The sequence below is a fragment of the Muntiacus reevesi genome, chromosome 20 (genome assembly GCF_963930625.1).
Source record: "Muntiacus reevesi chromosome 20, mMunRee1.1, whole genome shotgun sequence".
Taxonomy (NCBI): domain Eukaryota; kingdom Metazoa; phylum Chordata; class Mammalia; order Artiodactyla; family Cervidae; genus Muntiacus; species Muntiacus reevesi.
Genome location: NC_089268.1, coordinates 39,706,320 through 40,859,752, shown reverse-complemented (window position 1 = coordinate 40,859,752; position 1,153,433 = coordinate 39,706,320). Strand labels below are relative to the sequence as shown.

At 41.3% G+C, this 1,153,433-nt stretch overlaps 13 protein-coding genes, 1 long non-coding RNA gene, 4 other non-coding genes and 2 pseudogenes across 40 annotated transcripts; 10 read left to right on the top strand and 10 right to left on the bottom strand.

Annotated features, from left to right (window-relative positions):
• Window positions 1-56,264: 56,264 nt before the first annotated feature.
• LOC136151455 (uncharacterized) lies at window positions 56,265-86,410 on the bottom strand. 2 transcript variants are annotated; one of them, XR_010660049.1, is made up of 3 exons: window positions 86,182-86,410; window positions 61,149-61,226; window positions 56,265-59,575 (listed from the first exon to the last, which is right to left on the bottom strand). It is a non-coding gene; the product is annotated as an uncharacterized lncRNA (long non-coding RNA). The 2 variants fall into 2 exon arrangements; XR_010660048.1 differs by having other exon boundaries at window positions 61,172-61,226.
• A 41,160-nt stretch (window positions 86,411-127,570) lies between these two features.
• On the top strand, window positions 127,571-127,677 carry LOC136151958 (U6 spliceosomal RNA). Its single transcript, XR_010660120.1, has one exon. It is a non-coding gene; the product is annotated as a U6 spliceosomal RNA (small nuclear RNA).
• Window positions 127,678-161,062: 33,385 nt separating this feature from the next.
• Window positions 161,063-161,665, bottom strand: LOC136151885 (transmembrane protein 230-like; annotated as a pseudogene).
• Window positions 161,666-165,726: 4,061 nt separating this feature from the next.
• On the top strand, window positions 165,727-244,446 carry STMND1 (stathmin domain containing 1). Its single transcript, XM_065912187.1, has 7 exons — window positions 165,727-165,807; window positions 174,842-175,022; window positions 178,291-178,442; window positions 186,108-186,239; window positions 186,932-187,207; window positions 208,950-209,011; window positions 243,684-244,446. Exons 1-7 carry the CDS (start codon window positions 165,727-165,729, stop codon window positions 244,444-244,446), a joined length of 1,647 nt encoding a protein of 548 aa, XP_065768259.1.
• Window positions 172,209-173,046, top strand: LOC136151547 (cAMP-dependent protein kinase inhibitor alpha). The gene has a single exon (XM_065912783.1). It carries the CDS (start codon window positions 172,393-172,395, stop codon window positions 172,621-172,623), a length of 231 nt encoding a protein of 76 aa, XP_065768855.1. The 5' UTR covers window positions 172,209-172,392; the 3' UTR covers window positions 172,624-173,046.
• Window positions 244,447-244,449: 3 nt separating the features above from the next.
• Window positions 244,450-256,887, top strand: RBM24 (RNA binding motif protein 24). The gene is made up of 4 exons (XM_065912960.1): window positions 244,450-244,995; window positions 246,163-246,286; window positions 247,862-247,916; window positions 254,739-256,887. The coding sequence occupies exons 1-4, from the start codon at window positions 244,828-244,830 to the stop codon at window positions 255,100-255,102; spliced, it is 711 nt and encodes a 236-aa protein (XP_065769032.1). The 5' UTR covers window positions 244,450-244,827; the 3' UTR covers window positions 255,103-256,887.
• Window positions 256,888-304,925: 48,038 nt separating this feature from the next.
• On the top strand, window positions 304,926-439,114 carry CAP2 (cyclase associated actin cytoskeleton regulatory protein 2). 4 transcript variants are annotated; one of them, XM_065913055.1, is made up of 14 exons: window positions 304,926-304,948; window positions 305,239-305,341; window positions 330,805-330,926; window positions 334,105-334,205; window positions 361,244-361,321; window positions 397,997-398,140; window positions 398,472-398,557; window positions 403,214-403,319; window positions 422,964-423,153; window positions 425,167-425,342; window positions 426,857-426,980; window positions 427,082-427,164; window positions 432,044-432,184; window positions 437,305-439,114. In XM_065913055.1, the coding sequence occupies exons 3-14, from the start codon at window positions 330,806-330,808 to the stop codon at window positions 437,413-437,415; spliced, it is 1,461 nt and encodes a 486-aa protein (XP_065769127.1). In that variant the 5' UTR covers window positions 304,926-304,948; window positions 305,239-305,341; window position 330,805; the 3' UTR covers window positions 437,416-439,114. The 4 variants fall into 4 exon arrangements, with proteins under 4 accessions (XP_065769127.1, XP_065769128.1, XP_065769125.1 ...); XM_065913056.1 differs by lacking the exon at window positions 304,926-304,948 and adding an exon at window positions 304,967-304,992; XM_065913053.1 differs by lacking the exon at window positions 304,926-304,948 and adding an exon at window positions 305,134-305,149.
• A 17,142-nt stretch (window positions 439,115-456,256) lies between these two features.
• LOC136151962 (U6 spliceosomal RNA) lies at window positions 456,257-456,363 on the bottom strand. Its single transcript, XR_010660124.1, has one exon. It is a non-coding gene; the product is annotated as a U6 spliceosomal RNA (small nuclear RNA).
• A 6,374-nt stretch (window positions 456,364-462,737) lies between these two features.
• On the top strand, window positions 462,738-472,151 carry FAM8A1 (family with sequence similarity 8 member A1). The gene is made up of 5 exons (XM_065912309.1): window positions 462,738-463,567; window positions 464,552-464,672; window positions 466,434-466,557; window positions 467,035-467,174; window positions 468,788-472,151. Exons 1-5 carry the CDS (start codon window positions 462,844-462,846, stop codon window positions 468,930-468,932), a joined length of 1,254 nt encoding a protein of 417 aa, XP_065768381.1. The 5' UTR covers window positions 462,738-462,843; the 3' UTR covers window positions 468,933-472,151.
• Window positions 472,152-474,404: 2,253 nt separating this feature from the next.
• On the bottom strand, window positions 474,405-536,714 carry NUP153 (nucleoporin 153). The gene is made up of 22 exons (XM_065912285.1): window positions 536,460-536,714; window positions 522,181-522,403; window positions 516,301-516,549; window positions 516,004-516,143; window positions 515,796-515,924; window positions 513,631-513,747; window positions 513,496-513,540; window positions 513,345-513,401; window positions 510,811-510,957; window positions 508,007-508,059; window positions 507,586-507,712; window positions 501,623-501,760; window positions 500,883-500,981; window positions 499,604-499,691; window positions 495,109-495,234; window positions 492,410-493,027; window positions 489,427-489,624; window positions 486,896-487,786; window positions 484,225-484,581; window positions 483,305-483,577; window positions 476,108-476,279; window positions 474,405-475,792 (listed from the first exon to the last, which is right to left on the bottom strand). Exons 1-22 carry the CDS (start codon window positions 536,577-536,579, stop codon window positions 475,708-475,710), a joined length of 4,452 nt encoding a protein of 1,483 aa, XP_065768357.1. The 5' UTR covers window positions 536,580-536,714; the 3' UTR covers window positions 474,405-475,707.
• Window positions 536,715-555,134: 18,420 nt separating this feature from the next.
• Window positions 555,135-555,206, bottom strand: TRNAG-CCC (transfer RNA glycine (anticodon CCC)). Its single transcript has one exon. It is a non-coding gene; the product is annotated as a tRNA-Gly (tRNA).
• Window positions 555,207-562,640: 7,434 nt separating this feature from the next.
• On the bottom strand, window positions 562,641-761,136 carry KIF13A (kinesin family member 13A). Of its 13 annotated transcripts, XM_065913151.1 has the most exons (41): window positions 760,941-761,136; window positions 760,556-760,646; window positions 681,607-681,619; window positions 664,501-664,561; window positions 646,985-647,077; window positions 645,802-645,982; window positions 642,979-643,066; window positions 640,924-641,058; window positions 639,919-640,031; window positions 625,970-626,081; window positions 625,373-625,585; window positions 622,800-622,910; window positions 620,768-620,902; window positions 617,748-617,878; window positions 614,037-614,123; window positions 613,771-613,937; window positions 612,510-612,629; window positions 608,101-608,314; window positions 605,707-605,869; window positions 604,365-604,505; window positions 603,350-603,499; window positions 600,533-600,694; window positions 599,460-599,633; window positions 596,020-596,171; window positions 594,374-594,506; window positions 594,051-594,197; window positions 590,994-591,032; window positions 589,292-589,391; window positions 587,539-587,665; window positions 586,142-586,197; window positions 584,734-584,858; window positions 584,293-584,469; window positions 582,511-582,603; window positions 582,203-582,359; window positions 580,823-580,896; window positions 577,117-577,164; window positions 575,942-576,053; window positions 574,400-574,551; window positions 573,780-573,884; window positions 566,972-567,760; window positions 562,641-564,229 (listed from the first exon to the last, which is right to left on the bottom strand). In XM_065913151.1, exons 1-41 carry the CDS (start codon window positions 760,993-760,995, stop codon window positions 564,209-564,211), a joined length of 5,517 nt encoding a protein of 1,838 aa, XP_065769223.1. In that variant the 5' UTR covers window positions 760,996-761,136; the 3' UTR covers window positions 562,641-564,208. The 13 variants fall into 13 exon arrangements, with proteins under 13 accessions (XP_065769223.1, XP_065769221.1, XP_065769219.1 ...); XM_065913147.1 differs by lacking the exon at window positions 562,641-564,229 and having other exon boundaries at window positions 564,241-567,760; XM_065913150.1 differs by lacking the exons at window positions 562,641-564,229; window positions 573,780-573,884 and adding an exon at window positions 573,393-573,434 and having other exon boundaries at window positions 564,241-567,760.
• LOC136151766 (cytochrome c) lies at window positions 619,994-620,745 on the bottom strand. The gene has a single exon (XM_065913161.1). It carries the CDS (start codon window positions 620,617-620,619, stop codon window positions 620,302-620,304), a length of 318 nt encoding a protein of 105 aa, XP_065769233.1. The 5' UTR covers window positions 620,620-620,745; the 3' UTR covers window positions 619,994-620,301.
• Window positions 761,137-769,770: 8,634 nt separating the features above from the next.
• Window positions 769,771-823,084, bottom strand: NHLRC1 (NHL repeat containing E3 ubiquitin protein ligase 1). The gene is made up of 3 exons (XM_065912617.1): window positions 821,723-823,084; window positions 816,251-816,348; window positions 769,771-769,876 (listed from the first exon to the last, which is right to left on the bottom strand). The coding sequence occupies exon 1, from the start codon at window positions 823,034-823,036 to the stop codon at window positions 821,852-821,854; it is 1,185 nt and encodes a 394-aa protein (XP_065768689.1). The 5' UTR covers window positions 823,037-823,084; the 3' UTR covers window positions 769,771-769,876; window positions 816,251-816,348; window positions 821,723-821,851.
• LOC136151969 (U6 spliceosomal RNA) lies at window positions 812,973-813,079 on the top strand. The gene has a single exon (XR_010660131.1). It is a non-coding gene; the product is annotated as a U6 spliceosomal RNA (small nuclear RNA).
• Window positions 823,085-829,320: 6,236 nt separating the features above from the next.
• On the bottom strand, window positions 829,321-1,108,108 carry TPMT (thiopurine S-methyltransferase). 5 transcript variants are annotated; one of them, XM_065912794.1, is made up of 9 exons: window positions 1,108,105-1,108,108; window positions 845,244-845,419; window positions 843,999-844,091; window positions 840,877-841,009; window positions 837,776-837,828; window positions 837,035-837,109; window positions 832,060-832,145; window positions 830,439-830,483; window positions 829,321-830,023 (listed from the first exon to the last, which is right to left on the bottom strand). In XM_065912794.1, exons 2-9 carry the CDS (start codon window positions 845,381-845,383, stop codon window positions 829,911-829,913), a joined length of 738 nt encoding a protein of 245 aa, XP_065768866.1. In that variant the 5' UTR covers window positions 845,384-845,419; window positions 1,108,105-1,108,108; the 3' UTR covers window positions 829,321-829,910. The 5 variants fall into 5 exon arrangements, with proteins under 5 accessions (XP_065768866.1, XP_065768864.1, XP_065768865.1 ...); XM_065912792.1 differs by lacking the exon at window positions 1,108,105-1,108,108 and adding an exon at window positions 851,349-851,438 and having other exon boundaries at window positions 845,244-845,417; XM_065912793.1 differs by lacking the exon at window positions 1,108,105-1,108,108 and adding an exon at window positions 851,194-851,214 and having other exon boundaries at window positions 845,244-845,417.
• Window positions 851,627-893,725, top strand: KDM1B (lysine demethylase 1B). 2 transcript variants are annotated; one of them, XM_065913093.1, is made up of 22 exons: window positions 851,632-851,758; window positions 852,095-852,138; window positions 855,496-855,595; window positions 856,518-856,645; window positions 857,675-857,764; window positions 858,307-858,418; window positions 859,752-859,868; window positions 865,407-865,445; window positions 867,945-868,149; window positions 870,560-870,744; window positions 873,733-873,909; window positions 874,266-874,340; window positions 876,522-876,659; window positions 877,565-877,736; window positions 880,433-880,560; window positions 881,703-881,834; window positions 882,433-882,507; window positions 884,306-884,422; window positions 885,382-885,507; window positions 886,474-886,596; window positions 888,596-888,748; window positions 891,817-893,725. In XM_065913093.1, the coding sequence occupies exons 3-22, from the start codon at window positions 855,509-855,511 to the stop codon at window positions 891,898-891,900; spliced, it is 2,463 nt and encodes an 820-aa protein (XP_065769165.1). In that variant the 5' UTR covers window positions 851,632-851,758; window positions 852,095-852,138; window positions 855,496-855,508; the 3' UTR covers window positions 891,901-893,725. The 2 variants fall into 2 exon arrangements, with proteins under 2 accessions (XP_065769166.1, XP_065769165.1); XM_065913094.1 differs by lacking the exon at window positions 852,095-852,138 and having other exon boundaries at window positions 851,627-851,758.
• On the bottom strand, window positions 894,099-923,886 carry DEK (DEK proto-oncogene). Of its 2 annotated transcripts, none has more exons than XM_065913095.1 (11): window positions 923,757-923,886; window positions 923,221-923,374; window positions 919,754-919,855; window positions 919,423-919,532; window positions 917,336-917,430; window positions 916,245-916,365; window positions 911,225-911,413; window positions 899,341-899,476; window positions 898,857-899,005; window positions 896,104-896,172; window positions 894,099-895,648 (listed from the first exon to the last, which is right to left on the bottom strand). In XM_065913095.1, the coding sequence occupies exons 2-11, from the start codon at window positions 923,363-923,365 to the stop codon at window positions 895,637-895,639; spliced, it is 1,128 nt and encodes a 375-aa protein (XP_065769167.1). In that variant the 5' UTR covers window positions 923,366-923,374; window positions 923,757-923,886; the 3' UTR covers window positions 894,099-895,636. The 2 variants fall into 2 exon arrangements, with proteins under 2 accessions (XP_065769167.1, XP_065769168.1); XM_065913096.1 differs by lacking the exon at window positions 923,757-923,886 and adding an exon at window positions 923,487-923,501.
• RNF144B (ring finger protein 144B) lies at window positions 1,003,370-1,075,776 on the top strand. The gene is made up of 8 exons (XM_065912863.1): window positions 1,003,370-1,003,675; window positions 1,015,554-1,015,757; window positions 1,042,389-1,042,493; window positions 1,053,324-1,053,384; window positions 1,064,595-1,064,799; window positions 1,066,836-1,066,980; window positions 1,071,005-1,071,094; window positions 1,072,259-1,075,776. The coding sequence occupies exons 2-8, from the start codon at window positions 1,015,590-1,015,592 to the stop codon at window positions 1,072,397-1,072,399; spliced, it is 915 nt and encodes a 304-aa protein (XP_065768935.1). The 5' UTR covers window positions 1,003,370-1,003,675; window positions 1,015,554-1,015,589; the 3' UTR covers window positions 1,072,400-1,075,776.
• A 6,681-nt stretch (window positions 1,108,109-1,114,789) lies between the features above and the next one.
• Window positions 1,114,790-1,115,237, top strand: LOC136151616 (small ribosomal subunit protein eS24 pseudogene; annotated as a pseudogene).
• The last annotated feature ends 38,196 nt before the right edge of the window (window positions 1,115,238-1,153,433 follow it).

The following is a 1,153,433-nucleotide window of genomic DNA, read 5'->3' as shown; positions in this document are numbered from 1 at the left end:
GGTTTTGTTTTTAGAATAATCTTCCCTAAAGCTTGGAGAAATCACAATAAAATGGCAGTTGAGAGAGAGGCATTTTTATATTATGTGCCCCAGTAAATGAAAGTCTCAGCCGAATAATTTCTATTCTGCATTACCACACACCCCGCCTTTCTCTCTCTCTTTTGCATTACATTCACATAGATCCTATTATCTGGTCCAACAGAGATCATGTTTACAGTACAGAAAACTTCCCTGGAGGGTTTTCCATTTAAATCTAAAGAACCAGATCAACAGTACTCTAGTGCAATGCTCTAGAAAGATGCAAAGCCTCCATCTGATTTCCACTGTGGGGGACTGTATTGCATTTATGTGTTCACTAGCCTCAGTTCAAACTCAGCAGTAAAGCTAAGCCAAGGACTGGGAACTGGCTTCTGAGAACATCAGGGAAACAACAGCCTTTGCTCGACCATCTATTTTTTGCCCAGTTTTAACACTGAAGGACTTGGGAAGAGAACTGACAACATTTTCAACATGAAGCTTATTCAATGTTTCTCTGTTGCTACAATTAAGCATTTCAGCAGCATATGGGCTGCCTTTCAGTTCAAACCCAATCGTCCGCTCTGACAGGTCACAGACAAAAACCAGGATAATGACATTCTATCTTGATCACAGGATCCAGACACACCAGTCTGGTGGAGAACAGAAAAGAAAACAACCACCCAAATGCTGATTTAATTTCCTTTTCCTCAAATATTGAGTTCATATTGAAACTGAGCATACCAAGTGTGAATTTTGCTAAGAATAGCACTCTCAGTGTTATATGAAATCTGCAAAAACGCCTCCAGGTAATCATAAAGTCCTAACATGTTATGGACAAAGATCATTTCCTTTTTTGTATGTTTAGATTCAAGCCTGCACATTATCCTATCTGTCTAGGGGAAATGAAAGGGATAGTTGAGGAGATTATCTAGGTATTTTGGACATTTAAGGAAAAATGACTTTCAAAGATCCAGAAAACTGAGGGGAGAGTGACACAAAATATTTTGACTACGCATATAACCTCAATGAGCTTGATCATCTCCTCAATTCTGCCTTATCTTTTTGCCATTCAAAGTCATCAATAATCCACTTTGCATGGTACCATAGTGAGGCCAAGGGTCTGTCTCTGGAGCCGTGGTTGAAAAGGGAATCAAGCTGTCTCAAGCACTGCAGTGCAGTCATTTCTTCCCATTGCCCAGATCTGGTTCCCACCCAGTAACTTCCATGAGGATAGAAACTTGGAGGACTTGATAAGTCAATGCCCACTTTCAACTTCCGGTTAGCTCTTCTACCCGGAACCCCTGGTCCTCTGCAAAGTAAAACCCTTCAAGCACCATATGGTAGTTTGAATAATGGCCCCCAAGGATGTCTACTTCCTAAATCCCAGAACCAGTGAATATGTTACCTTACATGGCAAAAAGGGATTCTGCAGATGTGAGTCAGTTAAGGATCTTGAGATGAGGATGTTATCATGGGTTACCCAGATGGGTCCTCTGCCATTCCAGGGTCTTTATAAGAGGGAGAAGAGGGGGTCAGAATCAGAGAAGGAAGTAGAATGATGAAAGCATAGGTAGGATGGAGTGGGCTATGAGTCAAGGAGTTTGAGCAGCCTCTAAAAGCCAGAAGAGTCGAGGAAATGGATTCTCCCTAGGAACCTCCAGTGGGAATACAGTCTTGCAAAACAATTCTAGGCTTCTGCTTTCCAGAACTGTAAGACAATTAAATTGTGCTGTTTAAGGCACCGTGTTTGGGATAATTTGTTATAACAGCGACAGAAAGCTAACACACACTCTTTCCCCATTTTAGCCAGCAGAAAGTATAAACCTAATAAGAATCACTCCTTGCTGTCTTTCCCTTAATTCTTCAGAACTGAGCTCTTAAATTGGGTTAGTAGTAGTGGTCAGCCTTCCAAAATTATATTTGTAATTTTGTGTCACATGCATTTTTAAAGAAAAGGAATCCATAGATTTCATCAGGTTAAGACAATGATCTATGAATTCTAAATTAAAAGTGTTCCTCTTGACTGGACATTCCCATCTTCACATCTTAACCCCTCACAGGCTGTGGGTGGAGTAAAAGAAAAAGTATGAGAAAGAGAACTTTTAAAGTATCTTCATTCTTTCACATGGACGGAGAAGCCTGGTAGGCTACAGTCCACGGGGTCGCAAAGAGTCGGACACGACCGAGCGACTTCACTCACTCACTCACTCACTCATTCTTTCACATGTGGTCCTGCCTCCACTGTTAGAGCTGATGCTGTGTGGGGTTTTGCTCTAAAATAGTGCCCCCATGTGCCCCGTTGGTGCTGTTCTTGTTTTTCTTTTTTTAAAACAATAATTATTTATCTGGCTGCGTCGGGTCTGAGTTGTGGCACCCAGGGTCTTCACTGCAGCATCTGGGGTCTAGTTCTCTGACTAGGGATGGAATCTGGGCCCCCTGCTTTGGGCATGCAGAGTCTTAGCCACTAGACCATCGGGGAAGTCCCTGTTCTTGGTTCTTACATATGCCAAACTCTGTTCCTCAGAAGGAGGCCTCGCCGATTTCACGGAGCTTGGGGTCGGGTGACTCTGCTGGACTCCTCACTGCTCCACTAGGCATGGTGGTGGTGCTGGTGCTGGTGGTAGTAGATGGGGGGTCCATATGGACACAGCATCACTCAATTATTACAGGTGATTCTCAGTTGCTGTCTTGACTGCTACATGGAGTCTAAGGGCATCTCTGTGATGTGGAGCCCTTTTCCCTGCCTGAAAGGATGTGGGGGAGGTAGGAGAAAAAAGTTTCTCCCCTTCAATCCCCAAAGGATATTATTACTAATACAATGAGTGGGAGAAACAAGTTGTTCAGAAATAGAGACAAGGTATTATCTGAAGAGGATTCTATTTACTGTCAGCGTAAAGAAAAGCAGAGATGAAGCTTCTCTGCCCTTCATTGTGTTTGTGGCAGTTGTGACTTTGGCTCAGATGAGCGCAGTTCTGCTCCATTGTGATTCTCTGGCGCCTGCCAGGGCAGAAAGGCTCTGTTCACTTTGCATCTGCTATACCTTTAAAGTAGTGGCATGTGGGGAAATTGCTGTCTTGTTTGTGTCAGACAGCCATTTCCCCCTAAAATACTTACTGTTACTCCATATTTAATGAGTGCCCACTGGGTACTGGGCAATGTCCAAGGCACATTGACAATCCCTGCCCACACACACACTTTGTGCCAAGGCAAGTTGGCAAATGGTGCGGCGATGTGCTTCTCTGACCACTGCGGATGGCATTCTTCTGAGACAAAGAGCGTCAACGGCAATTCAGCTGTAGGTTTCTTCCAAGAAAGCTGTAAAAGAAACTGAATGCGCTTTGTTTGCTTGGCAGCAAATTATGAAAGAAGCCATAACAATGACTTGACAGTACATGCGAAAAACATTGCAGTTGCCAAGGACTTTCACATTGGCTCCGTGTCACTGATTTTTGCCATTTTTTGGAGGCATTCGGGGCAGTTGTTACTATCTTTCCAAGGAGATTGAGTGACTTGTCCAAGGAGAATATGGCAGCAAATGTCAGCCACGAGCAGAACCCAGCTATTCTGACTCTGATTTCAGCAACTTCCCCAGCGACTGAAGTATTATAGGGTCCCTTACCAATTAGGGAGCCTCCCAGGAGAAATTTGGAAGTCTTGTATTTTAACCCTGCTTTCCTTCATACAACGGGAGAGGCTAGGGAAAAGTCATTTAAATTGTCTTTTCCTTCAGTAAAAAGCTTACTCCAAGCAATCTGTATGTGCCCATCAATAACTATTTACTGATGCTTTGGTATACGTAAGGCAACTAGGTAAATGCTCAGTTAAATGGAATTAAAATTATCTTTGGTTGTGAGTTGGGCTTCCCTTGTGGCTCAGCTGGTAAAAGAATCTGCCCACAATGCATGAGATTTGGGTTCAATCCCTGGGTTGGGAAGATCCCCTAGAGAAAGGAATGGCTACCCACTCCAGTATTCTGGCCTGGAGAATCCTATGGACTGTATAGTGCATGGGATCGCAATCTGTATGTGCACATAAGTAACTATTGGCTGATGCTTTGATATACATAAGGCAACCTAGGTAAATGCTCAGTTTAAATGGAATTAAGATTATCTTCGGCTGTGAGTTATCTTTGAAGTTGGGAACATTTTCTAAAACAGAATTTTGTCGTTAGGCATTAATTTGATTTAAACATTTAGAATCACCTTTATATTGTGTGTGTGTGTGTGTGTGTGTGTGTGTGTGTGTGTGTGTAAACTCACTGAGTTCCCTAGAGCTCCACAGAACATGAATAAACATATGGACTGTTCTCTTACACCTACCCCACAAGTCTGAGTATTGAGGATTTATATAGTTAGAGACTATGTGGTGTAAATATGTATAAATTTATATTGTGTTAATTTATGGCATGTGCTACAGAAGGCTGTTTGCAAGTTGCAGTGTACTTCTTCCCACGTTTCTGCTGAAATATTCATTTCTGGGTCCCTTCAGCATGCTTCCCTTTGTCTCCCCACAGATGTTTAGGCAGCTCGTTTTCAGGGGAGCCCGTGCATCTTGGAAGTGTGCTTACTGAATGCACGTCAGGTGAAGAATGCACGACCCCTGTCTGGATTTGGCTGAAGGATGCTTGCCTTTCCCCCTTTGGATTTTCTTGCTTCTGTTAGGAAGACTATGGCTCCAAAACAGTCACTCTGGGCGACTCCTGCTCCCTGGCCTCGTGCCCCTATGGTCTAAAGAGCAGCTTTCAGGAGACGAACAGCATTTCATTATTCGTAAAAGGGAGAAGAGGGCACCCTGACACTTTGTGGCTCTTTGCCAAAGAAGCTGAATTTCTGTGAGAAGGGCTCCAGTTCAGCCCACCTCTAGTTTACTTGTGGTTATGTTGGAGGGGAAAGGATGGTGAATGAATGAAATTCACAGAGTGCTCACAAACCACATTTTATGTGACCTGTTCTTTCACCAGTTTAAGTTGTTAAAAAGGACTCTTATTGACTTATTTGAGTTAATCAATGTCTTCTTTCCTGGCCCTCCCTTGGGGAGGTGTACTAATGGGTAGGGGATGATGAAGAAGGAGGCCGTGGGCAGGAAGAGGAAGAAAAGCAAAGCCCTAAACGGAGTGAGCAGTCCCTGGATGATCAAGAGCTGGCTGTCGATGGAAAGAGGTTTGAAGTATCTGTGAGTGCTCTAAGGCAAGGCAATTGCCTGCCTGGATAATATCTGCTCTCCAAATTTAAGGAAAATTAGTGTTTTTGGGTTGTTTAACTGCTTTTCCTCTGCCCTTCGATTGGCTCTGCTTATGAAAATTTGAGGACAGACCTATTGAGGGAATGATGGAAGTATCTATCCTAGGGGATTACTCAGAGTTTGTTGATCAAAAGAACTGCTCTGCAGGTGTCTGTCAAGTACTGTGAATTCACCTGTCCTCAAAATGACCCGTTAATGGCAAACTAGCATTTGCGTAATCCTTTAACATTTTCCTTTAACTTTATTTTTAACATGCATTGCCTCATCGATTCCTCCCAACAATCTGCTAACATTCAAAATTTTAACAGAGGAAGAAAGGAAATCTTAGGGCGTTAAAGAGAGCATCCTAAGGTCACACACTTGGAAAACAGTGCCAGCCAGAAACCAAGCCTTGGTCATTTTTTGCCAAGATACCGAACTGGTACACTCTACCATCAGGAGTCAAGTGAGAAAAAAGTCTATGTCTAAAATGTGTGTTTAAATCTAAGTTTTGCCAAGTCATCTGGCAAAACTGCCATGTTTCTTCAATGTCCTGAATTTTTCTGGACTTTATTATTCCACACCAGCCACACCCAATGAGAATATGGGTACATATGTCCAGCTGGAAAAGAAAGTTTGTATCTGGAGGGAATAGAAAATCAAAACAATAAAGAGGTGTTTGGGTGGGTTTTGGACTTGGAGTCGTTTAAATGCCAGGGTGGAGTTTGAACTTTAAGTAATGAGAAGCCGCAGAAAGATCTTGAGAACTAATGACCACCTGCTAGGGACCCTTTAGAAAGCCCTTCATGTACAAGCTTTCAGTGAATCCTCCTAACAGTCCTTCAAGGAAGAAACATTATCATCCTAATGTTACTTTTCAGGAAGGCAAGGCTCGGAGAAGGGACAACGTTAATAGATTGGGTAGCCAGTCAACAGCAAAACTACGTCTCTAAGCTGAGCATAAACTGTGCTTTCAGAAGTTTGATCAGGGAGTGGTTTGTAGAGTGTACCAAAAGGAAAGAAACACTTAAAAGCTATTGCAGAAATGCATTCAGCAGATTTAGTTATAAATCTAAATGCAAGCAATTCTCAGGACCATGATGCAGATCACTTCTTAAGGGGGTGGAGGCAAAGGAGTGGCCTCTGGATCTAAAAACAGCTTCTACTCATCTCTGCGTCTTTCTCTTCATCTGACAGATATGTGAGTAACTGACTTTTCATTTACCAAACAGTCTGAGCACAGCGTAAAATCATGCTACTCATCTGAACTGAAAAATGTTCTCTATTTTCCAGAAGTCTCTGAGCACCATGTGTGAGAGAACATGACAGAATAGAAACTGATTATGCAAAATGTGTGAGAGCGAACTGCAGCTCGTGGTGACATGTGGCAGCCTCACTGGGAAGGAAGAGCCATGGAACGGTGGTGGGTGCCGGCTCAGGCTGACTGTGGCGTGTCACGGGCTGAGTGGCAGGAGGGGGTTAAAATAGTTTACGGGCTGTAGCTCCTAGCCCTTGGAGGCATTCATGTGCTGCACACACATGCAGGAAGGTATCCTGAAAGATGACACTCAACTGCCACGCTCACACAGAGGCAAAGAGAGAAATGCCATTAATTTCTTTGTTTGTTTGATGCTGTATCCCAGGGTCCTTATTCTAGGCTTTGTAGATCCTTCTAAAGATATGAATATTCCAGGAGAGAACCTCCCTTTCAATATAAAACTTGCAAAAAACACTCTTAAGAGGATTGTTCTCCAGAAAAACAGAACTAATAGAATATCTATCAATCTATCCATCCACAGATTTATTATAAAGAATTGCCTCATGCAATCACATAGGCAGAGAAGTCCCAAGATCTGCGGTCAGCAGCTGGAGACCCAGGAGAGCTGGTGGTTTCAGTTCCGACCCAAAAGCTGGTCGGCTCAAGACCCAAGAAGAGATGATGTTTCAGTTCATGTCTGAAGGCAGGAAAAAAAACCTGATGGTCTAGCTAAAGGCAGTTGGTCAAGAGGAGTTCCTTCTTATTCAGCCTTTTTATTCTATGTAGGCCCCATGTTGACTGGATGAGATACTTCTGCAAACAGGAAGGGCAATCAGCTTTACGCAGTCTACAAATTCAAATGTAAATTTCACCCAGAAACATCCTCACAGAAACACTGGGAATGACCATCATCGGCTCTGGGGCCCAGTCAAATTGACACACAAAATCAACCATCGCAGGAATGGAAATGGTCACCCGTTTGGGTAGAGGAAGAGAGGGAACACAGAGGGGATAAGAGCTTTTAAGTGCCTGAGAATTCCAGATAAAGCAGAGAATCAAAATGGTGTTCTGAAGCAAAGCAAAGCTATTGAGCTCAGGGAGCTATCCAGGGTACTGGGCTGCTTCCGCCTCTGATTCGCCCTGATCTGGAGGCCAGAGCCTTCTGTTTTGTTCCTAAAGTCTAGCCTCTACCCTGGACTTGACTTGAGTTCTAACTCGTTCTGGCTTCTGCCCTCATCTGTGTTCTGCTGGACCTCACTGATCCCAGTGGCAACCTCTGGCAAGCACCAAGCTTAGTCTGGAATTGATAACCAATTGTACCCAATGCTAATTTCACTGTGGTTTTAAAAGGGATAGCCTGTTCCCTGGATGGTTTCCAACAATAGTGGACACACTTGTGCGTGTGTGCACACACATACACACATCATATTAGACTGTGCAGCCATAAGGTTCGTATTTTTAGATGGATATTTGCATAAGCACGTTTGAACTTATGTTCAAAATGTCAGATCTTGCTTTATGATCTAACCAAAAAAAAAAAAAAAATCAGATCTACAGATTTCTCTAATTTAGACACATGCAAGTATATACAGAAGCTTGTAACAATCAGTACAAAAGAATACATCATCAGAAAAGACTTGAAGAAATAGAGAATAAACTCAGTAGATTGCTGTCTAATGCCTAGTCTGGCCATGGGGGAATATACAAAGAGAAAATGATGGTAGCTTCTAGGACAGGCTGATAATTTGAGTTTAGGAATCTTATTCCCTGCATGTTAATTTTGTTGGAAATGAGCAATTGAATGTCAAGAGAGGGGATGTCAGATTGAAAAGGCTTGCACTGGACAGGTCTGGGAAAATCCGAATGTGAAAAGAAATTACATATAGTAATGAAATGTAAACCATTGAAAAAACCAGAAATCCTGCATCCATACTTATAACAAATAGATAAATAATTCAGGGAGAAGAGAAAGCTCTTGCTTACAGTTGAGTGCCAGAGACCAAGCAGTAAAATTTGGAAAACCATCATTTTGAAAGCATCATGGTAAAGATAGAATCAGACAAGAAAAGTTACTGAATGATAAATCTCATAGGAAAATTTGAGGAACAGAATATTTTCATGGTCTCAAAGTTTGCATGTGGTGGTGGCGGGGGAGAGATAGAGGGTCTTCTGAAATAAGAACTCTTCCCTGAAATTTCAGCTGGCAGCAATGGGAAGGAGGCTGGTCAAAGAAAAACTGGGTTGGCCCCAGACTACTTCTCCACTATCTTAAAATATAGTAGATATTGGAAAAAAAACATGTAAAGGATCTGAAGGGATGGTGATTCATGAATTTTATACCAAGCCAAAGCATTGTTCTGAGAAGGGAACAGAATGATATTTTAAGATATGCAATGACTTTTAAAATATACAACTCATATATTCTTTCTGACAACCACTCTAGGTAACTGAGTGATTAAGCAAAGTAAAGTATTCAAGAATAGAGTAGACCCAGGATAAAAGAACTAAAAATGAGCCTTCAAACCACTTAAACTAAAGTTATTCTAAACATTAATAAGTATGACTGAAGAAATGCAAATATCACTAACATTTCCTATAGACAAAATCTCAGTTTAAAATAAATGATAATACTAATAACTGAAAACTATGAAATGTCATCTAAAATTCCATATTAACAAACAAAAATTGTGGTTGGAAGGGAAAAGGGATGCAGAAGTGTAAGTTAATTTCAATTCTATAAACAGACATTATATGAATTAGGAAACAGAGGACTCACTCAAGTGGTGAAATCAAGGACAGTTTAATGAGGAAATGATGTCGACACTTATACTTTATACAGAGTTATGTGGAACCAGCAACGGATGGTGAAACACCTTGGCAGTGGTAACAGCAGGTAGCTGTTACCAACTGCTAAGCCTGAAGAAATAATGGAAAGGAATAATGGTTTCTGGAACCTAGAGACAGCTGGAGCCGGGGTAGTAACTGTAGAACTTGCTTCCCGTTAGAAGCTGTGGCCTTCAAGAGAAAAGCACTGCCACCCCTGGCCCAGAAGGAAGGAAACTAGGGGAGTGATATTGGGCTCTTTCTTTATATATCTGTTTATTTGGCTGTGCTAGGTCTTAGTTGCGGCCTATGGAATCTAGTAACTTGACCAGAGATCGAACTTGGCCTCCTGCATTGGGGGCAAGGAGCCTCAGCCACTGCATCACCAGGGAAGCCCCATAATGGGCTTTCTCCATAGCCTCTCATCTCCTGCCAGCGCCTCCCATTGGCTGGACCAGCTGAGAGCCTGAGGATGAGGGGACCCAGAAGAACATAGAGGATAGCCTATGAGCTGCCAAGCAAGTTGGAGATGGATGGAAAATAGACCCGGGGAGGAACAGAATATTTAGTGCGGACAACAGAGGCATTTTAAATTGATTAATATTCACATGAATATAGGGTGCAAATTTTTTTAATATTAGGAAATCACTAGCATAGCATTTCTCAAATAGGTTTTATATGATCATTGTTTCAGTAAAGGTTCACCGAAAAAAGGATTCTGTGGTCAAATAAATTTGGCATATCCTGTATTCTACTTTTGGAGTCTAAAATTCATCAACATATTGAAAGTTATAAGAAGAACTACAATAAGAAACATTTTTAACTTTATATCATCCTGAATTTTCCAAACTTATTTAATGAGAGAATTCTTTTTTAAAAAATTAATTAATTTGTTTTAATTAAACAAATTAAAGTAGGCTCATTACTTTACAATGTTGTGGTGGTTTTTGCCATACATTGACATGAATCAGTCATGGGTGCACCTGTGTCCCCTCCCCACCCCAGCTCTCCGGGTTGTCCCAGTGCACCGGCTTTGAGTGCCCTGTTTCATGCATCGAAACTGAACTAGTGATCGATTTCACATATGGTAATATACATGTTTCAATGCTATTCTCTCAAATCATCCCACCCTCACCTTCTCCCACAGAGTCCAAAAGTCTATTCTTTACATCTGTGTCTCTTTTGCTATCTCGCATATAGGGTTGTCATTACCATCTTTCTAAATTCCATATATATGCATTAATACACTGTATTGGTGTTTTTCTTTCTGACTTCCTTCACTCTGTATAATAGGGTCCAGTTTCATCCACCTCATTCAGTTCAGTTCAGTTCAGTCGCTCAGTCGTGTCTGACTCTTTGCGACCCCATGGACTGCAGCAACCAAGGCTTCCCTGTCCGTCACCAACTCCCGGAGCTTGCTCAAACTCACGTCCATCCAGTAGGTGATGCCATCCAACCATCTCATCCTCTGTTGTACTCTTTTCCTCCTGCCTTCGAACTTTCCTGGCACCAGGGTCTTTTCAAATAAGCCAGCTCTTCGCATCAGGTGGCCAAAGTATTGGAGTTTCAGCTTCAACACCAGTCCTTCCAATGAATATTCAGGACTGATCTCCTTTAGGATGGACTGGTTGAATCTCCTTGCAGTCCAAGGGACTCTCAAGAGTCTTCTCCAACACCACAGTTCAAAAGCATCAATTCTTCGGCGCTCATCTTTCTTTATAGTCCAGCTCTCACATCCATACATGACTACTAGAAAAACCATAGCCTTGACTAGACGGACCTTTGTAAACAAAGTAACATCTCTGCTTTTTAATATGCTGTCTAGCTAAAGTGCAAGAAGAGTCAATATTAAAATTCTGACATGTAAATCTAGAAAGCTAGGCTATATTGGTAGAGAAAAGTATTGTGATTTTTAAAAGTCTCCACCTTTTATATTGTAAGAGTTATAAATGGTGGGTCAGTTTTAGTTTATACTTGAAGTCTACAGTAGAAGCACATGGTAAAGAGAAAGCCCAGGTCCCACCTCTCTCAGCTCCCCGAGAGTGGTGAGAAAATAAAGAACTATAGGTGAAAGAAATCAATGGTGAGACATGCATCCTGATGGACCCTTCCCAGGATCAAGTTTCAAGTTGGCAAGGTATATTAGACAGGTTCACTGCCTGTCCCTACAACAAACTGAGAGTGACCACATCAAGCTAAATTCAGTGGCATCATGTGGTCAGGCAGAAAAAGCTCCACAGGACCTCCCAGGTTGAGGATAAAATTAAGTATTTCCAGTGTGCCTTATGGAGAAATGCCAAAGGCAGCTATGAGTGCTATCTGGAGAGCTTGCCAGCATGAGCCTTCACACAGTGGCCCTGTCCTTGAGGTTGTAGGTCAGATCATTCAAGCTGGAGAACAATGAGTGTCCTTATCAGAACACGTGGGTTCCTTGGGCCAGTGAGACTGAAGCAGTTCCTACTCATCAAGAGTAGATGGCCACTGCTCCCTAGACATGTGGCTACAGCTCCAATAGAATTACCAGGAATGGAACCAATTGAATCTTTGTTTACCAGTTCTGGCTAGTGGCCAGTAAGAATTACTGCTCAATCTTTCTTCTGCAACCACAGGGATAGGAAAAATGTACCACTGTCTCAACACTCAGGCACCATCTTGGAGAGGAGTAGGGGGTGATGTAGTGACCACCTGCTTCAAATTTCCCTGGAACTGAGAGATTTTCCAGGATGCAGACTTCTAGTGCTAAACCTAGAACACTTTGGGGGTGAACTACTACCTGTTGATTACCCTAAGAGGATATGAGACTGAATATAATTTTCTCATCCAAACAAAAATTGAGCCACTAAAAGAGATAGTTTAAACTGATGCAATGGAATGATTCATCCATATTGAGCTAAAATTTAGTCTCTGATCCTCCCCTACTTCTACTAGTCTTCAACACTTGAGATCAGAGCAGTTAAGACCAGTTTTGCTGTACATATGAATGTCTTGTGATATATCATTCGAAAGAAAAACTATCACCACAATAGCAAACCTAAATAGCACCACCAAAATATAGTGGAAAACCTTGCTTCTGCTTGTGAAAGTTTAACTGGTACGGAATTCGCTCTCTTGCTGCTACAACTAGAAAACCAGATAAATTTTATGAAGCAGTTGTCAGACATTGGACAGCATGGAGTTCAGAACAATGACCTCTAAAGCAGGAAAACAAACGAGTGGGTCCTATGATTGCTGCAGTTTTTACCTGGAGCAGTTTCCAGGTCGTAGCACAGGCTGGGGAAACCCAAACACAACCCAGCTGTCTTGCTGAGTTCAGAAAGCCAGAGGTGAAGCTCAGAAAGGATAACACAGCTAAATTTATGGACATACACGGGAGGAGAGGGAGGGAGAGTGAAGGGTGGGGGAGAATACAAATGTTCCAAAGATGTGCAGAGAGATCCCTTGATATATTTTGGTGGGGGGCAGAAAAAGTTTGGTGAAAAACCATCAGAAAGAAGCTGAAAAATCCCCAAGCTTACATAAGACTGGGAATAGGCCACATTTTCACTGTCACAGGGAAAAACTTTGTAATAAATGGGCTTTGGGTACAGAGTTCAGAATGGTCTCTCCCAAGCAGTGGGGCTAAATTAGTCCCAGACTAAAGGCTTCTCAGGCTTATCAAAAGCAAGTCATAAAAGAATCAAATTGACATGAAGTACTTAACTGCATATAGAACAAAGTCCCACACAAAATGAATACAACACAGTCTAACACCCAATAATGTTTAGTATCTGATAAAAATATTAATAGACATGCAAAGTAGTGAAGAAAGTGTGACCCATGATGAGAAGAAAATAAACAATAGAAACAAACCAAGAAGTAGCAGACATGCTGAAACTGGCAGACAAGGACCTTAAAACAGCTTTAGGAATCTTATAAATATGGCCCAGGATATTATGAAAAAGATGAACATGATGAGGATAGAAAGACTAAAAAAGAACTAAATAGAACTTCCAGAAATGAAAAACTCTATAATTGAAATGAAAATTATAGCAAATAGGATTAACAGCAGATTGGACAGAGCGGTAAACTTGGAAACATAGCAATTGAAACTCCTAAAATAAAACACATATTTTTAAAAGCCTGGAAAAAGTGAACATACCATCAGTGATCTGTGGGAAAATATCAACAAGTTTGACATATGTGTAATCGGAGTCCCAGAGGAAAGGTAAGAAAGAAAGGATAGGGGAATATTTGAGGAAATGTTGACTAAGTTTTTCTGAAACTTGATGAGAAGTATAAACTTATAGATTGAAGAAAGTCAATGAACAAGCAGAAGAAACATTAAAGAAATGATACTAGGTCACATTATAAGCAGATTGCTTAAAACCAGTGATAAAGAGAAAACTCTAGAAGCAGCAAGGGGGAAAAAAAAAGACACAGTATGTGCAGAACAAAATAAGCATGACAGCAGACTTCCTATTAGAAATAAAGCAACTTAGACAACAGTAGCAACACCTTTAAGATAAAAACCAAACCAAATCCTGTCAACCTAGAATTCTATACTAAGAATATCTTTCAAAATGAAGCCACAGACTTTTAGACAAATAGAAGCTAAGAGACTTTTTGCCAGCTATACTACAAGAAGCTTAAAGAAAGTTCTCCAGGTGAAAAGAAATTAATAGTACCTGGAAATTTGGATCCATACATAAAAATGAAGGAATAAAAAGTGTGAGAGATGAAAAACATGTGGATAATTATAAAAGACAATGTTTCATTATTTTAAAGTACCTTTAAAAGATAAGTGATTGCTTAAATCAAAATTAATAAATAAAATATATTTTGGAGTTCATGACATACAGAAGTTAAATGTATAACAAGAGTGGTGTAAAGAAGAGAAGAGTAGAAAAGAAAGCATATTATTGTAAGTCTCTTACATTGCATATGAAGAGATATAATAGTATTTAAACATAGATGGTGATGAGTTAAAGATATATATTAAAAATTTTTGGTTTAAGCACTAAAAAATAAAAGAGAATAGCAATAATGGAGATGAATCCTGACTATTGCTTAATTAATCCAAAAGAAGGCAGGGAAAGGAAAAAAATAACCAAGAACATATGGGACAACTAGATAATAAATAAAAGGTAATATATTTAAATCTAACAAAATAAAATATTACATTAAATTTAAGTGGTCCATATATTCCAATGAAAAGGCAGTGATTGTCAGACTGGATCACAAAGCATGATCTTATATATGCTACATATAAGAAACTAATTTAAATGTGAAGATGCATATAGGTTAAAAGCAAAATGATTAAAGAAAGTTGTGTCACTAGGCTATATTAATATCCAACATAGTAGACTTCAGAACAAAGAATATTATGAAAGATAAAGGGAAACATTTCATAATAACAAAGGGATAATTTCATAGAGGAAGACATAAGAATTTTAAATGTGTATGCACTTCATAGAGCAAAACAGATGAAGTAAAAACTGATAGAATTGCAAGGAGAAACAGGCAAACCCCACAATTATAGTGGAGGTTCCAACACCACTCTCTTAATAACTGATAGGGCATATAAGCAGAAAATTAGAGTTTAGGAGACTTGAACAACACTATTCACCAGTTTGACCCAACTGACATTTATAGAACAAGCCATCCTACAACACCAGCAGAATTCACATTCTTTTCAACTGTGTGTGGAGAATTAATCAAGACTTACCACATCCTGGGCCATCACACAGGTCTCAATACATTTTTTAAAAATTGGGATTATGCAAAATATGTTCTCCAATGACAAAATAGGTTCTCTAGAATTCACTGAAATAGAAATTAACCTTTATACACTGACATATTTTCTAATGTAATGAGAAGTGCTCATTTAGTTGTCAGATGAATCAGAAACACAATTCAAACTAACTGAAGCAAAAAAAAGGGATGAATTGGCTTATGCAGCTGAAAAGAATGTGGCGTCCACAAAGTTAGAGAAATATATAGGATAGGGATGTAGGGGGTAACACTTGGGACTCAGGGCCACAGGTCACAGTGTTGTTCTGCTCTGTCTTTCTCATTTATACCAGTCTCTGTGTAGAGTCATTCTAAGAACAGTCTCAACTAACATGGTGGGAAGATAGCCCCAGAAGGGTCTTGTCACATCCAGCAATGCCAGTGTCTATATATCAGTCCCAGTGAGGGACACTGATTAGCCAAGCTTGGTGCACCTGCCCCGACCTGCGGTTGGAAGACAGGCTCTAATAAGAGATAAGAAAAGAAATTTTGTTGGGAATTACAAAACCAATAGCTATCATTGTCTATCATATCAGAGTTCTGTGAAAAAGAAGCGATATTTGATCTGAGTGTTTTTATTTTTAAGGTATTCATACTGTGGGTAAGATCATCTTAGCTTGTGAAGCTGGTATGCTCAGAGGCTGAAAAAAAATTGCCAAGAGATCAACAAGAACATTTTAATAGATGGTAATCTCCCATCTTCTTCAAGCATGAGACTCTACTAAGAGCCAGGTGTCAAGAAATGACTCTTTTCATTGAAAACAGTAGGAGATGAAGACAGGACTGGTAAGCCACATATGCTCTACGAAATGGTTAAGAAGCTGAAGGACAGAGCTTTGTTTATTCTAGATGGTTAATTCAGATGGTTAAGACATCATATCTGCCTCTTAACCCTCTTGGTTCTAAAAAAGGAGCTAATTGTATGGAACCTACTTTTTTCCCCCCTAAACTCAGTGTTTGTGGAATTGCTAGAGACCTACTCTCTATCCTCGTGCATGAACCCTGACTCCCACCCCATCACCTAAGCTTAGTTTTGTTGTTTGTTTGTTTTATTCTTTTAGCCACACTGCACAGCTTGTGGGATTTTAGTTCCCCAACCAGGGGTCAAATTCAGGCTCTCAGCAATGAAAGCAGAGGCCAAACCACTGGATGGCCAAGGAAATTCTCCCCATACCCATTTTTGAAAGAACCATTCCATAAAGTAGGTTCCTCTTCTGCCTCTACAAAACGCAATGAAGAACAGGGTCCATTTTTTTCATAGCCATGCTGAACTCACTCTAAAATTATATTCAAGCAGCTATTAGAAAGTTGCTTATGCAAGAGACACAGGAGATGTGAGTTTGACCTCTGGGTCAGGAAGACCCCCCTGAAGCAGGAAATGGCAACCCCCTCTGATATTCTTGCCTGAAAAATCCCATGGACAGAGGAGCCTAAAGGGTCACAGAGAGTTAGACACAATTGATCAACTAAGCATACACGGACATTCATTAATTACTAGCTGTATTCATTTCCCATTGTGTTATGGTGAATACCATAAACTTAATTCAGTTCAGTTCAGTCACTCATTCGTGTCCGACTCTTTGCGACCCTTTAAACACAAAGTTATTCTCTTACATTTGTCAAGGTCAGAGGTCTGAAACAGGTCTCAAATCCCATCTTTTTCCTATTTTTTGACCCTCCTTATATCAACTCGTATGATTATATCAGGCCCAGATAATCCAGAATAATCTCCTGATCTCAAAGTCCCTTTTGCAAAGTCTGAAGTTTCGTCTTTTTGTGCCATCCCTAGAATGTTCTGGAGGTTTGGATATAGAAAAGGGCTCTATTTCTGGAGTTTAGTGATAAATTTTATGGATGGGTTTTATTTTACTGTTACACTCCATCATTGTCTACAGGGAGATAGTCCCTGCAACCAAGTAGAAATTAATTTCAGGAACTAAGTGACTGCAATTAATTTTAGGAACTAAGCAGCTGTAGACTCACCCCATCCAGTTTCTGCTTAAAAGGATATCTTTCAGAAAGATGAAACTTCTAAGCCTAAGAGAGGGAACCAGGAGCCGGAATGCCAGAACTCAAGGCTACTCTCCGAGACTCTTGTTTCTTTGTACACTCACCCCCAGATCGACTTTCTGAGCACCTGTAACACCAGCTAAAATACAGATGGCCAGTTCCGGCTTTATCTCATCTGGGAGTTTAAACACTCAGTATAGTCTACCTAGTATTTTTGAATCCCAATTTCTAATTTCTTGGAGAGAGCATCAATTTGCTTAGCTTGGGTTGATGTCTAATCTGGTTTTATTCAATCGTGACAAGGAGTGGAAGAAGCAAGACATGGGGTCCACTGCTGCCCAGTGGGGTCCAAATGACTGGACTTTATTAGGAGGGGTGAATGGTTCTCTATGAAGAAACATGAGGGCAGGAAGGATGGAATATTTCCCCTATAAATCTACATCTTAGGAAAAGGAGCATCTGACTTGCCACTCAAAATAGAGAAAGCACCAATATTACCAACTCCAAACTTGCATTGCTTACGGCACAATAGGCCAATAAACTGAAAGAAACCACTGTAAAACTATTAAAAGGGAGCTTTTTGCTTTAGTATCCAACAACAGGGACTACAATGTAGTTCAAAAGAAAACTGGTTATTTCTGTAACATGCAATTTAATTACCAAAATTATGACTGATACCATTTACCAGGATATACCAGAATTTTAGGAGTTCCGGATAATTTCTAGAATGTGTATATTAATAATATTTACCCATATAATACAATCTAAGATATGTTATCAACTGCTTATTTGACAATGCCTCTCACATGATTTAACATACCAAATAACCCTAGTTAGTTTAGTATTTCTCTCTCTGAGATGAAGAGAGAACAAATGATTTGAGGTGTTCCAGGGACCTTTGGAAAACCTCAAAAATTAGCTAGAGGTCAAATGAACTTCATTTAGAATTTGATCTTTGGAAAGTTTGTTAAAAATATCAAAAAGTTTTAACGAGTGATAAAAAAAGATCACAATGACAAATACAGATCCACTTAAGGAAATTCACAATTATTAAAAAGCAATTCAATATTTAAAGAACTTTGTTCCCTTAGAGAATTAAATTCAGGTTTTATACCACTTTACCTTTAAAATTCATTTTCTTAATTAATTTCATTCTTATCTTAGCCAATCATGACCATGTACAAAACTCTGTGTTCCTCCTCCAGAAACCTTCTGTAACTTTCTGTATCCATATTTTTCTGTCCCTCATTTGGCACAGTGGTAAAGAATCCACCTGTCAATGCAGGAGATGCAAGAGACGTGGATTTGATCCCTGAGTTGGGAAGATCCCCTGGAGTAGGAAATGGCAAACTGCTCCAATATTCTTACCTGGAAAATTTCATGGGCAGAGGAGTCTGGTGGGCTAGAGTGCATGGGGTCACAAACAGTAGGACACGACTGAACACACATTTTCTTTTCCCCTCAGGAACAACAGAATGCATTTCTATTCCTCAAATCTTCTTTCCTAAAACCACACATCCTAAATCTTTGCATATTAACTGTGTCTCTTATAATTCTTAACCTCTATCTCTAGTGAAAAGCAAGGAGCAAGTAATTATCAACTATCTGTCATACAAGCATTTCCTAATTGACAAACTTACACTTTAATCTTCCTCTTCTAGAAAGGCAAATGTAGACCTGCCCAGTAATTAATGTTCTAATATTTTATTCTATTTAAAATGACCCAGTATACTTATAGCTGATTCATGTTTTTGTATAGCAGAAACATGTAAAGCAATTACACTGAAATTGTGTGTATATATACACAAAAAATAAAATAAAGTGATCCAGATAGTCAATAAATTCTCTTCATTCGACTTACTCAGAGACACGAAGATCTGGAGAGACTATTTTGGATGGACATTCAAGACATTCCTAAGACATGATTACTCCTATGGAGTTTACCTAAAACTCTAACACCTCATTCACCTCTATTTTATTTTCTTAAAAGCTCTGTCATATTGTTATTTTCTTGCTGACACACTTTGTAACAGTAATAATAAGGTCTTATTTGATTTCTAGTAAACCTAGGTACAAAAAAGCAATATACTTAATCAAACCAACAAGCTTAAGCTAACTTTAGTAACAGATACCAAAATAATTCAATACTGAATTTTAAGATCACAGGAACCCAAAATTCATTCTGATCTGTTTCTTTTATACTTGAATGTTCATAGAAGGGCTTAATTTCCTTTAAGCCAATTGAATACAGCTCTTTTACAAATTAACTGTGGTAATGCCACACATCTATAGCACATGTACAGACAGACAAACACAGGGACCTCACAGTTCCCATTCCAAAATTTCAGGCATGAGTCAGGTACAACAATGTAAAACCCATTAATTACAAAAGAGGTTGGATTCAAATTGGGTTTCTGGCAGATGGGACATATCCAAGTTACCTGCCTAAATGGCAAAATACTCTTTACTAATATTTATGGAAAAGACCTTTATGTCTATTTGTAGCTTCTGATGATTTTAGAAAACAAGTGGAAATTTCTCTTCTTCCTGGGTATGTCCCATTCTTGGATAAGAACAGACAGTTGTTTTTTCTCCTGTTCCTTTTCTCCATTTCACATCAGTAAAAGTTTTATATATCACAAAACTGATTTGGCTATAAATGGAGAAACAGTACCAAACAAAATGAAATGAAAAACCCCAAAAAAAACAATCAGAAGATCCTAAATAAACTCTCAAGCTTGGTCTTGGGGTTTCAACACAGGCGACCACAAACAACATAATATTACAAGGGCAGCAGGACAGGTCAGAGAAGGCAATGGCACCCCACTCTGGTACTCTTGCCTGGAAAATCCCATGGACGGAGGAGCCTGGCGGGCTGCAGTCCACGGGGTCGCAAAGAGTCAGACAGGACTGAGCGGCTTCACTTCCACTTTTCACTTTCATGCATTGGAGAAGGAAATGGCAACCCGCTCCAGTGTTCTTGCCTGGAGAATCCCAGGGATGGGGTCGCACAGAGTCGGACACGACTGAAGTGGCTTAGCGGTAGCAGCAGGACAGGCGCAGTGTCCCAGGATAACTCTGCCTCAACCCCTTGTGGCCACCCTAACAGCAGCGCTGCCACACATTGTTTCAATTAAGTCTCATCCTTCCTTCACACATGGGTTCAGAGCTGTAATCAGATCACTTCCCCAAAGTGCACCGCGGAGGCCTTTCTTCGGGGATAGTGAAAACAGTGCTTCCCAGGTGGCGCAGCGGTAAAGACGCCGCCTGCGGATGCTGGAGATGCTAGAGACGAGAGTCCAGTCCTTGGGCCGGAAAGATCCCCTGGGCCAGAAAATGGCAACCTGTTCCAGCATTCTTGCCTGGAGAATCCCATGGACAGAGAAGCCTGGTGGGCTGCAGTCCACAGGGTCCCAGAGAGACAAACACGCCTAAGCATGCATAAAGCGTTTCCCGTTTTAAAGACAGAAATTCAAGACAAAATACAAATGGCGCGCGCGCACACACACACACACACACGCTAGCATACACACACACACACACACACACACACACACACACACACACACACACACACACACACACACACACACACACACACACACACACACTACAAACGAACCCGTTCACTGACTCACAAATCAGGTAGAAGTCCAACAACTCCTCTTTCCAACAAGGCACCCCAGTCAGATACAAAACAAATCGGCTTATTCCAGAGAAAAGGCCCCAAACGAAGAGAAAACGCAACTATGTCCTGTCTCCAATAGGGTACCCCCAAAACAAATTAGCTTATTCTGGAGAAAAAGCCCCAAACAGACAGGAAAAAAATTTTTCTGGCTGTACACACCAGCGCAACCTGTCCGTCTGCACGCGCTCTCGGAGCCTGTCACCTCCCGAAGGTCCATTCCTTGCTCCAGCTGCCCAGCCCTGCCAGCCGGTGCCGCTTTGGGGAACTCTGAAGGGAGGACCCGCAGGACAAGCGATGCGCAGCTGCCCGGCCTCACCTGAAAACTCCCCGAGCGGGGCTGCGGGCCACCGGCAGCAAGGCTCCCGGCTGGCTGCGTGGAAATTCATTGCCGAGTGTACGCTCGCTGCAAGACAGCCGATAAATCGAGAAAAGAGTTGTCTGCGCAAGGAACACAGACTTGATTCAGAAGGCCAGCAGACTGAGAAGATGGTGAACTTGCATCCCAAAGAACCAACTTGTCTGAGTTAGAATTCAGGCTTCCTTTGCACTAAAGGGGAGGGAGTCAAGTTAAATATTTCCTCCTTCTGGTCAACCTCAGGAAGGGATGTGTTAATTTCTTCCTCCCTGCAGGCATTCACAAGGGGGCCTGGTCAGGATGTTTCCTGTAGGCAAAACAAAGGCTTTTCAGCTTTATGTTCATTACTTGGGAGGCAGGGTTCCCAGAGATGGGCTGCTATGTATGGTTTAAGGTTGTAGGCAACATCCGTTCAGTGATTAACTTACAACAGACTATAGAGGGTCTTCCCTATTACTGAAGGCATAAGGGCTGAAGATGGTTCACACGTCTGAGTTTCAGATTCAGCTCCTGCCTTTTCCCTCACTCTAAACCCACAGAAATATTCTATTTGGGATTATATGCCCTGTGCCCATGCTTCCAGTGGCAGGTCAGCTCTTTCCTTACAGAAAAATCTTTGTCCTGCTTTCCTGGTGTACAGCCGTCACGGGGCAGTAGCATCTTCAGGGTCAGGAGCAACCATGTGACTGAGCTCTTTGTAAAAAATGTGAACCAAAACCTCTCATGGAACACTCTTCATGCTCTTTTCCAGTTGCCTGCTGGTCTCCAAGGACTCAGCTACTGGACGGAGGAGCCGTAATATGGAAGGAGCCTGGGCCCCTGAATCGCCACCGGAGGAAATCTGTCCACCCATCAGGAAACCTCCACTGGACTGTTAAATGAGTAGTAACTAACTCCTGTGTGTTAAGCCACTGACAGCTTTGTGATTTATGGATGGCTACTAGTACTTGAAAATAATTTTAAGTCAACAAAGGATAGCACTGGAGAATTATTAGAATTTTCCTGCATCTTTACCTAAGACTGAGCAAACATCCACTTCTGCTGAACTCTACAAACTGAAGGCGTAGCAAATGATTGTGCATAGGTTGCACAGTCTTCTAATGGTTAACTATTCTGATACTTTTGCCTGGGGAAACACACAACAATGAGGAAAGAGGTTGCTTCCATTTTCTTCCTTAAATAAATAAACAATTTAAATATAATGTACTTAAATATATATATAACTTATAAATATATATTATATAGAAATATATATATGCATATATATACATTATATCAAGAGTAGCCCTGCATTGCAAGGGATAATGAAAGTTTGAAAGTTTGCTCAGGGACTTAAAATTCTTAGGTTCATAACTGAGTCACTAATTTGCTGTGATATAATAAATAATAGAATGGGGGGGGCAGATTTTTCTCTGTGGTACATAAACTGGTAATTCTCCTGTGACTTAGTTTGAAGTTTGGAGAATAGAAGGGATATATTGTGAATTATATTCTCAACAGGTCATAATTTGAAAACTGCAAAATTTCTTATATTGGTAAAAAGCAGCTTGCCAGACATAGGAAAGAGAGAACAGCTTACCTCAGAATTTCTGGGTAATTTCATAGGCTGCTAATCAGTTTCAGAAGAGCGCAACACACACCTAATAGGTAGGAAATACCCTGGCAAGGCAGGCTCACCTGGTGATTCAAGTGGTAAAGAACCCACTGAGATTTAATCCTTGGGTCTGGATGATCCCCTGGAGAAGGAAATGGCCAACTCACCCCAGTATTTCTGCCTGGGAAATCTCATGGACAGAGGATCTGGTGGGCTAGAGTCCATGGGATCACAAAAGAGTTGGACACGACTGAGCAACTAAACCACGACAAGAAGCCTGGAAAGAGCTAAGAGGCAGAACCCTTCATAGGAAGGAGACAGGAATCCATGGCATTACCCTGTGCCCCTCAAGCTTCATTGCTCTCAACTTACAAGTGAGTTACATTTCAAGGCTCACTGTCACTTATTCATTCTTTCATTCACTTAATAAATGCTTATAGTGCCTTCTGTACCAAAGACTATAGCTTTGGAGATAAAATGATAAATAATATAAAGGCCTTGTTATGAGAACAAGTATACTACTCTGGATATTTAAATAAATAATTGTGATACAAGAAAAATCTCATGACAAAAGTATCAAAGCTAGTTGTTAGGGCAAAGAACATGTCGTCTTCAATAAGTAATGTATTTAAAATGGCTGGAATATAAAACCAAAAGACCAAAGCCTCTTTGATCTGCAATGTACCTAAGACACAGTAAAAAAAGAAAAGGATTATTTCAGTTACTTGTAACTGGCATCTTACCACCTTATTTTAATGAAGGATTAAGACAGAGTAGGCAACCCTGAGTAATCTGTTATCATTCTATATTTAAATGGAATAAAATCTTTACACGTCAGATGCTTCTCTAGCTCTGCCATATTGGAGATTTCCACTGTATTAGATGAACTATCTGAATTCTTCTTTTCTAGGTGACACAAAGTCTTCAGCAGAGTGAGGGAAATTGTCATTGCCAAACAAACGTAGATCAGTGGGTGAGAGGGCCTGGAGGCCAGCAGCTTTGAAGAGGGGTCTTTAGGTACCATTGGGCTCAGGGGCTCTGAGCTCCTGTGTCCTCCCAGCCAGAATAGTGAATAGGAAGATGTGCCATTCAGGCTACTGTCTCTGTCAGGCTCCTGGCAGGAAACAGATGCCTACTCAACCAGGATTTGGGGAAAGTTTATTGAAGGGATTATTTACAGAGGTAGGAGGTGTGTGTGTCTGTGTGTTCAGTCACTCAATCACGCCCAACTCTTTGTGACCCCATGACTTGTAGCCCACCAGGCTCCTCTATCCCTGGGATTTCCCAGGCAAGAATACTGGAGAGGGTTGCCATTTCCTTCTCCAAGGAATCTTTCCTGACCCAGGGATCGAACTCACGTCTCCTGCATTAGCAAGCAGATTCTTTACCACTGTGCCACCTGAGAAGGCCTTGCAGAGGCGTGGGCAGTGTTAAAGGTACCAACAAGCAATGTTGAAGTACGCAGAGTCTGACAACACTAAGATTAGCTGTTACCATCTCTAGATCTGAAGGGGTGTAGTAGTCAGGAGAAAAAAAATTAGCCAGAGAAACAAACCCAAAAGGGTATGTTGTGTATGCATGAATGATAAGGAATTGGCTCATGCAATGATGATGGTTAAGAAGCTTCATGATCTGCAGTCAGCAAGCTGGAATCCAGGAGAGGTGACAGAGAGTCAAGGGTGTAAATTCCAGCCTTAGTGTGAGTCCAAGGACAGTCAGAAAGAAATCATTTTCTTTTTTTTTTCCTTTTTAAAAAAGTATTTATTTCTATTTTTTGACCGAATGGGATCAAACCTTCATCCCCTGCATTGGAAGCACAGAGTCTTAACCACTGGACCACCAGGGAAGTCCCAAGACTTATTTTTCAAATGTGCACTACTTTTTAAAGTCTTTATTGAATTTGTTACAATATTGTTCTTGTTTTGTGTTTTGGATTTTTGGCCGAGAGGCATATAAGGTCTTAGCTCCCTGTGTGTGTGTGTGCTCAGTCATGTCGACTCTTTGCGAACCCATGGACTGCAGCCCGCCAGGCTCCTCTATCCATGTAATCCTCCACGCAAGGATACTGGAGTGGGTTGCCATTTCCTATTCCAGGGGATCCTCCCAATGTAGGGATCAAACCCACGTCTCTTGCGTTTCCTCCAATGGCAGGTGGAGTCTCCACCACTGAGCCATCTGGGAAGCCTGTGACCAAGGATCAAACCCACACCCTCTGCTTCGGATGGCAGAGTCTTAACCCCTGGACTGCCAGGCAAGTCCCACATCTCTGCATCTTTATCTATCCAATCCCTCACTTGATCTTCTCTCCTACCAACTGCTTTAAGGTCTTTTGCTCAGTAGTGTGTGTGTGTGTGTGCACACACACTCACGCTGAGTTGTGTCTGACTCTTTGTGACCCCATGAATTGTAGCCTGCCAGGCTCCTCCCTCTGTGGGATTTCCCAGGCAAGAATACTGGAGTGGGTTGCCGTTTCCTACTCCAAGTCATTTTCTTTTACTCAGACTTTTATTCTGGCTGTCACCAGACTGGATGAGGCCACAGTGGGCAGGGCAATCTGTTTTACTCAACCGACTGATTAAATGTTATTCTTCTCCAGAAACATCCTCACTGGCACACTCAGAAATAAGACTTAGCCACTTATTTGGGCACCCCATCAACCCCTTCCAGTTGACACATGAAATTAACCATGACAGAGGCAAAGGATGAATACTGTTCCCAGAGCCTTGCGTGAGCTGGAGTCATGAGTCTTGAGACAGGATCTGTGGTTGAGAGAGGTGCAGCTGCTGTTAGAACAACTCTCAGACAGGGAAGAAGAGAAGTGAATACACACCCCATTCTTTCTCTCTGCACCCCCATCTTCTGCTAGTGCATTCCACTGTCCCAACCCAACCATAAGCCAGTGGACTATGGAGCCCAGGTGATACAGTCAGTAGTGTGGGGAGAGGTCCACCTCCTGGGACTCAGAGCAGGCAGACAAAAGAGGAGAACAGGAGGAGGGACAAATAGAGACTACCCAGAAGAGAAATTCCAGACACTTTTTGGAAGTACTTAGTAAGGGAAATTGTGGGGAAAAGATTGTCATTTATAACCATGGAGAGCTTAGAGTTATTCTAGATCTCAACATTAAACAATATGATGCAGGGACTTCCCTGGTGGTCCACTGGTTAAGACTCCGTGCTCCCAACGCAGGGGGCATGGGTTCCATCCCTGGTCAGAGAACTTGATCCCACATGGTGCAACTATGACCTGGTGCAGTCAAAGTTTTTTTAAGTGTCTATATCAACATTAAAAACTAAAAAACCAATATGAAGCATCAAACCAAAGAGAGGCTTATTTTATAACCCTTTCATAAGCTTGGGGTATATAACTGCATACAGATGCATTTATCATAGAAAGCGGTAGTTCTAAGAATGTATATGTGTGTACATATCTTCTCTTTGAGGCTATAAGCTTTTGTAGGGAAAAGATTATCTTAGAGTTTTAGTTTTCTTACAAGTGCCTTGAACATGGTAGGTTTCCATAAATATTTGCTGAAGAACTGTTTCAACTTCTTTTCTTTGACTCTAACAGGAACTGATGAAATGCAATATAAAAAAACCAAGAAAGGTCTCCTAAGTGTCATATAGAATCAGCCAAGGAGATTTTTAGCACAGCAGGTAGTAAGGATGGAACTAAGTTGCTTTGTTTAAGACTTCTCAGAGCTCGTTCATCCCACAAATATTTATGGAGCAGCCATGCTGTGCCAGACACTGTGTTAGGCTCTTAAGATACAAAGATCATGTTTCGAAGGAAGAAATCGACTAAGCACACGAACTGCTCCTTTTTTATGGCATGCAACCAGCCAACTGCCACACAGTTAATTGGATCAGCCTTATAGAGATCTGAATCAGTTAAGTCAATAAAATGGGTGGCTTATCCTTGTATATTAGGCATATAGAAACAGCCTTCATTCTGCTGGCCTACTGCCTGTTTACTCCCTGACTGAACTTGGGTAACACAGAGTCAGAATCACATAGATCATGACCACACAAGCTTAATAAAGTTACTGCTATATCACTTACTCAAAGCTCTCCCAGGATTCAGGCCCAATGATGAGAGGTCCTTGAACTTGAGAAGTCCAAATAAGAATCGTAGTCACAGAACAGTTAGGCTTTCCTTGCTGTTGTTGTTCAGTCACTAAGTCATGTCCAGCTCTTCACCACCCCATGGACTGCAAGACGCCAGGCTCCCCTGTCCTTCATGTCAAATGCCAGCACCTCTCTTGGGGGTGCATCTCTTATATCAGCAGACGAAACAATGTCCTCATCCACTAATTTCAGCTGGCTTTTCCTTCTGGACCCTGAGGTATGAAAATGAAAAGCTGCTGTTTAGAAGCCAAGAATACTCAATGGGGGAAGAGGACAATCTCTTCAATAAATGGTGTTGGGAGAACTGGAAAACCAAATATAGAAGAATAAACTTAGACCTATATCTAACACTACTCACAAAAATTAACTCAAAATGGATTGAAGACTTTGATACTGTAATTTATAATAAGAAATACATATTTAGTCTTTGACCTATTCCTAGCACAGAGTTGGATTTCTTAAGTGATGAAACCATAATAGTGTCTCTTATTCTGTTAATTAGGTGACTTTTGGAAAGTCCAAGGTAGTCTAAGATGGGACCGTTCTTCTGAGGAACTGACCAGATGGTTAGGTGGTTGGCAATGGTTAGAACTGAAACTTCAGTCCTAGCTCCTAACCTCTGGGAGGGGTGAGGGGCTAGAGACGCTTCGATTACCAACAACCAATCATGCCTCTATAATGAAGCCTTCTTAAAAATCCCAAATGATGGAGTTTGGAGATCTTCCACATGGAGGTGCTGGGAGTATCAGACACTCGGAGACAGTATGGAAGCTCTGAGCCTTTTCATGTACACCTTCCCCTGTGAATCTCTTCCATCTGGCTGTTCATGAGTTACATCCTTTTATAATAAACCAGCAATCTGTAAGTAAAATGTTTCTCTGAGTTCCGAGAGTGACTCTAGGAAGTTAATCAGACCTAACAAGGGTTTTCTTGGAACCTCTTATGTACAACCAATTGGTCAGAAGCACAGGTGACAAGCTGGACTTGTAACTGGCATCTGAAGTGAGAGACAGACAGTCTAGTAGGACTGAGCCCCTTATCTTGTGAGATCTCATAGCATCTCCAGGTAGGAAGCATCAGAATTGAATTGAGTTGAATTGGAGGACACCAGGCTGGTGTCAGAGAATTGCTTGGTTGAATGGGGGAAAACTACACATATTGGAAAGACTTAAAATGAGAACTGAAACTGTAAAACTTCTAAGAGATAACATTGGGCAAAACCCCCTTGACACTGGTCTTAGCAATGATTTTTTAGGATGTGATGCCAAAAGCACATGAAGCAAAAGCAAAAATTAATAATTGGGACTATATCAAACTAAAAAACTTCTGCACAGCAAAAGAAACAATCAACAAATGAAATGGCAAACTACAGAATGTGAGAAATTATATATCCAAATTATATAAAGATCCAAATTATATAAAGAACTCATAGGACTCAACAGCAAACAAACAAACAACATGATTTAAACTGGGCAGAGGAACTGAATAGACATTTTTCCACAGAAGACATACAGATGGCTAATAGGTATACGGAAGTACTCAACATCACTAATATTCAGGGAAGTGCAAATCAAAACCACAATATCACTCACACCTATTAGGATGGCCATTATCAAAAATACAACAGATAAGTGTTGGTAAGGATGTAGAGAAACATGTGCTACTGGTGGGAATGTAAACTGGTATACAGTATTAAGTTTCCTCAAAAGATTAAAAATAGAACTACTGTATGATTCAACGATCTGACTTCTGGGCATATAGCCAAAGGAAATAAACATTAGAACGGAGAAGATATCTGCAGTCCTATGTTTATTGCAGCATTATATATAAAACGGAATATTATTTAGCCATAAGAAGGAAAGAAATTCTGCTGTTTGAGACAAGAGTGGACCTTGAGGGCATTACGCAAAGTGAAATAAGTCAGAGAAAGGCAAATACTGTATAATGTAACCTATATATGGGATTTAAGAGACAAACTTATAGAAGCAGAGAGTAGAATGGTGGTTATAGGCTCTGGGGTTGGGTGGAGGAAATGGGAAGATGTCAGAGAGCACAAACATGCAGTTACAAGATGAATAATTTCTGGGGATCTTATGTACGGCAAGATGACTTTAGTTAATAATACTGTATTATATACTTGAAAGTTGCTAAGAGTGTAGATCTTAAATGTTCTCACCACAAAGACAAAATGGTAATTATATGACACTGAAGTGTGAGGTATGGTGGTAATCATTTTGTAACATCTAAGTATATTAAATCACCCTGCTGTACACCTCAAACTACATAAAGGTATGTGTCAGTTACGTCTCAATAAAGCTGGGGGCAGGGGAAAGAAAAGCCACCTTTACTTGAGTGGGCTTTTCTCAGAGCGATGCAGCCCTGTTTTCCAACTTCCTTTTCTAGAACCCTGTCTTGCTTCCATAGCGCTGGGAAAGTGGATTGGAGTCCCCTGCTGTTTGCGTCAAATAGCAATTCTTTTGTGTTGCTCCATTATAAATGCTGCTCAGACATTTTGAGTCAAAACTGTGAAATATCCCTTCTTGCCTTCCCATTATCCATTTTATTACTAGATTTAAGACTGGTGAATAATCCCATATGTGACCTTGGTTAGAGGGTTCTTTCTTTAACCAGGACAAAAGCCAATTAAGTGATCTCTTCATGTAAGGTTTGCCAGTAGTTGAACATCCTACGTACTTGTTAAAGAGCTCTATTATTTGATCTCAAAATATTCTGTAACAGGATGGGATATATTTTCTCCAGAATTTAACTTTATGCTCATTATATCTATCATGGGCTCTGAGACATGTATTAGAATGACTGAATTGATGTCAATCAAAGTTTTACCTTGAGTAGTGTCAATCAAACTTGAGAATTTGTCAGCTTTCTTATTATGATCATTAGTAATGTCTTTTAATTAATTTGCAGATAATCTCATTAGTTGCACTTCTGGTTGAGAAATGAGAAAAATACTGATGGCATTTCTTCCTTCTCTACTTTCAGATTTGTTGACTCAAATTAATGTAGCTTTTATTTCATAGATATTTCTGTATATGTTTATATATTAAAAGCTTTTTAAAAATTTGCTTACAACTCCCAACAGACCATTCCCAAATGCAGTAAACTTAATATAATAAATATTCAACAAATGTTTGTGGAATTGAATCAATATGCTTTTTTGAAAATGATAACATGTAATAATAGGAATAAAATATTCAGTAGAAGACTTGAAGGTAAGTTTGAGAATTTCACTCAGAAAATGTGAAAATAAGACATATATATATGGAAAATATAAGAGAAGAAAATTAGAGACCCAAATATCAATAGATTAACACAGTTCTATTGAGAGACAAGAATACAAGAGTGAAAGGGATATCATCAAGTAAAATATTTTAAGAACAGAAAAATATGAATTCACAGATTTAATGGGGCTCATTGAGGGCTAAAGGGCTTCCCTGGTGGCTCAGCCATAAAGAATCTGCCTTCAGTACAGGAGACATAGGTTTAATCCCTGGGTCAGGAAGATCCTCTGGAGAAGGAAATGGCAACCCACTCCAGTATTCTTGCCTGGGAAATCCCATGGACAGAGGAGCCTGGCTGGCTACAGTCCGTAGGGTTGCAACAGGGTCAGACACAACTTAGCAACTAAACATCACCACCACCACCAATAACACGTCAGTTCACATAATTGTGACATTTCAGAACCTGGGATAAGGAGTAAGTGTACAGGCTGCTACAGGAAAAAGAAGATCAAAGACCAGTGATTAGAAATCACTTGTATCTGGTTTTTTGAACAGCAAAATAGATAGCTCTAAAACAACAAAGTGATATTTGAGGAAAATGAATCCAACCTAAAATTCTGTGAAATAAAACTACTATTAATCAAGTATCAGAAGAAAATAAAAACATTTGGGGGCATTCAAGCTTTCAAAAATCTGCTTTCCACATATCCTGTCTCATGAAGTAACAGGAGGATGTGTTCCACCCAAGCAAGAGAGGAAACCGATAAAGAGGAAGACAGTAGATCACGGCAACACGAGATCAGCACAGGATCACAGGGATTAATGTCGTTAAGACAGACATGTAGACCAATGTAATAGCGAGTCTGGAAATGAATTCACGTATAACCGACCTTTGACAAAAATGCCAAGAATAGAATGTGGGAAAAGAGAATCTCTTCAACAAATGGTGTTGGGGAAATTAAATCCATATGCAAAAGAATGAAACTGGACCCTTATCTTTACACCATAGATAAAAATCAACTAAAAATGGATTAAAGACTTAAATATAAGACTGAAAACTCCAAGAAGAGAACTGAGAGAAAGCTTTTTTGACATTGGTCTCGGCAACTATTTCCTAGAAATAACATAAAAAGCACAGACAATAACAACAACAGCATAGACAAGTTGGACTACATCGAACTAAATCGAACTAAAAAGGATCCACACAGCAAAGAAAACCGTCAACCTATGAAATGATTCTTCCATTTCTGTAAGTCCTATATCTGAAGAGAGGTTAATATCATTAGCATACTTTTACTTCAGTTTAATGTTAATGCTAATATTTGTGATACATTAGGTTAAATGAAATAAATTATTAAAGACGATTTTACCTGTTACTTTGGCTTTTTGTTACGTGCGGCTAGTGAAAAGTTTAAAATTACATGTTGTGGCTTGCATTATATTTTTATTGACTTTGTTCTTTCAGTACAAGACTGTATTTTATCCATTTTTAATCTACATTTAGCCTAGCATAATTTGGGTGATAAAAATTATTTGTTTAATGAAGTAATGAGCAAGACAATGATTATTAGTATGGAAAGAAAGTGAAAGTGAAGTCACTCAGCTGTATCTGACTCTTGGACACATGACTCCCCATGGACTGTAGCCTGCTAGGCTCCTCCATCCATGGGATTCTCCAGGCGAGAATATTGGAGTGGGTTGCCACTGCTTTCTCCAGGGGATCTTCCAGACACAGGGATCGAACCCTGGTCTCCTGCATTGCAGACACTCTTTACCGTCTGAGCCACCAGGGGCTCCTTGAGTGCTGTTAGTCAAAATTCAATCTCACTAGATTTAATATAAAAATCTCATAATTACAGTGGTCTGAATAATTCAGAACTTTATTTCCCATGATAAAAGTAGTTTCAGAGATAGGTGAGTGAGTGCTGTATGGTGACTCCATCAATTTGTGAGAGTCATAGTCCCCTCTAGCTTTCTGCACCCTCATCTTTGTTCTCAAATATGCACATCAGATACAGAATTGCAGATGATGCCAAAATAAACTACAAGTAAATATGTGTTTACCTCCATTATAATCCATTTCGCAGAGGGAGAACTTCTGTGTGAGGCTCACAGAGCGTCCAGATACATTATTTTCGAAATGTTTACACGTAAGAGGGAAATGTTTTAACTTAGGTACCTAAAGGAATGTGTAGTTAGCATGCCTTAAAGACTCTCCTTCAAATATCAGATGTTTCAAGTGAGCTTTTGCCAAGGGCTGGATCAGAGGCAGGACTGAAATCTCCTAGGAGCGCCTGAGGAGCCTATGTTTTGTGTTGTTGATTAAAGAGAGAGCCATATGCTTTAGATAACAGGTGTGCAGGTGGCAAAGCCAACATTCTGTTGTGTAAATTTAGCATCCTGACTTGTATGCTAGCCCAGATTGGGGGGGGGGGGCGCTACCCTATTGGTGTACGCACTTGATAACAGGGTAACTGTGCAAAGCCAGACTTTACTCAAAAAAACTTTGAATCAGTGCATGCACTTGAACAAGAACTTGGTTCAAAACCCTTGCCCAAAGAACGGATTAGAGTTTGGGACTGGGAAAGGGCAGATGGAACGATCTGGCAGTTCCAATGATAAAATAACTTAATCATAGTCTGGGTAGAAGAATGAATTTTAGAAGGGGAACCCTAAAGAGTTCACTGCAAAATATATTCCGAGATTCTGAATAAGTCAACCTGAGGCTAAGGGTGTTGTCTATTTGAATGGTGAAAACTGTCTAATAAATTCAGTGATTATAGTTTTTGTTTAGGAAATGAGTGGTAGCCTGATAGCCAGTTTTACTCACACTATAATTTGAGTCTGTTGTATAAATTCAACACTTTTTCTTTCTTTTTGGTTTTTCCTCCAAGGTTCCTTCCATTGTATCATCCTACCATAAAGCTTCTGGGCTAGCTGAAAAGGATGGAAGTGGTATATTCTCTATAATTAGAAGAAATCTATGAACTAGGTCCTTTTAAGGTTGGCCAATGCCACACTAAAGGGAAAGATGAAGAATCTGGAAACTCTAAGATAGTAGTGTGGATTTCTTGGTTTATATCTGGCTGCATAATCCCCCTGAATGACAAAAGTTGAATATTATTATAGCATTTCTCTTTGTATTCTATTTATAATATTTCTCCTTTTTTTTTTTTAAGGTAGATGGATTCCTATGGAGGCTAAATGAAGGTCATCTATTTGTTGAGGCAAGTGAGGAGATTGCATTGAACTTTTGAAAAAATGTGACCACCCTTTCAGCTAATCTCTGCCTACTTGATTCTGGCAGTTTATTGTTGGCACAAGCCTGGCGGTCTAGTAGATCCTAAGTCTTCTGAGAGCAGAGATCATGCTTGCTGTTTCCCCACTGTACACCAGGCTCCTAGGACACTACTTTAAGGACTCAGCAAGCAACCAGTAAATATTTTTTGAATGAACAAATAAACCATGAAAAATCTGGAATCTATACTCAAATGGAACAGATTAACCCAGAGATGACTCATGTTCATCTAAATCCAAGAAAATTTGTCTTTTGTAATCTTAAGAAGAAAGCTGATGTAGACCACTGAAGAGATGAATAGTAAACCAATGAGTCTATAATTTGGGGCAGATGTGGAACATTCTAGATTAAATGTGGGGGTTTCACTTTGAAAATACCCCAAATGAACTATATCTAAGGAGAAAATTAGGGCAAATAATTTGGTAAAAATTGGAGGTCACCAATAAAATAGTATAGGACTTAATACACACACACGCACACACACACACACAATCTGAATACAGTGAATTGCATCAATGTCAATGTCTGGTTGTGAATATTTACACTTTAGTTTTGCTAAATGTTAACCATTAGGGGAAACTGGGTCAAGTGTACAACAAATCTCTATCACTTCTTATACTGCATGCAAACCTACAATTATCTCAATAAAATTCCAATAAAAGAAAAAACAGAGGGTGAGAGAGATCAATGTGACAGTACTCATGAAACTGTTAAAGACTCCAAAAATTGGGGACCACTGAATTAAGACGGAACGAAAGCAATTTTTACTACACTCCTGAGAGCTTTCTCAGCTTTAGATGACGGAACAGATGCTTAAAACAGATATTTTTTCCAGAGTCAAAACTGGGATCTACAAAACATTAAGAGATTGTGGAGATTTCAAGTTGATAGAAAGAATTTGTGAAGTTAAGAAAGACTGATCCTCCTGATAACCATTTTTGCAGAGATTACATCAAAGGCAGCTACTCTGTCTCCACATACTGTTGGCCCTGATAGTGAAACATAATACTTTGGAGGTCTATAAAATTCAGTTTCGTAAAAGGATGTTTTTCTTTTTAACTTTGCTATTTTTTCCTTTTCCTTATTAAAAGCCTCTATTAAACTAAAATATATGGCTTATCCAAAGAGGACAGTCAAGATGAATTCCAGCTTATCTATAATTTTTTATTAGATTAGATTGATCGTGAAAGCTTGCTTTAAATCTTTTGATCATCTCATGATATTATTAGTTTTCTTATCTCATAATCCTACATCTGTAAGTTTTGTGTATTATCAGATTCATTCATTTTTAGTGTTGTTTTGTTGCAATAAGACTGTTGGACATAGCAAGATGAAAAATTCCTTCAATTTGATTACATAACAAAATCAATATTATCATTTGTCCTTGCTATCTTTTAAAGCTGTCAATATATATATTTGGTTTTCAGACATTTGCAGCAATATTATAGCCATAAGTTAAAATTATTTATTTTTGTTCCATGGATTCATTCATTCATCTTTTTATTCATTCAACATTCAACTACCATTTTTAATTATTAATAAGCATATGCAAAAAAAAAAAAAAATAAGCATATGCCACTGTGGTCAGAGTAAATTTAAGAGAGGAACTAATGTTGTTCAACACAACTTAAAATATCCACCTTGAAAACAGAGAAAAATGAAAAAACAAAGATTACTAAAGGGTATGTTCATTCTTGATTAAAAATATAAGCAAATTCCATGACAAGCTCACCCAATATGCCATCAGTGAGTCATCATGGCATGCATTTAGTCCTTACTGATTCATGTAGACATCCCTAGGGAAATGACCAATGGGGAAAAATCTCCACTTTTCTTATTTTCTGTAGATGAAATTTTAAAGAACCATTGCCAAGCCTGTCATTCAATTTTCCAACAAGTGTTCAGTAAGCTAATGTATGCTGAAAACTGTCAGAGTGATTCCACACATTAAAGGACTCTGTGTGCCCATTAGTAGGTAGGATTGATATATGATGATAGACCAAGCTGGTTCCATCAGGAAGCCAGACCAGAATTAGGAGGTGTACATTCTTGCTATCTGAATAAAATGAATCACATTCACTTGATATTCCACAAGCTGACCCTCTAATGACAGCAAAAATCAATGCAGCCAGAGCCTTTACTCCCACTAGAATACCTCTGCCTTGAAGCTTGAGAAGAATACAAGGAGGAACTGAAGAGTCAGATAAGGAAGGATTTTCTGGAACACGGGGTAATCTGAAAATGGGCGATATTGGCATCTAAAAGATACCTTTTAAAATCAGAATGTTTGCCTCTACCTTCCCACTTTCAAGGCAAAGATGAGCTGTCACCAGAAGACACTTCCAGGTGTCAGAAAGAAAGGCCATATTTCTCTTTAAGGACTTGACCTTAAACGGTTCTAGTCTTGTGGACCCGTGGTTGGCGAGGCCTGACTTATCAGGGCCAAGCATATCAGTCAAAGGAAGGATTTGGGTCTATCAGGCCATCTTTGGAGGGAAGGTCTTGCAAAAAAGTCACGCAGATACAGGGCAGGATATTGTTCTAGGACTGCTGAGAAAGAGATTGGCTGAGGGTTAGGGTTAAGCTTCCCGGGGAGAGATGAGCAGAGCAATTTGCCTGAGAGTTTCTACTGACGAAAATGTTATCACACAGGATACTGCCTCATGAGGAGAACCGTGGTTAAAGCCTTGACCCTTTTATTCTGTTCGCTCTTAAAGAGCATGAAATCTTTTTGCTCATCCTCGGGAAGGCATATAGAGGATCCTGACCTTTCTCACCTGATCTCCTTGACTCAATTTCCTTTCTTGGGAGGTGAGCTGAGCCTTATTTGGATGTGTGCAGAGATGGGTACAGAGTCTCAGCCCCTGAAGGGCTGCAGATTTCTGTTCAGTTTCTTGTTGGGAAAGAAAGTTATGGGTCTTTTATAAAGAGGGCTATATTAGCGGGCCTTGTCTCTCTCTGCCTTAAAGATACTATGGGAGTTGACTGCATTCCTAGCTAGCTTCTTTTTAAAAAATATTTATTTTTATTCATTTGGCTGCGCCGGGTCCTAGTTGTGGCATGTGGGATCTAGTTCCCCCACCAGGGATCGAACTCAGGCCCCCTGCATTGGGAGGATGGAATTCTACACACTGGACCACCAGGGAAATCCCCACCTAGCTAGCTTCTTAATGCTTTTCCCAATGAAAGAAGCGGGTAGAGACACCAGTACATAAGACTGCAGAAGTCTAGATTTTGGGACAAGGGATTCAGTCTACCCAGTTCTTGCTTTAAAGACTGGCATTTGTTAAAAGGCTTCTAATGGTATCATGAAGTGTTCTTTATTGGTTCTCTGTGTCTGAGGACCTGAGATTAGTTTCCAAATTTAAATATCTGACATGCTCATATTGATGAGCCTTTTCTGAGAGTGAATTCTCAAACACTTCTTTCTCAGTTCTTGACATGGTCTACTGGGAAGCCATCATCATCTACTGGATGATGCTGGAAAAGCAAACATAGAGCATTTTGAGTGTTAGTGTACACTTTTTTCAGGTGAGGACTGACTGTCTTACGTTATACAAGAAATAGTTTCTAAGAGCTTATCTGAGTGACTGTGGAAGCTGAATTCTGTTCTCCATGCAGGATATTTTTGGCAGGTAATTTTTCTTGCTAGGAACTATGATTTTAGCTGTGGAGGTTTAGCCTTACCCAGGGGACTATCTCTATGATCTGAAGGATCTTTTAGGTCTGTTATGAGTGACCTGACTCTTTGCAGCTGCTACAATGACCAAGTAAGTCTTATATTCACTAAAACAGCTAAGGGCTGATAACAAGTGGGTCCTACCACCAATGTGAGCAAGTCCTGTTTGATTTAAAGCCAATAAACAAATAGCATTGTAAAGGAGAGGTTTAAGCCATAAACTGACAACTTTTGCTGAGGTTTCTGGTAGAGATCTCCAAGGGGCCTGGTGATTCAACTGAAGGATCTGATTTAAAACTAGAATATAATAAACCTGCCGGGCTTCCCAGGTGGCTCAGTGGGTAAAGAATCTGCCTGCAGTGGAGGAGACGCAGGAGACATGCGTTTGATCCCTTGGAGGAGGGCAAGGCAACCCTCTATAGTATTCCTGCCTGGAGAAGCGCAGGGACAGAGGAGCCTGGTGGGCTGCAGTCCATAGGGTCACAAAGAGCTGGACACAACTGAAGTGACTGAGCACGTACACGCATAATAAACCTACAAGGGAAAGGGAGTTGTTGATGGACAGGGAAGCCTGGCGTGCTGCAGTCCACCTGAACGGAACTGAAGGGAAAGGAAAGTTGCAGCCTGGGGTGAGGTTGGGGTGTGAGAGGCTGATTCAGCTACTCTGTCAGGCCAGCTACATTCAAAATCTGGCAAGCCAACAGACGTTTTTTCCCTTCACACTGAGTGCCATTCCTATCCCCTCTATTCTGTAAGACCATGAAGTGCTTTAATTTGACTTGCTTTATAGACTCAAGGTTATAGAGTTTATTGATCTTACCTCCAATAAATCATTTTTAATTTTCATTAAAAAAATGACTAAAATTTGTTACGCTGTGAGTAATAAATGTGTATTTTCCATCTTTACAATAGGTTAAACATGCAGTTAAGAATGAAATCAACTTAAGTTCCATTAGAGGTTTCATGAATTATTTGAATCAAATTATAAGACAAATTCATATATCAAAAAAAAATCCTCCAAAGCCCATATCTAGTTTTCCCAATTCTTCCTGGGGCTGAAGTGATCTTTTGTATTCTTTCTGACTATAAAAATATTATTGACAACAATAAAGAATGTTATTGTAAAAAATTTTAAATTTTGGGAAAGGATAAAGAAGAAAGTAAAACTCAGTCTGAATCCATTTACAATAACACCAAAAGAATAAAATACTTAGGAGTAAGTTTAACAAAAAAAGTGTAAGACTTATGTACTGAAAACTACAAAGCTTTGTCGAAAGAAATTAAAAGAGATTTAACTGAATGAGAAAACATCTCATGATCATGGATCAGGGGACTTAGTATTATTAAGGTAGTAATAGTCTCCAAATTGATCTACAGGTTCAATGCACTCTGTATCAGAATCCCAACTGCCTTTCGTTGGGCAGAACTGATAAGCTGATCCTAAAATTTATATGGGAATTTAAGGAACCCTGAATAGTCGAAACAATCTTGAGAAAGAATAGCAAAGTTAAAAGATTCTTACTTCCCAATTTCAAACTCTACTACAAAGCTATAATAACCAAGACACTGAGATACTGGCATAAAGCTGGACACACAGATCAATGGAATAGAATTGAAAGTACAGGATTAAATCTATTTATTTATTGTTTCATTTATTTGTCTGTGTTAGGCAACAGGCATGCAGGATCTTAATTCCCTAACCAGGGATCAAACCCAAACCCTCTGTAGTTGAAGTGAGAGTCCTAACCACTGGACCACCAGGGAATCCCCCAAATTCATACATTTATGAATTTGTTTTTGACAAGGGTGCCAAGAACCCTTGTTCCATTCGATGTGCATGGAACAGTCTTCTCAACAAACAATGTTTGGACACCTGGATATCAATGAAAAAGAATGAAACAGGACCCTTTCCACAAGTAAAATATAAAATTAACTCAAAACAGATCACCAACCTAAATATAAGAGCTAAAACAATAAAACTCCTTGAAGAAAACACAGGCATAATATTTGTGACCCAATCAGACAACAGATTCTTAAATATGGCACCCAGACCACAAGAAACAAAAAGAAATATAATTGGGCTTAATGAAATTTAAAACTTTTGTGCTTTAAAGGACACTGTCAAGAAAATGAGAAGACAACTCACAGGAGAAACTATTTGCAATCATATATCTGATAAAAGACATATATAGACTATATAAAGAACTCCTACAGTTCAATAAGAACAAGACAAACACTCCAATTGTAAAATAGGGAGAAGATCGAATAGACGTTTATCCTAAGAAGACAAACAAATGGGTAACAAACACATGAAAATAAACCTGAAATCCTTAGTTATCTGGGAAACATGTAATAATCAAAACCACAATAAAAAAACCATTTCACATCCATTAGGATAGTTAAAATCAAAATGACAGACAGTAACAGATGTTGGCAAGGATGTGGAGAAAATGGAATCCTCAGTCACTGTTTCTGGGATTATAAAATGGTGTAGCCACTTTGGAAGACAATTTGGTAGTTCCTTAAACTGTTTAACATAGAGTCATTATATAATTCAGCAATTCTACTTCTGGATAGAGACTCATAGAAATTTAAAACATATGTCCACATAAAACTTATACATAAATATTCATAGCAGAATTATTTATAATAGCCAGAAAGTACAAATAGCAAAATTGTCTACCAAATAATGAATAGATAAATAAAAATATGATATATCCAGGCAGGGGAACTATTCTACAATAAAGAAGATCGAAATAAAGCTATTCTACAATAAAGAAGATCGAAATACTAAAAGCTGCTCCAACATAGATGAACCTTGAAAACATATTAAATGAAAGAAGCCAATCACAAAAGGCCATGTATTATATGATTCCATGATTCCATTTATATGTAATTTGCAGATTATGCAAGTCTCTAGAGACAGAAAGTAGATTAATGATTGCCAGAGGCTGGATGTAGGGGACAGTAGGATAATAACTCCTACTGGGTACAGAGTTTCTTTTGGGGTGATAAAATGTTCTAACACTAGATATTACTGGTGGTACACAACTTTGTGAATATGCTAAAAACACTGAATTTTTATTTTAAAAGTGTGAATTTTCTAGTATGTGAGTTATATCTCAATAAAGTTCTTATTAAAATTAAGCCAATGAGTCAACCATCACTTTTAAATAAAGGTAGCACTTGTAAAAAAGATATAACTCAATCTGAGACCATATTACATATTAATAGAGCTAATGCTATTCCCATATTGGGGTATATGTACATTTTTCACACACACACACACACACACACACACACACATTATCTCTGCAAGATTTTGATCAAGTAGTGCATTCTGCATTTGCTGTTTTTCAGGTAATGACATAGCCTTTCCCCTAAGGACACCAAATACTCATAAAGCAGGGTTTCTCTAAAAGGTAGGAAGAGGACCACTGGGGATGCTCAGGACAATTTGAGCTGATGCTTGAGTGAACTTTTTTTTTTTGCCATAGGGAATGTGAGGTCTTAGTTCCTTGAGCAGGGATTGAAACCACACCCCCTGCATTGGAAGCATTGAGTCTTAATCACTGGACTGCCAGGGAAGCCCCCGAAAAGTTTTTATTTTAGTTGTCTATTTAATGTTATTGTGTACTAAAAAAATATAACTAGCTCATCAAACTGATGTCACACATATAAGTGCTTAGGGTCAGGAGAGGAGGGAATATATCTTTTAAAAACTGAACAAATTTAAAGAAATACACAAAGTATGTAATAGTAGGGCTAAACATAGGGCAAACGCTCTGAAATGGTACTGAAACAACGGTAGTTGAAAAAAACTCTTCCAAAAATATTATTTTTAACCATGTCATAGTGTTTGTTGCATGGATGATATAGCATGACTCAGTCTCTCTTGATGGGCCATTGGGCTATCTACAGCCAGGGTTTGTTATCCTGGTGAATCTCTCCAGGGTTCAGCTGGTGCCCTCCTTGCCACAGCTGGCCTGGGATGGCTCACAAAGGAAGAGGAATTCACCAGAGAAAACCTTTCTAGCCATCCTCGAAAGCAGACTCCCTTGGAAAAGGATTGCTCATGTTAAGTTCAGAACGTGAATTTACCTAATGGATGCACTGGAGTATATTTTAAAGTTACATATTCTCTTGGTAAGGCAGGATAAATGAGGGGTGGCCAGGAGTCATGATGGGTGAAACCATTTCCCTTCCCCTCAGTTCTCTTGCCCTCCTCCTTGACTCTCTCCAGGACTCATAACCTGATGAGTCCTGAAATGGGGACAGCAAAACTCGGGGCTCTTCCCATAAGAAACCTTTTTCATTGTAGTCACTTCCTTCCACTCCCGCCCCAAGCGAACGGGCTCAGAACAGCAAACCCACTTTGTGAAACCAGCTCTGAGAAGGACAGAAATGCCTGATCTGTGTTTAAAAGGCAACACCATGTATTTAGAAATAACCTGCTTTCAGGAAATTCAGAACAATCTTCTTAAAGTTCTGCTGGAGCTAGCCAATTTCTCTTTTAGGGTCACTTGTTTGTATTAATAGAAATCCATCTGCATAAAGTGACAGTCTACGTTCCTGCTCCCCCGCCTGTCACCAGATGGAGACTTGGTCAAAGTGGGATGCTGTCTTTCACACAGATGCCAGCATATATAAAAAGACAAGTTATTGGTGGAAATTATAATAGATGGAGATTAGGACCATTCTAAAACAGACTTGGATCTCTGCTTTTGACACAGGAAATGTTGTTTACACCATTTCAGTGGGATTGCCAAAAATATACCAGTTCCACGCTAAAGATAATTACTTACACTACTTACTAACAGATAATGCATCCTTCTGAGTAAGTTTGAAAAAAATTTAAAAAGAAACTCTCCCAGTTAACACTTATTTATTTATCCCTTTTTACTCACCTTTCCTTGACTATGGAGATTTTTTTTCAATTAAGAAAAGTAAAAGTAACAGAAGTGAGCAAGTGATGGTGGGCCTTTCTAGGAGCGTGGTCATTGGAGTACAGCTCTTCCCCTCCCCCATCACTTCCAACATCAGGTCATTGGCTCTGCCAAGCCAAACACCCATGAGCAGCTGCGTGCAAATGATGCCTGAAGCTCTGAGTCCTGGCAGAGAAATGAAGGCAAATGATACAGAGATTTCACCACCATGGCCTGGACAAGCACCTGTGAATCAAAATCAACCCCACAGGTTGAGGACCAGAAAGCAGCTAATCCTGGCAATAGTGTGAACCCTTCTTTCAACCCCTTTTTATCCCGTGGCTAGAAGTCACCCCACTTTTTGTTACCTGCAGGATCCTGCTCTACAAACAGACCGCTGATTTTCAGGTGCCTCCTAGGCACTACCAATATGCAGCCTCCTTTGTGTTTTCCCAGGTCCTTGCCTGGCCTCTCCTGGAGTTTCCTGGTCTATTTTCCAGACTTCCCTACTCAGCAGGATCACAGCCTATTTGCACAGAGCTTTTGTGACCCATCCAGAACTGAACAACCCCTTGCTTCCTCTCATCTGAACCTTTTTGGAGGATCCAGAATTGGGTAGAATTAATTACCTTTGACCACAGACACCTGATGTCAACAGCTTAGCCAAACAGAGGGCCATTTTTCTTATATGACTGGAGCTCCAGAAGGACTCCCAGGTTACCTCTGAAAGTGCCCGAGGTCCTCATGGATGACCTGCTTTACCATCCTTATGGTTTGATTTTTATCTTTGTGGTGCAAGGTGACTTTTCTACCCCCAGAACTATTCCAATCAGGTTGAAAGATGAAGGCAAAAGGCATAAGTCACTGAATCTGTCCTTTTTATTTTATCAGGAAAAGAAAAGTTTTCAGATAGTGTCATCCAAAAGCCTTAGCTTTCAAGCTATTGGCCAGTACTGAGTAACTTGGTCACCTCTAACATTAAGAAAACCTGTGGAAGTGATTGTGTTTAATGGGGTACTCTGTGGCCCCAAAAGAAATTCTGGCTCTGTAATAATGAAGAAAAGGAGAATAGATATTGGGTACAGTGGTAAATAATCTGCCTGCCAATGCAGGAGACACAAGAGATGTGGGTTCAATCCCTGGGTCAGGAAGATCCCCTGGAGAAGGAAACAGCAACCCACTCCAGTATTCTTGCCTGGGAAATCCCATGCAGAGAGGAGTTCAGTCCACTGGCTGGCAAAGAGTCAGACACAGCTGAGCAACTGAGCACAACCACAACATTGCAATAGCAACGTCCACCGCAAACCAAGTTCAAGGAAAAAGTTGGACAATTTGGAAGGATGATGCTCCATGTGCTTGACTTCCTGTGTCCCCTCCTCCTGGTAGCTCCTACACCCACTTCTGATCAGGATTTTCTTGACATTGCCGGTGACTGGAATATCTCATCCCTCTAGATATGACTCACGGACCCACTGGCTGCCTCCTTCATCAGTCAACCCCATAGCGCATCAAGTTCTGTGACCTCTATCTTCTTTACTTTTCCAACCAGTCTCATGCAAGCTCATATCCTGTGGCCAGTACTGTATGATTTATGACAATACCAGGTCTCAAACATGGTGGAAAGCAATGAGAACTGGAGGAACTGGGAAGAGCTGACATAGAAATACTAGGAGTTAGGAAATATGAGTAACAAACAAAAGTCTCCATTGATCTCTAATGCTTCATCCCAACCACAGAGGAATTTTTGGGTTTGTCTGTTTCTAATATGTCCTGCCATGAAATTAAAAGACGCTTACTCCTTGGAAGGAAAGTTATGACCAACCTGGATAGCATATTAAAAAACAGAGACATTACTTTGCCAAGAAAGGTCCATCTGGTCAAGGCTATGGTTTTTCCAGTGGTCATGTATGGATGTGAGAGTTGGACTGTGAAGAAAGCTGAGCGCTGAAAAATTGATGCTTTTGAACTATGGTGTTGGAGAAAACTCTTGAGAGTCCCTTGGACTGCAAGGAGATCCAACCAGTCCATCCTAAAGGAGATCAGTCCTGGGTGTTCCCTGGAAGGACTGATGCTGAAGCTGAAACTCCAGTACTTTGGTCACCTCATGCGAAGAGATGATTCATTGGAAAAGACCCTGATGCTGGGAGGGATTGGGGACAGGAGGAGAAGGGGACGACAGAGGATGAGAAGGCTGGATGGCATCATCGACTCGATGGGCATGAGTTTGAGTAAACTCTGGAGGTTTGTGATGGACAGGGAGGCCTGGCGTGCTGCGATTCATGGGGTCGCAAAGAGTCGGATACGACTGAGCGACTGAACTGAACTGAACTGACTGATATGTCCTGCCAAAATGTTCTAACCCTTTACAAACATATATAGTTGAAAGAAGTGTAACACAAATGGAAGTACAACTAAACATCTGTTCTGTAATGATATTTTTCAAATGAACAATGTATCTTGACTCTTTTCTCAGACCAGTACATAGTGATCTACCTGACTCTGTTTGGTGTTATATTATATGGATGTATGGAAATTTCTTAAACTCTTCTCCCTACTGAAGGACGTTTAACTTGTTTCCTGTTGTTTACCATTACCCACAAGGGTGCAGTGAACAGCTTACTACAATGGACTTTAATCACCTGTGTGAATATGTGCGTTGAACAATTTCCTGTAAGTATAATGGAAATTCACATTTATTGAAAAGAATGAAATTGGGACTGTCCCAGAAATTTTGGTTGCACAGTCAGGATAATTAAAATTATTTTCTGCTCACAAACGGCCATGTAGATCTAAGTGAGAAGTGATTTTCCCATTCACTATCAGCTACAATTGAAAACTCAGAGGAAAATTTCCCTCTCACTTGGTTTCTCCTTAGGGAATATTTAAACAATATTCCTACCCCAGAAAAAAATCTGCAAGTTAATAAAAAATTATAAGATTTCTTAGCATTATACTTATGCAAAGTGTGGGGCATGATTGGGTATGGAGATCTGAATAATTCAAAAGAAAAAATAAATCAAAACACTTGGCCTGAAAATAGCCAGAAGGTTGAATCATAACTGTTGTGGGTTTCTTTTTGTTATATTGTATTGATGGATGCCAATCATACAAAATAATATATGGAATTTTGGAGGAAAATATTATTTCAACAGTAAAAGAAACTTGTATATAACCAAATGCATATTTTTAAGATGATATTAAAAGAAATTTACATATATCACAATGTACAATTTTAATTTTGTGTAAGTTTCTTGATAAACAGGAGATTTTGAAGAAATTTTATTCTTGCTATAGGTCAGTCTGTGATCCTGGTCTCCTATATATTTACCTCCACCATTAGGGGTACATTTATGTCAAGGTTTCACTGGACAAACCCATTCATTTTTCTTTCCATTCCTCATTTTGTAAGAATGTGTGCCTGTGTGTGTGCATATCAATTTTAAAGAGTCCTACAAAGGCTATTATTTTCAAGAGTCAAATGGAGAGCTCATGGCATCAGCAATGTTAACTATTGTTAGAGTAATACATTGTCCTGTGTTGAAGTTAATAAATATTAAGGCCAAAGGTATAAAATTAGATGTAAATTTCCAAAGTTATGGATTGTTTAACCATGACTGATCTTAGATCAAGACAGAGTAGACTGGAGAGCTCTGGGGGAAAAAAATTGTTTTAAAAAGATTTAAGAGAAAACTATATCCAATATTTTGTAATAACCTATAAGGGAAAAGAATCTACAAAACATCCAAAACTAACACAACATTGTAAATAAACTATACTTCAAGTTTTTAAAAGATCCCCCCAAAAGAGAATTTAAAAGAAATAGTGGACAAAATTTTCTGTCCACATCAAAAGGCCTTTCATGATGTCTCCAAGCATTTGTTGAAACCAGAAGTATAGCATTTCATAGCATATTTCCTAAAGCTTTGTATTTCTCTGTCATGCTCAAGGCCTGTGGAATTATAGCTATTTCTTTCACCTGTCCTGGCGTTATGTAAAAGTAAACGCTTTACCTTATTCATCTTTGTTCAGTGTCTCCTTTTATAAAGATGAATGATGACCTTGTGACTTCTGAACACCACTGATAGGTTATTTCAGGGCTTTTTTCCTCAATAGAGCAGCCTCTCTCTTTTTAAAAAAATCTTTTATCTATTTTGGAGTTAAGCATTGGCAGTATTACCCTGTCCCTCTTACTTCTGGAATGACTAAGAAAAAAAATCATCTTCTTAAAAGGATTATCTTTTTAGTTTTTTTTTTTTTTTTTATCCTTAAAACTCTTCATACTTCCCCAGCTTTTTTCTGTTCATATCTGAAATCTGTTTTACCTAGTGGCCGGTTGATATGCATTCCATTTTTGTTTCCAGAGTTCTTTGCATCTTCATCGTCCTTTCACAAGTAGAAACACTGAGGCACCAAAGGCAATAAGGGCTTGGCAGCACCCTTAACTCAGTTTTTTAAAGAATTGATGAGAGTGTGAGATGCTGAGCTTTTCTTTCCAACCATGCTTTCCCTCCTGGTTCATAACTGATTCCCTCTGAACTCTGGTACTTCAAGTGAAGGGGTTATAAACAGTGAGTAGCTGGTGAGGCAGAAGTGGTTGCTGTATCCAGCCTCAGGCACTCAGGAAGGGCGAGTCGAACATTAGGATAACCTTCCCAAGAGCGCCTTAATCTTGCGGGAGGAGAACGGCCGCTTCAAGGATGTTAATCAACCAATCTCTGGCCTTGTATTCTTTCAGCAATGCTACACTTGCAGCATTGAATTGGAGGAAACAGGAACCCAGAAGGAGAGCTGAAAAATAACTATATTCTAGTCTGGTTCAATGAGTGTGGGATTAGAACAGCCTCTTAATCTCTGAGTATTCTACTTTGTAAAATCAGTTTGGTCTTTTGGTTTTAGGTTTCTCTTCCTGTCCTATCTACATGCTGTGATTCTTCTGAGGATGGGTAAATACCAAAGAATTGTGAAAAATAATTCTAAGAAATATCAGTGTTCTTTTTGTCTTCTAACTTTTGTATCATTTGCTAATTAAAGACTTGCTTTATCTAGCAATTTAAAAAAATTAAGACAAGTCATATTACTGTTAATGACTGGTAGCATTTTAATTGGTTTGGGAGGAGAAAATGGTAATCTGTCAGATAGTTCATTAAAAGTATTAATAAGTACATTTAAGTCACCATGATTGACCCTGGTGGTAACACGAAGGTGAGTAACAACTAACAGCCTTTGTCCTCTAGTATCAATAATAAACATGCTTGTGGCTAAATCTAAAATGAGTACAATGATTTGATATGAAAATTCAGAGGAGGGGGAAACTGCTCTCGGTGGGAAGATCTGGGAAGTCTTGATGGAGACGTTCACTTGCTGGTACCCAGTAAATATTCTGCAGAATGAGTAAGATTGCATGTGAACTAGACCACTGAGGATAGGCAGAAAATTAGTCATACTGAGTTGAGAAAGCAGGAGACCAAAGCAGAGGCAATGGTGTGAACAAAGGTGTGATGTTTTAGACACATACAAAAAAAGAGTTAGTGTCCAGCCAGGTGTCCCAGCCCCTAGAGCCCTCCTCTCCTGAAGCTGTGACTATCTGACCTCTACCCCAGCTTACTGGATGATCTCTTGGCCCCTGGGTGTCCCCATGCACTTGGGTGTGCACACGTGTGTGTGTGTGTGTGTGTGTGTGTGTGTGTGAATCTGATATTCAGTTGCTAATCAAGCCTTGACTGCCTTGTGTCTGAGCCCCACCCCAGTACTAATCTCTAGATTTCTTCCCCATTTCCTGAACCTGAACCCATATTGAGTCATCAGCAAGCACTCCAGACTCTCTCAGATGTGAGCACCACCTCATTCTTGGTCCTTCAGCACTTTTGAGACGTTGATCCACTTTCTTATGACCTCCATGGTTTCTGGGATGCTCACAATCCTTCAAATCACTTTGCTCCTATGTGCAATGTGTCATTTTTTCCCTAACAGCTTTCAAGATTTTTTTTTTTAATCCTTGGTTTTCAGTAGTTTGACTATGATGTGTCGAGTGCAGTTGATTTTGAGTTTAACATACTTGGAGTTCGCTGATCTACTTTAATTTCTATGTTTATGTCTCTCTCCAATTTTGGAAGTTTTCAGCTCATATTTTCTTTCTGTCCCTTTCTGAAATTTCCATGACATATATGTTAGACTTTTCAATATGGTTCTATAGGTCCCCAAGACTCTCTTTTCATTTTATTGTTTCTCTCTGTTCTTCTAATCAGATAATTTTTATTGATCTCTGTTCAAGTTCACTGACTCTTGTTTTCCCCTGTCATCTCTATTCTGCTGTTGAGCCCATTCAATACATTTTTAAAATTTCAGATATTTTCTTTTTCAATTCTATACTTTCTAATCTAACTACTTCCCATTTATAGTTTCTTTCTCTGCTAAGAAATACTTTCTGTTCATTGCAAGGACTTTTATTTTATGGATCACAGTTACAAAAGCTGCTTTAAATTTTCTATCTGAAAGTTTTAACATCTGGATCATCTCAGTGTTGACCTATGTTGCTTCTCTCTTCCACTGCAGGTTGATCACATTTTTCTGGTTCTGGGTGTGTCTGAGTAACTTTGCATTGTCAGTGACCACCATTAGTATTATGTCATGTAGGTTCTTGTTTTCATTCTCTGGAAAGTGTTGATTTTTAAAATTCGTTTGATTCATCAGGTAATCAACCTCGTTCAATTCAGATTGAAAGTTCTGTTTTGCCTCTTGTGGGCGGTGGTTCTTATCTCAGTTCAGCTTTTAAAGCCTTTAGTATGCTGCTTTGAGTATGTCCCTTGTGTGTGCCACTTAGGGATTAATGAGAGTTGGGCTGTGGTTTACATATCAGTTCAGTTCACAAAGCCTTGGCTATGTTGGTTTGGGTCTGATCCACACATACACTTGTGTAGGTTCAAAAACAGAATTATGGATCCCCTTGTGTAGTTCTCTCTTCTCCACACTCTTTTGCCCATAAAACCCCCTTTTCCAAGTCTCAGTCCAAAAAGCTGGAATAGCAGTTTAGTTTTAGGCACCTGCAACACTGACCCCTTTCCAGTTCTGTGCTGGGGGTCATTCTCAGGGCAAAGCCAGGGTAAAAAAGACTTGAGAAATTAATTCACTTGCAGGTCACCTCAAGTTTCAACTCCTTTCTCCAACCCCTGCCTGCTTAGGTTTGGTTCCCAGAGTTCTCAGATAATTACTTTTTGTGCTCTGTCTAGAGTTTTTAGTTGCAATCTGCCAGAGAGGTAGGCTGTGGTGGGCTTGCCCTGCTCTGCCAGAAAAGGAGTCTAAGTTCATGTGGGAAAGAACAGTTTCAGAAGCTTGGAGAAAAGAAAAAGAAGAGAGCAGGATGGAATTTTGGTATAGAGGCAGGGTGGAGAGAGGGAAGTTTTATAGAGGAGGACTTGCTCAAAAGTCACAAGCAGAGACAGAGACCCACAGGAGAGAGAAAATAAGAAAAATGACCTGCCTCAAAGATGAAAGTTTGCTAGAAGATGCTAAAAGGACTCTGAAAATTAGGTCCATACAAGCAGATCATGGGATAAGGTTGAAAGCTGAAGAAATCATCTGCAAGGGAATGAATTTCCCGGGTTTCTTTCTTTTTTTCCCTTTTCCATGACTCTGATCTCCGAACTATCTCAAGCACAGAGATGGAAGGGGAGTTCTGAGGTGCCAGCTGCTAAAACTCAGATAATAAGCCATTTTTCCTGATCTGAAAAGCTGAGTGAAGGGGTACTTGTGGGCCAGAATGTGAAGAGGAGAAAGTCATGGAAGGAGATCCATAATTCTGTTTATGAACCCACACAAGATATGTATGGTCAGATTGGGGAATCAAGAAGGAGGAGATGAGATTCAGGGCAAAAATGGTGGGTGTGGTTTTGAGTAGACAAAGGGTGCTTTTTTAAAAAAAAATATTTATTTACTGATTTGGCTGCCTGGCATCTTAGTTGCGGCACACAGAGTCTTCCTTGTGTCATGCAGGAGTTTTCATTGCAACGCACGGGCTCTCTAGTTGTGGCGAAGGGACTCCAGAGTGGGCAGGCTAGCAGTTGCAGCTCGTGGACTCAGTTGCTCCGCATCCCCCACCAGGGATGGAACCTGCACCCCCATATTGCAAGACAGGTTCTTAACCACTGGACCACCGGGGAAGTCCCAAGGATGCTTCCTGTCTCTAAGATGGATGAAAGGAGCTGAGAATAAATGAGGATCCCCAGAACTTTGGGGTGAAGAGAAAGGAAGCTGAGTTGGCTGATACCGTAATTACCTGCTGCTGAGATCACTTGCCAAGAAGGAGGGGGCCGGGCTGACGAAGCCTTGGGCTGATCAAACCCTCGTGAAGGGACTTGAACCTAGTTGCTGTGCTAGCTCTGCTTCCTCTCTGACTGTATACCACCGCAGTTCCCTTAGGAGCTAAATGCTGGGCAGAACCTGTCAGGGCACAACTCCGTCTAAACTTGGGTAGCATGTGCACCGCATATTCTCTCCATTTCTAGAGTTGAAAATGGCTTTGGAAAAAAATCATACAATTATAATATGTGGACCGCAGAAGAAAGAAAAGTTAGCAATGTTCTGGGAATCCTGCCCAGCTCTTTTATGATTCTGAGTAGTAAAGTTACAACATGCCACATGCAAACTTGCTTGGCAGAGCATGTGTTGAAGTGTGTGTGCTTAGTCAAGGCCTCTCTCTCATCTATTTCATTTTTTGCCAGCATCCCCATTATTAATGAAGAGCGACTGAGCCTCGTGGCAGGTTTGAGTTAGTTCTGATGTAATTGTCCATTATCTCTCTTGTAATCGCTTTCAGGCAGTTCAGATGTCTCCCTCCTATTCCCCAAGATCTGACTCTCCGCACTCCGGTTCTCGGTGAACCAAAATGCCAAGTCACTTTAGATCAGGTTTCTTTCTGCCTTTCTCCTCTGAGTATGAAACTGTGGACCCTTTCCACGTGTAGAGAAAAGTCATTTAGAGATTTAACGTTGATTTCATTTCTATTAATCATGGTACAATATCAACATTTTCCTCCAGGCAAAGGTACAAATGACACATTTTTTCCATGTGTGGTTGGTGCGTGTGTATGTGCTCTAAGACTGTTTTTATTAAAACAAAGCAAGATCTACTTCCTGTGAGACTCAATGTTTTGTTGTCAACTGATAGGGCGTTGTGTTTCTGTGTTAGAGTCTCCCCCACTGGGTAGGGATGGGAGGGGTGGGTACTGACTACATTCACCTGAGAGTGTCAGAGTGCTGTCAGATGAACCTAAGGACAAGGAAAGAACGCTTTGGAGAATGGAAAATGACAAGGAAATGGGCTCTCAACCACCAACTGCCAAGTTGATTAGTTTAAAATTAATAATGTACCGAGTGATGATCTCCCCTTGACTCTGGTAGGGATTTAATATGTGTTTTAGTCAAGATAATCTTTATTTTTTAAGTGAATTCCAATGTCAAACTCAATAGGACACAAGTCTCATGAACAAGTTTTTGTCTCAATAAGTTAGAATCCAGGGGATGGGTTTATGAGCTCTGCCAAAGCTACTAAGTTGCTTCAGTCGTGTCTGACTCTTTGCAACCCTATGGACTACAGCCATCCAGGCTCCTCTGTCCATGGGATTCTCCAGGCAAGAATACGGGAGTGGATTTCCATGCCCTCCTCCAGGGGATCTTCCTGACCCAGGGATCAAACCTGAATCTGTCTCCTAGAAAGAAACTAAGCTGTAGAAGCCTAGATATTAAGGGCTAAACAAATATTTTGAAATCTAGTTCAACTTATTTCATAACCAGAGATGGAAACATAAGAGAAATTAAGCAACTTGCTAAAGGTCACAGAGCCAATTACCGATAGAGTCACAACTCAGACGCGTGTGTATCTGCTCCCCATGTGCTTTCCGTTGCACCCTGAAGATTCATGCTTGTCTTGCTGGCTTTGCTTCGTCTCTTTCCATCGAAAAGTTAAAGGTAGTGGAGCGTGGGAGGAAGGGGAGAGTTTGCGAAAAGAAAGTCCCCAGAAAAGGACTCGGCTTCTCAGAAAGAGGTGGCTTAAATGTGTTGATACAAATTTATTATTAGATTTTCGTTCACTGAGGAGAAATCCTGGGATTCTCACTATAGAGGACGCTATGGACTTAGAGACTTCTAAGACCCTCCAAAATTTAGCAGTGATGCCAGAAGACCAGCAGCTTCCTTAAGCTCAAAGCACGAACTGCTATTGATGCTTTCTGCCTGTGCATCTTCTCCACACGCCCACCCCCCTGACAAGCTGACACACATAGCTCATCATCTGACTGTAATGGGTATGTTGCAAACAGATTTAAGATTTTGGGAGTGTCCTGAGATTCAGTCAGTATGAGGCTTTTCCCTCGAAAACAGTCTCCAGAGGAATGCTTCAAGAAAAAGTCTGGTGACTTCCAAGTAACTTAGAAACTGTGGATTTTATTTACATTCTCAATGACCATGCTCTCTCCTACATTTATTCTCATCCACGTGGGCCAGTCTGATGAAGACAAAACCAGGTAAGAACAGTTTTTAAGGTGTTATTTTGGAAGTAGCCATCATCAGTGTTGTGAAATCAGAGCAGGCAATCAATCATTTCCCAAGTCAGAGATAGGGAAGTCAGACTGTCCAGATGACCCTAGAAATTCAGTCTCAGGACCTAGCCACCTAGACGTGAGCTAGCCTGTCCCAAAACACTCATAGGCAGGCTCCTGGTGTGAGGCATATATCCTGATTCAGGCTGCAAAGGTTATTTTGTGGGATGCTCTGAGCGCTGTACCTCATCTGGACCCCCAATTGCACTTCCTTCTCACTGTTGCAGGAACCAGATATAGGCCACCTGGGCAGTGACTCAGAGAAAGAAAGTAGCTCAGCTATGTTACCCGAGACCCAAGATTCATTTACACTAAGGCTGTAAGCTTAGACCACATCCCTGGTCTCTGCAGGACATACTCTTCCTCCCTTAGATAGAGTGACTGCTCTTTAAATTTGTTAATCAAAGTAGACACCTTAACTTGTGGAGAGAACAGGAGGTTTAAAATCAGAAGTTCCAAGACCCAGACCCAGTGGGAACAAACCACAACTGGCTGGAGGGCTTCAGGAAGGTCATTTTCTTTCTTTCTTTCTTTTTTTTTCCATTTATTTTTATTAGTTGGGGGTTAATTACTTTACAATATTGTAGTGGTTTTTGTCATACATTGACATGAATCAGCCATGGATTTACAGGAAGGTCATTTTCAACCTCTTCATATCCTAAGGATCCACACCATGCCTCCAACATAATCTCTACAGCTATTTCCAGATTTAAAAATTCTGTGTTTATAGCCCTGTCCTGGTCACATGATGCAGTCCTTATAAATTCTCTGCCTGGACCTGAATACCACTTTTGCTTGGCAGTGCATGCTATGTCTCCACACTCAAGGAGTGTTCCAGGGACCACAGTCAGTGGAAGTTTGTAAGAAATGTACATCTCAGACCTTGCCCCCAGACTTACTGAATCAGAATCTGCAGTTAAGCAAAATCTCTGTGATTGGTTTTTAGAAGCATTGTACTATTAGAGTCTCAGAAAAACAGCCATGAAACTGACAAATTTCATCAATCTTGTTGTTCTGGGGGAGGGCGGGGCTCTCTATGGGTAAAAACAGGGCTTCTTTGGCAGCTCAGATGATAAAGAATCCGCCTACAATACAGGAGACCTGGGTTCAATCCCTGGGTTGCAAAGATGCCCTGGAGAAGGTAATGGCTACCCACTCCAGTATTCTTGCCTGGAGAATTCCATGGACGGAGAACCCTAGTGGTCACAAAGAGTCAGATATGACTGAGTGACTAACACTTTTACTTGCACATGGGTAAAAACAAACTAAAAAGTCTGTTTGTTGTTTGTTACATATGTACATATAGCAGATAAACTGCGTGCGTGAATCTGTTTGCTATACTTTACATATTTGGGTATGTATATACATGCGATAAAAGTGTTAGTCGCTCAGTTATGTCTGACTCTGCGACGCCACGGATTGTAACCCGCCAGGCTCCTCTCTCCATGGGATTCTCCAGGCAACAATACTGGAGTGGGTTGCCATTCCCTTCTGCAGGGGATCTTCCCAACCCAGGGACTGAAACCAGGTCTCTTGCATTGCAGGCAGATTCTTTACCATCTGAACTACCAGCCATTTTTATACAGGGATGCATTCTCTCATTAAGGAGTTAAACAAGATTAACTCTGTAATCAAGTTCTTGGATCACCAAGTAAGTAGTCTGGAGCACCCCATTTGCAGGACTGTGCTAGGAACCGGTTACACAGTGATAAACAAAGCAGATGCGCTGTCTGCCCTCCTGGAATTTGCAGTCCAGGAAGAAGCTCTCACAATAACTAGAAAACAGAGACCAACTCTTTTATATCTCTTTGCCTTCCAAAGGGCCTAGAAATAGAACAATACAGTGCTCAATAAGCTTTGCTCCAATGCAAACAATAGCAGAATGCCTGAAAATTACCTAAATAATATTTTGCAATTTTTCAAGCTATTTGGACAAAACCCATCAGGAAGCTGAGAAAAACGTGGTTTACCTTTGAATTTATTCCATTTCTCCTCCTATTATCAAACTTGGAACAGTTTGTCAGGTTTTGTTTGTAACATGCAACTCCCTAAATGTAAGAGAACCATGTTTCTCATCACACGTAAGTAATATTTGGTTAAATACTACCTAAGCTGTTTCTCCACGACAGGGGAAAAAAGATTTCAGCAGAAAATAAAGCAATATGTTTGGTTGGAACTTGTTCTACTTTTGTTTTTTCCATATTGGTTTCCACCTTTGTTTCAAAACGTTTCTGTCTGAGGGGAGATTTCCAGACCGCAGCCTTTGGGCTGAGTGACAATGACTCAGTTCCCTACCCTGTCTTATCTTTAATACTTTCCTTGCAAATTAAACAATAGAAAGATGGAAAGATATTTTGGCTCTATCAGTACAGAACAATTTGAAAACACCAGCCTAGGGGGAAAAAAAGTCACTGGAAATAAAAGCATAGGGAAAATCACAGAGCTGGAAGAAAACCTGGATAAAGTCTGATCCTGCGGGAAGAGTTTAGGGTGAGTGGGGGCAGCCCCCACCCCCTCATTTTGCAGAGAATAAAAGAGGGCCCAGAAGGGAGAAAGGTCCTGCCTAAGGTCAATCATATTTTAGGGGAATGAATGGAAATTCTTTTAGACAGGGTTTGTGTAGAAGGTTCTCCAGTGAAAGCACTATATGGATTTTCACTTTTATAACGGACATATGTGTACAAAACAAACCGGGAAGTAGGTGATATTTGTTTGCAATAGTTCAAAGGCCTTTCTTCTTTCATTACTCAACTTTTATGTTATTCAGTTCAATTTTCACCAGCTTCCCTTGCTGGGTTTTTTTGTTTGTTTGTTTGTTTGTCTACTTATTTTATCAATTACCTAGAGATATGTTGAAGTCTCCAACTATGACTGTGGATGTGTCTATTTCTCCTTTCAGTTCTGCCAGGTTTTGCTTCATGTGTTCTGAAAACTGCTGTAAGATGTATTCACATTTAGGACTCTTCTGTCTTCTTGGTGAATCAATTGTTCTATCATTATGTAAAGTTCCATTTTATCCTTAACAGTTTTCTTTTCTCCGACTCTACTCTGATTATTGATACAGCTACACAGTTTTCTTTTGATGAAAGTTTGCATGACTTTGCCATCCTTTACTTTTTTTTACCTTTTACTTGTATTCAAAGTGAATCTTTTGTAGACAGTATATATAGATGGGTCGTGGACTTTCCTTTAATCTAAAATCTCGGTCTTTTAATTGGGGTGCTAAGAGTATTTCTATTTAATATAACTATTTCTGTGTTTAGATTTAAGTCTACAGTTTATTATTTGTTTTCTGCTTTATTCTCTTTTCATCCCTCTCTTTCCCCATCCCTGTGTTCTTTGGGGTTATTTGAATGTTTTTTCAGTATTCCACTTAAACTCTTCTATTGTGTTTTTGGATATATCTCTTTGCTCAGTTTTTTTGCTTGTTATTTTGTTCTTGTTTTTATTTTTCAGTGGTTTCTCTAGAGATTATAATAAGCATACTTAAGTTTTATAGTCTACTTAGGCTCAATATTTTATCACTTCAAGTGGAATGTAGAAATTTTATCAATATGTATTAATAGATTCCTGTGCTTCCTGCTATTCATATTGTAGTTGTCTTATACAGTATATCTACATATTTTGAAACCCAATCAGACGTAATAATAATTTCTGCTCTCAATCATCCCACATATTTTAAAGAACAAAATAAGTGTAGTCTACATTTCCCTCTATACCTATCATTTCTATGGCTCTTCCTTCATTTTTAGTATTATAAACTTCCCTCTGAAATTTTACAAATATCTGTCTGAGCTTTCTTTTAAGAGTCTTGGGTTTGTTTGGTTTTTGTCTTCTGTGGGGTTTTCGTTTGTGATTTGAGGGTACAGAGCTGCTGGTTAAGAATTTTCATAGTTTTCCCTCAGAAACTACCTTTTGCTTCCTTTCATTCCTCAAGATTATTTTGGCTGAATATACAATTCTGAATCGATAGTCCTTTCCTTTTGGCATTTAAAAAATATCATGACATGCTTCCTTCTGATATCCATGGTTTTTGATAAAAAATTAATGACATTTTTAAAATGTCATGCCACTTTCTTCTACTTCTGTGATTTCTTATGAGACTCCCATGGTCAATTGAAACATTGCCTTCCCTGTTTTTAATACTTTGTCTTTAGTTCTTAGCAGTTTGATTATAGATGTGTCATGGCATGGATTTCTTTATGGGCTTTCTTTCCCCATTTGGAGTTCTCTGAGTTTCTTGAATCTGTAGGCTGATGTCTTTCACAAAATTCAAGGGATTTTCAGCAACTCTCTCTTCAAATATTTTTTGTGCACTTTACTTTCTCCTCTTTCTGGAACTCCAATAACATGAATATTAGGTATTTTGGTATGGCCACATAACTTCATAATTCTCTGTTGTTGTTGTCTTTTCCAATTTTTTTTTTCAGTCAGTTCAGTTTCTCAGTCATGTCTGACTCTTTGAGACCCCATGGACTGCAGCACCCAAGGCTTCCCTGTCCATTACCAACTCCCAGAACTTGCTCAAACTCATGTCCATCCAGTTGGTGTTGCCATCCAACCATCTCAACCTCTGTTGCCCCCTTTTCCTCCTGCCTTCGATCTTTCCCAGCATCAGAGTCTTTTCCAAAGAGTCAGCTCTTTGCATCAGGTGGCCAAAGTATTGGAGTTTCAGCTTCAACATCAGTCCTTCCAATGAACATTCAGGACTGATTTCCTTTAGGATGGACTGGTTGGATCTCCTTGCTGTCCAAGGGACTCTCAAGAGTCTTCTCCAACATCACAGTTCAAAAGCATCAGTTCTTCGGTGCTCAGCTTTCTTTATAGTCTAACTCTCACATCCATACATGACTACTGGAAAAACCATAGCTCCAACCAGATGGACGTTTGTTGGCAAAGTAATGTCTCTGCTTTTTAATATGCTGTCTAGGTTAGTCATAACTTCTCTTTCAAGGAGCAAGTGATTTTTAATTTCATGGCTGCAATCACCATCTGCAATGATTTCGGAACCCAAGAAAATAAAGTCTGTCACTATTTCCATTGTTTTCCAGTCTATTTGCCATGAAGTGATGGGACCGGATGCCATGAGCTTTGTTTTTTGAATGTTGAATTTTAAGCCAGTTTTTTCACTCTCCTCTTTCACTTTCATCAAGAGGCTCTTCAGTTTCTCTTTGCTTTCTGCCATAAGGGTGTTGTCATCTGCATATATGAGGTTATTGATATTTCTCCCAGCAATCTTGATTCTAGCTTGTGCTTCATCCAGCCCAGCATTTCGCATGATGTACTCTGCAAATAAGTTAAATAAGCAGGGTGACAATATACAGCCTTGATGTACTCCTTTTCCTATTTGGAACCAGTCTGTTGTTCCATGTCCAGTTCTAACTGTTGCTTCTTGACCTTTATACAGATTATCAAGAGGCAGGTCAGGTGGTCTGATATTCCCATCTCTTGAAGAATTTTCTACAGTTTGTTGTGATCCACACAGTCAAATGCTTTGGCATAATCAATAAAGCGGAAGTAGATGTTTTTCTGGAACTCTCTTGCTTTTTCGATGATCTAGCAGATATTGGCAATCTGATCTCTGGTTCCTCTGCCTTTTCCTAATCCAGCTTGAACATCTGGAAGTTCATGGTTCACATACTGTTGAAGCCTGGCTTGGAGAATTTTGAGCATTACTTTGCTAGTGTGTGAGATGAGTGCAAATGTACGGTAGTTTGAACATTCTTTGGCATTGCCTTTCCTTGGGGTTAGAATGAAAATTGACCTTTTCCAGTCCTGTGGCCACTGCTGAGTTTTCCAAATTTGCTGGCATACTGAGTGTAGCACTTTAATAGCATCATCTTTTAGGATTTGAAATATCTCAACTGGAATTCCATCACCTCCACTAGCTTTGTTCGTAGTGATGCTTCCTAAGGCCCACTTGACTGCACATTCCAGGATGTCTGGCTCTAGGTGACTGATCATACCATCATGATTATCTGGGTCATGAAGATCTTTTTTGTATAGGTCTGTGTATTCTTGCCACCTCTTCTTAATATCTTCTGCTTCTGTTAGATCCATACCATTTCTGTCCTTTATTGTGCTCATCTTTGCATGAAAAGTTCCCTTGGTATGTCTAATTTTCTTGAAGAGATCTCTAGTCTTTCCCATTCTATTGTTTTCCTCTATTTCTTTGCATTGATCACTGAGAAAGAATTTCTTATTTCTCCTTGCTATTCTTTGGAACTTTGCATTCAGATGGGTATTTTTTTCCTTTTCTCCTTTGTCTTTAGCTTCACTTCTTGTCTCAGTTATTTGTAAGACCTCCTCAGACAACTATTTTGCCTTTTTGCATTCCTTTTTCTTGGGGATGATCTAGATCACTGCCTCCTATACAATGTCATGAACCTCTGTCCATAGTTCTTCAAGCACTCTGTCTATCAGACCTGATCCCTTGAATCTGTTTGTCACTTCCACTGTATAATCATAAGGGATGTGATTTAGGTCATACCTGAATGGTCTAGTGGTTTTCCCTACTTCCTTCAATTTAAGTCTGAATTTGGCAATAAGGAGTTCATGATCTGAGCCACAGTCAGCTCCAGGTCTTGTTTTTGCTGACAGGATAGAGCTTCTCCATCTTTGGCTACAAAGAATATATTCAATCTGATTTCAGTGTTGACCATCTGGTGATGTCCATGTGTAGAGTCATCTCTTGTGTTGTTGGAAGAAGGTGTTTGCTATGATCAGTGTGTTCTCTTGGCAAAACACTATTAACTTTTGACCTGCTTCATTTTGTACTCCAAGGCCAAACTTGTCTGTTACTCCAGGTATCTCTTGACTTCCTACTTTTGCATTCCAGTCCCCTATGATGAAAAGGACATCTGTTTTGTGTGTTAGTTCTAGAAGGTCTTGCAGGTCATCATAGAACCATTCAACTTCAGCTTCTTCAGCATTAGTGGTTGAGGCATAGACTTGGATTACTGTGATATTGAATGGTTTGCCCTGAAAATGAACAGAGATCATCCTGTCATTTTTGAGATTGCACCCAAGTACTCATTTCAGACTCTTTTGTTTACTATGAGGGCCACTCCATTTATTCTAAGGGATTTTGCCCACAGTAGTAGATATAATGGTCATCTGTATTAAATTCATTCTTTCCAGTCCATTTTAGTTCACTGATTCCTAAAATGTCGATGTTCACTCTTGCCATCTCCTGTTTGACCACTTCCAATTTACCTTGATTCATGGACCTAACATTCCAGGTTCCTATGCAGTATTGTTCCTTACACCTTTGGACTTTACTTCCATCACCAGTCATATCCACAACTGGGCATTGTTTTCACTTTGGCTCTGTCTCTTAGAGGGGACACTTCAATTCACAACACTTGTTAGCATATGAAACCAATTCTTTTCCTCCTTTCTCCTTCTGCTATTTTATATAAGGCATGTTGGTGGTGGTTTGAGTCTTTTCCCTCTCTCTCTCTTTTTATTGGCCAACCTACTTACACATCTGTCAGTTTTGCTGGCAATTATTAACTTTTGCAATTTAATCTTTAGATTATAACATATCCAGGCAGGATTGCAGCTGAACTAGAAGTGGAATAAATATCTCCAAGACACAGATGAGGTAGTAGATAGGATTTTGCACCTTCTTTTCTGGGGAAGAGGGTGGGGATCATCTTCATCTTAATAGCATAATTTTTTTTTTTACTCAATTGTTAAATTCTATAGCTATATCTTCATTTTACTGCTCTTTCCTTTGTCATTTTATTCTAATATTGAGCTCATCTAATGAGGTTTTTTGTTTTGGTTATTCTATTTTTTAGATCTCAAATTTGTATTTGGTTCTTCTTTACAATTTTTACTTTTAATGAAAAATCTATCATTCTATCCCTCCAGCCACTTCAACAGGTTAACTCTTACTTCTTGGAGCATATTTGTCCTAGCTGCTTTATTAGAGTCTTTATCAAATTATTCTAACAACTGTAACACCTCAGTGTTGACATTTGTTGGTTGCCTTTTTCCATGTAAGTGAAGATTTTACTGGCTCTTCACATGCTGAGTACTTCAGAGTTTTATCCTGGACATCTCTGATGGTTATGAGATCTGAGTATTATTTAAATCTATGGAGATTTTTGAAGTATTCATTTTACCAGTCAAATAAGCTGATTGGCTCCAGAGAGCCTTCAGGAATTTTGTCTCTTCCACAGTCAAAGCCTTGAACTGCTATTGAGATCAGTCTTATATGTGGACCATCCAGTGGCCACTCTAGGACCTGGGTAAGAATCCACCCCATAGATCAGCTCTCACAACCTGTGAGGTGCTGGACAGGATCAATTTATATGTGAAGGGTTCATGGGACTAGAGGTACAAAAACACTTTTTTATGGGGATGCTTCCTGGATCTTCTCCCTCTCTGCCATCTCCACCATACATGCTAGTTTCTTGAGGCACCCTTTATGTCTTTTGAGGCTTTATTTGTCTACTCTGTCACATACTTCTTAGTATGTACCCATAACCAGGGCAGAGAAGTGAGAAGACAGAGAGAGAAAAATAAGTAGGAGAGTTCCCCTTACCTTCTTGGGACCACAGTTCTCACCTGAGAGGAAGGACTCCCTCCTTTAAAGTTCAAAGTACCTACTGGTCACTGGGATCTAAGGATCAAGAGAATAGAAAAAAGAAAAGAGAATATTATAAAAACAATATTTCTCCTACTCTGTCTATATATTGGGAGACCATTTTTCTTCTTGTGCTGGAAATAAAGGCTTCTTGTGGAAATATTTCTGTCTGTGCCATTGGGTTTCAGGACACCTTGAATTCAAGTGGAAAAAAAGAAAGAAAGAAAAGATAAACTTATGCTTTATCTCTTGACAGTTTAGTGGGACTGAGAATTCTGGTATTCTTCCCCAATCCACCTGCTTTTTTTCTTATTACTTTTTACTTTTCAGAACCCTCAAATAGCTGCTCCATGCAATCTGTTCAAGTTTTATAATTGCAGTCAGTGGGAGAGATGGGGTGGCATGTGCTTCTCCATCTTACTGGGAATCAGAACTCCAGAAGCTTTAAAAATACAAAATAAAACACATACCTAGGTCTCAAAGATTCTGAAAATTAAAAAAAAACATATACCTAGGTCCCAAAGATATCGATTTCATTTGTATGGGAGGAAATGTGAGCAAAGGTTTTCTTTTGTTTTGTTTTGAGATAGCCCTTGTGATCTGAACATACAACAAAGTTGAGAACCTCTTTCATAAGCAAAGATACCTAAAGGCAGATTTTATTTTAAAATCCACAGCCACAGTTTATTACCATTTTCGACAGACACTCTACTCTGCTGGATATGTGAAGGGTTATTTAACTTTATTGAACATAGTTGAGTTAATACTCTGGATTATGTTGTACCTGGTCTTGAACTCCTACTAGAACATTCATTAGTTGTGGGATTTTTAACAATTCATTTGAACTTCAAGTCTCAGTTTTGCATCTGGAAAATGGGGATAATATTAAAACATACATTAAAGGATTGTTGAAAGTATTAACTGAGATAATGAATGTAAAGCACAAAGCAGAGGGTCTGGAATGTGGCCAATATTCAATAAATGTTAACTATCAGCACCACACACATATTACAGGCAAGAAATTTGAAACTCAGCCAGCTAAATAACTTATGGAAACTATTTTTTCTAGTGTCTTTTTTTAATTGAAAAGAAATTAATATTTACCTTAAAGGGAAATACTAGCATATTTAGCAGATTAAAAAAAAAATTATTGACATACAGTTGCAAATGCTCAAGCTTTTCCACAGTGACAGAGAGTAAGTAAATCCCAGACCTGTCATTCCCCCTTCCACCAGTTCAAGCCCAGGAACAATAGTTTTTTTGAAAAGTTCTTGAATGGGATGCATATAAATTTAGGATTGTGTTTAGAAGCATCAAGTAAATGATTGATGGACATAATCCATGTGTATATATGATATATACTATTGCCAGAAGAAATATCAATAACCTCAGATATGCAGATGACACCACCATTATGGCAGAAAGTGAAGAACTAAAGACCTCTTGATGAAAGTGAAAGAGGAGTGAAAAAGTTGGCTTAAAGCTCAACATTCAGAAAAATAAGATCATGGCATCCGGTACCATCACTTCATGGCAAATAGATGGGGAAACAGTGGAAACAGTGGCTGGCTTTATTTTTCTGGGCTCCAAAATCACTGAAGATGGTGACTGCAGCCATGAAATTAAAAGACGCTTGCTCCTTGGAAGGAAAGTTATGACCAACCTAGACAGCATACTAAAAAGCAGAGATTACTTTGCCAACAAAGGTCTGTCTAGTCAAAACTATGGTTTTTCCAATAGTCATGTATGGATGTGAGAGTTGGACTACAAAGAAAGCTGAGCACCAAAGACTTGATGCTTTTGAACTGTGGTGTTGGAGAAGACTCTTGAGAGTCCATTGAACTGCAAGGAGATCCAACCAGTCCATCGTAAAGGAGATCAGTCCTGGGTGTTCGTCGGAGGAATTGATGTTGAAGCTGAAACTCCAATACTTTGGCCACCTGATACGAAGAACTGACTCATTTGAAAAGACCCTGATGCTGGGAAAGATTGAGGGCAGGAGGAGAAGGGAACGACAGAGGATGAGATGGTTGGATGGCATTACCGACACAATGGACATGGGTTTGGGTGGACTCTGGGAGTTGGTGATGGACAGGGAGGCCTGGAGTGCTGCAGTTCATGAGGTCACAAAGAGTTAGACATGACTGAGCGACTGAATTGAACTGAACTGATGACACAGTATTTGTGATTAATGTATAATGTTCTATTACCCAACAAATTTTAAATAACCAGGAAGATTTCCCAAGTTTCCTAAATTAAAGGCGTCTAGTGTTATTTTTTGTTTCTTTGCTTCTCTTTAATTTTAATTTTCCTTCCTAGTCCTTCCTTTATTATAATTTTTAAACAGAAAAAAAATATGTTTTTCTTTAAGGCGGAGGAGGTCCTGGTGCATTCCTAGGAGAAGTTTTATCCTTACAACATGATTCACTCCTTGGGAATCAGAACAATGGCTCACTCTGACATTTTATCAGCCAGTTTATGAACAGGAAGAGCTCTTTGGAGGTCTTCATTCCATCATGTAGCATTATCCATGTCAGAAAGATGATCTCTAGAAAAAATGTAAAATACCTTTTAAAACCACACTGCTAAAATACTCACCAGCTGTAAATGTTTTCCTGGTCTGTATGTGTAGGTGGAGAGAGGCGGAGTGGTGGTAATAAAGTGGGAGGGTTGGGGGGGGAGCCACTAAGTGTACAGGGGAAATGACTCTGTTGATTCTCTGATGGTAAAGGTCAATATTTTCCCAAATCCAAATCTGACATTCAGAACAAAACTAATTTTTGTTACATCTTCATGGAACAATGACGAGTCCTTTACTTCATGATTTCTATTCCTCAACCTTCTAATAGCATCTTTCACTTCTTTGTCAGCCAGCCCTGGTAAGTCACAATGTTGAGGACTCAGCATTGGCAGTCAAGGGTCTCACATGACCAACTGGTTTTTGCAGAAGTTGTATTCCATGGGAACAAACTGGTACATGGGCATGTGAACAGTGAGGCCCAGTAACTCTCTCTCTCATGTAACAACTACCATCGGCACAGATGGCAATGCCTTGATCTTAGAAATGATTCATGACATAGTTGTAGTGTGCCAAAGGCTTTCTTGGGAAACGCTGTGTGCTTCTGACATAGGATAGGAAACCTTGGTTCTGTGCTGCCCCTACTCTGTGTACCCAAAGGATAGATGACTCTTAAGGTGTAATACCTCTGCTAATGCAGCTACTCTGAACAGAGATTAGGACTGGATACACAGGCTTTGAAAGTTGAGCTTTAAGCCAGCTTTTTCACTCTCCTATGTCCCTTGGACTGCAAGGAGATCAAACCAGTCAATCCTAAAGGAAATCAGTCCTGAATCTTCACTGGAAGGACTGAAGCTGAAGCTGAAGCTCCAATACTTTGGCCACCTGATGTGAAGAACTGACTCATTGGAAAAGACCCTGACGCTGGGAAAGATTGAAGGCAGGAGGATAAGGAGACCACAGAGGATGAGATGGTTGGATGGCATCACCAACTCGATGAACATGAGTTTGAGCAGGCTCTGGAATTGGTGATGGACAGGGAGGCCTGGCATGCTGCAGTCCATGGAGTCACAGAGTCAGACACGACTGAGTGACAACTTAATTGAACACAGGCTTAGATGAATATTAGATAGTTTTAGAAAAAAATACAAGGGTGTCAAGCTGGCTTTTGATTTTCATTTGCTAACAATATAACATGGAGGTCTAGGAGGAGCTGTGTTTGGAAAGAAAAGACAGATGTCCATAGCTGATCACAATTATACGCAGCGTGGATGTCTCACTCTGTGGCATTAGTCTTGCCAGTTCTTCTCTTTGTAGCAGACAATATGTAGGAGATGAAAAAGTTGGATTTGACTAGACTGAGTCTTGAACCTACTGTTTAGTAACTCAATTATTACTAACTCAAAAATACAGTCATGTCCGACTCTTTGAGACCCTATTGACTATAGCCCCCAGAATCCATGGGATTCTCTAGGCAAGAATACTGGAGTGGGTTGCCATGCCCTTCTCTAGGGAATCTTCCTAACTCAGGGATTGAATCTGTATCTCATGTCTCCTGCATTGGCAGGCAGGTTCTTTACCACTAGAGCCACTTGAGTCTTGAGCCTACTGTTGACTAGCTATCAATGAGACACATCTCTTCTCTGAGCCTCTGTTTCCTCATCTACACAATAGGAGCAACACCAACAAAGACCCACTAAGTTGTGATGATTAAGAGAGATAAAGCAATTAAAAAACATTGAAAAACATCATGCTTTAAATCAATGCTGACAGTAACAATGGCAATAGTAATGGACACTTTTAATGGTAAGCACTGATCGACCATGTGCAATGTGCCAAGGTTTACCATAAACACTTTTTGTGGGTCTTCTCAATTGATCTTCACAGCAACTGAATTTATCCTTTCTTTCCTCCATTCACTTAATGTCCACATTCATGCATTTCATTTTGCAAATAAAGAGTTCAAGCTCCGTGAAGGAAGAAAACACATCTCTCTCCAATTCACAGGATGCCTGGTATGAATGTTTGAATACATTTAAGTCAATAAGGGGTAATTTTGCCATGTCAGGGACTTTGAGCGATGTTCAGAGACACTGTTACTCGTCACACCTGAGGAGCGATATGGCATTTAGTCCACAGAGGCCAAGGATGCTGCTAAACACCCTACAATGCACAAGACATTCCCAAACAACAAAGAATTATCCAGCCAAAATGCCTGTAGTGCTGAGGTTGAGAAATCCTGATTTAGATAAATGGGGGAAAAAAATCACTAAATGAATGCACGTGCTGAATAGTCTCCTAGGACATAACGTGTCATGCAAACTCTATCTAGACGTCCAAAGACTGCAAGCTCTTTATTTTTTTCTGATTCTGGCCTCACATCATTCCTTCATGCCCCCTAATTCTTCATTTTGTGTCTGATGAACCTTCTCCCAGCAAAGGTAACTGCTTCATTCACTTTACTGATACAGCAACTAAATAGAAAACAGAAATCCAGACAATCTTTTCTCTAAGGAAGATAATCTTCTCCGCTACCTCTGACAAAGGGGGGCTTTGCTAAAACAATCTCTTTGAATACATCTCGTCAGCTAAAAGGAAAAGAGGAGCCGATCTGAGCAAGTTTAAAACATGATCTGTTCCTGGTTTCCATCTTTATTTTTCCTTTTATCCAACTTCTGATCTGCTTTTAATTTACTGTATCTTTCCAAATTTTTCCTATTTTTGTGAGTGATCCTTCATTTCTGGCATAAGGCATGGAATAAACAAATTAAACAGAAAAGAGAGGTATTCCAAAGTAACATTTTTCTCACACATTTTCTCCACTAGTATTTCTTGCACAGGGTTAGAGTTTTCTGTTAAGTATCACTCACCTAGTGTGTAAGGAAGCTATAAGTAAAAGAAGCAGCCAACAACCAACCTACAGGGGGTGAGGAGGGTGTGAGGAGAGACCAGGGTGAAAGATACAGAAAATATTTGATCTGCTTTACATTTTTGAGGGAAAAATACAATTTTGATTCTTAAATGCAAAAATATTCACATGCTTCAAGTACATATTTTCCAAAGAAATGAGACAATGCATAAGAAACAGACTGAGGACAGCTTTTAGAATGGGAGAAAATAATGGCAAATGAAAAAACTGACAAAGAATTAATCTCCAAAATATACAAACAGCTCATGCAGCTCAAAACCAGAAAAATGAACAACCCAATCAAGAAGTAGGCCAAAGAACTAAACAGGCATTTCTCCAGAGAAGACATACAGATGGCTAATAAACACATGAAAAGATGCTCAGCATCCCTCATTATCAGAGAAATGCAAATCAAAACCACAATGAGGTACCATCTAACACCAGTCTGAATGGCCACCATCGAAAAGTCTACAAACAATAAATGCTGGAGAGGGTGTGGAGAAAAAGGAACCCTCTCATACTCTTGGTGGGAATGCAAACTAGTACAGCCACTATGGAGAACAGTGTGGAGATTCCTTAAAAAACTGGAAATAGAACTGCCATACAACCCAGCAATCCCACTGCTGGGCATACACACCGAGGAAACCAGAACTGAAAGAGACACGTGTACCCCAGCGTTCACTGCAGCACTGTTTACAATACTAGGCCATGAAAACAATCTAGATGTCCATCAGCAGATGAATGGATAAGGAAGTTGTGGTATACATGCACAATGGAATATTACTCAGCTATAAAAAAGAACGCATTTGAGTCAGTTCTAATTAGGTGGATGAAACTGGAGCTTATTATACAGAGTGAAGTAAGTCAGAAAGAGAAACACCAATATAGTATATTAACACATATATCTGGAATTTAGAAAGATAATAACAACGATCCTATATGCAAGACAGCAAAAGAGACAAAGATGTAAAGAACAGACTTTTGGACTATGTGGGAGAAGGCAAGGGTGGGATGATTTGCGAGAACAGCAGTGAAACATGTTTATTATCATATGTAAAATAGATGACCAGCGCAAGTTCGATGCATGAAGCAGGGCACTCAAAGCCAGTGCTCGATGACAACCCAGAGGGATGGGGTGGGGGGGGGAGGGGTTCAGGATGGTGGGATACATGTACACCCATGGCTGATTCATGTCGATGTATGGCCAAAACCACCACAATATTGTAAAGTAAGTATCCTCCAATTAAAATAAATTAATTACTTAAAAAAGAAAAAGAAGCTGAGAGAAAGAGGAAAAAGAAGGAAAATACAAAGAGTGTGTGTGTGTGTGTGTGTGTGTGTGTGTGTGTGTGCGTGCATGCACACAAAAGGAAGAGCAAGTCAGAGGAACAGATGAAGGCCAATCGCTTCTGCAATTAAATGATTCACTGCAACTTCCATCCCCTCATCCTGTTCCTCCAAGTCTCACTCCCCTGGCAGGCAAAGCCTCTACAGAATATCTGTTCATGTAAATTTCATGGTGGGACCTATGAAATGTCAAATGAGAATAATCCTTTTCAATTTTCCAATATTTTCTTGGTCTTTTATTGCCTACAGGAAGCAGGAGGTTTTATTTCTTACTTAATTATTTGCTAAGCCGCCCCCTTTGTCCCACCCTTCCTCCCAAGCCACCAACAATCCTCTTTCCCTTTGAGATGAACTAGGATGACATAGGTCCTGTCCTCCTACCAGTTACAGTCTCCAAAATAAATAAACAGAACAAACACAGAGAAGCCAACTAAGGAGAAGATAGAACAAGTTGCTTTCTCAAGTATAAGCAAAAAAAAAATTCTTTTTTTTCAATATTGCAAATGCTTTTTGGCAATGTTCAGTTCTTCGGGGGGAAATGGTTGGCAATTTTACACACGCACACACACATACTCTGTCACGCACACACACACACCCCCTGCAATAATTAGTTTGTTGCTTGAGTTGACCAACATTTGAAATGATAGGTATTTTTTTAGTCATGGCTCTTATCATGTAAAAATTCCTGGTAAATTAATTGCTCTGCTGTTTGTGACTGTTGAACATTAAATATTTGATCTCCCATAATTTCAACATTAAATGCTTTTCTAATTTGTTGTGTTTACATCACCAAAGAAAAATATCTTTGACTAACCAAAGACATGTTCAGTTCTTACAAGATTCCAATAATAAACAACTCTAAGATAAAACATAAATTGATCCTAATACTGAGTATTCACAAAACTGGCAAAACAATTTTGTGAAGAAATGTTACAGAAAGCAGGGGATTCTCTGAGGGGAAAGAATGGGATATGTATCTTATCATCATGGAATAGGACATTCTGAAGTGCTTGGAAAGAATTAATCATTTTCCTATGAAGGTAGAAGTGGTTCTTTATTCCTGTGTTCTGAACCCACCCTGATAGCCTAAGAGTGAATGAGCGATATCACAGGAAATCATGCAGAAATTTTACAAGCCACAATGACTATCTCATTTGCAGTGGCAATTGCTATTTGTGCCCTTGTCTCTAAAAGTGTCGTCGTGTCTTAGACTGGTGGATGGTCCAAGACTTTGTTAGAAGAATATCACCTAAGTTTTCAAAAGTGATCCCAGACTCTTCTCATTGCTAACTTCCCACTAGAAGATCATTATAAACCTTCTTCTTTCCAAAGGTATTGCCTATTTTGTGATTGCTAAGATATTGAAATGTGTCATCACTAGGAATTCATTGACATGTTCTATAGATAATAAATGCCTCCTGGACATATGAGAAGACAAATTACAATCCCTTTCCTCAAAGAGTTTGTGGATTTGTGCTTGAAATAAGGCAATACTGGATTTTGAAAGCCCATTTAGGAGGCTACACGATTCCATGTACATGACCTTCTCGAAAAGGCAAAACAATGGTGATAGTAAAAAGATCAGTAGGTTCCAGGGGCCAGTGAGGAGGCAGGGAGGAATAGGTGGAGCATGGGGAATTTTTAGGGCAGCAAACTACTCCACATGATACAATAATGGTGCATTTGCTGTTGTTGTTTAGTCGCTAAGTTAGTGTCCAACTCTTCTGTGACCCCATGGACTATAGCCCACAGGGATAGAACCCATGTCTTCTGCATTGCAGGTGGCGTCTTTATCACTGCACCACCAGAGAAGCCCATAATTATGGATACATGTCAACATATTTGTCAAAACCCATACACCACCAAGCATGAACCCTAACATGAACTATGGACTTAGGGTGGTTTTTATGTGCTAATGTAGGTTCATCAATTGTAATAACTGTGTCACTCTAGTGTGGGATGTTACTAATGGTGGAGGTTATGCATGTGTGGGAGCAAGGAGGATATAAGAGATCTCTGTACCTTCCTCTCACTTTTACTGTGGACCAAAAACTGTTCTAAAAATAGTATATTAAAAATGTCCACTAGTAAACTGTGATCTATCTTGGAAAGGGCAAAGCCTTCCACTGATCAGCTCTTCTGAACTCTAAGAAACCATCAGTTACTTCAGTTCTTTTCCACCACCAACAGCAAAGAACAGAATTTGAAGGGAACCTGAAGGGAGCACGATGAAAGATTTTGGTGGCTGGCACTTTTACAAAGATCTGGAGAATGGGGCACTATCCAGAGAAAGAAGGTCTAAATAGACCGTTGTGGGAAGGTAGTGAGCAGGCAACACTTGTTAGAGGAGGTTGGGACATGGAGGCTGGTAGGGCAACTTGTGAACAGAGTTCTACAGAAGGCAAGATAATTCAAAAGACAGTATGACTCAAAATGGATCAAAGATCTAAATATAGGAGCTAAAACTATGAAACTCTTAAAAGGAAAGAGAGGGATAAATTTCCATGACCTTGGATTTTGCAATGCTTTCTTAGATGGACACCAAAAGCAAAAGCAACAAGAGAAAAAAATAGATATACTGGACTTAGTTAAAATGAAAACCTTTTGTGCACAAAAGGACACCACTGAAAGACTGAGAAGATAACCCACAAAAAGGGAGAAAATATTTGCAAATCATGTATCTTTTAAGGGTTTAGTGTTGAGAATATATAGAAAGAATTCTTACAAGGCAACAAATAACTCAAAAACTGAGCAAAGTAATTGAATAGAATTTCTCCAAAATAAGATATACAAAAGGCCAACAGACACATGAAAAGATGTTCACAGTCATTAGTTATTATGCAATTAAATGCAAAACAAAGACACAAAAAATACCACTTTAGTCTTTAGTCTCACTAAGATGGCTATAACCAAAAAAAAAAAAAAAGAAAAAGAGAGAGAGATAAAAACAAATACAGATGATCTCAGTGTGTTTAGTAAAGTAATAGAAATCCCCTAACCCCCTGGCCCCAAACACTGGAATTTTGGGGTAATAGACCGACAGCTTTGTTGTTTGCACAATTATAATCTGCATTGTATACACAAAGGATACAGCTACCTTTTGTTTAATCTGTACTTTCCAAATATAAAAAAAAGGGGAAGTGGGGTATATATCAATTTTTGTCTAATCTGTTTGAAACATGAAATCTGTTTGTTTAAAAATAGGACTTTACTCCTTTTTCTGTGAGTCTCTTGTGATCCTTTGTAGAAACTTTTCCTTAAACCCCAGTTAAGTCCATTCTCTGGTAATAGCTACAAATTTGGTTTCATATTCTACTTAACAATTTAAATAAACTGAAATACTTCTAAAATGGAAAAAACAATGTGATTCCATTTACTATTTTGCCTGGCTGTCGACTAAGAGGCTAGATGTCCCAGCACTGTGGTTGCATTGAGAGATTGGCTCGTAAGGTTGTAGAACTGTCTGGTTTCTTCTTGAATTGGGGAAGAGACAAGTCTCCTACAGTCCTTATTGTCAAAAGAGGAATAGGATCATGTACTATCCTGATCTTACATAAAGCACAGATGGCTATCATAGCATCTCTAGCTAGGGAAAGGTAAGAAGTCTTTCCAGGATCTCACTATAGGAGGTGGAGGCAGGCTGCAATATTCTTTTGCCTGGTTCCTAAGACTTTCCTCTCCACCACACTACAGTCCAAACTTCTCAGCCAGATGTTCAAAGCTCTTCACAATTTGATACCACCTGTTTAAACACCTATTTCAAAACTTCATAATTTCAGTTTCCTGCTATAGTCAGACTGATCTTCCTTTCAGCTTGCAAACATGACTTTTCTTTCCTAACTTCAAGCCTTAGGTTATTTCCCCTTCCTGACTCTTATCACCTACTTTACTGTCTCAGCATATAGTGATTCAATCTTTCACCATCTTCAGAATGCAATTTGTTCCCCATGTCATTCATGAAAAATTCTGGACCCTCTCCACCTCTTGGATAATTGATGTTCATTAAAAATAAGTAAATAAAAATCCCATTGAGACTAATTATTTGTATAACTGATCTGGGTCCATCACCGTTGTTTGACACAATGGTTAGGTTTAGTCAATTTCTATTTCATCCTCTTTCTATAACAAAGTTTCTGTAACCTCAGCACCATTGATATTTGGAGCCAGATAATTCTTTGTCATGAGGGGCCATCATGTGTACTGCAGAGTTTAATGACATCCCTAGCTTCTACCCAGATGCCAGTAGCATTCACCCTCCGGCTATGACAACCAACAAAGTCTCCAACATTACCAAATGTCTCCAGGGCAGTGGAGAAGGCAAGAAACTCACTCCCAGGGGAGAACCACTCCCAGGGTACCTCTCTGAACCTCAGAGGCAAGAAGGCTGAAAAGCACATTTCTCAGACTGCTTCATCTAGGATTCAGGACAGGAAACAGGTTCTGACAAGCAGGTGAACTTGTGCTAGGTTTGAAAGGCTAGAGTGAGCTGGGGACCATATTCCCCTACTTTTTGGCTGGTTTAAATGACAGAAAGGGTTGTGAGGATGCAAAATATTTTCTCAGCAATATTCCACATCCATTCTCCTGGGTGTTGAAAGGAAGCTCTGTGTGTGTGTGTGTGTGTGTGTGTGTGTGTGTGTGTGTGTATGTAGGGGGTGTGGGGTGGGGTGAGGCGTGGCTGGACTCAGTGTTCCAGATCCTAGTATCCAGTTTTTCTCAGTGTTAACAGACAATTTCCATAATTGCCCAGTGCTGGCCACTTCCAGATTCCAAGTCACTGATTCCTGAATAGCAGTTGTTAAGGCGAGGTTTTGAACTCAACAGATGCACTGGTGCCTAGCACGCTGGTGGTCAGTTCTTTAATGTTAAAGGAGTCAGTCCCGGGGCCCGTTGAAAGTGAACTCCTGAAATCTTCCACAATTTTTTACGCACCTAGTTCACTTCATCCATCCTTTTATTCTGAATAAAGTAACTAGTTTCTCTTTCCTGCACTGAACCCATATAATGCCTTACCTATGATTATTTTACTCTTTCACTAACTTCCTTTCTCTCTGAGTAGTTAAGCTTTTTACAGGGAAGAATTACACTTCTTTTTCTCATCTGCCTGCCATAATCGCCATCTAGGGCTTTGCTCAGAGTGGGAAGAGGAAAGCAATTCGATTCATTTGCGTCTGGCGTTCACGGAAAACTTGTTCAATGAACACAATCTTGGAAGAAGGGATGGAAAAAAAAGACACACACACCCTCAACCCAGTTCTCCCTCTTCCTCAGTGTGTTATAGAACCCAGACGTGCACATCTGATCCAGGAGAGAAAAATTGCTTCTAGTGGGAAACTGTTGTGAGACTCTCTTACTAATGGGCTCAATCATACACTCCATTCCAGGCAAAGGGCCATGAAAAATATCCAGAACACACACTCTCCCTAGAATAATATCAATCAGGCATTTGGCTCTAAATATCTATTCGCTGATGACTCCCAGGTTTACTTCCCCAGGCCTGGCCATTTTCCTGGATCCCAAACTTGTGTACACAAACGCCGATCTGACATCTCCATTTGGATATCTGAAGTTCACATTAAATGTAACACGTGCAAAACCAAACCCTTCTTCTCCTAGCCCGGGCTGCTTCTTTCACTGTCTTCTGCTCTTTCTCTTGTAAATGCCAATATCCACACATCCACGCATGTCAAAAGCAATGAGAAATAAAGACTAATTTCTCCCGTTCCCTCAGCCTCCACTGTCAGACTATCAGCCATTCTGTGTTTTAACTCAAAAATACATCTAAAATCCATCCACTTCACTCCATCTCTGCTGCTCACTGACTCAATGGACATGAGTTTGAGCAAACTCTGGGAGATGGTGAAGGACAGAGAAACCTGGCAGGCTGCAGTTCATGGGACCACAGAGTCAGACACGACTTAGTGACTGATGAACAATAACTGCTGCTGCCGTCATCTTGGTTTAAGCCACCATCGCCTCTCATTTCCTTACTGTGCTCACTGTTTTCTCTCTTACTGCCATACTTTGAAACAAAAATTGGATCATGTCTCTATTCTGTTTAGATATGTTCTGTAGCTTCTTATCAGAATAAAATCAACACTCTTTTATCCAGGGAACAAAGCTTTACATGATGTAGACACTGCCCAGCTCTGCAAACTCACTCTGTCCCGTTCTCACTTCCTGCTCCAGCCCCAGGTCTCTCTTGTGTTCCCTGATTTCTCAAGCCTTTTACGATGTCAGGGCCTTTGCACTTGCTTATCTTATCTTAACATATTGTATACAAAAGTCTGTACAGTCAAAGCAATGTTTTTCCAGTAGTCGTGTATGGATATGAGAGCAGGACAATAAAAAAGGCTGAGCACTAAAGAACATGCCTTCGAACTGTGGTGCTGGAGAAGACTCTTGAGAGTCTCTTGGACCAAGCAAGGAGATCAAACCAGTCAATCCTAAAGGAAATCAACTCTGACTGTTCACTGGAAGGACTGATGCTGAAGCTGAAACTCCAATACTTTGGCCACCTGATGCGAAGAATTGACTCATTGGAAAAGACCCTGATGCTGGGAAAGATTGAAGGCAAGAGGAGAAGGGGGTGACAGAAGATGAGATGGTTGGATGGCATCACCAACTCGATGGACATGCGTTTGAGTAAGCTCCTAGAGTTGGTGATAGACAGGGAAGCCTGGCGTGCTGCAGTCCATGGGGTCACAAAGAGTTGGACATGACTGTGCGGCTGAACAACAACATCTTATCCCCACTCGGGCTCTTTGCATGTCTAGTTCATTTCCTCTTTCAGATCTTGGCTCACATGTCATTGTTCAGATAAGTTTTGCTTGGTCAGCCCATCATAAGTAAACCCCAGCCTCTAAGTTATTCCTATCCTATCACCCTGTTCATTGCCCTTGCGCTCATCTGTATATAAACTGCCTTGCCTACTTCTGTGTTTTCTTGTGTATTGCCTATGTTCTGCCCAACCCGCCCCCCACCAATGAGACTAGAGCTCTCATTAGTGCAGGACATGCATTTGCCTCACCGCTGCATCGCAGCGCCTGAAACAGAGCTTGGCACTTTACAGGCCCTCAGGAACTATTAATGGTTGTTGAAGGAGTGAATGGTTGATTATGTTCTTATCCAGGTTATTTCATTCTGGCAACATACATAATACATGAAATTTACCACCTGAACCATTGTAAGTGTTCTGTTCGGGGGCATTCAGTATATGGCATTCAGTCATATGGTTATGCAGTCATCACCACCATCCATCTCCAGATCTCTTTTCATTTTGCAAAATGGAAATTCTGCACCCCAGAAACAATAACTTCCTGTTCTTCCCTCCCTCCAGACCTTGGGGACCGCCATTCTAGTTTCTTTCGCTGTGAATTTAGCGACTCTTGGTACCTTATACGACTAGAGTCATATAGTGTTCACCCTCTGGTGACTGGTTTAGTTCATTGAGCACAGTGTTTACAAAGTTCATCCATGTTGTAACATGTGTCAGACTTTCCTTCTTTTTAAAGGTTGAATAATAGTCCAATGTATGTATAGACCACATTTTGTTTACCGATTCATCCTTCTATGTAAACTTGGGATGCTTCCACCTTTTGGCTATAACGAATAATGCTGTGAACATGTGTGTGCAGATATCTCTTTGAAGCCCGGCTTTCAATTCTTTTGGGTATATACATATCCAGAAACATAATTTCCGGTAATTCTACTGTTAATTTTTTAAGGAACTGCCATACTGTTTTCCACAGCAGCTGCATCACTTTACATTCCCACTAACAGTGCACAAAGTTCCCAATTTCTCTACATTCTTGTCAACGTTTGTTATTTCCTGTTCTATTTTCTTATAGTAGCCACCCAAATGGATGTGAGGTAATATCGCATTACAGTTTTGATTTACATTTCCCTAATGATTAGCTATGTTGAATGCCTTCTCAAGTACTTTTTGGCCACTTGTATATCTTTTTTAGAAAAATGTCTTTTGAAATCTTTTGCACATTTTAAAATCAGGTTTGTTGTTGTTATTGAGTTGTGGGGGTTCTTTATATATTCTGAATGCTAAACTGTTACACAATATATAATTTGCAAATATTTTCTCTCCAGTGGATTTCCTTTTCATTCAGGGGACTGTATCCTTTGATGAAAAGAGATTTAAATTTTGGTGTAGTCCAGTTTAGCTATTTTTTTTTCTTTCTTTGAGCTTTCAGTGTCATATCCAAGATATCATTGCTAAATCCAATGTCATGAAGCTTTCTTCCTATATTATCTTCTAAGAACTGTATAGCTTTAGCTCTTATACTTAGATCTTTGATCAATTTTAATTTTGCCATATAATGTAAGATAAGGGTCCAAGTTCATTTGTTAGCTTGTGGATATCCAGTTTTCCCAGAACCATTTTTTGGAAAAGACTGTCCTTTGACCAATGAATGATCCTGACATTTACAAAAAATATTTGTCCATGTATATGAGATTTATTCTGGGTTTTCTATTCCAGTTCACTGGTCTTGTTGCTGTTTGTTCAGTCATGTCTGACTCTTTGAGACCCCATGGACTGCAGCATGCCAAGCTCCTCTCTCCTTCACTATCTCCTGGAATTTGCTCAAATTCAAGTCCGTTGAGTCGGTAATGCTACCTGACCACTTCATCCTCTGCTACCCCCTTCTCCTCCTGCTTTCAATCTTTCCCAGCAACAGGGTCTAGTCCAAGGAGTCAGTTCTTCGCATCAGGTGGCCAAAGTATTGGTACTTCAGCTTTAGCATCAGTCCTTCCAAAGAATATTCAGGGTTGATTCCTTTAGAATTGACTGCTTTGATCTCTTTGCTGTCCAAGGGACTCTTCATTGGTCCAGGCATCTGTATTTATGCAAGTACAACTCTGTTTTGATTAGTGTGATTTTGTAGTAATTTTGGAATCACGAAGTGTGAGGTCTCCAACACTGCCCTGTTTAAGATTGCTTTGGTTATTCAGGGTTTCTTGAGATTTCATTTGTATTTTAGAACGGATTTTTCTATTTCTGCAAAACAAAAAAAAAAAAAAAAAAGAAAATTGGGATTTGAACAGGCATTGCATTGAAGCTGTAGACCATTTTGGGTGGTATTGACTTTTTAATAGTATTAAGTCTGCTGTTGAATTCTGTTTCCTACTATCTTGTTAAGAATTTTTCATCAATATTCATCAGGGTCTGTAGTTGTCTTTTCTTGTAGTGTCTTTGTCTGGCTCTAGTATTAGGGAGATGTTGCCCTCCTAAAATGAGCTTGGGAGTGTTCCCTCCTCTTCAAGTTTTGGAAGAATTTGAGGAGGCTTGATGTCATTCTTCTTTAAATGTTTGGTAGAGTTTGCCAAAGAAGCCATCTGGTCTTGGGCTTTTCTTTATTGGGAAGCTTTTTATTACTGATTAAATTTCCTTACTAGTTATAGTTCTGTTCAGATGTTCTATTTCTTCACGATTGAGTCTTGATAGGTTGGGTTTCTAGGAATTTGTCCCTTTCATCCAGGTTATTCAATTTCTTGCCTACGATTGGTCACAGCGCCCTCTGACAATCCTTTTTACTTCTGTAAAATTGGTAGTCATGACTCCTCTTTCATTTCTGATTCGAGTTATTTAAGCACTCTCACGCTCTCTTTTTTTCTTAATCAATACAGCAAAAGATTTGCCAATTTTACCGATCTTTTCAAAGAACAAATTCTTGATTTTGTTCCCTTACCCACATTTTTCAGACTTTTTATATAAAGAGAGGTGGGATGAAAAGAAAATAAACACTTTAAAGGTAATTATAAACTTGACTGTGTAGGAAAGGAGAGACTTGTTGAACTGAAAATGATATTGTCACCACTTAGGTATAAAATTGGAAAAGTTTTTTTTCATTCTTTATTCCAGACACAGCCAAGCATGGAAAAGAGGGGCTTTATTGTGATCTTTGTGCAAAGCAGATAATTTTTAAGCTTATATTTACATATGCACTTACTATGTACCACATGCTATTCTAAGCACTTTACATATAGGAACTTGTTTAACCTCATGAAATAAGTGTTATTATTAGTCCCATTTTTCAGATGAATAGACTGAGAGAGAGAGAGTTTAAGTCATGCCTAGTAAATGTCAGAATTGTGATTTCCACTGAGGGAGTCCAGCTTCAGAGTTGCTATTCTATTAATAAATGCATCCTTTTGATGGATGACATACACACAAATTGGCCTTTCTTTTAAAGAGGTCTGAGTGCTATTTAGAAGTTACCAATGAGATGGCCTTGAAATATGTTATTCCAGCCCAGAAAGTTTGTTCTTTGAGCTTTAAGGTCCAGGTCTTCTCTACTCCAAGCTTTCTTCCCAGTGTCTGGACATTCATTTGAGTCTCCATGATGGACATGTCACTTGCCCTTGGGTGTGCGTGATCAGCTTTCCCTTAGGTCTTTCCTCTTCTGCCCCTCCCACCTGCCATTGTACCTGTCCCATTTTCAGACCTACTGTGCTCCCCTCATATTGTTGGGCTCAGCAAGTCTCTCAAATAAAACCTGACTGCTGCCTTTACTTCAAGGCTGAACAACTTGATAAGGCCTGTTTTAAAAGGTCATTCTTGTTATTCATTGAAAACAACAGTAGCCAAAGCAAAACAGAGTTGGGGCATCAGTGCCCTGGTCAGAACCTCCCTGGGAGCTGGTGGAGAGGAGAGCAGATGGAAGCCTACCTTGACACAACGCTGGACCACGGACCTGACGCAGTAATCTGTAAGCACACACGTGTGCGCACTAGTCACAGATTTCTTCTCCCTCCTGCTGGAACACTGAGTCAGGAAAAACATTCAGAGCCTGAGCCGGGATGTTGCTAGTGAAGCAGAGATTTCAGGTGAGAAGTAAATGCGCAAAGCGGAGGCAGTGACCTTTCTTATTTGCAGTGTTTTCATTCTGCAGCTTGCGCGGCAGGGACCCTGACATCAGAGGCTCGGATGGCCCGAGGCTGTGTTGGAGAGGAAATAAATGGGCCTGCCCTACTTCCAGAGGCGCTAGTCCTCCGTGTGCGGCATGGAACCTGGGCAGGGCGAGATGTGTGTGGCCGAGCGACCTCTAGTGCCTGACAGTGGGAGCTGCATCGCCTGCTCCCAAGGCGGAGGGAGTTTGAGGAGAAGCCTGAGTTTAAAAAGCACAGGGTCTATTGTAAAGATCCTGTTTGTCCAGCACCGTCCAGGGTGTTAGGGAGGATTCAAAGGAATTACAAGTAGGCAAACTTAAGGAGCTTATCCTCCGGTCTGGGGAAATCAAAAGAGCATATGGTTTCTGTATTGACATGATGTCATGGGAGGAGCTTCTGAGAAGGGAAAGGACACCACGGATCAGAGTAATCCAGGAAGCTGAACCTGGAAGGATGAGTGGACTTTACATGAAAAGAGGGAGGGCATTCTGGGATGGGTGGAAAGCAAGCCAGCAGGAAGAGGAACCTTGACGACGCAGGGCAGAGATTTCCAATGAAAGGATCTGTTAGTCCTCAGTGTTAGGATGATTGACAGCAAAACTCAAGAACAGAAGATCCAGCCCCCCGGGGGTTCACCGTAGAGGACCCACCTCACCACCCAGCCTGCCCGGCTCTTCCAATCAGAAGAGAGCCCAAGAGTTGCTTTCTGCCCCCAATGCCTGGGGAACGATGGGCATGCTGGCAACAGGACCACGGGCTGCAAACCCAAATACAACCCGGGCCAAAGAGTCAATGCAAATACCCGAAATAGATGGGTGGAAGATTCTGGCACTTGGGAGATGTTCGATTTCGTTTTTAGCCCAGATAGAGTCCTGAATTGCAGCGGGAAGGGGTGGAGGCTTCCTCCAATGGGCAGCGGTGACTCAGACCTGGCTAGTTATTATGGTCAGGAATGCAGGACCCAGTGCCAAGTATTCCAAGCCTGCACGGGAAGTACATTATCTTAAAACTTTAGGTGAGGTCTCTCCATGTTTAAACGTTGGGTCAACTTTTTATTTTATTAATTCAATTTTTATTTTATACTGTAGTATAATTGATCTACAATGTTGTGTTAGTGACAGGTGTATAGCATACTGTGAACATTCAGTTTCATATACGTGTGTGTGTTTGTGTATATATATATATCTCCATTCTTTTTCAGATTCTTTGCCCATGTAAGTTATCACAGAGTATTGAGTAGAAAGCATTGTACAGATCAAACAAACAGTTTGGCTTGCAGGCTGTCCCCTTATAAATTGGGATTCAAATTGATCACATTTGTTCTAAAAAATGTTTTAAGATGCTGAATTAATAGACAAGTTTTACTATAATTCTTATGACTTAGGGGAAATCTACTGACTTTGGGGGCTGCTTAAATTTCTTTTTGATGAGAGAGGGGACTTCTTTTTCTCACGAGGGCCTTGCAAAGAGCTTGGGCTGAGTTCCTGAAGCCCTTTGCTCCTCTCTCTCTGCCTCTCATTTGCAAGTCTGGTTATCTTTCTGACCCACTGTTTTCTTTTTTTTAATAGGTGTATAATTGACACGGGGCTTTCCAGGTGGTGCTAGTGTTAAAGAACCAGCCTGCCATTGCAGAAGACATAGACTTGGGTTCAATCCCTGAGTCAGGAAGATCCCATGGAGGAAGGCCACTCCAGTATTCTTGCCTGGAAAATCCCATGGACAGAAGAGCCTGACAGGCTACAATTCATAAGGTCACAAAGAATTGTACACAACTGAAGTGACTTAGCACACATGCACTCATACATAGTGCTCTGTCAAAAACCTTGACCCACAGAATCGTGGACATAGTAAAATATTTTCCTCTTATACTACTAAATTTTGGGTTGGTTTGTTATGCAGAGAAAGTACCCAGAACATAATTGACAGGTATAACTGACATATAGTATTATACATATTAGTTTCAGGTGTACAACATAATGATTTGGCATTTGTTTATATTGCAAAATCACCGTAATTGGTCTAGTTAACATTCCTCACCACACATAGTTACAATTTTTTTCTTATGATGAGAACTTTTGAGATTTACTCTCCTAGCAACTTTCAAATATACAGTGCTGTATCATTAACTATAATTACCATGCTGTACATTGCCATGGCTGATTTATTTTGTAAGTGGAAGGTTGTACATTTTGACCACTTTCATCCATTTTGCCCACCCCCACTTCTAGTCTGTTTTCTGTATCTGGGAACTTTAGTTTTGTTTTATCTTTTAGATTCTTCATATAAATGAGATCATATGATATTTGAGCCTCTGTTTTCTCATTAGTAAGATTGGCAATCTAATTAGAGGTCCTTTTAGCTCAACAATCTATGATTCCTCAGGCACCATCTAGACCTAAAATTCTATGATTCTTGTTCCAGTCTGAAAGAGGATGTGTTTTCCAGCCAACTTCACCTTACAGAAAGTTCAGAGAGAGGTTCATTTTGTGTGCTGGATTTCTGTCATCCTTGAAGGGAAGCAGTGCAGAGTGGCAAAATCATTGTTAACCTTGGCCACACATTAGAATGAACTGGAGAGTTTTGCAACAAACCCAAAGCCAAGCCCCATTCAGAACCACTCAGGCAAACTAAAAGGACTCTGAGGATGGGTCCGGGGCATGGGGATGTTTTGATGGTTCCTCAGGTTATTTGAATGTGCAGCCAGGATTCAGAGCCACAGGTGTAGGCCGAAGTAGACTTTCTAACCCAGGATCTAGAATCTAACAAACCTGGGCAGTGGCAAGCCACATTTGCAGCCTGAGGCAAAAGAAAAAAGTCTGACCTCTGAGTGAATGAAAGTCACTCAGTCGTGTCCGACTGTTTGTGACCCCACAGACTATATAGTCCATGGAATTCTCCAGGCCCGCATACTGGAGTGGGTAGCCTTTCCCTCCTCCAGGGGCTCTTCCCAACCCAGGGATTGAGCCCAGGTCTCCCACACTACAGGCAGAGTCTTTACCAACTGAGCCACCAGGGAAGCCCCTGACCTCTAATAAACGCTTATTAAAACATCCTCCTCTAGTTCAGACAAAATGAGAAATGTTTATAAAATCTCTATCAGAAAGCAAGACTGCATATAATGTCTGTGTTGTCCAATCTGTTCATGAACTATGGTCAACCTTGGGCATCAAAGCAGTGGAGACTGAAGGTCCTTGCAGTACTGGGAACAATGAGTTGATTGAAAGGAACCGTCCCTGTTGCACAATAGTGCAGGGTTGCAACCAACAGTCTGTCTTTATTTCAAATTATGGCAATTTGTTCATCATGGATATTTTTGTATTCAGATTCTTTAAAATTATTGAATTTAAATATTATTTACCTTGATTACTGAGTTTTTTCTGCCCATTTCCCCTTACAGTTTGCACTTGAGAGCACTTCACTCATTCCATCCTAATCCAAATTCTGAACCTGAGTTTAAATTCTGCTTCTACTTGGGTAGGTTACTTGACCAGTCTAACCTCACTTACTTACATGTAACAACTGTGGTGTAGAGAAGATTCTTGACAGTCCCTTGGACTGCCACGAGATCCAACCAGTTCATCCTAAAGGAAATCATCCCTGAATATTCATTGGAAGGACCGATGCTGAAGCTGAAACTCCAATACTTTGGCCACCTGATGTGAAGAACTGACTCCTTGGAAAAGACCCTGATGCTGGGAAAGACTGAAGGCAGGAGGAGAAGGGGACGACAGAGGATGAGGTGGTTGGATGGCATCACCGACTCAATGGACATGAGTTTGAGCAAGCTCCAGGAGTTGGTGATGGACAGGGAGGCCTGGCGTGCTGCAGTCCATGGGGTTGCAAAGAGTCGGCTGAGCAATTGAACTGACTGACTGACTGACTTGTGTGTAAGATGCTGTTCATGCCAGCTCTCCTATACAGCCCTGTGAAGTGTACATGAGGTGATGTGGTGAAGTGCCCAGTGCAAAATGGGAAGCTTCTATATGCCCTAATGTGGGTTGGCTAACATCACACACAAAGATTGCACAATACCATGGTTACCATGGTTCTCGTGTGTGTATTCCAAGAAAGTTGTCTTCCCTGGGGTCTATCGGTTTTAGGGTATAGGATTGGTGTTGTCTTGACATTGCAAACTGTCTCCAACCAAAGAATTCTAGACTAAAGGTGTTCAAGCTCTTCCATAAAATCCTAGGGATCCACAAGTAGATGGAGAAATATACCGTGTTCATGGATTAGAAGAATCAACATTGTGAAAATGGCTATACTACCCAAAGCAATCTATAGATTCAATGCAATCCCTATCAAGCTACCAACGGTATTTTTCACAGAACTAGAACAAATAATTTCACAATTTGTATGGAAATACAAAAAACCTCGAATGGCCAAAGCAATCTTGAGAAAGAAGAATGGAACTAGAGGAATCAACCTGCCTGACTTCAGGCTCTACTACAAAGCCACGGTCATCAAGAAAGTATGGTACTGGCACAAAGACAGAAATATAGATCAATGGAACAGAATAGAAAGCCCAGAGATAAATCCACGAACCTATGGACACCTTATCTTCAACAAAGGAGGCAAGGATATACAATGGAAAAAAGACAACCTCTTTAACAAGTGGTGCTGGGAAAACTGGTCAACCACTTGTAAAAGAATGAAACAAGAACACCTTCTAACACCATACACAAAAATAAACTCAAAATAGATTAAAGATCTAAATGTAAGACCAGAAACTATAAAACTCCTAGAGGAGAACATAGGCAAAACACTCTCCGACATAAATCACAGCAGGATCCTCTATGACCCACCTTCCAGAAAATTGGAGATAAAAGCAAAAATAAACAAATGGAACCTAACGAAACTTAAAAGCTTTTGCACAACAAAGGAAACTATAAGCAAGGTGAAAAGACAGCCCTCAGAATGAGAGAAAATAATAGCTAACAAAGCAACAGACAAAGGATTAACCTCAAAAATATACAAGCAACTACTGCAGCTCAATCCCAGAAAAATAAATGACCCAATCAAAAAATGGGCCAAAGAACTAAACGGACATTTCTCCAAAGAAGACATACAGATGGCTAACAAACACATGAAAAGATGCTCAACATCACTCATTATCAGAGAAATGCAAATCAAAACCACAACGAGGTACCATTACACACCAGTCAGGATGGCTGCTATCCAAAAGTCTACAAGCAATAAATGCTGGAGAGGGTGTGCAGAAAAGGGACCCCTCTTACACTGTTGGTGGGAATGCAAACTAGTACAGCCACTTTGGAGAACAGTGTGGAGATTCCTTAAAAAACTGGAAATAGAATTGCCATATGACCCAGCAATCACACTACTGGGCATACACACCAAGGAAACTAGATCTGAAAGAGACACGTGCACCCAATGTTCATCACAGCACTGTTTATAATTGCCAGGACATGGAGGCAACCTAGATGCCCATCAGCAGACGAATGGATAAGGAAGATGTGGTACATATACACAATGGAATATTACTCAGCCATTAAAAAGAATTCATTTGAATCAGTTCTAATGAGATGGATGAAACTGGAGCCCATGATACAGAGTGAAATAAGCCAGAAAGATAAAGACCAATACAGTATACGAACGCATATATATGGAATTTTAAAAGATGGTAACGATAACCCTATATGCAAAACAGAAAAAGAGACACAGATGTACAGAACAGACTTTGGGACTCTGGGAGAAGGTGAGGGTGGGATGTTTCGAGAGAATAGCATTGAAACAAGTATACTGACAAGGGTGAAACAGCCCAGGTTGGATGCATGAGACAAGTACTCAGGGCTAGTGCACTGGGAAGACCCAGAGGGATGGGATGGGGAGGGAGGTGGGAGGAGGGATCGGGATGGGGAACACATGTAAATCCATGGCTGATTCATGTCAATGTATGGCAAAAACCACTACAATACTGTAAAGTAATTAACTTTCAACTAATAAAAATAAATGAAAAAAAATCCTAGGGATCCACAAATAACCTGATATTATTTAAGCTGATCAATGATTACATAATTGCCTAATGGGCATAATTATTTTCATCTATTTTATATCTTCGGATCTGTGAAAATTTTAATTAGTTTAAGAAAGAGTCTGTAGATTTAAAATGCTTGAGAATTATTCTTCAAGATCCTGGTTCTCAAAGTTTAATGTCCATAAGTCATCTGTGCTCAGTCAAGTCCAACACTTTGCAACCCCATGGACTCCTCTGTCCATGGGATATTCCTGGCAAGAATACTGGAGTGAGTTTCAAGTCCAACACTTTGCAACCCCATGGACTCCTCTGTCCATGGGATATTCCTGGCAAGAATACTGGAGTGAGTTGCCATGTCGTCTCCAGGGGAATCTTCCTGACCCAGAGATCGATCCTGTGTCTCCCGCATTGCAGGCGGTTCTTTACTGCTGAGCCACTGGGGAAGCCCTAAGTCATCTGGAAGTCTTGTTAAAATTCAGGTTCTGATTCAGCAAATGTAATTGAGGTTCTACATTTGTAACAAGCACCCAGGCAGAAGTGGTTGCATCATTTGTGGGTCTCGAGAGGGAAGGAAATTTCAGGATTTCTTATTAAAAAATCAACAATTTCAAAATAGTGACAACAAAGTATTAAACCATGAGCCAAGTCCTAAGCATGAGGTCTTTTGCCCTTCTATAGGCCACATGCCCATGGAGCCATCCCTGCTCCTAGGAGAGGCCAGAGCTGCTGGTCTATGGTTATACTTTAAGTAGAAAAGATCTAATCAGTGGTGTCCAGTAGAACTTCCTGTGATAATATAAATGTTCTATTCCTGTGCTATTCAGTATAGCAGCCATTTAGCCACATGGGGCTGTTAAGCACTTGGAATGTGGCTAGTATGATTAAAACTAGTTTTATCAAATTTTAACTAAATTTAAATACCTCCATGTGTCTGGTGGCTGCTACATTGGACAGCACAATTTGGTTGTCAGCTTTCTTCAGCAGAAAACATGCTATTCTGGCATATTATCTGTCTCCAGGCTGCTTATGGAACATCACCTTCAAGGGAAGTCAGACGAGATCTTTTTCTTTATGCTTTAATAAGTCTATTATTATCATTATCGGGTTGGAAAAATATTTTTTTTTAAGTTTTTTCAAGTTTCTCTCTTACATCTTCCAGAAAAACTCTAACAAACTTTTTGACCAACCCAATATTATTATTTAATCTGACAGGTAATGAATACTATTCCAAATATTCTCGTGGAAAAAACCTGGTCTTTTGGTCCAGCAATTTTTTTTTTTTTTTTTTTTTTAGCATTAAAAGCAATTTTCTACTTACCTTACTGTGGAAAAATATTGGCAATTCATATGTTAAAAGTTTCTTGTCTCCCCTCAAGGGAAATGATTGACAGCCTTTAAGTGCTTGTCTGCATCTTTTAAGACGAAAGTGACTGACACTCTTCAAGAAGAACACACTTTCCTGCATCCTGGCAATGTGACTTGATTCTCGTGATGTGAAGATAGTTTTCAGGTGTCTGAGCTTCTCAGGGTGTTAACCCTCTGTGGTCAGACATCTTGTTTCTTGGACTGAGCATGCACGGGAAGAACGCGTGATCTCGCGAGACTGCCCCAGGCTCACTGTTAGGAACAGAGAGGCGCTACAGTTCTGAAGGTGGGTTTTTTGTTTTGTTTTTTTTGGTCTGTGTGAAATCTTCAAGTTGCTAAATTGCTAATCTCCAGAGAGGTTTTCTGGTTTCCAAACTCTGTTCAAGACTTCAAACTTAGTTTTTGAAACAGGATGAATTGGGCACTCAATGAGACAGAGAGAGATGTAAAATTTGACTTCTTGGGACTTCCCTGGTATTCCAGTGGCTAAAACTCCGAGCTCCCATTGCAGGCGGCCCGGGTTTCAGCCACATGCTGCAGCTTGCTGCTGCTACTGCTAAGTCGCTTTAGTCGTGTCCGACTCTGTGCGGCCCCTGAGACGGCAGCCCACCAGGCTCCCCCGTCCCTGGGATTCTCCAGGCAAGAACACTGGAGTGGGTTGCCATTTCCTTCTCCAGTGCATGAGAGTGAAAAGTGAAAGTGAAGTCGCTCAGTCATGTCCGACTCTTAGCAACCCCGTGGACTGCAGCCCACCAGGCTCCTCCGTCCATGGGGGTTTCCAGGCAAGCGTCCTGGAGGGGGATGCCACGTCCTGCTCCATGTTGTAGCTTAAGATCCGGTATTCCCCAGCGAAAATCACAGATCCTGAGTGCCGCAGCTAAGACCCAGCTCAGCAAAATAAATAAATAAATATTGAATAATAAAAGTGTAACTTATTGCGTCAAAGAGATGGAACAAGATGCTACAAGAGGTTTGGGAGACCAGGATGGAGGAATGTGAATGGGGCTCGCTCCTTTAAGAATAAAAGCCAGAAACCAGAGTTCCATCCAACAGGAATTTATAACTATCAGGAGAAAACAGCCCTTGGTTTCCGTGACTGTTTTTCCTTTGGATCTGTAGCTAGTACATGGCTCTTGACATCAAAGCACAAGGCACAAGAGGGATTAAACATTCTCCAAATGGGTCACTGCTTGGCAACCCCAAGATACACTGTTTAGAAACCTAAAACCTGGAATCAGACCCAGGAATCTATAAGAAGTCAGTAAATGATAGACAGTGGAGGAAAAGGTAGTGTCATCCAAAAGTGTTAAGTCAACTGGCCAAACATTTGGGGAAAATAAATATTGCTCAATGCTTATACTCTACAACAAAATAAATCCCAGATGGATTAAATATTTATGTGCTAAAAATAAACAAACCCCCAAACTATAAAAATGCTGGTGAAAGAGTGGAATTTGGGGTCAGGAGTGTGTATGCACTTAATTTGATCGCAGTTTACACTCCCACTGGCAGTGCAAGGGTTCCGTGTGAGCAGATCCACACAAATATGTGATATTATCTAGTTTCTGGGTTTTGTCATTCTAAGAGCACAAGTTTGTTTAAAAATGCACATCTCAGATTATTAATAAATTTGAACATCTCTTCAAATACTTTTTAGTTTTTTGTACTTCCATTTTTGTAATACCTGTTTACCTCCTTTGCCCAATGTCTACTGAGGTTTCTGTCTTTTTCTTCTTGATTTGAGAAGGTTCCTTGTGTGTTGTAGATATTAACCCCTTGTTAATTTTTACATTGTGAATACCATTTTCCTCTTTGTCATTTTTAAAATACCAGTTTTATAAATGTTAGTCTTTGTTGAACAGAAGTCCTTCATTCTGATAAATGAAATCCATCTCACACAATGCATAAGTGGATGCCGTGTTGTTTGTGGTGGGAAGCTGGAGGCAGTTGGAATGTTCAGTGCTGGGACAGCAGATTGGTAAAATGTTAAGAGGCACACCAAGGAAGGCTGAGCAGAAATTAGAAACGATGGACCAAGTGCACACAGAACATCTTGAAAATGCAATGCCGAGTGAAACAAGTAAGAAGCAGAATGAGATATATAACACAATATCGTTTATGTCAGTTAAAATGTGTGAATCTCATACAATACATATTTAGCAAAAACATATGCAAATGAAAAAGATACATATTCAATACCTTAGAATGGTTTTATGAAGCAGAGGATTGGAATAGGAAGTGATGACTACAGGAAAAAAGTAAATAACAGAGGAGCCTAAGAACTTATTATTATCAACCACTGATAATATCTTAGGAAATGAATCAATTGTACCTGAGTATCCCACACTCAACCACAGAAGGAAAAAACACAGGAAAAAACGTTTTTCACGTGGAGGTAAGAAAAGACTTCCTAAACATGATTGTGAAAGGCAAAAACTATAAAAGAGAAGAATTTTCAGTCTAGTGAAAGAAAATATATTTGAATTATGGTAAATATACATAACATAAAATGTGTTATCTTAACTATTTTTAAGTGTGCAGTTTGGTAGTATTAAGTACTTTCTCATTGCTTCACAACCAACCTCCAGAGCTCTTTTCATCTGACAAAACTGAAACTCTGTAACCCATTAAACAACTCCCTGTTGCTCCCTCCTCTCCGCCCCTAGCAACTACCATTCTACCTTCTACCTCTATGAACTTGACCCCTCTAGGTACCCCCGTATAAGTAGAATCATACAATATTTGTCCTTTTGTGACTGGCTGATTCCCTTTAGTATAGTATCCTCAAGGTTTATCCATAATGTGGCAAGTGTTAGATTTTCCTTCCTTCTTAAGGCTGGTTAGTATTCCATTGTACTGTGTGCTGTATTTTGTTTATCTGTTCATCTGCTCATGGGCATTTGAGTTAGTCCCACATTTTGGCTATTGTGAATAAGGATGCCATGAATGTGAATGTACAAATATCTCTTTAAGACTATGCTGTCAGTTCAAGTGGAATGAATCACCTGGTCATTCTATTTTTAATATCTTGAAGAACTGCTATAATGTTTTCCATAGCACTTCATCATTTTACATTCCCATCAACCGTACATGAGGATCCCAAATTCTCTGTATCCTTGCCAACAATTGTCATATCTTCTGGCTTTTTTTGGATAGTATCTATATTGATGGCTAAGGGACATAAAATATTTTTTTAATGGTAAAATTTTAAAAACTGAGGCAAAGTTTGTATGGTATATGGTTTATATTTCTAATAAATGAAAGGCTCTTAAAAATCAGTAAGAAAAAGATGAAAAAAAAAGTAGGCTATGGATATAAACAGCAACTTATCAGCGAAGGCTACAAGTAGTTAATAAATATGCAAGCATGCTCACCCTTTTTAGTAATGAGAGAACCATAAATAAAATAACATGATACAATTTAGAGCTTGTCATTTGGCAAAGATGTAAAGAAACAGTAATACTCAGTGATGGTGAGGATATGGGGGAGTAGGTGCTTTCATACAATGCTGGTTGAGGAGAACAGAAACTCTAATCACCTTCCAACATGCATTCTTCCCATTTTCCTTAGTCATAGAATCCTTTACTTTTTAAACTGACTGTACTGTTGCTTGGAATAAAGACAAGATTTTTGAGCCTTCCTCACAGCTATGTTGCCAAAGTCTAGCTATGACTTAATTTTGGTCAATAAGATATAAATAAAAGTACTGTGTAGGAACTCTGGAAAGCTTTCTTAAAAGAATGGAGAAGTGGGTCGATTTCTACTGTTTTGCTTCTTCCCACTGCTTTAATGGAAGAGAGCTGTGATGGCAGGCACTCAAGTAGACAACTTGGAGCCCAAAGACACTTTGAGGATGCTAAGAAAGAGAGACCTTGAGCATAGATCTGTGTGTCTGAAATGTGGCCTTCGGGTTCCTAATAGTCACCAACTCCTAATATGGAGGGTCTACGCTCAGCCACCTAACTATGGAAAATTCCCATTATGTGCAGGTCAGGAAGGGGAGTCACACATCTTCTGAAGATGGCCAAGGTTGCCAGAAACAAATATTCTCATAAAAATGTTTCATTAAAAGTTTATGAGATGTAAAAAAAAAAAAGTTTATAAGATATAATAAATGCAATAGAAATGTACACAATTTAACTTTCCAGTGGTGTGATAGTGTAAGATTTTAGCATTTATACTTCTGAAGTTCTTAAAGCTGCAGTAAGACTTGAGGGATCCCTCATATGGCAGGCAGTGTAGGTGCACTTTAGCTCCTTGCACATATGTACGAGTGATATGATTTTCATCTCCTCTTGGAGCCTTTCTGCCTCTCTTAAAGTGGTACTCTTTGTACGTAGATCTGCTAATGTGAACTCACTCCCTGCTTCCCAAAGCGGTGCTGTGTCCAGGAAGTTACAAACTGGAAGTCGTTACATCAAAGCAAAGGCGTGGGGACAGTTTTAAAAATGGGGAAACTGTATTTCTTTGGCCTGGAGAGGAAGAAATTCAGTACAGGGTAGTGGTCTTTAAATATCGGAGGGGCTTTAAGAAGCAGAGATGACAAAAGGAAGTGCTTTCTAGGAACAAAAGCTGTCCATCCAAAGAACTGTGCTCCTTTGAGAAGGAGTGAGCTCCCCGTCCCTGGAAATGTTTGTCTGATCTGGATCAAAGTCCCGTGATACCCTGGGGTTTTGTGACTGACTGAACATGATAGCTTTATGAAAAGACAGGAAGAAAACGTCAGTGGGAATTGTGTGTCTGAGGAGAATGCTTTGTGGCACATGCCTGGCACCCTGTGGAGAGCAAGACTGAAGTGTAAGTTTAATTTTCTTAATGTCCTTTTTTCCAGACGGTTAACTGGGACTGCCCTGCCCACTGTCTCCCAGTCTGTCTCCACCATCTAAACATCCTTTCCCTTTGCCTATTCAACCCTAATGATTTTTGAAAGCCTTTCTTCCTCCCCAGAACCTTCTCTTAAGACTTCCTCCTACAGCTGTCATGGAGGCATGTAGTGGAGGTGTGGTTCAAAGTTACTGACAGAGATCATGGGCTCTACCCCCATGCCCACTCAACACAGAGCAGTAAGACCTCAAAGTTAAGGGAATGGCCTTGGGATTCAGACCACTGTTTGATTTCAAGGTTTCCCAGCAATTACCTACAGCTTACCACACTCAGCTTTGCTTTCCTTATCCATCATTTGGGGAAGACGATGCAATTGAGAGCTCACATTAACACCAGGATTTACCTAAGGCATCGTATGGACAGCCTCTCCTGAGAGGTAGCTATTCTTCATTTTATGCTCTTGACCACACACAGCATTGCAGTGAGGCCCTAAAATGCTTCACTCCCCACGCCCTGCCCCCAGCACGCCTGGTGCTGTCTGAATGCTGCCTGTGATGATGATAAGACAGGTCGTGGAATCTGGTGCTATAGCAATGGGTGTGTGTGTGCTAAGTCATTTCAGCCATGTCTGACTCTTGGCGACCCCATGGACTGTAGCCCACCAGGTTCCTCTATCCCTAGGATTCTCCAAGCGAGAATAACTGGAGTGGGTTGTCATGCCCTTCTCCAGGGGATCTTTCCAACCCAGGGATTGAACCAGTATCTCTTAAGTCTCCTATATTGGCAGGCAGGTTCTTTACCACTAGCACCACCTGGGAAGCCCCCTATAGCAATGATGGCCATAACTCCACTTTTTTCTCTCCGCATGACAACCTTGAGAACAGCTGGTCTGTACACCAATTTGGCATGTATTCACATTCAACTTGGACTCATACTGGGTTGCTCACAAGTCTGTGTGTGTCTTGTCTGTGGAGAATAAGAATTATTTGTGACACTGCAAGGCACCCCTTTCAGAAAGTGCTGAGCCTCCCCAGACCATGGGGTTACTGTCACTGGAGAGTGCATGTTAGATTAGGTGGATCCCAGCTGGGTATTTCCTCCAAGTCAGCCTGGGGAATGGAGCTTCTCCAGGTTCCAAGCAGATGCCTTGGAGAGAAATGACAGCTGTGGGTGGGACTCAGATACTGGAGAACTCTGGGGTCTTACAGCCTTGAGCTCGCCTTGGCAACAGCTCTTTTCCCTGTTCTCTTTTGAAAGGGAACTGTGTGACTGCTGGCACTAGGCAATTATCATTTGTGAACATTTTTTTTCTTGTGTCATGTCAGAGAAAGACACACACAAACCTTCCCTGTGAACAGTGCATTGAGGAATTATAGGCATAAGCCAATCTAGTTTTTAAAATGATGTTGCCATCTAAATTCTATTAACCCTACAATGCAATCTCCCTTAGACCAAAATATTGCAATTTCCTTCTCTTTCCACTTTCTTTTTCTCCAGTTTAATTTAATTTTTGCTCTCTTTGGAGGATACACAGTAATCGGGTTAGGCCGTTGCCCATTCAGCGTTGCCCGTAGAGTTCCTTGCCTTTCTATTTCAGCCCATTCTATACTTCTTCCTTAATCCACTTTCTGCCCAGTGAATATCCCAAGAAGAACCGGACAGAGATAAATCATTTCGCCTTGGAAACTTATCAGGTTGAAAAAAAATAAACAATCTGCTGCCCTCCAAAACTCAGAAAATCATGTTAGCTTAAGGTACCAAGTCTGTTTATTTTCCTTTAATCTAAGGGATAGATTTCATTATGAAAGCTGGGCCGGATTGAATGGCCCAAGAAGTCCCTCACACCTAGGGAGTGCCAGAAATAATAAATGAATGTTTTTGCGATTGAAATTGTCCAATCTGAATTTCAGAAGGGATTATGTTTGATTTTTTGGAGGAGGTGAATCATATAGATTTTAAATAATAATTCTGCAATTTCAGCTCTTTTTGAGGGCATGCAGAATTGCTTGCCAACTCCTGAAAGCCCAGAGAGTAATTGATTTAACAAGACTGAAGCAATATTGCTTTTTATGCGGCTTAAGGTGTAAACAAATATTTCCTCTTAACGCATTTCTAAAACTGGGTACAATTACATTTATCAGATTCGATGAAAACAGACATATCTTTTCAAAAATCCAGTCTTCTCTCATTCCTTCTCTTTTTATAACCAATAAAATGAAGAAGAAAATGCAGAAATTAGAATAGGGCAAGTCATGGAAACTAAGTGACTTGTTTATTTCTTTCTTATAAATTTCAGTTACATGTTGATTTGTAAAGAAGGAAAAGGGCCCTCTACCTACAAGATCTAGTCAAAAGTGCTTCTGTTCTTTACAAAAGGAAAATGAAGAAGTAATAACAATATGATAATATTTCCATCCCTGGCAAAGTGGCCCCATGAATGGTTAGTACAGTTAAGGTCTGGAATCATTCAAAGGAGCATCTCTGGCAATTGGGAAGCTTTGGTGAAACCCCACATAAAAACTCAGACACCTGAACCTGTTCACTAGCTCCAGCATTCTGGTCAGCTTTGCTACCATCCTTGGTCTGGCTTTACACACTGGCTCTCTAGCCCCCGTCTTCCCTGGTGGCTCAGATGGTAAAGAAGCTGCTTTACCAGACTGTGGTGCAGGAGACCAGGGCTCAATCCCTGGACTGGGAAGATCCCCTGGAGAAGGGAATGGCTGCCCACTCCAGTATTGCTTTCCTGGAAATCCTATGGGCAGAGGAGCCTAGTGGGCTGCAGTCCATGGAGTCACAAAGAGTCAGGCATGACTGAGCAACTAATGCTTTAAGTTTCACTTTTCTAACCCACTGGGATCCTGCCACCCTGAGACATGATGGAGTTGACATTGAGATGACCTTAAAAAACATCATTCAGGTAACAGGGCTGCTAAGTTACAGACATCCTTGGTTACAGCCCAAGCAATGTAACTTGAAACATTCTTCAACCAGGAAGGCTGGACATAAACCAGCAGGTATTTCCTATAGTCTTAAGGTTCCTCCAAAAAAGAATACAAGTCATTTAATCTACAGGGACAAGAAAGAACATATAAAGGTCCATCAGCAAAATCTTGATCTCTGTGTCAAAATTACATTGATCACTGATAAAGAGATGAATGCATCTGTCTAGATATGTATAAACACACACCAACCCAACTATGTCTGTCTGTATATCTATCTATCTGTCTAACTATCTCTACCTCTTTTTGTTTAGCTGTCATGATGTGAATATAGTTCCGGGTAATACATTTTAATACTTACTGTATTTTATTTATGCAACTTGTATATATGTGCTCAGTTGCTCAGTCATGTCTGACACTTTGTGGCCCCATGAACTGTAGCCCACCAGGCTCCTCTGTCCATGGAATTTTCCAGGCTATAATACTGGAGTGGGTTGCCATTTCTTACCCTGGGGGATCTTCCCGATGCACAGATCAAACTCACATCTCTTGCGTCTCCTGCATTGGCAGGCAGGTTCATTACCATTGCACCACCCTGGCACAATAATGCCATGATGTTTACTCTCTCTTCTTTTTAAATGTGCAAAAGTAAAAATAGCTCTTCCTTAGACAATGCAGCAGGCAAAGTCTGTTATCAGATCATTGTCAGTGACTCAAAGCGAGCTGTAGAGAAAAACCCTCAAAAATGAAAATTGACTGGAAAAGAAGGCTTGTACACGTTGCGAAGCAGACATGAACGCAATTACAATTTGTCTCAAACTTTGCAGGCAATTTACCTTTGGATTGATGTCAAACAGGGAAAATTTCAGCCTGAGGACACTTTTTAAAGGAACTGATCAGTACTGGAGAACAGAGGAAACAGAGAGAACTCGGATGGGCGTGTTAATGGAACCAGCATCTCAGTCCTGCCTGCAGTGTTAATGGGACCAGGACCGTGGAATGAGTATCATTCAAGCAGATAATTCCTGTTCCTATTAACCCACCTTCAGCCTGCCAATCTGTCATTTTTCTAAAGCTAGATTTTTTTTCTTCTTTCCTATTTTTAGTTGGCAATTATATCTGAGCACTAACGTGCCACCATCATGTTTCTGTGAAACATCCTGGGAGGGAAGCCAAGGTCCACGACCACAAAGAATACTTGAGGATCTTCAGCATAACAAGAGGCACGGCAGAAAACTGCCTTAGTCAAATCATTCTACTACACACCTGAAACCCACACGGTATTGTGTGGCAATTATATCTTAATAAAACTGGAAGAAAAAATAATTAAATTAAAAAAAAGCACCTCAAAGCAACTTTATCATGATTTGTGCATGCTAAGTCACTTCAGCTGTGTCCAACTCTTTATGACCCTAAGGACTGTAGCCCGCCAGGCTCCTTAGTCCATGGGATTCTCCAGGCAAGAATCCTGGAGTGAGTTGTCTTGTCCTCCTCCAGGGGATCTTCCTGACCCGGGGATTGAACCCCATCTCATATATCCTGCATTGGCAGGCAGGTTCTTTACCACTAGGGCTACATGGGAATCACTTTATCATGATGGATGATCTTTATCATGTGTCTAGTGTCTCAGTTCAGTTCAGTCACTCTGTCGTGTCCGACTCTTTGCGACCGCATGGACTGCAACACACCAGTCCTCCCTGTCCATCACCAACTCCTGGAGTTGGTGTCTAGATGGTGTCTAGCTTATCATCATTGGCTACCTTTGTTTATTAAGTAACCACCTATTAACTTGTTCAAATGGAAATGATGGGTCATTAACATTATCTGAAACCAATGTAATTCATTCAAAGGGTCCCCATTGTCTGGGGAGGGTCTAGGTCCTGATGCCATCTGCTGTTTCAGCAAACAAGCAGAAGGAAGAACCTGGGATTAGGTGATTTAATGTGGTACTTTAGCACCTGTCATGACCCAGAGCAGAGCCTCTGTCTCTTTGGCTGCTGGAGGAAGTCGAAGCAGAGTGCTTGGGCAAACACTGATGGCATCTCATCCTTACTTCCCTTTTTACGAGGTAAAATCACAGAGAATGGAAAGTGCAGTTGGAAAAAGAAAATAAGGTCCAGGGGATTGGAGTGTGGAATTCTAGGTGAGGTTCTCATCAATCCTCTCTCCCTTTTAGGGAGCTGTTTGTGCACTAGTGGGTGGATAACTTTCTCCCTGGCTTTCAATTCATTCTAGTTCATTCTAATCCAATTTAATCTATCAGCACGCACGCACGCACATGCACACACCCCTTCATCTCCACATGGGGAAGACAACAGGGAAGGATAACCAAGGTGACAGTGGAAGTCTTGAGTTAGGCGATGAGTGAACTAAGAGGATAGCCAAGGAAACAGATGAGGCAACAAGGAGATGCTTTGGAACAATGGCCATGAGAGGTACCAGTTGTGCATGAAGCATGGATGACTCGGGAGGTGAAATCACATCAAAGCTTTTTCATCAACCCCATCTATAGTCTCACCCTGTTCCCCAGGTTTTGCTTTTCTCCATCCATGGGACTTTATGCCTATGTGCTGGGGGTAGAGAAGAACAGAAGCTGGGTTTGGAGGGGTAGAAGGAAAATACAAGAAGAAGAAAGAAAGGTGAGAACTAAAGGATGGCCAGCAACCCCCTTGATTTTCCCACTTTCTGGACATTGCCTCTATGTTTACTCTGTAGAGTTTGTGATGATGAGAAGCCAGTCCTGCAGATTCAGCAGCTGAGGCATGAAAATTAGAATTACTCACCTTTGGAGAAGGACACATTTGTGATGGGCTAAATGGAATGACTATGTTCATTCATCAGAGGCTGCGATGCAATGAATTTCCAATTGGTTAACTTCCAAATAACAAGATTTGCTGTAATGAAGGCTGAAGGGTACTTGAGTTTGGTTTTTATACTATAAAAGGCATCAGAATTTGCACTTCTTTCAAGCTCTTTAGGAAGCTCTTGATATTAAAAAAAGAGCAAATTCTGACCAGTGGGTCTTCATCTGTGTGGGCAAATATCTGAGAAATCAATGGCCGAAAATGAAAAGACTAAAAAAAAAGAAAAAAAAAAAAAAGAAAATGAAAAGACTATGGTGCAAAGAGAAAGAAAAGTTGTAGAGATAAACTTTACACCTAAGACTCAGAGGGGAGAGGGTGAAAGTTATGTTCCCATCTTAGCGAGAGGACTGTCAGACTCTATGCCAATAAACATTCCAATCCAATTCTGATGCCACACTCACCAAGCCCACTGTGATGGTTTCACTTTCTAGAGAGCTTGCTTAAAGGGAGAAGACATTGCTCAGGCCAGTGCAATTTCTGACCTAACCAGAGTTACATTTTCTATCATCCATCAATACACTTGCATGTTATGGATCTATTTGAGTATTTTAGGTGCAATTCTCTGGTTATCGAGGTGAGTCAAAAATGACATCTTGTAAGCTCACTGGGGGGATTCCTTGATTGTGCAGTGGTAAAGAATCTGCCTGCCAATGCAGGAGATGTGGGTTTGATCCCTGGGTTGGGAAGACTCCCCTGGAGAAGAAATGGCAACCCACTAGTGTTACTGCCTGGAAAACTCTATGGACCAAGGAGCCTGGTGGGCTACAGTCCATGGGGTCACAAGAGTCAGTCACTACTGAGCATGTACACACACACCTAAGTTCACTTCCTTCAGTCATTATCAAGATCAGCAATTGTTTCCAAATGTGCTACTCCCCAAATCAAGGGAAGCTGACATCGACAAGGAAATAAAATTGTATAAGATTAGTCCATTTTGAAGGCACTGTACATAGTTATTTTGCACTGTTGACTCAATCAGTTTTTCAATGGTTTTGAATTTATATACCATACCCTTTACTTTCCCTTACTAACTTCATCTTGCTCTTTAGCCTCCATTTTTGCTGATGGCACAAAATGCATGAGCTTGTCATCTCTTCTAGCTTAAAGACATCTCCTTGAGGTAATTATCCAGTCATTTGGGATTTCTCCTCTGTTTGGTTGATGGAGCTATTCTATGAGTCTTTCCAGAATCTGCAGTGGTGTTGCCTCACCTACAACCTGATGTTCCTTGGGGCATCAGGTTAGCTCCAAATTCATTGCCTCTGGAGCTTAGACCCCTATGCTCTATGACCTCCTCTTCTTGACCCCAGTTTTCTTCCAGGCAACCAGATCGCTGAAAACACCTAGAGCTCCCAAGGAAGTTCTAAAACGTGTCTGCCATCCCCAGGGGTTATTGGCTTTCTCCCCACCCCCACCATGTCAATTGTAGAGCCATGCTGCTCGATTCAGTTTTTGTTCCAATTCATGGTCTGGGTGATCTTTTAAAAACTCAGATTTTTTTTTTTAAATCACTCCATCCCCCAAAGTATTTGAAGCCTCACCATTGCTTTGACAAAGATTCTTAACGAGGTCAATGGAGCTCCAAATGGACTGCTCCAGCCCTGTCTCCACCCCTATCGGGTTCTGTATTCTCTCGGACCCCTGAGCCTGCTCCAGCCCCACCAACCCTCTTTCTTTTTATACAAGCTATTGTGCACCTGCCAACCACAGGGACTTTGCACGTGCTGCTTCCTCTAAGTTGAGTGATCTTTCTCCCCTCTTGCCTGGTTAACTCCTGTTTGTTCTTCAAAACTCAGTTCGTCCACTAAAAATTCAATGGATGAATATGCTGTTAAGATATTTGGACATACCCTTATCATGCCAAGGGATTCAAAACTATTGTTCAGGTTCTAGTATACTCCAAATAATTCTCTTTTCTGAAATAGCGAGGCATACTATTAAGGTCTAAAACCTCGGAGGGAGATCCAAGAAGGAGGGGATGTATGTATATATATATATATATACATAGAGCAGGTTCACTTTGTTGTATAGCAGAAACTAACACAACGTTGTAAAGAAATTATACTCCAATGAAAATAAATACGGAGTCTGTGAATAGTGGGAAAATGCAAAGAGAGAGAGGGATTTGGGAAACAGTTTACCACTAATAAGAAAGCAGGATAAAAAAAGAATGAAATAATGTCATTTGTAGCAATCTGAAAAAACCTAGGGATAAACATAACTAAGTGAAGTGAATCAGAAAGAGAAAGACAAATACGGTATCACTTACATGTGGACTCCAAAAACTTAATACAAGGAACTTATTTACAAAACAGAAACAGACTCTCAGTTTTTGAAAACAAACTTATGGCTGCTGAAGAGGAAAGGTGGGGGTAAATTAGGAGCTGGGAATTAACATCTACTCACTACTATATATACAAAATAGATAATCAACAAGGACCTACTGTATAGCACAAGTAACTCTACGCAATATTCTGTGATAACCTAAATGGGAAAAGGATCTGAAAAAGAACAGGTATATGTTTATGGATAACTGAACCACTTTGCTATATACCTGAAAACTAACACAACATTGTAAGTCAACTGTACTCTAATATAACATAAAAATTAAATTAAAAAAAAAAAGAAAACAGGAGGAAGTGGTAAGAGAGATGGAAGGTCACTAAGATGGAGATAGAAGACTTTCCAGTTGGCTGAGATCAGGGTTGCTGAGAACCCACCCCACAGCTTTGCCCTTGTTGTAACTTAATCTCCGCCCTTGCCTCTTTGTCTATGAAATGCTGCAGAGGTGATGAGGGGTCCAAAGCCCTGGAAGATTCTTGAATTAAAAGGCAAGACGGAAAGGCCAAAGCACCACCATTATTATTATAAGGAATGTGTCATAGACAGAAACAGACACCACAATGCATAATTTTTTAAAAATAAATACCATGCTGTCAAATTGGAGAGTGACTGGCTGTGAGATAATTTGGCAACTGCAGTAGAGCAAATGTTCAGGAGAGGTGAGTATTTTTCCACTCTTCCAGAAGGCTGGGAGCATAAACAGCAACAATTTTTTTTTTTTTTTTGCCTCAATCTTTCAGTCGTGTCCATCAAATGAAGCTTTCAAGTTGAATGCTGAATAAAATACCCTAAACACAGCACAGAGCAAGCCCAGACTGAACATCTTGAAACTGGTAAGCTGAGAGAGAAAGCATGCATATTCCACGTGAATGGTTTCGGCAGTGTCAGAGAATGAAGCACATTTAAAAAAAAAATCAGGCTGTGGTTCTCTTCAGTGCGTTCCCTTTTAACAGTCAGTTCAAGGGGAATTCACATTTTTAACCATAGGATGGACTGTCATAGCAGTTTAGGTGGTGTTGGTAGGTAGCATCAGAGAGGGGAGCAGTTAGCCGGATACTCTATACTCTGTGACACACTAGGATGCCCTGAGAGCAGAGAAAACTTACAGATGGGGCACGTCGTTTGCACAGGCCAGCGCTTCATGCCAACCACAGGTAAGGGGTGAAGCAAGCGCAGCCGTGTTTGTGTGGATTCAAGACCAAGGGCACAGCGAGAGAGTGGATACTGTGGCGACAGACGTGCCCACCAGCAAAGAGATTGGCTAATAATAGTTGTGTTTATACCAGAGAGAATTGAAGCCACAGCAGAAGGGGAAACTAAAGACATTAAATTTTAGTGGAGCTAATTTTGGAAGAAGGGGGTAAGTGCTGAGGGAAATGAAACGGATAAAGCTGTTGAAGAGAAAGCCACGAAGGAAATAGAAAGTGTGCAGAGAGAAATGAATGCATGGCCAAAATCACTACAAGCTACCCAGTCATAAATATTCCAACAGGGTGAGGGGGGTGGGGGGGGAAGAAAGCCGAGGTGGATTGAAATCAATGGTAAGAGAAATAGAAAAACTTGTATAAGAAGAATCTGTAGAAGGGTAAGAAATCAAGGATTGGCTAAAAGGTGATGATTGAATGCAAATAAATTCTGGAGAGTTCATTCTTTGGTTGAACAAACTCCTCTGTTTAAGCCTATGTGCATTTTCTTCCCAGTTCCCCTTCTGTCATCCTGTGTGCTGTGCTTAATCGCTCAGTTGTGTTCAGCTCTTTGTGACCCCATGAACTGTAGCCCACCAGGTTCCTCTGTCCATGGGATTCTCCAGGCAAGAATGCTGGAGTGGGTTGCCATGCCTTCTTCCAGCAGATCTTCCCAACCCAGGGATGGAACCCAGGTCTCCCGCACTGAAGGTGGGTTCTTTACAGTCTTAGCCACCAGGAAGCCCAAGAGTACTGAAGTGGGTACCTATCCATTTGCCAGGGAATCTTCCAACTCAGGAATCAAACCAGGGTCTCCTGCGTTGCAGGCAGTTTCTTTACCAGCTGAGCTACCAGAGAAGCCCTGTCATCTTATAAATACTCCTATGTGTACTTTTCTGTCTGGCATCCACTTCCGTCCACATCCATCGTGATTCAGGTTGTGTTTACTCCCAAATGTTCTTGATTAAAGTTAAGGAGGTGTTTTATCTGAAGGTAGGATGATGAGGGGGACCCACCTTGGGGAAAATACTAAAGATTTAGGCAATGGCTACCCTGCCTATTAAGAATGCTTCCCTCAACATCAGAACAAGAGGCGAGTGAAAAACTTCTGAGGTACACACCAAATAAGTGAAGGTGTCGGCAGTGGATGTTTAGATCAACATGACGCGATGGGGAACACAGTCACTGAGGAAGGCACAAGCCGGCATCTCTGCACCACTGTCCCCTTAGAACGGTCCCTGAATTCAGTGGGAAGAAGGCATACATCTCTCTGTGTGGCTTTGCATAGGGTGAGAGAGACACTGAAGGCCTACAGCGTTTAAGCCTTAACTCTCTAATAAGTAGGTCAAGTGGAAGTCTGCAAATTAAAAATGAAAAATCAGAAAGGGGCAAAAATTGTACCTCATGGCTACATTATCAGCAAATAACTCCAGCTCAGCATAGGGAAAAGGGAAAAAAATAAGAAAAAGAATCATCTGATCTGTGGAAATCAAATACATTTATCAGCAAGCACACATACTCTGAAATCCGAAATAGCATGAGTTTTAATCTTTCATTTTAACAGATTTTGAGAGTCTCAGTTTGTTGGGTAGCTTTCGGTACAAGAGTCCAGAAAAAATTCCAGGCACTAGGAATTTCTACTTACAGGTAGGCTCCTGTACCCTCATTCTAGAAACCCTGTTGGAAGCTGGCTGTGGGTTGGGAATCCCCAGCCTGCTCTATCTTTGTGTGAGCTACACTGAGGAGAGAGATAAATGGCTAGGCTTTCCTCTTACACTTTTACAGTAGAGGTAGTAACATTTCCTCACTCAGAAATCTGGGAGCTAGAGCCAGCTTGATCACTGAGGGTTGCAGGCTGACTCCAGGCTGACGTCTTCTGGGGAAGAAGAGGCTATGTTTGGCTATAGTATTAATGTCCCAGCTTGTAGTATTGGGCTAGCCAAAATTCTCCTTCAGGTTTTTCCATAATATCTTACAGAAAAACCCGAGCAAACTTTTTGGCAAATCCAATGTATGAACAACAGGAAATTAGAACAGGGCTGTACAAGATTACATAGTGTGCCCCCCAAATGCATTATCCATCCATCTGAATTCTGAGTGTAACTTTATTTGGAACTAAGGTTGTTACAAATGTGATTAGTTAAGCTGAGGTCATACTAGATTAGGACAGGCCCTAAGTCCAATGACTAGTGTCCATATAAGACACAAATACAGACAGACAAACAGACACACACACACACACACAGAGGAAAGATGATCATATGGAGAGAAATAGAAGCAGAGAGTCAAGTGATGCAGCTACAAGCCAAGGAATGCTGAGGCTTGCCAGCAACCACGAGAAGCTAGAAAGAATTTTTCTCTAGCCTCTAGAGAGAGTGCAGCCATGCTGACACGTAGATTTTGGATTTCTAGCCTCCAGTATATGATGTAAGAGAATAAATCTTTGTTTTAAATCATCCAATTTGCGGTGCTTTGTATGACAGCCCTAGGAAACGAGTATATAGCCTCAAACGATCGCAGGCAGAGAGTCTGACAATAAGTGACAAAAGGAGTGAGGAAACAGAATAGCTACAAAAAAAGACCAGAGGACAGTAAAAGCACAGTCTCCTAGGACCTCTTACCACAGAGCAAATAACCCGATGGAGCCCACACACACAGCTGGTGACGGAGGGGAGAGGGAGAGGACATTTTAAAATCAAGTCTCAGGACAATTTTGATGTGCATGAAAGTAACGCTTAAATCCTCATTGGCCAGATGCTGCAAAGGGAACAGTGAGTGGGCAGGGGTAGAAAAGAAAGCGTCTTTTGTTTCCAAGGGGCAGTGTTTTTAGCTGCTCTCTGCTGGAAGCTATTCCTTCCCACTCAGAAGCACAGGGGAAAGATAAATCGCTCCTCTTAGCAGGTTGCGAGGAGAGATCAGAGGATCTGCTGAAATCAATACAGAAGGAGATGCAGGGACTTAGAATAAACCATGGAAGTCAGGCAGGGCAGACTTGTGGGGCAATTGCTTCTCGAGTATCAGCCTACATGCCCAAGGCCAATTCCTTCTTCCATTTTGCAATATGTGGTTCTAAGCCTTCAAGACTTTTCCTGAAGCCCCAGACCTCCTCCTCCGGTTTTCTTCTTTCTTGGCTTGGTGCATCTTTATACTGCACTGCTCTGAGAAGGTTTAGGCCATCCACTACACATTCATTCAAGCTCCTGCCCCCTTTCCTACAAGGACCCATTCATTGTAAGTCCTTCTCTCCTAGCCTGAAAGAACGGAAGTCTTCCCAATGTTCAAAGTCAGCTCCCCGACCTGGTCTCTGTATCTGCCCATCTTCTCAGGGACCATGCTCCATCAGCTATCTCTTCTTTCATGTCCCTTCAGTATAAAATATATTCAGTCCTTCTCAGTTGAGGAAATCTCACCCTGGCTTCTGGGGTGGCTCCCATCAGCCTCAATAATGACCCTTTTCTTCTCCTTCTCTTCTTGAGGCTTCTTGGAAGAACAGACTTCATTTTTGTACCATCAGGCTGTTGGCCCTGACATTACACTCAAAGCTTCCTAGCCAAAGGTGACTGCCAAATAAGATGGTACATCTACTCTTATCTCTGTGGTATTTAGTGCTGCTCTCCTTGAAACTCTATTCTGTGACCTCAGTGACATTATGCAGTTCTTATTTTAAATTCTCTCCCCTTGATTTCTCCTTTTCTTTGAGGATCATCCCATGGTCTTCCAATAGCCCCCTCTTTTATAATTCTGAGCCCTCTCCTTTTTACTTTGAGAGGAAAATGCTTGGGAAGCCTCTGCCCAAAGACTGTCATCTATACACAGATCTTAATACATGCTGATGAATCCAAAATGTATATCTAAAAAAACACAACAGAAAACATAAAAACCAAATATATATATCTAAAACTCTGTTATTTCTCATTACATTCATGTTCCACAAGGTCTCCCAATTCAATATGTTCAAAATTCAGCTAATCATCTTTTTTCTATTACTCCTTTACCCACCCCTAACCCCCAATCAAAAACCCTTGCTCTCCCCCTAAGCTTCTTTCACTCACTACTAATAATTTAACTAAGGTTTACGGAAGTACCAAGTATCTAAGTGTCTGGTCCTGAGCTTGCAGAGATAAACGAGATCTCCGAGAATAGTAGGAAAGAAAGAAAAGTAAACATACATTATTGTTTAATAGCAGAAGCAAACCTAGACGGTGTACAAGGCAAAGAGGTAGCGTGGAAGAGAAGATGATTATCTGGATCAGAGTAGGAGAAAGATTAGGTCAGCCGTACCCAGGAATGCTCCCAAAGATAGATGAGATAGTCTCTTTCTTACATGAGCTCCAGCTCTGTCTCCCTTAATCTTCACCACCACCAATCTCCACCTAAGCCTGACTCCTGGGAGTTTTCCTAGAGTCATCTTCTACGTCTCTGTAAATTCCTATTAGATCTTTGTGCAAAAAATCTCTCATAACTTCTCTGTTGGATGAATTCAATTTATTTCCTAATGGGCTTAGCTCCTATTTCACTTTCAACTCTACCTCCATGAATGCAAGGAATTCACCCACTTTGGTTGCTTAACTATCATGCTTGAATAGATCTATTTCTGTACAAAGCGGATGCTTAATTTCGTTGAATGCAAAAATGCTCCAGAGTGAGATTCCTAAAACTTAGATCTGATCATGCCACTTTACTTTTTATAAATCTTCAGGGCTTCTCATCGCAATCAAAGTAAAACTGAAAACTGTCTTGGCAAACAAAGCCATCTTTACATTCTGGGTTCTGAAGATTTTATCAGGAGACAGCAGTCAAGCGTCTGTGTTTTCTTTTCTATGCCCTCTCATAGAATTCATTTACCTTTCTGGTCCAGACTGACTTTTTTATCATTTAAAATTCAGGCATCTTCTTTTTATTTCTCCCATTTATCCTTTCTGTCCCAGCACAACTCTAACTTCTCCTAGATTGCCTATCTTCTTAGGTTTTCACAATATTTATCACTAATTATATCTTTGATATATTCACATACCTACTTCCGCCCCAAAATTGTGAGCTCTGAGCTCCTTGAAGACAGAGCCTTCGAGTCAGAACCAAAAAAAAAAAAGAAATCAATCTAATTAGCTTGTGATGGTGTCATTCTTGGGTCAAAGAGAAAACCACAAATATAAACAAATTCAAGCTGATTGGAGATTCTCCTTCTACTGTACACATACATCTCCCAGGGTGAAATTATATTATGTTTATATAAGAAGGCAATCAAGTGTGTAATATATTTGAAAAGATTTCTATCAAAACGGTTGAGATTTTTTAAAAATATTTGGGAGCTTACAGAGGATAAGCTTTAATTATCTAAAGAGTCATTGGTATGGAACACCTCATTGCCTTCTAAAACTAGATAAATAGATAGATACAAAGGTTACAAAACATATAGCAATACCTTCAGAGCAAACACAAGATGACAAACTCTGCTGATGTGATCTGCACCATTAAACCCCAAAGGAGAAACTAGAAAAAACATGGATAAAAGCCACAAAGCTGAGGAGACTATAAAACATTCAGCAGGAGAAGGGAAGGGAGGGCCAGAGTTCTAGATGCCTGAAAGAGATCTTTCTTCTTTCAGATGTAAAGAGTAACTGCTGCTTATAAAGTGTTTTCAAAATCATGATATTTTAGCATAAAATCATGATTTTAGCATGCCTTTGACTCTCTTGATTTGCAATGCATGATTGTGAATATCAACTAATTGATCAACCTGCAAAACAGTGTTTAGAATTCAGTAATTTGTTGTTGTTTTTCAGTAGCCCAGTGGTGTCAAACTCTTTGTGACCCCATGGACTGCAGTACACCAGGCCTCTCTGTCCCTCACCATCTCCTGGACTTTGCCCAAGTTCATGTCCATTGTGTTGGTGATACAGGATCCCAATTGATTAATTAATACTGGATCCCAACTAAAGAAGAGCAGACATGCCTGGAGAAAGTGAAAGTGAAATCACTCAGTCGTGTCCGACTCTTTGTGACCCTGTGGACGGTAGCATACCAGGCTCCTCCGTCCATGGTATTTTCCAGGCAAGAACACTGGAGTGGGTTGCCATTTCCTTCTCCAGGGGATCTTCCTAACCCAGGGATCGAACCCGGGTCTCCCACATTGTAGGCAGACACTTTACTGTCTGAGCCACCAGGGAAGTCACAGAAAATCCCGTGGTTGGGTTAGAATCCTCAGGAGGAATGAGATCAGCCAGTACAGATGTAAACATGTAAACTGGTCAGGTCTTGGTCTTGGGCCAGTGTCTCCCAAGTTCCGGAACCTCCATAAGATGAATTTAGTTGAAAAAGGACAGATTTTTTTTCCCTAGCTTTATTGAGGACAGATATTTTTCTTTTAATAGTTGATTATTTTAACATGCCTTTGGACAATTTATAAATATAGCATCTTACTCATGATTTTATAATGCTCAAGATCGGTAAAAAATTAAAAAGGAAATTTCTTCAAAGAAAAACAGAGATCATACTGACATTGTGTGCCTATGGAGAGAGTCGCCAGGGTGAGAGGTGACTAACTGAAGTTTTGGCAAGTGTTGAGTAAGAACAAGTCTGACTCTTATTATCTCAGATCTGTGCCTGTTTAATCTTGATGTCCAAGCTAAATGATTCCAAATTTGTGAAGCTTTTATTTCTGATGTAGAGTTCAAGGAAAAAGGATAAAAAAGGGGGATGATTGGAGGAAAAGTAAGCAAGTAGGGAAAGACTTAGGCTTCCCAGGTGGCACAGTGGTAAAAAGAATCCTCCTGCCACTGCAGGAGATGCAAGAGACATTAGTTTGATCCCTGGGTGGGGAAGATCCCCTGGAGTAGCAAATGGCAACCCATTCTAGTATTCTTGCCTGGAAAATTCCATGGACAGAGGAGCCTGGCAGGCTACAGTCCACAAGGTCGCAAAGAATCCAACATGATTGAACACAACAACAGGAAAAGCCTTATATGCAAGTTCTAAATATCAGATAAAGAAAACCAGCAGAAACAAATCCTTTGAATTCAGTGCACAAAACAGTCTTCATGAAGATGCAGCTCTATTTCATTTAGAATCTGGCTCTCTCGAGTGTCCTGGGGAGACAGGCATCTCATTTCCAGAGGGCCCCAGAGAAACAGCAATCGCTTGCCATTCTTCTTGCCAACATCTTGCACAAACAGCACGCAGCAGTGGCTTATCCTCACAGACAGCACAGAGCACTCAGAAACCGGTTCTCATGGCAGAGACAAGGCTCTTGGACGGGTTGACTCAAAAAACAGGATATTTTTCAAGTTCCTTCCCCCACTCCCCATTTTCAAACTACCTCTTCTAATTGGATACTTGCAGTTGGTAGGAATTTAATAGAAAAAAAAGCCCAAGAAATGTCAGAAGTGACATAGCGATGTGCCAGATCAACTCTGCAAAGGTCATAGAAGCCAGGAACCAGTCAGCAGTTTTGCCAGAATAAAGTTCTAGAACCTCCCGTTTTAGCCACTAAGGGCTCTGTGGTCTCCTACAGGAGGGCCCAGTCTCTGCCCTCGGACATCCCCCAGCCTCATCTCTGACCACTCCAGCTCAGCCTAGTGGGACTCTCTCTGCCTAGTGGGAACCTCTTCGGTTCTCAAGACTCAGCCCGACTTCACTTCTTTCAGAAGATCCCTTGTTCCTGTGTCCTGAGTTGGATCCCGTGCTCTGGGCCCCTGCAGTGCCCTCTGCCTCCCTCATTACCTCCCTTATTAGATCCTTCAGCAAATGTTTACTGAGCACCTACTGTGTTCTGTGTTCTTAAGCACCAGAACTATAAAAGCAGCACCTGTTTTCATGAATGGTATATGGGGATACAGCTTCCAGAAACCACTCCAGTTTATCATCCTTTGGGGTTTTGGTTTTTGTTTTCTTTTATTGAAGTATAGTTGATTTAAAATATTGTGTTCATTTCAGGTGTCCAGCAAAACAATTCAGTTTTATACACACACACACACACACACACACACGTTTTCTTTTTTCAGATTCTTCTCCATGGTAGGTTATTGCAAAATATTGAATATAGTTCCCTCTGCTATACAGTAGGTCCTTGTTGTTTATGTTATATATATAATAATGTGTATCTGTTCATCCCAAGCTCCTTATTTTTCCCTCCCCACCTCTTTCCCGCTTTGGTAGCCATCAGTTTGTTTTCTCTGTGTGAGAAGAACCTGCTTTTTGATAATGAAAGTTCAGTGATGAAAACAAAAAGGGTCCCATGTGGTGACCTGAGGAGGGAGGGTGGTTTACTGAGGTTGGAGAGACAGACAAGGAAGTGGTTGTTGAGGGGAGAATTTTAAGCTGAGACCTTGATGATACCAAAGAGTCCTAAACAGAAAGACCTGGAAGGTCAGTGGGGACAGAATAGGAAAAGGTTTTAAGGCCTCTTAGACCTCTTGGGAGTTTCAGGATCAGACACAAGGCCAACGGGGCTTGTGTGGACCAGTGAAGAGGGGACGAAGATGAGGTTAGAGAGGGAGGTAGGGGCCAGGAATCACGCGCTTTCTAGACCATGGAGAGGCATGTGGATTCCATTCTGAGGGTGGTTGGAAGCCACGCGAGGTGGTTTTCAACCAGGAGGAGGTGGGAAGATCTTCTCAAAAATCACCACAGGAGTTAAAAGACACGCTTGTTTGCCAGACATTCTAAATCCTCAGGTCTGGGGCAGGCTGGGCATCACAGGTGGTGAACCATTGACCAGGATCTCTGTCACATCAGACTTATGTTCAAAGCCAGGCCCAGCATCTTCCTCACTCACCCTGCCTCTCCCTGCACCTAACCAAACTGGCTGCTCCTCCTGCGTCCTATTCCAGCATTGGCAGTTCACGGCTCTCTGAGTCCTGCTATATGCCGCCTACACGGCCTCGAAGAAATTAACCAGACTCACTCCTGATCATTGTATCATCAAAATATCTTTTGATTTGGCCTCTCATTGCCACTGTCAACTGCTGTAGTTCAGATCAGTGCATGATCTCCCATCTGACAGTCACAACAGTCTCCTAAACTTGCTCATGGTCTCCGCATGCCAAGTATTAATATCTTCCGTGCTGCAGTCAGCGTTCTCTTCCTAAAAGAAAGAATGGGATCATGGTGAGCAAATGTCCATCTATGAGGGCGTCTGCTGACATTTCCCCCCCAGATGTTACTGACTCTCTTGCCTGTTAAATATTACTAATAACTCCGTATGCTTACAGAACAAATTTCAAGTCTTTACCATGGTTTATCAAACCCTTTTGAATCTGCCTTCAATGTATGGTCCCTTACATCTCTTTCATTCTATTTCCGATAGTTACTTCTTGCTTCTAGAACATTTCCTGCCTTTTCATGCCTGTCTTCTCACAAGCTCTTTCCTCCACCTAGAATGCCCTTCTTCTCAAGCAAACTTCACTTGTTTTTCAAGTTCCAGCTCAAATGAATCCTCTAAAAGTGTAGGTGTGGCATTCTCCATGCCCCCACATACAGCATTTAGCTCTTTACATTTCAGGACTTCTGGTTTGGGTTATAAATATTTGAATCCCCATGAACCTCTCAAGAGCAGAGCCTGGGTCTCTATTTATCACTTTATTTCTAGCACCTAGTGTAGTGTCTGGCACAGACTGCTTAAAAAGATACTTGTTGAGTGGATAAGCCAGTGAATTACCTTCAACTCCCACCCCCGTTTGCCATACATTTTGATATCCGCCCCCTCTTTGCAAGCAAACACAAAAAAACAAACAAGATCCAAAACTTCAAGCCAGTTCTGTTTGATGGCCCCTGTGGATGCTTCCTCAGCCACAGCTTTAAATAATGTAAGGTGATGCTAAATTGGAATTATCTTGGCACAGTTAACTGCATCTGAGATTTAACTGAGTTTAGGCCAAAAGATTTCATTTTTCGAGTGGTTTGCCAAAATGGCTAAAACAGAAACAAGAAGGCACTGCTTTAAATATAGTTTGCTTCCTCTTCTGTTCAGGGAGTTATTGGCCCACTTTGAAACTGGAGAAAGCTCTCCAGGGGACCAAAGCAATGATCACTTCTTTTAGTTTAACTACAGGTAGGACAGCCACTCAGAGACACTGAAGGGTTTGTCCTGGCGCTTTCATTTGGGTTTACCCGAGACAGGACTCTGCTAAGAACTTGCTAATGAAAAAGCAATACTATGAATGGTTGGCTGTGCTTAGAAATCTAGGCAAGGGGGTCAGGAAGATCTAGAAAGATGTGTATCTATCTCTCTTAAACAGAAGTTTGCCCACTGTAATCACAAAGTAGCAAAGGTAGCTTCAGGGCTGAGCTGGAAGGCTTCTGACACATAGACATGGAGAAACACAACCAGAGCCTGGGGAAAAGAGGGCTGCCATCACTCAGAGAAGACTCCTGTTGGTTTCCTTGGATTGTTCAACTGTGTCCCTCTTTGCCTCGCCAGTAGGAAGGGGCTTCACTGAACTGTGCTGTCACTCTACACAATGTTTGTTGCGCAACTTTAGGATGAAGCCAATCCCACACTGGTGCTTTTCCATCTCCTCGCTATAAAATAGGGGAATTCCAGTCCAGGAGGGTAAGAGTCTTTGGGATCAGTGAACCGAAGATTGCTGACAAAGGGATAAGGCACATCCCAGGGGAGGCTGCATGGGAGCTCTGGACTTTGAGCAGTACCTAGAAGAAAACTAGGGGACTTTCCTGTAGCTCAGACGGTAAAGAATCTGCCTGCAATGCAGGAGACCCAGGTTCAGTCTCTGGGTCAGGAAGATCCTCTAGAGAAGGGAATGGCAACCCACTCCAGTATTCTTGCCTGGAGTATCCCATGGACAGAAGAGCCTGGCGGGCTACAGTCCATGGGGTCGCAAAGAGTCAGACACAACTGAGCGACTAACACTAACACTACTAGAAGAAAACGTGAGAATTAGATGTTAGAGAGGAGGGGAGTGCCGCACTGGAGGGAATGTTGATAGACAGAAGGCAGAGACAGGGCAGAGGGAAGCTTGTCTGAGGACAGCTAGTAAACCCATCTGGCAGAAGTAAGTCCCATCTTATCTGTCATTTAAATCTTTAATCTGCTAAAATTAATCAAGTTCTTCTATAGGTTGAGTACTATACTAGAATCCTGGGGAGACAGGAAAAAAAGACAGTTTATAGCCTCAAATAACTCAGAGTCCAATGGAGGAATCAGCCTGGTAAACCAGTTCAGACTGATTGTGATCAATGCTGTGGTAAGAGGTATGAACAAGTGCCTTGGAAGCTCACAGAGAGGACGGCCTGATTGTCTGGAGGATCACAGAAACCTCCATGGAACTGATGACATTTGGATGGGGTCTGGAGGCTCAGACGGCAATGAATCTGCCTGCATTGTGGGAGACCTGGGTTCAGTCCCTGAGTTGGAAAGATCCTCTGGAGAAGGGAATGAATATCCACACCAGTAGGCTTGCGTGGAGAATTCCAATAACAAAGGAGCTTGGCAGCCAGAGGAGTCCATGGGGTCACAAAGAGCTGGACACGATTGAGTGACTTTCACTTTCTTAAAGATAAGCAGGAGCTTGCTAGGTCTGCAGAAGAGAGCTCCAGCTAAGAGAATAAGTTTTCTCTAAACCTTTCCTCCATTATTGTTCACCATGAACCTTCCAGTTTCCTTAATGATTCTCATCGATGCCAGACTCACTTTTGGCCCTCTCCTTTGACTTGTTACCTGTTGTATGTGCTACACTCTGGATGCCTGTTCCTTTATGCCAAAGCCCAGCACCTCCCTGAAGCTTTCCACATGATCTCCCCAACTCTAGTTCATGGGAGAAATGACATGAATACTGATACATCTGAGATTTCCAGCAATCAGGCAAGACCGTACCCAGCAGTGTAAGGACCGGCATAAACTCATATGAAAGAACCGTTCATGGGGGTCCTTCTATGCCTGTTCCCAAAAACATCTCAGGAAGATGTAATGCCAAGTTAGCAAGTGGTTGTCACTATTCCAGCTCACGGTGTTCTTTCTCCGCTCAGAAATTCTAAAACGCTCTTAGTTTGTACTGCCAACTTAGAATATATAAATGCTCCATTTTAAAAATAAATTCATCATTTTAATTGTCTCTTGTGTGTCACTAACTAGACAATAGTGGGTTGTATAGTCAGCTGTTATCTACCTAACTTGATCACAAGGTCCTTCATGACAAGAACCAACTCTCATATTCTTCTGTCAGGAGCATGACCCTGAACCACACGGCACCAGTAGCAGTCCCAGTTACAATGATTACGTGATGGCCCTACTCAGGAAATCCCACTAACCAGCCCTGTACTGGAAACATCCATCCACTCAACGGAAGGTGCACAGAAAATATTGGATTAGTTGCTTTTCTCCAAAATTTCCCAACCATCTGGTCCTGAAGACAAGATGTCTCAGAGCCTTGCCTCGTATGTGACAGCAGCTCCAAGGTATTGATTGGATCTGATACCATTTCTTTTATGCAAACGATCCTTAAAGCTACATCTCTGGCCCTGTCACGTCACAAAATCTTCAAGATTCCCATTGTCCTCTAACCTCAGTCACTAAACTCAATGTGTCCGTAATGTCCAGTTTGTCTTCATCCTTACCCCTGCTCTTTCTCCTTCACCCTCTGTTTTGGTGAATGGCATCCATTCTGCGGCTCAAATCAAGACCCCACGAGACATCTTTCACTTCTAACAAGAGTAACCATAACATTTATCACTTAAAGTGTTGTGTTCTTAAGAGTGAAAGGAGGCGCTAACAGTAACTACCGTGATGCAACCAGGATCCGTGGTGACTCTCCTCCTTACTTCTCTCACCACTTGATGACCCATCAATCAATCATCAAGTCTTGTCAATTCCATCTCCTAAAAATCTCTTAGACTCCGCTGACCCCGTTTTTGTTGGCTTTATGTCTTGCTGTCAGTTTTACAGTTTCCAGTCCATTTTCTACCTACAAGAGGGATCTTTCTGAAATATACATTTGATCAAAACTCTTAAATGGTCTTAGATTTTACTTTTAAAGAAACAAGTTCAAGCTCAGTATCATCCCCATTTACCACCTTTAACCTCTCATCACCCTTGTTTCTTATTACCCTTACGATTTACGCCACAACCAGAGTACGGTGCTTTAGGTTCCCAGCAAAGGCCGTACTCTTTCACCATGTAGGCATTCCACACACCGCGCCCAACGGCCCAAACCCTTCTGTTCTCTCACATCTTTCACATGGTGAACTCTTCTTTATCCTTCAACACCCCTTCAGTCTTAGCCCAAGGTTTCCAGCTAACCTCCACCCAGCAACTGGAATGCCTTAGCTAAAGCAGAAATCTAACCACGTCGTTTATTTGAGTGAACAATTCAGTGATTTCTGATCTCCCGCAACAGAAAATTCAACCTTCTTAGTAGATCTATGCAAACATGGATTTTCACTGCTCTGCCTTTGCTCCCACCGTTCCTTGTGCCTGAAATGCCCCTCCATATTTCAGGGGGTAGTGCTGGATTTCCGTCTTGGTTCTAACACTTACTGGTAGGTGATCTTGGGAAAATTTTTAACCTATCTTTGTGTGTTAGCTTTATCCTCAGTACAATAAAGATAATCATAATATTAATCTCAGAGAGTTCAGGAGGAAGGTGACACAAATGAGGATTTTAAACGATGTACATAATAAACTCTCTGAATATTAGCCATCATTATTAGTATCCTTATAGTTACTGATGTTCTAGATATTATCTCCTTCCAGAAATTCCTGCTCAGTCTTCAGGTTTCATTCATTCTTTCAGTATATAGTTTTTAAGCTCAACAAATCTTCCAGACATTCCCTAGATACTAAGAAAAAAAAGCTGAATCAGGTAGTGCTTGCAAGAATATCGTAGTCTAAACCTCTTCCCTGATCCAGATGGTGGTAATTTCATCATAATGTCTCAATATGATCTGTTCATATGGCGCCTTCTCATGAGGTTGTAGGATCTTCAGAGACATAAACAGATATATTCACTCTTGATCCCCCAGGGCCTAGTACACTTACTGGCACACAGTAGGTTCTCAAGTAATATTTGTTGGAATGTATACTGCATTTAATCATTCTAGTCTTACACGACTCTTGGCAAATATTATGCAACCGAGTCTCAAATTCATAAAAACCACTTTATACCAGTTCTAAAAATTATCCCTGTTTCTGCTATGCTGTACAAAATAAAAGTACTACTGTACCCTTTGTTATTTGTGATCATTTCAGAAGTCTGAAAACTTTAGACAAAATTATTTGTGACAGTCTGTTAAAAGTTATAGGATGGGACTGCAACATTTATTTAGGCTAACTTTTCTGAGTAAGCTTCATAAAAATAAATATTGTATATTTCTCTGAAGCATTAATATCAGTACTGTATTGTGGGCAAATTTCAGCAAGGATCATCCAAACTTCAAATCTTCTGTCTGTCCTTCTTTCCATCAAGCCATCTATCCACCTATTCATTCACCAATTAATGTCAGTTGGGCTTCAACTCTATCAAAAAACAGTGTCAAGTCACTAAAGTCTTGGATTTCTCAGTCTTTCTTTTTTTAATATTTCAATTTTATTGGAGTATAGTTGGTTTACAATGTCGTTAGATTCAGGTGTACAGAGAAGTGATTCAGTTATACAGAAACATGTATCCGTTCTTTTTTGTATTCTTTCCTCATATAGGTTATCACAGTGTATTGGGTAGAGTCCCCTGTGCTGTAAGTAGGTCCTTGTTGGTTGTGTATCTTACATTAACATATAGTAGTGTGTGCATATTCATCTCCAGTTTTATTCCTTCTTCCCCCACATTTCCCCTTTGGCAACTGTAAGTTTGGTTTTGATAATCTGTAAGTCTGTTTCTACTTTGTAAATAAATTCATTTGTATCTTTTTAAAATTAGCTTCCACATATGAGTAATATCATATATTTGTAGTATTTCTTACAGAGTCATCAGCATTAGAAGTAGGAGAAAGGAAAAAGACGATATGGATGTATAATTTCTCCTTAACACATTTATTATGGGTGTTTTTATCTCATCATTAGCACTTTTATCAGTGTTTATGAGCATCACCAACTCAATGGATATGAATCTGAGCAAACTCCAGGAAAGAGGGGAGGACAGAGGAGCCTGGTATGCTGCAGTCTGTGGGATCACAAAGAGTCAGACACGACTGAGGACTGAACATGCCATATTTGGGGAAAAGTTTTTTGGAGAAAGAAAAATAATTTTTTTACATTGCTTTGGGAAAGCAAACCTTAATAAATAGGTAAAAGTCTTGAGAATTTAGTAGAGCTAGGACTTCAAGGCCTAATGAGCAAATGGAGAGAGATGATCATATGGTTCAAAGTTAGACGGTAAACCTCCCAATGCTCACTTGGCAAATTGTAATCATTATCAGTGCCAAGTATGCTAATAACACTAGTAAATCCAATCCCCCAAACCAAACTTAACTGACCTGGAATAATTGCAAAGAATACCAGTCGTAGTAAAAGGGAAAATGCTTATCATGGACTCTCTCTGTGGCTGCACACTCTCAGAAGCAATATGTCAAGACACACTTTCTTTTAAGGAAACCCCACAAGAACAAACCAGTCACCATAGTCCAAGGTGTTCTACCCTCTCCAAAAAGTCTGATCTGTACTGAATCAAAGAAAACTCTCCAGGCTTAGACATGTCATTCCCTGAATAGTTACAGAGCTCCACCTGCTGAACAAGGAACAGAAAGCACACCCTAAAGCCAGGAAATCTCTAAGGTGATAAAAAGTTGGGATCAAACCTGTGATGACAAGAAAACCATCACATAGTCTTGCGAGACCTCATTTTTAGAAGCCCTGAGCCTGCCACATTTCAGCCAAATTCAGTTAACTTCGTTAAACAGCAACAAGCAAAAGTTGTATTCTTTACTTGGTATCGTCTATCCCTATGAGAATAGTCAGGAAGTTGGAGGAATAATATAAAGCAATTTCCAAGCTCAACTATCTTCCTGCTGCTGTATGTGGGGACCTTTAGCTCCTAATCCTATACAGAACCAAGACAAATATATCCAGCTGTGAATAACTGATGACAACATCACAGAAAAGCTTGCTTTCTCTCTCTGCTGTAAAGCCACTGCCACACTTTTCAAGTGTTTCCCTAGGGGATGGACCATCAGCACTCCCCAATGTATAATGCCCACCTGCTCTTCTAGAAGCAGCAACCCCTGAGCTCAGAGGCAGCATCTGAAGTCATTTTCTTCTTTTGGGTACTTTTTAGTAGCATGTGTCTTGAAATCTGAAGAAGCTGGCAGTTAAGACTTTTTCCATGGAGGACCTTAGGAAGACATTCTGCCAAAGAACAACTCTCGAGCCTTCTGGTCTCCCTTGTCCGAAAGTTTCTAATTCCTCATTAGCAATTAGTCATTGTTCTCTAGGATCCCAAAGGCTTTCTAGTTACCCCTAAAATGTAAATATTTCTTCTATGTTTTTTCTTTAAGTTCCACCAATTTATTGCTACCAGCCCATCTCCCTCCACCCTCATGCACACATGCCCATCATGTAACCCCATGGACTGCAGCCCACCAGGCTCCTCTGTCCATGCACTTTTCCAGGCAAGAATACTGGAGTGGGTTGCCATTTCCTTCTCCATTCTTCTATGTTTTATCTGTGACTTTTGCTCCTTCACTTTGTATTCTATTTTACTGTTTGCTGACTTATTCTGGAATCATCTAATGGAATCATCAGCTCAATAGTTGGATGCCTCCTGTCCTCTCCTGCTGCCCAGAAGCAGCTCTCTGCCTGGAGGCAGTCATCTACAAGGGGACTCGTGGGTAAGGACCACGGGAAGCCTCTGAGAGACCATTCGAATCAGGCCAGCCTTTCCAAGTGCTGAAATGAACCTGCAGGAGCCTTGCAGGCAAAGGTATATTTTGGGATATTGGCACTGTATATTGAAAGTTAAATCCCCTGTTTCACATGAGTATCTCTCTCTCTCTGTCTCTCTCACACACACACACACACACCCCTGAGACAAAATAGATACAGTCTTTCATTTCTTATTACATCTGGTTGTCTCTTTCTCTATCTGTCTGTCTGTTTCACTCTTTCTATTTCAATCTCTGTGACACTGTCTCTCTGTGTCTATCTTTATCTACTTCTCCCATATTATTTTCCCAACATATCCCTTTAAATAAAATAAAGAAATTCTTTTGTCAAATAGCTGTCACTAGTTGGTCACATGAGCCAATGTGACCTACCCCATTCACAAGGTATTCTTCTTGAACTACAGAAACCTGAATGGATAAGGGTTTTCCAGGGAGGAAGAAATGGATGTTTTTGTATTCCCAAGATTTGGATGCTTAAGAATGATATAGCATGGGAATTCCCTGGTGGTCCAGTAGTTAGGACTCTGATCTTTCACTGCCAAGGGGGAGGGTTCAATCCTTGGTCAGGGAAATAAGATCCCGCAAGCCATGCCATGTGACCAAAAAAAAAAAAGGAAACAGTCCAGCAGTCTGCCAAAAGATATCCAGAGAAGAGGAATACCTCTGGGAATACAGAGTGCCCTTCTTCTAACCATGCCCAAGCAATAATCAGGAATTCGATAACTTCTCAAGGAGCGCTATAGAGCTGAAGCCAAAGTCACACGATGCCATCAGGATTCAGATTAAGACTCGTCTGATGATTTTAGAAAATTGATTCTATTCAACCTTTACTACAGGAATGTCTCACACTAGCCTTCCACAAGTTTCTGATGAAAAGAACTAAAGGCAATTTCTTGTATCCATCCCTCCCCCACGTCAGTGGCCACATCAGCATCTGGTGGACATTCTGAGTGGAGTGTTAAACAGCCTTCCTGGTTGGGAGGAGGAAAGTGGAGCGTTAGTAAGAAAGAATAGGAAAGATAAGCAGAGAGGACAAAAACAAAGGAGAAAAGCACTTTTTAAAAACTTGGAATAGACATATTCCAACTTGAGAAACGGGTGACAGTAAATGAAAATTAACTAAAGGTACTCATTTCTAAGGAAGATTCTAAGAGAGTGTTTTTCACATTAAGTTGCCATAGATTCTAAACTGAGACTACCTAGTGCTGTTAAAGATACAGTGGAAAAGGGACTTCTAGGCTTGTCACAAAAGGGTGGGAAGGTTTTGGAAACCAGTCTGATGAAGCATCAAGACCCTTAACTTTTCTTTTCATGTCCCTAGACACAGTAATATAGAATATTGGATAGAATTCTAAGCATATATTCTGAAATAGATTTAAAAATTAGTGCACAGAGATGTTCATTACAGCATTATTCATCTTGGTTAAAGAAAGAAAAATTGGAAACAATCTGAATATCTACCATTAGGGACATAGTTAAGGAAAACTGGTTTGCAGGTAGCTTTAAATATAGAGAAATGTTATAAAAAAGATGCTAGGAGAAAAGATATGATCTAAACTATGATGATAAGAGAAAGAAAAACTGAATGTGGACTTATAAGTAATTTTTTCCTTTTAATTTTTTGAGGTCTTACAAAATCTCTTATAATATGCCAATGTTTCTTCAACAATCATCCTCAGAAAACTGAACTCAAAGGCAGAAATGCAAACACTTGTATAAACCTTCTGACTGGACACACCAACTCTCTGATGCATGACTCCATGAGAAAAGAAACTGTATAAATGTTTCCTTCTGAGGTTCTTAGACTCTCTGACAACTTTCTATGTTTATCCTTTATTGGATTAAAATTACCACAGCCCCGATTACCAAACCACATGCAGAATTTTCAGAAATCCTTTGGAGCAGCTGTCCAATCCTCCAGGGTTTTTCGGCAGTTGCAAACTTCAGAGGGTTTAGCTAAACGGGGTATCGCATGAAAATATCATGTTACCAGTTGACTTGCAAAAGTTCTTTGGTAAGATTTTAGTAACCATGTTTTGGTGAATAAATGGAGCGAGGAGAGTGAATCATGTCCTGAGATGCCTTTGTCTGGGAAAACCTATTTTTGGTTAGAAACCTCTCCCCTTAGGGCCTTAGGGGTGGGTCCAGGGAACCATCAGACTGTCGGCAGTACCTACATCTGTCTACATGTAGTAGACTCTATTATACAGAATGAGGTAAGTCAGAAAGAGAAAGACAAATACTGTATATTCATGCGTATATATGAAATCTAGAAAGATAGTTCGATGACCCTACGTGCAGGGAAACCAAGGAGTCACAGACATAAAGAACAGACTTTTGGACATAGTGGGAGAAGGAGAAGGTGGGATGATTTGAGAGAAGAGCATTGAAATATATACATTGCCGTATGTAAAATAGATAGCCAGTGGGAGTTTGATGTGTGATGCGGGGAACCCAAAGCCGGTGCTCTGTGGCAACCTGGTGGGGTGGGGTGGGGAGGGAGGTGGGAGGAGGGTTCAGGAGGGAGGGGACATGTGTATGTCTGTGGCCAATTCCTGTTAATGTATGGCAGAGGCCATCACCGTGTTGTGAAGTAATCATCCTCCAACTAAAATAAATAAATTATTAACAAAAATAAATGTAGTAGGCTCTCACAGAAGCTGTGGATCTGATAGTTCAACTTTGTTCTTGATTTGTATATTCTGGAGAGTTGTAGTTGTCAGATATAGGTACAGGGAATATTTTCATAACCATAACCTTTTTATTGGTAATCTTTCTTTACCTTTTTATTTTATGTTGGAGTACAGTTGATTAATACTGCTGTGTTAGTTTTAGCTCTACAACAAAGTGATTCAGTGACACATATACATACATATACATGGTTTTTAAAATTTTTCATGGAATACAGTTTGTTGGATTTCTTTCCTGTTAGTTTTAGTGGTTTTATGCCCTTTCTAAGAAATATTTACCTACCCCAAGTCACAAAGATAGTCTTCTATGCTTTCTTCTAGAATCTTCATCGTTTTAGCTTTTAATTATAGGTCTGCAATACATCCTGATTAGGTTTTATGAGGTAAAAGTTCAGGTTCAAAGTTGATTTTCCTATGCATTTGTTCAGCTGTTCTGAAGCTATCCTTGTGGGCCCTGTGTAACCTGATCGCTGATTGGCCCGTCAGCATCCTGAGGTTTTCCTGCCATAACTCCAACTGCACGATAATATCTCGAAACGTCTGTCTTTGTGCTTTCCTTTCCCCAGCATCCTCGCACTTGCGTGACTTTTCTGTTTGTCAGAGGCATTTGCTTTGCCTGGAGGAAAAGTAGGATAGTTAAAGTAGGAATTTAAAAAGCAGGAAACAGTCAATGTTCAGTATTTCTTTTTAACCTCTAAACAGGCTTTTGAATATCTGAAGAGAAGTCCTGAGGGAATCAGAGAACAGAATTTAGACCACAAAAATAGAAGTAGGAAGAGGATGAAAGAAAAATGGAGCATAGCTTCCCCACCAATACATATAAATAGAGGGTCCTTTGGGTTGAGGAGCAGGAGTGTGTGGGGTAGAGGATGGACATGACCTTAGAAGAGGTGGGGACTGGGAATGAGAGGTCTGCCTGGGCAGGACAAATACAGACAAGCAGGGTCAGCATCAGAAAAATTACTAACCATAGTGAGCAGCGCTGGGGATTCCTGGTGAAGCTGAACCAGTGCCTGCAGGCCATTTGTTGCCTTTCTGGGGCATTCTGCACTCTACCCAGTTGGGGAAGTGTTAGCTATTCATCTTGTCCTTGGCAGCTTCCATTTTAATAGTTCAATTGTTTGTTGCTTTCCATCTGAAATGTATAGGTAGTCACTGCTCCCCTCCATTTGTTTAAGAGCTTAAGATCCTCATAAATTCTTCTCCCAATTCTTCTTTGGGACACCCAGAGATGAGATGGTAGACAGTTCCTGCATTAAGACGTGGGTGTAGGGGGAACAATAGTGGAAACATTTGTGTCACACACTTACTATATAGTATTGTAATAATTCTTGCACTTTTCCTATCTTCCACTAGATTGTGTGCTTAGGAGGGCAAAGACCTTGTCGACCTTGGTCAATATCAGACCCCAATGCCCAGTGCAGTGCCTGGTATGATGTGGGTGCTCAGTAAGCATTATTGAGTTAAATCAGTGATTCAGTAAAGAATGAGTGATTTCTAAACACATTGACTTTAGTGGGTTCTTTAGGGAGAATATCAAGATGACAATGCTTTTTATCCTAAACATATAAGGTCTAACACTTTAAAAAATTAAGAAACTGAACTATTAACAATTTTATTTTTAGACTTTCCTGCTTTGTTGTTAAGACTTCCCAACCTTGGAAGTCTGTTTACAGTCTCCCATATTCATCCTTTGGAGTCTTGTATATATTCAGTGTTTCAAATGGTGAAGTCATTATAAGCACAACACCCAGAGAGTTAGAGCAAGTGTACACGCCATCATGAGGAAACTCCATTTCTTCTATTTGCAGGAAATAGTTTGACAAACACAAAATTATTAAACTTTTTCTTTTGTACTTGTGGTAGAGAGAATAAGGGTCCTCCAAAAATGTTCATGTCTTAATCCTTGGAACCTCTTACCATGTATAGCAAAAGGGATGTTGCAAATGTGATTAATTTCAGGATTTTGAAATGAAGAGATTACCCTGGATTCTCTAAGAGGGTCCAATATAATTACAAGGGATCCCTTAAGACAGGCATGAAGGTCAAAGTCCGAGGAGCTGTGGTGACGGAAGCAAAGAGGGAGATTTGAAGTTACTCTGTTTCTGGTTTTGAAGGTGGAAGAAGAAGCCATGGACCAAGGAATGTAGGCAGTTGCTAGAAGCTGGAAAAACAGTAAGCAGATTCTCTCCTAAAGCTTTCAGAAGGAGCACAGTTCTGCTGACTCTTTGATTTTTAAGACTTCTGACCTCCAGAATTAGAAGATAATAAATTTGCATAGTTTTAAGCTACTAAGTTTTGGGTTCATTATTATATAACAATAGAAAACTAATACAGCTCTATAAACTTTACCAGTTGCATTAGGCACATTCTGAATGCTGGCTGAGAGGGGCTTGAGAAGAGCTTAATGAGGTGATGCTCAACTGGGAAAGAACAGGAATTCTATAAACAGATCAGGTGATGCTAAGGAATTTAAATTATTCGGTTATGTATAGATCGCCTCATGAATATTTATAAGCATATGTCTGAATATTATAAACATATCCAGATTTTATATTTATATATATATACATATATATATGCACACACATCACACCCAAATACACACATATATACTATCTTAGGAGAGGTGTAAACAAAGGAGTGTGATATAAGAGTACCTAATCCATTTTTAATTACACATGCCTTACCCAGACTTTCCACATATAGTACCGTACTTGAAAAAATAATGTTGTAAAAGTTAGTTTGAGAAATGGGAAATAGAGTTCTTGGGAAGTAAATGAATGAATAATTAGAATTGGTTAAATTAGATTAAATAATGATGTACCTGTGTTTCATGGTGGACCAGTGATTGATTTCATTGGGTTTTAACTAAGACTGTGAAAAATACTGATCTTTGAGTAAAGCTGAAAAAATTCTGTTTGCTTTATATAATCGTAGGGTCAAGTTTAAATGTATAAATAGAAGCCTTGAGTTGTGCTGTCAACTTCTAAGTCTGAAATCTACCCCAGTTACAATGTTTTGAGAGATACCAATGAGACCCTCATAGTCAAAATACACTCTCCACTTTCATTGTAATGCCTGAAATTCAGCTAGCAGCAATTTGTTCAGTTAGGTTACTAAGCTTTTTCACCTTAGTTTTCTCTAAAAATGCCAACATCCATATGGATAGGGAATCTCTCCAGGTCATTATCACCAGCTACCTTAGCAGGAATAATTCATGTAGATTCCTTTCTAGGGGAGTAGGAGGTGGGAAAGGTGGGGAATACTAAAAAGGAAGAAAAGAGGACACCAGAATCTGCCTAAGGCTGGCCATAGCCAAATTTAAGAACTCTGCACTCAAACAGTTACCAAACTTAGCTGCAAACAAAATTGCAAAGTAATAATTGCTACCAGATTGCTCTGTCATCTATCCCTGCAACAGCCTTGTTTATTCGGTGGTAATATGATTCCAAACTTAAAGATGCACAAAATAAGATATAGAAGTGAGCTTGAAGTGAACAAGTCAGGACTAAGCCTAAGTGCCAAGTCTGTAGGACTCATGATGCTGCCCCCATTCTTCTCATGAAGCTTCTCTCTGGTACCAGCCTCTTCCTGTGCTGCCCCCCCGACTTTCCATCTCAGATGCTCTGTGCTCTCCTGTCACCCTGTCACCCAAGCCCTCTCACACTAGAGCCCCCATTTCGATTGACTTCAGACTCCTACCCTATTTTTTCTCTCGGCAGAAGAGCTGCGATTCATTTAACTCAAGGAGAGTTGCAGAGGGCCCAGAGACACGCCCGAGAGGTCTCCCATGGGCTTAGCAGGACGTTCAAAGGGGCAGAAAGGTAGCAAGCCCCTGATTCAGTAAGAAGCAGCAAACCATGACCACACCTGTATTCATTCAATGACCAGTGAAGGCTACTCTATGCAGGGTGCTACAGTAGCTGCCAGACAACTGAAGTCAGAGTTTGGGAAATCTGAGAGCATGGAGTGGAAACCCAACCACACAAGCAAGCCTTCAGTGTAGGAAGAATAAAACACAAAAGAGAGTCTTGCGCTGGAGCCCCAGACAGTGGTCCAGGATTGGAGTTTAGTGCAAGAATCAAAGCAGGAGTCTGGTTGCTGGAATAGGACCCCAGGTGAAAGTCAGCTGAGCAGAAGTGCGCCTTGACTTTGCCTGACTCATCTGAGCCTCAGAGTTTCTGCTGGCTCCCTAGAGCTCAGCCTGCAGCTGATGGTTGTATAGGCTGGGCCAGTGTTTTTCAAGCTGTGAGTCATGACCCATCCATGGTCATGAAGTTGGCTTAGAGGGTAGTAAACAGCACTCATGAAAATAAATAAAATAGGGAGAACACCATGTGAAGATGAAGGTAGTCTGGGTTGATGCTTCCATAAGCCAAGGGCTTCCCCTGTGGTTCAGGTGGTAAAGAATCCACCTACAATGTGGGAGACCTGGGTTCCATCTCTGGGTTGGGAAGATCCCCTGGAGAAGGGAAAGGCTACCTACTCCTGTATTCTGGCCTGAAGAATTCCATGGACTGTATAGTCCATGGGGTTGCAAAGAGTCGGACATGACTGAGCAGCTTTCACTTTCACTTTCCATAAGCCAAAGAATGCCAAAGATAGCCAACAAAACACCAAAAGCTGAGACAAAGGCATGGACAATCTCCCCGAAGCCCTCACAAGGAAGCAAGTTTAAGAACACTGCATTCAGTTACCAAACTTAGCTGCAAACAAAATTGCAAAATAATATTTGCTACCAGATTGCTCTGTCATCTATCCCTGCAGCAGCCTTGTTTGTTAGGTGGTAATATGATTCCAGATTTAAAGATGCACAAAGTGAGGTGCCTACTGGCACCTGTTCGTGAACTTCTGGTCCCCAGAACTGTGAGACAATATGTTTCTTTTGTGGAAGGCACCCACTTTATGGCACCCACTTTGCTACACAGCCCAAGCAAACTAAGACACGTTCTCCAAGATCTCACCCAAGTTGGCATTTGTGCTGGAGGAGAACAGAACTTTTTCTAATACTACTTCTTTCCCTCTACATGAGGTCAAGAGCATACCTCCTGTTTCTTCTCCTCCTTCTCACCACTGCCCTCCACCCATCAGTCCCTATCCTGGAGGCATTTGGGGGATGGAGTGAGCTTGTAGGGTGGTCAGGGTAGGTAAGTTAGGGTGGAGGGGAGGGATGATTATTGCAAGTTCCTTTTTCCTACTTCATCTCCCACCAGCAGTTCAAACAAAATAAGACAAAAGGCCACTGATGAAACTTAGCTCTGTGTCAAAAGACCAGCTAGTTCTAAGACTAAGGCAGACCATCAGGACTGATGTGGCTTGGCGTCTCAGAGGAGCAAAGGGACCTTGGGTAATGCCTTCTCACTCCTTCACCTGTTTTCCAACAAATTCAGACCCTCTTTGGGTAATGAGAGAAGGAAAAAACAGGTCTGTGGAAGGCAAGCCAAGGCAATCCATGCTGGGCTGCCCCAAATTAGACTGGAACCCTCACCACTGAGGAAAGCAAGACACCAGCCCCCTCCGTGAGCCTGAATCCACACGCACATGTTGGGAGCGGGATGTGCAGTGTAGATCTGAATTGTTCCAGCTTCCAACGTTGCACCCAGGCCTTAAGTGGAATCACTGTCTATGGGAACTTTTGACAAGAGCTGGCAAGCTGAGCTTTTCTTTGAAATGTAGCCGGGGGCGTAGCACTTGCCCTCACATGAGCAGCAGGGCTCTGCAGCCTGTGTGAGTGGCAGGGCTTGCCCGCTGTCAGCAGGAGGGGAAATTGCCCTGGTAAATTACCAAGTGAGGGGGAAATATGAGTCAGAATCTCCATAGCGGAATTTATTGTGAAGTTCCCAGGTTTTGCAAGAAGAAACCGCCTTGACGTGTCGTGTCGTGTCGTGCATGCTGCAGGCTCTCTTAAGCAAGGAAAGCTTTAATTTTGAATCACGAGAAAAGCCGTGACACATGATTTGAAAATATCTGGCTGTGCTTTGCCGTCCCTTAAGGCAAATAAAAGTCTTGAAATAAAAATGTTTCCACGGATTTTCAGATCTTTGCATGGGTTGCTCCTTTCGTCACACATTCTCTTTGCTATTACTCACCGGCAGCTTAAATGGAAGTTATTAGCATGAATGAATACTCTTTTCTTAATGGCTGGATGAAATCCGTTGTGAAGCCCAAACAGTCAGACAGAGAAAAGCAATTAATAGAATTTGCCTTCCTCTAAAAGAAACTTGGAGTGTTTGTGCAAGTCACGTGCTGAGGGAAATGAATATGGTGGTTGGTTGTGGGGAAAGGGGGCGGATAGAACAAATTCTGCTCACAGGTCAAGTCGCAATTGCGCTCCAAGTGAAAAACCCAAGTCTGCGACCTTGAGGAATTGCATAAATGTATCACAAGACAAGATTTGGCTCAATGCCTAGAAGCCAATGAGGTCACAAAACTCAGTACTCAGAAAATATGCTGTGGACCAGACTCTCATTCTATTGCTTTCCACCATAGAGAGAGGATCTCTTCCTCTTTTCTCCTGCCCCCCAACTGCCTGTTATTAGAAGTAAAAATGGGATTGCCAGGTGTTTAACTTATGTAATCTTACAAAGATGCGACATGTACTCTCTCATCCCACACTCGAATTTTAGTTGTGGCTCTTCTTGCTCTGTCTGGAGGCATCTCAGCAGTTAATGGGAATGATTCAAAAGATGCTACTCCAATTCTGGCTATTTTAAGATCCTTAGCTTTTCTTAGCCGTGGATTTCTTCTGTCTAAATCTGCCCGACTGAATTGGAAGCTGCCCAGAATCATCTTCTTTGGAAATTACATTTGTGCATCTAGGGTATATTTGTCGTTCCGCCCACACTCAAGCCACTTTTTGAGAAGTGCAGAGCAAGTCATGTGACAGTCATCAGTGTATTTGCACCCTTTTTTGTTTAAAAACATAATCTGCATTACAAATTGCACCAATTCCTGTATGTAGTAAGTCATCATTCAATAAAAAGCCCAAATGTATGCCTGTCACATTCAACATAATAAACTGCAAGTAAATACATCTTTTCTTAGTCCAAATCAGTCAGTAAATGATGTCTTTATTTTCTCTGTTATGCACCAAGTTTGCAATCAGCTTGATTCTTGATTCTCTGAGGCCAAGACCGCACAGCTTCAGAGCAGGGGAAGAGCGTGTTTTGTCAGAAGCGTTTGGACATCTGAGGACAGGAACGCAGCCAAAGCAATCCATGTCTCCAATTCACTTTGCTTTACTTCCTTCTCTTCACTCCAGTGTTATCACCATCACCATCTTAACCTCCAGATAGAAAAGATTTATTACACAGTGTCTTCATCAGAAGTGATGCTATTAATATGAACGCGACATTGTTCCCTGCGTGCTGTGGATGAGTGTATGATTTATAAAGAGGTATGGTATAGAAGAAACACTTAGGCTTTTTTAAAATTTCTTAATTGGAATATAATTGCTTTACAATGTTGTGTTAATTTCTGCTGTACATCAACGCACTTGTGCTTTAAAGTAAGACCAAACTGGGTTAGGACTGCTGTCTTGTAACATACTTCAGATCTTTGTCTTTGGAAATATTATTTAACCTCTGAGATCTTCTGGCTAGTGGTCTACAAGATGAGCATAACGGATGCTTTCCAAGATAAATGTGATGACTTTTAAAATACATGTGTGTTGTGCTCGCTTCGGCAGCACATATACTAAAATTGGAACGATACAGAGAAGATTAGCATGGCCCCTGCGCAAGGATGACACGCAAATTCGTGAAGCGTTCCATATTTTTCATGAGACAAGTGCTCGGGCCTGGTGCACTGGGAAGACCCAGAGGAATTAGGTGGAGAGGGAGGTGGGAGGGGGGACCGGGATGGGGAATACATATAACTCCATGGCTGATTCATGTCAATGTATGGCAAAACCCACTGGAATGTTGTGAAGTAATTAGCCTCCAATAATAAAAAAATAAATAAATAAATAAAATAAAATACATGTGTGTTGTGCTAGGTACCCAGTACCTGATCAACTAAACTTTAGTAGCACAGATGTGGCCTTATGGGAAAAGGCAAGCTAGCCAGGCTATATTTACGTGGACAACTTAATTTTTTTTTTTTAATTTAAGTCTTTATTGAATTTGTTACAATATTACTTCTGTTTTATGTTTTGATTTTTTAGCCATGAGACATGTGGGATTTTTAGATCCCCACCAGCAACTGAATCCACACTTACTCCATTGGTAGGCGAAGTCTTAACCACTGTGCTGCCAGGGAAGTATTAATAACAGTGATTATCATTCTGGCTACTACAATCCCCTTTAATTGTGTAACAAGTAAGGTCGACTTATCATTTCCTTTTTATAAATGGAACTGAGACTCAAATATAAGTCAGATTTTTCTGCCTTAAATTTGGATTCCTTTTTTTGTGAAGATTATAACCACTCCATTGCTCTCTGTTGGTACTTCAAACAATTCTAGCTTATTTCTGCCTTCAGATCCTTATACTAGCTGATTTCTCTGCCTGGAAAACACTACTTTCAGTATTTTACATATCTGACCACTTCTCTTTACTTAGGTTTCAGCTCAAATACCCTCTCCTCAGAGAAGTCTTCCCTGACTACCCTAATATTTAATGCAAGCTCCTCATCCCAGCCATAGCCCCAAGTTCCCCTGGGAACTTTACATGTTTCCCTGACTCAGGGTTCTCCTAGCAGTGCAGGAGTCACATGACATAATGGCTAAAACTGAGGGCTCAAGAATTAGGTGGTCTGAATTTAAATGTTACTTGTGCCACTTAACTGTGGCTCATATCATGAACTCCTTATTGCCAAATTCAGACTTAAATTGAAGGAATGTAGGGAAAACCACTAGACCATTCAGGTATGACCTAAATCTCATCCCTTATGATTATACAGTGGAAGTGAGAAATAGATTTAAGGGACTAGATCTGATAGACAGAGAGCCTGATGAACTATGGACAGAGGTTCGTGACATTGCACAGGAGACAGGGATCAAGACCATCCGCATAGAAAAGAAATGCAAAAAAGCAAAATGGCTGTCTGAGGAGGCCTTACAAATAGCTGTGAAAAAAAGAGAAGCCAAACGCAAAGGAGAAAAGGAAAGATATAAGCATCTGAATGCAGGGTTCCATAGAATAGCAAGGAGAGATAAGAAAGCCTTCCTCAGCGATCAATGCAAAGAAATAGAGGAAAACAACAGAATGGGAAAGACTAGAGATCTCTTCAAGAAAATTAGAGATACCAAGGGAACATTTCATGCAAAGATGGGCTCGATAAAGGACAGAAATGGTATGAACCGAACAGAAGCAGAAGATATTAAGAAGAGGTGGCAAGAATACACAGAAGAACTGTAGAAAAAAGATCTCCACGACCCAGATAATCATGATGGTGTGATCACTCACCTAGAGCCAGACATCCTGGAATGTGAAGTCAAGTGAGCCTTAGAAAACATCACTATGAACAAAGCTAGCGGATGTGATGGAATTCCAGTTGAGCTATTTCAAATCCTGAAAGATGATGCTGTGAAAGTGCAGCACTCGATATGCCAGCAAATTTGGAAAACTCAGCAGAGACCACAGGACTGGAAAAGGTCAGTTTTCATTCCACTCCCAAAGAAAGGCAATGCCAAAGAATGCTCAAACTACCACACAATTGCACTCATCTCACACACTAGTAAAGTAATGCTCAAAATTCTCCAAGCCAGGCTTCAGCAATACGTGAACTGTGAACTTCCAGATGTTCAAGCTGGTTTTAGAAAAGGCAGAGGAACCAGAGATCAAATTGCCAACATCCGCTGGATCATCGAAAAAGCAAGAGTTCCATAAAAACATCTATTTCTGCTTTATTGACTATGTCAAAGCCTTTGACGTGTGGATCACAATAAACTGTGAAAAATTCTGAAAGAGATGGGAATACCAGACCACCTGACCTGCCTCTTGAGACACCTGTATGCAGGTCAGGAAGCAACAGTTAGAACTGGACATGAAACAACAGACTGGTTCCAAATAGGCTGTATATTGTCACCCTGCTTATTTAATTTATATGCAGAGAACATCATGAGAAACGCTGGGCTGGAAGAAGCACAAGCCGGAATCAAGATTGCCGGGAAAAATATCAATAACCTCAGATATGCAGATGACACCACTTTTATGGCAGAAAGTGAACAGGAACTAAAAAGCCTCTTGATGAAAGTGAAAGAGGAGAGTGAAAAAGCTGGCTTAAAGCTCAACATTCAGAAAACTAAGATCATGGCATCTGGTCCCATCACTTCATGGCAGATAGATGGGGAAACAGTAGAAACAGCATCAGACTTTATTTTTGGGGGCTTCAAAAATCACTGCAGATGGTGATTGCAGCCATGAAATTAAAAGACACTTACTCCTTGGAAGGAAAGTTATGACCAACCTAGATAGCATATTAAAAAGCAGAGACATTACTTTGTCAACAAAGGTCCGTCTAGTCAAGGCTATGGTTTTTCCAGTGGTCATGTATGGATGTGAGAGTTGGACTGTGAAGAAAGCTGAGCACCGAAGACTTGAAACTTTTAAACTGTGGTGTTGGAGAAGACTCTTGAGAGTTCCTTGGGCTGCAAGGAGATCCAACCAGTCTATCCTAAAGGAGATCAGTCCTGGGTGTTCATTGGAAGGACTGATGCTGAGGCTGAAACTCCAATACTTTGGTCACCTCATGTGAAGAGTTGACTCATTGGAAAAAACCCTGATGCTGGGAGGGACTGGGGGCAGGAGGAGAAGGGGACGACAGAGGATGAGATGCCTGGATGGCATCACCGACTCAATCCACAAGAGTTTGGGTGAACTTCGAGAGCTGGTGATGGACAGGGAGGCCTGGTGTGCTGCGGTTCATGGGGTCGCAAAGAGTCGGACACAACTGAGCGACTGAACTGAACTGAACTGAACTGAACGGTATCACTTACTGGCAGGGTGACCTTGGAAAGTGACTTAATATTGCTTTCTGTACTTCCGTTTCCTCCTCTATAAAATGTGGATGATAATAACATCAGTGGCAGCATAAAAGTGTGGAAGGGATTAAGTGAATTAACACTTGGAGGGGATGTGAATCAGTGTCTGATGAAGACACTCAATAAATGTCAATGAAGCTTTTAGGGTTATGGGACACACTTCATCCTCTGGCATTATCTTATCTGCGTGTATTTGTTTATCATCATCCTCACCACAGGGAAGGCATGGAGCCTCCCATCATTTTCACCATTCTGTCCCTAGAATCTAGAATGGTACTTAGTAGGGACTTGATAACCAGGTGATGTTAATGAATGAAAGAACATTAGCTGTGTGTATATTAGAGACCAGCAAGCAAAGGTATGATGAGAAAGAGGAGGATAGAATAGCTGCATATCTGGGTGAGATGGTTTCTGGGGACTTTCTCCTTCTGTTTCACTGTGTATCAAGCATTTATTCTCTCAGTGCCTTCCAAAAGCCCTCTGTTCCTCTCTGATCTTGTCTCTGGGCACTCAAAGAAAGACCTCATCTAACCAGCATCTCCACAGGTGTGCTCAAGACCCACGGGTGTAACGTCATAAACCATTATGACTCAGGGAAAAAAGTCAAGTTGAACTCTTTAGAAATAATAGCAGATTTAATGGCTACTCAAGAAAGGTGAGCCATGATCCATAAAAGATCAGTATCCTTGTAAAAATAGAGCAGGATCCAGAAAGTGAGCAAAGGTGGGGAGGGGGAGAGCCTTGACAAAAGCTGCTTCACACGCACACACACACACACTCTCACACCATTAAATACTCTCCCAGGCAACACACCAACTGTGTTGGTCATTGTTTTAAGGCATTTTTAGTGTATAGAGCCAGAAAAAAAAAAAAATGAGATAAAATGCTCAATGAGTTCACACTGATATTTTCTATTTAAATTCAAGATTACACGGGTTTTTTCTCTTGAACTTTTCTATGTTACATTCGTATCTCCTTTCTCTCATAGTAAGAATCCTGGTTTCAAAGGATACTGGGAACAACAGACTTAGAATATAGCATAATTATTTGTTTAAACTACAAAGCATACACAACAGTCTCAGAAAAGCAAGCTAATTCCACCATCACCCGTGTAATTACAGAAAACATTTTACAAAGTTTTCACACATTCTCTCCATTTTTTAACAGTCATCCAATATCTCTATTGTCAGAGCTATATCCATTACATACTATATTCTCTCCCTTTGAGTCTCTTTTGGTCTTAATTCTGAAAGTAACAATATGCTTAATGTTCGCCAATTGTTCTTCTGTCAATGTCTCTCTAGTTATTTTGGTTGTCAAAAGATCATTCTTTTTTTTTTTTTTTTTCATTTATTTTTATTAGTTGGAGGCTAATTACTTTACAATATTGTAGTGGTTTTTGCCATACATTGACATGAATCAGCCATGGATTTACATGTGTTCCCCATCCCAATCCCCCCTCCCACCAAAAGATCATTCTTTAGTAGATCTTCAGGAGGAGTTCATACAAACAAAATTCCCTGCATTCATGCATGTTTACTAGTTTGTCTTAGTTATATTTGAAAGTTTTGCTGGAAGTAAAATCCTTAGCTCACATTTTTCTTTCTTTAATATATATACATGCATGTCTGAGTGCTAAGTCATTTCAGTCATATCTGACTCTTCACAACCCTATGGACTATAGTCTGCCAGGCTACTCTGTCCATGGGATTCTCCAGGCAAGAATACTGGAGTGGATTTCATGTCCTCCTCCAGGGGATCTTTCAGACTCAGGGATTGAGCTGGCTCTCCTGTCTCCTGAATTCGCAGGTGGGTGCTTTATCACTAGTGCCACTGGGAAGCCCTATATGTACATACACATACATATGTGTTATCTATTTACTCTTTGTTATTAAACAGTCTGACGATAATCCAATTTTTCCCTGTATAAATTGCATGTTCTTTTTAGCTAGATGTCCAACCTAAATTTCCAACCTAAATGTCCAACCTAGATTTTTTTCCAGTAATTTTATTGCCAAAAGCCTTGGTATTGATCATTTTAGGTTGATGTTCTCACGTTGTACAGTGTGGTTTTCCCATATATTGTTTCGAAACATTGCTCTTTCAAAAAAGTTATCTTCAGTTATAGGACTTGAGAGGATAAATGAGATCACATAAAGTGCTTAACACCTTATCTTACATATATGAGAACTCAATTAATGTTCGCTATAATATAAACAGGGCTTCCCTGGTGGCTCAGTGGTAAAGAACCTGCCTGCCAATGCAGGAGACCTAAGAGATATGGGTTCGATATCCCTGGGTGGGGAAGACTCCCTGGAGGAGGGCATGGTAACTCACTCCAGTATTCTTGCCTGGAGAATCCCATGGACAGAGGAGCCTGGAGGGCTACTGCTCATAGCGTGGCAAAGAGCTGGATGTAACTGAAGCAATTTAGCAACACACGTAATGTAAATAACAAAATTCAGAATCCCTCCTCCTCTCCCTGAAAAAGATAAAGGAATATCTTTAGCTTCAGATTTCAAAGAATTTGAATACGATGCTTTATGGTGAGAGGAATGATGGAACTGAAGCAGCTGTGTTCACCAGGGGCTATCATGAGCTAACATCCCCACACAGGCCCATGGTGGCCAGCAGGACTCTATAAAGATGTGCTGTGATTTTTGAGTTTTGGAGCCAGAAACCCCTTGAAAATTAACCATTGTCCTTGGAAACCTGGAGCAGTGTAGAGGTTTCACGTGTGCAATGTATTGTCTCATCATCCCTGACAGGCCTGTCTTATTTTTATACAGTTGGAAATTGAGATCAATTATGTCTATATGAAGTGCTGAACATTTTGTCTGCCCCATTAAATCTCTCTCACCAGACCAATCCAAGGTTTGAAATCTTCCCCCATGAACTTGCCAAGGCTAGCTCAGGTAGCAAACACACAGCTGGTCTTTGAATCTTTCTCATTCTGATGACAAAATCCTCTGCATTCTGGTCTACTTGGTTTCACATCGTTTAACGCACCCATCAGAACTGTAGCATCTTGATGCGGTATGTTCTCCCAGCCTGTCTTGAAGAAAACCATACATTCATTCCAAGCATTTTGCCTGCAGGTCCCCAGTGTCAATCTTAATAGTCGGTCCTAATGATGCTTGACTTCACAACTACATGTGCTCTATTGACTCGAGCTATATTAAACCTGTTGGAATCAGCTCCACAAATGCCAGCAAGCTTTGGCCTGTGTTACCTCTTTTGCCCTTAGTCTTCTCCTGCTGCTTTGCTCCAACACAAAGAGCCCTCTTGAATGCTTTTCCCTGCCAGGCTAGCCAGCCTGCAAAGTTGCTACGCACATTCCATAGTCAGGCTGCTTTGTCGGGCATTATGTTCCAGTGTTTACTTAGAACGACGGTGGGGACCTTTTTCTGTACAAGGTCACTGACTGTGATAGAAAGTTTTTCAGAGGCTACATAAGCAAAAAGCAGGTAAATATCAAATATAAGGCTCAGCCACTTTGTGTATTTAAAACAGTCAACAAGAAAACAAATTATAAGAAAACAATAATAATATTGTTTTATATATAATAATATTGTTTTAAATATAATAATAAATATTATTGTTTCATATCTTGGCTCTTTTAAAAGCAGAGATTGGGAGACAAATGGAAGGAGGAGAGAAAATAGCATTGAAAGTTTAAAAAAAAATAAATGCTGATGGATGGAGTTAAGACCCAAGATTTAAAGACAGCAATTGAATATACATACATACGTATACATATATAGGTTTTATTCATACACACACACATATGTATATACGTATACATTTAATACTGTGATAGTTGATTTTTTTCTATTTATGTGCTGCTTATAAGAAAAACAATCAAAATATTAGGATCTAGAAAGGTTGAAACTAAAGGACAGAAAAAAGTACTCTGTACAAATATCAATTGTGTTGTCTTCTATGGCGTATAACAAATCACCACAAACTATACTGCTTAAAGAATTTCAGGGGATGTCCCTGGTGGTCCAGTGGTTTGGGCTCTGTGCCTCCACGGCAGGGGGCAAGGGTTCAGTCCCTGGTTGGGGAACTAAGATCCCACATGCCTTGTGGTGCGGCCAAAAAATTTTAAAAAACAGGTGGCTCAGTGAGCAAAGAATCTGCTTGACAATGCAGGAGACATATTGTAATGCACATATACAGAATCTAGAAAAATGGTTCTGAAGAATTTATTTACTGGGCAGCAATGGAGAAACAGACATAGAGAATAGACTTATGGACATGGGGAGGGGCAGGAGAGGGTGAGATGTATGGAAAGAGTAACATGGAAACTTACACCACCACATGTAAAATAGAGATCCAACAGGAATTGCTATATGGCTCAGAAACCTGAGATGGATGGGGTGGGAGATGGGAGGGAGGTTCAAAAGGGAGGGGACATATGTATAGCTATGGCTGATTCATGTTGAGGTTTGACAGAAAACAACGAAATTCTGTAAAGCAATTATCCTTCAATAAAAAAATTTTAAAACATTAAAAATAAAATAAATAAATAAGTTTTTAAAAAGGTTCAATCCCTGGATTGGGAAGATCCCCTGGAGAAGGAAATGGCGACCATTCCAGTGTTCTTGCCTGGAGAATCCATGGACAGAGAAGCCTGGTAGGCTACAGTCCATGGGGTCGGGCACAGCTTAGCGACTAAACAACCACAGCCAACAGCAACATGTATTTTCATACTTATTACACATTTCTAACAGATCCACATCCCTAGATAGATAGGGAAGTCCACGGAGCGTTGCCTACTCCTCTGGCCTCCCTTGTTCTCTCTGTTTCTCCCTCTCTAGCTCCTCGGCTGCTCTTCCCTGAGGACCTGCTGCCTCCGTGTGACCCAGTTCCTGAACCAGTTGTGAAAAGGAAGACGGGACAGCCACCATCCCACTGATTGTCGCTGAAGGGCCTTAGCATTGCCTCTCAGGACCCAGACACGGCTTCCAGTGGCCCAGCCTCATCTGCTCCACAGCCTCATTTGCTGTGGGTCTCTGTGACTCCTGAGGAAAACCTGGAAGCTTGCGGGAGTGGGGGGGTCACAAGTTCTGGGGCTCCCTTCCCCACCCAGTTACTGCGGGTGCCATTATTTTATCATGGCCAAAGCTCATTCCTCCAGGTGAGGTGGGTTCCCTCCTACAAGAATCACTTTAGGAAGGAACAGAGAACACAGAAGCGAGCCTTATATTGGAGTGAGCAAAACTGTCCTCTTCTCTCTGAGGCCTGGAGTAGTTCTGGCCCCACCTCTGAGCTACAGAGCAGTTTGGAGCTCTTCTTGTGGGGACCCAGCAAGGCACCTGGAGTTTGGCTCAGACTGTGTGCTGTGTCGGTCAATTTCTCTCTGAGTTATGCTTCCTACCCACTATTTCTGAATTTCCAGTAAGCTCTCACTGAGATGCAAGCTGATGTCTTCCCAGTGATGGGGATTAAGAGAAAGGACCTGTCCCAGGTGGGTGACAAGATAAACCAGAAAAAGCAATGCTTTTTCTTTTGCAGCCGAAATGGCCGGACAGCATCAACAGTAGCAATGGAGAGCTGAGCCCAGAAGGATGAGCCGCAGGAAATGAGGAGGATTCTGGGGAACAGATCCGACAGACCTGCACCAACTCCCAGAAATTTCTGGCAAACACCTTGGGACGAATGATTTAGGTAACAATACATGATGTCAAGGCCATTGGGTCACCATAATAACATCCACAGCTGTTTACTGTGTACAGAAAGCCTTCCATAAGTGATCCCACTTAATACCCCCAACAGCCCTAGAAAGTTAGTATCTCTGCTACTGTTTGACACCTGAGGAAACCTTAACTGAAGCAGAGAGAAAACTGAGCGCAGTTGAAGCAAACAGCTATTAAATGGCACTCAAGGCTTTGAACTGGGGTTTGAAAGTCTAAGCCCTGGGTACTCCCCACTACTCACCTTGCTCCCTCTTCACCTAACAGATGAGAAAATGACGTGAGAACAGTGCCAGTACTGCATGCTGTAAAGAACAAGTTGCAAAGGGCATAGGCTAGGCTCAAGCTTGTTCTTCATCCTGTGGATTTGCAAGAAGTTGCTAGTGGTCCCCTGTATGATGTCACTGTGTTTGGGTAACCGTGGAGAGGGGAGAATACAGGTTCTTGTTATTTGTCTTGTGCAGAGAATTAAATTGAAGTTGCAGAATCGATTTAATCCAAGTCCAAAGTTTCCCCAAGCTGGTCCAAAATCATTTCCTCTCTTTATTCTGCATGTAGACACCTGGCCTCAGCCTAACCCGAGTGACTACCACCTCAAGCTATTTTGTTCCTTGGCTTATTTGTCTTCTGAATTATCATCACGACTCTTCCACAATCCCCCTCAAAGTAAATATCAGTTCCTGAAAGAAATTAATACGCCACAGAGATGTCTTTCAACAACAGAGAACATATTACGGTCACGTTTCAGTACCAGGAAGCTGCTAATTCAGACACAAGATGTTTAAACAGCCGTTAAAGATGGACCTTGAAGCACTTTTTTTTTTTTTTTTTAGCATTTTTCTTTGAGAAGAAAACAACACAAAATATAGGTTTTAAAGTGTATTTGCATAAGACTCCATAAATACCATTATTTTCTCATATCTGAATCCTTTCATTTCACATTCATTTCTGAACCACTCATGTCACCATTGATTTGCAACAATTTCAGAAGATTCTAACAGATATACCACTTTACAACACTTATATTTGCCATAAGGATAAGAGTATTTAAATACTGTATTAAAATTTGTGATGATGTTTTACAAGGGTCAAGCAGCTTTAGAACGAGAAGAAAAGCACTCCAATCACCTGGACTGCAGCCCTATTTCCTCTGCATCTGAAGTAGACTATCATCTGGTCATTTGTCTTTGAGTGGTGGGATATTTTTGAGGTTTCAGTTCATACAGTATTTGTGCAGCCATAATCTCTCAGACGCCTTGCCCTCTCATACTGTGATCCTATCACATTTACATGGAAAACAAATCAAAAGAAACTAAAATTATCCAGGTTCCCATTATTAGGACACCTATTAGTGCCTTGTCTGATGTTCTATGGAGTGATGCCAATATCCTCTCTGTTTAGGAAGTCCATGTTTAGCACGGGCCATTTGGATGTTGACTAACACACAAAAATGGCCTTTATGCCATAGGAACAAACTTAAAATAGTTTATTAAACTGGTGCATAGGAATTTTCCACCTGAAACCATATTCCCAGGGAGCAAGTCTCCCTGGTTACAGTTTTTATTGGTTGCTTTGTTTATATCTGCCCTGTCGCAGAAAGAATTTTAGACAGCTAGTCACCACTGTCAGTCTAACATGGTGCCCCATGTATTATTAATAAAAATCCTTCCAGTGCCCACTCTGATGACTTGAAATGAGGATAAAGCAAACAATTTGGAGTTTTGTAGTGCACCATTAAGATATCACTGAAACATCACTCTGACCCTAGCTGTCATTTTTAATACTTTAACCCATGATATAGATTTTTATATATAGATACAATTGTTTTCATTTAACTGGCTAGGAATTTTTTATGTTCACAAGTAAAACAAAACAAAATGATAAATCCTGATCTTAATCTCAAAATGGGAAAGTATTGATGGAGGCATTGTAGGTAATTCTGTCTTCTGGGCAAATTCATTCACTCTAGGGGAGTGAGAAATAAGGAAGACTTATGTGCCCAATTAATGAAGACCAGGAAGTGGTGACTTAAGTTGTATACACTTCTGCGATAGCACTAATATCTTCCATTGATCAAATACATATTCCATAGCAGGCACTATAATAGGCAAGGAGTTTACAAATGTTTGCTCTTTACCATGATCCTACTATTATCAACAACCAACAGAAGAAAAAAATGGAGGTGAGGGAAGGTGTGGATGTTGCTCAAAGTGATTGAACAATATCGGGCTTCAAAGCGACATCAGAAGACTTCCCTGGTGGTCCTGTGGTTGAGACTTTGCCTTTCAGTGCATTGATCCCCAGACAGGGAGCTAAGATTCCACATGCCTCATGACCAAAAAAAATTAAATAAAATAAAACAGAAGCAATACTGTAACAAATTCAATAAAAACTTTAAAAAATGTTCTACATGTGAAAAAAAAATAAGAAATCTTATTTCAAAGAAGATTTCGAATAAGAAATCTTGCCATCGATCTGGCTCCTGGCCTCACCTTTTAGCACGGTGATTCTGCCTCTCACAGGATGCTATGATAACACATATTTGGCATCATGAAGTCCTCATCTGCTTTTGAGATGGCTGAAACAAGTTTGGTAGATTTCATGTACACCCACATCATAGCTAATATTGGTCATCCTTTGGGATAAGCCTGGAGTAACTGTAACCCTCTGAACAACGCTGGTTCTAATTTGGATTATCAAATATTTTGAGCTTCTTAAACAGAGACTAGGTCACAGACACTCTCATGCAGGACCTAGTTGGCAAACATTTCTCTTGCCCTTGTCAATCATTAGCAGAATTTGCAGGATTAGATTGGAAGAGACCAACACTTGGAGAATTTGGTAGAACAGAGATATCAGGATCAACGAGAGCAATGCTGTCTACCACAGTCCACCCTTTTTGCAAGATGAGTCGGCAGAGAGAAACAGAGAAGGAAACCACGGGTAGGCACCTTTATTGTGGTTTTTGGGGGAAATAATGGACTTGGCATGGTAGCAGGCAAGGCAGACTCAGGGTCGGCTAGATTGAATAATTTCAATGCTCTCTGGGACATAAGGACTGTTCCTAGTGATCTGATATCTGGCCCTAGGGTGATTAGGGCAGGATGAGAGGGGTTCAGAATCTAGTCCTCATCCTTAGGAAGTTTACAGTATCCTTGATGAAACATAATTAATATGCGTGAAGCAGAGAACAACGAAATAGTAACTTGTTGAGCAAGACGCATATTATAGGCTTTCTCCTTTAGAAAAAGGAGAAATTAATGTGGACTACCCCCTTCATGAAGCTGTAACAGGAAGCCTTGCACCTAAAAGGGTTTAAATAAGCATAGGCCAAAGTATATCCATCAGTTCCTATTTTATCTTTCAATGGCTTAGTTTTCACATTTAAAAAAGCGAAGGTAAAACTTGTCCTTTCTCGTAGCTGGAAGGATAATTACCAAGATCCTTGGGGTGAGGGTGCCAGGATGCAGAAATATCTGAAGGAAGGACATCATTCTGTTAACCAAACAGAAAAGGCAAGAAAATAAGAGATGGGCATCACAAATTGCGGGACTTCCCTGGTGGTCCTGTAGTTAAGACTCTGCACTCCCAATGTAGCGGAAGTGGGTTTGATCCCTGGTTGGGGAACTAAGACCCCACATGCCGTGCGGCATGGCCAAGAAAATTTTTAAAGTAAATTAACTTTAAAAAAAACTGAACCAATCGCATCCTTTGACACAACCTGGACTTGCCCAATGCCACAATATTGAATGCTTCCTGTATGGTGTTTCTCTAACTTTGTGTTGGCCAGAATTTAGCATGTCAATCTTTTTTCACACGTTTCTTATTATTTGGCAAACTTTGTAATCTTCAGCAAGAGCAAGCAGTTTTCTAGTGCCAGGGACTATTTCAAGAGCTTGAGGGATGTATCAATAAGCCCAAACCTCTTGAAACAGTTCTGTGGTAAGTACTATTAACACTCTGTTTGACTAATAAGGAAACTTAAGTATGGAGAAATAGCTTGCCCAAGGTGTCACAGCTGATGAATGAAAGCAGTGATCGTCTAACTGGAGCCCATGCACTTAACCTTCAAGCTCTAAAGAAATCTCTCAGCACACCATTGTGAGTTGCTGCCAAGAGCCGGTATAAAGTTCCTATTTTTATGGACAGAAGTGTTGTAAGAGATATCGTACAAGAGGTGTCCAGGGATTGCAGTTTCACTGGTAGGGTAAGGGGCCACTTTTACCATTGAGGTGCCCTATGAGTGATTCTGCATACGTCTAGTATGGAGGCCATGGTGGGAGAGGATTGGGCCTTTAAGAAACAAAAGATGATGGCAAGAGGAGGGATGTAGAACTAGGACAGCGGGAATGGATGCAAAGTGGGGTAAGAGACTGGAAAGCACTGAAAATCAAGGCAGTAGTTAGGCATCCAGGTCTCATTCTGTTCTTGACGTAAAGTAAATGAATTATCTGAGTATCTCAGGCCCTTTTTCTATGTTGAAATGTTAATGCAATCAACCACAAGAAGTGTGGTTTCAAAACTAGTGGCCAGCAGCACAAACTGGGAAAGTGCTTATTTAAACCTCTATGACAGTGAGATTTAACCAGGATGATTTTGTGATCTTTGGCATGTTTACAAAGGCATAGTCTGGGTAATTTTCCTCTGGACACTGTTTATCCAATTTGCAGATACTAATATTGTAAACACAGGGGTGGACACTCTGGTAGATGCTGGGGAAACAGATGGAGAAGTTCAGCCCCTGCTCTCAAGGATCTCACAGTCCAGTGAACAGGCACACCCATATTTCATCAATGAAAATGCAACAAGCGTGACAAGAAAGGGTACAAGGTGCCTTAAAGGCACAAAGGGAAAAAAATTCGACTGTTCTAGAAAGTTCCATGGAAGAAGTGTCATGGCTGACTATCACAAGATTTGGAGTCTTCCAGATGGCGGGAAAGGATAAGGCAGGACATTCTTGGTGGAAGGGATAGATGGACGAAAGATGCAGGTGTGAGAGGGCATGATGAATTCGTGCACTTATAAGCTGGTATTTGTTTTCCCAACTTAAACAGCACACGTTCATTGTCTCAGTTAGGATGCCATGGTCAGGAGTCTGAGCGTGGAGTAACTGGCTTATCTCCTTCATAGTTTCCCCCTGACCTGCCTTCAAGGTGTTGGCCAGTGGTGGGGTCTGATTTTAAGGCTTGACCAGGGGAGGATGCACTTCCAAGCCCATGTGGTTGTTGGCAGGATTCAGTTCCTTGAGGCTGTTGGTTGAGCAGCCTCATTTCATTGCTGTTTGGCCAAAGGCTGCCTTGAGGTCCCAAGATCACGTGAACTTCCCTGACAAAGCCACTTACTGCATCAAAGCGAGCCATGGAGAGTCTGCCAGCAACTGGGACGTGACCACCTTAGATCATTTAATCCAGAAAGGGAACCCTCTGTCTTGATGGATTTCATTGATTAGAGGCAAGTTACTCGACCAGCTCACACTCAAGAAGAAAAGATTACACAAAATCAAGTGTACTGGCAGGTGGGGATTTGGGAGGGTGAAGGGCATCAAGTCTCCTTGCCACAGAGGCAGTTCCAAGTCTAGAAGGAGACGTAATTTTCTATCCATACGCCTGCATTGTGAAATACCGTCCCAACTGAAAAACATGATGAAACATTCTGGCTGGATCTGTAACAACCTCCTCATTTGCTTTTCCCCCATCTTCTCAGTCTCTGCTGAGAAGAACTGGTGCACCTCTCTTGTATCCCTGAAACCAAGCTCTTCCTGGGATGATAATGGCCCTGTATTATTAGGCTCTGCTCTCATATTATGCTTTTCAGCATATAGATAGAATTTGGAATTTTCCTAAATGCTTGAAATAATTTTAACCCCTTTAAACCCTCATTAAATGCTTTTTCAGGGAATGTTACTCATTACCAGTGAGATGTATTCACCTCTGGCTCTTTCCAAAGGGCATAGCTTTAAGGAGATAACAGATTTTGACAAGTTACTAAAGAAGGGTTAAGTCCACAGATTTCATTATCATTTCTGGCACAGAGTCTGAGGTAATGTTTTCTTTTTATTTTGTTGCGTGGGTTTGAACACATGAGCCCCCACCTGCCACCGTCACCCGAGGACCTTACTATGTGAGAGTTTCCGTGACAATACATGGCTTGTGAGCTGCCTGCAAGAGATCAGAGAGTATCTTAGAAACAAAGTAGAATTTGTCTCTCTCTCTCTGATCACGATAACCAGAAATGGAAAAGAACACCGAACCAAAAATAGTAGCACCATTTACTCTGACAGAATAGGAAACTAGCAGCTTCTGCTTGTGAGTTTTAGGACTTCAAGCAAGCAACACCTCTGTGACTCCTTCTACTCATCTGTCAAACAGTAAGGATGACAGAGATGCAAATGTATTTCCCTAAACAGAGTCTAGATTTAGTACAAGGCTGAGCCCAGTGTGTACAGCTCTGAATTTTACCAAAAGAGAAGCCCAAAATAACCGAGTGGTCCACCCTCCCAACAGCAAGCAGGGGTTGCCACGGGTTTCAATAAAATTCTATTTATAGCCAGCATTCTGGAGCCACAGTCACAATTGTCTGTTAAATAGAAGAACTACAGGATTATTGTACGGATCATTTAGAACACAGTTTAACAGAACCTTCTAACACAAAAATGAACAATCTTTAAGAAGAATCTTTAGATGTGCATGGGAAGGTAGAGAAATCACATGCTTTGGGGTCCAGAATTATGGTTCGTAACCTCCACTTGGCCTCTGGGGGAATCCCACACCCACTGTGGCCTATATCATTTGTTCTCAGATTTTTTCACCTGGGTACTCCTATCTGTAAAAGGGAGCAAGCAAATCATTTACTCAGGAATTTGAGGGAGAGTCTGGAGCAACTTCTTGTCATCATAATATCCCATTTAAAATATCCTCTGTCCCTGGGATTTCCCAGGGAAGAATACTAGAGTGGGTAGCCATTCTCTCTTCTAGGGGATCTTCCCGACCCAGGAATTGAATCTGGGTCTCCTGAACGACAGGCAGATTCTTTACCAGCGGAGCCACTAAGGAAGCACAGAACCAACTGGTGATTGCCCGTAGGGGTAAACTGGGGGAACAATAGAGAGGGATAATGGGATTAGCAGCTGTAAACTATTCTATATAGAGTGGATAAACATCAAGATCGTACTGGATAGCACAGTAGAACTATCTTTAGTACCTATAATAAGCCATAATGAAAAAGAATATTTTATAAGGATATACATATGTATAACTGAGTTACTTTGATGTATACCAGAAATTAACACAATATTGTAAATCAACTATACATCAATTAAATTTTTCTTAAATGTAGCTGTTTTATCTTGAAATATAGTTAATTTACAATATTGTGCTAGTTTCAGGTATACAGCAAAGTGATTCAGTTATATGTATATACACAATTTTTAAAAATTTTTAAATACTCTGATTTACTATAAAAATCTATCGGAACTTTGTGTTCTAATTCATGTTTTATGTGTTCTTGGTTTTTAAATAAAAATGTTTCAAATTAATTATTGTCATGTAAACTCACCTTCCAAAAGCTGTGCAGTGTTTATCCTGTGGCCTTGTGTAGACATTGCGCTTTGCTATGTATCTCAGGGAAGTGGGGAGGGGTACATATTCCCTGTTTTTGAAAGTTTCTGTTAAAGCAATTATACAAATGAAAGAATTGATATCACCATAAACTCATGATTCCCAACCTCAAGTGGACACCTGACAAGATCCAACACTACAGTGACTTAATCTGTAATGTCCCCACTCTCAAAGCTCTGATTCTCTCTCCCTAAACATTCTCAAGATCATGACATCTGGATTCATCACTTCATGGCAAATAGATGGGGAAACAGTGGAAACAGTGACAGACTTTATTTTGGGGGGGGCTCCAAAATCACTGCAGATGGTGACTGCAGCCTTGAAATTAAAAGACTCTTGCTCCTTGGAAGAAAAGTTATGACCAACCTAGATAGCATATTAAAAAGCAGAGACATTACTTTGCCAACAAAGGTCCGTCCAGTCAAAGCTGTGGTTTTTCCCATAGTCATGTATGGATATGAGAGTTGAACTGTAAAGAAAACTGAGCGCCAAAGAACTAATGCTTTTGAACTGTGGTGTTGGAGAAGACTCTTGAGAGTCCCTTGGACTGCAAGGAGATCCAACCAGTCCATCCTAAATGATATCCTGAATATTCATTGGAAGGACTGATGCTGAAGCTGAAACTCCAATACTTTGGCCACCTGATGAGAAGAACTGACTCATTGGACAAGACCCTGATGCTGGGAAAGTTTGAAGGCGGGAGGAGAAGGGGACAACAGAGGATGAGATGGTTGGATGGCATCACCAACTCAATGGGCATGAGTTTGAGTAAACTCCGGGAGTTGGTGATAGACAGGGAGGCCTGGCGTGCTGCAGTCCGTGGGGTCGCAAAGAGGTGGACATGACTGAGCGGCTGAACTGAACTGAACTGAAACATTCTCCTAGCCAATGATCCTTTCTCAGTGATCTTTTTTCCCTTAAAGAGAATGATGAGCCCGTTGGATAGGACCTTTCTCATATCCCCTTTACCCAACAGGCCCACTTACCTCTGTCTGCCTCTGCCCTCTTCCTCATCCTTTCTGTTATTACATACAAAGTGTCTACCCTCACCCCATCAAAGGTATGTCATCCCTACTTCCTCATGCCTTCTCAAGGACCATGGTCTGGATTTTCTCCCTAATCATCTTCATCCTGGACCTCCCCTTCTTGAATGGACTTTTCACGGTAGTGTCACATGGTGGGGTGGTGACTCAGTCGTGTCCAACTCTTGCGACCCCATGGACTGTAGCCCACCAGGCTCCTCTGTCCATGGGATTCTCCAGGCAAGAACACTGGAGTGGGTAGCTGTTTCCTTCTCCAGGAGATCTTCCTGACCCAAGAATCAAACCCCAGTCTCCTGCATTGCAAGCAAATTCTTTACCTCTGAGTCACCAGGGATGCCCATTAGTGTCAAATGTGTTTTAACTTAAAAAAAAAAAAAATCACAACACATATATACACTACCATATATAAAACAGATAGCTAATAGGAAGCTGCTGTATCGCACAGGGAGCTCATCTCCATGCTCTGTGATGACCTGGCGGGTGGGATGTGGGGGCTGATAGGAGGAAGGCCCAGGAAGGAGAGAATATATGAATATATATATATACAGCTGATTCACTCCATTTCACAGCAGAAACTAATACAACATTGTAAAGCAATTATACTCCAGAAAATAATAATAATTTTAAAAAGTCAAAACAAACAAACCTCCCTTGATTTCATCTCCCATGACAGCTGACCATCCTCTCCTATTTCTGCTCAGAACCAATGCTGTTCCCAACTGTCCCTCATAGTTTCCCTTTCTTCATACCTCTCCTTCATTTAAAAATTATTTTCACATTTTAAAAATTAAAATTATACACATACGCAGCTTTTAAAATTTGACTATTGCTACAGAAATATTGAAAATAGTCTTCTGCCCTACTCTCTGTGCCCAGGCCTATTGACCAACAACAAATACTTTCAATTCTCTCCAGCTTTTTCTTTGGATAGTCACACTCCTAAATGATATTCTTGAACTTTGTATAACTGGGTGCACGATGTAATATTCTGCATATCAAATTTTTTTTGCTCAATGTTATGTCGGTGAGACTTCCCTGGTGACTCAGATGGTAAAGCATCTGCCTGCCATGCGGGAGACCTGGGTTCAATCCCTGGGTCAGGGAAGATCTCCTGGAGAAGGAAATGGCAATCCACTCCAGTGTTCTTGCCTGGAGAATCCCATGGACAGAGAGCCTGGTAGGCTACCGTCCATGGGATCACAAAGAGTCGGACACGACTGAATGACTTCACTTTGTCATGTCGGTGAGAAAGACCCATATAATCCAGTCACTTTCATTACATGTCGTGTTGTGTTACATTCTGTTCAATAAATATAGCAATTCTTTTGAGAGTGATCATCTGAGCTGTTTATAAACGACATTACTATGAACATTCTTATACATATCTCTGGGCACATGAGTAAGACTTTTTCTGCATTTCTAGATGTGAGATAGGACCAGTGCAACTTGGATTTTTACATTCTTTATGAAACAGAAGCTCTTAATATTAACTTCACAATAAAACAGTCTATTTTGTCAGTTTATCTTTTGTGATTTGCCCTTTTTTGGTATTGCTCAAAAAAGTTGTTTCTTATGCTAAAATCGTGAAAATATTCTCCCATATTTTCCTCTAGAAGTTTTAATTTCACCTTTCACATTTAAGTCCCTAAGCCTCCTTTGATTTATGTTTGACCATCATATGTCCTTCTTCTCTTCAAACCTGTAATCTGGATTCCATTTCTACCACGTAACTGAACCAAAGGCTTCCATATTGCTTTCCATATGGATTATGCTAAATTCCAATTCTCCTTTCAGGCTTCATCTTGCTTCATAATCATTCAGAAACATTTGCACAGAGGATGACTCCCCTTCTTCTTGAAAGATCCTCTTTTCTTGGCTTCCACAATGCCACATTCTCCTAGCTTTTCCTAAACACATCTGGCAGCTCTTTCAGAGTCACTTTTGCATGAGTCCATTTCCTGCCTGACTTCTGAATATCAGGATCCTCTTGGGATCACTTTTCAGCCCTCTTCTCTTTCAACTCTCTTTTCCTAGGTGATCTCACCTACTCTCGGGGTTTGTGTGGATGATCCCCTAAAACTGGATCTCTAGGCTACATCTTCTTTCTGTACACCAACCTTCTATCCACTTTGAACAGATTCCTGACCTCCCAAATGATCATGTCTAAAATTGAACGCCTCCTCCAATCCAGTTAATGTCACCCATCCACCGTGTCCTATGCCTAATACTTGGGGAGGGTCATTCTCGATACTTCATTCTTTTAACTCTAGCATACAAGACAACAACAGATCTAGTCTCACTCAAACTACACAGGGAATCGGTTTAATTCTCTCCATCTTCACCACGAGGCATTCATTGTTTATCACCTGATGATTATAACAACCTCCTAATCATTCTCCCTGCTGTAACTCTTGTGCTCTGTCCTTTTTTTTTCTCCAAATAGAAACCAGACTGATCTTACGAAAATATAATTGGATTCATGACAATCCTCTCTGCAAAACCCTTCAACATTTATTATTGCACTTAGGATGAAATCCCAAACCCTTGACACGGCCTAGAGGGCACTCCGCACTAAATGGCACCCTCTCTCTATAATCCAGTCTATCTTGATGTCAGCCTAGAATACTCTCCAGGTCTTTGTCTCTTCCCTTAAGCCTCAGGTTAAATGTCTAACCCTCACTCCCATCCCATCCCGTGATCTTACATGAACGTGTGCTTCCTTTTATATCATTAGGGCTTCCCAGGTAGCTCAGTCCTGCCAATGCAGGAAACAACAGTTCGATCCCTGATCCGGGAAGATCCCACATATAGAGGAGCAGCCAAGCCCGTGAGCAACCATTGAGCCCAGTGCTCTGGAGTCCAGGAACTGCAACTCCTGAGCCTATGCCCTGAGCCCACGCACCCTAGAGCCAGTGCTTTGCAACAAGAGAAGCCGCTGCAATAAGAAGCCCACACACTGCAACTAGAGAAGAGCCCCCACTCGCCCGACTTTTCTCTAAAAGCCCTCACAGCAACAAAGACCCAACACAACTAAAAACAAACAAATAAGTATATCATTAAATACAGTTTGTGATTAGATGCTTATCTCATCATCAACTCATTATCAGCATCCCTGCCAGACCCTGAGTTCTGGGGGCAGGGTTCACGTCTTCATTGCTGTTATTGCTACTATTATTGTTCCTCCCTCCAGTACACCTCAGTGCCTTGCGTGTTAAGAACTCGCTATGCCCATGTCAAATACTGAGGGCACACAAAGATGATCCATGCCCCGTTCTTCACTGAGAAGGCGGCATAGTCTTGCGGGGTTCCTAGCAGGTGCGATTCAAAATCTCTGGGCTCTGACCCTATTTCTAGGAGGAGGATGCTGGAAGCGCCACTTTTGCTGTCGCTGGGCCTCATTGTCCTTATCTGGAAACTTCCCTGCTTCTGTCTATATCCACCTCCCCTCCATGATTCCATCATCATCCCTTTTAAGGCTATGATTTCTTTCTATGGGGGAAGGTAGCCTGGGGGAATAAAAGTTTCCCCCACAGAGCCTGCCCGACTGTACTGCCCAGCTGTGTAGGCTATTATTACTTTAAGGCAGTAATTAGTGTATTTGTTCTTAAATTGCATCGTTGACCATGAGTAGCACAAAATCCATTCACCTGAGATTATCTTTGTAGATGATTTGGATACAATAAAGGCAAGCTGATTGCTATTCCAGCATCGCTGTGGTTTTATTGCCCCCTGGTGGAGATATTAATTACTTAGCCCTGCCTGTTTGAAGATGCTGCTGTGTAAACAGAGGTCCACAGATTTTCCCCTGGAGATCATGGTATTCACTCCTCTCCGAGTGAAACTAGAGACAAAAGGCATAAGAGAATTTTCTTGATGAAAACTTCTATGTTGACTCCATCTGCATTTTTTTTTCTTTAAGGGAAATTTCTTCATCCATTTACTTTCCCTTCGCCCAGGAGACTGTCCCCTTGGAGACACTGTCCAAAGAGGCAACCACCAGATTGGTTAGCTGGTGCTGCTGCTGCTGAGTCACATCAGTCGTATCCGACTCTGTGCGACCCCATAGACAGCAGCCCACCAGGCTCCCCCGTCCCTGGGATTCTCCAGGCAAGAACACTGGAGTGGGTTGTCATTTCCTTCTCCAAAGCATGAAAGTGAAAAGTGAAAGTGAAGTTGCTCAGTCATGTCTGACTCAGTGACCCCATAGACTGCAGCCTACCAGGCTCCTCTGCCCATCAGATTTTCCAGGCAAGAGTATTGGAGTGGGTTGCCATTGCCTTCTCCGAGATTGATTAGCTATTTGGTCTCAAAGAACAATTGGTTGAGGACCCCCATTTTAGAGAGTAATATTCAATCCAATGGAAGCTAGTTTTCCCAGGGAATCTAAATGCTCAGGCTGTAAAATTTTTCAAATGTATAAAAATAATAGAAGTACTACCAACACACACACATGAAGTTATGTGTAATAATTGCATTATAGGGACATGTCCCCTGTACACATGGCTTCCTGTTTCCAGATGCATTTTCACTCTTCAAATCAGAAACTTACCCATGAGATACAATTCAGCTACTCACAACTGTACATCCTTGTTTCATGAAGTAGGGGAAAGGTGGATATAGGGAATGACATTTCTAATTGACAGAAAATACTTTAGCAAGTTTTATATACATATGATCTTCCTGGTGGCTCAGATGGTAAAGCGTCTGTCTGCAGTGCTGGAGACCCAGGTTTGATCCCTGGTGGATCGGGAAGATCCCCCTGGAGAAGGAAATGGCAACCCACTCCAGTATTCTTGCCTGGAAAATCCCATGGACAGAGGAGCCTGGTGGGCTATAGTCTATGGGGTCGCAAAGAGTCGGACACGACTGGGTGACTTTACTTTATATAGATAGATAGATAGATTATTCTCTCCAACAGATAGAGCATTTCCCAAAAGCTAGAGATGGCTACCTTTATCATTAATGGAAAAATTCAATGAGAAATGGCTGACTGTTCAAAAAGAAGAACCAGCAGTGGAAATGCAGTTTTCCCTATTATTTGCATTCCCATTTTTTTCTCTGTAGCGCTGGCTTTAGCATCAGACAGCTCTGGGTCTGAATCTTGACTCCTTCCTAACTAGTTTTGTTCCTTGAGGCAAGTTACTTAAGATTTCTAAACCTCAGGATCTTCTTATCATCTACAAAGCAGGTATAATAATACCCACCTCATAGACTTGTTGTGAAGCTTGAATGTGATATTATATGTAAAATGCCGTGCAAAATGCCAGGCACATATTAGGCATTCAAGCAACAGTAGCTGATATCATTACTGTAATTATTCTTAAGGTTATTCAGAAGGTTATGAATGATCTTGAGGGGGGGAAAAATAACACAAAGCCAATCAAAGGTAATTGTTTGCATTCAGGAGCAGTATTTAATCTCTTTTAAGAAAAGACTCTCTTTTAGAAGAGATTATGAATCTCTTTTAGGAGAGATTATGAATAGCAAATAATTAATAAGTAAGTTTCTTTTTCTACACTCATTTCTTCCTATCTCCCTGGGGCAGGCATAACTCTAAATTGACTCCTAATATCCCAGGACCCTAGTGTGTACCCCCTGTATAACCCCCTCTCTTTGAATATGGGTGGACCCTGTGAATATGACGGGACATCACACTCTTGGTTGCAGATATATTTAGGGTTCCACATGGGTGGACCTGGCCAAATCAGGTGAGCTCCCTGTTTTTAAGTGATTGATTTTTTAAATTTATTCTTTACTGAAGTATAGCTGAATTAAAATGTTGTGTTAATTACTGAGCCCAGCAAAGTGACTCAGTTGTACATATGTGTATACATATATGTGTATATATATACATATATTGTTTATCATATTCTTTTCCATTATGGTTTATTGTAGGATACTAAATATCGTTCCCTGTGCTATAGGAACAACAGTAGGACCTTGTTGTTTATAAGTCATGCAGTCTATGGTAGTTATAATAGGATGCTGAGTGGATTAGGACTGTCATTAATCCCATTCAGGGTATTTTTTTTTTAATCTCAGACATTAAAAATTTCATTTCCAAAAGTTCAGTTTGAGTCCTTTAACTATCTTTCCTGTGTCTAATCTTTGCTGTTGCTCAGGCGCTAAGTCGTGTCAGACTCTTTGCAACCCCATGAACTGCAGCACGGCGGGCTTCCCTGTCCTTCACTATGTCCCGGAGTCTGCTCAAACTCATGTTCTCTCTAATCTTCACGCGCTTAAACTTTCCTCTAGCTCTTTGAACATATAGAATATAGCAAAATAAGGTTTAATGCCCTTGTCTGCTAATTCCAACATCTGTGTGAGTTTGGGGTCTGTTTTTGTTAACTTGTTTTTCACCTAATTGTGGATCGTATCTTTGCGGATTGTTTCTTTGCATGCCTGGTCCATTTTTTTAATTAGATTTCTAACATCATCAGTTTTATCTTGCTGGGTCTGGAAGAGTTCTGTGCTTCTATAAATATTCCTAAACTCTTGGGTGCAGTTGCATTACTCGGATGCAGCTTCAAATGTTACTTTTATGATTTGTTAGGTGCGACTGTAGTGATGCTTGTTGCTGCTGGTGTTGTTCAGCCGCTGAGTCATGTCTGACTCTCGTAAATCCATACACTGTAGCCTGACAGGCTTCTCTGTCCATGGGATTCTCCAGACAAGAATACTGGAGTGGGTAGCCATTCCCTTCTCCAGGAGATCTTCCTGATTCAGGGATAGAATCCTCATCTCCTGCATTGGCAGCTGGGTTCTTAACCCCAGAGAAGCCCATAGTGATGCTTAGTGAGGGGCTAGTTTTCCCCACTACTAAGGACAAGTACTTAGTACCCTCTGAGTACTTGAACCTATATCTCCTGAGGTTTTCTAGTCCAACTAGGGAGAACAGGCACTGTGAGAGCTCTGGGTACCATCCCCTCTAATCCCTTTGGGTGGTTCTTTCCCCAGTCTTGAGTAGTTTTCTCACCTGCCTGTGTTGACTAGCCCTATGCTGAGTACTCAAGGGGACCCTGTGCAGTCCCCAGAGTTCTCTCTGTCTCCTCTTAGGTATTTTGCCCTGCAAACTCTAGCCACCTTTTCCCTTCCTGAACTCCCAGTATCTTCTTCCCATCAAGGACTCCATTGGCAGTTTGGGGTTCTCCTGCCCTGTGCCATCAGCTGGAATCTTTATCAAGGCAGTTAGATAAGGTACTCACTCCATTTGCTTTCCATTTCTCAGGAACCTTTGTCCTTTATTGCCTGATGTCCACTGCCTTATTAAAAGTCACTGAGGGCTTCCGTGGTGGCTCAGTGGTTCAATCCCTGTCAATGCTGGAGGCACAGTTCAATCCCTGGCCCGGGAAGATCCCACATGCCGCGGGGCAACAAAGCCAGTGAGCCACGATTACTGAGCTGGCACTCTAGAGCCTGGCCCCACCTATTGAGCCCCGGATCCACAAGAGAAGCCACGGCAATGAGAAGCCTGTGAGCTGCAACTGGAGAGTAACCCCCTCTCATCACAGCTAGAGAAGAGCCTGCACAGCAAGGAAGACCCAGCACAGCTAAAAATAAAGAAAATTATTTTTTTAAAGTCATCGTTTCACATATTTTGTTTCTAATTATTTCTAGTGGGAGGGTCAGTTCAGTTCAGTTCAGTCGCTCAGTCGTGTCCGACTCTTTGCGACCCCATGAACCGCAGCACGCCAGGCCTCTCTGTCCATCTTCAACTCCCGGAGTTCACCCAAAGTCATCTCCATTGAGTTGGTGATGCCATCCAACCATCTCATTCTCTGTCGACTGCTTCTCCTCCTGCCCTCAATCCTTCCCAGGATCAGGGTCTTTTCAAATGAGTCAGCTCTTCACATCAGGTGGCCAAAGTATTGGAGCTTGAGCTTCAACATCAATCCTTCCAATGAACACCCAGGGCTGATCTCCTGGGAGGGTCATCTGGTCCTTATTATTTCATCTTGCCTGCAAGTCTACCTGAATCATGTTACCTCAGGGGAAAGAGAAGAAGGTTGGAGGCATCCCTTTACCAAATTTCTTTTAGCTGTCAAGATACATAATAATCATACAATTGAGAGAATTTTTGTTTTTTAAAAATATATAGCAGATTCAGGAAAGAGGACAGGGGAGATGTCTCTCTCTCTCTCTTTTTTTTTTCCTCCTGTGGCAATGTTGAAACATTCTTTGCCTTTTCCCTAATAGAATGGGAAATAAAAGAATATTTAAATTGTTGCAAAACCGAATTCAACTGAAGCTAAATGTAGAAGATAACAAGCTGAATATTTCCCTCCAGCAGTTCGAAGGGATATCATATCTGCTCTGAATAACTGAAAACACAATTTACTACAGCGTGTGGTGTCCTTTGAAAGTAAGATTCTCCCTGCTAGGTGAACATCACTGCTAATATCACTGCGAATATCTATCACTGTCACCCTTTCGGCACTTAGCTGGTAAATACCAGTCTAATTAATAGTCAGTTGGGATTCACTCTGGAGGAGGAATAAGAATAAACTCAGAAGGAAAGTTGTAGGCTTGCCCACTGCGGACAGTTCTTCAATTACTTCTTTTAATTTTTCAGACGATGCGCTGAAAGAGACTGATGGAGCCATTAGTGATAAACCCTCTCTCAGGAGAGAATGTGCTCCCCCTTACAGTGCTTCTGGGGTACACCACTGTCTGGGTACCATCTTGGGGTCCCCATCACTACTAACACCACCTGTTTGAAAAGTAAAAACACATTTGGAGAAAAATGGAGGATTGGTGTCATGAAATATACTGTGATCCTCTGCTGAGGGCCAGAGAAACTGCTAAGGGAAGAAGAGTTTCATGCAGGATCCATGCAAGCGATATGGACTTAGGATAATTGGGTTTAACCATATCCTGACCCCATAGATTGATAAATAAGCCCCTTTCGACCAGCAGGCACCTTATGTGGTGCGTAAAATAATACATGACCTCTCCAAGATCAAGAACAAGATGATACTACTTCTCCTGGGGTCCCATTCCAGCCCTCCAAGCCATGATGCTGACACGAGCTGCCTCACTGACCTGGACCCTATACTCTCTCAATTCCCAGGCAGCCGCGCTGGACTCCATGCTCTCCTTGCACGGTCTAAGCATGCTCTGAAGCAGGGCACCCTTGCTCACTCTTCTCTCTGCTGAGAACCTGCCACCTCCCTTCAGCCACAAGGGTCATTTCCTCTCCACCTCCCTTGACCCCCAATCTAAAATCATGCACCCTCCAGTTACTCTCTATCCTTTTCTGAGCTTTATTTTCCTGCCCAGCACTTTTTACCACCTCCCAGAGTATCCGTCTATTTGCTCCTTTATCCCATTGCTGACCTTGACTTTAAGCTCCCCGAAGGCAGGGACTTTGCTTTGGTCTCTCCTGGACCCACAGCACCTGGGACCATGCCTAGTGCACAGTCGGAGCTCAACAGACATTTCTTGAGTGAATAAATAAGCAAGCATGTAGAACAAATGGAAAGCTACATGTGCGTGTGTGTGTGTGTGATAAGAAAACTGGCTTGGAGACAAGATGGTTATTTTGAGACATTAGTCTGCCATCTTCTCCATCAGCTAGGCTTTCCAACTGTATTCCTTGCCTCAACACCTGCTTAATGGGCCTGTCATGTGTCAAGCAGACTGAACTTGGGCTCAAATTTGGCTCAGCCAGCCCAGAAGCCTTGCTGCTTGTGGCTACCCGGCCCTGGGTATATATCAGGGAATATTGGGGCAAGGCCTTAGCAGCTGCTGGGACCATTTGTCCTCAGGATCTTCCCTTCAAGATTCCCTGACGTGGCAGCAGATTCTCCAGTGCTTGGCAGCTGAGGCAAGGAACCGGCAAATTACACGTTGATGGGACTCAATTTTGTAGGGTAAGTCTCTCCAGTGTGCATACTGGAAACTGTGAGGCTGGCCATGACAGGCAGCCTAGATTAGGAGTAGGCCTGGTTTTCCAGGGTAACATGATTATCAGGCCACCTGGAGCCAGCCAATCAATATGCACCCAGTAAGGAAAAGGGAACCTATCAGGGGAAAGCTGAAAAGCCTGTGAACGCCCAAGTTTGAAAAAAGCCCGCGAAGGTTTGAGCCAATAAGATTACTTTGCAAACATGTAACCAATCCGCTTAAGCCAGCTACCAACTGCTTATGCATACCTTATAAATTGGGTAGCAGCTCGGGCTCAGCGCTTTCTGACCCTGCACCACTGCGTTGGTTGTGGCAGTGAGCCCTGACTCGAGTCAGCAATAAACTTCCCTTTTTTGCGAGTTGCATTGTCTTGGAAGCCTTCTCTCTTCTCGCTCGGGGATTCAGACATTGGGCATAACAGAAACATATTCCCACCTCAATTTGGGCTTTTCCTTTAGAGGACAAGCCAGTTTGGGTGGGGTACCCTGTTGGGGAGGGGAAAAAAAAAAAAAAAAGAAAACTGGCTTGCCTAGGTGAAAGTAACAAATGATGCTTGGCCATATATTAAAATTTAATACACCAGCCAACTGGAGGTGTAGAGATATGAGTACCCTACAGGTATGGGGTCAGCTGAGTGTCTGAGGAGCAATCCAGGAAGGTGATGAAGGACTCGTGAGAAAAATGAGCAGATTGAGTCTGAGACACTTCCCCAAGAAAGAATTAGTAAGAAGAGCGTCTGAAAGGAGAGGGGCTGCAATTCATCCCATAGCTGGATGATGTATACTCCATGGAGAGTGGAACAACACAGGCTTTTTTTTGACCCACACAGTTACTTAATCTTAGCATCAGAGAGACTGGTGGCTGGTACCCAACCACGTACAAAAAAACTGACCATCAGTTGAACTCAGGACCATTCACAAAACTGAGCTGGAGTTTTGCATTAGCTCTTGAACTGGCATTCTTTAAAATATATTTATTTATTTATTTATTTATTTTACTTTGCTGGGCTGGGTCTTAGTTGCAGCACTCAGAATCTTCGATCTTTACATCTTTATTTCAGCACGTGGGATCTAGTTCCCTGACCAGGGATGGAACCCAGGCCCCCTGCATTGGGAGCGCTGAGTCTTAGCCACTGGATCACCAGGGAAGACCTGAGCTGCCCTGCTGAAAACAAATCTTTTTGTTTTTAAGAATGATTACCATTTTTTTCATTCTAGGTCCACAGTCTCTGCCTGATCCTTGTACTCTTAATGACTGGCCCTAACAGAACGTCACCCACTGACCCATGACTGAAATGTAGGGTTAAAGCAGACATTACCATAGACCAACTATGGGCTCAGCAGAACTCCTGACAGTAAGTGCCCAATCCAAGTTTAGAGCATTAAATAAAAGAGCCATTTCTGCAAGCAATGACACTGGTGCCACCTGGTGTGTGGATGCAGCCCATACAGGCAAAGAACCAAGTTCCTCTTTCTCAAAGGGCTTCCCAGGTGGTTCCAGTGGTAAAGAACCTGCCTGCCGATGCAGGAGACATAAGAGACCCAGGTTCGATCCCTGGGTCAGGAAGATCCCCTGGAGGAGGGCATGGTGGGCTACAGTCCAGAGGGTCACAAGGAGCTGACACTAGCACGCACGTTCCTCTTTCTCAGTGGAGGCTGGCCCAGAGCATACTCAAGACACACACACTTCTTTATTTGGGAAGGTCGTCCTGGCCTTTCCCCAGTATAAACAGTCTCCATCTCTCTCCCTCTCTCTTTCTCTTCCTGTCATTATCTCTGCCTCCTTCCCCCATCCCTAACTCCCAACAAAGCTGTTGTACCTGAATTTCAGTCTTCACACAGAGAGAGAAATCTGTAGCAGCCTCCCTGTGATGGATCTCCTGGAGAGACTCAACAGACTTTCCAAGGGGAGAAGAGCTATAATTTCCTTCCAAGTAATTCTGACTATCAAGCCCTCACCGCAGCATATTTGGAGAGCAAGGAGCAGGCAGCTCGCTGGAGCTGCTCTAATTGTAGAGCCTGATCAAAGACAAGACGGAGGGAAGCAGGGAGTCATGCGGCTTGTGTGACCCCCACCCGCTCAGAAGGGGGTTTCTCCAGAAGAAAGAAAATTGGCAGCATCCACTGTGAAAGGGCAATGCTAGCTTTCGGTTGGTGGTAAATGACAAGTGATACTTGCACTCTTTTTTTTTTTTGTCCCCTAGAGCTTTGAGGCCTGATACATGAGGGCTAGAGTGCAGTTGAATTGTCCTTGTGGGTCTAGAAAGGAGAAGGAAGCAAGCTTGTGGCTAAAAAACAAAAAGAATAAATCTTGTTCAAAAGCTAGATCATCTAACAAGAATTTTCTTCACTTGCAGTGATAAATTGATAAAGTTGTGGGCTTTCGGCCAGAATTTAGAATTTTATCTCCTTTACAATAAAAAATAGGTCAATTCTAAATGTCAAAGTGCAGTCCAAATCATCCTAGCCACCATGAATTTTATAATTACTGTGGATACGTGAAGCATTTGCCATGCCTGTATATATTTAGTTAGTCATTAAATATATATGTGTATATACATTTAATCCTCCTGATAACTTTAGGAGGTAGACGCTGATATTATTGCCATCTACTATTTTAAAGATGAGCAAGCTGAGATTTAGTAAGGCGGTATAATTGGTTGGCCTTCTCTGAGCCCAGACTCTTCTCTCTGCTCTCCTATGTACACAAATAATTCCAAATGCTTCTTAAAAATGCAGACTCTGGAGCATCCATATCAGAGATTCTGATCCAACATATCTCTTCAAGTTGCAGGGAATCTGCATTTATGACATGCCACAGAGTTTATTCTGAAACAGACATGGCAGTACCTCACTTTGAGAATCGATGCTCCGGGGGTTATTAAGCATTCAGCATATTCCTAGTCGAGTCCTTCTACTAGAAAATCGAGGAGCTGGCCCCCAGAGGTTAAGTAACTTCCTGGAGGCCAGTCCACTACCCAGCCAGCTGGCCCAGCATTCTTGCCACCACATTCCAGTGGAGAAAAAATTCAAGTCTCTGAGAGAGCTTTGTTGTCCCCCTAGTCTTTCAGCTCTTGCAAGCAGCCAAACTCCCCTGGAGCGTCCAACAATATGTTCAAGGCCAGCGCAGAAAAATAACACCACTCATTCGAAAAGTCGCCGTGCTCTGTGCCCACGTACTGCCAAAATTGGAAGCAGTGAAAATCATTTAAATATTACTTTTCTTTAATTGTGAGAATATCAATGTGTGAAAATTACCATGTGTAACCTTAAAAGCTGTTACAGCTTTCTGAAAAGCAAGCTTGCCTTTCCAACTGCCATTCAGCAAGGACTGGCTTTCCCCTTAAACATCCCTGTTCAGCCCTCAGCATCGTCTTAGACCCACATACTACCTAAAGGTGGTTCAGAACTGGTTCTTCTGGGTAGATGTACAATAGAAGGCTTATAATTCTATGAGATTATTAATGGCTACATTTCCAGCGAAGCTGTCATCCTCTGAGCTATTCCTCTGAGAGGGGTGTTTTCTCTGTATTTGCCCAGTTTGTGTTGAATGAACCAACATCCAGATCGGTGGCTTAATGCCAAACTTCGGAAAACAATTGTTCCCCTGTCTGTGGGCTTATTCATTTATTTCTGAGAGTTCTCTGCCAGAATCTGTCCTGTCAAGTCCCTTAGAGGGAGGCGTAAAATATGCTTGCACTCTGCATTTTAGGCAATTCCATTAATTCATCACTGGTGTCATGGCAAGCTTTCGCACATGGATGTCACAAATCTCGATTATGCAAACGTGTTGTGTATTTCTTAACAATATGCTGGTACAACTTGCCTTGACTCATAGTAGTTTCTTTTATCGCATGACCATTCACAGACCGATTTGTGAGGTTTCTAAATGCGCTCGGTTCTGTTACTGAGGCAACCTGCCCCAGTGGATTCCGCAGATAGAAACTTCACATCTGAGCGACACAACGTGTGCAGGAAGGGGAGGACTGTTTTCCCGAAATACAGTGTTTGGGTTGCAGCGTCTGACAAAAGGACATGAAGAATCAGAACAATACCGGGTTTTAAAATTAGGTCTTTAAATTCAAGATGACACCCGAAATACCACCCTGTTTCTTACAATCTGGTGCTCTCTTTTCTTTTTTCCAGAAGCTGCAAGGCTCCCTGCACTGTGTCTCAGGATGCAAAACAGCTGAGCCTTACGGGGGAGTTTTGTTCCCTACTCTAAAGCCATCCTGTTGAACAGGGCTCTCCATGTGGCAGGGGAGGGTTTTAGCAGTTGAATGAAGCCACTTAAAATGTTTCATGAGCCTGGGAGTTGTTAGTTAATGAGATAAATTCCCCTCGTATAGAAGCTATTTCCTGGGAGTTCTGCGCCTTCCTGGAAGTGGTACAAACTCTTTCAGGCCATTAGGGTCTCACAGAATCACTTCATACTCTTGTGGGAATCACTTTATCATTTTAAATCAGTGATCAGCAAATATTTCCCATAAAAGGCCAGATAATAAATATTCTCTGCTCTGTAAGCCATATGGTCTCTGTCACAACTATTCAACTCTGTAGCAGAAAGCAGCCAGAGACAGCATGTGAACGAATGGGAGTGTCTGTGTTCCAATAAAACTTTATTTATGGACACTGGAACTTGGACGCCATGTAATCTTCATGAATCACTAATTAATGTTCTTTTTCCCTCTATTTTTTCAGCTATTTAAAATCTATTTTTAGCTCAAGTGTCAGATGAAGACAGGCAATGGGCCATAGTTTTCCCCATCCTTGCTTTAAGTCAACTGACTGATAAAATAGAAACACCAACACAATCATCAGGTTCTCTCATTTACCTAATTCTTAGCAAGCACTCGAAAAATGTCAGCTATTCCTGAAATAATCAGTCAGTTGGGACATGTTTGGGAAAGTCAGCACATAATTTTTCTTTTTTTCTAGGATTTAGATTTTGACGTTTTAATTTCTTTTGAATACAAGTCACTTTTTGCAAGCTAGGAAGCAGATCAAGCTAAGGGAGTCCAGTCCTCTAGAGATCCAGGCCAATTCTTAAAATCTTCAGCAGAATGACATTAATATAAGGTGCTAACAATAGGGTTATAAACTCTAAATAATAACCATTCGTCTACATTTTTTCCTTAGGAAACAGCCAAAAGTCTAGTCCATAACGGTATGATATAAGAACATCTTGATCTACACAGGACAGAATGATCCAAATTATATGTTGGCCAACCTATCAGTGAGCCAGATCAGAGCTGGCCAAGGATTGGTGTACACAGAAAAGTGTTTACATTTTGAAAATTTGCTTTGAGGTTTAAAAAATTCCTAGTTGTTGTTAATAAGAAAGCAAGTAAAAAATATTATAGATGCACCACCACGATATTTGATTGTGCCAAGGTCTTCCACTAGAACACAATGTTAAAGAGTATGGGGAGAAGACACTTAGATATTTTCAAAATAAATTTCTTAATAATAAGAAATCTGACATATCGCATTCTTCCGTTTGCCATAAGAACATTCTGACCATGAGGACTATTTAAAAGAATGCTCAAAAAAAAAAAAAAAAGAATGCTCAACTCTAAAAAGGGTGGTGGCAGAACACTTTCCACTACAGAATAACCTCCCACTTTCCCATTCAATTAATATTGCTACTCTCCCATGAGGCATATTCATACAGAAAAACTTTTGTCAGGAGCTTTTTGCCAGGGCCAGAAAATGAAAAATAAGAGAATGCCCGAATGACAGTTACTTGTGAGCTTAGTTAACATCTTTCAGGACGGACCCATACAATTCGGCCACTGTTTGGTTAAACATCTGCAAACTGCAGAACTCCTTAGCCCGTAGTCATAGTTTCTGCTCAATGTCTTAAAGCTGGACTCGGTTCCGTCTGTGACTCTTTTCTTCAGGGCTGGGGTGGGTGCTAGTCATGAAAGTCTGGAATGTCATCATAGGAGTATCCCCGGTAGCCTTTGGATGCATAGTAGGCGATGTGCAGGTGGTAAAATCCTGGAAGGAACACCAGGATGCCGATGATCAGGACAGGAACAGGCCCGGCTGGCCCGCCTTTGCTGATATAGCCTGCCAGCAGGAGGGAGCCTATGATAATGAGAAAGGCACCAATCAAAAAAACAGCACTGTAGCAAGGGCAATGGCCTTATGTGGGATCTTAAGAGGGCTTTAATAAATTGGATCTCATGACATCAGGAAAGAAGGAAGATTCCCACAATCTGCCGGTTTTAGCAGTGAGTTTCTCTCTGAAGGTCAACGTAGCCCTCATCTGTACTAGTCTTGAGTATTTCACTTTGCTACTGGGAATTCCAGTAGCCAGGTTGGTACGAGATGGCATCATAACACGCTGACACAGCTGCCCAACAGGCTTTTTTTTACCAGCCGCACCGGAATCCCAAAATTTCTTCAGCACTTGAGTGTTGCAAGAATTTTTAAAGCATCAGCAAAGCACTTAGCACACAGCTTCGCACTACGGGCCTCTCCACAGTACTTCCCCGTCCGCTTACAGACCCAGCCAGCAAGAGAAGTAAGAACCGACGTGAATTTAGATGGAAAAAATCTGGTTTCAGGAGAGCCGTGCCCCGGGAGGGTGAATGCTCCACACCGCGGACTCCAGCCTTGACCGGCAAAGAGCGCGGTCTGGGCTGTGCCGCAAGCCTCAGGCGAGCGCTTCCGCTTCCGCCGGAAGTCAGCACATGATTTTTCTATGCATAGGAAGAATGCTGGTAAACTCAGTGGATTTGGTGGTTGGGATCAGAACTGATTTCTCTGATGTCCCACTGCCTAGAAAATCTTAGGGTCTGAAGTAAACTTGGAAAGTTTTCAATGTGAAATCTAACGCCCCTCCCTGATACACGAATGTTCCCAGGGCTGCTCTCTCGTTTTCCCATCATGCTTGGAAGTCTAACTTTCAGAATAGACCGAAGAGGAAAACTAACTCCACAGCTTGGGGGATGGCAAGTAAGGATTTTCTTTTCTTCTTCACTCTGACACAGTAACCCACAAAGATCCATTCTCTACTAGGGAAAAAAAGGAGAAGAAGCTGGTGTGGCATTCAGGCTCCTAGTTGTGATTCGAGGTAATCAAGTTCCTTCCTGGAGGGAGAATACCTTGATAAAATGAGGCCAGGGTTTCCTTTTCTCTGTGCTTGATTGTCTAACGAACTTCATCTTATTCTTCCCTGTCATTTTCCTGCTCAGTCCTTTCTCCTTCTTGCCATTTTTCCTTTCTCGTTTCTGTCTTTTGAAGTAATGATGAGGGGATTCCCTGGCGGTCCAGTGGCTAGGACTCTGCATTTCCACTGCAGGCAGCACAAGTTCGATCCCTGGTCAAGGAACTGGGATCCCACATGCTGGGCAGCACAGCTAAACAAACAAACAAAAAGATAACCAAACATAATGAAGTAATCATTTGATATTCTGATGTGTTCTATACCTTTCCAACTCCAAGTGTGATCTTCTACCAACAGTGACAGAACCACTGGGAGCCTTTCAGAAATCTGGGTTTTGAGGTCGCATCCCCAAACCTACTGAATCATAATCTGCATTTTAACAGGGCCTGCACAGTAAACTTTAAGAGGTACCAATCCTTATGATACCCCCATCACTCCAGGAAAAAAAAAAAAAAAAAGACAAAACTCAGGATTACGTAGATTCCAAATGGAAGTAAAGACTTGACCTTCCAGAGATGACTCATAACTGATGGGAAAAATTGGGCTTCTCCAGTGGCTCAGACAGTAAAGAATCCGCCTGCAGTGTAGTAAACCTAGGTTTGATCCCTGGGTTGGGAAGATTCCCTGGAGGAGGGCATGGCAACCCACCCCAGTATTCTTGCCTGGAGAGTCCCCATGAACAGAGGAGCCTGGCGGGCTATTAAGTCCATGGGGTCACAGAGTCCGACACGAGCAGCGAAGCACACACAGCATATCCAACTTTAAAGTGAGCAAGTGATCGCTCTGCTTCGGTGAGCCTTGAAGGATTTTTTGCTCTAGGAGTCTTCAAAGTGGAACATACCAGAGCAGGATGGTTACGGACACAGAGCCTGGAGCCTTAGAAGAGGGCTCCAGCTCCAGTGAAGGGAGACATGGAAATGATACCAGCACACATTCTGTGGCTCAGGCTGGGGGTGACAAAGCCTACTTCACTGCAGAGAGGGATCAGAGGAGAGTGAACAGGACAGAGTCATTCCTCGGCATTCTGGAAAACAAACAGGCAGTGATGTGTCCCTCGGGGGCCATGGAGGTGGGGTAGGAGGGAGGGTAAGGAGAAAGCCTTGATTTGTAGCATTTATCAGTTTTCATGGCGTACCTGGGCTTCCCTGGTGCCTCAGACAGTGAAGAATCTGCCTGCAATGCAGGAGACCTGGGTTTGATCCCTGGGTTGGGAAAATCCCCTGGAGGAGGGCATGGCAACCCACTCCAGTATTCTTGCCTGGAGAATCCCCATGGGCAGAGGAGCCTGGTGGCCTACAGTCCATGGGGTTGCAGAGTCGGACACGACTGAGCAACTCAGCACAGCACATAGTATACCTCGTCCTACCTTGGCTGATTTTAAACTATCAATGCGGTATCACTGAAGGTGGAGTTGGGAAGAGATGCAGAGTAGCACACCGTGATTCAAGAGACGTAAATAAACTCAGAAACGCAGTAAGTTGTGATGAAATAATTAGGACCTGATGAGTTGTACTTATTACCTTTGCTTTTAATATAACTAATTGTGAGTTTATATAATGTAAGTTTTAGCAATGGCTGTGTTGAAACAGTCCAAACAGTCCTGAGAACTGGCTCTCATGAGACACTATGAGCAGGCTCCAGCACATACCTTTAAAAGGGGCATTTTTCACACCTTTGGACTATAAATCGTAGGAAGTCTCAAAAGATACCTGCACAATGCATTTGGGTATCATTTCTTCACACTGATATCCTAGCAAACATCTGTTCACAGCTTGCCTTCAAAGGAAAAAAAGAAATAACATCTGTAGAATTTCACTCTTAAGGTTCATCCTGCAAACTTTCCTTAAACTTTCTCCAGAACATTTTATAGGCATCTTCTTTGTTGAGTTCTTCTAGTTGAGAATTTTCCAGTTTGCAGTTGGAACGTTTCATGTGACTTACTGCACCCATGAGTTAATACTTTCAGAGATGTTCCTAAAACACCATATTAGCCTTATTGCAACTGTCCATTCACAAATTTTTAATGTTTGTTGCTCAATAATCATAAAGCCTTGGCTTGAGTTTCATCTTATCTTTCTTCTTCTTCAGTTTTAGTCAAAGGAAAATTGACAGGCATCACAGCCGTAAGGAGAGAGAAAGGAGATCAAATGCTATACAGCAAATAATCAGTTTCCTATAACAGAGCTGACCATTAATTTCCTTAGCAGAATCCAGAATTTTACTACATTTCCAAGAATCCATAATAGTATTTTCCCGGTGTTGTGGACACATGGGACTGAAGAAGGTCACCCAGTTCCTCTTCAGGGATTCCCTCATTAACTCCTCTCCCGCCCCCGCCCAAACACACACACACACACACACACACACTCACACACACACACACACACACTCCCCATCTAAGTCACTTAACCTCTCTGAGCAAAGGTTTGCAGCCTGTAAAATAAGGGACCGGTAAACAATGTCTAGATCTCTTTCAGCTTTTTAACATTTATTTAATTTAGCGTTTCAAAATTTATTCTGGAAAATTAAAATTTATTGGAAATAGGATAAAAAGAAAAAAAAAATCCAGGAAAGAACAACTTGTTGCTCATTTGGGCAGTCCGCCTGGTCTGCCGTTTTGGGATGACACCATGTTAATTCTTTGAGAGAAATAGGTACACTCATCCACCCTCTTTCCCTTACAAGGCAACAGCTCATTAAAATGCCTCTTCCATTAAAAAAAAAAAAAAAGATTTGCATGACCCATTTCGGTGCTGCTGAGCTGTTTGTGATCCTAAAAGTATGGTTTTCTTCACTGTGTGGGTTTCGGTTTGCGTCACCGTCTCACCGTCCTCTCCGAGGTCGCCCCGCGCGACACTGCCGTCTGCGGCCATCCGGGCCGCCTCCACCTCCCACCTGTCCTCCAGGGCTTCGGCGGACTGGACTCCTACGCCGCCTTTCTGCAGCCGCCTCCTACCCTCCCCTCGGGGTCTGTAACCCCAAAACCAACAGCTCGAGCGCCCGGCTCGGGCAGCAGGGGTAGGCGCGTGTCCCACGGTGCCTTGGAAAAAATAAGACGTCCCCGAAGGATGCCAGCGCCTAGGATACTTTTAAAACGAACTCGGCGGGGCAGCGGGAGCTCCCCCTCACTCCTCTCTGGAGCGAGGGCATCCCAGGTGTGCCTTAAACGCCTCCGATCTTGCAGTTTCCGGTTACAAAGGTCCCATCGCCGCGCAGGTCCCAGGTCCGCGTGATGTGGTTTATTGTGGCAACAGTTCCCTGGCGTCGAGCGCCTCCTGCCGAGCCCTGAAGCGCGCGAGGCTGTGGGCAGCGGAGGCGCGCGGCGCGGGGTCGGGGCGCTGGGCGCGCGGGGGGCGCTGGGCGCACGGGCAGCGCGGCCGCAGGGACCGCGCGCACCGCGCGCAATGGGCTGCGGACCTTCCCAACCCGGTGAAGAAAGGAGACGCGTGCCCGCGCCCAGGAAGGGCTGGGAAGAGGGATTCAAGGTAAACACACACACACACAAAACAGACAAACTGTGCACCTCTTGCCTGGGAGGCCTGGCGAGCCCCATGCCTGGCGGAGCCTGGAGACGGCCGTGCGGGCGATCGCAGCCCGCCTGGTGGTTGAGCACTGGGCGGACTGGGGGGGAGCGGCTTGCTTCAGCGGGGACTTAACTGCCGTCTCAACCAGGACTCGGGTTGCTCCAGGCCTACCTTTTGGATTTCAAGAGCCCACGAAGGTGGTCACACCCCCGGGCCAGAGGCGGGACTAACGGGACGGCGGCGCATTATGCAAGGAGCTGGGCTGGTGGGGATGCTCCAGGGAAGATGAGACTTCCTGGGAGCCGCCCTATAGTTTTGGCTTCGCTTATGGGAGTAAGACCCGGAGACCTCCGCAGCCGTCTGGCTGAGCTCTCTTGCTTCTCACAAGAGGATCCCGAGGCCCAGGGAGGTGGGCCACTTGCCAGAGGCTGTACAGCTTGTTTTGGGGGAACAGCCGGAGGCAGTACCGAATTGTCAGGAGTCTCATTCCAGGACTCCACCCACTCTCCCGTAATTCTTCTAGAGACACGATGGGGGCATTTCCCCTCCCAGGGTAGGGCATGGAGGAATGGGCTGGTGGAGGCAAAAAAGAGGTCCATGATTCTTGACATCCTCACTACCATCGCGAGACTTCCACAAAGAGAACTAGGAATCCACCAAGGTCCCTTCCAGAGGGCTTACCCCAAGATCATGTTACCATATAATTTATCATCAAAAGCAGGATATTCTTAACAGTGAAAGGCAACCCTATTAATAAATTTGCCCAGACAATGCAATATAAGCCCATACTTTCTGCCGCCAATTAAAATAGAATGTCGCCCTTCCTATATTCCCTGGTGGCTCAGTGAGTAAAGAGGCTGCCTGCAGTGCAGGAGACCGGGGTTCAATCCTTGGGTCAGGAAGATCCCCTGGAGAAGGAAATGGCAAGCCACTCCAGTATTCTTGCTTGGAGAATCCCATGGACAGAGGAGCCTGGTGGGCTACAGTCCAGGGGGTCATGAAGAGTCTGACACGACTGAGTGACTAACACACACACATTCCTAAAGGGCATTTTTGGAAATACAGTTTAAAGAGCAAACACTCTCAGCAGGCGATGGGTAAGTCATTCTTCAGTATCAGTTACAACACCTACTGTGTGTAAATACAAAGGCTGGGATTTAGGCTTGGGCCTCCCGGGGGACTCCCTCGGGGCCCAGATGCACACCTATTTCAACACTGTTTTCTGCTTTCCATCCCAACTGCCGCTGTCTGCTTTTAGGAAACCATTGCCTCTTACTGGGTCTTTCTGCCTCTATCATCACCACCCTAACCAGTCTGTCTTCCACACTGCCACCTATCTTCCTAAGAAAAAGTTGCCTTTGTTGTGTAAAAGTTTACATTTGGTCTCATCAGTCTCTCTGATGTCGTCCTCTCCTCACCAGTCCCTTGCATTCGCCTGCCAGGCCAAGAAGCTGCAGTGCCCAGTTCTTCTAGGCTTCGTCACACTCCGTGCCTTTCTCCCTTGCCATTCCCACTTCCTGGAATATCTTCCCTGGGCCCCATTCCTGGTCCTCCTGATGAACCTGTCCCTCCACACGGAACCCAAGCCCCACTGCCCAAACACTGTGACACTCCCTTATTACGTGGTAGATGTTTGTTTAAAGCTCCTTTGCCCTCATAGATTTATGGACTTCGTGGGAGCAATTTGATCATCTTTGTTACTCATCACTGTTGGGGAATAACATTAATAATACTTATTTTTCTTTTTCCCAAAAATATATTAATGTGACTTTAAAGTACTAATCCATTCTGTTTTTCCTTTGTTTGGTACAAAAATCTTTTAAAATCTGTTTTTACTGGCATGCTTACGTAGAAGACTTCAGTAGAAGAAAATTTTCACTATTTGTGTTTGTTTTCTGGCCATTATCATTTGTCCCATCTCATGGTTATTACTGAATGGTTATATATTATGTATATATATATATACATGGGTCTTCCTGGTGTCTCAGATGGTAAAGCATCTGCCTATAATGTGGGAGACCCGGGTTCCATCCCTGGGTCGGAAAGATCCCCTGGAGAAGGAAATGGCAACTCACTCCAGTACTCTTGCCTGGAAAATCCCATGGACAGAGGATTCTGGTAGACTCCAGTTCATGGGGCTGCAAAGAGTCGGACACGACTGAGCGACTTCACTTTATATATATATATGTATATTTTTATAGAGGAGGAGTACTGGAAAGCAATCGTCTCCAAGTGTCAAATACACTGGGTCCCTTTGGACCAAGCATTCCCAAGGCTGGGGAGGGGTTCTGGGTTTCTTCCTGACCTTTCCTGGGTAAGACAGTCATTGCCCCTGGCTTGGATTTTTGTACAACACTCCTAACTAGTCTCCCTGGGTGCTTCCTTCACAACCAGCTTCCACCTGCCCTGTGGCTCCAATCTTCCACGTGCCCTCCAGAAGGATCATTCTAAAATAAAATCTGATTAGGTCCATTCTCTGCTGGAAAAAATTCACTGACCCACTAGGTAGGCACGTCCACCGATGGTCAAGAGTGTGACTACGTAGGTTTGATTTCTGGATTCACCACTTATCACCTGTGTGACTTGGGTCCAGTTATTTGACCTCTCTGTGCCCTGGCTTCCTTTTCTGTAAAATGAAAGTAATGACAGTTGTTTTGTAGAGTTGCTGGGAGGAATAAATGAATTTAGTTCACATTAAGTGCTCATACAGGAGCTTGGCACAGGATAAGCACTTAATATTAGTTATTGCAATCACTGTTATTGCAATTATTAGTTATTGCAGTCACTATTAATATTAATTATTGTAATCACTATTATTACAACTGTTAGTTATTACCGTCACTATTAATGTTAGTTACAATTATTTATGTGAGATAAAACGCGAAGTTCTTAGCACACCTTACCAGCCACCCTCAAGCTGATGCTGGTCAAATGCCCCAGTTTCATCTCTCCCTACTCCCCTGTTCTGATCAAACCTCACCATGGGATCCCCAAACCCATTCTGTTCCTACCTCTGTACCTTTGCCCCCACAGCCTCTTTCCTTCAGCTCTACCTTCTGCATCTTCCTGGACCACAGGCAGATATGCCCCCAGGTTTCAAGATGACTCAAGACCACTCTTTTCCATAACCCTCCCCCTCCCCCCATGCTGGCAGAGTGAACATCATACCTTCTCCCATGATATTTCAAAACATTTATTGTGCTTATTTATTTCCGTGCTAGCCTCCCATCCGAAGCTGTTACTGAAGAAAAGAACTGCTTTTTGTCTCTTAGTCTCCAGGGCTCACCACAGTGTCTGGTGCAGAGCAGACACTGATGAGTGTTTTGGGGTGACTGCATGTAAAGCTGATGCTGACATGAGCTCCTCAGATTCCTTAGCCTCTTCTTGTTTCCTAGGAGCGTAACTGAACTAATGACAGTCAGCAAGAAGGAAATTCCATATTAAAATGACCTGAAAATAGACTCGGACTTGACTCTCCCTACTCCAAACATATGACTTTGGAAATCCAATCTGAGAAAAGTATAATTATTAACTAAATACTCTTTGGCTATAAGAACAGTACTTTTTTTACCTTCATAAATGCATAGGGCTTGAGAGTTCCCTAGTTACACAGTGTCTTTTAAATGAGATGAACACGTTTGCTTGCCTGAAATATTTAAGTTTCTTAGCAGCTTGACTTTAAAATATTCTGCATCAAACTTCCTGAGATCTGCGTGCCGACTTTCTGCTCACTGTACTTTAAAGTGGCAAGAAGACGTGGTAATAAAATAATACATAATAAAGAAAGCATGGGGAACTGTTCTTAGAAGAAATGCTCTTCTTCCATGTGATCAATTCAAAGTTTCTTGCCTTATATAAAAAGGGAGAGACTAGATTGGAATAGATAATTTCTGAGTATCCTTTACAGTTTTCCCCTAAACTTTGACAGGAAAATTCTTGTTTTTTATCAGTAAAGGGAGTTAACTTTTTAAAGTGCAGTTAAAAAAAATTATATTTCTAGTTGTTTTTGATTCAATTCAGTTCAGTTGCTCAGTCGTGTCCGACTTTGTGACCCCATGGACTGCAGCATGCCAGACTTCCTTATCCATCACCAATTCCCAGAGCTTGCTCAAACTCATGTCCATCAAGTTGGTGATGCCATCCAACCATCTCATCCTCTGTCATCTCCTTCTCCTCCTGCCTTCAATCTTTCCCAGCATCAGGGTCTTTTCCAAAGAATCAATTCTTCATATCAGGTGGCTAGAGTATTGGAGCTTCAGCTTCAGCATCAGTCCTTCCAATGAATATTCAGGATAATGTTTTTGGAGGGTTGCTATTTATTATTATGTTTATTTGAGTAAACTAGAGAAAATCAAAATTTGACAAGAAAAATTCTTCCTATATGTTTACAGACAAATACATTTATCAATTATCTGCCAATAATTTGATTTAGGAAGGTTTCAGCTCCAGGGAACTATGACAGATGACTCTCTCCTTCCAAACTGTTTGTCAAATTTGTTTCCACAAAGCTTTAGAACACAACATATAATGTCATCAGACCAACGAACCCACAAACAAAACACCTTTCTATAGTTAAAAGTATTACCTTTCTTGGGATGCTGATAATTCCCATGCATAGCTGTTACTTTGGAATTCACAGCTTTTCACTTCTGTCTAAAATTGGTAGATTTTTATCCCTAAGACAATGAAGCATAAAATAAAATTGATACAAAATATGGAAACATTGATTCTGTACTTCTGCTACAACTTCATCTCAAGGAAAAAATAAAACCTTCTATCTACCTCCCCACCCCCATACATTACATTTAGACTTCTTATTGGTGTGAAAATATAAACTCTGCATGCATAGACAGACCAGGAAAACTGTCTACACCATATCCCCATGAGGCATAGATCTAATTAATTTGTAAATATCTCTTGTCTTTGAACTACATTTTTCTCAAGTCTAGATTATGAAATTGGGTGTTAAAACTTCCAGAATGTGTTGCACATAGATAAGATATTTGAAAGACATTGTTGGTTTGCAGAAGAGAAAAACCTCAAATTTCTGCTCTAGAAACTGAAGGCTGTTGGTATATGTTCTTTTATGCTGGAAGACTGTGTTTCATTGGCTACAATTTGAGTTTTGGTCACTGACAGAGCTTGAAGGCAGACTGTATTAAAATAAGCATAAATGGGAAAGATCCTTGCTCAGGCCTGCATGAGCTGCTTTGATGAAACAATTGGGAGATTGTATGGCATTTAAATCTATTCTGACTTGTAGTTGACAGATATCTTTGTGAAAAGTCACGTGTTAGACTGAAAACATTCAAACTTGCTCTCAGTTCCAGCGTGGGCATTTTCTTTGTTTTGTTGTTGCTGTTAAATCAGTTCCCCGTTTCAGGATCTCCCCTGGGAAATCTTAAATGACAAAATCAGTCCACATGTGTAACTCAGTGCTTTGCTAGGTTCAAAAAATGATGGATATGTGAAACAGAAGGAACTTGTAAAAATATCTGTCTTACTATCACTTCAGGTCTTGGGTTTTAATAGTTCATTTGGCAAGAGAAGCAAGAATACTGGATATAATCTTTACCTTCCATGTGAACTGTGAGCCCCTTAAAGATAAACATCAGACAGGGTCTTCTTTTCCTGTTACATGAAATATAAATATAATATGAGATATGTATACCTACAGTTATGTATATATATTTCGTATAACAAAGGTAAAGGAGGCCCTGTCTGATAAAACATGACTGTTATTATTTAATAACATAGCATAGAATATGTTATATGTAAAGACTCTTTTCCTGGGTCAGCTTACTATTCAGGGACTGTATGCACAGTAACTGAGTCTAAGAAGAAAGAGGTGAAGAGACAAAGAGAAAAGCCTGTAGTTGTTCTTACTCTTTATCCTTGAGCTGAGTCGTATTTCAGGACTGTTGAGTTTTTGTTTGTTGCTTACTTCTTTGTTTGTTGAGTTGGTTGGTTTATCATATTTTCTTGTGTAGTTCTGAACCACAGAACTAATTATCTCTCAACATAATGAACTGATGTTGGTTTAGCTGGAGTGATCGTGTTCTGTAAACAGAATGATAAGCAATGCGAGTCTCCCTACTAACAGAACATACAAGAGTGGCTAATAGAATCATGAAAACCTGTGGATGATGGGGGCCGTCAACCTATCAATTGTGGTTCCTCCTTAACCTCTGAGGGAGCTTTGGAATGCTTCCAGAAAGTGGTCAGATGGACTCAACTTTTTAAAATTGGTATTTGTTGGGGAGCGGCTGCAGCAGCTGGCAGCTGGGGTGGGGGCCGGCTGAGCTGACCACGCAGCGGCCGGCGCGGGCGGCACTGCAGCCCGGGGCAATGGACGCCTGGGACGTGTGCTAACTCGATTGCGCCCGAGAAGTTTCCTGAGTTTCTGGGAAGGCCTGGTGTCTCCAAAGGAACAGTTTATAGTAGAAGTGTGGAGGTCTGATTCAAGAAAAAATAATCCAGGATAGCCAATGAATTGAGGACAAGAAGGTTTCCAATTAGCCCCTGCTATGTGGATATTTGTTAGCAATGACTGATGTGGAAACTACATATGCAGATTTTATTGCTTCAGGAAGAACGGGTAGAAGAAATGCAATACATGATATCCTGGTTTCCTCTGCAAGTGGCAACAGCAATGAATTAGCCTTGAAATTAGCAGGTCTTGATATCAACAAGACAGAAGGGGAAGAAGATGCACAGCAAAATTCAACAGAACAAAGTGGGGAAGCCCAAGGAGAAGCCGCAAAATCTGAAAGTTAACACTCCGCTTTGACCTTCGTCAACACCTGATGATGTCTCCAATCTCCAGGCCTGGCTGGAATGCATTTATTTCCAAGAGTGAAAAGGGGAAGAAGAAAATGGCTGTACTGCTTTGCAGGAACCTGCTTGTTATGTTAAAAGTGGGGGCAGAGGCTGTGGCTGCAGACAGACTTTTCTCTACCTCTGGCATTAGCAATGGTTGAAATCATGTGGCTTGTGTTTGGATGCCATTTTTGTATGGATCCTTTCACTTGACCATATGATGAAATGCTTGTAGAGAGTAGCAGTGATCTAGATGATGATTCTTCCTGTAGCATCTGGCCCCTCACAATGTCAGAGGATTTAATTGTGTCTAATAGCAAAGGGTTGGTTGAACCCCAGAGTTTAAATATCTCTGGCCTGAGTATTCACCCAATAAAAGAACCATCCAGAAAAATAAATAAATAAATAAATAAAATTGGTTTTTTTTTTTTTTTTTTAATTTTATTGTGAAAGTACCAAGAGCCAACTCACTGGAAAAGATCCTGATGCTGGGAAAGATTAAGGACGTGAGGAGAAGAGGAAAACAGAGGATGAGATGGTTGGATGGCATCACTGACTCGACGGACATGAGTTTGAGCAAACTCCAGAAGATAGTGAAGGACAGGGTAGCCTGGCGTGTTGCAGTCCATGGGTTCACAAAGAATCCAACACGACTGAGGTTGTTGTTGAACAACAACAGCCAAGAGTTTTATGCTGATGTCCTGGATTCTTATTGTTTTCCTAGAGGGAATGTTTTCTGCTTGGTCCCTAGAGTCATAGTTTAGAGCCAGAAGGGGCCTCCCTCCTTTAAACTGAAGCTCTGACAGGTCTGTTACCCCTCCTTTCCAATATTCTGGGGCTCACTCTTTCCCCCACTTCCACGGCCAGGGTCTCAGTTCCTGTTTAATCCAGTCTCACCTGAACAGTTGCAGCCCTCATACCTGGTCACCCCGTTCTGTCCCCTCCTTCCCTCTATTCCTGCTGTGCACTAATCCAAGAGCGATTTTTCTAAAAATCACACCTGGTCACTTTATTTTACTACCATGTATAAAAAGACTACAAAGGATTCCTGTTGCCTTCAAAACAAAATGGCATGTGTCTACTTGTCACAAAAGACTTTCCTACCTCAGCAGCTACCACTTTCTACCTCAGTCTATTTCTGCTTAACTGGAATAATTCAAGTTTCTGAGCACGCCATGTTGTTTCACATCCCATCATCCTGCGTACTCTTCCTGTGTCTAGAATGACCTTTTCCCCTTCTATCTGGGGACTTCGGGCTTCGCTGGTGGCTCAGTGGTAAAGAATCTGCCTGCAATGCAGGAGACCTGAGTTCGACTCCTGGGTTAGGAAAATCCCCTGGAGAAGGAAATGGCAACCCACTCCAGTATTCTTGCCTGGGAAGTCCCATGAGCAGAGGAACCTAGCAGGCTACAGTCCATGGGGTCGCAAAGGATTCAGACATGACTTAGCAACTTAACAACTGGAAACTCATTCATAAAGACCCAACTCAAGCATCTTCTCATTGACATTTTTCTTGATTTTTCCAGCTTCTAGAGCTGCATTTCTTGGCTGCTGGCACTGCAGCATCTTCAGCTGTGTCCTGCTTCTGACGTCACATCACCATCTCCCTCTCTGCAGTCGTATCTTCTTCTGCCTCCCCCGTCTAAGGACACCTGTGATTACATTCAGAGCTCCCTGGATAACCAGGATACTCCTGCTATCATAAAGTCCTTAATTTAATCACACCCGAGAAGTCCCTTTTGCCTTAAAAGGTCACATAGACAGATTGCTGGGTACTATTCAGCCTCTCACAGATAACCAATTGACTAAGTATTCATAAAGCAGACCCTGCGACATTTTCATTTTCCAAGAAACCATTTTCTTGGACTTCTCTTGGTGGTCCAGTGGCTAAAACTTCACGCTCCAAATGCAGAGGGCCCGGATTCAGTCCCTGGTCAGAGCACTAGATCCCACATGCCACAGCTAAGACTTCAACTGCTGCAACTTAAGATCCTACATGCTGCAACGAAGATTTAAGATCCCACATGCTGCACCTAAAACCTGGTGCAGACAAATAAATAAATAAAAATAAATTTAAGAAACAAAAAATTGCATATCAGCTGTACTTCCATAAAATTTTTAAAAAGAAACCATTTTCTAAGAAGTCTTGACTCACAAAGCCATTCCCTTTTCACAGGCTGATGTTGGTGTGGCTCATTCTGGGGAGCATTACAGACCCCAGATTGGAACTTCACTACCCGAGGATGCTACGGGCAGCCCCAGAGACCTGGACAAGCAGGCCCAGTTGGGAAGCTTACCTGGAGCTATTTCGGAAAATTTCCCATCTCCTAGTGAAAGAAACGGAAGACTAAATTCAGGTAACGATCCCCGTACGTGTTGATCTCTGTAAAATACTGTTTCACTGAATACATTTTATCATGTGTGTTTGGGGACTCACATCACTGCTTTTTGTGTTCCAGGCAGTGCTTCAGGTGATAAGGTCCCATCACTAAGACATTAGGAGTTAGCCTTAGTCCTTCATTATGTGAGTAATACTAACCATTACTTACTCACGTCATGAGTTAATAAGATACTAAAAATTTTGTTGATGACATAATTAATACTTTCTTTTTTATTTAAAACTAAAAGCCCTTAGGACTTGCCTGGTGGTCCAGTGGCTAAGACTCCGAACTCCCAATGCAGGGGGCCTGGGTTCGATCCCTCGTCAGGGAACTAGATTCCACGTGCTGCAACTAAACTGCATGCTGCATCTAAGGTGGAAGCTCCCACGTGCCGCATCTAAGACCCGGTGCAGCCTAATTAATTAGTTAATTAAAAAAACTAAGAGCTCTTATTTTTGGTTGGGTAAGGTGTTGGGAATAGGAGTTGCCCAGGCTTTAGTTAAATTCCTCAAAACTCCCACCATACTAACATCTTTCCAAGACAAAGTTGTATATTTAAAAAATTAGTAAAACCTACATCACACTATTTCTCCTGTCTTTCCTCATTCAAAGCTATCAGCAGATATATCGTAAAAGTATCTTCCATAAACATCAAAGACATAATTTTAACCTAGTGTGTCCTTTAGAAACTATTAGTGGGCTTTTTTTTTTTTTTTTAATGGTGTGTTTTCACTTTACTTGAGCTACCTTCTGGTGTTGAGAGCTGTTATTTATATTTCTTCAGCCTTTAAGACAAATTGAACTTATCAGACTCCTAGGAAGAGTACTCTCTTTTATTCGAAGGGGAAAGGTTTCATTTCATTCCTCATTCCCATAGTTTCTTCCCTAGGAACCAGTTAGAGCTGGAAAATAGATTGGATAGTAAGTGACATTCTTTTACTTGGACTTTCGTGGCAACTTGGGTTATGACATACCTCCTTTTTTTAATGCCCATTTTATTTATCTTTTAAACTGAAGCATAGTTGATTTACAATATGCTATTAGTCTTAGGAGTACAGCATAGGGATTCAGTATTTTTACAGATTATATATGCCATTAAAACTTATTACAAGATAATGGCTATAATTCCCTGGGCTATAAAATACATCTTTGTTGCTTATCTACTTTATGCATAGTAGGCTGTATCTCTTCATCACCTACCTACCTCTGTCTTGCCCCTACTTTCTTCCTTCTCGTCTTTGGTAACCACCAGTGTGTCTTCTATATCTGTGAGTCTGTTTCCGTTTTGCATATACATTTGTCTGTGTTATTTTTTAGATTCCACATGTAAGTGATATTGTATAGTCTGTGTCTTTCTGTGTCTGATTTTTCATTAAGCGTAATATTCACTACGTCCATCACAGGTTTCACATTGCTCCTCGTCTTGTGCTTCTGACAGTGTGTAGCATCACCTCTAAGGATGAGGGAGGGGTGGGGGAAGCAGGGCAGAAATGGGCTCCCCCCCCACCCTCTGTTGGGCCAACACATGTGTTTTTTTCTCTCTGATAATTCTGTTGAGAATTCCTCCTAGACTGCAATACGAACGCTCGCTGTCCACGTATTAACAGACTACAGATCGTCAGGAGGACAGGGACCTGGGTACCTCCGGACAGGCAGTCCTGCCATCTGTATACACTGTTGAGAGCAGTGTGGGGAGGGGAGCCCCGGGTGAGCAGGAGAGAGAGACCAGCGGGCGAGGGGCTGAACCACAAAAGCAGGTGTTTTCAAAATGCGGTACCAACTTGTTTTCAGGGAAGAGCTTCCCACAGGATGAATACAGACCAGTGCTCTGAGCTTTCTATTTGTTCTCATCCCAGTTTCCTCTGGGGCTTCCCAGTTGGCACAGTGATAAAGAATCCACCTGCCAAGGCAGGAGACACAGAAGACGTGAGTTCGATCCCTAGGGTGGGAAGATTCTCCTGGAGAAGGAAGTGGCAACCCACTCCAGTATCCTTGCCTGGGAAGCCCCGTGGACAGAGGAGCCTGGTGGGCTACAGTCCATGGGGTCTCAAAGAGTCAGACACGACTGAAGCAACTTAGTATGCACACAGTTTCCTCTCTGTCTCCTCTCTGCATCCCTGCTCTTCACAGCTACAGAGTATATTTGTTAAAAATTTCAAGAAGGTTAATATTCTGAAGTGAGAGACAGCTGGTTTGTGTGTGTGTGTGTGTGTGTGGGAGGTTTTCCTATCTTCCTATTACAAATTCATGAAAACTGTCTTCGTTAAACAGTGATGTTAGAAATTTTCATGAAAAGACTTCATCCACTGGATGGAAAGAGCTTCTTAAAATACAAGAGAACTCATTTCTTTCTTTCATTTTTTTTAAGTGTCAGTGGCTAGAGACTATTTATTTAATTTATTTTGGCTGTGCTGTGCCGCATGCAGTATCCTGATCGGGAATCGAACCCATGCCCCCTGCACTGGGAGCACGGAGTCTTAACCCGTGGACCACCAGGGAAGTCCTGAGAGCTCATTTCCAATGACCCCTCATTGCACCTTTATTTTATGAGATTGTGAAAACGGATGCTTCCTTGCTTACTTATACAACTGGGTGATGTGTCATGGGGTGGTCCCTCTCATTAGTGCTCCATTATAAACTGTTTCTGTGCCATTTTTAGAATCACTGATAAAAACTTAGCTACCACTTGACTCCAATTCTGATTTGGTTCAAAGACTCTTTTCAAAAAGGCATGCTTTTACTTATGTAGATTTAGCAGATGGCGTAATTGTAAACTCAGGGTTGCAGAACTAGAAGTCTCTTGGCAACATCACGCTGTTTATCCTTTGTATACAAAGCATAGAAACCAAACTGCAACTCATGAGAGTCACTGAAAGACTATCTCGTTTGTGCCTGTGGTTTAGCTTCATAATTATTGCACAGAACCCGTGTGATCGTACCCAAGTGTATATGTGTTGTTACAACAAAAATGTAGTATATAGCAGCACATGAAAGACTTTTTTGTTATGTTAATATTCCAACCTGCTAAGTAAACATTATATTATGTTGATACTATCCTCTGTAAGAACGTTGAGGAGTTGAACTTCAAAGGATTATAAAGACTTGTAATAGAAACATATTTAGGTACAAGTGTTGAGACTAAGAATTAATTATTTAGCATGATTTACAAAGCATGTATTTAGCATTTGATTTATAAAATCATTGTGCTTAAATTTCACTTTCTCTTTTTCTTTTCCTTTGGAAGACCTAGCGATCAATGGATTAATCCATAAACCCCAACCCTTAGAGAATCGAGAGCGACAAAAGTCGTCAGACATTCTGGAGGAGTTAATTGTTCAAGGAATAATACAGAGCCACAGCAAAGTATTTAGAAATGGAGAATCATATGATGTCATGGCAAGTAATTTTGTAATTAACACTAACTTATAGGAAAAATGAGCTTCCCAGGTGGCTTGGTGCTAAAGAATCTGCCTGCCAGTGCAGGAGATTCAAGAGACTCAGGTTTGATCCCTAGATCAGGAAGATCCCCTGGAAATGATAACCCACTCTCATATTCTTGCTGGGAAAATTCCAAGGACAGAAGAGTCTGGTGGGCTACAGTCCATGGGGTCACAAAGAGTTGGACATGACTGAGTGACTCAGCATGCCCTACATAGTTAAAGGTAGCAACAGGATATGACTGATCACGAGTTATTTTTTCCAGCAATATGCATCTTAGTGTCACAATACAGATTATACTATAGCATTTATCTAAGCCAGTTTTTTCCTCCCATTAACTCCCTCACCCTTCCACGCACCATCCTTCTCTATGGATTCAGGAATTGCCTGATCATTAATGATTAATGAATCCAATAAGACATATCTTGGGTTTTTACCAAACTTGAAACCTAAGACCCACTGAATAAAATGCCTTCCTTCCTTCAGCAATTTTTGTTAAACATTGCCTCTGTATCAGGTATGTGAATATAGAACTGAACGCTGGCTTAGCCAATAAGAAAATAGGCCTAAATACCAAAGCTAAAGCAGATATGCTTATTATTTATATACACACCTAGAGGTCAATCATGAAGAAATAAAAGGAAATGATAAAAATTATTATACCTTATTTTTCTTTGTCAGTTCACCTTAACTAATCAATCATTGTTTTTCTGTAGTGTGAGCAGTTCTTTTTAGCCTGATTTTAACTGGTTGTGGTCAAAGTCTTGAGTTCTTCACTTTTTATTAAGTTCTTTGCAAACCTGTGGTGAGGATAGCAGGCTTGGTATTATTTTGCTTAGTTCTCTTGTTTGTTTGGGTTTCTTTTTAAGTCACTGCCCCCAGCAGTACCTGTAATCCTAAAGCATAGACAGAGGGAAAAAGAAGATAAAAAGAAGAAATAACACAGAAAAGAGGCCTAAGAGAAAATGAATAGGAAAGCAAAGGATGAAACGGAAATGATGGAAATTGAGGCCTGAAATTATATCAAAGCCACCTCAGTGGTGGCCAGTCTCCTTTGTTGTAGGGAAAACAATCAATAGGGAATAAAAAGATTCATTATTGAAATCAAGTTTGCCACCTAGACTAAGTCACTTAGTATTTCAGTAAAGGTAATTTCCTTCTCTGTGTGTGGGACTTGCTGAGAACTCGTGAATAAAAGCCAACATGGCATTTTCTTTTGAAGAAGGAAAAAATAAGTGCTACAGAAAGTATTCAGCAAAAGGAAGGAGATTGTTAAACCTTATGTATGATATTATCAAGCTGCTAATAATAGGAGGAAGTGAGGGAAGGTAAAAATGGACCATATGATGGAAAAAATGATGCCAACATAATGACAATTTACATTTGTATAAGGCCAGCTATCAGGATACAGGGCATTTTGGAGTACCTTATCTTACTTCAACGTACTAAAAAATGATGTGTCTTTAATATGAAAAAGGCTAGGAGAGATTTTTTTCTCACAATAGATGAATCTCTGGGGAATCAGAAAATAAAAGGTGGATCAAAAAAAAAAAAGACAGGAGAGCCATCTGGAGGAAGATAGATTGTGTGGACATTCAGTAACTAAGCAATGCCTTCTGAAGAGAGATGCTATGGTCCCTTGATGCTCACACCAGTGGGAGTAGCATTAAAATATTTTTCAGTGATTTCAATGCTAGAGATGAATGAATTCAGACTCAGACCTCACTAGGGCACCAGCAAGGTTAATTAATATAAGCTACATCATGAAAGAGGCATATCTATTAAAAAATGAAAACTACAGGCTGACTTTCAATAACATCATTAAGAGAGCCAAAGATGAAGGCTGCGTTTGTATTCGTATTATGCAGAAATGGAATGGTGGGGGAGCATAGTTGGAGTGTTCTCAGAAGGATTTAAATGTGACAGGACTGCAGAGGTAAGCAAGAATAACACAGTTTGGTGTTGCTTTTTTTTCTTTTTGGTTTGAAATTGGGCCAAGATGTCCAACAAAAGCCAGACTTACAACAGGCCAGAATGGTAATGCATCTTATTACCTAGCACAATCCTTAACCTGAACATTCACATCACCCAGGAAGCTTTCAGAACTCCTGGGACCAGTGGCAGAGGCTGGGCCCCAGAATGTGGTTCTTTTGAAAGCTCCCAGGGTCCTTCTGAGCAGCCCAGGTTGAGAAGTACTGCCCTGAAGTGTCAATAAAGGTGTCCACCAAGCCCTCAAATTCATGATCAAGCTGGGAAGGGTTAAAGCTTTTGAAACTGAAATTCCCCCATTCATCCTGAAAGAAAGTCCTAAAATATTCCAGAAAATAGAGCATCTGTTCACTAGAGGACTAAGATGGTACCTAGGAAGCGTATGGAAATGAAGAGATATAATTGCTCAGGGTCACGGGTAAAGCCTCTTTCAATTCATGTGCAGCTGTGAGCGTGTATGTCAGACTCCAGAGATCTTGAATATCTGGGGGAAGTTATAAGGCCAATGCAAAAAGATGAGAATGAATATTGAAGGACTAAAGGGGAACCATATTAAGAATGAAAATATCATGAGACAGTTAATACTTTTAACTAAGAAACAAAGAGCCAAAGGAAACAAAAAGGGAATAGTCCCCAAAAAAGGCAATGTTAGTGTCAGTCGGTACTACAATAGGTTGGATTCAGACATGTAAACACCATTTCTTCCCTGGGGGCTTTAAAAAAAAACTTTAAATGAAATATTATGAGGAAAAAAAAGAACAATAAATGTGAGAATACTTTAAAAATAAGACTTCTTAAGTAGGCCAATAGTTACTTAAATATAAGGGAATTTTAGACATAGATCTGTCCCCATCTTAGCCAGGTTGTTATCTTTAATTCCATTATCCTTTAACATGAAATAGAATAAAGGATGCTAAAAAGGGGACTCCCCTATGACCTAGGCTCTTCCTAGAAGTCCACAGGTGTGTCTTTGTCCAGGGGCCCCCATTCACTATCTTTTTGTTTGGAAATGCAGAGTCTTAACCACTGGACCATCAGGGAAGTACCTCCTGTCGTCTTTTTTCTCAATTTTTTTCATCATCTGCTTTTTAGCCAGTACTATGTCCATTCCTGGATAACCTGCCTGAAAGCATATTCATACTAATAGATGTTATGCTCACTCAGAATTATAATGATATGTAAGAAATACAATGTTAAGAAGCTAAATTAAAAAAAAAAAAGAAGAAGAAGCTAAATCATCAGACCAAGTAAATCATCCGGTACATTTTAAAACATTCTCATGAGACTCCAGTGATTGTATTATAAATGTAAACTGGTTTTATGTACACATGTAAATATGTGTATGGCTTGGTACAGATCTCTTTAAAGAGATGGGATTGGCTCTCATTTATCCACATAGATATTATCCACTTTGTTGTTGTTTAGTCACTAAGTCAACCAGTCAATCCTAACGGAAGTCAGTACTGAATATTCATTGGAAGGACTGATGCTGAAGCTGAAACTCCAATACTTTGGCTACTTGATGCGAAGAACTGACTCATTAGAAAAGACCCTGATGCTGGGAAAGATTGAAGGCGGGAGGAGAAGGGAACAACAGAGGATGAGATGGTTGGATGGCATCACCGACTCAATGGACATGAGTTTGAGCAAGCTCCAGGAGTTGGTGATGGACAGGGAAGCCTGGCATGCTACAGTCCATGGGGTGGCAAAGAGTTGTACACGACTAAGTGATTGAACTGACTGTTAACTGAGTGTCTACGTCATGTCCAGTTCTTTGCAACCCCAAAGGAACCCCACCAGGCTCCTCTGTCCATGGAATTTCCCAGGCAAGTATTCTGGAGTGGGTTGCCATTTCCTTCTCCAGGGGCTCGAACCCGAGTCTCCTGAATTGTCAGGCAGATTCTCTACCACTTAGCTACCAAGGAAACCCATTATCCACTTAAGATTCTTTTATCCCAAACTCATTTCTCCCTTCCTGGATTTCCCTGCACAAGGCTCTCAGTCCTCTGTTGAGTCCTCCTATCTCTGGTCCAAGATGATTCCCATTTCAAGCCAACTCCTGTCCTTGATAACTTTCAATACTGTTAGGGAATTTGTTGACACCTTATCAGAGTTTCTAACATTGTTGAACCTCATGGGGAGTTTTTTTTAAAGGGGAGGAAGTTGACCAGATAAAGACAAAATAATGGCAATTCATGCTCAGAATGACTGTCTTGGAGGTTTTAACAATGAGCAGAAATGACAGATCTCTTCTGAGAATCTGCCTTACTTTATGCACAAGACTCTCACTAAGGGAGTATAGCCAAAGTAAGTTTGTTGGTCAATAGTTAACTAGAAAAGTGAGGAGGATGCTAGAAGTAATGTATACAAGGTAGGTTGACTAGAAACAAGACCCCTCAATTTATTACAGAGTCTTTGGGCATGCCATCCCCTGCTGCTTCTCGTAAAGAAAATAGTTGAACTAATAACTTCTATAGGTTTTGAAGCTGATTTTTTGTATGGTTTCTATGGTTAGCTTTCTAGGTATAATGTGATCATATAATGCTATCATTTTTGATAAATGATACAGAATGATAGTTGATAACTCCTCACTTCACAAAATCCAGTGGTAAAAAATACAGATAGATTTTCTCAGGTCTTTGAAGGCTTTTCTTTAAAATGTCAAACTCAAGAAAAGACAGGGGTTGCCCAGGTAGGATTAACCTCCACAAGGGGTAGGAAGCACATGATTTCTTAAGAGTCATTTTTGGATAAAGCCACAAGAAGAGTTCACCCAAACCAGACAGCCCAACTTCTCTGGAACATGTTGATCGCCTCACTTAAATCAGGGTTCAGATCCTGTGTAAGCCTGAAGAAACCGTTGTTTATTGGATTTTAGATGACTGTATCATATTCTCCTTAGCCCTCTCTGAGTGAATGTCCCTAAAAAACTGTCTTCTAATCTTACAGTATCTTTAGTTGAGCCCCCATAGCAAGCATATCTGTCTTTTCAGCAGATGGCTTTCGCCAGCAGGGAGCCTAAAAGCCAATGGTCATAAAAAAATAAAGCAAGAGTGGGGGAGGGGAACTTGCTTTGAAAAACATCTCCCAGTTTTCTGCAGTGCACAATTTCTCACCACGTAAAACTGTCTGAAGGCTGCAACTAAGCCAAAACTTTAATAAATGTTTTCTCTCTAAAAGGCTTTCCAAGAATCATAGACTTTAAAGTTGGAAGGAACCTTAGCCGTCCTCAGCAGATTGCAGAGCAGCGTCTATGGTATAATTTTGAGAAAAGTGAGTCCAGAGAGACAAAATGCTTTGTGTCAGGTCACCCAGTGGGTAGCCGTGGTAGACCCGGGATGAAATAGAGCCCAGGACCCCTGCCTGCTGGCCCCCGAGCTTCTCAATCTCATTTGTCCCCTTCTTGATAAGAACTGTGTTTGGTGTGATTCCGTGTGCTATCATTGACCAAAGTCCATGCTTTCACTGAATGAAAAGTAATCACCATTTATCGAGCGGCTATTGCATACTTTGCTTTTATAAAAACAAAGATTGTGAAACGTGTATTAGTAAACCTGTTTCACAAATGAGTAAGGGAAAGCCTACAGAGTTTACGAGTTTGTGCAAAGCCACACTGTGACTGAGCCAGGATTCAAACCCCAGGCTGTGCTAATCTGGATCTGCTGCTCTTCCTGCTGAGCTGAGCTGTCTGTATTTGTGTGATTTATCTTCTCAGTAATTGCCATCTTGCAACCTGAAGACACAGTCTTTTAGATATGAAAATGAATACCAATAGCTCCTTTGTCTTTAAAAGTCTTTAGAGAAATTAACTAAAACAATATATAGGGGTTTTATTGTACACCTATACGATATATATAGGTAGGGCAACTACCTAGTCTGGAGATACTGTGGATTCAGTTCCAGGCTACTGCAGTAAAACAAGTTAGTGTGTTAGTTGCTTTGTTGTGCTAGTTTAGTTGTCCCCAACTTGTTGTGATTCTATGGATTGCAGCCTGCCAGACTCCTCTGTTCATGGAATTCTCCAGGCAAGAATACTGGAGTGGGTTGTATATAGTATAATTTCATTGAGTGGTTGAACATGACAGATGCACTGTGAATATATTAATATATGTATATAGATGTATGCACATGGGGCTTCCCTGGTGGCTCAGATGGTAAAGAATCTGCCTGCAATGCAGGAGACCCAGATTAGACACCTGGGTTGAGAAGATCCCCTGGAGAAGGGAATGGCAACATGAGCACAGAGAATATCTGGAAAGACCCACACCAAACTCTTTAAAATAGTTTATGCTGATGAATGCATTCAAGGGCTAACTCGTTAACAGAGGATTCAGTTCAGTTCAGTTCAGTTCAGTTGCTCAGTCATGTCCAACTCTTTGCAACCCCATGGACTGCAGCATGTCAGGCCTCCCTGTCCATCACCAACTCCCGGAGTTTACTCAAACTCATGTCCATTGAGTCAATGATGCCATCCAACCATCTCATCCTCTGTCATCCCCTTCTCCACCTTCAATCTTTCCTAGCTTCAGGGTCTTTTCCAATGAGTCAGTTTTTCACATCAGGTGGCCAGAATATTGGAGTTTCAGCTTCAACATCAGTCCTTCCAATGAATATTTAGGACTGATTTCCTTTAGGATGGACTGGTTGGATCCCCTAAACAGAGGATTAGGGGACTATTTATGTATCATTTTAATTTCTCATAACCAAGATATATTACTTTTAAAAATTAAAATTTCTTTGCAAACCCTTTACAACAGTTTAACCTTTTTTAATAACTAAAAATGATAATCAAAGTCATTATCACTGCTGTAAACTATATAAACGATGGCCAGTCATAGGAGATGTGCATGCATGCTAACTTACTTCAGTCATGTCCGACTCTTTGCGACCAGGCTTCTCTCCATGGGATTCTCTAGGCAAGAATGCTGGAGTGGGTGGCCATGCCCGCTTCCAGGGGATCTTACTGACGCAAGGATAGAACCCATGTCTCTTATGTCTCCTGCATTGGCAGGCAGTTCTTTACCACTGGCACCAACTAGGAGACCCTCATAGTAAATAGTATGGGTTTTTTTTCTGTTGTCATGAAAACATGTGGAAAGAACCAACAGCAAAGCCCAGTGCAGAGCAGAGTTGCTGTATCAGTGATTGTTAAACCTCTCCTCCATAAGACCAAAAGTTCTAACACTAATCTCAATCCCAAATGAAAGTCTTTTGTTGCTTATGGAATATTAAAAAATCATGGGGTTTAACTTTTTACCTTGAATTACAAATGCATCCAGCATTCATTTGCCACCTTCTCCCATCTTGTTTGTGTTCTTCGGGCTTTTCTTCCTTCTTATGAGCCCTCTTTCATATCTGCATTTTTTCATGTTTGTTTTCTGTTGTTTTTTTTTTTTCCCTAGACATCCAGTAGATATTTTTTCTTTAGGAATTAGTTCTGTTGTTAGCAGGAATTAAGACTTTAGGAGTGAGTTCAGTTTTTACCAGTTTTCGCATCATTGATTTTAAAATTTATCCAAAAATCTGTTTAGATTTTTAGGACTAACACCTTAAACAATGTTTATTCACTCTCTCTTGCGTTTCTCTTTGCCAGTGAATATTTATCTCCCCATTTTAAAAAGTGTCTTCCCCCAGGTAAGCACTACCGAGAAACCACTGAGAAAGCCACCAGCCAGGCTGAAAAAACTTAAGATCAAGAAGGAAGGAAAAGATTTCACGATGAAGGACATAGAAGAGAAGATGCGGGCAGTGGAGGCACGCAGGAAGGTAGTCCAGCTCTCACGTGAGGGGCGCTGCTCTGAATGAGCGCATCCTCTCTAACTGGCAGCTTTCAGACAAATTGCGTGGATTGTATTAATTCTTTTAGTGATCTTGATGCTTCCCACGCTGTATACTCAATTTTTTTAAGTTATCTTTGTGTGGTGAAGAAATGAAGCACTATCTTGAATTTGGTCGAATTACAGCTTCATCCATAAAGCCTAAGGAAGCAATATCTACTTCAGAGAATTAAGTATGATATTTTCTTCCTATTAAAAAAAAGAGAGAGAAACATCCGTTGGGGCCCCGGGTGGCAGGAGGTCTCAGTTGGAGGATGGGAGCTGAGAGGAGGCTGTGCAGACCTCAGACAACGCCTGCAGCATTCACACACGCATGGTCCCCATCACCTCTGTCCGCCATTCTTTTGGGAACCAGCCTTCATGGCTTTTGTCTGACAGCCTGTACTTGCGTGTCTCTTGTTGCCATCCCAAAGAGCAAGGACTAGACCATAGCTCCTTGAGAGTGTCTGGAGGGTATGGGGGGTGGGGGGGTCTGTCTCCTTCAATAGTAATTCCTCAACCTCTGTTGAATGACTGCATAATGAAATAGAGAAGCCAGGAATGTTGGTTACAGGCAGTATTAATGAGGACTTGGAGAGAGTTACTTGGACTCTTTTTTCACCCTTTAACCCTGCTTTTCAGACTAAAGAAGAAGAAATAAGAAAAAGGCTTCAGAGTGACAGACTTCCGCCCCCAGCCCATCATTCAGATTCAGCTGAACCAGTTGGGGAGGAGGTTCCCTTTGCAAAAGGGCTCAAAACCCTGAGTTGTGCCATATTTGAACCATCTGACCTGCAGGAAAGAAAACTGCTGAAAAGGAAGAAGAGTAAAAGTGAAACTACCTCTGATGATGGAAACTACAGTTACGAAAATATCGGGGTTGTGGAGTCAGACATGTCCTACAACCAAGCAGACGACGTATTCTGATAAGACTTAAGCCATTTTATGTGAATTTCAGGAAAAGGCATCCATTTCCCCGGGTGTGACATTCTTAGTCTGTCCTGTGTTTTCTTTGACTGCCTGACCCCTCACCCCAGGGATGTGCCTTGGGCTTCAGGAATGATTGTGTGAGCTGCCTGGGCTGGAGCTTAGTTGAGTAGACTAAACGGCTAGGCTAGCTTTCAAAAAAAAAATAAAAGGAAAATTTGACCAACTTTGACTTTATAAAGTTGTCGTTCTCCTTAAGTGTGTCTTCAAACATTGTGAAAATGCCTTTCATTTGTGAGCACCTTTCAGCTTCTGTTAATGTGTTTGTGCCAAATGAAATCCTTTTTTGTGGTTCCTGCCCCTTGACTGTGTCCACCCTCTGAGGGTCCTTTAAGACAAATTGTTTGGATTTGTGTTAAGTATTTTAATGATCTGTATGCTTCATATGCTGTATGTTTAGATGTGGGTTTTTTTTTTCCTTTTAATTCTTTTTGTGTTGTGATGATAGCAAAATCCTAATGTTGGCTAAATTACATTTCATTCACAAAATTTAAGAAAGCAACATCCAATTTTTAGAATTAAGTGAAATATGGAATTTTCTTCATGTGAGAAAAGAAAAACTTTAATTGGAGCTGGCTGGGGAGGAGATCCAGCACCTGACTTCCCTGAGGAGTTTCTTGGCCCTCATCTTCCTGGAATTACACTGTGGTTCTTCTGTTCCCTCACCACCCTCGTCCAATCAGTTATCAGGTCCTGTCAGTCTATGATCTATGAAGATCTCTTGTATCCACGTTTATACTCTCTCCCGTCATTACCTAGTTCAGACCATCTGACCATCATTCAGCTAGATTACTACAATCGTCTTTCTTAATATTTTTTTCAATGGTCTTGAGAAATGGGCTATTTCCTGCCATGTCAGTAAACAGGGATGTCACAGTCAACAGATTGCAGCCCTGCAGTGTGAGTCAATGAACCCTGAGGGACTCAGGAAGGAAAGACTAGCTGCCAGCTAGCAGCCATCAGATTGCAGCCACTCCCTACGACGAGCCCTGAGGAAACTCAGAATATGAAAATACAGGATCCTGGCCCCAGAGAGCTGAGGTGCATATCAAAGGCATGATTTCAGAGAGCCCATACTCTTGCATCTCCCCATACGTAGAAAAGTGCTAAATTTCTTAACTTGACACATCTAGTTTCTTTAATTAACAGTAATCTTTTGATGTTCCGAACTACCTGCCCTTTATTGTAAAACTCATATATCCTAGCTCCTCTTCTCGCAGCCTAGGAAGAGTTTCTCGAGCTATCTGAAATGCTGTCTCCTGGGCTACATCTGTCCCAAATAAAACATAACTCTCAACTCTCACGTTGTGCAAATTTTTTCCTGACAGTAAAAAAGTCTGACTTTTTATTTTACTGATAAAAGAATCTTTTCAGTATTCAATGGTCTTTTGCTGAAACCCTTTGTTGTCTCCCTCTCATGGTCAAGGTAAAGTCCAGACTTCTTTCTCTGACTGGTAAGACCCTCCGCTTTCATAATTCACTCCTGAATTTCTGCTTCCTCAGACTTCACACACTCCCTAGCCTCTGGGCCTTGTGCTTGCTGTTCCCTCCTTCCTCTCTCCCCATCTCCCCATTTACTTCACTATTACCCTCTTGCTGCTCACGTCTCCACTCAGACACCACTTCCTCCGACGCCCCTGGTCTGGGCTGGTGGCCTTCTCTCATAGTGGCCCTCTGGTATTCTGGATTGCTCAGTGTCACACCTGCCACCCTCTGCAGGAATTAGCTGATGCGTGTCCACCTTCCCCACTAGACGTGTCAGTGCTAACAGGGCCGAGGATGGGTCGGGTCCATCTTGACCTCGGTTGCAGTTTTGTACCTTGGAAAGTGACTAGCACGTGATATATGCTGTGTGAATATTTCGTCAGTGGATGAGTCATTACATCCACAGTAAGTGTAAGTGAAAGTTAGTCATATCCGACTCTTTGCAACCCCATGGACTCTAGCCTGCCAGGCTGCTCTGTCCATGAAATTCTCCAGGCAAGAATATTGGAGCAGGTTGCCATTTCCTTCTCCAGGGGATCTTCCTGACCCAGGGATTGAACCCGTGTCTTGCATTTCCTTCACTGACAGGCAGATTCTTTACCATTGTGCCACCTGGGGAGCCCCAAAACTCTAGGCATGTTACCACTCATGAAACCGTCTCATGGTTTAGGGAAGAAGCAAAGGAGGTTCAGAGGCTGTAAGTCCTTCCTGCCTTCCCAGAGCCACAAGCATCAGCAGGGCTTGAGGTTTGTGTCTGAACCTGCTCTGCCTCCAATAAGCCACCAACCCCATCCCTGCAAAATTTAAAAAATGAACAAGGCAAAACCAACCACTTCAAATGTAAACATGACTTTTTACCAGGATCAATTTTCTTACTTTTTTAAAGATGATTAATACTAAGCAGTAAGGACTTAGATTTCTAAAATATAGTCTCTAGGAATAATGTTAATTTTATCTACTGAAGTAACATAATTGGTTTTCTCATTCTTATAATGAAGTTCTGAACAATCACCAGGGTATTTCAGTTAAAACCAAACCACAACCTTCAGAAGTTATGAGTCAGGAAGGTGAGACTAGGCAAATGTCTTTATAATAATTTTAATTGAGGACAGCTGAAAAATGCCTGTATTGATTTTCCTTGTGAAAGATGGCTTTGCTGTGTCTAATAGAAGGTACTTTGATATCTAGCAAAAAATCCTCCAGTTTTTTCTGGGGGGGAAAAACTTGCAATAATTTATATTTATTTAAAATAATGTATAAAAGGTGTGTTTAAAAATATTTCACATATATTTAAAATATACACGATGTAAGACTGTTAGCAAAAGTAATTTTGTAATCATGAGGACAAAAATAGAATTTCTCATAGGGTGTTGCTATGGTGACTACCAGTAATTTATGACTGTGCCTATTTCTATGTTTGTTATTTCATTATCAGTAAACAGCTAGTATTTGAGGGAGTAATTATATAGTAAATGCCACATACTAAAGATGTTTAATGCTGCAGTATGTCAGCAGACAGGTCATTTTTGCATCCACACAAGCTGTATATGCAAACCTTCTTGTAGGATGGTGGAATGTTTGTCTCAGGAGATCAATAAAGGCATTATTTTAAAATAAACTGTGGGAGATAACTATTATGGTCTATCTGTCACTCCTATCTGCTTCTTAAAAATAATAGCCACCTCTTTGTTTTTATTTTTCTAAATCCCATAAGTAATATGTTATAGGCAATATGCACTGAAAAACATAGGAATCAAAAAATACCAAGAATCCAACATTTTTCCCTCCTATCAAGAAAACTACTAGAAATATTTGACTGTATGGACTTCAATTTTTATTTCCTGCCATAAATGGACTCATACAACATAAACTGCTTTGTAACTTGCATTTTTCAACTCAGAAGTACAATATCTTTTCATGTAAATAAATCTACTCCCACTGTATCATTCTGAATGATGTAACATTGTTTAGTTTCCCTGTTATGTGTTTAGGGACTCTCATCCCTAAAGAGGATCATAACACATTTCTGTTTCTGGTTTTTGGCAAGTTGGTAAGTAAAATAATTTGAACATTGCTCCTTTAACAGCAGCCGACACCACTGGGAGGGCAGACAGCTGCTTGCTCACCCAGGCCCCTGCTTCCTATTGTCCTTATTCTTGGTCACTGCCCCTCAGAGGGCAGAAGATCCATCTTGCAAATTCACCTCGCGATTCTCGCCCTGTCCAGGAAGCTGCATTCCCCTCATCACAGTCTGCATCCTGCACACTGAAAACTCAAGTATGCTTGAAAAGTCCACGGGATAAAATGTTGCAAAAAGGCCACAGTTATATCTTACATTCCAGTTGACTTTTCATTGTTGTAGTTGTTCGGTGGCTAAGTTGCATCCAACTATTTGCAACCCCACGGGCTGCAACACACCAGGCTTCCCTGTCCTCCACTATCTCCCAGAGTTTGCTCAAACCCATGTCTACTGAATCAATGATGCCATCCAACCAACTTATCCTCTGTCATCCTCTTCTCCTGCTCTCAATCTTGCCCAGCATCAGGGTCTTTTCCAATGAATCAGCTCTTCGCATCAGGTGGCCAAAGTATTGGAGCTTCCGCTTCAGCATCAGTCCTTCCAATGAGTATTCAGGGTTGATTTCCTTTAGGATTGATTGGTTTGATCTCCTTGGAGTCCAAGGGACCCCAAGAGTCTTCTTCAGCACCACAATTCAAAAGGATCAATTCTTTGGTGCTCAGCCTTCTTTATGGTCCAACTCTCACATCTATACATGACTACTGGAAACACCATAGCTTTGACTCCATGGACCTTTACATTGATCCGGGATAAAGGCTACCTGCCTTTGCAAAGTGTTACATATAGAAGAGTATTTGCAGTTAAAGATCCATACATTTTTCTTTTATCATTTAGAAACAAGAAATTACTGTCAGGAAAATAAAGTGATCAGCTATTTTAAGCACCAAATACAGTCATTCTAAATGTCAAGATCATAAAAGCAATAATCGTTTCTAGTAATTAATACATACATTTCCTCTCTATGGAATACAATTAAATTCCTGAACCAAACATATTGCTTTAAAGGGTATATGACAGTTCACGCTTTATCCTCCTTACCTTAAGGAGGAAAAACAATTCTCACTTGTTAAATCCTATATAGGATTAGCCCTTAACCATCAAACCAAACTGTGGGAAATTCTTAAAGAGATGGGAATACCAGACTACCTGACCTGACTCTGAGAAACCTGTATGCAGGTCAAGAAGCAACAGTTAGAACTTCGACATGGAACAACAGACTGGTTTCAAATTGGGAAAGGAGTATGTCAAGGCTATTGTCACCCTGCTTATTTAACTTACATGCAGAATACATCATGAGAAATGCTGGACTGGATGAAGCACAAGCTGGAATCAAGGTTGCTGGGAGAAAAGTCAATAACCTCAGATATTCAGATGACACCACACTTATGGCAGAAAGCAAAGAAGATCTAAAGAGCCTCTTGAGGAAAGTGAAAGAGGAGAGTGAAAAAGTTGGCTTAAAACTCAACATTCAGAAAACTAAGATCGTGACATTTGGTCCCATCACTTTCTGGCAAATAGATGGGTACACAGTGGAAACAGTGGCTAACTTTATTTTGGGGGGCTCCAAAATCACTGCAGATGGTGACTGCAGCCATGAAATTGAAAGATGCTTGCTCCTTGGAAGAAAAGTTATGACCAATGAAGGCATCATATTAAAAAGCAGAGACATTACTTTGCCAGCAAAGGTCCAGCTAGTCAAAGGTTTGGTTTTTCCAGTAGTCATATATGGATGTGAGAGTTGGACTATAAAGAAAGCTGAGTGCCAAAGAATTGATGCTTTTGGACTGTGGTTTTGGAGAAGACTCTTGAGAGTCCCTTGGACTGCAAGGAGATCCAACCTGTCCATCCTAAATGAAATCAGTCCTGAATATTCATTGGAAGGACTGATGTTGAAGCTGAAACTCCAATACTTTGACCACCTGATGTGAAGAACTGACTCATTTGAAAAGATCTGGAAGCTGGGAAAGGTTGAAGGCGGGAGGAGAAGGGGATGACAGAGGGTGAGATGGTGGATGGCATCACCAACTCAATGGACATGAGTCTGAGTAAACTCTAGGTGTTGGTGATGGACAGGGAGGCCTGGTGTGCTGCAGTCCATGGGGTCACAAAGAGTTGGACACAACGGAGTGACTGAACTGAAATGAACTGATGGGACGGACCCGTGCCAGTGGCTCTCAGCCTGTGACCCCCTACCAGTAACATCAGCATCACTTGGAAGCTTGTAATAAATGCAGGTTCTCAGCCCCTCTCCAGACCTTCTGTATCAAATCACAGGGCTAAGCAACCTGAGTTTAACAATCCCTCCGAGTCCTGCACATTCACATTTACCCTATATTTTCATTCACTCCATAAGCCTACCCAGCCATGCCCATGGAAAGCTGCTCATTTATGACTAAAAGACCACTTTCCAGCAGGTTCAATTAATGACCCCTGCAGCCAAGGATCAAGTTGACTATCTACCAAAAGTTGATTATATCTCTTCTGAAACCTATTTTAATGCCATTTGTACTGGAGTATGCTCAGGCCATTAGAGATGGCTGATCCCTTGCTCTTTGTACATCTGCTTGACCAGTGCCTGCTTCACACACATGACTATCCAGTCCTCTTAATTATAAGTCCTAATCAGTAACGGCCTACGTGGTTGTCTGCTGCCCCAGACACTGGTTTCCCTGGTGACTGATGAGAAAACCTGATATTGATTCCCCACATAAATGGCAGTCTCCTCCCTCAAGTAGTGAAGGTTGTGATTGTGTCCTGCCTGCTCTTACTGTCTGCTGTTCACAGTGGGGTGTCACTCTACGACCTTTTGTTTCAGACACAGAGGATCCTCTGTCCAGTAGCAGTTGATGTCTCTGTCCTTGTCTCTGGGCTCTTTCTTTCGTCTAGAAGACTCAGAAGCCTATGGCGTCCAGCCCAACTACTAGCTATTACATTTAATTTTGAAAAGCATTTTTTCTTAAATATGATCTAAAAGAATAGACAAGATTGTAAAAAAAAAATCTTTGAAGCTTCTATTCATATGGTTTCATAAAATGTACAAATTTCACCCTCCAGTTCAAGGAAAGTAAACCTGCAATTATAGATAATGCATTACGAAGTGGTCTTTGTAAGAATTCCAGTCATGCTTTGGTGTTATAATCAAAGTACTTTCAAGTGAAAATGTTAGTCGCTCAGTTGTGCCCGACTCTTTGTGACCCCATGGACAGTCACCTGCCAGTCTCCTCTGTCCATGTAATTCTCCAGGTAAGAATACTGGAGTGGGTTGCCATTCATTTCTCCAGGGGATCTTCCTGACCCAGAGATTGAACCTGGGTCTACTGCATTGCAGGCAGGTTCTTTACCGTCTGAGCCACCAAGGAAGTCCATTTTTAAGTGAAAGTAAAACATTTATATATACTTTCATTTTCAAGTGAAAGTATATATAATTGTTTTAGGTTGAAACAAAATATTTAGGGTATATATGAACTGTTTTGTTTAAGACTCCCTATTTTTATTAACTAATAATCTCCAGACGATTCATCTATTGTATTTTTAAGAAATTTTCTAACACAATCCTTAATATATTGACCCTAAAATGTGTGTTTCATATTTTAAATTTAAAATGAAGGTTTTTTTCTCACACGCCATTCAAAATTATAAAAATATATTTTATAAACCACTTAAGGAGTTAGCAATTTTTAAAAAGTTGAAATATGCTATCATATATTTAACCAATGCCTGTTTGTTGGAGGTTTTGGTTATTTTCAATTTGTCAGTAAGTTATTACAAACAATTTTACAGTCAACACCAAAATACCAGCTTATTAGTCTTAAATTTCATCTCATAAATTCTACAAAATGAACATTTTCATCTTTACCAATGCAGAAAATTATGATTTCCAGAGGAATATTATGGCAATAAGCAATTGCTGATTAGTCCAGAATACTTGGAGCTATTTATTTTATTTAATTTTCCAAGAAGGGACCATTTATCCCTTTGTCCTTTCTAGACTTGTTGAAATCTGTGCAACTTGAATGAGGGAAATCCACACCAGAAAAAAACCAAACAAGCAACTACCAGCTGCAGCTGATGTAGAGAAATTCACTTGGACCTTCGTCCTTGACTTCAGGTGCCGGGGGCCTGCCAATTAGGTGCTGGAAAGAGTGACTTCTCTGGTGCAACCCTGTCTACAGCAAAGCAACATCTAATTTATTCATGCTCTGGTCTTGAGGCAGTTTATTTTCAATATCAAATCATTCTATTAGATAGCCTTTTTTAATTGAACTTTTAATTTTGCAATTGTAAGAAATAATACAGTGAAATACAATATGCCCTTTATCCAGACTTTCTCAGGGGTAACATCCTGCAAAACTGTAGTATAATACAATACCACAACCAGGATATTAACATCAGTTTAATCAAGATCTAGGCTATTTCCATCACCACAAGGACCCTTCATGCTGCCCTTTTAAATTTATTTTATAGTTTTTATGGGGCTTCCTGGTGGTCCAATGGTTAAAACTTCGCCTTCCAACACAGGAAGTGAGGGATCCCTAGTCAGGGAGTTAAGATCCCACATACCTCAGGGCCAAGAAACCAAAACATAAAACAGAAGCAATACTGTAACAAATTCAATAAAGTGGTCTACATTTTAAAAAATCTCTTAAAAAATAATAAATAAGATTATTTTATAGTTTTAAAATTGTGGATTGAAAGTCACATAATATGCACCATCTTAACATTTTTTAGTGCACAATTTGGTAATAAGTATGTTCATATTGTTGTACAACTGTCTTCACTCTTTTCTTAACTGAAGTATAGTTGATTTACAATACTACGTTAGTTTCAGGTATCCAACATAGTGATTCACTGTTTTTATAGATTCTACTCCATTTAAAGTTACTACAAAATAATGGCTGTATTTCCCTGTGCTACAATATATGCCTGTTGCTTGCCTATTTTACATAGAGTTGTTTGGATCTCTTAATCCCATACCCCTTTCTTGCCCCTCCCCCATTCCTTCTCCCCACTGGTAACCACTAGGTCTGTTCTCTTTATCCGGGGGGTCTGTTTAAAATATCTTTACTGTTGTTTCTTCTTACTCCAGTTCAGTCCAGTTCAGTTCAGTTGCTCAATCGTGTCCGACTCTTTGCTACCCCATGAATCGCAGCACACCAGGCCTCCCTGTTCATCACCAACTCCCGGAGTTCAAACTCATGCCCATCAGGTCAGTGATGCCATCCAGCCATCTCATCCTCTGTCGTCCCCTTCTCCTCCTGCCCCCAATCCTTCCCAGCATCAGGGTCTTTTCCAGTGAGTCAACTCTTTGCATGAGGTGGCCAAAGGATTGGAGTTTCAGCTTCAGCATCAGTCCTTCCAATGAACACCCAGGACTGATCTCCTTTAGGATAGACTAGTTGGATCTTCTTGCAGTCCAAGGGACTCTCAAGAGTCTTCTCCAACACCACAGTTCAAAAGCATCAATTCTTCAGTGCTCAGCTTTCTTCACCGTCCAACTCTCACATCCATACATGACCACTGGGAAAACCATAGCCTTGACTAGATGGACCTTTGTTGGCAAAGTAATGTCTCTGGTTTTTAGTATGCTATCTAGGTTGGTCATAACTTTTCCTCCAAGGAGCAAGACTTCTTACTCCAGTCTTTGAATATTAAGCATCTACACTTTGCAGGGCCCTGTCCTAAATACAGTGGTAGGATAGGCATGTCACTAGCAATATATAAGGTGGGGGACCTGATTATGAAAATTTAACCTCTTAGGGAGGAGAAAGCACATGTACACATGAGACTTTAAAAATTGGATAGTATATGTCCCAATTTCTAAAGTGGATAGTATATTTTCCAAAAGACAAATCATAGAATAATTAAACAATCCTTCTCATTTCCACTTCTTTCCCTTTGTGTGCCTACTTTTTAATTTCTAAGTTCTGCTTCCCTCTTTATACATCCCCCTTTTCTCTACTTTTTCTTTAGATATTTAAGAAACAAAGCGTGGTGAAATTGCAAAGTGACTATCTAATTACTCTCAGTACACTAAGAACTTTTTTATTTTCTGTGAAATTTTCTTAATCACAAGGACTTCCTTTAAAAGCTTCATCCTTCTGTAGTTATTTGCTTTGGTCTGTGTCCAGCAGGTGGCACTAAAGGATAGTTAATAAAAGTCAATATGTGTCTCCACTGTAGACTAACAATCTACTGGAGTTTATAGCATTTTTCAGTCCTTCTACTTGACTGTATAAAAATCAAAACTTTGGGTGGTATATCTCATGAATATTTTAGCTTCTGGGTCACTATTACATTCTCCAGCACTTTTCTTAATTCTTGATGGTTTCAATGTCCTTGTGGAAGATCATCCCTACATCCTTCATCTCTTCATTTGGTTCCTTGACTTTCTTATGTCCTGATCTTATGTCCCTGTCCCTGATCTGGAGAGCTCAGAACATCTACTTTGTACTTGTCCTCTTTTCTATCTACACACTTTTGACCTGAAACAAACAGACTACCAGACATTTCTTTGGCAAAAATGGGTTAATTTGGGATCAACAGAGAATTGAAATTTGGGGTCTGCAACCATGGCAGGCCACATGCAACCCCCCACCTCACCCCGCCCCAGGGCAATGGAAGAATTTTTTATGAGGAAAATAAAGTAGGGAGGGCTGTAGTAAACAAAGAGTCCATAGCTTTTGGCTGAGTCCTTGCCGGGAAAGGAGTCTTTTTCTTCCTGCTGGGTCAAACATGTTCCAGGGTGTGAGAACTCCTCCTTCAGGTTTCCCAACTCTATTTAGTTGTTGCTTCTGCTTATTATTATTACTTTACAATGCTCACCTTAAGAGCATTCATCCTGTCTGATAGCTTTGAATACCAGCTACGTGCAGAGGATCGCCAAATTTATATCTTCCTTAAGTCTAGGCTTCATTTGGCTGTGCCAGCGGCATCTCAACACGTTCCAAATAGAGCTCTCTCTCTTCCAAAGCCATTCCCTTCTCCACTCCTCCCCAAACAAACCCTGACGGCATCCATGACTTCTCTCTTCCTCTCACATTTTCTACCTGGTCCTTTAGCAGATCCTGTCAGCTCTTCTTTCAAAATATATCCAGAGTCTAATCACTTTTCACCACCTACACTAAATCTCTGTCTGAGCCAAAGCTATCTCTCACCTGAATTGTTGTCATAGCCCTCTAATTCATCTCCCTGCTTCTGCCCCTTCTCCCTTCAGTTGACTGTGAAGACAGCAGCCAGACTGACAATTCTAAAATAGGAGAGATCTTATTACCGCTTTGCTCCTCAACATTACAATGTCTTCTCATCTCATACCAAGTAAAAGCCAAAACAGAGGTCTGCAAGGCCGTGTAAGACCAGACTCCAGCCCCCACCTCACCATCCTGTTCTCTTGAATCTTTTTCTAATACTCCCCTTTCATTCCCTCCAATCACACTACTCCCTCTGTTGTTGATCCCACCGCAGAACCTTTGTACATTTTGTTCCCTCTGCCTGGAAGGCTCCTCTCCCAGACAGCTGATTGCTCAGTCTTCCCCCTCTCCAGGTGGGACAGCCAATGAGCTTTTCCCTGGATGAAAACTGTAGTCTGGCCTCTCCCATAATTCTCTAGCCAGCACCAAGCTTTATTCTGGGGTGGTTTATGCATATATATGTGCACTCATGTACGTGCACACACACGCACACACATTTTATTACTCATCTCTCCCCAGCTAGAGTAAGACGCATACGGGAGAAGACTTGTGTCTGTTTTGTCACTGCTGTATCTTCAGGGCAAACAAGGGTGCCTTGCAAGCAGTTGGCCTCCAATAAAAACTTGTTGAATGAGTGAATGAATGATTACTGTCCATTGAATTAGTGTTTGAATCCCAGAATATTTCTCAGCAGGCCAGTCTCACCCTAGCCCTCGTGACATAGAGTACTTTGCCCTTTTGAAGTACATACAAGCAGGGGCAGATCTCCAAGCCCTTGGTCAAGGTCTTTATTGAAAAAGAAGATTGAAACTCAAAACAAACGAACTCATTTTTTGTGAATCATTCACCGACAAATACTCTGCCAACTATCCCCTTTCCTTGATCCGGCTTTTTTCTGAAGGTATGACTCCTAATGGCATAAATCCTACAAGGCTGAACACAATGACATGTATTATAAAATACCAGCCAGTGAGAGAAAAACATCTTCATTCAGAATCATCTATAAATTTGGAATTTCCTCAGTCTAGCCAATATTTTAGAGCCCTGAAAATGGATGACTGTAATTTGTTTCTGTGAACCAGACTACGTTTCTCCAGTGGCCATGTAGTTGTCTTTAAGCCCTAAAATATTTGCACTAATATGAATAAACAGGAAAGATTTTGGGCTTCTATCCTCCAAATTACATGTCCTATATTTCAAATGGGATGGGTATTATTAAACCATTTCTCTTGTCAGATGAAAAATTTGTATTTGCTGTATATTTGCTTAGAGGAGAGAGAAATCACACCCAAACTCTTTTGCATCAGATTTTAACTACTAAAGTCTTTTTTGGAGGTTTGGGTAAGGAATGGAAAATGTGACATTAATCCTTCTATAGAAAGTGTAGTATTCTAAGGATGTTCATTATGGAAATCTGTGTATTTCCCATAGTGTCCAGCCTTAAACAGTTTCCAGAGCTAGGTAACTGATAGCTCAACGGCCATCTAAAGAATGATTCTGCTTTTTCACTTTAAGTAATTTCAGGCTTTAAGAGAAAATCAAACAACCCTTTGCCTAACTAGTGTCCTTGACTCTCCCATCTTTCAGGCAACAAGTTTGAATTTAAAATGTCTTCTGTGCTAGTTCTTTGGGATATAGAGACTAAGCAATAAAGAATATAATTTAACTTTATTTGAAATGCTCATGATGCATTAGTGAATTCTGCAAACAGATAATCGAGATATTCAGAGAAACAAAGTGCAATGCACTGGGGGACTTTCCTGATGGTCCAGTGGTTGGGACTTCACCTTCCAGTGAAAGGGTTATGGGTTTCCACATGTCTTTTGGCCAGTAAACCAAAATGTTAAAGAAAGACTGGAAGCAATGTTGCAACAAATTCAGTAAAAACTTTTTCAAAGGTCCACATCAAAAAAATCTTTTTTAAAAAATGCGATGTGCTGTATTCCAAATCAGAGGCACAGAGAAGCAGAGAGAGAAAAATGCTATTTCTGAAGGATCCTGTGACGGTTTCGTGGAGAAAGTGACATTCCAGCAGAATCTTGACTGATGAGTGGGAGTTGACCCAGTATAGAAATAGAAGAATCTCTCCAGAGAGAGACTTGTATCTGCAAAGACTGCAAGTGTGAAGGAACCCAGCATGGGGTAGGGTTTGGTGCACACAGGGAAGTGCTTGGTGTGCCTGAGCCGGAGGTGTGAACAGGAGAAGGAAGTCTCTGGAAAAGCTACAGTGTCTATGGACTCTGCTCAGTGGCTGGACTTTTCTGCTATAAACATGCAAGTCTTCAGGCGATGGACAAACTCACCATCTGTTTTAGGACGACCCTTCCAGTACAGCGCTTCTCAAAGTGTGGCCCCGGACCATCAGGAGCAGCCTCCCCAGAGAACCTGATGAAAAATCCAAATTTTCATCCCCAATGCCAGCCTTCAGAATCAGAAATTCTAGTCATGGGATCTGGGAATCTGTGTGTTGTATCACGGCACCCAGCCTATCCTGATGCACACTTAAGTTTAGGAACCACTGTTCCGGTACCAGTATGGGAGATGCAGTGGGTAAATACGGATTGAAGCTCAATAGATTGTTGCAAATAGCTCAGCCCTGGGGAGGGAGGGGGGTGGGGACAAACCAGAGGCATGAGTGTGGGCAGAGCAGGATGTATGAGAGAGGACTTTGTGAAACCTTACACTTGGCAGGAGATAAGCAAAGGACATCTGGAGCACCAGTTGTCACATCTCATTGGTTCCCAACATTTTCTGGGTGGCTTTTAAAAACTATACCTTCTAGGACCCACTCCCGACTCATCAAACAGAATTGGCATCCTGTTTGGGGATCCTCTTTCTTTGCTGCTCCTCTGTCTACTTGGCGTTTTGTGGTGTTTTTTCCTGGAATCGTTCATCTGGCTAAAGTTGTTCAACTCCTTGTACTTTGGGGTAGTTTTTGTTAAGTACCACCTGCTTTCTTTAGGGAGGAAAAGCACTCTACAGAATGAGAGCTTGGAGGTGCTGGCACTAAGCAGAGCCCCAGGACTCTCCATTCCTGCCCATCATTAAATCCCCTGTGTGCGTGCTAAGTCACTTCAGTCCTGTCTGACTCTTTGTGACCCTATGGACTGTAGCCCACCAGGCTCCTCTGTCCGTGGGGATTCTCCAGGCAAGAATACTGGAGTGGGTTGCCATGCCCTCCTCCAGGGGATCTACCCAACCCAGGGATCGAACCCAGGTCTCAGGTCTCTTGCATTGGCAGGCAGGTTCTTTACCACTAGTACCATCTGGGAAGCCCTTACTTAACATTAGAGCATTAAAGATTTTGATACGAAACATTTTCATTTCTGACAATGTTTATAATGGCTGCATAATGTTCTACCCAATGGTTATGTGATTTACCTTTTTAACCTTTCTCTTACTGTTTATACTTTGATTATTTCTCCTATTGTACTATTAGGAATAACTATGAGGAACCTTTTCATCCATGTAGATTTTCCCATATTATAAAATTCTTCCTCAGATTTTCGGGGGAATTAGGTGGTTAAACAGGAAACTTTTTTTTTTTTTTTTTGCATTGGGATATAGCTGATTAACAGTGTTGTGATTGATTCAGGTGAACAGTGAAGGGACTCAACCATACACGGACATGTATCCATTTTCCCCCAAACTCCCCTCCCATCCAGGTTGCCACATAATATGGAGCAGAGTTCTATGCGCTGTACAGTAGGTCCTTGTTGGTTATCCATTTTAAACAAAGCAGTGTCTACATATCCATCCCAAACTCTCTAACTATCCCTTCTCATTCTTCTCCTGGCAAGCATAAGTTCATTCTCTAAGTCTGTGAGTCTCTTTCTGCTTTGTAAGTTCATTTGTATCATTTCTCTTCAGATAAACAGGAAACATTTTTATCAGCCCTGACCCATGCTGCTCAATTATTTTCCAAAGTGGATATAGTCAATTGAAGATGAGTTTCACTCTCACCCTGTTAACATAGAATATCATTAAAATAATTTTTATGGCAATTAGGAGGGAATATATGTTCATTTGTACACATATAATTACTACTGAAATTAAACATATATTCTTTACTAATTTATTTCCCTTTTGTGAACACTTTTCAGTGATAGCTTGTAAACCAATAACAGGTTTGTTTCCGGAGCTTTCTGATGTCCTCATGTTCTTCCTTTCATTCATTTCAACTAACTGTGACTGGCAGGCCAGAAGAATACCCGTAACGGTCTATGCTCACACGGGGTGGTAACTCAGTGGGTAGCACCAGGTAACCAGTTAATTGCCAGTTAACAGCACTAGGTAACCAGTTAATAACCAGTTAATTGTGTATGTGTTAGTCGCTCAGTTATGTCCAAGAATTGAACCCGTGTCTCCTGCGTTGCAGGTGGATTCTTTACCATCTGAGCCACCAGGGCCATGAGTTTCCAGGCAAGTCCCCAGCCTCCTTTTCATTACCCTCTTCCTCCTTGCCGACATCTGCTCTCTCAGAGGAGTGATACTGCCATTTCTGCACTTGGGAGAAGTTACTCCTGAAATCTGTGGTTGCCAACATTGAGTGCACATTAGAATCATCTGGGGAGTGTTTAAAATTCCCAATATTCAGCACCTTCTATACAGCAATTAAATCAGAGTCTCTGGGGGTGTGACCTGGCATCACTGCTTTTTGAAAGCTCTCCTGAGGATTCCAAAACACAGTCAAGGTTGAGAACCACAGCGTTAAATCTGCAGCCACAGGCTGCTAAGGCCGATGTGCAGTGGCCCCTGCCCTCCCGGGGCTCACAGCGGGGCAGTTTTGGTGGCAAGTTCGGTTCACTTCAGTCACTCAGTCATGTCCAACTCTTTGCAACCCCATGGACTGCAGCACGGCAGGCCTCCCTGTCCATCACCAACTCCCGGAGTTTACTCAAACTCATGTCCATCGAGTTGGTGATACCCTCCAACCATCTTATCCTCTGTCATCCCATTTTCCTCCTGCCTTCAATCTTTCCCAGTGTCAGGGTCTTTTCCAATGAGTGGCAAATTCTCCAATGGGTGGCAAAGCACATTCTGCACGCTTTTATAAGGAAGTGACTATATACCCTACACACATTTGTGTATACAAGCATATGCACACACACACATATATATACCTGAATGCGCCACTTAAATAAATGCTGCCCTTAAAGCATGATCGGATTCTGACTTATCTAAGAAATGGTTGGTTACGTTCAGTATGCTGTATTTACTGAGGTAAAACATTTATGCTCATTGGGAAAAAACCCCGATGCTGGGAAAGACTGAGGGCAAGAGAAGAAGGGAGCAACAGAGGATGAGATGGTTGGAGGACTTCACTGACTCAGTGGACACGAGTTTGAGCAAACTCAGGGAGATAGAGAAGGGCAGGGAAGTCTGGTGTGGCGCAGTCCATGAGGGCACAAAGAGCCAAACACAACTTAGCGACTGAACAACAAAAACAGATTAGGAAAAATCATTTACAGACTACAGGTTAGAGAGAAATCGAGATTTACATTTACAAACTAGCGATTTTAAAAAGGGTTTCACATTATTTTTATTAACAAGAAATTTTGATTTCTCTTAGGAAATTTAAACACCATCACCGGATGAGGTTTCTGCAGAAATACTTCTCTCCACTAGATGGTGCTCCGGACAAATTCATAAGTTGCTGCCTTCGACGATGCAAAGGTCTCTAGAGCAACTCAATTTTCCCGTGGCAGAAATGGCTATTCATTCATGGCCTGGATCGACAGCAATCAGAAATGGTTTTCTTACCTTTTTCTAACTGAGAAATAAAGTTAGGCCTGCTTGTAGCGTATTCAAATGATCAATCCAAATATTGTCTTTAGAATTTTTAAAAATCTACATTATGTTATTGAATTCTATTGCATCTCCCATTCTATTGCATTATCAAGATAATTATAGGCTTTAAAATGGCTTCACTGGCTTCATTTTACAGACACTCAGGGCCTGCTTTTTCTATTAAAGCCAATATTGAAATATAGTCCCCATCGTCTATATATAAAGATCCAAACACACATTAGACCTCCAAGAATTGAATTTATTTTTATGGGCTAAAGCATCTGAATGTTATCTGAGACAGGATTAAATGGAAAGCATTCCTGACCCTTCTCAACAGAAATAGGACCATCCTTGGCCCTGGGCCTGGGCTGTTGAGCCCTGGGCTAGACAAATATACAGTTTCAGCAGCAGACAGGTCTGGGTGGAGCTGCTGCTCACAGCGCTTGTGGACATTCTCAGGAACCTCCATAGAATTTCCAGAGGCAGCCGGTCACTTGTCATCCCTTCAGTTGTGCTGGAAAGGGCAGGATTCTTGACCATCCAAGAGGTCCAAATGCCACAGTGTATCCTGTGTTCATCCACTTCTAAGCATAGGTCCTGCCCCAAAGATTCTTTCTGCCATTTTTGTTGACATGGGTAAGTCATTGGAATGAGCCTGGGCTCATCTGTCTAAGCTTGATATAAAAAGCCAGAGAAGGATAAAGACACGTTTGCTTTCTTCACGCGCTAGGAGCCATGTCACCTCAGGAAACTGAATATTAACGAGCAGGGGGAAAACGATAGTAGTGTTTCATCCTTCCACTGGCATGGCCCAGAGTTTGGCTGGTCTCTGAGCCTGCCTCAGCAAAGACGTTGCACTTGACATTTGTAGGAGCTTCTTGGATGAGGGTATTGGTGCCCGAGTGTTTACATGGTGCCCTTTCTGATGGCTGGTTTTTTCTCTTTCCTGCCACTCCTGGAGCCCAGGTCAGCTAACCTCTCACGTCACAGAGCCGAGTCCCTCCATCCGTGCCTGTGCTTTTACACCAACGCTCTTTCTTCCTTCTAAGAAATGTTCTCCAAGGACACAGGTACTTGGAATGAACACAAAAGTTAGCATGGGGGAATTCCCTGGTGGCTCAGTGGTTAGGACTCTGTGCTCTCACTGCCGAGGGCCTGGGTTCAATCCCTGGTCGGGGAACTAAAATCCCCTAACACCCTCCCTACCCACTCCCAACATCCCCTTCAAAAAAGAGGAAAAAAGGTAAACATGGAAGGTGAGAGGACACAGAACTGAAAGTCATGGGGTTTACTGATTTCTTTTTAGGCCTCACCCTGCAGCCTGTGCAGTCTCAGTTCCCCAAACAGGGATTGAACCTGTGATCCCTGCACTGGAAGTTCTAACCATTGGACTACCAGGGGAGTCCCAAGTCATAGGTTTTAAAAAGAGCAGCTTTGTGCTCAAGGCCGGCTTCTCACCTCATGAGGGAGCTGGACTCGCAGGACAGGTGGACACGCCACGTTAGAGGGGTGCTCACCCTGTGGCAGGCCAGCCGACTCACAGGGACCTGCAGTTCATGCGAAAGCAACAGAGAGGGAAGGGATCCCCGGGGTTAGCGGTGCCCCTGAAGTCAGGCTAACGTGGGTGTGGTCAGGCCCTCCCGCAATGCCCTCTGCCCACCCCGTGCTGGGGGAGCAGAGGGGACCAAGAGGGAATCAGATGACCCAGCAAAGGAAGGTCAGCATGGCTGGGACGAAACACAGCCCCCACCAAGTCATCGTGTGCCGTGTAGTTTACAGCGACCATCTCCTTTAAAATCTCAGTTCAGGGCCCTGTGATGACCCAGCGGGGTGGGATGGGGAGGTGGGAGGGAGGTTCAAGAGTGAGGGGCACACATTAATCATACCGCTGATTCACTGTGCTACCCAGCAGAAGCTAACACAATATAGTAAAACAAGTATGTTCCAATAAAAACATTTTTAAGGTTAAAAAAGGACAAGTGCTCAGGGCTGGCGCACTGGGAAGACCCAGAGGGATGGGATGGGGAGGGAGGTGGGAGCGGGGAGCAGGATGGGGAACACATGTAAACCCGTGGCTGATTCATGTCAATGTATGGCAAAAATCACTACAATATTGTAAAGCAATTAGCCTCCAACCAATAAAAATAAATGGAAAAAAAAATACCCCAAACAACTCTGGGTAATAGCATCATCCCAATTTTACAAATGAGAACATAAAAACTTTATAATGGTGACTATCCTATTCAGTCCCACATAGGAAGTGGCCATGTGTAAAACTCGAATCCAGGCCTGTCTGCCTCTACCTCTCACCCTCCATGAGATCAAGGTTTTCTGCTTGGTCTTTCAGAGTCAGCCCACATCCTTCAAAGGAGGCAAACAAACCGGGAGTGGGGAGTGGACAAGATAAAGGAAGATTTCTGTTCTGTGAAGTGACAGTTGAATGCAACAAAGCTGAACCTAATGGTAGAATCCGGCCTGTTTTCTGTTGCAATCGATATTTGGCTTTTTCAAGGAGGGTGACATATACTACCAGTGCTCATTCCTATTTTAAAATATGGGGACTTAGCCCAGAGCTGCTATTATCAACTTTCCCCACTAAAACCTCAGCTTTAATTCCTCAATAAATAAAAAGTGTATTTAAAACAACTTTTTTCTTGCTAGAAACAATAATGTAGTCTTATTAAATCTATAGATTATTCACAGTACTAAATATTCTTTAAATAACAGCATTTAACACAGGATTTTAAGCAGAATATCCCACCCACTTTAAAAAAATGGCAGACGTCTTTGCTGAAATGAATATTTCCACTTGTGCCAGAAAGGTTCTGTTGAGGGAAGCAAACACTGTATTCAAAGCACCTGTTTTTCCAAAGGCGACACGTGCACTGGAAAATCATCAAGATTTGCATTATACAAAAGAGGAGATGATTTAAAGTCAACCGCATGATATAATTTGATAAAACTTTTCCAGATACTGAGGGCTTTTGCCTCCAGGAGTGACGTGCTTAAGCCGGTTGAGCCAATCACAGCCCTTCCCTGGCTGTGATTATTTAACCTTGGGACCAAAGAGAGAGTAGGTCCCGGTCCCGCTCTAGTTGTGGGAACAGCAAGATGTGAAATGTGGCCCAGCGTGTAGTGATAATGAAGTCGACAGATGAGAGAAGCAGAGACAAAACACAGATCCTTGAGACATTTTGGTCTCTCATTATAGTTTCTCAAGTGGGGTTTGGCTGTCAGTTTCCTTTGATGATATAAGAATCTCCCATATCCTATCAAACCCCTCTTTGTACAGAAGCTCATTTCAGCTGATCTTTTATCACATGCAGAGAAAACAGCAACTCATGACTAATGTGCCATCAAACTGAAAATACATGAACTATTTGTCTCTAGAAATGTCAGGGCTATTGTCAGGCTTTTAACTTCTTGATAGAAAGAGGCCAACTTATCTGTGACAGAGCTGCCACATGGTCCCTGCCTTTAAAGGGCTCTGTGAGAGCCGAGCAAGATGAAAGCGGGCAGAGGGGAGTCCTGTTGTGGATCAGACATTTACAGAAAAGGAAAGCACTCGGCGCATCTGCATAAGAGCACACAGCCTGGCGGTGGGAAATGCTATTAGGGCCGCTACTCCACCCGGGGCTGGGGCTCTGTCCCCAAAAGAAGCCGCGTTCAGGAATCTGTGCAACACAAGCCTTTGAATCTGGATATGAAGCTATCCAAATAGAGCCCAATAGAGAGGTGGAGAGGATCCCATCCAAGTCACCTGTCAATAATTAACAGTTAGGGACTTTCCTGGCGGTCCAATGGTTGAGACTCCGAGCTTCCATGGCAAAATAGGGTGGGGGAGGAGACACAGGTTCAAGCCTGGTCAGAGAAGTAGGATGCCAAGGATCTGGGGACGCGTGGCCAAAAAATAAAAAATCAACAATTACTCTTGGACAGTTGGAGAATGCCATTTATACACGTGAATGCCACTCGTCATCTCTTTCCTGGGCAGAAACCTCCAACACTAGGCTATCACGTTCAGAACACTTCAGCTCTATCCCTGTGAAGCCTTCCCAGGCATCTTGGGATCAGGTTCTCTATAGGAGGAGTGAGCAGTCAGGGGAGAAAGGGCTGGAGAAAAGGTTCTAGAAATACAGCAGGTCTAAGGAATGGAAGAGCGCTTGACACTCCAAGTAGACATCTGCAGGTACTGTCTCCTACTCCCTTAAGCTTGATTTTCCTATAGGAGAAGCCAGGTTTCACCTGGAAAGAGGAGAAAAGACAAGTTCTAGAGGAAGCATTTAACTCTGCAGCTTGTTCACATCCTATCCATCACCACCTACAAGGCCTCTCCCTCTCTCCTGCTCTTGCAATAGTGGTTGAAGACTCTGCCATCCATCTCCTTCCGGACTTGCCCTGGGCCTTCTCTTTATTTCTTTTGTCTTTCTTACTCCTCCCAGCCTGTCAACTGCTCCTAATATTGAAGTCTTCCCGGTAGAATCTGTTGTTATGTTATATTTGTTTCATGTTCATTATCCAATATTCTTGCCGGGAGAACCCCATGAACAGAGGAGCCTGGTGGGCTACCATCTATGGGGTTGCTCACGACTGAACACACACACACACACACACACACACACATCCTTACATTAGAAAGCAGGTGAGTTAAATGTTTGGGCATGATCCCTATAGAAAAATTCTCACAAAATTAAAATGAACACAAAACCAAACAAAAAACCAACCTTCCCCATTTCTCACATGATTGATTATATTCAATGTTTGTTCCCATGAGGGAAAGAACTAGCAAAAAGCAATATCCCACAGGGCTCTCTTTGGTTTGGTCTAATTTACTCAGCCCTGGCAAATAGTACAAAGCCATATGGGCTATGATGAAGCCCAGCGAATATTCATGTAGCTAGATCCTTCAGGTACTTGGCTACTGACACGGATACCTGGTTTGGAGTCAGCACTGAGCCGAAGAGTCCTACAAAGGGAGGATATGGACATGAAGGCACATCAAGAAGGTGGCTGTCCACAAGCTGAACCAGCCAGTACCTTGATCTTGTATTTCTCAGCCTATGGAACTGTGACAAACTTAATTTTCATTTGTCAGACCACCTTACCTGCCTCCTGAGAAATCTGTATGCAGGTCAAGAAGCGACAGTTAGAGCCAGACGTGGAACAGCAGATTGGTTCCAAATTGCGAAAGGGGTATGTCAGGGCTGTATATTGTCACCCTGCTTATTTAACTTATATGCAGAGTACATCATGTGAAATGCTGGGCTGGATGAAGCACAAGCTGGAATCAAGACTGCCGGGAGAAATATCAATAACCTCAGATACACAGATGATACCACCCTTATGGCAGAAATCGAAGAGGAACTAAAGAGCCCCTTGATGAAAGTGAAAGAGGAGAGTGAAAAAGTTGGCTTAAAACTCATCATTCAAAAAATGAAGATCATGGCACCCGGTCTCATCACTTCATGGCAAATTGATGGGAAAACAATAGAAACAGTGACAGACTTTATTTCTTTGGGCTCCAAAATCATTGCAGATGGTGGCTGCACCCATGAAATTAAAAGACATTTGCTCCTTGGAAGAAAAGCTATGACCAACCTAGACAGCATATTCAAAAACAGAGACATTACTTTGCCAACAAAGGTCCATCTAATCAAAGCTATGGTTTTTCCAGTGGTCATGTATGGATGTGAGAGTTGGATTATAAAGAAAGCTGAGCACTGAAGAATGGTACTTCTGAACTGTGGTGTTGGAGAAAACTCTTGAGAGTCCCTTGGACTGCAAGGAGATCCAACCAGTCCATCCTAAATGAGATCAGTCCTGAATATTCACTGGAAGGACTGATGCTGAAGCTGAAGGTCCAGTACTTTGGCCACCTGATGCAAAGAACTGAGTCATTGGAAATGACCCTGATGCTGGGAAAGATTGAAGGCAGGAGGAGAAGGGGACGACAGAGGATGAGATGGCTGGATGGCATCACTGACTCAATGGACATGAGTTTGAGTAAGCTCCAGGAGTTTGTGATGGACAGGGAAGCCTGGTGTGCTGTAGTCCATGGGGTCACAAAGAGTCAGACTTGACTGAGCAACTGAACTGAACTGAACTGAAGCCATCCAGGCTATAGTCTTTTGTTATGGTAACCTGAGCTGACTGATACAGGGGGCATAGTGTCAGAGCCAAGATTAGGACAATATGGGACCATTTCCTTATCCACTAAAGATCCACCTCCCAAGGAGGCTCTGCTTGTTCACTATTGAATCAACAGAATACACTCTGACTTCTTGGGGGTGGGGTAGGGAGGGTATGAAACATTCCTGAAGTTAATTTTGCCTCTTTCACATCTGTGATGAGTTCTCTATTTCTGGGATAATTTCTATCTTTTTAAAATTTTGTCCAAGATTTCCCTAGCAGTTCAGTGGCTGGGACTCCACATACCCACTGCAGGGGGCTTAGGTTCCATCCCTGGTTAGGGAACTAAGATCTTGCATGCTGCCCAATGCAGCCAACAACAACAAAAAGATCTACTTTAAAATTTTGCCCATAAAATTTTTAGTATGCATTTCCAAAAGATAAGGAGCCTTTAAAAATAACCATAATGATCACACCCCAATAAATTTCCAGAAATTCCTCAATAGCTCAAACAGTAAAGAATCTGCCTGCAATGAGACATCTGCCTGCATAGAGACCCGTACCCAACTGCCCTGGGTTGGGAAGATCCCCTGGAGAAGGAAACAGCAATCCACTTCAGTATTCTTGCCGGGAGTATCCCATGGACAGAGAAAACTGGCAGGCTGCAGTCCATGGGGTCACACAGAGTCAGACACGACTGAGCAACAAGCACTTTCCTCAATACCATCAACTATCTAGTACCTATTCACATTTCCAATTGTTTCACAAATGCATTAATGTGTGCATTTTTGTTTTACAATTTTTTTACTCAAGATCCAATTAAGGGTTATCAATGGCAGTGGTTACGATGCCACTTGAGTCCTTTATAATCTGTTGGTCCTCTTTCATTGTTTTATTTACTTGAATTTGTTACTATTTTTGTGGGGAAAGACAGATGATGTCTCATATGAAGTTTCCCTGTTTGGATTTGCTCATTATATCTTCATGGTATTTTAAAATATTTCTCTTTTATAATTTCTTATAAATGGCTAGTTAGATACATAACTAGATTCAGGATGACTTTTTTTTTTTTCAGGATGACTTTTTTAAAGACTGCTTTATAACAGTGATGCAATCTTCCATATCAATGAATATAATATCTAGTTGTTTATCTTTGTGTGATGTTTGCAGTCGTTGATGATTAATACATAGATCCATTATTTCATTAAGGGATGTAAAATGATAATATTCTGTTGATCTTTCATTTATTAAGTTCAGTTCAGTTCAGACGTGTCCTAATCTTTGCGACCCCATGAATCACAGCACGCCAGGCCTCCCTGTCCATCACCAACTCCCAGAGTCCACCCAAACCCATGTCCATCGAGTCGGTGATGCCATCCAGCCATCTCATCCTCTGTCATCCCCTTCTCCTCCCACCTTCAATCCTTCCCAACATCAGGGTCTTTTCCAATGAGTCAACTCTTTGCATGAAGAGGCCAAAGGATTGGAGTTTCAGCTACAACATCAGTCCTTCCAATGAACACCCAGGACTGATCTCCTTTAGGAAGGGCTGGTTGGATCTCCTGGCAGTCCAAGGTACTCTCAAGAGTCTTCTCCAACACCACAGTTCAAAAGCATCAGTTCTTCAGTACTCAGCTTTCTCTATAGTCCAACTCTCACATCCATATGTGACTATTGGAAAAACCATAATTTTGACTAGATGGACCTTTGTTGACAAAGTAATGTCTCTGCTTTTGAATATGCTGTCTAGGTCAGTCATAACTTTTCTTCCAAGGAGCAGGCATCTCTGAATTTCATGGCTGCAGTCACCATCTGCAATGATTTATTAGCTGAAAAAATTCTATAAATTTTCCCTTTTCTACTATTTAATTATCCAATATAGTTCATAGAGTAACATCAGGATAGATGCCTTATATTTTCTTTGTTTATTGGCATTAAATTAATTTGTTGGATCACCAGCATTCTCTAAAGGGGACCAACTGGTAATTAGTCTGAGTTATTTTGTGTTTTTTTTAACTTGTTTTTTATATCATTATGAGCTCATGGATTTTAACATATGTGTTTAAATCCACTGCAGTTATTATCCTTATGAATGTTAAAATATCTCAATCTTTAGTCAAGGAAAGCCTCTTAGTTTGGCCCCTAAGTCCTTTTGATATGCCTCAGGAATATGTCTTTGCCATTGTCCTTTCTGCCTTGATTTCTGATTCAAAAATATATTCCAGGTTTTTCCTGTGCATTTTCTGACCCAGACCTAGAAGTCATCTCTCCAAGGAGTTCCTTCCTAATATTGGGAAATGAAATTGTACAATCACAATCTGGCCACTCGGGTTATACATTGTTATGAAGTTGGTCATTATTTTCTTGGTTATTTCTATGCATGCATGCACACTAAATCATTTCAGTCATGCCCAACGTCTTTGCTACCTGACAGACGGTAGACCACCAGGCTCCTCTGTCCATGGAATTCTCCAGGCAAGAATACTGGAATGGGTTGCCATGCCTTCCTTTAAGGCATCTTCCCAACCCAGGGGTCGAACCTGTGTCTCTTATATCTCCTGTGTTAGCAGGTGGGTTCTTTACCACTAGCACCACATGGGAAGCCCAGTTATTTCTTACAGATAGCACTGTATTTTAGAAAAAATTTTTTTTTACTTTTTAAAAGTTGAAATACATCATGAAAGCATATTGATACATCTTCCAATTCAAATTCAAGAGGTAAAGTTTTTATTTACTTTTTTGATCTTAAATATATCCTTTCTCCTGTACCAATAAAATTAGTTATCAATGACACTGGAAATGATCAAGTTAGAATATCATGTCATTTTTCATTTCTTTTATCTTGCAATATATTCACAACACTCTCAGAGAAATAAGGCTTCCCTGTCCTTCACTGTCTCCCAGCTTGCTCAAACTCATGTCCATTGTGTCAGTGATGCCATCCAACCATCTCATCCTTTGTCGTCCCCTTCTCCTCCTGCCTTCAGTCTTTCCCAGCATCAGGGTCTTTTCCAATGAGTCAGCTCTTCGCATCAGGTGGCCAAAGTATTGGAGCTTCAGCTTCAGCATCAGTCCTTCCAATGAATATTCAGGGTTAATTTCCTTTAAGTTTGACTGGTTTTATCCTTTCAGTCGAAGGAATTCTCAAGAGTCATCTCCAACACCACAACTCAAAAGCATCAGTTCTTTGGTGCTCAATCTTCTTTATGGTCCAACTCACACCCTACTAGTCTCGCACATGACTACTAGAAAAATCATAGATTGGACTATATGGACCTTTGTTGGCAAAATGATGTCTCTATTTTTTAATGCGCTGTCTAGGTTTGTCATAGCTTTCCTTCCAGGGAGCAACCGTCTTTTAATTTTAGGGCTGCAGTCACCATCCACAGTGATTTTGGAGCCCAGGAAAATAAAATCTGTCACTGTTTCCATTTTTTTCCCTTCTATTTGCCATGAAGTGATGAGTCCAGATACCATGATCTTAATTTTTTGAATGTTGAATTTAAGCCAGGTTTTTCACTCTGCTCTTTCACTTTCATCAAGAGGCTCTTTAGTTCCTCTTCACTTTCTGTCCCATTAGCACCAGGAAACTGTCAAAATGTAAGCCTACATTTTCCTGGCTGAGCAAATACCCTCATGGCACAGGAATTTTGAGCTCAGGTCCCCATTTAGTCCTCTCTGGCCCCATTTAACCTGTCAATTTCTTATTATCTTCTCAGTTTTCTCAAGGTTTATAACTTCTTCTGGAATAGTAGGGGCTTCCCTGATAGCTGAGTTGGTGAAGAATCTGCCTGCAATGTGGGAGACCTGGGTTCAATCCCTGGGTTGGGAAGATCCCCTGGAGATGGGAAACACTACTCATTTCAGTCTTCTGGTCTGGAGAATTCCTCCAACTGTATAGTCCATGGGGTCACAAAGAGTTCAGACATGAATTTCACTTTCACTTTTCATTTAACTTCAGTAAATAGAAGAACAATTCATCAATGTCATGGAAATATTCTCCTACTACATTTGTGTTGTGCTTTTATTTTATTTTTCAATGTACAGAGATGGAATTACTAAGCCTAGCAAGGCCTCAAGCCCTGAGCACAAAGCTAGTCACAAAATGAGAGCTCATTAAATATTTGTTGAATAAATTAATAAATAAATGTTCTTTATATCTATGTGGTCAAATACACTACTCTTTTCCATTGTGAATTTTCCTGTTTGCTGACTTGAAAGTTTAAAAAGCTATTTCTATTATTCATACATTAAATGTAAGATATATTCTGAAGTAAGAAAAATTAATCAGTATTTCTAAAATACATGGGAGTTACAGGAACTTCCCTGGCAGTTCAGTGGTTAAGACTCTATGCCTCCAATGCAGGGGCTATGGGTTCAATCCCTGGTCAGGGAACTAAGACCCCACATGCCATGTGGCCAAAAAATAAAAGTAAAATAAAATATATGGCAGTTACAAATACAGGTGAAATTAATACAGACCTTAACTTTAGCCAACCTGACCACATGCCAGGCCTCTGAAGACACTCTGTGATTAAAGACTTCATCCCGGGTGATTAACACCTTGGTTTATGTTTTTCTTTTCTCCTAAAGTCAGTTAATCATATTAGGAGATGGGCCTGAAAACCACCAAGGGCATTACACCGGTTTACTCACTGTGAACCTTTTCCCAAGCCATTTTCAAGGACTTGAACCTTGGAAACACCAAACCAGTTTGACACAGCATGGTGAAGGAATTCACTTCTCACAGTTCTCTCCCCACTTCCCCTCAATTCATAACCCCTTTCACCTTTCCCATCTGCAATGACTATGGAGCAAGAGGAACAGTAAATCTGCATCTTAGTGATGGTGACTAGTACTCACTGCGTGAGATCCCTCACTTCCAAAAGTCCTGGGAGCATGTGGTGAGGTGTCCTATTTATACCAATGACCTTCCCCATGTCCAGAACCTGAACAGCTGCACAATATATATAACAGAATGGAAAGTAACATGACACACATTTCAAAGAGAAAATTGGACAGGCATATGTATCCAACCTTCCTTTTGGCTCTATGTGACTATGTTTCTTTGCATCTACGTCATAAAAATAACAAAGGGGCCAGCATGGGGCATGAAGGCAGAGACTGTTTTAGGGGAAATTATTTTGACTCCCAAAAATGAAAGCCTGAAATAAAGAAGAAAATGTGTGAGGGAAAAATGGATTACTGATAAAGACTCTTATGGAATGATATCATCACTTTCTGAATTGGAATGGTACATTTTGAAAGGTACCAATCATTCCACTTAATAGACTTTAAAATGACTACAGATTTTTTTTATTGGAATCCTTGAGCTCCAGGATCCTGTGTGCATGACTCTGTATCTTCAGGGGGTATCTTTAATAGTCCTACACATATAATAGTCACTCAATCCATATTTTGTAATTAATAAATTGTGAAAATCTCAAGAGTAACGGAGGATATGTGTGTGTTATATACACACAACTGTAATCATAGGAAATTATTAGTTTTTATGGGGTACCTACTGTATACATCACACTGCTCAAGGGGAGGAGATAACCCAGGTCTCAAGTAGCATGAGAACACTACGCTTTATAAAAAGGAATGGAATTGGGCCATTGATAGAGATGTGGATGGATCTAGAGTCTGTCATATACAGTAAAGCAATTCAGAAAGAGAAAAACAAATATCATATACTAACACATATAAATGGAATCTATCAAAATGGCACCGATGAACCTATTTGCTGGGCAGGAATAGAGACACAGATGTAGAGAACAGGCATGTGGACATGGGGTGGGTGGAAGGGGAGGATGAGACGAATTGGGAGAGTAACAATGACATATATACACACCACGTGTAAAATAGACAGCTAGTGGGAAGTTGGTGTATAGAGCGGGGAGCTCAGCTCAGTCCTCTGTGAAGACCTAGATGGGTGGGATGGGGAGGTGGGAGGGAGGTCCAAGAGGGAGGGGATATATATACATATAGCTGATTCACTTTGTTGTGCAGCAGAAACTAATGCAACATTGTAAAGCAATTATATTCCACTTAAAAAAAAATAAGAAAGACACTGGACTTTGCGGCAAGATAATGACAAAGGGTAAAACCATTTTAAATCATCATTTTTAAAGTCAAATAAACTCTTCTCCATCAACAAAAGAACTGTCTGTCCATTTACAAAAATCAGTGAACCCACCTCTGGCTTCCTGCGTTAGAAAATCAAGGTCAAAGGCAAGGACCTCTTGTCCGCCTGGCACTCACCTCCTTCCTCACCCCCATGACCCATCTTCCAGTTTACACACTTCCATCAGTCTGGAAGCAAGTGTGCTCCTTGCTCAGATTGCTACGATTGCTTAGATGAGGCTCTGGAAGACGCACTCCCACACTTGTATCATCCTTGGCTCTGGAACACGCTCCTTCTTTCTAATAGTGTCGTGGGAAAACAGTTAATGTTGTTTTGCCATCATTAAACTGTCAGTGCTGCTCAGTTGAAAGCACAAATAGCATACACACACATAAAAATGCTCAAGAAGCTTGGAAATAGGTTTATTTTTCTCTGAATACAGAAAGAACATAGGGACTTATTTCTGTTACACCTCACCCCATTTTACCCCCCAACCAATTTCTGGGCTATAAATGTAGTTGTTGTTGCTGTTAGTCTTCTCAGAGAAAGCATATAATGAGTAGAAGTGTGGGGAATGTCGTTTTACCAATATGAGGAAAAATTTTGTTTCTAGAATTCAAATGAGCACCAAGGTGGAAATATGGCAAAAATACAGAGATGCACTTGTCAATACAGTTTGAGGATGGGGGTGGTTCTACACAGACTGTATCTCCCCTTCCTGCTCTAGGACTCTAAAGGTCTGTGATCTAAAAGAAGAAATGTGGTAAGGAGGGAAGACAGGTGAGCAAAACGCTTGGAGCTATATCAAGAGATGACTTTCTGGGACTTTCCTGGTGTTCCAGTGGCTAAGACTCCTTGATCCCAATGCAGGGGGCCTGGGGTTCAATCCCTGATCTGGGAACTAGATCCCCCATGCCGCTATGCTGCAACTAAATACTCTGCATGCAACCACGAAGGTCAAAAATCTCGGATGCCGCAATGAAGACCTGGTGCAGCCAAATAAATGAAATATTAAAAAAGAGAGAGAGATGACTTTCATTCTCTGTCTTAGCTACAGCAGGACAAGGCTGATCAGGAGGAACTAAGACCCAAAAGTAGAGTTAGCTTCTGCCCATTTGTTGGAAAGGCCTTTGGAGAGCATGCCTAGCTTTGGAAGCTAGGAGGAGGTCGAGCCTGGAATCACACTGGTCAGACAATACAGAGCGGATCTCAGCGGGGTCAACAACAGAATTAGTGAGTCTCAGCACAGGAAAAACAGCGACTTTCTGCTCCCCTTGTATATGAAATGCAAGGTCCTGGGGCCAACACTCCACTTTTTCAGCATTTACATCTACTTCTAATAGTAAAGTTGTTACCATGACTAGTCAATTTTTCAGCATCATGAGAGAAAAGCAAAACAAAACATATTCTTGTGTTTTTTACTTACTGTACTGCGTTTTTTACAAGTTGAAATCTCATGGCAACCCTGCATTGAACAAGTCGAGGTGCCATGTTTTTCCAACAGCCTTTGTTCACTTCCTGTCTTTGTATTGCAATTTGGTAATACTGAAATAGTCAGATGTTTTCATTAGTGATCTTTGTTGTCACTACTGCAACTAGCTCAAGGCTCAGGTGATGCTTAAGATTTTTAGCAATAATGTAGTTTTAAATTAAGGTAGGTACACTGTTTTTTACACATCATGCTATTGTACATTTTACAACCTACAGTATAATGTAAACATTACTTTTATATGCACTGGGAAACCACAAAATCTGTGAGACTCATTTTATTGTGATTTTATCTTTATTGTGATGGTCTGAAATCAAACCACAATATCTCCAAGGTATGCCTGTGCTCTACTGGAGTTGTAATCTAAAATTTAAAATATTTTGTACATAGTCATAATAGAGAAGCAAGGAAAACGTTCTCTCAGGAGTAATGTAGACCACCATCTATCTTGTATAAACGTGATTGCTTAAGTGGAAAAACTTCTTTTCATTTGGTTCACAATAACTGGACAAGGGCATTGGTGGGAAATGGTGCTGAATACAGTCCTCGGGGACAGAGCGAGTTAACATCCCCCAAGTATGGGTGGGTGTGCGGGGACAGAGCTAGTTAACATCCGCCAAGTATGGGTGGGCGTCCCTACATTTCCCTAACTCCTTACAGCTGGGTTAGGTATTTAATGACTAGATCAGTACAATGAACTTCGAGTGGAAGTGACATCACTTCCAAGCCTGGCTACATCAACGCCAAGTGCTTCCTCTCTTCCCCTCTCCACGGTGGTTTGGAAGTATGATGCAGATGGCACAGCAATCAGATGGAAGCCCAGCCTCCAAAGTCTCTGCTTGATGAGAGCTGCCAAGGAAAGCCTGCATCAACCCGTTACAAGCACGAACACATTTTTGTTACTGAAGCATAACCTAGCATTATCCTGACTCACATGGTCCCTGGGGGAAAGGGGGAAGCGATTCTGCTCTCCTTACTGGAAAACTATGGACCGAAGAAAGACAATGACTTCTCCTTCAGAAAGGCTACCTTCCCACTCGATGAGAGCTGCAAAGACAGATGACATAGAAACATGATGAAGCAAGATAATTCTGCATCTATTTGTCCAATTCTCTGATGTCCCCACCGATCTCCTGACCAATGCCATTTGTGATCAACTTTTCCATAAATCTTACTACATTAACCTGGAATTGAGCCTGGACAGAATTCTGTGCTGACTTGGAAGATGTGGCAATACCTTTGATGAAGCCATGGGTCTTAATCTGCTTAACGATTTCAAGACTGCCTTCTCATTTATTCAATTGATGTTGAAGACTTTCTATAGCAGTAGACTGCCTCCAGATTTCCAGGATCTTTTTTTGTCCAGGCCAGGTGCTTCAGAGAAATACTGACCTCTTGACTCTAGGCCCCCAGGGTTTCAAAGTACCGCTAGAGAACATAGCATTTAGTCAAAAGGACATTTCATTGTTGCACAAATGAAAGCCAGTGGTAAACTAAAACAAATGAGACCTCAAAATCAATTCTTTTTATTTAAAACTAAAAACTTTAAGGACCTGATGATCAAGATGATGTTTTTGAACATCCAATTGGGTAATGCACTTGAAAGTGTTTTTTGAAAGAAAAAAAAAATTGTTTTTGCTACAGTGCACAGAAATGCTCTGTTCCTTAGCTTTAGAGAAATAGAGAATACTCACCTTATTTTTTTGAGACTGTTTAACCCCAATAACAATTTCGAATTGCTGTCATGCAGCCGGCTGTCTCATAGTCGCCTTTGTCTTTATCTGCTAGAGCTGTGGTGTCTCCTCACTGCCTGCCTCTGTTTCAATAGCGTACAATCTGGTTATTATGTGAGTTTTATTTTTTTAAGCACCAAAACCCAGCTTTTAGCCCATGGGTTTCTTTATTACCATCTAAGGAGCCCTGGCAGACTGGAGCCATTTTTCCCTTCGACAGACCTTTAAATGATTCTTCATGCTTTTGTCACATAATTAAAATTAGATTACTTTAACTCCCTGCTGGCTGGCCTGAGTGGGGGCCCTTGTAAAGCCTCCAGCTGGCGGAGGGGCCATTGAAAGGTGGAATATGGTCCAAACACACTCAGCCACTGCCTTCCCCCACCCCCAGCCAGGAGGCCATTGTGCGCCTTGCCAGTTAGACAAGATTTACCCCGAGTTTATCAATGGCTGCTTATTTTCTAAGGGCTGGATTTTCTTTTCAAAAGGCTTGGAGTCAGGGATTGGTATGTTTGTTTCTAAGGAGCTGGAGCTCTTCTAGTCCCCGTTTTCCAGCCCCCAGAGAGCTCACCTCTTAGTGCTTTGCCTGGTGGCTCAGCAAAATGGACCAGAAAGACCAAGCTCCTGAGCGTATATACTGTCTTGCACGTTAGTGTCCAAATATTTGCTTGGTTTCCACGCCAAGGCCGAATGCAAAAATCCCTCCTCTCTTCTCTGGGCGTTCTCCTTTAAACCTCCCCCTTCCCCTGTGTGATCAGGACACTCCTTGGCTGCATTTCTAAGCACAGCCTCAATTGGGTTTCCACTTGGAACAGCAGTGAGAGCTCCCATCACGATAGATCTACAAAACAACTCTTCACAACACACCTACTGCTGCTGAATTTTTAACACCTGTGTCTTCTCGCTACTCCATTTCCTCCCCAAAACAGACAGGCAGGACAAGTGAAGTCCAGCGCTACTATCCATCAAGGACTCTCAGCTCTGTCTGCTAAAAGAACAACTCTGGGTCACTCTTGGCATTTTCTCTAGCCAAAGACCTCCTCACAGCCTTTCCCTGGATCATTTCATCCATCCATCTCTCTGCCTGCCTTTCACTCATCCACTTTCTATTATACAGCCCAGCCAAGGGAGAGGGTTTAAACTTGATCAGATGTGGACTAGACTCCTGTGTTAAGACTTATGAGGGCTGTGACCTACAGTGAATGATTTAATGTCTCTGAATTTTATTTTCTTGTGATAAAAGTAGGGATAATAATACCGCCACCTTATTACTGAAGTTAACAGAATTTCTTCTTCCAAACTAAGCTCTGATTATAACGTGTGGTGCCCTTAAGAAAGAATCTTTAATTCAATTCCCAGAATTTCATTTCTTAGTGGAAAACTACCTACACTTCACATAAAGTCATCTGCTAACATTCACACAAGTGTGCTTGTAGGAATGACTTGAGATCACAAGGAATCAGCTTTGTTCTGGTCATTGTGTCCTCCTTTTATATCGCCTAAGAAAATAACTGCCATAATTAAAGGGAATATGACAAAAACATCCAGCAAAAACCAATATTCCTATTTTTAAGTGGTACATTTGTGGTCCAATTCCTGTTTTCAGTTGTTATCAGGTTGCTACAGAAATTTCTTTAAAGACAGACATGCTAAGAAGAATGTCAAAAAACTTATTTTTAAGTACTTTAAGGTTTTGATTTAAGGAAAAAGAATACATCAAAGGCAAGAAGGTGATAAAAACAATGACAGCAATAGAATGAGTTCTAAATCGTCAATGAACAACTCTGAAATGTAGGAAAATCGAAGGGGCAGAATTAAGTCTAATTTATAACTTCCCTAATTTATAATTACTGAGAAAGCACAGTAATGCACTGTTTCTGGGATATAAAACAATACATTCTAAAAATCCGACCTGTACTAGAATTTCTTATCCCTTTCAATTACTTCTTTGTTTTGAGGCATTATTTAAAACAAAACAGGGAATTCCCTGGCAGCCCAGTGGTTGGGACTCATTGCCAAGGCCTGGGGTTCAATTCCTTGTCAGGGAACTAAATCCCACAAGCTTTGCAGCCTGGACAAAAACAAAAAGAAAGAAAGGAAAAAACATGAAACAAAATATTCACCTATAAATGCTGGGAAGCCTTTATCCTGCATTTCCTTATCAGATGGGTTGTCACCTATAGGAATTCTGATGGAATGGGATACAAGACAATAAAGTTTGATCATTTTATTTACCATTTGGAAGCTAGAAGCACAGCCCTGGGTGAACATATTCAGCCATTCAGTAGAGAATCTTGGTTAGTCAAAAAGTGGCATAATACAATAAGTAATTGATGGAAACTTCACAAAGGAGAATTTAGTGTATGCTAAAGGTGATATTTCAAATAAATGGGGAAATTTCAAGCTATTCAATAAATGGTATTAGGACATGAAGTTAGTCACCTGAAAAAAAATTAAATAAACCCACATCACATTTCTTGAGCCAAAATAAATTCCAGATAGAAAACATATTTAAATAAAACCATAGAGTATTAAAGAAAACAAAAATGTTTTACATAATTATGCAGTGGCAAAAGCTTTTCTGATTCAGAACACAGAAACTATAAAAAAGATAAATTTAACCATGTAAAAATTTTAAATTCTGCACATCAAAGAAAAAACAAAAAATACAAGACAACCATCACACAGAAAAGTAACTGCAACCCATATCACAGATGTAGAGATAACTTCTTTCTCACACAAAGGCTTTAAAAATAGCTCTTAAGTACATAAAAATAGTCTTAACCTTACTCATATTAAACAAGATGCAAAATAAAACCATAAAGAGACACAAAATGACGTGTCAATGAAAAGTCAACTGTACTTCTTAATTCTTACACTCGGAGGAACCACCTGGAGATGGGCTTAACCTGCAGAATCTGACAGATCAAGTCTGGAGAGAGGTCTGAGAGTTTGCATTCCTAACAGGCTCCCTCCTGCCAGCAGCCCACTGACCACACCCTGCGCAGCATACATTGCTGATGGGCATGTATATTTATATTAGCAGGCTGGAAGCAATTTGGTTACAGCTTTCAAAATAAAAAGTGCACAGGCTGTCAGCAATTCCACTTTAGTCATTCACAGAGGAGCCTTGGATACAATTGAATATGCAGATGAGAGAAAACCATACAATCCAGATACAATCCATGCAATTGAATATGCAAATAGAAAAAAAGAATAAGGCTGATACTGATACAGAGAAATCTCCAAGATATTTTAACTTGATAAAGAAGTTTCAGAAAAGAAAAACCACCTACATTTGTCTGTGTGTGTGTGTTATTGAATGGGCTCAAGACCTCTCTGAGTGTTTTTTCCATCCTTACCACCTGTCCAAAAGCACTCTGTGATCTAGTTCTTCTGTCTCAGATAGTTAACATAACTTTTTCAAACTTGCTTGGTAACACATAAGCATGCAAAATGCTATTTGCTTTCCATGGAATTCTCTGCTCCACCACTGTGGGCAGAGGGTCACAGCTTCCTGCTTTTTGATTGTCCAAATACCAATCATCAGACATGCATTATTTTCCCTCCAGCTCCAGGAGACACACTTCAAGCTCTCCAAGTAGGCTCCTTGAAGTCCCTCTCAGGTTTAAGGGGTGGTAAGGCAGAATCTTGTATCTTGTTTAAACTGCTATTTCTGGAGCCTCTGCCACTTGCTTCACTGAAATAGATGCAGCTAGATATCCTATTGTTGTTGTTATTTAGTAGCTAAGTCCAATCCTACTCTTTGGTAACTCCTTGAACTGTAGCCTGCCAGGCTCCTCTGTCCATAGGGATTTTCCAGGCAAGAATACTGAAGTGGGTTGCTATTTCTTTCTCCAGGGGATCTTCCTGACCCAGGGATTGAACCCTGGTCTTCTGCATTAGCAGGCAGATTCTTTACCATCTGAGTCACCAGGGAAGCCCCTAGAGATCCTATTACATAGACTCTAATTATGTTAAAAACCACAAATCTGTAACCTAGGCCATGTCTGACAGTGGAAATATTTGGATTCTTTTTGTTTTTGTTTTGTTAAAAAAGTTTCCCAATCTTATTGAGAGAAATTGACACATAATACTGTGTAAATTTAAGGTGTACAACATGTTGAGTTGATACAGTTATAAATTGCAAATGATGGCCACAGCAGTACTGGCTACCACCTCCAACCCATCATAGCATTACACTTCTTTTTCATGCTAAGGATATTTGATGTGTACATTCAGTGACATGCAAGTATAGGATACAGAATTACTACCTACAATCACCATGCTGTCCATTAGATCCCCAAACTGCTAATCTTCTAACTCCAAGTTCACCCTATTTGAGCAATGTATCCCCATTTCTCCCACCCCCTCACCTCCTAGTGACCACCACCTCTACTGTTTCCCTAAATTTGCCTTTTTTGAGATTTCATAAGAGATGTGAACTTTTGTTTGACTTTCAGAGTCTTGGCCATTATTCTCTAACCAGAAGATTTTACCTGAACTTCCAGATTTCTGAAAATCTGAAAGATCTGCCAATAAATGGCCTGCAGTCCTCCTTTGCAAGATTTGGCTGGAGCTAAGCTATGGCTGGGGCTTCCCTGGTGGCTCAGATGGTAAAGAATATGCCTGCAATGCAGAGACTCAGGTTCGACTCCTGGGTCAGGAAGATCCCTGGGAAAGGGAATGGCTATCCCCTCCCACCCACTCCATTATTCTTGCCTGGAGAATTCCATGGACAAAGGAGCCTGGCGGGCTATAGTCCATGAGGTCACAAAGAGTCAGGCACAATGGAGCAGCGTTCACTTCACTTCAAGCTGCGGCCGTTCCTTTAGTGGGACTCGCAGGGCGCCATGTTCCAACCATTCCCTTGTCTGGGGTTCACCCATTATTATGCTGGCAGTGTAGTCTTCCTTCTACCCTCCTGTTTCTTCTCCAGGCATACATTTCAGTGTGTGACACCCCCCACCCCATGCCACAGAGCACATTCCCAGCGTAATAGGGCTGGCCCAAAGCAAACCTGCAAAGCTCTGGAGCATCTCATCACTTCTTTCTAAAACACTTCCCCACCCTGAATGCCTTTTCCCTCCCTCCACATCCACCAAGTCAGTGCCTTCTTATTGCCCCAGATTCTCTTTTCTGAAAGAAATAGATCATCTCATTCATTCACACCAAATTGTTAGTGATTTAATAAATCTTTGGGGTGGGAGGGGGGTGTTCAAAAATGCTTAGCATTTGCAAATGGTGAAATTCCAGCCAACCAGACATTTTGGATGAAGGAGGCATTTGGGGGCAGGAGACTAAGATCCTCCAAACCACACCTAGTGGACAGTTACTTTTCCACTTTACATCAGCCAGCTAAAATATTTGCCAACACCATCAGAAGGGCTGTTCCTTTTTGTTTCACTGCCTAGGGGTTTGCCAAGGAATCCCTACCCTAGCAGGTTCTTCCTGGGAGAAATATTTATATAATTCATTCCTATTCTGAGATGGGGCGCCCTGTGTGTTTTAGCCTACCAGAAGCTTAATAAATGCCAACAGTGCGGTATGGCTCTAGGCAGGCACACACACATGCATGCACGCGCACACACATAGACACACACACTTGAACATAAACTTAGCCACGTCATCCACAGATAAAACACAAGAAGTAGCTTCACTGAAACCTTAACCCACCTCTGGGTATTTGTACAGCTCATTCTGAGAGTCCACATTTTGAGAAGAATGCTGATAGGTTATGAGCTTTCTGATGAAAGAAACCAGGAGAGGGATGATGTTGGAACCACACCAGTAACAAGGCAAGGTTTAAAGAAAGACTCAGTGGCTGTCTTCAAAGGTTTGAAGGGCTGTCACCGACAGGGAGCCAGATGGATTAGGTTTTTGTTGTGCCAAGGAACAAACTAAGACCAGTGGAGAGATGCTAAGGATGAGAGTGGGAGGCAATTTTGGCTCTGGAAAGAAATTTTAACAGCTACTAGATAGAGATTACAGGAAAATGACTTTCCCTTTCACTAAAAATATCCCAGGAGAGGCTGTCTGACCATCTGTTTGGAATGCTATAGAAAGAAACCTTACAATAGTTGGTGGCCTGACTTGAGTTTGCTGGGACTTTTGATACCAAACCCCACTTTTTGTATGATTCTGCTTGCATTTCACAGAGAACATATCATCCACAAATGCAGGATAATGCCTCTACCTATTCCGTTGGAATTTCAGTATAATCATTCAGGTCCAATTACATTAATGTTCTCTTTCAGACCCAGCATCTGGGATTTCTATAATTTCACCCTCATGGCCCTTGGATGTGCACCCTTTGTATTCTTTTTTTTTTTTCACCCTTTGTATTCTTGTTGTCAGTAAGCATGTGAAATGGATTTTCGCTCAGTGGGTCTTTCCTAAGCATGCTTGCAAAGCAAATGATGTGGCCAATTGTTTATTTTACGGAAGCCTTTTTTCCGTCCCCAGAACACGGTTAACATGTCTATGACTCACATTCACAGGACAGAAGGATTGTTCTGGCTTGTTCTTTTACTTCTTTTGGCTAATTGGAGAGATATTTATAAACATTTATTGATTTGGATTCATAAGCCAAAAGGGTGAGGGGTGGAAATCTTGCTGGGCTGGTTGCTATGGTAACTAGCATTTCACACGTGTACTCACCAGCCAGCGTGAGGGCTCAGAACAAAACCCAAAGCCTACCTGTAGCTTCAAACTGCGTATTTGCTCCTTTTACATTTCTAACACTACTGAAAGCATGTATAACATAGATAACTAAGGAAAACATACTGTATAGCACAGGGAACTCTACTTAGCATTGTGTGGTGACCTAAATGAGAAGAAAATTCAAAGTATGTATAAGCTGATTCATTTCGCTATACAGAAGAAAGTAAAACGACATTGTAAAGCAACTATACATCCATGCAAATTAATAAACATTTTATGTAGCAAGGCTACGCTTTTTATTCTGTCTACTGAAATATCACCGTCTCTTCATAGATGTACAGGGACACTTCTGTCATATATGAAGTCTCCTTACATGTGTGTTGTCCCAGTGCTGTTTTTGTTGGTTCCAACACAAGTACCATGGGGCTTCCCTGGTGGCTCGGTGGTCAAGAACCCGCCTGCCAATGCAAAAAACTCAGGAGACGGGGATTTGATCCCTGGATCAGAAAGATCCCCTGAAAGAAGAAATGGCAATCCACTTTCGTATTCTTGCCTGGAAAACTCCATGGACAGAGGAGCCTGGCAGATTGCAGTCCGTGCGGTCGCAAAGAGTTGGACACAACTGAACGACTGAGCTCGCTTGCTTGCACACAGATACCTTTCTTAAAAATCGTTGATAGAAATGTTCTCTTATATCAAATACTTTTTAATCAAAAAAGAAAGAAAATCAGTTTTTTTCTTCCATAGTGCCATATGATAGCATATTGCATTGAAATAGAAAAAAAAATTGTTTTTATTTATACCTGAGAATAATAATTGATTCTGTACCTCTCTTGGGGACATTTTCCAGATTTATGACTTCAAATAAATTTGATTGTCAACAATTTAAAAGATTCTATCTCAGTTCCCTGCCCTGTGATGCAGTTGATTTGGAAGTTTGGGTTGTATTTTTCATCAAGGAATTTACAGCTGGAATCAAGGACCACAAATATAAAGCAGCAGACAGACAACTCAAAAAAAATACAATTAAATGAGATATCAGGGAACACAGAGGGTGACAGAAGCAAAGCATGCTGGGTGGAGCACAAGAGCTGCAGAATCAGAACTAATTTGACCCAAGTGTTGCCTTGAGGAAACAACTTCATTTTTCTGGAACCCTCTGAAATGAGAATCGTATCTTCCCATAGGGTTGTCTTAGGGATCAAATGTCAGATTTACACAAAGTACCTAAAATAATGTCAGACCCAAAGCGAGCACCCAAATAATAAGAATTACTATTTTTGTGTTGGGCTAATTTATTGAGATAATAAATTATGTTTTGTTTTTGCCAGAAAAGATTCAGGTTTTACGATGTGGTAGAGTTTTTACAATTTTTAAGTCCTGTTTTTAAAAACATGCTGAAATCTTAAGAATATAGAATCAGGTATAAGGAAGAACTATAAATGCAAATTCAAGCAGACAAAACCCCCCAAGGTGACACATTTTATTATTTAATCACCTGACACAAGTCTTTAATATTTCTTCCTACACTTTCTGATTATATACTCTTTGATTGCCTCTTCATACAACATTGGTTTTGTAACACATTCTACGAAGCAAATAGAGATAACTCAGTCATTCTTCCAACAGGGTTAATTGAAATTCACTTTTTGTTATTGATAGCTGGGATGCATAAAACATGTGACTTCACATTAGTTATACTTGCTGTTTATACTACTGCCACAGGCTATGTCTTACAAATACAGTGATTATGATCAATTTTATTTTATGTGATTGCCATAAAATAGGAAGAAAATAAAAGAAAAATAGAAAGAAAATATAGTGCATGTATCACTGTATGTATAGCATTGCAGGGTATATTCTAGAAAGCTCGTGTTTTGATTAGGCATCCATGAGAACGGAATAGTTGGTGTATATTTTTCTACTTAACATTTTTCTCCTTAACATTCAGTTCCAATATCTGTGTTGTCAGCACCAAGGAGAGGTAACCTATCATAGCTTCTCAGGTTGGGGTAGGAATGCATGAGCTAAGTCACTTCAGTTGTGTCCGACTCTTTGCGACCCTATGCACTGTAGCCCACGAGGCTCCTCGTCCACGGGATTCTTCAGGCATGAATACTGTAGTCGGGTGCCATGACTTCTTGGTAAAGAGCAGATGGGGAGACTAGTCTTTCCTCTTTGAGATTTTCTTCTATCCCTCCTAAAACTTGACCATTTCTTCCTACTGACAAGAAAAGGAGAAAATGGCTCTATGGCAGAATTGATTTTATGCCATGACAAAATGTGTGTATGTTCATATAAATGCTTTCCATATGGGATGTGCCCATGTGCAACCACACTGTTTAAGTAGATGAGACAATAACAAGACAGGTTTCGTATGCATATATGCAGGTATGTAAAAATCCTATTAAAAATTCATTAGAGATGGTGAAATATGACTGTTCTATGAGATCATATCAGAGTCAAGGTGATCTTTGTTTAAAAGATGCTAATCAAGGTTGCTTGAGAACTGCTGTAGGCTTTTTAGGGGATAATAGGAGAAATCAGAGATAGATGAGACCATTTAGGTGATTCAGCACTTCAAGCTCTTGGAGAAGATTTTCCTGGTGCGCTATATTCACTTATTCTTCTCCCAGGTAAGTTGTGACAGATTCAAGAAACCAGGCTGCCATCAGCTCCTCAGGAGTTTCTCCTTTGTGGAGTTAAGACCTCTGGCGTTGTTCCACACTGGATATACAGTGAAATTCCTGAGCCTATATTCTGCTTATCCCAAATCCCTTAAGAATGTCTTCAAGGAAAGAGGAAGTGGGACTTCCCTTGGTGGTCCAGTGGCTAAGACTCCACGCTCCCAATGCAGAGGACCTGAGTTCAATTCCTGGTCAGGGAACTAGGTCCCACAGGCTGCAACCAGGACCTGGTGTAGCCAAATAGAGCCCTTCCAACTTGCCGTAAGGACCCATAAAGAGAGCATGCCAGGTCTCATAGGAGGATAGTTAGCTTGACAGGAGAGGCCATAAATAAGTAATTCACTCCCAGGTCCGATTTCCTTTGTTTAGTTTAAGTGTCCCGACGCTACCCTGCTGTTTTATTCATGCCAGTGTCTCATTTCCATCTCAGTTTCAGAGTCGATGGAATTGAAAAATTAAAAACAAACCCCAAACCAGGCCCCTATATCTGTCAGTAGGCCAGTCCATCAATCTCCGCATGAAAAGTATGTTAATTTGGTATACTAAAGACAAAAACTCTATCGGCATTGTCTCTAGTTGGATTGTTCAGGACGCATATCTCCTATCCTATCTTGGTTTGCTACATCAGTGCTGCTGTACAATGAGAAACCATACCTGGCTGACTGTAAAGCAGACTCTACCAATCTGTGTGATCAGCTGGTAAAAGAAAATGGGCTCTCATTCTCTAGGGTGGATCATGAAAATGAACTCCAGACATGCCTGAGTGATGGTAGAGGGACTCGGGAGAATATTGCCCACAGGCAAATGCTAACATTGAACTGAGTAAGCTAAAGACCTGGGAGAGATCCATGGAGGCTCAGAACTGGAAGGAGCTATAGAGATGGTCTACTCCAATCCCCTACAGGCAAGAAAACAGAGGTCTAGGCAATTCAAATAAGTTCTCTGACACTAGTATGAACTGGGAGCAAAGACAAGAAGAAAATCTAGTCCTTCTGACCCCCAAGCTAACACTATAACCTGAGGTTCTTAAACAGAATGACCTAGCCCTGGGAATATAAACTCACCTTCTGGGGACTTCTCTGGTGATCCAGTGGTTAGGACTTTGCCTTCCAATGCAGGGGGTACAGGTTCAATTCCTGGTTTGGAAGTTAGGACCCCAAATGCCCCATGGCCAAGAAAAATTCCAAAACATAAATATTGTAGCAAATTCAATAAAGATTTTAAAAATGCTCCACATCCAAAAATAAATTCACATGCTAGGAAATACCCAAAGCAGTAGCATAACTATGCCACTTCTTTTAAATCTTAAATATTACCTTAATATGGGCTTCCCTGGTAGCTCAGATGGTATAGACTCTGTCTGAAGTGCAGGAAACCTGGGTTCAGTTCCTGGGTAGGGAAGATCCCCTGGAGAAGGGAATGGATCCCCACTCCAATATTCTTACCTGGAGAATTCCATGCACAGGGGAGCCTAGCTGGCTACAGTCCAATGGGGTTGCAAAGAGTCAGACATGACCGAGTGACTAACACACTTAAGATAGGTAACTTAATATTCATTTTAAAACGGGCAACGGGCATGTATTTATTTTGCAGAAAAACAGGGAGTAGAAAGCAAAACTTCCATGAATTTCTAAAAAGAACCCAAATATCACAGGATGTTTATGCTTGGGGCAGCCAAGCCTAGCCTCTCAGAAGGAATGTGCTGCCACTCCTCAGGGCACATAGCGGGCTGATCTAATAAGCATTGCTTTGCCTCTCACTGGCTCAAGCGCCCAGGAAGTCCCTTCAAGAACCACTTGGGCTAATTTCTTTTCATTCTGGCCATTTCCCCCTTCTCTGCCCCTACATAAGCAAGTACAAGTGACTCAAGCCCATATATAATAGATTCTGGTTGGTTTCTTTCTTCTTAGATGGGGACGGGGGGTGGCACCAATGTCTTATGTTGAAATTTCAATCATTTTCATACTTCTCTGCCATATTCTTTTTGAACTGTAGGTTCAATTTAGCATGGCTAAGTTTGGGAAGGAATAAGTTTATATATTTTTAATCTTTTCAATTTTGCATAGTACTTTTTCTTAGTTTGGATAACAAAGATATTACTCAAATTCATATCTACTTGTTCTCCTTTATTCAAATTTACTATCAGTCCTATATTTCAAAGAGTAAACACAAATTTTCCCTTCACTGCGTTTACCTCCTATCCTGCTGAAGTTGCTGTTATATTAATAGTGAAAAAACCTGTGGTATGAAGCATCTACTTTCTGAAAGTATAAACTTAAAGAGTGAATACTCTTTGCACCTCTTATCAAACCTCTTGAGATTTATTCAGTACAATGGCTAGGTTTAGTTAGGTAGGTATTCCTGATTTTTTTCTGCCCAGAGAAACAGGTGACAAGCATTATCATCTATATAGCTCTTCACACTGATGTCTCCAGTTCGTTACCACTTATTTTATCCATATATTATACTTTTCCACATTCCTTTAGACCCCTTCCTATGAAGCAGCAGAACACACTTCCCTGTTATTTGATTAGAAGTTTAGTCAGGTGAATTGCTTTGGCCAGTGGTATCTAACAGATGTGACACTGGCAGAAGCTTAAAATGTGCTTTCATATATCTGCTTGCTCTCTTGTGTCTCTGCCATAACATAAGATCATTCTCAAAGCCTGCTATACCCAGAGGAGGATGAGAGACAGATGGAGCACAGTCACCTCCAGTCATCTCCAGATGTCTGGGTGGGTCCAGCCAAAACCAGTATTTGGTTATTACATTTGAGAACTTCGAAGATATCATCCTACTGGCCTCCATTCTTTTGTCGAAAAATCAACTCTTACTCTTATTGTTTCCCACTTGGTTATTGCAAGATTTTTTTCTCTCTTATTTTTCACATTTAACTGTGATGTGTTTAGACATGGTTTTCTTTATATTTATTTTTCCTGAGGGTTTCTTAATCTGTGTCTTGATGTCTTTCAGGGTTCTTGGTCTCTTGTTGTTCATTTTATTCTCATCCACTGTCTTTTCATGTATTGCTTCTGCCCCATTAACTCTTTCCTCTTCTTGTAGTACTACAATAATACACGTACTAATGCTTTCACTATATGTCCTGTCTCTTATATTCTTATGGGTATTTTCCACTTTTTGTTATTATGCTGTTGCTCTGGGATTCAGGATGGATATTTTCTTGTTATTCATCTTCCACTTATTAAGTCTCTTTTCATCTGACTCTAATCTGCTAATAAACTCATCCATTGAGTTCGTAATTTCAGCTATTGTATTTTTTTACTTCTAAAGTTATCACTTGATTGTTTTTATGTTTTCTGTTCATCTGCCAAAATTCTTATCTGATTTTTAAAAATGTTCTGAACTTTCTAAACCTCATATGATACTCCATTTTCTATAGATTTCTATTTTAAATTATTTCTCTTGCGATTTTTCCATATCATGGAAAAATCCTCATGTGACTGGTCAGTCTTTATTGAGTGTGGACATCAGTTGATCTCAGATGATATTATTTTCCTCTAGAGACATATTTGCTTCTAACAGGCTAAGGCACTTGCAATCCCAGGTCACCTGAATCCAACCAAAGATTGAGATTATTCAAAACTGGTCAAAAAAAAAAAAAAAAAAAAAAACTGGTTCATTTCTGGTTTACCCTACTCTAAAGATATAGTTCTTCTGTGTCCCAAAGCTTAGGTGAGGGTTCCCAAGGTATTCCTCATCCTTGGCAGACCAGGATCTTCATTTTTTGTCATCCTAGATTTGTGAGTCAAAGGAGAGCTTTTCTTTTTAAATTTTGCTTATTTGCTTTTGGGTCTTGTTGCTGTGCATGGATTTCTCTATTTGTGGCGAGCAGGGTCTTCTCTCTAGTTGTGGTGCATGGGCTTCTCATTGCAGTGGTTCTTCTTTGTTGAGGAGCACGGACTCCAGGCATGCAGGCTTCAGTAGTTGCCACATGGGAGCTCCAGAGCACAGGCTCAGGATTGTGGTGCATGGGCTTAGTTGCTCCTTGGCATGTGAGATATTCCTGGACCAGGGTTGAACCTGGTGTCCCCTGCATTGCAAGCCAGATTCTTAACCACTGGACCACCAGGGAAGCCCTGGAGAGATTTTCTTAAACTCTCAGCTGCCTTTTCTGAAATTAAAGGCTGCCTCCAAAAGAAAGTAGTTACAAATATTGAGCTTAGTTCTCTGGGTTTCCTTTTTTTCATTCCTTTTTTGTCATGACTCTAACTTTGAGTTTCTTGTCTATGACACCTAGGCATTTCCCTTTCTATCAAGCAATGTGATGTATTATATTTTATTGTTGGTATTTTCTTATGGTTTAACTTCATTCAGTCATTAAAAGCATGAAATCAAACCATCTGGAGTCTAATCCCAGCTCTGCCACATATTGGCTATGTGACCAGGAGCAAGCTACCTATGTTCTTTGAATATCAGTTCCTTCATTTGTAAAATATGAGTAAAAATAATATAGACCTCATATGAGGATTAAAAGGATTAATAGGAATGGAGCATCTACAGCAGTATGTGCCACATATTAAAAGTTCAATAAATTATTAGCTGTTATTGTTCTCGCTATTATACTCATGATCATCACCACCATTATCAACCCATGCATTTCCATGTGTTTATACCAAAAATATAAAGCCCCTTCTTAATGGAAATGCAATATATTTTCTTTTTTTTATTTTCTTGTTAATCCCCAAACAGTATCACCCTGCCATCTGCCATATAAAATAAGATTCCCTCCTCTCTAAGCTCAAGTAGGCTCAGAAGATGCAAATCAACTTTAAATTTAGACTGTGTAAACTATAATCAGCAAGTGCAAAGTGTTCCAAGGGTGATTTGTATATTTTCAAACTAATTATAAATAATTTTTATTATCTTCTCTTTCTTTCTTTGCATCGTCTGAATCATGGCTTCTCTACATCAGGGCAAATAATGGAAAGGAGGGACTTACAGATTAGTGATACTACCAATGGCTCAAGTATCAAAACATGCTTTGAATTGAATACCCTGTTGTGAGTCTCCTAGAGACAGAGGTCCCCAGACCTGTGAAGGCGTGGCAAGAATGAATGAAGTGGAGGATAACGAGGGAGGCTTTGTAGCAAAGTCTAATGAATGACTCCTTGACATTCTCTGATCTCTGACATGACAGACATATGGTGTTTATCAATAAATAAAAAGGATATAATTATGTTGAGGCTGAAGCATTCAGGTCTTGGTAACATTTGGTAAGCCAGAAGCCTGTCTGACCCGCTTTTTATCCTGACAGGTAGACTAAAATAAAGTATCTCCATAAAAATCTATTCATGGTACACAATAATCTTTGATTGTCTTTAGCTTCCTCAAAGAAGCAGTGGGTCATGCTCTAATTTGTGTCCATGAATGTATGTTAATATATTATTTAAATGACACTCCAAGGTAATCACAATGAGTCCTTACAGCTTTCAATGCACAGCTCCTTAAAAATATCCCCAGTCTGAAGGTCAGGGCTTTTCATGGCATGTCTCTTAGGGTAAGATCTTTGCTATCATCCATAATTTCTTTTTATGGTCACATCTCCTATTCAGTCTTTAGGAAATCTCATTGGTTCCACCTTCAATCTGTTTCTGGAATCTCACCCTTTTCCCTCCTTCTTTATTTTTTTATTTGACTGCACCCAGTCTTAGTTGCAGCACACAGGATCTACTTCCCTGACCAGGACTCAAACCCTGGTCCCCTGCACTGGGAGCGTGGAGTCTTAACCACTGGACCACCAGGAAAGTCCCCCATTCCCCCCAGTTCTGCCACCACCATAGTGTGTGCCCCTTCACCTCTCGCCTTGATGATTATGGGAAAAAAAAAGTGTGAAAGTGAAGTCGCTCAGTCATGTCCAACTCTTTATGACCCCCGTGGACTGTGGCCTGCCAGGCTCCTCCATCCATGGGATTTTCAAGGCAAGAATACTGGAGTGGGTTGCCATTTCCTTCTCCAGGGAATCTTCCCGACCCAGGGATTGAACCTGGGTCTCCCTCATTGCAGGCAGACTCTTTACCGTCCGAGCCACCAGGGAATCCCTTGAATGATTATGATCACCTCTTAATAGTCTTTAGCTAACATCTAGGGTGATGTCATATCACACCCCCACACAAAATCCTGTAATGACTCCGAGTCCTTACAATGGCTTCCTAGTTCCTGTGATCCAGACTCCCATATTTTTTCTTCTACCACTCTCTTTACTCCAGCTGACTGGTCCCTTGCTGTTCCCCAATATTTTAGACACTGTCCCACAGCCTGGAATACTCTTACCCTAAATATTAGAAAAATGCTTCAAGTACTCATTCAAATCTTGCCTCCCAATGAGGCTTAACTCAACAACCCTACTGAAAATGAGAACAGGCCCTCATACAAGTATAGCCTAAGTAATATTAGTAAAAGAATGGCAGAGAAATCAGGATACTGACGAACATCATACACACCAAACACTTTTCAGAAAAGTGCTTCTCTGCCTTATACCAGTATGAAGTAACATAGAGGGGACATATGTATACCTATGACTGATTCATGTTGGTTGATGTATGGCAGAAATCAACACCATACTGTAAAGCAATTATCCTTCAATTAAAAATAAATACATTCGAAAAAAGAAATAACATAGAGCAATCCATCTCCTTAACTCATCTTGTCTGTGGATCTGTATGATCTGGGGAGAATTCTGGAAATTCCTAACCAATGTATTTTGACATTTAGACTTTGTGATAGAAGTATCCAAAATGGTTCCAGGATAACAGAGGGAGATTTGGGTTTTCAGCTTCAATGGTGGCTCAGATGGTAAAAAGTCCACCTGCAACAGAGGAGACCTGGGTTGCATCCCTGGATCAGGAAGATCACTTGGAGAAGGGAATGGCTACCCACTCCAGTATTCTTGCCTGGACAGAGGAGCCTGATGGGTTACAGTCCGTGGGTTGCAAAGAGTCAGATATGACTGAGCGACTGACATTTCCACTTTACTTCACTTTTCAACATTTAAAAAGCCTCCAAACCTACAATATTTATCGGTCATAATTGTTTTATTCTTCCCAAGCTTACTGATATGACGGAAATAATCAACATGAGTAGGAGGGAAATAGATATATATTATATTCATGTGTATATATATATATTCACTAAGGAACATATTTTTAAGAAAAGTTAAATATTTAAAGGCCATATATGTATACAATATTTGAACCTAAGCTAATTTATTTTGATACACAGTACTATGATATTTCTTATAAAGTACAAAGCAGCCTAAGAAAATGTGTTTTTCTCCGTGTAAAATTGCTTGTTGGTCTTCTTTTCCTAAGAAAAAAATAATGACGGTTTTTCACCCATAAGAGTGCAAGAAAAAGAAAAGGTAAGTTGAAATTGGAAGAAAAATACAATTAGGATAAAAAGTCTGTTTTTAAATCTGTGAGGGAAAATATTTTATAAACATCTTTCTAGGATTAGAAAAATTACCAACTGTGCAGTTTGTTACTTAAGTTAAATAACTTTTGTATCAGTGATTCATCTCTTGAATTATCCTTTTAAATTAAAAGACAAAGGATTTAATTGTGATAACCTATATTGACACGGAATCTCAGTGCACGTTGAAAATGACATTGTTCCATATCCAAATAGGGGCTGAGTACTTTCATGCAGTGTAACATAAATAGAAACAGAACAGATAAGCCAAAATAAATTATTTTCATAAAATGTTTGGGTTGTTTCACTGTGTTTTTATGGGTATAATTAGATGAATTGCTTTGCATTGTTAACAGAAAGAAACAGATATCATAACCATAATTATACATATATACATGCATATTAATCTTTATATCTTTATTTTCACTGTTTATGTGATTAAAACACAGTACAGAAAAGTTTCTTTATTTGCACGAGATAGCATCAGAATCATTGCTAGAATCTGACAGAAACTCTGATTGTGTTTGACTCTTCAGTGTGTTTTTTGGCTCATTTATTGGTACTTGTCTCTTTGGCAGAGCCTAATATAAGAATAAGCTTCCCAGGTGGCTCAGTGGTAAAGAATCCGCCTGCCAATGCAGGAGACCTGGGTTCGATGCCTAGGTTGAAAATCCCACATGCCAAAGATCCCACACACCTGCAACTAAAAAATGAAAGATCCCTCATACTGCAATGAAGACCCAGTGCCACCACATAAATTTTTTTTATTTTAAATTTAAAAAGTCAGTCCTCAAAAACCAATCGTCTATAGAAAAACAAGCAACGAGAAAAACTTTTACCCCAGAAAATAAATATATTTTAAAAAATAAATGCTAATACTTACTGTAATTTTTTCTTGCTTTCAAAACATTCACTCCAGTATATCTTCTTCCCAGAAGAACCCAGAATATTACAACCATTCAGCTCAGTAGGTTTCCTCAGTTCTGGGCCATCCTGTGTGGCGTGCTCAGTAGCTCAGCTGTGTCTGATTCTTTGCAACCCCACGGACTATAGCGTGCCAGGCTCCTCTACCCATGGAATTCAACAGGCAAGGATACTGAAGTAGGTAGTCATTCCCTTTTCCAGAGGATCTTCCGGACCCAGGGATCGAACCCAGGTCTCCCACATTGCCAGATTCTTTACCGTCTGAACCACCAGGGAAGGCCATCCTGAGTCTGCGCAAATCAATGTCATCATCCGTCTTGGTGCCTGAGGCATGCGCGTCCCATGACGGGAAAACAGAATGGAAGCCAGGCCTAAGAAAAGCAGCAAATCAGAGTCCTTGGCCTAAGTTTGGTTCAAAGGTGAAATTGCAACCTAAGATGGTACAATCAAAAGGAAGATCAGACTTTGGTTTGAAAACTGGGCAAAAAGAAGCTCTGTTTCCCCCTGCCTATGACCAAGGAGGCTCCCGGCTTCGAGAGCTGCCAGCAGTCAACTTTCCCTCTTGAGGGGATGGGCTCAGGAGCAAAGCCAAACAGCAGAGGATGGATGATGAAGGCAGGAGAATCTCATCGTCTCGGTGACAACATGACCCTCGGGGCTGAGTCACACCTGAAGCCTGCTCTGCCTCTGGACTTTCCAATTATAGGAGACAAAAAACTCCTTCTGAAAAAAAAAAAAAAAAAAAAAACTCCTTCTGATTACTTTCGTCAACGTGTTAGGATTTCTTCTCACTTACAAACAAAATTATTCTATTTTATATAGCAATGTCAATGAGGATTCTAGAAACTGACATTAACATGTTCCTGCTAGAAGTAAAATCTACCTTCCCTTTTGAAGGGCGATTTGGCAATATATATAAAAATATCTAAATACGGGCTTCCCTAGTAGCTCAGATGATAAACCATCCACCTGCAATCCAGAAGACCTGGGTTCAATCCCTGGGTGGGGAAAATCCCCTGGAGAAGGAAATGGCAACTCACTCCAGTATTCTTGCCTGGAGAATTTCATGGACAGAGGAGCCTGGAGGGCTACAGTCCATGGGTTCGAAAAGAGTCGGACACGACTGAGCGACTAACACACACTTCAATCTAATATATAAACTTGAAAGAATTTATTCATTCATTCCACAAGTATTTAAGCACTTCTTAAGTGCCAAGCACTATTCTAGGAGTTGTGGGTTCAGCCATGGAGAAAATAAATTCCCTTATGGAAGCATCTTTATGAAATAATAAATAATGTGTAAAAAGATTTATTAACAAGGATGTTCATTTCAGAGCTCTTTATAATAGGGAATAGTTGGACACAATAAAAATGTCCAACAAAAGGGGATTGCTTAAATCAATTTGGGGGCATTGACATGATAAAATGCTATTTAGGAATTTTAAATAAACTGTAGAAACTAATAGACAAAACTATTTACCATGTACTATTAGGTGAAAAAGACCCTGGTGCTGGAAAAGATTGAAGGCAGGAGGAGAAGGGAACAACAGAGAATGAGATGGTTGGATGGCATCACAGACTTGATGGACATGCGTTTGAGCAAACTCTGGGAGTTGGTGATGGACAGGGAAGCCTGGTGTGCTGCAGTCCATGGGGTCGCAAAGAGTCGGACAAGACTGACCAACTGAACTGAACTGATTAGATGACAAAAGCTGATAGTAAAACAGAATGTAGGGCTAACTTATGTTAGCACATTTATAAGTGTGTATTTATGTACAAGAAAAACCTGATATAAGGCATTATAAAATATTATTTTGAGTAGAATTGTGAGTGATTTGGATTTTCTGTTTATGCTTTTTCATAATTTTCTGCCGTAAATATCCCTTTCCTTCATTAGCAGGGAAAATAGCAGTCTTACCAACCTTAAGTAGTTTACATTAAAAAGTAAATAAATGACACTTGAATGCCAACATGGGGCTATCTCATAAATCCGAGATGACCCTCTAAACATCTATAACTAAAGGGTCAGACTAGTGTTCTCCATTCTAGGGCATATTTGCTCAGGCAGCACTGTCTACTGTTTTTGCAATGACATTTGTACTTTATATATATACATATATATAATTTTATTTATTTATTTTTATTTTTGCTGTACTGTGTCTTTGTTGCTGCATTTGCTTTTCTCTAGTTGTGGCAAGTGGGGGCTACTCCTCGTTGCAGTGTGTGGGCTTCTCACCAAGGGGGTGTCTCTTGTTGCAGAGCTCTAGGGCGTGTGGACTTCAGTAGTTGTGGCCCGTGGGCTTAGTAGTTGCAGCTCCCAGGCTCCAGAGCACAGGCTCAATAGTTGCAGTGCACAGGCTTAGTTGCTCAGAAGCATGTGGGATCTTCCCGGATTAGGGATCGAACCTGTGTCTCCTGCACTGAATTCTTTACCACTGAGCCTCCAGGGAAGCCCCCACATTTGTACTTTGTAACGGAGTAAACCAAACCAGGTCTCAGAGTTGGTTAATGACTGCTTGGACTAGGCCCTAAGTCTCCTGTTCTTGGGATCCACAGCTATTTCCACCACACTGTCCTCCGCCTCCCAGCAACATCATTAGAATGAATCTGTCATCAAGAGAAAGTCATTCAATCCATTCGGAGTGTTCATCAGTTCCTTAAAATAACTTGGCAGCTCCAAGGCTCACTGTTTGAAGACTTAAAACCAAAGCAGCACCCTGAATTTAAAATGTGAAGAAACACACAGAGGATTTAAAATGTTTGCACTCTCACCATTCCCTTTCAGATTTATGTAACAGAATTCAAAGTGTGCGAACACTTAGAGTCACTTCTACACGTAAGGCAGAGTGAAACTATCCCAAAGGCGAGGTTGGCAATGAACACTCCCTCAACTTTCAATTTTGCCCTATTCTCATCCTCCAAAATGACCTTGTTCTTTCTATTTTCTGGATGCTTGATGTAAAAGAGGCATTATGACTTTCATGATTGAATAACAGTTACGAATTTCCATTTCACTTTCCTTACCAGCTTAGATGTGGTTTAATGCAGCGTGCTAGAATTCTCCCAGAGGTGGATCTGAGCTGAACTGACTAGGTTTCTGACTGCCAACTCTTCTGCACACAAAAATAGCAGCATAACCTATTACACACATTTGTTATCTGTTACTAAGAGAAAATTACCAACCCACCCAGAGAAACAGAAATACATCTGATCATGGGACTTCTCCAAAGGCCAGAAAACCTGTTAGTTTTACATCAAAGGGCTCACACAGACTCTCAGAAAAAGGTAAACATTTCCAAACAATCAAAACAAAAGATTTCAAGGAGGCCATATTTTTGTTTTCCAAATTAAAAAAAAAAAAAAAAGTGCCTGGCCTAAATACTTGACAAGTGGTTAGTGCTAACTAAGAATGCATTTTCTTTCACCAAGCTTGCAAGTAGATGTCTTTAAGACAGCAATTCTCTTCGGTAGATATTTCTTCAGTGTTTATGTATGTTGAACCCTGGGGATGGACATGATTGTGGATGTACTCAGTCGTGTCTAGACTCTCTGCGACCCCATGGACGATAACCCGTCAGGCTCCTCTGTCCATGGGATTCTCCAGGCAAGAAATCTGGAGTGGGTTGCCATTTCGTTCTCCAGGGGATCCTCCCGAATCAGGGGTCACACTGGCAGGTGGATTCTTTACCATTGCACTACCTGGGAAACCCCATGTAGAACCCTGCAGAGGACTTAATTGACCTACAGGAGATCCAGTAACATTTAAGTGACCAGTCCTGCCTGGAGAAGACTTACTGTCCAGAGCAATACTACTTCTAAAGTAGGCATCTCCTTAAACCAGAATAGTATAATACTTCTCTCCCTTCATGAAATATTATTACTCTCTTTTCTCAACATTCTTCAGAGGAGTTGATTTCCATGATTAATTTAAGAGGAATAGGGAGCGGAGTGGGGCGGGGGCTGAAATAGATAAATGAATGTGAAACTTATAACTTTGATTTTGACCTTTAATAGTCAAATAAAGATTTTTAACAAAGTGGACAATAATTCACTGTAAGTAATAAAGTCATATCAATCTTGCCATGGAGTAGGAACCAAGAATACAGGGCCATACACATGTAGTCACTGGGATATGACAAGCTTGGAACCTATTTATAACTTTTAAAGTATTTTATGACTCTTTCTTTCCAAAGAAGCACACATCACATTGCGTGAGGTCTGTGAATATACAAGTGTTCTTCTCTGCCAAAGGCAGCTGAGAAAGCAAAAGGATTATCCAAGTATTGTTTTTCAAACCTGAATCTATGAAGGGCAATTATACAGAAATATTTGGTACTTAGTAACCTTGAAACTTTGAATTCAGGAAGATTTTCTGTCCCCAGGGCTACATGGTCTGATGGCGCAGGTTCATAAATCCAACGAGAATGGATCTGGCTATTGTAACTCTACCCACCTTTGTGCAGTTGTCAAACAAACCCAGTGTCCATAAAGCCTCACCCTAGCCCAGTGCCTGCCTTTGGGGGGCGCCTGATGTTTTGTCAAGCAGAACCCAATATGAGTATGGCTTCTTTTTAAATTGGTTTAGAATACATGTATATGTATGGCTGAGTCCCTTTGCTGCTCACCTGAAACTATCACAACATTCTTAATCGGCTATACCCCAGTACAAAATAAAAAAAAATTTTTTTAATAAACTGGTTTGGAAAATAAGGAATCTCCATTCTGCTTAATCTTTGTTTTCACTGAATCACATAACACTAGATTATTAGTAATGCTTCCATTAACTCTGGAGTTCAAGATCAGGGGTATCCAGGTAATATTTAATACAAAATGAAGGAAGTTTCAAACCAAACTATCAAATACTGTTGGACTGAAAAAATAAAAGCAACACCAGGCAGGGGTTACACAGGATAGGAAGAGGGTGGCTGAATTATTTCCTTTGGGACAATTGCAAGGGAAGCATCTTATTTCCAGAAGCCGAGTTCTGTACACAGTTATCCCAGTGTAGGATCGGAATTTCCTTGTAGACTTCACCACTTTACCTAGTGAACATCAGAGCTGCTGGCTACCCTCCCAGACACACTTTTCCCCTTATCACAGTCCCTCTGGGGTAAGTTCCCTGTCTGGGTAGGAAGAAAAGTGAGACGGCCAAAGCCAGTCTGTTCTGTAAGTCACTTCCCTTCACAAAAAGATGTCTTGCCTGAGCGTCTGGGCTTCTCTGGTGGCTCAGACCATAAAGAATCTGCCTGCAACGTAGGAGACCCAGGTTCGACTCCTGGATGGGGATGATCCCCTGGAGAGGGGAATGGCTACTCACTCCAGTATTCTTGCCTGGAGAATTCCATGGACAGAGGAGCCTGGTGGACTACAGTTCATGGGGTTGCAAAGAGTCGGACTAGGCTGAGTGGCTAACACATGGAAGTACAGTAATTCTTAAGTGGCACCACAGATAGATGTCCTATATTAAAAAACATGCCTCTTCTGTTTCACAGTCTGCTTTGTTTTTCTAATTTTTAAAAATCATCTTCATCGTACCAGTACACACAGTTCCTTTTAAACCTGTATTTTGCTTCAGCAATGAGGAAAGGATGTTGTTTACAATTTGACTTTCTGGTTCTCATGCGCCTGTAAAATATTTTTCTTCAATTGGTTTTAAAAGCATTTTCTTTTTTTCCAAGAAACTTTGGATTTCTTTCCATCTTTTACTGGGGGTTCAAACTTAAAGTAACTGATGACCTCCAAAGGCCAACCTCATGCAGATGTCAGCAAGATGAAAAACAGAACTTAACATTTTGCACAACAATATTTGCATTCCTATTAGCTTTTGCAAATGCAGTACATCTCATCCTCTTGGGCTGACTGCAAAGGTGCCCTGGCAAGAGGAACAGGACTATGTGATTCTAATAGGTTAACATACTGAACTGAGCTGCTTTAAAGGGAATAAATGCTGTGGCCCAGGGGCAATTACTGGGTGGACTTCAGTGAAGACTCTTGGAAATGACTTAACAGCAAACTGTGTGTCAAGAGGGGGCAGGGAGACACATTTTGCTCCCGTTAAATATCTTCCTCGAAACCTCAAACACGATCATGATTTTACAGCCTAATTGCATGTAATCTTGATTTTAAAAAGAAGCTGCAAAAAGTCGATACAAAAAAATAAATATATATGAGCTGCACTCAAGTCTGTATTTCCACAAATGCTTTAAAGGTTTGCTGTGCAGAAACCAGTGATTATGTAACAAGTCGATTTCAAAGAATACATCTCTTACAGTTACATCCTGATAAAACAGCTGAGATCAAGTCACTAAATATTCTTGCAATTCAAATAGAAGAAAATAGATTAACTCTTTGCTTGGGAGGGTCGGGGATGGGGGGGAGGATATATGATGAGAAATTTGTACCAATCTTCCTGAACAGTTAGGGAGGAATAAGTTAAGGAGGAAGCACAAATTTGGTGACTGTGAGGTGAAGCACTAATTTATGGTCCTTTGAAGGCGGTGTCTGACAGACAGGTGTCTGCCGTTGCTTAGCTTAGCTGGGCGGTGAGCAATGAAAGCTAGTGGCTCCCCCGGCACACCCGAGGGCCAGAGTTTTTTTTTCCCTCCTGGCTCTATCTCGCTGATTGTCCCCAGCACTGTTTCTTTGGAGTCAAGGGAAGTTGAGGGCCCTCCTTGTTGCCCTCCAGACCCCAGAGCATCCAATTCCGGGTAACGTCTGCGGAGCTCGCGGGCCCCGGCGCCCAGGGTGGAGAACTGGCCTTCCAGCGAAACCGCCCCAGGCCTCCGGCCCCCCAGCTCGTCTGTCCGGGTCTCCGGCCCTGTCGCCGAGGCCGAGCGCACAGAGCTCGCGTCGCCGTTTTGGATAGCGACGCAGCTCCCTGCTCCGGCGCGCTCCCCGCGCCCCGGGTCCCGGCTGAGGCCGCCCCGAGTCCCTGGGACTTTGACGGGTTAGGACAGGCGACGCCGAGGGCCAGGCGGCCTCCAGCCGTCCCCAGCCCTGCCCCAGCGCCGGTTCCAGCGCCGCGCCGCGCCGCGCCGGCAGAGAAGCAGCTGTTCCCAACAGCTGGGGGGCGGCGGCGCCGGGCGCCCCAGGTGCGGCCGCGGCCAATCGCAGGCGTCCGGCCCGCCCCCTCCCCAGCCGGGCGCCGACCCCCGGCCCGCGGGGGGAAGGGAGCAGAGAGGTGGAGAGCCGTCCTCGCCACTTGTCTTCCAGCTTCCGCGGCGGGAGGGACAGGACCCGGAGCCGAAGCCACGCGGAGTCTCCCCCATACCGCCCCCCCCGCACCCCAATACCCGGGGCCCCGCCACCGCCGCCGCGCCCCCCGCCAGCCCACCTCCGCGCCTGGACGCTCTCACTGCCGACCCTCCCCAGGCCCCACCCAAGACACCTACCTAATTTCTGCGAAAGAAAAAAAATCTACCTCTAAACGCACCCCGATCTTCGCTTGAGGACCACCCCTCTCATTTCACATTTTGGCCTCCCCGCCGGGTGAGTGGAAAGCGTTTGCACATCCTACAGAACCGGAGCCTCAGCCAGACGATCCGGAGGATTTGTACCGTGACCGGCAGGGGGGGCGGGAGGAGAGAGCGAAGTCGGGTCTCCCCGGGCGGCTGCTGGCGACTTCGGCAGCCGCGCGCCCCGCGCCCTCGGTCGCCCCCGGGCCGCTCGCCCCCGCCGTAGCGCCGCCACCCTCGCCCCCGGGCTCGCCCGTAGCCCCTGGCGGCCGCGAGAGGGTGCGGGAGACGCGGAGCCGGAGGAGGACGCGCAGCCGCTGCCCGAGCCGCAGCCGCAGCCGCAGCCGGAGCCCCAGCCGCGGGGCGGGCGCGAAGATGCACACCACCCAGAAGGACACGACGTACACCAAAATCTTCGTCGGGGGGCTGCCCTACCACACCACGGACGCCAGCCTGCGCAAGTACTTCGAGGTCTTCGGCGAGATCGAGGAGGCTGTGGTCATCACCGACCGGCAGACGGGCAAGTCCCGGGGCTATGGATTTGTAAGTTGCGCGGATGGAGTGAGTGGAGGGGGGGGGGGGAGCGGGGGTGGCGTGTATGGAGGGGGCGACCGAGAGCCTGGAGGGGAAACTGAGGACCGCGGGGGCGGGGAGAGAACAGAGTGGCGCTGGGTCGGAGGGGTTGGAGTTTGGAGTGAGGGGCTCGGCGCGCCGGTGCGAGGACCCCTGCGAACTGGAGCGGCGCTGCCCCTTCGCTCCCCCGGATGAACTGAAAGTTTGCGCGCCGTGGCGCTGGGGACCGAGGGCCGGCTCCTGCCTCGCGGGGTTCCGGGGGGACCGAGAGCGCGGCCGGCGGGGTCGGGGGACAGGCGGAGCAGGGGTGGAGGGGAGGGAGAGAACTGTGATGTCTGCGGGATTTGGGGGGTGCGGAGATCTGGGAGGGAGGGGCCGCAGCCCCCGGGAATAATTGCACTCCAGGGTTGGAGGCTGGTGGTTAAGCGCGCTGTTTGCGTCTTCCTGGCTTTCTGGCGGAGGCCGGGAGGGGACACTCCAGGAGGTCTGGGGCTCTTCTTCTTAGGCCACCCCCGTCACCACACCACCCCCCCCCCTTTTTTTTTCGTAATTGCAAAGATGACTTCTTTTAAAAGATGAGCCTCTGGCTTTTTGCCAAACTGAAAGAGAGCATAGTTAAGCTTCCCGGAGATTTCAGCGTCCAAATTCAGCTCCCGAGGAGCAGGGAGCCCCATCGCAGGACAATAGCTATTGTGGTTGAGGAGTATTTGCGGGGTTGGGAACGCCGGGCGGACGCGAGGCTAGACTTTCTTGAAAGCAAACCGTGGCCTCCGGGCCGGGTAGGGACACGGGGAATGGGCGGGGGAAGGGGAATCTGGAGGAGTTCTGAGACGGAATTCTGGCTTCCGAGTCTCTGTTAGGCCCTACCAGCACCCTTAGAACTTTAGAGGTGGGGGGAGGCGGTGGTTCTTTCTTTACACCTTTCTGTATTCTTATTTTTGTGTGTTTTGGATGGAGGGTCAAGGATAATTCTAGTTTTCTCTCCCCCTACAACCCCCACTGCCAGGAAAAAAAAGAAAGAAAAAGTTAATGAACCAGCGTAGTTTTACTAACACGAATAACTTCTCCATGCGATTCTTGGTTTCTTCGGAGGTTGATTTAGAGCTCTGTGTGTATGTCTGTGTGTATGTTGCTAAGGTCACCATGGCTGACCGGGCTGCTGCTGAAAGAGCTTGCAAGGATCCCAACCCCATCATTGATGGCAGGAAGGCCAACGTGAACCTGGCATACTTGGGAGCAAAACCAAGGATCATGCAACCAGGTGAGAAAGATTCCTGGAACCAACTCCACCGCCCCCTCCCCCTCCATAGAGACCCCCACTTCTGAATAGGGTGAATCCCTGATTGAGAAGACCCTAGTTCCCTGAGCATCTGTAGATGTGTTGAGTAAAGTTGAACTGTGGCTGGTTATTCTACCAAGACATGAAAGATAGATGAGAATTGAAAAGACTCCTTTCTTGACTTGAAATGTACCTGTGGGCAAAAAATAGATCTTGGGGTTGGGTTCAGTTTGTACACACCCAGACTTGGGCTTGACTCCCCTGTTTTCTGTATACACATTTTCCTCTTCTTGGCCACTTGTTGGCCATTCCAGTGTGGATGATATGGGTCAGATTTGTCAACTCCAGCTGGCTATACTTCTCTACATGGTGGTGTTTCTTCTTTGGCCACCAGTTGCCCTGTGCTCAGAGCGGGCAGTTCACCCAGAACACTGACCCAAAAGAAACACAGGGGGCTGGTGGTGCCAGATGGTAAACGTTTAAAATAAAATCACAGCATATTTGTAATGACAGAAAATAAAGAGATTCCGTGCACTTCAGGACCCTTACGTTACAGATGAAGATACTGATGCAGAGATGAGAAATGGTTTCCTCCAAAGTCATAACAGCTGTTAGTCACCAAAAGGGAGAGAATTTCGTCTATGTGAAAACTTGACCTTTTGGATTACTTACTACACTGTCTTTTGCATTCGCACAAGTAATTGTGAATCAACTATTCAACAAACGTAATCTTTTCCTTGGGCATACAACTTTAAATATGTTCTCTTCATTCTTAAGTCTGTCCATCTGAAATTTTGGAAAGAGGTAGACATTTCAATCCAAACAGATTTGTTAGGAAAGTAGATTGTCAAGAAAGGGTGTGCATGTGCAAATATTCATGAGCATTAAAAAACATGTATTTATCTAATACAGTGTGTGTGTTTTGCTGTCCAGAAAAGAGTCTGTTTTGTAAATGTTTAATACCATAATCTGTAAAAGCCATAATCTTCCAAAGCATTGTCCAAAACATTCCAGAATATCCCAAATTAAAAAGACTTTTTTTATAGATCATGATTCAGAATTGTTGAAAGATCTGCCATGTGTAACTTCATTATCAAGTCCTGTTGTTCTTGGTTTCACTCCATAAGAACGTTTTATGTCTGATTTTCTAAGGTCTTACTCTGTGTCTGTCAACTAAACTTTGAGGATCATTTCTAGTTTCCACTTGAAGCCTATTGAAAATTTTATTTAACTTAACAATAACATTAGTAAAATGACTTTTAAAAACCTATTTATAATATTTTCTCTAAAGTATTAAAAGAATGATTACCTTTTCTAAGTGAAAGGTGTGATTGCATTTTATTTGTAGAAGTATTAAATGCCTAACATGCACAAATAGAGAATGTGGTATGTTTTATTGTTAGGTAATGACTTTTAAAAACCTATTTATAATATTTTCTCTAAAGTATTAAAAGAATGATTATCTTTTCTAAGTGAAAGGTGTGATTGCATTTTATTTGTAGAAGTAATAAATGCCTAACATGCACAAATAGAGAATGTGGTATGTTTTATTGTTAGGTTTTGCCTTTGGTGTTCAACAGCTTCATCCAGCCCTTATACAAAGACCTTTTGGGTAAGTCAATGAATCAGACCTTCCTAAGTTTCAATATGACTATCATTTGTTAACCTGTCTTTTTGTTATATCCAGACCAGACCATCATGTTATAGACTATTCCTGGTTTACATATTTATATATGTTTGTGTATATTGAATGCTGATAATGTAAATATTTTTAGATGAGTCAAGTTATCTGACCAAGTATGCAGCCTCCCAACCAGACCCATTTTGAGCTTATGATTAACAAAACAAAACAAAAATACCAGGTATGACTTGTGTACAGACGATTGTGTCCCAACACCATTACTGCTGTTCAACTTGACTCAATTGTATTTATCTCTTTCTAACCTGACAGGGCTCGTATACTGTTAAGCTAACTGATCAGAAGGATACCATGATAAGAGGTGGAATAGTTCTGTTTGGAATTAAACTCTGTAACCAGTAGACTCAGACACACAAGCTCAGATGGTGATTAACGATGCATGGATGTTGGTGTTGTTTTATTTTTTCACCATAGTCAATAGACCTCCGTGTGCTTTATTTTATTACAGTCATGAAGTGGTGTTGATAGCTAAACTGTGTGCTTTTTTTACTTAATTGAAAAGAGCTGTAGTGAAAGTGTTTTCTTTTCCTCGGGGAAGGGGCTCTTTGTGTTTTTGGTTTTGGTGGTGGTGTTGACGGGTGTTGACTTTTGACTTTGCCATGGGAAGCAAAGGGCCTTTTTTTATTTCCTTGCTTTTAAGCTGTAGCCTGTAACTTCCACTTAACCATATTTTTGTAGTGAGTGCTAAATGGTGTGATTTCCCTCTGTAAGAACACAGATTCATCGCTTGCATGTCCTAAGTTTCTGTTTTACTGGGGCGTTTTTCTGGGGATGGGGTTCTTTCTTTGGCAGTGTGTATCCACTTTTAGGCCTTCTAATTTAAAGGTTCAACAACTCTCATCAGATTTCATTAACACTGGCCAGTTTTTTTGAGCAGAGTAGCACTAACCTTCACCTTTCAGATCTGACTCGGGTGAACAGCCGGCTTATATTTGTGTTCTCTGGGTTCTGTGATTACGAGCCTTCCCTGTCCAAGCTCCCCAACTTCCCTTCCATTCAGACACTATATGGGGGAAAAAACATCTCCAAGCACCTCAATTTATTCTGAACACCTAGGGTCTGTTTTGGCTGTTTTCTACCTGATTCACTTGGCTGTAACTAATGCCAGGAATTTACACTCTCCTTTTGAATATTCTAACTGTTTAGAAGTGTTTCATTCTCAACAATATTAATAGTTTCTTCTGCAGCTTAGCACCTGAACATCTACATGTGTAACCTGAAAGGTTAGATTCTATCTGCCAAGATAGATATATACCAAGAGTAGATCCAAAGAAGCAATAATAATTTGACTTGGAAGATTCAAGTTATATTTTCCGTGAATACCTTCTTTATAACCTTCCCTTAACCATATCAAGATTCTCACTCTTACTGCCAACCCTTATTTTTTTTTTAAACCATAGAAGAATTTTCTGTCCAATAAGATTAGAAAGGGTCTTCGTGTATCCATAATGACACCCCATCCAAACCATTCTGGATATGACAACAAATATGGGTTCAACTACTTCTGGGGATGCCCCCTCTCATTGGTCTAGACTATGTTCAAGGTAGAACTGGGGAGAACATACATCTTAAGAAGTGACGGTGAACTTAAATCATGGTTTCACGTTACTAATCCCAAGACAGCTGTTACACAGCTAAATTGATCAACCGGTATTAGCATGTGTGTGTTTTTCTCGGTGCTAGTGGACAGTACAAAATAAGGAGACTGCATTTTGGTTTGGGAAATGAAACTAACACAAATCCATCAGGAACTATTCATTGCTAAATTACTTGGTATTATTTGAAGTACAAGAGGAATTCTGAATAGCAAGAAAATAGATGAGTCGGAGGAGTTGGACAAAGCTTTGTGGGGACTGGAATAAACTTGGACCAGTGGTATGTCTGGACAGGTGAAAGGAAAAAAGGGACCTGTCAAAGGGTATAGGATAGGGGAACATCAGCAAAGGCACAGAGGAGAAAAGACTCAGTGCATGGAGAAATGAGACTTCTATGGAGGGTCTTGAGAGGTAGACACAGAAATTTGAACTGGCTGTGACAGTCCTATGGATCCATGAGAAAGAAAGCAGTATATGGGAAAAAATAACAAACAGAATGTGTCATGTGGAAGTTTTAAATCAAGTATATTTGGATAGTAACCTTTAGTTGTTCATCCCTTCTAATAGCAGCTGTCTTTATAAAGGATGGTGATTATTACTGTTTGGATAAATTGAATTTGAGGTTCTTATTAGAAATAGATAGCATTCCAGATAGACCAAGCAAGGCTTCTCTTTCTTTTCAGGGGTTCTTAACACTGCTCTAATTCCCAGAGTCTGTACCTAACAAATCACACCTGGTCATCCTCAATTCTATTTGAATGCCACATGTTCTTATTTTTAGGCCTGGAAAGAAGTTTGAGAATTTTTAATCTTGACTTGTTTGAAATTCTAGAACTATTTTTTATATGGTCTTTAAATGACCCCTACATTACTCTAGGCTTTTAAAGAAAAAATCTTGGCCTGAAGGAATTTCCGATGTAACACAGTGGGCAGATGTATAGAAATTGGTGGATTTGCCAAACCACATCTTATAAATATTTTATATTTGAAAGAATAATTTTCTTACTGAAATCTTGGAGAGGAGAGATTATGGATCTGTGAGTAGAAAATTCCAGGCTAGTTTAGACCAGGTTGAAATACACTTATTTACTCAGTATTCCTTTAAGTGCTAAGTTTTATTTTAGTTGCGTTAGTGCATAATAAGTATTATACTGTCTGCTAAGTGGGGCAGGCAGGACAGTTAACCAAACATCTGCTACTTGCCTGGTACTGATAAAGGATTTACATAAATTATGTAATTTAATTATCACAGTAATTATCTGATAAAGACACTGTTAATGTCCTTTCCATGGGTGAAAAACTGAGATGCAGAGAGGTTAATTAACTTCCCACAATGGCGACTACGGGCTAGAGTCTGATTCTAGGTTCAGAATCACGGTTTGCATGACTTCCAAAGCCATATTCTCTCCTCTGTGTCAGCTGCTAGCCCCAAAGACACAACTGTGCTCTCTTATAATCTAGTAAGAAAACTGAGAAGCATGCGGAAGGGCTGTCCATATCGTTTCAGATAAGGGAGAGCAACATCAGGTCGGTGGGATCCAGGAAGTCTTCATGAAAGAGGTAGAATCTGAAATAGATTTTAAAACATGATGGAGGCTAGGGAACTCTTGTAGTGAGTATATTTCTCATTGTAGGCTCTTCACACTGATAATTTTATTTAACGCACAGCAGTTCAGGGTTGGAACTATTAGGTTCATTTCACTTATCAGAAATATGGGAGGCTAAAAAGGTGAAGCAAATTCTTGAAGACTTTAGACATGATGTGTGACAGAGCTAGAATGAGTAGGATTGGGATTGCAACAGGTAGAGAGGAGTGAGGACTGGCGTCCCTGGCCAGGGGATGTCATGAGCCAAGGTGAAGCGCTAGGTGTCTGTGGTGTGTCCAAGAAATCTTGAGGAGCCTAGCTGAGCTGGATTCAAGGAAAGGTTGGAAGAAATACTGGAAGAAGTATTTTGGAGCCACAGTATAAAAGACCTGTCATGCCAAAGTTTAATTAAGAAGTTTGCACTTAGCTTGGTAGGATGTTAGGGACCTAGGTTATTTTAAACAGGTGAATGAGATGCAGACTGTGTCAGCAGTGTATGTGATAGGTTGGAAGAAGAAACCCTTTAGGATGTCCAGAGTCACAGAGAGACACCAGAGGGACTTGAAGAGATAGGAAGAAAAGGAAAACATAGTAAATTTTCTTTGAAAATTGTCCAAGGTATTAGCTTCGCTCTTCGATTTTATTACTATTGTGCTGTGCTGGGTCGCTCAGTCGTGTCCGACTCTTTGCAACCCCGTGGACTGTAGCCCACCAGGCTCCTCTGTCCACAGGGATTCTCCAGGCAAGAATACTGGAGTGGGTTGCCATGCCCTCCTCCAGGGAATCTTCCTAACCCAGGGATTGAACCCAGGTCTCCCTCATTGCAGCAATTCCTTTACCATCTGAGCCACCAGGGAAACCCCTTATTGCTATTAGGCATGTACATTCTGTGATTCATTGAGGGAAAGGATGTTGGTAGATCTCTAGTGGGAAGGAGATTTCCAAACTGCCTTAATGGGTTCCGCAGACTATTAATACAAACAGGAACTGCTTGAGAAGCGCCATCTCCTGCTTTGGTCTGATTCTGCTTCCCTTCCTGAATTGAGATATTTCGGTCTGTCCATGGTCTTCTGGATTCTCCTTTCCCTAAAGCCTTAAAAAAAAAAAAAAAAAACTCCATGGTTTCATTTGCCTTCCAGATGGCTTCCTAACCCTTGCCAGACTTTGTGTAGGTTTCTGATATTCCTGGGAACTTTATACTCATTGGTTGGCAGCATCAAATGAAAGCTATTAATGTAAAATCAAATGCAGACAAGAGTCCTGTAAGAAACCCTGTCTAACTTATCAGTTAAAACGTTCTACACACACACACACACACACACACACACACACTGATCCTGCCTTTTTGTAGGCTAAACTTATTTTTAGTTACCACCTTTATTCAGAGATAGAAGCCTAGCAACCCTCCTGTTGTCTTTGGAACTTTGGGAGCACATGGGTTAATGTTTCAGTATCAGTGAGATTCATACTGGCTGGCCTTTGCAACTGATAGATGTTTTACTTTGGCCTTATAAAGACATTTTACCCGCTGGAAACCCTTGTCGCATGACAGGATCAAAAATAGCCCGGCTGCAGCCCCTGCTGTCCATCACCACATGTAAACTGGCACGAGTGAGGCTCCCTTATCCATGTCTGCACATCGTGGACACGGCAGCCTCCAGGGACAGTGTTTCATAAAGCCACACCTGTCACTGTGAGCAAGTCAGTCACCTGACCTGCAGAGAAGTTCTGAGTGTGTGCATGACCATGCGTCTGGTTTCTGACAAGCAATTAAGAACATCTCTAAGTGTCCTCAGAAACACTTGATGACGTCGTTTCTTCTGGCACTGGGAAAGATCTACAAGTCTAGTAAAATCGAGTGTATTTTTATCATTGGGGTCAAAGTTCATTACCCTCTGTGATAAATTCATCTTTTCCATGGATGTTCCTTAATGAGTGCTTTCAGTAGAACTCTGAAAAGGCAAAGCAAAGTTTATGTTTTTTTAAATCTTAATATTCAGTTTTCTGTTTTGAGTTCTTTAAAATTTGAAAATTGTCACTTGTGCTTGTACTTCTTATATGTTGCTTTTGGCAACAAGCAGATGGCATTATGGTGTCATATTTTTAGAAATACAGAGGGTTTTGATGGAGATTATTCTAAAGAAAGATGAAAATAAATCAGGTATTCATGGTAGTGTTTTAACTGAGCCATTATGAATGGCAAGAGTGAGAATTGAGATGCATGGGTTTCAAAAATACCTCTTGTGAATTTTTTTTAACAACATTAACTTTTAAGTAAGGCCATTGGAGTGTGTTTTGTATGTGACCTCTGAATGTGTAATTTTAAAAGGTACTTAATTTTGTTTCACGTTAACTTTTATAGGATAATTCACCATAATAGAATTGATTTGTATAAAATATCTAGCAGTAAGGAAGATTTGAAACAGATACGCTAAGAAATCTGTTTCTGTTGAGTCTGAAGGTGAAACGAGTTATTAGATGCCAAAAAAAAAAAATTTCCTTAGTCTTACTATTGTAACCCTATTAAGTTGATATTAATCTGAGAAATATTTAGTTTGTGTTTCCCTGTCCCTACCTTTTCCTTCAACCTCATCATTTCCCCCAAAACCCCTTCTGTCTGTCTTGCATAGAGATAAACAAGCTGGCTGACCTTCGGTTGCCTGATAGTCAAACAGGTTTGATTGACCCTTGTGTCTTTATGAATTTAATGGAGAAAAAGAGAGAAAGAAAGACCAAAAGCGTGCTGCACATTCTTTTTGGGAATCACTGCCGTGAATGTTAATAGCATTTCTGTAGCTTTTCCCACAACAGCCTCTTGTGATAGTGAGCTGCACTACAGTTCGTTTGAAAAAGTGTGATTCTGCTGTGTTTACCACACTTGTGAACTTTTAAATTCCTTTTTTTTTTTTTTGTCGCCTGCTTCTTTTTTTTATTATCATTATCTTTAATAAGGGTGACTGAGGTTGCAGAGAGATTAATGTGTGCTGAGTCTGCATAGCAATTTCCAGTAGGGTTGCCATGATAATAAACAGACAGATTTTTGTGGAAATTGATTGTCTTTGTGAGAAACCGGCCATCATCCTTACGGAACTGAACAATCACGGATTCCCTTTGGAGTCCTCTGTTCACACTTAAGAAACTTTCCATTGGCTGAACCGTTTTTGTTGTACGAAGTCATCACAAAATTTTCTGAAGTCGTAACTTAGCACTTAGGAAATAACCTCCTCTGTGCGAGGCCCTCCTGAACCGTGATTTCTTTTTTTTCCCCAAAACTTTGGTTCCATGGTTATTTCTTGGTTCCAAAATGATCCTGAATAAAAAGTTCCAGCAGAGAGGGTATCCTGTTTTCCTTGTTGAATTCTTTCTGGGGCACTCCATGATCTGGGCTCCGGCCAGACTCCTTTCGCTAATGACTGGCAAGTCGATATTGTGGCAACCCTATGCTCATAATAACCACTAAATTGGAGTTTGTCTGATCTCGGAAGAAGCCAGGCTCAACCCAGGAGGCCACTCCTGCCTGACTTTTTTTCTTTCTCTTTCCCATTTCTCAACAGGATACCTGCACACTATGTCTACCCACAGGCTTTTGTGCAGCCTGGAGTGGTCATCCCCCACGTGCAGCCCACCGCCGCGGCCGCCTCCACCGCGCCTTACATCGACTACACGGGAGCCGCGTACGCACAGTACTCGGCGGCCGCCGCTGCCGCCGCCGCCGCGGCCGCCTACGATCAGTACCCGTACGCAGCCTCCCCGGCCGCCGCGGGCTACGTCACGGCCGGGGGCTACGGCTACGCGGTGCAGCAGCCAATCACCGCCGCCGCACCTGGGACCGCGGCCGCCGCCGCCGCCGCCGCCGCGGCCGCCGCAGCCTTCGGCCAGTACCAGCCTCAGCAGCTGCAAACAGACCGGATGCAATAGGCCCGTACCCCTGATCAAAGTCTAGTTGCTTTCTCTTTCCAAAATGTCCCAGTTTTCAGTAGCTAATGAGAGTTAACATTGACTTAACAGCTTTAGAAAAAAAAAAAAAAAAGCTATGCTATTGTGAAGCAGAATTATGATTTTTTTTTTTTTATACTCCAGTAGTCATTCTAGACGTGCAAAAGAAGGAAGGGGAGTGGGCGCAGTTTTTGGAAATCAATCCCAAAGAGCCTGAGTAAATACAAGGCCGCGACGAAATGGTGGCAGGAGGAAACCATGGAACTTCATTTTTATAACGGGATTTTTACTTTTGCTCTTTTTATAGTATCAGGGAAGCAAACTGCCTTTTACAGTTAGAAAATGCTATTTGAATCTAGTTGAACCAGGGAATACAGAGTGAGCAATATGTAGCTTGAATTACATTGAAAAGCAGATTTTAAAAAAAAATGGTGAAAGCACTGATTGTCATTTTTAGCCGTCACTATGGCCTAGAGAACTTTTCTCAAGTAAGACGGTGATGTTCTTACTCTCTCAAAAAAAAAAAAAAAAAAGAGCATCGAACAATCAATCTAGGAGCGTGGCAGTGGGTGAAGTGGTGGACAGGCACCAAAGCTATTTTCTCATCCACCCAGTGGATGAGTGGGACTGTGAAACAGGTGATGTGGAATGAATGGGTGCAACAGCTGTACAGACAATCAATAACACACACAGTTCTGGAAAGAACACATCACTTGTGCTTGTTTGATGAGCTTGTCACATTCTAATCCCTCTCCCCATCCTGTTTCAATTTTGGGAAACTTGTATCTGCTGGTGTCAGCAATTCTGATTCTGAAATAGGATCAGGCTTTTACTACATACAACCGCCTTCTCTTTCTATTTATTGTGTCGACTCGTGGCTTATGATTAAAGGCAGGCAAAGTTTGCAGACTCTAAACCCTTAAGAGCTGTCTTAAGGACATTTATTTTTTTCCCTTTTTAAGTAATTTTACACTTTTTAGTATCTATTTCAGAGTCATATTTAAAACTATTTATTAGTGAATACCGTACATGAGACACCAAGGTTACTAAGATGACAATTCTTCAATGGTTAATGATAATGTGGTTTATACTGTGCCTTAATAGTAATGCTATTTAAGATATTTATTTTTAAGTTTTACTATGCTGCACTCTAAAGAAAGGAACTTTAGATGTGACACTGTAAAATTATGTATTCATCTCATGGCATAAATTATTTAGTAGGTCTAGATGTAGCATATTAAATATTAACCTATTCAACTAAAGATGTTGACTTGGATTTATTTAAATTCATATGTGCACTGTATAAGAGAATACTCTTACATTAACACATTTTAGTTTATTTTAGTTTTTAGGTTTTTTTTAACAGGATCTGTTGCTAGTTTCATGCTTCCTTCTCTGATTTTGCTCATGCAGCTCTCATTTACTGATACTTCATTAGTTTAACACTTCTTATGTAGTTTTTAAATGCTGCTTTACATTTTTCTTCTGAAACTGCAATACTTGCAATTTTTATTCTTAAACTAAATTGAATACTATTTTACACTGTATTGGATTTTTATACTTGAACAATTTCATACAAGGGAAGACAGGTTAGCATTTTTATGGACTTTCTCCATTATCACTGGATTTAAGTATTCCCATACTAGACAGTGTTATGTAATGTAGACATGACTCTCCTGTGCAAATTATTTATTCATTGTGTATATTGCTTTATAACATTTCAGATCTTCTAATCTATTCACTTGTATTAAATATAATTTTTAACAACTTCTGTTGCATTGATTGTTTCTCCTTTTGTGGTAAAAGTGGAATGATGTCTCTCTTTAATTAGAACTAATGGTGTGATTTCCAGGTAGCATTTTCAGTGAGCAGAAAGCTTCCCAGATGCCTTCTTTTTATACTTTTTAAGTAAATTTGCTTAACTCAGTATCTGCCTTACATTTAGCACACGATATAGGTCTTTCCCCAGTAGTGAATGAACCCTAAAGGACATTCATGGCAGTGGACCTCGGTTACTTGAAGGTTGTTTGGAAGGAGAGGGCTATAATGGGAACGGTCAGCTCAGAGCTGCAGTGATGCTGGGCTCAGGTAAACTGAGGTTTGGTACTAATCTCTAACCATGTACTGGCAATGTGACTAAAACACATTGCTTTTTGTAGTCCACTTTTGAGGTGAGGTTTTTATTGATTTCTCATCTATAATTTTAGGACAGAAATACCTATCTTACATAGTTATTTTAAGTATTAAAGTATATCAACTATTGGGTAAAAAGTTCATTTGGGGTTTTCTATAAGATGTTATGGAAAAACCCAAACTTTTTGGCAAACTTTATACTTGGCACAGAGTCAAATGCATTACTATTTATCTAGAGAAATGATTACTGTCAACAGTTTCTGTAATGTCCTATAGCAAAAGCTAACCAAAGAGAAAATCACCTCTTGGAATGTTTATATTTTTAAATTTTTGTCCACAGTGATGTGGCCGTGACTGTCATATTGCCTCAAAGTGTACATGTTACATTAGTTATGGAATGGATTGTCTGCTGGTCCCTAGGTCTTAATGTTTTCCAAATCCATGATATAATATCTTTTATTGAATTCCATTAGTTTTTGAAAATTATAAAGTTATAACAAGATTCCAGCATGCTTTCTACTTGATGATAACTATCATCCTATTTAGAGCCACCATAATCTTCAACCTTAATTGCCTTTAATTTTCGAAAGAAAATTAGACACCACCAAACACCTTGGGAGAGATTGTATTGCACCTCAAGGTATTGGATCAGTAAAATAATTTCTAAACTACTTAGTTCAGTCCATGCATCAGTGATCATTATACTCCAAAAGACAAGCTCTACATTTAATGTTTCAGATTTATGAAAAGTCACTTGTGCCCTCTATAAGTCATGTGTTGATTGCTGAGCTTTAAAATGAAACATTTGATTTATCAATTAAAAATAGGTCAGATGATTCTGGGAAAAGCTTGTCAGAAATAGCCATACTCAGGGAAGCCAGAAGTTCATGTACACCTGACTACACCTTGGAGGTATTTACTGATCTATATGAATATCAATATTAGCAGTTACAGAGAGGACAAGATTTTTATTTAATAATGCTAGAGCACATATTTCTAAAAGTAAGTAAAAGTTCTTAATTTCTAATAAAGGGGGGCGTACCCATGACACAAGTTCTCCATTGGTCAGGAAGCTAGTTATATTTGTAGAGTTGGAGAATACGATGATCTAAGATTCAAAGATCTGGATGAGTCCTCTTTCCTTTACTTACCAGCAGGGTGATCTTGTACCCCTCTATGCTGGTAACCTATAAACTGATAGTATCTAACATGTTGCTTTGTTAATCTCTCAGGTCATACTGATCAAATGAGTTAACTGATATGAGAGCACTTTAGAAATTTTGAATGTTAGGCAAATGGACGTTATACTGTGGTAATATACATAATATTAATTTGGAAATAGACCTCCGTTGTCTTCTATGAAATGACTCTTCCAAAAGAGGGCAAAATCGTTATTTCATGATGTTATTTTTCCTCTTCCTGACCAAGTCGCAGCTAAACTTGTGCAGTATGAGTGGCACAAAAATCACATTGAAAGATGGAGGGATTGCTCAAGGGAAGGAAGGGAAGATGAAAAGATTATGGAATATATTTCTCTCACAGGGAACTATATTTTTAGCTTCTTCCTCACTCCTGTCAAATATTGTTCTTAATTCCCTCTGAGGCTTGAAAGCGTTTATTAAGATGACAGTCTGAAGTTTACAGAGGCAGAGGTGAAGAGGAACCAAGAAAATAAGTAAATGCATTTTTATGCTTTTGTGCTCTTTTCCTTCAAAAGTTCCAGGTTGTTTCCATGGAAATTCTAACTTCGCTTTGCTTAAGCACTTCATACAGAAGAGGTTTCATTTTGGATATCTGATCCAAGCTGAATTTTATAAGTTCAATAATGACTTTAGATAAGTCATTTACATTCCAGACTTTGAAATCCCAATCACAAATCAAAATGAGAAAGAAATTAGACAATACATGTATAAGCACTTTAGAAATTTTAAATACAAAGGAATTTCAGCTTTGATATCATGTATTTATTCTGTCTCAAAATTGCACAGTATCTGGTAATTCTTGACCAACTTCTTCAGAAAGAAAGTCTATAAAGTACCCTTCTTGGAAAGTCTATAAAGTAACCTTCTTGGACTTCTCTGGTGGTCCATTAACCAATGGAGAATGCAAGAATCCAGCTGCCAAAGCAAGGGACACAGGTTTGATTCCTGGTGCAGGAAGATTCCAAATGCCGCAGGATAACTAAGCCCAAGCACCACAACCACTGAAGCCTGTGGACCTCAGAGCCTGTGCTCTGCAATAAGAGAAGCCACTTCAATGAGAACCCCAGGCATTGCAACTAGAGAGTAGCTCAGTCTTTGTCGGAGAAGGCAATGGCACCCCACTCCAGTACTCTTGCCTGGAAAATCCCAGGGACGGGGGAGCCTGGTGGGTTGCAGTCCATGGGGTCGGTAGGAGTCAGACATGACTGAGCGACTTCACTTTCACTTTTCACTTTCATGCATTGGATAAGGAAATGGCAACCCACTCCAGTGTTCTTGCCTGGAGAATCCCAGGGACGGCGGAGCCTGGTGGGCTGCCGTCTATGGGGTCACACACAGTCGGATACGACTGAAGCGACTTAGCAGCAGCAGCAGCAGCAGTCTCTCTGTAACTAGAGAAAGCCCACAGGCAGCAATGAAGACCCAGCACAGCCAAAAATTAAATACAGTACCCTTCTTTCCAGTTACTTGTCTCTTGGGAGATGAATGTCATAACTTTTTAAAATCCAAGATAGTACCTCTAAGCCATCAATATGCTATCAATAAACTTTAAGTGAGTTGGAGTGCGTGCATTGTTTTTCCTGTTTCCACTCTCAGAGGTCATTCTGATTACATCATAGCAGGGATTGAGTAGCAATCGTTATTTCTTTTCATTTAATAGCTCAGATAATATGTTCATAGAAGGGCAAACTGACTTCCAGCGTGAGCGTGAAACACAGAAACCTTGTTTTGCCAAGTATGGGCATTTGTGCTCAGTCCCTCAGTCAGGTCCTACTCTCTGTGGCCCATGGACTGTCCTCCACCAGGCTCCTCTGTCCATAGGATTTTCCAGGCAAGAATACCGGAATGGGTTGTCATTTCCTCCTCCAGGGGGATCTTCCCAACCCAGGAATCGAACCGCAGGCGGGTTCTTTAAGCACTGAGCCACCAGGGAAGCCCAGAAATAATGAGGCTTAGCTCTTATCTCTAAACTAGGTTCACCTGACAGTCGCAACCAGGTATGAACATGTTTACTTTCTGAAACTCTCTAAGCCGCACCACTTATGCTCAAGGTGCCTCAGATCCTCACCTGAGATAGAAGACGACGTGAAGAGATGTGAAGAAGATAGAAAAGATTCTTCGGGGCATCTTAAAGAGCACGCACTTCCATTCTGCGTTGTCTTCTGTCCATTTTGAAATTTGAGAAAGGAGGGATGTGAAAAGGAAGTAGAAGAAAATAATGAAGAATAGAAAATAAGAGTGTCCTAAAGCCACGTGGAAGGGGGTGAGATGGAGGAGTGGGAGTCAGGTGAGCAGATCACGTGTGGCGAGGACCTGCCTGTGGGTGGGCCACGTGTGGCGAAGACCTACCTGTGGGTGAGCAAGCTCGCGTGTGATGAGGACCTACCTATGGGCAGGTCACGTGTGGTGAGGACCTGCCTGTGGGCGGGTCACGTGTCGTGAGGACCTAAGCGGGTCACGTCTGGCGAGGACCTACCTGTGGGTGAGCAAGCTCGCGTGTGATGAGGACCTGCCTGTGGGCGGGTCACGTGTCGTGAGGACCTAAGCGGGTCACGTCTGGCGAGGACCTACCTGTGGGTGAGCAAGCTCGCGTGTGATGAGGACCTGCCTGTGGGCAGGTCACGTGTGGTGAGGACCTGCCTGTGGGCGGGTCACATGTGGCGAGGACCTGCCTGTGGGTGGGCCACGTGTGGCGAGGACCTGCCTGTAAGCGGGTCACGTGTCTTGAGGACCTGCCTGTAAGCGGGTCACGTGTAGTGAGGACCTGCCTGTGGGCGGGTCGCGTGTGGCGAGGACCTGCCTGTGGTGGGCCACGTGTGGCGAGGACCTGCCTGTAAGCGGGTCGCGTATGGCAAGGACCTGCCTGTGGTGGGCCACGTGTGGCGAAGACCTGCCTGTGGGCGAGCAAGCTCGCGTGTGACGAGGACCTGCCTGTGGGCGAGTCACCTGTGGCGAGGACCCGCCTGTGGGCAGGTCACGTGTGGTGAGGACCTAAGAGGGTCACGTGTGGCGAGGACCTGCCTGTGGGCGGGTCACGTGTGGCGAGGACCTGCCTGTGGGCGGGTTACGTGTCTTGGGGACCTGCCTGTGGGCGGGTCACCTGTGGCGAGGACCCGCCTGTGGGCGGGCCATGAGAGCGGGAGCCGCGAGGCGAGGGGGCTCGGCGGCAGGAGACTTCGTCTAGGGGTGAGGAGAAGCAGCTTGTCTATTTACACTGATCAGCTATCTAGTTTTCTAATTCAATACAGAACAACAGCTGAATTTTTGAACTATGCTCCGAAAGGTTTAGACATTTTTAAAAAGGTATATTCTTGGAAGCTGAAGGTTTAGAAGCAGGCACGAGTGCCTCCGGTAGTCACAGAGGGAGCTTCGTCATGGCCCTTGGACCTCCAGGGATAGGACAGCATCCCGTCCCGTGTCACTTTCCATTTTAAGCAGACAAGCTGGGGGGCGGCGGGGGTAGGGAGTAGGGGTGGCGCGGGACTTCCCTGGCGGTCTTGGCTGTTAAGCCGCCTCGCTTCTTAAAAAACAAAGGGGCGCCAGTTTGATCCCTGGTAGTGGGGGGCTAATATCCCACATGCCAAGGGGCTTTAAAAAAGAGAGAGAGGGGCGGGGGAAGATTAAAGAAAAATGTACTTACCTTGCTAACCAGTATAGTTTCCTTCAACACAGGAACAGATCATGTGTGGCGGAGGAAGGTGAGCTTTGCACGTCTCTTTTTGCACATGCTTCTGCCTCAATGCGGGTCACTCCTACTGATGGGTCTTTGGGAGAAGTAAAAAAGTTGAAGAAGGGATGCGGCCTGCACCGCTAACCACACGTCAGGTACCAGGTACTTAAATGTGAAGTAAGTAGTGGTATCCCCGGTTCGATTCCTGGGTTGGGAAGATCTGCTGGAGAAGGGATAGGCTACCCACCCCAGTATTCTTGGGCTTCCTTTGTGGCTCAGCTGGTAAAGAATCCGCCCGCAACATGGGAGACCTGGGTTCAATCCCTGGGTTGGGAAGATCCCCTGGAGAAGGGAAAGGCAGCCCACTCCAGTATTCTGGCCTGGAGAATCTGGCAAAGAATCGGACATGACTGAGCGACCTTCACTTTCACTTTTAATGGTATTCCCCAACTGCCCCAAGCCACAGCTTAAGCGTGGCGCAGAACTGGGTTTCAAGGTGGGGTGGCCTGAAACCACCTCCTCTGTGCCTGCTACCTCACCACCTGCTTCCAGACTTGTTCTTTCTAGTGATCCCTAGGTGCTTCCCCTGGGTTCCTCAGACAGAGCCATTTGGCAGTGGGTTGCCATTTCTTTCTCCAGGGGATCTTCCTGATCCAGGGATCCAACCCGGGTCTCCCACTTTACAGGCAGACTCTTTACCATCTGAGCCACCAGAGAATCCCTCAGACAGAACCACTGGCCCTCAATCTCCTGTGACATGTGAGCAAGTGACCACGGAATTAGTGGAGGCAAAATTCCTGCACATAGAGATGAATGTCTGAAAAGAATGGGAGTGGAAGATTCCAGGGGGCTGAGGAAGCTTTCGGTGTTGCTCTGAACAAGTTCGATTCATTCTCAGTTACAAGAAATCCACTCTTTCGTCCTTTCACTTGACATCTAACTGTAGTTTGTGTACCTGCTTATCAGTGGGGACCCATATTACAAAATCTAATGCCAATTTTGTGTACTCTGCCTACTTCTTCAATCAATAATACTTTAAAAACACTCCATGTGGGACTTCCCTGTGGTCTAGTGGCTAAGACTCCTCCAGGCTCCCAACCCATTGGATCCCTGGGTTAGATCCCTGGTCAAGGAACTAGATCCCACATGCCACAGCTAAAGATCCTGTCTGCTTGCAGCAACTAAATCCAGGAGCATCCAAATAAATAAATATTAAAACAGAAAACAAAAAAACAAGCACTATGTGTAGAGAACAGTCTAGTGGCTACCAGTGGGGAGAAAGGAAGGGGGAGGGGCAACATAGGACTAAGGTATTTAAGAGGTACAAACCACTATGTGTAAAATAAATAAGCTACAAGGATATATTGTACAGCACAGAAAATATAGCCAATATTTTATAACTATAAATGGAACATGATCTTTAAAAATTGTAAATCACTGTTATATACCTGAAAATATGAAAGTGTTAGTCACTGGGTTGTGTCCTACTCTTTGCAATCTCATGGACATATGTTACAGGTATACACTAGGATTCACAATTTTTAAAGGTTTTACTCTATTTATAATTCCCTGGTGGCTCAGTGGCTAAGACTCTGTGCTCCAAACACAGGGCCCCTAGATTCGATCCCTTGGTAAAGAATCTACCTGCAATGCAGGAGACCCAGGTTCAACCTGGGTCGGGAAGATCTTCTGGAGAATGGAATGGCAATCCACTCCAGTATTCCAGCCTGGAGAATCCCATGGACAGAGGAGCTTGGTGGGCTATAGTCCGTGGGGTTGCAAAGAGTTGAACAAGACTGAGTGGCTAACACTACTACTCTATTTATAGTTATCATATATAAAACATTGAATATATTCCCTGTGTTATACAGTACATCCTTGTAGCCTATTTTATGCCTAATAGTTTGTACCTCTCACTCTCCTTACTCTCCCCTATCTTGCCTCTCCCTTCTTCCATCTCCCCACTGGTAAACACTAGTTTGTTCTCTTAAGTTTGCTTCTTTTTTGTTTTATTCACTAGTTTGTTGTATTTTTCAGAGCCCAGGTGTAAGTGATATCACACAATGTTTGTCTTTCTGATTTATTTCACTTAGCATGATGCCCTCCAAGTCCATCTATGTTGCTGCAAATGGCATTATTGCATTCTTTTTTATGACTGAGTAGTATTCCAGTGTGTATATATACACCACATCTTCTTTGTCCATTTCTCTATTGATGGACAATTAGGTTGCTTCCATATCTTGACTAATATAAATAACTGCATGTGTTATCTTAAATCCTCACAGTCTCACTATAGACTTGGCATTATTATCTTCACTTGTTTTGGAGGCTAATATAATTTCCTTAAAGTTGTAACTAAAGGTGATAGAACTGTGAGTTGAAACCCAAGTCTGGGTGATGCCAAAGACTAACTGCCACAGGATTATTTTAGCAGTCTCTTTCTGTGTCACTATGAATTGTCTCAGAAATTCTAAGCAAGTTTAACAGACATGCTTTCAATCTATAGACCCTTGAAAACCAAATCTAAGGACCCTGAGGCAAGTTATTTGCATGATTAAAACCCTTTAAAATATATAAAGATACATATAAAGATAGCATAGCACAAATGCCTCTGTGCTCATTCTCTGAATTTAATTTCTGTGGTCAAGCTTTATGTAGTCACTATACTAAGGGTTATAATGACTGTTTAGTCATCTTGACCTCCATCCATTTGTACTTTTGGGGGAAATGTATTATACTGTGATTTATTATTAGAAATGACCATAAAATTGAATGAGTATATGTCAAAGAATGTCAAATAGTTATACACTTTTAATAAATACTGCCAACTTTAATAATAACAACATGGAGTTTAAATGGAGAATATGGATGTTAAAGGTATATGGTTCAAGTCATCTGCCATACATGAGCTAAAGTAGTGAGCTTGACTGTCTCTGTGCCAGTTACAAAAAGACAAAGGAGGAAAGAACTTGATGAAGAAATAGTGCCCAAACCAGGAGCCATAGCAACTTGGGAACGGCTGAGCGGGAGGTACATACTTGCAGAGTTTGAGGACTGAGACTGACCTGTGAAAGAAGTCTCTGTGCTTGCCCCTCAAGCACACATGGGGAATGGCTTTCCGTCCAGGGCATACTAGCATACTGGGAATCTTGATAATTCACACTTTCCTAACAGCTGCATTCCTTATCATCTTTGGCATATTTCTCCAGATTGCACAAAGCCTCTTATCTTGCAAACATTCTCTCTCTGGACTCCTGTCTCTTTCAGCTGCTTAGAAGCCACGTCTCTTAAATCTCCCAGCTGTCTTTCTTACCTTTCAGCGCTTGTTTCCTTTATCTGTACTTTTTTTTTTTACTCTTTCCCAGCTGCCACTTTTGGCACAGTAGTTGTCTCTCTGTTCTCTCAGAGTGAGACATTTCAGCACGCTGATGTGGGGAGGGAACATAACCATTATAACAATGCATTTGCCAAATTAGCCCTGAAATCTAGCAAGAAAAAAATTCATCTCAGCATTCCTCCAACCTGGTGCACTGCATGAATCAACTCACGCAATTCTGAAAAGATGAGACATTTAAGAAAAATGCCAAAGAGAACCACAGGGCACTTAATTGTCCAAAACAAGAGATTTCTCCCTTAAAAATGCAGAATCTCTGTGGCAGCAGCTTCACCAAGTTTATGTAACACTTTCTCAGTGGCATAAAATGTTAACTGGCATCCCAGCTGTGTACAGAAAGGTGAATGCCAAAAGCTGGTGACAAATTTCACTTCATATTGGAAACTCCTTAGTTTTACTTGCCTATCACCAACACCTATAGCTGATTCTAAGTTTTTGTAATCAATGTGATTGTCACACCTCATGGTAATTCTCTTGAGAGAATATTAGTTGTTCTGTGGGGTTATCAAATTTTCTTACCATGATGGATCCTGAGGGATTGAGAGAAATAATATAATTTTAGTTTGAGGGATTTTTTTAAAAAATTATATAATAAGGGCTTGAGGACCTCTGAAAAAGAGGGAAAACTTTTGGGATGCTACACTGCTAGGCAGCTAGGAGTTTCTGGTTTGGCAGCAATCATTCATTTATTCCCACTCAAGAAATGCTCCAGGACTTCCCTTGAGGTCCAGTGGTTTAGACTCTCAAGTTTCCAATGCACAGTTGGCATGTTCAGTTCCTGGTCAGAGAACTAAGATCCCACATGCCGCACAGTATGGCCAAACAAATATTAAAAACAAAACAACAACTGAAAAAAATAAAAAACCTAAAGAAATACTTCAAAAGTAAAATGTCCTTGGTAATCCCTAGGTTCTCTTTGGAGCTGGCCAATAACCTCAGAAATTTGAACAAATCTGTTAAACTATCTTTGCATTGCTAGTATGCTGATAAGAATGTCATTCCAAAGAATGATATCAACCAATATTGAAGGTAAATCTCTTGATTGTCTGAAATACATACCCACTATGCTTTGAAGTAAATGGAAACTTTTAAAATAATTAAGTCCAGGTTCTTGAGATAAGGGGAAAATCAACAAGCAAGGTCCATTTGAATTGGATTTACTCATTTTGACTGTCATCTCAATCAGATCAATTGCCATATCTGAATATATTCTATAAAAACCTGCATTGATTATAATATGCCAGAATGAATAGTTGAACACACACACACATGTCTCCAAGTTATGAAGGGCAAACTCTTTCTGGCTATTGCTAATTAGATAACAAACAATATGGATCCTGGGAAAAATAGTTTTTGTTAGAAGGGTAGAAGCTCATAGCTTGGTGCTCTGTGATGACCCAGAGGGGTGGGATGGAAAGCATGGGAGGGAGGTTCAAGAGGGAAGGGTTAGATGTATACATATGGCCAGGTTACTTTGTTGTACAGCAGAAACTAATGCAACATTGTAGAGAGATTGTACTAAACTAAAAACAAATATTTAAAAAAAGGATAGAAGCTCTGTAACTCTAAATGATGAATTGATATCATATTTGAGATCCTGAAGTTCCAGACATTATCAACTCAGCACTTCATAGCTCCAGGGAAGACAGCCAGTGGATTCTATAAATTACAATTTAAACACTAAAGTTGTAATTATTTTTCAGAATCATTCATATTCTTTTTTGTCTTGACAGTGTTCCACTTTCCTTTTCTGTTATAATGATATCAACACTGAAATCTCATCTTCCTTGGGTGTTACTGGGCATTTCCTGTGTATGCATGCATGTGTGCTAAGTCACTTCAGTCATGTCCAACTCATTGTGACCCCATGGACTGTAACCCGCCAGGCTCCTCTGTCCATGGGATTCTCCAGGCAAGAATACTGGAGTGGGTTACTGTGCCTTCCTCCAGGGGAATCTTCTGGACCCAGGGATCAAAAAGCATCTCTTAGGTCTCCTGCATTGGCAGACAGATAATAAATACTATCACCACCTGGGAAACTTCTTTACTGTGTATAAGGTATGTTAAATATACTATTAATGCATCTTCCTGGGATTTGGCTTCTGTGGAATAACCAATGTATGACAGCTAACATTCCCGTGACATTATTCATTTTTGTGAGATCTTTGAATAAATGACTTTTAAAAATCTCTGATAGAATAAGGTAGGAGTAACTAAAGTGGTGGGAACTAGTTTATTAAAACTAAAATATTCACTGTCTTATAGATCAGTTATCTTTCTTATAATTATTCCAGAGGAATTATTTGCAGTGGTAGCCATAAAATTGTAATCATTTTTGCGATTTCAGTTATGTTGAGTTAGATAGCTGGTATGTGTTTACGGATTCTAAAGACACAGAGGAGATGTCAGTGCGGACATGAATGCAAGCGTAAAGGCTATAAAAAGACTATGGGAACATGCAAGTGCATTGAAGAATGATGCAAATTATTCTCTAAGGGTGGGAAAATAAGTCAAACGTGCACCATAGTGTGAAGAATCGTAAATCTGAACAAAGAAACACTGAACTGTTGAACTGTTCCAGTGTCTATTGCAGTGTTACACCACCACTCCAAAACCTAGGCGTACAAAATAAAAAACATCCATTTGTTCATATTTGCTGTCCTGTGGGTCAGAAATTCAGAGGGGGACAGCCCTTCTCTGCTATACAGTGTCTACCCTAGACCAGTAGTCATGGTTAGAATGGCCAAGGTGTCTGGAATGCATAGTGACCCAAATAGCTGGGCCTTGGAGGATCACTTCCGGGATGAGCTTGAGCATGGCAGTCTCAGGGCTGTCTGACTTCCTGCACAACACTTCAGACTCTGCTGAACAGGTGAAGGTTGGGTGACCTCTCTTGGCCCAGCCTGAGAAGTTACATAGCACTGCTTATGCTATGTTCTGTGGTTTCCAAGTGAGTCACGAAGACCATGCTGCACTTAGCAGACAGAGGACTAAGACCTTACCTCTTGATGGGAGGAATAAAAAATATTTGGTGCCATCTTTAAAACTACCATCTTAGGGACTTACCTGGCAGTCAAGTAGTTAAGACTTTGCCTTCCAATGCAGGGGGATGTGGGTTTGATCCCTGGTTGGGGAGCTGAGATCCCTCCATGCCTCATGGCCAAAAAAGATATATATACATATATTTTTACACACATATATATACATATATATATATAATATGTATATTTTATACACACACATATATAATAGAATCAATATTATAACAAATTATAACTAAAAATAGTCCACATTAAAAAAAATTTTTTTTAAAACCCTGCCATATTAATAAAGGTTTTTTTCAGTGTAAATTCACTTACCTTGAATGCTTTTTTCATTCTAATACCTAATTTGTAAGTAATAAGTTCTTTTCCACTTTCTGTGGCTGTGTTTGCTCATTTTTGAAATGTAGAATTGGTGTGCTGAGTTATGAGTAGTAGAGCCCTGGGATATAGCTGTATAAAAGGTTATTTCTGATATATACTAGTTTTAATAATTATAATAATAATAATAATTTAAAATTAAGTATTAATTTAATAATAATAATCAAATATTTTAATAACCAATACTTTGGCCACCTGATGCAAAGAACTGACTCATTGGAAAAGACGCTGATCCTGGGAAAGATTGAAGGCGGGAGGAAAAGGGGACATGAGATGAGATGAGGATGAGATGGTTGGATGGCATCACCAACTCAACGGACATGAGTTTGAACAAGCTCCGGGAGTTGGTGATGGACATGGAAGCTATGAGGTCTCAAAAGTGTTGGACACGACTGAGCAACTGAACTGAACTGAATAATCAAATAGAAATTCAGATGTCAGCAGGGTATAGTAGTTATTAGATATAATTTATCACAACTGTTTAGGAGACTGACAGTTTTTCTAAATCTAATAACCAACTAGCCAGATGTTAGGATATGAGTACAAATTCCTAGAGCTGGGATATGCACTGGAAGAAAATTAGCCAGATCTATGGAGCACAGAGTGGCCGTGACACTAACAGCAGGAACCAACATCCTGAGGAAGCCAGCAGCCTATACAATTAGAAGGACAGTGAAGGGGGAGGTCAAAGGCTACAAATTCAATTCCTGCCCCACCAGTAATCGCCATTATGCGTCTGGGCAAGTCTCATATCTTTGTCTTCTGTTTCCTTATCTGTAAAGGATTTGACTAGGGAACCTCAGGATTTTCTTTCTTCCAGTTACAGTGACAGTGATTTTCATGCAGTTCCCTCCTACTGTGCTCCCAACAGGGCAGCTCTTAAAGCATGTATGAAAAGAAGCTAGGAAAAAAAAACTAAAAAGCATTTTTTTGGTGACTACTTTATCTTACAGTAGAGCTTCTAGTTCTTTGCATGTTTCAGTGCATTCTTGCCTGTATTAAAATACCTACATGAGGAAAAGAAAGACATGAGAAAGAGCTTAAAGAGAAGGTATTTGGTGCCAATAGGCCATAATTAAGATAATGGGTCGGGATAACTCAGACAGTAAAGAATCTGCATGCAATGCAGGAGACCAAGGTTCGATCTCTGGGTGGGGAAGATCCCCTGGAGAAGGAAATGGCAACCCACACCAGTATTCTTGCCTGGAATGTTCCATGGACAGAGGAGTGTATGGGGTCACAAAGAGTTGGACACGACTGAGCGACTAACACTACATCAATTTAAAAATTAAAATAAAATGGCAGGTTAAATATATTAAAATTGAAAAAAAAAGATTTGAGTCTAAAGAGAGCTTCCTGGTCAACCTGAGAGGTACCCGAGAATGATATCTCTCCAGAGCAACGAGGACAACGGCCTGGTCCCTCCCCACCCACTCTACACAGTCAGCCAGGGAAAAGATGCTCTTCCTCTGAGAGGTAATTTAAAACAACAGCCCCCGTCACATTGCCTGGGGCAAGTACACAGTAGGCTGCTGGAGGGGACATCTGGGCCTGCTGAGGGAGGCTGAAAAGCGATGTCATATTTGTCTAAGGCAACAGGGGCCTTGCTTAACAGCGAGGTTCATCAATAATCCATGGCCCTGTGGAGAAAGAACCCTATTAATAAGATATGTCGCTGTTTGTGGAAGACAGAGCCAATGAGGCCCTCGTTCCAGGGAAACTGAATACACTCAGAGTGACGCAGCAGTCTCTGAACTTTCCAGTGACACCACCAGATAGCTTAGATCAGAAGCAATTTTAGAAGATGCGTTCAACACAGTCCTTTCTGCCAGCCTCATTTGTTGGGGTCAAAGGCTGGTCAGAAACACACTTGACCAATGTGTCAGTTATACCTGGATCGAAAGAGAAAAGGGAACTTCCCTGTAGCTCACAGGGTGAAGAATCTGCTTGCAGTGAAGGAGACCGGGTTTGATCCCTAGATCAGGAAGAGCCTCTGGAGAAGGGAACGGCAACCCACTCTAGTATTCTCGCCTGGAGAATCCCATGGACACAGGAGCCTGGTGGGCTACAGTCCGACAGAGTCGGACATGACTGAGAGACAAAGCACACAGAAAGAGAAAAAGAGTGGGGCGGGCGGAAAGAGAGAAAAAGCAAGAAAAAGCACGGGGGAGGTGCCGGGGAGGAGGGGAGGAAACTTGACCAGAGGTTTGCTTGCTTGTTTGTCTTTAAGAACGGCCAAGGGCACTGAGTTATTTGGGGGCCTTAGGCTTTATATTAGGTCACTGTTTAAGCATAAAAATGTTATCTGCCTGGTTTTAGAGCCAATATGGAAGACTGAAAATCAACAGAATTCCCAAATCTATTTTTCATTCCATTTAGAGTTCATCATCTTCTAGATCTGTCTAGTTCTTCTTTATGGTAACATTTAATTATTAATTCTTCCTTACTTTTAGCTTCTAATTTAAGAATGCATTAATAGATTGCTCACTAGGGAGTTTGCCAGAATCATGGCAGGACAAGGTCATTAGTGTATGATGGCTAGGAGCTCGGACTTGGAGGCAGATGGATCTGGGACTGAGACTGGTCTCCACCATGCACCAGCGAGTAACCTTAGGCAAGTTCTAGACCCTCTCTAAGTCTCTGTTTCCTCCTCTGTAAGAGGGGGATGATGCCTTCCTCATAAAGTATGATAATGTAAAGCATTAATAAAGGCAAGGAGTAAGCACTCAATAATGGTTTTATATTTTGTTTTTCTTAATTATTCATCTGACAGATATTAAGTGTTTAATATGTGCTGGATATTGTCTTAGGCACTGGGGACATAGGAGTAGAAAAATGTACAGCTCTGGTGCTCATGGAACTTATATTGGAGGAGAGGAGACCAAAAATAAACAAGTAAATATAAGAGGTGAAAAAGAAACAATAGAGAATAAAAAAGGAAAAGGAATTGAGGGTAATAGAGGTGGAAAGGAGGGTAGTGGCATCTTATCAGTTTCTTGATAACATTTAAACCAGGAATAAGAATATATAAGGAGTAAGCCCTGTGGACATTTGTAGGAAAAGCATTTGAGGTACAGGGCATTGCATGTTCAAAGGTCCTGAGGCAGGAGTGTGCTTGATGTGTTCAAGGAAGGGCAAGGAAGACAGTGTAGCTAGAGCAGAGAAAGTAAGGGGGAGAGGTGGTAGGAGATGAGGTCAGGAAGATGGAAGGGAGCAGCCAGAATATCATACAACTTTATAGACCATGGCGACTTAGGATTTTACTGTGGGTAGGTAGGGAGCCACCGACAGGTTAGAATAGTATCGATGTCATTGACATGCAGAGGGGGTGAGCTAGCATTTAAGAGTTGAGGCTGGAGTGTGAGCAGTCTTCCTTGGTCAGAAGAGAGAAGACAAATTGTAAGGGCACAGATCCAGATAGGGTAGTAGGTGGGGTGGTGAGGGACAAGTTCACTTGGGATTGGTTCAGTTTTTTTCAATGCAGTATGCAAATAGTAATGTCACTATCTAAGAGCAAGGGCAGCAAATGAATGTTCTGCAAGGTTCTGTGTGTTCTGGGTGCTCCCTGCCACCTCCCTGACCTCATCTCTGCCACTCCTGCCCATTGCTTTCTCCACTCTAGCTGCGCTGTCTTCCTTGAACACACCAGGTACACTCCTGCCTCAGGGCCTTTGCACTTGTAGTTCCCTGTGCCTGGAATGATCCTCCTACAAGTGCCCACGTGGCTTACCTTTCTTATTCTTGTTCTGTGTTTCAATGTCATCTTATCAGAAAAGCTTCCCAGACTTGCCCGCTTCCTATCTCTGTCTCTCCTTTTCTACCCCCTTTCCTTCTTTATTCCTTGTTATTATCTTTATCACCTATCCGAAAGTATATTTGCTTGGTCATTTATTTTTGGTCTTCCATGCCCCCAGAATTTATGCAGCACAAGTACCAGAATTTTGTGTTTTGAGAAGGGAGGTGAAAAAGTCTAGGAGAGTGGGCTTGTGGTGAGACACAGACTAGGATCAACAAGCAGTTGTTCTAGTAAGGTTAATGGCCATGAAGTTAAAGCACTGTATCTTTTTAAAAAATATGCCAATATTTAGAAGTATCTTGTTTTCTCTCTGAAAAAATATATGTACAGTTTCATGAACAAACAGAAGTTTAAAAAAAAAGTCACAAGATTCCTAATGAAACGTTTCAGTTGTCATTCAAATGATGCTGCCAAAAAGTATTCCAAGAGTATTCCAGAGTATTCCAAAGTATTCCAAGAACCTGATATCTTAGTTTAGGTCTTTGCTCCCAGGATGCTTTTCCACTCCACTTCATCTACCTCCCATTAGACACTATCTTTTTAGGAGACTCAGAAAAGCCATCTGGACCAAGGAACAGACTTTCCGACTCTCACAACAGAAGTCTGAACAATAGAAAGAAACTGCCTTTACTAGAGCAAGGGACAGTCTTTGTTTATAATATGGCTAATTTATACATAAGTGTAGATTTGCAATTGTGTCAACTTTTCCCTGGTGGGAAAAGTTCCTCAGACGGTAAAGAGTCTGCCCGAAATGTGGGAGACTTGAGTTCAATCCCTGGGTCAGGAAGATCCCCTGGAGAAGGAAATGGCAACCCACTCCAATATTCTTGCCTGGAAAATCCCATGGATGGTGGGCCACAGTCCATAGGGTCACAAAGAGTCAAACACGACTGAGCAACTTCACTTACAATTTCAACTAAACTAAAAGGATAATATGACAGAAAATGTTTCCTCATCACTTGCTGAGAGAGAAATGTATTCCTGTCTGGAACAAAGGTGAACTACATCAAGATAATGTGCTCTTCTTCCTAGGATCTATCTTGGGTTGCCTTGTTCATGAATGGTATGGTTTGGGTGCTGCTGATCCCTGATATTTTAGTAAAGTATGGCCTTGAATTTCTTTCAAGGGAAGAAATGGAAAAAAAATGATGGGAAGACTCAGCCCATCATTGATCAGCCCCCAAAGGTGTGCAGTGTGAATAGATTCCCAAATCTCAGTGGCTTATGAGAACAAAGTTGAATCTCAGTCAAGCTACAAGTCCACTGTGTTTGGCTGCCATACTCTTTCATGTCATCTTCATACTACGACCAAGGATACCCTGGCAGAGACTATCTAGAATGTGGCTGCTGACAGGGGAAAAAGATGCAGCAAAGCACAAATTCCTCAGGAATTCCCTGGTGACCCAGTGATTAAAACACGGACTTTCAGTGTCATGGGCCCAGGTTTGATCCCCAGTCAGGGAACTAAGATCCCCACAAACCATGCAGTGTGGCCAAAAATAAATTAAAAAGCCCAAACTCCTCTTAAACTTTTGAATGAATGTGATACATATCACTTCTCATACTCCATTGGCCAAGCATGATTTTAGAGGGTTGAGAAAGTAGAATCTCCTCCAGGAAGGATAGATATTGGTAAGCTGTAGCACAGTCTACAATAGATGCTTTATTGAATTAAGTAGTACTGGATGGATTGATGAAGATTGGATGAACTGAATAGATTTGGATTGGATCAGACTGATGTAAAGCAGAGTATTTGAATCAATGTGTTGGTGTGTAGTGTCGATAATTAAGCCTGAATTGAATATACCATAAGACAAAATTGACTTAGATGGGACTTTGAATGCAGAGAACTATTTGCTTAATGATGATGCTTTACTGATGAGAAAATTAAAGCCTACATAGAAGAGTTGCCTGCTCCCACATCACACAGAGTCAGTGAAGAAACCAGATTTTCATTTTCCCTAGTTTGGTTCTCGTTCTGTCATAACTGGAAGACCCTCTCGAGAAACAACAATACCACCACAGTCCCCAACTATGTATTTACCTGATATTTATTTACAAGATGCATATTTGAGGTAAACTTTGAAATAATAAAAAGAGATAACCAAAAATCCACATTCCTCACATCGTACCTCAGCTTTACCTCTAACCATGTAACCTCCATTGACACCTGTTTATATATCTTCCAGAAACTCTCTGTCCATGCACAAGCATGCATGTGTGATGTTTTTACACAAATTATATGATACATGTGCCATTTGCTTTTAAAATTTAACAACATGGACAGCAGAATTTAGCACAATATTGTCAAATCAGCTGTACTTCAATAAATAGATAATTAACTTAACTATTATCCTGAACATATTTAGTCTCTGTCTCTGTGAATCTAACCCTTGTTTAATGGCTATGTGATATTCTCCTATGAATACCACTATCTATATAACCAGCTAGCTATTATACACATTTAAACATTTCATATATTTTCACATTACAAATGATGAAATACATCACCTATATGCTTAGACTCTGTAATTTATGTCTCAAGCCTTGACCTTTCCTGTGGATTATTATACTACTACTTATATATATACTATTATATATATATAATTATATTAATAAATATTACATAATATATACTTATATATATATACTATTATATATACTACTACTTATCTACTATGTATACTACTTATACTACTTTGTATTGTCAACTTGTTTTCTTTTTTTAATTTTTTAAAAAATGTGGATCATTTTTGAAAGTTGAAAGTCTTTATTGAATTTTTAAATTCACTGGACTTTATTGAATTTTTAAAGTCTTTAATGAATCCCCAACCAGGGATTGATCCCATATGCTTTGTGACCAAAAAGTCAAAACATGAAAAAAAAAAAAAAAGAGGAAGCAGTACTGTAACAAATTCAATAAAGACTTTAAACATGATCCACATTTAAAAAGAAAAAAAAGTGAAGATACAAAGTAGATAAGTAGTATAATAATCCAGAGGAAAGGTCAAGTTAGCTCCCCAACCAGGGATTAAGGGCTTCCCTGGTGGCTCAACTGGTAAAGAATCCATCTGCCTGCAATGCAGCAGACCTGGGTTCAGTCCCTGGGTTGGGAAGATCCCCTGGAGAAGGGAATGGCTACCCACTCTAGTATTCTGGCCTGGAGAATTCCGTGGACTATATAGTCCATGAGGTTGCAAAGAGTTGGACACAACTGAGTGACCTTCACTTTCACTTTCAACTAGAGATTGAACTCACACCCCCTGCATTGGAAGGTAAAGTCTTAACCACTGGACTGCCAGGGAAGTCCTTGTATCTTCACTTTGAATATCTAGTAGCTATCAAAACTGAGATGGTCAGAAAAGAGAATTTTTCTGCATCCCAATCAAAGTTTTCCTTTCCTAATCCTCTTCTTTGCAGTTAATGACATTTCTGTCCACCCAATGAGATAGGCTAAAATATTAACAGTCATTCTTATTTCCTATCTTTCTTCCGTTCTTACATCTAATTTCTTGTTGGCTCCCGCTCCAAATTAAATCATGACTTCAGTCACTTTCCCTGACCTCCATTGCTGTTACTCCTGGCTGTTTTCATCAACGCTTCACTTAGTTCACTGCAGTCGCCTGCTTGCTGGATTCCCTTGACCCTCTTGGTCCATTCACATTCACCACAAAGTAGCCGGAGTGATCTGTTTTTTTCTTATCAAACAGCAATGTATTGGGTTGGCCAAAATGTTCATTTGGATTTTTCCAACTCAAACGAACATTTTGGTCAACCCAGTATATAAAAATGTATAAATGGATATATACATCCATAAAATTTAAGTGAAATGAAACATACAAATTTTAATTATTTTGTTTTATAAGCTTTATTCGTATCATAATATATCGGTAGAACACTAACATAACATCAGAACATTTTCTCACGCCTCTTCATAGTCAGTCCGTGTCCCCTATCTCTAGCCATAGTGATGTAAAAAAATTTGTTCAGATTTTTTCCTCCTTAGATAAATTTAGCTTGTTGTAGAATTTCATATACATAGAATCAATTGTGTTCTTTTGTGTGTATCTTATTTCACTTAGCATAGTGTTTTGAGATTTATTCACGTTGTTAGATATATCAATAGTTTGTTCCTTTTTATTGCTAGCTAGTACTCTATTGTATACATATACGACAATTTTCTTATCCATTCTTGGGTTAATGAACATTTGGGCTGTTTCCAGTTTAAGGTTATTAGAAATAAAGCTTCTGTGAGCATTTCCATACAAATCAATTTTCGGACATATATTTTCAATTCTGTTGGGTAAAGACCTCAGGAGTAGAATTGCTGGGTTATAAGGTAGGATTATGCTAGGCTTTATAAGGAACAGTCAGATCATCTTTCAAAACTGTTATACTATTTTATACTCCCAGCAACAAAGTATGGGAGTACCTGCTTTCTCTTTCTGCACTGTGGTTTTATTTCTTGTTCACTCTTTAACATCCAGCATTTGGGGATGTGAGCTTTATATAGGTATTCCCTACCATACTCCCAGGGCTTCCCTGGTGGCTCAGTGGTAAAGAATCTGCCTGCCTGCCAAGCAAGAGATGTGGGTTCGATCCCTGGGTGGGGAAAAATCCCCTGGAGAAGGAAATGGCAACCCACTCCAGTATTCTTGCCTGAGAAATTCCATGGACAGAGAAGCCTGGTGGGCTACAGTCCATGGGGTCACAAAAGAGTTGGCCATGACTTAGTGACTAAATGACAACACTCCTGCCTTTACTGGACAGTGGACTTTATCTCCTTCTCTGTGCCCTGAGCATCAATCAAATTAGAGATTAAATTCACCAAAGTTAAGCATACACCCTTAGGATAAAAGCCAGTTTCAGGGATATACCAACTAGGATTCTGGTGTTATTTCATTTTGGCATCTGCAAATCCCTTACTTATTTGCTAGATCTTGAAAGCATTAAACATATAAAATTATCCAGAATTTTTAGTTGTTTTTAATGAGAGAGATTCATTTCACATTTTAATTGGATTGGATTTCATTTGGGACATCTAGTCTGCCTTGCTGTCATAATTCGAAGTCTCCAGAATGTACTTTAAAAACTATAAACATGGGTTACATCACATCTCTCCCATCCTAGTACTAACCAGGCCCAACCCTGCTTAGCTTCCAAGATCAGACGAGATCGGGTGCGTTCAGGGTGGTATGGCCGTAGACACATCTCTGATTAAAATTTTCCAATGGTTTCCTATGGCCCTTAGAACAAAACTGCAACTTCCTATTTATTTGACCTTCAAGGCCCTGTGTTGTATGACCTGTGCTTACTCCTGTGATTTTCATCTTAAAACACTACACTTCTGCTACGTGGCCTTTCTTTCTGGTTCTGAGACACAGCCAACTTTCTCCATCTTAGGATATTGCTGATTCTTCCACCTGGCTGCCTCTTTCTTATCTTTAATATCTTTTCCTGACTTGGGCATTTGAAGTAACCTTCCTCCCTCCCAATCACTCTTTATCCCAACAGTCCTTTGTTTTCTCTTAGCTCTATCACCATAAGAAATTATAGTATTTATTTGCTTGTTGTCTGTCTAGCCTTGTGTGTGCATGCTAAGTCGCTTCAGTCATGTCCAACTCTGTGCAACCCCATGGACTGTAGCTTGCTAGGCTCCTCTGTCCGTGGGATTCTCCAGGCAAGAATACTGGAGTGGAGTGCTCTTGCTATGCCCTCCTCCAGGCAATCTTCCCAACCCAGGAATCAATCCCATGTCTCTTATGTCTAACCTGCTTTGGCAGATGGGTTCTTTATCACTAGCACCACCTGGGAAGCCCTCACCCTGTAAGAGAATGTAGATTCCATGAGCACAGAGACTGTGTCTCTTTTGTTTTCCTGCTGTTTTCCCAGTGCCTAAAATTGTACTGATAACCTGGAAGCATTCAGTGAGGACTTGTTAAATGGAAGCAGAAATAAACACATTGTGTAGGGACTAACCTCTGTTTACAATAAATGTAGCCACGCTGGAATATGTAAATATTAAATTTCCATTTAAAAATGAAACTGACTCTTTTATTTCTCCTTTACCTAGTGTTATTTGGATTCTTAAGAAATTTACTAGGGACTTCCTTGTGGCCCAGTGGTTAAGGATCCACCTTCCAAGGCAGGGGACACAGGTTCAATCCCTGGTTCAGGGAACTAAGATCCCACATGCTGTGGGGCAACTAAACCAGTGCATTGCAACTGCTGAACACTCGAGTTCATTGGCCACAACTCGAGAGAAGCCCATGTGCTGCAACTAAGCCCCAGTGCATCCAAATAAATAATTTTTTTTTTAAAACTTACTATATGTTATCTATGATTTACAGGGGCATTGCTATTTGTTGTATAAAGAAGATGCTAAAAAAAGGGGGGGGGGCAGGAATTTCCTGGCAGTCTGGTGGTTAGAACTCTATCCTTCCACTGCTGGAGGCCTGGGTTCAATCCCTGGTTGGGAAACTAAGATCCCACAAGCCTTGTGGTGTGGAGGAAAAAAACAAAACAAAAAAATGGTTTTCAAAGGGTCGAGAACCATTGTGTTAAGTTCTCATGTGCTGTGCTTAGTTGCTCAGTCATGTCTCTCTGCAGCGGCCACACTTCTCTGTCCACGGGCATTCTCCAGGCAGTAATACAGGAGCCGGTTGTCCCAACCCAGGTATCGAACCCAGATCTCCTGCATTTTGGGTGGATTCTTTATCGTCTGAGCCACCAGAGAAGCCCTACATGCTCATGACTGCCTATCATCTAAGCACCAGACCCATATTTCTCTGTGTTCTACTGAACACTTTGCCTTCAGACACTGCATGGCATTCTAGATGTGTCCAAAGCAAATTTCATCATCTGGCTTCACAAAATTTTCTCTTTGTGCTTAGTTCCTGCGTGTTTCACTCTTGGTCACCATGTCCCTAGCCCCACCATCATTTAATCAGTTGTCTAGTGTTATTTTTGTACCTCTTCAAATTACTTATGACTATTCCTTTCCATCCCCATTTCCATGACTTAGTTCAAATGCTCTTCATCTTACCTGTAGAACCTTGAAACATTCTTCTTTTGCATCTTCTCGCCACCCTCTATCTCTGTTATTCATAGACTATATAAATATCAGTCATATTATGGGCATGGAATAGCAAAGAGGCTACTGTGTATGACATTGACCATATTACAAAATTCACATTACACAGTGCTCTTTCTAAAGTTTCAAATCTGGTCATATCCCTGGCACCACATCGCCTGCTAAAGTAAATCCGTTCCCCTCAGCATGGTTATACCACCCAGGCTCCATCTTAGTTCTTTAGCTTCTTCCCCAACTCCATCCATGCCCTATACTCCAGCCATGCAGACCAGATCTGCAGTTCTCAAAACAAGTTCTTATGTTGCCTGAACAGACTTGTACATATTTGCTCAGCCAGAGTCATTCCCACCTCATCTCCTCTGTCTTGCTGCCAGAATCTATAAACATCCTCCAAAACTTAGCTCAGCCTTCACTCCCACTGTGGAGTTTTTCATCTCACTAGACTGGATTGCCTGGGTCTGAAAAAGCCTGAAATCTCCCATAAGTCCTTGAAGTATTACACTTCTGTGCTGTCCTGTAACTCCTCATAGTATCCCCCAACTGTAATGCCAACTCCTCATAAAATCACAACCAGCCCCATGTTTATAAGAGACTAGACAATAAGAGATATATAACAAGCATTCCTTGAGTAGATTAACGAATCTTGCACTTGTATGGTATATTTCTTCTAAGGAACATCATTTTTGATCTCTAGTTTGTAAGCTAGAATTAATATTTCCCCTTGGTACTTGAGATTTATTTTATACGTCCTTAGAGTGGAATTTAATTAAACCATACTTAATATAATTACTGCATATCTGCCACAGGCAAAGCAGTCTGGGCTTGAAAACAAACAAACAAAAGACAGAATCCATAGTGTTTTGAAGCTCACAGTTGTGAGGTCATGGTGGCATCATAGACTTTTGAACTTTAATCAAAGTTCATTTTACAGGAGTGGAAAGTAAGTGAGGTGAAGTCTCAAAGACAACTTGTAGCAGAATTAGACTAGAGTCAAAATTTCCAAGTAGGAAAAACATAACATAACACACACACACACACACACACAGAAACACAGAGAGTAGAAGAGTGCTGTAAGTACAGGAAACATTTATATTTAGCCAGTAAATGACACCTATTTTATTTTTTTATTTTCAAAGATTTATTTATTGTTCTTTATGTTTGGCTATGCTGGGTCTTCGTTGCTGCACACGGGGCTTCTCTAGTTGCCATGATTTGAAGTCTACTCTCCAGTTGCAGTGCACAGGCTTCTCTTGTTGTGGAGCACAGGCTGTAGAGTGCTTGAAGCTTCAGAAATTGCAGCACCGGGGCTCTAGAGCACAGGCTCAATAGTTGTAGTGCATGAGCTCAGTTGCTCCCCAGGGATCAAACCCATGTCCCCTACTTTGGCTGGCGGACTTCCAAGCCGCTGAACCACCAGGGAAGTCCTGTTTTTATTTTTTAATTAATTTATTATTTATTATTATTTGCCACACTATGCGGCATGTGGGATCTCAGTTCCCTGGCCAGGGATTCAACCTGCACCCCCTGCATTGTAAGTGCAGAGTCTTAACCACTTGACTGCCAGGGAAGCCCCATGACACCTTTTTAAAAATTGGAAACACTAATAAAGTGATGAGATCGTTCGTAGCCTCAGACAAGTCAGTTAGGCTCTGTGCCTCCCGTTCTCTCATTTATAAAGCAGAGGTAATAATGGCTGCCATCTGGAGTATTGAGGGAATTATAAATGTTGCAGGTGAAACACTCTATCAGCTAGGCATGCTTTGGCTGTGAGCAGCATAAAACCCAGTAATACCTGAAGAAGGAAATGGCAACCCACTCCAGTATTCTTGCCTGGGAAATTCCATGGACAGAGGAGCCTGGTGGGCTCCATGGAGTCGCAAAGAGTCAGATGTGACTGAGCGACTGAACACATTGAGGACTAAGAAATACAAGATATATCACTAATATAACACTAATTTGTACATATTATCACTTATTAGAACATCTTTAGGATATGTCAGCTATCACTTTGTAGAATCATGTTATCATACTTCCATTTCAAAGAAGCCTAGAAAAAACAGTGGAAATGTTTAAAGTATATTTTCCCTATGAAAGAGTCTTCATAAATCTTACAGATTTCAAAGAATATAAAACATGAACTGGAAAACCCATGAAAAATATATAAAGTCTTTGGGTATAATTGGGAGTAGGAGGAGAAGAGGACGACAAAGGATGAGATGGCTGGATGGCATTACCAACTTGGTGGACATGGGTTTGGATAGACTCCAGGAGTTGGTGATGGACAGGGAGGCCTGGCATGCTGTGATTCATCGGGTCACAAAGAGTCGGACACGACTGAGCGACTGAACTGATTGGGTATAATAATTCTATCTCTCAATTAATTGATGTATTATATGTTGTATCACATGCTTTTCATAAAAGAAAACATGAGATTTAATGAATGTTTTTATTGTGGGAAAAAAAACAATCGTAGCATCTTAAGCAAATAAGCATTTTTTATAATATATATTAAAAGTCTGAATGGAAGAAGTTGCTGGCCTTAATCCAGTAGCATGAGTCTTTGAAAGTTTCTTGGCCTTTTCTTTATGTTGGTGGCCTCCTGCTGATCCTATGAGGGTTAAAGGGCCTGCCATCATGCCTACATTCCAGACTGGAATGACGGGGGAAGGAGAAAGGTCCTGCTGGAACACCTGTCCCTAGTTATGGAGACAGCAAGTTCATCTAGAAACGCCCAGCAGAATTCTGCTTATAGCAGTGCTATCCTGTCACCATCCGTAGCTAGACAAAAAGCTACAAAAGCAGTGGTTTGACTTTTAAGCGTCTGGAGTAGAAATGTCAGGAGAAAGGGAATGGGGAGTAACTTTAATTTTTTTTTTTTATTTATTTGGTTGTACTCGGTGTTAGTTGTGGCATGCAGAATCTTTTAGTTGTGGCTTCTTATAGGATGTAGTTTCCTGACCAGGGATAGAACCCAGGCCCCTGCTTTGGGAGCATGTAGTGTTAGCCACCGGACCACTAGGCAAGTCCTGGGAATAGTTTTTCAGTAGCCAACGAACAAGACTTTTCACAGGAACCTACCATAAGAGGCTTAAATTTTGTTCTTGTTGTTTAGTTGCTAAGTTGTATCTGACTCTTTGTGACTCCATGGTCTGTAGCCTGCCAGGCTTCTCCATCCATGGGATTTCCCAGGCAAGGACACTGACTGACTGATTGTGACACTTTAACGCTTAAGCTAAGAAAAACATTTTTTCCTGAACAGTGGTGAAATGTTGTTGTTTAGTTGCTAAGTCATGTCCAACTCTTTTGCCACCTCATGGACTGTAGCCCATCAGTCTCCTCTGTCCGTGGGATTTCCCAGGCAAGAATACTGGAGTCGGTTGCCTTCTCCAGGGTATCTTCCCCACCCAGAGATCAAACCCACATCTTCTGCATTGGTAGGTGGATTCTTTACTGTTGAGCCACCTGGGAAGCCCCAAGAAGGTTAATGATGAGCAGTAGTTGAAATTTTAAATAAATCTTTGAGGTTTGCTGTTAATTTTGCAGTTGTCTTGATCTCTGCGCTCTTAAACAATGAACTTCTCATTACAAAGAGTAAACAAAGTATTGGCTCATTTTGGTGTGTGGTCTGTGGCTTCACCACATATCTTACACATTTCTTGAGACTGCCTGGGATGATGGGGATTTGGTGACTTGGGTCGTGAACGCCACTATTTTGTCATTAGCCTTCACGGTAAAGATCCAGTATTAAACTGGTCTTTATATCTATTTTTAATACCTTGGATTTGGAGGTAGAGGAAATTAGATGAAACCCCCAAACCCACCGAAGATTATGAAATAATGAAAATGTAAGTGGAAACATGCAGAATCAATGCATCCTTTATCATTCTTAACAGCTTAAATAAAATGACTGACTATTCCCAAAGTCAAAAATAATTCAGAATTTAATTGGCAAGGGTATTTTAAGGTTCTGTCTTTTTCTATTTTTCTCTCACTTTGGTGAAGCTCTGAATTATGTTGCAGGCACTGAGCATCTTGAAATAGTAGTTACTAAGACAACGTCTTGAATTAAGAATTAATTGAATCTTTAAAAATTCTCCTATATGCGCATACAAACATACTGGTATTGTGCTTCTCATCTTGCCTTGGCACAACATCTTCCTAAGAAGGGATTATATTCTTTAAATTTTGAAAGTTAACATTTTCACACCTCCATAAGTAAGTAGAATCCTTTCCACATGATAGAGAATCTTCTTCCAAAAGGAAAGCTACTTGCTACACATAACGGAGTCATATTATATGACTCCATTTCCACCAAATTATGGTAAATAGCTGCTATTATCTGAAAGTTGATTCCAGAGTTCCCATGATTACTTGTCAATGATACCTGGGCCTGTTGACTGTTTGCATTTCTTAATTTCTTGTTGTAAGCATGAGGTTCCTCCAACGTGGTAAATTATGGACGTTGAATTTGAGCTATGTAAGAGCTAGAAGACGCTCCTGATGATATGAACTAAGTATTCCAGCAGAATATTTCTGTTCTTTAGGGAAACATAAGTCTTCTTAGAGTTTAGAGGTAAAAGATACTGTCAAGGACACATGACTCAACCCATTTAATATTATTCATAGAGAATCAAAGTACCGATTAGCTAAGTCACTTTCCCAGCACTGTAAACTAGTGGCAGAGGGAAAACAAAATCCCAAGTCTTCATAAGTTTGAACTCCTTCACACTGTTTTACAGAAATAATAATGGTCCTCTACCCATCTGCTTCATTCTCTACCTCCAGGTTGTGTCGACCACTGTACTAGGTGCTATGGATACAAAAGGGGTTGAGACGTGATCTTGCCCTTAAAGAGCTCATAATCTTTAGAATCTTTGAGAGGAATGAGAAAAATGGGAAGGCCTTGGTCTAAGTAAAGTCATCTCTGCCCATATAAGAGAGGGAACAGTCACAGTGGTAGTCATTTAAATTAAATGAAGACTTTTCTCTTATTAATTCTGTCTGCTCTACAAAATCTGTCTTAAAAGGTTGTATAATGGCCTTGTGTCCAGCAGAATGAGAAAACAAATCTTGGCTTAGCCTTTTGTCTTTCTGCATCTCAGTGTCTTTGTCAGTAAAGAAGGATGATGACAGTGCTTAACCCCTAGACTTGGGACAGTTATAACACAGAACCTCTAATGTGTGCATCACAGGAAGAACTTACTATGGACCAGGTGGTCTTCAGAGAATCTGATTTTCTTCTTATATTTATGCAGTCCGGTTTTCATCTCTCAAACAATTTGCCCTTCAAGACTACAAGGAAAGTTTTCTCAATACCCTTCCTTTTATGCCTTCAGGATCTGGTGGCTCCCGAAGCTGTTGGCAATGCAAAGCTCTTAGAAATTTACAGGAGAGACTGTGGATTAGGGGTGAGAGTGGGAAGAGTTGAGTAGGATGTGTGGAGTGGGAAAATGGGAAGAAAGTTGTAGGCAGCAGCCGCTGCAGGCTCCCCTGCCACGATAGAAGTGTGGCTGCCAGTCCTCCTATCCAGGCCAACTCTAGAGCAGTCAACTGAACTAAGCGCCTTCAGCCCCAATGTTCAAGATTCCTGCTCCATTCTCATTTCTCACCCACTGCCATGTGAGTGTCAACAGGGGCTAGTTTAGCATGATTTAGGCAAATGTCATTCTCTACACTGGGAATAGTTAGAAATTTCTGAGGGTGTTTTTTTATTTTTATAAAATAAGGATGGTTTTCTTCATTGTAAAAAGAATATGTCATTTTTAAAAATTGGAAAGAAAAATGTTGAAATATAAACAAAATATTTTGAAATGTCATCATCTTCTAAACACAAGCATGGCAGTGAATTGTTGAGAAAAGATTTGATATATGAATAATCAGTATTTCACCAGGGCCTCCCTGATGGCTCAGTGGTAAAAAACTCACCTGCCAATGCAGAAGACATGAGTTCGATCTCTGGGTGGGGAGGATCCCCTGGAGAAGGCAACCCACTCCCGTATTCTTGCCTGGGAAATCCCACGGACAGAGGAGACTGGTGGGCTATAGTCCATGAGGTGGCAAAAGAGTTGGACATGACTTAGCAACTAAACAACATTTCACCACTGTTTCAGGAAAAAATGTTTTTCTTAGCTTAAGCTTTTAAGTGTCACAATCACTCAGTCAGTTCAGTCACTCAGTCATGTCCGACTCTTTGCAGCCCCATGGACTGCAGCACGCCAGGCTTCCCTGTCCATCACCAACTCCCGAAACTTGCTCAAACAATAATAAATATATTCAGAGAATTCATTTGCATCATTTCAGGTATCTTGATTGGTATGTATATTATTATGTATATTAGTATAGTATGTATATTTTGTTCCCATAAATTTGGGAAATGTAAGTGAATATGTGTATGTCAAGGACACCTTTGATCTGTAATCATAATGAATTAATATCTAGTACTGTATGCTTTCTGGACATTATGAAATACAAAAATAAATGCCCTCAAAATGCTCAGAGTCTAGTTGGGGAAACAACCATTTTATTGCTGCCAGAAACTGACCTCATTGTCTTGCTAGCAGCTACTGACTGTGGTCCAAGATTCTAAAAAAAGACATCCCAACTCACAAGTCAGCTCCAAATTGCAGAAGAAATACAGTTGCACATTTACCACCAGTTCCCTTGTCTTCCTTTTCTATCTCCCGGTGCTACCTCATCTACTGTCTGTTCAAGGAGAAATGTGTTGCTGAGCCTTTGTTCTACTTACACATTAAAATGTAGGATTGAGGACATCCATTCACATGGGTCAGGACACAGGGCTTTAAAATTTTTAGATTATTCATAGAAATTTTTGCTCTGAGTTACCTAAATATCTGCCTTAGTTCTTTAAATGTATACTTGTAGGATAAGATTGAGTCATATTCAAAAGAATGTTTGTTTATCCACTTATCTGGTACACCAGAAAAGGGAGCCATATTTATCCAAATCTGAGTTGCTTGGCAACTGCATCAGCTTTCCATTCTAGTTAACCAGCTGTGGATGGAGCTGTTAGAGTCCAAGGACTGAGCTAACACTCACATATTCACAGAAGGCCTAGATCTACAGCCAACCTGGCCTACGATCTCAATAGAATCAATGCTTCTGGCATTTATAAGATAATAAGCTCCCAGATTTGAAAGGGGCCCAAAATGTTATTTAATCTAAGTGCCATCCTGTCTATAACTTCACTGCTGAGCTCTGGACCAACCGCTGCATAAACATCTGCCAATTTCAGTGAACTATTAAACTCAAAACTTTTTTCAACAGTGCCTTAGCATGCTTGAGTTTAAACAGATGGTGAGATTTCCAAATAATAACAGTGTCTATGTTTCAACATTTTTTGTTCTCTGATTTTCTTAAAAGGACACATATTCTTTTTGCCATGAAGAAAGCCATTATTGTTTATCCCATCTTTGGACAGTTTTTACCCTTAAAAATTCTTCCTTAGACTGAGACAAAAATCTCTCTTTTAATTCTCCCCATTAAAGATAGTTTACCTCTTAGTGCCTTATAGAGCAAATCTAATTTCTTTCCCATATAACAACCTAACAGCATTTTATCTTCTAAGTTTTTCTTTCAGGCTAAATTCTCCTTTTCTTTAATGAAACCTTGCATACATAGTGCCAAGTGATTTTGATTACTTGTCTCTAAATTTAAACTAGTTTTCATATATTGTTTTGAAAGTGGTACTCTAAGAGTAGATCATAGCCTTCCAGGGGTCACAGAATAGGTTGGGACTATGCCTTAACTTGAATTGATGCCTCGCTTCTAGTAAGGAAACTCAAAATTGCATGACCTGATTAATACACATAATATTTGAATTTGATACATTTTGACTTATTGAAGACAAAAATTTCTGTGGCTTGTCCACATACACAGCTGTTAAACAAAGTCTCCTCCATCATGTTCATATATTTTAGAGTTTGGGGACCCAAATGTAAGACCTTAAATTTACCCTGCTAAATCTCATCTTATTTAATTCTGTCCCTTGGGTTAATCAGTCAAAGTATCCTGATTCTTCTCTCCAATATATCCTTTCTTTCAGCTTAGGGTCATATAAATATGTGATGAACCACATTGTTTATACTCTTCCACAAGTAGATGACAAAAATGTTTAATGGATGCAAAGGACAGAATCCCATTGTAAATCTTGAGACCTATCACCAGACTGACAGTGATCCATTGATCCACCTTTGATTACAGTCATTGAAGCAGTTACTCATCTTTGCCTCTAGCCCATAATCCACTCTTCATGAGGGATATATGTATCAGGAAGAACCTTGTCAAATGCCTTCCAGGAGCCAGAAGAAGAGAACTAAGATATACTGGCCACCTCTTGCCTTCAAGTAATTTATATTACCTCATTTAACTCATTTGGTTAATTAACAAATATTTATTGATCATGTATTATATTCCAGGTGCTATTCTAGGCTCTGGGGCTATACAACAAAACAAGATTTTTTAAAATTCCCATAAATATAACTATTATCCTCATTTTGCAGAGTAGGAAATTGAGGCCTAGAGAATTGAACCAAATCCCAAAGTGAACATATAATTTCCACCACTACACACACACACACACACACACACACACACGCACACACACACACGCACACACACACACATACACACAATGAGGTGTGGAAGAACACAGAGATAATTACAATCAGCAGTTGTTTCTGAGTGGCACAGAGACTCGGGGGTTTGGGAGGCTTCTTCTTTTTATTATTATAATAATATACCCTTTTTTCTACTAAAAATATCCAGTTTCAGTTATTACTTTTTCAATAAAAGTCTGGTTCATTATGGTTTTATTAGTGGCAGGGTGGGGGAATGGGGAAGGGTAATGGTGAAAGATTAAGGACATGAACTTAAATTCGTTACCTAGAAGAATAAAGACAAATATAAGATATTCTAAATTACTTTGCTGGTATCTTCTGAATTAAATATAGTATTAGTGTTCTCTTTGGGAACTGAGAGCACTAAACATCCTCAATCCTTATCCTCTTCTAAGCCATGACTTGGGGCCATGGTACAGTATATATCGGGCTTCCCTGATAGCTCAGTTGGTAAAGAATCCGCCTGCAATGCTGGAGACCTGGGTTCAGTCCCTGCGTTGGGAAGATCCCCTGGAGAAGGGAAAGCTACCCACTCCAGTATTCTGGCCTGGAGAATTCCATGGACTATACAGTTGCAAAGAGTGTCAGACACAATGGAGCAACTATCACTTTCACAGTATATATAAAAGCATATGTGTATCTTTTTTCTCCAAGCTCTTCCTATGTAAGATAGGGGAACTTGCCACATTCTTTTTAATATTGGCATTGTATAATCCTGTAGGAATGTACTATATCTGATTTAATACCAGCCTCCTATTGATGGACAGTTGCCTTGTTTCTAGCCTTCACAATTGAGAGCAATTATTTTAATTTAGTTACTTCAAAATATATAACATATACCAAGTGCCAAGCTGTATTCCAAGCAGTTTACAAAAGTGAGCTCATTTAATCTCTAAAATAACCCTTTGTGGTAGGCACTGATACTGTCATGTCTGCTCTACAGATGAGGAAACTGAGAATAGAGTGATGAAGTGATTTGTCCCTGGTCACACAGCTTAAAAGCAAGAGCTGTTCTGGCTAAGAATTCATCTCAACCTTTGATGGGCTTTGATTCCTCTTCATTGCTGCAACATAATTGTCTATTCCTGAAGTAGATCGGTTGCTAGGCATAAGGAATGAAGCATGCTTTTAGTAGCCAGCATTAGCATGTGGGAAAAAACTGAGAAGAGAAAAAATAGATGACAAAATGCATCTAGAGCCACTTTCATTCCACTCTACTGTGCTTACTCCCAACAAGCTCTGCAAAGCATTTTGAAAGGCAGGCAGACCAAACCCTCCCAAGTGCGAAGTTTCCCCTCAAGTAGGAAGTCTCTCCAGCCAGGCACACTGAAGTAGAAATGACAGCCCGGCAAAGATCATCAGCTTTTAAATCTTGCAGAAAAATAGTACAGGCACTAATGTAATTTTGTATAAAGTTTCATTAGGGTGCATAATTTTAAGTTAAGGGTAAACAATCTAAGTTTTCTAAAAGAATTTGTTTCAAGAATTTTTTTTTTTTTCCCGGAACTACAATTGTAGCTTCTCAGTCAGAAGAGAAGTAATTTTGTTGTGATGAAAAACTCAAAAGCCAAAATGCACTCAACCGTTTTCCCCAGATGTAGTGCCATTGGTTTTCTGGTGCCAGTTTTTATATTTCTTAAAGATAACTTTGCATGCTGCCAGTAGTAATACTATTTGAATCTCATAAGTCTTCAGGGGAACCTTGTCAACACTTTGGGTTTTAAACTTGACAAGTTCCACTCTCCCATGCTCAAGTGGTAAATACAAAAAATAACTTCCAGTTTCTTTTAGTACATACAACGCTAATTAGCTCACTGCTCTAATTTTACATCTGGCCTTTGGTACAGCTGAAGCTTTGCCTGTATATTAGTAATGACATAAATGTTTGCACATCTTTGAAAGTCTGAGAATATGAATCACTTTAAGAGAAGCAGATTTGATTGGAACACAAGAGCTACATCTGAACAATTTGTTTACTGTTGTTGATGGTGGTAGGAATGCAATTTGAGCTTCAAGATAAAAAAAATTATGGAGAATAAATGAAGAGAGGGAGTTACTGCAAAGTATATGCAACTCTTGGCAGTCAAAAGAGAAAAATTCAGAAAATTAATGGCTCATGTGGGAGACGTGAATTAATTTGGTGTTCTAAGCAAAAAGATAACATTTCCCAAGTGTAGAAGAATTTATAAATTTTGCCGTTTTGAATCAAGGTGTGGTGTCTGCACATGGCCGACAGAGCTGTGCTGCCAGATATAGCCATTTCACACTAGGAACTCTGGCCTGAAGTGGTGGGTGCAAGGCTTCTAAACACAGCACCCTATAAGTAAGCAGAATGACTAAGCACAAAGGAAAGAGTAGGGGAAAAAAGATTTTATTTTATTACCCAGATTCTGGTTTTATTTACCAGGAATTAGTAGACTTTGCTGGTGACACTTTCCCAAGTAAACAATGAATCTTCACCTTCCAAAACATGGATGTAATTCATTGCTCTGTGTATTTGGAATGAAATAAAACCTGATAAGGCTTCATATACATCAGAAATGCTAAGAACTTTAGATAGTCATGGGAATAATTCTGCCTGATCTCATATCACCTGTGTAGGAAAAAATTCTGATGGCCTTTGAAATGTACTGAAAGGTTCAGTTCAGTTCGGTCCAGTTGCTCAGTCATGTCCGACTCTGCGATCCCATGGACTACAGTGCGCCAGGCTTCCCTGTCTCTCACCAACTCCTGGAGCTTGCTCAAACTCATGTTACTGGTGGTTTTCACGGAAAACTACGTTCAGTTTAGAGCACATTCTTTTGGACTGTCTCATTCTAGAGGGCTTGTGTCCTTCATTGCCTTTGAGCTGTTTTACAGCTCTGTAATTTGTAGATAATGAATGCAATGCAAATATTTTTTGTCAGTAGTTCCACAAATAAATTTTGGAGCATCAGGAGACAATTGCTTTCTGTCTCTTACCCTGCAGACATAGCCAGTTTTTGCATCTATTTGCATATTTATTTCATGATTTTCCTATACCTCCACCTTTGAAATTCTCCTTTAAACCAACTGTAACATCTTATTGGTTCCTTTATTAATTAATGAGTTAAATGTCTTGGTACTTATTAATTTTAGATGTACTATATAAAATTCACGGTTTTCTCTTTTGTGAAAATTATTTTTAATGATTTAACAAATTGCTATATATTCCAATTTAATTAACATTTAAAATTACTCAAGCCCTCACTTCATTTTGCAAGAGAACCTCCAGGTTCCATTTCCAAAGAACAGAATATGAAAATATGGCTATTCCCCCCAGCTCTGCTCATCATCCTTATCTTGCAAGTAAATTTTTTTCTCATAATTTAATAAGATCTTTTGTTTTCCTTATAAATGTTTCATTCATCAACTTCCTTGGAGCTTTAAGTCAGGAAAATTCATCAAAGAGACACAGCCATTCTGTGAGTGGAGTAGGTTTTCTTCTTTCCCCCCTTTCCTTGTTTTTGGTGCTTTTTAATATATACTTTTAATATCAGTGCTATCCTTTTTTTCTTTTTATTTTACAATGTCTAAGCCACCTGATATTATATATAGTCTAATATTTATGTAGAAAGTATACTTGTGGTGGGGCCCAAATTCAAGAAATGGCCCCCAAGGAGGTCTTTCAATTATATAGGTCTTGCATAATCTGTTCAGATTCTCCTGGTGCATAAATTAATGCTGAGTATTGAATATTTGAGAAAATAGAATCTCTAGCTTCCAGGAAATCTTTTAATAAATGAGTATCACAGATCTTTCAGCAATTATTACTAAGGTGTTATGTATTAGATAACCACACACATATGCCCTCACCACAAAATACTGAAAAGAAAATATATATTTTTCACTGAATTTGATTTCAGTTTGAGACTTCCTTTAAATCTGCAATCAGTATACCTTTGAAATAATGGGCTTCCCTGGTGGCTCAAACAGTGAAGAATCTTCCTGCAATGCAAGAAACCCAGGTTCGATCCCTGGGTTGGGAAGATCCCTGGAGAAGAAAATGGCAACCCACTGCAGTATTCTTGCCTGGAGAATTCTATGACAGGGGAGCCTGGTGGGCTGTAGTCCATGGGGTCGCAAAGAGTAGGACACGACTGGGTGACTAGCATACACACACACACACACATACACACACAGACACACACATATATACCTTTGAAATAAGTGGAAACATTTGGGGTGTTCCTATAGTATTCTGATTACCAGGAGCAAACAGGAACCAGCAATTTGTAGTGACAGAATTTTATTAACAGCTTCTTATGGAATCTACAGCTCAAGGGTCATAGGAAGACTCAAGAAGGACTAGGAAGGTTCAGTTAGTTAACCCTCATAGTGAACCATGGTACTTCTTGCATCCACAGCAATCTTTTCAAGGATTGAGAGTCCTGTTTAGTTTTGGGTTTTTTTTTTTCTTTAACTTACTCTTTTAAAAAATCTAGAAATAGGAACTGTTGTCAACTCTGTTCCCTAAGCTCCCCAGGAAACAGTATATTTGTAAAAATAAATAGACCCAAGAATGCTACTTACAAATTGCTAAAGCAATTTTGTTTTAGTTTTATATTTCCTAATGCTATAAAATTTGCTGGAGCAGCTGTAAAGAGATACCCCACGTCCAAGGTAAGTGAAACCCAAGTAAGACAGTAGGTGTTGTGAGAAGGCATCAAAGGGCAGACACACTGAAACCATAGTCACAGAAAACTAGCCAATCTGATCGCAGGACCACAGCCTTGTCTAACTCAATGAAACTAAGCCATGCAGTGTGGGGCCACCCAAAATGGCCAGGTCATGGTGGAGAGGTCTGAGAGAGTGTGGTCCACTAGGGGGAATGGCAAACCACTTCAGTATTCTTGCCTTGAAAACCCCATGAACTGTATGAAAAGGCAAAATTATAGGATACTGAAAGAGGAGCTCCCCAGGTCGGAAGGTGCCCAATAGCTACTGGAGATCAGTGGAGAAATAACTCCAGAAAGAATGAAGGGATGGAGCCAAAGCAAAAACAATACCCAGTTGTGGATGTGACTGGTGATAGAAGCAAGGTCCACTGGAATGGAACCTGGAATGATAGGTCTATGAATCAAGGCAAATTGGAAGTGGTCAAACAGGAGATGGCAAGAGTGAATGTCGACATTCTAGGAATCAGCAAACTAAAATGGACAGGAATGGGTGAGTTTAAATCAGATGACCATTATATCTACTACTGTGGGCAGGAATCCCTTACAAGAAATGGAGTAGCCATCATGGTCAACAAAAGAGTCCGAAATGCAGTACTTGGATGCAATCTCAGAAATGACAGAATGATCTCTGTTTGTTTGCAAGGCAAACCATTCAATATCATGGTAATCCAAGTCTATGCCCCAACCAGTAATGCTGAAGAAGCTGAGGTTGAACGGTTCTTTGAAGACCTACAAGACCTTTTAGAACTAACACCCAATAAAGATGTCCTTTTCATTATAGGGGACTGGAGTGGAAAAGTAGGAAGTCAAGAAACATCTGGAGTAACAGGCAAATTTGGCCTTGGAGTACAGAATGGAGCAGGGCAAAGGCTAATAGAGTTTTGCCAAGAGGACACACTGGTCATAGCACACAACCTCTTCCAACAACACAAGAGAAGACTGTACAGATGGACATCACCAGATGGTCAACACCAAGATCAGACTGATTATATTCTTTGCAGCCAAAGATGGAGAAGCTCTATACAGTCAGCAAAAACAAGGTCGGGAGCTGACTGTGACTCAGATCATGAACTCCTTATTGCCATATTCAGACTTAAATTGAAGAAAGTAGGGAAAACCACTAGACCAGGTTTGACCTAAATCAAATCCCTTATGACTATACAGTGGAAGTGAGAAATAGATTTAAGGGACTAGATCTGATAGACAGAGTGCCTGATGAACTATGGACAGAGGTTCGTGACATTGTACAGGAGACAGGAATCAAGACCATCACCATGGAAAAGAAATGCAAAAAGGCAAAATGGTTGTCTGAGGAGGCCTTACAAATAGCTGTGAAAAGAAGATAAGCAAAAAGCAAAGGAGAAAAGGAAAGATATTCCCATTTGAATGCAGAGTTTCAAAGAATAGCAAGGAGAGATAAGAAAGCCTTCCTCAGCGACCAGTGCAAAGAAATAGAGGGAAACAACAGAATGGGAAAGACTAGAGATCTCTTCAAGAAAATTAGGGATACCAAGGGAACATTTCATGCAAAGATGGGCTTGATAAAGGACAGAAATGGTATGGACCTAACGGAAGCAGAAGATATTAAGAAGAGGTGGCAAGAATACACAGAAGAACTGTACAAAAAGATCTTCACGACCCAGATAATCATGATGGTGTGATCACTCACCTAGAGCCAGACATCCTGGAATGTGAAGTCAAGTGGGCCTTAGAAAGCATCACTACGAAAAAAGCTAGTGGAGGTGATGGAATTCCAGTTGAGCTATTTTAAATCCTGAAAGATGATGCTGTGAAAGTGCTGCACTCAATATGCCAGCAAATTTGGAAAACTCAGCAGTGGCCACAGGACTGGAAAAGGTCCGTTTTCATTCCAATCCCAAAGAAAGGCAATGCCAAAGAATGCTCAAACTACTGCACAATTGCACTCATATCACACACTAGTAAAGTAATGCTCAAAATTCTTCAGGCCAGGCTTCAACAATACGTGAACCATGAACTTCCAGGTGTTCAAGCTGGTTTTAGAAAAGGCAGAGGAACCAGAGATCAAATTGCCAACATCTGCTGGATCATCGAAAAAACAAAAGAGTTCCATAAAAGCATCTATTTCTGCTTTATTGACTATGCCAAAGCCTTTGATTGTGTGGATCACAATAAGCTGTGGAAAATTCTGAAAGAGATGGGAATACCAGACCACCTGACCTGCCTCTTGAGAAACCTATATGCAGGTCAGGAAGCAACAGTTAGAACTGGAGATGGACCAACAGACTGGTTCCAAATAGGAAAAGGAGTAGGTCAAGGCTGTATATTGTCACCCTGCTTGTTTAACTTATATGCAGAGTACATCATGAGAAATGCTAGGCTAGAGGAAGCACAAGCTGGAATCAAGATTGCCAGGAGAAATATCAATAACCTCAGACGTGCAGATGACACCACCCTTATAACAAAAAGTCAAGAGGAACTAAAAAGACTCTTGATGAAAGTGAAAGAGGAGGGTGAAAAAGCTGGATTAAAGCTCAACATTCAGAAAACTAAGATCATGGCATCTGGTCCCATCACTTCATGTCAGATAGATGGGGAAACAGTGGAAACAGTGTCAGACTTTATTTTTGGGGGCTCCAAAATCACTGCAGATGGTGATTGCAGCCATGAAATTAAAAGACACTTACTCCTTGGAAGGAAAGTTATGACCAACCTAGACAGCATGTTAAAAAGCAAAGACATTACATTGCCAACAAAGGTCCATCTAGTCAAGGCTATGGTTTTTCCAGTGGTCATGTATGGTTGTGAGAGTTGGACTGTGAAGAAAGCTGAGCACCAAAAAATTGATGCTTTTGAACTGTGGTGTTGGAGAAGACTCTTGAGAGTCCTTTGGACTGCCAGGAGACCCAACCAGTCCATCCTAAAGGAGATCTGTCCTGGGTTTTCATTGGAAGGACTGATGCTGAAGCTGAAACTCCAGTACTTTGGCCGCCTCATGCCAAGAGTTGACTCATTGGAAAACACCCTGATGTCTGGAGGGATCAGGGGTAGGAGGAGAAGGGGACGACAGAGGATGAGATGGCTGGATAGCATCATCGACTTGGACATGAGTTTGAGTAAACTCCGGGAGTTGGTGATGGACAGGGAGGCCTGGCATGCTGCGATTCATGGGGTCGCAAAGAGTCGGACACGACTGAGCGACTGAACTGAACTGAATCCTATAAAATATAACACTTTCTATAATACTGTTTACTTAACAGTGGAGTCATCCTTCGCATTAAAAGTCCTCAGTCCTACTGAGTCCCTTTCTGATCTTCCCAGTAGTTCTACTGGTCACCTGGGAGAAGTATAGGGTGATGTCTGAGAGTCAAACCAGATCCCACCATTTGCTTAATCACTTATTTCAATCCCCATTCTGGAAAATGACTAATAATGGTGTCTGTCTTAGAGGGCTGGTTTGAGGATTAAGAAAATCAAATGTGGGAACTTCCCAGAGGTCCAGTGGCTGGGACCCTGAGCTCCCAATGCAGGAGGCCCAGGTTCTATCCCTGGTTGGGGAACTGGATCCCATATGTAACTGGGAGTTTGTATGTTGCAACTAAAGAAAGAAAAAGAAAAAAGATCCTGTCTACCACAACTAAAGATCTTGTGTCCTGCTGCAATGATCTAAGATCCTATGTGTCACAGTAAGACCCAGTATAGCCAAATAAATAAAAAGAAATATTTAAAAAGGAAAATTGCTGTGTGTAAAGCATGGTATCTGGGCTGCAGTAGGCACTCAATAAACATTAGTGTGTGCAGGTCAAAGATTGACCCAAAAACTGCTGTGTACCAAGGCAAATAACCTAGGAACAACCCACTCCACTTAACAATCCACTCCACTTAGATTCTGCTTTCCTCCCCTAAGACAGGTAGCAGAAATGAGCTCCGCCTTGAGACCTGGTAAAAATAGAAGACAAAGGAAGAATCCCTCCCAAACCCCCCTCCCCGGAGCATTTGTTAAAGCATCCTCTGAGGCAGTGGTTCTCAAGGGTGGCATGACTGTTTCTCTAATGGCTCTTCAATATCCTCCGGGTGATTTGTGAACATCCTCCTAGATTCAAGCACAAGCAAGAAGACTTAAAGAAAAAAAATATCACCGCTCTAAATAAATTCAGGTCTCCCAACCCAGATAAATTATTTGAAAATTTTTTAAACAAGGTAATTTTTTTAACAAGTTAATTTTTAAAAACTTTCTCTCTATATAAAATCATCTCTGTGCTTTATTCATCCTGTAATGGCACTTCACTTGTAAAATATAAAGATATTTTTCTGCTATATCCTACAGGACAGTCAAATGCTGTACTGTCCAAAACAGTAGCCACTAGCTCCTGTGGCTATTGAGCCCTTGTAATGTGCCCAGTGAGGAGCTAATTTTTCCCTTAAGTCAATAAAAATTGTAATAGCCACCTATGACTAGAAGCTACCATACTGGGCAGAACAACTCTAGAACCTTTGTTACCAGAAATCTGTTTCATCGTCATTCTTTCCCTGTCTGGTTGCTATTTTAACTTTTCAGCCCTCACCAAAGGGCGACTGATAAAGATGATTCCTGGCAGCAGTGGTGGACATTTCTGCTCTGGGAGGTGAAGTGTGTGGGATGGGGTAGGGAAGCACACCTGAACTTTTCAAATCACACTTAGATGAACACCTCCATCATTACAGAAAGTTCTTTTGGACAGCACTTCTCTCTCAGTTCAGTTCAGTTCAGTTGCTCAGTCGTGTCCAACTCTTTGTGACCCCATGAACCGCAGCATGCCAGGCCTCCCTGTCCATCACCATCTCTGGGAGTCCACCCAAACCCATGTCCATCGAGTCGATGATGCCATCCAACCATCTCATCCTCTGTTGTCCCCTTCTCCTCCTGCCCTCAATCTTTCCCAGCATCAGGGTCTTTTCCAATGAGTCAGCTTTTTGCCTCAGGTGGCCAAAGGATTGTAGTTACAGCTTCAACATCAGTCCTTCCAATGAACACCCAGGACTGATCTCCTTTAGGATGGACTGGTTGAATCTCCTGGCAGCCCAAGGGACTCTCAAGAGTCTTTTCCAACACCACAGTTCAAAAGCATCAATATTTCGGTGCTCAGCTTTCTTTATAGTCCAGCCTCACATCCATACGTGACTACTGGAAAATCCATAGTGTTGACTAGATGGACCTTTGTTAGCAAAGTAATGTCTCTGCTTTTTAATATGCTGTCTAGGTTGGTCATAACTTTCCTTCCAAGGAATAAGTGTCTTTTAATTTCATGGCTGCAATCACCATCTGCAGTGATTTTGGAGCCCAGAAAAATAAAGTCAGCCACTATTTCCACTGTTTCCCCATCTATCTGACATGAAGTGATGGGACCAGATGCCATGATCTTAGTTTTCTGAATGTTGAGCTTTAATCCAGCTTTTTCACCCTCCTCTTTCACTTTCATCAAGAGGCTTTCATTTTCCTCACTTTCTGCCGTTAAGTGCTGTGTCATCTGCACATCTGAGGTTACTGATATTTCTCCTGGCAATCTTGATTCCAGCTTGTGCTTCCTCCAGCCCAGCATTTCTCATGATGTACTCTGCATATAAGTTAAACAAGCAGGGTGACAATATACAGCCTTGACCTACTCCTTTTCCTATTTGGAACCAGTCTGTTTTTCCATGTCTAGTTCTAACTGTTGCTTCCTGACTTGCATACAGGTCTCTCTCTGCATACAGCACTGCTCTCTAGAGGGTGGCTAAAGGTGTTTGAACATGACAGGTTTGAACTAATGGACAAAATGAAATGTGCCGTCTGCACACTTCCACAGCCAGGATCTGGAAGAGTTATTGAATTATACCGGCTGCCTGTCTTAAAAAAACCCAGAGCAAATGCTACAGTGAATCAGCCATCCTCAGGCAGGCTCGAAACACAACCTGGTCATCATTGCTCTGGACACCAGGGAAAGATGAGCTCTGGGACCTTGGCACTCAGGCTGAATTTTATGTGGATAGTTGAAAAACTATCTACAGAATGTACTCTTACATAATGAATAAGCTTCCCTCACTGATAAATGCCAATTTTCCAGTGGACCATGGAAAATTGGCTATTTTTGGCCACTCAGTGGGAGGCCATGGAGCTCTTACTTGTGCTTTGAAGAACCCTGGAAAATGCAAATCTGTGTCAGCATTTGCTCCAATTTGGAACCAGTTCTGTGTTTTTGGGTGGGTGTGTTAGTTGCTCAGTCATGTCCGCCTCTTTGAGACCCCATGGACTGGAGCTCACCAGGCTCTTCTCTCCATGGGATTCTCTAAGCAAGGATACTGGAGTAGGTTGCCATTTGGGTAGGTGGGAGGGCAAGAATCTCTCAATGGACATTTGAAATCAGACTGAAATAGTTGAAAAGCTTATGTCGCTGCTGTTCTTTGTAAGTTTTATTTAGGTTCTTGTTAGACATGATCAAGGAGGCAATGACTAAACATTTCAGCCACACAGCTACTTCCTGACATCAGTTGTTTTTAGATTACAAGAGGGTTATGATTATAGTTACTTTTCTTTGCAATCTTTTTTAATGACCACATCAGTATTTAAGCAGTATTCCCAAATTCTGGAAAAATCAGGGACTAAATCTTTTTTGAGGTAGAGAAGTTGAAATAAAGAAAAATACAGTTAATTTGATTTTAAAATACGAGTTTTCATGACACTAAAAGAGTTTATGTAGTTGAGTGCTTCAGTCATGTCCGACTGTGCAACACTATGGATTGTAGCCCGCCAGGCTCCTCTGTCCAGGGGATCCTCCAGGCAAGAATGCTGGAGTGGTTGCCATTTCCTTCTCCAGGGGATCTTCCTGACCCAGGGATCGAACTCACGTCTCCTGGATTGGCAGGTGGGTTCTTTACCACTAGCCCCACCTGGGAAGCATCTAGATACAAGAAAATACATAAGACAGGAGAAGTCCAAGTGCACAATTAAGATTGGAGAAGGCTTATCAAATGTGTTTGAATGGGACCACACAATTATTCAGACTTCTCCGTAGTTACTTTTTTAAAGAATGTGGGCAGGCTGGTCTTGTTTTGCAGATCTCTTTGACACCTTTTATGAGGTTATAGTAAATCATTCAAGACTTGTCTGAAGATCAAGTTTCACTTGAGTGAAGAATGAATTTTCATTGCTGCATCTGTGAGAAGTAAGAAATTAATCACTTTTTTCTCCCCCAAATCAACTTGGAATTAAGCCCCGCATCTTCTCCCTCTTCCTCATCATGTTAGAAACTGGAATTATAAACTATACTCCATTCTGGGCTGTAGAATCCTCCCCCTTCCCTGGGTCCTTCCCGGTGGTCCAGTGGCTAAGACTCAGCACTCCCAATGCAGGGGGCCCAGGTTCCATCCCTCGTCAGAGAACTAGATCCCATGTGCCACAACTAAAGGTCCCAAATGCCACCCCCCAAAAAATAAAAGATCCTGCATGATGCAACAAAGATTGAAGACCCCCAAGTGCCACAACTACGACCTGGCACAGCCAAAGAAAGAATCCTTCTTCTTGTCCATCAACCTTTCCCACAGATATTTGCAGAGGTTACATTGATTTTATTTCATCCACTATTATTTCATCAACACTGGGAGAAATTCACAAAAGTATACTTATTAAAGCTTCAGAAATACAGAATTTCACCCATTCATGCTTTTATTACCCTTAAAACAGGGAATCGAAAATGTAGCTCTTCTAACCTCCTTCCGATTAGATTCAGGACTGCACAGGGAGACCTGCCACATGGTCACAGGTGGTGAACTTGGAGGTTTTTATCCCAGGCCTTGGTTCGCCGCCGCCCGAGACACCCACAGCCATGCCAGCCAGTGTTGGCACTACAGGCTGGTCCTGGCTCTGGCTCCATCCATCCTGTCTGCCCTGTCGAGTCCCAAGCCTTTTCTGCTGCCCCCTCCAGGCCTCCTTCCGTGCATGCACTGCCAGATGGATCTAAAGTATTTTCACCTTTGTCCTCACTGTCGCATACCTCCATTTCTCCAGCCTGCAGCCCTATTGATCCTTGAAAAGTAGAAGCATGGTCCATCCTAGAAGCATGGTCCAAGGGCCAACACTGAGCCAGATCCCACCCAGCTCTTCAGTCAGAGCCTCCTCCCTTCCTCCCACCACTGGTCCACTAACTATTAACAGGTCCAACAGGACCCAGAGAATTTCTGCAATGGCATAAAGTGAACAGTATGTTCTCTCTGTTTCATATAAAATCTAGCTGCCAGTAGTCCATGGGGATATTCAAAAGGACAGTTATGCAAAAGCTAAAAGAATAATAACAACAGCAAGCTGAGTATTTACTGTAGCTTCAGACATGCTTTAGGGAGCACTCGTGGATGTAGGCAGAGGGACCACCATGACCACCAGCAGAAGCCCCCATGGTATACCCAGAAATGTGCATGTTGACTCTCTGTCCTTAATTCCTCTGTATGCTCAGGTTCTTGTGTTGGCAGCTGAGAAAGCCACTGACAGCTGGGGAGTTATTTTCTCCTTTGGTCACAAGATGATGGAGATGATCTAGGGTGGAAAGTGAGGGGGAGAGAAGGAGGAGACAAATGCTCACTGCTCTGACCAGAACTGGTAAGAAGGCTCATAGGTCTTCCTTTCATGTAGGTCAGACATCTAAGTAACTCGAGTCTATCCCTTGCATTTGACTAGAAACAGCAGGAACACACCAACAAAACTCTTGAGGTATCATAAAGAAGGATCAGGTTTAAATCAGCCTTTTTTTCCCTTTTTTTTTTTTCCCTTGGATCATTACAAAATACTTAATCCAGATTGTATTATTTCCAAAAAACCTGAGGAATCCACAGAACTCAATAGAATACTATTTTCCAAGTATGAGAGCTAGCCAGGAAAATTATTAAAAGTTAATCTTTCCTGTTTTGTTGATGACTGTTGAACTAAAACAGGCAAAAACTTGGATATCTAGAGTCGTCCATTGCAAAATGTTTTCAGGTACGCTGACTAGGAATATACCTGATGAGAGGGAGCTATTGTTTTGGAATTTTCCACTGGCTGTCTTAGTGAGTCCGTGAATTTGCAGATCAACCCACTCTTTATTTTACATGTGTTAAACATACTCTGTATTTAATACATGCTTCATATATAATACATCTGTACAATGTTAAATTCATAATGGACCACTGATTGTTATATTTACTGCTTAGAATTATCTTGAATAATGAAAGTTTATTCCAGACAATGCATATTTTTTAGATTGTTCCCTAACTGAATGTTGTTGTTGTGGATAGATATTTTGGCATTTCCATCACTTAAGAGAGGGTTGTTAATTCTGGCCACATTCTAGGTAGACTTCTCCACATCCTTCAGTCTTTCTTCCCCATCATTAACTATTTCTCTTACAGCAGTTCTATGTGATCTTATTTCTGCTGTGATCAAATTAGGCAAGTGTGTTCTACTTAATAAACATCATCTTATTTTTTAAAGTAAAATATAATTCTCATTTTAGCTATACATTTTGACTTCACCTTTAAACTTACAGCGACAAAGTATATCACATAAAAAATATGAAAAGTGGAAGAACATACAAATACTAGTGTGTCATGTTAGGATGATATAATTATTTTTGCTGTGTATTTTCATTATTTTTTGTTTGGCTGGTTGGGTTTTTTGTTTGTTTTTGGCTGCACCATGCAGCTTGTGGGATTTTAGTTCCCCCACCAGGGATTGAACATGGGCCCATGGCACTGAAAGCACCAAGTCTTAACAACTGGACTGCTAGGGAATTTCCTGTTTTCTTTAGTTTTAAGATATTCCATTAAAATGAAAGATAAACTTGCCTTCTTACTAATAAAACCTTGTATAACCATCGGTCTCAGGCAATTCAATTTCTCAAGCCTTCTTTATACTCAGAATTAAATACTGTGTTGGCACCTTTCTCTATCCTCTTTCTGGATTCATATTGAGACCACTAGGTCTCTTAAATTCTCTCAGATAATCTCTCTCCCTTAGACTGCCTCTAAACTTTTGAATCTGGATCTTATTAATTCTGTTTTATTACTGTGATTTATTTTTATAATTACTGATTGAATGTTAGTCACTCAATCGTCTCCGACTCTTTTTGACCCCATGGACTGTAGCCCACCAGGCTCCTCTGTCCATGGGATTCTCCAGGCAAGAATACTGGCGTGGGTTGCCATTCCTTCTCCAGTAATTATAACAAATTATAATTAATTCTGTTACTTCTCACATTCATCATATTTTCAAATTCATTATCTTATTTCTTCTCAATAATTAGAATTTTAAAAAATATATTAAACGTTATGGACAATAGTTTTATTTTCTGTACTATCTCAAATGGACTGGTCTATTTCTCTGAGCTCTGTCTAAATCTGGATTTGTTCCAGTAAGCAAACCATGCTTACTGACCATGGATTGCTGGTCATGTTCTCCTTGGTTAGGACCACCGTGTACAGCTATGCAGGTGTGCCCTGCACCAGGGCACCTGGCCAACGGATGAATGGAGGCTATTTGTTAACATCTGTCAAGAGGAGGCGGCTATGGGCAGCCCTTTCTTTAGCGTTACATAATGATTAACAGTAAATGTGAACTGTGTATGGTTCTGCTTTTAGGCACTTAAATATAGATAGATGAGACCTGGAAAAAAATTTAAGAGAGTGATTTCTATATATTGTAATGAATAGACTGTAAATGTATTCAATTTCAAAGGTATTTAATGACAGAAGAGATGAATGTGGACTGGAGTATTTAGGTATAACTCCAACAAATCAGCGGAGTATAAAAAGAATCCTTAGGTTTAAGCCCAGCAGTCTTATCTATTTCTAACTACACAGAATTTTCATGCAGGGACAGTCTTATCAGCAAAATGGGTTAATAGAGATGTGCCCGGTGGTCTGAATGGTGTCCACCAGCCCTCTTCATTGTCTCAAATGTCGCTGAAACTTTCCTCATGCTCTCCTTGATGCTTGCTATTAGTGAGTTATCCCTTTGAGTTAAGGTATGGCCATCACAAGATGCTCTTTAAATAAAGAAGATATTTCCCAGAGATTGAACATACCATACATGGTTGGCCAGGATGATTCCTGATCAGCAAGGCTGATCACACCTTTGTTCTGGAGAGCCGGAGCCTCTGTTCACCTAAGCCTACTGCTGCTGCTGCTAAGTTGCTTCAGTCGTGTCCGACTCTGTGCGACACCATGGACTGCAGCCTACCAGGCTCCTCCATCCATGGGATTTTCCAGGCAATAGTATTGGAGTGGGTTGCCATCGCCTTCTCCGCACCTAAGCCTGAGATGCTGGCTTTGTGGAGGGACTTGCAAAGAAAAAGCAGGAAGGAACCTCTTCTCTGCACTTCTGTAAAATCATTGATACCTTGATCAATTTTTAGACATAGATGACTCTGAAAAACATGATGAAAGCTGTAGAGTATCTTCTCAGATAAATGCATAAAACCTAAAACATTGCACACACCTTATGGAGCTCACAGACTCCTGAAGCCGGTCTAGGCATCTTGGGTTAAGAATCTCTCTTCACTGAACGAATTAAAAGTGCTATTTTTATTGTCTGTAGTGCTGTGGAAACTGGCATTGCTCCCCTTCATTTTCTTCCATTTATAGTTCATCCACTCACCTTTCATGCTCGTCTTTCCCACCCCCTACCCCCATCCCCACCCTCATTGGTGGGTGGACAGAATCATCAAAATAATGACTAAGAATCCCCACCTTGGGAAGAAGAGGTATGCTTCTACCTCCAATTTGTTTCTGTGTGCTAGAACTATGTAACCAACAGCAAGAGGTAGCCAAAGGAGGTTGGGGCTGTATGCAGTGGTGGAGGGAAAGGTGGGCAATGGAGGTGATGATCCAAAGGTTATATGGTGTGGCCAGCTCTGCCATAAGTTGTAACTGCTCCATCCAGTGAAAGCTCAGTTTAACTCCTGCACACCAGGGAACAATCAGACCACAAAATGTAGCCATTAAGGAGTCTTATAGATGCTGGGTCAGAACAGACAGAAGTAAATTAGATAGAAATCTTTATTAAAGACCTTCACATGGCAAAAGTTTGAACTATTTTAAATTTGTTTTTAGAGTCTTTGACTTCTGGAACACATGCTTCCAATGGAGAGCAGAGGATCAGGATACAAGAGCTGAACTCTCCAGGTTCCCTATTTGAGAAGAAACAATTCACATGGTAAGTGCTAACTTTTCTCTATGATTATCACGCTCCGTTTGCTAAAAGTGTGATATTCTCAGTACCCACAATGTGTGGATCAGCTGATGGTAAATTACCATTGATAACTTTCCACTTGGAAGTTATTAAAATGAAATTCAATGTTTCATTGGACATTGGTAATGTTTTTTTTCTTCAAAACTCTTTTTTTTCCTTTTATTTTTTTTCTTTCTTTCTTCTTCTTTTTTTTTTTTTTTTCAAAACTCTTGAGAAGGAGTGTTTGTGGAGACCTGTCATCATTATTCTTTCTTCCTCATGGGCTGGGAAAAGCTCCAAAAAAGCTGTGAAGATTTCCCTGGTGGTCTAGTGGCTAAGACTCTGTGCTCCCAATGCAGGGGTTCAAGGTTTGATCTCTGCTCAGGGAACTAGATTTCATGAGCCACAACTAAGAGTTTGCGTGCTACAACTGAAAGATCTCAACTGCTGCCACTAAGACTTGGTGGGTGCAGCCAAAGAAATATATTTTTTTTTTAAGGCAACCTTGGCCATTCACTCATTAAAAATCTGCATTAAAAACTAAACATTAAAAAAAAAAAGAACCCTGTGTTCATTAGCTGTTTTCCACTTACTGGTATGTTCTCTTACGGGAAAGGGGATTCAGGTAAAATAGCAAAGGAACTATAATCTGGTCTCAGTATATCAGCAGCCGTGAGGGTAGGAGATCCTAGCAAAGCCCCTTCACAAAAAATTGTCAGTTTAAATGTTTTATACTATATAAAGAAATGTAGAACAGCAGACCATTCCAGTGATGGGTTCCTCTCTTCCCCATGTGTCTGTCATGTTATCAGCTTTCTGGTATAGCCTGGCTGGTAGCAACCAGAATGTTATCCAGAGAGACAAAATCAGTGGGGAGGAGGAGTCTCAGATGCAATGTAGAGGTGGAATAAAACAAGAATATTATTAGCTTAGGCAATGAAGGGGACCTTAATTCAAATGTAATATAAGGAAAGCGTGTAGAGGTTAACATGGCACCAGCCTCCTTGTAGAGCCGATAATAAGATCATCTGTTAAAGAGAAAGGCAAGGGTTTGGGTTGGAATCTCAAGATCCAAAAAGATTTAGAAGAACCCAGTGTCCTCCCTGTTCTTTCCAACTCTACCACCTTCAGAACTAATTCTGTAAAAGAAAAATGTATCAATAAATATGTACTCAATGATTTTTTAAGTGTCAGGCTTGAGAAAAATAGCCTTGAACCTTTAAACAGACATGACCTTGCTTTCTTGGACCTTTCTAATCTAGTTGGAAAATATGGACAGTAAGTGTTAGAGAGCTGTGAGGAAGAAGAGTTCGTGGGGGGGGGGGGTCCCCCGTGCAGGTATCCATCACTTAGCAGACAGATGCTACACCAGGTGCAATTAGTGAAGGGAAGTATTCGGGCACCAGGTGAAGACTCATTACTTTCCCATTCAAACTAGTGAATTGTTTCTTAGAAAACTTCTCTGTCTCCTATCTCTTTCCAGTCCTGGATGACACCACCAAATTAACTGTGTCATGATTCTTGTCCAAAACTGTCCATAATACCCCAGTGCCTGCCCCTTAGGGTTCGGAGAACTTAGGCTAAGATTGAAGGTCTCCATCTGCTGGGGCCTATCCTTTTTTCCCCCAGATCTGGGTCCCACAACTCTGCTTTCAGCTAAGTTCACTGACTCTCCTTCATACATGTTGCATCCTTCATCACATCTCCATTTTTGTCCCTGTTGTCCTTTCGTCTTGAGTGCCCTTCCCCCCACTGCCCTTTCTTACTGTCCTATTTCTGCTTGAAAGATCAACTCTTACTTCCACCAGAATGCATTCTCTGGTTCCCAGAACTAGAAGAAACCTCCCTCCCTGCATATCCACAAACTTTGTTCATACTTCTCTTGGGCCATGTTTTAAAGTCTTCCTTACACTGGTTATTTTTGTACTCTCTTCATCTTCTTACTAGCTTATAAATCCAAGGGGAGGATTTGTGCCTCATTCATTCACCTTTATACTCCATAATACTTTATACTCCAGTGCAAAATACACTTAGGCAAAAGAAATGCTCTATTAATGCTTGCTGAATTTAATGATAGAGAGAAAAAAAGTCATGTTAAACTGGAAGCTTGGAAGTTTCCTGTGAACCTGTAAAAATTGGTTCTTAAGGATATATTATTTTTTGTATTCCTGGAACATATATATATATATATATATACATATATATATATATGTATATATATATATTTAAAGATTCATCTGTTAATTCATTCTTCAGTAAAAACATATTGAATACTTGTCAAATGCAAGGCATGTGCATGGCAGGGACAGCACTGATCCTGGATATGTGTAATGTATACATTCACATAGCAATGTGATCAATGACATAAACAATGTCATTCTGTTTCCCTTATTTCCAGACAAAGGGGAGCAAGAAGGCACCCCTCATCACCAATGCTGGACAAAGAACAGTGTATGATAGGAAAAATCCTTAAGTTGTGACCTCTGGGGTCAGAATAACCTTGTCATGCACAGAGCCAAATTACATGCAATTTTAACACCAACAGAAAATACTGGCTTTTTAGACGCTCATCCTAGTATTTGCTTAGAAATTTTGCTTTAAGAAATATCAATACAACCCCTCCGCTTTCTTCTCTGTAATTATTTTCCTAGCATTCATTCAATGAAGAGCTTCAAGTCTACTTTTTCAGATTGAAATAAACTAATGAAAATTGAAAATCAATGTTTTCTTTCTAACAGCATTACAAAAAAAGTAAAAATCTCCAGTTTTGTAGTTGTAGTCAACATACCAAGGGGAATGGCCACAAATACAATAAAAGTAAATTGGGTGAGGATACCAGGAAGCGGGCTTCCCTGGCGGCTCAGACAGTGAAGAATCTGCCTGCAATGTGGGAGACCTGAGTTCCATCCTGGGTAGGAAAGATTCCCCTGGCAGAGGGCTTGGCAACCCACTCCAGTATTTTTGCCTGCAGAATCCCCATGGACCGAGAAGCCTGGCAGACTACAGTTTAGGAGGTCACAAAGAGTCGCACCGACTAAGCACAGCACTTTTATCCTTAAACAACCAGGCAATTTTTACAAAAAGATGTTGTATGTAAAGTACATTTTAAAATACATTGTTAAAATGTTGTTGCAAAATATGAATGCATCTGGTGTCTAGCTGAAGTGTTGCTTCTCTACCTCCCTCTCCAGTCAGGAACTTTATCCCTCTACTGGGGTTGGGGAGAACACTGGCCGGTCTGTAGCTCCCCAAAGGGTCCATCCTTTTTCTGCACAAGCCTTTGAGGATCCAATCTTTGGCTCCTTCAGCCAGGAGCCTCCCGGATCTTTCCAGACTTCTTTGCAAGGCTGCCTGATGCAGCGAATTCATTCCTGTCTGAGCCTGCCACCCTCTGCCTTCCTCCTCTCGCTCTCTTTTCTCCCACGGCCCATCTGCCCCTCCTCTCCTCCATCCCCCTCTCCCCTCCGCTCCCCTTTATTTCCACTCCCCACCGGCGGAGCTTGGCTCCCCTCCCTTCCCCCCTCTCCCTCTCTCTCCCTCTCGGCGAGTCAGTATTTGGAGCTCCCGGAAGCCGCCGGCCACTCTCCCCGGGAGCAGCGTGACCGACACCGACTCCTGCTTGGGGGGGTGAGGAGGAGGAGAAGGGGAGGAGGGCGCGCGAGTGGCCGAGCGCGGATTGGCATCGCCCAGCACCGGACCGCAGAACCCGAGGGCAGGTAATCCAGAGCTGCCGGGCCGGGCCGGGAGGGGCGCGGGGTGGAGTGGGGGGAGCACCCCGCGGCCGCGCTCGGAAGTTGCGCTCCATGGGTGGGGTGCAGAGGGGCCCGGGCCGAGGCGCGCGGGGAATAAAGGCGCTTGCTGGCCCGCATGCGGGGGAAGCGGCCGGCCGCGGGGCCTGGGTGCAGGGCCGGGACGCGTGGGTGCGGGCGCGGGGGGAGCACCCCATCTGGGTCAGCGCAGCGGCGCTCCCCGCCCCCGCCGCCTGCCCGGTGCGCGCCGCGCAGGCCGGCCTGGAAGGCGGGTGAGGGCGTGGAGCGGGCTCGGCGCTGGACCCGTTGCCGAGGCCTCACAGCCGCGGTCCAGGCGGGTCTAACTTTGGGGGTGCTCGCCCCCTCTGCTCTGAGCCTCAGGGGGTGCGGGGTATTGGGGAGGGGGGAGTTATCATTGGACTGAATTTGATCCTAGCCAGGAAGTGCTGGAAAGAAATGGACCTGGCTTCTCTGCAGAACCTGACCTGAGGTCTTGAGTCACTTAAAAAAAAAAATGCACTGGCCACTGAGGCATTGAGGGACAGCTCCAAAGAGGTCACCTCGCCACCACTGGGCCTTTCCTTGGGTAGAGGGCTTTGGTGGAAGCAACTTCGTTATCTTCGCTTTGGGGACTAATAATCGCAAATGCAAATAGCCTTGCCTTTATTGCCATCAGAGTGATGTCGGACATCACAAATAGGCTGCAGGGTTTAGCGATACTTGATTTATTGCATTCTCTAAAAGGAATGAATGTGGATATTGAACTAGAATTAGGTGTAAACAGCCAAAGCGGAGATGAACACAGCAGAAAAGATCAAGAACCTCTGGTTACATAGTCAGAGGAATGCAGAAGTCTATGGGACTTAAACCACAGAAGTTAACCAGAATTGCTTGCAGAGTACTATTTCTTTACTGCTTATATAAGACTTTTTATTTAAGGAACATGGCTTAGAATTCTTGGCAAAATATCTAAGCCCGTTTAATGTAAGGTTACAGCTGTGGAGTTATCTTTGGGGGAATTGTTCTTATAGTTATTAAAGTCCAGTTAGACTGTAAGCCTCCTGAGGGCAAGGGTGGGGGGGTTTAGCAGTTTTTACTGCACCAAGCAGTATTTGACTCACAGCCTGTAATGAGCAGGCAGTAAAAGGTTGGTAAAATGATTAACCCAACAGTTTGAGTGTGGTTGTGACTTTTTGAAGATACTACATTATTTTTTAAGGAAATACTACTCTTTGATCTCCAAATCTTAAAGTCCCTAATAAATTAGAACTGAGGGATCATAAATATTTATTAAAATTAAAGAGGAAAAAATTGACTATGAGAAATCATGAAGGTAAATGTCAAGGCAGTCTTGGCTAGTAAGAAATAGGTTTTTGCTGCTCATTGTAGAAGTGAAAAGTATTTTAACTTTGGCAAATGGAGTAAAGGACTGGATAGTAAACTTTTATGTAGGCTTTCTTGGCTCTGTGGTCTCTTTAGTAACTACTCATCTGTGCTGTTGTAGCTTAAAACCAGCCACAGAAAATGACTAAAGAAATGATGTGGTTGTATTTCACTTTATTCATGAACACTGAAATTTGAAGTTCATATAATTTTCATCAGTATTGAAATTTGTTATCCAACTCTGTGACCCCGTGGACTATAGCATCTGCCAGGCTCCCCTGTCCTTGAAATAGTACTGAAATAGTCTTTTTTTCAGGCAGTAAAAAATGTAAAATTCATTTTTAGCTTGGGAGAAGATGGGGAGACAGAAAAGCAGCTGGAGAAAGCGGGCAGGTTTGTCACATTGGCAGTAGTTTACTATTCCCCCTACCATGTGTAGAGTTTGGAGGGTAACCTGTTTGTTTTTTTTTTTAAGATTTTTTTCTTTTTTTTTTTGATGTGGACCATTTTTAAAGTCTTTACTGAATTTGTTACAATACTGCTTCTGTTTTATAGTTTGGGTTTTTGACCACAAGGCATGTGGGATCTTAGCTCCCTAACCAGGGGTTGAACCCTCACCCCCTGCATTGGAAGGCAACATCTTAACCACTGACCTCCAGGGAAGTACCTGGAGAGGCACCTTTCAAAAGCGTCAATGGGCCAGATTAAGCCGGGGCTTAAGTGATACCCAAGAGTTAAGTTAATGCCTTCAAGAGTAGCAGTAACTTATTTGGGGCATTGCAGTGTTTTGTGTCGAGTATTTCCTAACAGACATCTTTATGTATGAAGTTTCCTTTTTAATTCATCAGTTATGTGATATACATAAAAATAATTGGGTAAGTTTATGTAAACTGTAAACATAATATTCAAATAACCGCCTGTAGCCCTGGAAACCACGGGCTTCCCAGGTGGTGCTAGTGGTGAAGAACCCGCCCCAATGCAGGAGACTTAAGAGATGCAGGTTCGATCCCTGGATCAGGAAGATCCCCTGGAGGACAGCGTGGCAACTCACTCCAGTATTCTTGTCTGCAGAATCCCGTGAACGGAGGAGCCTGCCAGGCTCCCGTCCATGGGGTCTCAAAGAGTCAGACACGACTGAGGCGACTTAACATGGCAGCCCTTTCACAGCTTTAAAAACTAAGGTTTATGGACTAGATAATTGTGAAAATATAACCCATGGAATGGGAGAAAATATTTTAAAATCCTATATTTGATAAGGAACTTGTATCCAAATATATAGAGTTCTTACAACTCAATAATAAAAAGTAACCCAATATAGAAATAGTCAAGATATCTGAATGAATATTTCTCCCAAGAACATATACAAATGGCCATAAGCACAAGAAAAGATAGCTCCACATCATTATTTGTCAGAAAATGCACATCAAAACCACAGTGAGATACCACTTCACACCCACTAGGGTAAGTGTTAGTGAGCACAGGAAGGAGTTGGAACCCTTGACACCCTTATACGTTGCTGGTAGAAATATTGCTTGTACAGTTGCTTTGGAAAACAATTGGTCATTTCTTCAAAAATTAAACAGTGTTACCATGTGAAACAACAATTTCACTCTTAAGTATATATATCCAAGAAAAATGAAAGTACATGTCAGCACAAAAACCTGTACATAAATGTTTACACCAGCACCATTCATAACAACCAAATGAAAAATAACTGAGATGTCCATAGACTGAGGAATGGATAAATAAAATATGGTATATCCATACAATGGGATTTTATTTGGCCATAAAAAAGAATGAAATACTGATTACATGTACCTTGAAACCATTATTCTAAGTGAAAGAATTTAATCACGAAAGACCACACATTGTATGGTTCTATTCATATGGAAATGTTCACAACAGGGCAGTGTATGGAGACAGAAAGTAGGTTAGTGGTTTCTTTGGTATGGGGGTTGATGGTGGGGGTGGGGGTGATAATGAAGGGTACAGGGTTTCTTTTTGAGCTGGCAGAATGTTCTAATGATGGTTCTAGTGATGGTTGTGAACATCATCAGACGGTACGGGTGAATTTTACAGTAAGACCCCTACATACAAACCTTCATGTTGCAACCTTTCAAAGATGCATATGTGTTATAAACCTTATAGTACTATAGTCATAGGCAAGTCATACCTCAATGAAGTTGTTAAACAGAAGGCTGGAAAAAGAGAACTAGATTGCCACCTCTCCTGTTGTATATTTCTTTATACTCTTCTATGATATTCATTGTACCCATCCTTACACTGGATTTTGTATTGACCTTTCCTGATTTTACTGTAAACTAGTTTTGTGACATGTATATGTTCCTAATCAATTTTGTCTACATTTGCTTGTTTTTCTAAAACCATATCTTTTATTTTACATTTCTTTAGGAGTGACCTTTTATTTTGTTTCTGTAATTGAAAGGGTTTTTTTTTGGCTGAGCTGGGTCTTTATTGCAGTACTCAAGTCTTTCTCTAGGTGCAGCACACAGGCTCTGGAGCGCGGGCTCAGTGGTTGTGGCAAGTGGGCTTGGTTTCCCCTTGGCATGTGGGATCTTGGTCGTCAGACCACAGACCAAACCTATGCCCCCACAATGGAAGGAGGATTCTTAACCACTGGACCACCAAGGAAGTCCCTTTGTTTTTTATGTGTGTTTTTTTTAATTTATAAAAAGGGTATATGTATATTATAATCTCACTTTTATTTTTTTTAATAAAAAAAAATTTTTTTTATAACCTCACTTTTAAACAGGTCAAAGCTAAGTTTTCAAGGATTATCCATGTTGTTGCATATAACTAAGAAGGCAGTGGCACCGCACTCCAGTACTCTCGCCTGGAAAATCCCATGGACGGAGGAGCCTGGTAGGCTGCAGTCCATGGGATTGCTAAGAGTTGGACACAACTGAGCGACTTCACTTTCACTTTTCACTTTCATTCGTTGGAGAAGGAAATGGCAACCCGCTCCAGTGTTCTTACCTGGAGAATCCCAGGCACGGCAGAACCTGGTGGGCTGCCGTCTGTGGGGTCGCACAGAGTTGGACATGACTGACCCGACTTAGCAGCAGCAGCAGCATGTATCATTGTTGGCAAATATTCCACAGTTTATCCTTTCTCTTATTGATGGGCGTTAGGGTTGGTTCCCATGTTTTGTTGCTTTGAAGATTTCTTCCGTGTGTCTTGGCACATATGTGTCTTCTGTGTGAATGTGAATGTGCCATGTATTTTAGTTACCAAAAAGAGAGTTGATTGACGTATACAATAGTGGTATAACCCCAGCTTGTTCATTCCCCTAAACCAAGTGGTTTAATCTGATATCCTAGTATAAATCTCATCCTATTTAAATTCTAGTTGTAATGTCTGGTTTCTTATCTCCTAAGAAGCATGGAAAAACACTATTCTAAAATGCTAAAATGAATTTGCTTAATAGATATAAGCAAGCTTCTTCCACTGTGGAAGAGGGAAGTCCAGTGAAGTTCCACAGGATAAATGTTACTTGTGTGAAAAAAGTGTTGGTCGTTCAATCATATCTGACTCTTTGCAACCCATGGACTGTAGCTCTCCAAACTCCCCTGTCCATGGAATTCTTCAGGCAGGAATACTGGAGTGTGTAGCCATATCCTTCTCCAGGGAATCTTCTCGACATTTGCATGCCAATACACAATTATTACTTGCTTTATTATCAATTTTCTACAAGTTAACTTTTAACTACAACAGCAGAGTCGTGGACCAGAAATGACTGAAATAACTCAGAAGGATGAGTAGTTATGCTACTCAACTAAATTTCAGTCTCCCTAAATTTTTCCTTACATTGATGATTTAAATAATTTTAATATTTCATCACCATGTCATGTTAAGTATATAACTCAAGGAGTTCAAAAAAATTGGGTGACATTTCTATTACAAAATTTCATCCATTTGCATCTCATTATATGAACAGCTTGCCAGGATTTGCATTTATAAAAACAAAAATTGAGAATCAAATTGATTTTCAACCTTGACTCTTTCTAGCAATAAGTATACTGATCCCATATGCATGAGACAATCGAAAAATAAGAGCTCTAAAGAGAGAAGTTTTCAATGAAAAAAATATGTTTTATCTACATTTACTAATATTTGTCAACATTTGTAGTATTTGTTTTGTTTTGGTAAGTTTGTTCTAGTAAGAGTTAAAGTGGTAACAACCAGGAGAGCACTCTTTACCATCGAATTTAGTTGGCTTAAAGCTCAAAGTTCAGAAAACTAAGATCATGGCATCCGGTCCCATCACTTCATGGCAAATAGATGGGGAAACAGTGGAAACAGTGGCTGACTTTATTTTGGGGGGCTCCAAAATCACTGCAGATGGTGACTGCAGCCATGAAAGTAAAAGATGCTTACTCCTTGGATGGAAAGTTATGACCAACCTAGACAGCATATTGAAAAGCAGAGACATTACTTTGTCAACAAAGGTCTGTCTAGTCAAGGCTATGGTTTTTCCAGTGGTCATATATGTATGTAAGAGTTGGACTATAAAGAAAACTGAACGCCGAAGAACTGATGCTTTTGAACTGTGGTGTTGGAGAGTCCCTTGGACTGCAAGGAGATCCAACCAGTCAATCTTAAAGGAGATCAGTCCTGGGTGTTCATTGGAAGGACTGATGTTGAAGCTGAAACTCCAATACTGTGGCCACCTGATGCGAAGAGCTGACTCATTTGAGAAGACACTGATGCTGGGAGGGATTGAGGGCAAGAGGAGAAGGGGACGACAGAGGATGAGATGGTTGGATGGTGTCACTGACTCAATGGACATGGGTTTGGGTGAACTCCGGGAGTTGGTGGTGGACAGAGAGGCCTGACGTGCTGCAGTTCATGGGGTCTCAAAGAGTCAGACACGACTGAGCGACTAAACTGAACTGATATATATATATATGTGTGTGTGTGTATACATATACATACATATATATACACATATATACTTTTGATACAGAAAAGTTTGATAGGGTAATGAATAAAAGACATTAAAGCATAAAATATGTAAATCTAGGATAAACTGTTATAGAGTGAGAAGAATGGAAATGTAAATTAACAGAGAAATATAATCATGTAAGATTTTTGACTGTCAAAGAACAACCTCTTTATGTATTCTTTTAAAGTAAATGATGTTGAGTTTCAATGGGTGTATTTCAGCAAGTGATAAAATAGTTTTAGTTTTATATATCAATATTTACAGAATACTGGCAGCTACATTCTTCACAACAGTTCACATTTTGGTGAAAATTTTTACATGTCAACCTCAAAATGTAAGAGAGATTTACAAAATTCTTTTAGGTTTTATACACGTAAGAATTTGAAAATCCCTTTGAAACTCATCCTTCTTCTGTTTTCTGACCAAAAAATAAGATGTCTGTGATGTGGCAAACCATTTCTGCAGGTTTAGTGTTGATAAATTAACTAATTCATTGATTGATAGTGACTCCTTGTTCTACTAGATTCAGAGAAGATTTTTGAAAACTAAAGTTCTTGATACTTGTGACACCTCTCCAAAGAGGATGATAGCCCACCACATTTTATTTATTTCTTTTCAGGCAGTTATATTAATATCTTTATTCATTTTTCTTGTTCTTCCCTTGCAGGCATTCGCTGTAATGCATTGCATTTGTGTATATGTATGTGTATAATAACCAGACAAACAGCACTCTGGATCTGTAAATGTATAGCTTTCACCAAGTTTGGGAGTTTTTGGCTGTTAGTTTTCACGTATGTTTCCTATGTCAGTCTCTTTATCTTCACCTGAAGTTCCAATGACACTAATATCAAATCTTTTAGTATTATCCCACGGGCTTTTTAGGCTCAGTTCACTTTTTTGTTTAACATTTTTCTCCTCTTTAGATTGGATAGTATCTACATCAAGTATATTGACATTTTCCTTTGTCATCTCTGTGCTGCTTTTTATCCCATCCCATGCATTTTGTACTTGTTATCATACATTTCAGTTCCAAAATTTTCACTTGTTTCTTTTGTAGGTTCTGTGTCTCTGTTGAGAACTCTGATCTTTCCATTTATTTGGAGAGTGTTTACCTTTATTTCTTAGAGCATAGTTAAAAACAGCTCCTGTAAATCTGTCTGATAATTTCAACATCTATATCATCTTGGAGTTGGCATGTGATAATTATCTTTTTTTTTTTTTTTTTGATAGTTGTCTTTTCTTTTAAGGGTTGGCCATGTTCTCCTGGTCTCCTGCATGTTATTGATAATTTTTTTTTAACTGAATTCTAGACATTTTGAGTATTATGTTGTGAGACCTCTGGGTCCTTTTGAAATGCTCCATGTTTTCTTTTACCAAGCAATCAACACAGTTCTGTCTTGCATCCTGTGGGAATGGTTCCAATATCAGTTCAGTTTTCAAAGCCTTTGCTCTGTTGCATTGGATCCCATGGAAGCACTTTTTAGGGGTTAGTCTGGGACTTGAGCAGAACTTAAAATCATAGTTTAGTTCTCAGAGCCTTTGGATCCATCCTACACATACATAGCTCAGGGATGAGACTGGGGGGGTGTCTACTGGTTCATGTACAATGTCAGGGGACCCCCTTCTTCAGCTGTCTCCATCCTGAGATTCCTCCCACACTCTGCTGCCCCTGGGAGCCTTTTACTGCTCTTCTGGCCAGAAGGACTGGGTTTCTCTTGAGGTGTTAGCTACTTCTGCTGCTGCAGTTCGGTTTCCTCAAACAGAGCCATCCTTAGGACAAAGCAGTAACAGAAAATAAGAGGGAAAAATGACAGGGATTCTTCCTACACTCTTTGGATCACAAACGGTCATTTCCCTGCTCCTCTGGCAATACATTAGGACTTTTTGAAGATATTTTAGCTGTCTGTGCTGCTTCTTGCTCTTCTACCATGCAATTCTCTGATGGGCAGTCACTCTTGGAAAAGAAAAAAGAGAAAAAACCCAAACAATCCAGACTTTCCCTCACATTCTTCCATTTATATAGGCCTCCTTTTCAAGGAGAAGGGTTGAAAAGAGGAGGGTTCTCTCAGATATTTTTTGTTTGTTTTTTATTGGCCACACCATGCAGCATGGATAACTACCCCGACCAGGGATCAAACCCACACTCCCTGCAATGTCGACGCAGAGTCTTAATCACTGGACCACCAGGGAGGCCCTCTCTCGGAGTTTTTGTTACTTGTATCCTGTGTGCAGTTCCAACTGCAAGTCACCTCTGAAGAGAAAAGAGGAACAAGCCCAGGAATGTACTCCCAAATGGATTCCTTTTCCCAGTTTTGATGGCCCTTCTCAATACTCCTGCTGTTGTTTATCCTTCAGGGTCAGGAGCTGCCTCTTGCATTTTGAACAGAGTTTAGAGATAGGCTGTAGTGAGCATATTCCCTCTGAATTGTCTCTGGGAGCCCCTCCTCCCTTCTTACTCCCTGTTTCCTCTTTTTCCCCACCCCTCACCATTCTTTCCTTTCTGCTGCTCCCTCTTTCTCTCTTTCCCCTTTACTCTAAGCTCCCAGGTCCAAACAGCAAAAAAGAACTTCGCGTCTTTGGTGGTCACAGCTCTATTTAAAAACTGATCTTGTCATAAGTAGTAAATCAAAGTCAAGTATGGAAGTGGTCAAGTATTTTGAAAGTCAAGTATTTTGGCCCCTACAACTAGTTCCAGGAGTGAGGGGTATGGCCATTCAGAGCAACCTCTGGTCAAGTTTAATTACTACCTGTGACTTTGTAGGGAGATGAGAGTGGAAGAATCACTCAGATTTAACCAGTTTTCGACCACCTCTTTAGAAAAAGAAGTACTTATTTTTGTTTTGTTTTTTGTAGCTGTGGTGGTGGTGGTGGTTTAGTCGCTAAGTCGTATATGACTCTTGCGACCCCATGACTATAGCCTGCCAGGCTCCTCTGTCCATGGGATACTCCAGGCAAGAATACTGGAGTGGGTTGCCATTTCCTTCTCCATTTCGTAGCTTTATTGAGGTATAATTTTGCATACCATAAAATTACCCACTTAAAGTGCACAATTCAATGATTATTAGTGCATTATGCAACAGCCACTACAATTCTGGCTTAGATCATTTATGTCTCTTCCAATAGAAATTTTTTACTCATTTGCAGTCACTCCCCATTTCTCTCCCCAGCCCCAAAATGAAAGTGAAAGTCACTCAGTCTTGTCCAACTCTTTGCAACCTCATGGACTGTAGCCTGCCAGACTCCCCTGTCCATGGGAATTCTCCAGGCCAGTATACTGGAGTGGGTAGCCATTCCCTTCTCTAGGGGATCTTCCCAACCCAGGGTTTGAACCCAGGTCTCCTGTATTGCAGGTGGATTTACCTTCTGAGCAACCAGGGAATCCCCTCCCCAACCCAAGGCACCCACTAAACTACTTTCTGTCTCCACAGATTTGCTTTTTCTGAAAAGTCATATAAATGGAATTATAGAGTACATGGCCTTCTGTGTCTGCTTCTTTCACCAAGCATAGTGTTCTTGAGGTTTGTTTATGTTGTAGTGTGTGTCCATACGTCATTCCTTTTTCTTGTTGAATAATACTCCATTGTATGGATAGACCATGTTTTGTTCATTCATTCGTCAGTTGATGGACATTTGGGTTGTTTCCATCTTGTGTTTGTGTATGTGTGGCCATTGTGAATGATGTTGTCACAAACATTTGTGTACAAGTCTTTGTGTGTGTGGACACAGTTTTCTTTTTTTAATGTTTATTTATTTGAGTAGGTCTTAGTTATGGCATGTGGGATATAGTTACCTGACCAGAGATCAAACCCAGGCCCCCTGCATTAGAAGCAGGGAGTCTTTGCCTCTAGACCACCAGGGCCATCTCTGGATATATGTTTTCATTCCTCTTAAGTAGGTAAATATGAGTGGGATGGCTGAACAGTATGGTAAAAATGTGCTTCACTTTTTAGGAAACTTCCAACCTTTTTCCACAGCAGCTGCACTATTTTACATTCCCACCAGCAATGTAGGAAAGGTTCCAGTTTCTTCACAACCTTACCAGCACTTGATATTATTTGTCTCTTTGATTGTAGCCATCCTAGTGGGTATTTTCACTTCCCCTAGTGAAGGTATAACCTGGTGGTTACAGATAGAAAAGATAACCTGGTGTCATTGTGGTTTTGATGAGGATTTTCCTGGTGTTGATCTTGAGTGTTTTTATAGGTAGTGTTGGCTATTTGCATATCTTCTTTGGAAAAATATTTCTTTAAATATTTTGCCCACTTTTAAGTTGGTGTACTTGTCTTCTCATTGAGTTTTAGGTGTTCTTTATGTATTCTGGGTACAAGGCCAACAGTACATTTACTTTAAGGAGGAACAAAAGGTCCCTGGAAACCCTGCCTGGGCCCTGGTAGCCTGGCCAGCGGGGACTCCATTTTTCTTCTTTTCCCAGTGCTAGAATGTGGCCCTGGGGGGACCTTCTAGAAGCATCTCTTTGACCTCGACCTCCTCCATGGCCTCAGCAGAGCAAAACGACAGCAAATAGAAAAGCTCAGGAATAGAAAGAGTCCTCAATAGCATAGGAGTGCAGAAAGTGGGTGGGAAGGGAGAGCAAAAGGTCTCCAGCAAAAGGTCCTTACCTCATGTTTAGCTAAGGGAACACCTGCTTCAGGAAGGGAATGTGTTAGGGGTCTGTTCTGGTCCCAGTCAGCATTCAGAGTCTGTGATTTTATGTCTCTCTCCTTACCCAGCCCCACCACCCCGAGTCAGGGCACAGCACCAGCCTTGAGGATATAGTTAGGCATCCCACATGGTTTCTGATTCCACTGGACTCCCTTCTGCTGAAATAGCCCAGCGCCCTGTTGTCCCGGTGTCCTTCAGGGCCAGCTGTCCTCAACAGCCAAACTGTCTGCTCCCCAAGGAAATCATGATGCCTTGAAAATAGAATCTGTGTCTCATCCGTATATGTAGCCCCAGGAACTCTGCTCAAGACACGTACAGTTATCATAAGTCCGAATGAAGAGGAAGGAATGAGTTCATGTACTGGAAGTGAGAAAACTGAGACTCTACCCGGAGTCACCCAGGCTGTCAATGAAGGGATTGGGTCTCAAATTAAGATTCTCTGATGCCAAAAATACTTTTTCCACTATGTCAAGTTATGAGTCTTAGCCTCTCATTGTCAGAGATTCCAACTTAGAGAAGAAGTATTTATGCTAATAAACTGAACATAGGGATGGTTCTGGGGAGTGATGCCACAGTGTGGAGCGGGCAAATGGGCTGGGGAGGTCATTTCTCTATGTGGTTTGTTTATGAAGTCCTTCTGTATCCCACTCTGGATTTGGTGGACATGACAGGAAGTACTTCAAGGAAGGTTATCTCTGATGTGTAGAATGAGGGATGACCTCTTAGAGGGTTGAGATTGGAAGATTGGGTGCAGCAGAGCCTGAAGGCCCCCTGGGAAAAGTGGAAATGGCAGGACTGTGGTATAGAAGGGATGGGGGCTGTGTTTGGGAAGGGATGAGTTGTCTCGCTGATGGACTCTTAGGAACCTGGTGAGGTGTATAGGAAGGGTGAGGGCCTTTTGAAAATCAAGCTGAAGTTTGCTTGTTTGCTTTTTTCTCTGCAGTGGAATATTGTTAGAGGCTTTATAGGAATCCGTTGGCTAATCAGGATCATAAGTATTTTCTCCAGTTCTGTGAAAAATTTAAAGTGTTCTTTTATTCATGTAACTTTCTGATCTCTCCTCTTCTGATTCCACTGTTTCAGAGTTCAGAGACTCTTGAAACTTCTTTGCAGTAAAAAGAAAACAGTGGCTTTGGGACCTCCCTGGTGGTCCAGTGGCTAAGACTCCCACTCCCAATGCAGGGGACCCAGGTTCAAACCCTGGTTGTAAAACTAGATCCCACATGCTTCAACTGAAAGATCCCACGTGCTGCAACTAAGGCCCGGTGCAGCCAGATAAAAAATATAAATACATATTTAAAAAATAATAAAAATGGTGACTTTTTTGCTGTTTGGTGAGAAACTGGCTCCAGACGGTCCCTTTGGAGACTAAGGGAAAGATGAAGGCAGGTACCTTGACAATGTGAGTGTGTCTCACAGTGGAACAACTCCCTGACTTGACTGAGCAGTGTCTGCTTGCAGCCTCCTACCACTGTGGCTGGCAGGATATGTATTTTAATCGCTCTTGATTTTCTAGGTGTGAGTATTTTCATAGCAGATAGTGGGGACTATCTTGATTAATGATACAGCATATTCAATGAGCCAGTCAATGAATGGATGAATAATACCATGGTTTGTTTCTTCCATACATACCATTACCCTAATTAGTAACAGTGAACCACAGGATCACTTCCCCCAGTGATTGGTAGTTTACAGAGGAAAGAACAAAGATAATTGTCTCAATAGTCTCAATAAAGAAAAACCACAATCTAAGAAAGTCTGGTGTGATAGTTAACCTGTGATGATAGTTAACCAAATATTTTTGAATTTGAGTGGATTTATAGAGAAAGTAGTCCATTGTGACTTTATATTGTTTGCAGAGAGCTCACATAAAAGCCACCTGCCCTGCCTTACCATAAGAAAAAGTTTGAAAGTCTTCAATTTCCTGTCACTTCAAGTCTATTTTCTATTTAATCTTAGGCTCATAATCTTTGAAATCCCTTGGATCTGGGTCTCTCTTACAGAGGAGAAACTCCACACCATTATTTCTGCATCTTTGACCTAGTGAGACGTTTAAACCAGCAACCCAGAAGACTTGGCTCTTTTATTAACCTGAAAATGTTACCAAAGGAGTATTTGTTTTATGAACTTGCTGTGGGAAATTTATAAAACTGTATAGACAATGTGGAGTTTTTTAAAAATTTGAAGACCTAAAGAAAAAGAGCTATGGAGAGACTTCTCCAGTTGTCCAGTGGTTAAGACTCTCCCTTCCAATGCAGGGGGCATGGATTTGGTCCCTGGTCAGCGAATTAAGGTCCCACATCCCACAGGGTGCAACCAAAAATTAAAAAGCAAACAAAACAACAACAGCAGAAAGAACTATGGAAAATCACGTTGGAGGGAGCAGGTGTGCTCTTTCATATCACGGGAGGAAGCCACTGTAGGTCTCCGTAGGAAAAACTAATCTTGTGTCTCCTTTTAAATGGAAATATCTTCTGCAAAAATCTGGCTTTCCGCCTGATCTAGGATTATGCCAGTGATTGTGCAGGCGAGGGAAAGGCAGTGAGGGGTAGCCAATTAATTAGTCAATCAAAAAATATTTATAGAATTCTCCATGCACCCAGCAGCATGCAGACTCAGTGAGAGATACAAAGAAAGTGAGATACAACCTCAGCCCATGGGAAGCTTGTACTGGTTTCCTTTTGAGGCAAGGTATACATGTGCTAGCAGAAAAGATGGCACGAGGCAGCATTTGCATTCAGCAGTCTGTCTTGTAGATACCAAGTGTTTTATACAGACAAATAGACTGCTATTCTGGACTTATCACTACTTCCTCTGTGCCATAGGATGTCAATGTTCAAGGTAGCTACGGAAGCTGCTTTTCATAACTGGTTGGACTGAGTAGCTAGGAACTTAGCAGACCCTTTGCCACCAAACATAAGATGGTTTGATTGAGAAAATAGGAAGGATGAAAGAGGGTTTTTTTCCCCCCAAAAAATAGTTCCACAGAGATTGTGCTTATGTCCTCAGAGGACTAACTAAAAGCAAAAGTCATATAAAAATGTTTGGGGTGGGGGGAAATTTTGTGACTACAAAATTACTAATTACACAGCAAAATTTTTGTTTTTATAAGTAACCGTTACACATAGACTTGAGAAAACGTCTTTTAGAAATGTTGAAGGAATAAGTACATGGACAGAGGAAAGTGAAATGTTGAAAAAAATAATGATAAAGGTGTATTGACCTGAAGTTTTCAACTAGTCATTTCCATTGTTTAGATCTTCTAGATGATTGCTCAGTGTTTCAAGTTCACGACAGCTTGATGTAGCAGTATGTAGGCTAACTATTCTCATGAGAGCAAGGTGAGATGGGAGAATTTCATGACAGTAGTTGACATGTCTGTCACTGACCTCGTGCCAGACTTTTTGTTTTGGCATGCTTGTTTATAGCAATCCTATGTACAGGTGGTAACTAAAGTAAAACAAAATTAAGCTCTTTTCCCAAAGTCCTCCAGCTAATAACTCCAAAGCCAGACCCCCTCTATACTACCCCAGTTAAAGATGAGCAGAACAACTGAGACTTAATAAAAAGGTTAAAAAGTGTAGGGAACTCTCCCATTCTGGAAACCACTATGAAAAAAGGATAGGAATACTGTTTCTCCTAGGGTTTTAAGTGTAGTCATTGTACTATTGGCATAACATTGGACACTGGACATAAAATTGGACTGTGTGTGTGTGTGTGTGTGTGTGTGTGTTAAGTCGCTTCAGTCATGTTGGCCTCTTTGCGACCCTATGGACCATAGCCCACTAGGCTCCTCTGTCCATGGGATTCTCCAGGCATAAATACTGGAGTGGGTTGCCATTCCCTCGTCCAGGAGACCTTCCCAACCCAGGGATCAAAACTGTCTCTTCCATCTCCCTGCACTGGCAGGTGGGTTCTTTACCACTAGCACCACCTGGGAAGCCCTAAAGTTAGATAATATTAGGAACAAAATATCTGCAATTTAACAATGGGTTTTATAAGATGACCAATGAGGAGAAAAATAGTATTTTTAAACAATAATAGCTTTCCCTGGGGGCTCAGTGGTAAAGAATCCACCTGTCAGTGCAGGACACACAAATTCAGTCCCTGGTCTGGGAAGATCCCACGTGCCTCAGAGCAACTAAACCTGCGCACCACAGCTACTGAGCGTGTGCTCCAGAGCGCAGGAGCCACAGCTAGTGAACCCATGCATCCTAGAGCCCTGCTCTGCAACAAGAGTGCTACCGCAGCGGGAAGCTCGAAAACTGCAACTGTCCAGTAGCCCCTGCTTGCCACAGCTAGACGAAAGACCACACAGCAGCGAAGACCCAGCATATCTAAAAATAAACAAATAAGTAAATAAAAACAATGACAGCTACCTTTCCTCCTAGGAAACTGTCTCCGGAACACCTTATCATTCCAAGACAGTATATGAGAAAATGCTGATTAGCTGTATTCTTACTAAGGTGCATGAAGTTTTTGTAAATGTATGCAGTTGATGTAAGAGAAGTTTGAATTGTTTAAATATTTAGAATGCCAACTTCTTTATTTGAAAACAAATAGACTTGTTTTATTAACTAACCCAGAGACAAACTATATGCATTCTTCATTCTCCAATCTTTTCTACACTCCTGAAAAATCATTGATAAGAAAATATTTGGGGAAAAAAATGTTTGATCAACAACAGAGCACATCATCATGAAAATTCAAAACACTGGGGATAAAGAGAAGATCCCATAAACTTCCTCCAGAAAGGAAAACACAGATTACATCCAAAGGAAGAAGGATCAGAATGGCTTTGGACATCTCAGCAGCTGTCTAGGAAGCTAGAAGAGAATGGAGTGAAAACTTTAAAATTGCAAGGAAAATTTCCAGCCTAGAATTCTACACTCTACCAAACCAGCAGTCACATGTGAGGGCAAAATATAGATATTATCGGACTGGTAAGGTCTCAAAAAAATTGCCCTTTCATGTACATGCTTTCGAGGGTAATGCTCTTCCCAGTTAAGAAAGTATCTCAAGAAAGAGGAAGATGTAAAATCCAAGAAGCAGGTGATACTGCACCGGAGGGGGAGTAGGGAGAGTGAAGGCAGAGGCAGACCCCAGGTGACAGGTGTGTAGCAGGCCTGCAGAGCAGTCTTGCAGTTGGAGTGATTCTCCAGAAGAGATGCCTCTGAAAAGAAAAGGCTAGGACAATTCCGAGTGTGTTTGGCCCTATGGAAAGGAGACTTATTCAACTCCGGGAAAAGCTTGGAGATGAGTGATTAAGTATAAAGAAAACTGAGAAGCTGAACATCGTGGCTGTAGGAAAACAGGTTGTGCAAAAAATGGAACACGATCTTAGCATAACTCATGACTCAGCTCTGAATAGTCATAATTGTTTTAACACTGATGACGAGTCACAGAAAAATTGTGATATCATGCTGTTGGGAGGATGGGACAAGAGGAAATGTGCGTGGACGTGCTGGTGGAGATTAAGCAAGAGAAAAGTAAACCCTCATGTTTCTGGAGGGAACTCAAGGGATAATGCCTAAAACTGAAGAAAATAAACAAGATGTAGAGGTACAACCATGCTACTTAGAGATAAGGAGGTAATTACTAAAAGAGACAGCTGAAATAATTGAACATGGTTGACTCTTAAGGCAAAGAATGGGAGAAGGCATTCAGGGGACTGTTGTGATTTTTGTGATAAGCCTTGTAGAACTATTGACTCTTTACATTCTGTGCATTCTTTGATAAAAAATAAAAAACTTTTTAAAAAGTAAGGGGTAATTCAGATAAGAAAAAATGACAAGGATGAGTTACCATTCCCATTATAAAGAAACTCAAAATAAAATACTTAAAAATTAATACAAAATAAGAAATTAAGATTCATCTCAAGTATAATTTTCTAAACATTCAAAAGAGACAGTCATGAAATTCCATGTTCCTCTCCCTTTTTTTTCCCACCCATCCTCACTCTCTGGTCAAATGTTTGTGCTGCTTTTCTTAAGCTGTAGGTTATAGGGGAACTTCAACTTAGAGTTGGCTTCTACTTGAATAGAATGACTAGAAAATGTGGAGGCCAAGTTTGAGCTGTATTGTCTAAGCCAGTCTCTTGGTTGTCCAGCTGTGTATCTAGTTTCTGTTTGCTTCTCCTCAGATTCTTAGAATATCTTAAGTTCAGCCATTCTGCCCTGTCCCCCTCCTCTGCTGGCTTCCTGATCCAGGCTCATCTGTCCGTCCACCTGGCCCTGACACATTCCTTTCTCTGACCTTGCTGCCTACATTCGCTTTGACCGTCCTCTCCGCTTCCTCAGCCTAATTCTTAATTCCTGGCTCTCCACCTCCTCATCTGAACTTGGCTAAATCCACTTTGGAGAACCAAGGCGAATGGAACTGCCTGGGAGGAATGTGGAGAATCTGTAGCTCTGTCCTTTCTTCATTCTTGAGAGCCCAGCTGCCAGCTGAGGGCAGCATGTGGGGGAAGTGTGTGTGTGTGTGTGTGTGTGTCTGTGTGTCTGTGTGTCTGTGTGTGTGTGTGGTGTGGTATGGGGCAGTGACGGGGTGGGGGGAGTGAGGAGGAGAAGAGAGCAAAGCCGTCTTGGACTCCGTCATTTGCCCTGGGAATGCTCATGTGTATTTTTGATATCCTGGTGTCGTCTTTCTTTTATTTGTTCTGCATGTCTCTTAGATACCGCTCTAAAATTTAAAACCCGGAGGCATCTTTCCAGCTTCCTTGCATGAGCAGTGTTTTGACCTCTTAAGAGGCCATGGCCAGACTTCAGCTCCTGGTGATCTTACATGAAGTGACATCTGATTCGCTTTTAGACTGCATTCCACACCAATCTGCCCGGCCCTGCAGTTTATGGGCTCACTCCTGTTGTCTTTCAGCATATGGAGTACTGTGAGATAGTGTGAGTTTGAATCTTGTCAGGGAGGCTGATTAAGCCACCGTCAGGGACAGCAATCCTATGTGTGAAATGTCCCAGGCCTTCCCGAACAGCTCTGGGAGCGACTGGGGGTGGTTGGTGCTTCCCCATTGGGGGGCAGAGAGAGCTTGCTAGCAAAGCAAACACATTGTTTTTGTATGGAAGGCTAGGTCCACGGTGGTAACATTTGGCACGTTGAGTAACAGGGAACATAGATAACTGTGAACAGATGGGCAGCTATTAAAAGATCAGGGGCTTTTATCATTTCTCAGTTGGCCTTCACCCACCTACAGGATAGCCAGTTCCCTTGTTAGATTACGTAAAGAGCTCAAATAAATTTCTTCTCCCTCTTCTTTTTTTTTTTTTTCAATCGCGATGGAAGCAAAAGCTCTGACGTTGAAGAAAAGAATAGATGAGAAACTTCTAATTTTGAATCCCCTTGGGATTAGATGCTGATTTCAGCTGCACACAGAACACTGCCCCATATTTTGAAAGAGTAGCTGCTGGCAGTTTCAGAGGAGATGACTTTCCAAAATAGACAGTGAACTCCCCTTTCCGTGTCTGGTGACCATCTGACATTTGGGACACAGAATTACAGAGCCATCCACATGTTTCGATACGTATAACCTCACTGTTAAAAATTGGCAGTGGCATGTTATTATTATGCTTATGCTCAGAACTAATGGAATACAAAATACAAAAGAGAATGCCTTACCTGGGTCCCAGAAGCAGTGGAAAATATTTACACATCTTAGAGCAATAAAATTTCTCCACACTCTGGGGAAGTGTTGTCTCTGGTGTATGAGCATGCTAGTCTTCTTTGGCTCAAAATGATACTTGGAGAGTTCATAAGAGTAGAAGCGGGACTTCCCTGGTAATCCAGTGATTAAGACTTTGCCTTCCAATGCAGAGAGTGTGGGTTTGATCTCCAGAAGCTAAGATCCCACATGCCTCATGGCCAAAAACCCAAAACATGAAACAGAAGCAATATTGTAACAGCCTCAATAAAGACTTAAAAAGAAAGAGTGAGAAGTCCGGATACTAATTAAGATGAGACATGCCCCTCTGTCTGGGGCAGCAGCCTGATTTTGCCCAAAGCAGTCATAGGTTGGTACGGTCAGTTATGGTACACATACCTAAATCTGATGAACCTGGCCAAATTAGATTGGGTTCATCAAAGGTGGCCTTAATAACATTACATTCCAGGGCCAGTAATTTTAAAGTATATCCTGTGTGGGCCTCCTCGTGGTTCAGTGGGAAAGAATCTGCCTGCCAGTGTAAGAGACCCAGGTTGGATTCCTGGATCAGGAAGATCCCCTGGAGAAGGAATGGCTACCCACTCCAGTACTCTTGCCTGGGAGTTTCCATAGACAGAGGAGCCTGGACGGGCTACAGTCCATGGGGTCGCAAAGACTCAGACACGACTGAGCGACTGAGGACGCACACGCATGTACACTAAGTGTAGTTATCGAAGATCTGTTTAGAAGCAGGAAGGGTAGATTCTCAGTCCCTTAGCTTCGAAACCAATTTATCCCAGCCAGGAGTGCTGGGTAGCTAAAGATCCATGTGTCCAAAAACAACCCCAACAAAATCTAAATTTTTTTCTAAAAATAACCAGTGGAAAATAGAAATAACCATTTTTATTATTTTATATATTTATTCATGTATTTTTTATTGTTATTTTTGGCTCTGCTGGGTCTTCGTTGCTGTGCATGGGCTTTTTCTAGCTGCAGCGCGTAGACTTAGTTGCCCCGTGGTATGTGGAATCCTCCTGGAACAAATATTGAACCTGTGTCCCCTGCACTGGCAGGGAGACTCCCAATCACTGGACCACCAGGGATGTTCTCTCATTCTTATTATTTTAAACTAAAACCTACACTATTAAAAAAATTTAATTTAAAACAATTCATCTACAAAAACACTGAAACCAATGATAATAAGTAGAAGACAGTTAGCTCTTGAAGGGAATGGCATCTGTTGCCAAATGATACAGTTTGATAAATGCATACTTCTTCTGTGCTGGGCTCTTTGATTTAAGATAATTGAGTAAGCAAGGGTTATCACTGGGTTTAGTGTCCTCTGTGGAATTATACTTTAACAGAATTATTGGAAATAGATAAAACATGTAGACACCATTTAGCAGGAATGGTGGTAATGTTAATTATGAGATATGTGTTCATGGGCTTTTTTCTTTTCCTTATTTTTTAAATTATGAATGTATGATAGCACATATATAGGAGACTTGGAAAATATAGAACACAGTTACATACAGTTCCTATATATTACAATTATTTTTTGAGTAGATAAATTGAGATTTTTAGTTGGAGTTTGAATATCAAACTCTCAAAAATTAACAGAACGAATACACAGAAAAGTAGAAGGATATAATAGACCTGTAAAGCACCATGAACCAATTCAACATAATTAAGATTTATACAATTTTCACACAATAGTAGGATATAAATTCTATTCAAGTCCCCATAGACTATAAACTAGGAGACACTGGAACATATCCGGGGACATAAAACAAGGCACAAAATTTTCATGGTCTGAAGCTATTGAAATCATACAGAGTCTGTTCTCTTATCACTATGAAATTATGTTAGAAATCAATATCAAAAGATATTTGAAAATAACCCACATATTTTCAAGTGCAATGGTTCACAGGCTTTTAAGTAAATGTTATATATCAATTTATCGTAGAATAAAGAAGCATACATGGAGACACATGATAACGGTATAAAGAGAGTAAATATTTGTGTATTGCAATATGATTCTTATAAACATCTCTTGGAGAAGGATATGGAAACCCACTCCAGTATTTTTGCCTGGAGAATTCCATGGACAGAGGAGCCTGGCCGTCTACAGTCTATGGGGTCGCAAGAGTCAGACACAACTAAGTGACTAAGCACACACACACAGTATTCTCAGGGCTTCTTTTGGGAGCCAAGGTGGGTGTTTTCCAGTGGGTCAAATATTATGTAGTCAGTGGCTATAAATTGTTATTTGAAAAGCATTTTGGGGCAGCATTATCAAGTTTGGTGGTAAGGAGCAATGAAAAGTCTGAGTCTGACCTGATGCTGACGTGTTGCAGCATACTCTCTTACATACTCTTTGAATTTGCTCTATGCAAAAGTCTCAACTGGATTTTGCAGTGTTTTTGTTTTTAAAATTGGGGTTTATTGTTAATTACATACAATTCAGAAAATACCTGGCAATGGCAGGAGAAAAATATCTAGGGTCCCATCACCCATGTTGAACACTGGTGTTTCTAGGTATAATCTTCTCTTATAAAATTTTTTTTCTACATTGTAGGGGTTTTCTATTTATATGTATTTATTATTATTATTCTATATTTATTATTATTATATTTTGTTTATATGTATTTATTATATATTTATTATTATATTTTATTATTATTTATTTATGTATATGTATTTTTTCAGAGTAGTAACTCAAATATTTTTCCTGTATTATTGCATACTCTGTAAATACCAATTGTAATAGCAAAATAAATAAATAAATAAATAAACATCCCTGAATTGAATAGAAAATAAAATAATCTCAATATAATTAGCTTTTATTCTGCTGTGAGTTTTATGTTTTTTTAATTTCACCTATTTCCCTGACATGTAAAAATATTCTCTAAGTAATTAAAGCCATAGCCATTCCGAATAATTTTTATTTTCCTTCTCACTGCTGTTAAGTTTAATGGTGTCAGCTTGCTAATCCTCCCTGATGCTCACATGGCCTCCATTTGTGCCTGCATTTTCCTAGGATGGCAGAAATGCAGGGGCTCATGGAAAGACTGGAGCGGGCTGTCGGCCGACTGGAGCTGTTGTCTGCAGGGTCACACAGGCCTCCTGGGGACTGCGGGGAAGTTAATGGTGTCAACGGAGGTAGGACTACACAGTTGTCATTACTGGTCTCTTTGTGGGTCACTTAACTTTGTTCCCATCATTGGGTTCTCATGGAACATTTCTGTGAACTCCTTTCTCTATGACCATGACTTTAACCAGATGCAAGCGATCCCCAAAAAAGAGAAAAAGAAAGTCTCAATCCACAGTCCACAAAAATTACCTCTATCTGTGCCTGTTAGCAGCACAATCCATGAGCTGAATGTCATTATTCTTTAATTTCAGTGTTTATACTGCTCTTCCACATTCAGTGACTAAATATATTATCTAAGTCATTATCAAAAAGAAGCTAATGTTCTCGATTAGAGTGTAAATTGGAAGAAATTATCATTCTGTACCTTTTAATTTTAAAGAGAACAAGTCATTAATTATAAGAACTGCAGTTTTGAAGGAAGAGAATCTGATGTGAAACCAAGTATTATTTCAAGGTAGCATGATCACATCACATTGCTTTACATTTACCGTTTCTCACCAAATATGTTTTTAAAATTATATGCTAATGCCACACATTTTTAAAAAGTTAAAAAAAGAGTTTAAAAAATTATGTGATCAAACATGTAAAAAGTTAACATACTATGCATGGCCAACTCTGTTATCTACCGTAATTTTTCCAACTTCTTTTTGTCTAAGGTTGCAGATTTAGCAAATAAGAATACAAGACACCCAGTTAAACTTGCATTTCAGACAGACTACCTTTTTTTTGGTAGAAGTGTGTTCTGATTACTGCATGGGATATACTGCATGATACATAACTTCCTCTAAAAATTTATTCAGTGTTTATTTGAAATTCAAATTTAAATGGACAATCTGTATTTAATCTGGCAACTCTATTCTTGTCTCACACCCATTTCCTCCTTATCTGACCCATTTTGAATTTTGTCAGTCTTTTGGGGCTTGAGAAAAGCCTTGGGGAAGAGGGAGCTTCAAAAAAAAAGCTTTCACTGGGCAAGATCCACATTGGTGCTTCTAGAATTTCAGGCGTATTTGGAGCTGTGCCTTGCATTACATGCCCTGGGACAGAAATGACTGTGTGAACACAAATGCACAGGCTGGGTTTTTTCCCCCTCCCTACCCCTCAAACATAATGAAAATTAAAATGCTTTGAATGAATTGAAAGGGGATGTTGTTTAAAGGAAGGCTGCCAGGGGCCTGTAAGTTTTTTCCGCATCAAATGAGACACATCTATGATTTCATTTTAAGCTTCTTTTTGTTAACTATACAGTTGGTACATGAGATTCAATAGACTTTATTTGTAAGGAAATATTTTCACGTTCTCTTCAGTAACTTTGTTTCCTTATGCCTTTGGCATCAGGTGATCAAAAGGCATTTCTGAGATTGCTGCCCACAAATATAAAGCCTGTGAATACATAAAATAAACTCCAACTCCCAGGAGGCTGTGTAGTGTTGCTGAGTTAAGGAAAAAAGAAACTCCAATAATTCAAACCTCACTTACACAAAGAGGTACTAGACTGCTCTTTTCACTTTCTTCATAGAAAAAGAATTTCCTGGGAAAATTAATAAGCTAAGCAAATTTGGAAGGCATATACTTAAATTAAATTACTTAAATATTGAAACACAGTTTCTAGTATAACAAATCATTCCAAACTGATTGTTATAAAGTTCTCTTAAAACGACTTAGCCAGCAATTTACTATTCTGTTGATAGTATGAAATGAAGACAGGTACTTAGTAGGGTAATTAGTAAAAGGTCTGAATGATGTCCATCCTTAAAGTCTTGTCTTATCCTAAACAACATCACTTCCACTTCTTCTGAATTAGTCAGCTTTGGTAATTTTCTAAATTTTATTTTTAACAAATCCTTAAGGACAATCTTTTTACCTTAAATGTAAACACCATCATTACAATGATGTTATAACTAAAGTTAATTTTTTTTAATTTAAAAGAACTTTGTAGAAGGAGCCAGTTCATTACAGATCCATAGTATGCACAGATCAAAGAACTGCCCTAAGAGACTGGTGTTATGTTGTGTTTTATGATGTGTTTTTTGCTCACTTTGACAATCAGGTAAGTTAGGCTCAATACTTGAAGAAATATTTTCATTCCTGCCAATTGACAAGTACTGTGGTAGATGCAGGGGAATCTAAGATGAATTATACACAGTCCTAAATCTTCCAAAATCTTTGGTCTCAATGCATTACTATTCTGGGCCTCAAATGCTTTGATTAAGAGATGCTCAAAGGATGCAGACTGGGGAGAAAGACAGGTCATTAAAGGCTGCCCGGAGGAGGTGTGGGCAGAGCTGAGTGATGGAAGGAAATTGAAAAATATTCCCTTTTATCATTGTCCCTTCTGCTATGTAGAGGCCTCCATCACATTTTAAAACCTTTTCCCACTTTAAAACACTAGGCAGAGACCCCTCAGACCTCTTCCACGGCAATAAACAGGTTTATCTGTTTCCAAATGGATCCATAAGCAATCTTTGGGTTTGCACCTCTTTTATGTTATAGAAGTTGGTACATACTGCATTTTAAACTTAGGATGATAACTCAGCTTCAATACCCTGCTTAGAAGTGAGACTTAGAAGTAGGTGCAGGGAACTCTGAACAACTGTTTCCATCACTCTCTGGGCCCGTGGAAAGGGCAACTGGGAACCAGGGAGAAGAAAGGAAGTTTATCCTGTGCATTTATGAGCTTGGATATTTCTGTCCAGTGTAAGAATGGGACTCCTAAGTTTGACTTTGAATCTTAATAGGCTGTACTGCTAAATTTGTCAGTATTATCTTTCTCAATATTAGAGATGCAGTCAGAGACTTAGACAAAAGTTTCTTTAATGAAAAGTCAGGGAAAGAAATACAGAGCACCTCGGGTTGGGCCATTGCCACTTCAGCTTTAGAGTAATTTAGCAGATCAGAATTCACTGTGGATTAGCGCACCCGTCATTTTTACACCTACCCTCAATGTCGCTCTTCCCCTGGGAAGTGAAGGGGGGAGTAAATGAATATGTGAAATCAACTGTCTTCCTACTTTGCCCAGAGTTCATTATTACCTTTTAATTGTCCTGAATAATCTTGGTAACTATTTGCAAGGTCATTATAGAACTTGGACAGGTCTGTGTAGAAGTAAGTACACTGTTACTTATGGCAAAGCAGTTCCAGCTTTCACTAAATTACCAGGGAATAACACAATGTTCTTTTCTAAAGGTGTGGCACCCTCTGTGGAGGCCTTCGACAAGCTGATGAACAGCATGGTGGCTGAGTTTTTAAAGAAAAGTAGGATCCTGGCCGGTGACGTGGAGACCCATGTGAGTACTTTCTTCTGTTGTATTCTGTGGAAAGATTGACTGCTATTAAAATATTTTTAAAATAATGGTCATAACCAGGGCTGGCAAAGGATGGAGGGATTGAGACCCTTGTGTGCTGCTGGTGGGAATGTAAAAGGTGCGGCCCATATGGAAACGAATACGGCAGTCCTGCAGAACATTAAAAACAGAATTATCATATGATCCAGCCATTTTACTTCTGGATATAGACCCCCAAATAATTGAAAGCAGTATCTCAAAGAGATATTTGTGTACCCATGTTCATAGCAGCATTATTCGCAGTAGCCAAAACGTGGAAGCAACCCAAGTTTCTGTTGACAGATGACGGGATAAACAAAATGTGGTCTGTGCATACAATGGAATATTATTCTTTCGTAAAAGGAAATTCTCACACAATGAAAACCTGGATGAACCTTGAGGATGTTATGCTAAATAAAATAAGCCAGGTCATAAAAAGGTACTGTACTGGGGAATTCTGGTGGTCCAGTGGTTAGGAATTGGCACTTTCACTGGTTGGGGAACTATGATCCCACAAGCCGTGCGACATGGCCGGAAAAAGAAAAAAAGTTACTTAGGATTTCATTTATATGAGGTATTTAGAGTAGTCATAGAAACAAAAAGTAGAATGGTGGTTGCCAGGGACTGGAGGGAAGGATAAAAACAGGAACTTGTTTAATAGGTATTGTTTTACTTTTGCAATGCAGACTAAACTCCAGAAGAAAATCTGGCAGTCTGATGCATAACAATGTGGATATACTTAACGCTACTGAACTGTATACTTTAGAAATGGTTAATATGATACATTTTGCATTATGTATATTTTACCACAATTTTTTTTTTTAAACTGCAGCCTGAGGAAAAACAGAGTTGTAGAATTTGATAATCTCTGGATTGGTAGAGACTTTTAATGATATCTAGGCTAGCCTCCCAGTTTAGACACTTTCTATACATTTTAAAAATCTTTAGCATTTTCCCTGATGCTAGACAATGTTTGTGTCCTTTTAATGAAAGTAAAAGCCAAACCAATTAACAACCTAGAAGAAAAAAAATTTTATTCAAGTTCTTTTTATTCATTTGCCTTTGTTTCTTGCAGAGGATTGAATTCAAAACCCATCCGCTTATAGATTTCTCAGTAAGAGAGCATCCCGGCAAAACCATTTTCAGTATAGACTCGCAGAAAATCTGATTCTTGAATAAAGTTGTGGTTTGCGGTTTTAAAAAAAAAAACTCTTTTTGCTCCTTCTTCAATTAGACGTTATACACAGCACTCAACACCAGTCTTCCAGGGGATCTGGCAACTCAGATTATTCCCTTGGTTCCATAATTGTAATTAAATAGGTGTTTATCTCATCACATTTGCAATGTATTTGCTCATCACATCTAAGAAAAATGAAGATTAGTCTCATGGACCTTTTTATTAAATATTACTGTTAAAATCCTCACTGGCAAAAGAAAGGAAGCTCTGATATGCAGGAGTTCTAGAAAAGTCTGTGTAGTAGGACCTACTTGAGATGTATCACAGAACTCTAGAATTGCCCTGGTTTGTTCTTGAGCTTGATGTCTATGTTTACAGAAACCAGGTCTGCAGTAACATGGTGGCTGAGCTTCTGATATGTAGACTCATGATCGCACTTGTAAATCTAACATATAAAATGGAGTATCAGCCCCAAGACACTAAAAGAGATTCTTAAATAATTGAAGAACAGTTTACTCTCTTGAAAACTATTATAATAATTATTATATTAGTATTGTTACCATTAACATTGACATTATATTATATGTAATGTATACTTCTGAGGTACATAGTACATTATAATTCTTATTAGTAATGTCACAAAATTTTATATAGTGTTCTTTTACTGGGGAATAATGAAGCCTGTAAATATGTATATTTAACTTTGCATTTTAAGAAATGTAGGGTTTGCATACTAAGTAATTCTCTTCAAGCTGCAGAGTAAACAGTTCCTTTAAATTCTTTGTAGAACGAAGAGAGTTATCAATAAAGTGTAGCTTGATTTATGTGAAGTTTTTTCTTCTCCCTGCTCATCAGCCTGAGAACAGCATGACTCGAAGGAATATTCTCAATAATGAATAGATAATGCTTAAAGAAATTTGCGTTTTTCACTAATTAGTTTTTTAACAAGGAAGGAAGGTGGGGAAAGAAGAAAGGCAAGAAGGGAAGCAAGAGAAGAGAAAGAGAGGAAAACACTTGTCATCTGAAAATGTAGACTCGGGTTCTATAACACAAAGAAAAGTGCAGGGAGCTTTTGTCCATCTGCCCATGACTTTAATACATTGAACAAGCAGTTTATTTTTTCTCTCTTATAGAACCATGTGTCACTGACATTAAGCTTGCAGCTGCTGCCTCTCCCATAAGCCAGAAGTGGGGGTTGAACTTTGTTCCAAGAACACACCTGTTGCTTAGGGAAAAAAAAAACCCACATACCTGATTGTACAGTATGGAAATTTGAGACTGACACAAATGTGCATCATGTTAACTCCTGTCCCTGTGTGTAAAAGCTATTTCACAGACACTAACAATGAAAAAGGGCAGCCGAGCTATGATTTAACGTCTGTCTTGATGTGTTGGCTGCTGGTCGGGTTTAATTTACTGAACACTCAATAGTCTATTGACAGAACAGACCACAAAAAAAGGGAACTAATAGCTACAATTAGGAAGCTCTGTTGAACCAAAGAACATAGCAGGTTTAGAAAAGATTAGATCTTGTAAAGCCGCCTTGTATGCAGCATAAACTGAAGGGCTTATTTAAATTACCCTTCAACACAGGAACGCTGACACAGCTTGCACTCTTTTTAAGGGAGAAACAAACAATGCACAATTTTATAATAGATGTTTAGGGTAAATATAGTCCTCAATGTCAAAGAAAAGGATCCCCCAGAAACTGGGCCTTCAGAATTGTAAGCCCTTGGTCAACAATCATTTATTCTTAAATGGATGAATGTGATTTGTTTTTGTTTAAAAACAAAGCTGTCCTATTGTTATCCATGGTATATGTAACTAATCTTGAGTCTGTTTCTAAATGATTTGACCATCATGAAACAACTGCAAATCATATAGCTCTTCTTAACTCAAGCCCTTTTTGGAGATTTATAGAATTTACATATTAATGTTTGTAAAGATCTGGAACATTTATTTCTTATCATGATTAAGATGGATACAAAAGAAATATTCTTTTATTAATTGTTCAATAAAAATGAGAGACCCACAGTTTGAACAAAAGGGCAATAAAATTCAGCAAAAAAGCATAATACACTAAACATGGTAAGATTAAGTGGTATTAAACAATATTATAGCTTTGAGTTCCTGGACTTTATAATGGATGGACCTATGTAGACAGTTATTATAGCTCTACTTTTAATGGGCCGTGGCTACTCTTGTAGATATTCCTAGAACTTGTTACTTACTTAAATCATCTACAGAATGTCTTGTTCATTTTATGCCTTGCTGGTTAGGTAACATGTCCAAAGGATTTGTAAGTTAAGGATGATCTCTTGTTTGTATCTGAATTTCAAAGCTGGCTCTTAACTTTTTATAGCATGACCTTGAGCTAGTCCTTACCCTTCTCAGTAATGAGACTGGACCATATCACTTCCAAGGGCTCTCAGAGCCCCTTTGAGTGACTCACCCTTTGTCTCAGTGTAAAAGCATGAGGCAGTTACTCAGTTGCCAAATGAAGAGCTTGAGATAGAACAGCTTCATCACCAATATAAAGAAAAAAAAATCTTGAGCCATGCCAGGGAAAGAACCTTAAACAAGCAAAACAAGCAGAAGGAAACATGTCAGAAAAAGGATACACAGAACACTAAAGATAACATATCATCCTGCTTTATGATAATATAGAAAAAAATCAGACTCCTTCATTTAAAAAAACCTTGAGAGACTTCCCTGGCAGTCCAGGGGCTAAAAAGACTCCATGCTCTGAATATAGGAGCCCAGGTTCTATCCCCAGTCAGGGAATTAGATCCCACATGCCACAACTAAAGGTCCTGCATGCCACAGCTAAGACCTGGTGTGGCCAAATAAATAAATACAAAAAAATGAAAAATACAAATAAAAGACCTTGCAGCCTCCGTGAGTCTGTCCTTCTTGGTCTTATTGGTTCTTACTTCTTCCTTGACATGGACCTATCCCTAGAATAAATAACGTAAAAAAGGCTATATATTTATTTTACTAATTGTATCCATATTCTTTCTTCGATTTTAGAAAACCTTTATGGGTAGTTTGTACTCAAAAAGAACAACCATTTGCATTTTTGGTGCTTTATAATCTGGGTCTATGTAGAAACCCTCCTGCCCCCACCAAAAACAAAAAACAATCAGAAGCACAAGTTTGGTGCCTTCTGAGAAACCTGTATGCAGGTCAAGAAGCAACAGTTAGAACCTGACATGGAACAATGAACTGGTTCCAAATTGGGAAAGGAGTATGTCAAGGCTGTATATTGTCACCCTGCTTATTTAAGTTAAGGGCTTCCCTGGTAGCTCAGCTGGTAAGGAATTTGTCTGCAGTGCAGGAAACCCTGTTTTGATTCCTGGGTCAGAAGATCCGCTGGTGAAGGGATAGGCTACCCACTCCAGTATTCTTGGGCTTCCCTGGTGGCTCAGCTGGTAAAGAATCTGCCTACAATGAGGGAGACCTGGGTTCAGTCCCTGGGTTGGGAATATCCTCTGGAGAAGGGAATGGCTACCCACTCCAGTATTCTGGCCTGGAGAATTATTTATATGCAGAACACATGATACGAAATGCCAGGCTGGATGAATCACAAGCTGGAATCAAGATTGATGGGAGAAATATCAACAACCTCAGATATGCAGATGATACCACCCTTATGGCAGAAAGTGAAGAGAAGAAGCTAAAGAGCCTCTTGATGAAGGTGAAAGAGGAGAGTGAAAAAGTTGGCTTAAAACTCAACATTCGGAAAACTAAGATCAAGGCATCTGGTCCCATCACTTCATGGCAAATACATGGGGAAACAATGGAAACAGTGACAGACTTTCTTTTCTTGGGCTCCAAAATCACTGCGGATGGTGACTGCAGCCATGAAATTAAAACACACTTGCTCCTTGGAAGAAAAGCTGTGACAAACCTAAACAGTGTATTAAAAAGCAGAGACATCACTTTGCCAACAAAGTTCTGTTTAGTGAAAAACCAAAGCTATGGTTTTTCCAGTAGTTATGTTGGATATGAGAGTTGAACAATAAAGAAGGCTCAGTGCCTTTGAATTGTGGTGCTAGAGAAGACTCCTTGACAGTCCCTTGGACTCTCTTGCAAGGAGATCAAACCAGTCAATCCTAAAGGAAATCAACCTTGAATATTCATTGGAAGGACTGATGCTGAAGTTCCCAATATTTTGACTCCCTGATGTGAAGAGCCCATTCATTGGAAAAGACCCTGGGGAAAGATTAAGGGCAGGAGGAGAAAGGGGCGACAGGGGATGAGATGGTTGGATGGCATCACTGATTCAATGGACGTGAGTTTGTGCTAGCTCCAAGAGATAGTGGAAGACAGAGGAGCCTGGCATGCTGCAGTCGGTGGGGTCGCCAAGAGTCAGACACAACGGAGCAACTGAACAACAACAGCAGTGAAACAGCCCATTCCACACAGATCCATCCTCCTCAATCTCCTGCTTGCCTTCAGTCAAATTGGTCCTCCCATTGACTAGTTTCTTGCTAATAGTTTTAGTCTGAACATTTATTTTTATTATAATTAAACATAAATATACCTTGGCAATCTCAAGCTCAAAGGATCATGTGACATGTGTCACATTCTCCAGATGGCAGAGACCCCCCCACCAAAAAAAATTACTTGTACAAAGAATTCTGCATCTAGGTTTCAAACAGGCTTTATATTAGGGATCTTCTGTTTTACAGTCTTAGCCAGTTATGATAGAATTATTAGAGAAGAAACTACCGTGGAAATCATTCATTCCAATAAACATCCTCATTTCTTTTTCTTTGTCTTTCTGCCTCCCTCCCTCTCTCCATCCCTCCCTCTCTCCCTCCTCTTCTTTATCTCCTAACACCCAGGGACAACTCTCTGAAAGAGAGTGTACTTGAAGGTGTTAGTCACTCTGTCATGTCCGACTCTTTGGGATTCCATGGACTGTAGTCCTCTAGGCTCCTCTGTCCATGGGATTTCTCAGGCCAGAATACTAGAATGGATTGCCATCTCCTTCTGCAAGGAATCTTCCTGATCCAGGGATTGAACCTAGATCTTCTGCATTGCAGATAGACTCTTTATCATCTGAACCATCAGGGAAGCCCTCCAACATACATCCTCATTTCTCTTTGTCTTTCTGCCTCCCTCTCTCTCTCCATCCCTCTCTCTCTCCCTTCTCTTCCTTCTTTTCTTCCTCTCTACCTGTCTTGTTCTCTTCCTTTCTTCAAAGAAAGAAACTGCAACCTAGAGAGGTTGGTGATGTAGGTGCCACGTTGTATACAGAACCATGACCCCATGGCAGAGGAGGAATCTGGTCTCCAGCATCTCCATCCGTGGTTTGGGAGATGCCTGGCTTAGACCCCCTGGGTCAGCTGTCTCTCACTGCCTTTGTAAGCAACTGAATTACTAGTAAGATGCAGTGGCATGTATCTGTCACCTCTTCTTGTCCTCTGCACTCAACCGCTGGCACCGTTCCCCCTATCAGATTTGCACAATAGGTCAAGAAAAGGGTGGACTTGGGCTCAGCAGGTGAGGAGAGGAGTTAGAGTGAACGTCACCGTAACTCGTGTCTTTCATGTGTCTCAGAGCAGTGCTGAGTGAGGCAGCAGAACAGTGACCTCCAGGACAGATGAACTGTATCCTTTATGGTCTTCTTCCCAGTTACTAAACCAGCCTGCTCTCAGCCTGGTCATCACTCACTGTGCTGTTGACACCAAATTGGCAGAATTCAGAAGGATCACAGATCAATCCATCTGTTTGGTTTCTTTCCAAGAAGGTGGTGAATTTTGACTTTCAGCACTGAACACATACTTTGTTTTTAACTTAAGGATGTTTGCTTTTAGAACATCTAATCCCCGTCTCTGCCCTTAAACATCCTAGTTTCATAGCACGTTTTAAGCCTAGGGAAGGCTCTTTATCAGGAACTGGACTTGGAATCTCAGCATCTCTTGAAGAAACACCAGGCATCACTAATTGCCAGAATCTCCCTGTTTACTCCACCAAAAATAAATGTCTCCGGAATATTTTGCTGAGACGGTGAGTTGGGTTCCATGAATCTCTCAGGTTAAGATGAGACCTGTGCTTTTCTTTCTGCTTCTTAAAGGAAACCTAAGGAAACCTGTGGAACACCAGCCTTGATTATTCTCTTCTGCTCTGTGATCACTGGTGTAATCAAAATGGAAGAACTGAAATATGCAGAGATGTGTTCTGAACGTACTCAGACTTCTGTGTGCACGTTGCTATATTTAAAGTGGATGGGCAGCAAGGTCCTACTCTATAGCACAGGGAACTCTACTCAATGTTATATGGCAGCCTGGATGGGAGGGAAGTTTGGGGGAGAATGGACACATGTACATGTATGACTGAGTTGCTCTCTTGTGCACCTGAAACTATCACAACATTGGTAAGCAGCTATACTCCAATACAGAATAAAAAGTTAAAAAAAAAACAGCGAAATACCCTTTCAGAAGATTGTTTCCATGTGAGAATTTAATCATGTTACTTAGTACTGCACGATAGAGTTCCTTTTCCTTTCTCTTGCCTTTTTCTTTTTTCCCCCTTTCCTTCTTCCTAAAACTATGCCAATAATGCGAACACTTGTTGTTGTTTTCTTTCTAGACTTCAGGATAATTTAATTGTTTGCCTGGAGGCTGCTTCAGCATCTGAAAATTAATACTTTGTCTAAAAGTAACAACCTGATCTCATTTTGATTATCTTATTATTTCTATTCTAGCAACCATACCCACAGAACACGCCACACACACAGACACATACAGAGACATGCCCCTCCACACATGTATATCTACTGTCCACCTAAGAATTCCTTATCATGCTGTATTAGCTACATATAAGAAAAAACAGCCTCGATCAAATAGATGGGCACTCTGACCTGAGTCACTCTACTCGTAGTGCATGTGTTTGCAGATTCCTTAGTGTGTGTAAGGCAACTACACAATATGCTTTTTAACCCGTAGTATATTTTTCCCATTCCAGTTGTGTTTAGAATATGGTTGAAAATTGTAAATTTTGAAACATGGCAGTTTACACTTTCATAACATATTCCATGCCCATTATTTTTAATATATAAGATGTTTTAGTGCTGTAAAAAAAAAACAGGGTATTCAGTGAATTCATAGTTTATCACTCTGTGTATGTGTTTGCAATAGAAATACTTTCCTTTTCAGAAAACACTTTGCAAAATAAATATTTTAAATGGTAAGGTGCTTGGAATGCTGATAGTTGATTTTCAATGGCTTTGGTTAAAACAGCTCAACATACAGAAAAGATGGTATGATTTATCCGTTCAGACCCACCTGTTGAGTGTTGGGAACTAGTTCAAGGTTCCAGAAGCATACTGTTCTCCTCTTGCCTTCTTAGTGTCCATAGTAAGTGGTTAATAAATGTTTGCCAAATGAATGAATGAAACCGAATGTGTAGAAGAATCAAATTACTGAATCAGTGGACGCATGAATGTACTATGGCTGACAATTTGGATCAAGCAGTATTGTAGATGAGGAGTTAAAAGAAAATCAAGGCCAGGTTGTATGTCATGAATTAGCAAGAGAAACATAGATTCTATAGATATTTATCATGAATGCATACACACGCGCACACAAGCCCTGGTTTTATCGTAGCCCTGACAATGTATCTAGTACCCTCTTCATTCTCTTTATTCTCATTCCTCTTTTATAGTTGAAGAAAATGAGCCACTGAAAGACTGGAGCTCTAAGGCAGTTTAAGTAAACTATGGAATTTAGAAAGACAGTAACAGCGACCCTATGCAAGACAGCAAAAGAGACACAGATGTAAAGAAGAGACTTTTGGACTATGTTAAAGAAGGCGAGGGTGGGATGATATGAGAGAATAGCATTGAAACATGTATATTACTATATGTAAAGTAGATGACCAGTGCAAATTCAATGCACGAAGCAGGGCACCCAAAGCTGGTGCGCTGGGACAACCCAGAAGGATGTGGTGGAGAAGGAGGTGATGGGGGTTTGAGGATGTTGAGACAAATGTACACTCATGGCTGATTCATGTCAATGTATGGCAAAAACCACCATAATATTGAGAAGTAATTAGCCTCCAATTAAAATAAATTAATTAATTTTTTTAAAACTAAAAAAAAAAAAAAAAAAGAAAGCTAGGTGGGAATTCATAAGTAACAGGAAAATCCATCAGTGTATTGACTTGTAGTCCAGTAGAAATCCCATGAGCTGTCTGTGACAGTATATTTTTGTGAGCCTTATTGTAAGTATTTTAAACTGAAGGTCAGAGTTAGAAAAAGGATAACTCTGGATTTTGTTTGATTTTTCTGTTTGGATTGGGTTTTAGCATGTTGCTTTCCCCTCTGATCATTAAAGTGATAGTGATCAGGCAAGAAATAACTTGGGAGTCAAAAGGGCCAGTTGAGAAATTTAATTTTTGTCCAGGACTTCATGGGATCATATTTCTAATAATTAGTTATTCCTGGTTTCATGAGTCTTTAATTGTATTTATATAATTTTAAATATCTGGGTGAAAAGTGAAAAATTCAGTTGTTGTTGTTTAGCAGCTAAGTCGTGTCCAACCCTTTCATAGCACCATGGACTGTAGCCCACCAGGCTGCTCTGTCCGTGGGATTTCCCAGGCAAGAATACCGGAGTGGGTTGCCATTTCCTTCTCCAGGGGATCTTCCTGACCCAGGGATTGAACCTGCATCTCCTGCTTGGCAGTCAAATTCTTTTCCACTGAACCACCTGGGAAGAGAAAAATTCAGTAGATTGTCTCAATATATCCAGGTCAGACAGTCCCAAACTTTTAGATGAGGACTCTCACCCCAAAGTTCATCTGTAAATTAGCTCTTAGAAACTTGGAAAACATTTGCCTATAGACCTAATGTAAGGGATGGGTGGTTCATTTCATATGCAAAGATGCAGAAGAATATTACTCTGTGTGTGGTATACAAACCATTGCCATCCACAGACTCTGCTAATGGTCTGCCATGAAATGAGTACAGAAATTGTGAGTAAGACATTGAGAACTTTTATAACAATCCAGCAGAGTCATTTTAAAGGCTGCTAAATCTGATAATTTAAGAAACTTGGACTTGTACTTTGTGTGTCTTTATTTCATTTTTCTAGTAAGGCTCTTTTATTAATATTTCTTTTACAAAACTATCAGTCTGTGAGAGATGAGAAATTAAAAAGAAAGTCTTCACCAAAGGTTTTTTGAGTAGCACCATGTAATGCAAAATGTTGGGGAGGAAATATGACTCAATGACTCTTCCACCATAATTTTAGTTTTAGTTAAATGAAGCCGGAAAATAATAATATTAAATGAAAAACACTCATTTATTATGAATGCTGATACCTGGGGGAGTGAGCATTTAATTAGAGAAGGACTTAGCACCAGATAAGGATTTCTGTGCAGATTCTGTGTACTTCCAGCTGACAGTGGGCCTGGTTCCTTTCTACTTTTGCTGCCATGCATAGGATTTTTCTTTTTCTTTGTATGAGTATATAATTACTCTCCTTTGATTATCAGAATAAAATCAGAATTGACATGTGGGACCAATAAAAAAGGAAAGAAGAAATTTTTCCAAGGATAACAGAACCGGAATTGAAAGGGTAGAGAGATGATACACTTACCAAAGGATTTGCCTTATTGAAAAGTGAAGTCTGGAGAAGGAAATGGCAACCCACTCCAGCTTGCCTGGAGAATCCCATGGACAGAGGAGCCTGGTGGGCTACAGTCCACGGGTCGCAAAGAGTCGGATATGACTGAGCGACTTCACTTTCACTTTCACTTTCACCCTCAGCTGAGAAGACTTTCAGCTCTTATGTTTGCTATTGATTGTTTTCTTGAGTTCTCAAAGACCTGTGACCATATTTTTTTTTAAGTTGCTTGTTTTCTAATTGCATCACTTTACACACTGTTGTCTAATAATATGTGGTATTTAGAATGCCTTCTTAATTATTTTGAGCAGCCATTGCCTGTATTTTCTTAGCACCTCCTTGGTTTTCTTACGTGAACTCATCTGACAGGGAAATGCAGCATTTTTGTTTGCCCTCTCTGCATACTGGACCGTCTGAGTCAGTGTTCTGACTAATCCCTGATGGTCTCTGAGCTACTGTTCTACCAGACTCAGTAGTTATGTGCTTCAGGAATTTTTCAGTAGAATTGGTTCTATTAGGAGACTCTTGGTGTCACCTTTATCTTTTTTGAAAACTTGATTCTATTTCAGCTGAAAATTGGCAAGGCTATTTAAAAAATTGAGGGAAGCCATTTAAGAAATTGAAAAGTAATCACAAACAACATTGGGTAGTTGTGACTTTCAGTTCTGTATCAGTTGAATTTTTGTGCTCTTTTCCCTGTGTACGTGGTGGTTCTCTTTTTCTCCAATAAAACTTTTTATTTAAAAAAAAAAAAAAGAAAAGTGAAGTCTGCTGGCTTCCCTGATGGCTCAGTGGCTAAGACTCCAGGCGCCCAATGCCAGGAACCTGGGTCTAATCCCTGGTCAGGGAACTAGATCCCATATGCCAAAATGAAGAATTTGCATGGCTCAACTAAAGATCCCACATGCTGCAACTAAGACCCAGTACAGCCAAATTCATTATAAATAAATAAAAATAAATATTTTAAAAACATTATGATTATATAGTTTGCTTTAAAAATGATGAAATGTTTATATTTTTTTTTATTTTACAAAAAGAAAGTCTGGAAGGATACTTATTAAATTGCTGAGAGTGGTCATTTTTCAGGATCAGACTTACCAAAATCTTTACATCCTAAACATCCATGTCTTTTGAACTTTTGTAACAAGCATGTGTAAACTCTTATCAGAAGAAAGGGAGAGGAAGATGTGGTATTTTAAGAAAAAGACCTTGGAAATCGAGGTATTTCCTGGAAGGAGTTCACTGAGCAGCAAAAGACAAGTGAAGAAAACACGGGTAACAAGTAGTGTTGGTCCCACACAGCTTGCCTGCATGGTGGTCAGGAGTAGTCAGGAGTCCAAGATGCTGCAGAATCCACGGGGACCTGGGGAACCAGTGTTCAGCAAGGACTTTCATGGACTGAGTGTTCCATCGTAAGATCTCAGTTCTTGTCAGGTCTATATGGTTGATGAATGAACCAAAATCTGGTTTGTAGCTAAATTCTATGGTCACCAGAGATCTATTTCATTTCTCTGCCTTATTTAAATTTTCTGTATTAGTAAGAGAGGTGAAGGGGAAAGAGAACTAACATTTATTGAGGACCTGCCATGTTAAGCTCTTCCTACAGCTGCCAATGCATAGCTTTACTTGATCATCAGGAGAACACTTTAAGGTAGGTAAATTCGAGATAAAGAAACCAGGCGTCAGGAAGGTTGGATAACTTGCTTATAGCCATACGTCAATGGGTAGAGTTGGATTCTATCTCAGCCCTATCTGAAGATCTTGAAGCTCACGGATTCTCTGCTGTGCCACACTGCTTTCCAAGAATTTCAAATCATTCATTATTTATTGGTAGTTATTGAGCTTCTGGTGTAGTTTATAAAGGCCCTTCTGTGTAGGCACTGGGCTTCCCAAGTGGCTCAGTGGTTAAGAATCCTCCTGCTAATGCAGGAGACATGGATTTAATCACTGAGTCGGGAAGATTCCCTCGAGAAGGAAATGGCAACCTGATCTGGTATTCTTGCCTGGGAAATTCCATGGACAGTGGAGCCTGGTGGGCTACAGTCCATGAGGTTGCAGAGTTGGATACAACTTAGCAACTAAACAACATGCAGGCACCCAGGGGCCTAGTCTTCAAGAGCTTATTACCTACTTGGAGACTTAAGGCATACACACATGCATGAAACTTAAATAAGCATACAACTTAAATAATACCAAGTGAAAGGACAGTGCTTAGCGTTACAGTGCATTCTAGAATAAGGAGTACTTGCTCCCTCTAATTTTTCTGTTTCATTATAGCAGCCAAGTATCCTTTACTTGTATAGACCCCAAAATTCATCAACCATGCAGTACTTCTTGCTTTGAGAGTCAAAGGATTTAAACATGTTGGTAAAATGCTTTCGATTCCTTAAGTGTTAGAAAAGCAAGTGAGAGAATTTTGAGAGGGGCCAATTTGCCAAGTGTTTTGTCACTATGCATTGACTAAACTTGAAAATGAAATTAATTTCGGAGAAGAGTTGTGTTTAGATTACAAACTTATTCTGCCTGTCAGAAAAGCTTACAGATTTAAATATACAATAGTGTTTTCTTTTTTTCTATTCTGATGTCTTAAGAAATACTCACTGGTTTTAATTATTTCAAACAGTTGGTTTTTTTAAAAAGGTCATCTGCTACAATGAACTGTTTAGAAAAGTTTTATATTGGGTTTTTTAAATTACAGTGATTATTTTTATACTAAAGATTTTACAAACTTTTCTACACATTCTGTTGTTTGTGACCTGCTTGTTTTGACCATGTGTTTTGGGCCTCTTTCCATGTCAGTAAGTCGAGGTCTGTACTATCACTTTTAATGACTGCATAGTGTTTCATTGCATGGTTGTACCATCATTGATGTAAACAAAAAATCATAGGTGGAGGAAGTAATGTGTACAAGGATGCAGAGCCCAGATGAAGGTGAGACGAGTAAGGCCCTAGGGTGTGACTCTGAAAGGACGTACACCTGGGCTCCATGGCTGCCTCACCTGGTCTCTTCCCTGAAAGGATCAGCATCTAATGGTCTTCAGTTCAGTCCAGTCCAGTCACTCAGTCATGTCCAACTCTTTGCGACCCCATGGACTGCAGCATGCCAGGCTTCCCTGTCCATCACCAACTCCTGGAGCTTGCTTAAACTCGTGTCCATCCAGTCGGTGGTATTTATAATCATTTAAAAAATTACTGACATTTGACTTTTTTTTTCAGTTTTTTCCCTATTATAAATGAAGTTACAGTGCATATCCTTTTACAAATACTATTCTATAATTGTACAATTATTTTCTCAAGGAAAAGTCCAAGGATTGGTAGTGCTGGGTCAGTGGTAAATGCTCCCTAGTACTTGCTGTTTTCCCCTCCGACCCCATCCCGCCCTTCCTGCCCACCACACACTTTGTACTGATTCATACTCTCAGTGTCTAAAAGTGCTTTAGGCTGTTGCATGATAATTACAAACTAGCAAAATAAGAATTTTAGGGACACAATGCATGATTTGAACTCACATTATTATTCATGGAATTAATTGTTTTAAAAAAACTTTGCCCTCTGTTACACTAGCAAGAAGATAAAAACAAAGCTATGTGTCCCCCTGTAAATCTTTTTTTTTTTTTGCCAGAGAAGATCATTTATCAGTTCTACCTTTTATTTATTTGACATGGGAGAAAGTTTGTTTCAATTGGTTCTCTGGGGCTGGATGTGACATGTTCTGGATGGGATGTTACTTTATTGGAAACCGATAATGCAGCTGAGCTATGTAATAGAAGATTTCAGGTCTGAATATAGAAAGGACATGTTGAAGCTGTTCCTTAGTGTCAGAACTGTGCACTGTGGCTGATGTAAACTACTTATGTGAGCTGGAAGTTGCCAAGGCAACAGTCCTATTAATGAAGAATGAACCTCTCTTATTATCAGTGCCTGGATGAATTTTTTTTTTTTAATAAAATGTGCCTAGTAGTCTCACATTGACATTTTCAATCTACCTACTCATCTTTCCTTTCTAGGCTGCAAAACTATTTAGCTGTATTCAATAAGGATGCATTCTTTCTCTGCTAATGAAAGTGGAATCATTGGGGAAAAAAAAACCAGTCAACTGTAAGGGCAGTAAAAATACTAATTTATAACAATTACCTAATATAAAATTATTGTCCTTTTGATATATACTTTGGCTAAGGCAGAGCCTGAAATTGACTGGGACTTAGTAGGTATTTGAGCAGGCCAGAGTCTTAAAATTAACTTGTCTTTATGATTTAATGGAGCGTTGCCAACATATTTATAAAGAAGTGGAGTGTGACATTGCTCCTTCCTTCTCCTGGTCACACTGTAAATTTAGACTCCATTTTATTGTGTGCACACTAGAAATTAAAAAAAAAAAAAGAAAGCTGTGGTTAAATTGTAGGCTTTAGGGAACCCTGTTGTCTTGAAGAGCCAGAGAGCCATGTTAAGGGGAACGATGGTTAGAATGACTGGGTACCAAGCATTGTGCTTCCTGGGGTCTAGAAAGAAGGAAATCATTTCTTCAAAAAAAATACATTCCTGGCCGTCCAGTGGTTAAGACTCCACACAGGGAAAGTGGGTTTAATCCCTGGTCAGGGAACTAAGATCCCACATGCATGGACAAAATAAAAAAAAGAATACATGCCCTTTTTTAACGAGAACACTTCTTGTGTTTTATCAAGCTAACCAGATGAGGAACTTACCTTTCAGTTATGGTGATCAGCAGCCCATTCCCTTTAAAAGGGAATGTTTGTTGTCTGTTCCACCTGACTAGCATCTTGTTGCCTGTTACAGTCATTAGTCATTCTTGACTTGTTCCCCCTGAGAAGGTACTCAGAGCTTTCTGATTATGAAATTAAATAATAAACTTCAATTGTGTTCTCATCACATCTTTTTAATAATTTTTTTCTTATAATAAAATTTAAATGTTTGAGGTAGAAAATTTGACAATAAATGTATGAAGAAGAAAGTTTTAAAAGCCACTCATAATCCCACTACTCAGTTAACTGACATCGTGGCATATTTACTTCACCAGGACATTATTCAGAGTCCTCCTTGGTAAGATAGAATCAACACTGATCTGTGAGGGCCATATGTATAAGGACAAGTGACACATGCCAAAGGAGATACAAAGATGCTGACTGAAATTAAGGGGACAGTTGTAGTCCAAGCAAAACTTGGCCCTTCTATGTCACTGTGGCATTTCCAGGGTCAGCAACAAGTAGCAGTCAATCTGATTTCTCAACTTAACATCTTTAGACTACATGGCTGACAAAACAGATTTTGCCGTCAGAACAAGTTTTAGCACAAGCATGCCTCCAGTTTTCTTTGTTAATAGTAATCCTGGCTTGCTTCTTTGTGGCTTTCCTATTGGCACGTAGGGAAGAGAGAGCTGTTTCCCAAACATATGCAAAATAGGCAAAAGTTCGTGGGAACTAAAGATGTCATAGTGAAGAGACATTGTGTACTTGCATGTTTTATTCTTGGCAGTGATGGCATAAAGAGGCAGTTTGGGTGTTGCTTTAGTCCCCTCCAAGCATCCCCAGATAAATATGATAAAAATAACAATAATAAGCACAAAGAATAAAAGTCTCATGCACTGAGAATAAAAGCTTTTTTAGATAACTTTGTTGTTTTTAAGAAACTGAAACAATCCAAGTAAAAATAGAGTGTTTATCATTGAGTTTCTTAGTCATCCCCTGTCAGTACAGTCCCACCATCCTTTCCACCAGATAACACCCCTAAGCCCCTCTCGCATAGCCGTTCATAACCACCCCTACCTCCAATTCCATAATCCAATATGCATATATCACAAGGCAGGTAATGGGGAAATGCTCTGTCATCAGAAGGATGAAGCTGGGATGGAAGTTCCAAAATGTCTGAAAATGGAAACAGAATACATTTTTTCTCATTTGAAAAAGAAGCGGAAAGTTCATACCAATGTCAGTTCCCTGGTTTTGATGTTGCACTATATTTAAGTAAGATATAACTAATGAAGTAAATTAGGGCTTCCCTGGTGGCCCAGAAGGTAAAGAGTCTGCCTGAAATGCAAGAGACCCAGGTTCGATTTCTGAGTGGGGAAGACCCCCTGGAGAAAGGAACGGCAACCCACTCCAATATTCTTCCCTGGAGAATCCCATGGACAGAGGAACCTGGAGGGCTACAGTCCACGGGGTTGCAAAGAGTCAGACACAACTAAGCAACTAACATATACACACACACACACGCACACACGCACACTCGCAGTGGAGTAAACAATGATGAGAACACAGCACCTCTCTGTACTATCTTTTCAACTTACTGTGAACCTTTCCAAATAGAAAGGTGAAACAAATCTTTTGATCTGTAAAGTGTAGGAATTTTAGAAAATTAGAACAGTGTAATAGAAACATTTTAAAAACTCTTAAGATGTTAGTGAACTGATATCTCTTTATAAATAAATAGTTATTTCTTGGAGAAAGAAATGGTAACCCATTCCAGTGTTCTTGTCTGGAGAATCCCATGGACAGAGGATCCTGGTGGCTACAGTCCATGGGGTCACAAAGAGTCGGACACAACTGAGTGAGTGACTGAACAGTTATTTCTTGAGAAAATAAAAAAGAAGTGGAAGAAGGACTTTCAGTTTCTGGTTCTGCATGTAAAGAGCCTGGAAGTCACCACTCCATCCAAATAACAAGGAAAAAGCTGAACTCTGAAAAAGCAACTCTTGTTGGGTCCTTAAAGGAGGATGCAGGGAAAACTGCTGTCCTTAAGACCAGAGAAACAGGTGAATATGGGAAGTTTAGGTTTAATGGAGCAGAGACTCATGAGTGAAACTGTCAAGGGAACCAGTTGTTGTTTAGTCGCTAAGTTGTGTCTGACTCTTTGTGACCCCATGGACTGCAGCACACCAGGCTCCTCTGCCCTTCACTATCTCCTGGAGTTTGCTCAGACTCATGTTTCTTGAGCGGATGATGCCATCTAACCATCTCATCCTCTGCTGCCCTTTTCTCCTCCTGTCTACAATCCTTCCCAGCATCAAGGGCTTTTCCAACGTGTCAGCTCTTCATATCAGGTGGCTAAAGTATTGGAGTATTTGTTGAGGTTGAAAAACCTGAATTATAATTGGCAAATTATTGGAAGCTCAGTGCAGACAACTCAAAGTTAAGAACTCCGGGGGAACCCAGTCACAGGCAGTCCCCACAGTATTTTGAGATTTACCTCTATCAGCTCAACTAGGTTCCCACAGTAAATACTAGAGAAAAATCTGCTTGGGGTTTTGGCAGGTGGAGGGGAAAAGGAAACATTTTGAAATAAGCCAGAGCACTGAGTTATTAGTAAGGCCCTAGCATTACCCTATTACCGAAATAAAACAAAGACATTATAAGAAAACTATAGACCTATATTTTTTGTGAACATAGGTGCAAAAATCCTCAGCAAAATATTAATTAAACCTAAAAAAGTATAAAAAAGAATTATATACCATGATCAAGTTGGATTTTTTCCCAAGTAGGCAAGTTTGGTTCAACATTCAAAAATCAATTCATGTAATCTGTCACATCAGCAGACTAAAAAAGAAAAATCACATGATCATGTCAATAGATTTAGGGAAAGCATTTGACAAAATCCACCACTTATTCCCTGGTGGCCCAGCGATGAATAATCTGCCTGCAATACAGGATACACGGGTTTGATCCCTGACTCGGGAAGATCCCCTGGAGAAGGAAATGGCAACCCACTCCAGTAATCTTGCCTGGAAAATCCCATGGACTGAGGACCCCAGGACACAGTCCCTGGGGTCACATAGACCCAGACACGGCTGAGCAACTAACAACAATAATAAATTCTTTGTCGGGAAGATCCGCTGGAGAAGGGATAGGCTACCCACTCCATTATTCTTGGACTTTCTTTCTGGCTCAGTTGGTAAAGAATCCACCTGTAATGTGAGAGACCTGGGTTTGATTCCTGGGTTGGAAAGATCCCCTGGAGAAAGGAAAGGCTACCCACTCCAGTATTCTGGCCTGGAGAATTCCATAGATTGTATAGACCATCTTTTAGGACTTGAAATAGCTCGACTGGAATTCCACCACCTCCACTAGCTTTGTTCATAGTGATGCTTCCTAAGGCCCACTTGACTTCACATTCCAGGATGTCTGGCTCTAGGTAAATGATCACACCATCGTGATTATCTGGGTCGTGAAGATCTTTTTTGTACAGTTCTTCTCTGTGGAATTCTAGTTGAGCTATTTCAAATCCTAAAAAATGATGCTGTGAAAGTGCTGCACTCAATATGCCAGCAAATATGGAAAACTCAGCAGTGGCCACAGGACTGGAAAAAGTCAGTTTTCATTCCAGTCAGTAAGAAAGGCAATCCCAAAGAATGCTCAAACTACCACACAATTCCACTTATCTCACACGCTAGCAAAGTAGTGCTCAAAATTCTCCAAGCCAGGCTTCAACAGTACGTGAACTATGAACTTCCAGATGTTCAAGCTGGTTTTAAAAAGGCAGAGGCACCCGAGATCAAATTGCCAACATCCGCTGGATCATCGAAAAAGCAAGAAGAGTTCCAGAAAAACATCTATTTCTGCTTTACTGACTATGCCAAAGCCTTTGACTGTGTGGATCACAATAAACGGTGGAAAATTCTGAAAGAGATGGGAATACCAGACCACCTGACCTGCCTCTTGAGAAACCTGTATGCAGGTTAGGAAGCAACAGTTAGAACTGGAGATGGACCAACAGACTGGTTCCAAATAGGAAAAGGAGTACATCAAGGCTGTATATTGTCACCCTGCTTATTTAAATTATATGCAGAGTACATCATGAGAAACCCTGGGCTGGAAGAAGCACAGGCTGAAATCAAGATTGCTGGGAGAAATATCAATAACCTTAGCTATGCAGATGACACCACCCTATGGCAGAAAGTGAAGAACTAAAGAGCCTCTTGATGAAAGTGAAAGAGCAGAGTGAAAAAGTTTGCTTAAAGCTCAACATTCAGAAAACTAAGATCATGGCATCCAGTCCCATCACTTCATGGCAAATAGATGGAGAAACAGTGGAAACAGTGACTGACTTTATTTTGGGAGACTCCAAAATCACTGCAGATGGTGACTGCAGTCATGAAATTAAAAGATGCTTACTCCTTGGAAGGAAAGTTATGACCAACCTACACAGCATATTAAAAAGCAGAGTCATTACTTTGCCAACAAAGGTCCATCTAGTCAAGGCTATGGTTTTTCCAGTAGTAATGTATGGATGTGAGAGTTGGACTATAAAGAAAGCTGAGTGCCAAAGAATTGATGCTTTTGAACTGTGGTGTTGGAGAAGACTCTTTTTTTTCCCCCCAATTATTTTTATTAGCTGAAGGCTAATTACTTTACAATATTGTAGTGGTTTTTGACATACATTGACATGAATCAGCCATGGATTTACATGTGTTCCCCATTCTGAACCCCCCCTCCCACCCCCCTCCCCATCCCATCCCTCTGGGTCATCCCAGTGCACCAGCCCCGAGCACTTGTCTCGTGCATCCAACCTGGACTGGCGATCTGTTTCAGCATCGAAACATGTATATTATCAAGTGGAGAAGACTCTTGAGAGTCCCTTGGACTGCAAGGAGATCCAACCAGTCCATCCTAAAGGAAATCATTCCTGAATGTTCTTTGGAAGGACTGATGTTGAAGCTGAAACTCCAATACTTTGGCCACCTGATGTGAAGAACTGACTCATTTGAAAAGACCCTGATGCTGGGAAGGATTGAAGGCAGGAGGAGAAGGGGACGACAGAGGATGAGATGGTTGGATGGCATCACCAACTCAATGGACATGAGTTTGAGTAAACTCCAGGAGTTGGTCATGGACAGGGAGGCTTGGCGTGCTGCTGTCCATGGGGTCGCAACGAATACGACCCAACTGAGTTACTTTCACTTTCACTTTCAACACCTATTCATGATTAAAAACTCCATAAACTAGGACTAGAGGGAAACTTTCTCAATTTAAAAGTTTCCCTGTAGTCCTAGTTTATGGAGTTTTCTTACAATGACAAGAAACTGACAGCTAACATCATATTTAATGGTGAGAAAGTCAGAGATCAGGTGCAAGGCAAGGATGTCCCCTCTCACCAATCATTTTCGACATCAAACTAGAAATTGTTTCTAATGCAAGTAGATGAGAAAAGGAATTAAAATGCACTCTGATTGGGAAGGAAGATATAAAACTGTCTTTTATCACAGATGACATGACCTTCATCTATGTGGAAAGTTCAAAAGAATCAACAGAAACTCTCCTGAAACTTAATTAAGTGATTACAGCATGCAATATTTGTTAGAGAATTCATTAGAAATGTGAATTCTTAGGCCCAAGAATCTGAATCTGAAACCCTGGGGGTGAATCGTGACAATCTGTGTTTTAACAGAGCCTCCAGGTGACTATGTGACTCAGCTGCCAGCAATGCGGGAAACCTATGTTCGATTCCTGAGTTGGGAAAATCCCCTGGAGAAGGGAAAGGCTACCCACTCCAGTAATCCTGCCTGGAGAATCCCATGGACAGGAGAGCCTGGGGGGCTACAGTCCATGGGATCGCAAAGAGTTGGACAAGACTGAGTGACTTTCACTTTCACATTCTTTCACCAGGTGAATATAATGCAAACTTAATGCAAACCAGTTGAGAACTGCTGGTGTCAGCCTTCTTCATGGCTCTCTGTGTCAACCCAGATGGCCTTGATAACCTGACTTTGTAGGGTTGGTCACTATGTTCATGTCTATAAAATTAAGCATCTTCAATGTTGTTTTAAGCAAAATCGTGAAGTGGGTGAAACTTGTCTTTGGCATCCTATCACCTCTTGTTGTCAGCTCATTTTCCTGCCTTGCTTTCATCTGTCAGATTCTTTTACCTTTTTGTTGGATGAAACTCAAGAGACCTCACTGTTAGGATAGATTAAAGGGTCCTAAGGAATCAGATCTAAAAACACAGCACCTCTAATTATAAAATATGGGACTTTGGCAGACTCATTGGGGAGGAATGTGAAGGTGGTGTTGACAGTGACCTTCCCAGAGCCCCCAAATTGCACCTGATGAGCAGATGCCCATTCCCTTGACCTTCAGTCAGAGAAAGAGGACCCCCTTCCCTTTGCTGTTTGGTTCCCAAGAAGAGGGCTGATATAGTCATAAGATCTGGAAATATCTTCAGTACAGGCATCCTGGCTGGATGCTTTCTGCATCTCCTCCAATTCTTACCTGTACCCTTTCTCCCAGTTGCACCTTGCTCATTTTATCACTTGGTGCTTTGTGGCCTATAGATTTCCCAATGAAATAATGCAAAGCTTCGATGGTTGTTCAGAGACCAATTGGACTTCCCCGGGGAACCAGTTCTGTCTCAGGGGGATTAGATGAAAATAAGTCATGTTAACTGGTGTCTGTTTATCCCGAAGCTTGCTTTAAACTGATGACTGAAATTCATTCTCCTACTCTTTCCCCTCAGACCACAGGTCAAGATTGTATCCCAACCTGTCTGTCTAAGAACTCCAGTCACCTAAGTAAAAATTGATAGAATTCAATCAAGCAAAATGCAAAACTTTGCCTCTTACAACACTGTCCCTTTCCTCTCTACACACACATGGTCACAGGCAGATAGATGTGCATGTATACCCACAAAGGTCACTGAGGCGCTCTGAGCCTGGCACACATGTGATGAACAAACTCAGCAAAAACCCTCAATTATTTGTCATTACTGAAAACCCCTACGTTGGACTTTTTCTTTCACAATGTTTTGAACTGCCTGAGTGAGCCAAATTCTCCCTTTCAAGTTATCAGAACTCAGCAGGTTCAGAGGAATTGTTACTGATGCTGTCTGGTTGAGGGGACTCGTGGAACTTTCCAGAAGTAAGAAGCAGGTGGATCAGAATGCCTCAAAGATGGAATAAAAATTCTTTGAAATGTGAATGGGTCAGGTTAAAAATGCATGTAGTTTAGAGTCTGCTAGTCATACCCAGAGTTCCAGGGAGCCGGAAGAGGTACACAGCTGAATCCTCAGAAAGATTTGTCTGCATAAGCACATCGCAAGGGAGAGCGGAAGCAGATAGCTAGACATTCAGCCCTCATGTGCGCCAACCTCCACCGCCGTTGTTGAGTGAAAGGCCATGTGGGGGGAGAGACTAATTAATGAAACTGGCCATCTTCATTTCATCAGACCCGCCAGAAAGTTGTTCTGTTAACAAAGGGCTAAATGTTGTTGCTCAGGAAAGTAAAAAAGGGCAGTGATAGTGTTCATCTTGGGATAACTGCAAAAATATTAATGCCACCTCTGAGCTGCAGTTTTAACTGTAGAAGTCAGGCAATCGCAAATTACTGTTCTCACAGCAACTATGATTCAGCTGACTCCACAAGGCTTGTCGTAGATGAGGACCATACTTCTGTATCATCATTGTGGGAGAAGTGCAGTTCTTTTATTTATGTCTAAGCCATGGAAAGTTTTATTTCATAAGCATCTATTTGGAAATGTGGTTATTAGAGACTGACAAAAGTCCTTCTGAACCACTGGAAATAAATGTTTTGATGTATGGATAAGCATTCATGCCACTCTTGAGCTTCATGTTCAGGAGGTCATAATGGTCTCCAGGACAGTAAAATTTGAAAATTCTCTATTTCCCTAAGGAATATCCAAAATTTGAGATTTTTGAGCAACATAATCCCAGCACTCAGGCTGACAGGACAAAGAGGAGATGGTGTACTCCAAAAAGGAAAATATACCCTCATTTAAATATTCATAAGACTTAATCTGTTATGTTTGTGATGATGAATTTGTCATTCTAAATGTAAATGATCTACAAATCTTGGTTTTATTTTAAGCATTTTCTTGTCAGTAAGGGGAAAAAAAAGCCCTTGGGTGAGAAATGAGAAAAGTTAAGCACTCCCTTTTCCCGTCTCCTATTCCATCAGGCCCTAGAAGATTAGGAATAACACTTTTGCTTGAAACGGAAAATAAACCAGTCTCCAGTAAGGTGGCAAAATGCTCAAGGAATCACCCACAGGGTTACTAGAAATAGTGTGTCAGAGAGGAATAGAGCATGCAAAGGAAAGTCATGGGCTTGCCCTCAGAGAAAATAAGACAATGGACAGAAACAGATTCCTCGCTATGGCTTAATTAGAGTGTAACTTAGACTCTTAAAACTTAATAAGAGTATTAGCATGTTTTAAAAATATTTTTCGGGGGCTTCCTAGATGGCGCAGTGGTAAAGAATCCACCTGCTAGTGCAGGTGATATAAGAGACGCAGGTTCAACCCGTAGGTCGGGAAGATCCCCTGGAGAAGGAAATAGCAAGCTGCTGTGGTTTTCTTGCCTGGAAAATTCCATGGACGGAGGAGTCAGGTGGGTTACAGTCTGGGGAGTTGTAATGAGTTGGACGTGACTGAGTGACTGAGCACACAGCATAGCTTAAGGTGACAGAAAATAAGAATGAAATACAAAGGGAAATTGAAGTCTAATGAATCAAAAATCAAAAACAACATTAATACAGAAATGAAATATAAATTAGAAATGTTAATGTATATGAGACCCTACTGAATATCCATTTATCAGCAATAGAGGAAAGTGTTGATATAATCACAGTAATTACAGATGACAGATAAGGAAATGAAAGGCAGAGAGAATCTAAAAGGTATGAAATCATTCAAATATTATACAGTATGAGGATAATTGTTGGAACCCCTGAGTAGAAAATCTAACAAATGGAACAAAACGTATTTTGAAAGATAAAGTTATGTAAGAAAATTTACCATAAATGAAAGGACCAAATCTATTCTAAGAAATATAACACAGAATGCTCAAAATCCAAACATAACTTAGTTAAGCTGTTAAGCTTCAAGGTTAAAGAAATAATTCTTCAGGTGTCAGAATAGAAAAGTCAGTTTCCTACAAAGGAGAAAAAAGTCAAGCTGGCTTAGATTTGTGCATTGCCACATTCACTGCTATCCTTTCTGCACATGGTGAGAGAGAGAGAGACCCAAGGATGTTATATCTAGCCAAGATGTTAAAATATATACACAACAGGGAGACATGCTTCAGACTGAAGAACTTAAGCAACTTTGAGACCTTTTTGAGGAACATACTTGAGGAACATACTTTTGGGAATCTAGCCAGAAAAAAAAAAAAAATCAAAACTCAGAAGTGGAGAAGTCATGGTAAAACAACTGGTGAGAACCACTAGGTATGTCTAAATGTAGAACTAATTCTCAGTAGCTATGGGATTAGCATTACAGTAAGAATAATAACTAAAACAAAATGAAAAATGGAGGCCAGAGATAGAAAGAAGTGGGAAAGGCCTGTGTTCTTGTCTTTCCCAACAAGGAGTCAATTAGTATCGTCTAAAATGACATTATGTCATTTAAAATATAAATACATAAGTATTCCAGTCTCTTAATATTTTATATTTTTATCTTAGAATGATCATTTGGGTGCATGCTCAGTTGCTAAGTTGTGACCAACTCTTTGCATCCCCATGGACTGTAGCCTCCAGGCTCCTCTGTCCTTGGAATTCTCCAGGCAAGATTACTGGAGTGGGTTGCCATTTCCTTCTTCAGGGGATCTTTCCAAGCCAGGGATCACACCTGCATCTTCCACATTGATAGGCGGGTTGTTTATCACTGAGCCACCAGGGAAGTCCAGAATGATCATTTAGATTATTTAGAATGATGCATAACATAGTGCAGAGACTTTTATTTGAAGCTTATCAGTTCTTTCTCTTTCATTTTTAGTATTCACTTATAATGAAAATTTATACTTTCATTTTAAAAAATAGTACTTAAGGTATGGTCCCATTTTACCAATGTCTGTCTTCATATGGATTTTTAAAGGTGGATGCTGTGATGTTCATCTTGTATTAATAATGATTATTTCTAGGTTACGAGATATTTTTTTTAAAAATTTATTCTTTGTAACTTACTGCATTTAAACAAATATTCTGAATCATTGTGCTTTGTCTTATGAAAACAACTGTATGACTTTTCTTAAAAACTAATTGTATGTGATATAAACATTTGGAATTATTTTCTTCTTGATACTCTTCTGTAACTTTTGAATTTAAAAATATTAAAGAATTAGTCAACTAGTTAAGAGTGAGTAGATGGTAAGGATAAGAGAATATGGTACCATGTATTTGAAGACATTCCCACCTGCTTAATTCCTTTTGGGGTGTTGAGTCCAGGTAGATCTGAAGTCTCCTCCAGAGCCATCTAACTGAACAGTCGTGGCAACCAGTATTTCTCGGTGAGCATATCTTAAATATTTATTTTTATTTATTTATTTGGCTGTACCAGGCCTTAGTTGCCACATGCAAATCTTTAGTTGCAGCGTGGGAACTAGATGTGGGATCTAGTTCCCCAACCAGGGATCAAGCCTGGATCTTCTGCATTGGGAGCACAGAGTCTTAGCCACTGGGCCATCAGCAAAGTCCCAGGTGACCATATCTTTATGGGGATGGTTTAAGGGACAATTTTCTTTCCATTATCAAGTGTAGAACAAATTGGGGTGTGAAAGAGGATAGTAGAGACACCCTTTGGAAAATAGTTACACTTTGGGGCTCAAAGATTTTTTTAATAGCTTCGTTGAGATATACTTCACATATCATAACCTTCACTCTTTTAAAGTATATGATTTGGTGATCCTCAGTATATTCACCACATGGTGGAAACCATCACCACTGTCTAATTCAAAACATTTTCAGCGTCCTCGAAAGAAGCTCCATACTCATTAGCAGTCACTGCCCATTCCTCCCTCCCGCCAGCCCCTGGCAACCACTAATCTACTTTCTCTCTGTCGATGTGCTTATTCTGGACATTTCATATAAATGGAATCATACAAATGTGGTCTTTTGTGACTGGCTTCATTCACTCAGCATAATGTTTTCAAGGTTCCCCCCATGTTGTAGCATGGATCAGCACTTCTTTCTACTGCAGAGTAATATTCCATTGTTATGGATATATCACATTTTGTTTATCCATTCATCAGTTGATGGACATTCTGGTTCTTTCTGCTCTCTGGCTATTATGAATAATGATGCTGTGAGCATTTATTTACAAGTTTTTTGTGTGAACAGGCATTTTCATTTTTCTTGGATTATATACCTAGAGATGCGACTGCTGGATCATATGGTAAGTCTCTGTGCAGGCACTCACACAATTAAACTGTTCCCTTTTTGTTTTTGTTCCCAGGCAGAAATGGTGCATAGTGCTTTCCAGGCCCAGCGAGCTTTCCTTCTGATGGCCTCTCAGTACCAGCAACCCCAAGAGGTAAGAGTGTATCCTGAGAACCGAGAGTGCCCAGAGGAATTAGCAGTGTAAGATAGAAAACAGGCAAGCAACAGAACCAGCTACTGTGAGACACATCCCGAAAATGAGATGGATAGGACTGAAAGTTCTATCTCTAATCCAGATTATAGTACAAAACCTTTCTTCGGCCTTTACAGTCTTCTTATGACCAAATTTATACTGTGACATTCGACATCACCTATTCAAAGGGTCAGTTTATCTATGCACCTGTGTTCTATCTGTTTTTACTAGTCTCACAACCAATTTGTGATTAAGGGAGTATTTACTACTAATTTTTAGTTCATACTTTGTGCCTCTTTGTTATCAAACACTGCTAGATGGCTGCTTCTCAAACCCTAGTCTTCATCTGAGTCCGTCTGGATTCAGTGATTTGTTAAAGTGCAGAGTCTGGGTTGTAGGTCTAGAAGAGAGCCCAGGACTCTGTAGTTCTAACAAGGTCTCAGTGATGCTGCTGCTGGTGGTCTGTTGCTACATTTTGAGCACCAAGACTCAGGCGTCCCCGCCTGAAATGCCCACCAGCACAAAATCCTTCCATAGACAAATACCAGGCTCGTGTTCTTTTTTCCTATCATGTCTATATCAAAGCAGGCTGTTATGCTGCATTAACAAACATTTGCAAAATCTTAGTGATTTACAGCCCTGATCGACAGTGATGACATCCAACTCCAAATTTCCTGTCTCATTTTGGACTAAGACACATGGTTCTTAGATTCTCCATTAGAAAGGATTTCAAATTTTTCAACCTTCATCTATAGGAAAAAGCATATTTTATTTCACCATCCAGTTGCACAAAACAACAGTTGTAATGTGCATTTCGTTATGATATATTTCACATATCCATTGTATTGCTCTGTTCTTTTCTTCTTTTTCAAAGATTGTCACCCACTGAACTGATTTCATGATGTACTAATGAGTCATCCCATCTTGCACCTTGCAAGCACCCCTCTTGTGTTACAGACATATTACAGTGATCTTGATATAGAACAACTTGTGAAACATGTGCAGAACATCTCATGCTTTTCTTCTCTCCCCTTGTTGTAATTTATAAAAATGATCTTTGGGCAAAAGATTGTTCTAATCCTTACAATATTGTTGTTAAGAATTCTAGTGACAATACGTGTAACTCTATGGCTGATTCATGTCAATGTATGACAAAACCCACTGAAATGTTGTGAAGTGATTGGCCTCCAACTAATAAAATAATATTTAAAAAAAATTAAAAAAAAAATAAATAAAAAGAATTCTAGTGACACAGAAGAGCAAATACTGTACAGTCCCACTTATATGAGGGATCTTAATTAGTCATATTCACAGAGAGAGAAAGTAGAATGGTGATTACCAGGAGCTGTGGAGAGAAACAGATTGTTGTTGAATGGATAGATGGTTTCCCTTTTGCAAGATGAGAAAGTTCTGGAGATCTGTTTAATAACAGTGTGCATATACTGAACACTGCTGAACTGTGCACTTAAAAAGGGCACATGTAGGAAGCCTTTTTAGGTATTACAGACTAGGTGATGCCAAACTGTGGCCCATGGCTCAGATGCCTGCTTTTTTAAATTAAATGTTACTAGAACATGAAAAAAAAAAAAAAAGAACTCTAGTGACAATTTATCATGCCCATCTTTTTCCAGTTGATAGAAGGAGTCTCACATAAAAAATGGCCAAGAAACCCCTTTTCTATATGTGTAGAATTTTGGTGCATTCAGCTCTTCACTGGGTCCAGAGAAAATAGGACATTTCTAATTTGCAAGCATGAAAAATGAAGTTCAGTGATACATTTTAATGCCCTGGCCATGGGATCTAGACCTGGGCCCATTACTTTACTCACCATCCAAAGTTCTCTTCATGGATAATACACATAAAAAGAGCTGCAATACATAGTCACTTGTAAGAGTTACGTGGTAAAATAAAATGTAGAAAATGTTTGTAGTTAATAGGGAGAGGTGAAACAAGTGCTGTTGGCATGGAGACATCTCCCATCACCTGGGAGAGATGTGGAAGAAGATCTTTAATCATCTCTACCGTTTGCTATTGTTCAGTCGCCCCGTCATGTCTTACTCTCTGTGGTTCCATTGATTGCGGCAAGCCAGGCTTTCCTGTCGTTCACTGCCTGCCGGAGTTTGCTCCAATTCATGTCCATTGAGTTGATGATACCATCCAACCATCTCACCGTCTGTCACCCCCTTCTCCTCCTACCATCAATCTTTCCCAGCATCAGGGTCTTTTCTAATGAGTCGGCCCTTTGCATCAGGTAGCCAAAGTATTGGAGCTTCAGTATCAGTCCTTCCAATGAATGTTCAGGGTTGATTTCCTTTAGGATTGATTGGTTTGATCTTGCAGTCCAAGGGTCTCTCAACAGCCCCACAATTCAAAAGCATCAATTCTTCAGCTCAGCCTTCTTTATGGTCCAACTCTTACATCTGCACATGATTACTGGAAAAACCATAGCTTTGATTATATGGATCTTTGTCAGCAAAGTGATGTCTCTGCTTTTGAATATGCTGTCTAGGTTTGTCATAGCTTTTCTTCCAAGAAGCAAATGTCTTCTAATTTGTTGGTTGCAGTCACCATGTGCAGTGATTTTGGAGCACAAGAAAATAAAATCTGTCACTGCTTCCACTTTTCCCCCTTCTATTTGCCATGAAGTGATGGGACTGGATGCCATGATCTTTTTTTCTTAATGTTGAGTTTCAAGCCCGCTTTTTTACTTTCCTCTTTAGCCCCTATAAGCAGGAAAGAAACAATATACAGTCTCATCATACTCCTTTCCCATTTGAACCAGTCCATTGTTCCATGTTCAGTTCTTACTGTTGCTTCTTGACCCACGTATGTGTTTCTCAGGAGTCAGGTAAGGTGGTCTGGTGTTCCCATCTCTTTAAGAATTTTCCATTTTGTTGTGATCCACACACTCAAAGGCTTTAGCAGAGTCAATGAAGCAGAAGTAGATGTTTTTCTGGAGTTCCCTTGTTTTCTCTGTGATTCAGCGAATGTTGGCAATTTGACCTCTCATCTCTACCATGAATGACCCCAAAACTTTGGCCACAGCTGAAAATGTAACTTCTGCTAGCCCAGTGCCTCTGAAGTCCTGGATGAGCACCACTTGGAAGGAAGACTCATCACAGGGGTTTGGGGAGGCCTTCTGCCTGCACCCCCCAACCTTAGTTCCGGACAGATGAGCAGTACCTCTGTGGTAAAGGACCACGTCTGTTGTGCTGTAACTACAGCAGGGAGTGCCTTCCCACCTACAGACACTTCCTTATTTTCTTCAACACGTCTTATGCTGCTGAGGGCCTGACAATGAAACTGTGTCTGAATGTGTGTTTGCATGAAATTAATGTGTACCGGTACATAGTGGAAGAAATTAACCCTAAGTTTCCAGCTAAAGGGAAGATGATTTATGGCCTTTGACTGGCCTGTTGATTTATTCAATTAAAAAGACTAGGAAATCTGAGTTTTTTAATCTTCCATAAGTAAGAAAGAGTTTCTTCCACCTGCCCTCTCTTTTTCTGTCTTTATTTGACTTGCATTTTAAAAGGAAATATTGGTCACAGCACTGTTTACGATAGCTAAGACATGGAAGCAACCTAGATTTCCATCAGCAGATGAATGGATAAGAAAGTTGTGGTACAAATACACAGTGGACTATTACTCAACTGTTAAAAGAACACATTTGAATCAGTTCTAATGAGTTGGATAAAACTGGAGCCTATTATACAGAATGAAGTAAGTCAGAAAGAAAAACACCAATACAGTATATTAATGCATATATATAGAATTTAGAAAGATGGTAACAATGACCCTGTATGGGAGACAGCAAAAGAGACACAGATATAAAGAACAGACTTTTGGACTCTGTGGGAGAAGGCAAGGGTGGGATGATTTGAGAGAATAGCATTGAAACATGTATACTACCATATGTGAAATGGTAGTAGTATACACTGATCAGTCCATGTTCTATGCATGAAGCAGGGCATCCAAAGCTGGGACAACCCAGAGGGATGGGATGGGGAGGGAGGTGGAAGGGAGGTATGAGATGGGGGACACATGTACACCTGTGGCTGATTCATGTCAGTGTATGCAAAAACCACCACAATATTGTAATGTAATTAGCCTCCAAATTAAAATAAATAAATTAGTTTTTAAAAATAAATAAATAAAGGAAATATTGGGACTTCCCTGGTGGCCTCATGATTAAGAATTCACCTTGCTATGCAGGGACCACAGGTTCGATCCCTGATTGGGGAACTAAAGTCCCACATGCTGTGCAGTTACTGAGCCCGTGTGCTCAGGAGCCCGCACTTACCACAGCTAGAAAATCCATGCCCCTCAAGGAAAGATCCTACATGATGCAACAAAGATCCTGTGTACTGCAACTAAGACTTGAGGCAGTCGAATAAATAACTATTTTTTTAAAAAAGGAGATAGTGCCTTCCTGTGCACTCAACAGGAATCTAAAACTAATTTTTTGTCCTTTCATTATTTAAAGAGTCTGAGAAATTAGAAGAGAAAGGAGGATGAGAGACCCCTTCTGTCCATTCCTCCATCTAGTGATATGCATGGCCCAGCACAGTCCTCCGCCAGAGCACTCACTCAGTAAGGATTTTCTAAGCTGTGGGGCAATAATCCAATTTGTTGATAACTTATTAATCTTAAACCAACCAAGAAAGCCTAGTAGTTAACCTTAGGACTTAAGCTAATTACTTAGGTACATTGAGAGATTCCGATTATTTATGGGTTTTATGCCCATAGGTTTGAGATTTTTTTAAAAAACATTAATTTGTGAGGGTTGTCAAGGGTAGAATCTCTGGACTTGGGCCTACCTGGATTTGAATCCCAGATCTTCTCCTCTTTAGCTTTGTGAATCCAAATGCAAGAAAAACAAAAAGATCATCTTTTTTTTTCTGGATGGCTACTGGAAAATTAATCTGGTAAAGTTCACAAGAAACTCCCGCTGAACTGAGCCACTCTAACCAAACCAACTTGTCAAGTTACCCACTTAAGAAAGCAGTTAAGTTCTCTTAGCCCATGTTTCCTTATTTTTAATAGGGATAATAGTTTTTATCTCATAGAGTTATTGTGAGGATTGAATGAGAAAAAATATGCAAGGGTCAAGTGATTGAATAGGAGACTTTAGTACTAGTTAGGTTAGTCCAACTGCTTTAAGCAGAAGTCCCTAATTCTCATTTTTCTTGCTTACCTGAGGTCTACAGTGGTGTTTTTGATTGACAGTCTTCCATATGGTCATTCAGGGACCAGGCATCTTCCATCTTTTAGGCCCTTCCTGACTCCAAGTCCTCGGCCACTGACTTGGGAAAGACAATGCAGGATCATTCCTGGAAAGGTTTTATGGGTCAGACCTGGAAGTGGCATATGTCACTTCTGCCTTCATTCAGTCTCTTGGGCACTTGTAGTTGCAGGGGTGGCTGGGAAATTTAATGAGCCTGTAGGCGGGGAAGGAGGAATTCATGGATTTGGTGAGCATTTAGCCAGTCTGCCAGAGTGGGTAAGTTGGCTTGACTAAAATGAGGTCTGTCTCAGTGGAAATATCTTTCTAAACTCTCAAGTGGGTTTTTCTGGGCTAATCCCGTAGGAGACATCCAGAGAAAGATAAGAAAACTTTCAAATCTAACCACTGAATTTGTTTTCACTGTACCTGAGTATAGAGAGATCTAGAGATGTAGATACATACATATGGAAATCTCAACGTTTCTTTTAATTAGAGTGAGTTCATCCCCCCCCCCTTTTTTTTGCCTCTGTAATGTTTACCACAAGGTGTCAAATTATTGTCCAATATTTTGAAATGCCAAGCAAAGTAGTCATGTGACTTTGATCTCAGAACATGCCTTGAGTAAATTAGGTGGGGCTAGTGGCAGGTCTGGAAATTGTAAAGAAAAAGCAAACGAATGAACAAAGACAAACTCCCAAGTGTTCCTTAAGTCCCTGCCCAGAAAATGTCACAGCATAGCTCAGTCACAATTGCTGAATCTTGAAAGATTTGGCCACAATCAGTGCTGCCAAGTTCTATTGTTAGGGGGCATATGACAGGTAACATAATGCAATAGAGCAATTCTGGCCCTAATACAAAGTGAAATGCCTACTTTAAAATATTGCCTTAAAGCTCTCTGTCTTCTTGTAAAGGTATCAAGAAAATATTCTGTGGAGTAACTGCTGTTATTTATATGTGTTGAACAAGTCTTTTTAATGGTTTTTTAAATATGTAATTCTACATTTATCTGGAAAACAGAAAAATAAAACTGCAAGAGAAGTAAAAGGTAACAAGTTTTCATCTTTTATGTCATGGTCAGTTATATTTTCATTTGACAGTAGTATTTCCCAGTGTTCAGAGTTTCAAAAAGGAGTAGCATCTTAGAACCTAATCAGTGACTCACTTTATGGCGTTTTCCAAATTAACTGTATAGTCCCACTTCCTAAATATGCATAAGTTTGGACTCATTGATATTACTAAGTGGGTGGTTCTCTTAACTATCAACTCAAAAGCACTCAAAGGCAATGCATGCTTTTAATTTCTGAAGAGATAGGCTTAAACCCTACTGAAATGTCTGCCCAAGTACCATCTATGATGAGCAGGTAAAAACAGGTTACAGAGACCTACAGGATTGAATTTTTTGTAACCAGCAGCACTCTGAATAGCATTTTGTGTTGTATTTGGAGAAGTGAGGCAAAAAGAAGCCTTTGCTTTTACATGAGCCTTTCCAGGGCCAGAAAATTGCCTTGATAATTACACCCGGGCTCCATGTGTAGGCTGGATGTTGATGCTGGTTCGTGAAGAATGAAGCACCCGGGAAGGAAGGAGAGGAAGAGGTTTGTATGATATCATCAGGGGCTGCTTGAGTTGACAGCTTGAAGCTACCCAGTTGGGGCTGAATCCCAACAGGAAAGCGAATCATTAGTTTATCAGGATGCAGAGAGGAGGATAATCAGAAAGGAGGGTAATGCTGTCATTCTTCTGCCCAGACTGTTTGCTTTAGCAACATAAAGCTGTGAATGAGCCTGTGAGCTGTGGCCGTGGGTTAGTAGCTTTGTAGGCATTTAGAAACCCAGGACTATGGAGGCAGAAGGGATTTGCTAAGATCCTGTCCCGTTGGACATCACTCATGGTGACTATTTTTTTTTTTAATCTGATAAGGCACATTAGCTCATTTCTCTTTGTGTAAGACATGAATTAGATAATGAATGGCTGCCCAAAGGAAGTGAGGTGGTTATCACACACAGGGGGATTTGGGGGATTATCCAAGGGGGTAAAGGTTAATAAAGAAGGATAATATCCTTTGTTTTATCCACTATTTCATACTAAGTTTGTTACAGTTCCAGACTGCCTCAGGGGCAAATTCTGCAAAGAGGTTAGGGCTCTGTATGTGGCTAGGGAATTTTTCATTCTCCCTTTAGTCAAGTTTTGGGATCACATTGTATTTTTCATAACGTGATTCTCAACTATTTTTCATTCTCCACTGTGAAGCTTCCTATCTGCTTGCTAGAAACCATAAATCTGATATTTCAAAATTGGTGGGGTTACAAGTTTCTCTTACAGCCTGATTCAAAAATTGATTTTAAAATAGATTATTGACATCGTTCAACAAATCTTTTTAAAAGCCAAACATGTTTTAGCCTTTGGATTTGCTACTTGTTCATCATTTCAGCAGCCTTAACATGAGTCCTCTCTGCAAGACGTAGCTTCTGTCATCTGTACAAAGCTGTATATGCGAAAATAGCAGACAGGGAGAAGGTAATTCCAGCTGGCATTCCAGTCTGGATCCGCTGTCATAAATTACTTAGCAGAGGGCATGGTCTGTTACTTTTTATGGTCATGTTCTATATTTGTATGTGCTGCGGGTTGGATCACATGACAAAACCATCATTTGATATTAGTGTTTATGTGCACCAGCCAGTGAGGGCTGGATTTAAGCTACACTGTGCAGCACTTTTAATTTGTATACTTAGCTCTTAATTGAAAATGCAGACACTTCCCTAAGTACTAAAATTACAAATAACTCAGAATAAATTTTACATAATTATTTTTAGGAGAAAACAAACTACTGTATAGTCTCACTAATTGAAATGCACTCTGCCTTCCAGAGATTTTAAAACATAAATTTTGAACATGAACAGGCCAACATTGCCAGAATAATAAAGACCCATATTCACCACTTAATATCTTCCAGCCCCTCTCCTAAGTTGAACAAGAGAGCGTCTTACTGATGACAATTTTTTTTTTAGTGAAGATGCATTTCCCAAACTAATGGAGAGAAGAAAACACACACGTGATTTACCCCTTCTGTTTCTCACTTTGCTTCCCCCCAGCTGGCAGCAAACACCTAGAGAATGTACTCCTTCCTGGACGATTACCTCTTTTCATAAACTGAACAGGAAAAAAGAATGTTCTTGTCAGGTTTTTGGTAGATTAACTGCTGCCAGGATTAGTGTTTCTATATCTGGAATCGCTTATTAGGTAAGTTACTCTTAAGTAGTTACTTCAGATCTTTGTTAAACCCTGTTTACATATTCCAGCCCTCTTTAATTTCCTCCACTCTATTAATTTATTTCTTGGTCTTTTTTTTTTTAACCAAACATTTACTGGATCCCCTGCTGTATAGCAGTCACAGCATTTGGCATTTCTGCATCTATCATTAGCTCATTTGTAGGAGAAAATACTTTGGAAAAATAGGGTCTGGATGATGTTATTTATCATGATTCATATATTTCTGTACTTTGCACTTATCTTTGTAATTACTGCTCTCATTACCACCATGACCACTATTCGAGCTTTCCTACCCACTCTCCTCTATTAAGGAACACATTCAACATGCCTTCTGCTGATCTCTTTATAGCTTTGAACTTCCCAGCACCTTTATAGTAGTTTCTGTCAACACAGAATTAACTTGTTTACATGTCATTTAAGAAACATTCCACCGTTACTTTTTGTGCATGTTTTCCATCTCCTCAACAAGATTCTAAGAGCTTCAGGGAGCTTGAGAGTTGATGTGTCTTTGCTTTTATGAAACGTTGTGGTCTTAACTATATTTTATTTGATGTCAAGTTTGATTAAAAAAAAACCAGCTCCGGCTTCTGACACTTTGGGTTGGTTTGAGGGATAAAAGCTAGGTTAATAGATTCCAGTAGTAGAGGAAAGGAACGGAAGAACAGAGTGAAATGACATTTTTACTTAGTGGTACTGTTATCTTAAAAAAAAAAAAAAAAGAACTTGATATTTGGAGATTTATATAGTATGGATTGAAATATCAGTTGAGGGTATAACTGCTAAAATGTAAGTTGTGGATCAGCCACATCAGATTTGCCTTGAAAAAGTATTCTTCAGGGGAATTTGGAAAAGGGAAAGTTAGAGGAAGAACAAGGGACCTGGGGTCAGGAAGGCATTTCATTTCAAGGATGCCGTTTCACTGCTGCACACTTTCACAAAACGCGTGCCTCTGAGGCTACCACCGAATGTTTCGTTTCTGGATGTTCAGAGTGAATGACAAGAAACGAGCACGGCCAGATTTGGGTGACAGATGTAGCTCAAGCATTCAGTGATGATAGAATATAGGTTCTGAGAAGTGTGCTGATTCTATTCACATGGGCTGTGGGGATCCAGCTGGGCTGGTATTTAAATGCTGTTGAAAAATATTCTAATTAGATTTCCCTATATAGAGTTTTCATGTAAATTGTGAAGAGTGGTACTTTCTTGAGGCAGTGACATTGTTGTGAGTGTCCAGCATCAGTGCTCTGAAACTGGTAATTTCACAGTTAGGACCAAAGTGACTGCAGTGCAGAACTTCAGGCTTGATCCCATCTTCGTCCATCTGGATTCTCTGTATAGGATAATGGGCAGTGCCTCACCCAAATTGGATTTCAGTGGTTCAAACAGCAGGAGTCCCATCATTTTCTTTGGCTGGATAGCTTACAGTTGAATGTGTTCGGTATTCCTTTTGGAAGGTCATAAGTTGGAACAGGAACAAGGTTATAATTTGAAACTTCACATGTTACCAACCTGACAGCAAATGACGCACAGAGAGGGCAAACTACACAAAATAAAAACCAAGGTATGGCGAAAACATCATCATTATTTAAAACGGGGGAGTGTAGCTCCAAGTCCTATAAAGAGGTTATAAACATACTGTTAACTTTGAGTCCCTAATGAATTTTAGAGCTTCCATGATGGCTCAGTGGTAAAGAATACACCTGCAATGCAGGAGACGCAGGAGATGTGGGTTCGATCCTTCCTGAGTCAGGAAAATCCCCTGGAGAAGGAAACGGCAACCCACTCTAATATTCTTGCTAGAAATCCCACGGATAGAGGAGCCTGGCAGGCTACAACCCATGGGTTGCAAAAGAACTGGACACGACTGAAACAGCTGAGCAACAACTACACATGAATTTTAACTGCATATGCCACTCAGTTAAAAAAAAAAAAAAATATATATATATATATATATATCATAGCTTACCTATCTGAAACTGATAATGGCTAAGGTAAATAGTCATCAATAAAAATTTTACTTGACATTTTTAGAATTTGAAGGATCTTTTTATAGAGATATACTGGATAATTCATTATCGTTAAAATATGTTTTGTGGGAAAATGAGAACTCTTGCCTTTCCTTCTTCTCTTTTGACAGGATTTCTCTGGTCTGGGACAGAGACATTCAGAATCATTCTGTAATTCTCTAATACTGTAACTGAAACATCTTTTTTTTTTCTTAAATGTTGTTGTTGTTCAGTTGCTAAGTCATGTCAGACTGCAACCCCAAGGACTGTAGCCCCCCAGGCTCCGCTGTCCATGGGATTTCCCAGGCAAGAATACTGGAGTGAGTTGCTGTTTCCTTTCCCAGGGGATCTTCTGAACCAGGGATTGAACCCGCGTCTCCTCCATTGGCAGGCAGATTCGTTACCGCTGAGCCACCAGGGAAGCCCAAGCAACCAAAGCGTCACAGCATTCAGTGATCTGTGTTTGAGACAGGAGTTTTGTTTCTGATCATTCCAGTCAACTTTCCTTTGTCACTATCTGGAGATGTACTTGGTATGGATTGGAGTACCCTCTTGGTTGAGTCACAGAAGAGCAATGGGAAGAAAGAGAGCCATGAAGGATCAGCATATCTCCTTTTTTACATCAGTCAGGGGGGAGAGACGAGGTTGTCAGTCAGGCACGTGGCTGTGCTCCTGGGGACTTTTTAGCACATGACTTCCCTGAACCGCTCTGCGCTGATTTTCTTCTTTGTGTTTTTGTCCATCATTTGTAGCCCCAAGGCCCTGAAAGTGTTAGAAAGTAGGTGTTAATTAGTAAGAAGGCAGTGATAAAGGAGTGAAACTGTGAAATACAGGGCCTTCTGTGGTGTTACAACATGTCCTGAAACCACCTTCATTTCCTTTGATTTGCTATTAATATCTTTATTTCCAGTCAGGTTACCCTAAACTTCGTTGTTTTCCCTAGATTGATTGACTCATCATGTTCTTAGCTTGCCCCTGGCACCACAACAGTTTGATTGTTGACTTAGGTAGTGAGTAATGCCTTCAGTGACTGCCAGTCAGTACCAGGGAGGGATTAATGTAATAGACTGTGATTATTCAGTACTGCTGAGTGATGAACGCCCAGCCCTGTGTCCAGTGGCCACAGTAGGTGCTCAGTAAGAGGCTGAGTTAACGATCTAAAGCCAACAGAGCCCTAGACATTCGCGATGATTAAGACCTTCTCCCCAGACCACTTACTAAATGAATACCTTGGAACCTTCTCTTATCTTTGTGTTTGTGGAAACAAACAGTACATGGAAAGTCAGCCCCAGTGAGCGAGTCTCAGGGCAACTAGAAGAGGAGACTCTTCTCTCTGTCCGTATGGGATAGATATTCTCTGGCAAAAAGAAGATCCATGCGCAGCAAGGCCATAGGAGGACCTTAGCATAATCATCTCCTGGTCTATAAAAATAGGTATTATTATTCCCATATAGATAAGGAATAAAGCACAGAGAGATTACTTGTCTGGTATCCCTCAATAAAGCAAAAAAAAAAAAATTGAATGCCAGGTTTTTCTAATTCTAATTATGAATGTATCACCTCAGTCTGTCTTTTGTTTGGCTTTTTGGTTCCTTTTAATTTTCTTTAAAATGCTAATTAAATTATGTTCTTCCTACCTGAACATCAAGATAATTGGCTTATAAGATCTCCCAATGTGTGAGTGTCATCACAAATTTCACCCATGATCTTTTTCTTTTTTTTGCTCTGAAAGGTTTTATGTGGTTTTAGTCTTGTTTGGTTTTTTCCTATGTGGAACATTTATTTCACTGATAATGGGACTTCAAGATGGATTTAGCTCGTTTAAAAAGAGTACATTTGCTGAAATTTCCATGACTTTCTCATTTTCTTGACCTCAAAGAGGATGAACATCATTCCATTTTGTCCCTGATTTTTTTTGTTTTGTTTTTAAAAAAGTGAATTTAAGAAATTCTAAAGGTAATAAATGCTATGCTCAAATGACTTACCTTATTTCACACCCTCTTCAGTTCTATGTCAAAGTATTTTTTCTGCTTTTCCCATGGAACATAATTAAATATTCACATTTTCTCATATCAAGCAAATTTTAATAGTGTAATTTTAAGGGACATATACTGTATCCAATAATTATATACAACACTATTTAATTGGGCATTCTTCTATTTTTGAGTTACTTTTGGTTGATCATAGATTCTTATGATCCATATCTTAATTTTTTATTCTATTCTCCAATAAATATTAGCCTGTACATATAAAACATTTTTTTGTATTTATAAAGTAGAATGAGTAGAGAAGATCATCAAATAATAATCAGTCTTTATGCAGAACAAAGACCCTCCAATGTGCTCAGCTAACCTTAGGGAGAAATACTGAAGAGATGGGGTGAAAGGATTGTTTCAACAGGTGAAATTCTAAAAGAAATTTAACCCACAGGGGTTGGTCATGGCTTGCCTCTTTTAATGATATTGTTTATAAGAAAAAAATTTTTACTCATATAGTACTGCTTAAATAGAATTAAGTTGATATTGTTTTTCTAATATTTATGAGTATTGTTGGTCTTCCCTAGTGGATCAGTGGTAAAGAATCTGGCTGCCAATGTAGAAGACATGGGTTTGATCCCTGGGTTGTGAAGATTCCCCGGAGAAAGAAATGGGAGCCCACTCCAGTGTTCTTGCCTGGGAAATCCTAAGAGCCTGGTGGGCTACAGTCCATGGGGTCTCAAAAGAGTTGGATACAACTTAACAACTAAACAACAACATGAATGCTATGGGTATATGTTTATTAAATATGGCTTTGTCTCCCATATGTGATAGATATTGGTGCTAGACCTATTTCTACTGAAAAGAAAATATTTTTAATTCTGTCATTCAGGTTGTCTCATATACTGGTTATTGCAATTTTCATTTTTGTTTCTTTCTTTGTTCAGCTTTATCTCTGTTCTTTATTCAGGCATATTTTGAGCAGAGTTTGTTATGCAATTACTAGCTTTATTTCTTCTTGCAATTTTCTCACTGTTATCATATATATTTTTTATGTTGCTTGGGACATAAATATTTACTATTTTAGATAGGTTGTGTCTTTTGCAATCCTATAATGATCCTTCATGGAGTTTTATTCAGGATATTTTTTTTAATCTGATACCATTATAAGTTTTCTTATTTATTTGACCTCCTAATTTCTTTGGAAACTTATCTAATCAATCATTCCCTTCTTTCTCTCCCTACTAACTCCTGTTTAATCTGCAAACCAAATCAAGTTTCTATCTCCTTTAAAAAAATAAAAACAGCTTCCTTGACCACCTGCACCATCTCTTTCCTCCCTTTGCTAGCAAATGTCTTAGGGAGACTCTGTCCTCCCTCTCTGTCACTTCTCTATCACTGTTCAGTCTCCTGTTATCTGTCCTCTCTCCTTATCGTTTTACCAGAAAAGCCTTTCTCGTTGGCGTGGTATCTTCCTAATTGTCCTCATTCCATTCACCTTCTCTAAAGAATTTTTATCAATGACCGTCCCTCTCCTCAGAGTTTTTCCTTCCCTTGGGAGTGAACTTTATTCTTTCTAAGTTGTCTGTTTCATTTAATTTCTTTGTCTGACTTCTCTTCCTTCTTCTGTCCTTCAAATGTATACATTCCTTCAAAATTTCATTCTTTGTCAGTCAAAGAGGGTTTTCTTGAGTACAGTCTGTCCCTGGTCGATCTCAGCCACGTCCCTGATAGTGTCTGTCAGCCCTAACTAGTGGTGCCAACTGTCCGCGTCCAGACTCCAGGCCTTGCTCCTTAATCCTGGGTCTGGATTAACCCTGCCTGAGCTGCAGGTGCTCTTTCTTTAGAGCCACACACGGAAACCGTGTTCTCCCTTTGGTTCTTCGTCTCAGGTGTTGGAACTCCAAACACTCCGCCCCATCACCTGACTTCTTTTTCTTCACCCCCTCATGTCTAACCCATCTCTGAATCCTGACAACATTCTGACCACAAGAATCTACAGGATCTAAAACCTATGCTCCGTTCCCAGGGCCCTAGTACAGGAGAAAAAGTGGGGAGGGGGATGAGAAAGAGCAAAGGAAGTTAAAAAAAAAAAAAAAGAGAGAGAGAAGAAAGGAGAGGAGGAGGAAGAAGGGATAAAGGAAGGTGAAAAAAGTTGAAAAGAGAAAGATAGAAGCGAGAAGGAAGGGGGAAGATAGAAGAAGATCACCTGCTTTTTAAATTTTTTAAGTAAAGGTATTACAAGCATGCCTTTTAAAAAACTAAAATAAAAAGATGTAAGAAGAAAAAAAAATGCCACCACTCACTGACAAACACTATTGGTTTAGCCCCTTAAAACTGATTTCTCTGCCTTAAAACTTCTCCAACCTGTTCCCCATTCTCTCATCATAGGTACTGTTATAAAGCAAAGTGAACAAATAGAAAACAAAATTAGTCTGGAATCCTGCCTTTGTTTCCCATGACCTGTGCAATCAAGTCTATAGGCTCCATAGGATGGCATTCAAGGCCCTTTGCACTGCACTGCTTCTACATGTGAGGCCTCCCCCCAAAACTCCTCTCCCACAACAAATCCAATCTCCCAATCACACTGGTTGACCACGTTCTGGGGAAAGAATGATGGACCTGAAATGTCCTCTTCCTAATCCATACCTTTGTCATTATAATAGATATATCATATTCCATAATTTGATTAGCTGTGCTTGGAAACACCAAGAGCTGCTTTCTTCAAGAGTTCGAAGTCTTATGAGGGCAAAAGATCAGTCTAAAGGGGGTACATCGTAATCTCTGCTGAGCTGATGGGCGCTCATAGGTGGCAGTCTTGAGCACTGCCTGAAGGTTGGAGAAGTTGGAGACAGAGTCACAGAGAAGGGGCCCCTCGAACCAAGTCTTGCAAGATAAGTAGGATTCAAGTCTGTGAAATTGCATCTAACACAGGAAGAAGCCCAGGTTATCTCTGCTCTTGTCTTTAAGTGGGTTCAATCTTAGACAGTCCTCTCCCATCCTATCTATCATAATTGGCGTGGTGCTAAGTGTGTTTTGTTTAAACAACAGATTGTTGAGTTTTATTTTTTAATTCCGTCAACAGCTTCTTTTGTTTTAATAATAAGCAAGTTTCATCTGTTCACATTTATTCTTTGATGCATTATTTGTCCTTTAGTCCAAGTAACTTTACCTTTAGTCATTTACTGATTTTTTTTTTCATTTCTGTGTTTTCTGTGGTGGATTTTAAACTCTTTTCATTTTATTATTAACTAAATAAACTTTCATTCCCTTTTAGGAAATAAAAGGAGTCTTTCATTTCCCTCATTCAGATGTGTTTGTATGAATAGTCCCAGGTCCATGGGACTTTTGCTCATTCCCTTTGAAGCTGCAAAACTATTACATAGAGCTTGGTCTGTTAACTGGGGATTTTGACTTATTTATTCTTTATGAAATGTATCATACGTATTTGTTGAATCTTTTTAAAATTATATAAATATCTATTTATCTTTAGCTGCATCGGGTCTTTGTTGCAGCACGTGGCTCTTCACTGTGGTATGGGGCTTCTCTCTAGCTTGGCTCATGGCTTCCAGAGCACGTGGGCTCTCTAGTTGTGGCACATATGCGGAGTTGGGGAATCCTAGTTCCCTGACCAAGGGGTGAACCTGCGTCCCTGAACTGGAAGGCAGATTCCTAACCACTGGACCCCCAGAGAAGTCCCCATTTTTATATCCTGTTGTTTCTCTTTTTCAGATCATTTTATTGGCAAGGGGATTACTATCCCCCCTAAGAAAAATCTGTTTACCCCAGGGTATACAGCATATAGCTCTTTTATTTAATTCTTCTTTTCTCTCCTTTGTTTGTTTTCCAATTCTTATAGACAGTTCTGTGAGGATCGTTGTGGCTTCCTAAGATGTCATATGTATACATGTCAATGTAAAGGACTTAGTTGGTATGCAAGTGGCCACACTCCAGGGAGACATGACCAACAGTTGACTCGCCCTGTTGGGTACAGATAAGGTGATGACAAAGCATCCAATTTAATTCATTATTGAAGTGGGATGAGATAGGCTTGGGCACCTGGACCAGAGAACCAAATAGTAGCCCATAAAGGGAACGTGTGAAAGGATGGAGATTCAAAGCTTCATGGAGCCCCAGGACCCCTCAAAGTAACACTCCCAGATATCCAGCCTCCATTGCTGGACCACAGAGTCCTTAGAGAGGCTAGCCTTATAGACAGTTTAGAGATCTTCCTCTGGGATTGCCGCAGTATTGTTTTCACATCAGGAACCACCAGCTCCTTGTTCAGTTATAAGAAAAGTGGACCATCCTAATAAATTACATACTAGAGGAGCCTGAATAAAACCAGAAGAGCATATCCTAGAAAAAGCCCCTTAGGTTCTCTGCTGTGTCTTTCCTGTACGTCTTCCAGACACATGCAGGCCACTTCTATTTGGAGTTATGGAAGTCCAGTGGGAAGACGAGTCCATCGAGCATAGTAGGAAATTCAGAACCATTCCCATGCCCATGTTCGTGGAATCACATTGTCTGCTGGTCTGAATTGGGAACCATTTTTGCAGACCAAAATTGAAGGTGATTGATTCATTTGTTTTCCTTCCAGAACACTCCCCTGACAGTGAGGATGTTTGTGGGTCGGGAAAGGTAGAAAAGATTTATTTCTGTACCACTTTTCTTGAGTCTGCTTCGGTGTATTCAATACTTGACGCCCCTCCCCTTCGGCAAGCCCTTGTAATGAGCTCGCCTGTCATGAATTGTTGGAAACCACAGCCTGGCTCAAATGACCAAGGGGTGCCTCTTTGTCAGACACACGCTATGCATCTGGCAGCATCGCCAGGGGTAACATGATAGGGCTCACGATTTTAATTTTAACCAAAAATACATCTGCCGGGTTCACTTCAACTGACAGGATAAATATCATATTTCTTTACCAGTTTGTAAACACCTTGCTTTTCATCTCCATCTAACATGTTTCCCTGGTGTTTTACAAATAGAAAAATCAAGCTGGAGCCGTATGGGACTGAGCATATGTGTTGTGTCAGTCAAGCGTGGGTGTAGCTTTACGTGGAACTAGGTGCAGTGTGCACCTGACCAAGAGGTGTGATGTGACAGCACCGTCACGCAGAATTGTCTGCGGGAAAGTCAGTCTCTCAGTTGAGTCTGACTCTTTGCGACCCCCTGGACTGTCCTCCAACGGGCTCCTCTGCCCATGGGATTCTCCAGGCAGGAATACTGGAGTGGGTTGCCATTTCGTCCTCCAGGGGATCTTCCCAACCCAGGGAAGAATTGTCTAAGAAAACCCCACAGACAGTATGGTGTTGGGACCACTCAGCAGCTGCCTGTGGACAGCTGGAGTTCTCCCTGTTACAGATGAAGGGTGGAGCGTGTTATTCTCAGGGTCCACATCCCGCTGCTCCTTTGGACCCAAACTGTTCTTAACTGAAGTTGATTTTCTTTCACTGCCTTTGAAAATCATTCTTTATGATATTCTACTGTGAAGATTCTTCTGAATGAATCTAAAATGTGTGTGCTGTGCTCAGTCATGTCCAATTCTTTGCGACCCCGCGGACTGCGGCCCACCAGGCTTCTCTGTCCATGGGATACTCTAGGCAAGAATACTGGAGTGGGTTGCCATGCCCTCCTCCAGGAGATCTTCCAATCCAGGGATCAAACCCATGTCTCCTGCATCTCCAGTGCTACAGACAGATTCTTTACCTCTGAGCCACCAGAGAAGCCTCTGAATGCAAAATGCAAGGCACAAATGCTGTTTTTGATTTCTCTGTTCACAATGAGATGGCCAATAGAGGAGGGATGACACTTATTTTGTGAAGTCGGGAAGATAATTTGACATGAGTAAAATGGCATATAGAAATAAACAGATTTCCCAGTTCTGAGCCACCCCCCGCCCCAATCCTAACATAAATGGCCTAAGTACTGATGGCATTTTGTGTGAATATTTATGAGGGACCTTTTAATTTAAGAATCTCAAAATTCTTTTATCGCCTATTAATTTTCACAGTGTCATGCTAGAGCACAAGGGTAGTAATGTTATACTCTGTCTACAGATGGAGAGATCAAAGCTCACAGATGTTCAGTTTCAGAGCTTGCCAGAGACCCGGAGTGATCAGCTGGGCTCTTCCCAGTCCAGAGCACAAGCCTCTGGTTCCCACCCAGCTTTGTCCCACCAGACGTGGTTGCCTGGGGTACTCTGACCCGACACAAGGCTGGTTCTATGGATCAGGTCTAGGATTAGCCCTGGGATCCCATGGGCATGCCGGATTTGGACCTCACCTTCTCAGCGTCCTTTTCCTGCAGGACAAGCTCTTCCCTCCCCTCCACTCCTTCTTTTGTATTCAGTGCTTTCTTGCTGTTGGTTGATTTCCACTGACCCTGGAAAAGGGTCAAATGATAACTAAGGAGTTATTAATTATAATAAGATCACAGTTCTCCAAAAAAGTATAAGCATTTTGAAAGGAAAATCTGAATGGCAGTCAGGACTTCTCAACCTTACTTTCTTTTCCCTGTTTTAAATGTTCTTTCCCTTTATTATCAGAAACCAGAGGTTCCTAGAGCTTTATATGTAAGTCCCCTTGAAACTACACCTCCATGCAGGCTCTGCCAGGCCCTCACATAGTGCAGGGACTTCTGAGGATGAGAGGGAATGAGGGAAGAAGGAATGGAAGGAGGACATGCATGTTTCCACCATCCACAGTGCTATCATGCTGTGAAAGCTTAAAAACCTAAACATCCCTCATATCCATCAATGTCCTATGCGTGTGTGCATGCTAAGTCCCTTCGGTGGTGTCCAACTCTTTGCAACCCTATGGATCATAGCCCACCAGGCTCCTCTGTCCATGGAATTTTCTAGGCAAGAATACTGCAGTGTGTGTCCTTGCCCTCCTCCAGGGGATCTTCCTGACTCAAGAGTTGAACCCCATCTCACGTCTCCTGCATTGGCAGGTGGGTTCTTTACCACTAGCACCACCTAGGAAGCCCATGTTTGTGGCCAGATAGGTTCTAAGGACCAATATGATAGAAAAATCCAACAAAATGATATGAAGTAAAACTCTGGGAATTTGTGACTGTTGATCATTTAAATTTTTTCAAGAGAAAAGTACCTAGATAAATAATTTTTAAGCATGGCCAGGATATCATAAAAAGACTGTAGGAGTGCTTCCTTAAAAAGAGTCCCTAATACCATCACATGGGATCGTTAAAGGCTAGGAATCTAAAAACGTTTGCTCTTACTGACTCTGTGACCATAACTGTGACCACAGTCCAAAAACCAGCTGAAGAATTAGCAGCTATGGAGGTGGAGACCGTTGTATCAGTCCCATCATGGCATCTCACTGAATAGTAACTGGTGTGCATCACTCAAGTGTGCACTTTGAGTGACCACAGTTGACCTCAAATTATACCCTGCAAAGTGTAGGGAGAAAGGGCATTAGCAACTGTGGAGCACCTGTTGCTTGACACCTGTTCTGTGAGGTGGATATTGTTCTCTTGGTTAATAAGGGGCGGAACCAAGACCAGAATCCAGGATTGACCTGTGCTCAGCGGTGCAGGCCCTCTGCTGTTCTGCCCCTTATGCCAGAGAGTTGATCCCCAGCAAACAGGACCTTCTGCCACTAGAGGGTAACATGTGTTTTTTGCTTGTGGTCCTCTCCTGCAAACATAAAGTCTGGAAACTGATATTAAATAATTAATTCCAGAATTAATGAAGCTGATGGCTGCCATGAACCACAAGAGAAATGGCTTTTGAACAAGTCAACAGCACACTATCTACTATTTAGTACTGGTTCCCTCTGGAAAGTCTTGTCCAGACTTGTGGGGTTCCTAACATGGCCTCCTGTTGAGGACCAAAGCCAAAGTGGTTCAGCTCCAGCCTGTCTCTATGTTTATTCTGGGAGGAACATTCCATGTACCAGGAGGAAGGAAAGAGTTTGATCTTTTGTCCTGTCCTTTGCAGAATTGTATTTTGTACTTTGCAATGCTGATGCTTGAAAGGTACCTCTTAGATATTCAGAGAAATCGTCTAAAACCGATTGTGGAAGATGTTTATATATTTTACCTCTCTGAAACTTATCAGCTTCTCTTATGATGTTGGCCAGTGTATTCATATTTTAATTTTTTATTTTGGGGTCACCGTAAAAAAACAAGGAACAGATAATATTTCATAAAGTAACTTTGTGGGCTGGAAAACAGAAGGACCCAGAGCTGACAAAAAATAACCTAAAATAAAAAACTAAGGTTGGTAAGACAGCACGATGATCCAATGGGGACTTGAGACTGCAGCTGGTGGATTTTATTCTGTAATTCTAATCAGCAGCAAGCATCTTATCCTCTACCATGTGCCAAGGTCAAGAGTGTCTGGAATTGAAAGTGAACTATACAGCCTGTGAGTGGCGGAATTCAAGCTAGACAGTTAGGGGGGAAAGCAACATTCATCCCCTTCTAGTTGCTGTTTTGCCCTCCTGGATGCTCCCTATTCCACTCTGATCAGCTGCTAGCATGTGACAGATGGGCTAGATCAAATAGAATTAACCAAATAATCTGTCAAATATTTCAACCAGCCAGAAGTTCTACTTAAGCCTTTTTACATTAATTAAAAACTCCAGCACCCGATCCCTTTTTACTGAGCTGCTCCTTTTTTGTAGTATGATGTATTTATTATGTGTATTGTTTGCTGTCTGTTCACTGCTTATAAACCCTGGAGGAGAGGTCCTTATTTTCTCACTGGTGTATTCCAAATACATAGGATTATACCTGGTACTTAATAGGTGCTCAGTATACATTTTAACAGATAATAGGGACAAAAAAGGGCTTCCCCAGTGGCTCAACAGCAAAGAATTTGCCTGCAATGTAGGAACCTCAGGAAATGCAGGTTCAGTCCCTAGGTAGGGAAGATTCCCTGGAGGAGGGCATGGCAACCCACTCCAGTATTCTTGCCTGGAGAATCCCCAAGGACAGAGGAGCCTGGTGGGCTACAGTCCCTACGGTCACAAAGAATCATACACGACTGAAGTGACTTAGCACACATGCACAGGAACAAAAAAGGCATGATGAGGTCAGGGGAAGTGGACACCAAGCCCCCCAAAAAAAGCTTATGAAGGAAGAAAGAAGACGATGTAAAAGAAAATGTCTGATAATTTTTTTCACTTAAGAATAAGAAATACACATATCAAAACAAGGTAAACTATTAACATTTTAGATAGGTAAGTTTATTTCTGATAAACTTACCCAGAAGGTTTCTGATACCCAGAAGGTTCATTTTTATTTATCACTTCAACATTAGTTTGCTTATTCATTCACTCACCTCTTATGTGACAACCACTGTCTTTGGCATCAAAAGGCAAAGTAGGTCTCCAACGTACTCTCATATGAGTGGGTCTATCCCAGATCAGCCATCTTAAACAGTGTGTCTCCATCCATTACCCCCATTTGATAAAATATGGCACAGATAAAGCCAGGTCCAAAGATGGGATAGCTCTGTGGGCCAGCTAGTTTCAGGATAGAATGAGCAATTAGCCTGGGAAATTAACAAACATAATTTTACCGCCAGCCACAGAACAAACTCATAATCCATGGTGACTGTCTTCACAAACGTTTGCTGCTGGCCAGAGTGGATGACTCAGCACAGGCCCGTCACCGGGAGAGAAACAGCACAGAGCTCACTCCTTGCCGACTGGGGTTCAAAAGCACCATCCTCATATGTGAGAAACAGCTCACTTAGCCAATGTGTTGTACTGAACTGAGAGTGTGAGAAGATGCTCTGAAGCAAAGGCCCACTTGAAGGGTGGACATCAGAAAAAGACTCAGCTGGCGGAGGGAGGGGGGAAGCTAAGGACATCAACAGCTGCATCACAGATCATATAGTAATGAGTTGTAGCCCCGGGAAAGGTTGGTTAAGGATAAACAGTGTGCCTAAACTGGCACTCCTGGCCTTCCTGCCAAATCCTGTTCCTTCTGCACTGTCTCCTTATCCCGATGATGGCATCTCCATCCTTATAATTTGCTCAAGTCCAGAACCAAGGAGTTATTCTGGACTCCTCCTTTGCTCAGTCACCCACTTCCAATCCAGAATCTACTTCTCAGAATCTCCACTACAGTCACTCTGCTCGCAGCGACCTTCATCTCTCATCCAAATTACTGAAGCCTCTGGGACTTGGCAGTGCAGTGGTTAAGACTCTGCCCTTACAATGCAGGGGTGCGGGTTCAATCCCTGATGGGGGAGTTAGGATCCCACATACTGTGCATCATGGCCCCCCCCAAAAAATTTTTTTTAAATAAATAAATGGCAAATTATTTCAAAGTCTCCAATATGACCTTCCTGCTTCCACCTTATCCCACCCTCTGACAGTCTAGTCTCAATGTCATAGCCAGAGTGATTCTCCTAAAGGAAGACCACATCATGTCATTGCTCTGCTCAAAACTCTCTGGTGATTTCCATTTCATTTAGGACAAAAGCCAAAGTCCTCTCAACAGCCTTTGTGATTTCTGCCCCTCTTGCTGCCACTTCCCCTCCTACCTGGTACCCCACCACTTTCCCACAGTCGTCCAGCTCCTCTGTCCTGCCTGGTGGTCCTTGAGCTCTGGAAACACATTCCAGCCTTAGGACTTTTGCATTGGTTCTTTCCTCTTGTGGTGGTTGTGTCTGCCTCCCCCAGATACCCACATGGCTAAGGCCTCGTCCAACTATTTATGCAAATGTCACCTTCACTGTGAGACTGACTCTGGCTCTATGTAAACTGAAACCCATCCCCGACATATATCTGATTCCCTTTTGACTCTATTTTCTTCCCTATGGCTTTTAACAGCTAACATACCATATAGTTTAGTTATTCATTACATTTACTGTCTTATCTTCCTCCAGTGAAGCATCTTATATGTCAGCTTGACCAGGGCATGGGATGCCCAGATATTTGGTCAGACATTATTCTGGACTTTTCTGTGAGGATGCCTTTTGGATGAGATTAACATTTAAATCAGTAGACTAGACAAAGCACGCTCGTGCGTGGGCCCCATCCGACGGGCTGAAGGCCTGAATAGAACAAAAAGCCTGAGCCTCCCCTGAGTAAGGGAGAATTCCTCCTGCCTGACTGCCTTCAAACTGGGACTATCAGCTTTTTCTGTGTTTGGACTCAAACTGAACATCAGTTTGCTGGGTCTCAAGCCTGCTTCAGATGGGAAAACTTAAGCCATCATGCTTCCTGGGTCTCCAGTTTGCTGACTCACTCTGCAGATCTTGGGACTTGACAGCCTCCATAATCCCATGAGCCAGTTCCTTGTAAAACTCTGTATGTAGTCCCATCCTACTGGTGCTGCTTCTATGGAAAATTCTGACTAATCCACTCCCCACCCTACTCGGACAAAAGAGGACAGGGACATAGGAGATCTTACCTTGTTACTACTCTGTTCCACCTCTTCTCTCCAGCCCCGGCACATAGATATGGTGCTCAGTGTATAAATGGGCCAATAGGAGCAGTCTTTAGCTATATCTTTAGAGGTGTGAACACAGTCATCTCAACTTTATTACATAGTCAAGAGCTATAGGCTTTCTATCTACATACCTGAGCCAAAGATCAAGAATGGCCTTCTTGCATGTGCCTCATAGAATTCTGGATGTACATCACGTTTTTTGTTTCTTGGGGTGGGGGTGGAGGATTTGGTAGCTTCACACATGGCGTTAGCCACACTTTCCCTTCGGGGTCAGTGTGGAAAACCAAGCCCGGCCATCCTCCAGCACTAATAGGATTTCAAGTGCATGTGATCTGTGGCATGAGGGAGACTTACTGTCAGGAGAAGCTATGGGAGTCCTCCGGACTTGGAAGAAGCCAGAAATCCCTCTTGGGTAACAAAAAAGCATGCCATGGCCATGGGGCAGCACATAGGAAGACTTCAAGACTTGAAGACGAAAGGCAAACAAATGTCATTAGCCCTCAGTTTGCTCTGTAGAAGGAATACTGTGATGCAGGGCGTTGTTTCTAAGTGATCTGCCTTTCCAAACGCAAGGTTCAGTGTGTGCAAGAAGAAAGGAAAAAGATAAGGAAAAAGGAGAGGAAAGAGATTCTGACTGCCCGTGGTGATTGGAAGTGGGGGCAGGGCTGACCGGAAAACGACCGACTGTGAAGCAGCAAGAGAAAATAGATTCTCAGTGCAGAGAAGGGAGGGTCATGCCAACAGTCCTCTCAGAGATGATTATAGCTCCCGAAAACAGCCTGGGTATGCGTGAGGGTATGTGTGTGTGTGTGTGTTAGAAATGCGAGAGAAGAGACTTCGTTGCCTCCATTAAATGCCCCTGAAAGTGTTTCCATGGTAATGAACAAGCATAACTGAGAGGACAAATGAACACACAGCGAGCAGCCCAGTGGGTCCCAGTGACTCTCTGAAGCCACTTCACAGGCTTCCGCTGCCAACCTTTCCTGGAGTCTGTTCTACAGAAAACCAATTTCCTACAAAACTGAGGGAGATGGGTGGGTGGAATAAAACGTTCTGTGGGCCAAAAAATTTGAGAAACATCAAGGTAAGCAAGATAAATGGACTTCTTTAGTGACTCCTTTAGTGTTCTGAGGTGGGTCCTGACTGGCCAAAAGGGAGATGCTGTGTGCAGAGTCCCCTCAAACTCCATGGACCAGGATGCCCTGTTTGTGTTGGGCTGTTCACCAAACTGGGACTGGGGCTCTGGTGGATGCACTGTGGGAAGCATGGCTCTTGAGAACAGCAATCAGTAGAGCCTGACAAAGATTCTGCTAACCTTAACAGAGAGAACCGAGGGACTTCCCTAGTGGACCCATGGTTAAGACTTTGTGCTTCCAGTGCAAGAGGCGCAGGTTCAATCTCTGATCGGGGAGCTAAGATCCCACATACCACATGCCCAAAAAGTTAAAAATAAATGAAGTGTACAACTTGAATAGTTTCAACAGACATTTCTTAAAAGGAGAGAGAAAGCTGATTTCTGATTAAGCGTGATTAGAGCACTGTATCAGTGCGTGCCAAGTCACTTCAGTCAGGTTCGACTCTGTGTGACCCTATGGACCGTAGCCCACCAGGCTCCTCTGTTTATGGGATTCTCTAGGCAAGAACACTGGAGTGGGTTGCCATTCCTTCTCCAGGGGATATTCCTGACCCGGGGATCAAACCCTCATCTTTTATGTCTCCTGCACTGTGGTTCTTTACCACTGGTGCCACCTGACAAGTCCTGTGTCTGTATTAGTAGCTGGTACAGTTATTGGTAAATTCATCTTGTGAGATGTCTTAAGACACAGAGCAGCTATTGCAGTTTTTTGCACCTCCTGAGACTGAACTGGAAACTAAAGATTTACGTCATCTCAGCCATGTCCTGCACAAATGAATCTCAAAGAAAAGATCTAACTATCCCTCTACCGTGGGCCCAATTATCCAGGGGAACAACAATGACCCAGGAAATGAAGTTGACTGTGCAGGGATCCTTCAGATGATGATATTGGTGGTTTAAACTGAGATTTATCATTAGAAAGCAGACAGAAGTAGGGAAAAGCAATCAATATGATGAGTGGCATACAGTCCATACTCTACAAACATTGGTAGAAAAAAAAATGCATAGTACTTTGGGGAAGGGGGGAGATAAATTAAGAGTTTTGGATTAGCAGACACAAACTACTATATATAAAATAGATAAACAGCAAGGTCTTACTGTATAGTACAGGGAACTATATTCAATATCTCATAATAACCTACAATGAAAAAGTATGAAAACTAATACATATGTATAACTGAATCACTTTGCTGAATACCACGAACTAACACAACATTGTAAATCAAATATACTTCCATTTTTAAAATGTATAGCAATTTGGATTTTTTTCCATCTCAGAGAACTAGTTTCTGATATATTATTTTAGATTTTGTAAGGCTGGCAAATTTGAATGGTTTTGGTAATTCTCTCCAATTTTAGGAATTGTTAGTTAGTGAAGTCCTGTGTGTTCAAGTAAAGCACAGTGAGATTGTTGTTCAGTTTTAATGTTCAGAATCCCGTGAAGTAAAATTATAGGTGATTATACAATTCATCATTATCAGAAGCCAGACAGTACCTACCCAGAGAGGGAGAATGTTGATGTCTTTTTGGCTAGGTCCATAAAATAAGTTGAAACAATGACAAAGTACAAGATGAGATTCTTCTCGACCATCCAGTCTACTCTCTTATGCTTATTGTGGGTAACCAGGTTAAGCTTTTGATTTTCAACTTAATTTTTGCTTCTGGTTTCTCTCTGCCATGATTTTGTGCGTCTTTATTCATCATTGCCCATTATTGACCACTGCTTCCTTCCTGGATCTCAAATAATCTAGCTAATCCCATGTACCTGCCATGAACCCAGCATTTTCTTGGAACACATTTTGTCAAGTCCAGTTATACAGAAGAGAGGCACTAGAGCTTCATTTGTGCCTCACACACAGTTGTTAGCAGCACAACAATCCGTGAATGGAAAAGATGTGTTTTCTGTGATTGGACTATCATCTTTCTGTAGTATCAGGGAAAGACTCTTCCTATCAGAACCTATATAATGAAAATTATAAATCTCAGTATGAAGAGCAGCTAATGTTAAGTTTGTTCATTTTTATCTTCTTCTGACCCCTGTTGTTGCAGCAAGATTCAGGAGATGAGATATTATAAGGACACAAATTATTGTGAATCACTGTATAAACTTTTAGATTTCTATTGAACTTGACTTTTTGTATCACATACCTACCCTTCTGAGACAGGTGACACATTGCAAGCTTGGAGAAAATAGCAGCTTATGTATCATGTCAGCAAAACTGTTCTTGTTCTGATAATGTAAGTTTTAGAGTGAGGGCTTCCCATGATAGTGTAGGACAAAAATTAAAAATGATGAGAAATCGGGCTCACACTTGTGAACAGTGGCAAAGAAAAAAAAAAAAAAAAAAACAGAAAAAAAAAAAACCTGACAAACATCCATTGTTCGTTGGGTCAGTGGCTCCAAAATCCTAAAAAAGGCTTTGAAAGATTCTGAGAAGTTAAAGTATATTGATAAGCAACAGTGTAAGTTGTTATCTGAAGAGTAAAAAAATTACTTTAGAAAAGGCTCTTTAGCCTGTGGTTTGCTAAATGCTTTGGCAGAAAAAAATTTACACTAAAAATGCCTGATTTGCAACTATTCTACCTTTATAAGAAGAATGCAATTTGGCATCCAGCTTCAGTGCTACCCCTGAGGTTCTTTCTGAAGAGATATCTGTCCTGGGATCCAGACCTCTGTATTTCCAGCTGTTTTTTGGAAATGTCAGTAAAGGGATATCAGAGATGATCCTTGGCCCCAATGAAATATTAAATAATGTTTCATATACAGAGGTGCCTGTCATTATTTTCTATGTTTTTCTGAAATAGTTTATTTCTCAGATATTATTACTGGGGGAGGATGTGCTGATGAGTATAATGGGTTGTTGATAGATTTTTATTAAAAATTTAAGTAGGAGTTTATGCATGTTGGAAGCTTCTCTCATAGGTATCAGGGCAATGCAATTCATTCTCAAACACAGGTCATTCATTTTACTCTTTAAGAAGACTTGTTTTTAATTGAAGTATAGTTGGGGACTTCCCCAACGTCCAGGGGTTAAGATTCCCCCTTCCTGGTCAGGGAATTAAATCCCACATGCCACTGAGGGCAGCCAAAAGAAATTTTTTTATTTGAATTATAATTGATTTACAATGTTATATTTAGTATTTAACATAGTGATTCAGTATTTTTGTAAATTAAAATCCATTTAAAGTTATTATAAAACACTGGCTATATTCCCTGTGCTATACATTACATGCGTGTATCCTGTTTATTTTAAACCTAATAATTTGTACTTCTTAATTCCCTTCCCCATCTTGCTCTTTCTCCCACCTCTCTTCCCCCTGGTAACCAGTTTGTTCTCTGTATATATGAATCTGTTTTTGTTTTGTTATATTCATTTGTTTTTAAATTTTTTCAATTCCATATATATGTGAAAACATATAATATTTGTCTTTCTCTGTATGAATTATTTCCCTAAGCATAATACCTTCTAGGTCCATTCATTGCTGCAAATGGCAGAATTTGATTCTTTTTTTTTTTTTTTTAGAATTTGATTCTTTAAGAAGGATTTTTAAGGAATAAAAGCAAAAAACAGCCTTTGGAATTCTTGAGTATATTTTTAAGTGTTTTGTTGTTGAGGTTGTTCAGTTGCTAAGTTGTGTCCGACTCGGCGACCCCATGGACTACAGCATGCCAGGCTCTCCTGTCCTTCACTATCTCCTGAAGTTTGCTCAAATTCTTGTCCATCGAGTCGGTGATGCTATGTAACTGCTTCATCCTCTACCGCACCCCCCGCCTCCTTTTGCCCTCAATCTTTCCCAACATCATGGTCTTTTCCAGTGAGTTGGCTCTTCCCATCAGGTGGCCAGAGTATTGGAGCTTCAGCTTCAGCAGCAGTCCTTCCAGTGAATATTCAGGGTTGATTTCCTTTAGGATTGACTGGTTGGATCACCTTGCAGTCCAAGGGACTCTGAAGAGTCTTCTCCAGCTCCACAATTCGAAAGTATCAGTTCTTCGGTGCTCAGCCTTCTTTTTGGTCTAACTCTCACATCTGTACATGACTACTGGAAAAACCATAGCTTTGATTATATGCACCTTTGTTAGCAAAGTGATGTCTCTACTTTTTAATACACTGTCTAGGTTTGTCATAGCTTTCCTCCCAAGGAATAAGTGTCTTTTAATTTCATGGCTATAATTACCATCTGCAGTGATTTTGGAGCCCAAGAAAATAAATCCCTCATTGCTTCCACTTTTTCTCTTTCTAGTTGCCATGAAGTGATGGGACTGGATGCCATGATCTTATTTTTTTTAATGTTTAATTTTAAGCCAGCTTTTTAGCTTTTCCTCTTTCACCCTCACCAGGAGGCTCTTTAGTTCCTCTTCACTTTCTGCCTTTTGAGTGGTATCATCTGCATATCTGAAGTTGTTGATATGTCTGCTGGCAATCTTGATTCCAGTGTGTGACTGATCCAATCTGACATTTCACATGATATACTCTGCATATAAGTTAAATAAGCAGAGTGACAATATACAAGCTTGTCATACTCCTTTCCCAACTTTGAACCAGTCAGTTTAAGAGTTTAACAGTCATAAAATAAGACATATATGGAATATAAAGTCTTAAGGACATATAAAATATTTTTCAAGGGATTTGTCATAATGCAATATAATGGCAGCTACCATAGTATCATGTACATCCATGGAGCTCAGTTGGTTTAATTTATTTAGATTGACTTCTGTGATGGTTTTGCAGATGTCTTAAATTTTCAAGTTGTCTTAAATGTGCAGATGCTTCTGAAAGTATGATCATCAGGATATTCTGAAACCTCCAAAATATTCCTGGACAGTGGAAATTTCTAAATTAGAGGAACAATGAAGGGAAATTAGTCTAGAGAAATACCTACAAAGCAAGTTAATGCAAATTAACATCTCTGATTTTAAAAAAAAATTGCTTTTGACTTAAAATGGTAAAAACAATTGCTGCATTTATTAGGATGTGCCCAAATGGTATATTATAGATGCAAACACTGTTGCTGATTTAGATAACCTTTGCCTGAGAAAATGTTAACTGTTCTTCTTCATCTGAATAATTTATTCTAATAATTTCTGCACATATTTTCCTGAAGCTACTTCCCTAATGGTGAGAGTCTTAATATTTTTATATTTATAAATTTAATAGCACCTCTGTAAATTCTTTTCCACTGTTGAAGGTACAAAACTGGTTAATGTGCTTTAAAACTTTTCCATTCATTACAAAAGAAGTGTGTGTACTTATTAGAAAATTTAGTGTGTATGGATTAGGCAATAAAATTGAATGAAAATCCTATGTTAACACTTTGATTAGTATCTTTCTATATGTTTTCTGTGCTATATACTCATGTGTACTCAAGTGGAACCAGCTGGTAAAATTTGTTGATACAAAAACATGTAAGTCAAAGTAACAGTGATTGATATTTGGTAGTATGGTTGGCTAAGATGTACTGCTTGATATGAGCTTTCTTAGGATTTTTTAACATTGGTGAGATTCAAATATTTTAAAAGTCCAATTTTTACTTTAATGCTGTTAAGTTTGCCTGAGTTGTAACAATAATATCTTTGTAGCATTTCTATTTAAAACATCCTTTCTAAAAATAATAGTTTCACAGAACTTGCCAATATATGGGTAGGTTTTTATCTGTTTTTTGTGCTTGCTTGTTTTAATTAAACCTCTTAAATTCAACTCAAGACTATTCCTTATGGTCTTAATAGCCATTATTTGCAAAGAAAACATTGCTGTTTTTTAAGATATCTCTAGTTTATACCTCGGAGAAGGCAATGGCCCACTCCAGTACTCTTGCCTGAAAAATCACGTGGACGGAGGAGCCTGGTAGGCTGCAGTCCATGGGGTTGCTAGGAGTCGGGCACGACTGAGCGGCTTCACTTTCACTTTTCACTTTCTTGCATTGGAGAAGGAAATGGCAACCCACTCTAGTGTTCTTGCCTGGAGAATCCCAGGGACGGGGGAGCCTGGTGGGCTGCCGTCTATGGGGTCGCAGAGAGTCGGACACGACTGAAGCGACTTAGCAGAAGTAGTAGCAGCAGTAATTATATCTACAAGAAAAAAAAAATTTAGCAGTGCTTTTCTCTTTGTGGTGGATTTAGGGAAGTTTATTGTTTACTTAGAGTGGAAGGAGAAGAGGGTGTCAGCGATGGACATGGACATGAACTTGGGCAAACTTTGGGAGATGGTGAGGGATAGGGAGGCCTGGTGTGCTGCAGTCTGTGGGGTTGCAAGAGTCAGACATGACTGGGTGGCTGAACAATAACATTGTTTACTTATAGTTCATCCATCTTTATTCTCCAATTTTCACATAAAGAGGATAATCAAGAAAAGAAATTATTTTGAAAGAAATAACAGCAGATTGATCCATTTTCTACCTGACATAAAACTACACAAGAACCATGGATTCCAGAAATAACAAGCTTATTTTTTTTACTCAGTGGCACATCTTTAAGGTCAAACTCCCAGAGTTTGTTCCCTCCTTTACAAAACAGCATGAGTGGAAATTTGGTTTTCCTTTTTGGGTAAAGTTTCTACAAAGCTCGCTGATAAAGCTCTTTAGTTTTACTTTCTGCAAAACAATTATTTCTGGAGCTAAACTGAGATGAATCTGATAATGGGTCTCAATTCTTCAACTTTAAAGCATTTAAAAACTAGGGTCATAAAGACATGAAATCCTGAAATACTCTCCCAAGTACAATCCCATCAAGCTAAGACAGCCCTTGGAAACACCCTCGCTGAAACTCACAGTTTGCACATGCATCTTCTCCAGTTTGGCCATTTTGACCTTCTGTTCAAGCCACAGAAACCTGAAGAAGGGAAAGGGAGATTTTTTGGCTAATTTTCACATAAGTGTTGAAAAATAATTTTCTTTTAGGGAGGTGTTTCTTGGAATTAAAAAAAAAAAAAAAACTCAAGTGATAAGTTTTTTAGGAAGTAATCTGGGTGAGACATATAAAACTGGCCAATTTAAACCCACTTCAGTATTTCTTCCTGGAGAGTCCCAGGGACAGAGGAGCTTGGTGGGCTGATGTCCATAGGGTTGCATAGAGTCAGACATGACTGAAGCAGCTTAGCATGCATGCATGCATTGGAGAAGGAAATAGAAACCCAGTCCAGTCTTCTTGCCTGGAAAATCCCAGGGACAGAGGAGCCTGGTGGGCTGCCATCTATGGGGTCGCACAGAGTCAGACACAACTGAAGCAACTTCGCAGCAGCAGCAGAACATGGAAGCAACCTAGATGTCCATAAACAGATGAATGTATAAAGAAGTTGTGAGGCATATACACAGTGGAATATTACTCAGCCCTAAAAAGGAACACATCTGGGTCAGTTCTGAAAGTGAAAGAACCTAGAACCTATTATTCAGTGAAGTGAGTCAGAAAGAGAAAGATAAATACCATATTCTAACACATATATATAGAATCTAGAAAAATGTTACTGAAGAATTTATTTACAGGGCAACAGTGGAGAAACAGACATAGAGAATAGACATATGGACATTGGGAGAGGAGAGGAGAGGGTGAGATGTATGGAAAGAGTAACATGGAAACTTACATTACCGTATGTAAAATAGATAGCCAATGGGAATTTGCTATATGGTTCATGAAACTCAAACAGGGACTCTGTATCAACCTAGAAGGGTGGAATGGGAAAGGAGATGGGAGGGAGTTTCAAAAAGGAGGGGATTTATGTATAACCATGGCTGATTCATGTTGAGGTTTGACAAAAAACAGCAAAATTCTATAAAGCAATTATCCTTCAATAAAAGTTAAATAAATTAAAAAAAAAAAAAACTGGCCAATTTAAAGTCATTCCAGGCACTTCCCTGGTGGTCCAAAGGTTCAGTTCCTGGTGTGGGAACCAAGATCCCACATTCCACAAAGCAACTGAGCCTGCATGCCACGAACTAGAGAATCCGTGCACCACCACGAAAGATCCTGTGTGGTGTGACAAAGATCCCAAGTGTTGTGGCTAAGACCCATGGCTACTTGTCTAAATAAATAGATAAAAGTAAAGTCATTCCAAAGCACACTAGCTTCTAGCTCTGTCTGAAAAGCCAGCACCAATGCATTCCATTGGGAAAAAAAAAAAAAAACAGATGCCTCTAAAATAATCTATCAGTGGAAAGCCTTGATGTAGAGGTAATTGACCTCAGTGCAATTCAAACTCTAAGTATTGAGTATGCTTGTGTGTGTGCTCAGTCATGTCCAACTGTTTGTGACCCTATGGACTGTAGCCCAACTGCTGTCCATGGAATTTTCCAGGCAAGAATACCAGAGTGGGTTGCCATTTCTTACTCCAGGGGATCCTTCCAACCAGGGCTTGAACCCACATCTCTTGAGTCTCCTGCATTAGCAGGTGGATTCTTTATCACTGCGCCACCTGGGAAGCTCATGTGCTTGATGCATAAACAGATGGGAGTTCCTCTAACAGCTCCCCTTCCCCCTCCCACCATTCGCTTTCCCCCTGTTATCCCACAGGATCAGCCTTGATGGAAATCACACCATAACTCGAATGTTCTCTCTGTGTTTTCGATTCCAGCTATGAAAGTTCAGGATGAGCTGGAAAATGTAAGCCTCCTTTAAAGCACACAAGAAATCTAGTGGCACAGAATCTTCACGCAAATGCCAAACTAAGGCAAAAGAAAACTTTCTCAGTCTTTATGGTGCTTTCATCAGATAACCAATATAAAATATCTTCCAGAATACTCTGTCTCCTCAGACTTTAGAGTTTGTTCTTGGGAAGTTAGAGATAAACAAGGATGGCCTTAATAAATCTAGCTAACATTGTAAATACACAGTTTCTGGTTCTTTTTCCTCTTGGGGCAATAGGCCAGATATCACTAACAATTCAAATATTCTGGCCTTTCTCAAAAATGTCATTGCATCAAGAGCATCATGGCTGAGCAAATCATGGGAGAAATTTAGGATGCTTTTTACTGGTGTTCCATAATTAAAAATCAACTGCCTTCTGGGGAAACCTGTATAACACACCTTTGATCGGGTGTTGAATTTGGACTAAAAAAAAAAAGTCTCTCAAAGAGGGAAATGTTTGCCTTCTAAAGAGTGAAATTCCAAGAAGGGCATTTCAACCTGACCTTGGCCGTCATTAGCCAAGAAGCATGGAAGAGCTGTGTTTGGGGCAGGGACTGTTTAGAGAGGTTTTGTTTGTCTGTTTATTGAGAGTTTGGGGGCGTTTGCTTTTCCTGAACTGTCATTGTGTGTGTGCTCAGCCGCTCCATCGTACCCCATGGACTATAGACCTTCAGATTGCTCTGTCCATGGGATTCTCCAGGCAGAAATACTAGACTGGGCTGCGATTTCCTCTTCCAGGAGGTCTTCCTGGCCCAGGGATTCACCCCAAGTCTCCTGCATTAGCAGGGGGGTTCTTTACCACTGACCACCTGGAAGGCCCATACTTTCATTACATCTTTACAGTAGCTTGCCAGTGTTGCCAGAACAAAGTACCATGGATTGATGGCTTAAACAAATAAAGGTGTGTTCTCAGAATTACGGAGATTCGTAGTCAAGGTGTCAGCAGAGTTGGTTTCTTCTGAAGCCTCTCCTTGACTTGTGGACAGCCGTCTTCTCTCTGTGTCATCACATGGCCTCTGCATCCTCGTCTCCTCTTTTGTGAGGACACCTGTCAGATTGGTTTAGGGTCCACACTAATGACCTCAGATTTAACTTAAGGACCTCTTTAAAGATCCTGCCTTGTAATACAGTCACATTCTGAGGTACCAGGGATTAGGACTTCAACATTTGAATTTGGGAAGGACACAGTACAGCTCATAACAACTCTGGTTCAGGGTCTTCCTGTCAAATCTCTAAGACCTTTCCTTCATAATGGCCAGGAAGGGAAAGTAAGAAGGTAGGAAGGTATTCATGAATTTTCCACAAGACCTGGCTTGCTTCTGAAGCAACCTTTTTTTTTTCTTTCACCTTCTTCAAGATGGAAGAATTTTAAAAGTCTACTGACTTTGAAGGCATCATGTTAAGTGAAATATGTTTGAGAAAGAAATTCTGTGTGATCTCACTTACATGTGGAATCTAAACAAACAAAAATCCACCTAGACTCACAGAAAAAAGAGTTGATTTGTGGTTACCAGAAGTAGGGGCTATGGGGAGGTGGGGGGATCAGAGGAAGATAGTCATAAGGTATAAACCCCCAGATACAAATAAATCCTAGGATGAATTACAACATGGTGACTGTGGTTAACACTGCTGTGTGATCTGTAGGAAAGCTGTTAAGAGAACAGATCTTTGGAGTTCTCATCGCAGGGATAAACGTTTTTTCTTCCTTTTCTTTTTATTGTATCTATATCAGATGGTGGATATTAATTAACTAAACCTATTATAGTAATCACTTCACAGTATATGTAAATCAAATCATTGCACTGGTTTGATTTGCATGTATTTACACCCTAACCCTAAAGGAAATCAGTCCTGGGTGTTCATTGGAAGGACTGATGTTGAAGCTGAAACTCCAATACTTTGGCCACCTGATGCGAAGAGCTGACTCATTTGAAAAGACCCTGATATTGGGAAAGATTGAAGGCAGGAGGAGAAGGGGATGACAGAGGATGAGATGGTTGGATGACATCACCGACTCAATGGACATGGCTTTGGGTGGACTTCGGGAGTTGGTGATGGACAGGGAGGCCTGGTGTGCTGCGGTTCATGGGTCGCAAAGAGTTGGACACAACTGAGCAACTGAACTGAACTGAACACCTTAAACTTATACAGTGATGTAGGTCAATTATTTCTCAATTAAGCAGAAGAAATAAAAGCCCACTGAGAACTTTAAGAACACTTTGCTTTCTTTCCCTGTATTTCTGTTTCTCCCAAAGAAAAATATTCCTCTGTCCACCTGCAGATCTCAATTGGAAAGTGTTTTGCTTGCATTTATATCACTGATATGTGATAGGAAAGAGCTGGTCAGTGAATCTTGTCATTCAGAGACTTTTAAACTGGCAGAAACCTTGGAGATCATTTACTGGGTAGGCCAAAAAGTTCCTTTGGGCTTTTCCCGTAACATCTTAGTCTTTTGGACCAGCCCAACATAAATATCGTAAGCCATCACTTTCTTACAAAGAACCTCAGTGAAAGAATTCCATTTTTTTTTGCATGGGTTATTGTAATTATGGTAAAGACCAAGGACTGTCCCTCCCTCACGTCACAGGAATAGGAAGATATCCATTTACTAACCTCTACCTATCCCAATTTTAGGTGTGTGTTATTCTGATCATTCCATTAGGTGTTTATCTATGTGTTCCATTAGAAAATATAAGTTGATCTGCACTCAATTTCACTGTTGCATTCAGAAGTCTTCAAAACAGGGGCCATACTTTATGGCTGGATATTTTTCCATTCCTACGGAAGCAGTATTAATAATGTAAGAAATCCATGCAATTTTCATACTTCAGAGAGTGAAAATACAGTATGACCATAAGGAAAAAAAAAATCTGCTCTATTCTGACAAATGCTGAGTCCTGCTTAAGTCGGCGTGAATGGAGGCACAATGTTTCTGTCTGTCCTCAGTAACAGTGCTCCATGTTTGCTTACAGAACGACGTGGCTGCACTTCTGAAACCAATATCGGAAAAGATTCAGGAGATCCAGACTTTCAGAGAGAGGAACCGAGGGAGTACGATGTTTAATCATCTCTCAGCCGTCAGCGAAAGCATTCCTGCCCTTGGGTGGATAGCCGTGGTGAGTCTGGCTGGAATGTCGCCCCTACGCCTCGGCGAGTTTTTGGAGTGTTTGGGAAAAGTGGCCACCTCCAGCCTCCTTCATCCTTCATCCTTCAGTGAAAGGAAGGTTCCTTTCAGGCTGAACACAGCAGCTCTTTCTTACCCCCACTTGAAGTTCAGGGCTTTGTGTTCTGAGATGCAGGAAGCGTTTCACTGATCCTTACAGAACAAAATTTGCCTCCAGTTTTCCAGTTGACATCTCCATTGCTTCTCTTCTTCTTTAAGGCATTTTCTTTCTTATCCTATATTTTTTTTCTTTCTATGCTTGGGTGATGGCCCTCTTCCCTCAGTCCCCCAAACCTGGTCCTTATGTCAAGGAGATGAACGACGCGGCCACCTTTTACACTAACAGGGTCTTAAAGGACTACAAACACAGGTACGTACCTTCTTTTACTGACCAGATCTCCAATTGACTGTTTGTTAAACATTTGTCCCCAGACTTCGTACAGTTCGTTACTGATTCCTTTCAAAGCCTACTTGACTATAAACATTGAGGAAAAATCCCATCTTTGTAGGTGAAGCAAAGTAGAAGGTGAAATCAATGATCCAGATAATATGTGTGTTTTAGAAAGTCTTGCCTCAGTTCCTGGTAATGAGTAAACTCTCGCCGCAGGAACGCATGTCACTCTGTTACCTATCCCCACAGTAAGGAGAGGTTTGTGATGGACCAGCCCTAAATGGACAAAACTTGAGTGAGTGTTAGTCACTCAGTAGTGTCTGACTGTAGCCTACCAGGCTCCTCTGTCCATGAGATTCCTGAAGCAAGAATACTGGAGTGGGTTGCCATTTCCTCCTCCAGGGGATGATCTTGCCAACCTAGGGATCGAACCCTGGTCTGTTGCATTGCAGGTGGATACTTTTACCGTCTGAGGTAAGCCCATTGATCAAAATAGAGTTGGTGGGTGAGCAGAGAGAAGACAGGGGATTTCAGGAAAGGACCTAGAAGTGAGGAACAGAAATGAGATGAGACAATAAACGAGGTCAGTGAGAGGGAGACCAGAGCTTGCATTCAGATGATATGCAGTTGGGTGGACAGAGACATCCGTAAGAACAGCCGTCATCCAGAAAGCTGTTGAAAATTCACAGATGAGGCTGAATTGGCAGGTTTTGCCTGGAGAGTGAGTATAAAAGGACATGCACAAATAACAGGTCCTAGAGAGCCTCAGACTGGGGCTAGAATTAGAAATGGGACTGAATGAGGAAAAATATAAAGAAGTATCAACTGGGCTTTCCCTGGTGATCCAGTGGCTAAGATTCTGTGCTCCCAGTTCAGGAGGCCCAGGTTCAATCCCTGGTCAGGGAACTAGATCCCACACGCTGCAATTAAGACCTGGCATGGCCAAAATAAATAAGTAAATAATTCTTTTTTAAAAGAGAAATACAAAAAAAAAGAAAGAAAAAGAAAAGAAAAGAAATACCTACCAATACATTTTTTACTACAAAAAAAAAAAAGTTACACTCAGCAATCCCACTCCTAGATGTATTTTCTTTTTTTTTTTTTTTTTCTAGATGTATTTTTCAAAAGAAATGAAACCATAGGTCCACACAAAAGCATGTACATGATTTCGTAGCTGCATTATTTATAGTAGGCAAAATGTGGAAACAATCCAAACGTCCATCAACTGATGAATAGATAAGTAAAATGTATATCCATACAAGGTTATATTATTCAGCCATTTAAAAAAATAAGTAGCAGTATGGATGAGCCTTGAAAACATGCTGAGTGAAAGAAGTCAGACACAAAAGACCACATATTGTATGATTCCATTTATATAAAATTCCAGAATTGGCAAATCCATAAGGACAGAAAGTAGATTAGCAGTTGTCTAGGGCTGGGGAAATTGGGTAGAAATGTGGAGTAACTGCTAATGAGTATCGGGTTTCTTTGGGGGGTGATGAAAATGTTTTAAAACTGACTGTGGTAATGATTGCACAGTTCAAACTGATCTATTGAATTGTATGCCTTGAATGGATGAATTGCCTAGGATATGAGTTATATCCCAGAAAGCTACTATACTAAACAGAATAAGACAAAAAGCAACCACAGTACTCTCCTCCTCTCATAGAGTTTAGTTATTCTCTGTTAGCTCTTCCACAAAGAGCAGCTCTAGAGATTTCTGACTTCAACACACCTTTTTCCCTCCTGAGCTCTCTCCCAGGCTAAGGAAGTTTCACTTAAGCTCTGATACTCAGTAACAGACTCCCTGCACCCATAGAACTGTGGCTGAGGCAGTCCTCCCCAGTGATACAACTCCAAATGTTGCCACTTTGTGTTAGAGACTACAGAACTGTGCAGTATGAATGAGAACAGGCATCAGAAATGCAAGACAATCTGCCCACATAAAAATAGCAGTTCAGGAAAGAACAAGTTTAAGTTGCAAAAGTATGTCAGCATTAACAGCGCACAGTGACTTCCACATCATAAAAGACCTCTTTACCTAGCCCCTTCTTGGGATGTACAGACACACACCTGTACCTGCCTATTCAGGACACCTTAGCCACCTCCTGAGCCTCTGCCTTTTTGCACATCACCCTTGGAAGCCACTTTTGTTTTTATCTCAGTTCATCAGCTCCTGTCCTCCCAGTCCCTACTTGAGTGTGTCTTGGGGGCCATGGTGTGAGTGATTCTCTCCAGGTGTGATACAGCCGAGAGAGTTAAGAGTTTGCATTTTTTTGTGCACAAAGAAAGTCTAGTATTTGTTCCTCTTGGTCAGCTACTAGGTAGAAAAACTATTCCTGAGAGCATCAAGGACAATCCATTTAAACTTAATGGACCACCCGAAGACTGTGTAGTGTGCTGGGGAAATTCATTCAGTCCTCAGTCACCATGGAGCTTCCAGGAGTGCCAACCTGAACAAAGCAGAATACTCCACAACTGCTTACTCACACCCATGTATGTGCACACCCAAGCCAGCCGTGTCTGCACTTTCTGTGGGCTTGGTGAGGGCTGCGGGGTGTTGCGGACTCATTGATGAGGTATCACCAGTGTGGCCGGCTCACTGCTGCCTGCCTGACAGACAAGCCATGGGTGGAGGCTTCCTTGTGGTTTACACAGAAGGGCTGTGGGCAGTGGACTCTGCATCTGTGGAGCCTTTTCAGCTGGCTTGACTGGCTGCTCAGCTCTTTTGTCAATAAATGAAAAGAGCAAGTTAATTATTTTCACTTTCCAGAGGTAAAACTTCTCTGAGTCATAGTCATTAAAAGTCACCCATCCCTCCCATAGCTTCTTCCAGGGGAAGTGGAACTGAGGCTGAGTTGTCAGCTCCGGAAGTATAGTTAAGTCCTCCTCAATTTGTTGTCTCTAAGACAAGGGCTTCCCTGGTGGCACAGATGGTAAAGAATCCGCCTACAGTGTGGGAGACCTAGGTTCCATCCCTGATTTGGGAAGATGCCCTGGAGAAGGGAAAGGCTACCACCTCCAGTATTCTTGCCTGGAGAATCCCCATGGACAGAGGAGTCTGGTGGGCTGCAGTCCATAGAGTCGCAAAGAATTGGACACAACTAAGCACAGAGTCTGCCTTTGGGTTAAAAGGGACCATGTTGTTATTCCTTACTACACATTTAGCTAGAACTTTCTTCAAGTTGAAATGGTACTATAATAGTTAAAAGAAAAATGATTTGCCTGTGCGGGTTTGGACTTCATGTATTAAGCTTTTTAATAGAAGTATGTTGAATGTGCAACCTGCTTTTTCTAGAATGCCTACAGACTGTATTGTGCATACATACATACATGTGCACATGTATGAATTAAATGACCATATAATAGGTAAATATGTGGATTTGGGGTTTTGACTATAAAATTGAGAGAAAGTGACAATGAAGTATTTCATAGATTTGATTAATGTAGTCAGTAAATCTAAAAATGTGGAACAAAATCACTCATCTTTTTCCTTTTTTTTCTTTTATTTTTCAGTGGATTTTGTCATACATTGATATGAATCAGCCATAGAGTTACACGTATTCCCCATCCCGGGCCCCCATCTTTTTCCTTTTTGAGGGGCAGATAGTTATGAGTTCAGTTCCCCATTTTCTTTTTCTTAAATGGCATGACTTAATATGCTGGAGTTCTAAACATGCTCATGGCACTTAGAACTTTTCAACGAAAGCAAAATATATCCAGAGACAAATCATTATTGACAAAGGCGAAATAATGGAGATTTCCTTCCGATATTGTCTTCAGATTAATGGCCCAGGTTTGTGATTAAATTTTTGGTAACAGATTTCATCATTTTCTCATTTACCACTACTTTATTCAAAGTAGAAAAAAAGGTGTGGTTGGAAATTATCCAAAAGAAATGCAACTATTTTTGCCTGTTTATATCAAAAATTTAATGTTTCTAACAGTTCTGCCAATTCCATATGTTAATCTAGTTTTAAAAGGTAAGTATTTTACCACTTCTTGGTTAAGTAAAATAGAAATAAAAATACTGGCCGTGCCCTGCCTAGCTTTCATTGTCATTATGAGTATCAACTTAGGTTAATCTAAGTGATTGTCCCTTTACAATTATTGAGTGTTACCTATGTGTAGGAAATCATTTTTCTTACTATAGCAACTTTCCTTATCAGTGCAAAATTCTCCAATTTGGTTACACTTTCAATCGAATAATTCCACAAATTATTAGAAAACAAGCCAAAGGACCTTTTTTCTTTTTAGTACCATTCTCCTGCCTGAAAGCACATTGTTTTTTATTTTGCATCAGAAGCAGTACAGAAAGAAATGATCTCCCCTCTGTGTTCATCTCCCTGTGAGAGATGACATGAGGATGAACTGACTGGGTTCGGTGGGTTCTCTCTCCGTGGGCCTCTCTGCTCCACACTAGACCTCAGGGCACTCGGTTCCTCTCAGGGCAGACCTGGACCATATCCTTTCAAGGTTCTTTTCAGACTCAGTTCACAGTTACTGGACTAGAAAGACCGTTGTTCCAGAGTCATCTGGAGCTCTAGTTATTGGATTGCCACATGCCTTCCAGTGTTGTTAAATTTTTATTTTAGATCCTAATTCCCCTCTCTTCCACTCTCTTTTATGACAAAGTGATCTACGTCATGTGGATTGGGTGAAGTCATATCTGAACATTTGGAGTGAGCTTCAAGCATACATCAAGGAACACCACACCACAGGCCTTACTTGGAGCAAAACAGTAAGTACCCAGCCCTGTTCCCCCTGGGTAACAAAAGGTTATGAAGATATTCGTTCTCAGTAACCTGGTAATTTTAGAATTTACCTCAAGGAAAACATAAGATTAAAATATACATGTAGAAGCTGCTTATAAAAAATGCCATTGGCATAGAAAAGTCTGGAAACTGCCTGCATGACAGACAAAAAGAAAATGGTCGAGTTGTCAGTCGTAAGAACCTAGTGAAATGCTCTGCAGCCATCAAAATAACAGATATGGTGATTACAGGTGATGAGATGTACCAGTCATGGTTAAGTAATAGAGTGCAAAAGTTAATGAGCTCTAAGATGACATGTTTATTAAGAAACTATGTAAGTAAAATTGAAGGAAACAAGATTTTAAAATAGTTGTAATTTTAAGCAGATGGAATTATGAATATAATTTTTTAATGTTTTAAATTTCCTTTTGGCATTTTAAAGTTTACTAAGTAGTATTTTTCAATACTTAGGCAATCCTAGTGATTTGAATGGTATCCTAGTCCTAGGATAAAACCCCAACCTGAGTCTGTTCCAGCTTGAAATCCCACAGAAGATTCTGATTTGATATTTGCCCTCTTCACCTTGTCTGTCTTGTCTTCCCCTCTCACTGATCCAGTGCTACCAAACTACCTGCAGAATATATGCAATGCTTAGATTGAACCAAATCACACTGTTGTTTTTCAAATTTTGCAAGTCTCATGTTTAACCTTATTTGCAATGTCCTGAATATCTACTGTATAAGCATTAGTGGTTCAGTGGTAGACTCCTCACCTGCCCTGGCGGAGGCCTGCTTCGATTCCCAGCCAATGGAAGAGCACACAAGTTTTAGATCTTCCCAGGTGGCACCGTGGTAAAGAACCTGCCTGCCGATGCAGGAGACGTAGAGACATGGGTGCAGTCCCTGGATTGGGAAGGTCCCCTGGAGGAGGGCACAGCAACCCCCTCCAGTGTTCTTGCCTGGAGAGTCCCGTAGACAGAGGAGCCCTGCTGTCCATAGGGTCACAAGGAGTCGAACATAGATAGCTGTAGCAACTTAGCATGAACATGTATCATGCGCTATGACCTAAGTTCCCGGGGGAACTCTTTTCTCTAAGACTGAGTTCCAACATCACCTCTTTAAGAAACTTCACTGATCTCCATTGGCACCCTGTCTGGGTTGGTGATCTTCCTCTATGCCTCCTTCACATCTTGAACATACCTCAGGCATAGTCTGTAGCATATAGAATTGTAAAAATTTATGTTTTTAGATCTCTCCCACTGGATTGGAAACATCTGTGTCTCCAGGTCCTCACATAGTGCCTGGCATGGAGTAGGTACTCAGTAAATAGTTTGAAACTAAATTGTGACTTAGGAGACTCTTAAGATCGTCCTGCTCTTTAAAACCACTGCACTTATTATGAAAAGGCTTCCTGTGGGAACTTCCTTCCGTATGAAATGAATCTTAGGGACTTCCATGGTGGTCCAGTGGGTAAGACTCTGCACTCCTAATGAAAGGGGCCCGGGTTCGATCCCTGCTCAGAGAATTAGATCCCACATGCTGCAACTAAGAGTTCACATGCCACAATTAAGACCTGGTACAAATAAAAAATAATAAATATATAATGTTTTTAATTTTTAGAAAAAGAAAGAAAAAGAGAAAATGAATGTTAGCTTTCAGTTGTCTAACCAGAATAAAGGTTGAGAAGATAAAGTGGCACATTTGTGAATCCAGTTTAGAGGTAGAATGCTCACTCTCCCATAGTTATAACCAGCAACTAATCTTCATGCTGAATGTTGATGTCAGTAACATAGGATTAATACCAAGAGAGAGTTTGTGATTTTTCAAGGGAGTGTGGAACTCCTGTGTTTGTTCCCCAACACTTGACCTCTAATAACTGAGGCTTCTTTTTATATCCTACTTGGCCTGTTTTCTCCATAAGAAATGCAAGATATTGCATATTGGTTATTTTTCTTCTGCCCACAATATTTTGATTTCTGTGAAGAGAGTTCAGAAACATTTGAAGAGTTTTAATTTGGATGAGTATATGTGGTAGGTTAGTCTTTGTATAGATTAATTAGAATTATTTTTCATAATTTCCAATGAAATGCTGTTTGGTTATACATCAGTTTGTCATAAAAGGGAATTGTCACTTGTTTGCCATGGAGATAGGACGTCATGAGAGAACAGAAAACTAAATATCAAGAGTCCTTGGATGTCTTATTATTTCATAGTTAGATAAATGGAAAAGGAATGAGAATCCATTTGTGGAAAATAATTGTGTCAACAAATGCTGGCCTATTAATTCTCTAATAGTGCTCATGGAAAATGAATGGAAAATTACTTTTTAAATGGTTTGAATACCTCTAATGCAGTGTAAAAAGCTGAGTAATTGTGCTTTGAATATAAAAGAGAAGGATCGACTGTTACAGAAAAGTTAATGTTGTTTTCCTTTGTTCCAGAGTAAATACCTATCTTTACATTATGTTCTTTAGAAATATATACTTTGTAACAATGAGCTTGAAACTTGTAAAGGCACCCCATAGTAAGAAATACCTTCTAGACACACACCTCCCCCCCATAATACTACAAGTCTCACAAAATATTTTGTCTTACCAAGTGGAATGCATTTAGATATTTTCTTTTGTGTTTTACTTTCTTTTTTAAATAAAATCCTGGCTGAGACCCACAAATTGACATCGTGATCAATTTGAAAAACATGTTATGGAACAAAATGTTGTATTTATATAAGTATAAATATTTATTTTGTTGTTGTTCAGTCACTCAGTTGTATCCAACTCTTTGCAACCCCATGGACTGCAGAATGCCAGGCTTCTCTGTCCATCACTGTCTCCCAGAGTTTGCTCAGATTCATGGCCATTGACTCAGTGATGCTATCCAACCATCTCCTTCTCATTCTGCCTTCAGTCTTTCCCAGCATCAGGGCTTTTCCAGTGAGTTGGCTCTTTGTATCAGGTGGCCAAAGTATTGGAGCTTCAGGTTCAGCATCAGTCCTTCCAATGGATATTCAGGGTTGATTTCCTTTAGGAATTGACTGGTTTGATCTCCTTGCAGTCCAAGGGGCTTTCAAGAGTCTTCTCTAGCATCACAGTTCAAAAGCATCAATTCTTTGGCACTCAGCCTTCTTTATGGTCCAGCTCTCACATCCAAATGTTTATTTATTTATTTAAAATATAATCCTTAGCGCATATATTAGGAGACATGGATTGCCATAATAATAGTGACAGCTGTTATTTATTGAGCATAAGTTATGATATGGGGAAATTCTATTTAGAATGGTGACTGCTATAAAGCAGAGCAGCTGCTTCACTGCTTTCATGGAAACATTGTATGATAAAGTTTTGACCAGATACTAAAAGTGAGGAAGGAATGTATAAGAGAATGTTGGCTCAGCAGTCACATCATATGTGCAAAATCTTTAGACAAGCTCTAAGATATTGCAAAGAAATAGACTTCCTGTTATTTTTGCCCTCTTCTAAAAGTTGAGGTTAAAAAAACTATTACAAAGTATATTATAAAAATTATAGTTTTTAATTTTAAATCTAAATTATTAAAAAATCACATAGAAGGTTCTAAAACATAATCCCTAGCATAGATCAAATTAATTTCTTCTCATTTACTATGGCCTGGTGACTTACCAGAAAAGTAAGTCATAAACAATTATAGCCAGTATCACAACCTTCTTTTTATTTTTATTTTTTTATCTTTTTCAGTTATCTGTTTTAAATGTAGCAGTGTGTATGTGTCAATACCAAACTCCCAGTCTACCTGTTTCCCTCCACCCTTCCTCCCTGGTCACCAACCATGAGTTCATTCTCTGAGTATCACAGCATTCTTGCAAAGAGGAAGGAAAAGGCTATTAGAATTATCTGATAAAATAGTCTTTGGGAGGAAAAAATGAGTAAAAACAATTTCTTTTATTTGCCCACTGATCACAACTCTGCAAAAAGTATGTATTTCTAAAACGATAAGGATCAGAGAGAATGCAGAAAGGTGGGGTGTTGGCCTTCATTGACACTACAATATTCAGAAGTTTTAAGGAACCCATTCCATCTCAATGGGCAAAGTCAAAAGGCTTATGGTTATGAGCATCTCAAGTATTTTGAGGGACCGCCCGTTTCTTCCGTTTTCAGATGGGCCCTTGAGATTTGAGCTCTGTGGGGTTTGGTGACCACAACATGCTGCTCTGGGCTGAGTTTCTAAGTGTGCATTACTCTGAGAAATCTTTCCCTTGAGTTAACAGTTGGAACTGAACATACTGCTTCCACCATCCAGCCTTTGCGTTCAGACTGCAGCTGTGCCAGACAACTGTTGCTCCCTTCAGTTGTCCCACGAAATATAAATCTTTGAGGCCAGCGATCTTTCGGGACCGTGATTGGAGAGAAGGTCCATGTGTGTGTGCTCGAGTGTGTTGGCATCGGGATGGGTGTGTTTGAGGGGAAGCAGCAGCTGTTTAGTAATGTATCTGGAATTTCTTGTTACATTTACTATGGTAAATGGAATCTTCTTGTTCTGTAAGCATTTCTTCACATGACCATGGACTAGAAAAACCCTACACCAGAAATGACTTGCAGTTTTCAGTTAGTTTAATTATTGGGAACTCTTTCTCCATATTCATTTAGTCTCCTCAGCACTGGATTTCAAATGCACTTTGTTGAATAAATTGATCTTTTGGCGGGAACCCTGTTAGAGACACTGTTATATATTATCCCGTGCAGTTGATCAGATTTGTAATATTGGTTGGCAGTTCCTGCAAACCAGATAAGCTAAAAGAAAGCAGACCTAATCTTTACACTTATAATGACCGAAATAACTGATTCTTTCCATGAATTGTCCAGATCAGCGTTCCAACTTTTATTCTGTTCTCTGTAGATCTAGCCAGGAAAAGGTCATGAAAGGAATTCTATGAATAGGATACAGCATGGTTGTTTTCTTAACCTTCTGGTGTGAAACTTGTTGACATATTTTTGTCCTTTTATGTGTCTTTTCAAATTAGTTTTGAGAACAGCCAGGGTATAATTATTTATAGAATAGAATAAAACTATACATAGATGAATGTGTATGAAGCCTTGTGTTGTGGTGATTTGATTCTTTCTGTTAATAATGTGGATTTTTAAAATCTATCCTCAGGGGCTTCCACTTGCAGTCCAGTGGTTATGACTTCAGCTTCCAATGCAGGGGGTGTGGGTTCAATCCCTAGTCAGGGAGCTATGATCTCAGGTGCCTCATGTCCAAAAAACCAAAACATACAACAATAGCAATATTGTAGCACATTCAATGAAGACCTTAGAAATGGTCCACACTGGAAAAAAATCTAAATAAAAAACAAAGAATTAGTAAAGTCTATCCAGTACACCAGGTGTCAATCGTCCTAACCTCCCCTGAACCTCTGGTGAATGAAATCACCAGCAGTGGTCACAATTAGACAGGGTGGGATTTGGTTTTTTAGGATATTCTATGATCACTTCTTTTCCTCCAGGTAGAAATTTCTTTTCAACCTATTTCTCAATGTAAAGGCCAGATGTCCATTAACAGAGCAAAAGTTTAACAGTTAGCTGGTGATCAAATTAAAACACAGCCAGAGGGTAGCCTGACTCATAAATAATGCAGAGTCTGTAGCACATCATTAAATATGTATGTCTCGTAAATTTTCAAGTCTTCTGGTTGAAGAAGAAACCTCTCTGGTTTCTTCTTGATCTTTACAAGCAAAAATTGTCCTCAATCTTTTATATCAACATTTTCATTTAGAACTTGTACCAAATCTGTGCCATAGGTTTAATAATCAAAGCAAATAGGTGATACTTCAGCCAGTGTGTTGTTTGTCTGGACCACAGGCTCGTTGATTTCCTCTTTGCGTCTGTGGAGAGTGCCCCTCTCCAGTCTCCCGACCACAGTGGCGGTCAGTCTAGTAATTACTCCTGAGTTTTTAGCTCCCTGGGGGGGCTTTGGGTAGCCAGTTCCTTTCATTCTCCTGTGGAAGAGATCTAGACTGCTCAGAAGGAGTTAGGTGTGTTCTTGCCTAAAAATTAGAGATGCCAAGGGAGCATTTCATACAAAGATAGGCACAATAAAGGACAGAAGCAATATGGACTTAACAGAAGATATTAAGAAGGGATGGCAAGAATACATAGAAGAGCTATACAAAAAAGATCTTAATGACCCAGATAACCACAATGGTATGATCACTCACCTAGAGCCAGACATCCTGGAGTGTGAAGGGAAGTGGGCCTTAGCATCACTAGTGGAGGTGATGGAATTCCAGCTGAGCTATTTCAAATCCTAAAAGATGATGCCGTGAAAGTGCTACACTCAATATGCCAGCAAATTTGGAAAACTCAGCATGGCCACAAGACTGGAAAAGGTCAGTTTTCATTTCAATACCAAAGAAAGGCAATGCCAAAGAATGTTCAAACTACCGCACAATTGCCCTTATCTCACGGTAGCAAAGTAATGCTCAAAATTCTCCAAGCCAGGTGAACCGAGAACTTCCAGATATTCAAGCTGGATTTAGAAAAGGCAGAGGAACCAGAGATCAAATTGCTAGCATCCAGTGGATCATAGAAAAAGCAAGAGAATTCCAGAAAAACATCTACTTCTGCTTCATTTACTATGCCAAAACCTTTGATTGTGTGGATCACGACAGACTGAAAAATTCTTCAAGAGATGGCAATACCAGACCACCTTACCTGCCTCCTGAGAAATATGTATGCAGGTCAAGAAGCAACAGTTAGAACTGGACATGGAACAACAGACTGGTTCCAAATTGGGAAAGGAGTACATCAAGGCTATATATTGTCATCCTGCTTATTTAACTAATATGCAGAGTACATCATGCAAAATGCTGGGCTGGATAAAGCAGAAGCTAGAATCAAGATTGCTGGGAGAAATATCAATAACCTCAGATATGCAAATGACACTACCCTTATGTCAGAAAGCAAAGAGTGAAGAGCCTCTTGATGAAAGTGCAAGAGGAGAGTGAAAAAGTTGGCTTAAAACTCAACATTCAGAAAACTAAGATCATGGCATCCAGTCCCATCACTTCATGGCAAATAGATTGGAAACAGTGAGAGACTTTATTTTCTTGGAGTCCAAAATCACTGCAGATGGTGACTGCAGCCATGAAATTAAGAGACATTTGCTCCTTGAAAGAAAAGCTGTGACCAACCTAGATAGCGTATTAAAAAGCAGAGACATTACTTTGCCGACAAATGTCCATCTAGTCAAAGCTATGGTTTTTCCAGTAGTCATGTATGGATGTGAAAGTTGGACAATAAAGAAAGCTGAGCCTGAAGAATTGATGTTTTTGAACTGTGGTGTTGGAGAAGACTCTTGAGAGTCCCTTGGACTGCAAGTAGATCAAGCCAGTCCATCCTAAAGGAAATCAGTCCTGAATATTCATTGGAGGACCGATGTTGAAGCTGAAGCTCCAATACTTTGGCCACCTGATTCGACAAACTGACTCACTAGAAAAGATTCTAGGAAGGATTGAAGGCAGGAGGAGAAGGGGACAACAGAGGATGAAATGGTTGGATGGCATCATCGACTCGATGGACATGAGTTTGAGCAAGCTCCGGGAGTTGGTGATGGATCAGGAAGCCTGGTGTGCTGCAGTCCATGGATTGCAAAGAGTCGGACACCACTGAGCAACTGAACTGAACTGACTGACAAAGGAACTCTAAATGCAGTGATAATGAAGTTAAGTGGAAAAGGCTCTGAGTGCAGCTTGAAAGAGCCTGCAGAAATTAGGGGACTTCCGTGGGTCATGGCAACCCACTCCAGTATTCTTGCCTGAAGAACTCATACTCCCTGCATTGGAAGGTGAAGTCTTAACCTCTAGATCACCAAGTATGTGTGTGTGCTAAGTCCCTTCAGTCATATCCAACTCTTTGCGACCCTGTGGACTGTAGCCCACCAGGCTCCTCTGTCCATGGGGATTTTCCTGGCAAGAATACTGGCGTGGGTTGCCATGCCCTCCTCCAGGGGATCTCCCCAACCCAGGGATCGAACCCAAGTCTCCCACATCTCCTGCATTAGCAGGCGGATTCTTTACCACGAGCACCACCTGGAAAGCCCATGTTAGACAGTAAACCTTGTTAATTAGACTTCCTGGTGGGTAGGCAGGGCAACAGAGGGCTACATTTGAGTCTTGTGTTTTGTTTGTTTTGTTTGGGGTCGGGGTTGTTGTGATTGTTGTTCTGTTCTGTTTTCATTGAAGTGTAGTTGACTTATTGTATTAGTTTCAGGTATACTGATTTAGGTCCTAAAGGACGAGTGGGAGTTCCCTAATTGACAGTAAAGGCAAGGGCAGTTCTTAGCAGAGAATGCAGCACATGCCCATAGGACATGAGCTAAGTACTTTGAGAGCAAGAAAACTATTCACCTGAGTTTTCGCCGTGTTGCGTTTGAGGCACAGGTGAGATGTCCATCTCGATGGGGAGGTGAAGCAGGCAGGTAAAATGCAGGCCTGAAATTCAGTGAAAGGGGAGACTTAGAGATGATAATTAAATATTTCAAAGAGAAGACAGAACAAAAAAGAGAGTATGATGAAGGATAAAACCCTGTGGTACACTGTTACTTAGAGAATGGAATAAATCAAAGAAACAGAGAAAGAGGGGGAGAAGTAAGAGTCCAGGGTCTAAAGCTCTAAGAACAACAGGCTGGCCTATCAACTATGACAGCTGGGGGAGGATAAGGATGGAAGAAAGACTGTGTAATGATCTCTTCATTATTTATAGACCAGGTGTCTGATTTGAAGGATTATTACTTATAGCTTCAATCTCTGCCTTTTGAAATTTGGGTATTATTCGTGGATTTTATTTTTACCTTCACTGTATCTTTAGTAGAATAAGTGTAAGTCAGAAATAAAATATCTACAATTTCGTAAACAGTAGTTTAGAGTTAACTGTACTATGAAGCTGTACGCAAGCTTTTTATATTTAGGACTATTTTTATTATCTCATAAATACCTTTGAGTTTTGTTAGTCAATCAGAATGCATAAATATTTTGAGAGTATTTAAATCTTCATCTCCCTAAATCAACCCAGTAGTGACTTTTGAAACTGCCTAATTTAATGATGAAGATTATTTTATTAACTGGGATTTTTCCATAACCAAGAATTCAAACTCTCCAAACCCTGGGGCCAGCAACTTAATAAATGTTCTCAATTTATTGAAATCATCACCTCGGGAATATTTTAGTTAAGATGTGTGCATTTCAGATTCTTTAAGATGTTAATGTTGAAGACAGTGGTGTAGTTGAGGGTGCTCTGTCGACTACTCTGTCCTCCAGCCCTTCACAGTCAGGAGGTCGTGGCTTTAAGGTGCAGGCAGAAGTGCTTCCTGGAGCAGAGCTAGGTGGTGCTTGGAAAGGAGGAGACTTTGCTTGAGCTTGGCTTTCAGTCCCAGCCTAGAGCAAGCTATTATACAATATCCCCACTCGCTGCCCCCCAAGTTTTCATTCACCCCTGTGGTGCCACATCTCTGGGTCCAATCTTTTAGCCTTCACTCCCAGGGGAAAGCCTCTACTTCCTAGTAATTGCTGCCAGGGCTGAATGGCTTTATCCACCTCCTTGTCCCTCCCCACCTCCAAGGAGAAAGACAATGGCAGATGAACTTTTTGGCCCATCCTTCTTGGGATACTAAGTGGTAGCAATTTTTCCTTCTTTACAAGTAAATTTTATCTTTTCAAATGACCAAAAGCTATTGAGACCCTCTTTGGAGATGGGTTAATTCAGGTAATACTCTTTGGTCAAAAGGAGCAGAATACAAAGGCGTAAGTGATTGTTTGGTGTGTGTGTTTGTTTCTGCAGACAGTCTGAAGGCAGTCCTAAAGTAAAGTTTTGAGTACTGGTAGTTTCATCAAACAAGTGTGTCGCCTCAGAAGCTAGTGCTATGAAAGACAGTGCTTAAGTGGACCTGTAAGTTCTTGGGTGATTAGTAACAATTCAGTTGCATTTGTTCATTGTAATGACAGTGCTCATGTACCCTCCTCCAGGAATCCCCTTCCTCTTGCTTCCCTCTGCTAAATCGGATCCAACTGTCTTTCAGGTTCTATTTTGAACGACCTTCCCTCCAAGAACCCTCTCTGACCTCCCCCGGCTTATCACTTTGCCCTTCCTAGCTGGAACAGAACTTCTTTAGTACTTCCTAAAATCTGTACTTCTTTTATGATGTTCAGCGCTTTCTACCTTATAAAGCAGTTACTTGTTCACTTTAGTAAATATTTATGAAGCGCCTACCGTGTTTCAGGCACTGGGTGCATTACTGGTGACATTAAGATGAATAATGAGTGGTTTTTCAGAGCTCCGGCTCAAGAGATGACCAAGCCTGAACCCACAGACAAATAATTTCACTCTCAATGTAAAGTCTTATAATAAAGGGTGTTCCTAAGAGGTCCTTGCAATAGGAAAACAGAAAACTTCCTCTTAGAAGAGTTCCAGAAAGCCTACAAAAAGAAGAGAACTTTGAGTTGAGCCTTGAAGAATTTGTAAGAATTTTCCAGATAGTAAATTGGGTGAGAGCCTTCCAAACAAAGACACAGGCTGAGCAGAGACGCGAAGGCTAAGAGCCAGGTTCCTGTTGCCCGGGAGGACCGACGTGTCTTCTCTCCTCTGAGAGAGCTTTTTGAAAGTATCATCCTTCTCCACTCTGCCTGAGGTCTGCAGCAGTGACTAGTACAGGGCCTTAAACACAGACAATATCCAAAAGCTTTTGCTAAATTGAACACAATAATTGGTAATCATATTTCTTCACAGTGAAATTTACAGAGAGTTATTCCACTAACTACATACTGTGTTCATTGTTTAAGAGCCATGTAAATACTGTTCCTTTGTTTCTTTTATCAAGCGATGGCAATGGAAATCGGCGGTGCCTTTTCTTATCAGTCAGTTCAGTCACTCAGTTGTATTTGACTCTTTGCAACCCCAAAAGAACTGCAGCACGCCAGGCTTCCCTGTCCATCACCAACTCCCAGAGCTTGCTCACACTCATGTCCATCGAATTGGCGATGCCATCCAACCATCTCATCCTCCGTCATCCCTTTCTCCTCCTGCCTTCAATCTTTCCCAGCATCAGGGGCTTTTCCAAGGAGTCAGTTCTTGCCTTTTCTTATAGGAAGCGGCAAATGCCTTCCCTGCCCCTGTCTCTGTCCCTTGCTATCTGCATGCTCCTAATTCCCAGTTGGTATAAACTCAGGAAATGCAAGCGAATATTAGATTAAGCAAAAAGCTTTTCTTATGAAGAGATGGAGGAAAGGTACAGATTGTCTTCTAAAGGTAAAACAAACCATTCATAGAATATAACCTAGAGCTAAGCACAGACTTATGGTCCAGGTTGCATCCTTGATTTAAGCAGAACTAATCACAGACGCTTTGCCAGACCTTTCCCATGAAATTTAGAACTGAAATTGAGACAAAAGTTACTTTTATCTTAGTGTGCCTCAACTATAAACCTCAGAAGATGTTGATGCTTCTATTTACTTTTCCTAAGTAAATAATGTAAATAATATAGTGTGTGCATTCTGTCATGTCCGACTCTTTGCAACCCCATGGACTGTAGCCTGCCAGGCTCCTCCTGTCCATGGAATCTTCCAGTCAAGAATACTGGAGTGAGTTGCCAGTCCCTTCTCCAGGGGATCTTCCTGAACTAGGGATTGAACCTGAGTGTCTTGAGTCTTCGGCATTGGGAGGCAGATTATTTATCACTACACTACCTGGGAAGCAAATAATACAGAGTCAAATGTAAATCATATCTCGTGACCAAAAAACCAAAGCATGAAACAAACAGAAGCAATTGTAACAAATTCAGTAAAGGCTTTGAAAACGGTCCATATTGAAAAAAAACTTTTAGAAAAAGGTGATTTGCAAATAATACAGAGCCAAACATAACTCATCTTTTTTTAAAGATTTTTTTTTATGTGAACCATTTTCAAAGTCTGTGTTGAATTTAACAATATTGCTGCTGTTTCATGTTTTGGTTTTTTGGCCACGAGCTATATGGGATCTTAGTTCCCTGACCAGGGATAGAACCTGCACCCTCTGCACTGGAAGGTGAAGTCTTATCCACTGGACCGCCAGCCAAGTCCCATAAGTCATCTTCATAACAGCTTTCATTTTGCCTCAACTCCCACCCCAACCTCTGCCTTTTACTCTATGAACCTAAAATCCAAAAGCAAAACAAAAACTTTAATGCAGTGATAGTTCAGACTTAGGCTTTTCTGACCAAATGAAGTCATTGTCTAGATAATTCAAGCTCCGTGTCACTCTTGGTCTTACAATTGCTGACTATCTTTAGTGTGTGTCTTTGATGGGTATACTCTGCTATCTTTAACTCTGGAAATTTTTCCCCTAGAAAATTTAATTTTATCTTTCCTTTTTCATGATAAATTGTATTTTCAAGCTGCCACGGCTGGCAGACAAGAAGAAAAGACAATCTGGGAATCCCAAATTTGGTCCACAGAGCAATAGCAAAAAAAGGCCAAACTAATCATTAAAGCTACTTATGAAGACAATTTGTGCAAAAGAGCTAGGTCACTTGAGCAATTAGACTGTGTTCCATATAGTCTTCTGGAATCTGCTTTGAGGGTTTGGTCAGCTCTTGTCAGACTTCTCTGCTTTGGGCATTGTAAAGCAGAAATCACCAGCTATGTTTTTGAAGGGTCACATCCAGATCTATAAATTAGGAAGCGAGAAGTATAAAGATAAGCTTCCCTGGTGGCTCAGTTGGTAAAGAACCCGCCTGCAATGTAGGAGACCTGGGTTCAATCCCTGGGTTGGGAAGATCCCCTGTAGGAGGGTATGGAAACCCTCTCCAGTATTCTTACCTGGAGAATCCCCAGGGACAGAGGAGCCTGGTGGGCTACAGTCCTTAGGATCCCAAAGAGTCAGACACGACTGAGCGATTAAGCACACACAAGCCTAAAGACACTAAGTTACTGGTTTGTAGACTGTATAAGGTATTCGCAGGCTGTTTTCCAGCTTACACCTGTTTTTGCTTCTCTGAAGGGACTTTGTTTCTTGTTCTTTTTTCATCTGCTGCCATATTTCACATCTTTCCAGGTCATCCAAGTAACATACAGTGTCCAAGGAGGGTGGGAAGACTGGAGATGAGGACACCATCAGAGATCATTGACAAAACCATGAGATCTGGGTTCTCATTATGTTTCCTCTTGTACGTGTCTTGACCTAGGGAGGTTAGCCTCTCAAGAAAAGTGATCAAAATGTGCCCTACATTTCCTTCATAATTTTGGAAACACTTTTTTATTTTGATGGCATATAAGTACCTTTGGTATTTTTATGGAAACTTGAAATTCAAGTAGTGTTATATTACCAAAGGTGAAATAGAAAATATTCCCTAAATTGACTTTAAAAATTATTAACAAATATATGCTTAAAATATTATGTAGCTCTTCGTTGTGATATTTTTTTGACAATTCTGTTTTCTTGGAAAAGCCCCCAGAAATTTTGTTTTCCTTGGCAGAAGTCTCAAAATTATAGGAAGTGATAAGAATAGGAGATTAGAGACTAAAATCACAAATTTCACTTTGGTTTATACTCATGTTGCAGAGGATGATCATCCGTTAGTTTATGTGCAATCTTTTTTCTTGAATATGGTTGTCTGCCAATAAAAGTGTGATATAAATATGAATGTAAAATTTGTAAGTACTTATGGAAATTGAAAAATTTGGAAATGTATCAATTTCACCAAGTTCTTAATCAAAGTACATCTTGCAGAAAATAGAAAGAATCTAGTTTTAACATCTAAAATATAAACAACCCTAAATCATGAATTCATGAAGTATTTTTTACTGCTATGAAAGCTAGTTTATGTATATGGAAAGTCAGTCTTTAGTTATGAAACTGTAGTTCTTTCTTTTAATCCCTCCCTCTTATTGTGGTATGTGAGAGGCTTATCCTATTTATGTGCCATGTGACACAAGATCATTTGAGAATCTTTTTCTTTGGAAAAACTAATAGACAGCATTGGCCAAAAAGTTCCATTATAAAATACTGTGAATTCCTGTAGTTTTAGCAGGTTAATGTAAGTGCGTTTGTGACTGAAATGGCTTTATGATTTTTAAACGCTTTTTTTAGTGTGTAATTGGGCACATGTACCTGGAGAGCATTAACTGTAAGCCAGGTGATTAATGGACCAAGCTGGCCCTGAGATGGACAGCGAAAGAGAGAACCTGACCAAGAAATTGAGGACAGTCATCTGTGTGGGCGTGAAGAGGCGTTGAGGGGGTGGCCGTAAGGAAAAGGTGTGGAGTGGGCAGGAGAACCCATTAACAGTGCCACTGTGTGTCAGCTGTTCCATTTTCTCGCTTTATCTATGATCTCCACAAATACTTAAAGGCAGGTGGCTCAAAATATTACTATCACTAAGCTGGTTTTATAGAAGAAACATCGTAACTTAAGCTCTGTTGTGTGGGCCAGAATCCACCTCCTCCAAGAGACTGTCACAGAATATTTTGATTTTCTTCGTCTCTAGCTTTTAAGAAGTCAGTGAAAACACAGACCAAGATGTGGGTTGCCAGGCCTGTTCATGAAGTTGGAGATTACTGTTACCTGTATAAACATCGGGCCCTCAGGGTCTCTCCTTACAGAACCTCTGTGCTCTGTAGGGCATTCGATGCTTTGGCCCCAGCTTAAGCCACCCCAGCAGTTCTCTGGCCCTCTTGACCCCACTGTCCTGAGAAGAGCCAGCCACAGCCCCGTTTGGGCCACCGGGGCCTCCTGTTCATGTGAATCACAACACACCAAACTTCATCTGCAACTGCTATTTTGTGCACTCACCATTCCCACTAGATTATGACTTTCTTAACAACCAAGACGCGTGCCTGCTTCTTCATCATCCACCCAGTTTCTTTCAAGGTTGCTCTTGGCAAATGTTGAATGGACAAATGAGTCTATTCTAATTCACTTTCCATCTATTGAAGAATTAGGTTCTATTTAGATCAGATCATTTACTATTGCTGTTGTTGAACTTGAAAAATCTTAAACTTTAAAAAGTGAAGTTGAAAATTTCCCCAAAAGGGTAATTATTAAGTAGAATATCTTCAATGGAAAATTTTTCTTTGAAGCTGATTTTTTTTTTTTTTTGCTTAAACAGCTATATTTCACTTTTTGTTCAGTTTTTGTCACAAAGACATAAAACCTCCATATAAAAGCACCCTATTAGTCCTACTGTCAACAAACTCAACAAAATGGATAATTGGAGTCCTGTTTGTAGATTATTTAAATCCAAAGCTAGACTGTCCCCGAATTAACTGGATAACTAAGACAATGGTGTGTGTTGTGGCAGATAGAAGTGATTGTTTAATTACTCCAGCAAAACAGTGTGGAGATCTCATTTAAGAACTAGAAGTAGTTTCCCTTTCAGAATAAAACCTAAATTCTAAAGTAATAAAATGAGTAATTATTTCAAGTAACATTTAATGAAAAAATTCTGATTCACTTTAGTATCTAAATATATTACATGTAATATAATTATATAGAGAGTATACATAACCAAAACTTTACAAGCTTTCCACATGCCCACATACAATGGTTTCATTATTTCATAGTTATCATTCATATATTTAAAGTCAGAGGAAGCAGCTGTTCCCAAGACAGTTGAAATTAATTTAGAGAAAGGGATTTGCAGACGTTTTTAAAAGTCTTTGTGCCTCCCTTCCCCGACTCAAAAGTAAAGAATCAAGCATCTGCTCTCAAAATTAATCTTAATAGAGCTTTCGAAAGCAGCATTTTTAGGTTATGTGCTGTGTTCTTACAAGATAAATGAACTTTTGTACCCTGAGTATAGTCATTTAATATCATAAATTTGATAGCGAGTACCCCATTACTGGCACCAGTGGGTACTCAGGAAAAGTGGATGAGCAAGAGTCTAACTGCTAGAATGAGGGCACAGAGTCTGAACAAACCAGCGTCGAGGGTGACTTGCTGCTGAGATGCCAATACTGAAGATTTCTTTATCCCATGGGATAAAGCCCAGCTCCAGAGTTGGCTGTAGGAGCCTGGTCAGCTGCTGAGGCATTGGAGGGATGGAGCGAGTAGCGGAGATAAAAATTAAATTATTACACCACCGCCCAGTACTTCGTGTATATTCAAGCCAGAGGCCCACGAGCAACACTTCGTACATGTTAGTAGTAGTGTTAGTTGCTCAATCGTGTCCGACTTTTTGTGACCCCCTGGGCTGTGGCTTGCTAGGCCTCTTTGTCCATGGACTTCTCTAGCCAAGAATGCTGGAGTGGGTAGCCATTCCCTTCTCCAGGGGATCCTCCCGACCCAGAGATCAAACCTAGGTCTCCCACATCGCAGGCAGATTCTTTACCATCTGAGCCACCAGGGAAGCCCATGTATATGTTGGGTAACACATGCCTCTGATTTTTTAATTGATTGACTACTTTTTTTTTTAATACCTGAATATAGCAAAAAGGATTTCCCCTGAAGAAAATTTTAGGATCAAGCAGATATGTGCTTGAATTACATCGCTGCCGTTTACTGGCCATTGAATATATGGTCAGCCTTTCTGACTTCCTGCTTTATTTTCTGTTAGAGGGGTAATTTCAATCTTACTAATATTGTGATAACTAAGATTAATCTCATCACAAAGCACAGAGTGTTTCTTCCCAAACTTGTCTGCACACTGGAATCACCTAGGGAGCTTCAGAAAGTACAGAGGCCCATGTTCCACTTCTCCAGAGTGTTCCTGCTTGGGAATTTCTAGCAGATCCCCAGATGATTCTAAAGTTCAGATAAATTTGGGGACCCTTGACATTGAACCTGTCCTACACTGAGCATTAAGTGTCTGTTAAATGAGTGGGAACAACCAGGGCCTGGCGAGTGTGAGATTTTCCAGAATTCTTGGCTCCCTTCCCTTCCCTGAACATCTCCTCTGTCTTAAGGGAACACCTAAAGACAGTGTCAGGCTGTGATTCCTGTCGAGGTAGCTGCCACTCATGCCAGGCGCAGGAGAGCGCAGACAGCTCTGGTCCCAGATGCCTGCAGGAGAAGAGCAGGAGGCAGATAAGTTCATTGTATGGTGCAGCCCAGGGTGAGCCTGCTAAGGGGATGTCTGCTTTGCCTTCGAGGACACTGTACGTGGAAAGCCCTGGGCGCTGCTTGTCACGTCACCCTGGAAACTATAGAGCCTGGGCTGCGCCCTCGTTGGAGCCAGAAATGAGCCAGAATGCACAAAGGATAAACCAAAGACAGTATTTCAACCGGTCCTGAGTTCTCTTATTTTTTTTTTTGGCTTTTATAGTCAACATTTGTTGCAGTAAATCCTTTGTTTGGTGTTCCAGGGTCAGCCATCCGAATGTATCGTAGTTCCAAGAAGTTGAATATGTGGCTTAATTGGTTTCAGTGTCCTTTAATGGCTCTTGGAGAGAGGCTGTGAATTCTGAGAGCGAGGGAACCATCTAAGTCATTCTAAGATTTAGAAGCCGGTCTCCCCTTTCCACAAAATAGGAGATCTTTAAAGCTGCAGTGTTTCAGATGGGGGGGAGGAGCCTGGCCCTTCACTGGCTGCCTGAGTTATGATGTGCCTATGAGTAAAAGTAATACGTTGTAGCTCTGAGTGTCTGGAACTGAGGACTGGAGTAGTGTTAGATGTTCAAAGCTTGTATTTTATGCTGTTTATGATTCAGAGCAAATTCTCAAATTTCACCCCAGTAACAAAATAGGGAGTATTTAAGATACTGAAAAAAAATTGATCTGTCTCAAGAACTGTGCAGTTATTTTTTACTTGACCCAAGAATCCCAATGGAGTCAGACTGTTCTTCCTGATAAACAAACAAACAAAAAAATCACAAATTACAATTTCAAGAGATGAGAACTCCCAGCCTACTCAGTTTTGAAGATATTCATTCTCAATAAGAGAAGAACCTCATATTTTCAGGATAATTCTACACTTATTAGGGACTATATGCATATATATGGAATTTACAAAGATGGTAACGATAACCCTATATGCAAGACAGAAAAAGAGACACAGATGTATAGAACAGACTTGGACTCTATGGGAGAAGGCGAGAGTGGGATGATCGGAGAGAATAGCATTGAAACATGTGTATTATCAAGGGTGAAACAGATCACCAGTTCAGGTTGGATGCGTGAGACAAGTGCTCGGGGCTGGTGCACTGGGATGACCCAGAGGGATGGGATGGGGAGGGAGGTGGGAGGGGGGTTCAGGATGGGGAACACATGTAAATCCATGGCTGATTCATATCAATGTATGGCAAAAACCACTACAATATTGTAAAGTAATTAGCCTCTAACTAATAGAAATAAAGGGGAAAAAAATAGGGATTATATAAGTACTTTGAAAATAGTATGGATTTTTCAACTGAAAACTACCACAGGTAAAAGTTTCCTGATATTGACACTTTGTAATACTGCCATATTTATGAAAATAAGGATCTACTGTCTTTGTTAATATTTAGCAGTTATGTTGATGTTTTACATATTGTATTTGGCATTGAAAACATATTAATATAAGTCTCAACCACATTTTCATCACTCTCAATTTTTAAAGTTTCTGATCTTTTAATTGAACTAACTTATCATTCTTTATCACAGGCATACAGCTTTACTCCGGGTTTAAAAATAAAATGGTATATAACACAAGGTTATAGTATATGTGTGTTTCTATCTTACTAGTTTTAATCTCTGTGACAACTTTGTCTATGGGGTCCTTTCAAAACATTGAGACAAATCCCTGCATTTTCTATCAATCACCCTTTAGTGACATCTGAGTTTGTTAGAACTTCATATTGAAAACAAAGATTGAACTTTGCATAGCAGGGAAAAGAAAAAGCATTAGCCTTGATCAGGCAAAAATACAGTTTTTTCTGGTTTACGAACACTTAGCATTAGACGAACCAAACCATCAGAAGGATCCCGGACCCTGATTACCTGCGTGTTTGACAGACATGCTGGTCACATATGGTCCTCACTTGGGGTTCAGTTTGAGGCTTGCATACTTGAAAAACGAGTCCTGGAGGATGTTTCAGTATTTCTTTTTTGAACTGCTCAAAAAGCTAACCACTGAAACTTTTTCACTTCTCTCTCTCTCATTGGGTGGTTGCAATTCCCAGTGTCCCCAAAAGAATCCTCTTATCAGTTGCACCACTTTTTTCTTGTGATTTTCAGTTGGCCAGAACCCAGTTTCATTCGTATCCCGAGCTTTGGACGTGAACCTGTGACTTTGTTTTCTTGATGCTGGGAAAGATTGAAGGCAGGAGGAGAGGATGAGATGGTTGGATGGCATCACCGACTGGATGGACATGAGTTTGAGCAAGCTCTGGAAGTTGGTGATGGACAGGGAAGCCTGGCATGCTATAGTCCGAGGGATCACAGAGGGGGACACAACTGAGCAACTGAACTGAGCTGAGCTGGCAAGATCCTGCTCATGCAGTTTCTATGTCATGCTCTGTTCCTGAGACAAACCCCCACTCGGTCCCAGGTCTTCTGAAACAGACCCATGATGCACAGGTGTATTCCTAGGTGCCCTCTGTGAATCTCGAACTCCAATCTCTCACTGACAACAGGTTCTCAGTGATGCTGGCAGAATCTTAGTTCTCAGCAAGGGCATCATTTCAGTAATGTGCTTTCCATCTTCTCTCTCCCGCAGGGTCCGGTCGCATCAACTGCATCAGCGTTGTCTGTCCTCTCCCTTGGGCCTGGCCTTCCTCCACCCCCACCTCCCCCGCCTCCTCCAGGGCCACCTCTGCTTTTTGAGAGTGAGGGCATAAAAGAAGCGTCCTCTCCTTCACGCTCGGCTTTATTTGCACAACTTAACCAAGGGGAGGCAATTACGAAAGGTGAGAAAACCGGGACTTGAGGCTATCTCCCTCTGGCTCCAAGCATACAGATCCCCCGGAGCCCACAATGATGGATACATCATTCCCTCTTAGTCTCCAGTACACAGGGAACTGTGAAATGATGGGCTCAGTGGGCTTCTGGGTGGATCAAAAAGAACTTAAGAGATTCTAGTTTCAAATTGACCAATGCACTGTATCACCACTTCAGCCCCTGACGCTCCAACACCAGCTCCAACCAAGGCATCAAGATGAAGAATTTAGAACCTCTGTCCTCAAGCAGTGTATGGGCTTGTCAAAGAATTATATCATTGAACTACCTTTGTCTTCACTGTGAATGGTTACTTTTTTTTAATCATACACTTAATAAAGTCATTACTGACTATGCCAAAGCCTTTGACTGTGTGGATCACAATAAACTGTGGAAAATTCTGAAAGAAATGGGAATACCAGACCACCTGACTTGCCTCTTAAGAAACCTGTATGCAGGTCAGGAAGCAACAGTTAGAACTGGACATGGAACAACAGACTGGTTCCAAGTAGGAAAAGGAGTACGTCAAGGCTGTATATTGTCACCCTGCTTATTTAACTTCTGTGCAGAGTATCTCATGAGAAATGCTGGGCTGGAAGAAGAATAAGCTGGAATCAAGATTGCCGGGAGAAATATCAATAACCTCAGATATGCAGCTGACACCACCCTTATGGCAGAAAATGAAGAAGAACTGAAGAGCCTCTTGATGAAAGTGAAAGAGGAGAGTGAAAAAGTTGGCTTAAAGCTCAATATTCAGAAAACTAAGATCATGACATCCTGTCCCATCACTTCATGGCAAATAGATCGGGAGACAGTGGAAACAGTGGCAGACTATTTTTGGAGGCTCCAAAATCACTGCAGATGGTGATTGCAGCCATGCAGTTGAAAGACACTTACTCCTTGGAAGGAAAGTCATGACCAACCTAGACAGCATTTAAAAAGTAGAGTCATTACTTTGTCAACAAAGGTCCGTCTAGTCAAAGCTATGGTTTTTCCAGTAGTCATATATGGATGTGAGAGTTGGAATATAAAGAAAGATGAGTGCCGAAGAATGATGCTTTTGAACTGTGGTGTTGGAGAAGACTCTTGAGAGTCCCTTGGACTGCAAGTAGATCCAACCAATCCATCCTAAAGGAAATCAGTCCTGGGTGTTCATTGGAAGGACTGATGTTGAAGCTGAAACTCCAATACTTTGGCCACCTGATGCAAAGAGCTGACTCATTTGAAAAGACTCTGATGCTGGGAAAGATTTGAAGGCAGGAGGAGAAGGGGACAACAGAGGATGAGATGATTGGATGGCATCACTGACTCAATGGACATGAGTTTGGGTAAACTCCAGGAGTTGGTGATGGACAGGGAGGCTTGGCGTGCTGCGGTTCGTGGGGTCACAAAGAATCAGACACAACTGAGCGACTGAACTGAACTGAATAAAGTCATGTTGCCAAAAACCTTATGCAAATATATATTTGTTTTGTATGGGCAGTAGGATTTATGGTATAAGTGTTCCTATGTGCTGGGGTGGGAGCTAAAGACCAAAAGATTGAACTATTTTTCTGGCTCCAACTGGCTGCGTTGTCCCCTCATCTGTAAAGGAAGAGAATGAACTTATAACCATTGAATCGATTCTGACCTATGTTTGCTGAAATGCCCTAACTTTTTAGACTATATCTAGGGAATGACTTGGCCACAACAGAAGAAAACCATCAAATTCTTTCTGGTGAGGTAGCTTTTTGCATAATTTTATCTATCATCTTACCTCCTTCAAAAAGAAGTTCCTCCAATCAAAAACTACTTAACAGTGCTTATATCAACTCTAAACATATGCAGGTCTCAGTCTCTGCACACCAACCTTGAGAAAACACTCACCTGTTAAAATAGCATTACCAAAAATTCTTAGGCCATTTACATCATGTTGATCCAAAAAGTCAGGGACGTTTCCCTTTGCATATGATGTAAAGAAATGTGCCTCTGTGTTACCTTCCCAGGACTCCGGCATGTTACAGATGAACAGAAGACATACAAGAATCCCAACCTGCGGGCTCATGGAGGACAGTCTCCATCTCCTACCAAAAGCCACACTCCAGGCCCCAAGTCTCCCCAGCCTCATCCTCCGAAGAAACATGCTCCTGTGTTACAGCTAGAAGGGAAGAAATGGAGAGTGGTGAGTGAAGCCCTTTCACTTTATTCCTGATATACTCCAATGAAAGGAGCAATGGCTAAACTGTTTGCCAATGTCTTAAGGATTTTTAAGGCTTACCAGGTGGTGCTAGTAATGAAGAACCTGCTTGCTAATGCAGGCAGTGTAAGAGACCTGGGTTTGATCCCTGAGTCGAAAAGATCCCTTGCAGGAAGGCATGCAACTCACTGCAGTATTCTTTCCTGGAGAATCCCATGGACAGAGGAGCCTGGCGGGCTACAGTTCATGGGGTCACAGAGTCGGACATGACTGAAGCAACTTAGCAGTAGCGCTAAGGATTTCTAAATGAAAAGACAGAGACACAAGTCACTGGCTAAAATAGAAACCAGGGCCTTTCTGAATGCTTCCGTAAGTGTTTTTTGGTTTTCATTATTCTCATGGATTTTTTTTCTTCAACTTCTTCAAAATTATTCTTTAAACTGTGGTAAAGTACATGTGACACAAAATTTACCCTCTTAACATTGAAGGGTATAGTTCAGTGGCATTAAGTACCATCAGACTGCTGTGTGGCCATCACCACCATCATCCACAGAACTCTTTTCATCTGTTAGAACTGAAGCTCTACACACCTTCAACAGTAATTCTCCACCCCCCTCTCTTCAGCCCCTGGCAAGCACCTTTCTCCTTTCTGTCTCTGTGAATCTGACTCCTCTGTCAGTGAGCTTTTAATCTCTGCCCCATCTGCTGTAGGATCTACAGTAGTATGTTTCATTCTGTTCCACTGACCAAGGCACTGATACAACCTACTGAATCATCCACCACTTTCACCGTTGTCTGAGCAGGACAGGACACTTTGTATGTGGATGGAAGCTGGTACCCCCTGTCAATCCAGTGTGAAAATGCTAGTTACTCAGTCGTGTCAGATTCTTTGCAGGCCCATGGACTATAGTCCATGGAAGGAATTCTCCAGGCAAGGACGCTAGAGTGGGTAGCCATTCCCTTCTCCAGGAGATCTTCCCAACCCAGGGGTCGAACCCAGGTCTTCTCTTTTGCAAGTGGATTCTTTACCATATGAGCCATCAGGGAAACCCTGCCAAACCAGGCGGCTTCCCTAAAGGTGGAGGAACACAGTCCCCAGAAAGGTTGTTGTGGTCTGAGCATACACTGGGACTTGGACCACTGCTAATCTATTTACCCAACTCCTATTTGCAGATATTGCTATAGTGTCAATTCCAGACTCAGCATCTGGACGTAACCGAAAGCTCTCACACCCCTGGTCCAGCCCCCACCCACTAGCCAGGGTGCCTGATGCCTGACTGTTCGCAAATGGACCCTGACGCCCCCACTTCCAAGTCATCATTCCCAACATCTCAGAGACAGAGGCAGGCCTGTGGTGTAGTCTCTAAGAAACGGTTCCTAAAGAAAGAACATACCGAGAAACTCTAATTGGTGGATGCTCCACAGTAATTTCAGTATGCAGTGGACTTCATTTATCTCTCTGTCCTTAGATTTAATACTTGCCTCTGTTTTAATTTTAGGAGTACCAAGAGGACAGGAGTGACCTTGTGATTTCAGAGACTGAACTGAGACAGGTGGCATACATTTTCAAGTGCGGCAAGTCTACTCTGCAGATAAAAGGGAAAATAAATTCCATTATAATTGGTAGGGCAGAACTATGGATCTGTACTCATTATGATAAATTGCTTTGTATAAATATGCTGTCTGTATTTAGGAGATTGTTTTGTTATGCTTTGTTTTCCTAGACAACTGTAAGAAGTTTGGCCTGGTGTTTGACAATGTGGTGGGCATTGTGGAAGTGATCAACTCCAAGGACATTCAAATGCAGGTAAGTGGTCCTTTCAACCTTGCCCAGCCACCACCAGACCACCCCGTCTGTTTGCAAGGGGCCCTCCATGTCCAGCTAGAAAACTCTTACTGTCTTTTCTCTAGATACAGCTTTGTCTTCAGCTCCTCTCCGAAGCCCTCTCTTACTTCCTGGACAGTGTTAATTCCCTCTTTTCACCCTCTTATAACCCACCCTGTTTTGCACGGCAATTACAAGTTTACCACTTCTATTTCAGGAACAACTACTTAATCTTTACAGCTCCAGAAATCTGCACAATACCTGCACACAGTAGGTGTTCAGTAAATGTTTGATGAGTGAGTGATTGGAATGAATCAACTAATAAATGAACCAAAATAGTGGGAGATTCTCTTTGCATAATAGTACCCTGCCAAAGAGGATGCTTTTCCCTCAGGAAAAAAATGATTCTGGATAAAGTTTTTCTGAAGAGTCAATGAGATTATCAGCAAAACAAGCTGGAAAGTAGGATTGGAATTGAATTTGCAAAACAGAAGAAAATCTGCACTGTTTAAGCAATTTTAATTTAGCCAAATGAGATTTTATAATATGCCCAAAGCTAAATGACTTCTTACTTTGGCCAACTACTATCTTTGATTATACCCTTTTCATATTGTTAATCACCCCTTATTATCTGATGTTTCCTGATAATGTTTGTTAAACTTGGCTTCCAGTTTTATAGATTGTTCTCTTTGGCTAAACTAGGCTTTTCACCACTGCCTCTTTTAACTCGAGTAGTATATTCAATAGTTGGCACGTATGTGGAGATATATTTTAGGACCCTCCATGCAGAGAAAAAATATCTAATCTCTACCTCATACCATACATGAAAAGTGAAGTCCTAATTGTGAAAAGAAATACTTTTAAACTTTGAGAATAAAATATAGAAGAAAAGGACAAATGGATTTAACCTCATTAAAATATTTGTGTTCAACAGAAGACATCAGATGCAAAGCTAAAAGGCAAGGCATGGATTGAAGAAAGATACTTGCAATGCAGATTATCTAAAAGGATTTATAACCAGAATTTATAAAACTAACACAAATCAAATAGAAGAAAGCTAACAACCCAGTAGAAAAGTGGGCAAAGAATATTAAGGCAGTTCAGAGGAGGAAAAACTGAAGTGTTTGATAAACACATGAAAATCTGCATAACCTGCCTAATAGAAGAAGAAATGCAGATTAATTGGTTATGTCCTCTTATACTCGTCAGTTTTGAATTCAGGCTGTGCTTACTTTGCAAAGTGCTTGTGAGCTGAAACTCATGCATATTGGAACTGTGCAATTTGAGGACTGCCTATATATTAAAAAGTCTCCTGGTATAAAAGTTGTTATGAGAATCCTGATAACACCAGTGTTGAGAGAGCAAAGCTATTACACTCACCGTGCAGAGAAATTGACACCATCTAATAAAGTCAAAGACAGTCATAGCCTGTAACTGAGCAATTTCACTCTTGGGCGTGTGTACCTAAGAAGCTCCAATACGTATGTTGATGAGACATGTAAAACTGTTTATTGCAGTATTATTCATAATGGCAATAAAACCCAGAACAACTTAAATGTCCAACAGCTCATAAGTAAACAAATAAATCTACCTAATAGAGTACTGTACAATAGTTAAAATAATTGAATACACTTACATGTTTAAAAACAGGGAAATCTCAAAAGCAGCCTTGAATGATAAAGGCAAATTACAGAACAACAGGCACTGTATAATGTGTCCCTTTATATAAAGATCAAAAACATGCAAAACAATATACACATGTTAAATATACTAATGCAGGCTTGAGTTCACCTCAGGAGACAAACCTGCTGTGAACTGTAAACACAAAATTCAGAAGAGTAAGTAAGTTTGTGGAGGGAAGAAGGGAGAAAGGTGGATGGTATAGAGGGGGTTTCACCTATAGTATAAAATTATAGCCCTAGAAATAAGGCAAATAAGCCAAAAAGTTAAATTCTGATAAAGCTGTTTAACAGACATATATATATATATACACGCACACACACACTTATTTGTTTTATTATTCTTTGTGTGCTCCCATGTTTGAAATATATCCTAGTTTTTTCGAGGCTATGAGCCTTAAAATAATCTGGAAAGATGAACCATGGTTATCTGTCCAAGAGGAATAGAAACTTGGCAGCCTGGCTCAGAAACAAGAGAGAGACATTTTACTGAACACTTCTCAAACTTCTCGACGTTCAAACCAAGTGAATTTCATTACCTATTTAAAACATTTAATAAACTATTTTAAAAGGGCCTGGACACAATGAAGACGGAAAGCAGATTAGTGCAGGCTGCCTGGCAATGAGGACAAATTGACTATAAATGGGCATTGGGGATATTTGGGGGATGATGGAAATATTCTAAAACTGAATTGAAGTGACGGTTGTACAAATTTACTGAGTACCATTAAACTGTACACTTAAAGCAGGTGAATTTTATGTTTGCACATTTTACTTCTATAATGCTGTTTAAAAGATTCCAAGGGGATTTCCCTGGTGGTCCAGTGGCTAAGACTCCGTGCTCCCAATGCAGGGAGCCCAGGTTCGATCCCTGGTCAGGAAACTAGATCCCACATGCTGCAACCAAGAATTCACATGATGCAGTTAAAGATCCTGAATGCCAGGCTTCCATGGTGACTTAGTGGTGAGAAATCTGCCTGCTAATGCAGAAGACATGGGTTCGATCCCTGATCTGGAAAGATACAACATGCAGAGGTGCAGCTGAGTCCATGTGCCAGAACTTTTGATGAACCTGTGCTCTAGAGACCAGGACCCACAACTGCTGAGCCAGCGTGCTGCAACTGCTGAAACTCACGCATCCTAGAGCCCATACTCTGCAACAAGTGAAGCCGCCACAACGGGAAGCCTGAGCACCACATCTAGAGAGTAGCCCCCGCTCACTGCCATAGGGAAAGCTTGCGAACAGCACCGAAGACCCAGCATGGTAAAAAAATTAATAAATAAGTTTTTTTCAAAAGATCCTGAATGCCACAACTAAGACCTGGCACAGCCACATTAATTAGTTTTAAAAGACTGAAAGGAAGAAAAGGACATGGATTCATGTGATTTAGTTCAGTTATTCTGTTTTTTTGGCAAACTATCCCAGAAAAAAAATAGTACAAATTGTGGGAGAGAGAAGAGACTAAGATACTATGTGGAAATTTTTATAGAGAAATAAATTGAAGAAAAAGAAAGTTAATACAGATACATGCATTAAATGCTACAGCATTGGCCTGGGCAAGGTCACATATCACTTGTCACTCAACAGAGAAGCTACTTGTTAGCCCAGTTCTCCTGATAAGAAACAATCTCTGTTCTCCAAATGTTTACAGACTACAAGGGATAAAAGGCATATATTGTATGTAATTTACTCTAAGGAAATACTGACTAAAATGCTGTGGAAATGAGAGTTCTTATCCTATCAGGACTATTTTTTAAAAATTGTACTGTTTTTCAGATTTTTCACAGATCTTCTAGCATTTTTAAAGTAATACAGCGATACATAAACAAAAATAAAATGTCTTTGCATACTGTGCTATCCTCAGGTGACCCCACTCTGTCTCATAAACGAATTGCCCAAGACACCCTGACAAATTACTTGCATTCCCTTTGCTTGCCAGGTATTCCTACAGTTCTGGGCAGTATGGAAATGCTCTCCATCATTATGAAATAAATCTAGAAACTGTCAAAACATTACTGCTGACACATTCTTGATATATAGATATAGGTATTATTTTATTTAATTTATGGCAAAGCTCTGTTGCTTAGCTGACCTTAAACTACCTCTGCCTTTTATTTTTTCCCTCACTGTGGCTCAGTTCCAACTCAGTGTCCAGTTTCTACGGGTAGAGGAGAAAACAGAGCAGTGTGGTAACCTGGTCAGGCTCCCCCGAGGAATTCTTTACATCACCTGCACCATCACAAGCCTTGCTCTTTAATTTGCAACCCAGTCTTTTCTTCAGGGTGAAAGAGGAGATGTTTTTATCACTTCAATTACCATTACAAGAAGGAAAATTATAGAGTTGTAATATGGTCTTTGGGGGAACAGTCTGTCCCTGTAGAGATTTGGGTGTGGTGGCGGTGGGGGGAGGCGGTGGTGGTGGCTATGTCTGAAAACGGGACTGGAAAAAAGAAATTTTAAACTGATCAGAATTTTTATAGCACTTGATATTTGTAATAATACAAAGAACCACCTCCTCTTGTGTATGATACTATTTACCCATACAATGAGTGGCCTGAACCAAGTCTCCAGTTTGGGCTCCTGAAATGAATACATTTCAAAATACTTAGACACTCATTATCTCATTTAAGCTCCGCATTCAGCCAGTGTGATTTTTATCTAGCAAAGGACTTATGTGAGAAGAATTGTAGTGATTTTTACTTATTCTTACTTAGATTCGGGAAAAAAATCTACTCATTTACAGAATAATTTACTCTTAAAGGACAGTATTCATGTGTGTTTTCATCCAAGTTTCCTAGAGATGTGTCAAAACTAAAATTTTAAGCGCATAAAAGCAAAAGCATCTTGTTTCTTTTATCATGAAATCAAATATATGCTTCATTTCTACTAATAGGGTTGTGAAACGTCTTCTGAACATTTAGCTGCTGTTTTCAAATTAGTCCCTTTGTTTTGTGTCAGGAAAGAGACCCTGAGGTTTGAGAATCCCCTTGTGTGGTCCTTTCATTCTGTCCCCAAATGACACCTACTAATTCACCTTGGAGACACTGTCGTCAACCAGCCTCCCCAGCCCTGACCTAGCTATTCCTCACGCTTGCTTGGGCCCGTGGACTGTACTTATTTGGGGATTTTGGAATTTCTATTTATTTGCTTTGGCCCTAGATTTTTTTTTTTTCTATTTCAGGTAATGGGGAAAGTGCCAACAATTTCCATTAATAAGACAGAAGGCTGCCACATATACCTCAGTGAAGATGCGTTAGACTGTGAGATTGTGAGTGCCAAGTCATCGGAAATGAATATACTTATCCCTCAGGATGGTGATTATGTAAGTACCTTTTAGAAGACTGTAAAGAATTTTTCATGATTAACATTCTTAGAGACTGATTAGTCACCTACCAACCTTTGAGCTTCCTTTGTAGAAAAATTGCAGTTAAGAAAGGAACTCAAGAGAATGGCCTTTCACATGTCGGCTCCCCTGTTAGTTTCTTGACTGTTCCCAGTCCTGGATTTGTGGTTCTCAAAGCGGTTTCCTAATAATTACCTTAATGGGCTAGCTTTCATCAAACAGTAAGGGCCCTCGTGGCTCAGATGGTAAGAATCTGCCTGCAATGCAGGAGACCTGGACTCAATCCCTGAGTCAAGAAGATCCCCTGGAAAAGGAAATGGCAACTGACTCCCATATTCTTGCCTGGAGAATCCCATGGACAGAGGAGCCTGGCAGGCCACAATCCACGGGGTTGCAGAGTCAGACACGACTGAGCAACTAAGCCCTCATCATCATCAAATAGTATACCAGGTGTCTGAGCTCATTTTACTAGACTAATTATTCTCCTTTGGTATGATGGGGCACAGGCTTCCTGGTGGCTCAGATGGTAAAGAATCTGCCTACAATGCAGGAGACCTGGGTTCAGTCCCTGGGTCGGGAAGATCTCCTGGAGAAGGGAATGGCAGTGCACTCCAGCATTCTTGCCTGGAGGATTCCATGGACAGAGGAGCCTGGCGGGCAACAGTTCATGGGGTCACAAAGAGTCGGACTCGACTGAGGGACTGACACATGGTGGGGGCAAAAGGAAAAAAGGAGAAGTGCTTTGGGGGCAAGCAGAGGGAAAGGAGGTAATAATAAGCAAACCTGTTTGTACGGTGGTTCTCAAACCCAGCATGAGAACCAGCTAAGGACTTCTCTGGCTGTTGAGTGGTTAAGACGCAGTGCTTCCAAGGCAGGTCGATCCTTGGTCAGGGAACTAAGATTCCACTTGCCACGTGGCACAGTCAATTAAAAAAAAAAAATCAGCTGGGAAACATGATGAAAATAGCAGGTCCCAAACTTTGCACCCAGAGGTTAGAATCAGGAGGCTTGGAATGGGGTCCAGGAATCCGTGGTTTTAATATATCCCAGATGATTCTGATGCCATCAGCCCATCCAATGGCCTTCTGAGAAACACTCACCTAAGCCACCCGGTATTTTCTTTGTCTCTTCTCCTCAGCAAAGCAGTTTCTAAAAGATCCAAGCATATAGTCTCACACTGAAAAGGAAGTATAAACAAATATACTTTTTGCATCACACAGTGCGGGGGACTTGCTGGTTGTTGCCATTTGGTAGCAAGTTATTAATATTTCTTCCTACTAGTCTTTGCTTCTTGAAAGAGAAATAAATCCAGAGATCATTCCCTCTGGTTCAAGGAATGCAGTGAACCAGGGAAGGATGGGATAAAACGTAACTTAGCCAGGCACACCTTTGAAAGGGGAGCCCTCACAACCCCATCAGCCTGTGGGTCAGTCACTGGTGATCTACACAGCAGTCAGCGCTTGGGTTAACGTCTCTAAGCGGACAATGAGATTGCTGCCATGTCTTCAGTAAGCCCTTCTCAGGCACACAGCATGTACTGCTGCCCAGAATTCATTATTTAAGTCTGAAAAGCAAAGCTGCAAGCATTGGGCCATGCTATATGAGGTAGGTAGACTGCCTAACCCTGAGCTAGAAAGCATCTCGTCTCGGGCTCTCCACTGAAAAAGCTACTGAAGAGTTGAAGCCAATACAAAGCAGCTTCAGAAGAAGGAAGTCAAAAATTAGGAAGACTCCTGGACTTGGCAGCTGTCTAAGCAGAAGACTCAGCTGCAGGGGAAGTGGATCTTCGAAGAAAAGCTGTGAGGGTTTGCACGAGCACTCCAGGCTAATTAAACTAGAACCTCTGGATGTGGTACCCTGACATCTATCTTGGTTAAAGCTTCCTCGGTGATTCCAATGTGGAGCCAAGATTGAGATCCAGTGACCTAAAGGATGAGTAGAGCTCAAAACCTAAGCTTTCATGCTGAAAATGTAGTCTCCCCTCAATAGGTGGATCATCTGCGCCCTCAGCGCGTGGGCCCACCATGCCCTTTCCTGTTGGAGGTAGTAGGGAGCAATAGAGGTCCTGCCGTGGGCATGGTAACCTGGGAGTGGATGGTGGGGATGACTCATCCGAAAGAAATCAGTCTCCCAGAGAAGATCTGTCATCCCGTTGCTATCACGGCATTGCCAAGAAAGATGGGGAACAGCTGTAGTACAGTTAGAATCAGATAGGCACCTTCACTCTGGAGCATTCGCCACCTGGCTTGGTGCTTAAGAGCAAACACCAAGCCTGGTTTACTCATGAAGAGCCCCAGGAGGGGTGTTGGACACACACACACACACACACACACACACACACACACACACACTTATTCAGACTCTAGCTTCTTTGCTTCACAGTAACACACACACACACACACACACACATACACACACACACACACACTTATTCAGACTCTAGCTTCTTTGCTTCACAGTAACACACACACACACACACACACACACACACACACACACACACACACACACACACTTATTCAGACTCTAGCTTCTTTGCTTCACAGTAACACACACACACATACACACACACACACACACTTATTCAGACTCTAGCTTCTTTGCTTCACAGTAACACACACACACACACACACACACATACACACACACACACACACTTATTCAGACTCTAGCTTCTTTGCTTCACAGTAACACACACACACACACACACACACATACACACACACACACACTTATTCAGACTCTAGCTTCTTTGCTTCACAGTAACACACACACACACACACACACACACACACACACATACACACACACACACACACTTATTCAGACTCTAGCTTCTTTGCTTCACAGTAAGACTCCACTGCAGGGAATTCCTAGGTGGTCCAGTGGTTGACTCAGTGCCTTCACACACACACACACACACACACACACACACTTATTCAGACTCTAGCTTCTTTGCTTCACAGTAAGACTCCACTGCAGGGAATTCCTAGGTGGTCCAGTGGTTGACTCAGTGCCTTCACTGCCATGGGTCCACTTTCCATCCCTGGCCAGTGAACTAAGATACCACAAACCAAGGAATTGTTGTTGAGTCGGTAAGTCGTGTCTGACTCTTTGCAGCCCCATAAACTGCAGGCACAGCAGGCTTCCCTGTCCTTTGCTATCTCCCGGAGTTTGCTCAAATTCATGTCCGAGGAGAGAGGCCGAAAAAGAAAAAGACAAGACTCCATTCCAAATTTCACTCGAGAATTCACCGATCATGACAGGGCTTTCCCTTTAAAGTAAATAAATAAATAGCTTCTTAAAAAAGAAACAGCTGGATCCGACGTCAAGGAAGCTGTGTGTCCATGTATGTTTTCCACTGAAACATCACATCTCACCAACAGACGAGCACAGGCACCAGCCCTTCAAACGGCGGTTTGTACAAAGTCCGGGGAGGCCTCAAACCAGAAGCAAGGAGACTGCTCCTCACCTTCCTTTTTTGCTCTCTTCTGTAACGACTGGGGACTCACTCTCTAGGGAAAGGAGAGACCCCAAGCTAATTTTATTTTGTCTATTTTGCAATTTTTAATGCTTTTTAAAAAAGTCATGTGGTTTTTTAGGCTCACGAAGCTTGAGGGGTCTTAGTTCCCCGACCAGGGGTCGAACCAGCACCCCCTGCAATGGAAGCCCAGAATCCTAACCACTGGCCTGCTAATTGACTTCAGTCGTGTCCAACTCTGCGACCCTGTGGACTGTAGCCCACCAGGCTCTTCTGTCCGTGGGCTTCTGCAGGCGAGAATCCCGGAGTGGGCTGCCATGCCCTCCTCCAGGGGATCATGTCTCTCGTGTCTCTTATGTCTCCTGCATTGGCGGGCAGGTTCTTTACCACTTAGCGCCATCTGGGAAGCCCCCCAGCCACTGGACCACAAGGGAATTCCCTATTCTGCATTTTTCTTTGTGTATGTGTGAGTGTGTGAGAGGGGGGAGGATGTGGTGTGTAGTGTATCTGGGTGGCATGTGTGCGTGTATTTCCCAATGGAAAGAGAAGGAAAGCAGGATGTATAACAAATGTATATGCAGCACATTTTTATATTTCATCAAAGAGTAGATAGACGTAACACCAGGACAAAGCCCTTATCAGTGTGACTGGGGACCAGCAGCCTCAGCATCCCCTGGGGACTTGTTGGAAATGTAGACTGTCATCCTATGTCCCAGATCTACTGAATCAGAGTCTGCCTTTCAACGATGTCCCCAGCTGATGGCTGTGCGTGTTTGAGTCTGGTGCAGAGTCATGGGTAAGAGAGGATGTCTAAGGTGTGAACTCTGTCTGCTCAGAGGCTTGACCTCTCAGGCCTCTGTTTCCTGTAGGGGGCATTTCAGTAATATCTAGTTCTTAGTCTTCTTGTCGGAGAAGGCAGTGGCACCCCACTCCAGTACTCTCGCCTGGAAAATGCCATGGACGGAGGAGCCTGGTGGGCTGCAGTCCATGGGATTGCTAAGAGTCAGACACAACTGAGCAACTTCACTTTCACTTTTCCTTTCATGCATTGGAGAAGGAAATGGCAACCCACTCCAGTGTTCTTGCCTGGAGAATCCCAGGGACAGAGGAGCCTGGTGGGCTGCCGTCTATGGGGTTGCACAGAGTCGGACACGACTGAAGCGACTTAGCAGCAGCAGCAGCAGTGTTCTTGTAGAGATTAACTTGAGTTCACTCATACTTGGTGTTCCACAGAACACCTGGTTCTTAGTAAGTTCTGGCATTAATGAGGATGCTGGCAGGCAGTCACAGAGCTGTCATATGACCATGCAGGTTTGGGTTCTCTAAAATGTCTTTGTCCACCATGTAACAGGGCTTCCCTGGTGCCTCCTGCCAATGCAGGAGAAGCAGGTTTGATGGGTGGGGAAGATTGCCTGGAGAAGGAAATGGCAAACCAGTCCAGTATTCTGGCCTGGGAAATCCCATGAACAGAAGAACAGTCCCATGGACTGGCAGACTGCAGTCCATGGGGTTGCAAAGAGTCAGACACACCTGAATGACTGAGCATGACACCAATCAGCCATCAGTCAATTTGCAAAGCCTTGGTTTAAGTAATCTTGCTCTTATTGCTTTTTTCCAGAGAGAATTTCCTGTTCCGGAACAGTTCAAGACAGCCTGGGATGGAGCCAAGCTAATCACTGAACCTACAGAAATCATGGTTTCCGAGAGACCACCAAAGCCCCTGACCTGAATCCCCACCCCAACATGGAAAAAAAAAAAAAAAAAACAGCAGCATTAAGGACCCAGAAGTTGCAGTAGCACCTACTGCTTTAGTTTTGGCCTCCAACAATTCTGTGCTGTAGAAACAGCGTCATTTCTGGCACACCTCTGAGGGCTTTTTGAAATATTTAACATTTCTTCATGATTTGCCTTTGTGTGTGATTTGAGTTTCACTTGATGACTTGTGAGCATTACATACTTAAAGGGAAAAAAAAAGAGAGAATTCTGTTCCCCTCATATCATTTTCACAGTAGCTGAGAGGTAAAGGTACTGCGTGACTCACTGTTACACCTGTGTTTAATTGCTAGTTGAAAAATAAAACCTTTGAGAATCTAAGATGTACATTTTTATCTTTTAGACAATTTCCATATATATAGTAGTAGTATACTCTAAAAAGCTACAATTTCTGTTTTCTTATTTTTACCACCTTTATCAGCATGAATACACTGTCGGCCTGAATACATATTTGTTTTAAAAACATAAAGTTCCATACTAAGAACCATATCCAGTTTCTTGGTCCTTGAAAAGACCTGTATTCTTTAGTTACCAAAAACCTAAAGTATACTCTAATGATTCATCTTAAATATTTTTCTGCCATGTCACTTGGGAAACTTTTACTTGTCTGCATAAAGTACTTTTATGCAAAAACATTGATAGCAAGAAGCAGGGTTTTTTTGTTTTTTGTTTTTTTGCTCTCTAATACCTCAGAATTTTGCTCTAGGAACAAGCTCAGTGGTTGTTTTCCAATTTTGAACCTGTGAAATATCAGATGCCTTGTAGGTGATGTCTTTAACGTTTTATTATAGACTTTTCTTCTTTTCCTCTTGCCAGACTTGCTAACCAGTCTCAAAAATGAAAATAAAAAAGCCATAGTTATATTACAACTTCTAAAATCTAAAGAATTGTTTGTTGGCTTGGCTTGCTGCTCCTGTTTTGTGTTATTGATAGTACATGCTTTTTCCATAGAAGAATAACTGATAATCCTTTATCTTTTTAGTACCTAATGCTGAAAGCCTGCAACTTCTTGGATCACTTGTAGTGAATTCTAGTATAATGCTTGCAGACCCAAGACAAGCATATATATTGTGCCTATTACAGCCTTTGGAATACATCATTTCTGTTTTTTAAATATCTTCTATAACCATATAGTACTCAAATTACTAATGCTCGTGTACCACAGTTTTGCTATAAAACCTTTTGTCCAATGAATAATGTTGTGGCTTTAGTAAATATCTCTTTTTCAACAGTAAACTTATTCTGAAATAAAGTAAAATTCTAATTGTTTAAATACTGTGATGAATTCAGGGTGTTAAAATTTTTTTCCTCTTTGATTTGCCCTTTGCTCATATGTCACCTTTAGGAAAGAGAGCTGAGTCTTTCTAGTTGAATTAGAAAATTTATCCAGCATACCATCAGCTTCCCTGAAGAATAGCTTCTTCTAAACATCAGATAAAGCCAAATGTAGTTGGAAGGACTGTCAGAAATTTTTAGAATCAGTTTTTTTTTAATTGAAGTATAGTTGATTTGCACTATTGCATTTGTTTCAAGTGTACAGCGTAGTGATTCAGTTAATGCTTTTTGCAGATTATATTCCATTACAGATTATTACAAAATACTGACTATAATTCCCTATCCTATACAATAAATCCTCATTGCTTACCTGTTTTTCATATTGTAGTTTGTTGTTGTTTAGTCGCTAAGTCGTGTTCAACTCTTTTGTGACCCCATGAACTGTTTCCCCCCAGGCTCCTCTGTCCATGAGAAGAAACTCTCAAAGGTCATTAGCTTTAGTGGCTTTATCTCATTTCTCATCCACTGAGAACTTTTCCCCAGTGACTTTATCTATCTATTTATTTTTAGCTGTGCTGGGTCTCCGGTGTTGCCTGGGCCTTTCTCTGGTGGCTGTGAGCAGAGGCTACTCTGGTTGCCTTGCACGGGCTGCTCACTGTGGTGGCTGCTCTCGTTTCTGAGCACAGGCTCTAGCGTGCACAGGCTGTAGCAGTGGCATATGGGCTTAGTTGCCCCCCAGCATGTGGGATCTTCCTGGATCAGGGATTGAACCTCTGTCTCCTGCATTGGCAGGCAGACTCTTTACCACTGAGCCACGAGGGAAGCCCTGAGATTCTTGATGCTGCCCTTTTCTCATTAAACTTCCCTTGATTTGGTGAAACACAATATACTTCTCAGACTCTTGTCCCTTTAATCTTCCCCTTCCTCTCAAGTGCTCATCCATCTCCCTTAACTTCACCTATCACCTCTATGTAGATGACTCCTCCAGAGTCTTAACTCCAAGTATACAGAGTATTTCAGTCTGCCTGTCCCAACTCCATTCAACATGATAAGATGAATGCACATTGCCCACACATACCATCTTTTCCTCATCTGCATTTCTAGTTTCGGTCATAGTCTCCTCATACCTTTCGTCATAGATGTAAAATCAGCCATTTCCTGTGATAGGAAACACTGAAAGAGAACCATGAGCTGGAGAAAACCATGGTTCAGTCTTGAACATGTTTAACTCAGGGCATCTTTGTGATGCTTAATTGGAAGAGGAGAATAGACAGTTGAATATGGGTTTGGAGTCTTTTCATTGTGTCTGATACCAAATCTTTAAGGATCATTTCAGAAATAAAATATATTTTAAAATGACTTTTATGAAACATGTTCATTTCCAAAGATTTATTTTAAACCATTGGCACTCTCTGTACCACTTGATATACAGATATAATTTTAAAGGCTTTAATTGCCTCAACCGAGACAAGTTGATTTTATAGTCTTTCACAGATTCCTTTTGCAAGTTTTAACTATTTTAATGTTTCTGTGTGTGATGAAGCTTATATCTATGTTACAAGTAGAAAGTAAACCAACTCAAATTAGCCCTCAGTAATTTATCCATATTTCTCCAAATGACTTTTTATTCCTGTGCTCTATAGTAACTTGGCACAGAATATGTCACTAATGAAGGATACTGTTTGCTTATTGGTAGAGAATCTTTTCCAGGTTTCCCTCCAAAACAAGGTATTTATATTTAAAGATAATTTTTGCCTAAAACTACAACTTTAAATATTTGGGTTTTAAGTCCACTTTTAATTTAATATTGTTTTTCAGTATAATCATAGTTTAAAAAAAAAAAAAAAGATACCTCTTGCTAACATGAAGATCCAGATGAAACACATCATCGACCATGCTTACTTACCCATGATACTGATTATTAAGTCTCATTCACCAATATCACAAGGGTTTTTTGGTTAAAATTCAATTAGTAATTTCCCATGGTGTCAATATTTCATCGTGGAAGCTAATCAGAAGATATACATTTAAACTTTTTTGTTATTTTAAATAATAACTATAGCCTCATTTCAACTCCTAAGTCAATAAACTTACAATAGGAAGTCTTCCCATGAACATGACAGTTCTATAGATTTATTTGGTAAGAGTGAGATTCGTTTAGGAAGACTGTACTTTCCTGTTCATGCTCTCTATGGGGCACAGTCATGCACACACATCATGAACGGCACACATCCCTAGCAATGGTGAGCTAATGGCACACGTTCCCCAGGAGCCTGCCCTGCATACCACCAATATTCCTCTTCAACTTTAAAGCTATAGAGAAAAGATCAGAGTGAGTTAGATGCAGACAGTCAGTTCCGGGGCAGTGATTGCCTTCTGCAATCAAGCATGATAAAATCTATAATCCTTTATGGATATTTGAAGACATTGTCCTGTAGCATTATAAAAGATGTATAGAGGTCCAGAGAAATATTTTACAAGAGCCATGTACAATATGTATCTTCAGGAAAATGATACAAGTTTATGGAAACATGATATTTAAAGGGGTTGTAAGTTATATATATATGGATATGGAGAATATATTCTCCATATCCTGAGATAGACAAAAGTTGGATAAAATAACCAGGAGTTTCCTCCACCATTGTGAATCTCACTTTTTTAGCTCTAACTGTAAGGGCAAATCAAAATAGATTTTTATATTTATCTCACTAACGTAAGCAAAAAGAAAGTAATTGTATATGCCTATTGGAAAAGGAATAGTATTTGAAAAACTCAGGTATCCAAATTACCTATGCAAATTACCAGACTAAATAAGGGGTCACTGCTTTACTATATGCTCATTCATGGGTCATGTGTAATTATCTGAAGCCTTTAAGAAGAATGTTAATATAAGCCCATTCACTGGATGTAGAATTCAGGGGGTGATGTCCCAAGATTAACAGTTAAAATCTGGTTCTCTAGAGAGTTATCAAAATGTTCCTTTGTTAGCATCTAAAATAATTACACCAGCAATATGGTCTACATTCTGCAGGCTGTTTCTACCAACTGGCTAGACAACTATTTTCTCAAATTAATTCCATACTCTATAGTTTACAGAAATAAGTCTCTCTTCGACATCTACTAGACAGACATATTTCCAATAAAACTTATCTTCAGGGGAAAAAAAAGCTCAAGCTTCATTAACTCTTCACAAAAAGTAAGTGTTGCATTAATCAGAAAGAGCTTTGGCATGGAATCAGAAAATACAATTTTCATTCTGAATCTGCCGCTAACCAGAGATGTGCCCACTTGACAAGTACCTGTGACACCTTTAAAGACGTGATTCTTTTAATATGAGATCAGTGTGTCAAAATGTTTTTAAAATATAATTAACAAATATACAACAAAACTGTGTCAGAGTCACTAAGTTGCCCTCCAAAATCTATCCTTCTTTCCTTACTAGGCTACATCTCTCAGTGTCCACTGCAGTCTTATGGCCATGAGAATAGATGCTCCTTGAGGGAATGTGAGTATTAAGTAACGTAAATCCCACTTCAGGACTTACTCTTTTAAGGGCACATATTTTCTCGTGCTCCGTTTCCCTTCTACCAGTCATATCCTGGATGTGGCAACCAGCCTTAATCATGCAGATAACAATATGCTCCTGTTATGCAAGAATAACAAGTTAGAAGGAGCCTGGGTCCTTGAACCACAATATGAAGACAGCCACTCACTGACCTGAACCTGCTTTAAGCAATAACATGGGAGATAAACTTAGCTTGTGCTTAAGATATTACACAGTTGGGTTTGTTTATCAGAGAACATTAACCTACCAAAACTAATATGCCAGCTAAGGAAGCCCATGTTTTTACTGATTCGGTCATTAGAAACACCTTTTAAGAATTTGAAAGGTGTACAGACCACTACAATATTGTAAAGTAATTAGCCTCCAACTGATAAAGATAAATGAAAAAAAAAAGTGATTAGAAGGTTTGTGGAAAGTTTCCCTGAAGAAAAAGTTTTGTACATGGTTAAGACTGACAAAGTTTAAAATAAATTTAATTAAGTTTAAAACAACAAAAAAAAGAATTTGAAAGGTGTACAGAATATGTTAAGTAAAATGAGCATGTATCAGAAAAAACATTGTAAGAATATTTTTATTAAAATATATGTCAATTAAAAGAACTGTGTTTGCATAAGTGTGCTCAGTCACATCTGACTCTTTGTGATGCCATGGACTGAAGCCCACCAGGCTTCTCTGTCCTTGGAATTTCCCAGGCAAGAATACTGGAGTGGGTTGTCATTTCCTTCTCCCGGGGATCTTCCCATCCCAGGGTTTGAACTCAAGTCTCTTGTGTCTCCTGCATTGGCAGGTGGATTCTTTACCACTGTGCCACCTGGGAAACCCTATATTTGTACATAAAGGTATGTAAATATATATCGGATGAGAGACAATTTAGTATTGTTGTTACTGTTCAGTCACTAAGTCGTATCCAACTCTTTGCAACCCCATGGACTGCAGCACGCCAAGCTTCCCTGTCCTTCACTATCTCCCAGCGCTTGCTCAAACTCATGTCCATTGAGTCAGTGATGCCATCCAACCATCTCATCCTCTGTCGCCCCCCTTCTCCTCCTGCCCTCAATCTTTCCCAGCATCAGGGTCTTTTCCAATGAGTCAATTTAGTATGGTTTAGTGGTTGAGAGTATGGATCCTAGTTTTGTCATTTACTGACTGTATGACTTTGAGGAAAAACGTCACTTAACTTCTCTACACTTTGGTTTGTTTATCTTTAATGTAGCGATGATGATAATAGTGTTTACCTTCCTCTGAGTTGTTTTTTGGAGTAAATGAATTAATATATGTATACCACATAGTAAAAATTATAGACATTTTAGTCAATTATTATTTTCATCATCATTATAACAGAGAAAAATATAGAAAGGCTATCTTTTGGAGTATGGGATTAGAGGAAAAAATCTTCACTCTTTCTATTCTTATTATTGTTTGAATTTATCAGACTAAACATGAGCACTTGATTATTAAATTTCTCATAGTTCTTAGTGATTACTAAACATCCAATAATTTAAAGACATACTCAAAACATATACCTTCTAATAATGCTTTAGTTGTAATTTCTTCTTTTTTCTTAATTAGCATTGCCAGAATTTTATGTATTGTTTTTTCCCTTCAGAAAACTAGTTATTGGATTTGTTGACAAGTTATACTATCATTCTGCTTTCTGATCTTTTAATTTTGATGACTAGTTCATTTCTTTATTGTTTTAATATTATAAATAATCCTACAGGAAATATGCTTGACTTGCATCTTTATACCCTAGTGCTTATATTTCTATAAGGTAGATTTCTAAAAAGGGGATTAATGAGTCACAAATCTAGTTTTTTTTTTTAATGTTAATGGATACTGCCAAATTGTCCTTTTAAAAAGTTGTGTAATCTTACACTTCCACAAACTATGAGTGAACCTGTTTCTCCATATCTCATCAGCACTGGGTACCATCAATCTTAGTGATGTTCCCAGTCTGATAGGTGAAAATACGATATGGCCTATTTATGCACAAAGCTGACAGAGTGGAGGTGGGGCAGCCTCCTGTATAAAAAGCACGTACGTTATCATGGTTAAAAAATGAGAGTCAAATGAGCTAGGATATTAAATTTAGAAGAGTGTACAGGTCAACAAAACTCTCTGATAAGGGAGAAAATGGAGAAGAAACCAGCAGAATTATGGAATTTTTCATACTTTAACAAGAATGACGGGGGCCAAGAACAGAGCTGGCATCAGATGAAGTTGATTTGATGTTTCAGTTAATGTCCTACATGTTATGACTCCAAATTGGCCTTCAGGGGGAACCACTTTATCATGAAGATAAGAAAAATCATGTAAAAGAAGTAATAATGGGGTTGTGAAGGGAACTCAGGAAGAAGTTTGGCAGGAGGTGCCCAAGGTCAAGGGGGAAATTTCAAGGGAAGAATCTGAGTTAGCAAGATGAGGGCTAAATTGACCTGGTGGTCAAAAGCTTCCATGGTTTTTCCCCTTGGGTTGGTTGCTTCCAGTGTTAACAAATAAAGGAGCAGCAGACAGTGGCAAGTCAATGGTTTTCATGTATATCATGATGTATCAACACCCGATAGTTTATAAATATTTTTCTTTGTGTTTCATAACAGTGTTCCATTGCTGACTGGACCAAAGCCAAGCTCAGCCCCCTTTCTTGACCTTTCTGTATATCCTAACACTTTCCAACATCTCACCAGGGCTCTCTCTTTCTGCCTTCTTTCCTCCCTTACATCAGAGTCACCCTACTTATTTTCAGCTTTTTATCTCATGCTTGGAAGTTGAAAGTGAAAGTCATTCAGTCATGTCCGACTCTTTGCAACCCCATAGACTGTAACCTCTATCCATGGAATTCTCAAGGCATGATCACTGGAGTGGGTAGCCATTCCCTTCTCAAGGGGAATCTTCCCAACCCAAGGATCGAACCATTCATACCTAAAAAGCTTTCACCTCACCCCCAATTCTCATATTTCACAAGTAAAATCTAATTCTAAGCTAAAATAGTCTTTCCTTTTACTGGAATTTCCTGGGCGCTTTGTATATGTATGGGCTTCCCGGGTGGCACAATGGTAAAGAATATGCCTGTCAAGCAGGAGACATGGGTTTAATCCTTGGGTCGGGAAGATAACCTGGAGAAGGAAATGGCAACCCACTCCAGTTTTCTTGCCTGTAGAATCCCATGGACAGAAGAGCCTGGCAGGCTACGGTCCATGGGGCCACAGAAGAGTCATGGTCCATGGAGCTGCAAGAGAGTAGCTCACGACTTAGCAACTCAACAACAACAATGTATATGTATACATGACTCAAAGCTAGTCAACAGTTCTTGGTTTGTGTCAGTATAAAATGGACAACACTGGATGGGTGGTTTTTAAGATCTCAGTTTCTGAAATCAGGTTTGGAGAGTGTGGTGGTTCTTAGCTTTGAAAATTCCTCCACCTACTGGTTGTCTGAAGTCAGTTTGCACTGAGATCAATGTTCCTTTGTGAGTCTGCCCATTTTCAAGAATATCGTGTGCCTCTATGAATGCTGACACTTTTATAAATCACTTTGAATTCCTAAAAATCTGTTATGAAGAAAATGTATTCTTAAACAATATTATAAAGCAAATGATAAATTTCTTAATGCTGTTTGACAACCACTGGAGGGCAGAAAAGCATCATGTAGTGACTCGCTCCAAGTTTGGCTGGAGAAGGAAAAGATACCTTGTTTTATGTGTATACAAGTTAGAAATCAAACTATCTTAATATTTAATCTTTTATTTGGTACATGGAACATCTTTTCAGATGAAACTTCTGGTAGTGGTTATTTTTTTTTTTTTTCAAATTGTTTTCCATCAGTGTATCATATGGCATCAGGCAGTGGGTCTGTCAATATTACTAACAATAGTTGAAATATGTTGATAAACTAAATATCACTAAAGATTAGAGAAATCAATTCTAAAACAACAGCTTCGTGGCTGCCCAATTTTTAGGAACTCCAGTTATTAACACAGAAAAAGTGAAAATGTTAGTCGCTCAGCCGTGTCTGACTCTCTATGACCCCATGGACTGTAGCCCACCAGGCTCCTCTGTCCATGGAATTCTCCAGGCAAGAATACTGGAGTGGGTTGCCATTTCCTTCATGGATTCAAACACGGCTTACAATTATTAGCTACTTTCCTAATGCCTTCTGTTCCAAAATGAACTCCTAGAAGATTAGAATGCAAGTACTATGTCCACTTTCTTGCCTTCCATTCCGTCTTCAATCAGCCCTTCGTCCTTCACCCCAAGGAACTACTCAGGTAAAGCTGTCGAAGACATTTTAATGGTTGAATCCAATTAAGTTTCTTTAATTAGAAGGATCATAAACCAGCCCTTGCTAACTTACATGTAAGAGGAATTTACTGGAAGAACATCAGTCTCTGAACTTAAAGACATGCAGGTAGCAAGAGCCAATCAAAAGTCTTATCAGGGATCTCTGCTGGCATTATATTTGTGCCATCCCTGGATCACTTGGTTCAAGTTTCGAATTCCCAGGTGAGTCTGTCCAATTTGCTGAGCTCGGGTCGCACGCTCATCCCATGACTCAGAATGACAGAACAGAAGTCGCAGTTTGAGATGTCAACAACTGACTTACTTAATGAGATCAGCACTGAGCTGACATCTCTTCCCCCACTTCCTCTATTTCCCATTCTCTCATAGTAGATACATCACAAATTTTGGTTAAAATAATTGTATTGATATTATTATGACTCTGTACATATTATTCAGTGATGAGCTGAGTAGTACTTGTGATTAATGTTTCCTGTCCTGGGTCTTTTTTTTTTCTTGGTATTTTTTTCACTGCTTCTTTTCCATCATCCTTATTTCCTTTCTCTGTTGAAGAGTCTGTAGGAGAACAGCTTAAGCCCTACTCAGAAGTGGCTCTTCCTCATTCATGGTCCTGAGTGGCAGAGGCTGCAGATGAGACGCCAGTGGCCAGGTGAGCGCTCCAGTCCTCGTAGGGAGCTGCTGGGCTGTGTCTACAGGGGGCCCCTGTGTGCCCAGAGACCAGTCTCTGCCCTCAGGCTCAGTAGCCGTCAGCCCAGGAGCTGGAGCAGTCCATTCACCCCGAAATTCTCCCTAGGTCACAGCCTTTCTCAGCAGCAGCCTGCTCTTCCTTTCCAGCCTCCCCAGGATCTTTTTTCGGAGTAGAGTTCAGTCTTTCTGGGTGGTTCAGACAGTAAAAAATCAGCCTGCGATGCAGGAGACCCAGGTTCCTGTGTCTCCCTCATTGGCAGGTGCGTTCTTTACCATTAGTGTCACCTGGGGAGCCCCCCAGGTTTTCCACATAACTATCCAATTATCTTTTTAATTGTCAAATACTCATCAACGATTACTCTCCACAACTCATAGATTGAGATCTAGAGATTTCACTTTTGTGTAGGGGACTTCTTTCCATAAGCTTTTCTACTCTTATTTTTATATACTAATAGGTTTTGGGGTGGAGTGATAAGCTGGTAAACCAAACTTTTGCTCTTGGAACTCCAAATGGCGACATATAGAAGGCTATCTCTGCAACCATTCGGTTTCTCCAAAGAACACTCCAATATTCAGTATGGGAGGCATGGGTTTGGCTGATGGGAGTTCAAAAAAAGGAATAGGAAAAAAAAAAAAAAAAAGAAAGAAAAAAAGGAATAGGAAAGATTGGGGTGTGAGGAGTCACATATTCAGCTTCCCAGGTGGTACAGTGGTAAAGAATCCGGCTGCCAATGCAGGAGATGCAAGAGACGGGGCTTTGATCCCCGAGTCGGGAAGATTCCCTGGAGTAGGAAATGGCAACCTACTCCAGTATTCTTGCCTGGAAAATTCCATGGACAGAGGAGCCTGGTGGGCTAAAGTTCATATGGTCCATGGGGTCGCAAAGTGTCGGATACAACTGGGAAAATGAACACATACATAACACACATTCAGCATACAGACTCACTTATCATTTCCCTGTGAGTGCTGTCCTCCACTTCCAGTTCCCAAAGAACCCATATGTACCTCCAAGCTCTGAGCCTGTCCTCAAGTCAGTGACCTTCTGTCTTGCAAAACTGCAGCCACCTTGTTAATTCCATAACTTTATTCCTCTGTTTCATTTCAGTGGGTGTTTTGGAAAGAAAATGAGTGAATGTAGTCAATTCACCATGCTTTTCCAGACTCTCAAATTCATTTAACTCAGGAATTAGATCCTTAGGATCTGATTTTCTCAAATCATCCCTTTTGAGTTCCATTTTTGCCTCTCATTCCTTTTGAGTTCCTTTTCCCTCTTACTAAAGTATGTCCTTTAGATTTTAGGTATAAGAATGAAAAATTCTCCATCTTTTATCAATTTCATTAACAGCTTGATGGGTTTTTACCAGGTGAACATACTTGTATTTGCTTCCCAAATCAGAGTATTGTCAACCACACCATAAGCCTGTGTTCTCTATTCCAATCACAAACCCCTCACTGCCCCAAAAGTAGTCACTATCCTAACTATGATAGTCTCAATTTTTAAAAGCCTTTAAGTATGTATTTAGACTCTTATCATCTTACTCTTATTTTTTAATTTGATGTCTTTAAAAAAATATTTTATTGAAGTGTAGTTGATTTACAGTGTTGTCTTAATTTCTACTATACCGCAAAGTGATTCAGTTAGACTTACCATATTATTTTTCATATTCTTTTCCATTAGAGTTTATCACAGTGTTTTGAATCCCTGCGCTATACAGTCGGACATTATGGTTTAGCCTATTATAATAATTTGTATCTGCTACTCCCAAGCTCCCAATCCTTACCTCTCCCAACCCTTCACCCCTTGGGAGTGTACAAAGGAAAATAGTATTCCATTGTATGTATATACATCACATCTTCTTTATCCATCCATCCCTCAATGGACATTTAGGCTGTTTCCATGTCTTGGCTGTTGTGAACAGTGCTGCTATGAACCCTGGGGATGCATGCTTCTTTTTGAATTATAATTTTGTCCAGATACATACCCAGGGGTGGAATTGATGGGTCATAAGGTAGCTCTATTTTTAGCTTTTTGAGAAAGCTTCATGCTGTTTTCCACAATGACTGCACCAATTTACATTCCTCCCAACAGTGTAAGAGGGTTTCCTTTTCTCTACACCCTCTCTAGAATTTCTTATATGTAGGTTTTTTAAAGATGGCTATTCTGACTAGTGTGAGGTGGTACCTCCTTGTAGTTTTGACTTGCGTTTCTCAAATAGTTACGTTGAGCATCTTTTCATGTGTCTTTGAGCATCTGTGTATCTTCTCTGGAAAAATGTCTATGTCTTCTGCCCACTTTTTGATTGGGTTATTTGTTTTTTAATATTGAATTGTATGAGCTGTTTTAACATTTTGGAAATTAAGCCCTTATCAGTCACGTCATTTGCACATATGTTCTCCCAGTCTGTAGGTTTTCATTTTGTTTATGGTTTCCTTTGCTCGTGTTTAATTAGGTCCCATTTTTAAATTTTGTCTCTATTTCTGTTGCCTTGGGAGTGAGATCATATCAATGTTTTCTTAGGTCTATGTCGGAGAATAATTTACCTATGTTCTCTTCTAGAAGTTTTTTTTTTTTTTCTTCTAGGAGTTTTATGGTGTCGTGTCTTATATTTAAGTCTTTAAGCTACTTTGAGTTTATTTCTGGGTATGGTGATGTTACGGAAAGAGTGTGGTGGGTCCAGCTGCTTGTCACTCAAAAACCAGTAAACAGGCCAAGTTGGTGGAAAGGAAAATTTGCTTTATTTCAGATGCCAGCAACTGAGGGCGGGGGAGGGTAGTGGACATCTGTCCAAATGCCAACTCCTCCCTCCTCAACAAACAGTGGGGCAAGAAATTTTATAAACAAAAGTGGGGGGCGGCCACATGCAGAAATAGCACAGTCATCTCTAACAGTCATCTTCAAATTGATCATCAGTGGTCTGACCAGCGTCATCTTGGTGGTTTTTGGAACAGTTAATCTTCAGTTCAGACACGACTGAGCGACTTCACTTTCGCTTTTCACTTTCATGCATTGGAGAAGGAAATGGCAACCCACCCCAGTGTTCTTGCCTGCAGAATCCCAGGGACGGCAGAGCCTGGTGGGCTGCCATCTATGGGTTTGCACAGAGTCGGACACAACTGAAGCGACTTAGCAGCAGCAGCAGCAGCAATCTTCACTTCCAGGGCTCACTTGTTCCCATTTCTTTGTGGCCAGTTCTTGGAATTGTAGCCGCTCATGTCCTGGGTACAGTCTGGCCATCATGTAGTTAGCTTTTCCACCTGGTGTTCTAGTATCTCTAAGACAGCTCACAGGATATGGCTCAGTATATTAGCTACAGCCCTTGAAAAAGAACTAAAGGTCCTTGACTATGCTTAATGACTACATTATTATTATTTAGTCTCCTTTGACTGTTGTCCTTTGTTTCCACATTTCTCTCTTCGCTGATTAAGCTTCTTTAAAGTTTTCCACAGACAAAAGGCAGGCAGAGGACATGGTCGGGGCGGGGGGGTGGGGGGCAAGGACCATATGGTCCTGCTCCATTTCAATCCCCACTTTTCTTTGATCTTCCTCAATCTTGAGGAGGGACAGGTACAGAACAAGACAGGGAATAAACTTTCAGAGTAACTGGACAAACTTTTGAAATTACTAGACACATTACAATGAGGATAATAATAAAAATGCATCTTTGTATTTTTCTCTGAATATATTTTTCTCTTAATGGTTAACGCAGATGTACATGTATATTTCATAGGCCACAAACAGGCTGCTTTGGCTAGCATAAAGTTCAAAGTAAAGGTCAAAATGACTCCCCCACACCTCAATATGTGAAAATTTCTTCCATCATTTTCCCCTTTTAAATGTAACTCCTTTCATAGGAAGCATTGATAATCAATATATTTTTCCAGTGTTGCCAGAGTGATCCTTTTGCTTGCTCTGGTCCTTCCACGTCCCTCATTGCTAGGCCTTCTTTTTGTTTATATGTTTGCCTAGTTGTCCATGTTGGGGGGAAACTAATCATATACCATGAACAGGTTCAGAGGTTAGTAGGGAAATGCTTTATAGGCCACACATTTTATCATCTATACCCAGTTGTCACACAAACATTGCACATGTGCTTTAAGCAGTAAATTAAAGGCAGCAGTGCTATAGATCATGCGTAGTTATACTCTGTGACATCTTTACTGGATAATTTTTCCATCCTGAACATTAGGGTCAAAAGTATGGTTGGAAACAAAGCAATTATTTTCCATTAGATGTCTCTGTTAACCAAAATCAGATCAATATTCCAGGAGAACTTTGCTTTCTTAACAGAGAGACAAAACTAAATTCAGTCTTGCATCAGTTTACTGTTAATAACAAAATTCATTTACCTAATTATATTCAGTCTAATCTTAATCCTGACAACATACAAAATTCTTTTCTCAGAGTTCCTTTTTAATAGACCTTTTATCATCTTCTGGATCCAAGAAAATTTGTCCTGTATTTCTTCATCCAGAAACAAACAACTGTAGGACAAAATTATTATCATTTTTTTTCTAACCAAAAATATCTCCATTTTTTATACCTTTTCTTCACACACAACACATATCTGACTTGCTTTACATGCTAAAATGGTTCCCTTATCATTCTTTTTTTTTTTTTTTCGTAGCTTTTTTTTTTTTTAATCTTATCATTCTGATATATCACAATTTTTAATCCTTGCATACATTAACAAAACCAAGAAACAAGTGATTAAAATGTTACACCAGCATCTTCTATTTGACAAACTTAAGAATATATTCTATAACCTCAAAAAAAAATATTTTTTCATAGCATAATTTTTCTCCAGTGTTACAACATGCATGTTTAATAAACCAAAACATCTTTAGTTTCCCTCTTGGTCTTACAAGAACACAAAAGCAGGTAAATTTAGATTTGTTTGATTTATAAGTGCTTATTTCTGTTTAAGACCAATTAAATAGAGCTCTTTTACAAATAAACATTAGCAATATTATCCAAAGACAAAAACACATATTAAGACATACAAACATCCAGATAAGCAGAGATCTCATTGTTTCATTTTCTTGCATTTCATAAATTAGGTATTACAATTAAACTTATCAGTCAGAATAGCCAAATTTACACACTCAATTTTAAAACTCCTTTTTTCTTTTTGATTTGAATTTTTACTATTAACCCAAGGCTGAAGATCCAGGCAAAGTGGACTGTGTTTGTATTTCAAGGACATGATAAGTGTTAACTTCAGATTTTCTGCTAGGCATATTTTTGTTTCCTCAGGGTCTGAAAAAAGTGTTTTATCAAGCTGGCTTTCCCTAACGGCATATGCAAAATGAACCTTTTTTTTTAAATTTCAAGAGTTTCATCTTAACCTATCTTCTCCAGACTCTAAAGAATACTGTTGCCAAACATACATTGTCCAAAAAAAAATCATTTCTTTTAGTCATAATTTCATGGCTAAAATTTTTCTGAATGAATTGAACCTGAATGGACCATTTTATATAAGGCAACAAGAGTACCAATCATACAAATGGAATACACACTCACACAGCTACTATAAATGCTCTCTGAGGGTGACCGGTACAAAATCCCAAACACACACTTCCCCAACATAAACGGTCCTTAACAGTAGTCAGATGTCGGAATCAATTGGCAAGAGGGCCCAAATAGCACTTCATGCTTCAAAATGGTCCTCAAAGGCAGACAGACATCAGAACCAATTGGCAAAAATGTCCAAATAGCAGTCAGTGCTCACAAACAGTCCTCAATGGCAGTCAGAACCAGTTGGCAAGAATGCCCAAATAGCACCAGTACTAACAGATGGGAAGGTTGCCTGTGTGCACACCAGTGGATTTACCTGGTTTTGGAGCTCATCAGCTCGTCCCAAATGCAAGTTTCCATTCCACCAAAGAAAAGCATAAGTTGGCAACCAGTGCCAAGCAGGGGGGAAACAGGGAGGATCCTCAAAACAAATGGTTTTGGCAGCAGCTAGGAACATCCCCCCTATTCCCTACTTGGGGCTAGCTAGCCATAAACAACAGGCTAATACACTGTCATGGCCACAGCTCTCCCCTGAAAAACCCAGGACAGTCAGGTGCCTTTAAAGCAGAAGCCAGCAGTAGCCAGCTCCACATTGGGCCACTAAAATCTGTTACCAAAAGAGCGTGTGTGGGGTCCGACTGATCACTGCTCAAAAGCCAATAAAGAGGCTAGGTTGGTGGAGAGGAAAGTTTGCTTTATCTCAGATGCCAGTCACTAGGAGGACGGGAGGAGGATGGCAGACATCTGTCCAAAGGCCAACTCCCCCTGCCCCCCAACAAGCTGGGGGGCAAAAGATTTTATGGATAGAAATGGGAGTGGCTACAAGCAGAAATAGCACAGTCATCTGTAACAGTCATCTTAAACTTGGTCATCAGTGGTCTGACCAGCATCATCTTGGTTGTTTTAGGTACAGTTAATCTTCAGTTCCAGGGCTCATTTGTTCCCATTTCTTTGTGGTCAGTTCTTGGAACTGTGGCCGCTTATGTCTGGATGCAGTCTGGTCATCATGCAGTTAACTTCTGCACCTGATACTGTAGCATCTATAAGACAGGTTACAGCCCTTGAGAAAGAACTTAAAGTCCTTGACTATGCTTAATGACTACATTATTATTATTTAGACTTCTTTGACTGTTTTCCTTTGTTGCTACACTTCTCTCTTCTCTGATGAAACTTAGTCTTTGACTAAAGTTTTCCACAGACAAAAGGCAGGCAGAGGACATGGTGGGGGAGGAGGCAAGGCTCTAGTGTTTTAATGTTTTAATGGGAGGGTGTGTTCTTCATTGATTTACATGCAGCTGTCCAACTTTTCCAACACTACTTGTTGAAGAGACTTGTCTTTTCTCCATTGTGTATTTTGCCTCGTTTGTTGAAGATTAATTGACTATAGGAGTGTGGGTTAATTTCCAGGCTCTCTATTCTGTCCCATTTATCCATGTCTGTTTTTGTGCCAATACAAAAACTGTTTTGGTTACCGTAGCTTTGCAGTATTGGCCAAATTCTGGGAGGGTTATGCTTCCTGCTTTGTTCTTTTTCCTCAGGATTGCTTTGGCAAACTTGAGTCTTTTACGGTTCCACATAAGTTTTAGGATTATTTGTTCTAGTTGTGTGAAAAATGTTGTGAGTAATTTGATAGGGAGCACATTAAATCTGTAGATTGCTTTGGATAGTATGGCCACTTCAACAATATTAATTCTTCCAGTCCCAGAGCATAGGATATCTTTCCATTTCTTTGAATCATCTTCAGTTTCCTTTATTAATGTTTTATGATTCTCAGCATATAGGTCTTTCACCTCCTTAGTCAGGTTTATTCCTAAATATTTTATTGTTTTGACATGATTGTAAAAGGTCTTGCTTTTTAACATTCCCTTTCTGATAGTTCTTTGTTTATGTCAGGAAATGCAAGATTTCTGTATGTTAATCTTGTATTCGGCTACCGTGCTGAATTTATCAGTTCTGGTAGTTTTTGTGTGGAGTCTTTAGGATTTTCTATATATAGTATTGTGTCATCTGCATATAATGACAATTTTACCTCTTCCCTTCCAATTTGGATACATTTTATTTCTTGTCTGATTACTATGACCACGATTTCCAATCCTATGTTGAATGAAGTGGTGAGAGTGGGCATTCATATCTTGTTCTGGATTTTAGCAGGAAGGCTTTCAGCTCTTCACCATTCGGTATTATATTGGCTGTGTGTTTGTCATAAATAGCTTTTATGATGAGATGTGTTCCCTCTATACCCACTTTGGCTAAAAGTTTTTCTCATGAATGGATGTTGAATTTTACCAAATTCTTTTCCTTCATCTATTGAGATGATCATTGGTTTTTATCTTTTCCTTTATTGATGTGGTGTATCATACTGATTGATTTCTGTGTGTTGAACCATTCTGTGACACTGGGATGAATCCAACTTGGTCATGGGGTATGATCTTTTTTATGTGCTGTTGGATTTGGTTTGCTAATATTTTGTTGAAAATTTTTGCATCTTTATTCATCAAAGATATTGGTTTGTAACTTTTTTTTTTGGTAGTGTCTTTGTTTAGTTTTGGTATCAGGGTGATGGTGGCTTCATAGAATGTCTTTGGGAGTATGTCTTTGCTTCTCTTCAGTCTTCTAGAAGAGTTTGAGATGGTATTTTTGGTAGAATTTGCCTGTGAAGCCATCTGGTCTTGTACTTTTGTTTGTGGAGAGGTGTTTTTTTTTTTTTTTTTGTAATTACAGATTCCATTTCACTTTCAGTCTATTAAAATCATCTGTTTCTTCTTGGTTCAGTTTTGGTGGGCTATATGTTTCTAGAAACTGGTACATTTCTTCTGGGTTGTCAATTTGTTGACATGTAATTATTCGTAATATTCGATTAGGGTTTTTTGTATTTCTGCAGCATTGGTTGTTATTTCTCCTTTCTCATTTATTTTGTTTAGTTGGGTCCTCTCTTCACTGTGAGCCTGGCCTCTGTTTGTCAATTTTGACACCTCTGTCAATCTTGTTTACCCTTTTAAAGAACCAACTCTTGGTTTTATTGATTTTTTTTCTATTGTTTTTTAATCTCTACTGCCTGCAATGCAGGAGACCCAGGTTCGATCCCTGGGTTGGGAAAATCCCCTGGGGAAGGAAATAACAACCCACTCCAGTATTCTTGCCTGGAGAATCCCATGGACAGAGGAGCCTGGTGGGCTACAGTCCACGGGATTGCAAAGAGTTGGACACAACTGAGCAACTTCACTTTCACTTTTATTTATTTCATCTTTGATCTTTATTATTTCCTCTCTTCTGTTGACTTTAGTCTGTGTTTGTTCTACTTTCTGTAATTCTTTTAGGTAGTAGGTAAGGTTGGTTTTTTTTTTTTTTTGATTTTTTTTTTTTCTAATTTTATTTTATTAGTTGGAGGCTAATTATTTCACAACATTTCAGTGGGTTTTGTCATACATTGACATGAATCAGCCATAGAGTTACACGTATTAAAAATATGGAACGCTTCATGAATTTGCGTGTCATCCTTGCGCAGGGGCCATGCTAATCTTCTCTGTATCGTTCCAATGTTAGTATATGTGCTGCCGAAGCGAGCACGGTAAGGTTGTTTATTTGAGATCTTTCTTATTTTATGAGGAAGGCCTGTATTGCTATGAATTTCCTTCCAAGAACTGCTTTTGCTACATCCCATAGATTTTGTATGATTGTGTTTTCATTGTCATTTGTCTCAAGGTATTTTTAAATTTCCTCTTTGATTCCATCATTGACCCATTAGGTTCTTAGTAGTATGTTGTTTAGTCTCAATGTCATCCTTTGCTTCTCAATTATTTTTCTGTGGTTTATTTCTAGTTTCATGCTGTTTAATGCTTTTGTGGTCAGAAAAGATGACTGAAGTAATTTATACACTCTCAAATTTGTTGAAGCTTGCTTTGTGTCTTAGTATGTGGTATGAAGATGTTCCACAGATGCAATGCACATGAACTTGGGCAAACTCCGGGAGATGGTGAGGGACAGGGAGGCCTGGTGTGCCGCAGTCCATGGGGTTGTGAAGCGTTGGACAGGACTTGGCGACTGGGCAACAACAACATGAGGATATTCCATGTACACTTGAAAAGCATGTGTATTCTAGGTTCTGTTACTGTAATGTCCTGAAACCACCAATTAGTCTAACTGTTCGAATGGATCATTTAGGATAATTTGATGCCTTTTAATCTAATGTCTTTTATTTCCTTTAATCTAATGGTTCTGCTCACTCTTTTTCATACAATTTATCTACTGAACTCAGCTATCTGACTTGGACTCCCCACAGTCCGGATTTTGCAGATTGTACACTAATTGTACTTCCCTTGTGGCTCAGCTGGTAAAGAATCTGCCTGCAATGCAGGAGACCTGGGTTCAATCCCTGGGTTGGGAGGATCCCCTGGAGAATGCAAAGGCTACCCACTCCAGTATTCTGGCCTGGAGAGTTACATGGACTACAGTCCATGGGGTTGCAAACAGTTGGACATGACTGAGCAACTTTCACACTAATGGTGTATTTCAGTATGTCTTTGTCCTCTATTTCCTATAAATTGGCAGTTGAATCCTGAGGCTTCGTCAGATTCAGGCTTAATCTCTTTGTTAAGACTACACATTATTATGAATTTATGTATGTAAACTTATTTATATGGTTTCAATTCATTCTAATTATTACCCTTATTGAAACTCAAATTGTCCCATCTTTGACCAATGGAGAACTTCTTCAAGTTAGCCTTCCTGGGTCCTCTGGACATGACCCTAGAAGTCTTTAATAGTTCCTCTGCTCTCTGGTATGATAAGATATATTATGTTCATTCTATACATTTCCTGCCCCAGATCTAGAATCATCCAATTCTCCAAGTAATCTTTGCTTCTTTAAATGGGAGTTGGTATTTCAAAACTGCAGTCCAGCTGGTAAGAGTGAACACTACTAGTGAAAGCAATGCAGGAAACCAGATATTTGATACTAATGATAATTACTCATTTCACTCCATATTACATATATATATATATATATATAGACACACACACTGTGTGTGTGTGTGTGTGTGTGTGTGCACTCAGTCGTGTCTGACTCTGCAACCCCATGGACTGTAGCCCGCCAGGCTCCTCTGTCCACGGGATTTCCCAGGCAAGAATACTGGAGTGGGTTGCCATTTCCTCTAATATTACCATCATCAATACACTGAAAAGTTAAATTTTTGCTAATGCTCTTCCCAAACTCCTCCCCAGTTTTACAGTAATTTTGTACCAATATTTCAGATTATAAATCCATCTCAGATTATACTCTTTGTGGCTCTCAGCTCCAAATCTTTGTTTGCTGTGCAATAATGGAGCTGAACTCTGCAAATACTTCTCCAATATCAGCTGGTTTAATGTTAGGTTTTGTTAATGGAGGGTACTTTTGGGAGTGGAGGCGCAGAGGTACTGGAGAAGGAAGAGGTTTCTCTTTCTGATTCTTGCATGCTTATCTCTTTGGGTTCCCCTGCAGAGCCTGTGGTTCCTTCCAGCAGTGCCCACTAGCCAACAACAAGCAGCAGCTTCCCAGGGCAGTTTCCCCCCAAGCACTGTTTTTTAGATGGCTTCATGGAGTGGTATGCTGCTGGCATATCACCTTCCTGTAAGTGGCTGCTCTGGGCACTTTGCAGTGAACTCTGATAAAGTCACTTCTCTGTGGATAGCTTCTCCAAGAACTCCAGGGAGGATTTAATGGGTTCCATGGGGGCCACCAAAGAACTGATGCTTTTGAACTGTGGTGTTGGAGAAGACCCTTGAGAGTCCCTTGGACTGCAAGGAGATCCAACCAGTCCATCCTAAAGGAGATCAGTCCTGAGTGTTCATTGGAAGGACTGATGTTGAAGCTGAAACTCCAATACTTTGGCCACCTGATGGGAAGAGCTGACTCAGTTGAAAAGACCCTGGTGCTGGGAAAAATTCAAGGTGGGAGAAGAAGGGGACGACAGAGAATGAGATGGTTAGATGGCATCACCGACTCAATGGACATGAGTTTGGGTAAACTCCAGGAGTTGGTGATGGACAGGGAGGCCTGGCGTGCTGCAGTCCATGGAGTCACAAGGAGTCGGACACAACAGTGCAACTGAACTGACGGACTGAATGACCGACTGACTGACTGACTGACTGACTGACTGACGGGGCCACAGCAGTGAGCCACAATCATGCCCTCTTCCAGTAGGAGGTAGCTGGGGTGTGGGGTCGAGGGCCGGGGCCAGGGTGTGTCTTGGCCACTCTATTTCAGTTTAGGAGTGGGGACTTCTCTCTGTATCTACTCTTCCTCCTATATGCTAACTGTTCTCTTTGCCTGTTAGTAGCCAGCCTCCTTTTATTCCAATTCTATTAATAATTGGTCATAGTATTGAACATATCCTCTGTTCAAATTACTATGTAGTTTCGCTCTCTTGACTAGACCCTGACTGAGACAAACCTTCTTTTAGTCTTGGTTCTAAATGTAATATTTCAAAGTCACTGTGAGTAATTTTGATTACTGAGCTTCACTCCTCAGGAAAAACTCAAACAAATGATATTCTGAGTTCTTTCATTTTGATAACAAATACACTTTTATATTTGAAAGTCAGTTTTGCTGGACACAGAGCTCTTGGTTCTCGTTTTCTTTCTTTGAGTATTTTAAATATTTCACCATTTTCTCCTCACATGAAGTAGCAATTGTGAAGTCTTATGGTAATACAATTTTCTTTCAGAAATATTTTTTTACCTAATTGACCATTTTAAGAAATGTAAAGTAAAAAAAAAAAAAAGGAAAGAAAAAGAAATGTAAAGTATAGTAATTTTACTACCTAGAATATATCTTGTTTATTCTCAGTGTTTTCAGGTACACAGTACACTCTTTCAGCATGAGACTTCAAATACACATATGAATATATATGTGAATAAGTATATAAATAGAATATATGTACATATGTTCTATTTCAGGGAAGGTTCTCTTGAATTATAATGTGTTATATTCTGTTAGCTAGCTATGGTTTTATCAAGAACTTTTAATTCATATGTTGGATTTTCTTTACTTGTCCTCAATATTTTTTTCTCTAAAATCATTTCTACCTGTTTTTTTTCTACCTGTTTTATTTATTTAAAATCTCATCTTCAAAGTCTAGTTTTCTTGAGCACCATCTGTATTTACTTCTGTGTTCCTTCTAGTTCAGTATTTATCTGAAACCACTTTTTCCTCTTATTTTTAATTCTTTCCCCAATTCTTACTTTCTGAAGGTTTTTAAATTCTAATTTCTCTTTCACATTTTATATACTTTTTTTAGTATCTTCACAGTTTTGACCTGATTTCTTCTGGCATTGACACTATGCAACTTTTATTTGTGGTTTGATCGCATACTCTTGTATTTGGGGGTCTGTGGCGTTATCTATTATCTAGTTTTGTAAACATTGCCCCATCCATGCATTTTTGGTTTCACTATACAGTCTGTTTTGATGTGGTGATTCATGGAGATTCGGATTCATGTACTGCCTTCTTCCCAGAATCTGTTTATATTTTAAAGACTCATGAATACTTCCTTTTTTATGTCCCTGAGACATCGGTCCTTAGCTGAGTATGACAGGAAGGTACTAAGGTTGTTCAGGGTGTTGTCTGGATTGGCAATGGTGCGTTACATCACATCCTCATTCTTGAGTGATGATTTACTTGGTTATGACATTCTAGGTTGTCCACAGTTTCCCCTCTATACTATAAACGTTCCACTATCTTCAGGATCTTTTTACTTTTGACAATATAGCTTCCATTGTAAATGCCATTTCTTTCTAGTTAGGTTATGTTTTAACTGCTCTTATTTAAGATCATTATTCTTCTCTTTGTTTAAATTCATCATGTATGTGTTATATGTATGTTATTTTCCTAAGACTTGATGTGCTGCTTCAATGTAAAGAGTCATCTTTCTTCAATTCTAGAAAATTACTGGCCATTATTGATTTTTCCCTCTTTTGGAATGCCTATTAGATGTACTGTTGAACTGTCTTATAATATATAGAATCTCTGAATTTGTTGGTTACAAAAGGCAATAATTTTATTCTTGACTTAAGCCAATTAGAATTAGGTTTATTACTGAAACAGGAACACTCTTACTTTCTCAAAAGCAAAGAAAGAGAGAAAAAGGTGGTCCCTGAAGCTATTTGACTAACTGTAACTAGGTGTTCTTGAAACCTAAACTATTTCTGAACTTTCTATGCAAGTCAATAAATTCATTTACTTTTTCTCCCTTAAATCAGTTACAGTTGGATTCCTGACAACTGCAGTGGAGTCCTGATTAATATAAATGTCTATGTGAGCAGCATTATGCCAGGTTCTACCTAATCAGTGGTATTCAAAACAAAGTCTGTGTCTCCAATCATCACAATATTTACACTCATTCTATTTTCTCTTCATTTCTTTCTTTCCTTTCCTCCCCTACCCAAACTTGGAATGCATGTTTAAACATTACAATCTCTTCACAGTTGACTTTTTAAAAATTATTTACTTATTATTTAATTCTTGGCCGCACTGTGTCTTCATTGCTACACTTGGGCTTTCTCTCGCTGCGGCCAGTGCCGGGGAGCTGGGGCTACTCTTCCTTGCGGTGCGTGGCCTTCTCATTGCAGTGGCTTCACTTGCTGTGGAGCACCAGCTCTAAGCGTACGCTTCAGCATTTGGGGTTTACAGGCATAGTTGCCCCAAGGAATGGCGGATCTTCCCAGAGCAGGGATCAAACCTGTGTCCTCTCCATTGGCAGGTGGATTCTTAACCACTGGACCACCTGGAAAGTTGATTTTTAAAACCACATTTGTAAGAATAAACCTAGCTATAGGCCACCACGATCTTTCCCTTGTTTTGGATACACTCTATATTGGTATTGTCTTAAATAGGTCTCCCAGTGCTTCATGAAAGTCTTTCCCTTTAGCCTATCCATTAGCTTCTTAAGGGCAAAAGTTAAGCCTTTTACTTTCATTTCCCAGAGCAGAGTCAAGAATGATTCTGGGATTCATCATGTTGACAACTATACCCACAGTACCTGGCCCCTGTGGATCTCCTTCCTGTGTGGGACAGGGGATACAAAGATATATGCCTATCACTTAACCAACTTAAGGACTTTGGAAGGCATACTAAAATGTAAATACGTTAAGGTGCTAAATATAGTTCAGAGGAAGGGGAAATCATGCCTGGGCTATGGTACTCAGAGGAGGTTCCAAAGCCCTGAGATATGAACAAGGCCTTTCCTGAACAGAAAATAAAGGGCAGGCGCCAAAGGTTGAGACAACGAGTCTGAGAAAAGGTACAGTTTTGCTGAGGCAGGCTTGTGTCTGCAGCAGTGGAAAGTAAGATATTGCAGACTCAGATTAGCTCCAGGACAAGGACAGAATCTAGCTCTTAAATCAACATAACCCCTTTTCTCTTACAATCAAGATCGCTGCAGCTGAGCCATACCACCTTGATAGGTCTCAGTTTGGTTGTTAATTTCTTAACCTCTGAGGATATGCCTTGTATCACCTTGAGTACAAATGGGTGAGGGGACCAGTTAACTGGAATGAATGCAGGCGGAAATAACTAACACGTCCTGTGCTTAGAGACCAAAACTGTCGCGGCTGCAAACAGAAAAGGCAGCGCTGACCCCCGGGACCTCTCTCTGAACTCCTCCTCCTCCATCAGCTGTTCCTCCAGGGGCAGCCGGAGTCTACAACCCGTGAGACTATCTGGAGAAGCCTTGGGCCTTCAACTTCGTTAAAAACCGCAAGAGGTGTGTGTGGGGGGGGGGGGGGAGGGGGCGCGGAGGGGTTGAGCGGAACTAGCGATAAGCCCAGGGCGTCCAGCTGAGTAGCCCCCAGACAACTATAACCGGCTCGGCAGCTCCAAGGCCTATTCCACGCCCCGCCTCCTTGCTCCGCTCCGCCCCGGCGACGTCCACGGGGGCGGGGTTTCCGCTTCCGGTGGCGGATTGTTGACGCCTGCGGCTGCTGCGGTGGCCACCGGGCCGCTGGGGAGGGGCCAGTAGGGAAGGGAGACGGCGCAGTGACAGGGCCGCCGAGGGTGCCGCTGAGGCGACAATGGCGGAGGGGCGAGAGGAAGCCAGAGGCCGTCCTCCCGGGCAGGACGACGGCGGAGGGAACCAGGAGTCCGTTCCTTCCCTAAGAGGCCTTCCTGCCGCCGCCGCCCCACTGTCCCGGGACGGCCCACAGGCCGAACCCCAGGCCCCGGGCCGGCCCCCAGCCTCGGGCCTCGCGGCCGCGGCTAAGGAATCGGAGCCGCCGCGCGAGCTCGAGAATCGCGGGGAGGCGGCCTCCGGCTCCGACTCTGGCTTCGGCGCGGGGCTGCAGGAGCCGGCAAGCTGTGAGGCGTCCGAGGCCGCGGCCCCGCCGGAGAAGCCGGCGCGGCTGAGCGCCCGCGAATACTCCCGGCAGGTGCACGAGTGGCTATGGCAGTCCTACTGCGGCTACCTCACCTGGCACAGCGGCCTGGCCGCCTTCCCAGCCTACTGCAGCCCCCAGCCGCCTGCGCCCAGCTACCTCCCGGCCGCCGGAGCCGTGGCCGCTCCCCCGGCAGCCGCCCCGCCGCCCCTCCAGCTGGGCTATTACAACCCCTTCTACTTCCTAAGCGCCGCGGCAGCCGGGCCCGAGCCGGGGGCGCCCGCCGGCATCACCACTCCGGCTCCGGTCGCCGGCCCGGCAGCCCGCGCCCCTCACCTGCAGCCGCCGGTCCGCGCAGCCGCGGCCACGAGGGTGGGACCGGCCGCCGCTTCGCGAGCCCCGAGCGAGACGGGGCGGCAGGCAGGTGAGAGGCTCTTCGGGGCACGTGCTGGGGTGGGGGTAGGGGCGGGAGCCCGCAGGCTCTTCCCTGCGCTTGTCGCTGGTGCTGCCGCCGTTCGCCGTAGTTTCTCCGCGTCTCAGTTCCCAGGGTGTCCAGCGAGGCCCGTTTCCTCTTTAGACCTGGCGCTCCGGATCCATTCCCTTACTCCCCGGACTAGTCGCTTCCAAATGTAAAGAAATGTTTGCTCCTCAGACCACTTGCTGCTACCTTGCTCTCCACGTTCTGGACTGAGACCCAGAGCTTAATTCTCAGATGGTAAAGCCGGTTTGGGGGGAGAGGAGGTGTTGGCCGGTAATAATAGATTTATAGTTTATAACTTTTATGAATTAGCGACAATGGAACTGACGGATATTAGAGGAGATTTTCATGAATTCAAATGGAATTATGAACCTTGGCTTAATCCTGTATATTGTCTGTATAGTCTTTTTACTTCTGTATGGATATTAGAATGTTTTGAATTATTGACACCTTTTAGTTTATTATTTTTGTTTTATTCAGATAATATGGGACATGACCTAGTTGCCTGAATTTGATCCAGAATTTAGGATGGCAGCTTATTAATCACTGAATTTGTTAAATACATAGAAAGCGGGACAAATGAGTAGGGGGTAAGGTGAGCCGCACAGGGTTTAATTTTCTGCCATAGGCTTGTAATTACCTGGGTTCTCATTTGAACCCCTGGTGAAATGTACTGAGTACTTTAAATGATGAAATTTACCTGTGAAATAACTTTTAAACATTAAGGGGGTAAAAACAGCTTTAAATTGCTATGAAGTAGCATTGCTGTGTTTTAATAACATGCCCTATTGAAGTCAATACCTGTAATTGTTTCAAGGTTATAAAAATTTTTTATCAGTAAGTTGTACCTTGACTTTACATTCTCCATTGCCTAGGTTGGGTTCCAAGGGAACGATTAGCTTTCCTAACTTTTTTTTTTTAAATTTACAGGCAGAGAGTATGTTATTCCATCCTTGGCCCACAGATTTATGGCAGAGATGGTGGATTTCTTTATTCTCTTCTTTATAAAAGCGACCATTGTCTTAAGCATTATGCACCTGAGTGGAATAAAGTAAGTTAAGGCCACTTGCAGAAAGGTTTTAACATCTACTGATCTAGAGGTCTTGCTTTTTTTTCCCATGCTTGCCAGTGATTGGGTAACTTGTTTGCCAGGGTCAACAATTTCTTTATAGGAACTTTGTCAGATTTACTTTCTTATTGGTTTTAAGAAATAACTACAAAAGAGAAAAACAATAAACCCTGCAAGATGTGGGAGAATTTCACCTATAAAAGTAGGTAAAAGCTATCTCCAACCCTGGTTTGATTTTATTCACTATTTTCTTAGGGTAGGTACAAATTTTTCTCTTATAACTGTTTTCAGAGTGGAGTACCCTAAAGACAAAGGCATAAACTGTTAATAATTAGCTAGATGCCATTTCCAAATGGGGCTGCCTGTATACATCAGGCAAGTTCTAAATGAATTGCAAAGTGAGCCATTTATTTGAATAGTCTTCCTTTCAGAATAATAGTCATAGTAGCAGTTATCACTTGGTAAGCACTTTCTACCTCCTGGGCTTTGTATGGACTTTTTTTTTTGGCCACACCCCGCAGCCTGTGGGGTAACCCGCACCACCTTCAGTGAAAGCATGGATTCCACTGGACACCAGGGGGTCCCTGTATGGACTCATGCTCTTGCTACCACTAGTAAGTGAGATTAATACCTCCATTTTATAGAGATTGAAATTTGGACTTACAAAGGTTAAGCCCAGAATTTACAAAGGTAAATTTAAAAAAATAAAGAGTATTAAGTTCAGACCCTGGTGGTTCAATTTGAGGGCCTTTGTCAGGAAACCTGAATGGTTACCATGATTATCTCTCTCCCTCCCTTAGCCCCTACACATTCAGTCAAGTACCAACTCCTTTCTGTCAGGATTTCAGTTTTCATCATCAGTGCTTCTCCCTAGTCCCAGTCACATCATCACTTGCTTGGATTGTAACACAAGTCTTCTAACCGATATCTCAGTTTACCATCTCCTGTCTTATATTTAATCTCATAAATTCTGATTCTGCCACTCTGCTGCCTTAAAATCCTTCAGTAGTTTCTCATTGCCATCATAAGTCTTAATATCTTCATGTTTTAACAGATACCCTTGTTTCTTAAACTCCCTTCCCTGGTGGCTCAGCAGTAAAGAATCTGCCTGTAATGCAGGACATGCGGATTCAGTCCCTGGGTCGGGAAGATCCTCTGGAGGAGGACATGGCAGCCCACTCCAGTATTCTTGCCTGAAAAATCCCATGGACAGAGGAGCCTGACGGGCTACAGTCTGAAGGGTCACAGACTTGCACATGACTGAGCATGTATGCCTTATTTCTTAATCAGTCACTTCTCAGACAATATTTGAGCCATACTGAACTGCCTACAGCTTCTGTCATTACTCAAGTCTTTCTCCCATTAGTCCCGCTCTCTCAAATGTTTCCCCTAGGCGGGCCAACTTCTCTTCATCCTTCAGATCTCAACTTAAGTGTCATTTTTTCGAAGCCTCCACTAAGATGTGTTCCTGGCATGTGTGTCCAGGTACTACTCAGTGCTTCTCTGTGATGCCCTTTTCCCACTTCACTCACTCTCCACTTTATCCCCAGAACTCGTACAACCCTTACTCATGGTAGTGCTACTTATTTGTTGAATAAGATAATGTTTTGTCAAACTAGATGATTAGAAACCTAAAGATTAGTTTGTGACTTCAATTAGAGTTTATGGCTTACACTGATGACAAAATACCAATGCAACTGCTCTGGTAACACATTCTCTATAACCCAAAACTGTTTTTTGTAGGGATATCTCTAAGTTTGCTATGCATTACATAATAGAAGAAATAGATGAAGACACATCAATGGAAGACTTGCAGAAAATGATGGTTGTGGCACTTATATACAGATTATTAGTTTGTTTCTATGAGGTAAGCTACTGACTTCAGCAAATATTTAACAATATAATTTTAGATTATCAACCCAAGACAGAAATATTGTAATGGAGATTTTTAATCATGTATTTGTCAAATGTCTTTTTTCTAAATTTTAAGATAGTACCTTTTCAAGTTAAAATTTTCTGAGCGGAGAAATTGTACAATTTCTTGGTAATACATTTCAGTCGTTTGTCCAAAAATATTTTAAGTTGGTTGTGGAACGTATAATGTGTTTTTCCATAGAACCAACTTGCTAAGAAAATGTAATGGCTCATAGAGAAATAACTGCAATAGACATCTTGTGGTATTTGAGGATATTAGAGACCTACAGAAATGCATTAAAAGATTAAACTTTAAGTATTTCTATGGAATTCTTCCAACTTGAAAATGTTAAAATGTGAATCACATGGCAGGAAAATACAGGTATAGTTGAGCCAGTAAACTGTTTTACAACTGTCCTTCTTTCCTTAGATAATTTGCATTTGGGGAGCAGGTGGAGCTACCCCAGGGAAGTTCCTGCTAGGACTTCGAGTTGTGACATGTGACACATCAGTGCTTATTGCACCAAGTCGGGTTTTAGTGATTCCGTCCTCAAATGTTAGCATTACAACGTAAGTTCTTTTCTTAATCTACTACATACTTATGAATTACCGTACTTAAAAGTTATCAAATGATGTGACTTACGAAAAAGTATTTTTAGGATGTTGGTTCTTCATGGCATATAATAGGCTTAAGTTTAAAACAAAGTTTGAATGTTTTTCAGTAACACTGATTGACTCCTTTTCAGTATACACATCTTCAGGGGTAAGCATTTTATGAAGTGAAGGCCACAGTCATGAGAGGATTGGGGTGTGGTGCTCGGTGTATCAGTGCTCCGGGCCTAGCTTTGTTTGTATCCTCTAGATCTCTAGTTATGGAGTTTAGTTAACTGCTGCCTTGAAGCTTCCTTTTGGTGGTAACAGCTGTCAGTACCCCATCTTAAATAGGCAATGGGAGTTTTGACATGCTCCTGCTCTTAAAAGAAAGAGGTTGTAATACTCAAAGTATTCATGACTAGCTGTTGGCATCTAGCTCTGGGTAAGGTGTACAGATAGTGATAATGGAAGTTGTGGAGGTGAGTAGATGGTAATCAGCTGAGCAAAACAAGGTTATGACTGGAATTGCTGCCAGAATGATTCAGAGTTAGATGGTTATATAAAGAAATATAAACAAGAGACTTTAGAAGAAGCCTGGGGTTTGTTGACAGCTTCAAAATTTCCTTATTTTTGTGATTCTAATCTTGGACTACTCCTTTTACTGAGAATCAATATTTGCTAATATTTGTTGAACACCTTGTAAACCAGGCACTGTTTTTAAAAACTGCATGTGTATTCACTAACTTAATCCTAACAGCCTTATAAGATGGTACTATTATCCTCTTATTACAGCCATGGACACAACTAATAGTCGGTAGAAAATGAACCTAAAACTAAGTCAGTCTGGATTCAGAGCCCACATTCAGCTGTTGTGCTATTCTGTAACGGTTCAGTGCACTAAAAGGCAAAACTCTAATGACAGTAGAATAATTCCCCATTCTAAGCTCCTGTTGAAAGCTTTTTAAAGCTTTCCTCAATCACAGGACAACAGGGACTTCTGTGGTGGTCCAGTGGTTGAGACTTCTCACTTCTGCAGGGGGCGTGGTGCAGGTAGAATTCCTGGTCAGGGAACTAAGATTCCCACAGCACAGCCAAAATAAACCACAGGACCCCCTAAAGAAAGAAGAGAGCTGATAAACCAATACAGTACTTTGAAATGCTGGTGCTCTTCATAGAAGGTAGAAAATGGGACTGTACTAAACCTACACAGTTTAGAAGATAGTGAAAACATACAGAAAATCAAGATATTAAAAGTAATGAGTGACCATAGAAAAGGTGGGTAAAGGGAAGTTACTCTGTTCTTTTGGCAAAATACTAGAAAATACTCTAAACTTTTTAATTGACATTCTAAGACATTATTGCTTTTCATGTGAAAGTTCTAAAAGTCTAATTTTATGTTATGAAGTCTTTAGAAATGGCCCAGGTGGTTTGATCATAATATAATGCTACTTGAAAGTAATTTAGATATAAAAGGTTAAAACTCTCAATTATACTTTGAACGTTTTAAATACATTCTGAACTTGACAGTCTACTAATCTATATGTAGTTGGTATATAACTTTATCTGATTTTTTTTTTTTGCTTTAATAGGTCCACTATACGAGCTTTGATCAAGAATTTTTCTATTGCTTCTTTTTTCCCTGCTTTCATCACACTGCTGTTTTTTCAGCATAATCGAACAGCCTATGACATTGTAGCAGGAACCATCGTAGTGAAAAGAAACGGGGTCAGATGATGCCCCAAAAAGCCATGAATTCCGTATTCTCTTCAATGACAAGACTAAATTATGTGTCAAGGCCATCAGTGTCCCTGGGTTACATTAACTGATTTAGAAATTAAAGCAGTCGATCCAGTGTGATGCAAGTGACTATGCTGAAAGTATTGATGTTACCTGAATGCCAAAGAACTTTCCAGAAGAAAAACCTATTAAGTCCAAGTGTTAAAATTTTTATATTGAACAGAAGGCAAGTGGTGTCGACATCAACAACAGAGACAGTATATACTTAAGATCTAAGGTATTAGAATTTGCTGAATGCACTTTCAGCTTTGAAATCTCCAAATGAAACTTTAAAAAGTTATTTTGGTTTATCCCAAAATGATGGAAAACGTCCAGTTGTGTTTTGTAAACACATTCATCTTTTAGTTAACATGTCTTAAGGAAACTTTCGTCTTTGATTTTTGGGGGGAGGGAGTGGGGACACACTTCATAATCTACTTAGCTCCCATCGCAGGAGGCGGTGAGTTAGCTACAAGAGAAGGGGAAGGTTGAGGCCAGCCGGGCAGTTCCCTGATCCGAAATGTTAACACCTGTACTGCAGTTTACCGCAGGAGTGAGGACTTCACAGCTATTCCTAATGCCTACACATGTATTTCAGGATACGTATTGCATGATGAAAAAGTATTAAGTCATATTGCGATCTTATTTTTTTTAAGAAAAAGGTAAGTTAGTGATTGCTTTTAATGGGGTGGGTGTGGGGGAGTAAATTTTCACTGTAAATTTAAATTGAAATTCATGTGCAGATGTTTTCCGTGCCCTAAATCAAACTATAAATATATGAGGAAAAGTTAGTCCTACCAAACTGTGGCATATTTACTGTAAAACAATATTCCCAGTATGTGCACAGCATGAAGTATTAGTGCTTTTCAGTGTTCTGAGTATAACTTCTCTTTATATACAGGATATTCACATACTAGTATTAGTTTTATTATACTCCATAACTTCTGAAACATCAAGGAGTTTAATAATACTAGCATTTCATGATTAAATAAATAGTAGTAGCCTATGAAATACTTAGCAACTTTCCCATTAGGGACTATTCTCTAAGAAGGAAGGGTAGCATGTCCATTGTCCTAAGTTCTTTGGTTCTGTGGGCCACCAGCTCATTTGGAGTCTGTCAGGGATGATGTTTTGAGGGAGATGTGTAATACTATGTGTTGCTATTTTATTCTTCTGTCGCTGAATTGTGTGTGTGCGTGCTTTTGTTAGATGGCCCAGTTAGCTGTGCTGAGATATATCTGAACTAAAAGTTGTCTTTCTTAGGCATTTTCTGCATTTTCTCTATTTTTTCCCCCCAAAACACTAAGCTGTACTGAACAGTTCATATCTCAGGTGCTTTTAGGATCAATCTAGGCTTTATTTTGGTCATAATAAATACATTGCTATATTACTGTATCAATTTCTAAAGTGGGTCTTTTTGACATTTAAAATTATTTTTGGTTTGTTTATAGATCCGTAACAATGTCCTTAATACTTTTGATTGTAAAATTTCATAAACCATGAATTTAATATAAAATTATTTTGAAAAACATCACAGAAAGCCTATTAGTTAAATGTGTTATAATACTAAAACAGATCATTCACTTGTCGTTTCTGGGAAGATAAAGTGTTATGGCCCTTCACAGTAAACAAACCAAAACCATCCACTAACTTTTTTAGAGTAGATTATTAGGAAATGTTACATAAATGGTTACATACTTAACCAATTAGTAGTGTATACATTATTGGCATATACACACCTCTTTGCCCTGGATTGGGAATTTGAGTTGAAATGTACGCTTACATACTGTGGAATTCATCTTTAATGTATACTTTCCTCTCAGATAATTGGATGGTTAACTACCTGGGCTATTTTTACTTAGAGTAAAACAAAAGTAAATACATAATCCAGTTTGATTTATACATTAAAATATTGCACATCTGCTATACACAAGTGATTCAGATTAATATCTATATAGATGCATTTAGAGCTATCTCAGGATTCAAGTTAAACTATGTAGCCCTATAAAATAAACATTATTATTCTGTCTGCCTTTACATGAAAATCCAAGTCTGATTATGAATGCAGCACTTAGGGAGATTTTGGATTCCCAAATTTGAGGGGAAATAAATGACAAAATGGGGAAGGATTTTTGGGGTGGAGCCCTCTATTTTCAGTATACTTTACTATATTTCATTTATAGGAATGCTGACTTTTCTGTGTAGAGCCTCATACTGAAGCTCTACAGCCTAAAAAGGCAAACAGAAAGCTGTCTTCATAGTATAAATACTATTCATCACTTTTACAAGATAATAAAGGGACAAAAATTAGAAGTCATGCTGAGAATACGATTTCAGTGAACATACCATACATAAAACCACAAAACAGGCAGACAATTGAGGCATCTAGAAAATCTCCCCATTCCTAAAGCAGCCCGAGTGGCCCAGGACCTCGAGACAAGAGTGACGCTCAAGCGCCCGCTGGGCCGAGGCGGCGAGCAAGCTGCGCTGCCGAGTCTGGACGCGAGAGCCAGCGCCTTCCGTGCTGCTCGCGCGGCCCTGGTCCAGGAGCTACTGCTCTCTACCTAAACACTCACCTCGTTTCTCCCAAATATTTAGGATTGAAAAAAAAAGCATTTGACAGTTTTGTTTAAATTTATAAACGTCTTCAGTGTTTGTTTCAAATGACAATAAAAATCGTTTCAACTCTTAAGATTTTTTTCCCTTAAGTAACTTGCTGGGTGTTTCATGGAGGCATAAATAGTTCCAGCAAAACAAAGACAGGAGTTGAAAAATTAAACTGCTTTTTGCTACTTGGGGATAAAGGGCTTTTTGATGGGAGCATGGGTATTAAATATTTTCCTTCTATACTTTATCACTATGAAAACAGGCTGTTCTTCCTTTTAAAGAATATTCCTAAATAATGGCATTATTCCTAAAATCTGGCAAGTATTTCAATTACTTGCCACTTCTCACCCCTCTATGCCAAAGGCCAAAATTTATCAACATGTACTTGCCTGGGTAAAATTCATCTCAAACTGTAGGCATGTTTCCTTGCAGTTTCATTTATAGTATGGTATGACCCACAAACAGTAATCTGATGGCCTGCCTAATAAATAAAAATTCAGCATTCTATTTTTAATAATTTATATGCCACCACTTTTTGTTATTGTCTCAATAAAATACCTGGTCATCAATGGTTTTGTGTTTTGCCTGTTTCTTTGAGGTTTGCTCTAGAATCTCTTGCTTCCAAATACAGCTGCTCTAGCATTCTCTGCCTTCAGGAGATGAGTGCTTTCAGAAATAGAAGTCTATCCAAAAAAAAAAAAAAAAAGATCATCCACTTTGAGGTATATTATTTTAGCAAGTCACTCAAGTTAGCTGTAGATGACTAAGCTTTTGATGTTAAACTAATCCTGTCCATTCTGTAAAAGCTGTTAACCATTCTAGTCACCGTGCAAGATATTGAAGACCCACATGACACATGAGGAACAAGAATTCAGTCACAGCTAGTCAAAGAGGTGGGCAATTTAATCTTATTCCAGTCTTATGAGCATTCCCTATTCAAACATTTACAACAAAACTAGATCGACAGGATCCTCAAGAAATACAAGAAAAACAAAACAGGTTCCTCAAGAAATAAAAAGATAATAAAGGATAAACTTAAACGGAGTTAAACTACAGTGTGGTCTGAGTCCCGTAGACAATGTGCTGTTAGGCACCCAGCCACTCCACTCTGGAACTATAGTGGATGTCAGCTTAAGTTTCTAAAAGTTGCCCCACGTGAAAAGGAAATGAAAGCTCTGACATAAAGCTGTTGTATGTAGCTAGACCCAACACATTCCATTTTTCTCACTTTTACTATACCAAGTTTGTTAGTTTCCATTAGACAAGGCCCAGCACCTGACATACTTTTATAATTAAACCATAAATTCTTCCCCAGGTTAAACCAGGAAGTTCATGGACTGGTTATATATTGCTAACATTATTAGTCCAACACTTTTATCTCAAGTAATAAAATCCTAATTATGTGAGTAATTCTAAGAGAAATTCATAACATATTAGCTAAAGACTTACACTTCAGTTGTCTGAGCTGTACTTTTTCTTAACGCCTCAAACTGTAAATTACTTAAAAAAAACCCCAAAAAACAAAAACCTACCCCTTAGAAGTGGCATGCCTGGATCTCAGGCATCGCAAGTCTTCCAGGCACTTATTTAATGATTTTTGGACACTGTCTGAACTCAGTGAGTGCATGAAATCTCTGGTGCATAGGTCCCAGAAAATACATTTGCCACACCCCACCAAACATACTGATACACGTTCACTGAGAACTGACTCTTGCAAATCAACTGAATTATATAAACATACCTGATCATTCAATCTTTCTGCATATGGCTTTCTTATTGTCAGATTATTTTCAGTTTAAAACAGTTCCTCATTGATCCAGCATGAAAAGTGGGCTATCTATTTTCTTTCTATAACGTTTCCCCATCTTCCACAAACAGCACTTGACTTTCATCTGTGTATGGAACCCAAGACTGCTATTACAGCCACAGGGTGTGGGTCTGCAGCCTGCACCAGTCTGAAGAAGAGATACGTCTCCTGGACTTCAGTAGGGAAAGATTTGTGGTTGGAACTAGCTACCAGGAGTGTATTCTACAGCTGCCATGTGCAGCCTGAGAGTTAAAGCAGTCGAGATGAAAAAACAAGTCCCAAGTCACAAACAACTCTAGCCCTACAGATTTCAGTTCTGGGGGGAAAGGAGACTTCATTTTTAAAGATAACTCACCCTATTTGGTTTTTGGTTACTAGCTTTAAAAAATGAGATATTTCTAGTACATTTTTAATGAAAAACCTTTCCCAGAATAGAAAGCTTAATATCCCCATCCATATATATGGGTCTAAAACAATGACTAAGACTGAGCAAACATGCAATTTAGTTAAGCCATTAACACCCCACACGTTTCCAATTTACTCCATTAGTATTCACCATCATCTCTTGCCCCCCAAACAGGTTCATGTCAAACATTCATTATTTAATAAGTTGAGAATTATAAATAGAAAATTCCTACTCCGAAGCTAGCACTTGATGATGGCCTAAGACATTTCCATAACAGAAATCATTTCACTTGGAAACAGAAAAGCTCAAACATTTTAAAGTACTGACTTTAGACTCTACCCACAAGTTCAATAAAATAAGTCACCACAAAATTGTATGTTCAAATTGAAGAATAAAGTTATCAAATGTTCTCCAAAGAGCCCTTTTATGGGCAAGAACAAAGAAATCTACTTCTTTAAAAAAAAAAAAAAAATTCCATAAAACCACCCAAAAGAAATTGCACAGAAGGACCATTGAAGTTTTTGTGGGCTACTTTGGGTATGTATCTCAAAAAATTCAATCAATAAACACTGTCTAGTCACCTATGAAGGAAGATACAAGTACAAACAGAAATGGTTGTTTGCATTTATTTTCTACTTTAAAAAGGTATGGCAATTTATATGCAGAGTAGGCATGATTCCTAGCACCAGACAAAATGCAGCGAGTGTACCTTCAGACATTTCCCTTTCACTTAGGAGCTGTCCAAATCACGTAAATGTATTCTTTGGAATTTCTCTTCTAACTGACCACTGTTAACTTCTATAAAAAGATTCCCTTCCACTTACACTTTTACCTTCACTATAATTTAACACTAGAACAAAAAATATTTCATAATTTTTTATTGATGGCATTTATCCCATGGTTTAACATGTTAATTATACTGTAATAAACATGGCTTTAATATTAAACTTTTCCTTATTATCCAAAGTCACCACAGTCCATTTCAGTAAATATAAAAATATATGCTTAATACTTTGTACAATACTGGTTTTTGGTCCAAACAAAAACTGGATCAGAAAAGCCAATAAACTCATTTTAAGAATCCCCAATTTTTTTTTTTTTTTTAAAGATTTCCAAATGGATTTAGGCAACTTTGAATAATGGGATTTACATAATAAAATCTGAGACAAGACTAAACAAACAACAAAAAAAAATTTCTAACACAAAATTAAAATTTCAAGTTCACAGATTTATGTTATGCCAAAAAAGTACAGAAACAAGATTGTATTTACACAAGTTTCATAATAAAATAATGAAAAAGGCAAGACAGGTGATAGTCAGAAGAATGACAATATAGAAATAGCATATAATTATTAAATGTAGAACGAACTAGATCTAACAAGTCCTTAGCATGGACCATTCTTTAATCAGGCTTCCTCTATCAGAAAATTTTAGTGCACGATACACCCAACTCACTCACTTCACACATACACCAGCACAAACTCAGCATAGAAATCATTCATTTCAACATCCTCTAATCTATACAGAATTCCTCAGATATAATTACAATTGCAATGCGTTCCATAAACGCATATCAACGCGCACGGTGGTGCAGACGAAGAGGTTCTATACAAAGCCATTCTTCAGGCAGGCTCGATTCCTGGGTTCTGCCAGCCTAGGCCAAATCAATGAATAATTTGCTGGATCATAAAATAATTTTGCTGAATAATCAGTCACCAGTCTAGCTATTATTTTTTTTAAAAGGGGGGTGGGAGAGGTGAAGGTGGGCTTCTATAAAGAAAAAAGGAGGAAAATTCCCAAATTAAAGAAGTCCTTAGGCAGATCTGACTTCAGATAACCCAGTATTATAGTACAATCCAGTATCTGAAAGCAGGGCACCAGCCGTTAGAACAGTGTCTACCACATCATGACCTTTATTTCTTACGTCTAACAGCAGTCTTTATCTTTCGACCAGGAACTGAAGTTCCAGAAGAAGGGAACATGTTTTTCCCATTTGACCTGTGAAAAATAAAAACTCTGTAACGTGACATGATGCTCACATAAAAATCTCACAATCATAACACTGTGTGACTGGTGATGGGGGGTGGGGAGCAGTGTTAAAGGAAGCACCCTCTGTTACACCCCACACCTACACACATACGCGCGCACGCACACACACACCCCACCCCATGCTCTTCTTCTCGGGTTATGATCCTCCAAGATTGTAATATGGTAAATTAACGGAGAACGTACTTGATGTTACCTCAGCTATACTGCACCTTGGTGATTCTAAACACACACACACACACACATCTCAACAAAAAGTTCTCTTACCCCACAGTAAACGCCGCTGAAGGCTGGCTAAAGTGAAAACCCCCTGAGCCAGAGGGCTGGGCTGAGGCCGCGGGTGCGCTGGGACTTGCACCAAATGTGAACACTCCCAGCGGATTGTTGTTGGTGAAGTTGAAATTTGTAGTACTGCTGCTGCCAAATTGGAAACCGGAACCTGAAATAGTTGAAGCAGAAAAACTTCATTAAGGTAAAAATGACGATTTTTCTAGTAATGACTCTGACTTTTACATAGAAAAACATGTGAAGGGTTAAGTTCGCGTATGGTCACTTAAAGAAAATTAAGTAGCTTCTCTACAGACAAAATATATACCTGACACCCTCCAACAAGTGACCCAACTCACCATGACCAAGGGGAAAAAGGGTCAAGTGGACTTTTGACTGAGACTGTGGAATCAACATACTAAGCTCTACCTTTTTCAAAAATTATGTTAAAATCACAGTAAGGGGAATTTTACAAAGATAGGGAGAGAAAGAGACGACAGAACAAAATTTAGAAGCTGGAAGCATGACTGGAGCCAAACACTAAGCTAGTAGCAAGAGAAAGCACGGAAGTCATTCCATGTATGCTAACCATACCCACAAGGGTTAGGTTCCAGGTGCTTCTGAAAGTGAGAATGAAGACTGACTGGGAAAAAAAAAAAAGGCAGGATGGCAGAGTATCTGTTTAAGAAGCAGATATCCAGATCAATCCCTCCCCAACAAACAGGATGAGAACTCTCCTCCCATACCTAGATTAAGTACAGAATTCTAGTCTCTGGACCGGGGCACATGACACACAGAGGCAAGGATACCTACTGAAAATAGCACTAGGAGTAGGCTGAGTACAACGAATACTGAGAACTGCAGCCTTCTGCCCTGACTCAGCTTCCCAAACATGGGCAATCAGGAGTGTTTATGCCCTTCAGACAGGAGACTTGAAGAATCTTCTCTGGGGAACGTGATAGTCTAAAAGGAGAAACCTAAATATACAAACATTCAGCTCTTGGCAAGAGGACAAGCCAGTCAGATAAACCTATGATGATATTCAAATTAAACCCTCTGCCCAATGGGCAAAGAACCTCAACAGACATTTCTCCAAAGACAACATATGGGTACATATAAAAAAGATGCTTGACCTCACTAATCATCAGGGGGAATGCAAACCAAAACCACTAGGAGATATCATCTCTCAGAATGGCTATTGATAAGAAATAGCAACTGTTGGCAAGGATGTGGAGAAAAGTGAACCCTTGTGAACCACTGGTGGAAATGTAAATTGCCACAGCCACCAAGGAAAACAGTATGGAAGCTTCTCAAAAAGTTAAAGAGAGAACTACCATATGATCTAGCAATCCCATTCTAGGTATTTACCTGAAAGACTTGAAACCAGGATCTCAAAAAGATATCTGGACTCTCTTATTCACTGCAACATTATTCACAATAATCCAAGTAGAAACAACCCAAATATCCCCAGACTGATGCACAGATAAAGGAAATGACGTGTCCACATAAAATGGAATATTAATCTTGCAACCTGAGAAACACATTGACACATCTGGAGGACGTAAGTGAAATAATGCATGAGTTCACTTCTATGAGGAATCTGAAATAACTAAATTCACACAAGCTGAAAGAACGGGGCAGGGAGAGGTGGGGGTGGGAGAAACGAGGAGGTGCTGCTCAGAGCAGGTGTGAAGTGTCAGTTATGCAAGATGCTCAGATTCTAGAACTCTCTCACGACGCTGTGCCTACAGTTAACGACACTGCACTGTGCCTTTGTTGATGAGTAGATACAATTCATGTTAAACATTCTTACTACAATTAAAAAAAACAGAATCCAAACTCTATGAGTAAGAGGCAAGAAGCACCAGACATCTGAGGAAAGTATTTCATAAGAAACACTAAGACTGAAGCAGTAATAAAGAAAAGCAATTTGGAGAAAACTAAGCAAAAGCTATCAGACGGAAAAACAAAACAAAAACCTCATTGTTAATATCCTCAAGAGATCCACAGATAACACTTCTAAAGCAAAAGCAGAAGGATATAAAAAAGAACATCCACGAAACAATTTCCACTTAGAAAATAAGCAATACATGCAGAAGTAAAATCTCAACAGGTGTGTTTCAAGACAAAATTGAGGAAATCTTCCCAGGAAATACAACAAAAAGTGGGAGAAAAAGGAGAAAAATAGAAGATAAAAAAGAATGAGGCACAAAATCTCCAAAGAAGTAATTCAAGAAAATTCCCATGAAAGAAGCTTGTAATAAATAGGACACACTGCCTTCCTAACATCATCCAAGGATAAAAACGGATCCAGACCAAGGAACATTCTCATAGGCAGAACACTGGAGGCAAAAAAATACTCTAATGATACTCCAGAAAGAAAAACATATCAAAAGCAAAAATAAAGAGACTTCAAGAGCAACTCTGGGAGCTAGAACATCCACAATGGGAAAATGCCCTCAAATCATTAAAAAAAAAATGTAATTTCCATTCATTTATTCAACCGAAATCTTCCCTAACACGGGGGCAGAATAAAGATCTTTCCAGAAATATAAGGTCTCAAACTTTTCTTCCTTGTGTCCTTAAGAAATCATGGGAAGATGTATTCTCCCAAAACAAGGGCGTAAGGAGGAAAGAGATATGACACTCAGGAAACATCCCTTTAAGAGGAAGCTAAAGGGACTCTCCATTAGAAGGGTTAAAAAGAGACCCCCCAAGGGGACTTCCCTGGTGGTCCAGTAGTGAAGAATCCACTTGCAACGCAGGGGAGGCAGGTTTGGGAAGGAAGACCCCACTGTGCCATGGGGCCCCTAAGCCCACACACCGCAACTAGAAAGTCCATGCCCAGGAAGAAGAGATCGCTTGTGCCACAGCCAAGATCCTGATGCAGCCAAATAAATAGATAAAATTAAAAGAGAGAGAGAGGCCCTCAAGACCACAGTTAGGCAGAGCTAGAATGTCTGCTGGAAGGAGTAGGTTAAAAGATATATGAAGACTAGCATCACCTTGACACCAAAATCAGACAAAGGTATCACAGGAAAATAGAATTACAAGCCAGTATCAGTGATGAACATCAATGCAAAAATCCTCAACAAAGTATTAGCAAACTGAATCCAAAAATACATTAAAAGAAGTATATATCATGATACCCAGAGATGCAATAATTGTTCACTATCCACAAATCAATGTGACAGACATCAACAGACTGAAGAATAAAATAATATGATCTCAATAGAAAATATTTTTGACAAAATTCAACATCAATTTATGTTAAAAACGCTCCAGAAAGTGGGCATAGATGGAACATACCTTAACATAATAAAGGCCATTCTGACAAGCCCATTGCGAACATACTCGAGAGAAAGCATTTCCTCTAAGATCAGGAACAGGACAAGGATGCCGCCTCTCACCACTTTTATTCAACATAGTTTTAGAAGTCAATCAGAGAAAAAAAGGAAATAAAAGGAATCCAAATTATAAAGGAAGAAGGGAAACTGTCACTGTTTGCAGATGACATACTATACAGAGAAAACCCTAAAGACACCACCAGAAAACTACTAGAGCTCATCAGTGAACTAAGTAAAGTTGCAGAATCAAAATTTACATACAGAAATCTGCTGCATTTCTATACACTAGTAATGAACTATCAGAAAGAGAAATTAAGGAAACAATCCCATTCATCATCACATCAAAAAGAGTAAAACACCTAAGAATAAACCTACCTACGGAGGTAAAAGAAGCCACAGGGCTTCCCTGGTGGCTCGGCTGGTGAAGAATCCGCCTGCAATGCGGGAGACCTGGGTTCAATCCCCTGGGTTAGGAAAATCCCCTGGAGAAGGGAAAGGCTACCCACACTCCAGTGTTCTGGCCTGGGGAATTCCATGGACTGTTAAGTCCATGGGATCGCAAACAGTCGGACACGACTGAGCAACTTCAGAAGAAGGAGGAGGAGGTAAAACATCTGTACTCACAAAACCGTAAGATACTGATGAAAGAAACCGCAGACAACACAGAGGGCAGGATACACTAACTCTGTGGACCGGAAGAACTAATATTGTTAAAAGGGCCACACTACACAGAGCAATCTACAGAGTCAGTGCAACCCCTATCAAAACACCCATACCCATAACATCATTCACAGAACTAATATTTTAAAGATTTTTAAAAGTATGGACCATTTTTAAAGTTTCTATCAAATTTGTTACAATATTACTGCTTCTTTTTTCTTAATCCTTTGTTTTTTGACTGCAAGGCATATGGGATTTAAGCTCCCCAACCAGGGATCGAATCCACACCCACTGCACTGCAAAGTGAAGTCTTAACCATTGGACTGCCAGGGAAGTCTCTAATAATTTTTAAATTTGTATGGAAACACAAAAAACCCACAGAGCCAAACCCCCTTGAGAAAAGAAGACAGCTGGAAGAGCCAGGCTCCCTGGCTTCAGACGAGGCCACAAAGCTACAGGAATAAAAGCAACACGGCGCAGGCACAGGAGACAGACACGCACATCAAGGGAGCACCACCGAGACCCGGAACAAACCCACACACGGTCATCGGCACGTGACAAACGAGGCAGGATATACAGGGGAGAAAAGACAGTCACTCCAGTAAGTGGAGCTGGGAAAACTAGATAGCTACTTGTAAAAAAGTGAAATCAGAATGTTTTCTCACACTATATACAAAAACATAAACCTAAATGTAAGACCAGAAACCATAAAACTCCTTGAAGAAAACAAAGACAGAAAACTCTGACAGAAATTGTAGCAATATTTTTTTTGGATCAGTCTCCTAAAGCAAAAACAAAACAAATGGAACCTAATTAGACTGCAAAGCTTTTGCACAGCAAAGGAAACTATCAAAATGGGGGAAAATATTTGCTAATAAAATGATAAATAAGGGGTTATATCCAAAACATATGAACAGCTCACATAACTCAATATCAATGAAACAAACCACCCAATAAAAACTGAGCAGAAGACTTGAATAAACATTTTTTCTGAAGAAGATATCCAGATGGTCAACAGGAACATGAAAAGATGCTGAACATCAGAGGAATGCAAACTAAAACCACAATGAGGTGTCACCTTACACCTGCAAGAATAGCTATCATCAAAAAGAACACAAATAACAAAAGTTGGCAAGGATAAAGAGAAGAGAGAACCCTCATACACTGTCGGTGGGAATGTAAACTGGTGCAGCCACTAATTATTGCAAAACAGTAAGGCAGTTTTTCTCAAAAAACTAAAAATAGAGCTAGCGTATGACCCAGCAATTTTACTCCCAGGTACATATCTGAAAAAAAACCCCGAAATATTAATTCCAAACAATACATGCATCACAACCAACGTTTATAGCAAGATAAGGAAACAACTCAAGTGTCCATCAATAAGTTAATGAATAAAGAAGATGTAGTGTGTATGTGCTTTTTCGTGGCCGAGTAGTATTCCACCACACACACAAAAAGAATGAAATTTTGCTATTTACAACAACATGTACAGGCTTGAAAGGAGTATGCAAAGTGAAATAAGTCAGAGAAAGACAAATATTGTATGATATCATTTATCTGAGGAATCCAAACAATATAACAAACCAGTGAATAAAACAAAAAGGCAACACGCTCACAGACACAGGAAGAACTTCTGGTCGTTAGTGGTGAGAAGAAAGGGGGTAAAGAGGCAAGACAGGCGAGAGGTTAAGGGGTACAAACTATTCTGCATAAAGTAAGCCACAAGGATATACTCTACAACACGGGGAACATGGCCAGTGTTTTACAATAACTACAAATGGAGTATAACCTTTAACAATTGTGGATCACTGTGCTGTACACTTACACAACACTGCTCATCAACGAGATCAATAAAAAGGTAAGAATGAAAGCCAATACAAAAACTTAAAAAAATTATGTGGTAAAATTTCAGATACTGAGAAATAGCCAAAGTATTTGAAAAAACTGAAAATAGTTATGTACAAATGGGAGAAGAAAATATTACCCATGAGAAGAAATCACTGATGCTAGGAAAAACAAAATGTTGTATAGGAAAGAAAAATCACAGTACATCATACAATGTTTGCATATTTAGCATCATGATCTAACCACACAGGATCACTCTATTCGGCCTGAAGGCATCATTAGCTGTGTGAAAAAAAGCTAAACTCTTCAGTTTTGTATTAGAGGGGGTTGGGAATCATTAAATCCTGATTAAAATGATTATCATGTGTCATACAACAGGAGAAATTTTGCTACATGTACTAGCTAACAAAATACTAACATTCAAAACAAAGAATTTCTACAAATCAATAAGCAAAACAAAACAACCAATTAGTATAAGGGCACAAAAAAATTACAAAAAGAATTCACAAAAAATGCAATCAAGTAGGATCCAAATATGAGGATCTTCATTTAATGCTGGAAGGAGGTGAACTGGCACAATCCATCAGAGTGTGTATAATCTTTTGATGTACTAAGGCGCATGCCTTTCAATCCAACCCCCTTTCCAGGTATAAACCCTAAGAAAACAGGCATGTGTGTCCCAGGGCACATAGAGGACTGTGCAGAGCTGCGTGTCCTGACAGCTAAGGACAACTCAAACTTTCATCAACAGGATACAGATAAACTGGTACATTCATACAGTGATTTACTCTGCAGGGATGAAAATGAACAAATTACTGCCTTAAAAATGCTTAACTAGGGACTTCCCTGGTGGTCCAGTGGTTAAGAATCCACCTGCCCACGCCAGGGACACAATGCCTGGTCTGGGAAGATACTCTGTGCCGCGGGGCAACTGAGCCCGCACTTCGGAGCCTGGGCTCCACGGCCCGAGAAGCGGCTGCAGCGAGAAGGCCACGTGCCGCAGAGCAGCCTCTGTTCACGGCACCCAGAGAAAGCCCGGGCGCCGCAACGAAGATGCAGCTCAGCAAAACGTACAGGAACGAGTACAGAAATACATAATAAAGAAAGCATTTTTTAAAAACCTGCACCTTTGTTAAAAAGAAAAAGAGTGCTTAACTGTGTTGGGAAAAGGGTTGGGAATGCTGTTTACAGGTAAATCTAAACATACACATCTCTATTCTGCCAAGTACAAGAGACCAAAGAAAAGAGACATGCAAGGTTTCAAAATTCAAAGAAAAAAAAAATTATACTGAAGACATCCAAAACTCAGGTAGGGATACAAACTACACCATTACTAGATACTTACTGGAATTAGGAGCTGTTCCAGAGCCAAATGCAGACTGACTAGGCTGCTGTCCAAACACAGGAGGCTGTCCACTGCTTGACACTGTCCCAAAAGTAGGTGGTGCAGGCTGAGAACCAGCAGAAAATAATGCCCCCGAAGATGATATAGATCCAAAGCCTGCGGGGGGAGGCTGGCTGGCACCTTGACTTTGTCCAAATGTTGGGGTCTGGTTAGCACCAAACGCTGGACTGGCAGATGGTGCTGAAGGTCCAGTGCCAAACACAAAGGAGGATCCTAGAGACCCAGAGAAACACTTAAATCACCACGGATGGCTAAACAGGAAATAATCCTCAAGAAATGTCTGTAAGCTGAAATGCACATATCAAGATTCTTTGCAGACTCTTACCTTGCTGAACAGATCTTATCAGGACAAGTTTTGAATTACTGATGAAGAAAATACAATGCTTGCTACCATTATTTAGTAAAACCATACAGAATCCATAAACAAAAACTTCAATTAACAAAGACTCCTAATCTTGCAGCCAAAAATATTTAGGTCTTTAAGTATCTAACAAGATGACTGATCTCCTATCAGAAAAGCAACATACTGCAGATACTGACTATTATGTGGTCATGTATCCACCGCATAAAGAGGACTAACGTCTAATAAAATAATCTTCAGTGTCTGGCTATTAACAACATTTAAAAAAACCCTTGAACAAACTAAAGATTACACTCCTAATGAGATTAGAAAATTGCTTCCAAGAGTTAATTACACTAAATTCAAAATGTACATCATTCCACATTGAATAATTACAACATCCCAGCTAGAGGTGGCCTAACGCAGCCATGCGTTCTTGTGATATTATATGCTAAGAGTTCATCTACATATAATGAAAGCCAATCCGACTACAACATGTTTTTGTCTTTTTAAACCGTACCTGCAGAGCTAGATGTGGTTGTAGCTCCAAAGTTGAAGCCAGAGGGTGCGGTACTGTTACTGCTGGCTCCTGGACCAAAGACAAACGGGGTGACAGCTGTGCCCGTGCTTGACGTGGCTGCTGGTTTGCTCTCTTGAGAGAAGAGCAAAGACTGAGAAGTACTGGATTCGGCAGCGTTTCCAAACGCAGAGCTGCTCACGGGGTTGCTGGCCTGTCCAAACACAAAGGCGGCCACAGGCGCGCTGGAGGACGAGGTGGAACTACCAAATATGCCACCACCAGCTGAAGTGGCTGGTGCACTTGAATTAGAGGAACTGCTGTTCAAGAAACTAAAAACTGGCTTGGCCGTACCTTGATCTGTAAGATGGAGATTAAGAAACAAAATTCTTTAAGAACAAGTAATACCAGAAGGCATTTTTTCCTACCCCAAATCTAAGAGTCCACTAGAAAATAGAATCATTAAGATTTTAATATAAATTAGTTCATCGAATGGAAATTTAAGTTTTGATTTAGTCAAACATAAAAATATTCATATATATACAATATATATGTGTATTTGCAAAATATACATGTATTTTTAAATACTCCTTAAATACAAATCTCACTGGACACCAGGCCTGGACAGCAAATTCAGATAGCGGGAGATAGTTACACTTTCCTAAATTTGATTCTGCAGATTTATGTTAACAGGACTGTAACTTCAGTCTATCTGAACAAATGCCAATTCTTTGTGATCTTTGCTGACTAGTGCACCCTCTGCTCACTAATTTGTAACTCTACAACATACTAAACTTCCAAACCTCTACAGCTACTGTTGCTAGACTATTTCAAATATTGAAGCCTTTACAGCATCGCTGGATATTAGTAGGGCAAACCTGACGGTATGTCAGCCTTTCTCTCCACAATTTTTTGTTAAGTTTTCCCTTCCATATGAATTTTTAGAATTATTTTCACTTGTTAAGTTCACAAAAATTCCTCTAAGAACTGAAATTCTATTGGGGGTGAGGTGGTGAGGAAAGGATATTCACTCAGGAACAAGTATAAAACACCTCTTTTATGTTCTCTTATTTATCACGTTGCAGGTTCTGCTGATATTATAAAACACAAATTGGAACTGTTAAGAAAATATAAATGGGATATGCTACCAAACTATTCACTTTTGACTTGGAGGAAAGCTATTGATTTTTAATATGGTGACCCTGAATCCAGCTACCTTTAGTAGAAGACTTTTTTAAAAAACTTGTTCCAATAATATCTCAATTCCAACACTATAAACTAGACAGGGCTGGTCACACTGCGGTATGGGCACCAGTACAATTGACAGTAAATGTAATAATAGGTCACTTTAAAGTTGCTTAATAGGATGTTTAAAATGTGTATTTCAATGGAACTAGTATAGTGATACTAGGATTAAATTTGGTTAGACCCTATCTCCTTTTTATTCCTTCTAAATAATAATGGTAATTTAGTTTTTGCTTTCTTTGAAGGGTGTTTTTCAATTTAAGTAAAATTTTATAGATAAAAACTGCTCGTACCTAGGTGCTGAATTCCATACAAATATTTTCAGGTTAGTTTTTCATTTTCTTGTGTTTCCAATTAATTATTCAGAAGTGTTCATAGGTATTCAACTTTTGATTCTTTGCTTGTCTGATAAACATCTGTATGTTGCTCTTACAGTCTGATAGTATTTGACTGGTTAACAGAATTCTCAAGACCATTTTTTTCACTTTGAGGTCAGTGGTCTACTGTTTTTAGCATTCCATGTTACAAATGAGAAGTCTGATGCTAATCTGACAATCTATTTGTGGCAAACTCTTTTCTCTGAAAGCATTCAGGATTTTGGCCCTGGTGTCCTAAAATTTCACTGGTCCTTCGCAGTGAACACATCATTTTTAGGACCAGTATCTTTCTTTACATGTGGGAAATTTCCTCCGGTTGCTTCTTTGATATTTCCTTCATACTGTCCTCATCTTCTAAGCACTCCTATTCCAGTGGACCCTGTGGACATGGCTTAGATCTCTCTGTTCTTTTACACTGTGTTCTGGGAAATCCCAGCTCACTAATCCGATTATCAGCTGGTTTTTTTTCCTTCCTGCTACTCAGTCCATGAAGTGATTTTATTTCACCAATTATGTTTTTGCTTTTAACTTTTAAAAATGCTATTTCATTTTTTTCTTCGTGATTTTAGTTTTCATATCCACCTCTACTTCTCAGGGATTTACTGTATTTGTTGCCTATGTTCCTTGAATGCCAGCTGAAGACTGGCTATTGCTATTTGTATATGATGGCCTGTACATAAAGATTTTATTAGACAGTATTTCCTGAGCTTAAGGAAAAAAAATGCTTATCTTCCTGAATAGTGTGTGTCAATTCTGATTTTAAAAGCTCAAACAGAAGGGAAAAAGTCACAGACAAATGTGCAAATATTGTGAGCTTTCCATCAGAGCTACATTTCTCAAACTCAGACCTGCAGATAACTTCGTCAGAATCACGGAGGGTGGAGGAGGGGGCGGCGGGGGTGGTATGGAGCAGTTAAAACTGAAAGTTCTCTACTCCTTCCCAGAGTTCTGTGACTGGTACTCTCTCAACTATGTCCAGTGTAAACCACCCCTTGACTTGCTGCATTTGTCGACACCTTGTAAAAAAAAATAAATAAAAATTTAATGCTTACCAGCTGCAGTACTGGTTTGAGCGCCAAAAGCAAAAGCGGGCTTCGCTGGCTGCTCAGATCCCTTTTCAGACGGTTTCACCGCGCTGAAACTAAAGGTCGACTTGGAAGAGCCCTCGTCTTTGGCTTGCTCTGAATTCCCAAAGGAGAACACCGGGGGGCACTTCGGCTCTTCACTGTCAGCCTTCTTCCCAAACACGAGAGACGTGGAAGTGACAGGCTCTTGCTGTTTCTCTTCTGTCCTTCCCAAAACAAACAACGAGGCTGCTGGCAGAGGGGCAGGGTCCACGCTGCCGAACGTGAGCCCTCCTTTGGGGGCAGGTGTTTCTTCCTTTTTCGCTTCTGAAGTCTGACACGTGAAAGGAGCCACAGAGACACTCTTGGTGTCTGTGCTTCCAAAACTGAAGCCGCTCTTGCTCTCAGAGGTCACCGCGGTGTCAGCAGCAGCAGCAGCGGGGGGAGGGTTAATGACACCTGAACCAAAGCTAAAGCCTGTTGATGAAGATTTAGGCAGTTCTTCTTTCTTTTCTTGCTGCCCGAGACTAGACACCCCGAACTGAAATGGAGCTAAAGGAGCTGGATTGCTTAAACCAGAAGAAAGTCCAAACTTAAAATTATTGTCATTTTTACTGTCTTTTTTGACTTCCTCAGGTTTAGAATCAGATGAAACTCCAAATTTAAAATCTCCTGTGGGTTTAGGAAATTTGAAGCCTTCACTCAAGGGGTTTGCAGACTCCGAATCTGATGATACGCCAATTTTGAAGCCTCCTTGATCTCCAAATTTAAACTTCCCAGTGCTGGCTAATGTCTGAGAGGGCCCAGAAGAGGGTGATGGGATGCCAAACTTGAAGGATGAGGTTGCTGCGTTCGAAGATGAGGAAGATGTGCCGAAGCCTTCAAAGACATAAAGACACCACACAGACACTGGGTTAATATTACTAAATACCATTCAGTCAAACAAAATGTCAACCTTGAAGAGTAGGAGGAGACAGGAACAGTTCAGACCAGGCCTACTTCGAAGAGCATTAGTTTAACAATGACAGTGAACACGAACCCAAGCTGCCCCTCCTTCAGCATAAGAAGTACATCTCGATCCTCACAGCCACATTTCATCTATCAGACTGACAGAGATCAAACAAGCTTGATACTTCAGTACCGGTGATGGACTAGGAGTAACAGACAGTCTTGACATGGCAAGCGGACGTGTCAATCAGCACAAAGTTGGTGGGAGGCAACCTGTCAACATTTACCGTAAATTACAAACACAGGTGCCTCTGACCCAGTGAGTCTGCAGCTGAGTATATTCGAATGATAAACTCACAGTATGTAAAATGCCATACGCCACCCAGGAAGCCGTAAATGAAGAACTGAGACATATCTGAGCTAATCTGTGGTAACGGCAAGGGTGCAGAAAGGTGATGGTGCCCACACCTTTCCTAACAAGGCAGAGAGAAGTAAGAGTACAGAGAAGAGAAGGACATCTGCTTGTGATGTGCATAAAGAAATGTTGAGAGAGACAAAAAACTAAGCCCAGATGACCACTGCCGTTGGTGGGGCCGCTGGTGGGGCCGGAAGGATGGAAAACGAGCCAAAGAGGACAAGGGACAGACCTTTCACTGTGAGTCCTGTCATAACCTGCTTCTTAAATCTTGTGAGTAAATGTGTTATTTACTTAAGAATTCAAGTATTTCACACGAAAGAACCAGAACTGTATGAGTGGAAGCAGCATTTTAAAAGATAAAAATACTATGACAAGATCAAAGTCTTGGTTTCAGAATGCTTTTCCGTGGCAGAATAAACTAGAAATTAAGCAGCTGACTGACTGGCTCCACACAGAGATCAATGAGCGGTACCAAGGTGCTTACGCACCGTTCCCACTGACCCACATGTAAACCAACAAGCGACAGCCAGGCGCTTGTAAAAGCACTTGTCCCTTTAATGGTTACCCACCCGACTTTCTTTCCCTAAGAAACTTACTTGAAAAATTACATCACATCTCAAGAGCACACTACTATCCACACAGGCTTGAAAATGCCTTCTGTGACATCAGACAGAAAGCGAAAAAAATAAAGGGGTCAAAGACAATAATTAACTAATTATCACCTCTGCCTCAAAGGAGTTGAGGCACAAAGGCACTTCTGCCTCAGAAAGAAGGTTTAAGGTATGGTGATTACTACCGGTGGGGAAAATGGGAAAGAGACCATGAGGCAACAGCTACAGAATGAGTTTTAGTGATCTCCTAAAATCCAAGTGCAGTGTTCTTCAAACCAGCTGTAACCCTTAGTCATGTCATTACTGCAGTGGGCTGCAACAGGCATTTTTCTTCCCAAAGGAAAACTAGTAAAAGAGCAAATGCATATCCTCACTCCTGACCACCAAATAATTCAACTACATGGAAATTCAGAGATAGATTATGCGCTACAAGTCCAGGACAACACCTCATTTTACAAGAATTTTCAAGAAAGAACCATTTTAAAAACAAAGCTGTGTGCAAACATTTCACTTTACAAGGAGGCACTTTACCAACACCTCACCTGTAAACTCGGGATTTGTGTGTGACTTTACACTTTCACATGCGATACATTTGGTAGAATCTGCTTTATTCTCCACGAGGCACACTTCACAGTTCCAGCTTCCCTCAGGTTTCTTGAACTTGTCCAATCCTAGGCAGCCTCCAGAGGACAGGGAGACTGGGGGGGCCGTGCTGCTGCTTGAAACAGGTACTGAACTTCCTAAAAAACAAAGCAAAAATACAAAATTCTGATTTACACCATGTCACGGTCTCCATGACACCACTAAGTCCAAACGAACAATTTTTATCAGTGTTTCTTATTAAGATAAAGAAAATGCCAGAAATATAAACATCACGTTGTTAAAAACGCTCCAGACATCTCAGATTTCTTTTAGTCTTATAAACGAGCAACTCACACTCACCTTGCTCAGTGATGAGTGTCCTCTTAACCCCAAGGTTGAACAGCCATGTGTTTTTTTTTTAAATGATGCTCTCAGATCAGAGCATAAAAGACTAAATTCTTCTTAATAATGTTTGTCAAATTTTGTTAAGCATCACAGATTATAAAACATAAGTTATACATTGTAGGCAACAGCCTAACACATAAAATACACAGCCACGGCCATATTAATTTCAAGATTCCAAAGCACAGATCTCTGACTTTGAAATGACCATTTCTGCACAGAAGTGTTCTATTACCCACTTTGCAATTCAAGTTGACACGACCTACTATGTTCAACGCATTTCTGTTAAAGCGTAGCCACTTAACAGACACTGATTAAGCACTGTAATGGTCTTAGGTCCTGGGAATATCAAGATGAATAAAGTGTCGATTCTAAAGGTGCTTCTGGTCTAAAAAGGGGAAAGTAAAACAAACATAAATGCATAGTACCACCATCGCCAAGATGGAGTGACAATGATCTAAAGAAGCGCACAGAGAAGACATTACTACGAGACAGGAGAAGGATTCACAGAGGTCATATTTACACTTTGAGGCAGAATTAGCAATTTCATGGGGAGAGGCGGCAGCATAGGAGGCATGGCTCAGTAAGGCACAGCTGTGTGAAGAAATGCAGGGTTGCAAGTAAAGCCGTTCACTCTGGTACCCCGCTTCTCTCAGTGTCCAGCTGTTTTCACTTCTCCCAGTTACCTGCTCTGTGGTTTACCAGTATGTTCTCTTCCACTTTGCCAATAAAATCCTGCCGTCTTTGGTTCACTGCCCTCTCACAAGCTCTCAGCTACCCTGATGATTTTAATCACCAACAAAATCTTTCCCATTCGCACCCAAGACCCATACTTCCGGGCGTCAGTTCTGTACTCTCTCTGTGATGGTAGTTCCACTACGCACCTGGCTGGTATGGTGAGATGACAACTCTTCCCTGATGTATCTCTGCAATGTTTCATTCTCTTCCTCTGACCCTTCTACTGCTCTTCTAGGGAATAGCCTTATTGAGACTTCCGGTTTGGTTCCCTTGAAACCCATCCTCCTAAGAAGCAACCAGTATCACGCGGTTCTTATTTGGTTCTTGTCTTTTCTCTCTGGTTACTCCTTTAAAAGATTAAGTGTTTCAAAGTTCTATTCCTGCTAACTCTCTTAAGCTAAAACAGAGTTCAGTTTTAGGTTATCCTCTGTGTTTGCTCCATTCACTCACCTACATCAGCTCTATTCTCATCATTTATTTGAAAATTATGAGCGAATGATTCCCAAATCTGTGTCTCCAGTCCAGAGGGTCTATAATCAGTTTTATATCTTAAAAAATCTCATACATATCTGTCAACTTCAGCAGCTTGAACTTAATGTATCTTCAACTACATACATTATTCTATCCCCCTCCATTTGATTTCATTAGTACATATCACCACCATCTCTACCTATATTATTGATCACATTACTAATCTGCGCTCTGGTCTCCAAATTTTGTTGCCTTCAAATCCATCCTCCAAAAAGCCACTGGGTGACTGAACAAAAGTACAAGTTTGACCCATCAACTCAATTAATTTTGCTCTCAGACATGCATCAACAGCTTTCTTTTTTTGTTAAGGGGACAATGAGGAATGCCAGATGGGAAGAGAAGATATTTCAGAATTTCTTATTCCTGTAGAGCTGTCTAGCAGGAATCAGAAATATAGCTCACCCCTTGTGTTAGGACAGGGTTCTAGGCTATTAAGAGCTTTTCATTGTAGACACAAAACCACACATCCATCAATTATGCAATAAAAATAGGAAGTATAATTCCCAGGACACTCACAACATGTTTTATTTAGGATCTATGTTACCAAGTATCTGTACCAAATAATTATATAATAGTATTACAAAAACATCAAAGAGTCAAATGAATTAATTCCAAATGAATTAAAGATCAGTGTAAATCTTTAGTAGCTCTTTCAAAATTGAACAGAGAAACAGGAAAAATTCAACTCTAACTCCATTTTTCTGTCTGCCCAATAGTATTTTTTCATTAACGATTTAATAATTTATGATCATTGCAGGATCTCTGGCAGATAGTACATACAGGTACAGGTATCAACATCAGTACTCAGCCACACTCTTCTGATAACGCAATACTGTCTACTCCTTAATGAAACTAGCTGTGGAAACGACCACTAGCCATCCTCACTTCCTCTTTGAGAAAAAGAGACAGAGTAGTATTTTATTCTGTGTAAAGGTTTGAGAAAGAGTGCTCCATTCTAAGACCTTTGCATCTGTATCAGCCAACTCTGAAAATGATCACGAAGAGCCAGAAGTTTCTAATAAAAGTGCACACAAAGAAGAGGCAAAGCAAAGGCTGGACTGATTAAACACACGACCGAGGCTAGGAGAACATGCAGTGCCAGTTCCAAGCAAGTCATTTCCATTTCAAGACAGTTTGGAAAATTACGACATATGAGGAAATGCTCGCCCTGAAACGTCTAAAATACTGAGGTTGTTCTTAGCTGTTTTACAGAGAATTAAAATGTTCTATTAAAGTAATGAGCAAAATTATTCCAAACAGCCATAAACGTACCTGGTTTCTCAGACATACAGGACACACACTTATTGTCTTCTGCATTATTAGAAAGAGAGCACACCGGACACGCCCACGGTCCCACGGGCCTTTGGAATTTGTCTGCAAATCCTAAGGCGCCAGAGGTCACAGTGCAGCTGGAGGCGGCGGCCACAGTTACAGCACTCTCTGAAGCCACAGGCAACGTAAGGGCGCGCTTAACACCAGTTCCCGGCTTCGGTGTTTCACAAGCTACACACTTTATCGCTTCAGGTTTATTCTGCACTAAACAGGTATCACAATCCCAAGTTCCTACTGCTGGTTTAAACTTGTCTCCGAAGCCTGTCGTCCCTGGCGTGGGGAGAGGCAGTGTGCAGCTTTTACTTGGTGTCCCGGCTCCAGTCTGTTTAGCGGTATCTTTGGGTAGCAATTTTGTTGCTTGGCAGGCTACGCATTTGTTGTCTGTGACTTTGTTCTGGAGCAGACAAGTATCACACTGCCACGACGACCCAGCTTTTAAACCTTCCCCAAACCCAGTTCCACTAGAAGAAAAACTACTTATTGCTGGTCTTGTGTAAACTACCGGGCTTGTGGTGGTAGGTTGAGCAGCAAGAGAATCTGCCTTCGGTGATGCGAAACCTACACCGGGGGAAAGAGGGGAGTGGGAGGGAAAAAATCAGTTAATGTTTTGATTAGAATGTTTCCCTGTTTATTGTTAATAAATATTAAAAACATTAATTACTATTGGGCTAGCTAAAAAGTTCATTTGGGTTTTTTCCATAAGATCTTACAGAAAAACCCGAAACAAACTCTTCAGCCAACCCAATAATGATAGCTGTTAGTAGTATTCCTGGGAGAAAACATTTTTTACCTTAATTACAGAGTTATCACAATCCAAGAAGGACTACTTTTGAGTTCTCACATAAGCTCTATTTCTAGTACTAGTTACACAGTTAATAACTGACAACCCAGTTAAAAGTCTACAGGAGGTGTTTTGTTTATAGTGTATCATCATCCTCTAGGAATTTTAGTTTACTATAGTTCACTCAATACCTAATTTATGACTTGGGGCTTCCCAGGTGGCTCTGACGGTAAAGAATCCGCCTGCCAATGCAGGAGACCCAGGTTCGATCCCTGGGTCAGGAAGATCCAGGAAGAGAATGGCTACCCACTCCAGTATTCTTGCCTGGAGAATCCCATGGACAGAGGCGCTTGGCAGGCTACAGTCCATGGGGTTGCAAAGAGTCAGATATGACTGAGCGACTGAACTGAACTGAAGGTATACACGTAGGATCATGAAATAATGAGGAAAGGTTTTGTGCAATAAAACTGGTATCATTTAATTGATTCACTCAAGCTATACTTTATTTGGAGAAACAACCTTTCAATCTTTTTACTTTGGACCAACTAACTTTTATTCTACATACACCAAAAAAACACTCATCTCTCTAGACTGTAGCATCAAAGGAAAGAAAAACGGAAAGATGATACAGAAGGTTTGTTAGAGGTTTTTAGTGGAGCCAAGAAATAATCTAGCTTAGAGCTATTTTTCCCCAAAAGACAAAACAATTCCACATACTTCAGTTACTCCCAACAGACAACAATGTACTCTTTTGTTAATGATTAACCTGAGTCACCAAAGTTGGCAAAATTTTAACAGCAACCACTTCAAGGTGTTAGTTTTTTCTTTTTTGGATTTTCAAAAATTTCCCTCAAGAGAACATATAACTACTCCAAATTTTTGCTTTCTGAAACAGTTTAAAAGAGGGAATGGGCATTACAGATCCAGGCAAAGTGAAACTTCTACGATGACAGACTATAACATATGCATTTGATGCTGACTACCACTTGGTTCATCCCAGCACAGGATTCTGGAGCTCTGCCCGTAACTGCATAAAATTGTCTATACCGAGACTCCAGTAAGCAGTATACTAATCTATAAAGTGGGAGCTACACACACACACACACACACACACACAAAATACCCTAATCTCTCTGTATCTTGTACCAGCCAACCTTTTTACTGAAACTCCTATTCACCTATACATGAACACACATGTTGGACAAATATAAACTCTTTCGGAGCTACTACATTATCTTATAAATCCTTTTATATTCTTACTGTACACAGCCCAGTTGGAATTATGCTATCCTATGATTTTCAAACTGAAAACCCATTCCAATTTGAGGACTTACTTCTATTCATCATCTTCAAATATTACCCACCAACATTCATACCTTTCCTTTCCAGTACTACCCCCTCCCTGCCTCCACACACCCTTGTGTGTGTTACAATTAGCAAATGTTTTCTTTCCACTTGGCTTTATTATATATACACACTACAACTGGGGAATAAACTGAGAAGAACAAAGCAGTTCAATGCACTCAGAGAGAGACAAGTCCAGGTAGATCATCAAGTGTATTTACTTTTTCCAATTATTGGCCCATCTCTATTAACATGCAATTCACATTTTCTTTCTTCTATACTTGCCTCTTAGAGATTCCATTTTAGAGCAGTCCTTGAATTCTAAAGAAATCGTTTCTAAGGTCTTTCACCTAAAAAATTTACACCTGAACTATCGCTACATTCAAAAGACAATCTCCAATCAAACTAGACACCATTTTTAAAAGCCTGAAATACAACAAAGTGTAACAAATGATACTGAGATGAGATCATGATTTTATAATTAAGATTTCTGACTATCTCAATGGCATCTCACCAGGGCTCTTCAGAACATCTAAGACACTTCCTTCTTTCAGGATTTTCGCCGCTCTGAAAGGGCTCTCGCAATCTTCATCTTGCTTCTTCTTACAGCTTGTACTGTTCATTGCAGTGGTATCTTGAGCTGTAATTTTTTTAATTGTAAAAGATATTATGACAAGAAAAAGCAAGTTACATGCATTTGAAAGATCTTTCATTCAACTTCTTAAAAAAAAATTACCATAACCCAAAGATGATAACGACAAAGGACTGTACATCTCTCCTCCAAGAGTAAAAAAATATATATATAAACTATATATAACCTATAAATGAGTCAGTTATAGATCCACGATAATGACAAGAGTCAATGAGTTCACCAGTAATCAAGAAAATCAAAACAAATCTTACAGAGGATATGGCAACTGGGACAAGCTCAAACACTGTATGAAATATGCCTTGATTATACAGAAACTTCTAACAACTGATTTAAAAAAAAAATTCAGACTTTCCTGGTGGTCCTGTGGTTAGGAATCAGCCAGCCAATGCAGGGAACATGGGTTCGATTCCTTGGTCCAGGAAGAGTCCACAAGCCCTGGTAAGTAAGCCCACGACCCGCAGCTACTGAAGCCTGCGCCCCTAGAGCCTGCGCTCCCCCAAAAGAGCAGCCAGCAAGACGAGCAGCAGAGCAGCGCCCGACGGCCAGAACTACAGGAAGTCCATGTGCAGCAAAGACCAGTGCCGTCAAAAATACAGGTTTTAGAAGTTTTTAAAATGTTTAAAGCTTTTTAAAATGATTGTTTAAGTGAGATATTTCTTCTGAAAATTCACCCTATGATTGAAAATACCTGTCAGTTATGCTGAAAACCTGGATGATAAATACTCAATAAAAGGGGCGCGCTACATAAATTACAGAACACTGACGTGATGGAATGCTATGCAGCCCCAAAAATCATTCTCAGAAGAACAGATACGGGAAAGAGTAGGTTAGAAAGTCCAGAAGATTCTGCCTGTTTACATCTAGAGTAATGCTGTTACTTTTTATATTTACCAAACTTGCTAAAATGAACAGATTCTTATACTTAAGTATAATATTCTTATACTTAAAATACTCTACATTATGAGTATGATAATCATTTTGTCAACACATTTTTAAGGGGGAGTGTTTCTGTTTACAGATGAAGTATTGTTTGAAAATTACCTGACAGCTGCATCTGTGTGTGAGAGAAGGAGTGAAGGTGGGAGAAACAAGACTGGTCACAATATGGCAAAGGCTGAAGCTCAGTAAAGTTTATCTGGGGATTCAGTCTACTATTCTATTTCTGAGAATGCCTGAAATTTTCGAAAGTATAAATAACCAGGTTTTTTAAAGTTTTCACCAATTTAGTAGTAGTGGGTAAAGCAGTTCAAGAAAACCTATCTACCCTTACTTCACATCATGAGCAAAAAATTAATTAAAAATGGATTGATGATCTAAACAAGAGAACTAAAACCATGAAACTCTTGAAAAGAAAACCTAGGAGGCACATCTTCATGACCATGACAATGAATTCTTAGGACACCAAAAGCACAAGAAAAAAAACTAAACTTCACTGAAATTTGAAATCTCTGTGCATCCAAGGACACAATCAACAGATTTCAAAGTGACAAGACAATCAACTGAACAGGAAAAAATACTTGCAAATCGCATATCTGATAAAGATCTAGTGTCCAGACTATACAAAAAGGCAAATAACTCAGCAACACAAAGAGAAACCAATTTAAAAAATGGGCAAAGGAATTCAAGACATTTCTCACAAGAAGATATGTAAAAGGCCAAAAGCACATGGGACGATGCAAACACAAGTTCAAGCTTTTTAGAGCACAAGCCACCCATCGTCCTTGCTTGGTCTTGCAATAAATCTTTCTCCATTAAAAAGAAAAAAGAAAGCTAAACATAGTCCTCAGGGAAATAAATGCAAATCAAAACCACAATGAAGCATCGCTTCATACCCACTAGGACGGCTATCATCAAAAAATGGGAAAGAATAAGGCTGGTGTGAACACGGAGAATCCTGCTGGTGGGAATGTGAAACAGGCTGGCTGCTGAGAAGTTTTATTAACTCCTCAAAAAGTTAAATGTAGGACTACCATCTGACCTATCAGCTCCATTCCTAGGTACATCCTCTGAAGTACTAAAGCCAATATTGAAACAAATACAAGTACATGTATATTTATTAGCAACACTATTCACAATAGTCAAAAGGTGGAATGACCTAGATGTCCACCAATAAACAAACAGATAAGTTATGGTATATCCAAAGAGCAGAGCGTCATTCAGCCACAAAAGGAATGATGTTAACAGTACACATTACAACACAGATGAACCTTGAAAATGTGAGAGAAGCCAGATGCAAAAACTCACACTGTATGATTCCAGAATAGGTGAATACACAGAAATAGAACATGGATTACTAGTTGCCAGCAGTTAGGGGGAACGGGAAATGGAGGAAAACTGGTTAATGGGTAGACTTCCTTTGAGGAGTGATAAACATGTTTTGTACTAGTTTAAAGGTGCTGACTGCACAACGCTGTGCATGTAGTAACCACCACTGAATTTTTCCCTTTAAATGATCGACTTCGTTCCTGTTGTTGTTTAGTCACTAAGTCACATTCGACTCTGCAACCCCATGGACTGTAGCCCGCTAGGCTCCTGTGTCCATGGGGTTTCCCAGGCAAGCATACTGGAGTGGGTTGCCATTTCCTTCTCCAGGGAATCTTCTCAACTCAAGGATCGAACCTGTGTATACTGCATTGGCAGGCGGGTTCTTTACCACTGAGTCACTAGAGAAGCCCATGATTACATCTTATCTCAATTTCACCTCAATAATAAAAATGTGCAAAAACCAAAACCATACCTACCTCTTACAACTGTGTCAAAACAGAAAAATCGGCTTTTATTCATGATCACATTCTGTATTCCTTTACAATCAAAACTGAATTGCTTTTAGAATTTAAGGTAAATTTTAAGGATTTCTTCAAGTGTACTCAAACAGATGGAAAAAGATGATAATGTGAAAATTAGCTCCTATCATACAGTAATTAACCATGACTTCCACATTTTCAATCAGCTTTTCAATTAGCAAAGTGGTAAGAAACAGAGGTGTCCATGTAAGAACAATTCCACATATACTACTTATAATACACGTCTTAAAAACTCTGGAGTAATTTCCCCACATGTAATCAAACACAAAAGTTGTTTTAACAAATTGTTACTCATTTAGGGACCATTAGTAAAGCATTAGTAAAAATGGAAGCATTTTAATGCCTTTCCCTCATAACCAGGCATGAAAATGAAATTTGAATAGGTTTATTCCTTCTTGAATTCACAGTAACATTAAAGAAAAAAAGTCATATGTTAAGTACACCTGAAATACACATGTTACTTTCTCTTACACAGGACTATTTTATTCAATGGAAGTTAGGACTGCAAACATACCAGTCAAATTCTTATTCTGTGCTACTTGCAGAACCTATACTCTTGTCTTCCAGGTCATACAAAACCAAAGACCTTCTCAGCTTATGGGTCCTGGTTCTTTGATATTCTGATTTAAAAAAAAAAAAAATCTATCTAGAGGGAAGATCTAGTTTTTTAAGATTCCCAAACTCAGCAGATAAGTCAAAGAAACACTTCTGAATAAGGCAACAGCCCCATAACTGATATCTCAGTCCATAATACCCCTCTCCCACCCATACCCCCTCAACACACTGCTGTTACTCCAAGGAACCATCTCACACTCCACCCCCCACAGTATAAAAATCATGCAGTGTTTTCCTCTCATTCAAATTAAAATTCAATTATTAAAAAAATAAATAAAATAAAATAAAATTATTTAGCACAGCACTCAAGAATCTTTAGAACTGAAAGCTACCTCTCAATCTCATGACAAATTATTTGCTATTTTCAAAGTGCATCAGGCTTTTCCTCTTGTTCTCTTCTATTTGCTGTTTGTTGGGGGGGAAGCCCTTCCTCTCAATTCTTGACCTGAGTAGTTTAGCCCAGATGATTCTTCATTCCTCAAGCACCCAATACTTGAGAGCACACATCATGACCACCATAGCAAATTCCTATGGTCTAATTATCTATTCAGATAGGTAATTTTTTGAGAAATAGCCCATTTTTTGAGAAATTATGTACTACTACTGTCTGCAGTGGCTGGTATAATCCTTACGCAGAAAAATGCTTGTGAACTCAAGAGAAACCCAAAGATGGAATCCACTGTAATTATAATGTGGAGTACCCTTGAATTTCCTATACTGAGATTTCATTTATAATAAACTGTCACTTTTCTTTGATTAAACAAAGACTGGATAAATTTGCTATTGTGACCATCCCCTTCACAAGCTGTAGCTTATTCACATTTAGGGAGCTAATTATATTCACATAAAAGCATTTACAAGAATGGTCAAAGGTAAAAGAAGTAATTTGAAATATTAACCTATTTCTATGTAAAATGCTATGAGAAAAAGTTTCTTACCTGAACTACTTGTAATTGGTTCTGAAACACTACTAGAGCCAGAAAGTTCTGTTGTTTTTGCCACAGGCACACTAAATGTAAATCCAATCTGTAGAGAGAGAAGGTGTCTTTTAACTATCCATTTAGCTTTAAACAATCCATCAAATACAAAGCTCTATTTTATTTCAAGTCAAAAAAGTATACTGGATTTCACAAATTCTAAGATTCACAGTTTTTCCTATTTTAAATCTCTAAAATCGGTGTGCTTCTTATAATGAATGGTGTGTCCTAGTTTAACAAGAGCATTTTAAATTTCTAAAGCATTTTTTCATTCAAAGCATTACATAAAATAATAATGTGTTCCTGATGCCCACTTTTGGGTTTCTAAATGCCATTTCCTAATAAAAAGTATGAGACTTCATGGACATCGAGTAGATTTCAGGCATTTGGCAGGGAAATAACAAAATGATCTGGAATATCTAGTTGTAACAGAAAACAAGGACACAGTAAAAAACAGAAGATAACATGTTAAAATGATACACATGCCAAATACAGATGGGGCAACTAGAACATTAAACTTACGTACTATTTTTTTTAATATTTATGTGTTTAGCTGTGCCAGGTTTCAGTTGTGGTATGAGGGATCCAGTTCTCCAACCAGGGACCGAACCTGGGCCTTCTGCACTGGGTGGAGGGGCCACAGGCTGGCGGGCAGAGTCCCAGCCACTGACCACCAGGGAAGTCTCCAACTTATATACCATTCTTACTCAAAATATTTATTACGAAGAAACAAATACACAGTGGAACATAAAACCTTCCAACTTTTCTAGATTAAAGCCAATCCAACAGACATGCTAACAAAATGAAATATGACTTAGTTGCTAAGTCTTAATTGTAACTGGATCCGGTACCAAGAGAAACAAAACAGCAATTAAATGAGAGTCTGAGGCTGATGGGTAAATCTGAATGTGCACAGTATGTTACTAGTAACATCATGTCACATTTTTTGGGTATGACAACTGTATTGTGGGTGTGCAAAGTAGTATCTTTTTTTTTTAGCAGATACAAAGAAAATTAAGGGTACTAAAATATCTCCATTCTAACTTTCAAATGGTACATGAGAAGATGCATACATACATACATACATATATATTTTGTGTATAGGTATTAAGTTTTCTGTACATTGGAATTTTTTTGGTAAGAAAAATGCATTTCTTACCACCAATGGTATCTTAGAGCTTAAAAATACAGTATGCCTTTGGAATCAATCAATATGAAATACTCTTTGCTTGCTACTTACAGATGATGGAGGTAGTACATCTGACTCAGTAGATTTTACAATTGGAGATGAAAATCTAAACAAGGGGCTGCCAGTGCTGTTTGGAGAGGTCACTTGTACCTGGTTTTTCAAATTATTGAAGAAATGACACAAAAAGCTTTTTAGAAAAAGAAATTGGCAGTGAAATACACCTTAAGCAAATTAATTACAAAGAAGTCCAAAAGCATTTTTTTTCCTTTTAAATTTAAAAAATCACTTTTAACTTCTGAAAACTATTCAACATGTAACTGTTATAAGATCTGGCTTCCTCTCCAAAGAGGAATATACATGATCTTGGAGGGAGATAATTACTGAAAGGAGAAAAATAACATCTATAAGAAAATGTTCAGAAAAAGTAAATGTCAGGAAAAAAGCATACAAATTTTAGGAGCAGATTAAAGATATTAATCCTACTTGAGAAATTTTTTTAAAAAGCATAAATTCATTATTAACCGAAAATAAAGAATTTTAAATGGAAATATTGTTTGAAAACAGACTTACAATACATTCTTCCTCTAATACATTCATAAGAATTGAAGAATGTTCCCATTATGATGTACATTTTTTAAAAAAGCAAACGCTATTTCCATTTTTCTCAAATTTCTGAGTTGTTAACTCCCATAGTGAAAAATTAATCACTGAATTTATCAGATTATCTTTTTTAAAATAAAGAAAAAACAAAAAGTACCTCTATGGAACAATGGGGTTTTTTTTTTTTTTACCTTATTTGTTAATGATTGTGAAGGACTAATGGGTGATGGAGAGGAAGTTGTGATCACAGAAGAACTAAAATTGAAGGTAGGCAGTGAAGAACTGGTGATGGGTAGAGAGATTTTCGGTAACACTGGTACTTCCACTTCCTAAAACACAACATATTTTATAATGACAAATTTCATCTTTTGTGTCATTCTGTTGTATCAACGTATTTTCAGGTAGAACAGATATAGTTACACGTAAATTTAGAATAAACAGGGATGAGGCAGCACTATGCAGTGTTAACAATGTAGGCTCTTGAATAAGAAAAAACTAAACAAGATTTGAATCCCAGCTGTGCCACCAGCCAGAAATGTGACTTTCTGAACCTATCTGTCCTCAGTATCAATTTCCTAGCTGGTGAAAATGAAAAAAAAATTAACATATCAGAGTTGTGGTTTAAATACGAAACAAAGTCACTTTCAGTCTTAGCATGTAAAATAAGCATTTGATAACTTATACGCAGAGTACATCAAGCGAAACGCTGGGCTGGAAGAAGCACAAGCTGGAATCAAGATTGCAGGGAGAAATAGCAATAACCTCAGATATGCAGATGACAACACCCTTGTGGCAGAAAGTGAAGAGAAACTAAAAAGCCTCTTGATGAAAGTGAAAGAGGAGAGTGAAAAAGTTGGCTTAAAGTTCAACATTCAGAAAACTCAGATCATGGCATCTGGTCCCATCACTTCATGGCAGATAGATGAGGAAACAGAGGAAACAGTGTCAGACTTTAATTTTGGGGGCTCCAAAATCAATGCAGATGGTGATTGCAGCCATGAAATTAAAAGACACTTACTCCTTGGAAGGAAAGTTATGACCAACCTAGACAGCATATTAAAAAGCAAGAAGCATTACTTTGCCAACAAAGGTTCGTCTAGTCAAGGATATGGTTTTACCAGTGGTCATGTATGGATGTGAGAGTTGGACTGTGAAGAAAGGTGAGCACTGAAAAATTGATGCTTTTGAACTGTGGTGTTGGAGAAGACTCTTAAGAGTCCCTTGGATTGCAAGGAGATCCAACCAGTCCATCCTAAAGGAGATCAGCCCTGGGTGTTCATTGGAAGGACTGATGCTGAAGCTGAAACTCCAATACTTTGGTCACCTCATGTGAAGAGTTGACTCATTGGAAAAGACCCTGATGCTGGGAGGGATTGGGGGCAGGAGGAGAAGGGGACGACAGAGGATGAGATGGCTGGATGGCATCCCCAACTCGATGGACTTGAGTTTGAGTAAACTCTGGGAGTTGGTGATGGACAGGGAGGCCTAGCGTGCTGTGATTCATGGGGTCGCAAAGAGTCGGACACGACTGAGCGACTGAACTGAACCATAACTACTGATGAGTTTGGTAAACTGCTTCGGTTATTAATTCAATGCAAGCAAAGATCTCCACTAGTCTCAAATGGCCTACATTAGAACAGACAAAAATTGAGTTTCACTTCCGCTAATGGTGGAAGACCTTGTATTTTACCAATGCTCTGACAAGTAACAATTATGGATGCTGAACAATATATTAAAAACAGCCATCTGAAAACAATAGAAAGCAACCAAAAGCAAGTGGATACTGCAGGGAAGAAGATACTGAGAAGAGGGAGGACCCTCTTGTCCTCTTTTGAGTTGGTGCCAGCTGGACAGCTGAAATTCAGAGAAAACTGCAAATCTGCTGATCGAGGCATTCCAAGGACAGACTAGGGTGACCACAGTAGCTAGAAAGTAAGGGGCGATGAAGTGCCACAGAAGGGGAGTCCCATGTCTGCATATAAACTCTACAAATCTCTGGCAGAGCAAATCTGTGTAAACTACAGGTATATAATAAAGGCACTTGGATAAAACAAAACTAAAACCTGTTCTACAGGTTCTTCAGGGTGAAGGGAAATGACACCAAATGGAAATTCAGATTTCTGGAAGAAGTGGAGAATAGGTGAGTAAACATCTCTTCCTCTTAGTTTCTTTAAAATACATGTTAAGTATGTAAAGCAGAAATGTGGATTTACAGCATATCTAAATGTAATATAAATGATATACAGCATAAAATACCAAGGAAAAGGGGGTGGTAAATTAAACTATAAAGTTACAAGATTCTTAAATCTTATAGGAAATACAATATTAACACAAAGTAGAATTTAAAAAGTGAAAGACACCATAATCCCAAGAGGACTGTGTAAATTATGATAAGGGTCAGAGATATAAAACCAACAAATAACTAAAATGGAATGCTAAGAAATATCCAATTAACCCAAAAGAAGGAAGCCTTCAAAAAGAACAAGAAACAAAAAACAAATGGAGAAAATAGAAAATTTAAAAAGGTAGACCTTAATTCAAGCATACCAGTAATTACATTATTTATAAGTAAACATGCCAATTAGAAAATCAGAAAAAGGGCGAGCAAGACTCAATTACATGCTGTCTGTAAGAGATTTACTTACATTAAACATAAAGACAGATAAATAGATTGGAAGTTAATGGATGGACAAAAATTTAACTTGCAAATAGTAACCCTAAGAAGGCATATTTTAGTATCAGAGTGGCTAGCTATATTAAATACCAGATAAAGTAGATTTCAAGACAAAGAATATTTCCGAAGACTTTTCTTAAAGGACATTTAGTAATATTAAAAGGGGCAAATTATTGACAGGTCACCATAGATAAGGTGTACGCACCAATGAGGGCCTCAAGATACACAAGCAAAAACTGATATAATTAACAGGAAAAATACAAATTCACCAAGTAAAAGCTGACAACTTTTAACTCACGAGATCAACAATTCACTAGACACATACCTCCCTTCCCCACTCCCTGCAAAATTCAGTAAGAACAAAGATGATGTTAGAATTATTATCAATCATCTTATCTGACACTCAACAACCATAGACTACACAATGGTCAAGACTCAACAAGCAGACCATGTGCTGGGCTACAAAACAAGTCTCAATATATTTCAAAACATTAAAATCATGACTAAATCCACTTCTAAATAATCTATGGATCATATACGAAATCAAAAAGAAAACCAGGAAAAACTTCTCAACAGAAGCACCACTATAAATCTTCTAGAAGAAAACACAGGAAGACTTTTTTTGTAGACAGGGATAGGTTTCTTAGGATACAAACAGTAAATATAATGGGAAAAATGTTTAAGTTCAGACTTCATAAAAGTTAGAACATCTGCTAATCAGAAGATACTGTCAGGAAAAGGAATAGGCAAGTCAGACTGGGAAAAAATCTTCTAAGACACGTATCTTGACAAAGTACTTGGATCTAGTTCCTACAACTCAATAATAGTAAGACAACCCAATTTTTAAAAGACCAAAAGATCTAAACACTTCTCAAAGGAAGATATTATGGCCAATAAACACATAAATAAGAACAAAATATTAAGCAAGAGGGAAAGGCAAATTAAAATTACAATGAGACATCATCACACACAAAGCAGAATGGCTAAAGTTTAAGAGATGACAATCAACTATTGATAAAGATGCAGAGTAACAAAAGCCCCATCCACGGCTGTTACAATTACTTTTGGGAAAACAGACTGTCAGTTACTTAAAAAGGTAAACACATATCATATAACCTCAGAACTTCATGTCTATCTTTGCTATGTACCTGAGACTATCCCAACATTATGTAAATCAGCAGTATTTCAACATAAAATGAAAAGTTTGGGGGGAAAAAACCCACAGGCTAGGCAAACAATTTTGCACAGCCACTCATTATTAGTACATGTTTCCTTAGAAATGTGGAGACTGTAGCTTGAGAGTAGAACAGAGCAGGGACAGACAGGTTAGGGGAGGCATCCTGGGGTGCAAAACCAGCAGTTGGCAGGAATGGAGAGGGGGGTCCAGAGAAGGGAGGAGGGGACAAAGGGGGTTTGCTTTTCATAAAGCTCCTCACAGTTAGTAAACCAGATAGCAAAAGTCAACAAATGTTTAACCCCCCTCCAAATCTTTCAAAACAGCAAAGTTAGATTAAACACACATCTATCTGCAAGACAGCTAAAACTGAGCTACATAGATCCTTCTAAGCTACAGCTGAAGATCTTAGAAACCGTATCTTTAAAAACAGAAACTAAAGGGAAATAAAACTCACAATCTGTCACCTGGTAAACACTAAACCAAGTTAATGCTTTCCTCTTATCAGGATAAACTTTTAAGAAGGTGGGGCCACACATTTTACTAAGAAATATAAAAGCTTTTCTAAAGAACTACCTAATCCTTTATTAATCAGATACTCACTTTGTTATGCATACACGGCAAGGCAAATAACTCATTTTCTAAACGTAATGAATCAAATCTATATAAAGAGTTTTAAGCAGAAAAATTTGCTAAGTACAAAATTTTACATGCTATATGATCAACTTTATTTTTAAGATGGTGTAATGCAGTAATTCCCTCCCTTCCCCACACTCTAGTGGACCAACAAGTAGAACCTAAGGGCAGAGAGTCTCAAGCCTGGTAACTGAGCCAAGGTCGCCAGCATGATCTCAAATATCAGAACCCCACAGGCATGTGGCAGAGAGCCCAAACTGCCAAAGTTAAGCTTCTGGTAAGTCAGAGAGGCACAAGCGCAGGACTCTTATACTGGAAAAGGGGAGATTAAAAAAAAAAGAAAATCATGAAAAACACAAACCTCTCACTCTAAGACTGCAAAACAAAATACCAATAGATACGAAGGAAACACACACACACAGAGCAATTTCAATCAAAACATTAATATCTTTTTCTTTTTTTTCCAAAACATTCATTTCAGTCAACAGAAACTGTTACAGAAGACCTCCTATTTAAAAACCTAAAAACATACTGCTAATTCTCATGGGTCAGTGAGAAAGTCAGAAATACAACTTCAATTAGAAAAAAGCACAAATGAAAGTACAATGTAAATAACTTCAATGATTCAGCTAGGCTGAAACTGATTTACAGAAGACTGAAATGGACCCATATGCAACTCAGTGTAGTTAGAAAATACACAGTGCAACCTAGACAGAAAAGTTAATTTAACCAATCTTCAGTTAGTCCTTATCATTTTCAAACTTTCATGTTCAGAATACACAGAATTCTTTCCAGTAAAAGAAATAACCCAGAGGAAAAAAAATGGATCAACAGAAAACGCAAAATGGCCAAGAAACTCACAAAAAGATGTCTCCTCATCCTAGTAAAGAAGGAAATGCAAATTAAAAATCCAATGGCACACCACTTCACATTCCTAACACTAATAAAAATTAAAAAGAAAAAACAAATCAAGTACCAGTAAAAATAAAGGAAAACCAGATCTACCTGTTAGGTGGAAACATTAAACTGTAAAACTACCCTGAAGAACAATAAGGCAAGATGCATATCATCCCCTACAATCCAACAATTCCATTCCTAGATAAGTACCCTGGAGAAAGCACTGCATGTGTGCTGGGGGAGATGTGCATACATGCTCACACTGGTGTGTATCGCAACCAACCCAAACGCGCCCTGCAGAATGGGCTGTGCTAGTCTTCATGCTGGATAAATATGTAACAGGGAAAGCCTGCTATTTTCCCCAAGACTGATAAATTTCACAAATAATAAGGAAAAGAACCATGAGACAAACACATCATGTTTCAGGAATGGGCAAAACCTAACTACATAATAGTATTTCAAGGGTCAAATAATTTCAAATGTGATAGTTTTATTTGAAAAATTATGGCTTTAGACTAGTTATACCCATGAAATTTAAGGTATTAGATTAGGTCACAGTGAAGATGGTTTAAAAAGCCTGATAGTTTAAAACACACACACACACACTTTTAAGGAACTGTTTCAATGGCAGATAATTCCTATGCTGGGTCTCCCCAAACCTCATCCCTCCAAGGGACCTCCAGGTGTCCCCTCATTACCGCGTCGAAACGTGTGATAATAAACTTCAAGGTATTAGGATACTTCAAAATACATGTTAAAGAGCATAACCTTACCTCCTTCTCTTGAGGTTTAGATGCCACAACACGTGTTCTCTCTCGCCTCATCTTGCCACCTCCACCACCTACTCCAGGAGATAAACCATTGGATGCAGACATACTGAAATTTGGATAAGAAAAGCCACTAGGCAAAGAAAAAGAAAATTAAAACAAATGATATATTACTCTGGTCCATAACTTGTTAATACTAAAAAATTAGAAAAATTAAAAAAAAAAAAGATCTGCCAAAATTAAGAAAATAAATGTTCAGCTGAATGTGATTTTAAAAGCTCACAGATTTCTATGTGTAGTTTTCTATGTGTGTAGATTTCTATGTGTAGTTTCTATTTCTTTAAACTTCTTAATCTTCAAGAAGGCAGATACAAATCAAATATAGGCCTTAAAAAAATATAAAGCTTCACTATAAAGATGACATTACCTTTCTTGTTGCTCTCTATTTTGTCCTGGTGTTGCATTCTTTTCATAATCAGTCTAAAAAAAGAACATAACATATTTACATAGCTGCTTATTTAATTTTAACACCACCCTTCTATCTGTGAACTTTAATATTTGGAGTCAAGAATTTGACAGTTGTTTAGTTAATGAATTTTAAAATCTACAACTTAAACCCTGTCACCTGAATGATTACCAAGAGTTACAGTGTGGTTATATACAAACTGATAATAAGCACAACTGTCTTTTAAACAAAACTGTAGCATACAAATTTAAGACACATGTGCAATCAAATTTACATGGACGGTCCTTTTAAAATGATTCTCTGCAACTTAAAGAGTTCTTCCATCTAAAGGAATCAGGGTTCCTTGGAGAAATGGCTGATTTCAGGGCTGGGGCTGAAAAATGAGCCTAGGTAGTCTTATATTATCAAAAAGCAACTAAGTGCTTGAAAAATGATGTGAAAATATTAAAAGGACATGAGCCGGTTCAAAGGCCAAATATGGGACAGTGAACATCAAAATAAATAATGCTAGTAAAAGATTACAATCTTATCACATTTAAGAATTCACACTGACTTAAACAAATAAATACATAGAGAAATACATACATAGAGAAAACTTCCTACAGTAGGAAACCAACTTCATAAAGGTAGAAGAAATAGTAGAATTAGAAAACCACCATTTGGCATCTACAAATAAAAGATTCAAGCAAATATCATCAAAACTGCTAACAGTGGTGGTTAAAAAGGATATTTATACTCTCAAAGTTATCTTATTAGTTATAAAAGGTACAATACTAGCAACTTCATAGCGAAGAAATCCCATTGACACCACCTAAACTGCTGATCACATCATCAGTGTGGGACAAATGGCAGCAAGTGCCCTGTAGTATACTCAGAAGAGCTCAGAATTCGTTCTGTGGTATTACTACCAAAAGTGCCTAACCAGAATCTAATCATGAGCAAACAAACATCCTTGTACTCCTTCAGAAATATCAATGTTATGAAATACCAAAAAACAACCCCCCCCCCCAAAATCAAAACACCTGCTCTAGACTAAAGGAGATAAAGAGATTTGACAAATGTAAGACATGATCTTCCATTTTTGTTCTTTTGGGACAACTGGCATCTTAACAAAATTTGCAATTATCAGTATTGTACTGATGTTAAGTTTCTTTCTGGTTTGGGTAACTTCTTCAGGCATGTGAGGGAATTTCTTGTTTGTAGAAACACAGAAAAAGATAAAGGAAATGTAGTAAAATGTGGAATTCTTAATATTTTTCCTGCAAGTCCAAAATTATATTCAAATTATCTTTTTGAATTATATTCAAATTATTTTTTAAAGTCTGATAAAGCAAATATGACAAAACGTTAAAGACTGGTGAGTCAAGTTAAAGGAAATGGGTAAATACTGTACTATTCTCTCAATTTCAGTTTGAAATTTTTGAAGAAATTGAGTAGTCATAGAAGATTCAATGAGCTTAAACCAACAAAGGCACAAATAGGAAGATGTTTTATAAATGGAAAAAGAACACACTTTAGTTAAATGACACAGGAAAACAGACAGACCCAGGATATGAAACAAAGTAGAAGACAAATGATCTGGCCTTTTCAAATACCAATGTGCCTAGCAATTCTATTCCAAGGTATAAGACCCAAGAGAAACGAATATCGATGTCCACAAAAAAACCAGCACTTGTATAAAAGTTCATTGCAGTATTATTCATTGCAGTGAAAAAGTGAAAAGAACCCAAATGTCCCTCAACTGATGAATGGATAAACAAAACTGCTACATCTAAACAATGAAGTATTATTCAGCAATAAAAAGGATGCTCCGGTATGAGGTGAACCTAAAAACATTACGCTAAGTGAAATAAACCAAACACTAATAACTTACTTATTTTAAGATTTCATGTATATGAAATGTCCAGATAAGTAAATCTAAAGAGAAAGATAAGTGGCTGCCTCGGGCTGGAGGTGGAAGGGTGGGAAGTGACTACTAATAGATATGAGATGTGGGGGAGGGGACGATGAGAATGTTCAAAAACTGACTAGTGACACATTTGAACAACTAAATACACTAAATCCACTGAGCTATAAACTTTAAGGTGAATGGCAAGGTATGAGAATTATATCTCAATAAAGAAGTTATACAAAAATAAAAACAGTGTGGTGAGGTCTAGATTTGAGGTCTAAAAGACAAACCCAAAAGTAATACACTTGTTTGGATACCGGCTCAAAAAAGCAGCTATAGGGAATTCCCTGGCTGTCCAGTGGTTAGGACTCGGTACTTTTACTGCCAGAGCCCCAGGGTTCAATCCCTGGTTGGGGAATTAAGATCACACAAGCTGAGCAGTGGCAAAAAAGAAGCAGCTATAAACAACATATGAATTAGATTATTAGGTAATATTAAGAAGGAACTGACAGTAACTTTCTTAAACATGGAAACATTGGAGATATTAGTGTATCATACAGTATACCAAAGTACTCTGGGTGAACAGTCATGATATGAGAAATTTTCAAATAGTTCAACAACACAGACAAAACACAAATAAAGCTAGTGTGGCAAAATTATTTAATATAAACAAAGCTTGCTAGTAAACACTAATTCAGGATATGACCAAGGTGCCAACCATTAAAAGTCATACCAATTCATAATCACTAATTCACAAACTTTACACATTATCTAGTTGCTAGATTGCAATAGTAAATTATTTGTACTTTTTATTATGTGTTCTTATTCATTTTAATCAATACTCAAAGACTAGTGAAAATAAACACATACTCACACTGTACTTTTTATCTATTCTTTGATTAGTCTTCCTTAATTCACCAGATGGGGTCAAAGATGGTTTAAAATAAACAGTTCGATTTGCTGCTATGGAAACTGGCTTTGGGATCATGAGTCTCTGAACAGGGGGGTACTGAGAGTCCACCTTACAGAGAGGCAGAAATCAAAGACAAACTTTTATTTTCATATACCAGCCATGCATATCTAAAAATTATCTGACAATAGCTAATATAACCTATGAGTACCTAGTTCTAGAGAAATATACAGTGCGTGCAAACAAACACTAAGAGGAAAAACTAAAAGTAAACGAATGTGTATTAACATCTATATTATTAATTTATGTAAGGACTAATTTATTTAGACATATACCTATATACATACTTTCAAAATGGTTTCACCGACTATTTTATCCTAAACTTAATGACTTTTCACACACGTGACACACACAAGGAAACTTCTGCAGAGCATTTTGAATAAAATACGCTTTTACAGGATGAATTTCAAATATATGAACCAAAATTGATTTTGCCACATTTTACCCAAATGACTATCTATATTTTCTTCAGTTATAAATATTTAACTAGCTATGAAAACTTTAATTGCTCACATTTTAAATGTGAGCAAATCTCTTCAAGTAAATTTTCCTCCATTATTATTTAAAAACCAAGTCTTTACAATTTAAGTCTAATTAGTAAAGCACAGTGAAGAATTCCAAATCTTAAGATGAACTGACTTTGTTACCAGAACACAAGTGTTATGTCAACGTCTTTTGGTACACTGAAACACAGGAAAACTCCAGTTGGTGTGAGATGACTATAAAGCCAAGAGCTTCTACTTTGTCCAAAGATTATAATACTATGAATACAGTCCTTTCACCCAGCAGCAGCTGTGAACAAGGTTGGTTTCCAGGGCAAAGCCTCCATCTAGTCACTAGCTCTTCCCTAAATCCTCATCACAAATGTGATCCTATAATTCAATGACAAAGTCTATTTTAGACTTTAGTCTATTTTAGTCTATTTAGACTGTTTTGATTACAACTGTGAAACCTGAACAAAACTGTATCCTGGCCTTTATATTTCCTAGCATTCACTACCAAAATTTTACTGAAACTGTTGTTATTGTTCACTTGTTAAGTTGGGTCAGACTCTTGCAACCCCATCAACTGATACTATACTCAATCACTAAGAAATTTTTGTTGATGAGAACGTCTCTTATGACACAATTTTTAAATTTTACTTTTTAAACAATCTGATATAAATGAGTCACAGAAAAGCAGATAACTTAATCCCATCACAGCAGCCAGTAACAAATTCCCTTGCCTTATTACAAATGTCTGAGAGGGAAAGTCTCAGTCGTGTCCGACTCTTCGCGCCCCCATGGACTATACAGTCTTTGGAACTCTCCAGGCCAGAATACTGGAGTGGGTAGCCTTTCCCTTCTGCAGGGGATCTTCCCAACCCAGGGATCAAACCCAGATCTCCCACATTGCAGGAGGATTCTTTATCAGCTGAGCTATAAGGTAATACTAAAAGTTGAGAAACAATGCTATCCCAAGAAAAAACTCAAATTAAGGTTTCTTTTCTCCATCAGAACTGCAGTAAAATAATTGTCATTTACCAATATCTCAAACAGAGTTCCTACAATTAATTCAGAGATTTATGATAATTTTAATCAATTACTCCTGAGGGAACTTGGAGGTGTAATAAATGCTTTATGAGGAATGATGTGGGAATCTGCTTTCCCTTAAGGGCACTTAGCCATAAATATAACTGACAAAAATTATACCTATTTAAACTTAAGTATCAAGCATTTTTATTTCCCACAGTAAAACCCCAAACTAATTTTAACCAAAGAGAATGTGATAAAAAGGGTTATCACAATATAACTGTATTATATTTTTCATTAGCTCTGCTGTCTTGGTTGACTGATGGAAGAAGATATGCAAACTGGAAATCCTATCACACATAACTGATCTGACATAATGTTTATGAGGAAAATTTACAAAGTAACTATGTTCGATGAGAACTTTAGTTCACTGAACTGCTAATTAAAGATGTCAAGCTCTGTTCACACCTATCTTCACTCATCAAAAGGTTAAGAATTACTCATAAAGACTGCCAGAAATATACAAAAGAGTTAACTAGTAAGAACCTACTGTACAGTACAGGGAACTCAAGACTCTGTAACAACCTATATGGGAAAAGATCCTAAAAAAAGAGTGGATACATGTGTATGCATAACTGATTCACTCTGCTGTATGCCTGAAACTAACACAATATTGTATATCAACTATAAAAAACAAGACTGCCAGGATACTGAAACTGGAAATGCCAACACACAATCAATATATACTACCTACTACATATACAGCATGTGCTAAGGCCTTCACAAGAAACTGCAAAATCGAAGTTTAAAAAACAAATCCATTTTTTCAAACATGTTCCCTAATGACCATCAACTAAAGCCAATTTGTGTATTTAAAAATAAATACAAAACTGCCAGTACCTTAGATAAATGCTAAAGAAGGCTTACCTTTTCCCTTTTGGCCTGAAAATCTGTGGTGGTATCCATCCCACTCCTATCAAGAGGCTAAAGAAATAAAATATACCATTAGAATGGACGGGAAACTGAAAAATATGACATCACCAACATGTGAAAACGCAAGATTTAAGAGTCAACTTACAGAATTCAGAGGAGAAGAAAAAACAGATGGAATTCTTTTCGCATCCTGTAAATGTTGAAATAGCGAAATTAAGATTTCTCACTAAGCTTAAATTTTGCTATACTCCTGAATTTAATTGTGATTTAAAAAACTTACCGCTAGAGGACTTGACATCTTCTCTAAGGACTGCAATATCCTGCGAGCTGTTGAACTAGTCACACCATAGGACTGTGCGTTGGGTTGCTTAGCTTTCATCTGTCTTCTGACTGGTGCCTACAATGTAAACCTTGAGTTATTTACTGGAACTTTATACTCCAAAGCCCAAATTTCAGAGAATGAAAATCCCGATGAAACAGAATTTCATGTGCAAAGTGAAAAAGAATTAACTGTTAACAGCAACAGCAACTTGTCATTGGGTGGTGTCATTAAGCTCACGTTCAACTTTTTTTCTTTATGCCTTAATTGAAAAATTCAATTCTCTGAATCCTGTGAAGGGCGAGGGAGGTTTGGAGGACACACAGAGTATCTGATTTCAGGACTTACTACAAAGATACAGTAATCAAGACAAAAGTACGGTGTTGACAGAAGGACACACACAGACACACGTCAAAAGAAAAGAAAGTCCAGAAATAGAGCCACATAGACGGTCAATTCATTTTCAAAAAAAAGTGCAAAGACAATTCAATGGATAAAGTACAATCTTATCAACAAACAGCAGTATGTACTAGAAAAAATGGACATTCATTTGTTTAAAAGAATGAATCTTGATCCACACTTCATACTACACATAAAAATTTTAACTCAAAATGAATCAAAGGTCTAAATTAAAATCTAAAACTATAAAGCTTTTAAAAGAAAAAGAAGAAAATCTCTGTGACCTTGGGTTGGGTAGAAATTTCTAGACATGACACCAAAGGCATGAACCATAAAAGGAAAAAAAAAAAAAGAACCTGATATGCTGAATGTCATCACAAGTAAAAATTTCTCTTGACAAGGTATTGTTAAGACAAGACAGAGAATGGGAGAAAATATCTGCAAAACATACATCTAATAAAGGACATACACTCTGAACAATGAATTCTCAAAACTCATTAATAAGAAAAAAAATCTTATTTAAAAATGAGCAAAAGGACAGACTAAGTTGTCAAAGGGGATTAACAGGTGTACACTTCTAGATATAAAATAAGTCACAAGGATGTAAGTACACATCGGGAATATAGTCAACAATATTTTAACAACTTTGTATGGCAATGGATAGTAACTGGTCTTGTGGTTATTTCGTAATGTATAAAAACATCAAATCACTATGTTGCATACCTAAAACTAATATTTCATATGATAACTCAATAAAAAATTCAGATTTTTCTTAATGGGCGATAACATTTGTACACATACTTCATCCCAGACATACTGATGGTAAATAAGCACCAACATCACTAGGTCATTAGGGAAATGCAAAACCACAGTAAGCTGGAATAATCACTACATGCCTATAAAAAATCGATGACAAGTGCTGACCGTTTGGTGAGAACACAAAGGGATAGCACCCACTTTGGAAAACACTTCGCTGGTTTATTATAAAATTAACGTGTATACTATGTGACTCAGCAGTCCCAACTTCTAGGAGAAAAGAAAATTTAATGTTCATAGCACTTTTATTTACAATGGACAAAAATTAGAAATAATCCAAGCATCTTCTTACTCGTGAGCAGATAAGCAAACTGTATTATAACTCTGCAATAAAAAGCAATTAAGTATTGATATATGCAAACAGACTGATCTGCATAATGCATAAGTGCATTATGCCAAGTAGAATAAGCCACATTCAAAAAAATACACAGTATATGATTAAAGTTATGACATCCTGGGGAAAAAAACAAAACTACAGAAAAAGAAAACAGATACTGATTGCCAAGACGTGGAAGTACAAAGAAGGCTTGTCTACAGAGTTGCACAAGGTAATGTCTTGGTATGATGGAAATGTTTATTCAGTATTTTGAGTGCAGAAGTAGTTATTCAACTGTATCTGTTTAGTTAAAATACAAATACTGTGATAAGGGTAAATTTTACTATATGTTACTTACACCTCAGTTTTTTAAAAAAGGAATTAACTACCATAATTTTTAAAACACACACACACAAATAATGGATAAAATGTTCACTTTGGTCCAAAATAATAATACAGTTCCTAAATGAAAAGAATGTAACCCACAGTTTTATCATTTCACCAAAGAATAAATGGACCAAAGCTTTTTGTGAGTGACAATAGTTACTTGTTATTTGAAAGAAGAAAAGGTATAAGCCCTTCTCTTCAAACCGACCTGATACGGTGTGTTTCGTAGTTTAGACTGTCTTACAGCGGCTGCTGCCCCACCATATGTTGTTTTTCCAGGGTAAAAAGGAGAATCTCCAAGTTGACTTGTTTTAAAAATTGAAGAGTTCCCAAGTGACTGCACAGAAACATAACAATAAATTATAAGACAAGCACTCAGAACTAATGTGGTTAAATCAAATCAAATTAGGACTCACAGGAGAAAGAGCTCCAAAGGCAGACAAGTTGAACGCTGGTTTTTTTGAGCTGGTGGCAGTGTGCTGTGAGAGTGAATGAGAACGTTCAGCCTCTGGGGACCACAGAGGTGGCACCGAAGTGTTCTTTGAAACAGCTATATCTGAAATAAAAATATGCAATGCACAGTGATAACACTAATAATAAGGCCTATGTTTTTATAAATAGAAAATGAAAATGACAGCCAAGTTAGAAAAACATTATCCCATGGAATTTATTTCCAAATACCAAAATTATATACTACCAAATGCCAAGAATACCTTTATCAGAAGCTCTTGAAGAAAAACCACTGGTGGTTGAGATGTTATCATCATCATGCTGAGAGGTAGAATCTTTAATTTCCTTTACGAGGGAAAATCCAGAACTGCCGATGGGAAATGCCGAAGATGTGGAGGGCTGACAGTGTAACGCAGGAGAGTCCAACATGGAGAAATTCAGATGGCTCCGATGAAGAGAAGGCCTTGTTAATACATCTGGATAATTTGAAGCGGTACTAGTTGTTGAGGGTTCTAAAGAGAACAGCAATAACACTATTAACACTGAGTTTAGAAAAAGCAATATACTATCAAAGTAAAAGTGTTTGTTTCAAGAAAATATACTATATAATAAATATAACTTCAATTCAAAACACTGAAGCCTCCTGTGATAAGCCCAATTTAAGATATTCTTTAGCCAAGCAAGGTTTCAACTAACTGAAATTAACTTGCTTAACCTACTGTCAAAATACACTTTAGTGATCAAATATACTTGTAAACAAATTTGGCATAGTAGCAAAATACTAAATAAACATGCAAAAATCAGTTTTGTTTCTATACACTAACAATGAAAAATAAGAAAATTATTCCATAAACAGTAGCATCAAAAAGAATAAAACACTCAGGAATTGACTAAGCAAGTGAAAGAACCTGCATGATGAAAACTACAAAACATGGCTGAAAGAAATTTAAGATGTAAATAAAGGGAAAAACATCCCATGTGCTTAGACTGAAAGACCTAAAATTCTTAAAATGTCAATACTACCCAAAGTGATCTGCAGAGTCAATGCAATTCCTTTAAAAAACCTAATGACCCTTTTTTGATGAAACAGAAAAAAAATCCATCCTAAAATTCCTATCGAATCTCAGTGGACTCCTAATAACCAAAATAATCCTGAAAAAGAACAATAAGAATGGAGCTGTCACATTTCCTGATTTCAAAAAATTATTACAAAACAGCAATCAAAGGCATGGTGCTGGCATAAAGACACATGTAGACCAACAGGATAGAACAGACAGCCCAGAAATAAACCTTTGCGTACACAGTCAAATGATCCCAAATGATCCCTGACAGAGCGCCAACACCAGTCAATGGAAAGAATCGTTTCTTCAATAAATAATTTTGGGAAAACTGGATATCCGCAGGCAAAAGAAGGAAACTGGACCCTTTCCTACACCATACACAGAAATAAACACTAAATGGATTAAAGATCTAAACATAAGACTCCAAAATATAAAGTTTATAGAAAAAAACAGAAAAGCTTTAAGATGCTGATCTTGGCAATGATTTCTCAGATATGACAGGCAATAAGAGAAAAAAAGACATGTGGGACGATATCAAACTAAAAAACTTTTGTGCACTAAGACATGATAATCAGGAGTGAAAAGGCAACGTAAGGAATAATAGAAAATAGAAATAAAAATAAAATTAGAAAATGTTTGCAAATCATATATATGATAAGGTGTTAATACCCAGAACATAAAAGGACTCCTACAACAATAAATCAAATTATCTGATTAAAAATTGGGCAAAGGACTTGAACAGACTCTTGTCCAAAGATGATACCCAGTCAACAAACATATGGAAATAGTCTCAACATTTCTAAACAGAGAAATGCATATCAAAACCAGTGAGATAACTAATTCACACTCCTAAGGACAGCTACTATCAGAAAAAATTAAAGCCAGAATCACCACATGATCCAACAACTCCACTTCTGGGTATATATCCAAAAGAACTGAAAGCAGAGTCTCAAAGAGATGTGTACAACCATGTTCCTAACAGCATTACTCACAAGAGCCAAAGTTGGAAGAAACCTAAGTGTCCATTAACAGATGAATGAATAATGTGGTAAATACAATGAATGTTATTGTCATAAAAAGGAAATAAATTCCGATACATACAGCAATGCGAATGAACTCTGAAGACATTCTGCTAGCTGAAATAAGTCAGTCACTGAAGGAGAAATATTTATGATTATACTCATTTGAAGTATGCAGTCAAAGTCATAGCAAAAGTACGATGGTGTCTCCCGGGGGCTGAGGGGAAGGGAATGGGAAATTAGTGTTTAATGTAATAATTTCTTACCCAGTTTGCTCAAGTTAAGGGAGAAACTGGCAGGAGCTTTGAAATCTACTGGCATTGGCACTTACATCTATTGGTATCTGAAGATTATCATACTTCAATTTCTCCACAGTCAGGATTCATATACACATAGGCTGAAATGTTTCTTAAAGCATCAAGTATTCTAATTTTATAGTAGATGCTAAAAGTGCTTTTTACTGACCCATTCTCACCACTGTAGCAGTTTATCCCATAGGATATTTTCTAGATATTGGCAGACATCTATTCAATCTAGAATATACAGAAGCCATAGAGAAAAAGCAATCTAGTATGATACACTTCTACTGGAAGGCATGCTGGTAACAGCAATGCCAGTTTTTTAGGTCTACATAGCTTCCTTACCCTCTAAACCGGGCCCAATAAAGGACACATTTGGGGATAGTAAGACTAAATTAGGTCATGTCATCTACAGATTCACATCAGCCATAAATGCTCAGTTTCTAAGAGGACACCTATGATATCACAGTATTAATCAGCCAGTATAGTCTACAACTTCAATCCACGGCTGATCAGCATGTTAGATGCACCATAATGGGCGTCCCCCTCAGAGGTCTGAACTCTCACTGAATCAATAGTCTATCCTGTACATTATTTGAGGTTCCTCACCGATTAATGCCATTAACCGAGTAAAAGAAATCGAGACACCTAATGGCTCACCATCATTAAAATGGGGAATACAAGGAGGTACATAAAAGCGGAAAGCTGCAGACAGCAGATATGAAAGGGGCTACAGATTCTGTAACTGTTTGTACTGCACTGTACAATTTGAAGGATGTACAACATTCTCCTGCTCCAGTTACTATTAATATGAGTTACATTTGTAATTAGTAAGCAATGTGCAGGACTGTTACATCTAAATTATTTTAGGCTTTCAATACTTTTACACTACTTTAAGGGCAAGTATGTCTAAGTTGTTTTGAGAACGCACTGTCAAATTTAAGAATAATGTTTCACAGAGTAAACAAAGCGATTTAGATCGTTATCTAATAAGATCTACATCCATCACACAGTTATCCATTGATACTGAAGTCACACATTATGTGACTGTAAGTACTGAATACTTTGAGAAAGACGGAGGCAGACTGTCAGAGGAGAACTGCCTCGAACTTAACAGATTTTACGACAGGAGCAGGAGTCAGCTCTAAGACAAGACAGAGGGAAAATGCCACCAAGTTTTTGAAGTTAGTATCAAAAGCTGCTCACAATTTGCTTCTAAATCAGAGGAGTTCGAGTGAGAAGGTGAGTGAACAGATGTGGAAACAAGGAAAACAAAGTCAGCCATAAGCTGGCTATCCTTGAAACTGGCTAACAGGTCCGAGGGGTTTACTGTGCTATCCGCCTCCTTCCTTTTATAGTTTGAAAATTTCCACAGTAATTTAAATTTAGAAGTTATTCACAAAGGTGTGTGTACTATATATATATATATAAAATAGAAAGCTACTGTGTAAACTTAATGACATAACGAACAAAACCCAAGTGGGAGTGACCCTTGGCAGAGAACTGTCATCATTGCAACAGAACTACAAACACACAAACAAAAGGACCTCAGGGCTGCACAACAAGACACTCCACTCATCCCAACCTAAACCGAATTCTTCAGGGTAGCTAACCCCACAAGCACTAGGACGGAAAGAGCTTCAGTCACGGGAGATACATGCTGGTGCACACTACGAGTCTCTACTCGAGAGAGAGAAGCTGGGGTCCCATTCGATGTCAGAAGCAGTCACCCTAGAGACCTACCCAAGTAAAACCTCCAGATGATTGCTGCAAGTGTATTAGAAAGAGATCTTGAAAAGTAAAGATATTAAAACTCCCTAAGTTACTCTAACAAAAAAGACTAAGCCGAATTGAGTATCACTAAGAAAATTTAGATTTGCCAATTCTCCAAAATAAGAATCCCTCTTTCAGCCCATTTTACTCTCACTAGTTTTCACTAAAAGCAAATCAGGCAGAAAAACAAGTTACTAGGTATACCAAAATTAATACGCACATATTCATATCAATTATTGAGTCAAGACAAGATTTAAGTTATCAAAAAAATTGCTGTAATTGGAAGTCAAAACATGTGGTGAAAGAAAAAACTATATAAACTGAAATGTATACTTGAGAGATAAAAGTGGACCTCAAAATTTAAAATTTTTGTGCTTCAAAGGACACATCAAGAAGCTAAAATGGTAGAAAAATGTTTGCAAGTCATATAGAGATAAGAGACTTATATCCAGAATATGTCAAGACCTCTTTCAATTCAATTATAGAAAGAAAAATAACCTGGTGAAAAATGGAAAAGGGGGATTTGAATAGCCCATTTCTCCAAAGATATATAAATGGTCAGTAAGCACGCGAAAAGATGCTCATTATTAGTGATCAAGGAGATGCAAATCAAAATCATGATGAGATACCACGTCACATCTACCAGAAGAGCTATATTTAAAAAAAACAAAGAAGTATTTCTAAAGATATCGCATTCTTCACACACTGCCAGGGTAAAGAAACTGCATTCCTTACACACTACTGGTGGGAAGGGAAGATGGTGTAGTCATTTTAGAAAAACAGTTTTTTCCTCAAAATGTTCAACTACCAGATGACCCAGCAATTCTACTCCTAGGTACCTACCCAGGAGAAAACACAATCCACAAAACCACCTGCACAGGAATACTTAAAAAAGCAGTGTTCTCAATACTCCAAAAGTAGAAACCACCCAAATGTGCATCAACTAGTAAATGGATAAATGAAATGTAGTTTATCCAAGCCATGAAATATTATCTGGCAATAAAAAGGAAGTTCTGATACATGCCATGACATGGATGAACCTTGAAACCATCATGTTAAGTGCAAGAAGCCAGTTACAACAGATCATGTATTTTATGATTCCATCTATATCAAATGTCAGTCTAGACAAATCTATAGATACAGACTGGTGGTTGCCTGGGGCTGGAGGGGTAGGGATGGGCAGTGACTACTAATGGGTATAGGATTTTAGGGGGGTGGGGTGGGGAAGGATGGCAATTAAAATGTTCTAAAATCGACTGTGGTGACTGAACAACTCTGTATATACTAAAATCACTGAACTAAAAAAAAAAAATCACTGAACTATACACTTCAGTGGGTGTTCACTTAAATGGGTGAACCCTTTGTTACGTGAAGTACATCTCACTAAAGCTATACCAAATACATGAAGTGCAAAGACAGAGTAAAAGTTCCAAATATGTCACAGGCACAAGTTACCTGAAGCTATTAAATATCTGCAAACCCCACAAAACGCCTTAAGTAAATCCACAACGCATTTAAAACAGGGCCGCTCACTGTAAGATGAAGGAAACAGCCCAGCTGAGTGGGCTGCAGAGGATGGGAGCCAACTGCAGTTACACCACACCCAAATCCACGTGCTGTGGGGAGCCTTACCACACTGCTCTCTTAGTTCCAGGACCCATTCACATTCACTCTCTTCAAAACCACTCATGAGGGTACAGAGGGGAACAGATTATCTTGACCAAAATCACACAACTAACAGTTGGTGGTATGAAAATTCAAACCCAATGTCTAACAGCAGAGCTGGTGCTCAACTGATATAGTATTTTAACCTAACTTAATGAACAAAAAACTGATAAATTAGAAAGATACCAATTGGAAGGTGATCATCAGCCTCCAACATGGTTTCTGTACTACACAATTAGATTTACCACAGCTAGGCAATATAAAAATATTTTAGATTAAGGCATGAAAGCCTATCATTTAAAACAAAATATCCACATTCTATTTACCTTCTGTATTACTGCCTGTTGGCTCAGGAGTGATTCTCCCATCATGAATGTTCGCACTCTCCTCATCGGAGTATATATGGTCATCTTCCCTATTTTCTGGCCATTGCGGCACCTCTCTTGTGTCTGTTGAGCAGCTACATACATCTTCGTTCTTGCTGAAGTATCTCTGTAGCCATCCAGGCACAATATTCTTAACAGATTCTGTAACCCTGCTAAGAATGCTCTGTTGAAGAGGAAAACATGGAAGGCAGTTTAGAAATTTATCTTTTAAAATAAGTACCTATATACAGAAAGCCATACTAAGCAAAACATAACTATTTCCAGCAAAGTTTCCTAAATTTAGTTACTTCAGTTAACATTGACATAATAATGCATTTTACAAATTCTATAGACTTTATGAAATTCCTACTTTTTTCTTTCTTCTACATGCATGTGTCCATGAGCCAATACTCCAACAGGCTTTCAACTAAACAATATAAATTTTAGATTTAGTAGTAAGATATGCACTAAAATGCTATAATCCCAGACAAAAGGTAGCCATCTTGATCCCAGCATATTAAAGCAATAGAAATACCTTCAACAGCTTCCTCAAGTAAATATTTTACTGTACATTCTTTAACAACAAAAATTTAGACAAATAAAAAGGCAGTAAGACAACAAATTCAACATAAAAAAATCTAAGACTTTGACTGATAGCAAAAGTTTGTTAAATTAAATGTTGTTTAAAAACCAAGAATTTTATTACAGCAACTTTTAAAGGGAGAAAAAGATGTGGTACAACAACTATCAGCATTATTAATGTTCATTATCAGACACTGTTCTCAGCAGTTGATACATATTATTCAATTTACTCCTCACAACTATTTTATAAAACTGCTTTTAACAGTGCCACCTGACCAATGAAGAGGAATAATGAAGTAATGTGCCCACGGTACAAACACAGCTGCTGTGGAATATCGAGCATGGACTCTGGGGTCAGCAGGCTGTACTCGGATTCACTCAAGTAAGATAAGAACAACACCCTTTCCGACCATCACTCGATACAAATTATAATGAAGTGCAAATGAAATAATGTGAAAGCACTTCACAATTTACTAAATATTAACAGAAACATACACTGATAATTTCATTACCAATGAGAAAAAAAGTTAGGAGAAACAACCTGGGGTGAGGTAACCCGTTTCAGGCAACAATTTCTTTCACAGAATAGGATCAGAAAGTCACAGAAGGGGGGAAAAAAAAAAAAAAAGAGTCAGCAGGTACAAAAAAAACAATAAAGATAAGGTAGGATACATAAAGGTTGAAAGCAAACCCAAGACAAAAGAAGACTTGAAAAATCCTGTCAACAGAAAAGATGGAAGAAAAACTTCTGATATAGGCACTTGGACAGTATCTTCTGATTATCTGAAAAGGTGTAGGTAACAACTAGGAAATAAGCAATTATTTTTGCTCCAAACAGAATTTTTGAACAGATCTGTAATGTAAACTCTCTAGCAACACATGAAGCCAACAGTCATGGAATACTATTGAAAAACACAAATTCACTGCTCCCCTTTTCTATGCTAGTGTTACATAGTACTAGCTTTCCTGGCAAAAATTTTATACCTACTCCAAGATTTGGTATTTATAAAAACACATTTATTATTTTGCTGTTTATATTTAAATATTAAATTACTCCCCCATATTCCAAAATTCTTGAAAGTGCTTTCAAGATATAAATTTTCAAAAAGGCATACTTTAAAAAACATATGTATCTACTTATTTATTTGGCTGCACTGGGTCTCAGTTGTGGCATGCAGGGTCTAGTTACCTGACCAGGGACTGAACCCGTGCCCCCGGCACTGGCAAGATGGAGTCCTTAGTCACTGGACCACCAGCGCCGTACCCAAATGCTGCGGTCCTTTAAAGGACCAGAACCTGGTGGTCTGCAGTGGACAATAAGAAAACAAGAGAGAGAAAGAGGCTAATATTCCCTGGCTTATGCAGAGAACTAATAAAGCCCTGGAACAGGGCTTGTACAGCTCACGAAGGCACAGGGCGTCCTCTCGAGGAGGTCGTGAAAGCCCGGGCAGGAAAGTGAGCTCGGCAGGTTTCCACGCTCCAGAGAATTAGCCGAAGGGGGGGAGGGAGGGAGGGAGAGAAAAAGAATGACAGGGGGACCCAAGTCTCTAGTGGAACAAAGGTGCTTTAATGATCTTTGTGTGGGTATATATAGGCTGTTGTACAAGGAATTTCTTTTGACAATGATAAAGATAAGAAAACCAGACTACAGCAACCATCACCAAGGAAACAGGGAATTAACAATGGTCATAAGGTCAGAAGACAATCCATACCTCAAGAAAGTGGGTAGTGACTAGGCGGTTTGTCGTAAGGAAGACGTTTACTGAAGGAAATCCATGCATGCGTTTCATCCCATGACCTCAGCCCTGGGAGCAGCGTGCTGCCCCTCTCGTTCCTGTTACCAGGAACTGATAAGGAGCAGAGGGTTTATGGGAGACGAAAAACAGCACACAGGAATTCTTCTGTTAAATGTTCCCTGACACCCAAAAGACATACCTGATATGAAGCATTATAGGAAAAATTCATATAATATGTAAAATAAGTCTTGCATAGACTCCCTCTAAGGTGTTTAGCTACTAAAAGTATTAAGAGATTCCTGTGATCTCTACTCACCTAAGGAGGCAAGTACAGCACAAACTAAATTAACAACATCATTAACCAAAGGTCACTTATGTGCCAGCATTAGGGAACCTGCCTGCCAATGCAAGAGGCATAAGGGAGGCAGGTTCGATCCCTGGGTTGGGAAGATCCCCTGGAGGAGGGCATGGCAATCCACTCCAGTATTTTTGCCTGGAGAATCTCACAGAGGGCTATACAGTCCATAGGGTCACAGAGAGTAGGACACAACTGAAGTGACTTAACCTGCACACATGTGTAGGTATTGTTGAGAATAAATCAGTAAAAATTCAACAGTCAAAATAGATATTAAAAGCTCACTCACTGAAACTCATGAATTTTGCTTACAGACTCTCTCTTTTCTAAACTAAAATGTAACCAATTTATTTAACCACAGCACAGAGCAGCTTAGTGTAAGATTACAGTGAGAGAGAAGAAATACTAGCACGATTAGAAACACTATCAGAAAGAAATATTCTCCATACTTCAATATCCCTCTACAGGGTAAATGATCCTAAGTCATCAAGAAAATCAAGAAAAGTTACAGTAAGCTCAGTAAACCCTAAAACAGGTAGGGCTCACCTGTTTTAACAAACCCTCACAAGTGATTCTGATGTATGCTATATTTTGAGAACCACCAATCTAGTTAAAGAGATTAGGAAATTAAATACATTTCAGGAAATCACAATACAGTTACCTCTACAAGAGGTGAATAAAAGTATGTATACTTAAATCTTAATATTCCATTACCTGGAAAATGTACATGTGGGGCACTAGTCAGACACTAATCAAAATATATCAGAATACGCAGCAACCAACCAGAAAACAAAGCTTAGCGTGGACAGGGCTGAGCACCACGCGGCTCACGTCGCTACTTCCTGAGCGCTTCCCACCGTGAGCCGTGACTGGCACCCGTCCTGTTACTTAACGGTTTCTATCTGTGTGTGTTAGCCGCTCAGTCACGTCCACCTCTTTGTGACCCCATGGACTGTTAGCCCACCAGGCTCCTCTGTCCATGAAATGCTCCAGGCGAGAATACTGGAGTAGGTTGCCATTTCCTTCTCCAGGCGATCTTCCCAACCCAGGGATCAAACCCGGGGCTCCAGCATTGCAGGCAGATTCTTTACTCTCTGAGCCACCAGGAAAGCCACCAGGAAGTTTATTTCTCTTAATAAACAGCTCTTTCTACACAATAAAATCTACCAAATCACAGATTTGATTCTGTACCAGTCCTCACTTGCCCTTGCCTGACACCATCTCTGATGACTGTCTCAACAAAGTGGCTCATGAGAGATTCTAGAGGTCATTAGCTATCAGAGGATGGAAGGAAAGTGAAGTCTCTCCTCCTGGGCTCTCTCTGCTCAAACATCCCATCTTTAAAACTACAGCTCCAGCCAGCCAGCCCTTGTTCCACACCAGCTACACGGTTTCTTTCCTTTATCTGTCCAGTCCTAGGAGAGGTGGCAGCTTCCCACCACTGCTAGTCTCTGAGCATCCTATGTATTCCTTTAACCACCAGCATTTATCTCTGAGCAGACTCTTAAAAGAAATTTCAGCTTGAGTTAACTGCTTCTTGCTGGGTCCTTAACTGATACAGCAGTGTACTTTCGTTAAATTTGTTTTCTAATTAACATGAAAATTAAAGTCAGCCAGTTCATTGGATTTATCTTCTTTAGCAACAATGGAACACATGTACCACATTCGGTGAAACACATTTTTTTGGCAGCATGCTGGTATCTTAGTTCCCAGTGAAAGTGAAAGTCACTCAGTCATATCCAACTCTTTGTGACCCCATGGACTACACAGTCCATGGAATTCTCCAGGCCAGAATACTGGAATGGGTAGCCTTTCCCTTCTCCAGGGGATGCTTCCCAACCCAGGCATCAAACCCTGGTCTCCCACATTGCAGGTGGATTCTTTACCAGCTGAGCCATCAGGGAAGGCCTTAGTTCCCAGACCAGGGATCAAACTGGAGCGCCGGCAGTGAGAGCACCAAGTCCTAACCAGGAGGCCACCAGGGGTTCCCCAGGAGGCGTTTATTACCCGAAAGTCACATCCACCTTTTATCTCTGTAAAACAGTACGTAAGTGGACCAGGAAAGAGGCTTATCCTGACGAATATTAGATAAAATCTTATCTAACAGAGGTAAAAGCAAACATTGTCTTACTTCATTTGATTAATTTAATCAATACTTACTGATCATACACTACAGGTCAGGCAAGAACACTGGGGATAAAGCAGGGAACAAGTCCCTGCCCTCCTGGAACTTAGACTCTAAGTTAGGGAGACAAACAAGTGTAACAGGTAACACGCGACACGGTGATTTGGTGCTGTGGGCAACAACAACGCGGGGAAGCACAACAGAACAGCTGCTTCATACAGGCAAGGGCCTGGGCAAAGTGAGGGGGCGCCTTGCGCATTTCTAGCAGAGAAGTATTATAGACCGAGGAAACAAAAAGAGTGAAGACCCAAGTGTAGGGGTGCCCTTGGCACATGCTGTCCAAGCTTCTAGAAACCTTGGTAATAAATGCTTAATCTAATAGACTTGAAATAACTACTTAAATCCTTTGAAATTCCCCTTTAATCATATGGGTGTGTGTGTGCACGCACGAGTGTGTGTGAGAGAGAGAATTCGAGTGTAACCTTTTGTTCCAAAACCGAAAACAGTGGTCCTCAAACTGGAAGTCTTCAGACCATCAGCCTCTATGTCACCTAAGATCATGTTAGAAATGGAAATCTGTTTTAACAAGCTCTTGAGGTGATTCTTATGGAAATTAAATTTGAAGAACACTGTACTAAAATCATCTAAAAACTCAATTACAGGTTTCCCAGCTAAGGCCAATATAAACATAACTGTGAGAATAAGCTTAACAACAAAATTAAACTATTTCTGATATTATCTCAAATGCCATGCCACTTATACCAATTTTCAAATTTATCTACTTTATAGTATGAATTCTGAAAATCAAACATAAAAAAGAAGTAAAACATAAAAAAGCATACTTCTGAATCTATTTTATTCCCAGTTAAAGACAACTTCTGCTTTATTGACTACGCCAAAGCCTTTGACTGTGTGGATCATGACGTACTGCAGAAAATTCTTAGGAGATGGGAATATCAGACCACCTTTGTTCTCCTGAGAAATCTGAAGCAGGTCAAGAAGCAACAGTTAGAACCAGAGATGGAACAATGAACTGGTTCCAAATCGGAAAAGGATGACGTCAAAACTGTATGTTGTCACCCTACTTATTTAACTTATATGCAGAGTACATCATGAGAAATGCCAGGCTGGATGAAGCACAAGCTGGAATCAAGATTACCAGGAGAAATATCAATAACCTCAGATATGCAGATGACACCACTCTTACAGCAGAAAACAAAGAGGAACTGAAGAGCCTCTTGATCAAAGTGAAAGAGTAGAGTGAAAAAGCTGGCTTAAAACTCAACATTCAAAAAACCTAAGATCACAGCATCTGGTCCCATCACTTCATGGCAAATAGATGCGGAAACAATGGAAACAGTGAGAGACTATTTTTTTGGGATCCAAAATCACTGCAGGTGGTGATTGCAGCCATGAAATCAAAAGACGCCTGCTCCTTGAAAGAAAAGCTATGACCAAGCTAGACAGCATATTAAAAAGCAGAGACATTACTTTGCCAACAAAGGTCCGTCTACTCAAAACTATGATTTTTCTAGTAGTCACATAGGGATGTGAGAGCTGGACCATAAAGAAGGCTGAGCGCTGAAGAATTGATGCTTTTGAACTGTGGTGTTGGAGAAGACTCTTGCAAGTCCCTTGGACTGCAAGGAGAGCAACCAGTCAATCCTAAAGGAAATCAGTCCTGAATATTCACTGGAAGGACTGATGACGAAGCTGAAGCTTCAACACTTTGGCCACCTGATGATAAGAACTGACTCACTGGAAAAGACCCTGATGCTGGGAAAGACTGAAGGCAGGAGAAGGGGATGACAGAGGATGAAATGGTTGGATGGCATCACTGACTCAATGGACATGATTTGAGCAAGCTTCAGGAGCTGGTGATGGACAGGGAGGCCTGGCATGCTGCAGTCCATGGGGTCGCAAAGTGGGACACGACTAAGTGACTAAACTGAACTGAAAGACTTAACACATTTATTTATAGTAAATAATCAACCACCGGATACTACAAGTTTAAAGAACAGCTCCTGCACTGCTGGTGGATTCTTCAGTGTCTGAGCCACCAAGGAAGCCCTAAAGAACTGCTAGGGAAAAGAAATCTGATCACGCAGAGAACAAGGCAGACAGAGAGTAAGAAACCCTATCTACCATACAGATTTGGAGAAGCACTTCCTTGGCTGGCAATTTTTATGAATTTCAGGCACTAATGGAAAGCAGGGGGAAAAAAAGAAGAGCTAGAAAAGGGGAAAATTTGTTTTCTTACCAAAGGTTTCTTTGACTCTATTACCAATTAAGGGCCTTTTTATTGAGATAAAGGTTATTATTTTAAGAGTTATTTAGATAAGACGTTTCAGGTCTTTCCAGGAATGGGGCAAATCAGCTTCCTGTATGGAGCCAGGAGAAAGAACGTTTTGTGATACATTTTTTTTTTTTTTTTTTTGGCCATGCAGCCTGAGTTCTTGTTCCCTGACCAGGGATCAAATCCATGACCTCTTCAGTGAAAGCTCAGAATCCTAACCACTGGACAGCCAGGGAATTCCCTGCATTGTGATATTAATCACAAACAACCTAACCTTCAGGGGGAAACAGAGGTACATGGAGTAAAGGTCTGCTAAGCAGTGAACACTCAAGCCCAACTTTACCAGAGTAGCTTTCTCTCCACTTTCTGAGGTTTCATTGACTTGATGTAGTTTTTTTAAAGAAAAGCTTCTCTGATCCTCCAACTCTAGGACCATCACTCACTCACATGCACCAATAGTGTCCTGTACTTCCTACGTGGAGGGGATCTGTCAAGTGGGATGGTGATGACAATCTCTCACCTCTGCTATAGGATCAGCTCTGTGAAGGCAGCAACAGGTCTATACAGTGCAGATTAGCTGCTGCATGATTTTAGTTTATCTACGGATGCAATACTCAACCAACTTCTTATTCCCACATGGGATATGCTGCGGCAAGTTTCTAAAAAAAAGGACATCAGTAATCCCAGAATCCAAAAAATAAATAATACATTTGCTTGGTATAACAGTTTCAGTTTAAATATTTTCATTGCCACATTAATAGCCCTTCCTCCAAAAAACCATTTGTGAGACTACCCAAGAGCGTGGGAAAAACCAAATCATCTTTTGGAACGATAAATAACACAAAGCCAATTACAGAAAGAGAAGCAGAGAAGTCAAAGAAAAAATTAGTCAATGGCTCTGAAAAAGCATCAAAACAGAGTATTAAAATCTTAAAAATACTTCTTGTAGCCCCAAAGCAAAGTCTACACTAGATGATCCTTAGTAATGAAGCTAAATTCAAGGATTATAGGTGGAAAACTTTAAACCTAGACGGGTTAAAACGATTGGATTTCTCCTGAAGAACTAAGGATTCTTCATTTGGCCAAACAAACCACAACAAAAACCTCATCATGATGCCACTGAGATTTAGAACAAGTACTCAACTTGGGGGCCAGAAGTAAATTCAATTCAATACTATACACTTACATTAAGTATATTCAATTTGTAAGGTATTGTGACATTAGCTTTTCTAATTATATTTAACCTGAGTTCAAGGGTTAATGAAAGAAGGCTGAGGTAAGGTAAGGCTCTTTTACAATCCAAACACAGAACTCATTTGTAATGAAAAAGAAATTCTTTCCCTATACATCATCTCATCAATGTGCAATCTCAGAATAAGCACTCTCCGTATCAGCACTACATGGCCTTCCTCCTCCTTACATCTAGCTCTGTTCCTAATAGTTTTCTTGATTTCAGTTCTATTCAACTCTTTTCTTCACATTATCTTCTATTAAAGAGTAGTATTCAGATTACAAAATCTCTTTTCTCACATAAACTTTACTAGATCTCTCACTATAAATATCAAACATAATCTTCAGTTTGAAAGTTCTGGGGCCCTATTCTCCCAGAAGACACTGTTGTTTTGACTTTCATCTGCTCTTTGGGCTAGATTTTGCTGACGTTTGTCAGTGACCCTTAGTTTTCTTCCAGGGGTCTGTGAACTCTCTCTCAAACTCCCTCAACTCCCATGTCACTAGTCTTCTCTTTCCACTCTTTCTGGAAGTCTCATTTCAGATAGACTCCCTAATCAGTTTTCCCCCTGCTCCATCCAACCCCAAGTGAAGAACAAGGGCTTAGAACCAAAGACTTCATGTGAGACTTGAATATCTAATTATTTTATATCTTTAACACTAAGTAGTAAAAACCTAGATGCTACTCTAATCTTTCAGTTATTTCCAGTTTTTAATACATCCATTCTTACATTACTTACTTTAAAAATTTATCTATTAGATAGTACCCAAATTCTAATGCAGTAATATTGAACCTGACTTCAATAATCTGAATTTAACCCAAGCTGTTATTTGTCACACTTTACAACCTCTAGTTAAGCTTTCCCTATCCAACAAGTCTAAATCTTTCCAGCCACGTAAGTGGATTTCCATCCATTCTTTATACGTTTCATTTCTCTTTTCAATGTCAAGAGATTAAGTAAAAAAACATGAGCATACAAGTTATTCTAGCTAAAAAAAATTTAAAACTAAAACTGGCCACAATTTTCAACCTCCTTTAAGGCTCTTTAACACTAATTCAGGTAGGAGAAACATGAAAATTATTTTTAGAGATCCATATTACAGAAGTAGAATTAATAGATAATTAACAGTAATCAAACAACAAGGGCAAGAAAAGGATTCCCTACAAGACCTTCCAAACTAGCAACAGGAGATCCAATAAAAGCCTGAGGCAATTTAACCCACTGAAAGTTATCCAAAAGGATATTGTCACTTTCCTTTCACCATCTATTTGGAAACTGGATGTAAAAGTGTATTAAGTCACAAGCAAATGGGCAGGGAAAGTGAAATATCTTTAGACAGAAGAGGCATTCTATCACTCTGTTTCAGACAGTAAATACAGTGAATTGTATCTGGTGGCAAGACTTTTCAACTGGGCTTCCCAACACAGAAGAATCGTTGAAAAATATATTACAACCACAACCATAACCTAAGCAGCTACAAGTAAAACGCTTTCGAAAATACAAGGTCATTAATATTACATCTTTCCAATAATATTCTGTGCCTAATGAAATGGCTTTAATTAGTGACATCAGATCATTTTATTTCAAACTAATAGGTAACTGCCTCAAAGAGCTTTCCAGGAAATGCAGACATCTGGGCTTTTTTTGTCATGAGAAAAATTGGTGAGTAAGTTGATAAACTATTACACAAGGGCGTCTCATCACAAACAAAATTTTCTACTATGCATTAAACAGTATGTGGATTTATTTTCCTATACACTTAAACGACTGGCATCTATGAGGAAAATGTTAAAAATAACACATTTTTAAATAGTCTAAGGCTGTTTAAAGGTTTGGCCTCATCATTCAGAAAACAAGTTGTAAAATCCAATACAAGCCTATAAAAGATTGAATTTGGGTATATAAAATAAAGATATCTCTACTAATCAGAGACTAAACATTTAAATCAAAAGGTTCTATTTAACCACAACAGTTTCCAAGGAGTCCTTACTATATACACCAGGCCCAGTTCTAAGAGCTTTACTTACATTATCTCACTCAACCCCTCACAACAGACTTCCACTTTATAGATGAGTAAATTAAGCAGAGAGAACTTTTCAAGTCTGGGCAGAACAAGGATTCAAACCCAGATGCTCTGATTGGTTTACAGCACTTTTTTCAAAAACTATGTCCATTTGTTTTCGCTGACAGTATTAATTAAACATCTAGGATAAAGCAAATAAAGATAAAAGTCAAAAAAATTCAGGGATTTCTGGGATGAATTATGCATTCAATCTTTAAATATCCCTCCTTTTCAAAATTGAGAACTCTCTTCAGACATCCAATACCAAGCAGGACATAATTCTCTGGGACAAAATATCATATAGAAGCTACAAAACAGCAAACCACCATACAATCTTATAAACCAATACTAGGCAAACCATAGTCTGCGGCCCAAATTCAGCCCTCAGCCTGTTTTCACACAGGCCTCAAGCTAAGGATGATTTTTACATTTTTTAGAGTTATAAAAACAAAGAACATGCAGGAACAAAACCTAAAAGATTTACTATCTGGCCCTTTACAGAAGAAGTTTATAGACTCCTGATCTAAGCTAATGAATAGATAAAGGAGCTTTCGCCACCCACTCCCACCAAAAAAATAGCTAAATGCAGAAACTGACTTGGAAGACAAGCTGCCCCTAGAGAGAAGATAAAATGAGTGGATTCCCTTAGCTCCAAACCAGAAGACAAAACCTCTGAAGCACACCCCCCAAAAAAGGGCAAAAATAAGTAGTTTCCCTCTCACCAGGAGATGGCAGTAGATTCTTCAAGAGGCAAGGTTCTGATTTGCCCATGGGCTCAAGCTTTTTGTAGCAGCTATTAAGAAAAGCAGTTTGACCTCTCCAGAGCTCACTTTCTGGACCTGACAATCTACACAAAAAGGAAATGGGAAAAGAGACTGAACAGGCAACAAGAACTAACCACATACTCTTTAGGAATCTGTTCACTCCCACTAGAAAAATGATGACATTTCCTAAATGCATCTGGGCTAAGAGTTAAGGGGTAGGGAAGAAAGCAGGTGAAAATGATCAACTTTTAATCATTCAATGTTGTTCTTCACATTCGCTTAAGTTACCACCCTTCAGTTAGTTAACTGACAACAAATTTTTCTCTCCACAACTTCAAGCAAGATGTCATTTTAAAGCTCAGAAGTTCAAAGGAAAAAATGTAAACTTCAGATATACCTCAGCAGAGCTAAACCAGAAGTCAAAACAGGAAATTGCAAGTCAGTGGAACACATGTGAAAGTCACAGGTACTATGGAACTACACAAACCAGTTATCCTGACAAGCAATGGCAAAGACCCACTAACTGAGCCAGATCTCTTTCTTCTTTCAGCCCTCAATTGCACAACCGAAAAACTTTGTTTTTGCCCAGAAACCAGTGGACATTTAATAAAATACATTAGTATAAAACATGCCATGTCATGAAGCTCCATGCTATTCATGATGACTCAGCAGCTGCTGGTAAACAGAGGTGACAGCCTAGGATAGCTGACCACAAGCAGGTAGTCTACGAGTTCACAAAAGTTTTGGTAAGGACTAAAGAACATCCTTATTTTAAGATTTTAAAAAATCCTCAAATTAAATATTCTTTTGTATATGACTGGATACTTTTCTTTGGTAGTAACTGTCAACATTAATTGTTGTTGTTCAGTGGCAAGTGGCGTCCAACTCTGCAACCCCATGGACTGCAGCACGCCAGGCTCCCCTGTCCTTCACTACCTCCCGGAGTTTGCTCAAACTCAAGCCCACTGAGTCAGTGAGTCATGCCATCCAACCGTATTAGCCAATACTAATAATACCTGCAGAGTTGATTAAGAAGCTCCCAAACACATTTAATCCCAATTCAAAAGCTACAAATGTACTTTTTCAATTAAATGGCTGTGGCAAAAAGCTGAATACTTTAGACAGGGGGAAATCATAAACTACCAAACTTTAAAATAAAACTGCACAGTCTGAAATCAAATTGTCAAATCAAACCAAATTGTCTCTAAGACAATTTGGATCACAACTGTTATGCTGTTAAGGCATCATCTCCGTCAAATTAGGTTTTTATCCAAGTATTATTTAAAAATAAGGTGTGACCTTGGCTTTTGCCACCTAGAATATACGAGCTCCTTTCTAAACTCCATCCAGACCATCCAGTGATCTGTATTTATAGTTCATTTTTTATGTAATAACTTTCTCCTAAGGAAAGCACTCAGACAATTTATTTTTCAGAAAAACCAGAAAGCACATGTGTCAAACTTCCTCACAACAAAAGGATTAGGTTAAAGGGCCAGGCTTGTGACCTGAATTCTAATCTTGCTACTCACAAAGAAAATTTGAAAACCAAGTCTATCTGGGGGAACACTGGTGGGAGGTGATAGTAATCAGAAGACCTGTAACCATTAGTAGAGAGCTACCTAATATTATAAACTACATATTTCACTATTAAGAAACTTCTCCCAAATCTTTACTTTTAAAATTCTGTTTTTAATGATACAATTTAACAACAGCACCAAACATGTTTAAGTGTTAAATATTTATCATCATCCGGAATAAAGCAATCTAGAATTCTACCTTTAACAGTATGCAAGAAGTTATGAGACCCTTTTGCTATACTCATTTGTACAGGTTTAAGGCCCACACTTACTTTCTACCTTAGTATCAATGAAAAGCTTTATAAGTGACTTTTATTTGAAGGTTTTCAACATTTTCCCACTCAATCCCCTGTAAATAACAAGCAAAACTTAAAATATTGAACTTTCTCAGAATCAAATGTCTGAGGATAAACTCATTTTTTTAAAATTTCAAACACCCACGAGTGCACAAGGCGGTTAAATTTCAAGACCACCAACATCCCTGTAGTGTCGAAAGTACCTAAACTTCTAGAATACCCACTGCAATATTAAAATATTTTGTGCATGAGATCAGAACTGGAGTCCCGGTCAACTGTGCATAATGGCCAATTCTAGTCTAGAAAATAAAACGCGCGGGTGTGGGGGGGGGGGGGCGGGGGGGAAGAAAGGTTGGACAAAAGTGGGGAGGGAAAAGTCTCGCGACGGAAAAAAAAGACGTCAGTCCGGAGAGGGACTTTCAAAATGCCCCAGTGCCACTAACCATATCCCGGGTGAAGAAAAAAATAAAAAATAAGCCAGGGCTCTTAGATCGGGGAGGGCTGATGTTTCAAAATGCCCCAGTGCCACTAACCATAACCCGGTTGAAGAAGAAAAAAAAAAATAAGCCAAGGCTCTTAGAGCCGGGAGGGCCACGGGGAGATGGAGAATTTAAAGTATGGAGAATAAGTTATTCCACTTTCCCTGTAACAGCGCCCCCGCCAATCCCCAGGTAGGTACCCCGGCGGGGTGAGGATCAGAGCCCTTGGGGCAGTCCCCCTCCCCGCACGCGCTGAAACGCGGGAGACTAGAAATCTGCAGGCGTCGGGGGAGGGGGGGCTCCCAGCCACAGTTTTTTCCCTTTTCCCTTAAGGGACATGAGTAATTACCCCCCGCTCCTCCAAGCTCCTAATCCCCGCCAAAAAAAAAAAAAGGGCAGAATTCTGGGCCGACCGTAGGCCTCGGACTCGTGTTCCCGCCCTGCGCCCCGGCCCGGGGAAAGCCCCGGGGCAGGGAGGGACGGGGTGCGGGGCGGGGGTGGAGAGAGGCGGCCGAGCCACACGTGTGCGCCGCAGGGCTGGCCGGCCTCAAGCCCACTTCCCGTCGCCGCCCCGGCGACCTCGGCTCCCGCCGCCTCACCCGGGGCCTCCCGGACGCTCCACGTGGGGCGCCAGGGCCGCCCCCCCTGCCCACCCCGTCGCCGCCCGCCCAGTTCCCCCCCCACCCCGTGGGCCCGGGAAGGGCCCCTCTCTCGCACGGCGCCGGTGCTCCCTTACCTGGTGCTGCGGTCGCCCCTGCTGGTAAGGCTTCATCGGGCCCTGGTGGCAACGCCGCGTCCGGATCTTGCCGCCGCCGCCGCCGCCGCCCCCTCCTCTGCCTCCGGCTCCCGAGGCCATGGTGGAGCCTCCGCGGCTTCCCCCTCCGGGGCGGGAGAGGCAGAGGCGGCCTCAGAGGACCCCCGCCCCCCGCCTTGCCTCGCCCGGCCCCAGCCCCCAAGAGTCCGCCCGCGCTGCCCTCACAGCGGGGGCCCAGGCCCACCGGGAACCGCGGGGCGGCGAGCAGGAGCGGAGAAGAGAATGCGCGCCGGCGGCAGCGAGGTGGAGGGGGGGCGGGGGAGGGGGCCACAGAGGCCGAGGAGCTGGCTCTCCGGTCCCGCAGGCTCCCGCGGACCCCCGCCTCTGTGTGTCACCGTCTCTATGGAGATCCCCCCGCAGAGGACAACGCGAGCGGCCCCCGGCGCTGCTCGGGCCTAGGTCGGCCGGCGGCTGATGGGGATTCTTCTTCCGCACGCCCCAGCCGTGTAGCTGCCGCAGTTGAAGCCGCCGGCGCCGCCCGCCTACCCCTCCCCTTTGCGCACAGCGCCCGCCCCGCCGCCGCCGCCGCCGCCGTCGTCGTCGTAGTCGCCGTCGTCCCTGCAGTCGCCGCTGTTGCGTCTATTGCCGCTGCTAAGGCCGTCGCTGCGGTCGCGAGCCAGAACGCCGTCACTCGTCAGCGCCCGGCGAGTCTGCGTCATCACGCTGCGACCGGCTGATAGGGGAGGAAGGAAGGAAGGAAAGGCTGGTCGAGCCCGCGCTCTCGGCCGCGCGGGCCGCTGGGAAATGTAGTTCGGGGCGGGGGAGGAGAAGGCGAATTCTCGGAAAGGACGCGGAAGAGAGCGCCACGGTTTGCCGCAGAGGCACAAAGCCAGGGGGTTCCGTTCCTTTTCCTGTGCTCGGCTATAAACGCAGACTTCGAAAGACATATTTAACACAGAAGCAGTAACCTCCTCCTTACTCTCCTCCTTCCTCGTGGTTGGTAAAGAGGACAGAAAGTGAGCAAATAGTTAAATCAGACAGGAGCGAACATTATCTTATAAAAAGAAAAAACTGATTGAAAAAACCAATGTTCATGATCTTTAAGCCTAAAGCAGAATTAGAAAAACATAGTGTCATTAATGTTCCATTGTTACATGAGAGCTGTTGTCGAAGAACGCGAATTCTGGTTCCACCACTCTGGTTTGACCTTGGATAAGTCAAAACCTGCCTACCCCCTATAAAATGGGAACTTTAATATCCACCGTATAGAGCTGTTGTGATCATCCGATTGGAGCACTTAGTATATTTCCTGGTATATGGGGAATGCAGTAAATGAGTACAATGACAACCTACGGCAGTCAGCTCACATGAGAGGTAAAGGGTATATTAGCGGTAATAAAACTGTACATATATTTACCCCAAACAGAAGACGCATTTAGGAAAGTGAGTAAGTGAGCTAGGCTCAAACACTGAACTCACAAAGTATAGATATTTTAAGAGTTGACCGTTAAATAGATCTTGGTGATCAGGTGGTCTAGACCTCATTCAACGGACAAGACAGGGGTCCAGAGAATTCAGGTGGCATATTGGAGGACCCTTAGCTGGGCAGACAAAGCCAAGACTATAACTCAACTTTTCTGTAAGAGTTCAAACAAAGTAACCAAATGATGAGGAAGAAAATCTACTACTGTGAAAACATAGGCTTAATGGTCCATTTGGCTTCGCTGGTGCCACACACTAAAGGATCTGCCTGCAATGCAGATGACCAGGGTTCAACCCATGGGTGGGGAAGATCCCCTGGAGAAGGAAATGGCTACCCACTTCAGTATTCTTGCCCGAAGAATTTCATGGACAGGAACTGGGAGGGCTACAGTCCAAGGGGTCTCCAAGAGCCAGACATGACTATGCAGACAGACACACACTTAATTTTAAATCTATCACTTAGTAGCTATGTAACCTTGGGAAAGTTAGCAGTCTCCTAAGTTTCAGTTTCCTCATTGGCAAATAGAATGAGTATTAACCTCAACAGGATGGTGGTTCTGATTAAAGCATTTATATATATAGTTCATAATAACTGCTTAGAAAACTGCTAATAGCATCAGAAATATAATAACTGCTTAGAAAACTGCTAATAGTTATCAAATACAAATAATTAACTGTAGCATCAGAAATATAATAACTGCTTAGAAAACTGCTAATAGTTATCAGATACAAATAATTAACTGTAAGACTGTTAAACCATCTCTACCACCAAACTGCATGACTCCAATCGCTGTATAAATCATATAAGTCAAAATGTGAAGCCGAACCTACCGTACCTTGAAATTTGTAGTACCTTCCAGCACCTAAGGAACTATGTTATATCAAGCATAGGTTTACAGAACAAATGGCATCTCTGACTAAAACCACCAAGACTATAAAAATTTCCCAAATATGATGGACAAAATTAATCTACCTCCTTTTTGTGCTTTAGTGTCTTCCCCCCAAAGCACTCTCTTCCCCCTAAATCTCTTCCTCCTAAAGCACTTCATCTTTCTTCAATACAATTGTTTGTCTTTAAGATTCTTAGCTAGGAATGTGACAAGCAGAGTAAAGTAATTCATAATCAACTAACTTCCAGGAAAGATGTGTTCAGTTCAGTTGCTCAGTCGGGTCCAACTCTTTGCAACCCTATGGACTGCAGCACGCCAGGCCTCCTGTCCATCACCAACTCCTGGAGTTTACTCAAATTCTTGTCCATTGAGTCAGTGATGCCATCCAACCATCTCATCCTCTGTCGTCCCCTTCTCCTCCTGCCTTCAATCTTTCCCAGCATCAGGGTCATTTCATATGAGTCAGTTCTTCGCATCAGGTAGCCAAAGTATTAAAGTTTCAGCTTAAACATCAGTCCTTCCAATGAAAGATACGTAACTGAATCTTTAATTGCACTACACATATAAAAGATTGAATGCAGCCGCATCCCATTTACCCTTTTCACCCTACCAAACTCAAGATTTCTAGTACAGGAGATTGGCTGGGACTCACCAATCATTCCTTTGTTCGCGGCTTGTTATTTGGTGTATGGGACAGCACTTCTGGGTTTTCCCAAATGGTGAAGTGGTAAAGAATCTGCCTGCTAATGCAGGAGACACAAGAGACATGGGTTTGATCCCTCAGTTGGGAAGATCCCCTGGAGTAGGAAATGGCAACTCGCTCCAGTATTCTTGCCTGGAAAATTTCATGGGCAGAGGAACCTGGCAGGCTACAGTTCACCAGATCCCAAAGAGTCAGACATGACTGAGCGAACACACACACATGTGCACACATCATTCCTATCACAGCTCTGAAAGGAAAGGACATGCAAAGAATGGGGATAAATGCAGATAAAACTTCAGGATATAAGATTAGCAGGATTTAGGGAGATAAATCCACATTTCTCTTTCGCCTTGATCTCAATTGTTTACCTCATTTTATGATAATTTTTTGAAGTTAAGCAAATGTGAGGGAACAATAATGCATTAGTCCCAGATTCAGGTAACTGAGTTATTGGCAACTTTCCCAAGCTTGAGAAGGAATAAGAAACAAAAAGAAATCTGCATTTTAAACATCCCACTGCCTGATTTTACCCTGAAATAGTATCAGCCTCAACTATGGGATGAAATAATTTCTTACACGTAATTTGAGATTCTAAACTAACATTGTTTCTGTGCTGAAATTCAGTTTGGAGTCACAAATCAACAAATCTAGAATTCTTCACATATTTTTGGTACAGAACTCATTGTTCAGTTTGGAATTACTAGAAGTAGAATGAATTATAACAAATTATTCTGATTATGAAACAAAAACTGCCCACCTTCAAACATACAAATAATTACTGAACATTTCTCTAAGAGATACTATATGTAAATTGGGGGAAATATCAAATGTCATGGACTAATAATAGGGATTCCTGATTTCCTTCTAGCTATATTAGGTGTTAAGTTTAGGGGGAAGGGAATAATTATTATTTCATATTTTCAATTAAACAATTTCTAAAAATGATAAAATTTAATCTCTATAAAACCTATGATATTCTGTAGTTCACAGAATTGGAAGCTATCACTTGTAGATTTTCTGTTTTAAAGTAGCTATCTTCTTTAATCATCCTTTATTCATAACTTATATTCTCATCAGTCTTTTGGGCTAAACAAAACTGAAATGGCTCTGAGAAGTGATCTTATGTTTAGGGTTGTTTCACTGGGTGTATTTTAATAGAAACTAATTTCTCCCCTACTAGGTTTTAGATTTCAGGTTTTTTTCCCTCACTGCTATAATCTGAACACATAGAACAGTGTTGACACATACCAGCAACCCTACATATACTATGGCTCATTTGCCCAAAATCCGATTACAACCAGTGCCAACTCTTTCCATCTTATTATAATAAATACAATGATGAATACAGCTAAACTACTTTCTATAACCTTCCCTAGCTTGCATACATTCTTTTTCAGTACACCATAACACATTAATATTTCTCAAATTCATTCATTTACTCACAATAAAGCATTCACGAACATTATGAACAGATCCCTATGAAAAAGTTATTCAGGAATTATTATCCTTTTACCTTTGCCAGCACTCTGTTTTTTTGTAGCCAATTTTTGTAGCCAGTTTAGGAACCTACCTGCTACTTAAGTTTGGGGTTTTTTTTTTTTTAAGATTTTTTTTTTCCAGTTCCGTGGAGAATTTCACACTTTAGAAATTTCTATCTCTGATGGCCTTCACATTCACTAAAATGTTTAGCTCCTAGTACTGTCTTATTGCATAATGAGAATAGGTATTTCCCAAGTGTATGATATGATAGCCACTGGAAAGACAAAACTCAAACGACTGGCTTAGGATTGTCTGGAAATTACAGGATTCCCATCACGGCATGGGGATATGAGGATATATTGAAGGAAGGGAGTGAAGAGTACATCAACAGGGGCATTTGCCTGGATAGGGCATTGTACAACAGACCTCCAAATCACAAAGAGAAGCCACGTTAGGAATATCAGTAGAATTCAATGTGTTTGTTTCTATGAAGGATAAAGGGGGAGGGAAAAGTAACTGCTATTCATATTCAGATCAAGTGGCAGAAACTGAAACAAAACACAGAAGGATAGGAATTCCTTCTCAACCAGTTGAAAACAAAAATTAGAACTTTACTTTTCTTAAATCTGGATCCAGTTTTTTTCAGCTAAAACACATGGTGTATTGGAAGAAATCTTAATTTATGACAAGCCTATTACTACGAGGGTCCCTCTCCCCCAAGAAACGTCTTTATTTTTCCTCATAGAATATGGTATCCATCTGCCAATTATAAATTTGCAAATAGATTGCTGACCTTTCTTTAGAGATAAGAAATATCCACCAATTATAAATGAAATAAAATTTGGTCTACACCCAACAAGGATTTAAAACAAAAAACAAAAAAAAAAAATCATTTCTATCTTCTTCAAATGGCAAGAAAATTCTAGCCAAAGGAGTATTTAGAAATGACAATTACAAGAAGTTAGAAAGGTATGTGTTTAGCTTACCTACACAAAATGTGATATTTGCTATGACATGTACTGAAGCAATTTATTTTATTGACAGTAATTTTAGATCTATCTCTATGATATTCCACAGATATTTCTATGTGACAATTATTACCAAGCATTTTATTAGATAGAAAAATAAGGTTAAACTAGTGGGGATCTTTTTCCAAATGTATTATAATGATTATAATGAACTTCAATCTCAGAGAGAGAAACTCAAAAAAGGGGTTGGAATTCTACAAAGGTATTGGAGTTTCTGTTTGTATCTTAGGGACAGAGAGGTCACAGCATCAGGAAGATATTTAAGGATGTACATTATTATACTCTCATTAACTTACTGTGTTCTCTGGCTTTTGGGAATAAAGTAATACTTAAGACTAAAAGAATTAACTAATATAATCAAATTTTGATTAACTATCTATATCACTTAATTCCAACATGCCATTTAAGATATTTTCTTCTTCCTGACTGCATATGTCAATGTATAGTAGTCTTTAGCATATACGTGTTTATGTATCTTCCATTAAAGTTGAAGCCACATTTTAAATTCATCAATACTAAATGGAAATCCAGTTTTACTGAATGAAATAACCAAACTCAGGAAGACCAGTCCCATCCTAATATTTAAGACAGTTAATGAATCAACAAAGATTAAACATATATTGACCTATAGGCGAAAAGTAAACTAGAACAAGCAAACAACTGAGATCAAGGCTGGAGGAGGATATCAATATGTACAAACAATTTATCAACACAATCTAAACATTAACACGTATTAAGACCTAAAACATCCCACTCCAATATTCTGCAAAGAGTTGTGCAGAACTAAGCATGTACACACTATGTGTTCATTTTGAATCTGAGCATTTAGTATATATGTCCATGTACAAAACATTAAAACAACCTCTGTTCATGTAGTACATTATACTTTATCATCTTAATGAATTCCCTTAAAATTTACTGTATTGTGCTCTTTTAACTGCTGGTACGTAACACGAATAATTTACCCCCAAATTCTACATTCTAAATTCTAAACACCTGCTACTGAATTCATCCAATACAATAAATCTAATGGCTTACTTTAAGTTTTTAAATATAATTCCTTCGTTACATTAGAAAACTGGATTCATTATTAAGGTTGCAATCCATGTAAAACTTAACGTTTGTGAAATTCAATTTGCTTACACTGAGACCAAGCTTTTTTATTTTTCAAAAGCATTTGTAGAGGATGCTGGAATTTAATAGATTTATTAAGACCACTTTTCAAGAACAGTCTACTAATTATTGTGTTAACAACCCTACTATACACGTCACCCCCCATCACCAGAAAGGCACAACCTACCCATTTTAAGGGTGTCTCTGGCTACTCAGGGGCTAACAACACCATTCCTTGGGAACTTATTAGAATAAAGGATCATCCCAGGCCTGCTTAATCAGAATCTGCCTTTCAACAAGGTCACCAGGTGATTCGTATGCACAGAGCATCTGAGAAGCAGCACTGTTTTAAGAATTAACCGTGCTGCAGAAGTCATAAAACCCATCTGAAATGTTAGCAGTCTGAAACTAAACATTAGATAGAAATATACTTGAGCACTTTAAAGGGCACCTTGCTAATTCCCAACTATCCTTCTTCATTTGTACAAATTTTCTTTTAGAATTAATTCATGAAAAAACAAAAGACATGGACAGAAGTAAACCATCTTAAAATTCAAGAAGCTGTGAGCAAAGAGAAATTCTGAAAAATATCAGACTACTTCCTCAGAATTGTTGTGGCTTTTCTCTTTTCCAGGCACTCACAAAACTAATTTTAAGGTAGGAACTCTAAGAGGGAATATTCTTGGTACTAGGGAAGTGTCTAATATCTAAAATGCTGTATAAAAAGTCAAGCAACGGGGAGTAAAATCTTTATAGATGTCACTTTCCTAAACTGTCGGGACAGGAATGATGGCAGCTTTCTGCTTAACAAATCATAAAAGCAATTAAATAATTACCTACTAATAGTCTGCTCTCTTACATAGGTGCTCTGAAGTCAAAACGAAGTTCACATACAGTTTTTCCTCCAAAAATTACTTCTGGGGAAAAAAAAAAACTAATAGTGGATTTTTAGACTAAATATTCCTTCCCTGACATTAGTCATCAAAAAGTATTCTTTCCACAACAAAGCTACAGCTCTTAGCTCTCACAACAGAGAAGGCCTAAAAAGTTATGAAATACAAGAAACGAAAAATTGTTTTTTAAAGGGCTCACACACATCTCCCCTCCTACAGGCTAAACATACATACATTTGTTCGTAAGAACACTTACACATCAAAACACCAAGATAATGGAGTCAACCAGTTTCTGTGAAGAGCAGGCTAAGGAATCCCTGCTTGTCATAGTCTCCAGCCAGCTATTTAAGTAAGAGTTGATGAACCAGCAGCTTGAAGCACATGTTGATTTTTTTCCCCTTCTTATTTAACATTTGGTACATTTCATCATTACCACAAGCTGGGCAGAAATGAAATTAAGCATTTTAAATTTTTATTAGCAGCTTTTTCCAAAGGAAGCTAGACTATTAGCTGAAATGAAATTCTGGATTTAGTACATTCTTATTGTCTATAACACTACCATAAGTAGCAGAGCTGGTTCAACTGACCAAACATAATGGTTAACAAGATGATTTTAAATCCAGTACCTATAACCCGCGGCCTGTCTTCAACGTATCTTAGCTTGTTTGGGTCCATTATAAGGACAACAGGGTACCATGAGTCAGCACAAATGTGGTTCTTCAAAAGCAAAAATCAAAAAGAACTCATCCAACATTCTCCAAAGCAAACACGAGTGGAGTTACACTATTCTATATACAATATTAAATCGGCAGTATTGCCAAGCAAACAGAAGGCACCTTTGCATCCATGGAGCAAAGCTGGTTAAACAGACCCACCTCTGGTTTGGAAAAGGTAAGGCCTACGAAGGTCTGGGTCCAGAATTAGATCATCAAAGCACACCCAAAGTCTCCACAGAGGCTCTCACCAAGTCAACGCACCGCTTCTACCAGCCATGGTGAGATCCAAGCCACAACTTGACACTTTAGCGCTTTTTCACTTGCCTGGTCCTCACATCTTACCCTGTCTCTGAGTCAGCACGCAACTCCTAAGCAGTTAGTATTAGAAGCACCTGCTTTCAGGCTCATGGCTTTCTGCTGAGGTGCTGGGATCACTGCGTGGTCTTAGCTTTCTGCCTCTAATGTGAGAGTATAACCCCCTTTTCTTCCTGATTAGGTAATGCCATGCTGAACGGCACTTACTCTGTAAACGGATAGAGAGGACACAGATCTGCAAAAGGCCACTCGGAGCAGACGGTCGGGAAGGAAAAGCCATTTTTCTGTTGCCCTGCCGGCCCTAGTGCACAGGCCTCTCCTTTCTCATTATCTGGCCTCACCTTTGCTATACTTCCTCAGATAACAGCTTCTTTTTCTCCAGGCTTGCTTTGAGTTTCCAAACAAACTGACTTTCCCCCTTCCTTTGCTCTATCATTAACTTTGAAACAGCATTTGTAGAAAAGTCTAAAAGACCAAGATGGACAAAAGATACAATAGTTCTTAAAAGCTTTCTAAGTTGAAGCTAAGGAAAACTGCAGTGGCCAATTCTACATCAGGTCGAAACAAGCCAAGTCAGATTCTTTGTTTAGATTTTTTTTTCAGCAACTTTCACTGACAACTTCCTACCTGTGCCAGGAATATAGAAAAAGAAAGGGGGAAATGTTTAAGGGGTGATGAAAGAGAGCAGAAGGGAGGGCTGAGGAGAGAAAGGGGAGAGCAAATTGTGAATTCTGATAGTCACAACAAGCAACTTCTCCAAACTCGCACTCAAAAGTTCTGCTAGGTCTGAGGCTGACCTGAACTCACCTTTGGTGGATTGACCCTCTTCAAATCAGTCTTCTGAATCTACATCGACTCCTCATTGACCCAAATTCAAACGCTATAAAATAAATGAAGGAGAGATGAGGGGTACCTTGCAAGAATGGTGCTTCGGACGTGCAGAGGATCACTTACTAGTGTCGTAAATAATGAAGGACTGATAAATAATACATTAGAAAGAAAAGACCCTCCGTATTGCCACATCATGGTGTCCTGAGTTCCATATCCAGAGTACCAGGTGCAAATTGGCTACATGTTTACTAGAAGGCTGAATGCATGTTCACAGAGGTTTTGCAGTTTCATTATTTCCCTCAACCACTTTTATATGATGGCATTTTTTCTGGTGTATTTCAAAAATACTTTACAATCTGTAAAAATAATTTATTATTATTAAAACACCTCTAATCTCCCCTTTTTATGTCCCCGGTGGCTCAGACAGTAAAGAATCCACCTGCAATGCAGGAGACCTGGTTTCCATCCCTCCGTTAGGAAGTTCCTCTGGAGGAGGGCATGGCAACCCACTCCAGTATTCTTTCCTGGAGAATCCCATGGACAGAGAAGCCTGGCGGGCTACAGTCCATGGGGACACAAAGAGTCAGACTCACTGAGCAACTAAGTAAGCACACATTTTTTTTTTCTCTTTTTTAAAAATTAATTAATTTTAATTAGAGGCTAATTACTTTACAGTATTGTGGTGGTGGTTTTTGCCATCCATTGACATGAATCAGCCACGGGTGTACACGTGTCCCCCATCCTGAGCCCCCCTCCCACCGCCCTCCCATCCCACCCCTCAGGGCTGTCCCAGTGTACCCGCTTTGAGTGCCCTGTTTCATGCGTCGAACTTGGGCTGGTCATCTGTTTCACATATGGTAATATACATGTTTCAGTGCTATTCTCTCCAATCATCCCACGCTTGCCTTCTCCCACAGAGTCCAAAAGTCTGTTCTTTATATCTGTAAGCACAAATTTTTTGGCTTGTAGAATCTTAGTTCCTTGACCGGGGATCCAAGTGGGGGCCCCCAGGGATCAAACTGGAAAGTGCAGAGTGCCAACCACTGGAGCGCCCCCCTCTCTTTCTTTTTCTTTTTATTTTTCATTTATTTTTATTAGTAGGAGGCTAATTACTCTACAATATTGCAGTGGTTTTTGTCATACATTGACATGAATCAGCCATGGATTTACATGTATTCCCCATCCCGATCCCCCCCTCCCACCTCCCTCTCTACCCGATTCCTCTGGGTCCTCCCAGTGCACCAGGCCCGAGCACTTGTCTCATGCATCCTACCTGGGCTGGTGATCTGTTTCACCCTAGATAATATACATGTTTCGATGCTGTTCTCTCGAAACATCCTACCCTTGCCTTCTCCCACAGAGTCCAAAAGTCTGTTCTGTACATCTGTGTCTCTTTTTCTGTTTTGCATATAGGGTTATCGTTACCATCTTTCTAAATTCCATATATATGTGTTAGTATGCTGTAATGGTCTTTATCTTTCTGGCTTACTTCACTCTGTATAATGGGCTCCAGTTTCATCCATCTCATTAGAACTGATTCAAATGAATTCTTTTTAATGGCTGAGTAATATTCCATGGTATATATGTACCACAGTTTTCTTATCCATTCGTCTGCTGATCCTCTCTTTCTTTTTAAACACGATTTACCTCAGACCCTGTACTACTTGCTGTGTCAGAGGTAAACAGAAAGAAAAAATCACTTTTACGTAATCAGATGAAGATAGTACTTTCCCTCAGGGATTATACCAAAATAGGGACTGTGAATGACAAGAGAAGACTTTAAAACCAGACTTTCAGAATACCATGTGACAAATATTTACTATACTCTGAGACATATATTCTGCAGATAGAAACATGATGGTGATATAGGTTCTGCCATTTAGAGACAAGTAGAAATGGCTATACTTTTACTTTATTTTTAAGTGTTTTGAATAAATACTTATGCAGATAAGTTTCCCTTTGGAAATTTGTATTGCATAAATGACCATAAGTTTACATTCTTTATTTTAAACAGTTTTTAGTCAGAAAAAAAGCTACACTTAAACCAGCGTTGGATGGCATCATCGACTCAATGGACATGAGTTTGAGCAAGCTCTGGGAGTTGGTGATGGACAGGGAGGCCTGGCGTGCTGCAGTCCATGGGGTCACAAAGAGTCGGACATGACTGAGCGACTGAACAACAAAACCAACATTGTCCTCACTCCCTGGGCTTGGTGGAATTGTGATCAGGACGCTGAACCAGGGAATGTGTTAAGAGTGCTATTCATTTATTTATTGTTAAAATTAACCATTTTATGTATTTATGGCTGCTCAGCTTCCGGGATCTTAGTTCCCATACCAGGGATGGAACCTAGCCCCACTCCAGTGGAAGCACAAATTCCTAACCATTGGGCCACCAGGGAATTCCCCTATTCCTTTATTTAGATGTAGATAAATTCTTTAGTATAACAGACAAGGGTAAAAGAAAATACTATAAAATGTAAACTGTAGACAGATAATGAGGTTGCAATGGGACAAACTGTGTGCCCGAATAATTGCCATATCCAAGTAGGATATTCCAGAGGGGAGGCAGAGACCAAGGAATATGATTTAAAATTTCCTGCACTCTTACTTAGACTTCCCTGGTGGCTCAGTGGTAAAGAATCCACCTGCCAATGCAGGAGATGTGAGTTCAATCCCTGGGTCAGGAAGATCCCCTGGAGAAGGAAATGGCAACCCACTCCAGTATTCTTGCCTGGGGAATCCCATGGACAAAGAGCCTGTCGGACTACCGTCCATAGGGTTGCAAAGAGTCAGGTACCACTTAGCGACTAAACAGCAACACACCCTTACTTAGTAACTAAGCACGTGAGAATAGCACTGAGGTGAATCCAGCGCCATGCACCTCACTGCGTGCTTTAAAGCGTCTGGTAGGGAGTCGCTAAAAAAGGAGGGTTAAAGCACTTCAGTCAAAGTCATATACTTGGTAGTTGACAAGATGGGCTCTGCACTCAGGTCTGACTGATTTCAAAACCTACATTCCTTTCTTTAATCCAGGCAGCATTCTAGAACTTCCCACTGCCGATGGGCAGGTGCAGGGAGTGAAGCCTGAGATGTTTACGGAAGCTGCTCAGCCCACTGACATTCCTGCCTTTTCTCACCAAGGTTTGTCCAGCTGCTGCTTCTCAGCCAGGGCCTTGGCAGGGCTCCTGGCGTGAAGTGAGAGCTCAGCTAACCAACTCAGGGGGACAATGGCAGATGTCTTAGTGGGCCCCCTCACCTGTGATTTCCCTTCTTTGTAGGGTTGCCAGACAACCTAGAAGATGCCCAGATAAGCATGCATTTTAGAACAGCAATGAATAATTTTTTTTTAGTATAAGAATGTCCCAGTTGTGCAAATATTGCATGGGACAACTTCTCTGCTAAATCTGGCCACTCTGCTCTTTGACCCTATTTGAAAGTCTTGAATTAGAATTAGAAAGAGTTGCATGCATACTGAAGCGACTTACAACTCTAAAGATTACAACAGGTGATCTTCAGCTTGGAATTCCAGTCTATGAACCAGAATTGTAGGAAACTCTACAGCACATCATACCTGCCCAATACCTACCCAGGCTGTTCAGTGGATTATTATGGGATGCTGCTATTATTCATGTGATTAGCCTCTGGTGCAGCAGATACGTCTTGACATGAGCATGTCCTTGACTCAGGTATTCGAGACATGTATTTATAAATAGGAATAAATAGGAATTTTCCTATTTCTTTAACTCAACAGGATTCTGTCCAAAACCCCATTTTTTTAGAGGTAGCACAAACATAAACTCTCAAGTCAGGTCTCAACACACTGCCTTTTCCTAGAGTTGCTCCGAGGGTGCATGTCCTGCTGTAGGGGCGGAGCACCTGTTTCTTGATGTCCTCTGGCCCTGCACATTGTTCCCAAGGCACCTTGCCTTCCTGGCCTCCTGCCCGCTTTGCTCTCCTCCTACTGGCCACAGGGTCACCCATCCCTCTCCAGGGCCTCCTTGCACTCCAGGGCATCTGCTTTGGGGAGTGAAGCCTGATGCTCTTTGCCATCAAATCCCACTCTCTCAGGTTTTGCCTTCTCCCCAGGGATCTTCCCCTATGGAAGGGCACATCTTTTCCTGGAGGACTGCAGGCATTCGTGTCCTCGTTTCCCTTCCACCCTCTGAATAGCCTCTGCCTAGACCATCTTTTTCTGGGCATGGCTGGCCCATCCCTCCAGCTCTCAATATTTTTCCTGCATATTCGATTCCCCTAAGGATCTTAGGTTTTTGGAAGACTTGGAAGGTCATTCCTTTTCACCCTTACTTATTACCACCACCACACCAACAATGAATACAAAAGATTTTGCTTGGAAGGGAGAGAGAGGATAAGGCTAGAACAGAAGGAAGTATTTTAACCAACTGACTTTAAACATCCTCAGGCCCCATCCCTCCTTTTTCCCCCCTAAAGTCAGATCTTAAGAATTAAGTCCTGATTTGTTTGGACACAAACTTTGCTTTTCCACGGAGTCCCCAAATATGGCATCAGTATCAGATGGGAAGCATTTAAAACATGGACTGTCAGGATCCCACCCAGATGCATAGCATCTCTAGGGTTGAATCTAGGAAGGTGTATTTTTAAAAACTCTGGACATTTTTCTTACATGCTCAGTTACATGTCCACTGGCCTGCTTCTGGGAACAACTCCCCTTCCTTTCCCACATCTTCTGCCTTCTCTTCTTTTCTTTCTTATCCCTGGCGTGGCAACTTCCAGTTAAAGGTTCCTTGCATAAAACCAAGGTCTAGTGTGGAGTTCTGTACCCATCTTTCAAAGAGAAGACAATCTTTCAAAGAGAAAAGGGCAAGAGGATGTTCAAGAGTCTCATCTCCTCTTATTTATCCCTTATCCCAGTTTTCTCATCCTTCAGTGTCCTGTCCATGTTCCAAGAAGAGAATCTTAGTCTAGCCCACCAAACAGGACTATCCAACAACATGTTTCCATCCTATCTCAAATGCAAAACTGATAGGGGCAGAATAAAGGGGGAAAGTAGATAATTAGTTAATCCCACTAGGGGATTGTAGGTAGAAAAAACATGGGAGACCCCTGTAATTAATAATTACTCAAGAGAGCAGTTTTGCTTAACCACAAAACCAAGCAGGCTTGCCTAGCAACAAAACCATGCAATGGAAGCACAAGACTTGCCCCCAAACAATAAAACACTGGTGACATGAGACCCACAACTTCCCAGTGAGCTCAGGAAGTTAATGACCCCTAGGATATAGTGTCTAGGGATGTTGTGCACTGTTGTTTAGTCGCTAAGTGGTGTCTGACTCTTTTGCAACCCCATGCTGTATAGGCTTCCAGACTCCTCTGTGCATGGGATTTCCCAGGCAAGAACACTGGGGTGGGTTGCCATTTCCTTCTCCAGGGAATCTTCCTAACAAGAAAACTCCCCTGCTCAACCTGGAGGAGGAACTGGTGATGGAAGCATGATATCTACTCAAGAAAAAGAAGGAAGTTCTTCTACCCTTCCCCACATTTTTTATTGTACAACTGTAGCCCAGTAAATTCTTGGGACGCAGCATTTCTCGCCCTCCCACTTGTCAGCCTCACAAGCATCCTATTCTAATAAATCACTTCTTATCTACTTCTCTGCTCTTGTTGAATTCTCCTCTGTGCTGAGACATAAAGGACTGTGGTACCAGAGCTCTTTGGAGCCCGGTTTCAAACCTATTTCCCAGAGACCTAGATGCTGCTTGGTTCTTAGGAAGAATCATCAGCAGATCTAGGCATTTCAGTTTTTCACAGCTTGGGGATACTTCCAGAAGAAAGGCTTATACGATTAAGATGTATTCCCAATGTACGTAAATTACAAAGGAAGGTTCTTTAAAAAATTGCTTGTATTGATTTGTTTAAATTATTGTTGAACACCCTCAATTTATTTGGAGAGACCAGCTCACCTTTCTAAAAAGTGAATATGGCCAGGTAGGATGTGTCAGGCTGGCAATATCATTGGCCTATTTTTTTCTACAATGAGGTTAGGAGTACTGAGCTAAGCTGGGGCTCTTATAGGGTTACATCCTAGGGAGTGATAATAGACACACTAACTGAAAATCATTCACAAGTAATGACTGGAAGCACTCACTCCCTGGGATGGTAGTTGATATTTGTAAGAGCCAGCTATGCTTATTGACTTGACTTAACAAAAAGTCATGTACTGTTACTGTGACATCAGAATACCATTCCACATTAAACAACAGGGCAAAGGTTCTGAAAAATGAGGAGGGTGGGAAGACTGAGCCGAAGCGGAGATGTGAATGTAGTCTAAGCAGATACCCACGATTCCTTTTTCTTAGGAAAGTAAGTTTACACTGCCTATCTCATCCCAGGTTTAAATTATTGAGAAATGTATCCTTCCCTTTAACGTTGATTAAGCAGAGCCTTCCCTGGTGGCCCAGGGGCTCAGACTCCACGCTTCCAAGGCAGGGGGCCCAGATTCAAACACTGATCTGGGAACTTGATCCCACAGGCTACAACTAAAGACCCCACATGTCACATCTAAGACCTGGCACAGCCAAAAAATAAATTAATTAATTAAAATAAATAAAAAAAGATTAAGAAGTGATGGAAAAACACAACTATTGTATGATTTCAGTTATAAGTGGAATCTAAAAAATAAATGAATGTAACAAAATAGAAACAGAGTTATGTATAATAGAGAACAGTCAGTGGTCTCTGGAGGGGAGGGAGGAGGGGGGAATAAAAAAATAGGACAAGGAGATTAAGAGGGACAAACTTCCAGTTGCAGAATAAGTGCGTCTTTGGTGTGAAATGTACAGTATGGGGAATACGGTCATTCCCCAGAGGATGAAATGGTTAAATAGCATCACCAACTCAATGGAGATGAATTTGAGTGAACTCCTAAAGACAGTGGAAGACAGAGGAGCCTGGCATGCTACAGTCTACGGGGTTGTGAAGAGTCAGACACGAATTAGTGACTGAACAACAGCATGTTTGTATGGTGACATATTGTAACCAGAGTTGTGGTGGTGAACATTTTGAAATATCTAGAAAAAAATCACTGTGTCGTGTAACAGGAAATAACATAGTGTTGTAGGTCAATTATACTTCAAAAACAAATACATATACAAACTCAAAGGGATCCGATTTATGGTTACTAGAGGTGGGGATAGGAGTAAGGAGAGAAGGGGAATTGGATGCAGGTGGTCAAAAGATACCCCAAACTTCCAGTTAGAAGATACATAAGGCCTAGGGATATAATGTACAACATGATATTTATAGATAACACTGCAGATGGCGCTAGTGGTAAAGAACCACCCCCTGCCATTTCAGGTTGGACATAAGAGATGGTCAAGCATCCCTTGGTTGAGAAGATCCCCTGGAGGAGGGCACAGCAACCCACTCTAGTAATCCTTGCCTGGAAAATCCCATGGACAGAAGAGCCTGGTGGGCTTCAGTCCATGAGGTCGCACAGAGTTGGACACAACTGAAGTGACTTGGCACACATGTTATATAAGACAGTTGTTAAGAGGGTAAATCCTAAGAGTTGTCATCACACACACACACACACACACACACACACACACACACACACACTTTTTTCTGTTTCTTAACTTTTGTATCTATATGAGATGATGGATGTTCACTAAACTTTCTGTGATAATCTTTTCATGATTTTAGTCAAATCATGGTGTACACTTTAAATTTACACAGTGTCATGTATCAATTACATCTTGATAAAATTGGAAGAAAAAAAGTCGATTAAGCAGCAGTATCTGTTCAAAGCTGATTGATCAGGAAATATAACAGATACAGAGCACAGATATAACAACTGTCTACAGAGCACGCTGCTAGATGCTGTAAATAAAGGAAGCTAGCTTTCCTGCACAGAGTATCCAATTCTTTCCTAAAAGGTCAACACAGACATGGAATTAGGAACCAAAGAAATCAGACTTCACAGGTTGAAACCAACCATCAAGTTTTGCTTAAGCCAGTCGCACGAGTGGACTTTCTTCAGCTCTTTCAGTGTCCATTGTATTGGGGCTTTATTGTTTACATAAATGAAGACCCATGCTTCCTGAGGGGTGGAGAGTGGCCCTGGCTGGTGACAGCTGTTATCTCTAGTGGGAGTTGGGAGGAAGAGGGCCACTTGCTGCTCCTTGATGAGCTCTGGACCTGCTCTGGGGATTTGGCCTGGATGAACCTAATCCCCAGGGAGATTTCATCAGCAAGTCTTGCCAACAAGTGCACTTTTGACCAAAAATTGACTTTCTCTCAATACTTGTGTTATGTATTTATGCTTTAGATAAAAACTTTGCTCTCTGTGATGGCTTGTCAGATTTTGAAGCATTTCTTCCATTCTGTTATTTATTCATATAATATGTTTTTTATTGAGATATTCTTGTGTTTCATTATAGGAAACTGAGATCCACAGTGGTTAGGCTATATACTTGAGGTCACAACTTTGTGACTTAGTTAACAGGTTGGATATCTCCTGACTCAAATTCCAGTGAGTTTTACACTATTTGGGATGTGTTCTTTGTTTTCATTGAGTAATTTAAAAAATCTTACTATTCCTTTTTTATAAAATTTATTTAATTGGAGAATAATTACTTTACAGTATTGTGATGGTTTTTGCCATATACCAATATGATTTGAGAGAATAGCACTGAAACATATACATTACTGTTTCTTCTTAACGTTCATCTCTTATTTCTCATCAGCGCAACAAAGGATTGACAGAACTGGTAAGTTTAATACTTGTGCAGCCCATAGGGGTGCAGAGTCAGACATGACTGGGCGACTGAAAGAACAAACAAATATTGTGATTATGGATTTAGATTTACTCTTACCATCTTGTTAATTATCTACCCTGTTTTTTTTCTATGTTTCCTTTCCCTTCCTTTTTGCCTATTAATGGATTAATGGTTTTGTTGTCTCTGCCTTTCCTCCCAGCTGTTGGTTGGAAAGCTGTAACATTTCCTTCCTTCCATTTTAACACAAATCATTTGAAATCGATCAGTCTTTCCTCTTCCAGGACATATAAACACTATAGAATGCTTTCACTCTAATCACACCTCTCAGCTGTTGACAATATTTTTATCCCACATCATTTTCACACTTTCACACAAGTTTTGTTCTGTTGTGCTTTTCTTTTTCTTTTGCTTGTTTTTCAGCCACACGATGCAGCTTGTGGGATCTTGGTTCCCTGACCAGGGATCAAACCTGGGCCTCCTACAGGGGAAGCAGGAGTCCTAACCACTGGACCACCAGGGAATTCCTTGTTGATGCTTCTTTAGATTTAACCATATATTAGCCAGTTTCTTTGCTCATCACTTTCTTGGCTTTTATTCCTTCCTTCCGGGTTTAATTTTCTTCTTCTTGAAGTACTTCCTTTAAGCGACTTTCAGTGGGATTGTCTATAGGTGGTAAATTCTGTGTCTCAGCCTAAAATGTTATTATTTGCCCTTGTTCTTGAATTATTAACAAACGAGAAACTGAAGTACAGATTGACTTTCTCTCAGAATTTTGAAGCTATTCCACTGCTCTCTTCATGAAAAAGCATGAGTCGTAGAGATCCAGTTAAGCATGGTTCAGATAGTTAAATTCAGCACAGGGATCCTGGAGCAAGGGGATGACCAGTGAGCAGTAGACCTGAAAATGTGCTTGGGGTCAGGTCAGACAGGATTAACATAAATCCACAGAAAGATCTGGCCTTTTATTGGGGGGGGGTTCCCCCCACTGAGAATATAACTCACCCCTTGAAGTGAAGTATTAGTCGTTCAGTCATGTCTGACTCTTTGCAACCCCATGGACTGTAGCCTGCCAGGCTCCTCTGCCCATGGAATTCTCCAGACAAGAATACTGGAGTGGTTGGCCATGCCCTCCTCCAGGGGATCTTCCCAACCCAGAGATAGAACCCAGGTCTCCTGCACTCCAAGAGGATTCTTTACCATCTGAGCCACCAGGAAGTTCAGAGCTGGACTTTGACGTCAAACAGACATCAGGTCTGAAGCTGCCATTCACCTGCTGTCTGACCTTGAGTGATTTTAAACTAGAATAAGCTTGATTATTTCGAGTTTTTTAAGTTGTTGGTTTTTTATTTTTTGATGAATGATCCAGCCTATCCCTTTACAGAATCATCAGGGATGTCCCAACCTTTAGGTAGGACCTCTGTTTCATTTCCTTAGAGACTGGAGGTCACCAATGATGGTGGTGCAGACAGCAAAGCCTCTGACTAGGAGGAAGGAGGAACGCCACACCGCCTGTAGTTTTCCCTTTTCCGCTGGAAAGTCAAAAAACTGGGAGTCAAATATATCGGGGCAACGACTATACGGTTCCTCTGGACAGGATTTGGGGACTGACAGCCTGAATATGACCATCTTGCTGGATCTGAAGCTCAGCTCCATCATTTTCTGGCCCTTATGATCTTGACAAATCCTTAACCTAAGACTGTTTTTTCATCTACAAAGGAGGGGATGATGACAGTATCTACCTCACAGGGTTGTTGAAATGACTTCAGGAGACGCTACATACGAAGTCCTTTATGCTCAGTAATAATGCAATGGGGATGTTTGTTAATATTAAACAGAGGTATCATTTTGCCTACAAATCATGGTGCCCTCTGGTTCTCCACAGTCTATCAGCGCCATGCCTGCCTTCACAGAGGGGCGGGTAGTTTCCTGAACACAGCGTGGCTTTCAGACCTCACCCAGGTGATAAGTAACCTTGAGAGCCAAGTTTCACTGAACGAGGAAAGAGTTGTTTTAATTCCAAGAGGCTTCCTTTACGTATTCAAAGCTAGGAGGTCTGAGTATTTCGTTATGAGTCAGAGTGGAGAGGGAATGGTTCTGTGGTATAAAGGCAGTTCCTGTGAGACAGGAAGGGAAGGAGAAAGGACACAAATCAACCTCAAAGTGATTTAGAAAATAAATGTGTTTGAAATTAAAAAAAGAAAAGAAAGGGGAGAGAGGAGACAGAGGCAATTAAATGTTGAGAGCACTGTGGGGATGCCTGTTGGTCTGAAACCCAGTTCGCCAAGCCTTCGGGATAAGACATTAGGAAAACCATAGAAGTTAGGACGGCAGGAGAGGGAGTTTGAGACGGGTGAGGCTGATGCCTGCTTCTCCCCGTTGGCGCCCTCCCAGCCTTCTCTTGGATGGACGGAAGTGATGGGCTCCAGAAAGCGCCCCGCTGGTCCTTCTGGCGGCACAGGTGGTTCCTGAAAGACACCACGAGTGATGCAGAAGCATTAAGTCGCTGTGACCGTCCAGGGTTCATGGCACAGGAGTGCCATGCCAGGGGCTGTGTGGTGGACAGCCCAGCCCTGGGGCAGGAAGAGCTGAGCCTCACATGTTCCAGGGCAAGGCCAGCAGGGGAAGCAGGCCAGTGGAGGACATTTGCCAGGTTTCTTGAGAACAACCATCCTGCAGAAAATCTCTTAAAGGACAAACCATCACTGACAACAGCGGTGGATGAAGACAGAAATCTGTGCCCCAAAATTAAGATGATAAAAGCTACTCTTCAGCTGGGGTATGGTGGCCCAGATGGTAAAGAATCTGCCTGCAATGCGGGAGACCTGGGTTTGATCCCTGGGTTGGGAAGATCCCCTGGAGGAGGGCATGGCTACCCACTCCAGTATTCTTGCCTGGAGAATTCCATGGGCAGAGGAGCCTGGCGGGCTACAGTCCATGGGGGTCACAGAATCAGATACGACCGAGCAACTCACACACACACACACACACACACACACACACACACACACACACACACACACACACGGGCCAGCAGGAGGCAGCAGAGGGCAACAGATCACACACACACACACACACACACACACACACACACACACACATGGGCCAGCAGGAGGCAGCAGAGGGCAACAGATCTCACACACACACACACACACACACACACACACACACGGGCCAGCAGGAGGCAGCAGAGGGCAACAGATCTCACACACACACACACACACACACACACACACACACACACACACACGCCAGCAGGAGGCAGCAGAGGGCAACAGATCTCACACACACACACACACACACACACACACACACACACACACACACACACACACGCCAGCAGGAGGCAGCAGAGGGCAACAGATCACACACACACACACACACACACACACACACACACACACACACACACACACACGCCAGCAGGAGGCAGCAGAGGGCAACAGATCACACACACACACACACACACACACACACACACACACACACACACACACACACGCCAGCAGGAGGCAGCAGAGGGCAACAGATCACACACACACACACACACACACACACACACACACACACACACACACGCCAGCAGGAGGCAGCAGAGGGCAACAGATTACAGGCGCCTCTCCTGGCTGACTGAACTAAAGGTGCTTCTAGACCCATCTGGGGACTAGCACGCAGGGTGGAAGGCAGGGTCTGGGGACAGAGGGAGAAACAGCCCTAAAGCAGGGTTTGAGCTGACTGAATATTTACCCTACTCTGAGTCGGACACTTCTGAGCGACTGAACTGAACTGAACTGAATTTTAAACTGGAGAGGGAAATGGTAAACTACTCATTTTCTTGCCTGAAAAAATCCGATGGACAGAGGAGCCTGGTGGGCTGCAGTTCATGGGGTCACAGAGTCGGATACAACTGAGCAAATTTTAAACAGGAAGAAACCATTCAGCAACCCTTTTCTACATATCTGTACCACTTTTTGTTCACTTACTTTTACTTTTCTAATCTGTTTTTTCTTTAAATGATTTTTAAAAGTCCCTTTATTTGAAAGTTTTTTCCCCCTCCAGTCATCCTCTTTTGGATTTAAAGTTTTATTTTACAAGCTTCAAGAGCCTTAAACCAACCCCTTTGCATATTTCCAAACATTTGGATATGTGTGACATTTTCATGGTAAAATAATCCTACCTTTCTCAGTATCTTCACCAAAGGAAAAAATTCCTTGATTCATAAACTCTTCTTTTGCTGGTAGTTTGATTTCTAAAGCTAATCACTAGTATTCCTTGCCTTCATAAGTAATGTATTTGAATTTCCCAAGATTCATTTTCTATTTTGAGCAAAGCCATAAAATTTATTCATTGTTCCTCTAATGAAGCAAATCTGAAAAGAATCAAAGGTGAAAATATAACTATAAATAGAAGCATAATTAATAGTTCCTGATCATTTGCCAGGAACTATCTACCAGAAACATTGGTGCAGTATGATTACTGGCTATAACGGACATAGTCAGATAATTCTAGTATTTTCCCTTTCTATTCCATGTGACCTCACTGTTTATAAATGAGCTGGATTCCCACATTCATTTATAGATTCCAGTTAGCTTCATTTTGGCCCCATGGCCTCAGCCTATAACTCCGAACAAATTACAGCCATTTTAAAATATGCCTACAAATTCTTAGACGCTTCTTTTCAAAAGGGAGAGTCTGGGAATTCTCTGGTAGTCCAGTGGTTAGGACTCCATGCTTTCACCACGGTGGGACACGGGTTCTATCTCTGGTCGGGGAGCTAAGATCCCATAAGCTACACGGTGCAGCCAAAAAAAAAGATGAAAAGACATGAAACAGCCCAGTTCTCTACCCTGGATTCCTGACTCATTTCAAGTGAACAGAACATGGTAACGATTGACAAAGTGTGACATCTGAGGCTCCGTGGCTTGTGTTTGCTCTCCAGAACTGCTCACTGTGGGGGAAGCCAGCCACCACGGGGAAGGACACTCAAAGATCACAGAGAGGCCCGTGTGGGGAGGAAGACCAGCTCACAGGGTGCATGACTGAATCACCGGAAAAGTGGGTCCTCCCAGCTCCAGTCCAGCCTTCAGATAACTGCGGCTCTGGCTGACTTGTTGACGGCAACCTCATGAGCAGGTAGAGGCAGAACCACCTACACGTGCCCACGCCTGAATTCCAGACCTGCAGAAATCGTCAGGTAATAAATTTGTATTGTTTTAAGCTATTGAGTTTAAGGGTAATTCATTTTGCACTAGACATTAATGCACTGGCTTTCTCACAAACATACGCCACTACATATAGAAGAACTGGAAAAAAAAATGTTGGTAACTTGGGATTCTCATACTGTTATTAAGACGGCCTTGGACACAAGGGGTACTGAGGTTAGATCTTAAATCATTCTTGGTGAACTGGTCTCTTCTTGGCGGTTGCTGTGGCTAAGTACTTAGAAACACTGGAGTTTCTAAGGAGCTTGGATTACTTGTGGTTAACCATACACTTGGTAAAGATTATGCTGATTCAACAAGTGTAACTAATCAATCACACGAAGGTAGGGCTTTTGGCTCAGATTCATTCTCCAAGGGCCTTCAGTCAAAGACAATTACATCTGCTCTGCTGTGACAGTTTCCCAAACACATGCTAGATTAAGAAAAGACAAACAATAACAAAACTAAGAACATCCCTATATGATTTGCTTCAGGTACACAAAGTTGTTATAAACACCAATGTTCTCTGGGTTTAAAACATAAACAGTTACATGTGTTTTAGGTATCATGAAAGGGTCAAGTTGGTTTGTGCTATTCTAATTCTAAACCAAACTGGACTTTCCGCCCCCTTCAAGTTGATCTTCTTCCCCAGACTCCAGTCCTAACTTACCTTTTGTTGTATGTGAAACATTTATTGTTCTATTAATCAGCATCTCAATGTCTTCTTCATACATAGGGTCTTACAACGATTTGAGCGTTCCTCTCCCGGAAAGGCCACCCGGCGATGAGATACCCACAGTAATAAGCTCCAAGACGGTGGCCGTGGCCAGCTGGGCTCAAATTCCACAGACTGAGTCATCCTAAGCATCTTCTTGAGCTCCAGTCTTAGAACTGACACAGTGATCCAGGCACCCCTCACAAAAGGGAGAATAACTTGTCTTTCCAAAAAATACACAGAGGTGAGTGTATGTCTGAGAACATCAGGAAGATGAAGACTAAGTTTTATTTCAACTTAAATTAACTCACAGTGTCCGCGAAAAAAAAAAAAAAAAAAGACTATTAAGTGGCACTCGAGCCTACAATTATATTTCCCCTCAGCTCAGGGGATTAGAAACAAAGGACAAGCAGGTTGATTGGAAGATTTTGGGATTTTTCCACTCCTGTTAGCTCCAATTCATACTGTATTAAAGATATCTATCTTTACATTCCAGGTTCCCCTGCCATCAGGATGCTGTCCACCCCCAGATGTCTGGGCATGAGAATAGACTGCCTTTTCTCCAGGTTAGGAGAAGCCCTGAGACAAACTACTGTACATTTCAGACTGACTTCCTGTCTTTTTTTTTAATTCAAGAAGTAGGCTCAATATTACAGAAAGACACTTGTGCTAGTGCAGTAAGTTCAAGGTTTAATACAAAAATCTCTACGTGGTTGTGTACTGGTAGCATCCTTTTCTACTTTTATCTCTCGGTCTAGAAAAAAAAGCAAGAACTCTTACTCCATTACATCTTCTTTTAAGACTGTTCAAATGTACATGACCAGAAAGCTTTACTTTTAAAAAATAAAGAGTAATCATGTAATTAGTTGCCTTTCCCCCCAACACAGTTCTAAAGCTGAATATTATAATATTCAAAGTAAGTATTGGCTACAAAGGGTAATTTTTAGAAGACCATATCTAGCCCTTAGCTATCCTAAAGGTATTTTTTTTTTCTATGAACAGGTTTTCTCCCCACAAGCTGGTGCCCTAGAAACACAAAGCTAAATCTTTGCTATGCTAAATGTGTGTCCAAACAATGATAAACAAATGCAATGACAGCAGTAATACTGTACTTTGGAAATGAGCTGGTAAACATAGGGCTACATTTAACTATCCAAAACATCTTAAAACCAGTGTGCCTTCCCATAGCCAATGAGAAATGACAATGCCCATGACCAAATACCACTTATCTCATACTAGTAAAGGCAGTGACAATTTGCTTCTTTTGTCTTAAACTGTATTTGTGGTTGTCATGATTTGAACATTAAATAGCTGCTTCCCTCCCCCAACTCCCATTCTATACAATGAAAATAATTTGAATTTTCTTCCCCATCTACTTTCTCCTGGAAATCTACGAAAGTCACGGTCTGTCCAGAACAGGCTAGAACTAGTTCCTGATCACATCAGAAAGGCTCTTGTGAATGGAACTTTTTCTGAAAGGATTCTGGAAAACCATTTTTAGATAACTCTTGCAGATGAAGTGATCGTGTGCCACTGCTCCCGGGGTGGCAGGCCCTGCTCCTTCCTCTAAAGAAGTGCTGGAGTGTCGGGACCTCGTGTAACCCACCGCGGCCTGTCTGCCGCACGGGCTCCTTGCTAATGTCGCTCAGTCCAGACCTGGGACCCTCGTCACCGCCCTCCTGCTCTCTCCTCCCTTCGGGGGCCCATCCCTCCACGCCGCGTCACCAGACCCAGCACCAGGAGATGTTGATGGAAGCCTGGGCTGAATCCTGGCTTTGCCGCTTGCTCCCTGTCGCCAACCACTCCACTTCTGTTTTCCTTTCGCCCAACACTTAATAACAGCAGAACCCATGGCATCCGCTGCTGTGAGGATTAAGCGAGATAAATATCAAAAGGTGGGAACAGTGCCTAGTACATAGTCAACCCCCAATGAATGTTTGCTGTTACTATTATTATTTAAGTCACAGGGACTTGCATACAAACAAATTTGGAAAATTGACCTGAAACTAGTGGCAGTGTTATTAAAGACAAACAATGGATGTTTTAAAATCGGAATTAGACAGTCTGTATTCTAAAACACACACACGCACACACAATCTGTACCAATTAAATACAATAAAGTTGAAAGGGGATATAAATTACAGTCTTTCTCTTTTTAAACAGTCAATAGTAAAATACTACAGTCAGCTCACTATACACAAAAATCATGAACAGCAGCTTCGCATTAAAATCTCCAATATCTTACTCATTTACGGATGCTACGAACTTCAAGGGAAAAAGGTACAGCAGGCTGTACACCCTTGCTCGCTCCCACGACACATTTATTGCTGTACATCTGGACCAGCTATACAAGCATCTACACAATAGGTACAGAAAGCACTTTTGTAAAAACTTCCGCACACATAATTCTTCAGAGTCTCCATCGGTAAAAGGATTCTACAGATGAAGACACACAGCAGGGTCATCTGTCTTCAACCATCTCCTGTGAACACTGTGAAGTGGGCACCCGCGAACTTCACAGCTCGTGTCATCCCTTCAGCGTTTTCCAGAAATGAAATAAAACAACGGCAGAACCACACCACAACAAACACCTACCAACCCCAAACGAAACCACAAAGAGACGAAAACCGACACCCACCCTCCCAACCCCACTCTCAAGGAAAACCCCATGTGTTTTCTTAGAGTAATACTGCTCTCTGCATCCCACCTGCCTGGCTGGGCTGGACCGAGGGACAGGAAAGGCGGGGATCAGAGCCCCAGTCGCTGTCAACGGTGCCCGAACCGCGTCAAGTCAGCAGGCGGCGGACCAGGTGGAAGACCAAAGAACGGAGCCGTGAGATTTTTCAGTGTGCTTGGGAAACACGACAGAGAACGGCGGCACGTGGCCTGGGAGCCACAGGGCATATGGCACCGAACTTGCAGTCAAACACGTATGTACACATAAAACAAGAGTGGACAGCAAAAAACATTCAGTCTTAGGTAAGTTCTTTGGTTATAAAGAACGGCATTCTGTAACCTTTGCTGCAAAGAGGGATTTGCAACCTCGTTCTCAGGCAAGACCATCTCTCTCATCTGCTTGTGTTCTGAGAGATCGCCCGAGCTGCTTTGTAAGAAAGTCCAGTACCTTACGATTTTCTACAAACCACTTTTATCCATTTCAGTGTGCAGTCCTGTCTCTCCAGACATACTGTAGATATACATTTCATATACATAATATATATTATTTATAAAAAACAATTAGAGCATTGACTCCAGATTCTACAGTAAGAACTGATTAAAATTGTACAAGAATAAAGTCTGTTTGAATCTGTGGAGGTTTCTACACCGTGGGGGTGTGTAGTGAGTGCAAACAAAAATACTGTCACTTTGTGAAGCCAGGATTTTCGGTTCTCTGGAAGGAAGCAGAGGCTGCCGAGTCACCCGAGTGACAAAGTGCCGCTTCTCCCGGCTCGGGAGGGGAGAGGGGAGGAGGTGGCCCTGGAAGCCGTGGCTTCTCCGCGCTGGTGTGAGGTCCGGCCGGGCCGCAGCGTGTTTGATAGATGGGCTGGTGCTCTGGGAGGCGACCGGAGCAGAGATGCTGTGGCCTTCGGAGGAGGTGCTCACTGCCTCTCACCGAGCAGTGGTGCTCCCCTGGAACGCAAAGGCGGGTGAGTGCAAGCTCCGGTCCCCACCTGCCCTCCCCGCCCACGGGGACCACCCCCCATGAGGGGCTCTTCCGAGAAGAAACCACAGGACCCAGTTTACTGCGGAATCCAGTTCTGGAGCTTACACTGTACCGGGAAGAATCAAGCTCCAAGGTGAAGCTCCTAGAAAAAGTAATGACTGCAAGCCCCCAAGTGAGAGTGAAAATCACGTCACTCCTGGGTCCACACTCGAAGTCAGACCAGGGTGAGAACAAAAGTCAAACCCGAGGACTTCAACAGTCCTCCAGTTTTAACACAGTTGAAACAACTAAAACCAAGATAACAAAAACACTAAAGCAATTTAAAAAAAAAAGGTAAAACTCACCATAGTGCCAACATTATTACCCTGATGCAATAAATATTTTTGTAAATTTCACGTTTAAACCAAGATCTTTGGCAGGAACACGCTATTCTGGAGCAGAATTCAGGTACTGCTCCCGTTACTGGCTTCTAAATAATCGAGGCGACAAAACAAGGAGTAGGGGGTGAGGGGGTTGCGGTCCCCTTCCCTCCTCTCTGGGCCATGCCTCAAGCAGTGCGGCCCTCAGACAGCCAACCCCATATTCCTCCAGCAGAGGGTTTGTGGAAACATCTTTCCCCCAACCTGGTACTGAAGCACAATATGAGGTGTGTGGGGCAGCCACGACTGGGAATCTGTACTTTTTTTTTTGCTGCTGTTGTAATTTTATTTATGTATTTATTTTTGGCGGGTGCTGGGTCTTCGCTGCTGTGCGGGCTTTTCTCTAGCTGCAGCAAGGGAGGGCCACCCTCCAGCTGCGGCGTCTGGGCTTCTCGTGCTGGTGGCGTCTCTTCTTGCAGAGCATGCGGTCTAGCACACTCGGGCTGCCGCGATCTTGGCTCCTGGGCTCTAGAGCACAGGCTCGAGAGTTGTGACACGTGAGCTTAGCTGCTCCGTGGCATGTGGCATCTTTCTGGGCCAGGAATCAAACCCGTATCCCCTGCACTGGCAGGCGGACTCCCTACCACTAAGTCAGCAGGGAATAGCTAGTCACACAGTCGTGTCTGACTCTCTGCAATCCCAGGGACTGCAGCCTGCCAGACTCCTCTGTCCATGGAATTCTCCAGGCAAGAGTACTGGAGTGGGTTGCCCTTCTCTTCTCCAGGGTATCTTCCCAACCCAGGGATCAAACCCAGGTCTCCTGCAAGGCAGGCAGATTCTTCACCAACTGAGCCACCAGGTAAGCCCCTGGGAATCTGCATTTTTAAGAAATCTCTTCTCCCCACACCCCACAGTGGGTCTATTGCGCGTTTAGGTTTGAGAAACACTGTTCCAGACTGAAGAATTAACCCCTGGACCACATTCTTCTGGACTTCTTGGGAAAAGGACTGAAGAGCTGATGTACCAGCAAAGCAGATTCTGCTTAAGAGCAATGCAAAAGGAAGCTGAAGACTTTGAAACAAATGAATGTTTAGCTTGTTAGAAAAGTAATGAGTAACTTTATGCTTATGTTGGGCAAAGAAGTCTTTTCTGAGTTGTAAAAGAGACCACTCTTTGGTATTTGCAGTTTATTTACGAATATGCTATATATGTGACCACAGATTGAAATTTTAAGGGCTAATTCAGAAAACTTGGGGTAGGGGGCGGGGAATAGCACCAAACTGGATTGTTTTGCTTCCTCCGCCTAACAGAGAGACTGAAGGGCACCCCATCACCTTTGCCTTCACCCAGCACCATCCTAGTTCTGTCAGCTCTTTGTTTTGCTAAGCCTGGTGCTTCAATACCCTTTACACAGCTGCGGCTGGGGTCTGGGACCAAAACAGTGGTCCTGGATGAGAAGGGACAGTGGTACTCAGAAGCACATCACCTCTTTTTTACATAATTCACTAGTTTCCTTGGGAATATCAGCAAAACCGCACTTTTTTTTGTTCCACTATTAAGATTAAATACTGTAAAAACCCAGCCTGGGTAATTTCCAAAGCCCAAACTTTAATTTCTCAGGGAACCCACCTCTGTTTCCCCAACGCATTTTTTATCCTATGGGCACCAAACGTCTATATTTTATCAAATCTGTGAGGCATACCTTCCCCCTGCCTGTGCTTTATAACTCTGAAATTGCTGATATGGTTGATTTTAATTGGAAGTATTTTTTTTTCTTAATGATACATAAAATAATGGTGTATCTTGGGACTTCCCTGGCAGTCCAGTGGTTTAAGACTCTGTACTTCCAACGCAGGGGGCATGGGTTCGATCCCTGGTTGGGAAGCTAAGATACCACATGTCTCACGGTTTGGCAAAAAAAAAAAAAAAAAAGGTGTATCTAATAAAAGAAATCACTGATTTGATGAAATCTACCATACTTCATATCAGAATCCTTTGAGATAGCCAGGAATTAAACATCTCAGGGAATGAATACGAGATCGATCCTTATCCATGTGAATGATTAATTCAACAGGAACCTATATGACAGGTAAAAAACCCATGGGTCCTGTGTAAGTCATAGTTCCCCTCTGAAACTAAGAAAGTAGACTTACAGACCTGTTCCCCCATAGCCAGCTAGCTGGGCAGCGTGTGAGCATCGTTCAAGAGGGCTCACGGACCCTGTCAGAAACACCTGGATGAATCTCTCCTACCAAGTCACCGTGAGGAAGGGCCTCTGGGGGTTGGGGCATAATGAGCAGCCATCACTGATACCACGGGACGCAAAGGACCACCCCTGGAATGTATCACCTGGTCACTCTCTGCCGAGGAACATAGCCGGCCAGGGTCCTGTGCCCCATGTGAGACACTCCTGCTGTCTGTCGTATTTGGTAGGTTCCTCCTACTTGAAAGTTCTCCAGCAGAAGAATCTGTCAAACCATCAAAATCTTTCCCATCTGACACACCCATAAACTCTGTGAAAGAGTGATCCTCGAGGATGTTTGTGGTGTGTTCCACGGTCACCTCCCTGGGGCAGAACTCCCTTGCCGGCTGGCCGTTTTTGCTGGAGCAGGCATCCTGCTCTGAACACGAGCTGGTCCTACAGAGGGTTCTGGAGTTTTTCTCCGGGATGCTGGGGGACAATGGGCTCCCTTTGGCTAAGGCACTGTTTTCCTTGAGTGGCACCTCGGTCATCTTTTCCTTTCCCAAGCCTCTTTCTAGTTCTGTCAACTCTTTGTTTGAGGATGGTCTGAAATCCTGCAGGGACGGTCCGGGATGCTCGCCGGAGTCTGTGTCCTTCGTCGGAAGGGCCAGCTGATCTGAGCTGTCACTGGAAGGGACCACCATGTCGGACAGGGTGGCGTTGGAGGCACTGTGGGAAAAGTAGCCACTGGTGATGCTGCTGGTGGTGGGGCTACGGGACACCTCCTTCTCTAGGACCTTTGAGTTCGTCAGATCGCCTTTAGAGGAAAACCACTCCCTGTTCTCCAAGCTGGCATTGTAAACGCTGAAGTCAGCGAACTCCACAGGTACATAAGGCTGTGAACTTATCAGCTTCCGGCTGAGACCTTCTAGGTCGTTTTCCTCCTCCTCAGAGTCCTATAGAAACAAAGCAAAAGTCAGCCATGAGCTCCTTATAGCGACTGGATGGTTGAGACAAGTTTCAAATACTTTACTGTTAAAGGCATTTGCCTTCACACGTTTAGGAATTTTTCTTTTTCCTTCCTGAGTTTGGTTACAGCCTGTCACCTGTTTGTGGACACAGGTACCTTATCCTCAGAGATCTATGAGCATGAAACTCTTACCATTCAGGATGCAGGAGGTTTATTTCTTCGGTGCTCACTCAGTGCTAATAATTAGAAACCTTTCCTGCTTTAAGGGCAAGGATGGAAGGAAGTGCAGTGGCCTTTTGATTAGTTCCTCATGATTAGTTTCCAGTTGGAGGTTTTCCCTTTTCTAATTAATGAGCAGAGGGACTGCAGAGGCTGGGAAGAGCTGCTGTTTTATTCTCACAATCCTCACCTCGGGGAGCAGAGTACAGAAAAATAAGATGATTTGGCAAACAGTTTCTGGGCTATACTATGAGAAGGAAAAGCAGAAAATAAAGTCCCCCACGATAGCAAAAGGGCAAAGAACACAATTTCAACAGCCATTCTCAGTATTCCACCAAACACTGTGTGTAAAATACTAAATCTGGCAATGACTGTTATTTCAGGGTTTTTGAGAAGCAGGGATAAAGCCTCTGACTACAAGGTGAGGAAGATACTATGAATTACATGGAAATCTCCTTTGTCAAATAGCTTTAGGATTCTGTTTATAAAGGTTGGTAAAAATGCAAGAGTAGATATTACCAACTTCCAGCCTCTTTTCCCAAGTGAATGATTCTTTTATATTTGGTGGAAAACAATGTAGGACACTTTTCAAATAAAAAATAATAGTATTATCTTCTTGCTCAGTCGCTAAGTCATGTCCAACTCTTTGTGACCCCATGGACTGCATGCAGCATGTCAGGCTTCCCTTTTCTATCTCCCGGAGTTTGCTCAAGTTCACATCCATTGAGTCAGTGATGCCATCTAACCATCTCCTCCTCTGTTGCCATCTTCTCCTTTTGTCTGTTACTATCCAGTCATTTCTAATTAACCTTATAAACATCTGATGACACAGCAAGTATTCCTTTTCTCTTCTAAAATGTGACTTTTTCGTTCAACAAATATTCATTAAGCATCCTCTACGTGCCTGTCATTGTCCTAAGAACCAGGAATACCAATGTTGAGCAAAGACAGGTATGACCCCTGCCCTCGGGGAGTTACAACAGTGGGTCCTTGCTCTTAGGATGTCCCTGGACACTGCTGGGTGGAGGACCTTTCACTCAGTAAAACAACAGGGTGACTGTAAAGACCTGAAAACATTACCCTTATTCATTTCAAGAGAGCGAAGAGGTTGGGGAGAGAGAAGGATGGGGAGGGAAGGAAGAACACACTCCACAGATACAGCAGATGGAATTCACAAATGAACATAAATTTCATCCACTGAATTTCACAGCAACATTCCCTATCTCACAAGATGCTAAACACCTAAAAAATAGCTGTTTTAATGCTTCTTAGATTTTAAAACAGCCTGAATATAAATGATTTAAAAGCATCACTAGTCTTCATTCCTTGGCTGTTAATAAGAGATGACTCTTAAATATCAGTGATAAAATTCCAGAAATTAGCAAACCAAATTTTTGGCAATACTGACCTTGCTATCTTATCTTTAACTATATTTTAATCAAGTATTAACAGCACTGTTTCAACAGGGGTGGGGTAGAGAGTTCTCTCCCCAGGGGCGAGGAGAAAAGGTTTGTAAAAAAGGGCACAAATTGGACTGAACTGTCTGAATCTGTAACCTTCGCTCTATTTTCTAGATTCTCTACTTGATTCCCAGATGGCTCAGTGGTAAAGAATCCGCCTGATAATGCAAGAGACACAAGGGATGAGGGTTCCATCCCTGGGTTGGGAAGATCCTCTGGGGTAGGAAATGGCAACCCACTCCAGTATTCTTGCCTGGAAAATCCCATGGACAGAGGAGCCTGGAGGGCTACAGTTCATGGGGCCACAAAGAGTCGGACACGACTGAGCAACTTAGCACACACACTGCTAGACTTGTTCAGATTCCAAATTGGATTTCAGGTGTTTGTTTCTCTTATAATTCCTTCTAATTGAAGCTGGCAAAGAAGCGTAATCCCCATGCCCAAGAGTACGTGACACAATTGATTGCTAAAAAGTTAGCTGTTGCAAGGAAAACCTAATTCGAAGATGAGAATTAAATATTCTGGGTCCCTTTTAATGCTTGCAGCTATTTCTTCTGAACACTGAGGAAAGGTCAACCTAAAATGTAACTTTGTGGAGTGAAACATTCAATCACAAATTTAATGTGTAGAAATAGGTATATATATATTAAAATCAGAAAGATAAACAATTTAGAACGACCTTAGTAAGACTGAAGGGTCTACAAAAACAAATAGGGATCAGGACAAAGTTAGGCACCTGGGGTGGGGTTGGGAGTGACCTAAAGAAAAAGGCTAAAGGAATAGGGACAACTAGCTCCAGAAAAAATAAAACTGAGTAGAGATTAATCATTTTCCAACATGTAAAGGGAGACAGAAAGTTTATGGAGTTATGGTTTCCAAGGAGAAAAGAGGACTTAAGTGGCCTAAACTGCATTTTAAAGGAATTTGGTTAGACAGACTTTTTCTTTTGGGCAGGATCTCTTCACTCTGTATATTTTATTAAATTTTAAATGGAAGCATAGTTGATTTACAATGTTGCGGTAGTTTCTGTTGTACAACAGAATGAATCAGTTATACATATATACATATACACACACATTCTCTTTTATATTCTTTTCTATGATAGGTTATTACAAGGTACTGAATATATTCCCTGTGCTATATAGTAGGACCTTGTTGCTTATCCATTTGACATATTAGAAACATTTTATGCCAGAGATATTATTTACCATTTACCTTAAAGGAGACTAAACTAAGCACCTCCCTACTATGTCTTAAGGACAGAGTGAAAAGTCGTCCTAAAAGTAGGACTCAGAGTCAAGTTCTCCAGCTTCTCTGCGGCTACTATGTTCATGAGTTGATTTTTTGAGATTCAGTTTATGCAGCTGATATTTACCTCTAGAGAAAACACCTTGATTTTAAGGAGAATCAAAACTCACATTAAAGCAGTGACCTTCTGTAAGGACTTTCCCTGATTAAAGGCACTTGCACTCCCATTCTCATCAGTTATCTACCTGATGGTCTCTGTTTTCAGAAAGACTCCATCAGCCAAGGGTCCCTAGTACTTCTGTCCATGGTACTAAGGGGAGGGTGGACCCTTTGAAGAAACAGCAGCAGCAGGGTGACGAAACTGCCCTGTGACTGGGAGCCCCGGGAGTCACTGGGGTGTCAGCCCATTCTACTGATGGATGGGGCTTTTGTTCCCATGTTCTCCTTTACTGTGAGACTGGGCAAATCACTCAAGTCTCGCGTTTCTTCCTCTGTAAGATGAGAGACAAAAACCATATGCTGTCTGTGCAGGATCCAAGAGAGGGAGAAGTGACTTTCTTTCTGCTCTTCTGTCTGCTTCATGACTTTAAAAGAGAGACTGCAAAGACGTCCTGTTACTTTTATCTTAGTCATGGAAGGCACAACGTACATTTGTCTATCTTCCCAAATTGGATGAGACAATAAAATATTGCTTGAAGAATCAAGCACAGCTATATTTACTATATTTTATGTGAAATGACAGGTTACTTTGGTAATTGGATGGGTTGGAAAAAAAAAAGGAACAATGTCCCCATATTGCTTCTCAACATGATTTCAAACTCCTTTGATCAGACTGAACCACTAATTTGCCTTCTATTTTTTCCAAGAGTGGAAAAGGAAAGAAAGTGAATAGGAACTCAGGAATAAATCAGTTTATATCCACTTATAAGAGGAGAAATAAAATGAAAACTTCCCAAACAGAAACTAGAACCTCAGTTCAAGCAAGTAATACCCTTAAAATCTACCGAAACATCCTGGAAAAGCTGCTATCTGAAATAAATCAAACGGTTCAATAGTTTCAGAGATGAAGAGTCTGCGGTGAGCCAGATTTCTAAGAAAGTAGATGCAAGTCTCTCAAGTAAGACCCCAGCAAGAAAAATGGCTCCATCAAACCCTGATTAGTGGGTTTCACGGTGAGTCTGATCACAGAGAATCTAACTGCTGCTCAGAACTTCTTGGATCAAGAGAATCTAGTTCTATCCTACTCTCTGCTAGCTAACAGTCCTGAGATGGGTTTTATTTTAAAATAATTAAAGGAAAGTGAAGAAAATAACTACGAAGCAGATTGTGAACTGTGAGGCTATCTGCGGGGCAGCCCTGAAGGGCCATCCAGCAATTTCTCGATGGTGTGTTCTACCAAAACGTATGGTTCAGATAGGTTACAATGTAGTACCCATGCAGTGTGTAGGTGGGTGCATGTCAATAAACAGAGAGTTGGCCAGCCAGAGAACTGAAGGGGTAACAAAATTAGACCCTGGCTCCTTTAACCTGGGCCCTGCCAGGGGGCACAGTGGTAAAGAATCCACCTGCCAATGCAGGAGATGCAGGTTTGATCCCTGGGTTGGGAAGATCTCCTGGAGATGGAAATGGCAACCCGCTCCGGTATTCTTGCCTGGAGAATCCCATGGGCAGAGAAACCTGTCGGGCTACAGTCCAGGGGGTAGCAAAGAGTCAGACACGACTGAGCGATTACGCGCGCACACACACACTCTTTGGCCCAGGCTGCAGCCCTTATCAGTTAAGCAGGGGGAGTCGAGTGTGTGAATGGAGAGCTCACTAACTTTGGGGGAGACGAGGAGCAGTTGTTGGTGTGTATGCTCTCCTCCAGCAGGGATTAGGGAGGGGACTAGAAAGAGCACAAAGTGGGGAAGAGAGAGAGAGAGGCGGAAGGGGACAATGGGGCCTTTTCTTTCCTCAATGGACAGGCGGAATGAGCAGCTCATTTCTTATGATCCCCGCGCGCTCCAAGCATGCAGGAGCCTGGCTTGCTGCACATCCGGGCGGAGGTTCTAGTTAGCATCACACCGTGTGCGTCAGCAGCATCTTCTAGAATCTAGAGGTTCAAACAAAAGACCCTGCACTGATGACACTCTGGAATCAATCTGACATGGGGTAGCTGGGGAAGGCAAGGGCCCACGTTCTGCCCACAGAGCCAACTGCATGCAGACGAAAGCAGCAAGCAGACCCCTCCTGCTCCAAGCTGCCTCCCATTTTCGAAGCCTGGGGAACCACAGGAGAACGAAAGCTGAGACACAGAATTTGAGAATTCTCTCCAGGCTCCAGAACACACACTTCTGTTTTTAAATTGAGGTGGCACTTATGATCGCCAGTGCCTAGTATGTCGTGTTCTAAAAAACATTTCTCAAATTTGAAATGTGAAAACCAAGTGCTAGGGAATGAGGTTTTTAAGGTAGAGTTTCAACCTACCCGTGCTTTAGGATGAGAGGCCATCCTAAAAGCAAGACTGACACCGAGGGAGCTGGAATCTATTTTGCTAGGGAATGTGAAGAGGCTACCTGAGAGGTCCAGATGACGGGGATGGCCGGTGATGGATGGTGGAGCAGCTACAAACTACAGGATAATCTTGGCAACAGCATCAGGCAACACAAGAAAAGCTATCACACACCCACACCTAAATGCATGATTACTTACTCCAAGTAAGTGCAATTCCTCAAGGTAGATTAACTTCAGAATCTGGGCAACGTGTACAGGCTCATTAGAAAGATTCAATATTCAATATCAAGTGATTGTTACACATTTGAAAGACTAGAATCATGAAAGGTGCCTTTTTCTTTCTAAGCAAATTTATACTAAGCAAAATAATAATAAATCAGTAAATGGAACACAGAAAAATCACAGGTCACGGCCACATTCATGCAAAATTTCATTACTGATGGTCACACGTGTCAGAAGGGAAAAAAAAAAAAGGCCAAGACTCAATACATCTCTTAATTTCTTCTAAAGTATTTGGATGGTTGTCTGTGAAAGGGCCTTAAACCCACCACCAGGCAATAGGACAGAAATGGTTCTAGGACTTACAATCTTCTTCTCACACTTGCTATTGAGTTCTACTGGCATGCGGCTGCCATCGCTTCCCGAGTGCACAGTGCAGCCAGGATTATGTGCCTGAAGTGGAGACATGCTCTGCAAAGGTTAAGACACACAGATGCATCACAAAGGAGACGGCCGTGGCCGAGACACACCTTAAGTACGTACGTGCACGTTAGAAAAGCAACGCAAACACTTGTATTACGTGTGAGTAGTGCAGCCAGCAGTTCTGCAGGCTTGAGTTCAGCTACTGATGAAAATCTCCCAAGACTACACAGATTCTATGCAAACAGTGTAACTGAATTTATCACATTAAAAAAAAAGTCTTTTCTATCTGTAAAACACCAAGGGAACATCTCTTTCTCATTTGAAATACTCTGAAAAAAAGCCATAAGCACAAGGAACATAAAAGCAATAACAACAAGCAGGAAATTCTACCATGACCCTGTGTGCTTGAGAAAGAGGTTATTTATTTCTGAACAGGATCCACGGGGTGATAACCCATACATGCCAACCTGCGGCATCTGACTGTGTTAATGCAAAGCGTTACTTGTGCAGAGGCACAGAGCGTCCACTCTATTGTACACAGTACAGACAAGTCAAGCATTTACCTCCTGGCTTAGAAGAGGCCTTGCTTCAAGTGCTATCCTTTTCTTATGCTCCTCTTTTACAGGCATTAGGGGCTTGAAAAACTTTGGTGGCTGAGGAGAGAATGCTTTGAAAGGGCTGACTGTTAAGGCATGAGGATTCTCTGATGTACAACCTGGGGAAGACAAAAGGCACGGGTTTACAGGCACAGAGCACTTTAACCAACCCACAGGGAGCGAGGCAGGGACGGAGCCAGGAGGAACATCTGGCGGAACAAAAGCATCAGTGTATGAATACAGCTGACCTTGAACATCATGGGTCTGAACTGCATGGGTCCACTCACACATGGATTTTTTTTCATTAAATGTAGTTGGCCCTCAATAGCCTCAGGGTTTTGCCTCCGAGGATTACGGAGGACTGACTATGGGACTTGTATGCAAGGGCTCCGGGAACCAGTGGCCCTCAGATACTGACTGATGGCTGTGTTTGGTTGAGCATTAAGACAGGTCGGCAAGAATGGAGATGGATCTACAAAGTTAAAAAGAATCATCGAAGGCCTGGACAGCAGCAAAGAAATCAGAAACCAAATTTTCTACCTTCTTGTCAAGATCCAGCTTGAGCATCACTTCACAGACCAATTTCAACTCACGCTGATTTTCTATTTCTCTGAAATCTCAGAGCCCGTATTATCTGTAAATGCATTTTGGCACTTTCTGATTTACTGGCTTATTTTCTACATATCTCATTTTCACAGCTGGATTTTAAGATCTTGGCATCTTTTGGTTTCTGTCCCTGCATAAGGCAAGGAGAGGCTCAATCTTAACTCAATGACCGAGTACTATATAAGTTCTCTCGCAAGCCACTGTTCCCTCAAGCCACCTTGCTCCATATGACTAAGGAAGGACAATTCCTTTTTTCTTGCTTTTACTCATTTTTTACTTTTTGGGGGTCTCTATTTCTCCTTCTATATTTTTCTCTTCAATTCACTGGTACAAAGGAAGATAGTAGGTAAAATATAAGGTGTAGGTAAGGTAACAGAGCTGATTGAAAAATTCTAAGAATGCTATTCCTTTCAGGGCACTAGGAAATTACATATTTAGGCAATAATGTTGTCACTGACCAAATTCATTTCTGGTATCATTTTTTAAAATTTCCTTAGGAGTCAGAGACATATTCTTGTAAAAACATACTTTGATTTGAGCAAAAAACCATGATGGAGGTGGATATGCTTTTGGTAAAGAACGAACTCTAACCATAATGTAATAATAAGATTTGTATGTGTCTCAAAACTGATTTCAAAATCAGGAAATGATATATGAAATGTGATTTGAAAATTACAAGTGCTACACAAAAAGCCTATTATTAATTGGATGATATAATGGATACAAAGAAAAGAAAATTAAATAAGTGAGCAGGATATGTTCTATGCAAGAAGACACTTTTGGATCATCTAGCAAACTAGAATTTCAGCTTTCTATCTTATTAAATGCCATCTAGAAAAGAATTTTCCCCCATGCCTTTCTTAAGAAATTATAAAGAGATAACACAGAAAAAAAAAATCTCACCACTACCTTCTTTACTCCTTCGAGGTGAATCCCTAGGCAAAGTTCCATAACACGATACATCCTGGTAACTTGGGCTGTAGTCAGACATGTCTAACTGGCTCTCTGGCCAACCCTACAAGGTAGAAACACGGGTTAAGTGTAATTATGTTCCTTTAAAATGAGAAAGGAAGCCTGATTGGAGTTTTTTCCTATTTCTTTTTACAGCAGTATGTGCTCTTTTTTTAAATTATAAAATAGATCTAACATGTAGAAAAATGCTGGACAATATGACCAGTGTTATCATAACCAAGGTTTTACCCAGAGCGAAGAAATGTTGGTAGTTTATTCTATTTGTTCAAGATTTAATAAAATCATTATAGATATAGTGAAATCCTCCTTTGGACCCCTACAAGACTCATTAAAGCTCCACTTTTATAAATTTGTTATGTACCTAAGATGACCAGATAATTTAAAGATCAACCTACAACACTTGAGAGTGAAACAGTTCCATTGATAATTTTTCCTAGGTAGCCTGGCATAAGCTTGGACTGCCCCAGGCAAATTAGGTGGTATGGTTACTCTATATATACTTGATATGTAAAACTTCCAAGCTGGCAAAGATATTGGTATACTAAAGGGGGAAACTTCCTTTCTATCATATACACTTAACTAACCTTATTTCAGCTTCTCAGGAAATGTCATCTCTAAGGACTAGATTTTAAAATGCTTAAAAAAATAAAAAATAAATTAAAAAAATAATAAAAATAAGATGCTTGAAGGCATAATCTGTTTTGATATTTTCTGAATCATCTATAGTCCCCAGAATAATAACTTACATATGAATAAGATAATGCTGTACAATATCCTTAATTTCAAGTTCCTAATTTTCCCCATTTGAAATAATTTTGATTTTGCTATGGTGGATGTAGTCATTTAGAGTTAGACCCACAAACACATATTTATTTGATTATGTATGCAATGATCCTGATACAGAACGTATCATACTAAGTAACAATGTAATACTCAGAGGGCATAGTAATTTCACATCAAGTACTTGAACTTGGGAATGGACATGTGGAGACAATGATTTGCATCAGGTTAAGGTGGGAAGTTCAGAGATTTTAAAAACACCAAGATAAACTAAATTTCCAAACTTAGATCCCACTAATAACCTGGCCATGCCCACAGGCACACACCTTATCATCATCGTCAAAGCCAGAAAGGTCTGGTCGACTGGAAGAGACCTGTAAGAGATGAATGGTTTCATCAGTGTGGTTTATACATTTAACATAACTAACTAGATAAAATATCACACATACAGTTGAAGGTTGTATGACCTTCTCCTTCCCCTCATTCTTTCTCCTAATATTTATTATTTCTTTATTTGGATTTATCATAATTGTGCTGTAATATTTATCATTACCTTTAAAAAAAGTATTCAGATTTTCTAACTTAAAATTTTTTATCCATAAATATTTCTCTATGACTCTCTAAAAGACAAGGAATTCCTAGTCCCTTTGTAAAACCATACTACTGCATCTTAAAAGATGAAGCAATTCCTAAATAGTATCAGCTGGAATCAAGATTGCCAGGAGAAATATCAATAACCTCAGATATGCAGATGACACCACCCTTATAGCAGAAAGTGAAGAACTAAAGAGCCTCTTGATGAAAGTGAAAGAGGAGAGTGAAAAAGTTGGCTTAAAGCTCAACATTCAGAAAACTAAGATCACAGCATCCGATCCATCAGTTCAGTTCAGTTCAGTTCAGTTCAGTTCAGTTGCTCAGTCATGTCCGACTCCTCGCGACCCCATGAATCGCAGCACGCCAGGCCTCCCTGTCCATCACCAACTCCTGGAATTTACTCAAACCCATGTCCATCGAGTCGGTGATGGCATCCAGCCATCTCATCCTCCGTCGTCCCCTTCTCCTCCTGCCCCCAATCCCTCCCAGCATCAGGGTCTTTTCCAAGACCCGAGAGTCCAAGGGACTCTTGGTCCTATCACTTCATGGCAAATAGATGGGGAAACAATGGAAACAGTGACAGGCTTTATTTTTTGGGGATCCAAAATCACTGCAGATGGTGATTTCAGCCATGAAATTAAAAGACACTTACTCCTTGGAAGGAAAGTTATGACTAATCTAGATAGTATATTAAAAAGCAGAGACATTACTTTGTCAACAAAGGTCCATCTAGTCAAGGCTATGGTTTTTCTAGTAGTCATGTATGGATGTGAGAGTTGGACTATAAAGAAAGCTGAGTGCCGAAGAATTGATGCTTTTGAACTGTGGTGTTGGAGAAGACTCTTGAGAGTCCCTGGACTGCAAAGAGATCCAACCAGTCCATCCTAAAGGAGATCAGTCCTGGGTGTTCACTGGAAGGACTGATGTTGAAGCTGAAACTCCAATACTTTGGCCACCTCATGTGAAGATCTGACTCACTGGAAAAGATCCTGATGCTGGGAAGGATTGAGGACAGGAGGAGAAGGGAATGACAGAGGAGGAAATGGTTGGATGGCATCACCGACTCAATAGACATGGGTTTGGGTAGACTCTGGCAGTTGGTGATGGACAGGGAGCCCTAGCATGCTGCGGTTCATGGGGTCGCAGAGTTGGACACGACTGAGCGACTGAACTGAACTGAAATAGTATCAGATATCCCAGTGGTTAAATGTCTGTAAACACTATCACAGCTAATTCTGAATCAGGATCAAAGCAGATCATCCATTGCAACTGGATGATATATGTCATAAGTCTTTTTTAATTTATGAGTTTCCCTTTTTTCCCCCCAACAATAGCTCTAGTACTTTCATTTTCTCTAACATCTAGCATTCTGCAGTACAAATGAAATAACAGGAAAATTAGGGCTAAAGATGGAGAAGGAAATGGCAACCCACTCCAGTACTCTTGCCTGGAGAAACCCAGGGACAGAGGAGTCAGGTGGGCTGCCATCTATGGGGTTACACTGAGTCAGACATGACTGAAGCGAGTTAGCAGCAGCAGCAGGGCTAAGAAACTCCCTCTTTAACTGCATCCCTCAAGTATTGGTATGTGTATCACTTTTTTTTTAATCATTCAGTTCTAAATACATCCTAATTTCCATTATGATCTCTTCTTTGATGCCTAAATTAATTAGAAACTGTGTCCGCCCCCCTCCCCCCCGCCAATTCACAACTTTATGCGTCTCATCAACTAAAAGAAATGAAATGTGGTCAGAAAAAGTGATCTGTATGAAAGTGATTATAGGGATTTGCTTTTCGGACTACTGTAAGACAAGTTTCATGAATGTTCACCAAGGGGACTTCCCTGGAGGTCCGGTGGTTAAGACTCCAAGCTGCCAATGCAAGGGCACGGGTTCAATCACTAGTCAGGAAACTAAGATCCTACGCGTCACGCAGAATCAAAAAATATTAAATAAATGTTCATCGTGTTTGTGACCATTATCTGGCAATTCTTGAGAATGGGAAAGCAAATCACAGTCTTCCTTGAAAGGATCTGTCTTTCGCTCTGTTGCTTCGAGAAAGAGGCTACTTTGAAGTGGTCCACGCACTCCTCTGTCCTTTCTTCCTATGACAGTGTTGCCCTCCACTAGACAGTGTCTGTCAATTGGGTCTCCTCGCCGAAATGGTTTGTTGAGGAAGCTCGTCAACCTAAACAGCAGGCACCATAGGAGGGTCTACACGGAGGTGCCTGGCGCCCTATCACACCAACAGTGAGATCCTTGGGGATCTAGAAGCGGGCACAGACTGGAGAGCAGGTCTCAGAAGCGCTGGCACAGGACCTCTGACCCCACCATCTTTAAACCAACATGCAATTCACATCCCAAGAAACTTCTTCCAAGGATATGCAACTCTATGTGGAGAAATTTGCAAGATTCCACTAAAAGCTTGGGGCTTCCCTGGTGGCTCAGATGGTAAAGAACCTGCTTGCAATGTGGGAAACCGAGGTTGGATCGCTGGGTTTGGGAAGATCCCCTGGAGAAGGGAATGGCAACTTGCTCCAGCATTCTTGTCTGGAGAATTCCCATGATAACTGAGCAACACACACACACACACACACACACACACACACACACACACACACACACACACACACACACACACACACACACAGCATTCTTGTCTGGAGAATTCCCATGATAACTGAGCAACACACACACACACACACACACACACACACACACACACACACACACACACACACACACACACACACACACACACACACACACACAGCATTCTTGTCTGGAGAATTCCCATGATAACTGAGCAACACACACACACACACACACACACACACACACACACACACACACACACACACACACACACACACACACAGCATTCTTGTCTGGAGAATTCCCATGATAACTGAGCAACACACACACACACACACACACACACACACACACACACACACACACACACACACACACACACACACACACACACACACAGCATTCTTGTCTGGAGAATTCCCATGATAACTGAGCAACACACACACACACACACACACACACACACACACACACACACACACACACACACACACACACACACACACAGCATTCTTGTCTGGAGAATTCCCATGATAACTGAGCAACACACACACACACACACACACACACACACACACACACACACACACACACACACACACACACACACACACACACACACACACACACACACACACACACACCCTCAGTCCTGTTACTTGTAATGGCTCTCTGGTGGGCATCTCTAGAACAGAGGCGCAGGCTTGGTACCTTGGGATGCCCACACCTGGGCCAAATGTAATTCCCCCCGCCGATAAACCCTGACCTGATTCCCCTGACTTGCCGCACCCCAAACCCTGAGATGAGCCACTCGGACGAGGCAGCCCCGCCGCGGGTGAGCTCACATTGTGGACGTTGGGCGTGCTGAGGCTTCGCCGCAGGTGCCGAGCTTTGGTGGAAAGCGCTTCTTTGACCGTGACTGCCTGCAAATTTGAAAATGACATTGATTTTTCTTCCTCTGATGACAAAAGGAATATATGTTTATTGTGAAAGATTTCAAAAGTATAGAAATAAACATCATTTCAAGCCTACGCTACCAGCCATCCCCACCCTGTATTTACAAAACTGGTTCTTATTGTTTTCACTAATTTTTTTTTGCTTAATTTATGAAAAATATTTTTTCATAAATAAAACCAGGAAGACTGATGAACTAAAGGTATTTTATGCTGCAGATTTACATATAGGTGGGTAGAGAAAATGGATAAAATATCACTAACGATATATGTCACTTGTGAAATTACAATCAACTTTTATGCTTCTGTGTTTCACTCTGCCACAGTTTGGGTGGGACTTCCACTAAAGGAAGATTTTTCTGACAGATGCCAATCTTGGTCCTCTTTTTGCTCAAAGCACACTTTTCATAACTTCTACTGCCTCTATCGAGTGACACCTCTTCTGGAGTTTCACGACCTAGTGGATTATTTTCACCTGGCAATATCTTGCCACAGAGGTTAAGCTTGGTCCAAAAACTAGGGAGAGAGAGATTATGCGGTTAAGGATGTGGACTTCAGAGTCAAGTGTTCTGGGTTTATATCTGACTTTGTACCAGTTCTTAGCTGGGTGCCCTTGGGCTGGGTGGCTAACTCCTGTCAGCCTCAATGTTCTCATTTACAAATGGAAATGATGACAATATTTACCTCGAAGGGTTTTTTTTTTTTTTAATTTTTTATGGTGGTTAAAGTCACATAATATAAAACATACTATTTTACCCATATTTAACTGTACAGTTCAGTGGCAAAAAGTACATTCACATTGTTGTCCAACTCCCACCATCATCCATCTTGAAGATGAAATAATGGGGCTTCCCTAGGAAGGGTTCAATAAAATGCACTCATCGGAATTTGTGTCACTCTTTTGTCAAAGTAACTATTTTGTCTAATGAGATGGCTACTCAAGTCTTCCTCCTCTCATGGGTTGAGAGAGGAAGTGTGTTGGTAAATAAGTTCATCTTTATCCATTTGGGGTGAAGGCTGGTGATATCTCAGATCGTACAGAATCTGCCTGCAATGCAGGAGACCAGGGTTCGATCCCTGGGGTCGGGAAGGTCCCCTGAAGGAAGGCATGGCAACCCACTCCAGTATTCTTGTCTGGAGAATCCCACGGACATAGGAGCCTGGTGGGCTACAGTCCATGGGGTCGCAAAGAGTCGGACATGACTGAGCATCTACCACTTTCAGTTTTCACTTGCTGGCGATCCCCCCCTCCAGTCCAGACCCTGCAGTCACTTGCCTGCCGGAGTCGTTCCAGGCTCAGAATGTTCTCCACCTGCAGCACGCCTCGAGTATACTTCTCGATGTACGTCTCCCCATCCGACGTGCCTTCGTTCTCACTCCTCGCAGCCATGAGAGCCAGCGTCTCCCGGTCCTCAATCTCCTCTGTTGCCTAAGGAGACAAGCAGGCACTCAGATTACTGTTATGTGAACAATATTTCTCTCAAAATTGTGGTGAGAAAATGGTTTAAAAGTTTTGAGACCTAACTCGTTCTCCAATACTCAGATTCTGACATTTCAAAAAAGTAATACATGCTTTTTACCTTTGGTATGTTGGATACTATCTCATAGGTTACACCACAGGAATAAAATATATTCTTCAGTGATATTCTCCTCTTCAAACTCTGGGTGAAACTCTGGTAGAAAAGGAAAGCTAAATTAAGCGATGTGGAAAATATAAGCTATTTAGTATTTTATAAATTATAAAAGAAACCAATGACTATGTTTTTGATACACACACACCACAGAGTAAAACAGAAGAACACTGAACGGAAAATTCTTTGTCCTTAATCCTGAAGGACAGTAATATCCAGCTATTAAATTTGGGGATTAGATGACAGAATCTGCAGTCTAGCCAGGGCTTTCTGTGGTTGCTTCTCTTTACTGCGTGCATGTTTAGTTGCTCAGTTGTGTCTGACTCTTTGTGACCCAATGGACTTTATTTAGCCTGCCAGGCTCTTCTGTCCATGGGATTCTCTAGGCAAGAATACTATAGTGGGTTGCCATTTTCTACTCCAGGGGATCTTGCCCACCCAGGGATGGAACCCAGGTCTTCTGTGTCTCTTGCACTGGCAGGCCAATTCTTTACCACTGAGCCACCTGGGAAGACCACATTATACATTAACATAATATACATCATCATGATATGTAATTAATATTGCCTGTCAAAAGTTTTACCGCTGTTTCAAAAAAAAACCTGAAAGTGATTTTTAAGCTGCACATTTTCTTCAAGGAAAAAAAACCTTTTACTCCAGGGGAAAAAGCACATTTGGAAAAGTTTCTCTCTTAGAAGAAATCTGGGATTCACTGCTTCTCTTTCCCATCCCATCTGCTATCTCTCTTCTTGATGCTGTCAGGGTTTAATCAGTCCATCCTGGCAGCATCAGAAATCAGCTCAGAGCATCCGCTCTGCTGATGGTACCTCTGAGATGAGATCTGGGGAGGCGTTAGGAGACGGACTTACATGCAGCCTGCCTTTGTCCTGGTTTTGTCATTAACCTGGTTGAGCCAGGCATTCAACCTTTTTAAAACAGAGAAATGTCATAACTTCACTGCCTCCTAGGATTATGGGTCTCAAATTGGTCAAGGTGGAAGATTTCTTTGCTAAATGACATTTAGCTCTGCTATCCTCAGACCCTGTCATCTTAGATAAATGAGAATCAGATTATAACCTGGTAGCGATTTGCACAGCCACTGAATTAACACCCCCAAACACCACTTTGTGAAAGCAAGGAGCAAGAAACTCAGTGCTCCTATATAAAGGTGGTGAGGGTGGTAAAGTGAAGTGAAAGTCGCTCAGTCGTGTCTGACTCTTTGTGACCCCGTGGACTATACGTCCATGGAATTCTTCAGGTCAGAATACTGGAGTGGGTAGCCTTTCCCTTCTCCAGGGGATCTTCCCAACCCAGGGATCGAACCCAGGTTTCCCCGCATTGCAGGCGGCTTCTTTACCAGCTGAGCCACCAGGGAATCCTAAGAATACTGGAGAGGGTAGCCTATCCCTTCTCCAGGGGATTTTCCCAACCCAGGAATCGAACCGGGGCCCCCTGCACTGCAGGCGGATTCTTTACCAGCTGAGCTACCAGGGAGCTATCAGTAAAGAATCTGCCTTCAATACAGGAGACGTAAGAGATGCTGCTCCATGCCCAGGTCGGGAAGATCCCCTGGAAGAGGAAATGGCAACCCCCTCCAGTAATTCTCGCCTGGAAAATCCCATGGGCGAAGGAGCCTGGCGGGCTACAGTCCATGGGCTCGCAAAGAGTCGGACACGACTGAGTGACTAAACAACAACAACATGCAACGGCATAATCGGGCCCCATTACTACCTGTTTGTTGTAAATGTTGGCTGCAATCCGCTTTCGTAAGACCAGCTCCATAGCTGCCGGGTGGCTGAGCTGGACTGTGGTCTTCACTATCAGGTAGATCCTCTCATTCTGTGGGGTGACCCTGTTCAAGTGAACGGAATCATGCACCGAGGAGTCCCAGGAGGCTGTGGCTGAAACCTAGGGACCCAGGAAGGAGGGGGACATGGAAATAAGACAGCTCAGCTGTAGCAGTTTTACATCATGAGCTAGAAAACCACATGCAACTCTACTGAATCACAGATGGGTTTCCCTCACCTTTTGGATAACACATCTATTCTGTTTTTTAAAGTTTCTAGTCCACTTCGCCAAAAGCCCAGACCACAGCAGCTTAATGGGCAGACAGGCCCACAGGCATGTGCATTAACCTGAAGCCCTTTTAAGAGACTCTTAAAGGCCCATTACCTCCTCGTCACTGTGCTTTATGATGGGCAGGTAGAAAAACTGGCTGCCGTGCTCCTTGGGGAGGATGGAGTTCACGCCTGATGCATGGGGGCCCACGAGCTGCTCATTGGCACTGAGGTCATCCGCTGGCGAAGTCCAGGGCACAGATACAAAAGTGGGGGAAACATCAGATTTTTTTTTAAGCAAGCACCCCAAAATTTTAAATATGCTTTTTACAGATGAAGTTTATAGGTAATGCAATTTATTTATCTTTTTCATCCCTTATTCTGCAGTTAAAACAGTGATTCCAGTGTCCACAACAGCTTCTATCCTTTACAGAAACAACTCTGGGAGCCAAAAAGATGTGTTTGCAACTCTCCTATAAAATGGACTGAATATATTCCATATGTACTCCCGGGAGCAAACATTTTCACTACATAAACACACCTTAGAATTGTGCTGCCTTCTGATGCCAATTCCTCTTATAATCTAGTGTTCAGTTTATGGTCCTACTTATATAACTTACACTAAATTAGAGATTTGATTGGTTAAATTACCAACTTAGAAACAAAGTTCTGTTCTTTTGGGAGAAATTTGAAGACCATCCTCTCCAATGCCCTACCCAATATAGGATTCACTCTTTACAGATCTCTGGATATAGTTATTCAGCCTTTACTTGTATAATGGGGAACCTCCAATAATGGGGAACTCACTGCTTCATGAAGTAACAGTCTATTTCTAAGCTTTTAAAAAAATTGCCCATATGAAGAGACAACGTCAACCTCCCATGTCTTCATCTATTCCTGGTCTTTTTTAGGCTGTGCTTTGAGAATCCCAAGGGGCCTGCAGAAGGGCCTGCCCATCCCTAAACTCAGCAGCTCTCCTCTCATATTCCACACGTGGGGTTCCATTTACAAGTTCATATTGAAAATAGATTTTGCTGCTAAAACACATTGAAGACATTTGTCCGAGGTTCACCCAGGTTCAATCTAGTTGCTACAATAACAGATAACCCTTCACGTAGGGTTACAAGTCATCATGGTCTAGAAACACCACCACTGGCGATGGGGAGCAAAGGGCACCAGTCAGAAATGCAGATTCCTGGGCACCCGCAACACAGAAGGATTCGGAACTCTGAGGGTGATGAGCTTCTCGTGTAATTTCCATGTCTGTTACTGTTTCTGAGCAATGACTGAACTACAGCTTTTGTATGCAGTTCTCAATCTCTCAAGTGCTTTTTTTTGAAGAATAAATGTCTACATCTGTCTTTTAGTGATCCTATATATCAGGTTTTATACATTTGGTTGTTACCTAGATAAGGCATGTGAGTGATCAGACAAGTCATTTAAGGGCTAAAATGCTGTGAGTTTGACTAGATTGCAAACCTCATTCAGGGTGACAAGCCTTGGAACAACAGGTGTCTACTTACCGTTCAAATCAAGGAAGAGAACCGGTATGTGGGTTTCCATTCCAGGTGGTGGAATCCTAAATTTAATAACAATATTTCATTATAACAAAATACGTGTTTTGCCCCTTGTTAAATAACTAAACACCACAGAGGCAGGGAAGCAGAGGAGAACCATTGTGGAGATAGATACAGCTCTTACAAATGAAACATTCTCACAATTCTTATCATCCTTATTTAACACAAATCATGGGATTTGTGTGATTTCTAGAAAGAACTACCAGTTACATGAATTACATGTAACTAATTGAAACAAAGATTATTTGAAGTCTTTCTGAGAATAATTCTAGTGATGGGAAGAAGAGAAGTAACTATTTTAGAGGTGGTACAGAAAGCTGGATTGATTTGCCTAGCTTCTTTTGAGCATCAGGAGTGACTGAAAATCAACTGATGGATCACTGTTGATGTAGTGCTTAAGTGTTGACTCTATGCTGGTAACCAAACTAAACAGGCATGAAGGCAAATAAGAAGACATTTCTGCCCTTTACAAGTATGCTGCAGAAGCACCCTTCTTTTAAGTCAAGATATAAGAATTTCTTGACTGCAGCTGTGGAATTACAAGACGCTTGCTTCTTGGAGGAAAAGCTAAGACAAACCTAGACAGTGTATTAAAAAACAGAGACATTACTTTGTTGACAAAGGTTCATCTAGTCAAGGCTATGGTTGTTCCAGTAATCATGTACGGATATGAGAGCTGGACCATAAAGAAGGCTGAACGCCGAAGAATTGATGCTTTTGAACTGTGGTGTTGGAGAAGACTCTTGAGAGTCCCTTGGACAGCAAGGAGATCCAACCAGTCTAACCTAAAGGAAATCAGTCCTGAATATTTATTGGAAGGACCGATGCTGAAGCTCCAATACTTTTGCCACCTAATGTGAAGAACTGACCCACTGGAAAAGACCCTGTTGCTGGGAAAGACTGAAGGAGGAGGAGAAGGGGATGACAGAGGACGAGATGACTGGATAGCATCACTGACTCAATGGACATGAGTTTGAGCAAGCTCTGGGAGATGGTGAAGAATGGGAAGCCTGGCGTGCTGCAGTCCATGGGGTCGCAAAGAGTCAGACACGACTGAGTGACTGAACAACACCGAGAATTTCTGGAGATCGGGAAGTCATGTCCGAGGTGCTCGTTCCGGAGAACTGAGGAGCATGGTATCTGATTGCTGGCCAGCGATAAATGATCTCTAGCTTCCTGTGAGAGGATGGTGGTTGCAGCGGGCAAGGACAAGAAGGACAGGGGCATCGGGGCTGGACGGCCCTTCCCTGAGCAGCTTGTAGTACTTAACATTTTCTGTGACAATCCCGGCAGGTAACTCGCCTGACCTGCCCCAGGCCACCACAGAAGGAAAGGGGACTCACCAGTCAGCAGGCGCCCCGGGGATCCCGCTGCCCGGCGCAGGCACCAGCACGGCGTTCCTCTCCTCCGTCAGCCCCACCCACTGCTCCACCAGCCGGGCTTCCCGCTCCACGTCATCCTCCGTCTTCTCTGCGGGCAAAACGGGGGCATGAGCACCACGGGGGAGGAGGGATGATGTCTAAATTTAAATCGGCTTGCACCGGGTGATATCCACGAGTGGCTTAACCATCCGTGATGCTCTCCCCCCCCCGCCAAAAAAAAGGATTTGAGGCTCTGGAGTCTATGCCTGAGCAGCTCATGGAGGCTAGAACACTGGCCTAGCAGAGCCAAAGCCAGGAAGAGTAGAAAAACCAGTGGAACAGGAATGAGAAGACTCGGGTCATTTCAAGAGCTCTGTCATTTGGGAAAGTTAATCCACAGATGGGTCTTCATTTCCTACTTTGTCAAATAGGGATCCTACAAGTCATGTTAACTTCATGCACTGGTCAGAAGGATCCAGCGCAATAATGGACAGGGCACTGCTTTATGAAACCACACATCATTTTGCAGAGGATTAAACATGGTCTCCTGCACTCTGCAAAATGAACTTACTCTCCTTCATACTTGGAATGCGAGGGATATTATTTGATCTATTTTGCAATCCTCTTAGCCTAATTTAACTCTGGAGTGAGTTTTTTGTTGTTGTTGTTTGTTTGTTTGTTTTAAAGATATGTTGAAGTTCTAACTCACAGAACTTTATTATTTTTTGAAAGAATTAATTAATTTATTTATATTTGGCTGTGATGCATCTTCATTGCTGTGCTCGGGCTTTCTCTAGTTGCAGGGAGCAGGGGCTACCCTAGTTGCAGAGCGCAGGCTTCTCAGGCAGTGGCTTGTCTTGTTGTGGAGCATGGGTTCTGGGGTGCACGGGTTGCAGGACTTGCAGCTCCCGGGCTCTAGGTCTCAGGCTCAGTAGTTGTTGCACACGGGCTTAGCTGCTCCACAGTATGTGGGATCTTCCCGGGCCAGGGACTGAACTGGCGTCCCCTGCATTGGTAGGCAGACTCTCAACCACTGGATCACCAGGGATATCCAAAGTGGGCTTTCATTAGCAGGCTGAGCACATATAAAAACTGACACCAAGATGTTTTCCTGAGAGAGGACTCCCGCTGACTTCTATGTGAAGTGGACTCACATTCAGGACATGTCCTGCGGTGAAGAATCAACCACAGTGAATAAAGCACACAATCTGGATGAGAAACTGGCGTTTTAAGAGCATATTTCTGCTCTAGAATCCAAATGGCTGTTGCCACTGGAAGCAAATGGAATCCTCAAAGTTGGGCAGTGATAAGCAGAGCCGTAGGCTGACTTCTGGTCACCCTCAACAAGCTGGGCACATGGTTACCGGCCAGTGGAAGTCGGGGCCCACCTGCCACGTGTTGTGGGTTCAGAAGTGACCCTTCTGCTGTTGTCAGTCCCAGGATCTGAGCCTGGAATACCTCATGTGGACATGTTGATATTGACGACATTTGCATTCATCAAAAACAAAAATTGAATTTAATATTTAATGTCACAGTCAACCCAAGTAATGAAACTTACTACTTTCAAATTCAAGGCCTGTTTAAACCAACCTTGCACAACGACAATTCACTAATATCTATAATTGTGACAGGGTTAAAAATCTGAGATACTGTTGTGCAGCTAAGAGAGGAAAACAGCCTAGCCCCACCGTAGAGTGAAAAAGCAACTCCTGGCTGAGAGTTTCATCTCATGTACCTTTTTTGTTGCTGACTTTTTTAATCTGTTCATCTAGGTATTCTCGCCGTTTAATGAGGGCATCCGACCACCTCTCTCTCACGCAGTTTAAGTCTTCTTCCTGGCATCAGGAAGGGAAAACATTTTCCTGTAAAGTGCACAGACAACTCTTTCTCTTTTTTTAACAAAAGACGTTTCAATTGATTAGGAAACTTTTCATTAGAAAAGGCCATTAAACGTTGCCGTGTGATTAATATGCAAGAAAGCACAGAAGCCTTAGGAACCCTGCATGCTGATTGAAGATCCTGATTTTCAGAAAATCAGAGCCCCTGGACTTCTGAAAGGATAATTACACTTAAAAGCAGGAGAAGCTCCAACTACACCAGCTGTTACACAATATGTGTGTCTGTGTATTTAAGTTGTAGCTGTTCATTTGAAGAGGTTTGTGATTCTAAGAGGAAGGGCACCAGAAACAGACCCCAATTCCAAAACAGCAAATGGAATGGAGAATCACATTTTCATCATTCATAGCTCAATGGCCGGGTAACATGTATTTTCTGAAAGGCAGAGAATAGATCAGCAGAGAACCTCTCGCACTTGCTGCAAAGATCTTACCTCTAACCGCTACCTTGAGGCTAACCAAAAATGCCCCATGCAAAAAGCCAACATGCAGTCAGCCATGCTGAGAAATCCTGGAAGCGGATGCTGGACCTGACTCTGAACCACGGGGCAGGAATTGCACAGCCAGCCACAGGACGTTAGCTAATGGCATTGCTGAGATTCAAGGGGACACTGGTATTTACCCTAAGGTTTGTTTTTACTTGTTTGTTTTCTTTCTCAGTAAAATTACGAGGCAGGAAAGACACCTACCAACCCTATTCAGAAGGCTTTGACGGCCTAATTCCGGTCTAACCCATAAAATGGTCCATTAAGAGCAGACACCTGAGGACTTCTGAGGTGTCCCCTATGATGGACCTGCACTTTACTTAGAGGAAGGCACACCAGAAAACATGCTCTTGACATTTATGTAGAGAATCAGTGCAGAGACGGGGAACCAACCCAGAAAACTTCATCTTGGTTTGTCAGCTTGCCCATTACTGTAACTCCACATCCCATTGACGGCAGGCTGGTCAGCACTAAGTAAGATTTCACCTGTGTACTTTTTCCTCTAGATTTCCAGAAAGATTTAAGGCTGAGAGTTAAATTCTCCAGGTTATGAATAACTAAGGTTGCCCTTACAGAATGAAGAAAACTGGCTAAACAAAACTATGCGCTTAAAATGTCTCCAGTTTTCCTATCCGGCAAAAATCTTTAAAAATCAAATGGCGTGTTAGAACAATACAACTTGCTCGGGTGTAAGGTGCTAACTGCAGGTTCACATAGGAAACACAGGTCTGTTTAAAGATTGTGGATGGATAACTACAATTCTTAAGATCACCAATTTAATACGGCAATAGTGGTCTTGCTTAGATAAGGCTTTACAAGCTGGCAGTTCGAGATGGCATAGCAAAAAATGAAGTATCTGTGTATACATTTTAAACTGACGGGAAAGTCTGTAGCCACAGGACTGTGTCCCTGATTATGCTGAAAGCAAATCAAAAGCGAGTGAAAACGGCATCTTCTTGGTCTGTGGTCCTTCCTCCTCCCTGCCCTCGGCTTTGCGGATGTGGGCAATTAGCAGCAGCTGTGCCCCATGCCACAGGATTGATAGCAGCAGTGATACCTGATAACTATCCATATCATCACCATCCTCATCATCTCTCTGGTAGGAAAAAAATAAACACAAAGGACATGCATTTTGGTTCTCAAACAGCACACAAGGAAAACAGGTCTTTAAGCTTAACACTCACATTACAAAGGACAGCACACACAAACAGCATTGGCATGATAAAACATTGAACTGAATCTCAAAAACTGGACTTAATTCCCTTGCCTATAGTTAACTTAAGAGAATTTAAGATTTTATTTTTTTTTCTTTCACCGAGAAAGCGGTCATTTAAAAATAGGAACTGTATCAGATTCTCTTAGGGGAGAGGAGCCAACCCCACTGGGTCAAGACTTACCCCACTGTTATGCAAAGTTGCTATTAGTTTCTGGGTGAGCTGTCAACTGAGATTTAGAGCCCGCAAAGCTAGAAAGGACTTTGGGGAGTTTCTTGCTCAGTCTCTTGGTTTTAGCCACGAGGCAGCTGAGGCCTGAAGGATAAAATGATTGAACCCAAGGCTCACACAGATAGTGGCAGGGTCAGGACTGAGGCCAGGTCTGTGCCCTTGACCTGGCACTACACCTCAGCCACTGTGACATGATCCCAGCGGAAAACCACTGGGAAGCTAAGACTCCACGTCCAGTCAGTGCTCTGCATCCACAAGTCCATCTGCAGATTCAACCAACTGCAGAAGCTTCCTGATACAGAGGGCGGGGTATGCTGGGCCATTTTATGTAAGAGACTTGAGCATTCTCAGATTTTAGTATCCAAAGCGGGGTTCTGGAATCAATTGCCACTGGATACCAAGGGAAGACTGCAGAGGTTCTGTATACTAAACCACTGCAGTAAGAGTTTATGACTATGTGGGGCTTCCCTGGTGGCTCAGATGGTAAAGACTCTGCCTGCAATGCAGGAGGCCCAGGTTGGATCCCGGGTGGGGAAGATCCCCTGGAGAAGGGAAAGGCTACTCAGTCCAGTATTCTGGTCTGGAGAATTCTATGAACTGTATGGTCCATAGGGTTGCAAAGAGTCGGACACAACTGAGCCAACTTTCACTTTTACAGTGTTCCTCAAATGGGAATAATCAATTAGCTAATGACTCATGTCTGTAGTCATGGTTCAGGACACACAGATTCAAGGTTTCATCTAAGACCAGAGATTCATTAAGCCACAAAATTTTATGGCAGAAAGGAACCTCACAGAATTATCATATCTACTTCATAGTCTTGGAGGAAAGGAAAAGGGAACTCAAAATCTTTTTTTTTTTTTTTAAAGTATTTATCTATTTGGTTGCATTGGGTCTTAGTTGCAGCATGTGGGATCTTAGTTGCATCATATGGGATCTTCTGTTGCAGCATGAAGGCATGTGGGATCTTGGTTCCCCGAGCAAGGACCAAAACCCATGTCCCCTGCATTTTAAGGCAGATTCTTAACCAGTCAACCACCAGGGACATCCCAGAACTCAAAGTTTAAATGACTCGGTTAAATCAAACAAAACTAAGTATCCTCACTCCAAGTCTGAGCTCTTTCTACCAGGCCCTGTAGCTGCCCTCAAAGTTGATGGCCAAGCGAAGGACAGCCTATTAATAACATCTACTCCACACACAAGGAAAAGTCTGGTGGAGAAGCATCCCCGGAGTCAATAGACTCCAGCCTCACAGCTCCATTTACACTCTTCCCAGGCTTTGAGTCTGAGGCAGTTTTGGCCTGGGGTGAGTCTCCCAAAGTTGTGCCTTCCTTTTGGCCCAACAGTCCAACCCAATGTCCTTTTTAGCTTTCAGGAAAGTCCTCGCTGCCATGAAGCCAAAAGGAAACTGCGTTGGAAGATGAATCATTCTCAGGATAGTCTGGGCTTTTGCCCAGACTCTACAGAGAAACCTTTTCTCCCCATCATGACATGGAGCATGTTGCCTTCACGTGTGGCAGTGAGGGAGCCAGGATTCAATGATCTGATTCTTCCAAGTCTCTAATTAATATAGTTGCTGTTGTTTAGTTGCTAAGTCGTGTTTGACTTTGCGACCCCATGGACTGCATAGCCTGCCGGGCTCCTCTGTCCATGGAAATCTCTAGGCAAGAATACTGGAGTGGGTTGCCATTTCCTTCTCCAGGGGATCTTCCCCAACCAGGGATGGAACCCAGGTCTTCTGCATTGGCTGCTGCTGTTGCTGAGTCACTTCAGTCGTGTCTGACTCTGTGTGACCCCATAGATGGCAGCCCACCAGGCTCCCCCGTCCCTGGGATTCTCCAGGCAAGAATACTGGAGTGGGTTGCCACTTCCTTCTCCAATGAAAGTGAAAAGTGAAAGTGAAGTCGCTCAGTTGTGCCCGACTCGTAGCGACCCCATGAACTGCAGCCCACCAGGCTCCTCTGTTCATGGGATTTTCCAGGCAAGAGTACTGGAGTGGGGTGCCAATGCCTTCTCCATCTGCATCGGCAGGTGGTTCTTTACCACTGAGCCATTGGGAAAGCTCGTCTCTAGTTATATGTTATGGCAAACCAGGGACTCGGTGAAGCATGTGAGTTATTTCAGGCCCCTGGGGACAAGTCCCTGATCTCAAAGTTTATTGTGATTGGTAAATGTGATGAATTCTTAGGTGGTCCCACCTTTTAAGTTTTAAACAAATGAAAACAGAAGATTTAGCAAAAGGAGATTTAATGAACATAAATGATCATGAGGACCACTTTCAATTTAAAAAAAGGAAAGCTTTCAGAGAGCTGGTTAATTATGGCTGCGTCTGGGGGCAATTTTATTTTAATAAAAGTGGAATCAGGCCAAAGCCAGCAAAGTCACACACCCAACATAATTTGCGCCTGATGTAAAATAAAACCTGCCTAAAGTAAATGAGCACAATAGCATCAATGTGTGTTTATAAATAAAATTATTACTACGCAGCACTAAGCCAATATGGTATTTTAAACATAGTAAAAACGGCAACGAATGGACATAGGAATGGGGTGGGGGTGGGGCAGATACACAGTTAAGGCAAAGAGTTTAGTTATATTCCTAAAGGGGCCTGCCTTAGTTCTGTATTAACCAATCTTTGTTAAACACGATTTCAAACCTGCTGGTCTCACCTGGTAGCTGTCCAGCCCTCTCTGGAGCTTGGTGGACCTGGCAGTGATGCAGCCGATGGAGATGGACAAGACGGCTTCGACCATGAGCGGCAGTGTGCCGGAGTGCTGGACAGGCTTCACTGTGACTTGGACTCTCCGGGAATGACCCTGCAGAGGTGGGGGTGTGATGCGGAAGTGGGTGCCAGGAATGGGAACCGGGAGGGACAGGTGAAGAGGATAAAGGAGAGGGGGAAGAATTAGGGAACAGAGAGGCAAGAACTAGAGAGTCCCAGAAAATGCTTGTGACGGAGAAAGCATGAAGCAAGCCGAGGCAAACCGAGTACCTGTCTGAGCTGAAAGACGCCGCCTGTGTTGACGTCCTTGGCCTGGTGAAGCTCCACGGCGGCGTACTCGCCCAGCTCGTTCAGCTCCAGGATGGAGATCCACATCTCTATTCTGCGAGTAACTTCGTTCCACCTGCAGAAACACGTCCCAGCAAACAACCAGGTCATTATTCTTTTAACAGTTATTTATTCTTATTTATTTGACTTTGTCGGGTCTTAGTTGCAGCATGCGTGTGTGCTCAATCTCGTCCAACTCTTTGCGACCCCATGGATTGTATAGCTTGCCAGGCTCCTCTGTCCATGGGATGATCCTGGCAAGAACACTGGAATAGGTTGCCATTTCCTCTTCCAGGGGATCTTCCTGACCCAGGGATCGAACCTGCATCTCCTGCAGTGGCAGGTGAATTCTTTACCATGGCACCACCTGGGAAGCGCCTTAGTTGCAACACCTGGGCTCAGTAGTTCCACTGTCTCTACTTGTGGCTCATGGGCTTAGTTGCCTCTCAACAAGTAGGAGTGTAACTTCCCCGACTACGGATTGATCCACGTCCTCTGCACTGGAAGATGGATTCTTAACCACTGGAGCCCCAGGAAAGTCCCATCCATGTCATTATTAATCAAACACATTATTAGCAATAGGAAGAAGCCCCAAGTCACTGAGCATTTATTATGCATAAGGCACTGTGCTATGTGTATCACACAAATTATTTTCTTATTTAATAAACTCTCAAAACAACCTCCTATGGTATAGGTTCCTTTTATTTATTTTATTAAGTGAATAAAATTTATTGAGTGAATAAAATAGACAGCTCACATATTCAGAGAACTGTTTAGCTCTCAAGCGTAGAGCTGGATGAGTCGTGACAAATGCACCTATCTGTGCCCCTTGTCTGGCCATGACCACAGCAGGTTTGCTCAGGCCCCTTTCCCCTCAATTCCCACACCATCCACAGTAGCTGCATAACCTCAGATTAGTTTTCTCTGTTCAAGAACTTCATATAAATGGAATCATGTAGTATTGTGCTCTTCTAGCTCTGGCTTCTCTGATTCAGAATAAAGTTTGTGAGATTTGTCCAAATGGGTAAGAGTGGGACAGAGTCCTTTCCCTTTTTATTGTTGAGTAATAGTATGTTGTGTGACTAATAACACAGTTTATTTCTCACACTGAAGGACATCTGGGTTGTTTATAGTTTGGGGGACATTATGAATAGAACTGCCATAAACATTTATGTACCAGGCTGCTTATGGACTTGCATTTTCAATTTTCTTGGGCAAATACCTAGAAGGATGATTGCTGGGTCATGGGAGAAGCAAATGATCAGCTTAAGAAGAATATACCCTCCTGTTTTCTTCTATAAGCTATGGAGTTTTATCTTTTACATTTAAAGTCATGCTCCATCTCAAATTAAGTTTTGTGGAATCAGGTGAATTAAGATCAAGGTTGTTTTCTTCCAAATAGATACCCAGATGTCTCAGTCTCATTGAAAAGATGTTCCTTTCCCCATTGAATTTTTCCAAAACCTGGTGGTTTCTTTCATCATTCCCATTTCACAAAGGAGGAAACAGGCTCAGAGAGTCCTAATTCTCAACCGCTGTCCAAGTGTGAGCCTAGACCCCGCGTCTGAAGCCCTCAGCCAAGCACACACCTGTCGTGCAGCGTCCTCGTCTTAGCGTGGAGGGAATCGACCTCCCAGATGGAGCTGCCGTTCCCGCTACACCGGTGGCCCCACACTTCGATAGCCAGCGCTCCATCTGAGATGAACTCCAGGAATTCCTCCGTTACGTTCACCACGTAGTCCTGGGATAAGCAGGGGGAAGGGAACAGGACAGGAATTATGCAGACAGGAATCTGTGAAATGTCCTTGTTACCTTTCAACTGTGCAGGTTCACTTCAGAGTAGGTTAGCCTGATCCCAACTTTAAACCCATTGCTGCTGTTGGACAGAAAACGGCAAAGAAACCAGCATTATTAGCTGGGAAGGGATACTCCGAGATAACTGCATTGAGTTCCTTTCTTTAACACAAGAGGACACTGAGGAAAGCAGCCGCCCCGCGTCACACCGCTTGCTGTTGCAGAGCTGAACCTGTCCTCCCTTCCTTCTGGTGCGGTCTCTTCTCCCCACACCACTCCGACGTTCAGCTGGAACAGACCAATCAGCACAGCAAAAAAAAAAAAAGAAAAAGAGGAATTTATGATTGTCCCTTGCTATGGCTTAGGAGACTAAAAACAGAATTAAATCTTATATGATTATCTCCACCCATCTGCACTCCTGCTCTTAAACTCTCCCAGTCCAACTTTGCAAAAAATGTGTACTTATTTATTCATGTCAGTGCTTGGGCTTCTCACTGTGGTGGCTTTTCTTGTTGTAGAGCACAGGTTCCAGGGTGCACGAGCTTCGTAGTTGCAGCTCCCACAGTCTGGAGCACAGGCTTGGTAGTTGTGGTACACCGGCTTAGTTGCTCCTTGGCATGTGGGATCTTCCCAGAACACGGATTGAACCCATATCTCCTGCACCGGCAGGCGGATTCTTTACCACTGAGCCACCAGGAAGGCCCTCTCACTCCAACTTTTCGCAGATGAGTGAAGAAATAGACGCTGAATGGATGGAGCAGCAAAGCAAATCACCCAGAACAAAGCAGCATGCAAGGAACCACTTTCATTTCCTTCCCATTAGCAGGAAAGAGAAGGAAATGGAAAGGCTGTGCTGTGCCGTATTGGTTTAAATGTTATACTACCTAACTTATTATTTTATTTGGAGATCAGTACAGCTCAGTCACTCAGTCGTGTCTGACTCTTTGCGACCTCATGGACTGCAGCACGCCAGACTTCCCTGTCCACCAACTCCCACAGCTTGCTCAAACTCATGTCTGTCAAACTGGTGATGTCATCCAACCATCTCATCCTCTGTTGTCTCCTTCTCCTCCTGCCTTCAATCTTTCCCAGCAACAAGGTCTTGTTTAATGAGTCAGATCTTCACATCAGGAGGTCAAAGTATTGGAGCTTCAACGTCAGCATCAGTCCTCCCAATGAATATTCGGGGTTGATTTCCTTTAGAACTGACTGGTTGGATCTCCTTGCAGTCCAAGGGACTCTCAAGAGTCTTCTCCAGTACCACAGTTCAAAAGTATCAATTTTTTGGCACTCAGCTTTCTTTATGGCCCAACTCTCACATCCATACATGACTACTGGAAAAACCATAGCTTTACTAGATAGACCTTTGTCGACAAAGTAATGTCTCTGTTTTTTAACATACTGTCTAGGTTGGTCATAGTTTTTCTTCCAAGGAGCAAGTGTCTTTTAATTTCATGGCTGCAGTCACCACCTGCAGTGATTTCGGAGCCCAAGAAAATAAAGTCTCTCACTGTTTCCATTGTTTCCCCATCTATCTGCCATGAAGTGATGGGACCAGATGCCATGATTTTCGTTTTTTGAATGGTGAGTTTTAAGCCAGCTTTTTCACTTTCATCAAGAGGTTCTTCAGTTCCTCTTTGCTTTCTGCCACAACAGTGGTGTCATTTGTATATCTGAGATTATTGTATTTCTCTTGGTAACCTTGAGTCTAGTTTGTGCTTCATTCAGTCCAGCATTTCATACGATGTACTCTGCATGTAAGTTAAATAAGCAGGCTGACAGTATACAGCCTTGATGTATTCCTTTCCCAATTTGAAACCAGTCCATCGTTTCACGTCCAGTTCTAACTGTTACTTCTTGACCTGCATACAGATTTCTCAGGAGGCAGGTAAGGTGGTCTGGTATTCCCATCTCTTTCAGAATTATCCACAGTTTGTTGTGATCCACATAGTCAAAGGCTTTAACACAGTCAATGAAGTAGATGTTTTTCTGGAATTCTGTTGCTTTTTCTATGATCCAGCAGATGTTGGCAATTTGATCTCTGGTTCCTCTGCCATTTCTAAATCCAGCTTGAACATCTGGAAGTTCTCGGTTCACATACTGTTGAAGCCTACCTTGGAGAATTTTGAGCATTACTTTGTTAGAACGTGAGATGAGTGCAATTGTGTAGTACTTTGAACATTCTTGGGCATTGCCTTTCTTTGGGATTGGAATATTTGAAGACAGAGCCAGAATTTTAAAAGGAAAATAAACTTAATGACCAATTAGCACAAACAATACATTTTAGGGGCGGAAAAAAAAATTCCAGGTCACATAGTGAGTCCAAGGCCTTTGAGACTAGTATTTATTAAGCTAGTTGTTAACTAGGACGTATTTTAAATCCAGATTTCACCCTTCTTAAAGGAGCAGCTTTTTGGTTCTAAAGAAATATGAGGAATATTTAAAAGAATATTCAGAGAACAACAACAACAACAAAAGATTAATAAAGAATTGACAAATAGACTTGGTGAACACAGCTTAAAAAAAGTGGGCTACTTGTTTTCATAAAAATAATGACTTGACAACTGATGAATTTATTTGCAAGGCAGCAATAGAGAAACAGACATAGAGAACAGACTTACGGCCCTGGGGAGAGGGGAGAAGAGGGTGAGACATATGGAGAGAGTAACGTGGAAACTTACACTACCATATGTAAAACAGATAGACAGTGGGAATTTGCTGCAGGTCTCAGGGTACTCAATCAGGGGCTCTGTATGAACCTAGAGGAATGGGATGGCGAGGGAGATGGGGGGGAAGTCCAAGAGGGAGCGGATATATATACACCTATGGCTGATTCATGTTGAGGTTTGACAGAAAGCGACAAAATTCTGTAAAGCAATTATCCATCAATTAAGTAAATTTAAAAAGGCAAAAAAAAGAATGACTTGACAGACTTTACATATGTGAAATTCTACAAGTGATGATATGGATGTGTTCTCTAAGTGTTGAACCAGAAAAAATGGGCACAATTTCAAAAAAATAGTAGTCTTGAGAATCTATTACGAATTGCCCATGGAAAATAACTGTAATATATAGTGGAACTGTATGTAAAAAACAAAGTATACTTGGAGGTTAAAAAGCCTAATAAACATAATATGTTTCATAATGGGGAAAACCTGTAAGTTCCAAGTAGACTCCTGAACTGGGCTCCGGCCGGCAGCCTCCCAGGTAGTTCATTTTGCAGTGGCATTTGTACCTTACAGTGAGAGAAGGTCACGGTGTACTGGGCATCCTTGGACTGCGGGGAAGGCACCTCGGGGTCCACAACAGGGGCGGCCACCGTGGATTCACACTGGTCCCAGAACGTGTACTGACAGAAGACGAAATTTGAGAGGTTTAAGGGCAGCCCAGTTGCTTCTTTAATTTTTACCTGAAGAGAAAAAAAAAAAAAAAAAACCACGCAAATATAACTCTCATAAAGAAAACAAACTATGCATGCTTTTCATAGGGGTGAAATAAATCAGTCATCCATTTGACATCTGACGTATTCTTGCTTGGGAGATTCCATGGACAGAGGAGCCTGGTGGGCCACAGTCCATGGGGTCGAAAAGAGTCGGACATGACTGAGTACACACGCATACAAGAGCATCTGTAATGACATCTGTACCACAGTCTTGTAACTGCAGTGTATGAGCATGGCGACAAATGCACACATCGCTCTCAAACTTCCCTAATGACTGAGTTTCAGATACAGCTGCAACCTTTACTAGAAAAGCATGATTCACTAAACAACATACACTCCTTGAAGCTCACATGCACAGACACTTTTGAAACTTCACACAACTGTCATCATAAAGTGTGCTATACTTCTGGAAAAAGTACTGTCCATTACCATGTCTGCTGTCAGAAAGCTTAACTTGTACCATGTTCTATGCAGGGGTAAAGAATCTGCCTGCAATGCAGGAGGCCCCGGTTCGATTACTGGGTCGGGAAGATCCGCTGGAGAAGGGATAGGCTACCCACTCCAGTATTCCTGGGTTTCCATGGTGGCTCAGCTGGTAAAGAATCCTCCTGCAATGTGGGAGACCTGGGTTCGATTCCTGGGTTGGGAAGATTCCCTAGAGAAGGGAAAGGCTACTCATTCCAATATTCTGGCCTAGAGAATTCCATAGGCTGTATAGTCCATGGGTCGCAAAGAGTCGGACACGACTGAGCAATTTTCACTCACTCACTCACTCATGTTATATGCAAAACGCCTGAGATTTTCCATCAAATTGTTTTGAATGGAAAAGATCACTTATTCGAGCCTCCGCAGCCCCGCCCTCTCACCCGGCATGTCAGTTTCTTGACTCGGTGAATGATCTCCCCGGTGCTGTCCACAACTTCGAGGCTCCCACTTTCGCTGGAGTTCTCCGAAGAGTCGTCCTCCACCATGCGCTCCGGGACGGCGCCTGTAACTCGCATCACTTCCACATGGAGACGCCCTGCAACCTGGGTCAAGGAACCAGAGCACCGAGGGGTTAAAAGGCAGCCTGTGGACAACACCAACCTGAGGTGGGAAGGATGCAACCATAACCCCCAGTGAGCAGCTCCACCGTGACAACTAGGCCACCTCCAGCAACAGGAAACTTCCAGAGCTAGTCTGCTCCATCACCTGCTCGGAAATCACCAGGCTTTACTTGGAGCGAAATCTGCCTCCTGGAATCATCTTCCTTCTTACCCTTCTTCTACAGGACAGTTCATGAACAGCACAAAGGCAGCTAACACCTGCTACTTGGAGTCATCTATTTCCCTTATTCATATATTCATTCACATAGTCATCTGATCAAATACCTGGCATCGTGGGGAACACCAAGATAAAGACACGGGCTCTGCTGTCTGGATGCACACAGTCAAACGAGGAAACAGAGAATTAAAAACCCAGAAACGGCAGTATAGACTAACTGCTCTAACAGAGATATGTGCGGGTTGTCATGAGACGAATTTATCCACCTGACAAATATTTACGGAGAAGTGACTGGGTGCCAGGGAAGGTACGAAGCATTGCGTTTACAACAGTAAACCAAACAGTCAGGCCACTGGGCTCATACGGCCTCTATTCTCTTGGGAGCAGAAAAGGCGAACAGACCTCACATGGTGGCTGGAAGCAGGGTGAAGGGTGAGACCTACTCCAGGAGGGAGGACAAATACAAAGCCACTAAGTTATAAGGAAACAGGTCTTTTAAGGTGGTTTTTCTAAAAAAAAGGGGGTGGGTGGGGCTTGAAGTCTCCAGCCCCTTAGTGGTTCTCTGGATCGTTGAGAGTTTAGCAGCATCTCTCCTGTAACTGCCGGCACAGAACTGAATTTAATGGGTGGAATCACCCCAACCTTCGCAGACTTGGAGTGTGGTCATCGGCCAGATTTATCTTTGAGACCACACTTTAAGATTGGAATGACAAGTCGTGAAGGGGACACACGCGCTGGCAGTGCTGCTGTCATCTTAAACAGTGAGGCTCATTCTCAAAGACAGCTCAGATCACCTTCCGCAGAGCAACTGGCCCTGGCACCCAGGACCTGCGAGAAATGAGTTGATGGCATTTGACAAGTGAGACAAATGTGGAGGAAGGAGTATGAGGAAGGGAAGGAAGGAAATAGGGGAAATCAGTTAGAAGATGGTACTTCTCAAGCTTTTTTCCCCTGATGTTTTTTGAGACCCTAATATATTTTTAGTAAAATTTTAGGGGGATCACTGGAACCCTCAAAGCCCACCATGGAACCTAGCTTAAGTAACCCTGACCAGGGACTCAGCTACTACGTCCCTTTGTCACTGGAGTTGTGCCCATTTTTAACATGGCAAACAGTAACTTACTTCATTAGTCTCCTATAGCGTAGTGTTCACAGGGGGGGTTACACGTGTGGGAATATGAGCCATGAACTTACACATCACAGCTGGGAACCTCGGGTTTATTTTCTGGGTTCACTTCAGGCAGAGTGGAGCCCTATTCTCAGCCTGCGCTAAGAACCACAAACCATATGTAAACTACACAGTGGGAATATGTTGTATGATGCAGAGAGCTCAAACTGGGGCTCTGTGACAACCCAGAGGGGTGGGATGGGGTGGGAGGAAGGTTCAAGAGGGAGGGGACATACGTATACCTATGGATGATTCACGTCGATGTATGGCAGAAACCAACATAACGTTGTACAATTATCCTCCAATTAAAAATAAATTTTAAAAGTAAAATAAAAATGTAACTTAAAAAAAGAATCATGAAAAGCAACTTAGTATTTCCAAGTTTGCGTGTTATTAAAGAACAAATTACTTTTAAATTTAGTAGCATCATGAAATATTGATGTTACTAAATTTAAAATGAAGACATTTATTGATGAACTGGGTAATAAAAAAAAAGTTAGAACTTGAACATTTTTCTGAAATGTTTCAGGCTGACATAAGGCCAATATAATGAAATAACTGAAATATGAGAGGCATTTTTTTTAAAAGAGGTGGTAACAATGGGATGGTTAAGCTTGTTTGTTTTGAATATTTCACATTTCAAAATAATCCTCTCAAGTTATATCTTAGAAGGGCTTCCCCTGTGGCTCAGATGGTAAAGAATCTGCCCACAATGTGGGAGATCTGGGTTCAGTCCCTGGGTTGGGAAGATCCCTTGGAGAAGGGAATGGCTACCCACTCCAGTATTCTGGCCTGGAGAATTCCATGGACAGAGGAGCCTGGCAGGCTATACAGTCCATGGGGTCACAAAGAGCTAGACGTGATTGAGCGACTTTCACTTTCATTTTTACATCTTGTAAAGATCACTTAGGGGCCAGGAAGGAGCTAAAGGGTATTATGGAGGTAAGAGCTTAAAAGAGGAGTCAGCATGGGGCACAGAGCCGAATCTGGTCTCCAAAAGATTTCTAATTCGATTAAAACAAAGAAAATCCTTGTGAACCACAAACAAAAGACATGTTCTAATAATCTTTTAAAGCCATGAGTTAATGTTGATAGTTTCTACTGATATTAGTAGAGAAAAAAGAATGTGGTCCTGAGGCTCCACCCTAGTTTCTGGGTCTAAATCAAGAACATAACTTAAATCGAGTTAAAACAAACAAAAAAAACCACACTTGAACCATGGTCATTTTTTCCCAGGCTGGCTCGTCCTTACCTCCCCCTGCTGGCTGATGATAGGAACTGCATACTGAAGCTTCACATCACAGAAGAGACACTCCAGGAACACATTAGCGACACCTATCAGGTTATGATTCTCTTGGGCTTCGTAGAAAGGGTCACCTCGTTTCCCGCAGAGTCGCTTAGCCTGAGTGGCAGGACAGGTTAGGGGGTTGGGGGTAGGGGGTGAGGAGGAAAGAAAACATCAACCTAATAACTATTTAAAACCATCTATTTTAAAATGTTTCAAAAAGAAAGCATTTATCCACATCAGTTAAAAGTAAAATCAAAATAATGTCATAAAATAAAACAAAACTAGCACACAGGAGGGGTTTGTTAGTTAGGGCGATAACTGGTGGAAAGCCTTTCCATCAGTTATAGCCCCACCCACCACACACCCCACCCCAACCCTCCCCGTCTTCCCTGGCACACCCTACCTTTTTTCCATTACTCATGTCTGAACAATGGACCATGCTCTCTAAAATTATTCTTAGCATGTACCCAGCCACGAACACCGCTAGGGGAGCATGAGCATATGCTAATGAATGCAAAATCCATGCTGGCCCATCTAAGCTGATTTTTAACACCACCTACAAAACAGCACAAATCCACTTTGTTCCACTTCATTTCGCTTGAAATGTACTCAAGATGCAGAAGGTGCTAGATGTTCTCCTCACTTAGTTCCTATCTGTGTGAGGATCACATTTTATGACCCATCCAAGTGAGCTTTCAAGATCACTTTCACTTTACATTTCTAATATAAATGCCCCAAGCATCACTAAGATATTCGGTGATGCCCGTGTGTGTGTTCTGATGACTGTGTGTTAGTCACTGAGTCGTGTCCGACTCTTTGTGACCCCATGGACTGTAGCCAGCCAGGCTCCATCCATGAAATTCTCCAGACAAGAACAGTGGAGTGGATTGTCATTTCCTTCTCCAGTTCTGATGGCTAAATCACTTATATTCTGTCCTTTTAATGCAACCAAAGCTCCTTGACATTTTGTCCCTTTTACCTCAGGAATCTTTTCCTTCCATTCTTGATAAAGTTCTCTCATATCAATTAATTTATTCTCCAGCTTCTCAATGGTCCACACTTGGGTGCTCTTTCCTTTCCTCCTCACCTGAATAGCTGGCTCACTCACTATTGCTCCTCTCTGTAGAATGTAGGAACACAAAGACAAAAAAACAAACACAGCAAATCTTGTTATAACGTTTTGGATTGCTGAAGCAATATGCATTATCACAAAGTAGAAAGTTTGAAAAAGACACATATAATGTATACAAAGAAAGATGAAATCTACCATATATGGAATATTCTAGTTTATTTTCAATCTTCTTTGTAGGGCTGTGCACGCACGTTTTATTTTTAATCACAATCAGAACCAAGCAAAAATACAGATTTCCCATCCCAATTCTTTCTCCACAGTTAACCATTTTGTGTGGTTAAATATTCTTCAGAAATATAATGTTTAATAGCAACAAACTGACCTGTTATGGGGATGTATCACTCATTTGTCTAATTAGTCTACTGCCCAACATCATGGCTGTTTCAAATGTTTGCTATTACAAAGGTAACTATGATAAGCATCCTTGTACAAAGCACATAAACCTTTACAAACACTTCTATAAGTATGGATTTAGAGTAAATTTCACAAAGGAGAACTGCTTGGTCAAAAGACTAAAATGCAAGAAGGCTGATGAGATACCCTCTGACTCATTTCTCGCTCACTTGTCGGGAGGGAAAAATGAACGGAGGGAAAAATTACTTTTCAAAGTTTCTCCCTAAAGAAAAAAATCTTGAAGTTTTAATGATGGAAACTTCCAAGGGGCTGCAAAGAATCCTTCTGTGTACATAAAGCAGGGATCACAGGAGTCTTCCTTTCTTGTCACTCTCTCAGAATGGCACTATTATAAGATATTTACACATCCTCCATTTCAGGAGGCATGTATATGAGAGAGAAAAGCAAGAGGAGTTAGTTATATCCATTTCTAGTTTCAAGGTTTTATTATTTATTTCTGGCTGCACCGCGTAGCTTGTGGCATCTTAGTTCCCCAACTAGGGAGTGAATCCTGGCCCACAGCAGTGGAAGAGCAGAGTCCTAACAACCAGGGAATTCCCAAGTTTCAATGTTTTAAAGAAAGCATTTAAACTAGCAAGTCTTTGAGCCCTCTGGATTCTCCTATTCTGATCATATATACCCAAAGAGGTTTCTAGAGGGGGTCTCTAAAAGAACAAACCCTCCGGCTCACGTCAGGGTCTCTTCACAGATGTTCTGCAGATGTCAAGGTTCTGTTCTACCTCTCAGAAGCCACTGCCGCGCCTCTTGCCCTCCTCCTCTTTGAGAGCATCCTTACCTTCCTGTTGGCACTGAGGTTCGCGGCAGGGATCTGCAGAGTCACCTGGTAGTCGGTGAGCTTGCTCATCTCCTCGGCTAAGAAATTTGCCTCTCTCACCAGGGTGTTGGCTTTCACCAGCTGCTCCCGCAGTTTTGCCAGGCTTTGGCGAAAGAGTTCGTCCCTGCGAGCAGCAGAGAAGGAAATGAGAACATCCGGAAGAAAACTGCAATCCCGTTTTCCAAGTGAGTCATATTATTAGAAAGTAGTAAGAATCTCCTCTCAGACTATTATCTTTCAACCTATCGTTGCCAATTCACCTCTTATCCTTCCCTCTTCCCACCAGGGTTCCATGGGCTATTCACTGGTAACCAGGGATGAGGAGCAAATGTGTGGGGTAACTTAACTTCCAACCATGTTTTAAATTATATAAATATTTGAAAAAGAATCGATTTTGATATGAAAATGCAAAAAAAAAAAAAGCCCAATAAAGCATTCCTTTAGGAAAAAGAAATCATTATGACTTTTGTAAGCTTTGCAGTGGAGGAGATCTAGAATAAGGAGAAAGTGTACTATGTGATTTCTTCATTTGGTAGATGTGAGAAGTAGGTACTTTTGGGGCAGCAGAAGCTTGCTTTTCAACTCTAAGTGATAGTGCTTCCTGATAAATGTGTCTCTAACATCCTGACTAGATCCAAACCCTATTACATATTTTCCCAGAGCCACATCTTTTGCCTCAGTAGTCTTCATCATGTAGCTCAGTTGGTAAAGAATCCGCCTGCAATGCAGGAGACCCCAGTTCAATTCTTGGGTTGGGAAGATCCCCTGGAGAAGGGATAGGCTGCCCACTCCAGTATTCTTGGGCTTCCCAGGTGGCTCAGCTGGTAAAGAATCCGCCTGCAATGCCGGAGACCTGGGTTCGATCCCTGGGTTGGGAAGATTCCCCGGAGAAGGGAACGGCTACACATTCCAGTATTCTGGCCTGGAGAATTCCATGGTCTATTTCATGGGGTGGCAAAGAGTTGGACATGACTGAGTGACTTTCACTTTCGGTCTTCATCATAATTACAGTTTTTCACTTATTTGTATAATTATTTGACTAATAACATTCGTCTCCCCTATGAAGCTGTAAGCACCCCTAAGGCAGGGACCATGTCTTTTTTGCTTGTCACTACATCTAATTCCTGGCCAAGTACATGCCCATCATAGAATATGCAAAAATTACCCAGTGAATGAAAGAAAGAGTAGAGCTGACCCTTGAACAACATGGGTTTGAACTGCATAGGTCCACTTAGATACGGAATTTCTCCTCTATGATTCATGGTTGTTTGAATCTATGGATGTGGAATGCAGATATCAAGGACCAACTGCAAAGTCACAGATTTTCTGTGGCATGTAGTGTCCACACACGAAAAATGCTTAAGAAATATCCAGTGCTATTATTATTACAACAGAGGAGTTATTAATGGACTATTGACAAAGCCGGGCCTTTTCATTTACTGAATGCATGACTGAGAGGATATTTCGATTGATTGAAATAATATTTCCCATGACTTGGTGCTGTTGGGATCATAAAAAAGCACCATTCCTAGACTGGGGCAAGAACACAACAGAGCTTTGCAATAATTTATTGTCTTTACTGTTGTTACCATTTCCTCCACCACTGTCTCAGTTCTGATACAAATATTTTAAAGTTGTAAATTTAAAAAATTCAGATTTCTTAACACTAAAACTGCATTTAAATTGACTCCAAAGTAAGAGAAATAACAAGAAATGCTTTTTATGCTTTGAGTGAGTGAAAGTCATGTCCAATTCTTTGGGACCCCATGGACTGTAGCCGGCCAGGCTCCTCTGTCCATGGATTTCTCAGGCAAGAATACTGGAGTGGGTTGCCATTTCCTTCTCCAGAGGATCTTTTGGACCCAGGGATCGAACCTGGATCTCCTGCATTGCAGGCGGATTCTTTACCATGGAAGACACCAGGGTAGCCCGTTTTTATACTTTAGAACCATTCAGTTGTTCTTCACTTCAAAACCAAACAGTGGTATTCTAACTTGGAACCATTTTTACTGAAGGGTAACCGGGCAGGTGTAATCTTTAATAACTGACGTCACAGTAAACATACCTGAAAGTGGAAAAGTGAAGTCTCTCAGTCGTGTCCGACTCTTTCGGACCCCATGGACTTGTAGCCCTCCAGGCTCCTCCATCCATGGGGTTTTCCGGGCAAGAAGACTGGAGTGGGTTGCCATTTCCTTCTCCAGGGGAATCTTCCTTGAAAGACAAGGCGACCACTAACAATTCAGACATGGAAGTAAGATTTCCCTCTTTGCTAGGTTTGTGCCCCGTTGACGTGCCTTACGACGGCCTCCCCCGAGGCCCCGAGGCCTTGCCCCGGCCCCCGGGTCCCCTTCCTACCTCTCCTCGGCCCACTGGGTCACCTTCTGCTGCGCCGTCTGGCTGCTGTAGGCCAGGCGGTCGGGGCCGCTGCTCTGGGGCTGCCGCTCCGGGGACAGTTGCTGGCGGAGCTGCTCCAGCTCCCGCTCATACATGAGCCGCTGCTCCTCGAGGGCGCTCCGCTTTTCTTCCAGGTACTGTTTCTCCAGGACCTGCACCACGTTCTGAACTGGGTCTGGTGACCAACAGACAAGGCAAGGGATTCTTCAGTGGTGGCTTGGACAGGCAGCGCCCCCCAAACCCCAGCGAGGCGTCCAACAAGAACCGTCTCCTGCCCCAGACGGAGCCTTTCCGTGGGCTTGTCTGTGAGCGGCCGGCCGGGCCGGCCAGGTGGAATTCTCTCCATTTCCTTTTTCTTAACATTTCAGATTAAACACCTTGTATGGAAACATTCCTCACATCTATTATTTACGTTCTTCAATTTGATGAGCTTGCCCTGATGTTTACATAGGTGGCTCAACTACAAAAAGAGGAAAAAGGGATGGTATTCTATCCACCAAGAAGAAAGACCCAATGAAATCTAAGGTGATTTCAAAGACAGAGCCACACAAGATCTGATTTTATGTCGTCACTTTTTAGGTGCATTTAGCATTGGTTTTAGTTGACAAAGGGTTTATAGTTCCCATGGACAAATCCATTGACAAAGGGTTTCTAGTTCCAATTTGGCTAAAAATTTGTTTCTCCTGAATTTCTCTAATGTGGGAGGAAACTTAGAGATCACAGCATCTGTTTGAAAATATGAATTGCGTATATGGCCTGGCAATTTCTCAGGTGTTAATAACCAAGAAAGCGATTCACTTGTCAAAACAAATGTCTACTTCTGCTTTTCTGCTTTTGCAGATTGAGCGATGACCAACACACGTGTGGGTGAACAGGTATTGGAAACACTAACAGAACTTGTTTAAAGGGGCCCCGACTATGACGAGGGGTGGTTATGGTGTAGGTAGGACTCAGTCCTAAAGGGTTAGCCCGCTGTGCCAGGACATTAGCTTGCTAACGGCCAATGACCTGGATGCAGTGGACAAAGATCAAGGAAAGCACAGATCACGTGTATGAAAGAGAAAACTATGACACATCTAAGTGAGGAGGCCATAACAGGGAAACAGTATGTTAAGACAATCTGGGTGGTAAACAAAGAAATTTACCATAAGGGTAAGTATTTCCTTGAAGTACATAGGACCTAGGAGATTTATCTGTATTCTCAGACTAGCCTGCGATTCACAGACTTGCCTATTATTCAGTGCAGTGTCCTATTTCTACAAATTGACTCTCATTTTAATTTCTGGGATAAGAGAAGGAAATTAAGAGGAATCTTCACATCACCTGATGATGGATACTAACTGACTTGACCAGAAGACCCTATCAATTTGTGAAATAAGCATTCATATTTTACTAGTTTTCTATATGAGAAGAGGGAAAAAGAAAATAGCACATTAGCTTAAAAAAGAAAGTTAAATAATACAAAAGAGAGTAAAAGTAATTTTAAAAATCACTAGATATGCACAGTATAGGTGAGTTGTTTCAATAAAAACGATGACCACAAACAGCAATAATAATTCAACTATCTGTTGCCTTATGTCTCAGGGTAGAGGCACTCTATGCTTCGCATGCATCGTCTCATGAAAGCCTTGCAACAAACCTAGGGGTGGACAGCATTCCCATTTTAAAGATGAGACAACTGGAGCTCAGAAAGGTTAAGTGGCCGACCTAAGATGGCACAGCTAATAAGCAAAGCAACAGAGCCAGGTTTTGAACTCAGACCAGAGTTAATTATCTGGGGTAGGAAACAAACTTAGTAATAAATTATACTCTTACCTCCAATGTTTTCCTCAGAATTAGTACTCTGCTAAAGAACAGATGTTTAAAAAATACTGTTCTTTGCTGATGTAAAATTCTAAAATTCATTTTTTTTTCCCAAAGCAGAATACTTTTATTCACAGAGTCCTGATGTAAGAGTCCCTGAAATGCATTACCTGAAAGGCCAGTGAAAGATGGACTCCTAAAAAAAAAAAACCCCTCTTACACAAAGACAGACCACGGCTGAGTAAGACCTTTCCCGTAGTGAAAACTGACATACTCCAAAGGATTAGAACTTCTGATACAGTCTTATAACCTCTGGAAGAAAAATTGTAAATAATATGGTAAAGCTTTTTGAGTGAGTTCTAAAAATTTTTACATGTAAGGGCGAGAGAAGAAAAGTTCTCTCAGAATTTTATATATATTTCTCAAACTATATATATATATTTTCTCTATTTAGGCTCTAGATGTCAAAAAGAATGGACAGAGTCCTCACCATCGATTTATAGGGCCCTAACTTAGTGTGTATGAACCTTTTTTCAGAGGAAGAAAACTGGAAAACACACCAATTTTTTTTTTTTATAAAATCATATTCTAGGGCTTTGGCTAAAAGACACTGAATAAGATGATTAATTCTCATTTCTACTTGCTGGCCAATGGTGTGTAGAAACACACAGGGTTCCACGCCAACGTACAAGTGATGTGACTGGTCATGATACAGTGCCCCGACTGCTCAGCAGGCCTTCTCAGGAGCCACGGATCAACACACAGATGCACCAGAGGGCAACTCCAAGCATCCTTCCCCTCGCCTGCCATGGACCAGCCCGGGAAGCCCTGCTCGGGGACTCCAGTGTGACCGGGATACACAGAGTCCAGGAGAGGTACAAGGCTGAGGTTTCTTTTTTCCTCTGACCCCAACACAAGTCTGGAAACACTTTTCTCTTAGACATAATTGATAACATTTTCTTTCTGAATTAATTAACCTGTTTTAAGCCTTTCTCACTATACAGCATATATATATATATTTTTTTAATTTTGGCCACATGTCACGGGTTGTGGGATCTTAGTTGCCCGAGTAGGGATCGAACCCAGGCCCTTGGAGGTAAAAGCATAGAATCCTAACCACTGGGAATTCCCTATACAGCATATTCTTTTTTGTTTGTTTGTTTTTAAATTTAAACTTTTTATTTTGTATTGGGGCATAGTCAATTAACAATGTTGTGACAGTTTCGGGTGAATAGCGAAGGGACTCAGCTATACCTGTACATGTATCTGTTCTCCCTATATCGCATACTCTTAAAAAGATCATCCCAATCAGCATTTCAGTCTGACTCTGTGATATGGGCAAGGACAGAAACCAAAGATGATCTGGCCTGTTCTCAAATCACCAGCCCACTATCAAGAGACTGCTAACAGTTTCCTTCATTTCCCTATCACTTTCTTTCTCTTGAATGAACTGTTTTAAAACTCAGTAAGCCTGAAACCTCAGGCCAAGAAACCAAAGGGGTAAGTATTTTAGGAGAGAAAGGACCTTTTTTCCTTTGGACATAGCATGCTCCCTTCTTCCTTACTTTATTACCTGCCTGGTACATAACTACGCAATGAGCGCAAACTTCCTTGTTTGTCCTGAGAATGGGAAAGAGAGAGGGTGATGGTGTAAAGGTTGAAGGGCATTTACGTGACCCAGAGGAAAGTGAAAGTGAAAGTCACTCAGTTGTGTCCGACCCTTTGCGACCCCATGGTCTATACAGCCCATGGAATTCTCCAGGTCAGAATGCTCAACTGGGTAGCCTTTCCCTTCTCCAGGGGATCTTCCCAACCCAGGGATCAAACCCAGGTCTCCCGCATTGCAGGCTGCTTCTTCACCAGCTGAGCCACAAGGGAAGCCCCGTGACCCAGAAAATTAAAAAAAAAAAAAAAAAAGTGACCCAGAGAATTAGAATTAATTCATATCAAGATACCTCAGGCACTGAATCAAAGGGCAGAATAGACCATTCAAGGGAAGAAAGAACCTTTTAATCCCAGATGGAATAAGCTCTTGGGCCCTTCACCAGCCCCTCAGTTCTTTATTTCGGAGCTGCCACTGACTCTGTGAAAACAGTTGTCGAGAAAAACATATCACGGTCTAAAAAGACTAGGTTTGCTTTCACTCTTAATGCAAATGAATTGGGTTTTAGACCATTAATTATTCTAGAGATTTGAAGATACACTATTTCAGTTTATCACTGGGATAATGTAGGTGACTATTTACCCATAAGTACCATAGCCTGAACTGCAGTGCTGTCGACAGAAATAAAAATACCAGAGATACTTCTTGCTGTCGGCTACATGAGGAATAGCCACCAGATTCTAACCGTTGGGAAGGCCGTGGAATTCAGAAACGGGGAGGAAGCGGTCATCACTGAAAAGCGAACATTCCTCCAACAAGAATTCAGAGCACCTCTGCCAGGCAGAAGATTGCAGTGTCTTCCCCATCATGTTAGACCTGGCCAAAGCATGAACCACAAGCGCCAACAGGCAGCCCCGCTAAAAACCAGCCAAGCTCCCTCAAGCTAAAGCCAATCCGTTAAAACCTTTATCCCAGTGTTTGTGGAGGAGCTTCGTCTGAAACCACATGAGAGGGAAGAGAATCTTCAAATAGGACCACCAAGGGGACGACCACCAGGCAGACAGGCTTATGATCGGGAAGCCACCTAAGCAGTAGAGATGAAGAGCGTGAATTCTGTCCGGCCACCGGCATCTCAGCATCGTATCGGAGCACATAGGTGTGCCCTACAGGGGAGCTCCGCTTAGCAAGGGGAGAGGGTAAAGCATAGTGATGGGGAAACATTACTTTTACATGAATGAAGTCAGCACTAGAGATCAAAGTCTGATCTAGAACACAAATGGATACTCACGTTAACACCATGAGCCCCGCCACTGATGCCTAATTGCTCCAGCTAAGAAGACTGGAGGGATTAACAAGTACTTCACACTCACTGGTTATCCAGGGGGATTATATATATATAGGATAAGCAGGTAGTGACTGGAGAAATTAGAAATGTGTGACATGGGATGATAGAGCGATGATTAAATAGCTACCACTTAGATACTTCACAGAGTTGGAGAACAGAGACATCCAGAAGTCTGCAACTGCATCTAAAGAACAAGCTCTCTTCTAATGGGCGTTCCTTCACCTGGAGTTTGGAACTGCACACCCTCCTGTCACACCCTGCACCTACTGGGGCTTCCAAACCACCACTCACAGGAGACTTGCTGCTCAGGCATGTTGCTAAATGACCCACTAACGTGATTCTGTCTGAGCATGAAATGTCTGTCTGGACTCCTCCCAACTTGGTGAGCAAGAGGCAGAGAGGCTGGAGCTTGAGTCCCGGCCGTGGTCCTCCATGTGCTGCGCTGTCAAAAGCCCCCGTAGTTAATCTGAATCTCTTTTTTTCTTTTTTAAATTTTTGGCCGCATCATGGCACGTGGGACCTTAGTTCCCCAGCCAGGGATCGAACCTGTGTCCTCTGCACTGGAAGGCAGAGTCTTAACCACTGCCACAGAAGTCCCTTAATCCCTAATCTTAATGATGCTCTTTTCTATTATTCTATACATAGTAATACATCACACTTGTTTTCTCATCTAGCCTCTTGATACTTCATTCTTATAATTAAAAAGAGGGATCCTTGAAGCTAAAAATCCAGAAATAAACAAAAAAGGTCAAAATATTTATTCCTGCAACAGAATACCCAATTTGATTTGCCAGAAATCTGACAACCCTCTAGCCACGCTCAAATTCCTCTCAGGGTCATTTAAAGAGGAGAGAGAGAAAGTAACTGTTTAGGGTCTCACCATTACTATTCAGCGTTTTCATGATAACCTCCATCTGGGCAAATTCGTAGTTGTAGTCTGGTTCTGAGGAAGCTTCACTGGCCGCATCCAGGTCGTGCTCCAGCGGGCCGGTCTCCTTTTCAAAATCTCTCAGCCAATCTCGCCGTTTCCTCTTAGGCAAATTAATTCTGTGGGGTTTTTGACCATTAGCGAAAATCAACGTGCTTCACGATCGGGTAACAGAAAAGGTGTGTCAGTGAACACAGTCGTGAGCACAAAGCGGTTACCTGAAGAAGTGGTTGTTTCCCCACAGGATTCTGTCCCCGTGCCACAGCTGGGTGGTGCTGCACACGAGCGTGCCATTTACACAGGACCTGGGGGGACACGGAAGCGGGGGATACGTCAGCTGAACAGAACGAGCAGGAAACCCCGACCCAGGAGCCCAAGAGGTTAAGCGGGGGACTCTCCCTTAAGAGACCAATGTGTCACGCCGTGTCCTTTATTATTCTAAACGCTGAATGATCCTTCTAAAAACCCCGCTTCTCATGCTCACTAGCCATATGTTAATTCTCAAGAGCCCCACATGGATTTGTGTGTGGGCTTGCTCAGTCGCTGAGTCACTTCAACTATTTGCGACCCCATGGAGTGTAGCCCCGCCAGGCTCCTCCGTCCATGGGATTTCCCAGGCAAGAATACTGGAGTGGGTTGCCATTTCCTACTCCGGGGGATCTTCCTGACTCAGGGACTGAACCCGTGTCTCCTGCATTGGTGGGTGAATTCTTTACCGCTGAGCCACCAGGAAAACCCACACCACCTCGACAGTGCCTACCAAAGTGGTCTCAGCAGATAGAGAACCTTTCCATGGTCTCAGAAAGTTCTACTGAGCAGCGTTCTTTTAGAATAGAACTAAAAAACAGTTCCACAGTAAATCAGAGAGAAATATAATAAGCTTTACTTCTTTAACTTATTACTTTTGTGATCATCTGTATCTTTAGAGGATCCCTATTCTAGGTGCTTCCTTATACACACACATACACACGAACATATCATGCTCTTAATACAATAATATAAAAAAGAAAAAGTTACGGAAAGTGCCTGGTTTGGCAATGTACCCAAGCCAAGAAATTAGCATAGAAGTAATTTCCACTTGGACACATGCCAGGGGTACATGGAGGAAGCAAATATAAAATCTCTTTGCAGGAAATTATGTAGCCTCATCCAGGCCACAAGACTCCTACAAACCACTGAAGAGGAACAAATTTAAAAAATCATGAACTGCTTTAGGAAGCAAAGTTATCAGCAGATACAACAAACAATTGGACTGAAGCCCCAACAACATAAAAGAGCATTTCGAAATAAAGGCAATGAAATAAGTAAAAATAAAATTACTAAAGCATACAAAGGATTAAAAACAAAATTCTACTACTAGAGACCAGGCATATCTTAAAAAAGACTTCTTAGACTTCTACACATGAAAAACAGAGACACTGAGATTAACACTCAATAGAATGTAGTTAAGCAGCAGGTAAGACATGTGAAGAGAGAACCAGTGGACGTGGGGAAGATCCAAGGAAATAAGGACTATCCCTTCACCCCACATCCTTCTCTTGCTGTGTCTCCAATCCCATTCCCATCAACACAACCAAGATTCTCTGCCCACTTCCCCACCTCCTATTCTTCCTTCTCTGTACTTTTTCTTTCCATACCCACAACTGCCTGGTCCTCAAGCATCCCCTGATTGTTAACGTCTTCCTAACTGCTAGTCCCAAAGAAGCTCTTGAACTTCTATACTGACCTCTTCTTTAAATGTTCTCTTTCCTTGGAATCCATCATTGTACCTTGCCTCTCTGACTCCCTGTCTCAGCCCCCTTCATGGATTATCTTCAGATCATCCCATAGACATTGGTTTAATGCTGCCACTATTCATTCTAGATCCACTTTCAAAACAGGCAACACATAACACCCAGCTGTGTATTTTAGTGTCGGGTCTACAGCCCTAAATCCAAGGTGCTCCTGGAAATCTTCACACTGATTCCCCAAGGACAGCTCAAACTCAAAATATCCCAAACTGAACTCATTACTACTCATTACCTATCATCCTGCAAGCCTGTTCCTCCTCTAATACACCTTATCTTGATTTAGTAGCACCACTGTTTATCTCATTTCTAAGACAGAAATTTAATATCGCTGACTTATTTTCCTTTACTGAGTTCCTATGCTGTCCCTGAGCACGTCACTAAATCTCGCCAACTCTTACACAATTCTAAAATATATTTTGTTCTTTGCTTCTTTTGCTACTGTGCATTCCCATGACAATAGCATATCCTAAGTCCTGCAAACCCCACACACTTTTATAGTGATCAGATTTGCAGGCGATAAAGCTCACTTTAGAAGAAACACTTAGCTTCCTGTAAAATAACTGTTGTTTCTATACATCCTCCTCCACTAGGCTTTGAGTCACTATATTTGGGCATTCCCAGCACAGAACCAAAGCAAGTATACTGAATGAATGAACCACTGCCCTCAGGTTATAGGAAAGGAGGAGATTGGGCATGGTGGGAACAGAAAAAAAGTAGGGTAAAAAGACTTGGAGATAAAGTCAGGTATGAGGAAATCTCCTGAATAAGATAATTTTCAGATATAGAGTTGAAAGAGAAAATGATTAAATTGTCACGTTGTGTGTGTGCGTGTGTGTGTATGTGTGTGTATATACACACATAATTTTGTCAATTAAAAAAGCAGGAAAAAACTCCAGAGCTTCTAATGGTGGCGGGGGGGGGGGGGAGCGGGCGGGTACAGCACAAAGCGAAATTTTATTTGTACTTGGAATAAATAAAAATTAAGGAATAGTATCATTTTATCATTAAATATGTTAACAATATATCACTTTAACACAAGACCTACAAATTTCATGAATCTTGCATGCTAGTAGTTTTAGTCTTAGGTTTTCATCACTTGGAAATGTATATGGCTGATATTAACAGAATAATTTGACAAGAATGTAGTTATCTTCATAAAAATGTATGTTCTGAATTATAATGTGCATTAATGAATATTGTTTTAAGACTTCATTTTATACGTGCTTACAAAATAATTGAAGACGTCATTTAATAGAAATTAAAAAGTAAATATATTACCCTATCAATTCTCAAATTTTTACATGTTATAGCTTAGTTTAGGAATTCTTCATATAATGGGGTTATCTGATTAATAATGGTTTTTCATATAATGCATTAAATGGGTAACAACTAACTTTATTCAATATTTATGTGTGTCAGGCACTGAGGGAAGTGATTTATATGTCTTGTCTACCCTTAGCCTTATTTATCACATAAGGGAATTGAAGACTGGGTAAAAGAGGTATCTTATCTAAGATCACCCAGCTAGTGAAGGGAGAATCAGCCACGACGAAGCTGGTGCTCTAAATCTTGCTTACACAGCTCTCTACAAGCAGAAAGCAAAAGCTAGTGGGGCCTTAACTTTGATAACTGAACAAATAGAAAGGGGCAGTCTACTCCTGAAAATGAGGCACTTACGCTATGTTAAGGTACTTTTCTTTTTCTTGTTCTTCCCTACCATCTCTTTATTTTTATTACTTTAAAATTAATTTTTATTGGAGTCTAGGGCGTCCCAGGTGGCTCAGCAGTAAAGAACCCGCCTGCCAATGCAGGAGGCACGAGTTTAATCCCTGAGTCTGGGAGACCCCCTGGAGAAGGAAGTGGAAACCGAACACACCAGTGCTCTTGCCTGGAAAACTCCATGGACAGAGGCGCCTGGTGGGCTACAGCCTATGGGGTTTAAAGGGCTGGACAGGACTTAGCTACTCAACAGCGATGACGACAATAGTTGCTTTACCGCAAGGTAAATCAGCCACGTGGATACATATATCCCCTCTTCCTTGGATTTCCTTCCGTCTAGGTCCTCACAGAGCATTTAAGTAGAGCTCCCCACGCTACGCAGTAGGCTCTCATTAGTTATCTATATGGTACTTTTCTTACCGTGCATTTTCTTTCGGAGTGAGGCTGACCTCTCCATCAGAGCCAATATCGATCTCACAGTGCTCAGGCTGAATTCCTATCCCAAAGAGCTGGATGTCCTGAGAGGTATCGGCACCTACCCTGGTGTGGTCCTGGTAACAGATGGTTCAAGAAAGAAACACCTACACTTGCAGGTAACTCAGTAAAAGTTTATCACAGTCAATCTGAATAACCTAACAGGTCATGCATGACAACATTAGGTGAACCAGACGGGAGATGCAAGATCTGGTGCGTTGTAGGTCAAAAACTTACCTTAACACACTAAATTTAAAATATGTTTAAATACTGTAGAAAAAAAATTAATTAACTGTGATTAGCTATTATTTTAGAACACAAAGAAGTCAGATTTGACACTAGAATACCTGATGCTGAAGCTGAAACTCCAGTACTTTGGCCACCTCATGCGAAGAGCTGACTCATTGGAAAAGACCCTGATGCTGGGAGGAATTGGGGGCAGGAGCAGAAGGGGACGACAGAGGATGAGATGGTTGGAAGGCATCATCGACTCGATGGACATGGGTTTGAGTAAGCTCTGGGAGTTGGTGATGGACAGGGAGGCCTGGTGTGCTGCAATTCATGGGGTAGCAAAGAGTCGGACATGACTGAGCGACTGAACTAAACTGAACTGAACTGACCTTGAGCTCCAATTTTAACTTGATGACTATTTATGTGACCATGGCCAAGCCATTTCATTCTAAGCCTGTTTTTTTTTTTCCTGCAAAACCAAAACAGTATTATTATGATCTAATGAATAAGATTCTTTCTCTAGGATCACCTGAATTAACAGTGAAAGTCTTTGAGAAAAACTATATAAATTCAAGAACCACTGAAAATAAGTTTCATGGAAAACCATATTTTCAAATATACAACTTTTAAAATGATAAACAACAGTTGAGTTGCTAATAAATTACAGAGTATTCATGCCTGTGGGTTATACAATGTACAGATTAGCATGATTCTTCAGTACTTCAAAACTCAGACATGTGAGGACTATGTCTGCAGCCTCTTTGCTTGTTCTGTTGTTCTAAAACTCATGCAGTCCCTGTGATAATAAAAATACTTCCCTGTTCAACAGAGAAAGTGCAACGCATGGTCGTTCAAAATCAAGATTTCGGAAACAATCCCTTACCGCTTCATCCTTTCCTAAATGAACAGATCTTAGGTCTGTGAGTGGACTCTCAACAGGTCAGGGGCTATTTGTGTCATACTGGTTTCTGGAGAAAGTAGAATAACAAGGATTCTAGAAGACTGAGGCTCCTTTCTTCACTTCAAGCTTATTCTCCACTGCATTCTGCACATTCATGAGGCAGCTCAGAATCCCTAACAAAGGAGTTTGACAACCACTGCACTGACCCCTGCAGTGTGGTCAGTGACATGACCTTGAGGACACAGGGCCAAACCCCAAAGCCCACACCCATATCCACACCAGAGGGTGATCACGGGACCAAGAGTTACTTCCTGAGGATGCAGGTTTAGAAGGGATGGATATGGAAGAACCCCAGGGAAAAACCCGAGCTGTGTAATCTCCCATCAGAGTCTGCTTTAGGCTTGTGCTGACCTCAAGATCCCCTTAGGATTACTCAGAAGCATAATGGTGACTCTCCAGAGACTCTCAGCATCCTGTTGCCATAGGCAGAGATCACCCTGACACCCTCGGTGGCTTCCCCTGCCCCTTTGAAATCAGCCCAGCTAGGAAGCCCCAGTATAATATTGGTTGGTCCAGAAGTTTGTTGGGGGTCTTTCCATAACATCTTATGGAAAAGATGTTTGGCCAACTCAAACTTTTTGGCCGACACAATACAACCTTGGTAATTTGACTGAATACCATTCCTCTTATTTTTTAATGAGAGCTAAGCTGGATACAAAAAGTAAAATCATGGGGACAGGTACCCAGACCCAAGTGGGATTGTACGTGGAGGAACCAGGGTGGCAACTATCTATTAATTTACTCTCTTACCTTTTTTTTTTTTTTTTTTTTTTTTTTTTTTTAGATAGAGAATTTTAATTAAATTGGCATAGTTTATAAAACCAAAAAGATAAAGTGGAATTTGTCAGTGTATTTTCAATCCTTGCCTTAACAGGCTAATGAACACAACTTCAAAAACATGTGAATCCTCCTCTGTTCTATGAGACAGTGAAGCGACCTTTTCAGTATTTAAATATATTAATATAACCAGTTATAGAAATCTAAATATAAAACCAATCTCTTATAGGGTTTGAGAAGGAATGCACCATCTCTCTAAAAAGTTTAATATTCCTTATTCAAGTTCAATCATCTCTTTAGAATGGGAAAAGTGATAGTACTTGTTGAACCGGAATTACTATCAAAATTAAAAAAGCTGACCATATTCGTTTAGCCACAAACCAATCTTATTTAAATCAGGACTGTCCAACAGAATTATTCCATCAGCCATTCATGATCTGAATTCTAGTGTGTGAGATCAATTTAAATATGGTACACATAAAAAGTCATGAGACACTTCTGTTTTATAATAAATAAGGCAGTGGCCAACTATTACTCATTGGTAGCTTTTTTGAGATAAGCTATCAAGTCCTCCCTCTCTCCCTTCTTCTTAATGCCAGCAAAGATCATCTTTGTTCCAGGGATGTACTTCTTGGGATTCTCCAAGTACTCCATCAGCGTCTCCTCTCCCCAGGTGATACCTTTGTTCTTGTTGGCATCTGTGTAAGAGAATCCAGCAGCCTGACCCGTCTTTCGTCCAAACAGACCATGGAGGTTTGGCCCAGTCTTGTGCTTGCCTCCCTTTTCCACAGTATGGCACTGGGCACACTTCTGAACAAAAATCTTCTTGCCCTTCTCAACATCACCCATTTTTAAATCGTTCTTTCTCTGGGCGCAACCGAGAAGTTCCCGCTCACAAGCCGAACGCCCCGCTTTCTAAGCCCAAGGACACGCCGGTACGTGCCTAAGTACCGGTGTTGGTGCAACCAAACTGGCTCCGCCTAATTTACTCTCTTACCTTTAAATAATAAACCAGAAGTTCATTGAGAGCAGGGTCTGCGTTCAGGTTGACCAAGTAGCACTTGTCATCTCCCACCTTGATACCAGAAGTCTCCAGGGAAATCCCCATGCTTTCAAGTTGCCGCTGCCTCTCCTGTGCAGAGACAGACAAAAGCAAGAAAGCTCTGTTTGCTGCCTGAGTCAGGAGATGTACCTATGGAAAGCTTAAGTCACTATCTCTGGGAACAACGCCGGTGAAATGACACAGTCTACTGAGCTCAACCAAGTTTTTGAGCATCTAACACATGTGGCATCTTGTGTCAGTGTCATAGGAGCACCGAGGGCAAACCAGGTACCGTCCTGCCCTTATGGGGCTTCCAGTCCAGTGGAGGGGTAAGACCCCTCGGCTGGAAATGAAAGAGGAGACCCCGAGCCTCTGAAGAGGAACAATGTGCTGCGGGGCTTCAAAGGAGGGAGATTGTGATGGGTTAAGAGTCCAGGAAAGGTTTCAGGAAGAGAACACATTTGAGATGGTTTTTGAGGCACAAGAAGAATTTCAAGAGGAAGAAACGGGGGAGTCCCAAGGTAAGGGGAGAGGGCAGTATGGTTTTAAGGACTCAGGATGCACTGGGTGAATGCAGGTGTGAAGAACCCCTAGTCCAAGGACCCCAGGTGTAACACAGGGAGCTCTGCTCAATGTTATGGGCAGCCTGGATAGGAGGGGAGTTGGGGGAAAATGGATACAAGCATAAGTATGGCTGAAGTGCACCTGAAGCTGTCACAACATTGCTAATTGGCTATACTTCAATATAAAATAAAAAGTTAAAAAAAAGTAAAGAATCCCTAGTCAATGTGGGAAAGTAGTGGGAGATGGGGCAGGAAGAGCCCTCTCCTTTTTGCAGAGGGCGTTGAATTCATTCAGGTTATTCATGAAATGTTTTTTTGTGTTAGGTACTAACCTTGGGCTGGGGATACAAGAGCAAAGAAAATAAAGTTACTTCTTTCACAAAAAATTATATTCTAGTGGAAGGACACGGGCCATAACAAAATAGACAAGTTAAATATGGAATTTCCTAAGGTGATGTGTGCTATGAAGAAAAATCAAGCAAAGTAGGAGTTACAGAAAGTTAGGTGTGTGCCTGTGATATCTACAAAAACACATTTAAGCAGAAGGCTAGCCTAGGTTCCAGTTACTGATGTTCAGCTATCCGACTGGGGTGGTCCAATGCTCACAAGTGGTCAATGAGATGAAAATGTCATGAAATGCACAGTGTAGAATTCATATCTCACACACACAGACACGCACACATGTGTGCATGCTCTATCCTTGCTTTTAATCTCAAAGTTCATAGCAGCATTTTCTAAGGAGCCAAAGAATCAAACACATTGAAAAGCCTATGATGTGCTGTATATTATAAATTCTCTGCCAATGCTTTATTAGGTGATCTGAAATCACAGATTTTTGTTTCAAGTGTGAAAAGCAGGACACATTAAAGATGGTTCCTGTACCATGCCTGCACAAATTCTGAACTCTCCAACACTTCCAGCAAACACAGGGACCAAACAGTAGTTGATACAAGACAATGAAGTCAGTGTCTAGAAATGGAATTTTTGTAGGCTCTAATTCAGCAGAAAAAGCTCCTTAAGGCTTTTTTGTTTTTGGCTGTCTTGGATCTTAGTTACAGCAGGCAGGATTTTCAATTGCAGCATGCGGGGTCTAGTTCCCTGACCAGGAACTGAATCCATGTCCCTGGACTGGGAGCACGGAGTCTTACTCAATGGACCACTAGGGAAATCCCCTTAAGACTCTTTGAGGATGATAAGTAGTTTAACAGAAAAGATGGCAAATGAAGAAGAATCACTATAGCACAGGGAACGACACTCAATATCCTGTGTGATAAGCCAGGATGGAAAAAAATATTTTTAAAAAGAATGTGTATATGTGTACTACTGAGTTGCTTGGTTGTACGGCACAACACTCTATGTCAACTGTACTTCAATTAAAAAAAAAGAAAGAATCACAATATTTCAGGTCTGGGTTATTAAGCTACCTGTGCAATTTCTTCTGTTTTCCTGAGCTTCTCTTCCCAAGTCACCGTTAGTTCTTTTATCAGCTTTTCAGACTCCTCGAGCTTCTCTTTCAGTTCAGGGGCCTTCATAGCCTTTAAAATGAAAGCAGAGATATCTGATTTTCTCATTTTTTCCACCATTATGTACAAGACAATCCCTTATTGTCCTTCTTAAGAGGTTATCAACTGTCTGTTGGAAGCAATTAAGCCACACACTGTCAGGGGGGTTTTTAAGAACTTTATTAATCAAATGAAATGAAATAATAAATGGCTGCTCCTCTTAAAACGAGAAAAAAGAAATTCCAGTGCCCTGAATTAAATTGATATAAATCATCCCAGAGTAATTTTATCCATCATACTTAAATTTCACATTTAAAGACCTCAAAGATGCTAAAGTTCACCTTCAAAATAGAAAAGTATGAGAACAAATTACTTGAGTAGATTTCTTTTTCAATAAAACAAAGACCAACACACATCACTAATAAACACATCCCACTGACATTAACCTACCAGGAAAGGTAGAGACTCTTTTCAGTTATTTTAAGATTTGAGTCTGGGCCACTTGAACTACTTTTCTTACTGATGGTAATAAACTTAGCATGTTTACTACTCACTTGGAAATAGGACATCTGGTTAAAAGGGCAGTAATTTCCCTCTGAGTTTGCTCAGTGAGAATAACTAAGAGGTCTAAATATAGACATGCAGCTTAAGAAATCTTGGGGGGCCTTTCCTCGGCCCCCATATGCTTTTATGACACTCTGTAGTAACATGAGGCTCTGCAAAGGATAACCCTATGAACAAAAAAGATGGCAGAGCTCAGACTGGAAGCTGAAGTGGCAATGATGTGGTCTAGCTGACTATGTGTTAACTGTGTCTCACTGTGTTAACAGAACCTGAGACTGACATTTAGTGCTGGGTCCAAGGGGACACACATGAAAATTCTATGTGAAGGCTGAGGACCGAAGAATTGATGCCTTTGAACTGTGGTGCTGGAGAAGACTCTTGAGAGTCCCTTGGACAGCAGGGAGATCAAACCAGTTGACTTAAAGGAAATCAACCCTGAATATTCATTGGAAGGACTCATGCTGAAGCTGAAGCTCCAATACTTTGGCCACTTGATATGAAAAGCCAACTCATTAGAAAAGATCCTGATGCTGGAAAAGACTGAAGGCAGGAGGAGATGAGGACAACAGAGGATGAGATGGTTGGATGGCATCACTGACTCAATGGATATGAGTTTGAGCAATCTCCAGGAGATAGTGAAGGACAGGGAAGCCTGGCATGCCGCAGTCCATGGAGTTACAGAGTCAGACATGACTGAGCTACAGCGTGAACCTGCTGTGGTTCCTCTGGTCTACCGTGTGGCCAGGCGTTGCTCTGGCTACCAGGCCTGGATTACAGGGTCACAGCAGAAATGCAGATTCAGAGACAGGAGGGAGGACAGAGATGATCCCCCTACAGACAAACTCCAGAGTCATCATGCTCCTCCTAGGAACGACTCTCATCACAGTTTATCAGCATTTTAATTTTCCAGGTGTTCTGCTACCCTTCTTGGCATCAATGAAAAACAAATTAAGCTTGATGCACTCAAAGATGACTGGAATGATAATAAAAAAGCACCATTCATTGAGCACTTCCCATGGGCAACTCATCGTGCTAAGTGCTTTCCAGTATCACTGTTGTACCAGGGATAAACACAATTAATAAAACATGCTTCCTGCACTTGAGGAACCCATGGCCCAGAAGAGGAGAAAGGCATGTAAACAAACAGTTATAATGCAACTCCATGATCACCAGTAGATAGAATCTTCAGGTCCCTAGCTCTGACCTCCTTTTGTTTGTGGGGTCAGAAGACAGTTGTATGAAGGAGAGTGAACTCAGAAGCCTAGGTACACACCCAAGTCCTGGCAGGCAGAAGCATGTAACTGAAGTTGAGGCATTGGCCCCATCTCAGTGCTGTTACTAGTGCAGTGAGACAGCGCCTCCCCTGGCAACAGCTACTGGGAAGTGGGTATGGTTAGGAAGTCTGGGTAAAGCCAAGGAAAGATGGTAACAATGCAAAGTGATTTGGCTCCCTGTCAGGAGTAGATACAAATGAACAAAATACAAAATGAATTACTCCTAATGCTAATTATTCTTGACCACCTTGTCTGCCACGACTTAATAAGGAGATGATATAGAGCGAATGTCTCTGGAAATGGCAAGGCCACGTGGAAGTTGTCATCTACAATGTTAATCAAAGCAGCACCTTTGGGGTCTTAGGATTTCATGCTGAAAGAGATCTTGGCTCAAGGGCCAACTGACTGCCTGGAGCAAACAGTTAGGCAGTGGCAGCAACTCTCTTAACTGTCTGCTTCCTCGACGGTCAGTGCCTGGGATGCAGCCTTGCATTCCATGCTTGCTGTCCTCCCGGTGTTTAGCACAGAGAAGATGCTCATCAGCTCAGCACTGCTGAACGATATGAGGTGAGCTGAGCTGCCAGCGAGCTCACCTTCGACCCTCAGACACCAGGAGCCAGGGAGCCTGGATCACAGGGCGCGCCGGGCTCACCGTACCTCAGCCTGCGAGAGCTGCTCCCTCAGCTTCTCCACCTCCTCCCGCAGTTCCCGGATGACCTTCGCGTTGGGATCCTCATTCACGACGGCATGGTTAACGATCCTCTTGGCCCGATCTGCGTATCTCAGCGTGGAAAGGGTCTCTTCGTAGTTGTCTGCTGCTGGGCTGATGGTGGCGATCATGGAGGTCTGACTGTTGCCTCCCAGATTGTCCTGCAACGTATTTCAAACAGCATCTTAGGAAACAGAGCCCGTTCCAGGCACAACACAAGAGGGAAGTGGCAAATGTGCGCGGATGACCTTCTCTGTGAAGGGAACCTGAGGTGGAAATGGGCTTGTATTTCACAAAAAATTTTGTGACAAGAGGAACAGTGATCTCTCTCTATTCACATCAAAGCACAATGCCTGTGGAACAGCATTATAATGGAAAAATGGCAACGGGAATGAGTCTTCATCCTTGCATGTTTAGGAATCATAGTAACACTACTGTCAGAAGTTCGCTATGTTGTCTTTGGTTAGCTTTGCACACATCTCTCAGCTGTCACTACAGAAACAGCCAATTTCTAGTTGGAAAAGAACATGAGAGCAATGAATTACCTTAAGCAGCCAAGTGAGGACTGAGTCACGATAAGGCACAAATTTGTTTTTACCCTTGCCAGCTGCCTGGTCAGCCAGCGATGAGATAACCAACCCCAAGGTTGTAAGTGATCTGCCAAGAGAAAAAGAAAAAAATTAGTTTTATGGAGAATTTATTTTGTTTATATAATATAATAATCCTTCCAGGTACTAAGTATAAAATTATGCAAAACAGTAAGTCCCTAAAGTTGATCTCATCAAGCATACATTCGTGGAGAAGTTGAAAAAATGAAAAACAAAAAGTAACTCCCTTAGTTTAAAAGAATGAATTTAGAATCCCTGTAGAATCTATTTTGTTCAAGAGACAGGAGCTGTGAAACATTTCAGAACCTGGAAACATACAATTAAAAGATTCCTCAAGAGAATTATAATTTACTCTGAATATTACGTTTAAAGTCTCAACCATCTGCTCTTTGAGTCTAACCAGGACTACTCTGGCCTCTGATTTTCTAGGAGTAACCACGTAACTTGTAAAGCATACTTCCACCACAGGTTACAAGGTATATCCTGTTAATCTGCTTAAAGCTGGCAAGGTTTTTTCAACGCCGAGTTACCATGAAGTGAAGTCGCTCAGTCGTGTCCGACTCTTTGCGACCTCATGGACTGTAGCCTACCAGGATCCTCAGGGATAAATACCATGGGATTTTCCAGGCAAGAATACTGGAGTGGGTTGCCATTTCCTTCTCCAGGGGATCTTCCCGACCCAGGGATAGAAGCCGGGTCTCCTGCATTGTAGGCAGACGCTTTACTGTCTGAGCTACCAGGGAAAGAACCACCCAAACAGAACCCTGGAAGCCTTCCCAGGCCTACTGAGTCAGAACCATAAAAGGTATCTCCAGGTGATTCACATGCACATTAAATTTTGAGAAGCACTGGCTGAACCACACCCAAAGCGATACATTCATTCAGGAGCCAGGCCTCTGAGTCTCAAAATGTTGCTGGGACCAGCAGCATCAACATGACCTGAGACCTTGATAGAAATGTACTATCTCTGGACCCATGCAGACCTACTGAGGCAGGAAGCGGAGTGTCAACAAGCTTTCCAGAGAGTCTGAGAACCACTGGTCTAGGCTAATGAGCTTCTCCTGGTGGAAGTGAAAGTGAGTCACTCAGTCATGTCCAACTCTCTGTGACCCCATGGACTGTAGCCCGCTGCACTCCTCTATCCATGGGATTCTCCAGGCAAGAATACTGGAGCGGGTGGCTGTACCCTCCTCCAGGAGATCTTCCTGACCCAGGGCTCGAACCCACATCTCTTATGTCTCCTGCACTGGCAGGTGGGTTCTCTACCACCTGCCCCACCTGGGAACCTCCACTGGTGGTTAATAGATATTCTTTGTACTTGGAAAAAAGATCACCATAGAAACAACAGATCTGTGGTGCTGAAGAATGAAGGACAGCCTCATGTCATAGTTAAGTACCAACTGTTCTTTTAAAAGCAATCAACTGGATTCCAAGTTTAGTAGCCAGAAAAGATCAGTCTCAGGACATCTCTCGGGACTGCTAGGAAGGTAACATGATACCACAAAGACAAAAGGTTTTGTAAGTGATGAAAAAATTAAATGCTACTACTTATTTATAAAAACCAGGAAGGGACTAGAGGTTAGAAGTGAAAGACAACATAGCTTTCTTCCTAACGTTAACAGTAGATTTCCATTAAACAAGCTGAAAGGAGTAAAATCATTTCCCACAAAATACAATTCTCCAAAGGTGAGTCACTGGAGAAGTCATTGAAATGCAAAGCAATGCCAAGAGGCAGAAAAAGAGCCAGAATTTTAATAACTAACAGCCATTATTGCCAAGTGACATAAAGATGTACATCATAATTGACAAATTTAAAAGTTAAACAAATCCACCGCAAGAGAAACGAAAACATATGTCCATACGAAAACTTGCATAAGAATTTCATAGCAGCGATAGTCACAATAGCCAAAAGTGTGGAAGCAGCTCAAACGTCCACTGAATAATGAAGGGAAGAATAAAATGCAATATGTCCTTGCAGTGGAGTAGCACTCGGCCATACGAGAGGAATGAAGTTCTGACACGTGCAACAACATGAAGAACCGTGAAAATGATAAGAGAAATGGTAAGAGAAAGAAGCCTGGGTTATATAGTGCCCCCCACCATTCAATTCATGTCCACCAGAGCCTCGGGTGTGTCCTCTTTTGCAAATAAGGTTCTTGCATAATTATTGGGTTAGCCAGAAAGCTCATTCAATTAGTGACTATGTTGTTAAATAAAGTTCTTGGTGAAAACGTCTTTTACTTTTCTTAAAGCTGAATGAGGAACTTCCCTAGTAGTCCAGTGGATGAGAATCTGCCTGCCAATCCAGGGGACATGGGTTCAATCCCTGGTCCAGGAAGGGAGGTCCCCAACCAATGGTTAACAATTTTAAGAAAGAAACATGTGCGTGGCCTATATGAAACAGAGGAAAAAAGAGTTCAATATAAGGTAAAAACACATTTCTGCCTAGATAAAGAATATAGGGCATTTTTCACATTTTGCAACTATTGAAATGGAATTCTCATTTGGAAGCAATCGTTCGGACTATTCATGATTTTTAATACCCAAATGCAGCAGAAATTACTTTAACTCATACCATCCATAAAGAACTCAGTGACTCAAGGGTCAATATCAGCAACTCTGAGGTTAACAGGGGTCCTACAGCTCTATAAAACTGAACAAGTTTATATACAAGCTCTATATAACTGCACTAGCCAACAAAGGTTCATCTAGTCAAAGCTATGGTTTTTCCAGTAGTCATGTATGGATGTGAGAGTTGGACTATAAAGAAAGCTGAGTGTTGAAGAACTGATGCTTTTGAACTGTGGTGTTGGAGAAGACTCTTGAGAGTCCCTTGGAGTGCAAGGAGATCCCACCAGTCAATCCTAAAGGAAATCAGTCCTGAATATTCATTAGAAGGACTGATGCTGAAGCTGAAATTCCAACACTTTGGTCACCTGATGCAAAGAACTGACTCATTGGAAAAGACCCTGATGCTGGAAAAGATTGCAGGCAGGAGGCAAAGGGGACGACAGAGGATAAGATAGTTGGATGGCATCACCGACTCGATGGACGTGAGTTTGAGCAAGCTTTGGGAGTTGATGATGGACAGGGAAGCCTGGTGTGCTGCAATTCATGGGGTCGCAAAACAACTGAGCAACTGAACTGAACTGAACTGATAGCTCCATATAACTTGCTCAGTTAGAGAAGCTTATTACTCACAGAGGCCACACTCTTTACCTAAGAGTGTGCACATCCTCAAAACAAGGACTTCATCTAAACCTGTTATGGTCTCCGTGAAACAAAAAGAAATAAGCTGCAGGGTGAGTGGGAGTCAGTGATGCCTGAGAGGTCACCAGATCACCAGTGACAAGGGGTCCATGCCAACACCCCCTTCCAGGTCCCACCTAGAAGCAGTGATCTGGGGATTTCTAGAATCCTAAAAACAATTTGAAAGTTCAATGTCTGAAAGTTGAACACCAGGCTTATATATTTTAATGGGAATTTTACATCCAGGAAGCTTAAAATATAACAAAATCACTAATTATGGATCCTTCTAGTCCTGTCATCTTAGCCTGGAGGCAAATGAACAGTTCACAGATATCAGAATGGGTGGGAGTTTCTTGGTCAATTTTAGGGGCTGAAAAGGAATCTTTCTAATTCTAGCAGATCACTGTTCCTTTTCTGAACTTGCTGGAGGTAGAGATAGTGTGTGTGTGTGCATGTTCTTAGCTGCTTCAGTCATATCCGATCCTGTGCGACCCCATGGACTGCAGCCCACCAGGCTCCTCTGTCTGTGGGATTCTCCAGGCAAGAATACTAGAGTGGGTTGCCATGCCCTCCTCCAGGGGATGCTCTCAACTCAGGGACTGAACCAGCATCTATTATGTCTCCTGCATTGAGCGGCGGATTCTTTACCACTAGCGCCACCTGGGCAGCCTGGAGATAGTGAGGAAGTGCCTAATCAGTAAATCTCTCACCATAAATTCTTGGCCACTGTGGTGGGGAGGAGAAGGGAGAGGGGCTGGCTGGGGATGAAGGAAGACTTAAGCCAGGGGATAACATCTATAAACAACTATCTATAACAAGGGAGAATTCGGGACCAAAAAGAAAGTAAATAAAACCTGGGTGGATCAAAAGCAAAATAAAGTAACTCACTGAAAAAAAATTGTCATAATTCCAACCTTTTTTTTTTTTTGCTTTTCTTTCATCTGGTCAAAGCTATGGTTTTTCCAGTAGTCATGTATGGATGTGAGAGTTGGACTATAAAGAAAGCCGAGTGCCAAAGAACTGATGCTCTTGAACTGTGGTGTTGGAGAAGACTCTTGAGAGTCCTTTGGACTGCAAGGAGATCCCACCAGTCAATCCTAAAGGAAATCAGTCCTGAATATTCACTGGAAGGACTGATGCTGAAGCTGAAGCTCCAGTACTCTGGCCATTTTCTGTGAAGAACTGACTCACTGGAAAAGACGCTGATGCTGGGAAAGATTGAAGGCGGGAGGAGAAGGGGACGATGGAGGACGAGATGGTTGGATGGCATCACCGACTCAATGGACAAGAGTTTGAGCAAGCTGCGGGAGCTGGTGATGGACAGGGAGGCCTGGCGTGCTGCAGTCCATGGGGTCACAAAGAGTTGGACACGACTGAGCGACTGAACTGAACTGATGCCTTCCTTAAATCTAGTTTCCTTGAAACTCTAATCATCAGATTCCTTCCCATAGGAGTAGGTATGATGTGATGTGAGTTACCTGTATCGCCTAGGATGGATTTCAAATTTATTTTACCATGTTTCCAGTGACCTTTTTCTAAGATAATAAGTGTAGTACTTAGCAAACTTTATCAGAGCTAGGTGTGTATTTCTCTTTCTATAGACTGTGATCACCTTGGTAGCAGAGATGACTGTGCCTGGCTTACAAAAAGCATGCATTCAATATTTGCCAAGTTATAGGGACTCCAGAATACACTGAAGAACAGAACACGAACCTCTTTCTAGAAAGGACTAATTCAATGATGGTTTTGCTACACTTTATGGCTATTGGCCCAATACCCATTTTCCCTTCCTCACTTTCTAATGGATACTTGAATATTCGGGGAAGCACACATCTAGCTAGGAACTCTACAGAGTCCTCTGCAGCTTGGAGAAGCCATGAAACATAGTTCTGGCCAATGAGATGCAGAGAGGGAGACATTTGCGGGAGGGGCTTCCAAGCGAGTTATGGTTCTCTGGATAAAAAGGCACATATTCAGCTTATAGAAGCTAGCGGTCCTTTCCCCATCTTGTTTGGAACAAAGATGTGGATACGATGCCTAAAATGGTAGAGCTGCCTTAGGGTCAGGAAAACCACATGAACACACACTGAGGTTAGTAGCTGTGCCTGCTGGCATTTCTGAGGTGCTGGACCGACCTCTGGACTCCTTTTTAAGTGAGAAGGATGAGCTCACCACTTGGTTGTCACTGGAGTGGTTTCAGCTGCTGCTGCTGCTAAGTCGCTTCAGTCGTGTCCGACTCTGTGCGACCCCATAGATGGCAGCCCACCAGGCTCCTCTGTCCCTGGGATTCTCCAGGCAAGAATGCTGGAGTGGACTGCCATTTCCTTCTCCAACGCGTGAAAGTGAAAAGTGAAAGTGAAGTAGCTCAGTTGTGTCCGACTCTTAGCGACCCCATGGATTGCAGCCTACCAGGCTCCTCCGTCCATGGGGTCTTCCAGGCAAGAGTCTGGAGTGGGATGTCATTTCCTTCTCCTTCTGTGGCAGCAGAATGTAATCCTTGGCTTTTACAGAATTAGTTGAAAGGTGATCAAGTTAGTGGCACTGTGTTTAGCACTCCTCCCCAGAAAGTCCCCACTCCTTACAGGAAAGGAGAAATGCAAAATGTGGCAAATTATGGGGAAAGGACAGCACCATCGTATGACAGGAGAGGAAAGAAAACAGTGACACCTATAGTCCGGGCCTCATTTTCACTCACCACTGTTATCAGTGACTGATGAGATCACTAAATTCAGTGTTCATCCAATGAGTGCCATTCCCAATCTCATTTCCATCCCAGTGATTGTGGTATAATTAAAAAGCCTGTCCTAACATTTCCAAAGACAGGTTCTTTTGCACATTTGTTCTGGACACATTAAAATGTTATACCTAGAATTCTGACATCAAGTAAAACCATGAATGATAGAGTTATATGAGATTCACTGCAGGTTCTCAGAGCTCTGAGCAATGGGAATCTCCAAAGGAAGATTTGTTGTTGTTTTTTTAAATATTTTAAAAAATAATTTTATTTATTTATTTTTGGCTATGCTGGGTCTTCATTGTTGGGCGGGCTTTCCTCTAGTTTCAGAGAGTGGGAGCTCTAATTGTGGTGGGTGGGCTTCTCATTACCGTGGCTTCTCCTGCTGCGGAGCACGGGCTCCAGGGCGTGTGGGCTCAGTAGCTGTGGCTCTCTCAAGAGCTTAGTTGCTCTGCGGCATGTGGGATCTCCCAAGACCAAGGATCAAACTCATGTCTCCTGCTTTGGCAGGCAGATTCTTTACCACTGAGCCACCAGGGAAGCCCTGAAATATTTTTTAATTTGTTTGCCCATCTTAACTGTGGTGTGTGGGATCTTTAGCTGCAGCATGTGGGATCTAGTTCCCTGACCAGGAGTCGAACCCGTGCCCCTAGCATTGGGAGCATAGAGTCTTAGCCACTGGACCACCAGGGAAGTCCCTCTGAAGGAAGGTTTTACAAGTAATCTTTCTCAAAATTATTTATCTAGGGGTCATTTTCTCCTTAGAGGCACCTGAAGGACTAGTATTTCACAAGAATTCTTTGAGAAAGCCTAAAGTGACAAAGGCACATGCCTCAAAGAGGTGGCTACTACCTTCCCGGGAGCAGATTTTTGCTATATCCTTCATGGGTCTCTTCTGTTAAGATTATGTGGATATCTTTCTTCACATATGTGGACCATGCGATGTACAAGTGGTAAATTAACAAGTACCACCACACATCCTCGAACAATGGACAGAAGGCAGGTCACTTTTATTCTTCCAAGATACAAGCTCATGTCAGGTTATGCCAGCAAAACCCACTGATATGAGGTTTCCAGGAAGAAATGAACAAGCATCATGGAGGGTACTCAAAAGAAGAAAAAAAGGAGGACTGAGTCACATGAAACATTAGAAACACTGTGCTTGAAAGTTATGACAACATAAATTATAAGCCAGAATCCTGGGGAGAACATATGTTAATATCCCTCGAACAAGTGTTCAGTAGAACCCATTTTTTAGAAATGCTTGGTATATACTCTATTAACCGCAGTAACTGAAATAGAAAAAAGACTAGGAAAGATACTCATCAGATGAATACTGTTGGCATTTAAAGGTTGGCTGTTGCTGAGGATAAAACAGAACCATCTTTGGTGACATCCCTCGGGGTATAAGAGTGTTCCATGATACAAGTGAATTCTCAGAGAAGCTGAACCAGCCAGGCTCCAGCAGCAAGGAAAGACTTGGTCCTTCCACCCTCAGTAGAAGGGTGAAGAGCAGACAGAGTCCCAGGTGTGTCCTCTGTGAAGATGGTCTCCAGACGACCCATCCCTCCCCAGCCCTGGACAGGCCACGGTGGAGCATCCACACACGCCTTGGTGCTCCACGTGAAGGAGCAACGTGCGCTGCAAAGCTCTTAAGAGCTTAAGGAGAGATGAAGCTCTTAAATCCACAGCCCATTAAGCAGACACTAATGTCTGTGAGAAGCCCCCGCCAGGTCTGCTTAAGAGGATTATTTGTGTTTCATCCAAAGAAACCCCAACAGGCAGCCGAGAGAAAGCTTAGGAAACGTGTCAGAGAGTTCCTTCATTTTAGCCCTCCACTGGGCACTGAGGTTAAGGCTTAGAAAGCCACTTATGGAACTAATGAGCAGCAGATTCGATACATTATTTATTTCCGTTACTAGGACACACTTACAGAGAGCTTCCTACGGTAGGCTCTAAGTGGGTAGTGTTCTAAGTGGGCTGCAGGTCGTCACTAATTTAATCCCCACAACAGCCCCACTCGGAGTGTTTCCTCACCCACATTTTATGGGTGAGGAAACTGAGGCACAAAAGGGTCACAGCCTTAGTTTCTGTAACTAAGAAACTCCCGTGTCTCCTCCGGGAAGCCTCCCAAACCTTCCGGCTGTGTTGTCATTCACGTCCCCACCTCACCTTGTATGTGTAAGTTTTCTGGCACTTAATGTATTAATATCACTCCCTCCTCCTCCACTCCCCCACCAAAGATCTCCTTCCCCACTGGATCCTGAACTTCCCAAGGCCAGGGTCTCATCTTCGTCACCCTTTCTTCTTATGCCCAGTCAGTGTTCGACACTTATTTGCTAGATGGAGCAAAACAGTACAGGTCCACTTATCTCTTATCTGATAGCCTTAGGGCCACGTCTGTTTTGAAATTCAGAATGTTTTAGGATTTTAGGAAGTTCAGTGCATACACTATTACATATGACCACGGGGGGGATCTGGGACAGCAGCCCAGAGTAAAATTCATGAACATTTCTATAGCTAAACATAAGAATGGCCACACTAAATGAGTAAATAAAGACCGTAAGTGAAGATAGAGACCTCATCTGAGTTCAGGTGAGGGTTCACCAACGAGTGAACTACGAAGGAAACAGGAAAAGCATTTGGTTTTCAGAGCACTTTGGTTTTCCTGATGGCTCAGATGGTGGTCTGCCTGCAGTGCAGGAGACCGGGGTTTGATTCCTGGGTCAGGAAGATCCCCTGGAGAAGGAAATGGCAACCTACTCCAGTATTCTTCCCTGGAGAGTTCCAAGGAGAGAGGAGCCTGGTGGGCTACAGTCCATGGGGTCACAAAGAGTCAGACACAACTGAGTGACTTCACTGTGGGTTTTGGAACTGCAGGAAAAAACCTGCGGGCCTCTCTTTCTATGAAGGTCTCTAAGACAGCTGTACAGACCTCAGGGCATGATCATACTGTGAGAAGATGTCCCATTAAACCAGTGACCATGTGGAGAGTTGGAGGACTCCTGGTGCAGATCTGGATCCGCGGTGGGAGCCTGGCATACATGGACCCATTCAGCGAGCTGAGAGAGACAGGTGGGGGGATGAAAACAGCCCTGGACTGAGGTTCAAGGGAGAGGGTTCAGACGCAGCTCCACTCCCTTCGAGCCAGCTATTTTGGGAAAAGCACAAGACCAATTTGGCAGACACCCATGGACTGGCAAATGTGTCTTAAAAAAAACAAAACAGTTTCATGCTTCAGTGCTGGGTGATGTAGCACTTCTAATGTGCCTTTTGCTTTTTCAGATTAAGTATTGATAACTTACTGTATCTCAACCTATGTGTTCCTCTTGGAGGGCAGTGATCATGCTGTAACAAATAATCGCAGGGGTAGTGGCTCAAAACCACACCAAGCATCTTATAGTTCTGGAGGCTGGAAGTCCAGAATGGGTTTCTCCGGGCTAAAAGTTTCCTTGCCTTTTCCAGCTTCCACGGGCGCCCCTGTCTCTTGGCTGATGGCCCCTCCCTCCGCCCACATGTGAGCGGTGAGCTATGGGGTCTTTCTTACCCCATGTCACTCTAACACTGGCTCTCCGACCTCCTTTCACTTGTAAGGATCTCTGTGATTACAACAGATCCGCTCATCTCACACGCTAGTAAAGTAATGCTGAAAATTCTCTAAGCCAGGCTTCAACAGTAAGTAAATTGAGAACTTCCAGATGCTCAAGCTGGATTTAGAAAAGGCAGAGGAACAAAAGATCAAATTGCCAACATCTGTTGGTTCATCAAAAAAGCAAGAGAATTCCAGAAAAACATATACTTCTTCATTGACTATGGTAAAGCCTTTGACTGTGTGGATCACAATAAACTGTGGAAAATTCTTCAAGAGATGGGAATACCAGATCACCTTACCTGCCTCCTGAGAAATCTGTATGCAGCTCAAGAAGCAACAGTTAGAACCAGACATGGAACAACGGACTGGTTCCAAATTGGGAAAGGAGTACGTCAAAGCTGTATATTGCCACCCTGCTTATTTAACTTATATGCAGAGTACATTATGAGAAACGCTGGGCTGGATGAAGCACAAGCTGGAATCAAGATTGCTGGGAGAAATATCAATAACCTCAGAAATGTAGATGACACTACCCTTATGGCAGAAAGCGAAGAAGAACTAAAGAGCCTCTTGATGAAAGTGAAAGAGGAGAGTGAAATGGCTGGGTTAAAAACTCAACATTCAAAAAACTAAGATCATGGCATCCGGTCCCATTATTTCATGGCAAATAGATGGGGAAACAATGGAAACGGTGAGAGATTTTATTTTTTTGGGCTCCAAAATCACTGCAGATGATGACTGCAGCCATGAAATTAAAAGACACTTGCTCCTTGGAAGAAAAAATATGACCAACCTACACAGCATATTAAAAAGCAGAGATGTTACTATGCCAAGAAAGGTCCTTCTAGTCAAAGCTATGGTTTTTCCAGCAGTCATGTATGAATGTAAGAGCTGGACCATAAAGAAAGCTGAGCACTGAAAAGGTGCTTTTGAACTGTGGTGTCGGAGAAGACTCTTGAGAGTCTCTTGGACTGCAAGGAGATCCAACCAGTCCATCCTAAAGGAAATCAGTCCTGAATGTTCATTGGAAGGACTGATGCTGAAGCTGAAACTCCAGTACTCTGGCCATTTGCTGTGAAGAACTGACTCATTGGAAGAGACCTTATGCTGGGAAAGATTGAAGGCTGGAGAAGAACGGGATGACAGAGGATGAGATGGTTGGATGGCATCACTGACTTGATGGACATGAGTTTGAGCAAGCTCCGGGAGTTGGTGATGGACAGGAAGGCCTGGTGCACTGCAGTCCATGGGGTCACAAAGAGTCAGACAGAACTGAGCGACTGAACTGCACTGAATTGATCCAAATAATCTTCTCATTGCAACATCTTTAACTTAATGACACCTGCGAAATCCCTTTGTGAGGTAATGTATGCACATGCTTTGGGAATTAGGACTTGGATGTATTTGGGGACAGGGAGACAATATTCTGTCAACAACAAAGTTCTTCTTGCATCTCCACATCTAATGTGCCAGACACATAGTAGAGGCCTGCTCAACTTTTATTCATATTATATAAATGTATATCTCCAACCATCAGTTTCCTTATCCTTAAACAGAGATATAAATACATATAATGAACTTCACATGAAATAATGCATATGAAAGTGTCCCCAAACTAAAAAGAACCCTAAAAATGTAGGTATCTCACAGACTAGTAGTAAGGAATACATACATCTATTTGTGAAAGAGCCACATAAGGAAAGACAGCAGGATGCTAAGAGAAATCCATTCAATTCATTAAATCATAATGGAAAAGAGCCAGTAGCTGGAATGTCTAAATCATGTTATGTGTGGCCTTGAGGTAGGCCAGTTTGAGACACTAGATAATTTAGTGTCCAAATTGAAGGGGGGGGGGCACTATTAACATTTCCTCTGGGACAAAATCAGTCAGGATTCTCCCAGGCCAACACAATACTTGGGCAGGTCAGTGAGTGAGCCTTGGCTCTGGAGTCAAACTACCTACAACCAAGTCTTAGAGCCCTGTGACCTTGGCCATATTATTTAACTGCTCTCTGCCTTGGTTTCCTCGTCCATAAAATGGTGACGTGAGGCTCAGATGAATCATTACATACAGAGTACACAGTACAGTGCTTAGTATACCTAGTAAGAGGGCAACAGAAGTTGGTGACCCTTACACGTCAAGGCCAGCCACACTCTCAATTTCCATGAGTTTAGAGAACTCCCAGTGTGTTCCCACGAGTGCAGGCACAGGCCGACAGCTGGCATGGTTGAGCGCCAGTACACAAACCTCCAGGCGTGGTGACAATCTTTTCTTTGGTGCCTGCTTCCTCACACCCCCATTTCTGTTTCTCCATCCTGGTGCTTTGCACGCATTTACTTATTTTATTCTGTATTTTTAAGACTTTTTATTTTATATTGAAGTATAGCCGATAAACAATGTTGTGATAGTTTCAGGTGGAGAACAAAGGGGCTCAGCCATAGGTACACATGTATCCATTCTTCCCCACGCTCCCCTCCCATCCAGCCTGGCACATAACGCTGAGCAGAGTTCCCTGTCTTGTACTCATTTCAGAATGCAGAGCTGTATGCCAGTCTGGGCTCCTACAATGCTTTGTCATGAAACAGAGCAAAATCCTTTGTTATCAGAGCAAGAGACAGAATGACTGGGAGTTGACCCCCTCAAGCAGGAGCCTGTGCAGTGAGCACGGCTACGTCCATTTGATAGAGGGGGTGATATTTCACTGCTACTTTTGCAAACTTTTGTGAGATTAGAATGTGCTAGTGCCATTTTGCAATGCAAGCTGTGCAAAGATGTTTCTGAATCTATTACCTCTTGTCCCCTTCTGGCCTAAACAAAACCCCAAGTTCTTTCTTTTTCATTAATTTTTTCTTGGAGTATAGCTGCTTTACAACATTGTACCAGTTTCTGTTGTAAGGCAAAGTGAATCAGCTATCTGGTATACATACAAAGCCCAAGTTATTATGTCTCAAAAGAAACATACATGTACAAACCACGTTTCTTTCTGCTGAACCTGAAATAATGATTATGCTGTTTACACAAGCTATAAAAATAATGGCTAGAGCCATTACTATTTCTTCAGTGCATACTACGTGTTAGGCATTGTTCTAAGCACATTCCGGGCACTTAATCCCCAACAACTCAATGAAGCAGATACTGTTACTGTCCTCATTATACAGATGAGAAAAATGAAGATATATTCACTCACCCGGGATACATATGCATCTAGTAAGTGGAGGAGAGGCAGGAATGACCCAGGCAGTCCTGCTCAAGCATACATGCCTCAAAGGGCAAACTCTGCTCCCTCTCATGCTGGGGAAGACAGACTTCTCTGGCTTATCAGGGGCATCCTTGGATAGCATGTCCCAAAGAACCAGCCCTTTAGGACTTCCCTGGTGGTCCAGGGGCTAAGACTCAGTCCACCTTCCAATGCAGGGCACACAGGTTCGGTCCCTGGTAGGGGGAACTGAGATCCTACGTGCTACAACTAAGACCAGTGCAAACAAATAAATAATTAGAAAATGAATGAACTAATCCTTCATCTGCGCCTTTGCTGTACCCTCCCCTGAAAGCCTTCACCTCCTTGTCCAATGGGCCAGCTCCTACACACCCTGCACCCCTCAGCTCTCCTTCAGCCTTCCCCACATCCCTGGGCACGCTACAGGCACTCAAGGCAAAGAATGAGATTTCAGAATGGCAGTTATATTCTATAACTGTTACTTTTGGGGGGAAGTTATTGTTTCTATTGCTTAGTTGCTAAGTCATGTCCAACTCTTTTGGGATCCCACTGACTGTAGCCCACCAGGCTCCTCTGTCCACGGGATTTCCCAGCCAAGAATATTGGAGTGGGTTGCCATTTCCTTCTTCAGGGGATTTTCCTGATCCAGGGATTGAACCTGCATCTCCTGCACTGGCAGGTGGATTCTTTACTACCGAGCCACCAGGGAAGACAAGTATTAGCCTTACAAAGGGATTTGAAGTTGATTTTCTCTTTAGAATAAGCTCCTAGAGTTAGATCGAAGCTATGATTTGATTTCTAAAATGGCTACTTGCATTTACGTAAGATTAATTACATTATACAATATGATATTCAGGGTGTTTGTATGGACAATGCTGGAACCTGGCTGCCTCGTGATGTTTTACTTAAATAAACCTCATGCATCTCAACAGAGGCAGGCTGATGTTTTTCTTCAACCCATTTCGCTAAAGCTACACAGACGCTGAACCACCTGTGATCAGAGCCATCTGACCATAAGGGGCAAGCTGCCCCGGACACACGGGAAGCTGGTGGGACGCTGGGGTTTCCCGTGGGAATCGCACAGGCCCCTTACTTGTTAATGTTGCTGCCTTCCTTCAGGCGCTCTCCCGCAGCTCCGGTTTTGGACACTCTCTCGCTGCCCGCCAGGTCCACCAAGCTCACCTTGCTCACCTTCTCCCCTGAGTTCTAGTTGTGGGAGACGGGAGGGAAACGACAGACAGACGTGAGTGCAGAAACCACACGGACACCTACGCAGACGTCAGCACCACCACGGAAGCCGTCTTGCTTCAAGGAGGCAAACTCGAGAAGATTTTAAATGGTAAGAAGAGTTCTTTGGACTAGCAGTTTTAGGGTAAAAATTAAAAGTCGGTGTGGCAGCATGGAATTCTGCTTTGTGGCTGGGGAGCAAGTGCACTGGCCTTTTCAGAATATATTTAGAAAGCTGGAGCTTTTATGCGTCCATGAGAACATTCTAGGACATGAGGGTTCCTGCACATTCAGGTCAAATCCTTCACTTTTTTTTTTTTTTAAAGCTATCTTTAGGCTGAATGTCGTGGTTTCCTCTTTCATATTTTTTAGTGACTATAAGGTAAACCCAGCTGTTTCTAGGGGAATTTCACTATGGAAGGATACATATTAAAAGAGGTATGGTGGCAGCATCATGGTCTTTACAGCGTTTATACAAGGATTCCATTTTTTTAATGTTATATATAAAGTTGTTGCTATGTTTAGTCTCTGAGTCTGGCCCTTTTGCAACCCCATGGACTACAGCCCACCAGGCTCCTCTGTCCATGGGATTTCCCAGGCAAGAATCCTCGAGTGGGTTGCCATTTCTCTTTCCAGGACATCTCCTCGACTCAGAGATTGAACCCACGTCTCCTGCATTGGCAGGTGGGCTCCCTACCACAGAGCCACGAGGGAAAGACCTAACACATTACATGATGTAAGCAGAGTAGCTGATCCAGTAAGCAGAAGAGCTGACCTAACGTTATCAGGAACCGAATCCAGCCACGGAGTGGTTCATCCAGGCAGGTACTGTGAGTCCCTTCACTGTCACCCATTCTACCCAATCACTCACCCCAGACTGCAGGTCGTATAGCGTCTGCGTGATGACGATGTTGAACACAGCATGGGAGCGACTGCTTTCTTCATTCATGTTGGTTGCAGCTACCGTCCGAGACTTGTTTCCCTCAGACATCAATGACTCAATGTCCTAGAGGCAAGCACAAGAAAAACATTCTAAGCAAAAAATCCCTAAGAACAGTGTCCTGCCCACTCGTGGATATATTAATTATGATGCATTCCGTCACCACCCTTGCATGTAAACCTCCCACCTCTCTTCCACAGAGCCCGGCTCAAACTTCCAGTGCTTTCTAGTGGATGAAATGTTTCACCCATTCTTTCCAAACGGCAACTGTCTTCTTTCTCTGTTGAGTACCTATTGTTCCCTCTGCAAGTTCCTAAGGAGAAAAGAGCTAACATTTACTGTGCTCAGATACTCAATGGCAATGATGACCTTATTTTATTCTGACTCTCTTGCACAGCTCTCTTCTGTATGATTAGTAGCCTCCCTACTCCAACAAGGGGCTTCCCTGGGGTTCAGACAGTAAAGAATCTGCCTGCAATGCAGGAGACTTGGGTTCAATCCCTGAGTTGGGAAGATCCCCTAGAGAAGGGAATGGCAATCCACTCCAGTATTCTTGCCTGGAGAATCTCATGAACAGAGGAGGCTGGCAGGCTACAGTCCATGGGGCTGCAAACAGTTGGACATGACTGAATGACCAACACTTTCACGCAGTGAATTTACAACACTGTGGCTCTCCCAGGACAGGGAATTTTCCTTATTCGACTCTGAACAATCTGCTTTAGAACACCCGGAACCTAAGACTCTTAAACAATGTTTGATGAATATTACAAAAGAAGTATTTATCTGATTATACACACAGGACCCTGAAGTTCATGGAGGTCAAATAACTCTTCCCACATCTAATAAGAGGCAGTTGTTTGCTTTTTTAGTCGCTAAGTCATGTCTGACTCTTTTGCGACCCTGTGGACTGTAGCCCACCAGGCTCCTCAATCCATAGGATTTCCCAGGTAAGAATACTGGAGTGGGTTGCCGTTTCCTTCTCCAGGGAATCTTCCTGACCCAGGGATCGAACCCACATCTTCTGCTTGGCAAGCAGATCCTTTACCACTGGGCCACTTGGAGAGCCCAATAAGAGGCAGAACTGGATACAAATCACGGACGCCCCAACTCTTACTAATAAGTGACAGGAGGAGACGGTCACTGGCCCCAGTGACGCTCAGCCAGGCACCTAAGCACAAGGGCTGACTTTGCACTTTCCCGCCAGAGGGGTCTTCGCTCATTTCCAGATCTCACTGATGACTGAGTGATGACTGCCCTTTATTTCTGATTTAAGGAGTACTAAAACTATCTACATTTAAATGGCTGAAGAGAGTTACCTCGCAGATTAATTTTAGTCCTACTGAGTCTGAAGTGATGAAGGGACAAATAACACAGAGATGGTGCTTCTGAGTAGACGGATGTGTTTACTCATTTATTTAACCGCATTCTTTGGTAACAGATAGCGGTTTCTTTTATGGGATTCCCAAAGCAATGACAATAAAAATACAGACAAAATATCAAGCCAGGATTGTGAGAAAGCTCAGAAGTCAAGGAGTAGGAAAAAGAAACAGATTGGTCAACGGAGGGCGATCAGTTCAGAAAAACAGAAGAATCAGAAGAGTGAAAAGGAATGCAAACTAAGATTGGAGACACTGTCAAAGAGAAAGAGTTGAAATAACTACCAAACAGTGTTTACATCTGTTCAGAAGGACATCACTGGCAACCTTAGGGAGAAGAGTTTCAATAGAGTGCTATTCATGAAAATACTCAGCAACCTCAGGATGCTGGGCCTCCCAGCAACACTGCAAACCCTTCAAAACCAAGTGGCTTGAAGACTGTGATTAGAAGCCTTTATTTTCTGTTTGGGGTGGTTTATACTGGGTTTCTGAGACCATGAATTGTAACAATATGCTATAAAGCATTCACATAAAAATATATTCAATATGATCTATACACTTCAATTTACTGTCAGCTTTTAATATCTTTTTTTTTTTTAATGACACTTACCTCAAAACTAGTGACAGCCAGTTGGGATAAACCATCTACATATGGTCCCAAAACTTTATGCTCTCGAACTTTAAGAGACTGTCTACTCCTTCAAGAGAAAGGAAAAAGGAATGAATGAATCATACCCAACTTGGAGATTTTCTCTTTAAAAAAAAGTACCTGCAAAAGTACTCAGAAATTAAGATTGCAATTTCAAAAGAATTTTTCTTTTAACGATCAAAAACTATTCTAAAAGCTACTTTACTTGGATTAGCAAAACAGCATGCCTTATGAGGAATGTCTTTTATACTCTGATTTCTATTTAAAGTAACATACTATTTTAAAAATTCTATCTCTACTCCCAAACTAAACAACCAGCACACAGAATACTAGGTTAGGCTAACTTGTTTTAGTAGATGAACTTTAATTTCACATGGGGTGGGGAGAGGGGAGTGAAGCAAAGAACAAACAGGACTGAATGTAACCTTTAGGCTATTTTATAAGTAAGCATAGTCTCAATAAGTAATGTCTTAACAGTTTTAAGCAAGAATTTTACAATATTAAAATGTTTTACTTTTAATTTACCCTTTCAGATTAGGAGCATTGATTTAGGCTGATCTGTGCTGACCGTTTTATACAAAGAATGATGTTACAGGACAGCAGTTGTTTGTAGTTACTGATAATTATTATTCTATATTGAGAACTGGCTCTGCTGGTCAAGATTTCAGGGCTCCTGAATTTTTAAAAGGCAAACCTGGTTTGGAACCCACTTGAAGAGCTTATCAACAGACAACTGAGATGAAAAGTAAAACTATATATAATATATATTATGGCCATATTGCATTATGTCACATATTTCGTGGCATCAAATACTGATCACTTTTCAAACCAAGAGTCAATGCCTAGCATCACTCAAGTGTGGCAAGAAGAAACTAAGAATGCGCACATCCTTAAATCTAGACCTTGCTCCCTAAAAACTTCTCAGTTATCTCAATCTTAATCTCACAACTCCATAAAGCTGGCTTTACTAACTTTATTTTAAGCTTGAAGAACGCAATATGACAATGAGTAATTCTGTTGTATTTGAAACAAGGGCAGACCAAGTGCACCAGTTCAAGAGAGCTGCCTAGCTGCCCACGCCTCCAGAACCTGGCTCACTCCGTTTGCATAATCAGAGATTATTGCTATTTGTGTGCAAGAAAAAGTAAATCAAGCACAATATCAAGTCCTTCTGATGGTGTCTAACATTTGGGATTCTTGTACACCACTGGCGGGAGTGTAAACTGGTACAACTATTTTGGGGAACAGTTTTATAATACCAAGGCTGAAGGTTCCACAGCTTGTGACCCATAATTCCACTCCTAGATGCATTCCCTAGAAACTCCTGCATTTGTACGCCAGGAGGAATGTACAGAAATGCTCAGAGAAGGACAGTTGCAGTAAAAAGTGGAAACCACAGGAATGAGAGGAGATCAAATAAATAAATTGTGGTATCTTGTACAATGGAATACCAAAGAGCAGTAAAAATTAATGAATTATTACTTCATACATCAGAACAAACAAATCACTGAGGGGAAAAGTAGCAAGTCATCAAAGGACAAACATATTATGAAGCCATATAACATCTGTGCAAAATTACACATAGACTCTTAAAGAGAAGGAAGATAATGAGCAACATAAAAACGTTCCATTTATTAAGCCAAGTGGTGAGCAGAACAGTCATTGATTTTATTATTCTTTATATCTTACATGTATTATAAATGTTCTTTAATTTTTTTTTATTTTTTATTTTTATTAGTTGGAGGCTAATTACTTTACAATATTGTAGTGGTTTTTGCCATACATTGACATGAATCAGCCATGGATTTACATGTGTTCCCCATCCTGATCCCTAAATGTTCTTTCATATGCATTACACAGTTATTAGCCAAAAGTAAAAACATTTCCGGTAACTGGGTCACTTCCTTGCCATTCATAATTTTTATCTTATAGCTCTGATTATACCCTTGATTATACAGCTGCTGAAAGTATTTAAAAATATTTTTAATAACATGAGAAAGTATTCATCATATTATATAAAAAATTCAGGACACTGAATTGTATTCAGAGAAGCACCTCAATACACACACTACATATCCACTCCATAGATCTAAGACACCAAAATGCATGAAGTGTTAACAGCAGTTATTTTTGAGGATTATAGGCCATTTTTATTCTTACACTTTACCTATTTTCTAAATTTTTATATATATTATTCTTAAATCAATAAAAATTTTAATTAAAAGGTAAATGGCCCTTTCCTTTCTCTATGAATCAAACTCATCTGGCTTTTATCACCTAGTTTTTAAAAAATACAGATGCCTGGGTTTCCTCCTGGGTCTACTGAATCATCAGTCCTACGGGAGGGGCTTAGGCCAGTACTGCATTAAAAAGCCTCCGAGTGATTCCAGTGTACATCCACGGAAGAGAATGGCTTGTCTAGGCCAGGTCATTCGAAACCTTTGACCGCTTTACCTCCAATTTAGAGCAGATGGAAAGACCACTGTGTCATTCTTAACTCAATGAATAAATACGAATAAACAGTAGTGGCAAAAATACCAAAACAGTAAAAACAGTCATCTAAATGGCATGGGTAAGCAACTTTATACACAAGTGTAGGATACACTATGAATCCTGGGTATACCGACAGACTTTGAGAAGCTGATGATCGATCTCTCAGTAAACGAACTGAAACGGGAGTGGTGACCGAGGGCTTCAAACACATAAACTCACTTGCAACTTTAACTTCAGGGTCATTTAAAATTACTACCCCCATTATAAGGTTCGTGTCAACCACTAACTTACCCTTTGGGGTCTAAAAGATCCCGGACTTTCTCATTATAAATTTCCATATAGGATACTTCCACTTTAAAGGTCTGTGACTCATTCTGCTCCAGAGAGATCCTTTGAAATAAAGCACAGCAGAGTCTTGGGATGAGGCCTCGCTGCTCAGCATTGCCCATCATGGAGAAGGATTTTCCTGAGCCTGGAGAAAGGTGAGCAGAAAGAGAGGAGGATGGAAGAGGAGGCAACGTGTAACACTTTAGTCGTACAAGTGTATCCTACACATCGGCCAAGGTCACGCAGCAGGAGACAGACAATCTGGCCCCCAGAGCCAGGCCCTCAGACACCAGAGTTACTATTTACACTATTACACTCCTGACCGCCAGTCTGACTTTCACTGTGAGACCCACAGGGATGCGTACTAATGTAAGCGCTACAAATATGTAATATCTAAAAGTATATATAGTAAAAAGGAACTACTGTATAGTACAGGGAACTCTGTTTGAGATTATGTAACAGCCTAAATATGTACAACAATCATTTGGCTGGACTCCTGAAACTAACACAACACTGTTAATCAACTATACTCCAATATACGACAGAAAGCTTTAAAAAGTGTGTAAATATCAACTATACATTAAGTAACATTAACATATTTTACCCACAAAATATTTCACACTTTTGAAAGTGCTTTGCTATATATTCTCCTTGATGTCCTGTAATGTGACAATAGGCAGTATTATTACCATTTAATTCATTTATTCCAACTTTATAGTTGAAATAATGGGTGGCTTACAGTGTTAATTGCTGAACCACTAGTCTAGTTTTGTTTAATAACCTATCATCACTTCTATATCCTAGTGAAGTCCTCTGTATAAGATGATAGATACTAAGAGTTTTTCTACAGTTTTTCACTATAACGTTTGTACTAAGAAACTGGTAATTATTTTCCTAGCTCAAATACAGGTTAAAACTATAATTTAGGAAAATGACACTTAATAGTTTGAAACTAGCATGCTCATTAACACTTAAATTACTTCATTTCACAACTGTTGAACCTTCAAAAAGATTACTTTGATCATTTAATTCAGCTAAACCTGTGAAGTCAGAAGCATTTTTCTACGACTTCCCAAAGTGTTTTCTATTTCTGTTTTAAGAAATGCACATTTAATATCACTAACTATAAAGAAAAGCAGCTACTTACCTGTCTGTCCATATGCAAAAATGCAAGCATTATACCCCTGGAAGGCTTTCTCAAGAATTCCTTCCCCAAGGCACTTGAAAACCACTTCTTGACCTAAAAAAACAAAAATAAAAAGACTGATTTTTCCTGACATATTTGTATCAGTAAGTGAGCCCCAGTCACTAATAACATTCTCTCAACCCCAAAAAGACGCTGAGTGTATTGCACACCTACTATGTGCAGGGCTGTGGATTAAGAGCATAATGAATGCAATTTTATTATTTATTCTTCTACACTATAACTCTGTACCTGGGACAATTTATCATTCTACCCACTGCTTCCCTCTAAGACATTTCTCTAGGTGTTCAAGTTTCCTGTCCATAGTCTGTGGGTCATCTGGAAGTATCATTTGAATTCGGTTCAGTTCCTTTTCCTGAGTTAGTGTGAAAGGGTCATTCAATATAAACTGCCTTGTCTCCCCACCTGGACTCTGAGCTTCTGATGAACAGGAACCATGTCGCCCACATCTTGGTATGTGTGTGCACCTCTGCACCTAGCGTGGCGCTGAGAAACTTCATTATTGGTAGAGGGGGTGTGCTGAGCACAGGTACCTCTTAACTCTGTTCCCACGGGGGTTAGGGGACAAGTTCTCATCTGTGCGTCTTTCTACAGCTCACTGCAACTCTCAGGGGTGCTCTGTCATGGACTGTTTATATCATGTAGTGCCCAGCCGAAGAGTAGAGGTACGAAAATCTTTTTAAACATTTAATGAGGCGTTTACCGCCTTTTAAAATTGATGTCTTTCTAACATGCAATCCCCACCATCAAGAGAATTAAAGTGATTTTCCCCTTCCTCTATGCAGAAATTACTGGTTGAGTACCTCTTTCCTCTACTGGAGCCCCTGACTGATGTCAGTCCATAATCTATTTATCTCTGTAATCCTAGTGCCTCGTATGAAATGCTTAATAAATGTTTGTCCAGAGAATTAGTTGGTTTAATCTTTTTATCCAAATGACAATTCCTTTTGCATTTGGAAATAATGCAATATAACATAAGCTCTTGGGTGTATGCTTTTCTTTCATGCATCTGATTTTAGCAGTCTCATTATATTACGACATATCACAGCTGCAGAATGGGACTCAAAAGTGTAAACATGAAACAATATTTTCAATCATCAGGTTGGCAAAAAAATAAAATAAAACAACACATGACAATATCCAATATAGCTGGACTGAAGAAATAGGTATTTTCATAAACTGTTGGTGGGAGAATGAATGAATGCAGCCATTCTAAGGAAAACCTCACAGTACCAAGAAAAAGAAATATGTCCTGGCTCTCTAGCCCACTATGGGGCATCTGCCCTAGAGACCCACTCCCTAGGAGACACCAGTAAAAGGATGTTCACACAGCATTATTTATAATACTGAAAGTTGGAATCAAGTTAAATGCCAATTAGTAAGGGAGTAGTAGATACATAAAATGTATTTTATATGATGGAATATTTAAATACACCATCTTAAAAAAAACAAGCAAAACAAATCTATGTGTTTAAGCAGTGCTAGAATTCAAAAACATTGTTGAGTTTTTCAAAAAGTCATGTTCAGGCTGTATATATAATACAAAAATTTATGTCCAATAGTATGTATGTGTGTTCTCTATGTGTGCTAAAGTAAAAGAAAAAATTGGATCAGAAGAAAATATGTCAAATTTATATAAACTTATTTCTCAACTTCTGACTTCTACCAAAGAGGCATTTAAAACATGTTGGTGGAATATGTGGATTTTTTTTTTTTTTAAGAAGAATATAACTGTAAGAGGCTTCTTAAACATAAGGGTTAGGAAGACTACCTAAAGACTATGTGTATGCAGACATACACAAATACATGGAGAAGAATAAAGTACTGTCAAAATTCTGATCCACTAAAGACACATTTCCAAAATTGCCTTTATGTTATAGTTAAGTATAAGAGTATTGTGCTCCAAAGACAGAAATATAGATCAATGGAACAGAATAGAAAGCCCAGAGATAAATCCACGAACCTAAGGACACCTTATCTTAGACAAAGGAGGCAAGGATATACAATGGAAAAAAGACAACCTCTTTAACAAGTGGTGCTGGGAAAACTGGTCAACCACTTGTAAAAGAATGAAACTAGAACACTTTCTAACACCATACACAAAAATAAACTCAAAATGGATTAAAGATCTAAATGTAAGAACAGAAACTATAAAACTCCTAGAGGAGAACATAGGCAAAACACTCTCTGACACGAATCACAGCAGGATCCTCTATGACCCACCTCCCAGAATATTGGAAATAAAAGCAAAAATAAACAAATGGGACCTAATTAAACTTAAAAGCTTTTGCACAACAAAGGAAACTATAAGTAAGGTGAAAAGACAGCCCTCAGATTGGGAGAAAATAATAGCAAATGAAGCAACAGACAAAGGATTAATCTCAAAAATATACAAGCAACTCCTGCAGCTCAATTCCAGAAAAATAAATGACCCAGTCAAAAAATGGGCCAGAGAACTAAACAGACATTTCTCCAAAGAAGACATACAGATGGCTAACAAACACATGAAAAGATGCTCAACATCACTCATTATCAGAGAAATGCAAATCAAAACCACAATGAGGTACCATTACACACCAGTCAGAATGGCTGCTATTCAAAAGTCTACAAGCAATAAATGCTGGAGAGGGTGTGGAGAAAAGGGAACCCTCTTACACTGTTGGTGGGAATGCAAACTAGTACAGCCACTATGGAAAACAGTGTGGAGATTTCTTAAAAAACTGGAAATAGAACTGCCATATGACCCAGCAATACCACTCCTGGGCATACACACTGAGGAATCCAGATCTGAAAGAGACACGTGCACCCCAATGTTCATCGCAGCACTGTTTATAATAGCCAGGACATGGAAGCAACCTAGATGCCCATCAGCAGATGAATGGATAAGGAAGCTGTGGTACATATACACCATGGAATATTACTCAGCCGTTAAAAAGAATTCATTTGAATCAGTTCTAATGAGATGGATGAAACTGGAGCCCATTATACAGAGTGAAGTAAGCCAGAAAGATAAAGACCATTACAGCATACTAACACATATATATGGAATTTAGAAAGATGGTAATGATAACCCTATATGCAAAACAGAAAAAGAGACACAGAAGTACAGAACAGACTTTTGGACTCTGTGGGAGAAGGCGAGGGTGGGATGTTTCAAGAGAATAACATGTATATTATCTATAGTGAAACAGGTCACCAGCCCAGGTAGGATGCATGAGACAAGTGCTCGGGCCTGGTGCACTGGGACGACCCAAAGGAATCGGGTGGAGCGGGAGGTGGGAGGGGGGATCGGGATGGGGAATACATGTAACTCCATGGTTGATTCATGTCAATGTATGACAAAACCCACTACAATATTGTAAAGTAATTAGCCTCCAACTAATAAAAATAAATGAAAAAAAAAAAGAGTATTGTGCTCATTAAGAAAGTATCTGGAAACTGAAGCCTATTATACAGAGTGAAGTAAGTCAAAAAGAAAAACAGCAATACAGTACATTAATACATAAATATGGAGTTTAGAAAGATGGTAATGATGACCCTATATGCGAGTCAGCAAAAGAGGCACAGATATAAAGAACAGACTTTTGGACTTTGTGGGAGAAGGCGAGGGTGGGATGGTTCGAGAGAATAGCACTGAAGCATGTATATTACCATATGTGAAATAGATCACCAGTGCAAGTATGATGCATGAAACAGGGCACTCAAAGCCAGTGCACTGGGACAACCCTGAGGGATGGGATGGGGAGGGAGGTGGGAGGGGGGTTCAGGATGGGGGACACATGTACACCCATGGCTGATTCATGTCAATGTATGGCAAAAACCACTACAATATTGTAACATAATTAGCCTCCAATTAAAATAAATTAATTTTTTTAAAAAAGAAAATATCTTACCCACCCTGTTGCCAATCTTTCATATCCATTGATATTTTTTTCTCATATATTTGCTCAAAGGACTTCCCTTATTCCACATGTAGTCCCAAGGCCCATGCCAAAACACAGGCTTAAATCTGGACCTGAGCCCTGTAGTGCAGAAGATGGGGGAACGACACACAGCTTCTGCTCAGGTTTGTGAAAACTGATGGTGGTTCCTCGCCAGGACCCAAGTGCCATCGAAAGCCTTCAAAAAGCACCGCTTTCTTGGCACAAACTGATGAACGGAGCAATCTCGTTTGATCTTCCAAACTGGTTAACCAGCCCCCAGAAAGGGAGTGGGGTGAGGGTGGGGACAAGATGCTTTAAGACTTGGCTGGATCAAACATCCTGCCCGTAATTCATGATTTTGACTCATATTTAGTAACTTGAAAAAATAAAAATAAAAAAGCAAGAACCTGACCCGATGAAAAGGACTTAACTGTGGAGAAGCACTGTGGTCAAAGAGCTTTTACTCTGGTTTCACAGAGTTTGAAGTCATTAAGTCATCAAGGATTTATATCTGTTCTTTTATCAGGGAGCGAGATGGAATACTTTCTGGTTTCTGCTCTGATGCTGAGTAGGCTGGAATTATGAGGGATTATTTTCTCAATGTTTTTTTCAAGGCCAGGTCACGAGTTTTCATTTACCTTGGCAGGAACGGCCTTTTAAACCAAAGATCATTAACAGGAAAAAAAAAAAAAAAAAAACCACCCAAGAATGAATGCTATAGAGCTATATGAAATAGGTTTATGATGAATCAATTGATAAAACAACTCAGGGTACGTAAACTAAAATTGCACTAAAAATAACAAATAATAAAAGAATGTTCCAGGTAAAAATACAAGAATAAATTTGTTTGATCTATTTCTAAATTATTGCAAATATTAAACAGGATATGAATTAACCTATTTAACCTGTATTATTGCTGCTGTTTTGTCGCTAAGTTTTCTGACTCTGTCGGCCAGGCTCCTCTGTCCATGGGATTTCCCAGGCAAGAATCCTGGAGTGGGTTGCCATTTTCTTCTCCAGGGGGAAGAGGTCTTCCCCACCAAGGGATTGAATTCATCTACTGCTTAGCAGGTGGATTCTTTACCACTGAGTTGCCAGGGAAGCCCATTAAACCTATATACCTTTATTATTTATGTTAAGAAGAAAAATTAATTTTTTTGTCAACTGCTCTGTTTGCAGTACAATTTACATATTCTATCTGTATCGCTGAATCTGTGCAGTACCCAGATATGGTAGGTATGAACTGTGATCAATAAGGAGATGAGGGGGCCACTATGAAAGTGTAAGTCATTTGCCCAAGACATGGCCACCAGAGAGAGGCAGGACCTGGGTCTATGGGTGATGACTCCCAGATGGACCGAGGCCCATCCATCATCAGTGACTCAGGCTGCATGACACTGGAAATCAGTTACTCCCATCTCTGGTTTCCATGGTAATTTTTTTTTTTTAAACAAACTCTCAGAACTCATTACACTCCAGTACTTTTTTCCCACATCTTTCTACACCATTGAATTGTGAGCTCCTTTGAAAACAAGAGCTGTGGCATCTTAGCAGAGTACCTGGCACACAGTATGCACTCTTAATAATGGAATTGTCCCTGGTGACATTGCTGTTCTCAGATTAATGTGTTTTCATTTCTTCCGAGAAAACTTTCATTTAAATATGTTATAAACAGCATGAGTAGATTGTATATGGAAGCTGAAAAGCCTTCAGTGCTACCCAGATCCTTCATCGTCTGTATAATGTGTATTTAACTGGGGGCCCCTTTCCTCGTTAGTGATGGCAAAAGTTTCAAAACGCTGTTTGTTGAACTTTCAAAAGTTAATTGTAGGATTTACACTTTGGTCAAAGTACAGCTGTTTCTGAAATTCCAATGAGCCCCAAAGACCACAATAGTCTTTGTTGAACAAGGTAATAGGGTATGAACACACACGTCAACATCATCTGTAACTACTAATTGAATAATTTTGATAAAAATTACAGATTTTTACTGACACCCACATTACCTCCTAGTCATTAAAACAAAATCTATGTGACTGAAAAAAATAAGTCAGTCTCTTTGATGTCCACTAAATGTATATGTAAGTTTTCCAAGAATTTTAGTTAAGTACCTAGTTACATTTGACAGACAGAATGTAATTCAGACTTAGTGTATTTAATAAAGTTTTGGTTATAACTAGGAAAGGAAAAAAACTGGAAACACAAAATGGAATATGAAAAAGGAGAAAACAATTATACTCTGTTTCTGAAAAGAATCTTTCTTCTTTCTGTCTTTAAATAGCTACCCCAAAGCACAATTTATAAAAGGGTAAATACAAAGAACCATATTGTAAAGTTCATGGATTTTTACAAATCTAAGCAAGGCTGGATTCTAGCGAGACTAGAATCCATTTTATCACTATGGCTTCATGTCTCGAGGGAAATTTACTCTTACGACAAGAAATAATGAACACTTTCCCTGTTCTACAAAAATACATCAACGTTACATTTTTTAAGAGCCCTGCTTAGTTTCCCCTGTATGCTTTACTGATGCAGTTTCCTACTAGAGATATTCAGATTGTTTCCTTTTTCTTTTTTCCTGCAATATTTATCCTTACATATTTATCTATGTACACTTTTCTATTAACTTTACGAGGCAAAACTCCAAAAACACTGAATTACTAACTCCTCTAGCAATGCAAGAGTCTTTCTTTCTACAACTTCAACAATTCTATTATTATTCTTCCTGGTTTTGATTAACAGAAAAAGCAAGCTCCTTGCTTTGTTAAATTAAAACTTTCCTTTCCTTAGTTTCTTGTCCATTTGTGTTTACTCTTTAGTCAATTGACTGAGTCCTATGTTTACTTGTATAAATCAATTGGTTTAGTAATTGGTTATGAATTCATTTAAAAATGCCCATCATATATTAAGGATATTAACCTTTGGTCGGTCACATGTTGTACATATTTCTCCCAGTCTGTCATTTACCTTTCAGTCCTATGTTGTTCTTTGTCATACAAAAGCTTTTAGTCTTTCACATTCAAATCTCTTATCTTTTCCTTTATGATTGTCGTTTATGGTATACGTTACACTTTCAAAATCCTTCTGGATTATCATTACCCCAAATTACATAGCTATTCACGCATATCTTCTTCTAGTCTTATTTTGGTTTTTCGAGTTTTATTTCCAAGCTTGAATGCTACTTCTTATCAGCTGTGTAACCTTGGGCAAGATCTTCTTTAGTAATAAAACAGGAATAATACTTGCTCTCTTACTGAATTGCTGGTGTGATTTAATAAGGCAGTGCAGTAAAGCACTTACCAGAGTGTCTGGCCATTGTAAGTCTAGAATATATTTTAGCTAATATCCATAATTAATATCATCTCTTAAATTTTTAACCAACTAAAACTAATTTTGGTATAAAGATGGAGGTACTCATCTAATTATTTTTCCTTAAATAGCTCCTCCATCTTTGCAACAAATCTATGAGACAATCCAATCCCATTTTAAAGATAAAAGACACTTATTCTTAGAAAAAAAAAAAGGAATCATTTGTTGCTATTTCTCTAGCGCCTCTAGGGGTCCCACTTTCTAAGTTTTATGATGGTGTACTCGCATGTGAGAGCAAAAAGGGGGCATGTGAACAAGTGTGTGTGTGTGTGTTCTGGGTCATAATGAGAAGAGGAAGAAGGAACAGTACCATTAATTATTCAGAGCAGGATATGCCAACCCAGGTTGTTCAGTGGAAGAAAGATATTTACCGTTTTTAAATAACATTAAGATATCTCAGAAAGGTACAGGGGAAAAAGCAATTTAATAAATCATATCATGAAACTAAACAGAAATATTCTCTACAGAGCTGCCCTTACTTTTTTTTTTTTTTTAATTCTGGTACCTTTGTAGCTCTTGAATACCTGGCTGGGGTTATACTTAATCACTTCTTTGGTTTGGTGACTTTCAGTCACAATTATTTTTAAAAAGCCAAGACTGTCTCCAAAGCCTAAAAATTCCATGTAGGAATGCTACAGGCTCTTCTGCCCTCCTCAGCATAATCAGTTTTCCATGACACATGAACAGTGCCCACACTTCACTCTATGATGGACAGAAAATATTAACCGTCAAAGACCCTTGCACAGTCGAGAAAGCAGAGTCTGGTTTATCCAAAAGACTGAAGGTGTTTGTTTTTACTTTGTTCCCTTCTAAACACAGGAATCCCTTTTTCTCAGTACAGGAAAAAGCAACTTGCCCACTGCTTTTAGCAGCTTAGTTAAGTAACAACAACAAAAAAAAAGGAGCTGCTTATGCTGGATGGTGGGAATCAGGGAATTCATAAAAGATGCTCTACTCCCACCCTTAATGTTTCCTGACTCCAGTTCACAAATGGAATGAAGTGCCCTTGTCCAGGAGAATGAATGTCAGCCCAGAAGGGAAAACCCAGAAGTCCCGAGGGAAGCAGAAGGATCTATGAGAATTTCTTTCTATCCCAGACAATCCATGCGGAGGCACAACTTGGTTCAACCCAAGAGCCTGCGGCTTTTGGCAGGACCCCTGCCCAACAGGAGACAGCCACTCTGCCAATGCCAGCTCCATGTGCCTGGCACGGGGAGTCCACGGGGCAAACCTGACCTCACTTGTTCAGAACCATGACCAAGATGCCAATTTCCTCTGTGGGGCTTATGATTAGACGCCTATAACCGTGTGGACAAGTCTTAAAACACAGGCATGCCCGCAGCAACCCACAACACAATGTCAGAACGGTAGAGAGGGCTCCTGATTGGAATTTCTGCAAGCCAAGTCACAGAAGACCTGACCCACCCAGGCCTGAGTCACACATGATACAGACCTCTGCAACACTAACACCCTGAGTCTCCACTCTTGTGCACAGCCTGTCCCTTCGGGGAACAGCACAAAGGCCTCAGAGCTACCAGGCATGTGCACTGGGAGCTGAGGAACCAAGGGAATTCTCTCTCTAGCAGGGCCCTGGTACCGAAGTACAAAGGAAGAGAAAGCAGGGGTGGGAGGGAAAGTGCATACCACACACATGCCAATTCTTCACAGTAGCTATACTCTAGGAAAAGGGAGAACAAAATAAGAGGGCATAACTAGGGACTTCCTAGTGGTCCAGCGGATAAGACTCTGAACTTCCAATGCAGGGGGCAGGTGTTGGATCCCCAGTCAGGGAGCTAGGATTTCACACGCCAGGTAGCGTGGCCAAAAAAACCCCCAGAAACTCAAAAAGGGCATGTGCATGCGTGCTCAGTCACTTCAGTCATGTCTAACTCTGTTGCGACCCCATGGACTGAAACCTGCCAGGCTCCTCTGTCCATGGGGTTCTCCAGGCAAGAATACTGGAGTGGGTTGCCATGTCCTTCTCCAGGGAATCTTCCCAACTCAGGGATCGAACCCGCATCTCCTGAGTCTCCTGCACTGCAGGCGGATTCTTTACCACTGAGCCACCGGGAAAGCCCCGAAGAGGGCACAATCTTGTCTCGTTCACAATCTGCATCCATCAAGCCAGCCTCGCACAGGTCAGGGCTGACCAAAGCACTCAGTCTGGAGATCCAGGGCTGGACACGCATAAGCACAGAATATTTCTAAAGTACTGAAGTGGAAGAGCGGTCAGAATTTTAACAGCATTTTATCACTTTAAACAGAACCTCCAGTCTTCCTTCTTTCTCCCATCTCTTTTCTCACTGGAGTTAGAGTGAAGAAAAAAACACCAAAAACACCATATATTTATGACCTGGAATTCCTGGGCCTGCGCGTCTGGGAGGGTGTTTTTCCACTCCTAACCGAGGCTGACAGCCCTAGCGACTGTGACGAGTCTGGACTTGGCAGGTGGCACGGCTCCCAAGCCAAGCACCTGGGCCGGGTGAGAGCCGTCAGGCTCCACAGACAAACCCGAAGGGGCGAGGGTTACGTTTCAGTAAATCTCTCCCTCAGTTAGTGCAACTCTCAGAAACGGTCACGTGTAGAGGCCATAAACCTGGTTTGCATTAAATGACCAAAAACTACAGATTTTAGATAGAGGAACTAGGGCTTTCAAGGCTCGACTGAGTGACATGAGATGTAAGTTTTAATCAACTATAGAAGGTGGCCCTCAAGGGGCGGGGTAAGAACCAGGACCCCGAGAACCTAGGCCTGGGGCGCAAAGGTCGACGCGGGCCGTTTCCCACAGTGGCCCCTGGGAGCGGCCAGCCCCGCAGTCCGCGGCGGCCTTCTCGCAGCTCGGCCTGGGTGACTCACCCAGACAGACGTGCCCAGCCCGGCGACAGCGCCGGGGCCCGTCACGAGCTGGCGGTGAACTTCAGCGCCTTTTTCTGTCGCCTGATAAAGTGGCTGAGTCATGGGGGGAGGAGGGTCAGGCGTCGGGGGCCCCGGAGGAAAGACCTGTGAGGCCCGCCTCAGCAGAAAATGCGTTTTGGAGTCATTTTCAGGAGGGTGCTTTCACATTCAACAGCGGCTGAAAAAGTCGCTGTGTTTCACCTCCACCTGCTCGACGCTTGGCCACTGTCTCCGACACGGAGGCAGGCCTGACTCAGTATCTCCTCTGGACTGCGGGGTGCGCGGGACTGACAGCACTTGAGGGGAGGGGAGAGCAAAGCCACACCAAACACAGGCAATCAGGACTCCAGAGAACTTCCGACAGGAGGGAGAAGGCGAACAGTATTATTCCTGGCTAGGTGCCAAGCCAGAACACTTCAACAGTATGATTTCCTAAGCACAGCCTCCTGCTGGGATGAGAGAAAAGAGAAGAGGGCCCAGGAGTGCCACAGAATCCACAAAGTCCTCACGCGTACTTGTCATGGACCCAAATCCACCTTTACCACTGCTTTCAGCTCTCCTACGAGTAGCAGGGCCTCTCTGAACCTCAGTTTCCTCTTTCGTAAAATGGGGCCAATATCAGATTCCACTGATTGGGCGTTTTGACAATTAAATGATCTGCTGCAGGTAAAGGATTAAGTGCGGTGCTGGGAACCTAGTGCTCAGGATTCTATTCTCTATTGTTATTATTATCCACCCCTATAAATGCACTCAGCTAAGTTAAGCAATGTCTCTGGGTGCCAAGAAATAACTCTAAGGCAGGGTTCCCTAACCTTCAGGATCTAATGCCTAATGATCTGAAGTGGAGCTGATGTAACAATAATAGAAATAAAGCACACAATAAATGTAATGTGCTTGAATCATCCTGAACTACCCACCCAGTCCATGGAAAAATTGTCTTCTATGAAACCAGTCCCTAGTGTCAAAAAGCCTGGGGACCGCGGCCCGAAGGAATGTGTACGTGTGCTCAGTCATGTGTGACTCTGCGATTCCATGAACTGTAGCCCACCAGGCTCCTCTGTCCATGGAATTATCCAGGCAGGGATACTGGAGTGGGTTGCCATTTTCTCCTCCAGGGGGTCTTCCCAACCCAGGGATTGAACCCACATCTCCTGCATTGCAGGCGGATTCTTTGCCTCTGAGCCACCAGGGAAGCCCCAAGGAATCGATATGGACAAAGAAAGGAAAGCGGAGGAAGGTAGGGTTGAGTGGGATTAAAAAATCTGGGAGTAGAGATGTGAAAAAAGAATATACATACATTCTTTTAAAAAATTTAACAGTATCAGCCTAGCCTACTCGGGGAAATTTTTCTTAACTGACCTTCATTTACCCAATTTTCTGAATTAACGAACATTCTCTCTTCCCCAGTAAAATACACTGGGGCAGGCCTGCTGCATACTAAATCATCCAGCTGGTAGACAACTCTCTAGACTCCCAGCAGATGAGTTATGTTCTTACAAAGGGTCAGTTGTGTTCGCTCCTAGACTGGCTTATATCAGTTGCACTTCTCCGTAATTACATAATTAACACATGCAAAAAGGGAGCTGCTGGTTTTAAGAAAACTAGGTTGGATGCTGAGGGACAACTTGATAAAGGTGAGTCACTAAAAGAAATGTCAAGCTAGGAATGGGTGAGAATTTGGAAAAGACAAAGAAAAATCTAGAAGGATTCTACAGTCAGATTGTTTCATAAATGTCTCTTAAGATGGCATGCTCCACTTCTAGTGAATTTCTCTCTAACTTTTCACATACTCAAGTACTGCTGGTTCTCATAACCACAGGGAAAACTTCCACAGTTTGGACAAACGTAACAGCTAACAATTATTGAGTATTAATTCTTTGCAAGGTACTTGCTGAGGGTTTACATACACTCGAATATTTTTTAGAAAAGAATATGCTAAATTGAGTATTTTGGAACTCTGCTTAAAAAACTGGTTTTATTTTGGCTACTGTCACTTTTTAGAATGTAAATTTTGATGCACAGTTAAATAATATGAAACAGAAATCATTTCTACCTCTGAGCACATAAACTCTCCCATCAAGAGAAGAGACTCAGACATGGCTACTCTCCCCAAAGAGATTGCCCATGGCTAGGGGGCACTCAGCCGGCCCTCATGGTACAAAGAAACATTAGCAGAACAGGAATCAGATGAAAAACGTTTGTCCTGAATTGCAGGGTATTACAATAACTGAAAACACAGGCTTCAGCAAATCTGAGCAACACACCATATGGTGAGAACTGTTATATAATTTCTAAGTCAACAGTTTAGACTCTCAGGTCAGGAAACATTCATGTCCACATAGATTCCCCAGAAATGCCATCACAGACCAATTTCTATTTGGTATGAAGATTTATGGATAAACAGGTTTATGAAAAATATTCTCCTTATAGGAAGAAAAGTGAAACCAAGGTTACTGGAAGTCATTGTTATTTACCAACCTGACACATTTTAGGCACATGATAAAAAATGTATTGGTTTACGGCCAAGAAGTCCTTAAATGAAATTAATGATGATTTAAACATTTACAAAGACCTATTATCTGTTATGATGCTCTAAAATTTCACTACAATAAGCTTTTTTTTTAATTATTGAAAATAATGGAGAGGTAATCGCTTTCTTAATAATGGGCCTTCAGCAGGATTACTTGACTTATACTGACTTTTTAATCCCAAGTGTGGATCTATGTTTACGTATATGTATTTATGGGCTTGGGAAGGGGAGGAGAAATGGGTTTAAGTAGAAATGCCATGTTTTGAATGCCTAATTCTGCAGGTTACTTGTTTTTTTTTAAGCCCTGTCACAGAGGTTTTTGCTTAAAGATTCAGAACAATGCACAGACAAGCATTATTATGACTCACTAACCAAAAGGTAGTAATAAGCAATAATATAATTAAAATGTGCAATGTCTCAAAGCATGATTCAATGCAATTCAAACGGCTTAACAAACAAGCCTTTGATTTGCCTCTGAAAAGTCCACTGCAACAGCTGTGCGGCCAGCATAAAATGTCTGATTCATGTTTAATCCGAGAGCTGGAGGAGATCTGAGACCATTCTAGGCCACAGATTCTCCCTCTACCGATGAAGAAACAGACACTCCCAAAGTTTAGCAGTTTGTGGCAAAAGCAGGTCTCATAGACACCAGCACGTACAATGCATTTTCTCTCCAAAGATACTGATGCTACTATCCTTACTACTGCTATAGTGAGACAGTGATAAAGATGATGATAAATATTAAGTGAGCTTTTCCTATGGCTTAAGGTACTTTACATGAACAGGTCATTCAGTTCAACCTATGGGAGCAGGATTAATATAATTACGTAACCTAAGAGGAAACAGAACTCGCCTGACCTGACACAGATAAAAAGGCGCTGGAGGTGGGACTGGAAACCCAGGCAGTTTGATCTAAAAGCCCACACGCTTCCACCACTCCACCCAACACAGTGCTGTGCCCTTAAACCTACTACAGAATTATGGATTTCTACATTAGCCTGAGAGTGGAAGCTCTTGCTTGCTGTAGTAGCCTCTAATAAATATAGTAACATAAAACATAACTTAGAATTGAACATTGACACACCCCGTGAAATTGAGAGCCTCCCTTTGCTCTTTCAGTCCAGGCACTCATTTCTCTCCCTCCCACCTCCTCTCTGCTCCCCGAGTTTTGAGAGCTGCCTCAAGAGCTCTGATTCAGTATCAATGATGCCATTCTTTATTGAGCCTAACAAATAGGTCGGTTTCAGGAACTATGTGCTTCCCCTTCTCCGTTTCCTCTATACCCGATCAGAGAATGAATGCTTCTATCTTAATGTTTCCATTCACAATTAAGAAGGAATTGCGTTTTTTTTTTTAACTAAAGAGAAAAGAAATCAAACTATAATTCAATATAAAATGAAAATTGCCTATATGGCAGAAACCAACACGACATTGTAAAGCAGTATCTTCCAATTAAAAATAAATAAATTTTAAAAATAAAAATTGAATTTAAAAAAGTAAATCAAATTAGTACAGAAACCATTCAACTAATCTACTAGCAATATATTTACTAGGCAGATTATTTGCAATGAGTGCCAAAAAACCTGAGAGAGTGGTGAGCAACAATTTTATTGCTGAGGTGGTCACAGCACTTGTACAACAAGGAATGTCTAAAGAATAAGAAACTTTCTCCCCACACTTTGTAAACAGATGCTACTCTATCAATCAAGAAAATCCTGTTTAAGGCTAATTGGAACTTGGAATTTACTGTGATCATGCAAACAAAGATTTAGTAAAGTTTAGGCTACTCAGTGTGTTTAGAAAGCATTTTTATCTTTTTATATATTCATCAACATACTATATGTAGTGAAAAGCTACAGAAATCTTGACTTTCACATTTGAATTTTATCATCTGTACTTAATAAAGTTATTTCCAGTAGGAAAAAAATTTACATTCAGAAGTATGAGTGATACATTGCAGAATGCTAGGATGGTCTCTATGGGCAGTTAATGGAGGACATGATTGTAGAGATGTGGAAAAGAAAGAAAAACAATCTTCCTAAAATATTCTACTAACCACATCACTCCAACAGCCTCTATTTTATTTTATTTTATTTTTTTACAGTTCTTAGCCTAGCTTTTTAAAATTTCCTGTTATGTGGCTTCATTCAACATGTACAAGTAAGTCCCTCACTGATTCCCCATAAGATGCATCTTCTGCTTGGACCAGTTTTACACACTATGCTCACTTCCACTTCTGCACCCTCACTTATGAAAAAGCCAAATAAAGTATTTACGGGTACCTTCCACTGGTCAGCTCATGAAGTTACCTACTGAACCCTTATAACAACATCTAAGTCCTATCATTGACATGCTTCCCATTTTACAGAAAAGAAACTATAGCTAAGAAAGATTAAACTGTCTAAGAGAATCAAAGCAAGCCTCCTGAGACTTAAACCAGAGTGGACTTTGGAGTCCACATGCTTTCCTTGACACCATACGCTTCCTCTTGTCGGGATGCCCTCCATACTGTGCGTGTGCTCAGTCCTGTCCGACTCTTTGTGACCCCATGAACTGTAGCCCGCCAGCCTCCTCTGTCCATGGAATTCTCCAGGCAAGAATACTGGAGTGGGGTGGCCATTTCCTCCTCCAGGGAATCTTCCCCACCCAGGGATCAAACTCGAATATCCTGCATCACCTGCACTGGCAGTTGGATTCTTTACTACTCAGCCACCTGGGAAGCCTGCCTTCCATACTGCCCCTTGGTTAAATCTATGCAAAACTTCTATGTCCAGTTACAGTCCCACTTCCTCTATGATTGCTTCCCAGGCAGCTTCAGTCTGTTCAGATTTTGCCTCTCCTTGGGTTTTCTATAGAACTTACAACCTGTAAAATTTTGAGGTTAAATATTATCTCCAAATGCTTACTGCTATTTGTTTGCATTCTTTTGCTTTCCAACTTAGGTTTTAATTTCTCAAGGGCTTCCTTGGTTGCACACACAGTAGAGGTTTGATGAATATTTAAGGAACTATTCTGAATCTTTCTGGCTTCCTGGGTTAAATAGGAAGAACAAACAATCACACCAGGCTGGAGCACAGAATGGACGGTAGGGAGACAGGGAGCAGTGGGTAGGGAAGTAGACGGGGTTACATATTAATAATAAAGGACCTTAAATGTCATCCAAGGACTATAGATTTTATCTATAAGTGATGAGGAGTCCTCTAAAGCATTTGAGAATTTCGTAAGAGTTTTAATCCAAGGAGCTATATCTGACTACATCCTGAATAATATCAATTGAACAGAATCAGAGACTGTGCTTTGTACAGCCATATCATTTGTCCTCATTTGTTTCTGTCACAGTATGAAGTGTTTTATTTAAATCCAAAAGCACACATCCAGAATGAAAATACACACAGTGCTAACCGTCAAGGCAGACTCTGTAGATTATATTATCGAGCATCCCAAAGGACTAATAAAAAGACAAATTAATTACAGCCAACATTAAAAATTATTTACTCGCATTAAAAAAATACACTGCCGAAGTTGCAGGAATGATGTTTGGAAAGAAGGCTCATTTACCCAATGTGAGCCCCAGAACGAATTTTCCAACTTCAAGATTAACTTTTGAAAAAGCTATATATCAAATAATTTCTCAGCAAATTTTCTTTACGTGGCAAGGAAAAGGTTATCAAGAAACAAAATTTCCTACAAGCAGATGACTTCCTTTGCCTTCTAATCTTTTAAGATTTACAGCCTCTCCATTATCCTCTTGCCCTTTTGTTCGGTAAATGGAAAAATCATTCAACTGAGATTCTTTTTTTTTTTTGAATATTTATGTATGTATGTATGTATTTAGCTGCAACAGGCCTTAGTTAGTCATGTGGACTCTTAGTTACAGCATGTGGGATCTAGTTTCCCAGGGGCCCCCTGCATCAGGAGCTTGGAGTCTTAGCCACTGGACCACCAGGAAAGTCCCAGCTGAGATTCTCTTAAGTAGAAGTAAGGGGAAAATACTCATTAAGACGATGTATTTAAGAAAAGGGGTCAGTCAGAAGGGAAGGAATGAAGACCTCCTCCACTAAAACAAGTGCTTCCCTCCTGAGCTTATTTTAACTCCTAGGAAGGTGAAGATTCACCTGTGATCACAAATAATAAAATTATTAATAGCAGTCATTTGTATTTAATGAAGTAGGGATAAAATGCTTCAAAAGGAAGGAACAGTAGCAAAACGTGGGGCCAGGAGGCCATGATTCCCTGAAGAAAGAAGAGCTTGAGTTCACATCACCACTGACTACTCTAGAACACTCAGGACGTGAGAGGGTCCTGTAAACCAATGGCATCTGTGCTTTGCTTGTTTAAATGAGCAGAGCATCCTCTCCAAGTCAGAGACGAGGGAAGACAGGACACATTCAACCTCCTCTTCGTGTGATAACCACAACACAGCTTGAGGTGGTTCCCCGTTATCTCTAACCCTTGGAACATCTCTAAAGACACTTCATACCCCCTTTACAAGTGAAGAATCTGAAGCTTAAGGAGCTTGGGGGCAGGGAGGGGGAACCTGTCTTCAGTTTCTTAGCAAGTACGTGGCTGAGCCAGATCCTGAAACTAAATCTTACTGGCTTCAAAGCCCACATGCTAGAATTGGAAAGAATGAGTGCAAATTTTATGGAAAAAACAGAACTCCGGAATAATTAAAGAAAACAGATGTAACGGAAGAAGAGGCCAGAGGCCCAACATCAAGTACAGAGAGACAATCAACTTACCAGCATATTTTGTAGTGTTAGATTCATCCATGGACCAAAAGCAATAATCAAATGCAAATACCTGGATGAAAGAACAGAATATTAAACTTAAAAACTTATTAACTTCCATGAGTAAATCAGACTGAAAAAAAATTCACTGATGAGGATGCCTGCTTCTGTCTGATTTAAAAGAAAAAACAAAAATCAGAAGTCTGATGCTTTATTAACCCTGAAGCTTCTTTCAGACTAAATTGGCTATTTTCTTGTATTACAAGAAATACAAGGTTATTTTCTTGTATTAGAGTAAATTGTATATGAAAATTGCTACTTACTCCACATTCAAACAAGCAGACCTCTTAGCCAAAATATTTTAAATTATATACTTAGTGAGAAAAGACAATGGCTTCTCTCCCAAGTCTGCAGTTTCAGCAGATGTTGAAATGGTGGACCAGGTAGACCTTCCATGGTGGACGTTCCATGGCTTCACAAGAAATACTAAAGTGATCAACTTTCACTGAAATCAGTCCCACCTAACTTTCCATGACCTTATCATTTCTAGCATAGCTAAAGGTTTGTCAAAACTTTCCACATTTCCAGAAATCTTAAGACTCCCAATCCTGGGCCAAGTATTGTTAATATATCAATTCACTCTTGCATGCTTTAGCTTTCTGTATAGTTCCTGAATGCCTACTATGTACTAGGAATGGTTGATGCTACCCTATCAGTTCAGTTCAGTTCAGTCGCTCAGTCGTGTCCAACTCTTTGCGACCCTAATGACTGCAGCACTCCAGGCTTCCCTGCTCCATAAGGACACACATCTAATCACTGCTTTCCATGCATATGACCACCACTCATGTTCCAGCCATCTCTACCACATGTACAGGGCAACGCTCCCCACAGTATGCACCAAGGAACAGCAGTTTCATGAGACAGTCCATGAAATAAAGATTACTCTATGTTGGAAATGGTACATATTTTACCCTGTTTAAGATTTTCTATGCAATTCTCAACATTAAAGGTGCTGAAACTCTTCAGCAAATAAACCCATTTTTAAAAAATTCATTTTTATTGGAGTATAGTTGCTTTAGCATGTTGCGTTTCTACTGTACAGCAAAATGAATCAGCCATACATATATGGAGACATATATGGGGATATAAAAGGGGATATATGGGGAGGGATATATATCCCCTCCCTTCTGGACTATCCTTCCCATCCAGGTCGCCACAGCACATTAGGTAGAATTTCCTATTCCATACAGTATGTTCTCATTAGTTATCTATTTTTCAGATAGTATCGACAGTGTATATGTATTAAATATCAATCCCGATCTCCCAAATCTTCCCATCTCCCCTTTCCCCCTTGGTATCCATACATAAACCCATTTGGTTGTGTCACTGTATTTCTCCAATTTCTTTTGATGAGGAGACCCTTTCTTGTTGTTTAGTCGCTAAGTCATGTCCGACTCTTTGTGACCCCAGGGCCTATAGCCTGCCAGGCTCCTCTGTCCATGGGATTTCCCAGGCAAGAGTACTGGAGTGGGTTGCCATTGCCTTCTCCAGAGGATCTTTCTGATCTAAGGATGGAACCTGTGTCTCCTGCATTGCAGGCAGATTCTTTACCACTGAGCCACCGGGGAAGCCCAGGGACCCTTTCTTGAGTAACACCCATTAACGTGCCCTGAAGCTAGTGTTTCTCAGCATCACCCTCCTACTCCTCAAGCTAACTGACTCAGGTGACCTAGCAGCTATTTTCTTGGCTCCTTGTCCCAGCCTTCGCCGCTCCTCCGTGCAACTCCAATAGTAAAATGCAATCCTCCTGTGGACAGAGACTCTTGAAGGTTTAATCACTTCCAAGGGATTGTAAACACTGGGCACGCAGAAACACACACTCCGATCTGGTCCTAGAAACTGGCCCTAAGGGACTGTTCCAGCCTAAGTCTCCCAACAGCCACATGCTTCAGCTGAGCTTGTCCGTACCTCGGAGTTACTAGGTACAATTCCACCCCTGTCATTTGCTTCGTTTCCACCCTTCAGAATGCTTCATACTCCTTAAGGCCCATGCCAATATATTTTTCGTTCAGGAAGCATTCTTTGGTTAAACCCAAAGGGATTAGCTTTCTCTTCTCTGCACTCTCACAACACTGCTAAATCCTATTTTTGTGACTCCTAGCAATTATTTTTTCACTTACCATGTGTATGATCTGTGCATAGGTTTTACCTCCACTGCTAGACAAAGGTCCTTGAAAGCAGGGACCATACCTAATTCTTATTTGTATCATGCAGTGTCCACAGTAGTTGCTTTATAATTATCTATTAAATGATAACTGGCATTAAGACCTTGGTAGAAAGCAGGTACATTCCACACCATCAAAAGACTAAGTTACACTCACCATCTGTACTCCAGTGCTTTTAAATGGATTCAGGTCCACACACAACTTATATATCATCAACCTCAAACCCAAATTCAATTTTGTTATGTATACAAACACTCACTCTGGTCTCATAATAACCAAGGTTAAAATGAACAGCTATGAAACAACGGTTCCAGCCAAAAGAGTGTGAAATATTTACTGCATTCTAGGGCTCTTCCAAAGACTTGAGAGACCACACAGGCATAATCCAGTTAATCTTCCTGCCTCAAGGCAGGACAGAATTTCAACATTTCTCCTGAGAGATGAAGATCTGTCTTGTTTTTAAACATTTCCAGAAAAGGAGATTCCACAACCTCCCTTTGATGGCATCTTTATAACACTTAACTTTCAATTCCAGGGTATTTTCCTTTCCTTTTGATTTAAGTCAACTCTCCTGACTTTAAATGGCCAACAGAGGCTCCTTTCCAATTTTTAGGTACTGTTTCCCTCTAGACGCCAATGAATTCCTCTTAGTAGTTGCTACATACAGTGAAATCATAATTTATCTCCTGTATGTTAATTTTTCATACCTACCAGAAACTTACTGATAACAGTTTGCTATTCTGCATACAAGATTAGACAGCTATAGATCTATATTCACAGTAATGTCACTTGAAATAAAATGAAATCCACTTCCAAACCAGGGATCTACCCTTAATAATAATTTCAAATTCTGTGTCAACTTTTATTTCTAACAAACTAGTTAATAGTCTAAAGTTGGTTTTGATCATAAAAAGGAAGATAAAATTTTCATTTTAGGCACTTGCCCCCACTCCCAAATTCAGACAAATGTTAAAAAACGTTTTTTTCAAAGGGCTCTGATAGTACTGGCAGACATACTCGTTCTTTGCCTGCCAAATACTGGCCTCTCCCTGGACTGGATTATGTCTCAAATTTTAAAATCTGCGATCACAAGCATTTTAGAATAGGCATGCCTCAAGTCAGTCATGGAGTACAGGTTATGATTTTACTCAATACTTATCATAAGAAAGTTAAGCCCAGGAATCTGAAGGATTCCCCTAAAAACTCAAAGTAACTGGAAAGATTTCTGCTGTCATTTTTTTTCTTTAACAAAGGCTGCCAGTGACTCCCCGCCACTCCATCTATGAAATTCCATAGCACTCTACACCTCCCATGGCACTAGCTCACATGTGGTCCTGGTTCATAGCTTAGCTCTTGTGTGGGTCTCAGCTCCACTTCAAGGCCAACCTGTTGGGGGCAGGGGCTTTGTCTTATGCTAGTGTCTGGGGCATATCTCATACAGAGCAGGCACTGTACGTATTATTTTCTCAATAAATAAACCTAAGACCAGGAGAAGAAGTGGAAATGCAGACAAGAACATGGAATGGACATGAGGAAGTGTTAGGAAAAAGTAGAAGCTCAAACTGCAAGACAGATTTTTAGATGTTTCATTACTTTCAGATGCAGGTTTTCAGGAACTTGTTGCCTTTAATGGTCAAATACAGATTTGGTCACTAGATGAGTCCTCTCCGGCACCATCATTCCAGGGTTCACGAGCATAAACTAGTACGACCACATCAAGTATAATTATTTGTTGTGAGAATAATTATTTGGTATGACTTATGAAAACAGTGTGCAAAAGTTTAAAATAATTTATCTTAGGTAGCATGATCATTTCCCCTGCAATCTTGTTAGTACTATAAATAAACTAGTGTTCACAAACAATTATCTTTCTTTTCCTGGCGAAAAAAAAAAATCAATTGTTTAACTTAATCACAAAGGTTTGTAACAAAAGAGGACATGGTTTTCTTAGGTTTTAAAGAAATTTTGATTTTCTAATACAAAAATCATTGACATTTCCAGCTGCCAATGGGAAGGGATAGTTAGGGAGTTTGGAAAGGTCACGTACACACTGCTGTATTTAAAGTGGATAACCAACAAGATCCTACTGTATATAGCACAAGGGACTCTGCTCAATGTTATGTGGTAGCCTGGATGGGAGAGAGGTTTAGAGGAGAATGGATAGATAAGCATGTATGGCTGAGTCCCCTCACTGTTCCCCTGAAACTATCACAACGTTGTTTAATCAACTATACCCCAGGACAAAATAAAAAGTTCAAAAAAAAAATCACTGATATTTCAAAAGAGATAACTAAACGATTTTCATGAGAGTTATTCTTTGGAAACTAACCACTTCAAATAAAAAGAAAATCTTTTTTCGAAGCCATCACATTATACTAGAGAAATACATTTATTCAAGACTTCTAATTTCATTAGAATTCCTAAATGTTTGTTTTCCCTATTCATTATAAAGTCACTGGCATCTTGAATATAGGAAATGGGGACTTTTTAATGTATATAACTGATCCCCCCCAAGAAAAAATTAAATCTGGAAACCAAGTATAATTTTCATATTTCACCAATGCCAATCAACACTGTGAACTTTTTTTGTAAAGCAACCCACATTTTCCAAGAGCCTTCAACTAGAAAAAGAACCAAAAGTACAGATGCTCCGCAGTTGTTTTCAAAATCTGAAAACCACTGTCTTCACTGTTTTCTTTTTTTTTTTTCTTTTTTTATATACATGCTGTTCTTTCGAAACATCCCACCCTCACCTTCTCCCACAGAGTTCAAAAGTCTGTTCTGTACTTCTGCATCTCTTCTTCTGCCCTGCATATAGGGCCATTGTTACCATCTTTCTAAATTCCGTATATATGTGTTAGTATACTGTAATGTTCTTTATCTTTCTGGCTTACTTCACTCTGTATAATGGGCTCCAGTTTCATCCATCTCATTAGAACTGATTCAAATGAATTCTTTTTAATGGCTGCGTAATATTCCATGGTGTATATGTACCACAGCTTCCTTATCCATTCGTCTGCTGATGGGCATCTAGGTTGCTTCCATGTCCTGGCTATTATAAACAGTGCTGCGATGAACATTGGGGTGCACGTGTCTCTTTCAGATCTGGGTTCCTCAGTGTGTATGCCCAGAAGTGGGATTGCTGGATCATATGGCAGTTCTATTTCCAGTTTTTTAAGAAATCTCCACACTGTTTTCCATAGTGGCTGTACTAGTTTTCATTCCCACCAACAGTGTAAGAGGGTTCCCTTTTCTCCACACCCTCTCCAGCATTTATTGCTTGTAGACTTTTGGATAGCAGCCATTCTGACTGGCGTGTAATGGTACCTCATTGTGGTTTTGATTTGCATTTCTCTGATAATGAGTGATGTGGAGCATCTTTTCATGTGTTTGTTAGCCATCTGTATGTCTTCTTTGGAGAAATGTCTGTTTAGTTCTTTGGCCCATTTTTTGATTGGGTCATTTATTTTTCTGGAATTGAGCTTCAGGAGTTGCTTGTATATTTTTGAGATAAATCCTTTGTCTGTTTCCTCATTTGCTATTATTTTCTCCCAATCTGAGGGCTGTCTTTTCACCTTACTTATAGTTTCCTTTGTAGTGCAGAAGCTTTTAAGTTTCATTAGGTCCCATTTGTTTAGTTTTGCTTTTATTTCCAATATTCTGGGAGGTGGGTCATAGAAGATCTTGCTGTGATTTATGTCGGAGAGTGTTTTGCCTATGTTCTCCTCTAGGAGTTTTATAGTTTCTGGTCTTACATTTAGATCTTTAATCCATTTTGAGTTTATTTTTGTGTATGGTGTTAGAAAGTGTTCTAGTTTCATTCTTTTACAAGTGGTTGACCAGTTTTCCCAGCACCACTTGTTAAAGAGATTGTCTTTTTTCCATTGTATATCCTTGCCTCCTTTGTCAAAGATAAGGTGTCCATAGGTTCGTGGATTTATCTCTGGGCTTTCTATTCTGTTCCATTGATCTATATTTCTGTCTTTGTGCCAGTACCATACTGTCTTGATGACTGTGGCTTTGTAGTAGAGTCTGTGTCTTCACTGTTTTCAATGAAATGTGACTCCACCTGCTTGGAATCCCACGCCCTCCTCTAAGTTTCCAGCTTGTAAAACTCAGACCAGTACTTAATTCCCTGAAGCTTGTTGGACACATTGGTCCCACCTTCAACACACTTCTAAAAATGTTCTCTTTGCATCTCTGTGAACCACTGAGCATCCTGTAAAGTGATCACAAGCTGTTTTCAGTAAGGCAGATGTGTTGGGTAACACACACTCTGAGGCAAACGTGCCTTAGGACGCAGAGGCAGGACGCACCACAGAAAAACCCCACTCTTATCGAAAAGGCTCATTTCACTGGCATGTCACCAAAATTCCAGTTGCCATTTTAAAAAAAGAAAAAATGCATCTTTTATGTTCCTCGAAGAAACAGAGGACATCAGGGTTCTAAGAAATGTGATCTGTAATCATTTTTCTGATCCATAAATACCAAACATAAAGGTACTTTCAACTGCATATCTCTTTCTACTTGCACACTTTCACTAATATGTTCTCCAATTATAAAATAGTTCATCCAGAAAGCATTCAAGCAATGCCTAGTTGCCACTGCTCTCAGTTTGAGGCACTTCAAGGAACTCAAATACACATTACGCATGTGTTTCTGTCCTCTAGTCGCTTTTGGTCTAGTTACAAAGACAAAACAAAAGAATTATTCTTGAAAATTAAAAAGCACTCCCCCCGCCCAAAAAAAAAATCATCTTTGTACCTTTCAACTCCTCTCCAGGCAGAAAGTGACTAACTTTCTCAAGATAATTTAATTTTAGGCAAAGAAGCACCTCCAAACATACACATCAGACTTTCTGCAAAATGCATCAAAGCATACTCCCTTTTTAATTTCTCCTTATTAAATTATTTTAGCATCATCTCAAATGTCACTCCCTCATGAAACCTTTCTTAAGGACACTACTTCTTACTCTGAATTTCATACCTCTCTGGCCAGACTGGATGTGTTAGCATGTATGAGAGAGTCCCTTTGTTCTTCTACATTATTAATCCTGAGAGGTCAAGACCTTGGTTTTCCTAGTGATTTTATTGCCCATAATTCCACTAAACAAAAATACTCTGAGAATTTACTTTTTACAGCAACTTTGCAGTGAATGACTATTCACCTAAAAATGATCTCGTAAACCTGTGTTATCACACATGACGGCTACTTAAATAAAACAGCCCACACTGGTGAGTAGGGTAGTAGATTACCCAACAGTGCTTGGTCAAAGGCTGTTCCCACTCGACTGTGAAAGTGACAAGACCAGTGTCACCCTACAGACATGATCTGTATGTTTACTGGATTCCCACTCCTTCCCCCAAAGATAGGAGCAAGTTCCCCTATTCACCTACAGATTATGTCAAGAGTCAGGCATCTCTCCAGCTCTGAGAGCTTCCATCAATGACCAAGAAATCTTCTGGGTGGATGAGCACAGTGGGAAGTCCAGGGGAAAAAAGGAGAAGAGAAAATGTGGAAGTCTTAAGAAAACCTCCCCTCTGACAACCCTTTGCCTCTCTTCACCCCCTGGCCATTCTTCAAGACCTGCCCAAAGGTCACCTCCTCCAGTGCGTCCTCGACTTCCCTCCTCTATGCCCTTTCAGTCAATAGCTTCACTTGTCGAATACACAGCCTACCGAAGTAATCACACGTTTTATATTAAATGAGGGCTGTGGGGATTTAAGCAAAGTGTCCACCAACACAATGCATGGTGCACAGTAAAACTCAGTCTACTGCTATCTGTTTTGACAGTCTCTACGGATGGGCTCCTCTCCCAGTTAACAACACTGTCGGGCTCCTCTCCCAGTTAACAGTACAGCAGTTTCCATTTACAGAGCGTTGCTTATGTAGCAAGCACCATCCTAAGTGTGCTCCTTTCTCATCAAGCTTGGAGGTTTCCTGGGCCAGGGCCTGTGCTAATTCATTTCTTTAATCCTTACAGGCACAGACACAGTAGATAGGTGCTCTGTATTTGCTCAGTCAAATAAAGAAAGAAAAATGAAAAGGCAAGGAAGGTTCATACGGCCACGAGAAGAGAGCTGCTACAGTTCACGGAGTTCCTCGTCAAAAGGATCAACACAAGACTCACTGTGTACTTCCTAGCCCCCAAGTCCAGAATGAAAAGGGCTTCCCATGGGGTGGGGGGAAATGTCCACTCTATGTGGCTGGCTGGGCTTTGCACGAAGGAGTGTGTCTCTCTGTGCTCACACGATCCTGCCACCCTCCTCTCCGGGTACAATCCACCCACTGTTCACATCTGCGGACTGAGCTGCTTGCTACTCACAGCTTGTCCTGGCTGCTGTCGACTCTGGAACTGCACCTGAGATCTCTCCATAAACCCCATTTCTCCGGTTTTATAAATATCGGCGAACCCATATCCTGTGGGTGGTTACTTTTCAGCTCTGTTCATTTGAAAGAGTACGATGACTACGAGAGACGTGGTGTGCCAAATGTGTTCACGACACATTGTTAGACAACTGAACCAGACCAAAAGGAATTAAAGTCCTACATTCACGTCCTGTCGAAATGATGATGTTTAGCATGATCTGTTTTCCACCACTTACAATGCTATACATGTTTAACCATCCTCACCATACCGTGAGTTCCAGAGAGCAGGAACCACTAGTTAAATTGCCTCTTAAGCACCACAAATTCTTCAGACTGTACTTTTTGCAAACGTTCTCAATTATAGTCATCTAATAAATGACATTTGAATGAATAAAGTAAAAATGCCTCCTAGGAAAAAACGCAGAGTGGTAGGGCTATGCCGCCTTTCTGCCATTTAATTCATTTAATTTCATTTATTCATCAATGAATAATTTCATTCATTCCTTTAACTCTGCCATTTAATTCAACACTCATGGGCTCAGATATAAAGGCAGAAATGTAAGGGGTGACGGTAGAGTGGCTGCATTTAACAGGGTAAGAGAAACTGAGCAAAAACCTCAGGATGGATGCTAAAAAGAAACTCCATATTCAGCTATATGTTTGGTCTGAAACAGAAACATGATCCAAGCTACAAATGTAATTCAAATTGCGTCTGTAGGCACACTCAAAAGTCAAGAGATAAAATAATTTAAATAACGTTCTCATTTAACCTAATACGCTTTTTAAAATATTTACTTTTTTCCTCATACCAAGTCTTTGATGTCTGGTGTGTATTTTTACACTCACAAAAATCTCGGTTGTGAGCAGCCACATAGCACATGTTCAAATGCTATGTGTGGCTAAGTGGCTGCTGTTGGCCAGAACAGGTCTAGAACTCATCTCATTCCAAGCCACCACTCAGTTTTCAGAAATGCACAAAGGGAATGATGAAAATGATGGTGGTCACAGACTGTAAAATGAGTCTGAATGAAACGACTTCGGATGGCATAAGCTGTATAGAGTGATTTCTCCCTCCTTATTTCTGAGCCTTTTTTTTTTTTTGTAAAGTCAGGTTTTTTGGTACAGCAGTATGACCCTTTAAAGGATACTGCCTCCAAAAAGTGACAATTTTATTTTGTTATGCTGTCATTTTCTCCTGTTCAAGATCTTACCAACAAACTTATGTAACTAGAAGAGGAATTAAACATCCTTAAGGTCAATAGTTCCAAACAGGGCTTGTAAATAAAAAACAGGAAGATCCCCTGGAGAAGGGCATGGCAACCCACTCCACTATTCTTGCCTGGAGAATCCCATGGACAGAGTCTGGTGGGATATAGTCCATGGGGTCACACAGAGTCAGACACAACTGAGCTACTAAGACTTTCACTTCAAAGTGAGTTTAATTAACAAGATCAAATTGTTCACATGATTCTTAAACTAACTTATGGAGATCTTAAAATGATGACTATGGCTTTAAAAATGAGCATATGGCGTAAAGAAGAATGTGACTGTAAACAAAGTGATCTTGCAGACATTTACTTTTGCTTCAGACTCTTCCTTCTTACTCTTTCCTGCTTTTTTCACTCCATAAAACCCAAAAAACAGAAAAACCATTTTACAAGCACATGGTGTAATAGACAGTAGCAGCAATCAGAAGGCCGAGAATTGCAGTCCAAAGCACTGAATGGTCTGGGCCGATTCACTCCTTAAGCCTCTATCTCCTTAGTCTCAAACTCTGAATGGTCTCAGTTCAGAAATTTCTTCCAGTTCCAAAGTGCTCACTTGGCACATGGATAGTTCTCAATAAACACTGAAGGGTGAAGAAGAAAACAGAAAAAGGAGGAAGAATTCATTCGTTTTGCTCTGCATGTGTTTCAGTGTAGCTCCCTGGGAAAGTAAGATGCTTGTGCCAGAGATGACAGAAGCATGAATAGCGAAGTGTCCTAGAACATGCCTGACATTCGGAGGGCCATCAGGGAGACCTGGAACTGGGCTTCTAAAGGCAAAGCTCCTTTGACTGGGACATTCTTCTGGTTTCCATCAATAGAGCGTGCATAACACATATTTAAACAGAGATCTTCACACACACACAATAAGGAAAAACACACCTATTTCAACTCCGAAAATTCTGAGACAAAGGCTCTTTATTTTAAACTAATGAGGAGGCATAAAGCAGGTGTCTCTGTTTGTCTAAAAGCTTATTTTTCTTTTTAAGGGAAGTAGAACACGCTCCAATAAACATTGCATGATATGCTACTGGGGAAAGGATTAAATGGTATGCACTAGGCCCAGGCCGAAATAAATGTTTCTCTACTCTGGAGTACAAATTTACAAAATGTAGCACCAAAAAGAAAATCCAAATAAATAGTACCAAACAATTTACACAAGGATACATTTGTGGAAATTTCTCTTTCTATTGTACATGCACGTGCAATATAAAAAAAAGTTCAACCTTACTCTCAAGTTCAACCAGAAGAATATTTTCTCCTTGTCCTAATACAACACTAGAAAAAATAACTTTGAAGAACAAAAGAAACACAATTCTGCGAGAACAAGTGTAAGTGTCCTCAGAGTCACCATGAGCAGCAGCACCACGAGGGTACCTGGTTTCTCTTCTGAGTTTTCATCGGCTCTTCCCCATCCATTCCCGAAAACAGGACGGGTCCCTGCTCACCCCTATTCTCCCACGTCTTCAACCCCACTTAATCCTTTCTTCTTTGACAACATAATCAATACCTCTTGCTTTACCTCTTATCTGCTTCCCATCAGGATGCACCTGACCTTTGTAGGGCAGACTACAAACCGTGTATTACCTGCTAGGCGTCCCCATCAGATGCTTTGTCATCATTTCTAATTCAATTCACTCTAAAACTACACTCTTTCACTTTGCCTTGCACCAAACCAGGTCTTTCTTCTTCAGTTCCTGCTGAATTTTCAGTTTCTCAGCTTCAAACTCCAGGTTCATCTCTGCCTCCTCTTGTGGCACTGTCTTCTCCCACATGCTTTCAGCATCCAAGTCCTGGACACTTTAGTTCTGGAATGTTTTGATCATTCTTCCCTTCCTCTTCTCTCATGGCACCGCACCAATGCAGGCCCTCATTATCTCTCATTTTATTGAAAAAGAGGTAATGAATCTACCTCATTCCTGGCTCATTTTATTGAATACCATCCTGTTCCCACCCACTGACCAAACCCAATTTATTTTATGCTCTGCTTTCAGATTAACCTGAAAGGGAGTTTGAATGGGGCCACTGCTTTGTTCAAAACAGACACGGAATATATCAAGAGGCAACCCTGGTATCAAGGCCCTCCACAGCAGGATTTGGTTTCAACCTCTTCCTTTTTTTTTTTTTTTTTTTTTTTTGGCCATGTCATGCATCTTAGTTCCCTGACCAGGGATCTTAGTTTCCTGATCAGGGATCGAAATCATGCCCTTGGTAGTGAAAGCTCAGAGTCCTAACCAGTGGACCATCAGAGAAGTTCCTCAACTTCCTTCTAAATATGTCACCCAGGGTTCCCTTCCATGTACCAGCAGTCCAACTCTATACTATGTCATTCTCTGAATGACAGTTGATATTTTCTCCATCTCTTTGCACATCTGCCTACAATCCAATGGTCATCTATATTTGAGATGCTAATAGAAAAGTATTGTGCATTTTCAACCAAGTAGATCCCTAAATATCTAATGTTTTTGAAGCTACTGTAAATTATTGGGTTGCTGTTAATTTTTATTTTCTAATTGCTCATGCTATTTTAAAGAGGTACAATTTGTATTCTGACCTTTTTCTCGCCACTCTGCCACTTGTAAGTTCTAGAAGCTTATTTGGACATTTTTTAATGTTTATCAAATATATGACCTTATTGTCTATAAATAAAGATGCTTTTGCTTCCTCCATTCCGATCTGAATTTCTTTTCGCTTTCTTGCCTAATTACACTGGCTAAGAAGTCCAGTCAATGCTGAATAGAAGTGGCTAAATCCTCACCTATTTCGCATCTTGGATGGAAAATGCTCAGTCTTTTACTGTTAAATATGATGACAGCTGTATATGTTTAATGCATGCCCATTACCATCTTGAGGAGGTTTCTGTCTACTACAACCTGCTGCAAGTTTATAACATAAACAAGTGTTGAACTTTGTCAAATGCTTTTCACATAGTTTTTTCTATTTTATTCTGTGAATATGAAGTACATCTATTTTCTCATAATTAATACTTTATTTTTTAAAGCAGTTTTAGGTTTACAGAAAAACTGATCTGCTAGTGCAAAGAGTTCCCATATACCCCCTCTTCACAAACACCTCCTCAGCAGTTTCTGTTATTACTAATAACTTGTATTAGTTTTGCTATATTTATTATAATTGATAAACCAACAATACATTATTAACAACTAAATTCCATACGCCAAGGTTCACTCTTTTGAGCTATATAGTCCTATGAGTTTTGATAAATGCATAATGTCATATATCTACCTTTATAGTATCATACAAAATAGTTTCACTGCTCTAAAAATCCTGTACTTCACCTATTTATTCATCTCTTCTCTCCTCTCACTCCTCCTGGCAACCACTGATTTTGCCCCTGTTTCTCTGAAGGCATCCAAGTTTGCATTAAATTTTAATTTGGATTTAAAGTGGATCTGGCATATTTTAAGTGCTGAATTAAAGATAGCTATTATTAATAGAAACAATGAAAATAGCATAGCATTCTAAGAATACAGTTCCAAGGATAGATAAAAAGACTGTGAGACTTCTTTCCTGTGTAACAGCTGGGTAGGAACAGTGATAACTCAACCAAATATTCTAAGAGACAGCCCCCTCCTTTCTCCTAATCAGCACCTCTACCTTAGAATATTTTTAAGTAAAATGTGCAAAATCCTCACACATAATAGAAACAGAAAATACTATAGGGAGGTGATTATTATTTACCAACATCATTAGGCATAATTTCAATAATTGTCCAAACACAAACTACAGGAGAAGGCAGATATTCCTCAGGAAAACACAAATTAATGTATTGACAAGAGAATCCAAATTACTGGTGAGATTTGTAAGGTCCAATGGGCACCTTCCCTCTGGGGACAGGCCACAGAAGACGATCAGGATTACGACCCAGCCGGGCATTTGGGTCTACTTGAGAATGGAATTAGGACAGAGTGTTTTCTCTGGCTCAGTTCAGTTCAGTTCAGTCGCTCAGTTGTGTCCGACTCTGTGCGACCCCATGGACTGCAGCTCGCCAGGCCTCCCTGTCCATCACCAACTCCTGGAGTTTACTCAAACTCATGTCCATTGAGTCGGTGATGCCATCCAACCATCTCATCCTTTGTCACCCGCTTCTCCTCCTGCCCTCAATCTTTCCCAGCATCAGGGTCTTTACTAATGAGTCAGTTCTTCACATCACGTGGCCAAAGTATTGGAGTTTCAGCTTCTGCATCAGTTCTTCCAACGAATACTCAGGACTGATTTCCTTTAGGATGGACTGGGTGGATCTCCTTGTAGTTCAAGGGACTCTCAAGAGTCTTCTTCAACTCCACAGTTCAAAAGCATCAATTCTTTGACACTCAGCTTTCTTTATTGTCCAACACTCACATCCATATCTGACAATGGGAAAAAACCATAGCTTTGACTAGATGGACCTTTGTCGGTAAAGTAATGTCTCTGCTTTTTAATATGCTGTCTAGGTTGGTCATATCTTTTCTTCCAAAGAGCAAGCATCTTTTAATGTCATGGCTGCAGCCACCATCTGCAGTGATTTCGGAGCCCCCAAAATAAAGTCTGTCATTGTTTCCACTGTTTCCCCACCTATTCTCTGGCTCAGTCTTTAGCAAAGTGGTTCTGTCCACCAGTGAAGGGAACACATGATTTAGCTAAACTTGAACCTTCTTTCTACTAAACTAGTGAAGTGTCCTTCTGGTACAACAGGTCTTTCTTTTTTTTTCTTCATTCATTCAACAGTCATTATGTAGATGCCATGTAAAGGTTCAAGTATAGGTTTTTAATATTTTGTCCGGTCTTCGCTGTCAGTTCTGCAGAAGTCAGAACAGGACTTTCCATCCTATGAGTTTGACAGTTTCCTCTTGATTTTACATTACATTATGCACATGTTCTGTACTCCAACACCATTAGAAGGCTAGGATCTGGTCTGATTCATGCAGCACTTGGCCCCTGCCCAAAATATTTGTTAAATGAAACCAACTTGTCTTCTCTGATGCTTTTACTAATTATGCATGTCAAAATCTCATTGTCTGAAATAAATAAAAGTTTATGCTTATATAGTCATCATTAAAAATATGTTTCCCATTTGCTTTCAATATTCATAGTTTCTGCATGAAAAGACCTTATCTATCTTAGCATCTTTTTAAAAAACTTCAGTTTGCTATGTCATTTATTTGAATTTAAGACGATTTTCATAGTTTTCAGATGTGCCTTATGGCATGTGCGTGCATGCGCGCGCGCACACACACACTCACACATATGTGTGCTCATGTATATATATATTTATATTTAATGTCATTCATTTTACCTTGGAAATTTCATGACACTTCATAGGAACTATTAATAGGATACCTAGTGAAACCACGAAACTATTATATACCAGGTAAAAAGTAACCAGAACATTTCTGTATGTGAAGCAATTAGTGATTTTTTAAAAATGTGGTTTTGTGCCTCTTTTTCATGTCACTGCTTCTCCTTCATTAAGTAACCCTATGCGGAACTGCTCAGGATTTTAGTGCCTTTTTCTGTAGGGAGAGAATTAAATACATCACAAGGTTGGCTGTCTGTTCTGAAACCTTTAGGAACCAACAGCAAGGGAAGAAAGAGCTACTTAAGGGGAGCTCACATCTTTCTGAGTAGCAGAGACATTTTTGGTTACACATTTCCACATCAATAGGGGCTTCCCAGGTGGCGCTAGCGGTAAAGCACCCGCCTGTCAATGCGGGTTCAATCCCTGGGTCGGAAAAATCCCCTGGAGTAGGAAATGGCAATCCACTTCAGCATTATGCCTGGGAAATCCCATGACAGAGGAGCCTGGAGGGCTACAGTCCATGGGGTCACAAAAGACTCGGAAATGACTGAGCACATACACATCAATGATTGCTCAGGAATAACCTTCTAATCCCTCAGATTTGGCCAGGATGCGAGTACTTTTATTTCTAAACATCATACACTGCCTCTTTCTTAAAAGATTTCATATTATTTGTTCAATGCACGACTTCCTTACTGTAGCTGGAACTCTTAACGCCAAGGACAATTCCTATACTGCCTTCAATAAACATAAAGGATATCACAGCATTTTAGGGAGGTCTCAATACTCCAAAAGCTAAGTTAGATTTTCCTTCATAATCCCAGAGATAAGTAAGCCTAATCTATCCTGGATTTCTTCTCCTTACCCAACGTGTCTTAGATTCTGACCATATAATATATGTGGGTGTAACCTGACTTGATCCCATCTCAAAATCCAAAGCTAAAACCAGCATCACTGGTCAGAGGCTGATTGCATTTCTCCTTCCTTTTGGTATTAAGTGTCCCTTGGATAACCAATAAAATACTCACCGGTAATAAAAATCAGCCTTCATTCACTCAAGAGTTGATCATTCAGATGATGTCCTGCTTCTCACTGTCTTCTTTTTCTACCTACTCTTTAATTTTTAGGCTTCTCACTGGCACACATGTCAACAAAGGCTGGCCGGAACATGGGGCCTAGCTCTAATTAGTGGACTTTGCAATTGGCTAGAAACTCCAAGGGAGCACATAAAGTTGGCAGATGGCTGAAACTCTAAAAGTTTGGAGAATTTTTCTGGTGATATCAATGATTCTTAGTAGGACACAGAAAAGATAGTATGTCCAGTCAATAACCCAGTTAACAACCTATCATGATGTTACCATTTTTGTCTTCCCATTTTCTAGGTGGTGATATTATATAGTTCTGCATTACCCTATGAAGGCTTCCTTCATAGCTCAGTGGGTAAAGAATCTGCCTGCAATGCAGGAGACCTGGGTTTGATCCCTGGGTTGGGAAGATTTCCCTTGGAGAAGGGAAAGGCTACCCACTCCAGTATTCTGGCCTGAGAATTCCATGAACTATATAGTCCATGGGGTGGCAAAGAGTCAGACATGACTGAGCAACTTTCACTTTCACTCTCCATTACCCAACTGTGAATTGTTGTTATTATCAAATTATTTCCTCTCTCTGGGCCTCATGTCATCATCAAAAAAATATAAACAACAGCCAGATAGGTTTGTCCTGAAAACCCACGCATTAGTTCCAAGGATGAAATAATGTATGAAAGTGCTTTATAAGATGTAGGGGACCATTCACATTTAATATCATTACCAACATTAACTGTTCGTGGTTTAAGTTTTACATTAGAATGTCCAGCTGTCTTCTCAAAAGCAGAGGTGTTTCAGAGGGGTCATCATGACGAATGAAATTCAAAATTTAGGCACACTTGGCCAGCATGCATACTAAATTCCATATCGGTGCTTACCTTGGGAGGTTTCCTGAATGATGGAAACAAAAAATTTCAGCAGCGGAAGTAGAGAGGGTTGTCCACACAGCAGCGATACATCAGAAGGAAGCAATGAAAGAAAAAAAAACAAGGCAAACTCAGCATCTTGATCACATGATCTAATATATGCCCTACTTCACAAAGATCAGAAGCCAAATTTACTCCACTGCCCGAAGCAATAAACTCTTACATTTGCTCAAAACCACAGTGTGGGCATAATAAGTTTCTTCCTTGGCTTCACAGAATCTATCCAGTCATTCAGAGGTATTTTTAATGATTATAAAATGGCCAACAAAAAGAGCATCAGGAAAAAAAAAAAGAAATACGCTGCAATCATATTGCTTGTGGTCAAATACTTCAAAATCAATTTTCATATTTGAATTTTTTTAATTGGCATATATATGATATATATAAATGTATATATATGTATATAATATATATATCATATATGTATATTATATATATATATCATACATGTATATCATATATATTTATTTATATCATTTATATATATAAATATATATATATATGATATATATATATAAAGATATATATATATATCCTTTGAAAAATACTCTAATCAATATGTGATTTCTCCCCCATTTAGAAAGCATTGTTTAGATGACAATTTTCACATATTTCAACCCTGAATATAAATTTAAAAGCAAACTGCATCCTTATCATCAACCACACATGAACTTTTTTATCATTCAATTTTGCATTAAAAAAAAACACCTCTGCATTCAGTAAAATCTCTGAAAAGGAAACAGTTTTCAAAGTAACAAAACATTAGACTAACTTCCTCGGTAAATGTTTTGATTGTGTACAAAGTTAAGGAGCTGAACTATAATTTATATGGTATGCAATCCTATCACAGGGGCTTGACCTGGATGTGGTGATTCTTAACTAGTCTCCGATACATCGATTCAGAAACTCCAAAATGATTGCTAAAAAGAAATGGGGGGGCGGGGTTTTCCTGTGGCTTTAATCTTTCTTCATAGGGAATAAAACCATGAGAATTAAAAAAAAAAAAAAAGGATTTTCCAGGACAGAGGGCGTGGGAACTAAAAGGTATAGGTATAGGCACGAACAGCACGGTGCCCTTTCTCCATCACTGTGTTCAATGATGAAGCACAAACTGCAATCAAGATTGCCAGCAGAAACATAAATAACCTCAGAAATGCAGATGATACCACTCTTAAGGCAGAAAGCAAAGAAGAACTAAAGAGCCTCTTGATGAAAGTGAAAGAGGAGTGTGAAAAAGTTGGCTTAAAACTCAACATTCAGAAAACTAAGATCATGGCATCTGGTCATGTCACTTCATGGCAAATAGATGGGGAAACAGTGGAAACAGTGACAGACTTTATTTTGGGGGGGCTCCAAAATCACTGCAGATAGTGACTGCAGCCATGAAATTAAAAGATGCTTGCTCCTTGGAAGAAAAGTTATGACCAATCTAGACAGCATATTAAAAAGCAGAGACATTACTTTGCCAACAAAGGTTTGTCTAGTCAAAGCTATGGTTTTTTCCAGTAGTTGTGTATGGATGTGAGAGTTGGACTTTAAAGAAAGTTGAGGGCCAAAGAATTGATGCTTTTGAACTGTGGTGTTGGACAAGACTCTTGAGAATCCCTTGGACTGCAAGAAGATTCACCCAGTCCATCCTAAAGGAGATCAGTCCTGAAAATTCATTGGAAGGACTGATGTGGAAGCTGAAACTCCAGTACTTTGGCCACCTGATGTGAAGAACTGACTCATTGGAAAAGACCCTGATGCTGGGAAAGATTGAGGGCAGGAGGAGAAGGGGACAACAGAAGATGAGATGGTTAGATGACATTACCGACTCAATGGACATGAGTTTGAGTAAACTCCGGGAGCTGGCAATGGACAGGGAGGCCTGGCGTGCTGCAGTCCATGGGGTTGCAAAGAGTTGAACAAGTGAGCGACTGAACTGAACTGCACTGTGTTCAATATCCCTCCCAGAACTCTGAGGCTCCCCAAATAAAACCCAGAGTTCAACATCAAGAAAAGAAACTCCATGGATTCCACAATTAGGTAGATAACCCTAACCTTTAAATCTACGGAAAGAAAATCATGACATTTCTTATAATGATGGAGATAAAGAATTATCTTCTTGAAATTCCATGAATTAGCTAAAAAGAAATGAATCCTTATGTCATGACCGCAGGCAGAGATAAGAGGAATGTGATTTCAGAGGGAAACTACCTAGAAAAACTGGTATCTCAAGTTGCAATTAAGAAGTTTCAACATTCTGCGCATCTATCCTTTTAAACAAGACCAACATTAATGGATGTTGTTATAACAATGCACGCATGTTTTTAAATCTAAGAGAGCCATGGGTCTTTGCTCTGTACATAAAAGCTTGAGGTTTCTTCCAAGAAAATTTCTTTAAGTGGAACAACTGCTCTAAAAGGCATCTGTTCGGAACAGGTAGAACAATAATAATAATAATAAAAACATCACTCACAGTACTTTTGATAAAGCCTTCTCTTATATTGCCTGCTTTATTTTTTAAAAGCCATTTAAATCACAGCTTTATTTAACGAGGTAAAGAAAAGCCACTTGACTTGGCCTATAGTAAAGCAACCATATGAGATAGCATGGGACAAATTAGTAAAATACATATTTCACATTAACGCTACAATGAATCAAGGAATCTAATGGGGGTGGAACATGCTAACAAAAATCCCAGGGATTTCCCCAGGGTTCTCCTGTGCTTCACGACTGTATAATAATCATCACCAGCAGCAAAGAATAAGTGCTGGTTTTTAGCCAAGTACCCTGACCTCCTTTGCCACCCAATAAGAGAGCGATCCTTTCCTTATTGACATTTCGACACAGTTTTCTTTATTCCTATTAGGAAACCAATCCTATTTCAGCATTTTAAGTACTTTGTTAAGTGTATTTCTTTGGCTTAGAAAGAAAGCACATAATATGGGAATGCCAATATAATTCCACTACCTTCTTTTATGTTTCTGAGGATGGTTTGTTAGGAATAAATGGAGGGACTTCCTGGGTGGCCCAGTGGCTAACACTCTGCACTCCCAATGCAGGTGGCCCGGGTTTGATCTCAGGTCAGGGAACTAGACCCACACGCCACAACCAATGCCTGGCACAGCCAAAACAAATAAATAAATATTAAATGTTAATAATAAAAAATGGAGACCAGGATGCATGGGGGAAAGGGAGGTCACTAAGTGAAACTGCCACTCTACCCAAATTACTCATCATTTTAGGTCAAGGATCCTGGCTGCAGAACAAAAAGTCAGTCATTTGGTTTATCACAACTATACTTCATTAACTGATAAACATTTCTTGAGGTTTGAATTAGCTGATAAGAAACTAAGCATCCTAATCCAGAACCATAGTTTACTGCCCCAATTTCCAGAGGCTCTGTATTTTCTGGTAATTGTGAAGAAAAAAGTTTTCCAACATGAGTAATACTGATACTATAACCAAATGCAGCATGTTATCCTTTGAGGGGGGAAAGGAAAAACTAATGTGATATTGCAATGTAAAGATAAAAGTTTTCTCTCATGTATCTATGAAAAAAGATGAATATAAACATCTATCGTGAACATAATCAATATTAAAATATATATATTTTAAGAACTCACTGATCTGCAGACACAGGCTTAGAGAGAAAATAAGAACGCGTGGTTCTCCACTGATTGATGCCAACCCTACTGTGTAAAACACGGAAGGTTCTTTCCTCTCTCAGAACAAACGAGTTGATGGGTCTCTTCAAGGTCACTCACACTTGATGCACTCCCCACAGAACTCCTATAACTTCCATGCCTTTCACCCACTTGGTCTCTCCCTTTGGCCTGACCAAATCGCCCCTCTCCAAAACCCAGCTCCAGGCTCCACCCTCAATTCCTCACCAATTGTTTTGAGACCACACTGGCCTTCAGCAGCTCTGATATCTGAAGATTCCTATGCTCAACAAAACAGCCTAACATCACTGCCACACATAAAGTCCTGCAGTCTTCAGTGATCATGTCTGAATGTGAGTCTTGTGTATCCTTAAGACTTAAACCCTTGAAAGCAGAGGCCATGCCATGTACTTCTCACATGATATCTCAGTCCCCAAGCCCACACAGTTATGTAGTACTGAGATCACTGGAAGAACTCAGAAGTAAGTTTGTACACTTGTGGCTTAAACATAATCTAGATGTGAAGCCTTTCTTTCATCACCACCACAATCTCACAATTCCAAAGTTTGGGGGGGGGCAGCAGTGAAGGCGTCAAGGACTGTCAGAAAATGGAGACCATTTCCTATGTCTTATTTAAATATAATTATTTCTCTAGATCAGCATTTCACACAGAGAAGTTCAATGGGATGTTAGCTAGCGTCAAGTCCTCAAGAGCTTCAGAAGTCAACTAGACTCAGAAATGCAGGTTCAGTGTGATGACACAAGACACACACACACACACACACACACACACACACACACACCCCAGATATGGGACTGCAAAGATGAGCTGGACCTGTATCTGGCCAGGTCTTGAAATGAGCAGTAGGTACTGAATTTAGTAGGCTGTATAAGAGTCTAACAAGAGAGTGAAATAAATAAGGCAGTATAAATAGCGTATTACAATGACAACAATCCTAGGTAGCTGTCATTCTCTCTTCACACCTTACACCAAAAGATGATGCTCGGGGCAAGGAGCCTTTTGTCCAGTATTTACAGCCCATCAACTACAGCGTAAGCTACTTACAAGTCAGATGGCCCCAAACTCCAATACCCACAAGCTCTAACCCCAGTCAGCGCTTCAAGAGACACGAATGATGAGTGCCTTCTTCAGAAACAGAAAATTCTCTTCCATGTGCTAAAAAATGTTTTGAATTAATTGTCGGAAATTGCCAACCTACATCGGAAAGATACAGAATTAAATGATATTTGACTCTTAGAGACTACTCTAAGGACTTATACTTTATAAAGCCCTTGACTTTCACCTTCCACTTTCACTCTGAGAACTAAACATCAGAGTCCAGGTAACCCTGTTAAACCGGCAAGCATTTACTGAGTACCGATCACTACACTGAACATCACAGGTGCTTTGAGGGATAAGAGAGGAAGGAGGCATCGTCTCTGACCTCAACACCTTGTGAGAGAGACAGACACATTCATGAAGAACTAATATCCATAGACTGGGATGCGTGGGATGGAGCACAGACAGAAACGAAGAGCTATATTCGAGTCCACAAACATTTAACATGTACTGTGCGCTTTGTTGAGAAACAAATTAGACATGCTGCCTTTCAGACAACAATAAATGCAACTTATACACACAATTATGATACAAAATGTGACGTGCAGAGCAGTCCCAGAGGGAAACATCACCTGGGAAAGAAGGGAAGTTTCTCAGAGAAGGAAACCCCTGCGCCGCATCTAGGAGGTGGAGAGAGTCACCCAGCTGACAGGGTAGAGAAACGGCCCTTCAACAGGGAGAACTGTGAGCCCAAAAAAGCAGTGGAGCGCACAGCCTGCTCGAGGACCACAGCATCGCAGAGCTCAGTAGCCTGTCCACAGAAAGAGACGGCAGGACACAGGGTTGGGACTGTGTTTGATGGGAGGCCATAAAGGTTCATCTTCCACCACGATTCATTACGTGTAGTTTGAAGATAAGTTCATATACTTGTATACCAAAAATGAACATATTCATGTAGACAAAACTATATAGCAAGCACTTCTATGAGTCATAAAAAGCAGATCCAGTGAAGTTGCTCAGTCGTGTCCGACTCTTTGCAATCCCATGGACTAAAGCCTACCAGGCTCCTCGTCCATCCATGGAATTTTCCAGGGAAGAGTACTGGAGTGGGTTGCCATGCCCTCCTCCAGGGGATCTTCCCAACCAAGGATCGAACCCAGGTCTCCAGCGTTGCAGGCAGACGCTTTACCATCTGAGCTACTAGGGAAGCCCCAAAAGCAGATGGGGTTACATATACATTTTGAAGAGCTCTTGACACCCACCACAAGAAGAATGCAAATGGCCAAAGAATTAATGAACTGGTTAATTTAAATAAATTGCTACAATACAATGCAAAACCTGAGGGGAATACACGAGCATATCCACAGAAACTATTAATTCAACCTAATGATGTTCATTCAATATATGTGTATATGTGTGTGTGTTTCCAAAATTAAAATGGATACACAAAGCAAATGGAAAGGTTAGCAAGTTACAGGGCATTATTTGATGGAATTACTATCCACTGATAATAGCCTTCCTGCCTTTTTTCTCCTGATATTTGTCAAGGAAAACGCCTGAACTATTCCCCCTGACTAACGAAACACAGCCAGCTACTGCTGTGGGTGACAGGCCTCTGAGAAGCCCCTGGCCGTCTCTGTGGAGAGTTCTCCGAGCCACTGCACAGAGCTCCAGCTTCTCATCACCATGGATGCAACTCCCAGTGCGGGGGAGCCTGGCAAGAACTTACACTAGATTAACCAAAACAAAGTTGAGCAGAGAAAACATGGCTCTTGTGCAATTTTCTTGCTGTGTCTTCAAAAGGACCATGCAGCGAAGCTTAAAAAAAAAACAAAAAAAACAGCAGCAGTAAGCACCAATTCTTGATTTAAAATCAAGAATCAGGCCCCTCTGTGAGGCCATTCTCAGGCTAGTTCTCAGCTGCTACTACTAGACAGGACCTCTATTAACATGCTGTTTGGAAGAAGCATACATCTTATCAGTTTTACTTGTCCTTCCAGGATTAATTTTCCACTTATGTGAGAATTTGTACTTAGATAGCATATACTTCCTGGAGGAGGGCATGGCAACCCACTCCAGGATTCCTGCCTGGAGAATCCCATGGACAGAAGAGCCTGGCGGGCTACAGCCACGGGGTCGCAAAGAGTCCGACACGGCTGAGCGACTAAGCCCAGCACAGCATATATTTATGATTATCAAGCTTAGAGCTACATGAACAATATTTACATTTCCTACATTAGGGAGTCAGAACCAGACATCACGCTCCATGCAACAGCCTCATGAAAGCAGAGATGTTAGCTGAGTAGTAGAGACAGGTAACAGCCTTTTCTGAGAGCCAGTCGAGCATGGTGGCTAAGAGCAGGGATGCGGAAACCAGACGCTGGGGTTCTTTTCCTGCCACCAGCACTTTCCAGTAATGGAACTCTCCCACTTCCAGCCATTTATTTTACCTATTTAGCCATTTATTTTATATAATCTCTTTCCTTCCATCTGCCATAGCAACAGCTGCACTGCTGACGCCAGATGCTTGTGGATTTTGAGAGCCTGCAGGACCCAGCTCCTTGAGGGCTGTGGGACCAAGACACCCCCGACTCAGCAGCCCACATGTGCTGAAAGATGTCTGTGCAGAACCATTAAGTTTCAAGGTCACGCTGAGTTGAATCATGAAGGCAGGAAAATTACAATTCAACCTCCACTGTGGACAGTGCACCAGGAACACTTTGATTCCAGAGTCCAGGTATATCTAAAAACATTCAAGGCAGGATGCATGGGTCGATATTAAATTATATCCAACCTCAGCACTAAAAAGAAATGAGCTATCAAGCCAGGAAGAGACATGGAGGAACCTTAAATGCATATTACTAAGTGAAAGAAGCCAATCTGAAAAGGCTACATACTGTATAACTTCAACTGCATGACATTCTAGAAAAGGCAAAACTACAGATACAATAAAAAGATGGGTGGTTGCCTGGGCTTGGAAGGGTGGGAAGGGATGAACAGGCAGAGCACAGAGGATTTTTAGGGCAATGAAAATATTCTGTGTGATCTAATGATGGATATATCTCATTATACATTTGCCCAAACCCATAGAACGTACAACGCCAACAGTGAACCCTTCCTGATGGAAACTACAGACTTTGGGTGACTATGACGTGTCAGTATAGGTCCATCAGCTGGAACAAATGTATCACTGTAGAGCACAAAGTTGATGATGGAAAAGGCTACGGATGAGTGGAGGCAGGGGGTACACAGGAAACCTCTACCTTCCTCTGCATTTTGCTGTGAACCTCAAATGGCTCTAATAAAAGTTTTTACTCAAGAAGATTTTTTAAGCTAAGCCAAAAGTAAACAATTAAACCCCCTCAAAAACATAACAAAAACAAAATAACAACAACAAAAACAACACCATCTAACCAGCATTGCACGTGTAAGCCTCCTTACAATGCCTATCCATCCCAGGGCAGAACTGACTATGGGCAAGTCTAATGCCGATTCATGAAGGTTCAGGATTCCTAACACAGGTTGTTATCATACTACAGGCACCTCGAGGGCCGCTGCTACTCTCCCGGGTCATATTTATTACCCCCACGCCACTGAACAGCATTTTCTTCACATGTTTTATTTACATCATTAAAAACAAATAAACCTTACACCCACGAGGCAAACTTGTAACATGAACCCAATGAACACTATTATGGAATTCATGAGAATTAAATGCTCCCTCAAAAGTGTATAAGACACTGATTATTTACAGAAGACATTTAGAGATTCAAAACAACAAGAAAGTCCATGTAAATCAAGCAAAGAACATGTCTTTAGTCTAAATGAGAGTCTCAGATATGAACAAGAAGCATGAAGGTTTGTCCTAAGAGAACTTCGAATTATCAGTGAAAGGGCAACAGTGGTGCTCCATTTGCAACTTGGTTCTTTCCTTCAAAAGGCATCAAAAAAAAGGAGAAACTCTGTTAGACTAAACCAATCATCTCAATTAGAACAAGTCATTAATAAAGCCACCAATACTAATCCAGCTCTTGAATGGGCCAAATCAACCCTGAACTTGTTGTTCAATCACTAAGTCATGTCTGACTCTTTGTGACCCCATGGACTGCAGCATGCCAGGCTTCCCTGTTCTTCACAATCTCCCAAAGTTTGCTCCAACTCATGTCCACTGAGTCGGAGATGCCATCCAACTGTCTCATCCTCCATCGTTCCCTTCTCCTCCTGTCTTCAATCTTTCCCAGCATCAGGGTCTTTTCCAATGAGCCAGCTCTTCGCATCAGGTGGCCAAAGTACTGGCACTTCAGCATCAGTATCAGTCCTTCCAGTGAATATTCATGACTGATTTCCTTTAGGATGGACTGGTTTGATCTCCTTGCAGTCCAAGGGACTCTCAATAGTCTTCTCCAGCACCACGGCTCAGAAGCATCCATTCTTCGGCACTCAGACCCACAGCAGGACATGGAGGTCATCACCTCATGGAGCTGCCACCGGGTTCGGTGATGCTGGCCCCAGGGCCACCAGAGACTGACCCCAGAACACTTTGCACCTAGATTTTACTCCATGGGAAAGAGGGACAATGAAGAGGGCACTGATGTTATTGAGTACGTTCTGCCCATTGTTCATGGTTCTTGACATCTTATCTTATTCACTCAATCCTCACCACAACAGGAGGTGGACTGTATTACCTCCATTTCTCAGATGAATAAACAGCCTACACAGCTAAGTAATTGGCATGGCTAGGGTAAAGACCAGGCAAAAACTAGGATTAGGATCTTTTGGTGAATCCCTTTAACCCTACATCTAACCTTGTGACTAAATTGATATGCTGAAAATAAATTTCCTACCATTCTCCTTGTTTAACACCTGCAATAACTTCCAATTGCACTTGGAATAATGTCAAAGAGTTCTCTAATGTCATCGATAGGATCTGGCCTCTGTTCACCTTTCCATCTTTCATCTCCTCCTCTCTAGGCACCGTGAACTCATAAAACTCTTCTCTGACTCAGAGCCATCATCCACGCCACTCTCTCTGCCAGGAACGTCCTCTCCCTTGGTTCTTTTTTTCAAACTAGGTGTGACCGTCACCTCCCCAGAGAGCCCTTCCCTGACCATCCCATCTGGAATTCCGCATCAATTTTCTTCGTGGCATCCATTGTACTTCGTCAGTATCGTGATTTATTGTCTGTCTCATCCACTTGAAGCTAAGCTGCATTAGGACTGTCTGCTCTGCTCACAACCACTGACCCCGCGCCTGGCACGTGGTAAGCATCTGGCCTGGTCACAGACCCCTGCCTCTCCCCTCTCTGGGTGCCCCCCCAGGCGGAGGCTGGGTCACACTCTGTCCTGTCCAGCCTCCACGGCGCCTGCTGCCCAGGACGGAACATGCGTTTACCAAAGACACACACAGAGGCATTAAAAGATAACCTCAGAACCACGTTCAGAAAGTAGGCAGGTGTCCCACAAGGCCATTTATGATGGTCATATCTGAAAGGCAGCCTATTTGTATGCAAATAACTGGGTATGTTTATTTTATTACTGCAGAAAAGTGACTGTTTTGGTTAACCACTAATTTGAAAGCCCTTTTAATAAGGATATATTTACTGGCTTATTTACTGGCTCACTCGATAGCTCTTAAAGCAGGAGGTACTGGGCCAGAGGCTAATTTCCAACTCTGGGTGTTGGGAGGTACGTATGTCGGATGAACTGGCTGGACGGCACATTCTCTGGGGCTGCCTTCCTAAAAGCGAGAGGCACCCCCCACCCCAGAGAATTGGCATCCCAGGACGCCTGCTCAGAAGTTCCCTCTGCCTGGGGACCCCTCCCTCCCCGCGACCCTGCTCCCCTTCTTGGGGAAGCCTTCTTTAACTTTCATGTTAGCTGTCTGCACCAAATCACCTCCACTGTCTCACAGTACTTGGTTCTGTTTCCCTCAGCACCTTGCACCACCTTAAAGCATCTTGTTTATTTACCTACTTACCTATCTACAGACCTTCTCCCCTGGACCTAATGGTTAGAAGATTCACAGATATAGGGGCTTCCCTCTGGCTTGTCCCCCAGTGCCTAGAACATAGTCAGGCACCATAAAGATAAGTGAATGAATGAATATATGAAGACACATCACCAGATCACTATTAATATTGATAGTACCATTTGAGACAATGGCAACGTTTCCCTGAGTTACTCCACCCTTGAGGGTATGTCTGAAGACCAATCAAATATATATGCAGCGTTGCATTTTCACAAAAGCTTTACTGGGGGAAATTTCAAACACACACAAATGGAAAGGGAATAGTGTAATATGGCATCATGGAACATCACACCACATCCACCATATACAACAGAGCATAATAAACCCATCCTTAAGAAGTATGCATACACAGCCAGGATTGTGTAGATAAGGAATAGCTGATGCTCCTGAGATAAGGCTATTAGAGAATTTTTAAAATTCTATTAATGTCAAGGCAGATGCACATGCAGACTGGAGAAACAAACAAGTAGATTACAAATTTCCAAAGGTTTTACAGGGAAGTGAGAACAGTAGGCACTCCCTTCCCAGGGACTTCAGTCCTCCTGTGTCCAGAGGAAAGCGTAGGAGCCCCAGAAATAGATGTCTGACAGCCCCAAGGGGTCAGCCACGCCTCCACTCCTAACTCATCCATTCTGAGGCTGCGGTACTCACTCCCATCTGTTATCTGGCTTTCCTGCATGCAGCAGATATGACAGCCACTACACAGGGCGAAAGGGAGGCGACAGCGGGATGGGTCTCCTGACAGCCCATCACTGCGACAAGAGATGCGAAGGTGAGAGCAAGCCAAGCCCGCTTCACCGCCCGGACAGCAACAGCTGCTCGTGATCACGTCCAGTCACCTCCGGCCTCTGCTTAGGACAGAGCGGCAAACAGGGCAAAATGGTTCAGGTCTGGTGTTTGAAGCAAGAGGAGCCAGTTGGCTGGAAATTTTACTCACATTAAAATATTTACGTGTAAGAAAATCTGAGCAGCAGGAAGAGCTTGAAAAAAAATTTTTTTAAATCAGGATAAGAAGTATTTTCAATAAGGATTATACCCAATTTTCAGTTATTCAGAATTGAGCTTCTCTGCTTTGGGGCTTAGTATTTTGGTGGAAAAGGTGAAATTAGATGCAGTTTTCATTTCAGTCTCCATCTCTTTTATCCATTCAAAGTCAAGAGGATATAGAAAAGTAACCGACAGAAGAAAACATATTCTGGACAAAGCCCCAAATAAAATCTAATATGCCCTGATCAGCAGAGCGTGTACCTGTCATAAAACAAAGTCTTTTAACAAAGGATAAATCCGTGTCCTTGACTTCACCTTCACTTCTGTCCACTTACCAAAAAGGAAGGGAGAGAGGGAGGGAGGGTGGGAGGGAAGGAGTGGAAAGAGGGTAGAATTTTTGATTTACCATCATTAGGAAGATCAACCATTTCATAGTGTTTTTATGTACAAAATCTTTCTCTGCCTGGAGACATTTACAAAAAGATAATTTTGGTTTGGGCCCATTCTGTTACTCTCCTACTTTCACAGAATATAATTCCAAGGGCAATGAATATCCTTTACAAGCTGCGACTGTATTCTTCTTGTCAACTTACAAAATTCCTTCTTTGCCCTACTGTCATTCACACACACACACACACAAAATCGTTTGGCCTATACATTCTAAATCAAATGCAAACTGAAAATTAGTTTGCCCTTAATGGTTCACATTCTCCCTCAAGATAAATGGACTTATCTTAAGGTACTAGAAGATTCCACCGCACTCCTGAGATCTAGGTAAAAGGAGCCAATGTAAACAAATGGAAAACATATTAACGATGCCTTTCCCAAGGAGTATTCTGGGGAGGGTTACTACTGCGAGATGCACTAAGACAGGGGTGGAACAGAACATCTGCCAATTTCTGATGAGAAAGAAGGTGGGGACGGAGCGGAAGGAAGGAGAATGCCCTCAGAAAGCCAAGTGCAGGAAGAAGAAAGTCTCAGTACCTTCCTGTCTCTGAAGACTAGCCTCCTTCTGGCTAGAGCATCTGGTTTCCTAGCTGTTCCCTACCCCCAAAACAGATCAGTCCTTAAAAGGAGTGTGGTGAACAGGGGGGAAGGACTCAGACACAGGGAAGAAAGCCTCGGGAAGATCTCGCAGAAACAGGGCTGTGATTCCGGACGGAGCAGAATCAGGTCAAGAGCTAACAGCCCCTGGAGAAGGCAAAAAGCAAGTCCATTCTCTAGAAAGTCTCCAGAAATGAGGGCCTTCACCATTCCCACAAATGAAAGCAAACCACTTGGGAATTTGGCTAGAAAGGGGTCAGTCTTTGAAGCTTTCAATGGCTAGCTGACTTGCTGAATTTGGGGTCCACACTGCTTTCCAGGGGGCTTCCCCAGTGATGCTAGTGGTAAAGAGCCTGCCTGGCAATGCAGGAGACTTTAGAGATGCAGGTTCGATCCCTGGGTGGGGAAGATCCCCTGGAGGAGGGCTCGGCTACTCACTCCAGTATTCTTGCCGGGAGAATCCCCATGGACAGAGGACCCCGGTGAGCTACAGTCGATAGGGCTGCACAGACTTGGACATGACTGAAGCGACTTAGCACAGCACAGCATATTGCTTTCAAACCCCAGTAAAGAAAGAAACCTGGAGAATGGAAAAATACACAGTGGTGATCCACGCAATGTTACCTTTTGCAGCAGTGCAAGAACATGAACTACCGTCACTACACATCAATCTGAATGAATCTCAAAAACAAATGCTGAGAGAAAGAAAAAAGTCCCCCCAAATATTCAGCATGATTCCATTTCTATAAAGTTCTCCAAGAACTAAACCAAGTATTATCCGGGGGATACAGAGCTAAAAGTAAAACTGCTTTAAAAAAATGAAAGAAAAGAGCTAAGGAATAATGAACACAAAAATCAGGAATGTGGTTATTCTGAAGCATAGGTAATCTGTTTCTTCAGATGAATAGACCATATAGGTGTTCATTTTTATTATTATTAGTCATTATGTGTGTTTTATATGCTTGGTGGATCCGGCAGTAAAGAATCTGCGTATAATGCAGGAGACCCAGGTTTGATCCCTGGTCGAGACGATCCCCTGGAGGAAGAAATGGCTACCCTCTCCAGTATTCTTGCCTGGAGAATTCCATGGACAGAGGAGCCTGGTGGGCTACAGTCCATGGGGCTGCAAACGGTTGACAAGACTGAGCAACTAACATACACACAGATATATTTCAAAACTTAAAATAATTGACTTTCCTTAAGCTTTTTTCTTAAAAAAAAAAAAAAAAAGTTTGTGTTCTTTTTTTAAATAAAGTGGATGAGTCAGGAGACTCATCAACCAAGGTGAGGTGAAAAATGCCCCAGGAATTCAATCGGTCTTTGCAATTAAAACAGGAAATTCCATGACATCTCCCCTGTACCAGAGACTTGGAGGCTGCCAGATGCAAGTCCCTGTGGTTTTTTCAGGAGCTGGCAGTCTAGATTTTTTTCATGCTTGTGGAAAGACAATATATGGTGATCAGGAGCAACCCTCCTCACATAATTACTGCATTAATAGACAACTTTTCAGGTGAACCATACAGACAAATGACAAAGGACAGCAAAAAGGCAGGAGACCAAAACCTCCCACCAGCTGCACTTGAAGGTTCACACAAAAGCTCTTTAACTCCTTCCCAACATATCCCAATCCTCCAGTCACCTTTCACCAGCGTCTCCGCTGGGAATGTGCCAGCAGTCTTGGTGTCTGATCTCAGATGGGCGGGGAGGGCAAAACTCTCAAGAATGTTTCCCTGAGATTCATCCAGCGTAGCAGCCCCAGGAAGATAGTAACCGGTATGCACATACATACAGTCAGCACGTTAGGTCAGCCAGGTCTCAGTCTGACAGCGTCTTCAGCAGCTTCCTCAATAGCTGATACATGGAGGCGCTCAAAAATCTTTCACATTAAAATAAGATTCTATTTAAAACTTTTGAAAAACTCAGGATTATTGAGTAAATGTTAAAACTAAAAGACGCTATCATGAGCAGAGATTATATTCCTAGTTATATAATATCCAAGATACAGTTTACTAACATTTTAGAAAAGTCACACCCATAGGTTCCAGCAGGACCTGTATTTGGTCTGGAATATTTTCCTGCCATTAATTACAACACTTGTTAGAGCTGCTTACAATAGACACTTTGGGGATTTTCTGCATGACGTCCAGTCTTGGATTTGAAGTAAATTATGCTATGGGTCCATAGGATACACTCCATGCTGTTAATTTACAGTTGAGTGTATTAGTGTGTCTCGTTCTCCCTTTGTCTGATTTAAAAGTTTAATTTTTTCCTTGTGTTAATCAATAAAAGTACTTTTGTAAGATTTTTTTTTTTAGTCCCTCAAGTAATAGGACTTGGCAGGTAAAATGAAAAGTCTATAAGCAATAAAAACATTTCTACTGAGGAGAGCCTCCTTTAAATAAAGCTTGCATTTTGGGGGACTAAATATTCTTTCTTTGCCCAAAGAAAAAATTTGTCTCCCTTAGAGACAAGAGAACAAGGACAAAGAGTTATAGGAAGAGCAGCACTGGGATCTGAAAAGACATGGATTAGAAAGGGCAAGACAGAGAAAAAGAACCTTCAAAGAAGACTATTAAACAGCAAAGTCTCCCTGTGTAGATGGAAATATACACAACATAATTATTATTATATTTTGTGTACAATTTTTTCTCATATTATTGATTGTAGGTGGGTATGATATGAACATTTAGCAACATTTAGTTGGTTCAGAAGTGATAGCAACAGGAGACTTGCCTGGTGGTCCAGTGGTCAAGACTGTAAGCTTCCAAGGCAAAGGGTGTGGGTTCGATCCCTGGTCAGGGAACTAAGATCCCACAAGCCATGTGGCATGGACAAATAAATAAATAAAAACAGAAGTGACGGCAACAAATGCCTAAAACCTGGGTTAACCAAGCTCCCCTACACCTTACGATGTGAAATATCTAAGAGGAAAAGGGAGAGATAGCCTTACAGTCTTAAGAAAATGTGTTATCTCTACACAGGATCTCCATATAAGAATTGAATTAAATTCACCCCTCCCCACACATGTCTTTCAAAAGAAAAAAAAAATCAACAAAGGCTTCAAATCCAACGACCAGGACGAGATTCCAGTGGAAGGGACTGACAAGAGGAAAAACAGAGGCAAGCCCACACTTGGGGACCAAGATGTTAAGAGTCACCTCCAGGGCATGTTCTGAAATTAGAGCAGAGGGATGTGCTGATGAGCCAACATGCAATGTCTGGGAAGAGAGGAACTGATGAGACTTGTGCCTCTGCGTGCTAGACCCGCGCAAGAGGAAGCCTGGGATTGTCTTTTACTAAAATGGGAAGACTGTGAGAAGAGTTTTGTAGGTAGAGCAGGAGTCTGAAATGCCAATTAGACATGTAAGTGGAGAAGGCAGGTGGGCAGTCTAGATATACAAGAGGTCAGATTAAAGACGATCCTCTAAGCTTCGTACTTAGATGACATTATATTCTATCTTGTGTAGGTGGTTTCTCCATCACTACAAAGAAACAGGCTAGTGGGTGTTTCACATCAGAAAGCAGAAGAATGTCGCAGACACTGAACTTAGGAGAACATCTAAACAACACATCCCTGGCGGCAGGGGCAGATCTCAGTGTGAGCATATGTGCCCACGGCATTCAAGCAGAGTTCATCATCTCAGTGCTCCATTAAGAAACAAGTTCAGTTGACCGCAGTCTCTCATGGAGGGTAGCCATAGAAAGACAAAAAGCAAACAGTGTTACCTCTTAGAAGTGCAGGGGACACTTAGTAAAGAGATACTTAGATGTCAGTTTGCTCTGGAAACTACTTACTTAAAGTGACTATTTGGCTAGGAGACAGGCAAATCAGAAGGAAACCTGTTTGCTAGTATGAACAGTGACATTTACTAAAGCTGTCAGTTATTTCTACCTGCCCCTAATCTAACTCTCAAGAGAATCTGCTGTGCCCATCGCACCAGAAGATGCAGGCCTGTTTATTTCATCCTTGAGTAACCTACTCATCCTACAATGAAGATGTCAAACAAACATGGGATGGAAGTGGTTATTATGTCCACGTTTCTATTAAAGAGAAGACAGACATTATATTTTGTTGAACTATAAGCCTGCCAAGAAATTCAGTTCTTAAACAGCTCCATGAGCTCCTAAAACTTATCTATTTCCTGGTGCATATCTGAGAACACAGCCGTTTTTTTCAGTATTCAAAAGAAAGTTTAGCTAGCTGCTTCTTGACTAGACCATGTTGCTAATTTCACACTCACTGAGAAAGCAGAGGACTAATAAAAAGGAAGCTGATAGTATGTGATATAAAAATTACTTATAATTTAAATGCATAATAACTAGAGAATGCTTAAGTAAACTAGGGAATATTCAGATGAAGACTACCTTGTGGTCAGATCTGAAAATGGTGTCTTAAAATGTATTCAGATTCCAGCAATCTCACTTCTGGGTATGAACCCCAAAGAACTGAAAGGAAGGACCCAAAGAGATATTTACAAGCCCATGTGCATAGCAGCGTTATTGGCAACAGCCAAAACATGGAAGCAACCCAAATGACCATCAGCAAAAGAATGGATAAACCAAACGAGATGTCTACACAAAAGGAAAGATTATTCAGCCTAAAAAGGAAATTCTGATACATGCCACAACATGGATGAACCACTGAAGGCCTTATGCTAAGCGAAATAAACCAGAAACAAAAAGACAAATACTGAAAAGATTCTACTTCTATCAGGGACTTGCAATACTCAAGTTCATGTGGACAGAAAGTAGACTAGCGGTTACCAGCGCCTAAGAGAGGAGGAAGGGGAAGTTATTGATTAATGGGGACTAAGCTTCTGTTTGGGATGATGAAAATGTTCTGAAAACAGTGATGGCTGCACAGCAGTGTGAACGAACTGAAAACCACCAAATTCCACACTGAAACAGTTCAAATGACAAAGTGCATGTCATGAATATTTCACCACAATAAGCAATCTAACCAGAGAATAGATAATTCCTTACTTCCATAATCACTGAGTTCAGAGATGGATAAGAGAGCAAGATTTCTCCTAGAAGGAACAGGAAGGTGTCAATGCAGAGGAGTCTGGCCCAGGCAAGAAGACTCCTGGTATAAACAAGCCACGTACACCCCTGAAGCACTGGCGCCCCAACCTCCAAACACCCCGGGGACAGACACTGGCGAGCAGTGACAATATTTGACCTGTTCACCAGCAGTAACCAGGTGATAAGTGAAGGCAGACTTAGAAGAGAAGAGCCACTCGGAATCATCCTATTAGGTACATGGGGTTAAAGTGCAAGCTGTGAGAAAACACAATACTTGAAAGCTATAAATCTTCGGCAGAATTTGAGGCTTCTACTTCCCAGGCTGGTCTTAGCATGAAAATAAGTCAGAGTCAGGGAGCTGTTGATAGTAAGCTGAACCAACACATCTCACTTTCAGCTTTTGCCAAATACGGTTTTAGGAACCCAAACAAACAACACTTGTGTATGTATATGCTTCTCTACAGCTTGGGTATTTTGTGTAAACGTACTCTTGGAGCTTCATTTTTATTTGAAATGAAGTAGAGTTGATGCAAAATATTATGTAAGTTACAGGTATACAATGTGTGTTATTGTGTGCTTGGTCACTAAGTCATGTCCGGCTCTCTGTGGCCCCCTGGACTGCAGCCTGCTAGGCTCCTCTGTCCATGGAATTTTCTAGGCAAGAATACTGGAGTGGGTTGCCATTCCCTTCTCCAGGGGCTCTTCTCAACCCAGGGATCAAACCTGCATCTCCTGCATCGGCAGGCAGATTCTTTACCACTGAGCCACCTGGGAAGCCCATACTACATTTACAGTTATTACAAAATACTGGCTGTATTCCCTGTGTTGTACAATACATCCTTGTAGGTTATTTTATCCACAACAGTTTGTACCTCTCAATCCCCTACCCCTATACTGCCCTTGCTGTCTTCAAGTCTCTTATTCTTCAAAATGTTTGAAGTGCTCCAAACCAGTCTTGGATGGAGCTCAAAGGAATCTTTTCACACCAGTTAGCACAGATAACAAGCACCAGGATGGTCTCAGGACGCCTGGGGTGGCGGCGGCAGCAGGGCCAGGGAGCTAAAAACCTGGGGATTCGGTGAAACAAACCAGAAGCTGGCAATGCCAGTTTGCTTGCTACATCAGAGGCCACCACCGACGGACACATTGGGAAACAAGCTACAGAGAGTTCTACTTCACTGACCAGAGTGCTATTCACGGAGCAAAGGAAGATAGTCCAGAGTTCATCTTATTCAGCTAGAGACAGTCATCCCTTGGTATCTGCAGGGGATTGGTTCCAGGACACCCTCCAAATACCAAAATCTGCAGGTCTCAAGTCCATCCCTTCCATAAAATGGCCAAGTACAGTCGGGCCTCCACATCTGTATGCTGCAAGTAGATGGCAAGGCAACAAGAGCCTCACTATAAATACCTTCTCTTCGCTGCTCTGTATCAGGCAGTCCGAGACATCTTACTATTACAACAGTATGAAGCAAGAACTACCTCCCTGCTCCAAGTAAGGCCATGTGTGCTGAAGGGCAGCAGATCGTGCCGCCCCAAAACATGCTTCTTTGGCATAAGGATTATTTTGAGAAATAGCAGATGTAGGGGAAGCTCAGGAAACAGAGACGTTCCTCTTTTTTAAGGGACATCTACATTTACAAAAGAAATAACCATTGCTTAAGATTACCTCTTTCACTGTACCAGGAAGAGAAGGATGACTTTAAATCACAAGAAACTCAATGGACATGGCATGGTCTTCAGCCTAACAAACCTCACCCTCTCTTGTTTACACTGTTCTTTTCCTGGTAACTTCACGTAACCGCCCCACCACACACACACACACAGACACACACACACACACACCCTTTTCTTTTGTCTTTAGCGGAAGATGGTATTTAAGGTATCAGGGAGTTACTCGTTTTTCCTTGGGTCTTCCCATGTATGCGTGCCTGTGTGCTAAGACACTTCAGTCGTGTCTGACTCTCTGTGACCCCACGGACTGCAGCCCACCAGGTCCTCCGTTCACGGGATTTCCCAGGCAAGAATACTGGAGTGGATTGCCATACTCTCCTCTAGGGGACCTTTCCAACCCAGGGATCGAACCCACACCTCCTGGGCTTCTGCATTGCAGGTGGATTCCCACCAAGCCACCTGGGGAAGCCCCTTCTCATGTATATATGTTCATAAACTTGTGTGTTTTTCTCTTGTTAACCTTTCATTACAGGGGGTTTCAACCATGAACACAAGAGGATAGAGGGAAAATGATCTTTCCTTCCCTACAGTGTTAAATACCATCATACGATAACCAAAAAAGTGATAATATTTAAAAAGACATTAGCAAAAACACCTCATAGAGGTCACATCAAATCCTAAACTTCAACTTAACAATTTGAGTCATGCTAATATTTTAAAGGTGAACTTATTAATAGAAAGACCAGTATGCAATGGAAATACTGAGGAAGAATTTAAGGTAAGATCACAGACACTATAAATAACATAAAAGCTAAACAAGATGACAAACACTGCGGAAGCATTCCAGAACAAGCTCATGTCATAAGCAACAACTCCAACAAGTTTCTCCAACAAGCAGAGGAGTTCTTCGAGAAAAAGGGGTAAGACTCCCATAATTAATGTTCTAAATCATTAACTGCTTTGTAGAGATCAGAATAATGTATGTTTTAGACTAAAAACCATACTCCAGTCGCCTGGTTTCACCTTTTTGACCTCCTTTTCCAGCCGGAATGAAGCACTGGGATGTGCATGTCTTAACCAACCTTCACGACAGCAACAACCCCACGCCCACAGACCACACACAGTCAACAGAACACAACTGAAGGACAGCTGAGGAGCAGGAAGACAGTTACATGAGACTCACCAGCCCTTAAGACAAAGACCTTAAGACACATGGTGCTATAGTCTGCTGGCAATGCTTAAAAAGATGGCACCGTTACTGAAGCGCATTACCCTTCTGCACTGAAGGATAGAATTAAGAGGTACCCCCAAACTTGGCCAGGTGCTATGGGAACCAGAAAACAGAGCAAAACCACCCCTTTCTTAAGAATTCACAATTTTGACATTTTCATCAATGCACATCAAACCATTCTGGAACATTTATTAATACTCAGGAAGCGGACAGATGAAGTGTCAGCTTAGCTGGAACTGTGAAGAATAGGACGAACTTATAAGGGAGGGTTCACAAAGGCCTAGTTCCCTAGCTTCCTAAGACAGGGAGTGAACAATGAAGTGACAAATTCCTCAGGTGAGAGATCATTTTTTTTTTATATAGCAGATTTATGTATTTCCATAGAGACTGTAACTACTTTAACTTCCTGGAGACATCATAATTGGAAAGGAACTTAACAGTGTTATCAGGAAAAACACCCTTCAGAAAAGATCTTGCTTGCTCTAAAGCTGACTTCAGAGGTCATCCAGAGGTCAATCAGTGTTACTCCAGAAGGGATGGAGGGGTGGACAAGCACCTGGATCTGCCAAGCTGAGCCACAACCTTCTCTCGGGCACAAGACCACGAGCTACATCAACTTCCACAAGAGACCCCGGGCTGGGGAAGAGAAAGGGCAGTGCTGGTCTCTGTTCAGACCACACCACTGCCTTGGGTTGTAAAACATTTTTAACCAGCTTTCCCGACAGCTGACTCACTTGATCATGCTAACTACCCAGGGCGTTCACAGGGCCGATATACCCACTGACCGACTAGGGTTTAATCCAAGGGGCTCAGTAACGTGCCTACAGTCTGATAGAGTTGGACCCAGAAACTTGTTCTCTAGATTCTAAGTCCTGTGTTTCCTCAGTGAGTCAACATCTAAATATATTTTCAATTAAGAGAGGTCCTTTCTAAAACATCAATGGAACTCATATATATGCATAATACCCTTGCTATTCTTTTGTGGCAAAGCACTGCATTCTTGATGCTTTGCTTTTCATGCCTACTGTTATGCACAAACTATTTTGAAAACTGTAAGGGGTGAACTAGGAAGAACCTTTTACACAATGAAGTGATCATTCAGTTCCAGGCTTTTTTTGGTTGGTGGCTGGTTGATTTATTCTGAGGTCAAGAGAGTTAACACGATCATTTTGGTCTCGACTTATTTTGGTTGTCTTAGACAAATTTCTTACTCTTTTTTCAGATTCTGAGGAGACTTTCCTCTTCCAAAGGCATGTCAAATACAATCTGGATTCATGAAATAGGATCCCATGGGGTCTCAAGAGAATTGATGTGGCATAAAAGAATCTGATATTCTAACTAACTTAGCCATTGAGAACCTACTGAACATGTCATGTTTAGCACCATGACTGGGAAGAACTCCATGTGACAAAAATGGCCCGCTAAACAATCACATCTTGGGAAGACAAAATAAAAACAAGGGACACGAAACACTGAGTTCTTAAAACTTTAAAAAAATAACGGCAGTGGTATAATGGAGAATAGACTCTGCGTGTGCTCATCAGCATAGAAATACTAGAGCTTTTAAGAAAACTGTAAATGCTGCTTCTTCTGATGATAACAGTAATAGTCACTGGGTGGGGGGTGGTAAATACAGAAAAGCAAAACAATAGAACTAAAAAGCCCTTGTAATCCCATTACCCAGAAATGAGGTTAACTATTTTCAACATTATGGTGCAGCATCCTTGAAGACTTTTTTCTGTGCTTCTCTTTCCCACAATAGTTCTCAAAACATGGACTCCACCTAAGAGCATCAGTATGTGAAAACCTGTTAGAAAAGCAAATTCTCCCAACCCAGACCTACAGAATAAGAAATTCTATGTATAGATAATTCCGATGTGTGCCAAGGTTTGAGAATCTCTAACATAGGCCACACACACAGACACACAAAACACATGGACACCTTTCTCTCCCCAAAATGGGGTTATGATATACACATTATTTAAAATTTTAAACCCATATTAAACTTCTGCTTCGTAAGCTACCTAAATATTGCACACTCTATTGTATGCCTGAATGTCTTCTGCCTCAGTGAAAAATATCACAAAATGGTTCATGTAACAAATGCAATTAAACATCAGAGTCAGCCAGCCTAAAACACTGATGGTTGAATAATAAACAAGTCAGTTAGCAACGTGGGGACCTAACAAACTCCACTTTTAAAAAATCCCTAAACAGTTTCATAAGGTTTTTAGATCTTATCTTTAAAAAAAAAAAAGAAAGAAATAAGGAACATGTGTAATAGCTTCTCTATCCTGTCCATGACTCTATTTTGGGGTTACTTAGAAACTTACTTTTGTTTTCCAACATCCCAGGGTTAGAAGCAGCTCCCTGATCCACCAGTCTGCACACACCAGAACTGTCACCAAAATATTGTTCATGTCACCTCCGCCCACCAGAGCAGACCACCATGGCACAAATTTCCAGAAAAGCACCGCAAGCTCTGGAAGCCTGTGTTCAGGCCAGGGTCTTTGAGTGAGATAATGAGGCAAGGGTCAAAGCAAGAAGGAAGTCTGTGAGAACAGGAAGAAAAGAAAACTGGAGCGAGTGGCACCAACATCCAATGAAGATTTTGCTCAATTTTGCCAAGTTGTTTCTCAAGTCCCGGAACACATAACTTTTGAAAATCTCTGCCAGCCCCCGGGAAACCACAACAGGGGAAAGGAGAGGGAAAAGGCAACCTTTTCATTTGCTCAAGGTTATCCAAAAAGCCTAACTGGAAAAAAAAAAAAAAGCATGGTATATATCTGTACCCTGTCCTTATTACTTTATAAAACACATAAGCTTGGCGACCTTGGGCACGTTGTTAAATCTCTCTGGGCCTCAGTTTCCTCTTCTGTAAGAGTCATGTGATTGGAGAAAGTGACCTGAAGCGCTGACAAGTGACGGCCACAAAGGAAACCCAAGACAGGGCTATGAGTATAACGAGATTTGCAGCCATCTGTGAAAGATTTACTGGCTCGCACTCTCTCCCCTCAACGACAAAGAAAAGAATCCATTCCGAGGACATTCTTCTTTGTGAGAAACTTCACAAGTAGAGCTCAACAAAGGTATTGCAGGCACAGGATGAAAGGCATGGTGGAGAACAGCTAACATGCAGACTGGAGCCAGAATGCCCAGACCGGAGAGCGGGATTTACCCCTTACCACCAGGGTGAACTGCCCAAGTCCCCCATCACTGAACCTCGGTTCTCTCCTTTAGGAAATGGGATTGACAGGGTTTTGTGAGGATTAAGTGATTGTGAAAAGCACGTCAGACGACTTCTTATCTGTGTGTTTTAGCTATTAGAATGATCAACAATATTGTTAATAGTACTATTGAATGTTCTTAAGGGGTAGAAACGATGAAGCAGCTACGGCCTACAAGCACCATAAAACGTAGCTTGTGCCAGAAACCGTATAATAAGGACTCAGATGACCTGGGACCGCCAACAAGGCAGACGATGGATTGGTTCCGTTAGCCCTAAATCCTGCTACAGCCTCCTACTCCGTGAACGACAGCACTATTTTTCAAGGGGCAACGTGTCCACCCGCATCTAGAGATCAAAGTGGCTCAGAGATTTGGGGGAGAATGGATACATGTGGATGTATGGCTGAGTCCTCTTGCTGCCCACCTGAAACAATCACATTTTTAATCGGCCATTCTCCAAGACAAAACACAACGTTAGAAACAAAAACAAAGTAGATCCAAGAAAAGACTCAAGGCTACAGGTCAGAAGAGAAACTAAGTTCAAAGCCCAGCACCTCCAGTTCTGAGCTGTGTGGCTTCCAACAAGTTGCTTAAACTGAGAGTTATGGCCTGCACCAGGAAGGTGAAAGCAGCCCAGAGATGACCCGAAGGGAGCGGAGCAGTACTGACCAGACCCAGGCCAAACCACAGAATCTACCGATTTGCTCAGAGGTCACCCTCCTTGAAAACCAAAGCCACGCACCAAAATATTTTTTTGTCTTTGGGTTACAAAAATAGCTATGTTTCTTCTGTCTTAAATGTTTTATTTTGCTTTCATTGCACACTTTGTTTCTTTAAAAATTAACCACGTCACCTGTATTAATAATAATGGCAATTTGTATTGGGTTGGCCAAAGGATGTTATGGAAAACCTGAACCAACATTTTGGCCAATCCAGTAGTATCACAATCCATAGGCTGGGGCCAAAATGAATGGAGCCATCACTCTCCATATCAAGTAACTAGGAAACAAAAGACAGGACACAACTTTCCTCGTGAATGTCTGCCCCATCCATAATCTGGTTGGCTGTTCTTATCAGGCAGTGATATGACATGATGAAGAATTTCATTCATAGAAAGTCATCTTATTTGATTCTGCAATAAAATCATTTTATTAATGGCTATTTTTCAGGCAGTAGGCAAATGTCATACACAGTTTATGAGACCAAGGCTCCTGAAAACAATTTCCAGCAGCAACCCCTGGAAATACAAGCACAACATAAGGGTAGAAAATGAATGACACTGGCCACAGGGAGAATCGCTTTGAAGGACTGACAGAAAGTTAAAAGAAGGAACCATAATAAAGAACTGAAACCATTACTAAATAAATTGGAAACATAAAAATAATTAGGTCCTTGCCCTGAAAATAAAACCATGTTTATAATACACTTTATGTGAAAAATATGAAAAGTTCTGAGCTGCTACTTCCTGAAATTAATCACAGGAAAAAAAGCAGAGGGGGGGAAATGGAAGAAATTTTATACTTTTCTTCTTAAGAGAGTAATTCAATCAGGTTTTCCAACCTCATTTTTTACCCTTAGACATTTTATGCTATTAAAATGTCCTTTTAACTTGATGCCATGGATAATAAATGGTATACTTCCCCTGCTTAGGGGAGAGGGATGCTTCAAAAAAGCAGAGAATACCTTTCATTTTCTTGTAAATTAGACTATTATCCTACAAAGCAGATTTTTAAGGAAATGATCATCCACGAGATTAGTAACTTCCTAAATGATAAGATCCCACTCATGGCCCATCTAAAGTTCCTGCTTCAAATTCCAAAAACATCTTCAGAGTTAGTTGTTTATGTTCTCATACACAAAACATATCAGGCTGAATTGTGATACATCAAACAGAAAGAGCAGCTACGAATCTCCGAAAACAGCATAAATTAATCTACAAACTATGGACAGCTGTGCAAACAAGCACCATTACCAGCCCTCAGAGCGGTGTGTTCACACTGGTCCAGCATGGAGGGAGGTAAAGGCAGGGGGTCCCGGTGGCTCAGTGGTAAAGAGCCCGCCTGCCACTGCAGGCGAAGAGGGTTCAAGCGCTGGTGTGGGAAGATCCCTCACGTCACGGAGCAACTAGGCCGATGCACCGCCTCTACTGAGCCCGTGCCCTCGAGTCCCATGCCACAGAGAAGCTAGGCCGATGCACCGCCTCTACTGGGCCCGTGCCCTCGAGTCCCATGCCACGGAGCAACTAGGCCGATGCACCGCATCTACTGGGCCTGTGCCCTCGAGTCCCATGCCACGGAGCAGCTAGGCTGATGCACCGCATCTACTGAGACCGTGCTCTCGAGTCCCATGCCACGGAGCAACTAGGCCAATGCACCGCATCTACTGAGCCCGTGCCCTCGAGCCCCATGCCATGGAGCAGCTAGGCTGATGCACCGCATCTACTCAGCCCGTGCCCTCGAGTCCGGGAGTCGCAACTACTGGGCTCACGAGCTGCAACCACCGAAGCCCTGGCACCCTAGCGCCTGTGCTCTACAAGAGAAGCCACTGCGATGAGAAGCCCACGCACCGCAACTAGAGAGTAACCCTCACGGCAACAGAGACCCAGCACAGCCAAAATTAAACTATTAAAAAAAAGACTGAGCCAAAGGTAATTTACGAGGGCTTCCCTGGTGGCTCAGATGGTAAAGAATGTGCCTGCAATGCAGAAGACCCAGGTTCTATCCCTGGGTCAGGAAGATCCCCTGGAGAAGGGAATGGCAACCCACTCCAGAATTCTTGCCTGGAGAATCCCATGAACAGAGAAGCCTGGCCGGCTACAGTCCATGGGGTCACAAACAGTCAGACACGACTGGGTGATGAACACTTTTATTACAACTCTATAGTGGTGACTATTAATCACTATTGAAATCTTTATACCAAATCTTGAATCTATCCTTTTTGAGTTCCTATTAAGCTTAGAAAATGAAACAAAAATCAAACAACTTGGATGACTTCACACTAGTTTTATTGTGAAAAACAATAATAAATGCTTCAAATAGAAAATATTACTGTTGAATTTTTGGGTCATGTGCCATTTCCTCCTCACCCTCCCAGTCCAGGTCTCATCAAGAAATCTAATCACAAAAGCACATTAAGTAACTTTTTAAAATTAATGCCATTTATTTTAAAATCTTTATTGAAATAGTGTTTATTTACAATATTGTTTGAAATAGTGTTTATTTACAATATTGTATTAGTTTCAGGTGTATGGCACAGTGATTTAGTTATATATATATGTATGTACATACATTCTATTTTTTAGATTCTTTTCCATTATGGGTTATTACAAGATATTGAGTATAGTTCCCTGTTCGATACACTAGGTCCTTGTTGGTAATGCTATTTGAATAAGCAGAATAAAAGAAACAAAAAATTTGGGTCCAGTAAAGTAGGAAATGGCAACCCTCACCAACATTCTTGCCTGGACTGCTCCATGGACAGAGGAGCCTGGTGGGCAACAGTCCATGGGGTCGAAAAGAGTCAGACACGACGGAGTGACTGAGCACACACATGCATACAAAGTACACACTTGGCCTAAAGTCTCCAGGACTCGTGGAATAAAGAAAAGAATGAAATGAATGGGAGCTGAAAAGCAGCAGAAATTAAAATGATCAAGCTGGTAATTAAGATTTTCATATTTATTTCCCACATGGGGGAAGAAAACTGTGTACATTTCCAAAATGAACAACATGAGCAAATTGTGTTTCTAAGTATTGGTAAAATACAAATTTCCAACACAGAAGTAATGGTCTAAGTTTTCTTGATCCATTTTTACCTTTAAACACAAAGCATCAGAAATGCCTTTCTTCTAATGCAAAATTTCAACCAGTTCAGCCTGCCCGCCGAATGCCTGACTAAAATCCTGGCACTGCTGCTTTCTAACCACATTGATCTCCGTCAGCTCGTGGAGTGCCTTTCCAATCTTTCAGCCTGACTTTTATCTTATTACAATGCAATGTAACTATGGAAACATAGGACTTAAGAGTTGTATTTTCTCTTACAAACAAAAAGAGCTGCTTTTTTTATCACTGAGTTCCATGTAAATTGTGTCATTTAGGGTCAATTTCATTTTTTTAAAAAATGGAGGCAACAAGTATTTAGGTGGAAAAAAATTTAAAAAGGGAAAAAATTTAAAATAAAATCTAGGGCAGATTTTCATTGTAATTACAAAGGAGGCAATATCTTGGTCACTACTGCCTAATGGCCAGAGGGCGATGCCCTTCTTCAAATCCTTAAGTGACCCCAGCGGGGTCAGAGCAGAGTCCAGACTGCAGCTCTTACTCCCTGGCAGGTGGTCATGCGAGAAACCTCAGCCAGCTGCTTACTAAAGACAACGAGGCTGAATACTACCCCATTCCTAATTTAGGAACTCTGAACTCTCCCCATGGTACATGCTTCCACAGCTAGAATATCAAAGGAGATATTCTGGCAATATTCTAATATTATAAACACAGACTGCCCTATAATGTCATAATAGAAAGACAACATCTAAAAATAATACTCTTGTGCTAACTGCTGCATGTCATAAATATGGCCAATGCCCAATGTAGAATGTGACCCAGTTTTTGTTTTTTTTTTAAGCATTACACAAATATAAATATATCCATCTCCCAGGGATCAGAACCCCTCACCTTGCACCCAGGTAGATCCTGTATTGGCTTATCAGCTGCAACACATGAACCCAGTTCCTTTCTACCTTGAACTTCAGGCTTCTTACCACTCTAAGGGTAACAGCACCTTCACTTGTTGGCCCCAAATGAGTACTCAATAAATGAAAGGTTAGTTTTGCCTGTTTTTGTCATTTTCTTCATTTACCTGGGCAAGATGAAGGGGCATTAAAAGGCTAAAATGCTAATGGTGGTTCTCCTTCATGGAGGGGGGACTGCAGATAACTTTTCCTTTTCTTGTCTCTGCTTTTCCACAGTTCTCAAATTCTCTACAGTGAGCATTTTAATGCCTTAGTATTCTTTTAAGATAGTTACTCTCCTGAGTAAATGTCACAAGCAGATGCTAAAGAAACATTTATACTCATCAGGAAAAAAAATTCCTGCTTAACCACCTCTTGTCCTTGGCAGATAATTCCTGCTCAGTATAGCCAGTTTGAGACACAAGGCAGGAGGAAGCAGAAAAACCCTGAGTCCCCAGGGGCTCAGGGAAGGAAATTCAGTGCCCCTGACCCCTGGCTCAGCTGCAACTTTGCCTGAGGAAGGGGGTGTGGAATACCTGGGCATACAAAAGCAATTCATCTTGTATCTTTCTGTCCTCATGAAGTGATGAAGCTCAGAAGCTCTCAGGATGGGCTATGCAGAATATGTTTTTAAAAGCACCCAAGTGATTTTAACATGTAGCCAGGTATGGAGAATTAATACCTTAGTACGTCCATGAAGCTCAAAGCACCAAGCCCCCAAGGGAGAAGAAATTGCAGTTCTTTCAAAACCCGGGACTCTTGCCCTAATCTACAGAAGAGGGGAAGGGGGGACGGTGGAAGACTACCCTTGACAGTTTCATAAGATTATCTTGTAAATAAAATTTTGTTATCTTCAATTTATACAGGTATAACAAACACTGGCTCATTTAGAAATTCAAAAGTTAACTTCCACTACACTGGTTAGTATAAATGAGGATTTTAAAAAGAGAAATTACTCATTTCCAACCCAATTTCTGAGTTAAGACAGAATCTGGTGGTTTACTTGGCTTTAAAGAGATCGTAAAACCACATGACCTCTACTTTTTAAACCTCACCTCCTTTCATCTTAGTGCGGAGGTCGTTCTTAAATGAAAACAGAAATTTCCTCCAATGAGAATAACACAGAAGCCCCTACACGACCAACACAAATGAAGACGAATAACTAATTGTGACTTATCACTTACGTAAAAGTCAATGATAAATCGACACTATTAGAACAGTTGATCAGACATCACAGGAGAGAGTTGGGCCGCCTCTTCACCGCCTGTCTAGAAAAACCCCACTGTTCGCCCTTTACGCTCACACTCACAGCGCTTCCGACACCAGGCCTGTGGGTTTCCCCACCACACCATTCTGACACTGTCTGCCTGGAGTGAGCATCAGACGCTGCGGGTAAGGGCTCAGGTCCACAGGACCGCCCCCCGCCCCCCGCCACTGCTTCAGACTCCAGATGCAAGTCCAGGTTACCGCCTGTGCTGAACAACCAGCTCTAAACCGGGGGTTCCCAACCCACCTCCTCAGGCTCAGTCACCTGCCAGAACAGCTCACAGAGTTCAGAGCAACACACACACTGGTTCATTAGGTAATAAAGGGTATAATAAAAAAAAAATCACTGCAGATGGTGGCTGCAGTCATGAAATTAAAAGACGCTTGCTCCTTGGAAGAAAAGTTATGACCAACCTAGACAGCATATTAAAAAGCAGAGACATTACTTTGCCAACAAAGGTCCATCTAGTCAAAGTTATGGTTTTTCCAATTGTCACGGATGGATGTGAGAGCTGGACTATAAAGAAAGTTGAGCACCAAAGAATTGATGCTTTTGAATCGTGGTGTTGGAGAAGACTGTTGAGAGTCCCTTGGACTGCAAGGAGATCCAACCAGTCCATCCGAAAGGAAATCAGTCCGAATATTCAATGGAAGGATTGACGTTGAAGCTGAAACTCCAATATTTTGGCCACCTGATGCGAAGAACTGACACATTTGAAAAGACCCTGATGCTCGGAAAGATTGAGGGCAGGAGGAGAAGGGGATGACAGATGATGAGATGGTTGGATGGCATCACCAACTCAATGGACATGAGTCTGGGTAAATTCCGGGAGTTGGTGATGGACAGGGAGGTCTGGCATGCTGAAGTCCATGGGGTCGCAAAGAATTGGACGTGACTTAACTGAACTGAAAAGATATGGATGACAAGCAGATGAAGAGGTACGTAGACAGAGATCCACAAAGGTCCCGAGTGTGGGAGCTTCTATACCCTGTAGAGTGGGGACGGGCCACTCTCCTGGCACATGGATGTTGGTTCACCAACCTGGGAGCCCTCTAAATCCCAAACTGTTGGGTTTTTAATGGAGGCTCCATTGCCTAGGCACGATAGATTATTAACTACATTTCCAATCACCTTTCAGAAGGGGAGAAAGGTGCTGACGGGTCCAAGTTTCTATTCATGGTTTGGTCTTTCTTGTGAACAGTCCTTAACCAGGAGCCCATGAAGAGTCCTTTCATTAGAACAAAAGGTGTCCTCGTCACCCAGAAAGCTCCAATGGATTTAAGGATTTCTGTGTCAGGAACATAGGCAAAGGCTATTTCACATTGCCCTACATTTTCAGTAAGGCAGTGAGATGTCTCTGCATCCCACCCACTCCCCAAACACGAGCCTCATATCTTTGAGAGGCTTAAATGTGAGCACTGTTTCAGGCTTCACAGTCATGGGCAATGTTTTAAGAAGAGAAAAGAGTTTTTAAAAAGTGAAGATGGTACAGAAAACCCTGAACAAACTTTCTGGCCAACCCAGTACAATGTGCCAGGCCTGGTGCCAAGTATCATTTCATTTGAGCACCATAATCCCACGATGTCGCTACTGCTACCCTAGTTCACAGAAGAGGTTCATGAAAATTAACAAACCTCCTGAAAATCAGCAAGGCAACAGCCTCAAGTATATTCACAAGTAAAACTAATGAGCAACAGTAACTAACATATTAAAAGCAGAGACATCACTTTGCTGACAAAGGTCCATATAGTCCAAGCTATGGTTTTTCCAGTAGTCATGTATGGATGTGAGAGTTGGACCATAAAGAAGGCAGTGTTGACAAACTGATGCTTTCCAACTGTGGTGCTGGAGAAGACTCTTGAGAGCCACTTGGACAGTAAGGAGAGCAAACCAGTCCATCCTAAAGGAAATCAATCCTGAATGTTCATTGGAAGGATTGATGCTGAAGCTGAAGCTCCAATACTTTGGCCACCTGATACAAAGAGCCCACTCATTGGAAAAGACCTTGATACTGGGAAAGGCTGAAGGCAAAAGGAGAAGGGGGTGGCAGAAGATGAGATGGTTAGATAGCATCACTGACTCAATGGAAATGAGTTTGAGCAAACTCCGGGAGAGAGTGAAGGACAGAGGAGCCTGGTGTGCTGCAGTCCACGGGGTCACAAAGAGCTGACATGACTTAGCAACTGAACAACAATAACACTAACATACTATTTTTAAAAACACTTATTTTTAATGCATGGTGGGGTTTCTATGAAGCAGATTTATGTATTACATTTAAATATGTTTTCAGTTCCTTAGGTGTAAAAGGTACAGAAGGAAATGGCGACCCACTCCAGTATTCTTGCCTGGAGAATCCCAGAGACAGAGGAGCCTGGTGGGCTGCCGTCTATGGGGTCGCACAGAGTCGGACACGACTGAAGCGACTTAGCAGCATCAGGGGTAAAAGGAAAACCGAAGAGCAACAACTGGAAAGTTTGTTAGGGGAAAAGAAAAGGGAGTCAGGACTTCACATAGACCACCAACAACCGAAAGCCAAGAACAGCAATTTGATGTCTCCAGTAATTCCAAGAGGTGTTATTGCTGGCTGGTCCTAAACTCTAGTGATAGCACACCCTCAGTATGGATTACATTCTGACGTATTAATAGCAGTGATCTGTGTTTGCTTCACTCTGACACCCTTGTAGACGCTTCTTGCAACTGCTGAGCATAGCTTGCAAGAGCTTATTCCATAGCCCTGAAGATTGTGTGTCTAACTGCAACGTTTGGAAAAGTGACAGGTCTCTTCGTGTAGTTATGGGAAGCAAATAAAGGTGACTTTTAAGTGCAGAACTAGGGTGATTTATTCAGGCCTTTGACAAGTGAAATTAGAGAATTCTAGAGATAGACTCAGCACCTCAAGCATCAAAGTTCCTTAATTATTAGTTGTATGATGTAAGAATGGTCAAGAACCCATCTTGCTTTTAAACAGATGACAATCCAATTAGGAATCGGGGCGCCTGACACACAGTAGGTACTCAATAAAGACCTGTGGAAGGAAGGTAGGAAGGAAGGGGTGAGGGAGAGACGGAGATAAAATAAACGTATGAAAAAATGGTAGAATAACATCAAATGTGCACAATGGGATAAGAAAGGTAGGTGTTCCTGAAGTTTGGGGGGTGGAGACATAGATGACAGCAGAAGAAATCATGAATGCCTTTAGGAAGATGGAATATACACCCTGGCCCTGAAAGATGAGGCAATTTGTCAGTCTACTGTTTCACCTAATGAAGAATAGGGCTTATTCTATTCTGGCAGCCTTGAAACACACTTATGACTTGATCTAAAATTACTTTCATTCAAAGAATAAAGAAGCACTAATTGAAATATCTTTCCCTCGAAACCTGGCAACTAAGTTTCACCGAAATGTCAGAAACTAGTACCTTAGTTTTCTGAACTATAATGGATTCAATATGGTACTTAAAAAAAAAAAAAAATAACCTCTTTCCTCTATCTCCTTGCCATATGTAGGTTTTCCTTGAACCAGTCTCTGGGAATTGAAAGTCTTTAGAATCTAACTCCTGAAGCGGCTACATCTTCAACCAGTAAAAGCACTGTTTTAATATGTAGGATGTACTCAGTTAATTTTTATTTACTCATTCTGTAAAATCAGTTCAATGTAGTTAACCAATCACATTCAATTTTATAGTCTTTACATGCCAAAAACCCCATGATGATAAAGACAAGTGTCATTTCACCCTAATACATATGCAGCTGCTATGCAAGCAAGTTGGCACAAATCTCTTCTTCTTTAAGACTTCTGTTATTTGTTCCTATAGAATAAAAATTCAAAGAGAAACAAATTTAAATCTTGGAACAATTCTAAGGTGCTCAAGGCTGCTTCCCCCTCCTCGCCTGCCGCTCCCCTCACCGCCCCATGCATCTGCTACATATTAACAATACTAAAACAACAGAAGATGTCTATAAACAACATTTCCTGTGAGGAAGACATAAGGCATTCTGGTGCATATCCTAGTAACAGATGTTTTAGTACATCTGAAATCCAGTATCACCCAAATCAGGGATGAGAAGCCTCACTGTGACATAATAAAGAAAGAGAAGTTATACTTGACGTGTTTTGATTTATAATTACTCCTCAAACAGAAGCTTATGGTTCAACTCTTCTGCGCTGAGAGTCCAACCATTTGAAATGGAAATGAGGCTCATGGAGGTTGTACTGGCTAGAATGCTACTGACACCCAGAATCAGAACCACAGCGATGATGGAGTCCAATCTCATTTCACATGTGTGTAAATTCGCTCAGGTCAGCACGGCTGGTCAATGACACTCAGGAGCAGAGCCCAGGTTTCTGGACAGCCACTTGTACCAACCCTGTTGCAGCCAGAACTTCTCTGGTTAAGGATACGACAGTTTCTGTTAAAGACACCCTGACTGAACACAGAGCTCAAGTTTCCTCATGGGAGACAGGCAAGGGGAAAACGGATGGCTTCATGCACACTTTTTCTCCACTAAGCTTTTAAATATTTTGTGATAATTTGGTGTTTCTTTCAAAGCGAGGTTTAAAAGCCTGGGTGAATTATCTGATAGGTTGGTACAACATCTGTACTGATGGTAGGAATTGCTTTTCATAAAGTAATCGTGACATTTATCACTCACTTCTGTAGTAGGCATTTTACTAGACTAAGTGATTGCCGTTTGATTCCGTTATGGTAGCAGCAGTGGTGACTGGAGGGAATAATTGATGAGGATAATAATGACAACAAAGTCAACGTGACTTAACTCACTGTGCCCTGCACTGTTCTAAGAACCCTATGTACATTTACTCCTCTCATCTTTCCTAAGATCTTATCTTCTTTTATAAGTGAGGAAAAAATGAAAAGGAAAACAAAGTTATACAGGTGGTAAGTGAAGCCTTACCATCAAGCCACAACTTACAACCCACAGAGTCCTCCAGAATTCTGCTGAGACCCGCTGGAGATAACACTGGAACAGAAAACAGAGGCAAAGCACACTGAGGGCATTTTTTATTTTTTAAAAAATTCCATAAAGTCCTGCTGCTCTCATCATTCAAAGTGGTGCTTCTTACACGTGACTATGCAGCAGATTTCGTGTGAATCGTGTGAAAACACAGGTTTCGGCTCAAGAAACCTGGGGCTGGGGGCTGAGATTCTACATTTCTCACACGTGTCACACTGAGTAATGAGAGATGAGGGCACAGGAATTATTTGCCAAGAAGAAAGCTTTACTGTTAGTGGATTTTACACGTGGGAAGAAAACATGGTGAGTGAACCTAAGATTCAACCTAACCAGCAGTCAAAAACCAATCATATGCAGCGTATACTTTGTCCTGCCAGTGATTGTTTACCCTCTTTCAAGATACACCAGCAGAGTGAAGGGAGAAATCCCATTTCTCCTTAGCAGACACAGTTGACATGCTTTCAGAAGCCGCTCTCACAGGAGGGACGTATGTAAAACACAGCTGAAGGCATGACTTGGAGTAATGACTGAATAACTAACCTGACGTAAAACAGGATTATTTACATTTCAAATCCTACAAGTCTGTTCCCTCTATAACACCAATTCCTGCAGTTGGCAGTTTTTATGATGAAAATTTAATTGGTTAGGATTAACGCATGTGATTCTAAATCATCAAAGAGTCTTTAATTGGTTTTTGAAGGATGGAATCCATTCTGCTACCCGAATAGATGACTCTCCTCAAACCCATTAAGAAGCTGGTTTGCTCTTACCTGGATTTCAAATTAGCCTGGTTCCATGAACTCTGGTCGAATTGCGTTGAAAAAAAGAGGGAAGGACATTCAAATTTCAAATAAAGGATCCTGACCTTCTGGAAAAAACTCTAATTTACCAAAAGCATCTTAGTTGATGTTATGGCTTAACTGGGTCTCTGCAAAATTCTTCTGTTGAAGTTCTAATCTCCAGTACCTCGGAACATGACTAGATTTGGAGGTGGGGAGGTCTTTAAGTTAAATGAAGTTGTTAGAGTGGGCCCTAATCCAGGATGGCTGGTGTCCTCATAAGAAAAGGCGATGAGGATACAGGCACACACAGAGGGACAACCACGTGAAGACAGGGAGCAGACAGCAGCCATCTACAAGCCAAGGAGAGCCGTTTCAGAGGAAACCGACTTTACCCACACCTTGATTTTAGAGTTCTAGCCTCCAGGGTTACAAGAAAATAAAGCTCTGTTATTTAAGCCACCCAGTCTATGCCACTTTATTACAGTAGCCCTAGCAAACTAATACATTTGCTTTTTGCTTTCATTCTCAAGTCAGGGTGAAAGACAGCACAAACTCACTATACTCCTATATGTGTGATTCAGAGAATACTACTCACTTTCTTATTATTAAATCTTTTAAGTTAATCATGTTAAGATTTAGGGCTTTCCAAGTGGCACTGGTGGTAAGGAATCTGCCTGCCAATGAAGAAGACATAAGAGACACAGGTTCAATCCCTGGATCAGGAAGAAGCCCTAGAGAAGGAACGGCAACCCACTCCAATATTCTTACCTGGAGAATCCCATGGACCGAGGAATCTGGCAATTTATAGCCCATAGGATCACACAGAGTCAGACATGACTGAAGCAATTTTGGGGCACAGGAAGCCCCTAGTGAGAATTAGAAGGCCTTATCACAGATACCAAAGTATTTGTTCTCTTTCTACCTAATGATGCTAGGTATTCTATATCAGTATATATACTTCTGTTCACCAGCATTTAGACAAAGCCACCAGCAGAACCACCTGCTGCTCACCTAGATTTAAATTTTGGTGCTGCCATTTAATTAGCTGTACAGTCTTCAAATTTCGGCCCCATCCACCTCTAAAATGGGTACCTACTTCATAAAGGTATGATATGGATTAAACACAACAGATTTCAGAACAGATGTTGGCTGATCAGCTCTTCCAGTGCGTACTGGATGTCTATCAGCCCTGGTTATTAGATTTATCAAACACAGTCAAAGCTTTCCTCACTTACAGACTCACTTCAGCAGCTGGACAGTCAGTGGAAAAAGAGATTAAAGCGAAGAATCATAAAAACTGATACTGGCACTTCTAAACACGTTTATGTCAATTGATGTCATATGTTCATTCATTCCTCAACCTTAAGTTGTGAGGCAAAGGCCATTTCTTTGAAAATGGTCTGCTGAATGAAGTTCTGGCTTTTTTTTCTATGTAAACTACACCATGATTCGTAATCAATTTTTGGCTTGGGTTTCTTTAAAGACACTCAAGAACTAAAAGATCTTTGAAACACAATCTGAGTGCAGAAGTTTCCTATATTTTTATAATCCCGCTTCCTTCCTGTACTTAGTTCAACTGCAGTATTTTTGGCCACGCCATGCAGTCTGCAGGATCTCAGTTTCCCCAATCAGGGACTGAACCTCTGCCCTTGGCGGTGAAAGCCCAGAGTCCCAACCACTGGACCCCCAGGGAATCCCCCACCTGCAATATTTCTCAGCACAGTGGTTCTCAAACATTAGCAAGCTTCACAATCAGCTGGGGGGTTTGGTAAAACAGAGATTCCTGGGCCTTTCTCTCAGAGTTTCTGATTCATCGGGTCGGTGATGAGGCCCAAGCATCTACGTTTTTAACAATTCCCAGAATATGCTGATGCTGCCAATTTGAGATTTCCATCTTTCACAGAATGGGGATCTTTCTGCATTCATATTTCATTGACCTACATATTTTCTTAAATTCTACAACTTGAGGACAAATGCTTGGTAGCTTCCACTTGGAAGGGTGGAAGTGCTTGGGGGTCCAACTGGAATGTCCATTCACCTTATACCTACCATGGACATCAGTTGATTTGTGGAACAGAAACAGCAGGGAACACTAGTCAATGCTGCGAATTGGGCAAATGGAGATCAGTTAAGAAAACTTCAATTGTACTAAGATGATGCCTGACACTTTCCCACATCCACTTTCAACACACAGGGGAGAAGAATCATGACTTAGAAATGTGCTTTTCTAATCATCACATGCTTATTTAAGACTTTTTTCACTACTCAGCATCTCAAGCTATAATTACATTACTATACAGGATGATCGATCTGGCTTTCATTTGTAGGTATAAAAATTCCCTGTTGAGACTTCACAGGTGAGCCTTACTGTCTTTATCACTTGTCATCATCTGAGAAATGACATGGTAACTTGTGATTCAAGACTTTTGTGTGACTTTAAGTTTCTTTGAAAACTTCACCTTGTTTCCTAGGAGTTTTGACTGATTCATATACACTGGAGTGCTTCAGATGCAGATCCAGGAGACTGGAACTTCCTTGTGCCTTTCTGGGTTCAACACATCCCAAATCTATTTTCATTCAATTAAACAACAAACATATGCTAGAACACAGATGACCTCCACATCCTTTGGCTCTCCAACTGTACTGGTAAACCAAGAACAGAGTAACCAATTATGACAGGCTGGCAAGATCCCCAGGAAAAAGACTCATTTCCGGTCACACACATGTGAACCAGAGGCCACAGGCAAAAGAGTTACCGCCCCTGGTCTCACTGACTTCAAGACTCTCCCGTCCAAGCTGAACAGGCGCTGGAAGGGAGCAGAACTCAGGGCCGGGAAAACACAAAAAACACTAGAAATTCCAGCCACTTTCTGTTCCAAGATCTAAGGAAAACCTGTTTAACTTATTCAGAAAATACATATATCATGATTTTCGCATCTGGCATCTCTTCTGCTGGTTTCTTATCTTAATCAAAAGAAATGAAAGATATAAGGACTAGGGGGGAAAAAAGAACCCAAAATAGAAAATCATTATTAACAAACAACATGAGCAACTGTAAAGAAAGCCTCAAACCATCTACCAAGAGATGTTAGAATTAACAAGAATTTAGCAGGCTTACAGCCTATAAAAATCAATATATGCTACAGCCATTAGCATAACAAAAAGACTCAGAAAACGCAACTTAAAATGACCACTTGTGGTACAGGCACACAGCTGAATACTACACATTGAGAATCTATTGTACGTCTACAACTAGACGAACACAAATAAAACATTGAGCAAAAGAAGCCAGTTAGAGAAGAACACAAACCCTCTGATTCATCGGCATCAAGTCTACAAACAGGCCGAACTGACCCATGCTTTTAGAAGTCAGGAGAGTGGGCAGCCCTTAGGGGGCTGGCAGTTAAAGGAATATGAGCAGAGCTGCTGCAGAATCTTCTGGTTCTTGATCAGGGTGCTGGTGATTCGTTCTAAAACTCAGCAAACTGTGCATTTATACATACAGAAAAAAAAAATTGCACATCATACTACATACTGCAATAAAAGTTTTTTAAAGATACCAATTAATAATAGCAAAATAACAAATTTAAGGACCTATGTGCAAATCTGAGAAAATCTGTGTAAGAACTTTATGAAGACTTTTTAAATTTAAAATCCATTGTTAAAGAAGAAGTTGAGAGAGACCCCATATTCTCGGGTTAGAAAATCCCATACCATAAAGATGTCAGTTCTCTCCACCTTGAGCTATACACCCAAAGCCATCACAACATAATTTCTTTTTGTGTATTTTGGAAATTAAGACCTTGGTCACATCATCTGCAAATATCTTCTCCCAGTCCCTAGGCTGCATTTTTATTTTCTTTATGGTTTCCTTTGTTGTACAAAAGCTTGTAAGTGTGGTTAGGTCCCATTTGTTAATTTTTGCTTTTATTTCTATTGCCTTGGGAGACAGACCCACAACGTAATTTCTTAATGGAAATCTATAAGGACCAATCTACCCATGAAGCAGAACAAAGAGGGGAGGCTGGCCCTATGGTTATCAGTATTGCAGAGGATGGAGTATTCAGGGAAAGATACAAAGGGCTCTGAAACAGAATCAAGAGCTCAGAAAATGATCCTTGGTTATCTGGAAACATGATAAGACAGAATTAGTAGAAGAGATAAGTGGGAAAGGCTGGGCTATTCAATAAACAGTGCTGGGCAACAGGTTATCTATATAGAGGGATAATTAATCCTTGCCTCATACCATATTTTTTAAAATCGATTTCAAAGATTCAAATGTGAAATGTGAAACTTCAAACTGTATGGAAGAAAATTCAAGGATATTTTATAGCCCTCAGGCAGTAAAGGACTCTTTAAAACAAGACACACAAGATATTAATCTTAAATAAAGATAAACAGTAGATTTGAGTATTTTTAAAACTAGAGCTTCTGATGATCAAAAGCAATTAAAACCAAGTGAAAAGAGAAACCACAAGCTGGGGAAAAGATATCTGTACATGACAGAAGAGTGATATGAACAGTCTGAAATAACTTTTAGGACTCAATTAGAAAAAAGGCAAAAAATAAGGAAAGTGGGCAAAATAATGAGCAAGCACTTTAAAAAGAAAGCAAATTAATAGCCAATAAATACTTGAAAAGATGTTCACATATCAGTCAAGAAGGAAAGTGAAAGTGTTAGTTGCTCAGTCTGACTCTCTGTGACCCCAAGGACTGTAGCCCGCCAGGCTCCTCTTTCCATGGGCTTTTCCAGGCAAGAATACTGGAGTGGGTTGCCACCTCCTTCTCCAGGGGATCTTCTCAAGCCAGGGAAAGAACCCGGGTCTCCTGCATTGCAGGCAGATTCTTACCCATCTGAGCCACCAGGGAAGCCATTAGTCATGAAGGACATGCAAATTAAAACCACAATTGAGACAGTATTTCACATGCTCCAAATTGATAAAAATTTTAAAGTTGCATAATACCAAGTACTATCATTGACACAAGTAGTATCATTATCCTATACTACTGATGGTGACATAACCACTTTGGAAAAAATGTTACCCACGCACACATCCCACAATCCAGTAATAATGGGCATAGCAGCATTGTTAATAAAAGCCCAAACCTGGCAACTACCCAAATGTCCACCAACAACAAAAGGCTAAACTGTAGTATATTCGTACAATGGAATACCACACAACAGCAGAAGTGAATAAACCGCAGCTACTTGCATCAACTTGAACAAATGAATCTTCAAAACAAAGTTGACTGTGGAGATGGCTGCACAATGATATACATTTACCAACACGCACCAAAATCTGTACGATATGTGGGTAAATTTTACCACATGCAAACTATACCTTAATAAAGCTCTCCCCCACAAAAGTTAAGCAAATTAAGTGGGGAGGAAAGTACAACTAGTATCAGTGCACTTAGAAAAAGATTTAATTTCATGATTATCAGGCAAACAGAAAATTAAATCTAGCTATGTCATAAAGAAAATGATGAGAAAGAGGTACACGAAAGTCAGAGAGTAGTTTCCTTTTGGGGCCATGGAGAGGAATGGAGTGAGGAAAAGTCAGTACAAGGGACTTCAAAAGTACAAACTGGGTAGTGATACTGGGTACTTCAACATTTTTCTTTACTGTTAAAACCCAACATATATAAATGATGCACTCCCTTATTATACATGCAATGCTTCAAAAACTTTTTTAATAAAGGAAATTTACATAGTTCTGTTTTAGAGAGCTTGACTGTAAAAGAACAAATTTATCTTAGCAAAATGTGATAACAAATAATGATTAAGGCTAGTTACTTCATTTTGTTCCCAGGCAGCTCAGCTGTTTAAGAATCTGCCTGCAATGCAGGTGACCTGGGTTTGATCCGCATTTTATTTCCAGATTCCTCCTTAATGTCAAAATTTGATTGCTAAATTTTCTAATTTTGGTTACCTTCTAAGAAAATACACCCTGAAACATTCAGGGCTAAAGGGCTAAGATGTATGCAACCTATTCTCAAACAGTTTAAAAAATAAATTATATATATGTTTGATATATATATATCTCATATACATAGAACGATATCATAAAGCAAAAGTAACAAAGGCTTAAAAGGTGGAAGTCTGCAACCTGACATATTTTCAAAATTAAAAAAATTTGTTTTAATTGATGCCCAAGGAGAGACAGGGCTGCCCTTGTGGCCCAGCTGGTAACAAATCCATCCACAATGCGGGAGACCTGGGTTCGATCCCTGGGTTGGGAAGATCCCCTGGAGCAGGGAAAGGCTACCCACTCCAGTATTTTGGCCTGGAGAATTCCATGGACAGTCCATGGGGTCACAAAGAGTCGGACACGACTGAGCAGGGGGGAAAAAAAAGGAGAGACTAAAAACTCAGCATAGGAAATGTCACTGGATACTGAGGATGCTTTTTTTAATGCCTCGATCCTATTCTAATCATGCTGGATTGTAAAGAATCACAGAAAAGCATTACCTGCTCCCTCCCACTGGTCTCAGATGAAGAGACTCTGGAATGACCAGACTAAAGCGCCCAACAGGACATTATTAAGAGGTCCTGGCCTAAAGCTGTCATAATAGTGAAGTGCTTTCTTATGATAACACAAGTGCTGGTGCTTTGGGTGAAGACACTGTAGATTCACAAACGTCTGTTTACAAAGAGCACTGCTTTCTTTGCAGACCAAGAAATGCAAAAAGACAAATGTCTGCCAACTTCTGAAGACAGTGACAGGAATCAATTCACTCTCTCCAGCACTGTGGATTTTCTAAAGCAAAATAAGTTACGCTGCCTAAACACTGAAGGGAAGTGTTTTTGTTCCCCAACTTGACACACAGTGGATCACAGGTCCACTTTCACAGCACAGAAGGGCTATGCAGGAGATTACCAGCTCTTTGAAAGCAAAAGCTCATGATAAATAGTTTCTTGCTTTAGAATATTACATTCACTATGAATACACAAGTCAAGTGTACACTATACAACATGGCCTAAGGAAAAACAGGACCAGATGAGATGGGGGTGGATACCATCTCAAAGGAAGTGCTGAAACTCACCGACCACGATACACCATAGCTCATTAGAAATTTACATTAGCCTCCTCTGGGTCAAAAAGGCACTTTGCACAGAAAAATTTATCATGCCCTGGTTTGCCTTAAATATAAATCTTTTAGGGAAATGTCACCAGAGTGTGCCACATAGCTCACCGATAAGTTAATTACTAGTGAGACAAAGCATGTGACCAATGGCTTTTGGGGAAGTTCTGATTAATATTTATTATAGTGACCACAAAGGCCTTTCTTCAATGAATGAAAGCCAGCCACAACATTTTAATTGTGGCTACTGAGTGATTAGAGAAATAACAGGCAGCTGCTGTGATATTTCAGCACTTAGGTAAAAACAACAAAGTGACTAAAGTCTAGAGACCCTGGCTCTCTAAACGTATTCTGCTGTTAGTGAGGTTGGAATAAGAAACCAATCAGGATAGGAAAAGAAAAACATGCTTCTAAGCACAGTCATAAAATACACCTGACACCAGGGTTCTTAATCTTCTGGAGTTGTGGAGATCTTTGATATTTTGCTGAAAGATAGGAACTTTCACCCTTAGAAATTACACACGACGGTGTGTGTGTGCGGGCATGCACACCACAGACTGTAGCCCACCAGGCTCCTCAACCCACGGGAATTTTCTAGGCAAGGATACTGGAGTGCGCTATTTCCTCCTCCAGGGGATCTTCCTGACCCAGAGATCGAACCTGCATCTCTTGTATTATTAGCAGGTGGGTTCTTTACCATGGAGCCACGAGGGAAGCCCTAAGCACAGCTAAGAGATGACAAATACACTACTGGTGGACTTTAAAAGTAAACATTATAATGGTTGTTAGACTAATAAAATTCTCTGATTAACCAAGATGACACAAAATGCAGTCAGAAACTTCTTTTAGTTAGCTCTCTTCTTCCTAAACAAAGAATAGCACTAAGACCATTATTAATTACAACCAATTTACTGGGCACTCACAATGCAAGAGCCTGCTGAAAACAAAAACTATTGACCCAAATAGTTTTCCTAGGATATAGTCTGTAGCATACTGCTCTAATTGTTTAACTTAATCCTTGTTCTTTTGTAAATCCTTGTTCAAATGTAAATTACATCTGGCAGAGTCTCAGAGTGTGGGGCAAATGATCTTTTCTGTTGATCTCCGTAAATACAAAATTACAAATCTCTGCTTCCTAAAGTACAAGGAAGAGAGGAGCTATGAGTGAGCTGATTCAATTCTAACAAACCAGAAGGGATTTGAACAAATCTGACTGCAAACTTTATTTCTGATTAGAGAAACAGAAGATTTAAAATATAATTACTCAAATACATGTGATGTTACAAAATAATTCATTAATGGATTACCAAATAAAGCACCATAATTATGAATTTCACTGGTCGAACTTAACTTTCTTATGTTCTTTAGGGCCAACAGAGAGTAGAACACATGCACACAGACACACATTCCTTTCTTATACCCTATTTTCCGGATGAGTGCCCCATGGAATTTTAACAAAAGCATTATTTATTCAACAGTTGAGCATCTGCAAAACCACAAAGCAATAACTATCTCTCAATCTTAGGAATTTATCCTTATTCCTCTAATAATCCTCAAGTATAGTTTAATCATACCTAACCAAATCCAAATAAAACATTTTAAAAAATACTTATAAAGGTTAGAAATATCCCTTAACCATCCACCTAGAAAAGCCTCTGATTACTAAAGGACATTATTTTTTTTTCTTAATTTTAAATATCTTAAAAGAATACTATTGACTGTGAACGACTAAATATGTGGGCTATTGCTAACCCACGCCTAGGGAGCTCCTTGCTGCCAACCTCCACTTTCCATGTCTGCTCTGATGCAATTTTCCATACACTCCATCTTTAAATAACAGCTTTATTGAGATATAATCTACATACCATACAATTCACCAATTTAAAGTATACAATTCTTTGAAAAGTGTTAGTCACTCAGTCGTGTCCGACTCTTTGCTACCCCATGGCCTGCAGCCCACCAGGTACCGTGCCCATGGAATTCTCCAGGCAAGAAACCTGGAGTGGGTGGCCATTCCCTTTTCCAAGGCATCTTCCCGACCCAGGGATCAAACCCAGGTCTCCCGCATTGCTGGCAGATTCTTTACCATCTGAGCCTCCAGGGAAGGGTTTTGGTATAGTCACAGAGTTGCATAGTCATCACCTCAATTAATTGTAGAACATTCTCAACACCCTCAAAGAAAATTTTACCCCTATTTGCAGTCTCATTTCCTCTCAACTCCCTCCCTCCACCAGGTTTAGACAACCACCAAGCATACTTTGTCTCTATGAATTTGCCTGTCTGGACACTTCATATAAATGGAATCATACAATACCTGGTCCTTTACGACTGCACACGTCAGTACTCTGCTCCTTTTCATTGCCAAGTAATATTCCATTGTTGGGACAGATCATATTTTATTTATCTAGTCATCAGTTGTAAGACATTCAGGGCCTCATATTCATCAAATCTTTTTCTGTTGAAAATTTTTTTAAAATTTTTATTGAAACAGTTGATTTACAATGTTGTGTTAGTTTTAGGTGTACAGCAAAGAGATTCAGTTATATATATATATGCACACACACATGTATAGAAATAGTTGATTTATAATATATTAGTTTCCAGTATAAAGCACAGTGATTCAAAAATTTTATAGATTATACTTCATTCAGTTATTTTAAAATATTGGCTATATTCCCTGTGCTTAAATTTTTCTGAACTTATTTACATATATTTTAATTTAAAAATTAAACATTAACTTTTTAAACAAATTTTAAACTTTCAAAAATATTTTACATACAACTTTTCTGCAAGCAGTTTGATGGCTTGTATTTAAGTTGTAAATGCTGATAACCTTTTATTCGGGTTTCTACATCAAAAAATTTGTTCTAACGAAATAACTAAGAAGGTAAAGATAAATATACAACGATGCTCATTGGAATAAACTTGCCCGTTTTGTACTTTGGTGGAACACAATTAAAGTGCTTCTTGGGTCTGTGTGTGTCTCCTGGGCTGCAGTCCTAACAAACCCCAAATAAACTCACTCTTTGGCTTCAAGAGGAAAAATGATGCTCATTAAAGTACTGTTTATAGTGAAAGTTATCCATGTGTATGCTTCAATAGGAGAATGAGTAAATAAATTATCATTCTCATAAAATGAAACAGTTAAACATACTGAGGTAGCTGCATACACATTCACAGAGAAAGGAACGCATTATTCTGTTAAGTTAAAAAGCAACTTACAGAACAGTTCATATAGATGATCTTATTTAGGCAAAAGGGCTTCCCAGGGGCACAGTGGTAAAGAATCCACTTGCCAAGGCAGGAGATACAAGAGATGCCGGTTCTATCAGGGAAGATGCCCTGGAGAGTTTGCCTGGAATATCCCATGAACAGAGGAGTCTGGAGGGCTACACAGAGTCGGACATGTCTGAGTGACTGAGCACACACACATATACGTGTAAACACACGTGCCTGAAAACACTTCCATAATCCGTCTCTTTCTCAAAGGATACAAACTTTTAAAAACAATTGCCTTTAGGGAATCAGAGGGAAAGCAGAGGTTTCTTGCTTATCATTTATTCTCCTAATAACCAGAAGGAAAGGCAAGAAAAAAAAAGTTTAAGCCCTTGTGAGAGGTATCACTTAACTGAAATTGCAAAAAATCTTTGGAAACTGGACAATTATTAGATCAGCAATTCTGAACAGATAATAAACTCCTGTGGTTCAAAGGCAACATCTTCCCCGGCTTTTTGAGGGGAGGAGGACTAAGGTCTTCACAAACGTCATCCTTCCTTAGGTTTCAAACAGCTGCTCAATAAACACAGCTTACTAAACACGCTACCAGTATTACATTTTAAAGCATAGTATATAGCATACTTTAAAATACAATATGGGAGAAGGGAATGGCAGCCCACTCCAGTATCCTTGCCTGGAGAATCCCCACGGACAGAGGAGCCTGGCGGGCTACAGACCATGGGGTCGCAAGAGTCGGACATGACTTGGTGACCAAACCACCACCACCAAAATACAGTATTAGGGGCTTTCGGCGGGTTCCAGTGGTAAAGTATCCGCCCGCTAACGCAGGAAACACAGGTTTGAGCCCTTCTTGGGGAAGGTTCCACATGCCTTAGAGCATCTACACCCCCGCTCCACAATAAGACAGGACCCTCACAGCAACAGAGACCCAGTACAGACGAAAACAAAGAAAGAAGAACACAGTATTAGGTTTATTCTGAAAACCTTTTCTTAGTTTTCACTCTAATTACCTGATTTTGCCTGGGTTTCAACATTGTATCTTCCTTTACATTGAATACATTTTCACAACAGGTAGAATTATATTGATTCTATGACCCAAGTTCAACTGACTATAGTACCTGCCCTTTTACAAGGACTTTCACACAATTCTTTAAATTCAGAATCGCTGAACATGACAGTCAGATGAGGGCTTGGGCCCAACCTCCTCAATCTGGTACCACCTCCTCAATTTACAAACTGGGGCTGTTTCTGCAGATGTTAATTACTTCGTCGAGGATCAGGCAGGAGCCAGAACTAGAACCTGGGTTCCCATCTGTTTTTATTTAAACATAACAAAACAACAACAAATCTATTCTACCAATTCATTGAACAGACCACTCTGCTTTCTTTCACCTCTGAACCACTCAGGTAAAGAACTGACTGGACAAAGTTTCATGTGAATTTCTCTCCCTGCACACCAATCTGGATATCTGGTTAACAAATCACATAGACACTAAGTAAAATCTTCCCTGTAATTTCAGAATATTCTTGAACAAGTGCCTTTCTTAAATAAACACAACAATATGCATTTACTCAGTGTTTGGAACACAAGAAGTATCCATTTCTGGGTCAAAATTTATCTTACTTCAATACACCAATGGAACTAATCTTTAATGATTTGGCCATTTGGATAACAGCTAAAAGGAACGTCACGGTTTACTAAACCAAAGAGGCTGTGGGCTATGTGTAAATAATAAATCCCCCGTTTATTATGACTCCTTGCCAAGTCCCAGGAAGAGGTTGCACCAAATCAATATGGTTTATTTCCATGCATTAACCTGTGAGTTAATTTATACCAACTTGGTGTTCACACATCCATATAATTGCTTAAATACATGCAAATTTATTCATCACCCCCGTCAACCATTGTCTTTTATATTTAAGATGATGCCACTGATAGTGACTGTTATCCCTGTGAACAGGTTTCTCTGAAATGACAGCCATCTGTTTCAGATCATAAATACAATTTTTAAAAGCAAATATTACTTTAAATCTTATTGGCTAACAATTTGAGGGTGAACAGAAAGCAGAGCAAGCTGATATACAGATTCAGTGCCAGGTGCTGGTTTTTTTTTCCCCCTTCTAACTGCTCTGTCTTCACTGCTTTGCGCCGGCTTTCTCTAGTTGCAGAAATCAGGGGCTACTCTTTGCTGCTCATTGCGATGGCTTCTCTTGTTGCGGAACACAAGCTCTAGATACGCGGGCTTCAGTGGTTGCAGCACGCCGGCCAGTGGGCTTAGTTACTCTGTGGCACGTGCAATCTTCCCAGACCAGGGATCAAACCCACGTCCCCTGCATTGGCAGGCGGATTCTTATCCACTGCACCACCAGGGAAGTCCCAACAGGCACTGTTCTAAGCAGTCTTCGAGTGTTAACTCTTGTAATCCTTACATCCACCCCAAGCGGGTCCTGTCATCCTCACTGACACATGAGGAAACTTGCATGGAGAGATGGGGGAACTTGTCCTGGGTCACACAGCAGTATTTGAAAAAGCTGGGATTTGAACTCAGGTAGTCTGGCTCCAGAGTCTCTGCTTATAACCACCGCCCTACGGGTCCCCTGTGAAGAAGGTCCACAGAAATCCAGTTGTGTACACACTCTTTCAAAGACTATCAACCCTGCAGCTATGAGTGCACCTGCTTATGGGCCAACCTTTCCAAATGAATTAGCACAGTCTTACGATCGTCTGCTTCTTGCCTAGCACTGTAAGAACAAACAACATAGGAACATGGGATCCAAGACAGGATCTCATATATAAGAAAGCAATCACCTAATTTAGGGAGACAAGTTATGCCTAAACGAAATGATCAGTGAAAGCAGTGCTGGGGTTCTCATGGCATCTGAAGACATGGTATGTGTGGAGCATCTAACAGCCTGATAGCAGTTTGCTCCTTCCCGTTCACACTGTCATGAAACTGGCTACCACAATGGCTGAAACACTCTAAAGCCTTGCACCGGCCTTCTTCCAGGAAACAATCATAGAGAGACATTTCAGCCATGAAATGTCTCTAAAAACTATCCCCAAGCCCTGCTGTTGAAACAGCCTTCTGTCCGAAACCTCACACAGAAATAGAAATCTCTTTATATAACAGACACCCGCCTCTACAAGCCGCTGCATTTTCATCTAGTTACAATTATACCTTGTTGCACAACGAGGGATTTAGCCAAAGCACAGTCACCATCCGTTCTAATCAATTTGTCTTCGTGATATTGATTTCATCTACTATGTCCAGATGACCCCTCATGTCAACCTAAACTCCTCAAAACCCACCAAAGTGGCTTGCAAAAACTCTTCCCTGGAAAATGGGATCTCTGGCCCCTCTTAGCAGAAAAATTTCTTGCAATTGTTCTTTTAGAAAATGTTTCTGTGCATAGAGGGTTCTGCACAGCACATATCTAACTCTAAAACTGGTGAAAACTAGATACATCAGACTTTTGCGCATCTAAAATTGTGAAGTAAAATCTCTATAAATATCTTAATACATAGTTTCTTGCTTATAACATTGGTTCTCAAGCTATAAATAGTGAAGTCTATTCTCTATAAATGTAGTACAGCTGTTATTTGAATTTTGAGAGGCAAAGACCATAACAATTGGATATTCTAACAACAACTTACTTTTTCCAATCTACTATCCTCATAGCATTTCATATTTCAAACTTCTATTCAACTGCTTCATCATTACCTTCAATGTATAATGCGATACTTCAAATTAATTCTTGATGTATGACTTATTCTTACATTTTAACTTCATTTATTCCATCTAACCCATCATCATGGTTTTAGTCATCCCAACACTAAACTGATTTTCATCCCCTATTTATTTTCTTGAACATATAAAAATCCAACTGTGAGCTTACTTTGGCAATGCAAACATTTCATGTATTTATTTCTAAGTAAAAAATGAATATGCTGTTAAGCCACATACAAGTCATGTTTAGGAACTATACACATCTTACCATTCATTCAAGGTTTACTGTAAGTCTTTGTGCTAAGTACACAATGACAAGTAAAACTGACACGATGCCAGAAGCTCATGAGTGCTTCTCGAGAGAAATTCTCGTTTATGCTCACAGAGCCTCACGGAACACTCAATCATACTCATACAAAATCATGTATGTTATGTACATTTGCAAATTGCTCTTTATTAATCATGCCCCATTATGCTTGGGAGCTACAATACAAACACAGTGCTATAAAAATATTCAGTTGCCACCAAAAATAAAATTCTCAGAATACCAGATGTTTCTCTGTATGGACACATACAAGTCAAGAGTTGGAAAGCAGGAGAGGAAAGAATGTATTCTTAGAAAAATAAACCGGCTGGAAAGAGGCAGTCACTAAACAATCCCCAAATAAGATGATCCCAACCCCTTTGTATTAGTAGTTTTCTCCCCAACAAGCGGAGATGTATCCTGTGTGCGTGCTCAGTCCCTTCAGCTGTGTCTGACTCTGTGACCCCATGGACTGTAGGCTGCCAGGCTCCTCTGTCCATGGGGTTTTCCCGGCAAGAACAATAGGATGTGTTGCCATTTCTTCTTCCAGGGAATCTTCCCAACCCAGAGATCAAACCCACATCTCCTGCATTGCAGGCAGATTCTTTACTGCTGAGACACCATTCTGAAGTAAAGAGGACTTCTCTTTAGGCGAGACAGGTTATTTTCATGTACACTTATTAAACCACTGCATTCACCCCCAAAATGAATATGCATGTTGCAGACATCTAACGGTAGGTTTCTTCATGTAATTAAAAGTTCTCAGTTTCCACCAAACAGCATGACCCCTCCAAGAGCACTGTGTTCAGAGTCTGGGAAAAGCTGCATTGTACATTCATTTTGGATGGCATCTGTGATTCCACAATCAGCAGAGAAACGTTAGGAGTTACAAGTTGCCAACAGCAAAATCGTAAGAGTATGAGTCAATGGAAATCAAAAATAAAAAATTCTTCAGAGCAAAGGAAACATTCAACAAAATGAAAAGGATGAAAATAGAGTGGGAAAAAATATTTGCAAACCATATATGGGATAAGGAGTTAATATCCAAAATACATAAAGAACTCATATAACTCAATAATAAGAACCAAACATCTGATTTAAAAACTAGCTGAGGAACGAAAGAGACATTTTCCCAAAGAAGATAACCCAATGGCTAACAGGTACACAAATAAGTACCAACCATTAGGGAAATTCAAGTCAAAACTACAATGAAATATCATCTCACATCTGTTAGAATGGCTATCATCAAGAAGAATAGATAACAAGCATTGCCAAGAATGTGGAGAAAGAGGAAGCCTTGTACACTCTTGGTGGAATGTAAACTGCTGCAGCCACTAAGGAAAACAACACACAGGTTTCTCAAAAAACTTAAAAACAGAACTATCATATGATCAGGCAACTCCACTTCTGAGTATACACCCAAAGGAAATAAAAACAAGATAGCAGAGAAACATATGCACTCACATGATTATTGCAACCTTGTTCACAATAGCAAAGATATGGAAATGGAAACAACCTAAGTTCCAGTCAAGGGATGAATGGATCAAGATGATACTCTGTGTGTGTGTGTGTGTGTGTGTGTGTGTATGTGTGTGTGTGTAATATTAGTCAGCCATGAGAAAGAAGGAAATGCTCCCATTTGCAACAATGTGGGTGGCCTTGAAAACATTATGTTAAATGCAAAAAGCAGACAGACAAATAGTGTATGCTATCATACATGTAGAACCTAAGAAAAGCCGAATTCATAAAAAGAGAGAATAAAATGGGTGGGGAAGGATGTTGTTTCAGGATACAAACTTGCAACTAGCAGATAAATAAATCCTGGCAATCTAATGCACAGTACAGCAATTATAGACAACACCGAGTTATAAACATCAAACTTGCTAAGAGACTAGATCTTAATTTTTCCACCACAAAAAAGCAATGATAATTATGTGGTGTGATAGAGACAGTGCCTATACAATGTCAGTCATACTGCAATACATAAAGTTATCGAATCAACATGTTGTACACTTTAAACTCACACAATGTTATATGACAAATATATTTCAGTTTGAAAGCTTTTTGGGGACAGAGGATCATGAAAAATAATTTTGGATTTTACTTTGACTGGAAATACTTTCCTAGCATCAGAGTCTTTTCCAATGAGTCAGCTCTTCACATTAGGTGGCCAAAGTATTGGAGCTTCAGCTTCCGCATCAGTCCTTCCAATGAACATTCAGGGTTGATTTCCTTTAGGATTAACTGGTTTGATCTCCTTGCTGTCCAAGGGACTCTCAAGTCTTCTCTAGCACCACAGTTCAGAAGCATCAATTTTTTGGCACTCAGTCTTTTTATGGTCCAACTCTCACATCCATACATGACTACTGGAAAAACCATAGCTTTGACTAGATGGAACTTATCAGCGAAGGGATGTTTCTGCTTTTTAAAACACAATCTGTTTGTCATAGCTTTTCTTCCAAGGAGTCAACGTCTTTTAATTTCATGGCTGCAGTCACCATCTGCAGTGATTTTGGAGCCCAAGAAAATAAGGTCTGTCACTCTTTCCATTTGTCCCCATTTATTTGCCATGAAGTGATGGGACCGGATGCCATGATCTTAGTTTTTGAACGTTGAGTTTTAAACAATCTTTTTCACTCTTGTCTTTCACCTTCATCAAGAGGCTCTTTAGTTCCTCTTCACTTTCTGCCATTACAAGTGGTATCACCTGCATATCTGAGGTTGTTGATATTTCTCCCGGCAATCTTGATTCTAGCTTGTGACTCATCCAGTCCAGCATCTCACACGATGTACATGTAAGTTAAATAAGCAGGGTGACAACATACGGTCTTGTTGTACTCCTTTCCCAATTTTGAACCAGTCAGTTGTTCCATGTCCAGTTCTAACTGTTGCTTCTTGACCTGCATACAGATTTCTCAGGAGACAGGTAAGGTGGCCCAGTATTCATCTCTTTAAGAATTTCCCAGTTTGCTGTGAACTTAACGAATGAATATAACTAAAAACAACCATGATGAGCTTCAAAACCAAGACCTCTTCATTTAGCAAGTCTTTATCCACAAATACAATTTTTCCTTTCATACCTAAGTATACATTTATGAACGTAATCAGGTTGGCCTAAAAAGTAGCCATTATTTTAGAGTAATAACCTTCAACGTCAGTAAGTAAGAGGAGAGTCATGTCAATTATACTTGGGATAAAGTTACAAGGATTCCCCCTTCCTTTTCTCAGAGGATATATGAGAATATTGTCTCTCAGGGGGATGTGAGATTTTCAGGGTGATCCAAAGGGGCCATGGTTTTAAATGTTTGAGAAATACCTTTTATGTCATTGCTCAGGAGAAAAATGCTATCTGAAGAAAAATACAGGTAAGAATTCCCTGGAGAATTCAGGTAAGTAGACTCGTGATGTACTGTCCATCATGGAGCCATGCATGAGAAACAGCAAAGCAAAAGTGAAGGGAGGTGGAAAGAAGGCCCTTCTGACTCCACCACTAAAAAGAGAGCTCTGAACACCACAAATCACCAATTCCCCCACTATGTTTTTGAGAGTCCTCTGGCACATTAAACACCTTTGATGCATTGAAGTAAAGACAACTTATAAGCTTTCTTTCAAGAAGAAGGGGGGGGAGTATTTATAAAAAGGTAAGTGAACGAATTCATGATAACATGGCTAAACTATCTAAATAACATTAAGAGGACTTGACGTTAAAACAAGGTTCATAGAAAAGAGGATGGATTTTGAATGAAATGAATTTTGAATGAATGGTCTAGATGACTGTCTAGAAGGAACCAATGAACATGAATGGACAGGAGGCTAAAAGGACATTTCAGACTGGAGAAAATAAGAACGTAAGAACTTGAATGTGTAATTTAATAAGATGTGGGCATGCTAAGGGGAGAGTCTTGGCTGCGGGAGAGAACTGGAAACCCAACAAGGAGTTGAGATGACTAAGGTGGGAAGTAGCAACTGATGTGGAGATAATCAAGCAAGTTATTAAGATACAAGCTAACCCGAATCCCAGCAAGCAAGTCAGAGACTTGAAATCACCACAAAATCGGCCCAACAAGCACCAAACATATTTTAAGCCCTTTATATTATCCTTTAATTAGACCAAACCAAGAGAGGCAAACTGCACTTATTACCGACTATTACACATGAAACAGACAAAAACACTCCAGTCAAAGAGACTGTATTTAAAGTTTGGGGATCTACTGCATGGCAATGATAGTTAATAATACTTTATCACATACTTGAAAGTTGCTAAGAGACCACATCTTAAATGCTCTCACCACAAAATAGAATTATGAGGCATGATGGAGCTGTGAGCTAACTTAAGGTGGTGATCATTTTGTAATATGCAAATATATCAAATCAATACATCAAACCAAATCCATTTGAAAAATAGGCAAAATGCAAATAATATTCAAGTAAGTCCATTTGTCTACTTCTCGGAAGCTATGATCATTCACTGGCCTAAAAGGATATTTTAATAAGCTAGTCTGTGGTTCTCATAAGTTAACATCAAGAAACTGTACCTTATTCCCTATTGCCCTCAAATGAAGAAATAGCAAATAAGTATTGAACCCCATCACCAATAAAGTAGAAGTAAATAAAATTCATCAAAATCGTTACTGAATTACACGGAGAAAGAAAAGTAGAATGCTGTCAAACCTAGCATACACTGATGCTACTTTCCCGAAAAGAAACACAGAAGTTTCAAATTTGTTTGTTCAGGTGTTTTTGGTTTGGGGTTTTTTGTTGTTGTTGTTGTTTGTTTTTGTTTCTGGTATTAATTGGACAAAAATGATACTAATCTGACAAATTTTTCACAGGCTAAGGTGATCACCATCTGAAGATCTTCAAAGCTTACTTGATTTTGTTCCAGATAAAAGTTTTTGGAATTTTGAAAGGTACATTAAAAAAAAAAAAATCAAAGGAAACTAAAGCATCCTAACTGAAAATGCTGGATTAATTTTCTCTGCTGGTTCTCAGTTTCGGTCAAATCTCTAGATATGGTCTGTCCACATATTTAATTTGGTGATAAAGAAACACTTCCAGCAATGCTAAACATACTAAAACTTGACTATCTGAGAACAGTATTCAAATATTAAAAATCATAGGTGGGGAAGAATAAGACCTTTGTTCTATTTGATTCAAGTCTCCTATAGACCATTTTATTGGCCAGTATTTCAACAATTATTGAGAGAAACTGTTCAGACAGAGAAACTCTTTCCCTGGCCCTTACAAAATTTCACATAGCTTTTACTAAGTCAAAAGTTCCATTCTTTTTTTAGAAGCAGGAAGGGAAAAAAATTATTACAAGTGACTCAAAACAAAGTAATTTAACTTTGCTTCATTAGTGAGATGTTTTCCAAGTACAACCATCGAAGACATCTGTGATGTTAAATCTTATAACTTATTCAGTAGTTTTATCATCAGGGTTGATGTTGACCTTATTGCTTTATTTTAAATTTACCTTTGTAGTGATAAAGCACACATTAGCTTTTGTCACAGTTTTAGATTAAGGAATAATCACAAGCTCATCAAATAAAAAAGAAATACAACAGTGGGGCTAAAAACTTTCAGACAGGTAAGTAGTATGATCATGGCAGTTCAGTTCAGTCGCTCAGCTGTGTCTGACTCTTTGCAACCCCATGGACTACAGCACTCCAGGCCTCCCTGTCCATCACCAACTCCTGGAATTTACTCAAACTCATGTCCATCAAGTCAGTGATGCCATAAAACCATCTCATCCTCTGTCGTCCCCTTGTCCCGCCTTCAATCTTTCCCAGCATCTGTGTCTCTTCCACTGAGTCAGTTCTTCACATCAGGTGGCCAAAGTATTGGAGTTTCAGCTTCGGCATCAGTCCTTCCAATGAACATTCAGGACTGATTTCCTTTAGGATGGACTAGTGGGATCTCCTTGCAGTCCAAGGGACTCTCAAGAGTCTTCTCCAACACCACAGTTCAAAAGCATCATTTCTTGGGCACTCAGCTTTCTTTATTGTCCAATTATCACATCCATACATGACTACTGGAAAAACCATAGTTTTGACTAGATGGACCTTTGTTGGCAAAGTAATGTCGATGCTTTTTAATATGCTGTCTAGGTTGGTCATAGCTTTTCATCTAAGGAGCAAGTGAACCTCTGTCCATGGTTCTTTCATGCAAAGATGATCATGGAAAGGTTAAAATTAAAATAGCAATGTCAATTCAAAAAAGTTAAACAATCTGCACGTGTATATTTTTAATTATATATCTAAAGTGACCTAACATAGCAACTTTAACACTTATGAGAAATAACCTGGTATATCCACTGGAATTTGTCTCTAATGTTCTTTTCCACTAAATGAGTTTATAGCTTGACACAGTAAGTATTCAAGATTCTGGAACATACTTTTGCCAGGAAGCAAAGTACACTTTCAAAAGTTCTGAAGTGTAGCTGAAAGAACACAATTCAGAAGATTCTTATTGGTGACCATTTGAGCATTTACAAAAAGTAGGGTATGAATATAACCAGATCTAATCCAAATACAGTACAATGTTGAATTGTTTCAACATAGATCAGGCACAGACAACTGCATCCTCTCATCAAATAACTGAGAAATTATCTCAAAGTACTTTTGTTCTTCTCATCATTACTCATCATACTACGTCAGCCTCATCCCTCTCATGGTTCTTACTATATTGCATTAGTGACAATGTGCCGATAGAAAGAGCTAACACAATATTTTCCAGGTGCTAGAAACTGTTTTAACTGCTTTATCTATTTTAAACAAAGTTGGGAATTAAAACTCAGTGAGGTTAAGCAGGTGCTGAGATTGACACCCAGGGAGCCCGGATTCCAGAACTAGCCACACATGCTGCTTCATCAATGAGGGAGGGAACATTCCAAATGTTCCACAGATCCTGCTTGGCTGACTGAGTAAACGTCCTATTCCCTTTGGTGCTGAGCTCTTTCTCGAGGAAAAAGTAGCCTGAGGAGGGGAAGGCTTTGGTGAAGGGAGATATTAAAGCATCACACACATAAAATGTCAGTGAGAAGTCATTTAGACTAAATACGGAGATGAAGTTAGTATTCTGAAATTTTAGACAGCATCAGAGCCTAGAGGCAGTGTGCAACTGCTGTGTTTTCATAACCCTAAGAAGGAAGTTCTTCATTCGGCGATGTAAAATATCACGTACAAAAAAAGGGAATTGCATCAAAATATTAACAGGATGAGGAGCAAATTTTATTTACATCTCTCTAATAGTCTATATTTTCTAAGCTTTTTAACACTGAATGTGCATCATTTTTATAATTAGAAGAAAAATGATATTAAAAAAAAGTTACTGGAGATTCCAAAAAGAGAAGGAAGGACATATGCCTCCTACTTTCCTGCATTTGGAAGCCCTAAGCCATGCAAAAGTCAGCTGTGAGCTCCCAAGAGGTCAGCTACCCAGCCCCTTGGGTTATAAAAACTAATAATGAAAGTAGAACACATTTATCTGTTACTCTGTCATTTCAAAAGTGCTGTGAAGAAGGAAAGACAGCAGGATCCCATCTTACACTAGATTGCTCAAAGACTGGAAAAACTTGACTAAAGCAGAGAAAATTATCTGAATTCCAAAGCTTTCCAGAAGCCAGTATGTTCTGAGGGCCTGGATGCCTGGTTCTCTCCAGGGTCAAGAAACACCTGACCATACAGACCGCTGTTGGCAACGACACCCAGTAACCACCCTGCCCCTCTCACTGGTAAGACCTGCAGCCAGCGTTCTCTGCTGCTCTCAGCTAGCTCGCCTCTGAGCCTTCTGCCTTCCTGCTCTGATTTCTGAAGCAACAAGGCTCATTCATGGGACTATTACCAGTGTCTGTCTGGTAGTCACTGTGAGATGTATCAAAAGTAACTTGTTAATAAAGTGCTTATGTAATGAAGTTTGTATAGACTTCAGAGAGACAATAAAGTCTGTAATCACTTACTTAAAATACAAATAAAAACAGACTGGCTATCCCTACAGAGGCCCATTCTCACATGCCTTCCACTCGCATATGCATCCTTGGACAATATGGTACAAACTGCCTACCACCCTCGAAGAACCCCTTGGGGGAGTGATAACCTTAGCAGCATCCTTTGGTACGTGTGCTTCAGAGTTAACGACAGAAACACTGCCTTGAGGACAAGCAGATGTGGTATCAACGCAACTGCCGAGGAACCAGAGGATGAGAGGTGACCCTAACCTACCAGGAGAAAGTGGAGGGTGTGGGCCAGCAGCCCCTGCCACCCAGGGAGCTGACCCAGGTGACCTGGCACTGGACTCCAGGTAAAGCTGGAAGAAGGTGCATGGGCAACTCCCCACCCCAGTATCTTTCCTTCCTCTCGTTCTGTCTCCCCACCCCTCTCTCCCCATAACACTTCCTCTCTTCCCATATTGACTCACACCACTGCCAAGTCAGCCTGCTGTGGGATCCTGCCAAGTCAGCCTGCTGTGGGATCCACCCAAGTCTGGGACCACATACCGCCTCTGGGGCAGATAACAGCTCTCGTGCTACAGCAAGTGAAACGCACCTAGCCTCATGACTTTGCCCAGAGCAGGCTTCTCTTCTGCTAGTTACCTGTACAAAGCTCGCTGCTGAGGCTGCCACGTATGCTGTGCTGCTGACACTAGATGCGAACTCTGTCAAAGTCTGGGTGACACCTTGGCCAGATCGATCTTTATTTAAGCGACACTAAGCAGCTATGGGCTTCCCTGGTAGCTCAGTCGGTAAAGAATCTGCCTGCACTGCAGGAGACCCGGGTTCGATCCCTGGGTTGGGAAGATCCTCTGGAGAAGGAAATGACTACCCACTCCAGTATCCTTGCCTGGAAAATCTCATGGACAGAGAGGAGCCTGGTGGGGTGCAGTCCATGGGGTCACAAAGAGTCAGGCACGACTGAGCAACTAACAGTTACTTAAGCAGCTATCGTCTCTGCTTGTCAGCCCCAGGCAGTGTTAGTCAAAATTGTAAGACTCAGGAGACGTATGTGTGCTGCCATTATCAGAAACAAACAGACAAATCACAAAACAGTGCAGAACCTATTATGATGTAACGATAGGAGGCAAAAATTAAAGATCTCGTAGGGCCCGACTAAAAGCAGCAGAACCACTAGTGACATGACAGACACAGCCTGAGGATCAAATAAAAACACTCCACCCATAGACTCAGGTACCAGGCACAGCCTTCCTGTAAAATGCATATCCATACCTTTCACTATGTCCAATCATAAACATCTAGAGAACACCTAGTATGTACAAGGCATGTGCTGGCTTCTAAGGGAAAGGTACAAAGGAAAAATCGAAGATCAATAAGACCAGGGGTTCTCCCCTAAGCTTAGATCTAGCAGGGGCAGTAAACTGTTTGCACAAATTCTCCAGGGCCATGGAATTGGTTATTAGTTTCTTACACTCAAGTATTTCAAAATATTGACTCAGGACTCCATGGCAGAACTCACAGAGCTATAATGAACTGTCAGCAAGTGAACACAAGGCACTAGACAAGTATCATTCTGCTTGTAAATAAGCAGAACAAACAAATAATCAAGCAAGTACAGACGCACGCATGCATGAGCTAACAGAATGTTCACACTAAGCCAGGTCTCAACTCTGTAGAATACTCTAGAAATGAGCAAGGAAGGACTGGAAGCCTGGAATAGCTCTTCGCAGACCTACGGTTCCTGAGCCACATAACCTGAACCCCTGGGTGCCCTCTTCAGAACAAGTCTGTCCAGATGCACCCACCCTCCCAAGGGATGGAGGTGGCAAGTGGTCAGTGTACTTGGACCAAGGTACCCACGTGATCCCTAGATGTGCTCTGTCCCTTCTCTACCATCCACAGAGCCTCCCAACCGCCAAGAGACACAAAGAAGACTGGATGGTCTATTTGATGTAAAAATGTCAAGCTCCCTCCCAGAAGTCCAGCCCAATGTCAAGGGATCCAGCCTGCCAAAAGGAGAAACAGGTGCTTCAAGTTTGGAAGATTCCACACCCCAAAGCTCACTCACTAAGCCATTGCAGGGCAGCAAGGTGCCCCGTTAGCATCTATTTCTGCTGCCCCCATCAGAGGGGCTAAAGAAGATTCTAGGCACCTTCCCCCTGACTGGCCTCCACGCTACAGCCCCCGGAGCAGGTGGCTCCAGACACCGACCGGGGCTTCTGCCCCCACTGACAGTTTTCACGCGGGGACGTTCACAGTCAGGACGCCAGTGCCACGTGGCTGTGTGTGCTGATGGGACAACCTGCTTTCAACGCAGAAGTCTTTTTTCAAAAATTAATTTCCTATTTATTCATCTCCTGTTGGCTATGCTGCATCTTCGTGGCTGCGTGCGGGCTTTCTCTAGCTGTGACAAGCAAGGACTTCTCACTGCAGTGGCTTCCCTAGAGCATGGCCTCTAGGCAACACAGGCTCAAGAGTTGTGGCTCTTGGGCTCTAAAACGTGGGCTCAGTAGTTGTGGCCCATGGGCTTAGTCTGGAATCTCCCCATGTCCCCAGCATTGGCTGGTGGATTCTTAACCACTAGACCAGCAGAGAAGTCTCAGAAGCCTTCATTAAAGGGCCACATTCTGCAAGTGAGAAGCCACAAGAAAACTGAAGAGCTCTCATGAAAGACAGCGTTTCAGAAAACCAGAAATGTGAATAAGAGCTTCCCAGGTGGCCAGTAGTAAAGAATCCGCCTGCCAATGCTGGTGATGCAAGAGACTTGGGCTTGACCCCTGGGTCAGGAGGATCCCCCGGAGAAGGAAATGGCACCCCACTCTAGCAATCTTGCCTGGGAAATCCCATGGACAGAGGAGCCTGGTGGGTTACAGTCCATGGGGTCCCAACTAGCTGGACACAACTGAGCGCGCACACACACAGAGAAACATGATTGGCACCTTTTTTCCCCCCAGTGTACAGGTCTCAAAATGTACAGGACTGGAAAAGGTCAGTTTTCACTCCAATCCCTAAGAAAGGCAATGCCAAAGAATGCTCAAACTACTGCACAATTGCACTCATCTCACACGCTAGCAAAGTAATGCTCAAAATTCTCCAAGCCAGGCTTCAACAGTACGTGAACTGTGAACTTCCAGATGTTCAAGCTGGATTTAGAAAAGGCAGAGGAACCAGAGATCAAATTGCCAACATTCATTGGATCACTGAAAAAGCAAAAGAGTTCCAGAGAAACATCTACTTCTGCTTTATTGACTATGATAAAGCCTTTGACTGTGTGGATCACAATAAACTGGGAAATTCTGAAAGAGATGGGAATACCAGACCACCCGACCTGCCTCTTGAGAAATCTGTATGCAGGTCAGAAAGAAACAGTTAGAACTGGACATGGAACAACAGACTGGCTCAAAATTGGGAAAGGAGTACATAAAGGCTGTATATTGTCACCCTGCTTATTTAACTTCTATGCAGAGTACATCACGAGAAACGCTGGGCTGGAAGAAGCACAAGCTGGAATCAAGATTGCTGGGAGAAATATCAATAACCTCAGGTATGCAGATGACACCACACTTACGGCAGAAAGTGAAGAACTAAAGAGCCTCTTGATGAAAGTGAAAGATGAGAGTGAAAAGGTTGGCTTAAAACTCAACATTCAGAAAAGTTAAGGTCATGGTATCCAGTCCCATCACTTCATGGCAAATAGATGGGGAAACATGGAAACAGTGAGAGACTTTATTTTTGGGGGCTCCAAAATCACTGCAGATGGTGACTGCAGCCATGAAATTAAAAGATGCCTGCTCCTTGGAAGAAAAGATATGACCAACCTAGACAGCATATTAAAAAGCAGAGACATTACTTTGCCATCAAAGGTCTATATAGTCAAAGCTATGGTTTTTCCAGTGGTCATGTATGGATGTGAGAGTTGGACCATAAAGAAAGCTGAGTGCTGAAGAATTGATGCTTTTGAACTGTGGTGTTGGAGAAGACTCCTGAGAGTCCCTTGGATTGCAAGGAGATCCAACCAGTCCATCCTAAAGGAGATCAATCCTGAATGTTCATTAGAAGGACTGATGCTGAAGCTGAAACTCCAATACTCTGGCCACCTGATGAGAACTGACTCATTTGAAAAGACCCTGATGCTGGGAAAGATTGAAGGTGGGAGGAGAAGGGGACGACAGAGGATGAGATGGTTGGACAGCATCACCGACTGAATGGACATGAATCTGAGTAAACTCCGGGAGTTGGTGATGGACAGGGAGGCCTGGCGAGCTGTAGTCCATAGGGTCGCAAAGAGTCGGACACGACTGAACTGAACTGAGCACACACACAGAAACCTGAATGGCATCTTTTTTACCCCCAATGCACAGGCCTCAAAATGCACATCAATTCCTGAACTACAGCTTCTCTCAACTCCACGCTGCTCAGAGAAAGGGCAGCCCGCGATGTCCTAAGGACACGGGGCATCTGTGTGAGGAGCAGGGCTGAGGGAGGCTCCAAGCGTGGGACTGAGGGGCTCCCGCCTGGAAGCACCTGCACTGCACACATTACACGCAGCATAACCTTCCCTCATTCTACCCAGGCGCCTGGGGAAATAAAGGAGGAGATGCCAGAAAAGGTAGCTTTGGTCTGGTTAAGTTTCTACGTGTCCAAATACCAATAGGAGTTTTCAGTCCCCTCACAAGTGCCACCTGACTCCTACTCAACCAAACCTTGAAACACATCAAGGACCAATCTGCTTGCGTGTTCACAGCAGCCCACGGAGCCGAGCACTGTGAACAAGCTGGCCTTCTGTGATGCTTATTTCTTTGACTACAGGTTTTGACCACATGGATGGAGGAAGGACAGAGTGATCAGGAGAACAGATTCAAGGCTTTTAAAGGACTGTACCCTATTTCCGCTCAGAACTCCTACAAGGGCCTATCAATGACATCCCTAGAAAGAATTCACTACATAAGAGGCTTAGGGAGGAGTTTCCTTGCTAACACTCAGAGCCAGGACTATCCAGGATCCAGACCTTTCAAAGGCCGCGTTGAAACTGATCAAAAGGCCGCGTTGAAACTGATCAAAATCAAACCACACTGGCAACTGAAGCAGCCCAACCGCTGTAGGCATGGAACTGATCTGAAATCTATTCACTTTCATGTTGTCATTAGATCTCCTGTTCAGAATCCTGAAAATTAAAACGTTCCTCTGCATCCAGGGACCCACCTGGAATGATACCCTGTGACTGGCTCTGACTCATGCCAATTAATAGCCGTTTAATCACGAAGGGCTAATCAAGTAAAGGGCTTTATCTTCCCAACTGAAAACTCAAGATATCTAATACATACCTCTGATATTTTAAAAATCATTCTGGCTATGGAATGGAGCACACGAAGTCTGAGCCTGTCCCCCCCCAGTCTTGGCCTAATGCTGAGCCCAGATCACCGAGAAGGCTTTGGGAAGGGCCTGCAAGGCTTGGGGCCAGGCCAATCAAATTCTTTAATTCCTCCCCACCGCCCCCACCAAACTCTCTGCTTCCAGGGGTGGAACAAGGGCAGCAGCCGTGAACTCGGGAGAGCCTGGAAGACATCAGACATCACAGCTGAGAGCAGGGTGAGGCACATGGGAGCAACACGCCTATGTTTTCCCCACGGAACAAAGAGACGGGCGGGGGATGTCGGCTGCGATGTTTTACACACAGAGGGAGAACGGAGAAAAGCGAAGCACACACTTGATGCTCATTCATGTAAAGGTACCAAGTATTTACGAAATCAAAACTTTTCTTTCTCTTCTTCTTTAGTTTTTGTGCATTTCTGCACACAGGAAATTAGATAACCGGATCAAAATTTCTGAGACCGCTCACATCTCTCCCTTATTAAAAAAAAAAAAAGAAAGAAAGAAACACCAAACATCTGCATGTATTCAGGTTTCCATATTTGTACATCTTTTTGGGAAAATGTTGAAGACAATGACTAGTAAGTTCAAAGGAAATGCGCATGTTTCTATGAAATAGCCTAAATATATTTTCTGAATTTCAGAGTGCCAGTAGAAGGCTATTAAAAACCAAAAGATCACAACAAACAGATAAATAAGAGAGTTCACGATAAAATATACTCACTTAAGGCATGCCAGAGAACCAGATATACAAGTAAAACTATTTCTCCACTTTGAATTTTTAACAGGCCCTGAGTCTATGTCTCCAGTATGGCAAACACTGGAATGAGAATCACCAGCCTACGGACTGGGACAAGAAAATCAGTTTCCTCAGGAAAAAAAAAAAATTTAAAAGTATAGAAACCCAATATTATTGAACACCATGTTTTGTTAGTTTCAGATGTTCATTTCCTCAGAAGTCAGTTTATGACTAGGCAGTACTAACCATCTACAAATCTCCTATACTAACCACAGGCTGGTAACATGTATCCAATTAATAGGTATGATCAAATACAACAGATATTTACTGAGAACGCATTATGTCTACGGGAACAATGAACTACCTAGAACCCAGAGCTGAAGCTGCAGGATTAGAGCCACAGTCCCATCCCTGGGGCCCAGGGCAGGTCTCCAAACAGGCTCTCGGTTTACTCAGATAGTTTGGTGATGGGTCAGATTCCAGAGCAGGCTCTTTGCCGTGAGGTTCCCCCTCGGATCTTATTCCAGGGCTCCAGTGCCCTCCCATCGCCAGCCCCTCATTCTCCCCAAACACACTTTTACAGAAGTGTCAAAGCTGTGTCAGGCTTCCCAGGTGGTTCAGTGGTAAAGAATCCACCTTCCAATGCAGGAGACACAAGAGACACATTTGATCCCTGGGTGCTGAAGATCCCCTGGAGAAGGAAATGGCAACCCACTCCAGTACTCTTGCCTGGAAAATTCTGTGGACAGAGGAGCCTGGTGGGCTACAGTACGTGGGGTCGCAAAGAGTTGGACACAACTGAGCATACACACACACACACACACACACACACACACACACACACACACACGCACACACACTTGGGTCAAGAACATTTTACTTCCCAATGTATTCACATACGATTTCTGGACATATACTCTTTACCCAAATGAATGACTGACAAATGACCAGACTGGGGAACAGCTGTTACAGAAGGAATTTCCCTTTCAAGAAAATTCAGCACGCCCATCCCCACAGAGCAGTGGTCTGTCAGCGGAGACATGGCAAATGGCTGATTTGATACCACAAAGGTGGTCTTTCAAACACACACTGCATGAAGTGTCCACATTTAAATCAAGTGTTCGACTCTGCGACCCCACAGACCGTCGCACGCCAGGCTCTTCTGTCCTCCACTCTCTCCCGGAATGTGCTCAAATTCACATCCACAGAGTCGGTGATGCTATCTAGTTCATCCTTTGCCACTTCCCGTCTCCTTTTGCCTTCAATTCTTCCCAGGATCAAGGTCTTTTCCAATGAGCTGGCTCTTAGCATCAAGCGGCCAAAGTACTGCAGCTTGCAGACATATTTTTGAGTCCACCCCCCAGGTGGAGGATGGAAACGATGTTGACCTTTGCCCCAGTTCTATGCTGAATTCTCCTGGCTCAAGCCCCTTCATGAATATGCATACACTACCCAAGCCCCCTCACCCCGGGCTTAAAAATTCCCCAATTCTGCTGTGGGGGAGCCACAGCTTTGGGAAAGATCCCTGATGTTCTCTTTAACTGGCTACAAGTAATAAATCCTCCTTCTCCTGCTCCCTCTTGATTGGGTCATTTGGTTTAATACCCACCAAGAGGTGAACCCAGTCTTTTGGGTAACTAATTTTCAGAATCCCTATGGGTCTGTAATTTTATTACTCCCATTTTACTGGTGAGGAAACTCAAGCATAGAGGGTTAAAGGACTTGCCAAACATTTCCCAATCTAGTAAGTTGCACGGTCAGTTTCAAATATAAGCAGTTTGTCCCCCCAAGTCCTCTGAGTGTCTCTTGACCACCACATCACTCTGTCAGAGTACTTGACAGTGTTTTATACAACTAGTTATTTACACCCAGTGGATGGCCACAGAAACACACAAAAGGCAAACACAAGATCTCCTCTCACTGAGTTAAAAACTCTGGCTCAAATACAAAGTAATTCACATGCTTATGAACGTTTCAACTTTAGGCTAATTTTTAAATAGACAGGTGAGGTTAGTTCAATGTATCAAACTACAAAAGCAAAGATGTACCCTGTCATTCAAAAAGTTCAATTATACACACAAACAGGGAAGAATCTTTGTTCAATCTTTAAAAGGAAAATGGGGGAAGTGATTTCCACTGCCTAATTCATCACAAAAAAATGCACACTAAACTGTCATTGTAGAGAAGGGAATACTATTCTCTCAAAGCCAGTAATACTTAAAGGCTTTAAAAAAAAAATTTAGTTACCTTACCATGCTAATGTTACCTATTTGTTACAGTAACTCTAGATCAAAAAAAGCAGATGTTTAAAACTGGATAAGGCTGCTCAAATTTAACACCATTCTCTTGATAAGCTTTCCCCACCATTCTCCTCCCTCCTTACTCAAAACATTGCTCTTGAAACAAGTAATTTTAAGGATCTTTCTCGGGGCAATAAAGTAACCATCCCCACTACAATTTGGATAGTGACTACTAAACTTTAATTAAACTATATAAATAGAAGTCGTTAAGAATAGAGAACAAAAGACAAAACAAAACAAAAACCCTAACAGTTTGTTATCCAATTTAAAAAAAGGGCAGTCACAAGTTTAGCTCTGTGACACATTCTCTACTGAGCTGGGATTAGGGACTGGTGGGCACCAAAGCATCGATTCTGAGGACCTGTTTTATTAAACTACAAAACGTTAAGTACACTAAAGGCTTGTTAATCTGCTCAACGAACCACATGAGGGTTTACTGCATGGCCCGTCCAAAACTGGGGCTGAATCGACTCAGGACTTGCAGAGGAATGCCCGAGCAGCTCAGCATGACTTGCCCTTTCTGATTTTCCCCACACGAATGGTTGTGGTCATTCCTGGTGGGTGGACAACCTAGGGAGTGTTTTTGGTTTTTTTTTTTTTCAAGACTGCACAAAGAGCCCATAGCAAAGCTTCCCTTTCCTCAAAGCCTTCCTTCCTGTTCCCTGTCTTTTTTTAAAAAAAAAAGAAAAAAAGAACTTCTTCCCTCAAGGGAACTGCACAGCTGCTTTGCTCGGCCTCTTCTAACAGCAGCAGAGCTCATCACACCTACAGACCCGACTCTAAAGGGCCAGACAGAATCAATACCTCCACTCTGCTTTCAAAAGAATGGCTAAGAGGACAACCAGAAGGGAAACACACACCCACTCTCCCTTCCTCTCTCTCTCTCAGCCCGTCTCTCTCTCTCTCTCTCTCTCTCTCTCTCGCCTGTTGATCGGAATTCATCTCACAAAGGAAGGTAAGAAATCTTGGGAATTAACCATACTTTTGGTAGGGTGACAACAGAACCCTCAGAAACAAAACAAGCTGCCCGAGGAAGTAGGCTAACAGGCTTTGGAAATGTCATTTCTTCACCCCCGTATACATACATACTTATCACATAAAACAGCTGTATGCCTGCAAGAATACCTTTAAAATCACTGGTTTCCCCCCAACAGAACACAATTGTACCAGATGAAAACTAACTGAAAGGTCCAAGTCAGAAGATTTATAAAGACCTGTAGGCACACGAAAAAGCTGCTGTCTGAACTGAGACAAGAGGCTCGTGGAATGTCTGCAAGGAGCCCACGCTCCCCGGCTGGCTGATACCGGCTTCTGCTATCTGGAGCTCGTGGCTGCCTTCTTTCACTTGACACCTTCCACTCTCCCATCAGCTACTGCAGGCTAACTCAGCCTCCCAAGAAAAGTGACCTTTTCTCCCTGGTTTTCCTAACACTCTGACAAGAAGTAAATTACAACCCAACCCATTTCAGCCACTGTAAATGTTACCTATGACTCTATTTAACTCAACTCTACATGTAAGTCGGCAAATCATCTGCCTGCAATGCAGGAGACTTGGGTTCAATCCCTGGGTTGGAAGATCCCCTGGAGAAGGAAATGGCAACCCACTCCAGTATTCTTGCCTGGAAAATCCCATGGACAGAGGAGCCTGGCGGGCTACAGTCCACGGATAGCAAGAGTCAGACACGACTTAGCGACTAAACCACCACTACCACCTACATGTAAATACAGTTGAAATAAATCTGAATTTTAAAGCTAAAAAGACCTTACAGGACTTCCCTGGTGGTACAGTGGATAAGAATTCACCTGCCAACGCAGGGGACATGGGTTCGATCCCTGGTCCCAGAAGATCTCACATGCTATGGAGCAACGAAGACCATGTGCCACAATTACTGAGCCCGAACACTCTAGAGCCAGCAGGCAGCAAATACTGAGCCCGTGTGCTGTAACAACCAAGTCCTGTGTGCCTAGAGCCTATACTAGGCAACAAGAGGAGCTACTGCAATGAGAAGCCACACCTAGAAACCACAACTAGAGAGCAGCCCCCCGCTCTCCACTACGAAAGAAAGTCCACGTGCAGCAACGAAGACCCAGCGCAACCAAAAAAAAAACCTTACAGATTACCTAGTTTAGCCTGCAGTTTGACAGATGAAGACTCAGATGGAAAGGATTAATTACCAGCTCAAAGGGTATAGACCATGTTAGTGGCAGGACCAGGCAGCATCCAGACTTCCCATCCAGCTCTCACGCCATCCTGACCTTCCTCATAGAAGGGGTGCCTGGGATCCTGCAGCGGTACAGGAGCTAAGGCTGGGAATGCCATACAGTTCCAGGGCCTGAAGCAGGGAACCGTGGTCCAAAGGCCATTCAGTTCAGTTCAGTCGCTCAGTCGTGTCCGACTCTCTGTGACCCCATGAACTGCAGCACGCCAGGCCTCCCTGTCCATCACCGACTCCCGGAGCCTACCCAAACTTGTGTCCATTGAGTCAGTGAGACCATCCAGCCATCTCATACTCTGTCATCCCTTTCTCCTCCTGCCTTCAATCTTTCCCAGCATCAGGGCCTTTTCAAGTGAGTCAACTCTCTGCATCAGATGGCCAAAGTATTGGAGTTTCAGCCTCAGCATCACTCCTTCCAGTGAACACCCAGGACTGATCTCCTTTAGGATAGATTGGTTGGATCTTCTTGCAGTCCAAGGGACTCTCAAGAGTCTTCTCCAACGCCACAGTTCAAAAGCATCAATTCTTCGGCACTCAGCTTTCTTTACAGTCCAACTCTCATATCTACACATGACTACTGGAAAAACCATAGCCTTGACTAGATGGACCTTTGTTGGCAAAGTACTGTCTCTGCTTTTTAATATGCTGTCTAGGTTGGTCATAACTTTTCTTCCAAGGAGTGTCTTTTTTGTTTTTTTTTGAGTAAGTGTCTTTTAATTTTATGGCTGCAATCACCATCTGCAGTGATTTTAGAGCCCAAAAAAATAGTCAGCCACTGTTTCCACTGTCTCCCCATCAATTTGTCATTGAAGTGATGGGACTGGATGCAATAATCTTAGTTTTCTGAATGTTGAGCTTTAAGCCAACTTTTTTACTCTCCTCTTTCACTTTCATCAGGAGACTCTTAGAAAGATGAAAAACCTGTGCCTCCCAAGCAGGCAGGCGAAGCGGTTGATTGAAGGATAAGCAAGTACCCTGCATCCAGATAACTGAGATAATTCCTTCCCTCTCTGCCACAATTCCAAGTAAAAACAAATAAAAAGAGGCATTTTGATGAAATACACCTGGCTTGAGAATAGGAGGCTTTTTTTTTTTTTAGATGGGACAGAACTTAACTTTGTGAGGCTTCACTTGCACAATCATACATACCCTTGGCACAGGAAGACTTTAGTAAATTTCCATAAGTTGCCTTAACAGGGAAAACACTTAACTTAGTAAGGTAAATAAGGTAAAATAAGGCTTACTGTCTGAGGCTGTCAGATTTTAGTTTTGAGAGCATTAATGGTTCAGAATGTACATACATGATCACAGTCAAAATAGGGAAATAAACCAAAGAACAACTTGTGAGACCAGGCTTTAAAACCTAATTTATTAAATTAGATCAGCATTTATCAACCTTGGCTACACATGAGACTCAACTGCCAACCATGTGAGTTAACCATCTCGGATATTCCACCAGCTCAATCCCTCTGATGACTGCACCCGCAGATTTCTAGTCTTCAGGATGAGACCCCTACACCGTGGAGCAGAGACAAGTCATGTCTACTTTGTCTGATTTCCTGACCCACAGAATTCAGGGGCATTAAGAAATAATGTTTTCAGACCACTAACTTTGGGGCTGATTTGTAAACAATAACAGTAACTGGGACACCTGGCAAGTGTGTAAAAATCCCAATGCCTCCGGTGCACTTCAGCCCGATGAAGCCGGAAATGCTAGGGGTAGGAGTCAGGCATCCATTTTTAAAGCACGCCAGATGATTCTAACGTGCAACCAAGGTTTAGAACCACATCCAGGCCTGTACTGTCCAACACAATAGCCACCTGCTGTTTAAACTAATGGTTCACTGATGGCTCAGTAGTGAAGAAGCCGCCTGCCAATGCAGGAGAGGGTTCGATCCCTGATCCAGGAAGATCCCACGTGCCCCAGAGCAACTGGGCCCCTGTGCCACAACTACGGAGCCCGCACTCTGGAGCCTGGGAGCCACAAATACTGAGCCCGTGGGCTGCAGTTACTGAAGCCCGCAAGCCCTAGAGCCCTTGCTCTGCAGAAGGAGAGGCCACCGCAAGGAGAAACCCACGCACTGCAACTGGAGACCGGCCCCTGCTTGCCGCAACTAGAGAAAGCCAGTGCGACGAAGACCCAGTGAAGCCATAAATGATACATAAATAAAATTCTAAAAGTAAAATAAATTTAATGACAATGAAATAAAATATAAAATTCCGTTCTTTGGTTGCACTAGCCACATTTCAAGTGCTCAGTCATCATGCACGGCTAGCGATTACCATAGTGGACAGCGGATGAGTAGAATATTCCCACCATCACAGAAAATTGTAATGGACCAGTCCTGGTCTAGAGCAGTGACTCTCAAAGTCTGGTCCTGAGCTCAGAACAGCAGCATCCCCTGGGGACTGGTTACAAGTGCAAGATATCAGGCCAAACTATGGCTCAGAACTTTCTGGAGTGAGGCTCTCCAAGTGAGCCTAATGCACTCTCAAGTGTGAGAACCCCTGGGCTGTTATTGTCCACACAAAATCATTTTTTCCATGGCCTAGCTCATACCTACATATGAAAGCTATCAACTTTGAACTCCATAGTAATCTAAGGGAATGGTTCATGTTGTCATACAATTTCAGAGATGCATTTTTGTGTTGAGTAAGTTCACTTAGGAAGAAACGCCTTGCAATTGGCAAAGGATTCTTAAAAAGTTCCAGTTATCTTTATGCTCTCTGTTATTTATAATTGTTAAGAGAAGCAACTTTTAGGTCCAGAAATATAGAAATATGGTTTTAAAGTTATGAAACTCAACAGACTACAGTACTCAACTATTAAAATTATAATTATGAAAACCATGTTGCCTGACAAAATGTAAATGGGACAAAAGCAAAACACAAAATTTTAACTACAAATATTTATGTTTATGGACAAGGACAAAATGAAGGAAGGGGAAAAAGAAGAATAACGGATGTTAGGTTTGGTTGAATAATGACACTTTCCCCCTGCCCCCGCTTTTAAACTTCTGCCATGCTTCTTATAAAACATTTTAGACTATCTAAGGAAGCAATCTTTCAAAAAGATACAACTGTGCTTTGATGTGAAAAGTTCACTTCAAGAACAATTTGGTAAAATACTTCTAGTACTTTATTAAAGACTCACCGAACTGTGCATCTCATAGTAAAAGGAAATCAACAGCAGAAACTAACACAACACCTATAGCAATTACACTCCAGTGCAAAAAATAAAATTGGGGGGTTCCCCTGGTGTCTCAGCTGGTAAAACATAAAATCGAGACTGCATTCAAGCGAATGATGAGGCTTGGACTGTTTATCCTCCTAATTCTGAGGGTCTATGAGGGCCTATAAGAAAAAAAAAAAAACTTTCCTTTTATTTTAACCTTAGATCTTACAATCAAATAAACAAATTACTCATTTTTACAATAAAATTTTAGAGATATGAAAACTTGACATTTTTCCATGCTTATTTGGTTTCCATATCATTGTTGGATGGCAAAACGCCAAATAAACTAATACCCAAGGAAGAATTTCTGATATTTTCCTCTTATATTTGCAAAGCTAAATTCCCAGAAATATAATATTTTGTAGAGTGATCTTGAAAAGATAGCTCTTGAATTCCATATAAATCAACTCTTGATTTATTTTCATGTGACTTTTTGTATATACTTCCTTTACTGATAGCTCTGTAAATTTCATTTTTGTTGTTAAGGTACAAAATTCTCTTTGAGTGTTTCTATATATTTTGTTGGTTTCTCTGCCATTCTGTTTCCTCTGCTGGTAACGTTCTCCAAAGTCCTTTAAATTCTAAATGCAGAAATACCCTCTTTGTTCTAGCTCCTGGGAAGATTTGAGAAAGGGTAACTGTGGCTGAGTAACTGAGAAACCTTGATGTCTTCAGAAAGCCTACTATTTGGGGAAGAAGTTTTCTTATAAATGTTTTTAAAATATGAGCGCATAGCATATGTTTCAATTTTATTGAAAACTGGAAACAATTCAAGTTATCCACTTTTCTCTGACTAGGTCTTGCCAGAAGAATCCAAGTGGTAGAATGATAAACTGGCTAGTTTGGTATCATTTTGAAAAATCTCCCCAGCCCAACAAGCATATATATTTTAAGCTTAACAATAACCAAAAAAACAAAAGAAAAAAATTCAACTAATATTTTTTCAATAGTAATACAAAATTAGGATTTTCTAATTTTTTTCAACTTTTGTACAGATTAAAACTAATTAGCTTCATGAATGCTAGTAACTAAGAGTTGCATAAGGCAACTACTACCTTTAATTATAGCATTTATATGTGCTCTTAAGAAAAAAACAATTTTATATCTATTGTTGAAAGTTGAAAAGGGATTTGACAGAACATTTAATAATAATTTTTTTAAAAACAACAAAGAATTTACAAAAATGCTTTCTGTCCACTGGGCACTCTTGAATCTAGGCTCTGAGAATACAAAGATAAATCATATATAGTCCTTGTCCTCGAGAAAGCCCCAAATCTATATGAGAAAAGCCTTTAACATAAAAGGCAGACACCAACACTAACAAAACTATGCACTTTAAAAAGAACAAAAAAGAAAAGGCCTACTATATAGAGAAAAGTATCATTACGGTCCTCAGAAACACAGAAAATGCCACAACTAGAAAATAAGCACAGGATGCTATTTTTTTTTAATCTAAAAGAGTTCTTGGAAATTAAAAATATGATATCAGGGGAAAAATTTAAACATAAAGTTTGGCAGATAAAGTGGATGAAACCTCCCAGAAGGCAGAACAAAAACAATAGATGAAAAGCAGAAAGGAAAAATAAAATAATCAGATGTCCAGTTCAGGAAATCCCATGTCTAAATAAGTGCTCCAGAAAAGAATAAATAAAAAGAGAGCATTTGCTAATGAATTAATTCAATCAATCTTTTCAGAACTGAAGGATACAAGTTTCCAGGTCCAAAAGGCCCACCACTGTGATTTCACAAAAAAGGAGAAGAAAGAATATTCTATAGGATCCCAGAAAGGGAAAATCTAGGTCATGTCTTAAGGGCTGGAAATCCAAATAGCTTCAGACTTCTCAACAGAAACACTGGAAGCAAGATGACATTAAAGCAACCAACATCTTTAAAATAGAATTTGTTACCCATCCAAACTATTAACGAGGTAAGTGGGTGGAATGAAGATATTTTCATTTTTGAAATGAAAAACTCCACCTCCCCAAATTCTTTCTGGGGAAGCAACCAGAGGATACGCTCTACAAAACTGAGGCAGCAAAGAAAGAAAGGAGAGAAACAGAAAAGCAAGAGATTCCACACAGAAAAGAGTCTGTAAAAGGAGTTCGCAGAATGATGTGGCAGGAACCCCCAGGATGATAGCTGCATCAGGCATAGCCTTTATAAATTATAAAACTACTCCACACTTCAAAGTATTTACACTGATTTAAAATATTTATACATATGTATGTATGCAGAACCCAAAGTCTTACCCACTAAACTTGTATTTTTCAGATTATAAACTTGTGACCCTTTAAGCAGGTTTTGAAGTTAATTTGGTAAGTCACAACCAATGTTTCTAAAATGAATGAACAGAAAGGGGTAGAAAAAGAACAGATATTGCACATAGTAAATTTTTTCATGAATCTTTATATAGGTGCACACAACAGTGCATAATGTAAAATGCATTTTTAACTGTGAACAAAATAATTTTTAGTCACTAATCTTTAGTACATTATAAGTACTTTTAGGCTTGTCTTTTAAAGTGAGAGATGACAATCTATTTTAAAACAAAAATGGAAAACATAGACATCTAATGAAAACATTCCATTATAACATTCTTCAAAATACCACTGATATCATGCATGAAGAATGCTCACTCCTATATTAGTGAAATCTAAATACTCTGCTTTCTTATAATCAACTTTGTAATACTGAGCTATAGAGAAGAGTAACAACACAGAAAATACAATAAAATGCAAAGTCACCTAGATAATGTAGAATATTACTGCTTCTTTGGTGATGGATCTTTTTCATTTGATATGATTTCAACTAATTTTTCCATTTTCACTCTACAGTTTTACTTGAGGAGAAGAAACCATCCTAGAAACCACTGTAATAGCAGGGGAAACCAGTCTGGGGGAATAAACAATCAAAAACTTGCAACATATAATCCATAAACTGGAAAATATAGATGCAGTCAAATCAACCAAGCCGTAGCTTTCTTCCACTGACCGACCTTCGTGTACCTTGTAAGTTACACTGCCCACGTTCCAGTATGGAAAAACTGGGCTGTAAGTTAAAACTTTGATGCTCTTTTACTAAGAGCCTAAATTTATCCAATTTTTCTTTTAACTGAGCTAGGTTATATATGCACACTGCTTCAGTTGCTTACCCTACAATTTACTTACTTTAACATGGTTTAAAGCAATCAAGAACAAAAATCTCTGTACAAAGCAAGTTCCATTACATTCTGATGATAAAGCTTCACTTCCTAAAAGCTACGAAGATCAGATTGATATATACATGGGTATATATATTTTTTATGGGCTTCCACAGTGGCTCAGCAGTAAAGAATCCCACCTGCAATGCAGGAGATGCATTAGATCCCTGGGTTGGGAAGATCCCCTGAAGGAGGGCATGGCAACCCACTCCAGTTATTTCTTAGCAGGAAAACTAGGGACAGAGGAGCCTGGTGGGCTACGGTTCACAGGGCTGCAAAGAGTCAGACATGACTGAGCACACACGAACATGTATGTTTTTAAAACCACAACTACCACCCATACTGGATTTTTTTTTAAAGGAGTCAACCTACTGTTATTAAAGGATAGAAAAGATATTTGTGGGGAAAAAATATATATATTTATGTGTGTATTTGAAAATATGCATGGGAAATCAATAACAGAGGTCACCTTTTTTGTTTTGGGAGAGGTGAGAGGATATAAAGTGTAAGGATGACAGCAGGAATGAGAGGAAGACTTTGCAATGGATACTTTGATTTTTAAACTATTACGTATTTTGGCAAGTTAAGGGTTCTCATTCTGTCCTCCTTCCTGAATTGCCTGGCTCCGGCACCCTGCTTCACATTCTGCACGCACGCACACACAATCAGCCAGAAGTAATCTGTGGCAGGTATGCTTTCAGTTTCTTTGACTAAGGACTTTCTACCGATCTTGAAAAAGTGAACCTGCACTCTTAGCACCCCCCATGACCAGCACAAATGCCACCTGTCTTTACAGGATGCCAAGGCCCCGGGTCACGTCCACAGTCCCTCCTCAGCATTCCCATCACAGTACAAACCATCACCATGCAGACATCTGCTGAGGGTCTGCCACGTGCCAGGCGCTGTGGGTAGGTATGGAAGACAAGAGTCAGTAGGACAGGTTCCTGCCTTCCCCGAGCTCACAACCAAGAGGAGAGGAGACAGAAGAGGAAACAGACAATTCTCAAGAGATATGGTATATATAATGGCAAAAGCATAAGCTAAATGATCTACCGCACTATATTTTAACTAGTTTTACTTCTCTCTTCTCACATCTCTCAAAGGTGTGAGCCTCCAGCACAGGCTCTGGGTTCACAGTGGTCTTTGGATCCCCCATGCTGAGCATGGGCACCTGCATGATCTGAACTTCATAATGAACTTCATACATGTCTCCTGCATTGTAATGGAATGGTATGTAAAGAAACCCATCCATATAACTCTTAATGTTTCAGAATGGTTCATTAACTATCAACTATTAATCTAGAATTCTGCGGTACATTATAATCATAGAATTTTAGGACCAAGACAAACATCTTTAACGTCAGAAGCCCTGTGATCTTTTAGACCTTAACATGTAGTCTTGGCTTTGATTCCATAAAGGGGGAAATTATGAAAGCTAAGCCTCTCCGTTTCTTCCTGGAAACCAATGTACTCTTGCTTGTTTTTACTAGTAGGACTGAAAACTTGGACCTAGTAACTTAAAATTCCAATCACCATTAATACATTAGTAATTTCCTGCAATATTTGGAAAAACAGCTATTTCAACTTGATAAGGTTTACCAAGATTCATTTTAAAACTTCTTACACTTCAAGCCTTGGACTTCTAGGTAAGAAATATACTAGTCTCACCTTGCTCTGAGCTCGATTCCAAAACAAATGAAAGAAATGAATTGCAAACATAACAAGAAGCATTGTTGCAATTAATCAACCTAGAATTCAAGGGAGAAACTGTGTCTATTTTTAAATGCACTGTTGCTTTAAGGGAAAACCCACTGGAGAAAGATGAAACCAAGCTGCATAATGAAAATCAAAACGCATTTGATGTCTCCATCCTTGCAAAGACAGTAATCCTAACGTGCAAGCGGTACTGCTGGGCTGAATCCTCCCAGTTTGTCTATAAACTGAATGACAGGTACCTAGGCAAAACCCAGAGAAACAGCCCATCCACCACTCAAAGAATTCTGTCATGAGGTCAGAACATGTTTCAGCACTATTCTTACAGCTCCAGATAACCGGCTATTCCAAGAAGCAAGCCTATGGAGAAATCCCCAAATCACCCTTTAAATCATGACTTAAAAGATCCTGATTAATAATGACGGTGGTGGCCCTAAAAATGATCAACTGATTATTTAGCCTTTCCAGCCAAGTGTCTGCAGTTGTAAAGTCTATCCACATTCCACAAAATTAAATCCCTGTCTGTCCACAATGGACAAAGCTTCATAGCATCAAATAGTAGCTAACAGTAACAATCCTTATGGTTAAGAATGGCAAGACGCAGGTGCCAAACCAGCAAGGAAAATAGAAGCCACAGAAACATAAGAGTTGACAATTCTACCTGTTTCCTAGATTGCTTTGAAGAATCTGACCCAGCAGAATTTTTTTCTGAAACATGTGAAAATATTCAGTTTGGGGGTGGGGGGGATGGGGGAAATGTACTGGTGATCTAGGCAGCCAATGTAATCTGTAAATATCTTAATATACTCAATGAGTTTACTTGCTATTAACATGAAATATACAACAATATTGCTATATATGGATCTAAAATACTACAAATACTTAAAATGTATCTAAAAATATTATCCGAGGATACAACCATTACTGTTAAAAAGCATTTAATATATTTTAAATATAACTTAGCTATTTACTATCACCATAACAATCTGCACACTGGATAAAAATTTCTAGCCTCAGCACAAAAAGCAAAAAATTCTCAAACTTACCTCCTGATAATTTCCTCCCCCAAATTTAGTAAACTATGCCTTGGACACTGCATGATTATAGAATGAAGGCAGTTGCTTCCTTTAGCAATAAAGTAACAAACCCTACTTCAGAGTTACTGTTCAGTGAAAAAAAAAAATCTCCAGAGAGCAAAAAAAATCGCCAAATTGTATCACATCAATCAACAGGTAACAGGTGACTTTTAGAAACACAAACTCACTCCGGAGGAGTTAATTTTTCAAATCTCCCTGGTTTCTCTTTCCTATTTTTCCAAGCTACTGCACTGCTTTACTGAATGAATTCCAACCGTTTTCTTCTCAGGGGCTTACCAGAAAAATGCCAAATATTCAAATTATTTTAGGGCATTTTCCCATACTGTTGCGTGGAATAGAGCAGAATTAATAAGGATCCAACAGTTACCACTTTTCACATGCAAATACGTTGCCATCTAGTAAATGCGGCCCCTCTTAAACATCCCCCCAGTGTCTACACAGCTCCGGGCACTACTTTTGTTTTCCTGAAAATCAAAATTCGCGCATTACATTCAGGCATTATCTCAAGCCAGCACCAACAAAATAATAGATCTTAAATGGTCCAGGCCTGAGCCTGTATCGTACAAAACTGTTTTGCTTTACTCCGGGGGCGGGAGGGGGATTCCCTCCCACTCCCGATTTTACACAAAGTTCCTTAACAAGTCTGCCAAATAAAGCCAACAGCGCAGGGGTGGAAAGAACCAGGGGCACCGGGTTCCACGATGCCGGCTTTGGGTGGTCACTTCCTCGCCTCAGGCCTCAGTTTTCTCATCTGTAAAATGTGGCGATGGGACCATCATCTCGAGGGTCCCAGCCGGCCCTCTCGGGGTGCCTCACCGCGGGCCGGGGGTACAGGGCTGGTCCCGGCTCGGGCCCGGGGAGTCCTGCCTCTAGATGGGAGGGGACAAGGGGGAGGGGGGCAGAGGGAGGGCAGAGAGGAACTTGGACTTGCAACAGCTTCAGACGGGAGCGTGCGACAAACTTGAAGCCGTCCTCCTAACAATAGGAAAGAGCACTCCCATTTTCCTGGCTCAAACTTGCAGGAGGCGGCGGGGCTGCGCCCGCTTTTACCTTTCTCCCTGTTTGCTGTTAGAAGGAGGAGGGTGCAGGACCGTTTGATTCCCTTCCATCTCCACCACGCACTTGGTGTTGAGTTCCAGTTCTGAAAGCAAAGGGGGAGGTACAGCGCTGCAGAGCCGAGCATCCGCGCCCGCAGCCCGCCGCTGCGCGCCCGCGCGGGGCTCTCCCCCGGGAGGCGGCCCGAGCCGGGAGCCGGCGCACCGGGTCCCCGCGGCCGCGGCGGGCGCCGCCTCCTCCCCGGAGCGGCCCCGGCCCCGGCTCGCCTCCCCGCTCCCGCCGTCCCCAGCCCCGCGGCCCCGCAGTTTTCCAAAGTTGCCCCCCGCCCCCCGCCCTCAGCCCCGAGCGCAACGCGCAGAGGAGCGGAAAGCTTGCTCACCTCGTCGGTTCAGGGGCCGGACTCGGACCGCAACTTTTACCTTGGTATCCGACATGTTGGCGGCGCCCGCTCTGCCCCCAGGCGGCCCCTGCACGCGCGCCCCCCGAGCGCGGCCGCCGCCGCTCCGCCGTGAGCTCCGCGAGGCAGCGCCGAGGCGCGCGGGCCATCCCGGGGGAGCGCGACGCGGGGCACGGCCGGGCCCGGGGAGGGGCGGGCGCGCGGGCGGGCGGGCGCGCGGGGCGGGGCGCGGCGGCCGCGGCGGCGGCGGGCGGGGAGGAGGCCGCGCCGCCCGGGCCCAGGCGCTGCTCTAGCCGCGCCGGCCCAGCCGCGCGCACAGCGTCGCCGCCCCTCGCGGCCGCCCCGGGCCGGGCCGCGCCGCCATCTTCCCCGGCTCGCGGCGCCCGGAGGCCCGGCCGGCCGGCACCCGGGGCGGGAGCGGCGGGCGGCGGGCGGCGCACGCGGGGCTGGGGGCGCCGCTGCGATCCGGATCGGGGCGCTCGCTTCCCCCCCGGGGGCCCGGCGTGTCCCCCGCGCCCCCGGCGCCGGCGGGGACCCCACGGGCACCGCCTTGAACTCGAGTCACCTTCTGGGGCCGCTGTCACCGCAGCCCCCGGGAGCCCCTGGGCGTGCCGGGTGGGCAGGCCTTACCCACCGGGGGAAATGCGCCTCCACCGGCCGGCCGCCCCCTCCGCCCGCCCCGCACCGCCCAGCGCGCAGCGGCGTTTTCCGATGCTGAGCCGAGGCTGGAGGTCAATCCGTGCCTCCGCCACCAAACGAGCGTGTTTGCAAAGATTGCTCTCGCTTCCTTCCCGGCCCTTGCGCTTCTCCGGCGGGAGAGATGTCCAGTGTGGGCTGGGAGGCTCATTAACTCTTACATAAGAATTTAAGAGCCATGGATTTTGGTCGCGCTTGCCAAAGACCGACCTCGCTGCCAGGGCGGGACTAGGCGGGGATCTGATTTATTCTGCGCGGTTCAACAAGTGCTTCTTGGGCGAGCACTAGGTGCCCGGCCTGTTGAAGCGTACACAGCGTCTATAATCTCGAGTTGAGATCAGGGGAAATCTTTCTAGCTCACTTAAATGTAGAAACTCAATTTTTCATAAGGTCATTCGAGGTTGTCTTGGGGGCCTACTGTGTGGGTGCTGTGGAGGACACGCAAAAACGTGAATAAAGTCACGCATCCAGTATTGCAGACACACACTCTGTGATGAGAAAAATAGCACCGAGTCAGGTGTGACGCCAGACTGTTGGCAGATGCTTCAAGAGGTTCAGTTCTGTCTCCAACAGGTGCCAAGTAGGGACTTGACTCTCTCCCCACCCCACCCCCTGTCCTCTGTCATATCATGAAAGCCTGGAATACCTAAGAGATTTCCACTTTATTCGAAAGGCAAGGGGAAGCTGAATGGAGACGTTGGGTTTGGAGCCGGGGACGGACTCTAAGACTCTCATCAAGATAAGAGGTGATGATAGCTAGAGCAAAGCCACCGGTGGTAAAGATGCAGGAAGCAAAACTTTGTGTGTGTGTGTGTGTGTGTGTGTGTGTGTGTGTGTGTGTGTGTGTGTGTGTGTGTGTGTGTGTGTGTACTCTGTGTGTGTGTGTGTGTGTGTGTGTCTCAGTCATGTCTCTCTGCGTCCCCATAGACTGTAGCCTGCCCACCGGGTTCCACTATCCATGGGATTCTTCAGGCAAGAATACTGGAGTGGGTTGCAATGCCCTCCTGCAGGGGATCTTGCCAACCCAGGGATTGAACTTAGGTCTCCTGCATTGCAGGCGGATTCTTTATCCTCTGAGCCACCAGGGAAGCCCATGCTGGCCCATAACACACCATAAAAAGATAAGAGGTCTTAACGTGAGAGGGACATGGTTAATTTGCTACTGTTGGTTAAATAGTTTCCTCTTGTTTTTTTGGTCGGTTGGTTGGTTGGCGTTTTGTTTGTTTTTGCCAAGTGGTCCTTCTGTTTTTCCATCTTTCTCAACCTGAAAGTCCCAAATCAATCCGTACCTCCTCTGAGAACAGTTTACCAAATGTTTCTTCTTTAAAACAGTTTTAACCCTAACTCATGTGAGATTGGGCTTCATAGTGGCTCCATCCATAAGGAGTCCACCTGCAATACAGGTTCGATCCCTGGGTTGGGAAGATCCCCTGGAGAAGGAAATGGCAACCCACTCCAGTATTCTTGCCTAGAAAATTCCATGGACAGAGGAGCCTAGTGTGCTGTAGTCCATGGGGTCGCAAAAGAGTTGGACGTGAATTAGCACATCCCTAGAACACTTCTACAACCCTCCTCCCAAATGGTCATCCCTCTGCTTGAGTTTGTTTGCTGGCAGAGTGCTCTCTCATGGATGACTCTAACATTCTACTTGTAGAGAAGGGCTCCGTACAAGGGCTTCCCTCCTAGCTCGGTTGGTAAAGAATCTGCCTGCAATGCAGGAGACCGGGGTTCGATTCCTGGGTCAGGAGGATCCCCTGGAGAAGGAAATGGCAATCCACTCCAGTATTCTTGCTTGGGGAATCCCATGGACAGAGGAGCCTGTCAGGCTATAGTCCACGGGGTTGCATGAGTTTGACTCGACTTAGCAACTAAACCACCATAAAGAATCAAATTTGCCTCCTTGTAAATTGTAACTGTTGATTTCAGCGCTGCCATCTAGAGCTTCCCCCACTGCAAATTAAACTCCTCTTCTACACCAGCAGCCCCTCAGACACTTGAAAATGGCTCTCATGCTCTTCTGAAGACCTTTCTTCAGAATATGCTGTATTAGGGACTTCCCTGGTGGTCCAGTGGCTAAGACTCCACGCTCCCAATGCAGAAGGCTTGGGTTCCATCCCGAGTCAGGGAACTAGAACCCACATGCCAAAACTAAGAGTTTGCAGGCCACGACTAAAGACCCCGCATGTTGCAATGAAGATAGAAGATCCCACATGCCACAACCAAGACCTGGCACAGCCAAATAAATAAATGAATTATTTTTTAAAAAAAGAATATGCTGTTCTAGTTACTGTGGTTATATAACACATCCTCCCAGCAGATTAGCATCTTAAAACCATTTAGGAAGGGCTCATCTGGTTCAGTCATGAGATTGCAGAGATGGCAGTCAGGTGGGAGCTGGGGCTGGAACGTGGGAGCTGGAGCAGCAGGAGCAGATCAGACGTTCCTCTCTCTCTGGGTGCTTTCAAGCTTTCTCCGTATGGTCTTTCTGCATGGGCGGCTTGAGCTTCCTCACAGCATGGTGGCTAGGTTCTAAGTGTGAGCATTTTAAGAGTCGCAGTGTAAGCTCTTCCAGCTTTTTTGACCTTACATTAGAAGCTCTGTAGTGCCACTTCTGTAGTCTCACAAGCCCTCCCCAATCCCAGGAGAGAACTGCAGTCCCCTTATCTCAGTGGGGGAAATATCAGAGTGGATCGTTCAAGATCTTGTGATGTGGGAGACATTTGTTGTAGCCCTTTTTGGAAAGTGCAGCTTGCTACATATTGCATTCTCTCAACTGTCGTGGGCATCCTTCTCTGAAACTATAACAAAGTGAGGGGACTTCCCTGGTGGTCCAGTGGTTAAGACTCCTCGGTCCCAAAGCAGGGGGCATGGGTTTGATCCCACATGCCACTCCATGTGGCCAAAAAAACAAAACAAGAACGATAAGGCTTAGGAATGAGATAGACTCTATTTGAGTCTTGTCTCACATGTAGCCTGGCACAAATTTTGAACTCCCCACAACAAATTTTCAACTGGTTCATGAGTAAAGAACTATGAACTCCTCTCCCGCAAGATGTACTAAACACCTTTTTGAGTAAATGCCTGGCATACAATGTTCACTTTTTCTGAGAGCAGCTGTTCCCTCTCCCTCCATCAACCCTTGATTTCTGGACCTCAGCTACCATGTTTGTACTATATAACCCCACATTCCTGGTAAAATTCAGTGGACCCCAAGGGCCATTCCTGCCACAAGCTGAATCTATCCATTTCTTCCCCCTGGAAATCTAGGCTTGGGATTCAGAGGGTTGTGACTGAGAGTATGACTCTTGGAATCAAATTGTCTGGTTTGAATCCTGAAACTTCCTTTTCTGAGCAAGAATATCTGTATTAACTATTCTGGGCCTCAGTTTCCTTATTTGGATGATGTTGTGGTTGTTTAGTCATTCAGCTGTGTCCAGCTCTTTTGCGACCCCATGGACTGTAGCCTGCCAAGCTCCTCTGTCCATGGCATTTTCTGGGCAAGGTTACTGGAATGGGTTGCCATTTCCTTCTCCAGGGGATCTTCCCAACCCAGGGATCAAACCCATGTCTCCACATCTCCTGCATTGCAGGTGGATTCTTTACTGCAATGCCACCATGGAAACCCATAAAGCCCACTGTTTACTTATAAAGATTAGATGCATTCATGGAGAAAAAATTCGGATGATGGTAACTGATGATGGAAAAAGTCCCTACTACATAGGGTTGTTATGAGGATAAAAGGAGTTCATATTTGTGTTGATCTCATCCCAGCATTGTAAGTGCAAGCTGGCACCTCCCTGGAATCAACCTGAGGGCTCTGGAAAGACTATTCTTCATGATCACAGGGAGGTTCACACTGAAAAAGAGTTCAGAAGTCATTGTTGCAGGACATTAAGGGAAGTGAGAACTGTTTGGGTTTGCGTTTCCAGGTTTCTAAGACCCTTCCAGGTTCTTCTTCTAGGCTCTGTTAAGGCTGAGCTCCATTCCTGCTCCTTGAATCTACACTGAGAAGAGAATTAACCTGGGAAAAAGTGCAATGGACCTGAGGAGGCAGAAGATGCTCATGGAATAGTAGCAGTGGTATTTTGTCCACTTGGAGAATGTCAATAAGTGACGCAAAATATTGTTGGCATTGACCCCTATCCAGAGAAGGGGAGTATGTGGAGGAAAGACACAGACTATAAACACGATGAGGAATGAAAGGCACACAGCAGGCAGTGAAGGCATTCTCCCTGGGGTCATGCAGCCGGGGTTCCGATTCCAGCTCTGACATGCGCAGTGGCAACACCTCAAATGTGCACATGGCCCACTCAAGGCCAACAAGGGAACCTATCGTCCTGCCACAATTGGCTCTTCAGGCCGGTTTGCTATGAGGGATGAGGTGGGGGCCGTTCCCAGGGCTCTTCCATAGAAATAAGTTCCCAAAGGGTGTTTATGGGAGGAGAATTTATGGGAAACCCGACCTCAGGCGTTTGGCAGGCAGAAATCCCAGTGGTTATCGATCTAAGAAGGTGTCAGAGGCTGTAGACCAGGGATTTTAACTGGGTGGGCTTTTTCAAAAGAATCTGGACTCTTCTATTGCATAAGGCTTTGTTGGATTTTGCTGTTGTTTATTCTTATCTTTGTTTAATTGAAGTAAACAGCAAAAAAAAAAAAAGCTGATTAAAGAATGGATGTGCTTTTCTCTAGTGGCATCAAGGGGAGTTCTGGGACCAGACAGTGTCACACTCTGGGGTTGGTCTGAGGACAAAGCAGCTCAGGAAACAGCAAGGCAGCATCCTTCTTAGATGGACAACCACTGTGATTTCTGCAGCCACAGGACTGCCGTATAGAATTAAAGGTTCATCAGAGAGCTGATCTAGACTGAGAAGATCCTGGTTGTGGGTCCGAGCTATACACAGGCTTTGGGGAGCTTTGCTGATAGCACAGCCTGGCCCAAACTTTCTTTTCAAGCATCTCTGCAATCCCCAAAGTCCAACATAACCAGTGAATACAGTTACTGCATCCACTAGACACTAGACACGCCCCCATCCACCCAGTCTATGCACTTTACACATATGCTCTTTGTTAGGAAGAGCCTTTACTTTAGAAACAAGAAATGCCCTGGGATCTGAAGAACCCAACAGACACCTGATCACAAACATTCCGAGGACTCTGGAATCATCTGATTTCAAGCTATTTCAGCCAGAAAGGGGCTGCCAGGCTGATGTCAAAACTGCTAATGGCTTAAGTCTACAGAGGATCAAAGAGTAATGATGGCATAGGCAAATACTTAAATAAGAGGATTTCCATAAATCTACTTTTAACAACGGTATCCGTCAGCCTAGGCTAAGTCATGCCGTGGTAACCCCACAACCTTTGAATCTCGGGGGCTTGGGTAAACGAGGCTTTATGCCCAACTCAGGTGACGTATTCACCAAAGCTCTGTTGTGGCTCTGCTCCTGTCACTTTCAAGTCTCAGGCCAATGAAACAGCCTCCACCTGGGACAATGCCAGTTCTGTGGCAGAAGGAAAGAAAAGGATGGCAGACCACACAGTGGCTCTTCAAGATTTTGCTCAGAAATTATGCATATCATTTCTCAATTTTCACTGGACCAAGAAACATTTCTACTCATGGACCTTCTGCATTTGGGATTATTAAAGCCAGGAAAGATTCCCACAATGCTGAGAACCAGATAGGAATGTATTTATATCTGGTGACAAATTGCTTCCCAAGAGAAACTGATAGGAAAAATTACTGCCATCAGAATAGAAGTGTGGCCATTCTAGTGCACCTTTGTGTTATCATTTTCTATCAAAGATGCAAAATGTTTTTTTTTTTTTTCAAAATGTTTTTTAAAGAAATATATATTTTGGGGTTCATCATGGGTCCTGGCTCATGGCTCCTATAACTCTTGTAATTAACTAAGTGATTAGAGCATAGGAGCGTCTTTCATTATATTTGGTTTTAATCCTTCATTCCTGAAATAGCTCCAGAGCAATAAAGGGGAAATGAGGAGATTTTTGGAAAGATGACCACAGGATGAGGGCTGGTTGCCAGGGAAACCGACCATGTGATTACAAGGCTGGGAATTAAAAGCTCACCTACCCTCTCTACCTCTATCTCAGAGGCAGGGAGGTTGAATCAAACACCAATGGTCAGTGATTGAATCAACCATATGTATACAAGGAGTTCAGTTCAGTTCAATTGCTCAGTCATGTCCGACTCTTTGCAACCCCATGGACTGCAGCATGCCAGGCCTCTCTGTCCATCACCAACTCCTGGAGTTTACTCAGACTCATGTCCATTGAGTTGGTGATGCCATTCAACCATCTCATCCTCTCTTGTCCCCTTCTCCTCCCACCTTCAATCTTTCCCAGCATCAGGGTCTTTTCAAGTGAGTCATATACAAGGAAGCCTCCATTAAAAAAAAAATGATGGTGGTTGGGAATCTTCCAGGTTGATGAGCACGTGGAGATGCTGGGAAGGTTGCTTGCCATGGAGAACATGGAAGCTCCGTGCCACTTCCCACACACCTTGCCCTTGTGTCTCTTTCTCTGACTGTTCCAGAGTTGTATCCTTCTATAATCAACCAGTGATCTAGTAAGTAACCTTTTTTCCTGAGTTCTGTGAGCTGCTCTAGCAAATTACTGAACAGAGGAGAGGGTCATGGGAATGTGTAGCATGACCTGGACTTGCTATTGATTTCTGAAGTGAGAAGGGAGAACAGTCTTGAGGGATAGAGCCCTTAACCTGTGGGATCCGATGCTACATCCAGGTGGATGCTGTCAGAATTGAATTAAATTGGGCTTCCTTGGTGGCTCAGACAGTAAAGAATCTGCCCACAATGCAGGAGACCTAGGTTCAATCCTGGGTTGGGAAGATCCCCTTGAGAAGGGAATGGCAACCCAGTATTCTTGCCTGGAGAATTCCATGGACAGAAGAGCCTGGTGGGCTACAGACTATGGGGTCACAAAGAGACAGACACGACTGAGTGACTAACGCTTCTATAGGGCACCAGTTGGAATCTCCTGAAAACTGGAGAACTGCTTAGTATGGGGAAAAACCCTACCTGTTTGGAGTACAGACGTATTCAGTGACTAGATGGACAACAAAGTGTGTTTTTTCCTTTAGAGAAGGGCTCCAGCCATCTACCACAATAACATTTATATCTCACAATGGTTCATGAGATTTATTCAACCTCCCAAGCACAGGTTCATTATTTAATTCTCACAGTACGCTCTGAGACACACACTATTATTATCCTGCATTATATGATAGGTTAAAAAATAAAGAAAAAATTTAGGTAAGCTGTTCAAGGAAGGGAAGTGGCAGTCTTGGGATTTCAATGCACATACAAATTGAAACATGCATGTGAGTGATTTTCATAAGAAGGATAATAGATTTCCCCTGACTCACCTATATTTTTCTGGTGCAAAAAAATTAAATAGGCAATATAAATAATAGTCTGTTACTATTATGATTTACAGTTTAATGCACTATGTAGCTTCCATAAAAGAGTCATAAAACATTATGGGAGACAGACGAGAAAAATGGGGGATGACGGGGCATTATTAGTAACATCATTAGTAATGATGTCCAGTCTGGACAATGCTTCTGTCAGTGAACATGCACTGATACTTTTTTTTTTTTAAAGCAACAGTTTTCATTTAGTCAAATAAGTATCAAGACAGACTCAAGGCAATGAGAATTCCATGGGAAATTAGTAAACTTACTTGGAGTTAGTTAAAGGCAGCTGTAATCCATTGGTTTGATTGTCTCCCGCTTGGACTGTGAACTTCTTAAAGAATTAGAATCTATGAAATGACAGGCACTTTGAAAGACCCCAGTAAAAGGTAGTTATTTTTATCCTTACTGTTGTTGAGTATGGGAGAAACTTGCCCTGCCTGTCTGAATGTGGCCAGTCCATAATGAATGAATGGAGTAGTAGGGTCTCTGTCCTTTGCAAAATAGCATGGAAGTAAACGCATAGGCTATTGTGATGTTTTCAAATTCTTTTCCCTTCAGAGTCTGTGATGCCTTCTTTTGAACATTCTCAGCATTGTCAGATCTTCACTGGTTACCTGGTCCTGGAATTTTCCAGCAGGAAGGAATCTTAGAGATCATTTAATCCAGTCACTGCCTTGGAAAAAGTGGCCCCTGAGACATTAGGTGGTGAGACTGAAGTTAAACAGCTGGTCAGTAACAAAGCCAGGAAGATGGGTGTGATTTTTTTCCAGTTCTGTTGAGAAATAATTGACATACATCACTATAAGTTTAAGACGCACAGCATGATGGTTTGGTTTACATGTGTTGTGAAATGATTACCAAAATAGGTTCAGCAAACATCCATCTTCTCCTGTGTATCATCTGGCAGTGTTCACTATAGTGCATCATTTTCCATTCCTGGTACTGATTTAGCTTATAAGTGAAAATCTGGATATTCTAACCACCTTCCTCCATTTCCGCCCCCCTCCACCTCACCCCGTGCCTCTGGTAACCACAAGTCTGATCTCTTTTACTATGAGTTTGTTGTTTTTTTGGTTTAGGTTTTTAAATCCCACATATAAGTGAGATCATATAGTATTTGTTTTTCTCTGAGTTATTTCACATAGCATAATGCCTTCAAGGTCCATGCATGTTATCACAAATGGAAGGATTGACTCATTTTTATGACCAAATAATATTCCATCACACACACACACACACACACACACAATTTCTCCATTCATCCATTGATGGACACAGGTTGTTTCCATGGCTTGCTTGTCTATTATAAATAATGCTGCTATGAACATAGGGGTGCAGGTATCTTTCTGAGTGAGTGTTTTAGTTTCCTTTGGTTATATTCCCAGCTGGATCACACACTAGCCCTATTTTCAATTTTTTGAGGATTCTCCATACTGTTTCCCATAACATTTGCATCAATTTACAGTCCTAACAACAGTGCACAAGGGTTCCCTTTTCCACATCCACACTAGAATTTGTTATCTCTTGTCTGGTTTTGATGATGGCCATTCCAACAGATGTGAAGTGATAGCCCACTGTGGTTTTAATTGCATTTCCTTAATGACTAGTGACATTGAGCAGCTTTTCATGTACCTGTTGGCCTTTCTTATATCTTCTTTGGAGAAATATCTCTTTAGGTTCTTGGCCCATTTTTAAATTGTGTTATTTGGCTTTTTGCTATTGAGTTATAGGAGTTCTTTATATGTTTTGGATATTAACCCCTTACCAAATATGATTTGCAAATTTTTTTCCCCATTCCATGGACTGTCTTCTCACTTTTTTCATAAATAGCCTAAAGTTATTTGTAGTTAAGTCTGGAGATAAAATGGGTGAATCCTCCGGGTAATATTGGTTGGTTCAAAACCAAGATATAAGTGAAAATAAACTAGTCTGTCTTGCTCTCATAAGAGTGATGGCAAAAAAAAAAAAAAAAGAGTGATGGCAATTCCAAAAGAGGAGTCCCCAAAGTGCTAAGATGTCATCAATGAAATGTGTGAACTGGCTTTGAAGAGGGCTGTCCACACCAGCCCCCCACAATCCCTAACATCTTTCAGGATGTTAACCCTTGGCCAGGTCACAGGTTTTTCATCTAAAACTCCTCATCTGTGAAGTTGCAGGCCTGGAGAGCCTCAGCATCTTACTTGACCTCAACTCTGCCCAAGCCTTCTAACTTGATGCTTTGTAGACTTTCATCAATCCAAGTCTTCCTCTGAGCCATGAAACTAAGAAAATGATTCCAGTGACATTTTAATCATTTCTCCCAAGGTTAACACCTAACTAGCCCCATTCTAGATGCCTGGGAGAAAAGTTAACTCAGTACACATAATGGATACTTTGGAGCACTGGAGCTTAACTCTCCTGCATAACCCAGTGAAGAAAGGTTCCTGTTGTCTTTTCCTGCAATTACTAATCTGTCAGAGTCCGAGATCTGATACAACCAAAGATACAAATTTACCTTGCTCCTGCCCCCAGCTCCCACAAACCCCTGCCTACTTGGGATGTTCAATAAAGACCATGCTCTTGGTAATGGACAAGCAGGGACACATTTGTTTAAAAAGAACAGGTTTCTTTTAGTCATGTTACTATCAAGACAGATAACTAGTTGTTAGCTATGTCACTGTGGATAATTTAGTTACATTCTCTGAACCATTGTTACTTCAGTTGATTAAGATAGATATAACATGCCCTTTGTAGTAGTCTGAGTATTAAGTGCTATCATCCATTTAAAGCACTTAGCATTGTGCTAATACATAGTAAATATTAAAACATAAAGTACTGATAGTGATTTAAAATAATCAAATAAGATTTACTATAATAGTAACTACTTAAAATATGTATTATAAATTCAATAAATAATGTACTTTGAAATGAGTAGAACAGAAATGCAAGAAAGAGTGAAATACAAACTAAAATATAATATGTATAATAAGGGGTTTTATAGATCAATAAATTAATTGTTACTAGAATTGTAACAATTAGATACTTGAGTAAATTACTAAAAGTTTTTCATATAAAAGAAAAAAAGACGGGGATTTCTCTGGTGGTCCAGGGGTTAAGACTTCACCTTTCAATGCAGGGGGTTCAGGTTTGATCCCTGGTCAGGCATGTTCCCACATGCCTCATGACCAAAAAACCAAAACAAAACAGAAGCGGTACTGTAACAAATTCAATAAAGACTTTTTAAAAAGGTCCACATTAAACAAAAATCTTAAAACAAATAAAAATAAGAAAAATTTTAAAAGATATACTAGTTAAAATTTCATGGGAAAGTCACACACTAACCATGTTTGGAGTCAGTGAAAGGCAGCTGTAAATGAGATGGTTGGATGGCATCACCGACTCAATGGACTGAGTTTGAACATATTCTGGGAGACGGTGAAGGACAGGGAAGCCTGGCATGCTGCAGTCCATGGGGTCGCAAAGAGTCGGATACGACTTAGCGACTGAACACCAAAATGAAATAATATTTCCCTCCCCATGGGAGTGAAAAATCCCTTTTTCCTTCAAAAAGATTCAGGATGTGCGCCCGATCCTTGAACTAGGATTCCTAACTTCCGAGGTCCTCCTTAAGCACTTCTATGCATCTTTGCTGGTAGGGACCGTGGTTGTCTCCAGAAGGTGTTTAAGATGGAAGGGAAAGAATAACCTGCAAGATCTTTGAGGCGTTCAGGTTTCCATCTGAAGCATTTGCTCAGGGATGGTTAATTTCCCTTCTCACTTGCTCTGCTTTCCAGGTAGCGCCGCTGGTACAGCTTTGTAATTTTAGAAAGCATTTCCTAAAGACTTTGGCAAAATTCTGAGACAAGTGGAAGAAAAACAGCACTAAAAATGACTGTTCCCTTTTGAATTAAAAAACCCCACATTTTTGTGGAGGGAGTAATGCACTGAAGTGGCCATGGACAGATGTGTTTCCAAAAATAGATTGTAAGGCAACACTTGTGAGGCTATTGAGACCCTGGCTGTTTATCTGAATGCTTTCTCCACAGAGCTCTACGAAGTTCAAGCATATATTGACCTTGGAAAGGCTCTAGCTGCATATGTATGTATTGACTCCATAGTCTATGAAATCATTATTATAAAAGGTCAAATATCTTCATATATTTGATAAAGGGAGAAAGGAGTGACAATAAATTTTCCTATAAGTCTTTTATACAAAACTCAACCAAATCCAGAGTATGGAGCATTTGATCCCAGTTCAAACAAATTGACTATGAACAGGTATTCTGGGGCCAATCAGAGAAATCTCAATATGGATTGGGTATTACAAGATAATTAAGTAAAACGTTTTTAAAATTGTTACTTTTGTGAAGTGATAATAATATTTTGGTTATGTAAATTATGTCATTTTTTAAAAAGATATATACTGAAATAGTTAAAGGCAAATATGTATGGGATTTGCTTAAATTCTTTATCAAATATGTATCACAGATGGTGCAAAAGTGACTTAATGTCAGTTAATATAGGTGACTGTTATGCTGGGGTTTATTATAATATTCTCTTGATTCATAATGTTTAAGAAGATTTCATAATAAAGTGTTCTTAAAATAAAAATGCAAATTAAAAATTTCTAAAGAAAACTCTAATACTAGAAACAGATCATTACTCACAAAACAAGTAGATGCATTTTGCAAATGGAGATAATGATGAACCAAAAATAGGTCATTTGCAAACCTAGTGCAAAGCAAATTAGGTTTTTCCATGAACTTCATCAATAATTCATGATCAGACACAATGACAATATTGAACACAGGAGCATGACCATGATAAAGAAATCGGAAGGTTAAAGTAGTAGAAAATATCTCACAATCTCCCTGACCATCTGTCTTAAATAGCTGCCTTACTCCAGGCACCTTCTGTCCTCTTACCCTGGGCTGTTTTTTTATTCCTGGGCACCTGAGAACCCTGACCTGGGTGCTCTGCTTTAGAGGACTGCCCTGCTCCAGCCAGACCCCTTCTCCTGGGGCAAGAAGTCTGCAGGGCCAAGGGTATATGTTCATCAGAGCCTACACCTTTGCATTAGGGCTCAATTTAGGTTCTTACCAGTCTTCTGCTATTGTGAATGCTCTCAAACATACAAAGGTCTTTACGGAAAATTCACAGAAGTAGGATTGCTGGTTCAAATGACTTGTACATTTAAAATTCTGAGAGGTGTTGCTCATTGCCATCTAGAGTGGTTATACCAAGTTACAGCCCCTTCAGCGGTGTAGAATGCCTATTTTCCTCTACCTTTGCTACCAAAGCATGCATGATACTGCCTTGAAAATGCACCACTCAGACTCTGTGCTGCAGAAAATGTAATCTCCGAAGGGTCAGAATCCACCTCTGCCCATGCATGGAGTCCAGGCTTCCCAGAGGCTCCTCCCAGGCGGGGGCTCTGTGCAGCCAGGACCGTCAGGAAGGCCCAGTCCCGAAAAATGTGGGATTGTTCTGCAGGTGACTTCAGCTCAAGGAGTCTCCATCAGCCTGGCCAAACTCTTAGAAGTGCTGAAGCCTGAGACTCTCCCTATTCCATCCTCCTTCCTCTCTTCCTCTTGCCTTCCCAAGCGTCAGGTTAGCCTCATGGGCTAAAGGGCTCTCTTATGCCTTCACTGGAGTTCCCCTAGTCCATCTCTTGCATGTCTAATCCCATCTTGATCCCTGTTTTTCAGGAAACCAGAGTTACAACAGCATGTTGGTCATCTCTGCCAGTATGATAGGTAAAAATCTAGCATCTCAAAAAATTCCGATTTTTCACTTTTTAGCATAATTTTAACTTGTATTTTTCTTATGAGTGAAGCTGCATGTTTATACTGAAGAACCATTTATATATATATTTTTCATAAGATAGCTCTTCATCTCCTTTGCCCATCTTTTTTATTGGGTTGATGGTCTTTCTTACAGACTTATAGGATCTCTTTATATTTTAGAGAGTCTGGGCCTTTGAAATACAAACTGAAAAAATATTTTTGTAGTTTATGTCTTCTGTTTTTAAGGATTTTTTTTTTCCCCCATGCAAAAATTACTTGTATCAAATTAATATTTCTATTTTATTCATGGTGTCTGGGTTTTGTTTCACATTTTGAAAGTCCTTTGCCACTGAGAGAGGATTTTAAAATTCTACCATCAGTACTTTTATTTTATTTTTAATATTTAAATCTTTAATCTTTCTTGAATTTATTCTGGTATAACATATTAGATAAGTATCCAAAAATTTTTTTCCAGATTGGCTATCAATTGTTTCAACACAATATAATCATATTATCTTTTGCCTATTAATTAGAAATGCCAGCTTTATCATATAGTACATTTTCATTTGCACATGGGTCTTTTTCCATATGTTTCATTTGATTTGACTGATCTGTCTCAGAGTGATGCTTTGGCCTGTATGTTATTAGTCTGGTATTATTCAAAATAAACAGGCAGATAGCCAAGATTCTGGTAGAAATTTATTCCAACTCCATCCAGAGCAATATATCCAACAGGTCAGTTGTTCTTTAGGGAAAATATTCTAAAATCTTCCATTTGCTGAAATACAATCTTATTCATCTTTTGAGACTGAAGTCCAAACCACAACAATCAGGAGTAGTAGTGTTTGTTGACTTTTCTACAGCAAAACAGCTGGCTAGTGTCAGTCTGTTTTGTGGATTAATTGAGCAGGTGAGTGGGCTACACTCAAAGTTAAGGTAAGAAATTGATCCTGCCATTTCTCTTTTCACCTTCTTGGAAAGGAAAAGGAAAGTTAGTCACACAGTGGTGTACAACTCTTTGCAAACTCTGTACAACTCTACATGGACTACATGTAGCCTGGCATGACCTCTATCCATGGAGTTCTCCAAGCAAGGGTACTGGAGTAGGCTGCCATTCCCTTCTCCAGGGGATCTTCCTGACCCAGGGATCGAACCTGGGTCTCCTGCATTGCAGGCAGATTCTTTACCAACTGAGCTACTAGGGAAGCCCCAGTAGCTTCTTACTTTCTCCTTCACCTTACTTTTTACTTTCACCTTCTTACTTTCTCCCAAAGCTTGGTTCTTGGTTTTCCTGTTTTGTTCTCCATCGGTTTCCTGTATTAACTTAATCTAGGGACTTCCCTGGTGGCCCAGTGGCTAAGACTCTGCACTCCCAACACAGGGGACTCAGACTGCAAGGAGATTAAACCAGTCAATCCTAAAGGAAATCAGCCACGGATATTCATGGCAAGGACTGATGCTGAAGCTGAAGCTCTAGTACTTTGGCCACCTGATGTGAAGAGCCAACTCATTAGAAAAGACCCTGATGCTGGGAAAGATTGAGGGCACGATAAGGCAGCAGCAGAGGATGAGATGGTTAGATAGCATCTCTGAGTCAATGCATATGAATCTGAGCAAACTCCAGGAGATGGTGAAGAACAGGGAAACCTGGCATGCTGCAGTTTATGGGGTCTCAAAGAGTCAGACACAACTTAGGAATTGAACGACAACAGGGAACTAGATCCCAGATGCCACAACTAAAGATCCCATGTGCCCCAGCTAAGACCTGGCACGGCCAAATACATAATTTTTTTATAAAGAAAAAGGAAAAAAATAATCTATATCCTAACCCAAACCACTCTTTTGGCCAATACTAGTGGGATTTTGGTTTGTAGGCAACTTGGAGACAGCCTTGAGACTATGCTTTACAGACCTTCAATTCTGGAGGGTGTAACTGACCAAGGACCCCAGCCCTGTGCTCTGAAACCCATTAAAGTGTGTAGGGTTAAGGGGAGGCCCCTCCACGGGCTGCTGGGGACTGCGGGAAGCAAGGATGCTAAGGTGGGCCATTCAGCAAGACAGGGGATGCCTCTCCAGCTGACAACTGTGGTTTGGGGGCTACCCAGTGGTTTGCTGAGCCTTCCTTTGACTGCATGACAGTTGAGGACACTTCTACCCAATCTTCCTTCCCTCTCACCTTCACTTGGAAACAGATTGGCATGATGGTCTGAAGGTCCTCCTAGCCTCACATGGTTTTCTCTTCATTTTCTCTCACACAGGGGTTTTTCCTGCTCTGTTTATCTCACTTTAATCCCAACTTGACATCTTAGGAATTGACATCTGGCTCTTGGAGGACCTGAGCTAACATGAGCGTCTTGTTCTTGTAGCCATTAAATGTATGTATTGGTACTTTCCCTCCATACCCATCATAACTCGAGTTGTATGTTGGAGCCTTAGCTCCTGACCACCTGCCCCAGTCTCTGGTCATGCAATAGGAATCGCTCCTTTTCTTAGCCAAGCACAGCATCTTGCCTCTGAACTACAGAGATACAGCCAGAGAACAATCTGTAGGGCCGTGAGTCAGGGCCTTCAGACTGGAGTGGTCACATGGCAAGGATGAATGGAGTATTCATCTTAAAAACAGCTGGTGCCTGACTAATAATACAAAGAAGCTATTTCAACTTGGGCTTCACAGGGGCTGTACCTGAAGAACAGAGCTGTTCCTCGGGGCTGAGATCACCCTGTTGTCTGTAGGTGAAGCAGCACTAATGCTTCTGATCCACCCCATGATGAACAGACACACCCTTGAATTCAGTTCAACATCCACCCATCCTGCCTTTTTGAAGGAAGTTCAGTGTTTCCAGAGCTAGGATGTGATTGCAAACATCCTTCCTCTTTTTCCAGCTTCAAGGATTCAGATATTCTGGGGAAACCACATGTGATCTGAAGGTTGAAGCTCAACTGTTCATCTTTCCTCCGAGTTCTGGGATAATGTTATTAGTTTTTAAGCATGAGGTGCTTCTCAGGGGAGCTGCTGAGTCCCAGCCTGACCAAACACTTTCACGTCGTGGCCTGTACGATGCACCATCATTGTGGAATGTCTCTGAGATGACTTCTGCAGGTGAGTCTGCCCTCTGAGTGTCTCCGGGGCTAGATCGGTCATGTCTGTTTCATCGCTGATGAAGTGCTGGTATGACAGAGGATTTTTTAAATGGTTTACTTAACTCCTCTGATTAACATTTTACTATCTGGATCCTAGTGGGTCAGTGATAGACATTTAATTTATCACCATTAAAAATTCCCGCTTTTTTTTAAACTGTGCAAAGAAGAATGTGTTTGAGCAACATTTGGGGGTGGGGTTCATCTAAGAAAGAATTTAGGGAGGAGGAAATTAAACAATCTCTGATTTGGGGGAAAGGCTGAATTTTTACTAGGTTACCTTATTCATTTTTACTGAGCTTGCCTCAGAGGTTCCTATCTGTTTACAGACCAGCCTGGCTTGGTATTCTAGCTGAAAATGATGTGCAAATCAATCCCATTTTCTTGTTTCCTGGCCCTTCACACTCCAATGTCAATGGGATGCATTCCTCCCAAATTAAATTCTCCAACAGGTTACTCTTGATATGAGACCTGTTGAGAAGCCAGAGCTGTCATGCCTGGGGCTGGCACTTCTCACTGGCGTGAAGACCATTACCACCTATGGATGAACTTGAGTATTGATGAAGAGACACCCCGCCCCTCCCCGAAACTGTTCTAGTACTTTAACAATCCACCATTCCATCAATCTTAAAACGTTGCAAAGAAGAAATTCTAATAAAAAAGAAAAAATCTCTACCTGTTCTCACACCACTTTAACTGTACCTCTGTTTTCTAATTATGAAACTCATTCCAACCTGCATTGATATATGCATGTTGCTTTCACATAGTTAGATCATAGCTTCTTTCACTGGTTTCAATGTTAGGATAACTATCACATTTATTCTTTTCAGTAGCTATATAATATCTCAGCATTCATATGTAATTTACTTCATCACTCTGAACTGTTAAACACCTGGGGTTTGAGGGGGTCTTTGATCTTAAAATATCCTATAAATGCCACTTTTTCAAAATGTATTTTCCTTGTGATAGAGTCCCAGGAATGATACTAATGAGTCAAAGAATATGACTATTTTAGTGACTTTTGAAAGGTAGCCAAACAGTCCTGCAAAAAATACAATAGGTTTACCAATCTACTGGTGTAAATAGCATATGACATATATTTAAAAAGATAACTCCGTCTGTGTTGCTATCAGATGTAAAGATGAATATTATCAAGTGCCAAGGAGCAGTTCCGATCAGCAAGACTGGAGGAGGCGCTCCACAAAGGACGGGAAAAGGCTCCGAGGGGCTGCCCTACTCTGCGCTGGCTGAGGGGGCGCTGAGGGTAAGAAGGTCACGTGGGAGGCTCCCTGGCAGCTTCTTTTTGAAAAAGTTCAGGGTTCCATTGGAATTAAGAGAAGACTATGGTAGCAGTCGCAAAGAAACTCCTACCAGGGGAATTAGAGCAGTGAAATGTACCAGGGATGGGTTTTAGATCCAGACAGACATGGGTTGAAATCCCAGATCCATTTTTTTAATTGTATGGCCTTGGGCAAGATAACACATCCTTTCTCAGGCTCACAGAGAGCTTTGTAAGGATGACAGATGGTACATGTGAAGAGAAACATATGATAACTGTCATCATCATCATCAAGAATAGTCAGACCTTATTAGTGGCAGACGATGGAACAATCTAGAGATTGTCACCACTTTCGGTTAGAAGGTCATAAAGCATACAAAAGTCTATGCATGTTTGTACACATCCTGCAGGTCTAATGCTCTGAGGAAAAGTTTGGGAAATGATAACCTAGTCCATCTTCTTTATTCTACACACCAGTCACAGAAGGCCAGATATGGAATTTTAAACCAGGCCCAACCAGAGTGAGGGGCTTCCCCAGTGGCTTAGCAGTAAAGAAGTGTCCGACTCTCTAGGACCTCATGGACTGTAGCCCGCCAGGCTCCTCTGTCCATGGGATTCTTCAGGCCAGAATACTGGAGTGGGTTACCATTCCCTTCTCCAGGCTATCTTCCCAACCCAGGGATCGAACCTGAGTCTCCTGCATTGCAGGTGGATTCTTTATCATCTGATTCACCAGCAATAAAGAATAGGCCTGCAATGCAGAAGACACAGGAGAAGCATGTTCAGTCCCTGGGTCAGGAAGATTCCCTGGAGGAGGGCATGGCAAGCCACTCCAGTATTCTGGTCCAGAGAATCCCATGGACAGACAAGACCCAGCCCACAGTCCATGGGGTTGCAAAGAGTTGGACACGACTGAAGCAATTGAGCACATTCAACCTCAAGGAAAGTCAGAAACATCCAAATTGCAAGGACCAGAACCCCATGGAAAATAAGTTCGAAGACTGTGATAAATGTTTTGAGGGGCAAACTGTCCCCTGGTTTGGACGGAAGCAGAGATGTCTGGGCAGCCTCTTGTTTTTCCTGCCAGCAGGATCTGAGCTGTACCTTGGCTGAGGAAGAGCAGTTTCCACTTGGATACACTCTGGTCCTTGATTATACTTCCCCGATTGATAAGTAGTGGGATGCTTTGTCTTACTGAACCCAGATCAGACACTGATTCACAGAGTGTTAGTCGTTCATATTCGGTAAAACTGAGATATTACTGTTGTTCAGTGCTCAGTTGTGACTGACTCTTGGAGATCCCGTGAACTGCAGCCCACCAGGCTCCTCCGTCCATGGCAGTACCCAGGCAAGAGTACTGGGGTGGGTTCAGGTCCTTCTCCAGGGATCTTGCCTACCCAGCGCTCGAAACTGCATCTCCTGAATTGCAAGTGGATTCCTTACCGCTGAGCCACCAGGGAAGCCCCAGACTGAGATAAGATATACCTAACTTCCCATCAGAGGATTTACCATGAAACATTTGAGCCTTAAGGTTTATTAGATGGGTCTTTCACTTAGATGGGCCTCTTTTACAAATTTTTGTTAATTTCTATATTCATTCTAAGTAAATAGTGGCCATAGTAAATTTACATTTTCCTTCTTTCTTTTTTGGCCACACTAGTTGGGATAGTTTGTCCAGCTTTTGCAATCTTAGTTTCCCGGACCAGGGATTGAACCCAGGCCACAGCCGTGAAAGCACCCAGTCCTAACCCCTGGGCCACCAGAGAATTCCCCAGTACTGTCTTTCTTAAAGAGCTGCTCCTCTCACCTCTGACCCCAGGCAACCTGGATTCTACACTCATGAGACATGTTAAATGATCCAACTGGAAGCTCCATGAGGGCTAGAATCCCCTGCACCTAGCATTCAGAGCCTATCAAGAAAGATTTGTTGAGGTTCACTGTTTAGAGATCATGTACATTATGCCCTTGGCACCTGGTCCTCATTACATGTTTTTTTGTTTGTTTAATGAGTGTCAAACAGAGGCAGAAAGGAAAATTGTATCCAAAGGTATTTATATGCAGAACTATGTAAATGTCATTGGTTTTGAACCAACCCGCAATATTTATGAAGAATATTCAACATCACAGGAACAAGTCACAGGCTTGGAAATGTACACTGATCCCTTTGCTCCAGAACAAATTGGCTCTTTCCATCGCTGACTGTCACATAGCCCATCCCTTCTCCTTTGGAAGGTAGCTGCTGCAGTCTGCCCTTATTGGCAAGAGCGTGACAATGGGGAGTTTGATGCCACGTTAATCATATTCTAAGCTCCATGCAATGCAGGTGAAATCATTAGAACAGCAAACACTCTGATCTGATGTTTCTTAAGAGATGGGTGATTTTTTCACTCCATGGTGATTGACATTCTTTTTAGCAATGATGGTGAGTCTGGGGGCCTCCAGTAAAGACCATCAGGAGACAGTTGGAAGAACAGGAATAGTGGCATGTGTGTATTGTGTGTGTGTGTGTGTGTGTGTGTGTGTAGCACGCATGTGTGTGTACCCTCTTTGTTAGAACTGCCTCTGTAAATGGAAAGTCAGCGGAACCCTCTGGGAATAGCAATTCACGGCAGCAGTCCGTGCCCGATCTATTAATATAGCGAGCACTAAAGCAGTGCAGGCAAGAGGCTATGCTCTCTCCTCCTCCGCACCTCCCACTCTCTCCAGAATCCTTCCTAGAAGGCACTCACCCTGCTCATCATTATCCTAAGGAATGGCTGGAATTCGAGGAGGGCTGGAATGAACCCCTACCGTGTATGAGTTCTTAAGGAAATGAAGGCAGAGGGACAGCCCAGCTTATAAACACTGGGGACAAGGTGTCAGTGCCATCCGCTGCTGGGCTGAAACGCAGGGCCATTTATCACACAGAGCCCCATCTGTTCAAGGCAGAGGAATGCTATTTGCCTGGGGAGGAAAGGAAGAATTGATAGCAATATTCCCCAGCTTTTTCATTAGAGGGGTTGAAAAATAGCCTTTCAAGAGAAGGACACCTTTATGTTCCAATTGAGTTATGAATTTAAAAGCATCACTTGGCTGAGGTTCGTTACCTGCTTTAGCCAACCCTAACATGCAACAGGACTCCAGACCTTTCCTTTGAGAATTCTGCTCTGTCAATGAGTCCCCTGAACATTTGACAATTTTCTGCTGGCAAAAGAAAAGAGAATTGGCTTATTATTTTATGGTGGGCAGAATTCAAAGGGCAGAAGGAAGGAAAATAATAGTGGCTTTCAATAAGAGAAGAGAACATTTCCAGAAAACATAACATTTGCAGGAAACATACACACGATCATCTCAGTCCTTATCAAGGAGTATATTTTATGATGATTATCCAAAACTGGGCTTCCCAGGTGGTGCTAGTGGTAAAGAACCTGCTTTCCAATGCAGAAGACATAAGTGACTTGGGCTCAATCCCTCAATCAAGATCTCCTGGAGGAGGGCATGGCAACCCATTCCAGTATTCTTGCCTGGAGAATCCCATGGACAGAGGAGCCTGGTGGGCTACGGTCCATAGGATCACAAAGAGTCAGGCACAATTGAAGTGACAGCATGTAAGCATCCAAAATTGACTAAATCCTTCCTTTATCCCCAGTTTTCAGAACACTTATAATTAAGTGCCTTGGTGTAGGCCTTATTCTTATCATCACCCTCATCATCTTCATTGTTTTAGTAAGCAAGTTTTTTACCAGTATCTTTCCTTGAAGAAAACCATCTTACTCTATGTAGTACCAGTGGGGATGTCGATAGAGGTGTTCCCTCTTCCCTGACTCTAAGGGTATATGGACTCCAGCCAGCCACAGTGATCGTCTCAGGGATGATTTGTGACTTGTGACCCCAGCTTCACTACTCAGAGTCGCTCCTGGAGACAGAAGCTTGTTTTCCTCTGGAGTTGTTAAGCTAGAAAGATGTGAGCTTAGAGTGACCGTATAAGATATTTTCTGTTGTGTTTCTGACATCACAACCAAAATCTCTGACAAATACAGTCCATTTGATAGATTCAGAAACAATGTTCAGAGACATCAAAGGATTTTATTAAGGTCTTATAATGAAGCAAGTATTTAGGTTCTTATTGTTTAACCAAGATATTTCATAACTGGGCAAGCAAGCCAGTGTCTTACTCTAATATAAGCAGATTTTCTTGCAAGTGTTGGGAACAGACCACAGTTCACCAGATTTCTAGTCCATGTTGACCTCAAGGGATAGTTCTTGGATCTTTGCATGAATGGCCAAGGCCAAGGATATTTTACGGCTCTGGTGTGAGGGAGTAGAAATTTGATGTGACAGACAGTAGAGCTGTTGAAAATAAGTGACAGCTCCTCTTGTTGGACTGACCCACTTGGGTTGGCTTCCCCTAAATAGCTGACTGGCTCATGGCATGGCTGTTTCGCACTTAGGGGACCCATGAATAATTGGAGGAAAACATTTTAGATTGGCTTTGCTCAAGCTAAATTGAAGTAGCCTTCTTTTTTCCTTGATGCACTTTCCTTAGACTTATCTCTCCTTGTCTCTTCCTGCCACTAGAACACTAAGACTTAGAGAACTGATCTTAAAAAAGAAAAAGAAGTGATATTAAAGTGAGAGTTGGAGCAGGGATGATAAATGGGTTTGAACTTGTTTATCACTGCAGTTTGGTTTTTTTTTTTTTTTTTTTGTAATTATATAGAAGGCTATTTTGAGGACCCTTAAGATTTAATCTTGCTCAGCAAGAGAAAGCAATCAACATGATTAATTAGCAATATATTCCAAAATGGCCACTGTTTTAGGTGGATTCCACAAAAACTGACTCTGAGATTTAGAGACTTGCTTGCAGGAAGTATCCCTAAGAACAACCCTTGTAAGGAAACGAGGGAAGTAATAGGAGACGTTGCAGTGGCAATGAAGGCCTTAGCCAGTTTCATGGGGGAATCTGGAACTGGGCTGTCCCAAATCAGGCAGAGTGCCAGGCCCGAACACTAACCCCTCTCCCCAACTCTCCCCAACGCTGACCCTGGAGGGCTGTAACCTTGGAGAAGGATGCAACCGTAAGCCATCAGCCGCCAACATTCCTAGCACTTGGGGGAATGCATGTGTGGGTCCTGAAGGGAAGTCTGGGTAGCATACGACAGTATCCACTACAGCCACAGGAGTGGGTGTGGCCATGTATGTGTGAGATATTGGTTGTTCTGACCTAGGGAAGAAGCACAAAGGACTTATTTTGCACTTAAAGTGTAAGCCTTAGCCAGAGGAGCAAGTTAAGGTGATGCAACCAATAAGATCCAGCCTAGTTCACTAGAGAACAATACTGAGGTTCGGGATCCAAAGTCATTTTCATCAAGTGTTCCTGAGCCTATGCACATATGTCTCTTGAGAAACTCATGGGAGGACAGCTGTTTCATTAGCAACTGGAAAGGGTTTAGGAATTTGAGGCCCTGAATTCTGGGGGTCATTGGAAGCCTATTCGTTCTCTACAATTCTATTTATTCTCAATCCCCTCAACATTCCTTATAGCCTCTCCCAAACTTTTAACTAAAAGAAACTCTGAGCATAGACTCTACGGGGCCAGTGTTAGAACGTTCTATAGACTCGCAAGTCAAACAAAATAAACACTGTGCTTGTAACATAATGTTGTTAAAGAAATAAGGAAGCAATTTCTAAAACTTAAGTGAAAATATACTCTTTCTTCAAAGAGGAGTACATCTCTAGATTGTTTTTGACATTTAAGTAATTGTCTTCAGTGTTGGCTCCCAACAGCCTAATGAAAGTAAAGGTGCTTACTTTTGCTTAGTTGCTCAGGCATGTCCAACTCTTTATGACCCCGTGGACTGGAACCTGCCAGGCTCCTCTGTCCATGGGATTTTCCAGGCAAGAAAATTACAGCGAATCCATTCTTAACATTTATGTTTCTACGAGTTAGGGATGTTAACAGGAGTAAGAGTAACTGGGGTAAACCAAAATTATACACACCCCTGGGAGTCAGTTCGGACTCCTCTCTCTCCTACCCCTTCTCTCTCATGCCAAAGGAGGTTGGGTGGGAGAAAGTCCTGATTGGCACCATTTGCCTATATCCATGGTGTAAACACTCTCACCATCACGACTGATTCCAAGTAACAGAACAGAGTTGGGAAGTGATGTGACTTGGATACTTTGGATGTAAGAAAGATCTGATAAAATTGTCTTGAGAAAAATGGGACTTATGATAACAACTCATAGGCACTGGCCCTCAACCTGGAAAGGAGCCAGGAGTGGGGCTCCTCCAGGGATCTGAGCCTTCTTGTCGTCTCTCAGGGAACACTGGGTCCCTCTGTTTCTCTCTTTGTCACTTCTCTTCTCCCCTCTGGGAGTTTCTTCTGCTTAGTCATAGTTTCTATTCCTTACGTTTGATTTGGCCTCATGGCCACAAAGCAAGTACCTTGGGCAACACTCTGTATCTTTTTGGCTTCTGTCCTTCCAGTTGCCAGCTCCTCTTCTGGCTGCTTTTCTGTTCAAACTGGGGGCAGAGAGTAGCTGCCTGGCCAAGTTCAGGCTGCAAGTCATGGGCAGCCCAGGGACAGCCTGCACCTGTTTGACTCAGGCACTTCTTCCTGCTCCAATCAGCCATGTTCAGGAGAGGCCAGTGGAAAATATGGCTGCCTGGTTCCATTTGGGGTCCCCCCACCTCCCCCAAAGTATGTGTGCATGCGTGCTAAGTCACTTCAGTCGTGTCCGACTCTGTGCAACCCCATGGACTTTAGCCCCCCAGGTTCCTATGTCCATGGGGATTCTCCAAGCAAGAATACTGGAGTGGGTTGCCATGCCCTCCTCCAGGGGATCTTCCTGACCCAGGAATTGAACCTGTGGCTCCTACGTCTTCTGCATTGGCAGACGGGTTCTTTACCACCAGTGCCACCTGGGAAGCCCCCCCCACCCCCCGCCAGAGGTATGTCTATGCTATAACTCTGGGGATCTATGAATGTGATCTTATTCAGAAAAAAGATCTTTGCAGATGTAATTAAGGATCTTGAGATGAGATCATCCTGGATTATCCAGCAGGTTTTATATCAAACGACAAGTATCCTCTTAAGAGACAGAAGAGAAGACAGACACAGGAAGCAGACGTAACCATGGAAATAGAGACCAGGGTGAGGCAGCCACAAGCCAAGGAATGCCTCCAGCAGGAGCTGGAAGATGTGAGGAAAGTCCTTCCCCTGGAGCTTACCAAGGGAATACGGGCCTGCCAACACCTTGGTTTCAAACGTCAGGTCTCCAGAGTTGTAATAGAATAAGTTTCTATTGTTTCAAGCCCCTAAGGTTAGAGTGACTTTTTTATGACAGTCTCAGGAAACGGGTATGCTCCATATATACCCATCATGCAGATTCAAAATCGCAACTTTGCCATATCTGCTTTACCTATTCTTTTTCCTTTCTTCAATACTCTCTCTCTTCTGAAATGTTTTAAAGCAAATTCCAAATTTCATGTTTTTTCACCCCTATAGACTTTAGAATACATCTCAGAATTTATGGATATTTTAAAATTTCACTGCAATGCCATTATAACAACTTACTTAAATAACAACTAAATAACTAAAAATAAGTACATGGTATCCAAAATGTCTTTTTATTTTCCTTTAACTCAATCACTAAAATACTGTTAGATATTACTCCTCTTTGAATTACTCTTTGTTTTCTATCTATCTTTCTAGAAAAGAATTGCCTAGGATTAAATGCATTATTACAGGTTTGGGCTTGTAGATGTATGGGTATTCTTCCCCACTCAGTGATGAAAAATTCTTGGAATTTTTTTCTCTAGTTAAAAATAAAGATTTCTTTCTTCTTTTACAATATGAGCTTTTGTCCAGGACTGACATTCATAAGTTCCACTTCAAAGTCATACTGGAGGTGGACAAGAATAAAGTCATGATAGAGAAAAGTAATCTGGATCCTAACATCTTTCCCCAAAATGTAGAAGACATTTGCTTTGAAAAATGAAACAGGGGCAAAAGAAAAAGGTGAAAACCAGGAAGTTACTCTACATTGGATTTTAAATAGCTCTTTCACAAGTTTCTCTTTTCTCTGAAAAACTTCTCCACCAGTTTCAAAATGAAAATTGTATGCTGTGAATAATGGCATTTGGCTATCCTTTCAAGGAGAAGTAGGGTATCCATGGGCTGTATTCCAGTGTCTCTTCCTTTGGCACTTTTCTGTGGTTCTAAAATTACTTTTTTCTTCTAAAGAGATTAATATTAAGCTTTTCCTCTGCCCACTAATGAAAGGGATTAAGGGTAAATCATTTCTATGAAAAGAGAGGATCTACAACCATTGAGAGGATGTATCAGAGATCAGGTAGGATCCTCTGCCTGAGAAACATAGTCTATATATCCTTGGTGACTATCTTAGGAGTTTCTTCATGCTAAGGGATCCCTTGTCAAGATTTACATGCTCTTTGGGAAGGTCATACCTTTGCATGTTCTTTGGATGTGCTGGTCATGCAAGCAAGAAGGTCATTACTATAGCTGATGACTACCTGAGAATCAGACTTTCAAAAATTGGGTACTGGATATTTTCAGGAAGACAGAAGAGAGGATTGTGCCATAAGAACTAGAGAAAGGCAGCCTAGATAACAGAAAAGTGTGAGGATTCCAAAGATAACCACCACCCCCCGCCCCCAGATTCTTCTCCCATTGTTTTCCCTTCAAACCTCTTGTCTAGGGTTCAAAGCTGACTTGGCCATCATGACAATTGTTAAGTTTCACTTTTTCTGTCTGAAAACAGTGGGACCTCGTCATCTGAAGTGGGTTTAGTCAGATTTTGAGATTGGGCCAAGTAACTCCCCCTCCCTTATTCCATGAATGGCTTTCTTTCAACAAGGCAACTACAACTCCCTCCTCTAGACTTTGAAGCCCTTGATTTATGTGACCTATTTGTGCATGCTTAAACGAAACTCTTGGCAGAGTAGAAAAGCTTGTTCAAATCTCTTCTCCTGGTAGTATTTTCTTCTATCATAACCCAGTCAAGAGGAAGGAGAAGTGTATCTGATAAGCACACAATTTATAGCATCAAGGCTTAGGAACTAAGAATGATGTGGCTTGAATGTCATCACTTTGCCTCCCTTCCTTGGTAACTTTCTGCTTTAGTGTTCCCAGCTCTCTACCAGAAGGAAGAGTGAATAGAGAGTAGGCATCTTTCTAAGTATAGAGGTCCAGTTTCAGTGACAACATGTAAAATGCTTGGAAGTCATCCCTCCCGTTCTTACAATAAGAAAAAAACAAAGCCAGCGTGGGAAAAAAAATAGTCTTGCTTATGTAGGAGCAAAGATGGGGATTTTATCTGACTTCATTAGAAACCATGCAAGCGAGGAAACAGTGGAGTGAAATATGCAAAACATTTAAAGGAAAAAACCCCATCAACCTACAGTTCCATAGCCAGTGGAATTATCCTTCAAAAGTGACAGAGAAAAGCAACTTATTCAGACAAACAAAAAATTCATCACAGTAGACTTGCCTGTGAGAGACATCAAAAGTAGTTCTTCGGAGAGAAGGAAAATGATATAGGTCAGAAACTCTGATCTACGTAAAGAAATGAAGAATGTTGGAGAGGAATAAATGAAAATAGAATAAGATCTTTTATTTTCCTATTCTTTTTTACAGAGTTGTTTTTATTTTTATTTTATTGTATTTATTATTTTTGGCCATGCCACATGGCATGTAGGATCTCTGTTTCCTGACCAGGGTCGAACCTATGTCCCCTGTAGTGGGAGCTTGGAGTCTTAACTCCTAGACTGCCAGGGAAGTCCCTATTTTTCTTATCCTTACTTTATCTACTAGACAACTGAGCAAAGTAATAGTAATAACAATGTATTAGATGATTATAGCGTATAGGTCAGTGAAATCAATGACATCAATGCTATAAGGGATGGGAGGAAGAAATCAGAAACACTCTTATGAAAAGCTGTTTGCACTTTCCATGAATCTGCACAGCATTATTTGAAAGTAGACTTAAGTTAGTTGCAAATATGTATTGCAAATTCTAGGGCATCCACCAAGAAAATTTTTTTGATAGATGTGTAATTGATACACTGAAAGGAGAGGAAATGGAGTCACACAAAATGTTCAATTAAGAGGCCAAAAAGCAGGATAAAATTTTCAAAAATAACAAGTACAACAAACAAATAAGGTGATAAACGTGGTAGATATTAATCCAAATATATCAATAATCACCTTATATGTGAACAGTCTAAATAACACCAATTAAAAGATATAGACTGTCAGAGCGAATTCAAAAACAAGATCCAAGAAACACACTTTAAGTATAAAGACAGAGACAGATGAAAAGTAGAGAGCTGGAGAAAGATAAATCCATGCCAACATTCATTAAAAGAACGCTAGGGTAGCATGTGAATTTCAGACTATAGAATAAGGAAAATTATCATGGATAAAAAGGAGTATTACATAATGATAAAGGGGTCACTTCTTTAAGAAGGCATAACAGTCCTTAATGTATATGTGCCTGACAACACAGAATCAAAATACAGGAGGCAGAAACTGCCAGGAGAAATAGATGAAGCCACTATTATAGCTGGAGGCATCAACACTCTTCCATCAGTAGTTAATAGACCTGGCAGGCAGAAAATCAGTGAGGACATTGCTGAACTGAACTGTACTGTCAATCAACTGGACCTAATTGACATTTACAAAATATAGGCTACCTGACTTTAAACAAAATTGGAAATATGAAAAACACACTTAGGAAATCTGTAACTTTCGGTGCGATAATACATAAAAGAATTCTTCAATTTGCTGAAGTGTGTATGTCTATTCTTTATTGTACCTAATAATTTTTATAGCTTCCCTTTAAACATTTAAATTTTCCCTTTAAACATTTAAAGATTCCCAGATGGCTCGGTGGTAAAGAATCTGCCTGCCAATGCAGGAGACACAAGGGACAAGGGTTCGATCCCTGGGTTGGGAAGATCCCCTGGAGAAGGAAATGGCAACCCACTCCAGTATTCTTGCCTGGAAAATCCCATGGACAGAGGAGCCGGGTGGGTTACAGTCCACGGGGCCACAAAGAGTCGGACATGACTGAGCAACCAGGCACACCCAAACATTTAAATTACGAATCCATTTAGAAATTTCCTGTATCTTTTAAAATAAACCATCATCATCCCCTCTATATATTTGGAAAAGTGGACCTCAAAAACATCAATGGATGTCACTGGCGATGTGAACAGCATACATACAACCTCTTAAGGAGCTCTTGCCAAAGGGCTTGCCTGGTGATTATGAGTTTTTCCCTTCCTAAGTCTGAAGGAGAGTAGCAGAGCGGTGCTGTTCCTCCAATCTGGGGGTCCCACTCTTTAGTGGCTCTTAGGGGAGAGGGTGTTGAGGCTCGTCCTTCACCAGGGCATCCCTGCAGGCTGCTTTTGTCTGGTTAATGCTTGGCCTTCATTCATTCTTTCAGTAACATTTACTGAGCACCTGCTCTGGGTCAGGTGCTGCCCCAATTGACCCCAGACACTCAGATCAACTGGTGGATCATTAACATTACTATTTAGGTCAAAGCAATAATGACAGGTTAAAAAAAATGGAAATTCTCAGCAAAAGTTGTTCACTCAATTTTGCATCTATTATCACCCATATGATCCTTAGGTGGATGGAATAAAAGTCACAGTAAATCAATGCCAGCTCTTCATCTATTTCCTCCCCTCTTCCTGTTCTCTGGGTGCACGGAAGCAGAATCTCCGGTTAGCTAGTTGGGCCTTATTTCCTGAAGAGCTTCATGAAATTTTCATTAAACTCTTTATTAAATTTTTTTTTTCATTAAACTTCCATGAAGTTCTCTCTGCCACTTCAAGTCCTTGGCGAGCTTCCTCTAGGACTTGAGGTAATTGTTCTCATTCATTCTTTCATACATTCAGTGCTCACTAGATTCAAGATATGCCGTGCTGGGGATTATACAAAACGCAAAAATAACTAAGCCTCAGTCACTGTCCTTTAGTAGCTTGCAGTCTATCATAATCTTTTCAAACTGTTCCTACAAAGTTCTTACCTGTATCCTGCATTTCACAGATTTGGTTGCACGCGAGTATGTTCAGTCGTGTCTGACTCTTAGCGACCCCATGGATTGTAGCCCACCAGGCTCTTCTGGCCATGCAATTTCCCAAACAAGAATACTGGAGTGCCATTTCCTCCTCCAGGGAATCTCCCTGACCCAGGGATCAAACCTGCATCCTTTGTGTCTCGTAGCATGGGCCTGCCGATTCTTTACCCCCGAGCCAGCTGCGTGATGACAAATTTGGTTACTTTCATTCAATTATGTTTTCTTCCTCACTTTTTACATCTTTTGGAAGCACCATACATAATGTGGGAATAATATAATTATTGATGTGTACTGATAATTCCATAATTATCAAAAACAAAAACAAAACCCTCAATAGCACAGATTTAAGAATTGGAATGTCTGGGTTTGAGCGCCATCTCTGCCTGTGTGCCTTGGACCAGCCTCTTAACCTCTCCGAGTCTCAGTTATCTTGCCTATCAAATAGGATTAAATATTTCTACCTTAACTATTGCATAGTTGTGTGTGTGTGTGTGTGTGTGTGTGTGTGTGTGTGTGTGTGTGTGTGTAGCAGATGAGCAAATGTACATGCAATCCTCTTCTACAACATAAAATGATACAAAGATGTAAACAGTTATTAAAACCCTGCAATGGAATCAACTTCAGGGTTTGCTTGTGTGTACAATACAGATGCCATAGAAATAGTAACTAAGAGCAGAATTTGGCCCAGGGCACTTAACTACGGCATTTTTTATTTTAAGGGCAGAAGGGGAAAAAAAAATCAAAGACTTTTTATTCAAAGCAGAAAACTTTTAAACACGTGTCAACACTTGCCAAGGACATGGTTACTAAGTGGCTCTCCTTGAGGGAAACTCAGAGCGTGAAGGCGGCTTCACTGAGCAGGAACTGTCGGAGAAAAGTCTTTAATGTTATCATCTTCCTCCTCCACCCGTGCTCAGAATTCCTTATCTAATCAGCTGGAGACACACATCTTAACGGTCAGACAATAAACACGGGATGCGATCTAAGTATGGATCACGACTGAGGCCAAAACAGATTCCAGTCGGGTAGCTATCCCCGTGCCCCGAGGACACCGCTCTCGCTTTAAGGGAACTATTGCTACAAATCAGACTCCTTCTCTCCTAGATTTCTGAAGTGCTTTGTGGTGAAATCTGGCTAACACGCAGTGCTAAAAATGACCTTGTGTCCCAAGAACCTAGCAAAGTTTATGCTCAGCTCCCCTGATATGAAATGGGGAGGGCGGTGGGGGGCGGGCAAAAGAAGGACTGCAGCCACTCGGAATTTTTCCAGCCTGGCCTCCGTATCCAGACAACCGGTTCCAGAAAAATAGAAATAGAAGGGTTAGTGGAAATTTGCTTGGTGTAAGAGAGAAAACGAGAAGTGGTAAAGAGAACTGGAGAACAGTGACTGCTTCAATTAAAAAGAAAAAAAGACGGACTCCCCTAGTGGTCCAGTGGTTAAGACTTCGCCTTCCAATGCAGGGGGTGTGGGTTCGAACCCTGGGCAGGGAGCCAAGATTCCACACACACCTCGTGGCCAAAAAAACCAAAACATAAAATAGAAGCAATATTGTAACAAACTCAATAAAGATTTTTTTTAAAGGTTCACATAAAAAAATACATATATCTTAAAAAAATTAAGAATCTGTGTATTTGTGGTATTTAAAAAGAAAGAGAGAAATCTCAGATCCATTAGAATGGTTCCTATCAAAAAACTAGAAAAATAGCAAGTGTTGGCGAGGATGTGGAGAAACTAGGACCACTGTGTGTTGTTGGTAGGAATGTAAAATGATGCCAGCCCTATGGAAACAGTATGGTGATTCCTCAAATATTTTAAAACAGAATTACCATATGACCCAGCAATCCCACTTCTGGGCCTATATCCAAAGAATTGAAAATAGGACCTCAAAGGAATGTTTGCACACCTATGTTCATAGTGGCATTATTGATAACAGACAAGAGATAAGAAGCGATGGCCATGTACCCATCTATGGATGAATAAATAGACAAAATATATGCTAGAACCATACAATGGAATGTTATTCAGCCTTGAAAAGGAAGGAAATCCTGTCACCTGTTACAACATGCATGAACCTTGAGGAATAGTATGCTAACTGAAATATGCCAGTCACAAAAAGACAAATACTGTACGATTCCACTTATATGAGGTACCTAGAGCAGTCATATTCACAGAGAGAGAAAGCAGAATGGTGGTTGACAAGGACTGAGAGGAGGAAGTGATGGAAAGGTGTTGTTTAATGGGCACTGAGTATTAGCTTTGCAGAATGAAAAAGTTGTGGAGATATTTTGACCAACAGTGTCAACAGGCTTAACTCTACTGAGCTGCAAACTTAAAAATGATTATGATGGTAAAAATTTATGTTAATGTGTTTTTAACACAATTAAGAAATTTATTTCCAAAGAAAGGAAAAATCTAAATTTCCAAAGAAAGGAAAATTCTCACTGTCCAGATTAACCTTAACTAATAAGCAAGCCCTGTGCTTATGGTTTTCCATGCCTGGAAGGTCCAAACCCTTCAGAACAGCACCGGTAGCCAACAAATGCTTAATGTCAGGCAAATCATGTCACTCTTCTGTCGAGAATCCTCCAGTGACCACAGTCACTTTTATGAGGGCTTCAAAGGACTGGCATCATCTCCCCAGCCTGTACCCCACTTCTCTGCCCTCACCTCCCTTCACAACCCCGTCAGTTACTCCACCCCGCAGTGGCTTCCATCTTGTTCCCTGACCCACTGGGCACATTCTCCCTCTAGTGCCTTTACAATAGTCTTTATTCTCTTCCTGGAATGTTCCTCTGTGAGGTTCCCACCTGGCTCACTACCTTACCGACTTGGGGTCTTTGATCAAAAGCTCCCTTCCGGAAATGCCCTTTCTAACCATCCTGGGGACTGCAACCCAGTCCATCTCCACCCCAGCACCCTCTAACTCCCTCCCATCTTTATTTTTCTCCATCGCACCTACTACCAGGTGACATCTACTTTATTTATTTCTTTGGTCTTTTTCTCTTCACTGCAATGTCAGCACCAAAAGGGCTAGTATTATTTTACTGTTTTAGTCACTGCTTTCTAAAAAATCCTCACCACCTTGAACAGAGCCAACACATCATGAGCTTCCAATAAATAGTTGTCCAATAAATTAAATGATTGGATGGGGTTTCCCTGGTGGTACCATGGATAGGAATCTGCCTGCCAATGCAGGGGACATGGGTTGGATTGCTGGTCTGGGAAGATCCTATGTGCCTCCGAGCAGTTAAGCCTGTGCATTGCAACTATTGAGCCCATGTGCTGCAACTAGTGAAGCCCATGCACCCTGGAGCCCATGCTCCACAACAAGAGAAGCTACTGCAATGAGAAGCTTACACACCACAACTAGAGTGGTGTGGGTCACTTGCCCCAACTAGAAAAAGCCTGAGCACAACAACAAAAGACCCAGTACAACCAAAAATAAATAAAATAAGAATGATTGAGTGACCACAGAAAGCATTTGAAGTATAAGAGTACTGAATATTTTCTAATTGTTTATAATCCAAATCTTTTTTCCTGCAACCACTATCCTGGGCTTGGGGAGGGGGGCAGGGAATTGCAATACAAGCTCTTCTTTGTCTTCACTGCACAGGACTTAACCTGTACACAGTAGCAACTGATTGCTATTTTTCTGCTGGCACCCTCTTTAATCATTTCCCATCAGAGATTAAAAGCAAAGGTCATGTTGGATAAGCACTCAATTAAGTCTTTAGATGACAGTGATGTGTAAACAGACTTATTAGTCCACATGTGTAATTAATTCTCATGCTGCTTTCAGGTTGCTCCAACACCTTGGTAACACGATTCCAGATAACTTGCTACCTGTATTACATTATGAGTTTCAATCTTGTAGTAAGACCCCTCCCAACATGTAATTGTGGAAAAGTTTCAAAAGTATGGGCAAATGGAAAGACTGTGCAGTTAATCTCCATATACTTGCCCCCTCGATGCTACTATTAATGTTTTAGCATATTTGCTTAAGCACTTAATGGTGCCTCTAAGCATCTCTAATTTGGGGGGTGGGACAGGATACTTCATGGAGGGCACATGACAAGGTAGCGCTCCTCAGCCCCTCCTCATCTTCAGGGGTCTGGGATGGAAACTGTGTTGAGGACGGGAGATGCTCAGTGTGTTGGGGTACGGGGGTGGGGCAAGATCTCCCCAGCTGCCAAGGGCCGCTCTCGTCTTCTCCTGATCTCACTGGGGCTGGTGACCCAAGGGGTTCTTACTCCTCAGAGGCCACGTGGGCTCTAAGTCCAACCACACTGCTGCTGTAGGCGAAGTCATCGCCATACCAAGAAATGACCTTGACAAAGCGGTCACGGGGGGCAAGGTCAACCCCAGCACCGGCTGAAGGAGAGCAGGCGCCACTGTTAGAGCTACAGGAGCCAACCTCGTCCTCGGCGTGGCCCCGGGTGCTCTTTAGGGAGAACCTCGAGTGCTTCACCACCTTCTCTTAAAATATTTCCTTATGTACCATACTTATTCATCTGACAGCACCAGGGCTCAGTTGCAGCAAGCAGGATCGTTAGTTGCAGCCTGTGAAATCTTAGTTGAGGCACGTGGGATCGATTTCCCTGACCAGGTTTTGAACCCAGATCCCCTGCAGTGGTAAAGAATCCGGCTGCAATGCAGGCAATGCAGAAGCAATCCCACTCCTGGGCATGTACCCAGACAAAACTATAATTCAAAAAGATACACGCACCCCTATGTTCATAGCAGCACAATTCACAATAGTCAAGACATGGAAACAGCCTAAATGTCCCTCAACAGATGAATGGATAAAGAAGATAAGGTACATATCTACAATGAAATACTCAGCCCTAAGAAAGAAAGAGATCATATCATTTGTAGCAACATGGAGGGACCTCGAGGTTATCATACTAAGTGAGGTAAGTCATGAAGAGAAATATAAATACCATATGATGTGAAATCTAAAATATGACATAAATGAACCTACCTATGAAGCAGAAACAGACAGAGAGAACAGATATGTGGTTACCAAGGTGGAGGGATGGATTGGGGGTTTAAGGTTAGCAGATACAAACCACCACACATACAGTAGATAAACAACAAAGTCCAATATTTAATGTCCTGGGACAAAATGTAATAGAAAAGGACACACACACAAATGTATATATATATATATATATGCTGTGCTTATTCACTCAGCCATGTCCAGCTCTTTTCCATCCCATGGACTATAGCCCGCCAGGCTCCTCTGTCCATAGGGATTCTCCAGGCAAGAATACTGGAGTGAATTGCCATACCCTCCTCCAGGGGATCTTCCCGACCCAGGGATTGAACCCAGGTCTCCCACACTGTAGGCAGATTCTTTACCAGCTGAGCCACCAGGGAAGCCTCAGATATGTATATAACTGAGTCATTTTGCTGTAGAAAGGAAGTTAACACAACATTGTAAATCAACTACACTTAAAAAAAAAAAAAAACAGGGATATGGTAACACAAAAAGCAGTATGTGACAAGAAAAAAAATAAGATTTTTCCCATCGGTGGCCCCTCTAACCAGTGCGGATGATCCCTCAGGTCAGTAGTACTTCACATATGGCTGATACAAGGAAGCCTCAGACTAGTCCCTTTAAAGAAAAGTGAAAGTGTTAGTCACTGAGCCAAGTCCGACTCAATGGACTGTAGCCCACTAGGCTCCTCTGTGCATGGAATTCTCCAGGCAAGAATACTAGAGTGGGTTGCCATTTCCTTCTGCAGGGGTTCTTCCTGACCCAGGGATCAAACCCGGGTCTCCTGCATTGCAAGTGGATTCTTTTTACCATCTGAGCCACCATGGAAGCCAGCATCCCTTTATGCCTTGCACTAAATTCCATCACCAGCAAAGGAACAGTCCTCATCAGCCTGTATGACAGATGCAAAGTTGACAAAACTTGGGTTGGCAAGAACGTGAGTGAAAAATAAATTTTAGCAGAGTTTTGATGATGGTGTCATTTGCTGGCTGACATCGGAAAATTGTTGGCAGTGTTTTAGGGAATATTTTGCTTTAACAAGTAGGGAAGATGCTTTAATTGGTGCCCTTCATTTATCATTTTTGTCTTTCATGTCCATGGAAAATTCTAGCATCTTCCACATTTCATCATCGGCAGCATACCAGACTAGCAACTGTTTCAATAGAGAGCAGTTTCTTCTGTCACTCGGGAAACATATTTTATTGCTTGAATGATTGCTCTCCATGAATGTTACCCGGTAAATCTTAATATGATTTTATAGATTAGAGCTATCCCCCTTATAACTGATTTTTCTATCACCCCATTTTAAAGAGTTAGTCAGCATTGAATGAGTGTTCATGTATCTCAAATTCTGTATGACACAGGACTGGGTTTACTCGGCAGCGATAAGAAACAGATGGAGTCGTTGCACACAGTACACATTATTATTATTTTTTGAAATCAGAGTTTTTAAATTAACTTCTCCAGAGTGACCTGGTTGCTTCTATTTGTTTTTTACTGTGGTAAAATATATATAACATAAAACTTGTCGTTTTAACCAGTTTAAGTGTACGGTAGCATTAAGTACACTGACAGTGTTGTGTAATCATCACCACCATCTTTTCCAGAAACTTTTCATCACCCCAAGCAGAAACTCTGTAATCATTAAACAATAACTTCCCATTTGCCAGGCAGCCACCATTCTATCTTCTGCTTCTATGAATTTGCCTCATCTAAACATATAAATGGAATCCTACAATATTCGTCCTTTTGTGTCTGGCTTATTCCACTTAGGAAAATGTTTTCAAGGTTCACGCATTTATAGTACATGCTGGATCATGGGTCAGGACTTCAGCATTTCTTTTTAAGGCTGAATAATATCCCATTGTATGTATACACCATATTTTGTTTATTCATTCATCTGTTGATAGATATTTGGTTTGCTTACGTCTTTTGACTATTTTGAACGATGCTGCTGTGAACACTGGCATACAAGTGTCCACTTGACTCTCTTCTTTCAGTTCTTTTGGGTATGTTCCTAGGAGTGGAATTGTTTGGTCTTATAGTAATTTTATGTTTAGCTTTTGAGAAACCACCAAACTGTTTTCCACAGAAATTGTTCCATTTTACATCTTCATCAGAAAGGTACAAGGGTCCCAGTTTCTCCACATCCTTGCCAATGGTTGTTATTTTCTGTTGTTATTAGGGTGGTGGTACCATTTCCATCCTAGTGAGTGTGAAACAGTGTCTCATTGTGGTTTTGATTTGCATTTCCTTAATGTCTAGTGAAGGTGAACATGTTTTCACGTGCTCATTAGTCACTTACATAGCTTCTTGTTTTGGCTATTTGAGATCCTTTGAACTTCCACATGAATTTGAGGACATTTGCAAAAAAGGCCATTGGCATTTTGATCGGGATTGCACGGACTCTGTCAATTTGGGAAGTACTGACATCTTAAACAATATAAGTCCTTCAATCTATGAACACAGCATGTTTCTCCATTTATTTAGGAGTTCTTTCGCTTCTTTGAGCAATGTTTTATAGTTTTCAGAGCACAAGTCTTACATCTTCTTGATTAAATTTATTCCTAAGCATTTTATTCTTTCTGATGCTAGTGTAAATTGAATTTTAAAAATGTGGAATTTTTGAATGTACTGTTTGATGAGTTTTAGTAAATTTATGTTATTGTGCAAGGCTCATCACGACCTAGTTTTAGAATACTTGCATCTCCCCAAAAAGCTCCCTTGTGTGAACTGCAGTCAATCCTTGCTCTCACCTCTTTATCCCAGGAAACCTCTGATCTGTTCTCTTTCTCCACATTTTTTTCTGTTCTGGACATATAAGCAGATGCTTATATTTATATAAAATGCAATTATCAGTACAGACAACACAACATCCATCCTAGGACGCAAAAACAACATACATCCTGGCTGGTACAAATGACCTCATCTCTTATAGTATCAACTAGTTAAATGAGTTCTTGGCTCATCCTTATGTCTGAGGAAGATATCAAAAGTCAGGCTAACCAGAGCAGGCTCTGACGGGGTTCGTTCTTGAGGAAACACCAAGGAATGTGTCTATTCTTCCAGGTATCTGAGGCTTGCGAGCAGGCACTGAGTTTCTATTGGACAAATCTACCACAGAGAGAGACTCAGAAGGAGAGAGGACCGTTACGGTTCTTTCACTTTCTTCAAAACCCCAAATTATAGACATTGTCCAGCCACTGTTTAGAATTCATTAGAAACTGCTCTGTGTGGTTAACTTATTAGAATAAAGTCATGCTGGGAGTGAGGTTCAAGAGCTGCAATTGTGTGAAATGTGAGGTTGCATTATTATAAAGTGAATGAAATGAAAACAGGGGCTGAGCAGAGAAGAGCCAATCACGGAATGCCAATACTGGATTCAAACACAGCTCCACCGTCCAAACCTAAATCCTCTGGATGATGCCCAGGCATCGTAATAACTACAGGGTTTTCTACACTCCCCTTTCCCCTGAGCCTTTATGGATCTTCCCTTTGAATTCCCAAGACCTCACATTTATGTTTTTGTTCAACAGTTCTCCTAAGGAGGGTCGAGCCATTGCAAACAATGACTCAAAGTGCTTTCATTAGCTCAGATAAAAGGCTCAGTTACTTTAACCTACTTCTTCCTGCCAACTACAAAGGCAACAAGAGGCTCAGATGTTACTAGGAGTTGCTAAGAACCACTTTGCTATTGAAAAGAATAAGACAACCAGGTTTCTTAGAAGACATCAAAATCTCTTCTCCTGAGGGGTTTATGAATTGTTTGAAGGGTGGGAGATGGGCTTGTATTTTTCCTTGGGATAAGAGCCTGAGAACCTGGGAGTTTGAAATTAACCAGGTAAATATTGACTCAGAATTCACTGGAGCTGCTGCTGTATCCTTGTCAGCTCTCAAGGATATAACAAATATTTATCAAGGACCTACTATGTGCCAGGCACTGCACCAGGTGCTGGGGATACAGCAATGGGCAAACAACATGGACAAAAATCCCTGCTTTTCTTTCATTCCAGTGGGAGAAGACAACACAATAAACAAAACAAATAAAGGAAATATATGTGGTACATGGTACTAAGGAGAAAACTAGAACAGGGGAGAGAGAGAGAGTTCTAGGTCAGGAGGGATAATCAATACCTATGATTTTAAAATAGAGTGGCCATGGAAGTCTCCACTTAGAACGTGGAAACTGAGTGAAGACTTACTTGAAAGAGCTGAGGAAACTAATCAGGCAAGCATCTGGGGAACAAGCAGGCCCGGTAGAAGGCTCAAAAGCCCTGATCTGGGAGCGAGCCTGGTATAAGCAACATCCAGGAGCCAGGAGGACTGGAGGGGAGACAGAGAGGGAAACTGGGAGGAGATGAGGCAGAGGGCAACGAGGAAGGGGCAGGTCACTGGGTTCTTACAGGCCATTAGGATGACCTGTGCTTTTTCCCAGAGTGGATGGGAGCCATCGGGAGCTTTTGAGCCAAAGAGGGACGTGTCTGATTTTGGTCTTGAGTTTTTTGTCTGTGGTCGCTCTATGGACCGCACTGGTTAAGATACTTGGCATCCTGTTGGGCACACGGTATGCATTCCATGAATGCCCATGTTTGGTGTCTTCCAAATACATGCAAGTTAGCCTTGATTGAAATTTGGAACACTTACTCATATAACTCTACAGCCCCAAAGTAGCACCTTCATTAACATGTGGATGGTTTGTGATTCATTCGTTTACCAAATTTTTATTAACGGGTGCCACAAGGAGCCAGGCACTGTCCATTTTAAGCACTGAAGACTCAATGGTGAGTGAATAAGCTAGAAAAAGTCCATGCCTCAATGGGGCTTTCACTGGAGTGATAGGAGGGCAGAAAATGAACAAATACTGTATAAATAAACAAATGCACATATAATGTCAGGTGGTAACAAGTGCTAAGAAGATCAAGTACATAAAAGGTTACTGAGTGCGGGCCATTTTAAATGCAATAGTCAGTGATGTACTTCTTTAGCTCAACAATATTTGTTCAGTTCTCACTGAATCAATGGACATGAGCTTGAGCAAATTCCGGGGGATAGTGAAGGACACAGAGGCCTGGTGTGTTGCAGTCCATGAGGTTGAAAAGAGTCGGACCCGACCTAGCGACTGAACAACAACTCTATGGCCCGGCTCTGCGCTAGGTTCTGAAGCATTTGAGAGCAATCTCTGCCCTCAAGGCACTTAGTCTGTAATGGGCAAAATTCTATGGTGGCCTCTAATATTCCTGCCCCTGGTGCACACACCCTGCATAATCCTCAAGACCTGTGACTGTGATATGAGAATCACTCCTTTGATCGGGTCATGTTGTATGGCAGAGCTAAGAAAGGGCGATTACCTGCTGAGTCTGACTGAATCATGTATGCTCACCCTGAAGAAGAGATTGAGAGCAGGAAAGGGACTCAATACCAGCAAGGTTCTCTGCTGCTGGTTTTGAAGATGGAGGGGGACACAGCGGAAAGGCTTCTAAAAATCGAGAGTGACCTGAGGTTAACATCTACTGAGAAGACAAGAGACCTCAGTCCTACAACCACAAGGAATTGAATTATGTCAACAACCTGAGAGAGCCTCAGAGCAGATTCTTCATCAGCCAAGTCTCCAAATCAAGCCCAGCTGACACCATAATTTCAGCCTTGTGAGATCCTGAGCTGAGAACTTGGCCATGTTGTGCCGGATTTTCACACTGGCAGAACTGTGATATAATAAATCAGTAATATTTTAAGTAGCTAAATTTGTGGTAACCTGTTATCTAACAATAAATACAAAGATCGACTCTAATAAGACTTCTGGTTTCTGGTCCCGCATATAAGAAGTTAAAAGTCACCTCTCTGTCCTAACAACAAGTAAAAAATGAAACAAACTTGAAAATCAATTCTTTTTAAATCTGTAACAGAAGGGAGGTCACAGGACAAACTGCTGCCCCCAGAATTAGAGAGACTGACAGGCAAATAAGAATCACAACTTACTGGAGCAGAAACCTTTGCGGGAACCAGGGCTGGATTAGGGAACTTGAGCTGTAGTTGACAAATTGCTGGAGACTCCATGCAGATAAGACTAAGAGATTAAAACTCCAGAGGGACCCAGTAATTGGGAGCCACTCCACATTTTTGTGAGCTTTGCCTTCAGAATCTCTAGCAGGTCCTTACAGTGAGTTTCAGAGAAAAATCCCCTTGTAATTCCAGCAGAAGAGGAAAAGGAGTCATTTTGAAATACACCTGAAATACATTCTGCACTTAACAAACTCTGTTCTCAGGAGAAACTGTTTAACCAGAGCTAATCTTCAAGGGTTTTTATCAAGGACTAACTGATCTTGGGAGAGAAAAATACTTAACTAGCTGGCTTGAGCCTTCCACGTGATAGGAGAGAAATACCCAATTCCAGAGTCATCCTGCCCCACTTGAAGAGTAGGAGGGAAACTGAGAATTTCGTGTGAAGTTCACAGTTCACACGCATAGGTGCACTAAAAGACCAAGTCCCAGGACTTCCTTGGCAGTCCAGTAGTTAAGACTCTGTTTCCACTGCAGGGGGTGTGGGTTCGATCCCTGGTCGGGGAACTAAGATCCCACGTGCAAGGTACAGCCAAAAATTTTTTTAAAAGAAAAAAAAGACTGAGTCCTAATCATAGGATGATAAAAAAAAAAAAAAATGCTCCCCTTTCTGTCACCCCTTAACACCACATCACTGAAGGCCTGTTTATGGGAGTTGTTTTTTTTAAAAAAACTCAGAATACCACATCCAGCATTGAATGAAAGATTACAAGACTGACTAAAAGGCAAAAAACACAGAAGAGACAGATCAAGCATGAGATTAGGCTGAGATATCACAGAGATGTTAAAATTATCAGGCCAGGAATTTTAAATAACAATGATTAATATGATAATGGGTCTAATGGAAAAAATGGACATTGTGCAAGAATAGATAGGGTAGGAATTTTCCTCACAGTTCAGTGGTTAAGACTCTGTGCTCTCAATACATGGGGCCTGGGTTTGGTCCCATGGGGAGGAACTAGATCCCACATGCTCCATGCTACAGTAAAGATCCTACATGCCACAGTGAAGATCAAAGATCTTCAGTGATGCAGCCAAGACCCAGTGCAACCAAATAAATAATACTTTTAAAAAATCAATAACAAAGATATTAAAACCTTTTATTTTTTTCTTCTTTTTCTCCAGGGACACGGTACATTTTCAGTTCCATGGCACTTCCCCATTCCTCCTACTGATGCTTCATGGAATTACCTCCGAAATAACCTAGAGTCTCTGGGTCTGCAAAGGAAGAACTTTAGGGCTAGCTTCATGTGTGTGTGACCTGTGAAAGATCTTGTGTCTGGTTTAACACTTCACTGTTGCCATCTTGAAATTATTAATAATTCATAAACAAGGTGCCCCATGTTTTTATTGCACACTGAGTTCTGCAAATTATGTAGTCAGTCTTGAACCCAACTTAAGACAGTGGTCTAGCCTTCCATTTAGGATTGGGGTCCTTAATAACTGTGTTATTCCTGGACTCTGCAATTATGATTCATCATTCGATTACAAAGGCATGATTGAGAACTTAAGAGAACAACTGAATTTCACTCTTCTGTCAGGAGTCACACTTCGTGCTGTAAGACTTTCATTGGCGATCACATAGCTTGGGTTGGGATGATTCCTTTAAGGTCAAAAGAAAGCTTATTATATTTGTAATGTGTCGTCACTGAGGCTCCATTGGCCCGGTGCTCATTATTGCAATTCCACAAACTTTTATTTTCCTGCAGAAAAATTTCTAAAGATTTCCACATCTTTGGGCCCTTCCAATCAATTTCTGAATGTGTGGTGGCATTTCCCCTGGGAATAGTCAGTTGGCTCAGATTCCTGTTTCTCATCCTATTTGTATTAATACAGACTTTCAATCCACAAAAATCTGTTCTCATGAGGAAGTAATTAAAAGAAATGTGGGAGATTGTTGGTGTGGCGCTGGGCCTGCTCTAAATGATGAAATACATCGCTTAAAATTCAAGACTTCGGCCGAAAGAGGGAACTCTTCTCATTTGCTGGTTGGCCAGACCAAAGCATTTCACACCTCATTGGGGGTGTTTCCAATGGATGGACAATACTCTCCCTCAGAGTCATCACACCTCTTCAAGAAAGCTTTCTACTTTCCAGATTTAACATCAAGAGATACATACCTTACTCTTCCCTCTCATCCCAAAATAATCAAATAGGATAGTTTCAGCCTTTTCAACTAAAAACAGTCTCCCAACAGAATGTCTAAACATTAAGGAATTATTGAGTGCGGATGGAAAGCAAAATACAAATGCTCTAAACTTCAAATGGAAAAAAGATTTCTGCATGGAAGGAAAGGTAGACCAGATGAACTTCTGCTAATTTCAGAGTTAATAAGCTGGTCAGGGAAATAATAAAGGGCAAGCGCCAAAGGGCCTTTGGGGAAGTAAAGGTTTGGGGAAAATCTGCTAGAAAACAACGTGCTGATGTAGCCACGTGGAAATGGTTGATGGGAATCTCTGCAGTAGATGCAGATTTATCCTTAGTCTCAACACTGTTTTCTTCCCTTTTTGGCTTTGCTCATGGCGGCTCTACTACCAGTCCCCTTCAGCTAGTCACTTCCCCTCATCCCTCTAAGCCTTTCTCTTGATGTAATTTCCTCCAGGAAGCCTTCCCTGCCCTCTCTGCTGCCCGGTCCTGGGTTGGGCCACAATGATTCAGCACTGCTCCACAATGCTCCCCAAACTCACTGTGCGTGGATCTTTCTTAAAACAGGCTGTCTCCTGCGGCTTCCCCCACTGGACTGCAAGCTCCTTGGGAGCAGGTGTGGTGCCTTATTTAACTTTTGCACACAGTTGCAGCTTCTTACTAAACCTTGGTGGGATGACCATCTGATTGGCTTCACTGCCTGATCGCCTTCCCAAGAACTGTGACCACCAGAACCTTCCCACGGACGAGGATGTAAAGGATGAGGCACTGACTACACAAGCGCTCAGAAAGTGAACTCTTCCTGGTGAATGAAAACGGCAGCTGGTCAAAGCTCAAATGTGATCTGAAGGGGAACATTTGCTATCAGACCACACCCATGGACTTTGCTAGTTCTTCCTTATTTGAGGGTGTGTCGCTTCCTTTTGTCAGATGTCACACTTGCCCCATGAGGAGGAGCTGTCTGTTTCTATTTTTAATGTTTTGTTTATACATTCTAATTTTAACAGAGTAGGTGCCTGGAAGGTCCCTGAGCCTCCTATTGGGTGAAGGGCTTGCGTTACAGATATAATGGTCTCTGGGTACAATGGACGTAAATGAATACAGGGTACGAAGGTAAACAGGAGACAGCCACTCGGTTCATCACACTCCAGGCTTTCCTGACAAATGCAAAAGTGGACAGATTTTGGGAGCCGGCAGAGCCATGGGCTTTCAATTAGAACTGAATTCAAGGCATTCCCTGGTCCGGGGGTTAGGACTCTGTGCTTTCATTGCCAGGGGCCCAGGTTCAATCTCTGGTTGGGAAACTAAGATCCTGCTAAGTCATGTGTTTCAGTCTAAAACAAACAAACAACAAACTAGATTCACATTCTAGTTTTCTCAGCTTTTAGGCAAGTCACTTCAGTTCAGTTCAGTTCAGTCACAGTCATGTCCAACACTTTGCAACCCCATGGACTGCAGCACGCCAGGTCTCCCTATCAGTCACCAACTCCCAGAGTCTACCCAAACTCATGTCCATTGAGTTGGTGATGCCATCCAACCATCTCATCCTCTGTTGTCCCCTTCTCCTCCCGCCTTCAATCTTTCCCAGCATCAGGGTTTCCAATGAGTTCTTTGCATCAGGTAGCTAAAGTATTGGAGTTTCAGCTTCCACCTCAGTCCTTCCAATGAATATTCAGGACTGATTTCCTTTAGGATTGACTGGTTTGATCTCCTTTCAGTCCAAGGGACTCTCAGGAGTCTTCTCCAACACCACAGTTCAAAAGCATCAATTCTTCAGTGCTCAGCTTTCTTTATGGTCCAACTCTCACATCCATACATGACTACTGAAAAAACCATAGCTTTGACTAGATGGACCTTTGTTGGCAATCTTCCATTGATAACTTTAAATGGCATAGTTTATATACAAAATACTTAAAAAGAGATAATCAATCAATGTTTCCTCTGTCTCTGTACCTGTTTGCCTCAAGGTCACTCACTCAGCAGCCTCTCTCTGGCAACCGCTCTTTGAAGACTATCTCAATGCTTAATGGCTTAAGAATCACCTTGTTAAAAGGCAGTTCCTGGGCCACACCTCCAAAGACCATGGAACAGTGGGTCTGGGTTACAGCCCAGGAAGTGTCATCTTTAACAGCTGTCTCAGGTAATTTCGAGTCAGGTGGCTAGCTGTCCACACTTCTGGAGGCACAATTTGAAATCTTCAAAGTCTTTGTCTTAGACTTCCCTTTCATTGGCAACAACCTAAAGAAAAACCCCTTTACACCAAAATATTTAATTAGGTGCTCTGCCCTGTTGAGGAAGTGTTGAGGTTAAAAAAAAAAAAAAAAGACAGTAAGCTGAGGAGGTGTGGAAGTGGTGGAAGAGGGTGGGGAAAGCTGGTGGTTTTCATTGGCCTACAGAATGCTGTCCACATTCCTTGGGGAGTGTGAGCAGGGAGGAACTGAGCAGATGGCTTCTGCTGGACCTGGACACGCAAGAGGTGAGACTGACGGGAGAGCTTCCAGCTCACATCACCAGGACTTAGCGTGTGTGCTAAGTCGCTTCAGTTGTGTCTGACTCTTTGTGACACCCATGGACTGTAGCCTGCCAGGCTCCTCTGTCCTTGGAATTCTTCAGGCAGGAATACTTAAGTGGGTTGCTATGCCCTTCTCCAGAGGAACTTCCAGACCCAGGGATTGAAGCCCTGCCTCTTGTGTCTCCTGCATCGCCACCTGGAGCTTAGAAGTACAACTTCATTTTCTTCCTTTATGGGCTACAAATTCCCTCTCCATCATATCCATTCAGATGTAAACATCAGTACTCAAACACAGCCCTAAGCCAAACAGAAGAGGCTTTGCTATCACCGGTGGTATAGGGTTGACCAGGCCCGGTGGCTTCATTAGAATGAGAAAGGGAGGGGTGAGTAGACAGCCTGCCCCTTCCAAAATCCCCTCTGAGACTTAGAAAATCCACGGGGTCTTGGGCTGCCTTGTCTTGCCAGGTCCTCAGGCCATTTTGCAAAGAACACCTGGCAGTAGTTCCCCTGTAAGCCGATAACTATCTAGGTGCAGGCTCTTGCTGGAATTTCTCTCTGGATTCTTATTTCCCGCCCTTCCTCCTCTCTGAACACCATAGCGATCTGAAGTTCACTGCTCTTTGAAGAAGTGCAGTATGTTGCTTTCAGGGTTCTCCCCGCCTATGCAGCTTCTTCCCCTGGGTTCTTCACCACCAAGTCTCCAGTACACAAGCCAGGTGGTTTTCTCAGCTCTGCGTCTTTTGGTGAATATTTTATTTTTCAGTTGTGGCAAAATACATGTGATATAAAGTTTGTCATCTTAAGCATCTTTTAAGTGTACAGTTCAGAAGTGGTAAGTATATTCATTGTTGTGCAGTCCATCTTCAGAACTCTTTGCATCTTATGAAACTGAGACTCTACACCCATTAAACAACCTCCTGTTACCCTCTTCTCCCAGCCCCTGGGCACTCGCATTCTGTATTCTGTCTCTATGGATTTGACTGAGACATACAGTATTTGTTCTTCTGTGACTGGCTCGTTTCACTCGGCATATTATTCTCCAGGTTTGCTCAAGCTGTCACGTGTGTCAGAATTTGCTTCCTTGTTAACGCAGAATCACATTTCATTGTATGTAGAGGCCATGTTTTGTTGATTCATTCATCTGTCAGTGGACACTTAAGTTGCTTCCACCTTGGGGCTATTGTGAATTATGCTGCTAAGAACAAGGTGGACAAATATCTTTTCAGATCTTGCTTGCAATTCTTTCGGGGCCCTTGCCAGAAGTGGAATTGCTGGTGGCTCAGATGGTAAAGAATCTGCCTGCAATATAGGAGACCTGGGCTCAATCCCTGGGTCAGGAAGATCCCCTGGAGAAGGGAAGGGAATGGCTACCCACTCCAGTATTCTTGCCCGGGAAATCTCAGGGACAGAGGAGCCTGACTGGCTATAGTCGAGGGGTTCGCAAAGAGTCAGACACAACTGAGAGACTTACACTTTAACTTTTTCCACTTTTCATGGCAACTCTATGTTTAATTTTGTTAGAAACTACGATGCTGTTTTCCACAGTGGCTTCACCATTGTACACTCTAACCACTGGTGCACAAGGATTCCAATTTCTCCCTACTCCACAGCACTTGCTTTTTTCTGATTTTTTAATAGTAGCCATCCTAATGGGTATGAGGTGGTATCTCCTTGTGATTTTCACTGGCATTTTCCTAATGGTTAGTGGCTGAGCTTCTTTTCATGTGCTTGTTGTTCATTTGTGCATCTTCTTTGGAGAAATTCAACAAACATTTCTTTGTCGTGAGTTGCCTATCTAAGAGCTATTTCCCCTTGTCCTCTGGCTGACCTCTGATTTCACTTCTCCCTGTTGTGGTTCGGGGATAAGTCCTGATTCATCGAAGTCAGTGGTTCTCAGTCCTGGCTAATCCAGTGTGTTACCTGAATGATGCCCTGGAAACCTCTGGATTTATGATTGTTAGTGGTGTGTCCAAGGCCAAAATTTCTATGTAGAAAAGAGGTAGAAATTGCTTGTATTATTCTATGCATGAAAGAGGACACTCTAGTCCAAGGAAGGAAAATAAGACAAACAAAAAGTTACTTGAATGCTTACAAAGTGATTAATAATACCCTAAGAAGAGTGTGAGCTAATAACTGGCCACCAGAATTCGCCACTGTGGCCATGTTTATCTATGATGATAGAAGAAAGGAACAGAGCCAAGGTTTTGAACAGACTTCAACCCTGGACTCTCATGGTGAAAGTCTGGTACTCTCTTGTACAAGGGTTTTAGGTTTCATTCAGATCACAGGAGAGACGGAAAACTGGAAACCCTGGACAAATTGGGCTATCAAGAACTAGACCAATGCTTCCCTGGTGGTCCAGTGGTTAAGAGTCCAACCTGCAATGCAGGGGACATAGGTTCGATCCCTGGCCCAGAAAGATCCTCCTTGCCATGGAGCAAGTAAGCCTGTGAGCCACAATGAGTGAGCCCATATGCCGCAATTACTGACGCCCTTGAGCTGTGTTCCCCAAGAGAAGCCACCGTCGCTTGCCACAACTAGAGAAAGCCCATGAGCAGCAATGAAGACCTGGTGCAACCAAAAAGTAAATAAATAAAGAGCCAGACCAGAACTGAAAGCGTCCTGAACTGAATCCTGTATCTGCCTCAAACCTTCCCTGTGGTTCCCAGCCAAGTCCTGAAATCTGGGTCAGTTACAGAGTTTAGATGCAACACTAGAAAGGAAAAAAGTTGAGTTCATAGTACATTCTGAGTCCAAACCACGTAAGTCTTTAGAGATTAAATTTAACACCTTGACGTGATACCTGAGCCCAAACGAGTAACTTAGTTAAATTAATAGCCAGCCAGGTAGTACCGATCAGATTACCTGAGGCTCAGATATATAGCAGAAGTAACCTTCTTTAGCTTCTTCTTTCCTGGATCTGGGTGTTATCAAATCAGGCATCATTTCTGCTATGGTCTCCTTCAGTTGCACCTGGAGAGGGCCTTCCGAGTATGCACTGGATATCACCACTTAGTGAGTGCCAAAGGTATGGTTGGATGGCTGGATGAGGGGTACACGGGATAGTCTGTGGCTGGTTGTAGCTCTCTACCTATTTCCAGCTAGAGTCTATGCTCCTTATGGACAAATCCCAACGTATACCAAAATGCTTAAAGATGACATATGGTCAGCTACTAGCTGACGGCCCTGTGTGACAAGAAACAGCCATAGGGAGGTCTCATTCAATATAAAATAGCAAGAAGGGTATGTGTGTCTCTAGGAAACCATTAAAATAGAAAACATGAGAAGTCTACTTGCCATCAACATTTCAGAATTTGCTTTCTATTTACTCTTATAGATAGTAACAAACTTTGAAATGAACATGGATGAGTATTAAGTTTATCCAAACTGCTATGTGTGTTCTTAGTCGTGTCTGATTCTTTGGGACCCCCATGGATTGTAGCCCACCAGGATCTTCTGTCCATGGAATCTCCCAGGCAAGAATACTGGAGTGGGTTGCCATTTCCTACTCCAAGGGATCTTCCCAACCCAGGGATTGAACCCACACCTCTTGTATTAGCAGGGAGATTCTTTACCACTAGTGCCACCTGAGAAGCCCATCGAAAGTGCTATCTATCAATAATTCACACCTGGCCTTGGAAATGGCTTGTTTGGCTTTGTGGTCTCCACAATGAAGCCACGGTCCCAAAACTCCTCAAAAAAAGTGATGCATGTACGATGCACTTCAGTTTCAGAATGAATAGGAAAAATTCTGGGGGGAAAAGTGTGAGAAGGAGAAAAGTTCATGAGGTGTTCATTCAATGGAATCAGCATGAACGCAGGTTCTGACACCATTTATTTGACGGAAGAAGCATGGTACTCCTCGAAACTCTACCATGAAGTCTGTAAAGAACCTCGAAAATTAGGGGATTTTAAATCTTACAACTCTAAATGAAGAGAAATCATACCTATGTGTAAAGTATGTTCAGAATCACTGCTAGAATTTTGTGGATACAATAAGGCAGATATAGAAAACACAGAACACTTGAGAAAGATGAAAGACAGCCACACATTCAGAGTTAAGTCCTGGGGCTCTTAATCTGGGAGGCTGAGTCTCCCGGTCAAAGTATAAATGCTGAGACTTCCCTGGGGGTCCAGTGGTAGGAACTCTGGGCTTCCACTGCAGGGGGCACGGGTTCAATCCCTGGTCGGGGCACTAAGATCCCACAAGCAGTGCCCAAACAACAGCAGGAGCAACAAAGCAGAGCACAGTGAAAGTGTAAATGCCACCTTGGACAGAGAGCTCCAGTGTCCGGAGAGAAAAGGGTGAATGTGGGGCTGGAACTGGCTTGCTGGTGAGACACCTCATGTCTGGAGAGAACCTCCGATGGCTGGATAATATGCAGAGAGGTTTCACTGCTGGGCTGTTCCTGGAAAGGTGAGGAGGATTCAACAAAGGGGGACAGTGGCTCTCGTGGCACTTCTGGGCAGGCCCTGGAAGGCATCGGTACGAGCTGCTCTTTCCCACAAGCCCACCTTGGGGTGGGGGTGGGGGGGCATATATTGCTGCTGCTAAGTCGCTTCAGTCGTGTCTGACTCTGTGCGACCCCATAGATGGCAGCCCGCCACACTCTGCTGTTCCTGGGATTCTCCAGGCAAGAACACTGGAGTGGGTTGCCATTTCCTTCTCCAGTGCATGAAAGTGAAAAGTGAAAGAGAAGTCGCTCAGTCGTGTCTGACTTTTCATGACCCCATGGACTGCAGCCTACCAGGCTCCTCTGTCCATGGGATTTTCCAGGCAAGAATACTGGAGTGGGGTGCCATTACCTTCTCTGGCAGATATACTGAGATACAATTAAGTCAAGGCTGATCTGAGTGAGCCCAGGTTGGTCATTCTTCCCTAAACCTGCAAGAGACACTGGTTCATTGGAGTTCTTTACCCCTCCCCTGCCTTCCCCCCACCCCAAAACAAAAGGCCACACACAAAGACTGACAGAAGGGAAATTATCACTGGAAAAGCACCCTAATGTAGGAACTTGGAGTGACTGAAGACTGCGAGGGAGGATGAGAATTGAAGGTAAAAATTAAAAAATGAAGACCCAGAAACAAGAACACCAAAGAAAAGGGCAGAATGGAATCATGGGGGAAAAGGAAAAAATATGAAAATTCAGGCTACCAGAACAGTATTTCCAGCAGCAGACCTGGGGCTGGATAAGTTTGGAAAACACTGTACCCTGTATCTAACCATTCCCTTTATTTTGCAATTTACATTGCAAAATAGCTTATTGATGGCTTTGAGATCTATTGCAATAAAGAAACCCATTTAACTCATACATTTAATTAAATACTGAGCCTCTTTTTCCACATTACCCCCAGTAACATCCTATAGGACTAGAATTCTACACTGTATGTTTGTCACATGCTTATATACATTACAGTAAGATAAGTAAATACCGTGGTTACAAGAAAAGTGTTTACTTGTAGGAAAAAGCATGATAACAATGGGAAAACCAAACTTGGTTAGGAGTCAGGAGAGCTGACATCAGCTGCTGACTCGCCGATTCTGCACATCTATGTAGAAAAAACACTGTGTGCAGTTTATGTTGCTGAAAATCCAAAATCAGAAAGAATTCCAACGGCAGCAAGGTTTAGAATTCTGGTTTTTCTCCTAAGAAGATTAATCACTTATCCAAGTTACTTAACCTCTCCAGGCTTCAATTTACTTATTTAGAAAGTGAGGGACTTATACGTCAAGATTTCTGTTATCCTGTGTGTGTGGCTGTGTGTGTGTGTGGGGTGTGTGTGGCTGTGTGTGGGTCATATCTGACTCTTTGCAACCCCAAGGACTGTAGCCCGCCAGGCTCCTCTGTCCATGGGATTTCCCAGGCAAGATCACTGGAGTGGGTGCTCGCTTCGGCAGCACATATACTAAAACTGGAACAATACAGAGAAGATTAGCATGGCCCCTGAGCAAGGATGACATGCAAATTCCTGAAGCATTCCATATCTTTTTTTTTTTTTTAAATAATAATACTGGAGTGGGTGGCCATTGCCTACTCCAGGTGATCTTTGATCCGATCAAAACTGTGTCTCTTGCATTTTCTGCACTGGTTGGTGGATTCTTTACAATGGCATCAGCTGGGAAGCCCTTTCTATGATCCTACCAAACTTGAAAAACCCTTTGTATCACAGGAGTTCTGATAATTAAAAAAAAAAAATTCCTTTCAACGGGTAGCAGGTGACTCTCCTCCCACTCCTCAAAAAAAAAAAAAAATCAGACAGCGTAAGGACTTCCCTGGTGGTCCAGGGGTTAACAGTCTGCATTTCAAACTGAAGTGGTCTGGGGACTAGGATCCCACATGTCATGTGGTGTGGCCAAACAAACAAAAAAGTCCAACAACTTATTAGTAGTTTGACACCTCACTCAAAACTCAAAGGAGCCAACCATTTTCTTCTATTGTGGATCTCTGAATACAGACTGAAAGCCAGCTTTGTGCTGCCTTGACATAGGGTGTAAAGCAAAGTCCTTGTAATATGAATACAGGACGTCTTCTAGGAGCCTGACCTTGGACTCTCTTGAGGCTCCTTTAGATGAAAGTCATAGACACCCAGGTGGCTTCCCCAGCGGCTTGGTGGTAAAGAACCCACCTGCAATGCAGGAGACGTGGGTTCCATCCCTGGGTCGGGAAGAACCCCTGCAGAAGGGCATGGCAACCCACTCCAGTGTTCTTGCCTGGAGAATCCCATGAACAGAGGAACCTGGAGGGCTACGGTCTATGGGGTCGCAAGAGTCAGACATGACTTAGCCACTAAACAATAACAACAACACAGACACACAACTCAAACTTGTTTTAGAACAGGAAACTTGTCAGCTCAGATAAACATGACATCCAGGGTGATACCCAGCTTTAGGAATAGAAAAACTGGGAGACCCAACGATGTTACACAAATGTCATCTTCCTCCGGCTTTCAGCTCTGCTTTCTTTTCTGCGGGCGTTGTTGTTGGGCACGTTCTCCCTACACTCGAGCAGAGATGGCTTCCTGCAGGTCTAAGCTTCATAATCACTAACCTCTGTGCTTAAAAACAGAGGTACAGCCTTACCCCAAAATAGTTCAGGCAAAATAATGATTGCTAAGAGTGACTGAACACCTATCGTGTGTTCTACTGTACACGGATAAACTTATGTAGGTCTCACAAGTCTAGAAAGTGGGTACTATTAAATTTCCATTTTACAGAAAGAAACTAAGGTTCAGAGAGATTAAACAGTTTATCTAATGTCTGTCTATGTGACCTTCACCAAATTACTTAGCTTCTCTGTGCCTCAGTTTTCCCACCTGTAAAAATGCCAATAACAACTACTGATCGGACAAAAGTTTCTTTTGGGTTTTTCTGTAAGACATTATGGAAAGCATCTTACGGACATACATAACATCTCACAGAAAAACCTGAACCAGCCTTTTGGCCAACCCAATACTTCCTAGGTTATGATGAGGATATGAGTCTGTGTAAGAACTGAAGGCTGGTATCCGGTGTAGAGTCTCTGCATCCAATGAGAAGCCATTCATTCTTGGTACCGTTTCCACTTGCTACTCTCTTATCCTCTGCCTCTGTCCCAGCAATGGTCCAAAAAAACTCAACCTCATATACTCCCTGGTCTGTAACAGCATTAGGTAAGACAGAAAGTGTCACCGTGGGTCACAGCTAAGGATGGAGGCAAGGATGCCTACAGCAGCCGAGCGAGAGCAAAGCTGGGGCCCAGATGTCATGTCTGGGTTGGTACCACAGTGCTGGAGGTAAGAGCCAAGTCCAGGCTGCCCCTGGAGCCTAGATGGGAGCCAGTGGTGAGGCCTATGCCCTGGATGGCAGGCCCCAGGCACCAGACAGGAAAGCCTTTAGCTGGAAGCCTCTTATACTGCTCCTGGGAGGATGGGGGCCAACTTCAGAGTGTGTCCACCGGAGAGCTGCAGGCAGGAGCCCTTCTCCCCGCGAGTGAGATGGTAATGAGTCGACCTGGCTGGGAGAGAGAGCATGGAACCCAAGCAAAGGTCACATGCTGACGGGAAGCCTTTCATTGGTGGTGTGTACACGAAGAGATGGTGCTAAGCAGTATTCATAAATTATTTGGCATATTCCATAACAAAGATAGGATCTTATAGACACATACCCTGGTATCCCCCAGCCCCTGCAAAATACTTCCGCAACTCAGTTGTGAAATATCCCATCAAATCAACCCTCAATAACTGGAGAAGCTTTTCTCATATTCTGACCAAGGGCTGGGTGCCTGGAGCCAAAACTCTTCTAATGTTTCATGTTTCTCCATCTTGGTTCTTTAGTAGTCCCTGTTTCTGGCCTCTTTTGACATACAGTCTACGATTCATGAAAAATAGCTCCAGGTGAAAGCTGCAGTGTCTTGCTCTTGAATATTGTGCCTCTGCTTGACCGGTTACCGCACAGGAGGGATGTCCCCTGAGTGACTGAGCCGGGGGAGGGGACAACTCGAGTAATCAGTGCCAAGATGCCCAGCAAGATCCTGACTTAACAACAAAGCAGGTGCCAAGCATTGAGAGGTGTCAAACCACAGGAAACAGGGGGACGCTTCCAACAGCAAGCGTCTCTGTATCAGGGAAGTGTGTGTTATGTCCACGTGACTCCTCCTCCCATAAAATCTGTCACTGCCACAATGATGGGAAAGGACTAAATGTGGGAGAGGATTGTAAAATGTTTCACTGTGGGGAGGATTTCATTGTAACAACAAATGAGCATTGTCCAAAGAGGGCACTTTTGACCTTTTTAGAATACACTTACAACTGTGGTGTTTAGCTAAATGTAAAAATATCAAAAAATACCCCGAGATGCTAAAAAACTCAGCTGAGCATCACTGACCATCAGCTGTCATCTTGCCTTCTTTACATGGTCCCCGAACGCTGACAGGCTACAGTGACAGAAAAATAGATCCTAACGCTGGGACCAGGAAGAATCAATACTTAAAGACAAATGTTTACTTTTAGTTTTTTAGTTTGTTTTGGATGAAGTGACCCGCATTGATGACATCAATCAATTTGGAATGAATCAATCTGGAATTCTAGGGTGATGTCATCTCTTCCAATATCTGTTCTGTTCTGGCCACTGGGCCCCTTTCCCCCAGCCCCACCCCCCAGCATGCTCTTTCCAGAGCACTCACCATCCTGGGCCGTATTCTTCTGATTAGTTTGTCCATCTCTACACCCGACCCCCGACCATCAGCGCCTGGGAACCTTCACATCCTCACAGCTTCGCACCCTGTTCAACACAAAATGAGCATACAGGAAATACTCAATGATAAAATGCTTGCCAAAAAAAAAAAAAAATCAAAGAAATTTAAAAGGTTTTTTTAATTGATTAACTTCCTGTTCCAGTATGATTGAGTAAGCTCCAATTGGCCCATCTTTCTACAGAAAACAACCGTAAACTCTGAACGTACACACATCAAGAAATTTCTTGGGCCACTAGGTTTCACTGATTAACTCTATCAAGCATTTAAGAGCAAATGACAACACTGTCACACAAATTCTTTCAGGAAATAAAGCTGGAAGGAACATTTCCCAACTCATTGTATGAGGCCAGCACAACCCTAATGGTAAGACCTGACAAAGACATAACTCTCTCCTCTTCCTCAAAACCCTTATGAATTAATAGGCTTTGTCCATAATCAGAATGCATTTGAACATCCTCATGTGTTCAACTTGTACAGACAGTGCTGCTAGCAAATTTAACAAATTCAAATAATGTATTTCTCACTGACTGGTCAGAGAAGAAAAGTTACTAATTTTAAGATTTACGTTTTAGTGTCCACCAGAGGGGACTGGTACAATTTTGCAGAAATTAACTCCAAAATGTAATGGAATTGGCCTTCCTGTATCATCACTTTTCATCCCTCCAGATTTATCCATCAGCAGTTTGAAAATGGAAATAGATTACCCAGCACAGGGAACCACACTCGATATTTTATAATTACCTATAAGGGAAAAAAATTTTTAAAAGATGCATGCATAACTGAATCACTTTGCTATATATCTGAAACTAAAACAACAGTGTAAACCAACTCTGGTGGCGGTTTAGTCACTAAGTTGTGTCTGATTCTTGTGACCTCACAGACTGTAGCCCACCAGTTTCCTGTGTCCACAGGATTCTCCAGGCAAGAATACTGGAGTGGGTTGCCATTTTCTTCTCCACAGGAATCTTCCTGACCCAGGAATTGAACCCTGGTCTCCTGCATTGCGGGTAGATTCTTTACCAACTGATCCAAGAGGGAAGCCCATAAAACTAACTACACTTCAATTAAAAAAAAAAAAAAGGCAACCCTGCCACTTCAAGAAGAGAATCTCATTGGATCTCCTTGTCCCTTTTGAGAAAAACTGTTCACCCAAGGCCCAGTCGTAGGCTAGCTTCTTGACCTAACTGAATATGTGGCGGGGCCTTGATGGACAGGTTGCGCTTCCGGTTGGTGGGCGCTCCCATCCAATCAGCTTCGGGCAGAGAGGGTCGGGCAGTAGGAAACATGGCGGCCGAGGGCCTGCTCCTCAGCGGGGCCTCTGGGGGGCGGGGGGAGTGGGTTTCCCTTAGAAGGGGAGGCGGGCATGGGGGACAACCAGGACGGCTCAGCACAGTCGCTGTGGCGAGCCCTGTCAGCCTCCCTCTCGCATTTCCCACAGTCTTCAAGAAGACACTTCATCTCCTTGTCAACCGCAGTACACCGCCGGGGGGGTGGTGGTTCAGTTGCTAAGATGTGTCCGACTCTTTGCGACCTTATTGACTGTAGCCCGCCAGGCTCCTCTGTCCGTGGGTTTCTCCAGGCAGGAATACTGGAGTGGCTCGCCATTTCTTTCTCCAGAGGATCTTCCTGACCCGGGGATCGAACCTGGGTCTCCTGCATTGCAGGCTCCGTTACCGACTGAGCTACCCGGAAGGCCCCAGCAGCCCCAGAGCGGTCGCTATCAGTGCAGCCCTCGCCACCTGCCTACCTCGCGTCTCTCGGTGGCGGGTGGAGGATGGTTAAATTGCCATCATCAGTGGGTCTTCCCCGTTTTTCCGAGGTATGTGGAATACTTCCTCAAAAGGCACCTAATTCACTTTCAGTGAGGTCTTCACCCCACTCGCCAGGGAAGGTCTGGATGAGGCACAGACAAGTTGTGATGCTTTGGGTCCTGGGATCCAGAGAGAGTGTGTCTAAGTGGAGGGAAGAGGTATGACTCTGAACCACAGGCCTCAGGAAACGCCAAGGAAGACGACGGTGAAAATCAAGTCCAGAGGGCAGAACAAGCCCAAAACCAGGAGACAGTCTGAGCCTCAGGAATTGGGCAAAACAAGAACAAACGGAGGCTGACGCGGGCGCTGCTGACTGGGCCTCTGCTTGCCTTTATAGACGCACCCGGTGGCGAGGGGTGGCGGGTAGCGCCGGCCTATAGGCTCCTGATTGAGGGTGCCTTTTTGAGGTGCCTGATTGAGGGGGATTTTCAGGAAAAGCCCATTCCTTTTCCTTCTCCAGTGATTTGTGGTTCAGTTCTTTTGTCTCTGACCTCTGGAGAGGCATTCCAACTCTCCTCCATCACCTGGGAACCTCTTACTTTATTATTTTTTTTAATTTTATTGATTTTTATTGCGGTGTAGTTGCTTTACAAGGTTGTTAGTCTCTCTGTACAGCAAAGGGGATCAGCTGCTGTTACATGTATCCCCCTCTTCTTTGTATTTCCTTCTCATTTAGGTCACAGGGAGCATTGAGGAGAGTTCTCTGTGCTACACGGCAGGTTCTCATTAGTTATCTACTTTATACACAGTGTCAATAGTACATATAGTCAATCCAATCTCCGAGTTCATCCCACCCCCTCCTTTCCCCCTTGGTAGCCATATGTTGGTTCTCTATGTCTGTGTCTCTATTTCTGCTTTGCAAATAAAATAATCGGTAACATTTCTCTCGATTCCGCACATATGCATTAATTTCCAGTGTTGGTTTTTCTCTTTGACTTCACTCTGTATGACAGATTCTAGGTCCAACCAGGTCTCTGCAAAAGGCACAGTTTTGAGGGACTTCTCTCTTTCTGTTGCGATGACTTCCTCTGGTCCATCTCAGACTCTCCAGTTCCTCTAACAACCCAGTATTCAGAGGAGCAGGGCTCGAGCACTTAAACCAGCTTGCTTTAAAGAGCACGACGCAGAAGGTGAATTTAGCATCTCCGTTACAGGTTACTGAACCAATCCCCTTAGCATGTGCATGCCTGTGAATTAGAAACAGCAAAACTTGTGTCTTATGAAACCCTGCTCACTGTCTGAGGCCTGATCATCTACCAAGGAGAGGTAGCCGTTGATAAGATCACTTGTGATCACCTCTCTGATTCGTTACCATGTCATCTTGGGAGCTCACACCCCATTCTTCCGGCTGGGTAATCCACATGATAACAAGAGATCTCTCGATACGTGCCGCATGTACTCCACACCTGGCCTGAAAAAAGACATACACGCAGCTCTAGAGGCAAACATGATACCACTGATGATTCCAAATAAGAGAAGGTCTCTTGATTGGCTCAATGGACCCAGAGGCCTTAAAATGTCATTGTTCCCAAGGAAAACATTTGTAACATCAATCCACGGTGCCCGGCTCACAAATGACCAAGCCTGAACCCGCATCTCCACCTGAGACAACTCAGAATACCTGTAATGTCGCTGACCTGAGGATGATTTCTAAGGATAGGGTGATGGTGGGGGAGGTGGGGGTTGTTCCCAGAACCCCTATTTGGGATGATACATTTACAAATGGTGGTTGGTCCATGATGCCTGAAATCGTATCAGTGCTACATGATGGGAGAATTGAGGCAAAATGGGCTTCTGTGGACTGTTGCAGGAGACTAGCTCTCTCTTTTAGCTTCAAAGAACTACAATCTTTTTCTAGAATGTACATTATATCTATGAAAATGCTTTGTAAATGAGAATCCTATTGTTGATAAAGCATCTGCTGTTACCTAAAGCAGACCCTCACTTTTCAAAACCACTGTTTCCTCCCCCAGGAAAAAGTTTTGCTACTGCTTCTGAGGTGCTGGCTTTTTGGTATTTTTCCAACAGCCCACAATTCTGAAATGTTTACACCAGCTAGACACACAGCTAATAGAGAACCAGCTGCTTCACCTGAAATCTCCACCTATTCACTTAATCAATGCAACCTTAAAGCAGGCATCATCTTGGTCAAGCCATCACTTCAATTCAAGAAGTAGTTAAAGTGTTTGAAAGTGAAAAGTGGAAGTGTTAGTTTCGAAGTCGTGTCTGACTCTTTGGAACCCCACGGACTGTAGCCTGACAGGCTCCTAGGTCCATGGAATTTCCCAGGTAAGCATACTGGAGTGGGTTGCCATTCCCTTCTCCAGGGGATCTTCCTGACCCAGGGATCAAACCCCTATATCCTGCATCGCAGGCAGATTCTTTACTGTTTGAGCCATAAGGGATCTGTCACTGGTTAAATGCTAACTCAGGATCAAAGGAATTATTTATTGAGTGCCTGGTGTTTGCAACATATGGGACAGATTTAGATGGAGAGAGAAAAACCCTATCACAAAAGTTCTTCAGATTACCACTGATCATAAAAAGGCAAGCAAAATCATTTCTGCCATGAACTGACTGTGGTGACTTATCTCTAAATTAATAGAAATATCATCCAGCCTTCTAACACAAATACATGTGTAGAGCATTCCACTGGAGTTCAGAACTTATACCAACACAAGTCTTTCTCGGGGACTTCCCTCCCAGTTCAGAGGCTAAGGCTGCACTCCCAATACAGGGAGCATGGTTCAATCCCTGGCCAAGGAACTAAGATCCCTCATGCCACAAGGAGGCCAAAAAAAAAAAGTCTTTTCAATAAATAGTGCTGGAATAATTGGGCAACCTCATGCCAAAAAAAAAAAAAAAAAATTAACCTCAACCCATATTTCATGTCATAGACAGGAATCAACTCGAAATGGGACACCCAAAAATATATAACTTGTAGAAGAAAACGTAAGAAAAAAAATCTTATTTATCTTGATTAAGATTTCTTAGAACACCAAACAAAAAAACACACTTTCTCAACCAACCAAGTAATATTTCCTATGTGCCTATAGCGGAGGAGATACAGGTACTAAGAGAAGTATTGACCTTTTGAATAAGCAAAGCTGAATGCTTTTGTTTTTCAAGTAACTCCGAATCCACAGTAACTCCATCTAAAGAGCCATCAAAGGAATTGTACGTTGAACTAAACTGACATCCACCACAAAATCCTTTTTCTCTCGAACTCTATGAAGTTTCCTTCTCTGTGCATCTAGGTAAATAGCTACGTGTAAACAGAGTACATGTAGAAACAATATACACTCATACATATTTTTCCACATCTATTGTCTTATTTAAGAGCAAGGGGTTTTGGAGTCAGAATTAAGTTCCATTTGTGACTGCCAGAATAAGTAAATGTGACCTTGGGTAAATCTCTTTAGTTCTCTGGGTCTTAGTTTTCTCATCCTTAACATGAGATTTATAATAGAAATTACCACTGGGTCGTTGAAAGGATTAAAGGCGCTAATATTCACAAATTTCTTAGCACTAGGAGTACATAATCCATCAATGGTAGATTTCATTATTATTCTTTAATAATGGCCCCCACCTTTGTTAAGTCTACCAGGCAGTTACAGTCATCTCTGTCGAACAGATAAGATTAAGTCATTGATCCAGGGCTCAGCAGGGGCGCCTCCAGGGCTTCCGGCACAGGTCCCAGGACTCCCAGCACAGCCCATTACCCCCAGTCAACCTTGTAGACTTTTACAGAATGGGCTGCGCTGTCCAGCACCAGAAGAGAACTCTCCTTGGTGAAGGTCAGCGCCACGGGATGCGAAAGACCGTGGGTGATGATGGGCTTCAGCACTGGAAACTCCTCGGGTTTGCCTAGACAGAGGACAGCCGGACTGGAAGTATCAGCAACAACGACGTTGCCCTGGTGATCGAAGGCCACGGCGGAGGCGGTGATCTTGGAAGGGAAAAAGAGGCTCAGCCCGAAGGAGTCCACCTGGCCGATGAGCTGCATGGTGGCGCTGAACACCTTCACCGTGGTGCTGCTGCAGGCGCCGGGCCCCAGCGGGTGCTCGAGGACCGCGATGGCCCCGGTGAGCCAGGACACCGCCACCCCCCGCGGGCGACGCAGGTGAGCCTGCAACCGTTCGGTCCTCCGGAGGATCCCTTCGGGAAAGTCGACTTCCAGGAGGTGCAGGGACCCCGCCTCCGCGTCCGTGACCAAGACCCCATTCTGCGGGGTGGTCTCCACACCCCACGGCAAGCAGAAGTGGCCTCCCAAGACGAGTTTGATCTGGCCGAAGAAGTCAAACACTTTGAGGGAGCGGTCGCCGGCGTCGGTGACGACCACGTGGCAGTCGTTGGTGACCGTGACGTCAAGCGGGTACTGAAGGTCCTGGGCAGCATCCCCCTTCTCTCCAAACTGATGCGCGCAGCCTCCCCCGGAGTCGAAGACCTTGACTCTCCTCTTGCCGTCGTGCACCACCACGACCCGCCCCGTCTTGGGACACAGCGCCAGCCCGGTGGGGTTGACCAGGGTCCCCCAGCCGCCGAAGGCGTGCTGGCAGGTGAGGATCCCCGGGGCGGCGGGGGCGGCGCGCGGGGCGGCCGGGCCGGGGCGCAGCGCGGAGCCCAGGAGCTCCAGGAGGTGGAGCACCGGAAGGCAGTCGCTGGTGTCGCAGCCGCGGCAGGCCCGCCGGCAGAAGGGGCACTCGAGGGCCAGCGTCCGCGGGTGCGCCAGGGCGGCCACGCAGGCCAGGCAGACCACGTGGCCGCAGGACAGGTTGCGCGGACGCCGCTGCTGGCGGTGGCCGAACCGCTCGAAGCACACCTTGCACTCGAGCAGGCTGGTCTCGGCCTCGCGCAGCAGCTCCCGCAGCGCCGGCCCGCTCCCAGAGGCCTCGGCCCCCATCGCGCGGCCCCGGCCCCGCACGCTCCGGCCGCTCCGTCTGCCAGCCGAGCTGGACGCGGCGCCGGCGCGGCCCGGGGTCACGGTCATGGGGCGGGGCGCTGGGCCTGACGTCCACCTTGGCCGGGCGCTCGGTCGAGACCTGCTGCCCCCTGGTGGGCGCGCGCGGCACTGTATCCGGATCGGCGGACCGTGGATTTTAACAAGCGCTAATCCATGGAGGAGAAGGGGACGATAGAGGATGAGATGGCTGGATGGCATCACCGACTCGATGGACATGAGTTTGAGTAAACTCCGGGAGTTGGTGATGGACAGGAAGGCCTGGCATGCTGAGATTCATGGGGTCGCAAGTAGTCGGACACGGCTGAGCGACTGAACTGAAACTGACCCACAACCTAGACAGCCTGTTAAAAAGCAGAGACATTACTTTGCCAACAAAGGTCCATCTAGTCCAAGCTATGGTTTTTCCAGTAGTCATGTATGGATGTGAGAGTTGGACCATAAAGAAGGCTGAGCGCCGAAGAATGGATGCTTTTGAGCTGTGGTGTTGGAGAAGACTCCTGAGAGTCCCTTGGACTGCAAGGAGATCCAACCAGACCATCCTAAAGGAGATCAGCCCTGAATATTCATTGGAAGGGCTGATGCTGAAGCTGGAACCCCAATACTTTGGCCACCTGATGTGAACAACTGACGTATTGGAAAAGACCCTGATGCTGGGAAGGATTGAAGGCCGGAGGAGAAGGGGACGACAGAGGATGAGATGGTTGGATGGCATCACCGACTCAACATGAGTTTGAGTAGGCTCTGGGATTTGATGATGGACAGGGAGGCCTGGTGTGCTGCAGTCCATGGGGTCACAAAGAGTCGGATGTGACTGAGTGACTGAATAACAATCCAGAGCACGTGGTCAGACCTGTAATCTTCACACCAGTCCTGGATGGAGCATCTTCCCTTCACGCTTGAGGAAACCTATTGAGGACAAGCAGGTGGTTCCCTGGTACCCAGCCAAGTGCCCTCCAATTCCCTGTCAGCAGCGCTGGATGCTAGGGGCTGGGGCTGGCCAGGTGTGAAACCTAGTCTCAGAGCTCATGATGCTTATGATCTATTGGGAAAACACAGGTGCATGAGGGAAATTAAAATCCAAGTGGATGAGGCAGGTGCATGCATTTATTTTTGAACCTTCTATAATTCTCATAGTAAGTTGTTGTTTTTGTTGTTTAGCCACTAAGTCATGTCCTACTCTTTTGTGATCCCATGGACTGTAGCCTGCCAGGCTCCTCTGTCCAAGGGTTTTCTCTGGCAAGAATATTGGAGTGGGCTGTTATTTCCTTCTCCCAGGGATCTTCCCAATCCAGGGATCGAAGCTGTGACTCTTGCACTAGCAGGTGGATTCTTTACTACTGAGCCACCAGGGACGCCCTCTCATAGTAAAGCAGATGCTCAATGAACACTCGCAAAATGAACTTAAATAAGACATCACTTTGCCAACAAAGGTCCCAATAGTCAAAGCTATGGTTTTCCCAGTAGTCATGTATGATGTGAGAGTTGGCCCATAAAGAAGGCTAAGTGTTGAAGAACTGATGCTTCTGAACTGTGGTGTTGGAGAAGACTCTTGAGAGTCCCTTGGACAGTAAGGAGATCAAACCAGTCAATCCTAAAGGAAATCAGCCCTGAATACTCATTGGAAGGACTGATGCTGCAGTTCCAATACTTTGGCCACCTGATGCAAAGAGCTGACTCACTGGACAAGACCCGGATGCTGGGAAAGAGTGAAGACAGGAGGAGAAGGGGGCAACAGAGGATGAGGTGGTTGGATGGCATCACCAACTTAATGGACATGAGTCTGAGCAAACTCAGGGAGATAGTAGCGAAGGACAGGGAAGTCGGGTGTGCGGCAGTCCATGGGGTCGCAAAGAGTCAGACATGACTGAGCGACTGAACAACGACAATGTGAACGAAGGAATGTCATAGGACGATACAGGAAATACACAGGTGAACTTGTGTTAGAGGCAAGGACCATGGCTGGAAATGCGTTCCCGAGAAATGAATATGAAATTAAACAGTTGCTAGTTAATAATCAACTTACTCCATGCCCACCCTCTTCTAAGTGGTTTGCATAGGTTATCTTGTTTAAACCACATGGCCGTCCTACAAGATGTGTTATTTCCTGTTTCTGCCATAGTGTTTGCAGAGGTTAAGTTTCTTGCTCAGGGTCATGGGGCTAGGAAGCGACCAGGCTGGGCTTTGAAGACAGGCAGTTTTCAGGCCCCACATTCTTAACTATCCCAGCACATGACAAACACCTGGGTCTCATCCTCCAACAGTTCATTTGTCCAGGGTGTAGTCTGGCAGCTGGGATGTCTTATTTTTATTTAATGCTTATTTTTATTTGGTTGCACCGGGTCTTAGTTGTGGCCTGTGGGATCTAGTTCCTCCACCAGGGATCGAACCCAGTCCCCTTGCATTTGGAGTGTGGAGTCTTAGCCACTGGAGCACCGGAAGTCCTTGGGCAGCTGGGATTTTTTTAAAGTTCCCTTCAAGCTTATCCGTTCAAGCTTAGCCAAGTTTGAGAACCAGTGATACAAAGTCCCTCAAATGACATCAGGTTAAATTCTTTCAACTTCAATCAATATGGAAAACATAGAGAATATACAATATGTTTTTAAAAAATCTTCAAACAGGAGATAACATCATCTCTCAGGAATCACTGTGGAACTACAAGCAGTCACTTTCAGGAATTCTCCCCTCAATGTCTGCATGAACATTGTCTTTGGCAAAATCACTTAGCAGATCATTTCTCCTCATTTAGAGATAATTACCACGATCATTCACCCTCTTATTTGCTAGACTTCTGAGAAAACAGGAAATCTTTATCCCATTAAATCTCCTGGAGGAAGATTTAATGTAAGCTAAGAAAGAACACTTTCCTACCGAGTGTTACAAGATTCAAAGATTATCTGTGTATTGGGACATAGTAATCAACTTAATATTATAATTTCAGACTATAATACATTTTCATTCCAAATAGAAATTGCTTTCTGCAGTAATCCTTAAGACATAACATTCAGGAAATCTAAATTCCACCTAAAAGTGGAAAGTTTTTAGAATTAAGGTTGTCTAATAGAAATATGATGAGAGTCACATATATAATATTATATTTCCTAGTAGCCACATTTTAAAAAGGAAAAATAAGCTAGTGAACTGAGCTTAACTGCATCTGCGTATTTTATTTAATCCAAAATATTCAAAATGCTATCCTTATGACATATAATCACTGTAAAAATCATTGATGAGATATTTTACACTCTGTTTTATTAGCACTAGTCCAGTGTGTATTTTAAACTTACAGCACATCCTTTTTCAGCTCAGTAACCCCATGCAGCGAGTGATTGCTGCAGGGAATCTAACTAGACCTCTAGTTAGAGATCTAGACCAAGTCTGTGATGTATTACCTTCGCAAGATGCTTTCCAGACGGGTTTGGTGGATGCTTGACGTGCCTTTAACTTGTCTCTGCTCCCACACTGTTTTAGAACGAATCCAAAGACCACCACCCCAGCCTGGCACTCACTGCTGACTGACGGAGCCCCTATCCTACCCGCAGCTCCGCTGGGGGAGGACCGCCTTCTTCTTGATGCTGTGCTGCCCTCGCGTGGCAGCCGGCAGTACTGCGCCAAGAGGTCGGAGGTGTTCCGCAAGGTACAACAGACAAACCTGCGAGAAATCCGCCTCTTCAAGAATGTTCCCAGTCATCGGTCTCTCACTTGTCCCAGGAGAGAGCACAGTGGTTCCGGAAAGCACTGTGGCACATATACACACAATCGACCCCAACCATTTGCTATCAAGACTCTAATCGGTAAAGTATGGAAATCTAACTTTGTGGCATCTGATCCGGAGCTGAGGCCTTCTCCGTGATGCAAAGCTTCAGAACTAAAAATGTGCAGGTTTGCAGTCTTTCACAGCTGGGATGCTGCTCCAGCGTTCCTGTCCACCCAACCCCCTCCCCACACTTGTCCTTTTTCTACTTTACCAAGAGTATGGAGTCCAATTTCCCTTTCTACCTAATCTTAAAATTGTTATCTTCATCCCTTCTTTCTTTTTCTGAAGAGAGAAAGTAAGTTCCAAAAGAGGGGTGCCTAGTGCTTGCCCGTGTACTCAGAGGGAGACCAACACGTTATTTTTTATTAATGTTATATTTTTGGCCTCAATATGCATGGCATGTGGAACTTCCCCCACCATGGATGGAACCTCTGGAACCTCTGTTCCCCGGCAGTGGAAATGTGGAATCTTAACCACTGGACCACCAGGGAAGTTCTCAGTTCAAACTCTCAGTCGTGTCCAACTCTTTGTGACCCCATGCACTGCAGACCCCATGGCTTCCCTGTCCGTCACCAGCTCTTGGAGCTTGCTCAAACTCATGGCCATCGAGTTGGTGATGCCATCCAACCGTCTCATCCTCTGTCGTCTCCTTCTCCTCCTGCCTTCAATCTTTTCCCGCTTCAGGGTCTTTCCCAATGAGTTGGTTCTTCGCCTCAGGTGGCCAAAGTATTGGAGCTTCAGCTTCAGCATCAGTCCTTCCAATGAATTTTCAGGGTTGATTTCCTTTAGGATGGACTGGTTGGATCTCCTTGCAGTCCAAGAGACTCTCAAGAGTCTTCTCCAACATCATAGTTCAAAAGCATCAATTTTTCAGTACTCAGCCTTCTTTATGGTCCAACTCTCACACCCATACATGACTACTGGAAAAACCATAGACTAGACTTTGACTAGACTGACCTTTGTCGGCAAAGTAACGTCTCTGCTTTTTAACATGTTGTCTAGGTTGAGCATAGCTTTTCTTCCAACATGTTTTTTAAATGGATGAATTAGTGAACACTTAAAAGGATGCTACATATAGGCAGCAAACCCCAATGTTATACCTATCCTTTGATGGTTCTCTAGTATTTATAGCACTGTTAGGAAAATAGCATTTATCCAGGAATCATGCTAATCGGTTGCTTATCTCTAAAGTCCATATTGAAGGGTCTCTCAAGTACCTTATAGAGTATAATCCTTGTCACATATACACACATGATGATTAGTAAAAGAAATTCCCTGAGTCTAACTCTGAGTTTCCTATGAAGAATCTTTCCTCCTCCGTGGTGAAATCCCCATGGATTTCCTCTCTACTTTCCTCCAATTCTCCCCCCTTAGAGGGTCCAGGAATAGCACGACCATCTCTTCCTGCTTCCACCTAGAAGGAGCCCCAAAGGGGGCAAAGGGTTTGAAGAATGGGTCTTGTGGTCAGTGGCTGACTCCTGTGCAAAGTACCAGGAGGGGAAATGGAGGCCCAGCTCAGGCGCTGAGAGCAGAAAGGGGGCATAGGGCGACAGGCCATGGAGTCTGGGGATGGAGTCAGCACTCAGGCAGGCTGGCTGCTGGTTTTGCAGGCAGGGGAAGGCACGCCACATACATGCAGTTGAGAAGGAATCCCAGAACAAGTCCAAGGACACAGTTATATCGCAGAGTGTACCTGACAACGACCAGAGGGGCAGGAAGAGAGCAAGTGGCATAGACTAGAAGCATCTCGGTCCAGGAGGAAAGATGCAACCTTTGAACCGAGAAGGAGCAAAGACAGAAGCCACCTTAGCTCGGGCTTGTGAGCTCACAGGAGCAAAAACTTGCTACTATTGCCAACCTAACCCCTCCTGGGTTGATGAGTTTTGAGTTTCAGGCCAGCCTTGGGGCACCTCCATAATAGGCAGGCCTCTGTCACCTGCGTGATTCCTTGGACCTGACCTGGGCTCTGGTGGCGTCTCCAGCTCTGCTTTCCCCCAAGGGCACCTTGACTTCCAGCACTCACCCGCCTATCTAATTTCATAAACTCGTCCCCCACTACCTGCTTGGCTCCAGCGGTGAGGGATTGGTGGCGAGGGGTGAGTGGTAGAGGCTTGAAGGTTTTGAGTACCCACAGAAAAATGAGCTGGGGCTGTATGGTTGGAAATGAGAATCTGGACATGTCAACGCTTCTCAAATTTTCACACACACACCATTAAATCATTTTCATAATACACACCAGCCTACTAAAATGAGCTAAACAAGCTAAATCGTTTAGGTATTAGGTAGTGCAGTAAGAGAGGAATGTCTGATTTAACAAAATGTGACTGTTAGTGAAAACTGGAAAGTTTTGAGTCTAAACTGTCATAATGAACAGACATGAACCCAGCCCTAAGTACACCTCACTTCTCAAGATTTTATCATTTAAATAAGATTAAATTAAGAGAAACAAAAAACTGCCAAACACAGGAAAAAAACTTCTAAATATAATTTATTTTTATAGTTTGGGGAAAATATTTTGTTCCATGTAGAGTGGTCAATTTCATTAGTTAAAAATTTTTTTCTTCATTCTGTAGCATATAAAATTATATAAGATGAAAAATGTGAAAAGGAATGCTAGGATTTAGTACAATTTGAGAGTTTATAGTAAAAATTAATGTTTTATTATAATGTCTTAGATGGTTAGCTTTTACCTTGAACCCTATTAAAAGTGTTACATCTCCTCAATGCTTCTAAATTTCATAAAGATACCATTTTTTCTATTATATTTAAGTTATATACATTGCATTTCTTTTTTCTTTTTTAATTATATAAGTAATACATGCTGATTGTAAAAAATTCTTACAATCTGTAAGACACACAAGTATGATCTTTTATTCTCAGCCATATGCTCCTTTCCAAAATATGTGCTTTTTCTAAAAAGTTATAAGCATTTTTTAGCAAAGATCTACGATATGATTTGTGAACAATTTTTTCCCCAAAAGTCATCCATTTTCATGCCTTAGCACAATTTTCAATTGCTCAAAAACATTTTGATATTATTTGCTTCTATTTAGGTCTCATTTACTTTTCTGTAAATAGATATAACGTTTCAATAATCTGGTCGATTCCCCAACTTTTATGTCGTTCTTCAAAAACATCAACCTTTTCTAGACATTGAATATTGCATACTGAACCTGAAACAAAAAGCAAGTGGCAAGTTAAAATTTTATGATGAATATGATCAATTCTTCAAAAACATATCAAGTGATTTTAAAAACAGTGTGTACTGAAGATTTTTCCTTTCTTTTTAATGAAAATGGGAAAATACTGAGAGTACATTTTCTCAACTCTGAATGGTTATTATCATTTTTAACTCCTAAGAGTTAAAATAAATATACCATCTCTCTAGAAGAATTGAGGTGTCTTTAACATAAATCTACCATTTAGCTAAAAAGGTATATTACAGAGACGGGTCCCTTTTTGGGGAGATTGAAATAGTCTCCAATAAAATGGCTTTGGACTTTTAAGTACTTGAGATATTAATAGTTTGCTAACAGCTGAAAACAGTTGACTTTACTTAAAAAGCTATAGCACACATCCATAACTTACCAAACAATTTTTTAACTTCACCATCTGTAACATAAAATGGTGGACCTAAGTGAAAGAGAAAATGGTGAAGAGTAAGTTCTATAGATCTAATTCTAAAGAGAAACAAACCTTCAGGGCCCACTTCTCAGCTTATTCCCAGTGACCGAGGGATATTCATTCCACATACAACTTGATTATCCAAACAGGTGAGGATGGGACACGTTTTCTGCTGCTTATTTTGCACATTTTATACCAAAGACCAGCTTACAACTGGTAATGGCAGATGTACACCTCCAGCTTACATGAGACGCTGAGTCAGCCATGGGACTTGGGAACAGGGACGTGAGTGTGGAGTTCATGAACAGATTCCCCTGGGACTTCCTGCTTCCAGAGTAAAGATTTTCGACCATGCACTGACCCTCATTCTACACACTCTGCCCATTTTGCTGCGGGCACTTTAAAGGAAACAGCTTCTGCCCCATTCTAGAAAGTATTCTGAGCCTCCACCCCAGACAGAGCATTCTTCCCACAGGCCCTTCCTTAGGCCTACTGCTCAGGAAGGGAGCAGTACTGACTGGGGGATTTTTGCTGAAACTAACACCTGTGACTGGCAATTTGTTATGTAAGTGAATTCTGAAATGTCTCAGTCAATAATATTCTGGTGGCGGAGTGGTAAAGAACCTGCCTGCCAATGCAGGAGACAAGAAAGACACAGATTCCATCCCTGGGTCAGGAAGATCCCCTGGAGAAGGAGATAAAAACCTGCTCCAGTATTCTTGCCTGGTAGATCCCATGGACAGAGGAACCAGGTGGGCTATAGTCCATGGGGTCACAAAGAACCAGACACGATTGAGCACACACACACAAAACACAAATGAAAGATGTATTAACATCTCTCTGGTCAATGAGTTGCTAAATCACATTTGCAGGGCTGATGTCTGTCTCTCTTAGTTTTTATTTCCATCTGACTGTTCCCAGACTTAATTATGGACACTAGGTCTCATCTTTTAATGAGTTTTTAGGATCTGACTTCTTCAAACAGAAAGAAAAACTAACATTAATATGTATAAAACAAGGCACTTTTTAAAAAGCTCCATTAAAAATCAAAAAGGGAATGTTTATGAATTGAAAGTCTATGCACCTGGTTTTCACGTCTTCCTGAAAAGCCATGACTTAAAAGGTCAAGCGTTAATGTTCAAACACATTTAAATGAATCCAGAAGAAAACATCCCTTTTACACATTCAAAAAATATATAGTTTTTTTTTTTTATAGTTATTTTTAACATGTGCTACAGTCCATGGGATCACAGAGAGTTGGACACAACTTAGTGACTGAACGAGAACGTTTTTAACATGCAATAAATTGTAAAATTCCAGCAATTAAAAAGCAGCAACAGTTTAGAGATTTTTCTGCCCACCTCCTACCTTCCCACATGCACCTCTCACCCCATCTTCCTATGAGAATGTATTTGTGTGTATTTGTTGGCATAAGTCCAACGCATCCCATCCCATCACGGCTGACACAGGCTTCATGTATATAAGCAGGATGCCTCCCATGAGATAAAGTAGGAGAAAGTAATGCTATCCCTGTCAGAAATCAGGAAACAAGGCAACTGGAAAAAGAATAAAAAGGAAACTTTACCTGCATGTTTAGTTGGATCGTAAGAAAAAACAGACAAGAGGTACTGAAATCCAGGTCTTGTTAGGGACAACATTACCTCTGAGTAGCTGAAAAGAATACAGAAAGGCATGTGTTACATTTCTTTACAAAGTCAAGGCCTGCAGAGGACCAGAGGCAGGGAGGGAAGCCCAGTTTTCCTTTCATCTGTTACTGAGTTTAATTCTCCGAAAAATCACGTGAAGTCGAGTCTTACTCTAAACAGCCAGAAATGGGCTCAGCAAATGATGTTAGATTACCCCCTAAGCCGGGAGATAGAGAAGATGGGAATCAAAAGGAGCTCTTGGGACTTCCCTGGAGGTCAGGTGGTTAAGATTCTGCACTTCTAAAGCAGGGGTCGTGGGATCAATCCCTGACAGGGGAACTAAGATCCAAATGCTTCAGAGAACAGACCAAAAAAAGAAAAAAAGAAAAGGAAGCCGGGTTCAGGAAGGAGCCCCTCAGACCAGAAGACGTCAAATAAAGTGGAGGAGAGGCTCCTCCCAGCGTGACGTGGACCCCGGAGGCCGGTCAGCTTTGAACACATATGTCCCGAAGCACTGCCAGTTCTGGGCATCTGTGGGAAGAAAAGATGCCTGGGCTTCAGTCATCCCAAGACTGAGTCAGTAGGTTTGCTGTGGGGCCGGGAATGCTGCAGTCTAACAAATATTCTGGGTGACAGGGTGCTCGCCAGGGGCTCAGATAAAGAGGCACAGAACAATCCCTTTCCTCTCTTTAGCTGGAGAGAAGACTCATAAACGGGCTTCCCAGGTGACACTATTGGTAAAGAAGCCATCTCCCAGTGCAGGAGACATAAGAGATGCAGGTTCGATCCCTGGGCCAGGAAGAGCCTCCGGAGGAGGGCATGGCAACCCACTCCAGTCTTCTTGCCTGGACAATCCCATGGGCAGAGGAGCTCGGTGGGTTACAGTCCATAGGGTCACAAAGAGTCAGATACAACTGAAGTGACTTCGCACGCCCTCACGCGAGACTGATAAACAGGTCAAAATTCAAGGGACGATGACATTAAAGTTCTGCAAGTATGGCATGACCCCCAGTGCTACTGCAGCTGTCCTTTGGATTTGGAGCAGGTGTCCTGGGCGCCAGGCAATACCACTTCCCAGCCGTGTCTGATGGGTTCAGAGTGGGGACCAGATGCTAACAGGGCCCACCAGCAGACCAACCAGGAGACAGAATGATGAATTTGACCCATCAGATGACTCCACTGGGAAACTGAGTTGAGAGATCCAAAGCGAAGTTGCTCATAGACGGACCTAGAGATTGTCATACTGAGTGAAGTCAGTTAGACAGAGAAGGATAAATAGCCTATGACATCCCTTTATATACAGAATCTAAAAATAAATCATACAAATGAATTTATTTATAAAACAGAAACAGACTCGCAGTCTTAAGAGAATAAATTCACGGTTACCGGGGGCAGAGGGGAAGGATGGAAGAAGGGATAGTTAGGGAGTTTGGGATGGACATGAACGCACTGCTGGATTTAAAATGGATGGCCAACAAGGTCCTACCGAATAGCACAGGGAACTCTGGTCAATGATATGTGGCAGCCTGGATGGGAGCAGAGTTTGGGGAAGAATGGATATATGTATATGGATGGCTGAGTCCCGTTGCTGTTCATCTGAAACCATCATAACATTGTTAATGGGCTATACTCCAACATAAAATGTTGTTTGCTGTTTTTAGTGGATGAGTCGTGTCTGACTCTTTGCGACCCCATGGACTGCAGCCCATCAGGCTCCTCTGTCCATGGAATTCTCCAGGCAAGAATACTGGAATAGGTTGGCCATTCCCTTCGCCATGGTCTCTTCCTGACCCAGGGACTCAACCTGTGTCTCCTGCATTGGAAGGTGGATTCTTTACCATTGAGTCACCAGGGAAGCCCCTAATATAAAATAAAAAGTTGAAAAGAAAAGAGAAAAAAAAAGAGGAGTTGATGGTTCACTGTGGTTTTTGAACTAAACACTGGAGTTGCTCTGCTGGGCGGTGGCTGGAACTGAGAAGGCTAAGGGCTGTGAGTCAGATATGTGTGAACAGGGGTGTGTCAGTGAAGGAAGCAGAGTGCCGAGGCAGGACAGAGGAGATACACACGAGGAGGTGAGTGACTGCGAGAGACAGACAGACAGAGATCAACAGGCTGCAGAGCTCTGGGTGAGGAGCTTTGGCACTTGGCGTACAGGTTTCCATCGGGTCCAGATGTGTTGCCAGCCCTGTCTGGAGCCCTGGGAGAAATCAAGGAGGCTGTCCAGGGTGGGGATTAGGAGAATGGGCTCCGCAAAGTCCCCAAGCTCAAAGTCCAATCCCTCCATCTACTGGCTGTGTGTAAGCTTGACAAAGTCTTTACCCCTTTGTGCCTCAGTTTCCCCATCTGTTAAATGGGGATAAGACTAACAATGAACACACAGGTGGCTGTGAGGATTCAGTGAGTTCACACACAGAAAGTGCTTAGAACACTGCCCGGTATGTAGTAAGCCCTCGAGTCAGTGACTTCTTCCTTCAGCATCCACGACATAAACTCCCCTAAAACACGAGCTGGTCTGAGCTGGTCGCTCTTCCTTGCATGTGAAAGAACCAGCCCTAAGCAAACTTCTGGGCAGAAACCTTCGCTTCTTAACTTTCTGATTCTCATTTTTAGGAAGAAAGAACTTGCTGTCCCCATAAAGTGATGAGTCAGACGGGTTCGGCAGGGTGTCCTGGGGCTCACCAGCATCCTTCTTCTTGGAATGCAGACTTTCTCTCTCAACTTGTTTCCAAAAATTCAGAAAAACGAGAGATATGATTGATGTCAGACCAAAGGCCTAAGAGTCACAGCAGAAAACACAGCCGTTCTCGCCCACATGTAATCTCAGCAGAGGACACCCAGTACTGAGGGCAGGACTGGGATAAAGCACTGAGTACCTTAAATGTAAGATAAAGTCGTGGATCTGTCCAGTGGCTCAAAATAAACAGTTATTCTGGAAACAAAGGCCAAGTGTTCTCAGGAGTTCCTGGGGTTGTGACCACAGACACACACACACACACAGGTGGCTGAAAGGGGAGAAAAGAGAAGAAGGGCACCAGGAATACAGAGTTTGTGGCCAAACTAGACCTGGATTCTCTAAGAGCTCCCGAGGAGCCTCATGACTCTTCCTTACCGTGAATTAAAGGGTTCAGGGGCCACTTGGAAGGCCTTCATTTCTAGGACAGAGGAGACAATAGTGGCTGCTGGGAAACAGTGTATTTCCCTGTCTTTGAGTCTAATTTGTTCTCAATTATTGACTCAACACATATTTATTAAGCTTTTCCTATGCGTTAGGAGAAGGAAAAGGCCACCCACTCCGGTATTCTTGAAGCCTGGAGAATCCCATGGACGGAGGAGCCTGGTGGGCTACAGTCCATGGGGTCGCAAAGAGTCGGACACGACTGAGCGACTCACTTTCACTTACTACGCGCTAACATTTTATATCTATCTGGGGTTGGCCAAAAAGTTTGTTTGGGTTTTTCCATAGCAGCTTTTGGAAAAGAACAGAACCGGAAATACAGAAATGACGAGGGCCGATACCAACGCGCACTTGTTCAGTTATTTCCCCAATATTGTGTGTTTTTAGACACAGTAGGAACTTAACGCGTATTTGTTGAACACTAGAACGAAAGTTTCCAGTAACAGGAGAACTGAAGCGATCGCTGAAGGAGGGAGTACAGGAGGGAGGCAGGAACAGTCCCACTAAGGATGGTCCTTCAGGGAATGAAGACTTCCAAGCATGTGAGGGAGGGAAGGGCCCCAGAGAAGGAAGAAGAGAGGCGCAGTGTCAGAAAGAAAAGGGAGAAATACATATTAAGAGGATGTGGCACGGTCTAATTAAAAAAAGATGAGGTGTGGCAACAAGCGGAATTCGTCAAACAATTCACTTTTAAAATCTGAGATTTCTTTTCACTGATGTATAGTCCCAACCCTTTCTGCCATGTGCTATGAGTCTGCCTCCATAAAACTAAATAATTCAGTATTTATGTGCCACATCCACATACGTCTGTGAATGACATCTGGGTTGGAAAGTGCATAGGAAGGATCACATTTTACTCAGTACGCCTGCTCACAGTTTAATTTTCTAATAAGAGCAGGTGCAGACAAATGGCCACTCAAAATATCCAGATCAAAAGCCCTAATACAGTAACAGCTAATATTTAAACTGTCATTTAGGGTCGACACGGCACTTTCTGCACGGGTCATTTCTTTCCATTCCCACAACAACCATAGGAGGGGGCTGAGGCATGGGCGTGGCTTTAACTATTTTTATTTATTTTATTTTATCTTATGGCTGCACTGCAAAGTGTGTGGGATCTTACTTCCTACACCAGGGATCTGCAGTGGCAGTGTGGAATCTTAATCCCTGGGCCAGCGGGAAGCCCCTGAATCTCAATTCTGTCATGCACTTGCTTGCCACCCTGTGGACATGTAACTTTTAACCTCTCTGACCTTACTTTCCTCATCTGTAAAATGGGAATAATGACAGCCTACTACCTCACAGGGCTATTTTGTGGATGAACTTGTTGATTGACATAAAGTATTTCAACAAAGTCTGGCACATGGCAAGAATCCAACAAGTATTATTAGCTGGTAGGGTCAGTGGAAGTGATGAGGGTGGTGTGAGTAGAAATATTACAGTTTTACAGAGCAGTAAACTGAGGCTTAGAGGAACTGAATGTTCTGACTGAGGTAACACAGCTTAGAAGCGACAGAGCCACAAGTCTTGCACCCACGTCCTCGTGGCCAAATCCTACACTTTTCAGACCAAGATACTGTTGGATACAGGTCTTCTACTTCCAAATACAACAACCTATTCCAAACTAGTAAAAGTCTAGGAATCTTCTAGAAACCAGAAAAAGTATTAGATACTGAATTAAGACTAAAAAGGAGAGGAGGGGGGGGAAACAACATAATTAAAGACACCAAATCACTAACCGTTTGCGATCACCTGGATTAACAGCGACTAAGGCTCCTCTATCCCAAATCCTGTCAAATTTGCCAATATTTGCCCTACCAGAAAGAAAAAGAAAAAAAAAAAAAATGCTGTAAGAATAACGAAATCTTTAACAAGACAGGGCTCCCCACGGTATGTGCTGGAACCTCACCAGCGGTTAAGGAGGTGGGATCTCATAGATGCTTTCCCTCAGAATCTCTGGGGATGTGCTGACACGTGTGTGTGTGTGTGTGTGTGTGTGTGTGTGTGTGCGCGCGCACACGCGCGTGTAGCTGTCCATTTCCGCCTAGTTCTAGGGACAGCTTGGACTTGGGAGCACAAAGGAAGCTCAAGAAACAGTTTGCAACAACTCTGCTCTCAGCCCCTGGAACAGGTATCAGGAACTCTCAGAAGAGATCTCCCCTCTGTCCATCTGAGACTGAAATGCACTTCCGTTACAGACACAGGTGTGAAGTGGAAGGCATTTTCTTCCCCTCCTTTTCCCTACCTTCCTAGGATCAAAATAATTTTTCCAGAGCTCAGAAGTTACCCAAGGACAAAGATATCACATGTGCAGACATGTAGGCTCCAGTAAAAACAGCTGCAGAACCAGACTCAAATGAATGTTTCATGGATGCTACTGCGGAATTGGATGGAAGTGACAAAAAGATTCTTAACCTACCTCATCACTGTCCAGCAAACACTCAAATTTTTAAAAGTGGAGAGGAAGACATCAGTCCTACCTGGGAAGATCAAAAAGGTTGCAGCAATACAGTGAAATATTCCCTGAAGAACTCTGCAATGAAAAAGTAAAAAAATATATATATATCCACTTTATTAGGAGGTACCTGAATGGAAAAAAAAAAGAAAAAGAGGGGACAAAACAGAGCATAGGTAGTAGGGAAAGAATATGTAATTAAACATAAAGGACATACTTTCATGGCAAATCATCTTTACCCATCATATTTTAGATGTTTATTTTTTAAATTGCAAAATAAATATGGACCATATCATAAAGAATTTACCTAATAAATAAAAAACCTGCCTGCCACCACCTGAACAGTAATTTTCAATCATTTCGGTGAGTTCCTCTCCATTTTTCCCCTCTCACTTCCTGCACCTTGCAACTTTTGCAAATATTTTTTAACTGAAAATAATTTTTAATGGTACTTTAAAAAACTAAAAACCAGTATGGGATTCTTTGGGATCAACTCAAAAAGGAAAATCAGAGACTGGTTAACCCTGAAGATCAGTTAGCTCACTTCTGGAACTTGTTAAATTTTAGCAAGGTCTCGTTTAGCAGAATCTTGACATTTTAACTCCCTAAAGACCAGCACATAGATCGCTCAGTCACCAGGCAGACATTTATTTTTATTTTATTTTATTTTTCAGGCAGACATTTTAAAACTGCAGTTCTGTTGACTCCCCCGTTTGTCTCTTTCTTTCACTGGCCGATGAGCTTTTATTTCCCAAGCGTCTAGTGGACAGGGCTAGCCGGGGTTCTAGATGCTGCAGTGAATCTGATGCAGGCTCTGACCCCGGTGAGGACGGCCTGGTGAAGCAGGGAGGCGTGGGAACAGAGCACCGCGGTAGAGGATGGGCTGTGCTGTTCTGGTTGTGTGCCCAGAACTGTGGGAACAGAACAGAGCGGGGACCTCACTTCACTGCCCTCGCTTGGGGAAAGGAGGAACAAAAGGCGGCGGAGGAACCGGCGAGATGCATCTGCTGACATCGCGGGGGTGGGCGGCGAGGAGCCTGGGGCTGGGGGAGGGGCAGGGTAGGAGAGGTACTAAAGGACCTGAAAATACTGGATTTTATTCTGAAATGAGGCGCCAACAGAGGCTACGATGAGAGGCGAGCAGGTCTTTGCAGACCCGTCTAGAAACACAGGGAGGAGGGGTCTAGAGGCCAGGAGAACAGCCCATGAATGTCAACTCCAGTTGCAGATGGGACTCACTGGGTAGGTTTACACAGACCTGATGCCAGGCCCCACCTTGAGAGGTTATGATTTAATTAGCCCGAGCACTGGGAATCTTAAGAGATCCACAGACAATTTCAAAGGTGCCAGCAGGGCTGAGAACCATGGCCCCCATGAGGACTAGCCTCTCTGGACCAAGGCAACTGGGATTCTTAGATGATCTAAGGATGAACTGGGAAGAAGCTGTAAAATAAAGTACTCTCAAGCTTCCTACTGACCTGAGCGATTAATTTCAATCTTCAGAAGCGAGTACTTTGCGAGAGACTGAATGTACAACAAACCCACGGTGGCCAGACTGCACGTACCAACAACTCACGTCTGCTAAGAGAACTCAGACCCCTAGCCTCTGCAGCAAGCAGCCCAGGGAAGTCAGACCACAACCCTGCAGGACAGTGGTCAATTGACCGCCATCCTCCCTAATTTATACCACCACCTCTCACCCCCCTTCTCTTCCAACTCAAACACGCTTCCCAAAGCAGTCACCGGGGTGCTGTTAGCCGACAGCACCTGAAGCCTTCACATCTTTCACCAGGAAGCTTTCCCACCCCACTGCCAGGCTTTGCGCCTCTGCCAAACGCAATTGGCTGACTCCCGCTGAACAAACAGTCTCTACTTGTTCTCATTCGGGTGGATTCTGTTTATTTCCACATTATTACTCCAAGCCAGTGCAGCAGTTTCACTGGATCATTCTGGTCACAGGAAGAAGACAACTTTCAAATCTATCATTTCCAGCCCAGACGCTGTCCCATGCTTTGGAGACAGTTGCCAGTACCCTCTTATCATACTGCACGTCTTTTCAACTGATCATCTCCAGAACAACGCTCATTTTATCTGCTCTTTAACTTGTTTCTCCTTTATTCTCTGCCATCCAACCAGTCATCTGAGCTAGAAATGTAACCTCATCACCCTCTGGATTCCCACTCAGTTAATCACCAAAGCCTTCCCAGTGTGACACCCTAAACATGGCTTTAAGCCATCTGTTCCTCTAAGCACCCCATCGCTCTCCTAATGCAGCCCTTCAAGTTCTCTTTCCTGGACCATTGCTCACAACCTCCTATCTGGTCTCTCTGCCAGGGGGCAACCGCCCTTCAAACTCCTTCAAACTCGCTTCCCTTGAGGCTACAAGGGTGAAAGTGAAAGTGAAGTCGCTCAGTCAAGTCCGACTCTTTGCGGCCCCAGGGACTGCAGCCTACCAGGCTCCTCTGTCCATGGGATTTTCCCAGCAAGGGTGCTAGAATGGGTTCCCATTTCATTCTCCAGGGGATCTTCCCCACCCAGGGATCGAACCCTGGTCTCCTGCATTGCAGGCAGATGCTTTGCAATCAGAGCCACCGTGGCTGATTGCAAAAGAAAACCTGGCTTAAACCCCTGTGGTGCAGATGAGGTACCAGCCTCGCAGGGCGTCTGAGCTGGCTGGCCTGACGCCCCGCCTGTCCCAGCACTAACTGTCACCACACTTCAGGAAGCTCCCCAGAGGCTGCGTTAGGAAACTTCCCCCTCGGTTTGCTTAATACCCCCGAGTCATTTCACCGAGCTCCCGTATGACAGTCTCCTCCTCTTCTCTTTCCTCCTAAGCTAAGCGATTCTTTAGGGCAGGGACTGTGTTTTCATCTCTTCAGTGTCTTACGCAGGGTGTGGCACAAGACAGGCTCTCAGAAACATTTGTTGATAAATTAAAAAGCCAACAAATGCAAACCAAAAACAGCTATGCTGTATCTTTTTCTGCTCCTTATGCTATGTAAACTCCCAGTGAATCTGATGATTAAGAGGGGTCAGCTGACATGTATAGTGTCTTCACTTACTCATGCTGAGGAAAACCTTTTTGGGGGGGGTATGGAAATAACATTTGCCGAAACTGAAACACACCTTGAATATTTTGGCTCCAGGAATTTCCATAACTGGTTCTTCTGAGTAAGAAAGATTCTGCTCCATAAAAAATTCCCGTATCCCAAGCTCGCTGATTTCCACGCCTACTACACTGTGGCCTCGGTCTGCAAACCTGCAGAAAATCATATAATTACACTTAAAGTCTTCTTTCGAGTACAATGCTAAATAAAAGGGTATACACCAATGAGCGTATGTTTTCCTTAATTTTAAGAGATTTGCATGAATTTAGACTCACAGGGTTTCACAGAACACATAGATCCACAGAAAGCAGATTCATATATTCTCTTTATATTCTATATAATTTATATATTTGCAAACTCTATGCTATGTGGAGTTCTGAGAAAAGGGTTTATAGGACCTGGGGGCAAATTTAAAAGCTTGGAAAACTATACCTTAAAATGTTGATTTACTACCAATGGACTGGATTGGAAGAGTTTTTGATTTAATAGCATCCTATGAATTTGATATGCTTTTCAATTTCTCGAAATCAGCTCTGTCCAAATCGGGTGGAGAGGGAGGTGGGAGGGGGGATCAGGATGGGGAATACATGTAAATCCATGGCTGATTCATGTCAATGTATGATGAAAACCACTACAATATTGTAAAGTAATTAGCCTCCAACTAATAAAAATAAATGAAAAAAAAATAAAAGCAGGTTGAAAATTATGTAGGTAAAAAAAATAAAAATAAAGATAAAATAAAAATAAAACTTTCAGTGATGAGAGAAGTCTCTCTACCTGTGTTGTTCAATCCAGCAGCCACTAACCACATAGCCTAGGGCCCTTGAGACAAGGCTTGTATGATTCAGTTTAAACAGCCACATGGGGCTGGTAGATATAGTACTGGAGTACACAGCTCTAGAACATTAGCATCCATTTCTGTAACAGCGTTAAAATTTCCACGTATTTACACTAAACCCTATCCAGAAATTTATTTCATTACCATATGCAAATAGCTAGTATTTTCCTGATTAGCATTATGGTTACAGAATTCAGTCTGGGATCTTAGACTTCAGAGAAAACAACACTCGTGGCACAAATACCCAGGTACAGTATTGATTTTTATGCCACATTAAATAAACACCTAAGTCATTTATGCTATAATGCAATACATGCCTTCTTAAAATTCACTGCACCATGCAAAATCATCCAACAAAATCATGAAGTTTATGGGGATGGGAGTTGGGGTACACAGTAAAAATACTTTACTGTCCCAGTGGAATATTATTCAGTCATAAATAATTGAACTCTTGCCATTTATGATAACATGGATGGGCTCTGAGAATATTATGCTAAGTTAGATGAATCAGTGAAAAACAGCATATAATCTTGCTTACATGTGGAATCTAACAAAAACAAAAACAAGCTTATAGACACAGAGGCCTGACTGATAGCTGCTAGAGCCTGGGGGTGAGTGATGGGTGAAATGGGTGAAGGAAGTAAAAAAGTACAAATTTTTACACGTGGAAAAATGAAGCATAGCCTACTGTAGACTTGTGCAGGCTGGATTATACTGTAATGCATTGCCCTAAGAAAACCCAAAACCTAAGAAAACGTCCTAAACACTCTATGTTAATGTTTTTGAGTTTCAGCTAATAGATTATTCACATTGGATATCTGTATAGACCTTTAAAACACAAATTCATTATGTAAGTGAAAACTCCTCTAATATAACAACTTTTATACAGGAACAGTCATGTCCAACTCTCGGCAGCCCCATGGACTGTAGCCCACCAGGCTCCTCTGTCCATGGAACATTCCAGGCAACCTGGAGCGGGTTGCCATTTCTTACTCCAGGGTTTCCTCCCTTCCCAGGGATCGAACCCTCCTCTTTTATGTCTCCTGCATTGGCAGGCAGATTCTTCACCACTGAGCCACCTAGAAAGCCCATACAATTACAGTAGCTTAGTTCTGGCATTCTTATTACAAATGACTTTAGACCCTGAAGTCTAAAGCAATCTTCAGCAATCACATTTAATCGGCTGTTTCCTTATACCGTTTTCTGATCTTGCCTCAAAGCTTCTGCTAGAACTAGGTTGTTATCACTTATGACAATAAGACAATCTGTTCATAGAGTTAATGTTTTTCTTGCAGGTAATTTCCAAAGTAATTCTCTTGTCTGATTCAGTGAGTTGGTTAGGATGTAATGCTCTCAATTTCGTGGCCACCTAGACTCTTTAAGCCAGAGCAGCCTCTCACAAAATCTCTCAGCTACAAGTTGCCGGAGCAGTGGCAGGCTGCAAAAATGTCACTGCCCCCACTCAGAAATCCACTCCCAATGCATACATATTCTGTGGTTTGGCCACCTATATTTACATAGAGGAACAGAGCATTTTTAAGTTACTGTATTTTTCACTTACTAATCGTTTTCACATATTTTATTTTTCTTTCCTGCTTGATGATCAAAGTTCTCAGCGTTTATGCTTATAAATGAATAGTACGTCTTGGCACATAAGATAGTGTCTGTCCATCAATCATTACAACAAATTCTGTATAGGAAACAATTGTCAGGTTTGTGACTTTAGGGTAACCTGTAGTGAGAGTGGCTTGTTAATTAAAGTGAATTCTTTTCACAGAGAATTATTCACAAGAAACACGTTCTTTTATCACTGGTTTTATTAGCAATGATTCATGGAAACAAAAACTCCTATGTGCTGGTTGAGGGAGGGGAGGGCTGAGTTGAACTATGAACTATACACATTCTTGCCAAAAAGCTGTAATTCATTTTTCTGTCCACCTCTATTTAAAATATCTAAAATTAACTTAGCCACATTCCTAAAACACCTACAAAAACTAAACCATGCACAAAGGTGAAAGAGATTTAAGATGGAAGACTGGTTCCATCTTCCCCTTTCCCATCTCAATGGTTCTAAACTAATTCTTTTTCTTAACTCAATAAAGAAAGACAAGTTCACCCCTCTTTTTCGGCAGTCTTAACTGTTTGAGAATATTACCTCTATGAACCCATCAGTAATAGTCTACTAAATATAGAATCCCTGTACATTTCCTGAGAAAGGAACTTTTTAAACTTACATCCTAAATATTCACACACAGTATTTATCATCAAGACAAGAAAGTATGTTCATGCTTATCTGCTCATACCATTTCATCTCAACTGCTTTTCCACAAAGGGGGAAAAATACCCTCAGGGCTTTCTCGCCTTTAAGAAAAGTATCCAAATACTTCTTTAATAGCCTGGGAAGAAAAAAAAATTGTTTTAATTAGCCCAAGGCACAGAGGAAAGGACTACAATTATATAATGCTAAGTACTTTTCATGCATTATCTCACATAATATTTCCCAACAACTTTTACTCAGTAGAGGACCTTGGTTATTAAAATCTCCAATATACATATGAAGAAAACAGGACAATTAAGCAGCTCGCTCAGTCATGTCACTAGTGAGGGGTTGACCTGACCCAAATCTGGGACTTTCCTGGTTAGTAATTAAAAACAAAATTTTATTTTTCGTTAGTTGATATGTTTTAAAAATGGATACCTATGTGATAGAGAAGGAATGACAACCCACTCCAGGATCCTCGCCTGGAGAATCCCAGGGACAGAGGAGCCTGGCTACACTGGCTACACAGTCCATGGGATCGCAAGAGTCAGACACGCTGAGCGACTAAACCACCACCACCTGTGTGTATGTTCTGGGGCCAGCTACAAGGCAGAGATAACTCATACAATGGTTCTGGAATGATATCCCAACTATTATTTGGTGTGCAAATGTAATAATAATAACAACGTCCTCTGGGCAGCCAGGGTGGCTGCCTGGACGAAGGAACATCTGTCATGACCACTTTACTCGGCAATGGGCCATTTATTGCTGCTGCTTCAAAGCTGACTTCTATGACTATTACATTGCTCAGCATTTAGCTCACATTAATTTCTCTCAACTTCTCTTCTTCCACCATGTAGACAGTACTTTAACATTTGAACATATGCTATTGGAAAGCAAAGTCACAACACCACTACTTTTCAATATAAACAGATAGCAGCATTAATATAGCTTGAGCATCTGGGTATGTATAAACACACATGACCAACAAATAGATGCTACAGGGGATTAAAGAAAGACGTATTTCAAAAATTGAAGATACCATCAACTGTAGGTCACACCATGATCTATACTCCATGGGAAGAAATATCACTGCCAATTAAACCATGACATGCCACAGATGCATTCTGACTTCAGAGATGCTCAAATGTGAAAAACTAAACCTGTGCATCTTAAAAATCAGTCAAATAATGTGTACCTATATTACTATTTCTATTTCCAAAGTCAGTTTCTGATAGGGCATTTCTGTTATAGACCAACATTTAATATAAACAGAAGCATTTCTTACTGATGTCCTTGTTCTTGATGAAATCCAATTTTGTGATCCACCCACTTTTCTTGCCATTCTTCCAGAGTCAGCACTCGGTTTTTCTGAACCTCAGTGTTTGGGTACTCTTCACTGTCAAGCACCGCTCTTGTATCACCCATGGTTTTGTAGATGGCTCTGGCTGACAGACAAAGCCTAAAAATGAAAAATGTCTGTAATGCTATCATTTAAGGGCATTTCAATTCTATGACAAATGAAATAAAAACCCTAATATTTTCAGCAGTGTAGCATTTAAAAAATATTTCAACATTCAAGGAAAAGTCACACAAAAATTACTTTTCAGTGAGTCTGATAGTAAAGGCATACCTCATAACCCATCTTAGGAAGGATCTTTAAATAAACTGAATTACATCTTAGAGTAAAAGAGTTTAACTTGTTAAAAAAAAGAGAGAGGATAAAAAAAATAAACAGGCAGTATAACTTTTGTTAGCTGAGAATTTTTTTCTAACACTCATTCTTTTGCATTGGCAGGCAATTCTTTACCACTGAGGCACTAGGGAAGTCCCTTTAACATCTCATTTTTTAATTTTTAAAATTTCTTTTAATGTTTATTTATTGTTTTTAACCAATGTTATATTGTACACAATTCAGAGTTCTACAGAGCTATGAAAGCAGCAGTTCCCATTTCTAACGAGAGGCAACCATCTTTAATTCTTTTAGCTTAATATTGACATATAACTCAAAACACAACTCAAATACCATGCTTATTTTATATCTTAATTTTTCACTTCTAGGAAGCATCTAGAAAATATCAGCATTTAGCCCTCTTTCAACTTGCCAACACACACACAGACACACACACCACCTTCTCATTTTTCCTATTGTATCCAAACATACATAGCATATTTGTGATTAAATATTTCAAGTACACATTATAATGTCTAGAGAAATACTATTCTCAGCTAAACCATGTAGAATTCTATGATTACTTTTCCTGTTCTGTACAACTTTTTTATTCTATAGTTAATAACTGTCTGGCTTTTTCATTTGTAAAATTTCTATGTATTTATTACTAATTCAATGCTAAGTTCTCCCAATCTCCTATCAGCACACTCTCAGTGTCCTCAGTTATCAGATATCCTATCAATGTCACCTTAGAGAAGAGCCTTCTAACGTGGATGCTCTCTTCTCCTGGTACACAGCCGGCCTTCTGGGATCTTTCCTGATCATCATCCTGAAGCTTTCTTTTTTAGCTTGGGCTGGATCCCCTGTTTCCTTAATTGGCTATCCCCCCTTTTTTTGTTATCACCCTTATATTGGTAAAGTATAACCTTCAGCAGCTTTTCTGAGAAAGGGTGTATGGGAGAAAAGGGTTTCTTCTGCAACTTTGCATGTATAAAATATCTTCACACTATTGCCCATCCACTGGCAACCCACTCTGGTATTCTTGCCTAGAAAATCCCATGGACAGAGGGGCCTGGAGGATTACAATCCATGGGGTTGCCAAGAGTCGGACATGACTGAGCCACTGAGCATTCCCCATCCTTGATGTATAGTTTTGCTGGGTAAGAATTCTCAGGCAGAAAACATTTTCACTCACAATTCTGAAGAAATCATTCCCTTATCATCTAGCTTGCAGAGTTAATGCTTAAACTCAAAGACATTCGGATTCGGATGCTTTTTCCATGTGGCCAATATTTTTCTCTCTCAAAGCTTTTCTATGTCCCTTAGTTTGTGCAATTTCATAGTTCTACGCCTTACTCTGGATCCACTTTCATCGGTTTGGTGTAGTTCTTTTAATCCGGAAGCTCATATTCTTCAATTCTGGAAGAAGTCTTGAATTATTCAGATGATTTTGATCCCCCTTTTTTTTCTATTTCTCTTTCTCAGACCCCTTTTATGTGGTTGTAGAACTTTCCAAATGGCTCAAGTGGTAAAGACTCTGCCTAAAGTGCAGGAAACACAGGTTCGATCCCTGGATTGGGAAAATGCCCTGAAGAAGGAAATGACAGTACACTCCAGGATTCTTGCCTGGGAAATCCCATGGACAGAGGAGCCTGGCGGGCTACAATCCATGAGGTCCCAAAAGAGTAAGACACAACTGAGCGACTAAACAACAATAACAATAGAATCTCCTGACCCAATACTGTAAATTGCTCATATTTTTTCTATTTTCCAGCTTTTCATCGTTTTGCCCTATTTTTTGAGAGATCACCTTATTTTTATCTTTCTATTTAGTTTTTCTTTCCTGCTTTCAAGTCTTTACTTCTTAAGAGCTCCTTTTTGTTTCAGATGCTCTCTTTTCATTTTGTTTTATTCTCATTTTATGTACAGAATGGCTATAATATTTTCTTTTATTTACCTGCATGGCTTGTTACTGAGTCACTTTTTCTGTTGGTTTTGTCTTCTGTCTTCCAAACTAGTGATTGTCTTTAAATGCCTAGCAATTGCTTAGTCACTCAGTCATGTCTGATTTTGTGACCTTATGGACTGTAGCCTGCCAGGCTTCTCTGTCCATTTAATTTTCCAAACAAGAATACTGGAGTGGGTTGCCGTTTCCTTCTCCAGGGGATCTTCTTGACCCAGGGATTGAGCTTGCATCTCCAGCTTGGTAGGTGGATTCTTCACCACTGAGCCACCAGGGAAGCCCCATTATCTGCTCACATTTAAGAGTAAATACCAAAAAGATGAGTGTATGGTTAAGTTTGTGGATGGAGCTTACTGACTCTAAGCTTTACTATAGAATGATGTGAGCAGGTATCATTTGGAAACTTAGATGTTATGATCTTTATTTTATTTTATTTTTTTGGACTCAAGACTTTCCATAAATGGACCTTCTAATTCCTGCTGAAAGCTTGAGTCCTTGGGACCATGATTCTATACTCACATGAGAAAAGGATAAAAGCTGAAGAAGGTGCCAGCATTCATTTGCTTATGTTCAGTTAATTTCTGTACTTTCAGTATGGTACTCCCATCCCCAACTGTGAACTGTATCTTCCCAGTTCAAAGACTGTACCCTCTCCAGGGAATAAACCCCCAAACGTCTGCTGATGCCATGAGGAGCAGGAAGTTGGGGAAGGGATCAGGAACTTAGCTTTTCAGGAGTCAGAATTTCAAACAATTGCCTTAATTTAGACCAGACCCTTCCATTTCCCATAGATACCTGGTGCTGCTAACCTCTGAGCCCTGGGGAATTCTACACTGCAAGTAGGACTGCTCATTGGCTTCCCCATTGCTGGTTTAGAATTTAGCTTTCTTCAGTCTGCAAAATCCTTCACCACTTGTCCATCTGCTTTCTTGATTTAGAAATTTTATTCTTCTCTTTTGTCCTTCCTTTATGCTTTTAAAAATCCTGTTTTTGTTTTGGTGGAGTTTCAGGAAGGAATTAAAGCAGATGCATGGATTCAGTATCCCACCTCTATCCCATAGGTCTGCATTTTCAATTAATTTTCTTAAACCTTTTTTTTTTGAATGGGAAAATGCATACAAAGGTGTTGACCTAAAGGAAAACACACAACCTAAGAGTTATGAATTTCAATTTTATTTGGGGACCTCACTGAGGATGATAGCCTGGGAGAGAGCCTTTTAGGGGCACAGCCTTTCAGAGCATAGCTTCGGGAAAATGCTTCAAATATCTATGTTCTATATACCTAAGATCTTTTTTTTTAACCAGGAAAAATATGTAGCCTAGCATGTGTATGCATGCTAAGTTGCTTCAGTTGTGCCTGACTCTTTGCCACCCTAGGGACTGTAGCCCGCCAGGCTCCTCTGTCCATAGGGATTCTCCAGAATACTGGAGAGGGTTGCCATGCCCTCCTTCAGGGGATCTTCCCCACCCAGAAATTGAACCTGCATCTCCTGTGGCTCCTTTACCGTTGAGCTACTAGGGAAGCCTGTAGTCTAGCATAAAAGATTATGCTAATCACAAAGAACAGATACTTCAAGTCAATGATTTTTGTGTACAAAAAGTTGCAGGAATCTGGGACCACTGTAATTCTCCCTGAAACATGCTATCTAGGGGCCATTAATCCAAAACACATAATGTCTCACTCTTATTTTCCTTCCAGAAGTCCTGAAACACTTAGGGAATGTCACTCTCTGCAGGGGGTTGCAATTTAACCCTTAGTATAACTGGATGATGAGCAATACTCTTTGTTCCTTTTTTTTTTTTTTCCTTTACAAAGAGAACTAAGGAAAAAAGACATGTGAACATAACTGCAAATCTACCTGAAGGTATGTGGATGGTCTGTCTTTTCAATATGAAATTTGTTACGTAAGGACAATACAACACAATAGTTCTAATATATCCTTTGAATCATTAGTGAAACTAATTTGGTTTGGATTACACTAGCAGGCTAATCTTAGTGGAGTTAATGATTCATCTATGAGAACAGCAAACATCACGGAAGAGAAATTCTTCAAGAAAAAGTTCCCTTTATGACAAAATTGGGCTTCAGTGTGCTTAGGATTTAAAGAAGGCACCTCCCTTGGAATTAAGAACACAAATCACTTTCCAGCAAACATTTGTTAACAAATGGCTTTTGAAAGGCCCTGACATGTCAGGAGGTGTTTCTTGAGCCTTCTGAGAGGTGAGAGGAGTATCTGACTATATCGTGTACAGAAAAGCAAAAGAGAGTTGTAGTTTTCCCATTTCCATTTTCAGCCACAAATCTTGACACCTGAACTTGAGCCTCATTAAAACAGTTCTCTACTTAAAAGGGAGGCATTATTTTATCATGGAACAAGGGCAGCCTATTGGGTTTCCCTCCTAGCTCAGTTGGTAAAGAATCTGACTGACACAAGCAATATTCTCTTTGAATCTGCCTGCAATGCAGACCAGGGTTCGATCCCTGTGTCGGAAAGATCCCCTGGAGAAGGAACTGGCAACCCACTTGAGTCTTCTTGCCTGGAGAATCCCATGGACAGAGGGGCCTGGCAGGCTCCAGTCTATGGGGTTGCAGGGGTCGGACACGGCTGAGCAAGCAGCCGGGAATAGTTCAGCTCCGACACGACTGAGTGACTAACACCAACGTCTCCTCCCAGCTGGCGCTAGTGGTAAAGAGCCTGCCTACCAGTGCGGGAGACATAAGAGACCTGGGTTCAATCCCTGGGTCAGGAGGATCCCCTGGAGAAGAAAACGGTGATCCACTCCAGTACTGATGCCTGGAGAGTCCCATGGACAGAGGAGCCTGGTGGGCTACAGTCCATGGGGTTGCAAAGAGTCAGATACGACTGAAGCAACTTAACACACACACCCCTCTCACACAGACTTGGTATCATGAATATAATTTAGTCATTTCTTAGCTGTTCTCACAGCTTCTCAACATGTACTTAACTTGTCCACGTCCCTTTCTGGAGAAAGAAAAAATTTCTTTCTATAACAAGATAAAAGTGCAAAGTTATAAGAATCAGGAAAGGCTAATTTCACAATCATTCTTACCCATACACAGAAATAGCAGATGTGCCCAAATCTCCTTGGGTGTTCTCCCAAGTCTAGTTTCCTCCTCACCTTTTCAATAAAACCACGTTTCTGCTTTAGATTTATTTTAACATTTTAGCAAGTTGAAAATTTAGTAAATTGAAATTAAATTTTCCTAAATTATTTAATAAAAATAAATGAAAAAAATTTTTTTCCTAAATTAAAATTAGTAAAATTCAGTAAATTTATTTTAAAATTGTGGTAAATTGTAGAATTTAAAAAACTGAAGTAAATTTAAAATTGAAGATTTTAAACTCAAGTGCACAAATTTTAAGAGTGTGGATCAGTGATTTCCTTTTACATATGCATACAATTATGCATCTAAGATGGAGCAAGACACAGGATATTTACAACACCCCATTTCCCCCACTTCCCCGCCCCCAGCGCATCACTCACTATTCCGGCAAGTATTTCTATTTTCTTAAAATCAACCATACCCGACAGTGATTTGGAGGTCACTTTAATCAGGGACTCAGAAAGGTCCTTCATTACCCATTCCCACCGGGCTCCCTGAGTCCATTTCAGGGCGCGGATTGCCGGGAGGTGCGCGCACGGTGGGGTGCCCCGCTCCCGATTCCGATCACACACTCACGCTCGCAAACGGCCCGCCGATCACCGCACCCGCCTCCGCGCCCAGCGGCCCCTACCTCGTGCGCCGTCCGCCCGCCGGCCGCTGACTCTGGCGCTGCCCAGGGGCCGCACGGGCTGTGGACCCGCGCCCCCGGCTCAGCCCCGCCCCCGGGCCCGCCCCTCCCGCGGCGCACAGACCCCGCCCCCTCCCCAGGCGGCCTGGCTGTGCGCAGCGGCGGAAATGGCCAGGGCGGGGCGAGCCGCGCGGCGGAGGCGAAGGCGGGGACCCGGCTCCTCCCCGGTCCCTCAGGCTCCTCCCACCACGGGTCACGTCGTGACAGGGGCGGAAGCGGCGGCGGCGGCGGCGGCGGCCGAGTTGGGGCCGCGGCTCGCGGCGCGGTTCCTGCTGTCCTGTGCGCGCGGCGCGCGGCTCCGGAGAGGCGCCCGCAGCCCGGGGCGGCGCGCTCGGTCTCGCCCGCGCTCCGAGGTGGGGGGGCGGGGGGGACGCGCGGCTCCGGGGGCGGGCGTGGGGGCGGCGGCGGATTTCTGGTGACAGCTCTGCACAAAGCAGCCTGGCCGGGGTGCAAGCTCTCCTGCCCCTGAGCCGCGCTCCTCGCCCGGGTGGGAGGTGGACTGGTCCCTTGGGGCTCTACCTCCTTCCCGGGGTTGGAAAGGGGCGAGGGGTGCGGGGGAGGGTCCCAGCCCGAGGAATGGGGGCGGAGGGGTGGGTTCCTGGCCTGGGGTGTTGGAGCGACCGGCTTCCCCGCTTCCTCGCGGTGTTGCGGGTTAATCCCCCTCCCCACAATGCTTGCTTTCTGTACAGGGGTGCCGTCTCCCCGCGACTCCTTGCACGCCTCCAGCGCAAAGGTGAGCCTGGGGAGGCTGCGGCTTCTCCGACTTCGGAGGAGTCGAGAGAGCTTTTCGGAAAGCGAGGCGGCTGCCACTGGCACAGGGAGCCTTTGGGGGCTCCCTCCTGGGGGCTGTCAGAGCCCTGTCACCCGGGGAGAGGCGGCTGCGAGGAAGAGGGTGCCCACCGTCCGGGGGCTGGAACCCCGCCGCTTGCCTCCCGGCTTTGAGAGCGTGGCGGCGAGAAGCCGGTACGGCCTCGCAGGTGCTGTTAGCTGGACTGCAGCGCAGGCACCACGCGTTAAGACGCGATCGGCATTGCCAGGTTGCTGGGGTGACTCCTCCGGGACCCGAGACCCCGAGGGGGCGGCCCGATTTCGGTAACTGTTAGTCAACAGCCCAGCAGCTGGCAGGTGAAAGAGGAAGGAAGAGACAGGCCCAGCTGTAGCGAGTTGGGGGTTCTGTGACCTGGAACCTAGCCAGATGGAGGCCAGGCCTTCCCTCGGGAGAGCGTGCTGGCGTCCAGATCACTTCGTTTGGGGGATCGGTCACTCCACCTCTGCACACACAGCTCAGGGCTTTTACTTCGGTTGGTTGGTGTTTTTTTTTTTTTTAAACCGACTTTAGTGGAAGAAAGGTGAGTGGGAGGGAAGGTTTTCTTCAGGAGGTACCGGAGAAAATGACCATCAATAATTAATTATCCTCCGTGCAGAGAAAGTCGTCAACAAAGCGTTCGGGCAATTGAACTGGATCCATATGTCTGAAAGTTGATTCTTGTGGGTGCAGTTTAAGTGGTCCGAAGGGAAATTTTTGCTCCTGTTGTCTCTGGAGAAGTTTCTAGTAGTTTGTCCAGTTTCGAGAAATTATGCTAATACCACTATACCTTTTTATTCCAACCTGGGGTCCTTTAATTCATATTTTTATGGATTCTGTGTGGGTTTTTTAAGTTTTTTGAATAAGTTACTTCTGAAAAAATCTTGGAAACTTACTAAACTAGAAATCTAGACATTGATATATTCACACATCTTTAGGTACCCCCCCCCAACCATTTTTCCCTTTCTTTTGTCATATTAAGAGAAAACCAAAGCTACGAATTTAAAATTAGGAAGAGCTATGCTTATAAGGTCATACTGAACCTGAAACAAATTGATTATATTTAAAGTTAGGTGTGTTTATTAATTTGAAGAACCAGGCAGGAAAGAACTTCCAGTATACTAATTTGTTTTACTAACACTTGGTCAGTATTTCTAAGATTATATTTAAAAGCATAAGTAACTGTAGTCCTCCCAACTTAAAACTTTTCCCTCCATTTGAGGCCCCAAGAACCCAGCAACAGTGAAAATAAAGAAATTACAGTGTCAAAAAAGAATGAAGCTACATAATTGTTAATTGTATAATTAAAGGTGAAAATGTACTACTCTGAAAATCTTCAATCATATTTTTCCCAGACCACACAAATTTCTTAACGGCTTTCATAGCTAATGTTTTCATTTCCTCTTAACCATTTCTTGGATTACATCATTCTTTTGCAATCAAAAATATGTTTTTCAGTATACAGTTGGGTTAAAATGTTTGATGAAATTTCCAGAAATTATGCTTTCTTTTGAGAGTGCTTGCATTCCCAGGTAACACGGTCAAATGTTACATGAACTGATTTTATTTGCATTCCCAAGCCGCACATTAGACTCAAATGTTTTTGCTGCAATACTTAACATATACAGTGTACATGTTTACGTATGCTTTATTTGTGGTTCATTTTATGACTAATGTAGGTTATATGTTTTACGTAAAGAGATTGTAAATTATTTTGAAAATGTGAGCCAGAAGCCCTTCTTAGGGTATAAGAATTAAGGTAGACAGTAGTACTTTTAAAACCTCTAGTGCTTTATCCAGCTACATAATGAGTGCTGTAGGTCTAATGGCAATTTTTTAAATGGCTAAGAGCTGTAATGCATTTCAGAATATGTATACAGTATATTTGTTCGTATACTAACATAATGGTTTTGAGAAAGTGAAGACTGTGTCAAAGAAAAACCATCCATAACGCTGGTGTCAAGATTTCTCAAAGTTGATGTAGATGGCAGATTGAAAGGTTTTACATGTGATGTTCGTAATTCATAAAAAGTGCACTTACAAATGTTAGTGTCAATAGTAGGATCACAGGTTATAGTGAAGCAATAGGATTACAAGCCCTTCAAAGCTTTTCCCCAAGATTAGGATCATATATGTGGGATTTGTATTTTAAGATAACAACACTTCTCCACTTTCAAATTCCGCTTTCAATTCCTTATCTGTAGGTGTGTCCTATTTATTTCTCATGCTATTGTGAGTATGTGTGTGGAGTGATTATATTTAAAGTTGATTACAGATCAGGAAAGGAGATGTCTGATAACTGTAGGATCCCTATACTAGAGAGTACTTAGTTATGCTAAGCATTTTTCATTCCTTATTTAAGTTAATTGAAAAAAATGCTAGTATGACAAGTCTTAATCATTCGTGGATTTATGCATTATGTTTTTGTGTAGACTTTTGATTCTTAATGTTTTAACTGTGCTGTGATTAAACTAGTTTGAGAACTCAATTTGTCCAGTGACTGCCTAACCCAGATTCCTATATCCAATAGTGACCAGATAGTGTGCCTGAGATTTATTTGTTGGGTTTTACTGAGAAGGAATGAATGCTTTCTCTTTTTAAAATATGGTGGTGGGTGGTGGTTTCGTGTCCAGCTCTTGCCACCCCACGGACTGTAGCCTGCCTACAGGGTCCTGTTTCCATGGGACTTTCCAGGCAAGAATACTGGAGTGGGTTGCCATTTCATTTTCCCGGGGATCTTCCCAACCAAGGAATCAAACTGACGTCTCCTGCATTGCAGGCAGATTCTTTACCGACTGAGCTACGAGGGAAGCCCGTATACTTTTTAAAGTAAAATAGATCAAAATTTGGGAACTAAGACATAGTGAGAAAGAGAGGAACATAAACAAAAATAAAATATTTTTATTCATTGAATTTTATAAACAGTCGTGTCTTTTGTTTATAGGTTATTCATTTCTGTATATGTGTAAAATGTATATACTAATGGGTAACATTTATTGAGTACTTATACTAGGCCTGGTGCTTTCAATTATCTTACTTAATCCTCACACCAATACTAGGGTACACACTAGTTGTGCCCATTTTATATATGAGAATGCTGAGGCTTAGTCTTAGCTTAAATAACTTGAAAGCAGTGGTTTCACACTCAGGCCATCTAACTGTACGGCCTGCACTCTTACCACCAAAACTACTTAATAACTTGACTCCAGAGTGTTGAAAGTGTTAGCAGATGCTCTTTTTTTTAATTGTTTTCTGGTTTGTTTTTTGTTTTGTGTTTTTTGACAGATTTTCTGATACAATGGCGACCTCGCGGGGGAGAACAAAGAAAAAAGCATCTTTTGATCATTCTCCAGATAGCCTTCCTTTGAGGAGTTCCGGTAGGCAGGTATCGCTTATTTGTTCATTCATTGACCCTGTTTTGAGCCAACAAACTTACTGTGATTGGGACTGAAGAATTAGAGATGAAAGAGTAGAACTCCAGCCCTCAAGGAACTTGCAATCTAGTGGAAAAATTCACCTTGGGACTTCCAGTGTGATAAAGTGATAGAATGTAGGAAAAAAGGCTTATCTGGCGGAGATAAAGGCATTGCCGTGAATCAGCACAGGGTGTTCAGCTGTGGTTGCCTCCAGGATGTGAGCTGGGGCCAGATCATGCTTGGCTTGATGTCATTCATAGGAATTTAGACCTCAGCTTATAATGGTTGGTTGGGTGCTGTTGGTGGCTTACTCACTGCCATCTTTCTTGTAGGACCATTTTTTTAAAAAGGAAAATACTGAATGATGTAATTCTTTCTCTAGAATTTGTCTACAAATTTTTATTGTAGTTTTTAAATCTACAATACTGAGAGGATAGAACTTCTGTAAGCAAAGAGAACAGTCTTAATTTGAAAGTGGCTTTCATTTTTTTGTTGTTTTGTTTTGAAAGTGGCTTTCATTTTTTATGATACTGTGTAAAACAGTTTTTTTTAAATTTTTTATTGGTTAGACTATCTGGGTTAGATAATCAGTATTGAAGTAGAGTTGAAACAGCTTTTTCCTAAAAGAAGCTCGAATGCATTTTCGGTCTCTACTCAGAGACCTGTTGTCGAAGTGCTGGTTCCAAATTTCTAGCAGATTAGTGAATTGTTTGCACAAAGCAGTCTCAAGGAAATTGCTGTTATCATCAGCCCCTACCCCACTACCAGGATGCTGTTGATCTTCACACTTAGAACTTCTAACCTGGAAGTGATTTCAGGAGAAAACCTCCCGCCACCTCCACCCTGGGCCGTGGCCAGTGTTGATCTTAACCTCAGCTGGTTCTTTCTCAGGCGAAGAAAAAGGCCCCGGAGACGACAGATGAGGATGAAGATGGTGGGTCAGAGAAAAAGTACAGGAAATGTGAAAAAGCAGGCTGTACGGCCACGTGTCCTGTGTGCTTTGCAAGTACTTCTGAAAGGTCTGTTTAGACGGCATGTCTTGGCCTCACCTTCCTGCCAATGAGCCCATTCATCCTCAAAGATAGCCTTCCTAAAGATACATAGAGATACTGCTGTCCTGCAGTAGAGACATTGCCGGTACATTTTGTACACATCGTACCCCGCTCTTCACTCCCTACTGGCTGATACTAGCCTGTATCAGCTCTGCAGTGACCAGCCCCCCGTGCTCACGTCGCATCCCCCATAGTTGTACCTCTGGTGGTCGGGAATGGGGGGATAGCTTGAGGATGCGATGGGGTAAGAGGTAAGGGGGGAGTAGAGAGAACCTTGAGCTTCCTACAGAGACCAATGTTTGCATATTTCTCTGGGCTGCTTTTCTCCGTCTTACAGCATACCTCCTCCCCCAAAGATACATACAGGGCTCATTCAAACTACGTAGCTAACTGCACTCTTGCCATTTTTGTTGGGATGATCCAAGCATGACCTTTTACTTACAGTGGAAAAAAAAATCTTCAGTTAAGATTCAATGAAACCTGGAAAACAAATTCTTTCTTTTTTTTAAATCACAAAGAAGTGGTGGTGTTAGTGTTCATAGTGGCTTTATAGTTCATTCTTTTGCTACATTATTGGCTGCGTGGCAGGTTTTATTTGCCAGATTGCCCACGGGATGGCCCAATCCCAGCTTTCCAGATGTTGCTACTAGAGACCACACTTGCCTCCTTCACACACATGCGGCAAGCCTACGGCCGTCCCATCTGTCATGTGCTAAAACCCTATCATCACTCCCTGGAGTCCTGATAAAACTAAGTCCCAGGCCCTTTTGATGAGCAGGCAGCTAGGTACCACTGATCTAAGTCCCTGTGTCTTCCCCATGCATTGTTCTGTGTCAATCAACAATTCCATTTCTTCTGTTGTAATCTCCTGGTCATTAAGATTCTAAGTGAAGGTAAGGCAAAATGGGCTCATAGGAGGTCTTTGATAAATGTTAAAAAAAAAAAAGTGAGAAGTGTTTATTCGTTACCAAAGCTATCTGTTTTTCCTATTTTCAGATGTGCCAAAAATGGCTACACATCCCGATGGTATCACCTCTCCTGTGGGGAGCATTTCTGTAATGAATGCTTTGACCATTACTACAGAAGGTTTGTTCTGATAATTGTTGGAGTTTTCCGGGGTGGAAGGGATGGTGACTTGGGCAGTGGAGGGGGTCAGATGGTTAAGCACCCCCTTCCCCTGGTTACTGAATTGTTTCACTGTTTCATCCATACCTGGGCTGACTACAGGTGTGCCAGAACTTTGATGCAATAGTTTGCATATGTGTATGCTTGTGTGTGCGCACTCAGAGCTCAGAAAGCATCTGCCATGAGACAGTTACTCTCTGTAGTTCACAAATTCTGAAGAATTTAGGAGCTGCTTTGCTCTTCTATGCCAATGCAGAGGGGCGGGAATGAAAAATTTGTGGGGGATTTTGACAGCTAGAGGATGCTGGACAGACAGGTAACCATCCCTTCTTGATAGTTTTAGATACTAAAAATGCAACCTGTTTTATGGCTGCTATGATAACTTACCCCTCCCCACTTATAATATGGCTAGTTAATTCCTTCACCTAAGATTTCTATCTGCCTCCTGTTTTGAAAACCTGAATAGCTTATTGTTTGATATATTTGTTTTTATTGTTTTTCAGCCATAAGGATGGATATGACAAATATACTACATGGAAAAAAATATGGACAAGCAATGGAAAAACTGAACCTAGTCCCAAAGCTTTCATGGCAGACCAGCAGCTCCCCTACTGGGTAAAAAGGATAAAACTGTATTATTTTGTGAAGCATTTGTAGGGCTTCCCTGGTAGCTCCAGGGTAAAGAGTCCACCTGCCAAGCAGGAGACAGGGCTTTGATCTGTGGGTCGGGAAGATCCCCTGGAGAAGGAAATGGCAGCCCACTCCAGTCATTCTTGCCTGGGTAATCTCATGGACAGAGGAGCCTGGCAGGCTACAGTCCACCGGGTAACAAAGAGTTGGACACAGCTGAGCAACTAAACAGCAGCAAAAGCATTTGTAGCACTAAATGCCGAAGGAATGGATGATAATTCCAATTTTTAGGAAAGTTTTCTTTAATTCTATTTATTCTTTCTGTAACTATTTAAAGGAATTTTTTATTTTTGTGGAAAAATCACCTAACTTGACCTGTAGTGTAAAGAAGAAACTAAAGACTCATTGCCAGCTGGTGATAGCCATTGCTAAGTTTGGTCCATATCTCTCCTTTTTTTCTGTTCGTGTTTTTCTGTGTTTATTTAAACACAATTTCACGCTTTGTATGCAAATCCTAATTAGGTTTAGAATCATGCTTTGCATGTAAGTTTTTAGTAGCTTTTTTAGTTTTTTTTAATTCATTTAACTTTGTTTTTTCTATTTAGCCATTCTTTGAAAACACACTTTAGTGATTATATATATAAATATACCATCATTCAATAAATTATTTGCAAAAAAAGTTATTTGCTAATTTATTTAATGTTATAGGTAATTTGAGCTTTTCTCTGCATACCTTAAAATTTTTCTTAATTGAAGTGAGATTTACATAACTTTAAATTCACAAAAAATTCACAAGGGAGCCTCAAGAGGGAAGAACACACACACACACACACACTTTTAACCGATACGCATTGTTGTACTGCAGAAACCAACACATTGTAAAGCAGTTGTCTTTCAATTAAAAAACAAATTAAAAAATTTTTTTTAATTAACCCTTTTAAAGTGTACAACTCAATGGCATTCAGTCCATTCACAGTGTGGTCCAATCCCCACCTGTATCTATTTCCAGAACATTTTCATCATCCACAAAGGAGACTTGTGCCCATTCAGCCGTCACCTCCATTCCTCCCTATCCCCACCCCCTGGCAAGCACGAATCTGCTTTCTGTCGTAATGAATTTACCATTTTGGATGCTTTCTATAAAGGAATCAGACTATGTGACCTTTTACATTTGGCTTCTTTCACTTAACCTCATGCATTTGATGCTGAACCTTTGTTAACCCAGGTCATGTGGAGGAGATGGCCAAGGAAGAGACAGAAGAAATGCTCGCTTGAGAGGTCCTAACTCATTGTCCTTGACTTCTTACTTTCCATCTAGGTTCAATGTACAAAACCTGAGTGTAGGAAATGGAGGCAGCTTACCAAGGAGATCCAGCTGACTCCCCAGATAGCAAAGACCTACCGTTGTGGTATGAAACCAAATACTGCTGTTAAGGTAAGATGTCTTTGGTTTTCTGTTTGAATTAATTGATGGGTTAGTTTAGTTGTCAGTCGGTAGTAATGACGTACATTTTTCCTTTATCGTTTTGATCATTGTATCAGGATGGTACTGTCCCATGTATAAGAGAACCTCCGCTGCAATAGCTTAACTGATTAAGGCTTTTATTTTTCTCTCATTATAGACAGTTTAGAAGCAGGCGGTCCAGAGTTGGTATAGTTGCCCAGGGAATTCTCTTTCTAGTTTCCAGCTCTCTCGCAAGATCATTACTGCACTGTCAACCATCATTCCAAGTTCAAAGCAGAAAAGATGGGAAAGGCTGGAGTATCGTAAGCCAAGTCTTTCCTCGTTTTACTGGGAAACCAGGAGCTTTCCTGGAAGTTCCAACAGTAGATTTCTATTTATAGCTCTTTGGCCAGGACAGAATCTCACAGTTACTCTGAACAACAGTGGGGACAAAGGAAGAAGATATTCCATAACTGTTGCATGTTTTATATTTTATAACTGGAGGGAAATCTTTCGTAGCAGCATCAAAATTAGGATCCTGTTAGTAAAGGATGAATATATGTTTGGGCTCAATAGACAGGAGTTTGAGCAAATGCAGAGAGATAGTGAAGGACAGAGAAGCCTGGCATGCTGCAGTTCATGGGTTTGCAAAGAGTCGGACACGACTTAGCGACTGAACGACACTAACAATATGTTTGGGCTATTAGCAGTCTTTTTTAATTGGTATATTGTGCTTCTTTGGAGATCTGACAATTGCTTAGCGTTGAAAAATGTGCTAATTGCTTCAAAGTGTTAAAGCATTCATCTATAGAATGTGTCTTGTTTTATCAGTACATTAGGGAATATTTGGAATTGTAATCTCAGATGCAAGATGATTTTCCTTTCTGAAAATTTTGACTTAATTCACATAGCTTAATTCACAAAATTCACCCTCTTAAAGTACATAATTCAATGGTTTGTGGTACAAATATATTCACAGATATGCATTTATCACCAGCAAAATATTTTCTTAGTTCAAATTCTGCTTTAAAGAATGAATGAGAAACATTTGAAAAGCTTTATAAAGTTTATGATAAAGTTTTTCAAAGCCTGGGATTTAAGATACAAATATTATTGAAGTGACTTGTAATTATTATAAGTATATTTGGAAGATTTTGCAAAGTAAACTGGTGAGAAAAATGGTATGAATATTTAGGAGTTCTGTTTTCTATAGTCTTAAATTTTACATAAGCATTACATAAATATAATCTGAAGTTTAAAAAAGTAAATTGAACATATGTGTGCATATGTAACTGCATGCACACACATAATATGTAAATAAAAAATGAAAGTCCCCTTTAAACCATCTCTTTCTTCCCACTCTAATAGATAACAACTCTTAATGATTCATTTATCCTACTGGAACTTTTCTTTATGCTCTCATTATATATTTATGGTAGGCACATTTTTTTTTAAAGCACTGGAAACAAATGTCTAAACTACTTTTTAAAGGTTTAAAGAAGTATAGCTCAGAGTGATCATAGCCTCTAAGGATGGTATCATATCTTTTAAGTCCCCTCTGCCCAAGAAATCCTCCCTTGAGACCCTCTAGCTCCATTCTGATTGATTACCGTCTATAGCCTCAACTTTTGAAATATTTATTTAAATGGTGTTTATTGACTCAGAGTCCCTTTGGTTTTCAGCGTGGTCCTCTGTCAGGGACAGAGTCTGGAAAGGATTATTTGTAAAACAACATTAAAAAGAATGGTAGCAAACAACATACACTGTTTGCAGCTCACTTAATATATCATTTAATTGTCATTTAATATATCTTGAAGATGCTTCCGTCTCAGTGCATAAAGATCTCTTTCCCTGTAAAGACTGTATAGTACATAGTCCACTGAATGGATTGTGATGAATTTGGCGTGGTCGAAGGGCATTTAGGTGACATTGAAACGTTTAGCATCAGTGAGTGCGCTGTAGTGAATAGCTTCGTGCCTGTGCTGGTTTTTAGTGTATTTGTGGGATCCATTCTGAGAAATAACGTTACTGTCAAAGAGCGTATCCAGTTTTTTAAAGTGTTTTTATTTTTGGCTGGCCTGGATCTTCCTTGCTGGGACAGGCTTTCTGTAGTAGTGGTGAGCGGGGGCTACTCTTCATTGCAGTGTGAGGGCCTCGCTTGAGTTGCAGTGGCTTGTCTTGTTGCAGACACGGGCTTAGGCTCACGGGCTCCAGTAGTTGCAGCCTGCGGGCTTAGTGGTTGTGGCTCGTGAGCTCTAGAATTCTGACTCAGGAGCCGTGGCGTCCGGGCTTAGCTGCTCCGAGACATGGGGGATCATCCCAGCTCAGTAACGGAACCCGTGTCCCTGCATTGGCAGGCAGATTCTTATGTTCTGTGCCTCCAGGGAAGTCATATCAAGCTGTTTTAATTTGAAATAATTCTTAGACCCACAAGAGGATTTATAATCTGTGTGTAAGGAGTAAAGAATAAAGTTGAACACTCACCGTGTCCCCACACCCAGCTTTAGAAACAGCGTGACCGGTGCCTCCGTAACTCCCGAGGTGCCTCTGAGTGGTTATCTTCCTCTTCCTCTCCTGCACGAGCAAGCAGTATTTCAAATTTTGTATTTACGAGCAAGCAGTATTTCAAATTTCGTATTTATTGTTCCTCTACTTTTTGTTTTTGAGTTGATACATATGTATGAAACCCTAAATAACATGTGAAGTTTTGCATATTTTATGTTGGTTGGAAATTGTACCCTGTTGTTTGCGTTCTTCTGCAGCTTTCTTCTTTTCCTTAACACTGAGGCTTTTCGGTTGCCTCTGTGTTGATGCCTGCAGCTCTGAGTCATTACTTGTCCCTGCTGTGTAATTTTGCTGTGGATCTACCTTAGCATGTCTGTTCTCTTGTTCATAGGTGTGTGGGGGTTGTTTCTAGTTTGGGGCTCTCGTGTTCTTTCATGTCTCTCCCGTGCTGTGCTGAGTCATGTCCGACTCTTCGCGACCCCGTGGACTGTAGCCCACCCGACTCCTCTGTCCAGGGAATTCTCCAACAAGAATATTGGAGTGGGTTGTCATTTCCTGTTCCAGTTTTCCTCGTGCACACGTGCAAAGAGTTTCTCTGGAATATATTCCAAGGGCTAGATTTCCCAGACCACATGGTATGCCAATCTTCAGTTTATTTAGGTAACTTTTTAAATTGAAATATACAAACAGCAAGCACACAAGTCAAAATGCCATAGCTCAGCGAATTTTCAGAGTCCACATTTAGCCAGGTCCCAGTAAAGACAGCTGAGCGCCAAAGGATTGATACTTTTGAACTGTGGTGATGGAGAAGACTCTTGAGAGTCCCTTGGACAGCAAGGAAATCAAACCAGTCAATCTGAAAAGAATCAACCCTGAATATTCATTGCAAGGACTGATGCTTCCAAAACTTTGACCACCTGATGTGAAGAACTGACTCAATGGAAAAGACCCTGATGCTGGGAAAGATTGAAGGCAGGAAGAGAAGGGGACGACAGAGGATGAAATGGTTGGATGGCATCACCAGCTCAATGGACATGAGTTTGAGCAAGCTCCAGGAGTTGGTGGTGGACAGGGAAGCCTGGCATGCTCCAGTCCGTGGGGGTCACAAAGAGTCGGACACAACTGAGCGACTGAACTGAACTGAACAGTAAAGAAATTGACCAGCCTCTCAGAAGCACCCTTGCACCGCCTTTCACTTAAAGAGTCCATCCCTTCCCTCTGCCCAGAGTAACTACTTAACTTCCTCTTCTCCCCCATCCAAATACTAACCAGCCCTACCCCGCTTAGCTTCTGAGATCAGAGAGGACAGGAGCTTCCAGGGTGGTGGTGTGGCTATAGGTCCCTACTTACCCTTCCAACTTACAACACTGTGGATGTTGCTTCCTGTTGAACTTTATGCAAATGGCATAATACAGTATGCATGCTTTTGGGTGTGGCTTCTTTCAGCTCACTGTTATGTTTGGAAGGTGCATCCATGCATGGAGTGTGTTGCAGTTTACTCTCATTGCCGCACCATTGTTTGACTGTAGTACAGTTTGTTTCTGCCTTCTACTCTTGATGGACTTCTGGTTTGTGTTTAGATTTTCTCTCTTACAAACTATGCTTCTTCGAGCATTTTCTAATCCTTTTCTTGGTGCGACGTGGACGAGCATCTCTCTAGAAAATAACAGTCATGCCTTGTTCTATTGCACTTTGCTTTTTTGCGCTTCACAGATATGCCTTTTTTTTTTTTTTTTTTTTTTTTTTTTTACAAATTGAAGCTTTGTGACAACTCTGCATTGTCAGATGATGGTTAGCATTTTTAGCAATAAAGTATTTTTACTTTATTTATTTATTTATTTTTGGCTCTACTGAGTCTTCATTTTGGCACAAGGGCTCTGGGGCACTGGGGCTCTGTAGTTTTAGCACACTGGCTTAGTTGCCTCAAGGCATGTGGGATCTTCCCTGACCAGGGAACAAACCCCTGTCCCCTGCTTGGCAGGTGGATTCTTAACCACTGGACCATCAGGGCAGTCCCTGAGGTATTTTTTAATTAAAGTATGTGCAGGTTTTTTTTTTTTAAGCTATTGTACACTTAATAGACTACAGTATAGTGTAAACATAACTTTTATATGCACTGAGAAACCAAAAAATTCTTTTGAGTCGCTTCTATTGTGATGCTTGCTTTATTGCAATGGTTGGTCTCAAACTGAGCCCACGGTGTCTCTGAGATATGTCTGTATACCAAGACTAGAATTGTTGGGCATAATGCAGTCATATTTGCAGGGCTTGATTCCAGGACCCTGCAGGTATCAAAATCCGAAGATGCTCAAGTCCTTTGTATAACATGGCATAGTATTGCATATAACCTACACACATCCTCTCGTGTCCTTTAGTTCATCTGTAGATTACTTTTAATATTTAATATAATGTAAATTCTATATAAATAGTTGCTGGTGCACGGCAAATTCAGATTTTACTTTTTGGAACTTTCTGCAATTTTTTTGAATATATTTTAATCCAAGGCTGACTGAATTTGTGGATGTGGAACTGATCGTAGTATGTACATCTTCAGTTATACAAGATAATGCCAAATTATCATGCATTTAAAGGTTTCATATTTTGTCAGATTGTTCTCCAGAATTATTACATATTGTTGTAGGTTGCCACTGAGGACATCCTTGCAAAAGGAACTGTCTTCCTCGAACCCTCACTCATGTGGGTGTTTTATCACACTTTCTCTTTTCCAATCTAATTGATGAAAAGAGGTATCTTATTAAAGGTAAACTGACACTTATGACTGTATTTTAGGGACTTCCCAGGCGGTCTAATGTTTAAGATTTCACCTTCAATGCAGAGGGTATACATTTGAGTGCTGGTCAGGGATCTGAAATCCCACATTCTTTGAGGCCAAAAAACCCAGAAGCAGTAGTATAACACATTCAATAAAGACTTTAAAAATGGTCCACATCAATGAATCTTTGAAAAAAAAAGACTATATTTTATAATTAAACCTAATTAATACTTTTTGTATTGTTTTTGCAGCCTGAGACCTCAGACCATTGTTCCCTCCCAGAGGATCTAGTGAGTATTTCTACACGTTTCAGATTAGCCTGCATCACACTTTCAGTGATAAGTATGATAAGTAAAACACAGTAACAGTGTTATGAGTGTCTTTATTTGGTTGCTGATCAAAGGCTTTTTAATCTCACGTGATAACTATGTGATGAAAATGCTAGCAGGAATAGTGTTATGAATGATCCTCACCCAACTTGAAAAAAAAAACACTAAAATTTTATCACTTTATATTTAAAGGAAATAAAAAGGCAGAAACTGACGCCGTGCCTTCCTACAAGGATCAGACTTGTTATACTTGTTTTCCAAGGGGGAATTTATGACCTTCTCGCCACTTGAATCGTTCCAGGAAACGAACAAGAGGCCCATAATTTGATGGTCTTGGCCCAGATTCAGCTGTGAGAGGGTTCTCGTGTTATTCTGACCTCAGCGTAACTGCTTTGTCCCGTCTCTGCCCAGATGTGGAAGGGGCAGCAGCTGGCAGAGCCTCGCCACATGTCGGCTTGTCTTAGGAAACTTTGCTCCCTGAGCTGACTGGTTTTGTCACAGAGCCAGATCCAACGGCTATTTCAGATTTTTTTTTTTTTTAATTATGAGTTTCTGAGTTATTCTGCATGACAGTGATTCAGATTGTTAGTTTGTGGTTTTTCTAGATGTGAAACTCAGGGAATGTGATTGATGTTCAGGCAGAGGGAGAACTGACCCCTGGCATGTCTGTTCTGTTACATAAAGGCTGTGTGGGACACACACACACCCCCGCATTAAAAAAAATAAATAACTGTACCGTCAAACATTTCTACACTAAAGCAGTGGCCCAGATAATTTCCAGATTCACGGTAAATGAGATGACATTATAGAAACAAAGGAAAAAATAAACTTTAAATACAGTTTAAAAAATTACTTTATGAATATTGCCCCTAGTGTTCAGACCATTGTGCTCTCAAGGAATCTGAACTTTAGGACAGAGCCCATATTCTTAGGATAAAAGAACCTTAAAAAGTTCAGAAGAGTCCCTGGATGTTCATATGCCAGTTACTTATTTTTGTCTTCAGTTAAGAAAGACTCTGGAGCAGGTTTATGAAATGGAACTTTCCTTCTTTTTGGTCCATCATGCGCTGGTCAAGGGTAGCCAGACCTAAAACAAGCCTTAAGGACAAAGATTGCAAACTGAAAAGCTATCAGGGACCAGGCAAGAAAAATGAATGTGTGAGGGACTTTCCTGGTGGTCCAGTGGTTAAGACTTCACCTTCCAGTGCGAAGGGAGGTGGGGGTTCGATCCCTGGTCGGGGAGCTGAGATCTCACATGCCTCATGGCCAAAAAACAAAAGGTATATAACAGAAGCAATATTGTAGTAGATTTAATAAGTTAAAAAAAAAAGGTCCATCCAAAAAAGAAAAAAAAGTGTGAACCAGCTGGGAATAATTTATGAGGGATGTTGGGGTTGTAGTAAACTGAGAAAATGCTTCCTGAGATTTGGACTCTGAAATCTGAAGGGCAAATAATGCATCTTTAATTCATAAACCACAGCTTGATGACAGGTGGCATTTGCTTGGAGACTGGAGAACTAACATCAAGAGGGTTCCTGAGCCCAGGGTTCTCCTCTATTAGATTCCTAGAGCATACATTCAAGATCATGTTTAGCAAAATCTGCCTAGTATAGGATTTCTGGCAGTGTTGCTTCAGAAGCAGGTAAATTTTATTTTTATCACAATAGTCATCACCAGGCTGCTTTGATCGAATGACTCCATATGTTAATTCAAAATCTGGAATATGATCACATGTTTTAAGACCAAAAATAGTTTCTTCAGTTCAGTCTACACGGTGCATCTTATTTTGCTGATTGTCATGTATTTTTCCCTCTGAAAAAAATTTTTTGTAACCTCTGGCAAAAAGCAGTAATATTTGACTGCTGCTTCAGAGAATTTTTTTGTTTTTTTGCTGAATTTTGCAGTTTCCATTAGCTTTAGATCCTAAGTTAAAAGGGGGAAGGGCCAGGTGATAAATGATTCTTGAACAGAAGGAGGTTCCTTGTGTCAGACTTAAACAAACCTAGGCTTCCTGGAGAGTCAGTGGAGGCACTGTTAAGACTTATCTGATGTTGGGACTTCTCGGTGGTCCAGTGGCTGAGACTCTGTGCTCCCAATGCAGGGGGCATGCTTTTGATCCCTAGTCAAGCACTAGGATCCCTTATGCCACAGGACGCAGCCAGAAAAAAAAAAAACTTACCTGGTGTTGGTGGAGTTTTTTCCCGGGGGGAAAGGGAGACCTCTTGCTGTAGATCTGAAGGAACTCGGCTTAAGAAACATGCTCTCCAGATCTCATCAGGGGTCTTTATTTCTCAGTCTGCCTGTGCAGGACTCTGGCCTAGGACTGAGCAAAGGCAAAGGACAGGGTGGAGGATGAATGAGAATGAATGACAGAACGAGAACCCTCTGTCCTTGGTGGAACCTGCATGTCCCTCTCTTGTCCACCATTGTCCCTGTTTGTCTTGCTCTGCCCCCTTGCAGAGAGTGTCGGAAGTGTCCAACCACTGGTGGTACTCCATGCTCATCTTACCTCCTTTGCTGAAAGACAGCGTGGCTGCTCCGCTGCTCTCGGCCTACTACCCAGACTGCGTGGGCATGAGTCCATCCTGCACCAGCACGCACCGCGTGGCCAGCGACACCAGCCCCGGGAAGCTGGAGCACCCCAAAGCGGTCCCCTCTGTGCTGGGTGAGCGCTGGGCCTGGCCCTCCCTGCCTTCCCTCCCCTACCTTGCCCTGGAAATGTGTGGGTGAGCAGAATGGAAGAGATGGTTTTTTTGTTTGTTTGTTTTAAATGTGTACTTGGTACAGAGCACCTCATTATTTCATGAATCTGGTTTTACTGTGGATCACTCATATTATTTGTATACATTAGTTAACTTTTCCTTTAATCATTGGGAACGCCTGTAACACTTGTCTAGGAATCGTACCTATGGAGTTTAATGAGCATTTCTTTGAAAGTTGGATAGCTGCGTAATTTGATGATAGTGCCTACTCACTCTGGCATGCCGGAAGAAAGTTTTGACTCGATGAGCCACCCTTCTTTTTTTCTCTTTGAGTCATTCTGCTTCTAATTATGCCATTGATAATAACAGTCAAAACGACCCACTCTTGAAAAAACTTCAGGTCAAGGCAAGCAGACTGATGACTGTTTACTTTCAAGGGATTTAAAAAGTTCTCCATCAGAAATCTCGGTGTACTAGCGAGAATTCTAGATCATCTCCTGCACACTAACAAACTTCATCTTTGGCGCAAGTGGATTTTGACATTGTGGCCTTTTATTAAGGTTTTAACTAGTAGCACTGGACCCTCCAAAAATCGAGATGTGGTCGAAATCACAACGGAAGTGATAAATCCCAGTGTTAACAAAGGTGGAATGAAACAGGCCCTCAGGCACTAATTAGTCGGTGTGTACATATATGAAGGGCAGTTTGGCAGTGTGAATCAAAAACCTTACAGTAGATCCTCTTTGGATGTAGGAATTTATCCTAAATTATGAAAGATTATCAGAAGTCAGTCCAAAGATGTGTGGCGTTTATAGTAGTGAAGTAATTGGATAAAATCAAAATGCCCAGAAATAGGGGAGTAGATAATAAATAAGATAGCCCTGTATGTCCATGGAAGTCATATTTAATGATATGGGACAATGTTCTTGAAAAGCAAGTAGGAAAAAAACCCTTTTCAGTGCATTTTTTTGGCTTTTTTTCTTTCTTTCATAGAGGCAGAACGTAAGTTAGTCTGGGTTTAACACCACTCAAGGATTATCAGGGGTTAGTGATTGGTTATTTACTTCTGTGAGCCTGTCTTCTAATCAGAAAAACTTCAATAATAGTTTCTTTTAAGATATATCTCCATGGGGATTTGGCATTCGGTTGGGTTTGGAATTTCAGGTTTGCAAGATGAAGTTGTTGTTCAGTTGCTAAGTCGTGTCCAACTCTTTGTTGCCCTGTGGCCTGTAGCACACCAGGCTTGCCTGTCCTTCACTGTCTCCTGGACTTTGCTCAAACTCACGTCCATGAAGTCAGTGATGCCATCCGACCATCTCATCCTCTGTCGCCCCCTTCTCCTCCTGCCTTCAGTCTTTCCCAGCATCGGGGTCTTTTCCAGTGAGTTGGCTCTTCACAAGAGGCAGCCAACATATTGAAGCTTCAGTTTCAGCATCGGTCCTTCCAATGAATATTCAGGGTTGATTTCCTTTAGGATTGATTGGTTGCATCTCCTTGCTGTTCGAGGAAACTCTCAAGAGTCTTCTGCAACACCACAGATTGCAAGATGAAGACATTCTGGAAATCTGTTGAGAAACAGTGTGAATATGTAGCACTCAAAGGAGAAGGCGATGGCACCCCACTTTTGCCTGGAAAATCCCATGGACGGAGGAGCCTGGTAGGCTGCAGTCCATGGCGTTGCTACGAGTTGGACACGACTGAGTGACTTCACTTTCACTTTTCACTTTCATGCATTGGAGGAGGAAATGGCAGCCCACTCCAGTGTTCTTGCCTGGAGAATCCCAGGGACGGGGGAGCCTGGTGGGCTGCCGTCTATGGGGTCGCACAGAGTCGGACACGACTGAAGTGACTTAGCAGCAGCAGCAGCAGCACTCAAACATGATTAAGGTGGCAGATTTTATAGCACATGTTTTTCTTTAACAAAAAATTTTTTTTAAATTTCTGTGCCACAGAAATTGAATTTGTGAAGAAAGAATGGGGAAATATTTTTTAATTTCCACCTAGCAGGTCTAATTGGACAGAGGAAGCGGAAGCATTTACGTAGGACAGACCGGGAAGCTTGTCTAGGCCCTCCTTTCTGGTTTGTTTTGTTTCTGCTCTTCAGCTTACCCAGATTTCCCTGGTGGCCCAGACAGTAAAGAATCTGCCTGCAATGCAGGAGACCCAGGTTCGATCCCTAGGTCAGGAAGATCCCCTGGAGAATGAAATGGCAACCCACTTCAGTATTCATGCCTGGAGAATCCGATGGACCGAGGAACCTGGCGGGCTACAGTCCATAGGGTGGCAAAGAGTCAGACATGACTGAGTGACTAATAATTACCCAGATTTGGAATTTACAGCCTGTGAGATTTACTCCTTTGCTTCTCCCCTCAGTTCCAGGCATGAACCGGTACTTCCAGCCTTTCTACCAGCCCAACGAGTGCGGCAAAGCCTTGTGCGTGAGGCCAGACGTGATGGAGCTGGATGAGCTCTACGAGTTCCCGGAGTACTCGCGGGACCCCACCATGTATCTGGCCCTCAGGAACCTTGTCCTCGCCCTGTGGTTCACTAACTGCAAGGTGAGTGGAGGGCAGGCTGGCCAGCAGCTCGTGGACACAGACTTCTCTTAGAGGAGTGGCTTGGTCTCCTTTAGATCCGTGTGTCTCCACCACGCGTTTGGGTGGATACTCTCTGTGTGGGGGCTGTCCGTGCATTGTAGGGTGTTGAGGCAGCATCCCTGGCCTCTACCCACTAGATGCCATAGCAACCCCCCACCACCACCTGGTGTGATAGCCAAAAATGTCTCCAGATATTGCCAAACGGGGCCGAGTCTCAGCACCTGAGAACCACTACTTTAGGCCATGTGTCACCAGAACTCTTGACTTTCTAGTGAGTGAGTGTACAGTGCACAGTTGGGTCAAGGCGTTCCAATGATAATGCCAGGAGAAAAAAGAATAAAACATTAAAGATTGGATCATAAACCCCCTGGAGGGCAGGAATTCTTACTCAGTTTGTTATCCTCAAGCATCTGAAACCAGTGATTGGTTCTTTTCTGGGACTGAATGAATGTAAGGGGCTTCAAACAGCACTTAGCTTGAAAGGGATGAAGATAAATTGGGGGATGGATGGGTGGGGAGACTACAATTTTTTTTTTAAGCAAAGTCTTTCCTGACCCTAGTATTTTTCCAATTTATTAATGTCTTCTGTAATTATTTGGGTGACTGCTGAATGTAGAACATTTTGCCAGACTGCCAGTCTTGGTTAAAGAAAGATATTCTGGGTCTGCTCTAGTATTTCATTGAATTAGACCCCAGCCCTAGATGATTCGATTAAGTGACAGCTATAAATGCAGTTGATATGAATTATACCCAGGTGAGTGGGTTGGGCAAAGTAGAATTACTCATTTCCTCTCCCAGCAGCCTTAAAGTAGGTATTCAGTAAACATTTGCTGAACAAAACAAAACTGTGGTCAGAATTTTCCTGTAAATAAGCTGTGAAGATGCATTTTTCAGAAACAGCCTTGGGTTCATTTTTCATGACATTTCTTTTTAGTTGACTTTGAAATTGGACTTATGCTGTGGAAGACTCTTATTTAAAAAGTCCTCCACTTGTCAGTGTGGATCTGTTTTAATTTGTAATAAGATCATAACATGTGTCTATTTAATACTCCAGTGGGGAAACTAAAATATGGTTGCTTTTAAGGAGTCAGAAAAACAAACAAGGAGTCAGACTAAATATGATTTTTTTTTTTAAGTCATGAATACAAACACATTTTTTAATCTTCTGCTGCAATCCAAGCCAATGTTGTACATGTTTCTTTCGTATTTTGAGCCTGTAGTCATCTTCCTGTGCTTGATCAGATTCTGTTGGAGCTGGGGGCTGGGGACAAGTAGAGGAAAGACAGTATGGGCACCTCCCCTCTGTGCCCCGTGGCCCAAACCTGTTCTAACTTCACGACCCTGCGAGGAGGCCACCTTACTCTTGAATCTTTGAGCTGAACCAACCCTTACCAAAGCTTCTGGAGTAAACAAGGTCAGGGTCTTTTTTTTTTTTTTCCCTGAAAAGTTCCTAAGTCCGTTCCTCCTTCATCTTATCAGTGATGAGAACCCAGCTTTTTCAGATCCCAGGGCCAACAGCAGCCTGGGTTTCTATAATGGCCTTTGTTGTGTGGTTTATTGAGTCAGGAATTTATTTGTGGTGTGCGCTGCACCCACACTCCCCGTATCGGTCATTCTCTGCAAGGGGAAGCTTAGGTGATAAAACAGAGATTGCTGTGTGCCTCTTCTGTTCCTTTCCTCCTTCGACAGGCAGACCTCCCTTTGGTCTTACTCTATCTCAGTGATAAATGGTGGATTCCATTTACCTGGGAGGTTTTTGGGTTTTTTTTGGTAGCTTAGATGGTAAAGAATCTGCCTGCAATTTAGGAGACCAGGGTTTGATCCCTGGGTTGGAAAGATCCCCTGGAGAAGAGAAAGGCAACCCACTCCAGTATTCTTGCCTGGAGAATTCCATGGACAGAGGAGCCTGGTGGGCTACAGCTCATGGGGTCGCAAAGACTCGGACACGACTGACCACTAACACACCACACAAAACATGCACAATGTGAGATTTATCATTTTTACTGTTTTAACCATTGTAAAATGTACAATTCATTGGCATTAAGTATATATAAGTGGCATTAAGTGTCATACAACCATCAGTTCTATGCAGTTCCAGAACTTTTTCATTGCTCCAAGAGGAAATCCCACACCCATTAAACAGTGACTCCCCACTCCTTTCTTCTCCCAGCTTCTGGCAACTACTGGCCTACTTTCTGGGCTTCCCTGGTAGCTCAGCTGGTAAAGAATCCACCTGTGATGCAGGAGACCCCGGTTCGATTCCTGGGTTGGGAAGATCCCCTGGAAAAAGGATAGGCTACCCACTCCAGTATTCTTAGGTTTCCCTGGTAGCTCAGATGGTAAAGAGTCTGCCTGCAATGCGGGAAACCTGGGTTTGATCCCTGGGTTGGGAAGATCCCCTGGAGGAGGGCATGGCAACCCACTCCATTATTCTTGCCTGGAGAATTCCATGGAGAGAGGGGCCTGGCAGGCCGCAGGCCATGGGGTCGCACAGAGTCAGACACGACTGATTAAGCACAGCACTGCCTGCTTCCCGTCTCTATAAAATCTGCCTGTTCTGGGTGTTTCACATAAATGGAATCGTGTAGCATGTGGCCTTCTGCAGCTAGCTTCTTTACTTAGCTTGACGTTTTCAAGGTTCTTCACTGTTGTAGCATGTGTCAGTACTCCATTTCTTTTTACGACCAAATCGTAGTCCGTGTATGGATAGACCACATTTAGCTTTACACTGTAATCCACTGACGGACGCTTGGATCATTCCCACCTTTTGGCAATTAGAATAATGCTACCATGCATTTTTTTGGAAACTAACTTTGGAGTTCTTTCCAGTACGTACGTAGGAATAGAATTGTTGGGTCATATGGTCATTCTTGTGTTTTCCCCTTTTGAGGAACCAAGACTTGTTTTCGGTCAGTTAGTTTAACAATCTGGTTTTATTTCCAAACACAGGAAGCTCTTACTCCTCAGAAATGTATTCCTCACATCATCGTCCGGGGTCTCGTGCGCATTCGATGCGTTCAGGAGGTGGAGAGGATACTTTATTTTATGACGAGGAAAGGTCTCATCAACACAGGAGTTCTCAGCGTCGGCCCCGACCAGCATCTTCTGCCTAAAGATTACCACAACGTAGGTGACCGTCACTCTAGCATTGCTGCTACCAATGGTCATGATCCATGGTTGTATGTTAATAATACAAGTAAAACTCACATTATCACTCTGAAAGTTATAAAGTGAGACTTTTGTAGATTATGCATTTCTTCAGGGGAAAGAATATCAACCACTGTTCCCCTGGACGGTAGAAAAGAGGAAGGGGTGGATGACTTAGGACAAGTACTGTTATGTTCTTTAGGGAAGTACCTTTCTACAAACGGGACAACAAAGAAATACAGATGAACTAACATTGCTTGGCAGTTGGCCCCTTCTAGTACATATTTTTTCATTGCTCTAATTGGATTTTTGTTTCTTTTTTTCTTTTCGTAAAGAAATCAGTCATCATTATTGGGGCTGGTCCAGCCGGATTAGCAGCTGCTAGGCAACTGCATAACTTTGGAATTAAGGTAAGACTTGGAGGACATGGAGGTGAAAACAGATGGTTAACTGCTCCTTTGGTCCAAATTTTTCTAAGACTTGGAAACTAGTTCCTGATTTTCGCAAAGAATTCTACATACATTATATCATCCATGGGGTCGCAAGAGTCAGACATGACTTAGCGACTAAACTACCGTATTTGGGGTAGCCTTCTTCCCCAAGGAAAGATACTCTTTCTTTTTCATTTTCATATCAAAATGCATTTTATTTTTAATACTTTTAGAAATCCTTTATTTTCTGTGTGTGTTGGTTTCTGCCATACAATGATGAGTATTAGCCGTAATTATATATATATATTCCCTCCCTCTTGACCTCCCTCCCCTGCCATCCCTAGTCATCACAAAGCACCTAACTGGGCTACTTACGATATATAGCAACTTCCCACTAGCTAGATATATTATTTCTTTTTATCTAGTTTATTGCCTTATTCTACTTGTAAAAAGCCAAAATAGAGTCGATTACAAAAAAATTGTGCAATTCAGTATCTAATTTCCATTAAATTCATTCAAGTCTCCCAGATTTCTGGGACTTCCTAGGTCTGACTCATTTCTCCATTTTTTAAAAACTTGTTTTGCAAGGACTTTGGTTTTCCATTAAGCCAAACATGAAAATCAATTTGGTAGAATTGAATTAGTCTTTCGCTGTGCTCTGTGTGGCTAAAAGAATCAACGTTTTTCACAGGATCTTCTCTGCTGGTGGAGTTTCAGAAATGAGGAAGTTTTCAGTGGTTGTGCCTCAGAGGTTTTCCTTTTGGTGGGAAGCAAGATCTACGTCTTGGATTCTATATGTACTACTAACAAAAACAGGAGAATCTGAGTTGAGTTTATAGGAAGTGTGTTTGCATTTCAAAATATATCCTAAGAGGTATTAAGCTGTGAGGTATTTTAATTGGCCATATGTATATTTCAGCAATAGATATTAGGACCAAGGTTTCTTACTTGTTTATTGCTTGGGAAATTCTCATTATGTTACAGGGAAAGTTATTCCTGAAAAAAATTATGTGTATACATATGTATAACTGAATCACTTTGTGGTACACCAGAAGCATTGTAAGTCAACTATATTTCGATTAAAAAAAAAAAGTTATTTCTAGCCAGAGTCGGGGGAGGAGGAGATTTCTTTAACATGCAGCCTTCTTCTTACAAACTAAAAAAGCAACTAGAAATGGATGGTTGTGGGTTCATCTGAAGTCAGAGAGAAGGTGGAGAACTGAAGCCTTTCTAGTTGGAGAAAGTGAGGAATTTAGGTCCAAGGAAGAAGAATATTCAGGGGACCTCTGTTGTTCTCCCCTTTCTCTGGGGAAACCACCCCTCTTGGTTAGGAAATAGATTCCTCTGAGTAACCTCAGAGATGCTTAGCTCGGGAGCCTCCTGGAGCCGTCTGAAGGACTGCTCCTGGGGCTCCAGAAGCTAAAGGACTGCTTTTGCACTGAAGAGGCTTCCCGTTTCCAGCTTCTCCAGCCAAGGGCTGTCCACCTGAGAGCAGCTGCTTCCGCCTCCAGCATCAGAGATTTGGAGGAGATAAAGTACTCTGGCTGTGGGACCAGTCTGTGCTGGCCAATCCCGTGGGGTCGTGCTTAGAATCACGTGTGATTTTTTTTTTTTTTTGTCTGTGTTGCAGATACATTCATTTGTGTAATGGATTCCACATATAAGTGATATCATGTGGCATTTGTCTTTCTCTTTCTGACTTAGGTCACTTAGTATGATCATCTCTAGGTCCATCCATGGTGCTGTGAATGGCATTATTTTCTTCCTTTTCATGGCTGAATAGTATTCCATTGAGAGAGAGAGAGAGAGTGTGTGTGTGTGTGTGTGTGTGTGTGTGTGTGTGTACATCACATCTCTTTCCATTCATCTGTTGATGGATACTTAGGTTTTTTCCACATCTTGGCTATTGTGAATAGTGTTGCTATGGACATGGGGATGCATGTGTCTTTTTGAATTATAATTTTGTCCAGAGAGACGCCCAGGAATGGAATTGCTGGATCCTTGACACACTGCCCTCTTTTTAAAGTCATTTTTCTAATAATATGATAATGTATTAACTAGATGTGCAAAACTCATCTTACTGTGTCAGTTTACATTTGTGCTGCATTTGGTTATGACTGTTCCATCTTCTTCAGCTTCTCTGATTGTCTGTCTTTCTAGGTGACTGTGCTGGAGGCCAAAGACAGAATCGGAGGCCGAGTGTGGGATGATAAGTCTTTCTCGGGCGTCACGGTGGGACGAGGGGCCCAGATTGTCAATGGCTGTGTTAACAACCCAGTGGCACTCATGTGTGAGCAAGTGAGTTTCTTTACGATTTGTGCTGCAGATGAACAAAAGATGGTCTCAGTTTGCTTGTGTGCAGTATTAAAATGCCTCTAGATAACACGTAATAAGCCCAGAATGATGTGTTGCCCCTCATCCCTTCTGAAAAGTAAATGAGAACAAGTACAGTTCTTCCTTCCTCCGAAGGTGGAACTGGAAGACTTAATCCCCCCTCCCCGCCCCCCCCCCCAGGTCTGTAATTATATTTGCGTGTTAATTTGCAGGCCACTTGATTAGCTCATTGCTGTAGGGTTGCCAGATTAAGCAAACAAAGTTATAGAATGGCAACTTCAGTTTGACTTTCAGATAAACACCGATCATTTTTTTGATATAAGTATGTCCCAGTATCACATGGGATATTTTGCATGCACTCTTTGGGACCTACTTATGCTTTAAAAAAAAAAAAGTATTCATTGTTTATCTGAGCATTAATGGGGCTTCCTGTCTCTCGTCAAGCAACCCTACCTGATTTCTTTGAAGACCTGTGGTAGACCCAAGGGTTTTCGTGAACTGTTGATTGACAGTCAGTTCAGCCTCAACTCTTGTGAGTGTCTGTGCGTTTGTGTGCTCTTTCCCATGAGATTCCACAGAGGAGAGAGAGTGTTAGAGCAGGGAGGGGTGGTGTGCAGTGATAGCGTCTGAAGCATGGATAAATCTTGGTGGAGGGCATGGCCTTGAAACTTGTTGGCACCCTCCCATTCTCCGGTTCCATGCTGGTTTTTCACTGCCTGCCTTTGTGGCCATGCCCTGATCAGCCTGTATTTTTGAGAGATCCTTACTGACCCTTTGCTCCATGAGAGCTCTGTCTGATTGCAGCTTAGAACCTGTACCTATTTTTTTCAGGGAAAACTTTTCACCTTCTTATTCTTATTATTTTGAAGCTTGGCATCAGCATGCATAAGTTTGGAGAAAGATGTGACTTAATTCAGGAAGGTGGAAGAATAACTGACCCCACTATTGACAAGCGCATGGATTTTCATTTTAATGCTCTCTTGGATGTGGTCTCTGAGTGGAGGAAGGATAAGACTCAGCTCCAAGATGTCCCTTTAGGAGGTATGGGGAGAATGGTGTTCTGATTGTTCCATCTGAGTCTCATTCTAACTTAAGCTTGATCAGCGGTAGCATCATCCATCCACAAGCCTGGGTGGACCCAATGAGAATAGTCCTTCGGAGCATCCCTTTTCGACTGGCCATTCCACAAAGGGGAGCAAAACTGCTTCAGGGACCTTTAGATGTGTGTGTGCACATGCACACACACACAGCTTACTTCACACAATAGCCAGTGTTTTAAAAAATCATGTAAATGTTTAATTTTCAATTTCCCAGAAGAGCTTGCTTTTAAGAAAACATGTGATAAGCTCTATGTGAATAACTAACCACTGTGTAATGACTTTTCTAGATAAGAGTTTCTATGTGCCAGGATTTCTTTTCCTTTTTCAGACAGAGGGTTAAGATTTATTTTATACATATATTTTGTTTAAGAATGCAAGACTCTATATTATAATATAAGAATTGTAATTCAAAACTTTTAGGCTTTGGTACCGAATGGACCATATTCACCATAACCCTCTAGAAAACCTAACAGTAACAGCTCGTTTCTCTGAGGGCGCCAGCTGAGATCTTAACTATATTGCTTCTTAAATTGATATTTATTTAACCTACGATTTCATGACCTGAATGTATTCATTTGTAATTCTCGGGAGCATGTTGGAGTCTCTTACATTGTGAGCATTTTAACTCAACTGCCAGGGTGTTTAATTGGCTTCAACTTTGTGTTTCTATGTGCGGGTTCTGGCATAGGCTCCCTCTCTGTTTGGGGTAAATTTCTCAGCAGGGACTGTCTGTCTCCTCTTTTAATCCTCTCATCCCATCCCACTCCACCCCCCATGACCTCAAGTCTTCACCTCTGAGACGGACCCACTTTCTAACCGCCTTTAGTAAAAGTGTTGACAGACAAACCATAACAGAACACTTTTAGAAACGTCCTGGGGTTGACTGGGATCATTTAGTCAAATGTGGTAGTGCCCAGACCAAGTGCCAAGTAGTTGAATTTTCTGGAAGACAGCAACTAGGTGGACTTGCATGATGTTCTCAGAATTTGGTTAGTGTTTGTGTGACAGTCGCTGGGTGGTGTTCTCATCATGGTTCTTTCAGGGTCATTATCTACAAAAATTAGTAATGTTTTGGCTTTACTTAAAACAAGTTATTAAGGGAGGATCAGCAGTATTTACTCTCTAAGTAGTTGTTTCATCATATTGATATGTTTTTTGAAAAGCTTTAGTAATAATGCCCCCATCTCTACATGAGGTTCCATTAGAGCCTGCCTAGTGTAGTATCTCAGGTGTCTGAGCTCTCACCTCGTTAGATTTAGCTCAGAAGACCAAAGTATAAGTAGTTAGAAGCTAGAGTGAATTTCACAAAGCAAATGGACGAAAGCTTTAAAATGTTATTTACGTAGAAATCACATGAAGGCTTCTCTCAGCCTGCTTATACTTTAATTTTATGTACTATTTTAGCAATCTTGGTTCTTCCCACACCTTTACGAAACCCAAAGGAAAACAGAAACTATATAGCGGGAGACCAGGGTGGGATTGGTATGAGAAGGTACTGAAAGTGGAAAAAACCCAGAGGTCCAGGAACAAGAGCGTAGCACAAAGATGCCGTGGACATCTCCATACAGCAGTCTAGCCTAAGAATGGAACATATTAATGAGAACCTTCAGTTGGCAAAAAAAAAAGAAGCGAACTGATACCCAGTTTTGGCTCTAGTCAAGCATGTGCAGAATGCCTTATAGAAGCTTTGAGTCTGCCCCGTCTTTGTTGGATGGTTGTCATCACTGGAAACATTCTAAAGAGGTCATTTTTGCTGAGATATTTGTCAGGCACAAGCCTTTTCCCCCTCCACCTCCCCCCAGAAGGAATCTAAGACGGTCATTGGAATGATAACACAAGGATGTGTGTGTAGTTGAAAGTTCCAGTTGAATGGGATGGATAAGTGCTGGGGGTTATAACCAGGGAGTGATTCCTGAGGCTGGTGGTGACCAGATGATGCTGGTCTATAAAGGATGGATGGGACTGGGGTGCAGCGGCAGGGAGAAGCATGGTAGTAGCAGACGTGGCAGGGTTGGCATTTACCAGGAAAAGATTGAGCGAGTGGGCAGGTGGGGTTTGCTGTCTTTGGAAAAGCTAAAAATGTGCTCACCCTGTCTGGCTGTGGGTTTTGGAATTTATTACATAGGCAATGGAGAACCAGTAATTAAAGGTGTCGAGCCAGTGAGTTGCCTTCGTGGAAGTCCATGGTGGAATATTTGGAATGTTTGCGAGAGACGATAGCCAGTTGTCAGTCTATGATAGATCTTTTGGTAGAGGTGAGCTGTTATAAGAACTTGACTTTAAGGTGGTGCAGTAGGAGCGGAAAGGGAATGGGAATTCTCTCTGTATTTATATATACAGTGGTTACTTTTCCTTTATCTCAAGCAAAAGAAAAAATTGGTTCTCCACTAAGCAGAAATGAAACAGGGTTGAAGACCTAAGACCCTCATAGCTTCGTTCCCCGTTAAGATATGCTTTTCCTTCCCGAGAGAAACCAACCTTGTCAAGACATTTCCCCTTTCCCCTGGGTCTACCTGGGAAAGATCTTCCAAAGTTTGGGGCCTGTGGGTTGAAGGAGGTGGAGCACAAAGGATAAGGAATTGGACCATAATGTCCAAACTTTTTTTTTTCTTCTGCTTTGCTCCCTTCCCATTGCAGAAAAGATAGAGGAGATCTACAAAGCTTTTATCAAAGAGTCTGGAATCCAGTTCAGTGAGCTGGAGGAGCAGGTGCTTCAGTTCCATCTCAGTAACCTGGAATATGCCTGTGGCAGCAACCTTCATCAGGTGGGCTTTGAACATGCTTCTTTCTGTGTGTGTGTGTTCACATATCGAAATGTTGAGCCCACGATGGTCTGGATAACAGAGATCCATGGGTCTGCTGCTTAAAAGTCCCCAAACCACAACTTTAGAGTATATGAACCCTATTGTGGTTTTGAAAAAAAAAAAAAAATTCTTTAAAGCAGGAGAAGCCTTTCTGCAAATAATGACTTTGAAGATGCTCACTCTATCAACCTGAAGACAGGAAGGCTGTTGTGCTGAGGGGGAGGGGTCATGGGCCTGTGTCTGTCCACTGCCCTCTTCAGGGGGGCCCTCAAGGCATGCCTGTGCAACTGGGGGCTGAAAACACTGCTCTTAAGAAACCAGAATAGAGCATCTTTGCAATTAGGATCTGTTCATTTTGCTAAAATAAATTTAAAATTGCATGGGTCGGGAAGTTCCTCTAGAGAAGGGAATGGCTACCCACTCCAGTGTTCTTGTCTGGAGAGTTCCATGGAGCCTGACGGGCGACAGTCCATGGAGTCGCAAAGAGTTGGACACAAGTGAACAACTAACTTTCACTTTTCAATTCATGTCACCAACTCTGATCATGCGACGCATATATGCTGCACCATTGAATCACAGTTCTGTGGATGATCCCAGACTTAATTATCCTCTTTGGTAAGGGTGAGGGAGGGACAACAATTGATGTTTGCATTCGGTGATTCTTTGCAATTGGAATAACACTTTCCCAAAACCATGCTGCATTTCAGCTTCTATGGAATTTCCATGTTGAAGACATCTAGGTGGCATATTTCTATATGGAGTTGATCAGATGCAGGTCTCCTCTCATAGAATTCTCCTTTTCCAGTGTTGTTGATGTATAATACATCTTTTTGTCAGGGAGTGGTACCCATGGCCAAATCACATCTACATTTTGTTCTAAAATAAGCTTTCCTGTGCATCACTGAGAAAGTTCCTTCCCCTGGCCGCAGCGTCCACCTGGCTTTATCTGTTCTTCCGTCACTCCCCTCTTCCTTCCTGTTTCACCCTCTGTCTACCTGCCTGGGATGGCTTTTCCCACCCTGGGTTCCTTTTCTTGTCCCTTAGGTGCAGGCCGCAGGTTTTCCACCACCTCTTGTTTTCCAACCTCTCCTGGTGTTTCCCAGGTGTCTGCTCGCTCCTGGGACCACAATGAATTTTTTGCCCAGTTTGCGGGTGACCACACCCTCCTCACTCCCGGATACTCCGTCATCTTAGAAAAACTGGCCGAGGGACTGGACATCCGGCTCAGGTCTCCCGTGAGTGTCCACAGCGGTGGGTGGCTTGGGTTTGGTGGCATTTGGAGCATGTGAAGTTTGGGACGTGTAGGTTACGTAGCAGACAGGCGCCTGCTTTGACGTTCAGCCAGTGTCTGCAGGTACTTTTTATACTGTGATCAGTTGCATTATCTTTGTCGATTAGGTAGCTGCTGTTGTTGGAAACAATAGTGACTGAGATGCACTTTTATTAATAATCAAGCGTTCAGGTGGCTCACCACCTCCCTGACCCAGCGTGGTTCTTTTCACACTTAAATTTTCCCCTCAAATATACATTTCTATGAAATCATATTGTACATGGTTATAATCATAGAAGCAATTACATATATATATATGTCTGTATTTCACCTTACACAATGTTGTAAAGATTTTTCTATATTCTGACATAGTGTTTATAAATTTTAATGACGGAGGGAGAGTTCCCTGAAGGAAGCGATAACTGTTTAGTTCTTCGAATGCCAGGAAGTGGTTCGCCATTGCCTTGGAAATGTAAACTCCCATCATAAGAGAATTGGAGAGGACCCCGAATTGTGTGGTTCCATCCCTCATTATGTTTTCCATGATTGCTTTTCTTGAGCAGGTACAGAGTATTGACTATTCTGGAGATGAAGTGCAAGTTACCACTACGGACGGAACAGCGTGTCCAGCTCAGAAGGTAAGCACTGTGCTTCCCCTGGGGAGTGAGAGGGACCAGGCTTTTCCACCGAGTGGCTTGCCTTTAGCCATCTCCCTGGAGCCTTATCTGACCCCTGAAGAATTCTGTATCTCCACTAGTTGTGTGTGGATGTACAAATCGGATTTAATTATTTGACCAGCATATAGATTCGTGGCGGATGGAATTCTGGGTATTGCTGCATTAGTTCTGAGAGTTGAACAAGAAAATAAATTCTTTGACCAAATAAGTTTGTAAAGTATGTATACGAGTCTACGTTTCAAGTTAAATAAGAACATATTAAAGGCTCTGAGAAGTCCTGCATTTTAGCAACCTGTTTTTCCTTTGTTTAATTCAGTGGTTTCTAAGTGGGTGGTGTGTTTGTTTCTATACCACAGAACCTTTTTTCAGATCAAGAACACTGTGTTTTTATCTTGAAACTGGCAGAAGTACTTTTATATCATTTGAATTTTTTGTAAACAGCTTTAGTAGGTGGACTGTGAATGGTGCTGTAATGTGATATATGAAATCACATTGAGATTTCTGTAGTGTTGGAAAACAAAGTGTTGGGGGTGGAGGGGGCTTAATAACCCCCATAGATTTATTTAATTATGTCTGAAGTGTTTACCAAAAAGTATAACTGATGAACTATCACTGGGATTAGCTGTGTTTATGCTTTTCAGTTAACTAAAAATATTTCATAGTCCTTGGTATTCATACAGAAATGACGGATTGCATGTCAAATGGGAAAGACAGGGTAGTGTATAATTCCAGGGCGGATGGAATAATTCCTCATATTGTTCCTGCCATTAATTAGCTAGGTAGTGAGTATTGGTCGTATAGACTTTGGACTAGCAGTACTTCTCAGCCCTGGCTGCACCTCTGAATCACCTGTGGTGTTGGTTTAGTCACTAAGTCATGCCTGATTCTTTGCGACCCCATGGACTGTAACCCACAAGGCTCCTCTGTCCATGGGATTTTCCAGGCAAGAATAGTGGAGTGGGTTGCCATTTCCTTCTCTGGGTAGAATCACCTGGGAGGTGCTTAACAAGAAATGTTACAGAGTCCCACCCCACATAGGTTCTTGCTGAACTGGTCTGGTTGTGTTTTTAAAGCTCCCCAAGTGATTCCAACATGTGACCAGAGTTGAAAACCACTTGTCAGTAGCATCCATATTTGTGACTCCCCAGGTGAGAATCAGGCCAATATCTAGTATTCCTCCTAATGGTAAAAAAAATTTTTTTAATACTGCCTTATAAAATTGCAGGCTTCTCTTGTGACTCAGATGGTAGAGAGTCTGCCTGCAATGCAGGAGACCTGGGTTCAATCCCTGGGTTGGGAAGATCCTTTGGAGAAGGGCATGGCAACCCGCTCCAGTATTCTTGTCTGGAGAATCCCACGGACAGAGAAGCCTGGTGGGCTGCAGTTCATGGGGTCGCCATAGACTCAGACCCGACTGAGTGACTAACACACACAGGCCTTATAAAATTGCAAGTCAGCTCATGGCCCAGGACCACATGCTAGGTGTGCTAACCCTGCTGTGTCATCCTCTGCCTGACCCTGACCTGGCCCATTTGCTCTTTTCTCTGTATTCTGGCTTTTAGAGAAATTAGAGTGGAGTTTCAGGCTGTGACTCAAAAAGCCTGCTCTGAAATGATGAAAGCAGATATTTTTAGTAGTCAGCACACCTCACGCGGTTTCAGTTGGAAGTTACCCCAGCTTACAAGTGAAAGATTTCCAACCCAACAGGGTCCATTGATAAACACTCGACAAAATGTGAACGGTTCATTATTTCCCACAGGTGTTAGTCACTGTACCACTGGCTTTACTGCAGAAAGGTGCCATTCAGTTTAATCCACCGTTGTCAGACAAGAAGATGAAGGCCATCAACAGCTTAGGAGCAGGCATCATTGAAAAGGTGATTGGATTACGTAAGCCTGGCAACTAGAGAGATGAGTATCAGATGACAGGGATTCCCAAACTGCTGGTATTGGGAAATAGGTGATTTTTGAGTCCACGTCACATTCAAAGATTGCCTTTTCCTTTGAGTAATTGTTCCTGAAGAGTACAGAAGGATATTATCAAAACAAAAAGAGGAGAGTGGACTGGGCTCTGCAAGTTTTGATTCAGGAGAAAGACTTTTCATTATTCAGGATTTGAACGGGGTATATAAATAAGCAATTTTTTTTTTTTTTCCTGCTTTCCATGTCTGCCCTTCACTAGTAGTACTAGTAGTAGTTTAGTCGCTAAGTCGTGTCTGACTCTTGCGACCCCCCAGGGACTGTAGCCCGCCAGACTCCTCTGCCCATGGGATTCTCCAGGCAAGAATACTGGAGTGGGTTGCTCTTTCCTTCTCCAGGCGATCTTCCTGACCCAGGGATTGGATCCCGGTCTCTTGCATTGCAGGCAGATTCTTTACCAACCGAGCTACCAGGGAACCCCTAGTACACGTCACTAATTAGCTCCAACGAGGAGAGGGTTTCACTTCCTTTGCCTTGAAAAACTGCCTTAGCAGAATCTGCCAGTGCTGCAGTAGGTACCTGCAGACTTATGAGTAGTAAGACTTTTATCTCCTGAACATAAGCTTCAAGACTAAGTCTCCGCAGTGCCCTGCATCTTCGGATTAGCCTAGAGGTTGTCAGTGGGTCCCACCATTATCCGTGGGAGGACGGGACTGAATGGTATTAAAAAACAGATGGTCACAGAGAGAACAAAGGATAGAAGAATGGAAAGGCAGTATGTTTGAGTTTTTTGGAACATCTTTTTTTTTTTTTTTAAACATAAGTATTTAAGAGCTATGGGTGGCTTCTTAGAGATTGCCACACTTTTGGTTTCAGTGAACTCTTAATAACCACCTTTCTCTTGCTTGCTTTCCAGATTGCCTTGCAATTTCCTTATAGGTTTTGGGACAGTAAAGTTCAAGGGGCTGACTTTTTTGGTCACGTTCCTCCTACTGCCAGCAAGCGAGGGCTTTTTGCCGTGTTCTATGACATGGATCCCCAGGTAAAGTCATGGGTGTTAGAACGTGGTTTGAATTCCCTTGTTAACAGTTTAGAATTTGGATTGGTAGTTACTTCCGTGTCAAGCCCAGGAACTAATGGACATTGTGGACACTCTGGATGTCTGTCTGTATGCTGGGGGGACACTTGCAGGGCACGTCTTCCCGTAGGAAAGGAGCCCCCCTATCTCTCATATAGTACTAATGTTGGTCCCTGGGAAATGAATTCATTGCCATGGAAGTGGAAGAATTCTTCCTGATGGAAAAATACCTCTTAGGGAGAATTGGTGATAGCACAGTAATGAATGGTACTTGAAATATTCTCCCCACGGGTCCTCCAGCGGGGAGGGGGCAGGTATGATTGGCCCACATGAGGGCGGGTCTGGGACTCACTAGACGTGATTGGTTGGGGGAGGATGACTGAGGAGAGGACTTTCACCTGGGCTTGAAAGTGATGGTTGTGCTGGTGTCCTGCCAAAGCCTCACAGTTGTTTTTCCTCCTGCCTGTCTGTCCCAAGACACTTTTTCAAAGGTTCCACATGGGAGCCAAGAGCAGAATGTCCTTACTGTTCAAGAAGGGTTCCCCCACCCCCATTATTATATCTTCAGACTTCCCTTCTCAATCTCAATCCATTTCTTCTAAAACAAGTTCTTAGAAGGGAAAAGCCAAGAGAACCTGGGGGTTTGACACGTATATGACTTCTGGAGTTTTTCCAGCAGGGAACAATATAATGCATAAATGAAGGTGGGTGGCCTGGGCCACAAGACAGTAGGAAATGATGACGTGTGACCTATGAGGATGAGGGTCACGTTTATTGCGTTGGCCAAAAGGTCATTCGGGTTTTTGCGTGAGATCAGATGGAAACACCCGAACGAACTCTTTGGCCGCCCCAGTGCTTAGACCCGTGCATCTGGAGACTTGGGTCCGCAGAGCCCGGCGTGTAAAGTGCCTTTCCCTGTCGCGTGTCCAGAAGCAGCACAGCGTGTTGATGTCGGTGATCGCGGGGGAGGCGGTGGCGGCCGTCCGGAACCTGGAGGACAAGCAGGTGCTGCAGCAGTGCATGGCCACCCTGCGCGAGCTCTTCAAGGAGCAGGTCAGACGCACGCTCTTTGAAAAGAGAAACATGCTTACCGCTAACTTCCCGTGCCCTTCAGAGCGGCGCGGACCCAAAGCAAATCCATTCGTACCGAGCATGAAGGGGCTCAGGGCCACGGGCCGCAGTCTTCCTCTCTTTTAACATCCAAGTGTTAGTTACTCGGCCGTGTCCGACTCTTTGCGACCCCGTGGACTGTATGTAGCCCGCCAGGCTCCTCTGTCCATGGGATTCTCCAGGCAAGAATACTGGAGTGGGTTGCCATTCCCTCCTCCAGGGGATCTTCCTGACCCAGGGATCGAACCTGGGTCTCCCACATTGCAGGCAGGTTCTTTACCATCTGAGTCACCAGGGAAGCCCCAACTTTCCACTGGAGTAACTGCATTAGTTTACTCGGGCCACCGTGACAGACTGCCACGGACTGGGTAGTCCAAGCAAGAAAAATCCATCGCCTCACAGTTATGGAGGCTAGACACTAGATCGAGGGGGTGCAGGTGGCGGGTCGGTTTCCCCTGAGGCCTCCCTGCTTGGCTCACAGATGGCTGCTTCCCCTGTGTCCTCCTGTTCTCTCGCCTCTGTCTATGCCGTCTGTGTTCTAATCCTCTCTTCTTAGAAGGGCACTTGGCATCCTGGATTAAGGTCCACCTGAATGACGTCATTTTGACTTAGCTCATCGAAGTCCTGTCTCAAATAGAGTTGCCTTCTGAGGTTCTGCGGGTTAGGGTTTCATCATCTGAAGCTGAGTAGGGGCCACAGGGCAGCTCATAATAGTACCCCATTCCTCCTTTAACACACTCTTCCTTTTTTTCCTCACATCATGCACATCCCCTTTCTCTCCTCAAGAGGGAAAAGACTCAGCATCATTTTCCACTGATCCTATATTTGGGTATCCTGTTCCCAAACCCTAGCAAGCTTTGACAGCAGTTTTCCATTCAAAGGGACTTTGTCCAGAATTTTCTTGCACCCCCACTACTAGTCTCTTTCCCTTTTCTCCAAGAAGCTCAAGGTACTTTCTATTTGCCAGTTTACTAAATCTCACCGTCTCTGGAGATTTATAAATGGCATGATGTATATCTTTTTTCCAATAAAGGAGCAGAAGTAGAAAGAAGAGAAATGACTCAAAACATAATGTACATTAGAAAGAGGGGGGCTCTCGGGGTATTGCTTATTTTACATGATGCAATTCTCTCTCACAATAGTCCCTCGCCTGGGACTTTTGTCTCAAAATTCGTTTTGAAATCAGTTATTTGGAACTTGGCACACAGTTTGCACAGAAATCTGTTTCATGGTGGCGCTTGGCAGTGGTCAGCCTACAGAATTATCTGAAACTTAAAAGGGTGAAACATGACCGGTGTAGCTGTTCTGTGGAGAGGCCTGTTGAGAACTCCAGTCAGAGGTCCTCAGACCTGCTCGTCCCTCCCCTCCTCTGGTCCAGCGCGTTCCAGGCGATGAGAAGGGGAATGTGCGTGTATGTTAGTCGCTCCGTCATGTCCGACTTCATGACCCCATGGACTGTGGCCCGCCAGGCTCCTCTGTCCATGGAATTCTCCAGGCAAGAATACTGGAGTGGGCTGCCACGCCCTCCTTCAGGGGATCTTCCCCACCCAGGGATCAAACCTGGGTCTCCTGCATTGGCAGGCAGATTCTTTACTGTCTGAGCCTCCAGGGAAGCCCCAGGGAAGAGGAATACCTGGACTCTTAGCCTTTGGTGATGACCCCTGGTAGGTGGGGAAATTGTCTCTGGCAGAAGGACAAGGTGTTGAAGTGAGGAGACGTGTGTGTTGGGTAAGGTCAGAAAGATGGGGCAGCGATAGAGGAAGAGACACAGATCCGGAGCCTTGGGCAGAGCAACGGGCGGGCAGGAGGGTCATAGTGGGAGCTGCTGTCCCAGAATGCCACAGGGATTAACTCACTTTCCGGATGGCGGGAGGGCTGTAATTTTAGAACGGTTGGGTTGCATCCAGTCCAAGTCACTTCCGATCCCTTCTGCTTGACACAGGAGGTCCCAGATCCCACCAAGTACTTTGTCACCCGCTGGAGCACAGACCCCTGGATCCAGATGGCATACAGCTTCGTGAAGACGGGGGGCAGCGGTGAGGCCTACGACATCCTTGCTGAGGAAATACAAGGAACCGTCTTTTTTGCTGGCGAGGTGGGTTTCGTCGCTCCGACCCCGATTGCTTTCATTTGGATCACTTGCTTTTAGTTGAAATGGTCTGCGTTCAGAGCTTAAAAGCGAAGTCAAATACCATCAAAAGCCTTATGGCAACGAACGGCAGGTACCCTGACAACATCCTCCTCAAAGTCCCTGAGCAGCCATTTTTAACTCTTTTTGCTGTTTTTTTCTGGAGTTTACATCATGCCTTAAGATTTTTACATTGTCATCTTTGGATTTAAGAAGTTAAGACATTACCTCCAGACTTCCTGTCAGGTTAAGGACTTAGCCTGTTTCGTCTCTTCCGTCTGTTTACTTCACAATCCAATTTTAAATTAGTGTCAGTGCGTATGTGATGTGGTTGCTTACTGCTGAGCCAGGAAGGCAACCGCTGATTCTTTTCTTACGCAGCTGTTTCCTCTTCAGTCATAGTAGCCTCTTTTTTCATTAGCTTAACTCTTTTTCTGCTGCTGCTGCTGCTAATTTGCTCCAGTCGTGTCTGACTCTCTGCGACCCCACAGATGGCAGCCCACCAGGCTCCGCCATCCCTGGGATTCCCCAGGCAAGAACACTGGAGTGGGTTGCCATTTCCTTCCCCAGTGCATGCATGCTAAGTCGCTTCAGTGGTGTCTGACTCTGTGCGACCCCAGGGACAGCAGCCCATCAGGCTCCTCTGTCCACGGGATTCTCTAGGCAAGAGTACTGGATTGGGTTGCCATTTCCTTCTCCATAACTCTTTTTATACCGCTCCTTAAGCCTCCCCACTTTTTGTTGTTGTTGTTGAGCCATGCCTGGGAATCTAAATTCCCCAACCAGAGATCCAACCCATGCCTTCTGCAGTGGAAACACAAGAGTTGCAGAATCCTAACCGCTGGACCACCAGGGGTGGCGCAAGCCTCCCCACTTTGAGTCCTCTCTAGTTCATAGTTGAATCCCTATAGACAGCCTGTAGGTTCCATTCCTTGAAACCCCCTTTCCTGACATCTTCTCTTTGCTCTAGTTTATCTTGGGGACTCCTGCCAATCTGTCCTCCCAGGATTCCTCCTTACCACTTTTCAGAGTTGGGGTTCATACTTCCTAGATCCCTCTTTTCAGTATTTCAGTATTTTTAAAATTAATGGTAAACAACAACAACAAAAAAGATTTCTGGGGTTGAATTAGTTTGCTTTCTCTATTCCCCATCACCCCTTCCCCACCCTCCACATCCATCCAGTTCATCAAAATACAGTAAATTCTCAGCACTCTTTTCATCTGTCTTCATACCCTAATACAGTTTAGGATTATACAGTTCTCCTTGATTCATCTAAAATAGTGTTTTTAATATTTTCTTTTCAGGACTTTTGAATTATTACAAAAGAATTATCATTTTAAAACCAGCTGACTTTGATTTCCTCATTGGCCTGTAAAGCACCAACTTTGTAGGAAAAGAGCATAATGGTTGCATTCCAGGCCACAACTGTCGACTGCTTCCAAGAGATGGCCCTAAGAGGGCCAAAGGGCCATGAACAGGCTTTAGAAGTTTTGACTTTTCTTTGCTGCTTTGATACAATTGCTACCTCAGTTGAGTCTTCAGTTGTGTCTGACTCTGTGACCCCATGGCCTGCAGCACGCCAGACCTTCTTGTCCATCACCAACTCGCAGAGTTTAAACTCACGTCCATTGAGTCGATGATGCCATCCAACCACCTCATCCTGTCGTCCCCTTCTCCTCCCACCCTCAGTCTTTCCCAGCACCAGGGTCTTTTCCAGTCAGTCAGTCCTCCACATCAGGTGGCCAAAGTACTGGAGTTTCAGCTTCAGCATCAGTCCTTCCAGTGAATATTCAGGACTGATTTCCTTCGGGATGGACTGATTGGATCTCCTTGCAGTCCAAGGGACTCTCTCCAGTTGCTGCCTCAACTTCTTGTAAGAGGGCTTCCCCAGTAGCTCAGTGGTAAAGAACGTGCCTGCAGTGCAGGACACCCAAGTTCAATTCCTGGGTCAGAAAGATCCCCTGGAGGAGGCCATGGTACCCACTCCGTTATTCTTGCCTGGTGGACTACATTATTCTTGCCCTTACCATGGACAGGGGAGCCTGGCGGGCTACAGCCCATAGGGTCGAAGAGTCAGACACGACTGAAGTGACTAAGTACTTCTTATAAAACCCATTTCCTTTGACGTTCCTATTACTCTGCTACTCTTTTCCCGAGTAATGGTGTTCCCCCTGACCTCCTGATCATCCTCCCACTTATTAAAGTCTTTGGCACCGCGATGTTTTTCCATTTCATTCCAGCATCAGTTTGGGTGACATGGAACCTAAATTCACGTAGAACTTCATGTTTCTTATATTCCCTTTTCTCTGACCTACTTGACTACATTTTAGCTACTCTTCTCCCACAATCACATCCCAGACTCTGTCTTGGTTGCATGCATGCTCAGTCGCTTCAGTCACATCCGACTCTTCGGGACCCCATGGACTATACATGCCAGGCTTCTCTGTCCATCGAATTTTCCAGGCAAGAATACCTAACAACAACGACAGAAAATACCTAACAGTTGTAAATCCAAGCCTGACTTTCCTGACCTCATTTACTTACTCTCCTCCCACTATAACCTCCTTGCAGGTGAGGTTCTGTTGATAATCCTCACCTTTTGTCTCTCCCCTTGTTTGTCACCTCTTCTTGTTAATACCCATGCAGCAAAACTCCAGCCAAGGATGAATTGATTCACTTCTGTGCTCGTTTTGACTTACCACTGATTACTTGTCTGATGGGAGGAGGCTGTGTCTTAGTCATTATTCTTAACTCCAGTACCTGGCATACATAATACCTTCATGAATGTCACACAGTACTTCACACGAGTGCTGACTGTGTAGAATGAATTTGGTGAAACATGGTGAGATAAGCCAGAAATGTTCAGGTCCTGTGATGGGTGAGTCGAGTGTTCCTGTGAGCACACAGGAATGGCAACATTTTAGGAGGATGGGAGGAAAGTGTAAGTTCGTATTATATTTTGATATATTTTTATAGTCATCTAAATTTCTTATACATGATCTCGAATTATAACTTTTTTTTTTTTTTTTAACAGGCAACAAACAGGCATTTTCCACAAACTGTTACAGGGGCATATTTGAGTGGTGTTCGAGAAGCAAGCAAGATCGCAGCATTTTAAATAGAATTTGTTTGGACGCAGCTTTCTTCTGTATCCCAAATGGAAAGGTTTGAAAAACATGTTAGACCTCATTTTGATAAAATCAAACAATCCTCTCTAGGTAGCAAAACTGAAATGTTCCAAGGTGGCATGGTAATATAAACCAGTTTTTACCATTCTGAAAGCATGGGTTACAAGAATCCTTTTATAAGCACTTATATTTAATAGCATTTTCCTTTGGTCTGACTAGTGCTAAATGTTCCAATTTCAGAGTAAGGCAGAATATAACCTTCAGGTATGACCTTGGATATGATTCTTCCATGGTTAAGAGATGCCCTTGAAATCTGACTTTTTTTTTGGCTGACCAATTTTCACACATTGAAAAACCAAGTCAAGCAGGAATCATTAAAAAAAAAAACAAAGCCATGTATTTCTGTGACAATTTATCAGTATCTTTGCCAATGAGCCTTAAGATTTTTATATAGTTCTAATATTGAGCTTTTACTTAAATTTAGATAGAAATCTTCCCTTTTTGGATACAGTACAAACTCTTCCAAGGTAAATAAAACTTCTATTTTATATTGTACGTATTTCCTCCCATTAGGTGTTCAAAAGAAATTTAAATTCAGGTATCTTTTATAATAAGACATATTAGATCTGTGCACTCATTGGCAAAATTTTCAACAATACAGGTGTGGTACCAGTGAGAATGGAGAAGAGAAGAGTGTGGTCTTCATCCTTTAGACACAGAATATGGCTATTTTTCTTAGAGCCATGTTTGTGCAGATGGGACACTTTAAATAGCCTTAACTTTGGCAACCACTAGCAAAAGGGTCAGAATAATTTAATAGAAGTCTCTCCCTACTGCCTCTTTTTAAAATAACTGATTAAGTCTCTAGGAATATTTTTTATAGAATTGTTTTCAGTATTCCATAGGCAGGTCCACTGGAAAACTGCAGAAAAATGTGAAATATCCTGGGATAAATATTACACATTTTATAAGCCATATCTTAAAAGCCTGAGAACATAGTGAATATTTACTTTTTCCTTCTTTCACTCATGACAAAAAAATAAACACTGATTTCAGGGTCTTCAGGATGCCCATCTTGCCAAGAAACTTCAGTTTACAGGTTAGAAATATGGGTAATTTCAGTGCTTTTGTTTTAAAAAGTCTTTGAAGGATTCTTTCAGTATGTTGGTCAGCTTAAAAAGGACTCAAAATGACTTTCAAACCACTTTTCAAAATATTAGGTAGTTTTAAAGTCAGGTTGTAAGTAGAAATTGTATTTTATGCAAAGAATATATTGTGAACTTTAGAAAGAACTTAAGACAAACCTCCCTCCCCAGAAGTATGATACAGCTGAAAGAAAGCAAACAGCAGTAAATTGGTTTCAAAGTTAACAGGAAAAGGTTGATACTTAGGGTTATCTAAGGAAAGTCATTGGTACTGATTGGGAAGTATTCTGCTTCAAGTGTTTCCTGTATTAAAACGTTTAAATAGTATGTGTCAAGTGATAAATGCAAAACACTTTAAGTTGAAATGGTTCACAGTCCATCATTAGTTTGGTTTCTGGGCACTTAAACTTGTATAGTGCTATAAGCAAACAAGGGGGGAGACCTACCTAAAGAAAGTACAGTAAATGTGTATTTTTAAAAAACCCCTCATTTCCTGTCTCAAGTGACATCACCTAACATTTTGTTCTTTGAGGAGCCACGGTACTTTTTTTTCTCGAGTATGTTTTGCACTGCTACCTGAAGATTTTGTTTAATAGCAGTGAATGTGTTTTAACTGCAGACTGTGAACAGCTGATTGTGTAAAACTGTTTAATAAAACATGTTTTTCAAATACACTGTGCACTGTAGTGATGAATACACACTCAGCAGATACATCTTCACCAGTCTTTCACAGACACCAACTCAATCCCTTCAGCCTCCAAACCTCCTTAGACCGTGCAGGTCGTGGGCATTATACCGTGTATCCTTTTCAAGTGAAGCATCACAGACAAGTGAACTCTGACCAACTTCGTTTTGAGAGAGCACAAACCACCCCCCCCCCGCCCTGCCCAGATTTCCTTGTAATGTATTTTTTCAAAGTAAAAGCAATCAATTACCAGTGATGAGCACTCCAAATTATATGGGCTACAAGGCTAATAAATCCATTAAAAAAATCTCTACTCTGAAGTACATGTTAACATATCAAATGCAAAGAGACAGAGGCGTTGATTTATTGTTTTTATTGACAAGGTTTATAGGAACAAATCAAGTATTTAAAACCAAAGGCCAGTTCTCAAGTCTCATTTAGTTGTTTATTTCACTCATTTGTATTAAGTATACCTTTCTTTAATATCTTAATAACTTTATCAAGAAACAAGTCAAACCTGTGAAAATACCTGTTAGCAGTCAACATATTTTTATATATTTCTGTACTATGATGCAAAGATATTTTAAACACTCATTGGTTCATCAAAGGCCTAATTCTCACATAAGCAGCAGTTTTAAAATTCAGAGATTATTTAATAAATTGATTAAGACAATCAAAAGACAAAATTAGTCTCATTCAGGAGTGGTCCATGTGTTGATCACCAGAATTCTGATTGGCCAAAACTTAACACCCCTGATTCTGTGACTATGTTACCTTTCTTTAATGTTAGCAATAAGTACATCACTTTTGAAAAATACTTTGTCAGATACCCACTACTGTCTATGCATTATCATCTTCTGGCATTACAGTTGATACTTTCAACCATAATTACAAAGGTGGCCAGGTTTCCTGTAAATACCAGCTTTTTATGTGGGCAAAAGCAGTGAATAATAAAAATCAGTATATTTATTTGAAGCCAAATGTGCTTCTACTTGATCCAGATCCCCCCAATTTTTGAAGTTTTGATGTGTTGATTTTGGTCTACCCTTAATATAAAATGTATCTACAGACACTTGCAGAGTTAACACTAAAACTATAAATTGATGACACTTCAAGGCAAAGCAGAGAACTATCTATTGCTTCAGTGTTTTCTTCACTGAATTCTGACTTTCACTGCTCCGTCATACCATCTGGCTGAACACTGTCATTTTATAGTTTATAACTGTAAAGATACCTACTTATATGAGTTTAAAAATTGATCTGCACAAAAGAAATAAAAAAACTTTATATACAACAAATTCGTTTTTAAAAATACAAAAATAACATCTGTCACTCTTGTCATGCTGACAATTTGACATATATATACATGCAGGAGAAAAGTTCCAATTTAGTCATCTGGGCAGCTGAAGGTCATATATTTTTAACATGATGAACACACCGCCACTGGTTTTAACACTGACAGATGTGTATTCAAAATATTTCATCTACTAAATACTGCAACAGTCTCTGCATGTATAAATGCCAATTACCATAGTTTCTGTTCTACCTGATTAAAAGTATGACTTAAGCTAATAGTACGCAAGTACACTAAAAACTACAACAGTTCAAGAATCTAGTCTTATATAAAGAAATCCAAAATGTACAAAATACAGCTATAAAAGCAAGGGACAATTACTGTAGCCATGCAAAAATTTAAACTAAAAACTGCATAAAAATGCAATTTAAAATGGCAAACGCAATTCACCTAACACTCAAGATAAAAAGGTCAGCAGGGAGTTCTACCAACAATGCTTGCAAAGATTTAGAAAAGGAAATACATTCTCTTTGCTGGTATAATGGTATATAAGTCAGATCTTTAGCTCCATGGGCACAGGTCCTCTGTCTCTGTCCTCTTTCTCAAGAAATCAGCTGTAACAAAAGAAAACAGTTCCTCATATCCAAAATACAGTATGTGGTACACATAAATCAAAACCTCGCTTTATTTTTTAACTTCTACCTTACTACTGCGACCGTGGGAAGCCAGCTGGGATCAATATAAGACTCCAGCTACTGCTGATTTTCTCCTGCCTTTAACTGGTGGACAGGAAGGAACACGTGCTCAAGTGGTCGCGTGAGCTCCTTGGAGCTGACTGCCTGCCCATGTACACAGAGCCGGTATCTTCATCTGAGACCAAGTTTTGTCACTAATGTTCTATTTTTAAGCTCTAAAATGGGGATGAAAATTACTATATTTTCCTATCTATTTTGAGGAAATTTTGAGCAACAAATCAAGACATAAATATTTTGAAAAATATGCAGTATTTACACGTAATTTCTTTTGTAAGTCTAAAATGATCAAAACTGGAAAAGTTGGATATAGTTACCTCTTTAACAGTTGTTTTTATGAACTCTTTTCTTTCAGTTAAGTCATAAGCAGGGTAACTTTCATATACCTATAGTGAAAAGGGAAAACAAAAGTAGATTTAAAAATCCAATAATATTCTCTTTGGATAATGAAGAAATCTGTGCTATGGACAAAGAGCTACATGTAGCTTTGAACAGTACATGCTGACCACCAATGGTTCATTCACTATATAGAATTCTACAGCAAATGAGTAGTTTTAATAATACTGTATATAGAGCAGAAAATAAACTAGCGTGCATTCTCAGTGTTTTATATAGTAGTACAGCTGAGTTAACAATAAACATGCATGAGGAAACCATCTAGAAAGATCTTAGTTAAGTGGATTAAATTCTTTATATTGGTAGGTTACCTGTCAGTCATTTTTTAAAGGTATCCTTTTATTTTTTCTCTGTTACAGCATCTAACGCGTTTATGATTCCTCAACTTCAACTCTGGTGAATTTCAGCCTCCACATCAGTGTTCCATCCCTTCCCCGAAGCTATTATCACTGAGATCTAGTTTTATCTTTGAGTCCACTCCTAAATTTTTTGCCTCTAGACTTCTCAATCTGATACTTACTACTTGGTTTCACAATGACTTCTAGTCCTGACCTGCCCATATACACCTGGCTGGCTTCACTCCTATCGTACAATTTAAGGTCAGCAAACATTTTCTGCAGAGGGCTAGAAGTGATCTCAGTTTTCCAATGACAGTTTTAGTCACAACTACTCAGCCAGGCCACTGCAGCATAAATGGTCCTGTAGGAAATACTCAGAGGAGTGGGTATAGCTGTGGTACAATGGCCCACAGGCTGTATTTCGCCAACCTCTGCAAACACGGTCAATCATTTCCATTACTCTAACTGATTGCCTTTTGTTCTTTCTCTGCAAAACTCCAACCCTTAATTTGTCTAACTACCAATTTTCTATGGTTAAATTCTGTAGGAAAATATAACAAATTTGAAAAGAATGGTCTTTTATCAACTATACTTAAATAAAGTTAAAAAAAGACTGGTCCTGTTTTAAGTTTGTGGTATTCAACGTCACAGCCCCCTAGAAATCCCAAGGAGTTCTAATGAGGTCCCCCTTGCATCCTCACCAGCAGCAACTTCCCCTTATTTGTGCCCCACACACTTGCTCTCAGTTGAGAAGGCATTACTCTGAATTTCCTCAACTTTCTGACTTGCCTCTTCTCCAATTCATGTGTACGGGATCCATCAACAGTTCTGTCTCCCTTTGCAGGGACCCATCTCTCAAGGCTCAGGACCTTCAGCTTCTCCTTTCTCACAACTGTCCCTTAGCCTAACACAAGCTTCCACTCTCCCTCCCTGACCTTAAAAAATATTTGATCAGCTGGTACCATTCTCCAATTTAATTACTAACACAGAAACTTTAATTCACTTTGCTATTAATTCTCAGTCAAAGGGATAACCCTGGCATGTACCATCCTGCAGAACTGCTACTGGGCCAATAATTTTCTCTGAATTTACGGAGTTAAAAAAAACCCTCATGTTCTTCTCACCTGACCTCTCTGTGTTACTAATAATCCCCTTAAAATTACATAAATGTGTTCACAAAGTCATTAAAATGAACAGTACTTGTCTTCCTTTAACTTTCAGCCACTCCTCTCAGAGGAAACGAGCTATCAGTCTGCTATTATTCTTCCAGATCTTTAGAAATAAGTTTATATACAAACATATAAACATGTCAATGGCAATATAGTCTTTCTGTGTTTACATAACAGGGAAATACCTCTGTTTTAAAAACTTGAAAATACCTGGCAGGTTTTTCGATGTTCTTTTGAACTGCTACACAGTATTCCAAAAGTGTGGATGTACAGTTTAAACATTTCCCTATCGAAGGCCATTTAGGTTGTTTCTGATTTCAGTATTACAGACAGGCTGAACATTATTGAAATAATTTTGTGTAGATGTGACTATGTCTTTAAGATAGAGACCTAGAAATGGAATTGCTAGGTTAAAGGGTACTTGCCATTTAAGTTTTAACATATTACCTAACTATTCCCCAAAGTTGTTACAACTTATAGAGGATGCGAACACATTTCCCTATACCACTTTTAACACCTATCCCAGTGCCTGATGTGCAGCAGAGGCTCAGCTAATGTTGAATGAATATGAGAAACAATAATTGATACCTTAAAAAAGTTAACAATATTCTACCTTTAGTACATTTCAAATTTTAATTTCATTTTACCATAAGAAACCAGATTCTAAAATCTTCTAATCTCAACCTAGAGTATGGAATCATATTCAAGACTAGATCATTTCCTGAGAAGTATCAGAAAGAATTTCACAAAAGTTTGAGCTAAGAATCTAACCTGGAATCTAACCTCATTTATCGTAGTAGTACTGAAAGTAAGGTAGCCCACAAGATTCTGCTCGGTTAAACTAACATAATGTAGGGATGCATCAATAAAAATTGTTTCCAGGTTAGGAAAAAGATTATTCCTATGCAGTTTGGAATGTATCACTTTAACTTCAGTCACTGTATACATTCGACTATTTGTTTATAAAATGACTCTAATAGGGCAGAGGTTTTGACTACTTTACTGAAAGTGGTACCCCAGTGCCTACAAGAACACCTGGCATGTAGTAGTTCTATAAATACTTGTTCAATGAATGAAAGCATGTAAGAATCTAGCTTTAACCTGAGGGATAGGTGAAAGATTTTTTTCAAATAAAAGGAAAATGTTCTCAGTATCTATCCAAATTACCTCTTTGCAAATCTGCTTCATTGTGACTTCCTCCAAGTTAGCACTGGCCAATAATTTCTTTACTGTTTCCTTTAACTCTTCATCTGTAGGAGGTTTCTTCAATTTTTTAATTAAAGGTTCATCATCCGAACTGTCCTCAGATTCACTTTCTAAAAGTAAGATATTTTATGGCATGAAAATAAATTTTTTCTTACATAGAAAAATAAATTAATATTCAAGACAGATTAGGAAAGATTCTATAAACATTCATCAGATTCTTGAAAAGGTACTAAATTAAAAAAATTATAGATCACTGCTCTATAGTACCTATAAAAACACGCACTGAAATTTTTGTCGATTTTGAAAAATGATAAAACCAAAACTGGTATACTCCCCTCAAAGTTCTTCATAGTTTATCTATTTTTCACATATGTTTAAAAACCACACTATAGCATATAAGTTGTAGCTATTTAGGGTTGCTGAAAATGTGTCATTTCTAACATACCTTTTTTGGAACTATTTTGATTCTTCTTGGTGGTACTGCTATCTGCCTTCTTAACATTAGCACTTTTTACAGATTTTTTACTTTTAGGAGTGGCTTTCTGTTTGGGCTTTTCTCTTTTGGATGTCTTTTTTGGTGGCTGTTGGAAATAAAAACAAAGTACATACATTGATGAGTGATTAACTGCCATCCCTCTACTTGTCCACACCCCTCAACAACAGTAGAGAAACCTAACGTAGTCAATATCACCAGTGAAAAATTATTACTAACTGTCCACTTCTGAGATGAGTAACATTCAAGAAACTTAATTTTATCCCAACACAAGACTAGTCAAGTGAAGTAAAGAATCAAACTTTATAAATAATAAGTGCTCACATTTCTTACACACTATGGAGAGAAAACTTTATATGCAGAAGACTTTACTCTTGGGGGAAAAAAAAACCTGTAAAATATTAAGTACTATTAATATTCTGTTATTTATTGTCAATCTCTCCCAACTAAAAGGTAAGTTCCATGAGAACAAGAATTTTTTTGAACTTTTTGTGTTCACTGATGTATCCCTAACTCCTAAAATAGTGCAAAGTAGTTTCTCAGTAACTTTTTATAAACATATGAGGAAATGCAGGCTCAGAGAGGTTTTGTACAGTCACATCATAAAGACGTGAGCTTCAAACAGATCTTACTCCAGATCCTGTTTTCTTAAACACTAACTCAGAGCTAATAAAATAAAAGCAAATATACACATACGGAGATTAAAATGACAAAATTACAGTTTTTAAAAAATCTTTAGTGTGTCAGTCGCTCAGCTGTGTCTGACTTTGCAACCCCACTGACTGCAGTCCGCCAGGCTCCTCTGTCCATGGGATTCTCCAGGCAAGAATGCAGGAGGGGGTGGTCATTACTCTATGTAAGAAACTCATGGTAGGAATTCAGTAAAATATATTTTTCATAATGTAAGTGCTGGCATAGGGAAACAGTGAAAGCTGAGTAGTGACATAAACTGTAGAAACTCATGTGTTTCATCTTGAGCAGAGAGACAATCAGATAAATAATTCACATCACGTGCTTTAGCCTTACAGGTGCTAAAAACCACTTTAGTTGCCCTGAAGATAAGATATTGGGTACAGGAAAAATATATTAGGAACTTTGGAAAACAGGGAATCTCAAAAAGATAGACCTTGACATTGCAACAACAGACAATTTTTGGAAGTTATGGCAAACAAGATCACCTAGTATTTTGGAGATAATGAAAAGAGCCCCTGGGAAAACTGAGAAGGAAAGTAAAAAACCACGCCCACTTAAATTCTACACCACCTTTCAAATTTTCATTACTTTCATCCCCTCTCCTCTACTTAGGGAAATTTCACGCATGAGTCTAAACCTCTCTCAGCAATCACATTCTCCAAATCTTTCATAGTACAGCCAATCTGATTAATCGGCAGCCCCCACAGTACTTGACCTACAATTCATTTGCTCTTTGTGGAAGGTTTTGTGAAGCAGTGAAATAGAAAACAGGTTTTTGGAGCCAAACTTCCTGATTCAAGTCTTGACTCCATCAGTGAGCAATTTTGAATTCTCAGACAAATCACTTATCCTTCCTGTGTCTGATTCTGCATCTGCAAAGTAGAGGTAATAATACCAGAGTTGGCTAAATTTAACATTTGCCCCCTCCCACATCTTAGATACTGGGATACATTTATAATCTACATTTAAATGATGTCTTCCAGGCACTGCAGATTCAACCAACTATGGCCATATCTGTAGAACTTCTGTGAGGATCGAATACATAAAAGGCACCAAAGAAAACATTTAACATATTTATGTGTTTCAAAGTGTAGGGATTTACATGTCTGTTCTCCCACTACACTGCAAGTTTCTTAGGGGCCTATCTGACAATCTCCATGAGGAGAGACACCCAAATATCTAATTTGGCTCTGTTCCTAAAAACTACAAAAGCACCTGCCATCAAGTAGCCACTTCAATATTTCTGGCTATGTTCATTTCTGCATCATTTGCAGGATCTGATTTATCTGTACTCTGAACCCAGAATATGGTTAAAAATTAAAAGGAAAATGAAAAAGGCATTTGTACATCACTGCTTTCATATACACACACTCATATGACCTAAAAAACAAAACAAAGTCAAAAAAAACCCCCCACAATGACAAACAACTGGCGTTACTATAAATGAGGAAAATACATCTGTGCAGTTAAGGGAAACAATGCCTTACAGCTAGTAAGAAGTAAGACCCTGGATAGGTCCAGTGTGCCTCCTACTGCACTAGCTGCTTATAGAGAAGACCAAAGTAGCTACAGTTTTCTGTAAGCCACAGGTGAAAACTACTGAACTGACCCAGTGCAGCAAGTCAATGATACCATGATCTAATTCTGTTACATACAAATGCTACTGAGAATAACAAAGAATTAAAAGTGCTGGCAGAAAATACAGAAAGGCAATAAAATGTAACCAAACTCAGTATTAGGGCTATCTCTGGCCCTTTCCTCCAAACTCTGTACAGGCTCCAGGATCATTTCTCTAGAATTTTGGGTTTTTTTGGTGAAGCTAAGATGGGCCTCTCATGTAATTCAGTTTTGCATCATTTTCTCCAAACCCCTTTCTTTCCTTATGCCAACCTCTCCTGTTTATCCTTTAAGACTCAGATCAAACTGTTACCTCCTGTGAGGTTTCCCTGTCTGGATCTTTGCTCCCTACCTGCTCCTAGAAAGAGAGAAATACTCCAACTTGAGAAAACCACTTTCTTAACTCTTTATTTTCCCGTACTTTTCCCCTCCTAATCTTTGACCTCTCCCCTCCTGCCAACCAGATTGAACGGCTTAACACGGAGACTCTATCTTGTTTCTTGATCTCCACTGCCAAGTTTAGAACTACCACTTAGCTGTTGCTATGTAATTATTTGGAAAATTGAGATGGGAAAAGATACTTGGAGACTATAGATAACTTTTCAAGATCTATTCCAACTCCAAGGTTCTATTTCATTAGAATCACTCTGCTTGCTAAGACAATTTTTCTACCAATAGCAGTTAGCCAAACTTCTTGATTTTCAGTATCAGTCTTTTGGCACAACTTATCTAAATAGGTTGTATATTTTAAGAGAGAGAGAAAAAAATTAAGGGTGGGGGCTTGAGACCTGTGTATTTCTTAAAAGCCCCACAGCTTACTCACCTAGCTATAAACCATGCAAAATGAGAGAAATATATGGTCTAGGTCTGTCACCAAGCCTTTTCTATGAAGTGCAAATAGCAAATATTTTAGCTTTTGCTGGCCCCTTATGGTCATTGTTGTACAATCTTCCTCTTTTGTCTTTTACAAATATTTAAAAAATGGAAAAGCCATCCTTGGCTTCTAGGCTATATGAAAACTAGATCTGCATACAGGCCATAGTTTGCCAACTCTCGGTCATCAATTACTGGAGACACACAGAGAATAGGCAGAATCAGAGAGATCAACACGCTGAAATTTACACCAGCAGAAGTGGATGTATGCCCATGTTAAACTTTCCTAAAGCTACTGCTTAAAATCAGATTTGGATATAGAGCTGAAGACAGAAGTATATGAACTAGCAGCTCTGGAAAGTCGGGTATTAATTATATCCTCAAAGCAAAAAATAAGAATGTACCACCTTCTCTCATGGAGTCAAGACTACACAAGGTACAAGATGAGAAAGTACATGGCACATAACAGATTCTCAAGAGCATCCTCCTTGCTGCCGTTAGTCGCTCAGTCGTGTCTGACTCTTCTGTGACCCCAGGGACTGTAGCCCGCCAGGTTCCCCTATCAGTGAGATTTCTCAAGCAAGAATACTGGAGTGGGTTGCCATTTACTTCTCCAGAGGGAGGTTCCTGACCCAGGGGTCAAACCAGGTCTCCTGCATTGCAGGAGGACTCTTTACTGCTGAGCCACTGGGGAACCCCATCCTCCTTGTCATGCACCAATAAAGGCTTACTTAAAGACTGGTAGCTCTCCCCACCTAAACAGTCAGTTCCTGCAAGAAAAAGGCTCTGTCTCTTTTTCTCCACTTAGCAAAATGCTCAGGTAGAATAAGCAACCATTTTGAAGGAACGAGAATGCTGAATCTGTCCCCAGAGGTTGTATTACTCACACAATAAGGCCAAACTACGTGGGTTCTCTATAGCCTGGCTTCAGTGTATGCTGCTCTAGCTTCACCTCTAGCCGCTTTACTTCTGGACAAACTACCTAACCACAAACAAGTGTGTATTATCTTTCTACTCCCCAACTTTGTTCACATGTCCAACTTTCCTTTCTATCCCCAAAGTCAGTTACAACTGGTTTTCTTCCAACCTCTTCCCAAAGCTTTCCCTCATCAACAGAGATGCTCTTTCTTTTAAAATCCTGTACCAAGTATTACTCAACAGCACAGAGCACACTCTCTATTTATTGAACTGAGCAATCGAAAAGTGATTACATTAAAAACTAAGACCTGGCCTCCTACTTTAAGTCTTTAAAAAATATTCTGACACGTGCGGGAGTCAGGGGCTCGCGCGAAAGCCGCCGTCGCGCAAGGTGAAGGCTGCCTCAGCCAGCGGCCGAGGTGGGATCCCGAGGCCTCTCCACTCGGCCGAGGGCGCACCACCGGCCTGTCTCGCCCGAGGCGCCAGGGAGGTGGAGCATGAGCGCACGTGTTAGGACCCGGAAGATGGTGAACTATGCCTGGGCAGGGCGAAGTCAGAGGAAACTCGGGTGGAGGTCCATAGCGGTCCTGACGTGCAAATCGGTCGTCCGACCTGGGTATAGGGGCGAAAGACTAATTGAACCATCTAGTAGCTGGTTCCCTCCGAAGTTTCCCTCAGGATAGCTGGCGCTCTCGCAATGAACCCATGCAGTTTTATCTGGTAAAGGGAATGATTAGAGGTCTTGGGGCCGAAACGATCTCAACCTATTCTCGCTGGCGTGGAGCAGGGCGTGCAATGTGAGTGCCTAGTGGGCCACTTTTGGTAAGCAGGACTGGCGCTGCGGGATGAACCAAACGCCGGGTTAAGGCGCCCGATGCCGACGCTCATCAGACCCCAGAAAAGGTGTTGGTTGATATAGACAGCAGGACGGTGGCCACGGAAGTCGGAAACCGCTAAGGAGTGTGTAACAACTCACCTGCCTAATCAACTAGCCCTGAAAATGGATGGCGCTGGAGCGTCGGGCCCACACCCGGCCATCGCCGGCAGTCGGAGAGGCGCGAGAGGGACGGGAGCCGGGAGGAAGGGGTCGGCGGGGAGGACACCCTCCTCCCCCGCCCCGCCCCCCACCCCCGCGGACGCTACGCCCCGACGAGTAGGAGGGCCGCTGCGGGGAGCCTGGAAGCCTAGGGCGCGGGCCGGGTGGAGCCGCCGCAGGTGCAGATCTTGGTGGTGGTAGCAAATATTCAAACGAGAACTTGGAAGGCCGAAGTGGAGAAGGGTTCCATGTGAACAGCAGTTGAACATGGGTAATTTTTTATATCTTATTCTTTTTTAAAAAAAAATAAAGAAAAAAAAACCAAAGAAGGAAGAACATAAAAAAAATTCTGAATATTTTAGTAATTATAATAAACACATTATGAGGCATTATACAGGAAAAATGTTGGAAGTACTCATGACAGTTAATACCTTTTGCATTTAATCAAACAGGAAGTAAGACTTTTGAGTCTTTCAGCAAAAATGTACGGGAAAAAATTAGGTGAAAAATGAAAAAAGGAAAAAAAAAAGAATAAACAGCTAGTTTCCAAATTGGGATTTATTTCTAGATTCTGGCTTGCCATTTCTGAAGATGCTGTGAGCGATTCAATCAGAACTATCAGTATTGTAGGTGTTTTTGATGCGCTTAAGGGAAACAGATAAAACCAACTGCTGCCAGTTAATTTCAGACAGTACAATGTACTGTAACCTGAACTTTTTACAATGTACAGTAATAATAGAAACTTTTAAAAATTTGAAGGAGATTTTCCATGTGTCTGATAACCATGAAGGTACAGAAGCAGGGGAATGACACAGGCACTTTTTGAAGGGAGGCAAAAAAAAAACCAAAAACCACCCTTGGGAGAAGGCTTACCTATCTTTTATAGGCAGCAGGGCTATTGAAGGAGAGTCTCCAAAAAAGACGCCTGTCACTGGGCCAGAATCCTGTCCTCACAGCAGAAAGGTTGTACTGGGTGAACAGATGAACAAAATAAGTATTAGCTTCTAATACACTATTCTTTTAACAACTTGGCTGAGAAAACTTGAGAACGCCAAGAGTAAAGAATGTGCAAGCCTTGCTCTATCCCATGAGACCAGGAAAGCAAGTTTAAATAGATTTTATTACGGTAATTATTCAATTTTGCCTTCCAACAAAAGGTTCCAATAGTTTATATAATTCTGTAATTCCTTTGATCATATGGAGGGGGGAGATTCTAATTTTTTAGGACATAATTAAGGACTAACAAAGTTTTCATGTTCACCCTCCCACCACTACCAAATAATTCCTCAAATGGTCCAAATGTTTACCAAAACTGTAACTGCAAAATTCTCTGACTGGGTAAACACTGTATGATGGCTCACTCAACATCCCACTTTTTACGTCTTCCTCTGACAGATGCAGGAGCTCACACCTGGGTCTCTCCAGCTTCCCCTACAGCCAGCAGTGGCCAGGTAATAATACTCTGGCCCATGCAATGCACATGGAGATCTCTGGTAAAATGTATCCTTGCCAGGGGAGAAAACACCAAAAGAAATCTCTCTGCCCTTCTCTACCTGGCACAGGGACACAATGCCTAAAGGTGAAACAATCTTTCTGAGATTATGAGGTTAAATGGCACATGTCAAGATGAGGGCTCAGTAGAGATAGTCAATAAATTCTTAATACTTTTCTTGAGTTGCTGTCCTGGCCCAGAATTGCCTATTTGTGGGTTCCCTGTCCTGAAAGAAAAAGTAACTCCTGTTTCGGACATTATTAGTAGGGGTTTTAAGTACAGAGCTGAAGTTATTCCTGATGTATTTGGGAATATTCAGATAAATTCAATACTCACGAAGTAAATATTCACAGTTTTACACTTTCCTAGATATAATGTTTATAAAAACACTAGGAAACAAAAACTTAGGAAGCACTAAGCTAGCTTTTAAGGGTCTAAGACATCATTAGAGTTGTCTTCTCTAACGTGGAAAGCACAGCCTCTCCTTTCCTTGTACTCCCGTGAGTTCTCTGTGCCTAAGGTGACACGCAGTCAAAGGCATGCCTGAGCATGGTTTAATCTCAGCAACCTTTTCCTAAAAATCTATTCCAATACGGGAATCAACTGATTTTCATAATAAGTAATTAAACTTCTGCTCTCTTTGTAAAGAAACCTCACGTACCAGTTTCTGCCTGGTTCCAAAACGCTCTCCTTCTACCGCCCTGAGTAATAAGCAAATGTCCAAGAGCCAAGATGATAGAGATGTTTACAACAGCTCTTTTATAAAGAAATTATTACCCAGTCACTATCAGAAAGACCACCTTCTTGTCTGAATTAATTCTAAAGAAAGAGAGAATGAAAAATGGCTGTGAACCCCTCACTGTGTATCAGAGAAACAGAGGTACAGGTACAGAGAACCTCAAAGGATTTCAGCAATCGCTGGCTAACACGCTAAATGTGACATACTTCATATAAAAGACTAAACAAAAAAACCCTGCCAATTCTTTAAGTATAGTTTTCAGTAAGTTTAATCCTGTATTTTAAAAATAATAAATTTACTTATAAATTAAGCATCCTGCTCTTTCACACAGCTAAACATGAAAAGGACCGAGTGAGTGATACTCAGCCTCACTTAACTGGCTACTGAACACCATAACTGGAACTGGATGTCTGCTTAAGACTTCTGACTTCAGCAACACGATGTAAATTATATGCTCCAAAGCTCTCAATTCACAGAGGAAAGAAAAAACAAGCTCATTTATTTACTCCAAGAATCTAAAATAGAACAAGAAGCTAATCTTAACAGGGAAAAATGTTTTATCTATGAAGGAAAAATTCATTTCAGGAAATAAAAATAAGAAATATTAATGAAGTAATTTTCCGTGAAAAAAAAAATCTGCAAAAAAATTTCTATCTACATGCAATCCTCAACTTTTCCCATCAATCAGCAACTCTTCTGTATGGCCTCTTAGAAATAAGAGGTCTTTTCACAGTACTGAACAAAAATATCTCCATTTATGAAGTCCCTAATAAGGCTGCCACTTAACTGAGTCTTCAAAAAATAGAAGAAAAAGGGAAAACAAAGTTACTATAGAAATACTATCCCTCCTGCCAGCACTTACCTTTCAAAGGCAACTGGAGCCTTTCACAGTAACAGAATCAGCAATAAAGTTTGTGAGAATGGCCCTAAATTTTAAAGTCTTTGCAGAGAAATGAAAAATTACTGTTTGTGAGAGGGTGATTTAACAGGAAAAACAAAGACTTCTCAGTCTAGATTTTACTAGTATATTTTATGAAGTTTACCATTACCAGCCCAAGCAGAAAAACCATACAGCATGATGATACAGCTTTTATGCCGTGGGACTGTATATTATTAGATTGGTTGAAAAGTAACCGTGGTTTCAGACTATGAATTTTAAATCATTATAACTAGGCTCAAACACATCTTTATTAACCAAAATACGAACCATTAAAATCAACACATTTTTGCTAACAAGAAATAAGTTTCTTTATTCTTGCAGCGTAAAAAAATCCGTGCTGTGGGATTCGACAAGTTCCTGGAAAGCACTTTCTGTCTCCTGCTGGTTGTGGAAGTGTCTTCCCTGCAAAAAGTTGTCGAGATGCTTGAAGAAGTTGTAGTCAGTCGGCAAGAGGTCAGGTGAATATGGTGGATGCGGCAAAACTTTGTAGCCCAATACTTTCAACTTTTGAAGTGTTAGTTAAGTGTGACATGCAGTCGCGTGTTGTCATGGAAAAGAATTAGGCCCTTTCTGTTGACCACTGCTGGCTGTAGGCGTTGCAGTTTTTGGTGCATCTCACTGATTTGCTGAGCATACTTCTCAGATATGATTTCGCCAGGATTCAGAAAGCTGTAGTGGCTCAAACGGGACCACCCAACAGTGACCATGACCTTTTTTTGGTGCAAGTATGGCTCTGGGAAGTGCTCTGGAGCTTCTTTTCGGTCCAGCCACTAAGCTGGTCATCACCAGTTGTGTAAAATCAACTGTTTGTTGCACATCACAATCCAATCGAGAAACGGCTCATTGTTGTTGTATAGAATAAGAAAGGACAACACTTCAAAAGAAAAACTTTATTTTTGGTCAGATCACAAGGCACCTACTTTTCAACCTTTTCCACCTTTCCAATTCACTTCAAATGCCTAATGACCACAGCATGGTCGACGAGTTCTGCAGCAACTTCTCGTGTAGTTTTAAGAGCATCAGTTTTGATGATGGCTCTCAACTGGTCATTGTCTACTTCTGATGATTGGCCACTACATTCCTCATCTTCAAGGCTCTGCCCTCCTTTGCAAAACTTCTTGAACCACCACTGCACTGTACTTTCATAGGCAGTTCCTGGCCCAAACGTGTTGCTGATTTTGAGTTGTCTCTGCTGCTTTACAACCCATTTTTAACTTGAATAAAAAAACTGCTCAAATTTGCTTTATGTCTAAGAATCATTTCTAAAGTCTAAAATAAATATAAACAGCAAATAAGTCATTAGCAAAAAAAAAAGTGAGAAACGCATATTAAAATGAATAGTAGAACCGCATTTAAGAATGTATTCCAAAAAAAAAGTACTCCAATATCAAATGGCAAAGTTCAGCAACGTAAAACCGCAATTACTTTTGCACCAACCTAATTCTGAATGTCTGAAAAGCATTTTTGTGTTTTTTTCCTTCATGGATTTTCATCATTTGACCTGGATTTCTAACAAGACCCTCATTTAAGGCACTGTAGAAAGAAAACCTCTGATTTGTAGTGGGACAGTTCCACGTGTGATCCTTATACAACAACCAACACAGTCATGAATCAGCAGTTATTTGCATTCACCGACAACAACTAACTCTACTCAGAACAAAGGGACAATAATCTGGAAAGCAATGAAAAAATGAGTGTAAAATATCCTCACTTTTAAACTTACACCTTAGTAATGACAGAAGACTGGATTTAGAAATCTTACATATGATAAAGTGTCATCTTAATAATAACAGTAATAGCAGCAGCTAATATTTACTTAATACTGTGCTATATATGCACTGCTCTAAGTGCTCAATACAACCTTTGGAAGACACTCCTACTACGATTATCCCCGTTATACAGATGGGAAACTGAAATACAGAGTTCGTAAGTAACTTGCCCAAAGTCAAACAGTGACGATCAGAACACGGCTGGGATCTGAACTGAGTTTCCAAAGGCCATGCTCCTAACCATAGTACCTCTATGAAAAAATTAAATGTTTATACTCTAAGACAACTTTTCATGCTTTAAATCTGCCTTTGAAAAGATTTTGCAAAGTTTAATGAATACACATAGTAGACAACCAAAAATGTGTTGAATGAGGAAATCTACTGCAGAATTACTACTATTACATATTCACATATAAACAAACATGTTTTCCTCCCACTTCCTTAAAATCTATTTCATAAAAACCTCAGTGCTCAGATTACTCATCTTCCTTCACACCAAAAATATATTAAGATACTATTTATGAAACACCTGCTGGATCTGTAGTATTCTTTTTAAAATTAGGAAGTGTTTCATACTAAGCTTTACGGACGTCTTTATAGAATCTGACATTAAAACACGCACAGATTTTTAAATACCTAAAGACAAATAAACACAAAGCGCAAACCTTTAAAAACATAGTTTACCACATCTTTATTCTAATAGAGTAGCTGTCAACTGAAGGTGATTTTGTCCCCAGGGGACACTTGGCAATGTCTAAAGACACTTTTGGTTTCAACTAAAGGTTGGGGACAGGGGTGTGCTTACTAGCCTCTAGTAGGTAAACTCTACAATGCACAAGACAGCCCTCCCTCCCTCCACACTGAAAAATCATCTCCACCCAGAAGGTCAAGCCATGTTAACCAAGTCCCTAAGTAAAACAAGGGAGATTACCCAAGCAAGTTCTGATCATGAAAGGGAGCACCAAAACATGAAAACAAGAGTCAGCAAACCACTACTAATAACAGGAAATCACTCCTTGTACCCAGTCATACTCATCTACTTGTCCCGTGGACTGCTGCAGCCCGCCAGGCTCCTCTGTCCGTGGGATTTCCCAGGCCAAGAATACTGCAGTGGGTTGCTATATCCTTCTCCAAGGGATCTTCCTGATCCAGGGATTGAACCCATATCTCCTGCACTGGCAGGAGGATTCTTTACCACCGAGCCACCATGGACGTCCCAACATTTAAAAAATACTCCCAAGTAAAAGAAAATGGCAGGCATTCCTAAGTGATACAAAATTTGCCCATCAACAAAATAAACTTCAAATGCTGCCAGTCTCATTAAATAATCCCCAAATGAGATAAAATGGTGGTCCTTAAATCCCTTTTTTGCATAAAACAGTAAAAAAGCACAAGTCAATCAAAAACTACTGATATAAAAAAAAATACTGATATATATGAAAAAATTCTCGTAAGATCGCCTTTATGTTCCTGTCACACACACCCCCGCCCCTCCTTCATTTATGTACTCTAGTCTACAAGGTCCAGCGCAAATCAAGTCCACACCAACCTCACTCTTTTCCAACTCTTACACTCTGGCACAGTAATAAAACTAAAAGCTCCTTAAGAAAAAGAAAGGGCTTACACTTCATCATTTCTGTGTCTTTGGAATTAAAAACCACCAACATGGTATATATGTGTTTCCTGACCAACCTATTATACAGACAAATATTTAACTCTCCCCATGAAAAGAAATGAGGAAAAAGTGCCAACGTTTTACCTCCTCTTCACTCTCTTTATCTTCATCCTCTGAGGACTCTTCTTTGTTTTTCTTTTCCTCTTCATCACTGCTAGATTCATCTGACAGGATTTCAGGACATTTGGTTCGCTTAGCTTTCCTGGCCATCCCAGAACTGTTCCGTTCCTTTTTGTTGCCTTTGCTAGAACTTTTCTTAGATTTTGGCAATGGCTGTGTAAAATAAAGAATACCAATGAGGTCTTATAAAGAATATCAATGAGATATTACAGTTCCAAGTCAATCACCTGTTTCTGATAACTACTTCTCAACTCAACAGCTTCTTAAATCATGCTTCTTTCCTGACACAAGCTTAGCAGCTTTACAGAGAGTAATACACCTCTAACTCCACGTGTCATGTTAACCTTTTTGCCTGCATTACCAATAGCTATTCATTTTGTTTAGAACTCTAAACATCCAGGCAAGAGACTCTTCACATACTGATATAGGACTAGAAGTCTGAGGGCACACTGTGTGACGTTTAAGACGTCTGTTTACACTTCATCAGGACAATACTTTCAGTTAGACTCATAATTTATTTCCTATCAACATTAAAACTGTCACTGTCTTCCTGCTTTAGGAGACCCTCCAATCAACAGACTGAGAGACATCATCCATAAAGGAAATAAAACCTCACTTTACACGTCCTGAATTTATGAACCATATAGTTTATATTCATATTACCTAGGGGTTCTACTTTCAGTAATGCCAGGATTATATTCTCACTTATGATTTTAAACACGCTGTAAGTGTTGAGTATGTTAATTATGAAACTAATTAGGAACTACAAAGTAAGTGCCACTGCCATTACTTTGATATTCAATTAAACCTTGCATATTTAAAAAGCAGAGATCACATGAGGAAAATGATTTGATTATATTAACCAACAAATTTAATTTTTAAATGCTTTCTTAGGGGAATATTTGGTAACTTCAGAAATTGAAAACCATAAAGTAACTTTGCATAAAGATTTTGAAAAGATATACACTAAGGAATTAAAATTATGGGTATCTTTTGTCTTTGTTTTTGCCTGTGTTATCTTCTACAATAAGCAGAAACATTAAGGAAAATTCCATAACATAACCTTAAGATATGCAATTGTGTCCACATTCTCAGTAACTGTTAGTATCTCTCACGAATACAGCAGAACCACGGCTTCCTTCCCTTTCAGGAACTCCCAGGCTTCGGAGTCACTGTCACCCACACCAAAATTAAGAAGTGCCTGTTTTGTGTCATGTGGCACTTTGAGGCTATCTATAACCCACGGGACAGCCTCCAGCTTGCCCAACCTACCCTTCTAAAGGCAGACTGGGAAATAGTCAATCTAGGTGCCTCCAGAAACTAAGTTAGTGGACAAAGATATTTCTCAAAGAGGTTCTCCATAAATCTCCTAGAATAAACATGTACAGATAATCTTATTATGTGAACTGCTGCCATTACCATCTATTACCAGGAACCAATCCATCTTGATGAATTCTTTGATGTTTGTTTGGAGAAAAGCTAACTCTCACTGTCTAAACTCACTACTCATTAAATGAAATCCAAGACATGAATATATTTGAAAAAACTGATCTCCCTATGTCAGCTCAGGAACCAGATGCAGGTGTTGAGAAAATAATCTGTATGTGAAATCAATTAAGATGAGGACTGGAATGGGGCGAGGACGCTGGATAAATCTACACAAGAAAATGAAAGGATGTTTCATCATTCAAGAACCCAATCAAGGAAATGCAACTTCTAAAAATAAATGAAGAGATCTTTATTTTAACAAAGTAATAATATAACAAAAAAAGTGCCTTAGAACTTTCCTATATTGGTTCTAAAAACAGTTGAATATATTTATCAGAAACCAGTGTCAAGAGCATCATCCCCTTTGAGGAACAAAATCTGATTAACAAGCAAAGTAGAAGTACAACAGGAGTAAAACAATGTTAAATCAACACTTTTAGGCACCTTTAGGACTATTCTAGAGCAGAAAAGATGAATACTAATGACTTTATAGTGTTTTCCTTAAATGATGGAAGCATATGGTAGCATAGAAAATAGCCTGAGATTGATACCATTAGATTAAGGAGTCATCATCACAAAATCAGATATGAAAAATGGATGTAAGAATAAGACGTCATTAAAAAAAAGATAAAACAATGATTCTCAAAGTATGGTTCATGGACCCTGGAGTTTCCTGAGACCTTCCCAGAAGCCCTAAAGGTCAGAACTATTTTCATAGTAATATCAAGAGAGTATTTACTTGCTCTTTTCACTGCCCTGACATTTGTAGTGATTGCTCAAGAAACGGATGGCAGGCAAACCTACTGATACCTTATCAAGACTGAGGCAGAAACTTGTGTTTGTAGTCATTTTGCTCCTCACAACCTCGTAACCAACCACACACTAGTCCCTGATGTTAACTTAACCTCTGAGTGCGTCTTTACAACATCTGCACAACATAACGGGAGGTGCACACACAGTACTCGGGCTGCATAAGGAGCTCACTGATTTTCCTGACAAGAAGCATTTGTGCAACTGAGCAGTGAAACTGCCTGGGAAATCCCATGGACAGAGGAGCCTGGGGGGCTGCTACAGTCCATGGGGTTGCAAAGTTAGCTACTTTTTTCTTTGGAACATCATTTTTAAAAGGATAAGTGAAAAATGATGCCTATTCAGACTTAGTATTTGATAGACATATTCTCAAAAATGAATGTGAGTTTGTCACCTAAAGAAAACAAAACAAAACAAAACACACCAAACTAACAGCACTTGTTTCCAATGATAAATTTCAAAGTTTCAAGTGAAAATTAAATTTTGTAAAGTTCACCTCCACTTTCATGGGCCTGACAGCCTCCCAGTACCTAAAGATTTTTTTTGTCCCTGATAATAGTTATGTTAGTGAATCTGGCTTTTGATTGTGGAAAGTGCCAACATTTGGAAGATACGAGTAATTCAGGGAATCAGTACTTTCCAAATGGAGGGTACGTATTACAAAATCACACACAGGTAGAAGGTTCAAGTTTATTAACATGGTTTTAGATACCGCATTACAACTAACCTTTAAGACTCCCCCACTCCTCCCCAAACTGTGGAGATTTAGTGCTGTATCAAAGGAGACTATCCAAAATTATCTGAAAGGCTTTTAAAAATATCCCCCCTTTTACTAACTACATAGCTGTGTGACGTTGGATTTTTTTTTTCTTATACTTCAAGCAAAACAATACATTATTGCAAGAGAAGGAAATGCAGAAGCAAATGAGAATAGACCTGCCTTAAATCAAGGCACAAACAGATCTGCAAAAACAGAATGTCACTCTCACTAAAATTTTGGAAAGTATAGCTATTTTTCAGACAAAATATTACTTCTGTTAACATGCAGTGGGTCTGCTATCTCAGAAGTTTTCAGTTGTAATTTAGAATACAGTATACATCAAAAGGGGCTTCCCTGGTGGTCCAGTCGGTAAGAAGAATCTGGCTGCAATGCAGGAGACCTGAATTCGATCCCTGGGGTAGGAAGATCTCCTGGAGAAGGAAATGGCAACCCATTCCAGTATTCTTGCCTGGGAAATCCCATGGACAGAGGAGCCTCGTGGGCTATCATCCATGGGGTCACAAAGAGTGAGACACGATTTAGGGACTAAGTCACCACTACCAAATATCAAAGTAACTCACATAAACAAAAGCTCTAGAGGTCCTCATTAACTTTAAGAGAGTGATAGGGTCTTGAAGCTAAACACATCTGAAAACCACTAAGGAAAAGTTGAATTAAACACATCCTTCATAATTCAGGCAACTTAGTAACTGCTTCTGGGGAAAGAGTGTTCAAACTCATCTTTTAGATAAACCAAGAAGAATTCCCTCCCCATTACCATACCTCTTCAATTTGTAGCTACGTGACAAAAATATCCTTAGGGATCACTGTCTAGCTAATAGTCAACAGGGCCAAGAGCAGGCAAAAATAAGTCCCAGAGCTATTTCCCACTTTTCTAATCTTAACACCCTTCTCTCCTCACTAATGGACTCTAAGCTCCTAGGCCCTCTAGATCTCTTCTCAATTCTTTCCGGTTAAGATGAGAAAATAAAGAAAATAAATGATGAAAGACTTAAGCTGAAAAGGCAAATTCAGATAATTAACACTTCACTTCAGTGATGTCCTTTGCTACTGTTAAACAATTAGGGCAAATCTAATCCAGATTTGAAGCTGAAACTTCAATACTTTGGCCACCTAATGTGAAGAGCTGACTCATTTGAAAAGACCCTGATTCTGGGAAAGATTGAAGGCGGGAGTCGAAGGGGGCGACAGAGGATGAGATGGTTGGGTGGCATCACCGACTCAATGGACATGAGTTTGGGTAAACTCCGGGAGCTGGTGATGGACAGGGAGGCCTGGCGTGCTGAGGCTCAAGGGGTTGCAAAGAGTCGGACACGACTGAGTGACTGAACTGAACTGAATCCAGATTTCAGAAGAATGGCAAAAACTGTTAAGGCCATTTCACTCCCCTGTCCTGGGCTCTCTCGGTGTTTCTGGAAATCCAACCCAAGAAACTTCAAAAAGCCAGCTTTTTTCCACCCCTTTTTCATAACCCTACTCCAGTATCTAGTAAATCTCCAGCTCTAACACACCACCTTGTCTTTCTGGATCTGATTATAAGCTGTGCACCCTCCCTCACCAGCCCAATACTTCCTCCTCAGCCCTATTTCTGTTCAAGTGTCTTCTAGATACAGAATTCTGGTTTCTTTGCATTTCTGTCCCATCTGACATTTACATAACAATTATCTATCTTTCTTACTCTTACATCCTTTATGCTTGATAAGGGAGAACACATCTGTGTGCCTTCTGTTTTCTCTATCAAAATTGTTGCGGGTATGTCAACCAAAGGCAAATTATTTGAAAGTAGAAGATATTACTGAATATTGATAGCAAAGCTGCTATTAAAATGTTCATTTAAAAAAGAGAGAGAAAGGAGAGGCTAAATAGAATTGATTTGTTACTGAAATAGTAAAAATTGATCCTCACTTTGCCAGAAGGTTTTGGATGCATTAAAAAATTCAAGATCCTTTTCACCAGTTCACTATTTACACCCGATCTCTCCAAGTCAAGAACCTCGCAGATGCTCTTTAACATGGCATTTCTAAATCTGAAACAGAAAATGGAAAAAACCAATGTGATTACGTAGGAAAATTTATAAACATTCTCCACAATATAAAGATAAGAGCTAACCCAACTGACTCAGCCACAAACATTAAGAAAGCAGCCAGAGTTTCTCTGAATCTTAGAAATACTCCCAATACTCTTGACTGGTGCATGCACAAAATATAGCCAGGTACTATTAATAAACAGAAAACATAATTTACCATTTAGGTTTTAATGACGGTATAAGAAAAAACTTACTTCATTCACTAGAAAATAATGTAAAATTTTTCATTACTTAAAATTCACAAACTTATTAATTCTTCTGGCTGGTGATTAAATACTACATTTCCCCCTGAGTATTCCTACTGACAATGTCTCAAACAAGGTAAGAGGTAATCATATTTAATACTCAAGAGTTTTAAACTACAGGGGACTTAATAAAAAACTTATAAGAATGTATCATCTCATTAAAAAAATTATTTAAAAAGAATATATCATCGTGTCTGCATTAGGGTGTGGAAATTATTTCTATTAACTTGATTATCTTATCATGGTGTCTGCATTAGGGTGTGGAAATTATTTCTATTAACTTGATTATCTTCAAAATAGTTTAAATGGCACTTATATGTGAGGGAATGGAGTGGCTGACACAGAATAGGAGTGGAAGAGCTTTTACTACATTTACATTCCCTTTGGACTTTCTGAATTTGGGGCTGTGTGAATAATTTACCTCTGTGTATCATTCTTCTAAGGAACAGAAATGTCTTTGAGCTTTCAATAATCTTTATAGTCACTATTTTTCAGAAAGCAAGTTAATAGTTTATGATAAAAAAAAAGTTTATGATGACATGGTCTTGGAATTTAAAGCAAAGAATCAGCAGTCTACTGAAAATGTAAGGGCAGTTATACTTAAATGTTTAAAAAAAAAAAGCTGAAGCACATTCTAAATGTGATTATTTATAAAGATAACTTACTTTTTCAACATTTCTTCCTTCTTTTTATATTGGATACTTCCTTTTTCAAATGGAAAGCCACTGAACTGACCCACATTCTTCTTTAATGAGGACACCTGAAAACGTTTCTCCTATTATTAATGCTACTTATTACCCAGTAATGTATACAAGAAAAATTTCAAAGCCAACATTTTTCTTTTCACATCTGTCTCCATGTTACAAACTGGTTTAATCCACATTTTAAAATTCACAATGGAAAACTGCATTTGTTACTAAACTGTTAACATTATAAAACGTTTACAAACTTAATTCTTTGAAAATAACAATTTGAATTTAAATGTATTTCATTTGGAAAATTTCCTGAGTAAATATAAAACCACAATTAAATGTTATCTGATAGCACCCAGGGAAGTAGAAAGTTACTACTTAAAAAACATTCTTATTCCCTGGCAGTTCAGTGGTTCCAGCTCTCAGTTCTCACTGTCAAAGCCCAGGTTCATTCTCTGGTTGGGGAATAAATATTCTACAAGCCAGGCAGTGCAGCCAAAATAAATAAATAGCTTAAAAAAAAAACTCCTTCCTTAAGTAATACAAGTTACCAGTAATATTAATTTTTCTAACAAGAAAGTCAGGGATTTATTCTTTAAGAGCAGAGTACCTCCAAAAGTCAATATCATTTAGCAGTAATGGGACTTGTGTAGATCAGACTATTGTCAGGGTTGAATGAGGTAACACACAGGAAAACAAAGCTTACCACGCTTCAGACAGCCTAACAATGTCAAGCTTTACTTTGCCCGTGCACAGCCCGAAGCGAAGTGTCCTCAGTTGTACGCAACACTGAAGTTGTGTGACCAGTATTATGATCAGTAAATGAAACACTGATTTATTTTAACAAACTGTCAGCAAAAAATGATCCCCTGGTTTATCAGATATTTCCTCAAAATGAGAGGCAATATTCTGTATCGTTTATTCTGAATGGCTAGAAACATTCAAAAAATAAATTTTTTCTAACACAGTTAAAGATCACTAAATCAAACCTTTGATTTCACAATCTGAAATTTTAGTTTGGCTTAAAAACTAAGGGCTTCCTGATAGCTCAGCTGGTAAAGAATCCACCTGCAATGCAGGAGACCCCAGTTCGATTCCTGGGTTGGGAAGATCTGCTGGAGAAGGGATAGGTTACCCACTCCAGTATTCCTGGGCTTCCCTTGTGGCTCAGCTGGTAAAGAATCTGCCCGCAAGATGGATGAAACTGGAGCCCATTATACAGAGTGAAGTAAGCCAGAAAGATAAAGAACATTACAGCATACTAACACATATATATGGAATTTAGAAAGATGGTAACGATAACCCTATATGCAAAAAAGAAAAAGAGACACAGAAGTACAGAACAGACTTTTGAACTCTGTGGGAGAAGGGGAGGGTGGGATGTTTCGAAAGAACAGCATGTATATTATCTGTGGTGAAACAGATCACCAGCCCAGGTGGGATGCATGAGACAAATGCTCGGGCCTGGTGGGCTGGGAGGACCCAGAGGAGTCGGGTGGAGAGGGAGGTGGGAGGGGGGATCGGGATGGGGAATAGGTGTAACTATATGGCTGATTCATGTCAATGTACGACAAAACCCACTGAAATGTTGTGAAGTAATTAGCCTCCAACTAATAAAAAAATTAATTAATTAATTAATTTTAAAAAAAAAAAGAAAAGAAAGAATCTGCCCGCAATGCAGGAGACCTGGGTTCGATCCCTGGGTTGGGAAGATCCCCTGGAGAATACCCACTCCAGTATTCTGGCCTGGAGAATTCTGTGGACTGTATAGTGCATGGGGTTGAAAAGAGTCAGATATGACTGAGCGACTTTCACTTTCATTTAAAAACAACCTCAGTATAAAGAGCTCTGGATGTTACAATACTAATGGCTATATCTAGCTACATGTCCTGGGATACGTCATTAAACTGTCAGTTGGCTCACTTGTACGGAATGGAGATTGATCTAGTTGATTTAGTTCTGGAACTAAAGTCCTTTCCAGAACTAAAATTATGTTCCTATTGTAAAGTATTTTAACACATAAGTACATTACTAGGTAAAAAGTATAAAAAAGGTCTTACTGTTCCTGGTCTGTTGTAAAGCAGTTTATGGAGATTTCTAAGTTCATCTGTTTTCTTCTTACTCAAAAAGAAATGTATCCTTTCAATTTCACAAAGTTTCTGCCCTTTTCCTAGAATAAAAAAAATACCATGTTAAACACCCATTATGTGTTAGAACATATGAGAGTTATTTTTAGAGTTTAATTTACATATAACTTTTGCTCTCATAGGACAAATTAAATTACACCTGTAATATATTAGTACTGAGTAAACACTAAAAACTAAACACTGCTAAGCATCATTTTGTATACTGAGGCATTTTCACTGCAGAATGAAAGGAATATAAACTTACCTTGTGCGATTGTAAACGGCTCTCTTTGTAAGGAAGAGACTTGCATCGTCAACCTCTCTACTTTCTTCTTCTCCCTCTTGCCTTCCACAATGAGGCTCTTTTCTAGAAGTTAATTTAACACTTCTTAAGTAAGGAAAAGTTTAAAGGACATATTATATCAACATATAGGGGAAAAAAAACTGTAGAAACCTAGTATCTTACTCTCCTAAGTATGATTTTGAGAAGCAAATGACACAACAGGGGTGAAAATACTTGGTAAGTTAGTATCATCACTAAAAATTTTTTTTTAGTTCTACCACTTTATTGCTACCAACCCATCTCCCTCCACCCTCGTGCACACATGATCAGTCATGTAATCCCATGGACTGCAGCCCGCCAGGCTCCTCTGTCCATGGACTTCTCCAGGCAAGAATACTGGAGTGGGTTGCCATTTCCTTCTCTATCACTGAAAATTTTTAATACGTAACATTTTATCTACCTGGCCAACCTCACAGAGGAACTGGTGTTTAAAAAAAACAAAAATCAGAAAGCAAATAAACTTTTATCCAGCTACAATTTTTGCGACAGAATTTGTGAAAAATCACCAAGATGTTCATTAACCTACAATTTGATTAAGACATATTCTATTTATTGGGATTCCGTTTACTGTACATCAAAAAACAGCAAGTTAAAACTGAGATATAAGAATTTCAAGAGATAACCAAGGAAAGCAGTAATTTAGTAAGCGGACAGAAGAAAGAAAAACAAGAACAATAAGGCAGAGCACCCAGGTTACTACAGCTCGGGTAAAATTCTCAAGTTAACATTTAAGGCAATCAGCTGGGATGCCATTACTTTGTAGTTCGATAAATGACACTCATAATAACGGTCATAAAACCCTGGGGGGGAAAAGTTTTGCAATATTTAGGCTGGACTGCATTTTTTTAAGCTAGGTAGTATATATACTTTAACACTTAAAACATTAAGCTGGATTTTCTAAAACCCATTTACTTTCTGAGATAAACTCAGACAAATAAGAGGACACTACATGTTGCTGGAAGGCCTTCCATTCATTCACCTGAATACCTGTTTTGTGCAAAGCTGCACCAGATACTAAGGGGGCATCTACAGATGATTAAGAAATTGAGGGACGCCCCTGGTGGTCCATTGGCCAGGACTCTGAGCTCTCAGCGCTGGGGCCCTGGGTTTGAGACCTGGTTGGGGAACCAGATCCCACATGTCACAACCAAGACCACGTGCAGCCAAATAAATAAATTAAAGAAAAAAAAGAAATTGAGCATTTCCTCAAAGAGACCGTGTCTAGTAGAGTCTAGGAGATTCAAATACACTACAAAGAAGATAATACAGTTCAAGAAAGATAAAATTGAAGTTCTGTGAGTTGATGAAAGAGTAATTCTTTTAGGATTATGGTAAAACGATCAAAACATCAGAGCTGGCTTTGAAGGACAGGGAGGATCTGCAGACATAAGGCTCTGCCCAGAAAGGATATAAAAAGAAAGGGCCTCCCGCAGGTGTGTCCTGTGTATTAGCTGAACGAAGAAGGGACAGACAGCGCTCTAAAGCAACTCTGAAGATCGCCCGGTTTCCCTTCCCTGAAGGATGTATGCCATTCACTGGCCGTTGATTACCATCTATAAGCTAATGACTTCCCTGGTCTACCTCCAGTCCAGAGCAGTCTCCTGTGCTTCACTGTCAACTGGACAGCTCCACTTCACGTCCTACCGGCGCCAAACTCAATGCACCCAAGCCAGAAGTCATAAACGTCTCCAAACTCACTCACCTTCGTGAATTCTACGTTTCAGAAAATGGAAGTATAATCTACCCAGCTCCCAACGACAGAAACCTAGAAGTCATCTTTTATGACTTCTGACTTCCTGCCACCTTTCCCCTCACTCCCCAAACTGTTGCCAAGTCAAGTCAATTCCACCCCTTATTTGGCACAAATTTCAGTGCCATGTTTCTATGATGCCTCACTAGTAGAGTTATATTTTCAGGGCTAAGTAGAATAAAAACATCCTCGATTCAAATTGTCACACAAACACCTCAGAGGAAAACAACAGTAACAAATTTAAGAAAACTACAGAACTTCCTGGGCAATTTTTTTTTTTTTTTTAAATTTTCACGTCTTTAAAAAAAAAAAAATCACAATTTGAACTATCGATCTCCCAAGCATGACTGTACTGGTCATTTATAGCGCCCTTATTTAACACATGACTTCTATAATTTTTTCCTGATGTGAAGAAATTCATCATCTCAGTGGTATCCAAAAGCAAAAACTGGAGGAAAAAGTGCTGAGAAAGTCTTGGACTGGCAGTGAAATACTGCAGCCAATTTTCAGTTATTACATTATGAATAATTTAAAATTAATCCGTATTTTTCTCCCAAGCGTTTCTGTACTTAAATGCGGGCATGCGTCCCCTCTTAGAGCACCTACCACTTTACACAAACAAAAGCACACCAAGTAATGTCAACCCAGATTGTATTCATAAAATGTGGATTATGGACTGGTTTAGGTTTAGGGAAAAAAAACAACAGTGAAACCTGGGTTTGGGACGAAAATCTCAAACCTCTTCCCAAGTTTGGCTGAGTCGTAATCAAGTATTAAATAAATCCAGATTGGGCTAATAACATGGGTTAATAGCATTCAGAGAATGCTAAGATTTCCAATACGGAGTTTTAAGTGGCTGGAAACATGTCATGAAGCTGGCATACCTCAAGACGCACTGCCCCGTGAATCCTGGATAAATTGACCACAGGACCACTCCTCAATTCTGTAAGGTTCTCCCCGTTTCAAGCGTCCAGTCACATAGATCACTACTGTTCTCCCTCCACACCAAAACTGAGACAACTCTGAGTTCTTTAACTTTCTTTTCACAGTTCACTGCTTTCGTACTCTACATTAAGTAACAACCGCTTTCACCGGTGTTTCCCCGTGAAAGTAACTCCCCAAAGCCTCTGAAACGAACGTCTGCTGAAGTTCAGCAAACATACTCGAACGATTAAAATATTTCCAGGTCTAGCATTAACAACTTCTTCAATTCTTACTGTCAGAGCCTTACAATTTCGAAACGCAAACGCTGGGTGCTGAAGAGCAAAAATAAAAGATTACCGTAGTACACCCCCAAGGCCAGCAATTAAAAAAACAAAACAAAACAAAAAAACAGATCTGAAACTTACAAACTTCCTGCCAAACGGTGAAATGCTATGAACGTCTGTTGCTGGTGAGAAGTAAACTGCACTCCGAAAAAAACAACGGAACGAGGATTTTGTTTTTGTTTTTCAAATTGGAATTCACAAAGTTATTTTCTCCGCTGCTGCTCGGAGCACATACACACACAAACCCCAGATAATTCCACATTCTTACTGAAAAAAAATCACTCCGACTGAGCGTCTCTAAGTGCACAAAGAGCCAGAAAAAGCGTTTTCGGCACAATCCATCACTAGGAAAGACGCCGTCCGCTCCCCACCTTTCTCTTCTTCCTCCTCCTCCTCGTCGTCGTCCTCGTCCTCCTCTTCACTTTCCTCTCTCGGGCCGGGCATGTCGGGCTCTTTCTCGGACGCGGGCTGGGCGGGGGCTGCCTCTCCCTCCGCAGCTGTGCCCGAGGAGGACATGCTGTGGACCTGCGGGCGCGGAGCACACCAAACCCCTCGGCTCGGTCTCCCCTCGCCCCCCGGCCGCCCCAAGCGGCTGGCCCACCCTGCGCCGCCCCAGGGAGCCGCGAGGAGCCCCGACCTCAAAGTTTGCCTCCCCGCGTAGCCGGGACGGCGGCGCTCACTCCCCCGGGGGGGCGGCTTTTCTCTCCGGCCCCGCGGGCCGTCGCGCGTCTCGAGGCGGGAAAGCGCGGCCGCCGCGCCGCCCCTCCCACCGCCCGGCCCCGCGCCGCCCGCCGCCCCGCATCCCCTCCCCTCCCCCGCGCCCCAGGCCGCCGTCCAAATGGCCGCGGAGGTGCGGGCGGGGCCCCGTGCGCCCTCCCGGCCTCCCCTCGGCCGACGCGGCCCTCACCGCGGGTCCCGGCGGCCGCGGGCCTGGCGCGCGAGGGCACGAAGAGGCTCCCGGAGGCGGCGACGGGCGCCGAGGAGGACGCGCACGGGCCGCTCGCTGGCGTGACGCTCGCGCCGCGCTCTCGGCTGCCCAGAATCAACAAGAATTTCAAAATGGCGGTTCGGGAAGGAAAGCGGGAATGCGGCGGCCAATCAGGGCCGCGAGCTGGGAGTTGGCGCGCGCGGGGCTGCGGGGGGCGGGGCGGGCGGTCGCCTCAGAGGAAAGCCCGCCGGGCCGGGGTGGAGCCTCGAGAGGTCGCCCCGGCCGCGGGCGCGGGGGCCTCGCGCGCTCCCGGGCCGCCCCGGTGACGTCCCGCGCCGATCCGGCGCTCCGCCGGGAAAGCCGACAGGCCGCGTCGCGAGCGGCGGGCGGGAGCGGGCGCGGGGCCGGCGTGGCGGCGCTGAGCGGAAGAACGCTAGGGGGCCTGCCTGTGTATTGTCTCCGCGGCTCGTTCCCGGAAAGGAGGCGGAGCGGCCGCGGGTCCGGGAGGCGGCGGGAGGGAGGGAGGGTGAAGAAGTTTACATCCAGTTAAGTCCCTGCTGCAGTTATTTCCCAGAGGTTGAGGGGAATTACTAAGTGAGTGATCTCCTTTGGGTCCCAGAGATCACGCTGCTGCTGAGGACCCCATCGCTTGCAAAGTGCATCGCGAGGAAAAAGATCCTACTGCATAGAAAGTTCGCGTCACCGGAGACAAAAAGATTTCCAGACCCTTAAATGTTAGGGGGAAGTCGTGTGTGTTCGTTACAATAGAAGAAAAGACGGTATCGCCCAGTCCAGACTCTTCTGGACGCGTGTGCCATCTCCTCAGAATCCTTTAAAACTTAAAAAAACAAAAACAAAAAACAACACATTGCTCCCATAGCCTTGAGTTTCCCGGCCTGTAGGTCGAAACCCTCGCAATAAACTCACATTTGGCTTTGTTAAAACGGAACACTGCTCCTCCCCTACACCCCGCTCAAATGCTCCACCTTTGTGTCTGTGATGCCCGTGGTTTCACGCCCCCCGCCGAAAACCGCTGTCGGCCCAAAGAATCCTTTTGTTGGACGTACTTATATTAGAAACAGGGTCGGTTAAATTTGCCCGAATGGATTCCGCTTTGTATGGCAAATATTAGACATAGTCTTTGAATCTTCTCTTTTCCTTTTGTGGCCCTACGGAAAACATAAGCGAGTTCTGTCTGAAAACATAAGCAAATTCTGTCATTTCTTCCCTCAAATTTTAAACCATCTCCCGCTCTACTGGGGCCACTCAATCCTGTCCACTCTCTTCTTTTGTTTGGATTTTGACATAGTCCCTCACTGATCAGGTGGCTTCCACGTTGCTACCTCCACCTCCTACTATCACACAGCAGCCAAGGTAATCTATTTGGGAGTTTTTTGTTTTCATTTGCTTAAAACTCTCCAATAGCTCTATGCTGAAATGCTTCTCCTACTCCAATACCATTACTATTCTCTTTCCATTCTTTTTCAGTAATTCACTTATTCATTCAAAAATATTTGTTGCAAACCTCCTCTCTGCCAGTCACTAAGACCTGCCATCTTCAAGCTTACATTCTAGTTGAGACAGTGAACAAGTGAATACACTATACTGTGAATAGCTATAAAAGTAAAGTAGATTAAAAGAGATGCGAAGTACCAGTAGGATGGATGGGGGTTTATTTTATGTATTTGATACTTAAGGAAGATCTTGTTAATAAGATGGCATTTGAAAAGAGATAATAACTACTAATAAATGAGAGCAGTGGAGATAGTGGATATATTCTAAGAATCTTCTGGGGTTTTGAATGTGATTTATGGATGATTTGGGGGTTTTCAGTCAATGTGTTAGTCGCTCAGTCGTGTCCAACTTCTTGCAACCCCATGGGCTGGAGCCCACCAGGCTCTTCTGTCTGTGGAATTCTCCCGGCAAGAATACTGGAGAGGGTTGCCATTCCCTTCTCCAGGGGCTCTTCCTGACCCAGGGATTGAACCTGGGTCTCCTGCACTGGGGGCAGATTCTTTAGATCTGAGCCACCAGGGAGGCCCCAATAAACAGCCATTTACTGAGATGAGGAAGACCTCAGGGGTTGGGGAGGAGGGGTATTTATTGTGGGGAGGGACAAGGAGTGGTGGGGAAGGAAATCAGTTATTTTGTTTAGGCCCGTTAGGTTTGTGTGTGTATGCTCAGCCACTCTGTCGTGTCCAACTTGCAGTCCGCACCACAGGTAGATTCTCTACCACTTGCGCCATCAGGGAAGCCCAGTGAGATTCCTGTTAACTCCAAATGGAGATTCAGACTAGGTAATTGGATGTGAGAGTTGCATGCAGGAGAAGCTCTAGTTCACGATATAGATGTGGGAATTGTCACTATATAAGAGGGCTTCTCTGGTGGCTCAGATGGTAAAGAATCTGCCTGCAAAAAAAAAAAAAAAAAAAAGAAAGAATATGCCTGCGATGCAGGAGATCCAGGTTCAATCCCTGGGTCGGGAAGACCCCCTGGAGAAGGGAATGGCAATCCAGTAGATGGTATTTAAAGCCCTGAGCCTGAAGGACCTCATTCAGTTTAGTTGAATTGTTCAGTCATGTCCCACTCTTTGCGACCCCATGGATTGCAGCATGCCAGGCCTCCCTGTCCATCGCCAGCTCCTGGAGTTTACTCAAACTCTTGTCCATGGAGTTGGTGATGTCATTCAACCGTCTCATCCTCTGTCGTCCCCTTCTCCTCCTGCCTTCAATCTTTCCCAGCATCAGGGTCTTTTTGAATGAGTCAGTTCTTCACATCAGGTGGCCAAAGTATTGGAGTTCCAGCTTCAACATCAGTCCTTCCAATGAATATTCAGGAATGATTTCCTTTAGGATGGACTGGTTGGATCTCCTTGCAGTCCAAGGGACTCTCAAGAGCCTTCTCCAACACCACAGTTCAAAAGCATTAATTCTTCAGTGCTCAGCTTTCTTTATAGTCCAACTCTCACATCCATCCATGACTACTGGAAAAACCATAGCTTTGACTAGACGGACCTTTGTAAGCAAAGTAATGTCTCTGCTTTTTAGTATGTTGTCTAGGTTGAAGGGCCTCACTAGCAGAGTGAATATCAACAGAGGTGAGGAGAGGGTCAAGACTGTACACTGGAGCTCACCAGCAGTTAGAGGTTCACGAAAGGAAGCTGAAGCAGCAAAGGAGATGAACTGGTGGGTTTGGCAGATATGTGGGAGCTTTAGAAGTTCTTACTCCTTTGAATTTCTCAGTGAAATCAGGAGTAGAATCTTTGACAGTGAGTGTGGAAGAGGACAGTTGGCGGTTTCAGAGAGAGGAATGGGAGCTATTCATATGGGAGAAGGGGGGATAAATGTGGTAGGGTTGCCAGGCAGTGGCGAGGAGGAGCCATTGACGTTAGTGGCCAAGAAGTCAGAGTGAGACCAGCCAGGATTGTATTTTTTCTGCATCCATATTCAGCTACTAGGAGTAGGTGTAGAAGTAGTGAAGATTTGGATTTAATCAGGTTTGCCTTTTGTCAGACAAGTATAAAGACAGGAGAGAAAGTTGAGTTGAAGATGTGGGTGGGACAATGAACATAATGATGGAGCAGAGAATCAGAGCTGAGTAGGGAGGGAGGGAACATGAGAGGGGTGAGACATACTGAAAATGGGCAGGATGAAGAAGGAAGGTCTTTCTTTCCTTTGTTGCATTTATCACTGCCTGAAAATTTTAGTTGCTTACTGTCTGTCTTCCTCACTAAAATGTAAGCTCCTTGTGGCTGCAGGGACTTTGTCTTGTTCATCACAGTATTCTTGACACCTGCAGTAGGCCCTGACACCTAGTAAGTGATCAATAGGGATTTGCAAAAAAAAAGAAAAGAAAAGAAATAGGGATTTGCCAAATGCAGGGACACGAAAACAACCTTTTATTGTGAAGATTCAGAGCATTTTTTTTGCTTATTGTGATGAGATGATATATCAGAATAAGACAGGTTCTTTTGGTAAAAGTTTACTTAACAGCAGTTAAACAATTTATAGTTTAACAATGGAAAGTTTGTTTCTCGCTCTGTAAAGCTCTTGGTCAGTTCAGGCGGTTCCCTGGGGCTTTCTTTCCTGTGACTTAATGATTGCTCTAAGCTCCTTTAGGTCTTGAGGTCTCATCATCTCAATAGGAGTCCTTAGTGTTCACAACGTTAGGGGAACAGAATAGGACAAGAACTTGTCCTTTGGCCAGTGGCCAGATGGGTCATACCACCCCACCTAACTGCAAAGAATCTAGGCAACCTGGGGCACATATGAAGTAACTGGTAACATGGCTGTATCATAATTACAACCAAATAAGGTACCATTGAGATCAATGGCGGAATGTGCTTGAAGATATTTGTCAGTTTTACTTTAGAAACATTAAAAATCCTGATTCTTAAGTTTTTTGTTTCATTTGTGCCTTGAGGAGTTTTTACATCTACTGCACACAGATACCTTATCTTTCTTCTGCACACATCTAGCTCTTACACACATGTATCTCTATTTCTCAGACTACAGGTTTCATGGGCAGAGCCCACGTCCATGCTACTTATTATTCTCTTCCAGTATTTGGCACAATGTCTGACACAAATAATTTTAAAATATGTGTTTAATTGAAATGCATCCCCTTTGGGTTCTAAGACAGTGGCATAAGGCTGTTGTCTGGATGCTATTTAAAGACCTTCCAGCAATATCAGCTCTGTAAATGATTGTGGCTTATTCATGACCAATGACCAGATTCTCATTTTAACCCAGTCATAAACATAAATATAGTGACACATTTGACTCTTCTAAAAAAAAGATATCATACTCTATCTTGGTAGAGTTAGCCAAAGTCCACAGGTTAGTAATTTGAGATTAGGTTTGAAAATACGTGAATGTAATGATATCCAGTTGGTTGATAGACTGGATATTCTAGCTCTGACAATAGCCAGAGAAGACTGTTCATAATAAACGGTAGGAAATGGTGAGAGAAATGGTAAGACAAGATAAGTTAGAGAACAAAGAATAAGTGGTTACCAAGTTTTGGCCCTAGCATCTAATTTGGCTCTAAATCTAGCAAATATCATTTGTAACATATTTATTAATGTATCCTTATAAATTGTTTCATGGTATGAGACCAAAGAAATAGTGATGATAGAGCTTTGATATTACTTCTTTTGTTTGCTGTAAAATAAAGAGATCATCTCTGCTGAGAGGGGTTTTTCTGCTTATGGACTAATATTCAATGTTTAGATTATATTTAATGACACTGCTGCTGGCAGAATCATATCAGAAGCAGAAAAATGTTTTCCACTGCAAGTTGGCTAGAAATCCTCAGCATTGTCACAAGATTGTCAAAATGGAGTGTTCTCTTAGAAAATGAATGTGTAACTCTAAAATATTTCTGTCCAGTACTCCCTGGCGGTCCAGTGGTCAGGCCCCATGCTCCCAGTGCTGAGGGCCTAGGTTCAATCCCTGTTCAGGGAACTAAAATCCTGCAAGCTGCAGGCCCTTCCTTCCCCCCTCCCCTCCCTGCAAATTCTATTTTGAATCTATAGACTTTTATAAATAAAACATTTCCTTTTTCAAATGACTCATTTAAAGGAATTAGAGAAGGTTGGAGTGGGTATCTTCCCCACTCAAATCCAAGGCAGCTTAGGTTTAAAAAATGAAACTTAGAATAAACAGACGTTTGCATATTAGGAAAAGAAAAAGTTTTTTTTTTTTTTTAAAGAAGATGTTACCTCCTAATAATAATTTTTTGGAAAAAATAAACTGGTTTTTGTCTCTTTCCCCTTCCCATCTCAATCTAATCCAGTGAGTCTTAAGTGGGGACAGGGTATTATACCCTGAGGGGACACTTGGCAATATGGAGACATCTGTTGGTCCACGTAGAGGGGGGATGCTACCGGCATCTACTGGGTAAAGGCTTCGATGCTGTTTAGACATCCTTTAATGCACAAGACAGGTCACACAACAAAGAATTATTTGGTTCAGAACATCAGTGGTGCTGAGAGGACTTCTCTGGTGGTCCAGTGGCTAACATTCTGGGACTTCCAGTGCAGGGGGGTCCAGGTTCAATCCCTGATCAGGGAAGTAGATCCTACATGCCGTAACTAAAAGAGAAGAAAAAAAAAATCTCACATTCTGCGACTAAGACCTGGTGCAATCAAAAAACAAAAAGATGGTGCTGAGATTAAGAAATTCTAATCTAATGCAACGTACAGTATTTTGTTATCCTAGCACTCCAGTTAAACTGCTCTCATAAAGACCAATAATGATCTCGGAATAGACAACTGAAAGACTTCTTTAGAAACTCCTATACTTTTTATTATACTTTTTATTGGAGAAGGAAATGGAAACCACTCCAGTATTCTTGGCCTGGAGAATGCCATGGACAGAGGAGCCTGGTGGGCTACAGTCCATGGGGTTGCAAAGAGTCAGAAACGACTGAGTGACTAACACACACGTACTTTTTATTGTTGTTTAGTCACTAAGTTGTGTCTGACTCTTTTATGACCCCAGGGACTAAAGCCTACCAGGCTCCTCTGTCTACGGGATTTCCCAGTCAAGAATAATGGAGTGGGTTGCCATTTCCTTCTCCAGGGGTGTTTCCTGACCCAGGAATCAAAGCCATGTCTCCTGCATTGGCAGGAGGTTTTTTTTTTTTTTTTTTTTTAACCAATGAGCCCTACTACTATATTTTTACTTTGTTTATGCAGCACTTGGTACTGTTTAAGCACTCCTTCTTTCAAAAGTTTTTTCTCTTGAATTGCATGAACTTGCTTTCTCTTGGGTCTCCTCCTTTGCTGGCTATCTTGCATCTGTCATCCTCTTAAATGTTGGTGTTCTTCAGGGATCCCCATAGGCCCTTGGTTGGTTCCTTACATGTGAGTTTCTTGGGTGATCTCATCCACACCCATGGTATCGATGATGTCTAGATTAATAAAGTCCAAATCAACATATTTGACAACTTACTTGCTCTTTGAGCATCATACTGTTATAATCGCCTATTACATTTCTTCACCTAATATCCCATTTTTATCTGAAATTCAACATAATAAAGTTAAACCCATTCTCTAGCATACCTCTCCTCTTTTTATTTTTATTTATTTATTTTTGGCCACGCTTCGAGGCTTGTGGGATCATAGTTCCTGACCAGGAACTGAACGTGGGCCATGGCAGTGAAAGCACTGATTCCTAATCACTGGACCATCAGGGAATTTCTTCTCCTCTTCTTATTAGATTTATTTCCTTACTTATTTATGAAGTAGAAAAGAACAGCTTTATTACTTTGCCAGGCAAAGAGGACCACAGCAGACTAACGCCCTCAAAATTGTGTCCTGACCTGGAAGGGGCAGAGAGTTTTATCGTCATGGGTTCAAAGGGGAAGATGTGATCAGTTCCTGGGCATTCTTCTGATTGCTTGGTGATGAGGCAGTTGTGAGTCAGCATCATCAGGCTGGTTCCAGCCAGTCTGGGGTCTGTCTCCCTGCTTGTGGGCAGCAGACAGTTCACTTCTCCAACCTGGGGGGAGTTTCAGCATCTGCCAAAGTTCAGGTGGGAGACAGGAAGACCTTGCAGAAGGGTTACCGGCCCAGCGCTGCAGAGTCTTCCTGTGACATGGTCACATGGGATTTTAGAAATTGCCCCTTTGGGAGATACAAGGTGTGTGCAGGCAGTCAAGGTCAGCTCTCAGACTTGGACGGGGGGGGGGGCGGGAAGAAGGGAAGGAAAGAGATTTCTGGTTGTATTCAATTCCCATTTCAGATGGTTGAGGAAGCCTGTCTGTATCTATATGTTTGGCTTCCAGGTGATAGACCGGTTACCTCTTAAACAATCCCCTCCCCTACCCCCGCCCCAAAGTTATGTTGACTGCATTTCTATTACTTGCAACCATAGACTCCTGAGTCATACAATCCACTATGAATTCAAGGATAAGGCTTTTGCTTTGGACTTATTTGTAGATTCAGCTCTTACCCCAGTATCAAAGTAGATTGCACCATATAAATACAAAATAGATACTGGATATAAAAATATCTGTGAGTCAATTAATAAAGCAAAAAGGAAACAGAGAAAGGAAAAAAGGAAAAAGAGCAGTGAAGAGGTAGTTAAAATTAAGAGGAGAGGGGAAATATAAAATAAAAAATATGAAGGAAAATTGAGGATGTGCTCAGTCATGTCTAACTCTCTATGGGCCAGGTTTCTCTGTCCATGGAATTTTCCAGGCAAGAATACTAGAGTGGGTTGCCGTTTCCTCCTTCAGGGGATCTTCCTGACCCTGACCCAGGGATCAAACCCACATCTCTTGTGTCTCCTGCATTGGAGGCAGATTCTTTACCATCTGAGCCACCAAGGAAGCCTATATGAAATAGAGTTATGTATAAATAAAGTGCTTTGTAAAAAAAAAAAAAAAAAAACCAGAAAACCCAAACAGACCATTTTCTCTCTTATTTCTATTTACCTCTATTATTTCTCAATTGTTGACAATCACTGACTCTCCTCCCTCCACCTCTTCCATCAGGAAAAGTTCATGTCTCTATGAACTTCTTGTGGGGTGGATTACCAAAAGGCATGAGGATCCACAAGCTGCTATTTGCCTGGATAATGCTATGGACAGAGGAGCCTGGCAGGCTGCAGACCACGGGGTCACAGTCCGATAGGACGCAACAATACATTCATTGACCAGGTGCCCTTTCTAAAGCTCTTCTCCCTGTTTTCTCTCATTCCTATCTCCTGTCCTCATTTTTTTTCCTGCCTGCAGCAAGTAGTCTTTCTTAAGCAGAAATCTGACCTTGTCATTGTCTTTCCAATGCCTCGCTATTGTTTGTGGAATATAGTGCAATTTTCAAGCATGGCCTAGAAGATTCTGCACAATCTGCTTACCTCTCTAGCTGTCTCTCCATTCTTCCTCCTAAACACTCCCACTCCTACCCTAGGAAACAATCTTCCAGCCAAAATCAATGAGCTTCTTTAAATTCTCTGAATTACTAAGTTTTTCTTATTTTGGTTTTCTCTATGCTTACCACCATCCCCCTTACCCCCACAAACTCTTTCTCCTCTGCTTCCCCTGGGCTTCACGTCTACCTACCACTCTCTCTGAGTGCCATCCTCCATGAGAGGATGGTCTATTTATTTATTTCTTTATTTGACTGCACTGGATCTTAGTTGCGGCAAGCAAACTCTTTGTTGGCATGTGGGAATCTAGCTCCCTGACCTAAGATGGAACTCCGCACCCCCCCCCCCCCACCCCCGGGCATTGGGAGCAGGGCGTCTCAGCCCCTGGGACACCAGGGAAGTCCCAGAGTATCTACTTTCAAAAGCCTGTCTGCTTGGCTATCCCTCTATGCAGCTTGCTGAGATAAAGGATGTTACCTTATTTGTTACCTCTTCTATAACCTCCTCTCCCCCTCTTCCTCTGTTACCTGAGGGGGTCCTTTCACTTGCAACAATCTGTTTAAAGAGTTTATTTTCTGACACTGGCCTCCTACACAACAGAAAGCTCTGACAATGCTAGTGAGTATCCTTTTTTTTTTCCTTCAGTCTTTAGATTAGAAAGTTATCTGATAAATTTAGGAAAGACAGGATTCACTTAGAGTCTATTTAGTAGGCATCTGCATTTTCCAGAGTTCTGTTATGAACTGGTTGCTTCTCAAGTTATTCGGTTGGCCCAAAAGTTCATTTGGTTTTTTCTGCAACATCTTATGGAAAAACCCAAATGATCTTCCCCACCCAGGGATCCGACCGGGGTCTCCTGCACTGCAGGCAGATTCTTTACCATCTGAGCCACCAAGGTCCCTAGAAATAAATCCTCAGTTCAGTCGCTCAGTCATGTCCGACTCTTTGTGACCCCATGGACTGCAGCAGGCCAGGCTTCCCTGTCCATCACCAACTCCCAGAGTTGACTCAAACTCATGTCCATCAAGTCAGTGATGCCATCCAACCATCTCATCCTCTGTCATCCCCTTCTCCTCCTGCCCCCAATCCCTCCGAGCATCAGGGTCTTTTCCAATGAGTCAACTCTTCCCATGAGGTGGCCAAACTATTGGAGTTTCAGCTTCAGCATCAGTCCTTCTAATGAACACCCAGGACTGATCTCTTTTAGGATGGACTGACTGTATCTCCTTGCAGTCCAAGGGACTCCCAAGAGTCTTCTCCAACACCACAGTTCAAAAGCATCAATTTTTTGGCACTCAGCTTTCTTCACAGTCCAACTCTCACATCCATACATGACCACTGTAAAAACCATAGCCTTGACTAGACGGACATTTGTTGGCAAAGTAATGTCTCTGCTTTTTAAAATGCTATGTAGGTTGGTCATAACTTTCTTCCCAAGGAGTGAGCGTCTTTTAATTTCATGGCTGCAATCACCATCTGCAGTGATTCTGGAGCCCCAAAAATAGAGTCTGACACTGTTTCCACTGTTTCCCCATCTATTTGCCATGAAGTGATGGGACCAGATGCCATGATCTTAGTTTTCTGAATGTTGAGCTTTAAGCCAACTTTTTCCACTCTCCTCTTTCACTTTCATCAAGAAGCTTTTTAGTTCCTCTTCATGTTCTGCCACAAGGGTGGTGTCATCTGCATATCTGAGGTTATTGATATTTCTCCCGGCAATCTTGATTCCAGCCTGTGCTTCTTCCAGCCCAGCAGTTCTCATGAGGTACTCTGCATCTAAGTTAAATAAGCAATGTGACAATATACAGCCTTGACGTACTCCTTTTCCTATTTGGAACCAGTCTGTAGTTCTATGCCCAGTTCTAACTATTGCTTCCTGATCTGCATATAGGTTTCTCAAGAGGAAGGTCAGATGGTCTGGTATTCCCATCTCTTTCAGAATTTTCCACAGTTTGTTGTGAGCCACACAGTCAAAGGCTTTATCATAGTTAATAAAGCAGAAATAGATGTTTTTCTGGTGTTGTAGCCATGCGTTCCAGGAAACAAACTCACTCAGAAGGACAATACAGATAGTGGAATGCCGTTTATTACACCAGCGGACCCAAGGCAGAGTATCCTCTTAGCCAAGGACCCCAACCAGTTTTTGTGAAAACCTTATATACCCTAAGTGTACTTTCTCAAACCCACCTCCCCAAATTCCTTGAAACTAGTCTGGACAAGGGAAAAGTGAGATACGATCAAAGGTAACCCATGATTCATGTGTCACAAGACTAGATAAACAGTGGATATTTATCAATAGGCTGGTGGTCATATCCCGATAAACCATTTACCACTTTGTTCTGTTACAGAGATAATTAGCATATTCTTTTAGGTAACAGAGAGTCCAAGTACAAGTCCTGAGGCTCTTTTATCGGGGATCTGGTTTTCCATTGGTATGCCATCTCTATAGACACCAGGCACAAAGTTCAGAGTGAGGGTGACCACGCGTGTAGCCTAATGTTCGCAGCCTGGCCTAAGATGGAGTCCAGCTCTGTCTGTTTCCTCCTTCACTGGAACTCTCTTGCTTTTCCGATGATCCAGCAGATGTTGGCAATTTGATCTCTGGTTCCTCTGCCTTTTCTAAAACCAGCTTGAACATCTGGAAGTTCATGGTTCATGTATTGCTGAAGCCTGGCTTGGAGAATTTTGCGCATTACTTTACTAGCGTGTGAGATGAGTGCAATTGTGCGGTAGTTTGAGCATTCTTTGGCATTACCTTTCTTTGGGATTGGAATGAAAACATCTTTTCCAGTCCTGTGACCACTGCTGAGTTTTCCAAATTTGCTGGCATATTGAGTGCAGCACTTTCACAGCATCATTTTTCAGGATTTGAAATAGCTCAACTGGAATTCCTTCACCTCCACTAGCTTTGTTCATAGTGATGCTTTCTAAGGCCCACTTGACTTCACATTCTAGGATGTCTGGCTCTAGGTGAGTGATCACACCATTGTTATTATCTGGGTCATGAAGATCTTTTTTGTACAGTTCTTCTGTGTATTCTTGTTACCTCTTCTTAATATCTTCTGCTTCTGTTAGGTCCATATCATTTCTGTCCTTTATTGAACCCATCTTTTCATGAAATGTTCCCTTGGTATCTCTAATTTTCTTGAAGAGATCTCTAGTCTTTTCCCATTCTGTTGTTTTCCTCTATTTCTTTGCATTGATTGCTGAGGAAGGCTTTCTTATCTCTCCTTGCTATTCTTTGGAACTCTGCATTCAAATAGGAATATCTTTCCTTTTCTCCTTTGCTTTTCGCTTCTCTTCTTTTCACAGCTATTTGTAAGCCCTCCTCAGACAGCCATTTTGCTTTTTTGCATTTCTTTTCCATGGGGATGGTCTTGATCCCTGCCTCCTGTACAATGTCACGAATCTCCGTCCATAGCCCATCACTCTATCAGATCTAGTCCCTTAAATTTCTCACTTCCACTGTATAATCAGAAGGGATTTGATTTAGGTCATACCTGAATGGTCTAGTGGTTTTCCCTACTTTCTTCAATTTAAGTCTGAATTTGGCAATAAGGAGTTCATGATCTGAACTACAGTCAGCTCCAGGTCTTGTTTTTGCTGACTGTATAGAGCTTCTCCATCTTTGGCTGCAAAGAATATAATCAATCAGATTTCAGTGTTGACCATCTGGTGATGTCTACAACCCTTAAATTATGGGCTTCCCTAGTGGCTGACCGGTAAAGAACTCTGCATTGCAAGAAACGCAGGTTCTATCCCTGGGTCAGGAAGATCCCCTGGAGAAGGATATGGCAACCCACTCCAGCATTCATGCCTGGAAAATCTCATGGACAGAGGAGCCTGGCAGGTTACAGACCATGGGGTCACAAGAGTCAGACATAACTTAGCAACTAAACCACCAATCACCATCACCATTAAATTACAAACTGACTATGAATAATGCTACACTCTAACCTACTCCATATACATACACTGACACATAAATGAACAAATAAATGCCATTTAACAATTCACCACTGAGAGGATGAGATGACTGGATGGCCTCACTGATGCACTGGACTTGAACTTGGGCAAACTTTGGGAGATGATGAGAGGCAGAGAGGCCTGGCTGCTGCAGTCCATGGGTTCGCAGAAAGTTGGACACGACTGGGCGACTGAACAACTCACCTTCTACATTGCCAGTAGGGATATGTCACTCCGAGAGCTTTCCTGTTAGTGATACAGCGATGTTTCACAACTCCTTTCCATCACTCTCATCTTTGCTAGTATTGCTCAGTATGCTCTGCTTTTTTGCTCGTTCATTTGTCACTAGATTTCTCTTTTAAGACTTACGTCTGCTCCTCCCCAGAACTTCAGGACTGCATCACTCTTGAGAACGGAGGTCCCAGGCACACCCAGTACCCAAAGCCAAGTGAAATTAATTGCTCTTGCCCTGACTTGGGGCCCTGAGAGGTGGTAGGTATCGACAATCCTAGCAAAAGAGATCTGTCCTGATTTGCACAGCTGAACGTATCCTTCTCGGGGCCAATCGAAAGTTCTGGCAACCTAAGTGTAACTGGTGGGGACGTCTACATTTTTAAAACAATGAAATGGAAAGAGCTATTCTGGAAAAATTAGACTGACTGGCAGGAGAGTCTCAGAGCGCAATCAACATCAACTGTCGAGAGATGCCGCGATTAGAACAAATGAGGACGGAGGCAGGGGATGAATGGAAGTGATTCCTGCTTTGAACCTCAGATAAAAGGTTTTTTTCTTTCTTTTTTTTTTTTTTCTGAAATCGCCCAGCCCCGGAATTTCAAGGATCGCGTTCGCTGCCTGCTTCCTAAAGAGAGCTCGTTTCTGGGGGAGGCGTGTGCGTGCACGCGCGGGGGAGGCAAGGCTCGGGAGAGGGGCCCCAGCTCTCCGGAATAAACAGCAGGGGGAGAAGGGGAGCGCGTCGAGGCGGGCGGGAGGGGTTGGGGAGGCAGCATCAGGGGCAAGGGCCGGGGGAGGGGCCTCAGGCCGCGCGCAGGGGCTGGTAGCCTGGAGATCCGAGCGCCTCCGGTACCTGGAGCGGCTGCCTGGGGAAGCTGACAGCGGACCTCCGCGGGCCTGCGCCAGCGCCCTGCCCCTCGGGGTCTCCCCGCCCGGGGCGCCGACCTCGCGCGCACGGTAAGGAGGGACGCGGGGTGCTGCCCTCGCCCCGGGCCAGGTGCCTGCTCGGCCTGCCCGGCTGTCACCCCCTACTCCCTCCCTCGCCCCCTCCCCGGCCCCTAGGCGCCGGGCTGAGCCTCGGGCGGTCGGCCCGCTGGGACTCGGACCCTGCGGACCCCCGCCTCCTCTCCGTCCTCCCTCCTCTCTTTACCCCCCACTCCCCCCCGGGCAGCTCCGAAACCCCGCGCCCCCGGCCCCGGGAGAGAGGGGCGACGGGGCTGGGGGTGTCGTACACCCTGCCCAGGTGTGTGTCGCAAGCACCGGCGCACCGATTTTCCGCGGAGTCTGGTCATTTCCAGGCTGAGATCACAACTCTTTCTCCTTCCAACACATACCCTCCCCCACTTCTGTTACTATCCTAACTTTGGGAGACTATTAACCCCTGGTCAAGGTAGCTGTCTTATCTTTTGTATCTGCACCAAACAGGGATTGAGGTGCCTTGGTTTTATTTTTGTTTTTCCTGAAAATGAAACACCGTGATAAGTTTACAGGGGGTTCTGGGTGATTGCGGCGCTAGAACTTTATCATAGTTTAAAGTAATAGCTCCTACTCGGATGCTGAGAGCCTGATTAAGAAATGGCAAGGTGTGTGCGTGTGCGAACAGTCTTTCGTGTATTGAAGGAAAAAAAAAAAAAAAAAAGAATTCCAGGTGATTACGATGCGCTCTCTCTCATAATTACCTGAAAATATCTATCAGGTCCTTATAGAAGGAGAGTGGGCACCCAGCTGTTGGTAAACATCAGCTGAAAATCGTAAAGTAAACAGGGAGTTTAAACTGAGTGAAAGCTGGTTCCCTTCAAACTGATGAGTTTGGTGCGTGTCATTGGTTTTAAGACGGCGTGTCATTGGTTTTAAGAGGGTAAACAGTTCCTTTGAAATTCAGGTGTAGGATAGAGAGAAATACTGCACTTGAAAGAGCCCTTGTTAAAGAGTTAGCTTTTACACATCAACTTTTAAAATGTAAGAACTGCTTCGCAAGTAGTCTGGCAATTAGAGAGGACCGAGGCCTGTTCTCCTGGGAATCAGAAAAGCTTCCTGCATTGTGCTTGCACTGGCTGACTTTCAGTCACCACTGGCAGTTTTACTTGTTGGTTGTTTTAAGGCTAAAGACCCAAAAGAACATACTTCTAGGAACTAAAAGAGGAATTATCATGTAAATTGATTTAGGTCTTGTTTACATTCTTCTTTATTTGAACCAGGCTCTTCTACCCTGACTTGGTTAAGAGTGTAAATTGTATTGTATTTGAGTTTGCAAACTGTGTCAAACTGTGTCGCATCTCAAACTGTGTCATTGATGTTCACCTGCTGCTTTTCATGAATATGTATACCTGAACCATTCTAAGTATCTAACAAACTCTGAGTGTAACTGCTAGGGAAAATAAAGATTTGCATTTGTCTTTTGGAAATTTGAGGTGAAGGACTAATTTTTTTTCAAACACCACAAAGTAGGCATAATGGTAAATCATATATTTTATGACATAAGATGCTTGTTATGAAACAGGAATAGTATTTGATACTTGCTTTCAAGGATATTAAGGACAAGTAGGCGACTGTCTGTAAAGCATTTTGAACTTTCAGAGTCACTGTCTAGGTATCGAGCCAATGGGATTGCTTTCCTGGCAAACTTTTTCTTTCTCCTTTCTAAAATTAACTTTCCCCTAGGAAAAATAGTGCAGATACACACAATTTAGCCAACCAAGTCCAGAAGATGCTGTGTTTGAGTTTTAACAGTGACCTTAATTCCTTCCTGTATATCTCGTGTTTGCAGCTTATGACACAAAATATGCAGAAATATTCATTACCCACTGACATTCTTAAAGCATTGACTTCATGAGGGGAGTTATGGACAGAGTACAACATTGTGTTATAAAATCTGTTGGCTTGGGGAAAGCTATTATTATTTTCCTATGGTTTTTGTGTATTTGTGTGTACACTGGGTCTGGGACTTACATAATTATGTATATATATGTAACACATGGTTTTAATAGGAATGAAAACCCACAATATTTTTCTTTGTGGCAGAGCACTGTAAGCATTAGGTTTTGATTACTTTTTCATGCCAATTTTAATATGACAGAACTGAAAACTTCAAGGAAATAATTCCAAAAAGAGCTATTTGGAACTGAAGGCCTTTTTAATGAAAGATGTTTGAAGCCCTTAGTCTATGCGCTTAGCATCCGCTGAGCAATTCTTTGTGAGCGAGTAAGGGTGGTAGATCCAATTCTGGCAACCTCAGACACTGGATGATTAGACCCTGTCACTCTTCTCCAGACCTTTAATTTAGTCTGTAACTTGATGCTTCACTGACCCCACACTCTCCCTGCCACGCTAGCTCACAGAGGAATTGTTGGCACTCTGGATTGAATTTTTTCCCCTCCCATCAATTACAACATTTGCATTGGTTGCAGAATGCAGTTACATTTTTAGCTCAGTATTCTAAGAAATACCTTTAGCCACAGAGAGAGTAGGCTTAGGGCAGCCTCGCTCACAAATTGCCTTATTTAATCATGCTATGTTAATTTAATTTCTATGATTCACCTACATAGAAATAATCGAGTCATATGGCATTAAAATTGGAAGACACTTTAGAAGCCATCTAGATTCTAATAATGTCTTCCTACAGATGAATATTGATGCAGTTGTAGCCATAATCCAAACTTGGAGGATAGACTTTACGTTTCATATTCTTTTCATCGGCATTCAATTTTATATTCTTTCCAGTTCTTGTAGTAGTGAGGACTTTGCTCATTTGAAATGAATTTCTTTACAAGTTCAGTGATACAGGAATAGCATTAAAGTAAGTTGCAAATCTCTGATTTTCAATGAAACTCAAAACTTGACCTTAAGGGCAATGTAGGTTGTTTACAAAGCCAATGAATTATTGTAAACTAGCATCCTGTTTTTTTCATTACTTTGGATGCGGCCTATTTCAACTGATTGACAGAAGAAAAGGAGTATCCTAAGCAAGATGATGATAAAGAAAGAAAAGTAAGGTGGTGAGGTGTTTGAGGAACATGACTTACTAAGTCAGCAAATCATTCAGAAATGATTGGCCTTCAGACCCCTCCCAGAGATTTTATTCTGAAATAGTAGAGACGATCATTGGAGTTTCCAGTCCTCAAAATCCTACTTAAATAAGACTTGGTTTTTGGAAGTTCCACTTCTTGATGTTTCTGCCTTTCAGGATCTTCTGTCTTAAAAGATCTATCTTCCCAAGTTCCTATGGTTGAAGATTTCCAAAAGAATTTATCCCAATACATAGGCACTGAAAGGATTGGATCCAGTCTTAAGAAACCATATAGATTCTAGGGGAGTACTCTTGCTAGTGCTACAATTCGCTACCATTTATTTATTGAGGTATTTTACATACATTAAAAAGTATCTTTATAGCCCTAATGGATAGACATTATCATGCCTTTTATATAGATCTGTGACTCAGAAGTTAAGCCTCTTGGGCATACTCACATACTGCTTTCAACACCCCACACTGCTTCTCTGTGAGTACAAGCTCTTGATTGAAAATGTAGATGATAGCATGCTAATTTGGGGATATCTGGCAAATTTCCTAATTCTGCAAAGGCCTTCTAAAGTCTTCTCTTGTCCTTATATTTCAGTGTAAGTGTGTTCAATGTGTGGAACTCAACATTCTTAGATAGATTTAATGATTAAAGACAATTACTACATTGAAAATATGTGTTCCAAAGTAGCTTTAATCCTTAACAATCAGGATGCTTTTAAAAATATACTTTATAATTTCATAATATTTGGTGATTTATATCTATAGAGTGACTATTTGCTACATTCTCCATTGCCCTCTATAAGTGATTCTCTGTTACACTGAATCATTTCCTTCAAGGTTTTTAGAAATTCTGTCTCCCAGAGTTGTCCTGCCAGAGCTATTATAAATTAAAATATGTATTCCTTTATTAAATTGTCTTTTAAGTCTCCTTTATATTATAGTTGCTGTTGTTCGGTCGCCAAGTCATGTCCAGCTCTGTGACCCCATGAGCACGCCAGGCTTTCCTGTCCTCTGTCTCCCAGAGTTTGCTTAAACTCATGTCCATTGAGTTGGTGATGCCTTATTTAGCAGTGAGTTTTAACATTAGTTTCATAAGTTTGTTTTAATCAGCTTCTTTTGACTTGGTTGTTTATTCTGTCTGATCTACAGTAAACCATAAGTAAAGAGCGAATGAGTTATCTCACAGTTTAATCTTTAAGGGTAGAAGCTTCTAGCCCAGGAGACTCTTTGCACCTGTGGAATGCATCCTTTTCTTCCATGCAGTTTCTTCCATGTCCCCAAAGGCAGACATTATTCTCTGCATTTAACTGGTTCTTAAAAAACATCTTTGTAAACAAAAGGCTCCACTGCTATGCCTAGTACGTATTCAGTTCAGTTCAGTTGCTCAGTCATGTCCAACTCTTTGCAACCCCATGGACTGCAGCACGCCAGGCCTCCCTGTCCACCAACTCCTGGAGCTTGCTCAAACTCATGTCTATCGAGTCAGTGAAGCCATCCAACCATCTCATCCTCTGTCGTCCCCTTCTCCTCCTGCCTTCAATCTTTCCCAGCATCAGGGTCTTTTCCAGTGAGTCAGTTCTTCACATCAGGTGGCCAAAGTATTGGAGTTTCAGCTTCAGCATCAGTCTTTCCAATGAAATAAATATTCAGTACTGATTTCCTTTAAGGGGATTTGATTGACTGGTTTGATCTCATTGCTGTCAAAGGGACGCTCAAGAGTCTTCTCCAACACCACAGTTCAAAAGCATCAATTCTTTGGTTGCTCAGCTTTCTCTATGGTCCAACTCTCGCATCCATACATGACTACTGGAAAAACCATAGCCTTGACTAGACGGGTCTTTGTTGGTAAAGTAATGTCTCTGCTTTATAATATCCTGTCTAGGTTTGTCATAGTTTTTCTTCCAGAGAGCAAGCGTCTTTTAATTTCATGGCTGCAGTCACCATCTGCAGTGATTTTGGAGCCCAAGAAGATAAAGTCTCTCACTGTTTCCATTGTTACCCCATCTGTTGGCCTTGAAGTGATGGGACCAGATGCCATGATCTTAGTTTTCTGAATGTTGAGTTTTAAGCCAGCTTTTCCTAGTACATAGAGCAACTCTCTCGTTCATACAGCCCAGTTTCTAGGTCTGCAAATTGGGACTGTTGCTGCCAGAAACTCAGGTAGCCCTTGTTCTCATTTCTGCCCCCTCTTGGAAAGTGCAGAAGTACCTCAGGAAATTTTGCTTTAAATCTTTCAGCAAGGTCCTGTAACTTGATGTTTCTTTCCCATAGTATTTAATGAGTCCAGACTTTTTACCTTTTTAAAATAGTACTCTCCATTAGCATACTTGAGCAGCTTATCACTATTGAAATGTTTCTTGGGAAACCATGTGAGCAGAAAAAGGTAAGAGTATTTGGAATATTGTATGTGAATTTGTATATTTGTATATAAATATATTTCAGTTTATAAGTAGGCTTATAAAAGAGGTAATCTTTAGTTTCCTTAGTATTGTCCAAGAACAAGATGTAGAACTAGTCAACAGTCTGATATGTTCCTGAAACCTGTCTATTTTCAGTTGTATACCTTATTTTATCCTTTGGAGTCAGAGGACCATGGCCTTTGGATTCGGAAGGTTGTGGCTTACATACATTCCTTAATACTCATCATGCAGCTTTTGCAAATTAGTTTTCTTAGCCTCATGTCCCTCATCTGGAAAAAGTGACAGTCACACCCAAGAGTGGTACGGATCACACAAGGTAATTATAGAGGAGTTGTCAGAACACACGTCATGGTAGAAGGTGTGGTTGAGGTGGACCAAGGAAGTGGAGCAAAAAGAACCTTCAGCAGCGAAACTCAGAAAACATAGGAAGCCAGTCAATTAGAGGAGCCTGAGGAAAGGTGGCCAGAACAGAGGACAAAGATCAGGAGAGTGTGAAATCAGAGAATCAAAGGGAATTGAGAAATTTAAGATGAACTCTTAAGATGAAGGATGAAGAAGGTACCATTGGGTTTGGCAATTGGGTCAATGTGACCTCAGCCATGGGGAGTTTCCTTGGTGAGATACGAATGAAAGGAAGTGGAATGATGAATGAGCATCAGGAAGATAGGAAAGTGCAAGCAGCCGATAGAAAAATGTTTCTCCCTTAGGCAGAAGGAGAAAGAGAGAGGTCAGTTGCCAAGCAGATACTCAAGACTGGGGTACTGGATTTGGACTTGAGGGCGTAGCAAAAATCCTACCCCTGAATTTTAGGGACTGAATGTTTACCAATTTTAAGTCTTTTTCTAGTAAGGACATTAAAAACACTACCATCTCATTTCAGAAAAGAAAATATCAACATTAGGGAGTTAAGTAAATTTATCTTTATGAGCAAGTTAGTTTCTTAAATAGTAAAGGTTTTCTTCTCTTGTTCAAGATTTATCAGTACTTTCAAGTTTCCATCGCTGCTGCTGCTTTAGGGATCTGGCCTCACCAGTTACCTTTTTTCCCAAATATTTTCAATCTCATCTTCTCGACTGATTCTTTTTCATTAACATATACACGTACTCCATTCTCTTATCTTAAAAAAAAAAAACCATCCCTATTAACTTTTACGGAAATTAAACAGTGTCAGGAAAGAAGGGATGCTTTATATGTGGCAGTAATAAAACTTGATTACTGATTGGACTTGGCAGATGAGAGAAAGGGAAAAATCTAAGATAGCTCCCGGGTGACTATGCCACTTGGTATCATGGATGAGGAGCTGGGCTGGAAGAATAGAAGATCCTGGGTTCAGTCCGGCAACATAGATTGGGAACTCTGACTGTATCTTTGACTCTTTCTCCAATGTGTTTCTAACTAGGTCCCCACCTCACCCTATCACCCCGCCTCAGTCATTGTCATTTCATCCTTCATGGCTAGTGCTTAAACCTCGGTTTCTAGAATTATTTAACTCTTGAACGTTCAAACCCTGCTTGTAGGTGTCTGTGAGCCAACAGAATACATGTTTTCTACTCGGGGAAAAAAAAATAGACATGGAGCACTTGAGAGAAATGTGAGTACGCATGGAGCAGGATATTGAAATGGAACCTGTTAATAGTTTTCAGTTTTAGCTGTGGCTCAAGACAATGGAGGCCACATTCCAAGGTGCGGTGTAAGATCACACTGCCGATGTGGGAAAGGAAGTTCAGGAGAACCAGTTTAAATTGTTCGTGATTAGCTTGTTGGCCACTTCCCGGTGATAAAACATGGTTGGAGAGGCTGAGGAAATAATTATTAGAAGGTTTTTAGAGAGTTGGTGGTGTATTTGAGTCCCCCAACCTGGCCACCAACAGAAGGGTGTGTACCTGCCCCTCAGCTCATGTCTAGAGAAAGGGTTTTATGCAGATCATTTGGAGTGTTGAATGTGTATCCCTTCAGAAGGAGAGGTGTAGAGAGTCAGACCTGAGAGATCTGAAGGGTGAGGGACTGGCTATCTAGCTCCTCGGATGATGGAGTGAAAGAGATGTCACTGCATCGCTCCTTAGTTTGATTGGGCACTGAGTGCATGGGTTGTTATGTGAAGAACAAAAGTAGATCACTACCCTAGAGCGTGAGCCAGCTGGGGTCCTCAGGTCATGCGGACGAAGGCCCTTGGACCCCAGCTGGGTAAACTGAGCAGGGAGCTATGAGGGGAGTCAAGGTTTTCCGTCTCTCTAACCTCCATTATCTTCATCGGCATCCCACTCCTGGTTCAACAGAAAAAGTAAGTTTTTTTTTTTTTTAGAAAAAGTAAGCTTTTTAAGTGTCCATCAGTAGATGAATGGATAAAGAAATTGTGAAATACATAATGGAATATTACCCAGCCATAAAAAAGAATGAAATAATGCCATTTGCAGCAACATAGATGGACCTAGAGATGACTATCCTGAGTGAAGTAAGTCTGGCAGAGAGAAAGTCAAATATCATGTGATATCGCTTATATATGGAATATAAAAAAATAGTACAAATGAACTTATTTACAAAACAGAAACAGACTCGATATAGAAAAGCTTACAGTTCTCAAAGGGAAAGTGAGGTGGGAGATAAATGAGCGGTATAGGATTAACAGATGCATACTACCAAATAAAAAAAGAGACAACAAGGATTTACTGTATAGCATAGGGAACTATATTCAATATCATGTAATAGCCTAAAATGGAAAAGAATTGAAAAAAAAGCATATATATATATTTGTATATTCAAATCACTTTGCTATACACTTGAAACTAAAGCATTATTGATAGTCAGCTGTACTTCAATTAAAAAGAGTAGGCTTTAAACACTCATCATACTCACAGATCACCAGCATTAGATCTAATGATATAATTAGTCTGTATTAGTAAAGGAAGAATTTTCTGACGGTTTTCCCCCTACCTCATCCCACTTTTGTATCAGAAAGTGGGGCAACCTCAGTTAGCAATCTGACCAAAGAGAGAAAGAGTCTTTGTATCCCTTTCCCATCACACCTGGCAAGGTTCAGTGGACCATACCTAGCTGCAGGAGGGAGCCTTGTAACTTCACATGAAGTTGAAAGAGTTTTAAGTGCTATATTCGATTGGAAACATTACAGAACTGTGATTTTTTTGAATCTAGAGTGAGTTGAAAAGACTTCATTATTTGAGTGATTAGAAGTCATGACAACTGTCTTCAAATTTCATCCAAGGACAAAAGAAAAACCCCACATAATAAAATTAAAGAGGCAGTGGAGGAAACAGTCATTTTCTGATTCCATACCACGAATCTTGCTGGTTCATTTTAGGAGTCACACGTACCAAACCATTTATAGTTTTTCAATGATACATAATTGGCAAAACGATAGGAGGGAAGGGCAGATATGGTTATCATAGAAATCAAATTTATCCACGGAAATGTCACAATAACTGTTTTCATTTCTTAAAATGATGCTAGGAAAGAATTTTAATTAATCAATTAAGATACACATTTGGTAATTTTAAGATGAGGTTTACAATCTGTTCCACAGCTGGGGAAATGATCTGAGATAGGGCTTTTGTGTAATAAGCAACATAAGACATTTCCCCCCTTCTGTTTCTAGAGAATCAGAGAAGCAATAAACAGCTAAGATGAATTGTTCACCATTTGTATTCTGCCACTGATCAATTTTTTTTTAATCAATTTTTTAAAAGTGTATGCGTTCCTGTAAAACAATAAGGATGATGTTCATAAGCCAATAAACTCTGAAATAAACAAGAATGCTAATGGATGTCTCTTTTCAGCTTTTGGGAATTTTAAACTATTAGCTTCCATATTATCTTTGCAGCATTTGCAGTGTTATTCAAAGTCTTTTATGGACAACGAGTGACAAGGGGACAATCTAAATAATATTTTTATTAATGTGTTCCTAGAGTTGAAAAGACAACTTGAAAAATACATTTGAGTCACACACAGAGTATCTACATTGACAGGAGGTATGGTTTATGCCATAGTAATGGGATTTCGGATCCAGCAGTAGTATATTAGATTGACTAATGTATTAGGAAGAAAGGTGATGACTTGGTATGCGGGCGTGAGTCAGTCTTCAGTAGAAGAAGTCCTGGACACGTAAGGTCCTGAGAACAATGCCATGCTGTTCTAATCCGGTTCCCTTAGTGCAGTGGTTAAAGCTAAAGTGCTAAAAGTGGTGTGACCTGGAGCATATAGTGAAATATTGCTTTTTCCCTTAGAAGGCAAAATTCCAGGATGTCTCCTAAGATTCTCCTCCCTGGTGTACACCTCTGTAAATCCTTTCCCCTTACGTGTGGTTCTATTAAAACGGTCTGCTTTTTTTCTTTTTCCATTCAAGATATTTTCAATTCTAGATCTCTGTGTGGTTCTTCTTGAAATCTTGTTTTGTACTACTTTCCTTCTGAGCATGCTAAGCCGCTTCAGTCATGTCTGACTCTTTGTGACCCATGGACTGTAGCCTGCCAGGCTCCTCTGTCCATGGGATTCTCCAGGCAAGAATACTGAACTGGGTTGTCATGCCCTCCGCCAGGGGATCTTCCTGACTCAGGGAGAGGATGGAATTTTTCTTGTCCTTCTACCCTCCTGACTTTATGTAAGCCTTACCTGGTAGGTAAATTCTACACTCGAAGGTAAATATCCTATTCTCGTATTCCTACCAGGTCTTTGATTTCTAATCACTGTTGTGGGTTTTGAGCTTCTTTTTTGTTTCTGGGAGACTTCCTTTTCTTGCTTTCTGCCCAGCTATGCACTTAAAATAATTCATTATATTTATCCAGAGCTTCTGTGTGTTAGCAGAGAAGGAGATGAGATGCGGTGACAAGGGGTGGGATGGAGTGGACTTTCCAAGTCGGCTCAGCAGGCCTTATGGACTTCACTTAGAAAGTGAAGTCCTTCACTTCATTTTGTGATCTACCCCCCTCCCCAGGCCATTTTACTTTTTATTGGAATTATATTGAATTATATAAAAATTAATGTGAAGAGAATTTATATATTTACAACATTGAGTCCTTTCACCTGTGAATCTGGTATATATCCCATCCTTCATTTGAAATTTCTTCTTAATGTCCTACTGAAACTGCAGTTAAAAATCAGTACTGGGGACTCCTCTGGTGGGGTCCAGTGACCAGGACTCCAAGCGCCCAATGCTGGGGGCCTGTGTTTGATCCCTGGTCAGCGAACTAGATCCCACACGTGACAACTAAGACCCAGTGCAGCCAAAAATAAAAATAAATACTAAAAAACAACAACAACAACAAAAATCGGTACTATATTCTTCTTGCTAAATTTAGTTCTGGGTTTTATACTTTATTCTTAGGTATTATTCCTGGCTTGTTGAATAACCATGAGCAGATTATCTAATCATAATAGTGTTAATTTGGTGGAACTAATTACTATTATTTAACTCAATTGCTTAGTGAATATAAAGCAACAAACTTACTGGAATAATTCAGGTTAACATTTTCATTTATGAGTTTACTCTTACTATAGTTTGGAAGTCTAAAATACACATTTATCAAAATGACTCAAATGCATAAAGTATGCAAAAACATAGAGCTTTTTGAAACATGGGTAAAAGTAGAAACTACCAACAGAGTAGTAAACTAAATTGATGTGTATGATTTTTTTCTTGTTTAATATTATCTTTTCTTTTTTTTTCTCACTTGATGTGTGTCCGAATCAGGATTTGAAATGATAAGTTGAAAGAGGGAAATTGTGGAATCTGTGGCTAGACTGGGGAGCTCAGATTTAGGCAACAGGCATTGAGTGAGCTCCATCGTCATTGCTAGGATATGGCAGAAGTCAACCCAGACAAAACAGAAATGTTACTTTGCTGAAGAGGCCTTCAGTGGAGACTCTGGGACCACACCCTCTCTTGGCAGCGCAAAAAACTGTCTACCCTGGTTTCATGTACCCACAGTTTTGAAGGATTTTGCAAAATTTATCATTTCTTTTAATTAAAAAAATAGATGTCTGGCACCATATGTCAGGTGATACAGGAATCTAACAGAACATCCAAGCCTAAATGGGCAAATCTTATAATATATTAGGAATTTCTGGGCTGCAATATTCTCCATGCTGTCTTTAGTTATTCTGTTATGCTTAGATAGTACCTATATTACATTTGCTCATTTTAGAAAATTGCAACTTTGCTGTTCATTTTCATTATTTTTTCATATTATTGGGAAAATAAAAATATAAAGCCTAATCCATGCTTTTTTAACTATGATTCCACTCACAACTGTTCTGAGAACATATTAGGGAGGTTATGGGAAATAAAAAGGCTCATTACATGATTTACTAAAGTGAAATCCATATATGAAAACAATGAGATGTGCATTATTACCATTGGAACTCGTACATAGTATTATGGTTACAAATCAGTTTATTTATCAAGTTTGTATAGCTTCTTCACATGCAGCTGGTTGGATTTGTTTTTACCATCTCCCTTAAAATATGGAGATGAAAGAAAATGAGAGTGAAAGCAAGTCAAATTTGTTGTATCTGAGAAGCCTAGTGAAAGGCTGGTAAGAGTTGCTATATAATAGCCTCCCTTGTGGCTCAGCTGATAAAGAATCCGCCTGCAATGGGGAAAACCTGGGTTTGATCCCTGAGTTGGGACGATCCCCTGGAGAAGAAAATGGCCACCCACTCCGGTATTCTTGCCTGGAAAACCCATGGACAGAGGAGCCAGGAGGGCTACAGACCATAGGGTCACAAGAGTCAGACAGAACTTAATGACTAAACCACCACTACTTTATCTTGAAATCAAAATGTCTGATTTGTTTTATAATGAGAGAAGCTTTAATAGAGATAAGGAAAAGGCTTATCTTGATAAACAAGGAGGCAGAAGCAGAATGGTCTGTTTGGAAGTAACATTTACCCAGCACCTTTGCTCTCTCTGTGGGCTTCCCGGGTGGCGCAGAAGATAAAGAACCCGCCTGCAATGCGGGAGACCTGGGTTCAATCTCTGGGTCGGGAAGATCCCCTGGAGAAGGGAGCGGCTCCCCACTCCAGTATTCTGGCCTGGAGAATTCCATGAACAGAGGAGCCTGGCAGGCTATAGTCCGTGGGGTTGCAAAGAGTTGTACACGACTGAGCTACTTTCACACGCGCGCGCGCACACACACACACACGCACACACACACACACACACACCTCTGTATGAGACACTGTGCAGTGACAAAATTGAGGCTCACAAAAGGCTAAAGTGCAGTAACGAGGGCAGGTTTACTTACCCAGCTACTATTGAAGGAATGAAAATTTGACCTTGGGCCAAAGCCTACTCCCTTTCTCTATCCAAGACTCTCTGTGACATGAAAATCTAAACAGTAAAACCTTTCCAACAACTGAACCACGAGTGGAAGCCAGGAGCCTCTCTCCTTTCACTGCCTTCTCACCATGTAATCAACAAATGATTATTGCTTGCAGAGCCTTATTGATTCAACTCTGTAGAACTCTCTTCTCATTGGCTCCATTGATTGATGTAGCACCTAGAGCTGGAAAGAACTTCAGAGATTTAGAATTTACAAACTGAAGATGGAGATCAGAATCCTTTTGTGCAAGGCTTTCAAAACAGACATGTCACCTTCTGATTAAGTAGGTCTGAGGTGTGGATGGATATGTGTGTGTTTGGAACCGTTTCTGCAGTAATCTCATGTACTCTTCTGGTAAAGAATCGTTTCTCTTGTCTAACCCCTTAATTGTGTAGATGAAAGAGTTTCCTTGGAAGGAAGAAAAATGCTTCTAATTTAAGATTGCCTTGGTTCACATTGGCAGTCAGAAAATTTAAGCCTTAATGAGTTTCTCCAGTTCTGGGCTCACATTTCACTACCATCAACTTGCAATTTAGTTTCTGACTTAATAACTTGGGGCTTTAGGTAGATCTTTATTTTCAAAACAAATCTCTGTTTTTCTGTAATGTAGTTGAATGAACAATGCTCTGGACTGTGTTTTGGGTTCAGAAATTGGGAGAAGCTCTTTAATGATAATAATTCAAGTGAGTTGCAAACAGCTGCAGCAGAGGGGGAGCATACAGAGCTGCGAGGTCGTGTGCTGGCAGCCACACTGAAGTTTGTACAGTGCAAATGGGAGCAAGATTTAATTCTAGGCAGGAAAATAATTTTTTAACCTTCTAAGTTGACATTACACGTGTTGCGTATATATCTGAAGCGATGAACAACAGCATGTATAGTTTATGACTTAACTTCACCTCCCAATATGGTTGTCTTCAATGACTTTGAAGCCTGAGTTCACGAATTCTGGGGTTGATGCAAATATAAAAGTTACCTTTTTTCAGATGAGTAAAGCAGGCTTCTGGAGGCAACTGGAAAGCAAGAGTGTCTTTTTCTCTCCATGGAAGATTGTATTATTGTGGAAGAGAATAGTGCACTGCTTTCGAGTTGTGGTGCTGAGGAAGACTCTTGAGACTCCCTTGGACTGCCAGGAGTTCAAACCAGTCAATCCTAAAGGAAATCAATCTTGCATATTCATTGGGAGGACTGACGCTGAAGCTCCAGTACTTTGGCCACCTGATGTGAAGAGCCAACTCATTGGAAAAGCCCCTGATGCTGGGAAAGATTGAGGGCAAAAGAAGGGGGTGGCAGATGATGAGATGGTTAGATAGCATCACCAACTCAATGCACAATAATTTAAGCAAACCCTGGGAGATACTGGAGGATAGGGGAGGCTGTGGTCCATGGGACCGCAGAGAGTTGGACATGACTTAGCTACTAAACAATAACAACAACAAATAGTGCACAGTTAATTTTAAGCTTAGTTAAGATCATCCACCTTCGTTGATCAAAAGCTAACTAAGCTTCTCTTTTCATTCACTAGGCCCCAGATTTAGCTTCTGTAACAACACTGATCGGGATGTTTAATAGCAAAGTATTTTGGGTTTAAGTGACTTGCTTTATAACCTACCTTGTTGTTTATCCACCCTATATGTAATAGTTTGCAAAAACAGATTCAGTTTTTAAAGGGAGTTCTGTGTCTAAATTCACATTGTCCTTTCTCTAAGAGGAACCTCTACTGTTCTTTCCATAATATGTAAGGTAAATTTTTTTCTCGTTAAAGAGTATTCTTAATGATCAAAAGTAAATATGAGTGTCCATATTTCTTCAGCTGGTTGAAGAGAATGACCTTGATTCAAGAAAAATGTCATGAACCGACCCCTGTAAGAAAAAGTATAATGCTACATAATACCTTGTAGAACTTAGAATTCTTTCAACACTGTAAGAAAAGGGACACATAGAAGCAGAGAGAAATAGATAACGAAAAGATTGTGTACCTAAACATAGTAGTAAAGTGTAGTCATGTACAGAATGAACAGAAAACTTTTGCTTTGGTTAGAGAAAATTTTCCTAGCTGTGGCATAGGATTCTTTGGAGCAAGCCCTTTGCAAAGTACATGCCGTAATTCCTTGAGCAAACAAATTTTCCACTTACGTGACTACTTGGAAAAAGCAAAACAAAGCAAAAAACAAAAATCCAAACCAATAGCCAAGTATTCACCATTTGTGTATGAAGTAAAGGCTTCTATATTTGAATATTACATTTTCAAGAGAATATATCTTTATTTTAGCGTGGCCAGTGCAACTAGTGACCATTAGTTATCTAGTGATTGAATAAATGTTTTTGCTGAAGGTGCTTGTTTCTTGGTGGCATTCTTTTTAGCTACCTTCTGCTTGTGATGAAAAAACCAACAACTAGGTACTTAATAAACTTGAGGATTCAATCAGAGAAGGTCAATATCCAGTTATTCATGTTTCAGAAATATGGCATGTTGTGGTAATGCTGTTCTTCAAATATTTCTGGTTTTCTGCTTTCAGTATTGCATTTTCTGACTCCTGTGTGGTTGGATGGGATCATGTGACCAGTTTGATGATGTGCTGGTGGAATTGTATGCCACTTTTGAGGGGTGGTGTTTAATCCACAGTAAGAGACCCCCTGGGAATCTAGCTACTCCATTGGCCTGAAAGAGAATGATGGACAGTGCCCCCTGCTGAGCCAGAATGGCCATTTAGCCTGAGTGAGAAAACCCTGTTTGGGTCACTAAGATTTAGGGCTTTTAAAATCAGCTTGTCAACTTGTTTTCCTTTAAAGAAGAAAATGCTTCCAGTTTAGTCTATGGGTTTAAAGGGAAATGGATGTAGGCAACACATTTGACAATTTAGAGCAAAAAGAATAATAAGGTGTTTTTTTTTTTTTTTTCTTTTTGTGGGTATCTTTATTTATTTTTTGGATGGGGGAAGTGAAAATGTTTCTGTATCATTACCTTTTTATTTATTTATTTATTTCTGGCTGTAGTGGGTCTTCACTGCTGAGTGAGCTTTTCTCTAGTTGTGGCAGGTGGGGGCTCCTCTCTAGCTGTGGTGTGTGGGCTTCTCATTATGGTGATTTCTCTTGTTGTGGAGCACAGGCTCCAGGGCGGGTGGGCTTTCAGTAGTTGTGGCACTGTGGCCTCAGTAGATGCAGCTCCCCAGCTCTGGAGCGCAGGCTGAGTAGTTGTGCACAGACTTAGTTGTTCTGCAGCATGTGGGATCTTTCCAGATCAGGGATCCAACTCGGGTCTCCTCGGGTCTCCAGCATTGGCAGGTGGGCTCTTTACCACTGAGCCCCAGGGAAGCCCCCCTGATCATTATTTTGATCTTCCCCTTTGGTTATTTTTTATCACCTATGGTAGCAAACTATGTCAGGAGTTACTGCTGCAACCACTCTCCAAATTTTTTGAACTACTATTTTATTTTATTTTATTTGAACTACTATTTTAAATCACTAGTAAGACCCAGTCAACTTAAGAATCGAGGGCTCTGGGTCCTACTTTTCATGTTTCCACAGAATGACTTCCATCCTGTCTGGGTCTTACAACCAGGTCTTATTTATAGGTCTTACAACACTTATAAATAGGTGTTGAAACGAATCTTCTTGAATATCTTTCTAGCACTGTTGATCTGTAATTCCAGGAAATCAGAGTAACATGCTGCTAGCTATTTTGGGTTAGGAATCTTAGACACAATATAAGAACCAATATCTTGGTCTAACAATTCAAGGAATAAATGATCCTTGAACCATCCCAGAGTTTTTCCCAGAACATGATATACTGTACTTTCAGCGTTCTTTTGTAAGTGCTATCCATGATTTTAAAAGTATATATTTGACCAGGTTTTTCTGATGAGTAAGTATATTTTGCCTTTACTTAAGAGCTTTTTTCTTTGACATTCACAAAGTTTCCCAAGCATGCAGTGGAATTATGTCTGTTTTGTTCAACTTGTTTTAACTCTTCCCATTTTTTAAAAAGAGATGTGGATGCCAGAATCTTTAACTTTTTCTCAAGATTGTGTGCTTAGCTGCTCAGTCGTGTCCGACTCTTTGTGACCCCCCCAGGCTCCTCTGTCCATGGGATTCTCCAGGCAAGAATACTGGAGTGGGTTCCCATGCCCTCCTCCAGGGGATCTTCCCAACTCAGGGATCAAACCCAGGTCTCCTGCATTGCAGGTGGATTCTATCCCATCTGAGCCACCAGGGAAGCCCAACATTAGTCAACTTTAAATTTACTTTATTCCTCTTGAGTTCTAGTGTTAGTCACTCAGTCGTGTCTGGCTCTTTGTGACCCCGTGGACTGTAGCCCACCAGGCTCCTCTGTCCATAGAATTCTCTAGGCAAGAATACTGGAGTGGGTAGCCATTCCCTTCTCCAGGGGATCTTCCTGGGATTGCACCTGGTCTCCCACGTTGCAGGCAGACTCTTTACTGACTGAGTCATGGCCCTGGGAATTGGCAGGCTCCCTTTTGATGAAGGTACCAATACAGTAGTAGCAACATTTAAAGTTCAGCTATCAATCTTCAAAATACTTTATTTGCCATCAGTTTGGATAAAAGGATCAAGTCACAAAGCTTTTAGGATCAATTGTCATGTGCCTTAATGGTCGAATCAATGTCACAGGTTTCTTGCTCTGGCTATTGACCGACTTTTCTCAGAGCCCAGAGTAAGCTCACTACAGAACCATGAAGCCACAGACCCCGGTCGAAGGCACATCTAAGTTATATTAGTATCGTTGGTACCCTCTTTGGTAAGGGGGCTAAGTGATCTATGAAATCATAATTCAGTTGTTTGCTTTTATGTAGACAGTCCAGTTTTCTTGCTTGGGAAATCCCATGGACAGAGGAGCCTGGTGAGCTATGGTACATAGGGTTAAAGAGTCAGACATGACAGCAACTAAACAAAGAACAGACAGTGTTCTGGATTGTTCAATTTGTACTCTTCCTTTTTTTTTCATATTGCAGTTTCATATAGTTGGTATTAGAGCATAATATTTTTTACTTTAGGGAGCTATATTCATGGTGGAGAAAGTTACTCATAATGATTGTCACTCTTGTTGTTTGTAAAATACACTTCTGAGAATCAAAAACTGCCTGGAAATATAAGCCTACTGAATTGCAGATTCAAAGGCAAATAAAATGCTCTTTATGTAATAACACTCAATTTTGGGGAAAGCAGAGTGTGACATTTGGACAACTGTTACTTATTTTGTATTCCTAAAACATTATTTTCATTCTCTGCTTTCAACCGAATCTTAAATATAAAGACAGTTTCGGTGCATTTACCCAAAGAAAGAAAAATAACTGAACACAATACAGATATTACTCAGTCACAGGAATCCTTATTGAGCTTAAAGTCCCTTGTACAAAAGCACCATTCGGAGCTTTAAAGAGCTTGAAAAGAGTGATCTTAGTGGTAGAGTCTTATCACCTTCAACTCTTCATCTTACCTGGTCTTCAACATTGGCTGCTTACAATGGAGAGCATGCTAGAAAAAGGGATTCAGTGCCTACAGATTCACTTAACCCTGAGGAATTCTTAAGCCCCCAAGGCCGAGGTAATGCACTGGAAGCTTTCTGTGTATTTGGGAGTCACAGTCATGGGGTCTCTCCATAGGTATGAGAGGTATGTGGAGTGAGGTATTTCCTAACTCCTTTCTGCCCCCAGCACTTAACTGAGCTAAGCCAGAATCCACATGTCACAACTTGGGTGGCTTAATTGGTGAGGACTGTAAACCGGATGGAATGCAGTTGGCACTGAGGCTGTCCTGAATGTGTTCAGATTTGATGGTGCGAGAGAGATGTGTGTTTTGGCATTTTATATGATTATTTTCAGCGGAACCCTTGTTATTTTAGACATTCTCTCTTAGCTTTCTACAAACAAGTGGTGTTGTTTGCTCGATTATAGTCGTTTCTCCAAGTTCAATGGATGCTATTAAGCAAACCCTAGTAAATATATGACTCTGGACTTTCAGTTAATAGACCCATACGATTTCTGGGCTTCCTAGGTGGTGCAGTGGTAAAGAATCTGTCTGCCAATGCAGGAGATGCAAGAGACGCAGGTTTGATCCCTGGTTGGGAAGATTCCCTGGAGGAGGAAATGGCAATCCACTCCAGTCTTCTTGCCTGGAAAATTCCATTTGCAGAGGAGCCTGGCGGGCTACAGTCCATGGTGCTGCAGAGTCGTACTCAATTGAGCGACCAAGAGCACACAAGATTTCTCTTATCTTAGCAACTATTCACAGAGGGGATGAGCTGTATTCTTAGGGTACTTGGTATCTGAGGTAAGTACAGATTTTTTTGCATTCACACTTGAGAGATTTTGCAGCATACTTAAATAACTGTACCTACATGCCCTAAGGGATTATTGATGATAGTGGGTTTGATATTTGGGGGGAAAAAAGTTGGAACTCATCAAAGTAAAAGCAAATTAAAGAGCAGGCAAGCCATAATTCTTGCATAAATGTTCTGTTTACCGATCTCTCTTGGACTCTGAGGGCAAGAGTGAGCCGTGTTTCCTGGGTGAGCGTTGGGTCCACAGTTTGCATCAGCTGCTGTTGCTAAGTGTTAGCTATGCGGGGCCCCTGACCCCTTTCCACTTTCAGAACAAGAATAGAACTAATTGAAGCATGAGGATGCAGTACATTCCAAAATATATTTACTCCAGAGCAGTAATCTCTTCCACATCCTGCAAAGCAACCAAGGATTTTTTTTTTAAGCACTTAGAAGCTTTTTGATATTGGGTTTGAAGCTCTAAGCCTTAAATGTGCACCCCCCTCAAATATAATACAGATAATCCAGTTTGCATATAGCTCAAACCTTTTCATAATGAACTCATGAAACCATGCATGTGCTTTCACTCTGTTGGAATTGTGCTGTGTTTTAGAGAAGGTCTTCTGACAGTGGTTATTTGTTGTGTTGATTGAATCTGCGTCCACATCCAGCTTTAGGTCAAATCATAAGCTTGGTAAAGTTTGCATATTTTTCTTCATTTTCTTTAAGTTTTCTCTCCTGCTCAGAAGCCCTCACCCTCATTCCAGTAAAATCCCAGTATTGGACAAAGTCCCTAAGTACAGTTTTAAAAAAATCTGATCTTCAAAAGGAATGTAAAACCAAAACACAAAGGTACAATTAATCAAAAATAATGGCCAGAAATATGTATGGCAAAACCCACTACAATATTGTAAAGTAATTAGCCTTCAACTAATAAAAATAAATGGAAAAAAATAATGACCAGAAATAGGAAACTTCTAACTTTAATGCCCCTGAACTAGTTCATCTAAAACAATAGGGACGTTTTCGTAGTTTGTGCTCTACATGGAGCTAGAAGACCTGGGTCCAAGCCTGGCTTAGCCCTGCTCTTAGCAATTCGTCATTCTCAGCTTCAATTTATATCTTGTACCTGGGGGCTGCGGTGATTCTGCAAGGTGGTCTGTGTAGAAGTGTTTTGTAAAACGTGAAGCACTTTCCAAGTGTTCTTTTTTTTTTTTTTTTTTAATTGCTTTAAAGTCCTGCAAGGAACTATCAAAGTAGGAAGTCAGAAGTCTTAATCTTTGGGACTTGGAAAGGTCTTCTATTCATGCCGGGCCTGTTTCCTCACCACGAAACCCTGGAGGTTGAACCAGAATATCTGTAAAGTGCTTTTCAACCCCAGGGCATTTTCAAATTCCATGAAATAAGATGCTGCCAGCTAGTACCGGGATCACAGAGATGGCATGAGTTTGAACAAAACTCATGGAGTTGGAGGAATAAAGGAGATGACATTTATGGGGGAATTGGCCTTCTTCATCCTCCCAGAGGTGTGCAGAGGCTACAGAGCAAGAGGTAGATGGGGGCTGTATGGGAGGAGCCGTAGGAAGTGGGGGCATTAATTTGGATGGGCTCACGGGTTTGGGGTGAAGATTACAGGGAGCAGACGCTCAGGGAGCTGAGTGATTAGAATGATTAGACTTTTGGGGGCAGTGTTGCCAGGTGGGTAGCATCTAAGGCTGCAGGAATTTTGGTATCGGATGGGGCCGGGGTGGAAGTGGCAGGATGCGTCACTACAACCACCATCTTCCTAACCTGCCTCCCCTGTGCAATCCACTGGGTAATAGGAAAGATCAACTCGGAGGACCTCTCTTTCCTGCTTAAGATCCTTTAATGACTTTCATTGTGTTGAGATTAAAATATGAATTCCTTAAGTGGGCTTTCCAATGCCTGAATAAATCCACCTCCTGTCCACTCTGCCTCTTTTTGAATGTCAGCCACACTGGCTAGTTTGCAGTCGTCAGGGTTTTCCTGCATCATAGTATTATCATGTGTTGTCTCCCCCCCATTCTTCTCGGGGTTAGCTTTGATTTTGGGGGAGCTTAGCTAAAGTATTTCTTCAGACAGACTTCCTCTGACCACTCTATGCATATAGCAATCTCTGCCCCTGTCTGAGCCCTGTATTGGTTTTCTTAACCACCACAGCCTGTAGTTATTATACCCTTGCAAGATGTCCAACTAAAGAATTCTTTGTCGAATGAATGAATGAATGAATGAGAAGCTCAGATTCTTTTCTTCCATTTTCTCTCTTCTCTTCCTGTTATCTTTATTTATTTAGTCTTTCCCTCATTTTTTTTCAAGGGCTTCCCAGGTGACGCTAGTGGTAAAGAACCCACCTGCTAATGTAGGAGACCTAAGAGATGCGGCTTTGATCTCTGGGTTGGGAAGATCTCCTGGAGAAGGAAATGGCAACCCACTCCAGTTTTCTTACCTGGGGAAACCCATGGACATCAGAGCCTGTCAGGCTGCATGCAGTCCAGAGAGTCGGACACAACTGAAGTGACTTAACACACACACTTTTTTTCCAAAGTCTATGTAGCTTTGATAAATTTGATTATGAAAATTCATATCCATGTCAGAAAAGTATTTGACAATAGTTAAGTATGTAAGGAGGAAATAAAGATCACTAAAATTCCATCACCAGAGGAACTGACTTTTTGTTCTACAGACTTAAAATCTACTGGGCTTCCCTACCAGCTCAGCAGGAAAGAATCTGCCTGCAATGCAGGAGACACAGGTTTGATCCCTGGGTTGGGAAGATCCCCTGGAGAAGGGAGTGGCAACCCAATCCAGTATTCTTGCCTGGAGAATCCCATGGACGGAGGAGCCTGGCGGGCTACAGTTCGTGGGGTCGCAGAAAGTCAGACGCGACTGAAGTGACTGAGCGCAGCACAAAATCTACTTTTCAGTTTTAGATAGCAGTTGAGATCAATATTTTTCTTTTCAAAATTTAAAAGCAAGTTCCTTTCCTCTTCAAAGGCCTTCAATTAATTGGGTCTGTGCATCCTTCCCAGGAGCCTTTTCCTCGAATTGACCTTGGTGCTGTTCTTTTCTGTTCCACGGAGTCAAGCTGATCCTGCCTTTTTCAGGCGTAATCCGGTGGCATTTATCTTTGGTTAAAAAAAAATAACTGTTATTCTTGTCTTTAGCTGCCAGCATTGCAGACTGGGCATTTCAGTGCCTTGGATGGTGTATTTGGAGAAGCTAACAGCTGTCTGTGCTATTTCCAATACTTTTTAAGATCCACCCAGGATGTGACAAAGGGGATGCTTGTCATTTTTCAGAGTAGGGGTATAGATGTAAAATTGGTGAGTGATAAGCAGAGGTGAAAACTAGGTGAGAAATTCTTCAACAGATTGTAGGCTTGCCATCTGATATCTGGAGAAAACTGCGTTCCTTTGAGCAGCTCTCATCTGCCTGAACTTGGGGGCAGCCACAGATATGGAGGGCTTTGGAGAGTCAAGGAGCACCAGTCTGTTTCCAAACAGAGCAGATTCCACATTCCGCATGTCCTCTGCGGCACTCCTGTCCTCTTAGTATCCAGTGTTCGTGCATACACAGGGCTTCCCTGCTGGTTCAGTGATAAAGAATCCACCTGCCGTCAAGGGATGGGGGTTCGAGCCCTGGCTCAGGAAGATTCTCTGGAGAAGGGAATGGCAACCCACTCCAGTATTCTTGCCTGGGAAATCACCTGACCAGAGGAGCCTGGTGGGCTACAGTCCAGGAGTCACAAAGAGTCAGTTACGACTTAGTGACTAAACAAGAACAATGTGTACACACAGTATTGTTGCAACGTACATACGTTGGAGGATAGCACTGTTGCATAGTCTGTAAATTACCAGCCAGCCAACAAGCAAGAACACAAATGAAAACCTTGATTTTTCTCTTTAAAAGGGAGAATATTTGTATCGATTAGGGGGCCACGAGCAAGTCCTTCTCTTCTTTAAGTATTGAAATACACAGTTGAATCGCGTTTCTCTTCACCTCCAGCTCAATCCATGAATGATTCATTGACGCTGTTTTGGGATCTCATTGGACTGAGAAATCCTCGTTATATTTTGGTAAGGCCAATTTCATGGATTTCCTCAAAATATTTTGCAACCCAAAGCCTAATCGAAGTGTAAATTAAATCCTCATTTCTGTCCTTTCTGTACAACATTAAATTGTTTGATATTCTAGACACTTTTTGCTTGTTGTTTAGAGTTATTTTCCTTGGCTATAATTAAGAAAACCGTCACTGCTAGCTTTGACTGTTTGTTTTGGTGAGGGGAGGGGGCAGGCAGTTAGCAGTTAGTATTTGCATAATTACTTGATGTAAGAATGTATATCACCCTGGAAGTGTGTAGCAGGTACTGTGGGTGGCCTCCCCATTTCCTTTATCATTTCATTGGCTTCAGAGTTCCAACCGTGAATTAACACCCACCCCCAGAAGGCTCTTAATCTGTGGTTGATGGGAGTTAGGGTGTAATTACTCCAGCTCCTTCACCCCTTGGGTGGGACGATTCCAAGGCTTGTTTGTCTCAAAGATTCCTGGTGGACTTAAGTCCTGTCTTAACAACACAGCCTTCATTAGTTGGCCTTCTTTTCCTGCTATTCCCCCTGTCAGTAATCCCTATATCTCCTTAATAAACTGTTTGCAATCAAAGCTTTGTCTCAAATCAAATCAAATCCTAGATTTGGAGGATAAGTAAGTGTTAGTTGCTCAGTCGTGCACGACTCTTTGCGACCCCATGGACTGCAGCCCACCAGGCTTCTCTCTCCATGAGATTTTCCAGGCAAGAAAGAATACTGGAGTGGGTTGCCATTTCCTTCTCCAGAGGATCTTCCCAACCCAGGGATTGAACCTGGGTCTCCTGCACTGCAGGCAGACTCTTTACTGACTGAGCTACAATACCTAATCTAAAGCAAACCTCTTACCTTCAGGCAACCTTTTCATCTATTATCCCAGGGAGATAAAAACACTTCTGGCTTAATCCACTTTAACAGGTACTTGATATATTTTCATTATCTGGTAGCACATATTGTTAATCGTCTACTCAGTACTGTCTTTGTTTTTTTCTTTTTTTATAAAAAGGGAAAGCTTTTCAACATCTAAAACATGATTGAAACAAGGAAAATATAATACAATAAGAGCATCAGAAAACTAAGTACCTAGGTTAAGCACCATAATATTTTAAAGATGTCCCAGTCTCAATAGTGACTTTTTTTTTTAAGTTCTTCCCTCCAATCTTAAGACCTTTTGAATTTTTATTTTTAATTATTATTATTTTTTTGGCCAGGCCATGCAGCATACGGGATTCTAGTTCTCTGATCAAGGATGGAACTTTTGCCCTCTGCATTGAGTGTGTAGAGTCTTAACCACTGAACCACCAGGGAAGTCCTGAATGGTGATACTTTTAGACAGAACAGAATATGCATCAAGTGTTAAATGTAGTGACTAAACTTATCAGTATACTTTTATTGTTGCTTTTCATAGCATCTTCTATATTGTAGGATAGCCAGAGACTTATAAAGAATTTTTAATTTTTTGTGAAGGTAAGGTTAGAGGTCAAAAGCATGTAATTCACATCAGTGTAAGAGCTATTCATGATGGTCTGCCCGTTAAGTGGTGTGAACTCTTCATGATGGTCTGCCACTTAAGCTTCTAGGATGCCATTGAATGCAAAAATAAAAGATTTTGCAGAACTGGCAATGATACATGCAAAAGGCACCTGCTCCTTGAAAGACAGGAGGTAAGTGTAACTGGGGGCAGTCAATTGCTTAGCTTCACAGCTACAGTTTGGCTTTCTAGTTGTGCCAGCTGTCCTGAAAGCGTGTATAGCCTTGGCCATGTGGGTAATGGGGTCAGGGGTCATGATGGACCCAGATCCAAGATCACTAACTTCAGGGTTCAGTCTATGTGGGGTTGAAGTGTATCCTGAGATGGAAGGAGAGGAGCAGCGGAATGTGGTAACTGGGGAGTCCAGGCCAAGGTGGGGGACATCCTGGGTGCAGAGCCTCACTGCCACTTCCTGTCCCTAATAAAACAAAGATAATTTCGACCCTTCCGGGTGTTTGTAGAGATTAAATTGATAAAGTGATTCAAGCACAGTGCCTGATAAATAGTCAGATCTTGATAAACGTTGTTCTGTTGCTAAGTCATGTCCGACTCTCTGTGATCCCATGGGCTGCAGCATGTCAGGCTTCCCTGTCCTTCACCATCTCCCGGAGTTTGCTCAAACTCATGTCCATTGAACTGGTGATGCTTTCTATCTATCTCATCTTCTGCTGCCATCTTCTCTTCTTGCCCTCAATCTTTCCCCTCCTCAGGGTCTATTCCAGTGAGTGGGCTCTTCACATCAGGTGGCCAAAGTTTTGGAGCTTCAGCTTCAGCATCAGTCCTTCCAATGAATATTCAGGGTTGATTGGTAGCTGCTATTAGGGTGGTTTGTTGTTCAAGCCAGTACACTTTCAAAAATGAAAAAGGATACTAAGATGAAATACATTATATATATTTTTTACATAATTATATATGACTGAAAAATTGGTTTTATTTTATGGGTAGGCTCACAGAAAGTTCTATTTAAACATGTTAGAAAATGAAATTCTTTCCAAAGAAATAAAAATTAAATACCTGTGTAAATTAATGCAAAAAAAAAAACCCCTTTATAATGTCTTATTTCAACAGTATGTATCTTTTTGAAATATTTATTTCATTTTCTTCAGATATATGCTCAGGAGTGGGATAGCTGGATCATATGGTAGTTCTATTTTTAGTTTTTTGAGTAGCTTCTGTGCTGTTTTTCGTAGTGGCTGCATCAATTTTACACTCCCACCAACAGTGTACGAGTGTTCCCTTTTCTCCACATCTTTGCCAGCATTTGTTATTTGTGGGCTTTTGATGATGGCCATTTTGACAGGTGTGAAGTGATACTGCATTGCAGTTTTTATTTGCATTTATCTGATGATTCCTGATATTGAGCATCTCTTCACGTACTTATTAACCATCTATGTCTTCTTTGAAAAAAACGTCTGTTCGGGTCTTCTGCTCATTTTCATATCAGGGTTTTTTTTTTGGATATTGAGTTGTATGAGCTTTTTATATATTTTGGATGTTAACCCCTTATCAGTCATTTGCAAATATTTTCTCCCATTTAGAAGACTATTTTCATTTTGTTGATGATTTCCTTGGCTGTGCCAAAGCTTTTAAGTTTAATTAGGTGCCATTTGTTTCCCTTTTGCAAGTTTTGTTTTCAGTAATTGTAATTCTCCAGAAGCTTAAAAAGCTGAAGGTTTTGGTGCTCCTTGAATTCTTGAGTAAAACTTTAACCGATATTGAGCAAAGTGCACCCCGAATCTAGAGGACTCTTTTACAGAAAAGTTCAATATCACACGTAGGACACAGATTGACGTCTAAGTAGTTTCAGTTGATGAAGCAAAGAGAAAGGTCTGGTACTGCCATGCTTAGGTGTGTTTTTTTTTTTAATCCAACATCAGCTTTATTACAAAAATTTTGTAATTTAATTACTTGACATATTCAAATTTTATAAATTTGACATGTTAGAGTTTCCATTTCAATTGGTAAAATAATGCAACTTCTTTGGATGAAAGTATTACTTTTTTAAAAAAAATAATTACTTTTATCTATACACTCTAGCCAATTCCAATTATTTTTCTGCTCCGTATCTTAATTTTAAATTAGATATCTTAATTTAGTGAAATGTTGTTTTTGCCATGGACACCATAGTCCACCAAAATTATATTATCAAAGTATAATATGTTTTGATTAAAAAACAAATGTTTTTACTTTTAATGTTGAATTTTTTTATATTTTAATTTTTATTTATTTATTTATAGACCTGAAAGCATGACCAGCTATATTTAGCCAATGAAGTTTAGTGTAAAATAAGAGTATGTGTTTGTTGACATGTATTATTTATAAATCTCTATTGTTCTTCTAGGTTTTGTTTACAAACCTGAGTTGTTGAGTGTTTAAACTAAATTTACAGGAAGATTCTCAGTAATGTCAGATGTTTCATCTTAAACAGGCTAATTTTCCAAAAGCTTTGATTCCATGAATTAGATAAAAAAAAATTAAACGCTTGTTGGAATTAACCCATCTTTCTAAATGAAGCCTTGATGATACCGAGATAAAATTAGCAAAATCGAACTGTTTATAAAATTCTTCTGCTTTCACTACCAACACATTATGGCTTTTGCTTTCCTTTTTGTGCATGAATACAAAAATTTGAAATAAAAAATTAGCAAAGTTAATTAGAAAAGCAATCGCTGGATCTAAAAGTTATGTAAGCACCTCCTACAGCTGCATGTGATAAATCAAACTACAAGTACAGGGTTCTCAAAACAGCTACTAATATTTGATGTCTGTTATAATACTTCTTTAGCAGGTTTGTGTTTTGGGGTCTTCACTCAATTATTGTTATCGCTTTGTCCTTCATGGCGGTGGGAGGTGGCAAATGATGACATTTTGTGCAATTTCACACTCATTGTTCACTTACTTGAGAGTTGAACATTCAGCATTTTTACTCTTTTACTAAATATAAACTTCTATTTTTTGAGCTCATGGCTGTTAAAGGGCTTTTTCACAAAATAAAAAGGCAATGCCAAACAGAAATATAATAGTTGTAGAGATACATCATAGAAGAAATGAGCACAGGGTACCATAGCCAATCTCCTGGGGTAAACCATAATGGAAAAGAATATGAAAAGAGAGAATGTATATGTGTGTATAACTGAGTCACTTTGTATGGCAGAAATTAACACAACATTGCAAACCACTATACTTCAATAAAAGAACTTAAAAAAAGACCAATCCGTGTGTCCAGATTGGTTACCTGCTCTAAGGCAGCTTGTTCAGTCCCTTTTTCCCTGCAAATATTTCGCATACCCCTTCCGCATAATTTCCCACCTTCCCATTGACCCCAGCAGCTGCGCCTCGGCAGTTTTGAGGGTCCCAGCATGGACCAGGCACATCTAACTTGTACCCCCACAAGGCACAGCATGGCAGTTATCAGAGTTCTCCCACCACCACAGAGGCTGGAGGGCCTGGCTGACCACGGCAGCTCCTCTTTGAGTACATTTTCTTTTGTGAGCAAATGCTTCCCTGAAAGGGAGGTGTTGGTTCCATAGTGTTCGGCAAGCGTTGGGGGGTTTGGGTCATCTCTGAGCATCTTGGAGATTTAACCGGGTTAGTATGACACCTCTGTTCGCTGCTTGTCTTAGCTCGAGTTGCTACTAGGTACCATAAATTGGGTGGCTTCAACAACAGAAATGTGTTTCTCACCACTGTGGAGGCTGAAATGTCCATCAAGGTGCCAGCAGAGTGTGTCTGGTGAGTGCCGGCTTCTTGGTTTGCTGATGGTCCTCTCCTTAGGTGTTTGCAATGTTTGCAATGAGACACATGGAGATGGACTGGCTGGCGCTTTTCTCATGAAGGCACGGTTTCCATCATGAGGGCCCCACCCCTGTGACCGCATCTAAACCTAATGACCTCACACTGCCGTCTGGGGCTTCAGCCTTGGACTTTGGGAGCTGGGCACCCTTCAGTTCATGGCGTTGCTTGTATGCCGGCGCTCTGCTGCTGGACAGGCCCATGGAAGGAGCGTGGAACCACACAGTGGAGGGTTACTAAATCAATTACGTCTGACCGTAGTGCGACTATTAATGTAATTCCATGACTAGTAGTAATTCATTAAAGTGAAAGTACCCAGGCAAATGTTAAGCCTAATAAGATGGCAGGGCAATAAGACTAAAGCAAGACGGTCCAGGGCAAAAAGTCCTAGCCATTTATCACGTGGAAGGACGGGGCCTTCTCGTAAAAGAAGTTTTTACATAGGAACACTAGAGGGCGCCCTAGACTGTCATTAAGAATCATGCTTATTTACAAGGAAGTACTGTACCAGTTTGATGATACAAAGTTCAATAGTGAATGTTTATAAAAATGTGGGTAAATCCATATCAGGTGATTTTCAGTGTTCTAAGGGCATGATTAAATTCAACACAAATGTTTTGGAGTGTGTGTGTATGTCCATGCTAGAGGTTATGATGATCCTATTTTATTTCATTATTTTTTTATTTGAAGTATAATTATTTTATAAGGATAATCCTATTTTTATTTTACTTCAGAATGTCTTTTTTCCCTAAATCTTCAGGAATGCCTCAAGGTGAGATAAAGATTGGGTTGTAATCTATCCTCACTACCTGGGGTTTTGTTTTTTCTTGGTGGAGGGACAGGGTGAGGGAGGTCTGTAGAGGCCCATTAAAATAACTATGTTGTCCTTTTTTAGAGATAAGCCCAATGATATTGCTATTTATTTATTTTTGGCTGCGCCCCAAGGCATGCGGGATCTTAGTTCCCCAACTAGGGAATCAAACTGGTGCCCCTGCAGTGGAAGTCCTAACCACCAGACCTCCAGGGAAGTCCTTGATGATATTCTTTTAAATACATGTGGCACCATTGTTCTTATATGTGCTAAGATTTCCCTGATGACTCAGATGGTAAAGCATCTGCCTGCAACGAGGGAGACCTGGGTTTTGGTCAGGAAGATCCCCTGGAAAAGGAAATGGCAACCCACTCCAGTACTCTTGCCTGAAAGATTCCATGAATGGAGGAGCCTGGTGGGCTACAGTCCATGGGGTCGCAAAGAGTCAGACACGACTGAGCGACTTCACTTTTATGGGTGGATTATTAGGATTATTAGGACTTCAGTCTTCAGGGCAGCAGTATAAACAGTGGGAAGAACACTGACTCTTCATCTAGTCTGGAGCCCCTGCTTCTGTCTTTGGCTCTGTGACTTTGGAAGATCTTATCTTTCTGAGCCTCTCTCTTAGTAAAGGGGTGGGTTGAACCAGTCTTTTTCTTTTTTTTGGACTCAGTCTTTTTCAAGTCTAAAATTCTCTCACTCTGACTTTCACGCCTAACATTGGCTAGTCTTAAATTTACCTTCACAAATCGGTGCCCTGTTTAGAAATTACTTTCAGCTCACATCATAAAATTCCATGACACTGGGAAAACTTGATTCACGAGAAAGTGGAGAGGTAGTGGTTCCCCGTTTTGGGGCCCTGATCAAGTTCTTTACAATGGCTTATTCTACACTAGAAACAGATAGCTCTTTGTCACCTGCTAGAAAATGCTCACACAAGCACTGCTCCCCAACCTCAGACTTCCTGGAAGCAATAATGGTGGTCAGATGTTTATATTCATTGACTTTGCTGCTAGGATTCAGTCTAGATAAACAGTAAGAGGCCAAAAAACTCACTGGAGATTTTCATTTAAGTCTAATTAGTTTATTTCTGAGGCTATGAAAACACCTGGGATGAATGTTTGCCACACAGACATAAGCCCTCTCTGCCTTCAGATATTTGAGACAAGACAATTTAGGGATCTGGCGTTTGACTAAATATTGTTGCTGTGCAGTTTAGATCTCCAAGAATTCTCTGACATTCCTGAGTTCTACTTCTAAAATAAACACGTTGAATGGGGTACCCTTGGCGTGAAAAAATGAAATGTTAGCAACATTCATCTCTGTTGGAAGGAGAATGATTTGGTTGGTGGAGTTATATGACTCCTGTCGTATAGAGACATACAAAGTGACTCTTAGCACACTTCTCATTGATAACATTTGCAGTAATCTTTTGTATGAGTGTGTACGTGTGTGTGTGCGTGTGTTTGCGTGCCTTGTATCAGCAGGTGTCTCTGTGAGGTCATGCTTGAAGTTGACAGTCACATGCATGCAGTAACTCCTGCCTGCTAGCTCTTTTCAGATCTTGGAAGTTTCTTCACACTTTGTAGTTCCGCGTCTGTGATGGTGAAATCAAAATGAAGGTGATCCCAAGGGAAACTCTGACCTCTTGGCAATTTCATCATGACTCTTAACATCTGAGCTGCGCCTTGGGAATAGCAGGCAGAGTAGGGGATGGGGAGGACCCCAAGGCTGAACTAGAGAGGAGGGAAGGCAGAGATTGGGATGCATCTCACACCAGGGAACCTGGGCGTGGGGGCCAGGGCATCACCCTAGAAGGTTGTGGAGGGCAGGAAGACGCTGCCCATCCATTCATCAGACCAGTACTGAGTGCCTAGTTTGCGCCAGGCTCTGTGATTAGAGACATGAAGCTACAAGCGTCTTCCTTCAAGCTTTTATCCCCCAAACTTTAAACTTTTTATTTTGTATTGGAGGATAGCCGATTCACAATGTTGTGATGGTTTCGGGTGAACAGTGAAGAGGCTCAGCCATACATATACACGTATCCCTTCTCCCCAAACTCCCCTCCCGTCCAGGCTGGCATGTAACATTCAGTAGAGTTCCCCGTGCCATACAGGAGCTCCTTGTTGGTTATCCGTTTTGAATACAGTTTGTGTATTTGACCTTCCCAAATTCCCTAATTATTTCTTCCCCGCAGCACCCGTAAGTTTATTTTGTAAATCTATGAGTATCTTTCTGTTTTGTAAGTAAGTTCCTTTGTATCATTTCTTTTTAGATTCCACATATAAAGGATGTCTTATGCTATTTCTCCTTTTCTGACTTAACTTCATTCAGTATCACACTCTCCAGGTCCATCCACGGTGCTCCAGATGGCATTATTTCATTCTTTTTAATGGCTGAGTAATACTCCACTGTATATATGTACCACATCTTCTTTATCCAGGCCTCTGTTCCTTCAGGCTTCTTAAGGACCAGTTGGTGAAACAAACATAGAAATAAACCGCGATAAAATCATAAATGCTAAGAGAGCCACGGGAGCCCCAGGGGCTCAGGTTATGAGGAGATGACCTCACTAATATGCTGATGCCCAGTGTCTTTCAAGGGAAGACACAGGTTCCAGGTGGACAGCAGGCTTTCCGAGGTGTGCCTGGAGGGAACGTGGACCCTGCTCCTGTATGCCCTGTGGTCCAGGGGCGGGTACGCCTTGGGGAACGCAGGAGTGCCTTCAAGAAATGCAGCTCTGAGCTCTTTCAACGCACCCTGAAGTCTTTGACGGACACGTTGGCTTGAGTTCAAGATAGTGTTTTCTAAACTCATTTTTGCTGTTCCTTAGAGAATCTTTGTGTGCTTAAGGAGTACAAACATCTCCTCAGTCATTTATCCAAAAATTTATTTTACTGCTTGTCCTTAAAAATAACACTGGGGGGAAGAGACAAATCCAGTGGATATCAATATTTCCACTATCCTTTTTAACAAGATAATTTTTGAGCTTATCAGTCAAGTCTCTCATAGTTGCAGGTGGCTGAGATTCCATTCAAATTAGCAGATGCAAAAAAGGGGATTTGTGTGCTCACATAATTGGGAAGTCTTAGGGGGTGGACAGGAATAAGTGGATCAGAGACTGAACATGGCCATGAACTCTCTCCATGTCCCTCAGCTGTACCCACTTCTGCTTAGTGTTGGATCCTCAGTTCAGTTCAGTTCAGTCGCTCAGTCGTGTCTGACTCTTTGCGTCTCCATGGACTGCAGCACGCCAGGCTTCCCTGTCCATCACCAACTCCCGGAGGCTGCTCAAACTCATGTCCATCAAGTCGGGGATGCCATCCAACCATCTCATCCTCTGTCGTCCCCTTCTCCTCCTGCCTTCAGTCTTTCCCAGCATCAGGGTCTTTTCCAATGAGTCAGTTAAAAAGAAAATTATATCTTTCTCAAGAATTGAAGTGAGGTGCAGACTTTGTTTGGATTAGCCTGTGCCAGATGGCTGGCTGGTGTTTTGGCCACTATGGTACAAGTGATGAAAAAACTGTCGAGAAAATTATAAAATGTAAATTCATCCTCTCGTACCCCACTCCTCTACTTTTGTGGGACAAAAGTGTCGACAGACTGGGAATAAAAACTGTCCCAGGTTGGCATTGAGCAAGGAATTGATGGTGATGAACTGACTCAGATAAAATGAGAACAGCAACTTACCTTTATGCTTGGCTATTTCCTTGCCATTTCCAGTGGCCTGGGAGGGATGTGATTCATCACTGTTCACCCCACCTGTCCTCCAACTCCTTGTCTCCAAAACACAGGGACTAGGAGAGCAACTTGATTTCACAGTGAAAGAGTTGGGAGTGAGTGCTGGGGTAGGGAGAACTCCTGTTACTTGTTCACATTTGAATGTGAGTTCGTGTCATCCTCTGGTTCTCCAGCACCCTCAGCAGAATTAAGCAAACAGGAATTACGGAGTTGGAGTCGGTGGGGGGGGTGAATTCTGGAGTACAGGTACGGCAGCCTTATTCAGACGCCCACAAGGCCCCAGGCGTGTGGGGAGAAGGAAGGAGAGAAGAGGGAGCTGGGGTGACGAGGAGGCGGAGGAGGAGGCAGCCCTGCTCTCGGTGGTCTTCGCCAGCACCGGTCAGGACCCCCCCCTTGCTCACTGTCCTTTAAAGCATCTCAGGTGGCTAACCCACCTGGAGTCTTGCAATGGTGTGGGGAGAACTGGATTTTTTTTAATAATTTGTATTTATTTCCGGCTGTGTTGAGTCTTCGTTGCTGCGTGAGCTCTTGTCTAGCTGCAATGAGGAGGGGATACTCTGGTGCTGCGCGGGCTTCTCATTGCGGTGGCTTCTCGTTGCAGAGCACGGGCTCTAGAGCGTTCGGGCTTCAGGAGTTGGGGCAAGTATGCTCCGTAGTTGCGGCTCCCGGGTTCTAGAGCCCACGGGCTGAGTTGCTCTGCGGCCTGTGGGAGCCTCCCGGACCAGGGATCGAACCCATGTCTCCTGCGTTGGCAGGCAGGGTCTTAACCACGGAGACACCAGGGAAGCCCTCGGAGAACTGGATCTTGCAGCCTCCTTCCTTCCTCCTTTGCAGATTCTCTGGGGATCGAGACTTGGAAGAAGTTTCCAAGGCTGCCTCTGGGTCAAGCAGTGCAAAACAGAAGCTCTTTGTAGACACGGTTTCTGTTCTGTTCGGCTGTCCCCACACGTTCACTTGGAGCTCTGAGCTTCCCTGGCCGTGACTCTGAAGAGCCTTCCACGTAGGTTTCCACACTCACGGCCCCTGTTGAAGCAGGGCTTCTCTTCCCACCTCACTGCTCTGCTCTCTCGGCTTTTTCACGCTGGAAAAGGCAGTCAGCCTTGGCTGTAGTTTGCGTGGGGTGGGGACAGGAAGGAGGTTTCTGGGTCTGTGTTGCTGACCTAATTCCATATTATGTTTTCATTGAATGAGTTGATTATTTTTATATCACTTACTGGTAAGTGAATGACCTGCACGCCTTTCAATTTTTCCATGTCCCAACTTCCAGTTCCCGACCACATTTTACACGCACTTGAAAATTCCCTTCTTAGGCTTTTTTCTTGTAAGCCCGTAGGAACAATCTTGCCTGCTTATTGTTGGAACAGCAACTTAGCTGCCAGTGTTATAAAACCCTCGTCTTGCACGTAATTTGTATGAGGAGTAAGTTAATATTTATTGTCAAGGCTTTAAAGTAGCTGTGTTCATTATGCTGCATTTTAATATTTAATGGACCAATGGAATCTTTTCACTTTAACCACCTTCCTTGAAGTGATTAATATGCATCACTTAATCCGGCTTTCTTTCACCAACTCTGAAAACTGGTTCCTTGTTAAACAAGTTAGTTATTTGTCCCCTAAAGTTATATTCACTGTGTACCTTTTGTGTTTGACATAGCTTTTTATGTTTCAAGTTCAATGAAAAACATGAAAAAAAAAAAGGTCACTTTAACAGTATGTGTTCTCTTTGTATTTTGAAACTGGGATGCTCCTGTTAATTTGATGTGAGGCTGAGCATCAGAGAGACTTTCCAAGTTTGAGTTCAAACTCACAAGCATCACGACTTTCTTTTTTCTAAAACTTGCTCACCTGTGCCCCATTTTTGCTGGTATGACGTAATAAAAAGTCTCATTTTTTGAGTGTAAATTTGATTTTTGTATCCCTTCCCTGTTTTTCAGTAAACTTTTAGATTCTTTTCAGTCCTAAAATTTAAGTGAGAATAATAATTCCATGAAGTGTGGCTTTTAAAAATGTTTAATAGACAAGACATTATTGTTTAAAAGTTAATTGTAAAAATTAAGAACATTAAAAAGCGATTATTATGGCAGCATTAATTTCCTCCTGTTACATGTATTATTAGTGTGATTGATTTACCTGTGTGAGACCTACATTAAAAGTAAATAAGTGAATTTAGTAAAACTTTGAAAACAATTCCCCATCACCCGCAAAAACAATCCATTTGTTTTACAAGAAGTGATAAAATGTGTATTTTGTAAGAAATAGAATTTTAAGTTTATTTAGTATCAGGTATTTTTTGTATACTAAATATGCAATGTAGTATTTGTGTTTCCTGTTGCAAAAGTAAAAAAAAAAAATACTTTAGTGGAGAAAGCAGAAATAAAGCTTTTGGGTCTCTGCCCTTTGTTCTGAATGTATAGTCCTTTATTTCAGATGTATTAACTGAGTAGATTACTCTAATTACGTAGTTCATTTTTGTAGCAGCCTCGACTAATTCAGTTTAAAATCAGATTAAAACAAAACAAAACTTTCTTCTTCTTGTGTGTCCAAACCCATAATTTAGACTGTTCTGAACTTTTAAAAGAATGCTTAGCCAGTTTTTCCCTCCAACCACAATTTGATATAATTTCCTTAAAAAGCAAGAAAATTGTGCCACATTCAAAGATCCTAGATTTAGCTGTTTAGGGATTGTTTCTGTTGATGGGGAGAAATTAAGTGGACCACCATGTACTATAAGTAATAGCAAGCACCAGGACTGGGAAGATGGGGGTGAGTCTTGATTAACTCAGGAAGAACTGGCAAAGTCAAATTCTCCATCTTTGACCTTAGCATTTCAGTGGGTCTTTGTTTTTCTATGGACTTTCTCCCCTCCCCCATTTCCTTCTCATTTTTAATTCATACAAGCATTTAGCAGTTTTGATAGTATTTGGATGCCCTCTGAGCGTAGAAAGACATTTTCTTTGGGTTCAGTCCACTGAGTCCATTTAGGTCTGTTGTGTTTTCATACTGTGTTCATCAGAAAAACCTTGAGTGGAAGGAAGCAGACAGAGATGTTAAATTATCTCAAGTTCCTTCTTGAGTCATTTCAGCTGCAGAAGTTTCTCTTCCTTTTGCTACTTAGAGAGTTGGGACTTTGGAAGTAGGGATCCCCCTGGCCACAAAACCTCCACTGTCGCTCCAGTCCTGCAAAATAGCTTCTCACTTCCCCATGTAACTTCTCCATTTGCTTTGTGATTTGGTCAGCGCTGAAAGGAGGGCTTTGCCTTAAGCAGTTGTTTCCTGGGTTAAAGGTACTCATGGATAAGGTAATTTGACAAGACAGTCACTGGTACTGATGCTATATATCGGAGGGCATCTCCCTGCCTCCTGCTTGATAAAGCACTGTCTTTGCAGTTCCGCTCTATCACCATGTGTATATTTTAGCTTACACAGGACATGTTTTCTTGAATTTGAGTAACATCTTTAAAATTAACATTTATTTTAAAAGTTGTTTTAAAATTTAAGAAGAAAAAAAAAGAATCAATATCACATCAATGATTTAGTAGTTTCCCCAAACTGTAACTTCTTTAGACATTTCATTTTTATTAAAATTTCTTATTCAATTATGGTAATATTATTCATCATGTATATAGATAATTCATATCCATTAATCATATATATATATAGACCAGTATGTAGATCTGTTTTTCCCTTTTTATTCTAAAAACTACATTAAAGTAATGAAAGGGCATTTGATTCATTACTTTTCCTCCTTTTTTGAATGAAAATTTCTTTCTTTTATTCTTTATTTTTTATTGACATAGTTATATGTATGTATTGAGTTCAATAAAATAAAAGTCCCTGCCAAAGCCCCTTTTCTGGCCACTGTTTTGTTTTATAATTATGACTAAAAAGATAACTTGGTTGTATAGAGAAGGGTGATGTTAGATTTATTTCAGGTCAGATTTGCTAGGCATGACAATTTCTGCGATAATTTTCACATTACTTTTTTTTTTAACCTTCTCTGATAACTTTCCTTGTACTCCATATTTGGTAAAACAAACAAATATATCTTGCTCACTTTTAATATCATGACACGTCCCTGAAAAAATCTGTATGTAATCAGAATCTTTGGAAAAGAGATAATTAAAACATATTCTTTGGAACATACAAGTTGTCCACTTTCTTTTCAGCATGCTTAAACCCCATCTATTTTTTTAGTCTATTAAAAGAGAAAGTAGAAAGCACCCCTAAAGAAATATTCTGTGTCCTGAGCAGAGAAGATAGATGCGGTTCCAACTCACTCTACTCCTTGCTCTGATTAAGGGAGGCATAGCTTCTTTCAGCCCTGTAATGATTTTGTTCCATCCTCACAGGTCCTCCTTGGACCTAAAAACTCTTATTTCTTATAACTTTGCAGTCACAGGCCAACTTCTTTACCAGCTAGAACAAAAACAGCAAAAGGCTCCCTGCCAAAGACAGTCCATGAACTCCTCAGGCCAACGATGAAGACATTTTTGGTTTCCCTGGTGTAGCCGTAGGACACAGTAGATGCAAATAGTGTCTGGGAAGAGGCATGTAACATGTGCTTGATTATGTTGGCTGCGTGAATGGACTCTGCAGCCTCAATACTAATCAACCAGGAATTCCTGAATGTTCTTTAACTCATCCTGTGGAACAGCATTGTCAAGTTCTTGAGTTTCTTCGTGTCCACAGGCTTCTATATATTCACTTATGAGTTTTCCCAAATATGTATTCCAAAAGAGCTCTTTTAACAGAGTGACTGGGACAGAACTTTTTTGTAACTTAATCTGTTAGTTCAAAATATGAAAAATGTATATGGTGGGGTCGGGGTGGCTCGCTGCCTGGATATCACTGCCATGCTATCAGAGGTCAGTGAGCCCCCCACCCTGTCCTTTTATTTTTTCCGCTTTGTTGGACACAGGTGAATGCTCCCTATGCTTTGGTCTCCCCCTGCAGAGTCAATTTTATTTTGTTTTGTAAAAAAAATTATTTTTGGCTGTGCTGGGTCTTCGCTGCTGCACTCAGGCTTTTTCTAGTTGCAGCGAGAGGGGACCTCTCTAGTTGCGATGCATGGGCTTCTCATTGTGGTGGTCTCTCTCGTAGTGGAGCACAGGCCCTGGGGTGTGCAGGCTTCATAGTTGCGGCCCGTGGGCTCAGTAGGTTCAGCTCCGGGGCCTCTAGAGCGCCTGGAACTTAGTTGCCTTGCGGCACGTGGCATCTTCTCGGACCAGGGATTGAACCTGTGTCCCTTGCATTGGCAGGCAGATTGTTAACCACTGGACCATCAGGGAAGCCCTCTACTTTCTCTTAGATGATGGTAACTGTTAATCCGGGATGCTCATCTGAGTGAATATGTTAGCTACAGACTGTGTCATTCTCTCAGATAAACTGGACGTTTCTTGAAGATGTTTAAGGAGAGCAAACGCTGGTCCGGATTTAAGGCTCGCAGGGGAGAAGTCACATGGAGAAGGAGTTCTGGCCTCAGCATTAGACAGATCAGGGTATAAATCTTGGTTCCTTGACCTCTTAGCTTGGTGCATGTGTGCTGACTTGCTTCAGTTGTGTCCGACTCTTTGCGACCCTACAGACCATAGCCTGCCAGGCCCCTTTGTCCATGGGATTCTCTAGGCAAGAATACCGAAACAGGTTGCCATTCCCTCCTTCAGGGGATCTTCTCAACCCAGGGACCGAACCTGCATCATAATCTTATATCTTCTGCATTGACAGGCAGGTTCTTTACCACTAGTGCCCCCTGGGAAGCCCCAAAACCTGCCCTCTATGAGGCTCGAACTTAGGATCTTCAGATTGTGAGACTGACGCACTGCCCACTGTGCTAAGAAGGTTTAGTGATCTGGGGCAAATGACTGACCTCTCTGAGTCTTAGTTTTCTCATCTCTAAAATGAGGATGATATTTCCAATTGGAAGGGTTGTTGTTTGAATTAGGTGGGATAACAGATGGTAGAATACTTAGCACATAGTAAGCTGTATTAATTAGCAGGTGTAACTGTGATATTTAGGGCCATCTTAAGGCTTCTCTGAAGCCTTCTCCTATGTCTGAGCTTCTGCCTGGGTAGCTGATATAAAGCTCTGGTTTCCTTTGGCATTACTAGGTAAACTCTTTTAATAGCAAATGGTACCCAAACACTTGGAAATTATGAGTCTGGATGTTCGCTTTATTATTTGCTTCGTGTAGGTGGTTTTACTATTCTTAAATCGTCTCCCTTTGAGTTTATTGGCGTCTCTTCCAGCATACGTGATGCTGATGACTGAATAATTTGAAGGTTAAAAGAATGATGCATTCAGGTGGAGGCAAAAACTTCTCTCCAAGAAAAGGTCAACGTTTGCCTCTTAAAGTTGAGGGTGGTTTTACATATAGTTGCAATAAAGGTAAGAAAATATTCCTCAGGTGAATATCTTATATTTACTTATACAGAGTCTTGGGACTACCTCAAGAGAGGCAGACAATAGCAACTTGAATCTGTGCTAAAATGATCAGCCTCAGGATTTTCAACTTGAAAGGGAGAAAAAGGCTGTAACTCTCCCTTATATGAAAAACCCCTATTGAACTAGTAAGGAGCTTTGGAAGGCTCTGATAAAAGATCCTGAGAAGGTGATCGGGCTGTTTATTTAACCCATTCATCCAGTGTGTTTCCTTTGGGCTAGGGAGGGAAATTTTTTTTTTCCCCTGAAAAAAGTAATTTCCACATTACATGAAACACTTACACCCTGGTGTCTATTTTTGATGCATGACTACGAGAGCTGGGAAAGCCATTTAATTTGCCAATGTGTCAGTTTCTTTCTCTATAAAATGAGAGAGTTGGACTGGCTGCTCAGACCTCTTTGGTTCTCACAGGCTCTGATTTGTAATGCAAATTATAAGGATTGAACGACTGTTGAACATCTGTCAGACATTCCCAACCCTTTCAATAAAAGTTGACTGGCCTCCAGAAGATTGTATACTTTTAATATTCCAAGGAAAGAAGTCATTGTAACTTTTATAAATGACAAAAAGAGGCAGCAAGAGAATTTTGACTTTGCACTGTTTTTTCCCCCCTCTCTTATCAACCAGCTAGTCAGTGCTGCTTCTTTGATGTTAAATAGATGCTTGTTTCCATTGAATTTTCTGGGTGACTTGTCAGGTTGGCTGTGCTTTGCTCTGATGGAACATGTGATGTTAAAAACCTCCCCGCCCCGCCTCTGGAAATTCTTAAACTGGCAGCCATACCACACTTTTTTCTGTAGATTTTGTTACAGATTTGTTTTATAAAGCTCAAAAATGCAGAGTTTAAGGAACATGGTATTAATTTAAGTGATGCTGTAAGTGTATACTTTCCAATAAATTTTGATTTTCTCTTCTATTCTTTACATTTCACTTAATTTTTACTAGCTATTTTGGTGAGAACTTTGAGAGAAATATTTGTTACGTTACTCCTTCTTAGAGCTTACATCTTGTTAGAATATACTCTGCATTTTACTGAGTGCTTTGCTTGTAAACTCATTTGGTCCTCTTCAATCAATGTAAGTCTTATTAGATGTTTATAAAGTTAACCAACCAATTATAATTACCAATTTTTTGGTGTGTGTAAATTAGGAAATTTAGGGAGGTTAAATATCTTGCTGGCCTCGCTGGCATGGAAATCTGTAGTCTGAATTCAATCGCCATGGTTTTTCCACTTCACCAGCTCAGTTCAAATGAGCACGCTTGATGTAACACACATTTGAAAGGTTTTCAGAAGACCCCTGAAGAATGAATTTGCAAAGGCAGACTTTTACTTGCTGTGACACTTTGGACTAAAGAATTTTCTCTCTCTCAAAATAGTCTATGCTGGACCCGCCTCATCCTTTCCTGAAGCTGGCCCTGTAAAACAGATGCAGTTTTCAATTTAAGAGTTTCAGAATGTTCACCTAAGGAGGATTCCATAGGCCAGAGTCCATTCGTTCGTTCAGTGAGGGTCCTCTTTTCCAGGGCCTAAGGAAGTAGCAGTGACTTGCAGAGTCAGAAATTCCATGAAGCTGTCATTCTAGGAGCCTGGACTGGGGAGACAGACAGTAAAACAAATAAGTAAAAACATTGGGTGTCATTACGTGGGGGTATGTGCTATGGAGAAAAAGAAAGGAAATGTAGTTTTTAGAAGAGAATGATGGAGAAGATGATTTTTTTTTTTTTTGAGAAGATAATATTTAAGTGTGGACTGGAAGGAGGCAGGTGAGGGTGGAGCCTGGATAAATGGGAGACAAAGGCTTCTGGTGGGGAAACAGCAAGTGCAGAAGCCCTGAGGTGAACGCCTTCCTGCACAGTCAATGAAACCTTCCAAGTGGAGAAGAAGAACCAATACAATGATTATTTTAGGAACTTCGCCATCTAGTAAACAGGTACATGAATGACCTTTTGTGTGATTATAAGATTTTATCATGCTTTTTGTGTTAAATAATGAAAATGACACGGTTCCCCGGTGGCTCAATGGTAAAGAATCTGCCTGCCAATGCAGGAGATGTGGGTTTGATCCCTCGGTCGGGGAAGATCTCTTGGAGAAGGAAATGGCAGCCCACTCCAGTATTCTTTCCTGGAAAATGCCACAGACAGAAAAGCCTGGTGGGCTCCAGTCCATGGGGTCATGAAGAGTTGGACGTGGCTTAGCGACTAAACAACAATGAAAATGACACCCACCCTTCACCTCTTTACATAAAGGGTGGCATCATTGCTGAGTTTCTCAATTCTTATAGCAATTTTAGCTTTCACAAAACCTTTTGGGAGTATATTATTTTTCTGAATAGGGTGTATATTCCTAAAGCATAAAGTCCCAGAGATACATAAGTGTGTGTAAGCTAAAATGACCCCTTCTGTATCACAGATACCCAGTTCTTCTCCTGGGAGGCAGGAATGTCACGTTTTTCTGGGCCTAGAGACAATCTAGGCCCATAGCTGCAAGCATAGCCGAGGTTGGGGACACCAGCTCTGGATCCAGACTACATAAATTTTAGCCCTGGTATTGGTCCTCACTGACAAGTGTGACTTGGGCCCATAGCTAAGTGTCCAGTCGCCTCCATTCCCTCCTCTGTAGAATGGCGAGAACAGTCATAGTGTTGTTGTGAGAATTAAATGAGATTCTGTGTTTGCATAACAAATATAGAAAATATTATATACCTATAAAGAATTAAGCACAGTTTCTGCTGCTGCTGCTAAGTCGCTCCAGTCGTGTCCGACTCTGTGCGACCCCATAGACGGCAGCCCGACAGGCTCCCCCGTCCCTGGGATTCTCCAGGCAAGAACACTGGAGTGGGTTGCCATTTCCTTCTCCAGTGCATGAAAGTGAAAAGTGAAAGGGAAGTCGCTCAGTCATGTCTGACTCAGCGACCCCAGGGACTGCAGCCTACCAGGCTTCTCCATCAATGGGATTTTTCAGGCAAGAGTACTGGAGTGGGGTGCCATTGCCTTCTCCGAAGCACAGTTTCTAGCAAAAAGCAAATACTCGATAAATGTTAGCTGTCATCAGATAGTCTTATTGGAAGCTTTTAAAGCAATCCTATTATGCAGATGAGGTAAATACGAGTCTTAGAAAGGTCAAGAAGTTTCCTAGGAAGCCTGGCCAGTAGGTGAAGGCACAGTGATACTCAATCAGAATTCTAATACGATGGTCCAGGGTTTCCCAGATGAGAGTCACTGAGATGGCTCTCTTATGGGTCTTCTTTTCCATCAAATAATGTGTTAAATGCCAGACAAACGTCAGTGTAGAAAGACCTGTAGGTGTTGGCTGAGAGCCTAATCAAATCCATTTCTTTAATTTTTAAAAATAGTTTTTACCGAGGATATTTCACAAATGCATAATGTTTTGGTTTTTTTACGTTGAGCGACTTCTGTTCTTCCAACCAGTGTTTACTGAGTGTGTATTATGTTCTGTGCAGTGTATTAGACCCAGTGAGTGAAAAAACTAGACGAAGGCCCTGCCTTGTAATGGTTACAACTAAGTGGGCAACAGACAGGGGGATCTGTAAAATACAGGGTCATTTGTCATTTGTGACAAATCCCCATTTGTCAAGGGGATTTGTTCAGTTTGGGGAAAGGTTGATTTCCTTAAGCCAGTAGGTGTTTCCAAAACATTTTTTTTTTTCTCTTTTTGGAGAATTCATCAGGTTTGCTGTTTATGGATGTATGTCAAATACTTCTTACAAACAGGCTTGTTTTTTATTTACCATGCCTAGGGCGTACTAAATATTCAGTGAGCCTGTTTGCTTTGAAGGTTCAGTGAGCTGCAAGAGGTATTGTATTGTTTGCCAATGGAGAAATCATTAACAATGTAGCCCATAAAGGAAATGATGACTTTATAATGTACAGAGGAAAGACAGTAGGTGTGGGTTTGAAGCAGAATGTGTTAAAGGTGGGACACGGGAGTGCTGTCTGCCTTGAAACAATGTTCAATTCTAAACGCTGTCAGCTATTATTGCTCGGATGGCAGAAGTGAGAAAAGCTTCAAGCATGAATTCTAGTTTGCCTGATTTATATGGTCCTACATGCCCAGGAGGAATAAAACATATAGAGGAAGGTTTGAAAATAATAAACTCTTAAATCAGCCTTTTTTTTTTTTTTTTTCTTTTGCCCTCCTCCCCTCTCCCCTTTGTGGGGTAATGCTTGTTTTGCAAATTTGCTAATAAATTGTGGTAGGAGCTCAATAAAGAAAGGAATATAGAATGATTTGAAATATTTACTTAATATTGATTGCCTTCAGTGAAAAATAATTGCTTCTGTTTCTTTTTGATGACTGGCTCTTCTTTTAGACTTTATTATACTTCGATTCCTTATCTATTTGCCTCACTCCTCAGATTCTATCCCTTTCAGGCATCTAACTTACCTGCTCTTGGTCTTGGATGGGACACCAACTCTCACGGAAATCTTAGCGTTTCCGCCTCTGCTTCAGTTAGGGATGAGTTTCACCTGCAAACTGCCTATGTTTCAGTTCCAGCTAATGCCTTTGGGAGCAGAGTGGCCCACAGCCCACCTGAAAAGACCATAGTCTAGGATCAGAGGTGTTATTTTTTTAAAATAATCAATTAACAAATTTTTGGCTGTCCTGGTCTTTGTTGCTGTGCGTGGGCTTTCCTTAGTTGTGGTGAGAGAGGGCTAGAGAGCTGTTACTCTTTTTTTTGAGATGCATTTATTTTTAAGGATAATTACAATACTGTGTTGGTTTCTGCCATACACCAGCATGGATGAGCCATAGGTATACGTATCTCCCCTCCCTCTTGAGCCTCCTGCCCACCACCCACCCCATCCCACCCCTCGAGGCTGTCACAGAGCCTGGCTTGAGTTCCCTGATTCATGACAGCTGTTACTCTTGAGTGATTATCCTGACATCAGAAATTTTTCTTTTCTTTAGCCAGCTAGTCTAGACCTTCCCTTTCCAAACTGTCTGGAACTCACCTGTGTATCTAGTCCCTGCTTTCTTTTCAACCCTTAGTGGTCAGCTGTTCAGTGGAGAGCGCCAATTCTGCTACGGCCTCCTTTTGTGCTCCTAGCAAATAGCACTGACCTCCGGAACCCTGGGCTCCCACAGATTTCCATGTGGCTCTTCTTAGACAGGTGTGTTACTTGGGATTGGCAGGGTGGGGTGTCCCTAAACAGAGATAGGAAAAAGGTGGCTTTTAGCAGTCACTCATCGCTGTTTCCACAAAGACACAGGCAGTCTCTTGGCCTCTTGCTGAAGGCTGTGATGCCTTGGGGTTCAGGGCATTGGGTTTGCAGCTCCTTTCTCCCTCCCACTACTCAGGGAGAAACCGGAGCAGGCCAAAAGGCATTCCTCTTGTGTTGCCCTGCAGGAAGTGGAGACATCAGTTTGTCTTTCAAGGTAGCTTGTGTCATGTCATCCCCCCAAAGTGGCTGTGTGTGTGGGCGCTCAGTCGTGTCCACTCTGTGTGACCCCACGGACTGTAGCCCGCCGGGCTCCTCTGTCCATGGGATTTCCCAGCCAAGAACACTGGAGCGGGTTACCATTTCCTTCTTCAGGGGATCTTCCCGAACCAGGGGTTGAACCCGCATCTGTTGCATGTCCTGCATTGGCAGGGGGGTTCTTTACGAACTTCTTTATGAAGTTCTTTACACCATTTATCCGGACTTGTTAAGAGTGAGAAGCAGTATGTCTGCATGAAACCCTGCCCCTTCCCGAGATCTCAGGAAGCCCTGTCCTCTCTCAGAATCAGAGATCTCCACGGCTCCACCTCGTTGGAGAATCTGTCCACAGCCAACCCCAGTGCCTCACCATGCAGACTCCTCTTGCCCCAACATGCTAAACCCACAACTGGCTAATTCTTCAGTATCCCGCCTGCCGAGTCTGCTTGGAAGGTTTCTTTGACTGCTTTGTTTTATTATTATTATTATTATTTTGCATAATGATCTACAACTGTTAACTCTTCCCATCGCTGATTAAGGGAGGAGAGTGTGTCCGTGACAATAGGGACTTTGTCTGACTCTCGGGTTAGATGAAATATACATAAACTTCTGGCCAAGTACTTGGGACACATAAACTTTAGCTTCCTTGAGCCTTTCTGTGTTCACTTTCTGGTAGCAAGCGGTTATGCAGGCAGGCTCTTCAGCTTTTGTTTGGTGAGCCCTGTTACAGGGTGACGTTGGTCCCCCCCAGATTTGGGTTCAGAGTCATCCTCTACCTGTGACTGTGGGTAACAGGCGATTTGTTCAGCCTCTGCCTCAGTTTCCTTATTGGTAGAGGTGGCACTAAGAAGGGTTCCTATTGGTAACGTAGTTGTGAAGGTTAAATTAGTTAATATACTAGGTGCGGATAAGACCTTACACACAGTGCTAAGTGAGTGGGAGAGATAATTTGTTCTATCAGCAACAGAAGTGAGTCTTCAGCAGTCACGGCCACATAAAGCAGTGATTTTCGTTGCTATGTAACATCAAGTAAGGTGAGTTCCCTCTCTCTCTTTGGGAAAACCAAGGTTAGACTGGAGTTGACTGTATGGAATAGGGGTTCCAAAACTGAAGTCAAAAGTCCCATTGGATAGATGCCCATCAGCAGATGAATGGATAAGGAAGCTGTGGTACATATACACCATGGAATATTACTCAGCCATTAAAAAGAATTCATTTGAATCAGTTCTAATGAGATGGATGAAACTGGAGCCATTATACAGAGTGAAGTAAGCCAGAAAGATAAACACCAATACAGTATACTAACACATTTATATGGAATTTAAAAAGATGGTAACGATAACCCTATATGCAAAACAGAAAAAGAGACACAGATGTACAGAACAGACTTTTGGACTCTGTGGGAGAAGGCAAGGGTGGGATGTTCTGAGAGAACAGCATTGAAACATGTATACTGTCAAGGGTGAAACAGATCACCAGCCCAGGTTGGATGCATGAGACAAGTGCTCAGGGCTGGTGCACTGGGAAGACCCAGAGGGATGGGATGGGGAGGGAGGTGGGAGGGGGGAGCGGGATGGGAATACATGTAAATCCATGGCTGATTCATGTCAATGTATGGCAAAAACCACTACAATATTGTAAAGTAATTAGCCTCCAACTAATAAAAATAAAATGGAAAAAAAAAAGTCCCATTGGAGCAGCCTTGCTGAGAACGGGAGTTTGTGATTCACTTCGGCAAGATAGGCACATTTCTCAAATCCCATTGTAAGAATCCCCTGGGGCACCTGTGTGACTGGTAGACTCCAGGGCTGTGCCCCAGACAGACCTAGTGAATCAGAATCTTCAGGGAGGGCCTTGGAATCTGATCTCTAACAACCCAAATAGTACCACCTGGAAACACCAAACATTCAGTTCCTTGGGAGCCTTGAAAGAACACTGATGCCTGGGTCTCATGCACTGGGTGTTCGATTTGATTGTTTTGGGGTCTTGGTGGACCGTGTACAGGCATTGAGGATTTTTTTTTTTAAAGCTGATTACAGAAATCAAATGTGAGCCAGAGTTGAAAACCACCAAAATAGAGAGTGAAAATTCAGACTTAAGTCAGTACTTCTTGGAATCAACTGGGGAGGGGGGGAGTGGTACTATAAATTTCTAACCACCAGCCTACTGTATCTGACGTTCTGGTAGCAGGGGATGGGCTGAGAGTGGGTTAGAGAGAGTGAGACCTTGGGAACAGACGTTCCAGATGATTCTTCTGCATGCTAGACTTTGAGAAATATCCACCACATGGTCTTTTCCCTTAGTAGGCATGAGTGGATACAGCTGAATGACTGAAATGGAATCACTATTTCCTCTTCTGCTAAACCAGTCTGTTGGAGAAACATGCTTCCTCATGTCCTGTTCGTAAATTCATTATTTGCTCTCTCCTGATTGGTACTGGGTTTCCAGAGAGTTGTCTGCTTTTTAATATGCTTTGATTTGACCTGGCAGAACTTTATGGAGTTATTCTTGGGTGTTTGCGGGGCCACATGAACATAAATGGGCAGATGATAAAACTGGGGGGAAGTGCTGTAAGGATGCATTCAACCCAGCTGAGCAGGTTGCAGTTCAGCGTGGGTGGCTGTTAAACCCAAGGTCTGAGAAAGCTGGAGCTGACAAGGAGAAAGTAGAAACTCACAAGATTAGAAGTTCTGAGGAGCTGTTCTGAAGACAGGAAGCCTGACACTGCTCTCAGAGGGCACCCATGCCCTCAGGACTGGAGTCTTCTGCGCTTTTTGCTCAGCGATACATTCCCTGTGCTGACATGTGTCACATTCAACCGGGGCTCCGTAAATAGCTTAGAAGTGAGAATCTTTTCTGCTGTGGCAACAGTGTAAGGGCAGTGTTTCATCTTCTCCATTAAGACGTAGGGAAGGACTTCTCCAGCGGTCAGTTGGTTAAGAGCCCGCCTTCTAATGCAAGGGATGTGAGTTCGATCCCTGATTGGGGAACTAAGATCTCACATGCCTCAGGGCAATTAAGCCTGCACACCGGCAAGCTGCAACTTGAGGGCCCACACACTGCAGTGAAGAGCGCAGCCAAAAAAAAAAAAAAAAGAAAAAGTTAAGGGAAACAACAAATTTCTTTAGAGAGCACATCTAGGAAATTTATATGCACTAGGTCAGTGCAGAGATTTACCAGGTTCCCTTGGAGTGAATGAGTCCTCAGTCTGCAAAACCAGGTCATAAACTAATTGAAGGCGTTTTATTTGCACATAAAGAATCTATTCCTCCCACTGGAGGTGGGAGGAGATTAAGGGTGGAAGTGTAGGTAGGAAGAATCTCTGCACGTTGGCAATGCCACGTGAGCCTCGTCCAGAGGAAAGGATACTGCGGCCACTGAGAGCTAGGCGTAGTGGGTTTCTCTCTCTGCTCTGGAGATGGCTGCATCAGGAAACCAGAGCCTGCTGGCATTAGCAGTTAAGTGGTCAACCCCTCTTGTGATCTGCTTGATACTCAGCTCATCAGTAAACTTGACACTGGTTTCTCTTGTAGCTTGCCCAGACCCTTGCTATTCAAAGCTGGTCCATGGATCAGCTGCACGGGCATCACCTGGAAGCTTGTTAGAAATGCAGACTCTCATGCCCCACCCCGCCCAGCCCTGTGTGTTGGGTTTGCCTGACAGTGTGACACTCTTCCTCTGTATCATTCTCACGGATATTTAGTTAGTATGAGTCATTATCCGTGGATTTGATTAATCTCAAGATGCCAGCGAGTAGTTTGCTGAGCCCATCAGGCTGAGGACTGACCCCGGGCAGAGATGAATTCACCAAGGAAATGTCACCGAATGGGTGGCCAGTTGGCCTTCTTCAGGTGAAGACCTCCCTTGGTGTTACGTGCTGCCTTTGAATTTCAGCACCGACACCTTCTACCCGTTGCCTCAGATAACTGTATGGCATGTACACTGCAATGAGCTTGTGTCCTTTCCCGCTCGTGAGCATATTTCTCCCATCCACTTGGACTGCAGCGGTTTCTGAGAATCTTTGCTGTAGTGAAGAAGGGAGTCTTTCCTGTAGGGCATATGTGTCAGTAGATTATCATCATCATTTTAAAATGAACCAAAGTTCACCCTTTATGCTGACTTCCTTAGTTTCTACCCTATGCCCTCTTTTTCTGCTCCAAGATCTCATGGATGAAACCACATACAATTTACTTGTCATTGTTTCTTGGGCTCCTCTTGGCTGTGTTTCTCAGGCATTCCTTGCTTTTGAGGAGTATTGTCAGATAGAGGCTAAACATATCTGATCATACACACTTAATCCCTCAACTGAGACTTAGGATTTCTCTGATGCTCTTCTTAGCGATGAGGCTGGGGTTGTGGGTTTTCAGGAGGATGACCACAGAAATAAAGTGTCATTGTGTCAAGGGTACACACTGTCAATATGACTTGAAACCACTGTTGATGTTCGCTTTGATCACCTGACTGAGTTGGTGTTTGTCAGATTTATTCACTTTCTTTTTGGCCAGAGCACCGTGAGGCATGTTGAATCTTTGTTCTCTCACCAGGGATCAGACCTGTGCCCCCTGCACTGGAAGTTTGGAGTCTTAACCTCTGGAAGTCCCAGCAGTGATTTCTTGACATCCCACATGTCTAACATTCTACTAAATCCTCTAGTCCTGCTGATTCTGTGTCTTACGTAATGTAAGAAATGCTTACTTTTCTCCAGGCTCCTTGCTACTACCACCAGCATCATTTCTCACCTGGGCTACTGAAACATATTCTTACCGAGAAGCACCTGCATTAAATTTTGCTTCTGTTCAGTCTATTTCTACGCTGCAGCCAGGGTGATAGTAAAAAAAATAAATTTCTGCTAATGTCAAGTTGCTTTAAAAAGCTTCCCATGGTCTTTTAGTTTAACTCTTAAACTTACAGATTTCTTCTCCATTGTCTGGTCTACCTCTTCAACCTAATCTCAGAGCAATCTTTTTCACCTTCTTTATAATCCAACCCTATTGAATTCCATAAGTCCTTCAAATACACCATGCTTTCCCTTCACTATGAAGGAATCTGTGGTAGATTAAAAAGAATTTTAAAATTAAACCATACTTAGATTCTCTTCTTATGTGCTCAGTGGCTTCAGTCATGTCTGACTTTTTGTGACTCCATGGACCATAGCCCACCAGGCTCCTCTGTCCATGGGAATTTCCAGGCAAGAATACTGGAGTGGGTTGCCATGCCCTCCTCCAGGAGATCTTCCCAACCCAGGGATCAAACCCATATCTCCTGCATTGCAGATGGATTCTTTACCTGCTGAGCGATCAGGGAGGCTCTACTTTTTTGGGCTTCCTAGATGGTGCGGTGGTAAAGAATCCACCTGCCAATGCAGAAGATGCAAGAGATGTGGGTTTAATCCCTGGGTTAGAAAGATCCCCTGGAGAAGGAAATGGCAACCCACTCCAGTATTCTTGCCTGGAAATTCCCATGGACAGAGGAGCCTGGTGGGCTACAGTCCATGGGGTCACAGAGTTGGATACCACCAAGCAGCTGAGCACACAAACCATACTTCGCATATACTAGAGTAACTCAGTAAAGAAACTTGGGTTGACAGGAATTCCTGGTGGTCCAGTGTTTAGGACAGGACAGAGGGCTCAGGTTTGGTCCCTGGTTGGGGAACTAAGATCCACATGCTGCTTGGTGGGCCAAAAGTAGAAAAGAAACTTGGGATGGATTGAGTTATTGCGCCAAGTAAAGAATTTAAGAAAAGTATCTCTCTGTAATTCTGATTTTTTTACATAACCCTCCTATCTCCATATCCATGGCCATACCCCTACTGCCATCGTGACTGCTGCTCCAATGCATTCTACTAGAAGTTATCATCTAGTCTGTGCCGTCCACGGGCTCTACGTATGTTTTTCTGATTTTTGCAAAAACTGTGCCTGATAGTTATCTGAGACCAAGCCTCAGAGAGGCTAGGAAACTTCCTCTAGATGAGACACCTAATACTCAGTGGACCTAAGATTTGAATTCAGCATGGACAGATTCAAAAGTCTGTTTTTTTCATGGTGTGATGATTTACTTTATGGTAAGGTGGTTTAACCAAGGTGTTTCTGATTTCAAATAACTGAAATAAATTTGGGCTAGCCTTAACAGAAAGGGAATTTTTTTTTAAAAATAAGGACAAAGCGTGTCTTAAGAAACTCAAAAGATAGGAATGCAGCCGGCTTCTGGAAGAAACTGGATCTAAGAACTGGAAAATCATCATTTTCTTTCTCTGGCTCTTTTCTTACCTCCTCTCTTGCACACCTGCTTTATTGTTTCCTCTCTAGTTTATTCTGTTGTTCATATACATGATGGAATATGGCTACCATACACTTTCAGCCAAGCAGAGAGATGTCTGTCCCTAAATCCACATGCCACATTCTTGATAGAGAAAATCTGATTGGCTCTGCTTCAGACATCCATCCATTCTGGGACCAATCAGCTTTTAGCTGAAGGAGGCAGAATTACATCATCCAAACATGGCTGCCATGGGGTTTGGAGACACTGTTTCCTTTGGTGGTAGGAATGTCTGACTCTGGTCTTTTCTCACTCACATCGTTTGACTACAACTGATTCTGGGTACTCTAATTGCTACAGGGAGAAGTGTAAGAGTTCCCCTTCAGCTTCGACCCATGATCATAGCTCTTCGAAGAGAAATTAGGAGTAGAGTAGGCTCGGCCAGTGTATTGTCATATCAGTGATCATCCTGTTTTGAGGTACATCATCATTGTCCCCTCAATCTTGTTCTTTACAGCTCAATTGGCTCTACACAGACAGAAACACACACACACACACACACACACACACTCACACACACACACACACACACACACACACACACACACACACTCTTACATTGGAGCATGTTTACAGTTTCTGCTCAGAAGAAACTACATGCCTCCTTGGAACTCAGCTTCTGCTTTAAGCGGCAATGGCAACAATTCCACTGACTCTTTGCCAGTGTAAAGTGAATAAACTATTTTCCAACCTATTGTCTTTACTGTCTCTTTATGATAATGCTGAGTGTCCTTTCCCTGTAGTCACTGCTTATTAAGAAGTGAGCTCCATTTCTCTCGCTGAGCACAGTGAGAAGAATAAATTCACCTTGGACTCTTAGGGCCCAAGGGTCACCGACTCTGTTCTCATTTGGAGCAGCTTCTAAAGAAGGAGGTCAAACCTCAGCACCCAGTTATGCACCTGTATATGTTCTATATATTCTTCTGTAGCTGTAACTGTAAAGAACAACTCAGGGGGAAACATTTATTGTTACATATTTTTTTTTTGGTAGGTGGCCTAAACTTATGAATATTAAGTGTTCCAGAAGTTTCTTTGCAGATCAGTGGTTTAGAATTTGGAACTCACTTTACTATGGAAACAATATTGCACTTACTAGTTTAGGCCTCTAGCCAAACTATAAATGATCATTTGTCTACAACACAGCTGAAATGGTTTCCTTGCCCTTCAAGTGAGAGTCTGGCCTCTTCTGTGTCTAAAGCTCTGAAATCACTAGCTTCCTGAAGACCAATCCCCCTGCATTTCTCTAGTTTGATTCTCTGTGGACCTCCCCCCCCCCTTTTTTTTTCTCCAAGGAGGTGTACAGGTGAACAGTAGGTGTGGGCTCTAGGTATTGAAGGATGCCAGGGGTACTAGATGGTACAAAAGGAAGGGGAGGGTGGAAGTTAGTGAGTTTGGTGTCCTTTTTGACTCTCATAAGAAAGAATGGAAAGTGGGGTGGTGGGGTGGTGGAGGAATAGAAGGAGAAGGATAACTGCAGCATTTGATAAATAGGTGTTGTCATTGGTCCGTGCCTGTGTGTAAAATATTAACTATTTTTTGTCATATGCAGTTGAGTTGTCCTTTGCCTTCAATTAGCCTGCAGTAAGTTAATAATGAATTTTACGGTATTCTCCATTGGTTAGCTGAATTCCTGAACCCCTCCTCCCTGGAATGGAGCGATGTGATTGCATAGAAGTCCAGCCAGGTAGCGGAATGCACGCGCTGGCCTCTAATGGCACAGCCGTGTTGGGTCACCCCTGTGTCTTCATGGCGTTCCTGCATATGTGGCTTTAACAGATGATTTCATTCTCTTTTTTGGCCTGGACCCAGACAGCTTTACATTCTCAGCAAAACAGATGGACAACAAGGGTGAAACAGGATCTTGTACTGAAATAGTCTTTTGAGTCATCCTCTTTGACGGTTCACTCTTCCAGGAAACTTGCCCCTTCCTTCTTGCAGAACGCTACTGCTGAGAAGTAATGCACTCAGTTTCTGAACTTTCTTTGCAGTGTACATTTTCTAGTTTTCTTCTTGATCGAGATGGAGCTTTTGCTAAGCTAGAAGTATTGTCTAATTTGTTTTGGCATAACACCTGGATTTTTGCCCGAGGTAAAGATTTAAAAATAGAATTAAGCATTTTATGTCAACCTTCCATTTTTGTCCTCTTTCCAAAAAAGATTCCAATTTGAGAACAAGGGGAGCTTGATTTCACATACAAGTTTATTTTGGGAAGCAAGGGTGTTCCAGTGAAGATCACTTGACGAAGTTATTAGGTTCTAGTCCATGTTGTGACAGTAACTGCCTCTTGGACCCCAGGAGAGTCCACTCATTTTTCATTGCTCAGTTTTCTCATCTGTAAAAGGGGAATGATACCATTTCAGCTGAACGGTGGTTGTGTGTATTCAATGAGAGGATATTTGTGAAGGCACTCAGATGAAGTCACGTTGCTATAGTAATCTAGGTTTTGGTTAGTTCTTAGAGGTTAGAACTATCTTCCTTCTATAATGAAATAGTTTATAATATTTTGTAGCAAGGATTCATTTGTTTAAAGATTTATTTGTTCTAAACCTAGGATATTGTACTCAATGCCTTTTATTCAGTCCTTGCAGAAAAGAGGAAGTAATGTACATGCCATTGTCATTTCATCTTCTGTTTGAGTTTTTGTTCATTCATTCATTCATTCTGAGATATAATTGACATATCACATTATTTTGGTTGCAGGTGTGCAACATGATAATTTAAAAAAATGTTTTATTGGAGTATAGTTGACATTTGGTCTTTCTTGAATGCAGTGTGAAATCAAGGATAGCACGGTTCAGGGCATGATGTGGCTCACAACATCTCTGCTTCTTTGGGGTATTTATTTCTACTATGTTTTCTGATAATAATCAGGCATAAGCTGATGTCAAAGGAACATTTGGAGCCACCTGAACTATTAAACTGAAACAGTCAGCATGAACAGGCAGGCGGCCACCCAAGTCTACCGTGTTCTTTTGAGGATGATGGTATCTGATTTCTGCTTCCTCATTTCCATTTTGGTAGCCAGAGGTAAGTACTGCAGGGGCTATGTTGTCTAAGATCCTATAGTAGTATGTATAAAAACTGGAGGTTAAAAAGGTTGGGAGGTTTTTTTTAGAACTTAAGTAACCATGTGCCATTACACTGGTCACTCTGAAAAGTTTTGCCTCTGTTGGTCAAAGATCATACAGTTTTTTGGATTGATGATTCTCCAAACCGAGGAGTGTGTGTGTGCATTAGGTCATGGAAAGGAAACAGATTCTTGACAAGGGCCCCCTAATCCCAATAGAATGGTCTAGGAGCCTTGCACCCATGTTTATACCATTTGTCTTGTTTCATTCTCATCCTGACAAGGAAAGGTGAGTGAGTCTCCCCTGCTTACCCCATTTCTCCGTTTGCTATGTTAACGTCTCACAGGATGGAACGGCTTCTTTATTCATTAATGCCTATCAGAGCAGTTACATATACCCTTTTATTGACATATAAACACTACTATGTGTAGAACACATAACTAATGAGAACTTACTGTATAGCACAGGGAACTCTACTCAATGATCTGTGATCTGTGATGACCTGGATGAGAAGGAAATGTAAAAAAGAGTGGATATATGTATATGTACCAGGGGATATAGCTCAGTGCTACAGCACCTGCTTTGCATGTATGAGGTCCTAGGTTCGATCCTTGGCATCTCCACGTGGTTCCGTTTCGGCTTCTCTGGTGCCTCAGAGAGTAAAAACTCTGCCTGCAGTGCAGGAGACCTGGGTTCGATCCCCGGGTTGGACAGATCCCCTGGAGAAGGGAATGGCTACCTGCTCCAGTATTCTTGCCTGGAGAAGCCCATGGACAGAGGAGCCTGGTGGGCTACAGTCCATGGGGTCTGTACGCAAAGAGTCAGACACGACTGAAGTGACTTAGCACGCACACATATAAATAACTGATTCACTTTGCTGTACAATTGAAACTCACACAACATCGTAAAGCAACTGTACTCTAATTAAATACTTTTGTTTTTAGATAAAATTTGAAAGTTTTAACATATCACTAATAAGCCTGTTTGAGTTTAAGAAAGCCCTGGATATTAACAGCAATTAGGAGTAAAATTGGGGTTGACTTTCTATGATTGTCTTTTGCTTTTATAATAGCTTGAACAAGTTTTGTAAGCAAGTCATTTTCAGTTTATTAATCAAATGCCTCTGCTGGAGCAATTTTCTGCCATCAACAAAGCATATCTGTTGTCCATCTTTCTACATGTGCTCCCACGGTTTCTTTTCCCCAGCCTCCGCCCTGTTGGCTTCTCACACTTCTACCCACTCGGTTCCTCCTCTGCTGCAGGGCGGGGCTCACAAGCTGCCTTCCTGGATCTGCCTGGCACTGCTCCCACCCGCATAGGTGTCTGTCTTTTCTTACACCACCTGAAGGCTGATTTACCCTTGTAGTCCCAGCACTTAATAAAGAACCTGGTCAATAGTAGGAGATTAATAAATATTTACTGAATAAAAGAATGAGTGTTATAATAGGGTAAGATCCTTGTACTAACGGAGGAAGACCAGATGAGGCCATCTATCCCGATGGGGAAGAAGGTAGATAGAGGGAGGGGGGGGTCCCAGAAAAGGTACACTGTGGGTGATGTTTTGGTAAATGAGTAGTTCTTCATCAGGTGAAAGAGGTGGGGAAGAATTGCCTGGGCTTGGGAAATTCTGTGTGCCTGAAAATAGCGTTGCATGGCTGGAATTCAGATGCAAAGTGAAATGGGCAGAAGATGAATCTAAAAGGGTAGGTAGGTTGCATGTTGCTTTGAACTTTGTGCCAATTTAAATTGTTTAGGTTATTAACTAGAATTACCTCTGTGATCCACTGGGTCAATCGGTTAATACCAGCTGGGATTAGATCTCATGAGGTCATTTGATTAGATGACTTATTATTTAATTAATTTTTGCACAACAGTTATTTGAAGGTAAATGGATGGGCATATTGGTCCATGTTTAAGACAAAAGTTTGTTGAAGTCACACACTGATATCTTAGAAGTTTTAAGGGACCCTTCTCAACTTAGAGGTAAAAATATTGGAGTCTTTAACTCTAAATGGACTATGTCATGAGAGAATTTTATAGCTGAATTTATATTTCAATGAGTCTTTCCTGTATATTCATTACCAATCATTTAAAAATACAGGTACATAAGATTATTTTCTGCAATAAGATTATTTTCTATAGTGATGACTTTTGTGAAGGTTCAAAGAGATAATGTATGCAAAATGCTTAGTACCAAGTACCTTGCCTGGTACACAGTAGATGCTCAATAATATAATCTATTCCTTAAACACACCAGGCCTGAGGGAGTTTTCACTTTACCTTTATGAACTTTCAGGAGAAACTTTTAATGCAACAGCCTGCCTGCAAGTGTATCTTTGTTGAAATATCAGCTGGTTCTTTTGTAAAAGTTTGGAATTTCCTTGGTGTTTTTAAACAAGATTTCCTCTCTTAAATGTGCTCATTGTTTGTGTCTTAGATTGCCAAGATTTGATTTGAGTACAGAGTCTTCAAAGCATTGGTGGGACTAAATATTTTAGCAGATGCTTGCATTTGAAATACTTCTAACCCCTTTCATGTCCAGGTTTCAGTGAATCACGCCGAGGCACTCTTGACGTGCAAGACAAATGTGTTTCTCTTGGATTTGAAGGACAGAGGGTTTGCCTGATGCTTATGAATGTTTACTAATGCAGAGGAGAAATTGAGATGCCAGGTTGGAAAATAAAAACTTGAATGAGGTGCTTGCTGGGCACTATTCAGAAGTATTGTATGTCTTTGGGATTTTTGTTTTTTTATTATTAAATTCCAAGCTGGTACAATCCATCTGCCTGTTAAAAATAATTAATTGCCTTGTTTTCTACTTAGAGATGTAACAGTTCCAGATTTGCAAGGGAGAATTCTTTTGCAACACAAGCCATTGTTACTTCTGGGGGTTAGATTTTCGGTGAGCAGGGCAGGTTACCTAGTCACATCACCAAGTAAGTCCTCTTTCAGGGAGCATTTCTTTGGAGACGTGCAATTTTCCAAACCCCGATGACTAGAAATAGAATTATTAAATGGGCCCAAAACAAAGTAAAACTATAAGAAATATCAAAAGTAGAGTTTTTTTTAAGACCACATTCCTTAATCATGAGTCAATTAAATTAGAAATTAATAATAAAAATATGATGCCCCCCAAACTACTGGGAAACTAAGAAACTCTCCCAAATAGACCTTTGATAAAAGAATAAAGAGAAAACAAGAAAAATTGCCCATATCCAAATTTTTAGGGCATAGCATATACCCAAAACTTCACTCAAAGGAAAACTTATTAAAGAACTGATAGAGTTTTAAAAGTTGGAATTAATGGAATGAAGAAAAAATTAGAGAAACAGGCTAAATAAGATTTAAAAAACTGGAAAAAATATACACAGTTAGGAATGAGGAAACAGACATGACCACATAAAGCAGGGAAGTTGGAGAAATTGTAAGAATTATACCTGAAGATTACACACAAAACTCTATAGAAACAAATTGAAAATATTGAAGAAATGGACATTTTTATAAGTAAAACATAAAAGATCAATGTTGACTTATGTAGAAATTTTAAACAGATAATCACTATAGAATTTCCAGTTTGTGCTGGTTTTGTTTCCCATTTGGCATTGGTTCTGGACTTAAAGGAAATATTATTTTTAAATGCACTCAAATAAGATGATAGGATGAGATGGTTCGATAGCATCACCGACTCAATGGACGTGAATTTGAACAAACTCCGGGAGATAGAGGACAGAAAAGTCTGATGTTTTTCAGTCCATGGGGTTTCAAAGAGTTGGACATGACTTAGCGACTGAACGACAACGAAATAAAACGAGGTGGAAGTCTTCCACCTTATAACTTCAGGATTTACTATGGTCTCCTCGCGTAGCATGTGAGATGTATGTGTTGAAAAGAGTGTTTGCACTTTAACACATGTTTAAATGTGAAAGATGGCACATGTAACCCTGTCTTCCCCACCAGTTCTCTCCAAATCCAAGTTAACTTATGCCTCCCTCTGGAGAACAGTGTTCAAAGCACTCACTGAGAAAATGAAATACATTCCAGCGTTGGTGGCTGAGAACAACTGACTCAGTCCAGTCTTCAGGGAGTGGGAGGATAACTTGGTGCTGCTTACCCTGTTAGCTCCTTAGTAGAACACCTGTGCCAGGACCCCCAGTGTGGCCTATGAAAATCATGAAGCTGCCAGGCTGACCACTGGTGAGGTGGGTGGCAAGTGTAGAAAGCCTGACTGCTCCTGATTCAGTAGTTTGGTCACTTTTGTAGGGTGAAAATCTATAGCTATTTATTTTATTGTTGAAAACTTTAACATTTATTGTGGGATAATCCCCTTTGGCAGAAAATGAGCTAAAGGAATGCAAAGTTTAATGAAAAATTAGGTAGTAAATTTATTTTTTTCAATTTATTATTACTGATAAACTTTAAATTTTATATTGGAGTATAGCCGGTTAATAATGTTGTGATAGTTTCAGGTGTGTAGCAAAGCAACTCAGTCATACATATACACATATCCATTCTCCCCCAGATTCCCCTCCCATCCAGGCTGCCATATAACTTTGAGCAGAGTTCCCTGTGCTATACCGTAGGTTCTTGTTGGTTATCCATTTTAAATATAGCAGTGTGTACATATCTGTCCCAAAGTCCCTAATATACTTTCCCCTGCTCCTTTGCCCCAGTAACCATAAGGTTTTTCTCTAAATCTGTGTCTATTTCTCCTTTGTAAATAGGAGATTTATATCATACAAAATTCATTTGTATGACATTTTTAGATTCCACCACATATAAATGATTTCATATGATATTTGTCTTTGTCTGTCTGACTTACTTTACTATGATAATCTCTAGGTCCATCCATGTTGGCAGCAAATGGCATGATTTCATTCTTTTTTATGATTGAGTAATATTCTACTGTATACATGTACCACATCCTCTTTATCCATTCATCTGTCCATGAACATTTAGGCTGCTTCTGTGTCTTCGCTATTGTAAATAGTGTTGCAGTGAGGGGTATATATATCTTTTTGAATTGTGATTATCTCTGGATATATGCCTAGGAGTGGGATTGCTGGATGATACGGTAGTTCTGTTTTTAGTTTTTAAGGTACTTCCATACTATTCTCCATAGTGGTTGTACCAGTTTACATTCCTACTAACAGTATAGGAGGGTTCCCTTTTCTTCACACCCTCTCCAGCATTTACTGTTTGTATACTTTTGATGATGGTCATTCTAGTCAGGTTTTTCTTATTGTGGCCCAGCTGATTTTGAGATGCTTTTGTATGTATGAAATAGAACCAAAATGACATGTCTCCAACTTTTCAAAAACTTTTGTTATCAAGGCAGACATAACTGGGTAATCATTTCTGGGTCATATTTTGACTTCCCATATATCAATAGTTTGACCACCATGTCACCCTGAACGAATTTCTGGCATAGTTTTTTTTTTTTTTTTTCATATTTTTTAAATCTAGGCATATACCCTGAGGAAACCAAAATTGAAAAAGACATGTATCCCATTGTTCATTGCAGCACTATTTACAATAGCTAGAACATGGAAGCAACCTAGATGTCCATCGACAGATGAATGAATAAAGAAGTTGTGATACATATACACAATGGAATATTACTCAGCCATAAAAAGGAACACCTTTGAGCCAGTTCTGATGAGGTGGATGAACCTAGAACCTATTATACAGAGTGAAGTGAGTCAGAAAGAGAAAGATAAATATCGTATTCTAATACATATATACAGAATCTAGAAAAATGGTACTGAAGAATTTATTTACAGGGCCACAGTGGAGAAACAGACATAGAGGATAGACTTAAGGACATGGGGAGAAGAGAGGAGAGGGTGAAATGTATGGAAAGAGTAATGTGAAAATTTATATTACTATATGTAAAATCGGTAGCCAACGGGAATTTGCTATATGGTTCAGGAAACTCAAATGGGGCTCTTTGTCAATCTAGAGGGGTGGGATGGGGTGGGAGATGGGAGGGAGGTTCAAAAGGGAGGGGATATATGTATACCCATGGCTGATTCATGTTGAGGTTTGACAGAAAACAACAAAATTCTGTAAAGCAATTATCCTTCAATAAAAAATAAATTAAAAAAAAAGCTTTAATGCACCATGTAATCAGGATGTTAAGACTAAGGTGGGTGTTACTAAGAGTAAAGTAGGTGAGAAGAGTAATTTTAGTAGCATCAGAATGAATCTAATTTTTCTTTAATGAATTTTCTAAAAAGAAAGTCCATTTGTTGATTTCCTTATTATGTAGGACTAGAGTGTGTGTTTTATGTGTGTGTGTGTATATATATATATAATGTTACATATTACATATTATATAATATGTTTTATATTATACAAGTATCTTATATGTATCTAGTAATCTAATATATATATTTCTATATTTGTTTTTTTGGCTAAGTATGCTTTAGATTTATTTTGGTCTTGCTTTTACATGACTTTAGGTATGTTACAAGTTAATACAGTTCCTACAGTTTGGATTACTTACCCTTAATGTCAAGATTTTGTTCGCCTGGGGTCACAAAGAGTCAGACATGACCTAGCAACCGAACAACGACAACAACATAGGAAAGTCTGTAATTCAGATTAGGAAATTCTCTATTGTGGCGAAGGTCAGCATGACTGCAAACTCTGGTGAACAATTTATAGTGTTATGTTTATCATTGCTCAGAAAGATAAAAAGTATTTTTGTAGACTGCAGTGACTGGATTTTACTTCTCAGTCTGAGATATCACATGTTACATCTACTTTTGTAGTCTAAAAGAAGCAGTTCCTTCTTAGGTTATTATGAGGACTCTTCTTTTACCTACCTTATAAATAGTGGTGTTTCTGTGGGTTCTCTATTGAATTTTTTCTTTTTTTCTCTCCTTTCTCCTTTCTTCTAAGATTAATAGCCCTTAGCAACACTGAGTGGGTTCCTGTTGTGTATCAGGGCAGGGCCAAGCTGTACAGATGAGCAGGTTAGGGTTCGGGTACTGCACAGTTCCAGGAGGAGACATTCACTACTCCACCTTCAAGACTCATATAGTGCCATCAGACACTGTGCTAGCTACTTTACAAACCTCTCACTGAGCCTCACCACAACCTGTGAGATGAGTATAATCATTCTTCTCTTATGCATGAACAAACTGAGTTTTGAATATGTTAAATAACTTGTTTGAGGGCTTCCCTGATAGCTCAGTTGGTAAAGAATATACCTGCAATGCAGGAGACCCTGGTTTGATTCCTGGGTCAGGAAGGTCTGCTGGAGAAGGGATAGGCTACCCACTCCAGTATTCTTGGGCTTCCCTTGTGGCTCAGCTGGTAAAGAATCTGCCTGCAATGCAGAGACCTGGGTTGGGAAGATCCCCTGGAGAAGAGAAAGGCTATCCACTCCAGCATTCTGGCCTGGAGAATTCCATGGACTGTATAGTCCATGGGGTCACAAAGAGTTGGACACAACAGAGTTTTGAATATGTTAAATAGCTTGTTTAAGGTTATGTAATAATGAGTGGGTGATAGGTTGTGTATGTGTGGAAAGTCCCTTTGTTGCTCTGCAGCATGCTGCCTTTTGTGGGTGATCTCAGCTCTTGTTAATCTCATCTGTGGTCACCACCTAAATGATGGTAATTCCTAAAAGACTCTCCACTCCAGATCTCTGTTGATGGCTTACTGGACAAGTCTTCCATATGTCCTAGAGACACCTCAGATTCTACAGGTTTTAAATCATTTTCTTAATGATGGCGTAAGGAAAGCCATCCTTTGTGGCTGCTCGTCTTTTATTCTTACTCTCAGTTTGTGGTACCAGCAGCCTGGGCTCTTCTTTCTCCCTCATCCCCTACATCCAATCAGGTTTCAGGTCCCATTCAGTTCTGTTTCTGAGATCTGCCTCCATTAGTTCTTTCTTCTCCATGCCATTTGCCACTACGTTAGTTCAAACCCTCACTCTTTAATTCTGCCCTCATCTGCCCTGTCTGAATTACGAAAAGCATCATCTGAAGTCTAACAGTTCTAAGCATTTACAGTGGCTCATGCCTCTGACTGGTTCATCTTTTCCCACCTTCTCCACTTGGCTACTTGAAGTGTCAGCTTTAAGTCCTGTTCTCAGGGAAATCTCCCTTGATTCTTTTCACCAGCCCCTTTCCTTTAGTTCATTTCTTCTCTGTGCTCCCAAAGCACATTATGTTGAAGTCTCTCACATCACGTACACACCCACCGTGGTACCCTGATAAGTGATTTGCTTGTCTGACTCCTTCCTTGGATTGAAGGTGCTTTGAGGACAGGGCCCATGTCCAACTTATGTCTGTCTTCCTAGCATCTAGCAGCTTGTCTGGGAGGAGATCAATACATGCTTGAGAAGCCGCGGCACACTGTGGATTCATGAGGCAGTTCTGAAAGAGTTTTGATTACTGTAGCTTTGTCATATAGTTTGGAATCAGGAGATGTGATTTCTCCAGCTTTGTTCTTTCACAAAATTGCTTTGGCTATCTGGGGTCTTTTGTGGTCCCATACAAATTTTGGGATTGTTTGTCCTATTTCTGTGAAAAAATGCCATTGAAATTTTGATAGGATTGCATTGAATTTGTAGACTGCTTTGGGTAGGATGGACATCCTAACAATAAAAATTCTTCCAGTCCATGAGCATGGAATGTCTTTCTACTTATTTTTGTCTTCTTCAGTTTCTTTTATCAGTGTCTTGTGGTTTCAGTATATAGACCTTTCACCTCCTTGGTTACATTTGTTCTTAGATATTTTATTCCAGATCTGAAAGAGTTATTTACATAATACTGTAGTGTTCCACATGTTCACTTAGTCCTATTGAAAGTTGAATGCAGATTTTATAAACTTGAAAATAATCAATGCTGATATTATTTAATTACACAATATATTTTTTCTTCCCATCTGACACTTGTAGGGGCAGATGGCATGATTATTGCTTAACCCATGTTTTCATTCATATTAGCAGCAGCTTCTTCCCTTATCCTGTTGACAAGAGATTATAGCTTAATTATTCCAGAACCTATGATAGGCAGATCTGAAAGAGTTTTGATTACTATAACTTTGTAATATAGTTTGAAATCAGGAGATGTGATTTCCTCCAGCGTAGTTCTTTTACAAAATTGCTTTGGCTATCTGGAGTCTGTTAAAGCATTTACACTGGTAAATGCTAAAATTGAAGTTAGACACCAGTTTTCATTAACAAATAAGTTTTTCATCTAAACACAGATTTAGGTCTCATTCCAGCTCTGCCCATACCTGGTTGAAGTCGACCACTTAAATCTCCCTGGACATTAGTTTCCTCATCTTTAAAGCTGAATGCCTGGACTAAACTAGCTAGAAGGACTTTTCAAGCTCACATATCCTTCAATTGTATTTTTTGAGACCCTGCTATATATTCTCTTACCATCTTATCTCCCTTGTCTCCTTCCCTTCCTCCCCCACTGGAAGATTGGTCCTCCTCACAACTGAGCCGCGCACACACACCCCTACGTAATAGTACTTGAAAATCATTTCAAAAACTACTGGTCATAACCTGCCATTTAGAACTCTGATAATGGTTTTAAGTGGAAGTCCATGAAAAGAGATGTTTATCAACCTTGAAAACCTGTTTTTATAAAAAAAAAAAATCTGCTTTTGTGAAACGAGCTTTTTCAAATGAATTATCCTTTAAATCTAAAGTTTTCTATTACACTGTGCTGTGCTGGATTGAATAGTATCCCCTAAAATTCTTATCATTCCCTAAGAATGTGACTTTGTTTGAAAAATAGGGTCTTAGTTTGTAATCAAATGAAGATGAGGTCATACTGGATTATGACAGGCCCTGGATCCCATGACTAGCATCTTTACAGGAAAAAAAGTAAGAGAGACACAAGGGAAAAAACCATGTGATGGCTCCATGTGATGATGGAGGCATCGGTGAACTGATGTAGCAACAAGCCTAAGGAGACCAAAGACAGCTAGCAACCATCAGAGGCTAGGGGAGAGATGGAGATTTTCCCTCACAGCCACCGGAAGCAAGCAGCCCTGCTGACACCCCGATTTTGGACTTCTGGGCTCAAGAACTGTAGGAGAATAATGTTCCGTTGTTTTCAGTCACTCAAACAAAAACAAAACTGGCCCTCCTGTCCTCCGGCCATCATACACAGAGATACACTGTGTTCTTCCGCACTTGGCTTTGCCCTCAAGGTTTTCTTCAACATGGAGAGCCCAGAGGCCGTTTGCTTGTGTCCTTTGGCACCGCGCCGACTGCCGAGCCTTCACTGGCAGGCTCAGTATTCCTTCCACCAAGGGCTGCGAGGCCCTTCCTTTGAGGAAGCACATTCCTGACTGTGGTTGCAAACGTGGAGTGAGGGTGCCGAGTGAGCGCACACGGGCTCCCCTGTCTGGGCAGGGAGATTTCTAAACTGCGACGATCAGAGTCGATGGTGACCCTTGGGGGTGTGGGGAGTGAGTAGGCAGGCAACCTGTTAGGGACGGCGCACAAACGAGGTGTCTGAGGTTTTGGAGTGCAGAAGACCTCATCAGGCCTCCCCCACCCCCACGCCGCAGCTTCTGGCTTACATGGTCTTTAGCTGGACCACTACCTGTTAGGTTGCTAAGCAGGGCCTACGTAATTTGTTAGCAAAGCATTTCAGTTTTGTTTTTTTTCTCTTCCCTAAAAGTGTGCCTGTGTTACAGGAGGTCCATGAAGACTGTCCTGATTTGATTTGCCTGCGTTCTAATTTTATCATTCGATGCTAAAGGGACAAATCAGGTACACGATGCTTTTAGATGAGACGTGCATGGGGACTGGCTCTACAGAAGCAAGTGTCCCCGCAGGGTGGGAAGGCAGGTCTGGGTCGTTCGAAGTGGAAACGAGAGACTGGAGGGCTGGGAGGGAGGGGAAAGACAGGTGTCCCGGGAGGACGCGTGCAGAGGAGAAGCGGCGAGTTCTGAAAGCCAGTTAGGTGAAGAGGTGTCCCGGTCCGGGCGGAAGGAAGGACGCCAGCGGCTGAGGATGCGGGGCTCCCTGCCCAGGCTGTCTGCAGCGGGCGTCCCAGGAGGACAGGAGAGAGGTCTTGCTAAGCGGAGCGAGCGCAGGAGGGCCGGACTGCTGGGGCGCGCGGGCCGCCGGGCTCCGACAGGGTTAAGACCATCACCTGCAGCTGAAGTGCGACCCAGATGGGAAGTAGGAAGTGCGCGCCTGAGCTTCCTGTATAAATAAACCCACGGCTCCCGCCGCTGCTGCTGCTGCTGCTGCTGCTGCTGGCGGTGCTGCGCCCCGAGCTCTGCGAGGTTCCCCGGGCAGCGCAGCTGCGCCCCGAGGCAGGAGGCGGTTCGAGGGACGCCTCCTCCCTCTCCGGCCCGATCGGTCTGGGAGCCCGAGCCCTGTTGCAATTCTGCAGAGCGCAAAGCTGTCAGCCGCAGAGCAGGGAGGCAGACGGAGGGCATGGAACAGCCGTTCTTCCCCGGGGTGCGAGCGGCCCCGGCTGGCGGTGCGCGCGAGGGAGGCTGCTGAGAAGCCCGACGGCGGCCGGGAGGAACGGAGCTCTCCGGCCAGGTAGGTTGAGGCAGCTTTTTAAGTGCTGCAGGCATTGCAAGACAGCGGTGGGGTTGGACTAAGAAAAGAAAATGGGACGGGAGACTCACTCTGCTATCTGGGTTGTTTAGCTTTATTTTCTGCCTCTCGTGCTGAAACCATGCAGAATCGGATTCATTCTGAATGCCTGAAACACCTGTGAACTTTACAAAAATAGCTCTCCGTTTACAGGCAAAAAGGAACGAGCTTAACTTATTGTAAAACTAGTCTCTGCAGAATGTACTGTAAAATTCAAGATTAAAGCAGACCTCCCAGTGTCTTCAGCTGGAGACCAGAGTTGGCAGAATCTCAGATACTTACCTTCTGCTGTTTGGGAATACATGGCAGTAGGTTGACATGCCTACATATGGATAAGATGTTATCTGTGGAATCTTGGTCATACATTCTGCTGATTATTTTGTTGTGTAATTGCTGATAAAACAGGGTGAAACTTTGATCTTCCACTGCTGTTCTCAAGTTGAAGTTAAAATGAAACTGATCCCTCCATCAGTGGAGAAAAGATATCTTTAGCTGACCCCTTCCAGGGTATCTTGTTTTTTGTACAAGGAGTTTCAGAGATTCTGTTGTAAGTCTACTCTTGAATGTACTTCTCACATTTAGATTTCTCAGAAATGATTTCCCCTTTCTGGCAATATGTTCTCTCTTCATGCTTGCACAACAGTCTCACTTTTTTGTTTCTTTCTGTTGCGTGTATCATATCAAAATATTAGCTGAAGCTGGCAGTAAGGCTAGCAGTGTTCTGATTTGGCATTTCTGGAGGTTTATTTGAATGTTGCCAGGTATGAATTAAAGAACAATGTATCTAACATTTCTGAAGCAGCCATTTGGGGGTGTATAGGCCCCGAAGCAAAATAAATGAACCTTGCCATGACTCAGTTTTTAGGGCGCGGATAAAGAGGCAAAAGGAACCCAAGCCAGTCTTGAGTGAGTTGCTGGCTAAAGGATCAGACTGCTGCAGCTTTCACTGAGATGAACCTCTTGGCCCCCAGTCCCTTTTACATCTAATTCCTCTATTGGTCCCTCCTTCTCCTTCCTCTGTCCTCCGTTTTCAGCCAGAGTCCTTTTCATGGGTAGCAGTCCCTTAGGTATTTCTGAAGATATCTTGAGGAGGAGAGAGGAGGAGGAAGAAAAATATCCATAGCCATCCACAAGGCCACGTGGAGAGAATTGTATTAGGAACTCCAAGGCCACATTTTCATAAAGCTCCCGCCTTCCTTTTGCATCCCTGTGACTGGGATTTTATTCTTTGTGATGGGCATGAAGTTAGAAAAGTGGGAAAGAAAATAAATTGTTCCAAAAGGAGCCTCTGACTAATTGGAACTGTCCTGATGAGTAAACAAATTCAAGGTATGGAAAATGTAAAAAGATGTCCTGTAGCAGGATTGAATTGCTTGGCTTTTTAAAATTTAAAACAAAGAAAAAAAAAAAAGTCCCTCAACCAACCCCTCCCCCCCCAAACCAATCACCCCAGATAACTTGCTTCTACAGTACTGTGCTGGACGTGAGGTTTGAGTGTGGTCAAACACTGTCCATTTACCCAGAGTTTTACAAATATTTACAGTCATCTATGCCAAATATCTTTGTGCTGAGCCCCAAAGAACATTCTCAGCATTCAAAAGCCCCATTCTCATGAATGGTTTCAGTTCATTGGCAATTTAAAGGCATCCAGGCTTTCAAACTAGGTCAGCTTAAGAGATGTCTTTTTTTAAACATAATAATTAGTTTTTGGGTCTCCCAGATTATGATCCAGGTTTTCAGATCCAAACCCTGCAGCAGAGAGGAAAGTATGCTCTATCAGTAAGAAGAAAAGTTTATTTTAGCTCTATAGTAAAACCATTGAGGTTTCTGGAAGCTGTCTTTTCTCTCCATAATCCAAATACTTTTAATCTGATAAATTTATATTTATATTTAAGTTTTCCTTTTTTAAAAGTTGTTTCAGAGTGGCTGAGATGGTAAAGAATCTACCTGCAATGCAGGAGACCCGTGTTCGATCCCTGGGTTAGGAAGATCCCCTGGAGAAGGGAATGGCAACTCATTCCAGTATACTTGCTTAGAGAATTCCATGGATAGAGAAGCCTGGTGGGCTACAGTCTATGGGGTTGCAAAGAGTCAGACCCAACTGAGTGACTAACACACTTTCAGGAACATTTTTAAGGACACCAGAATGATTCCTCTGGACTGTTTCTACTAGTCTTGGCTTCTGTGCTTCTCCTGGATTGACTTATGATTCTACTTTCTTGTTGAGTGAAGTTCTTAATGTTTGAAATCTCTAGTTTGAGGTAGAGGTCAGGAGTCCTGCGGAGCCCAGATGTTGCTGGAGGAGCAAAGTCCAGACAGTTAGGGGCCTAAACCTACTTTGTGCAACTGATTGCTTTGGAGATGGGAACTTGGCCAAGCTGAGCTTGGGGAGTAGGTATCAGTAGCCACTGCTCCTGAGTACTGAGACTCTTTCAGGGATGCCTGTCTTGACTTACTGAAGCACCTTTGATACAACAGATTATCAGTATTTTTAAGTTTTTGAATTGCTGGAAGTGACTACAGATGAGAATCAGGCCCTGAATATATTCTCTCCTCCATGTACATTAGAGAAGTTATCTTCTGTGGTATTGAGGGACTGGAAGCTGAGGACATAAAGATGCATATGATGTAGCCTCTGTCCTGAAGGAATTTGCGTAGGCTTGGGAGTGACTTTGGACCAGAATGGTAATTTTTAATTCATGTTGTTTTACCTGAGAGTGAAAAATACTCTGAAGTTTGTCATCTCAATCATGTCTTTTCTTTTTGATGTTTCCCTGATGTCACCTGAGGGTTAAGTAATTTGAAGAGGCATAGGCACACCTAAGTTAATTTATTTAATTATTTTAATTTTTAATTCGTTTTGTCACCTTTAGGCCTATGTGGGAGGTCTTGTACTAATGTTTTGTTTCTATTGTCATTGGCATTTATTATTTACTTGGTCTATGAGTACTTCTAAATCTAATGCATTGTGCTACAGTAGTTATTAAAAAGTGGGAAGCTGTAAAAGAGAGTGAAAGTGGTCAATACTGCAGCATGGAGTGAGAAAATTCTCATCTGTGACTGAATCCCTCCCTGAGATTGAAAGCACAATGATCTAAGTAAAACACACTTCTCTTGTTCATAGCTGGGGATATTTCTGACTGTATGGCTTGTGGTATCAAAGAACATGCTTTGAAAGCTGTGTCTCATTGGTTTCTCATTCCTCTGCAATCATGAGTTTGAGTCTCAGCCCTCCAGTCAACTGGTTCTTTGTTTTTCTTGGGAAGGTAGAACAAGACCATCTCATTTCTTTTTTTGTTGGACTTGTGGCTAAAGCTATAAACCCTGTGTGTGATTATATGAAACTCTCTGATGACAACCTTCTCAACTAGTTTACTGTTAATAAGTGGGGACTATGTTTAATCACCTTGACACCCACATTCCTTGTGTTGAATTCGATTCTTTGTGGGTTGACCTTATTTCCTGCATTTTGTATTTTCCTGCATTTTATTCCTTGAGAAATTGATTTAGCAGAGACATACAAGAATACACCTGCACCTAACTTAGTGTGAGATGGAGGAGTTCTTTCCCCAAACTGGTTTTAAATTTGTATCTATAAAATGTCTCTATAAAACTTTTAATTTTCACAGGAGAGAGTAATATTTATACAACCTTTTATGCGTTCGAAGAAAACATTTTGGTTTAGATATTCATTCTTTAGTAACTGTAGTTTACTGGTAATGTCATGACCCAGGAAATGAGCCTGTCTCTTGCTCCATGGGGCTTTCTGAAATAACATTTCTCCTTGATCTGTTAATTACATCACTGTCTGACCTGCCTGTAAGTGGCATTCCTTCCTGCTTCTGAGCTTTGTTGTTATACCAAGCAGGGGGAAGAAAATTATTCAGCAGGGCTGTGTGAATAATTGTGGGCGGCCAGGGAACCACTGATTAAAAAAGAGGTGGGCAGGGCACAGTGGTGGAGTTGGGGAGGGGCCTATGATGATGAATGTAAAATTACAATGTCAGAAATATCATCAAGCTGTTATTCTCATTTTCACTCCTACCGTCTTTGAAAGTTTTGTTAGGAAATCTGGGAATGGATTTCCGCCTCTTGGGCCTTACCTTATAGTGGTGATGAAAACAGAGAAAGAAAGCAAGAAGAAAATAAATGTACTTTTCAGAAGGAGAGGCATTTTGCAAGTGTTAAAACTTGACCTCAGATGTCCTGTTTAGAGTGAGCGTTTAAGAGTGAGCGTATCACAATATCATCTACTTTTTTGGTCATGACCTCCTATCTCTTTCCATATAGTTCTCCTATATATCATGCATGTAGCAAAAATGTAAAAATTAGATCTGATAACTGGTAACCGAGGTGATGGAAGTGTTAACTAACCTTATTGTGGTACTCAGTTTGCGAAACATATCTATAGCAAATCATTGGGTTTTATACCTTAAAGTTATACAATTTTTTCTCAATGATATCTCAGTACAGTTAGGAAAATAGATCTTATTAAGGTAATGTACTTCATTCCTTACATAATTTCAGATAGCAAAGAGACTACATAGAAAACAGTTTTTGATAATATTTAGGATTTTCCTTCCTAAGGATGTATCTGTCCTTTTCATCCACACAAAAAAATTAATAGAGATATATTTGTATATCAGTTCCATTTTTAGAAAAAAACCAGGTCTCCGAGTTAGAGTTATCATCTTATTACATACGTCCTGGAACCTGTTGAGATGAAGATGTTAAAACTGAAGAATTTTAAACTGAATATTTTTTCGTTTCTTGGTTTCCCCTGAAGGATGCTGTGAAACAGTAGGTGAAGAGAACAGAAGTTCCCTTTCCTATCACAGTGATAAACTGTTTTGCAACAATGCCACCATCTCACAAAGCCCGAGTAGGTCACGTATGGTCTCTAAGAATTAAGCATTTCTTGGGTTTGTTTCCACAGTCAGCCCTTCATACTGGTGGGTCCTGCATTGTGGTTGGCAGAACCTGCAGATGTGGAGACATGGATGTGGAGGACCAATGGTACCAGGCCTTTTCATATAAAGAAATTTGGTATCCCCTGGCAGATACCAAAATTCTCAGATTCCAGGGGTCCTGGAACCAATCCCCACAGACACCTAGGGATAGCATATTACAGAATAGTCTCTAATCTTTGCTGTTGTTTTCAACTAATGATTAAAGTATCTTATGTGTAATGTGTGTGGTGCTCAGTCACGGAGCTGTGTCCAGCTCTGTGTGACCCCATGCACTGTAGCCTGCCAGGCTCCTCTGTCCATGGGATTTTCCTGGCACGAATACTAGAATGGGTTGCCATTTTCTTCTCCAGGGGATCTTCCTGACTCAGGGATTGAATCCATGTCTCCTGCATTGGCAGGCAGATTCTTTACTACTGAGCCACGTGGGAAGCCCTGTTAAAGCATCTTATATGTGATGTATCTACTTAATGGTCTTGAGCATTATCCTTTTAGAAAGCAGATATAAAATATACTTGAGTAATTATATTTTTGTGATTACTAGTGAGGCTGTCTTCCCATTTATTCTTGCCCTATCAAGGCATGTATTAGAACTGTTTTTCTGATATTACTGGTTGTGCATGGATTCATCTAGTCCCTGAATGGCCAGAGAGTGGGTCAAAGATGCAAGAAGGGAGAATCACAAGACTGGTTAGTATGGAGATCCACATAAATCCTTGCCCCACTTACCACCAGTATCTATAGCCCTTGCTGCTCTACCAGCCTTCTGATCTACCTTCCATTCCAGGCTGTATTTAGGGTAAAACTTCAGCAAATGGCCAATGGCCAATGATAGTCAGCACTTTATTAGACTCATTCAGTACCATTTGAGTCACTAATAGCTTTTGTTGAGAACATGAACCGGCAGTGAAATTAATCATCGCATTGGCTAGAAATGCCAAGGTCAACACAATACTAATTTTCAGATCGTGTTGAGCTGGTTGCCTGACATGTCAGTCTTAGTTGATCTCGGGAGGGCTTTCCTAACCAGATAGAAATGGGGCCTTTGGATGATTGTTCCTTCCTGCTGTGCTGCAGTATTGGCTTCCTCAGAATCTCTCTCCATGATACAGGTAGCACTTCAGCCCCACCTTCCCCACCATCTCCCCTTCCTGAAAATGCTTCCTTTTGTCAGCTCCCTCTCACTGTAAAGCATTCGTGTCTTTTATGAATGCTTTTCAGGGACGACTCAGGATCTTGCTTTGGCACGCCAACATTTTGACAGCTCTCATGTGTCTTGTCTCCTGTTTAGTTTTAGACTTTCTTAGAATGGCCCAGAATTAAGACCCTTCACTATAGATCAACTGGATTTTTAGATAAGTTAACGTTTCTATTACACCAGTAATATCCAGCCCTGTGGTTGTGTTAGCTTTCTTTTTCTCTTTGTCCCTTTAGTCTTGTGCTTTACCAGTTTATCTGAGTCTTACAGTCTTTGCAGATAGTGGAAAAATTCCTAAATAACCAGATGAGTCTCCTAGTAAAACAGTATCCTCTCCAATCACGTTATTTTTTTGCACAGAGGAATAACAGCTATGATTTTGGGTAGTGAAACAGACATAAACTACATTAGTTAAAAATACTTTGAAAGTTGGCTCTCTCACCCACTGCATTTTTTGCAGCAGATTGCTTTTTCAGGCAGCCAGCAGAATATGAAAATTCCTTATGCATCCTGAGTTTTCCAACCCAGTTTCTGAAGTATTCCTTTCTTTGGCAATTCTAATGAAAACACAGAAGGGAAAAAGTGACTTTCCTGTTCTTTCCTATCGAAAGGTAGTTACTTCTCATATAATGAATGCTTTGTAGTGCAGGAGACACTCGGAGAGTAGCTAGCACAGCTGATTCCCCTTTCCTGGCTATTTAGTGCAAAATCAGATGTTTTAGAGTGGCTTTCCTTCTTTGCTTCCCTGGTGGCTCAGATGGTAAAGAATCTCCCCTTAATGCAGGACCCGGGTTCGACCCCTAGGTCAGGAAGATCCCTTGGAGGAGGAAATGACAACCTGCTCCAGTATTCTTGCCTGGAGAGAGCCTGGGCAATTCACAGTCCGTGGTTTCACCAAGCCGGACGTGACTGAGCGACTAACACGTTCCTTCCTTGCCCAGTCTGTTGTGTGGTGTGGTTCCTTACAGTTAAGCAGGTGAGACGTCTACATTCTCGGTGAAGCCTGCCCTCCCTGGTCCAACCTCAGCCTTGCCCCCAACTTCAGAACAATTGAACGTGAAGTCAGCGTGTCAGGTTTTTCTCTTTTCCATCTTGACTCTTAGGTTCTCTACCCAGATTCTTTTCTCATTGGGTTCTTAGCATCCAAGAAGAAGCTCAGTCACACTTGTATGCATAACTGTAAAAGTAATTATAATTGTTACTGTCTTAAATCAAGCTGGAGGGTGGAATGTGCAAGTCACTTTCTTATTTTGGGTAAAATGTGAAGTATGAGGCAAAACAGGTTGAGCAAGACAGTGAGTTATGGGCTCTCTGGAAGGAAGACTCCTGGAACCCTGGAGGGAGTGTGTGTGTCAGTGTACCTAGGAGGATGTTCCCTGAGAGGGTCAGTCATCCCCTGGCTGTCCCCTCTGTGCCTCAGGCCATTTGTTATCGCTGTTGTTCGGTTGCTAAGGCATGTCTGACTCTTTGCCACCCCATGGGCTGCAGCACGCCAGGCTTCTGGGAGTGAGTTCTGCCAGGGGTGGTTTCATGTTATGGAGACCAGCTTATCACTTTTTGTTGTTGACTTTTTATTTTGTATTGGAGTACAGCCGATTAACAACCAATGTTGTGATAGTTTCAGGTGAACAGCCAAGTGACTCAGCCATACACATACATGTATCCTTTCTCCCCCAAATCCCCTCCCATCCAGGCTGCCACATAACGTTGAGAAGAGTTCCCTGTGCTATACCGGAGGTCCTTGTTGGTTATCCATTTTAAATGCAGCAGTGTGTACATGACCGTCCCAAACTCCCTGATTATCTCTTCCTCCATCCTTCCCCCTGGCAACCATAAGTTTGCTCTCTAAGTGGAGACCAGTGGATCTTATTAAGACATAGATGAAGAAACACTACAACATCTTGGAGTTATTCACAGACATCTCAAGTGCAGGGGAGATACATTTAGAGGACTTTGGGATTCTCCTGATTATTGCTGGAAGAGCTCGATTTCTAATAACTCCATGGTGAAAAGATTTCTTGTTAGGTATTCTTTTCCTATGGAGTGCAACTATGAGTCATTCATTTCTCATTCATTACTAGCTTTGCCCAGAGTGAAAATCGAAAGGCAGGTTTTTGAACCGTGCCTGGTGAAGCCTTCAGCTTCAGTGATGGTGCCAGGAAGACTGCTGGGGAAAAGGTCAAGGACACCTGGCTGGGGTCTTCCCGGTATTGTTTCAACGAGCACTCGTCTACAAATTCTCTTTTATCCAGTGGCCCAGTACTTAAGATTTTGTTTTTATAAAATTCCATTGCTTTATAACTGTTTGAAAGCCATCACTTTGGGGAACTGAGGTTATTGTACACAGAAAAATAAATCACTTCTTTTTGATGAATTGTTTTGGATTGTTCACATCTCAAAGAGATGAAATATGTGCCTTCTTTCCTCTGTCTCAGTCACAAGTTCTGCCTTGGTTGGAATGCTTGGAATTTTTTTTTTTTCATAACAAAATAAGTCTCTGCTTTGTAAGAACTTTTTATGTTATAAAAAACTTTTTATATATACATATAATGCATATATTTTAAATTTGTATATATTAAATTTTAAGTCACTTTATTGAGGTATGATTGACAGACCAAAAACTACATATTTAATGTATATAGCGGAGAACTAAGTAACTAAATATACACCTATGGAACTGAATTATGCCTATAGTTAACAATTGAGGTGTATATTGAAAAATTTGCCAAGGATAGATATTATGTTAACTCCTCTTAATCACAGATACAGACCGCACACACAAACACAACAATAATAAATAAAGGGGACAGGAGGAAACTTTGGGAGGTGTTAGATATTTTTCTATTTTTACAACTTTGATTCCATAGCCCATAGGCATGTTACTCACAAACTGTGGAGTAAAACCTTATATATATGGCAAGAGACAAGATTAAATTTCAGATGGCCTTGATTTCATACAACTTCTCACCCTGCCTTTAAAAGAAGACTGTTTTGAAGACATAACCTCTAAGAGGTATCCCATTATGTCTTCGTTTTTCAAGTACATCGGCCTGTTCCGTGTCTCCTTCTAAAAAATAGTATAGTTTGAGACTGTGAGAAATGAATGACTTTCTTGAAGAACACCTAGCTTTCTTGTTGGGTTTGTAACAACAGGATTTATCTATTCTCAACAGCTTTCTCCAAACAGGCTGTTGGTGTAATCGACATTTGTGGTGTGGGATGTTTCTGGCCTGTGTCATTTCCCATCTTCCGTACTCAGGAAGCATTTGCTGGCTACATTTCTTCTTGCTGTGTGACTTGGGATTTCTCTTTTTGAGGGGAAAACTAATTCAGAATATGTTGTATGAGCAGTGTTGGGAAAAGACAGATGAAAATACGTTGTTGGGAAGATGATGTGTGTTATCAACGAGGAAGTCTTGAGAAGAAAACAGGTAGTATCTGTGTAAACATAAACTGGGGGCAGGAGAGAAGTAAAATCATTCACCTTTACCTGTAATTGACCCTAAAGAGGTTTTGTTGTTTTTAACTCCAAAATCCTGAATTTGATGTGCAGGTTGTTTTGAATTTAATTTGCTCTTGAATAATAGATCACCAGTAGTTAATTGAATAAGAGCATGGTGTCTTGAACCACATTGGTCTTTTCCCAAGAAATACTTATCATATTGGAAGCCAATGATTCATTAGCTTCCTTTTTAATTTATTTTTAATTAGATCTTCTATTACTTCTCGAGGAATAGGTGATAAACCTTAAACACTTCAGGTTACTAGAGTTAGAAACTGCTGACTCGCTGATATGACACTAAGAAAGTTAGTGCAATTAGATCTCATAGATTTTCTATCTAATTCAGTCTGTTTTTCACTCCCTTATTTTAGTACTTTCGTACTAATATAATGAAACTTAAGCCACTGTGAGGCTGTGTAACAAGGGCTGGATATGTAAAATAATTTCTTTTGCCTGAAAATTGGGAGAAAGAGAGTCTGGATCTTCTGGAAGGAGAGGATATAATTATTTTTGTGGCCAAATTTATCAGAATTGCCCATACTTGTTTAAGGAGGAGGGTTTGGCAACCCACCTAGTATTCTTGCCTGGAGAATCCCCATGGACAGAGGAGCCTGGAGAGCTACAGTCCATTGCGTCACAAAGAGTCAGATGTGACTGATTGACTAAGCACTCATACTCTTTTAAAATAGTAAGAACTTAAAGATTTTGCTTTTATTTAATCAGAAATGAAATTTCTTGATGTGATATAAACTATGAATATGTAGGAGAATTATTTTCACAATGATCTTAACCTCTTAAAGATATTATGAATAAAAATCTAATGGAAGGGCTTCCATTATAATTTTTGTTTTTTGGTGTTGAAACATCCTTTCCTATAGTCATGCTACATGTAGAGACAGATTTTATTCTTGTACAATTTCAGTGATCTTATCATAGCTGTAGTCATGAAATTCAGGTCTCCTTCCATCTTTTTTCCCCCTTTCTCTTTCCCCTTCTTATAGCCCTCTCTCCTTGCTCCATATCTCCACATAATATCCATCTGTGAGGCAGTTCTGGTGTAGTGGGACAGCACTGGACTTGGCCTCAGAAGATAGAGGTTTGAGTTTTGCTGTGTTGTGTATAAACTCTGAGAACTTTGGCAGATTGCACAGCTTCTCAGGACCTCAATTCATCTGTAAAGTGAAGGAAATGATCATTGCGGTTGTAAAAGATTAAGTAAAGCAATGCATGTGGAGGAACACAACCCTGATACCATGTTGAAAAAAATTTTTATTGGGCTAGAATATGCAAAACAAAATTTACCATCCCAACCGTTTAACGTATAATTCAGTGACATTATAATCACAATATTCCAAATGTTGTGCAACCATCATGCTGTCTATTTCCAGAACTTTTTCATCATTCCAGAAACTCTGCACTCACTAAGTCATGACTCTCCGTTTGCCCTTCCTCCAGCTGTTGGTAATAATCACCTTTCTACTTTCTGTCTCTGTGAAGTTGACTGCTCTAGGTACCGCATGTAAATGGAATCATACAATATTTGCCCTTTTGTGTCTGACCTATTTCCCTTAGCATAATGTCTCTAAGGTTCATCCATGTTGTAGCATGTGTCGGATTATCTTTCCTTCTTAAGGCTAAATAGTATCCCATTGTACGTTTATAACACATTTGGTTCATTCATTCATTCATTGATGGGCATTTGGATTGTTTCTTTCTACCTTTTGACTGTTGTGAATAATGCTACTGTGAATATGGGTGTGCAAGTATCTGAGTCCCTGCTTTCAATTTTTTGGGTGTTCACCCAGAAGTGAAATTGCTGGATCATATGACAATTATGTATTTAACTTTTTGAATGACCTAAGTGTTTTTTGAGTCTGTTGAATTGATCATAGCAGTGCCATTCCGAAATGGTGTGTCTGTTCATAGTATTTTAATTTCCATAGGTCACTTGATGTGACTCAGGACAGTGAGGTCACCTTACATTTCAGAACTCCAGGGATAGTTTGCCAAGGTGGCTAGCTCTTTAGCCCATGGTTCTCAGAAATGCACTCGCTTTAGGCTTAGATCACTGAGGGGGAGGATGTGCTGCGCCCAGATATGCTGGTTAAACAATAGCTCTATCAATGATGTTTTCTGCTTTGGGCCTTTCCGTAGGGATTGAGGAGACTGAAGGAGGCTGAGGACCAGCTGATGGGCTCAGTAGGAAGGCTCCACTGTCTGACCATGACGGCCGCCGAGAATCCCACGCCTGGAGACCTGGCTCTGGCCCCCCTTGTCACGTGCAAACTCTGCCTGTGTGAGCAGTCTCTGGACAAGATGACCACGCTCCAGGAATGCCGATGCATCTTTTGCACAGCTGTGAGTTTTCCTTGATGCTTTCATCATATGAAAAAATATGAAGGGAAAAATTGTAAAAGTATAGGAGATATTTCTGTGGCTCAGGAGAAGCCAAACTACCCTATGATCCTGCTTGGAAGAGCAATTCCATGTTTGGATATGATTCCAAATACTGTTTTGAATGCTAAGTCTGATAGTTGCTGGGGTTTAGGCAAAGTGTAACATGTGTATGAAATTTAATTATTGGTTGCGTAAGCTGTGCCTTTCTGTTCTTAATGCTCTAGCTAAGGAACAAAATAGAGACATTTTTAACTTGGCTTAATTTACCATCTGTACGAAGCTCATCAGGTGTTTTGAATGATGGAGAAATCAGGTAGCAATTTGCTGAATTTTCTTTCATCTCCTACAAAGCACACGGTATGCAAATGTTTTACTTTGTCAAATCTGCTTTTTAATTTTTTTTCTATTTTCACAATATTCTGAATGCTGCTTATTCCTTATAATAGATATCACCCTATAGATCTTCAGGGGAGGGCTTGTCTCTTTTAGTTTGACACTTTGGTATCCGTGCCGGTGACCTTGATGGCATGCAGCCCTGAAGGTTGGTTGGTTAAAGAATGTGCTAAGTTGCTTCAGTCGTGTCTGACTCTTTGCCACCCTATGGGCCCAATGGTTAAAGAATAAAGATAGGACTGATGGAACGGTTCCATGGGACTTCTAGAAGTATGAACCAGGCGATCGTGTTCAGATTTTCATTTATTCAAGCACTTTTGGAGCTCTTACTGTGTGCTAGTGAGAGCTCCCCGCAGAAAAGATGGACACGTTGAAGGAACTGGACAGGGGTTTGGTGGAATCTGGGGTGACTTGACGCCGCATGCCACAGGAGACCCTCACCTGCTTTAGGAGTGGGAGGGGGCTTCTGACGGCAGTGCTGTCTGGCCTGAGGCTTTAAACAAAAGACTGTAAGCTGATGCCCTTGGGCCACACCTGGCCTCAACACATTTTTGTTTGTATCGCCCGTTGGGAAATTTCAAATCACGATAAATTTTTCATAAAAAATTGAAAACATCGTAAGATATAGCTTCTCTGGGCCTGTCTTCATAGACCCAGAACTGAATGATCTTCCTTCTCTTTACGCACTCACCTCTCTCCTGTGTGTTTGAATCAGCAACCCTTCCCCCCACCCTGGAAAACATGATATCACATTTTATTATTGCTATAGCTGAATCAGTTACCCTTTTAAACTAAGGATGGATTAAGAGTCAACTCGGAAGAGTGCTGGGCATCTCAGCATGGTGGGTGAGGGCCTGATCCCTAAATTACAATAATCACCATTTATCTTTGCTTTGGGAAGGGACCTTGTATGGTCCAATGGCTAATATTTATTATACAGTAAATGTAATAATCACCAGACAAATGTGGATTTAATAGCCTTGACTTGTGATGGAAATTGACCAGTTTAGTTACAGTGGCCAGTGCTCAAATCAAGGGGAGTGAGAAGAAAGGAATTATTTAGCAAGTTCTAGAATAATTTATAAAAAGCCATTTCACTAAGCATGCTTAAAAAAATAGTTAAGGTGAAATAAATTTTACTCCCTCTTTTTTTCTAAGTTTATTCAACTAACGTGACACATTTTCCAGCTAGTTTATATCAGTTTTCTTAAATTCTTTTGGATTGAAGATTAGAGTAGAGAGAAAGCTTGGAATAATGCTTAGGTAAGGAGGGAAAGCGAGTAAAATCCTTTCCTTTTGTTTTGAACTGTAGCATCCAAAGATGGCAAAGAATAGTATCATTTATCCCTTCATTCAACAGGTATCTAAGTGTCTAGTAAGCAACATCTTTGTCCTGGGAATTGTTCTAGGCAGTGGGATGTAGCAGTTAAACAAAACCCAGCAGAGTTCTTTGCTCTTAGGATCTTATATTCTATCAAAGGAGTTACATGATAAATAGTAAGTATAATAAATAGGCAAGTTACCTATAGAGTGGTGGGAAATAGGGGCTTAGAAAAAAAAAGCAGGAGGTTAGGGGTATGGGGCCAGGGTTTTCAGTGATAATTGGGTAGACAGGAGGAGGCTTCAGTAAGTGTATATGTGTATTCTTTACTCAACATTGATGCACAAATTTGAAAAAAATTTCCCTCACAAGTCAGGGGTATTAAACCCACATTTGTCTGGTGATTGGGCTTCCCTTGTGGCTCAGCTGGTAAAGAATCCCCTTGCAATGTGGGAGACCTGGATTTGATCCCTGGGTTGGGGAGATCCCCTGGAGAAGGGAAAGGCTACTCACTCCAGTATTCTGGCCTAGAGAATTCCAGGGACTGTATCGTCCAAGGGGTCACAAAGAGTTGGACGCAACTGAGCAAATTTCACTTGTAAAACTTGTTGTTCGGTGATTATTATGTTCATTGTATAATAAATATTAACCATCAGACCATTCAAGGCCTCCCAAAGCAAAAACATGGTGCTTATTGTAATTTAGGCATCAGGCCCTCCCTCTACCACGCCGAGATGCCCAGCTTAGTTTAAGTAGATGCCCAGCTTTTCCTAGTCGACTCTTAATCCATCCTTAGTTTAAAAGCGTGTTTGTCCTGGTTCTTCCTCATCTTGTCTGTGAATTGCTTTACAGGAAGTGAGGAAATGGCCTTGTCATCACGGGGCAGCTTCAGTTTCCTTTGGTCTTGCTTTGTTTCAGACTGTTGTGCTTCAAAACTATTTTCTTTGACTTTCTCACATTGGTTTCAGACCCTTGCTAATCCTTGAAACAAATGAGTCAGAAGCAACGTTTGGTTAAAGCCAGAATGGAAATTTTTGTCTGAAAGTTACTGTTTAAAAGCAGGATATGGGATTCACTTTTTCAGAGATCTCATAGAGCAGAAGTCAGATTTGTGCATCAGTGTTGGGCAAAGAGTGCACACACACACACACACACACACAAAGGCCGTGTTTCGTATTCACAAGGAACTGACACCAGTGTATTATTGTTTCCGTAGATCTAAGTTCCCAGTTGAAGACCGCACAACTAGTTCTTATTTCTCCTTCAGCAGTTTGGGAGTAGGGCGTTAATACAATTAGATTTTCTGTCATCTAGATCCATATGTCCCCATTGTTGGGGCGTATGCAAAAGCAGAAGGTCAGATGGCTTGGTAGTTTTGTACTGTTGTGACTTGGGAACTCTATATAACCGTAAATATGAACCTCCCCTGGCTTCCCAATGTGATCTATCAAAATAGTCAGCTCTATTGGGCTTCTCTGGTGGATCAGGGGTAAAGAATCTGCCTGTAATATAGGAGACGTGGCTTTGATCCCTGGGTCAGGAAGATCCTATGGAGAAGGAAATGGCAACCCACTCCAGTATTCTTGCCTGGGAGATCCCATGGACAGAGGAGCCTGGTGGGTTGCAGTTCATGGGGTCGCAAAGGAGTCAGGCATGACTGAGTGAGCACAACCATTACCACGTGTCTGAATACACTAGTGTCTATAAATTTGCAATTCATACCTGAAATACTTCACCTGAGATACTAGTCTAACTTTTTTTTGATAGAGCTCTATTTCTTTCTTCTTTTTAAAAACTGGTTAAAAAATGTGTCTAAGGGTTACTGATGTTCAAAACCAGTTAAAAATACTAGTTTAAAATGTGTCTGATCCTGCTGGATTTTGATTTGCATTCAGATTAAAGATATTAAATGTGTTTTGTGTTTTCAAGGCTGAAAAGAAACCTGTGACATCTTAAAATAAACCATATACTCCTAATTCCAAATTTTATGTATGATTGGATGGCATTTTCCCAGTTATTGGCTGGGAAAGCCTTCTTGTGCCTACCATGTATTTAATATGGTCTTGCTAAGAGAGCTCCCTCTTGCCTCTCTCTTGAGAGGAATGTTTGCATGTAATGGTTCTCCTTCTAGGTACGGTGCTGTATTTTCACCATTTCAGTGACCTTTGCTCCATTCTATTCTTGTCTTGTTTCCCCTAAGAAGTAGTGTGATGCTTGGGGAGAGCAGAATGGACAGAGATGAGGTGTCTGACTTACCCATTGGCTGTTAGCCAGCTCAGATCTGGCATGAGTAGCTGCTCCCCAGCCCACATGTGTTCTGTGAACCTCCAGCTCTGTGAAAGAGAGGATCCTTGCATAAAGTGTTTCAGAGTCAGATTAGCTCGGATGCGGATGTATTTTCTATTCCTCTCTCAGAGGCTTGCAATGCATGTTTGCATTTTAGAGGCTCTGTGAAACTTTTTGCTTAGAAAGAAAGCAAAGGGACGCAGTTGAACTTCTGATGAAGTATTTCTGTTCTGCCAATGCTACCCCCCCTTTGTTTTTAAGTGGAATACCTATTAATTTCCCCACAACCAGTGCATGGAAGAATATTGCTTTAACTTATTCCATGGAGGTTGTTCTTGTTTTTTGGAGGTAGTTCTTGATTTAATGACATCCAGAGAAAGGAATGTGACAGATGTTGCTTCAAATAATCCTTTGATGTTCTAGTTTCTTGTTAAAAGGAAGCTTTACCATGTTCTGTTTGGGAAGATAGTTTCTGTTAGACTTTTTGCTCAGATTTAGCATAGAGAAGAAAATATTGTATAAAGGAAGTGAAGCTTAATATACAGGATAAAAATGGGTGGGGCTCTCACTGGCATGACTGAGGTCATGAATCATTAGGTGTATCATGCAGCCAAAGAGGTTGATGCTGTGGGGTTACAGAGAGAGGTGTTGCAAGATAACTTGTTCTTTTTTTTTTTTCTTAAAGTTTTTTTTTAAATTTATTTTTAATTGAAGGATAATTGCTTTATAGTATTGTGTTGGTTTATACCAAGCATCAACAAGGATTGCTTGTTGAACTTAAACTTGACAAATATCTCAGGGATGTTAGTCCACTAACTCATAATATGGAAAAAGTCTCTCTCTCCCCTTCCCTCGTGGATTTAAATAATGCAAATAAAAAGATTTAAATGCCCTTTCCCTAGTTTTTGCAACACACTCTTTCAGATAATACCACACAATTATAATTCAAGTGAAAGGAAAAAAAATTTCACCAAAATCGGTTATCAAAGGAGGGAAAATTTGTGGGTTGCTCCCTTGTGAGCAATATTTGCCTCTGATTTATTTTGGAAGTTATTTCTGTCAGCCATGAATTAAAGAATAATGAAAACACAGTTGTTGCTTGTTTTTATAACCTAGATTATTTCACCTGAAAAGAGTCGGTATGTTGGCATGGCCTATTTACCATTCAGATTAAAGACAGGATGTGCTGAGCAAAAAGAAAATAAAGTCCAGCCATATTCTTGCCTTTTTTCCATTACGTTTTGTTGGCCCTAAGTCGTTAGAGCTCCTTTTACTATTCATTTCTCAGAGCCAAATGGATTTTCCAGTGTTGAAAAAAGTGAGAGGAAATATAAAGCTTTTTAGACCAAGCCCTTCTTTTCCTTGGGGCCTGCTGGGTGACCTTTAAGCAAAGCCCACATATGGCCTGGGAGACACTGACAGTTTGGAAGATTTGCTGTGTGTACATGCACATGTGTGTGTGTTTCTGAGTACATACGTACACACATGTGCACCCACACCGACTGTGTACTGTGTGTAGGGCTTCCCAGGGGTGCTAGTGGTAAAGAACCTGCCTGCCAATGCAGGACATGCAAGAGACATGGGTTCAATCCCTGGGTTGGGAAGATCCTCTGGAGGAGGACATGGCAACCCACTCCAGTATTCTTGCCTGGAGAATCCCCATGGACAGAAGAGTCTGGTGGGTTATGCTTCATAGGATTGCAAAGAGTCAGACATGACTGAAGCTACTTAGCACCTTCAAATGAAGCAAAAAACTAATAGTGGTTCTTTCCTGGAAAACCGATATCTGCATAAAGAGAAGGGAAGGCCATTCTTCTATTCCCACCTCCATCCCTCCCTTCCAGTGTCCCATGCATGGTGGTTAAAGTGCAGATACAGAGCTAGGAAGACCCAGACTCATGTTTGGGCTTTGCTGTTTACTGGTGTATGACTTTAGGCAAATTCTTTGGCTTCTATAAAACTTATTTTTTTTACCTGTAGCATGTAAGGGAGGGTAGTGGATGGTAGTACCTATCTTAGAGTGTTATAGGCAGCATCCAAGGAGAATCCCCGGGACTTCCCTGGTGGTCCAGTGGTTAAGACTTCACCTTTTGATGCAGGAAGTGTGGGTTAGATCCCTGGTTGCGGAGCTAAGATCCAACATGCCTCATGGCCAGAAAAGCCAAAACATAAAACAAAAGCAATATTGTAACCAATTTAATAAGGACTTTTAAAATGGTCCATGTGAAAAAAAAGTCTTAAAAAAAAAAAGAGAGAGAATCCCTGTAGAGCAATTAGCACAGTCCCAAGCCCCTGGTAAAGTAACATTATTAATCCTCTGTTTCCTAAGTTCTGTCAGGATGCTGAGCTGTTCTGTTTTTCAGAAATGTTTTAGAGGAAGGAATCCTGTAAAGACTTGACTCGCTTCCTCATTAGCCTTTTATAAAGAGGTGGGTATATAGGTGATTTCAACTCACTGCTATTCTGTAACACCCACAGACGAGAGGTTAGGATTGAGAAAGAGAAGTTTCTCTTCTGGGTTTGTCCAAAGAGTGGCTCCTGGCTGGATGTTTCAACTGAAGACCTGCAAGTAGAACTTATACGTGAAACAAAAACCCAGTAGAACTTGGAAAGTGAAAAGAAGAATGCATTTCTGGTGGATGCAAAAGATTCACATGGAAGAGTGTCTCAAACTAAGAGACACTAACCCCCTTAAGAGCTGCTAACCCCCAATAAGAATATCATAATGGCATTATTTATTGTCTTGATACATTTAGTATCATTTTAAGTATCTTTTATTGCGAATTCTGTGGAACTGCAGGAAATAACGAGGCATCTTACTCCAGCAGTGTTTTAGAACAATTTTCCTTCCCCTCTTCTGGCCTTCCCAGGTGGTGCTAGTGGTAAAGAACCCACCTGCCAATGCAGGAGAAGGTAAGAGATGTGAGTTTGATCCCTAGGCTGGGAAGATCCCCTGGAGGAGGGCATGGCAGCCCACTCCAGTATTCTTGCCTAGAGAATCCCATGGACAGGCAGGAGATTTAAGAGACACCCCAAGGCTGGAGATAAAAGAGACACAGTTTTGATCCCTGGATCAGGAAGATCCACTGGAGGAGGGCGGAGCAACCCTCCAGTACTCTTGCCTGGAGAATCCCCATGGGCAGAGGAGCCTGGCAGGCTACAGTCCACAGGGTTGCACAGAGTTAGACATGACTGAAGTGACTTAGTAGGACTCTTCTGGTCATACAACCTGCCAGCCTTTCCTGATGCTTTAAAAACCTCCAGCTCTCTGGATTCCCTTGTCTTCTTCTAGTATTAAGTAGGCAGAAGAAAATTCTGCTGGGTCAGCACCCTGTCTGGCTCTGGCTCTGTTGGTTTCTGGTACTAAACTATATGGACTTGGCAACGTTGGTTTTATGCTTGCCCTTAATTTTATTATCTTGGATGATCGACAGTGAGTCGGTGAATTTGTCTTTGTTTGCAAATGACTTCAATATACTTGTTGCTTACGCTTCTTTAGAGTTTTAATGATAGAACTATGATGACTTTTGTGTCTGTCAGGTAAGCTGCTGGTTTAAAAGCACAAATTTTGGTACTCTGCTTTTCTACTGACAACTGAGCAACTGCAGGTCAGATAGCATCTGAGAGTTAAGAGCAAAAGTGTAGCAGCCTGAGAAATGGATTAGAGATGACGCAAGGGGGAGGTGGCTTTCTGGACCTATGATCTCATCCATTGCCTAATGGTTACCGCGTCCTTATTCAAGGAGAGTGGTAAAATGTAGTCGGAGGAAAGAGCAGCAAAGAGAACCTTATTTGTAAGTCCCTAATGATGGTGTCTTGGCATCACAGTCCTGGAATTGGAAGGCACCTTAGACCCAGTCCCCCACCCTTCTGATGGAAGAAGTTCTTTTCCTGAATGCCAGAAAATGGCTTGACATTCAGGAGACTAGATGTCAAATCTGGTTGTCTGGGCTTTATTCAACACAGGATTATTGTGCCATGCATCATTCTGATGGTGAAGATTCTGGAGTGAATAATCAGATTAGGGTCTGGTTTTTTAGAGGAGTCACATGTCAGAGAAAGACACAGATAAAAACAAGCAAGTACAGAAGTCAGATGATGATATGGGCTCCGAAGACAGAGCAAGGGGAGGGGGATAGGGAAAGTGAAAGGAGAGGGTGTTTCTGTTTTACCTTAGGTGGTCAGGAAAGTCTCACTGACTGTGTTATAGTCAGTGTTCTGTATTCTGCAGATGCAAAACGCAGGGGTACAGCGGGTCAACAGTACTATGCTGTATTATATAAGGGACTCAAGCATCTGCGGATTTTGTTATCTGCCGGGGGTCCTGAAACTAACCCACCCCATGGAGGCAGAGGGATGACTGTATGTAAGCAAAGACCTGGAGAACGTGGGAAACTACTGAGTCTACCAATTCAGATGCTAATCTCATCTGGAAACACCCTCACAGACACAACTAGAAATAATGTTTAACCAAATACCCGGGTATCCTGTGGCTGAGTCAAGTTACACATAAAATTAACTGTCACACTTACCCTGCCAGCTGCACAGAAGATGAAGTGGGTTGCCATTTCCTTCTTCAGGGGATTTTCCTGACCCAGGGATGGAACCCAAGTCTCTTGCATCTCCTGCATTGGCAGGCGGATTCTTTACCGCTGCGCCACCTGGGCAGCCCAGAGGGGCAGGGTAGAAGCATGGAAACTCTTAGAAGGCTTCCCTGGCGGCTCAGAAGGAAAAGAATCTGCCTACAGCACAGGAGCCCTGGGGTCGGGAAGATCCCCTGGAGAAGGAAATGACAATCCACTCCAGTAATTTGCCTGGAGAACCCCACGGACAAGGGTCCTGGTGGGCTGCAGTCCACAGGGTCTCTAAGTTGGACACGACTGAGTGACTAACACGTTCATGATAATCCAGGCCAGAAATGGTAGTGGATTGGACCAGCAGGTGCTAGCCATTTATGTCTTTGGGTAGTCTGAGTCTTCATTTTCTTTTATATACTATAGGGAAAATAATAAATCTATAACCTTTAAGGTTAGAGATTGCAGTAAATAATCTAGATAAAGCACACAGTACAGTACCTGGAATACAGCGGGCATGTGAAGTTCTACTGCCTTTGCTATAATCATCTAGATTTTGCTTGAAAACATCAGGATTGAGACAAGCAATAACACTGGCTCTTCAGTGATTAGAAATTCTAATTCTAAACTTTGTTTTTCTTGTGCATTTAGTTGAAGCCTGTTTCTAAATAAATTATTGGAGAAGGAAGTGGCAACCCACTCTAATATTCTTGCTTGGGAAATCCCATGGACAAAGGAGCCTGGTGGGCTATAGTCCATGGGGTCGCAAAGAGTTGGACACAATTGAGCATGCATGACTGGCTCTTTATAAATTCTACCTATTAGTATGAGTTCTGTTCTTTAGAATAAAATTGGTTGAAATCTAATTTTTTTCCTACTCACTGACCCTGTATTATTTGAATGAAGGTTATCTTTCTGTTAGAGGGTAAGAAAAAGGTTACTCATTAAAAATTCACACACAGTGCTCTGCCCAATGTGGGAATATTAATCAATTTGTTCCCCCCTCCCCTGCTTTGGTTGACACAGTTCTTTTGGAGCAAGCTTCGTTTGCACAACATTCTTGACTTTGGTCATTGGTTGAACAAGTACTTCAGGCTTTTCTGCTTTCTCTTAGAAAACCATGTGGTATCAGGGTGTAGAGGGTAGCTCTAGAATATGGAAGGAGATTTAATTTCTTTTTCACAGAGAAGGTTATGAAAAGATGGTATATTGTCATTTGTCCCACCTGGACTTGAAATTCACCGAGGGCTGAAATGCAGGAAAGCAAGTAAGTATCATTAATCATCATTGTTATTGTCATAATAGCAGCAGCAAGCATTTATCCAACTTAGGGCGAGGTGTCATTCTAAGTACTTTCACTTTTCATCTTTATAATGACCCAAATCGGTCATTAAAAATATCTCCATTTTAAAGCTCATGAAGTATATATACCATAGTTGCCTGTTTATTAGTGTAACAGTTTTTTTGGGGGAGGGATTTGTATGTTCATGTTTTGAGCCCCACTCAGCCATCCTAAGCAAATCATTCACCTAACTGCCCATTTCTAAAAATTCTAGGACGAGGAGGGGCAACTGTGCCAGCTCCAGGTGGTATTCCAGTTAACTTCAAGTACTTCCTCAGCATTTGCAGTAATTGCAGGATGACACACGGAAGATTTTTGTTCTGACACGCAGAAGATTTTTGTTCCTCGTTTATCTGTATAGAAATAGGAAGCCAACAGGCAAATGAAGGCCCCTAGCAGAAAAGTGAGGAAAAAAAGCTGTTTGGCTGAATTCTCTCTTCTCTTCACTTGTCAGTTCAGAATGGCTTTCAGTCTTAGATTGAGACCTCAGCCCAATGCAGAGATTGTGGTGATCAGCTTCCTATATGCTGATGGGGGGTAGAGAATTTAATTACTAGAAATACGGTGACATCTCAGTAACTTTTATTGTCTTCTCTCCTATTCCATTTTTGTTTTCTCCTTTTAAAATTAAAGACTGATGTCTAATCTTAAGTGTTAACATGTGCTGACTTTAAAACAGAAAATCTTTCGAAGTATTGATGATATGGACAGTTCACCTGTACCGTCTTTTAGACTCCTTCTCTGTGTTAATATACAGAAATACATAAGTGTTAGTCACTTAGTCTTGTCCAACTCTTTGCGACCCCATGAACTGTAACCCTCCAGGCTTCTCTGTCTATGGGATTCTCCAAGCAAGAATACTGGAGTGGATTGCCATTCCCTTCTCCAGAGGATCTTCCCCACCTAGGATCAAACCTGGGTCTCCTGCATTGCTGACAGATTCTTTACAGTTTGAGCTACAGGGAAGTCCTTATAGAAATACATGGATGGATATATATTCATAGACATCACTTACTAGAGAAATGAGATCTGTAACTCTTTTTTAAAAAATAAATTTAACCTAGTGTTTTGTGGACATGTTTCAATGTAAGAGTATAAAAATCTCCCTTCATTTTTAAGTATTGCGTTATGTTCTGTGGTATGACTATATCAAAATTTTATCTAACTAGGCCCCTACTAATGATGGGCTAGTTTTTGCTCTTAAGAAATGAACATTTTTGTACTTACATAAATGTGAAATTATAGCTAAGATGAATTTCTAGAAGTGGAATTGACGAATCAAAAGGAATGTGCATTTTAAATCATCATGTGTTGCCACATTGCCTTTCCAGAGTGTTAGGCCTGTTTACATTCCCACCAATGGTGTAGAAAAAACCCTTTCTTTGACATTCTGGGTATTTTTTCGAAATTATCATCTTCTCTAATCTGATGTGAAAAAAACATGTTTCATAGTTTACTCTAGGCTTCCTTTTTTAAAGGAGGAAGTTAATTGCAGCAAAATAAACTCATTTCATAAATCTATCTCTAAAAAACTGTATGGCTTGTCCAATGCCATGACAGTTTTAACTGATTTTACATGTTAGTTTTCATGGTACTATCAGGTTAGAACAATGGACCTTGTCTGGAAAAGTATACACATAGGAGACATGAATGAAAGAAAATGTAACACAGTGGTGGTCCTAAGGAGATGAAAGATGTGATATCTCACACACACACACACACACACACACACACACACTCTATGTTCAGTGGCAAGACGTTACTAAGTAGGAAAAGAAACAAAACAGTTTAGACAAGTGACAGCTGCAACAGTTGTGACCTCTAAAACACCATTTTCTGAACATTTAAGTTAATAAAAGATTGGTTACAATGTGGATTTCAGATGCACATTGGACCTCTTGGAATCAGGCTGGACACAGTCAGTGCCCTGTTTTATGGAAATAGATAGCTCAATGTTAACTGAAAGCCTCAATCGTTTCCAATCATTTCCCATCCCCAGTAAGGAGGTTCTTTTGGTTCACCTCTTCTGGAAAGCATGTGTGTTGTTAGCCACATGAATGTAGGATTTTCATTCAATCTTTTTGGCCCTCTATTTCCCTTTAAAAAAGAAATCTAGGAAGGACAAGCAGGAGCATGTGAGTACCTAGTGTGTGTGTGTGCGTGCTCCGTGTGTGTGTGTGTGTGTGTGTGTGCACGAGCGTGCTCCGTCGTATCTGACTCTTTGTGACCCCATGGACTCGCCAGGCTCCTCTGTCCTGGAATTTTCCAGGCAAGAATACTGAAGTGGGTTTCCACGCCCTCCTCCAGGGGATCTTCCCCACCCAGGGATCATACCTACATCTCTTGTGTCTCCTGCATTGGCAGGCGGATTCTTTACCACTATGCCACCTGGAAATATGTGTATTGCAAGAGAACTATTTTCCCCCATTTCCTCTTTCCCTGCAGTTTACAGATCAAGAAACCAGTGCAGAATTAAGTTGCTTGCCCAAGGTTCATACTCTTTGTTCCTGAATCATAGGGTACCTTGGATGAGACAAGAAACAGTCTGTGAAAATATATAACATACTGCCTAGCACATTGTATGTACTCTCTAAATTTTTTTAGAATGTATAATGGATGAGGCCCGTATTAGGTTTTTATGATCCTAAAAGTTTCTAAAACTGGACAATATCTTTATAATGCAAAACTGACAGCAGTTTTTTTTTTTTTTAATGTACATAAAATGTTATTTTAAAGAAGATGTAAATAGCAAATGATTTTAAAAAACCCAAGGGATTCCAGAGACCAGAGTGGATATGCCTAATCTGAATACACTGGTGGCCATAGCCCCAGGTTGAAGGGATTGAGGGATGCTATAAACTTTCAACTCTGTAACCCCAGGCAAGTTATTTGAGGCAACCAAGGGCTTAGAGTTTAAGAGCTTTGGTTTACAAACACCTGGAAGCTTCAAGTGCACTTAGTATATATTCAGATGCTGAAACTGAGTTCAAGTCCAGACTACTTAGTTCAAAAATGGGTGTTCTTTCACCTTCCTCCTGCATCTTGCTTGTGGAGTTACTAGTGTTCCCTAGAGAATGTTAGTCTTCTAGTTGTTTCCAAGTGATTCCTGGGTGCTGAGGGTAATTAATGAATGAGGGACTAAAGCAAAGAGATCATTCCTGCAACTGGGAAAAAATTTTATAGCTGTAATATTTGCTTTCCTGGGTACTATGTGAAATACAGATCATTTGTAATATGGAATGGTGTCTAGTCTTTAAAAAACTTTATGGTTTATGGGATTGATAATCTCCAGAGGAAACAATATAGGAGTATTTTCAGTTTGTTAAAGGTTCTAGTATTTTCTCATGCTTTCATTCTAATAGCATGGAAATCATGGTGAGATTGGGGGGATGCAAGCAAGGACGGTGTCTCCATCAGGCTTTGGCTTAAATCTCAATTCCTGTATTTACCAGTCATGGGAACGTGGGAGGGTAAGTTACTGCTTTGTGTGAAGTGGGAATAATACCATCTCAGAATTGCTGTGAAGATTAAATGAGATAATTTTTAGACGCACACCACAGCTATCACAGGAGCTTAACAAATACTCTCATTCCCATCGTCATCTTCTCCTGCCTCTCGTGTAATGAATATTTCAGTTCTAGGCCGCTGGTCCTCAGACGAGCAGCATCAGCAGTAGCTGTGAACCTGTTAGAATGATAAATTCTTGAGCCCCCACCCTAGACTTACTGAATCAGAAACTCTGAGGGTGGGGCCCAGCGAGCTGTTTCAGTTCCTTCTCCAGCAGGTTCTGATGCCCTGGTCCAGGGTATTTTGCAGAGCACCCTGGGTGAAGCACATGTGAGTTGCTCCCTGTCTCATGCTATGAAATAATATGCTCCCTCTGGCTCTTTTGTGACCACTGACAGACATTTCTGAAATAACTGGTTATGTGGCTTTGACTTGTGATCTTTGCTTTGATAGTCTAATTAGCTAGAATATGGTGCTAACTTAGAGCATTTGGAAAAAGGCAGTTCAAGGATAGTAACTAGGTTAGAATTTAACAAGAAAGTCAAAGCAGTCTTAGCTATGTAGGCCTATGTAAGCCTAAGAGAAGAAAAAGAAAGACTGGTTCAAATTGTAGCAATTAAAAAAAAAAAAAAGGCAGCACATGAAACCCTCCTGGTTCTAGACACTTGCTGTTTAGGAAATGTCAAAGAGATTCACATGTTTGCAGAATAAAGTCTTAAGGGAAAATTATGAGGTGAGAATAGTTGCAGTTTTGTTACCATCTAATTTATATGTAGCTAGACATTCTGATTTTGCTATGGATAATTGACTAAGATCATTTCAAGTTAATTTTGAATAAAACAAGATTGCTATCTTCAGTCTAGCCACTGTGGGTCTTTGTCCAACTTTTACAGAGTTCAAGTTTCTTAAATCTGATAAATTCTCCTTCTAGCCAAGGAGGAAGTTTGCCTAAGGCAACTAAGTAGGTCTGTTACTAAACCGAGGATTGTTTTTGTTGTTTTTCAGTCTGTCAGTCATGTCCAACTCTGTGACCCCATGAACTGCAGCACGCCAGGCTTCTCTGTCCTTCACCATCTCTCAGAGCTTTGCTCAAACTCATGTCCATTGAGTTGGTGATGCCATCCAACCGTCTCATCCTCTGTCGTCCTCTTCTCCTCCTGCCTTCCATCTTTCCCAGAATCTGGATCTTTTCCAATGAGTCAGCTCTTTGTGTCAGGTGGCCAAAGTATTGGAGCTTCAGCTTCAGCATCAGTCCTTCCAATGAATATTCAGGACTGATTTCCTTTAGGACTGACTGGTTAGATCACCTTGCTGTCCAAGGAACTCTTAAGAGTCTTCTCCAGCATCATAGTTCGAGAGCAAGGATACCTAATTCCTAACTATCACTCCGTGTAGAGAAAGAGTATCCTCTTGAGGAAGCTAACAGCATCACTGTTGTTCAGCTTCTGGGTCATTGATGTGAGTTATGCACGCTGGCCTTATAGATTATATCCTGTAGAAAAAAAAACAGAGTTGACAATAAATTAGCTTCATTTTCTCATTTATCCAGTGTAAATATTCTTTTTAAAAATTTCAAAATTTAGATAATTGTGTGTTGATGTTATACCCATTAATCTTAATTAATAAGACTTAATTTTGCTATAGACTCCTCAAACACTGATTTAAATACTAATACAGATATTGGAGTCTTATATAAAATATAACACACATAATTCCTGCTTTAAGGAACATTAAAAGCTGAGATTTAGTTGAATGGCACTTTTCTTTTTAGTTTAAAAAATTGTACATGTTTGTTATGAAATTTTTCAAACATACAACAAAGATGAAAGAACTTTAACAGTGAGCATCTATATTCCCACCACCTCTCAGATTCTAACGTTAGCTTTTTACGCTCCGTGCTTTGTCACATATCTGTATGTCCATTGATCCTCTTACACTTTGTATGGTGTGGTTCTAAAACACTGAATTCTCTAGTAGAATGTAAGCCCTGCATCCTCCAGTTATTTACTTAGGTTGGTTGAATGGTTGTATTGTATGCAGATAATTTGCACAGCCTTACATCGTGGCTAAAAGAGCTTCTTGACCCTTTAATAATTGGGGATTTTTTTTTCCTTTCTGTGTTGCTGAGACCTCGTGTGCATTCTGAGAGAGCCAGAGCTGCTTGAGAGTTCAAACTGGGACTCTACAGGGGCACAGGCCGAGGAGGAAGAAAGTGATAAATGAGTTCAGTGGAATCCACCCGTGTTTCATCTGGGATGTGCTTATATTCTCACTGCCTGTCCTGGCCCTGTTGCCCGGGGCCTTGGGGCCAGCTGAGGGCTGGCAGTTCTGAGGTCTAATGGTTCTTTGGAGGAAATGGAAGGATGCAGACTTGGCAGGCTTTCTTGTTTTTGTTTTTTCCTCCTGGAACTGTTGGTTGCTTTTCTGAGTGGACTGGGTCTTAAGGTAGCACCTGGCACAGATAGATCTCTTTGGAACTAGTATCAGGATTGGGGCCTCCCTCTGTTCAATAAGGCAGCACAGGTGAGGCAAAAGGGAAGACTTCAGAAAGGTCAACGTAAGAGTTATTGAATTACTCCTGTTGGAAGCAGGTCTTTACGCTCCCGGTGCCTGCTCCCCGCTCTGACTTGAAATGCTTTTCCAGTTTAGCAGATTTAATTGGCTTCATCGTGAGGACTGGACAGGACTGCGGCGTTTCCAATGGATTTCTCTTCAGAGCTCTTACTGTCACTAAGTTTCTTAATTTAGATGTTTCATGATCACTTGAGATAAAGATAGAAGCGTTTGATCACTCTTGCCTGGTGGGAACTGGAGGTACTTTTGACTGGGGCCCAGATTTAATCTCCCATATTGAATGACTGTTCTCAGACATACAGGGTGGATCTTAGTACCCTTTTCCAGAAAAAGGAACAGCACTATTTTAGGGTAAAATATTTCAAGATACTTTAAATTTTCATAGGTACTTAAAATTTGCATATACAATTTCCCCTTTAAACTTCCCTTACTGTTTCTTCTGGGACTAGTTGATGCATGCTTGCGTGCTAAGTTGCTTCAGTCTTGTCCGACTCTTTGTGACCCGAGTCTGAATAGCCTGCCAGGCTCCTCTGTCCATAGGATTCTCCAGCAGGAGTGGTTTGCATGCTCTTCTTCAGGGGATCTTCCCAATCCAGGGATCGAGCCTGGGTCTTTTATGTCCCCTGCATTGGCAGTCAGGTTCTTTACCACTGGCATGACCTGGGAAGCCCCTTGTATTCTTTATGAAGATGTTGATTAGAAAGGAGTCCTTCCTTCCTATGGAGATCATGCCTCTGAATTTTCCAAATGATGTAAAGGCAATAATGATAGACATGTTTTCCTTCATTAGACTTGAGGGCATAGATGGTATTGAACCTAGTTGTTCTGACTTGTTTGCACATTGGAATCATTTTGAAAGTTTAAATATACTGATGCTAGTTCAGCAAGGTTTCAGAATGTAAAATACAAAAATCCACTGTATTTCTATACACTGGCAAAGAATAATATGATAATGGCATTAAGACAACATTTCTACTTAAAATCAAAAGGAATAACATATTAATCCTTGGAAATAAATTTAACAAAAAAAGTACAAAGCTTATACTCTGAAACTACAAAATGTTGTTGAAAGAAATTTAAAAAGACTAAATAGATACCCCATGTTCGTGGATTAGAAGACTTACTATTATTAAAAATGACAGTATTCCCCAAATGAATCTACAGAGTCAGCACAGTTCCTATCGAAATCTCAACTGTCTTCTTGGCAGAAATTGACACACTGATCTTAAAATGCATATGGAAATTTAATGGACTTAGAATGATCAAAATAATTTTGAAAAAGAAGCATAAAGTTGGGAGTTGAAAGTTCCTCCTTTCAAAACTTAATGTGGTGCTATAGTAATCAAAACTGTGTGATACCGTCAAAAGGACAGACAGATAGATCAATAGAATAGAACTGAAAGTCCAGAAGTAAATTCACATATTGTCGGTTGCTTTTAATCAAGGGTGGCAAGGCAATTCAAAGGGGACAGAATAGTTTTTCAACAAATGGTACTTAGATAACTGGATATCCATTTGCAAAAGAGTGAAGATGGACTGCTTTCTCACAGTTGAAAACTAACTCAAAATGGATTATAGACCTAATTTAAGAGCAAAAACCAAAATGCTTTTAGAAGAAAGTATAGAAAATAGAAAAATTTAATGACTTTGGCTTAGGCAAAGGATGAACAAAAGAAAAAAAAATTAGACTATCAAAATTAAATACCTTTATACTTCAGTGGACACCACCCAGCCAGTGAAAAGATAACCTTCAGAATGCAAGAAAGCATTTGCAAGTCATATCTGATAAGGGGCATATGTAGAATAAAGAACTCTTAAAACTCAATAAAAACACAAAAATGGGCAAAGGATCTGAATAGACATTTCTCCAGAGAAGATGTCCAAATTACCAGTAAGCACATGAAGAAGTCCTCAAAATCATTTGCCATCAGAGAAATGCAAATAAAAACCACAGCGACCTACCTCTTTACACAGGTTAGAATAGCTAGGATAAAAAAGACAATAACAAATTCTGGTGAGGATTTGAAGAAAATTGAACCCTCCTACTGCTGGTAGGAATGTAAAATGATGCAACTGCTTTGGAAAATAATTTAGCAGTTCTTCAAAAGACAAGCATAGAGTTATTCAATATCACATACCACATCTACTCCTAAGTGTATACTTAAAAGAAATGATCTACTATTGAAAGAAGCCAGTCACGAAGGACCACATATTATGTGATTCCTCTTATGTGAAATATCCAGAACAGGCAAATCCACAGAGAGAGAACGTAGACTGGCAGTTTACTAAATCCAGGATGGGAGGTTTTGGGGTAGTATGGAGAGTGACTACTAATTGGCTTGGGGTTTCTTTTAGGATTATGAAATATTCTAAAATTGCTATGTTAGTTGTACAACTTTGTGATTATGTTAAAAGTTCAACTGACTAAAAGCCATTAAATGGGCAAATTATATGGCATGTGAGTTATAGCTCAATAAAACATATGCCCATATAAAACATATATACATATGTATAATACGTGAACTTGGGCAAACTCTGGAAGATGATGAGGGACAGGGAGGCCTGGCCTGCTGCAGTCCATGGGGTTGCAAAGAGTCGGACATGACTGGGCAGCTAAAAAGAACAGCAATATATGTATAATACACACACAAACATATTGTTGTTGTTGTTGTTGTTTTAGTCGCTAAGTTGTATCTGACTCTTTGTGACCCCGTGGACTGTAGCCTGCCGGACTCCTCTGTCCATGGAATTCTCCAGGCAAGCATACTGGAGTGGGTTGCCATTTCCTTCTCCAGGGGACCTTCCCGACCCAGGGATCGAACCCACGTCTCTTGCATTGGCAGGAGGGTTTTTCACCACTGAACTACCAGGGAAGCCCATGTAGATATTTATATACATGTATATGCATATAAGGAATGAGAAGAATGAACATGGCAATATAAAGCCAGCACGCGGAGTAAGGGAACCATGTTTTCTTTACTGTTTCATCATTATTATTATTTTTTAATCAAGATGGTTTTAGACATGTTTAACTGCTGAAGGAGAACTCAGGGAACAATTCAAGATGCAAGAAAGAAAATAGGTGATCAAGAGGGTAAATTTCCTGAAAGGCAGCAGGGAATGGAAACTAGAAAATAGTGGAGTTGGCCCTGGAAGGTGGAAGTGCCTCATGTGTGTCAAAGGAGAAAACCCATAAAGACTGCAGGTGGATGGGCTTTCATTTCAGTGATGGGAGCTGACTTCTGCTGCAAAGCTGCTGGGTGATAGATTCTTGCTTCCAGCTCCTCAGAGGTCTAACTGTCTACCATGTGCCAGATGCTTTTGATGGGTATTTCCAGAGGATATGAAGAGACATAAGAAATGATCCAGACCTTGATGGAACCCCTGGGTGACTGGTGAGATATGCAAGTTCACAGTCTTCTGCAATGTAGGGTGATACAGGTTTCCATGTACAACATGCTTCAGTTGTTAGCATCTGGTTTTACCTAAGGTGTTGATGGGATTATTGGCAAGTAGGGAGGAAAATCCAAGTCTTTCAGAAAATTGAGGGAGAGGAGGCAGTCGTATAGTTTATAAAATCCTCTTTGGAGGGCCTGTTGTTCTGATATGTCCTCAAGAAAAAATGCCATACCACCAGCCCTACTGTTCTCTGTCTTCTGATGAATTTATATGGATTCCTTTGGAGGGGAAAATAATTTGAACCCCAATACTGAGATATTTTTAAATCATTTTTACTTTAGCCTCCCTTAAACTGATATAAACATATCAGTTTAAGCACATTTAGACTTGCATCTCTTAAACAAAAACATCAGAGTAAGTGCATAAGCTGAATATGAATTAAAATTGTTTTTGTTCAGTCACTAAGTCATATCTGACTCACTGCAACCCCATGGACTGCAGCACATCAGGTTTCCCTGTCTTTGACTGTCTTCACTTTATAGACCAGTGAAACTTAAGTTAACATTAACTTAACATTAATGTGAAGGATGGTGTTTAGTTTCCACTAAATCACTTTTAACATTCAGGCTGAGTTTGGTGTGTTCCGGTTAACGAGTAGCAATTCCGTGATCTTGCCACCTTTCTGGGCTGGAATCTTGATTTGTAGAGCTGACACTTGGCCCAGACACCTCCTCCATAGTTTTATTTTATCTGCCTCTGACAATGAAAGTATGCCTACTTGGAAAAACAGAACTGCAGCACAAACACTAGTGTGAGCATTGAGATTGAGTAGAAATGGGTGTTCTCTTTTATTCATATCATTAAATAAACATAAAACGGGGAGGCGGGGGACTCTTGCCATGGAAAACTCAGCTCCCAGGAATGCACCTTTGCACCCGGTTTGAAACGTACTGTGTTAGCTAGGCACCAAGGTCTGTGAGAGCAGAGAGGCTGGGCGTTGTATCAGGTTGGGGTCCAAGACAAGGCTTTCTTGTATCAGAGAAGCTTAAGGATGAGAAATGTAAAAACTAAGGTCTGTTTTTTTAACATTAGTTATGGCTTATTGCTTGATTTGGGGCTTCTTTATAGTCACCTGGTAGTGGATTTTCCTATCAGTCCTCTGATGTCATGGTTGACAAAGAGGTATGAAGGGGATCCCTGTCACTAGGAATATAATATCTGTGAAAAGCCAAGGTTTCTGCAAGGGCTTTTATAAGAAAAAAATTTTAGGATCACACTATACCAGGAAACGACTTACTTGCTTAGCTATGGATTGTTGATTTATTTGACTGTTTTTGGACCATTATATGTGTCCAAGTCGGGATGTCCTGGGTGTGTTAAAAGACTTTTGAATTGGGAGAGATACCATCTTGAGTTTACTAATAATTTAAGTCAACAGCATCTAACAAAGAAGGCTTTATTCTTGGATCTTGTGTAGTCTGAACCGAAGTAAACAGAATCCTGGTTTCAGTAAGAGCTGTTATTTAGAACACATTTGAGACATTGTGATGAAATTGTGTCCTGAGGCTGAGAAGTGTTAGTCTCCATTTTATTCAACATCCATTTTAGTGTACAGCCTTGTGCCAGCAATGATAAAAAGCAAAACAGATACTTACTCAAGGCCAGTCTAGATTTTGGTCTTAAAGACTTTCCCCTTATCACCTCCTTTCCTAGCCATCGCTGAGCAAGGGATGGGAAACCCTAGGTCAGTAGTCATCAGCTCAGCTTCAAGCCGTGTGGCTGCCAGCTCTCCTTTGCCTTCAGAACCTCCACCTCTGCATCTAGAAGGGTCCAGGGTCCTGGCAGTCAGTTTAAACTTTCAATTAATGGCACGTCTTAACCTCTTTTCTTGCAACCAAACCTATTGTCCTCTTACCTCCCTCTCCCCATCCTCTTGGAGTCACATCTCTCTTTTTAAAAAAATTCAATTTATTTATTTATTTTTGACTGTGCTGGGACTTCGTTGATCCATGAGGGCCTTCACTAGTTGCAGCTAGCAGGGGCTGCTCTCCAATTGCAGTGCTTGAGCTTCTCACTGCGCAGGCTTCTCTTTTTGCACAGCACGGACTCTAGAACACAGGCTGGGTAGTTGTGGCCCACAGGCTTAGTTGCCCTACAGCACGTGAGATCTTTCCAGACCAGGGATCGAACCCATGTCCTGGCATTGGCAGGCAGATTCTTAACCGCTGGACCACCAGGGAAGTCTGGGGGTCGCATCCCTTTTGGGACTTTCATTTCTGCGTGCCTGCCTAGAGTTCAGAGACTTCTATTCCATTCTCTTCTTGACATTTGCTGCCTCTCTCGGTTTTCATGTATTTTTTCTCATGGAGGACTCTCCATTTCCCTGAGAGTAGGGTAGGCAGGTGGTACTGTCCCATTTTATAATTGTGAGTGCTGTAGTGAGAGAGGTTAATGACTTGCCCAAAATGCAGAGGAGACTTTAGAGCTGGTCCTTCCATCTTAAAAATTTGAATTCAGTTCCATCAACCGAATTCATGGTAGTGCTTTTTTTTCTTAGAAGAAAAATCTTTAAGAAAGATATAACCTAGTGACAGAGAACAGCTGTACAGTGTATGTGTGTATGTATATATTATACATGTATGCACACACATGCATATTGTAATTCTGGTGGTAGATACATAGCTTTGCCTGAATGTTGTAACTCTTTTTCCATGTCTACCTCATAGATGAGAATACCTCATGAAGAATGCCCTTTGATAAATTGGAAAATAGCATTCTTGAAAGGGATCTAGAAGAAACCCCTTTATGGAAAGACTCTACTTTACATTTCATGGCAAATATATGGGGAAACAGGGGCTGACTTTATTTTTCTGGGCTCCAAGATTGCTGCAGATGGTGATTGCAGCCATGAAATTGAAAGGCACCTACTCCTTGGAAGGAAAGTTATGACCAGCCTAGACAGCATATTAAAAAGCAGAGACATTACTTTGCCAACAAAGGTCCATCTAGTCAAGGCTGTGGTTTTTCCAGTGGTTATGTATGGATGTGAGAGTTGGACTATAAAGAAAGCTGAGTGCCGAAGAACTGATGCTTTTGAACTGTGGTGTTGGAGAAGACTCTTGAGAGTCCCTCGGACTGCAAGGAGATCCAACCAGTCCATCCTAAAGGAGATCAGCCCTGGGTGTTCATTGGAAGGACTGATGCTGAAGCTGAAACTCCAGTACTTTCACCACCTGATGTGAAGAGCTGACTCATTTGAAAAGACGGTGATGCTGGGAAAGATTGAGGGCAGGAGGAGAAGGGGACGACAGAGGATGAGATGGTTGGATGGCATCACCGACTCGATGGACATGGGTTTGGGTAAACTCCGGCAGTTGGTGATGGACAAGGAGGCCTGGTGTGCTGCGATTCGTGGGGTCGCAAAGAGTCAGGTACGACTGAGCGACTGAACTGAACTACTTTACATAATTCGTAGACTTTCAGGGTTGAAACAGACAGGTCATCTGGCTCAACAGATGTTTGATGGTTAAATCCTTGATTAAATCTCATCTGAGTCCTTGAGTGCTATGAAATGATTTTGAAGAACAATCCTTATTGTTACACATGATCTTAATGATCTGAAGATGCTTCTGTGTTCTATCAAACTAAGTGAAACATTGATGCTTTAAAAGGAGAAATCGTTTCTTTCTTGTGTCATCAAGGTTTTTGAAAAGTTCAATTTTTGAAACATTTTCCCTTAGAATATATTAGCTCTTATGAAAATTGCCTATTTAGACTTCTGTTTAATGCCATTGTTTAATGGCATGTGATTTTTAAAAATGTGACTAAATAATAATATTTTCTTTTTTCTGTGTTTCTCTGTTTTTATTTACAAGCTCGATGCCATTTCTCCCAGAATTATTAAGCATTTTACGTAGGTTTGGTTTATGCCATGTGCACAGGGGTTCATGTGATTGCTTTTGGTTCTTTTGTGCTTTAGCCAGAGGTAGTAAAGAAGACAGGAAGGGTTTGAGCTTAAATTTTAGTGAAAGCTGATGTAAGACGTATAATGAGCCTAAGGTACTTGAAAATCCAGTAGAGCTGGTGTTTCCCTCTTTGCCTTCAATAGAAACACCCTTAATGATGGAGTCAGGTGCCTGTGCTGTAGCATCCATTTGCAACTTGCACTTACAAATTTTTATCTTGAACCAGTATTTCTCATAATTTTTTAAAAGAGATCATATACTCACAGACTTTAGTCAGTGTACACAGCTCTAACTTCTATCCTCGAAGCATGGGTCAGATAATATCATGGTCAGGAGAGACTTCGTGGGAAGCCTCAAAATTCATTAGTTTGTGTATTGTGGTTGCAGCCTTCCTAAGAGCATTACCTTAGCAAATAGAGCATCCATTATAAACTGCTGGGATAGCTTAGATTTTGGCTTTACAAATTTGCAATGAAAGTTGAAATGAATTTTTTTTTTGCCTTTAAAGATACACGTAGTCTCTTTAGTTCCTATTTAAGTCTTTTCTATAGATGCAAATAGTTCTACAGAGAGAATTGAATAGAGGTGTGTGTTCTGTTGTAAATGTCTGCTCTGTTTATGGAACTTCTCTACCACAAGTGGCTTAACTGGTTTCCTGAAGGGAGCAGAGAAAGAATAATCTCACAAGACTAAAAGATTAACATTTCTCCACAAAGTTTCTGAACTCTAAGACTATGTAAGTGAGTGAGTGAAAGTTGCTGAGTCGTGTCCGGCTCTTTGTGACTCCATGGACTATATAGTCCATGGAATTCTCCAGGCCAGAATACTGGAGTGGGTAGCCTTTCCCTTCTCCAGGGGATCTCCCCAACCCAGGGATCGAACCCAGGTCTCCCATATTGCAAGCGGATGCTTTACCAGCTGAGCGACCAGAGAAGCCCAAGAGTACTGGAGTGGATAGCCTATCTCATCTCCAGTGGATCTTCCCAATGCAGGAATTGAACTGGGGTCTCCTTCATTGCAGGCGGATTCTTTACCAGCTGAGCCACCAGGGAAGTCAAGACCACGTGAAACGCAGTAAAAATATGACTACGTATTCTGAAGCTTGCACATTTCCAAAGGGCTTCCATGTACAAAATTCTGGGTTTGTGTATATGAGTGTTTTAAACCCTGGGAAGTAGCCATAATAGGTATTATTATCCCCATTTTAAAAATGAAGGGAGTGTCAGAAATTGAGAGAGTAGCATGAAAACATATATATTACCATATGTAAAATATGTAACATGTAACATATCTGAAGTAGCAGTGGGAAGTTGCTGTATGTCGCAGAGGGCTTGAAGGGGTGCTCTGTGACAGCCTTGAGGGGTGAGATGAGGTGGGAGGTGGGAGGGAGGTTCACGATGGAGCGGACACGTACATACCTATGGCTGATTCACGCTGATGTGTGCCAGAAACCAACACGCTATTGTAAAGCAATTATCTTCCAATTAAAAATTTTTTTAAATTGAAGGGAGGCCAGTCTGGGTCATGGTAATGTTCCCATTGTCAATGTTAGGTAATGTTCCCAATGTCAGCTGATAGAGTGGCTCGGAGGCTGGAGCCCAGGTTTTAGGATTTGATGCTCATTGTAAGATTCACTTTGTTTTTCTCAGATGTCTTCCCCTTGAGCCTAGAAACCATACATGTTCACCTTCTAGTTCAATTTCAAGTAGCAGCTGGGATCTAGTGGCAGATGGAAGGTCGAGAGGTCCTCAGGAGCAGAGCTGGGTGGACAAGGCTTTGCATCATTTCCTCATGTGTCCCTTAGTGTGACATTATTTTTCTTGAGCTACGTGTGTATGCCCTCTTGAGTTTTGCCTGTACATTGAAATTCTTCCTCACGTTTCCTTGCTGCTGCTTTCTTGGCTTTTTCTTCCTCATGCTGGAGCCCATATTTGGCACAGTAACCCCAAGACCAAGTGAATGTACACTCTTCTCTTGAGCAAAAAAATGAAAATTAAAATATTATATCTATATGTGGTCAATTGTAGGGGAAGAGTGACTTAAGAGGACTCTGCTCTCAGATATTGTCTATTTTCCAATTCATACTAAATCATCTTTTATTCCCCAGTTCATACTAAATCACACGCATTTCCCCATTGTCTTTAAACATCGTTTGAAAGTACTTTTCTTGATTCCTCAGCATTCAGTTGCTTGAATTTAGCATAATTTACTGATGAGTTTTTCTATTTTGGATAATGAGGCTATTTTCTAGTTTTCTCTGTGATAAAAATGATTGACTCCTTGAAGAAGGGAATTTTTAAATATTTAGAGAGGAAAAAATTTGGTTTAAATGGTTTGCCTTAGTCATTAATTCATTAGTACATTGTAGCAGTAATTTCAGTCAGATAAACATTAATACATGGTTATTTTTCTGAAGTAATAAAGTTGTGATAGTTTTAGTTTCAGATGGGGAAAATGCATAAAGATGGTCAATGAAAGGAAAAGACTTCACAATTATGTCATTAGGATCTATTTACTAGTTAAGCTATTACTAGTGACACCAGTTTGTCCTTCATGGTGCACTACTCTCTGGGTTTCTTATTTCCTATATATATATTTTTCTCAGATTCTACTCAACGCCCCCCCCCCCCCTCATTTTAGCATCTGCCAAGGCCCACAGTTCCTGGAGGGTCTCATTTGAGGGTCTCAATTTGAAGGTCTCAAACTGTCTTTGACATTTCCTTTTCCAGGTGTATTTGCTATTGAGAGTATTTGTAGATAAGCCAGTACCTTAATCTTATTTTGATTCTATTTGGTGAGCTTGACATGAATTCTGCTTCTGGGCAGATTTGAGAGAGAGGACCACGGGGCAACATTGGAGCTGGGAAGTCACATGAGTTTTTTTTTTTTTTTTTCTTTTTGAAGTACAGAGAAGGCTTTTGCCATTAGTGCAAAAGAATGTTTCTCCTTTTCCCAATCTATGATGGATAAAATGTGTGAGCATACAGGAATTTGACTTGTTACCTTGGATAAACTCAGTATTCTTAGGATGAAGTCATACATAATTAATTACCTGTCTCTGCATTCTTTCCAGAGTGATGGCACTTAGTATTCACACTCATGATAACTTTGGTTTTCTGAGTGCAAGAGCCCCAGGACTGCCAATTAAGGAAGAAGAGGCAGTGGCAGTTATATAACCTTGGGGCTTCTGTAATGTGGTGGGTAATTGTCTTTTTCCTTCTTAACTTCTAGTGTCTGAAACAGTACATGCAGCTGGCAATCCGAGAAGGATGTGGGTCTCCCATCACTTGCCCGGACATGGTGTGCCTAAACCATGGGATCTTGCAGGAAGCTGAGGTATGGATGGGTGCCCTGATCTTCCCCATTTTCCTGTTGACATGATTTCCTAGGATCTTGGCTCTTTATGTACATCTCTACCAGGGAATCTAGAAACAAAATACAAGGGTTAACTTTTTAAAGGAGTGCTTTATTGCTACATACCTTGGATTCTTTATGGAGGCTGTTAAAGCTGTTATTTACTTTGATTCTATTTATAAATGCCCCCTGAGTGTTGAATAAGTTCTAGAATAGGCCAAGGTGCTAGAAATCCAATTTGCCAAAGGTGAGCTTTGGAGGCTGAATAGTCAGTGGCCTGAGGATTTTTAATACTTCAAAGATAAACAGATGACTGATTAGCTGTAGTTATAGATAACATAAATTATTATGATTCTGCAGAGCTAGCCTACATTGAACCAGTTCTAAAGAGCAGAGAAAGGCCTTTCATGCAGTGTTTATCAGGTATAGAGATGTGTTTTTTTGAGTGAGTTCTTCTCACTGTGACATGCCTCTTTGTTTTTTTAATCCCCATTTAAAGCTTGCCCTTATATTAGCTTTTAGCTTTCAGGTTCTGCTCATATCAAATCTTGTATACCTTCATGTAGTTGCTTTCTTAGCCAGTATACTATCTAATACATTCAATAGATTTATAAAACTGAAGCTCAGAGTGTCTAAATAACTTGCTCAAGAGTGCATATCTAAAAGGCAAAAGAGTTAGAATTCCAATCCAGTTCTTTCTGACAGATTGCATGGCTTTAAAAGTAGAACTCAGTGGATAAATAGAGTGTAGAATAAAGGTCTTGATAATTGAAAGTCCAATAGAATGCATATATGTGTGTAGGTATATATGTGTGGATATATATGTATGTGTCTCTGTGCCTGTGTCTGTATGAAAGTGTGTGTATCCATCCATGTACATACACACATGTTCTATATATATACAGATGTGCCTTTACATATATATATCTCTTTTGTAAGTAAAGCAGTCAGAAAGATGGTATAGACCCTTTTTAACCAGTCTGCATCTGGGTGCCCTGTGTGTACCTTACGAAATACCAAGTAAGTGATACAAGTGAGTGTGAAGTGATTTGAGGGGAAGAATAAAAGGAATACATATTGGTTTAGAAGTTGTTTATTTTAGGAAAGTCATGAAATAAATGGAATTTTTAAAACAAAGAGGTAGTATTGAATGGGTGAATCCTGTGGTGAGACATGTTAACTTTTGTGTGAAAAATAGGTAGGAGAAAATTAAGAGGGGGAAGGATTTGGTTATCTACCATGAATACTATTGATCTGTGCAACTTGGAAATGGTTTTTAAAAATAAGACCCAGGTTTGCAGGAGCGTCTTTCTAGACATGACCCTTCTAGGGAACATGCTTCCTTTTTGACTTGCTTTTCTGAGGTCTGATCAGCCAGCAGATGTTTATTGAGTGTACAAAGTGCCAGGCTCTTGCCTGGTCAAGACAGAGAGGTGAATAAGATAGTTCCAGTACTTTTCTCCTGGAGCTTCTGACTTTGAAGAGAGACATTCAACTGATAATGAGTCATATAATTAATTATAAGCGTAAAAAGTGTGAGATGGAGCAGGCAGCAGGAGTTGTGTCTGCCATGGAATCTTATTTAATTCTTGTGTGCAAAAGCTATTAAAACATAAATGAAGTGACCTTTCTAAACAAGCCTTTGAAATTAATTACAATCTCTTTTCTAGATAAGGCTACATGTGACTATTTGCAACTAATTAAAATTAGAAATTCATTCCTTTGATTGCACTGATCACATTTTAAGTACTTGATCGCCACATGTGGCTAGTGGCTACCAGGTTGGACACCACAGAATAGTGCATTTCCCTCTTCGCAGAAAGGTCATTACATAGTGATGTTCTAGACTCTAAATGGATGGTAACCGTTAGCCACTGAGCCTTTGGATATCAAATGTTAGGGCCAATGTGTATAGATGAGTGACAGGCCATGGTTTGTCCCAAAGATCTCTAGAGCAGAGTCTGACTTTTCTGATTTTCTTAGTACAGACATTCTCTGGTCATCTTCCCCCATAGTTCTTTTCTCCTTCTTAATCTTGACTTTTCCTGCTGTTCACATTCTCATTCACACTTCCCTAGTGCTGATTCCATTTACCAAGTTTTACTTTAAAAACAGTTTTACTTTTAGGTTGCATTAAAAGCAAATAAACCCACAATGGCTCTTAAAAATGACAAAAGGATATCTGAAAAACTGAACAAAAACATACTCCAAACTAAACTATGGTATTTCTTATATTCTCCAAAGTGTGTTTCCCATTAGATGAGTAGTGTTTCCCATTAGATGGAGACACTCTGGGGCATTAAAGGACCATTTCTGTACTCATCGGTCTTGCTAAGAGCCTTTCTGAAGATGGGCGTGAATTGCAGTAATCAACTCTTCTTAACCAACTTACCACTATTTTTTTTCCCCAGAATAAAAAACAAATGCTGTGGTGGTGATTGTCTCTCATTTTTGGATTGAGAAATGAGTAGATTATAATGGAGCTGTTGGTGGCTTCATCAGTTTATATGGGGTGACTCTTTTCAAATCAAATACCTCATACATATGAGACGGTACATATACCGTCTGCCTGTCTGACTTGCTTGCCATCACACTTTTCTCATATACAGTTATTATAATACATAGTTCTTAATCTAGATATTATTGAGTCTATCACAATGGTACATCCAGATTGTGCTTCTCTGGATTCTGTCTCTGTGACTACTTTTCCTATGATTTTTTTTTAAACAAGCATTTATTTTTGTAGGTAACACATAAATATACTTTGCTTGTTAAGAATAATTCTGGTTAAGGCTGAGGTTCCCTCAGTGAGGCTCCTGTTTGTATTATAATACATGATCCTTCACTTCTCATTTTCTTATAAAATGCATGGAAGTATAAAATTTTTCCTCTTCAAAGGACACCAGGAATTTAAGCTCTTTCCTCTGAACGCTTTCGTATGTAGGTCTAGCCCACAGAGTTGACTCTGCTTCATATATCTGTCTCCTGCAAGCTTTAATGCTTCCAAATTGGTTCAGCAGTGGCTCTTTCCCTTCACTTCACTTTATCGGGAGTAGCTTCATCAGCAAAGGATTCAGTGCCCAATCCAAACCTGTTTGCTTATGTAAGAAACAGTGCAAGAGGCAGCTCCCCTTCAATGTCATGGAAGCTGGTGGGAGGTAGTGACTGGAGAACTTGTGTCCTAGAGGTGCACCCACTGGGAGCCAGGGAAAAGGAAAACTTTCCTCTCTTGCGTCATCTGGTCCTTCCAGCTGTTGCTCAGCAGTGTTTGATCCAGGAATCTTGTCCAACATGGAATTGTGAAAGGCAGGACACAGATGGTTGGTTCCGATAGCATAACTTCAGGCACAGCCTTCACTTGAAGTTAGTAGCCCTGTTCAAAAGGCGGTGACTCACCAAGGAAGCAGTTTCCTTACTGTGTTAGGGAAGGAACATAACCATCACTTACAGGGAGAGCGTGAACCATGTGTCTGGACCATGTCAGATTTGAGCAGCAAGCGCATAAATGCCTACCATTACAGGACCTGAGAAGTGGGACTTTCTCTTGTTGCCAGCTGGTGATGGATGGCTGAGAACAGCTTCTCACTCACCCATCCTCCTTCCAAGTCCTAGGACACTGAAACAACCCGCCTTTACTGCTGGTGCCACAGCGTGCACCAGAGGGCGAATGGGTGCAGTTGTTCTTCTCAAGAACGGGGGCTTCAGAATCGATATAGCAAGGGATTTAGGGTGGTACACCATGGAAAAACTGGGATGGGGGGTTGGGAGTGCCAAGAAATTTAAAGCTGCATTTGCAAAATAAACACAGTTTTTACTCATGAAAGTGAAAGTGTTAGTCGCTCAGTCATGTCTGACTCTTTGTGACCCTGTGGACTATAGTCCACCAGGCTCATCTGTTCATGGAATTCTCTAGGCAAGTATAGTGTAGTGGGTTGCCATTGTCTTTTCCATAGTATCTTCTTGACCCAGGGCTCGAACTCAGGTCTTCTGCTTTACAGGTGGATTCTTTGTCTTCTGAGCCACCAGGGAAACCCCTTAGTTTTTACTCATATCACATGCTTATTTAGGGTGGTTTTGGTAAGTGAAATGAAAGTCGGTCAGTCGTGTCTGACTCTTTGTGACCCCCAAGGACTATACAGTCCATGGAATTCTCCAGGCCACTGCAGGAGTGGGTAGCTCTTCCCTTCTCCAGGGGATCTTCCCATCTCAGGGACTGAACCCAAGTCTCCCACATTGCAGGCGGATTCTTTACCACTGAGCCGCCAGGGAAGCCCGAGACCTCTGTAGAACAGGTGAAAAAAGAAGACCAAAAGCAGCCTCTTTCTGAGAGATTCCTTGTCCTGGAATTCCAGGTCTCCTCCACCTTTCAGTTCCCCAATGAGCCCTGCCTTCTGGCTCTAAGACAATGATGCCCTCTTATTTTCCCAGCTATGGTTTGAAAGCTGGTTTGAGCTTGGTTTCCCTGGTGGCTGAGTGTAAAGAACCCGCCTGCCAATGCAGGAGATGCAGATTTGATCCCTGGGTCGGAAGATCCCCTGGAGAAAGAAATGGCAACCCATTCCAGTGTTCTTGCCTGGAAAACCCCATGGACAGAGGAGCCTGGTGTGCTACAGTCCACGGGGTCGCAAAGGAGTTAGTGACTAAACAACAACAATAAGCTTAGTTTACTACAGTCAGATGAATGGGCAAATGTACTGGTTCTTATTTTCTGGGCTGTGATAGGAAACATTCTTAGTTTCTGTGTTAGTGAGATAGGGCACTTATCTCAAGGCCAGTACTATTTCCCTTGTATTTTTTTTGCAAGTCATGTGTTTATGTGTGTCAGTTGCTCAGTCGTGTCTAACTCTTTGCGACCCCATGGATTGTAGCTCACCAGACTCCTCTGTCCATGGAATTCTCCAGCCCAGAATACTGGAGAGGTTTGCCACTCCTTTCTCCAGGGAAGCTTTCCAACCCCAGGATCGAACTCAGGTCTCCCACATGTGGGCAGATTCTTTACCATCTGAGCGCAGTTCTTCAGAAATTGCCAAAACCTTAACATGCTGTCATGATCAATTCCATGGTCAATTCCATCTCTAGATATACTGATCTTTTGTATTCTGTGTTCAGTCTGTTCCTTTAATTTTTAAAAGCAGCAGTAGCAGAAGTGTGCTTTAAAGGGTCAAATCTAAGAAAGGTCTGGCCTTTTTTCCCTCCTCCTGTCTTACCTTTCCAGACCTTGATGGTAGTACATACATGAAAGCTGGTCACCAGCTTTTGTGTTTTAACCATTTCACTTTTCCAACTAAAAGACAGTATATACTGTATTTGTCAATGTAATGAGAAGACAGTGTACTCTTAGCATAAACACTTCTCTGTCTGCCCTCTCTTTTTCTTTGGTCTTTGTAGGGTTTGTGTCAATGTAGGTAGTGATGCTTGTTCAAATATTATGGGATAGTCATAGTTAATAATGGCACCCAAGGATGTGTCTTTTATTTCTTCCATTTGTGGATATTCGATCTATCCAAAAACACTCCACATATACATATATTCTGAATTCCCTGCTTATGCTCTGCTGTAGGTAGAGGGGATTGGAAAAGTGAAGACTTTCAGCAGAGTAGGAACTTAATAAGTATCCCTAGGTTTATTTTTAACAACAACAACAAAGATAGTGATTCGGTGGCTACAGGTAATTAGTAGGTTTTTGTTGTTAATATTCTGATATTATTGTTTTTGTTCTATTACAGTGAAACTGAATTTGCCTTTTCTTTGAATTAAGAATTTTTTTTCTTTTTGGAAAGAATTTCTGTAGTGATGAGGAGAAAATGTCATCTTTCATTCTTGGATAGGAGGAGGGATAAAATTTTTGTTTAACAGGTAGATTAGTACAAATTTCAAAGGAGAAATAATTAAAAATCACTTTCAATCAAGTGCAGGAATTTTTAGTAGTTGGTTTGAGGGGAATGTACTCTCAATATTTGAGAAGATACTTAGAAATTTTTGTTTCTGTTGCATGGATATGAGTCTGGTTAGTAATGGGTTAGAACTCGCTCAATAAAATAAATACCATTAGTTCATACTGATCTAAATAAATAAATGATTAAACAAATACATGAGGGATAAGGCACAACCTTTCCTTATAATAGAATTCTAATTTATAAATGCAGAATGAGTGATAGAAATCAAAAATCATTATTAAACAAATGCCACAATAATAAGTATTATAGGCAATAATTATTTTTTTTTAAGTCTTACAGAATTTGTTAAAATATTGCTTCTGTTTTATGTTCTGGGTTTTTGGCTGTGAGGCATGTGGAATGTTAGCTTCCCAACCAGGGATTGAAGCTGCACCCCCCACATTGGAAGGGCCAAGTCCTAACCACTGGATCACAAGGGAAGTCCCTAGGCAAGAATTATTGATAAATACAGAAATTAGTAGGAAAACCTATGATGAGAAATAGGATATTTGTAGACTCAAAATATCTCCCTGCAAAATACTTGCTGGTTACAAAAGGTATAGAAATCTGACAAATACCACCTTGCTGTGCCATGCTAAGGCGTGTTCAACTCTCTGTGACTCTCTGGACTGTAGCCTGCCAGGCTCCTCTGTCCCTGGAATTCTTCAGGCAAGAATCCTGGAGTGGGTTACCATTTCCTACTCCAGGGTATCCCAACCCAGGGATCGAACCTGGGTCTCCTGCATTACAGGCGGTTACTTTGCAGCCTGAGCCACCTTCACCAAATTAAAAAAGTTAATATTGACAGTAACGAGACAGGTTGTCCTCATGTATCCCCTGATGGCCCAACATCACTTCTGTGATATTCTTGCTAAAAATGCACAACCTCAGCGTAATCATGAGAGAGAATCAGACAAACCCATGCTGGAGAATATTGTACAAAGTAAGTGGCCTGAACCCTTCAAACATGTCAAGGTCATGAAAGTAAAAAAGATACGAAGAAACCGCCATAGATTGGAGAAGGTTAAGAAGACATGGTAACTAAATGCCAGGTGGCGTCCCGAACTGGATCTTGAACTGAAAAAAAGAAGACATTACCGGGACAATTTGTGAAGTTTGAATATGGCCCTCAGATTATTTTATATCAGTGTAAATTTCATTATTTTAATAATTATCTGTGGTTATGTAACTAAGGTGCTCCTGTTAGGAGAAATTGAGGGAAATGACATTTAGGAACTCTATGAAAGTTTTTGCAACTTTTTGTAAGTCTAAAGTTATTTTAAAATAGAAAGGTTAAAAAGAAATGTCCTGTTATGTCTTTGAATGATTTGGAATTGCTTTGTTCACAGGAAGAGGATAATTGAATACATAACACACCTCATTATAATCTGTTCCATTATTCTCTAGAGATTTCCGTTTTGCAATCAATTTTAGTGTCCCTGTGATTTCTTTCTTTTTTTTAAGCAGTAGTTCCTTAACCTGTAGTCTGATTGAACCTTCAGTAATCATCCTAAACATTTATTTCAATTTTATAATTGTAAAGGACCTTGACTAGTGGTGACTTAGCTTCAGATCGCAGTGGAACCGGGAATTTAATACTCTGAATCATCTTTTGTTTTTTTTAAACTAAAGTTTATACACACAAAGTTAAGTAAGTCAAAAAGAGAAAAGCAAATACTGTATATTAATGTATATATGTGGAGTCTAGAAAAGTGACATAGATGGTCTTATTTGCAAGGCGGAAATAGAGACAGATGTAGAGAACAAACGTGTGGGTACCGTGGGGGAAGAGGAGGCGAGATGAATTGGGAGACTGACATAAATACTCTGTTGATATTATGCATAAAATAGATAACTAATGGAAACCGAATGTATACCACAGTGAACTCTTCTCACTTTTCCATGGTGATCTAAATGGGAGGGAGATCCCAAAAGGGATATGTGTAAATGTATAGCTGATTCACTTTGCTGGACAGCAGAAGCTAACACAACATTGTAAAGCAAATATAGTCTGATAAAAATTAACTTAAAAGAGAAAAACAGAAAATGTCAAAGTATGTAAACACATTTCAGAAAATTAACTCTCATCTGTGAAATCTTACAGACGATAAGATCAAGGAATAGCTCTTTTTTTAAACCTATGTGTACATATTACCTCCTGAGTAATTTAAGTTCCTTGAAGGCAGCTTCTGTATCTCCTTTTGTATCCCAAGCTCCCAGCCAACACTTTACCCATAATAGACTCTCAATGAGTATATGGAGCAGATGTAAGTCCAGGAGGGAGGCGCTGGAGAAGAGAGTGGTGTGTTCTGTGTTAGCTTGATTCCAAAAGGATCAAACAGAGGGAGAAGTGATGGAACTAACTCTTTGTGATCACAGATTTCAACAGAAAAATTGATTTACTATGTTAAGACCTAATTCCATACAAACTTTTGATCTAGAAAATAATAAAATAGATAAAAAGTAGAGCAAGAGACAAAAAAAGCTAGACACCTCTGACTTCCCTCTTGGCAGTAATGTGTGCCCAGATGAAATTTATCTTTCTAATAGGAATTTAAATTTCCATCGCTACCATTGTTGACTTTTTTACTGCATTAATTTCTGTCATTTTTCTCATTAGAATTTCATCTCTGTCCGAAACATTATCTCATCTCTTGTTTGCTTTGTCTCCCATCAACTCTGTTGGACTTAGCTGTTGTATAAATTGCTTGTTATTGATCAGAATTTTTAGGGGTTGACCTTCAGGGGTTTGAAGGTCTTCATCAGTTCAGAATCTGTTTTAGGTGGTGGCGGGGCTTCTCTGGTGGCTCGGCTGGTAAAGAATAGCCTGCAATGTGGGGGACCTGAGTTTGATCCCTGAGCTGGGAAGTTCTCCTGGAGAAGGGAACCCTACCCACTCCAGCATTCTGGCCTGGAGAATTCCAAGGAGTGTATAATCCATGGGGTCGCAAAGAGTCGGACACGACTGAGCGACTTTCACTTTCACAGGCAGAGTACAAGACTGTCATATACAATCAAAGAGCTTAAGTGGGTTCTGGGGGTGGGGGGTGGCTGTTAAAAATAGGTTTCTAAAATATCACTAAGGTCTCTTGGGTCCAGATGACGTCATCCCCCGAGTACCCTTGGCCCCCACATTAATGTACGATTAGATTATTTGTCCTCCACCTGCAGTGAATTAGTGACTAAGTCAAGAATTTTACTGATTTCTTAATATCTCTTTTCACAAACCTGTACCTTCTGTTTCCATAACTGCATTTTATTTGAGGCTCCTTTGTCTTTCAGGAAAGAGGTCCAGTTAGTATTATAACAGATAAAACAATACTGACTTTCAGTATGATAAAAGCCTAACTGTATTTTTAAAAAATTAGGGTAAAACCAATAATCACATAAAATTAACCATAATCAAGCTAATGCACTTTTATTTAAGGTGCCAGATTGAAAATGCAATGTCTTCCCCCTCTCCACTGGAGAAAAATGTTATAATTAAGTTTATGTTTTACCTGGTTTTAGTTGGTACATAGAAGGCTGAACTTGCCTATTTTGTTGTTCTTCATACATTTTAGCTAACTTAGCTTGATTCCTTTACAGAACAAACAGATTGATTTTTTTTGTGAGGAGGAGAATTAGATTTTCATTACCTTTTAAAATGTATTATGGTTGTTAAATACCATGCTAGATACCTTATTTTTAAACTCAGGTTTTCTCAAAGCAAACTGCCATTAGTTGCAAGAGCTTTTATCTGGATAGATTTTATAGCAAAAGTATGTCATGTTTTACAGTTGCAATTTCCAAGGCTAAGGCTATGTGCTTTATCAACTTGATGAATGTCTGAAAACCTAAAGTCCTTTGATTTTTCTCAGTTGTAAGTCTTTTAAGCAATGTCAATATATTTATATGTTGACGTCAGTGGGATTATTATTTTTAGAATGCCAGTTTAAGAGCAGTTTGCTTTTCCTGCATCTGCCTTTGAAATGCAATTTAAAATGATTAATCTGAAATGTCATTTAGTTAGATATGAATCACTGTTGTTTATTAGTGCCATCTGAAATGGAAATGGGCGCTTTGCCACAAGAAATATCTTTAGGCATGTCTTCTCTGCCGGGGCATGGATGACAATGAATGATCACCGGAGGCCCGTGAAGTGATGTTCGTCAAAAGAAATGGTGTTTCTATTGCTTAGAAAGTACTATTCCATAGCTGATGAATGAAGTTATGTTATTCCTGAGGCAGTATCTGCCTGATCTTAGTTTTTCAAAGTTTTAAAGCTAGAACTATAATCTTTTTTTCTTTTTTGATAGAAAGCCCAGCTACTTCCTGCACTTGAATCATCAGGCTTTATTTAAGGAATGGTGCTCAGTAGGTTAAGATGAACATCTTTTAAAAATGTCATAAGTGAAGAGAGAAAAGGAGCATTGTTTCTGTATGTGCACAGATTATTTGCAAAGTCCAAACGTTTGGTCTTGTTCGTTGTTCTTTAGTCCCTAAGTTGTGTCCGCCTCTTTTGCCGCTCCATGGACTGTAGCCCACCAGGCTCCTTGGCCCTGGGAATCCTCAGGCGAGAATACTGGAGTGGGTTGCCAATTTCTACTAGTCTCGATTCTGATAAAAGAATGGAAGATGGTCACTGAGTTCTGTCACTGATGCCTTGAGCAGGGAACCCTAGCCATGGCTGAGGATTGGGGATGATTTGGGAACTGCTGCTTCTGTTAACTGCATGAACAGTATAAGGAAAAAGAAACTTGCAGACAGCTGCTATAGAGAAGATATTGTAAACCAGATAAGAAAAAGGAATCTTAAAAAGACTGGTAACCTGGGGCTCTGTGATGAAAGTAAGGAAAGAAGTGAAATCTCATCTTTTGAATATCTCTGGTTTCAGATTGCCTGTTTGGTACCTGTGGATCAGTTTCAGCTTTATCAGCGGTTAAAATTTGAACGAGGTATGTACATGCTTCTCTTTTCATCCTGATGGTGGATGTGGTTTACATGTGTCCTCTTTACACTAACCTGTGTGTAAGATTAAGGCAGCTGTGAGCTGTCAGCAAAGCCACAAGTGTACTCAGAAAAAGGCAAACTATAATTGCAACATAAAATTTTGACTTTCTCAACCACAGCCAGAAAAAAATGCAGGCTAGCAGGAAATGGAACTTGCCTTATGTTGGTTATTGTGTATTTTTAATTGGGCTTATGTGATAGAAGTTCTGCAAAAGTTAAATAGTTTCATGATAACAGTGTGACAAATAGAAGTGAAGTGAAGTCACTTCAGTCACTCAGTCGTGTCCACCTCTTTGCACCCCCATGGTCTTTACAGTCCGTGGAATTCTCTAGGCCATAATACTGGAGTGGGTAGCCTTTTCCTTCTCCAGAGGATCTTCCCAACTCAGGGACTGAACCCAGGTCTCCTGCATTGCAGGCGAATTCTTTACCAACTGAGCCACAAGAGCAGCCCATGGCAAATAGAAAGTGACCCTCAAAATGAGTATTACCACCATTTCCCTGCTTTCAAAGATCACTTCAGAAACATTAATCCACCCAAACATTTTCACTGCTCATTGTGATATTCACTGTCCTTCTGATTGTACTTGTAATCATAGCCAGTGACTGAGTAGATCATTCTAATGCTATTTGCAGTTGCGTGCTAAGTGGCTTCAGTCGTGTCGGACTCTTTGCGACCCTGTAGACCATAGCTGCCAGGCTACTTGGTCTATGGCGATTCTCCAGGCAAGGATACTGGAGTGGGTTGCCATGCCCTCCTCCAGGGGATCTTCCCCACCCAGGGATTGAACCCATGTCTCTTATTGTCCCCCGCACTGGCAGGCAAGTTCTTTACCACTAGCGCCACCTGAGGAGCCCTGCTATTTACAATGTATTGGACTAATTTTCTTTCTGATCTTAGACTTAGGGTAATTTATCTAGCTTTTCTATTTGTATTGCTTTTTTATCTGTAGGAATCTCTCTCTCTCTCTCTTTTTTTTGGGTATGTTTTTCCATATCTGAGAAGTAGGAGAAGATTGTTTGCCCTGGGACTCATAGGACTTGTATAAATCTCATCAAGTATATAGCATAAACTCTAATGTGAACATCCAGTTTTCCTGATTGCTAGCTTTTGAATCTGAATTAATAAAGTCCAGAGGTAAGAGAGTAAGGAAAGAAGTGAACTTTTTTTTTTAATGTGCCAGTAAATTTGGTAACCACAATTTATCTTGTTTAATTTTTGCAATTACCCTGACAGATAATTGTTATATGAAAACAGAGAACCATGTGGAGCATAAAGGGGGAGTGTTTGCAGGAGAGTCACAGGATGGCATTCACTGCCTTTGACCAATGTTTGGTTCAGTCTCATAGGCTTATTTTTTTCAGCAAGCCAAAAGCAGATTCATCTTTCATGGACAGATCATTTAACTAAATGTATAAGACTGGTATATTAAGGTGGAATTTGTTAAAAAATTCTTGGACTACATTGCTTTGAATTGCACTTTTGCCCTCTTCCATGTGCTTATGCTCTGTCGAGTCTGACTCTGTGACCCCATGGACTGTAGCCCACCAGGCTCCTCTGTCCATGGAATTTCCCAGGCAAGAATACTGGAGTGCGTTGCCCCATTTTCTCCTCCAGGGGATCTTCCTAACCCAGGGATCGAACCTGCGTCTTCTGCATTGACAGGTTGATTCTTTACCACTGAGCCAGTAAAGAACATTATTTATGAGACAACAGAGTGGGGAGTGTTTTGAGTTCAAGTAAGACTAGTCCATCATAAAAACTTACATACTAAAGCGAAATGTTGTCCCCTATTCCCCAGAGGCAATAACAAGGGACAGTTTTATAGGATATTTGCCAATCTAATTGATATAAAAACTTTGCAGTCTCAAAACAACTTATAGGAAGATGCAAATAGGATGTTGTGGAACATGCTGTCAGAACCAGCAGAATCAGACAAACTTTAGGTTTAATGGATGAAGACCTAGGGCTGATACACTGTCTATACTCTCCTGTGTGGATTCTGAGCTAACCAGAGGAATTAATGATGGCGTAGTTTATATATTGGCCCTCCCTAAGCCATCCACGTGGGCTGGTTAGGTTGAGCATCACGTGCTGATGAATGGTGTCAAACATCTGCCCTGACATTCTCTCACTTTATTCTAATATCCTCCACTATATAAATACATTACTGCTGGAATAAAGGTATTCATCCTGTGGATGGATGTGGCTGGTAACCAGTGCCATGATTGGAGGGCTCTTACCTAGAGAAAGTCTAAGGAGGTAGGTTGGATTTTCAGACTCCTTGAATGGTGAGACCTGTCAATCTCACCAGTCCCATTCAGTAACCAGGGCTCAGCCTGTCTGTAGGGTTCCCTTGTTCCCCATGCCCCTCTACTCCTCCATGACCATCACCCCCCACCCCCACCCACTGCCCCATCTGTCAGTTGCAGGCCTTATTCCTCATTGTTTACAAACATTTTATTAGATAAAACGTCTTTTTTGTGATTCATTAGACAAATTCTAATAGTCCCAGGCATTAAAACTTTCTGTAAGTTGGTTCTCATGGATGAATATAAATTTTTAGTGCCTCCTAAAAATAGTGGGAATGCTGGCTCTACCCCTTACTATACTGTGTAACCTAATTTCTGTCCCTCAGTTTTTTTCATCTGTAAAATGGGGATATTAATAGTCCCTATGCCATGGGTTTGAGATGAGCATTAAGTGAATTAAGAAAGTTGGAGAAATTGAGACTTGCCTAGGACCATACAGGTGTGTCTCAGCTTCCTCATCTATAAAATTTTTTGAGTTGGGTAATTTTTTAAAAATTTTATTTTTTGTCTGTGTGGCATGTGGGCTCTTAATTCCTGGACCAGGGATCAAACCCATGCCCCCTGCATTGGAAGCATGGAACCTGAACCACTGGGCTACTAGAGAAGTCGCTATACTTTTTACTGGAGTTAAAACCATCATTAAATTTACCATCTCACCCATTTTAGGTGTGTAATTCAGTGTCGTTAAGAATATTTACAACGTTGTACAGCCATCACCACTATCTACTTGCAAGACTTTGATCATCCCAGGCAGAAACGCTGTAACAACTAAACAGTAACTTCCTTCCCCACTTCTCCCAGCCCCTGATAATGTCTAATCTACTTTCTTTTCTGTGAATTTGCCCTGTCTAGATATTTTATGTAAGTGGAATCACATGATATTTTCTTTTGTGTCTGGCTGATCTCCATCCACGTTGTAGCATGTATCAGAACTTCATGTCTTTCTATGGCTGAATAATGTTCCATTGTGTATACATACATACCACTTTTTGTGTATCTCTTCATCTGTTGATGGACACTTGGGTTGTTTCTCCTTTTTGGCTATTGTGAATCATGCTGCGTGAACATTGGAGCACAAATACTTGCTCAAAACTCTGCTTTCCATTCTTGTGGGCATATAGCTGGCAGTGGAATTGCCAAGTCATAGGGCAAGTCAGGAACTGCCAAACTGTAAAACTCTGTAATTTAATTAGACATTTATACTATTTTAAGGGTTTCCCTTGTGGCTCAGCTGGTAAAGAATCTACCTGCAATGTGGGAGGCCTGGGTTCATTCCCTGGGTTGGGAAGATCCCCTGGAGAAGGGTAAGGCTACCCACTCCAGTATTCTGGCCTGGACAGTCCATGGGGTTGCAAAGAGTCAGATACAACTGAGCGACTTTCATTTCACTATTTTAAAGTATGGAAGTATTTTAAATTTGAAACTGTGTTAAATCTGGTGCCATTGTTTCAACTCCCTCATTTGATAAAAAAGGAGACTGAGACCCAGGAACATTTTGATCTTAGGTGATTTTGGAAGGCAATTTGTAATCATGTAATTCTTCCTTAGTATCCATTATAAATAATTATTTTTAGAGAAAACATTCCACGTAAGAATTAAGTTTGTTAATACATGCTACTAACATATAGCTAACATATACTAACCGTCCTTTACTTGACTGGGATAATCTTTATCTGAATGGCATACCAGTTTTTTACATAATAAGCTTCATATTCACCTCAAACTCAACACTTATCAGCTAGGTGACTTTGAGGTCTATGTCAAGAAAATATTTTATGTGGAACTGTTTAAGAGGGGATCTTGAAATGTATTAAATTCTAATATTATGAATAGGTTAAATTAACTAATGGAAAGTAAAACTCATTGGCTGGACTCTGAGACAGAATTGGAGAGACTGTTTGTACTCTGAAAAAAATGTAGAATCAGATTAGTGGCATCTTTGTATCTTAGTAAGAAAAATTATCATCTGTTTTGTCCAATTCTTATTGACTGCCAATGTGAAGAACTGACTCATTGGAAAAAATCCTGATGCTGGGGAAGATTGAAGGCAGAAGAGGGGGGGACAATAGGATGAGATGGTTGGATGGCATCACTGACTCGATGGACATGAGTTTGAGCAAGTTCTGGGAGTTGGTGATGAACAGGGAAGCCTGACGTGCTGCATTCCATGGGATCTCAAAAAGTTGGACATGACTGAGCAACTGAACTAACTGACCAAGTTCTTTTTTAAGTTTTAACTTGGAATCCAGTGTTTTACTTTTCTTTTACCTTATGTTACACATCTGATTAGCTTCTCTTTTGTGTCTTTGTTTTCATGTGCGTCTTTGAGGGGAAAATCTTTTGAATAGGAACGGTCCCTCGTCATCACTCTTTCCACAAAGCAGAGAAACGTCACTTGGCATTGATGAATTATTCTGTGGATCCACTTTCCATCCATCTGTGATTTTTCCATTGGCTACTTCTATGTTTGTGGGTTTTCTTTTCTGTCTGTCTTCCAATATTAACAAAGGAAAGGGAATACTAAGCTTGGCATGTGTTAGTGATTATTGCTTTACTTTCTACTGGTTCTCAAAGCACATGTCTGATTAAACTAGAATTTTGTTTGTCTCTTGTTTCCATAACTTACTTTTTCAAGTTAGTTTTTTTTTTTTTTTGAAAGCTGGGTTCATATTATCCATCTCTAGGCCTTAAGCATTTTTTTTTCTTTTAATTTTTGTCACCCTTTTTACTTACTGTAATTGCTAGTTGCTTCAATTCCTTGGTTGGAGAAGGAAATGGCAACCCACTCCAGTATTCTTGCCTGGAAAATCCCATGAACTGAGGATCATGGTAGGCTACAGTCCATGGGGTCACAAAGAGTCGGACACGACTGAGCGACTTCACTTCACTTCAATTCCTTGGTAGATGAATGTGTCTGTTCTTGATATTTGCATTATCATAGACTGGTAACAGGGGGTTTCCCTGTTGGCTCAGTGGTGAAGAATTTGCCTGCCAATACAGGAAACATGGGTTTCATCCCTGGGTCGGGAAGATCCCCTGGAGAAGTAATTGGCAACCCACTGCAGCATTCTTGCCTGGGAAATCCCATGGACAGAGGAGCCTGGCAGGATACACAGTCCATGGGGTCCCGAAGAGTCGGACGTGACTTAACTTAGCTACTGAACAACCACAAAGAGTGGTTATAAACTCTTACAAATGGTTTAAGTGCCGCTGCTGTTCTCCGTCTTAAAAAAGTGAATACAATAGGAATTTATTTTCCTGTTATCATCTGTTAATTCTACTGCATTCACTCATGTATTCAATGTGTGCTTATTTATGTACTGAGCATCTGTCGCGTGCCAGGTACAACTCTAGATGTGCTTTCAAGCTCTGGTTCCATCTTCCTTTGAAAGTTCTTTTGCTCTCAGCTTTTCCCTCAAGCCTCCTTTCATTTTTGAGCCTTAACCTTTATGAGATGGCTCTTCGAATTTCATCTCACTCTTGTGTTTGTCCTTGGTAAAATGTTTCTACTCCATCTTTTCTAATTATTAAGGTCTCTTCTCACCAGAGTGCCCTGCATAGCTATTTGGTTTGTTTTAGCATTTTTGGTTGAAGACTGGGTGATACTGAATGACCTAATCATCAGTTCAGTTTTATTTTTTTTAACACCTCCCATCTCTCATTAGTCACCTTCCTTTTCATAGTTTCTGATCACAAGCTCATTCTTATCATCTCTCTGTGTGTTTTCTTTCTAAGTCTGATTTCCTGGTGTTTCATGGTAAATGTATGACTAAGTCTTGGGTTTCCTTCCCAAGCCTTCTTATGCTTTCACATGGTAACCCTTTCTCCTCAGCTTCACCCTCCCGTTCTTTTTTGTTGATCAGTTTTAAACCTGAAACAGTCTCTAGATGTTTTCAGCTCTGCTCTGAAAAGCTGAAGTGTCTTTAAGAAATGATATTTATGAGTAGGTTAGGTGAAATTTCTAAAGGGACCAGAATAAGAGGCACAGTGTTCATTAGTATTTGCCTCGTCCTATCTGTCCGTCATTTTCACATCTATACGATGAGGATAGTAATAGAATGATTGTCCCAGGGCTGCTGCAAGGAATACATGAGTTAACACTGTGTATGTCACAGTGTGCTTTTGATATATTATTGCTGTCTTTACTGTTATTCTTCATTTATTGTTATTCTTCATTACTGTTACTGCCACCTCCAAATCTTGTCCCCAGTTTTTTCTGAACTAAACTAAGAAAGCATCTTCCAGAATCCAGATCATACCTTGGATTGAATACACAATTATATCACTGTGTTTTCATCTTAATTCAAATCTTTTTCAGTGTATTTCCACCCTTATTTGTCCTAGTTTCTATAGCATTGTATAGAAGCTTGATAATCAAGGCAAATTCCTTATCCCACCTATCATAGCAGTTTCCTTCACACAGTATATTCTTACTGAAAGCATGAATTCACCTCCAAGGAGATCATGACTTGCTGAGATGGAGCATTTGAAGTTGTTGCTTCAAAGATAAAAGTCATGGAGGGATTAAAATCTATTTAACAGAATGAGTTTGTTTGTACATAAGTAATTGCATTCTTGGAGTAAAAGAGGCCTGATCCTATCATATACTCACTAACCATGTGTTATGCAAACTTCTAATTTCTGTTGGTCTCAACTTAACAGCTTTAGACTAGATAACCTCAAAAGTTGTTTCCAAGTTTGAAATTCTGTTGTTCTCATCAGCTATCTTGAGAGCAACTCTTCTGCTGTTGGCCACCTCTGTTTGGGTATATTTACTGTGGCAGATGTTAATTCCAATCAGTTTAGTTTAATTGCATTTTAACTATCTGCAGACCTTTGTTCTTTGAGATAGCAGAAAGCAAATTAATTTTGGCATAATTAAAAATGCAGTGGGTCATAAAAGTTAAAACAGTTTGATTTATCTCAGCTGATAATTAAATTAGCTTGAGTGCATAATGTTTCCCACAATAATAAAATTTCATACCATGTCTTTTTTGGCACAGCCCACAGTAGTAGAAGACGGCAGAAAAACCACTCGTGTCAGCTGAGAGGATATATAACCAAATAAAAAACAAGCTTCACATATCTAGTTCTAGGTGGGAAATCCAACTAAATTTCAAAATTTAGTTTTTGAAAACTAAAAACAATTACTGGGCTCAGACGTGGTCTTTAGGTTTCATGGCAGTTTTATTTTCTTGGAATGTTTTTATGTCCTAATAATTGTCAGAGTACACAAGTACAAAATAGTTTTAAATAGCATTTCCTGCCTTGCGTAATTTACATGAACAAGCAGAATCTGAAGATCAAATAGTCCTGAGGCTTTACTTCAGTAATCAATTCTGATTTTCATAAGTAAATTCCAGTTCGTCTATGACTTCATCTATCTCTGCTGTGAGTCTGCTACTTTTAAATCATGTTCATATCAACGTGTTGGAGGCACTATTCTCTTTTTCTAGATTTCTGAGCTTTGGCTCATCTCAAAGTTACAGAGCTTTCATTACTGCTGATACAGAAGAAATTAGTTGAATATGCATCGGTTCCTTTTTTTTTTCTATCTTTGGAATAGAAATTGGAAGGAGGAAGAAACTGAACCTTAAATGTTTTGGATCATGTGCATTTTGTTTATCTACATAATAACTGTGTTTCCTGAGCCAAAAGCCAGGAGGTAGAACTGAATTCATAGTAGTAATAATAAAGAGCATTTTAGAAAGTCCTGCATTAACCCTGGGGGCTTTTCTCCCCTTCAGACTCCCCTCAGATAATTGGTGTGGAGGAGAGAGGGAGGAGAAGACAGCGTCTGCTCATGTGACAGTGGTTTGGCCACCACCTGCCGTCCATTAATCTGTCCCTTTTTGGCTTGGGTTCTGGGAAGTCCTGTTAGCTGCCAGGGCTGCCAGTGTCTGATGCTTCTTCAGCATTTTTCTCTTTTCTAACAGCTTGGCTTCTCGGGCCTACTGGAACCACAAGGTATATGAAGCAAAATGAAGCTCGTATTGGAATTATAATAATTTTTTTTTTAAAAAGCAGAGCAACTCTTTTATCTATCGTTGCTGCTCTTGTGGGAGCCCAGCTGAAGGGCAGGCGCCATTCTGCGCTCCGGGACCTTCTCAGTGTAACCTGGCCAGACTGGTGTGTGCAGATCCCCGTCCCGTTGTGGGATGCTCTTCTCCAGGAGACTCAAAGATGCCCTAGACAAGTGTCTCTCTCTGGAGAGTTGTGTCTTTTCTCTGGAAATAGCTCAGTGCGGGGCTGAACAATATAGAGCCTTAACATTGTCAGTTATGTACCGTCATAGTGATTGCTGTTTTCTGTGGCTCTGACTCTTCCCTTGCTTCTTTCTTTAGAGATTTTTTTTTTTTTTTTTGATGTGGACATTTTTAAAGTCTTTTTATTGAATTTGTTACAATACTGTTTCTGTTTAATGTTTGGGTTTTTCTGGCCGCAAGGCATGTGGGAACTTAGCTCCCCCATTAGGGATCAAACCCGCACCCCTTGCGTTGGAAGGCGAAGTCTTAACCACCAGGGAAGTATCTTCTCTTGTTTTTTTGGGCTGGGCTGTGTCGTAGCTGCTCTGTATACTGAGGCCCTTTTGTTGATAGGAGTTCGTGAAAATCTTTAATTGCTTCTCTATTTATTGTTTCTGCTTCTGTCATGTCACCCAGATACCTGACATAATAAGTTGGTAGAAACAAGTCAGAAAATCTGCCAAATAATTTTAATTGATTAGAGTCTGGAAGACAAATTGCCCAGTTGAACCTTTTAAGGTGATCAATAGGGATGCTCTAAACTTTATGAAAGTGAAAGCATTAGTCGTTCAGCTGTGTTCGACTCTTTGTAACCCATGGACTGTAGCCCACCAGGCTCCTCTGTCCATGGAATTCTCCAGGCAAGAATGCTGGAGTGGATAGCCATTTTCTCCTCCAGGGGACCTTCCCAACCCAGGGATCTAACCTCTGTATCCTACAATGCAGGCAGATTCTTTACTGTCTGAACCACCAAGGAAGCCCAGTAAGCTTTATAATATGTCTTAATTTTCCTTTCCTTTCCCTCCTTTGTCATCAAACTTTTGAAAGACCTGTGATTTAGAATGGTAAGTAGATATTTAATGTGGGAATCCTTAGTGCTGAGTTAGCTACATATTACACTTCATTTCTTTGGGCTTTGTGTTTGTGAAGCAGTAAAGAGTTTGGGGAAAAAAAATATAAGTGGTGTGGAAATCAAAGGTTAAGATCTTGGACCCATATGTGTATCACTGTCCCCTTGACTTTCTAATCAACCTGTCCCAAAATTTTAGGGATCTTAGAGGGGTCCATCCCTCTTAGAGTCTGAGGATGTGTTAACCTTAGGGTTCTTTTTTCTGATTTCACCTGACCCATCATTCTCTTAACTCCTGCCCTCCAGAATTATTGGATAAGAAGATATGTTTAAGGATGTTCTTTTTGAATGAAAACCTGTAATAAGCATAGTTCCAATTGTTGCATTTTTCTGGAGGAAATATTATTGGAGACAGTGTTTCCTAGAGGATTTCAGTCTTTTCCCTCCATACCGAATTTGTAAGATTATTACCTTTAACGTTAAGCTCCCACTTAATACCTGCATTTCATTTTTGCACCACTCTTTGGATTTGCTTGCGTTCCACATGGACATTCCAAGAATCACAAGCCTTAAGTGACTTGAACCTAGAATCTCACCAGTTCAAAATTTGCAAAATACATTAGTTCAGAGAAAAATGGGCTCCTCTGCTTCTTACATTATTTTCCACATGATATTTTCCACCAAAAGTTTATGTTATATGACAAGAATATGGACTCTGTTATTGACTAGAAAATGGGAGGTGGAACAAGATTTGTAAACACTCACACAGGAAGACAGTTGTCCACCCACAAACCTTACTTTCTTTTTAGCATGCCACATGGGTCTAGCCAATGTAGTGTGTGATGATCATTTTATGGCCTGTGAAGGTCCCTACCTTCTGTTTCTAGAATGTGTGGGTCTTTTACAAACTGTCCCTCAGTAGCAGACTGCTAGGGCAACAGAATATTCAAATTGACAGCTAATCTGACTTCTTGGCTGAGCCACACTAGACACTGTTTCATCCCTACACTATTTGGTTCTTCTTTAATTTCTCTCTGAACAACAGAAGAAGCCTCACTACCTATCTCTCAGTGCCTGAAAGGACAGAATCTTTTATGAACTTTTTTTCTTTTGCTTTGGTTGGTTCTTCATGTCCTTATTTTTCTCCAAGATAGTACCCAAAATAATTGAAGAAGAGACTTGAGATATTTGCCTGTTTAGAGTGCTGAACTGTTAGAAATATTCCAAAAAGGTGGTGCGTTTTGATTAGCGAGAAGGCTGCTTCTCTTGCTCATAAGGGCAGTGATGACCTAGTCCATGAGCACCTGCTTTGAGAAGTAGGGCGGGGCTGGGTGACCTGGATCCACTGCACAGGTCTGGGTCCACTCTACACTTTAAATATGCTGCTTAGTCACTCAGTCATGTCTGACTCTTGGCGACCCCATGGACTGTAGCCTGCCAGGTTTCTCTGTCCATGGATTTTTTCAGGCAAGAATACTGGAGTGGGTTGCCATTTCCTCCTCCAGACTTTAATATGTCTTAGTTTCCCCTTCCTTTCCCTCCTTTATCATCACACTTTTAAATGACCTGTGATACAGAATGGGACTGGATCCAATGTGAAGACCACTGGTAGAAATCATTGCCCTTGTTTGTGCTGGGCATCTATGAATGTTGACCTATAAAAAAGAATAAACGGAAGGCAGAAAGGAAAGCTCAGACTTGAATGGAAGACAGATAGACCATCGTGTTTTCTTTCTTTGCTCTTTAGAAGTCCACCTGGACCCCTGCAGAACGTGGTGTCCCGTCGCAGACTGTCAGACAGTGTGTCCCGTCGCAACAAGTGACCCAGGACAGCCTGTGCTGGTGGAGTGCCCTTCCTGCCACCTGAAGTTCTGCTCGTGCTGCAAGGATGCTTGGCATGCAGAAGTCTCCTGCAGGGACAGTCAGCCCGGCATCCTGCCAACAGAGCATGGGTAAGGAAGGAAGCTTAATCTTTGGGGATCATTCACCTGTGTTCTTAGAAATCTGTTGCTTGGAGAGAGAGTCATATTGTGATGAAACGTCTAGGTGAGTTCTTTACCTGCAAGGCTTTCCTGAGAAGTGTCTCAGAATGGGTACGTTATTCACTAAGAATCACCAAATCAGCAGGTCTAAAGGAATTTTAGTTAATTACTCCTGAACAACCTTCCGGGTACAGCTAGAGTTAGTCTCTATGAGTTTTGATTTCTCTTTAGGTAGGAAGCTGCGGTCCCCTGTTCTTTGTATGTAGGAAGTCACAGCTTTTGTCCACAGCCGTTTGCCTAGGTACCATGACTGCCTACAATTGGTACACCTCATTCTTGCTTGTGAAGAGGTGCAGAAATGATTTTCTTAGCTGACTCAATTGCCAGCTCGTGGTGGTGTGCCAGTCATATTAAAAGAAACAGCAATAGATACAACAGCCTTCAGGGTAGTATGCTGCTAAAATTCATGCTTACTAGAGGAAAAGAGCTTATCTTTCGATATTTTATGCTCTGAAAAAAAACAATAATGAGGTTGAGAATTTGCTATGATGACAAGCAATTCACTCTGTACCTTGCAGGACAGAGGGTATTTATGGCAACAGCAGGGCTCAGAGTGAGAGAACTTTGTGTTTGATCCCTTGCTTTGCTGGAGGCTGCGGCTGTTTTGCATCAGCAAGAACAGAAATAATAGTGTTGTCCCGTTGGCTTAATCACTCAGCATCCTTCAAGTATGGAGGGCCATTCTCCAGGAACAGAAATGCTACTTGATGTGATGCTCTGCTTGAGTCTCAGACCAAACACATCAAGAGGAGAAAAAGAGCTAGCACACGTGGCAGGCATGCGCCCTCTTCGCCAGTACCTGCTACATTTTCACTGCCACCCAGCAAGGTCCCCAGGAATCACAGGCCAATGTGAAGAGCCCAGAGGAGGGACAGAGCTCTGCATTGCCACTGGTATCTTTGTGACTTTATGCAAGTCACTCAGCCTCTATGAGTCTGAAAGTGAAAAAGTGAAAGTCACTCAGTCGTGTCCGACTCCTTGAGACCCCATGGACTCTACACTCCATGGAATTCTCCAGGCCAGAATACTGGAGTGGGTATCCGTTCCCTTCTCCAGGGCATCTTCCCAACCCAGGGATTGAAGTCTGTCACTCTATTAAAAAAAAAAAAAATGGGAGGAATGAAAACGGTGGCTGTCCCACTGCTTTATAGGGTTACTGTGAGCACGGAATCCAATCATAGGTTTGACCACGCTTTGTGAACCTGACATCTTCATGTGCTGAGTGGTGGTTTTGATGACTAGTAGCTAAAATGCAATCCAGGCCTGGCTCACCCAGGCCTCCCTTCACCAGTTCTACTTATTTCCTCTGTCCCTTGAGCCTGTAAGCTTTGCTGGCCTGTTCATCGATCCGAATCAGGTCTTTTCAATGATATAGGACATTTATTTGAAAGTATTGATGATTGACTCCCTCCCATCCCCATCTGTTTATTTGCACAGATCATTGTATAGATGGTCTCTGCCCCTTTTGGATCCTGAGCTGGTTTTTCCACTGCGTGGCAGACTTCTTGTACTTTTTAGTCAGACAGCGTGTGCTCAGAGAATGAAAGACTAATTTGGCAAAACAATGGATTCAATCAGCTATGGAAAATACAATTATGTAATTCACTCAAAGCTAAAGATAAATAAATTAAGCTTCTTTGTTTTCAGTTATCTGAACAAGGAATAAACTGCATTGCGCCTAGTTTTACCCCCACCCTGTTCCTGGGACAAGAAGTTAAGTACAGACAGCAACGGATTCACTCTATCAGGAGCCCTGAGAATTCAGTGGGTGACCACAGCGTTGAGTCTAGAAGAGCATCATTCAGCTGTTTTAATTATATTCAGCCCACTTTACCCATAGCTCTGGTTGGTGGTGTACATCTTGTGGTCCTTAAATTAAAAAAAAAAAAAAATCACTCAGCATTCTTGATCCTTACCCTGTAATTTCTCATTCATTTCTTTTCTAGGACCCTCTTTGGGACGGAGGCAGAAGCCCCCATTAAGCAGTGCCCCGTGTGCCGGGTTTATATTGAGCGCAACGAAGGCTGTGCTCAGATGATGTGTAAGAACTGCAAACACACATTTTGCTGGTACTGCCTTCAGAACCTGGACGTAAGTGCAGCCCAGAAGAGTCTCCCCGCGTATCCTCCTCTATCCTGTATCTATGCGACAGCCCATATCTGATGGACTTTCCTTTTAAAATACTGAACCTTTTTGTATTTTTTTTTTCCTGCCAAAGAAATTTGTTTTTCCTTAATGAGACATCCTGAGCCTGCTACTTCACATACCTGTCTCTGATTACTTTAAGTGTGTTGTCCTACCTTTTGTTTTAGGGACATTTCCAGCTTTGGGAGCATGGTCTCATTCTGTTGTATAAAGGACTATTAGAGTGGTAGTTTGCTTTTGCTCTTGTAACCAGTTACCACAGACTTGTGGCCTAAAGCAACACAGATGTGTTATCATTAGTTCTGTCCATTGGTCGTCTGACATGGGTCTCCCTGGATTAAAATCAAGTTGTCCTTGGGACCTGGTGACTCGTGAAGAGGATCTATTTCTTTGCCTGTTTTAGTTTCTAGAGGCTGCCTACATTCCTTGGCTATGGCCCCTTTTTCCATCTTTAGAGGCAACAGCATACATCTTTCTGAGCCTTCTTCCAAGCTCTTAGCTTCCAGAGTCATTCCCTCTGGCAACAGCTGGGAAAACGTCTCTGCCTTTAAGGACCCATGTAATTAGATTGTGCCCTTCTGGATAACAAGGGCTAACCTCCCCGCCTTCTCCCCCACCTCTGCCCCCGTCTGAAGGTCTTTAATCACACTGGCAAAATCCCTTCGCCATGTAAGGTAACACATTCACACGTTTTGGGGAATAGGCCATTGGCATCTTTAGGGGAGATCCCCTGAGTAGAAAATGGCAACCCACTCCAGTGTTCTTGCCTGGAAAACTCCATGGCCAGAAGAGCCTGGTGGGCTACAGTCCATGGGCAAAGAACATGAACTGAGCAACTCGGCACAGCACAGCACATCTTTAGGGGAGCAGTTATTCTGCCTATCACAATTAGACTGCTTTTTTTCTTCCTGGAATTAAGGAGAAAAGCCATTCAGATCAGTGGTGTCTCTTAATTACTATCTCATTCATTAGCGTGACAACAAGATTGTTACCACTCCCTCAGGGTTCCCTTCCCACATAAGGGATCTGGTCTAATTATTCTCTTCCCCCACTGTTCATGAGGTTTGTCTTCTCAAGTTCAGGTGCAGTTCCATTCAGTCCAGTGCTGAGGCTAATGATAACCTCAGGGTTAAAAGGTAATGTGAAGAATTGGTGAGAATCCTATTGTTTTCAATTCTAGTGTTTTACAGTTTGCAGTGACATAGTCCCTTTAGATATTCCCTATTTTGGCAGTTTGTTTATAGTTATTCCCTATTTTGGCAATTTGGACCTTTAAAATATGTTCGTATCAGTGTAAGCCCTCAGTCACAGTTGGATGGGTGGCTATTCTTTTAGAAATTTTTTGTTGTGAAAGTGAAAGTCGCTCAGTTGTGTCTGACTCTTTGTGCCCCGTGGACTATACAGTCCATGGAATTCTCCAGGCCAGACACTGGAGTGGGTAGCCTTTCCCTTCTCCAGGGGATCTTCCCAACCTGGGGACCGAACCCAGGTCTCCCGCATCGCAGGCGGCTTCTTTACCAGCTGGGCCTCAAGGGAAGCCCTTTAATTGCTTTGTTTGCTTCAGTTTGATTTGTGTCCGTCTTTAGTATTATACATACTCAGTGAGTGCAGTTAACATGGCCTGCATCTTGGCCACCACATGCCTGGTTTTTAACTGGAAATAAGATAAGTTATTTAGGCTGACGTCTGTGAGTAAGAATCTTAATCAGCTTGATGTCAGGGTTTCAGGAAGGCATATGCATTGGGGAGGAGAAATTTGACCTTTTAGACTCTGGAATCTTCACGACTAAGGTTGACAGACAGGTTTTCATTCTATTAAAAAATGTGACTTATTATAACCCCTTGAATTACAATGAAGTTTGAGTTACAATGATGTTTGATATTTGAGACCTCTCCTAATTCCAGACGAGTGATACTCTGGATGAGGGTATGACTCATGATTGTGTACCCCTCATGCTTTACAAATGAAACAAATCCCTTTTTTTCCCTTCAGGTTTAACCCGCATATTAATAGGATTCACATCCATGAGGAGGTTGAGCCCATGAGGTTCTCTTTAGGAGGCAAGAGCCAGATCGCTCCATCCTTTGGCTGAAATGTGTTTTGGTAATGGTGTTGCAAAGAACACAGTATTCTGTCACTTGTTCTGTTCTGGTACGCGAGGTGAAATGGTACAGGCGTAAGATTGCTAGGTACACAGCATCTTTTTCTGGTCACTGTGTTTTGAGGTCTCATTTTCTTGGCTTTTAGCCAGGGACCATTGGCTTGTGGGTCATGATGTTTTTCTGTAGACAAGTGTTCCATGTCAGATGATGGTGTTGGTCTTTGTTTCTAGGGAAGTTTTAGAGCATCGGTCTAGGGGAAGGGGGATTGTCCACAAGCCAAGCCTGAGACCGACACCAGAAAGAGTGATTTTGAATTTTGCTGTGGGGAGTTGGGTTTGTTCCCGCCTTGATTCTCATCTCCACTGTTTCAGAGGATGAGATAGTCTTCATCCTCTGCTTTGGGATCCTCAGAGACTTATCCCCTTCGGTTCTATCTTCTCTCTCCTATGACTTCAGCTTCCATTCCCTGCTCTCTAACCTACCCACGGCTTCAGTTATGTCCCATTTAAAAACAAGAAACACTTTTCTCAAGCCTGCATCTTTCCCTTGCTGCCATTGTGTTTCTCTCCTTCCTTTAGAAGCTAAGCCTCAAAAGAGCATAATCACCTCTAGCTGTTGACACTCCAGTCATTGCAGTGACTCAGATTGGTCACCACCCTGACTGTGTTTTCTCAAGGCTTTGAGAGATTCCTTTTGGGTAAAATCCAATGGATACTTTAGTCCTCACCTCACCTGGATTCTCCACTGCCTTTGACATCTTGATCACCTCTGTTCCAGTGAGACCATCTCCTCTGATTTCCTTTCTTCGTTTCTGGTCACTGCTCAATTTCCTTTCCAGGTTCTTTCTTGGTCTACTCTTTTGTTTTCTCCCAAATTCATGTAGAATAGTCACTTTATTAGTCAACGTTATCCAGAGAGACAGAACCAGTAGAATAGATAGGTGGGTAGATAGATAGATTGATTCTTGGGATTTAGCATAAGGTATTTGTTCACATGGTAATGGAGGCTGAGAAGTCCCATGAGCAGCTGTCTGTGAGCTGGTTGACCCAGGAAAACCAATGGTGTCCTTCAAGGCTCAGAGAGCAAGAGAACAATACTGTATATTCCAGTTCAAGTCTGAATGCCTGAGAAACAGAAGTGCCGGGGCAGGAGAAGATCAGTATTCTAGCTGAAGGCGTCAGGGAGACAGGAATTCCCCTTGACTTGCTCTTAAATATGTGTGTTCGGTAGCCTCCCCCTGGGTAATCTCATCTACTTCCGTGGATTCTTCGGCCCAAGGACACTGCTTCCCATGTCTTCTCCCCAGAATCCAGATCTGTGTGATCAGCTGCCTTTGGAACAGCCCTGCTTGCATGTCTCAAGTTCAACACGTCCAAACTGTGGCCGTCATCTTCCCATGTTGTCACTTCAACCAAGTCACTGCCTCCTATCCAGTGCTTCCCCCTCATCTGGGGTTTCTTCTCCCTGTTTCCCCATCCTGTTAGTCACCTACATAATTCTGCATGACTATTTACTTCTCGTCGGTCTCAACCACTGGCATGTTATCTAAGCTGGTTTACGACAGAGCCTTTTCACTGTCTCATTCAAGCTCCTTTCATTCTATACTGCACTTCTACTAGAGTTACCTTTCAAAGATAATCAGTCAGGTCATTAATCTTCTTTAGAATCAATAAAGAGTCTCAGAGACTATAATCTGTTTTCACGCAATGATTTATAAAACTACCGAGTATCATCTAGGAATTGTCACTCGGGAGTTCTTAGAGGCCATCTTTAATTTTATCCACTGAGGTGATTTGATAGGGTTAGTACCCATCTCTCTATTCAAAAACTGTGTGTTTATCAAAACCTTTCTCTTTGTTTTTTTCAGAATGACATTTTCCTCAGACACTATGACAAAGGGCCATGTAGAAATAAGCTCGGCCACTCAAGAGCCTCAGTGATGTGGAACCGAACACAGGTACCCTGACCTTAAAAGGAGCATAAGAGAAGCCAGACTTTGAATGGGTTGAAAAGCCCACCTACTCAGTTTCCCCCTCTATTCCCTTCTTACTCACCCCAGCCTGAGAGGTTCTGGGGAACTTCTGGGCGTGAAGTTAATCCATGAGCCCAATCTCCTAGAGGAGAAGTGGAGAGTCAGGGTGACAGAGCAGATAAGAATCAGGTTGGCCAAAAAGTTCGTTCAGGTGTTTTTGTAATACCTTATGGAAAAAACCCCAGCAGAATAAAGGCAAAGGCGAATGCTCGTCCCCCCTTTAAAAACTGGTAGAATGAATTCCCTAGAGCCCTCTGAGACATGTTTGCGATGAAAGGCAGAGGTCTTAAAATCCCATGAGCTGTGTGGGGCTTGGAAGCCTCTGTACATACTGTTGTGTGTTTACGTGGTAGGTTCAAAGGGAGTCCTGATTTATTTTTAAGAGTTTTTCATGTTCCTTTTGAGGGAGTTGGTGTTCATAGCCTCGTAACCATTATTAACATCCCTCTGAGGATGTTAACGTTTCCTCTGAGACTGTTGAGGAAACACGTAGAGAGGTACCCAACACCAACAGTTCGTGATCCCGCTGAGCTTGCGCCAGAGCCTGCGTTAGCATTTGGTTTGTCCTTGGTGCCTCTGCGGTTTATATCCAGTTCAGACCATTCCTGGGCACTGGATGGAGGGTCTCATATTTGTAACTGCTTCACGTGCCTGAGATGGTGTCTTAGTTCAAACCGCTGTAACAAATGACCATAGAATGGAAGACTCAAACCACAAATTTATTTCTCGTGGTTCTAACGACTGAAAGTCTGAGATTCAGGTGCCGGTGTTGTTGGGTTCTGATGAGGACACTCTCTGTGGCTTACAGATGGCAGTCTTCTCACTGTGTCCTCACATGGCAGAGAGTAAAGGACAAACCAGCTCTCTTGTGTGTCTTCTTATAAGGGCGCTAATCCCATCATGAGGACTCCACCCTGATGTCCTAATTACTTACCAAGGTTCCCATTTCCACACATCATCCTCCTCTTAGGGATTAGAGTTTCAATCTATGCAATTTTGGCAGGGAGCAAGAATAGTCCACAGCTGATGATGGAGTATACACATAGAAAGACGGAAGTGCTGAAATAGGCGTTTCTTCTACATTTCCAGGTGGTCGGGATTCTCGTGGGGTTGGGCATCATCGCCTTGGTGACTTCGCCCTTGCTGCTTCTGGCTTCCCCATGCATCATCTGTTGTGTCTGCAAGTCCTGCCGGGGCAAGAAGAAAAAGCACGACCCGTCCACAACCTAAAGATCTCAGTTCGTGTCCATGTGCCGCAGGTGTCTGGGTTATACGAGACTGCAGTGATAAAGCCCCACTTAATGAACTCACCTCCTCCTCCCTGCCAAACTTTGGAAGTGCCTCTGTGTCCAGACTTTGAACTCACCTTCCCACCTTTGGCATCTGTAAAGGCCAAGCGCTCATGCGTGTGTTCCTGTGTAAAGAGAACCCGGGTTCAACAGTCCAGACTCTGTCTGTGGAGTGTGTTGAGAAGCTCTGGGTTGATGAGGAGAAACTAACACATCATCATGTTATCACTCAAAGGCTTCCCCAGTGGACTGTTCAACTTCCAGCCAAATCCATGGAGCCTGCACGAACACTCGGTATAATAAATGCACTGCCAACTATGACGACACACACTCTCACTGAGAAGCCAGAGTCTGTCCTGGGTTGATTTGACCATCACAAGAAGCATGAGGAAAACCTCCTGTAGGGAGGGGAAGAATAAGACTGTTTAAGGGGAAATTCTTGTAAGAATTGTTATTCTTATAAGAATTATAAGAGGGCCGCTTATCTTGGGAGTTGATATGGTAGTTCTGCCAGCTACTGGGCGTGCTGATTTCGCCAGTAAGTTGGCAGAAACACAATAGGTTTCTCCTCTGTGATCTCAGCTTCAAGCCAGAGAGACTGCTATGCCAAGGGAGTTGGCCCTTCCCAGGAAAAGGGCTGCAGCAGGTGAAACCGTCTGGTCTAATTTAGCATCTCTCCCCTGAGTGATCAACTTTGCCTCCAGCCAGTAGCGGTGGTCTGCAGGATTGTTTAATATGAAGTTTGGGTAAAGTGGCAGAGATTCAAAATTGTCATCATAGGTATCAGGGACCTTTCTTGAGCTCTCTGTTCATGTGCCCAACAGATTTAGCATTAGACCTACAAGTACACACCAAGAGTGAATATGAAAGTCATAGATATATCCAGAATCTATGTAACTTGCCGCTTAACTAAAGTTTGAATCCATTGGGCATGAATGGATATCTCCAATAGTACACACAAAATATGTGTTTACTTGAAACCCATTCTGTCTTCTGGGACTAATATGGTTTATTATAAATCAACTTAATTTTTTTGCATATTATATATGTAAATTTTGGTTACAAGTGCATTAAGTTACCCAAAGGTTTCAACTCATAACTCTTAAAGCAGTACTCAGTACGATGTGCCATGTCAGTTCGTAAAACACAGATTGATATTCAAATTGTTTGTGTATTTTCGAACACAGTTCAGCGCGGGCCTATTCCCAGCAAAGTGTTGCTCTTTCAGCCTCTGTTCGATCTGAGTACCTTTTGTATGAACAGGGCACTGATACAACAACAAAAAATATCTGAGAAACAAAATGTCCATAGTTTCTGTATCTTTAACACTTTGTATCACCTCATGGTGGCTTATTTTTCCTGTTGTACCATCAGTCAGATTTTGAATAAACGAGTTTTGAAAAGACAGTACCTTTTACTATAATTGCCATTGGCAAAGTAGCCTGGTACTTCATGAGAACCATGTTAAATATTAGTGGACGGCTCTTTCTGAAGCTCGGAGTGCCACGTCAGGACCTGGGATATTTTCTGAGGTCACTGGATAACTAGACTATTATATTGCTGCTATCCCTGACCTGTTATTACAGAATGATGCTTTGCCTATGTAAGGGGTTGTATTCTAAGTGGGGATGTGTATATTAAGGAACTTTAATTCACAAGTACATATTGATATCCGATGTATGTATAACACATCTGTTGGTTGTGTACATTTTTATTTACAGTTTGTATAGAACATAGATGAGAACTCTGGGAAAAGTTTTGAATGGCAACCCACCCCAAACTATTTTTAATCATTCATTAGAGATTTCTCGATAGTGTCTTTATTTTCCTTTGAAACTGTAAATACTTCAGGAAAAAAAAATCAGTATCTTCTTCTATCACTGTGTTTCGTACTAGTATAAATATAAATGGACATAGATTTGAATATTTTTCTTTGTCTTACACTGCCTCATTTAGTACAGGGCATTTACAACTGCTCAGGGGATCACAGGGACTCAACTGAAACTGAATTTTTGTATCAAGAATGTCGGTCATGGCAATGTACTCCCGCATATTAATACACTCTCCAAGCTTGGATCCACGAAGAATCTTTAAACAGGGGCTGATTTCACATAACCTAAAGTGCTACACTATCAGAAGCAGAGCTCTGGAATTTGAAGAAAAGGTAGAAGAAAGCATTAATGGTGTTTCCTTGGCAAATTGACGGAGTATGTCTTCTCACAGAAATACTATGAAAGAATTAGCTTACTTTTTTGTGGGGAGTGGGGAGTGTTTGTCCAATAGATTTAAAATAACTGGATTTAAAATTTTAAATGTTGAAAAGTGCCTGAAAATGGGTGACTTCTTCCTTAAATCGCTCAGCGGTTTGGCTTGTGTGAGACTGCGGAATCAACAGGAACGGGTTGGTTAGTTAACCCAAATATATCTCTGTTGCATCAGAGGGCAAGCTGCAAGCCAGTCTAGAGATTGTGTTTATAATGGGGAAAGCTGACAACTTTGATAACAGAATGATGCTTTCATTTTGTATAACTGGCCAGAGAAAGGGTTGAATCTTGTCTCCTTCCTGTTTGTCAGCTCTGTCTTTTCCTAGTGATTCTCTGTCTGTTCTAGGAAGAAATATGGGTCTATTTAATGATATTTGGATGTCGTGGCAAAAATCTCTTTGTGTTTGGAGTAGTGTAGTCCATTTGAAACAGAAATTCAAAAAATCCTTCACTGCATTGTCATCTGGAAGGAATAACTCAGCATCCAGGTGAGGTAGGGAGGTGAAGAAGAAAACCATATGGAAGCAAATTTTAGAACCTTAGGCACCCTATTTGTTCATGCCATGAATGTTTACTCCTGACTTGAAATCGCTAGTTTGAAAGAGGCCTTTGAAAAAACAAACAATTTACAGTATAAATTTTCTTGTAGCCGGCATCACAGAAATCTTACCTATTCAGGTTTGAAAATCTATGTTGGTTTGAATGTTAATCACTGTTTCTTAGAACCCCGAATTGTCTCTTAAAAAGTATACAGAATCTAAATGTGTATTACTTTAGCCTTCCCTACACAGTGCTTTTAAAAAACTGTTCATAAATGGATACCTTCATGTATATAGAATGTGTGTATATGTGTGGTTTGAAAGAGTTTCAGAATGCCTTAGATGAATAACATTTTATAAAACTGTTACAGTGGATATCTATAGGCTATTACATCTCTGTTGATTCATTATCCAAAAAGTTTTGTTCTGTATTTAAGAAATTGTTGTTGTGTTATATTTTTCCAAGTATGTGAAAGGAAAATACCTGGCCTCTCTGGCCCCAATAAATGTGGAGCAGGAAATCAAGTGTGTTATTTTTTGTTATGGTGCGTAGCTCTAGACACGTTCAGTTTTATCGTGAAGGAGCCAACTGGGTCACTATTAAATCTCAAGTTTGGAATTCAAAAAAGTAACTTCTGTAATACCATATGTGGAAGTAACTCTTGCTACCTTTTTGCTTAAAAGAAGTAAGAGCAAGTGTGATGGCTTCACTCACTGCAGACTTTATTATTTTATTTCACTGCAGGAAAATTGCTTTACAGTACTGTGTTGGCCTCTGCCATAGGGAAAGTCACTCAGTCGTGTCCGACTCTTTGCGACCCCATGGACTGTGTCCATGGAATTCTCCAGGCCAGAGTACTGGAGTGGGTAGCCATTCCTTTCTCTAGGGGATCTTCCCAACCCAGGGACTGAACCCAGGTCTCCCATATTGTGGGTGGATTCTTTACCAGCTGAGCCGGACAAGGGAAGCCCAAGAATACTGGAGTGGGTATCCTATCCCTTATCCAGGGGATCTTCCTGACCCAGGAATCAAACTGGGTCTCCTGCATTGGAGGCAGATTCTTTACCAACTGAGCTATGAGGGAAGCCTCTGCCATACATCACCATAAATGAGCCACAGGTATACATATGTCCCCTCCCTCCTTCCAGAACCCCCCTTCCATCCTACCCCATCCTACTCCTGTGGTCACAGAACACTGGGTGGGGCTTCCTGTGTCACACAACAAATTCCTACTAGCTATCTGTTTTAAATATGGTGATGTATACATTTCCATACTTTCTCAGTTCATCTCACTCCTTCCCTCACTGTGTTCATGAGTCTGTTTTCTATGTCTGCGATCCCTGTTGCAGACTTTCTTGTTGTGTGTGTGATATTCCACACTGCCAATGCACAGGCACTGATTACTATCCAGAAAAATAACCAAAATAATTTAGGTCTTTGATGATCCTGATAAAAAATGCCGCCAGGCATCAGAGCTATTAGTTCTGTTAAATTTGTGCTGGGCTCTGTGCACTTTTTCTAACCTTCTAAAAGTCTGTTAGAAGTATGTGTTTTCTTGTTATAATTTTTTAAAGAAAGGATTTACATGTGGAGGGTTAACTTCAGGTCATTTCCATTTGATTAGTATTCAAGGCAGGGCTAGCCTGAAGTTGAATGCCAGAAGCTGGTTAACAACTAGAACTTGTGTCTCTGCAAAACTGGAAGCTCACATTCTTATACTGGTGTTGATGCCTTTTTATTGAATGTTATTTGCTTCTCATATAATATCTGAGTTGGTAAAGGATCCATCTGCCAGTGCAGGAGAGGCAAGAGACATGGGTTCAGTTCCTGTGTTGGGAAGATCCCCTGGAGTAGGAAAGAGGAGTCTGGTGGGCTATAGTCCATTGGGTCACGAAGAATTGGACTGTGTGTGAGTGACTGAGCGCGCGTGCACACACACACACACACACACACACAATACCTGAGTACAGAGGTTTACAATTGACTTATAATTCAAATTTCATTTTCTAAACATTCAGCTTGGAGGAAATCAATAAGATCACTTAAAAACACTTTTGGGTTATGATTTCTTAATTTGCTTAATCGTCTCCTAAAATGTGAACATTATTTCCTTTTTAAAATGTCCTTATTATTTCCTGAACTTGAATTTGCATTCCCAAAGAATTATTGAATGAACCCTTTTTTACAGCAGTGATTTTAATTAACCCCCTAACCAGCAAATTCATTGCAATGTAAATTATGAATCAAGTGAGTTAGGAGGAGAATTATAATAAGGTTTTCCTGTAATTCAATTATTTTCATTTGTTAGATAATCTAGTTTTTTAGACCCTAAAGATAGCATCCAGTTCTACATTATGAGAAAAAAATTAATTTCTTTGAATAATTTAATAGCAATTACAGTATGTTTTATTTATATATTTTTGCATATGCTTTCTAAAGAACTTTTGAGAACAGTATTATGAAATAAATGGAGCAGATATTGGATCTACTTCATAGAGAAAGCAATGGTTTTGTGTTCCTGTCCTGCCAGGGGTCTTACTACTGATAAGTGGCAGTTAGAAAAAGAATGTCAGAGGAGTTCCCTGTTGGCCAAGTGGTTAGGATCCTGGGCTTTCATTGCTGCAGTCTGGGTTTGATCCCTGGTTGGGGAACCGAGATCCTGTAAGCAGTGTGACCAAAAAAGAAAAAAGAATGGCAGACTACTTGCAAGTTGTTTAATGTTCCTTCATCAGTTGGTAATTCTGAGCTTACATTTACTCTGAAGTCTGTGAGTCCCAAGAGCATGTCCTCATCTTCCAATTATCTGTATCAGTGGAATTTACTGTTAAAGAGAATTTATTAGAATCTGTGTTCTGGTGTGTCTGACAGCATATCTATGGCAAAGGGCCACCCCCTGAGATCAACCCGTCACTCCTTGGGGTTCAGTGAGAAGAGAGGAGCAGGAGACAGGAGGCGAATGGTGATTCCTTAGAGAAAGAATGCAATGGCATATATCTGACTTGCTAATATTGGAACTAGAATTATATAGCTGGGTCCATGTGCTTATTCCAAAAGCCAAAGTGTTTATCTCTTCCCCACAAATACAAGGTACATTGTCATCAGTTCCTTTCAATGTTTACAATCAAGACTCAAAAGTGATTAAGTCAGATCCAGATCTTTCTCTATTAACGTTATTAACTTGTACTCTAAAGTGGATTTGTAGCCTAGCATTAAATAAATCAATTGATGGGCAGTTTCAAAAGCAAGAAAAGGAGCTCTAAAGAAATTAATGAATTTCAGAGCTATGTAAAGAAGTTCTTTGAACTTCATTTTCCACATAAAGTTTGTCTTTCAGTTTTGTCAGTTTTCCTTTTTTATGTGTATTAAAACTAGGATTGAGGCTTTTGATGAGAAGCAGATTAAGTCTAATGTTAGCCATTTTATCTTGTGGTTCCCTAATGACCTGGCATGATGTGAGGGGATATATTTTCTTTTGAGGGGAGTGGATGGGTGGTTGACATTTATGCTATTGAACATATTTAAATAAAATGAACATGAAGATTTTCTCGAGGTGTTTTGAGACTTTTGATTATTCATCAGCCCTGGCTGAATTTTTTTGAAGTCAAGCCAGTTTGTTTAACTAAAAGCAAACAGGTCCAGAAATCCACACCCTGCCCCACGTGGTGCGTTCCAAATTCCAGCCTGGTTTTAGGACTTATGCACCACAAGGGCACGTGAACAAACTTGGGAGAGTGCTGAACAATCTGTGTCGCCCTGGGGCATAGAATCCGCAGGCAACATCGTCTGACCTCTCTGCCCTCCGCCAGTCCTGGCAGTGTGGGGCTGGGGGGGCAGACACCTGCCTTGTCAAAATTGGCTTCAGTTCCAGCGTGGCTTTGCTCTTCACCGGTGGTGTGATGTGGGGCCAACCGCTTATCACATGGTGTCATTTCATCCGTCTTAGCTCAGGTTTCGGAGGACAGGTTGAGATCACTAATGTCAAAGTGCTTCTAAATGTTCTTTGTTTGGAAGGGGAGAGGAGGGAGCCAGTGTACAGTCTGTTCTGTGGCTCTGAGTTTGAGTGACGAGTTTGCACCCAGACACTTTCCAAAGGAGAAAAGACCTGGGATGCTGCTGCTAAGTCGCTTCAGTCACATCGCCTCTGCGACCCCATAGACTGTAGCCTGCCAGGCTTCTCTATCCGTGGAATTCTCCAGGCAAGAATGCTGGAGTGGGTTGCCATGCCTTCCTCCAGGGGATCGTCCCAACCCAGAGATCGAACCTGCGTCTCTTATGTCTCCTGCATTGGCAGGCAACGTTCTTTACCACTATGTTCCAAAGGAGAAAAGAGAACTGGGAGGGGGTTCCCCAAAACACATTTCAAGCTTGTGAATGTGTGTTAGTGGGGAATGACTTCCTCAGGAAATATGTTGTCTTTTTAGATTAAAAAAAATTCCTTCACGTTGCTTTTTCACGAATAGTTCACAAGCATTTAGCTGATTTTGTGCTGTTAGAATGGGAGATGCAGAGAGAAAAATGCAGAATCCACATCTGTACAATGAATCTTTTTCTGGGGGTGGGGTGGTTTATGGTAAAAGCTTGCATTTACAACATGCTTCATGGTGGGTAAAGTACTTTCAAACACATTTCCCTTGACTCTTCATGCTATTCTAGGAAGTAAATATTAATATGCCCCTCCTCCGATTTATAGATGGGAGCAGAGACTCAGGGGCTATGTGACATGGCATAAACTCATAAAGTGGGTTGGCAGCAAAACTGGAATTTGAATCCACAATTTGCATGAGCCAGCCCAGGGCCTCTTAGCATTATCTTAATTTTCAAAATCGTGTCTTAAAGCAACACATTCATTAATCTCAGTTTCTGTATATTAGAAATCTGGCATGATGTAGTTGGTTCTCTGCCCTGGCTTTCACTGGGCTTCAAGAACACGGTGTTGGCCCAGGAGTGTTTTCATCTGGGGCTCAGGGTTCTCTTCCAAGCTCACGGGTTGTTGGCAGAATCCAGTTCCTTCTTATACCTTCCACGTGCCCTCTGTCTTCAAGCCACATCGAGTCCTTCCCATAATTCAGATCTCATTGACATCTTCTTCAGCTGCATCTTTCTGACTTCCATACTTTTAATTTTTCAAGTGGCCAATAAGAATGCATTTGTCATTTTCAATAGGAAATTTGACTCTTTGCTGTTGTTTCCCTGTCCCAAGCAGTTTGCCGGTATGATCGCATCAGCTGGAAGAAACCAGAAACTCAGGGGAAAGTTAAGAGCAATATCTAGCTTTCTGAAGGGGAAGTGTTGCTCTGAAGTTTCAGTTAAGCTTGGCATGGTCAAGGTGTTAACTGTAACCTCGCTTCTGGCTGGCGTGCTGGGAAGATCTGCTTGGTATTTACATGAAGCAGATTTTTCCACATGGGTTTAGAAAAAAACCTGATCTCATCTTTCTAAACAAACCTTCAGAGGGTTGATGATTGGACTGGATCTTGTGTTGGATTCAGGAAGGACAACTTTCAAGAGTCAGCTTGAAGTACAGCAGGGTGATTCCACCCAAGTCAGACATATAAAGACTAGATTTCAGTTAACCAGCTGTTGAAGTTAAGGTCACCACCTCTTCCCTTTTCCCACACCAATACAGGAGTACAGACACTGACCAGATGCTTTAGATGTTTTTAAGTAGAAAAAAATTTCAGATGTGATTTTCTGATATGCTATTCAAATGCCATCTGCAGATAAATAGAAGAGATTAAAGAGTCTTAAGTTATAAATGAGGGGTCACAAGAGTATGGTGCAGGATCAATTTTTAGGTCAGTACAATAGAGTCACTCAATATAATGCCTCCTCTGTCAAGAAAAAAATTCTCTGGGAATAAAAAAAGAATGGTCATTTTTCCAACTGGAAATGGAAGACTAGAGGGAGGTATGAGAACTCTACCAGTCCCTTCCAGCTTCAGACAATTTACAATTTTTCTTGGCCTCAGTTTCCTTATCTAGAAAACTGGAAGCCATTGCTTTCTAGGTGCAATTCAAATCTAATCTTCTGTGTTAAGATGGAAAAGATCACCAGCACTCACTGTGAGTCCCACACACATGAATTGTTGCTGTTCAGTCGCTAAGTCGTGTCCGACTGTCTGTGACCCCATGGACTTTAGCACCCCAGGCTTCCTTGTCCGTCACTGTCTTCCGGAGTTTGCTCAAACTCCTGTCCATTGAATCGGTGATGCCCTCCAACCATCTCATCCTCTGTCACCCTCTTCTCCTTTAGTCTTTCCCAGCATCAGTCTTTTCCAATGAGTCAACTCGTCACATCAGGTGGCCAAAGTATTGGAGCTTCAGCTTTAGCTTAAGTTCTTCCAATGAATATTCAGGACTGATTTCCGTTAGGATTGACTGGTTTGATCACGCTGTCCCAGGGACTCTCAAGAGTCTTCTCCAGCACCACAATTTGAAAGTATCAATTCTTCGGTGCTCAGGTTTCTTTAGGTCCAAAAAGGAAATACTTTATGGTCCCAAAGGGAAATTCTCCTTATTAGGCAAGGAACTGGTAATTGCTGGAAGAAGTTTCCAGGCACAGTTATAGATGATTCCAGAAGCATGTGAAATACATTACAATTTTATTTAAAATAAGCAGATTCAAAGAACAATGGTTGAGCTTTATAGGTTTGTTTACAGTTCTTGATGACAACAAAAGTTGTTTGCAGAATTTTCAGGGATGTGTTTCCTCTAGTATTTATATTAAAACCATCAGAACCTTAGTATTCTCATTTTAAGCACACAATAGGCTATTATTCTGAGTGTGTCAGTCAGTCTGAGAATTCTTTCCAACATTCAGTTGCTTGGTATTGATTAACTTTTCTCTATGTTTCCTATACACATGGCACATTCTGTAAACTGAATTAAATTTAAGGTACATATGTATACATGTTAATAGATGGTATATAAGATAGTATATAGACTGTATAACTACCTATCTATGTATCTGTTATCTGTGTGAGTGTGAATGAGTAGTAGATAGACAAGTGGATGAATGGGCACACCTACTTAGGAACAAAGAAATTTTTATTCAGACTTAAATAATAAATTTTGTTTTCAAAGGTAGAACACAAAACCACTTCTGGTTTTCAAAAATAGTAGAGTAAAAAGCAAAAGTTAGGGAGTTTCCTGGCAGTCCAGTGACTAGGATTTAGTGCGTTCACGGCTGTGGTTCCGGGTTCAGTCCCTGGTTGGGGAATTAGGATCCTGCAAGCTGCATGGTGTGGTCAAAAAATAATAATAATATATTAAAAAAATAAACAGTAAAAGTTAAATCAGTGTTCAAAAGTGCTTTAAAACTTTGGTTTTTAAATAAAATGTGTTCATTTTCCCAAGTATTACTTGAAACCACAGTAAGGTGTTCTTATAGATGATTACTCCCATTTGTCACAAAATGTTTCCATGTAGGGCTTTTAATATTTGAGATTTAAGTTTGAGAATGGTTACACTACAACTCATTTCTAATACTTAAATCTGATGTCAAGATATAGTATAACCAAGCAAGTAAAAAAAAGATTTGAAAAAAACTTCAGGCTTAGTTTCTATTATCCATTTTAATGAAAACAAAAATGTGTGTTGATTGCATCTTAAAAATGATAGGGAAAAAAAGGGAAATGATTGTATTCTTTCCTTATTACTTATTCATAATCTACAGTGTTTCTCCAATATTTCCACGTAAAAATCCTCAACTGATATAAGAACGTGAACTCACCCCTGGAAGGAAAAGAATGACCAGAAATCATTGTCCAAAGTGAACCCCTGAGAACTAGAAACTTTTTGACGTCTCCTGTGTCACTTTTTAATTTTATCTTTGTTATGCCCGATGTCCGAATCCCCGAGTGGGAAGAGAAAAGGCTTCCAAGACAATGCAATTCGCAAAAAAAGAGAAGTTTAATACTGACTCGAGCCAGGGCCTTCTGCCCCACCCATCACAGTGGTGCAGGGTCAGAAAAAGCCCCGAGCCCAAGCTGTTAGCAAATTTATAAGATATGCATAAGCAATTAGTAGCTGGCTTAAGCGGATTGGTTACATGTTTGCAAAGCAATTCTATTGGTACAGACTTTCGCGGGGTTTTTCAAACCTGCGCATTCGCGGGCTTTTCAGCTCTCCCTTTGTTTCTTACTGGGCGCATATTGATTGGCTGGCTCCAGGTTACCTGATGGGGGTAGGGAATCTTACCATTTCGGGGGAAGCTAAAACTTAGCTCCAGGCTGCCTGTCATGGTATTAACCCTGGCAGCCTCACAATCTTTACCATAATCTGCTCCATATTATTTTGAAGATGACATCGTAAATTATCTAAGCAAAAGCCTAAGTGAAAGTCTCTTCTTAAAAAAAACCTTTACCTTGCTTCCTCCAGGACCTCTCAGGGTACCCCTGGGGTACACCTCAGCCTGTTTGAGAAGGATGGCAGACCTTGAAGAAAGCAAGGCTATTAGGCTACCATTCTCATTACAAAACACGCATCCTTTGTACAAACCAGTGTGACCATCAGTTGCTTAAAGTGACTTAGATTAGGAGAAAGAACATGTCAGGCTATCAAAAGATGAATGACTATATCAGCTCATGCCTGATAAATGCCAGGTGAGAGGCAGACATATATGTGAGGAGCGTATAGGGGAGGACAGATGTTGTTGAAACTTTTTGGTTAGGGCTTTATACAGACAGTCCTGGATCCGCGCTGTGAAAGGTTGTCAGGATTGTGATTGCAAAGGAGGAGACAAGGGCATTTACAGAGAGGGGACATGATGGGAGCAAGGCGGCTTGGGGAGTGATAACTAGCCTGATTAAATGGAAATAATGCACTTGTAGAACAGAGAACCAGAAAATGACGAAGAGAAAAGGACTTTGGGTTCCAGGCTCAGGAGTTGGTGGGTTCTTATTTCAGCAGGGAGCTGAGTAACAGTTCTGAGCCTGAGGGATGATATGTGCAAAGGTACACTTTAGCAGGTTCGTCTGACAGTCCTGGGTTGGTTGAATTATAAGAGAGAAAGCTAGAAATAGCATCACCAGTTAGGAGGATGGGCTTCCATGGTGGCTCAGCTGGTAAAGAATCTTCCTACAATGCAGGAGACTTGGGCTCGATCCCTGAGTCGGGAAGATCCCCTGGAGAAGGGAAAGGCTACCCACTCTTGCCTGGACTCCTCCCACTTCTCCATGGACAGAGGAGCCTGGTGGGCTACAGTCCAATAATCTGTTCCATATTATTTTGATTTCATTTTGAAGATGACATCATAAATTATCTAAGTGAAAGTCTCTTCTTAAAAAAAAAACAAACCTTTATCTTGTTTCCTCCAGGACCTCTAGCGTACCCCTGGGGTACCCCCAGCGTGTTTGAGAAGGATGGCACAATGAAGAAAGCAACCCAAGGAGCCTGGTGGGTTAGTTCGAAAAGAGTCGGACGTGACTGATTTAATGAAGACCTGGTCCAGAGTAGTGTCTGCAGAGAAAGGAATTAAAAAAAAAAAGAAAAAGAAAATGAGAAAGATATTAAACATATAATTCAATAGCATTTTGTTATATATATATATAATTCAGTAGCATTTTGATGGTTATATCACCTACAGAATAAATGTTTTTAAAAAGTATTATACTCTCATTTTCTTCCTTGAATGTGATTACTGTATTGAATCTTCAAGCCTCTGTTCAACATGGTATCAGTTTTTACCTAGAGTCAGTTTAGAAAAGGTTATGTTAATGTGAGGCTTACTCATAGGACTTACCCTTAAGGCCTTTTTGGAACAAAGCAGAGAATAAATAAAATTACTCACAGCGCATGATGAAAGAGCCAGGCTGAATGCAGAACAATTGTGTGGGAGATATATTTCTACTTGGTTTTGTAACTTTAGGTCATTCATGAGAAAGTAGAGGGCACAGGAGAGTTTCTTACCTTAAAGAATTCGTTAGTGTTTAAGAAATGCTTTCAACCCAATTGCCTTTTCCATTTTTTTAGAGAAAGCTCCGAGCACTGAAGTACACAACCAGCTTGACAAAGACCGGAAATGGGACTGAGTTCTGAAAGTCCTTTGAGGAAATTAATTGACCATGTTGTTTTCATTTACTTGGAAAGGAATTCCCTTTGAAAGTGCAGTGAGGTGTGTCTTTCCCCTTTCTTAGCTGCCACTCAGTCTGCTAATAAGATAAACTGATGTAATCTTACATTATATACTTCAGTATTTATTGTATGCGAAGAACTAAAGCTTGTAGCAATACCACTTACCTCAGTGATTCTATTTTACGAAGGATGACTAACCCATTCTTTTCAGAATAGTTTTTTGCCCTTTGCCCATGGAAATTATTTGCTGTCCGTACATTGGACACGTTAGCTATTGGAGCCCTGCTAATTACAGCTGAACACAGACACTCGGAAGGAGAGAGGAGGAACTCAGAATTCTGGCCAGCATGGCTTTTGTTAATCAATACCCAGTATTATAGAGGGGAAAAAAAGGGATAGCTGCATATAATGATCAGAGACTAGCTAGGTCTTCTGTATAAAAAATAGCTTGGTAAAGAATCTGCCTGCAGTGCAGGAGACCTGGCTTCAATCCCTGGGTTGGGACGATCCCCTGGAGGAGGAAATGGCAACCCATGCCAGTATTCTTGCCTGGGAAATCCCATGGACAGAGGAGCCTGGCCAGTTATAGTCCATGGGTCACAAAGAGTCAGAGATGACTGAACATGCAATCTTAGATTGGGGAGCTGGAGGTTCTTGTAGGAATAGGCAATTTGCTATGATTGTCGTAAATTAAAGGTAATGACAGACCTATAGTGGTAAGCTATCATTTAGTAAAGGTTTTATTTTTCTGTTTAATAGATTTAATAGGTTAATCTTTAATCTAGAAAGTATATAGCTCAAGAGGGTCCTGAGAAGTCCTCACGAAGTCTGTCGGTACTGAAATTGTATGTAAAATTGTGTTGTGTATATATTTTTTCCTGGAAAGAGGTTTACATAATTTTTAGGAGGTTGTGACACTAAAAAGATTAACAGTGTTAAATGGGAACATTTAATAACATTGTTTACATTCTGGTGGATAGGTATTTCTGCATAATGCTGGAATTCTTTAGTTGCTAAGTTGTGACTGACTCTTTGCGACTCCATGGACTGTAGCCTGCCAGGTTTTCTCTGTCCATGGAATTTTCCAGGCAAGAATATTGAAGTGGGTTGCCATTTCCTTCTCGAGGGGGTCTTTCTGACCCAGGAGTCAAACCTGCACCTCCTGCATTGGCAGGCAGATTCTTTACCACTGAGTCACCAGGGAAGCCTGATGCTGGAATTCTTTTTGCTGATTTTTAGTAAAAGGAGAAATTTTGTTTTCTCCTACAAATGATGGATTTAAGAGTATTTTTAGGTGTAGTTGACATTTCTGAGCTTGACACTGAGGCATACTCTTGCTCAAAAGCCTAAGTCACTCATTACATGGAAGCCCAGAAGAGAATATTAATTAATTTCCAGCATACATGGTGGCATACTGAACATAAGCTGGTCTCTCCTTCTGACCACCCAAGTGGCTGGCTCTTCTGAATGCTTTTTCTTGTACCTCCGTGTTTGGGGTCCAAATAAGCTAAATTAGGGTCTGCTAGAGGTTTTACTCTAAATAAGTTAATGCGCATTTACCTGTCCCGAAACAAAACCCACAGACCTGCCTATCTAATTTTGGCAATCTAAGCCCTATGGCCAGTAACAAGTTTGTCTCTACTTTGATCTGTGATGTTGACACTGTTTTTTGGCTGCTCTAAAGCGGCCTGCCAATTAGGTCCCAATGTGTCAGACAGCCTTGGAGTGGGTACTTGTGGCCAAGTTTCCATTAGTGGTTACTACTGATTGATGCCTCAGCATTCCATTCATTTAGAAATAGAAACCTATTCTCATCTTTAATTTTGGGGTTGGGAGAGGAGGTAATAGTGGGGTTGTTGGGGTGAGGGGAATTCCCAGAACACAATTAGATCTCCTTCTATCACTTCGCTTTTAACTTTGGTTTTGCCTTTAGCACAGGAAAGACTCAATATAGGAAGCTGTGATTCTGTGTTTAGATTAGGGTATGCTTTTTATTTTCTCGGGTATAGAAAATTGAAAGGAAGGGGAAAGAAAGCCACCTTCATTGGAAAACAGCTCTGTGCCTACAGCCCCTTTAGATATTTTCATATGTGACCACACAAGTATTCTCTAACAACTCTAGAAAATAGGAGTTAGTCTCTGCATACTTCTGAGGCCATCACAGTTCAGAGAAGAGGAATTCATTCTTCTATACTGCATACATTTTAAATGTCAAAACAAACTAACAAAGGTAACTCTTGGAGTCAATAGTCTGTGCCATTTCTATTCCAGCATGTGATAATGTGAGCTGATTAAGAGGTTAATCCCTCTAGCATCTGAAAAGAACTTAGGAAAAACCTCTAATGCATAATGAAAATGGGGATATTTAGGCTAAAAGCTTACCTTTGGGTCATCATGGACCAATATAGAAAGAATTAAACTAGGGACCTCGTTTCTAGATTTCAGCTTTGGTGTTCATTCTTAAGGAGTTTCCCAGGTGGTAGTACTGGTAAAGAGCCTGCCTATCGATGCAGGAGACATAAGAGATGTGGGTTCAATCCCTGGGTCGGGAAGATCCCCTGGAGGAGGGCATGGCAACCCACTCCAGTATTCTTGCTGGAGAATCCCATGGACAGAAGAGCCTGGCGGGCTATGGTCCATGGGGTCACAGAAGAGCTGGACATGACTGAGCCACTTAGCATGCAGGCATTCCTACTTAGAAATGGACTGGGGGTTACTTTTCTTTTATAGTCCTGGGCTGAAGTTTCTTGAAATCAGATGATTGTTCTGAGAAGTAAACTACACCCAGGGGAAAGGATGGAGGAGGAAAAAACCAGCTTCTCTTCTGTGTTAATGAGTCACATTGTCTGCGCTGGTTTTTCATTGACACCAGCTGGGATGGTTTTTGCCCATCTCTCAAGGAGGATCCTAATGATGATTCACAGGGTCTGTATCTCATTTGCGGTACCAGTTAATTCTGGAAACTCCAAATGCATTCAACTGAATGTATGTTTAAAAACATTTTTTTTGTTCTTTTCCCCCCATTTTTTGGGGGAGAAGTATAATTTCATATTCAGGACTGTGCTACACAGAAGTTGGTGGAGAATACTTCACTATGGCTCTTCAGAAAAGAGAGGTTTATTGTAACCAGAACTTTTGGCTGTGGTGAATAGCCTCAGTCAGAGATTGGCACACTTCTTCTGTCAAGTGCCAGATAGTAAATATTTTAGGATTTGCAGGCCATATGGTCTCCATGGCAACTTTTCAAGTCTGCTGTTGTATTGTGAAAGTAGCCATAGACATTATGTAAATACATGGGTGCAGTTCCAATAAAACTTTATTTACAAAAACAGCAAGCAGGGCTGGATTTGACCTGTGAGTTGTTGTTTGCCAAACCCTAGCCTAGAGGACGTTCCAGGTTTTCCTATGTGTATAATACCTACTTCCAAGCAAACAGTAAGTACTCAGTAACAATTTTTTTGATGACTAAATGCATATATGAAGGAACAGAAGAACTCTTTCACTGTGGTCTGAATTCATGTGTTGAAATTCATATATTCGAAACAGTGTCCACTGTGATGGTATTTGGGAGGTGATTAGGTCATGAGGGTGGCGTCCTCATGAATGGGATTGCTGTTGCTCAGTCGCTCAGCTGTTTCTGACTCTTTGCGACCCCATGGACTGCAGCACGCCAGGCTTCCCTGTCTTTCATTATCTCCTGGAGTTTGCTCAAACTCATGTCCATTGAGTCAATGATACCATCCAACCATCTCATCCTCTGTTGCCCCTTCTCCTTTTGCCTTCAATCTTTCTCAGCAACAGGATCTTTTCTAATGAGTCAGCTCTTTGCCCCAGGTGGTCAAAGTACTGCAGCTTCAGCATCAGTCTTTCCAATGTATATTCAGGATTTATTTCCTTTAGGGCTGACTGGTTTGATCTCCTTGCTGTCCAAGGGACTCACAAGAGTCTTCTCCAACACCACAGTTCAAAAGCATCAATTCTTCAACACTCAGCCTTCTTTATGGTCCAACTCTCACATCCATACATGACTATTGGAAAAAGCATAGCTTTGGCTATACAGACCTGTGTCAGCAAAGTGATGTTTCTGCTTTTTAATATGCTGTCTAGGTTTGTCATAGCTTTTCTTACAAGAAGCAAGGGTCTTTTAATTTCATGGCTGCAGTCATCATCTGCAGTGATTTTTGAACTCAGGAAAATATTAATGCCCTTATAAAAGGGACCTCAGAGAGTTAGCTTGACCTTCTACCATGTGAGGATACAGCTAGAAGCCTGCAGTCTGCAACCTGGAAGAGAGCTTTCATCAGAATTGTATTATTGGCACCTGATAGAGGACCTCCAGCCTCAGGAAAGATGAGAAATAAATTTCTGTTGTTTATAAGTCACCCAATATATGGTATTTTATTATAGCAGCCAGAACAGACTAAAACAATTTCTGAGGCTTTATTACTATCAATTGTGCTTTTAATTAAGGAAGGAGTTGGTAGGAATGGACTCAATTTATAGATAGAAGAATAAGGCATGGAAAATTAGGGGGTCCTAGGCCCCCTCCCCAACACACACATTTTAAGCTATTGGGATTAAAGTTTATTTTGGCAGGGAGTGTTAAACCAGGCCCATGACAGTGAAAGCACTGAGTCTTAACCACTGGACCGTCAGGGAATTCCCTGCAATTTTTAAATTTAGAATTCAAGCTTCTTGACTCTATTCAATGCTGCATTTACTGAACTCCCTTGGTTTCATATTATTTTATCATTTATTCTAAGGAAAGCTGCTTCTTTCAAAGAGAATACTATTCATTTCTGCTGTACCAGATAAGATTCTCTGTATTGTAAAAGATGGAAGACCCAATTCAAACAGCCTTAAACAATACTGATTTATTTGTGGGGAATTTATAGTCTGATGAACTTCGAAAGTCCCGATATGAAGTAGGCTCCAAACAGGCTTGACTTAGTCACACAAGTTACCAAGGACCTAGTTTTTCTTTGCCTCTGTTCTACCCACCACCTGATAATGTTCATGCTTAGATTCTACTCCGTGGGATATCCCTTAGGGTTTTCTTGTTTGGGGACAGAGGAGTGGGCAAAACAGACTTTTCACACTTCTGCTAATCTTGACCAATTAAGGAAACAACACAGATAAGAATGAACTGACATGAGTCCTAGTCTGGTCATGGGGAGCAGAATAGAATTAGGTGAGTTAGTAGAATATTAGGAGATCTTGAGAGCTGGGAACACACCAGAGAGTAGATGCATTCTAGAGAAAAGAGCATCTCTGGAGATCTGCAAGAGCCTGTCAGGGATGCTGAGTCCAAATCCATCTAGAATCACTGGAGTCTAGGGAGGTGTTGGGATACAAGTTTGGATGAACAGGTAGGGAAGAATGAAATCCTGAAGCCACCTGAGTCAGCTTCTATCTCCGTGATGGACCGGTATTGCTGAAGAATTTTGAGCAAGGGAGTGATGGAATTGGACTTAAACATTAGAAAAATTATTCTGACACTTTTGTAGAAGGAGGTTCACGGAGAGGCAGGAAGGAAAGCAACGAACCTAATACTATCAGCTGCATATTTTGTACATAAGCTCATTAGCTCAGTCATGTCCAACTCTTTGTGGGCCTATGGACTGTAGTCTGCCAGGTTCCTCTCTCCATGGGATTTTCCAGGCAAGAACACTGGAGTGGATTGCCTTATAGCTTACCAGCAACAGGATGGAGAAGAGAGGAAAAGGAAGAGAGCCGTTTAGATAGAGATAACACTAGATATAAGGAAAAGTGAAGCAACCAGAATGACTTCTGGGCTTCTATTTCAACATTTGGGCCCATGGTGGGGCCAAAAACTTCGACAGACATGAATAAACATATCCTTGTGCCTTTGTTTTTGAGGACAAGTATGTGGAGAAGGAAATGGCAACCCACTCCAGTATTCTTGACTGGAGAATTCCAGGGATGGAGGAGCCTGGTGGGCTGCTGTCTATGGGGTCGCACAGAGTCGGACACGACTGAAGCGACTTAGCAGCATGTGGCGGTCTGGGCTGTCTTGTGTATTTTTTCAGATATATTGGTTGAGACGAGCCCTAACAGAGGTGACAACCCCCAGACAGTTGTGCAAGTCAGGGTGGGCTCTCTGGGAAGACCTGCACCTAGTTTAAAGCCTCGGTTTCTACCTCCTTCGAGAAGTGCAGAGTGCTGGCTAAAGTGAATTCAGCTGAGCCACTTTTGCTGGGCTACTCAGCCTCTACAAATATGCATGGTGGAATCTTTGTGGAGGGAAACTGGCCTGTCCGTCTAATCTCCTCGGGCTGCTCTTGCTAATGGAACAAATTCTAACCGTCAAAGCCACCTGGCTCTGAATAGGGAAAAAAAAAAAGGCCTTCTTTGGCTTTTGTAAAGAGCCGGGCCAGAGGATTCACTGCATGCAAATGCCTTAGGCATCCTGGTGGGGAGGGCTGGGAGGGGGGCGGTCCTAAGCCCTGTATCCATCTGTGACTCAGCCTGGCCCCACAAAGGACTTTCCAAACCTGCAAGGGAAAAAAGCGAGCTGAAAGGAGCCCTGTCATTGTTCTGACCGTGGGAACATCTGTCAGAAACGACGTTCCAGACCCTGCAAAAAGGTTCCCAGCGTTGCTTCCCCAGCAACATCATGTGTTACATTGATGACAGAGGCAGCTGCAGGGCCAGCCTGTGAGTGACCAGAGGCAGGGTGGAAACACGGAGAAATCTGTGCAGGCAACCATAGTTCCATAGGATACCCTCCCCTTCCTCAGGGTCTCTTAGCTCAGCCTGCCTGCAAAGGCCTGAATGTTAGGAATGTGGGTGGGAGGCAAATTGAATACCTAATTTAATCAAGACTGGGGCTTAGGTTAGACAATGCTTAGAGATTATGGTAAAAAAGGATTCTAAATTGAAATGCAGTGTCATTCTTCATAGTGACCCAGGAGGCCTTTGAAAACTCCAGTTTGAGTGAGTTGCTTTTCAGGTAAAACCAGTCTCTTCAATCACACTTGAAAAGGTAGTGTGAGTGGAGCTGGGGCAGAGAGAGAGCCAGGAATACAGCTATGAATGCCACAGAAGGAAGCTTCTTTTTTTGCTCTCTAGCTTCCTTTCCTCTGTGGCCCTTCTGTTTCTCTCCTGTTTCAAATACTCTCTCCTGATACTATGGAGAAGAAAGAAGTCTCAGGGACTTGGTTTTAGGCTACAATGAACAACTGAAGTGGTGACAGAGATATCGTCAAGCCAGTTCAACAGCCTGCATTTGTCAGGGGAAGCACGGCGACTGAGACCGCCCACCCTGGCCAGGCACCATAGTAAACATTGGCATGAGTTGTCTTAGGACGGGAGGTCCTGGTAAGGGACACGGAACTAATAAACACAGTAAACTAATAAACACCACCAACAGGAAGAGTTTGGGAAAGGTCAAAAAGAGACACCACAAGTCTGACCACCTCCCAGAATCCTCCTCACTGGCATCCATCTTGGCTGAACAAGGCGTGCACCCCCAGGAAGGACGCCGAGTCAGAATGATTGGCTAAAGACAACCCGGAAACTAAGCCCGTCACCACAAAACCAGAGACGGCCAGCTAAGAGCAGTTCTCCTGGTTTCCCTTACCCTACTGATCTTCGGCCGGGAGCCCTTTCCCAAGAAAACCTCTTGCTCTGTCAGCACATGTCTCCTCGGATAATTCATTTCCGAGCGTTAGACAAGAGCCCAGTTGCGGGCCCTGGAAGGGGTTCCCCGTTACTGCAACACACTGAATGTATGTGATGAGTCTGAGCTTGAGTTACGTGAGTGGAGCTCCATGAGGGAGGGCAGGCATCTTCTCAGGTAATTGTAATGCACATCCCAATGTAGTAAGGGATCTGGGGAAGGTATAAACCAGATAGCAGACAGTGCACAGACTAGTCTAGAAGTCTTCTGACAAGAGACCTTGGAAGGTTTCAGGAAAGAAGTGACATGGGGAGAAAAGATAGAGGGAAAGATAGTGACTTTGCGCTTGCTTGCTTAGTCGCTCAGTCGCGTCTGACTCTCTGTGACCCTGTGCACTGCGGACAAGAAGGCTCCTCTGTCCATGGAATTTTTTTAGGCAAGAATACTACTGGAGTTGTGCTGCCATTTCCTCCTCCAGGGGATCTTCCTGACCCAGGGATCGAACCCGTGTCTCCTTGTCTCCTGTATTAGAAGGCGGGTTCTTTATCTCTTGAGCCATCAGGGGGGCCTGTGACTGTGAGAAGAGACAGTGTTGTTTGCTGAGGAGGAACTGGAAGTTTCTGAAAGGACATATAGCTGGAAAATAGGAAAACTCTCTCCAGATGGATGACACTGTAGGAGGCCGCCTGTGATGAGCTTGCTTCCCTCAGGGTGTTGGACTTTGGAACAGTTAATCTCTCACAGTTAGAGAAAGTGAACACCTGACTGAGAGTCTGAGACAGGTTAATCATCGGTGGATTCTCACTGGGAGAGTTTCCAAACGAATGGATGAAATACAAAGGCCTCTGACCTTTCGGAGTTAAATGCCTAAGCCAGAAAAGGAGATGAGTAGTTTTTCCTGGTCTGTTTTTCCTGAGTTAATATTTATTGAGAGTCCTTCCTAGGCGTTGTGGAAACCACCTGATTAAGAGGAATGTGAAGTCAGATGGAGTAGATACGGAAGTTGTTTTTATGGCTTACAATATGAAAATGATATTTTTCAGAGCCCCTGAAGGCACTGAAGCTATTCATCTAACAAAGCATTTCTCTTATGCCTCTACTCCATGCAAGCCAAGACAAATAGCAGTCCTTCTGGAGGTCTTGTTTCATATATTCTTTGAAACACATGTTTCCAAACACTTGAGTGAATTGGATGTTCTTATACATTTGCCTCTCTTTGAGTCAGTGACTGCTTCTGAAGATGATTCAGTTGGAGTGTTAGGTGGCATTTTTCAGGGTCGACAGAGGCCCTCCTAGGAAAAGTGGGAAAATGCAGAGGTGATCCCCAATGCCCTACGGGAGAGGTGGTGTGGGGTGGGAGGTGTGGGCAGGGCATGTAGGAAGTCACATGTACTGAATATCTTTGTAGGTACTTGGGGAGGTACCTTGCAGGCAAAATATTCATTACTTTTTCAGTCTCTTGAGTGAAATATCAGCAGGTATCCCTATAGAATGATGAGTAACTTTCCTGGTGGCTCAGATGGTGAAGAATCTGTCTACAATGTAGGAGTCCCGGGTTCGATTCCTGGTTTGGAAAGTTCCCCTGGAGAGGGGAATGGCAACCCACTCCAGTATTCTTGCCTGGAGAATTCCATGGACATAGGAGCCTGACAGGCTACAGTCCATGGGATCACAGAGTCAGACATGATTGAGTGACTAACAATCACTATCAATCACTGTCGAGTGATGAAGAAAGACTGAGAAGTTAAGTAACTTGCCTAAGGCCTATCTATTGGGCAGTGAAGCAGCCATGATTCATGGGCCAGAATTCAGGGCTTACACCACCCTGACTAGGCTGCTCCCAGGGCAAGCTCTGCTCAATCAGAAAACAAACAGTACTATTCTTTTATTGGACTAATACCAGGAAAAAAAGAGCATGCAAACAGTACTACTCCACCAGCAAACTTCCTACAGCTAGGACCAAACTTTCAAACTTTTTGTTTTTGGTCTAACACTACAGTAAGAATTATACTTGACAAGAAGACCCAGTACAGTTTTACACATAAAATTTCAGAAGTTTTATGAAGCAGTTCTTACTTTCTGACTGTGAGATGCTCTGTTTTTTATTGAAATAATCTTTTCTATTCGTTTAATTTATTAAAATGCTGAACTTTGGACTTAGGAATTTTGACAACCTCTTACCTGGCTTGCATATCCCCCTCTAGCTAAAAATACGATGTTATCCTTTTATGATTTACTCTTGCCCTGAAGGTTGTCTGGTTCTATTGTTCGTAACAGAAATAGGTAAAACTATTTACCTGTCTCCAAGAGCCTTCTACTCCTTGTAGGGTTACGCCCCAGGCTTCTGCTTCTCCAGCCTTCCTAGGAATGGAGGACTCTCAATCTCAGCCTTCAATCAAGAGGGAGTTTTGAATGTGAGGGAGCTGATCATGTTTGCTTTTTAAAATAACTTTCCATGTCCAGGTCACGCATAGAGATTCTCTTTGATGTCTCCTACTTCTGAGTATAGAGAACTGTTAAAGCATCACACTTTTACTTTCCTTCTTTATTTTATAAACATTTATTTATTTGGCTGTCTTGGGTTTTAGTTGTGGCATGTGGGATCTTTGAAACTGCAGCACGCAGGATCTTTTTTTAAGTTGTGGCATGCAAACTCGTAGTTGTGGTGTGTGGAATCCATTCCCTGGCCAGGGATTGAACCTGGGCCCCTGCACTGGGAGCACAGTCCACAGTCTTAGTCACTGGACCACCAGGAAAGTCCCAGTTTTACTCTAAAGTTCCCACTTTTACTTTAATCTTGGAAATTTTGCCTGAGAGGATTGGAGAGAGAGAGGTGATACTTAATGAGGTGGATTTTATGATTCCATTCACCCTGACAGGAGAGGCTCTGATCTGAGGATCATATTTGCCAGTTTGGGGGGAAGAAACCTGTACAAATAAATCTTTCTGAAGGCACTTTGCATGCTATGCAGTGCCAGACAAATATGAGCAATTGTTGCTATTAGGTGTGATGCTGAGTAAGGGCAAAGCGCTTTATCCTGTCTGTAAAGGATGACAGGCCTTTTCTTGACACAGGCCAAGCCTGTAACAAATTATTGCTCTTCATCTGGCCGCAAAAGTTGTTGCTCTTACACAGATGTAAAGACAGACTTTTGGACTATGTCAGAGAATAGCATTGAAACATGTATATTATCATATGAAAAACAGGTAACCAGTACCTGAGACAGGGCCCCCAAAGCCAGTGCTCTGGGACAGCCCAGAGGGACAGGGTGGGGAGGGAAGTTGGGGGGGGTTCAGGATGGGGGGACACATATGTACCCGTGGCTGATTTGTGTTGTTGTATGGCAAAAACCATCACAATACTGTAGAGTAATTATCCTCCAATTAAAATAAATTAATTAAAAAAGTTGCTCTTTATTTGACCAATAAATCCAATATGTATTGATTCCTTATTATATGTGAAGTATTGTGCAGTGCTTTGTGGAGGCTGAAACCAAATGAGATGTAGTCTCTGCACTTTAGGTGCTTATAACTGATCTTTAGGGAGAAGAGAAATCTAAGACACAAAACAAAAAATGTTTAAAATCCACCAGGGTGGATAACGCAGTACTGACCAGCATGCTACAGAAAAGACAAATGGTCAGATTCAGTGAGAGAACCCAGACCTGCCTCCTGGTCTGTGAAGGGACCTCTGTGTTGGAAATTAGACATAGGAATGTGGAGACAACAGAGGTCTGTTTATCTGGAAAGCTCTGCTCAGTAACCTGCAACCCTTGGGATTCATTTGACCTGGTTTGTGGTGTTGATTCAACGTGGGCTTCAAGACATCCCATGAGCTATGTCATATACTAAAGCACAGGCTTTGCTATTTTAAAAATATCCTCAGTTGATTCCTAATATTCAGGTAGGGTTGAGAGTCATAGATTAGATGGTTCTTTTTAGATAGGTAGTATTGAAATATTTGCTCATTTCTACTCTGATTTTAATTATACAGATAAAAAAGTGATCTGCAGGGGTTATTATTAGCAGCAATAATTCTTAAAATGGGTTTATAAAAGCATTGAACACTAAAAAAAAAAAATGGAACATTTGTATCCCAAACTGCACCATATTTAACTCCACGGTTACTAAGTGATAGCTGTTTGGTACAAGGTGACATGGATGTCATTTCAACCTGGATCCTAGTTATGACTCAAACCAGCACACTGTATTTGAAATTTAATCTCCTTATCTGTGAAATAGGGTTCCTAATAACATCTGCCCAATCTATCTCAGTAGAGAAGGCAATGGCAACCCCCACTCCAGTGTTCCTGCCTGGAAAATGCTGTGGACAGAGGAGCCTGGCAGGCTACAGTTCATGGGGTCGCAAAGAGTCAGACACGACTGAGTGACTAAACCACCACCAACATACCTCAGGGTGTGGCTCAGCAGCTGAAGATGCAATGCATGAGGTGCAGGAGACACTGGTTCTGAGCCCTGGGTTGAGAAGATCCCCTGGAGGAGGGCATGACAGCCCACTCCAGTCTTCTTGCCTGGAGAATCCCATGGACAGAGGAGCCTGGTGGGCTTCAGTCCATGGTGCCACAAAGAGACCGACGTGACTGAACACGCAGGCAGGCAGTCTACCTCACAAATTAGGAGTGAAGCAAGACAGTAATAGATGCAAAAGTTTTTGATAAAGGTAGAAAGTTTTACGGAAGTATAGGGCATTGTTATTTTCTTTTCCTTTGTATTTTCTTTTCAAGTCACACACTTGAAGGATTGCGTGTCAATTTCCAGTCAGTGGCAGGCGGAACCCGGAACCCGCGGAGAGGGAAACTGAGGAGGTGGAAACTGGTGAGGCAGGAACCTTTAAGTATTTACGAAGTCTGGTGTCTGTGTGTCCTGGCGCCAAGCTCCAGGAGGACTGCAAGGGCGGGCTCTATGTGAGTATCTGCGCACGTGTACACAGAAGTATACATCAATGTATGTACACCTGTATACACAGGTATGTAAATATGTGTACACCTGTATACGCAGGTATGTATGTAAATGTACATACACATATACATTTCAAAGGCATCTATCTGGGCCTTTGAAAGCAAAGCTATGCCAGGGCAGTGATAGGACTCGTGGAAAAAGATCACTAAAGCACAGTTGTCCCTGAGTAACAGCAACCACAGCCTCAGCTCTGTGCTGACAGGGCTCTGGTCTGTTCTTTAAAAAAAAGAATTTTATTTATTTGGCTGTGCTGGGTCTTAGCTGCCACATAAGGAAATTTTAGTGGCAGCCTGTGGTGATCAAGCTTAGATCTCCTGCATTGGGAGTGTGACCTCTTAGCCACTGGACCACCAGGATATGTTCTTAATTGAATAAACTTCAGGTCTTTTTTTTTTTTTTTTTTTTCTTTTTCTGCCTTTGGATGACTTGTTTGGAAGTTTTCTTTAGGTGTGTGATATAGTAGGGGAGGGGAATTTGGGGAGCGAGTTGCCCTAGAGACAAGATGAAGGGGGAGGCCATTTCCCAGCCCTCAGATGAATGCATTTCCCGTGGATGTGGAAGAGAGTTTTAAGAGGGGCCACTGACAGGACTGCACCCTCAGAAATGGCTGGCCCTTCTTAGTAACTCTCTCCGATTCTTCCTCCCGTTGAAAACCTCCTCCTCTGTGTGGAAACACTCAGGACTGGAAGGTGTTCAGTGCTTCATTCCTGCTTTAGGGCAGAGGATCTCTTCCCAGGCCTTGGACTCTCCCCAGCGGGGGAGACGGAGTGCCAGCTCTCACAAAGGCTTCGCTGTGTGGTGTCCCGACGGGCTGGCCCAGGACCCAGTATGGCAGCTCTGTTGTGGGCCAAAGAGGAAGCCCGAGTAGGAATGGCCTCATGGGAGGAAAGGGTGTTGGCGGGCGGATGGTTAAATCATAGTAGGGGGTGTCAGTGGAAACCCAAAGAGTATGTGGCGGTGAAAGGAGGATGTCTTTCACGACATCGTGGGATGCCTTTTACATGAACCGCCCTCAGCGAGGACTAAGAACTCTGGAATCAAGAACTTGGTTTTACTGCCCCAATCTGTTGCTTTCTAGAAGTCTTCTTTCTTCCCCCATCTCATGGTCTTTCAAGGTATCTAAGGTCCAAGGTTGAGTCTGGATATGGAAACGGTACTCTGGGCCCCATGGGCTCAGGGTGGGATTTGTCCTGAAGTGTGTAAGGGGACTGGGAGCCAGTACTTTCGTCTTTGGTGAGGCCCCACCCCCCCAGTGATAGTGAGGCCACAGTACTGGCTGTAGATACGATTTGCCTTTGGTTCCCACGGGAAGGGTGAGGGCCTGGAGTGAGGGTGTGGGGCCTCAGGGCATTTCCATGGCAGTGTCATTCTGGCCCTCAGGTTCTTCTTCCACACTTTTCAGAACAATTCTTGGGTTGCTGGGAGCCAGGTTCTGAATCCTGCTGCCAGTTAGTCCCGTTGTCAGGGGAAGCACCCTGACTGGATCCGCCCACCTTGGCCAGCCACCACCGTAACCGTTTGCATGAGCTGTTTTAGAACAGGAGCTTCTGGTAAGGAACACGGAACTAATAAGCCTCCACCAACCGGAAGAGTTCAGGAAAGGTCAAAACGAGACACAACATGTCTGACCACCTCCCAGAATCCTTCTCTCTGGCATCCATCTTGGCTGAACAAGCTGTGTACCAGGAAGGACTCTGAGGCTAAAGACAACCCGGAAACTAATCTCATCACCATAAAACCCCGAGACTGCAAGCCATGTCTGGGTTCCCTTCACCTACTGCTTTCCACCAGGTGCCGTTTCCCAATAAAATCTCTTGCTTTGTCAGCAGATGTGTCTTCTCAGGCAGTTCATTTCCGAGTGTTAGACAAGAGCCCCGTTTTGCGCCCTGGAGGGGGTCCCCTTTCCTGCAACACTGTGACCTCAGGTAATTTACTATATCTCATTTTTCTCCCTTTTCTGTCAGATGGGAATGCTTTTTAATTATAAATTAGTATAAAGAGTTGTAGTTATAGTACTTACATGGTAATTAGCTTGATTTCTGTTGAGCATGTATGTTGAAGGAGGGAGAATGTCAACATTGAGGTTAGTGTCAGAAAGAAAGCTCCTCTAAAGTTAAAAGTGTGATTGCTAAGGGGTATAGAGGAAAGGAAAGCAGAGAGTGTAATCAGTTGCATAGACCAGAGAGAAAAAGTTGGAGGGTGGAGGGCAGAAGGAGAAAAAGCTGGCTGGGTCTTCTGTTAAAAGCTGTGAGAAATGACTTCTCTGTTATGAAGAGATGGTAACAAAATCTCTCCACAATGCCTCACATTCAGCCACTAGAGATTTATTCCTTTAGATGAAACGCTGTGTTTTTGGTTATCGTTCTCATATAAAATATAGATATGTCTGGAATGGGTAACATGTTAAGCTATTTGTTCCTTTTTTTCTGTTCATTTCCCAACCTGAAAAGGACAACCTGGGTAAATGTGGTGGTATAGGATTATCCGTGAAGGACAAGTTAAATCAGGGTATGGAGGAGGAGGAAGACTTTAGAGGCTTTACTTACTTCACCATTTTGTTTTAGGACTCAGGTTCACTTGGAGTTTGCCGGGACGATAGGGAATGAGTGTGTGGAGGCTTCTGCCTGAGACTGCAATTGAGTTCAGGGGTGATGCTTTAACCAGAGAGCGAGGAGAACAAATCTCTGGTGTCTAGAAACTGAATAACACTTCTGTTCCCTTGCTGTGTGCTGTTGAGTATGTTGGCCAAGCTCAATGGAAACACTGCATTCCCGGGCAGAGCTCCTCATGCCTTCTGCCGAGAAACTCCTTCTCCCTCCACTGCCTGCGTTGCCTCAGGACCAGCTGTGATCTCAGGGGGATATGCATGCAAGTGGCAATTAACAGATAACCCGTCACAGTCTGCAAAAGCCCTTCAAATCCATTATGGCGCTGGTTCTCACACATTCCCCTCCAGGAGCTAGATGAGATTCTGGACCTAATTAGTATTTGAAGAAGTGAAAACTCTTGGGAGTTGCTAGGAAAATCGTGAAGTTGCCTTGAAGCCACATGGCTGACCCCTCGCAGCTAAATCGGAGTGTTCAGGTGCTTCTTTGTTTAGAATATCAGTGAATTTTTGTTTCTTTAGCTCCTCTCTGAGGAAAGTGATAGCTAGGAGGGCAAATTTGAGGCACTGTGTGTGAAACGCCCAGACGTTTTGATGAGGAAGGAGACATCATAAGCCAAGGATGCTTGTACAGTTTTCTGGTGCCATCTAGCGTCTCCCTGGAGGAAAGGCAGAGGGAGTGACTCGGTCATGAAAGGACACTGGTGGCAGCAAAGTGAGTCTTTGAGGTGCCAGAATTGACTTTCTCTTCAACTGGGCTCTGTGGGTCATTGTTTTTATTTCCAGAGGTTTGAGAGAATTGTTTTATTTAAAACCTGCCTTCTTCCAGAGGTACTTCTTTGGGATTGGAAGGGAAGAGCTGATGAACAAATTCATGACATGTTATAGTATTTCATTTTACCAGGGGGATTCATTTTACCCAGGGATTGTTGCATATCAAAAGGGCTACAGAGAAAGAACAGTAACTTACCCCAAGAAAGAGACCCTGTTAATAGATGCTGGATCCCTTGAGGGTAAGGACCAAGCTGGTTATGTCTATACCACCAGCCTAGCAAACACTGGCCACATGGTAGGTACCAGTGAATATATGATTTCATCACAGTAGCATCTGGATGAGGATGATATGCACCCTACTTGCTAGAGGTATTCTCAGATAATTAGTGAATTATGGGATCCTTCACTTATTTGTACATAGGTAAGTAGCCTGAGTGGGCTTGCCTGGTGGATCAGACCATGAAGAATCTGCTTGCAATGCAGGAGACTTGGGTTTGATCCCTCAGTTGGGAAGATTCCCCTGGAGAAGGAAATGGCTCCCTCTATAATATTCTTGCCTGGAGAATTCCATGCACAGAGGAGCCTGCCTGGCAACAGTCCATGGGGTCACAGAGTCAGACACGACTGAACGACTAACACACACTCACTGGTATCTTAAGTGTGGGAGGCCTATAACTTTGAGGCAAATATCAACTTGATTCTTTTCTAGAAACAGTTGTTGAATTTTTATTTTAAAGGATAGTTAAAGTATATGAAAAGAGAAGAGCATTTAAGGCATAAAACAGAGAGAATGTAAGAAATTCACTTTTAAGCCCCATCCCTAAAACTAGAATTAGCATTAGAGTCAGGGGCCCTACTTGAGGGATAGAGCATGCTTGGGCCTTAATTATAGAATGGTTTCCACTGAGGCAGAGCTTTCTGAGACACAACTCTTGCCTCTTAAGGGTGAGCTTCAGAAAAGATGCTTGGAAAAAATATATCTGACCCTTGAACACTGGCTTGAACCATGCAGGTCCACTTTTTTTTGACTGTAAATACTACAGTGCTATAGGATCCAGGTTGGTTGCACCTGCAGATGCAGAACCATGGTACCAGAGGAACTGAATGTGCAGAGGGTCAACTCTGTTATACTCATGTTTTCTGCTGTGCAGAGGGTTGGTGCTTCTAACTTTCTTGCATGTTCTGAGTCAACTGTAGTCTGCTCTTTAGACATTTTTTTTTGCTCTTTAGACATTTTGATTCTTGCTCTTGGTGACCCTATGTATAAGGCATCACTAAACATCCGCAGCCCTCTATTTCACCTGGCTACTTATTGTTGAGCCGTGGTGGGGTGTGCAGCTGTGTCTGCTGATGTTCAATCTAACATTCACATGGAAAGGTATCGGCTTTGAGCCTTTCTGTCAGGAAGTGGGAGTCAATCGAAGGATGCAGAGTGGTCTAAAGTAAGAGTGATGATACTTACCTTTCATTTCTTCTTTCTTTTTACATTTGCTTTTAGCAATTGCTATGTGCATGAAAATGTATGTGAGTCAAAATGTGCTTTTAAATGTGACTGTTTAAAGGGAATTGGTTAGTTCTTTTGAAAAGCAAAGAATCTTTTTACAAAGTAAATAATCACACAGTTCAATTTGATAATTTATGAGTTGGCCAAGATACGTTCGTTAAGGGTCTCTCTTATTAGATACGTGTTCCATGTTTAAAGTATTACAGAAATTCATTTAGTCCTTGAACAAAAAATGGATTAGCCTGTAGATATTTGGGGCAAAAATGCATGTCCCTTTATTAAAAAAGTATAAGTCATGAATAATCTTTCAGATCAACCCTCCAAAAGCTATTAAAGCCATGAGGTAGGTTAAATAATAAAATTTGTAACTGAAGCAAGTAAAAAGAATACAGCTAGAATAGTCAGCATGATAAAGGAGATGATAGATTCATTAGAAATATATTTTTAGTTTTTGTTAAGATGTTTGAGTAAGTGTAGTGTTAGAGAAACATGAAGAAGGAAAATACTTTTGTATTGGAATGTTGGTGGCACTGATTCTTGTACCTAAGTCTATACACGGGTAGTTTTCTTGTGTTTGTATAGTAGATCTGTACTAGATTTTACTTCTCAAAGCTGGCCATTTTTTTCTGCTCAGAATTAAAACAGAGTAAAAAGAACAAAGATTTTTCTGGTCTTAGTGGGAAAGATCTAGAAAATAAAGATGCTTGAAGAATAGAGTTGAAAAAAATGTGTGGGTGTGAAAAAGAGATGTCTTGAAGTTAGCAAGTGGCCTGTAAGTAGAGGAATTAAGAAATCAGCTCGTGAGTGTATATACAACTTTTGTGATTCTCAAAGGAAGTAAATCTATGTTTTAGTTTCCATGTTGACTGACCGTTATGTATGCTCACAGGAAAATAGTATTTTTCATGTTTAATGACTTTTGAAGATCATTTGCAAAGTTGTTCTTTTCACATAGCAACATGGTACAGTGGTTTGGGGAAGGAATTTCAATTCAGGACTTTTCTTTTTCTTTTTTTCTTTTAAGGACTTTTCTTTAAAATCGAAATCTAACCCCGCTCCCTAGTCCCCTTTAGCATTGCTGTTTTGATGCCTAGACCAGTAAAGAGCCTAGCCTGGTTTTTCAGGATGACACCCCATCCCAAATCCCGTGGCAACCAAACCATTCACAAGTATCCAGCTGTCTTTCTGTCTCTCTGTGTCAGACAGGCAGGCAGCTGTGAGTCATTAAATTTACATTAGGGTCATTTAGGAGATAATCTTTATGAAAATAAAAGATGAGTTTGAGTGTTTTTTGATTTTATTTTTTCACTTCAGTGTGGTATGAGGAAGCTGCATTGAGTAAAGCAGTGGGTCCTTAAAGTGTGGTCTAGGACCAGCACCGTCTACATGACGCACTTGGGAACTTGTTGGAAATGCAGTTCTCAAGCTTCACCCCAGACCTACTGAATAAGTCCTCTGCATGTGGGACTCTGTTTTAATAAGTCCCTCAGGTGACTGTGACCCACCCTGAAGTTTATGAACTTCCACGTATGTTCTGTGTGGATGAGGTGGGGAAAACTAAGGACGTAGGTAAGGGAAAGAAACCAGTTCAGGCCAACTCCTTCCAAAATACTGTCATTATTATGTGGCTGGAAGAAGTTTGAAAGGAACATGAAAGGTGGTCTCCCTCAGGGTTAGGAAGTAAACGAAACACAGATCGAGGGAGAGTGGGAAGGGATCGGAGAGTACCACTTGTTTTCTCTTGGGGTTGAAGCTGAAAGGTTGATCAGGTCCACGGTCCCTTATCCAAAATTCTAATTCTCAAAACTCTGAAAAGTAAGTACTTTACTGTAAGTTTGGTGCCAAAATTCACTGGCAAAAAAACCCGTCTGGAAGTTATTTATGAAATAATTTATTATTGTTATGTTTATCCCACTTAGAGTGAATATTTGTGTTTTGCTTTGGTAATATTTTTTTTAAATTTTTTAATTTTTTTTATTTTTCAGTGGGTTTTGTCATACATTGAGATGAATCAGCCATAGAGTTACACGTATTCCCCATCCCGATCCCCTCTCCCACCTCCCTCTCCACCCGATTCCTCTGGGTCTTCCCAGCCCACCAGGCCGGAGCACTTGACTCATGCATCCCACCTGGGCTGGTGATCTGTTTCACCATAGATAATATACATGCTGTTCTTTCTAAACATCCCACCCTCACCTTCTCCCACAGAGTTCAAAAGTCTGTTCTGTACTTTTGTGTCTGTTTTTCTGTTTTGCATATAGGGTTATCGTTACCATCTTTCTAAATTCCATATATATGTGTTAGTATACTGTAATGTTCTTTATCTTTATGGCTCACTTCACTCTGTATAATGGGCTCCAGTTTCATCCATCTCATTAGAACTGATTCAAATGAATTCTTTTTAACGGCTGAGTAATATTCCATGGTGTATATGTACCACAGCTTCCTTATCCATTCGTCTGCTAATGGGCATCTAGGTTGCTTCCATGTCCTGGCTATTATAAACAGTGCTGCGATGAACATTGGGGTGCACGTGTCTCTTTCAGATCTGGATTCTGCTTTGATAATATTTGATAAAATACTAATACATTAGATTATGGGGTAAGTCCCCAGATCCTTTTGGAGGTCTTAATAATTCACCATATTGGCTTTCTAAGCTCCAAAAAATTCTCAATTCTAAAGCATGTCTGCCGCAAAGATTTAAGAAAAGGGACTGTGGCTCTGTATAGGTTCAAGAACCTCTGGTCATTTGTCACAGCCAGTCAACTGAGCCAACTCCTTTTTCTCTCTTCCTCCTGTTTCCTACAATGACTTGTCTGAAGGAAAGGGACCTTCCAAGCCAAGGACTTGAGAGCCTTTCACACCTAAATTTGTTTATCTGAAAATGGTGATTTTGTGTTTCTTGTCTGATGGGAACTAAATGTGATACCTTACATGAAGCTTTCAGGAGACTCTTGTGCCAAGTAAGTATTTAATAATACTGCCTTTTATTGGTTTTGATATTTGCAACAGTGCTAGAAGAAATAAGATCTGTCAGGAGGTTTCTAGAAGGGATTTATGCTTTGAACCGGGGATTGGACAAGCTGATGGCTCAGCCTATTATGAATTCTAAGTCTGTGGCTTTGGGTAACTATCTGAGTGGAGGCTAATCTATTTTTTAGCCAGAGCAAAGGTCACTCTTTGTTTTGGTCTGAGGAGGGTGTATTTCCTTAGGAACATACATAGGCAGTTTTGCAACATGGCACTGCATGGTTGGGTATGAATTCTGGAGCTAGATCGCTTGGGTTCAGATTTTGGCCCTACAACACATTAGGTGTGATGTTGGCTAGTGATGTCACCACCTTTTGCCTTAAATTCTTCATCTGTAAAATGCTATATAACACAGGGAGCTCAACCCAGTGGTCTGTGACAACCTAGAGGGGTGGGATGGGGTGGGGATGGGAGTGGGAGGGAGGTCCAAGAGGCAGGAGACTTACATGTACTTGTGACTGATCCACACTGTTGTAGAGCAGAATCCAATACCACATTGTAAAGCAGTTATTCTCCACTTAAAAATAAATAAAGAAGGGGATAATATAAAAGAGGATAGGTTTGCTATGCTCAGTTTTTCTTAGAAACCTGTTTGGGCAAACATGTGGCCTGGTCATGTCACAATTGTCATGTGACTGCCCATCTATTTATTTACTCTCTTGGACAGTAAAGCAAGATGGTGCCAGTGGGGTTGTGAATGAATGCACTGAGAGCTGGATGGTAGAGCCAGATCACGTGGTAACTTGTTAGCTTTTGCAGAATTGATACTTTTGAACTGTGGTGTCAGAGAAGACTCTTGAGAATTCCTTGGACTGCAGGGAGATCCAACCAGTCCATCCTAAAGGAAATCAGCCCTGAGCGTTCACTGGAAGGGCTGATGTGGAAGCTGAAACTCCAATACTTTGGCCACCTGATGTGAAGAGCTGACTCATTTGAAAAGACCCTGATACTGGGAAAGATTGAAGGCAGGAGGAGAAGGGGATGACAGAGGATGAGATGGTTGGATGGCATCACTGACTAAATGCACATGAGTTTGAATAAACTCCAGGAGTTGGTGATGGATAGGGAGGCCTGGTGTGCTGCGGTTCATGGGGTTGCAAAGAGTCGGACACGACTGAGCGACTGAACTGAAGGCAATTATTCAGAAGAGTGCTAGGTCTCCATGCCGCCTGGCAGGATCTCTCCTTGGACAGAATACGGTTGTCACCAGCCTGAGCATCTCTCCTATCAGAAACTGGGGAGATCTGAGAATTCTCCCTTTGCTAGCATTACCTCACCTTGATGTTCACTGTTAACATTGGCTGAAAATGTATTCTTTGAGCTTTGCAGTAAACCGAGATCTTGAAGTCTCAGGATGCTCAATTCTGCCAGGTCTCCGATTCATTCATTTATAAGGCCATCTTAGTTTTAGGCCATCCTGGAATAACATTTCTTGTTTCTCTGACCACCCCTTGCTCAGCCTTCTGAAAGGAAGGTGAATAGCTGATTTGGGAGTGTAAGTCTAGCATCATGTACAGCCCAATGGGTAGAGTTATTATGCCTCCAAAATGAGAATCTGACTTCACTCTTTTGCTGCCTGTCTTATAATTCTGCAAGAAGGGCAAAAGGGATTGGCACTGACTGGCTTTCCCCACGAGGTAAGCACAGTGAGCAGGACCTGCTTCAGTAAATTCACCATCGGGCCCAGCTTCTTTGCCAGAACCTGACAGGGTGTAAGAGGGCGAACTTGTGTTTCAAAGAGAAGATGCAAGACGGAAGTCTAGATTTGCCCTTAGAGATGTGCTCCTCTTCTGTGTTTTTAAAGATTAGTTGTCAGCCATTAATGAAGCTGATACGCTGCCATTTGGTCTGGTGAACTTTGTGAACATTCTGGTGGGTAAGATTGGTGAGGAGTGGGAGTGAGGCAGGGCGATCCCAGCCATCTGGAGTGGTTCAGAATCTGAAACTCCGTATATCAGGGTCGGGGTCTTGCAGAGGTGGGAGGCACATGTTTCCCTTCCTGGAGGGTGTCTCTTTTTCCTTTGATATGTCTGAGGTCTGTGGCAACTCTTGGAGCCAGAACTCTCTTAAGAGGCGAATTGATGTAGTCTTTGAGTTGGTGCTGTGTCTGCGGGCAACACTGGGCTAGTGAAAGCATTAAAAAAAAAAAAAAAAGGCAGCGATGTCTCCAGAGGGTGATACTATTCCAAGAGCTTAACAAAGGTTTCCAGTACAGCCCAGAGCTGTGGAGCAGCCGTGCGCTGTTGCCTGCTTCTAGAACCTGCCTGTTGCTGCTGTCAAGGTCACACTGTCCTTGCCATCCCTCAATGCCCCTCAAAATGGTGCACAGATAATAAAGACCGCAGATGCTTGACTAACGTCCCCTGTACCCTGGATTTTTTTTTTTTTTTTGTCTAAGCTGCAAGAGGCTGCTTTGATTTTCTCTGGTGCATGGAATAACACCTACCTCCTGCTTATTAGAAGCAGGCAAAGATTTGTGGTAGATGATATCAAAGCTGAATTGAGAGCATTTCACAAAAAATTAATTATTCTCTAAGCTCTCCTTCATTCCCTTTTCTCTAGACTAGCATGGTTTCTTCTGAAATCTTTCTGTACAGCCATGTCATTGTTCATGCACAACTTTCCTCTTTGTATTCAGCTCTCATCAGACATGTGATATTTAATAGGGTTTAGAGTACTTCTAAGATCTTTTTAATTAGCCTTTTCCTTAAATATGAAAATATTTATTATGAAAGGATTATATGGTCACTTTAGAAACCTCAAAATATAACTAAAATATGAGAAAGAAAAGCATCCAGAACCCCAACATCCATAGATCCCTGTGAAAGGGAACAAAAATTAAGATCTAAGTAACCGGAGAGGTAAACCATTGTTCATAAGAAAATTGGTTTCTCTCTCTTGGGTTTATTTTTTTCCTTTAGTATTTTGCCTAGAAAGCTGTTCTAAATCTTAGATCATAAATTCACATGTGTTTCTATTAGGTCTCCTGAATATAGTTTTTACACTTAGCATTTTCGTCCATCCAAAATATATATTTTGTACATTGGGAGGTATTGATTTGTTTTCCTCCTAAAATAGTTAACTTCCTATTTTTAGCACCACTTATAAAATAATACTTTCCTTTACCCCATGATTAGTGATGCCATCTTTATCATATACCAAGTCCTTTTTTAGATAGGTATGTATTAGATTCCATTTCTAGAGTATTTGGTTCCACTATCAATTCTTCCATGTGTACCACATTATGTTATTGTAGTGTTAACACATGTCCTACTATCTGGTAATGCAAGTTCACTTCATTACTTGTGTAATAACTTGTTGGTAGCTACTGAAGTTCTGGCTGACTCATGGGATTGTATGATTTTGTGATGTCATCTGAAGATATTAATGTTAAAGAGTTTACTTTTTTCAAAATGAACTCCTTTTTTACTATAATGTATCACAAATGTGTTATAAAAATTTGGATGATTCAGGCAAACACAAAGGAAAAAAAATCACCCCAATCCTATTACCAGACAGAGTCATTTAAATATTTGAACCACCGCTCTTTGGCTGGTAAAACAATCACATTTAGGTGACTCACTCTTGTTCATTTTTAAATTTCACATTCTGTTCAAGCTCTCTTCCTTTGTCATTCCACCCCCATCCTTCTTGCAGAAATCTAGACTCTTCCTTGTCATTCACGTTCTTCCTGGCACTCATGCTCTCTGAGAATCCTCTACTTAAGGGCTTTTTCTTGGTACCACAAGCTCTTCCCTTGGTTTGGGCCTGGGTTAACCATGCCCTTCCTTTTTTCTTTCTTTTTTTTTTTTAAATAGAGGAGGAAGTAGTTTTTTTTAAAAAAACCTAAGTATTGAGTTTTCTCTAAAGGTGATCTCCAGCTTCCTTGCAGTCTTCCTGTTTTATGAACCAGCAGGAGGAGCAGCGTTGAATGTGGAGGTGGGGATGTCAGTTCTGCTTGTGCTAAACTGGTCCCTTTCAGGAGGCATCTCGGGGAAGTGGCTGGCTACAAGGCCAAGTGAGCGCTTAAGGATGTTCTCTACGTAGAGACTTGTTCTCAGCCATGACTCAGCTAGTCACCAGTTATGTCACTTCTAGTGCCTAGCACCCTTGAAAATTCGGGCTAATGAAGATTAGTAAAAATACAGGAAAAACTAGGGACAGGTGAGTACAGAAAATGTGTGCTATTAGTTCTTCAAAATTCCTGGAGTGTGTTTTCTGGCCATAGTAGGAAAAAACCATCACTCATAATAATTTTACTAGTATATCTTTAAGGAAAAAAAAGTCATTGCTTAGAGGTAAAACTTTTTCTGGTACTGAGATTAACTGCTCCCTTGGCCCTGATAGAGAGAACCCTATTTTCTGCAGTGAACAATGTCCTCAAAGTTAATGTATAACTTTTTTCTTTCCATACTGTGAGTCAATGTGGTAAATGTAAAATGCAGTATGGTGAAAGCAGTTCTTTGGTGGGAAGGAAGCAGACAACTGTGTCCAGATTAGGTAAATTGCATTTTGACAAAATACATTGATATGAGCATAGATTTTCTTAAAAAGTTTTATCAAGGTATAATCGACAAATAGGAATTATATATATTTAAGGGGAACAACTTGATGTTTTGATATATGTATACATTGTGAAATGATCCCCACAATGAAGCTAATTAATACATCCATCACATCACATAGTTATCATTTTCTTCATCTTTTTCTCTTTCTCTTTTTTTTGGGGGGGGTGGGTATTTGTGGTGAGAATACATAAAATCTATTGTCTTAACAAATTTCAACTATATAATATGGTATTGTTAACTTTAGCAAATTTCAACTATACACGATATTGTGAAGTTGAGTCACCATGCTATATGTTGGATCTCAGATGTTACTCATCTTACGTAACTGAAACTTCGTGCACTTTGACCAACATCTCCCCATTTCCACCCCACCCCCACCCTGCTCCCAACTCCTGGCAACTACCATTCTACTCCATGCTTCTACAAGTTTGACTGTTTCAGGTTTTACATATGAGATCAACGATCTGAGCATAAATCTCATATCTATAGGAAAATAGAGACTGCCTGACAATCCTTTATAAATTAAATCTCTCAAGTAGGTTTGGGTAAAATTCAGTGTCAGTGAATTCAGCATTATCCTCTCAGTAATTGCTGAAGCACAGGTAAGTCATGTCGCTGGGCAAGTGCAGACCAATGCACTTAACAGCTAAGCAGGGAGTGCGTTTGGCAGTTCGTGTAAGTTGAGGAGCCCAGAAGGATACACGCCACATGGAAAGCTCCCCAGTTTCCATTTGTAACTGGGTGGAGACCAGGCACGATCAAGACTCTTCTTGAGTAACAGCTTCGGTTTTGCCCTAACACACAGACAAATGGGCAAAGGTGGCCTTTAATTTCCACTCCGAGGAAAATGGCCTCATCTGGAGATCAAGAGCCAATCCCCACAAGCACTGTCTGCAGATGAAAAATTGTGTATGTGTGCTGCTAGTTTTCATTCATTCAGTAATATTTATGGAGTACCATCTATGCATTTGGCAACATTCTCTTAAAGTGTGTCAAATATTTTTAAATAAATGGACATCCAGAGCAGAACTCTTACTCATGGGAGATGTGCAAAAGTGTATTTTGATGTTTAGGAAGTTCTCACACTTTAAATATTTGGGAAACATTGCCAAAGGCAATTTCAGCCTGCTGGTCCTTAGATGTTATAAAGCATTTGCTTTGGCTATTAAAAAATCTTAGTAAAATTCCCATGATAATATAGCATGTACTGAAACTTCTCAGTCAAGTCCGTTGCCTTCGTGAGACCTGAAAGCTTAGTGATGGGTACCACTTCTGTCCCAGCTTCCTTAGGGCTCTACTGAATGTTTTGCTTGGTGGACGTTTCTGTTCATGTTTTACTCTGTTAACCAAGGGCACTTAAATTTGAAAATGGGTAGGAAAACCTTCTGGGATTTGTCCTACAAACTGCCAACTAGCTTTTTTTCTTCTGCTGTCTGCCTTTGACTTCTTGGTTTCTCTTTATCTCTTTTCTTGGAAGGAAAAGAAAGAATTCCTTGGTTGTAGGCGTGCCAATAGATGTCCTTAACTTGGCTTGCCTTCAGCAATGGACCCAAGGAATTTTGCTGTAATACTCCGGATTACCCAAGTAGTCCAGCTTCCCAACACTGGAGAAGAGTTATATTGAGTTAGTGGGTGCCATCAATTTTTCTTTCTTTCTTTTTTTTTTAAAATGATATGTTGTCATCCTAAAGCATTTTTTGGTCTCTATGCAGGGAGAAAACACGTCTAGCAGTGCTGTTTTGGTCTGAAGATGCCTCTCCTCCTTCCCTCCCTCTCCCTTCTCTCCTCCTCTGCCCTCTTCCCCCTTTTACTGTTCTCCTCACCCCTGCATGCTCCTTCTTTCCTTCCTCACCCCTTCCCCCTTCTCTTTTTCTCCTCTTCTGCTCCCTATTACTTTCACAAAAGCTACAGCCATGGTCTAGTTGTTACTATTTTGGTAGATTCTCTGTGCGTCCTAAGGGCTGCAGGATTACTTCTAAATTGCAATGTGAAATAAGTCCTGCTATTTTTAACATCCTAAATGGTTCTACAATCCATCCACCTTTCTCAAGTCCACAGTCATTTATTTAGCCCAAGCCGCCCTTGTCTCTAGCCTAGAGAAGTTCACCTTTCATGAAAGAATGTTTGAGAAAAAGTTAGTCTGTTTGCCCTACTGCCAAAAATGACTCCTAAGCTGAAGGGTGGCAAACATCCCAGGACAATAAATGAATGGCCTTTCACAACATTCCTCTGCATCCTACCATTTCTTGGGGTAAGATACAGGTGTGCAAAGCCTTCTTAACCCTTGGGTGATGTTTCTATTGTAAAGAAAAGCTGAAAACAATTATTTTGGATTTCTAGTAAGATTCAAAATGGTCATACAAAAGAGGCAGTCTTCCACTCAAAGAAATATGAGAACTAATGAAACTTCTGTTTTTTTCATTTTGTTGATCAGTTCAGTTCAGTTCAATTCAGTTGCTCAGTCTTGTCTGACTCTTTGCAACCCCACGGGCTGCAGCACACCAGGCCTCCCTGTCCATCACCAACTCCCAGAGTTTACTCAAACTCACGTCCATTGAGTCGGTGATGCCATCCAACTATCTCATCCTGTGTCCTCCCCTACTCCTCCCACCTTCAATCTTTCCCAGCATCAGGGTCTTTTCAAATGAGTCAGTTCTTCGCATCAGGTGACCAAAGAATTGAAGTTTCAGCTTCAGCATCAGTCCTTCCAATGAATATTTAGGACTGATCTCCTTTAGGATGGACTGGGTGGATCTCCTTGCAGTCCAAGGGACTCTCAAGAGTCTTCTCCAACACCACAGTTCAAAAGCAACAATTCTTCAGCGCTCAGCTTTCTTTCTTTCTTTCTTTTTTTTTTTACTTTTTTTCCCCAGCTTTCTTTATAGTCCAACTCTCACATCCATACATGACCACTGGAAAAACCATAGCTTTGACTAGACAAAGCTATGGCAAAATAATGTCTCTGCTTTTTAACATGCTGTCTAGATTGGTCATAGCTTTTCTTCCAAGGAGCAAGCGTCTTTTAATTTCCATAAAGAAACCTGAGTGCCAAAGAATTGATGCTTTTGAACTGTGGTGTTGGAGAAGACTCTTGAGAGTCCCATGGACTGCAAGGAGATCCAACCAGTCCATTCTAAAGGAGATCAGTCCTGGGTGTTCATTGGAAGGACTGATGCTGAAGCTGAAACTCCAATACTTTGGCCACCTGATGCGAAGAACTGACTCCTTTGAAAAGACCCTGATGCTGGGAAAGATTGAAGGTGGGAGGAGTAGGGGAGGACACAGGATGAGATAGTTGGATGGCATCACCAACTCAATGGACATGAGTTTGAGTAAACTCTGGAAGCTGGTGATGGACAGGGAGGCCTGGCGTGCTACAGTCCATGGGGTCACAAAGAGTTGGACACGACTGAGCGACTGAACTAAACTGAGCATGCATAATGCTATATTATATATTTTTATTTTTGTTTTATTTAATAAACTTCATACAATACTATGTTTAATCTGTTTTGATAATTTACAAACATTAACTTATTTAATAAACAACATAAAAAGTGAAAGTCCTTCTTATTATACTGCCATTCTGCAGAGATGATCATGATCAACCATTTGAGAGATTTTTCGATACCTTCTTTTCTTTTTCTTGAATGTATAATCATGTTTTATTATTTATGGCAATCATGCCATAATTGCTATCCTTATTTGTGTTACAGTGGAATAACATTCTTTTGCAAGTTGCTTTTTTACTTAGCCATATCTCTTGAGCATCTTTTAATGTGAGCACTTTATTTATATATGATTGTGTTCAATGGTTGTATAGTTTTCCATTGTGTAAATAAACCATGATTTATTTAGCCATATTGGTATTGAAGGAAGTTTGTGCTATTGACACCTTTTTACTTATAAACTTTGCATTGTATGGGAGTGCCTTTGAAAGCTAAACTCCTAAAAGTAGAAATGCTGGCTCAATATATTTTCAAATTATTCTCTGCTAGGGAGACTTGGGTTCAATCCCTGGGTTGGGAAGATCTCCTGGAGAAGGGAGAGGCAGCCCACTCCAGTATTCTGGCCTGGAGAATTCCATGGACTGTATAGTCCAGGGGGTTGCAAAGAGCGGGACATGACTGAGTGACCTTCACTGTCACCTTCTCACACATCTCCTCCAGCAGTGTATTAGTGTTCCTGTATCCTCACACCCATGTTTATATGGATAGTAAAAATTAAAAAACCCCAAACATATAAGCAAAGAATAAAAAAAAAACCCTGCATGTGACCAAGGTATTAAAGATGAAGAAAGAAAAGGAAGAATTACCTCTTTTCCTCCCTGGCTGCTTGAAGATCAGCCGCCATCATGAACGACACAGTAACTATCTGAACTAGGAAGTTCGTGACCAACCGGCTGCTTCAGCGGAAACAAATGGTCATTGATGTTCTTCACCCTGGAAAGGCAACAGTACCTAAAACAGAAATTTGGGAAAAACTGGCCAAAATGTACAAGACCACATCTTGTCTTTGGATGTCATCTTTGTATTTGGATTCAGAACCCATTTTGGTGGTGGCAAGACAACTGGCTTCGGCAAGATTTACGATTCCTTGGATTGAGAAGAGAATGAGCCCAAAAATAGGCTTGCAAGACATGGCCTGTATGAGAAGAAAAAGACCTCAAGAAAACAGCGAAAGGGACGTAAGAATAGAATGAAGAAAGTCAGGGGGACTGCAAAGGCCAATGTTGGTGCTGGCAAAAAGTGAGCTGGAGATTGGATAACAGAAGGAGTAAAGATTCTGCAGTGACTATCTGTGGTGCTTGTGCAGATTTTTCATGAAAGAGAGAATAAACTAAGACCTTTTACAAAAAAAAAAGGAAGAATTAAAGGATAATAATGACAACTGATAGAGAAAAAAATCCACATAGAAGCCTGAGTGATTGAAGGAATAGGGAATTTTAACTCTCAGTGTTTAGAGTACTTGAAGTTCAGCTGCTCTTTGCAACTATACACATGAAGTTCTGCATTTTTTTGAATGTTATCTTTTACAGTGTGAGGTCTACTCCAGAGAAAGTAAGCTGCTGTGCCCTGCACAATGCTGGTATATAGTGGGTGTTGATGAATATATATTTCTCTTTTTATTTGCTGGGAGTGCCCCTGGTAAAGGGAGAGAATGGATGACAGACCCGCTATAAACCATCTGCTTTTCAGCATCATAGAGTTTCAAAAATGAAAGATTAATCATCGTAATTTATGTAGTGATTCATATAGGAAAGTGCCTTGTGTGCAATTTATCAATTTATTGACTCTCAGTAGCAAAGCCTTGCTTGTGTGCCTGAGTAATGTATATATAGACAGATAATTATGACATGTAACAATAACGGTTGTAATAGGACATGAACATTTTGGTTGATCTGTAACTGATAAAACTATCCAAATCTCAGTCCACGGTTTTTACCCACTCTTCCATGCTCCTAATAAAAATAACGTTTAAAAATATCAATAGGGATGTTGAAATGGGTAAGTATTCATGTTCTATAGCATACTGGGTATCCTATACATATATAGTCAATTTTTTTTACCTCCCACATTTATCTGTCAGGGTTCTAGTTTCCTCCCTTTTAAACTGATTCCAAGCCAGAGATCCTCGATAACTTAAGTCATTTGAAAATGCTGTATTTGGCAGATGTACTGGTAGTGAGGAACAGCCGTCTCCTAAGGTATTTAGAAAGATGAGGTTCCTCATCATGCCTGTCTTTCATTTTAGGCTGTTGATGTCACTGCTTTGATCGATCAATCAGTGGTCCATGTGGAAGGTAGCTATTGTCTGTCCTATCTTGTGAGGGAGCTTAGCTAATCAGTCCTTATTAATTAGTCACTAATCTGTGTTGTGTAGCAACAACTGTTTTCACTAAGTGGTGGCTGCATTAATTGATGGAGGACAATGAGCCCCTCCCTAATTACAAAGAAACCCTGCTCCTTACCTGTGTAGATGATCCCTAATAGATGAAGGGCCACCAAGGGACGCCTGGGACAGGCACAGCATGGCAGGGTCTAATTTGTTTTCTAACCTGTTTCTAAGGAGTTGTTTAATTAATATGAGATCAGCACGTTTAACGGCTTGAACAGGTGCAAACACACACTTGTAACCAGCTGTGTAATTGACCGCAGAGGAACAAGCCAGAGCTAAGGATACAAACCTCACTAATCACCTGCTCACCTCTTACCTGTGGCTGTTAAAAGATTTCTTTTTAGTGCGGGACTCTCTGAATCTGTCTGGAAGGCCATATTGTGTTGGGAGGAGTTTAAATTATAAGTCTTCAATCAAAAACCTGTAAACTGGTTCATCTCTGTTGATTACTCACCATCAACATTGCTGTTCTTCTCTCTCTCTCTCTCTCTTTTTTTTTTTTTTGAGTCTTCCTAAAAACCTGAGGTTCCTATGGATCTTGTGTAAATAGGATTGTGGGTAAATAGGTCTCCAGGTTCAAACCTCAGAGTCAAAGAATTCTAGAGTTCTAGCAGTCTGGAGGAGCAGCTAGCTAGTCCAGGGATTAGCAAACTACAGAACAGAGCGAGTCCAGCCTGTGACTTGTTCTTGTAAATAAAGTTTTATTGGAACACAGGCACGCTCACCTGTGCATGTATTAGCCATGCTGCTTTAGTGCTACAACAGTGGACTTCAGGAGCTGCATCAGAGGCCATAGGCTTCCCAGGTGGCTCAGAGTTAAATAATCTGCCTGCCAAGCAGGAGACGCAGGTTTGATCCCTGGGTTGGGGAAGATCCCCTGGAGAGAGAAATGGCAACCCACGCCAGTATTCTTGCCTGGAAAACCCCATGGACAGAGGAGCCTGGTGGGTTACGGTCTGCGGAGTTGCAAGGAGTTGGACACGACTTAGCAACTAAATAGCAACAGCGGCAGGGGTCATATAATTCACAAAGCTGAGACTGCTTACTACTTGGCCCTTTATAGAAAAGGTTTGCTGACTTTTGGGATCAAGGTTTCAATCCAAGGTATGTTTTCCAGCTTTTGCTGTAAAGTTCAAGTTGTTTTAGAAAAAGGTGTTAGATCAGATGTACAGAACAGACTTTTGGACTCTGTGGGAGAAGGCGAGGGTGGGATGTTTCGAGAGAACAGCATTGAAACATGTATATTATCTATGGTGAAACAGATCACCAGCCCAGGTTGGATGCATGAGACAAGTGCTTGGGCCTGGTACACTGGGAAGACCCAGAGGGATCAGGTAGAGAGGGAGGTGGGAGGGGGGATCGGGATGGGGAATACATGTAAATCCATGGCTGATTCATGTCAATGTATAACAAAAACCACTACAATATTGTAATTAGCCTCCAACTAATAAAAATAAATGAAAAAAAATAAGAAAAAGGTGTTAGATGTCAGATGGGGTTGGGCAACACTCAGTTTCTTCTTTTTAATTAATTTTTATTGGAGTAGAATTGATTTTAAATTTCACTTCAAATCAGAACCAAAATAACAAGCACTTATTGGGAAATTGCCATGTGTAGTATTCTGATTGTATACATCCTTCAAGTCAAAGCTAACCATACCACCTTGGAACTCCTCTTCCGGCACCCTGCAAGCAATAGAAACTCAAGAGTCTCACAACACAGTTTAAGACTTAAATATGTACTGCCTTTTATTGATCACCACTGTTTCTAGTGAAGTAGAAGTGTTGTCTCAGCTAAGTTATGAGCCATTTGAGCATAGGAACCAGTTTTTAAAAAATTATGTATTCTTCACAGTGCTTCTCCTTTCTGTTACCCAGAAAGGAGAATGTGGCAATTTAAAAACTTGCAGGATTGAATATTAAGTATAGAGGAAACCGAAGAATGCTTTTAGGCAGATGGATGAGACACTAGTAGAGATGAACAGATTGAAGGACTGTGTGAGAAGGTATAATGTAATGAAACCAATATTTATGACACATTGTTCCAGAGGCTGGTGAAATTGACTCAGACACACAGGAGTGGGGGGGGCAGGCTTATTAAGGAGCAGAGAGAGGTTGCAGATGCAGAGCGAACAGGCCGGGATAAGAAAGTCCCTCATCATTTATTTCCCTAGGAAAATCCAAAAGAGGCAACGAGGAAGGAAGGGGACTAGACAGGAAGAAATGGAAAGAACCAGTCCTTTGTAATCTCATTCACTCCACTCTTTCTTGCTTTTTCTTCACCTTCTCAACACTCTTGGGAGTCAAAACTCAAGTGCAAGCTGTTCTCTCTTCTTTGCAGTCAACACTTACCTCCCTTTCTCCACCTCTTCTTACTACTCTTCTTGGCAATACAAGGCTTAAGGAGGTAGGTCTTTCTTAGTGAGTCATCTTTCTTTTTAGATTTAGACATATTCTTGGAATTACGGGGAAAAAGAAATGGTAACAGGGGAATATGGGGAAGAGGAAGAAACCCACAGTTAATACAGTCACTTTTTTTTTTGGCAATCTGCTAGGATCTTTACCTAAGATGTTTCATTTAATCACAATCATCCTCCTTAAAGATTTTAAATGTCTGTGTAAAGTCTCAAAGGCATTAACTAGCAGAGCTATTGCACAAACTCTGGTCTCCAGAACCCAGAACTCAGGCTGGGTTTTTACATCACATTGCCATTCAGCAGAGTGTCTTGTCTCCTAATTATGAAAGATTTGTTTTCTTATGTATTCTTGTATTTAATACATAGGTATTTTCATCACTTGATGATATCTTGCCAAGATCTAGTATGTTTCAAATAGGGTTAGGAGAAGGCAATGGCACCTCACTCCAGTACTCTTGCCTGGAAAATCCCATGGACGGAGGAGTCTGGTAGGCTGCAGTTCATGCGGTCTCGAAGAGTGGACATGGCTGAGCGACTTCACTTTAACTTTTCACTTTTATGCATTGGAGAAGGAAATGGCAACCCACTCCAGTGTTCTTGCCTGGAGAATCCCAGGGATGGGGTCGCACAGAGTCGGACACGACTGAAGTAACTTAGCAGTAGCAGCAGCAGCAGTTACACAGTTATACAGTTTACAGTGAAAACAACTGAAAAGTTACTGATAAGCAAAATGAAGGAAATAAAAGATCATCCACCATCCAACGTGCCATGATTTTTAAAATCATAAAAATGTAAAACAGGCTTTACAGGTGGTTCAGTGGTTAAGAATCTGCCTGCCAAGCAGGAGACATAGGTTTGATCCCTGGGTTGGGAAGACTCCTTGGAGGAAGGAATGGCAACCCACTGTAGTGTTCTTACCTGGAGAATTCCATGGACAGAGGAGCCTGGTAGGCTACAGTCTATGGGGTCACAAAGAGTCGAATCTGACAGAGCGACTGAACAACTGCAAGAAAAGATGTAAAACAATCCCTCTTCCATTGTGAAATATTTTGAATAAGAATATAAGCTTAAGTGCTCACTCAGAGACTTACGTGGACATGGACTAATAAATCAATGGCCTAGAATTTCATCCCTTGACCAAAGTATTAGTTTTAGGCCTTCATGTTGTGAGGTCTGTGTTTTGTTTTCTTTTCTTCCCTAATGAGCGACTGAACCAAAGGATCAGGTTTAATTATAACTCGAGTCCCTTTCTGTGTGTACATCACTGCAGACCTAATTGTAGGCTGGCATCCCTGTGGCGGCCTGAGTGGTCATTAGCTTGCTGATAACGGACCGCTCTTGTCAACAGGGCCTCATTAACCATTGTTTTTTCAGCAAAATAGTCGTAACGGTTTGAACTTGTGATTGAGGACGCATTGGGCTCATGGGGCTAAGGGAAACTTGTTACATAGCTAGAACCAAGGACACTTGGCTCCAATAAGCGATGCTCTCCAGGGAAGATCTGCCTCTGGCCTGCAATGCCAGGCATGTGATGTAACGGGAGGAACCCTGACCAGAGAGTGACCGGGCCAGTATTTTAGTCTAAGCTCTGCAGCAGATTTTGGGCTAATCGTTTTGCATTCTAGTCTTCAGCTTCAGCATCTGAAAATGAGAAGGTTCTACTTAATGTTTAGTGAGATAACTTTTGCAAGTAAAAATAATTTTGCGTGATGCTTATGCAGTTTTTTTCTTTTTTTGTGTGTCCATGATTTTATCTTCTTAGGTTACACACTAGAGGGCAGTGGTACATTAATATTATAAACTATGAAAGTGCTTAGTACGGCACTCAGCTGAAATTCATAGATGTTTGGGTCAGTAAGGGAATTTATATACTTATATACTCATATAAAATATAGGAAGTCGTCTTGTAGTTTCCCCAACTGATGCTCATCTTGTCCTTTTTGACTGCAGTGTTGGGAATCTTGCTACTTCACAAGTCAGCTTTTTCTCTTGTTAGTTCTATTAAGAGACTTATTTCTTTAATCAGAGAAAAATCCACCTACCTACAGCTTCAACCAACTGGTCCCATGGCAAGACAGAAAACCCTATTGCTTATTTCTTGGCACTCCAGATATTTCCTAGACACATATCACTGAATAGTGCAATTACCATTTGTTGATAATTGAATACTCTGAATTTATGACCTAGGGTGTGTTAGATGGGCTTCCCAGGTGGCTGAGTGATAAAGATTCTGCCTGCCAAGCAGGAGACGTGGGTTCGATCCCCGGGTGGGGAAGATCCCCTGGAGAAGGAAACGGCCACTCACTCCAGTATTCTTGCCTGGGAAATCCCATGGAGAGGGGAGCCTGGTGGGCTACAACCGATGGGGCCACAAAAGAGTTGGAGACAGCTTAGTGACTAAACAGGGGTAGTGTGTCAGGCATTTTATTTGCACTATTTTATCATGAAAATAAATTGAGGGAGATTTCATCTTTATTTTTATTTTATAGAGGCTCAGACCAAAATCTTACTACCTGAACCTGGGACCTGAACCTGGGTCTATCTGATTAAAATTCTTGCCCCTGGCTACAGCGTATCATCTCCTTTTACAGATGTGACAATCAAGACCCAGAGAAACTAAGCGACTTGTCCCAGGTCACACTGCAGGACAGAAGAAGAGTAAGAGCTAGATTCTAGATCTTTGAGGTACACATTTAGCTTTTCTTTACCTGACAGTATAGTCCATTCAACACTACTGTCATTACTTTCCGGCCCTCTGCTCTATGTATGAATTGCTCCCTTTTCTCATCATTGTTGTTCTGATGGTTTCCTTGCTATACTGCCACGTCCTCTGAGCATACTCCTAATTAGCCGCATCCTTTCTAAATTATAAAACTCAGAACTGAAAACAGTACTCTGTCTAAATAGTACAGAAAGCACGGGGACTATGCTTCCTGTCATTTGGACTTAATTTTCCAATTTACATCTCCTAAGGTTACTTTAGCATTTTAGTATACTGTTGGCTTGTTTCAAGCATAAGGTCAACAATACCTTTTGTTCCTTTTCATTTTAATTTTTATGAAATGTAAGAACAAGACAAAATGATCCTGTCACATTCTTATTGATAGGAAAAAATCCTCCAAAGCTGATGAGGAGTCCTTCTGAGTCAATAGTAAGCTATGGAAAAATCTTCTTTTCTTAAGATAATCAAAAGGAGTGAATGTGAAGATATTCCAGTTTCTGGGATCGTGACTGGATTCATGTTGTATGTCAATGTCCATGGTTTTTTTGCTTCCTTTTGCTTTTCTCTCTCTCTCTCTCTCTCTCTCCATTTTTGGTAGAAATGCATACTGACCCCATGCGGTGCACTTTTTTCCCTCTTTCTGTTGTCTCTTTTGCCATAGTACCACCTTGACATCTTTGTAAGAAGTGCTGCCTGAGACGTGCTGTTGATCAGGGGGCCCTGCCTTTTTCTAGCTAAGAGATGGGTGTGTGAAGCAGTGCTGTCTGTTCTAGGACTAGGAATCTTGATTTGAGTGATAGAGGATAGAAAACATAGAGGCTTGATTCCTCCTGATGACAGCAGTGCCCCCTGTGCAGTCTGCCTATTAGATCCTGCTGTCCTTACTCCTCAAAATTTCCTTTGAGCCACTTCATGTATCATTCCAATAGTACGTATGTGTATATGTGCATATATACATATATATTGGACTTCCCTAGTGGCTCAGACAGTAAAGAATCTGCCTGCAATGCAGGAAACCTCGGTTCGATCCCTGGGTTGAGAAGATCCGCTGGAGGAGGGCATGGCAACCGACTCCAGTATTCTTGCCTGGAGAATTCCATGGACAGAGGAGCCTGGTGGGCTATATAGTTCATGGGGTCACAAAGAGTCAAACATGACTGAGCGACCAAGGACGCCCACACCTAGTATTCAGCCTTTCCCTTCCCCAAGGGATCTTCCCAACCCAGGGATCGAACCTAGGTCTCCCACACTGCAGGCAGATTCTTTACTAACTGAGCCACCAGGGAAGCCCTCTAGTATTCAAGACCTAATGCAACTTTCTCTTTCATTTCCTGATATTTCTCTTTGTCAGGCTGTAACACTCTTCTCGTCCTCCCCTCATCTCTATTTATTAATGATCGACACATTCTCACGGGCTTTGTTGAAATGACATCCACTTCATGAAGCTTTGCCTGATATTCCCAGTTGTAGGTGGGAGCTTGCCCTCTTTTATTCTCTTATAGCATTTACAGCTTTATGTCTTTAAGCATTAGCACAGTTATTGCGTCTCATATATTGAATTGAACAAGCTCCAAAGCAAGGAATGAGGCCCCTCAATCTCTATCACATGCTTTTCACATGGAAATTGTTTGAAACTCATCGGTTTATACTTACATAGAGATTTTGGGAGGTGAGGACATAGAGGATAAATGTTATTATGAAACATTTGTAGAATTTCCTTGAGATCACATTTCTGTGTGGCAAAAATCATAACATTTCCTACTTTCATTAATACAAATGAAATATTTCACGAAATATATAATAAACAATTAAGAAAGACCCCAAGTTAACTTATGCCTCAGGATTTCGACTGAACAGTGATTTTTTATCTCATCTTGATTATTGCCAAGGTTTATTAATTAAGTATTATGGCTACTTTATGTACTGAATTATATAGATAACAATCTGTTATAGAAGTATTCCCTACATTTGCTAATTTGTAAATAATAAAATGTCTGGTTTGATGTCGATGGATATAGTAAGACAGCATGAACATGAAAAACTTTTTCTCTTGTATTTATAGGCATTATCTGTATAAATTAATTTTCTCATCAAATATAGTTAGAAAATTCTAGATTAAATTTTATTGAACTTCAGGATTCCTCAGAGTCTATTGTGTAGTAGTGTATTTTAGGAATCTTTAAAAGGGAGCATAAAATATTCAGCATTTTTTCCAAATTCTTTTTATGCTTCAATTATTTTGTTTTAATTTGCAGAGCAGCTCACGTTGATGACTTTCTTTGCATTATTATTTGGGAGCCCACTCACAAAACTCCTGTTCAAATATTTGGAAAAGTGGCAGTTGCCATTCCAATGGCCTGAACTAAATGTGAAACTGATCAACACTAAACACTAGATATCTTATACTTTCACCCAATAATGAAAGCAACACTCATGGTGACAATTTCAAGTTTGCATATAGTAGATTTGTGATTTCTGATTCCTCCAAGTTATTGAGTAAGAGTTTTCTTTAGGATGGAGCTGGGAAGTTGATGGACAGAAGACCCAACTGATTACTTCCCTTGGCTGTGGTTAGCACTTGGTGTCCAAGGATTCAGGTCAGCCCTCATTGCCCGAGCAGGACCTAGACCCTTGATGGAGCTCCAACGAGACATTTCCTTTTACAGATCTTTCTGGAATATAATGTGTTCAGATGTGTGGTAGCAATTTAAATCCCACCACTTAGATCACTGGTAATTGCAAGAGGTCATATCAAGAAGATGGAAAACCAAATATTTCTCTGCCATGCAGGTTAGCTTGTGAGGCCAAAGTATGCTGTGCCTGACATTGAATTCCTTTGGGGAATGGGGATGGTGGGAAGGTGGCTGTGTGAATTGGCATTAAAAGACATACATGTCCCTAACTAGCCTTTTTTAATTTATTTTTTACTGGTTTTCTGGATGATTATCAATTCTATACCTCATCTCATTCCATCTCTTTTCTGACTGTCAATGAGAAGAGAGATGCTTTTACATACTTGTTGAAACTTTGATTTAAAGGGCAGCAGCGGAGTCAAATCTCTTTGATGTCTTTACCTTCAGTCAGTCTCCTTGGCAGCATATTCTGTATTTCATTAAAGTCTTTCCTCTTTTCATTCCATCAGGACCCGTGTAGATGTTGACTGGCTTCCAGTTTGGATCTGGGGAATTTGTTTTTTACTGTTGTCTTAAAATAAAATGCAGTGTGGTCAAATAGTTTTGAAGCATTTGTTGTCTGAATATCCAAGCAATGAGAAAATATCTAAGAATGTTGATTCCTACTTTTGCTTTTAATTAGCTATATACCCTTATTATCAGTCTTGTACTTTGCTCAACTCAGAGTTTTCTTTCATTTTTTTGTTGTTTATTTTTTTTGACCATGGATGTGGGATCTTAATTACCCAACCAAGGAATGAACCACAGCCCCTTGCAGGGGAAGCATGAAGTCTTAGCCACTGGGCTACTAGGGGAGTCCCAGAAGTTTCTTTCTGAATCTTACAATCAATGTCCAGATGATTACAGTGATGTATCCGTTTCCCTTAATAACTGGGGTAACAGGCGTTTACTAAATTCTTCAGATTATTTCTTCTGATTTAGATATGAGGTCCTCTTTTGTTTATGTTCTGCTTTTATCTATTGCTGGGGCATGCTGTCTTTGTCATTGTTTAGCTGCTAAATTGTGTCTGACTTTTCTGCGACCCCATGAACTGTAACTTGCCAGGCTCCTCTGTCCATGGGATTTTCCAGGCAAGAATACTGGAGTGGGTTGCCATTCCCTCCTCCAGGGGATCTTCTTGACCTAAGGATCAAACTCACATCTCCTGCTTGGCAGGTGGACTCTTTAACACCGAACCACCAGGGAAATTCGCATACTGTATTACTGGTGGGTTTTTGAAGCTACAGGGATTAAATGTCTAGAGTGGGCACTCTGTTCCAGCTTGATGGAAGAAGACCAAACATTCCTGAACTCTACTTGTAAATCAATGTGCCAGCCTCAGTCAGGGTTTTTAAACTGCCCAGGCAGAAATGTAAGAATCCATCAGATGCTCATCTTCATATCAGATTTTTATAAGGTTCAAATGACCTGTTTAATGTCACTATATCTAAGGATCTCATGGATATTCCTCTCAATGCTCTTGCATCATTTGGCCAGCTTGAATTTCTTGGTCCCTTCCTTGGGGTGCCCAGCTCTGCAACCTAACAGCTAATTCCAGAGCAGACCTGCCCTCCTCTCTATCCCTGGCAGTGATAAAATCATCATTCTTAACTGCTGTAGCAAAGCAGGGTCGAGGAAGCCCTGGAGAAAAACTCCTACCGGACACCAGAGGCTCCTTTCTTTCTTCAGTGTTACTCTCCAAAATTCCTATGTAAGAGTAAGAAGTGGGTTAACTCTACCTCTGTCTGTACCTCCCTTTAGAACCAGAAAACAAGATGAAAGTACTCCAGAGAAGCTACATTCCCTTGTAACTGCAGGTGTTGGTTTTTTGGTCCTGATGTGTTTTGCATCTTGCCCCTGAAAGTCTTCCTCTTGCTTGGTTTTCCTCCAGATCATCACCAGGGTTCTCCTGAAAGAGAAGGTGATGTGGCCCAGAGCCCTTCCTGAGAAAGGTGTATTCCTCAGAGAGGAAAGCATAGAAGAGCTGTCGTGGAGAATTTCTGGGGGCAGTTCACGGTCCAGGTAAGGTGCTTTAAGCCTCAAATCAGCTGAGGGGTGAGGTGCTCTGTAGAAACTTGGGTCTGAAACATCCATCTTAGACGTTCCCCTCTGCCAGTGTCTCGGGCTACAAGAAGAAGACCCTCTTCTTGCGGCCGAAAACCATGGTAAAGAAAACCAGCCTGTGGGGGGGTGGGGGGAGAAATGGGGGAATGTCCCTGGCCAGGCGGCCGGAGGTGCCCCAGGAAGCCGCTTCCTCTGAATAGTTAAATGGCTGCCTCTCAACTTGCACAATGTCACATTGAATTTGAAACAGGGAACTTTTTATATATTTTCCCCTGATTGTGCTGGCACCTGGCAGATGCCTATTTACCACAGGCATCAATACACATAGTAATCAAAGGAAATCAGAGGCACAGATTAGCAACAGCTGCAAGTCATTAGTGACAGACACGGGAAAGCACAATTCTGCACCCAACTTTGAAATAACCAATATGAGTATTTCAGAGCATGAGGGTTACCGCAGGGCACTCGCTAACATGAGAGCAGCCAAACAATAGCTGGGCTTGTCTCTCTCGAGAGCCCTCTTCCCCACGGCAGCGCCACACTCTCTATTAGAAACCAATCAATCACACAATATCGGTCCTTTGAGCATCAGCCCTTTCAGAGCCTGCGTGTCCATCTTCTGATCAAAGGTTGCTTCAGCCGAGAAATACCCTCTGGCTTATGGGAAAACTTGTTATCTTCTATCATAATTTTAGTGGTGGGAGCTTGCGTGTCTTCCTGAGGAATTAATTATATCATTGACCTAGTTGGGAAGGGCCATACAGAGGAAAACAGACATTCCCCTTCCCCATCTAATTTCATTTTTTCCACATTTCTATTTGAAAATCAGCTCTGATTGATAGCCATTCTCTTGGTGGTTACACATTTTCACTGGCAGCGCTAACCTTAGCCTACTCCAGAAAATACTATTCAGTTTTTAGCTTTTCCCTAATAAATTCATTCAGTGCCTCGGTGGAATGCAAGTTGGTCATTTAAAAATTTCTAACTGTTGCCTGATATGTCCCCAAACAAATTTAGACAGCGTGGGTTTCTATTTTAGGCCATCTCTGGAAATGCGGGTTTACTGTACAAGTGGGTAATGGCCTAGAGAGAAACAGACACAGTGAGCTGCTGTCTGATTAGCGGGATGGGAAGAATTCAGTATCATATATATATTGCAATAATTGGACCATAGGACCATAGGATATAGATTCAACTGGTCTTATCACTGCTTGTGATCTCTTTTCTCTTTACTTGATATTAAGGTTGGATTATTATTTTTTTTTTTCTGTTTTAGAAAATTCTCTTTTCCCCCACTCTCCCTCCCCAGAAATATCTTCTGAAGGTTCTCTTAAAAATTCTTTTAATAATAAGTAACTTGTTTTGGAGATTAGGAAAAGAAAGGGAGAACAATCCTGCCTTTCATTTACTTCAGAGCCAACCATTAAGCATCAGCTCTTTAACAGCAAGCAATATGCTGATATTTCAGAAGAAAACTTGCAGGGAACACAGATTCCATGAGGCCCATGGCACATCATAGGCGTTCAGGTGAATGTCACCATATTACGTGTTGTTTTTTAAACTTCTGGAGGAGAGAAATTATTTTACACTTGATTAAATATCATAGGAAGTGTGAATTCTTGGGGACATTTTGTAGAGAAGCAAAGACTTCCCTGGTGGCTCAGTTGTTAAGGAATCCATCTGCAATGCGGGAGACTTGGGTTCAATTCCTGGGTCTGGAAGATCCTCTGGAGAAGGAAATGGCAACCCACTCCAGTATTCTTGCCTGGAGAATTCCATGGACAGAGGAGCCTGATGGGCTACAGTCCATGGGATCACAAAGAGTAGGACATGACTAAGTGACTAACTTTCCCTTTCCTTTTCAAAGACATGCTATTAATCCATAATTTTATTATTTACTAATTAATTCAGCACTGATTAATTCAGTGTTTATTGAATGTCTATTGCATCTCAGGAAATCTCAGACATTGCAGATACAGCAGCAAAGTTAGCAAATGACCTGGTCATAGTGTACTTGATTGATGATAAGGATATAGGCAACTTACGGTTGAGGTGGCAGTTTGACTACAATTCTTCACTACATACAGCTTCTTTTTCCTTCTTCCCTTCCTCCTTTTTCCCCCTTGCTTTCCTTCCCTCCCCTTCCCCTGCCCACATTCCCTTTCCTTCATTCTCCTATACCCATGCTTCAAGATTTAGACATTAGAGGGACTAAGCATTGCCTGTTACACAGAATTATTTAATAAAATAAGATACACATTTTGAAAATTAATCTGTACAAGTCAGGCTGAAGCTGCTATAACAAAGGAAGCCCCAAATTTCAGTGGCTTAACAAGAGAAGTTAATTTCCTGCCCATGTAACAATCTAAAGAGGGTGTTCCTAGTTGGTGAGAGGCTTTCTTCCATGTAGCGACTCAGAAACTTAGGTTCCTTCTATCTTGTGACCATGCCAAACCTTTGAATCTCTTGCATGCAGCTGATATAAAGGGAAACAGAGAGTTAACAAGAAGGCACAGCCATTTCTTAACCAACTTGGCCTGAAAGTAGCAAATGTCGCTTCTGATCCCTTACCATGGGGAGAGCTGACTAGATGGCCCCACCTAGATGCAAGGGGGCTTGTGAGATTCTTGGTCCTGGGCTACACGGATACTCTGAAGTGAAAAGTTTTATTATAAGAAAGTGGGAGAACAGGTATGCATAGACACAGTTATATGTCAGGCACCATGTTAATTTCTGAAGATGAACAATGGATAAGTCATTGTCTTTTGCGGGGGGAGGGCCACACAGATCCTCAACTAACCAAACATGAGATCCAAGTACTAAATAAAGTCATATGTGAGCACAGATGCAGAGGAAAATGCCACACTGTAGAATGGATTCAGCAAGCAGAGCCTTAAAGGGCTGTAGCTAGCAGACAAAAGGAAGGAGCTGAGAAGATGCCCCACTTGTCCAGTCGTGAGCTGCTCGATGTGTCAGGTGTTCAAGAATGTGCAGGTAACTAGGCCAGATCAGAGAGGGCCTTGTGGGCTGTGCCTTCTACATAAGCAACTAGGAAGTGAATGTGAATATATGCTGTGCATCTGAGGCTTCAGACACAGGTCCTTTGATCCCGCTCCTTTCTGAAGCCCATGTTTCTTGGATATGTCATTACATATGTGAAAGGAAACTGATTTTTAAAACTTGAGGTGTCATAGGGGACTTTTTAAGATGACAGGTGTTTAGTTTCTTATAAAGGAAACCATATCCTTGGCAGCCTTGTTCCTTACTGGGTAGGGATGTGTCACCTTACAAAGGAGACACATTAAAAATGTATGAATTCCCCCATCTGATTTCAAGGTTGACATTTCATCACACAGTTAAGGCCCCTTCCCTTTCTCTTAATACTAGTAGTAGCGAGTGTGCTTTCTTTTAATGCTGGAGAGAGCTTAGAGTTACAGGTACCGAAGGAGGCCAAGGTTGTCTCAGCTATACTAGCAGGAGAGCACTTTGTTCTGTGCCGATTAATCTTGGCTGAGGGGACATGCCGAAGAGTAGGGATCACCTTGGGATCAATATGGGAGGTCAGCTGCAGGCCACACACATTGCTCTTCCCCACAGTTTTTATAACTAGAATCAAGATTTGGACGTCCCTGTATTCCTTATCATATAACACTTATGTAAGTTTATCTTTATCATATAGCACTGTCAGTTTCATAATGAATATGGCTTTCCTTTTCTGGTAAATAGCCTCAAGCTGGTTAGCAACTATGACCACCGCTTTCTATGCCCACTTATATTTGAAAAGAGATTGGCATAGTGAAATGTTGGGTTGGCTGATAAGTTTGTTCAGGTTTTCCCCTAACATCTTATGGAAAAACCCAAACGAACTTTTTGGCCAACCCAGTATATTTATAAGTTTTATTTTTAACCTAATGAATACTTATTGATATCTATAAAGGTCAAGTCTCTGTCTGGGCCATGGAGTGGAGAGAAGAGGGAGCTAGAAATATGGGCGAACTTGGTTTCTGTCTACATCTGGTAGAGAAGATGCAGCTGTATATAATCGCTCTGATACCGCACAAACATGAACAGTTCCATAAGGAAGGAGTGGACAGTAGGGAGAAAGACTTTGCTATTGGAGGAAGTCAGGGAAGGCTGAATAGTGCTCGAAGCTCAGAGAAGTTACCAGAGATTGGTCCAGGGTTACACAGCCAACTGATGCCTGAAATAGAAGGTGCTCAGATCTCTCAAAGGCAGGGCTCCTGGCTTTCTGCATGATGCCAGATCTCAGAGACGATCTGAGGACAAAGGCAGAGGACACAAGTTCTCGGCTGTGCGTGTAGGACAACACCTGTCTCCAATGGAGAGTTGGCCAGTTGTGAATACATTTAGGTTCTGTCGGGAAAAAGGTGGCCCACAACACAACTAGCACCAACAACCTGAAGCTCTGACTCCTGGTTTTATTTTACTCTCCTGTAGGAGTAAGTCCAATTATCCTCATTGCTTTTGAGTGTCAGAAAAAAAAAAAAATTCCATGGGTTAGAAGGACTGCTTATAAAACACAAAGATAAATGATGACTATCAGGAAAAAGTTTTTGAGAGGATGAAGAGACAGAATTTACTATAGCTTGAAATGGCTAAGTGTTGTCCAATTGCCATTTTTTTTTCTTTTACCGTAAAATACATAATAGAGAATGCTAGAAGATTTCCTTTTTAGAACTTGGTAAAAATTATAGCAGATGAACATTAGGCAAAATCAAAGGGGAATTTTGCTCACATATGAAAGTTTATAAGAAATCTAGTTGAGTCTGGTTCCAGTATTTGCTGAAGTTTGTGGTTGTATCAACAAAGATGGGTTAAAGTAAGCATATTTTAGATCCTAAAGAGAGCAGTCTCATAGTCTGGAATAGAGAGTAGCTTTAAAATGTTTTAAAATGGGTTGCCTTTTCTTTCCTCCCAGCTGTGCCTAGTGCTGGGGAAGATAAACTGGCATGTTCTTTGTTACATAGCAACATACCCACTCAGGGGAGTGAGGCACGTTAGAGTTTCAGAATCTTAAGTCCTTCAAACAGTTGATAGTGGAGTTGGGGAAAATAAATTGGGAGAAGCCAAGTAACTGTTCAGTATGGCCCTCTAACACCTGAATCATTTTAGCAACATTCTTCAAAACAGAGCTGATGGTCTCGTTGATAACACTGGCCCAATGACATGGATGAGCACTTCAAGCACCCTTCCTGGCATTTGCCTCTGCAGCTTTTGACCTGTCTTGGCCGCTGCTATTTCTCTCATTTTCTAGTGGCTATAGTTTGAGTCAGATGGAGAAGGACTTTATTATCCAGGCGAATGTCTTAGCTTTACTTCTGTACCTCCTTGATTTTACTTACTCCCTATTCTGATCAGAATTGTCTTTAAGTATTTGATTAGTCTCCTGACCACTTGGGACCAAAGACCCTTTGGTAACCCAGTATTCCTTTGCTGTCTCTCTATTTCTCTTTGAAGTAAATTCAAGGAGAAATACATACCTTGATGATGTAAAGACTGCTGGGAATTTTGATCTTCTCTTTATAAAATGCTCTGTAAATTTTGTGCTTAATAACTACTGTAAAGTTTTTATAATCCCAAATCTAATACTGATTTTTTTCTCAAAATGTTTTATATCTTTCTTCACTTCTGTGGCTTAAATTAGGGGCATTTTGTAGAAACATTAATTTTACAAATCCACTTCATCCTCTCCTGATCCTAAAAGAACAGAACTTACATTTTGAAGACAAAGGATTTGTAAATAGCTTTAATATTAGGAAGACATTGACATTAACAAAAATGTTAACATAATAACATAGCATTTAAGGCTTCTTCCCAGTTCTCCACTATCTCCCCTCTTTGGGACAAGGACCTTGATTGGTGTACCTTAGTCCACAGTGTTTACACAGAGCCTGTATGGGACAGGTATTTAGAAATAGTTGTTACATATTGCTAAGATATGTTTTCTTGAGGTGCCCATCATTAAAAAGTGTATCTACAAATAACAAATGCTGGAGATGGTGTGGAGTAAAGGGGCCCCCCCTGCATTGTTGAGGGGAATGTAAATTGGTGTCCATTTCAACGTCCCAGGCTCAGGAAGTGTTGGTGGAGGGGGGGGGGGCTCATTAGTCCATTGTTTTTGAACAATGTGTGGTGTCTGTGCTTAAAGTTATCAAATTTTCTAATTTGAAATGACTCACTGAAAACTTCTTTGCAAATTATCTATTTTGTAACTCATAGTGTTTCTCGTTTATATTAATGTATATGAGTAATCACTGAAATATTATCCTGGACTGCAAGGAGATCCCACCAGTCCATCCTAAAGGAGATCAGTCCTGGGTGTTTATTGGAAGGACTGATGCTAAGCTGAAACTCCAATACTTTGGCCACCTCATGCAAAGAGTTGACTCATTGGAAAAGACCCTGATGCTGGGAGGGATTGGGGGCAGGAGGAGAAGGGGACAACAGAGGATGAGATGACTGGATGGTATCACCGACTCGATGGGCATGAGTTTGGGTAAACTCCGGGAGTTGATGATGGACAGGGAGGCCTGGCGTGCTGCGATTCATGGGATCACAAAGAGTCGGACACGACTGAGCGACTGAACTGAACTGAATTGATGCTTGTAAAAGGAAGAATATTTAGGGCTTATTCTTCTCACATATAGATTATATTAGTACAAGAGGGAGCATCATAACTCATTACTTTGTTCTTAGAGAGCAGTTAGTGCTTGTTACATACCATGTACCACTGTTAGGAAGAGGCTGGAGAGAGAAGATGAGGAGGTGGGTCACTGCCTTCAAAAATATCTTGAGGATTGTTATTCTGTGCTGGTTTGGTTCCTTCATTCTCTACAGATGCCGGATAATTCAGGGTTCACAGCTTTATGTAGAAAAACCAAAATTAGTCAGATGAAGACTTTGATTTTAGACCTGTAATACCAAGATGACGTAAAAACACAGCTTTGTAGTCTAATGTTGGGGATGACTGTTGCTTATGTAATATTGATTTTACTTCACTCCTCATTTTTCAAATTAAAAAGCAATTCAAATGTCAAATGTATTACACAGGACATTAGTGTCTTATGAGATTTTAAAAAATACTCTGTGGGGGGGGGAAAAGAAAGCTCTTTGAAGTCAAGAGAGTTTGGGTTAAATGTGGTTCACCAGGTTTCTTTAGTAAGATACTAAAGCCTACTTTACTGGGGGCTTCTCAGAGATGCTGTTATAATAACCTTGTATGCATGCTCACTCTCTCAGAGCATCTAGTTGTGGAACACCCAGCAGCGTCTGCTGTTCTGCAGATCATGGTTTGAAAAATGTCCTGCGGTATGATGTGCAAATTCCAGAGAAAGTGAAAGAAGTGAAAGTTACAATTCCCATTCTGCTAAGAGAGATGGAAAGTCAAGGGAGACTGGTTACGTTCCCCTCCTGACACTGCAGTAGAATCCTCCCATGTAAACTAGGTCTCTGGCAGCAGGTCTCTGTGCAGACACAGTATCTGCCAGACCTCAGGTAAAGGAAACAGTTCCCTTGAGCCCATGCGGTGCTCAGTGGACAAACCCAGTGAATCTCCTTCCTGCACCTCGGGCCTTTGGGGTGAGGGCTCTGCAGGAAGGATGTTCTTCATAGGCAAGCGTCAGGTCAAGGGTCTTAGACGTGTGGAGCCTGTGGTGGGCTAGATGGTGGGCTGCCTCCTCAACAAGAGCTGTGTCTATCCTAAACCTCTCCGTGTGACCTTATTCTGCCAGATTATGCTTCCTTTTGTTAGATATATAAAGGTTTTAAGTATTCAGTGATGGGTAGGAGTAGAATAACATTCAAGACTAAGATTTCTTTTCACCCAAGGCTGTCAGGTTTGTGTTAGGATAAGTTCATAGGATGTAAAACATTACTACTTTAGAGATTATAATGCCCTGCTGAATAAGGACTAATTTGGGGAAAAAAGCCCCTATTGGTACTGGGGACCCTTTATGTCCCTATGATGTCGCCTCATGTGATTAGATATATGTCTTATTTCTGACTCCTTCTGAGACTTGAAAGAGGATTAGATCACCCACCCTCAACTGGTCATTTCTCTCTGTAGATGGGAGAATCAGAGCTAATTAATACTTTTTTATGTTTAATTACACTTAATTTCTTCTGACTGGCTGCCCTGAAACTAAGAAGAGGAAAACAGTGTTCTACACGCAGATCTTCTACCAAAACATTTCTTAACCTCATTTACTTCAGAATTGGTTCATATATAGACTCCCTAAGATAAAAGCTATTCAGAATGGTTTCTTATCTGTATCTGATCCTGTCTTTTGAGTCCTTCTTTCTGGGAACCATCTCTGTGATTTCTGTCATGGGAATTTGCTCAGTCCTTTCTTCTCTAACATTTATCTCTTCTGTATTCACTAGTATTATAATCATTTTCCATTCACTAGTATTAAAATCATTTTCCATTTTCCATTAAGTTAGTTTGCTTAAATTAATTACAAAACCTCAGGTCCCCCTGTCCTTTGAACCACCGGGCAGGGGGCTCTGGTCACAGTGCTCTTCTCAATGGCTTTGATGGCATCACCCCTCCTTCAAAACTCTAGTAACTTTCTGCTTACTTCTGGGTAAAATTCCTGGCTTGGTCCCAACTCACCGTTCCCTATTTTCTGCTAATCCTTGTACCTGTCTAGCTGTTTTATTTGCTGTCTCTTCAGGGTCCTGTGTTTTCCCCATCTGGAACATCCAACTGCACCTCCTTGTCCTTCTGAATTCTGCCCATCTTTCAAGAAGCAGAGCCCATCTCTCCTGCTCTGGAAGGCCTTCCTGATGGCTTCAGCCAGATGAGATCTTTCCCTCCTTTAACTTCCCATGAATTTACTGTCAACTGTATTGATTTGGCAAATTAGGGAGTCAGCCAAGGGCACTGGAAGGATAGAAATCTGTTGCGTATCCAATCCTATCTTGGTATATGTTCTAAGGACAATCCAAAATAACACAGAAAGGGTTCCAGCCTCCCCCATACTCACCAGAACTCTTCGACCTTTGTTTTGACCTTCTACCCCTTCTTTCCTGCTGAGCTCCTCTTTAGGACTTTCCTCTCTTGCCAGTGGACCTTGGGTAAGAGCCTTCCTGGTCCTTCCGACAGATGTCCTAATTCTGAATTTCAGGCACTTTGAGTTTTCCCTCCTTAGCAGGCTTGTAGTGTCTGCAAATGGTCTCACTGCTCATCAGCTCTCATCCACAGAGCTCCGCAGTCAAAGGGAGACATCTTCTGTGTCTGTGTCCTTTACATCCTTTTCTCGGAGCACAGGGGTGCCTGTCATCCTTACAGTTTGAGGTTCAAGGAAGAAGCAATTTCAGTTCTTTGTTAGGTTATTTTTTTTCCAAAAGCAATTATTATTATTATTATTTGTTTCAGGTGACTTGCTATTTCCACCCCTGAACTTATCAGAGGCTCACGTGGTTTCAGGTATCTCTTCAGTGCATACCCTTTTCACACCTCGTGTCCTACCTCATTTTATCATAAGCTTCATGAAAGCTGCTGCTTGTGTTTCAGTTCATTGTTGTTTAGTCACTAAGTCCTGTCTGACTCTTTGCGACCCCATGGACTGTAGCACAGTAGGCTCCTCTGTCCATGAGATTTCCCAGGCAAGAATGCGGAGTGAGTTACCATCTCCTTTTCCAGGGTATCTTCCTGACTCAGAGGTTGAACCCACATCTCCTGCATTGGCAGGCAGATTCTTTACTACTGAGCACCAGAGAAGCCCATGTTTCAGATTGAGTGAGTTGGTTTCTCAGTCGTGTCTGACTCTTTGCGACCCCATGGACTGTATGCAGCCCGCCAGGCTCCACTGTCCATGGAATTCTCCAGGCAAGAATACTGGAGTGGGTAGCCATTCTCTTCTCCAAGGGATCTTCCTGATATAGGGATCGAACTGGGTCTCCTGCATCACAGGCAGATTCTTTACCATAGAAGCCACCAGGTAAGCCCCTTTGCTCATCTATAAAATTGAGGGCTAGTTTAATTATTTTAAAGATCTCCTTTAGTTTTGTGATTTCTGTGGAAGATATAATAAATATTAGAAATAGGCTAGCAAATGCTTTTCTTCCCTTAAATATTGTGTCCATTCTATTTGGCATCTACCTTTTATTTATACACAGCACTTTCCTCTTTGTTCACATACATTATTTGATCCTCATATCTACATGGTAAAGTGTCAGAGTAAATATTAGCTGCCTCTTACATGTGAGAACTTGAGACTTGTTGAAGTTAAATGGTAAGTCTCTAAGTTCCTGGAGGAGGCCCTGGGTCTGGTGCCCTTGGCCCAATAACCCCTTAATCAAGATGCTACATGATTTTCTTTTCACTCCCTGCCCTGTGACTACTAACTCTTCTTTCATGAAACATCTCTATTTTCTCTTATTCTCAACAATCTGCACTTAAGGGTAGAGGGCTAGGGAAGCCATCACAGATTCAAATGCCTAAAAAGGCCAGGCAGGATAAGTTGGTGACACAGGGTCAGAATCCTATAATTGGGAAGCGCTGGGGGTGGGGGGCAAAGGGGGGCAGGGACTGTGGCAAATTGAAGAATACATGTCATTTCTGATCCCTATTCAGCGTTAGCGCTTTGTTGCTTTTCAGGAATGCTGGCCCAGGGCTGTGAAATTTTCAGCTTTTCAAGGAATGCTGGAAACATACATTTTAAGAGGAAATATGTATTTGAAGATGCTAAAAATAAACGAAAAAAAATACTACTCTATGAAGCCAAAACACACAGCTATAGGTGGTCTTGTTCCCATATATCCTCAGGTTAGGGACCTCTGATTTGGAGGTATGAGCCACGTTTGCCTAACTCTGTTAACTCTCTCCCCTTGTCCACCTGTCTGCCCCCAATCCTGTGAAGTGATTTGGTGAGTTTTGCTATCTTATTGAAAGTTTGGTATAAGTAACATCAATAAGAGTAACAACCAACTGTTGGATGTCTGATATGTTCTGGGGAGTATGTGTAGGTGTTTAACACATAGCATCACTAGCTCTCTTAGCCATTTCATGAGATATCTATCACTAAGCTTATTTTATAGGCTAGGGAGCTGGGGCCCCGAGTTGACCTAATTTGCTAAGACCACACGGTCAGTAAGTAGTGGAACCAGGATCAAACCCAGGTCTCTGGCCTCAAAGTATGTTCTTGCTCTTTATTTCTTATACCATATTACCAGCATCCTCAGAGAAAAGAGAGAAAGGGTGAAATGAAAAATGTGGTACTTCCCCTCTTATGAAAGAAGTCAAAAGTGGTCTTTTTGTATGGAGTACTTAGACACACATAATCCTCTTTTTTTTTTTTTTTTTTGAGTGGAAGAGTTATGCTTTCTTTGTGAGCATGGGGATGAAGGGGAGAGAAAAGGAGATTGCTCACAGTAGGATGAGATCCTTCTTTCTTTTAAAAACTCGAAACCAGAAACAGGCTCCTGACCTACTAGTTGGCTTTTGTTTTCAGATTGTTGTCTGCTTTGATCATAATGTCCCGTGAGATGGCCACGAGCTTGCTACTGCTATCTTCTACTCCTACTTCAAAACAGCAAAGTTCTGGGGGGAAAAAAAAGCTCTTTTGTTTAGGGTCTGAAGTCAAGTCCAAATATAACAAGATCCCAACAACTTCCCCCACCCCCTAGGGTTTAAAACCAAATTCCCTCTGCCCAGATGGCTTCTACAGAAAGACAGAGCATTCCCCCACTGCTTCCTCTTTTTGTGTGCTGCCCACTGATTACAGCTAATGACTCCCAGCTGTACTGCTTCCGAAGACTAGGGGAAGATGAATCTTTGAGAAATAATTTAATAACAAGACTCCACCAGGGATAGGTGGGGCTGATGTCAATCCCTTTGGAGTGCAGCCTCATTCAGAATCTAGCTGGATGGTGTGATTTGAAGAGAGGAGAGTTGCATTTTGAAGCCCCCTCGGTGTTCCCTATAGAAATCTGATTGACTCTTTCCTAACATTGGTTAAAAAAAGTTTCATCTCCAAATACTAAAAAAAAAAAAAAAAAGGAGAGAGCGCTATGTATAATATATATTTCTTGAACTCCAATTCAGAGAATTTGAGGAAATGTCATTTAAAGCTATGACTATCCAAATAAGATAAACTTTAGAATCAATCTTCTTGGAGGATTTTCTAATGTGTTTGTTGTCATTCAGTCACTAAGTTGTGTCCTGCTGTTTGTGACCCCATGGACTGCCGCACACCAGGCTTCCCTGTCCTTCACTATCTCCTGGGGTTTGCTCAAACTCATGTCCGTTGAATCGGTGATGCCAACACGTTTATATCATAGAAATAATTTGATGTCTATAAAATTTTAAAACTTGGCATCTTGGAGTTTCCCTTTTGTCTTTGAAATAGCAGATTCTTTGAAATATTGACTTTAAATGGTATGACCCCTCAGGGAGAAAAAACAATAATCAAAGACTGAAAGAAAGTAAAAGTAGCTCAGTCTAACTCTTTGCGACTCCATGGACTATACAGTCCATGAAATTCTCTAGGCCAGAATACTGGAGTGGGTAGCCTTTCCTTTCTCCAGGGGATCTTCCAAACCCAGGGATTGAACCCAGGTCTCCCACATTGCAGGTGGATTCTTTACCAACTGAGCTATCAGGGAAGCCCAATCAAAAGTTGCCAGTTCTGAAAACTACTGATAACAGGCTTGTACAGATTAGTTAGCCTTGCTTCTCCCTACCCTCTTCCTCTTCCTTTTCTTCTTCCCTTTCCTCTTTCACTTTTTCTTTCTTATTTTTCTTCCTTTTCTTAATAACAAAAATAAAATTCTGAATTGCTGGGTCGGTGAACGGGGGTGTAGGGAGAAGGAATTTAAAAATTTTACCTACCTAAAATTTGATGGTTTTCTTAAGCCCTTTTCAAGAAGTGTTTGATAGTATTTGGAATCCTTTGTCCCTCATGGAGTCTTCCCCCAGAACTCCGGACAAGATTTTTTTCCATATGCCCACATCCAAAATCTTCTGCAAACTAAGCCAGTGCTGAGGTTGGGTACACTGAACCACTCATTGGTTTATTTTATGTTCTTTCAGAACTGGCTGGAGAAATCACATTCTTGAGAAGTTGACTACTGTGATGTCTAGTTCTATAAAGATTTGGTTATGGATCATTGTATCTTCCTAGGAGATAATGTGGCTTAGTGGAAAGAGCACGAGCTCTTGAGTGAGAGATAAATGTGAACTTTCACGTGCTCCTTACTTAACCTTCCTGAGTTTTGCTTTCCTCATCTGTAAGATGAAACTCGCAGGGTTGCTGTGAAGGGTAGTATCATGTTTGGATACTGCTAAGATGTTCTGTAGACCTCTTGTTAAATACTTTATGGTCTTTATTAATATATTCACTATTCACGATATACTGGGTTGGCCAAAGAGCTTGTTTGGATTTTTATGTACCATCTGACGGAAACACCCAAATGAACTTTATGGTTAACCCAGTATTATATGCTTATATATTTATACATAAATATATATATGTGTATGAAATCAAGCAAAGAAAGTTTTCGTGGTGCTTTCAACTGGCTCAAAGGAAAAAGAGATGGCATAATGTGGATTTCTAAGGTGGTTATAATTTTAATCTTCTTTTCATCTTGTTTTAATTTTCAGAGTAATCGTGAGAGGTAGATACCATTAAACTCATTTGAATACAGGAAATTAATTCCAGAAAGCATTAAGTCCCTTCCAAGAGTAGTATTTTTGGAGAATTTTCCATCATGGTTATTTTATACAAATTTGAAAGCTTGATATTCAGGCATTTCTGTTTTGGCTTTGAAGGAGTGGATCTTCTGAAAGTTTGTCTTCAAGTCCTTGTTCCATTCAGGATTCTGTTCTATTGAAGAGTTCACTCAAACACGCATAGCATATCCCAGGGCAGCAGAGTCAATGGAATAGACTTGCTATGCTTAATGGTTACTACTGAGCATGAAGCCCTTACAGCGCTGAGAAGATTTTCAGCTTGATTCAAGCACTGGCTCTCTTGGGATTAAGTTCAATAAGAGTAAAAGATAACTTACCATGAGAAACTTACTGAAGATTCTGACTTCAATGGAATCTCTTTTTTTTTCTAAATATATATAAAACCCAGAGAAAAATATTGCACAGTATTATGAATGAGTACTATTTTTACCAGTTTACTCAAGGGGCAGATAAGGAACTTAGTACTGGAGTAGCTTCCTCTCTCCCTCCCCTCTCCTCCCTTATTTCTGTCTTTCTTGACCTTTCCTCTCCCCTTTGCTGCCCCCTTGTTCTCCTCTCTTCCTTTTCACCTTCCCTCAATCCCCTCTTTTTTGTTATTTGGCTTTGGCTGCATGCTTCACACACTCATGACCTCTTTTGTCTATAATCAAGCCCCACTTCCTGATTATAGAGAGAGGCGTGTAATGTAGATTAGGACAGTCACATTCTCTCGAGGAATTTGAATATAGTGTCGACACCAGGAACAAGGAACAACTAGAGCTGGGTCATGTGATGGCTGGACCTTAGGGGGCCGTCCATGGACGGGCTCCTGCTGCTCACACATGCATGCTGGTGGTTGCTGCCCTACCTAAGGCCTAATTGTTTACCTCTTTTTCATAATTTGCTGAGTTACCTCAGTATCTTTCCAGTACATCGTTTTGCTTAAATTAGTCAAGTTAATGTTGCTTAAAACAAGTCCTACATAGTAGGTATTATATTTCCCATTTTACAGATGAGAAGCTGAAGCTTTTCGAGGGTAAATAATTTGCTCAAGATCATACTATTATGAAGAGACAAAGCTGGTGTTCAAATCCAGTTCTTCCTGTCTGAAAGGCTGATATTATATATACTAGGCTCTAATGGCATAAAATGGAAAACAAAACAACAGTTGGAAAAAGTATCTACAGTGCTTGAGACACTTCACAAACCTTAATAGCTTTAAGATAAAAAGAGTTTTTAACAATCAGTGAAGAAAAATTTAACATACTAATAGAAAAACTGGGAAAGAACATGAATACTTGCTTCTCAAAAAATTAATAATGTGTCATTCATGTAGAAAATGTTTAACCTTATCAATAATGCAGAGGATGCCAATTAAAACAATGGCATACCTGTTTAAATCTTATTGATTAAAAATTATAAAGCTAAGTTTTGGCAAAATTTTGGTGAAAACCTTTCTCTCATTATTGGTCAAAGTGAAGATCTATGCAAACTTGAGAGAGAAAAATTTGTTCAAATACATTTAGAATCCCAACTTTATTCAGAACATTTTCATTTAGACATTTATTCTATGGAAATAATCAAAGATATACTGTAAGATTTAGGAACTAGGACATTTATCATAATGCAAAAGCAAGAAGCAAACTAAATGTTTAGGATATAGTGCTAAGTTTTAAAAAAACAGGAGGTCCAAATACTCATTCACTCAAGAATTTAGTGAGTGTGTACAACTCCCCCAGGAACGCCTGCAGTAGCAGTCCAGCAAAGCTTGACCCCAGGAGATTATGGAAAATGACATCTCATCCGTAATTTAGGAATTATTCAAAACTCAGGGAAGTATTACCACTCCTCTTCGCAGGAGTAAAGGTTGGGAAACTGAGGTCCAGAGAGGTCAGAGGAGACAGACTTCTGGCCCTTTGGACTCTGTTCTCCCAGGACTATGTGGCTCAGTGGTATTCTTTATAGATCCTTGTGCCAGATGTTCACTTTCAAAACCTTTAGTTTCTCCTCTAAGAACTGAAGTGCTGCTGCTGCCGCTGCTGGCTAAGTCGTTTCAGGCGTGTCTGACTCCATGCGACCCCATAGACGGCAGCCCACCAGGCTCCGCCGTCCCCGGGATTCTCCAGGCAAGAACACTGGGGTGGGTTGCCATTTCCTTCTCCAATGCATGAAAGTGAAAAGTGAGAGTGAAGTCACTCAGTTGTGTCCGACTCTCGGGAACTAAAGTGGTCTTGGGTAAAACTCTTCCACCCTCTGGATACTGGTTTTCTTCATCTGTGAACCACAGTGCCAGGCACACTCTACTTAATAAATATTCATTGGATGGAAAAAAAGGCAACTGCTTTCTCTCTCTTGTGACTCCCATTATGTGCTTTGGGATGCTCGATGGTGTCCCATAGGTCTTTGAGGAGCTTCATTTCCCTTTGCCTCCTCCAGTGGCTTCAAGGCTACTGATTTCCACTGTGATTGCAGGTTGCCAGCTTTCAAAGTTACCATGGAGGTAGGGAGGGGGTGATGGGAATACAAGTGCTGCGAAGTTCACTATTCTTATGAAGAGACATCTGGTTTTTTTGTTTTTTGTTTTTTTTTTGAATAAGCACTCCCTGGATTGCTGAAAACCTTTGGTTAATTTCTAGAGTTCTGAAAAATTTGATTGTGACAATTTTGCCAGTAGTCTTGTATTCACAGAGAGAGAAGTTTCAACGGTCAGCTATTTTCACGACATCATCCCTTGGTCCATAACCCTTTTACCTGAAAATCTAAATCAAATAATAACAGATAAGATGAAGTCCTGGAAATTTTAAAATACTTTTTTCATACTATGCCAAAAAATTAATGCTAGCTTTGCTACTAAGGGGAAAAAACATTTTCCAACATAAAAAATAAATAATAATAACACAATTATATATTTGGAATCTCAACCTATCATGCGGAGAAGGCAATGGCAACCCACTCCAGTACTCTTGCATGGAAAATCCCATGGACAGAGGAGCCTGGTAGGCTGCCATCTATGGGGTTGCGTAGAGTCGGACACGACTGATGTGACTTAGCAGCAGTAACAGCAGCCTATCATGAAAAATAAAGCCAATAGTAACAGGCCACTTGCTGATACACTGAGAAAGAGCCCAAGGAAATTGAATTAATGAACTCTATCATTTAAAAAGCTCCTCCTTGGTGTCTCAGTGGTAAAGAATCAGCCTGCAGTGCAGGAGATGGGGATTTGATCCCTGGGTCAGGAAGATCCCCTGGAGAAGGAAATGGCAACTCATTCCAGTATTCTTGCCTGGAGAATCCCCATGGACAGAGGAGCCTGGTGGGCTACAGTCCATGGGGTCACAAAAGAGTCAGACATGATTTAGTGATTAAACAGCAGCAACAATCATTTAAAGAGTTGGTAGAGGATGAGCATTCAAGAAAAGAGAATGAAGTGTATTGAGTAGAAAATGAGATTAGAAGAGTGTTAAGTCAGATAGCAAAGAAGCTGTTTTGGTCAGAGGGAGTGAAGAACAGTGTTGCATATTTTGAGATGTCAAACAAAAATTGATTCCATTCAATTTTGATACCATGGAAGTCATTGATCACCTTATACAATTCTTTGGATGGAATTAAATGGCTCAGATGAAACATAAACCTGACTGGAGTACATACTGAATTTTAGAATATGAAGACAGAGGAACTTTGACACGTGACAATCCTTGGGAGATTTTCCATGAAGGGAGGAGAGAGTAATAGTGTTTAGTGAGAATGAGGAAAAGCATATGGGAAAGTTTGAAAACCTGGGGCTACTTGAACTTGCTTGGCTCTAATAGAAAGGGACCAATAGAAAAGAAAAGATTCACCCGACAAGAGATACTCACTTAATAATGCAAGGTTCTTGACTGGATCAGAAAGAATAGAAGCTGTAATGCAGAGGGAAGAATTGGTCTTGGTTAGAGGAATGAAAGATGGGTATGCATGTGGTTGGTGTCTTTGGGTAGCAGAGAGAGTTCCTTTCTGATGATTTCTGTTTTCTCCAAGATTTCTCTCTAGATTATCACACTGTTTAGATCTAGTGCTTAAAGAACTTATCCTCTAGCTTGCATCCAGGTTTACCTTAATTGAAAACTAATTAAGAGGCTTCCCTGGTTGCTCGGACGGTAAAGTGGTCTACCTGCAGGGTGGGAGACCCGGGTTTGGTCCCTGGGTTGGGAACTTCCCCTGGAGAAGAAAATGGCAACCCACTCAAGTATCCTTGCCTGGAAGATTCCATGGATGGAGGAGCCTGGCAGGCTACAGTCCATGGGGTCGCAAAGAGTTGGACATGACTTCACTTTCACTTTCATATTCTATGAGCCATTGGAATAATTTTCAGAGAAAGAAGAGGTCAGTATGCAGTAAGTAGTTACTCAAAGGAGTAGCTAGAGAAAGACTAGTGGAATCTAAATGCACTGATATCTGCAGATAAAGGGTTAATATTTTACTTTCTTATGGCATAACTCACTGCACTAGCTGGAAATGAATGAAATTAAGATATATGGCATTGTAGGGAGGTTTCTGGTCAAGACTGTATAAGTCCCTCCAGTCATTTAGTTTCCTGCATGGTTCAGTTTTCTTCTATCAGCTAAAGGCTTACAACCCAAAATTTCTTTCAATTCATGAGGACTCTATGCAGAAGCCAAGGTTAGACATGCAAGGCCTTTGCCCCTAACGGGGTCTCTATGAGGGTTGATTGAAGAGGAACAAGATTCCGATGATGTCATCCTGACCACCTGAGTCTTCGAATGTATTATGTTTGTAATTTGGGAAGGGGCTAGAAGCTAACGCTTTAAATGCTTGGAGCTTATCTAATTTAAATAGCTTTTCTGTGACATGAAGAATCAGACTTTCTCTTTTGCAAACCATTTTCTGAGAATTAGACCTGATACTTCTGCTCCCTCTGGTAGACCAGTTAGCCTGCCACTCTCTCTCTTTTTTTTAACCTAAATTTGATTTTTGAGAGATTTAATCTCATTCCCTATCACAACATTATTTTTCATAACAGCAGGAAGAAATCTGATAAACTATTCTAGTTTCTTACATTTGTGAATTTAATTCCCACCTCGTCAAAATGGGCTTCTGTCAGGGGATGAAACCAGATGCACTGAGTTGTTCAAGTCTTAAATGTCTCTCTAGCTTGTTGAAGCAATCGCATTAAAAATCTTGATAAATATGGTTGCTGACTTTCTTGCTCCCTCTGCGTTGCTGCTGCCGTGATACTATTTACACTTGAGTTTTTGCCACATCTGCTTAGAACTCAGTGACTGCCCTCCACAGACCCCTCTTTTAAGTTACTATCTCCCTCAAGGTGTCTCTGCCATGCACTGAACTTGCATTAATTCCTCCCTTTCACAGAAAAGAGGCAGAGTGGTGTAGCAAGAAGAGTATGGACATTGGTCCCAGAGATGCCCAGGTTTGAATCCTAGCTCTGGCACTTGCTAGCTGAATGATACTGAATATTGTAACTTTGCTGACACTCAGTCTCATTACACCTACCTTGAAAAGTTGTTCAGTTCAGTTCAGCTCAGTTGCTCAGTCTGGCACAGTCCTTTGCATATAGGAGTGCTTATTCTGTCTATTCTTATACCTGTATTTATGAACTGGCTATAATAAAAAACCATCAACTTTTTTTTTTGATCACAAACCTGACTATACTTTTTAATTTAGTTATTTTTAATTGAAGAATAATTGCTTTACTGTACTGTGTTGGTTTCTGCCAAACATCAACATGAATCGGCCATAGGAATACCAATGCCCACTGCCTCCTGAAACCCCCTCTTACCTCCCTCCCCATCCCACCCCTCTAGGTTGTTACAGAGCACTCCCAAACCAGCAACTTTTTATTCAGAGAGGGCTTATTCAAAACCTGGTTCTTTGTTCCACTACCCCCTATTCAGGCTGTTATTTAACCCCCATTATTATATTTTAGTTATCCGTGTTTCTCAAGCTCTTTTTATTATTATTTTGTCCACAGAGCACTTGGCGCTTGGGCTTTTGTAGTTTCATGTGCCTTGGTATGCTCTGTAACGTGTGGCATACACAGCCTGAGATTGGTCTTGTTGGCTCATCATTCTGTGTAGGGTCTTGCTAACATGGTCTGCTTATTCTAAGCATCCGAGTCTTAAACGCAGAGTTCTCTTGGTTAAGAAATTCAATTCTATCAGAAGTAAGGCTCTTCAACCTGGAATTCTATGAAGACAACAGAAAATATCTTTTGAGCTCCAAGGAAACATGAGAGAGGCTTAGTCTGAATTTTTCCACTTCTCCTCTAGGAAATTATATAGAGCAGGTTGAATGAAAAAAATCCACAAACTCCATTTTGTGACATTTGTGGAGTAAACTTCAGTAAAACCTGGAGACCCAGAGATCTCTTAAACTATGACTAATGTATACATACTGCCAGAAACAACCGAGGCCAATAGAAGCAGGCAAGAAGCTGCGTGGTAAATGGTGATGGACAATGAGAAGGATGGCGAACAGGGCATGAGCTGTGCTGAATTTCAGAAACGACAGTAAGTGTTTTCCTTTTAGATGAGGCGTGCCCATCCTGAATGCTGACTGCAGTGAGCAAGATGAATTCAGGGTGACGAGCTGGTCCAAGTTTGCCTGGACTGTTCCCAGCTTTAGCCTTGGATGTCCCATCTCTTAGGAACCTCTTCAGTCCTGGGGCAAACCAAGATGTGTTCACCCTAATTCACCCTAGATGAGATGTGACAGGGTGCAGAATTGTGGGGAAATGGGAAGGGTCTGAGGCCACACAGGCAGCAGACTGCAGAAAGTAAAAGTCAGAATGTACCAACAGATGTGGAGTCCTCCCTTAGAAAGTAAGAGGTATGTCCTGCCTGGCAGTGGAAGTGAAAAAACTGGATGATCACATCAACAGAAACCATTCTAAACCTTAAAGGCAAAGGGAGTGTGGTTAAATAATAACTGGCATTATTTTTAAAAGAAATAGTCTGTTGCAACAGACAGAAGCAGAGAGAGCCCATGAGCTGTAAAGCTTGGCAACTGGAACTCCTTAGTCCTTCCTTTCTATCCCTGGTAACCTTTGCAAAAAGCCAGTCCAGGAAAATTAAACTCATTCAAGTATGAGTAACAGCAAAAGGAGTTGGAAAAGCAGCTATTCAGAGATACTATCAAACTGTGGAAAAGAATAAGAAAATTTTCTTATAGACAATGAAATGCACCAGAGAAGTATTACTAAGAAGCAGATAAAAATTCTAACTTAACATTACTTGATTATTTAACAAGTAATAATGATGATTAATGAAGGTGTACCAGGCAGAAATAGAAGAACTCAGGACTGGACAACAGGAAATGATGAAATAATTAAAGGAAGAGGTGAAATGGCATTTGGCAGAAATCATGGAAGAAATGAAGGAAACAGGAAAAAGTTTTCTCAGAAGACTAAATTAGAACACAAGAGGAGCAGGCACCTTTGAAAGCACAGAAGGAGACAAAGTATGTAGATATGGGAAGAGTGAATGAAACAAACAAGAAATACAGAGATAAAAAGAATTAGAGACAAAACTATAGGAATATAACACAAGCAAACTTAGGCATATGGAGTCTCCCAAGAAGAAAACCAAAATAAAAGAATAATATTTAAAACTATAGTTCAAGGAAACTTTTCTAAAAACAAAATAAGGCATGAATCGATATGTTTAAAGGGCTTCTGCATACCAGGGAAAATTGATCTAGTGATTAGAAGAAAGAATATTTTGGGCTGGCAGATAAAACTATTAAGTCACTAATGGCAGAATGAAATTGGGTGGGCCTCAGACTTTTTCTAAAGATATAAATTACTCCCAGAAGAGAGTAGAACAATTCTGTGTACTCAAGAAAAGAAAGAATGGGGCAGAGATCTGTAGGACTGTAGCCACTTTAAGACGGTTAAATAATCAGGCACCAAAGAACTGTAGGATTGTACTAGCCAAGCTCTATCTGTGAGCTTTCACTAATTTGAAATGTTTGCTTATTGATAGGGCCAAAATAGTATTTCCAAGTCTTCTTTACCAGTTCCCCACTGACTCAAAAAGAATTTTCCAGAGATATTCTCTCAATCCAACTACAATTCAACCAATATGCACTTGATACTGTTTTCCCTACAAAATTTGAGAAGTTTACATTTGCTTTATTGTTAATTTACTGTGAATATGCCATTACCGCAAATATCACACTGTTCACAATTTTGTGTGAAAGAGAAAGCCTCTGAGGATTAACCAATGTCACAGATGATTTAGGGTTACCAAATCATTACTTACATAAGTAAAAGGGAGGCTGAGTTGACAAAAAGTAAGCAAACTGGGAAAGAACTGAAGAACGTTTGGACACCCCATACATTGTATAATTTTTCTCTTTCAGTGAGGACAGTTTTACGATAATTTGGAGTGTTCATAACAATCCCTGTGTCTTGCTATGGACTGATTTTGAGGCTAAAGATAAAAGAATAGTCTAATTCAACATGAGAGAGCTATTCCACCTTGACATGTGATTTTATTAAGAAATGCCCCAGATCTAACATGTACAGCTTTAATCACATAATACTTGGGAAAATGAGATTGTGATGTATTTGAAATGTACAAACTTTGGAACCAAGGAGCTGCGTCCCCACCTCACTGCAGTATATACTAACCATGGGACCAGAATATAACAATACCTTCTTTCTAGGATTGTTATTAAATGTGAGGAATAGTGTGATAAAATATTTAGCAGAGTGCTGGGCCCTTAGCAAGTACATGATGAATGGTAGCTATTCTTATTGTTTCATGGAAAGACATTTTATTAAGGTTAAACATCTCAGAGAAACAAAACATCCACAAATCTCAAACAGCCATCTGTTTTGAGCAACATTCCTGCTATGAAACTCTAGCTTACTGAAATGATTTGGATTCCCTCTAAAACTCACCATAATGAGATTTGGCCTGCACCAGAGAAAAGCCATTAATGACCTAATTGTCAGATCTGATGGCCTGTTTTCAGTCATGTTCTTATTTATTTCCTCTGTGGCATGAGATGCTATTGACTATTCTCATCTTCACTCATTCATTTGGATTCCTCAACAATGCTTTCTGTTGGTTCTTCTCTTGTTTCCAGTTCTTTTCTTGAGTTAGGGTCTGGAAGGGGACTTTTCTCTGCTTCCTGATCTCATCATCTGTGAAGACGACCCTTAGGTTCACCAGGCAGACTCAACACAGTTCAGCCAGCCTTTATCCAATAACTCATGGGGACGTACCCATCTTCCAGGTGTTGGGGTCACAGGGACAAAGAGATCGGAGTGATGGAAATGCTCAGTGCTCCTTGTATTGAATTCTTCTCCTTTCTGAACACATAGGAGGTGATGGTTTTCAGCTCTGTGCAGGAGATGGAACCAGGTGAATAGTTCTAATCCTGAGATGTGAATGCAGTTCATGAGGTGAGGCATTTAAGAGCCAGTACAGGTGGTGCTAGTGGTAAAGAATCTGCCTGCCAATGCAGGAGACCAAAGAGATGCAGGTTTGATCCCGGGGCTGGGAAGATCCCCTGGAGGAGGGCATGGCAACCCACTCCAGTATTCTTGCCTGGAGAATCCCATGGACAGGGGAACCTGGCGGGCTGCAGTCCACGGGGTTGTTTAGAGTTGAATGTGACTGAAGCGACTTAGCAGAGCACACACTACTCCCAAATGCTGCTCAGACCAAGGGCAGCCAGAGGACTACCTATATCTTAAAATTCTCTTGAATATCCACTCTTGAGTTAGCTCCTTTATTTGTCTTATTAATTTTATTTATTTTCATATTTTTTGTCTATCTCCCTAACACCTTACACATTTCTCTTCAGGTAGAGCTGTAGGATTTCTCCCCTGCAAGATAGAACTAATTGGAAAACACGGCATCTCTAATTCATTTACCCTTGGTTTTTCTCATTACAATGCTATTATTATGAGGTTTGTTTCTGTTGCCAGAGAAAATGTTAGTTTAGCTCATTCTTTACCTCTCCTTGGCCAGAATCCTTTTGGCATTTTGTGAATTTGTTATTTTAATGTTAAAAACATGTGAGTCATTCTGTAGTTATAACTTTTTCTGTTTATTCTCATTCTCTTTCTTTCTCTTCAAGGTAGGGCTGTCCTGTAGTTTCTCCTGAATTTATTTAACTTCTTGATGTTTCCCTCTTCTTGCATCTAGGTTTTCTTCTGTATTTCTCCTCTGATCAACACTTGTCACTAGTCTGTAAGTTATATGGGTGACGGGACACTTGAGATGAATATAGACTATCTAGTATTATTTATTCATGTGAACAAGAAATTAAAATATTACCCCAAACCAAGCGTGGGCATAAAATACCATGGAAGTGGTAAGGGAACTATAAATACTTTGGTACTGAGCAAGCAAACATAAAGGCAGAGATTTCTTGATGTCTCATTCCTGGGTGTTGGGGCTAGTCTTGTTAAGTGTGGGTTGAGTTAGAAGTTAGATTTGGATCCAAAGAGTTTTTAAGAGTTGGTACATGATGTTCATGTCCAAAGCAAACAAAGATTCCAAGAACTATCTAAGCCAAAGATGGTTAGAAGAAAGTCAAGATTCACCAGAAAGATTAACTATAAATACCAAACTCAAAAGGCCATGGTGGGATCCAGGTCTATATCCCAGAGCCAAAAATGCAGAATCAGGAGAAAATGGCATTGGGGCAAAGTCTAGTGCAGATTAATTAAGGGGCTGAGGTCCAGAGAGACACCTCTAACACCTAGTGGGTTAATACTGCTTGTTTTCATAAAGTGATGGGCGCAGAAAACAAGCTCACCATTTACACCACCACCATAAATGGTGGCATTAGATTGTGTTACAGGCCAAGGGCAGGGCACACAGATGGGAGGCAAGGTTGGAAAGAGAGCTCCAGATCCCGTCATGGAGGACTGGCTAAGGGATTTATAACTTACAGGCCATACAGAGTCAATAGAGGATTTTAAACAGGAGTGATGAATGGTGAGATTTGCATGGCTGGGGACCTTCAGGCAACAGCGTGGAGATTGGACTGGTGGAGAATGAGATAGGAGGCCGCCAGATCCCTGGTTAAGGGGCTGCTGTTCCGGGGAGAGGAGAGGAGGCAGCCTAGGGAAGCCTAGGACTGTGAGCATCAGACATTTCCTTAAGGGTGGGTGAAGTTAGAGAGATGATGGAGTGAAAAGGGGGCTGAAGACCAATCCTCCGGTTTCAGGTTAGAGATGTGAAAGCAAACACCTGGAGGGAAGATGGGTGATGGCATCCTGGGCCAGCGTGAAAGGACTAGTCTTGAAAAGCCGAGGAAGCTCTGGGTCCAGAGAGGTGCAGATGAGAATAGAAATCACTATAGATTATTTATTAGGTGTTGGGTCCGAAGGTTGAGAGTATTCACCTTCACGTTGTCCTAATGGAGTAAGAGACATGGTTCAAAGCAGGGGTCAGACAACTTTTCCTGAAAGGTCAGATGACCAGTGATTCAGACTTCGCAGGCCATGTGGTCTCCGCCACAGCTGCTCCGCCCCGCCATTCTAGTGGGAAAGCAGCCACAGACGTTACCCTGCATGAATTCTGTGTTCCAGCAAAACTTTATTTACAAAAGAGGTGGTGGGCTGAATTTGGTCTGTGAGCGAAAGTTTGCCTACCGTTGTATTAGAAGGTTGAGGCTTGAAGTGAATGTGGCGGGGGTTGGGATGATCTTCATAGGAAATGAGAGAGTGCGTGTTGATCAGTGATGAGGGACAGCGTCCAGCTGGGCTGAGGGTCCTGCTGACACGAACAAGGATGCGTTCCTTGGTTGTGGTCCTGTCTGCGTCGTTCTGCGAGCCTGCAGCAGTTCTGTGTTCACTTGCTCCTTTGTGAGCCCAGAGCCTGGCTTACGTTTCTGTGTTAACTTCCTCCTTTGCGAGCCCAGAGCCTTGCTTACGTTTCTGGTGGATCACAGGTGTCCCTCCCCTGAGACTGTGGACGCTTTGAGGGCCAGGTTCTTACCTCACGTGTTTTTGTGATAACTAGAGTTCCCTCAGTTTCTAGCTAATCACACTTTAGTGAAGAGCACCGGGTCCTCACCTCGCTGCGACACAGGGCAGACCTTTCTCCAGACCTGAGCCGCAGCTGCCAGGCCCATCTCACTTCAGGTTGGGCCCACCCAGCCCCGTCTTGTCCCTTTGAGGACTGGTGACTAATGCGGTGACTCTTAGCTGGTCAGAGAGGCTGAAGTCATGCAGCCATTACGACTCCACACACATGCATCCACTGTTGTCTCTGTTTTTCTCTCCCCACCCCCATCTTCCTGTCTTTGGAACAAAATATTGCTCTGACTTCACATGGCCAACACAGCTGTCTAACTGGCTGCAAACACAGAAGTGAATGAAGTCAGTGAAGGGATGAGTCACTGCACAACAGGGTCATTTACGCTCGCCCCCGAGCCCCGCTCCCTTCCCCTCCCACCCGGGCTGGGATCTACTGCTCAGGAAGGTGCCCTCTGCCACATCTCCAAGGGCAGTGTGCAACCAAGAGCCTTTCAGCGGAGGAAGTCATTCCCTTGACTGAGTGGCTTAGTGATGCTTAAATGTTTTCTAGAAAAAGGACACGCAACATGCCATTCACAGCTCCAAGCCATACAGTTTAGTTATAGCCTCACAGTGTTTCCTGAGTCATGGCACAGAGCGAACCTGCAACCAGGAAAGCACGCAGGAGCCAGTGGTAATCTTATTCTCTGCTGCTCTTGTCTGTATTAATTCATGAAACCTCAAGAAAATAAGCATCCTGGCCGGGCAGAAGGCGCTGCCTGGTAATCTGGATTGAGGTCGTTAGTTTTTATCATCATCAGTTGTTTTATTGGGAGTCCATGTTGCCATGGATTATTTAAAAATAGATAGCTAATGAGAACCTACAGTATAGCAGAGGGAACTCCATCTGATGCTCTGTGCTGACTTAATGGGAAGAAATCCAAGGAATAGGGGATATATTAATATGCATACATATGGCTGGTTCACTTTACTGTACAGCAGAAATTAACACAATGTTGGAAAACACACCAAAAAGCTATGCTGAGTAATAATATCAACGATATTATTAATAAACAGTTAATTTTCTCACTGTGACTTCAGCCTTTTGGTTATGAATTTTCCTATCTTAAGGGTAATGCTGTTCAGAGAGTGAGAAACTTAGACTGGTTGGAGGTTGGAGTTTGTCTTAGTTCTCACATTGACTGTTTCCTGCTTTTCATTGCTTTCGGTCAATGAGCTGTAATCCTTTTCCTTGTATCTCCCTCTTTCAAAGTTCTCTTTCCTCCTCCTTGTAATGGGTCTCCCCAGGGACTGCACTTGGATTGAGGAGGAGGAGGAGAGAGAGAGAGCGTGCAGGACTGAAGCTGGGGAGCAGCTGCTGGTCCACCCGCCTGCCAAGGCTTGGCAGCAGGTTCCTGGGGAAGCGCTGGGCACCTGATTCACACAGGACCAGCACAGCTGGCCCAGCTTTTGACTGGCAGAGCGTGGCTTCCTTCGTCACCGAAGTGACTGGCCCTGTGATCTTGCT

Excerpts from the sequence above, each read along its gene's own strand:
- NUP153 (XM_065912285.1), bottom strand. The coding sequence starts at position 536,579 with ATGGCCTCGGGAGCCGGAGGCAGAGGAGGGGGCGGCGGCGGCGGCGGC. Across the intron at positions 513,402-513,495 it reads TTTCTTCTCCTCTGAATTCT|CCTCTTGATAGGAGTGGGAT; the intron begins GTAAGTTGACTC and ends TTATTTCTTTAG. Across the intron at positions 476,280-483,304 it reads TGGAACAGCTCCTAATTCCA|GTTCCGGTTTCCAATTTGGC; the intron begins GTAAGTATCTAG and ends CAACTATTTCAG.
- KDM1B (XM_065913094.1), top strand. The coding sequence starts at position 855,509 with ATGGCGACCTCGCGGGGGAGAACAAAGAAAAAAGCATCTTTTGATCAT. Across the intron at positions 859,869-865,406 it reads AACCAAATACTGCTGTTAAG|CCTGAGACCTCAGACCATTG; the intron begins GTAAGATGTCTT and ends TTGTTTTTGCAG. Across the intron at positions 865,446-867,944 it reads GTTCCCTCCCAGAGGATCTA|AGAGTGTCGGAAGTGTCCAA; the intron begins GTGAGTATTTCT and ends GCCCCCTTGCAG.
- TPMT (XM_065912791.1), bottom strand. Across the intron at positions 832,146-837,034 it reads AATCCAGGTGATCGCAAACG|CTACTCAGAGGTAATGTTGT; the intron begins GTTAGTGATTTG and ends TATTCTTTTCAG. Across the intron at positions 830,484-832,059 it reads CGATCCAACTAAACATGCAG|GTCCACCATTTTATGTTACA; the intron begins GTAAAGTTTCCT and ends TCTTTCACTTAG.
- LOC136151766 (XM_065913161.1), bottom strand. The coding sequence starts at position 620,619 with ATGGGTGATGTTGAGAAGGGCAAGAAGATTTTTGTTCAGAAGTGTGCC.
- RBM24 (XM_065912960.1), top strand. The coding sequence starts at position 244,828 with ATGCACACCACCCAGAAGGACACGACGTACACCAAAATCTTCGTCGGG. Across the intron at positions 244,996-246,162 it reads AGTCCCGGGGCTATGGATTT|GTCACCATGGCTGACCGGGC; the intron begins GTAAGTTGCGCG and ends TATGTTGCTAAG. Across the intron at positions 247,917-254,738 it reads CTTATACAAAGACCTTTTGG|GATACCTGCACACTATGTCT; the intron begins GTAAGTCAATGA and ends ATTTCTCAACAG.
- NHLRC1 (XM_065912617.1), bottom strand. The coding sequence starts at position 823,036 with ATGGGGGCCGAGGCCTCTGGGAGCGGGCCGGCGCTGCGGGAGCTGCTG.
- KIF13A (XM_065913147.1), bottom strand. The coding sequence starts at position 760,995 with ATGTCGGATACCAAGGTAAAAGTTGCGGTCCGAGTCCGGCCCCTGAAC. Across the intron at positions 605,870-608,100 it reads ACCCAGTGGGCCGAGGAGAG|GGACGAACTCTTTCGCCAAA; the intron begins GTAGGAAGGGGA and ends TGCTGCTCGCAG. Across the intron at positions 587,666-589,291 it reads AAAAGTCAGCAACAAAAAAG|AGAAGACGGAGGATGACGTG; the intron begins GTACATGAGATG and ends TTTTGCCCGCAG.
- RNF144B (XM_065912863.1), top strand. The coding sequence starts at position 1,015,590 with ATGGGCTCAGTAGGAAGGCTCCACTGTCTGACCATGACGGCCGCCGAG. Across the intron at positions 1,064,800-1,066,835 it reads ATCCTGCCAACAGAGCATGG|GACCCTCTTTGGGACGGAGG; the intron begins GTAAGGAAGGAA and ends TTTCTTTTCTAG. Across the intron at positions 1,066,981-1,071,004 it reads ACTGCCTTCAGAACCTGGAC|AATGACATTTTCCTCAGACA; the intron begins GTAAGTGCAGCC and ends TGTTTTTTTCAG.
- CAP2 (XM_065913053.1), top strand. Across the intron at positions 330,927-334,104 it reads AGTTAATGGTGTCAACGGAG|GTGTGGCACCCTCTGTGGAG; the intron begins GTAGGACTACAC and ends TCTTTTCTAAAG. Across the intron at positions 403,320-422,963 it reads GCCTTACTTGGAGCAAAACA|GGTCCGGTCGCATCAACTGC; the intron begins GTAAGTACCCAG and ends TCTCTCCCGCAG.
- STMND1 (XM_065912187.1), top strand. The coding sequence starts at position 165,727 with ATGGGCTGCGGACCTTCCCAACCCGGTGAAGAAAGGAGACGCGTGCCC. Across the intron at positions 175,023-178,290 it reads AAACGGAAGACTAAATTCAG|ACCTAGCGATCAATGGATTA; the intron begins GTAACGATCCCC and ends TTCCTTTGGAAG. Across the intron at positions 209,012-243,683 it reads GGTTCCAAATTGCGAAAGGG|ACCCCAGAGCATCCAATTCC; the intron begins GTATGTCAGGGC and ends GTTGCCCTCCAG.
- FAM8A1 (XM_065912309.1), top strand. The coding sequence starts at position 462,844 with ATGGCGGAGGGGCGAGAGGAAGCCAGAGGCCGTCCTCCCGGGCAGGAC. Across the intron at positions 463,568-464,551 it reads CGAGACGGGGCGGCAGGCAG|GCAGAGAGTATGTTATTCCA; the intron begins GTGAGAGGCTCT and ends TTAAATTTACAG. Across the intron at positions 466,558-467,034 it reads TATTAGTTTGTTTCTATGAG|ATAATTTGCATTTGGGGAGC; the intron begins GTAAGCTACTGA and ends TTCTTTCCTTAG.
- LOC136151547 (XM_065912783.1), top strand. The coding sequence starts at position 172,393 with ATGACTGATGTGGAAACTACATATGCAGATTTTATTGCTTCAGGAAGA.
- DEK (XM_065913095.1), bottom strand. The coding sequence starts at position 923,365 with ATGTCCTCCTCGGGCACAGCTGCGGAGGGAGAGGCAGCCCCCGCCCAG. Across the intron at positions 919,533-919,753 it reads GCCGTTTACAATCGCACAAG|GAAAAGGGCAGAAACTTTGT; the intron begins GTAAGTTTATAT and ends TTTTTATTCTAG. Across the intron at positions 899,006-899,340 it reads TCAAAATAGTTCCAAAAAAG|AAAGTGAATCTGAGGACAGT; the intron begins GTATGTTAGAAA and ends TCTTACTTTTAG.